This window comes from Solea solea, chromosome 17 (assembly GCF_958295425.1).
Source record: "Solea solea chromosome 17, fSolSol10.1, whole genome shotgun sequence".
Taxonomy (NCBI): Eukaryota; Metazoa; Chordata; class Actinopteri; order Pleuronectiformes; family Soleidae; genus Solea; species Solea solea.
This window is the reverse complement of record NC_081150.1, coordinates 15,731,972-16,795,482: the sequence shown is the minus strand read 5'-3', so window position 1 is coordinate 16,795,482 and position 1,063,511 is coordinate 15,731,972. Positions and strand designations below refer to the sequence as shown.

The following is a 1,063,511-nucleotide window of genomic DNA, read 5'->3' as shown; positions in this document are numbered from 1 at the left end:
TTCCCAGTTCCACTTGTCTACATGCTAATGTGTCCTTTGGCAAGACACTTGACAGCATGAATGGGTGTGAATGGGTGACTGTGGCAAAACTGCTGTGTTTGAGTGGTCATCAAGACTAGAAACGCTCAAACCATTTACATACGAGTGGACACCAGTGTGATTGACAGCTGGTATTATCCAATCCAAAGGTGACGTCTTTGAATTTCCATTTGCAGAACCTCAGCTCATCTTGAGACTTCAAAATTCCCACTGGTGACGTGACAGCTGGTTGCCACTTGGTCTGAACGGGGTCTAAATTGACCATAGATGTGAGTCTGAGTGTGAGGGGTCGCTTGCCTGTATATGTTGGCCGTGCGAGAGGCTGGCAACATTTTCCGATGTGTCAGCTGGGATCAGCTCCAGCCTCTCCCCCAAACCCTACAATCCTCAAAAGGCCAAAGCGCGAGTAAATGAATGAATTATCAGTGATATACTAAAACTGTTAGTGCCTTATTCTGAGTTCAAGAACTCGAGACACAGACCCAGTGATCCGGACTCCACTCAGGTCGGAGCCCAGTTTGGAGGCACATTCTGTGGTCGTTTCCGTTGCCGTCGTGTGAGTGGACATGAGCTTTGGCCCAGAACCAGTCAGTAAATACAACACAGTCATATACTGTAAGCCACAGTCACTGAGCTGCTGACCCAGATCTGAGACAGAAGGCCTCACAGGTACAGGACCTACTTCATATGCTGCTCATACTCTACGCAGGAAGATGGTTTGCAGGGACTGGGACGGTGCCATGCCACAAAGATGTGATCATCGAACTGGACTCAAATAAAGTTTTTTTTTAATGTATTCCCGGCTCATGAGGTAAAACACACACTGACTTTCACTGATTGCAACCAAACTACATTTGACATCGTGCGTCTGACTGGTACAGCAGCTGACAAATAACCTGTGTGGGCTCAGATCAATCAGCGCGGAGTGACGAAGGACTTGACCTCAGAGTTTACGCTTCGTAACGTGTTCATTTAATTACAATTTCGGGGAAACCTGCCTGAGTGAATAAAAGTTTATAGTTCAGCTACGTTTATTCGTCCAACGAAAATCGTGTTTCAACAAACGAACCAGTGAAAGCTGTTTCTAGAAGGAGAGGGCATGAGACGGGAAGTAGGACAACCTAGTTACTTCTGAAAATATATGTATGCCACTTGATTTTGCTGTCTTTTGGTTAGCGCTAGCTTTCGCCCCTGGTTAGGGACGTGTAGAAAAAATATCTGAGAGAAAATCAGTGGAGATGCTCCGTATGTTCCAGGTACAAGAGGAATGTCCTGACAATCTGAGGAGCGACTGAGACTTCCTGGAGCCTCTCCACCTTCGAACCCAACTCCTTCTGATGTAAACATCCCCACGACAACCAATCAGTAAAGCCGACTATAAGGTAACAAGCGATTGCCAAGAAGCTTGTCATAATGAGAAAGCTATAGTGAAAAACATTCTTGCTAACAAGAAATAACAAGAAAGACCTGGTTTCTTCCCTGTGGCAGTTCTATGCTTCCGTACCAGACGAGGAGTCACCGGTTGTGTCCACGCGTGAGTCACACGAGTTGGGATCCAGTATCATGAATTGTGCGAGTAATGCCACAGTGTCGCCTTACAGGTTATCCTTCTGCGTCTGAAAGAGATGCAAGCGCATTTACACGCTCAGATCAGAGTGTAAGCCTAACCTGAATATTTATCCTAACCCTGACCACCTTATATTTTATTCTATTTTATCCCTTCTCTGCTCCTGAGTGTCCCAATGCGCCGCCAGTGGGTTTTCCACACTCATTAATAGGGGTGGGTTTCACAGGGTTACCTCACAGTATCGGATACGAGATACATGGTACACGATACCAATAACTTCACTATACAACCGCTCTGTGGTAGTAATATATTGCAAGACAATCATACAGTGATACATCACGATATCTGTCTAACTGCAGAAATCAAAACGTCCATGAAAAGATACGTAGTGCAGGATTTCTCTATTTATTCACAAGATAGAGAACAAAGTGAATAAAGTCTATGTATTAACTGTGAACGGAGCATCTCTTAATGTAGTTTTCTCCACCATTATCCCGCTCTAAACTTCCTCATTTCGGCCAGGTAACTTCCACCCACGTTTCCCTCAATTATTTGAAACGCCTTCATATGTTGCTCTATTGCCTTCGTCTTCTTCTTCTTCTTCCTGTGTCCCTCTTGTTGCACATAGCTGAGGATTGCAGTGGTTGTGCAGGTCACCTGACTCAAGGTTAATGTCAGCTGCGTTAACTTGGATACTGGACAGACGCCTGTCAGATGCCAAACCTGACCTTTTTAGCGTGGAGAAGGGTCACATGGCCGACCCTCCTCCTCCTCCTCCTCCTGTTGCCTGACCCCGCAGCTGCTCCTGTTTGACAACTGTTCAGATTGTTCACAGGCACTTTGACCTTTCACATACAGCGGCGAGGTCCCGCACTGCCACACGTCATGCGCCGCCGAGTGCTGATGTCGGGTTGGAACGCCTTTCCTGCAGCGAACAGGCCGCTGCGTGCGAAGCAGGCGAAGTCAAAGGGGCTAATTCTGCTGCACGGCTTCCCCCACAAAGATGCTGTTGATGCTCAAGAGCCAGACGCTGCTGGCATAGATGGATGTTTGGCCCGCGGAGAGAGCCGAGCTCTGTTTTCTCTTATACACTGTTTGATTTCTACAGTAAACCTTTTTTTGCTATGGAGAATCCAGGTGCCGGAGCAAATGCGTTCTCCTTTCGCAGCCGTCCACAAAGACATTGTGAAGCCCTTTAGAAAAAGGTCCCTGTATTCATGTTACACCATCCAGTCCTATCCTCTATCGTTTGCTTTAATGTGGAAAATCTTCCATCGAAGTAATTGCTCGCGATGGATGACTTGGTTCTCATTTCCCAACTGGATACTTTGAGGGGATTTGCTCTGAAATTATCTCAACGTCTGTTTGAAGTAACGCTCGCGCCGCCAACACATGAATGGATATTAGTGATTACTGTGAGGACATTGTGGAGGCATTTTGGCACCATACGTTTTCTGGCACTTCCTCCGTCTCCTCCGTTTGCTGGTCTGGGCCTTTCTGTGTGTAGTTTGCATGTTTTCTCCAGGTTCTCCAGGTTCTCCAGTTTCCTCCCACAATTGAAAAACATGCAGAGGTTAAATTGGACGCTCTAAATTGCCTGTAGGCGTGGATGCAGTCGTTTGTCTGTCTGTACAATGATCCTGTGATGGTCTGTCGCTTTTTGCCCCATGCCACCAGCGGCCCTGCGACCCTCATGTGAAGGATAAAGCGGTAGACAATGGATGAATGCATTGTGTCATGCTCCTAGAGGCCAAATTCTCACCTCACCTGAGTTACTGCACCTTGAAGAAGGCGCAAGCTGATACGTGTTGGTGTGTTTTAATGTCTTTGAATCAAAGGCCATTCAGAGTTTTTCATTAAAAGACTTCCTTGGATTTGTACCATCATTTAAGAGTTTCGGAGTCACTGTGATTGATAAATATCTTATTGTTGAGAAAGTCTAGACTCCCCCCTAGTGTCTGTTAGTGGAAAACCAGTCTTCAAAACCAAATGCCGACCAGCATGGACATGGTTCCACGGCTGGTCTTCACCGGCTCAGGTGAGGATAAAGTGGTTGACAATCGGTGGATGTTTAAGGTGGTGTCAAAAAAATATGTACTGTAGGGGGAGCGTTGTAGAGGAAAAAGGCGAAAGTTCCGCTTTCAAACAAAAATGCATTATGTAATATGCCATATTTTTTATTTCTTAATTTCTTTGTGAATTGTTGAACTTCCTCTCTCCTTCCAGAGTTTGCTATTTTTAAAGAAACAATCCCGCTCCCCTTAATTTTAAAAATAACCTCCCGACTTTGCAAAACTGCTGTCTGATGCAAGTACATAATAACGTCAACACTCAAAGAATGACATCTATGTCCACAGGTGATTTGGGGCTTAATGGTGTGCAAAGAAAAACAAACCACCATAGAAAGGTTTTCATCAAGTCTGAGTGCAGCATTAAAGGGTTTCCACCCCGCCTGGAGTCTAAAAATAAGGCTTTTCCAAAAAGTCTCAACAGCTGACAGTTCCTGCTGTGTTGTCAACCGGGTCTGTTCTTGAGCCGCAGAGAGAGCTGTGGCTTTGATTGATTTGCTGCACAGGCTCCGCTATTATTCTTAATGCAGACGTCAGCGGGAATGTTGGATTCATGTCCTCGTAGCATCTACGCTTTTTTTTTTTTTTTTTAAAGTCGAGCATGTCAGCACGGAATGTTCTAGTCCCTGCTCTGTTTGATGTGAAACGAGTCAAATCCCATGTGCGTGATGGGAGATTTGCTTTGTGACAGATGACTCACTTTCTGCTCTTAGATGTTTGTTTGGACATTCAGTGCTTTGTGTTTATCGTTTGAAATGCTTTTGTAGCTTCTATTACCAAAACACTGCTCAGCTCCTACTCATTCAGGCTTCATGCTGGAAACTTGGAGCTGCGAGATTCAGAGAACAGCAGCAGCTGTGTTGTGTATGGCACATGCAGGCAGTGGTTTTAAGTATTTTTTTTGTAGTAGAATCCACTTCAGAAGCCTATTGTGGGCGTTTCGTGGTGTTTTCAACCATAGTGACACATCACCTCATTACCTTTAATTATATCATTCTATCTAAACCAAGGGTCTCAAAGTCAAATGACCTGGGGGCCACAAGTCTCAAGTCTGGTAAGGAGGCGGCCTTGTGACGATATTTTTTCAAAAAACCAAAATAAAGGTGTTTGTTTAGATGCGTAATGATATGTAATTCACAATATAAAAAAAATCACATTTATGATGAAAAATTTACCTGTAACTTACATGTTATTGATCTAAAAGGCCGTACGTGATCTAATCTTGAGACCTGTGATCTAAACCATAACAAGGTGCATTGAGTGTGCGTGTTTTATGACGTTTAAATTATTTATTCTGTCTTCAACGACCATCCTGAACACCCTGACATTGCACCTTTAAACACCTTTTATATGTACCGTAATGCTGTTTTGAGAGAAAATGTGTTCATGTGTTTAAACCCTGACAACGGGTTGCTGTCACCTTTTGAGACCGACAATAAAAAAACAATCTATTGATCTATGTTATTCCTGATATACACAAATACTGGAACTCTCTGTGAACTTCATTCTCTGCCCAAAACTTTGCTTTTCTGTCGCTCTAGCTTGTTTTATTTACCGTTTTAATGCTGAAATGTGACCTTGAGTGTCGTAAAAAAAATTATTATTATAAAGACAACATTTATACCACTATTAACTGAAACCATTTGAATGTTGTCAGTTAACCAGGAAAAATAAATCTGGGTAAATATTACCTTGTGTTGACGCGGTTCAAAGACTAATATTCAGGTGCATGGCGGGAATGACACAGGCTCCATTCTCCATGTCGCACGCCAGCGACCCATTAAAATTGTTATGTTAAGTTAAAAAAAGGTTCATAGTGTTGCTTTAAAAAACACCATGTGATGCCAAATCTCAGTGTACGGGCGCAGCACTACTGTCACAAAGCTATAATTAGACCACGAGTGTTTGGTGAAGGCTTTTAATGAACGATCCGTTCACCTCATGAACTGACCTCGTGTCGTCCATCACTGAGCTGCACCTGGACTTTAACACACACACACACACACACACACACACACACAGTAGCTGCCCCTGTGAGGCTAACACACGTCCACGGTGGCAGGATGTTAACCGCCGTCTCCCCGACATACGCGCCCCCCCCCCGACGGACAGCGCTCCTCTGCAGGTGTGTATCAGACTCATAAAGACATGCCTGTATGCGTCATGTTTGCCCTCTGCCCATTTCATCATGGAGGCATCGGGGATGGGAAAATAAGCAGTGTGTGTGTGTGTGTGTGTGTGTGGGGGGTGGGGGGTGGGGGGGGGGTGGAGAGGTCCGACTTCTAGGTTTACCATCTTATGAAGCAGCTTTTACGAAAAAAGCGGAGGCCCCTGCGGCAGTTCCTATCGAACACACGGCTCGTCTGTTTGCAGACGGAGACCTCGCGGTCGGCCCGTTCTGGCTTGCTGCCCCCCCCCCCCCCCCCCCTCTCCCTATGTTACCCCCTTATACATACCACTGACTGCTCATTCAGTCTTTTTTTTTGTCTCTCTCGCCTCCCCACAGCCGTCCCAGTCCCTTTAATTCTCCTTCATAACCAATCTCTCGTCCGCCTTCACCCTCGCGTGGAATGTTTTTACACAGAGGGAAAATAAACCGCCGTGTACCAACGCCCGGCACTCAAATCTCCTCACATCTCCATTGAGAGTGTGTTTTCAGACCATTAGGGACGAGGAGGAACGCTGACTCGCGAGCCTTAAAAGTTGGCGGTGTTTACCTGGACATCCAGTGTCATACTTCCCTCGGGTGTTGACGCTGTTTTTCTCTCCCACTCGCCACAGAATGGCGTCTTTGTCAGGGAGAGTTCAGGCAACCCTGGCGGCCCCCGCGGCTTGTCCGTCAAGCAAATGCCTCATCATATCCTGGCATGAGAGGAATGGTTCTTACCCGGGTTCCCCCAAAAACATCCACCCAACCATCAACATCCCGTACTTACTTTGTCTAAACGCTTAGGAAATGTGTTTTTAAATCATCCTAATCCCCCCCCCCCCCCCCTCCTTCCTTGGCCAATGTGTTTTTATGACTTAAATTCAAATTAAGAGCAATTCACTCGCATTTACCGTGCTCAGACTGCACAGATATCTTTGGCACCAAACAAGCGGCATGTTTCTTCATACAGAAAGAAGGGCTTTCACGTGCGTTACATAATGGAATGACAGACAGAGTGAATGTATAGTCAGAAATGGGGGAAAAAAAAGGATGTTTCACTTCCAAAATAATTTCCACTGTATTCATTCAAGTTGAGCTGGAGTCACAAATAGTTCAGGGCGCGCGTTGGTATTTCTGTTACCGCTCGCTGTGGCTCACTTTAGACCTGTTCTCATGGAGTGGCTTATGTAAATTGAAAAGGGAAAATCAAGTCACAAGGCATCTGTGGAGACAAATATTAATATACTTATATTAATAAGTGTGGGAACACATATGTAGACCATTGTCGTGATTCAAATTCGCCATGAACCGGTCAGTGTCCTGCTCTTACAGCCTCACTGCATCAAGGTCAGGGGTCAACAACCTGCATGTGTCTCTTCAATCGCTCTGCAGTGGCTCCCTGTAGCTTTGAAGAAAACTATTTTCACATTTTCCTTTTTATTTTTTTTTTAGAGATCAAGGCGATAAATAAATCCTAACCCTCAATATTTTGGCAACTAAAACATGCGTCTACGTCAAATGTGATATTTGAAACCTCCCCCAAACCCGACACACTTGTGTTTAAAGCATGAAAGGCCATTCCAAACACTTAAGTGTAAGGAACGTGCACATTTGGAGTCCTGTCCATCTTTGGATGCACATCATTTTAGCAGTTGTTTTTTTTTCTCAAGCATGAACTACATATAATCCACTCATTTCATAATGGGTTCGTTTTTATTATATTCATTTTCCACAAAGAAGAGAACGATTCAAAAAGGTCTACATGTTTTATTTTAAAGTTAGAACCGGCACATGCCAGTAAAAACAGCAATGAAATGTCAACAGTTTTCTTTTTGTCGTTCCAAAATGTCATAAAAAATTATTTTTTATATAAAGTATATCTATATATACAAAAGGTAAGACACAATTGTATCTTCATTTAATGGGTCAAATCCAGATTAAATTTATTTTGGTGGAGAGCGGTCACAAAGGGCTATTTTAATCCTAAAGATCGCAGATCCTTGCACTAGAGAGAGAGACTGTCTTCACTGTGTGGCAACTGCTATATTTTTTAATTTGTCCTGCCACAGTTTTATAAACGAGTTACACGTTGCGTGCAGCACTATTTACCATGTGCTTACTCACACTATCGTCCAGTTAAGTTTGTGTTGCTCACACAGTCCTCCTAGTTTGAGCTGCAGCTACTGTCCGTCTGTACCTGCAGGTGACACGTAGTTGCAGATTCATCCGTCACGTGAGGATTTCTCTTTGTGTGACTGTCACTCGAGCGCAGTTGTGCGTGCGTGTGAAAGTGCACCACATGTTACTGCCACTGAATAAGTGTGGGAAACACCGGGGGTGCACGCCAAACGCTATTGGAACACTTTGCCACAAACGGGTGAAACACAACGAGCAGTTTAACCACAACTCTGTCACTTTATCATGAGTTATTTGGGGGAAACTATCAGTCGTTTCCACTAAAGCTTTTGTTGGTGAGCAGGTGTACAGAGCGTGTATTGTCCTCGCTGGCAACAGCTGCCTCCATGAAAACAATGCTGTTGATTGTGGTGATAGCGGGAACAAAGCATTACAGCATTACAGCAGTGCAGGGTCATAAAACCAAAGCAGTGACAAAGACACCCACAAGTGTCTTCCTTAACTGTGTGACACAGTTTGTGACAGATGGTTTTCTTTCGCTCGGCTCTGCCTTTCCCAAGCCCCGTCAGAAAACTACGGTGGCCCACGCTGACCAGAAAGGACGTCGGTCGTCTTTTTGAAACATCCGCTTCAAAATGTTAAACTCACACTCTTAGCGGCACAAAATGGTCGCCACGTTGTAAAAACGAAGTAAAAAGTACAACTCTTCAACTTTTCGTAATCGATTAATCTGTTGGTCGTTTGGTCCATAAAAGGTCAGAAAAAAACCTGGAAATGATGACGTCCCCTAAAGTCTTGTTTTGTCCACAAATCAAAATGATTTCTTTGTTATATGGAGCAAATAAACGAGAAAATAGCCACATTTAAGAACCTAAAACAATCAGAAAACTTGTTTTAATTATGGAAAAAAAGCTTCAAACTGAACAATCGAGTAATTGTTTCAGCTCGACCAATTTTTAAAGTCATTATACGTAAACTGTGCTAATAGATAGACGATCTATGGTTTACTGGCAACACTATCCACAATATTATTGTATATTTCCGCCCTAAAGGTTACTTACTGGTCCTTTAATTCCATTTTAAATCTGAAAATATACATTATAGCAGCATTAACTGACATCACAGTGGGTTAGGGTTAGGACCCGCCTCAACAGCTGGGGGATTCTCTGTGTAAATCATTAAAAGTTGTCTAGACCCTTTGATAGCTATCAAACTACGAGGACCAGCAGGGGCCTCGGGGTCCATGAAGTCTTCAAGGGCCTCCAAGGGCATAAAATGTCCCTCAGGCCGGGGCCAACTTGGGTCAATTTACCGTGTACCAGTGCTCCAGACCCAGGGCCCATCAGATAAGATGTTTCAGGACATTCCTGAGTGGGGGACCGACCCCTCCTCCAGAGCCTGAGCGAGCGGGGCGTCTCACAGAGCGCTGGAGAAGCGGCTCTCGCTGGAATGCTGGGATCGGATTGATCCGCCGGAGGATCAGCCGAAAAAACCTACAGCGTCTGATCTGAACTCTTAACGTAAAAAACTAATATTATGGGAGATGAATGGTTCTGTATTGACGGTATTGCTTTTAAAGGGTATTTTATTAATTATTTCCAGTGCTAAAAATCTCATGGACCTGCTTCAGTTGCGTTCAAACGTGGTCTTTTTAAGAATTCATAAGCAGTCATTCATAAAGGTCGCTAATGCTTTGTGTTTATGACTTACAAATGATATTATATATTATATTAGAGTGGTTTATCCATGGTACCTTATTCTCTATAAATCTATGTGCATCATTCAATTGGTCCCAAAGATGAAAGTTCAAGTTCAGAGTCACTGTAACCCCACAAAACTCAAGAATTAATTTATGAATAATGACAAAAGTAATAAACAAAAGTCTAAAAGTACGAGCTGGAGGGTTAGATTACTCAAGAATTTGTACCAATACGCTGGAAATGGTATTTCAGATCAGCGTGTTTCTCAACCGATCCAAAAGCCAACAAAGAGACATGGAAAATGTGTGTTGCTTCCATCACATTTTACTGAACAAATCCATTATCGTTACAGAAATGCTATCCACAGTCCACGGTCCCCGTCCGTCAGTGCAGCCAAAGGTCCAGGGAAATGTCTTTGTCTGTCTTTGTCCCAGCACACGTCACGGTTACAACAAAGGGCCACAAATGGATCGCGGTCAGTTGCACTGAGCGTTGTGGTTCAAGTGAAGGCAGATCCAGATGCAGTGAGTCTGTGGCTGTGGCCTGTTATTTTGTCCAGCTGTGGAAATGACTTTAAAAACATACGTCATGTTGCTTCAATGATTTAAACTACTTGTGAATTTATCTTAGAGATAAAAGATAAAAAGGGTAAGAAGGACTTTCATGAATAATATGATCATTCATTAACACACGACAGCACTTGACAAACGTGAAATATCGATAATTGAACTAAAAGTCCAAAGCAAATCTGAGCACATCTGGTGGACAGTCATAAAAGACGGAGCTTACACTCTTTCAATGTTCTTCGTGTCCCCCCCAAGAGGCAATTAGTTTTGCATCACAGAGCATATAAACACATTTAAAAACACCAAATGAAACAAACTACATAATCTCTACCAGCCATCGTAAAAAAAAAGTCACCACAGTTCACATAAATTGCCGATTATTAAAATAGTGCAACAGTAAAAAGAGAAGGTCCAGTGAAGTCACAGTAATGAAGTACACTGTGCGTCCTTCATATGAACGCATGCAGCACATTGTTTCAAAAGGCAGATTATCTTTCATTCGGTCATGTTTTCTCATCAAACAAGGATTAATTTATGTGATGTAATCTATATACAAGTGAACACAACACACCGCACAGATGCCAGTAGAAGCGAAATTTGCAAACGGCACGCCGAGTCAATTTCTCCAAATGAAGTTGACCATTCAGCATTGAGATTCTAAGACAGGGGTGTCAAATGTACGTCCTGTGGGCCAGAAGTGGTCCACCTGAGGGTCCAATCCGGCCCGCAGGATGAATTTGTTGAATTTGTTTATTTGTGTTTAGTGTGAACGCAGCAATACACAGTTGGAGAAATATTGTATGTCTTTTGTTAACATGAATATCTATATATATATATATATATATATATATATATATATATATATATATATATATATATATATATATATATATAATAGAATAAAGAAGTCAAGTGAGAGTTTTCTTCAGTCATGCTGCCTCTGGTTGTTTTCCATTTGTCTATCATATCCCATTAATTACCAGCCGTTTTCATGGTGATGACATGAACGAGAGTCTGTCTCTCAGACTCAGCTAATGCATCACAAATGAAGGAGAAATATTGTATGTCTTTTGTTAACATTAATATCTATATGTACATATATATGTATATATATATATATATATATACATATATATATATATATATATATATATATATATATATATATATACATATATATATATATACATATATATATATATATATACATATATATATATATATATATATATATATATACATATATATATATATACATATATATATATATATATATATATATACATATATATATATATGTATATATATATAGAATAGAATAAAGAAGTCAAGTGAGAGTTTTCTTCAGTCATGCTGCCTCTGGTTGTTTTCCATCTGTCTATCATATCCCATTAATTACCAGCCGTTTTCATGGTGATGACATGAACGAGAGTCTGTCTCTCAGACTCAGCTAATGCATCACAAATGAAGACTCCCGTCTGCCACAGAGTCATTATTTGTGTCATCAGAGGAGACCAGTGTCTCCCTCCCCTACAGAGACCGATGCATCTTCATCAGCAGCATTTCAAAAACTAAGAAAAGAACTGAATCACTGATTTATTTGATTTGGCAAAGCGTTGCACGCGTGAAGTCATTCCCAAACGGTCCGTCTTGACTCTAAATCTTTCTTTTTAATTTGAAGATGAACAGCAAACACGAAAGAACATAAAGACTAAAACATACAAACATTTTATCCAGATTTGGTAACTTCCACTCCAAATCTTTTTATCGCAAAAAAAAAAGAGATAATTCTATGCAAATCTTACAAATATGATGAGACTTAATTAAATGAATTAATGGAATCTTGGAAAGAAGGAATACTTTTCACTGCCCCATAACTCAAACCTGACATTTATTAATATGGATGTTTAATAGGGTTGTTTATCATTATCAATGACTCAACAAGTGCTTTAGCAGTTGATGAAGTTTGGGGATTTTTAAAATTGACTTCCCAGGCTTTTCCTCTGTTGTGGAACAAAAAAATTCCTTCAGCCCAGTCAGTGGCTTGTGATTGAGAATCTGCGTCCAGTGTTTTGAATCTCCGGGCCTGACGATCCACTTCCAGGACAGATGGAGAAATACCAGGTCAAATGGTGTGGAAAGAAATTAAAATGATAAATTGTGGAGGATCTAGTGTACGAAATTGACTCTTTCCAGGCACCACGCATTTGTCAATTTAGTCTATTGATTTGAAAAGACAGAAAGAGTTTTCCAGTTTCCCGTAAAAAAGACAAACTCCAGTGCCATAGAGTGACATTTTCCCCCCGTTAGAATGAACACAGATAGCTGTACTCGGATTTGAGCTGAGGAGCAGCTGGTGTTTTATATTTTACAGTTGGACCAAACAAACCCAGGTCAAAACTAACGACACCTGTGACAGAGAACAACACAGTGGCGAGGCACGGTGGAGGATTTCCTTCAACCTTATTTGGAGGCGGAAACAAAGTGCGGAGACGAAACACTGTGGCCATGTTCCCCCGCTGTTTTTACGTGTAAACAGGAAACGGCACAATTAGCTCAATGAAAACAGGAACGGGGGGAGACACAGGTGAATCGCGTCAGACTCATCAGCAAGGAAAGTAGCTATTGGTGTACATAGTAATGCAACAAAAAAACCTCCCTTTTAACACGAAGAAGAATTCTGTGAATGAACCAGACTCAAAGATATGCAGCCATCTGCCTCGGCGGGTTGTGGTGAAAGGAAACATTCAATTTATTCAAGCAGCAGCAGAGGGATCAGCCAGCAGCAGGCGTGCAATTCATTTGAAGTTGTCTGTACGCAGAGAGGACTGGTCCGTCTTCGAGTGCTTTGGGACAGGGGAGATGCCCACGGCAGTAGGGGTGGGCGGATGCATCCAAATATCGATAGTATCGATAACAAGGTGAGTATTGGTATCGGATTGATACTAGTGATGAGATCGATATTTTTGTTGTAGTTTCTCTTCTAAGTGGTTTGCACTTTATTTGCACTATTTACTTTATTGTTATTTATATTATTACATTGTTTTTTTTTTAAAATTTACATTTCTCAATTCTCCAGTTTTGTGCTCATGTTTGCAACTTTGGTTCATAAATATTATTTTCTTATTTGGCTTAAATCGTTGTCCTGTGTTTTATTATTATTATCCTAATCATAATCAATTAATTAAAGGCAAAAGTACAAAATCCTTCAATGATCAGGCATTTTCAAGCAAAAAGTATCGGTATCTGCAATACTGGGCCTGTAATTACTTGGTATCGGATCAATACCAACATTTGCCCCTATACGGCAGAACCTCCTGTTTGTTGAGAAGTAAAATCATACGTGCTTTCTCGTCAGAGTCTACAAAAGGTCTCCAACAGCACCAGGAAAAGTCACTAGATTTGTCGCTAGTCGCTTTTTTTTTGAAAGACTTGCTCGACAGTCTGAATACTCGCAACACTGGGGTAGACAATCAGACAATAAAACAGGAAACTGTCAAGACGCAAGGAAAACCAGCCGAGAGCGTCGTGAACCACCGCAACTGCAATCTTGGACTTTCCTTTGACCCCTTGAGCCGCTATGATGTTCTTGCAGTTGTGAGCTTCTGTTGTGACTGTAAATCAGCCAGGATTTCATTAAACGTGCCACAACATGTGACCATCTCGTTTTTTTTGTTTTTTTTTGTCATCTTTTATCGATTTTCCTGACAGGAAAAGTACTCAATAGCTTCAGCATGCCCCAGCTGCGAACACGGGCCACACCGCTCCACTGTGAGCTGCGACTGTGGCCTTCACAGCAGTGGCAAAGAATATCATATAAAACAGTGGCCAAACGACAACAACAAAAAAAAGAGAGAGCTTTCCTTGAAACAAAGACAAAAGATCTCTATGGGAGGCAGGAAACGAGAAGACAGAGGACAAGAGGGTGGAATGCAAACATGGCAGACAACTTAAGACTCTGAGGGAAGTCATAAAACCATATCAGCCAATAAAAATGAAGGAGAGCTCCTTCCAGATGAGAACCAATTTGTTTCAACTATCAACGGATGATTTAAAGACGAAACAGAGCGCGTGGAGTTGGTGTGTTTGTTTAACAAACCTCAACTTGTGCTTGAACACACAGTGAATGCAGCCCTGTGTGAGGCAGGAAGCAGCTCAAACCTCACATATCCATATGGAAATAAATTCAACTTTTTCCAATGCTTCCTCTGTGTCGAGCCAACACCCAGGAAGACCTCCCCTAGGTAACGTCGCAGGCTCAGGTTCCGATCCGGTTCTGGGGGGTGATGCGTTTGAAATCTGACAATCGCGGGGCCTGACGCGGTCGGGTTTTCCGGACCCGAGCCATGTACGTGGTCTGGAACTATAGCGCGTACAAACATGTCTCTGGCTGTCGGGGCGCTGGCAGAGCCGACGGGAACCCGAAGCTGGATGTGGGCTCGGAATCAGCATCAGAGTGGAGGTGTTGTGTTTGGTCCGGTTAGCTGCGACAGAACAGCTTCACACTCACACAACTACCTGGAGAGAGACGCAGAACCGATGCAGCATGACAGGAATGTAAAAAGAGCATGATTGATTTACTAGCGGCGGAGATACTCGTGTATAAAATCAAACATAATGTCTTTGGCCGAGCTCGAACCCCCGGCTACAGTTCGGAGCTGAAAAAGCACTTATGAAATATTTCTCCTCTTTCGTCTTCATCTTTCTGTCTTTATCATTTTCTTTTTTTGGCTCCTCTGGTTCATATTTGTCTCCTGCTGACTTCCACTTCTCCTTTATCACTCACTGTTTCACCTTTCTTTTCCACTGCTTTTACGCCAGCAATTTTTCTCCCTTGTCGAACGAACAACTTGTGGTTCAGTTTCACAGATAAACCTTATCGGGGGATCGGATACTGACACACAAAGGTCTAATTGTAACTTCTAAGCTGTAGCTCTTTGTGTTCCTCTAATAACACAACCTCTCCGTGTCCCCAGACCTTCTGACTGATCCACTTTATCAATATTATCAAAAGCGGTGCAAGGTATTGGCAGGTCCTGCACTGTTTTTGGCATAAAAATACCAAATCAAAATATCAAATAATGATTTCAAAACCATCTAATCAATGATTATGGAGATGGGAAACCTACTTGTCTTTCATTCATCTGGTCACATGACTCCACTGGCTATGCTGATTCTTATTGCTTTACTGTATTCATTCTGTATTCATCATTATTCTTATTAAAAACGTTCATTTATGTATTTTTATTTTATATATATATATATATATATATATGTGTGTGTATGTATGCATATTATCTTTATATTTATTTATTTATATATTATTTATAATGTTCATCATTATTCTTATTAAAAACGTTCATTTATTTATTTTATTATACATATATATGTATGCATATTATCTTTATATTTTTTATATATTATTTATAATGTTCATCATTATTCTTATTAAAACAATCAGTTACATCATTTTCAGAGATGATCGCTGACCCTCTGATGTGCTTTTATGAAAACATTGTAATAAAAATCAGCTATTGGTTCATAATAGGAATAAATATGTGTTCACTTCTTCTATGGGGTATACCGGCAGCTTGCATCCATGATGTTGCCTCACTGCTATTCCCTGGAATTAGAAAATTCCTAGAAAACTTCAGTCGGTCATATTCTTCCTCGTCTCCTCAGTCTCATCCTCTCACCTCCTCACTCTCATAAATGTGTGTTCGGCCTGGGACATGTGCATACTTGCGGTTCCATGAAAGATTAGCCTGGCTGCATCTCAATCTCATTTGGGATTGAGTATGGCGTCTGGAAAGGGTGTAGTCACCTGATCAAAATGCCTCTGCACACAATTGGATGCGTCATGAAACGTTCTTCTGGTAGTTTTCTCGGAGCGATGGTTATCTGGTAATAGCGTCTAACAGCTTTTTGCCTGGGGGAGCTCCGTGGAGCAGGTCGCTAAAAGCAGAAGCAACAATTATATAGCTTGATGTTGCTTATTCGTCACCATTGCGTTAGAAGTTGGAGATTCCGAAATTGGCCAATCTGGCGTCTTTGCTAGCCGTGTCTGCAGAGTGAAATGAAATCGCTGGCAGGCTAATGAAAGATACTAGACTAGAGTAAAACCAGTCTAGTGTTCTGCATGTGCTCATGTTCTCAAGCTCAGGTCCCATCCCAGTACTGGTGACCAGTTTACCATCATTTATACTGTATGTTCTTGTGTTGTTTGAGTGATAAACTGTACATGTATCTCCTCTCATGACCTCAAGCATGCCGTCTTTTTCGTTGTCTCTTTTGACCAAAATAAAAGTCACCTACTGGACTCCATGGAAAGTGTCACTTGCGCGTATGTGGAGGTGCCCAAAGGGTCTGTGTGGACCCCAGTGGAAAAAGGCAAAAGAGGAAATCCAAGTCACGTGGACCTCTGTGGACACTCGGACCTTATACCGTCTGCTTGCTGTCACGTGCTCCTCGTGTATGAGGGTTACGCTGCTCTCAGCGTCCATGTCTTGCATTAGTTTTCAATAACTTCATGGCTCTGTGCATGGATTATTACAACAGGACGGGACAGTGTGCATCGCCGCAGGGCCAGATAAGGAGGTCATTTGTGGAGGTTGTGGAAGGTCTCACACGGAAGCCTCCAGAAATTGAAAGCAACTGTTGCTTTTGTAGCCTGCAGCTAGTGAACGTACACACTCCCAGACATATGCGCAGTATATGTGAATTGCATGTGATTGAACAGGATGTAAGATTAGAGAGGGAGATGTTTTTTCTTCTGCAGTAACGTCATTCACACACTGTCATCTCTGTCCTCCACAGGCCGAGTGTTGGGCAGGTAAATCCACCGACACAGACTGAGCGTCAGTCCCCGTCAGATGGACAGGACCCTCTCTTTTGCCGCTCGTGGAAAGTATTTACCTAACCTTCACCGACTGTTTTAAGTAAACACCTATTTCCAGTCAAGATTGCAAAGCAGGTTTTTTTTTTTTTGAGTTCCACAACGACGCTACTGTCTTTATCTGCATGATACTGATTATGAACAAGCAACTTTTTAGACATGGTCAATGTCACTCAGGGGAGGTTGACTAATTTACAGTTATGCAAACTGTCTGGAGTGGAACGGGTCAGAGAAAGTAGACGGAGCAAGAGTAGGGTCAAAATAACCAGCAGCTACTTTGACGATGTAAGTTTCAATAATACTTTACACCACTGAAAATATAAGAGATGGTTTCATTCATTTTGGATAGTTTTTTTTGGGTCATATGATGTTTTCAGGCATTTTTGGGTGAATCTACGGACGACATTGAACGTGTCCAACTGACAATAACGGAGGATGTCCAACAGCTGGTTTTTTTCCTACTCGGTTTGTGGCCGTTTGTCTCACGGAGACTTCAAGCTTAGTATGAGAATAGACTTCAGGCGGTCGTAAGGGAGTGGCGCTTTGCTATCGCCCAGTCACCTGATTACCATTGCTCTAGTACCCCAATGGATGGGTACCAAATTGGGGTCGTTATTTTGGTTCTAAAGCAGGAAAAATATGTACCATACCAAACCAAACCGTTCGGGGTTAGGGCTAGGGTTAGGGAAACACGCTATAAGTCAGATATTAAACATATCTTATGGTGCTGATGTGAAAGGCAGAACTAATGTGGCTCAACATTTGGTTCCCTTAGAGCCATAAACGCATACCTTAAAGGCGACATAGACCGGAAGCTCCAATTAACGCTGCGTTTGTGTGTGTGTATCTGCGTCATTACCTCGTTTATGAAACCCTAAAGTTTCAGAACAAACAGTTCAGCCACTGCTGAGAAAAATAGTGGTGTATTGTTTTCCTGGGCTCTGCGAAGCGGATCGGCACTTCCCTATGCTGATGATGTCATCAGAAATCCTCACCACTCCTCTCACCACCGCAGCGCCTCCTGGTGCGGGCACTAGTCCGGGCACATCCGGTTGCGTACATTCAACCGCAGAAGAAGAAGAACTACTCTCGTTGTAGCTGCTGAGATGCAGAGCATCCACCGTGCCAGAGGGGGAGCTGTGTATCTGAGAGCTGGCCTACCAATTACGTCACTTCCAGGTACCTGGCCAATCACAGGACAGTGGGAAAGCTCTCGTTGGCTGGCCAATCACAACACAGTCCACGTTCTGGGGGTGTGGTTTTGGTCTGAAACAGTGCAGCTGACGAGAGTGTCAGTGAGGAGATATTTTGATCGGCTCGTTTGCAGCGACTGGCAGGTTTTTGACCATGAAAACAAGTTAATATATGTAAGTAGACCTCCATAACTAACATATATGTGTGATACAAGCATTCTATGTCACCTTTAAAGGAACAGCACGTAAGAATTAGTGACATCTAATGGTGAGACTGCAGATTGCAAACAAATGGAAAAAAAATACATGTAAAAGTCTTACTCAAAGGCTAAAAACCAAACTACTTCTGATTTTTTGTAATGCACAAAAGAACGACAGTTTTGAGGTTCAGATCAGTCCGGGAATGTCGAATTGTCTCATAGCTGAGTCAGGCATTGAAGATGACAGTGAGATGGTGTTTAACAGCAACATCCTCTGATGCCTGTTGCTAATCAGACAAAGACTTTGAATAAATACAGTAAAAATGAGAAACCCCGACATGAATGCCAAGTTACTCAAGTAGCTCAGAAAGACGCAAATCGGTTTGTTCAAGCTTTTCCAGCCCCGGGCAGCACAGACACGCACAGGCAGGGGAAAAGGCTACAGTGTCGGTTTCATCACGGGATCCAATTTCACTTAATTTCAGACTCTTTGTGTGATCAGACTGACTCATGCTGCATCATTTGATCTCCTGTTATGACTAAGCAGGAACACCACATTCCCTGTGGGGAGGAGGCGGGAATGACAATGAGAGGTTACACATCATGCATGTGAATCAAGCACAAGAGGAAAAGCTGGGAAATGTTTAGAGCCACATCTGGAGTCTATTAATAAATGTTTTATTGATGGTAATTATTGGTGAGAAACGAATGGTGGATAACAACCATCGAACCCGGCCAAACTCACAGAGCTGAGCCGTTTCTCTCGAGTCGTCGTTTTCACTCAAATGTGTTTTTGTGTGGGAGGATTTCGTCAACCTCCAGTTTTTCTTTGCTTCTTTTTTTTTTTTTTTTGCTTGAGGGATTTCATTGAAGAAAGATATCTACGTCTTCTGTGGATCAAATATGAAAAAAAAGTTTTAACAACTCAGCATTTATACATTTAATCCCTAAAATGTCCAACTATTCAAAGAAATTGATTTTTGTAAAGATGTTAAGGCACTCACAGGTGGCTTTAAAGTGAAAATACAAAGACTTTTCTAAGACTTAAGACACACACCAAACATGGACTTTGGACTCCAGTTTTCTCCCTGTTAATGAGTTAATGATCTCAGTAACTAGTTTCAGGTCATCTTCAGTATCACATGGGCACTGGTCCAAAAATGGGAGTTCAGATTCTTATGGATGACGTCATATTTGGTCACTTGATGCCGACATGTGTGGACTCACGCCTTCATCTGGTTTCCCCAGAAGCACCTGTGACATCAGCAGATGTCGCCTGCCCACTTCCACATCCAGGGACCACAGGGCTGGTAAATGAAAGAAGACATGGCACTAAATCATGGTTCCCTTCTTCACATACAGAGATATTTGGATGAGAGATGGTGATGAATGCAGGAACTCTGGTGAATCCAAATTCCTTATCTCTCAGATAATTTTTTTATTACGCGAAGAATTTCTATGCGTGTAAACACGACATCCTCCTCAACTGTCTGCAGAGATCCTCCCTGTATCTCTCTGCTGGGGCAATAAATTCTTCCCCGTCCTCCTGCATTCCCCCCACATGTCAGGGTTCAAACAACTCCACGGCATCTGCTCTGCCTCTGCATCTCCTTCATAATGCCACGCTACTTTCTGTCTTCATCTTAAAACAATAAGGAATGGGTCTCATAAAGTTGAGCTCACATCATTCCCTCCTATTCCACTACCACCACCACCACCACCCAGTTGTTTCCCAACCAAGTCTCCCTAATGGGAACCTGCTGCGTGTTCAAAGACGAGGCTAGAAGACCGTGGCTGGGCAGATTCCTCAGGAAAGCCCTTACTTTACTATCAAAGGACAGCAGCAGGACAAGTGGGTGTCATGAGAAGCATCTCATCAACATTGGATCAGGCTCCAGCCACTGAAAAAAAAAAAAAAAAAAGACCGGAGGAGAAAGAGTTTGACCAAAACACCTTGCTCGTTGGTTTACGAGGCTCAGGAGAGATGCTAGAGGGAGCGTGAGTCATGTGCCCGCACATTCGCTTTGATCGACTTTACCACCTTGTCTTTGAAATATTTAACACACGGAAAAAAAACACTGTTCCCCATCAAAATCGTGCTTCAAAGGGAAGAAAACACGGGAGGCACTGTTGGTGACCCTGCCTGGGTGGAAAGAGAAAAAGAGGCTCAGAGAGGGACAGGGAGGGGCTGAGTGGTCAGACTTTAAATGCACATAGTGTCCCTTTATAACCACAAATACTTACTTTGATTTGCAAATGTCATGAAGGACCACTTAGCAGGGGTGAGGAGCACTTTTCGGTGGAGTTGTGAAACCGGTGAAAATGTTCATAGAAACTTAGCTTCAGAAAAGCTGCCATTATGCCATTAAGCTGGCTGCAAATTTAAAAGCCATTTCTCTTTTTTCAAGGTGAATGTGAAATAAAATGCTGTGTCATTAATGCCCTCAGTGCTCCAAAACCAGGTTTAAAATTCAACATTTCCCCTTAAACCTCATTGGAATCGAGTGAAACTAGTTCAGGACGACTTCAAGATTCAAGAGATTCAAGATTCAAGAAGTTTATTGTTCATGCTCACAGTAAAAACACAGGGTTCTCTCCCAAGTACCCAGAGAGAGTCAAGTCAAGTCCAAAGTGCTTCACAGAAAGTGCTTAAGTGCTTAAGTGCTAAATACAAAAAGACATAAAAAGAAAAGAAAGAAAAGAAAAGGGTTAAAAGACAAAGACTGATTTAGACAATTTAAAAAGTAACTAAGAGACACTTTCAGGCACTTTAAAAAAGACAAAAAAGAAGAGAAAGAAAAGAAAAGGGTTAAAAGACAAAGACTGAGTTAGACAATTTAAAAAGACACTAGTCAAAGGCAAGGGAAAAAAGGTGGGTCTTTAACTGGGATTTAAAAATATTTAAAAACTGGGCCGCCCGGATGTGAAGGGGGAGGAAGTGCCACAGCGAAGGCTCGGTCCCCCCTGGTTTTTAGCCTGGTCCTGGGCACTTCCAACAACAGTTGGTCAGCTGACTGGAGTGCTCTAGAAGGGATGTGGTGGTGGAGAATATCAGGTAGGTGGGGGCCAGACCATGGAGGGATTTGTAAACAGTCAGGAGAAGTTTGAAATCAATGCGGTAGCGGATGGGGAGCCAGTGGAGTGATGCAAGGACCGGGGTGATGTGATCTCGCTTCTTAGTACAGGTGAGGAGTCGGGCGGCTGAGTTTTGAGCTAACTGCAGGCGGCGGAGTTGTGATTGGTCGATGCCGGTGTATAGGGCGTTGCAGTAGTCCAGTTGTGAAGTTATGAAAGCATGGATGACTTTCTCCAGATCACTCTGGGGCAGGTAGGCTTTGGTCTTGGCAATAGATCTCAGGTGGAAAAAGCTTTTTCGAACTACTGCGCTGACCTGTTGGTCAAACTTGAAGGCACTGTCAAAAATCACGCCCAGATTTCTGACAGAAGGCCTGATGTTAGAGGCGAGAGGGCCCAGGGCATCAGTGGAGAAGGCTAGAGAGGTTTTTCCAAAAACAATGATCTCAGTCTTGCTCTCGTTGAGGTTGAGGAAGTTTGCACCCATCCATGCTTTGATGTCAGCCAGACAGTCAAGCAGTGGATGGAGTGCAGCCTGCCCATCAATCCTGAGGGGGAGATCCAGCTGGACATCATCTGCATAGCAGTGGAAGGAGATGTTGTGTTTAATTAGGATTTCCCCTAGGGGTAGAACATACAACAGAAATTGAATGGGGCCTAGTATGGAACCTTGAGGGACCCCGCAGGTGAGGGGGGCAGCAGACGAGATGGAATCACCAAGCTGTACAGAGAAGCTCCTGTTGGCCAGGTAGGACAGGAAGAACTTCAAGGCTGTGCCTTTGATGCCTGCGTGATGCTCTAGCCGAGACAGCAGGATCCTGTGATCCACCGTGTCAAAGGCTGCTGTAAGGTTTAAAAGCACCAGGATCACAGGGCTACCTGAGTCAGCGGCTAGGAGCAGGTCGTTAAGCACTCTCAGGAGAGGCATGCATTATTACTAGTACTACTTGTGCAACAGATTAGCATTTAAATACAGTCATGCTAATGTTAATACCCACAGATGCTGCAACATTTAATCAAGGATAACCCACAGGAGACTGTAAAATATCTACTATAAGTGCAAGGAACGTCCGTCTGTCTGACTTTTAATTGCATGACCGTCTTCAAACTGTTTTAATGAAGACATGAGTGTAACACAGAAGAACAGAATAATCAAAAAGTTTAAAATATATGTAAGAAATATACAGAAAACAGGACAGAAAATATAGTGAGGTGAGAAAAGAATCAGGTAAAAGGAATGCAACAAAGGTAAAAGGACAAAATAAAACACTGACAAATGCAAGACAAAATGAAATATCTACCCAAAAGACAAACTGAGGCAAGACATTAATCAGGTGACAGAGATGTACCGTTAATAATCCTGGCCGTCGCTAAAATGTGACACGTTACACTAGCTGTCTGCACACGCACAAACTCTCCAGCATCAGCAACATCCATGAGCGCATAATCAAAGTCATGCTGTGAGCCCCCTATTGTCAGTCCACCGTTTCATTACCGGATTCAAACAGACCGGAGGATCTGGAGTTAAAGCAGCGGCTTGTTTTGGAGAAACCGTTAAAGGCTTCACTGCTCATAAAAAAAAAAACTCATGTTCAGCCTCCATGTTCCAGGAATTTACCTGCAGTAGTCAGACCTCCAGGAAGCCGAGATCAGTGACCGCCACACAGAGACTGCAAATGTGTGCACGTTTTTTACGAGTAACCCGAAGAAGAGGAGGGCGTACCACTGACAGGTCACTGTTTCTGATGCTATTTTCCACCACAGCTTGTAAATGAAAAGTTTAAAGTTCTCCTGGAGTGCTTAGCAGAACCTATAGTATAAGGTCATGTTAAAAATATCAAGATTCTCTCCGGAGCCTGTGCTTGTTTTTTGGAGATCCATGTGGTGGAAGAGGACACTCCTGGTCCTACATATTGTGAAGAAAAAAACATGATTCACAACAGTTTCAGGTGTAAACTAGTGAAACACAATTATATTATATCCATATGTCCATAAAACATATTTATATTAGATATTTTCCAATGCCAAGTTACAAGATATTTCAAATAAATAACTGAACTTATTACTAAACATAAAAGTATATGGATTCACAGACTGCATTACTGAACTACAAGTATTTCCTAGTGTCAGCGTTTTCCAATCTAACAGCATCAGGTACAGCTGAAGTTGAAATGACCTTAAAATAAAGAGACTAGCAGGTGTTTATTATCATTAAAGGACATGTAACCCAGTTGTCAATCATTAAAGGTGAACTCTTGAAGGAAAATAACAACAAATATAAACAGCTTAGTAGTTTTTGTCTCATGGATGTCAATATTTACTTTTAATAACATTGTTTCAGCCACATGACGACACTTGTGATTATAGTGTTATGGCGAGGTATTGGACCCAAGAGGTGAAAGCAGAGATCGTTAGCATTTAAGTACTTGCCGTTAACATTTAACGTATATAGCTAATATTTAGTGATGGGATAAAGTAGTCTGTAAATTGACTTGTGTGTAATAGGAATGGGGTTGGTACATATACGTTTATACTTCTACCTACTCCTTTCAAACATGTGACGTACATTTGTTGTCATTGTAAATGGTGCAAATTGCAACTTGTATCAAAACAACCTTCATACAAACTGATGGGAATCAGACACAGATCTCTTCTACTTTGACCCCTAAATGTGTATTGGGCTCGTCCGGGATTTGAACCCGGGACCTCTCGCACCCGAAGCGAGAATCATACCCCTAGACCAACGAGCCACGCCTAAAAATCATTAGATACTCATCAAGGGGCGGGCTTATTATTAGTTTCCCATTTTGATCTTTTGCTTTTCTATTAATATTTTTTGATTACAACTCTTATTTGACCCAGGACAAATAATAAAATTGCACATGAAAATATAGTGAGAAAGTTGTGGCATATATGAGTCATTAAGCACATGGAAAAAGAGGGAAATGAACAGTTAAAACATGATGTGTCAGTGTGTGAGAAGTGGACAAGATTAAGCCACGGCAGCCTCAGTGTGACAGAAAAGGAAAAGCCATTGAGATGCCTTTTAGTTTCACGTCTTTCCATTAATTTAACACGACAAAGTCAACCAGAAAGTCACAAAATGCACCAACAAAAGGCAGCGAACGAACCTCCGTGTCAGTATATTAAAATGTAAATGTTCTATAAAGACATACAAACCTCCAACGTGTGATGTTATTTTGGTCTCAATTATGCCTTTGTTTTGTCATTTAAATGTTGCATCAGAAGCAGGGAGAGGCCTCCACACTGAGATTCACTCTCAATTCCAGCCAAGTGAATCCTCAGAGAGGCTTTTTATTCATTTGTGACCATGAATGATTAAGTGCCACTTCCCAGAAAAAAAAATGAATACGGTTTTCCAGGAACACAAACAGTGTCTTCATTCATATTCCACTCCTGATCCAACTCGTTTCATATTATAAGAAAATAAAACCAGTAAAGCAAAATATGTGGACCCAGAACGTCAGGCTCCTGTAGATTTATGTTGGATTCAGCCGCGCGTCAAATGTGTCTCTTCGACTGAGCATGTGAGGAGGCTGAGTTTGATCATTTTGTTTATAGACAGCAGAGAGTGCGTGTTCCAGACGAGCCATCAGTGTAATCATTCACCGAGTCCTGAGCTGGTGACATGCCTGAGGTAACATTGTTTGACTCACTGTCTCACAGGGGAAAAATACCTGCTCGCGCCAAATATGACATGCGGCGTGCCAGTGTTGAAATAACGGTCTGAGCATCGGTGCTCGTGTCTCAATCATCTGTCAGGAATGTGAACTGCTGAAACAGAAACTGTCACGTGGTGGTGGTGATGGTGGAACGCTGCGTGGAGTTCACCTGTGGCCTCATCCTCGTTAAACTTTAGTTCAGTCCTGCTTTGGAGTGCCAACAGAAACCAAGTGAGAGAATGATGCCAAATATGGCTTTAAAGTACTTTTTTAAAGTATTTTTGTGTGTACGATTTTTTAAAATTTTCCTGCCTGGTCTACAGGCAGTATCTCCTACGACGTGCTCCTGGACATTGACCAATACAATAATAGAATGCTGACATAATCTGGCATGGTGACCGTCGTGAAAGACAACAATATTGTGCGGTTTGGGGCATTAGCGTTGCTGCTGATCCTGCATCATGCGGCTCCAATTTCCGTCAATACAGTCTGGAAAAGTGACAGATGATTTCGAAAAAGTTAATGTCATGCACGGCATAAACTGTAGAGTTCTTCTCTCAGTGTGTGTGTGTGTGTGTGAGAGAAAAGTGAGAGATCATATATTGAAGCTGGCAGTATTTTGGTAGTTGCTCAGAAGTCCACAGGCAGCGATAGAAGTTCTGCATTGGAGCCTAAAGCACATGTCACAGGTTTCCGGAGAAAAGTTTGATTCATTTTGAATAAACACCATTATTATTCACCATAAAACGTGGCCCTTCAGAATGTTTACATTGCCGGTGGCTCCGGTGCGAGTCCTGCTGAGCTCGGACTTGGACTGTATGCACTGTATACACAGCACACTTTGGCAGGTTCACCCCAAACAGTTCATAAATGGGTGATGTGTTGCACAGAAATTGGCTGCTGAGTGGTTTATGGAGCGAGTCATTGCAGGGGGAGGAAAAGTTCAAACTGTTTTGAACAGCTGCAGGGTCCAGGGCTCTCTGCTGAATACATCTCACTTATATTTAAGTGAGATGCAGTTTGTCATAACACACAAACCCAAAGGGAACAATTGTGCTAAACCCTAGATTATGGTTTTTCACCTTGTGTTTGACATGTGAAAGAGGGTTATTCCTATATAATTAAATTACATAAAGATAAAGTGTGTAGGACTATATGTTAAGACTATATGTATATATCATTTTGTTGTATCGTCAAGTATCTCAAAAATACCTTTGCACAATGTGGAGACAGATGTGTGATCTCATTAAATCTGATTATTCATAGCTTGATGCAATGATGGTGTCTTTTTCCTCAAGAATAAGATAAAGAAAGTACATGGAATACTGAAAAAGAGAGGGGAGTAAACTACTACTTAACTGGATAGTGTGAATAACGTCTGAATAAATTGCCTTTAGATTGTACAGTTGACGTGATGTGAGTCAGGTTCTGAGTCAGTGCAGCTGATCGAGGCTAAAAATGAACAGCAGCATTCCCACACTAACTGTCATGTTAACCATCACACAGTCAAACTGAGGATGGAGAGAATGTGGGTTTATTGTTAACAGTAAATGTAGAAATGTAAATTCAGACACTGTGATTCATCCTCTGAGGATGCTGAGATTCATGTACAGTAGTTTCTCTCATCAAATGTCTCTCGCAAGTTTCCAAACAATGTAGGACTGAAGAAAACAGCACAGTCATCCTTCGCTCTGCTGCAACAAAGGCTGAGACAGTGGCGTTGCCGTCTTTGCTGTGCGACCGTCGTGGGAATATGGACAGCTCCCTCTTTTTGGCAGCTGGCTCTGTCCTAATATGGTCAGTGGGGCTTTTTTTTAATTTAGCTGTGCAGAGGAATGAGAGCAGTGTCAGTGTCAGTCTCTCAGAGGAAGACATCAACTATGTCACAGCCACAGTGTCAGTGTCAGTGTGTGGCGTGGAAATACTGCATCAGGCTGATATTGTCCTTGTAGTGACGGCGCACATGTGATATCTGTGTTCTTGTGTCTTCCTTGTTGACGATAGCTGATTTATGCGAATAATGCAGAAGCAAAACATGAGACAAAAGTCTTCATTTCTGGTTAAACTATTGTTATAATTCAAGAACTAAAAGCACTTTGAAATTAAATATAGACAGTAAATCTTTTATTCTTTCTATTTGATAATGTCACTGATTTCACAAAATCTTCAAAATCTTGCATATTAGTTTTGTTAATTTGGTAGCAAGTTTAAAAAGTTGTGGAAACAACCAATTAAATGTTAGTCCTTAACGGAAATCACTTTTAAGGGAGAAGCCAAAAGAAGAAGATTTAACTGTAAAGAAAAGTTACTCTGTACCAAGCAGCGGTTTTTACTCCAATAATGCAAAGCACATGTGCATCCTTCAAAAAATACAAGTAAAAATGACCATAAAAGTCAAGGGTCTAAATTGTGTCTACATTCTCATTATTAGCTCCTTGTTTTGCTCAAACAGCCAATAGGAGCGCTCTTGCACTCTGAGCTGCTCTGTGATTGGTCGAAGTCTCCTGTCAGGAACCAGATAATTCCAAGGACAGAAACAGCCAAGTTACATAAGTGTGGTTCTCTCTCAGATCAAGTGATTTACAAAGTGTGGAAAGATTATAGTGGAACTATTACTCAATCATGACAAAAAATATGTTGCCCATCCCATCATTAATTAAACGCTATTGTGAAACAAATGCACCTCAGACCTTTTACTTTTGCCGTGAGGAGTTCTCACAGTTAGAAGGTGAGTTAAGAAGCCGAGTGAGGCGGGCTGAGATAGGCCGAGGCTGACAACAACCACTCCTGTTGCCTTTGGCAGAGATCCTAGCTGCTGCCTTCCACACTCCCTCTGTTGTTTCAGAGCAGACTCTTGGTCAGAACACCCCGAGCGAGGATCCCAGTTAGTGGTAATTGTCCTGTCAACAGTAATCACCGACGTGGCCCAAAATATGTTAAAATTAAAACCAGACACCGTGCGTGTGTTTTGTTAAACTCTACACATAATACAAACACAAGCCGTCCGTCCAAGGTTGCTAGGACGGTTCCTGCCTTTATAACTTATCACAAGTTGCTTCGCTGTAGAGGGCTTAGTGCCACGGAGTAATTATTCATTTATATAATTCCAATAAGTACAAAAAGCTGTGTTTTACATGGGAAACAGAAAATGTGCCTCTGAAAATGCTCTGAAAAGATAAGGGGTTGAACTCGATGAGTGGTGAACTCGGTCAGATGGAAAAGAAGAAGACCTTAAATTTGCAATTGAGACCATTAACCACTCAGGAAAATCATTATCTCATGGAGTTCTTTTTTTGGAACCAGCAGCGTCGCCCCCTGGTGGCAGCCTTTGTTATTCATTCTTTTTCAAACAAGATGGCTACGTCCATGGCCTAACTTAGGTTTCTCCATATTTTCCACATTTGGCATCAGCAGAGAGTAGCGACGTATTTCTGCTTGCATGTACATTTAGTTTAGTTCCATCCACACATGCATTAGTCCACCATTTTTTCTTTGTTTTTTCTCTAAATGTGTGCGAATGTTATTTTTCACGATTTACCTTCAAGCTCCCGAACGTCATTTATTTTGGTGATTTTGAAGTAAAAATAATTAATATCTGTCGATGTATATGGAAAATACTCGTGTTCACAGTTTCTCGTAGGTTTCCACATCAGTGAGTGCAAAAAATTATGTGTCTGCGATGAAAAACACCCACGTTCCCGTCTGCGATATGAACGTCTCGGCTTTGGAAAACCTCACAGGAGGATCAAATAGTTTGGACACTGATTAACAGACTAATCAGTGACATCACTCTGTCTGGGGGATGTCGGCCGACCTCGAGCTGAGCCACCCATACATACCAGGAAATACGCTGAGGTCCGTCCAAAGGGCCTGTGTTTGCACCTACCAGTCTATAACGTCCAAAAACAAGAGAGTGTTTGAACAAGAGAGTAGAGAAGAAAAATAAATTCTTAGAGATCAATCAAATTTAAACCTCAATAATAAAATGTGAAGTAGGACATGTAGCAGGTCCTACCTTGCTTTAAAAGAGCAGGTGTTAAATAAATGAAGCTGACCTTTAAATCTTTTGTATGCGTTACTATATTACCTCATCCTTTTAATGCTATTATGCTATCACTTAATCTTTTAATCCGATTAAGACATTTAAAAGTGAAATTTGGCCATGACAGGCATGTGAAACTCTGAGTCCTGGCCAAACGTCTTGTGCCAAATTTAAAGAAAATGTCTTCAAGGTGTGGATTTGAAATCGCAAAGTGACAACAAAGAGATGCAAAACAACCACAAATGACATGCAAATGATACCACAAGGATGAAATGACTGCAGCCAGACACAACGACATACAAATTGACTGCAAAACCATGCAGAATGACAACAAATGACATCATTGGGTTGTTTTGTTGTGTTTTTCAGGGTCAGAGAGTGGAGATTCACCTGCAAAATGGGTGCACATGCTTCTCTGAGTCAGTTTGGGTGAAGGTGTTAAAGGCATTTTACTTGTCTGGACACATTGTCTCGTAATAATATCACGTCATTCTCAAAGACAGGGCAAGATGTTGCAACAGCTTTGGTTCACAGACTGGATCTACCGGAGGAAGCGAATGGAAGGACAAAAACGAAAACAGTAACAGAGGAAATCATTTCATTTTCTTCCTGACCCTAACCCATAAAAATGAAATGCAATAAAATTAAAAGTTGTTTCCTTTCTTTGAGCCACTTTTTATATATATATATATATATATATTTACTGAACTGAAAAAAGAAAGACAACATCATGTTTTTACCATGATCACGAGTGAAGAATTAGATAAATGTCAAGGTCGTCCTGTGAGAAAAAAAGCCTCTGATGAGTTGGTTATGATGAACACAAGCCAATCCTGATGCACAATTGGCAGGAGTGTAAGTGCTTATTAAAATGAATGATCGTAACAGTAGTTCGGAGAAAATGCGGTAAGTGACTGCTGTGTTTTTACAGTTCAGACAGGAAACCATGTTCTCCTGAATCCAACCTCATCACACACTACTTAAACACTTTTGAACCCTGGAATAATTGATAACATGCACAGTTACTGAGCAGCTTCACTGGAGTTACAGAGCTTCAGTCAGGGAGGCTAATACGAGGCCTATAGGTGGATTCCAGATATGTAAGTTAGGTTTAAATACACTGCAACGCAAACCATCACAACCCAATACATTTGTGGATAATATCACATTTCTCACAACTAAATCACAACTTTATGTGTTGTATACATGTGCTGCTGAAAATATGTACAAGACACACAACTTTAGCTGAAGTTTGTTCTTTAACTAGGCTTTATTTTGTGTTTCAGTAACAAAGCAGACGTTGGTTCATGTGCATCGCCATGCTAGCTTACCTTACGGCGGCTACTAGTTTGGCTAGTGAGCCAAACAACAAAATTAGCAACATTAGCATTTATTATGGTGTTGTGTTTGACCGTGTCTCTTAAACTTTGTCTTTTCCTCACTATGTGAACAAGGAAAGTGATTCTTTTTTTGATTGTACAACAACAAACATGCTCACAATAGCCACATTGCTAGCAAAGCAAGATGGCTGCAAACAGATTAGAGCAGAGCTCTGAAACCCGCAGTTGTTTTCATACGGCCCATGACTCACAGCTATCATGATTGCGATATCATGATGGACTATTGTAATATAGTTTTGAGCTGTTACCCACCCTGACTACTTTCAAAAAGATGGGACTTTTTTCCACATTACCGGCCCACTCCTGACCAGACTACATGATTAACAGTACCAATGTCACCTGAGTTTGAGACCTCTGGATTAGATTATGATTTAAAACCCAGCGAAACGCCCACAAAGTGAATTCTGTTGCTCCGTCCTTCAGCAGTTTGATAGGATAACTGCTTCTTGTCCCTGTCTGCAAGTACAGTATGACTTGACAGATGACAGATGGTGACAGACACAGATACTGTTACATTGTCTCTGTTCACGAGGACCAAATAGAGGCAGAACAATAACATGAACAACAAAACCCTCACACTCACTTCCCTTAAATAGTTAAAAAAAAGTAAAGAGGCTTCTGTTCTGCTGCATCATGTTGTTATTATCTCCAATGATCCGTATTCAACTTCTGAATATGTTGTTTGGAGTGAGCAGCTCTTGTCAGCTTGTGACAAGACACCAACATTTCCTGTTTACACTGTTTTACATGTCAAACAAATCATCTCTGACAGAAGAAAAAGCTGCGGTGATGACAGGGTGATTCATATTCAAACAAATAGTAAATGAATGATTTCTCTTCCCCTTGATGATTGATGCTGTACTAACCCCCCCCCCCCCTTGAGTGAATAATATTTGTCACCCTGTTCACTCTCATAAAACTGGACCAAACAGCTTCTGCCAGTTTCTCTTCCAGTCATCTGACTTTGGTTCATAACACGGGAACCGAGGACGGATCAGACAATAAAACCATCGTCTGAGTGTGTAAATCCAGTGAATGTTCTTTACGCTGCCTTGCACATAGTGACGGCATTTGCCAAAACCATCTCTCAGAGTTTCTCAGATATCTAACCAGTTTTCATCCTCTTCCCAGAATAAAAAAAACAGCACGTAATGGTTCACAGCTTCAGTATTTTCCCCAATAATTTCATGGCAAGTTCTCCCGTATCTTCCTTAAATGTAGCTCATATTTATTTCTTTGAGTGAAATGGAGAAAGAGTTAGTGGCCATACATATCAAGTACCTGCTTGTTGTATTGTCTCAGGTACAAAAACCACGTACGACATGTTTATAATTAAGATTTCATTTAGCAAATTCCAAGATCTGTGTCTCAGGAAAGAAAATTACAAAGACCGACTTGAACCAAGATCCCAAGGACAAGGACGAAGCGTCTCTTACAAGTTCCCATCTTAAGCTGTGTCAGCATATTCGTTCCTAGAATTTGAGGAAATTGGTCCAGGACGGTCCTTAAAATCTGTCTCCAGTTATTGTTTTTGTATTTTTTTATTCAGTTACTCCGTCATTGAAGTGCTGCTGCAAAATCAATTTCCTCTTTCTGGGCCAATGACGATATCATTTAGATGAACTAAAGTGACCTGCACAGATTGTCTTGTCATTAACGAAGGTTAAAGACGCTTCTCCAAAGATGTTTTAATACATTAAATAGAATGTGTGCTCTCCTTCAACAGATGCATGCATCTAACCCTGCACACATTCTTCTTCACAGTGAAGATTAGATGTATTAACGAAGCGACAATGACCAGAACCCATTGTGAAGTGGACAGGGACTAAACGCCTACAAAATCCCTATTCTCAAACCATCTGAGAAACAATTCAAGTCTCACAGAAACACTTGGCTCGTGAGGTTGATTCCATAAAGGTCACCATAGTGACTTGTGTTTACTCAAATAACAGTGTCGTCCACAATCTAATCATCCCCTCAGAGAGATACAGCTCCCTACATTTAGTCATTGAGCCAGAGGGAAGTGTGCTCCTCCTTTCTCCTCGTGTCTTTGATCTTTCTCCCCTCTGGGTTAAGAAAACTGCTCTGGTAGCAGCCTCCTCCTCCATCCTCACAAAGTGAGATGACTAATCCTCCTTGAATTCATCACGCACACTGAAGAAATTCTCCTGACAGTGAGTGGAGCCATGTTACGGCCAGATACATATGAAACAGCACTTGTTTCCTTTTCTCTTTGACAGTCGCTGACAATCTCAAGAGTTGGTCCGCGTGGACATTTCCATCACACCGTCAGTGAGTGGAAACTGGACCAAATGGGGGAAAGCGTTAGGGGCGCTGCCAACTTCTGCATGGCCTCACTGGACCTTTGCAAAATGGAAACAGTTCTTCACATTGTCATGAAGCAGCTAAAAGGCTCTGGGGAAGCTCATGGAAATCCAGAGTGTGAAACAGGGAGAGTGACAATATACTGTATGTTAATATGGTAGGACATATACATCCACCTTATCAGGAAGACTCTGAATAACTGATTCATAGAAGGTCTTTTGAAAACCTTAGTTGTAATGAGTGGTTATTTGAAATAATCCTGCGAGTTAATGTCATTTATCATCTCAAACCTGGCCATTCTCCTCTAACCTCTAAAGGCATTTTCACCAAGACAACTGGATATTTTCTCTTTTTCAGACAACTTGTGTGTGGAAATCCCAGTAGATCCGCAGTTTCTGAAATACTTACATTTCTGTCCCATTCAACTCAATGAAATCACCTTTTAGTCACGACCACCCCATTGGCTAATTAGATGTCTGTGTTAATGCGGGCCAAACTATGGCCAAGTGGAAAGGGAATTTGACATGTGACTGGAGGGTTACTGTTTGAGTCCCTACCAGGTCAAGGGCTGGAGTACCCCTGAGCAAAGTATCCAGGTAATTGGACAATCCAAATTGACCCCAGACATGAGGGCTATATCCAGCGTACTCCTAGTGACGGTCCGCAGTCCAGATAAATGGGTGGGTTGCATCAGGAAGGACACCCAGTGTAAAAAATCTCCCCTAGACCGGGAACAGCCAAACGCAAAAACAAAGCCAATGCACACTCATATTTGAAGCACACACACAGCAACACACAATTAATCTCACTCAGAATACAGAAACTGTATTCTCCAATTATCCAACAGTGTTACAGCTATGCCAGCATCCATCCAAACTCCATCTTGAATGAAAACCCAACTGATAAACTTAACTTAAAAAGGAGAACAATGATGAGCTTTGTGTGTTTGTCTGGACATACACTCGCGTATCTCCTGCGTGTGTTGCTTGGCAGTGCTTCCATCCGTACACATAGTCCAGAGCTCGGTCTGCTCTGCCCGGCCACCCACTGCACCACCAAACAAACCCAACTCTGTCAGTGTCGGTAACAGCGTGGCAGTTTCCTGCCGAGGGCCTCCTACTACCACACGAACCCACAGCCAATTATCTCAGCATGACTCTACATGAGGACGTCGACCCCGTAAGTATTGAAGACCATGTTTTTGGTGAAGGTAGGGTTGCAATGAACCTGAAAGAGAATTTGTAGTTTTCACTTGAATCAAAAGGGAAGGCAAACTGAAGGGGCCACAGTGGCACTTGGTCAAAAATGACCATACACAGTGAATTCCTTCTCTCTGGTGCAAAACAACCTTCAAAAGAGTCTGAAAATGTCCTCACAGCACTCGCCAGCAAACGTGCTGAAAAGTAAGCTTGTGCATGGCTGTGGTTAAGCATTTTAAACAGGTTATCCTGCAAAAAATATGCAATGTGATTAGTTGCACATGCGATACATAAGCATTTCTTTTACCTCTAACATAGCTCATGTGAGTGGAAATGGAAAAAAAAATGTAAATATTACTAAGGAAATAAATCACAACTCAAATCCCTAACAATATTTGCTCTATCATTGGCATGTTCTTCTGTGCTGTGGTCTCAAAACAGAGCATTCCTCCAAAGAAATACCTTGCTTATGTACAGTTTTTGGCCAGTAAAACCAAATCAGTAAATTTCCAGCAGCTGAAAAAGAGCTTTTTGAAGCGTTGTGTCTTTTGCACATGCTGCGAGTTATAGGCAGTTTTTTCTTGGAATAATTTCATGCATTTCGCCAAAAAGTTTTTCGCCCTACTTCAGAGTAAAGTGGCTTTAAGTGTACATTACAAACAGTACCAACCGAGCAGAGAGTAGGAATCGGGGGTGCTTGAAACCATCAAATTAGGAGTAAATGGTCTAGAACTGAACTAGAAAGGAAAATCCCATTAAAATGGTCCAAACTCTGGATGCAGCAGGGATGTGGAGTTTGTTAAAAAAAGCTGATGATCTGCAAATTTGCCAAAAATAAGATCCCAGGTGGAAAAACTTATGTAACATGTTATCTTCGATGACTGTCAATTCAAAAATCCCCAAACAGTCCGATTATATTTCTTTGGTAAAGTTGGCACGGAAACCTTCAGGATGTCAAGGGCAGTATTTTCTGTCTGAACTCCACCCACGCTTGAGAGAATCGTAACCACACCTGGTCTGAACTGTTTCAAAGGGTCTAAACCCGATCCAATGTAAACTGAAGCATTGGGTTTTTGTTACTGTTTGTCATTGATACCATGGTCACAATTTGCATGGTAACGTTAAGTTTTATTTTGTTAATACCTTAGATTGTTGTAACAGAACATCCAACTGCTCTAAATAAGGCCAGAAGAGACAGAACCTAGCATGAAGTAGGCCAAAGATGAGACCGAGATTGGGGAATTTTAGTCTCATAAAAAGTTTAAAGAAAGTATTGTAGAAATGCATCCACAACTGGCATATCTCAAGGCTAAACTTGTCTTAGAAACACAAACAAGGCAGAGCGGTGGGTAGCACTTACCTGCGGCCAGGGAGGTTGGGCTGCCCCTTGCTTTGGACCTTCCTGGAATTTGAATTTGGGCATGCTTGGGCATGAATTTTTTGGCTTCTCCCTTTTAGGGTCACCACAGCAGAACATCTGCCCATATACATTTGCTTTAGCAGAGGTTTTACACCTGATTCCTTTCCTGATGCAATTCTCCAATTTATCCAGACTTGGGACCAGCATTGGTGGGTGTGGCACTCACATTGTTGGGTTCATATCGAAGGACTGCAGGTGGAATCGAACCTAGGCCCCAATTGGGCGACTGAGCCATCCTGGCCTTAGAAGCTAAACTATTAAATAAAAATGAATACTGGAACACCACACAAGGAAAGACGATCTAGCAGTTTAGAGGAACTCAAGCTTCCAGGACTGATCAGGCATTGACCAAGCAGACAAAGATCATGGAACAAGAAAAGAACAGGAAGTGCCAAAATAAAACTGGATATGATATGAAAATATCCAACTGTTACATAAGAGTCGAAACCCTTTGTCAGTGGTGGTTGAAAGTCATTGAGCAAAACAATACACCTGAAGCAGAATTACAGATTCTTACGCCAATACTGTACTTCTTGTATCTGCTGCAGCAGAGCTACGCCGAGTGTTCTGGCTTCCACAGATGTTTGCCGTTATCTCAGCCAGTCCCGGGGAAATAATTGAACACAAGATGATGCTCATATTTCCACATGCATGGCTCACTACAGCCTCTGCTCGGGCTGCTGCTGTGTGACAGGAAGATGGACACTTTGGTGTCAGAGACTGTGATGACCCTGACATCCAGTAGTGGAAAAAATAGCGTAGATTTGATGAGCACACAGAGTATGTTATTGAATAATGAGACATAATAAACGTTTGGTATGGTATTTCAAGTCGTCAAGTTGAGCGCAATTATATGTTTTCACACCAAATATCATCAATTTCTGCCATAGGGCAGTACAGAAACTTACCTACTGACCCATTAAGGGTCCAGTATGTAACATTTAGGAGAAAGTGGATCAACTGCCTTTAAGTAGTTTGTTTAAGTGTATAATCAAATAAAAATTTAAATTTCAATCAGATGTCCACGATATGAAGATACATGTCTATTTAAGGTCCATAATATTAAACCTCTATTTAATAAAAATCAAAAAAGTCAAATGCTTAAGGGACATTAAGAGTGATATGAAGTATTATGAAAAACTACGAAAAAATGACAAGCATGGAAAAAGAAAAGATGTGAAACAGAAACACACATGGTATGAGTAATCCTCGCTAACATCATTGACAAATTTCTTTAGTTTACTATCCAGCTGTAGCATTCTTGCTTAAAACAATCTTTTTTTACATAACCAGGTTCAATGTCGTTGAAATTCCAAGTCTCATAAACAAGGGAGAGGAGAGCGGGCCAACGGGGGCAGCTGCACCAACTTTACCTCTTCCTTCCTTCTGTGCTCTGAGCATGAAGAACAGGGAGAACCACAACAGCACAGACTGACCCTTTATTGTCCAGAGCACACGTATGTTTGAATCCACACTAAAAAGGCAGACAATCAGGTTTTACTCAAACCAGCTGAGAGATCATAGACAAAATATCAGGTGACTAAGAGGATTTTTCATCATATTAAGCTGAAAACAAATTTCCATTGAAATATTCTGTTACATGGAAATGTATGATGTCTTATTTCTCGCTAATATAGGCAAGCACATCCAAAATAAATCAACACTGCGTGCCGTGCAGCACAGACAAAACAACAAAAATGCAGAATGTGTCTGCAAACCAGTTGTTAGAGAGACACATTCTCCTTTTTTGTTTTTTTTGATAAAACATGACATTTAAAGACGTCAAATTGGGTTGTGGTTGATTGTTCTCACCATTTTCTGACATTACATGAACATTTCATCATCATACAAAGCTAAAACAATGATATTTTATGCATCATTAATTTCACAAATGTGTGCTATTTACCTATTTGATTAGTTTGACGATGTAATATTGGAAGATCTATGAGTCTCAAACGGCTTTATACTTGCTTTAAAGTGATTTAATTAAAAATAATCTTGCAAATATATGTTGCCATAACAGAAGGAACCCCTAAATAAGGATTTTTTTTTTAAGCTCAAGCAACCAGCATTGATTGTAATGACACAAATAAATGTAAAGGCATAATTAAGAGGGATCTTAATTCTAAATTCAGGTCATCGCAAGTCACGCAGCTCAGGTTGTTGGGGTCGCCTCACATTTTTAATCTTGTTTTTGTAATTAGAAAAATGTCCAGCCACTGTGCTTTTTTATTTTTGCACAAAAATGCACATCAATAATCTAATGAAAATGTAAGTGATATCTCTGAGGAGGAAATAATTCAGTGGAAGAGCTAACTGTGCCTGGATCCTTTATTTCTTCCTCCGAGGCAACCTTCATGCATCAAAGGCATACTTGTCCAGTCTGGGCAGTAATACGCTGATTTTCTCCAGCTCCTGTGATGCATTATAGGCCCATTATGCAACTCCACTTTAGAGCGCTTAAGGAATTTATCCCACTTTTGACTCACAGCATCTTTTACTTGTTTGGGGAATCTTTTTCCATATTGCTCAAATCCTAATTGACAGAACTAGGTCAAGGTGGATCTGGACATCCTAAAGAGCAAAATATTAAAACCATAGACGAGGTATTAGGGGCGATATAGGACTTATATGACACCCAGACGTGAAAATTACACTGTCAGGCCTTAAGGATGCACCATTTAGGTAGTCACGTCATCCTGTTTTTCCATGTCATGGCAGCTCTGTGACCAAATATGTGGAGCAAAGCTGCTCTCGCATAAATCAACGGCGGTATGCGCTGACAAAGCGGTTATCCCCTCAGACACAATAATCACCACACAGCAATTAGGCTGAATCTGATAGTGGGAAAGTACAGTCTTATCAGTGTCTAAGTACTGTGCACTCTGGCAATGATCAGGAAGAGTGCCTCCGTCTCGGCTGGATGGCAGAACTAGCCGACTACGTGACCGCGCTGTGGCCTACGGAAGAAACGCATGGACGCTGGATTCTCCTAATGTGCACGTGACCCGTTCTTCTCCAACGCATTAGTATCGAATCAGCTAAAATTAAAAAAAAATGTTTACACTCATCCAAACCGTACATGCGACTAATCATTGAATGACATCAAAACTGCTATGTGGACATGGAATTGTAATAAAAGCCTGATCGGAATGAAAATAGGTCACATAAACGCGCCTGTCCAAAAACTACAGCGCATTCGTGACAACCCCTTTTCCCAATGAGACGTTACGTAAATAAGTTGATGTAACAACAACAACTATGAAGAATTCTACAGACACTTTCGTCAACGTCTAAAAACTAGACCAATCACAAGAGAGGAATAATGAGAAGAGATTCAGGACTAATCTATTTGCGAGGTGCGGAGGTCAGGTGGATCTACCAGGACACACGAGGAAAGTGGCAGAAATGACGACGTTAGGAGGAAAGAGAAGCGATGCCATACTGTATGTTTGAGAACATACCTGGTGAAACATAGCTCTAACTTCTATGTTTTACTGGCAAGAGGAGTGAGGTTATACTGTTTAGCCCTGGCAGAGCCTCTGACAGCCTCCCTGTTGACTTCTGTTTCTTGGCTCCTTATAGAAAAAACCCATGGTTACAAACCTGGGAGTAATACAAGCAGATTAGCTCTGTTCTAAAAATCAATGCAGGCAAATAGCCAAGATGAAACATAATATCTTGATATTAATACATGCTTTTATTGTCACGGTGGCTCATAGGTAGATGCATATTTATCCCAATCTGACTTCCATCCATTGGTTCCCAGCGTGCTACAGAAAGATCTTGATCTTGAGTCTCCAAATTAACTCAATCCTAATCTGCATGTGCAGTATTTGGACTAGACAGAGTAGAAACGGTAAGAACATACAAACTTTACACCAAACGTCCAAGTCAAACTGGAACTAGAGCTTCTTCCTCAACTTCCAGTCACTGAACACTTGAGTTTTTCTCATGGATAAACTGGAGCACTGTCGCAGTAAACATTTGCTTCCTCTTGGAGCAGCGGCGTTTGTCCAACTCCACACTTTGTTTAACGCTCAACCCAACATTCCTGGAGATAAGCCTCTGATTTTCCGTGTCGTCCCCGACAGGATACAAATGTGTGAAGCTTGTTTCAGCACAAGCGTCTTAAACAACTGGAAAACATTTGGTCTTTTATCAACAAGGACCGGAGCATAACCGGAGATCAGGAATGAGCAGAGGATTTCTTCATTGTTCAAAAGCACAGAGTGAAAAAGTTTAGATGCTACACTTGAAATGGTTCCACGTTACTGCTTTCACAGAATACAGGCACTTTAACATTCCTCAAAATGCAAACGACCCACTGTGGGTTTTTTTTTTTGAAAGTGGCAAATACCACACATTCACCCATTCTCAACCACTGTGCAGTGGTCGGGGTGACAGCGCAGGAGAAAAGGAAGAAGAAGAAACCAAGACACCGGATTATAAATCACTTAATTGTAACCAGAAAGGAGACGCTCCTTCTGCAACAGCACCGACGCTTTTCCACTGTAGCTCCAGCCGCCGGCAGTTAGTTCCAGTTCAAAACAACGTGGAGAGACGATGGAGGGGAGCTGCGTCAAAATGAAGAGTCTTTGTGGAAAAACGTCAAGATTTCACTTTCAATTTCCATGAACTGTGACATCTGAGATGATACACTGTCTACATTTCATGTTTCCTCTGGATTTGTGGGCCTGCAGTTTGAAAACTGGCACGTTAAACGACAACAATAAAGATTCACAATACCCCGTGTTATTTTAACTGTAAGGAGAAAGAAAAAAAAAAGTTTGTGTTTCGTACGCAAGCGGTCGGTCGTGTATTTGTTTGTTTATTGGCGCGAGTGGGGAAAACTTTTTGAGGATTGTGAACTGGAAGTTATTTGCAGCGAGTGGTGACAACCCTGAGCTGTGCACGGATCCAGACAGAAGCTTGGAGAGGGAGAGGATTGGGGGGGATGATTGTGATGATGACAGTGAATGAGAGGGACAGAGACAGAGCCAGAGAGTCTGAGCGTCACCGCGGGGACACAACGCCATTCATCTGCTCAGAAATCCTCACATATTCCCAAGGGTATCAGTCTCACAGGGAATGAGGCCGAGCATTCACGGGAGGAAAGAGAATCAGAGAATCTCTAAAAAACAAGTCAAAAAATAAATAAACACATATTTGATTCTTTTTTTACTACAATTTGTCCTCTACACGGTGTGTAGACACGATTGGGACTCCAAACCAAATCTTAAAACAAAAGGTGACTCATGACATCTGTGTTTCAGCTCATTCCTTCATAGGCAGAGTATTCTCAGCACATGTGGGTTTTGACAAAGCCAATGAGGTGTGAATTTATCTCTGCGATGAGGCAATTTCACTTTTTTCTTTTCTGTTTTTTTTTTGTTGGTGAGTGTCAAAGAAAAACAAGAGGTTATGCAACAGTATTTTCAATGTTTCGTTGGCACGCTTTCAAAGCTGCTCATTCTTAGACGTCTGATGTGAGACGCTGGAAGACGTCTGAGGATTAATGGCCAAGGACATTCTGGTGATAAAATGTGAACCAGGCTGCAACGGCTCTTAAAATTTCCTAGAATCACAGTCTTGATGATGCATCAATCAATATTTATAACTATAACGATCACTATGACTTAGGTTTTTTGTTTTCTATATATTTTATAAATCATCCTTGAGGTAAAATACTGTGAGTTTGGTGTTTGTGCCCAAATATTGACAGGGTTAAAAGGAAAGTTTGGTATTTTTAGCCACTGCCGCTGAGGGAAATTCTTCGCACTTTGAGGTTGTTTACTTGGGTTAGCATAATCTACATAGGAAGCATTTTTCTCCATTTAGAACGATAAACATTTTTCTTTTGCTATAAATAACATGGGGAAACAGGGGTTGAATGCCATGATAAAAACGGCATGCCCTGATAACACAATCTGTACTAAAACAGCTCTTTCAGAGAAATAAACAACAGAGACACTGATATCTTCCTCACAAAAGTACTTCAGCGCGTCGCAACATCACACTATCTTTGAATCGCCATAAATTCAGTCAGGCCAATCACCTTTAATTCAACCTTCTGTCACTTCTGTAACCTTTTTAGCCTCTTATTCAACTACTTGCATTGTGTTAGCATGCTAGCTTGGCTACTTAGATTGTTATAATCAAGTAACAGACACAGATATAAAGAACAACTACCTCTGCTGACTTGGACACTTTCAATTTCTGCCGGGAGTACCGTTAGCATTAGGCTAACATCTTGTAAAAGCCGCAGCATTTTTTTGCTGGTACAACAAAATGAAATGCTCAAAATGTGTAACTAGCAATACCACGCGGTAACATAGCTATACGAGGTATTTTGAGCGTTACTATTTGAAACTATATTAAAGTAAAGCAGCAGTGTTTGTATGGTTTGTTTGGCAGCTATCTTGGACTCCCATGTTTGCTTGGTGAGGTCGCTCTTTCCGAGTTGGAAATTCTGAGTTCTATCTACAAATGGAACACACCATAAGTTGCAGAATCGCAAGCCGAAAAGTGCCTTGGTTAAAAGCATGTGTCAAGTTTTTTGAGCCAGTCAACAGAACAATTACAGTCCACAAGAAGAATATCAGGGTTTATGCATGAAAGGTAGCAGTGTCACAAGTTCATCCTTCATTTGTCCTTCATTCTCACAGTTTACAAAGGTGACACCGTGACTGGTAAAAGCGTAACAACACACCAAAGAGTCTTTGTATCCACTTCTTGCTGTTGTGTCAGGTTATTATCCTTGATACAACTACTAATTAGACAGGTTTTCCTGCAGCAGATTACAATTACAGGCGTACAGCCTCACCACACCTGTCCAACATCTGAAGGGACGAGATGCTACAGTGCAACAACGCATAATTAAATCACAAATTGATGTTTGGGATCAGATATTTTCAGTCGCGATGATAACTCCGCAGAGCCGTGTGACAAACTGCCCTGTAGTGTCTCGCCTCTGTCTGATAAACCTTTAAGCCCAATGATCTGTCACTGTGGTTGTATTTCAACACCACACCAGCACTGCTCCTTAAAGCAGGTTTTTTTCCCCGCTTAGTGACTCGTTGGTGAACATCATGAACATTTTAAGAAATAAATGAGTGGATGTTTCCTCTTTGAGAACACCAACGCTGCTAGAATGAGCATTTTGATCACGGTGAACACAAACATGACTAATGAATCGACAGAAATGTTGCTGATAGTCATCATATCACCGTCTGTAACATTGCAATGCAACGTTCACAACCTATTCTGATGAAAGAAATCACTTTGTAAATTATATTATAACGTCACCATTGGCAAAAATATTTTCTGGTATAAATAAAAATCTAAATAAAGACACGTCGTTATAAACAAATAATACATCTCTTTGCAACCCACACAACAAAATTCCCTTTGAAGGCACTAATGTGCTGAATGAAGCTGCTTAGCAACAACACAATTTACACAAATCCAGCGTTCCTCAGGATGCTAATTTGTACGGAACATTCAATGGCAGCCATTTGACGCCGTGAGCAACATAAAGAGCGTGTGAAGAGACGGTGTCTGCGATAATCTCTCAGCTGCTTCTCCCTCACGTATTATTACAGCCTTTTACAGTGCAGACGGCGAATGTGTGAGATATGTCAACACTGGGTGTCTGCGCCAACAAGGAAACATCACAAAGCTACGAGCCGCACAAACGCCCAAATGAAGAGGAAATCCAAGACAAACAAAGACAGAGGAAGTTTGCTAATGATTTTTTATTTTTTTTTTGAGGGGAGAAAAGTTCTCCGAGGACACGATTGTCATAGTGAACGTTGTCTGTGAGCAACGCTGTGAGCAGACGTGATGGGACAAGCCTCGACCTGAGTCTTCTGACTGACACGGGTTTATTAAAAGAAGTGCTATTATCTTCTGACTAATGATTTCTTTTTTCCCTTTGCTGCTACTTGTCTGTGCTTTGTTGCTATGTTTCGGGTACTCCAGAGCGATGAGCCATAATAATCCAATGACAGCCAAATTGGCTGTTGAAATAATAAAAATGCCACAGTGAAAAGGGATCGAGGAATCTGTGTGTGCATCACACTTACAGCTGCTCTGATGTGGTGTGACTCTTGATGGACAGTGGGGTTGGAAATCGTAGGGTAAAACCACAATACATCCACCATTATCCTGCTGGGAACTCCTTCTTTTGGCCAGCTTTACTATCTTTTCTGAGATAAGTGCCACCACAAGGAGTCATGAAGTCTTACATGGACTCAAATTGGCAGGAAATATTCAAAATATGGAGATTTGGCACCAGCATATTGACCATATTACCTCATGAGCCATTATATTGGGCAACCCATGGATGAGATTGTAACTGGAAGGTTGCCAGGTCAAATCCCTGTCACATCAAGTGAGATTTGGGTACCCAAATTGTTAATTGGACACTTTTAATTGACCCCGGCCTTAGGGGAGTGGGCCTCATCTAGTGTACTCTTAGAGCTAGTCCCAAACTCAGATAAAGGTGAACAAAACAAAAAAATCCATTTTATTAGGCACACCTGTTCAAGTGCATGTTAAAACAAATACATAATCAGTCTGTCACATGGCAGCAATGGGCAGTGCAGTGGACATTGTCAAGATGTCCTGCTGAAGTTCAAACCAAGCATCAGAATGAGGAAGAAAGGCGACTTAAGTGACTTTGGCATGGCATGGCACAGTTGTTGGTGTCAGACTGGCTGGTCAGATTATTTCAGAAACTGCTAATCTACTGGGATTTTTATGCACAATAACTGTCTTTAGATTTTACAGAGAATGCTCCAAAAAGGCTTAATTAACTCCAGAGGTCAGAGGAGAAAGACCAGACTGGTTCAAAATGAACTCACATATCTTTGCGTTTCAACTAATTTCCTACTAAATGCTGATTATGAACATGTTTTTAGTTCATATAACAAGTTTATTGTAGACAATTTTGTCTGAGCCCCACTCACACCTGACATTTCAGTCCTTTACATGCTGTAGTCCCGACAGTGGGTATTTCTCATGTGTCCTCATCAGTAGAGTTGCTCGCCTTGTGGATGAAGTTTCAAGGAATTTTGGTGCATTTCAGAACACGCACTGAACATTTTTGGGGGGATTTTGAAGCGATAGTTCAGGCTCTCAAACAAAACCAGAGGGTATCTGTTTATACGCTGGACTGCATGCAGACATCTGCCGCTGTGTTTACGAACCATGTTGACAGAAATTGGCAATTTTGTCGGTGAAATTGGATCCTGTAAAAATCCCACATAATGTGAACGGGTTTTCCCTTTGATTTGGACGAGAGTGTGACAGACAGGTATCAAAGTATCGCCGGAGCGGACGTGTTCGTTACATAAGAAAAATTCCACTGTTGCAGCGCAACTGAGAATAAATGTCAGCAAACGCATTATACGGCTTTATCTACATGTTTATTATGGCTGGTTTACATTTCAAGAAACCAGGAAGTGGTGATGTTAACATTTGTGCCACACGCTCACACAACGTGTACACCCCTGGCACTGATAAGGTGCAAACAGTTCATTTCTCTCAGTGCACATGCACAACACTGTTGTGTCTGGTGTAAACGTCTCAGGAGAGGGGCAGGAATGCAGTCGGGGGCTATTTTGGTTTTTATAAAAAAGGAGCACCAGGGTTTTGTGAGGTCTGACCCTGAGAAAATCTGAGGTAACACGTACTGAGGCCCACTCCTGTGTCTGGCTGCACGTGCAGGAAGGAAATCACGCAACACATAATTAATGACTACAATTAAGTCATTGAATGCCTAATGTACAGGTTAGAACTCTACGGAAAAGCAAAATTAACAATAAACTTTCCCATAGTAGAGAAAAAAAATATACATGTGTCCAGAAGCCAAAGAGCTAACAAGCCTTCATTTATCCCAATTTTACAGCCACTCTCTGGCTCAAAGCTCAGCTTAATCCAAACATTAAGCGTATGTCAATTATCAGACGTTCTACAATAAACCCAGACAGTCAATGGAAAATGATCACTAATGAGCTACCATGGGACGGCAGAGGGCGTGGACCACCCCCACGTCTTATTACCCTGGCACGCTGCAGCCGTCAGTGTGCTGTCAAAGAGCGCTCTGCATCCATCAGTCATAAAACTTAAAGAGAGAACAGTGAAAATGGCACCCAATTATGATGCATGGCTTAGTTTTTGGCTTCTGTGCCCGTCTGGAGAAAGCCACTGGGTTTCTGCACTGAAGCAGCTAAAATAATGAGGCCTGATTGTGGAGTTTATGGTTTTGGTTTCAGACCAACAAACACTGACCTTCACCTTTATGTCCGGACACCTAGAACCAGAGGAATCACACATTTGTGAAAGTGCAATAGAAAATGTGTCAATCTTCACTCCTTTTTAAATGCCTTTTCTCTGAGGTCACGATAAGACTTTTTTTTTTTTTTCAAAATGTCCGTAACCTGTTGAATCGATTTACTCTTTGACGGTAACGATCACTGCAGCCGCTCGTCGCCTCCTCTGAACTCTACACCTCAGCTGTTCTTTGAGTCTGGGACATTTCAAGCCTCTCCTGTTTCTCATAATGTTCCATTGTCTTGTTACGTAACGACAGCATAGCAATTCAAACTGATGAGAGGTGGAGTGAGAGGCTGCTTAAGGTACTTTGACAGATGTAAGACGCCTGAATCAATTCCTTGTGTCGTTGTTGTCCGTCATTGCCCTACATCCTTGTATGACCTTCAAACCATATACACATGTCATGCTTGATATGTTTTAGGCTGCTTTCATACAGGATGCAAATTTACGTGGCACGGGATCGACACATTGGTGAATTCCATGCCTTTAACTCTGTAAGGCACTTTGCTCATCCTTAGTTGTTTTTAAATGAAGAAAGAAACTTGACTTGACTGTTGTGGAAACGGCCATCGTGTGTGGTGTCAAGGTTTCACGGTTTAACTCTGTAGCTCTGTTTCAATGAGAACCGCTTCCAGCGATCGTTGTGTCCGGCCATGGATGTTGTTGTGACCACACAACGATGGCGGTTTCTTCTCTGCTGACGTATCCACGAGAGATAGAGTGCATAGAGCAACTTGTGTCGCAGAGCTTTGAGCGCCCACACAATAGTGATATAGTGATTCTTTCAACTCTGTCTGTGCATTGACTTAGATATTAGACGCTAAAATTCTAGTATAAGTCACATGGAACTGTAATGGATTGTTCAGTATAGTTTTTTTTAACACATATTCTTTTTTCTTCTGAGATTTTGTGCCTTATTCTGAAATCATAATCCCTTGTAATCCATCTCATGCTAATAAGGTAGTCTGAATAACAAGGAGAACAATGTAATTCTTGTTTTCTGTGAGCAAAACTGTTAGACTTTTTTTTTTAATGTCAACAAAGAAGGAAACGTAGCACGATTGCACTCCTGATGATCCGCCACAAAACAAATAAAGGATGAGACCTCAGCTTGTCTCATGGTTTGCTTTAGACATGCTTCTGGTTTGAGTGAATGGATGGTGGATGAATTCAAGTTGAATGATGACCTCAGAGCTCTCCGTTCTCTGGGTTCGCATCACACAGTCGTTGCCTTTTCCTGCGGGGCCAAACACCACATGGAGAAAAATAAAAAAGGGCAAGATTTAATTTCTGCTTTCCTTTTAAAAGTGTGTTTTCCTTCGTATTCACTCATCGCAACACATGTAATCATAAGCACGCCGATTGTATTTCGTCATTCTTTCAAGTCCTAAATCTTGAGCGTGAAAAACACCAGAAATATTTGGTCACTGAAAGCTCCAACAAACTTTCCATCCACCGCTGCTGTGTAACAATATAAATCATATCACACACACACACATAGAAGACGGTGTGACTTGTGATGTGACGTTATTACTCATCCAGTCTGTGTCATAATTCTGTGCCACTGCACTTCCTCCCGTTTGTTTACTTCCAAAAATCGTGCTTTTACACTGCATTTGTATTTTATACTTCACATTTGTGTAATTTTATGTCCGATTACTTTTTTCCACCGCATCACTTGTTTACCTCGTGACTATTTTGTTGCTGTAACAATTGAATTTCCCCAACGTGGGATCCATAAACCAAATAAATGGAATCTCATCTGAATCTAAATCTAACGTGAGTGAATGCTAACCACGCAAATACAAACACAGATCATGTTACCTGAGGTGACTTTGAACTACTGTCTCCCCGCTTCATGTTTGTGGAATTACATTTTTGAGCACAGCAACCGTGACTTATACGATTTCAGCTATTTTTTACTCTATTAGTAATACTGGAATAAATGTTATTCTTTAATACACAAAAACAATACACTTGTAAAGAGACCGAGAGAAACAATAACAGACGGATAAATGAAGACATTTGCGTTCAGGTGCAGACAAAACAAAAACAAAACATTCCAAATAAGTAACAAATGGTCCCAAATTTTAAAAAAAAGCTCTCCTTTCCTCTTTACCTTCAACTATTCATTCATTTATTGAATAGGAACACTGCACATTAATGAAGATTAAAATGTAAATATGCTAGATTATAGCCAATTAAGACCTCAAATAAAAGAGTAAAGAAATATATAAAAACATTTGTTTTCAGTTAGTAAAAAACTAGAAAGCCTTTTAAACAAATTTCCTATCGCCTATTTATTCAGTAAGTTATATCATATATCACAGAAATACAAAAACAAATAGCTTTTCCTACTTTTACATTCAAAGGTAAGATAAGATAAGTGTAAGTGAACACACATGAATGTAAAACTGCAGGGTTTAAAATCCCACAAAACAACAGCTCTATAAATGTTCTGTGTGGAACAAATCGAGGCTCCAGATTTGCCTCTGCGTTTTTTTTTTTTTTTAATGTCTGCACATGTGCACTGAGGCCCCTCCCACTGGCCTTGCCCTCCGGTTTCCCATTTAATTCACAACTTCTTCTCTCTCGCTCTAAAAAAAAAAAAAAAATTGTGAAAAATGTAAAAAAAAAAAAAAACACCTGATTATACAAAGAGCAAAAAGCTGCGTCTCATTAACAGTTCAAGGTATCGTCTCGACATTGTTTTCCACGTGAAATGCGGTTGATACGTTCAGTCCACAGCAGAATTATCTTCGGCTCCTTCTCCTCAACCAACCCTTCATATGTCTCCATTTGTTGTTAATGTATAACAAAATTATTATTACATAAGTGACCATCACCCAAGAACAGAAATCAAGCAAAAACAGACTGAACTGCACATTGGTCTCGAGGCCTGTGACGATACATCACCGTCATGTCACCCCACCCTCAGGTCTTAGTACCTGACGTTCCCTCCAGCATCTGCTCCCCATTCCCTGGACCCTGAAGGAGCCAAACCTCTCAGTGGGAGGGAAAGTCACGTTATATGTGAGCCTGTCTCGGAGCAAGAAAAGGCTTAACAGAGATCTAACTCTGAAAGAAGGGCAGAAAACAGAGCTGGAGGAAGCTCCGTAGATTAATGGTCATCATTGATGTTGACACAATGACTGATTCTGCCTGAAGGAAAAAGAAAACGATTTTGGAAGCTTCTAGTTTGAAGGATTGACTGAGGATCAATCGTGAAGGAATGGGAGAATTGACCAGGAAGCCTATTTTAAAAGGCATACTTATGTTTTTTTTTTTTTTTTTTTTCAAGGAGGGGTGTATAAAATACTGTACACATGCAGAGTCCATGTGGTTCAATGTGTTTCCTCTTTTGAGAGGAACAACCAAAACACCATTTATGTGCTCTTCAGGGGGAGACTCTGCTGGATTCAAAAGGAAGCCCGTTTGAATGGTCTATGGGAGAATGAATTCTCACTTGATTCATAACGTCATTAAACCTTTACCCGAGGAAAGTTGCGAGTTTTAGGTCTTCTTCAGTACCACACAATGTCATTATGTTCACATTTAGGGGAAATTAGGTGATGAAATACTATATGACGAGAGGAAACTAGTGTGATTAGTATCGTCCAATGGGAGCCTGGTTGCAGGCGATGCTGGAGACTTCACATTGGCACTTCAGATACTTATGTGTGATACTTATGGTGGTAAACCTCTGAAAATATTCCAAATATGGTGAAATGGAGGAAGGTTGTTTTAAATGGGCCCTGTAAAGCACATTTTCTCAGTTGTCCCTTTTCACATCAACACAACATGTGAATTGTGTTCCTATTATTCCATCTCCTTCTTCAATCAGGCAGCACCCTGAACTCTGTCTTCAGTTTGTAACAAACAAAAAAAACTGAACTACACCTTCTACCTCTCTATGTAAATGCTTTTATTGTGTTTTATTATGCCGGTTATATCTTTAACGTTGCTGCTGCTGCTGCTGCTGCATTTCTCTTTCTTATTGTAAAGCACTTTGAAATGCCTTGTGGTTGAAATATGTTATATAAATAAACTTACCTTGCCTAAAGTTTCGCTTTATTTCATTACATGTCTTTGCAGCAATCAGACGTGTAAGCTTCAACCAAACAGTAGCGAATAGTAGTTACAGTAATGTGAGATACACATTTGCATCATAATAGTGTGTGACATATCATTAACAAATTAGCAATAGCACGCAAACAATATAAGCCTATGCTTTTATACCTTACCCCCACCTCCATTTCCAACTGAACTGCTGTCGCTGCTTTGGTAGCAGCGTGTAGCTCCAGCTGTTAGCCATCACCATCAGCTGACTTCTATTGCAATTAAGTTTCCAGCCTCCTGCCGTGCACATGCACCAGAGGCTGCTGGGAAACAGCAGCCTGGAAATTCATCTCTTTCAATCACAATATCATGTGCTGTAACACAACTTTGCTAACGAGCGCACAATCATCACTTACTGTCGCTGAATCATAGCTCATTATTTGCTCATTTCTATTTTGCTCATTGCTCATTGCTCATGCAATGATGGGTTAGCCTGCTCATCTGGACAGGACTCAGTTGTCCACCTGCATCTGGAGGACAAGGGACACTCTTTTGAAGATGAGAATGTTCACATACTGGCCAGGGAAGAGGAGTGAATTAAGCTACAGTATTTATTGGCGCTTTTCCACCATAGAGTTCCAGCACACATCAAAGTTTTATTGACTCTCGGAGCGCAAAGTGTCCCAGTGTTGTTTCAGTGTACAAACTGGTTGATGGATCACGGACTATAGATCTCAATACAGATATTCAGTAGTACACAGAGATGCTGATTTATCACTTGTAAACCGAGAACCACAAAATGGAGCCTTGGGAGTAAGAATCTATACAACCTCTGCTCTGTTCTTGATAAGTTACAGGAGAAGATTTGACTGATTCCAAAACACACGGAGTGGAGATAATCACCGTAAGCCACACCACAAAGTGCACCCAGTTACGCTGGATTTGAAAAATCACTTTGGTGCTCGGTGGAGATGGAAACCACACACAAACATACACACTTACATATAGACACACACACACGCACGCACACACACACACAGACAGGATATGTGTAGAACCTCGACCGTACTCAATGAATCCAGTGTGTTCCCAAAGCTAAATGAGCCGCCATCTGGTTCATCTCATCTCAGTGTGTCCGCCGACTCGACCCACTCCTCGTTATGCAATATTTACACACCGTGATGAATTACATAACAATCACCTTCCCACCTTAGATGAGCGATCATGTCCGTCTTTGACTGGTTTCTTTATTGCTCAAGTTAATGTATGTGTACAGAAGCGCGAGGACACTCACGCTACTTTAAATTGCCTTTATTTTAGCAGAGCTTTGAACCTGCTGAATTACTTTTACATTTATGTTACACCTGGCATTGGATCATGACTATAAGACGTTGGATAAATTAATCCTATAGGCCCCATTAACTATAATATATATAGCATGGATGATGTATGAGTTGGTCTTGAAGAGTAGAAATCAAATAATTCAAAGGTTTTGTAGCGTGTCACCAAGTATGGAAGAAAGGATCCAATACTGTTGTTGGATGGCACACAAATTGAATCAAGCCAATTGTTATGCAAGTCTTATTTTTTGGGTTCAGGAGGTTGATATTATATGGACACAGTTATGCAACTGTATTATTCAAAAGTGAAATTGGATTTATCCTCAGCACTGTAGGAAGTTATTGTTGGGTTTAATTTCCTCCACTTGTTCTCAGAGGAGAGCGAAGATCAGTTCTTTCTGCCCTAAAAAGGGAGCTGAACATCCTGATGCGTCCTTCTATTTAGTCTTAGTAAAAATTGATAGTGTTTTACTGCTAATGCTAAATTACATGAACCGTGGCTGAAATGTCTACGTGGAAACTCTGAGTGAAAAAAAGCTAAAATGTGCCAGTTGATTTACAGTTTCCCGTAAGGATTCTCCTGCCAGTTTATAATAAGTGGGTTAATGTAATAATGGATAGGGTGAAAACATGCCACCATGACACATGGACAGTGTTACATTAACGCACAAGATGGAGGAGTTGTGGAAAACTCATCAGGTCACTGTCGATGGCAGTTAAAGCTGACCTTCTGGAGACCTTTTTGGAGCGACAGGTTTGTTTTTTTCAGCGTATAAAGGGCGGATGCATGAAGTTGAGGCGATGATATTGAAACTGCACTATAGTAAAAGGCCTTTCTATGTTGTCTGGGACAGTTTTACCAGCTTCTTCTGACAGTCCTAAGCCATAGCTTGGGGTTAGATTAATTGTCTGTAGGTATAAATATGAGAGTGGATGGTTGGTTGTCTGTGTACAGTATGTTGACTGTCCAGAGTTCAAAACACTGACAGTATATATATTTATGGTGGATTTTTGGTCTTCCACTTCTCCCAAGGAAGCCAATGTGGAATGAATAGCCATAGAAATGGTCTATGAGAGTCTATGGGAACAAATTAGCCAAAGCCTCAATCGATTTCTAACATAAATAGAACATTATGTCCATTATTTCTCCATTCAGAGGAAAATCGATTATAAATTACGGCACATATGAGTGGACACCAGTGTTGTTGGTTTTGTCCTTTGGCCTAGTTACTGGTGATGCGTCACAACTTCAACATGACGTTGGCCAAGTTGCAATTCTGGAGGCTTCAAAACCAGGAGTTTGGATTGGTATGGGTGATATCATGACTGGTTACCACTAAGAAGTCATGTTCAGTTTCCTTCAGGGAAAAAACGTAGAACTTTCTATTAATATCAATAAATCAATCTTAAATAGGAGATAGACTTTATTTATATAGAATTTCGTGTCTTAATGAAAACTCGAAGTGCTTCAGACTTATTTTTTCATCCATTTACATCCTTTCATACAGTTTGGGGTTCAGAGTGGGTACAGCTGGGAATCAAACCACCAACCCTAGAAGCAGTACCTCCTAATCAACAGTTGTGTTAAGATTTGCAAAGTCAAATATTCTGTAAAATGTAAGTAGACCAAATTGTGTGATCTTATGCTCTATGTGTGAATACAGTGAATGCTACTGAGGCAAAATCAAAAATCACGTTGCTTTCACGCCCCTAAAACCAGAGCAGGCCCGGGCCACCGCCATGACAGCTTTATTATTTGGCCACATAAATCATAAACCTCAATATCTGTCATTCTGCAGTTTTCTGTTACAAACGATGCTTAAATACAAGCTAACACTAAGTTGACCTTGGCAGCACTGTAAAAATTCTTGAGTGCAAATCCCTCACCAGCTGCGTTACAGCAGATATAGAAGAGTTGAAGGCTGACAGGTTTAATAGATTTCATACATAAAGAAGTATTTTTAGAAGCTTCCAGAATCCGCCACGGTCGCCGGTGTTCGTGAGGATTCTTGAAAGGTTCCTCTTTCCTCCATGTTTCTTTTATAAAATCCGTTATCCTCTCATCTAAATGAATCATCAACCTTTTTTTCAAACTGAGCCCAGAGCTTATTGAGAGAGAGAGAGAGAAGAGCGTGAACACTGCTCGGTGGCGGCTCCGACACTGGTAGCTGTTTTTCTTTTGATGGAATCACACCAGGAGCGTTGAAAAGCACACATTCCATCACATTTCCTCGTCTTCGGGCTAATCGGGGACGGCTGTGATTTGTTCTGTGCCTGGTCTTATTAGCTTTATCTGCACTGCGCCTGCCACTGAAATATGCCGCTCCCCCGTGCTTCTGAGACCTCACTCGCAGATACGATCTGGACTAACTTAGCCCTGAGTCTATAACCCGAGCATCGCATCAACAACGGGGGCATCTGAGGCTAATTGTTGGCGAGCCGCGGACAGGATCATTTTCACCGCTGCACACTTATGCAAGAGCCGAGCAGGTGCAATAAAGACGTTTATGAGATGCGGTGGATTTCCCTCTGCAGTAGCAGCAAACGGGAAGTCGTCCAGTAAAGTGCATTAAGGTGTGAAATGGGGAAGTGTGAATTCATTTACAGAGCAATAAAGTTGCAGGCGGTTTGTTTAAATGCTCCAACAGCTAGCTTGTTTGCCGGACATTAGCGTATTTATTCTGACACAACAACTCAAGATGTTTGAAGATAGGCTTTTAAAATACATTGAAACGTGTTAGTCTGGCTGAAAATAGCACACCCAGACACAGAGAATTCGGATAATGCAGATAATTGGGAGTTCAGTCAGCGCTCTGCTCAGACTCCCGTGGCTTTGACCCAGAAATTATAAAAGCATGGCTTGACAAAATCCAGTACATATTTTGGATCAAGTATATGCTCTGTTATCTCAAATAGTTGAGTATTTTTTAAAGTTGATGGATTTTAGAAAGATTAGGAATGGTGCTTGACATGCTAGCATAGCAGCTAAAGATGAAACTGCCTATTGGGAAAGGAAAAAGAAAAGGAAAGGATCATTATACAACCAAATCTACAAGGTCTGATGGCGGGTCGATCAGACAGTGAATGGGACCAAATTGGTGTCGCATTCATAGGCTACATGTTTTGACGGTGGGAGGAAACCGGAGAGCCTGGAAGAAACCTACGCAGACACGGGGAGAACATGCAAACTCCACACAGAAAGGGATTCCAAGACCGGGAGTCGAATCCCAACACCTTCTTGCAACAGTGAGGCAACAATGCTAAACCACTACCAGTGCTTAACCCCTAAGCCACCCTGCCACCCCACTAAGCCGCCGTGCCGCCAGTAATATTAGCAAGCTGAAACGGGGCATGTCACGACCTAGCATATATTCATTCATTCATCGCCTACCAATTTATCCTCCACATGAGGCTCGTGGGGGGGGGGGGGGGGCATACGTATGCCAGGTGACATACGTAGGACGAAAGGTCGGGTAAACCCTGGACAGGTCGCCATTCACAATTTAGTGTCTACTTAACCTCTGCATGTTTTTGGACTGTAGGAGGAACTCCCACAGAGAAAACCCACACATATGCTGAACATCCAAAGTCCATGTAGAAAGGCCCTTGTTCCGGCCTGGTCACAAGTTCTTGTGTGCTTAGACATGGACAGTAGGTCAGTTAATCAGTTGTAGCTTGACCTAACCGTGTATGGAGATGTAATGCAATGACGAAATTAAACAACACTTATCTAGTTAGTTGAGAAGAAGTTGTAACTTCCCTGTGTTTTGTTTTAATCTTATATTGCACGCAAACCTCAGACCTCAGCCTCACAGTACGTCCTGTTTGCTTTTTCTCTGATAATCTGTCGTTAAAAGAATGAAAGGGCGGGGAATAACGCTAAGATGTGGTTTGGAACATTTGGTTTCTGCATTGGTGCAACCACCGGAGAGTGGCGGGAGGCTGTAACAACAAATTCCAGCAAACGCGAAGCAAGGCCGATAAGTGTGAGCGAGACAGGTGCAACATGTTACACGACCGACAACACATCTTAACCACATTAAAATGGCCCAAACAAGGACACCTAATCTGCTGCTGATCAGCGGCAGAGTGTTGTTGTTTCAGTCACATGCTTCTGGTAGCTCGTCTGTGCCAGACCAAAATGATTTGGATGAAGAACCTTTTCAGTTTAGAACAATTCTGAGGAAACAAAGGAGGCTTTGCTTCTGCAGTTGTGGGATTTATTAAGTGCGGGCAATGATTATGAAGCCGTTTGGCCAACGTGAGGCTACAACATGATCCTGAGAGACGGCACATCTAAAAGCAGAAAAACAATGTAATAGGAACAGTCTGTTCGTCCTGACAAATAATGAAGTCATAATCACCATTACACGATTAGAAATGCACTCTATATCCACGTACATTCTATATATGTACCTATTTACACTGTGTCTTTACTTGGATAGAGACATATAGTTATAGAGTCATTAAATATAACACTTTTTGTGGTTTGGTTGAGGTTCAGTCTCTGTCCTGCCAATCAGACCGACATGTTTTCCGTCAGTCGGCTCCGCGGAGACAAATGAAACGAGTAGTAAGGGAACGACATGTCAAACCAATCAGCCATCTGACGAGAGACGGCCTCATTTTCCTCCTCCATCTGTAGTAACTGCGCTTTTACAGGAAATCTGCAGGAATGCTTAGCAGCACAAAAGAAAAGGATTGTGTCACAAAACAGAGGATTTTTCCGGAGTAAAGCACATAAGCTGTACAAGAGTGACTGTTGAGTGTGGGCTTTAAAGCATTTCAAAAGGTCACAAACAAATGTCAAACCACCTCGGTTTTGCCACTTTGGAGCGTCAGCTTTTGCAGATCAGCTGGTGCTGTTTTGGTTTTTGGAAAACCAAGAGACCATTAATGTTAATGTCGTTTATAGTTATAAAAACAAGTCAAAAAAGTTGCCACCTAATGGACATTCTGGGGATTGCAGGTTTCAGACACTTCTGCATTGGTTTCACTTTCTGGACCTGGAGACTACATCGATTTTTAGAGTCCATTGTGAAACTTATGGATGATTCGAACTGAATTGTAACAACAAAAAAAAATAGTTGGATTGTCTTTGGACATAAAGACAAATATTGGCCGATTTTAAAAGTTATCACAATTCATCCAACGTCTGTACCAAGTCTGCTGGTGGAGACAATCCCAGCAGACATAGGGCGAAAGACACACACACACACATACACACATACACACACACACACACACACAAAGGAGAACATGCAGAAAGGCCCTTGTTTCGACCGGGTCACAAACCCAGGGCTTTTTGCTGCAAGGCAACAGTGCTAACCCCTATTCCTGTGCACTCTATCCAACAATATGTGGTCTATGGGATTCTTCCTCTGTAGACCATGAATGTCTTAACCAAATGAAGACACTCTTGTCTGGAGCAAAGGGGTGGACACACACACACACACACACACACACACACACACAGCTACAAAACCACTTCATGCACAAGCTGCGCTGTGTTTTGAAAACATCCATCTGTGCAGCTGTTGCGGGTTTCAGTGAAAACTTGTGAAAAATGTAACACTCAGCTGATGAAGACAAATATCCCCTCTGAGTGCAGATTAGGATTCGGCCTGTCTGTGCTATTTCTAGAGTCATCCGTCTTTGTCTCAACGTTGTGTCTCATGTCACACGTTTTGCCCGTCCCAGCCTGGAAGGTCATGCTCTGTCTGCCGTCTCTCTGCATGCCTCAGCCCCTTGACCTCAACCATGGATGTGGTCTTCCTCTTCTTCCCCTTCCATCTTTGACACGTTGTCATCTTTGTAGACGAGTTTCTTCTATTAGAGGATAACATACGAGTCGTAAAATAAATGTAAAATAGCATTAGTCATTCAGGAGTTGAGTGAATACGACAGCCACTACGCTTTTGGGAATGTCCGTAATTTCCTGCCGGTGTTGTCGGACATGCTCAGATTTCTCTTCTGGGTTTTGAATCGTTTGGCTGAAGCCCGTTTGAAATGATGGAGGACAGCCGCTCGCCTCCGTGTCTCTTGTTTCTCATCAGAGAGCGGTAGCGTGCCGGAGGCAGATGACACATGCTCTCAGATGGATAATAAGGGAGTCGGGGGAGCACTTGATTTCATGCCTCTGGTTCTTGTGAATGGCGAGATCATGGCGGGGCGTTGTGCGCTGTGTTTGGTCTGTGCTGGTGGAGCGCAGCGTGCCTCAGGCAGACAGGAATTACACTCAGATATGTACTTATATCAATCAGCAGTCAGACATTTATTATTATTACTTTTTCTTTGGCACGTCCGTCCTTCCGTCCGTCTGTGCCACACATGTGCTTCTCAAGCTGTTCTGATGGGAGACATACTGTAACGTGCTCAGTCTCAAAATAGATCCCATAATCACTTCTTGATGTTACTCCTCCACCTCCCTAACACGTTTGGGTATTTATTTAAAAAGGTACACAGCTTAAAATGTAGCTACATTTATTGGTGACGTTGCATGCTCTGGTTAATGAAGTGTAACAGAGAACATATGTGGCCTTCAGTCAGCGTCAAAACTCCAACAATCCTGATGTTAATATAAATATGAGGCTGTTTTTTGGGTAAAGATAAACAATTCATACAATTATGAATTGTTTACAACTATTTACTAAATATTACAACTATTTTTCCATATAATGATACCATTGTTGTTCTTATTTATTCCCAAAAGGCATCAGTGAGTTCTTTGCAAAAATCTGGCTGTTAACACTGCGTTACTTAGCTTTTCACTACTTATTAGAATCATCATCAAGTTGCTGTTGCTGCAATAAAGTTAAGGACCCAGGGTACAGAACACAGACAGCCCTGACTGACCAGATTTAGAGAGTTTATCAGACTGAACTCATGAAAAGTAATGAAGGCAGTGGCTGCTCAGGGGGAGAAGTAGCAGTAAATTGTGTTTTCAGGCTAAGAGGCAGGAAAGGCACGGTGACAAAAACTGGACCAGAAACGAGACCTGAAGCACAGAGAAAAATAAATGACATACAAAAAAACCCCAGACTAAATTCTGCCCCAAGAAGAGTAGGAAAGACATGAACCACAGCAAGTAACAGGAGGATCTGGCAAAGACTGGTGCAGAGAGCCGGGTATAAGAGCATTGTTAATGAGATGATGAACTGCAGGTGAGGTGTTAAGGCGGGGCTTCAGGATCCAGGTCAGCCACGCCCACCGAGCAGAGGAGTGAGGGACACTTTTACCTGTTAACGCACACAATAATTCACCTGTCACCATCACATTTAACATAATCAAATGATCAACTTGCAGATGTCGCCATCTTTCTGCAACAAAGAAGAATTTACAGTGTCAGAAAATGAAGTGAAGTTATTCAACACTTATACTGTGAAGTACATACAGGATAGACCTCTCTCCATAGAGAAGTTACATATTATTTAAATATCCTGATCATATTTTTGGAATAAAGTCTATTTCAAGTTTTCATTTTCATGTATAAAACTTTCTTTTATCAGTAATTCTGTCCATACTTGACCTCCTACCTTTGCTGTCGTAAACAAGAGAATTTTCCCAGGGTGGAATCAATAAAGTCTCAAATCTAATCTAAAATAATCGAATCAAATAAGCAAGAACCAAATGTGGATAAAACGTTTGTTTTTAGAGTGGTTTACCTGTGAAGGGCCGCGGAGACATTCTCAACCTTTATTTGACCCAAAATATAATAAAAACGCACGCTCACACTCACGCCGATGAGCTGCAACACGTGCGGTTTCCACTTTATCGGCGCTCTGAGTGCTTCTTTTTGACAGAAAACAAGACTTCAGACTTCCGAAATGACAACACGTGTGTGTGTATTAATCAATTAGTCACTTCAGTCGACACACAGACAGACAGATGCGGTCGCATGTTTACACAGATTCTTGGCATAACTGCGTCGCCCGTCACAGGTCTCTGAGGCAATTCAAACACTTTCATATGGTCGTGTCACAGCCGGGCTCCCGTTCCAGACACATCCTCCGTCCCCGTCACAACACGCCCGCTTCAATCAGCTCACATTGATTTCCCCTCCTCTGCTCCTTCAATGGGCCTTTATGGAGCATTCTCATCACACAAACACCACCTTTGTCCCCGCCACAGCCTCTCTCTTCTGGAAGAGTCAATCTGCCTTTTTTTGATGTTTTCTTTCGCAGCGGAAAAAAAAAGGGTTCCTCTGATGTGTGGACGTTTCCACAGGAATGGCCGTTTAATTCAGGGTAAGCCAAACAGCACCCCATACGAGCGGGGGGGGGGGGGGGGGGGTCACGGCTCCTCTGCTGTTTTGTGTATTATGTCATTCGTGGCTGTCGGCCGGGGTAAAATAGATGGGAGTGAAATCTTCAAATGTAATAAATCACGCTAAAGTGAGACAACGTGTGTGTTATGCCCGCCGCCGTTTCGTGGAAACGAAAATAAATGGCACAGCGCTTCTGCTCTCCATTTCACAATAAAAGTTATCATGATAATAATTGTAGGGGAAGTAACCCTGCATTATCTTTGAAAAACTGTGAAAATGTGTTCATTTACATGCTTATCTTCCAAAAACTGCATGGTATACTACAATAAAAGAGAAATGTAACGCCATATATCTTTGGAATTATACGATTTTGAAACCTTGCGGTATTGTACTGTACTTTTATGCTATGTTTTATACACTATCTTCCTTTTAACAGCACAATTCACATTAAAAACATGGCTTCTCTTCTTCTCCGGGACCCACCAAAGTGAACAAGGTTTTTGTTGCGTGCATCTTAAAAACTAAGAGACTGTGGGAGGAGTGAAGAGGTGAAGACACCCAGAGGGACAATCTCAGAGACAAAACTGTCTCATAAAAACACAGATATGCACGACTCAGAACCATCAAAACACCACCCACAGCCCTGTAGCAGCGTGGGATTCAGCTTTTTCATATGAAAGAACATTAAAGTTTATGGTTAAACTGAGGCTCCGCGGCATCTTTTTGTAACTGGATTGCAGGTGACCCCAATTCTCAGGTTTCGTCCATGTGGGCGAGAAGACGTTTTAAAAGCTTCAAACATTCCCCAAAATAAACTCAGACGCACATCCCAATATATACATACCGCCATTATAGTCATTATAATTATGATTTTTAAGCAAAAATTGCCTCCTGCAGACACAGAGAAACATGTGTCGTGCGGGAATATGAGTCCAACTGGTGTTTTGGCCCTAGTGTAGTTGCCACAAACCCTTGAGAAAACAGTCACATTTGACTTTGGACTCACTATTTTTGGCTGATGGAGCAGTTTTTCTCTTTTCTTTGCTAAAATAGGTTGTTGTAGCGAAATTTAAACACTTCACCATTTTGCATATTTGCAGACTGAATACCATTCACTCGTGGCTATGCCCAGCCAAACACTACAGAGCTGAGGGACATCAAGTGTTGACGCTGTTCCATTCAAAGTAAATGAGAAGCGCTACAGTTAATCTACTTATGTTCTAGCTGAAAAACAGAAAATAAAGAAAGTTATATAAAGGCTGAAACCTAGAAAAAGTTAGTTTCCTGGAAATGTTGGAAAAACCTAAAAAAAACAATATTCCTGTATACTGTATATCTGAGACAGTGACGGCCACGGGGAGGCGGAGCTACAGCGATAAAGACGACTGTACAAGTTAATTAAAAATCCCATTCCGGGCATAACTGGGATTGGTGAGCGGGGCAGTGTCAATGGCTCGTCTTATGTAAGGCAGCACCTGGGATCCTTGAAGCATGCAAGAAATGTGATCAGGTGATGTGAGGGCACCGGCTCAGTCCACTCCTCAAGACACTGGGGGCCTGTATGACTCAGCGAGGTTCACTTAGACAGGCCCTCTGTGGGGTTATCTGGCTTGATTAAACTGGACGTTGGCGGTTATGTCGTTCTGTAAGAGGCTCCGTTTATCAGTTTAGCCAGCATTTGTTACTATGAGTCCAATTATACGTTCCGCCAACAAACTGAGATGAGAAAAGTTAAACAAAATGTTCTTTATCGGGATTTCAATTCAAGTTAAGTTTAAAGAAAGCATCATATTACCAAGTCCTTTGAATACAGAGGTCTCAAACACGTGGCCCACCACTTAATGTGGTGTTATAGTGAGTTATTTGATTTGTACATTCATTTTGCATCATAAAGATGTTTATTTGTTGTAAGTCGGATGTTTTTTGGTTTTTACGGCCCCATCCTGATCAGACTAGATGCCCATTGGCCCTTGGTTGTTTGAGTTTGAGATTGGAAGTGCCATTCCAAAAAAAGACACATTTTACACAGAGTAATAAGGATGTGGAGATCACAAGACTATGCATATGAACTCAACTTTGTAAATGTATGTATATATGCAGCAAGGAAGTGGAAAATATAAGTCAAAATGCTTCACTAAGTGCTATTAAGTGCTTCTGTGTTGCCTCTAAGGATGCAGTAAAAATCCAGATCATTTAGCCACAATAACGGAAATGGAAGGAATTCCTTGTATGCGTGAGAATCCCATGGTGTCATGCTGCATTCTTCCTTTTATTCCTCTCGCAAAGTTTAATAGACCCTCTAGACTAAATCTGTGGACCGCAACCATGATGTCACCAAACAACGACGCAAACAACAAACGTTTGTGCTCCGTCAAACTGAAAGGGCCCTCGCTTTCAGCGTGTGGCTTCTGTGGTGCGACAGTGTCCGTAATCACAGAGAAGAAAGTGGATGTTCAACCACAGAAAACCATGGACACACATATTATGTTAAAAAGAAGTGCGTGTGGTTCCCTTCATTCCCGTCATTCATTGCACGAGTCCCGTCCAGTCTCGTCCCGTCCAGCTCCAAGATCTTAGATTACAGTTTAAGTCCCACAGGCTTCACCAGTTGTATAACTTAACTACTCAAATTCATTTGTCTGTGTATTCTTAGAGAACATTTTCCTCCTCTGAACTCTGAATCTGCCTGGTATTTGCATCTTGAAGCTTCATTACAGGAGAACAACGTCCCCCATTTAGCAGGTTTAAATGGATAAAGTCATTTTCTTTGTGTATCATGACGCATAAAAGCTGGTGCCTTTACATTATAATCTCCCTATCAGGGCTCCTGAGTGACAGAGCAGGGAGTATAGACCTGCATTGCTGACAGAGTTACACGTACAGAGGGATTTTGAATGAGCGTGAGGGCGACTGGGTATCGGTGCGGGTTTGTTAATTGATAACTTGGCCCCCCACGAGGACTCGAAGACTTTAAAATACTTAGGATTATGCAACAGTTCCCCTGCACATGAAGTTCCCCTGCTGCCAAAACACTTTGGGACAAAGTTCACTTGCCTGGCGACGTTGCTTTTTAAACCCCTGCAGTGATGCTGGCCCAGACATTTCACAAAAAGGTAGCAGTTCTGTGGCTACTCTTGTGCTAATGATAAATATGAAGCAGAGAACGTAAACAGGATTTGAGAAACAGGAAGTCAGTTGACCTAAATCTTAAGTTTTACTATACGTTTGACTACACCAACACATGAATAAAATACAAATATTACAAATGTAATAAAACATATTTAAATCAACGTGTCCTCAAAAACAGGTTGTTGTTTTTTTGCACAGCCTTGTGAACACACAAGCTCAGAATTTCTTCACATTTGGTTTGATTTCATTAATAAAGACATCAGTGCAGTGTTTAGAGAAGCCTGTAATACTGATGACAAACATGTTTGGCTGGAGAAACACTGTGCTGTGGATAAACCACTCCCTTCCATAAAATAGACCTGACATGTGGCGTCCCTCAGGGCTCTATACTGGATCCCCTTCTCTTTTGTCTGCATATACTTCTAACCCAAATTACAATTTGTGTATTTGTAATTGTTGTAAAAGCTATAATTCTTTCAAGCATAATATTGCTTTAATCAGTACTATACTTTTAACATTTATCACGGATGAAACCTGTTTTGTTGTAGTAACAGCAAAGAGTTAGCTACCTAGCTGAATGGCAAACGCACACAAAGGCAATAGCTCGCTGAACAGAGTGGAGTATTTAGTATTTAAGTAGATTAAAACCCCTACATATTAGTATTCAGTGGGAAATGTGTACTTGGGAAGTGTTGCAAGGACTGATGAGATCACAAAAGTGTAAAAGTGAAGGTAATTGGTTAATCGTGGGTGGTCAAAGGAATTGGCCAGAACCCCATTTTGACACCATTACACTAAGGTTTTTTCACCATGTAGTCATTCTTCTCTCTGTTAGTGTTTTTCTACTTCTCTCTGTTAGTGTTCCAGGCATGATGGCCTCTTTTGAAGAGGAAGTTTCTCTGGATCTCCCCCCCCGTACTTTCCTCTGCTCTGAAAAGTGACGGAGCCGCCGCTGCCGTCGACTCCGAGCACAACCTGTCATTGTGGTCCACATTTTCCCAAGGATTACTGTCACTGGCCTCTTCCTCTTGGCCAATCATGGCATCACTCACACTGTCCTTGATTACAGCGGCCGGCGGGTCAACGTGGAGGTAACCGCTATTCACTTTCTAATCCCTCTTCCCATACTTGAGAGAAAGAGAGCTCAGTGGATCTTCTCACCACACATCACTCCTCTCACTTCTTCTCAGTCTGTCTGTTCTCTCTCCCATGCCAGTCAGCGGCACAAGAGGTCCATTCTTCCGCCCGTCCCTCTCCCCGGGTTAAACACTCAGATAGGCCATTAAGTGATTTAATGACGCACACAGACGAATGATTTCAAAGAGACGCAGTGCCATTTTTGAGGCTGGTGAATGTGTTTTTATCACCGATTTGATAAAGAAATATCAAGGTTGAACCAAAAATAAACCATATTCCTGCAGCCGTGGGAGTAAAGAGGAAATAAACGCTTCGTCAGAGCTCTGATCTCAATCCAAAGGGTTCTGTTTCATGACATGGAAAACAAACATTTTAAAGAATTGTGATGACTAAGACATGGGAACAAGAGCGGGAGCGTGCGAGGAAACATCCGTTTACTTGTATATGTATAAGTAATATACACAAGCTAAAGCAACAAATATCAAATATTTCCTACTTCACTGTATGGCTGCATAAGTGGAGAAATGAAATGTTTTCACTTGTTGCAGAGTGTTACATCATTAAAATGTCAGTGTAATAATAATACTAATACGAGGATGACTGTGCACATGTACAGTAAACACATCAGCTGGGACGTCTGCAGTGTTTCCTGCTGATAAGCCTCAGGGTGCACAGAGGAGCTGCACAGACAAGTCTCCTGTGTGTCGTTTCCTCTCAGCTGTAAATGTTTGTGTTCACTCTGATGCTGCCGTGGGTTTAGAATATTTCACATGCTGTGTTTTAGACAAATATGGTCAGGTTCAGAGAGACATTTGACATGCTAACATCGGAAAGCAACGGCATTGTTTTCAGCTTACCGTTTACACGAAATAATCATTCCTTCCCTAGCCCCTTACCCTCACTTTAACCATCACAACTAAAGGCCTAACCCTAAAACCAAGTCTTAAGAGGTGACACTTAAGAGGTGGACCAGTCTAAATGTCCTTCTATGGTTTTTTCTACACAGTTTTTTCTACTTAAAAAGCAAAGTTATGTGTCCATTCATCATCTCTATCCGCCACATGCTAATCCCAGCGGACAAAGGGTGAAAGGTGGTGTTCACTGGGGACAGGTCACCAGTCCATTGTAGGGCCAACATATAGAGACAAATATATTGGAGTGTCCAATTGACTTCTGGACGGTTTTGGACGTGTGGGGACACGAGGAAACACGCAAACTCCACACAGAGAAAGGTCCGGACTGGGACGTTTGAATGTAACAAACAAACCGCCTGTTTACCTTTAAAAGTTACAAACTACAGCTTTAAATGTGTATTTCCGCATTAAACATAATGGGTAGAAGAAAAGAGCAGCGTGTGCACATGTACATGTATGTGTGTGTCTGAAGTTGACTAAGAGGTTTATTAGAAGCAATTAGCAGGTGCCGCGTGCTTGACAACAGCTCCAGGCTGTGTACTTGACATCACAGTGTCTGCGCATGGAGGCACAGCAGTTTCTTCATCCAGGGGCCGTGAGTGGATTGTCTCGAGACTGCACTCAAGTGCCGGCCCCTGTAGAGAAGAGGCGAGCTGACAGGTTAATCAGTGCCTCTTTACCTCCTGACCTTCTGAGAGTGTGTGTGACTGTAGACGGGTGGAGGAGAAAAAGAAGGTCAATCAGGACCGCCGTGTTGTCATAATTACTCAGAGGTCCACACAGGGGGCGATAGAGGTTCCGCACTGGTTGTACCCTTTAAGCGAAATAGGCTTTACCTAAACTTTGGGTTAGGGTTCATGTCCTAACGTTGGGTTATAACGGGCTGACAATATGGGTCCCAAAGTGTTTTTGTCTCTGGTTTCCTTGTTTGCCCACATTAGTAAAACCATAATGAACCTGCATGATTTGCCCACTTCATACCAAATTAGTTCTCACTTAGTACCCACGTAGTTTATTAAATCCCCAGATACTGAAGCCGGATTCAGATGGGGCTAGTTTTACATGGAGAGGTGAAGGTAAAGTAATTTCTATCAGAGCCTCGCAGTGACTTCCAAATGTGCCACGGCAGTAGTCATTACAGGACGATGTCAGTAGAGATTATAGCAACTTTTACCTTGGGTACAAATGACCCCAGGTAATACTAATCCAGTGTGAATAGACCAGCAGTAAACGTGTGCATAAATATTCTGTCAGGTCCTGTTTACAAGTAGTTTTGCATGGATTTTCAGAAGCATTCCGTTAAGTCTGTGGCACCAGAAGGTCAAAAGTATGTTAAAGTGTCAGAGGAACAGGAATTCAGATTGCTCTAGGTAATTAAATCTCTTCCCAAATTGTGCTGTTATGCAACGCGGTCTCAAACGGTGCTATGTTGACGTTTGTCTACACTTGTGAGGTCAGGAAGCGAGGTCATGACAACAGGAAGTGACGGGAAGGTAGTTTTACGGAGATTTCTTATCCCGTGCGAATTGACCAAACCAGCTTTGTTATCGAATAGCCCCACTCCACGACACACGCCCAGATCCATAACTTAAAATATAAGAATGCAAATATCACTGTCATAGATTGTCTGTGACAGAGCTGCACTCTGTCTGACAGCCATGTCACACTCCCTGTCTGCCTGGCAGCGCTGGCTGCCAGTTCACAGTCTGTGGAGGTTCCAGCCCTAATGAGGCGCTTATCCTGCCTTATGTAATCACTGCATAAAGACTCGAATGTGAGAGAGGGAAAACAAACGCTTAATGGAGAGCAGACGCAGCAAAGACAACAAATGGTCACAATCAGGGGCTTTTTTCCACCTCAGTTATTCAGCTTCAGCTGGCGTATGTGTGTGTGTGTGTGTGTGTTATACCGCTGCAGGGACCTTTTTCTGGCATAAACACTGATCGTGTCGGGACCAGTACTCCTCATGAAGACCCAAACCTGGTCCTAATGAGGCAGAACCCACGTTTTTGAGTTTATGGGTTGATATCTGAATTGTGGTAAAAAACCGATGAGGAAACAGCTCACAGCCACTTACTGTATCTCTGTCTTCCACATGGAATCATCTGCTGACCATAACTGGATCTTTGTTTTCCAGAGGGAAACACACTGCAGTCTGCTTTACACGTGCATATGTTACATTATCAACATGTTGAGTACTGCCATAAATAATTAGGATAAAAAAATAACAATTACTTTCATAATTTATTCATCTGTCCATTATTTCCTCGATGAATCGAGTATTTCTTTGGTCCATAAAATGGCAGAAAATGCAGATATGCGTTTCCCAAACCTGGAAACAATGATGATGTTCTCAGATGTCTTGTTTTGTCCTTTTCAATTTTAATGATTTCTTTGTCAAATGGAGCAAAGAAACCAGAAAATGTTCATATTTAAGGAGCTGAAAAATCAGAAAGCTTAAACCAATGAATTGATGATCAAAATAGTCAATTAATAGACGAATCGAATAATCACTGCCGCATTATTGGTAGAACCAACAACTTTTGTGTAATTTGTAGTGTTTCGCAACACTGTAACATTGCATTGCTTCACTTTTCTAGATTTACCGAGTGTGTCCTGAATAAAATCATCATGGAAATGTCCGTCAGATATTTTTCCACAATGCTCCTGTCTCTTCTTTTTTTTTAAAAAGGACGCCACCAACATTCACATTGAGGTGATGCATGAAAAACAGGAGCAGCCAATAATATGGGTTGGGGTGTAGAATCACTCATTGAATACACCAGATGAGATAGTTTTCGCTTCTATCTGATGACATTTGAACATTCAAAAAAATGTGGATATAATAAAAACCAGCACCCAGAGCCAAAACACCCATCATAATCAGAACCTTTGCTCAGGAGAATGTGATCCACCCTCATCCTCCATTACACATGTCATGGACATGCACTATGTGGAGGATGTGTCTATAAAAGTTTTTACAGCTTTATCTTCAGTATTTCACTACACAAGTTGTGCATTAGCCGTATATCTGCCTCCTGCCATAGTTCTCCATGGCTTCCACAGGTCCTTCCTCACAAAACCGCTGCATCAGCTGTAAAGTTGTGGCGTTTCTTGGGTTCTTCGCTCAGCCTGGATTCCCTCACTCAGGTTTGGGAAGCCTCAGTCGTCACTGCTGCTTCGTCCGCCCGCCAGGTTATTGGGTTGTCGCCATGACAAGCAATGACCACCCAGCTCTTCTATCGATGGAAGATTTGAACACGGCGCATTCTGGCGTCACACTCTCAAGCTCCCGGTGATCAGTCGTCAGCTCACCTCACAGAGCACGACTTCAGCGTCCAAATGTTTCCTTGTACATGTCTGATATTCCACCACTTTTGTAGCCAGGACTTCAACTTCTGTGACTCACTTGGACTTCATTTTGAAGTTTCCCATGGAGCACCTCATCCACTATCACTGCATTGTTGGATATGAGCACTGTTTTGTGGTAATTGATAGGTTTATTGAGCAAAACTATAAGAGAAAAAGAGTATAAATCACTAATCAGTGTCAGTCCAAACCTGTCCTCCTATTCACAAACAGGCCCCATATACTGTACGGGCTTTATTGTTTTATGAAAACTCATGCTGAGCTACTGCTGGAAGCCCCTTATGATTCAAGATCAAGATTGAGCATTCCACTCTTTGATCTCAGCACTATGGGTTACCCACAGAATACTATATGGAGAGGGAGGGAGAGGGGAAAGCAGGCTTGATATAATTATGGGAGAACTCATTTCTCTCGGGCTTCCTGTTATTGAGAACATGCTTGCAAATAAAAGCTAACAACACAGTATATGTGGCGTTAACAATGTTTCCTCTGACTGGGCGACTGCCTCTTTGATCTGCTGTGATAGTCACACACACACACACACACGGAAAGACAAACAAAGTCAGCTCTTCAACTACAGCATGTGATATGGAGACAAATTGACTTATTTTAAAGTCTTATCTAGAATAGAATAGAAGAGCTGCTTTTTCAGTGGCTGCATTTTAAGGACGACTGGTTGTACCATTGGTTGAGAAGGCTCCATGTTTTCCTCCATCCCTGAGCAACAAAGGATCCGAAGATCCTTCAAGGCCCCAACTTTGTTAGGAACTCTCACAAAGCTTGGACCCAAATGCACGAGGCCAGAAACAGGAGAAGGTTCTTTAAAGAGCTTTATTGACTCTTTAAACCAGCAAACAAAAGGTGAGCAGGAACAGCTCAGAAAAAAGCTAAATGCTAAGCTAAACTTGACCTTAAACTGAGAAACAAACAAAAAACATTAGCTGGACTAACACAACATAAGATCTCTTTCTTGGTTCCAGACCTGAAGTGGCACGGACACTGACAACACACGTAAGACGCTCTGGCAACAGAGAAATGGGAGAAGGGAGTATATATAGGGAGTGAGGGTAAGGAGCACCAGGGAATCAGACGAGACACAGGACAAGGCAGACAAGGTGCTCACAGGAAGTAGAGAAAACCCCTTACCAAAATAAAACAGGAAGTGACACTGAACTAAAACTAACTAACACAGCTGACGGTGCATGACAAACTTATCTTACAGAATTCATTGCAAATGACTTCAAAGGCGGGAAAACAGTTGAAAATCTATGTTCAAAAACACAAACAACATACTGTGATAAAATTACATTTAAAAAAACTATATATGTGTCATGTTAAGTACCAATTTTACCATGTCCAGTTGCAACTCTGTATTGTGATACAGAAAGTTCTCATTGACCAGATCGTCCAATTTTGGTTCCTCCTAATGAAGCCAGGCTGGACCAGAGTGTAGAAGCTTAATGTAAAGTGTAAAAAACTTAACACCATGTTTGTCTGTGATGCAGAAAAGTGACCCATTATTTTGTCATGATTAACGAGTTAGTTTAACTTTTGCTTACTTTGATCATAATCAACATAATACAGTGTAAAAGTGCAACAGTCTGGCTCATACAGGAGGCTACATGCATATGCTGTTTGCAAAGTAAATTAAAAAAATGTAACCAATACACACACACACACACACACACACACAGATGTGCGGAAAAATACAGACACAACACACCCAAATAAACCTTGTTCCCATTTAACTGTCAAAGTAATCTAAAGCCAACTTTGGCATTTCACAAAAAAATAGAAGAAAAGTGAATTCAACACGTTGTGCATGGCAAATAAATGTTGAGATCCCAAAACAAAACAGCTGCTTTGACTCCTGCCACAAAGAAAGACAAGTACGATGAAGAAGACAAAGGATTTTATGGCAGAAAGTGTCAAAACCTCTGCCATCTACGCACTTGATCCTTTTTAATATGTGTAGTTTTCAAAGTCATTTACTCTCAATTGGTCATGAAAATTGTTGTCAAATAAATGATACAGCACAAACGCGGCAGTCTGTGACCCAGTATAGTGGATGTTGATACAACGCATGATGGGACGCAGATGTTTTATCTACAATTATCAAGAAAAATAAGAGTCTGGAGAAACAGAAAGTTTTATTTAAATACATAGTCCAGGATAAGCTAATAACCCTAACCCATAGGCCAAGAGGAAAGGAATTGGGCTTGTAACCAGTAACAAGTTTGCTGGTTCAATCATGGGAAGGGCGGAGGGCTAAGGTGCTCCACAACAAGGCACCAAATACGCTATTGCTCCTCGGGTGCAGATAAGTGGTGGCCACTGCTCCTGCAGACACAACTGGTGTGTAATAAGGACAGGGGTCCACATTGTTGATGAAGTGGTTAGCACTTTTGCCTTTGCTGCAAGAATACCCAGGTCCACAACCCAGGTCTGCAACCCAGTGAGAACAAGGGCCTTTCTGCATGGAGTTTGCATGTTCTCCGGAATTTCCTCCCACAGTCCAAAAACATGCAGATTTTGTGAGTAGTATAAATCAAAGCACACAACTAATAAAGAATACTTGACAAACCAAAGAACTATAAAGTAGCTAAAAAACATCCCGTCTGTTCATCTCTGCCAGCGTCAAACAGCACTGGTGATGCTGCTCACAGCAGTCACACGACAAAACAAAAACCCACACGACAGGGATTTTATTCTCAGACAGAGGTTTGCGTCGTTATGATCTGGTTGCTCATATATTTTAAAGGGGCGATACTTGAACGTCGTGTGTTCATGGGAACAGCCGTGACACGGTGTGGTCCTTCAACTCCAAACCCAAACCGAGTTCGGAGTCAAACATTCGCTGCAGCTTGTAATCTGCGACTCGAGACATAAATGGAAAATGATGGATCCCACACAAAAGATGTAAGTGAAAAATAAAAGGAAAAGGCATATTCAAATATTTATATTCATTCCCAAATTGATATGTTTGCGTATAACATTTCCCCAGAACTTGCGGCTTGCCACTGCTCCCTGGAGCGGCTCACGGCTGATGATCCAACGCCGAAGCGGCACGCAAGCTGTAATTTTAATGAAAACAAAATTATGAAAGTGGGATCCTCCACTGTGATTAGTGGTGAGTCTGAAAGACAGAAATGGCCGCAGCGCAGCATGTAGCTGACATTACGCTGCTTCCAGAATGAGTTGTAGTTTCAGAGTCTGTCTGGGGCTGCAATCACCACCAACATCCTGATGTCGGAGCAGGAACCAGTGAGAAAAATCAGAGGGAAAAATGCAACACAAATGTGAAACCCTTGACTGGCCAAATCAAACAAGGCCTCAGAACTACACCAAGTTTAAGAAAACATGGTGTTTCGGTGCGACTCTTCTGTGTGTGGCGCATCACGGCTCGATTTCTGCAGAACTGTGACAACTGCAGCCATAATGGACATTGTTAACATTTTTTGGCAAAGCCAACACTCAGACAAGAAGACCAGTAAGAAATAATGAGAGGTCTGGGACAGGACGAGACACCGCGTAATGTCACATGAATGCAAAAATATTTGCTGAAACTGAAGGTATGTGGGTCATTTTGCCCAATTAAGCAGATTTGCAATTACGGTCTTTTTACATCCTCTCTCAGCTCAAGACGTGGGTCATCATTAACCGTCTCTGACCTCAGACACAGAGATGCTGGACGTGAGGGAACGAGCCCTGATTACGATTCTTTTATTCCACGTTGATGAGGAGATAATCGGCGTCCTCGTTTACGACAGTCATCACCTTTACAATGTGATTGGTGCTGTAAAACATTGCACTGAGAAAATCTTGTATGACCATGTCGTTTAGTACAAGGCTTAGTGGTTAGCACTGGTGGAGGTTGCCTCACAACAAGAAGGTACTGGGTTTGATTCCCGGTCTGAGACCTTTCTGTGTGGAGTGTGCTCAGCCTCAAAACATGTATGAAGGTCAGGTTGGTCCAGTCAGCTCTGATCTACCCTCCATCTGACCTTGTCATTTCAGTTGTATAATTTCTTCCCCTGTATGAGTCGTACACTGAGCTAGAACTGGGTGATGATGGAACTCAGTCCAATTATTGATGTTTTCTGATCTTGAATTAAAGTTGAAGAAAAGTCAATTGTGGTTTAAAGCTTGTGCTGAAAAAAGAAAATGGTCAACCTCCCCAAAAAATGCTTTTCATTATATTCTCAGTTGGCTTCAGGTGCAAACTGGAAACCAAATACAGTTCATAGTAAAGCATGCACACACCATATACCACTTATTCATCGCAGCACATCATTTTAAAATTCCTCCTCTTCTTTCCTTTATCAGTTTGGGAATCTTCTGAATTCCCTTGTAAATGAGTGAGAGAGTGATTCCCAGCAGCAGGTAATACCAAAACTGAAGCTCCTGCTTTAGGAAGCTCACTGATCTGTGATCCTCGGATGTCTGCCAGGCTTTACTCTCTGTAGTCATGCATACCACAAAGCGGAGTCATCACCGATGCCAACCAGCGTACATATTTCCTTCAGTTTCAGTCTCTCGCTTTGTCTCTTTCCATCTTTAACGCCTCATCTCCTCTCTTAATGTCTTATTGTTAATGTCGTAACTGTTAAAACAACTGTGTGAGTGTCTTTGTTTTACTTTCTCAGGCGTCGAGTGCAACATTTGACAAGCTTGAGAAGATGAATGAGTCATCTTAGATGAAGCGGCCGCCAAGCTACAGCATCTACGTTCCAACTCCTGCTAAATTAGCTGTGGGGTTTTGTTGCCTCAATGTGGAGTAAAATACTTGGTCACAGGGCCAGCAACGTGACCGCTGTGCTTGTGTGGGCAGGGTGCACGGAACATGCCTTTAGAAATTAATGAAGAATAAATTCAAATAACATCTGCATTCTGAGGTCGTCACTTGTGATTAGCAGTGGAAATAAGCAATGAAGTAAGCAGACCTTAACGTTAACCCTTACCCCCCTAACCGCTAACCCTTTCTCCCTAACCACGAACCCCTTACTCCCTAACCGCTAAACCCTTACTCCTGAACCGCTAACCCTTACTCCCGAACCGCTAACCCTTACTCCCGAACCGCTAACCGTTACTCTCGAAACCGCTAACCCTTACTCTCGAACCGCTAACCCTTACTCCTGAACCGCTAACCCTTACTACCGAACCGCTAACCCTTGATCCCGAACCGCTAACCCTTATCCCTAACTGCTAACCCTAACCCTTACTCCCAAACCGCTAACCCCTTGCTCCCTAAACGCTGACCATTACTCCCTAACTGCTAAACCATTATTCCCTAACCACTAACCCATTATTCCCTAACTCCCTAATGCCAAACCCTTACTCCCTAACACTAAACCCTTACTCCCTAACCACTAACTCTTACTCCCAAAGTGTTAAACCATTACTCCACAACTGCTAACCCTCATCCCGTTACCATAACCCTTACTCCCTAAGCCTAACCCTTTCCCCCTTAGTGCACACCACTGGAAATAAGAGTGGTTGGTCAAAGTGAATTCACTGTCTCATTTTCTCAGTTTATCTCTACCAGAAGATTGTGACTCAAACAGATGCTGATTGCTTTTAGATGTTGTTTTTTCTATGGTATTTTATGATTTAAGCATCTGATGCAAGACAAATTCCTTTGTGAACGGTCAACACAATCTTATCTTATCTAATATCTTATCATCCGCTTCCTGCCAATGTTTTGGGTCAGTGTATTGTCCAGTTCTGTGACATCATCTTTGAACTATTCCTGCAGATTAAGTGTGATCTTCCAAGGGTGGAGCTCTTTTCTATGCTCATGTAACTACCATTGCTTACTGTATGTATATGTATTATAGTCTGTGTTTGTTTAAAACGACCAAATGCCACTGCTGCTGCAAACCCATAATGCATCACTTTGTGTGATGGCACAAGTCCTGGATAGGCTATTTTGTTTAGAACAACAACCAACAAAAACCAGTAACCAGTAAGTAATAACAAGTCATTTGTGTGGCAATAACTCAGTTTTCTCCTCATTCTGTGGTTTAAAATCAGGCTCTTACGAGTCATTATGCTCAGGAAATTAAGGAAAAAGCTCGACTAAGCCAAACTTTAAACAGTTGTCACTGATTCTGTGCACATCTGCATTTTCTGGGATGAGTCATTGTTCCTAACATAACTGTGTCTGTTTTCGAGGCATATTTTTTAATTCGAACCAGGCACGCCAGTGGCTAAACAAAGAAAACACATGAAAGAAGTGGATTTTTTTAATATTATTATTATTATTATTGGTTAACAGAGGAGCAGGGGGCGCTGTTGTAAGCCCACAGCATTCATTGTTTCAGGTCGACTGCAGAAATGTGTCAGTGTCAGTCAGCCGACAGTTGGGTTCATTGAGTTTGGCTTCACAAATGCTTTTGTGAGACAAAACATCCACAGCAATATTACAGGGTTTATGGCTTCAGGCAAATGTGTTGGGATGCATTTGACCCAGATTATAGATGAAGCTTTCAGCAAAGTTTCACAGTAAGACGATCTAATATGCTAATAAGACCTAAAAACACCCCAAGTTTATAATAATAAAACATTTCATGAGGAGGTAAAAGAAAGAGGGGAAAAAGAAATGATAAAGAAACTTGCAAGTTGCAGTTAAGAGTGAGCTGCAGCAGTGATGATAATTTCACTTTTATTTAAAAAACAACACAGTGACAAACAGGTCGATTTTCAGGCCAGATTTAAAAGAATGAATTGATGTAGCAGACCTGGACTCTTCTGGGAGTTTGTTTTCCAGATATTTGGGGCATAAAAGCTGAAGGCAGCTCCCCCATGTTTAGTCCTGGTTCAGGGGACACGGAGCAAACCTGACCCAGATGACCTTAGAGGTCTGGATGGGTGCTTTATAGACTAAAGCAAGTTCTAAAAGCAATTATTTGGCAGACGGGAAGCCACTGTAAGGACCTCAGAACTGTAGTCAATGCCAACAGCACTATCATAACAGTTCAAATGATTAAAGGCCACATAGACCGGAAGCTCCAATTAACGCTGCGTTTGTGTGTGTGTATCTGCGTCATTACCTCGTTTATGAAACCCTAAAGTTTCAGAACAACAGTTCAGCCACTGCTGAGAAAATAGTGTTGTATTGTTTTCCTGGGCTCTGCGAAGCGGATCGGCACTTCCGTAGTTTGATGTCGTCATCAGAAATCCTCACCACTCCTCTCACCACCGTAGCGCCTCCCGGTGCGGGCACTAGTCCGGGCACATCCGGTTGCGTACATTCAACCGCAGAAGAAGAAGAACTACTCTCGTTGTAGCTGCTGAGATGCAGAGCATCCACCGTGCCAGAGGGGGAGCTGTGTATCTGAGATCTGGCCTACCAATTACGTCACTTCCAGGTACCTGGCCAATCACAGGACAGTGGGAAAGCTCTCGTTGGCTGGCCAATCCCAACACAGTCCACGTTCTGGGGGTGTGGTTTTGGTCTGAAACAGCACGGCTGACGAGAGCGTCAGTGAGGAGATATTTTGATCGGCTCGTTTGCAGCGATTAGGAGGTTTTTAACCATGAAAACAAGTTAATATATGTAAGTAGACCTCCATAACTAACATATATGTGTGATACAAGCATTCTATGTCGCCTTTAAAATTAGGATTAGATTAGATTAAAAATAATCACCTGGAAGTTGCAGCCTTACTAACAGCTGCAGCAAATGACATTTGAGGAGTTCAATCTCTCTCATGCAACCCTCCTCTATTATCATTATTATTATTATTATTGTTATTGTTTGACTCTGTAAAAACATGTAGAATCATGGGGATTCCCAGCATACACCTGGTGAAATGAAAACTGTCCCGCTGGTTGCCAGGGAGACATTTTATGAGCCGCTTTCATTCGGGGACAAAGTCAGACGGCAGACATTCTTTGCATTCTTGCTCTTTTCCAGGAAACACCAGTCAGGTGTTTGATTCCTGCTCCGACGGCAACTCGCACTCGTCTAACGAGCATCTGCCTGTTTGTCGCTCTGGTTCTGCTGCAGGTTTTTTTTATTATTATTATTATTATTATGAGCCACTCTGTATGTAAATCCACACAGAGACACACATGTGCGCCACATGCTCTCCGTCATCGCCATCTTTTGTCCGCCTGTTTTCTGGTCACAGTTACACAATTACTTTTTTTTCATTTTTTTTTTTTTCATTTTATGCAATCGCTTCCCCACCAGAGGAGTTTCACTTTTATTTGATTTACACTGTGTTGACACATTTTCCTTATAAAAGAAAAAAAACAAAAAACTGAATGGAAACACAGACATTTAGTGACATGTGTCACATAAATGTTTTTACACTTTAAGTAGGTGGCATAATAATAATAATAATAATAATAATAATAAAAGTAAATGCAATTAAGTGCAATGGAAACAGATTTAGCAAATTAAAGGATGAGACTTCGCTCCAACTTAACTATTTGCACTGGAAGAAATGGTGGAAATGACGGACGAGAGGAGGAACGTGTGGATTAATGAGGAAACCACAACATTCCTCCACTGAGTACAAGAAGCAAATATGACTACAATAAAAGATGGGAAGCTGTTTTGGGCTAGTTTGATTGTTTGGAGCTTGTTTTGAGCACTCTTTCCATTTGTAGGGTTCCAAGATGCAGCCACCACACAAACACTGCTCTGTTGAATTTGTGTCACAGTAAATCAGTCGTAAACATAGTACTGTTTAATTTTTTTAATGGTACACATGTTGCTACACTACTCAAAATACCACAAAGAGCTTTGTTATTGACTGGTTTACTTTTGGCTTTTTCGCCCGACTTCTCAACCGGAACACGGCGGAGCGTAGCATTACATCACCACATTGCACCGTTTTTACTTTAACTCGGTTAAAATGTGCGATTCATTTTCATGAAATAGGTCAACTGTATGTCAAAGTTTGCAGTCACATGCTGAATATTCCACCTAAGTTTCCAAACATTTTATTCATAACATACAATATATGAAAGACACAACAACAAAACAATTCTAACTAATCATCATCTCCTCATGAGCAGAGGATGGAAATATGTACACTCACGTTTACTTATGCAGATCCATTTTTAAGAATTTAATTCAAATTTCTAAAGTGGTAGAAAATGGATGGCTTCAAATATGCAATGCATTTCAATGGAAACACAGCTACTGTATGTCGGGTCACATACTGTATGAGTCATTTGCCCTGGAGACATTTTCCAGTATAGAGTGTTTTCGTGCTTCATCACTGGTGACAAATACCCTGCATGTCCGTGGGGCTGATCCACCTGCAGTCAGTGGAAAAACACTTATCTGCACATTTAAGCACTGAAGGCTGAAGGCACTGTAGTAAATCACTGTAGAGTTCAGTGGTTTTCACACGACCTCCCACCAAATACAGCAACAACACAACCCCACTGACACTTTCTGCACCTCCTGAGATTTAATACAATCTTCAAAATCCACCACAGACCAGTATTGTGATGAATCAGGCCTTATTCAAGAAATCTCAGTATTTCTGTTTCTGTTTGTATTCCATGCACATCGTTTTTTTGTTTTTTTTTACCCTGCTTGGTCTTACAATTCAGAACACAACACTAGTTTTTGCAAACCAAAGAATTCTGGTGAGGCCTGCAACAGCTCACGATGGGAATTACTCACGTCTGAGAGTCTTCACTCAACGTTACTTGAGGCAGAACAGTAAAAAAAAACAAGAAGAAACACTATGGTTGTTTAAAAATGCCTTGATAGCAAACTCAGTCAGTTCATTTGACTTCAGTCCACTATAGATTGTTTTGGTTCTTTATTTGTTCAAAATTCTTCTACTTCCCGTCACATCCATTACTTCACTTCATATATTGGCTCAAAACCATTTTAAATAATCATGTCACTTATCAATTTAATCAACTTGTCTTTAATTGATATAAAGTCTTTGTAATAGAATTAAACTTTCCCGTGAATGCACCAGAATTAGCCAATGGGCTATTTTTCACCTGTTGTCCATGACAGATGTTAAAAAGTCATTATATAAACAGAATAAAAAGTGTAAATTATACAGTCATTCAGAAATATAAAGGTTAAAAGAGAGTCATTCAAAACTAGAGTAAAATACTTCATATGCAACAGATAATAATCTTTATGTCATAATAATACTCATAATTCTTTATAAATAATAGAGAATGATATGAAGATAAAGTCTACATTTGTATGTTTATATATAAAGTATATTACATATTACTTTACTTTTTACTTTATTGTGATATAAAGAGATAATTTGGGTGTTTGTTTAGATTTCTGTGTCTGTTTTTGTTGTTATATCCGTATATTCTGTCTTTTCACAACCTGATAATAAAAAAAGACAACATGCGGGACAATCAACACCGAATGAGCTCCCTGTCATCTGTTTCCATTACTCACGGAATGTATCGTTGGATTAAAAAAGTGAGAAAAATGTGTGAAAAAATGTCAGGCCTCAATAAAAGAGCAGCGGCACTGAGCGATGAAAAGGTACAAACAAGGAGATGAAAAGAGACGTCTGCATCGGTGGTGAAAACAAGGCGAGCAGCTGTGGAACATGTGTGACGGTTATGTAATACGACATCTATCAGTGAAGCTTCTGCTCGTCTGTGTGCGTGTGTGTGTGTGTGTGGAATATATAGATGCTGATTCAGGCCAAATGTTGTTCAACCCTTGGCTAAGGACATGAATTGGCCATGAGAACGCAGACAGTTTGTCCATAAATGCTCCAATAAAGGAAAAGTCGGGGAGAAAGTTGAGGTACATAATCCTGTGGCCTGTATAGTTTTACTTAAGAATCTTGGGCTAGCTAATGTTAGCTAAAAATACCAGTCAATAACAACACTCTACGTGGTATTTGTTGCACACAAACATCGTTTTCTACGGATAAAAATTAAGCGGTACGATGTGTGTGACTGATGTACTGTGAAAAAAATCATTTGACTGAAGATTTAGGTAAAAGAAGCGGTGTTTGTACGTGTCTGTGGCAGCCATCTTGGAATCCTGAACTCAGGCTACGTGAGGACTTTCAGAGTTGGGAATCCTACATCAAACAAAATTCCGAGTTATGACTACAAATGCAGCTAAAGAGTGAACATATTTTATTTATTTTTAAACACACAATAACAAAACAACGACCCACAATTCTAACTACACAACCAAAAATATAACACAAACAAGCTTGTGCTAAAGCTAAATGAACGTAAATGTCCACACTATCATCTCCTGTAACTTCAGAGTTGACCACATGTTGACAAACAACCAAATATACTGGATAAAACTAAAAGATAAGAAGAACCAGAAAAGCAGACAAACTGCCAGGTTTTAAAGTCCATTGATACGCCGTTGATGTGGTTTTTTCCGGTTGGAATTGTGTTTTCTGTGTTCAAATTATAATGCTTTAATTTTATCATGGCCTCTGTGGTAATAATTTGGGTTGAGCTGATACAATATTAGCTGTCGTTATTTAAAACAAATTTTGTTTTGTTAGTTTTTGTTCCTTGCACAAAGAAATAGTTGTATAACATGTTTGTTTTTGTTTGAATTTCTGTCCAATATTTGCTTGCAGTCAAAGACAAAGGTAGAACAGGTATTAGATCATACCATCCCTCACTGCGAGTAAAATAAGACAATCCTGATCATATTAGTCATAAGTTGTGTTGTTTTTTCATCAGGTCAGCTGCAACCTGATACGACGGCCAGGACTGAGCTAATAATCATATCTCTGCAGGTTTTCCTGTCCTCAGAGACGGCCGACATTCCTGAGCCGTGACCATGACACAAATCAGCGCTGCTCGCCGAGTGAACGCAGCGTCCGTCCCAAAAACAAACAGCGGCGTTATTAACTGATCCAGGAGAAGCAGATATGGAAGCCAAGGCTGTGATTAGGGGTTTTATCTGAGTGAGTGAATCAAAACAGACAAAACACCTGCAGAAAGGGCGGAGGTCGTGCTCTGTGGACGCACACTGACGTTTGAATGAATGAAAGATGTTTGTTTCGGTTCATATCCAACAGACGATACAAAAACAAAGAATAATACAGTAATCTGCATTTTTTTTTTAAATAGTAAATCGAAATAATACCACTCAAATCATCACAAAAACATGGTTATTTGAGCCACAAAAGATGTAATATGTTCTCAATATTCTCAGTCCTACTCAGATATTCCACAGGCTCACTATCTAACTGACAGAATTTCAGGTTTTCCAAATATTAAAGTTCCTTTGACTGTGTGATTGATGGGGATGAGCTGATATAATATAAAGTATCGGAAATTGATAGATAGATATCGGAAAAAGAAAACTGTAAAATCCAATCCGACCCCAAAACCCTACATATTATAAAAATACTTAATTTCAACATCATCATGTTGTTTTATATTTATACCAGCAGGATATTTGTCACACAGTTGGAGTATTAAGTGTTGAAATGGCTGGACTGTGCCGTGTGACTGTGAATTACTTTGAATCGCCCAATGACTTTTATCAAGTCATTTATATAGAATGAAGATGTGAGTCATTTAATAACTGTTTAACTTAACCAGAATAAAGAAGTTGCAACACAACTGGAAAATACTGCCATATCGGACACAAAATAAGTGATATTGAGTCTTCCTGGGAGTCGTATCTTTCTGCTTGGTACATCCTTGAATATGTTATCAGAAGCAACATGTCCATGATATGAGTATGATGCAGCTTTGTTTAGCGGGAAGAAAAGTCAATGTGAAACACTAGTGAGAAACTGCAGGACTTTAGGTTCTATTTTTGACTTTGTGAGATAAGAATTTGAGAGTTCAGGGAGAACAAGTGATGTTTTTGTTTTTAGCGCTGGACAAATACTCCATATTTACAATGGTTGCAGATTCGGTGGCATAGATGCCACATGGTGGGGGATATATCAGCTATTGTTGCCTCACAGTAAGAAGGTCACCAGTTGAGATCCTGGTTCGATGAAGGGCTTTTCTGTGTGGAGTTAACGTCAGAAAACATGCATTTGCCACTGTTTATCCTCCGTATGCTCTTCCAGCCCGATTGTCTCTCCTTGGGAAGAAGATTATGGCTTGTTTGTTATGACATTTCCATGGAGAATCACAAAAATGATACAGATTAGAGGAACACAAATAGCACTCGATCGAGGTGGGGTGCAGTTTAACCTTGGGTGTTTCCGAACACGTCATGGACAGTGACTGGTCTCGCGTTTGAGGAGCTTTTATCAGAAAATGAAAAGCAGAAGACGGACAAAGAAGTGTAATTGTTCAGGTTGTGGAAGGAAAAACGGGGTAAAAACGTTTCATAATGGACACGAATACAACTCTGATATGCTGGCATCTGGTTATTGTATGATTTTGTTTACGGGAGTTTCGAATCATTGTTTTGAATCCACAACTAGGCTTAATACGAGTCAGGTCATGCGAGAGCCTTCAGAGAAGCTCAAATTGATAAAATCCAGGAACGTTTAATCAGATGACCTCACCATGACATAACTAATACGTGTGTTTGTACGCCAGTGAAAAACATGCACTAAAAATACAACATGTTTCATACTCATTAGGGTTAGGGAGTGCTGTTGATTTACAGATGGTTAAAACCTGCTACTGTACGTGCTCTTAAATGCCCTTTCTGTTACAATAAACATTGCAAGTTGATTTATTTCAGTTACGCTGGCCTTCGAAGTTGGAGTGCAAATAGCTATGTCTCCCCGTAATAAAAACAACACGCGATAATTTCCGTTTTTCAGTTGTTGAGATGCCAAAAATAGCTCTTTGCCCTCCGTGAAGGAGCCTTGACGAAAAAGCAGCGGGGAGCCAGGCGGGGACAGATTCACGCTGCACCCCATGTCAAACAGTGTGGATCAAAGCGGAGGACTTGACTGCCATTGTACCGTAAATCCTGTTGATATCCACACAAGCATGACAGAGAGCTTTCCATTCAGGATTCATTCAGGCTGCTGCTGTTTGGGTGGAACACAGAGAGCGAGCACAAGCACAGAACCATGACGGCTGATTGTTTTGCTGTTATTCTCTCCCCACTCTCACACAGCGGGGTCGCCATGTTCATTTGGCCACAGATGGAAAAAAAAAAACCCTGATCCACATGAGAATATTCTAATCTTTTACCATGAATCAAAGAGCACAACATCGTGTTTACATTTTAAAGATGCTGCACTCGTGACCGTGATTTACGTCCAGGACTGTTCTTCGGCGCTAATGTGGAAATGGCCGTGTCCACACTTGTAGTGAAGCAGAAAGTAAAGGTCAGGGATTAAGGTGACTGCTTGTCTTCATTCATCACCAACTGTGACAACATCACCCTAAAAATGGACTTTAGTAGGTTTAAAAATGCTGGTGTGCAAATGTACAAATGTGAATTACTGGCACAGTTTCACAATAAATTCCATCATTGTAATTGTGCAGCATTTAACAGCAAAGATTTATAATTGAATGTGTGTTTTATTGCTTAATTCATAAAGGTGTGGCCATTACAAGTAACTAATTTACTTGCAGTGCAGGTTTTATTTATTAAATACAGTATATTTACAGTAAAATACTGCAAAATCACAGCCTTCTACTGCATGCCATTACAACGGAGTTACAGTACAATACGCTATTTATAAAAGAAAGTGAGGAGATACAGTAAAATTAAGTATTTGTACAGAACAAAAAGCTAAACCGCAGTAATATACTGCACAGTTAGTGTAAAGTTACAATAAAATAGAGTATTTGTACAGACGTAAGTACAACACAGTAGTACATGGCCTACCTGTGCATGTATTTACAGTGAAATATACTTTTTATACAAGATTTTGCTTTAGTTGGACACTGGATGAAATAATTACTATGCAGTTACAGTAAAATACAGTATTCATACTTATAAATAATGGTCATTTATCACATTACTGTCAATTTGCAGTGATTTACATGAATCTAAAGTACAGTATGCAGGACACAGTCATTTGCTGTGAATGTACTGTGTACTTTTTTCCAAGGTAGTACAAGGAATATATACTGTATGAAGTACTATCTGCTGTACAAGCTCACACTCTGACCTGAGGGCTCTGGCATAAATCCTGCAAAGGACCTGCCCGCTTTAACCGTAGTCTTTTCTTTTCAGCCACATGTTTATGTTTCCAGATCATGCAGCAATAAAACAAGTTTTTTCCTGAACGCTTCAGAGCAGTTTCTCCTCAAGGGTCACTGAGATCTGAGAGAGTGAGAGCGAAGCGCTCGATTCCAAAGGCTGTAAAAATGTGTTGCACAAAAGTACGTCCACGCCAGGGAGAATTAACGACTTTCTGATTGATTTTATTTGCTGCCAATCAAAAGTTCAAAGTCTCGCTGAAGCCGTTCCACCCAGTCGTGTTTGCTAATGGCTTTCTGCAGGAATGTAATAATCACAGGGAGGAACAAAACAAAAGGAAACGCCACGCTGACGACTTGATGACATAAAACAAAAGGAGTTTTAAGTAGAAGAATTAGTTTCTCTCTTCACTGTGTTTCAAAAAAAATCACACTTACGTCTGATGGTGTTTGTGTTGAATTACATTTGCGGCGACAATAATAAGTGAAGTGATGATGAAAAGTCATTCAATAAATTATGAAATAATTAAACCTCTAAGACTAAAGTACTTTTCCATTATCGTTTGCCCCCATCTCATGTGGTGTTCCACAGGGGTCCATCCTTGTTCCTCTACTTTTTCTAGTATATTCTGCCTTCGGGGTCAAATAATCCGTAGACAATTTTCATTTCCACTTTTACGCTGATGACGTGCAACTGTACTTTCCTCTGAATGGTGGCGACATTGATCACCTTTCCCCTATTATGGCTTGTCTCTCTGATATTAAATGTTTTATGTCACATAAATTCCTGCGGCATAATGAGTCCCAAATCTGCGGTGCTATTATTTGGCATCATGTGACATCAACGCAACTTAGGTTGGCTATTTTACTGCAAAACTTGATTCTTAAATCACCCAAAGAAATGCAGTCATGTCTCCTCAAACTTAGGAATGTTGCCAAAGTAAAGCATCTCCTTTCCCCGAGCTGACCTGCAAAACGTCGTCCCCACTTTAATCTCCTCACGTCTAGATCATTGTAAGTCCCCGCATGCAGGGATCAGCCAAAAAGGCCATCTCTCATCGACAGCTAGTCTTTTAACAGATCATAAGACGGACATCCATTCTTGAAAAGGACAGCAGTCTGGTCAGTAAAAGGAACTGGGCGTTTTCAGTCAGAGCTTCAGTCACGATAAGCTGCGGAACTCCCCGTCTGAGGAGCTGAGATCAGCTGAATCTGTGTCATCTTTTACAGGAACACTGAGTTTTTTACGTTTGTCCTTCTTTTACTGTTTTATCTTGAAGGCATGTATTTTTTTTTTTATTACAGTGTGCACTATTTTTGATTTGGTTTGCAACTGTGTTTTGAAAAGAGCTATTGATTTCCTTGAGGAGTAAACAGTCTCGAAAACTAAATCCAGGCATTTTCTCCAATAAAACATGACGTCCATTTTGTAGAATACTCAAATAGACGATGTATGTGGTGTGAGTGGACAAGGTCTCGGTCAGGTTCAACTTCTGCTCTTCCAAAATATGGCAACTTATGGTTTCAATACCAAATACTTAACTTCACGGCAGGTTGCCACTTGTCAACACAAGACCGGCTCTAGTCAACATGTACTGTGATTATTCAAGTCAAGTGACTTTATTTGTACCCGTTAGATCCTTAGACAAACATCTTACACCCCTACAGACATGAGAAACACACATAAAAACATCACAATTCTGAGTAAAAAGAGTGGGAGAAAACATTAAATGTCTTCACAAATCAAGACTTAAAATAAACACACAATAAACAAGTAACAGAAACCACTGGACCAACACAAGAATAAATACTCTTGTGTTGTTTGACGTGTCGTGACTGTTAACTCTAACTCTAACCCATACACTTTGGTTAGAAGGGACCCAAACAAAGCTGAAAGAGCTTAAAACGCAGGACTTGTATTCGTCTGATGACACAGACGTGAATCAAGGTTGAAAATACGATATGTCCTTGTTTACGTTGCCTGTGCTGCGACCAGAGGCCAGGAGAAGAGTCTGTGTTATTATCATGCTAATATTTTAATCTTGTCGAGCTGCAGGAGCCTCTGCTGGACATGAATGTGGTCGACTCTGGTGAATAATAGAAAAACATCGCACCGCGACTCGATGACAGACGACTCATTTCTCTTCCCATGTTGTGCACAAGTCTTTCCCGAGCAGCTGTGTACACAGCTCTGCTGTCGTCGTGGCGCAGCGACACGACTCCGTCATGAAATAGCCCTTTTGTGGCTCCACACGTCAGAGTGTGGAGTCTGACACGCTCACATCTTGACCTCCAGAGAGGTGAGACCAGGGCCGCAGAAATGTCACGAGGGCCGGAGGAAACCGGGGACCAGTGGTTTCTTTGTTTGTGCTTCACACGAGAGGTCAGAGCTTTTGCTAATGGCAACGTCAAGACTGGTGAGTGCACACGAGGTCAAACGTAAGAATCTCAAACCAACACATTTTGGAAAAAAGAATGTCCTAAGTGTTGCCAGAGAAGTCGTTTGAATGATTTACGGCCTTCAAAGCAGCGTTTGAGAGTCAGGGTTCGTCCGTGTCACGTGTTAGTGCTTCATGGTCAGGTGAGCACTTGTACAAAAGTATCAACAGAAACATAACAACAGAACCCCCGCGGGGGGGAGGAGGTCGTAGAAGAAAAAAAAAAGTTAACTGACCCAGATATTCTAAAGGAGCTTAAAGATGAGTGATTGGCAACAAAAATGTAGCTGTGGGAGCGACGCGGTTCAGACATGTGCTCAAAAAAAGAAAACAGAATGACAGGGGTAGGGATTTCTTCTCAATCGCATGTTAAATCATGTCATGATCAAAGAATAAGGGAATTGGAGTTAAATTGGAGCTCTATATACTATTCACCTATCAGTTCTATGTACTATTATCCTATTAGCTATATCCATGGTCTTTTTCCAATTTTTTTAAAAGTAAATTTGCTTTCTAAAATGAAAACACCGAGTTCCAAGTACATAAGATTGTGTTCTCTGACCAACAATTCAAAATCAGAGGAGAATATTTAGTATTTTGGCCATACAGAAGCCCTTCTCCCAATGATGCCGATGCAGAAGTCAAAATATATGACGTAGCCACCAGGGGGCAGTTCTGGTGTTAACGGTCTAGTTTCAGGTCCTCTTCAGTAGAGTGTGATGTCAATTTTGTAGAATATTTCGACAAAATAAAGTGCGACACTGGAAAATCTGACCTTCCATTTGGAAAATTCCCACGATCACAAATCGCGATACCTGTTTTAAGTTACTTCAATAGCAACTTCTCCTTTGTCTTTACTTGTACGTGTATTTGAAGTCATATTTTAATGTCTTTAACTTTCACTTTGACGTCTGACAGGTCGCCACATAAATAAACTTGCCCTGGCTTTTATAATCCCTGAGGGGGGGAAAGAACGGACTGTGTACGTGTCAACATGTCAACCTCTGTCTTTGGGTTCATGTCCTTTTCTTTTTGGGTCATAACCCTAAAACAGCTCCCGTGCTCCTCCCCCCCCTCCATCTCACCTCCTCTCTGTATCCCCGCTGTTGCTCGGCGACCCTCAATCAACAGCGCCGCTTGACACGAGCCTGGTTTGTGTCGACTACTGTACGACCCGAGAGATGGAACAACATGACGTGTGTTGGGAAAAATGTGTGACATTTCCTCCGATGTTGTTTTTTCTGGAGGGAGAATTTGGCAGAATAAGCACAACTTTGAACGTTGCTGTTGATGTGTGATGACGCGTTTAAGGGATTAAGCAAAGAAGCACAGTTTTGATTTTCTTTCTTTCTTTGAATCAGATACTTAACCCCCACAGGTAAAATCAAGATGTTTGATGTAACTACTGTATCAACAAAATATGACATGTGAGTGAAAGCGTCAGCAAAAACACACGCACCTGAACTTCTCTTTAAAAAAACAACAATTTAGAATCTTCGAAATCATGTTTTTAAAATGTATTTGAACATTATTTAATTGTAAATAAGTAACAGCCCTCATTTGAGTAGGTTTTATGTATGTACATGGGTTTTTGTTCATGTTTTTCACGTTTACATGAACTTAGGAGACAATCAGTTTAAATGTAAATCGAAAAAACACATAAATCACGAGTGAAATGACCAAAAAAATGTTGTTTTCTCATTAATTACTTCAGCAATTTTCTCCGTTTTCCGTCTTTTATGATTAAAAAAAATTATATTTGGACTTTTTAGATTAGACAAATGAAGACGTTTGAAGTCTAAGCAAATGAATCATTCATGAAAACAATAATTAGTTACAGCCCAAGCTAAAAGAAACACAAATAAACAGTATACATATTGTATTGTTTCATTATTTGAAAAGCCACAGAGGCAAAGAGAAGGAAACTACAGCTGCAGTAAGTAGCCTTTCACATATGGAAAAAGAATATAGAATATGAATGATCGGTCACAATGGATCGTTTAGTTCTGGCACATAAAATCACGTTGTGAGTAAGTGGATCATTGTGGCTTCAGTGAACCCTGCAGTTGCTGCGCTGCGACATCAACTCCTTGCACCGCGTCCAAAAAAACATAAGGAGAAACTTCCTTTCTTACACAACGTCTCGTCCCAGAAGCTTTGTCACAGCCTTCATCGTTCATATGCACTTTTGGGGAATTCAATAAGCCTTGAAGCCATTAAATTATCCAGTGCAATAATGCAATAAGAGTCCCCAGATGAAGCCTTTTACGTTTAGTGGATGTTGACAGGTTTCATTTGATTTTCGGGGGTTTTCTATAGGAGTCACAGATGTGAAAAAGAAAGAAAATAAAAAAACACAGGCAGGAAGTGATTGTCAGAGAAACGCAGTGTTCTCTTCTTGTGCCTGAATAAGTCCAGCTGAGGCAAAATCAACAACTTTGGAAGCCGGTAGCCAACATCGAGCAGAGGGGTTTTTTTTATGCTTAAGCCAAAGGATCAAATCCCTGAGCATTAAAGTACAAACAGGGAAGCTTTAAACAAACACGGGGGATGAATGTCTGCGTGACAGACATGTTAATATCTGTCCTGTCAGACGGAGTTATCAGACAAAAGGTCTTTCCCTCTGAGACCAAACACACGGAGCGGTTCTCAGCGTCGCTTAAGCCTTTTTTATGCGAAGACATTAGACTTCACAACGTGTTGCACAGAATGTGTTCCACGCTGATGACATGAAGTAACACGACAGGTCAGGATGTTGCACAAAAGTAAAAGTTGACACACGTCAGTCAACCGTTCCTCACTGTACAGCTCTTCAGTTTGGATTAAAGCCTGTACACACCACACTAGAGGATAATTCAATTCTATGATGAGTTGCTAAATAATCTTGTTAACTTGTGCAGACGCCAGCTCTAGAACAGCTATCGAAAACCAGGTTTGTGCGTACAATAGTCAATTGTGACGTGATAGCCTCACCAGAAACAACAACAACAACAACAACAACTCCATAAAACTCTGTGATAATCCCAGTGATAATAACAGAGGTTACTATTTTGCAACTTTTACTCCGGTCTCTCTTTAAATGGAGCATGTAGACGATCTGATCGATAAAATAAATAATAGTCCTAAGATAAAAATGGAAAGATCACTACAAAAGTAATAGTATGTTGTGTCGTTGCACTGGAAATGGCAGATTGCTGGCAAAAAGAAGCAGAAATGAACGTGTTCTCCGGCGTCTTACTTCCCAACTGATGCCAATTCGAGCCAAAGCTGAGGAAAAACACCATGAATTGCGGAGTCATTTGACTCAGGAGTGAATGTCGATTAAACACTTTCCCATTGAGGAAACTGTTTTTCGACCAGCAGGAAATGGGGTATAACACTGAAGCTCCACAAATACCTCACATTTCCTATCTCACTTAAATCTAATCTAAAAAATAAATGAACCAAACTAGTGGCATCACACCACATTTATGTCGTTTATTTCCACTTAAAATGACGTATGTTCATTTAAAAACAATCATGGTGCTTGTATCAGTCTGGAACATTCATTCTAACCTTATTTCTGCCTCCAAAGCGAGGGAAATATTATGCAAACAGGTGGCACATATGGAAATTATAATGATAAAATAGTTGTGGGAGACATATGTTGTCATTTAATTGTTGGAATCAGTGCAGGGACGCTAATGTCTCACAACAAGTGTCTTCTGAGCGAGCAGGTGGTGGATGGAAGGACTCACTGAACTATCGTCTGTTCACTCATGCACTAAATAGCCAGTGAAAGATGTCGTCTCACTCGGGGGCCGTGACCCTCAGGGTGAGGTCGCACAGGGGTCAAAGGAACGCGACCAAAAAAAGCTGAGGTGTGGCACATGACCCATAACATGTTCCTTTAAAAGTGGAGATAAATATTAAATATCCACTAATCATCGGAAAATATAACAAAGAGGATACGAACTACGGATCAAACTCTTCCCTGAACATGTTTTTTTAGGAAGGCGTGGCGCGACGAAGGTCATGTCCATCATTCACCTATCATCAGCTGCTTCAGGCGGGTTTGTGTGACAGGAGAATCTGACTGTCCTGTCAGATGAACGAGGTGTGGCGCCCGTCCTTCGGTAAAACCATCACGCGCAACGTAAACGATCCAAGGATGTTGGGGTGGGAAGTGTCTGTGCACGCAGGCAGTCTGCAAACAAGGCCCTCGACGAGCGGCTTCACGCGTCACCGCCAGGTCCTGATCCACACCCACTCTCTGTTAGATATCAGACACTCATCCAATTGTGTTTTCCGCGATTTTTTGCTGCACAGGTCTGGACGGATTCTCTCTTTTATCTCTGCTCCCTTTCTTGGGTTTCAGTGCTACATTTCCATTTTTTTTTTTTTAGCTTAAGGCACATGGCAACATTTACCCCTCTTTATAGAAGTAAAGATGGTGTGCAGCGTGTAACATGTATATGCTTTGTTTACCGTCATAATAATCAGGCCACTTAGATTTATTTAGAGTTTATGGCTGTAGAATTGTCCAAAAAAAACAATTAAATTAATGAGTCAGTGGCTCAAATTGGAGGCCTCAACATAAAAGAAGGACACCAGGAAATAGGACGTTTTAACGGGTTTTATTAACCAACTTTTCCCACAAGGAAATGAACATTCTTTAAAGAAACCATAACTGATGTGTAATATAAATACTTTACAGAATAAAGACGGGGGCCTCTGACAGATCTCCAGTCCACAGTGTTTGAATTTTCTAGATATCGCAAACAGGCCTAGGAGTTCAGTCAGAGTCTGAAGTAGTCCAAGTGGCATCATGGGAATTATTGGCTTGTCTCATTTGCAGAGACGGGTAAAAAGGAAGATGCTATAAAAAGGTGACCAAACTGAAACTACGAAATATGAATTTCCGTTGGTTTTACAAGTATCGAAAACATTTAGGCTAAAAATTATTTTTGAGTTTCTCCCTCTAGGGGTCGCTCAAGTGGATGATTCACACGTTTGATTTGACCTGCCCTTCCTCATGTACCTCACATTCAGTGAGCAATGGGGATTGGGTGCCTTGCTCAAGGGTACGCCAGTCCTTAACCTGGCAGGGACACGAGCCTCCAATCCTCCTGTTATAATCCAATTCTCTTTACATTTAGCCATGGGCTGCGCTGACTAAAATAAGCACACTACTCGAATGCAGAGATATTACATATTGCATCTTTAAATCAATCGAAATCTATATAGAATACCAGATTTACGTAATACCAGTGACTCCAGTGTGTTGTTATTTTATTTTAGTCGTCATTTGCTGCACATTCTACTGGAGAAAATCTGCCCGTAAAACACAAACACACAGCGAAACCAAACAAGACGACAATTCCCATGATCCCACTGATCGTGACCGACCTTTTATACAAACAACGGCCTCATGAAAACATCCTTAATGAGTTGGGGTTTTTTGCCTTCCTTCACAGTGAGGAGAGGCTCTGCTGGTGCTGAGTGACAGAGGTTTCTGTGCAGCTCTTGTGCAGATAAACACTGACACTGCACATGGAACAAGGCTCCCCGGATATTTATGCATGTATGCTACAGACTATGTGAAGAATGTGGATGTGGCAGGTGACCTCTCTATATTTCCAAACAGGGCCCACTGACAGTTGTTTATGACCACAGTTTGTGTTTGTTTACCGGAGGAATGTGTGTGTGTGTGTGTGTGTGTGTGTGTGTGGAGGCGTAAAGAGCGGCCACTGTTTGAAAGTCACCCCTCCAAAAAAAAGAGGTATTTGGTCCCAAAATATGCTGTTAAAGTTCTTCTTCTGGTGTGGTTTTACATGTAGGATCAGTCCAGACACTTGTTCTCCACAGATGATGCACATCCCTTGACCGTTTCTCCAGCATCACATTAAAAGATGGCATTTGTGGTTTGGAGCAAAATGTCATGGAACATAGACATTTGCAACATTTTTCGTCAAAACTTACTACAGAGACAAAATATCCACTATTTAACTGATATTATTCCTGTCTCCATACATTCATACAGCACTTTTCTCATTTTGATTACCACTCAAATCGACTTGACACTACAGTACAGTACTGAGGGAGCGTTTGTGGGTATACAGCAGCAGTGCAGGGGTGGGTGGGGCCAGAAGCATTTATTCCATCAAACGGCTGGATTCTGAACCTTTTCATGGGCTCATCTTTTTGTCGTCAGTCATACTCCAGCCTGTATACAGTCTTGTATAAAGTACCTTAAAGGGATACTTGAGTACAAGTACAAGTATCTTAACCAGAAAATGACTTTAGTATAAATTAAAGACACTTTTTTTTATAATATTACTTAAGTCTTAAAGTATATGACATTTACTGTACTTAAGTATCAAAAGTCATTTTTCTGATATGAAATGTACTTTCAACTGGAAGGTTGTGGGTTCAATTCCTGGCTCATTAACCCCATGTTGCAGGTTGTGAAGACAAGAAAAGCTCTCTATAAATACAGACCATAATATCAACTCTTCTTCTCCTGATTTTATTTGGTAGTAACAAGTAACAAAGAGAGTTAGAGGAAATGCAGTGGAGGAAAAGTTAACGTTGCTAGAAATGTAAATAAAGTGAAGTACAAATACTATGTGAATTACAACACTGCCTGTATATGAAACACATCACTTCCTGTGTGCAGTGTAGAGAGTTGAGTCAAATACAGCGGTGAGTGACTTTAATGACGACTGTTTGATCAGTAAAATCACTGCTTTTCATTAAAAGAGCATGTGTCCCTAATTTTTTAATGAATTCATCCAATAAATGTTGTCATTTCTTGTGCCACAGCCAGTGTAATCCCACAGTTATGGGTGTTTTGTTTGTGTTTTTTTTACTGTAACAAACAGCTGGTTAGCAGCTGTTTGTTCTCACATTGCTCATGGTCACAACAGGCCCGCCGCTCTATGAATTTGCCAAAACGTTTTTACCGGAGGCCTCATTTGAATGAAATAGACTCGGCAGTTACTCTGTCCACCGCGCTCCGGAATGCAAATGACATTGTCCACGGCAGCCCATGGAAAGCGCCTGGCACGCCGTGACCTCCTAATAGGCTGAAGATGGAACTGGATCAAGACCGCATTCCTAGACACTATTAGATATTTAGAAAAATCAGCGAGCGGCCGAGCCCCGAGGCAACCATTGTCTTTCCCCCCCCGACTAATGGTCCTGGCTCGGGTGCAGTAATGTCATGCGTGAACACTCCAATGAGTAGTTTATTAGGAATTTTGTGGGAGCAGGGAGGGGAGACTTTATGAAAGATACGCACAGGTGGTCAGCTGACAGGTCTGCGTCGCCCTAAAATGAAGTCTGAGCTCAAGAGTGCGGCGGATAAAATCGCTTTTTGCCCCCGTTTCTGTATGGGGCTGAAAGTGCACGCGGTCACTCTCTTGTTAAGGAGTATAAAAGTAAACATCCAGGCAATAAAAAAAACATTATAAAAACATTTGGATGAACCAAACAGGAAGTGCAAGGGTTTTTAATGCACGCCCAGAGATGACCCAGTATGACGGTCAGTATCAGCACTGGTCTGATCGTGGTCAAAATCCCTTAAATGGATAATGGAAAGGGAAAAAAAATCAATCCAAAACTAGAAAAAAATGCTTGAGTGAACTGTATTGTTCAGCGTTATTGCCCATGGACTGAGTGTTTTTTATTGATTAATCTGATTAATTCAATTGATCTGATTCATTTACAAAACATTTTTTTTTCTTTTTAACAATAAAATGCTAAGACATTTATTTTAGTGCGACATGCGGCATAGGAAATCCTGAGTTGGGATGCTACACACTGCAAATACTTGGCATTTTTACTTCATAAGTCATTAACCAATTACCAAAATGTTTTATTTTTATTTACTTTCTGGTCGTTCATCCGTTCTTCAACTGTCCCAATTTTCCTTTTCTGCTATCATCAGCTCCATCTTTGTGATGATGAATGAGGAAAAGAGCAAATACAGACTTTATGTCATGTTGGATTTAGTGCAACTAGGACGTGCTGAAAAAAAGACCCCATGACGTCTTCTGGGTTTAATTTTGAAGTATAGGGCGTGGGATTAAACTTCAGAACTTCATGAAGTGGTGGCAGATTGTGGTCATTACATTCTTCTTCTTCTTCTACTAGTTTAAAACATGACTCAAAATCAGGACTTGGAATTGACTTAGAAAGTCAATAACCCCGTCAGACCCCGGCATACCTCAGAAACTAATGGTGAGTTCATCCTCTATCCGTTTGGCACAGATCACCACTTTCCAACTAAGTATGACGCGGCTTCGAGTGAATATCGAGCAGATGACTGGAGATCGGATTTTTATGCACAACCCTGAAATGACCTGCGGTATCACGATTATCTTTATAGGAAATGTTGAATGAAATACAGTTGGAAGCCGTGCTCAGGGGTTTGGAGAGCCAGAGTTCAGGCCTGGGGCTGCGGGTCAGGACCTGAAGCTGAGGGCTGTGGAAGAATGTCGTCAGCTGTCATGAGACCTTAGTCAGTGCAACGTCTTTTCCTGTGTGTGCAAGTAAATGCTACATTTATATTGTCGTGTGCGCCTTCTCCTCAGTAGCGCGTTTACCGTTTATTCTGAAACATCTCTCCTGTCACGACTCGCCCTCGCTCCTCGTCTCCTTCCCTCGTACTTTCCCTTTCCCTCTTCTCATTATTTGCATTCTTTCCCTCCATTTCCCCTCATTTTTGTGGGACATGTAGCAAAAAACACGAGAAATAGGGTCATAAGGAAGATGAAGTGCAAGTGTGTGTGTGTGTGTATGCTTGTTATGACCCTTTATGATCCAGCATAAACACGGACCTTATCAGGAACGCCAAGTTGTCATGGAGACCAAAAATCTGGTCCTGATGAGGCAGAATTTCAGAGGAACTGGCTATGGATAGTGTTTTGTTTGGGCTTTCCAAATTCCCCGAGAAAAACTGCTACACAAACCTGTGAGTGTGTGTGTTTACTGTACACACTGTGTGTGTGTGTGTGTGTGTGTGTGTGTGTCAGCATTCTCCTTGATCCTTTTATTTATATTTTCTTCGGCCAAAAACGGCAGAAAGTTTTTCCTCCTCCGTTTTTTTTTGTACCATGCGTTCTTTCCTCTTCACGTACCGAGTTTACAAAACAACAAGCCAACACTAACGCGAGCCTTAAATGAGCTTAAACAAGCTCCCAGATCCAACACCAGCAGTTAGACCACGTGTTCACGTAGGTCAGCGCATTCCCAAACCTGCTGATCTCCCACGATACATCCCACCGTGCAGAAGTCAAAGCGCTTGCGGCTGACGCGTCCTCGGGCGGGAAACGACTCGCCGCAGTCTCCATCAGCGTGTCTGATCTGAAGACAGAGACTGACAGGCACCACTGGAGTCACCTCAGCCGTGACCTCAGGGACCCCTCAGGCTCTCGGCTCCATCCCAGGGGAGCGGCACAACACACCTGTCTGCTGACGCTCATTGCGCCGAGAGCCGCCGCTTCGCGTATAAAAGGCAGCACAGTGGATAAATGACAGTGTGGTGTGTGAAGGGCTTACATTTGCCTGTCACTGCCTGTGATTACTGATCGTAGGTGGAGCTGTTTACTTTCAGCAGGTGGTCAAAACATGGCGTGTAATTACACGGGAGAGGACAGAGGACATTAATGTCCTCGTCTTACCCTTTTGAATTAATGTCCTGAAGTTCCAGTGAGTAGGAGTTATACCTTTGTCCTTAAATGGGAGTGGAAATGTGTTTGATTGGCATTTACTCGCAGGTCAGATGACTGAATGAATGCAAATTCTCACGGGTTTTTAATCGCCTCTGTCTCCAGTCAGTTTATTCTTCATCTACTTCCTTTGTGGAAGTGATGCAAAGATGCGACAGGCACCTTTTTACAGTTTGGGACCGAGCTCAGTATCTTTCATCTCATCTTATTTCATTATGACTCGCCATTTAGTTTATGTTGGGATGGGACCAGAATGGACGGGATTAGAAATAAGATTTGATGGTTTGAAGATGGAGGTGCCGGGCTGGAGGAAAAGAGGAAGACCAAAGACATGGTTCATGGAGGCAGATGATCCGTGTGTGGTGACCCTTAATGAAGGGAGAAGCCGAAAGGCGAAGAAGAAGATGAAGGAACTGAAGATACAAGTGTCACTGAGCTCCATTGTATTGTTTAGAGTTGTTCCGATACCGATGCCGAAAATGTTGGCATCGGTATCAGCGAGTACTGGAGTCCATGCACCGATCCGATACCACGTAATTTATTAGAGCTCCGTTAGCTCTCTTGAAACAGTTGCGCTGTGCTGTTCTAGAGGTGTGAAGAAGAACTGATCACCCAACACCTGTAGACAAGGAGCTAACGTTAGCTCATCATGTCGGCGGTTTGGCAGTATTTACCAATTAGCTCCGTTAGCGTTGTTAGCTGCGCTAGTTTCATTAGCGCTCCTACAGTCAAACTGGAGCGGCCCGAAAAGAGCAGCGCGACAACTAACCAGCGTACCTGTGTCCTGTGTGTGTATGCCTCTGTTTTTAAAGTTTCGAGACTCATTTGAACAATTCTGGAGTCATGTAAAAATTATGTCACGCGCGTTCTTTCCCGGTCAGTCGTCATGGAAACATGAAGCTCTGCCAGTGCCGCGGTGTTTGGACCAGAGTCAAATATCCCATGGAAGTCGAGGCAAGCGCGTGCAGTCTATTCTCATGCGACGCTCAACGTCTCATTGAGACAAACAGCCACAGACTGAGCAGGGAAAGAAGAGTGACTGGATGTCCATTGTTGTCGGTTGCGTTGCGTTCAATGTTGTCATAAAAGGTCGAAACACAAGCCTGACCCACGATGTTACCATGTCAAACCTCACCACACTGTACCATGATGGACACACAGTATTACACAGGTTCAAAAAAATCCGGGTTATATCTCCTAATTTTAGTGTGAAAGAGGCTCATCTAATGACGACACTAGGGATGTCCCGATCTGATATTGATATCAGATATCGGTCCGATATCAGCTAAAAAACGCATATCGGATTATATCGGAGTGCCATTAGCACCATGCTAGCTCATGCTGAGGCGAGCTGCTAAAACAACATTATTTCATAAACCAGCGCCACCTTGTGTTTTAAATGTGTCGTGAAGCTCCACACACGGAGCTAAGTATGTCTGTGGGGTCAGTCCTCGGGCTCCGTGTTTACCTGCGGCACGAGTCACTCACCCTGTGTGGGTTGGGCTAATCCAAAATAGTGAAAACAAGGGGGGGGTGTTCTCTGAAGACACGCTGTTACCTGTGAAACACGGGTGCTCTGAAAACACCCCCATGAGCACTTGGTACTTTCCTCTTGATGAAATTAACCATAGACTATGAAATTAACATGGCAAAAAATCCAATATTCTTATGTTGAAGGTTAAAATTGATGTAACCCATTAGTTAATAATAAATGGGTCAGTTTTTCTCATACCTACTGTTGCTGACTATTGTTCTCTGTTTAAGTAATATCACTTGATCAAGCCTTTTCTAACATTCCACATGACAAAATAAGTCAATAAACCCTAACCCTAACCCTAACCCTTGTATCGGATCAATATCGGTATCGGCCAATACTCAAGGCTGCAATATCGGTATCGTATTGGAAGTGAAAAGGTTGTATCGGGACATCCCTAGACGACACCACACACTTGTGACTTTCTGCGTTACCACGTCATAAAAGTCTTCTTCTTCTATGGCAACAAAAGCCAAACTATTTCTATTTAAAGCCATAACACGCTTGGTGAATGTTTGCACACTCTCCTGACATGTTGGTAAACTGGTAACACACTACAGGTATGAACTCTATACCACACCACAGCGTGCAGAGGAGCCAGGAGCAGCCTGACGGATTATGTTACAGAAATTAATCATTTCCAGACGTGAATGACTTCCAGAAAAGCCACTTCTGCTCGTGTCTGGGAAAAGTGCCAACAGATTTACAGTTGAAGTTCAAGACAATGTATTCAACTCACCGTGAGTCAGTGCAGGTAACACGGAGATTAACAGTAATTGTGTTAGTCAGTGGTTTAATAAATGATCCTACGGCATATAGAATATGAAGCATCAGCTTAAACACTAGGAAAGACTCAATTAAAGGGCTTGCACAGCTCAATGATTAACTAACAACCATATTATTGTAGGTTAATATGAATTCTTGCAACATTTCTGAGCTCAACGTGTGGAAACATTTAATAATAGAAGCTTTAAGTGTGCGGATCAGGGATTTCACATACATTAACACTGTTTTTATATTCAGAATTCCATTAGAGCAGAGTTGGAGGTCTTTTGTTTTAATGTTCAATGATGTTAAATAAGCAGCACACTGCTCCTTGTTCATGTTATCAGTGTACATCTACCGTAAGCGTCAGTCCCAGGTGAGCTGCAGCAGATTGTCCTGCCTCGGGCGCCTCTCCACTGACAGCACGTCGGCGCCTAGCGGTCAGAGGTGGAACTGCAACAGGCAGAGTTTTAAATAAAAAAAATTCAAAGTTGTATTCATTTATTTCTTAGTTTTTGCTGGCGTTGTCTCTCACAGAAACATTTTAGGCACACGTGCGCGGAAATATGTTGCAGATGTTGATGATTTGGTGGGGCCACGAGGACACCGTGATCATATTAAAGGTGTAATGCGGCAAAACGGATACCGTATAGGAGCTCCAGTATAATTTCATATAATGGAATAATTTCAGTGTGGGGGCCTGGTGAAATAAAACAGGAGCCACTTTTACGTGACTTTTTTGGGGGGAATTCTTTTCACATGTGCATACCAGAGAAACTGTGTGTGTGTGTGTGTGTGTGTGTGTCAGGAAAACACAGTCATTTTCATTTGCGTTATGGAGAATCTCTGAGATGGAAATGCCCTGAGAGGAGTGATGGATGCACGCGAGTGAGAGGAGACACTGCTCCATTAATGTCTCCCCCTCCCTCACAATCTCTCTCCCCCTCTCTCTCTCTCTCTAAACTAAGAGGATAAGCTCTTCCCTTTTTTCTCCCCTCTCTCCCTGATTGGACGAGCCCACTTCTTAGGAATGGCATCAAACTATTTAAATAGCACTTTGTCCACACTCTTTGCTTAAAAAGGGAGATTTTTTTTCAGCAGCCAACACACAGTGAGGACACGTTTGGTCTCCATCAAGAAAAAATAACTAATTCATCACAATTCATTTTCAGTTATTTCTTCCCCCATTTTTTTCCCGCACTGGGACATATTTACTTTCTTTCAAACAGTGAAGCTTGAGAATTATTGGTGGACTTCGTGCACATTTCCTGTGGGATTTTATTACCTTTTTTTTGTTTTGTGTGAGTGTGTGAGGCTGTTTTTCTGTCAAACAGGTGAGTGGAAGGAGACATTCTGAGTGAGTTCATGATTCTGCTCATTTGTCCTGCTTCCAAATATAATGAGTGTTTTGTTTGTTTTTGTTGGTGACACAGCAGCAGGTGATTGATCATCATGAAGCTGACAGGAATATTTTTGCTATTGATGCTTTGGCGCTGTGAGAGCGCGAGGATCGCAGGTGAGTTTGGATGATGAAGAGTTTTGAAATATTATTTTGGAAATCAGTTATCATTAAAAATGGAACATATGCAGAATAGATTGTGTGTGTGTGTGGGGGGGGGGGGGTGTTCCACGAGACAAGAGCCTGAGTGCCTGTCATTCTTTATCCGCAGAGAGCCGAGACGACAACAGCGTGTACGACTTGTTTGAGCTCATCCAAGTCCCTAGGAAGAACCACGGGGTCACTCTGGTGAAAGGAGACGACCCTTACAGCCCCGCCTACAAGATCCTCAACCCGGACCTGATCCCCCCGGTCCCCGAGAGCGCCTTTAGGGACCTGATCGATTCCATCCACGCCGAGAGGGGCTTCCTCCTGCTGCTCAACTTCAAGCAGTCCAAGCACACCAGGGGCAGCCTCCTGACCGTGGAGAAGCGCGACGGCTCCGGACCCGTGTTCGAGATCGTCTCCAACGGCAAGGCGAACACCTTGGACATAGTTTACTCCACCGAGAACAAGCAGCAGGTGGTTTCCATCGAGGATGTGGACCTGGCTACGAGTCATTGGAAGAATATCACGCTGTTCGTGCAGGAGGACCGCGCGGTGCTGTACGCGGGATGCGACGAGGTCAACTCGGCGGAGTTGGACGCGTCCATCCAGAGCATCCTGGCGCAGGAGACGCCGGCGAGCGCGCAGCTCAGAATTGGCAAAGGAGCGGTGAAGGACAGGTTCATGGTGAGAGCGCGAGAGAGAGAGCGCGAGCGCGAGCGCGCGGGGCAGCGAGACATGGAGATTTAGAGAGTTAGAACACAAATGTGCAAATGTGGCTGGTGCCATCATGCGTAAAAACGCATGATGATTTACAGTAGTTCAGCATAAATTGACAGATTGTGTATATATATATATCAGGCTGTGCTTTTGCTGACATGGTCAGATGTGTTTATTTCATCTTGCACCCGGCTTTCTTTCTGCAGGGGGTCCTTCAGAACGTGCGCTTTGTGTTTGGAACAACGCTGGATGCCATCCTCCGCAACAAAGGATGCCAACGCTGTGAGTAATCACTGCCGATAGACAGATCATGCCCTGTGCGTTGGCTCCCAGTTTGCTTCATGTACCACCAAGTCCCAACAAGCCTAGAGTCAAGGAACATTTCACACACAAAAAAAGCCCGAAAGTGCCCGGGGAGCTGTTTATCACTTGTCACAGAGAGATGCCAGGTTAATATTAATCTGTAGAAGGGCTTGAGTGCATACAATAATTACAAACTAATAACTTTTAATGATAATTTATAGCACTGTGGGATGTATAATATTCAGGATAAATACCTCTCTGTCATAAATCACTGTGTGCAGATATGTGACGTGATTCATAGAACAATCTCTCTCTTTTTTTTTTCTCTCCCAGCAATTACGTCTGACACCATAATCCTGGAGAACCTCAACGGCTCGTCCGCCATCAGAACAGAGTACACTGGACACAAGACCAAAGGTGAATGTGTAGTCCGGGTCAAATCTGTTGACTTTTTGAGAGGAGAACGAGTTGTGACGGTTGACTGATGTCCTTTGTTCCTTCCTGTTAAGACCTGCAGATGGTGTGTGGCTTCTCCTGCGATGACCTGGTGAGCATGTTCAAGGAGCTGAAGGGCCTCGGTGTGGTGGTCAAGGAACTGTCCAATGAACTCAGGCAGCTGGTAAGAGACAGTGTGTGTGGGTTAATACTAGAGCTGCAACTAACGATTATTTTCTCCGATGAATCGTTTGGTCCATAAAATATCAGGAAACCTTAAAAAATGTTGGATCAGTGTTCGTCCAACCTGGAAATGATGATGTTCTCAAATGTCTTGTGTTGTCCACAAACCAAAATCATCACTTTTAATGATTTCTTTGTTATCCAGAGCAAAGAAATGAAGAAAATACTCACATTTAAGAAGCTTAAACAATCAGAAATCTTGTTTTAATCATGAAAAAACCTTTGAACCGATAATTCAATGATCAAAATAGTTTTTGATTAATTTAGTAATGATTCATCGATTAATTGTTTCAGCTCTAGTTAATACCATTACCTGTGAACAATCGTACAGATACGTTCAAGTAGGGACAAGCACATCTTAACTATTAGTTATCAAGGTGTTCAGTTGTCACATTATTCTTTAATGTGGTTCCCAGGTACGGTGGTATTTGCTGAGTCATTGAGACAATAAAACTATCACAACGTCTGTGTGTCTCTCCCTCCCTCCCTCCCTCCCCAGACGGCTGAGAACAAGCTGATTAGAGACTACATCCCCATCCACAACGGCGTCTGCATCCATAACGGCATCGTGCACAAGAACAAAGACGAGTGGACGGTCGACGACTGCACCCACTGCACTTGTCAGGTGAGATCTCCCATTATCTCGCTTTTGACTCGTCTGAGCACTCGTGCACACAAGGCGACCGCAGAGGAGAGGCGCACATGCACATGCTGAACGCCACTCAGCGGCTCTGGTCAGTAATGAGTGGCGTGAAGGCCTGGCAGAAGTCCAGCAGCCTCCCCCCGTGCTAATGAGAGGTCTGTTGTCTGAAGTTAATCTCGAGTGCAGCCTGAAGGAACTTGACCAGACTTTAAGTGATACATTGCTGGTAATTTGACCCGGCCTTGGCTCTGACAAGCGGGAGGAGGAGGAGGGGGAGGGGGAGGGGGAGGAGGAGGAGGAGGAGGAGGAGGGGGAGGGATCAGGTGCAAAACACTGTATTTGGAATGCATTTACGGTCCAACAACGAGTTTGGCCCCAAAAAAAAAGTACAGTCACTTCAAAATCCATGAAAGACAATGAGGAAAAGTAACATTGTGGTAAAAGCCAAGGGAAAGAAGTGCATTTTTACAATAGATATTACAATAAAAACAACTTAACGTGGGCACGGATAGGCTTTACTTTCTGCTTCTCTTCATATAGACCTGTTTGAAAAGGGAAGCCCAGGAAGTAGCCGTTAGCCACCAGGGGGCGACTCCCAACTCAGTTCGAATGGTAGAGTCTATGGGAAAATGAGTGTCTACTTCTCCCTCGATTTTATAACATCAGGAATTACGTTCTGTAGAATGTGATGGTCTCAATCCCTACTTTCATGTCCTCTGTAAGAGAACATCATGTCCGTTTTTAGAGGAATGTAGATTGAGAAAGATGGCACCAGTGTGATTGACAGCTGGTGTTGTTCCATAGGTGCCTGGTTGGTTGCACTTTGCATAAAAAAACAACTTCATGATGCTGGCGAAATTGTTGGACTCTCAAAGCTTCACAATGGGAAGACAATCGTGGTCGCTTCCATGGTTTAAAGCCAGGGTGGAAAAAACCCCCGTCAATTTTTAAGAAGAGATTACAAACATGTGGGCACTAATCAGCTTCACTTCCTGATTTCCTCCTCCGCGCCGCAGTCGACGTGACTTCCTCTCTCCTCTCGCTCAGTGAGCAGATATAACGTCACCCTGCATAGTTAGAGGCAGCTGTGCTTCCTGAATTATTTACAGTGCACCCACACAGGTTGAGCTGGCACACGCTCAGTGCCCAGTGAGGTCGACTCCTTCCCGGTGACACCGACTTCCATGATTAGAGCTGTGGCCTCATCCTCACGCTGCTCTGACCCAGTTAGCAGAGCAGGTGTTTGTCTGCAGGGGTGTTGCTTTAATGTCGGGTCATGGTGGTCAATCTGTGGAGACTCACACGGTGAGAAGGTTCCACGGATCTGGACCAAGACTTAAAATATAAATCATGACCTCACGGCGCTCGCTCATTTAAATGGAGGTTTACGCCACAATCAACGCCGCATTAGCAACAAAGAGATTCGGTTCAGTATCTGGGCAGAATTGAAAGGAACACTTTTAAATATAAACAGGTCTCTGTTACATTACGAAGGATGACTAAAAACACACAAATAAAATGTGTAAAATGTCCTTCTGCTGCTGGTGTATACACACAAATGCTCCCTCAATCAGGTGGTTTTAGGTGGTTTTGGCAGAGTAATAACATCAACTACAACAGTGCATGTCTATAAAAGGTTTACACAACTCCACATCAGTAATACTGGGATGCAGCGCGGGAAAACTGTTGTTTTACTCTATATTTGTGCTCGTGTTTAACAAATGATTGAACGTCTGTGTCTGTGCAGAACTCTTCGACCGTGTGCCGCAAGATCTCCTGCCCCCTGATCCCCTGTGCTAATGCTACAGTTCCTGATGGAGAGTGCTGCCCCCGCTGTGGAACACGTAAGCATTCCCCTGTAGGAAAAGCACATTGTGACTGCAGTTACGCGAAACCCCGTAATGTCTAAATGCGACTCGCAGATGACGATTCAAACACTGCTTCATTCACCGTGCGAGCCGTTTCTGGGTTATTTGCCATATAAAACAAAAACAAACAAAAAAAAAGTATTTCCCCTTGATGTAAAGGTTTATATGCGAGAGAAAACACGTCCATTTCAGCGACGATTGAACTGCACCAACATCCGAGTAAATGAAAGGGTGCCTATGTGTTTGGAACATAAGGCGCTTTGTGCTCCAAACATCTTTGGAGCTTCACGTTTAAAAACGGCTGCAATTTGCTAAATTGGTTGGAGCGGGACTGAAAATTGCTCGGCTGTTTAGTGGAGTCCATCTCCTCACGTGAGGGAAAGTGACATGTTCCTCATACCTATGCAAGTTTGGCTGCAGCACCTCCCTAAAAGCTAAATAAACAGGGGGAACAGACGTTTATCCCGACCTCAGCCACTTGTTGAAGTCATTACATACCCAGGGCCGTGTTTGTAAAATGTGTTTCCTCTTTAGGAAAACATTAGTTGATGGGGCATCCCTGTGTATCCCGAGGACAGTGGCTCCTTCTGTTTCCACATGTTCTCTCAGTGTGTGAGTCTCTGCCCTCCCTCTCAACAGAAGGCCTTCTCTCCGTCTAAGCCACAGCTAAATCCGCGCTATTACTCCTTTTTTTTAGGCTTGCGGGGTGTTTGTGAGGGGGTGCCGCCTCACTGGAATACATCTTTTATTGTCTCCCTCTTGCCCGCGCTCATACTCTCTCTCTCTCTCTCTCCCTCCTTCTCAGCGAGTGACTATGCAGAGGACGGCTGGTCGCTGTGGTCTGAATGGACCCATTGTTCCGTGTCCTGTGGGCGGGGCATCCAGCAGCGCGGGCGCTCCTGTGACCGTATCAATAACAACTGCGAGGGCACCTCCGTGCAGACCCGCGACTGCTACCTGCAGGAATGCGACAAACGCTGTGAGTAAACGCAAAACGTCCGCTCGGATGGACTGTACGTAAAAGACAACAGATGTTCTAAAGGCATCACCTGCAAACAGACACCTGATGAGGATGAGACCAGCTGTCAGTGACACTGGTATCAACTCACAAGTGTCATGCACTGTTTATTTTCTTTTAATGACCTCAAGTTCAATTCATGAAGAACTAAAACTAGTGATTAAGACCAAAAACGCCTCTTAACTTTCATTATAAATTAAGTGAGATAGACACTCTTTCAAATGGAGCTCTTTCGGCAACCAGTGGAGTCGCCCCCTTGTGGCTTACTGCTTCCTATCTCCAAGAGTGCATCCATTATTGCAAACACTCCAGTTTTCCTTGTCCCGATAATTGACCCCCTGTCCTTTCTTTTTCGGGCCTCCAGTCAAGCAGGACGGCGCCTGGAGCCATTGGTCACCCTGGTCTTCCTGCTCGGTCACCTGCGGTTCTGGTGTCATCACACACATCCGCCTCTGCAACTCGCCCACCCCTCAGCTCGGAGGCAAGGACTGCGCGGGGGAGGGCCGTCAAACCAAGAAATGTCAGATGCCTTCATGCCCCAGTGAGTTTTTTTCATCCAGCGTTCACTGCATGGAAGCATTTATGAATTCTGTAAGGCAGGGATTGGATTTAAACATGTTTTCTCTCTCTCTCTCTCAGTCAATGGGAACTGGGGGCCCTGGTCTCCATGGGACACCTGCAGTCTCACGTGTGGAGGCGGCGATCAGACTCGAAAACGTCTGTGCAATAATCCTGCGGCACAATACGGTGGCAAAGAGTGTGTTGGGGAAGACAAAGACACCCAGAAATGTAACAAGAAAGCCTGTCCCATTGGTGAGACGTTTGTATTTTTGCTTTTTTTCACCTGGAAGACTCACAGTAAATGATGGATTCATAATAAGCCAGTTTTTTTTTTTTTTTTTTTTTTTAGATGGATGTCTGTCCAACCCGTGCTTTGCTGGAGCAAAGTGCACCAGTTTCCCCGATGGTTCCTGGAAATGTGGCAAATGTCCAGCTGGCTACACCGGCAACGGCATCAAGTGTAAAGACATCGACGAGGTAAACATTCTTAAACTTGCCGTTTGATTTCTGTCGGGGAGGAGACTGACGATTGTTCCGCTCAAGGATCACAAATGCTCTTTTTGTTCCCCCCCAAAAACAGTGCAAAGAGGTGCCAAACACTTGCTTCGAGTTCAACGGTGTGCACCGCTGCGAGAACACAGAACCGGGCTACAACTGTCTTCCCTGCCCTGCTCGCTACTCAGGACCCCAGCCCTTTGGCAAAGGTGTGGAGCAAGCTGCTGCTAATAAACAGGCAAGTACAGTCTTGAGCAAAGAAGCAAACGCTCTGACGGGAAGAAATACAAGTTGATGAGACGCACGATAAATAAACACTGATAAGAAGAATGGTTGTGTAAGGCACCACATGCGTCGCTCCAGGGCAAGACCAGGCCCTACTTAACAGAAGAGAGCAGAAGGCCATGAATAATCGACCGTGCAAAGCCAGTCCGGTCACCGATTGTTCACACTGTTCCTCGCTGTCCCTCAGGTGTGCACACCTCGCAACCCCTGCATCGACGGAAGCCACGACTGCAACAAAAACGCCCGCTGCAATTACCTCGGACACTTCGCCGAGCCCATGTTCCGCTGCGAGTGCAGGCCCGGTTTTGCTGGCAACGGTCACATCTGCGGAGAGGACACAGATCTGGACGGATGGCCGAACGCTGACTTGGTCTGCGTGGAGAACGCCACCTACCACTGCAAAAAGGTGGGTAACTCTGGAGCAGCGGCAAAGTCACTGAAAGGTCCCGTGTGTAAGAATTAGTGACATCTAATGGTGAGACTGCAGATTCCACAGCAGAGAACTAGGACGGAAAAGACGTAAAGCAAGGCCCTAAATGACAATAGTCAAATGATCTTAAAGCGTTTATACACTTATACAAACATAATTTTGGTATTGTATATCCAATTTTTGCCAATAAAACCACCTAAATGTTACACACTGCACATTTCATAGAGCTGAATTTACTTGCTTGTCGGTTTTTGTACAACCTCTGAGTTTCTGACCTTGTCCATTTCATCAGGACAACTGCCCCAACCTTCCCAACTCTGGGCAGGAAGATTACGATAAGGACGGCATTGGAGACGCTTGTGACAGCGACGATGACAATGATGGCATTCCTGACGACAGGGTGAGCAAAACCTCTGCAAATGTGGCCATAAAAGGGCACAAGGGATTCTCTGTGTGTGTGTGTGACTGTGATTTTTGCATTCATCTTTCATGCTGTCTTATAAAAGGGCAGGTGGAGAGAGGGAGGGGGAGAGGGAGGGGAGGCTCAGCAGGAAAGCAAATGTTTCTCCTTTCCCTGAGCCAAAACCTCAAATTCCATTAAATTCTGACAACTGAGGAACGGCTCTGAAGGAGCTGCACTGTGTTTGCTAATCCCAGCAAAAAAAAAAAAGACGCCCAAAAATGAAGCAGCTTTTCATTCTGCGTGGCTTTGCCTCCGTAAATGGGCAGAGCTCGCACAAAGGCGGCAAAATAACTCTCTTTATGTTGTGCTTTTTATGAAACAGGACAACTGTCCATTCATCTACAATCCCAGGCAGTATGATTATGACCGTGATGATGTGGGTGACCGCTGCGATAACTGCCCCTACAACAGCAACCCAGACCAGACTGACACAGACAACAATGGAGAGGGAGACGCCTGTGCTGTGGACATTGACGGAGATGGTGAGTTTGTTCCCAGGGAAGCTCAGCTTCCTCTAAAATGCCGTCAGATATGCACTGTCCTGTGTGGACTTTGCGAGGGACGTATATAGACAGATAGCTGGTGGTTGTGTGTCATTTGCTCTTCGATATAGCCCATTTTCATTTGTACATATACACTGTAAACAAAAACACTATTATAGCATTTCAGCTGTACATAATGAGTGTGTTGTTCTTTGCAGAACTTATGTAAGAATTTATGTATAAATACCTGGTAAGCTTCCCCTGTTTCACAGACCAGCAACCGCCACTGTATGTTCCCATGGGTAAACCCCATTTCCAGATAATGTGGAATACCTATAATATTTCAAATCTGTAATTTGCGGTTCATTTGAGCCCTAATTTAACAGACAAAAAGTACAAAGAAAGGATTTGCATTGTTTTCACTGGTTACTCATGCCGCCTGAGGGCTCATGCACATGCAGCAGCTGTTACCACCCTTGCCCTTGGCTCCCCCCCCCGACTCCAGCAATCTCTCACAATATTATGAACCATCATTGGTGAAAGTTCTTTGCAGTCTTGAGCTGAGAAATGTTGTCTTGGAACTCACTGTCAATTCCCTCATGAAGTTTGGCACAAGGCAGTAAGCCACAACTCGTCTTTGCTTGCTGAGACTGAGCCATTGTGCCTCAGTGGGTGCTCCTTTTATACCTAATCCTGATACCCTTACCTGTTACAAGGTAGTTTGCAAATAGTGGAATCTTCCAAAACAGTATCACTCGCACAACCATTTCAGTCCCAACTGTCCCAACTAATGGTTTTTAGTTACGTGCATTTTTAAAGTGTCCCAACTTTTTTTTTTTTTTTTTTTTAAAGAAATGGCTTTTAAATATCTGAAATTGGTTTTCCATCCCCCAGGTATTCTAAACGAGAAGGACAATTGTCCCTATGTGTACAATGTTGACCAAAGAGACACAGACTTGGATGGAGTCGGAGACATGTGTGACAACTGCCCTCTGGAGCATAATCCCGATCAGGTGTGTGGACACATACGCATACACACTCACTGTCTTTCTTTCCATTTGCTTCCACCTCACTCACCAACAATGGCCCACATTCATCGCTACGATTTTCTCTACAGCTCAGCATATATTCTCTCTTTCATTCGAAAGCCTTGGTGATTAGCCCTGTGTTGCTGTCTAAGCTTTATCACGCCATGTAAAAAGGTAGAGTAAATCCCGTGCGCAGCTCAAGGGCACATCAGTTAAATAAGGCATGGTGGGGGGGCTGGGATTTTTCAATGGCCCATTGACGTTCACTGGCTAATATGGGGAAGGAGGCCCCTGACTGGCCCTGGGCTGTGGTCCAGGCCCTGTGCAATACGGGCCTGCTCAGTCCACCTGTGCCATGCTACACTGACAAATATGAATGTGTTGCATGAAAAGCGAGATCGAGAAGAAAGATGTGGTTAAGTGGAGAGCATCCAATTTCATTTCTATGCCATTTTATTATTTTAAAGACTTGCACACTGCATTTACAGGCATGCCGTGTCTTGGGCACGTCATTATTTGTTTTTTGATGCTGTACACCAACCCAAATTCGTTCAGCCCAATGTCTTTCCATTTGTCCCATTGGCCTTATCTTTTTTCTTATTGCGCAAGGTTTGTGTAATTTGCCTTTTCCTGTGAATGCCACTAATACTCAACAAGTAACTTACATGGGGAAGCGAAACAGTCGTGTGATTATCAGTAGCTAAGAAACTTCCATAGATAGATATTTATCCTTTATTTAGCCAGGAAGGTCCCATTGACACACAAGATCTCTTCTTCCAGGTGGTCCTGGTCAAGATAGCGGCACAAACAGTAACGGAGACGAAAGAATTTCAGATATAAAACTCACAACAGAATATAGAAGGTCAAAGGAAGTCGTTAAAAGGAGAGTAAAAAAGAGAGACAAAATAAAAGTAAAGTGCAGAAGTATAAAAGCCATTCCAACAAGCTCCTTAACCCGAACCCCTCAAAAAGGCTGTAAAACAACATGTTTCTGTCACGGCGGTCCATAAAAGACCTTTGAGGGTGTAGAAAGCAGAAGGATTGGAGACGAAGGCAAAGTCCTTAAAAGAAGGAAAGTTAGGAGAGATGAGGGAACCTGAAGTTTCACCAAGCTAACATAAGTGACTGGATTCCATCTTTCCTTCACCACCATATTAACTAACTCTAACACCAGACAACGTTTCACCATCACAGGTGGATTCAGATGACGACCGTGTAGGAGACAAGTGTGACAACAACCAAGACATCGATGAGGATGGACATCAGAACAATCTGGACAACTGCCCATACATCCCCAACGCAAATCAGGCTGACCACGACAAGGACGGCAAGGGAGACGCCTGTGACCATGACGACGACAATGACGGCATTCCTGATGAAAAGGACAATTGCAGACTGGCCTTCAACCCCGACCAACTGGACGAAGATGGTAAGCTACCCACGCCATGTTTCAACCCTAAAGCAGATGCAGTGATAAGCTCACAGGTTTGTTTTATAATACATTTGTAACTGTGTTTTTCAGGTGATGGCCGTGGAGATGTTTGCAAACATGACTTTGACCAAGACAACGTGCCTGACATCTACGATGTGTGTCCGGAAAACTTTGGCATTAGCGAAACAGACTTCCGTAAGTTCCAGATGGTTCCTCTGGATCCCAAAGGCACCTCCCAGATTGATCCTAATTGGGTAGTACGCCACCAGGGCAAAGAGCTTGTCCAGACCGTCAACTGTGACCCTGGCATCGCTGTTGGTGAGTAGCACGTGTGCAAGTGTTTAAAGAATTGGGAAAACAGTCTTTTTTGGGCACTGTCCCCTAACTTGATTCCCCTTCTTCAGGGTACCACGAGTTCAATGCGGTGGACTTCAGTGGGACTTTCTTCATCAACACAGAGAGGGACGACGATTACGCTGGCTTTGTGTTTGGCTACCAGTCAAGTTCCAGGTTCTACGTGGTGATGTGGAAGCAGATCACACAGACCTACTGGTCCAATAAACCCACTAAGGCCCAGGGTTACTCTGGCCTGTCCATTAAAGTAGTCAATTCCACCACTGGTCCAGGAGAGCACCTCAGAAATGCCCTCTGGCACACTGGGAATACACCTGGACAGGTAAGACAATGGCAGTTTCATCTTCTAGTGGTTGATTTTGTAAAAATGTTTTCAGGGAGTTGTAAAACGATAACCCCATTTTTGTATTTTGTCCATGCTTTAGGTCCGCACTCTCTGGCATGACCCCAAGAATGTCGGATGGAAAGACTTCACTGCCTACAGATGGCATCTGATCCACAGGCCGAGAACAGGACATATTAGGTGGGCACATCATTATGATTAGTCTGTGAAGGTTCTCAGTCTTCCAGGCCATTGTATCTTCAAGAGAGTAGATAGACGCAACTGAACTTGGTAACTCAAGCAAGTACAGTTGGTCCATGTCTGCATTCTTGACATCCTCCAAGACGTTTGCACCCTACATGTGTCTGAAATCCAAGCTCAAATGTTTCCTGCGTTTTCACAGAGTTGTCATGTACGAGGGCAAAAAGATCATGGCCGATTCTGGTAGCCTCTACGACAAGACCTACGCTGGCGGCAGGCTAGGTCTTTTCGTCTTCTCACAAGAGATGGTTTACTTCTCTGACCTCAAGTATGAATGCAGAGGTAAGGATTGGTGTCATATCAACCAACGTTTAAACGCAACACCTTGAATTCTTGTCCACGGCTGTCCTCTGACATTGTGTCTCTCTCTCTTTTGACAGATGCATAAACACGTGGCGTGGAAGTTCTGAGGAATGCACCTTTTTTTTTGTTGTATAAAGTATGAACTTATGTATTCTGATGCAAAGTCCAGGGACCGATATATCTCTGCAGCTCTTTCTTCTGTGGCACGCACACTTGAATGGGGTAAAGGGCATGTGGTCGGCCTCAGGGTAACTTGAAGCCGGTTTTGGGCAAAGTACCAACCGGCTGACTGCCAGTTGAGGATCAGAGAGCGCCTTCCCCTTCAGCCTTAGCATCCACATGGGCAGGATGAGCTGGGGGAAAAGAAAACAGGCCCTCTAGCTTTGCCAGTAGGACAGCAACACCTTTTTATCCCGGCTCTGCCTGCTTTCCTGCTCTCTGAAAGACCTCATTCACCTCTATGTGGGCGCAGCTCCCCATAGACAACTATGCACTTCCAAGCCTTTCCATCTCTCTCTCTCTCTCTCTCTCTCTCTCTCTCTCTCTCTGTCTCTTCATCTATCACTTTACCTCTCTTCTCTGACCTGTGTGTCTTTCTGCTTTATCTTCTGGATGGACACAAGAAAGAACCGATGAAACATTCCCCTTTGCTCTACCAGATCTGCCAGGACGTAGATCCTGAACGACACAACTTTTTTTGAGGACGGAAGACGACGAACAATAATATTTTTTTGACTTTTGCGATTTAGGAAAACTTTTTTGGGGGAATTGAGAAGTTAAAAGATAAGGTGGGATGGAAGTTGTTGGCCTTTGTGTTCATGCATGTACTGTATGTGGAAGAGCGGAACAGGAACGAGATTTTACCCATTTGAACCCTAAGAAGCTTCAATAAGGTTAGGTAGTTTTATTTTTTTGGAACACACAAATATACTGGGCTTTGTTGATTTTGTCTTTTTAAATGAACAACTCTCAGGGTGAGATGGAAGAAATGATCTTCTCAAAACAGAATCATTTTTTTTTTAGAAAAAAAAGAAATTTTCTTATGCCAGTGAAATTCCCAGTGATATTCCCTCTCTCAAACTAAAAACCCTTGTCACTGAAGAGATTTATCTCCCTCAGCTTTTGAGGATTTCAAATTGAAATTATGTAAATAAATACATGTAATTTATTGACTCTTGCCTACAGTGTAGGCAGCAAAGGAAATTTGAAAGCTCTGAGAAAGTTTTTGAAAAATAGAAATCTATCCAATATCGGAATGAAAGTGGACTTAAAAATCGGGTACAGTCTGATGTCAAATGTAGAACACGTGTGCTATGTCAGCGTCGATCATCTCCCACCGCACAAAGTGAAGTCGGTATTCTCCGGATAGGTCTTTTGTTTAGTATGAAGTGTATGACTGATGCGACTAATTGTGTGCGTTTTCTTCAGAGAGAGATGAAAAAAACAAACAATCTTTGACGTACAAATATTACCTCATTGCTGTTGTATAATTTGATCAGATGAAAAAAAGAAAAACGACCATATTCCTTTTGAAATGATGGACTTCTTAGTGCTACTGTAGCATGAGCTGTAAATAGTGTGACATGTCATGTCTTAAAAAAGAAAAAGAAAACGCAACCAAACTCCCAAACTCTTGATCAAACCCAGTGAAAATGATGTTTAAATGGGAGGTTTCCTTTTTTATATATATATATATATAAATATATAAATAATTTTGCTTTATCATGTATGTCCAGTGCTGTTTTTAGCAGATAAGTTATTGTTCTGTTTTGTCTTCGCTGTTTGTTTGAGGTTGATTTGTGTGTTTGTGTGCGCGAAAGTCTGTGTGAGTGTGTGTGTGTTTGTGTAGATAGAGGCTATTTAAAATAATTTATCTGGATTTGTTGCCTTACAAAAAAAAGAAAAAAGAAATGGCACGTGTCCATCTGTATAAACGGTTTGCACACTGACGTGAGGATGTTCTGTTCTTTATCGTTTTTATCTTCTTTTTATTTTGTCGTTTTTTTTGTTACTGTGTATCGATGTTACCATTATTTTTGTACAATTAGTTTGCTTGTCTGGAAACATTTTGTTTTTTTCTTAGTTGTACAAAGCGGAAAATGCTGTTTTTATTAATAGCGACTATTTTGTTACATACTTCAAGACAATAAATAGTTGTTACAATTCTGACAAAGTGTTTGTTTTGTTTGTCTGACTTTGAATCCGACCTTGAATAGTCCAATTTCTAAGAATTGGTGAGACTGCAGGTCCTTGAAATCCTTGAAAGTTTGTAAGAATTGGTGAGACTGCATGTCCTTGAAATCCTTGAAAGTTTGTAAGAATTGGTGAGACTGCAGGTCCTTGAAATCCTTGAAAGTTTGGAAGAATTAGTGAGACTGCAGATTGGGTTCCTAAGGGTCCTTGACGTCCTTGAAAGTTTGTGAATGGGAAAAAAAAAATGTCAACACCTTTGAAAGTTTTTTGTAAGTATTGATGAGACTGCAGATTGGGTTCCCAAGGGTCCTTGACATCGTTGAAAGTTTGTGAATTCGAAAAAAAAAATGTCAACACCTTTGAAAGTTTTTTGTAAGAATTGGTGAGACTGCAGAGTGGGTTCCAACAGGTCCTTGAAATCCTTGAAAGTATATGAATTTGGAAAAAACAAGTCAACACCCTTGAAAGTTTTTTGTAAGAATTGGTGAGACTGCAGAGTGGGTTCCCACAGGTCCTTGAAATCCTTGAAAGTATATGAATTTGGAAAAAACAAGTCAACACCCTTGAAAGTTTTTTGTAAGAATTGGTGAGACTGGAGAGTGGGTTCCCATAGGTCCTTGAAATCCTTGAAAGTATATGAATTTGGAAAAAACAAATCAACACCCTTGAAACTTTTTTTGTAAGAATTGGTGAGACTGCAGACTGGGTTCCCACAGGTCCTTGAAATCCTTGAAAGTTTGTGAATTTGAAAAAAAATGTCAACATCCAACAAAAAGTATTGCCCTAAGTAGACAAAGTGCTTGGATTTTGTGCAAGAAGTTAATATTCAGGTAAATGTCTCCCTTGTTTGTTACAGCGCCGCCTACTGTTTTCATGCCCTGCATTGCTTGATGTACGTAGATGAGGCCTACGCAGAACAAATGTTGTGTTCTGTCTATTGTCCCTCTCCGCCGTTGACGTGAGAATCGTGAGAACATGAGGGAGTAACATCGAGCAAGAGAGAACAAATTACGTGAGGCCTGGGAAATAAAAATTCCAAGATTTCTGGTTCACTAAAAGAAAATTACAAAGATTGGCTTTGAATAAGATGCCAAGGACAATCACTTGTCCAGATGCAGAGCGTGCAGCAAATCAATAAAAGTGGACGCCATGGGCGAATCGCCTTTTACAAGTTGCCCTCCCATCTTAAGCTGTGTCAGCACATTTGGTCCTTAAAGTTAAGGGAGTTTGTCCTGGAAAGTCGATGGTGTGGGAACCTTCGCTTAACATAAACATAAAATGCATGCGCTCGCTGCTTTGTTTATTGGGGCTGTTGATGAAATTTGGCACCTTACAGAAAGCAAGACCCCTGGCCCAGAGTACAAGGCTACAAAAACCAAACATCTTTTATTTTTAAAGTGATTATAGAGTGTGTTAATAAACCCTCCTGAATGTGACACTCTGGACATTACAAAGACATGTTTGACGTTAAAAACAAACGGGTGCATGACTCTGACCAGTGTGTAACTGAAGGACTGAAATCCTGTAGGTGACTGGATCTGTTTTGGTCAAATGTAGCCACAGAAGTTCAGCACTTGAACGTACTCAGAGTCAAAGTTATCCCCCCCCCCCGTCGTCGTTCCCTGGAGGCACAAACCAGAGCTGTACTTTCAGTGCTTTTCTCTGTGCAGACAGACAAACATCGCCTCTGTGCTGAGGGCCACATGAGGAATGTGACACAAAAGCCTGCTCCTCAGTCTGATCTGCGCGACCTCTCTGTGATCTGCGCCGACCTCTGCCAAAGGTCAAACAACACGCCGAGCAAATATTAGGACGACACAAACCTTGACATTGGCTCAGCAGGCTGCGGAATTCAGACGCTAAAATAATCCTGAAAAGGACGAAAGTGAAGAACCCACGCACTATGAACTTATATATAATTTCACTTTGAAACGATGCTGAGTTCTCTGACTCATTGTCAAATATGTAAAAACAGTGGCCTTAAGTGGATAAAAGTGTATTTTCTTCTTTCTTTTTCACTTTTCCTGTCTGTTCCAGACTTTTTTTAAAGGTTACCAAGGCTTTTTTAGCTTCTGCTTGGTCTCTGCTGGTGTCCCCGGGTGTTGATGTGCCAAGAGCTGTGTTATTGGCCGGGTTTCAGTGGACGGAGCAACAGACCAAAAACACTATAAACAGTGGTTTATAGTGTTTATATCAGGCCACAAATGAAAATGCATCATCGTTCCCAGTGAAGCCAGTTTTTCACTTGAACTTTTCCCTCATTTCTGAGGACACGCCAAAGTCGTTTTAGATCTTAATACAACGCATTTCTTACATACTGTACATCAACTTTAAGTACTGATATTTATTTATGTATCAAGCTAGAGCAATGGTTCTCAAACGGTTTTATACTATATATGATTTTATGATATTATTTTCTTTACGACATGACACGTGAAGCAGGTCTATTCAGGTGTGAGTCAAGTTATCACAGAGAGCCACAGGCCAAACAGGAACACCGTGAAACTCGATCTATTCCAAATTAACTGAAGAAAGAGACATTGAAAGGATGAACCGTATCATCGTGCATATTAGGAAACGAGATGTGACGTTTAATCACAGAAGTGTGTGGAATGGCTTTGATTTTCTGTCTCCATTTAACCACAGCAGCTTCATCTCTGCTCATACAAAGACCTGAAGTGGACTTTATTAGTTTATCACAGAAAAACACTTTTAACTGTGGGGGGGGGGGAAAAAGCTACAGTAAGTAAACGTGCCAGAGTTCAGAGTCCATGACTCACCGTTATTCTTTAATAATTACACTGAGAGAAAAGCAAACAAAACTTTCAAGGGATACAGTACGAGATCTTTATTCTTTTTAATCCGGTGAGTCAGTGATATCACCCCGCGTGTGTAATTTAGGATTATTAAAAATGTGGCAAACACCGACGACTAGACGGTTTAATACCGGGTGCAGTTTTCACACGTCTCCGTCTGTGGTCTATAAACACCCACATGTTTGCTCTCGGACCATTTTTAGCCCACGTGTCAGGATGTCAGAGTGTCGCCGAGCTTCTCGCCGAGCTTCTCGCCAAGCTTCTCCATCACGATTTGTCTCGGTGGCGTTGATGTAAAGTACTCCAGGAAAAGTCACTGAAAGATAGATAAACATTAAAACAACAGACTGGTACCTCTTTTTTATGCACCTTGCAACCATGGGAGTCGAACCTGTGTTGAACACACCAAAGTACAAGGATTTAACCATTAAGGAAACTGCCTGTGGAAACTTCATTGAAGCTACTTGAAGACAACACATCCGACGTAGCAGATTGCCATTATTTATACCACCACTAGGGGGGTAAAAATGCATCTATGGCTCGTAAATTGCTGCATACGAACCATAGTTACGTTTGATATGATGTAGCTTTTATTTATTTGTTACATTTATTAGACTGAAAATGTTTAAATTTAAATACAAATACTGTGAAGGATGATAGTAGTCGTGTGTCCCCCGTTTTGTTGCCATGGAAACGGCTCTGCGTTCACTTGAGATTTTGCATTGACTTTGTGTGCAAGTTCAGACAGGAACTTTAAACGTGCAGTCCTTACTCTGTCACTCACACACACACACACACACACACTCCCCAAATAATGACAGACCAGCGCTTTTTTAAAAAGACCCGCTCAATTACCTCCAGCGCCTTTAATGGACCTTTTTACAGTAAAATGATATAGACATCGGCCTTGAAGTGTGGTGACTAATGCAAAGTGCCGATGAATGGAACAAAAGGCCCACCCTCCCTCCCTCCGCCCCGGAGTTACAGGGGATTTATTTAGCTCCTGTAATCCTGCCTGGGAAGTAGAAAGACACCGGCGCTCCAAACGGCCAAACCTCAAATTTCTAACCCGAACAACGTTACTTTTTGATGTGGAGCCTCCCTCCTCTTTTTTCACCCGTCACTCGACACCTGCACACTCCACGCTGCCGTGTATTGAGGTGTTGAAGTGTCATGGTAAGATGGAAGACGCGTCCGACCCCCCCACTGAAGACACTGCAGCATGTCCACCTGTGGGCCACAGAATAACATTTTGTGTAACATTAAAGACAAAATGCACAAGAAGCACTAACATCCTACAAAAAGAGGATTTCTATCATAGAATAAGATGACGTTGGTTTGTGCATTGTTTGAATAACATAAGAATTCAATATTTTGGATGTTTTTGTACTGACATAGACGTCTGTCTTTTTTGCTGTACTTGATCAAACTTGCATTTGTTTGGCTGCATTCTTTTCTCTTTTTTCATTTTTTAGTCGGGGATTTTTTAATATTACTTGGGTGTGAAATCAAAAAATTTACAACCTCATCACCTGCACTCTTTTTTTTCTTTTTTTTTTAAATTTGAAAGAAAACCAAAACAGCTCAAGGTTCTGGCACATGGTCCCACTTATGTAACGTCTCTGAGACATCTGTGCTCTCAGGTCGTGCACATGCCGGGTTACGCTAGCGTGGAGATTGCTAAACATGAGATGCTTTAAATGGCAAAAAAATGAAGAAACTTGTTTTCATTTATTATGAGTTCTTATCTATCTATAAATTACAGGAACGTCTGTCTCTCTGTCTATTATTTGCATAGCTCTTGAAACGATGGTTGGACGTTGTTTGGATAAGTAAAGCAAAAGATATCTTTAAAAGAAGCACACATGGGCTTTCGCCGCTCTACTGTAGCCACTCCCCCTCTCACTCACACGGCACTGTGGGCTACCTGAGAGGCCAAAGCACAACCAGCTACAGACAACACGTGGCAGACAGAATAGCATCTTGCCACTCTGGAAAGGAGCACCAACTTTTACTAAAAACACGTTTTGCACGGGCACTGCACTAGTTTTTCTTTTTTTTTTTTTAAATAAATCAAGCATTTAAAAAAAACCTGTAGTTTCCAGGACATTCTACAGAAGAGGACAATCAAACAGGTGTTAGTAAGTTTGAGTTTTAATAAAATGTAAGAAACAAAATGACAGATAAAATTTTCATTCATTATCAGACAAGTAGCAGCAAATCCTCACATCCCAGCAGATGCATCCAAGGAAATATCTTTGCTTCTAATTATTTCAGTGATTTATTTTCTTATTTGTTTAAACAGAATAACTTGGATAAATAAGATTAAACGACTACTTTTTTCCACATCTTCATCAGTCCACTCATTTAATTGTTCTGCGTGAGTTGAGTCAGCGCTAAAAACTTTGAGACATCAAAGCACAGGCCTCAAAAACACAACAACATCACTTCATGATGTCAGGATGGGTAAAAAAGACGTTATCGCAAAAACAATATTTGGTTAATTTTCTGTAATTAACCTCGTACGCTGCCATTAGATAACTCCCCGTGGAGAACAGTGTACAGTTGCTGTGATTTTTGGCTGCAGTGACTGGAATGTGCTCTGACCTTTGACCCCCGGGGGGGGGGCTGGCTGCACCTGGCAAACTCACACAGGCAGTGAATATTTTATCACCTGTGATGAAGAGCGACGTGTTTTTGTCTCTAAACGTCATTATAAGAGTGTCGTAAGTCTTCCCTCTCATGTAATTAAACGACAGGTTATGAAAAAAACTGATGATTTTCAAGTGTATGGAATGCAGGGAAATGGAATTATGGACATTTTATTTCGAGGCTTTGCACGTTTGTTTTTTGAACACAAGTGAGGCAAAGAAACCAAAACAACCCCAAAAGACGACAGCGGTGACTCGTGGTATTCAAGCAGAATTCCATAACCACAACGAGGCTCAACAAGAATCAAAGTGTGCTCATGTGTGGCTGATTCAAATTGTTGAAATGCAAAACAAGCGGCAGAAAGAGCCGCACAGGTTTCTACGGAGAACGTCCTGGAACTTTTTCTTCCCTTTGGCTCGTCATTTCACATAATTATCCTCTCCTAACTCGTGCATTTCCCCCCCCTCCCAACTTTCCTTTATTATTGTTTTGAAATGGTCAGGTCACGTTATTTACATTTTTAAACTCTACATCCCCATGTTACTTATCCAGAAAATAAAGAATAAGAGAAATCCATTATAATGAAAGAGCAACAGAGATCTTTAAAAACGTTAAAACTAAAACAAAACAGTGTTATGTATTAAAAAGTGATTAAAAGTAGTATGGTAAGGAGATAAAATCTACTGTGTGAGTTAAGTTTGATACCAATTGGGATAAAAACATGTTATACTTGCGTATATATACACATTAATGACCTATGACCTTTGTGTTGCTTTATATGTAGGATTGTTTTGTTGTTTTCTTAGATATACAATGCTCTTTGTAAAGTATTTATCGTCAGATTTAATAAGATTAATTATTTTTTCCGCTCCCTTTCATTCTGAACATGGACATTTTGTGTCATCTTAAATTGTCCTTTGGTTTTGTCAATTAATGAACTAAAATAACACATTATGTGTTAGTAGCGTGACGTTATCTGTTTCGCGTCCACTCAACACTGCGATACTTAACCGGACTCAGGTTTATTTTAACGATAGCTACTCAAACAAACTAGTTTATAACCTAGTTATTGTCAGCTGTAACTAAAGGGTTAAGTAGAATGTTGTTTCACTCTCTCGCTCTCTCTAATAGGTTTATGTTGGTTAAAAAGTGACACGCCGTGGGTTATTTTTGGTAACACACAAGCTGGGTTTGAAAAAGGGAACTAACCGACACAGTCGTGGGTTATTATAACCCAGCAGGGTTTGGTTATGTTTTGCCTCCAAAAATAGGTTAATATGAGACCACTTTGTTGGGTTAAGGCCACCGAAAATTGTGTCGGAGAATAAAACCCCCAAAAAATAAATGGAAAATGCAGAAACTGTGAAACGAGCCTTTGTTTTGCACTTCTACGAGTGTAAAATATTGTCCGTCACATATTTCATGACGAAGAGACAACACATACAAAGTCATATTTGAGTGTTGCCCTCCATAGCAAACTGTATTCCCATTATTTGAACCTCTGAATCAGGCAGTAATCCCCCTTAACGTGATAAAACCCTGACCTTTGCTGCGTTTGATTCATTTCCTGCGAATTTTTCCAATCTGAGGAGAAACACACAACAACAACAACAGCAGCTATGACACTTTAGACGTTTAGAAAGGTCCAGTGTGCAAGAGTGGGAATGTAAGTGATTTATACAATAATTCCAATCATTATTAAGCTACAAGCATTTCCTCTGTCTTTACATCAGAAGCAGCTCATCTCTACGTGAAGTTTCCCCCTCTGTACATATTCCGCTGCAAACTGTACTTTTAAATCCTTCCAATGTGCCAGAATTTGGCGTTTTCTAATGACAGGGCAACCACTGACGACATCAAACCACCGTCAAGTCGTTGTATTAATTCACAATTTGTGTCCGTACTAATTCTTGTTTTCCTTCACGCTCCTGATACAGCGGCAACAACCGTGTTGGGTATTTAGTATCTTGAAGGTGGGTTTTACACTACAAGAGCAGAGAGGAGAACGAGACCCCAGACACGATTAGCGTGCCATTCATTAACCGAGCTGGCAGCAGATGAGAGAGGCTGCAGAGACTGAAGGAAGAGGCGATGGCTTTTCATTTCCTGAGGGGGAGCACGCCCTGCTACTTGCTGCACAGCTTCTGTTTATCTGACGGCCTGTAATTCCTCCTGGGCTCGGCTTCATGTCAAGTTACAGAGCCGCGCTTTAAACGCAGGGCAACGCTTGCCACAGCAAAGGCAGAGTGCAGGTCCGTGCTGTAACGTACCCCGTTATCTGGGACACTCACTCTGTGCACGTTAACGTCACAATTTTGGGGAGCGTATGAAGAGTTCATGGGCAGATGCTGAAGATACTCCCTATAAGCATGTTTGTCTCAATGTAAATTCACTTTAAAATACATTTTTATATACAGTGCGTCAAGATAGAGGCTGCCAACTCGTGCCATTTTGTTTCTACGGAAGCCTGAATGGACAAAAACAGCCATAGAGTGCATTTTGCTTGAATCGATTAAATATTTTGATAATCGATTAATCAGCCTGAGAGGTTTTCTGATTTTTCAGCTTCTTAAATGTGAATATTGTCTGGTTTATTTGCTCCATATACAACATAAAAATCAACTGAATCATATTGGTTTGTGGACGAAAACATTTGAGGACATCATGATTTCCAGGTTCGATGAAAACGTTTCAACACTTTATGGACCGAACGACGAACCGATTACGAAAACAATGGTTAGTTGCAGCCCTAATGAAAACAAAGACTAAACTCAATCTCTTTCTGGTCCTGTAGGCTTATGCTGTGATCACAACAAACACATCATCTGTGCCGCTGTCTCACTGTTGAGCACTTTTTCAGCATTCAGCCCCTTCGATTACTCTCAACTCCCTCGCTGATGTTTAGTGTGTGGTGTGAACACACACATAAGCTATTCTTGGTTCTCCCTTGTGAACCAAGTGAGTCCGGCTGACCATCGTCATTGTATGTAACAAGGTGACATTTTTCAACTCGAGCGAATGGAGCAAATGTCATAAAAACATTTGTGCAGCCTGGCCGGAACAGCGCGATATGTGCTTCTACTCGCATCTCTGTGTGTAAACTTGCAGCATAAGGCTGTACTGTAGCTTCTGATGAGCTCGGGTAAGGCAGGGGTCACTAATTATTCCACACTGGACCTTTAATATGTTTATTCTTGTAAATCAGTCCTTGTGCGGTCAGCTGGGACTGGCACCAGCGCCACCCCTTGACCCTCATGTGGACGATAACGCGGGAGAAGTTGAGTGAGTGTGTGAATCCTTCACGTGGTCTCTCAGCAAACAGGAAACGTTAAAGTTGTACATTTTGGACAAAATGACAAAATCCCGTTTCAGCAAATGTTTCATACGTGTCATGCTGACATTTTTCGAAGTCATGCATGTGAGACAGATTTCTCTCCACTGGTGGTTGGTGGTGGTTTGCAGCAGAGCCAGATGTTCACAAAATGTCTGCCAAACAAGCCGACCGCACAGTTTGAGACCAAAAGTGGGAAGATTGGTCACGTATTGTGATATTTTTGATCATTTTACAGCTCGTTTTCTATTCTCTGCATGTCGACCAATCGTAACGCAGCCAATTTCCACTGGGAATTAAAAAAAAACAATTCTGATTCTGATGAAGAAAATTGTGTAATTTAGTTTTTAATGGAGAACAGTTTGTGAAGCTATGAGGAAAAACCAACCATCATTTTCTAACCAGGTGCTTTTTTTTTGGGCCTCAACCACATTCATAACCAGGAAATGGTTAGAAAATGGGAGCTCACACTCTGTATCTGTGGTTCACAGAAAACACGGGGTTTGCTATCATCCACAAATCCACGTATCGAGGGCTCAGCATCAAGAACTGACCACAAACTTGACCTCAACCCCGCAGGAAGTGGAGGATTCTGTGTGTTGTTGACCACAAATCCCCCTCCACTGCTCTCCACACAGGTGTGAAATATAAGGGGTAGCTGCTGTTGCAGACACATTTCCACACAGACACTAAACTTCCCTGTGGGCCGGCCTTTGCGTGAGAGACGGCGATGTAAACAGTCCAGATAGAGACACCTGTGTTTTCCTTTATGCGTTGCTGCGAGCGAGCGAGCACGAGGCCTGATGCCAGTTGAGTGAATTTTAGAATCTACATTAAATTATGACGGTAAAATACGGCTGACCAAAGTCAGGGAGGAAGCTGGATAGTATCGATTCCCAGAGGTGAAAAGAGTACAAGTAAAAGTACCACTATTTTTGCTACGATTTTACTTAAGTACAAGTAAAAGTACTGCTCAAAAAAAAATTTACTCAAGTTACAGTAAAAAAGTACCTTGTTTAAAACTTCAAGGGAAGGGGACACAAATCCCACATTAATGGTTTTTAATTAAAGGCAAACCTTTAGAAATTAAAGTGCTGAGAAAATAAAACATGTAAACACATGATGCATCAGTCAAAATGGGTCAAAGGTCACAAATTATTTCACTATCTCACTCACTTTGAGGGACCTTAGTTATCGTCGACTGACCTGTTCTCGTTATTTCACTTAACGGATGTGATTTAAAGGCCAAAAAAAACATACTTAAGTTAAAGTAAAATCACAAATTTAAGTACGCAAAAACCCTAATCAATTACAGTTCCTCGAGTAAATGTGCCCGTCGATCCTGACGTGTATGACGAGGTAACTGAGTCACTGCAAGGGGGGACATGAGATGTTTTAAGTGACATAAAAAGGTAAAAAGACGATAAACGCAGGGTGAAGGAACCTCCTTAAATAACAACAGTGCCATAAACTGTGACAGGACGAGTATTTACAGCGCTGGATGATTAGGTGACTCTAAACAAACAGACTTTAGATCAGTTTCTTTTTTCCCCTTCTGCTTGTGTTGGTTGAAGAGATATTATCTCTGGTATTGTGGGGATTCTTCTCTTCTCAGTCTGTCAGTGATGAGTCTTAAAGATAAAAAAAAAACGCTGTCAGCAGAGATTAGGATGACATAGAAATAGTGCAGATGAGTTAATGTCTTTAATTTTTAACTCGCACTTTTTCCACTTAGAAATATTGTGAAATTTACATTATTTCATATTTAAATTTCCTGTCAGGACTTTTATTAAAATATAACGTACATGCCAACAAAGATTACGGCTCTAGAGCGTTGACTCTTGTGTCTCTCAGTCTCAGTCATCTAGTAAATCCCTTTATCCAATCAGGAGGCAGGGCTGCAGAAAGAGGCGGTCCTCTCTGACGTTAGATGATTTGTTGCTTGAAAAGCTTCTGACAAGAGATGAAAGTTTGTGGGAAATGTTCTGCTTGTCAGATTCACCCGAGCGGAGAATCCTCCAGCGACGCTGAGCCAGGAAAGAAAAAAAAATCACAGAGACGGAGACGAAGCTCCAGTCCTGAGCGTCTGTTGATGCTGTGACAAGGTTTACAGAAGTTTTTCATGTGGGCTTACAGGGCCACGGCCACACCTGAGGTTTCCACACACACACACACACACACATCAGTGTCTGGGTAAATGAGGCAAACTGACACTTGGGTGACTATCAGTCACTGGGCATTAGATGGAGGAAAAACAGAGACCTGAGAGATGGTTTACGGAGACATCGGGTCGGCGGATATATATAGAAACACAGCGTCCTTTAAGGACACTGCATCAACTTCCATTCATTTGGACAGCCTAAACAAAGTGTTATCTCTAACCTAAACTAATTCAAATAGCCCTAAAACTTAACCAGTTCCTTAGAAAGGAATGAGGTTCGGTCTCATTTGGACCAGGTTTTGGTCTCCATGAGGACAGTGTTCATATCAGAAAAGAGGTAACAAATACTTAGGAGAAAGTTCTAAAACTAAAACCTATGAAATATACAACCTAGAAGTGCATCAGACTGTCTGAAGTGTTATTGTGTGGTCCACCAGAGGGCGCTGGGAGTACAGCTCGGTCTTAGGTCGATTTTTAACCCTTTACCACCGTGTGTATTGTATTGTATTGTGTATTGTAACGGTTTCTGCACTTTCAACATTCATGGTAATTATGGTGATATCACTCGCGCTGTTGCAGTCAGCTGGTGAATAAGCGTCTTTGTCACCAGAGAAGAGAGAGTTGGGAAAGATGTGCAAACCATTTTTTGTGTTTCTTCATTTTAAATAGTTACTACACTCTTTTAACATGCAGTAAATTGTAAATAACTTCCAGACATTCAACGTTATTCTGAAAAATGTTAAAACCACTTACTGGGAGGACGTTATTCTAACACTTATGGTTAAAATAAGTGGGACATTTTGAGGCTCAGGTGTTAAAAATCGAAATGACTGATGTTGGGTTGTTTTGCCGTGAAGTTGGAGGACACGGGATAAACCGTCCTCTAAAAACACTCAAACATCTGAAAAGTAAAGTGTGGAAGTATTTTGGGCTCCACAAAGTAAAGGAAAGTGCAAGCGCCAAAGTTAGCTTAGCCGTTAGCTGTTAGCCAGAGTGTAATCGCAGAGCAGGTTAATGCAACAAGTGTTCTTGGATGGACCTCCCACGCTCAATGTGAAGAGTAATGATCAATCACGTCATCGCGTGTGTGTGTTACTACTTGTACAAACTTGATTTTTGTGAAAAGTGACAGCTCTCACACACAAACACACACACCCAGGAAACGTGAGGTTGAGTGTGTTTGACTGTTGAGGTCGAGGTTAGATAAATAATCCCCACTCTGCCCAGATATTTCCAGCTGAATCCGAGTCTCAGAACATGAAGTTCATACGATATTACATGATTTTCACATTATACCAATTCAGCGGGGGGGGGGGAACACTAATTCTCTCAGCGACCGGGACATAATCTCACACAGGGATACTGTATTCCCTTTGATAGCGGAGGTCAGGTTTGGTGCCGCACTTATCTGATGGCAAATCCGTGTTTACCGGCAACATTCCTTCACCGTAAATCTCCAGTTACGAGCCTTTACGAGCCGTTTCCCCGGCCTCAGTGATATTCTGGTCCAGTGCGTTTGGGAGCAGAGCCACTCCGACGAGGGCCGTCTGCTCACGTTACTGGGTCAGTGGCATTGCTTTACTTGGCAGCCCACCTAGGACAATTTCAAGTGTAAGTGGGAAATACCTATTTAAAGGTTACAGGGGAAATGGTGGCCACTGTATGTGGAGTATCGGGTTAACGCAAGGCACGGTTGAGGAGAACGTACGCGCACCAAACGACTTTAAATGCGGGGGGGAGGAGGGAGATGCTCGTAAAAATATGAAATGTGCGTGTTCTCGTGTCGTTCTCTGGCTTTTATTCGTCCAGATGAGAAATGTGAGTGTACGGTGTCAGGTTGCCCCCCTCCAGGCCCATTTTGTGTCCTCGATCGGTGGCGCGAGACAAAAGCGGCACAGAAACCAGAGATGGAGGCAGCGCTGCACTTTCGCTGCGAGGCAGGAGACGGAGAAGAATGGAGTCCTTTCTGTGTCCGGACCCGGCTCGCTGTACTGTACACCTCGGAGAAGCACTCAGCGCGGAGCGGAGATGGCTTGGCTTGATAATGGACACACAGAAACACACACACACACCCTTCTTAGAGGAAGAGTCACTAAACAATCACATTTGTGTGAGGAGATTGAGGAAAAGCTCCGTCCTTGTCTCGTCTGACACTGAACAGAGTGTCCGTCGCTGTCTTTTGTCGTTTTTTTAAAGTCCTGACACAAATACTCTGAATGGATGCAGCTATTGAAGGCCGTCCTCTCTTTTCACACACACAAAGCAATGAGGTGTCCGTTTTTTTTTGTGTGCAGGCTTTAGCACTGATCCCGTGAGGAGTATGTGCACTAAATAATAGACCCAGTTTGTACAAAAAAGAGGAGGAGAGGAGCTTAAAAAATCCTGAATCTACTAGTCTACAGTCCGGTCGAAGAGAGCCAAGACAAATAGATTTTATTTTATGATATTTTTCTGTTTCAACATAAGACATGAAAGTCGGAACATCGCCCGGATCAAACGTGATTGTTTGATTAAACCGACTACTTAAGTGGGAATGTGAGGAATGTTCAAATATCAAGGTGGATTAAGAGAAGACACAAGTCGAGTCATCTACTCGGTTACCTTGTTTAATTCAAGTTCATATTTGAAGTGATTTACTTCAAATATCATAAATCAGCTGGTTCTTAAAAAAGGGAAATGGGAAATAGATCAGGACATGGAAATATTGACTTTTATAAACATTTAAAGGTCTTTAAAAACAGTTTCTGTTTTGCCTCAAATAACAAAAGATGAATTTGTATTTCACTTGTCTGGTTACCACACACTCTGGACACACTTTGGCAGCCAAGTCTTCATGATTTAAGTCCTCAAAAGTAGTCTCGATGGACTCCTCACACACCGGACCGTCTCACCGAACTTTACGCGGAACCCGTCGGCGTTACTGCGTCAAGGTCACGATGACAAACCGGCATCTAGAAGAGCTGCAGATGGAGGTCTTTCACGCAGCGATAAAGCCTGTTTTCCTGCAGATTTCCTAAAGCTTGTGATTACCGAGCTAATGACCAACATTCCTGGGAGAACTTACAGGCTGATGCTCAGAACGAGAACAGTGGGCTCCTTATGAAAGCCCCCCCCCCCGCCGCACAGCAGACGTGTGCGCGCGCGCACACACAGACAATATGCTGTTCTGTCTTATAAAATATGTCCCTTAATGAACCAGGTATGGTTTTATAAAAGGAAGAATGTGGCAGAGCGAAAGCAATTTCGGGGGCAGCGAGAGCAGCGAACGCCACAGCGTGTAAAAAGTGCACCTGTCTGAACTGAAATCATGGCATGAGGACATTTTTGTGGGCTAAGATTTCTCTTGGTTCGAGTCGTGAAGAGGCAATTAATGGATTCATAGTGGAAAACCAATACAGGAGTCCACATTATGGCTCGATCAAATCCCAACCACATACTGTATACTATAGGTTTTACACCAAGTCCACAAAGTTTGAATTTAGAGAAAGTCTGGTCCAAAAAATAGATTTGGAGTCCAACTGTGACCGGCCAATTTTGCCAATTTCACTGTACCACACCCAACTCTGTTAAATACACATCCATATATTTAATGTAAGGCATCATAAACATGTTGGCTTCATGAAAAATTGTCATATTATTCCATAATTCTTTGGTATTTTCAGTTTTAAAACTATAGTAATATGATCTAATGTATAAGTTTCCAGCCTAGGGGCAATAACGTGGTAATAAGGAGATAATATAACAGTAATATGATGTTATTTCCCCAACTCATTGTCAGGTAATTGCTCGGTAAAGATAATTACTACAGGCTACAATCAATTCCTTCCATTTACCACATAGTATAAAAGATAAGACCAATCCTCTCACATACATTTTTCATTGTTATAACCAAGCTATTACTATATAAATAAGATAATTTTACCATCATTATTACTTCCTTACAAGAAAATGATCATTAAATCTTTATTTAACCAGGAGAAAAACTTAAGAAAGCTCTTTTACAAGAGTCTCAAAAGTAATTTTCTGATATAAAATGTACTTACGTTTTAGAAGTAAAAGTATTGGTGGCTCAGTGGTAGGGTGAGTTGCCTTTCAACTGGAGTTGTGGGTTCAATTCCTGGCTCTGCTAGTCTATGTGTCCTTGAGCAATACACATGTTGCAGCGCGAGTAAAGCAGCTCATCAAGACTAGAAAAGCTCTCTATAAATACAGACCATAATACCAATTCTTCTTCTGATTCTATTTGGTGGTAACGAGTAACAAAGATTTCAGTTAAGTAAAAGTTGCTAGAAATATAAATAAAGTAAAAACAGCACCATAATCATCGCACATGTAAGAAATAAATAGGCACCAAATAGAAAAAAAATGCAAGTGCTCAACAAACAACGTGATGTTTAAAACCAGCTAAAATTGGTTGAAAACATTTACAGCCAGAAGCACGGCTGCTTCTCCTTCACAGACGACAGACACCGTGACCCATTTTTCTTTATTTTTTTTCTTTCACCAGCGGTTTGGCAAATGACAGGGCATCACACTGGTCACACACACAATCCTACGACGGGTTGTAACGGTCAGGCCTGGCGTCTTTCATCTACTGTACACTTTGGTGTTTGTGTCATCAAACAGCTCAGCAGCAGCAGCAGCAGCAGCAGCAGCAGGAGAAGAAGAAGAAGAAGAAAAAACCTCTCTGACCATCATTTAAAAACGCTTTCAGCCGTCACCTGCTGAAGTGGGACAATCCACGTAATTACACTGGAGTGCTGAGAGATTATGGACACACGGACGTGTCACAACAAGTCTGCTGTCACGTCAAAGTGGGTGAAAAATGAGTCCATTCCAGAGAAACTTCTGTCTATTGGAGGAAACTATGAAATAGTAGGTTTTTTTTCTATATAGCACATTAGGGCTGCAACTAACGATTACATTCACAAGTGTTTCTTAAAATTGATTATTTTCTTCATTAATCAATTAATCGTATGGTCCAGAATGTCAGAAAATGTTAAAAAAAAATCAAATGTGTTTTTTTAATGAAGGAGACCAACAAAATATTCATAATTAAACAGAACAATCTGAAAACCTGTTTAAATTATTTGAAAGAAAACAGATTAAGGGCCTATAAGGCGTTAAAACACAAGATTATATAAAACAGAAGTCATAGAAAATACTAAAGTAGTAATAATATCAAGCAGAATTGCCACTAAATACCAACATACATCGATACATTGAAGATATATTAGTCTCTAAAACACCTTTTTGCACAATTATTTTCCAGAATAAATAGTTAATACATAAAAGTATATATAAAAAAAATATACAGAATTTGTTTTGGGAGTTTTTTTTTTTTTCAAGAAAGGCCCGAAGCAAAACGGCTGCGCTAGTAAAGCGAGACATGAGCAAACTTTAGGTGAAAAATGTTAAGAGAACTTTTGGTTATCACAGCCTACACTTACAATTCTAATCAAACAATTACACGCTTGCTATTTTTACCTGTAATTACATCCTTAAACATTTAAAGTCTTCCACTCACTTAGCAAACGTGTATTTTTGGTGTCGTCTACACGGCAATTTTGAAATTAAAGCGTTTTTCGGATGCCGACCACAAAAAAAAAAGGCTTTGAATTGGTCTAATTTTTCCATCACCTCAAAACACGTGAGGCTGCTTTTGCTTCAGAACCAGAGAGCAGTGAACGGAGAGTGGGGTTTTAAACACTCACACCATAATGAGGCCTTTTAAAAGCACAATGCTCGGCCGACAAGGGCGGGTCCGGTGGAACCATCGCGCCCGTAAAAAGTTGTCCAAAGAATTTAGGCTCAAATGCGGCTGCAGTCGTAACGAGGCCGAGGAATTAGACGTAATCTACCACAGCGATCTCGGGTTTGTGTGATTATCGGTGTGGAATTATCCGTTTAAACCTGTCGCTGTGAGAACCAGGGGTTTGTCTGGGCCTGAGTGGGAGTGGGTGGTGCGAGTGAACCTGGAATGAACTTGACAGAGGTTGTGAGAGCTAAAAACAAAACATCTGTCGGTCAGAGGGCGTGTGTGGTCCCTGCACGTGCACAGTATAGATCCACTGGACTATTATTGTACTTATACATAGAACTTATATGCTTATACGAGGGTTTTTATTGAATCTTTAAAGTGGTTGCTTTGACTTGAAGCTGCAGTGAGAAGATTTTGGTGTGGCTCTGTTTGGTCTTTATGAACAAAAAGGATTAAAATGGTCTTATAAGCAACACTGATTGAGGGAGCGTTTGTGTGTATACAGCAGCAGCACAAAGGGAGGGTCATCGAACTGCTGAACAACCCCATTTTTTGAGCTCTTTTCATGGCTTCCAATAACCAATACTGAAACCAATTTATATGGGTTGCAGAGGTCATTTAGTGTCTTTTGTTGTGAAATTAACATAATATGTTTGCATACGTGCAGATATACCTTTTCTTCATTGTGCAAAATAATAAATAAGCATACATCAAGGAGGCAGTAGCTTATTTAGGATACTTTTTAGGTCATTCATATCGCTGAATAATAATAATGATCAGTATTGGTAATCAGTAATCAATACTTGATTAAACCCCATGGGGAAATTGGGTGCGTTACATTTGCTCCTTCAGAATTAAACACTCAAAACGTAAGGAATCAGATAAGGAAAACACAATATTAGTAGCAGATAAAATACATACAGTGCTTAACAAATTTATTAGACCACCTGTCATAAAAACAAGAAGAACTAGTCACCGCAGTTTCACTCGACCGTGCAGCGATGACTCCGCCCACGTTAAGTAGGTACTTTTTTGTAGTGGAGATGCAACCTAATCGCGCCGTGTCATGCCGAGGCGAGTAGAGCCGGTGGAAATGCGCCATTAGTGGTGATAGTTAAGGTAAGGGTAAGGGGCTAGGAAATGTGTGGACAGAAACAGCATCTGTGTCCTTTTCTCAGCCGCTCACATAGATGGAGTTAAAATGGAACGACCGTGGCTGGGTCCAGTTCTCTGGACGAGCTACTGAACGGCCTGGATGCAATTAAAGCACAATATCACAGAGGAGGAGAGAGAGAGAGAGAGAGAGAGAGAGAGAGAGAGAGAGAGAGAGAGAGAGAGAGAGAGAGAGAGAGAGAGAGAGAGAGAGAGAGAGAGAGAGAGAGGAAATGGTGCCACATGTGCCCAGTGTGAGCAGCCTGTGGCTTCAGTGTCCAGATGTGATCCTGTTCGCCCTCTGGTTTGGGTCTGGAGCGAACCACGTGGTTATTAATAGGCGGCGAGGGGAGGGGAGACGCCACAGCTCCAGGGTGTTGTAGGTGGTAAATGGGTGTTAATAGGAAAATCAGACCACATCCCTCGGGTTTTACTCTCTCAGACATACATTAAAGGTCTTACATACACAAGGCTGAGGCTAAACAGGGATATACACATTTATTGTGAACATATGGATATTTCTTTTTTTAAACATGTGTAAATAAATACACGCCAAGATCAAACCTCAGTGTTTTTCCTGATACAGAAATAGAACACGGGGTCAGTCATTATCTCATCTTTCAGCATAATAAATCCTGATTTTTGCACCAAAAATTGAACACAACGCTCTAAAATTAAACGTAAGTAATGGTTAAGTTCTTATTTAATTTATTATATAGAGTAAAGGTGTCCAACTGGCGGCTCGTGGGCCGCTAGTTGGGCCTTGCAACCTACTACATGCCGTCCTCCACGAAATAAAATAGAATATTCTACTACTTTTTATTTGGCAGCTATAGATATTTGGTTGTAATTATCACATTAACATTACATTACATATATAAATAAAAGCTTGTTTGGTGTCTACAGTAGCATTTTCCTTAGTTAAAGATTTATTTAGCGTCATAAATATGTAATTATTGTGATGTTTGCTTCGTTCCATATCAAAACAAACACTTTTACTTGGAAACTCTGTGGAATATGACCATGACTATCTTTATTGTGATATTATTACACAAAAATGTTGCTATCATTTTAAATTGGGTTTTTTTTTGTGTCTAGACGCTTATTGGCCCGTTTGAGTTTGACACCCATGTTCCAGAGCTAAAAGATAAGTGTTTAATACTTTTATCAGCTGGCAAAAGAATGAATGTGAAAGTAAAACTTTATTCATGTTAAACTATGTATATATTATAGTTTGTCATCTTCCAGTTTGTGTGATAACATTAGCATATATTAGGTTTGTATAGTCACGTAAAGTCATCCTTGTTATTGTGTTTATATCTATAGTAACTGCTATTTGTGAGACATTTTCCATCATCAGCTACAGAAAACTCTATATTATGTTGAATGTTGGGCTAATGATAAAGAGACTGATCCAAACTCCTGATCTGCAGAAGGAAATGAGCAGGGGTTTTTTGTTTGTTTTTTTATGTCCGAAAAACCTCTTTTGTTTCAAGATTAAGGCCTTTTGTTCCGGGCCACATTGTCACAATGAAAGAAAGAAATAAGCATTAACACCTAATTGCCACATGTACACGTCTGCGACATCAAAGCATCAAATCCGGACCAGATTTTGAGCAAAAGTGACTTATATCGCTTCATTACGCAGATTCAAAGTTCAGTTCCCCCCCCTTTTATCAAGGAAATCCCAAAACACCCAAGTTCACCGTAAGAAGAAGTCCAGTGGTGATTAACTATGGGATCAACAGGCTTAACTACTGTGGTAACCGGTAAATCTGATTGGATCCCTGAAGCATGTAAACAAATTCATTTCTCTAAACAAAGGAGTCGGTTAAACAAGGACCTTGTGTTTTTTACGCAGAAGCAACAGGAAGTCCTTCTGGGGGGGGCACGGGGGGGGCACAGCGGCGCTGGCGTGTCGTTGCATAACGTGATCATCCACAGAAGCACAAGTGGAAGAGGAAAGATTTAGCACAGGAAGTACAGGAAGGATCGCATTATTATGTTTGAATCAGGTCAGTGTTCTCCAGGTCCTTTTGTGAGGCTTAAACGTTGAAATGTGAATTCTGAATGTGTTGCAGTGCTAAATGCTAATCCTACAAAGGGACACATTTGCACAACTCACTCAAGTTGAAGTCTTTGAACTGTCAGTGTTTAGCTTCTTCCAATGTTGTGATGCACGGGGGAAAATCGGGTCATTTCGGAACATATGCAAGTGCATTTTTTTAAATGAAACAGCGTTGTCAGTCCAGACATGAGAGTTTCAGCTCCATACCAACACACCAAGATGCTCTCCTGTCCTCGGGTCTTCTGGAGCTTCTTGACGACAGACCGGTTAGCTGTTCTGGAAGCGCACCCCCAATGTTCAGCAACAGCTAGAGACGAACGATTTCTGAAACTGAAAGTAACCGAACTGATTATAAAGTGAATGCAAGTCACTGCATTATTATTTCTGCCTGTCCAGGCTGAAATGCAATCTCAAGCCTTTCAAAATAAAATGAAGTTTGGAATCGTTGATATAAACTTCTGTTTTCCTGCCTTGGAAGCAGTAAATATTGAAGTGCTGTGGACTACAAGTCTATCTGAAGCAGGTTTTTAAGTATTTTTTAAAGGAAAACTAAGTAGTAAAGAGAAGATACTTAGTAGTATCGCTTAATTCAAACAGTTATTCAGCTTAGTCATTAGCATTAGTTCCAGTGAACAGAAATGCTTCAGTGACCACTGTTATAAAAGAAGGAAAATGGTAAGATAAACACTCATTTAACAGATAAGTGTAAACATGAAGATCATTTCAGGAATCAACACTTCAGCTCCTTTCTCCCTCGTTTCTGTGAGATTAAAAAAAAAAAGAAAAAGTAGCACGTTCTTAAACATCTTCGTCGACGTGGCGTGTGAAAGACGACCTTCGAGACCTCTTTTTGTCGTCGTCTCCACAGCGGCCTCAGTGCTGAGAATTCCCCCAGGCAACACATGAAAAGCCACAAATGTCAGTATATGGAGAAATCAGGCCACTAATCGTCCATTGTCACACGGCGACATTCCTGATGTTTGCCCCTGGCAACGTGGACTTAGGGGAAGCGCGGAGATTGTGTGTGTGACGGCCGTGTCACAGAGATTAGTGCTTTTCAAGGCGTGGCTGACCGCCTCACATGGGGGGGGGGGGCTGGGGGGGGGATATCATGGTATAATCCAGCTTTTGACGCTGCAAAAATAAGTTATTCTGCTGAACACGAAAGCAAAGTTACAGATTTTGATTAATGAGGCAGTACTCGACGTACGAGTGACACATTTATGAGCCGCTGTCACAACACCGACACCGAGGAAGTTGAATAAGGGGCTCTTTAAAGTCTCCGGATTCAAGTTCGACTCCTCGCCGTCAATCACAACCACATGCAGATCCGGTGGAAGGCTTTGTGTTTTGGTTCTGCGACATGTGTCGCGTGTTGTTTTCGCCGTAACTCAATCACGAGATATTCCCCTGTTGAGGTCACAGCTTTTCCAGCTACTCTAATTTGTACTTCATGCATTTTGTGACTTTCTACAATTATTCTTTGGACAAACCCCCGAGTCCCCGGCTACATGCACGTGGACATCAAAAAGCAGAGTGAATGGAAATATGAAGACGTCTGCAGATGTTCGGGTTTCTCCGAGGATGCCAGTCACAAGTGGAACCAGCTGTGGAATTGTTTCCAAAAACGAATGCTGTGTGTTAAAAAAGGTTTTCTAGAGTTGAAAGGAGTACATTTAAATCTCGTGTATGTCGCTTGTCGGCTCACTGATCAACACAAGAACGCAAACTCCTACTGTTGCGGCCTCGCCGCTCGTTTTAAATATGAAAAACATCCCGTCAGCATGTTCTCCTGGAAGCCCGCGCAGCTGCTGCGACAATCCTACGATATGAACAGGTCAGCACAAATGTAGCTTTTGATGCAGTTGCCCATTTTGAGAATGAAGTGGGTTTTGAACCTTTGATTAGAGACAGAAAAAGAGAAAGAGTTCAGAGGTTCCCGATTCAAAATAACCCCCCGAGTCTAACTTGAGCTTGTTATGCTGCCATTGGCTATTCCTGTCACATCTCCACAGGGTTCAGATAAACACGGCCATTCCACAATCCCAAAGACGTAGTTAAAAGGACCGCAATTATAGCCTTGGGAGTGTCATATAAATATCTCCAGTGGGAGGGAGGAGCTTCTCACAGCCACCGTTTCTCCTCCCCCCACCCACCTCAGTTTGTTTAGCGTGTTTCTAACAACTTTCCTCCCTGAAGAGCGAAGCACCTTGTTCCTCCTGGTGAATGTGAATGAGTGTAAAGATGTAAGTTGTAGTACATTTTTAATTTGTTAAGGTCATCTGTCCGCTTCATTATTGCTGCACAGAATAATAGTTTCCCAATTCCCGAATATGTGACTGTGTTTAAATCATTGTTGGACATGTTACAGATAATCCAAGTATATATAAATTGGTAAATGTGAAACATAAAGACTACTTATTTAAATGAATACATGTTGTGAACATCTCCTGGCAGCTTTTATTTACAGATCATTTTAACCCTTAGAACTCCATCATTTTGTATCTGTCACAGTTCAAAGTTCACTTGTCTCGTTTTTATGACAAAAAAAGTCAAAGAAAAACTGTCTATTTTGCGACTACATGGGATATAAAATGAATCATAACTTTTACTCAACAGCACATGAATGCATTTTGTAAAGCATGACGATGTGACCTGTAAACACACACACATCCCCAGGATGTCCATATAAGGAGTTGTGTATTATTCCCACGCCAAATAACCAAGAGTGTGCATGCGGCACTGATCTGTGCCATGATTTGGAAGAACTGACACTTATTTGTGTGTTATATTTTGGAAAATAACATTTGAACTTTGGAGATCTTCCCCGGAAAATTCATCTCCTATAGTCAGATTATCAAGTTGTGTTCTCAGAAATTCTTCTTTTTTAGTCCAATTTCAGGCAAAACCAACAGGTTTACAGGCATTTTAATTACATTTTTGTGTGTTACTGACTCATTTTAGGAAGAAGAGTCATGTTTAAACATTGACATTGTACAGTCAGTCATCATCTACCGCTTTATCCTCAACCAGAGGGTCGCGGGGGGTGCTGTGCCAATCTCAGCTACATCGGGCGATAGGCGGGGTACACCCTGGACAGTTCGCCAGTCCATCGCAGGGCCACACACAGATAGAGACAAACAACCATTCACTCTCACACTCACTCCTATGGTCAATTTGGAGTGTCCAATTTACCTATCCCCACATTGCATGTTTTTGGACTGTGGGAGGAAGCCGGAGTACCCGGAGAGAACCCACGCACACACGGGGAGAACATGCAAACTCCATGCAGAAAGGCCCTTGTTCCAACCGGGGCTCGAACCCGGGTCTTCTCGCTGCAAGGCGAGAGTGCTAACCACTACACCACCGTGTGGCCCATCGACATTGTACAATATTTATAAATCCCAATAAATGTTACATTTATTTTTGTCTTAAACACGACAGAGACCTCAATACTTCTTTTTAAATTTCAACCCTTTCTATTTATTTATTTGTTACGAGCCGTGTGTTGATACCCAGTGACATGCTGTATCAGCAGTGCATGACCTAACACTGCAGCCAAAACCTCGACTCTGCACCACAGGCTCGACACTTTCTGAATCTCCCTGTGAGCTCTAAACCAGAGTTCTCTGGTCTAACCGGGGACAAATTGTGAGAATAAAATACGGCTGCGGTTGCCAGGTCCAAGACTGCGAGCTGCGGTTGCCAGGTCCTGCGAGGGGAAAAAAAAACAATGGGAAGCTAGCTGAAGCTGAGCAGTGAATGTGGTCGGCGGGCGCAGAGGCCGCACACTGTCCTCTTTAATGTGGCCTCGGAGCCGTCTCGTTGGCCTCCAGCTCCTCCTCGCTGATTTACGCCACAGCGGCAAATCACAACCCAAACAAACCCCAGGCAACTCATTATGTCAGGTCGACTCCGTCAGCTTATCAGGGAGAGAAAACAGAGGAGACAAACGGTCGACCACGGAGGCCCGGCGACATATCTGGAGCGAAACCCGAGACGATGCGACGGAGCTGCGGGGCCGTCTGTTGTGGCTCCATACGCTGCATGAGCCCGTGTAAGGAGGTTAGAAGCAGGGGGAAAATAAAAGATATGTATTTTATGGAGGAGCCACATCATAATTCTCTCTCTGGGGACTGTGGGGAGGTTTCATTTCAAATCATATCTGGACATAAATTAACAGAAATTAAGTCTGTGAATCAGCCGAGTGACTCAGAGAAAACGTTAACGGTCGTATAATTGTGTTTTTTGAAAGGATAAATGTTTTAACCCTTTAACACCTAACCCTCGAAATGTCCGTCTGGACTTCCTTGAACTTTCTTGTCCTGTCCTGTGTGTCCTTTTGGCCCATTTTTCCAGAAGAACTTTCAATATCTGGCAGTTATTTACAATTGAGTGCATGTTATAATAGTGTATTAAGAATTTAAGTGAAGAAAAACAAAGTTGTGAGTTAAATTTGAACAGTATAAATCATATTTAAAATAACATTTGTTTGGGTTTTTGTCTCAATGTCCAAAAACAGGCAAAAAAAAAAAGAGGAAACTATGTACAGGCACTGTTCCAACTCTTTCCTCTCTGGTGACAAAGACACTGATTCGCCGGCTTCCTGCAACAGCGAGCGAAACTACCGTAATAACTTTGACGTGCAACTTCTCCGCTTTCAGCAACTGCTGGAATTTTTCCCGACAGCACGAACCGTCGCTTAACTACGGCGACGCAAGCGCGTTGTCATGCGACACACTCGACGCCTCTGCTGAACACATCTGTCACATCACTGAAAAACAAAAATGGCTGGCAAACTTCAGCTGACGACACCTAAATAATAAGTTCATTGGAGTCGTTTCATTTAGTTTGGAATGAACCCTTTTCAGTGTTGGCGCTCCGGAGATGCTGACATTGAAAAATGATTATATTAATACACACAAAGCTGCATTCAAACACAAACTCAACACTTTCTTTCTTAAAACGAAACAGTGACAACCCATCATTACCGAGAGTCTAGACGTGATGCACAGACACCAGAGTGCTTTGAATATTACTTTCTGTAACTGCAATAACCAAAATTGTACAGTCTGGGTTTCATTTCAGAAGGTCATTTGTTAAATCAAGTAAAAATAGAAGAGCATGTGGCGCACAAGTCAATCACGCACGGCATTAGGAGCCCTCGATGTCTTTTTTTAATAATAGGTAATGGTTTTGTTTTTGTTTGTTTCCCTGGACGGTGCTTTAGCATGAAACATGAGGGAATAATAAATGTAAAATTTGCCTTTTCTCATGAGGTTGGGATAAAGCTGCTCAACACTAATAAACAAGCATGTTTATGGAAAACGTTACCTTACTGAATCCTATTTTAGACCAGATTTTGACAGAAAGGTACACAACCCTTTGATCTTCCCTGATTAAAATAATGTATTATTTATTATTCGTACAGGGTTGCGTCTCAATTTCTCGACTCAGAATCTTAAGATTCCTGAGGCTCTTGTTTCTGGAGGTTCAGCTCAGAGAAACCTTTTGTTTTTGGAGGAAACCCACGCCTGATGAGCCTGTAGTCAGCTGTGAAGGATCCTCGCGCTTGGCTCCGTGTCCTCCCCGCATCCGTTTGACCCTCGTTCGATCCACCTCTGGTGTGTTATGAAAGACTTTTCTTTTTTTAACTGCATACTTTGCTACACACTCTCAGTCGTGAGGTTTACACCTTTCCCTCAGTCTTTATGGCACCAGTGAGGGTTCTTTTCTGAACATCCTATGTTGCTCTTTAAAATGGTTTGAATGACAAATAAAAAAAAAGTGGTTTTATTTTTGAACAGATCAGAAGACGACTGGTGACCGTTTACAATCATGGTTTTTGCTTTTTGTCACAACGCATAGTTGTGCATAGTTCCAGTTGGAATTCTGGGTGTTTACTTTGGTCCCTCCTCCTTTGAGCGGCTAATAGCTTTCTTCCAAAGTTTGACAAGATCTACTGTCTCTAGAGAAATGAAGCAAACTAATTCATGAGAATTACATTTTTATAGGTATAAGATAAGACAAACTTATTCAAAAGAGACATGGACATGGTTCTCCAGTTTCCTCCCACAGTCCAAAAACACGCAGGAGGATAACTGGACACTCTAAATTGACTGTAGGTGTAAATGTGAGTGTGAATGGTTGTTCGACTGGTGACATGTCCAGGTTGATCCTGTTTCGGCTTGGCTCCATTGACCCCCAAAACCCTCATGTAGAGGATAAAGCTGTAGACCAGGGGTGTCAAACATACGGCCCGGGGGCCAGAACCGGCCCTCCAGAGGGTCCAATCCAGCCCACAGGATGAATTTGTTAAAATTTCACACTAAGATTCCAATCTAAACGTAATGTCAAATACAATGTTTTTCACTTCCAGATACCTGTGACTAAATGTTTGTGCCTTTATAGATCTGGTGTGATGTGTAAATACTAAGTTTATGCATGATATTGTTGAAATTGCACTTACATATTTTGTTAAAATATCCTTCATTAAATGTAAAACAAAGGAGAAAAAACAATGGAGTTCTTGTTCATAGGTTATTATGCTATTATTTCACTATTTTTACTGGTATGCCCCACTTGAGATCAAATTGTGCTGTATGTGGCCCCTGAACAAAAATGAGTTTGACACCCCTGCTGTAGACGATGAATGAATGAGTGTTGATCACAAAAAGTGTGAGAACACAGCGTAACTTATAAAATGATTCCATCACCATAATTGTTTCAAAGGCTCTGTCAACTCTTTTTTTTTTTTTTAGAACCTAACAGTAAATCGAATTTCATACTTCAAGACAATCGTCTATATTTCATGATGCATGTGTAAATAAGAAGAAAAATGCCCCTAAAATGGCAAAAGAGTATTTCATCTCTACATTGGAGGCGTCAGTTTCACAGAATTGAACTCGTGCAGATCATTTCATTGTGAACTGGAAAAATAAGCTAAACATTCTCAAACCCAGATCCAGATTCCTGGTCTGGGACCTTTCCATGTTGTCCCCGTGTCCGTGTGGGTTTCCTCCGGGCTCTCCAGTTTCCTCCCGCCATCAACACACGGATCAATGTGTGACACATTCGGTCAAGTTGGTCCCTTGTGGCGGCGTGTTTAGTCAGCTCTCATCTGACCTCGGAATTTTGGTTCTTCTGTTTCCCATTGAGCAGACATCTCACATGTAGTCGGGTCGCTCATGTCGTTCACGTTCAGGAGACACTTCTTGTAGATGACGCCACCTTGAGTGATTGAGGTTTCCCCATCAGTGTTGTAAAAACTGAGCTTGCCTCGACTTTTGAATTGGAGAGGACAACCTCCAGCTGTGCAGCCTTCATCACCATCTGCCATCGTGAGTTATTACAGTAGCTTCGTCCTCATTCATGTGAGTGTTAGTGCTGTTCCAACTTCTGTCATGTTGTTTTCCACAGAATTACTGATCTCACACTTTTGAAACACACGCACTTTAATCACGCAAAGGAACTGAACCAGACGACAGGTGAACGTAAAGCCGTTTAATTAGAAGCAACACAAACCCGTCCGTAGCGGTGTGTCTGTGGAACATGATTAATCTTTTGTTAAGACCCAAGAGTCAAACACAGGAGCATAAACACTGCTTTTTTCCGAAACCCGAGAACAGGCCGTGTCGCTACCCACGCTTCCTAAACAACCGCCACAAACACAGTCGGTGTTTGATGTACTGCAACGCTGCCGTGTTTCACAATCTAGGAGGACGGGGAAAAGACACGCTTGAAACGTGCTGGGTTTATTTAAAGGGCCGGGACTCCACATAAATAAACTGTAGAGCTTTTAGTTTGTGGGCTGAACTCTTTTCTTTGAAGCAGAAGTGACGAAACGTACCTCCAAAATAAAATACCTGCCTGCTTTGCGACCACGTGACTGTCCTGGTCAAAGTCTGTACTGCAATCTGCTTTATGTAAATCTCATACATACAGAATGTGAACGCGGCGTAAACCTTTCACTCCTCTTCCTGGGAATGGCGCTCGGTGTTTGAGTCACACCTGCGGCTTCGGCGCACGGGTGCTGGGGTGAGGAGAAACGCGCACGTGCGCGTAGAAGTCCTGGCGATGACTGATTGGTTTGGACTTTGTGGCTTTTTGGAGTGCGTCGCTTTTGCAAAAAGGTTTAAATAAACAGTGCGTAGTGTCGAGTGCTTTCATAAATGTGGTGCCATGTGACTGGAATGTCACTTTACTTTGACGTCCAAGGAAAGGGGGGGGGGGGAAGGTAGTGCTTGTGTATTTAATCCTTCAAGACCACTAACTGGTGTGCGGCCAGCTACATGTACACACAACTCGCTGTAGCTTAGATACAGCACAACTAACATTAGCAATCAAAACCAGAAATGAATACTCGACAAGCAAATGGAGATGTAATCTGTTTTTACAAACCACTTGACCTTATTCTGCTGCCAATCTTAGACATAGATTTACATCTTAAGAAGACTTTCCTACTTTGTCCTTTTAGGTCACAACACACATGCTAAAGTAGCATCTACAGTGGTAAACACATGTGCCAAGTGCCCTCCTGGCTGCCATTCATTTGTGGCCTCGAGAGCAAAGGAAGTGCCTTTCTAGTGGAGAAAAGTGATACTCATAAGATGCCAATGCAACTACATTTCCTATGGGTGTCCTTCCAGTTGTCCCTACAGGACAGTGTCCCTAAGGGTGTCCCTTAGAGGAAATGATATTCAGTGCTGTATAGAAAATGTCCATCTTGGTGATAGAAAGTGATGCTGTGCTGTAAAGGATGTGGGAAAATGTGATGTTCACGCCACACTTTAGTGGGGACTGAAGCAGCTGAAATTGTATCACACTGTACACAGTACACAGAGCAGGTTCAGCTGCAGGCCTCGCTTTCTCCATCAGTGGTACCTGCAGCTTTAAAACAAGAGTCTGCTGTGCATACTTTCCTTATTTCCTCACCTTTAGGAATAGATTTTCTGCTCGTTTTTGAATCCAGAGAAGAACCATTTGCAGGACAAAGACATCTCAGCTCATACACAAACCAAAAGGCATTGGTTTTACGAGCAGGTGCAGTGACTAAAACCATTGATAAAGCCATATTTTTGGCTCAATGACATGCCTAAAGTCTTTGTTACATTTCTTTTCCAAATTGTATGAAATGTTTTTCATTTCCCCCAAAAAAGCCTTTTCCATATACATCAGATATATTAGGAGCTGCATCAGCTCCATAGTGGCTGCCATTTTGGCCAACCATGTTTTTACAGTAGCCCACAGTGGACAAACCAAACATCGTTTGACTTTACAAAAAGTACCAATGACTGCTTTTCATTAGCACCAGTTTACTGACTGGCAAGTGCGCACAGCTTAGATGTTCCACATGCTCCTGTCCTCGTCTGATCCTCGGCTCTTTTCCGAGATCCCTCACCTCGGGGCTGGAAACCGAGACAAGGAAACGTGCACAGCAAGGGAGCGCACTCGGGAAGCCAGATTTACAGAGATTGGTATAAGAGCACAGGAAGCTGCACAGACTAAGAAAGACTCCTCTGCACGGGGTGCTCTGCCGTGTTAACACCACATTCCAGCAATCAGGGACTGGCATCGCCGTCTGAAAAGATGCCAGGCATGATTTTTTTTTTTCTTATATATATCTGCCCCGTGTTATTAATGAGTTGCTGAGTTTTTATGTGTTGAGGAAGTGAAGTCTATTATCAAAGAGATCTTTTCTGCTTTTAACAACACGTTCCCGTATAACACTTGGAGCAACATCGTGTCACAACCGAACAAGGACTTGAACCCAATAGCACGACTCAGAGACAACTTCCAAAAATATTCCAATTTATTGGACAAAGTAACAAATAAAAATCACTCTCAAAAGGAGGAAAAGTATCAACAGAAAATCACTCTATCGAGGAATCACTAGATAAGCAAAAGGCAAAAGTAACAAATTATAATCACTCACTGGGAGGAGACAAAAGGTCTGGGCAAGGTGCCAAATCAAAATCACTCTTCACGAGGAAAAAAACTCTGATGGCTCAAAAAGGGACAAAACAAAGTAGCAACTAAGAAAAGCAAAAACCTTACAAACAATTGACGTGGCATGGATTGGCGTGGGTTCTCTGGCATGACAGACAAGACGAACTAACACAGGGTAAAGGGAAGCACAGGCTATATGTGAACTCAATGTAATGGGGAACAGGTGGAAACAATCAGGGCGGGGAAGATAATCAGACTGGGGGAAAACTACAGGGGAAGGGCAAGTTAGCTAAAACAAGAGGAAAGAGAGATGTCAAAATAAAACAGGAAGTCACAAGACAAAAAATAGAAGGCAAAACTAAACATAACTTAACACAACTTTCTAGATATGACAGTACCCCCCCCTCTAGGGACGGCTCCTGACGGCCCAGATAACTGAGGGTGGCGCCTGTAAAAGTCTGTGATGAGGTCAGGATCCACAATAAAGCTGGCAGGAACCCATGATCGTTCCTCTGGACCGTAGCCCTCCCAATCCACCAGGAACTGCCTGCCCCGGCCCCTGTTGCGCACAGCCAGCAGAGCCTTGACTGAGTAGACAGGACCGCCGTCGACCATCTGGGGAGGTGGAGGGGGTACGGCCGCGGGCACCATGAGGCTTTCCTTAACCGGTTTCACCCGGCTGACGTGGAAGGTGGGGTGGACTCTCATGGACCGGGGCAAACGCAGACGGACAGCTGAAGGGCCGATGACCTTGGACACTGGGAAAGGCCCCACGAACCGTGGAGCCAACTTCCTGGAGGCGACTTGGAGAGGCAAATCCCGCGTAGAGAGCCAGACCTTCTGGCCAGGCTTGTATACCGGAGCAGGTCGGCGACTCCGATCAGCAGCCCTCTTCATGCGGTCCACACTGCGTAGGAGGGCCTTACGGGCAGCTGCCCAGATGCGGTGGCATCGTCGGACCATGGCATGGGCCGACGGGACGATGATCTCCTTTTCCGTCTCCGAGAAGACAGGGGGCTGGTAGCCGAAGACGCACTGGAATGGAGACATGCCAGTGGCCGAGGTGAGAAGAGAGTTGTGGGCATATTCCACCCACACCAGCTTCTGGCTCCAGGAAGCCGGATTCTGCGACACCAGGCATCGAAGACATGTCTCTAACTCCTGGTTGAGACGTTCCGTCTGGCCGTTGGCTTCTGGGTGATAACCAGAGGTGAGGCTGACGGTGGCTCCAATGAGCTTGCAGAACTCTTTCCAGAACCTGGATATGAACTGGGGCCCCCGGTCTGAAACAATGTCTTTGGGAAAACCATGAATACGAAAAACGTGAGTCATCATAATCTCTGCCGTTCTTTTGGCAGATGGAAGCTTGGGTAATGCTATGAAATGAGTCATTTTAGAAAACCTGTCTACCACTGTGAGCACAGTGGTGTTCCCTTCAGAGACCGGGAGCCCCGTGACGAAGTCCAGTGAGATCTCAGCCCACGGACGAGTGGGAACAGGGAGTGGCTGCAGCAACCCCATCTGCGCTCTGGAGGAGGTCTTGTTGCGGGCACAGATGGAACACGCCTCCACATACTCCCGAACCTCCCTCTCCATGGAGGGCCACCAAAACCTCTGGGAAATGACGTACATGGTCCTCTTAACTCCTGGATGGCAGGTGAGCAGTCCGGTGTGAGCCCAATGGATCACCTGTGGACGCATATCAACAGGGACAAACAAGCGATTCTCCGGACAACCACTAGGTGTCGGATTCTCACCATTAGCCTGCTTCACCTTAGATTCTATCTGCCAACTCACCGCTCCTACCACACGGTTCAGTGGTAGGATGGGCTCCGGTTCCTTGGCAGTAGGCTCGGGGTCAAACAGACGGGACAAGGCATCGGGCTTGGTGTTCTGGGACCCCGGCCTATAAGACAAAACAAAGTTAAATCTGTTAAAAAAAAAAGTCCACCTGGCTTGGCGAGAGTTCAGTCTTTTTGCTTTGCGGATATATTCCAGATTCTTATGATCTGTCCATACAATAAATGGGTGCTGTGCACCCTCTAACCAATGTCTCCACTCTTCCAAAGCTTTTTTCACTGCTAATAACTCACGGTTCCCAACATCGTAGTTTCTCTCTGCCGGCGAGAGTTTATGAGACAGGAAGGCGCAGGGATGAAGCTTGTTGTCCTTCTCAGAGTGCTGGGAGAGTACTGCTCCCACTCCATTATTGGAGGCATCCACCTCCACCACGAACTGCCGGCTGGGATCAGGAACAGTGAGAATGGGGGCAGTGGTGAACCGCACTTTGAGCTGTCTGAAGGCCTCCTCAGCTTGAGGGGACCACAAAAAGGGAGACTGAGGAGAAGTGAGTGCATGTAGAGGTGCAGCTGTGGCACTGAAGTTTCGGATAAACCTCCTATAAAAGTTAGCAAATCCTAAAAATTGCTGAACCTTCTTGCGGTTATCAGGTGTTGGCCACTGAGCCACAGCGCTAACTTTAGCCGGATCCATTTGCACCTTTCCAGGGGCTATGATGAAGCCAAGGAAAGATACAGTGTCGGCATGGAATTCACTCTTTTCTGTCTTGACATATAATTGGTTCTCCAGCAATCGCTGGAGAACCTGCCGTACATGATGCACATGAGAGTCTAAATCTGGGGAGAAGATCAATATGTCATCTAAATACACAAACACAAAGTGGTTCAGGAAGTCTCTCAGTACATCATTGATCATTGCTTGGAAGACAGCAGGAGCATTGGTCAACCCAAACGGCATAACTAGGTACTCGTAATGACCACTAGGAGTGTTAAAGCCTGTTTTCCATTCATCCCCCTCTCTGATCCTAACCAGATGATAGGCGTTTCTGAGGTCTAATTTAGTGAAAACCTTAGCCTGCTGAAGCTGATCAAAAGCTGATGACATTAGTGGCAGAGGGTACCGATTCTTAACAGTTATGTCATTAAGTGGTGCATAGTCTATACATGGTCGAAGTGTCCCATCTTTCTTTTCCACAAAAAAGAACCCTGCCCCCGCTGGAGATGAAGAGGGGCGGATAAGACCAGCCTTTAATGAGGACTCAATATATTCAGTCATAGCCTTCTTTTCAGGGCCAGAGATGGAATACAGTCTACCCTTAGGAATAGGGGACCCTGGGACCAAATCAATTGGGCAATCATAAGGCCTGTGGGGAGGAAGGGAAGTTGCCTTCTTTTTACTAAATACCTCGCTCAACTCGTGGTAACATCTTGGGACTGAAGTCAGGTCAGTTCGTAATGTCACAACCGAACAAGGACTTGAACCCAATAGCACGACTCAGAGACAACTTCCAAAAATATTCCAATTTATTGGACAAAGTAACAAATAAAAATCACTCTCAAAAGGAGGAAAAGTATCAACAGAAAATCACTCTATCGAGGAATCACTAGATAAGCAAAAGGCAAAAGTAACAAATTATAATCACTCACTGGGAGGAGACAAAAGGTCTGGGCAAGGTGCCAAATCAAAATCACTCTTCACGAGGAAAAAAACTCTGATGGCTCAAAAAGGGACAAAACAAAGTAGCAACTAAGAAAAGCAAAAACCTTACAAACAATTGACGTGGCATGGATTGGCGTGGGTTCTCTGGCATGACAGACAAGACGAACTAACACAGGGTAAAGGGAAGCACAGGCTATATGTGAACTCAATGTAATGGGGAACAGGTGGAAACAATCAGGGCGGGGAAGATAATCAGACTGGGGGAAAACTACAGGGGAAGGGCAAGTTAGCTAAAACAAGAGGAAAGAGAGATGTCAAAATAAAACAGGAAGTCACAAGACAAAAAATAGAAGGCAAAACTAAACATAACTTAACACAACTTTCTAGATATGACACATCGTCGTCTCTCACACAACTCAGTTGGTTTTTGTAAGGAATGCATCTACAGATGTGAGTGTTCCAACTGCTCATGGTGCTTTGGGCTGAAATGAGGGAGATGATAACCATTTCCTGGTTATAAATATGTTTAGATACTAAAAAGCACCTGGTTAGGGTTTGGAAAAGCTCATCGTTTTTCCCCTCCTAGCATCAACATCCTCTTTATTAAAAATCTACCAGGAAGTCCTCATAACACCGGGATAATGTTTGGTCTCAAACTGTGGTCTGCCGCTTGGCAAACATCTCATTGTCTTCCGTGTCTGGTTGACTCTAGCCATGTTTACATGGACACAAGTAATCCGAATAAAAGCATGATGGGAATAAAAATGTCACGTAAACATGCAAATCCGAAAACTCTCCAATTGGAAAGATTTTGTAAATGAAAACATAGCTAATCTTGCTCAAATACCTGTGAACCATCATGATCACTGTTGGTGATATGTCAAAAACTTAAATGTTGGAGAAAACTAGTTTCAAGAAGGGAAAGGGTCGTGTTGCTTTTGTAATATTTGTGTTCACACTGGATGCATTGAATGAGCGTTGCTGCTAGGCTAATCATGTTTTTGATGAGTTTTCACACTGCATGCTAACAAATATCCAGGTGTCAATAACCTTTGAGAACATAAACATTACAGGGTAGTACATTAAAAACACTTTTTTTCCAAGTTTGTTTCATTACAAAAAGCAGATCAAGCTAGGGAACACAAACTTCTCTGGTGGTGTCAGTGCAGCCAACAGTCACACGATCCAACTATCCAACATGCTAACATGTCATTTAATCAAAGTTCTCAAAGTCGTACCTCAGCGTAGGAGAAAAACCTGACAAAACCCAGGCTGGTACAGACCTAGTTTAAGATCTGCCAGCTCAAAACATTTCATATTTGAAACTGTATGAATGTAAGCAAGACTGGCAATTGTGTTAAACATGCTAACAACTAGCTGCCAACTAAAGTAGCCAACTTCAACTCGTCTAACGCTAATAAGACGAAACGGGTACACAAATCAACTCACTGCTAATGTGTTTAAACTGGGAGAAGGAAAATAGTCCAGTTAAAATATCATAGTCGAGCTAAACCTGTAGCTCAACTTAACTGTATGAAAACATACAGAGTTTAAAATGCTCTGTTAATGTCACCTGGCTAAAAAAAAACACAACTTTTAATAAACTCCTTCACAAGAAATGTTTCCATAAGTTGAGAACAGTGGAGGAACATAAGGCTGTTTTATTACAGTACTCATAAAATAAATATAAAGCCGATTCTCACACTAATTGCCGATAAAAATTTACATCCCTTGGAAAATGTGAACGCATAAAACCCAAAAGAGGAGATTAACATGTCAGAATGTCTTATCTGACCTCACTCCAGCTGCGGCGCTTTATAAACCGGCCGTTTCCTGGCCAACGAGCTTCTCTGAGAAACACCAGACGCGGATGTTGTTGTCATCAACTCACCATTGCTATATTTAGACAACACAAACCAACCGGCCGTCATCAAGTGTCGCCATGAAATCATATGCTGCTCACATTCCTGGTGAGCCTCAGGGGGCAAGTCACACCACTTATTATACAGACCATAACCAAAATATGTTTGAGGGGAAAAAAGAGCTGTGTGCTCAGTGATCCACGATGGACGGAGACAAACTGAGACCACACAAACACAAACTGCCATGGATCTATTTAAGGCCAAACTTCGAGTGAAACCACTTGTACGGTGATGTCACGCCGAAGGTCAGACACGCATATGTATATTTAAAAAGAAAGAAGAGTTGATGTTATCAAGTTTCCCAGACCACAGTCAAACGTGACATTTTTATGCATTTGGACTAAAAGTTTATTCGTGAAATAAATTGGAAAGCTTTTGATTTGTGTTGACTTTTATGGACTTAATGAGCGGTTGGCACCTTTATACTAAATGTTAGATAATTGCAATATCTTGAAACTGAATGGGGATAAAGCAGAAGAGACAGTTGCTACTTCAGTTTCTCGTGTCATGGTTCCCCAGTCATGAAAACGTCAAAAGTAGTGATGCGACGTTCCGTATCGAGGCTTTGAAGCGTGTGCCGAGTAGGGGAGGGGGCGTTTCCGCGATGCGCGTATCGAGGCTTGCTTCATTTAGGGGAGGAGCCAAAAATGATGGCGCCCGAAGCCTCGCTGCCCGGCTGTACCACGTGGTTGCTTCGTGAAGTGGTTCAGATTTTGCCGCAAGGTTTTACAGCTATATAGACCCCTCAGGCTCCATTCAAAATGTGGGTTTTTGAAGGAGAGTTGCAGTCAGTTGAGAGTTTGGATAGAGTTTGGAGAGTTTGGATAGCGTTTATATAGTTTGGAGAGAGAGAGATTTAGGAGAGTGAGGAGAGTAGGATAGGTGATATAGGATGGAGGCAGCGAGGCTCATCATTGTCCAAGTTACACAAGCATAATCTGTGCCCTTTTCCTAGTTCCACAAGCACTTTCACTGTCCTCTGCCTGATTACGCCCATGCCATTTTCAGAAAAACATTGCACAACCTGCCATATTATGATATTACCATTTTGGGAAGATTTACGCTCACAGAATACATTCAAAAAATGTATTAAACACATATGTAAAGAAATAATTTGGTCATACATTTTTTGTAATTCATAGTCATTTCTAACAGACACAAAAATTCAATGCATCACACATTATGTGGTTCAGATACAGCTGCCTGTGATTATACACTTGGCCAGTAGGTGGTTTCGTGTGCACATGAAGCTTCGGGAAATGAACCCTTTCTCAAACCAATTGGCTGAATGACTCATGAGGCTTCATCTCACCCTCACTAGTCAAAAGTGTTTTTTTAGGGGTTTATAGAAACTCCCTACATTCACCCACTGCTTCAATCAATACTAACAATAAATGAGTCATTGAAGAAGTGGAAACAACATGAAGGTGAACAGGCAGCACACTTCTAACACATAATCACGTTTCTCCCAAAAAAACAGAACCCGCAGAGACAACTGAAGGTGTTGACTCCTCACACAACAAAACCCAACTGAGTGCAGAAACTCCACCCTGCCTTTATAACCTCCCCACCCAGTGATTGTCCTCAGCTGTGGAAGGACAACACAGGTGCAACCAGTAGCTCCTGATTAGAGAGACAACAACAAAAACAGGCATCTCTGCTCCAACACACATGATTCAAATGGTCAGTTTGTCCCTAAACTCAGCAAAAAAGCAACTTGATAATGACAGAGATGTCTCAAATAGACTGGGAAAACCTACTGAAAAATCACTTTCTTCTGTGCACTGGAAGTTAGATCCTGAAAGCTTTACATTGTGATCCAGTGCATCCAGAAGACTTTCTGGATTTCTTTTTTTTTTAATAGAATGTTATCTGCTCATAGCTATCACATGTTACAGAAACATGGCAAAATCCACCCTGTGGGTGGATTTTTTTTTTTTTACCAAACATTTAATAGGAACACAATTCCCAAGAGTAGGATAAACTTACTGAGTTAGGAATAGGGTTAGGGTTAGGGTTAGGGTTAAGAAGATGGTAGGGGAGTGCAGGGTGAAACTTAGTCTGTTGGTAGAGTGTCTGATTCAATACACACACACCCAATTTCATTCATATCCGATGAGTTTTGACAGAGATATGACTTGATTTTTACATGTTCTCCCATTATAATAGATGGGGATTTCTTGGAAATGGGATACTTTCTTTGTATCATCATCAGTGGGTATATTTTTACCAAAATGTAAAGGGAACATAACATGATCACCGACCCATCACAAAAAATTCAGATTGATTCGTCAAAAAATTGAGACAGGAAGTTGCTAACAAAAGGACAAACTTACACCAATGACGTGGAAAGGGAACTTGACTTGTAACGGGAAGGTCACCAGTTCAAATCCCCACCTGGCCAAAAAGGGCTGGGGTACCCCTAAGCAAGGTACCCAACTCCCAATGCTCCCCGGGCGCTACTCAGTGTGGCCAGCCCACTGCTCCTAATTCTAGGATGGGTCAAAAATGCAGAGGAATACGTTCCCTAAGGGGATTAATAAACTTAAACTTTAATACTGGATCATAGCCTCCTTGGTGGATTTGACAACAAAAATCACCAAAAGCAGCTTTAATAAAAAAAGATATATTGTCCATTTTGGGATGACGCCTGAATCCAGTTGGGGCAGAAATGTGCTCTCCGGCTACTTCAACAACAACAACAGCAACAAAAACACGGTGGTGTTGTGCGACGTGAATAACAGGCCTCGCTGTGTCTATATGGGTCACTCTGTGGGGTTTTGGGTGGGTGTGCGGAGCAGCAGGAGCAGAGAGGGCAGTCTGTCGTTCCGTCAGCCAAGCCACAGATGGCCAGATTACAAGAGTCTGGATTAGAGGCCATGGGTTGGGGTAGGGATGTGGTTCCCATTGATGTATAGAAACTCAAACACACAGCATTAAGGCATCAGTGTCAACATGGAGACACGCGAGAGCCAGAGACCTGCCAGAGGCATTCACATTCTAACATGTTTTTATTTTTAGCAGCATTTTATTCTTTGACTTATGATTTAAATGTAACCACTTTCTCAACTGACATGTAACAGTGTACATGTTGGGATTTCATTTCCCTTTCAGACCCACAAAGCCAAAAAAAAACATCTAGATTTGACATTTTTCTGTGTTTGCATTTGGCAAACCATTGTTTTCAGACAGACAGACGATACGTTCTCATAAAACAGAGATTTTACCAGCCAATCAAATCACTTCATCAGATAAAATGATTGAATTAAAAAAAAAAGAATATTAACAAAATACTGTTTTAAAATACACAATACATTTTCTCCTCTATTGTGTGAATATCATGCACAAAACTTTTATGTCTCTGACTTTCTTATTCATTTTAGGGTGATTTTTTTTAGCTGTAATTTATTCCTGTTTTTCTCTCATTTTCTTCTCTATTTCTTTGTATTTTGTTACTTTCTCGTTTTGTTGTGTACTTTATCTTCATTACTCTGTCTTTGTCTCGTTTTCCCTCCTCGCTGATCTGTTGCACCTGTGTTCGATCGTCCCTGCCTCCTCCAGTGTGTTCAGTCTCTGTGCTCTGCTTTGTCTTTTAAACACCTTTTTGTTAAACCTTTATTTAACCTGGAAGTCCTTTGAGATAATAATCTCTTTTTTGAAGAAGACTTGGCCAGAACAGTCAGCCAGTTGCAGTTGTATTAAACTAATACGATACAGATCCAATTCGGTACAAAAATGCTGCAATTGTCTCTTGTAGTCCTTCTGACAGTTGATTCATTCTGAACAGATACTACAGTATCTTCGGCGAGCTCCTCCAAGAACCTGACAAAAAAGGAAATCACTTCATATTCATCGCCTGGACTCTTTCAGCATCAGTTCAATTTGCACCTGAGTGGGAGTGCATTTTCATTTTTTTTTTTTACCAGAACTGGGATCAGGGTCAGATAGATGAATTCTTCATCCTCCAGATTTTTTCCATGAATAATATTTTCCATGATTACTTTATCAAACCTGTGTGTTGTTACCTACCATATCAGTGACGGCCAAAATAACAATCTGGAATAACAAAACTTCATTCACTCAGAACCCAAGACAGCCGGAAAAAGGATGCAAAAGAGGAAATAACAATATACATATACATATATATATATATATATATATATATATATGTATATATAAGACATCCATAGCTCCACAGCTCAGATAAATGGAGCAAATCCATATGTTGACGCTTAAGTTATTGGTTCATATTGTGTTTTTCTGTTTTTTAATCATGTACTGTAACATGACCTTGAGTGCTTTGAAAGGCACCCTTAAATTAAATGTAGTAGTATTATTATTATTATTATTGTTACGCAACGTTATTGCGAGGAAACACAAAAAGTGTGTTCCCTCTGTGATTCCACACCCACCAGTTTGATCACATGCCCCGCCCTCATTCCATCCACCTGTGGTGAATTAGCCACACCTGCTCACAGAGTGTATATAGTCTTCCCTCACACATCAGTTTCTTCCAGTTTGTCTGTTTGTTCCTGTGTTCAGCATTTTTCCTGTTTAGTCTCTAGTGTTTTATCCTTGGCCTTCACTTTAGTGACTTCCTGTCTGCTGACTGTACCTTTTTTCTATCTGTACACTTATATTGCTGTGACCACTGTCACTTGGTGACCTACACATTTCACAGAGGAGTTTTATGCTCTTTATTTTCTATTCATCTTAATTAAATGCAAAAAGTACTGCAATGGAATGCAAAAGTTTGGTTGAAAAACATTTCCCACCATGGCCTCCCTCAGGCTCTGTAGGGATAACACAAGGAAAACTTAAAATGAGAAAGGGTCATTGCATTTAACAGTTTTAAAGGTTGAGAACAAATGATAAAACCATGAAAAGACATTTAAACTCACAATATAAATGTGCCCACATTACATCACTCTGCAACTGTAGAGCTTATAGTTTGAAGACCTGATGGTGGAAGCGATAAAAGCGCTAATGCTTGTGTATAAAACGTCAAACGAGTGTTTGTTGTGTTTCTATGAGAGTCGGTGATTGGGACCCGTCATTATGGTCAGCAGCAGTGAGGACCGCTCAAACGGCCGCTGCCAAACCGAGGATGTCCTCTCCCCACACGAGCCGTACACCCAGTGTGGATCACTGTGACCTCATGACCACAAATAAAAAAAAAAAAAAAAAAATGCAACGTTTATGGGAATTTCCCAAAGGTCGTTGCTTGTCATGATGTCGTTTTTGTGTTTTTTTTTTATCCAAAACGTGAGCACAGTGATGTGAGTCACACCGACCGCCGGGTTCTGTGTATGCCACGTGACCTTTAGACGTGTTTATATGAGAAAATACCTCCTTTTTTAGGTCCGCTGAATTAAACCGAGAAGAACTAAAATACAGTTGAAGAGGCCTTTTATTGATTTAAGCTGGGTCTCGGCGATTATCGCTGCATCTTTGTGTCCATCACTTCTCCTCCTCCTTCATTTCTCTGTCCCTGCCAGAGAAGTTCCCATCTGGGCACGGCCCGAGTTTTCCAAAATAGCAGCGTAGATGGCGCGGCGCAGCGCACCACCCAAAACCAAGCAGTCACTCTCCGTCGTCTCGCTGTCTTTGCTCTTATTTTACAGATTTTTGTCCCCCCTGGCTTGATGTGGCGCCAACATGAGGGCGGAGTCACAGTCTTCGAACGTTCTCAGTCCTGGTCCTGCATGTTCTTAGATGTTTCAAAGCTCTGCAAAAACCCGGTATGTGTCGTGGACCAGGATTGAGAAACATAACATGTACAAGTGTGAACTGTGAGAGACTCATTTATGGATTGTGTGGGGTTTTTTTTCAAAGTGGTGATGCTGAAATGGCAACAATGGCTCTGGAGAGAGACGTCCGAGAATTATGACAACAATGGTCTTTATTTAGAGGGCGTTTCACAATGACTGGGTTCTGTTTTCATTGGCATGGGAACAAGAGCCGAGACCTTGACTCTCAAGTAGCATGATGTGATTACAGATATGTATAGAAACATTATGGCGGCTCTGATGTTGCCACCATAAATGAACACGCCCCGTGTGTGCGTGTCTCTCATCTCACTTATCTCTAAACAGTGAGACACATCCGATAAATCGATAATAGCATCAGGCTACTTCCCTGGACTGCTTATAGAAATGTTTTTAAATCATACTATGTGCCATTACTCTTATAGGGCTGGAGTGCATGGAGTGTACAATCAAAAATAATGTTTTGTTGTACTGTAAATGTCCACATCTTTAAAGATTTTCATATAATTAAAATGTTTTACTGTACCTTGAAAGCTGAAAGTGCTATTCTTCTTCTTTGTCGAGTGTAGATGGTAGGAACCGGATTTAGTTAAAAACTAAATTTAAGTATAAAAACCAACAAATATGAGTTCTGCAAATGAATGTAACACCTCTCTTTTAAACTGTCGTATTCACAAATAAAATCACAACTTTGAACCTGTAAATTGGCATCTTTAGAATGACTCATCCTCCGCACTTGCTGTAATTAACTGAATCCTGACCACAGCGAGATGCCAACGCTCGCTGATGAAATGTCCTCGTGAGACGATGTCCTGTGTGTGTGTGTGTGTGTGTGCTAATCAACAGCTGATGAATGGTAGCATGGGGTCACTCTGCAAGCTGCCTAATAACGTCTGTCTGCCGCTTGGCGACCGTCGGAGATGAAAGCGTTTTTCATGGAGGACGATCTCCAGAGTGACCGCAGAGGTCACGCTCCCTTCAAGACGTACGTGCTCACCTGCATCTCGACTGGAGTTGACCTGGATATTGACAGTATGGAACCTCTGTCACCCCGGTGGATCTCTGAGTAACTACTCCTTTTTGGACGACACCAGCTGTCAATCACATGCATGGCATCCTCTGTGGTTCAATTTACGCTGAAGAAAATGTAAACCATGTTTTATCAGAGAAGACCTGAAACCTGCAGACAGACCGACAATCCCTTCACTTATTTGACATCACCCTTTCTCAACTCGGTGGAAGACTATAGGTGATGTCGATTTCAAATCCAGCTCGAGGGAGGTTTTTATAGGCCTTGTAACCACAAAGCTACTTGCAGAGATCAAATTCACTCTCACTTGTATAGTGAGAGTGAATTTAGCACTTTATACTTTGGCTTACTTGAAGTACTTACTTACTTCTAGCTCTTGTTTCAATCCAAATGTTGAAATGCATTTATTGTAAGTCGCTTTGGATAAAAGTGTCTGCCGAATAACCTGTAAATGTAACTTCTATAGCACTTTTCTAGTGCTGATGAACCTTTACACTACAGTTTTGCCATTCACACTCTCATGTACATAAAAGTGAATTGGCCAAGTAGTCTAGTGGAGTCAGGAATTAAACCCACAACCTTCCAGGTAAAAGACAACTTGCTCTCTCACTTCCAAGGACTCAGTGTGTGCAAATAAAGTTAAAATTCTCATTCTAAAATGGCACAAAACATTGGCGGATTAATATTATGCAAATTTTGAAGTCACAAAAAGTGGACATTTTTGAATATTTATTCCTCCGATTCAGAGATCAGAGCCTTTTCATTCTGTGCACGTCAACACACAATGCGAACTTGTTTCCAGCACCACTTGCCTCCTATGGATCTGTTTTTGTTGACATTACACATAATAAGCTGCTGCTTCATGCTGCTGTTGTTGCTGCTGCTGCTGCAGCCTGCAAACATTTCCTGGACGTGGATTAGAAAAACACACCGCCGTCCACTTCCAGTGTAAAATCCACAAGAATGCGAGTGACGCAGTGAATCAGACGAACGAACAGACGGACGTACCTGAGAATGAATGGAAAAGACATCTGGGACACGAAAAAGCACAACCTGCGAGATGTTTTCAATTGTGAGGAGACTTGGATTCTTCTGTGTTGTGGCTGAATTGTTTTATTACATTTATTTTCTCGTTTGAAATGGAACACACCTGGACGACAGAGTAACACAACTGTAAATACCCGTCAGTTCATAAGTGAGCGTCCTCGCATGCACAAAGAAAACTCAAAGAAGACTTTTTTTTTTCCATTCGCACAACTTTTGTTGACCTGAATTATTATGTAAATGGCCGTAATTATCTTTAATCCGATCAAGATCATAATCAGCGAGCGTCATACGATGCTCCCAGTAATTTGTTCTCACTGTTTTGATTCTGTGACAATATTATTTCAGTTTTTCTCAAACCACTGAAACCAAACCAAATGTTCTTTCAGGACAAAACTACATCCATGTGTGATGAAGAGCAGAAAAATCAAATATTACAGGAAAGGAATTCACATGAAATGAGTGATTGAATTTGTCTGTTGGCCCAATGCAAATATTTTTTAAAGAACAACCTTAAATCCTTTCAACATGGTTTTCATTCTGTCCAAAAAAGAGCGATGGTTCAGTGCACGGCTGCAATGATTAATCAAGCATTAATTGATTCCAATGTTGTCTTCATTTTCTTTGCTCCTCTGACAGATAACTGAATATCTTTGTGTTTGGATTTAATAAAACACAATTATCTGCATTTTATGGACAAAACTAGATGATTAATGGAAAAAATAATCAACAGATGAATTGTTTTTGGAGGCTGGAGCTCTAGTTTAGTGTTTAAAATGTTTAAATAGTAGAGATGACTCCTGAATTTTCATAAAAATACAGTGTTAAACCCATGTTTTTATAGTAAAACATCAGAATGTGTGTCAGGGTCATAGTAAGTAATAAGGTCATAGTGGCCACGAGTGGTTGTGCTTACAGAAAGAGACACACACACACACAACCTGAGAGCTGAGTTATTCATTCAGGGTCAGCACCTGTTCACCTCCTGCAAAGAGGGGTGGACTGTGTTGTTCAAACATTAAGGTTTTTAATCACCAGGTGGCTCCAGGTCATGTTCATCACATCTGCTGCAGAGAATAATTATCCTCTGCTGACGGCCCGAGCCACATGAGATCATTTTTAAACATGAAGGATGGGTGCGAGGGATCAAACGTTGGCATTCTTCACGTACCTGACGTGTTTCAGGTTCTTTCAGCTTCATTATTCCAGCGTTGCAGTTATTTTCAGTCTTGCTGCTGTTGTCAGTCATGCCAGCAGCTTTTTATAGCAAAATAAATAAAAACCCGACAGCATATCACCTTCCATCACAAAACAGCTGGAAGCGAGCGACTGCAGGAGAACACACTTTAGCATCTAGCAGCTAACGAATGAGATATAGCTCAATAGAAATGGTGGTGACCAAACAGAGATTAAACTCAGTCATTGTTTGACCAGAAACTTTATGGGAAAAGCATTAGACCTACAGTAACAGACGCCATGTTTTAGCAGCTTTTGGCTAATTCTCCTTTTACTGCGGTTTTTATAAAAAATAAATACAGAACACAGGATTAAAAGGACACTGTTCATGAATACAATCCAACGTGACCCTTTGCTAACATCTTAAACAGTTGGCTATACTGGATTTGCTTGAGTAAAGATGAAGACCTTTCCCTGAAGAAGCTAAAGCAAGTCCAGTTTTTTTCCCCACAGCTAACTCCTAAAGGTTTCTGGATGACGAAAGGCTAACTTATGCTCTACGTAAAAGACGTTCGTACTTTGTGTTCGTTTCGTCCACCATTGTGTGCCTAGCACAATACAACGGAGCAATACAGCTGGAAATTGTGGGGGCAGTGTTGAGTAAATGATCCATTCATTCAGGAAAACTACAGAATAGAGGCTACAAGGGCATTTAAAACTGGCTGCCAGAGCTTACTGGCTTATCCCAGCAGCCAGTAAACTGCCAGGTGCTCGACTTCACTTACTAAATGTCCATACAACGCAAAGGACTCAAGGGGGTATGTAGGGTATAGTGACAGAGATGACGTTTGGGATGGACGGAAGTGAAACTGACCAAAATGCAGTATAAACTGGCCTTAAGGACCTCCACCTATGGGGTGTTCAGGTTTGAAAATTGCTTCCAAAGTATGAACTCACTCACTTTATTTTCAAGTGAATGTCCCGAAGCAGTGAAAGAATATGAGTGTAAAATGTCAGCCAAATTGGGTGTGGACCGTGTTTTTGAGTTCTCCCCTCACATCTGACATATGCAGCGGGAGGCTGTCTGGCTCGGTCATGTTCAAGACATCTTCAGAACATCCAGGCGAGGCAGCTGACCGTGGCAGCTGAGGCATGTACGGGACAGGATATCCACCCACTCGCTCGTTACGAGTGGCGCTGGACCTGCCGCGTTCTGGCGTGGACGCTATCCAAGGATTTGACCAGAGAGCTGGAAGAAGTTGTGGAAATTGTGCTGAGCAACTTCTGCGTTCTCACATACTGTGTAGCCACCGGTGCATGTCTGAAAGCAGCAACATGTATATCTGGACTGCATGGGCATCCTGGTTTTGGTTTGGCCAAACCAGAGATATCCAGTCCAAAATTTGGTCTGACTGGTTGCCAACCAGCTGGTAACATCATCCCAGTGCTGGCCTTACATGAGGCCACGACATGAGACTTTGACAGAAATGTCCCCATACTATGTTTTTGACCTTGCTTGGTGATGCGGCAAATGTACCCTCCCATTTTTTTTGAAGGCTGTCGAAAAAAAGAAAAGCACCTCTGTGACCTTGAGGACACATGTTGACATAGTTTTCTGCACTGCAAGGTATTTTCCCTGGAACCTAATCTCGCAGAGATCCCGGTGCATACGAAGGACGTTGTGTGGCACAAGTGAGCCTTTGTTGTTTGGCGAGTCTTACATCATCTCCAGACTCCAGCTCCTGGACCAGCTGGTGGAGGGTTTGACAGGAGGTCCCAGCGGTACATTCGACCCTCCACTGAACCCCGCAGCTTTATACCTTTCTCACAGAAGCTGCTCTTAACTTTATCATAACCCAATATGCTTCCAGGAAAGTCTTTTCTATGCGCTACAGGAACAACGGTCTGCAAGAACAACCCTTGCTGGTTCTTGCGTTTCGCTGTTTTGGATCAGGAGCAGGGACCTGCTCAATGGCAGGTCAGCAGTCACAGTGTCATAAGTGTTACTGCTCAGCATTATAGCTGCTCCCTCTCCCTCTCACTCTGCCTGCCTGATCTCAGCTTTTTCCAGCCATAATTCAGTCCCACTAATTAGGACAAGAGCTTTCACTGGTCTGCGAGGGAACCACTTTCACATGGGAAGCTTTTTTTTTTTATTTATTTTTTTTATACCTCCATGTCCCACAGCACCAGTTAGTGGTGTTATGAGACGAGGCTCCAACTGAGAAAAACAGACAAGAGAAAAAAATCTTTCAATTTCTTCCCTGAGGTCACCTTCACTTGGCCAAAGAGAGAAAATTCCCATCACGTGAGCGCCGCACAGCCAAGCGCGTCAACAAAAACAGCGGATGGAAACACTTGTGAGCTGCTCATCCTTCATCCAACAAGACCCATTTAACATGATCAAACTCGAAAGAGAAGAGAACTCTCATGAGGATTACTTTCCTAAACCGCAGGAGCCACAAATGCAAATTCACACGTTACAAGTGGCGGACATGTCGACTGTGACATTAATGACCAGGCCAAAGTCGAGATCATGCGCTCTCCTCCTGTAACTCCAGGCTCGAGCGGTTTCCCGAATTCTGCTGCTATTTAGTGACTCACTGTATTCACCGTCGTTAACTTTGTTGGACAGGTTGTTTCACCATCTGTGAGACCTCAGAGAATCAGGTGGTAAATGTTGATTTGGTTTTGGAGAATTTAGTTGTTGTTTTTTTTTTTTTTTTTCCATGAGGGAAGGCTTGTGGATGAGGAGGTAAATCAGGTCATCTTCTAACCTGAGAGGCAACAATCGTTAATCAATCCATGGTTATAATTCATGTGCCGGGGCATTAAGAAGCTTAAATTGCTGAATGATGTGTCACAGAAAATATGAATTTACAGGAAATGATTGATAAAGACTCCATTTACCTCAAAATTTTGTCTTTCTTTTTTTTTACAACACACCATTGGATTTCAGTTTTTAAAACTTGAATATCGTCAATAATCCAAAGGATGGTGGCTCAATTCCAGGTCCCTCCAGGCCCTTAGACCACAAATTGCTTTACACTAATCAGCCACTTTATTAGGTACAGTCCCATGGCAGCACTTCAGTGCTTCTGGACATGTAGACGTGGTCAAAATGTAAATGATCATGGTTGCTTGTGCCAGTCTGAGTATTTCAGAAACCGATGGTCTACTAGGACTTTTAGCCACACATATCCATAGTGTTTTGAATGGCCAGACTGGGTGAAAATAATTTTTTTAAAAGGCACTAGTAACACTTACCACAACGTATGAAGAGCATCGCCGTACAAGCAACACGTCAAAACTTCCTGACTAAAGCAGCAGAAGACCTCACCATTGCTACTGCATTAGGTGTACCTAATAAAGTGGCAGTTAACAGTAATATACTGAGAAAAACACTTCACAAGCACCAAATCTATTGTATTTCCTCTGTAACTGTGGGATATTTTCAACAACATCATGAAACGTCTTCTCTCCCTTTTTTTTTCCCAGCTGATAAAATTGTACCTTGGTACCAACAACACTCTGCCCATTGTGCATGTTTTTATGAGACACAGCAAAGCTAGTATGTGGTCAAAGGAGAGAAGAGGAGGTGACAGAATGGAAATAACAGGAGGAACACACTGATCCGCTCAATCCACTGTGACACACGGAGCCAAAAAAACTCTCCCTTTTTTTAAAAAAAAAGAAAACACACAAGAGGGCAAATGAAGCAGAGACAATGATGTGAAGCTTAGCAGCTAGAAAAACACAAGAGAGAAAATACAACAGTGACACTTTGGTCGAGAGTAAAAAACATCCCCACAAAAGAGGAGCGGCAGTAAATGTGTTTAACAGAGACGCCGGTCTGTCGTTAGAACATGTATTTTTACTCCTGCAATAAAATGTTGAATTATTATGTTATTTTGACCTGAAATTGATTAGTTAAACAAATGCATTCAAAATAATGATTAATGTGCTGGTGAAAAAAAATTCTGGGTTATATTTAATTTGTCTCAGGTTAGGTTTTGTATATTCCTTTTTTCTTTCTTTCTTTCTTTTTTTTTTTTAAAGGGCACCATGTCTGGAAAAAAACAACTCCATTTGGCACCAGGGAGGTGTTTCTGGCACCGAGGTGAGACGACACATTTCTGTGTCAGTTGTAAATGTCCTATCTGCTCTTGCTTCACCACAATAACACGACTTGTTCCCAAAGGAACAAACGAAACACTGGAAGATCTTTGTTTTAATAAGTAAATACATAAATCTGCATCATGCAGGTTATATTTCACTCTTGTCATTATTCAGAATGTTGCCTCTTATTCAGTGAACTACATGGTTTTAATATCACATTTCACCTCCACTTTTACATATTAGTGTGTGTACAGATGGCCTGAAATGAGCTTCTCAATTCAGTGATAAAAATGAAAATGCTTTATCGTGTTTTTTCCAGCAGATGGGGTTAGAATTCCAAACACAGTGGCGTCACTGTTTTGGTACAAATGTGGTTTTCTGTAGAAAAACACAATCAAGGCTGGTTTGTTTTAAGGACATGCATAAAAAGTTCAATTTTAACAGGTTTTCCCTTCAAAAATTCTACTCAGCAGCATCATTTTTGATCGATCACAGCACCTGAGAAATGCCCTGAGGCCGATTGGACCAAAGTCTGTCTGTTTTGTTTTCTGCTGGGTCACAATGACTGAATAAAAATGTCATTTCCTGTAAAGCCAACTACCAAATATGTATTTATTTCTACGTGCTCCTTCAGGAAAACAGAAGATGTTAATACGTCTATACGACTATGTCTTTTATATAAAGCAGTGTTTCGCTGCTTGTGCGGCATATTTCACCCACACTGTCCCGTCACTGGCTTTGGTTCATATTAATGCAATAAAAGTGAAGTTAAATGAATAAAATAACTTATTATCACTTGGATACTGTAGCACACAAGACACTGAATTTGAAATGCCACGTGTGATGCAACATAGTAAGACAATTAATCTTTAGAATGAAATTATACTGAGCCACAGAAATCCGGAACGTGTCATTTATAGAGATATAGAGGGGAAAATAGTTGTCCTTTACCATTTCCTTTTATTATTCCTCTTCTCCTTTCCTTTCTGAAGACAATTTCTTTTTTCAGTTTTCTTTTTTATTAATGTTTACAGATTGGACTGTTTTTGCAAAACAAACTTTCTAAATCTGAGTCATGACTTGGTGACTGTGGGCAGAGCCTCGGTCCAAACGCTGGATCATTTGAGAGCAAGAACTATTAATCGGCCTTCAAGGTGTGAACGACCGGTGCGACCTGGTCAGATCTCCAGTTTCCTCCCTCAGTCAAAAAACATGCAGATTTGAGGTTTAGGCAGATTGGACACACTACACTGAGTGGATGATCGTGTGTCTCTGTTTGGCGCTGCGATGGTCTGGCGACCTGCCCGGGCTGTGACCCTACCTTTGGCCCTACGTCAGCTGAGCTTGGCCCCAGCCGATCATGTGGAAGATAAAGCGGTAGAAGGTGAGTGACTGTGTTGAACATGCGTGTCGGGTTAAAGACTCCGAAACGAGGCTGAAGTGGGCACACGGGACGTCCGTCAAACACCACATTCCTCTTGAGAAATCTGCTCTAAATCCTCCCCAAAACACTACAAGCGTTGACAGCGGCTGCTGTCGGGTAAAACAAAGAGAAACATGAAGACACATGGGAACACGGTCTCGTGCGTGAAAGTTGTTCAGTGAAGTGTGTTTTAATTGTCAGGAATGAGGTGAATGCTGGAGGGGAAGGGGCGGGGCGAGCCGTTATCGCGACGAGTCATCACAGCTTTAATGTCACTCACTTTTGTTTACATCCATCAGGTCTCACACTCACTGCCCACGAGTCACTTAATATCAAGTAAAAAAAATCAATTATTATTGGTTTAATTTGAACTTTGTCGTTCCACATCAAAATAAAAGCTTTTATTTTGAAATGAGGTGAAATGTCATCATGAATATTATTGTTTTGATTTCTTTTGGTTTTGGTTGGACTTTTTTTTGTGTGTTTGTGTATGTATAAGGTTTTATTTATCCTCTATACTTAATGCCTGTTTTTATTGCTTTATTTAAATGTTTATTACCTTTATTCCTATTCACTCTTGTCTCAATTTCTATTGTAAATCATTTGTCGACCTCCTTAAATAGTCCTTTCATCAGTTTATCATCACATTAATAATTTATCGTCTGTTCAGCATTTTGAAACACTCTTTTTTTTATTATCATTATTATTAAAGATGCTTCACTTCAGTGATTGATTGTGAAAATGTCAGTCTCAGAACATGCAGAGATGCTGCAAAACAAAGGGGAAGCAACTGAAAAGTCCTTAATTATGGGATGCTACTGCCCCCTATTGGCAGAAGAGACGGAAGCGTTTTGCCTGCATCAGTGTGAGCAGCAGCAGCATCGTTCTAATCCAATGTCTTAATGACGATTAAAGCTTATTGAATCTATGCAAATAAGTGTGTGTGTCTACTACATCTTCTCTGTGCACTGTAACAGAAGGGAAACCGCTTTAGTAAAGGTCAGGTAAATTAAAAAACAAAGCACCAATGCTTCTGCTCAGGAAGACAAATTTAGAAAATCAAATGTCACACTGCATCAGTGTGTGTGTGTGTGTGTGTGTGTGCGCTAAGTGTCTGAGGAATTGGGAATTACAGTCATGTCCGTGGACAAAATGTCAGCCAAACAATGACAGAGTAAAAAACGAATTAAGCCCCATTTTAGTCACATTTAAACTGAGACGATGCGAATAAATGGACTGCAGGTGTTTGGAGATTGAAACGGGAAACTGCACGAGAAGTGGGTCAAATCATCCGCCCGTCTTCTGCCATTCATGTCGTGTCTTCATATATACGACACACAAAAAGCACTTAACTGTAGTGACCGCACAGCAATGGATTAAATGTAAATATTCCCAATCTAGTTCTGCTTTTTGGTCACATTTGACACGATTCACGATCAACCTCCCTGAAACAGAATACGCATTTTGATGTCAGCGACTCCACTTGACCGACAGCATAATTCCACGGTATTGAAAAGAAGTCGAGCTCCGCTATAATAAGTTTAAACCCAAAGGTCAGCAGTCTGACACTAATGGTTATTGATGTTCTGCCACCCTTTAATTAATGAATCCATTTGACCTGGAGCTGCATGGCGCGGCCTCTGTCGCCTCCACTTCCACCGAATCGCAGCTTGACACAAAACCCTGCACGACTCTTGAGAGAGAGAGAGAGAGGGAGGGAGAAAGAGGGAGAGAGAGGGAGAGAGGACGAAGACACTGCAGGGGCAAACGCCGGCCACCCAGAGTCTGAGTCGCTCTGACAGGGCCGACGTGAAGGTGTGTGTGCTTTGTCTCTCACAGAGGATTGTTATGTTGCTAACACTTCACCAGCACAAGGAACCGTCTCTTTGTCTCTCAACTCAAGGATTTTCTTGCAAAAGAGAGAAATGGATTGTTCTCCAAAACACCGGAGACGAGAGAGAAACACCTGTAGTTTCCATTTTTCTGGGCCTGTTAGTAGGTTTTTGGACATTGAGTCAAAAACGCGGACAAATGCTACTTTAAAGATGTCTTATACTGTTCAAATTTCAAATTGAACACGCAAAATCTGGTGTTCATGTACAACTGCGATGTTGTTGTTGTTGTTGTTGTTGTTTTCAATAAATCCATTAGTTTTTCTTCATTTAAAGCCAGATATTGAACTTTATTCTTAAAAGAACTTACTGACAGGACGTTTTCTGGCTATTTTATGGTTAAAATAAGCAAAAACAAGTCCAGACATTTCGAGGCTTAGGTGTTAAAGTGACATTTATTGTGTAAAATGTGCTCCAAATGAAGTTATGATTGACTTACCAAGTGTATCTCTTGGATAAATGTCTGGTTTATCTATTAAAAATAACAGAAATTGATGTAAAATATCACAATTTCAATGTTTTCCTGTTTGTTGTGACAATGTATATTGTACATTGGGTCATGTTGGGTATAAAAAGTCTCAATATTTTAGGTGTTTTTTAAAGTGATTGCTGCCTTTTTTTAAAAGAGTGACTTTATAAGATAATCTCATAATGGTTGTAATGGTCAGATTATAGCAGATTATAGGACCATAGCCAGTAAAAATGCGTGTTTTTAGCCCCGTACATTGTGTCTGAAAATGTTCAGCTACAAAATGAGGTAATAAACTATTAATTATAGTTACAGACGGCTATAAATGACACACACTGTAATCGATTGCGGGGGCCTCATGTGGCCCACCAGCCACCTGTTTGACACCTCTGTCCTACACCTTGTGACTTAAGTCCATCATTAAGAGTTAAATACACTAAAGTTGACCAATTATAGGCATTTGAGGCTCTGCTGAAGTCTCTAATAATCACATACAAACATTAAGTATTAAAACGAACAAAAATTCACCCCGTGGCGTCGCAGCTGTGTTACAAAAATAACAGCGTGAATGTCAAAGCTTTCTCAGATGTGGCCCAGGAACACAGTCGAGGTGACCTGACACCAGCTGTTGATCACACCTGTCGCACACCTTCACACCAACACACACACACACAAAAGGAGCTTTTGAATCTATAACACAAATAAATACATGTTGCTGTGCAATGTCACCGAGCTGGAGACCAATTATTGCCCTCTTTGCAGTCTTTTTAACTATCTTTAGCCAACATTCAAATCGCTCTCCTTACCTCGCCGGCTTCATGTGACGTCCCGCTGACTTTGACTCACTCGCTCCGATTCAGGTGGAAGAACAAAAAAAAACAAAACCCTCATGGAGCTCGCAATTTTATGACTCACCGGTTTTTGACAGTGAGACAAGAGCTGAAGTGTTATGTTGCCCTGCAGCTCTTCCTGGCAAAACATTGAAGCTTCGATAATTTTTTTAGTCTTTAAAGAACACAGCAAGGTCAATTTAAGACCCGTTTCTACCGCCGTAGTTCCAGGAACTTGAAGTGCCAGGAATGGAATGGCTCCTGTAGACCACAGTACAGATGTCATTAGTTTCTTTTTGCTTCAAAATCTCCAGTAAAAATGAATTAAAGTTGCAAGGTTGGTGGAGTTTAAAAAGCTGTGGAAAAATGAAAGCAGATATTTAGGAGAAGAAAGGAAAAAGGTCTCGGTGACATTTTAAGGTGAGATCATTTTTCTCTACTGGTGAATGGAAAAATCGATTTCACAAAAAAAAGGATTTCCCTGAGAAACTTGCCTGAAGATAAAATAACAAATCATAAAATAAACTTACTTTTTTTCTCTATAGGGGGCTTGAAAGGATAACTTTGCTTCGATCTCCCCAACGGCAATCATTTCCTTCACCCTCACTCTGGAGCTTAATCGTGTGTTCTAAAGTCCACAGTGTGGAAAACACGGAACCTGCTATACAGCATCTGGGTTCAAACCTGTTGCCTAGCAACCGTGCCAATTAAACACTCTTTTCTTCCAGTTGTTACAAATAAGGCTAACTGCAATGTTCATGGCTCCTCCGTGCTGACGAAGTATTAAATAAGAGGCGTGGGGATTAATAGACGCGTCAACCGTCCGGTCATTGATTGCAGCGAATCCATTCATTTAATCCAAAAAAGATGAGAGCGGGTTCAAGCAGGAGGACACTTGTCATTCAAATGATCGCATCACACTCTCTGCCTGCCCCCATTTCAATTAAATATTGTCTCTGAAGTCACAGCAAGACTGAGGAGCTGATTGGTCATTAAAAAAAAAAAGAAAACAGCAACTGGGGCCTACTTGTATCTGTCAAAAAAGAAAGAAAGAGAGAGAGAGACCCAGATACTGTTTCTCAGTCCGGTCTGTGAATTCACACGAGTAATGGGGACATTGGTCTTGATACCAGACAAGAGAAATGACACCTTTTGGTCATTTAGAGCTGCGGTTGACTGAGCGGTCGTTAAAAAGCTGGGTCACATTCAGAAAACTTTCCCTATCCCCAATTCAAGGGCACATTGAGGGACACAGAATATAGGATGTTTACAGTACACGTGTAGATGGATGGATGCATGCTGACTCTAGGGATGTGTATTTTTAGGCTCTGAGTGCATGAACTGAGGAGGACCCTTATGAAACTGAGAGTTTTGTTTTGGGGTTTTTTGTGAATTCACCAGCATAATGGGGACATTAGTCTTAGGTATAATTTCTAAAAAAATTATACCTTTTGGTCATTTGGTGGGAAAGGCGATCTTATTTCAATTGCGTCTTTTAGCAAAGGTCAAACTTACCTTTCTTTTCATGCTTTCATTTCTACTAGACTGGATTAATTCTCTCTATGTTGTTAGCCAGGCTGCTCGCTCTCGCTTGCAGTTTGTCCAGAGCGCTTCTGCACGTCTGTTGCCTGGAACAGGCAAGCTAGAGCATCATTGCATTGGCTACCAACTGAATTTTTTTTTTATTTAAAAATGTTGCCTTTTACTTACAAAGCATCCATCTTACCTCAGCGATCTTTTACATCCATACTTACGAACACTGAGATCTGCAGAAAAGTCAATTCTTTCGGTACCAAGATCGAGGTTAAAACACTGGGGAGACGGAGCCTTTGCTGTGGCGGCCCAGATTTAAATGGGTTTTTTGGCCAGTGTCTATGGCGGTATTAGTGTCTTGTTCCAAGTCACAGATGACCTTTGGTTGACCGTGCAAGTATTGACGCTTATGACATGATGAGCTATGATTTTTGAAGGCGCTGGAAAAACCAATGAATAAAAAAAACCTTTTCATTATCAATGTGTGACACGTATTTTTCTGCAAACCCATGGAAACTGTCGCATGAATCTTGTGTTTTGGCAAATGGTTTCATAGTCATCGCGTCAACATTTCTAACGTGACGTAGATCACACACATCTGTGGTGAAATCCTCACCAGTTCAGTTGTTCAAAAACCAGTCTGAGACCAAACATCACAAGGGTTTTTGTTGTGGCGACCAGGAAAGCGTCAGCCACACGGCTGGAAAAAACACTGAAGAGTCATCAACTTTTCCAAAACCGGGACGTGGTTTTTCATCCATTCCTCATTTCAGACAAAAGCACCACAAGCAGTTAACTTCTAGACATGTAAATACAAATTAGAATTCTGGTTCAGAAACATGAGCGTTTGACCCGTTACCTGTTAAGCAAAGATCCAAAGTTGCCTCTGTGTCGTCTTGTCTTGCTCTTTTCATTTACTGTTAAAGATGAGCTCCCTGTGACCTTTATCAGCTCAGACTTCAAGTCCATGGTTTTTGCATAATGCTCAATTACAGACATGTCTGGTTTTAAATGTTAGACTGGAAAATAATGAATTTAAATACGCAACAAGTGTCACTTTAACAGCTAGAAAATGCCGCCGCGGTTTTAATGAAATGTGTTCATGAAAATGTATGAGTCTCTATTAGGGGAAAACTTAATGGAGTGCTTTTCTAATCAAGGCATGATTTGCACATGTACCAGGGAATTTCTGTCTCTTAGTTTTTCTGTTTACAGACGAGTGACTGAACTAAATGTAGCACTCTTGCCTCTTACAGCAAGAAGACCCAAGTTTGCAACCCGGTTGGAATAAGGTCTTTGCTGCATGGAGTTTGCATGTTCTTCCTGTGTGTACATGGGTTTTCTCCCGGTTCAAAAAGTCCAAAAACACTGGATGACTTGATTAATTGGACACTATACATCGACCATAAGGTGTAACCTACCTCTCTGGCCCTATGTGAGCTGGGACTGGCTCCAGCGACCTCCACGATCCATCGTGTGGAGGATACAGTGGCGGCGACAATGGATGGATGAACATGGAGCCATTGCTAGTTGAAAGTCCAGTTGCTAGGAGAACATGTTGTATAGATTGACCTTCAAGATTGGCACCCAAAAACAACACAGATTGGCAACACAAAGCCGTTGTTCGTTCCTTGCCAATCAGAGTCTCATGAGCCCAGAGCTAATTCTCTTGTTTCTGATTCTTATGATGTACAGTAAAGGTCATTAGGCCGATGATTGTATTATGTGACATCTTGAGGACTGATCTGCTGTCTCGATGTAACCGCTCTATCCATGGCCTGGTATACTAAAAATTAAATTACTGCCGGAGAAAATAATGAGCTCTTGAAGTAGCACCATTCTCACCAACGTCCAAATACAATGGTGTAAATGGGCCGAGCAACGTCGGCTAAGGAACAGTATTTCGGATTTTCCTCCACGTACCACTAGAGGACGCTTGCGTACCACTGGTGGTAGGCGTACCACAGTTTGAGAACCAAGGACCTAAGCTCATCACAGACTCCAGCGCCTTCTCCACTGTTCTCCCAAAATACCTCCGACATGAGAAACTGGTGATTTGGACTACAAATTCTAAAAGTGCCAGTTTCCACATATCGGGGCGGCAACAACGATGACGACACCTTTGACGGCAGCTCCAGCTTCGATAACAATGAAGCTGATCACAAGAGCTGTTCTGTTACTCAAAGGCTCCTCATGTGCTCCGTCTTAACACAAACCGCAAAGAAGATTAACGTGCACGTTTCTCGTCTGCGTCGTGTAGCTGCTGCTATACTTTGCTGTAATCTAAAACGCTGCGACTGCTTTTTCCCTAAGCTAATTAGACGGAGGGAAGCGGGGAGGCAGTTGACACAAGCTAAATCTGAATTTCGAGTTTTCCTGTTAACACGTTGGCTGCTGGATGCTCAGACGCCCCGCGGTTGTGCTAATGACAGAATACATCAGCAGTGAGTGGGCAGAGAGCCTCTGATCTCTCATGAGCATGGCTAGACTTTCACTTAGCACACTACTTGAAAATATGACACAAAAAAAAAAGAAACCTGTGTTTTCTCTGAAAAGGCTTCAGTTTGGCTTCAAGACGTCAAGTTTTGTATGAGCATCGACTGTGAGTGTCATCTGTCACCCAATCATCTGACTGTCGTGGGTGGATTTTTATTTTTTTTTATTTTATTAATCCCCTTAGGGAAATTATTCCTCTGCATTTTACCCATCCTAGAATTAGGAGTGGAATTTGGAGTGGGTGGAGCTAGACCTTACCGTACCATTGTGCCCCAAGAAAAGGGTGCCAAAGTGTGGCACAGTAGGGCTGGTTATTTAGATACTATTCTTAATGGAAATGCAAAAAAATAGCTATTCCACTCGATGGAAACGTGGTACACAGTCCTGGAAGGAGAGGAGAGGAGAACCACTGCCTGACAGAACCCACATTCAGATCCAGTCGTGGTTGTGCTTTATGCTTGAGCTCACATCTGCAAATGTTATAGTTTATCATTTCAAACTGAGCGAGGCTGCTAATTAAAGATGATTAACACCACTCTCATTGCCAGAGGTTGTTCTGTTGTATGAATTGGGGACGTCACCATAGCCCTCAGTGCTACTGACGTTACCGTGGTTACTATTTTGCATCCTTTACTCTTTACTGGAGCTGATGCTGGTTAAAAGCCTGCATGCACTGCAGAGTCAGTTGAACCAGGATTGACATTGTTTCCACTAATATAATATTAATGTGCTAAGTCACTCAGTGAAGTGTATTTATATTGGATATTACCTCTAACGCAGTCCAGTGACATGAAATTTTACATTCATGGTCTTCCTTGGGTGCTGCACGGTTGGTGTAGTGGTTAGCACTCTTGTATGCGTGGGTTTTCTCCAGGTTCTCCGGCTTCCTCCCACAGTCCAAAAACATGCAATATGGGGATTAGGTAAATTGGACACCCTAAATTGACCATAGGTGTGAGTGTGAGAGTGAATGGTTGTTAGTCTGTGTGTGTGTGTGTGAATTGATTATTACAATGCTGAGAACAGAAAAATGCTGCGGTTCGTCTCTGTTATCAAGCTCCAAACGGACATAGAAGGGAAAATGATGTTTTAAATGAGCCTCAAGTCAAATCAGGTGTGAAAAATGAGCCTCAACTTCGTGTATTCTTTAACACTCGCGCCATCAAGATCAATAATCTTCCCGTTTCATGTGATGCTTTTAATTCCCAGCAGCAGTTTGGGCTTAGAAATCCTTCTGTGTTGCATGGATTATCTAAAAAAAAAAAAAAAGCAGCTACTCCACGGTGCAATAACTGTGTAACACACTCATTGGCACAGATGTATGAAAACAAACAACTCTCTTTCCTGCTTTTAAGTAGGAGCGATGGATGTGGTTTCCAGGGAGGCATGGCTGCACAATTTCACCTGGTAACGGCGCTGGCGCGGACACGGCACAGAATCAGCTTCTTTGTGGACATAGTAGGGGATTGTGGGTAAATCCCAAAGGGCGTTACGGCTTGACAAATATTTGAAGTGCTGCCCAGCTCTGTTTGCCTCGGCCTGAGCTTCAGGTTGAGGCAGCTGCTTGTAAATTATGCATCACAAAGAGGAAAGACAGAGCCGGCAGCATCAGAGTGGATAGAGTCTGAAAAGAAGAAATCATTTCTGTTACACTCACAGTACAAACCGAATTCTTACTGTGTTTCGTTTGCTTTATTTTACAAACAGCATGAGCAAATGATTTCCAGGAAAAAGGGAAAAATCAATGGAATTGACCACTCAGACAATAAAAGATCCCTGACCTGGAAAATTTTGCTTTCTTACTCTGAACATTTGTTTTTTTTTAGCTTCCAGAAAACATGTTTTTAAATGTCACATTGTATTTGCATAATGTACATCTGCATCTCCATCAAATCCACTCACACGTGAAATACAAATGACACCGACATCTAGCACAAAATGCACATAGACCCAGAAACAGACGGGGAGCATGAGGGAAAAACAGGCCGCAAGAGTTGAATTGATGCCAAATATTGAAGTCGTAAAAACTCGGACACTGAGGTGTGCTTACAGAGTGCAATCAGGACCAAGTCATGTTACAAAACATTTGGATCAAAGAGTCGATGTCCTCACGTCATTAATTGCTTTGATATATTATCCAGGACATTTTGTTCTGTGTCTTCATTTCACAGGTCGTGTCGGTAAAAGCGGTATCTGCGTGCTGCCGATCATTTAGTCACTGGAGAAGAGAAGTCCTTTTTTTAATTATGGAACTGGGTCAGCCCCAGTGGCAGTGAAGTCAGACTGAACAAATACATAACTCACAGCACAGTCAACGCTTGACCCCCCCCCCCCCCCCCCCCCCCCGCAAATGCCAAGAAGGAGTACGTCACTGATCCACAGTGGGAATGGTGCTGACCTTATTGTTCCTGCTGATTCTCCGCTCAGGCCTCGGCCTGGGCAGCTTGGTCTGGATCAGCTCCTCGGGCGTGTTACCCAGCGGCGGCAACAGCCTCTTCTTGCTGTTCCTGGTCTCGGGTAACCACTGAGGGGGAAGCTCAAAGGGCCCGAACCCAAACTGTGGAGAGTCCTCGACTTCTGTCGGTGTAGCTGGTGCCACCTGTGATGAAGAGGCGTAAGCGCACGTGTGAACCGGAGAGGCCCGAGGTGCTAGGATCGCAGGAGGACCGTCTTTGGTGATGACCAGCCCTCCCGCCGTGCTCTGCAGGGAGTCCTTCTTGGGGATCACCTCCCCTCTGAGGCTCCCCAGCCTCGACCCGGCTTTGAGGTCCTCCTTTGTTCCTGATCCTTGACCCTCGTTCTCTGCGTCCTCCTCCTCTTCAGAGGGTCTGAAGATTTGCTGCTGGCCAATATTGAACATCTCTAGAAGTTGGCTCCCAGAGCGGCCGGCAGTCTCCAGTCCCACTGGCTCCCCGATCACCCCCTCCGGTCCCAAAGAGGCCAAACCCCCGGTGCTGACCACATTGCGGCGGCTGTAGCGTCTGTGAATCCTAGCGAGCAGGTCCATCCAGCTGTGACGTGCCGAGCGGTTGACAGTCAAAAATAGAAGTGGGTTCGTGAGCAGAGACACTTTGGGGAGCCAGAGTGCGGTGAGATACAGCGACACAGGCAGCTCCTTGGTGTCCGCCAAGATGGTGCGATACACCACCAACGCCCCATAGGGGGCGCTGCAGGCGAAGAAGGCCAGCACCACCGCCAGCAGCGTGGCGTGCAGCTCGGCCTCCCGCTGGGACACGTACGGGATGGAGATGCTGTTCTGCGGCGTGCGCAGTGCCGCGATGATCACCTTCTTCTTCTGGCTGGCGCTGAGCGCTCTGCGGATCAGCAGCATGAAGAGGAAGACCAGGGTGAGCGGCAGGACCACCGTGGTGACGTTGTAGATCAACACGTACGCCATGTGGCCCAGGGAGCGTGCGGGGTCGTCGGAGCAGGACGAGGTGACGTACACGTCGGTCACATTGGTCACGGCGAACACAGGGAGGCTCGCCACCACCGCATGGACCCAGATGTAGATGACCAGGTCTCTGGAACGAGCATCTGAGATCTTCCTCTCCAGCGGGTACAGCACAGAGTAGTATCTACAAGACAAGAAGAGTTTATTGTAGAGTAAGGCCCAGTTATACCCAACTTTCATCTGTTTTAAGTCCGTCCGTTCCAAACGTTATATCCTTTACTACCTTTTGTGCGTCTTTTGCGTTAGAATGGACGTTTTGCATTACTTCCTGTAGAGGGCAGTGCCAATTTGCCGGCATCAACAAACATGCCGCCCATTGAAGAGATTATTTCATTGTGCTTGATATAAAATAGACAGAAATGCAAGCTGTGGAACGTAAGACCACTGAATGTAAGTCGTACCATTAACGGGGGATATTACTCGTTGGTGTTGCCAATGGAGACAACTTTTGACAACTTCCCTCGCCAGATGAATACTCAAATTTAAAATGCCGTGCGAGTGAAGCCAAGCACCTAGCAGTCGCGCTCCGTTATCTTTGGACAATTGACTCCATTTCGTCCGTCATTGAGGGAAGTGGACGAAATGAACGCAAAGTATGGACTAAAAGCTCCGTCCATCTCCGTCTTTTGCGTAGAGTATAAATGGACCTTAAGACTCTAACTTTAAAAAAGAATTTATGTCTAAAGGTCAAGGCTGCAGATTGCAACAAACGGAGAACTCGCCCATCCTTTCTCCAAGTGCATTAAGAACTATGGTGGTCTTAAGCAAGAAAGGATCTTGAAAACACGTTTGAGGTACATGATGACGTCCGAATGCATTTACGCATTAGCAGTTGCGCCATCATGACAAAAGTTATGATGCACCTAAATATAAGTTAGCTCTGTTGTGCACACTGACTTCCTGGGACACTTAAATGGAACACAGCCGTCAGCAACACCTGTGCCGGTCACAGGTGAAACTGTGGGGGGGGGAAACGGGACAAAACTCTTCCTGGATCATGTTGAAAAGACAGACAAAAACGTTTTATTTAGTCACTTTAGTGAGTTACAATTCCTTGATTATTGTAATGTCTTTATTGTATAAAATTAGTTTTTGCTCTTTTGAAACAGTCTAATAAGGACAATGGATGACGCTTTATTTACAAACTCGTTCACTGGTCATGAGTGCGTCCAAAACACTGCACTTTACCATGGTAACGGTACGTGCAATAAAAGGGAGATTCAGAGTTCAAGCCATACACCATACAGAAATTTGTTTATTTTTAAGTGGAAGGATTCAAATCCTCCAACAAATAACCAGTAGATTAGAGACATGATGCTTTTTTGAAAAGATTAGATTAACTCTGAATGGCTCTGTTAATATTTGTTTCTTTTTTTTTATAAAACGTGGAAATGTTTGTACGAAACTGTCTGTGTTATTGTCTAATCTATGCATATGTATCTCAGATTATGCAGTGATGTAACCCTTCTGTGTCATATGTGACTGAGACTACATAATATAACATTGTGATCTGTTAAATGATTGCAAGACATGAATTGTTACATATATATTTAAGTTAAATTAATTTAATTAATTTTTTTTGAGAAGTTGCAGTGCGGGGCTTAGCTGGTTTTAATGAAAGACCTTTAACATTCATAATTTCTCAAAAACGTATCAATAAATAATTTATATTTTGTTGCCTTTATTAAAAAGTGGAAACTAGCTGATGAGTGTTTGCCTATTTTGTCCAGTTTGTCTCCATGGTGGCCATATTCTCAGCAAGAAAGAGTCTGTTCATGAGTTTAAGCAGTCAGACAACAGCATCAACAACTGTCTATTAAAAACAATTCAATTAGATTATAGACTCCACCTTTTTCTTCTATTAGATTGTGTTCTGCTCTCGTCTAAATTAATGCGGCGGCAACAGTGCAATGGGCCCCCGGAGCGGCCAGTACCACGTCTGCAAATTAATAATCATTAAACGAATGGTTTTGCCGGATTATTATTCCATAACATGAAGGACTGAACGAGAGTTCATGAAAGGCAGCTGTGAGTCATACGTCTGTGGTGTGTTACCTGCAGCTGATGATGAAATCATGTGGGTGTGTTGTTCATGCACACCCACCAGAGCATAACTAGATCTTCTCTGGATTGGCTTCCGTCCTATTGTTGTCTCTTAATCCTGCATAAAGAACTTGCTCCTTTTCCCTGAATCTGTCTCTTCATCGGCGCCACATGTTAACGCAGGAGCCAGTAACTGTGCCACAGTCAGTTACGGGCACAGTTACTGACCACATCGAGGATTAATAATTCATCGGTTTCAAAGAATTCTGCTTCATTGCACATTCGTTGCCATGGAGGTGATATAATCTCTGAAGCAGTGACACCAAGACTGAGACAGTTGCCATAAAAATTCCCCCCAAAAAAATTCATCTCATTCGATTCAGTCCTGCGTGTTTCATGACTTTTGTTTAGTTATCTTTTGATGAGGTTTAGAACAAGGTATGTATGACCCCAGCCCTTATTTTAAGGCTTTTATATGTACTTAAGGTTATTTTAACCCTTAGATGTGCCTTCAAAAAAGTTACCGCCACACACCTAGAGCATCAAAATATGTTCAAAAAAATGAAGCTATAAAACTTTAATGAATATTAATGATTTTTTTTATTTTTAACCCTTAAATTGCTAAGTTTTTGTCATGATAGACCTTCATTTTATGGTCTAAAAAACAATAAATAAATTATTGTTTGATTGTTGCAGCCTGGTATATGTGAAAGCACAAACAATTGTTTGTTTGTTTTTGCAATGTCATATTTCATAAAATACTCACATTAACACACCTAGTGTATACATTATACTTTTTTATTTACTTTTTCTTTATCAGTCCTCATACATATCAAATATTAATGATTTTTTTAAGTGTACAACCCTTAAATTGCCACGTTTTTGAAACGGTGCATCAAAAATACATTTGAACGGGTTTCAATGAGCACGTTTTTGTGCGTAGGTGTGTTAGTGTGAGTATTTTAGTTAAAATTATTGACTAAAAATTACATGAAAAAAAAAACTGGCATACATTTTTTAACAATATGTATGAAAAAATTATAAAATATTCTAAAAGCCAAAAACACAAAATGTGTCTAGGTGTGTAAAGGTTAAAAATATTGGAAAATTTGTCAGTGATTTTTCATTGTTTTAATCCCGAGAACAAGACCAGCGGTGTCAAACATACGGCCCGTGGCCCACCAGAGGGTCCAATCTGGCCCCCAGGATGAATACATGTACACATGTACAAAATTGCACTTATTTTTGTAAACAAAATACTTCATTAAATGTAAAAAAAAAAATGTAAGACAATATCATTATACTATTATTTTACTGGGCTGGCCCACTTGAGATCAAACTGTGCTGCATGTGGTACGATTGAATGTTAAATTCCAGATTTAGGGATCCCAGGGATTTGGGATCGCACGGAAACTTGCGTAATTTAGCGAGATTTCAAAATAGAAACAGACATGGAGGGCGGACTGTCGGCGTCATCATTTAACGGCTGTTGTGCGTGCGATGTTCTGTGGCTGAGAAACACAAATTACGGCTCTAAACAAAAGAGGTCGTGTCGAGTTTACTTTTTTTAAGCATAATTATTCTGGGCAGCGAGGGCACAAGCTGCGTTTGAGTGCTGCACTTAGCACAGCAGTCAGTCCTGACATATACATGCTCCATCAGTCCCAAACCAGCCAGTCTCTCACGTTCACTGCAGGGTGCAGTCGATGGGAGACTGAAAAAGACAAAAACAACCCTCCCAGACTTTGATCCTCGTCTTGTGTTGCTTTGTTGGACGTGCTTCCCGGTGTCCGTTTTCAGTAAATGTGATGTGGGGAGAAAAACTGATCAGAGGATAGGTTTAAACCGCTCCCTTCGCTAAAATGATACCTCTAAATTCTGTGAAGTGAGTGGGCTTTGCCCACTAGGGCTTTTTCAAACACACACACAAGTCCCAGCACTGAAGTGAAAAAGAACTCATCCTACTCAAGGACAGAGTGCTCTCTTGTTTTTGTCTCTTTTATAAGATACTTGGATTCTTAGAAATTAGATCTTACATGGAACATATTTACTCTTGCCTTTGCTGCGTGGAGTTTGCGTGGGTTTGCTCCAGGTTCTCCAGTTTCCTCCCACAAACATGCAGATTTAGGGACTAGGTAGACTGGACACTCTAAATTGAGCGTGAGTGTGAGGGTGGATGGTTGTTTGTCTCTATATGTGGCCCTGTGATAAAGTGGATGGATGAAACTATATCTTCTGACCTGTCGAGCGCGATGGCGCTGAAGCTGAGCACGGTGGCCGAGCAGAAGAGCTTGTGCAGGAACTTGATGACCTTGCAGAGCAGCAGCGTGTGAAGCCACCAGCAGCAGCGCGGGCTCGCTCCCAGCGCCACGTCGAAGGGCACGCACACCAGGCCGGCGCAGATGCCCGAGCACGCCAGGTTCTTGATGAAGCGGTTGGTCACGGACTTGAAGACGTTTGTGCGGCAGGTGCACCACAGCACCGTGGCATTTCCTGCGGAGAGAAAGGGGTCATCTCCAGTTAAAGTCCAGTCATTCTGTTTTGGGGTTTTGCAGAAACACGTTGGGTAAAAGCAGAGAAAATGTGGCCTTTTTTATGTTAAAAAAAAAAATAGCTTCATTATTTCAGAAATGGTGGTTAATCATTTTAAAATGGTGAACTTCAGACTCTGGAGCCAGGTCAGAGAGAGCCGTGCATGGTATCAGCCTCTCCAAATGTAATTACCAACAAAGTGTTAGCTGCTCTTAGAGCAAGATGTTCTCTGGTGAAGCTGTTATACGGGAAAAAAAAATATATATATGTGTCTGTGGAGATTCAAAAAGAGGCCACAGTCACTCTAAGAGGGAAACAAACTAGGCAGGGTCGGGTATAATAGATATAACGGTACATTAATGTGTGTTGGGTTGAACAAATTTGGCCCAAGATGTTTTAGATGGAGCTGATGAAAAACATCACACCGGCTTTTTACGCAGCGTTTCTGGAAAGCCCGCCAGTGGAGGAGATTACGGGTGCAGCACACTCGGCCCCTGTGCTCGCACGGGTTAACGGAATCCGTGTTTTTCTAAAAAATACGCAGCATTACGAGTGTATTTAGTTTTCTGTACAATCATGTCACGTTAGTTTTCTGATCTGACCTCCCGTGAGGCCACTGTAATTATTTCCGGCCTGTGTGTGTGCGCTTCTGTTTCGATGCCAATGCAAAGCAGACGACACAAACGTCCTCGGAGAGCATCGTCTCAGGTCAGTGTGTTAGTGTGTGTGTGTGTGTGTGTGTGTGCTCATTTGCACGACTGTCGAAACGCCAGTTAATAAAGAGGAGGAAATGTTCGGGAATCACCACAGATGATTAGGTTTTGTCTAACTGTTGCTAACCTCTGTTTCTGTTCACAACACACCTGAGAGCTGGACACTTGCTCTTTCTGATAACACTGCTACTGTCAGGGAACGGAGGGGAAAAAGACTTGTATCTCCTCACTGTTACACAGCTCACTCTCCTGCACCAATCAGCAATTTCACCTCAAAGCACATTGAGGTGTTGGCATCAGCACTGATACCCGTTTCCAGAGTCTTCTGGCGTACTATGCATTTTAACTATATATTTTAGGTAGATCTGGTATTTAATTTCTTTTTTTTCATTCGTCACACAAAGCAAATACAAACACACAACATTATAGTGTCTCCATTTGTTTGGACTGTGTTATTTGTCCTGCGTAAATGATTGTTACCTGCCTTTGGACGACAAATGTCATTTAGCAACTGTGTTAATACCGGCATATTCACATTAATGTGTGCTGTCCTAATTCAATAAACTTAATAAATAAGATAAATAAATCACTCACTTAAAAAAATTAAATGGGATTTTTTTTTCCACATAGTTTGATGTGTGTATATATGTATATGTATGTATATGTGTGTATATATGTATATGTGTGTATATGTGTGTATATATGTATATGTGTATATATGTGTGTATATATGTTTACATGTGTATATATGTGTGTATGTGTATATGTGTATGTATGTGTATATGTGTGTATATATGTATATGTGTGTATATATGTATATGTGTATATGTGTGTGTGTATATATGTATATATGTGTGTGTATATATGTGTATGTATATGTGTGTATATATGTGTATGTATATGTGTGTATATGTGTATATATGTGTATATATGTGTATATGTGTGTATGTGTATATGTGTATGTATATATGTATATATGTGTATGTATATATGTGTATATATATATGTATGTATATATGTATATATGTATATATGTATATATATGTATATATGTATATATATGTATATATGTATATATGTATATATATATATGTATATATGTATGTGTGTATGTGATCAGAGCTGAGGAAGTTTGACCCGAGTGTGCAGAAAATGATCACTTCATGATAATTAGAGTCACCTTATCTCTCACTCCATCTTAATCTAATGTCACTACACCAGTGTGTGAAGTGTATGTGAGGAAGAGGAGGATGCATGGTGACAATGGTGTTACTTTGAGAGCTCAATATCTTCCTCAGGTGGTATACTTGGTATGAAAAGTTTGAGAAAGCGTGATAACGGTTGTTGTTTGACAGTGTGCTTTTCTCCCAACCATGCAGCTGTTGCGGCACAAGGTCACACTTTCGCAGGAGGTGTGACACTGCTGACGTATGTGGGGACTGCAGTATTAAATATTAGATGCGCAACCGAATTCCCCACCTACGCAGAAAAAAAAAAACAAGACGAAAAGGAAAAGTTATTAACACTCCGTCTGTTTTGTCATAAGTGCGACAAAGCCACGCGCGTCGAGTGTTTTTTAGAAACGGCCGTGCGACACTTTGTAAAGGTGTGTCCAGGAATACATTCAAAGCTGTGATTAATGAATAACAATAAGTGTCTTCATGTGGACAACACTGGGACATCATCAGCCCCCGAGTCAGAGCTTGTATTGTCTATCAAATCACTTTGTCCTTTTGGGTCCTTGAAATACTCACCTGGTACTTGAGGGACACCTTGGCAACCACACACAGGAGCCAATGGAGGGAAAGAGCAAACGCTAAACATGATTGCTTTTACCACTTAACAAATGTCAGTCCGACTGTTGGCGGCAACATTACTGCACGTTATAATATTCAGTAATGAGGACGGAAATGAAAACATTTACCTTTTTTTTTTTTTCTCTCTTCCATGCAAATGAGAGTAGTAAGTGTATCTGGTGTGAAATATCATTAACACGTACTCGCCGTCGCATCCCTGCGGTGGTGATGTGACTATTTTGGGTTCAGTGATCGTCTCCTTTATGAATGGTGCGGCACAGACGGAGGCCGGTGAGCCACACGTTCAAAGTGCAATTCCTCACGTGCCTGATTACGTGCAGTGTTATGCACGCGGTGGTGCATTAATCCGATTTACTGTGACAAACTCTGACCTGAGCTTTACCACAAAAGCGGTGGATTATTGTCTCGTTAGGACACTTTTTCTTCTGAGAATCAGATGAAGGAGCTCAGTGGTTTAGCTCGGCATTGGGACGAGAGGAGCAGAGGAAACGGGAGCCACCAAAAAAATAGTGCAGTTTATAATTGTGTTCTATTACCAGTTTATGATTCAGCAGATCACTATCTTGTGCTGGTTTCTGTAAATCTGTATAAAATACTGCAAAAAGAAAAACCTTTTCCACATCACATCAAGACGGTTTGCTGGTTCAAATCCCACCTGGAGCCTGAAACCTGAGCTCTGCTTCTACCTTTGAGTCTTTTAAATCAGATTTTACCGATTTAACGTTAACTCTTGTGTAATATTGTCCATTTATTTAACTGCTATTATTTATATTACTGTATTATTACATATTAAATAGAATGTAGGTATATTTGGCTTTATTTTGGAGTTGAAGAGTTGCTCATTGAGTGCACATTTGGACATCTGATCTAAGTTTTGAAAAACAAAGTCGTAAACCTCGTTTACTTGTTTGATTTTCGAGTCAGCGCACTTAGTTCTTCCCTTTTGATGCGACAGTGCAAATGAATACAAGGCCACTTTTGTGATTTTACTGCCCTCTGACGTTAAAAACAAGAGTGCAACTGGTTTGGAGTAAATAACACAACTATAATTCATGCAATTTACAGTATTACATTTGTGATGATGACACTGGCAACTGTGGTGACTGTGAGATCTCAGCTCTGAGCCCCATAAAGACACTGATTTTATGTTTGATTTTATGCTTTTACATTTGACCTGTTTAAACTGTTTTAAATCTATTTTCAACGGTGCTTTTATCACTTTAACTTGTCCTGCTGTCATTAATGTCCTGCTATAAGACTGTCTCACTGGTTTTTGGGGGGTTTTCAGTCAAAAAACAAGCAGATTGGGGTCAGGCTGTGATTAGAATGCTATGTGAACGGCCGTGTGTGTGTGTGTGTGTGTGTGTTGACCTGTCACCCGTCCTCTCGCCAAGTGTCAATAGGAATTAACAGCCAGATCATACATATAAATGATAAACCATCCAGCCAATCATACACATTTGATGTTGCCATGGTGAGATCTGTTATGTGAACATGTACTTCAAGAAACACGAAAGGGTCGTTTTCCTTTTGTTTTTCCCACTTTTACAAATCTCTGTGCGTTGTGGACGAGGAGGGGAGTGAAGAGGAGACGCACAAAGCGTCTATTTATAGCCCCGTGACAGCGTTTTCCATTTCCATGCATCAATTTCATACGTGATGGGTGGAAACGTTCAGCACATGTGAATACGCCGGGCTGCATCTGTCAAAGGTTGAGACACCTCACATCCATCGGTGATGGATTTTTCTTTTCTTTTCTTTTCTTTTTTTTTTCCTCGTGGAAATTGCAGCCACAAACACAGATTATCTTCCCGAGATGGAAAAGACTTCAATCACTCGCCTCCATCAAACCAAAAAAAGTGTCTCACATGATGGAGCCGGCGTGCTATAAAGTGAGAGTCAGAGGATCGAGGAAGACGTAGCCAAAGTGCAAAAAACCTTCCACCTTTTCTTTTTCTTTCTGCTTTCTGCGAGTTGAACATTTAATCCCCGGCTGCCTTGAGACGATTGTTCAAGTTGAGACGGATCCTTTAACTGATTCACTTCATTTCATTCATTTCCCATTCAGTGACGGTCACAAATTATGATTCTTTGCAGGTCATTCATTCAGTGCGGCGATGCTGACTCTACTTTGAATGGCTACATTTCATTGGCAAAAGTGCACTTTTATGATAAAATCCGATTCATTACACTTCACCGAGCGGAATGAGCTGAACGTCTGGAGGTTTCATCTTCAAATGCTTAGCAGGGATATGTCGCTGTGTTCTATCGAAACTCAGAGCGACGAGTGACGTCACCTCCGACACTCCACCTAATTAGCTCATTTAAGTGCGTTAGCAACAGCCGGAGACTGAGAGTGAATGTGTGTCGATTTGAGAGCAGCAGCAGCAGCAGCGGAGAAATATCAAATGATGAGAGGACAATAACGCCCCGTAAAACATGTTAAAATCGTTAGCTATCCATTGTTCGGGACGAAAAGTATCCACACCGCTGTCGCCAGCTTCCTCTCCATTTTTAGTGTCTCTGTTTTTTTGACAAATTTCCACTGCAGACCCTCGTTTTTCTTCCCCGCTGGTGGAGACGTTTTTGAGAGTGGCACTAAGGCTCTTTATATTTAATATCATTCACTATTTACGACGCATAAACACAGTTTGCAGTCTGCAAATGAAAACGGATTTGTTGACATCCGTTTCCTTCATCTCTGATTTTATGTCTGACATTTGCCAAGTCATAGATAACTTAATGGAAAAAAAACAACCATTTTTTTAAAGCCATGCTGCCAAATGACATGTTGTGCCTCAGCAGGAGGTGGCGCTGAGTCAAAAACCACATTTATGATAAATACCACTTTCAATGCCACTTTTTTTTCATAATTTCTTCATAATGCGGTTCAAATGAGCTCCTTTAATAAATCATACAGTTCTTAATGTGAGTCAGCTTGTGACCATGCAGTTGCAGAACTGACAGTAACAGGTTGCTTTTATAGCCTCTTACTGCTTCCTACATGCTCTGTACACACATGCATGATACTGTAGGTTGTATGTGACCGGTGTAAAACACCAGAATCCCTATGACATAACTTTAAAGTACAGTGTCTTCCCTATTTCACACCTGAGTGCATCCCTGTGGGCAGCTGCTGTAAGGAAGCTGCTCACAGGAAGCTTCTCATATTACTGGAGAACTGGAGCGTACCTTAGCCTCTCTGTAATAGCAAAAGGAAGTGGAACACATGCTGAGTCAGACCAGTTACATCCGAAACCGTATCACCCGAATCAAAGGGGAGTGTTCGCCCCCCGCAGAGGGGAACATGAAGATAACACGTAAAGGCCACCCTGTCCACGGTCGACCACTCGCCCCTCACTGGAAACATGGCTGCCGGAGGGGATACGAGGAAGGAATGATTTTAGCAGCTCAATAAAAGCCTCACCTAATTTAACCTACACCTGCTTTAGTCCTTAAGACTACACTCGCTGCTCCTTTTCCACACGGAAACCGAAAAACACTCACTCCACCAAAGTCTATAGAAAAAATCAGTGTTTTAAGATGGAGCGAACGCAGGGGCTGCAGGTCAACTGCTGCCTAGTTTGGTCAGTTTGTGTTGCTTAGGCGAATCTGAACAAAGGATTTCAAACTCTGAAGTCGCAGTATTGCTCATGACAACTTACTGATGGAGGCAGCAGTGGATCGACAGCTCCCGTGTGCTTTGATGCAAAGTCGTTGATTTTCTCTATGGAGTTTGGTGACAGGGAGAGTGGGAGGTTTCCATCGAGACGCAAACTCAAGGTTTCCCCACAATAATAACAACAACAACAACAAAAGAAAAAGCTTTGACTATTATTGACAAAAAAGAATGTTCTCATAACTTCTCCTGAAGAGTGTGGAAGTTAAAAATCATTTGATTTGGGAAACCAAAACCTGGGTTAGAGCGAAGTATGATCACAAAACTGGTCTAGCATTCATTTGCACTTTCTGTGATACTGACCTTAAATGAGTAAACCAGCGACTCCAATCTTTAACTCCAAAATAAAACCTTCTAACTTAAGCTCAACACTATTTTGATAACAAAACATATCATCTAAATGTCTTTAATGTGTTCAAATGTTTGTTCTTTTCTCCACACATGCCCCCAAGTAGTTCGCGTATGCCTTTGGCCAGCTCTGGTCCAAATTGAGCAATTCCAAAAACGTTATCATGAGATTAGATTACAGTAGATTATATTAGATATCTACAACGGATGCGACAATACCACTTTTTTTGTGTCCGATACCAATACTGATATCACAAACTTGAGTATCAATCGATGCCGATATCGGGCCGATTCAGTCATTTTAGACCATTTATGAACGATGAAGCTGTTAACATCACATTTGTGGTGAGTCATTTCAAAGACACAATTGTTCTCCCAAAACATGACTCCGCTAAAATGCTTTTGCTGATTTTTATTTCGATTTTTTACAGCCTTTTTTAAAAAAAGATTTTTGACCGATACTGATTCCGATCCCTAATATCGACACCAGGGAAAATCACTTGTTACAGCAGCAAAAGGGTCAGAGGTCAACAAGAGACAAGTACAACAATCATGAAAGGAGTAGAATAAGTAACATAATAAGAATATGAATTAAAACCATGACAATAATCATGATCATCATCACAAAGAAATAAGGTAAGTATGGGACTTACCGAGCAGGGAACCAATGAGGATTAAGACCTGGATGGTGGTGGTGAAGTCCCGGTACGCTTGCTCCGGGATGAAGCTCTGCTGCTGCGGCTGCAGCTGCTGCTCCAGCCCGGTCACCTCTGCAGGCGGACTGCTGTTGATGCTGATGCTGTCCCACCGGGTCGGCGCACTCGAGGCGTTCAGGAGATCCAGCCAGAGGTTGCCGGCGGCTGCGGCTGCGGCTGATGCTGATGCTGATGCTGTGTAATTGGCTGCGCCGTCCGCGACCGTCGCAGCCCGGCTCCCACTATCCATGTCGGTTCACCCCGCGATCCTGGTGGTTTTCAGGACGAGATGAGCAGCCATCACTGGGGAGGCATTTCACAACTGCTGTGATGCTTTTGTTTTGGGAAGAGGATGCTGCTGCTGCTGCTGCTGCTGCTGTTAAAAACACAATCTATGTGCAGAGGAGATGGAGATGCAAGACAGACATAATCACAGAGGGAAACGATGAGGCTGGATGCACTGAGTGTATATAAATAGATGCCCCATCACTTGTCAATGCAGATGAATGGTGGAAAGCAGGTCCATCATGGGATGCTGCTGCTGCTGCTGCTGCTCTCTGGTATCCCGGAGCCAAATGTCCATACCGGGAATGAAGCCTGCACAAGTGGGGATCACACCATCCTCGCCTCATGACGTCCAGGGAGAGAGAGAGAGAGGGGGGGGGAATATTGTGTCTAACAGGCTGTTACTCCGTGTGCTGCTGCCAATCGCACTGTCAGGCTGCACTGGTAGACTGGCTGGTGTGGTTGGAGCATGCAAGTGAATAATTCACAGCGTGAGGTGCAAGACTGGAGAGCTCGAGCCCCTCCTCCTCCTCCTCTTCTTCTTCTCACAGCACCAAGAAACTCCACTCAATCTCATGAATGACAAGCAGAATGGAGGAAACGGATCCAATCAGATTCAATCAATCTAATTTGCATAGCACAAAAATCACATCATATATTGTGGCAAGGTATTTTATACAGAAAGACGGGGGGAAAAAATGACTTTTCAGATATGTGTAGCCATGTGCCTGGACAGGTTGGGGTGAAATGTCATCTCTCGCTGATGACATGGCTATCAGCGGGGACAGAGGGAAACTACTTAACAAAAGGCTCAGCTAATAAAGTGCACAATATCTTAGGAATTTACGTTTGCTTTTTCTCGTCGTTAGAAATTAAAGTTTGAGTCTGTGCACCAAAATGTCCATAGAGAAAAACCGTGTGTACATCAAAAATGACTAAAAACTTGATTTGGGACCATAATCATCATCATCATCATCATCACACTAAATTAGAAAGACGTGTTCATTTCAGAAAATCGCCCTAAACTGACTTTATCGGACGGTCACGTCTCACAATAAAGCCGCCGTTGTCTTGTTCAGTGTGGACTCTCACAGCGGCGCGAGACATTCCTCATTGGTTTGCTGGAAATGCCAAAAATAGAACATGGGGCATACCTCAGTGATATAAAAAAACATTTCATTTCATACTTTATGTAAACATAGACACCATTACAGTCTCATTTGCAGGGAACCCACAGTGATTTATTCAGCAGATCAGGGAGTAAATGAGAATGTAATGACTTGGCTCAGTTTTTTTTTTTTGTTGAACATCACAGATAAATCTCACAGATAACACACATTTAATTAAGTTAAATTGCCTTATTGTAATGCTTTGTTTTTTTCTCTACAACTGACCCAAGACATTAAGATGTTATTTATGTCCACGCCACAGTTAATAGTCTATAAAATGACTTATTAAGCCTTTAATGTAAAGTGCTATTTGTATACGTGCTTTTATTAATGTTTTCATTAATAAAAGCACGTACATTACTCAGGTGAGTAATGATGAGTATAGCCTATAAAAAAACATCAGAGATGATGAATGGCAGTTTCCACTTGATCTCATTTCCACAAACACATTCATTTACTTGAATCCAAGACAGCTCTAATTAACTGTTTTGAAAATGTACTGATAGTAAGTGTAAATTAGACTGTTATAAGATTGCAGCCATAGTTTTCTTTCAGTGTATGGACAGTATGAAGCAAATCAATCTCAATTTACTAATATGTATGATTTACTGAGCAAGTGTTATACACTTTATGATCTTCTTCTTTAAATACTGTCCTTTTCGTTCTACATTCACTCACTACAACACTTTCAAAAACAAGGTTAGAGTTATCATTAAAAATGATATTAAACCCTTTATCTGTAGTTTGTCACAAAAAGAACAACCTGTTAATGGTCTAGTTATCATAAGCCTCTGAATTAGGGAGGCTTTTCATAAAAAGGCATACATTGGTGGTGTCATCTTTATCTTTAACACCACTGTGGTTGTGTACAGAGGTACAATTATTACAAAAACTGTCACTGGCCAAATGTCTCATCAGGTAAAAACACCTTAACAGACATTTAAAGTTGTGCGATCCTTTACAAGTTTTAAAAAAACACAAACACTTCAGTACGCGTGTGGACATGCATACACTATCGCAATTTAATTCACTCAAAGGCTAATGATGACCATTCTGGGATGCTTGACAGGCTCTCGTCCTAACAAGTGCTCTTGCTGTTCAAGTGTCTCTTGAAGAACTCCTGGACTCTTTCCCACAGGTCCAGCTGAGCATCGGAGTGGGCCTTTGGCTCGCCACCAAACACCACAGCACTCCCCACTGCCGCGTGGATGCCAGACGGACAGAAAGGCATGTAAGGGACCTCCAGGAAGTGTCCCGCTTTTGGATAAGTAACCACCTGAAAAGACTCTTTGCCGTGACGTCTCAGCGCTGCAGCGGCCTGTTTTGCAAATAACGCACTGTTCCAGTTGAGGTCATCTTCAGACGCGGCGAACAGGAACTGGCAGCTTGCACGTTCTATTGGAATCAAAGACGCCCTGTTCTTTTCCAAGGTAGCGTCTGGCAAGGCGTCGCGTAAACATAAAAGCCCAGAGTCTGTTTTTCTGATGTTCTCTATGACGGGGGGGAGTGGAGGTATGACGATGTCCTTATAGTGCAGTGGAATCATCACATTTGCATTGCAGCCATTAATGCAGACGGTTGCTGTGATCCCTGTGAGGAAGGACGACATGGACAAGGCCAGAGCACCACTGTGAGAGATTGATATGAGGCCAATTCTGGAGCCTTTAACCTGAAAAGACAGCACACATGTTAACAAGTCTCTTGTTCTCTGTTGCAAAATTCACAAAACTGTACTTTAATTTGTTATATTTCTAACAACTTTTACTCCATTACATTTCCTCTAACTGTCTCTGTTACTCGTTACTACCAAATGAAATCAGAAGAAGAAGAGTTGGTACTACGGTCTGTATTTTTAGAGCGCTTTCTAGTCATGATGAGCTGCTTTACACTATAGTTTTCACCCATTCACACGCTGTAACATGGCGCTAAGTGTCTTGCTCAAGGACACATATAGACTATCAGTGCCAGGAATTGAACCCACAGCCTTCCAGTTGAAAGACAACTCACCCTACCACTGAGTTACCATGGCCCAATCCTAACACCTCACCTTTTTAATACTTTTACTTCTAAAACTTAAGTACATTTTATATCAGAAAATTACTTTTGATACTTAAGTACAGTAAATGTCATATACTTTAAGACTTTTACTTAAGTAATATTATAAAAAAAAAAAGTGAAGTCAACTTCTACCAAATGCATTTTCTGGTAGGATACAATTATCCCTTATCCCGTATTTTATACAAGACTGGCACTCACTTCCTGGTGGTACTGTATATTTTATGTATTTTATTTGTATCGATATGTGAAGCACTTTGTGATTCCATATCTGTGAAAGGTGCTATATAAATTAAATGTACTTACTTATGCCTTTTTCATTTTAGGCCATGTTGAATCTCTCAGGGCAATTTAAATGTCTTTGATCGATAGCTCAATTTTTAATCATGCATAATGTGCATTTTGTGAAAATAAAAAATAATAATAAAACAAATTGTGAAAACTGCTTAAAACCAGAAAATGATTTAACTTCAAAAGTTATTCTGAAGAAAATGCTTAGTTTAAGTTACAGCCAATAGTTTTTTTCCATCAGAAGCCAGTAGATGGCATCATTAACTCATAATGTGAGTATAAGTATGATTATCTTTACTTTCAATCTTCAGTACTAACCTCTGGCTGGTTCCTCAGATATGTTACACCTTCCTCAAAGTACTCCAAATCCAGTTTTTTAGGGTTTTTTGGTAAATCCTGGTAGCCATAATAAGCCAGCGCCAAAACGACAAAACCTTTACTTGCCAGGAGGCTGGCTCTGGGTTCACTGAGACCTCCACCTAATGTGTACAAATCCACAATTCCAGGAAACGGACCCTTTCCTAAGGAAAAAAAGGTACACATGTGTAATGTTTAGTAAAAAATAATGTACATTTCTCAGCGCTCCCTCATGTTTATAAGAAAATAACCTGGTGGTATGAAGAGGACTCCTCGTATTCTGCCATCTTTAACCGGTACCCTCTTCATCCCTTCTGTCATGAAGTCTCTCTCGTTAGTTTCGGAGCTCAGCAGCGCACCGGTGTCTCCGCACACTACTGCTAACTCCAGCAGCATTGGGCTGAGGACATTTTTCTTGAGGAGTTTACTGTGTGGAGTGTCTGCAGCCATGCCCCAGAGCAGACCCATGGGCTCCACTCCGGTGTAACTCCCTCCCAGAGACGGTGCTTGGCAAACATCCACCTGGCCAGTTTGGTCTGCTTTGTACAGGGCAGAGGCCTTGAAAATCACCCCTCTGTCATCCACCAATCTGGATCTTAATTCTACTGGTTTGAATGGAGCAAGTCCCTCCACCTTTACTTGTACCACTTTATCAAAGAGACAGCGAACGCTGGGTAGAATCTTTAGCCGGATCTGTGAGCAAGCCATTTCACTTCTTCACCCAAAATAGCCTGTGTGTAAAATAAACATACATTTCCATAAGTTCTGGACAAGACTGACTAGGTTGTGTTCAGGACATCTATGACTGGACATCAAGTTAAAGTTCCCACAAAAAAAAAATCTCAAATTAGAGGCATAATAAAAACAAAATGTTCCACAATGTCTGGACAAGACTGACTAGTTTGTGTTATATGACTACTAGCATACTGGAAACCAGACATTTTTACAGCACAGATTTTTATTTATTTATTCTTAGCTTTTATTAGTCGATACATTTGAATAAATGAATCAATGAAAGTCTCACAAATTTCTATAAAACTGTATGGTAATTACTATGGTAAATACTCAAATGCAGAGCGCTCAGTGTTTTATTTTGAAAACCGGATGTCGAAATCCTTACAATTAATATTGATTCATCGGTTCACGGGCTTTTTTTTACCGTAATTGCCTTTGGAAGGAGGGCGTTAGAATTCAGCGGCAGATAGTTTGACCGCAGTTTGTATGTTGAGTGGATCCAGGAACAGTGTATCTAGGTGAAAGGTCAGGCAACACGGTTTTACCAAATGAATAAAAAAAAATCATCACTGCACATATCCAAAACGTGACAACAACCCGCGTTTAAGTTTTTCATTAGGTTTTGCTGGCTTTACGTTAGGATTGTGTAAGTTAACTTCAGCCAAACTAAATGAAGGTCAAAGTGTGTGTCATACTGTTAATGTCTGATAAAAATAGGACTAAAAGACGTACCTGAACAAACACTACTCACTCACTGGTGATGACGAGGAACCACACGAAGCGTTTAACAACAAGGAACTGGTTGGACGCAACCACTTTCACAAATAAGCGGGGGGGGGGGGCAGTTTCCACTATCGACAGAATGGTCGTTCAAGGTACATGTGGTTATTTCACATTTTCAGTACAGTGAATATGAAGTAGAATCGCCGGTCATAATATTTAAAAATGAGTCGAAAACATGGCCGAATGGTGAAACTATACATATGTAGGAAGGCGATGCCTCCACTAGATGTCACCATAGTCCTGTTCTCAAAGCAGCCATTTTGACACGAACGAGTACGTAAACATAGGTGGCGTTACGAACCACATTAATTAATACTCTTGGTGTGTAATAGCAGATAAACTCAAGGTTACATGTCAAAATGGCTGCTGTCACATGCTCATGAGAAAGCACAACATATTAAATAGTCAGTCTCATATGGGAAGCCATTTTAACAGTTAATAGCTAGTCAAAGATATACATAACTCAACTGTTCCTAGTAAAAAATAAATTACTATTACACACATAGGTGGCTGCCACTAAGGAATCAGATATTCTTCCTTTGTTTTAATACAAAGAATAAAACAAAATACATCCCATGTAAAATACAAGCATACAATTTTACACCATTCCTTTGTCTCCCCCAAGAAATTGTTATGTGTTATGTGCTTTTATTTTGAAGCCGAGCCTTGTGGTTTGGGGGCTTGACAGATTACTTGGAACCGCCCCTTTTAACGAGGTAGCCATGGAGACCGCGCGAGAGCGAGGCAGCTGGTAGCAAAGTCCTCGCAGCGAGTGGCGTTTCCGCTCTCACCTAAAATAAAGAGCTCGACGAGGAGGAAGGAGAAGGCGAGGACGGAGAACAACAGACGCGGCGCTGACAGAGCCCGACCACGGACGCGTTATATATATTTTGTCCCCTTGAGTAATTCTCGTTTGGGTGTGTCTCCTTTTATACCACCTTTAATGCCTCGAATGTGAACGGGAGAGAGGAGAGAGGATCGCTCCTAACCCTTACGTTGGTGAGTGTGTTTTGTTGATTTTTTTCCGTCGCTAGCTGAGCCACACATACGCCACTACGAGCTCTACTAACCCCTCTTTAGCTGTCCGTCTTCCTCCTCCGCTGTCTCTTATTGTCCATTACATATTTATAACAACCTAATAATATTTTTTTGCTAATGCTACGGCAGCTAATGAGAACAATGAGATGTCAATTTCCTGTTCGTCCACTTAGTTGTTAGTCGGGGGCTAACCCTAACGGCTGACAAATGTCACGGAATGTTCGCTTAAAAACGCTGTTTCTGTCTCTGACAGCTTTTGTCATTTTCGCTATATGGTACGTTTTAATTGCGGGCAGTGTCGTAGCTTGACAAAGTGTGAACACAAACGGTGTATTGGAGAAAAACCGGCTCCGTGTGCTAAGTCCGTACTCCCCCCCCCCCCCCCTGCCTGTAACATGTTGGTCATGTGAACAATAAACGTAGCGAGAGGTTAACTGCGGTTTACAGCCTCGTCGCATAATTTCTCGTACGTATTATTTGTGTCGTAATAACGTGACACCCAAGTGAAACCACGGCATCAGCGACTGTATATGAAGCTACACTAATGTCACTTTAGGTCTTTGTTTTTGTCCGTGGCTGTGTGTGTGTGTGTATTGGCAGCCCACTCCACTCTTTGTTTAAATAGCTCGCAGTACAGTTGCACGTGTCGGAGCGTGTGACTCCGCTTCGTTGCTGCTATGAAAATACAGTTGACCACGTTTGGGGTACAGTTTTAGGAACATGTCGATGAGTTTCTATGCGTAGGATTGGTGGACAATAATTCAATCACAGTTTGTATCTCAATAATGAAACGGCATGACTTTGCACAAAGTATATATACACTGGTACAAATTTCAAGAAGCAGCATTTTAACATTTATCTCCTTATGTCTAAATGCTCATACCACTTTTATGTATTGTATTCATTGTCTTTGTGTAGGGTTTGGAGTAAGTGCTAGTTTTTATATCACGTTTTAGGGCTGCAACTAACGATTATTTTCATCATCAAGTAATCATTTGGTCAGTGTTTACCTAACATTGAAATTATGTCTTGTTTTTTCAACAAAATCATTCAGTTTTATTGATTTTTTTGTTATATGGAGCAAAGAAACAATATATTTGTGTTTAAGAAGCTGGAAAAATCCGAAAGCTTGTTTTAATGCACTCAAACCGATAAATCAGTTATCAAAAATAGTTGCCGATTCATTTTGTAATCGATTGATCAAATCATCGTTGTAGCACTAATCTTCTTTAACAGTATATTTGTTTACATGTTATGTTTTATATTGTGTATTTTATCTCATTACATGTTGTTGTGGTAGTTTGAAAAGTGTCTAAAACTGTGTAACACTAATATTTTCCATTTTTGGGATCAGTAAAGTATGCCACATAATGTAACCTGAATGGAAATGCAGAAATAACACATTTAATGCTGCACAGATTCGGTGGACATGACTGAAATGTCGGCTTCTGTATTGTTACTGTACTGGAAAATAGTTCCTTCATATACATGGACTACTGAACTAACTCCCTATATTTACTCAGCAGCTGCAGATGTAAACACACAGATATGCATTTCCTTTCACTGACATTTATCATGGAAATTGTCAATATCAACGAATTTGGACCTTTTTTTGATGTTATAACATTGTTGTCCCTATCTACCAGCTCTATTTGAGGATTGCATTTTCCTTGGATAGTAATCTATTCCCTTGCTTTTGTTCCATGAAATTGTTTTTAGCTGAGTGCTGTTAGCTTGGCAAGATGTTGATGCATGTCATAGCAAAGGGCAAAGTAGTTCCAAGTGTGAGCTGTTGTTAAGCATCAAAAATACATTTAGTTAAGCCTTTCTAGGTCTAATGTTCCCTGTAAAAATAGTTTAATGTGCTTATGTAGAGATGTGACCAGTGTTTTCATGCTGTTCACCACATGTTGTTGAGTGCTGGGGTGGAGACAAATCTGCCTTCTTTCCCTCTTGATTTCCATTGTGGGAACCACACAGCACTGCAACCAGTTATGTCCATTAATTATTAATCAGTTATTGTTTTGTTTAATTGTCACACAATATCGTTGTGGTTATTAATTGCCTTGTTTCACCTGACTAATAGCCCAATAGCTTAATGATTCATTTCAATGTAAGGAACGAACAACAGCAAATGATCACATTTAAGAACATTTAATCAACCATTTGTTTGATTTCTCTTGAAAAATATTGCTTTTATTGCCAATTGGTTATCAAAATTGTCACCAAATAATCACCTGATCATTGCAGCCCTAGTGTTTTGTCCCCTTTTGTAGCTGTCTATTTCTGGTTATGCAGGATTATAGTTTTACTTTAAAAACTGATCATACAAGATGCTGTTTGCTCTGAGTCATTGATCCCCTTTGTCACTTAAACTCTAAACTTGTATTTTAGTTGGTGTGATGACATGCTTGCTTCTTTCATTTCCTGATGGTGTGATACTGTCACATCCTTGTGTTGATATATTATTTTGGGTGTTCAATAATACCATTTTTAAAGTGCTGCAATCACTCATCTGTTCAGAATGACTGGCTCGGCCTGACAGACTGCACATATGCTCTGGCTCTCACAGAGTAACTAGCACGCACTCACAATGTGCACTTTCATGGTTCTTGTTTTGATGGTTTTATAAGTTGCTGGTTCAGCATTTACAGGCGTTGTCTGTTTGACAGCATAGCCAAGAGAAAACATCTTGTGAGTGAAGATAAGAGCACCATTTGTCAAAGTTTCCCACATTTCACCGGTGTGAACATAACGTACCACTGTTTTCTATTATATTTATTGTTTCCTCTTATGCTGTGCCTCTCCTTATGCCATTTCTTCTTTATTTTCTGTCACTTTTGCATATGGGGTAATGCAGAGGGATGCTCAATCCCTCTGGGGCTTAACTCTACAAAATGCCTCACAACAAAGAGTCTTTTCTGTGCTGCCATGCAGAGCTCCATCTCTGGGCGCTCTCCGCAGGTCCAGACGGGCTTTAGCAGCAGGAGCAGTACTGGGGCCTATCGGGTGGAAATCTCCTCGGCTGTTCCTCTGGCACACTGAGCTCTCTCTGTTCCCGGACAGATGCCTGTGCTGCTGCTCTCCTTGGCTCCCTTTGCATTCCAGGAGCCCCGGGCAGCTGACAAACTGCAGTAACAGCCTGCTGGCTAGCTGCTTGTCTCACTGCTGTCTGAAGTGGATAGTTGCATATTTTTTTCCCCCTAAGTAGACAAAACGTACAAAGTATTTACGCAATCAACTGTTAATCTGACATACTTGTAAAATATGAGGTGCCATATAACAAGGGGTGGCAGCAACCAGTTTAGTTGGTTTGAAATTGCCTCACGTGCAGAATGTAGTGGAATGAGTGATTACATTGATCATGGTGTCCCATTAAGCTGCGTGCCCCTTTAGTGCTGACACCAAATCCTCGTGTGATTAGTTGTGCTCGTGCTGGTTGTGTTCTGCTAAACACTCTTTTGAAATGATTAAATGCTGGTCATTCAAACCTGACTATTAGCATTTTTTTTTTTTTTAAAAAGAAGAAGAGGAAGTTGTGGTGTACTGTGTGTGGGTTGGTGTGTCAGTCAGTAAAGTTAGCCAAGCGATAACTTCTGGTCGTTGCCTCTCTGTCTGTGTATTCACTTGATAAAGCTTCTGCTCTGTCCAACCACCCCATTATGGGCTGTAATTGAAAGTAAACATTATGTTATGGTAATGGCTTGCTTGTCACTGGTTTAGAAAGACTTTGTTATGACATTTATAGCTATTTAAACATCCACACTTTGATTGTACATAGTAATACAATGTCAATACATGCTAGAAATCGCGATTAGCTGATGTTCCTTGGCTATGTGCAGCTGTGGCCAGGAAGTGTTTATTTATGCGGTCTGACACAAAATGTTATTCCAGGAAACAGAAGCTTAATCTCTTCAAGTTTATAATAGCAACACATTCTTTAATGGAATATGTCTAGCTCAAAATCTCCACTGGTGTCTGACAGGAAACTCACAAAGTTGACTATTAAACGTGGAAGTATTTCTGTACCTTTGCTGTCAAGCTGATGCATGAATGCATGAACATACAATCAGCATATCATAATATCTGCAAAAAATCCCTTAGAGACCTGGTCTGTTTTGTTCCAACTAATTGAAATGCTGTGTCTTGTGATACCTTTGGCAAATAGTTTCTTCTTTCTCAGACATTCTTGAGTGAAAGCATTTAAGCTAATTCTGCTTTCGTTTTCACTTCGCAAACATGGTGGCCGTTCAATACTCTGCCCTCAGCTCTCTCCGGAGGTCAATTCTGCATTATTAATGCCATCCCAAGTGGTTATTTACATCCCCTCAACAAGTTCCTTTGAAGACAACACGTGTTCTATATTGTCTCGCACTTGACTTTCATTTTTTGTTCCTGGTTTTTCAAATAGAATTTAATGCAAAGCCTGTCTGTATTGCTGGCCTTATCTGAACTGCTCTGATCCCAACGTGGACAAACGAGAAAGCATCTATGGATCAAACGGCTGGCACAGGTCCTCTCTGTGTGTTTTTGAACGGCTGCCCTTTGGCTTAATGTAGCAACCAAACTGTCCAGCCAAAACTGACTTGCGTCACTCTCTCCCACTGGTCTGCACCGCATGCAGGTACGCTTCTGCGTCCCTGCTCTAGAGGACATAGGAAAGGTGGCAGGAAGCAGGTCGGGAGCCCTGCTGTATATGCATATTTACAACATTTACCAACACAGAGAACAAGTGAGGATTCCTGGGATTACCATGTATTGTTGTTTCTGGTCAGTGGTTCATTGTGAAAATTAAATTGTATTGCTTTGACCAATACCACGACCACTTAATAGTGTCTGTATCCATGTTGGAACCCAAATGATTTAGATTTTAAATGCACCACACCTGCTACAGATTCCTCTGTCATGTTAGAGCACCTAAAAACAGGTTCGGAAACAGTGCTGGCTCCGTTTTTAGTTTTCCATTTAAGGACGACTTTCATCTGCAGAATCTGAGACATTTGAGAGCAATGGCGCAGTCGCAATGACGCAGGCCCTTATCAGTCGCGATTGGACTATCGGCTGTGAACTTACCCAGCATGTAGCTATTTGCTCTGCTGTTTGCCAAAGTATAACTTTCCCTCAACCCAGCAGATCGTAAAAAAAAAAGGCAGTGCCAGTGGTCACGTGGTAGATCTGCAATCAAATTTGTGGCTGTCTAAAGTGCAGCCATGCCATTACTGTAGCCATTAGCTCAGCAGCCTTGTGTTACTGTAATGGGCTCTTCTGCGCTCTCAGTCAGCTCGTTCCCCGCCGAATATCGCTAACGCTATTTCATCCCAACATCCCTGAAAACGACAGCACCAATGCTGTGTGCACCTGCATCTCATTTTCTTAATGATGGTGTACATCTGGTGGTATCCCCCCAATCAACCAACAAACGCTTTGTGGATGTTAGTTACGTCGGTGTCAGGGTTGTGCAGAAAGAGATTAGTGTCCGTTTGCATTTGGCTAATATATTCTTTTCCTCCCACTGTTGCCGTTTAAAGGTGCGACACTCTACGCCTGGCTTTTGTCTACGGCCGTCCATCTGTTCTGGGAACATAGCATTTGATTTTACAGTAGCGTATTAGATATATTACATTTAGAGTCACCACTAACGCTGTCCTCACTGTGCATTTACGTAAGAAGAAAGTCGGGTTAAATGGAAAAAGATTGCCGTCTATTATAGGCTTTGCGAAGGAGCAAAGCACATTAGAGTGATATTATTGACTGGTGCTATTGATAAGAGACACTAGCATTTATCACCAGGGTATGCACTGTTTGTCCACATGAGCAGATGATAATACAGGATGTATTTGCGGCACCTAATGTTGTTATCTGTACATAATTTGTCCGTCAAACTTTGTTACAGATCTGTGGCATATGGCGGGGCAGCAACACCACTGAGCCGACTTGTGAAACAGCATCTGTTAACCATTCAGCTGTAAAATACTGTGCTCTCTTTGTCAACACTGTACAATGACTAGATTTAAGAAACGACTTCTTTAAAATGTGATCTTATTATTGCTACCACTCAAACCAAACAAATAATACATTTATAAAGTTTTTGATTTCTAATGATCTGGTGACACTAAAATGCTGTTATGTTGTTTTTTTTTTGGGGGGGGGGAGAAGTTGCTCTCCAGAGGTTTTGTAGACGTTGCATTTGTAATTACTACTTCATCAGCAGCAGCAGGGATCAGGTTTCCCTTTTACATCATCCATGGCGGAGTCTGAAAGCTGATTTATGTAGTTGGACTTTGTGGCAGAGACGTAAATTTAAGGGATTTGAGGGGAGATCAGAGCAACTCTCTTACCGCTGCTGCCACCGCTAGTGGTTTTCAAACGGGAGAGCTGGAAATTTCTCTCTTGGAGGTTGCTTAAATAGAAGGATGCAGTTCTGAGGAACTAACACACGAGAGAGGAAGTACACCGAGTCGTACATTTAATTATTTATTTTCAGCAAAACCAAATGCTAAATGATGGTTAGCATTCTTCGGCCACAGTTTTCTCCTCTCTTTGCTCTGCAGTTCTCACTGTTCCTCTCAGTTTCTCTGTGTTACTTTTGGTTACATAATCCTCAATGAATGTCAATAGTAATCTGTGTGCCCCCTCCCTCCATCTCTCTCCCTTCCTTTCTATGTGGCCCTGACAGGTTAAGCCGTAGAGGACTCGCTGGTCGCCGGAGGAAAAGATGTGCGATGGAATGGTAGCGTTTCAGACGAGAACCCTGTCCTCTTCCTCCTCTTCTTCCTCCACCTCCTCTCGAGCCCACAGGCTGGCTGCCTCCGCGCTTCTCCTCCTCTTCACCCTGCTCCCTCATGGTCACGCATCAGGTAGGACCCAGACACTCTCTCTCACCGTCTCTGCTTCCACACGATCCAAATCCTAAACCTCCTTCTTCACTCATCTCTTCTAAATTGGTTGAGGTTTTATTTTATTTTTTTTGCTCCTCTTCTTTAAGGTCACTTACATTCAATTGGCCTCCTCTATTCGAGTCAGCTGTGTTGCTCTCGGTCCCACTTACTCTGCGAATCCATTCATAGCCTTAACGAGTCACAACACTTTTCCTCCACTAAAAGAGAGACCATATTGTCTGTTGTCACGTTGCTGTCATAAGGTTTTATTCAGCCATGACCTTTGGTGTCCTCTGAGAACCTGTATCATTCTAGTCAGACCAGGTTTTTATTTCAACCTGAGATTCTGTGTTGGCACCAAAACTCAAAATAATATGTGCTGGCCTCTGTACTGTAGAGCTGACCAAGCTCTTGGAGTATAATTATTTTATCTTCAATTTTCTGCAAAATGAAAGTAATTTGACAAAGATTTTACAAACTGGGGGGGGTTAAGGTTTAACGTGAACATTGAAAGTAAGGCGCTATAATATACCTGTAAAGCAATCACTGCAGCACTTACGCAGCTTATGTCTTTTGATTCTTCTGAAGGAACACAGTTGCCGGTGCCTTGCACTCACTGAACTCCCTTCACTTGTGCCAGCTTTTATTTCACTTCAACCCTCCAATATTCCAGACCCTTCCCCCCACACAAACACACACACTACCTCCACACATACACTACCCAGATACACTGACACACACACACCCCACACACAGCTAGCTTGTGAAATGTGCCAGATGTCCTTGCCACAGAGAGCAGGCAGATTGTGTACGTAGGAATAAGTGTGTGTGCGTGTGCGTGTGCGTGTGCGTGTGTGTATGTAAGACTGAAACGGTTTCACAGTAAATGGAAGAATTTTTTTACAATTAGTTTTACCGTTTTAAGTTTTTGTTTATTAATAAGGCCGTGTTTGGTTACCCCATTTTGACAAATTTAGGGCAAATGCTCTCCAGCGTCAGCCTGCACCTGCATCACATAAACCGATGCTCGCTCAGAGTACAACACTGGTTTGTTTTGCTGTTATGACAACATTTATTTGATTCATCGATTATTAATCGATTACTAAATGAATCGTCAGCTACTTTGATAATGGATTAATTGAGTTGAGGTTTTTTTTTTAGTAGTTAAAACAAGTTTTCAGATTTTTCAGCTTCTATTTTCAGCAATATCTTCTGGTTTCTTTGTTCTATATAACAAAGAAATCATTAAAACTGAATCATTTGAGAAACACTGATCACCATTTTCTGACATGACAATCGCCATCATCCTCAAGTGAGGGAAACAACTGGAAAACACAGAGAGAGAGAGAGAGATGAGTGGATGGGCACCACTGCTAATCCCTAATGTATCTCCACTCTCGCTTTATCTTATGTAACACATTATTCCTGTTGAGCCCAGAGGGGCTGGTATCGTGCTCACGTTTTACAACACAAACACACACACACGCTCTGCCCTCAGATACAGAGGAACGTGTCCTTGAACGCCCAGTGCACATGCGATGTGGACTGTAATCTGCGTGTGTATGCGTTCAATCCCGTCTTTATGTTTATACACCACATACTTGAGTTAGAGAAAGTAAAACCCGATGTATACGTCTGCTCCTTATCCTTTTTGTCGTTACATCAAAAGGCAAACTCTGTGTTTACCTTGCTTGTGACAGTAAATACATTATGTAGGTACTAAATTACACCCAACCTCTCTCTACATTTACTAATCTTATCATCTTGTGAATTGAAACGCACCCATTTTATTTTGATTATTTCGTGTTCACCCGGATACTATCACCATCATTATATAATTAATGTAGTTATCGGTAATGTAATGGGAAATTCCACCCAAGTGAACTGACAGTATTATTACAGTGGTTATTTTTAAGGTGTTGCCATAGTTGTGTATTTTTAACTTCACTTCCTCATAGTTCACGAAGCGGTAATTGATCCTGACTCACAGTTCATTAGCTGTGGCTCTTCCAAATGTACCCCACATTGTATTTGTTCTCTTGTATTAAATGGAAATGAAGCTAGAATATATTGCCGGCACCGGTGAACGGTTTGTGAACGGTTTGTGCACAGGTTTCAAGGTCTCATTTTTGAGCCAGTTATTTCAATTTTTTTTTGTATTATTTCTTATCATTAAACGGTTATATTTTATTAGATTAAGGAGAAAAGAATTGGCCAAAAAAACTGGGAACAAGTATTGGCCATCGGCAAACACATTTTGATCAACCTTTTTAATTTAGAGTCATGTACGTCCTTCACAAAAGAACTAATGGAAAATGATAAAAAGATAAATTCAAACGTGGCTTACTGCTTCTTTGAATTAGATTCTCCTTTGAGTTCTGATCACTCTCTGAAAAGGGTTTTTGTTGTAGCTGAACACAAAGGATATCGTAGAACAATGTAAATGAGGCCCATGTAAACAAACAGCTGTTTTAATACATAAACAACCATGGCACAAATTGCCGTGCTTACAGCAAGAAAGTATGAAACAAGTTCCATAATTGGACAAATTCCCATAAGGTGATGTACTAATTTACAACCTTTTTAAAAGTCGTCACGTTATTAGTCCCTCTGTTCCCCAGCCTCTCTCTCTCCCTCCTGCTCACCATACATAATTCACATGTAGGTAATCCCTTGGTATGTTCCAGGGATGGAGATTGCTCTAGAACTTTTCATGAATATGAAATGTCATCACTGCTGACGGACCCATTGCAGACTGTGGCGCCACAGTGAGTGGCGTGAATAGAAACGGATACTAAAAAATATACTCTACAACATTTGCATATTACTGCAATTGCTCTACACACCAGGGACTAGACTACGGCACAGAGCAGCATCAAATCTGTGGGGGTTTATGTGACACGTTGGGTCTTTTGTGTGGGTTTTAGTCCTTTTGGAAAGTCAGCGTTTCAGTAATGGGAAATTAAATATGAAGACAGAATGATAGTCCATAAATGATGAGGCTCTCTTTAAGAAAGGAGAAGCTTTAAGCTCCTCAATTGTTATTGTTGTTGTGTGTGTTTTGTAGAAGGGTTGGGACAGCAGTTACGTAGTTACAAAACCTTTTGGAGACGAGGTTTTATTGTTGTTTAGCCGTTCAATGTAAACACGATAAGCAGCAGGGTATCCTCTGAGCTACTGTAAATGGCTCCCTCCAATTTGTGTTTGTGATTACTGCACGTGATTACATTTATGTTAATTATTCAGGACAATTTTCTAAAAGTAGCAACGTCGTAAATAAAAAACATCCTTTTGCTTTCATGCACAGTGCCAGTAAACACAAAGCAGCACCTCGGTGTTTGTGTACACCAAGGATAAATGGCAGCAGTCTTCAGGATTTCCAAGGCCCCAGTGCAAATATCACTTGTTTCATGTCTTTGTGTCGATCTGACATCCTCGTAATGTTGGTTGCATAGAGCTCAGTTTCTAATACGATGAAAGTTCTTCACAGTTGGCCTTTGTGGTGCATTTCAGAGGAAGTGTGACTAGACAGTGAGACAGAGTGAAGATGAGAAGTCGGCCTTTTTTCAGCGGCTTTTTCAGATGATCATATGTTTTTTGTTTTGGCTCCTACAGTGTTACATGTGTGGAGAGGAAAGGGACTGACTGTCCCCCTGGGTCCATTTGAGCACATACACAGTGTAGTGAAATCCATTGTCCTCTGAAGTTGAGTTAAAGCTGTACATGAAAGAGCCAGGGAGGACCAGAAGTCTCCCACAAACCAGCCTGCTGTGTGCTCTGTGAGGCGGTGACGTTTATGTATGTGTATGTGTGAGAACGGGAAATGGCTTTCCCTGAGTCTGGAAGAAAAGTGGAGTCATAGGGTAAAGAAAAGAGCAGAGGGAAAGGGGAGGGGAGCAAGTTCGAGAGCTGCCTTTCTAATTTCCTCTGAGATGTGTGTTTGTGTTTGACAATCGATTGTCTATTCTTGGCTGTAGTTGAATGCATTCTTTACAGCCTGACAAATGCCTTTTGTTGACAAGAGTCCATTGTTTTGGCATCTCGTATAACGGTGTGTAGGACCATCTCAAGGATACAAGGACATTTTCTTGAATGTCGAGTTGCTCAAGTAGAAATGGGCTTCTTCTCAAATGCCTTTTCTCTTTTAATAATAGAGGAAACGGTAGTGGGTTGCATAGCGTCACTGCTCTGACCACAGAGGAAAATATCTGAATCAGCCATGTCTTACTTTTGGCATCTTCCAACTGCTCTAGTCTTTGAAACTTGTTGCTTTTCTCTATCCTGAGGCTGGTGCTTTTTCTGAAGTCCGAGGCTGTGGGGCCTTTCCTTAGGCCTTATACACACAGAAAAGGAATTTTCCCTGTGTAATCTTTTTCTTTTTCATTTTTCATTCTTAAAAAGAAATGCCTTTATCCTCACAAAAGCCCCCAAATTGACTCTAAATGCCCTAGTACATACAGTATGCCAAGCCTGTATGTAACGCTAAAACAGAGGGAGACATTAAACATGCACATATGTACAAACCTTTTTCTTTTTTTAATGAAGCTTTATTTAAAGTAATGTATAAGTAAGTACAGTATACATTACACTGTAGACAATCAAAGCAGAAACAGAATCAACCAAGCCAGGGCGACTAAGCAAAGAAATAAAGCAAATAGACCAAACAATCTCCAAACACAAGAAGAGGAAGACAACAAAGAAGCAACAGCTAATGCAAGAGAGAGGTGGGACGATGGCATTTTTCTTGTAACAGATAAGCAATGTTGTTGTGACATAATGGACTTACAACTCCAAATATATATAAAAAGGTCAAAAAACCCATTAACATCTGGCTTCTTTTCTGCACTGGGAATGGATTCAATCAGCATCGACTCCCCGGTCACATAACTCTGCAATATCAGCCCTGACTGGAATCGACAACGGCGTTAATATGACACCTCTTTGAATGTGCTAATTTCTGCCTCTGCTACTTTATTTTGGCAGTGTTGGTGCAGATGCTTGCTCCTTTTCTGGCACGACACTGTGACCGGCATGCAATTCCTGCAACAATCTGAAAATCATTCAGTCGTTTGAAAGAAGGACTGGTCTCTGTGGTACTTTCTTCTGCTGACTCTTGTCTTTCCCACTGCTTATGCATCGGTTACGGAGCTTTCGTGACATGAACATGTCTCTCCAGGGGTAAAATAAACAGAAAGGCAAACTTCTCTGCTGGCAGTGATAAAGGAGTCATTTGCCTTTGTTAGTGGGTTTTCCCCCCCACATTAAAATAAAACCCTGCTCCTATACAGACTCTTTCTGTGTGTGTAAAACACTGTTATAAGGCATTTTTTCATTTTCTGACATTTGGAAAGTAGGAACAACATCATAAGCCAAATCACACACAGTTTGGCTCCTATAATGATCATCTTTTGATTACTCACGCAATACTTTTTCGATTATATTCAACGTGCCTCCTCAAAAACTCCACTGGCAAGGTTCGACGATTTTCAAAAACCTGCTGTCACCAACAAAACGGTGTGTGCCAGCACATTGTTGTTTTCCCAACCCTTCGCAGAAGGTTTGCTGGGTTTACAAACAGTGTGTCCCACCGTGAGGTAAACAATGGGTCCTGTGAAATTGACTGTCCCCTGTAGGCCTGTTAGCACGGCATGTTGCGGGCAAGAGTAAAGCTATACATTGGCTGCTAGCAACTTCTGAAATGTGAGAACAAAGGGGGGCTTTTAGGGCCAGTGACGGGAGCCACAGGCTAGACCACAGCAAACTGCAGTTCCACTAGATCACCAGTCTGCAATTAGGACTGCTAACTCACTGTGTGTGTGTGTGTGGGGATATATTTAGCTAAACACAGAACCCTTTTTTCTGTGATGTCTTTGTTTTCCTCCCTATTCTCCACCCCTCTCGCTCCATCACTCTCTCTTCTGTCTGTTACTTTAAGGCTTCGGCCATTATCCAGGTGAGCGCTGAGGCCATTAGCAGCAGTCTGTTTAAATCAACCGGCCTTTCTCTTTCATTACCCCACTGAGCCGCCACTCTCTGCTCTCACCTCGTGTCATTTAGCTGCTTTCCCAACCAATCGAGCCCCAGAGCTAAACCTTTTTATGGCTCACCTGACAAATAAATACTCTGTGGAAACAGATGCTGCAGTGCAGACAGGCAACGTAACACCCATTTCATTCACTTTAAACAAGTCCACCAGACAGTCCCATTACTTTGTCAAGATCCCAGATGGCCCGGATTGTAAACATCACTCCACACCTGCCTGCAACCGCGACAACACCACCTAATGTGATATGGATGTTTTGACACTTGATGTTTCTTTCTTTGGGTGCTTTTCTTTTATGTTTTCATGTAATGCATCTAGCGGAGTGTTTGAGCACCGTATGTAGAAATAAGTCACAACAATGGTGAAAAATAAGAACAGGGATTTATTTTATTATACTTCAAAGGAGAAACTGAAAGTAACTGTTAACAGCTGATAGTCGGGTTGCAAGTGATAAGAACCAACCAGGAAGCAAATGCTGGTAACTTTGCCATAATCTCCAAAGGTCTATGTTTCCTTCTGTACACAAATGGATCCAGCAACGTTTTAAAACGTCTGTGGGGTTTTGAAAAGCTGGAGTAGTGTGGATGGCAGGCATGTCTGTAGCCCTCCTCTCTCTGACCACATACTGATAAGTCTCCACTGACGATGTGGTGCTGTATCCTCAAGGTTAATGAATGTCAAAGCAGGGAGTGGAGGCACTGGCAGCACATTTCACTCCACCATGATACCGTTCAAAGTGAGATAACGTGCATTGACGACCACACTCGTTTTGGTCGTCTTTCATGCTAATGCTTTAAGTGTAACGATGTCATCATTATTAGCAGCACCGTGTCACTTTGTGACTACTCAAAGCTTTGTTTTTGGGCCCATCTCCAGAACCTGAGGGTTATTGTGAAGCCACATTAAGGCTGGGGAGAAGAGAGGCAGTCTGCGGATTGTTCTCCAGTGAAATGTGTGTAGTTGAACCAGCAGGCAGTCATAATGATTTCCAAAGGGCCTCATCTGAGGGACCAGCCTGCTGAGTAGAGGACATATCTGACTAATGAGCTGCTAAATTTATCCCCCAGTCTCTCCTGTCTTTTGTTGCTTCTGGTTCTGTTCTTTCTGTCTTATTTTCATTTCTTTTTCAATCTCTGTGCTTTCTTATTTTCTATTTTTTGACTTTACATTATCAAGCAGTCACCTCAGAATCTCGCCAAAGTATGTACATATTCATGCGTTTCTTTCTTCAAATTTCCTCTTTTCACTTTCTATGTTATTTTCTTCCTGTCTCGTCTTGTTTCCCCTTCTCTTCTGACTTTGATGTGTGTTTTTCGGGGCCTCTGAAACAGTGTGGGCTGATTTCTTCGTCACACCGTTAGTCAACATCAGCATCATGTTGAAACATGTCCCATCGCTTAAGCAGAACACAGCATCCTACACACATGCTGGATTTGCCAATGGTTGAAAACAGCCACATGGTGCCAGACTATGAGCAACTCTGAATCATGACACTGGTATAGCATGAATGATTGTCTATACAAGAGTGCAGCAGGGTAAAAAAAAAAAAGAGTGACATTTCTTTGACAGGATGAGGGCTTTTACCCTTTTCCCAAAATATCTGCAGAGAAATGTTAGACTGTAAACGGATTGTTTGAGCAAACGCACAGAAAACCACAATTTAATTTAAGAAAAGTCAAGTTATTTGCTGAGGTAAGTGACAGGGCTGCACTTTTATAGCTGCTTCACAATAAAGCCTTATATTGGTTTGCCAGTGAACGACTTTCGGTATGAAGCAGCAAAACATTTTTTTAATCACAACAGCACTTTCTTGTTAGCTCCCAGGGTGTTTATCAGTTTATTACTGTAGCCGCTTTTGAAATTCTGTCAGTTGGCATTATTATCAGCTTCTGCATCGGAGTGCACAGGGTAAATGCCCATGCGCGAACATGCCACAGCTGTATGTATAGAGGCAGTAGAAGTAGGGCAGTATTGCACCACATCATGCAGTTACACAAGCATGGTCCATATCAGCGGTGGAAGCAAAATAAAGCAAAGAGCGCTTGATTTGACAAACTTGCTGATACTGAGGGAAAGGGCTGGGTTGTCTTGTCATACTTGTGCGGCTTGTTGTCATGGGCGGACGTGGTGTGCAGCTGTTTCTCCTTAACCGAGCACATTTCTGCACATCTGCCGTCGTCTTTTGGAAGCCGTCTCCAGTTCAGCAGATGCTTAATAGAGATCGTACGTAAGGGTGGGGATGACACGCACATTATTTCATCATTCTCAGCTGATCGTCCTCCAGAGAGAAGTCGGGCCATATAGTCGGATTCACAACAGCAGCCTCAAAAGTTACAGATAAAGTGCCTTCCTTTAAAAGATGCCTCAGTATTGTGCTTTGTTGCTGATTTTCACACCTGAGCCTGAGTCCACAGTGAAAACATTGCATCCCTATTTTTGTTTGTATTCTTATTTCAATGGCCTAGAGGCCAGATTATACCCTGAGTAGGTTGCACATACCTTGGCTTCATTTTCTTGCCTGCAGGATGTCCTATTTAGCTCTTGAATATATCCTGTTTGTTTCTCATTGTGTTGTGTTTTTCTTTCTGCTCTGACCTCGTCCCTCCCCTCAGACCCTCCTGTCCATTAGATGGGAGTTTCGAGACGTCCGGTGGCCAGTTGGCTAATCTCCATTCTAATGCCCTCTGTCCTTATTACGTCATCTGTAAACAGCTCTGTGTAACAAACAGCAGCCAAATAGTGAAGGTCTTTGTGAAGGTATCACTGAAGTCCATTTGGATAATTGTGTCAGGATTTATGGAAAGCGTGCATGTCTCTGTGTGTGTTATCCATATTAATTTTCATCTGTGTACTGTATACAATGTATTTGTGCAGGAGAGATAGATTCATATTTTCGGTTTGAGTGTATGTACAGTAAATACCAGATTGTTCAGACAGCTTGGGTTTGTGTGTGAGTGCGGTCACACCTGTTGTGCTGTTTTCTACTATAGATGTCAGTTTGATTTGAGTCACAAACGTCACACATTTAAAAATAACTTCAAACTTCTTACTGCCGCCTGTCGTGTTTGAGTTAGAGTTCTTTTCCACTATCTTTACTTCAGTAACTACCTTTTTTGTATATTTTGTTGCGTAAGTTACTGGGCACTATGAGTAACTTTCCTCTTCATGAGTCCCACCCAATGTTTGAATAATGACAAAGGTTTATGTCTCCGTTTTTTGCTTTGGTGGACGTCCTGCCAGGAATATAAACTGTACTTTGTATCTTCCTTGTGATGATAAACAGTAGTTTGTTAGAAACGCTGCCATTGGAATTTGTACTGACAACATCTCTGGGTTCTAGTATTTATTGACTTAAGCAAACCTTGAGTTTCCTTGAGGTTATTTTATTGTACAAAAAAAGTTATACAAAATGTAATCTCTTCATTTGAATAGAGCATTGTACACTAATGATTCATGGCCGACAAGGCTGTTTGTCCAACTCGGCTTATCATGGATCACTTGGTATTTTTCAACAGGCAGGTGGATAGTTGCCCAGGAGCTTGATATATTTTCTTGGGAATATTTTGAGCCTTCGAGGAACTGCAAAGGCAGTAGGGCAAAAGCAGGGCAGATTACGATTTGGCCAATGAACCCAGTCCTGGCACAGTCGTGTTTATTCCTAAAAGAAGGATTCACAGTTGGCTGCTGTTATGCTGAGAGCTCCTGCCTTCCTAAAAACCTATAAAAACTTTTTTGGATATGTTTTTTGACGGTCCAATTGGCCACCAATAGGCAAATAATGGGACACCTGGCACTAACAGCAAATGACCAACTCAGCAGAGCAGGCTGCAAGTGTTAAATTGGCGACTGATGCTTGCTACCATTTGTTCACTCTCTGTGGGGCTTGCATGAGCAGTTGCTCTGTCAGGCTGGTGTCGTTCGTGATGGACATCAGCCTGTAAATGGCCGCACTGGTGAATCATCGGACATGTCATTTAAAATGTGGGGCACAATTGCCCTCAATGCTTTTTTTAATGCTTTGAAGAATGATACATCACCACAAGTCTGTATTCCTTTGTGTTAACGAAACAAGAATGAGTTCCTCCTGCTCTCTGCAGTATGACTGCTCCATTTCTTTTTGCCATTGTGTCGTCTGTGGTACAGTATGTGCTGCGCTGTTGCGGTGAACTTGTTCACCAAACAACCAAGGCGTGACGATAAAGATAAACTGGCCAGGAAAAAAAAAAACAGCCAGCTGCAGAGTAAGTTTGTCATACTGCAGTTTTTCAAAATTTCCATTCTATTACAGCTCTCGACAGACTTAATACCGCCCTCGGCAGTGGCCCTGGTGCTACCAGTTCATCATCGTGTCAGCTCTGGTAAGCAGGGTTGGGATTATCTCCCTAACTTTCACCTTCAACAAATGTCCCAGCTCATCGCTGATGTCTCGGCTGGCTGGCAGGCTCGCCCTGCTGTAACACGATCGGCGCACAGTTGCATTGACAGTTTTGTGTGTGCGGTGGGAGTTTTATGTACGTGTGTGTCTGAACACATGCACGTGTGTGTAGGAGGGGTCCCACACACTCTTTTGTTTTCCTCTGAAAGCTGAGAAGAAGGAATGTCTGCCTCCCAGCTGTCCTCTGGAGTAAAGGGTGATAGAGGAGAAAGGGGGGAGCTCACTGTTTGCGTCCGCTAACATCCACCCATCTGTTAAATCCTAGGGGTTGAAGAGAGGGTCAAACAATGGTTTCACCCCCCTGCCCTCGCCCACTATGGCTTCTCATGCATATTTAACCCTTCAAATGCAAAGTTGTCTGTTGTGCTGTTTGGAGGCATGCTGCTTAAATCTGTCACTGTGCCCCAACCCTCAATGAGCCAGGACAATGGGGTGTAATGGCAGCACACGTGGCTTGCTAAATGCATTGTAACAGCAGGGGATGACCGAGTCGGGAAGGGGAGGATGTTTCTCCTTCTTTGGAGACCTCCATCACCATGGGCGTATGCAGTATGTGTTTTTCCTGTGTTGCAGCTGCAGGAAGAGATGTAACAAGTGGTCAGCTGTGGTCTCTGCTCTTCTTGGAAGCGCACAGCGTTTGAACTCCATGTTATTGTGTCAAATTCACTGTTTACTAGATGTGGTGCTGTTAGCCTTGGCACCACCGCACAGCGCGGACATCATGATGATGATGATGATGACGTGAGTGCCCACTGTTCTGTCTGCCACTCAGATCCATTCTCCGTGCCCCTCACCATTCACACACAGGTGTAGGTTGTCAGTGAGTAACACAAACCTGCTGTTTACAAAGGCCCCCACTGGGACACTTGCAGCCTACACTTTGCAGAGTGAATTAACTGTCTGTATCTGTATGTTCTCTGGCTTTCATATAAACGTGACGGCACCTCTTCCCACTGCCTCGCTGTTCTCCGTCCTCCGTGTTTATTCATCCCTTGTAGACCCCTCCACCTTCTCTCAGAGGTCCCGGAGAAGAAACAGCAGCACTTTTGTTTATGAAAAATGTGTTGTGTGCTTTACAGTTTTCGCTTGGTTCTATGTTCTTTTTGTCCACCGCGTTTTTTCTCCCCCCACCTCCTCTGTCTTTCCCATAACCTTTCCCCTCGTTCAGCAAGAAGTGCCTTGGTTCTCTTTTCTGCCTTTCTTTCTGGATCAGCTCTCAGCAAGTTACAAGCAGAGAGAGAGAGAGAGAGAATATGAAAGCAGATATTTCTGTGCGTATCAGTGTTACTGAATAACAACCTCTAAGCCGCTCGCAGTGGAACATGATACTGCTAGTATCACTCTCCCAGAGATGAAGAGTCCCATGTTACGGTACTGTGTCTTTCACCCAGGTCAGTGCATGGAGTCATGTCACCTCACACTCTTGTGTACCGTTTGAAGTGTCTCTCACTGAAAAGTCACCTCTGGCATTTATGTGTATGAACGAAAGAAAGTCCAGAAAAGATTCTCACAAAATCATTGTCCGCGTCTAGAGTCTGCATCGTTTCCCGAACTTTAAATCTTTTCAAAAACGTTCTGGGGGTCACTGGGTTTATTTGTCAGACCCTGTGTATATTTATGAATTATTTTAATATTATATATAACCTTAAATCTCTCAGTTGTGCTACCCAATAGCTGTTGAATGTAGTGGCAACAGATGACTTTCGTTTCATGCGTGACATTGTTTCGCTGTGTCATAACAGACACCACGTGGACGCGATGCAATGTAATGGTGATTAGAGAGACAGGTTTTACAGGTTTTAACATCATTAAGTTAAGTTTAAGACAAAAAGTTTTGTTCAAACAGAATCTGTTATAAATTTAGCTATTTTCTGGCTCCTAGCTATTCATTTAATGTTGTGTTTACAAGAACATATTTGTATATTTTTTTGTTTTTTTTGTTGTGGCAGAGTGTCGGGTGTCTCATAAGGGCAAATATTCTATCAGAAGCAAAATAAAACAAGGGGCTTTCGTTGTCTTCCCACTATCCATCTTCCTCTCTCTTTCTAGCTCTATCCCACCATGGACCCCGCTGTGCTGTGCTGTACTGCACTCTAATAACAACAGCTTGGCCCAAAATCCCATAGATTAGTTTAAGAGAGCGGGGGAAAAATTAAAAAAAAACTAACCCTCCCAAAAAAATGACACCAATGTCTTCAAAAACAACAACAACGTCATCAACAAAGGACTTGGAGAGAGGCCAACAAAGGAACAGTAAAACATATTTACCAGGCCAAAGAGAGCATCATCATCATCACCATCATCCCCTCAGTTTTAAGCTTAATCCAACACACAACCCCCACTTAAGCATATATTCAAGCACTCAAATTCCCCTGCTCCTCAAAACACTCATGTGCGCACAGTGGGAAACACACCCGACTTTATAGCCCATTGTTCTTTGGAGCGACCAAACAGCTGGTTTCAGAAGTCATCACTATCAGATCTGCTCCAGAGCGCTCGCAGCTTGTAATAGCGGATAATTAGAAATTTTTAATTTGCCTGGGCAAAAAGGGCTCAAACCCTCGACGTCTTCATCGCCCACCACTGTTATCCTCAACCCAGCCCCCCCCAGCTCTGAGTCTCATCAGTAACAGATGGGGAAAGGGGGGATATTCACAGCCAGACAGACACTTCAGAGTAAGGCAGCGGATTTATTGCACCCCCATGGCTTGAAGCTCCTCCACCACATCCTTAAGGTGCTCTATGTGCAATCAAACCATAGGGCTTCTCCGTCTTATCCTGGCCCAGTTCTCCCACCACAACACAACAAGCATGGCTCCTACCTTGTTTTTTAAATCGTTGAACAGCTTACATTTGTTTTCCCAGTAGATTTCTAATTCTTAATCCAGTTTATATGTCCACTTTCTTTAACTCAATATGTCAAATGCCTAAGCTCAGTGGAGTCAAATGTGGGTTTATCTTTAAACAAATTTACAAATGTGGGGGATATTTCTTTTTTAATTAAAGTATATTTTTCTTGCCGATTTGTTTATTTTAGATTTCACAAGGCTCCTGTGACTCAGTTTCTGTCATTGTTGTCGACATTTCTCTAAAACTCCCTCTCTTGAGCTAACTCTTACCATCAGACTAGTGGGAGAACAGCTTGTGTTTAACTGTGACTCATTCCCTTCCTCATAAGCACAAAACATGGTGTGCTGAAATCAACTCTGGCATTGCTTCCTGCTTTGATCACTTCTTCACTTAGTTTTTTCAAAGCCAGTATTCCATGTGGGTTGAAATGGTGAAGGGGAAAAGCGGGAGATACTGTAGGTAGCAAGGTTATCTACATCTTCACCACTCTCCACCATCTCTTTTTGTCGACCCAGGCGTTCATTCTTTAATGTTAGCAGTCTCTTCGTTTGTGCTCGCCCAACCCACAGTGTGGTATGTGCTGTCGCAGCCTGCTGCCTCCTCTTCCTTGTACAGAGAGCCTCACCCTAGCACACACAACTATCGGTTAACTTGCTAAGACATGTCCCTGGACCACAGTGTTCCACGATGGTTACAGTTTCCCTCTCCCCCTCTCTCTCTCTCGCTCTCTCTTCTTATTCCCTTCCCCCTCTTTTTTTCCCTGTCAGTCAATTTTTTTTTTTGTCAGTGTTGTTTTTTTTACTCGATTCACTCGTGGTATTTTTAGCTAAGGTCAATTATTTGAAGCACATATTTGTCTTACATTCTTTTTTTAGACGGGTATAAGAATGAGTATGTCTTTGTTTTCTGCACAGCTTTTTTTGTTATTCTTTGGTCCATAAAATGGCAGAAAACATTATGCCCGTCTTAAATGTCTTGTCTTGTCCACAAACCAAAGTAAATCAGGTTTAATGATTTCTTTCTTTGTTTTAAGGAGCAAAGAAACCTGAAAATATTCACATTTAAGAAGCTGAAAAGCTGTTCAGTCAAGCGAAGTGACTGCTCTAGCGCGATTAGCCCCTTCAACTGGACTACTGTCCTTGTCCAAGAATGCAAACATATTGATATTGAATGAAGTGTGTAAGCCTCTGCTCCATCAGGGGGCGACACAGCCTCTTCCTGTTGGTATTAGGTAGTTTCCAGTTAAGCTTGTGGCTAGTTGCGTCTAGTTGCCATTCCGAGTCTTCCCACGTCCATGAAAACTGTATTTTTAGGACATTTTTTTTCTATAAATGTCTTGGATGATGGAACACAGGTCACAAGGTTTCCCTAGCATGAGAATGCAAGCCTGGTTTGTTGAGCCTCTGAAACCACCACACGTTTCTAAATGGACATTTTAGTGGCTTCATGCTTTGTTTAGACTGACCTGACTCCAGTGTCCTCTGTGACCTGATGTCCCTGTAAGAATTAACCCTCAACTGAGCGAAGCCTCTTAACTATTTCTTAAGGCTTTACCAACAAACAATGGGAGGTGTGCTACAAAAACTAGCCCTCTCCATCTGTATTGCGCTCTACGGAAATTCGTCATGTGGCCTCTTCAGTGAAACTCTCCTAATTGTTTTTTATACAGCGCTACTTTAACGTACAGTGTGTAGTGTGGTGTAATCAGAGTGAAGGGAGTGTTTTTTTTTCTGTGAAAACCAAGAGCCTTTATTTAACTTTATCATAAATCGGTGTGTTTTAACGCATCCATTCATTAGTGCTCGCACATGCCTTTACTCTGCAGATGGTGAAAAAGCAGTTAAAATGCTAAAGATCACGAAACACCGTTAACACTCATCATTCTTCTACGGGGCTATTGACTGCCTCGCAGCGCTTCACAAAAGATCATAACAGAGGCTGCTGGCTAAAGGCTATTGTCTTAAACTGCTCCCCGAGGCCTTTCTTTGTCCCCTGCTGCCTCTCAACTCGGGGTCATCAATTCATCACCTTTACCACCTCCATTAGCACCATCTCCTCCACAGAGGGCCTTTAATCGCCCCGAAGCAGCTCGACCAACACCAGCGCAGGTCACGCTGTCGAACGGCATCCTGGAATGCCGCTGCGCAGATTGTGTTTCTTGTGTGTGAGAGATGGAGAGGATCGATCTGTTTGTGGAATACATATCGATGCTCCTTGGATGTTCAAACTGTCCGTGCATGTCCTGTATGTGCTATTAAACAAATCTTCAGCCCGTGTGTTATCGGGACACTGAATCACATTATTTGTCGTGGTTGAATAGTGGTGATTCGCAGTCAATCCATCTCTCTGTTACAGCCTGTAGCTGTGTGTGCGCCATCGAGATCTGGGAAATTGAAGGATGTTTACCTGTGAAAATGCAGTTGTATCACAGTCTGTACATTAGCGCTGCAACTAACGATTGTTCTCACATAATCTCAGATTAATCTGTCGGTTATTTTATCCAAAATAAACCAAAATATAATTCAGTTTTAATTAATTATTTGTTATATGTAGCAAAGAAACCAGAAAGTATTTGTGTTCAAGAAGCTGAAAAAATCAGAGTTTAATCTGATTAATCGAATATCAAAATTGTTGACAATTAATTTGGTAACTGATTAATAATCAATGAGTTGTTCTACATGTAAAGAACCTCAAGCCTAGTTCGACATTTCTGTTCCCTACAGTGAGCCAGTATTAGCTGATTTATTTTAATACTGTAGCTCTCGTTTTTTGCGTGTTTTCTTGTGAAAATTTAAAAAACGACTCATGAATAATTTTAGTTTTGTTAAGGTGAGGAATTAACTGTCTGCCTTTTTTTCACTTACAAAATTTGAGTTGTGTGCATTTGCACGACTTAAGCTTCTGGGAAACATGGTTTTCTGTCATTTTATTGACCAAATATGGGATTATTGGACTATTTAGGAAAATGAAGAATGAACCATAACCAAGAATGAAAGTAAATTGTATGCAGCCATTGAAGAAGGCGTTAAGCTAATCCCAGTTTTCTCCTATGTAGCATTGTAGTTATCTATAATCACCAGGTGGTGATAACTCCATATGCTGCTGCACTTAGCAGTTTAACACACACACACACACACACACACACACACACACACACACACACACACACACACACACACACACCATCGCACACAATCTGTCCTCAGCTGAATCCAATAACACACCCTTTGGTAGAACATGACTTATCCTGGGAGTGTCTTTGTTTGTGGCTGTTGACTGTGTTTGTGTGTCTTTGCGTTAGTTACCTCTGTAGGACCTTTTCTGTCATAAACACTGATCTTGTCAGGGCCAGTAATCCTCGGCGAGACCGAAACCTGGTCCTAATGAGGCAGAAACTCCATTCTGAGGAACTCGGGTAATGAATTGAAGTCAGTGCAGTGTCCTAAGAGGTATAGCTGCTCAAACCTGTGTGTGTATATAGGCGCTCACACATTTGAGTGCTTTTTGCATTTAATCTTGTGCTGCCAGCTTAGAGCAGCGTTTCTCCCAGGAGATTAGAGGACGTCAGTGGCACTGCGCTGTAGAAATGGTCTCCTTCAATCTCTAAACACACTCGGAGGCAAGACAGTGGCTGTTTGCACTGTTGGTGTGTTTTGTTTGTGTCAAGCGAGTGATAAGACGCCGCAATCGACCGCAGTTAATATGATTTTATAAATGCTTAGACCAAGGATTAAATAATGAGCCATGTGCTCATTAGTGTTGATGGCATTATTAATGTCCTCCACCACTGTAGTGGGTGTTTAAAATGTACTTATGTTTGTGTCTCCTAACAGAGACATATAATTCAATGTCTCATTTAATATAGAATTCAACTAAAGGAGTCAAACTGATGAGACGTGCAGATAAAATACTGAAAATCTATTACTCACTGTGTCAGATAACATTTCTATATGATCGCCTGAAGGGGTTTTAGGGGTTTGGAGTGATTATTGAAAAATGTACCACTGAGGCCAAGGCAGAATTCTTGCGTAACCCCTTCACAGATTAGCGCAATCAGCAGTAATAAAACTGAATCTTCTTGCATCTATAATTTCCTTAAAATTCACCGGCCCTTAAGATGTGTAATCCTCGCCTCCTGCTGTCGTGCCTCAGTTTACTCAGGTGTTGCAATGTTATGTCAGGCTGTGGATGTAGATTCTCTGCTCAGGCACCGTGTGTGTGTGTGTGTGTGTGTGTGTGTGTGTGTGTGTGTGTGTGTGTGTGTGTGTGTGTGTGTGTGTGTGTGTGTGTGTGTGTGTGTGTGTGTGTGTGTGTGTGTGTGTGTGTGTGTGTGTGTGTGTGTGTGTGTGTGTGTGTGTGTGTGTGTGTGTGTGTGTGTGTGTGTGTGTGTGTGTGTGTGTGTGTGTGCGCAAGAACATCTGCGCTTGTGTGTCTTCAGGGACAGTGTTCAGAGCTGTGGTAGTTGTGCATCGCAAATTCACATAATTTCCTCTCCGACTGCAATAAAGTACAAACTCGCACAGCAGCAGCTGGTGTGGTATTGCAACATCATAGACGGGAGCATGGGAAGATTAAAGTGCTATTAAGTTTAGGTCTTCTGCCTCATCCTGTCTTTATTGGTCGGGTTACAGCTTCAAGTCTGTCATTAGCGCCATGTGCTTATGATCCCGTCTCTGTCTGAGAGTCTGATGCAGGTGTGGGAGGAACACAGTGAAATGAGCGGGATATAATTGTCAGAAATTAGATCTACTGTATTATATCAAGCCCCCTCTGGTGTTTTAATCCTCTGCAGGCACTTAAGATAGTCTCCGTACTGCGCAGCGCGGCTGCCTCCACCTAACCTGTCATGTTGATGCAGTGCTTCCCTGTTACCTGTGTAAAATGCAACCTAGTTTCAAATAACAATTCCGCTGAGCTTTAATTATCTGCTCAGCCCGTCATCGTGACAGTTTCCATGGGAAAAGTTTTTGACCTAGTGGCAGCTGCCTGTAGAGGAGAGCGGCAGCCAGTTTGTGTCAGCTTAATGACAGAACAGCACAATACTCCGGCACTCTTTATATAAATACAATACTAAAAATGTAGAGCGAGGGGAGGGGGAGTCTTATCGTGGCACCTCTGTTGGAACTTACAGTGACAAAGAGACTGCCCGTGATTGTAAATTCTGGGTTTATTTGACATAATATTTGTACAACGTAAAAATGCCTTTCAGACTTGAAGATTAATCATTTCCTCTGCAGGCCTGTAATACATGGAAATCCTGGCATAAATTGAAAATTGAGACGCTCCATTTCCTGTCTAGAGGCAGTCTTAACTCCACTGCATTTACTGACATACCTAATAATTAGCTCGTTACCACACATTATTCAAAAATGATGCTTTGAAGCCCATATTTTTGGCTGCTGGCCTACAGTTTGGTACGTCCTAATATGCATAGTAAGCATTAAATGATTACGGGTCCAGAGCAGAGCCGTAGGGAGCAGCTTCTTGTCTTACTTTTCTTCATCACCTCAATGGCTTTTATTTATTTATTTATTTATATAAATTATATTATTATATTATTTGTATTTAGACCTTAAGTCAGCGTCTAATTCTGAGTCCCTCCTCTCGATTGTGTGTCTTCAGGTTGTGCACGGCCACCCGGCGTGCAGCATGGAGACCTGCTGAATCAGACGGAGGCGAACCGGGGATCCTTTCCCCCGGGCACCCAGTTGACTTATGGCTGCGAGCCAGGTTACACCGCAGATGGACCCACCACCATCATTTGTACCAGTTCTGGAGCCTGGTCCTATCAACCACCACTGTGTGTCAGGAGCAATGGTGAGCATGAGAATATCTTCTTCTTCTTCTTCTTCTCATAGCGTAAAAACTGAACATTACTTTACGTATTTGGCTGCTTGCTGTTTGTCATATTTGATAGAAACACATCTCAACAGTTCTATTGAAGAAAACTCGGTATATCAGCCTTTTCTGATAGAACACATGGTCTTTTCTGAATAAGTGATGTGTTCAGGGCCAAGTCCTTCCCTTTAAGGTCTATTTTCGTATCCAAACACAGACGCTATGACTTTGATGCCTGACACTGATGAGACTGGTCCTTGCAAATCAATAAAAAAGCTACTGGCAGGTGGCCACATCCTGTCCTTGCAAGTATATGAAGTCTTTGTTGGCAAAAATGATTTAAAAAAAAATATATACAGTATATATACTGTATATACACAACACCAGAGGCAATTGCTCTATGACAGCAAGGGAAGCGCTGCTTCCTCTAAAATGTCTTACAGTAAGTGGTCAAATATGTACTCCTATATTTATATTTAACCACTAAAAGTATGCTAAAAATGTGGCAAGAGAGCAGAGGGCCGAATTTACGTAGAAATAACTGGGCCTGAAATGAGCTTATATACACACAAGAATCTTCTGTAAACATGTTTCCGTATGTCAAAGCCACGTCTGGTCTTTTCTGGCAGAAATTTAAAACGTTAATGAATGGCTGTTTATGCTCATATATGTGCTCAAGTGCGTGTGGTGATGATCCATTATTTCAGTCAGCTTTGTAGATTGCAGAGGTTGGGCTTCACTGCACGTCTGCGTCAACACAGTTCCATAACACAAGCGGCGAGGATGTCCTTGTGCCAGCAGGGAACACTGGCAAATTTCAGCCAGATATGAGCGTTTTATTAAACCGTGTGAATCGACCCTGAACACAGGTGCAACATAACGGGAAGACACAACAGAGTTTTAAATCCTCTTCTGTTTCTTCTCCTTCCCAGTGTGTTCACCCCCTCCTGAACCAGAGAACGGGGGCTACCGCTGTCACCCCTCTCCCTGCCACCACCTCACCCAGAAGACCGTCATCGAGTACTTCTGCGACGAAGGCTACGCTCTGAAAGGAGACTACAAGTTCCTCACCTGCCAGAACGGCGAGTGGGACGGTCTCATGCAGATTAGCTGCCGGCTAACACAAGGTCTGTCACCTAAGCCTCTGAGCTCACAGCATCTGTTTGTAAGCATTCACAACATGTAGAATCAGAAGAAGTGAACTCCATTCTCACTCCCACCCCCCTATTTCTCTCTCTGTGTTTTTGTGTTCTTCAGTCAAAGAGCCAAGCTCTCCGCTGGGTATCCCGGCTCTGTCGATTGTGGCGTCCACAGCCAGCTCTGTGGCTCTCATCCTGCTTTTAGTGGTGCTGTTTGTTCTTGTACAACCAAAACTCAAGTCTTTCCATCACAGCAGGTAAGATTTGCACAAATTACTATCAGTTTCCCAAAAAAGTGTAATTGTTAGGGCTGATAGCCGCGTGGATAGGGCACATACCACATGGTCGATTCACCCCGAGCAGCTGGTGAGTGGCTAGATTCCCAGCAAGACAGACATTAGTGCATGTCTCTCGCTGACTCTTTCACCCCATTTCCTGTCTCCACTTCTTTTCAAAGAAAAGGCAAAAGTGCTCAAAAATGTTCTTTTATGGCAGACTCACTCCTCTCAGCATATCTTAACACAGACCTACACTGACCCTACCTGTCTGCAATAGATTTGAAACGCAAAAACACAAACAAACACAAACACACGTCGAGTTGCAGTTTCGTGCTTGGCATATGAAATGATGTTAAAGCTCTATTTTAGGACTATTGAATTGTTTACTTCAATAGTCTTTCCTGAAAGGGAGGGTGTGGTGGTGGAGCAGGAAAGCAGTTTGATCCTGAGACCCTTTAATCGACCTTAATGAACGTTTAGTTTATCAGTCCTCCACTGCTGTTGTCAAAAACTCCCAAACTTAAGAGCTTAAGTTTTGTTTGCTCTTTAACAACACAGCCATATTTTTTTATTTGGTGCCATAAAGTTATACAGTAACACAGATAATGTTGTTCCTCTTTTTTTCCATGGACACACCTGATACTCAACTGGTTTTGGTTGAAACCAGTTGAGTAAAGTTGTCCGCACCACATGACTGCTAGTCTTAATAGTTGCCATTCCTTGAGTAGCTGAGAAGTGAAAGCAAAAGTACAGAAGTTGGTCTCTTATCAGTCGCCAGCCGTCTCTGCTGCTGTGGCTCTGTGATGAAAAGAAAGGGTCACAACCGTTTGATGTAATTCCCATTGGCACTCGTTGATTTCGTCGTGGGCCCGAGGGCTGAGTGCAGCCTGCTGAAGGGTTTGTACTGTCAACACCAATCACCTGTGAGGTTCCGCTCTGGCACGCAACACACATGACTGAATCACGCTGCACTGAACCTGGTGTCATGATCCACCTTGTCGGCACATGTTCTCCCGTCTGACTCGCTCACTCTTTCTTTGTGTTAATACTTCAGGAGGGAGCAGGGCGTCTCGGGCCAGGGAGGCTCCATCATGGTGGAGGGCGTCCAGGTGAGCCTTCCCTCGTATGAAGAGGCTGTGTACGGAAGCGGAGGACCATGCGACGCCTCCGGTCCTCCTCCTTCTCCACCACCTCCTCTGGCTCCTCCAGAGTCACGAGTCCCAATTGTGCTCTCTGAGGGGCTTCCTCAGGGCGCCACCGGAGGCCAAGGCTCCAGCAGAACCCGCCACCACAGAGACTTAGACTTCTGTCTCCCATCCACCTCTTCCTCATCATCCTACTCTTCCCGCCGTCATGCAGAGACAGTGCTGGTTCACCAGGCCCCCTCTTCTTCTTCCTCCTCCTCTTCCTCTTCTTCATCATCATGGGCTAGAGATCGCCCCAGGGGTGCGTGCGCAGGCCCTCTACCTCTTCGTAGAGACTCTGAGAGCAGCGACCAGAACAGTCTGCTTTCTGTCACCTCTGTGGATGAATTTTCTGATGGTAAGAGGGGAATAATACTGTGTTATTACAATACAGCGTGTGATTCTCAAATATGCACAACTATCATGATGGAATAAATGAAAAGAAGTAGGATTTAGTGACATCTATGGTGAGACTACAGATTCTAACAAACTAAAAAAAAAGTTGCAGACGTAGGCTGTAAAAATCTTGGCGGTGCAAAATAACGGCCTCCGTAAGGGAAGGTCCTCGCATAAGGCACATATTTTTATTTTAAAGCAATCATACATACTCTCTACAGTAGTATATTCAATCTCATCCTGTATATGTTACACACTGGACCTTTAAAGCTGCTCTCAGCGATGTCCTTTTTTGGCTAACATTTGGCAAACTTCCTGTCCGCTGCCCTTGGCAGCCCCCCACCCCCCCTTACTACGTCACCTCATGAACTCTTATTGAGGGGGTGTATTGATTCGCCAACAAACAGCCTCACATCACAGACAGAGAGGTGTGCCTCTTTGTCGAGTTCTGGCTCCTGATCAAGACTCGACAAAAAAAGTTTCTCCTAGATTTACTGTCAGAGCCTTTTATTTTAAAAGGCCCATGTCATTGAAGATCAGTGACAGCCGTCAGAATGTAGAACTTTTTCACATAGAACTTGAGTATTTCACAGAATAAGACATTTGAAATAAAATTCTGGTGATAAATTGAGGTATAAATGCAGTGTGTGTGTCTCTATAGCCCCTGCTCTGTTCTAATGTATGCCCTCTCTCTCTCTTTCCCTGCAGATATTCCCCTGCTGAAGGAAGCATGAAGCCTGCCAAGCTGCTATGAGCATCAGCTGCAGAGCCCCTCTTTCTCTATCTCTCACTGCTGACCAGGACTGACTGTGGCTGACAAACCTACCTTTTTTCCCCCGCCTCCTCCGACTTCCCTCAGCAGCACACAGGACAAAAAAAAAAAAGAAAAAAAGAAAAAGACTAGAACTATGTCCATTCCCCATGCAGAGCAAAGCCAACAACCAATCATCACTGGTACCACAAGCAGTGTTGGAGCACCACTGGATGCAGCTCCTGGATACAACTAAAGACAATTCAAAGACAAACGCAGGGGTGCCAGCTCAGCATAAACCCTGTAGATCCTATGTATATGAGTAAATCATGCATACTGAGTCAAGGTTGTGTACTATAGGCTATGAGTTACAAATACTTGCGCGCCCCGCCCCAAAAGGATAGTTCTCTATATCAACATTGCTCGCAAGCGAGACACGTCGGCTCTGTGTGGGATTACTGCCGTTATTTTAAAAAAAGAAGTAAATAATTTGAGGTTTGCTCCTGATGCCATGGCACTCAGAATCCGAACGGTCTTCCCGCTGTACTTGAAGAAGTTGTGAGTGACGAGCCGGGGTTTTTTTTTCCGGCCCATCTTTGCGAATGCTGCATGTTGTTTTTAGTTCTCGCTGTCACGGCGCTGTCAGAGTGAAGCATGAAGCCTCCTGTCTCTCTGTAGCTATCTGTGTATCTGGTTGGCTTCTAGCATATGGATCAGTGGGATTCTTTTTCCCGTTGCCAGATGCACTCGGGTATCTGGGGAGGCGCTGCTTCTGTCGCATGAGTGGAATCGATTGGTGTTGTGTGGTTTCCGGGGACTGTGCTACACGTCTCGTATCGGGGGAGGGAGACGCGTGTCACACTCGGTCTGAAAGCTGAGAAAAAGTGGGGACTGGCACATGATGAAACTTCAAGTTTGTTTGTGTTTCATCCCCCCCCCCCCCCCCCCCCCCGTATTTATTGATTCTCTGAGTTTCTGTGTGTGTGTGTGTGTGTGTGTGTGTGTGTGTGTCAGCTAGACAGGAGAGGACATGTCCACATGTGGTAGTCCTTGATGCTGCCATTTCCTGATTTGCCTCTCTTCAGATCCGAGGCTGACACCGTCTTTCACCATAGGAAGATGTCCCCTCCCAGTGTTGAATTAGTCACATGAACAAACCGGCGTCACTTCAGTCAACTTGTCAAGTACACAATGCGTGTATTATTCATGTACTCGCAAGCTGCAATATTTAGCATTTTTCTGCTGAATGGCTGGGAGTCTCCTTAGACGACACTGGCTCTCGTCCATGTCCATACCGAACTGAAGACTCTCCCAGTTTTGTGCATTATCGACTCAACTGCAACTGGTTGCAGTGGAATATAGTGAGGTTTTGTTATATATCACCCTTCCCCCCCGCCTCACACACTCACTCACTTCCCCCCCCCCCTTTAATGCCAAGAGCATATTTTAAGAGAAATGTGTTATTTTATAAGAAGTCGCCCCTCTGTTTTTTCATTGCCACTTGAATAGCATTTGGTGGTTGAGCTGGTCACCGTGGAAACGACATGACTCAGATGGATCCCGAGAATCACTTTACGAGCTTAACTGCTTTAAAAAAAAACACACACAAACAACAACTTGTCTGAATTTGTTTTTTTTTGTTGTTTTTCCATTCTGCATTTGTGGCCTTCTCTCATCGTCAGTGGCTACGTTATTAATGCAAACAGAATGTTGCCTTAGACTTGTACATTTCCCCACTTTTTTTTAATGTATAATCTCAAGCCTCCACATTGGTTGCTTTACAGTTCTGTTCTCTCAATGGCCTTACTCTATTCTTTTCTATTCTATGCATAAAACTGTCTTTGTGTATTCATCACTGAGTTTACTTAACTGACTCTTGTGGACACGACTGAACTGGTGTCCACTGGATTCTCTGTCCTCCCCTATCATTTCCAACAACTGATGATAATGATGATGATGATGATCCTATAAGTATATTTCGCTATTCAGTTGCTTCTTTTTTTTTGCTATCAGGCATTAAAATACGATGGGATTGAAAAGAAAAATAAGGCAAAACAAATTAACTTTTTGTTCAGAAGCACTGTTGTACGGTGTTGCTTCCCAGAAAATAACAGAAAAAAAACACATAATTTCAACACTTTCAACAGCTTTGGGTTTTTTTTCCTATGTACATGGCAGTGGGTGTGAAGATAGTAATTTAATATTTGTATAAAGTTTAATTTAATATTACAGTGTGTATATAACTTTCTAATTAAAGCTTTCTTTTGAATGTGGAAGACGATGTGTCGTTTATTTAAGCCCATGTGTTGCTCTGTTATCCAGGAAGTACGCATTTCCAGTACCAACTATGACAAAGTGTATCCGCTGTCAAAATAATGGGATCCATGTTCCTTTTGGATTAGTTCCTGGAAGATCTGAGCCATGGAAATCCTATTCATCCTGAATGGAAATACAGCAATAGCTTTTGTCCCACACAACTGTGGAACAACTTATCAACAATATTTTAAAGCTACCTCTGGTGTAAGTTATACGGCAGTAAAGTATTCACATTTTTATACCTTTTATCTGTATTGGGTTATCATAAAACCCCACATTGATTACTGTATGTCAATCATGTACATGTTTAACCTTAGCATGTATTGTCTATAAGTGGTTTTTTACTTCCTCTTAAAATATTCTGTAAGTTATTAATATTGTATGTTCTATAATATACCACTTAGTTATGATATAATTGTGTGAAAATGATTGTTTCTGGGTGAAAACGTGGTCAACGCTGCTCCTTTCTGTCAGTATTATTGTGTCTGGGTGACACCTCGTGGTCAGAGTGAGAAACTTCACTAGTATCCGGCGAATGAAAAGTCGTTCGGGTGTTTCCGTATTCTGAAGGGTCGGCCTCCGTCGCGCGCCGCGTCACCTGATCCGTTTCCCGCCCCGCCCTCGCTCATCCTTGGGAGGAAAAAAAAACCAAAGGCTCCATTTTGTTTCATTCAGGGTTTTTTGCCGTCATCGTCGACAGCTAACTTGAATCCAAACACACTCACTCAGCATTACAACCACTTAAAGGTATGTATGAATATTTGTATGAGTCTCAATCTTATTGAGCAAATGTTGTTTTGGTTAACTAAACGTATCTGTCGTGTGTGTGGTCGCCTGCCGTTAAATTAGCAAATAGGCTCGGTTGCTAGGCCCTGAAGCTACACATGCTAGCTAGCTTGCTGCTAAGATAAAAGACCGGCCTCGTAACCTGAGCAGTGCATTTTCACATCCACGCCATTTTATGTGTCCGTTGCGTGTTTTATAGGCACATTTATTTCCATTATCAACATGAGTGGATGTCGTATTTTCATCGGCCGGCTGAGCCCCTCTGCCAGAGAGAAGGACGTGGAGAGGTTCTTCAAAGGATACGGCCGAATCCGAGATATCGACCTCAAGAGAGGCTTTGGGTTTGTGGTGAGTCCCTCTGCCATTATAAGGTCACAACAATTGTCCATCCATTCGTTATCCAGAAAATATCACCCAGCTGTACATTTTAACGTGTTCTCCCAACCGCTATTCTTAAAAGAAAGAAGGGGAAGAAGCTGAATGTATACGTGATTTTAACATATAACGTTTTTCAAGTATCGAGGCCTTCATACGTTTGTGTATGCAATATAATTGAAGTTCAATGAAGCCGTTTTACAGTAACTCAATATCCAATTCAGTTTTATTTGTCAATTGCATTTGCATATAGTGTATAATACAATCTGATATTATAATACATTATTGTCAGAACATGCCTGAAATGTGTCTTGCATCACAGCAGCTTTGTTTGCAAAAAACACACGGGAGAGAAAAAAAAAACTACAGATACAGGGCTCCAGACTAACTTTTTGAATTGGTTGCACTGGTGGCCTTACTTTTTTTTAGGTGCACTGGCACAATATTTAGGTGCACTCGAATTTTAACGCCATAAGGAGACCTTTCTGGCTCCATAACTTTAATATAACGTGAATGATTTCCAAACAAGATTAAGATATTGAGAAATCCTTGTCTTTATTTGAGGGACATTGACATAAGAAAAATAAGGTGTTTCAAGTGTTTCACTGAGCTGAAATTGCAAAATAAAACATTAAGCACAATAAAACAGTGCTTAAAGTGCTTCACTGAACTGAAATTGACTATTTCGATCAAACATTTCAAGTAAAATAGAACATTTTAAAATAAAAAGTGCTAATGGTTAACCCCAATGAATTGGGCACATGCAGTATCATTACTGTACGTCGGGTGGACGTTTAATCCGTTCTTCTTCATCAGAATTTCTGATTTAAATTTGGTGAAAGGCAGCTCCTCTTTGGCGATGTTGTATGCAACATTAAATTTGATAATCTGATTGCTGCTGCCTGCCGCTGAAATGCAGCTGGGAGAGGGGCAACTTTCTCCACACACCGGTCCCGGCATGTAGTGTGTTTTTTGGACATGCTGTGTTTTTTTAAAGTTTCGATACGAAACGTCGTTGACCCGCTTACAAATGCACTATTACCGGCCCTACTCTGACCGCACTCATGACAGTATACACAGTGCATTATATTACGTCCTTTATCGTACCGTAACCAGGGAAACTGTTTCAACCAGTCCTGCCTGAAAGAATACGTTTTCAGCTTCTTACTCTGAGTCTCAGGGCCGGGCTCTTTCTCTGACTCGGTTGTCTCCTCTGGTTCCGCGTCTGATGCCGCCGAAGGACCGGGGCTTGGCATCTCAGCAGGAACCGAGGGAATCTGCCCCTCTTCATTTAGCCTCGTTTTGTCTCTTTTCCCTGCCGCTGCCGTGGCGCTCAGGTCGCTGCGCCGCTCGTATTTTTTTTTTTTATGTTTTGCCGCTCCCAAATTTTAAATACACACAACGGAGAGCAGTGACCACAGCCAATCTGAGGCAAAGTTCCGCCCAAACTCTGTCTCTTATTGGTTTAGACCAAGATAATTATCTACCATGATTGTCAGTTGAGTCTCAGGAGAACACAGATGTGCTTGCAAAGTACATTTATATTTTTTAGATGCACCGGTGCAACCTCGAAAAATCCTTAGGTGCACTCTTAACATTTTTGGTTGCATATGCGACCAAAATGTTCACACTCTGGAGCCCTGCAGATATTACAACATGAAGCAGGATATCGTGTTCAAGATTACTCAAAGTTCCATATTTTCAAGAATGACTTGTGTACAAAGGCATTTTCAGTCTAACCTTATTGTTGAGGAATAGTTTGTATTCATGGTTCAAGTCAGAGGCAATGTTCTTAGCCAGTCTGAACATGTTATTGTGTAAGAATGAGAATGATTTCAAGAAGCAAATCACAAGTCAAGGCACTAAACATACTAAGGCAGAAACCCTTACAACATTATAGAGAGGAGAGAGATCCAAATATTCTAAAAAAAAATGAGCCAATATTAAGCATCAGTGGAGGGGAAATAAACCCTAAATTTTAACAGGTAGAAATCTCTTACAGAACCAGACTCAAAGATGTAAAATGGGGTTTGTCAAATCTACCAACATAACTTGTATATTAAGCTAAAACCTGTTCACATCACGTATAGGCTTGTACAGTATATCTACTGTGATAATTGATTATTGCCACTGTAGATTTTTTTTATTATTATTTCAAAACCATATAGTCGCAGCCTACATTGTGAGATTGATGATGCATTTCTTCACCTTACTTTGTGGTAAACTGAATTTTACACTAGAAAGTGTAAATAAAAGATGCAATCTCAGACTCTTACCTGTTTTCACACTGTGATATGTAAATTTGATTATTATAATATGTAATTTTAACTTTGTGGACCCTGAACGACAACATTGGAAAAAGTTGAACACAGGAATTTTTTTGTTTTTGCTTAACAGAAAAGTTTAATTAACTTAGTGGTTGGTCAGTAAGTGATTTGTTGATGCAGCACTAATGACGTTGTCTGTTATGTTTGCTGTAGGAGTTTGACGACCCCAGGGATGCTGAAGACGCAGTGTATGAGCTTGATGGCAAAGAGCTGTGCAATGAAAGGTTTGGCTTTTTATTACCATTTTAAAAAGTTTTGACTTCACTTTTCCTAAAGTCTACCTTTCCTACTTTTCCAGCTATTTTGCGTTTATAAACAATCTTTTTGTGTATTTTTAGGGTAACCATCGAGCACGCCCGCGTCCGCCTGCGTGGCGGTCGTGGCAGGGGCAGCAGTGGTGCAGGAGGTGGCGGAGGAGGAGGACGTTTCTCCGATCGCTACGGCCGAGGCTCCCAGAACAGTCGGAGGTGAGTCTTCCGTGCCACATACCCCAGTTTTGTTGCTTATTAATGGCAGTAAGGAAGGAATAGATGTAAATTAGAAGCTGAGCTCTGTGTACAGACTTGTGAAAGTTCAGTCGTCACATTATTCTGGTCCGTTTTATTAATTGCCTTTGTAGCAATTAACCAGGTTAATTAGTTTGTAATAAATGATCTACAATGTGGAAATGTTGAGTATCTTATTTAAAAGGCAGAACACGTACTTGTGTGTTATGTAAAAGTTTCTTGGTTTTAATTAACGCTGCTTTTGACAAGTACCTTCTGTCTGGTTTCCAAAACCCACAGTGTTATTCTGAAATAAATTGGATTGTTTTTTTTCTCCCATTCAGTCGGAATCCTCCTCCAATGCGGACTGAAAACCGCCTGATCGTTGAGAATTTGTCCTCCCGTGTCAGCTGGCAGGTTAGTGTCACCACATGTTTTTGTTTGTTTTCTTCTAAACTCAAAGGCCTTAAAAAGCTGCAACACTATAAATGTTGTCACTTCTAACAGTCTGCCTCCAAAAATATACATATATGATACAAGTGAAGCTAAAAGAAACAAAACCAACATTTGCAATGTCAGATGCACAAATATGTGACAATAGTATAAATATTTAGATCAGCCCAAATTTTTTGAAATCAACTCTTAGTGATAATTCACAGATCAGTCACAACAACAACAAATTTAAATCTGTTCCTGTTTTCAAATTTTAACCAATTCTTCACCCCTTTATTTGCCAGCCTGACTGTTGTGTCATGTGGAAGAGCTCGCTTATGGTGGAGTAAACCCCTTCTGGGTCCTTCTGTCTGGGTTGAGCCTGTGGTGTCAGCCAGTCTGTCCTACTCCTAGTTGATGCCTGCTGGTCATGTGAGCGCTCGCTCCACACTAGAGGCGCTGGCGGCCCCTTCACACACTCGCAACGCCTGCTGTGTGGTTGAGAGCGAGAGAGAGGAAACAGAGAGTTGGCAGAGAGAAAGGAGAGGAAAGAGCGAGAGTCGATGGTGGTGGCGTATTGATCGATGGTTCGTTAATTTGAGGGGCTTCGATCGATCGATATCCCCCCTCCCCTCCCCCTGTGGTGTTCCCGCACATCGCGAGCGAGAGAGAGAGAGTGTGAATTCGTCCCAGGTGCCCGTGGATAGAATCTGCTGTTATCCCGAGGTTATGGTGGGCTCGGAGAGCCTGCGGCCCACCCCAAAGGGTTTCGCTCTCAGGTAGTAGTTTCCTCTCTTCCACCCTGTTCACTCTCTTTACTGAGGCGGGGTGCCGAGACGGGGGCGGTCCCGGCACGGAGCCCTGGGAAAATGGGGCTCTTTGTGCCAAGCGCTGCCCAGGCGGCGCCACTGCAGTTCAGTTCATGCAGATGTGTTCATCTCTCTGTACTTGTGATGAGCAGTGGGTCCAGTAATCTCAGAGCTGTCTCATATACTCATCTTAACCAATATTATCACACATTACAATTACATTTTCTCTTCTGCTGCTTAAAAGATTGTTTTCCTAAAAATGTCTTTTTCTATGATGAGCTGCTAAAACATGGTCTTTGAGGTTCCTGGACTCATTCTCCTTTATCTGCAGTAGCCTGTGTAGTCCTCAACAGAATCTAACCATCTCTCCTTTTTTTGGGTAAATCAGTGCTGTTAACTGTCTCAGCCTGTGCTGGTGTCCCGAGCCTCTCCGTACGCTCACTGATGTTTATATGTGTAGGACCTCAAAGATTTCATGAGACAAGCTGGAGAGGTGACATTCGCTGACGCACACCGGCCAAAGCTCAACGAAGGGTAAGACCTCGTATCTGTGTCGGGCAACAGCCGCACTACTGTTCTCAAACAATATTTTTACATGCAAACAACTGGGATCCAGATACATGTCATAGGTTATTCTCAGGAGGAATTAGTGTCCATACTAGGGCTGAAACTAACGATTATTTTCATAATTGAGTAAACATTTGGTTCACAAAATGTTGAGTTTTTAAAACCTTGAAATTAATAATAAAAAAAAAATTGGCATACAAAGAAAGCAGGTTCATAAATACAATGAATGTAGAACAATGACAAACTGAAAGTGAGAGTCCAGTCATGGCTGGACTCAGTTTCTGACTGTCCGGACTCTTAGCTGGAGTTTTCTGATTGAAACAGAGCTAGTCGCATTTTCAAACTAGTGTGGACAACAGATATATCTATATGTGTTTATTAGTGTGGATGTGGCCACTGACAAGCTTGTATATTCTTATTTTTTATGTACGTGTGTGTGTGTGTGTGTGTGTGTGTGTGTGTATATAAGTTCCAAAATAACAGCGTGTCACTGTCCCACAGGGTCGTTGAGTTTGCCTCTTACAGCGACCTGAAAAATGCCCTTGAGAAACTGTCTGGAAAGGAAATCAATGGCAGGAAAATCAAGCTCATTGAAGCAGCCAAGAAGAGGTGAGTCGTCTGCTGGAACCTCCATTCACAGAATAATCAATACTTTAGAGAAGTGGGATGATTGCAGTCTCTCTCTCCTTTCATCCATAATTAGTAATGAACCGATGCTGGTTTGCCTTTTCATTCACAATTTGAGCTCTGATTTCAAGATTACATCATCACGTATCAACAGAACAGTACTTGTCTTTTTGAATTAGCTGACAGGATGGAGAGAATTGCATAAATTTTTTTTATTTCTGTGCCACTCAAGCACTTACGAGAAAAGCAATTGACAGTTTAAACCCCTTTTAAACTCAGTTAACAAACACAGAACGTCGTCAGTTGTAGGATTGATTGATATTATACTCTTCTCCTCCTCTGCTTTTCAGGTCCAGGAGTCGTTCCCGGTCAGAGAGCTCCTCCCGATCACGATCCCGCTCTCGCGGTCGCTCCCCGTCCCGCTCCCCCAGACGCTCCCGCACCCCCACCAAGGCCCACGACCGCTCGCGCTCCCGCTCCCGCAGCGGCTCCCGCGCCGGCTCCCGCGCCGGCAGCTCTTCGCCTTCCAAATCCAAGGAGCCCGCCAAGCGCTCCTCCAACATGAGGAGCAAGTCGGCCACGCCGCCGTCCCCTCCGCCCGCCCAGAGAGCCTCTGTGTCCCGTTCGCGCTCGCGTTCCCGCTCGCGCTCTCCGTCCACAGACAGCCAACGCTAGCGCGTGCTAATGTTTAGAGGGAATCAACAGTAGGAACAACTCTGACGCTCCCATGAACCTTTCTGACAAACGAGACGACAGTTTTTCCTCGAGTAAAGTTTTTGGGTTGTCTTTTTTTTACCGTCAGGATTTTTTTTTCCCTCTTCCCACGTTTGTTTTCCACAATAAACCACGTCGGACGCAGCGATATTTCATCGTTGTTATCGGACATTTGCGTTAATAAATTACAGATTCAGTGTTACGGTTCACACCGAGTGACTTGCGCCGACTGAACCGCTCTTAACGGATTTAAGCTTCATTATACTCTTTTTTTTTTTTTTTTTAGAAACTTTTTCAGAGGGAATCTGTTGAAGCAGCAGGCAACGGGATGCTTATGAAAAGTTGTGTGACCACTTTTTTTTTGTCAAAGTCTCGTGGCTTATTTTTAAATCTCTGATGTACCTTTTTATTTACTCTGTATGGAACGTGAGATGCTTTGCATGCCGTTTGAACACAAGTGAGGAAATCATGGTTAATATTTTTTTTGTGCTTAAACAGGAACATTTACTTCAAATTGAACCCATTTCTCCTCCCCCTCCAGGTGACCGAGCTTCTGTACAGAACTAAATTGTAGCTTTGTAGTAAGTTTTGTTTTTTATTTTGGTTTTGTGTACAGCTTTGTTTTTACATGACTGTATAAATGTAATTCCAAGGAAACGTTGGTACTGTGACACCTGCACACCTATGAGAATTCTTTTTTTTTTTTTTTTTTACCTAAATTAGTTTTTTTTCAGTGAGAAAAGTTGGAGGACATTTGTATGCTGTAGGTAGGCAGTGGACTCAATAAAATCATTTTAAATTAAAGCGCACAATTTTGCCTTCATTTGTTTTAGTGAGGCGACGTTAAGTCAAACATAGCTGCTGTATTGACTGTAAATACATCCTGAATTATCTGAATCCACATTAAGGTTAACAGTTATAATAGCAGACTAAAATTGAGATAACATTCAACTGGCAATTTACCAAGGGTTAAAATAGTATTGATTGTTGGGTTTTTATGACAATACTTATTCTGACCTTTTTGAATCTTGCACCTGGCAAATACTCCAGATTACAAAAAACTAATACAAACTAAAACTAAGCATTTACAATAAATAAAAACTAGCAAACCCTCTGCAAAATCTAATTAAATCTCATTTTAAAAACAAAAAGTCAAAATGAAATTTAAAAAAAAGCAAAACTAATGCAACATCCAAAACTTTGATCCACGTGACACAAAATGGCTGCCATGTTTGAGGTACCAGGGTTTTTTTTATTATTATTATTATTATTATTATTATTATTAATCCGTTGTCACAACTTAGGAGACGACTGAGGTCGTTCTGTCACGGCGTCGTCCTCAGTGTGAGCTGGGTTGTACTTTTCTGCAGGTGAGAATAATAAAACAGTGTTGAAGGGAAAACGCATGGAACCAACTTACTACTGCTTTAAAGAGGTTTCCTCACATTTCAGGTCTGACGTCCATAAACACCCTCCAGAAATAATGAAATGTATCACTTCTTTAATCATCAGGGCTGTATAAATTCAAATGAGCCAGCTCTAGTCAAGTAGGATAACTACATTCATTGGCCACTTTATTAGGTACAATTCGGTTTTCAATTCGCATGTAATGCTTGAGGGTTTTAAACCTCAAGAATTAAAAGTGAAAATGTGATTTGCTGAATTGATTCTGAAGTTGTTGAATGTGAAGCACTTAAAATGCAGGTAGTAAGAAAGATTGAGCTGTGATGCACGTCACAGTCATATGACAAGATAATAAGTAAGAGAGCACAGATAATAATCCACCGTCAAACAAGAAAAAAGGAACATTTAACGTGTCATTTTTACCCTTTTATATTTTATTTTTACCTTTCCTCTTGCGTGTGAACATCTGGTGACACCTGAACGCCGTGATCATCACACACGCCTCCGTGAGCTGGAAGAACCACACGAGCATGGGGAACAGGAACAGAGGGCCGATCATGGCGGGAGGGAAGGCCGTCTTCATGATGGTCATGGCCAGTTGACACTGCTGGCAGCCCGTTTCCAGGGCAACAGTCCTCCGCTCCCTGAGGCACATTTATTAATGAATAAGACATGGACGCATATAGAGAGACAAGGGACTTCTTTCAGCCATCGTCCAGGCTGTATGCACCAATCCGTTGCCTCCATAAATCGTGAAGTCACTTCCTGTGTGCAGTACAGGAATGTCACCGGGTGACACAAGTTATTCCTTCTCTGCATTTAACTCATCCTCTTCTAGAAACCTTCCTAGAATAAGGAGCAGCGGGCAGCCACTTGGGTACCTTGCTCACTGATACCCCAGCCCTCTTTGGAACTGTATTAAAAAGGCATTGGACGTACAAGAAACAGAAGGATACTGACAATGTGACCCCACTCTAATAGGCGACCCCTGACCCCGGCCGACTTACGCATGCGTGAGACTGCAGCAGGAGGAGAGGATGTATCCCAGAACGAAGCCGATGACCGGCATCAGAGCAGCGCTGGCCACCAGAGGAGGAAACAGAAGAATGAAGCCGTAGGCTCCGAGCTGATACATGGCGATGGCGCAGACGACCACGAGACTCAACGCCACTGTACTGAAGCCAACCTGAGAGCAGCAGCAGCAGGAAATACAATGAAATATCAAACAAATGTTCTGAAACAACAACAAAGAAATAAATAACAAAAATTAAGGTTCTCATTCTCTAACGCTCACCCTAAAACTCCTTAAGATCTAAGGGATCTTTCAAAGATGAAACTGAGAACCATCAGTTTACAAACTGACCAGAGTATTAAATGTAAATATTTTTCTGTTGCTCTTCACTTTGCGTGGTTGTAGTTTTAATCTACCTTTTCTGGGATTAGTTTACAGTTTCCTCAGATTGACATGGAGGTGTTTATATTTGTTGTTATTTTGTTTTTATGTGGTTCTTTGTTCTTGTAAAATCATAATTAAAAAGAACAAAAGAACCCAAACTCAGATGAACTGTTTCACAAGTCTGACCTGTCTCTGTTATTGGATAGACACTGTAATGTAAACTTGTTTGGGAAAAAAAGAAAAGCTTCCGTCTCATCCTGAAGCAGCGTTACATCGCCGCCTACAGGCCTGGCATATTTACTACAGCAGGGGATATTTGGGCCAAAAGTGAAGTTAAAAACGTCGTCTTTAATCAGCAGCTTATTATGAAGACAAATGCATGTGAGACGCTTACTGTCGATATTTATTGTGCATCATGTCAATTTGAAGAATTACTGCTTATTCTTTGAGCCTAACATATGCATAAGTAGTTATTTTACGGACATTCACTCCACAAACCTGGCTGTCTCTATGACAACAGCAGTGTTTTTTATTTTTATTTTTTTTAAATTCAGTTTAAGTTAACTGTAAATACTAGCAACAGAATCTATTAAGTAAATAAGATTTTTTTTTTCCAGAATAAAAGCTCTGCTCACAAAGAACCAAATATCAACAACCGCAAAGGTTACGTATTGCATCTTTAATCCGACGACGACGACACTAACGGTGCCATCGGTGCGTTGTTGTTCCTCGTGTGCAGTGCACTGACCCGCTCGATGGTCCTGGAGTACTGCGGCCTGCACTGGTTGATGAAGATGCCGATGCCGCTGGGCACGAGGATCATGATCAGGTTCAGGGCGATTCTGCCGTAGGGCACGGCTCCCTGCAGGCTGGGGAAAGCCTGACAGTAGATGAAGAGCAGCAGCGGCATGAAGCCCAGAGACAGCACCGTGGAGGCGGACGTCATCACAAGGCTAATGAAAGGGGGGGGGGGAGATAGTGATGACACCATTACTGGTTTTTGCCAGTTACCTGGTTTCACATCCACTTTACTTGAATTCTGTGGCATAGAGTCATCTCGGTGTCAGAAACACAAACAGATTTAGGTTCATATTGAAAGATGTCTTCCCAACTCCCAAGAAACCACCAGCAACAACTACAAGTACCGATTTGACTGGCGATTTGGGTGGATTGAACCTTTCAAACTTAGATTTAGAGAGGCTGATTCTTGTAGCTGCTTGTACAAGCCCCTCCCCCTTCCACACACCTGTTTCTAATTGTCCAAATCTGTTTTTAATTTGTCTCATCTCAAGAACGGTTGACGGTACGGATAGAATATTTGGTTTGTGAGCGTCAGGAGGCGTCAAGAGCTCCCACGTTTAAATTTGTGAAAAAACGGGTGCAAACTGACAGAGAAATGTGGTTTTACAAACTCTAGAGCTGAGTTTTAACATGGGAGTGAATGGGAGGTTTGACCAGAACGCTCTGCACTTTCATTTTAAGGAAGAATACGCACGTCACATGAAAGTGAACGCAACACACAGGGTTAAACAATAAACATGGCAACACAACTATCTGCTGCGAGTGGTTCAAGGAAGATCAAGCCTCTTATACCGGAAGCTCCTGTGCAGAACCAATCAGCTCCCAGGATCCACCCAGACTCTCACGCACACACACACACAAACACACAAACACACACGCACACCTGCAACTCATCTTACATATTCATAATATAACCACAAAAATAGAGCGTTTTTTTTCTTTTCTGAACTTTGAACTGTGACGTATTTACACGTTTCACAAAGTCAACGCGATTTTAAACATTCGGAGTACTTTTTGCGCCGGTGTGTTTATTCACAGTTGGTGAAAATCACTTTTTAATTCACCGTTTTCCGTCAGATTGCCTGAACACTCTATATTGCACATTCTTATAGCCTCTGTTTATACTGCACGTTTAAACACAGTCAGGGAAAAATGCTGTGTGTTCTCAGGGTTCAGAGCTGTTGTGTGTGCGATGTGTTTGGTGCTGAGAAACGTTACAAAGCCATAGTTTTAGGACAGAGACGACTCTGCTCGTCGGGAGCTTCCCTCGCACCTGTGTTGCTGTCACACAGGTGCGTGCAATAATCAGCCGGGCTGAGACGGTTACAAAAGCAGGTTTTTGCCAGCAGTCTCAGCTCTGTGGGTCGACTCTCTGTGTTAGAAACCGATTTGAAATGGGGGTGTGAATTTCTTCTGTGTTTTCCCTTTTCCAGTGACTCTTGCTTCACGTTTGCTTTTAGGTCCAATTCCTTTGGTTCATTTCTCACTTTAATAGAACCAATGAGAGGCTGTGTTTTCGTCTAGCTTTGACTGATTTCATGCCACGATGAGTTCCTGACCTTGAGTTGTAACCGATGCAGTGGGGGATATTATTACATTACAGTGGGATATTTGCATTTTACACGATATGAAACCCAATTTTTTGGTTTTAATAGTCATTTTAAATTTGGCGAGGTGGCTCCTAACGCATTTCCCTGTGGGGGTGACAAAGTCAGAAGAAGAGCTGTTTGTCTGACACAAGCAGGGTCACATGTGCACCTGAGGTTGATGTCGCCCCCTGCAGACAGAGTCAGGACGTTGGAGAGAGCGCCCCCGGGACAGCAGCCACAGATCAGAACCACCACGGCCAGCGAGTCGCGCAGCTGGAGCGCCTTCAGCAAAGGGAAAAAAATGCGAGAAATGACGTGAATGCAAACGGCGTGGCCCTGCGTGGCCCTTCTGTGCAACATGCTTAAATAAGTCTCTGAAATCGTACTGAAAAAAAGTGCATGTACAACGATATGGTTACAGTTACAGAGTCACTTCCTGTTCTGCTGGTTTACCAACCTTGGCTAAGCAAAAGGCCGTCAGAGGCATGACACCAAACTGACAAAGCACTGCAACAGCGACCCCTTTAGGCTTCACCAGGAAGGACTGGAGAAAGAAAACGTTGGTAATGATGTACGTTTTCCACGTGCATGTATTAGTGTGTTCAGTTTCTGCTCTTAAATGTCACAATTTAGACCAGGGGTGTCAAACTCATTTTTGTTCAGGGGCCACATACAGCACAATTTGATCTCAGGGGGGCCCGGACCAGTAAAAATAGTAAAATAATAGCATAATAACCTATGAACAACAAGAACTCCTTTGTTTTTTCTCCTTTGTTTTACATTTAATGAAAGATATTTTTACAAAACATGAAATTTCTTGAGAAATATAAGTGCAATTTCAACAATATCATGCCTAAATTTACTATTTACACAGCACAATGGATCTTTAAAGGCACAAACATTTAGTCACAGGTATCTGGAGCATTTGACATTACGTTTAGATTAGTGTGAAATTTTAACAAATTCATCCTGTGGGCCGGATTGGCCCCTCTGGCGGGCCGGTTCTGGCCCCGGGGCCGTATGTTTGACATCCCTGCTCTAGACCTTGAGCCTTACCTTGATCTTGGTCACGTCCATGGCGCACCCCACGGCGACCATGGCGATGAATAAGATGACAATTAAGACGACGCTCATGGTTTTATTTGCAGGAGGCCTCATGGCGAAGGTGGCGTTGGCAGCGGTCGCGTTGACCTGGAACCTCTGGTTTAGCCACAAGTGCAGATCAGAGATCAGAGCGGCCGAGTCGTTCATGTTGAAGCAGCTTTGTTGTCGGCGAGACACTGGGAGGGAAGAGTCACAGGCTGTTTGAGCCACATGATAGTTCCAGAAATGAGCAGAAATACTGTTCTACTGTGTATAAAAGACATATGTGTATAATTATCTTATTGGGAATAGATCGGCCTCCGTGGCTGACTTTGCTCGGCCTGTTTACGCCACTGCTTTGAGATCATTTCAGCATCTTCTCGGTTGGTATAAAAAGTTTGAGAAACCACTGTTTTAGACAATTTAAAAAAAGAAATGTCCTCACAGAGCATCACGATGAACAGCTAAACGTCGCAGCTGCCAATTTGCCTCAAAAACGTTCAAGAAGTTCTGTATATGAGCGTTTTCTTGAAAAGAGTCTTCATGGAGCAGTTTCATTTGAGTAACGTTACGTTAGAGGCATATTTTGATGAGAGCCGATGCTCATTTTGGCCCAGCCTGTTATTTAAGTTTCTTTACAGTGTTATCTAGACAAAGAAAAAAACACTTTATTTTCTGCCTGTCCTGACTTTTATTAATGTTTTTAGCAATAGCAGCTAAATATAGCAGTCACCCTTTTAAGGAAAAGAAAATTGTAATTATTGATGCGATCAAATCACCATAAATCAGACTCTCGATACAAAAACATCCCACCATCAGCTGACTCTGGCGGGTCTAACTCCTCCCCCTGTACCATACCATTGGTGGCAACACGGATTTAAGCATCTTTCAAATCATGGTGGCACAAAATGGCTTCCTCATCAGGTGATTGTACTCACTTTTACGCAGTGCAACTTTTAAACCCAGTGAGCTTTTGTTTTGTTTTTTTCAAGAAAACAGATACACCATCATGTGGTGGTGTATCTGACCCCCCCCACCCCCCCTTTCATAAGTCATGCAGAAACAACACTGGGGCCCTCGGTGTAGTCTGCAATATGCTAGAAAGGGACAAAAGGAGGGCATTTTAATGGTTCAACAGCCTGGCCCTGTAAAGACCGAGGGGGGGAGGGAGTGTCTGCTGGGACTGATCAGCCAAAGTGTAATTACAGCCTCACATGACTGGATTTATTTATTAAAAAAAAACACATTTTCCTCCTAAACACTCAGCCACAGCCACCAGTGTTTGAGTTCGATGCCGCCTGATTATCGTGGCTCTAAATCACTGGCTCATAACTCAGCCCGGGCCCTTTCGTGGGGAAGGGGAAGCAGCGTTAATAAGTCTGTGGTAAGAAGGCAGTTGAGAGAAATATCAGCTTCTGCGAGCGCTGCCTCATTACCATACATTTCCTGTAACGCTACCCATCCCTTGGGTTCATTTGAAATGTGCACAAACGGAGCGAGACGATCTCTCTCTCTCTCTCTCGCCGTCATCCACGAGGACTGAGGAGGCTTCACTGCAGCAGATGCATTATTTAAGCCTGGCCTTATTGTGTTGTCATCCTTTTTAAATGGGGCTATACAGTTACCGACCATATTTCTGCGTGACCCTGTTTGGCTCTGCTGCTGCTGCTGCTGCAGGACATGCAGCGTGGTTCTATGAAATAGTAGATGTGGGGTTAATTGGGCAGACAGGACTGAGTACAGCGGTGGGGGGGGGGGTTAAGCAGATCCAGAAGGTCGTGGCAGAGAAACGTAGGATGGAGGTCAGTGCCGGTCTAAAACCGTGGAGGGCAGGGTGTCGCCTGCAGCTGCTGTGGCCTCTTGACCTGCTGGGGGAACGGATGAAGCTGCTACTGCCGTGGCTTTTTTTTGATGACTGATCCACTGTTGCAGAGCAGAATAATCCACGGTGTAAGCTCCTTATCTACAGCACAATTTCATGCAAAAAGGAGGCACCAGAGCAGATTATTTGCCTTGTCTTGTCACCCGCCCCCAACACGACATAACATTTTATGTTCCTCCATCAGTGTGATATAAGATATACTGGTCCAAAGTAGGTGTGCACTGTGCAGACTAGTCATTGACTGTAACTATGTCCTCTAAAGGGTTAGAGGTTAACCCTTAAAATGGCTTGATCAATTCACATAAAACATCCATCCGTCTTCTACCGCTATGTGGGAAGGTCACAGGGGGGGGGCTGGTGCCAATCCCAGCTGACATAGGGCGAAAGACGGGGTACACTGTGGACAGGTCGCCAGTCCATCACAGGGACACATGGAGACAAACAACCATGCACTGTCTCACTCACACCTATGCGCAATGTCCACTTTGCCTAATCCCACGAATCTGCATGTTTTTGAACTGTGAGAGGAAACTGGAGAACCTGGAGAAAACCACAAGCAAAATTAACCAATACATTTTTTATTAATAATGTTTTTCTTTTATTGCCAGTTTTTATTACAGCAATAATAAAGAAAAAAATTAATAAATAAAGGGAATATTGAATAAAAAATATATAAACAGTGGCCTGTCTTATAGAGGAATTGTCTTGTTTGGTGATTGACTGATGTACTGGCTGCTGTAACTGGACACGGGCTTGTGAGAGTCCTGAGTGTTTTCCTCAAATCCACGTGTCTCAGCCATGGCCCTATTTATTTCCTGTGAAACTCAAATACAAGCCAAACCACATTTCCCATGATGCTTCTCGGGGAAAAGACGCTGAGATCTATCGGGCACTCTCTGGGCTTTGTAGTTTGTGAATAAAAAATATTATCTTGTTAAATTACGTCAAAGTCGTTTAATAGAGTCATTTAAGATCATAAAATCACAAATGGGTGTTTTTGCTTTTGTATGAATTGAAAAACCGGAGAGAATTGTTTTTTCTTGGCGAAACAGTGGGAAAACTATCTCGACCTCCACATTTCCCAGAAGCCCCGGGAGTGTGACGCATGCGCACTATGCAGCGGAAGGCTCGTGCGTGGAGTGTAGTCACGTGGAGACGGCGCGAGAGTCCACCTCGGTTCTGTCCAAACAGAACGTGAAGCTGTTAGCTGTCTGACTGTTGGAGGCGCCGCTCGGTGCTAAGACGATTCATGTTGTTTTTTTAGCCTCCCGTCTCTTTACATAAGACCATTTTGCCGAAGAATGAGTGATAACGATGACATCGAAGTCGATAGTGACGTGAGTATGGCGACTTTTCGTCTTTCACGGACGTTATGTGTGTGTATTCCCTTTGCTAGCTGGCTGATTTTAGCTGAACTAGCCTCTCAGCTAGCGTTAGCCACCAGTAGCTATTTTTGCTCGGGACTCGAGCTAATATAAAAGCAACACTATCATTTTATTCACTTTTGCTTCAGCGCATTGTTAATACGATACATTATTTGTGTTACTTTCTAGTGACCTAAACGAATCAGTACGTTTTACTGAACGATTATGGCTACAATTGTACTTTTTGTTCTGTCTCTTTGCAGGAAGACTCACCGAGATATCACAATGTGGTGCGTAATGCTGGGGGGGATTTTGTCCAGTGTCTTAAAATGTCTCACAGCTGTCGCAAAGTTAATCTTATCCATCTCAATCTACATTAATTTATGTTGTATTTAATTGATTGGTAATATTGCAGTGAAGTGGAGGTGGTTGGTACTTGGAAGATAGCGTGAAAGCGTTGCTCTCCCCCTCTCTCTGTGTACACGGCTATATTTGAATTAACATTTGTACACGGAAACTTTTCCGTCCTGTAAAATGTATGTTTTATTACCATAATTGCAGCAGTTATCGTTAGTGCGTTGCACCCCCCCCCCCCCCTCCAGTGCGTGCGCGGCCATAGGAAGACTGTGACACGACGTCTATATTTAGACCAAAGCTTTATCCCGTTTCAAAGGCTTTTTATGTTGTTGTTGCATGATTGTTTATATTAGTCTCTTGCTATATTACGCGCCTGATTCGTCGGTTCTTTTCGCCGCCTCACTCCACTATGCTATACATTCCGGGGATTCCGCGTATGTTTTGGAAATCACACGAGTGTAGATCACGTCTTTTAAAAAGAGACTAGTTCATTTGATATGTGCATCGTCCAATGCGAGGCTGCTGCGGCCGCGCCTGCATCGCCAAGTAAAGCCTTCGTGTCAGGAAGAGGTGCTTCGGGATGTTTTTCCTGTGTTGCAGCCAGTGATTAGAGCCATCTTCTCTCTACAGGCCACTGAAAGGCTGGCAGCCCTAAATGAATGACGTATAGCTGCATCTCACCAGCAAGAAAATAAAACCCCCACACACACCGCGACGTGCCCGATGTGGTTAATGCACAGACTGCCGTTTGTCACTACACAAGCAGAATTTGTTTTTTTAAAAATTTAAATCATGTTCATTTTAAAAAATATGCATGTGCATCTTCACTGGCCACTTGATTTGATTATGACTGTCAGGTCAACGATATCACAATGCTCAATCTACTCATGCACATGACTATGTATTCATGAAATTCTTCTAATTAATAAGATGAATATTAATTTGAGCTTTTTTCTGTCCTCTAAAACAAAACTGCTGTGTCGGCACAGCCGAGCCGCAGCTTCTACCGACTGGAAAAACAGCAAGCACTGTTGTATGTAGGCATGAGATGGTTTTATGACATTGCACTCTATTGCCATTACAGTAGCAGTAGTATATGTTTTCACACAACATTAATTAAATCCTGAAATACAACATATTCATTATATGTTAAATCCATTTGCGCTATTAAGTTGCCGTAGTAGATTTTTTCGATTATAAATGCACACTTAAGAGAAGGGAAAAAAGAGAAGAGGAAAAGCCAGTGTCACGTCTTACACGTTTACACACTCACACATACAGTGAGCGACTGTCAGCTCATCTGTTTAACAAACACACACAAAGAGATGGACACAGCCAGCGACTGTGTGTCTAGTCCTGTGTTTACTTTAGACGCACACCTCTCCTCTATGTGAACTCTTGTAGGTAGTTCGCAAACGTGCATTTCAAGGTGGCGTTGCTTTGAACTGGGTGAAGAGTGTTGTGTGTAGATATGAAATCACATTGATTGCTTGCACCGCCCACAGGGAGAGCAGTCATGTTAAGCTTCATGCACAATTGCATCGATGCACCTTAAAAGCTATATTCAACAACCCGGATGCATGATTGACATGAAGATAAGATATAGGCTTTTTTATTTGAGTCCAACATTTGACTTCAAAGCATTTGTCAGCTCAGTTGCAGATCGGCTCAGCGAGGTGGCGATATGCCAGCTTTCAACACGTTAGGATTAAATATTTTTACCTGACTTATGATGTTGTAAACAAAAAACTACTTTGGCCGAGCTTCATTGCGCATGTTTTTCTACCATCCCTCAACTTCATATATATTAAATTAATTCCATAATCCGTCACTTAATTTTGTTATCTGGTTGTGTTAGTCCAATTTGGGAAATGCAGTTATTACAGTTTCAGTGGGATTAACATGTTCAATTTTAAAAGTCTGTGGTTTTAGTTGGACCTTTTCCTGAATGTGGCCTTAATCTGCAGATACTTGGATATGCCTGAACGCCTTTGCTCATAAAAAATTGCTCTGCAAATACTACTATTCAATTGTCGTATTCTCCAATTAATGAAGAAAAAGACTGGAAAATGTAGCCCATCTGTCATCAAAATGTACATGAAGTATTCCTTTTTCCACAATCCCATTTTTTTGCCAGGTGTTATTTACACTCATTTTCCATTCTAATAAAGAAATGCATTTTGAAGCACTGATGGTCTGTACATTATTGCAGACATTGAATGTAATACTAAAAGTAGGTGGTGCAGATACGCCTTTCTTGGTGAGATAAGAGGAACACTCCCAGAAAAATGGGTAACGTGTATCAAAGACAAAATACTGTCCAGCATTTTTATTTGTTGAGAGCCATGCATATTCACTGAAAAGGGACATCACACTAACCTCTATGATGTGAAGGGTAGTTCTGCTTTTGTTGCCTCTGGTGTAAGATGGTAGTGATGGTGAGGCCACAGGCAGCTGGTTTTCCAGGTTTGGGTCAGTCAGATTTGAGTAGAGCTGAATCTTTGCAAGGATCCTTTTCAAAGCCGCTAGATAACCATCTAAGCAGCAGGTGATCCCATACACTAATGTAGACTTCAGTGCATATGTTTGACTTATTAACATAGAGCAGGTTGTATGCAAAGTGACCAAATACACAAACAATTTTACACACTCCAGGGCATTAGAGTTATTTGCATGGGTTTAATTTCCAGCTTATATTCTATTATATGTTCTCTTATATGCCAACGATGTTCCTACTCCCGCCCAGTCTAATGTTGTTGAGTTCTCCACTAGCATCAGGCTTTCATGCAGAGAATATGAGACGACCATCAGAAGCAGCAGGTACCTGCTCTTCCACTCTGCACCTGAAATCATATCAGGAAGAAAATGTGACTCCATTGTCTGATTTTCTTTTCAGGGCTGTGAGGGCTTTGATCACCAATTCTGATTTTACAAATCACACCTGTGCCATTTCAGTATGTGATCCATGATCAGATATTTTTGAGTACGGCCATATCAGAATCTGTGCAGCTTTTTATCTTCAACTAAAGAGCTCTGTCCTCCAGATCTACACGTCACTCACTGATTTGCTGCGATGAATTCCCCCCAGTCGGGGATCAATACAGTTGCACATCTCCTTCTCACAAATATGGCCTTTCCCCGTTGTTGTTGTGACACTTAAGGTTAGGAATGCAAACCTGAATATCAAATCTGATCCGTCATGAGTCAATCTTGTGTCCTAATTACTCACAGAAAGCAGTTGCAGCCATGGAAAATTGGCCACCAGACTTTTTTTTAATTGCACTCGCTGTCGATGCCGAGAGTCCTGCATTTGTTTATGCCAGAATTTACAGAGGGAGTGGAGTCATGCTCCACTGTGGCTGTTTGTATGATGTAAGGAGGCACATGGTCCTGGTGGATTTATGCCTCCTGGTTGGTTTGTGGCTTTTTGTGCAATAGGCGTAGCCGTCACCATGCCAGCCAGACTAATCATAAGACAGATACTGTGTGCAATATGCAGGGAATTTTTATATATATATATATATATATATATATATATATATATATATATATATATATATATATATATATATATATATATATATATATATATATATATTGTTTGTTCGAGTCACACTGAACAGTCTCTCTCTGACCCTGTGGCACGTACACGGCGTGCTTGTCCAAACATGCAAGGTGTCTACTGTTTTTGTTGTCATCTGTGCTGTGGACGGACTGAGTTTCGTGATAAGTCACAACCACTCGTGTCGCCCTGAAACTTGGTTTGGAATATTTAAATTAGGGCTGGAGTTGCGCTGATGTCTCAGCCTGACAATGATGTGGATTAGTCCATAATAAGATATGACAGGAGGCTGTGATAGTTAATCTCAAAAGAAACAGAACAGGTTGTTCTCCAGCCTGGCTCTGGTCATGTGGTTTTTGGCAGCCATCTTGTGCCTTTACAGCCTGATTAGAATGCAAATGTGTGAAATTTGCAGCGTGTTGGACGCTGTCAGTAGGAGGAGGATGTCTAAGGTGAGGACGAGATGTTTTGAAAGCGGAAAACTGATTCAATACACATTCTAGACATTAAACCAAGAGATGAGGGCGTTAATCAGTTACAAAATTGATTGCCAGCTATTTTAATAATCAAGTATATTAGCTGTACGTGTAAAATGCAAAGGAGAAAATTGTTAAACACACATTGGTGTTTTTTTCTTTGCTCAAAAAGCCTGACTGTTAAGCTGCAAGCAAATACACGATAGTACTCTGACGTCGTCTCAGTAAAACGTTGTCATTATATTAATAACAATGATGTGTGTTTTTTTTTTTCTTGACCTTTTTAATACGGGGAGCCCTGTCAGGCTATTAAGGTGTTCACGGTGTCTGTCGACAGAAATGAATCTGTGACATTTCAGATTGATTATTGGCCTCTGTGGCCACCTTGGTGATTAATTTCCACTTCAGTTTGTCTCATTATTCACTTACAGGTTTTACTGAAACCTGACGCTTGCACAGTAGAGCTCAGGAATGTGCTTAGTTTTTACTTTGACTCTAACCTGAAGTGATGACGCTGGAGTTTTTCAGCAGTTTATTTTGGTGCATACACAAACTCATTCTTATTTTTCTGTGTTAGTTAGTTTTTGCTCTAAATATATAATTAGTTTTTTTTGGTCATGAATGTGGACTTGTTTTAAGCTTTAAAAATATTTCTTTGTGCGTTGGTCAGACCTTTTACATTGCAGTGCAGCAGTTTTTGACAATTTCCAATGGGATTTTATGATATAAACGTGAATATTCCAGTCACAAATTAAAACACCAATATTAACTGCTAGATGACTGAACTAATGCATTTATGTAGTTTTTTTTTTTTTCAATTTCTTGACGTTGCATGTATTTCAAAGTGAGCTGTTAAAAATTTACTTAAAAGCTCAGGATGTCAGCCAAACAATTAGCTGATGAAAGATAAATACAGATTAAAGCTGCTCAGTTTTGACTGCATACTTCACTAGGGCTGATATCCATTGAAACTTGATAGTTAAAACTCAGTTCAGAATATGCAGGCCTAGAAGAGCATCAGACCATCCAAATTAACATCTGCGTGGTCCAGGAGAGTGCTGTAAACACAGCTTGGCCTTAGATCCTCTTTTGAAATCCCTCTTGGCTCTTTAGATAAAAAAAAAAGAGGTTTTATGTTGTTTTTTGTTGTAAAAATAAAGGACACAAGCAAAATATGTCACCATAGTATCTTAAAAGCAGCATGTGGAAGTATTTCAGGTTCTGCACCATAGATATCAAAGTAACAAGCTAATCTGTGGCCTCACCTGTTGTAAAAAAAAAAAAAAAAAGCATTTATAACAGTATTTATTGTTGCATTATCGCCTAAGTCTTTTAGAGATTGCGAAATGAGTCGTTTCCAGTTTTGCTTTTAGTATTTTCTTGATGGAGACACAGCCGACACATTTCTCTGTAGTTTACCTCCCTCTCTTGATAGAAAGTTATAGATTTAACTAAATGTGTGTACTGTACAGGTTTGGGGGATTTGAAATGATAATGACAAAAGCACAGTGTTTTGTTGTCGTGAAAGGCCGAGCAGGACTTGGCAGCAGAGCGGCTGGTGTAGGTTTGACCACAGACGGCTGGACACCCACTGTCCTCTACCCACGCTGCTCCGCTGCCCGGCTCAAGGCCTTGTGACTCTTGTCATTGCAGGCAGACAAACGGGCACACCACAATGCGCTGGAGCGCAAACGTAGGGACCACATCAAAGACAGCTTTCACAGCCTCCGGGACTCTGTTCCCGCCCTGCAGGGAGAAAAGGTTGGTAAAGCCCAGACTGTAAGTTCCACCTGCAAACACACACAAACACACACATATATTATGCACCCACTATGAATGATGATGATGATTGCGTTTATTTTGATAATCGTTATTCTGCTACTGTGTTTGCTAAAAAAAAAAAAAATCTATGACGCGTAACATTTGTGTTGAATATAAAATCCACTGTTGTCCTCGTCGGGTGAATGTGTTGCGTGTCAGTGGAGGGAAATAGTTGGACTGGGAGGAGGGCAGATGGTGGAAGAGGGCAGATTGGCAGCAGCGAGACAGTGATGCAGTCTAAAGACTTGGACCAGTGTCAGGAAGTTATTATGAGGACATTTTTGTTGCTCTCTTCCTGTTTTGACATCCAGGACTTTGAGTGTTGGAGCAGCTTCAGTAAGCGGGCACTTAGTGTTTGCTTTTCTCTTAAAACACTAGTTTCAGGATTAACACGCAGCGAGAAGGGCGGGGACTCATGGGATGCTGTATGAAGTGTCGGGTTGCAGCCGCTGCACTCTTCGACCCCCCGCCCATCTCTCTCTCTCTGTTAAGGCTCCTTCTGCTGTTATAGCTCTGACTCTGAAGTGCTGCATTCATACTACGGAAACTGTCTGTGTCCAGACGGGTGTTTCAGCGCCATATCTGAACTAATCTGGATTTAAGATTTAGATATTAACTGGCATGTGACCAGCACACGTCAGTTTTTGAACCCGGGCGTTCACATGTCACCTGTAACCAGGCACATGTTGGAAGATACAAGCTGTCAATCATTCTAGTGGGCTGTACTTTACTCTGTTTTCCTCTAAATAGGAAATCATGATCTGACTTCCATTCAAATGGGTTTCTTTTTCCAACTAGCAGAGTCGCCCCCTGGTGGCTAGTTGCTACTCCTGTCCTATACAGACTCTATGATAATATCCCAGCTTGAAACTGGGAAATTAGAAATAACAACCAATGAGAATGATGACGAGGTTAAGGTGTTAGCATCATCATCTTTTACCTGCGATTTCATCAATTCTCGGTCTTTGGGGCTTAAACTTCTTCCAGGCTAGTGTGGACAGCATGTATTACCGTAACAAGAGCTCACCCTCAGGCTTATAAATTTGTTTTGAAAATTAGAGGCAGGCCTTTGTGAAATAAAATTTACACAGTTACAAGTGTCAAATTTCCTGGCCGATCTCCTTTCATGACCACTTGGGTTCATATTTGATAGCCAAAATAATAGTCACACACATTGAATAGAGTAATAAAAGCTCAAACAACTCGGGTCAGTTGTTCATTTAGTTGATTTAAAAGGCAAAGTTAATTGAGTAGTACTTTTTGTGTCATGGCACCGACCCACAACCGGCTGGACCCAACGTTCCTTCGAGCCATTGCGGACGTACTTGCTCAGGCTTTGACGACGGAAGTGTCATAATTCACGTGCATCAGTTTGTTTGTGGTGTTTCAACAAAACTGCAGCAAATCCTATGTAAGGGACTGTAAATATTTGATGTCACACTTGTATTTGCTGTTAAATAGCCGACAGCACTACTTGTGTTTGCTGTAACCGACCCAAACACTCTGTCAGTAGAAGTAGTCAAATGTGGTTCCTAGATTTCCCTCCTGCCACCACGTCCTCCCTCTGCTCTCTGTGTGTGTGTGTGTGTGTGTGTGTGTGTGTCGTGTCATGGTGTGTGCGGATGGATGAAAGCGTTAGAAAATGTAACACAGATCAAGAAAACTTGCGTCATTGCTACAGTGTTTGCGTGTGTCACTAACCGCAATCTACCAAACAGGCGTCACGTGCTCAAATCCTAGACAAAGCCACAGAGTACATCCAGTACATGAGGCGAAAAAATCACACACACCAGCAGGACATCGACGACCTGAAGAGACAGAATGCACTGCTGGAGCAGCAAGGTAACAAAAGTGAGCACTCATGGAACTGGAGATTTTCACTTGTTGTACCTGTGGTTTTCAGAACCAAAAACTGTAAGGGTTCAAGAATGCACCAATAAATATTTCAAGGCCTAAATAGACATGGGTCATTGAAAGTGCTTCAATTTTGTGCAAGAAAGAAGTTAAGTAAGAAGTTGCTATTTAACTAAATGTCTCCCTTGTTAGACTACGTAGACAAGGCTAGGTCTGCAACTAAGGTATTTTCTTGGGTAATCGTTCGGTTCATAAAATGTCTTTTGTCCAAAAACCAAACATTTAAAAAGCTGAAAAATGGCTAAAAACGCAGAACAATACGTTCCAAGAAAAATGACAAACACTGAGTTGAACCAAGATCCCAAGGACAATCACTTGTCCATTTGAATTCATTTAATTTGCAGCACCACCTACATCTTGACAAGTTGCCCTCCCATCTTAATCTGTATCAACACATTCGGCCCAGGAAAGTCCTTGGAATTTGGAACCCCAGTGATTAAACGTGAGCCTCGTTGCTCGTGAGATTTGGCTTCTTCTGTGTGCGAGGGAAAATGAGAAGTCTACATTATGCATCTTAGTGCATCTGTCCTTCCATAATGAGAGAAATCTTTAGGCGTCTCTTTGTTTCTGGACAATTCAGCTTCAGGCTGGAAGTAAACTCGTTCCCCCCCTTAATAATGATGTAGACATGAGAACGTACTGTTCCAACGTCAAGAACAAGCAACTTAAGCTCACACCCACTGTCACGGAGTCTCTGCTCAACTCACTTTGGTAATTTAGCTCTTCTTGACACCTAAAAAAAATTGAACTGTAGATTATAATCTGCACATTATTACACTGCATTTAGGGGGAAAAATAGCCGCAGAAACTCTCTGAGGAAACAGTGAATAGTGGAACAGAAAATGGGGAATGACTCATCTTTGCAGGTTCAGTTAAACCAGAACGTAACACTGCAGCAAAATCCTATCGCTCCACTCGATTAATGATGCTGATTTTGGGACATTAGTATGTGGACAAAAACTACCCCAAATAACAAAGAAATCATTCAAACTGAATCATTTTGGTCTGTGGACAAAACGGGACATTTGAGATCACTGTCATTTTGACGTCTTCTACAATTATAAAGCCCTAACTAATCTATTTAAGTGAGAAAATAATTGACGGATGAATCGATAATGAAAATAATTAGGTAAAGATGAGCTGCACTCAGTGCCCTCTGCTGTACCACGTGGTCATTACCTCAGCTCGGTCTGCTGCGCTTCTAGGCTGTTTATTTTTATTTTTACTTTCCTTCCCCAAGTTTGACTTCCCTCTCGTTGTCTTCCCCCCGCAGTCCGCGCTCTGGAGAAGGTGAAGGGCTCGGCCCAGCTCCAGTCCAGCTACTCCTCGTCCGACAGCAGCCTGTACACCAACCCCAAAGGCAGCGCCGTGTCCGCGTTCGACGGCGGCTCCGACTCCAGCTCCGAGTCGGAGGCCGAGGAGCCACCCAACAGGAAGAAGCTGCGCGTGGAGGCCAGCTAGAAAGCTGTGCAGCTCAAACCACCACCAACACCACCACCACCATTACCACCACCATCATCATAATCATCCCCTCCTCCGGCCCAAAGCTCAGGGTGGCGGAGCACAAGGGAGGGCGAGAGGAGACGCAGCCTCCGAAGCTCTTGAGGCTCAATCGACGAAGAAAAACAACCACCTCCCCCCCTCTCGTGCCAACAACTATCACCCGCAGCCTCCCTCACTGTCCGTCTGTGGGTGAGTTCACTGGAGACTCCTCACCCCCTCCATCACAATCCTCCCTCCATCTTTTTTTCTTTCCACCCTGCTCTCTGCGAACAGAAGAGAGGAAGCCAGCAGCGTAGGAAGACAACTGCTTCAGTTTCATCTAGAGAGCTTCAGGTTTTTCTTACCCCTCTCTATTTTCGGGCTCTGCATCAGTCCCCCCCCCCCCCCCCACTCAGCGCAACATCAGTAGTCCGAATACCCAAAAAAGAGGCAGCTTGGCTACGTAAAGACTTGATGCTTTTTTTGTACCCTCAATAAAGCCCCTCCTTCTCCTCTTCCACGTACCTGTGTTGACTGGGAGGGGAGGGCACACCAGGCGTACTCCTCCAAGCACTGCTATATTATTATTATATATTTTTCTTTTTGTTTTTGTTGATTTTGAAAGATTAAAAAAAAAACCTGTTTTGAATTCAAACACACACACCTAGACACAAGGTCCTGGAGAAGTTTACCTTTTTAAAAATTTAAATGAAATAATAATAATGATAATAAAAAAAACCTTTGTAGATTATGTTTTTTTTGTTTTAGTTTTTATTTCCACTGAAGAATGTGAAAAGTGCTATCCACCTCAGGCCCACTGGATCACAGAGGTTTTCTGCCCGACATGTTTGTTAACACACAGATTAAAAAAAAAAGAAAAAGAAGAAAAAACGACAAAAAAACAAACTCCTTTTGTTGAGAATTGATGTTTTGGAAAGGAGAATATTCCTAAAACTTGTACCGTATTTTGTCCTTTTAGCTTGAAGTAGTGAATGACTTTAGGTGGCTGAATACGTTAGGCATCTCGTTTTATATTATATAATTATAATTATTATTATTATTGCGGAGACAAAGACGAAGCAGAAAAAAAAAAAGGAGCATTGATTTGATGTTTTCAAAAATATGTTATGCATTTTGTAGTAAAATCACACAAAGTCATGGGGAAATTATTTGTCACTTGTAGTTTTCCTTAAAGGCTATGAAATATTAATAATAATAATATTAATAATAATAATAATAGGTATTGAATGTCAAACGGTAGAGTTTTCCCGTCTGTTGCAGTAAAAGGAAGCAGAAATCGAGTCCCTGTCGATGTTGTGCTTTAAACAGTTTAAAAAATCAAAAAAATCAATGTTGCTGATCCTCCCCCCGACCCACAGGCAAAAAAGAGAAAACATTTTTTTGCTTGTCTAGGAAACGTGTGTGTGTGTGTAAGTATGTATATTGTTTCCATTTTATTTCTATTTAGGAGGATATAATTAGTGTAATAGGTCTTTTGTTTGTCCGATTCCATTCCATGGAAATTACAAGTATGTTGTACATACTGCCAACAATTGTCTTGCAAGTTGAGGCCTACCTTTACTATGAGACTATAAAATAAACTATTTTATCCTTTAACATGTCCTTTGTGTGTCTTTCGTTTTTTTATTCCAGGGTTGTAGCACGAATAATGGATCAATTATTTGATTCTAAAATGAAATGCAACTGGATTACGAGAAAACGAGCCTTGTAATCCTGAGATAACAAAATGGAAAAATCCTCGAAGGTGATTAATGGGCAGAAAATAAAGATTTGAACTTCAGATCAGGCACTTTGCACTTTGAAGAATTTCATGACAATTTAAGCTAAATTTTACCCAAATAAATACAGGAAAACTGACTGTATTGGAAAAAGTGAATCTAACAAATAGTGTTAAGCTTCAATTCCCTTAATTTTTAAGGTCGTTCACAATTTACACAGCGAGAATAATGAACTTCTTTCGACAGCTCAAAGCAACCCTGTAATTTATCCATAAATTTGTCCACGTCAACATTACAGTTTACAAAGCAACTCAAATTAAAAATAATTTAATTTGAACCTAAATAACTACATTGAGATTGAATAATTTAAGTTATTTGTATGATTAATCTTGCAGCCCACACTTTGCAAATCACTAAGTTAAGGTGTCTGAAGTGTTTTCTCCTTGAATGTGACCCTTAAAGTAATTCCATAACAACGTGATGACAAGTGCTATATAAAGTTTTATTAACGTCAGTCAGAGCGAAACCTTGAGCAGTTTCACTTTCATTTCAGAGAATCTAAACCACGACAGGCATCGCAAGCAAAACAAAAAACAAATCTAGCCGCATGTGAAGCTGCTCGCACACAACCGTCAGAGACAAGGAGGGAGGACTCTTCAGCTCTGGCCCTCGCGTCTGCCCGGGGGTTCTCAACAGTGGTTCCCGGGCTCGTCCACCTCACGCCTGAGCCGTTTTTCCTGGTCTCGAGTCCCGCTCCCTGGAGTCGGCTGCTTCACGTTCAGTGACGTCGTCACCTCCGAGGACGAACTAGGACTGAGGGTCAGCTGATCCTGAGGCGGCGGTGGACGCAGACGCTCCCGTCCTCTGCCTGTTGTCCTCGGGGACAGGAAGGCGGTGAAAGTGCTGCAGAGCCCGAGCCACATTGTCAGGACAGATGTTGTAAACGGGATGAGTTGGAGCCTAAAAGTGGAGACAAAAAAGAAAAAAATCTCTATTTAGTTTTCCCTTTATTTAGATTTTAGCCTGTTTACACACATTTACATACAATTTCTTGCAATCACTACTTTGTTTACTTTATCTTTATCCATTTGCTTATTTTCCTGCAGTTTTTTTAGGACTTTATTAGTACATTTACTGTTTATTTATAATATTTTATTCCCTATTTACCTCCAGTTTTTCATATAAAACTGAAAAACACCTGGGCAATAATTAAAAAAATAAAGGTGTACGATGATAATAATTCAAATCATTTTTCCCAAATCTTTATATTCCTGTTTCCTGAATCTGATTTTATTGCTGATTTTGTCTAACACACCTTTGTCCGACCCCTTTTGCTCACGATTATGAGATCAATAAAGCCTAATCTGATCTAATCTAGCCAGAATATATACTGTACACCAAGAATAATCCAGTGGATGTTGACTGGACTGAACCGTTTAGAAGTTGGTGTTTAAAAAAAAAATGCTGCAGTCATTTTTCAGCAGGTGGCAGAGTCTCTTTTCTCTCTCTCTTTTTTTTTAATACTAAAAATAGGAAGTTTCTGGAAGTAATCCACCCTCATCTATCCTCCCTCCCTCCCTCCCTCCCTCCCGTCCTCGCTGCAGCCTCACCAGTCTGTTCTCCTCCGTGCCGAGGATCATCTCATGATGGAGGTCCATGTTCCCAAAGTGCTGAGCGATGGAGAGGCCGCTCAGGCAGTAACACGTGTGGTAGAAATCTCTGGATCTGCACACACACACACACACACACACACACAAACACAGAGAGAGAGTACTCGAGTGTGAGTGAGTAAAAACATGTGAGTCACATTTAACAGCCGTGTGTGTGTGTGTGTGTGTGTGTGTGTGTGTGTGTGTGTGTGTGTGTGTGTGTGTCCAGATGGTGTCGTACTGACTTGCCAGGTTTATCCAGGAGGCCTCCTGTCGGGTTCTGACAGCAGAGGAGAATGTATTCCTGCAAAGCCTGCTGCTCAAACATCCACCGCTGCCGACTCAGCTCAGACTCTCCTGCACACACACACACACACACACACACACACACACGTTTGCACTTCATTCATAGTGAGGAGGACCCTCGTAATATCTCGTCTATTTATTGGTTACGATCCCTAGTTTTATGTTTTAGAAATTCAGATTTCTTTTTATTGTATTGCTGCTGCTTTTGCACAATGATAAGTAGGTTTTTTTTTTTTTTTTTAATTAAGCGTCGCCTGCTGTCCGAGACAAATGTCCCAGTGGGACAATAAAGTTTATCTTGAATCTTGAATATTTCAAGAGGACATTAAACCCTCAGCGGAAATCTAACTTAAGTCCAAACAATGATTTTTTTGAAGGGTTTTGAAGAATAAAAGCAGCAGAAATGACTTGATAAAGTAGTTATAAAGTGGAAAAGGCGGCGTACCTTTTTTGAACAAGGCTCTGTGGAGCAGAGGCAGGAGTCCAGCCTGCCAGAAGGAGTAGCAGCCGTCCACCAGTTTGTTACAGCGACCCTGGAAACCTCCCTCGAACCTCATCTGTCTGCTCACCACCCACCGCTGACAGAGAAACATACGTGTCATCAGAATACAAACAAAAACATTTAAAACGTTTTAAACGTACGAGGATGTCACACATTTTTTTTTTTATGAGAAAAGCTAGATCAGTGTAATTAGGGCTGGAAAAACAGTTTTGAGTGTTTCTCTGATTTTTCTGCTTCTTAAATGTGAATATTTTCTGGTTTCTTTGCTCGTTTTGACAAAGAAATCATTCAAACCAAATGATTGTGGTTTGTGGACAAAGATTTGAGAGCTTTCTGGAGGCTCCACCCTGTTTGTGTGGTATCAGTTGTTTTACTTTATAAAATCTGGCTCTGTGGGTCATAACATTGTGTTCTTCTTTTATCACATCCACATGTTTCTGCTCCGTGCTATGGCTGCACTCACTGACACTCAGATATTAACACTGTTGTTACTTCTACTTTACTTAATCAAAAGAGGGAGATTATTTGTATTTAATGCATGTTTTTTTTTTTTGTTTTGTAACCTTGAAAACACAAGTTTTTAAAACAACTGACCAGCAAAGCTTTGAGATCCAGCACGTGTTCATTCCCCAGGATGACGAGCGCCGCCGTGCCACAGAACGTGTAGCCACCGTGGGCCTCTAATCCTGGCACTCCACTCAGACCGCCCTCCCAGTTCTGACACCTGGACACACACACTGTTTACGCACTGTAAAAACATACATGTTAACATGTTTGTCCCACTTTCAGAGTGTGTACTTAAATCAAATGTATTAAAAATGGGACTAAAACAATTAGATAAGGCATAGAAATGTTCAACTGGTCCACCAGTGACAATTCACCAGTGACGATTCACCAGTGACGATTCACCAGTGTCGCCCCCTGGCTTTGACCCGTAAATAACAGCAGCACAGTAGAAGAAAATAACAGCAAAATCCATCATACTGGAGACTTTTTGGACTGAGGCTTTAACAACATTGTTAAAGCCAATTCAAATCCAATTCAAAGGTCCAGTGTGTCAAATTTAAATTTAATTTACATAGATTCTACAACACATTTAGAAGGGCAGAGCGGGGTGAGAGGTATTTAGCTGCAACATCGCCTATAAATGTTGCTAAATTTTAAATTGCTATCTATCTATGCGAACTAGCATCTATCTATCTATGCTAACTATCGTATAACTATCTATCTATCTATGCTAACTGTCATATATCTATCTATATAGGCTAACTAGCATATATCTATCTGTCTACGCTAAATAGCATATATCTATGTATGCTTACTAGCATCTATCTATCTATGCTAACTGTCATATATCTATCTATCTATCTATCTAGGCTAACTAGCATATATCTATCTATCTATCTGTCTAAGCTAACTAGCATCTATCTATCTATGCTAACTAGCATCTATCTATCTATGCTAAATATCATATATCTATCTATCTAGGCTAACTAGCATATATCTATCTGTCTATGCTAAATAGCATATATCTATGTATGCTTACTAGCATCTATCTATCTATGCTAACTATCATATATCTATCTATCTATGCTAACTTTCATATATCTATCTATCTACGCTAACTAGCATATATCTATCTATCTAAGCTAACTAGCATATATCTATCTAGACAAGGAATGGCACTCAAAGTGCTAACGACTTGCATCTTAAGACATTTTTTTGTCCGTGGATGTAACGGTGTACCTCAATTAATGCTTAATACTAACAATCGAAAAGGGGCCATATTGCCACCTGTTGTCGTGGAGTTCAACAACACATTTATTCCACACTATTGTTCGTACACTGGGACAAAGACATTAGTCAAACATTGTGACAAACAGAACCGTTCTTTAATGAGAATTTAAGCCTACTCTGTGACCTTAACCTTAGACCTTTGGCCATCCCCAATCCACACAGTTAATCCATGAGTCCACTTGTGAACACTTGTGCTGAATGTGAAAGAATTCCCTTCAATAATCCCTGAGATATCGTAGAGATTGTTTGTTTGTACCTGAGGATCCAGTTGGTCGTGTCCTCAAACAGCTTCGGCGTGAGGATGTTTGTGAGCGACGCTACAGAGGCGGCGCAGTACGCGCTCCTGTGACGGAGACAAACACAGACGAAGATTGTGACACACTTTCAGGTTTAGATCATGACATCGTCAACCCAGACTGAGATTAAAGCAGCAATGATATATCTTCGACTTTTTTTAAAAAAGTCGAAGAAGAGAAGATTTTGCACAAGATTTCCCACATGTGGCCCCAATCCTCTCCTCTTCTGTCGTTGGATGGATTTCACAGAGACACTGGAGGACGTCAAAAACACATTTTCCAGGATATTTCATTTTAATTTCACCTTGTGATCTTTCCAGTTCAGTCTTAGGCAGACAAATTAAAAACATACACATTTAAGATATGAGAGAGGGAAGTTCCCCAGTCTCTCAGGGCAAAGAACAAGGCTGACATTGTTTTTGTTGTTTTTTTCATGAGACTTGGATTATACATCATGGAAATGGAAAGTGATTTGTGAGGCTGTGAAACACATCAAAGTGCACAGTGAAGCTCAAGACACGAGAAATCCACACTACACGAGTATTTCTCCTCACATGGAACTGGAGATTATTAATAATTCACACAGAGAGGGGAGGGGAGGGGAGGGGAGGGGAGGGGAGGGGGGAGAAAAAAGGCAACAGTTCCTGAAATGTCCTACTTATCTGACGTGAATTATCACTGTGAAATACTTTCATTCCTTATCAAAAATATAAACATTTTAGCCTGTGTTATCTTTCTGTGTTTTGTACACAAAGGGCATAAAACACAAGGGGAAGAGAGCACAGGCCGGAGGGTGGAGGAGGTTTTTCTCACCTGACGTCCACCTCGCCGCCAACGTGCATCACAAACGAGCCGTCTGGCTGCTTCACTGACCACAGGAAGTCCAGGAGCTTCTCCCTGTGGAGGGTCAGCAGAGATAAATGGTTAAAGTGAGAGTATGTGGAATTGTTTATTTAAAAAAAAAGTGCTTCAGTCAGCAGCTGCTTCATGTGAATGAAAGTGGGAAAACATCTGCAGTTGCGGATCACTGTAGTTACGGTAACGGCTGTAATTAACTACATGCGTGAAGAGCTCTGCTTCCGTGCTCGCAAACTGTGATAACGTCATAGTTATTATGATGGGGCACGGGCGGGGAAAAAGGCAGTTGCCCTCGAGAGGGTATAAATACACCAGTTAATAAATTCACACGCAAAAACGACTCAAAACATGATGTTTGATGCCACCAATGACACCGCCGCCGTATTTATCTTATGCCTCGGAGGATTTCATCTGAAATTGAACAACCTCTTAAGTTTCAGAATTGCCTTTTTCAAAGATTAGTGATGCATGGAAAGTAAAGCACTTTGGTGATTTGTGTGAGAAGGTATTTTGAACTCATTGTTTTTAAACAAACTATTATATTCGGTTGGTTTTACATTCATATGCTGCTTCGTGGACTAACTTCTGTTCACTAACTGTAAAAAGAACTCTGTGCTCAGTCGATTTCACTAATTAAACCATGGTTGAAAGCACCACGTTTGAGATTACGGCTTGAAAAGAAATAACTGGTATCACTTTATTGCTGTTAGTTTCCATCTTGTGGCGACTTCTCTGTCATTACAAAAAAATAACACACGAGTGTCCATCTGTGAGAGCATTTTTTCCCCTTATGATACAGTGGAAAATTCCACCCACATAAAACTTTTGGACTGTATCCATCGATCCAACAAAACATCTACGCTCGCTCTTACCTGACCATCCTTCATAAGCTCCCTTCACTCCTCGTATTGATTCATTTTAAAACTTATCACTAGGTTTCTGAAGACTACACTCAAAAACAAACCTATGTTTTACTTTTGTTATGATCCAAAACCTTTTATTTACATTATGGAGCTGTTATTTTAAGCCAAATGACATCAGTGTTTGTTTGTGTCTGTCTTGGGGTGACTGCGGTCACGTGACCAGGACTGTACCTGTCTATAACATTGTAGGCCTCTTCTGTGCCGATGATGCAGAGGGCGTTGACGGCGGCGTAGGTTGGCGCCAGGTGGGCGTGCTGTCCCGGTCCCCCGGCGAAGCCGCCCGTCTTACTCTGACAGCAAGCCAAGAACTGACACACGCTGCAGAGACCAGAGCAGACGTTAATAAATATGCATTTTCTAACCTTTTTTTTTAATCAAAAGCAATAACACCATTTTGGATTAACAGGAAAAGTTACCTCACTCTATTTAAAATGGAAAAGGAGTGTGTTTCTGCAATTGTGTTGCAGCAAAATATTCACCCAACAATACGCCCACTAGGTGAAGCCTTTTTACTCTTAAGTTCCGACTCAGTTCCACGTGACATGGATTCCACAAGACGCTGGGAATCTGTCGACATGCGCACGCTGTACGATGCCAATCTCTGCTCCTTCCTTTCGTCCCAAACGCGATCCGTTGATCTGATGATTAATTGATTTTCCTGTCGGCTCGTCACAGCCTGGCCCGTCGTCCACCTGTGACCGCTCTCATTCTCACTGTGATGTGATTTTGTCTGTCAGAGCTTTTCACCATCATCCTGAGAAACATCCCTGCTCTGCTGTGTGTGTGTGTGTGTGTGTGTGTGTGTGAAAAAAATAAGAGCAGCAGACGTCTGAGCGACCTCCTCCTCATTGTCATGGCAGCACAGGGACAAGTGGAAGGGAAACTGGGCTCGTAACCGGAGGGTTGTTCAAATTACGGGACAAGTCAAGGGCTGGGGTGCCACTGAGCACGGTCCCCAACCACCATTAATCCCCAGTTTGTTGGAACTGCACAAGGATGACATGCAATTCGGTGAAGAGTTTCTCATTTTATGGCCAAAAGAAACAGTCTTTTTTGACTTTTTAGTTAAAAAAAGAAAAACAAATCAACTGAATGATGGCTCTGTTCAGTTCCTATAAATCAGGACATGCGCCCTGAAACCGAGCACGCCAAATGGAACTCGGCCATCGTTCATTTCATTGTTTTTATAACACCTGTGATTTTCCTACTGTGACCTATCAAAATGGCTTCTGTGCAAAGGGCCCACTCTGGGTTGAATTGCAAAAAAAAGAAAAGAAGAATTCCTCAACAGTGCCTCTGTGTATTTGTGTGTGTGTGTGTGTGTAAGGACTGGCACTGGGCAGTGCCAGCCGGTGTGTTGGCAAGACTGCATTAATTATGAGAGCGTGGGTTGGCAGCCTGGCGTCGCTATTCACTACAGGGTTCTTCAGAGTGTTACTTTCAACTGGCAACAATTTAATCAGGCGACACGGTGGCGGACGGGATATCAACACGGCAGCGTCAACTGTCCCTTATAATCATCCACCTGCTTAAAATGCTGCCTGTCACAGTTATCAGTCAGAGAAAATTTTGTTGTACGTCTTGTTTTGTTTGTCTGATTATAGAGAAAGATTAAGACGTTAAACTACCGATTATTTTGTAATTGCTTAGTTGTTTGGTCCAGGAAAATGTTCTCCTCCAAATGATGATGTTCTCAGATGTCTTGTTTTTTTTCCACAAACCAGAATGATTCACTTTCAATGATTTCTTTATTATATGGAGCACAAAAAACAGGAAAAATCCACTATTAAGAAGCTGAAAGAACAGAGAGTTTAGTTTTAACTATAAAAAAACAACACTGAAACTGATTAATTGACTAATCAAAATAGTTGCTGATTAAAAGAAATGATTGAATAGTAATTATATTACTTATACTCTTTTTTAATACTGTGCAAAATTGTTTCCATGAAATATGAGGTTAAAGGTACTTTAAGTAGGATAATAGTCTCATGTCATGCAGTATTGTGCTTAAGTTTGTCTATTTTGTTGCTTTTTCTATCACTTAACACCATCAGGAAGACATTCAAACAGGATATGACAGTATAATTTTGTTTCAATATAACAAAGGCTTATGCACTACACACACACACACACATAACTGCTATCAGATAAATGTTTCAAAACCACAATTAAATTGGCTATTATCTGACAGTTATCGTGATAATCACCAACATCGACTCATTTGAGACGTCTCTTATTGTGACAAAAGACACAAATTAACATCACAATAGTCAGTGTGCGTGTGGATTATGTCTGTGTGTGTGTGTGTGTGTGTTCATGCAGGTCTTAGTGTGTGTGTTTGTGGGCTCATGTGAGTTCAGCATCAGGGTTAATATCACTTTTAAACAACCACTACTAACTCATGTTATTGCAGAAACTGTGAAGCCACAGCTGCTGCAGCTCATTATCTCTGCATTGTCGGAGCTTTCCAGTAATTATGAGAACAATGCACTGGCAGTAAATAATATTTGGCGATGCACAGGCTTTTACTTGGGCCCCTCCCTTGGTAGAGGTTTGATTGCAGGAGTGCGTTTCTGTGTGTGTGTGTGTGTGTGTGTGTGTGTGTGTGACTCACTCTGAGGCGACAGCAGAGGGAACAGGCTCCTCTAGTAACTCCAGACTGTGAAGAATCCAGAAGCAAAGCCATGGTCTGCTGGCGTCCAGACACTAGATGTACAGAACACGATCAGGCGGACATTAGGTGACCAATTTCAACAATAAAAGAAAAAGTGTTTATCACACAAACAATACTGTCGATTATCCATTAACGTGTGGTTTATGTTTTCAATTCATCATTTAGTTGTTTAATACGTAACATGTCAACAAATGTTTATCTGTGTTTCCAAAACCTGGAAATTATGCAGTTTTAATAATGTCTTTTTTTTTTTTTTTTAATATTCACATTTAAGAAGCTGAAAAACAAGAGAGCTTGTTAAATGATTTGTCAAAATAGTTGGCAAAACAGGTTATCAATTTACAATCAATGAGTAAATCATTGCAGCTTTAATATTGTCACATTTATGATACAATTTGCTTCCTTCGCATGCTCTAAATAATGTTAAATCCTTCAATACTGCACACATTCACAACACGGCACAGAAAAACACCCTAAAAAACATCATTGTTTTCTATCCCTCATTAATTTCTGGGGGGAAAATATTCACACACAAACACAAAGAGAAAACAATAGAGGAGAAATTCCTGAGAGCAAAAGTGAGAATGGAAATGTGAATTCATTGGTCCGTGAGTGCCACTGTTCTCACCATCAGCACTGTTTATCGTTATTACGAACACACTGTGACTAAAGCCACCTGTGATAAACTCGGCCTGAGGCAGAGAACTGGGCCATCTATGTGTCACCAGTGTCATCCAGCACACAACAGATGTATCATCACATGTGAAAAGGTGTGAAAACGTACCTCATAGGCGTCGGATAAATGGCGTAAGCCCTTCTTGAGATACTGGTAGTGCTGCTCCCGCAACAACGTCGGCCTGAAGAACAAAAGACAAGAAGAGAGATCAGAAAGATAACAATACGGACGTGTATTATTTTTATGTTTAAAAGCTGGATTTTACGACACAAACACAGAAGAACAGTTACACCCACGTAAAACTGATGTATAAACTGATAAAAAAACAAGAAGGAAGGAGCAGCAGCAGAGAAAGAGAGACAGAGAGTGGGAGAATAAAGAAATATGTGAAAGAGCCTGGGGGAAAAAGGAGGGGAGAGCAGAGGATTCAAAATCTCCTTCAAACAGTAGAAGGTAAAAGTAGAATTAACAGTTGTTTCCTCATAATCAATTTACACTGATATGTACAGGATCTTTGACCATATTAAACACTGACTTCATGAGGATGCCACGTTTGCTCCTTCAGTGCATCGTTCATCTACATCTAAAGCTCAGCTCAGTCAAAGACAGCTGACGCTCCCTCCCTCCCCAGCACCACCCACCCAGTCGTCCTCCTCACTTCCTGCCCTCGGCACACAGCGTTCACTTCGGTAATTGTAATTACACTCTCTTTACACAGGGAAAGTCACAGCTCGCTGCTCTCTGGGGTTTCACTGCATCGGCTTTTACAACAAAACAACGCCGTGAAGGGAGCACGGGAGCAGAGCTAAGCAGCTAAAGAGGGCCAGTCCGCCCACTGCCGATTCACGAACCTGATGAGAATTGAACTTGAACGTTTAAATGCCGAGGGGCAGACGGGGCTGCAGATGAGCATACAAATCAAACAAACCTATAATCTCAGTCACAAGCTGAGCAGAATAAATACTCTGTAATAACACAGGCTACGGGATCGTACAATTTCCACCTCTGTTCATCTTGCACACAGATATATGTGAAGATATCTGTAAAAAAAAAAATGAATTAAAACACTAGGACTGTAGCTATCACGAATGACAGCATGCACGTTGTCAGAGTTGTATTCTTGAATACTGGATTCTGACTCATCAAATCTAATTAAATGAAAGCCCAGATTGTTTGGCGCCGTTTTAAACTGACACAAATTGACACACTGTGGTGCAAGATTAGATTAGCAACTTTTAATGTCAAGCTTCAGTTCCATATTTACTGTGTTATAGAAAGAAAACAAGAAGGAGCATGACCACAAGGAACACTGTCAAATTATGTATTGCCATTTTATTTAAACTGCCATAAAGAACTAAGAACAGTCAAAAACAGCCCTTGCTTTGTGTTCAGTGAGCTGTTGTTCAGCCTCTATTTGGATTAAACAAACCCGTGTTTTCCTCTTAATCACTTACAAATCAAGCATTTTCAAATCAAGTGTTTCCTAATTAAACCGGTAAAATGATGGGCAGCAGAATCGGAAAAATAATCAGCCTGGATGCTTTTCTCTCACGGCAGCAATTAATCTCAAAAAAACATCCACTTATTTCTCAACTGTATAACGATGTGTTGACGCTAACCTTTTCTCCCGTCTTCCTTCACATGGTAAAAGCTAATTAACACCACTGATATTAGTATCATATACCATCATAGACCACGGACTAGATAAACACCCCCCCCCCCCCCACTATGGCTGCTGTGTCGGTGACATTCAGGTTCAGGCAGTTGTCATAGAAATGAGATGAGTCAGCCCATTAAAAACAGCGAACTGATGACAGGAGCAGAGCATGTGGGCTGATCTGCACAGCATTTAGATAACAGTGATAGCAGAAGCCACATCCAACTGACAAACAGCAGGTGTAACTGTTTCAGAATAGCTCTCTAATGCGATGGGGAATCTTAAAAAAAATATGGTGATTACAATATCTGACCAATTAATCAACTCCTACTGGATACACTGCATTGAATAAATTTCACAAAGCAATTTCATTTTCCACCTTGTATGAAGACCCCCCTCCCCCCTTCTCCATGTATCCCTTAATGTCAAACTTATTGAGTGTGCTATAAATAACAAATGTGTAATTTCCGGTTAGTTTACCGTCATTTACACTTCTGCTGTGTTTTGAAAGCTGAGACAAGAAGTGAAACCAATGTCTTCAAGACAGATGTTTCTCGAATGTGAAAGTGGTGGAGTGACTACAAAGCAGGGGCTAACACATTTAATGCTATGACATAAATTGAACAGTGCGGCAGCATAAATTCTGGTTTAAAAAGATTTTATTTTTCCACAGAGCTGAAGTTTTGGTATAGAAAAAGGGAAACAAATTCAGAAAATCCTGTGTATAATCTCCATGTGTGATTCTGTAGAACGGAAGGCGCTGTTTAAGATACAGCACATGTACGCTGTAAAGACTTACTGCGGTAAACTGTGTATTTGCTTGTAAACACTCAGGACCTCTTCAATGGTGGATTCCACCTTTTTCTAATGAGGAAAAACAGAAAGGCAAGAAATTAGAACTATATAAATATAAATTTTGAACTATATAATACCATAAAATCAGTCTATCATTAGTTAATCACAGATATAAAATAGCACCTTCATAAAGCATGTGTAACACAATTAGTTATAATATACAAGCTATGAACTGTATGTTCATTTCCAATCAGTTTTTCACATACAACAGATTTGCATGTCTGCAGTGATGACCTCTGTTGTTCAGAAAGTGGCTTGATATGAATATGATTGAGATATTAATAAAGACGAATCAAAACATAAACTCATATTTCTTGTACTTAATGATAAGACCAGTGCCAGTACCACCTGAGTAAATATTGAGCTCTTAAAGTGACATCATTATCACCCACGTTCAAATACAGTGGTGACTTTTCACAGGCGTCAGATTTATTTTATTTATAATAGGATAATTTATTCATCCTCGTCTTCATCCTACATACTCATATACTTCTGACACTGGTATAGTGAGATTAAATTAGATGGATCTTATTATTATGTTGTTATTTGTTTCATTGTCTACACACTGGTCAAAATTCCTCAGCTCCACTACGATCACACACCCTGGTATAAACAGTATTTCTGATTTTCCTCAAAGTACCACCACAGGAAGCTCACGTACTGCTGCTGGTACACGTGAACAGTTTGAGACCTATGGGATTAGACAATTTGCTTAATCAGTTACAAAAATGTCTGTGTGAGGTTGATAATGAACTTATTTGTTGATTAATTCGCATTTCAGGTAAAAAAAAACAAAATTGTCAGACATTCAATGTTTTATTTATCTCAAATGTTATAGGTTATAATCTTTAGTTTAGGACAGCAATCTGACAGGGTGAGATATTTTTTATCTACTTGTGATTTATTTTCAGATCTAAGCATTTTATGTGGCAAAGAAATTAACTATTTTATCAATTAACTGCTGAAGAAAATACCTAACGGGAAAGAAATAGTGGTGTAAAATGACAATAATAGTCGCAGTTTGAGTGGTAATTTACTCTACACTTGTAGAAAGACATATTTAAGACCCTCACGTGAAAATACATTAGCTACAGATAGAAATGGATTGAACTAATGTTTTTACGAGTTTATATCAGTGATTTTGTCCGCAGTGTGACGTATTTTGAGGCATCTCCCACCTCTGCTGTGTCCTTCCACACTTCATTTAAACTTAATCCTCTTAAGCTACAACGCTAGCTACGTAACGGTGAACACCACCGGTATGATAATGACCACGAAATATAATTTATTTTTTAACTTATTGTACGGATAACTTTGTGTGTGACGGTGACAGTTGGTTGACCCTCTGTGACACTTTTCCATCCAAGAAGAATCAACGCTAGCTGGGTTAGCTAACGGTGCTCACCTGCTCCCGAGAAGTCACCGTGTTCACGCCGTCATCCGAGAACATCTGTGCGGAGTGTCGCTCACCGAAGCACCGCAGTGGCGCGGGTATACCGTCCATGGTGGCGATACTGAAGCCCGTTACCGTTACACTGAGTAGCCGGGGAGGCGGTGGTTCTGTGGGTTCAGAGTGGTTTGTTTTGATTATTCGCTCACTTTCCCTGGAGTCCGCTCACTTCCGGCTGAGGGTGGAGTAGGCGGAAACTACGCACACGCCGCTACGGCGTCTACAAGGGAACAAACTTGTCTCATGCCTGTAGTGCGAATATATTTATTTTATTGAAAATATGAGTTTATGTTAATGCGCTTTAAATCATAGTCTTTTTTATTTGTATTATTGACGCCGAAACAAACAATTCATTCGCGCGTATTATTTCAAGTCAAGCAATTACAAACCGGACATACAATTCATGGTGCCCTGTGGTTTTCAAAATAAAATAATACACGTAAGAAAACATGCATTGTTGATATAGCAAAAGGAAATTGTGGATTTCAGTGTGTGAATGGCAAGACAGTAGTGTAAAGTATCTAATTAAGACTAGAAAAGCTCTATATAAATACAGACCATTACCAACTCTTCTTCTTCTGATTTTATTTGGTAGTAATGAGTAACAAAGACGTTAGAGGAAATGTTTTGGAGTAAAAGTAAAAGTTGCTAGAAAATAAAAGTAAAGTACAAATACATAGATTTTGTACTTAAGTACAGTATTTGTACTTTGTTACATTACAACACTGATAATAATATATAATTTGTTTGATAGTGAACGAGTGATTTCTTCTGATTATTTTACAGGAATCGTCTCCCTCTTTGTTTTTATTTATACAAATTGGGCAGTTAACAAGGGGAACAGTAGCAGTAACTCGGGCTTTTATGCTGAAATGCACCACCGGAAGTGTCTGCTCCTTGTTGCCTTGACAATGGTCCACCACCGCACCCACTGGAAGCTGGAGGCAGCCTGGGAATCTGGAGCATCATCATCTTCACCCGCGTTCACCCAACAGAAAGAAACAAAGCCGGCGGCTCATGCTGCACCTCTGAGCCGACATGGCGAGCAGTTGGAGGGGCTTTACCCATCCATCCCTGAGTTAGCTGCCCAATTTCTTTCTTTATTTCTTTATTTTGAATTTATATATCTCTATAAAAAAAATAAAAAAAATATGGCTAAACAGTACGATGTTCTCTTCCGACTTCTGCTCCTCGGAGATTCCGGTGTCGGGAAAACATGTTTGCTGTGCAGATTCACGGACAACGAGTTTCACCCGTCTCACATCTCCACCATCGGTAAGATCTATTTTATTCATCACCTGTGTTTGAACGAGCACATCCGGTGTTTTTTTTTTCTTCTTCATCTTCTGTTCATCATGTCACATGCGCAGCACACACACACACTCTCTCTCTTTCTCTGCATGTGTGTGTGGGGGGCCACTGAATGTTTTATGATTATTTATTATTTTATTATTGGAACCTGATCATGGGTTATACTGTAGTGATTTAATTACAGGAGTGGATTAATTTTCAAATCCAAGTGATTGCACATTGGTTGAAAGAGAAAGCCCTGAGGGGGAAAGATCTAACACCTGGCAGACACATGACTTTAATCCAATCCAACTTTATTTATAAAGCACTTTAAAACACAACACAGCAACAACAGTATCGAAGTCGCAATATGGCTTGCTGCAATATTTCTTAAAGCCAAAATGTGTAGATTTTAGATTAAATGTTTCCCTAACCTACGCACATCATATTCTACAGACTGTAGAAAACATCTTCTGTAAATAATATCACAGAATAAACCATTTTAAATATGTTAATCAAATAATAAAAAGAACATAATTAGTCACATCATAATTCCTGGCAAAAGTAATCACAATTAGATATTTATTCAAAATCATGCGGCCCCTAAATAAAACACATACATTATAGAACCTGAGACCTAAGATACCTAAATACAAACAATAAAACAAACAATAAAACCGGAGAATACTGTAGAACGTATGAAAACGACACAAATAAACAAGTCATACAATGAAAACAATAAAACCAACGTCTCATACTGGGTCGACAACCAGAGAATGTCAGTGCCAAGTGCTCGTAACTATCAGTGTTTGGCACTGACTTTCTCATTTGAGGGTGGATGTGCTTTGCATCAAAGAGGTGAATTCTTGCTACGGAATAAATAAAAGATCGGTTTGGTTAGATTAGAATAGTTAGATTGTTAGGTAGAATAATACATTTTACCTAAATTGTTTCTACAGCAGGCAGAATGTGCAGTTTCACAAGGATTTTACATCATGGCACACAGGAGTTGTTCATCCATTTCTGACTCCCCTTAGTAAGTTAAAATGTGTTATCATACAACTTGAAATAAGTGATTTTCTCTATGGTCTTTGGTATGGGGAGGAAAATCTTTTTTTAATGGCAAAAGTGGTGAACATATTCTCAAGATATTGCAGATTTTATGAGGTCAGAGCGAGAGTGAGCCTCAGGGTAAAAGTATCTGCTGTTGCTCTGAGTCACACATTTGCCACGTCCCTGAATATGGTATTGACTGAGCACAGCCTTTTTGTTCCCAGTGTTAGTCTGTGCAGTGCATCGCTCTGCACAGTTGTGTGATTCCGAGCCATGACAGGCACATTACCAAGCGTCACGTTGCGGTTTGAGAACTGAGGATGTACAATAAGCTTCCTGTGTATTTCTCTATGCTACAGTGGAGTTTAATCTTCTGTAGCACCTGGTCTGTCTTTCCCCAAGTGTGTCAGTGAGTGTGTGCATTCATTTAACTGACTATTTCTTCTTTTGAAGTATAGCGTCTACTTTCTGGCAGTATTTGATCTAATTAAACGGAGAATGGAGAATAAATCCCAGTGGCCTGAGGATGTAGTTTGTGTCAGGAGATATTGGATGAGCGGCATTTGATTTTATTAATAAAAAAAACAACAACAAAAAACACAGAGTTTATAATATCGTCCAGATAAGGGCAAGACAACGAGTCATGAAATTGGCTGTTACCTGCAGACTGTTTAACTGTTGTGATCTGAAAGGAAATAAGATTGTCAGTGTCATCACTGAAACAGCGAAGGCATTAAAGGCGTCAGTTTCTCAGTTTCCATACAGCTTCCATTCAAAACACCACTCAAAATGTTTTGATGAGTAAATGAAACGTATGATTGCATTCTCTTTGTGCCCAGTCAACATTGCAGTGTTAAAAACCAAAACAGCTGAATTTAACAATATTCCAGACTGTATTTGGCTCCTTTAGTACCAAAGTGACTCTATAATAGGGAAATTTAACACAATTTTAGAGTCTGTTTGGCTCTTTCCTTGTCAAAGTAACATTAAATGAGGTAAATTTAACAAAATGTTAGTGATTTGGCTGTTTGAGTATCAAGGTTACAGTTAAATTAGTGAAATTTAACACAATTTAGAGTCTGTTTGGCACTTTCCTTGTCGAAGTAACATTAAATGAGTTTAATTGAACAACATTTTAGTGTTTTTGGCTCTTTTAGTGTCAAAGTAACATTAAACTAATGAAATTTAACACAATTTTTGTGTTTTTGGCTCTTTTCGTGTCAAAGTAACAATACATGATACACAATTTTAATGTTTTTGGCTCTTTTAGTGTCAAAGTAACATTCAACTAATGAAATTTAAAGTAACAATACATGAGTGAAATTTAACACAATTTTAATGTTTTTGGCTCTTTAAGTGTCAAAATAACACTAAAATAATTAAATGTAACACAATTTTAAAGCGTTTTTGGCTCCTTTAGTGTTATAGTTATACTAAAAGGGTTAGATTTAACACAATTTAAGAGTGGTTTTGGCTCTTTAAGTGTCACTAAAAGCACTGCAAAATATACTGTCTAGAAACCGCTGTGTGCTATTTTTAAGTCTTGCACCTGTAGCACAGGAAATCTTTACCCTGCAGAGAAATGCACATTGAAAACCTTTTTTTGATGTCGTCTCTCAGTGGAAGCACTCACACCTGCCTCTGTGTGTGCTGAAAGAATATAAAAAAAATTAAAAGGCAGCTGTCTTTTCTTTTTTGTTCTTGACATAAAAACATCTTCACAACCATGGATTCTTAGAAACTCCAGTCTCCTGACATTTGTAGTGGACTGTGGGCAGCAGACTGTGTCTCTATCAGCCGTGGTGGGAGGTCTTTTACGGCCCTGCAGTAATTCAGACGTCTCCTCAGACTAAACAAGCCCCACAAAGTTTGGCAAATTATTTATCGATCCACCGCCCGAGAGGCCCTGACATTGCGGAGACAGTGGGGACATCAATCGTCTCCCGCGTCCCTCTCTCACGGCCACCTCCGTCATCATTCACCGGCCCCTGTTACAGTCGGGTCCCTCACCGTTTTTGCTCTTAATTATCTTACAAACAGAAAACTGCGGTGACGTCTCACACCCTCGGAGGGATTGTGCTCAGTTACGCTGTTCTGCATCTCGTGTTGTTACACAGAAGAGCAGACTGGTCAAACATGAGGACACTCAAATATGACTAATACTCCAAATCCTACTTCTGGAACCTACAACAGCAGTAGTAGCCTTTTAGCAAAACCCTTAATTGGATTTTGGATAGAGGTCGACCTGACGCAACCCATACCCAACTTTCATTTGTCATTATTATAATAAACCTTTATTTAACCAGGAATAAAAACTCCTTGAGATTAAAAATCTCTTCTGCAACAGTGTCCGGGGCACAGACACTGACATCAGCTCACTCCTCTACGGTAGAGGAACCAGGACCAACCCTGAAGCTTAACAGCTGCCATCTCATCTGCGCTGCCTGAGGCGCATAATGGGAATCACCTGGACGGACAGACAGGCAGAGCAAAGCTTCCAAGCATGTTCTCGCTCCTGGCTCGGACATTTTCCAGTAGATGAACGATTGGAAGAGTTCCCATGGAAATCCTTTTTTTCCTGCCCGGCCTCAGCTTCACTATTAGGGGTGTCGCGATTGTCCAAATCCTTGATTCGATTCTCTATCTTTTATCTCTTTTTAGATGGGTCTGCCATGTTTAGGCTTGTCTTGTTCATTGGTTTTATGTCAAGATAACTCATATCATTTTTTTTTTTTAATTCCTATTTCGATAATTTATGAACAATATGAATGTACCAGGGGCCACATGGTTGGGGTAGTGGTTAGCACTCTTGCCTTTGCAATAAGAATACCCGGAAAACTCAGAACAAGGGCCTGCATGTTCTTCCCGTGTGTGCGTGGGTTTTCTCCAGGTTCTCCGGTTTCCTCCGACGCTTAATTGACCTTAGGTGTGAGTGTGAGAGTGAAAGGTTGTTTGTCTCTATGTGTGTGTCTATCTGTGATGGACTTGTCCAGGCTGGCACAGCATCTGGAGGATAAAATCCTTAGTTTTCCACCACCGAATCAGGTCACATGTCTGATGTCACAAACACGCCTATAAGCGCCAGTTACCGCTTTAGGGCAAATTTTGAGGAAGTTTCACTCCAAATGAGGAAGGAAGAGTTGTCGGTGTTGTTTTTGTAGTTACATCTACTTCCTTATGATGTACTTGGAGACCTCCTGAGCTTTGCCACACACGCAGATACGTAGCATGACGTCGCACCGGTGCGACAACAACAAGAGACTTGCGTGCGTTGAGGAAACACCGCAAATATCGCAAGGGATTGGCGCTACTCTGTCGCCCCAGTCGGCTGTCGTAGGTCTAGCTCCACCCATAACGTACTTTACCATTACTCTGGTACCTCAAGGGAAGGGTACAGATAAATGGAACGGTTGGGGCCGGTTATTCTGGTACTATTCCTAATGAAAATGTGTGGAAACATGCCATAAATGTTACACAGTGGACCTTTAATAGGCAGCAGGAAGTCCATCAATTATAACCGACTGTGTTGACATTCAAGCTTTGGTTGAAAGACAGTCTGAGTTTATATTTGTGCTCAAGAATTCCCACACAAAAGAATGAGACCTGCATTCAAACACTAGCCAAGGTTGTTTTTTGTTTTTTTTTTTGCTTTTGATTTGTTCCATCAAGGCTTTTCTTTTCTTTTCTCTTCACAAATGACAGGAAATGCTCAGAAAAAAAAGAAATAACAGTAAATAAGCTGCCTGGTAATAGGATCAACAAAAAGACACAATTTTATTCCCCTGGTTACAGCTCACTATAAAGCTAAAAGTCTAATTAATCTCACTGTCTATTAATAAATCCTCGCTCATGAGTGTTCCTGTTTTATTATGACAGGTCCCTCTGTTCCCTGTAAGACTGTCTTATGGGCCAGTGAGTGCACACACACACACACAGCTGATTTACTTTAGTAATGGTCCTCAAGTCACTGCCGAGCTCCTCACTGTTGCCGCTTCACAACTGCAGGCTGTCAAAACAGAGATAAGGCGCGAGGAGCAAAGGTCTTACTCACTAAGCAGCGGCAGTGCTTACAGCGGCGATCTCAGTCGCGGTCGCTGTCGCTGTGATCACGACCCGCTGAACCCGTCACTCTGGAGGTCTGACATCGATCGTCTTCTCTCTTTGTCAACAGATTTCATTTGTCTATTATTTCTCTTTACCAGCCTTTATAATATTACTTAAGTAAAAGTCCTTAAAGTATATGACATGTACTGTACTTAAGTATCAAAAGTCCTTTTCTGATATAAAATGTACTTAACTTTTAGTGAGGAGTAAGGTTTGAGACATGGTGGCTCAGTGGTAGAGCATGTTGTCTTTCAACTGGAAGGTTGAGGGTTAAATTCCTGGCTCTGCTAGCCTATATGTGTCCTTGAGCAACGTTTACTTAACGTATGAAGGAAGTGTGAATGGGTGAGTGGTAGAGACTGGAAAAGCAGACCGTTACGACTCTTCTTCTTCTTCTTCTTCTGATTTTATTTGGTAGTAAGAGAGTTAGAGGAAATGCAGTGGAGTAAAAGTACAGATATGTGACTTTTCTAACAAAGTATTTGTACTTTGTTACTTTACAATACTGCTCCCTATGAATGTGGAGGGGTGTGATGTTACACAAGGTCTCAGCGGAGCTGATTAAAGAAATGCTAAGAACAGGAACAAGTTTCCACAGATCTTTTTTTAAATGCCCTTAAAGATAGTTTGAAGTGCCCAGCTTCAGATCCTGTCGTAAAGTGTTCCAGGTTGAAGAGTAAGAAAATGCCTTTTCCATCAAGCTCTGTAAGTGTCTGCGTGACATGAAGTGTAGGAGATGTATGAGTCGCCGCAGGCCAAGCATTGATTTGTTGACGAGGTGCAGAAGTCTCCGTGAGGATAATGACGAGCGATTGACTGGAGAATACGGAGTGCATTGATGCGTGAGGTGGAAAGGAACTGGGCTTGTACCTGGAAAGGTCGCTGGCTCAGTCAATGGCTGGGCTGCCCCTGAGCAAGGCACCCAATCCCCCATTGGGTGGGCGCTCCACTGCTCCTGCACTCTTGCGTGTGTTCACTAATGGTGCGTAATAAGGACAGGGTTAAAGGCAGAGGACAAAGTGGTTTGTGTGCAAAAAGGACTATTTCTAAAACTTAAAGGGTGAATTCTGGTAGTTTTCATTCTGGGCCCGTATGTTTCATAAAGTTTCAGACTACGCAAGATCCTGCGAGACCTGAGACTGCCAGACTTACAATAACAATCCAAGCACTTTTTTTTATCGATATAACTCACAAACTCACCATGTAAGATCACTCTGCAGCCATGCCCGAGGCGATCTACTCGACCTATTATGAAAGTGCTATTCACATACACACCTACATTTCTAAACATAGGGTCCAGGGCGAGGAAGACCAGAATTCATTGGCTGACAGCGTCCAGCATCTGTAGAGAGCTGGAGGTGGCATTCATGTAAACGCTGTCACCATAGGAAGAAAGTGGCAGCTAAGACATGATTTGTTCCTGAAGAAGAAGAAGAAGAAGCCCAGCTTTAGTTTCAGGCTATGGTTCTTCTTCTTCTTCTTCTTCTTCTTCTTCTTCTCCTTCATCACAGGTGGATAAGTAGTATTTTTAGCCTGTGACTTACAGGAGCAGAGGGTTTGACAGAGACGCTCAGTTGGTCAAGAGAGGTGAAAATGCAGACCATGACCTGTGGCGTCCTCAGTCTGCAGACAGCTGGGGACTCTTGTTGCTCGCTCTCTCGGCCCATTTGCTGTCATATTTTACACTGGTAGAAGCTATTAAAAGGAGAAAGTACAGGTTTCAGTTGATTCTGGTGTCCTTTTTTTAGCCTCAAACAAAGGGAAAATGTCACAAAAAGATGAAATTCCCAGGGTCCTGATGAAACTGCAGGTCAACCCTGGAGAGCGAAATATTACGGCACTCCAACTACAGGTGGAATTATTCTGTGAATTTATAAATCAACAGACCAATGTGAATCTACTTTATTATCAATTTTGATCTAATCAATGTGATGTAATCAACTTGTAACATAAGGACAAGATGAGACACAATGAGTCCAGTTTAAAATAATCTACGTAGACTGCAGATTGTAACAAACAGAGGACTCTACTCAAGTGGATCAGGGAACTATGGTGGCCCTCATGTACCAGAAAGGACGCTGTTCTCCTTGGTTTGCAAAGGAAACACATGCTCATCCTATGTTGCCCCCTCTCTATAAAGCAAGACCATCGTCTAAAGTACGTAAAAAAAAAAAACTGCTCATATTTTTAAGTGATTATTCATTCATAGTCACTTAAATCATCCTTTCGTCCCCATTCTGTTGCTCAGTTTGAGCTACATCAGGTCATCTTGACCATGTCCATGACCATGATTGATTGGATTGCAGTGCAGTTGCCCTGGTGTACCTAATGAAGTGGCCTGTTAGCGTACATATACCATCTCTTTGTCAAACCCTGGTCTCCTGCTTACACACGGATCGACACGTGTCACACCAGGAGCAGCAAATGTAACCTTGAGGAGATGAAATTGTCCCGGACAGACTGTTGACAAGTTTATAATTGGAAGAAGAAAAAAAAGGGCAAATAAATGTTTGCTCCTTGTTCTCTGCGGCCCAAAGGCGGTTGTGTGCAGTAGTGATAGTCAGGGCTGAGAGATCCACATTAATGGGACTGTGTGTCGGCGCCAGAGCTTCCATCATCTGTCCATCCATTATTTAGTGCCGTCTTTCACCATTACCTACCACACACACACACACACACACACACACACACACACACACACTCTGACACGCGCCACCGCCTCATCCGTCTTGCTCAGTGGAACGCGTGTCGTCCTGGTAATTAGTTGAGTCAGTTCTGGGTGTGTTTCCCATTAAGATTTACATGGCTTTCACTCTGCTGATAGTGAAACGCCGCCATGTTAAATTAACCGCCGTCCCTCGCGCTGCGTCTCCTCCCTGTGTTGTCACGGTTCGGCGTGATTTAGGATTTTTAAAACCGTCCACTGTGGAGAATTTAGTCGGGGATAAACCCAAACGTTTAAAAATGACTGGCCACTTTATTAGGTACGTGTTTCCGACTGCTCAGTCCATTACGTGACATCAACTCAGTGCATTTAGATATATAGACACGGTTAAAGAAAGGCGGGGTAAAGTAAGGATTCAGGAAAAGAGGAAATATTCAGCGAGCAGTGGCAAAAACGACCTTGTTGATACCCAAGGTCAAACTGGTTAAAAAATGTTGGAAGTGCAGCAGTAAATCAAATCGCAGCCAGTGTTTGCAGAATGTGCGACACATTGAAACCTAGAGGTAGAAAAAGCATCTTATATGTTGCTACTTCTGCCACTGTATTAAGTTCCTGTGTACCTAATAATGTGGCCACCTTTATATTACACCAGTGCAGCTCTTTTTGGATTATCCAGACAGATTTTATTGAACCGTTTGCTTTACTCTACTTGCTTTTAAGTTCTGTCTGCTTTTCAGTTCCTTGTTTCCTGTTTTATTTTGAAGTTTTTCATGGTGTGCACCTTGTTAAGTTTGACTTCCTGTCCTGTGCTGTCTCCCCCATTGATTGCCTGCTCCGCCCTAATGTGTTACACCTGTGTTCCTGTGTATTTAGTCTCTGTTTTCAGCTGCTTCACTCCCTGTGTTTTCAGTGTTTTTTTCTGTTAATGTTTTTTTTTTTTGCCTTTTTTGTTAGTTTGTGACTCTTTTTTTACTCAAACTGCATCTTAACATCCCTGTGACACTTTTTTGGATAAAGGTCTGCTCTGTGATACCACCAACGATGTATTCGCAAAAGGTATTGAGTTGATTTAAATATGCAACTTCTACCCTAGGTGCCACTAAATCTTACACACTGGTCATTTGACAGTTTTTAATTCCTGATTTAGAAAGAAATCTGTACAGTCTGTACCACATCATTAAACATAGTATAGTCTGTGTTATATGAACACTGGTTTTACGGAACTTTGCACATCATTTCTCGTCCAGATTGACCAATCGTGCCCCGAATAAAGCATTTGCTGGAGCACAGACAGAAACACCTTGAACAATCTTTGAATATGAAATTCTCTAATTATGAGAAACCATAGTGTCCACCACCACCCTAACCCATTGTGTCTAAGTGCATTCATGCATTTTTCTTCCGCCACCACAGTCGTTACCATTCGCCTGCTTCTGTGAAATGATCTCATTTTTCCCCGCCGTTAAAAAGCAATGATAATGGAGTCCCAGTAAAAATCAGCAGGCAGCAGACAGTGTGGGCCTCCAGCTTTGCATCGTTTTGTCCTAATGTAACTCTTTAAGGAACTCTCTGCTGATTTCTGTCTGTGGAGTTCTCTTGATTCACTTAAAAGTTGTTTTGTTTTTTATTTCGTTTCATACATTACTTTCAAAAGTACATTTTCAGGAACTTTTAGCGTCATTGGTCAATACTTGTCACATAATGACCTTTAAAGCATAATTGTTAATCAAGAGGTCTGAGGGAGAACGACAGTGCTGCACCTCCTCTGGGCTCTGATTACAGTCGCACAAATGCAGGCTGCTGAAGAAGCTGTGGATTCTTGTTCAGTTTGAGTTCTCCAGGATGGTGTCAAGTCAGAGAGATAGGGTTCGATTTTAGTCCGACTAATGTCTTAGTCGGACTAAAATTGAAAACAGAAAAATCGAAAAGAATTAATGGCTTAGACATTAATTCTGTTTTCTTAATTTCATGTGAACACGTTAGTCCGAATAAAGTCGAGCTGGTCTTAGTCGGACTAACATACCTGGATAATATGATTCATAGTCCGATTGCTCCTCTTAGTTGGACTTGGAGTTCTGTGCATGTTCCAAAATGTCCTCACCGGTCTTTGACCTGGAATTAGAAGGAGACGACATACATCTTAGTCGGACTACGATCTTAGCTGGATTAAACCATGCATGTAAACGTACAGTCACCAGCTTTCTCTCCCTGATTCTGTTCAATGATCAGCTGTGAACAGGAAAACTCTGTTGTTACTTACCTTTAGTTTCCGTTGTCGTCCGTCTCGTAACAGACATTCTTGTTCTTAATTTTCACCATTGTTGTCTCCTGGAAGTCGTTTCTGAAACGAAAAGAACAGCGGAGAAGAAATTCAACTTATGGTTTGGAGATGAAATGTTTGCCCGGATACAGATTTTTCTTCATTTCTTAATCTGAAAGGGCCAATTTGAAGTTAAAACACATATCAAAAAAGGCACACGAGACAGACAGCATTTGTTTCCTCTTAGAAATATGATAAATACCAACGTTCATGGTCACTGCTACTATGTTTGAATCTTTAATGAAAAAAGTCTTTGACTTTTTCTTTCTTTTCTGTGGTATCACTGGCTGGTTCTAGAGCCATGGTTCTCAATCTGTGGTACGTGTACCACCGGTGGTACGCCAGCTTCCTCTCGGTAAAATCAGAAATACTGTTCTACTGCATAAACCAGGGTATGGGAGTGGAGTGGAGCTGACGAGTTTTGACTAGTAATAATTAGAGTCACATTTTTATCTCTCACTCCATCCTAATCTAATCTCACTATACCAGTATGTGTGTGTGTGAAGTATATGTGAGGAAGAGGAGGAGGATGGTGACAGAAAAAATGATCTTATGGGGAATAAATGACTTAACACCACAGTGTTTTAACATTGGTGATAATGGTGTTACGTTGAGAGCTCGGTATTTTCTCAGGTGCTTCTCGGTGTAGAAAGTTTGATGGTTTCTCAGTCTGTATTTGCACTTCATATTCAAACCCCCTCTGCTGTTCAGACGTGGAGTTTAACACCACGCTAATACAGCTGGACAGTGATCGCTGGGACGACAGCGGCCATTAGTCTGCTCTCCTCTCTCAGGCCTCAGGCGAGACAGGCCACTGATTGCCATGCTGACCTTTCACTTAGTATTATTTTGAATGGGGTCTCGCCAAATGCAAAGGTCACCCCCGGGACTGAAATGAGGCCTCGCACTTTCTTTTTTCTAATCACTGATTAAACTCTGTCTTTTCTTTCTTAACTTTGTTCTCAGCAAACACACAAAAATCCCAAAGAATCAGCGCGCGTGTGCGCGTGTGTTTAAGCCTGTATCAACATTATGGGATCCAGAAGCTGCAGAAATTGCAGTGGTAAAAAAAACCAAACCCATAGCGAAACCACAAGCTGCGGTTTCTTCCACTTACGTGAATCGATTGCGCCAAGTGGCTCTTTGTCTCAGCGTGACGCCGAATGTGAAACGTGGCTGATGCTGAGTGCCAGGTTAATTGGGAGGTGTTAATTGATTTCTCGGGGATTTGCAGCAGCCCGGCGAGTCTCGTGGGTTTGTTTTACGTCGACTCGGCTGCATTAGCGTGAGGAGACAATCGTGTGGGGAAGGGGGAGAGAAGAAGAGAACGTCAAAAAAATATATGAAAAATCCTGAGTGCTTTTGTTTGTTATCGGTAGATACTGTGGGCGTGGCACGCGGTGACATTAACAGAACTTGTAAAAACTCCCATTTTTACTGTCCCTAATGTTTGTTTTTGAAACTGCAAGTTCACATAAGCGTGTGCACCTATTAGATAATGCAAGCCGTCAGTCATAATTTACAAAATCATTAATAACTCCAGAACAAGTTTGTTCAAATACCATTGTTGCAAAAACAAAATTGACTTTCAATCCAAAATGGCGGCTCTTTTGGGTCTCATCCATTCACCATTACTGAGTTTTTTTCGACGGCCCTGACCTAATTTACGCGTGTGCCAACTTCTGTTCATGTGCATGAATCTGTCATGCTCCGCCTTTGTCTCCGCCCTATAATCAGTTCACCTGCTGCCAATCTAATCATCCAGCGCTTCTACTTATTTCCTTATGTCCTACTTAGACCTCTGTGTGGTAGACGTCACGGCGCTCTCTCCTGAAGATATCTCAGTTCTCTAGTGTTTAGTTATTTTGCGCGTGTTGTGCTTTTGTTAAATCCTCCTGTGCTCAGAACTCGGCCTTCACCTCCGGTTCCTGCGTCAGTTCGTCTCATCAGTTTCCTCATTCATTCAATAAACTGTTAAACCGCCTTCTGAATAACGGCAGAGCAGAAACATTTCCCAAAAATCACCTAATAATAATAATAATAATAATAAAAGCTTTTATTTTCATCAAATTTGCAAAACACACAAGTACTATAGTAAAAGCATGAGAAACGCACAAAAAAAGACACCCATAAGGACACATTACTGTCCAAGTCCATACATATTTAAGGCATATTCCATCATGATATCACAACAGCAGCATTCGTGACGATATTTTACATGTTTTCAACATAAAGGTGGTTGTTTTTCATATTTACAAAGGCCCACGAGTCTGAGACCACTGCAATAAAGGTTATTGAGAAATAATGACTGGTCCTTAAAGCGTTGCCCAAACAGCAAATCTAATCTGTGTGTTGCCTTCATCTAAAGATGTTTAGTCTGTACATCGTGAGTTTTTTTGTAAAATGCAGCTTTACTAACCGTGTCCTCTCTGTCTCTGTCTCTGTCTCTGTCTCTGTGTCTCGCAGGCGTCGACTTCAAAATGAAAACACTAGTAATAGATGGTATCAAAGTGCGGGCACAGATATGGTAAGAGACTGCAGCGAGACAAAGACCTTGTCCTTCACATCAGATAAACAATATTAAATAAAACAACTCGGCATTTGTTCCTGATAAGACGACACCTATTGTGGTTTGTTGTAATAAAAAAAGGTTACTTCGATTCATTTTTCAGTCTAGAAGTAACGTTTAAATAAGAACCCACATTTTATTTGTAATTATGGGATTTTATGAAGTAAATGCTAACATCCTAATACTAATATGACAGATTTTAAATGCTTTTTTTGCAGATATAATGTTGGTAAATATTTATAGTCATACATTTCCACTGAATTGTATGTGAAATCTGTGTTATTATAGTATAAAATAATGTGTATTTACCGTATGTTTGTGTATCCAGGGACACTGCAGGCCAAGAACGGTACCAGACCATCACCAAGCAGTACTACAGGCGAGCACAGGTATTTCTACCTGACATCTCCTCCATATACTAATGTTGTTATTGTCATTATTACCTGTTTTACTGTATACTAATTTAATATGAACACACATCAGCGTGTACCATACGCCTCATGCTTGACACTCAGTGCTTCAGCTTCCCAGGACGGTGGATTTTAAGGGATCAGAGTAAAACTAGTGGATTAAAGTTACAAAAATCAGATAATTAGAGATTAAGTTTTGCTTTAAAAGTAAAACGTGTGGTTTTAGACTTCATAATAGACCCATAAATCTGCTCAAGTGACGGTTCAACATTGTGATATTGTGAAGATAGGGGTGGGTCAAATAATAGATTTGGTCGTCCTTCCTTGTGCAATACGTGAAGCAAATTGAGAAGTTTTTTCAATTAAATCAGTTTTATTTGATTAGTTTTCCTTTTTGTTTTATTGTGTATTTTATTCCTGCTAAGAGTGCTTTTTTTATTGTTATGCACTAAACATTGATATTAAAGTATATTTTTGAATTGTTGTCCAGCCTCGGGTCAGTGTTGTTGCACTGTTTCTGCGCTGCTGTAATCGTGTTGGCTTATAAAGAGATTTAAAATTTTTGAAATTGAAAATGAATTGTCTATTTACCAGAGACTGGAAGGAAGGAGTTGTCGTCTGTATACTGCAAAAAATCACAAATAAGTGCTGGTCTGGTTTGTTTACATCGGAAGAATCTTTGAGATATTTGCATTTCGTAAATTTGTATTTTCTGAATTTGTGAAATTTGGAAGTACGTCAAAGTTTAAAGTTCGGTCTATTTGGTGACTTTCTGCACAAGTGATTGCTTCTCCCTTTGTCTTTTTTAAATATGCGATATAAAATGAATCCTAACTTTGACTCAACAACACAAAAGCCTGAATATGTGAGCTATTATGAATATGAACCTATTCCTCCCTGTCCAAACCAGGGCTGATTTTAAACGGTCTTGCGCCTACACATCTGTCAGACATAATTAGAGCTGCAACTAAGGATTATTTTTATATTCGATTAATCTGTCGAGTATTTTCCAGATGAATCGAGTAATCGCTTGGTCCATAAAATGTCAGAAAACAATAAAAAATGTCGATCAGTGTTTGTCAAACCTGGAAATAATGAGGTTGTCGAATGTCTTTGTTTTGTCCGTTTTTAATGATTTCTTTGTTAGAAACATTTAAGAAGCGGAAATTACCAGAAATCTTGTTTTTAATCATGAGAAAAGCTTCAATCGATTATCAAAATAGTTGACGATTCATTTGAGTAATGGTGTAATTGTTTCCCCTCCAGACATGATACAGGTTTATGTGCCCAACACGGTCTCTGTGCTCTCAGGACAGCGGCCGTCTTGGTTGTCCCAGTGGTCAGAAAGAAGACCACTTTCTTTCCGTGCTCCCACGACTTCCTCTTCTCCTCGATGTCAGGCGGTCCAGCTCTCTCTCTCTCCAGCTTTTTAAATCAAAGCTGACTTGTTCTCTGTGGTGTATCCGTCTTAAATGTGTGTAAATCTTCCACTTCCTGTGTCGCAGGGCATCTTCCTGGTGTACGACATCACGAGCGAGCGATCCTTCCAGCACATCATGAAATGGGCCAGCGACGTGGACGAGGTGAGTCACGGTGGTGGTGATGTTCAATAAATCACACACAGTGAATGTGACGGGGGTTGTGTTTTTGCCGAAAGGTTGACATGCTGTAATAAACAACAAATGCTATGGCCTGACATTCGGGGACGTCACTTTCCCACGATACTTGTCATCACAACACGACATGTGCACACTTTTTTCCCCTCTCCCAGTAATTTGTCTGCGAGTCTTCAGGCAGCAGTCTCTTCCCACTGCCCTTTCCCACACGATTTTATCCTCTATTAATTTAGCAATTATCAGCCTAATTTCCTCCGCTGGTTACACGCCATATTGATCTTGGCAACGCTTCCCACTTATCTTTAATCTAAGACTCATTTCCTGAGCGCTGTCACTCCGGCGTTTTGTTGTCGCCGCGTCTTGTGTTCTCTTGACATTTCCCCCCCCCGTCCCCATCCATCCTGGTTGTTTTATTACATCTGCCACGCCTGCTGCAGTACGCCCCCGAAAAGGTGCAGAAGATCCTCGTGGGGAACAAGTCGGACGAGGTGGACAAGAGGCAGGTGGCCACGGAGCAAGGCGTCAAGGTACATCCAGTGCATACATGTCACTTTTCACAACAATGAAATCATGAATTAAAGGCCTTGGTTCAAAATATAATGAATATACATGTAGATGTTCATTTGAAAAGATGTATTACAGATTCATAAGAATCTTAAAAAAATCAGGGTGCGAATCCTCTGGCGTCTTACGGCGCTTTTCCACGATACAGTTACAGCACGACTCGTTTGGTATCACTTTTCCCATCACTACGATAACCTGTCCTCATCGTGGACTGTGTCGTCGTTTCATATGTGACACACACACACACAAACTAGTGACTTGTGAAGCAGTTGTTTTCGGTGTAACTGAATCATTAGAGTCAGTTAATAAAAAGAGTTGTTCAGTGCTTCCTGCACGACCGGAGCACAGACTCCTTCTGACACCAGACTCCTCTGTGAAATATTGAGATTTTAGACATTTCCTTTGCTAAATGTTGGAGATCAACGCATGTTTTAGAAGGTTTTTAAGTCTTTTTAACTGAGCTGCAGTTCGGCGTTGTCCGGTGTGGTTCCTGTGTCATGACTCTTCCAACGACGACACTCCCTGGTCAGTCAGCGGCCCAACAGTCTGTTGACATCACATGTTCGTGATTTTAGTGGCGGATCAGCTCGCTTGGAACATCGTCGGAGCAGGTACTAAAAAAAAAAAAATCCAACTAATGGAAAAGCAAAGACGTCGAGCCATGCAGAGCCGAGTTGTGCTGGAACTGTGTTGTGAAAAAGCAAATCTGAGGCCATGTGATTTGTCATTTTCTGTGTCCTCCACACAGACTATTAGAGTTGTGGTTCTGCGACAAAAATGATTGAGCTCTTGAAGTAACGCTGTTATCGTCAACAGGTTATGTAGAGAGGCAGAGCAGAGAGTCAGCTATTTGCTTCAGTCTGGTATATTCAGGTTCAGTTCTGTCTCACACGTCAAAGTTTTCATCTCATCCTGTTAGAAAATGACACAGATAATCACTCGGTTTTTAAAGGCTCCGCTGCACCGATCTGATCTCGGAGACGGAGCGTGAGTAATAACTCGCCTCCTGTTGCCTCATATTTTCTATTAAATAAGAAAAACAGCCGCGATATCAGTCCACCAGCAGACACTCGTGAATATGTCAGCTCAGCTGTCTGTCTGTCTGTCTGTCTGTCTGTGCTGCCAAGTCGAGAGAAAGAGATTAAAGAGATTTTTTTGTTGCTATAGAGTCTGACGCTGTCATCTTGTCCCTGCAGTTGGCTAAGGCTTATGGGATGGACTTCTTCGAGACAAGTGCCTTCACCAACCATAATATAACAGAGGTGAGTTCACCCGGAGACTCACTCACTCACTCACTCGCTTGGTTTCCATAGAGATAAGAGATATGTCGCTATGACTGCTGTGAGAGAGAGAGAGAGGTGTCGTAAAGGTCTGGCAACCGGACGTCATGCATACGTCTTTATGTCGTCATGAGTTTCAGCAAACCAAGAAAGCAAGCACTTGACATTTTGAACAATATTAGGTCAACGTGTGACATCATAATGACATCATGGGAGGAAATGACTTCATCGCTCTCTCTCTCTCTCTCTCTCTCTCTCTCCTTGGTCTCGTCGTCCCCCTCCAAGACTTTCACAAGACTGGCAGAGCAGGTGCTGGCGGCCAATAAGAAGGACCTGGATCTGCTGCGGATGTCCGACAACGACGAGCTGGACCTCACTGCTCTGGAGCAGGAGGAGGGACTCTGCGGCGGCGCGGCGGACGACCAGCGCAAAGGCTGCTGGTGTTGAAGGGACACTGACAGCACGGTTCTGTTGATTTATCTTCTTTTTTTTAGTTGAATTCATGTCACCGCCGCTCACTCTGGACACAAAAAAGCATCTGGTTTTGTATCCGGCTGGGGAAAAAAGAGGTGTACTTTGGTTACATTTAGGACAGAGAAGTTTGAATAAAACAGCTGAAGCTCTGAATGTCAAGGGTTTCCCGTCCCCTCTCACCGTTTGTGTGATTTAACCAAATACGCTATTGTACACTGTCAAAGCTTCTTTCTCTTAAATCCACACAATGACTGACACATCAAATCTGACCTTCCTCCCAGAGCTTTTTCAGTGGTTCCATTGAAGCCAGTCATTTTTTGCACCCGCAGCCTTTCTCCAAACTCAGGGGTCTGCAACCTGCGGCTCCAGAGCCACATGTGGCTCGTTAGAGTTTGAACACTGTGTGCGTCACAGTCGGCGTCTACGTCACATACAATATTAACCCTTTAACACCTAAGCCTCACACCTCAGCCTTTTTGCTTAGTTTAACCATGAAAGGGCCAGAAAGTGTCCTGAGAGTAAGTAACTTTCAATATCTGGCAGTTATTTACAAATTACTGCGTGTTAAAATAGGGTTTTAACAATTTAAAATGAAGGAAAACTGAAGTTTTGTTGAGAAAACGCACTGTAGTCGTACACGAACACCAGATTTGTGTATTAAATTTGAAATGAAACAGTATAAAACACATTTATAATAACATTTGTTTGAGTCTTTGTCTCAATGATGTCCAGCTCTCTCCTCTCTGGCACATGAAGAAGTACGCGTTTGGAGAATTACATACAATCCAAACATTGCTTCATTTATTTCAACGTGGGTTCATTTTAACGTCATTAATTTGAAATCAAACAAACAATGGAAGGACTAACTCTACATAATTCCATCAGTGTTTCATTTTGTCCTCCACTTTATAAGAGGTTGGGTATGAAGAGCAAATGAAACGCCAGTTTTCTGTTTGTAGTTCTTAAATTGCGTCAATGCAGCAAACTGTAGTTGTTTTTTCTGTATAAAAACCTTTATACATGTTGTTATCTTCATTTTATGGGTCAAATATGGTCTTTTGTCGCTTCACATGAACTTTCTTTTGTGCTTAGAGGGGGACAAAAGTGTCTCTTCATGCTCAAGGTTGCAGACCCCTGTCCAAACTGAATGCAGTAGCTGTAGTGTGAGCAATGGCCACTAGAGGGTGCTATGTGAATTGCAGAAACAGCTCACACACACACACAAGACAAAGTGGCTCAGTGTGACAGTGTTTCTTACTGTGTGTGTGGTTGCAGTGGATAATTCAAATGGGTGATGATGATATGGTTCTTAATATATGCAGCCATTTTATTTAATTATTTATTTGCTTTTATTTCCATGCAAATGTTGACAAATATTAATCTAAAACCGTAGCAAAAACTGAAGCTATTTTATTTTTCTTTCATTTTATAATCGTTACTTATAGCAGAAAATATGATCTTATGATGGGATGTCACTGCATTGTACTGTGTATATATATATATATATATTCATACACCAGGTTTGTCCACAGCATCGTTCACAGGCTGATAATCAAACGTGATTATATTTTAAAGTATTACCATCATAGGGCTGCATTTTAAAAAAAAATAAACCGTGATTTGACTCGTTGACGGTATACGGAAACATTTCCTCCTGTGAATATGAACGTGTCTCGGTCATCCTGTCCTCACTGTTCTGTACAGAATCCAGTACATTTTATTTTTCTTATTTTTGCATGCGACTCACTCCTCTTCTTTCTTTCTTTTTCTTTTTTTACTGCAACTTCAGTGAAGTTAATAATCAGCTGATTGTGATACGAGTTCAGACCAGAGTTGCCTGTTTGGAGCGTCATAGGACACACTTTGGCTTATTATTATTTTTATCTATATTAAAGTTTGCAACAGAATTTCACAAAAAGACAGTGAATGGATCTGGATCCACAACCAATCTCTCCCCCCTCGTTCCTTTATTTCCGTTTATTTGAATTGTATATTTGTGATCTATTACATGCAACATGTAAAATGCAACATGTTATTCCGAAAAGAAAAAGATGTCAGATGTTGAGTAAATACTTGCCGATATAGTGTTTGACTCTGTGTCTTTTTGGTTGTGATGAGATGGATTTTTGCTGTTGTTTTTGATTATTAGAAGTGATTTTCTCAATTGATTGATTCGTTGTTTGGTCCAGAAAATGTCAGACAGTGTTGCTCCAACTGAAATGACTCACTTTTAATGATTCCTCTGTGAAAATGTTCACATTTAAGACGCTGAAAAATCAGTTTAGTAATTAACCATCAATGAATCCTTGCAGCCCTGGTTGAGTGTCCGTGTATTAGACGCTTTTTTTTTGGTGTAACACATTATTACAAACAGATGGAGGTGTTTTCACATACACATGACTTTGTATCCAACTTTATGTGTAAAGCACTTTAAAACAACCACAGTTGGACACAACAAATAAGTAAAAGTCATAGAAGCTAAAACAACTAAAATAAGTCAAAAGACATAAAAACGTGGATTAAAAACCCACAATAAAAGCAGATCAAATAAAATAAATGAGACAGAAAATAATAAGGATGGGGTTTTATTTGTTTATGAGATTTTTTCACATCTTTTACTCATCAAACTTGACAGAAACGCAGTAAAGAGCAGCGTAGGGCTTTTTTTTTTTTTTACAATCCCAACTTCCTCTGTTGTTGTGAGAATGACACATGTATCTCAGATCCACTGTCTCACGACCAAATGACACATGTATCTCTGGAAATGTGTAAAATATGGCCCTTTAAACTGTGTCAAAGGCCAAAGAGGAGAGGCGAGTGTTAAGAAGAGATTTAAAAATCACCTTAGAAAAAAAGTCTCACTATTGAATTGATAATTACAAGTAAAATAGGAAGGATAATAATCAATGCCAGAAAGTGGTGTTTAAAAACCCCCAAGGCACAGAGAAACTGTGATTTCATATACACACAGCAAATATGTCCATCTTTAGTAAAAAACATTACACAACCAGAAGCTACTGTACGTGCACCAGACCACGTTAGACTGCAGCTGCAGCAGTGTCATAAGCAGAGTGACTGGGGAGATAAAGTTTAAATCCTGAGTAGAAAAGCTGTGAAGTTTGGTCAAGAAACAACCGAGACAGACAAAGAACAGAAGAAGACATGCTTGTTAAGACAGGACTTTGTTCTACTGTCAAAATAAAGCTCTGTCCCACTTTATTTTGTAGTACAGGTCATAAATTCCCATAATCAATAATTGAAAATGTGAATCTCTCACACTCAGAAACAGATATTAGGTCATCAAAGCAATGGTGACTTTTTTCTACGCGTCTGAATTAATCCAAGACCATTTTAACCAGACTACATTAACAAAAGTGTGGACGGGACTTTATTCTACTGTCAAAATAAAGCTCTTTTTTTTTTCTTTCATTTTAATATTTATAGTGTTTTTTTTCTTGTGAATCTCACACACACAAAAATGAAAATAAAAAGGAAAACAAACAAGCAGACGCATCAATAAAAGGGTTACGTGTGAGGACATTGAGTCCAGTGTCCCCCACAGTTTACATTGAGTCCTTACTTGGAGTCACCACGTCCTCTCTAGTCTGCTCTGCGTGGAGCTGGTTTCACTGCACAGCCAGAGTGTAACACACACACACACACACACACACACACACACACTCGTGTTACACCACATTGCCATCTGGTGGTCACTAATTAATCATAACCTCGGCCTCGTGGCTACAGTCGTCCTGGACGCTGGGATGGATGCCCTGTGTGCTTCTTATTTTTAGTACAGTACAACACTCTGTGAATGAATGAATGAATGAATGGAACGTACACAGAAAATTATAATAATGTTAATTTAGTGATTAGTGATGGGGGTTTCTGTGCATAACAATGAATATGCATCACACACACACACTTGCATTGATTTCCTTTTATTTGTACAGCTTGTTATTCCCAAAACAATTAATGCCATAGACCTAACCACAATTAAAATCCTGGCCCTAAACTTCTCAGAAGATGAGGTTCTGCCTCATTAGGACCAGGTTCTGGTCTCCATGAGGACTATTTACTGGTCCTGACAAGGTCAAGAGTTTATGACAGAAAATCACTTTATGTCACGTGTCTTTCTTCAAAATGTACAAGCAGGGAACGTTTTTGTTTCCTTTGGGAGAGGAGTATATGAGGTGACAACATACATATGTGTATATATATATATATACATATATACTGTACATATATATATATATCAACATATATATGTGTATATGTATATACATATGTATTAAAGTCAGAAAGACAGAATTCTGAGAGTTCTGAGACCTTTCATTTCAGGATTTCTAACGAGTTCTGACTTTTTCTTAGAATTCTGACATTAATTTTAATTTTTCCAAACCCTAAAACCAAGTCTTAACAGCCCTGGTTAGGGTGTGACACAGGACCTTCAAAGAACAATATGTACTTTCACGTTAGTGTCTCCAAACGTCTCCAATGACACCAGAAATAGTCACTAGATTTGTCGCTAGAGTCATCTGAATAGCGACAAAGGCAAAATGGGGGAGCTAGGTTTTGTGAGCGTCCCTCAAAGTGCCACAAACAATGTTTATTTTTTGCAAGACGAACAATGAAAACCAAAAAAATTTAAACCAACCAGAGAATTAAAATTGAAAACAAAGTGAGGTAATAAAAAAAAGAACAAACTTTTTTATTAACCTGGACTCTGGGACAGAGAGACGTCCTTATAAATAATAACATTTATACTGAATCAACAGCCGAGAACATTTATAAACACAATCAGCACAAACAAGTGTTTACGGTCGTTTGTACCTGGAACATCATGACGTTTCATTTTTCTCAATCTCTTTTTTTTTTACATACACCCACTCATAATCCTGAAATACCTGCATGGCAACTTTAATTAACTGCTGCAGCTTCCCCACCGAGTCAGACCCAGACACACACACACACACACACACACACACACACTTAACTGCCTCATGCTCAGCTTCATGCTCAGGCCAGAAAATCAGAGCAGAAAATAGACACAAAATCACACATTCAGTCGAGGCCGTGTGGGTGGAAGGAAAAAAAATCTTCCGCTTCTTCTTCTCCAGGCAGATCTGACGATGAATCACTTTATCCTTTTTATCATTTTTCTCTCTGACACCTGTGGCTGCAATAAGCCTTTTTTTTTTTGTACTAAAAAGCTACCTGTGATCGTCAGAGCCACCTCCTACTTCCTCTGTCCTCTCAAACAATATACGGTATACAACTTAAAAACAAAAGTAAAAACATGCTGCGTGGGGAAGGGGTAGCCTTCTTTTAAAAAATGACAACAACAAAACAATTATAACCTTCTTTTAGTCATCATTGTAAAAGGGTCATTTTGTACAAGGACATTATTTTGACCTACATTTTTCTTTAAACTGTAGGGTCAAACTTGTGGTACACGGGCCAATTTGTGGCCCCCTTAATTCATTTCCTGTGGCCCATCACTGAATATCAACTTAAAATGTCTGTTTTTCATATTTATAGATGAATCAAAACATTTTGTGTGTGAACTACACCATATATCAAATATCCATATCAAAACAAACCCTTTTATTTTGAAATTCCCTGCAGTACATATGCCAGGCCTGTATGTGTCTCTGTGTACTTCATACTACAACATCTACATTCACAGAAACTAGAGACAGAACCAAACCATTGGGGGGTTGAAGGCAACCAGAAATAGAAGTTATCATGACCTTGATTTACCATCCATACCTTGATTGACATCAAATTCCTTTCCAGGACCTTTCAAGAACTGTCCAGGAACCAATTCCCCTCAAATTCAAGTACCGAATGTGTAATGAGTCTACTGCGTACACCCAGCAATGCAGGGCGTGAACCAGTAGGGGGCGTCAACAAGGGAGACATTCACCTGAATAAGACATACAGTATGTACTATAGCTACTTTTGTTTCTCCTAAAAAATCCTGTAAATCCTGATTTGAACTGCAAAGCTGACAGCAACGAGCGCCGTGACAAACGTGACCAAACACACCATGTCGCGTAATTCAAAGACGTAGAGAACAAGTGACACTAAATGAACATGATTTTCTCTTTGTTTCTGTTGCAGCATGACTCCAGCATACATTTGTCAGCCTGCATAACTATTTTTAAACGCGGCCACAGAAGACGCGCTGCTTGTCAGAGGCAACTTGTCTCCGAGATCCGGGCTTTAATCCTGCCTTCGTCTTCTTCTTCTTCTTCTTCTTCTTCTTCTTCTTCTTCTTCATCAATTGTGTTAGACAGCGAGTGTTCTCGCCTGTGAATGCAGCATGTATCGGGAGATTTCTCTGTTTGTGCTGTAATCACAGGAGCTGGAGCTGGGCCCAAAATGTATACATATATCTATATATCTATATATAGATATATATATTTATATGCACACATGCAAGAGCTTTACGGCATCCATGTTGGCCATGTTTTTCTGTTATTTTTGTCAACCTCAGCCCCCAAATCCAATCAGAGCATATCGGCAATCCTTCCCTCTTCCCACGTCCTCCACGTGAAGTTGGAAAGTCACGAAAAACACACAACAATTCCCGATGTCTCTTCAGGACACAACAGAGTGTGTGTGAGGAAGGAGGCGGTTGGTGTGACTGCTGAGAGGCAGTGGTGGAGGAGGGGTGTGCATATATATATAGATATATATATATATCTATATATATATATATAGATATATATATGCATATGTATATATATGTATATGTATATGTATATATATATATGTATACATATATATAAATATTGTGTGTGCCTGCGCCCCTATAGTGCATGCTTGAACTGAGTCCAACTCCAAGGGTGCTGTGATGTCATCCTCCCACCTCTACGTCTCCATGGTTTATTTTTTAACCCCAACGTGAGTCACACAGCTCAAGCTCTCCCAGTAGGAAGGTGCATATATATATATATATATATACATATATATACATATACAGTACCAAACTATATAGATATTTTGAATTTTAATACCCTCTCTTCAAAGACTCTCTCGATATGATCTTGTGCTTGTGCACAGTGGGATGCCTGGGTTTGTGAGGATATATGACAAGGCACAGATTAGATGTTAATCTCCCGCTGCTGTGAAAACATGCAGAGACAGAGGTCAACATTTCTTGCCGTGCATTTCTTGCTTTTGGAGTTTGTGTGCAGCAGATACATTGATAACCGGATCTATTACATCCCTGCAGCTGAGAAAAGACTCCGACTTTTCACTTTTAGTGGTTGCTTTAAAAAAAAAACCAGAGCTCACACAATGCCGATTAAGTGAGTATAGCGGCGTGTAGATGTTGTTTCACTCAACAAAAGATTTGTTCAGTTGCACTGCAAAAAATGGCTCTAAAAAACTAGAAAATAAAACCACTTTTAGGGAAAAATGACTTCAAGTCAATTACATATTTTGAATTATACCTTAAAGGGATACTTACCAAGTATCTTCCCAGAAAATGACTTTGGTAGAAGTTAAAGTCATTTGTTTTTATAATATTACGTAAGTAAAGTATATGACATTTACTGTACTAAAGTATCAAAAGTACAAGTATTAAAAAAAGTTAGGGTTGAGCCATGGTGGCTCAGTGGTAGGGCAAGTTCAACTGGAAGTTTGTGCGTTCAATTCCCGCCCTATATGTGTTCTTGAGCAAGACACTTAATGGGTGAAAACTGTCGTGTAAAGCAGCTCATCAAGACTAGAAAAGCTCTATATAAATACAGACCATAATACCAAGTCTTCTTCTTCTTCTGGTTTTATTTGGTAGTAACGAGTAACAAAGAAGTGTCCACAAAAAAGTGAATTAGTTGTGGTGTAGACACACATTTTCAGATGTAGACCAAACAGAGGTGGAATAATTACATCAACAGCAAAAACCTTTAATAGATTTAATTGAATTCAAAGCTATTATTGAGTTTCCCTTTGGAACGTACACACGAGGTAAATCATGGATGATGAACCCTCGTCCTGAGTCTCGTCTTTACAGCAACTGGCCTTCAACTTGGCGGACAGGAATTTAAGGAGTGTTCAAATAAAGCTGATGGCACAGGAAAAAAACTGGTTTATTTGTCTTTCTCTAACCGTTTCTTTTAACCAAAGACGTTTGAGCTTCTGGCTATAAAACCCCCAAACCCATCAACCACCCCATTCCCTGAAGTGTATGTATCCAATTCAAGCTCATAAAGAAATAATAAAGACTCAAAGTTTCCTTTGAAGTATACATCAACTTTTCATCAAGTGGGAAAAAAAAAGAAAGAAAGTTTCATTTGCTACCAATGAGTCCACCATTACCTTTCCAGTGGAACATCTTGACATTTATTGGATTGATTTTCCTGAAATTGAGCTCTGACATTTGTAACCATCACCCATGAAATGTAATAATGTCTCATTTATCATCAGGTCAAGACCTTAAAGCGACAGCAGCCGCTAAACAGTCGATTTGTTAAGTTTTATCCAACGTTTTGGATAAAAAAACACTTTCCATCCTTGGTAGACAATAAAGTTCTATTCTATTCTATTCTATTCTATTCTTACATCAGGTGAACACTCCGAGTGCTGGGTTAGCACTTATTTAAAATTAATGCACGTTAAAAGAGTGTATTAACAGTTTAAAGTGAAGAACAACAAAAAAAAAAACGGAATTTGATTTTAGAGTTTTGCATTTTAATTTTGAAATTTGAACAGTATAAGACATATTTCCAATACATTTCTCTGAGTGTGTGTGTGGGGGTGTTATATTACTGTAATAATTTGAAGTGCAACTTCTTATGGCGCGTTTCCACTGGCTCGCCTCGCCTTGCCTTGGCATGGCACGGTTAAGTTGCGTTTCCACTGCCTGTGACGGTCAGAGTGCCGTCATAGGAAGAGATGTCAGACACCAGAATCAAGCCGAACAATGTCGATCAGGTAAAAAGAGTAAACAATCCTAAAAACATGGGTTAATCTCCAACAATTACCAGGGAAAATGTCTAAAATCTCAATATTTAATAGAGGAGTCTGGTGTATTTAGTGACAGCACTGCTCGTCTCTCGCAGCCGTGCCATGACGTGCCGTGGTGAGACGAGGCAATGAGCAATACACTCTGTGTTAAAGGGTTAAATCAGGAGTTTTCAGACGTGGGCCACACAGTAGGTGTAGTGGTTAGTACTCTTGCCCGTGCAGTAAGAAGATGCGAGTTTGTGACCCGGGTTAGAACAAGGGCCTTTCTGCATGGAATTTGCATGTTCTCCGCGTGTGTGCGTGGCTATGCTGTATGTTGTTGTGTTATGTGTTTTCCTTTTCTCTGTTACTTTATTTTACACGTTGTGCAAAAATTGACACGTGTACTTTGTGCGTCTTTTAAGTCAAGATGTTAAAAATGATGAGCTGTCCCAAACGCCGTCAATCCACGAGTATTAGCTCCATCTTCTGACGCCGCCCAGTTCCTCTCTACACAATAACCACCTGCAACCAAACGCCAACATGGAGACAAACACCAATCACGGCACAAGTCCTCGCAAAACAAGCGCGTCGAATTATGTCTATTTTCGGAGCCCACTGTCTGCGTTACACCCCTCAGTGAAGGGGACAAAAGAGCCAGTGTGTGTGAAAACAACTTGTCGCCTTTCTTCGTGTCAATCTCTATTAGTGTTGGAGCACCGCTTGAGTGGAACTTTGTGAATGGGGCCCATTCTTTTCATTCCTCTGCTTCCAAGGGCAACAGAACCAGGAATTCCACCACACTCCCCTCGCCGGGTTACCACGGTCATGTATCCGATAGGTGGTCGCCCCCCATGTCCAGACTTCCCAATTTGACATCTTAATGTGTCTCAGACACTGCTGCAGCGCCACCTACTCTGATGCCGTGGGTTAAAGACGGAGCTTTAAAGCCACTTTTTCCCTGTCTCATTAAAATTCCTTCTTTCAGAGCTGTCAGATTGGCTAACAGAGGATATGAAAGATAACAGTGGAAGACGTCAAAGATGCCAGAAGCACAAAGACTCTGACAGACCCTCTCCCTGCAGGGAACCATCTGGTTCTGAGTGGAGCCGAAAATAATCTGTAAATTCGTCGCTGAGGAGGAACGGCACCGTTACGTGTCGTGCTCCGTTTTCATATCAGAGCAGATATTTACAGATATGAAAAATTGTATCCAAACTGATTTAAGTCATATTTGGAATAAAGGTGTAAATCTTTCCTTGGAAAAGGTGTAAAAGTAATGTATTTGTTCATGTAACTAAATGTTACAGTATAAAGTACAAATACTACGTTACTGGACTTAAGTACAAAATTCACATATCTGTACTTGGACATTTATATTTCTCGCAACTTTTACTTTTACTCCACTACATTTCCTCTAACTGTCTTTGTTACTCGTTACTACCAAATAAAATCAGAAGAAGAAGAGTTGGTATTATGGTCTGTATTTATAGAGTGCTTTTCTACACACGACAGTTTTCACCCATTCACACGCTGCAACATGGGGTTAAGTGTCTTTGCTCACGGACACATATACACTGGCAGAGCTAGGAATTGAACGCACAACCTTCTAGTTGAATGACAACTTGCTCTACCACTGAGCCACCATGACTCAATCCTAACTCCTCGCTAAAAAATACTTTTACTTCTAAAATGTATATTTCATATCAGAAAATGACCTTTGATACTTAAGTACAGTAAATGTCATATACTTTAAGACTTTTACTTAAGTAATATTAATATATAATATATTATAATAATAATAATATATATAAAATATAATATATATATAATATAATATTCAAAAAAACGACTGCAACTTCTACCAAAGTCATCTTCTGGTAACATACCCAAGTATGCCTTTAAGGTATTTTATACAAGACGCTTTACTTGGAAATAAATGTGTAAAAGTACTGCATTTGTTGTCATGTAACTAACAGCAAAAATGGTATATTTAAATAACAGTGAATCATTTTACACAATTAGAACATTTGTACCCACTAATGTACATTGACAAGACAATATATGTACATATACATATATACAGTACATTTATTGTATAACAAGATCTGTAGAGTAATTGTCTGTGTTCTTATTCCTTCCCACGCACACTGTTACTGTATTTTGAGTGTTAATTGTTGTCCATTCACACTGGAAAGTGACAAACTGTTGTCTGTGTGTAGTAGCCTCATTACAGTTGGAGAAAAAGAACTCAGTTCAGTTATGTAATATGATCAGACACGACCTAAAGTAACAGAAAACATGGCTTTATGTTGTCATTTCTCTTTTATCCACCATGCTGTATTAATCGGTAAGCATCAAATATGTCGCGATGTCGCCATGGTAGAGGCTACAACATGCAAAACTAGTCTTTTTAAATTCTAAAATGGATGCTATCTGTTACATTGCGTTCTTCTGACATCAGAAAACATACCAGAATCAGTATGTCAGCAGATATTTAACTGTTTTTGGTTTGTTTGCATGAATCGTACAAACAGTGAAGACCATGAAGACACACACAAGCTATTGACAGATTAACCCTTAGTGCTCGCGCGACGCGGATCTGTGCCGCAGGTGCACCCCTGGTAAATTTGCCGTGAGAATAATACACAACTCCTTATATGGACATCCTGGGAGGGGTGTGTTTATAGGTCACATATTCAGGCTTTAAAAATTTCATTTTTTGTAGTTGTCGTTGTGATTTGCATCTTTAGTTGTGACATAAAGTAGCAATAATTGTTACAGAAGTCACAAAATAGAGCGTTTTCCTCTTCTTTTCCTTCATAAAAAGGAGCCAAGTGAACGTTGAACTGTGAGGTATACTTACACAATTCATAAATTCAATCCCATTTTAAACATTCTGAGTACTGAAATGCAAAAAAAAAAACGACATAAGACACTCTATATTATTATATTCTTATAGCCTCTGTATATACTGTAACGCTTAGACACAGTACTGGAAAAAACAAAAATGCTTTGTGTTCAAAGGGTTTAATAATATCATTATATCATTATATCATTTTAAAATGCTGACCGCTTGGAGGAGGAGGAGGAGGAGGAGGAGGAGGAGGAGGAGGAGGAAGGACTTTTTGAGTCCATTACCAGATACTTATGAATCCCTCTGGAGAATTTGGGTGCATTGCATTTCCTCCCTAAATGTGTATTAATGTATTAATAATGACGCCACCGCACTCTTGGTCGTTTATAAAGTTCTCAATAACAAAGTCATATCGCCCTAACTCCTCTTAATCTCACCACAAGAGGAGGAATTAAGTTCTCAACGTGTCACCTTGTTTCCCGCCGCATAAGGAACTTAAAGCGCCACTGTTTTATGAGCAAATCTAACAGGAATTACAGGCATTGAATGCTGCCCATGTATCCCCTCCATATACAGTGCTCTCTAATCCATACTGAATTGTGTTCCGCAGCAAACTCAATTAGACTACTTGAGCTAATCCTCGGGGAGCAGTTTTTCACCAGAGAACAATACAAAGCCACCCACACAAATATCCGGCCCACAACAGAACACAGTGCACACACAGAGAGAGCGAAAGACCCATATAAGAGCGACAGGAATAGAAAGGTTTTAATGACGGAAAACTCTCTCTCTCTCTCTCTCTCTCCCTTTTGTCTTAATTAGATTATTATGCAACTCTGGGTGACATTTTAGAGAAGCGCGTACATAGAAGGTGGGAGTGAAAGAAGATGGAGAGGTGAATGTGAAGAGGATGAGTAAATAAAAAGAAAAGAAAGGAGAGACGACAACGGGGTCCGGTGTTAATAATTACGGAGGAAGAAAAAAAAGAAGGAGTTTGAGGGCAGGGAGTACAGAGAACAGAGTTTGTAACATGTTCACGGAGGATTGTGTAGGAGATGGAGAGAGATGAGTTCCTGTCACACTGATACCTGCAGCACTCTGATGAATCTCATCTAATTCAAGTTTTATCCTGAAATAATTCATGTATGTGAGGAAAAAAAAGGGTGGAATTATTCAACTATAAGCTATAACATACAGCAAATGGATCTTTATTACGATATTAATAACCTGTTGTTCTCATATCTGGTATATTTCGTCTTCTGTGTTTTTCACAGAAAACATTTTTGGTGAACTTCGCACATTTTCAACCCGTTCAGCCGTATTTCTGTTCAAAGTACTGAACTAATCTTTTTTTAATCCACTTTATTCTAATGATTCACTACACCGAAAACAACGGCTTTACAAGTTACTAGTTTGTGTTTGTATATGATGCCATTTGATGCGCTTTTCACAAAGAAAACATATTGATAGAATGTTATCTAGTACATGCAATAATGTTCCTATAATTTTAAGTTACTTTTATTTTACAAGAGTTAACATTTTCTAAGATAAGATAATTTGCTCTCTCATCGTCCTCCTCTTCCTCACATACGTCAGACACTGGTATAGTGACATTAGATTAAGATGGAGCGAGAGATAAGGTGACTATTATTATTATTATTATTATTTAATGCATAATTATTATTTTCTATGCACTCCACTCCAATCACGTACCCTAATGTATCCAGTAGAAGAGTATTTCTCCTGAGGAGAGCAAGCTCGCGTACCACTGGTGGAACACGTGCCACAGTTTGAGAACAACATGGCATTAAAGCAAACTTGATAGTGTCATAAAGGCAAAGTTTTAATTATACTGGAATATTGTATGCGTAATATGTGAAGCTAATTTGAATAATACTTGTCTGAGTGCAAATACTAAGATGAATCGTTAAATTCCAGTACAAAAGCATCCCCGCAGCAAAAAGTTGGCACTGAAACAACCAAACGTCAGTGGAATTCGTCTGTGTTTGCCCTTGACAAACACAAGTTATATTATACGCATGTTTAGTAACCTGTCTGTGTCATACAAGCGAGGCTGGGTGTAAAACAGGTAGAACAAAGACACGAGACAGTTCAGTGAAACTCGAGGAGTCTATTGTATTGTTTCCCACTTTTCAAACACATAACTCTACTATTGTTATTATTATTATTATTATTATTTTCATTTAGTCTCACTGCCGACATCGTCAGTATTTCCAGCCACGCGAGCAACTGTTTTCAACAGAAGAAAAAGTTCCAATAAACCCACCGAGTGACAAAAGCTGAATAAAATTGTCAAATAAAGGGTTATAATCTCGCAGATATAGCTCAGTTTACTTCCTGCACAGTTGAATGAATTTAAAGCAGCAAAAAATGGCACCTTTTCTCCTGTGAAACTGGAATAAAACTGCCATTTATATTATTGCCTCTTTATGGTGTATTAATCTTTAACGGTATAATTATCAACCACTTGACAATTGATAATTACTGCACTTATAGTGATTGTTTTTTTTTTTATCCCTTACATCCACATGGAGTAATAATATAAATATTATTTAAAAACAAACACTGACATGTGACACTAACGTGATAATTATACTTGAGTTTCAAACAATATATGTGTACAGTTGTATACATACATATAAGGTTTTAAATTATACATATTCCAAACTTGAATCATGGATAGTCACAAACTTGCTGTACATTGTAGATATGTACAAATGAGTTTAAGATATATGACACACCACATACACGTGAATTAAGAAAAGTGACGTCATTAGTTCAAGGAAGCATGAAGTTGTGGACATGTGAAATGACAGTTTTGTCCATGTGGAAGCCTGAAATGTTCATTTTGGACCAAGACAAATTTAAGCTCATATCTATAGTAATCTTCATCAGCAGGACTAGCGGTTAAATGTTACACCTGCTTGCGCTTGCTGTAGTTGACGATAAACGCGTAGCAGATGTTGCTACCACAGCTTAGCTGGTGGTGGTCCGCACCTTACGTTCGACTCTCGCGATAGTACAGACAGAGCTCGCTCTGGTGATTCGTATCGCGAGAGTAGAGCCCGGAGGAGATCCAATGAGAAGCGGCGGAGAGTGACGTCACCGCGGCGGCGAGGGCGGAGCGACGATCAGGCTGCAACTTTGGATGAACTTCTGATTTGAACAACACCGAGAGGCGGACGACAGAGGGACGGAGAGACACGCTGAGAGAGAGAGAGGGAGGCAGCAACGGCAGGGGAGACGAAAGTGGAGAAGCCACAGAGGTCTTCTATCACACAATACACTTACTCTCGGTTTGTTTGTGCCTGTAACGGCTGCGACTGGTTGTGTTTGACGGCTTCGAAGCAGCGAGAGCTTTATTTTTTCACCCCCTCTGGAAAACGCGGACAAGGTGGAAATGAATAAAGGTGAGTGCGCTCTCCTTCTCCTCCTCTGCTCTTCTGCTCCTCTCACTGACACCGAATGCAACACCGTTAGTTTTGTTGGAGCAACATACACTTTGTAAATCCATAATTTGCACACTTCACTGTTAGCCTTAATGAATGCCAGGTTTTAAAAATCCTGCACTGGCAATTTAAGCTGTAGGAGTCAGGTAGTGCTATTCACATGAACAAGTATTATAGTAGCTTAGTTTGCTGCTGTCTTCTAACGAGCCCTGTGTCGTTAGCTTTTTAGTTAGCGTGTCCCCTCTCTAGTGTCTCTATAAGCACAGTTTGAAAATGAAGACAGCGACTCACGAATTGCTCCTAAATTTAAACAGGAAAGCGTGCAGAAATGAAAATCTGATAAAGCTAAGTGTTGTTTACTTTGGGGACAGTGTGGCTGCTGTATAATTGGGATGGCTAGCTGCTGCCGCTCTTGTGGGTTTCCTGTCTTCGCTGACTTGATTAATACATGTCATTTTTGTACGTGATTTATTCATGGAAGACAAGTGCTGTCACATTTTGGGTTGTGTTTTTTTTGTGTTGGCCAAGTTGCTCCCCCTTTTCCCTCTGGAGGTCGCAATGCAAAGTCATGGTAATGAAGGATTGATTTGAGCATTTGCAGCTCTCAAATCCCTGTGTGCATTCAGACAGTGACACACCAGAATCATCAGATCTCAATGAAAATCATCAATGATCTGCGATTGATTGATGGATTGATAAGAGCAATGCACACTTAAGAAGTTGCACCAAGTCAAACATCAAGCCCTGAGCTGAGTTTCTGCCTGATGCTCTGTCAGAACCAGCCTCATTAATCAAAATGGCCGTCTGTGTTGTGTTGTCAGATTTGAACAGTGATGTATTAAATGGTGAAGGTGGCATGCTGGGATTTAACCACACAATGAGCAGTGAGACTGCTGTTGTGAGAAAACCCAACAATGCTTTAGTTCATTTAAGTTTGATTGCAATAGTCCATGCTTGTGTCTGTGCTCACCTCAACCTTCATGGCACTTTGTGTACAGTTAAAAATGCACAGAATCAGCTTTGGATACATCTTTCATCCTCAATACCTCAGCATTTTGGTGTCCCTTAAATTCACGTGTTGAAAGTGATGCTAGTTGTAGATTTGGTTTGAAAACCGTTGAGTAGCTACTATGTTCTCATTTGAAAATGCTATGTTATAATGGTTATGCGAGCATTTCAGCTCTGTATCATAATCAATACGCATCCGTGCTAACACATCTATATCACGTGACCATTACAGTACAAGTACAGGCATGCATATGCGGTTATAAACAGGAAGCAGATTCTCTCCCGCTAGTGTTTACTTGCATTCAGAAAATGCGGGGACTAGAACGAGCAAGAATTTCGTTTATGAGGCTGATACTGAAAGCAAATGTTAGCTATATAACTGCGTCCATGTCTTCTAACGTCTCAGTTGCCACCCGTCTAGGTTTCTCCTTGTTTGGGGCTTGAACATGCCACACTAGTATGGACGGCGGGCACATTTGGAGAACAATTTATGCATTTTTAAATGAAAACAGAGTTGTTTGGATGTAGCCTGAGCTGTCCTTTCCTTTAATGGAACCCTGACAGGGATTTTTATTGTAAGTGGACCCCCTGTAGCTGCTCTTTATTCAGTTATTGCTGCCATCTCCACCTGTGGAGTCCGTCCTCAGGCAACAAGCTTCGGCACTTCAGGGGGTTTGTATAGACACATGGAAACCTGCTGCTTCCTTCTTTGACAATTCCTAAATGGACACAGCGGCGGCATTAGACATATATTCCCACTGTGACGGCATTTCAACTTCTTTGTGTGCTTTGCTTTGGCTGCTGCGACCAGTCAGAAAACAGAAAAACAAGCAAACTTTCGAACATCTCGTGCCCGTCAGCCTTCGCTGCCTGTGAATGCAGAGTAGATTTGCCTGCAGTGCTGCATTTGCAACATTAAGAGGGCTAATATAGCGCGTATGTAGGTGGACGTGTGCATGTTCTTTAACACGTGTAAGAGTCGAAATAGATTTAAGGGGTTGCGTAAAGAGAAAAGGGAAAATGTCAGGGTTGCTGATGGGCAGCTAATAGATTATCACAGGGATTTGGGGATTTAGGGCGTCTGAAACATCTCTCTGGGTGTTCTTGGAGTTGGCGAATGAAGCGGTGTTTGAAAGAGCTTCGAATCTCTACATCAGAAGCACAGCAGGGGACCTCATTGGGAATTTTAAATGAGGAATTTCCCATGGCCTTGGTCAGTCCTTAGGAGTGAAATTGTAATGTTTTTTAAATTTGTATTTGATTTGGACATGGTCACTCTTTTTTAAAAAAGCCTCCAGTGTGTATTCTCGGCCTTTCTGGGACAGCCAAGGCTTTTGGCAGTGCTCGCAGAGAGGAATCTGGCAAATGAAGAGTCATGAAAAAGAGGACATTTCAGTCTCAATCTGGCCAGCGTGCACTTCTGTGTACATGCGATACATCACTCTAACAGAAACTCAAAAAATCCTGTTTATCTGTTTCCAACCTCCCACACTAGCCTCACTATATGTCCCCCTCCCTCGCTGGCTTACTTTCTCGCAGCTCTCTGCCTCGTCCCTGCCTCTCCTGTCTCACTTGTGTCACTGCTTCTTTACTCTCCACTTCCCACGATTTCCTCCTCCCCTCTCTCATCACTGACAGTTCTTTTTCCTGTCATCTTCCTTCCTTCCTGTTGTGAAGGGCGTGCAGGGATTCTTGACGTTCTCATCATTTCTGTCCACGTTGCTCACCTTATCTCTTCTCCTTGCTTTCTCCCATTTCCCCCTCCTCCCTCCCTTCATCTCAACTCAGTTTCTCCTCTCCCTCGCTCTCGTTCTGTCTCCCTCCCCTTTTCTGCTGTCTCTGTATGCTGGTGGTTGGAATGTGAGCACTCCCTGTTGAAGGTCTTGGGGTGGGCTGTCTTTTGAGAAATACCAGAGCAACAAATACTCATTTAACAGTGAATAGATCACATTACAGGGCAGAATGATTTAATAAAACTGAGGCTCCAGCAAACCAGGGGTTTTCCTTCTTGTAAATATTAAAGGTGGTCATCTGTCTTAAATCTGGGGAAAATATTTGCGTTGTGACCTCTGTGTTTCCCATTTATTACCTAGAGTGTGTTCACCTCAGTCACCAGTCTTATTTTTCCTCCCACTGAAACAATTATAGCTGTCTTAATAATTATGGTTGGGTATTGCTCCTGAATTGATTTGATTTCCGATTTTGATTAGATTCCTTGTGGATTAATTTAGAGCCGTGGTTCTCAAACTGTGGTACATGTACCACCGGTGGTATGTGTGGAAAATCCAAAATACTGTTCTACTGTATATACCAGGGTATGTGAAAGGACTAGAGCTGAGGAATTTTGAGCACAGTGTGTAGAAAATTAAACAAATAACAAGAAGTTAGTCGTCTTATCTCTCGCTCCATCTAACACTGATTTCACTATACCAGTGTGTGAAGTATATGTGAGGAAGAGGAGGATAATGAGAGAGCAAATTATCTTATTGGGAATAAATCTGCCTCCTGTGAAAAGTCTGTAGCTGACTTTACTCGGCCTATTTACACTCTATTTTAATGTTGCAGATAATGATAATACTTCGAGAGCTCAGTATTTTCTCAGGTGGTACTTGTAGTTTGAAAACCACTGATTTGGAGATATTTGAGTTTCCATATCAATTGCTCAATTTGAATCTCTCTAACCTGCAGTAGATAATTCAAACCCGAACCTTGAAAAAACATTTTTTGCTCCACATATCCAGCCTAGAAGCACATCAGGCAGCTTGAAGTTGTCTAGCATAGAGCGCAGTGTGTCCCTGGCTTGGCCTGCATTTATGCTCTATTTGCTCATCAGATGATGACAGTGACGGTGATGGTCATGAGCGGGCAATTACGACAACAAAGCATCTGAACTGTGATGTGTGGAAGTATTTCTGCTTCTACACCATAGATGGCACTTCGCCTCGGCTGTAAGCTTAGCTGTAGCTACCAGCAATAGTCTTCCAAGATAAAGATAGATTAAAAGATAAATATAAGGATTTTTATGACTCCATATCGGATCTTTCAAATAAAGATATGATTTGTGTTGGATCAATAATAATAATAATAACACCATTGCTTCATTTTAAAACGGTGTGCAGTGGACAGTGGTTCCATGTGTCATAGCCAGGCCATTAGAGACATTGGGAGAAGTCCAGTTTCATCAGTGAGCTGTCCAAAACACCCACAGAGGTTTTACTGTTGTTGACACACAGGGTGCACTCACTGCTGTTTCCGGATGTTTCCTGCGATGGGCATACAGTTCTCAGCAGGCGAGCAGAACATTGCAAAGCATGACATACACAACATTGTGTTGTATTCCCGTCTTAGCTCGAGGTGTCGCTGTAGATGCTCGGGTCTTTAGCTAGTCTTTAGCTTAAAAAAGTGGCATTTGCAAACTTCTTAAGCAGGCTAAAAGGTACAAACCAAAAACATGTACTATGAGGCTATTTGACTTCTTGATGTGTATTTCAGAAACTCGGGGCGCACTTCATCAGCTACGTGTGCTGGAAGGTGATCTATGGGTTATCTTGCTCTAACAGGAGAAGGACAGAATTAACAAATAGGATGAAGAGTTTGCTTGAAATAAGGACGAACAAAATGAGACAAGATATGGTCTTAGAGTTTGGATATCGTCCTATCGTGATAAGGAATCTGTGAGGACTTTTCTTGGTTGTTGCATTGATAATCATCATATTTATTTTATTTAATACATTTGTGAAGCCCACAGTAAATATTATATATATATATATATATATATATATATATATATATTGCATTAAAAAGCCAGAGAAACAAACCAGATATTATCTGTATTTTAAGCATGAAATACAGATATTTTTATTTAATAGTGTATTTACAGCTACGCTCTCACTCTCCTGAGAAGCACAATCATTTCAAAAGAAAAAACTTTTCATGAGTGCAGAGAAGCAACCTGTGTGCAACTTTATATCCTGATTATTTCTAAGCCATGTCGCCCAGCCTTGACCTTAATCACCATGAATGATAGCGTAGCTTGGCAAACCTAACAATGGTATTTAATTCAGATGATTCGATAATGGACCATTGAGCATTCTAAAACAACCAAAACCAAAATTTAATTTGGGTTTAATTTCCTTTTTAAAATCATAGCTAATAGATAACAGAGAGAGTATCCCAGGGGGACTTGGTTGCAGCAGCCGTTCTAAAAATGCCTAGCTCTGTCTCCTCTGACACATGTGAAGTGCATATTGTTTTCCTTTAACAAACAGCCTCCGCGGTGTTTTCTCTGATATGTGAAATTGCATATCTCCTTTGATCCGTGGCCTTGTGCAGAGGATACATTTGGAAACCCCTGTTGAGGCGTCCGCTTGGTGATGTCGAGGCCTTTTCATATCATCCAGAGGAGGAAAGAGGGAGCACATGCAGAGGCAGTTAATTTTAGCCATTCCACCTGAGGTGATGGCACTTTACAGCTAAATATCCCTTGAATTGAATCCCCTTCTCCTCCTCCATATCATCCACTACACTTTCATGCACTACACTCGGGTGAAATAACCGCAGCATTAGGGCTATAAGAGTGGATTAGAGCACATGGAGGCAGTATGGATTACAAAAGCTTACATTTCAGTTGTGACAAAGTATAAAAAACACACCATGAAACAATGACTAAGCAGGCTAATCCGCGCAGAAGTAAACACAGGGAACACGCTGTACAGATGGAGAAAGAGAGAGGGAGAGATTTTTAGATGCTGTCAGCATTATCAGTCTTGTCATAGTACAAGTGGGGGATGAGGATTGTCACTCGACAACAGCATTTAGAGGGAAAGACACTGCAGTCTTGGTGTATGTGGATGTTTTAGAAATTTAAATCCCACAGAAGATTGCCTACAGAATTGGATAAAATATTTAATTTGCTTTGGAATAATCAGGCGGCGTGCCCATGGCAAAGTGACAGTGACGACTCAATTTAGAATTTGGACTGTAGTCTGTTCAAAAACACTGGGGCCATTTGGTACCAGTACGAGGGGCTGACATCACAAGATATCAATTATAGACGGTTGATTCTTTGAACTTGGCTTTAATAAAAGTGATGTAACCTCAGTTTTTACTACAATTTTCCACTCAAACGCACCCAAATCCTTCTAAACACAGCACACTCCTGTGAGCAGCTCAGCCTCTATCTATTTAATCCCCAGTTTCACTCTTTTCTTGACTCCGTTTATTTTGAAAGTATGAAATTTAGGGCCACAACTAATGATTATTATTATAGTTTTTAATGTTCCTTTGTTATGTGGAGCAAAGAAACCAGAAAATATTCATATTTAAGAAGCAGAAAAATCATAAAACCTGAAAAAAAAACCTCAAACGGATTAACTAATTATCAGAGTAGTTCACGATTCATTTAGTAACCATTAATACATAGAAATAATCAAAATAATTATAGGTTTGTTTCTTGTAAAGTGGTGTTAAGAATCCATAAATGCTGCTACTCTAGATCACCGAGATGCTCAAACATAATAGTCTGTTGATTTTATATCTATATATCTATCACATAAGTGACCAGCTTCAGAGTTGGCAGGTGACTTTCTAAGGGCACCAGTGTGTGCAGTACTGACTTTGACGTTGTTGGATAAGAATTGCAAGAGAAACGGAAACAGGTGTTGTACTAGTTTGTCGCACAAAATAAAATATAGCCTGTGTTACCCCGCATAACTCGCACCTTCACCGCATGGAATCAGCCGCACAGATACGGCGAGAAGCCATCCACAGCTGCTCGGCAGATGTTTCCATACAAACTGAGTCGACACATGACGTTGTGACATACATGTTGTAGTTGTGTTCAGTTTTTAAAAAACCACCGCAAAACGAAAACAGTTTGTCGTTCAAAGTCGGAGCGGAGGTGCAACATGGTCATTATCCAGCTTCAAACATGGATTTGTGTCGGAAATTGAGCTCTCTCTTTCTCTCTCTTACTCAAGATGTACTCAAACTTTCCTCTCATCTCGTCCAAGATGACATCAAAAGAATGTGAGCGAGCACGAGACATGTATACAAGCGTCGCCACAATTCCCACCAACTGCCTTGCCATCTGTTTCCATGCAGACACAGCCCTCAAATTTCAGTCTCGTTGGCTGACTAAAAGGATGTTGCCACTGTTGGCTGCCTGGGCTGGTATTAGAGATAGAAGTGCTTTTCTCATCCTGAAGGATTTGTTAATTGCTGCTGTGTCCCTGCTGCCATCATGTGTGTGTGTGTGTGTGTGTGTGTGTGTGTGTGTGTGTGTGTGTGAGAGAGAGAGAGAGAGCGTGGCACTGTGCCCTGAAATGTATGCAAGCTATTTACCAGGATATTACATAGCTATGTCAACACTCAAGATGTGATTTGATTGAATTCGCTCATGCAGGATAGGGCTGTTAGGAGAATTATTAATTAGCACAGGTTATTCTGCGTGCTAGTATTAGCTGCGATATTATACATGCCTGTTGCAAATAAGTACATGTCAGGACAGGCTTAGCATGGTAGCTATGTGTTCATTAACTCTGATGATTTACCTGATTTTGAGCACTAAATTCCTGGTTTTGTGGGTGGAAAGGGAACTTGGCTTGTAACCAGAGGGTTGCCAGTTCCCCACAGGTCAAAAAAGGGCTGGGTACCCAACTTGCATTGCTCCCCGGGTGCTGCTCAGTGGCTGCCTGCTGCTCCTAATTCTAGGCAGGTTTCTAGTAGAGGATGGGTTAAATGCAGAGAAGGAATTCCCCCCCTGCAGGACCGATAAAGGACTGATTTATTGTTGTATTTACAACGTGTCAAGTGAAGCACCAACTGTGATGTGACGCGTGTAATTTGACGGAGCATCATCACTTCTAAGGGGGTTCGCCTGTTAGAGCACAGCAAGAAGATCGCCAGTTCTCAGCCCGGTGCGTTGGGTTTTCTCCTGGTTCTCCCATGGTGGACAGGAGAGATATCCAGGGTGTGACCCTGCCTTTCTCCCTATGTCAGCTGGGATTGGCTCCAGCAGCCCTGCCACCCTCATGTGGAGGATAAAGCGATAGAGAATGAATGAATGAATGAATGAATGGATTAATGATCAGTTCGCAGGAATGACTCTCTACCCAAAACCAAATATTTTTGTTTTAAATGTCATGGAACAGGGGAAAAACACAGTTACATTCTTCACAGTCTAATGCTTTTTTGCAGATGACAGAAACTGTTGGTAAAAAAAAATCAAGAATCAAGTGGCAGAAACCATGGCAACACTGTCAAATAGTGCATCTCACCTCAGTGCATCCATAATCTGGTAAACTGGAGTTGTAAAGTGGTGACATGATCAAAATTACGGCACTATCTCAGTTTAACAGTAATGCCTGCAGTTAAGTTGGCAAAGCTTTCGTCAAACAGGCGCAAACACTTTTTCTTTGTAAAGGAGCGAGTGAAAAATCATTTTTTGCCAAGGACTTCTCTAAAAAGTATCATACTGTGTGATGAGACAGGTTCTGACAGTTGTGGCTGATTTCATTTTTGAATGAGGACCGAAATAACTAATCCCCATCCCAGTTTGTTTTCTCTCACGTGCTCGTCGGTCCTCTCATACGATTTGTGCACCTTGAACTGAAATGTTTTGAGCCACGGCCAACTAGACGCACATTATGTGCTACACTATCCCAGTGATGGTGTCATGAATTTCATTAACACTGCATGGAAATTGATTTCTATGGGGCAAAATTGGGGATATTTGCTTCTAAATTTCGCAAAATTGAATAGAATGTCCTGCAGACTCCACTGTAGTGATGTCCCTTCCTTTTTCCAGAATGATGTCCTCGCTGTAAAATGCTGAAGTTGTACTCTGCTGTACTGTAAAATTCACATGATTGCCTGCCTGATTGCTTTCACATGATCTGCTCTTTACTGTGAACCACCTACGTTAATGTTGCACTGGATAAAATGACAATCCAGAACAATCCAGTTACCACGGAGCATTACAGTACAGTATTTATCCCCCTTGGAACATTTGACCCGTCCTCACCCGACTGTGTCAAGAGAATCCATTGCAGTTGATTGATGTGAAAGCTGTAAAATAAGAGCATGCTCATTTACATAATTAGAAAGAAAAACAACCAGTTCCTGTCTTCTGCAAATTCAGTATGATTTGATTATTAAATGATATGATAGGGTTTTGATCACGGAACATAGATTTTTCTTCCCTTTTGTGAGGCGGCGCCAGCCACAGTGTCTGCATAACTGCTCTCAAATCAAAATAAGATCATCATCTCGAATTACTGATTAATGTATTCCTGCAGGATCTCTGTGGTTGGGCAATGTCAGAGTTTTCTGAAGTAAAGGAGGAGAATTCAGTCAGTCTTTTTTTCTACTTTTTTTGATAAGGAGACATTTAAAGTTTTAAGTGTTGGCTGGATCTGCTTCCATACCAGAGATCGTAGAGCAATTCCTAAGGCCAGTTTCTGCTGCAGTGAATAAAATGCCGTGGATTTTACAGTAGTGGGAGGTGGAAAATTCGGTGTATTGATAAAAGGTGCATGTGAATGGGCGCAGTGACAGTGGTGTTATTGAATAAAAGAGGGAGTTTTAAGAAATGTCTCTCCCAGCGTCCGCATTTCACTGTACCGAGGGAGACAGAGCGGAAATAGTGGATACAGTGGACGAGAGGAGGAAAAGTGTGGACTGATGAGGAAACCACAGCATTCTTCCACTTGGTGCAAGAAGCAGATATTGCAACGATAATGAATTGAAACGGCAGCTATCGGCACTCTTTATTTACATCAACAAGTTGAGCCTTGTTTTCCTTTTCTGGGGTGATACAAACTTTTACTTATCTCGATGATTTGCTTCGCAGCAGTTGATGGAAACACAGAATAATGCACATTTACTTCTGCTGAATCTTTGCCAATACATTTTTTAAACTTAGCGAATGACATAACCTGACGCGCACCCTGCTAGAAATGTAACTACATCCATATGGTAGCATGTTGCGGGACAACCACACAAACCTCACCTTTCCTTTCGCCTCAGTTAATTCAATGATTGAATATGATATCATCTCTGATGTCTCCTCTTGTGTATGTCTTGCATTAAAAAAAAATCTACCCTCCTATGCAGAGTGCAAACTAGGCTTAAAGGTCAGAAAACGCGACTTCCTTAACAGACCGCTGTTTCTCCTCATGTGCCGCCCCAGGCGAACCTTCTCTGACGACAGCCACACAAGTGGAGGAAACGGAGGCGCGGGATTAAAGGAAGACGTATCCTGGTCATTGTTCGCCGCTGCTGGAAGGGGATTCCTCTCTGTTTTTTATTTTTTTTGAACTACTCGAAAGTTTGGAAGGCCGTCATCTGTTTGCAGTAAGTTTTCTTCATTTTTTTTGATCAAATGCATTCCGTACTTAATGCACTGTATAGCACTATTAAACTTGGATGCAGCTGCTGATGTTATTTGACAAAAACACAAAGGATGCTGCCCTCTACTTTGTCATTCCACACATAGCACACAGAGAGAGAGAAAATCTGGTTTTAATGTCAACAGACTTTGAGTTGTTTCCCAGCCTTGAAATTGATTCATTAAGTGGCCTGTAATCGACAGTCTCTGTGATTTTACTGTCAGTTTGAGCTCCCTTCCTGCTCCACTGAGCCTCAACAAACCAAACAGATAATCTTGTGGCCATGTTGATGTTTTTGGTAATGCCGCTGCTTGGGAGGGGTTATGTTAAGAGCCTATAAACTCGCGTTTCAAGCAGAGATGTGGTTTAGTACTTGGAATTCTTTTAAATGCCAGCTACAAAAAAACCCAAAAGGAAATCTGTCAAAACCATATAAGTAGACAAATGCTTTAACAAAGATGTTTTACTGGTAGTGTTTGCACTTTCCTGTTTTCTCTATAACATTTGACTCTTATTACTGATCAAAAATTGATGACGCTGATCTGCTAAATCACTGCTGCGCCTTTTGTTTGATTACTTTTTGATTGACAGTGTTGTAAATCCTCTCTAAAATACACACTGTGAATAGTCTTCCCCAATATCGACTTGTTTTGTTTTACCTTACCACAGCATACACTTCACCCAGTCCATTATACAGTAAAGGCTGCATCCTTTTATGGGCTTTAAAAGACTAAACAAAAATAGATGGATGGATGGATATTTATTTTTTTACACTAATTCTGCTGCTGCTGCTGCTACTGCAGCTGCTTGCTAATGATGACTCATGTGCCACCACTTTCATGTTTGTCTTAATAAGGCTTATGCATGAATATTTATCGCACTAACTATTAATAACCACTACTTAGTGGTTTCTCACCTATTTATTTGACCATTCGACTTGGGTGTGGAATTGCAGATTGAAGAAAAGAAGGTCAGAATCTTATAGTCCAAATAGAAATAAGGCTCTGAAAGTGTGAAATGAGGCTCCAGCACTCACCCGTTGCGCCATAGTACAGTATAGATCCTCATAATTGGAGACATCTTGCTGGGGTTTGTAGTTTCCAAGGAGGTCCTCCACTGTGTCAGTGGTGGTAAACATACAAATCCATCTTGATTTACTGAAGGCAGCGGCGGCAGCAGCTTTTGGCCGAACCCGCAACACTCTTCCTGCTTTGCTGATGAGCCATGTGCTGACACAAAGCCAGAGCTAACACTGATTGCAGTGAATTCCCGCGGAGATGACGTATTCTCATCGATTGTTGTGTGTGTGATTAACTTATTTACACAGACATATCAATACAAGCACAGTTTTATGGAACAAAACAGTGAAATAATCAAATGTTTTGGAAACGGGAACCAGTTGATGTTTTCTTGATAACTTATTCAGAGCAAGTTTAGGAGAATCTAGAGAACGGTTGTATCGTATTGGCTTTTTTTATCCACATACGTCACATAGAATCTCCAAATGGTATCCTTGCATTTTCATATATATGTGTGTATATATATATATATATATATATGTATGTATATATATATATATATATATATATATATATATATATATATATATATATATATATATATATATATATATATATATATATACATACACACATACACACACTTAACCCCGCAAGCTTCATGCGCGTGCTCCACATCGTCTGCTCTTTTTTTGATGACGTTCTTTAAAGCAACGCTGTGTTTATGGAAAAACATTTTCAAAAGTGAGAATACAGAAGGATTGTATATGAAAAGTTGTGTCACCATGCGGATAAGGCCTTAGGAATAGAGGAATTGGCAAATGTTTTGGTCGCAGTTCTGTTAATTTCATTGCCTGTTTAATAGATAGATATAAACTGGGCTTGAGGAGTAGACGAATGACTCGAATGAACCTGTACTTAATTTTCTCCTATACCAGAAAAAATATTAGGTCACAATGCCCAGCCACACAACATCTGGCTCGCAGGTGGTGGAAGCAGAAACCAAAACAGGAAGGTGGCCTGTCATGATCCTGAGTGCTCACTGCAACCACTCCACTCTCTTTGCTCATCCAAGACGAGGGAAGAGGGGAGTGTTTTGGCAGTTTTTTTGTTGCGGTGATGGCCTTGAAAGCCACAGTGGCATTTGTTGTTTTTTTCCCCCTTCTATTCTTGGTTTTAATGGATGTCAGGTTCATTTTGCAAAAAAAAACCAAATGTTTGGTCTGTGAGTCTTTGATGAATAAGTTCATCACATCATGCTTTTTAGCTTAGCCATTGGCGTACAATGGCACGTAGAGGAATGTGAGCGAATGCTGCGCATACACAATAGGGATGACCTCATCGTTTTCAGCTTCATCTAAGCCCAACGTGGTTGAATACAATGATATCTGCGTTCCCTGTTTCCCAGACACACATACGCCAACACACACTCACTGTGTGTGTGCGTGTGTGTGTCAATGTCCCCATCACTGAGGTGTGTATTTACCTTCTAGTTTACAGAGGTTCTTACAATATTTACCCAGGGTGGAACTGGTTAATGATTATTTGGACAAACCAGGGTAGAATGTGTCGGTCTTCACACACTGGTGAATTTGTGTGACAATGTTGCAAAGACACCAACGACAGTGGGTTTTGTCCCTGGTGTCAGTCAGTGAATGCAGCCTCTAACCTCCCTGACTCCGTAGGTTAGAGGGCGAAATTGTTCCCCTGGTAGCTCGTAAACTTGGAGCAAATGTGTAATTTATGCTTTTATTTATTTCCAATCACAATGACTCTAAAACACAGCAATTGTTACTCGCAGTGTGTGAAATGTGTGGACTAAGATTTAAGAGCCGAAGACGAGCTTTTATAACTTATCGATTCTACTGCTGATTATTTTCAGCTAAATACAGCAGGCCTGCAACTAATGACCATTTACATAGTCAGCTAGTCATCAATCATTGAAACAATTGGTTAACTAATTGGGTAATAACAATGCCATCTATTCATAGCTAGTAGGGCTATCACTTTTTATCTGAAATTGAAATCCCCTCCCCTCTGGAACTCCCTCCCCCAACATATCCAAACTTTCAACATTCAAAAAAGACCACTTTGTTGTAGAAAAGTTTCACAATGCCCTGCAGTCAAAGGTGATGATAATCCAAAACCTCAGGGAAAAAATATTCATATTATGTCTCAATAAGGAACAACTTTCCTTATTGAGAGAAAATTACTAATTGTTGTCAAGTCTTTTGGTTTTAAAAATGTATCATTTTTGACTGTTTGGACAAAACATGCAATAAATCAAAATATACTGTTCTTTTCATTTGAGGGTGAAAAGAAACATTTACTTTCATATTTGTTAAGGTATTCTTTTTTTCCAGTGTTTCTCAAGGCTAACCTTTTCCGTTTAATCTCTCTGGTACCTTCAGTCGACTCTGACCTTGTATGTCAGACACGATCACATCTGAGTCCCCTGCATCTTCCCCTGTCATCTCAGACCCTGCTAACTGCTGCCGCCTCATTACCCAGTCACTCAGATTAATATGGCCGCTCCGTGGCATCATCACGGTGCTTTAAATGGTCGGAGGCAATTTACCACATGGCGTTTTGATCCATTCCAGTAGCATCCTGACGCCTCGTAGTTAATGCCCCTGCCGGTGTCTTTCCAGCTGTGAAGGAGGGGAAACACTTGATCAGGCGTTTATAGATATGACACGAGCGAGCTTAAGCAAACCACTGTTTTTCAGCTGGAAACAAAAATGTTTGACTGCCCTAGCATTACTCTCTAATGACGGCAGGCCAGTTCAGAAGTAAAGTGTCTACGAGGACTCATGGGGTTGTTTAGGAGGTAATAGCCTGAAGCCTATGTAACAGCTCTATAAAACTCTGAGAGTGTAAAATACCCACGGTTGGAGCAAGGTTGAAATGAAGAGACTCACTTCACAGAACCTCTTTTACTTTCTATGTTTTATGGTCGTACCTCTGAGGAAGTGTTTACAAAAGAAGTGCTCTCTCTCTCTTTTTTTTTTGTCCTGGTTATTCAGCGAGTTAGTGGCGCATGGACTGAAGTAAGTAATGTGTCAGGGTGACACTGATGCTCTGTGAGTTAAAATGTCATACATTTGTGCTTGTGTTTAGGATTATGCTTGTGACTGACTGCGAGCGGCCATGTGTGCGGATAAAACGGGACACCAAATTACTTGAATAGCATCATTGTCCTTGGACATCACAGTCTGTACCCGAGACGCGAGGAGTATCTAGAGGGTTGTAGCTCAAAGCGTCGCTGGTTCTCCTCGCTTCCTGTTATGAGATTGAATAAGCCAATGTTGCCAGGCAACGGGTGAAATTCCACTTTTGGCAACTATTGCTTAGTAACAAAATTTGTTTTGAGAAATAAAGGCCAGGATTACTGCTCACTGATGGAATCAGTGGTGGATTTAACCCTAGAATCTTATCACCAGTTTTAGGAATTTTAATCAGTGCTCTACAATTTTTTTTCTTCACTTAAACATATTATAAAAACCAAGTATGTACGCAAAACAGATCACAACACAATTCTCCAAGTCCATGGCTTTCCTCTTTTGAATTTCTGTGCTTTCCACAGCTCAGTCCACAAATATATCTTCACAGGCTGCGTTGTTACTGAAGCACTCTCATCTCGCAGTGCACCTCTGCCTGCAAATAGCCAATGGTGCACTAGTGGGAGGCAGGGTGGGAGGAGAGGGGTGGTGTGAACAGGGCCTGTGGGGGCGGTGCGGCGTTACATAATTTCAGCTAAACCCAGCTGTGCTGTCGTGTTCTGCCCATGGGTGAAGTGGTGCCAGGCAAAGTGACTGATGTGTCCACCTGCGCTCATCAGAGTAGGTTCAGGTCAGTGAACAGATTGACATTGAACACACTCTTCACATGTCATCAGTGTGGACCAGAAGACCAATTGTAGCAGCAGCACCACCACCACCACCGCCGTCATCTCTCTGGGACCGTGTTGCTATGGCAGCAGAGTTGTGTTATCAGAAACCTTGGCGTGTAATGATAATTCAGGGTTCTAACACTGGTAATTAGAGGCCATTTTCCTTTTTCTATTTTTTTTTTAGCAAGTAAAATTTCCTCCTGTAGCATCCGTTTACTCTTAAGTGGAGCGACGCACCGAGAGGAAATGTCCTTTCATCATGCTCTCCTGAAAAGGACAGCTAAGGCTAGTTGGTATCAATGCACACATCTTCTCCCCCCAGATTGGCAATGTGTTACCCAGTGATTGTAGACAGGAACTTCTGTGAAGATACTGTTAATTTCCCCAGCTGCCTTGTGTGTTTCTTTTGGCAAACTCTGCAAGTGGCTCAAAGCTTGACTAAAAATTGAGGAATACGTGTGCTATTCAGGAAATGGCCTATCACCCTGCAAGCTTTATTCAGAAAACCTGTATCAGAGTCATTAAAAGCTCGTAATGATGCCCTTCCAGTCCTTTTGTAATTAAAAGAAGAGGCTTCCATATTACAGCTTGTCTCTTTGACTGTGTTGCTACAGTTTATTAAAATGAGATCAAGCTGGAAATATCAATTTTCATCGAAAAAGCCAAGAGTGTATGTATCTATTCATAGTGTGTATGATACACATGTAATTGGGAGAGAAAGAAAAATCATTAAATCTTGCCCAGTCATTTCACCCAGCTGTTAAATCAATTGCAGTGCAGTGCAGCACAGTGGGCACCAATTCTCTATGATGAGTGTGCACTTCGTTTAGGAATAATAATAACGGACCACACTGACGGGCCTCAGGGTCTGTGCTCGAGGTGACTGGTGGATGGATTAAATTGTTGCTCCACACCGGCGTGAAAACGCTCAGTGGGAACTCCTTTTATGTGATTCTGCCAACTTAAATTCAACTTAAATCTCCCTAACAAGGACCAGGTCCTATTAAAGCATGATAGGTTGGCAGGTATCGGTGTGTTTCCTGTGCAAAATGTTGCCTCTGGCACTGTCTGCCTGCCTGCACCTGAAGTCTTCCTCCCTGCTGAAATCGGGGTAGAAATAGTCGGGATACAGATGAGTTGTAGATCAGGGGAGGCAGTGGAAAGATGAAACAACAAAAGTTAAGTCCAGCCAGGTGAAAGGGAATGGATTAAAATGAAAAAAATAGGGAAGCAAAAAGGCATTTCATTAGTTCAGGGGCAAATGCAAAGGGTAGAGGATGGTAAAGCAATATAAGTTTTATAGTAGGAGAGGGAGGGAAAGTTGGATCTCAAGAAGATCCCACCCCCACACTTTTGTTTTGTTTGTTCAGGAAAAAGCCCCAGATGCCTGCAGTGAAGCAGTGGCTTGACCCTGTCTTTGGTTGTGAGCCGCTGGGATGTGGGCACTGCATAGAAGGCTTAGCGGAAAGGACTTTTATTCAATGGCCTTTGCCCCGATGGGAGGTACAAAGCCTCATATCTGTCAATGTGTCACAGGCCTCGCTGGCTGCAGCGCTGTCCTTCCCCGCTCCCTTCCCTTGCAACGGCGATTATCAGAGAAGCCCTGCTCCTGGTTTCTCATGGCCGTTTAACCCGCACTTGTCAATCTGTCTCCTCCTCGCATGAACGATGGCCTCATCGTTGTTGCCTCTCAGCTGGATTAGGCCTAATCAATACAAGTGTGGATTTTCTACTTCGCCGATCCCCTATCATGTCTCTAAGAATCCTATCTATTATGTTTCCTTAATCCTGAAAGGTGTTAGTTTTTGCTCTATCCATGTAGCCAGGTTTGGCATTAACTGATCAATTCCTTTACTTACCAGGAGTGGTAGTGGTTCGACTGAACTTGCTAACTAACTAGCATTTGTGCTTTTCTGATAACAAGATAGAGGAGCATCCACTCAGCCCTGAAGAAGTAGAGCACTTGAAATGCTTGTTATAAGATGTAACAATGGCTCAAGGCATCCATGACAACCACCACTTGTGCTCAACAAGTCACCATTGTTAGCAGTGGAGAACTTGTGTTCATCCGTATGGAAACTAGAGCTGCAACAGTTTAATCTGTCCATTATTTTCTTGATTAATTGAGTATAAAAGGTCAGAAAGTGTTGAAAATGTTGATTGGTGTTTCCCAAACCTGGAAATGGTAATGTTCTCAGGTGGCGTGTTTTGTCCACAAACCAAAAATCTTTCAGTTTGAATGATTTCTTTGTCAAATTGACCAAAGAAACCAGAAAATATTCACATTTAAGAAGCTGAAAAATGGAAATGAATACAATATAAGGTGTTTTATTAGATATGTGTGCAGTTTTACCAAAGACCTTTGAATAATTTGTATGTTTGCTTACATACAACAGATTATTTGAAAAAAACAAAACAAAAAAAAAACACATTCTTTATGCCGTGAATGTCTGTCTACTCTGTAAACATTACCTATGAACGTGCCCTAAACAGATTGATACGATTTAAGACAACCGGTGAGCGCATGGTGCAAAGATGATCTGTTAATTTCAGCCGTCTCCACTCGTCAGACTCTGAGGTTTTTGGCTTTGCCTGATCCTGATGATGCATGCTGCTTGGGACCGTGTTTGGTTCAATCAGATTATTTACTGAATGTCAGCACAACAAAGAGAAGAGTGGGGGAAAAAGACAGCACTAATTGCTTTAAGCACTGGGCTTGTGTCTTCAGATGTCAGGATTAAAAGCATTAGCATTCGCTTTCCTCACTCCCTCTGTAATTTACGCCGATGCCGGAGCAGCCGTTCTTTCCTTGTCTTGTTTATCCGACGAGCATCGTCCTCACCAAGGGTATGTGTTTGTACATTTGCACACATTTCTCACTCGCAGTGACTCAGCTTTTATGACTCTGTCCCCTACCCATAACATCTGCAGACTGCAAATAACGCTTCATTTGATTCAAAATACGAGGAAGGAAATCTGATCTTATCACACACCAGAGCTTTGGACATCAGTCGCCAGCATCTTCATCTAATTATCGTGCAATTATTGTATAATTAACATGAGCCAACAGCTGAGCCTGCATATTTGTTAAAAATATTTTTCCATTTATGGCATTCATTTGCTTTTCAAATGTTGTGATCGTCTGCAGTTTAGTTTGTTTGTGTCCTCCATTGTCACCGCAAAACAACATGACATCACTTCTGATTATTACATTACATCATCTTCTTCTGCTGAACAAAGAGGGCATGAATGCAGGCCAAGCTCTGCCCTCTGCTGGACAGCGTCCACACAAGTTCACAAGTTCACTTCCAAACATCCAGATGCACTTCTAGGCTGTGGATTTTGAACTGGAATGGTTTCAGAAGGAGGGAAAAGAACCAGCTACAAAAAAAGACTAAAACATTGAGTCACCTTGGAGACACATTGTCAGGGGAAAGCAAGAGTTTTCATAATGACTTGGCTGTTCCATGGCTACCCCTGCCATTGCTGTTGTTTGGAGTGTGAACGAGAGGGAAAAGAAAAGACTGAGAGGAGCAGGAGGAAAAGGAGCAGATTTTACTTGTCAAGCTGTTGTGGGTTGGCGTTTATGAGCTTTGAGGCTGGGGATGTGGTAGCTGTGATTTATAGCTTTCATTATTAAGGTTTTACCACACTGTTCATTCCCAGCAGGCACCACACAGACCTTCACACACACACACACACACACACACAAGAGATACACACTCATAGTTGCTTTGCATTTACCAGATTGCAGCTCAACAGTTAAGGTTTTTTAAGGTGCATCTTTGACCCTGCAAATGAAATGTGGATGTATCCCTAGGACTCTGTCTGGACGTGAGGTGCAGGTGGCTTTTCAGACACGGGGGAAAGCACACAGATGTACACACACACACACACACACACACACACTTGTCTTGCTACCTGGATCTTTGATATTTTTGGCTTTCTTGTGCTCGGTGTGAAGAGCACAGGCTGAAGATGGAGGGGAAGTGAAGAGGTTTTTTCCAGTTGAACTTGTGAACCCAAATCAGGACTCAGCACTTCTCTTCTGCCTTTGAGGTGTATCCTGTCTCACTCAATTCTTCCATATTTTTTCTCTTTCATTCTCTTTAACCTTGAACTCCACTTTTTGCTCGTTTACTCACTCGTTTTCTTTCTCTCGTCTTCCTCCCGTCCCTCCTTTCTGCCCGTACTTGTGGACTTCTGGTGTGATTTACAGACATAGCAGGAGATCTGATACTTCAACCGTGCTTTTCTTCCTCACCACATTTTCTCGATTCCCGTCTGTGCACAAATGATTCCTTGGCTTTTTTTAGACGCACACAAACTTTCTTCTCCTTTTTTCCCCCCCCTCTTTATCGACTTGGCCGAGACGCCACCACAATGCTGCTGTGACACTTAACTGTTTCTTTTCTCACTACTTCTCAGATTAATGTTACTTCCCCAGTAGGTTCTTAGTACGTACAGTTGTGAAATTTACTGTAAACCGCATGTAAAGTCGGACGTAAACATCCGTAGGTCTACATGATGACTGTTACCGGGATGATAATGTGTCAGAGGCTTTTGTGGCCTTTGGGTGAACTCCCCCTGGCACGCCGAGAGCTTCACAAATAGCTTGGCTCGTCCAGGCTCACTGGCCGTCAGCGCAAGCCAACACACACGCACGCAAACACACCAGGTTTTTGCTGAAAAGCAGCCTAATCCAAGCTCCATTCCGAAGAAGGTTCATCCGACAAATAGATTTGACACAGCGGCTCTGCCGGGCCAGTTTCCCTGTTTTCCACAGGGCTTTAAGACTGTGGGAGAGAGGAAAACTGAGGGCTCTCGTCCCCATGACTGAGGAATGTAAGACGCAGACAGCTGAGACTGAGGGTTTAGAATGGGCGGAAAAGAGAGGATAGGTGGCAGAGGAACAAAGCCGGTCATGCTGGCTAGTGTAGCTCTGACCTGCCATTTAGATGAAATCCACAGAAAATTTGGTGTACTATGAGTCTTCTGTATATTCTAGGAGTTCCATTTCCTTATTCTTTTTGACTCCCTCTGTGTTTCACAGCCTAGCCTAATTGACTCACTCCTGATCATGTGGTGAATTCTTCGTAAGGAGCGCGATGTTGGTATTTTAATGAGTCATTAAACAGGTGTTACATTTTTTGACAGCATTGTCTCGTCTTTGGAAACGACTGGCACGGTTGTAGAAACCTGGCAATCGTAGTCAGGTGCAAAAAATGTTAAAAATACAGAACTTACAGGTGTTTATGACATCGTGGATGACTGAATAAAGATACAGCTCATATTTGTTAACATTGAATATACAGCCCAAGGCTGTATATTATAAGCAGAGATTTGTCTCCGTCTTTAACAAATACACATTGTGAATGAATCTCCGGCCCATGATGAAAACAACAAATACTGGCCACTTTTTTTATTTTTTTTTGCCAAGATAGAGTCAAGGCAGGAATTGGTGTCTTTGCAAACAAGTTGTGGATTTGTTTTTTGAGCAAGCTAAACTCTGCTCTGCCATCTACAATACATTTGTGACTTTGCAAAACCCCATCAGACATTTGTTGGCAATGCTTAAGGCCATGAAAAGTAAACACATGCACAACAGTGATTGCACATGACACATTTTTTGTGCTGTTAAACTGCTCTGGGTTTTATGAAAGGTGTTTCAAGTATTTTGCACATTTCTGTTTACCTGAGTTCATGTTGACAAATATTAGGAACACCTTTTACTGTTAACTAATGCACTGTACTGCAGTAACAAGCTATTTCCAAAAATAGCTTCTGTGTACAATACTCCACCACAGAAACATTTAAGAAGATTTTCAAAAGTAGCTGCAGCTGGTTGAATTTTATGTACAGCCATCTTTGCGGTGCACTCTTGTCGTCACCGTAGATGTTGATTGAAATCTTGCTTTTCTTATGATCTCACAACTAGAGCTGCAACTAACGATTATTTTCGTAATCGGATAATCTGTCGATTGTTTTCCCGATTAATCGACATAATATGTCAGAAAATCTTAAAAAATGGTGATTGTGTTTGTCAAACCTGGAAATGACGATGTTCTCAAATGTATCGTTTAGTCCACAAACCAAAATGATTCACTTTTAATGATTTCTTTGTTATCCAGAGCAAAGAAATGAAGAAAATATTCACACTTAAGACGCTTAAAAGATCGGAAATCTTGTTTTAATCATGAAAAAAGCTTCAAACCGATTAATCGATTCATCAATTTGGTCTTCAGAAAGCTTGAATGCTCTTCATTCAACCTGGAATCTTCCACCCCTTCAGCCACGGCTTACGTGTTTTCAGGAATCAAAACTCACTGGATGTTCCTTTGATACACACCGTGCCAGTCTTTGTTACTTGCTTCGTCATCTTTTTTACTTCTCATACTGACGGGTAAGTCCACCTAGGGTGATCCTCCTCCCTGTCAGTCAACCCTTGTGTGAGCTTTTGATACACAGCTGGCCAGATTTGCAGCAGCTTTGCAGTTTGGGCAATATTCGGTTTGTGTTAAAAGGACTCAAATTAAAGCCAACACAAAGACATGCCCACACATTTGTTGTCTGAACTGTTCATACTCACTAGTACCCCAATATCTTTTCATCTACATAGAGGAATTTCAAACAAATGCACCACTTTTGTCCACAACTATGTAGCCCAGAACAAAGTGTCACAGATGGGACAGAGAAGAGTCCGACATCAACATAAAGCGTAAAAATTGCATCAAATCCCCTTTGAATTCTTTGTTGTCGCCGATGTGGTTTCTCATAGGAGTCTTGTTTTCATTTGAATGAAATCATGGCCGTCAGTAGCGGACTGGAAAGAGAACCAACTCCCAGAATCGTCCTCTGCGTTCCTGTGTGTCCTGCCAGACATCTGGACGATGCCTGGCTTACAACCTGCAACTTGAGCTCATGTCTGAATTCACTATACCACAGCATGATTTGTATTATGAAGCTGTCTCCCGAGAAAATCTCGCCAAAGTATACATTATTCTTAATCACTGGCCTTTCCTTTGTCATATTGGATATTTTATAGCCATGGTCAGTGGAAGGAACATGCCTTTGATACGATATGTTTGTCAAAAAAAGGCCATGAACAATTCTGCCAGCCCACTTTATGACTTTATCAGCACACACTTGTATTCTGTATTCTCCATTTTCTCTGTTTTTCGGCATCTACTTACCGCGTCGATCGCCATGTCTGCCGTCCTCGTCTGAATCTGTCTGCCATATTTTCTCTGATCTTCTCTCACCGGACTCCGGAGTTTAAATCATTCTTTGTGTGCGTCATTTTGGACTTTTTGTTTTTCTGATCTGCTTATTCCTGACTACTCAGTATTGGTCATACTCTAGTTTATAGTAGTATTATCTGTTTCTCCAGACAAACTTTTACAGTTCTTATCCTATTGCATACCTAAGAATAAATGATTACTTAAAAGTAGTTGGGGATAAAAGTATCTTGGATTTTTATCACAAACTGTTTGGCAAAGCTCTGATAAAGGCCACACTTTATAAACGTTGTGAAACATCGACTTGAAACCAGTTTCCCGGTGAATGGATACGTTCCTGTGAGAACGTGGCCTCGCTTAACCAATCCATCAAAGTTGGGGCGATGCAGCAGCAGCAGCAGTGACCACCAGTGTCCCGACGGAGAACCGGTGCAAGTCTGCTGTCTGTGTCTCATTCAAGTTTGTGCGCTCGCTTCCAATTCATAATTTTCCTTCTATCCCCCTAAATATGAGTCACGAATGTGTACGCCAAGTCTGACTTGTATCATGGAAACAAGGCTGTTTTTTATGGTTGTGAATGAAAACCGGGTTAAATTTTCAATTTTTCTAAGGCTTGCTTAAAAAAGGTTGTTATCTCCTATGATTCCTGTTATCACATGCACATCATGATACAGCAATGATGTAATTCACTAATGATTAGGTTGTGTTTGTCCTTTAATCATGTAAGCAGCTGTGGATGGAGTGAGTGGGAGCTGAGCGACTCCGTACACGTGTTCCAGTTTGCACAGAGAGGAAAGCTTCCTCTCCCTGACTGACATGGGCAGACCATTAGCGGGGCCTCATTAGGCTGAATGCCAGCTTGCAAAAAAAAAACAGACTTGAGGAGAGGTTCAAGGTGCGGGTCATCACTCTGAACCGAGAGACTGGAGTGAGCAGATTCAGCAATAAAGGCTGATTAGTTAAAGCTCAGAGGATACTAATGAGTTTAGAGGACAAGGTGTTGTCAATTTTGGAATGTAGAAATTACGCTGTACTTGCTGTGGGCGAATAGAAAGAACCGACTGTTCTTGTCAGTGAGTGTTGCTTGTTCTCTAGATAAAAAAAACCCCATATAGTGAATGATTTAAAGAGTATAAAATACGTGGAATATTTTAGTTGCAAGGGACATACAATGTGAGGTGCTGCTCTCAGTAGTAGTGGCTTTTGTTGTGGAATCTACTGTATTTGGAAAATTAGCTTTGATTAGAGTTCCAGCAATGACTCAATTCAGCTTCTTAAAGTGTGAGTATTCTCTGCTCCATATGACGAAGAAGTTATTAAAACTGAATATTTTGGTTTGTGGACAAAAAGCAGCAAACATTTTTGACATTTTATGGACCAAACAACGAGTAGATTCATTGAGAAAATAGAATGCAGATGAATCAATTATGAAAACAATTGTTGAGATAAATAAATATCATATACATAACATGGCATCTTGGATTTGTGCTTTGTTAATATCTTAGAGTGGATGACATTATATTTTAACATTATGCATGTTTATGTTAACACTACTTAGCTGAGTCACACTTCTATATACGTTAAATTGTCTTTGACAGAGCTGGTTCAGTTAAGCTCTCAATCACGTGGAGTGAAGGCCATGCAGATTATGTTTGTCAGATCTGTCAAGTCTCACCGCCTGGTGTTGGGGCTAACAAGATAATTAGTGGATTGGCGATGTCTGGCGGGAAGCAAAACGTTAAAGTTGGTAGCCATGAGTAAAAAAAAAAAAAAATTAAAAAAAAAAACAAGTCAAATTGAAAGACATCGGTGGGACCACACAGCTGGAAAGTAGAGCAAGTGTCAGTGCAGTTGGCGCAGTCACTCCCTGTTGATGCCTCAGATTCTGCAGGAAATCCAGACAGGCCTATCCACGCAGAGGAAATGAAATACATGTGTGCAAAAGGACTCGTTTGAGCCGAGAATACACCGGACACTGCACTCTGGTTAACCTTTGTGACCAACTGTACAATTAGCATTCTTCTGCTCAGAGTGTGTCTTGTGATTTTGACGTCTTTGATGTCCAAGCACATCTTTGAACCGTCCACCAGCGTTCTGGAAGACCACTTCTTGTCAGTGCGGGAACTCCAACTGAAAGCTGGAATGGACAACTTTTTGTTTTAAACTTGTCATTATGGTGTTGAACTGATTATACAGTGTAATGGTAATGGTTTTACTTTGTCCTCCAAAGGCCTTAATTCATCATTTACCTGCATATTGGGACAAGGTTTTTTGTGGCAAAATCGTGACTCCATTTACAATAAAAAGAAACCATGTTATTCCATATTCAAAACACTGCTACTGTAATTACACAGCACGGCACCAGCTCTGAGGAAAAGTATCACAACAGTGATCAAGCAGGAACCTCTAGGGACACGGAACTTGTCTGTTGTCCTTGAAAGCGGAACCTTTTTCTCTAGGGAGCCACCTCTACAGTTCCGGAATACATGTTTTCATAACGTCACCGTAAACATCCATCCATCGTCTTCCACTTTGCTCAACACTGATGTTCCCCTCTCCTATCCCCTCTCCTGGCCATGTGCTTTTGTTCTCAACGGAGCTGGCGAACACAAGCTGTGGATTATGGCCGTTCATAAAAGCCGGTCTGATGTTTACGTGTGTGCGGCCCCTCCCTTCGTCCGTCACACAGTCGTTTCCTCTTCCTCACCTCCTCCAACAACAGTTTTCTCTGCTTCTTTTTTGCTGGCTCTGCCATTGTGACCACAATTTGTGCTTCTCGCAAGATCCGAGACTTCGCAAGACCTCCTGTTTCTGAAGAATGCCGTTTGGTAGCACCCGCAGGCTAGTTTTCCCAATAACAGACAGTAGGGGGAGTGGAGACGGCCTCCAATCTCCCCGCAGCAAGACATTTAACCATCACAGTGACTGCAAAGCTGTTAAATTATCCACCATAAATGATACATGCAATCATTTAGTTGTGCACAAACACTTTGGTTGCCGTGGTTTGATCCATAAAATGTCAGAAAACGTGTTTTTCCGTGTTTTTCAGTGTTTCCCAAACCTCACACTCTTTGTCATCTAAAGTGATGAAACCATAAAAAATGATTGATTAATCATTGCAGCCCTAGTTGCAGGTCAGAATCTTCACCTACTTGAAGTACAGACTTCTTCTATGTTGACATTGGACACCCACAACTTTATTGTAATCCAATTGCAAATGAATATTGTGCTGGTTGTCTCAGACTACACTTAAAATACATTATATGAGTATAGAAATAATGTATGTAAGATGATATATAATGTTTTTTTCATCGTTACAGTGTAGTGTAAATTCGTGGATTATTCTGATTTAAGATAAAACATTGCGAGTGGCCAACTCTTATCTGTGAGATGGTAACATCATGTTTTGTTCCTGTAAATGCTTTGCTTCTTTCTCTTCTATTTTTTTTTCCTTCTTCTTGCTCCTCACCTCCTCCTCCTTCTCTAGCAATGTTGCTCTACTCTCCTCCTACACGAATCGCACTCACACACACACACTCACATACACACAGTCACACACTACTACATTAGCATGGTTATGAGGGAGAGAGGAGGAAGAAAAGAATGACAGATAGCCGGGCGAGTGAAAGAAAAACACACCAGGGAGGTAAGAGAGCGATGAGAATAGAAAGTGAACGTAATGAGATGGAGACAGTGGTCAAACAAAAACATTACGTACTGTATTACAGTCTATTTCATTACAAGTTACCAGGATCCGTGAACCTTTATTAATCCCATGGATGTCACTCGGTCTGTTTTAAAATAGAAAATGCAGTTCAAAATGGAGATATGTGTTGTTATGCACATTAATTTATGTGCCTCTTAAGTCTTACTGAACCAGTCCCTAAAACATTCCCTCTACTCCAAACTGAAGGCGTTTCTTTATCTCGAAGCCTCACATTTTCAGACTATAAATGTGGCCATTTAGATTGTCTGTGTTTATGTAGTTCTTCAACTGTTAACTGCAGGGTTTGACACAGTTGGATTCACTCGCGGTGCTCCGCAACATAAAGGCTTCTGGTCACTCCCACTGAAGGAGACCAGCACTAGATGGCGCATCGCCGTGTCAGCATCAGTGTTGACGTGTTTCTTAAATGCGACAATTTTTGGTGGTTTCTTGGCTTCTTTTTTTGACGCTTAACTGAAAGTTTTACACATTTCCCACAGTTTTTTGGACATTTTTTGTACCTAACAACTTAATTTGTTTCAACATTATCCATTTTGAATTCCACATCAAACTACTGCAAATGTTCATGTTCTTGACAGGCTGTTAAAACAAGATTATACTATATCATATTTTTCTCTGGTGCATCAAATGAGTATTGGTTCTTTGGAACTGGACTCTTAGGGTGAAAAGTTCACATTCCAGCTGTAACGGCCTGATCAAAATTCATGTCGCTGCGTCATAGACCATCTGAAGTAGTATTCCAGAGGATCCAGCAGAAGGCGCTTGCAAGGTTTCCTACCATAGCAATCCTGTTTGGGGACCTGTACAAACTGAGTGATTTTGGCAAAGGTAGCCGCAGCAGCGACAGCACCTTGGGGATGCAAGCCTACATCCGGGGGACTCCTCTCTCTGCAGATATCAAGCTGCTGCTTGTGGTCATGGGGTCCCAAACCTGCAACTCACTGTAAGCTAGTTTATACATATCTGTGTGTGCCAGGGACATCTGTGTGCTGTGTTTAAAAAAAAAAAAAAAAAAAAAAAAGAGCTTCCCTTGATCCCGATCAAAAATTATGTTGAAGCTCCGGTAGTTGAAGTCACACAACCAAGGTAACGCCCCCTGGTATAGGATACTACGCTGTTCACTTCTATAGATGTAGAAGCAGTGGAGGTGAATCACTGCTCACAGTGAGCAGAAGAAGACATCGCGGGGGAATTATAAGGATTTGTTTTGCGAAATATCTGTAGATCTCCATGGATTTAAAGTGCCAACATCGCGGTTCATAGGGACCGAATCACGTGACATCCAGAGCTCTACATTTTATTTTAAAGCTGTAGCAGCTTCCTCCTGTTGTCAGTGATTTCCCATTCGGGGAGTGTTTATTGCATCATACTCTACGAATACTACTCTAATGCTGTTAATAAAGTAATGGAAAATGTGATTTCGTGGGTTATTAGGGGGAAAATTGTGTGTCCTATGTGTATGTAAAGGTTCACAATAGCTACATTCAGTCTGGCACAATGGACTGCTCAGTCCACACAGGCTCATTAAACATTGCTTGAATGGAAACGGACTCTCTTTGAACAGAATCCCCCCTTCCTGACTCATGTTTTCCCCTGGCTTTCCAGGGTTTTGTTCTCTCCGTAATAAAAGCTACCTAGCTTTGATAAAATGTCAGTGGTCGTATCACAGGCGTGGACGTGTTTGTGCGCGTCATGTCTGTATCGTTTTAAGCAGTTCCCCCCCCCCCCCCCTCCCCCAGTGCTGTCATTTATGTTCCTATAAGTGAGATGGATAAATGGATGGATGGACAGATGGAAATAAGAGTGGCGGGGGAGATAGTTGACTCTCTGTATCTATCTCTGTTCACACTCAGAGTCGCAGCATCTCATCTCCTCCCACATGCTCTCACATTGAGTGAGGAATCAATCCTTCGCACTTTCATTATCTCTCCCTCTCTATCACTCTCTGTGTCACTCCATTCTGACCATTCTGTACCAATCCAACGCACCCGCCTCGGCCACAAATGAGCATGTCACTCCACTCCCGCAGTGGTATTGCGACATCCTCATTAGGTCCGTCCTAGTGTCCTGCCTTATCTGACTTCATCCCTCTCTCCCCACTATAATTGGATGAAACCTGTGCCTACTTGTCGACAGGAGCCTTGGTACAAATGCAGCAATTTATTCTTCACTGCCACAGGGTTTATTAGCAGTATATAGGTTTTGACACGGGTCTCGACATAAGCGCAGGTCATTGCTGTCCAGCGCTGGTAAAAGTCCTTCAAATGATCACCACTGGATTTGTTTTACAAATGTAAATCTACTTTGATATTGAAAGAAAAATACAACAAATTAACATTTCATACAACTATAAAGAAACTTGACATTATGTCTGGAAGTGTCGCTAACTTCTATTTCTCAAAGGACTCGCACTAGGCCATTATTACTTCCAATAGAACCAATTTGTAGTCGTTGGGAAGAAATCTTCATTATGTATGGATAAAAAAACATGATCCTTTTAAAAGAGAGAGAGAATGGATGAACTGATACAATACTTAGTATGAGTATTGGTTAGATACTGATCAAAATCACTGGATCTGATCTAAGAAAGATAACAAATGTGAAATCGGATGCAATTAGGTGGACGGGACCAATTCATCTGGCCAATATTTGTCGTTTCTTTAATAATCTGCATTGCCCGTAATATATAATCTGTGTTGTTTAACAAATGCATTTTATCAGATAGAGGATAAAACGTCAAAAAACATTGTTTTTTTATTATTAATTATTAGATTATATAAGATAAAGTTTATTTTTAAAGTCTGACGGAACAAAACTTCAGCTCAAGAATACAAAAAGTACTGTTTCTGTTGAGATGTAACCTTGAAGAGAAAGAGGCAGGTGATGGTCACACAAGAAATTAGATAAAAGACACTGGTGAGATGAAAATGTAGTGGGCAAAAGGCAGTAGAGTGGACATCCCATAACCTTCAAAGTCAGTTTGCATGTTCTCCATTGTGGCTTGTCTTAGTTCTGGTAGTATAATTTGCTCATAGTGGCAGCTGCAGGTGTGATAAAAACATCAGAGTAGTGTTAAAACACTTGAGCAGATTAGCTGTTGTTTCTTTAGCTTTTGCAGAATTAGAATTTTTATTTCCTTTTCTTAGAAGATCACACTCGCACCCAGACTTCGCTGTGTAGCGAGTAAGTGACTCCAGACAATCTCTGTCCAAACTGACGCTTCCTCAGAGGAAGCAGGAAGTGGCTGAGATGTGTTTCCTGCTGGAATGTGAGACGGCTTCCTGGGCTGCAGCGCAGTCTGGCACAGTGGTGAATCAGAAAGCAGCAGGAAGGAACTGGGGTTTCCGTGCGAATACATATTCCCCCGTTCTTTACGGTCAACTTTAACTTTCATTTAAGTCACACTTTCAAAATATTTGAGCAGCCGGCACAAAGTTCCTTGTTGAGCCAAAACATTTTATCCTATTTATTCCAAGTGAAGTTTGGTTAGTCAAACTGTTTTTCAATTACAGTGGCACGGTTTCATGAATTAATAAATATTTCTTCTTTGAAACGGCTTCAACCACTCGCATTTAATGCATCTTGGTTTCCAGTAATGAACGTTTTCATGAAAATCCTCTGAACAGACCCTCTAATTTTTTCAAAATCTGTTTTTGTACAAAGGTAACACCCACTCCAGCATTTCCAGGATGATTATTTGTGACTTTTTCTCTCTAAAAACACTGCCCCTTTCAACTTTTTTATTTAAATTTGCACCACAGCCCACATTTGTTAACATTGTTCTCAATTACGCAACCTCTCCAGCTGCCTTTATTACAACAACAATCATCAAGAACATACAGTAGGTTAATTAAACACCTGTGCAGCTGTGTGATTGGCCATACTTGACATTTAAAGTAGAAGATCACCATGAAGAACATGCAGTTGTGTATTCAATTGGATTTATTCAGAACAACTTCTTCTCCAGAGCCTTCATCACCGCCTTCACCTCTCCAGAGGTTTCTGCTCCAGCATAAAAAGCGTTCCCAGACACACACACACATCCTCCCTTAGCTGAAAAATCTTAAACTATTACCAAGATAGACTCTCCCATTCACTGCCATTCAACCTCAACTGCAGCTAAAACTCTCAAACATACAGATACAGAAGACAACACTTTACAGCGGATTTTTCTCGATCTTATTTCCTGTTGTTTTTCGTGTTGTCCTTCACCTCCACAGTTAACCCTCCTCATCTAAGTGCCTTTATTTATTGTATATAAGGTTGCCTAGATATGGTTATCTTTGCATTGTTATTTCCCGAACATCATTTCATTGACAGCATTGAAATGTGACAGTGACAGTGTTGAATGTTTTCCGTGGTTTAGTGAAAAAGCTATTTGGTCGGATATTGGTCTTAAATGGCAGTTTTGAATTACCTGGCTAGATTTGAAAATTGCTCACGTCAGAATCTGTTAAATTGCACAACGGCCTAATTCATATTTCCCTTTTCTGATTTTTCAATTTCCATGCCTGTCCTTTCTCTTCTTGCTCATGGCACTGCCTCGTCCTTGTTTCTCTGCTTTCATTCTTGCTCTCTCGTCTTAATCGCTCACTCTGCCACAGTGCTCTTCACCCTCACTGTAGCCCACGCAGAGCAGCGCCATTTTGGGGATCCACAGCACTTCTGTGACGGCTGTGATCAATGTCTTTCTGCCTGCACCTTTACCGCGAGACAGCGGGTAACGCGACATCCCTCGTATGTTTTTGTGACCTTGTTTTATACAAGTTAAAATGTGCCCTGTGCCATCAGTGAAAAAGTGAACCTTGCTTCTAAGAGCTGTGGGGAAAAAAAACGCTGGTGTGATGAACTTGCTGCAGGGAAACGTGTAATTATCTTGTACTTTTGTGCCCCTTGTCTCACTGCATCTCACATCCATTGTACACCAGTGCTTTGTAAAGCATCATACTGTATCTGTATGTCTATTTTATTTTATTTTGCTGTTAAGCAGCAGTCCACACTTGTTCACACATCTGTTGATTTGTACATTGGATCATCCCATATCATGACATGCTGTATAATTACATGACACAATCTTTGTCTGCCAATTATCAGGATTTTTTTATTTACTCTTTTTCAGTCTTAATGACTGTGGGGCTGTGTATTGTTTCCCTCCTCCGCTCCGCTTCTCTGACTTCACTTTGCTTCTGTTTCACTTTCTTCCACAGTGTTCCTTTCTGAATCTGCACATCTTTTATTAATTTCATTTCCCATCATTCTTCTTCTTTCTCGTCACCATTTTGTTTCTCTCTCTCTCTCTCTCTCTCTCTCTCAACGCCTTCAACTCACTCACTTTCCTCTATCTCCCCACTGAACGTCAGCCTCCAGCCACCATGTTAATTACACCACAGTCCCTTTTTTCTCTATTATTCACCACTCTGCTATTTCTGTCACCCACTCTGCTGTGCCTGCTTTTGCAACATTGCCAGCATTTTGCTGGGGTCTGCAGTGACTGCTGATATGAGGAGGGGTGGGGGTTGTGTACCGGTGCCCATCTCGACAACAAATGGCTGTTTAGCGTCATCTGATTGGCACAGATTAGAGGGCTCTTGTTGGCTGTGCGGAGGTGGCTGCTGCAGCAACGGGGTTCATTCCTGCTGTCTGAGCACAGCTGAATGAGCCTTCCGCCATGGGAATGATTTTTACTATTTTAATGGCATTTTATAAAATATTAAATGGGTTAGAGTGAGTGGTCATAGGAGGCCAATTTCTGACGATAAAAATAAAAACAGTACTACATCACTGCTGGCGTCAGATCAACATTTAAAGAGACGCTGCAGCCCTGACGAGCCAAAGTTATCACTTCTACAGGTCGACCGATATAGAGTCGATATGATTATCACTAGTTTATGATGCTGATAATGGCATTTACATTAACACAAAACTGTGATATTTCTTTAACTAGGGATGAGCCAATGTGATACTCGGTATCGGCCCGATACTGGTCAAAAGACGGATAAAAATGTAAAATCCAATGCGAGCCAAAAATCCATTTTAGCCGAGTTATGTTGTGGGCAGGGCTGAAACAATTACTCAATTAATCGATTACTAAATGAATCGTCAACTATTTTGATAATCGATAATCGAGTGTTTTTAAGGAATTAAAGCAAGTTTTCAGATTTTTCAGCTTCTTCAATGTGAATATTTACTGGTTTCCGTGCTCCATATACGTCACAAAGAAATCATTCGTCATGGTTTTTGGACAAGACAACAAGACGAGACATTTGAGAACATCATCCTTTTCAGATTTGAGAAACGCTGATCAACATTTTCTGACATTTTAAGGACCAAACGATTTCTCGATTAATTAGGTGCAGCCCTAGTTGTGGGCTATTGTGGGAATATTTTTCACGCAGCTGAATAATTATGTCTTGAAATGGCGAGCGCAAATGTGTTATTAACGGCTTCACAGTTCAAAAAAGGTCTAAAATGACTATATCGGACTGATGCATTGGTAGATACTTGTTTGTGGTGTAAGTATCAGACATGGAAACGTGGTATCGTGCCATCCCTAGCGCAAAATGTCATTAAATTCTTGGAACTGCCCTCTTACGAGCTAATTGCAAGAATGGATGGCACTCTGTCTTGTCATTTATGAGGATGTTTGGTAATGGATTCTAATAAGCAGTCAGTTGTTGTCGGTTGTTTAGAAGCAGCGTCTTGAGATCAAATAAAACAACATTACTGATAATTGGCAAAATAATAGACCAGGCCCGGTAATCTGCTGACCCTTATTCACATCTTGAATTTATTTCAGTTCCTGCTTGAACAGTTCTGGCACTGATGAACAAGACGTCATCCCCTCAAGGCTGTTTGGATGTCAGCTGCTGTTTGTAATAGCCGACCACATGCTTGTGTATGGTTGGTTACTTTTATAAATCTTGGTGGAGGCAGATTTTGTGGGGAATGAGTCGGTGACTAAAGCACGGTTTGGTTTGTAGTGGTGTAGCCTTGACAAGTGCAGTGTTTGCGCTGCCAAAAAACACACGTCGTTAAGAAAGTGTAAGTTTTTTTTTTCTTTTCTGAATCTTGACATCTTTTGGCAAGCGACACACACACACACACACACGCACACACACACACACACACACACACACACACACACACACACACATGCTCAAACACACTGACAAATCCCTCTGAGCAGCATGAGCAGCAGTGTCCTTCAAGCATGATGTTTGCAGCTCGGTTAGTTTCAGTTGCTTATTTTTAGGCACCAAAGCGCTATGGTAAATGGATTGGAACCTCTCACAGATAGGCCTCTCATTTTGTCTTTGTGTGTACGTGTGTGCATGCATGCCGTTCTTCTCCACTGTTTTACTTATTTATTGTCTTATGGAGACACTCGAGAGGTGGGTGTACAAGGTAAGACGGCATGTGTTTTGCAGTAAATGTTGAGAAAAACAAACTGCTTGTCCGCATCATGGATTCTTGGCTAATTACTCTTCATCAAATTAGCCCTTTAGCACTTTTGTACCACAGCTGTGTCTTTTTTGTCTTCACTTATTGCATTTTATCAGCGTTGGCTTCATTTTTGATTTGTATTGTGCTACTCTTTACTGGGAATAAGGTATCGGTCCGATTGGTCAAAATCACTGGAAGGGATATCAGACAGATACAGTCAAGTAAAACCCGATATCACAGACTGTAAAAATGTAAATAAAAATCTGCAACAGCATTAGAGCTGAAACGATTAATCGATGAATCGATTATTAATCGATTACTAAATTAATCAACAACTATTTTGATAATCGATTAATTGGTTTGAAGCTTTTTTCGTGATTAAAACAAGATTTCTGATTGTTTAAGCTTCTTAAATGTGAATATTTTCTTCATTTCTTTGCTCTGGATAACAAATTAATCATTAAAAGTCAATCATTTTGGTTTGTGGACAAAACAAGACATTTGAGAACATCATCATTTCCAGGTTTGACGAAACACCGATCAATATTTTTTATGGTTTTCTGATATTTTATGGACCAAACGATTCATCGATTAATCGAGAAAATAATCGACATATTAATCGATTATGAAAATAATCGTTAGTTGCAGCTCTAAACAGCATTTTAGCAAAATTGTCGTTGTGGGCTGTTTATTTCTTTTTCATGGGAGAAGAATATTTGTTACACAGTTGGAGAATTATGTCTTTGAAATAGCTTGGAGTTGTTTCAGACTGATATTGGTATCGATAGATACTCGAGTTTGTGATATCAGGCACAAAAAAAGTGATATATTGTGCCATCCTTACTCTTTATCACATTGTGTTTCCATAACCAGTTCAAGAACCCAGTAATGAGATTAAAAAACACTTTTAACCCACTTAAACACAACACCATGACCTCCCTTCACCCCTAACATCAAAACCAACAAATGATGTTATCATCAGCAAATTATCTGGTGCTTAAAATGTCTTAATACTTGCATAATAGGAAATGCATCACGTTTTTGTCATCATCAGACCCAAACACAAACTGTGACTTTAATTTGTGGTGACCCCATTACGTTGACGGTTGTTTCCCACTGGATTTGTTGTACTTGTATTGTTTGAATTTTGTGTTGTGGATAATTCGGTTCATTGAGCAGCCACCTGTGCTGGCCCGTGGACGGGCGGACAGCCTGAACTTAATTTCTTTTTAACAAGGCTTCCTCAGCTCAATGACTGCGAGGACGGGGCAAAATCTGCAGGGCACAGAATCTGGCAGTCACAGAGCTGTGTTCAAGAGGACGTTCCGGTCACAGGTGGAACAGTAAAAATAACTCTGATTAACCAGTGAAGTCAACACACACGGAGAGATAATCATGAATTGTGTGGTATCATGATACTGGAGTTCTGATTCAAGTATTGTAGAGTTGATTAGGGGTAGCTCAAAATCTTCAATTTGGCGATGTATCATTGTCCTTCCTCGTGAAATACGATAATTGTTTTACGCAGACAAATTAAGGCGCTCTAAAGTAAACCTACCTCATGTCTCCTCACAGGGGTGCTGTTCAAATGAAAGCGGGGAACAGGGGAACTTAATGGCTGAAGAAGAGGGAGTTTACAGCGGGATAATGGTGGAGAAATCTACGTTAAGAGATGTAGAGCTGAAGCGATTAATCGATTAATGGATTATTAATCGATTACTAAATTAATCGACAACTATTTTGATAATCAATGAATCGGTTTGAAGCTTATTTTATGATTAAAACAAGATTTTCAATTGTTTAAACTTCTTAGATATGAATATTTTCTTAATTTCTTTGCTCTGGATAACAAAGAAATCATTAAAAGTTAATCATTTTGGTTTGTGGACAAAACAAGAAATTTAAGAACATCATCCTTTCCAGGTTTGACAAACACCGATCAACATTTTTTTAAGGTTTTCTGATATTTTATGGACCAAATGATTAATCGATTAATTGGGAAAATGATCGACAGATTAATTGATTATGAAAATAATCGTTCAAAAGAGATGCTCCATCCACATTCAATACATTACATAGACTTTATGCACAGATATCGTGATGTATCGCCATATGATTGTCCAGCAGTATATTGATTATCACAGAATTGTTGTATCGTGATATTACTGGTATCGCATCAATCGTATCGTGAGGTACCCTACCCTGTGATTCCCACCTTTAGATTTGATAATGTCAATATTTGGAATTGAAACCAAAATTGATGCTTATGACAATAACCCACGAGTCCTATTTCAGTGACAAAGCACAGCGCATGTCAAATGAATGGGACAGTGGTACATAACACAATGTTTGTTTGCTTTTCGGTTAACCAACACTCGGTGTTCACTGGGATTTTGCTGCAGGAAAATAAAATACAATGCTGAGTCAATGTGGATGGAGCCTCTTAAAACATGACGGAGCCTTTAAATGAAACTGAAAAAATATAATTTTCACTACCCTTTATTGCAGAGAACACTGATAGGCTGGAGATACACGGAGCAAATGAGGTGGAATTTATCATCATTTTAATACATGAATTTACAACTAATTGTAAACAGTGACTGTGAACCAAACAATGGATTGGTTAGACCATCATTTACCAACTGCTAATTGCATAGTATATATGTTGATGTGCGCCCTCAGATGGCATAAAATGTAACTACACAGCATCTTAGGACCAGTGAAATGACACACAAACTAAAGGAAATGGACATTTTGGTTATTAATAATAATAATAACAATTATGAATGAATTTGTAATTGGTAAAATCCTCAACAGCAATTCACTAACAAATAACTAAACTTTATAATCCCTGTGAATTATTGTATAATGTTTAGGCTTTTACGTGGAGCGGCTCAGTGGTCAACAAATTAGATCGTGGTTATATACTCGGGTAGTGTTATTGTGTGATTATATTTAAACTGTGTGAGTGGGCCTTGCGCGCTGTATTTTACTGTTATATGACAGCCGCTTTTGTTACACATGCACAGTCACCCTCTCTATCATTCGGTCAAAGGTCTGTGCTAATCTACTCCCACTGCCTCCATTGCTGTTCTGTGACGGTCGGGTATGGGGGGGTGGGGGGTGGTGTGTGTATCTGTGTGTGTGCCATTGAATGCCTTTGCAATTTCACACTCAAGAGGAAAAGACAACAACAGTGGACTTCAGAGCGACCAAAAAAAAGAGCCCCTTTTACATTTCAGTGAGCAAGAGAGGAGACCCCACCCAACCTCCACGCACCACAGAAAAGAAAAAAAACCCACACACAAAAACGCACATTTATCTTTCCACACAATTAAAATTTTACTTTGAAAAGCTTTGAGCTGAAACTCTAACACTTTGGCATGCCTGCCGCCTGGCAGCTCTCAAAGAGAATAATGTTTGATTTATTTATTTTTCTCCTTATCTCCCCTCTGTGTGTTGGCCCGTCGCTTCCTCGTCTGCACGCGGACAAAACTGATACGAGGCGCTGTTTGACTTTCAAACGGCTCTATTACGTTATAGCACCACTGTCTTTGCGGGGTTTTTTTTCCACGCGGTGAAATGTTTTCACACCAGCATTATGGTTATAATTGTTGTTTTGCTTTCAGCGACGCGCCGCTTTTATTGCTCCGTTTTTTTCGTGACTTGCAATTTCCTCACAATTGTCAAAAACACTATCATTAAATCTGAAATGTTTTTATCATCGGGGGAAGTTTGAGTATGACTTTTACACTTTCTCATGTCGGCTCGCGTAAAAGTAAAAACCAGTCAGAGATTGAGAGCCACAAATGAATAGAATAGAATAAGACACCAAATACTTGAGGCATAGTAAGTATACGTATCTTTCCCATGGTCTTTAGTTTTATCTTTGGTGACAGATGTTTTGTCTTCACGGCCACACCTGCAGTATGCCCAGCAGCAGCTTGGCAGCAGGTGTTTTTCAGGACATGCTGTCAATGTTTTAATCAGTGTGTCTCTTCTCGTATGTTATTGGCATTTACCCGCCAAGAGAATGTTTTTTTTTTTTGTAATTGAATCTCAAAAAGTTGCCATTTATTATTTTCTTAATGCCCATAGATTTTTGTTTTGTTTTGTTTGTGTCTTTTCTTTCCAGCCTGGGCTTGGTCTGAAACCACGTCTGTTGTGGGCCTGTGAACTCTAGTGAGACGTTTGTTTTTGAAAACATGACGTGACTTGTCTTGACTCACCAGTTAGTGGAGTCATGATTTCTGTCTGAGGGAACAGGTGTAAATGTGACCACAGAGCTGCGCGCTTGACGCAAGACAACAGGTTTGGTTTGGTTTCATTGTTCGAGATTGTTCCTCATTTTCTTCCTCTGTGTTTCTGTCATCAGAAGCTGCTCCGTGATTGTAAGGCAGTGATTTCTGGGAGGCAAAATAATAATTTCCTACAATTTTCTACAATATAGGCTGATTAATACGTAGACAATTCACCAATTTTTATTCAACCTGCAGTTCAATAAAACTGGTATGCGACGAGGGGCTGCAGCTAACGATTAATCCACTCTTTGTAGTTTGGTCCAAAATTCTAAATGATTCTCAAATGTCTTATTTTGTCCACAAACTTGTAAAGAGAAGAAATCAAGTCTCTGAACCTGCTTATACACAATTATTTACAGGCATCCTGTGCATATAAGACAAAGAAAGAGAGAAAGTGTTCTTAACATTGTGATTTTCATTTCAAAATGTCCTAGTAAAAGCCCAGTTTTTACTTTGATTTTAAATAAAACCTGGGGTTTTCAATCTAAATTTGGACTACCAGTGGATGCACAGCAGAACTGAATTGTGCTGGCGACGACGTAGCCTGTGACTCATTATTTGTTGGTTATTAGCCTCTGTCAGTCAGCTCTCATTGGTTGGATAATTTTCACATGGATGTGACTCACCGTGCACTGGATCTGATTCATGCTGTAGTAAAGTCACATCATGCCCATTGTGACACACCTGTGCTGATTTACGCCACCCGTCAGACAGACTGACACTTTTAACTAAACTTGCAACAGCAATAACAACAACATGACCGGACCAATTTCTTAATGTGAGCACTAATACTTCCCTTTGTCCGCCTTCAGGGTTTACTGTAGGTTGTCATCATCGTTCCCTTCTTCTAAAATCCTAGGACACAAAGATGCAATTGCAGATTTATGGGAAGGTTTTTGTGGAAAATTTTAAACAATTATGCAACTCGGTGAAGCATTAAAGACAAGCAGAGTGAAAATTGTCTAAAGGGACGTATACAATTATGTATATGTGTAGAATAAAGTGTGTGTTAAGTTGGTATTGAGGGGAGCAGTTCAGGAAAAGTCCACAAGAAACCAAGCGTTTCCTTTAAACTCAACAAAACTAATTAAAAAAAAAAGAGATCAGTGCCTCTATTTTTTTACTCATAAATTGTACCAAATTGCATAGTTCCTTCTAAGACACTAACTTGCTAATTTGCCAGGAGACCCATGGAGTCAAACCTTTCCTTTACGGTGGCTGAATAACACTTAAATCAGGTGTTTACTAAGAAGTTAACATTAGACAATCTGTGCCATCATTATGACATCATTAGTAACTTCAACCTATCAATACGAGCCAATTATAAGTTTATAGCACAGTCTAGGCTTGGGTGGAAATCAGCTCAATGAGTATAGAAGTGTTGGTAGGTTTCATAGTCATATGTGAGCTGTCTGTTTCCTTAATAAATTATATTATAATAACAGCGTGTCACATCATGACAGAAGTCCATTAATTAGTTGATATTGACGAGAAGGAATCTTTACAGGGGCTTGTATTCTGTAATGCTCCATAAAAGCAGCGTTATATAACAGATACGGAAACCTCTTATCAAATCTTTTTCACCTTTATGGAGCTCCCCCTATAGTTTTGAACACAAGCCGGTGAACGCAAGCTATGGAGCTATGTCCATGTCGGTTGACATCCATTTTTCATGCTTCTGTGTTTTTCAAAAGCTGGTCCGATGTTTACTATTGTGTCGTTTCCTCTTTCTGGCTTCCTCAAAAATTGGGAACGATACCAAGATAACAGTTTTATTAGAACATCTTTCTGTTTTGTACATAGCACTAGAGCTGCAGCTAATGATTATATTCATAATCGATTAATCGATTAATATCATTTATTTTCCTTGGTCCATAAAAGGTCAGTAAATGTAGAAAAATATTGATCAGTGTTTGTCAAACCTGGATTTCTTTGGTATACAGAGCAAAGAAACCAGAAAATATTCAAATTTAAGAAGCTAAAACGATCAGAAATCTTGTTTTAATAATGAAAAAGTCCTCAAACTGATCAATCGATTATCAGAATAGTTGACGATTCATTTTGTAATCGATTGATAATCGATTATTCGAGTAATTGTTTCAGCCCTACATAGCACAGTGGTCTAGCACCAAAAGGGGGAGTGACACAAACTGCCATCTTTCGATGGGACAACTACGAATCGTTGAATTTGGAACTCCATTTACATAGCTGGTACACACAGCTATCACCTTCCAGCCCACACACCACACACAGTGAAAGTGCAGCTTTCCTAAAGGTTAATCTCCATCTAATTAAGTTTGTTTTGAAACCCCAATTTTAAATGAATATGAAGGAATGCTATTCTTAGCACATGTGCACTGTCAAACACAAGACACAGCGTCTGCAGTCGTGCAAAGAAAATGGTTTTTTTATCATCAAAAGTTGCAGTCTTTCAAATTATCTCAAAGCTTTTTGGTTGTTTTTTTTTGTGATTGTTGTGCTTATAATCTCAGCCACCGCCAACTGTGAGATGCTGATAAGTCCCTCTGTGAACAGTTCCAATTTCACTGTAACAGGACGTCTGCAGCATTTAGCCGCACTGGGGAGTGATGCTGCATATTTACCTCAGGAATTGACCTCATTTACACACCGCCAAAAGGTTACTGACTATCTGTCGGTGTAATTGGTCCGTTGCGACTGCGGAGAGGCACGCCACACCACATTCATTCATTTCAATTCCCAGTCTCTCCCGCTGTCTCTCTGACATACAGAAATAATCCTCTCGCCTCTCACTCTCTTCTCCAGCTCTCTCTTCCGCTCCATTTTTCCCACTCTCTGACTCTCATTAAAGAACTCTCCCCAGGCCTCTGAGGAGAAAGAGAAGACACTCTGCAGGTAGTTATTTGGGATACACATTTTCCATGTTATTTCTGAGGCGTTAATGGATTGTAGTGCAGGGGAAGTTTACACTGTTACGACTGACTTCCTGCTACAAAAGTAAAAACAAACAAACAAAAACAAAACACCAGTCATGAAATGGGTGTTCCTTTTCACGGTGACTAATATATTGAGGTGTGATGCTTAGCGTTGTGTTTGTGGGAATCATTAGTGAGTGATCTTTTTCTTGACTTGCTAAATTGTACTTAAATCACTTTTTACTGTATAACACAGTATTAGTACAGAGAAAATTCTGTAAATGAATAATCTAATGTATAATTTATTCAGTATTATTGCCCTGTTCATATAGCAGATTAATATTTCCACAGATTCAGCAGCTTTATTTCTTTTCTCCATTTCAGAAAAAACAAAACGTAATGCACATTGTTTGTATTTGATTTTCACTGGCTAATGTTGAATAACTGCATCAAGGGTTGTTTTCAGCATAGCAGCCTTTTTGTTTATGAGAGGACACACCAGGGATGAGTCTTCCATAGTGAATTATAACCGAAGATTCACCGACCTTGGCTGTTCTATGAATGCGGTTATTATTGGGTTATAAAGTCACTGGAGGTGAAGTGAAGTGGACGACTCGGTTAAAACATGATGTGAAACTTAGGCATAAAAGTTTAGACATAAACTCAGGGGGAAAAAGTCCATAAAGGTGTTTTTAATTCACATGATGATGAATGCAGCAGGACATTTTGCAGGTCAGACATGTTCACAACTGCAGGAGAACGCCCTGAACATCTAGATGATGGGATGGCTGTTCGGTCACATGGACTAAGTGACCATCACTTAGTCATTTGGAGAAGCTCTTCTTCAGACATTTTCCCCTCTGGATGGTCTTTGTAAAATGTCCATACTTTAGTGCTTTTGTGTCTGAGATGAATTCAATTTATGTTGTTAAAGCAAACTATGCCTGTTATGCTGACTCTCATTGCATTTCCATAAATCCTCTAATATTTGCTAAATACCGCCCAAGGCGAATTGTAATTTAATTTAATTTCATTGCCACACACATTTCTGCACTAAAGCAGACACCTAACATTTTCTCAATGCCATTATAACTGTGCTTTTTATAAATTCTACTTCTGTGAATGTGAAATGCCTCCCGAGAGTTGTCATTTTGCAGTTTCCTCTTGTCTAATCAAAACAGTTTTTCATGAATCTGCTGGTGCTTCACTGACAAACTCAGTTGATTATGCAGGCACACATAAAAGCCCCCTCTAAAGAAGCTCTTTTATTTCTCTTCATGCACATTTTACAGTTTCTTTTTAGAGAATTTAAGTATTGTACACCCAGGATGACTATGTAGCTGCTTTTGAACTTTTGAGAGACGGTATGTTTTTGTCTTTCTATTAAGTATGACCTCCAACAGAAAAGGGAAAAAGCCTCTTTAACATATCAAACATGTTCCCCATACACAAGCCTCTGCTGTGGATGTGTCTCAAGTCAGACACACATACACTCACTCTCACACCTTGCTGTGAAAAAAATGGAAAGACTTTGAGTTTTTGCCTTTTGAATTCCTTCCTCTTACACTTCAAACACTGAGGTTTTGAAAGTCAAACTGAAATTCAGGCTAGGATGTCATGCTGCTTCAACAGACCAATCGATCAACACACAAACAGGATTAGAGGAGAGTAGGTACTTTTGGTGCAATAAGAACAGACCTCAGGGGCTGCAATCTGCTACTATGGAGTGACTCGGTTTCGTTTAAAGTTAAAAATTACACTTGAAACTCAACAGTGTTGTGGCCTCTACCAAATGAGAGTGCTTTTTCTCTGGATCATCCACATACTGGGTTAGATGTAATTAGTCACAGCGAGGTCTGTGGGAAGGGAAGAAATCAATGGCCCTGTTCTCTTTCTCGCCCTCACACATACAGTACATGTACACACACATACTCACAGAAACATGAACTGTCCAAGTCCTTATCTCCATGGTGATACAAAGTGTGGCCTGGAAGAGCGAGCGAGAGAGTTAGTGCACCGCTCACTACGTGCAAACCAACAAACAACTGAAGCAAAGGGACCTCTGCACCCAGTTATTTCATTCATGGCGTTGTAAATGTGAACACCGATTGTCACCTCCTTGACCGAGTATGCAAACCCATGTCGACGCACACAGAGTATTCTTAGTTTCTGAGCTACGCCATAGAAAATCTGTATATTGTTTTCACTGTGTAAGGCAGATAGGTCAAGAGTTATCAAACCAAACATCCGTCAGAAACGTAGCGTCAACAAAGACGTCTTGGCAATAATAATAAGAATTGTGTAGGTGGTTTCTTAAATAGAGTTGCCTTCATGAGTGTTTACAATTCCAAGCTAACAATATGCTGGCCTTTGTCAAACCTAGTCAGTGTGTAAAATCTTTAGCTGAAAGGAATTCTACTCTTCAAGAACTGTGCAAGGGGCCTTTTTATCACACAATGTTGACATTGTCACACATAGTTTTTTTTTTGCCGTTAGTAGTTTTTCTATTTCTATCTGTGCAGTAAACAACTGGCTGTGAGGCCCTGTGGCGAAATTGGACTATCATGTCTCTCTCAATGTACATTATACTGATTTGGTTCTGGATGGATTTTTTTATGTACTGTAATCAACATGAGGTAAAAGGCCTCTTTGATGTACATATCAAAGAAATACTGTAGATTATCAGTGTTTTTCTTTTCTGTGGTGGCCATTTGAGGAACTGGAATCAAAATGATGATCAAAATGAGTTTGATGCTAAATGGATTTCTCTTCTTTCTCCTTTCTCAGTTGCAGGTACACAGACAGGTCCATGCTGAATGATTTCCGAAGCAGACTGTCTTTTTGAGTCTTCGGCCTTGAGAGCTCACATCTAACAAGCTCCAGCTACAGAAAGGTAACACCATACTACTATTCTTCCGATTAAAAGAAATCTAAAACAAAATCAGTGAATATTGGATTAGATACCAGGAGACCGCTGATTCTAAAATCTTTAACAGACAGTGTTTTGTTCAGTATTGTGCCCCATTCATACTTCATTTTCCTTTGCTCTCTCTACAGGTCCAAATGTGTCCATGAGACTCTCTCATCACTTCAATCAGCGGGTATTATGTTAACCCTAATTTAAACCCATTTGTACCCCATCCCCACCTCCTCTCCCTGTGCCCTCTCCCATCTCCATCATGACCAGTCTGAAGCGTTCTCAGACAGAGCGCTCAGTCGGGGGCACAGTGCCCGCATCTGACGAGTTCTACACTCGCCGCCTGAGACTTCCCAATGGAGGAGCGCCCCCTCCCCGTAGCGAGAGCGCCCACATTTCCTCTTCCTCCACCACTGGCACCAACCCTGGCGTGCCCAAGATGGGTGTGAGGGCTCGCGTGGCTGACTGGCCACCCAGGAAGGATGGGGGTGGAGGAGGTGTTTGGCATATTACTGTGGAAACAGACTCACCCAGCTCCACCAACACCACCAGCTCTTCTGGGTCTGGATCTGGATCTGGAAGCGGAGATAGAGAAAGACTAAGTGGAGGTGGAGGAGGAAGTGGAAGTGGTGGTGGTGGTGGTGGTGGTGGTGGTGGTAGCAGTGGAGGTGGAGGTGGAGGTGGAGGTGTGTCAGCTGTCTCGGCCCACAGCAATCTGTCAGCTAAGTTGGGCCACCTAATAAGCCCACAGGACTCATCCATGCTGCGCAACATCCAGAACACACTAAAGAACAAGATGCATAGCAAAGGAAAGGACAATCGCTTCCTTTCACCAGATGGCTATCTGGGCTCACCTCGCAAAGGCATGAGACGAATCCGCCAACGCAGTAACAGTGATATAACTATTAGTGAGCTGGATGGGGACGGCAACGAGGGCTGGTCTTTCTCAGGATGGACGCCCATGCACCGTGAGTATGGTAGCACTTCGTCCATTGACAAACACGGTGTGTCTGGAGAAAGTTTCTTTGACATGCTAAAGGGATACCAGTCCTCCGAGGCCCCCGATCAGCGAAGCCCAGCCCCCGAGAGGCTAACTGAACTTCTGACTGTGGCCCCCATAAAACAGGCTGCACTTGACCTGCCAGACGGTCCAGCCAGAGGTAGTCCTGCCAGTCGGCTGAAGGAACGAGAGAAGCACTTAAAGAGGAGGTCTAAGTCCGAGACAGGTGGAGAGTCTATATTCCGTAAGCTGCGTAGTGTGAAGGTGGAGGGTGACACATCAAGGGCTGGCTCCGATGCTGAAGATGGGGGGAAGGCAGACGAAAGTGGCCCACCCCCAAAACCCTGGGTGTGCCAAAAAGGCTTTGCCCATTTTGACATTCAGTCTCTACTCTTTGACCTCAATGAGGCAATCCAAAGTCGGCAGTCTGGGGCCAAGCGCAAGAACACCACGACCGGTGCTTCGGCTGCCGCCGCCGCCTCTGCTTCCGCCACGTCCTCCCTCTCCTCCAATCAAAGCGGTGCATACGGTTCACCCTGTGGCTCACAGGAGGAGCTGAGCAAGGAGGGGGCAGGACACGGTACCAACCCTGCCTTAGACCCCGGTGACGACAAGAGCAACGACCTTGTGCTGAGCTGTCCTTGTTTCAGAAATGAGATTGGTGGAGAGGGCGAGAGGAACATCACTCCAGTTAAACCGGTAGGTTTAGTGGTGTGTATTAATATGTAAAGTTCCTTAGTTTTAATCCTCAGATGTGAGACAGTTTCTTGTTCATTTGAAAACGCCAAGATTGAAAATAAGTTCTAAGTTGTTCTGTGTATATGAAATGTCCATATTATCTGTCTGTTTACTCACCGTACTTTGGTTTTTCATCCTCCAGCAGGGCAGCATAGGCAGTGGTGGAAGCTCAAGCAGTTCGTCTGGCAGTACAGAAGAAGGACCTCTGGATGCCATCCTCAATACTCATTTTACCAATGCTGGGGTGGCCGTGCTGGAAGCTCCCAAGGACGGGCCAAGTCAGCATGCCGACCGGTCCAAACGATACATTGTGGAACACGTTGACCTCGGCGCCTATTACTACAGGAAATACTTCTACCTCAGAGGTAAATACGACGGGCTGGTAGATTTGTAGCCCTTGTTTTGTGTTCGCAATCTCTCCAGCTGAATTTAACCTTTAAAATGTCCATCTACCAAGTTCGAGTCCTCTTTTAAAGTTTCTCCTCTCTTTACCTTCAACCTATTGCATCCACTCCTGCCTTATGTTGGTCCCTTCTCACCCCCAGAACACTGGAACTATCTGGGTGTAGATGAGAACCTGGGTCCAGTGGCAGTGAGTCTCAGGAGGGAGAAGCTGGAAGAACACAAAGAGCACGGCCAACAGTACAACTACAGGGTCATCTTCAGAACGAGTGAGGTACATTGAAACGGACGCCCGATCCTATTGTGTCTTCTGACATTATAGCTGCAACTTGATTTGTTCTGCCCGTTTTACTCGCATGTACGGTATTTGTAGCTGTGCCCCGTGGAGCCATGAATGTTCATGCTCACAAATATGTCAATGTTTAGTACATGCCGGTGCTGAGATGCTTTTATGAGTTCAAATTGTGTAGGAGTTAAGACATAGGATTTGTACCCTGGCTTATTTATTGAAAAAACCCAGTTGGAGGTCTGTGATAAAAGCTTCATCTTAAGGTTGTTCTCAACACCTTGGATGCCACTTCGATTTATTGTTTTTTTTTTTTTTAATTAATCATTTTTTAATGTGTTCAGTGAGAGGGAATCTTTTGTGAATCCCTCTCGCCCCTGCAGCTGTCTTTTAATGTGGAAACGAGAGCCAAAGATCCATGTCTTCCTTCTTTGAGCTTGACGCCCACCTGCCATCTTTGTCAGCCTTCATCTGTGAAAGAGTGAGCTGTGCAATTTTGCAGTTAAATGAGCCTAAAATAGTGCCAAAGGTATTTGTATGGAGAAGGAAAAGCATTGTTTCTTTCGCCTCTGTCTTTCCTCTTTAATTGCTATATACAGAGTAGGGAGCTGCTCTGGTTTAGATGTACACTTTATACTGTACATGTGTGGCAGTGAGTCGATGGTCTGATGTTGGGGAGATGAGGCTGCTGTCCACTGAGGGTCAGCGTTTGTTTAACCCAGAGGGTTTTGGTGCAAACAGTGCGTCTGCCAAGGACGACATGAAGACACATAAAAACAAACACTGAGGCTTATAAGTGATTCTTCCATGAGACCAAGCACGACTATCCAGCTGTGTTTATTTACACACGGTGGATATTCAGGTCCTGGTTCTTCTGCTGTCCTCCTGATTTATTCATGGATGTTATTCATGGAAGCCTTGACTTTGTTCTAGCCCGGAGACCCATCCAGTAGTGTAAGTTAAATTTAATTGCACAGGCCTTTAGGCTTCATCACAGGCTTTCTTGCATCTTTTAAAACACAGAGCCGTAAGTATTCTCCTAATGGCCTGGATACTTAGTTTTGTTTATGTTGTTGCCACTCATAGGTGAGTGCCTAAAGGGTTAGACATCAGCTAAACTAAAGACTCTTCCTGTCATTGTGATTACGCTTCAGAGGATTTCACAGTGAATGTTTAATGCATGACTGGCCAAGGGAAAGTTTTGTTTTTATAGTACAGTACATGTTTCTCTCAAGGCTTATATTTTGTGTGCTGCATGATCTTATCACAGGGTCCACGCAGATGCCCAAAAGAAAACTGAAATCTAATGCAAATCTCCTCCAAAACTAAGTTGGACTCTTAGACATATTCCCTTTTGGAAAATGTAAAATTAAGGCTTAAAGGCTTTGTAATAGAAATTCATCTCTCTCCTTGTATGTCGATATTTGGTATTCTTTATTCTATATATAGTATGCTCAAACATTTATCCTTAAACTTCTTATTTCTTTGCTCACTTCGCCTCCGGTTGGCCGGCTGTAGCTTAATACTCTGAGAGGCTCCATCCTGGAAGATGTGGTACCTTCCACGTCCAAGCACGGCCTGGCTCGGGGCCTGCCCCTCAAAGAGGTGCTGGAGTACCTGGTGCCCGAGCTAAACGTCCACTGCCTGCGGCTGGCACTCAACACGCCGAAGGTCACGGAGCAGCTGATGAAGCTGGACGAGCAGGGGGTAAGGAGACGCGAGGAGCGAACGGATTTGATTAATTAGTACAGGTTGCTCATGGTGGATTCCTTTGTTTCCCCCCAGACTTTATGTTGTCTGTATAATCATTATTTGAACTAAAGAGACTACTTTAATAACCTGTAGCTGTACCGTCTCCAGCTAATCAAAAAAAAAAAAAACCTCACCTTGTATTATTGTGTCATAAACACACAATTTAACAAAAAAAAAACACACCCAAAGAAAAAAAATAAACAAGCTTTTTGACACTTGTGTTCCTCATTGCAATCATCCAAAGCTGAAGCTTTGTAAATGTCAACATGATTGCTTTGGAAAATGGCTGTTGAACATCCCAAGGTTGTTATTTTTTTTAAATGCCAAACGCGATTTCTCCCCCCCTTAAAATGTCAACGTGGTTTTTTTTTTTTTTCCCTGACACAAATATGGCGAAATACTTGTCTCCTCTTTTGATTGCAACAATCTCTCTCTCTCTCTCTCTCTCTCGCTCTCTCTCTCTGTCTCTCTCTGTCTCTCTCTGTCTCTCTCTCTCTCTGTCTGTGTAGCTAAGTTTCCAGCGGAAGGTGGGGGTGATGTACTGCATGGCGGGCCAGAGCAGCGAGGAGGAGATGTACAACAACGAGTCCGCTGGTCCCGCACTGGAGGAGTTCCTCCATCTGCTGGGGGAGAGGGTCAGGCTCAAAGGCTTCACCAAATACCGAGCTCAGCTGGACACCAAGAGTATGTACACGTACATACGTAGTAATTATAAGTTCCCCTTTTTCAAAGTGCAGTGGAAAATCCTGCACATGATGTCATACTAATTTTGAAACTAATGTCTGAACCAAAGCGGCAGGGCCAAGGCCGATAGACGCACACTATACACAAGGTCTTATTAATCGAAGGAGGAGCACTCATATTTACATAATTCATGTAAAATGTGCTTTTCCAAGCCCTACACTGTCAGAATTAGTCATTGCTCAGGACTGAAGACGATTTTTGTGAAAAACCTGAGTCATTTGACCCAGGAGTGAATGCCTCACTGGTGAATAACCCCTTAAACAGGTTTTTTGACCAGTTGGAATGGAGTATTAGATTATTTTATGCTTGCTGATGTGTAATTGTTCATTGTTTAACAGTTACAATAGTGTTTCAGGTGACCGTGTAACAGGAGTAGCAGTAGTTGTGGAGAAAAAGTGTCCACATAATATTGTTTTCCAAAGTAGATGTTTCATTTTTAAAATTGGAATTTAGGTCATTCACATTTCACATGATACTGCACTACTGCGATAGCGTATAAATGAATAATCTTCCAAATCATAGCAAGGATCTTGAAACAGGAGGAGGAGGATGATCTTTTAATCAGTTCCATGCTCTGCTGTTCGGAACTGATGTTTCATTGTATCCACTGCAGCTGACTCGACAGGCACACACTCCCTGTACACCACTTACAAGGACTATGAGATCATGTTCCATGTGTCGACCATGCTGCCCTACACTCCCAACAACAAACAACAGGTAAGCTGCTGAAAAGGTAGAGTATATACAGTGTCGTCTCACTGGATTATCATGGAAAACTCATGGTTTCTCCTTTTCCAGTTACTGCGGAAACGCCACATTGGGAACGACATCGTCACGATTGTGTTCCAAGAGCCCGGCGCTCTTCCCTTCACGCCCAAAAACATCCGCTCCCATTTCCAGCACGTCTTTGTGATCGTGCGAGTCCACAATCCCTGTTCGGACAACAGCTCCTACAGGTGAGATTGACCTTTACCACAGATATGCAGTATTCTGTGTCTTCTATAAAACATCATGATTTATGGGTCATTTTAAGGAACCGCTGTATTTATTAAAGGTTTTTTTTTTAGAATGTTGGCAGATGCAAGGTTAGTGAGCCACTTGCCGTCAAATCATCTGTTTCGCTTATCTTGGAGCTAATAATAATTAAGATCTCATTAGTTCAGTCCATATATTTGGCAGGAGTGTTTGATTAAAACAGAGGCATGTTGCTGGATAATTAAGTTATTTAAATTTTTTTTTATAATCCGTTATTGTCACCTCATGTGATAATTTGCTACTGCTGCTGCTGTGATTCTGTTTGCTGTTTCTCTACGTGTTACTCGTACAAGGGGAAATGAACATAAAAGGTTTGATTTTTATCAAAATAAAACACACTGTGGGACAGGAAATGGGCATGGGAGCACATGGTGGTCTGACAGGATGATTACCTTAAGCCAGAGGTCTCAAACTCACGGCCCATGGGCCCATGTGGCCCCCCCAGTCAATATCATATGGCCCAAAACTTAATGTCATGTTATAATAAGGTGTTTGTGTATTTGTTTTTTTCTGGATTTACAGATTACAGATACAATTCTAATTGTGAGCTAAGTTATTGTTCAATTTTAGCACTTCTATTTTGAAATTCCGTGAAATATACTTATTGCAGTATCATGATGGAATATGGTGATATAATTTTTGACGTCATGTCTCCCACCTTTATCAATAGTTGCTCTTTTTCAAAAAGTTGGTGTTTATATATATATATATATATATATATATATATATATATATATATATATATATATATATATGTATATGTATATATATGTGTGTATATGTGTATATATGTATATGTATATATATATTTATATGTATATGTATATGTATATATATATTTATATGTATATATATATATATGTATGTATATAAAAAAAATGTGTGTGAAATGTGTATTCATTTGGTTTCCCACGCTCAACACAACCTGGAAGTAGCAATATAATAACTAACCAACAGGCGGCGACTTGGGTGGTTTCAAAAAGAAGTCTGTTTGAATGCAACTCAATGGGTTAATGACCCGACTTCTCATCTATTTTACAACATCAGTAAAGAAGTCCATTATGAGTTTATTGTAGCAATCAGTAGCTGCACGTCTTCTTCACTAGATTAGATTAGATTAGAATAAATTGTAAATTACGGCACAGAGTGGACACTAGTGTGATTGACAGCTGATTTTCTCCAATAGAATCCTGTTCAGGTGGCAAAACGGCTCGTACCTTAGGCATAGTATGACCAAAAGTGACCTTTTAATCCCACGTATACCTTAAAACCTGTAATGGGTTATGTGTGTGTGTGGACACATGTAACACAGAATCTAAGCACAGCTCCATGTTGTCCTGTGTTTTTTTGGGAACTACCTACTCCATATTTTTGGATTTGGGAGTGCACTACTTATTTAAAATGACGCTGTTTCACATATTTTACATATAGCCCCTTTAAGATGAATCACTGAGAAACACTAACTGGAGCCAAGTAAGCTATTCCAAGTTTCTTTTAGGTGTTAATTGTGCAGCAGAAATACACCAAAAAAACCTGTGTGTGTGTGTGTGTGTGTGTGGAGCGGCCACTGTTTTATGTCCACTTTAAAAAGTCTGCGTGAAAGCTTTTGTCATAGCCATGGAATGCACATGACTTTCCATGAATCACTCTCCCATCACTTCTGCAACAATAACGCTCTTATCTGCCGCGCAGCTCTCATTGCTTTTGCAGTTGCGTCTGTCTGTCATGGAGTAGGCCGCGAGCGCTAGAAGCCCTCTCCACCGCTCACCATTTAACACCACACTGTCACTTTTTAATAAATGCCTTAGCTTTATTTCCAGTTTTGAAAGTTGGGGAGTACATTTAGCGCTCTCTCTCTTCTCCTTTTTTTTTTTTTTTTTCACCCTGCCTCTGCCTTATTATCTAGTTTTCTGTCATTCTCTTGTATCTGGCACTCTGTGAGTCTTCCTCCTTCTCCTGCTAATGGCTGTTTTAATTACTTGTCTGAGCACATTTTGAAAGGTCTTAATTGTCTCCCATGGGGCTTCTCTGTTAGTGAGCTACAACAACACACTTATGCATAGATTTCAGCAGCAGAGGGTCTATCGATAAATAAGCTTCACATAATATATTATATAATATAATTTTGTTTGTTTTTTTCACCAAAGAACTCATCGATAAATAATCGACCGATTGATCGATTATTCATCGATGAGTTGTTTGGTCCATAAAATGTCAGAAAATGTTAATCAGTGTTTCCCAAGACTCCAAAATAAGGATGTTTTCATATATCTTGTCTGGTCCAAAAGGCTCAATTATTCCATTTTAATGATTCCTTTGTGACAGAGAGCAAAGAAAACAGAGAGTATTTACATTTATGAAGCTGAAAAATCAGCAAGCTTGTTTGGATTATGAAAAAAACCCTTCAAGATAGTCATTTTATTTATGAAGTAATTGATTAATAAACCAATCATTGATTTATTGTTGCAGCCCTAGACTTTAAGACTTAACATCAAATTAAATTATGAATCAAAATAAAAAATAAAATCATAATGTTTTTTAGGACACGTACCAAATATTATTTTTCCAGGAGCTACTAGTGAAGTGGATTTTGAGTTTGTTTAGTCTGTATTTATTCACTTCACGTTGACTCAATCTCTCCATGTAGCACTGCGACGGCTGCATTGGGTAAGTGTCAGCTTTAGCAAACTTAATTTAAAGTGGTGAATGCATTTGAATGAATCAATAATTGTAGTTGCACATCAGAGTTGTATTAAATTGTGTGCTTTAAGATTTCATAAGTGCACTGATTGCACGTTGGTGACGGAGTTCTTTGTACTCATTTGAAAAAGAAATCAAATTTTTTAACTGGTTACTTCAGTCACTGTTGTTGCTTTATTGTGACAAGGTCGCACACCGTCTCGTATGAAAACGCACAAACCAAACTGTGTGACTTTCCTCACTCGCCGTCGTCATCCTGATTAATTTAACAACAAAAAGATTATTTTCATGTCAACTAACATAAAACCAAAGCCTGTGTGTTTTCTTTGACTCACTAACAGCTTGAATCTTCAATCAATAGAACTGCTCTCTCAAGCCCCTCCATTTTTTTTCCCAGACTAAAATACACCAGGGATTTTTTTAAAACCCTTGTGCAGCTGCTCAAAAAAAGGCAATTAACACTATAACCATTGCTGCTAGTTGCTCTGCTCTGCTCTGCCCTGGTGCTTTTGTTTTTCCCCTCACCTCTGCCTCACTAATGTGTGAATTGTGATGTCACGGACACACACTGGAGGCTGTGGAGTGGTGTTTTTCCCTCCCCCGACTTAATGTTATTAATATTAACTTTCATACGTCTTTCTTTTATATTGGTGTGTCTTAAAATCAATTGTGTAGATGATCTGATTGATTGAATACATTATATTGAGCGCTGATCTAAGAAATGGTCGCGTTCACTCTGGTCTTACTTTCCCACTCATCCTGATCGGAGCTGAATCCGATAAAGAGTTTAAAATTGAGTGAATGCCAATTCAACACATACTCAGTGGTAAAAAAAAAAAAAAAACAATTTAAACCTGGGATTAAATGGGTTTTTTGACCAGTGGGATTGAGGTTTGAGCTTCTTCACAGCTGCAGTTTAGAACATGATTTTCACATGAGAACTACTATACTGTAGTGACCTTTTCTTTTACAGCACTGAAAATAGACTGCATAATATATAATATATTAGCTATTAAATATTTCCTTTTAAAGGAATAAATCACCACTGGTTCACTGTAAACAAACACTCTTATAGGCTGAATGTGTGCATATAATTAGCAAAATATGTGCAGTTGGAGTTAGGGCTGAAACAATTACTCGACATTACACCTATTTTGATAATCTATTCATTGGTTTGAGGGTTTTTTCCATTATTAAACAAGATTTCTGATCGTTTCAGCTTCTTCAATGTGAATATTTTCTGGTTTCTTTGCTTCATATAAACAAAGAAATGAACGAATCATTTTGGTTTGTGGGCAAAACAGGACATTCGAGAACATCATCATTTCCAGGTTTGACAAACACCGATCAATATTTTTCTACATTTTCTGACATTTTCTGAACCAAACGATGGCCCGATTAATCAAGAAAACACTCATTAATGGCTCTAGTTGGAGTTGTTTTATTAAACCTTATTTTGTACCTGTTTTGTACTCGTTTAATACAGTTAAACGAGTTATAAAGACATGGTGTGATATAGGGCTGCTTGGTTTTTGTAATTGTTTGAATTGAAACACAAACAATTATTACAAATGGGGGGCTTTTATTCTGAAAATAACACGTTTTATGTTGTAATGGTGTCGTCATCCAGCAAAAATGGAACACAGGCGTTGAATATGAGTTATTTTTCCAGTAAATTCAAAAGGTTCATTCAAAATGTCATTTAAAGGCACTTTTTTATGCGTCATTGAGTAATCGTGATTTCAATTTTGACCAAAAATAATCGTGACCCTTATTTTATAAGCCTTAGTATCACGTGATAGTAACTCTATCTGCACATGATGCCAAATAAACCCTTTTTTGGTCCCAACAGATTGATTAAAGTCTTAATTATTTGGCTAGATGACGTCTATGTCTTACTCATCCTTGCCCTGTTTCTTTATTTATAATAACAACACTGTGACAATGATAGAAACCGCTACTATAAGTCATTCCTGCAGGTATTGATTTCTAGTCGGCACAATAAATGTGCACTAAATTATTACCAGTAACACTGTGTGAAAAGGTAAGTGGTTCATCTTTGGGGCGGACGACTCCTGACAAGTAGATAACAACATGCGTCCATACGCACGCACGCACGCTACTCTCAGCCTCCCACTCCAGCAGTTATTGATGGCATGTTCTTATTCCTGCACTGACTCAGTGGGCAGCAGAGCAGGTTGTGGATACTGGGAGAGCAGAGCTGCCCACACACTGGATATTTATAAGACCACAAATCACTGAAAAACCACAGGAATGTGCTCCTTCATTATTTTTTTTTTCCCACTTACCGTCAAACCTCCTGCCACGGCGATTGCGCTACAGCCCAACGAACTCCACTGCAAGCATCACACGGTCCTATCCTCCTTTCATTGACTCCATCACCCTCTCTCTTTTATTTTAATCATTCATTTCCTTTGATTCCCTGTGTGTCTGTGTCTCTCCATCACGTCCCCTTTGTCCTGCGTGAGTCACGCTCCTTTGGTTGACTGACTCACAGGTGTTTGCGTTCCGCAGAGTGCTCGTGGCGCTCCCGCGGATTTGTATCGAGTGATGTGTTTGTAGCGATGGAGGAGAATAAGAATTAAAGGTCATGTGTTTAATTTTTATTTGAATCACTTGTGCGCAGCCCACTTGCGATCACTTTAATGTAGCTGCTCCCGCTGGAATACCTGCGTGATTCATCTGTCGCCGTCAGTGATGCAGGTGAACGTTGTCCCTGTGACTCACGTACTTGTATCGACGCTGTCAGTCAAATTCTTTTTTTGTTTAAAATCAGTTGTTTGTTCGATTTTTGCAAAGAAAGCTTCCAGCAAGTGTAGTTGAACTCTTTTGCAGCAAATTGGGGTGCTGTATCATTTTTAAATTTTTAATATAGTGAACTGGCCACCTGATGAATCTCAGTTTTAATATTCTCTCCACTCTCCAATATAATCGTGTTAAGAGTTAAACTTTACTTTCTGCTAATGGAATCTTTTACAGAACAGACGGCAGGATAAATAAAGAAAAACACGTTCACTCAAATGCAACATTCACATTGACATATCTCGTAAAAAAGGCCATAATTATTATCATAATGTCATTTTCCACTAAAGGCAATATGACAAAACGTCAATATAAACAAACATGTATATAATGTCTTTGTAAAGTTTGACCTTTAATTAGGGCTGAATGATTTTAATTTAAGGAAATGGTGATTTTTTACATCATTACTATTCTCATTTTCTCATAAAAAAAAAAACACATTTAAAATGATTAACTGTGAGATATTTGTGCAGATCTGTGAGAAACAAAGATGTTCTCTACAGTCTGTAGGATAAGACGTGTATAGATCAAGACAGTAATTAACACCAAATGATATGTTCACACACATTTTGGCTTTAACAAATATCGCGGCTCTTATGATTTCGATTCATGAAACGTTACTTTGTTTACCCGGTGTTTAACAAGAAGTTTAAACCTATGATTTACCCTTTTTTTTCCCACTTAGGTGCAAAAGTCAGTCTTTTATTGTTGGGCGTTTATCTCGGTACTGTTAATTCTCAACAGATTTGTACTTTTTTTTTCTTTATATGTATCATGGCAGTGTTGTTGCCCATATTGGCCAGCACTATTTTTACATCCCTACACCTACAAACACGTACAAACACTCCCTTCTTCCAAATGTCTTGTCTTCATCCTTGAACATTCCCTTCATATGCCATGTCGGGAGAAACTGCAAGCAACATTTTGACATTCTCATGTCCCCAGTGTGGATTCCCAGCATTCCTCATGTACTAAACAAATCTGCTGTAGTTAAAGTCACTCTCCGCGTCTCCTGTGTCTCTCTTTTGCATCTCTGTTCTGAATACGTCAAGGTAGGAAATGAGGTGTCAACAACTTTTGCGGTCCGTATAATTGAACACCCCCCCCCGAGAGGACACAGAGAGAGTGTGTGTGTGTGTGTGTGTGTGTGTCTGACGTATGTTTAGAAGTATGTGGGAGACGTGTTGACTTCACTTGCTTATTAGACAAAGCGATTAATCTCGGCATGGACGCGTGTGCTGATGCGCGTCAGCGGGGGAGCGTGTGGGACGAGGGGTTCCGACTCTTTGTCAGCTGGTAATTATCACCTGAGTGAAGGTCTGTGATTTTATTCACGGAGAGGTTGTGACGAGGACAGGTTAGTACACATGTACAGTACAGACGCTAGTGCGCTCGCTCAATGAAATGGCATTTTAGCAACTGAGATGTTTTACAGATATTTTCTGTATCACGTGCAGTTTTTTGTTTTTTTTCCCCCCAGTGAGCAATTATTCCTCACTCTCTTCAGAGTCTCCCACACGGTGTTCCCTCCTCTCTCTCAGTCTCAGGGTTTTTCTGCGTCCTCTCCTCTCTTATTTTCGTGGCTGCACAGCTGAGTTCCTGACATACCAGACGGGGCAAACTGTCTCCAATGGTCATTTACACAGAGACTTAATGAACGGAGAAGTGAGGCAGAGAGAGCGGCGTAAACATAAAGGGAGGTATAGAACCTGGAAATAAAATAAAATACATGCTCCTAGGAGGGGGAAAAAAAGCAGCAATCACTCACTTATTTTTAATGAATGCTTACTTTATTATCAACAGCACAACTAACTAAAGCAAAGAAAGACAAAAAAAGTTTATTTTTGCTTAAGGAAAAAGGAGGAGGACACACTCTGACACTTTTACCACTTCATTTATTTTCAGTTTCTGGCAGATAAAGGTTAATTTCTGTTTTTCCAGTGACGCAGACGTTATTTATGTTGCACAATCTGGCTGCAGTTCTTTGTTGTTGTTGTTTATATTAAATCTTTTTCTTTTCTTAGAGGCATGAAAAGTTGAAGCTTTAGAATTGAGTTGATCTACGGTGAATCTGCAGCACTGGAATCATGATGTCTGACCAGAAACAGCCAAATCTATAAAACTGCTTTGTTAACACTCTTGTTCTTCTCTCGTCTCCTCTCCATCAGTGTGGCGGTCACTCGTTCCAAAGACGTGCCGTCCTTCGGCCCCCCGATCCCAGAAGGCGTCACCTTCCCCAAGTCCTCCGTGTTCCGGGACTTCCTGCTCGCCAAGGTCATAAATGCAGAAAACGCCGCTCACAAGTCGCACAAGTTCCGCGCCATGGCCACGCGGACACGCCAGGAGTACCTGCGCGACCTGGCCGAGCGCCACACCACCAGCACGCCCATCGATCCTTCCGGAAAGTTCCCCTTCATCTCGCTGGCTCACAAGAAAAAGGAGAAGAGTCGGCCGTACGCGGGCGCCGAACTGCGCAGCCCCGGGGCGGTGACCTGGATGGTCCACGCCGAGGATCATGGGAGCGGGGGAGAACTGGAGGCTCTTCTGGCCTTCTCCAATGACTTTCTCATCCTGTTGGACCAAGACGCCAAGGCTGTGGTGTTCAACTGCGCCACGAAGGACGTGATCGGCTGGATGCTGAGCAGCCCGGCGTCTTTGCGGATTTTCTACGAGCGCGGGGAGAGTCTGTCCCTGAGGAGCGTCAGCAATAACACGGAGGATTTTAAAGAAGTGATCAAACGTCTGGAGGTGAGAACACACACACACACACACACACACACACACACACAGAGAGAGAACACACTTGCATAAATACATGATGTATGTGACTATCCTGTTGTTTATATTGGGACGTTGCAGCGTAACTGGACCGTAGAGAATAACGACGAGGAGCAGAACTGTGCTTTGTAGCTCGACTGAGCCGGATTTATTTCCTTGCCGCAGCAACAGCTAACCTCGAGGTTGAGGTGTCCCTTGGGAAAACAAAACAATGTGGCTAACCCACTAGCTATTCTGTACCCCTTCGCAAACAGAAAACCCTCTCCAGAACTACTTCCCAGCCAATTACCCACTATGGAGGACACCCCCCTCAATTACTAGTCCCGACAACACACCGATTTCAGTCGGTTTGTAGTCTTTTGCTTCCTGTAAACATCATGAACAACTTAACGGTTACTTAGACATTTGTGTTGATCAGGGATGTGATGATACCACTTTTTTGTGTGTCCGATACCGGTATCACACACTTGAGTATCTACCGATACCGATATTAGTCCGATACATGGTTATTTTAGACCATATATTAATAACACATATGTGCCGAGTCATTACAACGACACAATTCTCCAACTGTGCCTCAAATATTGTTATTATTTTTATTTACATTCAACATTTTCGCAGTCATAGTGAATCATTCAATATATAGGAGTTTTGGATAGTATTGGATTTTCCATCTGTCCGATATCCAATCCAGTGATTTTTACCTGTATCGGAAGAAATAATAATGTGATTTACTATTTTATCAGGGTTTTTTTTTTTTTTATCAAACAGTACATTTGAAATGGATATGGATAACAATAATAATTATATTTTGGCATTAAAAATGTCATTTCAGTTAAAGAGCTTCTACAAACTGGTGTATTAACCATTACAGAAACATAAAACAGGATTTTTTTTGACTTACCAAAGCTGTTACTCTAGTGCAGATGTGACATAAACCTTACATTATACATATATGTTTTGTTTTCCCTTTTGCTTTATTCTCATTATCATATCAATCATTAATATTTGTAGGTCATCCTGTCATTTGCTGTCATATGTGAGCGTACTAGGGGGAAATTACAGTATTGCTAAAGGTGCCACACATTTATTCACATACAGCAGGCAAGTGTCCAAATCAATAGTCAATCTCTCATCTCCTTTCACCTGGACTCAGTCTCTCCTCTCCTCTTCACTGTCGTCCGTGCTTCTGTCCGTCCGTCCGTCTGCCAGAATGACAATGCTCTCCATGGCGACGCGCCAAACGCTGCCGTCTCATTACTGCTGCCGGCTTATTGAGAGAGTTTCAGAAACACTTCTGGACAGAGTCCTAATGGCTCACACACCTACACTGTGAAGCGATGCTAGGTCTTCCTTAGCTGTTGCCATGGAAACTAGTTAGAAGAAAAGGTGTTTTTCTTATGTAATCACCAGCGCTTCAGATTACATTCATTCCCTCAGTGTGTGTGAGATTTAGATGTGAGGGTTTTACGTAACCTGGATCAAATCCACCCTCTTTTTTTGAAAGAGGGTTTTTGATTTGCACACATGCACTGAAACATAGTTAATTTGGCTCAGGATTCAGAAATGTATCACTTTCATGTTCTTTCTATATAAATCTGGCACTAATCTTCAATCATTTGAACTCCCTCGGTGACAGAGAGAGGATAGAAAGTGGCCTTGGGCCACCTGCTTTGTGGAACTCGTCTCTCTCTCTCTCTCTGAGTTTCTCTATCTCTCTCCCTCCTGCCTCATCTCTTTGCTGTGTTTTTTTTTTTTTGTCTTGTTTGCTCTTCATCATTCTCTCTCTCTTGTTCTCTCCCACGCACACATTCAGAGACATCAGAGAGCTGCATAACAATTCCTGTCAGGTGCCAGTCTGCGCCATGATTTATTCACACTTTCCTCCTGTGATGTTTGGCTTCTCTAAAGCTTTTTGCGTAAACCTTGCTCAGACAGAGAATCACAAGGGACCCGGAAGCTACGGGATGTGTCACCTGGAGGTAGTGAGAGAGACTGGATATAACACAGGGGTCTCAAACTCAAATGACCTGGGGGCCTCTGAGCATCTAGTCTGAACAGTCGGGGGCCGCTGAAGTGAAAAAATAAAAGTCAAAAGCAACTTTTCAGTGCAGGTGGGCAATATAAGCTTAAAATTATGTAATGATTTTTCCATTGTGACATAGCAACGGCAATTTTATAATTTTAATAATGGTGATGTTTCTCAGAATTTCAAAATAAAAGCACTATTGTTGCTGTGAAACGATGTATAGTTTACAATATAAATGCGTTCATGACGCAAAATGAATCTAAATTGAAAAAAACATACAGAAATAACTTTATATTAAGTAGGTAATAGGTACATTTTGTAGGGCCAGAAAAAGTGCTTTTGCCCAACTTCCAATACCTTTACAACACAATTTACTGCTAAGAGAGTGTATTAACAGTTTAAAATCAAGAAAAACAAAGAAAATTTAATTTGATTTTAGAGATTTTGCATTTTAATTTTGATATTTGATAGTATAAAACATACTTCCAATGGAATTTTCTGAGTATTTGTCTCAAAATAAGATTTTGATTAAAAGAAATTGTGCTCTCTGCTGTAGAGCTGCAACTAACGATTATTTTCATAATCGATTAATCTGTTGATTATTTTCTCAATTAATCGAGTAATCGCTTGGCCCATAAAATGTCAGAAAACGTTAAAAAAAAGGTTTCTCAAACCTGAGACTTGTCTTATTTTGTCCACAAACCAAAATGATTCCGTTTTGATGATTTCTTTGTTAAATGGAGCAAAGAAATTAAAAATATTCACATTTAAGAAGTTAAAGCAATCAGAAATTGTGTTTCAATCATGAAAAAAGCTTCAAACTGATTCGTCTAAATAGTTGTTGATGCATTTAGTAATCGATTAATCCAGTAATTGTTTTGGCGCTACCGCTCTGTGGGTGCGGAAAGACGCTGATTTGCTGGCGTCCTGCATCGGTGTCAGTGAAACTACTGTAATAATGACACAGTTTTAAAGTGCAAGTTCTCAGCTTTCAGAAACCAGTTGGTATTTGTTGTGTAATTATGGAAACGCAAAGAGCACCTGCCCAAATGTGTTGCTGGCGATACGCTCAGTGTTAAAGGGTTAAAGAGTGTCCACATTCAAAAGTAGCTGACATGTGGACGTGGTTTCCACAATCTTGTTTGACAAATGCCGCTTGCTCTGTCTCCAAGGGAAAATAAATATTTTTACCTTCTTTGGAAAAAAAAAAAAAAAAAACATCCACTTTGCTGTGACTCCCATCTTTTCATGAAAAAGGAGAGAGAGAGTTCAAAAGTGTGTGAACGCAGCCCTAAAGTGTCACAGCAGGAAACACAGCTGCTTTCATTTCAGTCACATGTGAATACACACACTATCTAGTGAGAGGATGTGCTACTTTATGCCGAAGCACTAATTCATCTTTATTTATGACCATACATCTCTTGGGGAAACCCCTAAAATTCCTTCTCTCACTTAAAGGAAGGAAACAAGTGCATACTTTTTAGTGAATTCACACACACACGCACACAAATGTTAAGTCCTTGACATTTGTGAGTTTGCAGTTCAGGCGATGATTGTAATGATTTTGTAATTTTGACTGGAACATGACATGGATTTGCTCTAATGATGTTTCTTTCTCCCTTTTTTTCCCATTGTCTCCTTCTGTTCCCCTCTTGGCCGCTCGTCATCATCACCCGTCCTATTGTTACCGCCACTTCTTCCCCTCACGCACCGCTCGGCTGTCCACGTGTCCAGCTGCTGACCAAAGGCTGTGAAACATCGGAGATGACGCTTCGCAGAAATGGCCTCGGGCAGCTCGGCTTCCACGTGAACTATGAAGGCATCGTGGCTGAGGTATTTCTAAAAATAAAATAAAACTAAATAGATAAAACTATTATTATGGCTGTAGAATTGTCAAAAAATGTTACGTGAGTAGGTGTCTCTGCCCCTTTTTTTTCAAGATAGCGTTCACATTCGATATCTGGCAGTTATTCAACTGTCTACGAATGAGCGGACGTCACAAACGTGTGACACGCTGGTGAATCTTGTTTGTTATTGGACAGTCGCTCCACAGAAGTCCAGAGGGACTACCGTAATGACAAGTATATGGGCGCACAGCTCTATTTCTCTGCTTTCCTGTGTCCATATATCCATCTGTTGTCATCCTCCACATGAGGGTCGCTGTGTGCCAATCTCAGCTGACACAGGGTGAAAGGCGAGAGGTCACACCCTGGACAGATCGCCAGGCCATTGTTTTTTGAATTTTCGAAATATCACAAACGGTCTAGGAGTTACGGTAATGATAAGTAAGCATGCCAAATACTGTCGGGATGTCAAGACAGGACGTTAACAGGGTTAATTATCTCAATGCCAACTTTTTGGTGTTTTGAGGAGACGTAGTTCTTATAAACAATATTAGGTGTTAATATAAGTGTTTAAGTTATTTTTTACACTAATTTTGTTTGCATTTGTGTAGATGTGTTGTGTTGAAGTGAAACGACGGGTGCTTATTCACACAAGAGCTAAAACAAATGCTAATGTATTTATTTCTCCCATAGAGAAAACAAAAGTCAGCAAATTCACAACTTGGCATATGTAAAACACTTTCCACTCTCCTTTTCCTCTCCTCCTCACGATCTGCAGAATTGTGCCACTTCCTCCCACCGTCGTAAACGTAACCAAACTTGTGTCACTAAACAGGTGGAGCCGTACGGCTACGCCTGGCAGGCGGGACTGAGGCAGGGGAGCCGATTGGTCGAAATCTGCAAAGTCGCCGTGGCAACGCTGACCCACGAGCAGATGATCGACCTTCTGCGAACGTCGGTGACAGTGCGCGTCGTTATCATCCCGCCACACGACGACGCCACTCCGCGCAGGTAGGTGGGACGGGGCCATTTTAATATTATCTTACCTCGGCTTACCTCAATCGCTTATCTACAGAGGAGAGGTAAACAACCTTGATCATGTATGCCAGTGGCAGTTAGTTCATATGATCTGTGATTGATGTTATTGGTCATATTTTTTTAATTTGATGGCTTGTTAGCCTGTCCCTGGGCGCACACACACACAAGTAACTAAATAACTAAGGGTTAAAAATGCCCAATGAAATTAACTCACATATTCCACCCGTAAGGTTTTACCCAATTCAGTACGGACATATGTTATTAAAGTTCCATGGTGTGAAGTGGATCCCCCCTCCTCTCCGCAGAGGCTGCTCGGAGCTCTATCGCATGCCCATGTCCGAGTACAAGAGCAGCAGCAGCGACAGCGGCTCCTTCGAGTACAAGTTCCCCTTCCGTAGCAACAACAACAAGTGGCAGAGGACGTCCAGCAGCCCGCAGCAGTCGCTGACCGCCTCGCCGCAGCCGCACACGCCCAACCGCGCCATCAGCCTGGGCAGCTCTGTGGGGAAGACGCTGTCCGCCGAGAGGCTGGAGAGGGGAGCGGTCATCCCGCGCAGTGTCAGCAGTGACGGACGACCCCTAGACCCCAAAAGGTTAGAACGTGCCTGACTTTAAAGGAGACATATTATACCCTATTTCCCCAAGTTAAAATAGTTCCCTGGTGTCCTAATGAACATGTCTGTGACATGCTTTGGTCAAAATACCATAAGGATGAAGCACCATAGCAGCCAAAACTGCCCCTTTCAGAACGCTCGGTTTTGTGCATGGTCCCTTTATATGCAAATGAGACACAGGCAAACACACTCCCACTTCTTCCAGGGGGTTTCTGATTTGTCCTTTTTACTGCGCTCACTCGCTCAGCTACTGTTCCCTCCGCTCCATTCCTCTCCCCCTCCCCCCACTAGTTCTCTGACAATATCAACATGGCAGCGTGCGCGGAAAACAGCAAGAGTGCCGTCACAGGAAGAGACGTCTGACACAAGAATCAAGCCGAACAGTGCCGAACTGTAAATCAGTTAAAAACACTTAGGGACAGCACCACTGATTGCCACCGCTGGCGAGCGGCGAGCGGCGAGCGGCGAGCTGCATAAACTGCTGCTGTATGTGACTGTATCAGACTGCACAGAGTCTGTGCTCCGGTCATGGAGGACGTACTGAACAAATATTTTTAATTAGAACGTGTCAGAATGGTCAGTTATGAGCTCTATGTGACCTTTTCTTAAAAATGTGTGTGTTTGTACGTCGGTGAAATGCGGTCGATGGTGTGAACACACGTTTGCTGACTTTATCCAGCACATTAGCTTCATATATAAAATCCTCTGAGGCTGGAAGCACACTTGTCCCTCCGCGTTGACATAATACCGCTCTTCCTCCCTCGCCTGCACTCTCGCATTTTATAGGGACAAGGTGTAGCTAAGGTGTAGCTAAGGTGGAGCTAAGGTGGAGCTAAAGTGGAGCTAAGGTGGAGCTCTCGAAGTAAACTTACTGGTGGGGCGGTAACATTTGCGGTGAAATGCGCATGCTGCCGTCATAAGCGCAGGGAATTCAACATCGCATGTTTTATCGCCTATACTTATACTAAGGGGGACCACGAAAACATGACTGAGTATTCTTTTTCAGCACTTTGGCGACTGGTAGGGCCTCCAGAGTCCCAAATATAAGTATTGAAATGGTTAAAAAGTTGATTTTGCATAATATGTCCCCTTTAAAGTGTGGATTTTTGGGAAATCGCAGTTAAAAATTCTTATGACGTCTATTTTATGAATATTTATAGCCTCTATTTTGATTTTTGTGTGTGAACAAAGCAAATAAAAGTCAGCTGTTGGGTATGTAGTTGATTTATGAAGCAGACACTTTAAAATATTAATGGTGGTGAGGGTTTTTTTTTTGTCCAGACTTTGTGGCAACTGGGGCCACGAAGCAGGAATCAATGGAATTTCCTTTTGAATGAAAAGTTTGGAACGCTTTGCTTTGTTTATTTTCATCTTCCATCTTCCTTCACTTCTGTGCGCCTGTAAATTCTCACACTTCCTGTGTGTGTGTTTGTGTGTGTGTGTGTTTGTATACCAGGATGTCTCCAGGCACCGAAAGCTATAGCCTGGTCTCCTCCCTGGCACTGGGACGCTCTCCGCACAATCGGAGCTCTCCGAGCAACTTGTCTTGTTCCAGTGACGCCTCCGGAAGCTCTGCTCACTGGAGACAGAAGTCCATGCCTGAACAGTAAGGAAGAAGTCTGTTTCGGGGCGGGGGGGGGTTAACGTAAATTATGTATCATCACGGAACAAAACAAACAATAAATAAATCCCACACTATCAGTTTGATGCTGCACTACACAAATAATTGAAGCTAATCTCAACCCAGAGACTTGAATACAAAACAAAGATTAAGACGTTTGTGTGTTTTTGTGCTTATTTGCCAGGTTTGCTGGTCCCCGTCATTCTCCCATGTCGACGGAGAGGAGAGAGGAGGGCGGCTCCAGCGGAAAGTCCACTCCCAACTGGTCAAGAATGGAGGAAGGTGGAGGTGGAGGAGGAGGAGGAGAACGGGGATCGACCGGTAATTGTTTATGCTTTGAAATAGTGGATTTAAAAACGATTCACGTCAAGGATTCTTGGGTCCGTAAATGCGTCCTCGGTCTTTTATAAATAAATACAGATAAAAACATTTCTGAATGTTCGTTGAGAGCAAAGATCTCTTTCTCAAGGTCACCCTGCAGAGTGACATCACACCATAATACTACAGAGTAACAACTGTGAACACATTCATCCATCGCAGATAAAAACTGTTTGAATTCTGAGAGATGAATTTTTCCAGTCGCCAGGTGCTTAGTTTTTTTTTTAAAAGCAAGATAAGGTCTTAATGCTTCTGCAATCAGACAAAAAAAAGGGGTGGGAAGACAATGAGACTAACAGAAATTAGATTTAGAAAGAGAATTATTGGATTAATCCCTGATCACTGACAAAATATGCCTCTTTCTTTAAAAAGAGAAATGTGGGAATTTCAGTGTTGTTTTCCTTCCTCTCCCTCCGGTCTGTTCTTCTTCCTCCATCGCCGTCTTTTATTTTTTGCCTCTCATTAATTTTCTTTACTCTTGTTGTCCACTGCCTTCTATTTAATTACGAGTGCTCCGCAGTGCACTGCATTTTCCTCCGATTCCCAGCAGGATGTCGCTCTGGTTGATTGTTGACCAGTCGACTTCCAGCCATGTCCGCGACCCTGTCTCTGACCGCCACAATCACAGGGAAGGTTCCTCCAGTCTAGTTATTTTGTGGTTGTTTTGGAGTATTTATGTCGTTATTGGTCAGGGAGGAACAATGCGAGCTCTGCCAGCTCGGGGAAAGTCAGCCAAGTGTCCGGCCCTGCAAAAGTCCACTCTGCTGTTTCTGCGGTGAAGGGTTCTGTCTTTTTCCATTTCCTTTTTTCGATTTTTCATCCTCCACTCTTGGCCCCTTGACCCTGCTGGTCTGCAGCGATGGTAATATGGCTTTGAGTCATGCAAAGGGCAGCTCTTTTTTAGCTCTTAATTGCACAAACACCAACAAAATATTCACTCGGGCCATTACTGGAGTCTATATAAGTTTATTTAATATAATTATTGCTATATATATGCACTCTTTAACACTACATTTGCTGATTTTCACAGCCCGTGGCAGCTTGATGGTTAATTCATGCATGAAGTGGTGACATAAGGGAAATTGATATCCTATAGTTTTAAGTGTTTTTTTTTTTAGCTACACATCACCACAAGGTCACATCTAACAAAACAGTATATCACACAAAAACTATGTTGTTTCACATACTACATAAACCTGCACACACACACACACACACACACAACCGTCTCTAATTAGTGCAGAGAGCCCTGTGGCTTTTCTTTGCAGAGCAAACGATGCCGAGTAATGAATAGTCTGAGACACGAGGGTGAGTTCACTACATTAAAAGATGCTGGCCCGGCAGATGTTACGATGCCTCCTGTAGCTGTCGCTCTCACGGTGCTGTGGTCATTAGCAGCTTGTGCTTTATGTCTTATTGCATAACAGGCATGGAGACAATTGCACCAACTGTCTCATTTAAGTGAGGCTTCAGGACGCGTACTCACATTCTCTCACGTGGCACAACTTGCCCCGATTTAAAAAAAAAAAAAACAAAAAAAAAAAACAACAAAGCTTTCAGACTCTGTATTGGGACAAATTTCTGTTTGATGGGTTTCTGCCTTTGATGAGAAGCGAGCTTCTGTTCACTGGGCTCAGCACAGGCGGAATGAAAACAGTGTTACGAGCCTCTACGAGGGGGTGTCGTTGCTGTGTCGCAAAACGCACATAAACGAGCAGAGAGGGGAACATCTTCTCTGTCCAATCATCACCCAGATGCCTGTTTACACAGTGTTTTTGTGTGTGTTCGTCTTTGTTGTTGCAGAGACTCCGGTTTCCAAGTCTGGTCAAGGTTACTCTGGAGCTCCTCGCATCCAGAGGCAAGAGCAGGTCATCCACATTTCCCCGAAGAAGGGAAGCCAGGTCTGACTTTTACACTTTGTCTTCAACTATGTTCTCCTACAATCACAACACAGCTGACTGTAAAGAACCTCTGATGTCTTAAAGTAACTGTATGATGTTAGAGTCTCAAAGTCACTGCTAAGACCTGGTCTTAACATTTGTCCCGAATCCTGTCACATGCTGACAACATTAAATATGACTGTTCACACCTGAATGCATCTCCTGTGACCACCCTATTATGGCTGGATGTGGCTTCACCCTCCTGAAATGAAGCGATGAAAAACAGGAAATAAAAACTTGAACTGATCATGTGTTGGTCAGTGTTATTATTGTGGCAGTGGCTACAAATAAATAAATGTGCTTTAATGTATTAAAATTCTGTGGAAATACAGCTGTGGAGGTGATTGACATTAGCTGATTATGTTTTGTTAATGGGTTATTTATTACAAATTACATTTATTACATTTTTATTCACAGACCTGTTTCATGTATTTAATATTTAGTTTATACATTATTTTTGTGTCTAATGGCACTGCAGTTTTTTGTATTATTTCTTATCTCTAGACAGTTAATTGGGGGGAAGAAAATGAAAATTGGTTAAATATATGGGCCCAAAAGAATCGGCTGTGCTGATTTCTGAAATTCGGCATTGGCCGTAGAAAAAAACCCCATATCAGTTTCTGTCCTGAGACCAGTTTGCATTCATGCATGCTCAGGAATGCAGAGTCCTCAAACCACCTCCAAATGTTTTTGTGTTCTGATGTGAGGTCAGAACACACTGGTAGTGTTCAGGTCTGTGCTTATTGCTGCCTGAATGGGATTTAAATCATTCAGGGTGGATTTTAATACCAGGTCGGAACATGATCAAAGTTACTGATGCTTTTCTGCTCAGCTGTAAACACCCCTGAGCTACTATTTACCCTTTATGCCTCCACTCTCTGTTTCTCCCTGCAGTCGGACGGCCCTTACTCCGGCCACTCCAGCAGTAACACTCTGTCCAGCACGGCCTCGAGCGGCGCACACAGTGACAGTGACAAATGGTATGAGATGGGAGCGGGCGGAGGCTCCACTGGCGACCCGGGCGACCCCGAGCCCAACGGCCTGGGCGGAGGAGGCTATCTGCAGGGGGCGTCCGCCGACAGCGGCATCGACACCAGCTCGTACGGCGCCTCGCACCACTCCCACCCGCACTCTCACCACGGCAGCACCACCTCCCTGCTGGCGCCCAGCGGGAGCAGGGAGAGCAGGGAGAGGTCAGCCTCTCCGTGGCACAGCCCCACCGAGGGAGGCCGCAGGATGCTGGAGAGGTCGCCCGCCGCTGCCGAGTCCCCTGGCCCTCCAGGAGAGCGGAGCCTGGAAGGCACCGGCCGCAGCCCACCGACTCATCTCCTCATCAGAGATAGCAGCACTTTCAGTCTGAGTGATGCCGGATCACACTCGAGGTCTGTGTTTTTATGCTCGGTGGTCATTTAATAGTGTTTGTTCAAGCAGGACGAGATTAGAGCCACAGTTTACAACTTAGTCCTTTTAAGGAAGCAGTTCCAAATCTGGGGGATGGTGATTAACAAGTTAAGATGAGGAAGATAAAACACTTTTTTATTATTTCTTTTAAACCGCTTCATAGTTTACGTCCTTTTTTACTCTGAAAGAGCATTTAGAGTAGGATTTTAGCTTTGGTTCAGTAAAAATGGCCTTTGATTTGACCTTGTTACTTTGATAAGTAAATACAACAGGAAATATGGTGATATAGCCACAGGAGAACCCTCCACCAACACAGGGTGATCAAAATGAGAAATGCTGTGTGAATCTCAGATATAAAGTTTCACGATGCAGCTTCATTTACATCAGTTCTGTGGGTTTTTTAATATATAATTCAACGGCACCTTAATTTGTCATGTCAGTTATTGGCATCATCTCTGCAGCACTTGTCATTACTCAGGCTAATATTTCCTTGCCCAAGAAGAACGTTTAATCGACCATCTCCCTGTTACCTATTCCTTCCTGGAAACGAAGCACGGGAGTAATCTCAACCCCACGTCTTATCTTTCCACATTAGGCCTCAGGAAATGTGAAACATGTGTCCAGTTTTTTTTTGTTTTTTTTTTTCCTTTTCCCCCTCTGCAGTTGAACTGCCGTCAAGAAACGACAGAACGCCTGTGCACTTCCTGCTTGAGCAAGTCTTAATGTGCCCGTTCAGATCGAGTTACAGTTCACGACCTTGCTATCGTATTTAAGCCACATTTGTTTTCTGTCGTAGTCGGGGAAATTGGGAATGAGAGGCTGCCAGGATTGGCCTGAGCACAGGTGACACCGCGATACAGTTTCCCATCTCTAACTCAATAACACACAAAGTTTCCTAACAGTAATAATGTGCTGAATTATCTATAAGGCTTTTTATTAACGCTTGACCCAGAATTTATAAATAAAGGAGGGAGAAGGTGAGAAATAATTCTGATAATTCTCTATCACTCCTGCCTATATCAGTTTAGACTGTTTGACGATTTTAACATGTTTAATGCATCCGCGCCACCCCTAACACCTTTATGCCCTTTATGAAACAGAGAAAGCATCTAAACTGGATAATGCTGTTGCATTCATATCTTCTGAAGTAGACAATGTCTTACCTCAGGTTTATTGCACTTCTTTATATCTAAAATACTTAAAATAAACGTAAAAGTCAAGTGTGTAGAGTCATTTTTCGTACCCAATCACGATTCTCTGGCAAGAGTTGCTAAAAACTGTTATGAAAAGCAAAAACGTGCGATTAAAATGCAATTAATTGCTATTAATCACTGAATGTCTTGCAATTAGCTGTCAAAAAATAGTTTGTCAGCTTTAATTTATCCACTTTAATCCTCTGTTTCTAATGTTTTTTAGTGGTGTCGTGTGATAAAAGCACCAGTGTCGTCTTTTACTGCTCTTATGTGTTTAATAAAGCTCTAAATTACTATGTTTTTTTTTTTTCCATCCTAGACTTTTTTTTTTTTTTTTTTTTTTTAATCTTACCACCTCTTCCTCTGCTCCGTCTGTCCGTCAGTGCCAGGCACTCACCTCACAGCTCCCCCAGAGAGGAGTCCTCGTCCTCGGCCACCTCCCCGTCGTCCCAGTCCTCGGTGTCTCCCGGGCCCAAGAGCTTCTACCCGCGTCAGGGAGCTCAGTCCAAGTACCTGATTGGCTGGAGGAAGCCCGGCTCCACCATCAATTCTGTCGACTTCGGCGACACGCGCAAGTAAGGACGGCTGAAGCGAATGCAGCAATAAAACAGGCCTTTATCTCCAGATCCATGTCTAATCCTAGATTTAAAGTGTATACATCTGCATAAATTATGTAAATCATACATTAATTATAATATATGTGTAGAGGGGGATGTTAGATTTGAGTCATAGATTTAGTGGGTCATCAGCAGCTACAGCAGTGTGTGTGTGTGGTTTTGTTTATCACATCCAAGTAATCAGCAACTGAGTGCCTTATGTGTTTTCACCCTCTTGTGGCTGAAGAGAGAACTACACACAATATGCACACAATAGGGAAGACACCTAACAGTGCAAGTTGTGTGTGTGTGTGTGTGTGTTTAGGAAGTCTCCAGGCGAGGGTGGACTGGACGTGATTCCGACCCCTGCAGCCAGACCCTCTCTGCGGGATATGCACTCGCCCCAGCCTCATGCTAAATCTATTATGGAGGAAGATGTGAAGAGGCACGCCGCTCCAGACAGCCCCCCACCGCCACGCAGACACAAGGACAAGGTACTTCTGTCTGCATGTCCGCCATGTACGCTTAACAGGCGAAGAAGTTAAAGGACGCTCAGTCCACTGAGTTTACAAAACACTGCATCATTCACAAGAACTTTTATTACCAGGAACTTATTTACCCGGGGGAAATAATTCCCGGTAATCGGTGTGGTTTGCTTTTCCACCGCACCTCAATGTTCCGGTCGTCGTCACCTCGCGTCGCAGATTCGAAGTCCTGCTGAACCTCCTCCTCAGTGAAAATGCTCATAAAGAGCCTGGACCTCTTCATGCGTCCACTTGTCTTATGCCCCTTTTCTTTTGCTCCATATTCTTTGAAATGGCCGATAGCGAAATGAATAATCCAATCCAATCCAACTGTATTTACACAAGCACATTCAAAACAACAGAGTTGCACCAAAGTGCTCTACAGTCTAAAATCGGTACGTACATAGTACACGCAGAAAATAGACGTAAAAACATACAATAAAACAACCACAAAATTAGTAAAACAACACGAATAAAAGTTCATGGTAAAAGCTAATGAAAAGAAATGTGTTTTTAAAAGAGAACAGGAAGAGAAGAAGCCTGCCTAAACAGTTAAGGGCAACTTATTCCAGAGCTTGGAATAAGTTCTTCTTTCTTGGTCTTGTTTTAAAGGTGGGTTGCGGCCGCACTGGCTGAAACAGCTGCAAAAGCTTGAAATCCTTGATCTTACTTCTCACTATTGTACTTTCTTGTCAAAGTACTTTCTGTAACTAAGCAAGTAACTCCAGAGAAGAGAGTCAGTTTCCTGTTAATATGTAGTATACCTGAATGGCAACGTGTCATACATTTTTAGGACTTTGGATACAGATTACTTCTGATACAGACGCTTGTCTGGATGCAAATTGTTTTAATCTGAAAACACTGTTTTTTTTTGTTTTTTGTTTTTATTCCAGCATCATGTCCAGAAGTCACCACCGAGCCAGCCTCTCAGTCGCCGCCGCTCCCTCCATCGCACGCTGTCGGACGAGAGCATCTACCGCGGGCAACGCCTCCCGTCAACCGACAACGTGATGGAGCAGGCGCTCGGTTCCGACGTTCTCTTCAGCTGCTCCACCCTCCCGCGCTCGCCCACCACCCGCGGCGTTCCTCTCCGACGACCCTCGTACAAGCTCGGCGTCAAGCTTCACGGTAAGAAACTGGGGAGTTTAGTGTACAGGATGTACATTTAAATAATGTTAAAATGCAGTTTAAAACACCATTAAAGTCATAATAAGATATTTTCATGTTAATCCCTGAGGGAAAATATGTGTTAAATGTTATATTTGATTCATGTTATATGAATCTTCCTGAGATAGATTCAGCTGAATCTGCTGCCCCCTTTTGGCTGGAGATGGTTCACTAATCTATTTTTTTTGTTGTAGGTGACCTTTCAGCGTCCGACACGTCACTGGTGGATCTGGTGGAGCGTCACCGTGGACCCCTCCCACAGGAGCTGATGCCCCTCCCATCCGGAGACAGGGACAGCCCCTTGGAGTGGACACACCTGGTGGACGTGGCCAGCACCTTCGAGAGTGAACGAAACACACACTACGGTATTTAACACGCGCTGTTTTTAATAGGAATAAAGAAAAGCATGACTTTATGGACTTTTAGTAAATCCACATTAGTGCTTTTTCCTCGAGTGCTGCTTTATGTCCAGTAGTTGTAACTGTTGTTATAACTGTTGTTGTAACTGTCTGCTCTTCCAGTCCAGAGGAGTTATGTGTTTGGGGATTCAAACCACCGGAGCAGCGGCGCGTCCAGCCCGCAGCAGCCTCACATAGAGCTGCAGCCTGCTCCACTGTCTCGACCCTCATCCAGGTGACGTATTACTCTGTTACTCGCTGTCAGGGTGTTTGATTACACCCGTGTAATGACATATAATGACATACCGACGCTTTAAAATTCTTTGACACGTGAGAAGTTCACCAGAATTGTTTTGTTTGTGGTGTTTTATCGTGTTGTCGTGGATGTCGGTCTTTCTTGTAAAAGAGAACCCGACCTCAGTGAGGCTGATTGAAAATATATTTAATCAAAAATACAAAAAAAAAAGGCTTTGGTTTTGCAGTCAAACGTTTAGATGGTGCAAAAGAAAATATCCCTGACAAAGAATGATATTTGACTGTTATATTTATGATGTTTTTTTTAATACTGCATGTATCAACAATGACACTAACCTTTGCTGTTTCCTCTTGTCAGTGAGGGCCACATAGGGCTGGAGAGGAAGGTGACTAAACTGGAGGCCATCGTGAAGATGCTCCAGGAAGACTTGAAGAAGGTGCGAGAGGAAACACACACACACACACACAACACAAACATGTGCTCTAACAGCCATATTCTATAGTTACCTTTTTCTGTTTGAGTGAAAAAATGAAAGTTGCTTGAGTTGATTTTCATACAGTGGATGGAAGAGCAGAGAGTTTAAATGAATATCTTCTCTTCAGTAGAAAATACACAGCGCTGTCACCATTATATACAGTATTTGCTTCCACACCGCTGATAATTGTTGTAAAATGCCGACTCACATTTTACTATAATCTCTCAAAAAGTTGTTTTCTCTAATGTCAAATCACAACTTTATTTGTATATAAATCATTGACTGTAATATACTTTATTATACTTTATTATACCTTTTATACGTGCACTTCCAGACTGTTCGTTACACAGTGTGAAGTGTCTTTATATCCTTCTAATTAAGGCTGCAATGATCAATCTATTAATATGAGTCGATTAACAAATGAATTGTTATGATTTTGATCGTCGATTAATCCATTTTAGTATTAATGTAGATGTTTTCTTTGACTGAGAAAATCCAAAAAACTGAATAATTTGTGGACGAAAGAAAACATTATAAGGTTTGGGAAACACAAATCAGCATTTTCTGACATTTTCTGGAAGCTAATCACATTAATCAAGGAAATAATCTACAGATTAATGGACTGTCTTTGACACATTGTGTTAAAAACTAAGGAAGGGTAGTGTGTTTTTCAATTTTCAAGTGGCTGACGTAAACACAGTTGACAGCAGATATATATCGGTGTATTTTCTCTCAGGTTGTAGCCTCGCTATTTCTTTCTTGTTCTGTTCCACAATTAACTTGTGCTGTGCTTTTGGCAACAGATTAAATCTTGCCACAAATCCCTTAAGTCCTGTTAAATTGTGACTCAGTGTTGGCAGAGTGGACTCGTTCACAATAACGTTCAGCCCGACAGAGGTGATAAAGAATCGTGTCGCCGCCACAGAAACTTTATCATTGTGTCCCTGTAGGAAAAAGAAAAGAAACTTTATTCCTTTTATTCCTGACGTTTTCCTCGCTGTCCTCCGCCTCTGACAGGAGCGTGAGGAAAAGGTGCGTCTTCAGGCTCAGATCAAGAGGCTGTGGGAGGACAACCAGCGGCTGCAGGAGGAGTCCCAGACGTCTGCCGCCAAACTCAAGAAGTTCACAGAGTGGGTCTTCAACACCATCGACATGAACTGACACACTCTCCACTTATCTCTCACACACACACACACACACACACACGCGCGCGACTTCTCACATCAACGCACACACACACAGCCTGGACGGAGACGCGGAGGTGGTCAACGCTATTAGCTTCATTTAGCTTGATGCTAAAAAATCTCCCGCCTCCACTTCTGTTTTTATAGCCAACCCAGTCTCAGTTTCCAGCCGTCGACTCTGTTTATCTTCTCAGGATGAGGCCCGAGTTTATGAAGGACTGACCTCTGTCCTCCTGTGGGACCACGAGAGCGTTGCTGAATTGACCTTTTTCTCTCATCTCCGCTGTGCCAAATGTGATTTTTCCTTTTTTTTTGTGTGTGTGCGTGTGTGTGTGTGCGCAAAATTACAAATGAAAAAAAGCCCTTCTCCTCCTCCTCCTCAATTTTGCCTCTTCCAGTTGACATGATTCTCATTTTAAGGCGACCTTGCTCTGAACGGTGACTCGCGTGTGTTTGTGTCCAAATCAAAGTAAACCAGAGGCAGCCGAGGGAAGCTGAGGTTTGCAGGTGACGGCAGTTGGAGGAAGTTCCCCCTGAAAAAAGCCACGCAGAGTCAAGACAGGTACGCAAAAAAACACACAGATACACCGTTAATCTGACGCCACACGAGAGCATTAAATTGTCCTCGCGTGTACAAAAAAAAAAAGAGGAGTTACGAGGTTCCTGTGTTCAAACCTCTGAACCTGCGTCCACATCCTGGAGAAGAAAAATCTGGATTTTTGTACAGATTTCCATCGCCCTCTCTCCTCCGTGTGAGTCAGAACTGGATTACAACGTTCCGTCTGTCTCCGCTGCACAAACCCGAACCACCTGACAGAGAACGTGTTTTTAAAAAGCCATCAGAAGTGGTGCCATAAACAAAGAAAAAAAAAACATGACTGATAACAATGAGTGCTTTTGCTCCATCGCAGCTGTTTGTGTCTTTAAAGCAATAGGAAGAAGAAGAAGAAGAAGAAGAAGTCAGGACTTTCTCTTTCTCTCTCTCCGATTTCTTGGAAGGAGCCAATGGAGGCGTTTTTGAAGGTCAAACTCGTGAGTTCGGGAGTCTCTCGCTGCACAAGAACCTCCGTCTTTCTTCCTGGACGTCATGTTTTTGGGGAGAAAAAGAAAAAGGAGAGGAAGATGGACGCCAATAATCATTCCACTGACTGGAATACAAGAGAGCCAGATACTAAATGATGAGAGACATTTTTGGAAAGGAAAAGTTTTTTTTTGGTTATTTTTTTTTCTCATTTTGGGTTAATTTATTTTTGCTTGTATTATAATTCCAATAAATAAATAAGTTGTTCTTATTCGTACAGTAACAACTGACATCAGTGTTTAGTTTCTCCAGAAAAAAAAAAAGGGTCACTAGCTATATTATTATTATATTATTATTATTTAAATGGGATTTCTTTTCCTAGTTGCCGGCTACAGCCTGACTATAATATTATTCTGCTTTTTAATTCTTCTGTATTCTGTTGTGTTTTGTGGTGCCCGAGCCTGCTGTTGTGTTGCTTACAGTGCCCTCTAGTGATGACCAGTGGAAATGTCATGATTCAATGTGCCGCCCATTCACTCTGTATTTCCTCCAACCAACGCCTCGACAGCAGTGAGTCAGTCAGACGTCGAGCAGACACACACACATACATACACACACACACACACATACACACACACACACACACACACTCACACATACACACACATACATACTCACACGCACACACACAGGACAGGAATCCGAAGCCAGCTTTGAGAGACAATCACAGGTGGATTTTTGATAAAAAAGGGATCATAAGTGTGTGTGTGAGTGCTTGAATTCAAACGTCGGTAGTTTTGCTCAGGTTCTGTCTTTGCTAGAAATGTGAGGATGTTTTCAAAATAATGGTCATTTTAGGTACCAGGGATTAAAGGTCCAGTGTGTAAATAATTGAGGTTGTAACAAACGACAGTGGCCTTTGCTTATAAGAGAGGACATAAAACACTCTCTCCGATCATCTCTGCCGTTTCCTTTTTCCCGTCTGTCGTCAGGTTTATGCAGGCAGACTCGCAAAGAAAGAAAGAAAGAAATTAAAAAAGACGCGTCTGCTCTGCATTTAAAAGAAAAAAGGAAAAAAAGGATGAAACCAGAAAAACAATTCTGATTTTAAAGCAATTTTCCCACTTAGTTCAGTTCAGAGCCTCATTTGCAGTTTGGGGAAACAATTATACAATTTACATATATATTATAAACAAAGACGCAGGACTACAACGAGACCGAACAAACCGACTTCAAACCAGCCGATCCTCATAAGAAAAGTGTGCAATCAAACCATGCTTAAATGTTACACACCGGACCTTTTTTTAAATGGTTTATTTAAAATAAACAGTCATCAAAGGGAGCCACAGTTTCTCCTGTACCTTCCAGTGTGTGAGTGTATGTGTGTGTGTGTGTGTGTCGTCCGTATGTGAATGTGCATCAGTGTTATCCAGTCGTGCCTACAGTACACTCACTTATTTTTGGTCATGTTACGCCCAGGCAGAGCAAGAATGTGCCTTTGAAACAGCAGCTGAGAAACTCGATTTAAAAAAAACAGCAAACACAAAAAGGGCCCCTTTTATTCTAAACAAATAACCCTGGTAAAAAAACCAAACAACAAACATGTAAACACACACAGCCACAGCAAAGCCTCTGCTTTTTCCTTCTTGTTCAGATGAATATTTTTACTTTGGAACACAAACGCACCACACAGGTGTATGAAGTGTATGATAAGTGTTGTGTGTGTGTGTGTGTGTGGCCATAAAAGTATGAACATTTGCCCCCAATTCAAAAAAACGACTCCTTTAAACACAGGCCGCAAGTTTCCTCAGCCCAGGTTTCAAAGAATACACAAGCGTCTTATTTCAGGTGCATACGTGCGTTAGTTCACAGTGGTGGTGTCAGCCTTAACTCCCCTCTCTGTCCCCATCAAAGAAAGCCCTCTTAAAGGTCCAGTGTGTAATCAAAGTGCAGATTTTAACAAGCGGAGGACTTCAGGGGACTACGGTGGCCTGCACATGCCAGGAAAGATGAGCGAAATGCATGATTGTAAAAACATGGTGGCACAAGATGGCAACTTATTCTAAACCCAAGAGAACCCAAAGAATCTTACTTTAGTAGATTAGATTTCTGCCTATAAACTGTTACACATTGGACCTTTTCTTTAATGCTCTTTGAGTGAATTAGCATCCTAAGCTGATGCAGCTGAAAGCTGGCGTGGCGCCCCCTATCTGAATGTAAAGAGATTATTATTATTATCATCATTATTATTATTATTATTATTATTATTATTAACAAGCCTAAATAAATGTGATGTTTACTATAGCGTGAGATTGCACTCTGCAGTTTCGCAGGCAGACGTGTGAGTGTGGACTCCTCCATCAAAGGGATTTGTAGGTTTTGGTTCTGTTTTAAGAATCGCTTCTTAAGTCGTGGACGGTGGACGGCGGTGTGTTTTTGCTCAGTGACATGAGTCAGTTGTTCTTACAGAGTTTGGCCAGTTGTGAAATATCAGTGTGACCCTCATCCACGAATGTAAAAACCTTCAACCCCCCCCCGTCCATGAGGTGGTGTTTGCCCCGAGCGCACTGGTTTCCTGTCCCGAGCTCCGCCCATGCTTAAATGATGACTATTAGATGATGTTTTAGTATTTTAATGTACATTAAAAGTGCTCTAGTTTTGTTTTTGTTTTGTTTCTTTTGTATTTCACATGGAGTATGGCCAAATTACAAACTGTACAGTGCAGGTATTTAAAGGTGATATATGTAGAACAGCGACGTTTAGCATTGGAAGTGTTAACTGCAATCCCAGTTCCCGGTTGCCAGTCTTGACAGTGAAGATGCTGTGTTTCCATCATGGTACAGTTCAGTTTAGAACAGTTTAGAACGATATAACCCTTGCGTTTCCAATGAGAACCGTACATTTACTTGTTCGCCGAGTGTCGTACCAGGGCGACAACAACCAACAACGCAACACAAGACGTCGAGCTTTGCATTAGAAAAGACTGCGGGTGTTTAAGAAACACGGTTTTCTGTCGCCCAATCAGCTGTCTGTCATGGGTCTAGCTCCGCCCATACCAAGGGTGCCAAAAAATGGGACTCTCGAGCCAGTTATTGGCTGTATCACCATCGCTTTTTTTTATAAACTTAGAACGTATTTCGTTAAGGTTCGCGTGTCGGCAACAGGCGCAGATTGTAAGAGAAAGTGTCTCTGTTTTAGAGCAGAAGCGGAGAACTATCACACGATGAAAGTAGTAAAAAAAACATTATAAATGTTAATTATCCGCTAACTGGGTGAAAGATAGTAGGTCTTTACCTCATCACAGCTCATCATCAACTTCCTCTAGACTTTCACCGCCTGTATTTGAACGCATCACCATGAACCCTTGTTTTTCTTCTATTCTGGTTAAGATGTTTTTGAGAGGGGTCGTGGGGCTTTTTAAGTTTCTGCATTATCGGGTGGCTGCAAGCGGGTGGCGCAAGAAACCAAATCTCCAAAACCAAAACTATGAACCCAGTTGGCGTTCTGCAATCAGTGAAGCCAGTATATTCAGTCTCAACACGTTTCTTTATTCTCTCGTAACACATCATGGTCTCTTTTACGTCTAAATATAATGTGTCTTACATATACCACCTTTAAAAGTTAGATATACAGATATGAGACGTTTTCCTTGTGTCATGAATGATCTGGTTTTTTTTTCTTTTTGCCCTTTTTAAGAAGGATCTGATATGGTAAATGTGAATGTTCCATTTTGTGATGTCGTTATTTTTTGAGATGCTTTTGCACAATGTTTATAAAGGATTGTGTTTACAGTTTTTTTTTGTGTGGATGTAAGAAGGGTGAAGTCAATCCATTCCTGTGCAAACTTGTCTAGATGTTGCTCTCTATTTTTCCAGCCCCCCCGACAGAGAACCAAGCTTGATTTTTATTCTCATAGAAGATTTTTTTTTTTTTCTCCAGACATGCAGTCGCTGATCAGAGCAGAGCAGAGCAGGCTGGACGTTGTGTGTCAGTGGTCAGTGAACGAAGGTTACACAAAAGCTCCGCCGCTGTGTCACCATCCGTTTTTGTTCAAGCAAACAAACAAATGTGACCAGAGCTCTGACTGAGATCCAGATAAAGCACAACACAATTTTTTCAAAGAGGACTCAGAGTTTTTGCAGAGTTTCAGAGAAATAAGAATAAGAAGAAGAAGTACTGTTTACATCCCCGGCTCCATCGTCTTTGTAAAATGTAAAGGTATGAAAAACGACATTTGCAGTGAACGCAGTTAAGTTTCAGAAGTAAATAAATAAATAAATGCTGTATTGATTTTTGTGCCGCTGGTGACTTGTTTGTATTTGTCCATAATTCATTTCACATTTTTTTATTGTTGTTATTATTATTGTTTCAGGTACAGAAGTTTTTGGCAGGTGAGAAGGTCAGGATTCTTTCACAAATATGCATTCTAATCATTTAAATGTAAATCAAATACATAAGATGATGTGACCACGCTTCGCCCTCACAACAGGGATCCACGTCATTGGACTTCTTTTCTCTCAGATTGACTGAAAGTGATTTTCTTCATTGTGAAAGGTAAATACACATAAGAAATAATGGCAGGAGAGGTCGTTGACTGGAGGCAGCAGCCTATTGTTTCAGTCAGTCGTCGTATCTGGGCATATCCAATAATGCATTTTAAAGCCAATATTGTCCAAAACTGATATTGTGCATCCCTCGAGACGGGTACGTTGTTCCAAACATCTTGGAGAACTAACCATAGATGTTCTGTGGATGTAGTCTGTCTTAAATCTTAAATTGGGACACTTCCAAAACTCCTCATTCTCCTTTACACTGAAGGTCGTACGTTTGGGGTCGTCGTCCTGCTGCAGAATCAATCACCCGTGTCCATGATGGTCCTGCATGATGGATAAGTAGATAGTTTTTTATTTCAAACACACGTTCAACATTTTCAGTGACGCGTTTTGAAAGGAGTAGGCAGAAGTATAAACTTATATGTACCGACCCAAATCCTACTACACTAAATGTACACATTAACAGTATTTTACACTCCGTATGTTCTTAATGATCTCAGTACAACACAACAATAGGTCTGGCTTTAAACACGACCCTCTCCATCACCGTCCTGGTTTAAACCGCTGTTCTTCATTCTTATATTTAAAAGGTGAACTTTGTATATGAGGTGTCTGCTTGTATTTCACAGCTTTCAGGTCGCCATCAAATCCAGAACTTAATTTGCAGAAATGCAGCCCCCGAACTTGCAAGGAACCTCCATCATGTCATCATGTTATTATATCACCCTCCAACCACGTTTTCAACCGCTTCTATCCAGACTCCAGATGAACCTGGATCCAACAGGTCTCTGTCGGTTCTGAACTCACGGCACTATAGTAGACGTTGTCCGATTTAAAAGGAAAGTAAGCAGGATCTGTCTCTCTTCTGCTACCATATAACTCTGCATATCCGTGTCTGACCACTGCATCTTTCAAAAAAGAGCTTGAGACTTTCCAGATGTTGCTGTTTGACCTGTGTCTCTGTCCTCTCACCTCAGGTTTAACCTCCCACACAGCTTTTATACACCTGATTATAATCCAACAACATCCCTGACTGTGTGCAAGTCTACTTCTATAAGAACTGATATCTAATCTCATGTAATCTGTCAGTAGTAATATGAAACATCTGTCTTATATTTGTAAGGCCAAACAAACAGAGCAGCTGAGAGAGAAGATGAGAGAGCCGTGTGCAGAGCTGTCAGTCAGTCACCTCAGCGGCCGCTCACTGACGGCCCTTTGATTCAGTTCTGCCCACCTGCAGCGCTGTTCCGGGCTGTTTGAGGCAAACTCTGGTGCCACTGCAGCGTCAGTACAGAGGAGGTGCAGTGCGGAGGAGGAGGCAACATCACATTAGTCATCTTTGGCTCACAGGTGGAAAACGTGGGGGCTGAGTCACCTGAGATTTCTTTCAAGGATTTGTGCTGGAGGAGAGGAGAGAACAAAGGCTTAAACTGAAGTCCATCCAGGGACCATGTTGTGTTTTTGTGTCTTGATTTGAAAAAAAGAGAAATGTATCATGTCTTTTTATATATATATATATATATATTTATATACCTATATATATGTATATACATATACATATATACATTTAAAGGACACCATTTATTCAGTAATTCAAAGATTTGTGAGGAGCAAACTCATGAAATGTTTGTGTTGGCCACAGGGGGGAGCTCTCATCGAGCATCCAGCCAGTGTTATAGATTTATGAATAGGTTTGCACTATTTTCTGGCCATTTTCTAAATTATATTTTTAAGAATCTGCATGGAAAATTGTTCTTTAAATGTACAGTGTGTAACATTGAGCAGAATATCCTGCAGCTCAGCCTTCCTTCCCAAGAGAAACTACGCAGCCTTCAGTCAGCATCGAAACTCCAAACATGTCTGTGGGCTATTGTATAATTAGCCCACTTATAATTTCACCTAAATTGAATATATAATACTGGGCTTAAATCAAATGAATTATCATTGTTAATATAAGTTTGCACATGTTATTCTCAGAAACATGATAAATGCTGCTAAGTGCAGTAAAAAAAGGTTTATTTTCTATAAATATATATAGAAAACCATGTTTTTAAAGTAAGTGAAAGTCTCTTATTTGACACTTTTGATGCATCTTCATTGGATAATCTTCCCAAAATAGCTCTGAATACAGTAAACAGTCCGTCTGTGGTATTTAATATTAAATACTTTTAATACTCCATATATATGCAGTTTTATACAGTTATACAATAACACTTTGTAACGCTCGTTTCCCCTCAGCTCGTGTGTGTGTGTGTGTGTGTGTGAGAGAGAGAGAGAGTTTAAAAAGCAATAAAATAAGAACCAAATATGGGGCAAATCCCCATGCACACACACACACACACACACGCACACAGACCCCAGTGGGACCTCCATTTTCTATTTACTGTTGCTCAATAATTCAGTTGGTCCAGAGTGAAGGCTTGAGCTTTCCATCCGTGAGGCGACATGATTGTGTGTGTGTGTGTGTGTTCTTGTATTTGTCACCTCTTTAGGACATTTTTCTGTCATAAACACTGATCTTGTGAGGACCACTAGTCCTCATGGAGACCAAAACCCGGTCCTAATGAGGAAGAATTTCATTATTTTTTTTTTTTGAGCAACTGGTTAAATTTAGGGCTCAGATTTGAATTGAGGTTAACCAGGTTGGGGATTAACTGGTTATGGTTAAGATAAGGGATAAAGCCTGTCCTGTCTTTGATATGTAAAGTTTTTCTTAACGTTTTGTTGCACATTCATCCCAGAACGTTCTCTTTTGATTTCCAAGAACATTCCTCAAACGTTACTTTTCTACAACCTTTAGAGAACGTTCTCTGTTGGTTCCGAGAACGTTCCTCTAACGTTACGTTACGTTACTAACCCAACCGTGACCCTGAGGGAATGTTCTCCAAACGTTAGTTTTTGGTTTGGTTGTTACTCACCTTAGGAGAACCTCAGGAGAACGTTGTGTGTTAGTAGGGGATCCTCATAATGTCTTTTTTACATTTTAAGGTGAAGACATGTTGTATGTTTGGTATGAGGTTTCAGTTTAAACTCTCCAGGAAATGAATGTTAGTCAATGTAATGACGTCATGGAAACCTGTGTGTGTGTGTGTGTGTGTGTACACCTCTATCTTGAGGACCAGATTAGACTCTACAGCCTGTCCTCACAACTTCAAAGAGCTGTGTGAGGATTAACTGTTGGATTTGTGGTTGGGATAAAGGGCGAGAGAATATGTTTTGCCAGTGAATGTGAAGTGTGTGTGTATGTGTGTGTGAGAGAGAGAGAGTGTGTGTGTTTGTGTGTGTGTGTTAGTCCAGACGGGTCCATTAGTATTAAAGTTGTTTTTGACGACAGTTAGCTGGTAAGTGCAAGTATTGATTCGGGAGCTTATTGACGTCCATTTTTTTCCATTTGCACACTAAACAACACATGATAGTGAAGGAGTGAGTGAGGAGTGAGAGAGATGCTCTCGCTCTCTCTCTCTCTCTCTCTCTCTCTCTCTCTCACACACACACACACACACAGTGGTAGATTAGATTATAGAATTGGGTTACTATGCTGCCTGTGTGACTGTAAACATGTTGTGTGTTCACTCAGGTAATGTGAAATCTGCTTACACACTCAAACACACACACACATATTTTCTGTGAATGTAATCAGATTGCTGACTAACAGTAAACTCATCAGTTTCCTCCCTCGCTGCGCCATTGCGTCAGACGCTTTGATGTGTCTGAGACGACGTCGTCATCGGTTTGGAGCGTGGATCAACGAGTAAATGTGGCCGAGGGCCAATTTTATTTGTAAGCAGTTGAATATTTGGGCCAAAGCATGGAATCTTCAACAAGAATAGTGCCTTAAAACGTCTTCAGTCAGAAACAAAAACCCATTTCTAGCAGCAGAATCTATCTGAATCAGTTCACTTTTTTTCCAGAATAAAACCTCTCAACTAAGTTTGTTTTGTGAAGATAAGCAAATCATTTCAGATCAGATTTGTTAAATCCTCTGCCGGGCCAGATACTGAAGCTGGCGGGCCAGTTTTGACCCACGGGCCACCAATTGCTGACCACTGCCTCGCTCTCTCTTACAGCTTCTACACGTTTACACGTGCGTTTGAAGGATCAAATGACAAAAGGTCATGACGTCACTCTAGAATAAAAGAACATAATCATGTTATCTCTAAATATCAAAAAGAAACCTCTGCTCTCAGGATATTTATCCTCCATTATGTGCCACTTATCTTAATGAGTACACATCTCTTTGGAACAATCTACATTAACATTTAATTATTTCCATTTGAAATGTGCTCTAATAAACAGATTTGTGACACGTAGTAGGTCATTTTTAATGTGTTATTATAACACATTTTACATCCATCTGGCTTTGCTGTTTAACGTTCTTACTTTAACTGTTGCTGTTGTTATTTTTATTCAGAGAAAGTATCGTATAGACCCTGCTGACTTTGTTACCCTTTCACACATTTGTTCACTCATGGACTCACACAGAAGCACAGTCCTGAGGATTCACTCATTCATTCATTTATGGAAAAATATGAACACTTCAACTTTCTGTGGCCATTTTTATTTTTTTATAGCTATAAAACAAAAAAGAAAATGTTTCTCAAACTTGAAAATACTTGAATTGGTAACAGTGGTAAGTTTTCTTCACGTTTGAATTGTTTGAATTGTTACCAACAATCACACCCTACACTTGAGTCCAATATAAATGGTGTTATTCCATCCTTCCTTCCAACCTCCCTCCCTCTTTTCTTCCTTCCTTCCTCCATCTGTCCTTACCTCATTCATTCATTCCTTCCTTACAACCTTCTTTCCATCCTTCCTGCCTCCCTCCCTCTGTCCTTCCTTCATTCATTCCTTCCATCCTTCCTTCCTTTATTCCCCCCTCCCTCCCTCCCTCTTTCCTTCCTTCCTTCCTCCATCTGTCCTTCCTTCCTTCATTCATTCCTTCCAACGTCCCTCCTTCCTTCATTCCTCCCTCTTTCCTTCCTTCCTTCCTTCCTCACTCCCTCTTTCCTTCCTTCCTTCCTTCCTCCATCTGTCCTTCCTTCATTCATTCCTTCTAACCTTCCTTCCATCCTTCCTGCCTCCCTCCATCTGTCCTTCCTTCATTCATTCCTTCCAACCTCCCTCTTTCCTTCATTCCTCCCTCCCTCCCACTGTCCCTCCCTCCTTCCCTCTGCTGTCCATCACATTCCTTTAAATCCAACATAAACAGTGTTTCTTTCTTTCTTTAAAAAAACAAACAAAAAAACAGATGACTAAATATCTGCATTAAAGTGTATCCTCAGTGTATCTGTGGATTATTTGTGGATTATCTGTGGTGGATTATCTGAAGTTTACCTGGTTGTCAAATGTCAATGTTTGTGTTTGGGACTTTTTCGTCAGTCAACAGTGTTACATAATCCTCATGATCGCAGTGCAACACTGAAACCATGAATAACTGTAATAATGTAACAGTGAGAGGGTTAGTGAGAAGAGACATCAGCAGCAGATGATTCTCATTCTCTCTCTTCTCTCTCTCTCTCTCTCTCTCTCTCTCTCTCCCTCCCTCCCTCTCTCTCTCCTCTCTCTCTCTCTCTCTCCTCTCTCTCTCTTGGTGTGCAGCAGCTCTGCTTTGACGCTGAAGTGAAGCCGCTCTTTTTTCGGCTCCGTGGCTCAGAGGAGGAGAGAGAAGTCAGCACAGAGGTAAGAAGCAGGAGGATGAAAGACACACACACACACACACTGCGAGAGAGCGTATGAATGAATGAGTGGATGAATGAATGCAATTAGGAGAGAAAGACAGAGGTCGTGAGAAGACGCACAGCCTTTAATTTTGAAATCCTTTGACTCCATGATCCACAACAGTCCGAGCTTTTAATGTGAAAGTGAAGCACTTGTGGGATAGTGTGTGTGTGTGTGAGAGAGAGATGGAGCTGCTCAGTTAAGTGACACCAGCCTGTCGTTTACAGTGTGTGTGTGAGTGTTCGGTGTGTGTGTTCAATGGCTCACTGGAAGAAAAAGGATGAACCTGTTCATATGTGTGTGTGTGTGTGTGTTTGGAAATGTGCGCTACTGCCTGCAGCTGGACCGATATAAAACGACTATATATATATGTGTGTGTGTGTGTGTGAGAGAGAGAGAGTCTAAATGAGCCTGCAGCGCTTCTCACTGTGCATTTGGGGAGAGGAGCGGTCCTCTGAGGATAGAGAGACCACGGGCGTCTCTCTATCTCTATGTGAGAGAGTGAGGGAAAGAGAGAGAGAGAGAGGGGGAGAGAGAGAGATCTACACTCACCATGACTTGTTCAGGTATCACGTGTACATACAATAAAGAGTCCAGTGTGATCTTCTTCTTCTTCTTCTTCTTCTTCTTCTTCTGCTGCAGCTCTCTCATAAAGCTGTGACATGTTGTATGTTTCGAGATTATTTTATCATTTAAAACCAGTCATTCATTCTCCTCTGACCTCTGACATCAAGGAAACAGCTGCACACTGGATATTTTTGGGACATTCAGAGGTCACATCATGGTGACGTGTGATAACCCAGTTTCGGAAATCCTCAGGATCAAGCCTCTCTGATGCCACGTTCAAAAACCCCCACTGAGATTACATTTGTGCCTCATTCCTATGCTCGGTGTGAACTTCAGCAGGTCGTCCTGACCACGTGATTGGCTGACGAATCGTCAGTGTACCTTTTAAACTGACGAGTGGATTAGGGGTTGAGGCCGATCTGATACGTGTGTACAAAGCTTTCTGTCTCTCATGTCAATCCAGGAGAATTTGATTTGGTTTTTCACAAGTGGATAAATCATGGTTCTCCTGAGGACAGCAATGTTAAAATATATTGAACAGCCACCAGGGGGCGACTCAACTGGTTGCAAAGAGAAGTCAGTTTGAACGGAAGTCAATTGACTGAACACTTCTGGATTGCTTACGATTCTTCAGATTCATTTTGAATATAACAGCCACGGCCTGCCACTGAATTGAATTGATGGCGCCCTCTATGTTACAGCTGTCCCACACTGTAAAACACCCTGGCATTCTCATCCAGTCTCGCCTGCAGCGCAAAAGGACAGGTGGTGGTGAAGGAAACCGCCACGGTGCCACAGAGTCCTTGGGGAAGACAATGGCAAAGACTTGAGAAACAGTGAGAAGTGTCTTGCTCTGCAGCTTCTCCCTGTCATCGCAGCATGTGGGGGAGAATAGAGAAGGTCGACACTGGATATTTTCAGCCATAAATGAACTCAGGTTAATTTTAATATGATTCATAAATAGCCGCCTGGCCGCCTGGCCGCCTGGTGCGTTATTCGTGCATCTGCGTCCAGACACGTCTGAGATTATAGTGTGATGATGACTGAGCTGCACGACTTTTGCCCTTTTAATTGGGGCCAATTGAATTTCACCTCATGTCTCATTCAACACATTGTAAGTGGACATTTTCTAAACGCTCTCATTTATTTTTTTTATTTATTTTTTTAATGGCAGAGCTTTTAAAGTTTTTATTTTGATGGATGGTTAATTCATATATCGTACAATGAGTTGTAGGAGTGAGAATCACAGGGTACCTCGCAATATGATACGCGATGCATGGTCCACGATACCAATAATATCACGATACAGCGATTCTGTGTAACTGAAGAAAGCAAAACGTCAGTGCAGGATTTATCTTTTGTTCACAACATAGAGACCTTCTTGTCCAATCACCATGAGGCTCATTGTCCCGGACTCTTCCACTGCTCTGAGATCAATATGAGCGATTACGAGCTTGGACTCGTTAGCAGTGGGGATTTTCCACACAGCTGCAAATTGGGGTCAGATTTCACCAGCAGACGACGCCCCCGCACTGCCCCCAACTCTCCCTTGCTCCCCCTCAATTATCTCTCTCAGCCCACGTCTTGGCATTTTTCAAAACAAGGCATTGGGTGTTCAGTTAGAGGGGGTTTACCCTCTAAGAAGACAAAGACAGAGACACACGCATGGCATTTTCATCAAGACATTTCATCGCAGTAAGCAAAGAATGATAATGTCATGGACGACCTTACCATTTGAAAGTCGAACCCCAGTCGAACATTTAAACCTTCCCATGACATAAAATGACCCTAAAAGAAGAAGCAATATAATTAATGGATGGATGGAGAATCCAGTACAACCCACTTAGCCACAAGGCTTCAGATTAATCATGTAACTATTGTCTGTTATATTTCAATAAGTCTTTGGGCTCTAGACCCCTTATCTCCAATGAAGGACAATCTTAACGCTTCAGCATACCAAGACATTTTTGGACAAAGTGATGTGTCCAACATTTTGGCAACAGTTCGAGGAAGACCCTTTTCTATTCCAACGTGACTGTGTCCCAGTGCACAAAGCACGGACTATATAGATGATGGTTTGACTTTGAGTTTGACCCCAAAACCCATCAAGCACTATTGGGATATACCGGATGAGAGATTGTGAGCCAGTGCTTCTCGTCCAACATCAGTGCCTGACCTCATCGATGCTCTACAGAATGAATGGGCACTAATTACCATAGAGATACTTTAAAATCTTGAGGAACGCCTTCCAAGAAGAGTGGAAGCTGTTACAGCTGCAGAAGGAGAACCAAGTCCATATTAAAGTCCTGCATATGTATTTGAATACTTCCTTGTTGGTGTAACTGTTGGAAATATCTATTCTTTCTTAAAGAGGAATAGGAATAAGGTTTTTTTTTTAAGTCCTGTATTGTTTGTAGGTGCCTTTTTCCCCTCCATTCTCTCAGTGAATCATGTCCTGTCCCTGCTCCAACAGAAAACACGTGGAAGCTTAATCTGGTCTCCATCCTCACATGAATCTATTTTTAGATGTGAGGCATTACATCAAACGCATGTTGTATATTCTTCAAATGTTCTTGAGGTGACCACCAGAGTTTCTCGAAAGCCTTAACGCACGACCACAGAATCTGAAACAGCACAGGTTGCCACTGCGCCCCTCTGAGTCACCAGATCGCTAAATCACGGTTAATCCGGGCTGATCAGACAAGTGTATTCAGCCTGAGCATTTTCATTTATATGCAAAATCAGAGCAAATGTTGGAGGTCAATGTGTTACCAGAATGGAGCAATGGGAATGTGCAATTTGAGCGTGACTGGTCAACAAATTAGACATTTTCATTCAGCATGAGCTGCAGGTCCCACGTACCTGTTAAACATCTGCCATAATGAAGACAGCAGGTTGAAAGCCATCGATTCAGAAATGCATTCAGTTCTCGCCCCATTTGGATTTTCCAAACACGTGCTACTGCTGCTGCTGTTCCTGCTGCTGCTGCTGCTGTTCCTGTGGCTGCGGCTGCTGCTGCTGCTGCTGTGTGAGTTCCTTTTGCTCTCAGGCATGTGCCGGGTTTGTATGTTAGCACACAAACTCACGGAAGCCTCCACACCAACAGCTGGCTGATGAGAGTATTGATCTAAAGAGCTGTTTGACATGGAGCTAAATGATTGTGCCAATAGCAAACACACACTAAAGTGCACTCACAGTCACAGAAACACACAGACACACAACTTGCATTTCACAGCCAAACAGCAGTAAGAGTTACGACTTAAAAATAGCAAACCGTGTGTGTGAACTTGACAACGTGATTCTGTTATGTGCACAAGCTGTAAACCCAAAATAATGAATGCTGAAAGTGAAATTGTGAATTTATTTACAGTAAGTGTAATGTGTTCTAAATTACAAGGACCATAAAAGAAAACGAGTCATGAGGAGAATCAGGTGGAGGCAGAATCTACTTAATGAAAAGAGGAAATAAAAGTAATACAGCCAAACTTTATACTCTAAGGCTTTAGGATAAACTTCACAATGTTTTGACAGCTCTGTACAATTGCTTTTTAATCTTAAAACACACACATTTACCCCATAAGTTTCAATATCACTCAGTGAAATGTATTGCTGATGTGAAAACTTGCACTGATTTGATGCAAGTTTAAAAAATATTGATAAATATAATAATTATTAATATACTGGTGTGCGTAGACCTTAACTTTAATAATGACTAATTTTATCATTTCACCCTTACTTTCCTTTTCCCTAGCAATAATAATGTCTTACTTCTTTTTATTATTATTATTTTACTGAAAACATTTAGAAGTAGAAGTTGTTTTCAATCTTACTAAGTTTAGAAAGAAATAGAATTTCTGTTCCCCCCTGTTTCTAGTCTTTTTTGCTAAGCTAGGCTAACACCAATTCCAGCTCCTATACTCAGAAATAGTTTAACATTTTTAGAAAACGTGTATTTATCTAGTAAAATATGTTTTAATGTGTACTAAAGTTCATGTACTTTACTAACTTTTGGCCATGTAGTCACCTTAATTGTGTGTTGTTGCCAGTGTCTGTGCTACACTAAGCTAACGGGCTAACTGAAGGTAATTAAGCTAACAGACAAACTAAGGTGAATTAAGCTAGCTGTGGCTGTAGCTTGATATTAATCACAGGCTCAGTGTGAAAAATAAATGGACATCAAACTCCTGCTGAGGCTTTATTTTGTCATGTTGTTTCATTACTTCATTTTCTGGGAATATATAATATTCTGCGGCTGTGTTGTCAACCAAACACAGTCCCCCCCCTACGCCCCGTGGGCTCCTTAAATCCTCGTCTCTGCTGTGCCGCATTTTTGGTTTGTCGTTGTTGGATTAAATATAACTCAGAATATGGAAATATGCACCAACAATGCAAAACTAAGTGACACGATAAGGGCTGGAGGTGAGTTTTGGCTTAAACGTATTCCTTCCCTATTAATTATGCAGTAAAAAGAGACCAAACAGCTAAATTCTGCCCTGCGGCCACTGAGCAAATTAATCTGGCCATGAGCGTGTACAAAATACTTTAAAAAAAGACAGCTTTATTGGACACATGCTGCATGTTTGGCTCCTAAAATCCCATTAATTTAAATGTGGGTTTTAATATTCAATCACAAACATGGTGTTTTAAAAGGTTTAAATGTCACTGATTATATTCAAGTTGACTTATGTTGCTTCTTCCTTCTCGTTTTATTTGGCTTTTATCTGTCTCCTAGTTGTACATTTGGGGTTTGAACTACATTTCCCATGGGCACTCGCACAACAAAGCGCCACAGCTGTACTTGATGTCGTTAAAACGCTGGTGATTCTGTTTGACAAACATTTGCTGGTAGACAGTCTGGGCACGAGTATGTTGCGTTTTCTCTTGTATTTTATTCTGTATTCTGTGGATTTGTTGTTCTTTTTGGAAGAATTTACTTGAACCTGCCTGGGAGCAAAGCAGCAGTACATGTTTGAAGGGTAATTATGTCAGTTTTTTTTATCCCAGTTTCTTACAAAACACAAATATTTGTGAGCAGGTTTCCAGAAAACATTTGAAACTGATTTTGTATCGTCTACAAAGCTCTCACAGAGGTGTCAGAGCTGTTTTCATTCAATTACTGCCAAAGTAAACCTTGTATTTAAACTCACAACAATCACATTTACACTTTCTTTGTGAAATTATTGTTGAAAGTGCCTCAATTTCACTTCATTCAAGTGATTACCTCAGTTTTTCTTCATATTTTTAATACGTTTTCGATCTCATTTTCCCCCATTTCAACCTGTTTGTCCACATTTGCAGTTTAATGGTCAACCTCTGCCAGGTGTGCACAGTTAGACTTCTGTTCCTTTTGATAAAATACATTGAATTCTATTCCCATTTGAGTGTAAATGCATGTGTAGAATGAGGAGGGGATACTCCTAAAAGTATAAACAGATTGATATAACTTCACGTATTTAAATCAAATCCAGAACTTGGTTCAGCACCAGATGAGGGACGGTTTTGTTTGAGTTAAGAAATATTGGCCAATTTATAAGTGCCCTTTGCTTGTGAGAGATTTATAAGGATTGAGTTTAAGACAAGCAGGAAGATTTATGTCAAATATAAAAGATTTAAGTAGCAGTAGAAATACATTTACATCACTCTACGATGTTAGAGAAGCTTGTTATCATCTTACTGTGTTTTTATTTGACCAGAAACATGATGCAAGGACACAATAGAGTGCACATTATGTAGATTTTTTCCTGTAAGTTCAGGCTCACGTGATGGTGTGTCGGGAGGAAGTGCAGAGGAGAGATAACTAGGACAATTAATGATGCCTTTATTTCATCCATCCCGCTGACATTAGATGAGGGTGGGAAAAAAAGAGCCGGAACCCTTGAGTAATTCATCTTTTTCTCTTTCTCCTTCTCAGTCCGTCTTCGTACAACAGCTCCCAGACAGTGGAGAGACAGAGGGAGCACAGGAGGACATAAAGAAAGACGGGGATAAAGAAGAAAGGATAAGTCAACGCAGGAGGTGACGACTGAAGGAGGGACTGTAATGATGGCTGAGGCACCTGAGGAGCAGCAGCAGCAGCAGCAGCAGCAGCTTGAGGAGGAGGAGGAGCAGCAGCGGCAGGAGGAGGAGGATGAAGAGGAGCTGGAGTTGGTAGACACTGTGGACACGACAGAGCCTGATGAAGAGTCTGAAGATCTGAAGGAGAGCGTCCACCCACCACCGCCGCGTCCTCTGCTGTCCTTCAGGTCCATGAGCAGCGTCGACCCAGAGGACGACTCCCCCAACATGATTGTCTACAGAAAGGTAAGAACAACCTTTTCTGCAAAGTCCAAACTCAGACACCCTGACACCGTGAAAGATCTTTTTTAAAGTCTAAAATGTCTCTCGCTCAACAACAAACTGGGCTCTGGCACTTTTCGCACACATGCCACGTTTGTCCATCCGTCAAAAATGTCTGAGTGAAAGTGTGTTTCAAAGCTGCAGTTTGCTGCCAAAATAGCTCAGAGACGGGAAAATTCAAGGTTTAAATAATTTGCTAAATGGGTGGTTTTAGGAAATAAATGTGTTGGCACTTTGTCTTTATGGCTTATTAAAGTGTGGATGGAGAGGAAAAACAAAAAGAATACTTTCTGGAGTCACTGTAAGTGCTTTGTTTTGTACATTTTACTGGTTTAGCTGTCAGTGTATCGCAGATAATAAAGTACACATATTGTGGGTAAAACAACTACAGGGGAAGACACTTGAATGTCAAGATCATCCATCTAGTCTAATTAATCAATCAAACTTGAAAGCATGGGTTACATGTTAAAAACAGCAGTGGAGAAAGAAGTTTAAGAAAAGAAGTGAGGAAATGCTATCATGGAACTCACAAACAGACTAAAATAGATTCAAATATGAATGGGTGATCTAAACAAGAGGTAAAAGAAGGTAAAAGGGAATTAATACATGAATTGTTACGGATAAAATGTAATGAAATAGACATGTGAGTGAATAAGTAAGTAAATAAATCAATAAATTAGCTACTATATGAGCGATGAAAGATACGAAAAACTAGAACATGATAAAATAATGAGCAGTAAAATAGAGAATTAAAAATTTGGTTAAAGGACACTAAAAGGGAAAAATTTGTGTCTGACCCTAAAATGAAATAAAAGTGTATAAATGGATAATAAAAATCCTTTGTGCTGCCCTCAGGTATAAGTCTGTGCGCAGTATTCTTCATTCTAAACTTTCAGGGTCATATTTGTCTGCTGAACTCCTGGATTATTTTATGGCAGGAGCTTTTCGTGTTTTCTGGACAGATAGTGGCAGCAGTGAAAGTGTTGGTAAAAGATACTTCATTCAATTCTGGGTTTTTAAAACAGGAAACATAATGACAAGCAAAGTGGGCTAATTAATGAGGGTAAAAAAAACACAGCGGTGATTTTCAAGATGCTACCTGAGTCACCTCTGCTCTCATCCTGACAAAACATCTGGCTCATTAATTTCCAGGAAAGAAGGATAAAACCCCTCGGAGGGGAAACTGTAATTGTTCGTCACGGGTAAAATGCTAAGTACATTGAAGCTGTAGTGCGTAACTTTTAAATATGAACTAATGTCAGTCCACTCGGCACCGATTAAGTCTATCATCTCCACACGGGTTTAGATCTGTTGTGGCCTGGTGGCATTTCCACGCTGCACACAGGAAGTGATTTGTTTCATGTCAAGGCGAATGAAGGCAACAGCAACATTGTGCTAGTAAAGCAAGACGACACAAAAGGAATTCCCATAAATGGTTTCATAAGAGAATTCTACTTTTCATTCAGTAGTTTGACAGGAGAAAGGCTCCTTGTCCCCGCCCGCCCTTGTGCTGCTGGTGTATACACACAAAAGCTCCCTCAGTCAGGTCTGACAGTTTTGCTTTGCTTTCAGATGAAGAAACAAATACTGTTATATTGTTACATAGTTATTCTTCTTCTTTTTCCACCAAATGAATTGCATTTTCGAGAGCCTTATCATGCCCCAAAACTCACGATCTTTTGTGGCCTCATCAGACCTATTGGAATATGTATGTTTGAAAGTGGGAGGGGCTAAAAACTGACGCCAAAAAACTTCTATTAGGTCATCTGGTGTCAGGTTTAATGTACAGTACATGAGCGAAACTTGGTTTGAATGCGACTCATTTTCATAAATATCTCCGTCCACACGGAAACCCCCCCAAGAAGACTCAGAATGCTGTAGTACATATGCCAGGCCTGTAAGTGGCGCTGTAAAGCTATGACACAAAATGTGAATATTCCTGGGTTTTGTTTTTTTGCCTTTGTGGTCGACTCCTCACCTTTGACCTCATTTATAGTGGGGAAGCGTGGAGGGCTGGAGGTCATATCTCATAATGTCATATCTCAATAAATATGAGAACAGAATAAAAAAATTAAAAAATGACCTAAAAATGACCTTTGCCCTAAAAATGACCTGAGAATGAACGCATGGGTGCGTGAATAAAGACCCCCCCCCCCGCAGTGTTTTGTTACAATAGATGAACTCTGGGAGAGAGAGATGGGGCTAAGCGCCGTGTGTGATGCTCGCGGCAGCGGGGAGGCGGTGGGTGATGTTGCTGTTCTCAGTATGTGGGGAGGACACCAGGCCACGAACACCGTCTCTGTGTCAGCAGGCAGCAAGTCCATAAATCTGCTCATTTGTCGTCACAGTAAAAACACACATTTTGAAAAAAAAATGATGTAAAACAGGGACAGAAGACAGAGGAATTGTATAGAGGAAATTGAAATGACCCTCTGGTTTCCTCCCACAGTCCAGAAAGATTCAGATTACGTTAAATATACGCTTTAAATTGTTTGGATTGGCTGCAGCTCACCATGACCCTCATGTGGAGGATAAAGTGGAAGACAATGATTGAATGAATGAATGAAATCCCCTTTGTAATGAGGAGAATTTGGCTGAACTACTTGTTTACTTGTGTCAACAAATGGGGACAGGAGCGTCACACGGAGCTCACGACTGCACTTCTCTCCACCCACGTGGACACGATTGATTAATAACACTCTTCAGAACTGCTTGTTGTACGAGGCAGAGTGTGTTTGTTAGAGGCCGCCTGCCAGTAAGCGCAACATGGTGACGGCACACAATAAAGACGGAGCAGCCTTGGGGAGAAACTCCTGGTGGGATTTATTCTGCTAAAGTGAGCTACATCGTTTTTTTTTATTTAAGGTGTTAAAGTGTGAATGTTTTCCTTTTTGGGAAAAAAAACGTTGTCGTATCACCCAGATTACAGAAAGTGAAAGTTAAATTTTGGATTCCTTCCATTAATTTTCCTTCTGCTGATGTCTGGTTTTCCTGCTGTGACTGCTCCTCAAAAGGAGTCAGTTCTCACAAGTCTTTTCACGCTTATGTTCAACGGTCCACCGTGTGAGAAATTGTGACATCTAGTGGTGAGACTGCAGAGTGCAACAAATGGACGATTCCTCCTTTTCCCAAGTGTATCAGGGAACTACGGTGGCTCTTTCCTTATGTACATAGGAAAGTCAAAGGCTAATTCTTAGGTTATATACAAATCCATACCATGTTCCTTTTAAAGCATCTATACACTCGAACACACATTTATGGGTAGCTTAAGGAAGTGCGAAGATATGCCACAATACAATATCATTCCGATATTTAATTCACGATATGATATTATCTCTATATATATCACAATATCATCACAGTATTTTAGTCACAATACGATATCATCACGGTATTTAAGTCACAATATGATATCATCATGCTATAGCTTATGCAATAAGAAGCAGAATGTTTGCTGTAACTTAGTTACAACAAATTGGACATTTAGGGGAATGTAAAGTGTGTATGTATAGTTGTGTGTGTGTGTGTGTGTGTGTGTGTATGATTATGTATGTGTGTGTGTGTGTGTGTGTGTGTGTATATATATGTATATATATATATATATATATATATATATATAATTAAAGTTTTTAAAGTGTATATAAAGTGTGTCATACTTTAGAAAGATGTTCATTTCAAGTCTTTTAGTTTTACTGAAATACTGTATACAAACACACTTAAGCCTCAAAGAAAACAAAGAAAGTGTAGATTTGCTGTTATGTTGTTTTGGCTCAGTGACCGCTACACACACACACACACACACACACACACACACACACACACACACACACACACACACACACACACACACACACACACACACACAGAAGTGTAACAAGTGGACTGTCTCTGCTGAAACACACGTGTGTAATTCTGCTTCGTTGTTTTATCAATGGAAGCGGTGTATTGATTTTGAGTCTTACGACTGATTGTCTGACACTCACACAAACACGCCCGCTGACCTTTTGAGCGTAACATTTTATTTCTCCAGGAGAGAGGGAGGGAATTTTATAGTGTTGTCAAACAATTACAGTGAAATTAATGCACTGTATGTTTTCACCCTGCTTCTAAGGGACAGGACTTTGTTTATACCTGTGTGTCCACTATATATATAAAAAAACAACTATTAAACGGAATTTAATTGTATTCATACCTGGGGAACTCAGCACAGACTATCCAAAATTAGGCTTTGTAAAATAAAATAAAATGTAGTGTATGTGCTGAAAACGACAAGAGGAGCAGCAGGAACTGTGTGACAGCAACAGCCACTGTCACTTTTGATAAATGAGTTCACGATGCAGGCGAAAGAGAGAGGAGAAAACTGGAGAGGACAAAAGCTTGTGTTTCATACACACAGTGAGGGTTGCCTCAGACGAATCACAGTAAAAGAGCACAAATGTTATATGTAGTTTATATGCTAACCTTGGGAGCGTGATTTTCTTTTTCTTTGTTGTAGATTTACGGTGCATTTCTCAGCTGTGCACACTGATGCTTTTGTGTTGACGTTACCCCAAAGAACGCACAATATTTGTTTATAATTGTAGAGAAATAGAGATACAAGGATAAGCCCTGACCTCCAACCCTACACTGTTAATTATTCTTACAATTTCACAGGCTTTAATGTAAAAAAAAAGTGATGTCATTATCATTTTACAGGTTTAATTGTGATAAAAAAATTCAACTTAATTCCATATTTCTGTGTTTCATTGTCTATTTTTTTGTATTTTTACTGACTTAAACACAGTATTTTGTATTTATACATTGATTTACCATGTTATACTGGATGCAGTGCAAAATTCCCATGAAGTAATGGAAAAATAAAGTATTAAGAAGTGAAGTACTGTGAAGCAGTAATATACAGTGTTTTTACAGGAAAAGGTTTCTTAAAATTAAGTACAACCTCAGAAAATATCGAGCTCTTGGAGTAACACCATTATCACCAACATTTAAATACAGTGGTGTAAATAGACAGCCAGAGGTGAAGCTCACGCACCACTGAGAGCCACGGTTTGAGAACAAATACAGTATCTCAGTCACAGTAATTTGCTGTGAAAGTAATGCAACCAGTAGCCAGTACAATGCAGTCAATAATACACAACACAATTTTTTTAAATTATTATTGTAGCTTTAATACAGTTTGAGAAATGTCACACAAGTCACTGAAGACTTCAGTGAAAGTTTATTACAAGTAAGTTTTATATTTTACTCACTGTCTTATTGGCTTTATTTTCATGTATGTGTTACTCCCTGACACCCTAACATCACTAATACACAGTATATTTGACATTATAAATTGTATGCCAGCCAAGCTACTCAGTCACTTTTACACTGAAGTCTGCTTTATTATGAAATATGTATTTACGTACATGTATATACTATATGTATACGTATGCCTGGCTGCCCTGGACGGTGGTCCCATTTGTCTCTTTGGATAAGTCATCAATCATCTTAGAGCGTGAGGGGGAAGGGCAATGTAAATCGTGGTCCCCTGACAAGCCTCTGGGACACAAACCTAAAGCGCCACTTGAAAATAATGGAGTTTTGAGAGGAATGAGGAGAGCTCCTCGATGTACACGCCGACCTTTCACTCACGCAGGGTCAGTTTTCGTCTTCTTCTTCTTTTTAAAGTTTCTCGGTTGGTTCTAAAGTTGGTCGGAGATTGAAAGGAAATAAGAGAATAGGAGAAGTGATAGTGGTCAGTGCTTGAAAACTAATCAGGATATGAAGTGAAGCCTCTCGTCTTCAGGGAACCATTCATCTGCTAAAAAAAGATGATGTACGACCTCACGTCTCTCTTCTGTCTCTGCTTTCTCCCTCCGTTTCACCCTCACTCATCCTCACTTACCTGTGTTATTAGCAATTAATTTATGTCTATTCTACTAATAATCTTTTTCTCTTTTGCTTTATTTTCATATTCAACACACCTGCACAGTGGTTTTAATGCACTGTGTCTCCGTTTGTGTGAGATTAATGCATCACTCACTCATGTTGTTCATCGTCAGCATCATTCAAACAGAATTCACGAGTGAGTGCAGAGTGATGACACACATTTTCACCCAAACGGTGTGTGAGTCTGTGTATGAAGACGGTTTCCCTTTTAGACCTTGGGAGTCGTGACTAGAATACAGGTTAGCTTTGGTTATGGTTTAAGTTAGTAGATATATCAGTGAATGTGCTCACAAAGATAGAGGGTTACAAGTACAGTGTGTGTGTGAGAGACCATGAATAAGTAAAGACCGCTGATGTAGAGCATGTGTGTGTGGCTGCTGTTTGCGTGTGTTTGGACAGCGCTGCACGCTCCGTATCGCTCCCCCCTTTTCATTATATTCCAAGCGCTCTGGTCTGACAGTAGCAGCTGTCGAACTGCAGATGTGTTTACGTAACGAGCTGTTTATACAGATTTCATGTTCTCATATTCCTGCGAGCTGCCGAAACGTGCCGGGGAAAGAGAGAGAGAGAGAGAGCTGGGAGGCTGAGGAGCCATTGTCAGGCAGAGTGAGTGAATGTTGGATGCAGCAGCTGCACAAACCCTCAAGTCACCACTTTTAATCATGTATATATATTTTTTTGCTTGAAATGACACCTAATACCAATATTGTATCCATAAGAAAAACAATCCAAAGAGCAGTTTTTTTTTTTTATCCCGTATTCATATTGGATGTGAAAGGTTGATGCTGTATCTTTAGTTAGAGATGAGCAGAAGAGATTATGTGCAGGACAGTTCCAACACAACACTACAGCGGAAACACAACTCCACTTCACTGAAGATGGTGTATCTTGCCAGTGTGTGGTCATTTTTGCACTTCAAAGTTTAACAACCCTCATGTAGCACCTGTTGGTAACAGTTCTGTGACTTACAGAGACAGTTGACACGCAGACATTAGTACATAATATTTGTTTTATGACTCTGTGACTCACCTCGGGCAACACCTGTGTGGCATTTACCTGCTACCTCTTGATTTTGGATTTGTGATTCCTCCTCCTTGTACTCGGGGAGTGGTGCAGTTCACTTCCGAAATTTGGAGCAACCTCACATAGGACTCAAAGATGGCTTCCACTTGCATCAATTATAAAAACACCTCCTGTTGTTTCACATGAAATGAGTTTTATTACTATTTAAATGTGCGCAAAATACCACGGCGAGCATTGTAATCGACCCCGAAATGTGTTCATTTGACTTTTTTCTGACCTTCTCGTGACATCGCTCCCAGTTCTGACTTCCTGTGTAAATAGATCGAGTTGTAAGCTTTTCTTATTCTTATTCTTTCGATGCCCCGCCCCTCAGATGCATCAACTCCTCTGCGTAATGAGCCGGTCATTCTCTGGTCAATCCTTCCTCAGCGACTCCCCAGTATCCACATATTGACTTCCCTACAGAAATGTCCTCATTATCATCATCCTCTTCCTTCAAAGGCATCACTCTCTACTTCCTCTTGATGAAACACTGGACATATGCTGTCGGTGGGTGATGGAGGTGAACATAGAGAAGTCTGCCTCCTGTGTTGAGCTATGAATTCATGCTGAGTCCGGTCGGCACATTCAAACCGGGAAAAGAAATTGAGAATTTGTTTCTCAGCTGGAACCAAAACAAAGTTGGTTCTTTATTGGGAATTGTAACATCGTCAGTGGGCGTGTCCATATTCTGGGTTGTATAAGGCGAGCGGGAAGTAGAGGAAGTATGGAGGGAAAAAGTGCCAGTGTTGTGTTGACTTCCACCTGAGTAACTCGGAGTAACGTCTTCCCACTTTGCTTCCTCTTAAACTGGTCTGGTTCACCAGAACAGAACCAGAACTTTGTACGTCTGAAAGCACAAGCTGTGTCATAGGTATAATGCCCATATTCAGCACATGGGCTGCACGCCAATCATAATGGCGACAAGACCCTCCCTCACAGTTAGTTTTACCCTGAAATATGTAGATATGCTTTTTTATTCTAGTTTCAGATGTCAGAAATCGGCGTGATTTATTACATGTTCCCATAAGACGGCATGACAGGAAATATTGATCTTATGTCAATCATGTATCCATTGATGGTGGACATGTTCTCTGTTTACTCAAATAAATGCATTTAATCAATACAGGGTAGTAATACACAGCACATTCTGTGCGTTTTTATCTCCTGAATTGTTTTTGTTTTAAATCTATGAAGCAGCATTTGTTGGCTAATTTGCTTAAAGCTGGAACAGACAAACACGTTTAACTGTGAATTTGTGTTGTTGTTGTTATGCTTTGTTTACACCAGCTGCTTTGTTTTCATGAACATGCTGACCAAATGCTCAGAGCTCTTCAATGTAGCCTGGGGGGGGGGGGGAGAAAGAAGGGATGTTTGTGCATTAATGCACAATATACCATGTCTTTGCTCTTGTTCCTGTGTTGCTCCACTGTGATTTTGAAAACTTCACAGGGAAAAAAAAAAACCCATATAAATTGATTTACATGGAATATTTTTGGCTTTTTCTTGGGGGGGCAAAACAATCGCTATACATCTCTCGAGCCGTGAAGCTTTAAAAAAAAACAAAAACAAAAACACAATTCACTGTCACAGTTTTGAACCGGTTTAATAAGCGTGTTGTTTATTGTTAACAGGACATGCCGGCTGCACAACGTGATTAATTATCTCGTGCCTTTAAGCCCCCGAGCCCCCGTCACAAACCGTAAAATTCTAGTCATGCCTAGTCACCGCAAACCAGCCGCATATTTATTAGGCAATTTCCCATGGCAAAGAAATTCATTGGCCGGCAACAAGATGAATCACAGCTCGCACACAGCTTTTCCCCCTGAACTCCAACAAGCACCGGTATCCAAGCAGATACTGCGGATCAGGATTGTTACTTTGATCACGTACCATTGCCATCTCCATTCATTTTAAGCAGGAAGCAGCTGAGCACATTTTCAACCCTGTAGCTTTGTTTATTGCACGCTGCAAAGGGCGCTGTGTGTGTGTGCGTGTGTGTGTGTGAGAGTGTGTGTGTGTGTGTTTTTCCCCTTTTTTACCTTCGTCAAAAAGTGTCAGCCGTGCAGGAGACTTTAGAGGGAAGTGATGTAGAATTAAATAAATAAAAAGATTCTAAGATTCTCTATTAGAGATATTAGTTATCATGTTAGTCTGGCTAAAACCTGACGTAAAATACATTTATAGAAATAGACAGACTGGGACTATTTTGATAATCGAGTAAACGGTTTCAATTATGAAAACAAGCTTTCTGATTTTTCAGCTTCTTAAATGTGAATATTTTCTGGTTTCTTTGCTTTGTATAACAAAGAAATAACTAAAACTGAATCATTTCAGAACTAAATAATATTGGGCTGAATAGTTTGAGGGTTCAGGGATTTTTAAGTCTTTAACTGATCTACAGTTCGGCATTGTTCACTTTTGATTCTTGTGTCAGATGTCGCACTCATGACAGTCTGTCAACGTCATATTTTGAACTCGGCTCGCGTGGAACCTCGCCCGATCAGGTACTAAAAGTAGGTACTATCCCTAATGGAAAAGCAAAATAAACCGAGTAGAGCTGAGCCGTGCTATATAATGGAAAACTCCATCAGTGTTTCCTGGGCTGAAGAGGAAACATTGTGTGCACTTAACTGCGCTTTTGAAGGAATGTGTGAGGCATGTTTTCATGCAGCGGGGTGTGTGTGTGTAGGTTTTTGTATTTATTACCTCTTAAGGACCTTTTGTGGCATAAACAGGACCAGTATAGTCCTAATGCAGACCAAAGCCTGGGCTAAGATTTGAAGTGTAGTTCAGAGAAGGTTAACGTTGGGCATTAAATGGTTGTGGTTAAGGTTGGGGATAACGCGTCCAAATAAATGTGGAGTCCTTGCAAGGATAGCCGGACAAACCTGCGTATGTGTGTGATAAGCACATGCACCTAATCATGGTGTTGCTGCCTGCGGATATCAGAGGAGAGCTCATCACAACAGAGCAGGTAGAGAGCAGCAGGCTAATCAAATCAAGGTGATGCTGATATGCTAATTGTGGGAGTTTCACTTGCAAATCTGAACATTTCCATGTTCACTCACTTCTGCATGTTTTTCCTCGCTGGTTTTATTAGTCTGTGCCCACTCTCTCTCCCTCTCTTCCTGTGCTGGTGACAACTTTTTAATGCTTCAACAAAATCATCGGCGCTGCATGAATTTTCATGTTGTCCCCTGTCGCGTTTCACTTGCCCTCAGAGAAGCTCTGACATCTGTCATGGCTGACATCACTGTCAGTTTGCTAACTGATGTATTCTGCACGATACATCACAATAGACGCTAGGACGAGGACGGCTAGATGTCATTCTCTGTAGATCGCCAGAAGTAGCCGGGATGAGCCGAGGACAGGGGTCTGGACCGTATCTGCTGCAGTGAAAAGTGGCAGCGGTCCCTTCCCTCGGAGGGAGAATTCCCTCAGCCTGCAGAAATAATGACATCCCGACTCCCCACTGAGTTCCTGTATCACCCAGTTCTAATCCAGACTAATCCTCCTCAGCGAACACTTACAGCTGCACTGGCTCAATGTGCACTTTCTCACTTTGAATGGGTAACTGGACCAGTGAGTGAATAACAAAGAGAGATGTTTTAAGGAACAAAATTGGTGATTGCATATTAGTCCAGGTTGTTTAAAGTGTGGTTTTATGAAGTATTGAGGCAGTCAATATGTGTTTTAAGTCCATGGAGACACGGGACAAGAATTTGAAACACCAGAGCTGTAAATGAACTAATTTAAACTCACTGTTGGAGGCAGTCGTGGATGAACTTGTCCTGTGTGCTGTGATTTTAAAATGGCCCGACTTTCTCTATGGCCTTTGGTGCAGGAGAGTGAGGAGTTTTCAAAGTGCAAACCAGCTGAGCCAATTGTTCCGTGGCTTAAATCTGTCATTCCTTTGGCAGCCATGTTCTCACTGAGTATGAGCCTGTCTGGCCATATGTTTGACACCCCTGTACTACATTAAAACAAATTCATTGTTAATTCTAATAATATCTTGGCACTGACTCAATTTAAAATCAGTTAAAAACTGCCTCAGTATGTTTACTGCAGTTGTTTATAAGAAAAATGAATTTACTACATCCAGGTCTCGGCTGGTGAGAAGAGATTCTAATAAAATTGTGAATAAAAAGTGCTTTTAATAGTAAATGTTCAAGGTCAAGACATTTTTTAAATTATACAATTAGTACAAATACTTGAAAGTCATACAAATGTATGCAAATGTCTTCATCATCTCATGATATCAACTACTGAAGTGTCATCAAAGAGCATTTTCTTCCTCTTTTCCCTCAAAGAAAAATGTCACTGCAGCTTCAGTTTATATCGCTATATTTATACAGAGGCCTCATCTTTATTAGTATTATTATTCCAATGAAAGTTTGCTTTGCGGCCAGAGATTCATCATAAATGACAGCGATGCATCAATAACAGTCTCTGTGAGAGTGTGAAGTGAGCAGTTTTTGCAGTTGCTGGTTTTTGTAGCTCCATAATTCCTGTGTGTTACCAATGTGCGCGTCTAATCGTACGAGTTAGTGAAATCACTAACTAGTCTCATCGACATGTAAGGGGTTAACGTATTATTTTTCTTCGTCTAGAACAATGACAAAGCCATTTTTTTGTTGTTGTTGTAATGAGATGAAGGATAACCTCGTTGTGCATGTCAGATTTTGGCAGAAATCACAAAGGACTGTACATCAAAGGCCTGCACGCACACACACGCACGCACACGCACTCACCCCCACATTGACACACAAATAGGGAGAGAATGAGAAAGCAGACTTTCACAATGTAAAAGTGAATTTATTCAGAGAGATGTTAATATTTGAATAGACGTCCCGTCTCCTTTGTGCATAAATACACCTGCTGCCATTATTGTGGCACACGGCACTGAAGAGCTGCCCAACCGAGCGGAGCCGTGCCGAAATAATGAGGTGGCGCGGCGGACCCCATTCACGGTCTATTATCGCTCTGCGGCTCAGATGGGATGGTCCTGACGACACCAGCATTGTTTCCAAATAAACAATAAAGGTGTAACGTGCGGGATCTGACCAGTAAATCATCCCCACATCATGTGAATATCACAAGGAAAACAAAGGCTGTTTTGATTCATTTATCCAGGGTAAACTACTGCAGCCGCTTCAGATTTATTCTATGCCATTTCTTTCATGTGTCGGTGTTGTGGTGCATGGACCTGAAACATGCCATTTGTAAAATAATCATTTTAAGTGTTACTTAAATATTTGTTTGCCGTGCTGTGATTTGGGTTTTATCTTTAGTGAACTCTCTTTATCTGAGTTTTGAGTAGTTAATGCGGGATCAGTAATTGAGCAGGCAACACCACTGGCCCACAGGTGAGCTGTCCACGTGGAGAGGAAAAAGAGCTGCAGAGCTTTATTTTGACAAGTCCATCAGCTCCACACAACTCTCTGTGTTTCTCAGTGTAGTGGTGTTTAGATTTCGTGTGGCTCGGTGACTTTCCTTTATTTCACATGGGAATATTTTATCTCCATATAGACGGAGGCAACCGCAACAATGAACTAGTAAAGTGAGACGGCTGAGAAGTGTAGTGAATTAGTTTGGAAGGGTTTTCTTTGTCGAACCGTCCAGGGTGGACCCCGCCTATCACCCTATGTCAGCCGAGATTGGCACAGCACCCCCTGCAACCCTCTTGTGGAGGATAAAGCGGTAGAAGATGGATGATTTTCTTCGTCGACCATTGGTCGCCATTTGAGGCCATTTGTTGACTACTCGTCGGTACGTTGAAGATTTTATTTTGAGGCAGCAAAAAAAGTTTGAGTTCCATGTCTGAGGAAGGATGTTATAAGTAACATGTTTAAAACTGTTCCACACTACAAAACCTTAAAATCAACCCTTAATTCATTAATAGCCAACATAGCCACAGATTTTACAACAGAGCATGAGAGCATGGCACCATTTTCAACTAAATAACGTCACCATCAGTCATCACACAACTTAGGCAACCTAGGAACCTGCAAATCAACAGAAATGATATTAAAAAGTCTGTAAAAAAGTAAGCAATTGTCTCCCTGCAGAACCCAAAATACTATCTGATCAACTTCGCAGACAAGCCGTGAACCCTGAAGTGACGTCTGTCAAACTACAGTGTGACCACACTTCCTATAGTGTCTGCCCTTTCAAATTAAAGCCATGCGGGGTTCAGCGGTATAGGTTTTGATTTGATTTTGAGTCGGGTCTCTGCTTGACGGAGCAAATGGAGGATGTAGCGTGTGAATAACGTTGCATCATTTATGTTCACAAAGAACAAACAGAGGCGGGATAATAACCTCAAAAACAACAGAAGTTCCACACTGCAGCTTCAATTCAAGTGTCTTTGTGCATACTAAAACAATCAGGGTGTATTGGCTTCCAAGCTCAACTCCTCATGTCTTACCTTCATAGTCACTGTCTACAGCAGGCTGTTATCCCACAGATTGTCAGGTAACAGCTGATGTGTTCAGAGACTGGAGGAGCACGAACCTTAGCAGCTGCACACTCGATGCACAGATATGAAAGTTTTATCAGTCACCAAATAGCAAGAAAAATCCCAAATGTCAAACCATTCATCTAACACATCTGACAGTGAAGATACCAAACCCCTATGTCTCACCCAAAAGCTATTTTTAAAGTTAAAATATGCTGCAAACGTGACACGGACCATGTACATCTCCAGGCTCCGTGTTGGAGCTAATGTTGCGTGGATCGGGGTTAGCGTTGTGTCGAGAGTGCGGAGGAGCTCGGAGACGTCAGGAACCCGAGGTAGCATGGGTTGTGGCGCCAAGTGGCAGGTTTATGATTAATGAATGTGAACTTTTGTCAGGCACGCTCCTCGTGTAACCTCAGGTCCATTAGAGTACTCGCATGGACACACATGCAGACACACACACACAAAGGAAAGAAACGGGGAAAACGCACACCTAACTGATGGATGGTTCGGAAGTAAGACCACACATCGTTTTTCCATTAGCGTCTCTTCTCATTGTGCGCCGTCTCTTATTCCGCACGCCTCAATCAATCTTCCGCGGCACGCCTTTCTCCCTTGTTTTAACCCAAATGAGTTTGCTCTTTATCTCCTCCACTCTTTCTTCTCTTATTTCAACCAGTCGCTTTTATTGACACGGCACCCAGGGTTAGATTTATCGCGGGATGCTCACACATTTAAGCTTCAAGGCGACGTGAATAACAATCCCTGCCGCAGAACAATATTGATCTAAGCCATTCCTGCACTGCTGGTCTTCATTCGCTGTTCTTACTCCATGAGCCTCAGCGGGGCCATGTGCAGAGTTTAATTACATTCATAAATTATCAAAGCATCAGAAGGCAAATTTTCACAGACTGTATTCTACATTGTGCTGGTGGAGAATGTGCTGCGTGCGTTTGCACAAAGCACAAAGGCAGATTGTGTTCACGGAGAGCGGGAGTCTCCGGGGAGTTGTGTGATGAAAAAGGTAAGACTGGAGTGAGAAGCCGCATTCACTTTGTGACGGGAAACTAAAGGGAGTGTGTGGGAATTATGGAATTTCTGAGAATCGTTTGTTTGTGTCTTTATTGATTCACTGTTGTCTTGTCTGAAACTGTGTTCAAGTGATAATATTATCAGAATCAGAAGAGCTTTATTGCCAAGTATGATTTGCACATACAAGGAATTTGTTCTGGTGTCATTGGTGCGTAACAAGCATACAACATTTTTAAAAAAAGTTAAGTGAAACAAGTATACGTATATATACACAGTATATAAATGTTTTTTGTTTGTTTTTTTGTTTTTTTAAAGATGAAAAAGAGCACAGTAAAAGAGCACAGTAAATAGCAGTACAGCTGGGCAGTAAGTGAGTAACAGTGAAATATTCACCAGGTGCAAAAGTTCACAGTAATGACGTTAATGTAACGCATAAAAAGGATGTAATGATAATGTGACATGTAGAGGCAGAGGAGGAGTGTGAGGAGTCAGAGTGTCGGGGGGGGGGGGGGCTCCGGGCCTTGTTGATAAGGCTAGTAGCAGACGGGGAAAAAACTGTTCTTGTGGTGTGAGGTTCTGGTCCTGATGGACCGCAGCCTCCTGCCAGAGGGGAGTTTCTGTCCGGGGTGGGAGGGATCAGCCATAATCTTTCCTGCACGCCTCAGAGTTCTGGAGGCGAACAGGTCCTGGAGAGATGGAAGATTGCAGCCAATCACCTTCTCTGCAGACCGAATGACACGCTGCAGTCTGCCCTTGTCCTTGGCCGTGGCAGCAGCGTACCAGATGGTCATGGAGGAGGTGAGGATGGACTCAATGATGGAGGAGTAGAAGTGCACCATCATTGTCTTTGGCAGGTTGAATTTCTTCAGCTGCCGCAGGAAGTACATCCTCTGCTGGGCTTTTTTGATGAGAGAGCTGATGTTCAGCTCCCACTTGAGGTCCTGGGTGATGATAGTTCCCAGGAAGGAAAGGAATCCACAGTGTCAATTGTGGAGTCACAGAGGTTGATGGGTGCAGGTGAGGCTGAGTTCTTCCTGAAGTCCACAACCATCTCCACTGTCTTGAGAGCGTTGAGCTCTAGGTTGTTTCGGTTGCACCAAGTGACCAGCTGGTCAACCTCCCACCTGTAGGCGGACTCGTCACCATCAGAGATGAGTCCGATGAGACTGGTGTCGTCCGCGAACTTCAGGAGCTTGACGGACTGGTGACTGGAGGTGCAGCTGTTTGTGTACAGGGAGAAGAGCAGAGGAGAAAGAACGCAGCCCTGGGGGGATCCGGTGCTGATGACCTGTGAGTCGGAGACATGTTTTCCCAGCTTCACATGCTGCTTCCTGTCAGACAGGAAGTCAGTGATCCACCTGCAGATGGAGTCAGGCACGCTCAGCTGGGAGAGCTTCTCCTGGAGCAGAGCCGGGATGATGGTGTTGAAGGCAGAGCTGAAATCCACAAACAGGATCCTGGCGTAGGTTCCTGCAGAGTCCAGGTGCTGGAGGATGTGGTGGAGGGCCAGATTAATTGCATCGTCTACAGACCTGTTGGCTCTGTAGGCAAACTGCAGTGGGTCCAGGAGTGGGTTGGTGATGGCTTTCAGGTGTGAAAGCACAAGACGCTCAAAGGACTTCATAACCACAGAGGTCAGGGCGACGGGTCTGTAGTCATTAAGTCCTGTGGTCCTTGGCTTTTTGGGAACAGGGATTATTGTCGAGGTCTTGAAGCAGGCTGGCACGTGACATGTCTCCAATGAGGTGTTGAAAATGTCTGTGAACACTGGAGACAGCTGATCAGCGCAGTGCTTCAAGCTGGATGGGGAGACAGAATCCGGACCAGCTGCTTTCCTGGGATTCTGTTTCCTGAAGAGTTTGTTGACGTCCCTCTCGTGGATGGAAAGAGTCAACACTGAGGTGGGTGGGGAGGTGGAGGGGGGGACCTTTAAGGTGGGCATTGGTGAAGATGCCCAGGCCCCTGCTGAGGTGGGGGAGGTGGAGGTGAAACACTGGAGCTGGGGGTGTTGGGAGGTGTTGTGGGGGATGGTTGCAGGACTGTCCCTCTGTCTTTCAAAGCGGCAGTAGAACTCGTTCAGGTCGTTGGCTAGGCGTTGGTCGTTAAAGGAGTGGGGGGCTTTAGGCTTGTAGTTGGTGATCTGCCTAAGCCCTTTCCAGACAGATGCAGAGTCGTTGGCTGAGAATTGGTGTTGGAGCTTCTCAGAGTACAGTAGTTTAGCTTCTTTCACCGCCTTGCTAAACTTGTACTTTGCCTCTTTAAGTCTGTCTTTGTCTCCACTCCTGAAGGCCTCTTCCTTATCCAACCTTAACCTTCTGAGCTTGGCTGTGAACCAGGGTTTGTCGTTGTTGTAACTCACCCTGGTGCATGATGGAACACAGCAGTCCTCACAGAAGCTGATGTGTGACGTCACAGCCTCTGTGTACTCATCCAGACTGTTGGTAGCAGTCTGGGAATACATCCCAGTCAGTAGAGTCCAAACACGCCTGTAGATCCTCCACAGCCTCACTGGTCCACTTCTTTGATGTCCTCACTACAGGTTTGCAGAGCTTTAGTTTCTGCCTGTAAGCAGGAATCAGGTGGACCATGACGTGGTCAGAGAGTCCCAGTGCAGCACGGGGGACGGTGTGATAAGCATCCCTGACTGTGGTGTAACAGTGATCCAGAATGTTCTCCTCTCTGGTCGGGCATTTAATAAACTGTCTGTACTTGGGGAGTTCGCGAGTGAGGTTTCCTTTGTTAAAGTCACCTAGGACAATAACTAAAGAGTCCGGGTTGATCCGCTCCACACACAGTATCTGATCTGCGAGCATGCGCTGTGCCTCCTGCACGCTGGCGTGCGGTGGGATGTAAACACCGACCAGAATGAATGAAGCAAACTCACGGGGTGAATAAAAAGGCTTGCAGTTTATGATGAGAGATTCCAGGTCAGGAGAACAGTGCTGCTGGATCACTGTCACGTCGTTGCACCAGCCACTGTTGATGTAAAAACAGATTCCTCCACCTTTGGTTTTGCCGGAAAGTTCCGTGTCTCTGTCCGCTCTGTAGAGTTGGAAGCCTGCCAGCTGCAGTGCAGAGTCCGGTATTAATCCGCACAGCCACGTCTCCGTGAAGCACGAAACAGCCGATGAGTAGAAGTCCCTGTTTTTCCCCAACAGCAGTTGTAATTCATCCAGTTTATTGGCCAGTGAACGCACATTAGAGAGAAATATACCCGGTAGCGCTGTGCGTAATCCGCGCTGGCGAAGACGCACGAGCGCACCAGCCCGTTTCCCTCTCCTCCGGCGTTTCACTGCGTGAACAAAGGTGAGCACACCTTTGACCAGAATGTCCAAAATCTCCAATGTGGGGAGAAGAAAAGTAGGAAATAAGTCCACTGGTGTTGTTACCCCGATGTTCATGAGCTCTTCTCTGGTGAAAGAGCTCCGGGTATAATTGCAAAAAACGGAGTTAAAACACAAAACAAGACAAAACAACGCGCACCAACACACCGAGGCAACCATCCGCGGCGCCATCTTGATGACAACGCAGTGCAACTTAATTGTCCTTCGTTTATAGAGCAGAGCATCAGAAAAACACAGGCTAATATGATTGCTATCATATTGAATATAAATGTTGTCATTATTTAGCGTTTTAAAGCTGGTAATAATTTGGCTAATTTCATCTATATATGCTACTTAGACGCTGAACACTATAATTTATATTTGACTTCTATTTTATGTTAATCTTAAAGAAGAAAGTCCAGGTCTGTGACCTGGTCCAACTGAGGGCCTAGGATAAAAGTGGATGACAATGAATGAATGAATGTATTAATTAATTAATTAATTAATTAATTAATTAATTAATTAATTAATTAATTAATTAATTAGCAATTGTAAAGAAATAGCTAACTAATATAGACAAACAATGTTAAAAGAACAATATTTGTATCATAAACTGCAAATATTCAGGAACTTAAAGGGGACATATTATACCCTATTTCCCCCATTAAAATAGTTCCCTGGTGTCCTAATGAACATGTCAGTGACATGCCTTGGTCAAAATACCATAAGGATGAAGCATCATAGCAGTTCAATAACCCTGCTAAACCCGCCCCTTTCAGAACGCTCGGTTTTCGTGCATGGTCCCTTTACATGCAAATGAGACACAGGCAAACACACACCCACTTCTTCCAGGGGGTTTCTGATTTGTCCTCGTTACAGCGCTTTACAGCTCTATTCGTCTCCCCCTCCCTCCACTAGTTCTCTGACAATATCAACATGGCAGCGTGCGCAGAAAACAGCCAGAGTGCCGTCACAGGAAGAGACGTTCTACATAAGGATCGAGCCGAACAGTGCCGAACTGTTAATCAGTTAAAAACACTTAGGAACAGCACCACTGATCGCCAGCGGCGCGCGGCGAGCTGCATAAGCTGGCGCTGTATGTTACTGTATCAGACCGGTGACTATGCTCCGGAGACCTCGCCACCGCTGATCGCCACCGCTGATCGCCAGCGGCATAAACTGCCGCTCGCCGCTGTATATGTGATTGTATCAGACTGAGTCTGTGCTCCGGTCATGGAGGACGTACTGAACAAATATTTTTAATTAGGATGTGTCAGAATGGTCAGTTATGAGCTCTATGTGACCTTTTCTTAACAACGTGTGTGTGTTTGTACGTCGGTGAAATACATCCCCTGACTAAATACGGCGACCGCTGGCCGCAGTCTAGTGCGAACACACGAACACACGTTTGCTGACTTTATCCGGCACATTAGCTTCATATATAAAATCCTCTGTGGAAGTTTGTGTAAAACACTGTGCTCCACTGTGCAGCCACGAACAGCACACTTGTCCCTCCGTGTTGATATAATACCGCTCTTCCTCCCTCGTCTGCACTCTTGCAGGGACAAGGTGGAGCTAAGGTGGAGCTCTCGAAGTAAACTTACTGGTGGGCGGTAACATTAGCGGTGAAATGCGCATGCTGCCGTCATAAGCGCAGGGAATTCAACATCAAGTGTTTTATCGCCTATACTTACACTAAGGGGAACCACGAAAACATGACGGAGTATTCTTTTTCCACACTTTGGCGACCGGTAGGGCCTCCAGAGTCCCAAATATAAGTATTAAAATGGTTAAAAAGTTGATTTTGCGTAATATGTCCCCTTTAAATACTATTGAGTAAATGTACATGGTTTCTTTACAGTTACATAAACAACAGTAAGATAAAACTTATTATATTATTATAGTATGAGTTAATGTGTTTATATTGAGACACAGATATGATTGTGTGAAATTTAAAACTTAAAGACACATTAAGAATGCCAATGTGCCCGGGAGAAGATATTACATCACAAGATAAATAATAATAAATATGTTGTCGGGCTGTAACTACAGATTATTTTCATGATTGATTCATTTCTCAATCATGTGTAAAATGTCCATAAAACCGCAAAATGATGGAAACATTCAGTTTTCTGTCATATGAGCAAAGAAACCAGCAAATATTCACGATTAAGAAGCTGAAATTAAAGAATTTCCAGTTTTTAGTTATTAAAATGCATGATGAATAATTCAGTAGTTGTTTTTTTGTTGTAGCCCTAGCTGATGGTAAGCATTTTACAGACTTTCTCCAAACAACAGCTGTACTTCAATATATAAATATTTTATAGAATTTCTTTTATTGCTCTGTCCTCTGTCCTCTGTCCTTCCTCCCCCCCCCTCTTATTGCACATATCTCCTCCTGTGTTGACAGACAGTGATATTTATGTAGACGGAGAAACAGACCAGGCTCCACTGGGAACAGAGCCAAGGGAAACTCAGCAGCTCAGTGCATGTGGAGTTGTTAGGATTTAAAAAAAAAAAAAAAAAAAACTATTTATCCTCATCTGCTGTACAGTTTCATCTACTGTACAATCTAAAGGCAGTCAATACTGTGTGTGCAGGGAGTGAGTTGTGGCCTGGTGACTGAAGGGCGAGAGTTTTTTTTTAGAGCCATCTCATGATGCCTCCACGGGTAAAGGTGTGCTTCCTCTCTCGATGCTCCCTGCTGTGTCAGAGCAGAATAACCTCTTAAAATAACAAGCTGGGAGCAACACGTGTGTAATCCCCACAGTGGGAAACAGTTTTGAAAATAGAGACACCCCACAGTGCATAAAGAGGAAGATGAATTAAAGGAGGATAAAGGTAATGTAGGCTCCTGCAAAGAGGAAAGAACACTAAACAGGAGAGTGAGTCATTGAGTTTACATGCATGTTAAAAGTCCAACTTTAGTCAGACTAAGATAATTTGGTTTTCTTGATGTCATGCTAGTCTGACTAAATATGAGCTAGTCTTAGTCAGACTAAGACAATTTGGTTTTCTTGATGTCATGCTAGTCCGACTAAATATGAGCTAGTCTATGTCGGACTGAGACAATAATTTGGTTTTCTTAATGTCATGCTAGTCCGACTAAATATGAGCTAGTCTTAGTCACGCTAACATACCTAAACAATGTGATTCAAAGTCTGATTACTCCTGCATGTATACGCGGGGAAATCATATGGCGGTGGCAGCGTCTTTCAACACGGCAATCACAAGAGAACATGCTCCATCTAATTTGTATCACGATTAACAGTTAGAGCAAGTATGAAATGTCCAGAACCACAGCGTGATTCAGGAGACAATAGAAACAATATCTGTATGTCTCATTGTTTTACCACAGTGTATGAAAAGTAAACAAATTTGACAGTGTGAACCAGAATAGTATAACAAGTAAGAGCATATTAACTTTGAGAGCTCTGGTATCTGCAGCATGACCTCAGACTCCAGTATTAAGTGCAGAGAACAGAGTGAATGATAAAACTGTGATGGCTCACAGCTTCCCAGTATTTCTGGGCTGTGACCTTTTTTATAAAGTCAAGCGACGTCTACTTGTTACTCATGGGCTGTGTGTGTCTAAGTTGAGTGCTTCAGAGAGTTTTTCATTGTGTTTTCCATTAACTCAGAATGAGCCCTTTATCTCCTCCACTAAGACCACTACACATGTTGTGTTGCCCTTTTCCCTAGTTGCCCAAATTAGATAAACAAACTTCCACCACTCATCATTCTTGGACGATACCAGTTGTCAATCACATTGGTGTCCTCCCATATGTGCCATGATTTATCGTCTATTTTCCTCTAAAAATTGACATCATGTTCTGTCAAAGAAGCTGAAACTCGTCACTGAGACCATGAATTCCTCAGGAAAGTGTTAACTGACATCATCAAGTGACATTTAGGCAAATTTTCCCAGTGGAACTGCAACTTCTGTCCTCCTTCCTAAGCTTCATTCACAAACAGGAAGGTAACTATGTAGTACAACCTCCTCACGTACCTTCTTCCAACCACTCCATGACAAAGCATCAATCAGTTTGTCCTCCATTTTGAGGACGCAGTGTCACAATATCGGTTGAATCCAAGTGTTTTAATCCATTTTAATCCAAGCGAATGCAGCAAACAGGGATGTTTTGATGTCTTTGCGTAAATATGCAAAGTTTGCATTGTAGTTGGTATGAGTGACAGCACATCCAGCAAACGTTACAGACTGTTGCTTTAAAGTAGACAAAGGATGAAGCAAAGAAAGTGAAAAGTCGGCCAAGTAGCATTGAGCAAGTAGAAGCTGTCACATCTGAAATGTCACATGACGGCACCAGACTGAGAAAAGTGAAGGAGGAGCAGTTCAGCGAAAACAAAAACAACTGCGGGGCGTGATGAATTAAAGCCCACGATGGAGATGAATCTGTCAGGACAGATAAGCAGGATCTATTTTCCCCTCACGGCATCCCCCTAATTCCAAAAAAGAGAAGATGGACGAGGTGTTTACACAATCCAGATAAGTATAGATTTTATAGATCCCCGCCTCTCTGCCTCCTCTATCAATAGGGCCCATTAAGATGTAGCCATCAAACCATCCATCAGCGGAAAAGTTTCCTGCTCTACCAGCCCATCAGGCTGATCTATTAGGGCGCAACACTCTTTCAATTATATGAATCCAGTCTCTCTGTGTATCACTCTCTTTTTCCATTTCACTCTTTTGCTGCCTTCACGTTTCTCTCTCTTACTGAGTCAGTCTGTCTCTAACAAATCATGCACACACACACACACACACAGCGAGGAGTTTAGAATTTCCTTAATTCACCTCCTGTGTAATCGTTTCTGTGTCTTCTTCTTCTTCTTCCTCATATGAGCCTCCAGGCAAACTGCTGTGTTGCCATGGAGTGAATCTGCTAATTCGCTGCTTCCAGTCCAGAAACGGCCTCCTCGTCTTTGAAATCATTTGTCTTCAAACTTTATTTTCTGCAAACAATCCTCAGATACGCTTGCCGAGAATGTTATCTTTCCACGACGAAACATTCATCTGTGGTCTGGTTGAGCAAACACATTAATTCTCCTCATTGCTCATCCATCAGCACAACCCTAAGACCATGAAGGGCTTACCAGGATTTGAAGGATTGGATTTGGAGGATGCCAAAAATTCAGATCCTCTCCTCTCAAAGTTTTGAGCTCTTTGCTCACAGTGCAGTATCGATCCGACTGTCAGTCGGTGTTAATATTTCATGTGGTTGAGAGGGTGCAGGGATTTAGACGATTGGACTGACTGACAAAGCTCAGTGAAAGCTGATCAATAGCCATCAGGGACGAGCAATAATCAGCGAGTGTTGGGTAGAGAAAGGTTTTTTGCAGCAGCAGCAGCAAACCGAGGAGAGCTGATGGAAATGCAGCAGTGAAGGTGTGCTGCTGATCACCAGCACCTCAGGAGAATTGAGTAGTATCTGTGGTTCTCTACACTTGATCTGTAGCTGGTCTTCACCAGGAATTAAATTTTATATGAAATATCTCTCAATTCTTAAAACTTAGAAGCCTGTCAGTCCATCCACCCCCCAGTTATTTTGGGTTCTAGGTGAGCTGGAGTCAGTACTAGCTGACAAGATGCAGGTTGTGATATATATCAATACACATTAAAGGTCCAGTGTGTAAGAATAAGTGAGATTGTAGAGTGCAACACAGTCGCACAGCCACCAGCAGCAACATGGGGTTAAGAAACTTGCCCATGAGCACATCAGCGTGTAGACTACGAGTCAGGGATTGAGCCCCCAACCATCCCTTTGAAAGACAAACCTCTCTACCACTGATCCAAATAATAATAATAATAATACATCATACTTATATAGCGCTTTTCTGGACACTCAAAGACGCTTTACAAAACACAAAACAAAGGACAGGACTGAAGTAAAACAATTAATTGTAGGCAGTTTGGGTGACAGGTGGGTTTGAGTAGTGATTTAAATGTCTGTAATGAGTCCGAGTTCCTGATGGGTTGTGGGAGTGAGTTCCAGAGAGTGAGGGCGGCTGCAGCGAAGGCTTGGTCCCCCAGGGTTCGGTGCTTTGTCCTGAGGGGAGAGTCTGGAGGTAATGAAGGCGTGGATGAGAATTTCTGCAGTGGATTGTGAAAGGGAGGGACGAAGATGGGCTATATTGCGGAGGTGGAAAAATTATGTTTTGGTTATATGGTTTATGTGGGGTTTGAATGAGAGGGTGGAGTCCAGGATAACGCAGAGATTGCATGCGGAGGGGGAGGGAGTGACTGAGTGGCCGTCAATGGTGAGGGAGATGTTCTGGTCCAATGGGAGGAGAGGTTTGGGTCCGGTAAGGATGAGTTCTGTGTTGTTACTGTTGAGTTTGAGGAAATTGTAGTCCATCCAGGTTTTAATGTTGGAGAGGCAGTGTGTGACAGTGGAAAGAATGACTGGGATGATGGATTTGGTGGATATGTACACCTGGGTGTCGTCGGCATAACAGTGAAAATGAAGTCCATGATGACGGATGATATGACCAAGGGGAAGCATGTAGATGAAAAGGAGGGGGCCGAGTACCGAACCTTGGGGAACACCAGTGGAGACAGGGAAGGTATTTGATTTGAAGTTGTTTATGGAAACGTAGTGATGGCGTTCGGAGAGGTAGGAGGAGAACCAGGAGAGTGCTGTGCCGGAGATGCCGATGGTTTGGAGACGGTGGAGGAGGATGCTGTGGTCGATGGTGTCGAATGCTGCACTGAGGTCGAGGAGGAGGAGGATGGAGAGTGAACCAGAGTCGGCGGAAAGGAGGAGGTTGTTGGTGACTGATCCACGGCCACCACACATGAAAACACTCTTTCTCTCTCCACTCTTCTACTCTCTGTCTCTCTGTTTGAGTTCTTCTTCAAATGATTGAACAATTGACCACTTAATATCAATTTATTGTGAGTTATTTCTATGTTTTTAATTTACAGACTCATTTTGCACCGAGACACTTTTATTTTGAAATTCTATGGAATATGGTAATGAAAACCTTTATTGTGATATAATTATGTAATATTGTGACATGATTTCCGTCCACTCGGACTAAACACTTGGTTTTATTTCCTCAAAAGTTGCACTTCTTTTCACTTCACTAGCACCTCCTGACCAGAGTCTAGTGGCCCTGAGGTGATTTGAGTTTTGAGACTCATGTTCTAAATGTTACACATTAGACCTTTAAGTACATCCTGTGCAGTTTCAAGAAACTCTGAAAATGCCACCACCTTGACCTTTTAATCTGACGTGACAAAAAAAGGGCAGCAAATACACCGACTGAACATTGGTGGGTCTTGTACACTGTTGTCAGAATAGAAGACCAAGAAAAAGCTCCTTTAATTTATTCAATTGTATTTGTATAGCAAAGGCGTTTTACATAGTGCAGCAGAAACCTAAGAATATTATAGAGAGAAGAGAAAACCAACAGTTTACATAAAGAGCAATTGGTGTCAGTGGAGAGGAAAAGAAGGAAGACATCTTCAGATGTGCAGCCATCTGCCTAGGCTGGTTGTGGTGAAAGTAAATTTGGGGGACAGAGGAGAGAGACGAGGAACAGATGTGTAACCGTTGCTACATGTTTATAGTACTACAATGTTATTTATACAAGCAATAGCATTTTTTGATTGATGAGAAAATGCATGCTGCTATCAATTGTAATCCATAATAATGGAGACAATACTACTGGATCCTGCAGCCCAGGACTCACACACACACAGGATAGGAAGCAGTAATCAGCTTCATGCATTATTATGTTATAATTATACTAATGCAATCCTGGAAGCAGGTGCACAATATTAATAGTGGATTACATTTTAATATTTTTCAAAGAAAATACTGCTGAAGAAGAGGACAACCACGGTTTCCTCCTAATTAACATTTCTCAAGGAGATGGCAACACCGCAGGGTAAATAAACGACACACCACACACCACAGTCTTAGCTTCCGCTGCCTTATTATCCATGGAAACAGTCGCCTCATTATGTTTTTAACTCATCGTCTTGCCTCCTGTGATAAATTATCATGCGTCTTTATCTCGAATCGTGAAAATTCCACGCGTCTTTTTCCACCTGCGTGATCTGCCTTAACGAGGTCCAGGTAACAGACAACAAGTCACTGTGATTTCACTTCAAGAATAATTTGTGCTACATGGGTTAATTCCCGTAGCTTTTCATGTTCTCGTCCAATTAATAAATCCCATGACATCGCTCACATGTGGGGAAAAGGCACGTATAGCTGTCTATAAAGTGTAATTACGTGTGTGTGTGGTTTCAAGGATCTTTTTCCTTGCGGCGCCGATGGCAAATAGACCTGTCATTTCCTCTTAAGCACAGCTTGAATGTTTTGTTGTAATAAGACTGTCAATTCCCCTTTGCCCACCAGGACTGAGCCGTCTCATCCGGCCCCTTGGGTAACTGATATAGAGAGAGATTGTATAGACATCCTAATGAGAAGGTCTGTTTCATTGTTACCGATACCATTTGGGAGCCATAAGTCCCCATTTGCTCACCAACGGCCTCATTTTTAAAGCCCCGATTCCAGAGCCACTCTCCCCCCTCTCACACACACCCACACCTTCCTCTGCCTCAGTCAGGAAGGAAGAAAAACTGTTTGTCAGAGTCAGGAAAAACATGCCAGAGGGAGTCGCAGGTCTGGGAGAGAACAACATTTCAAGCTGTTTTTATTCTTATTTTATACACTTGAGGTGAGGTGACTGCCTTAAAGTGCTGCTGGATCACCAGCAAATCTCTTGCAGTAAAGATATATGAAAACTGAACTGTTTCCCCACACACAGCAAACCCGCACATTGTGCTCGTTTTTGACTTGTCACAATAATGACATTGTTCTAGTATTTTGAGGCAATTTTTTTCACCCAAAGGAGGAGATGATGAAGTGGGCGTGGGCAAGGCATTCACCAAACAGCCGTTGGAGACCAGGTCAAATCCCAATGTCAGAACAATCACGTTGTGTGTTTTTCTCTTCACCCAGTGTGTTTTACTGCCACAACAGTGTGTTTTTATGGACTTCCTGTGTTTTCCTGCCATGACAAACAGTTATGGTTATAGATGCCCAGCAACGCGCTGTTCTTATGGGGATGGTGTTGACGCCAGGGCCGCCCCTATGCATTCTGCTGCCCAAGGCAAGATTGGGAACACACACACATACACACACACACACCACGGTGGTTTCCAGAAACAAGTTTTTAAGTAACTCCTCAGACAAGCAAAGCATGCAAGACTGTTAGATGAAAATGAGACTAACACGTTAATAAAGTGAGAAAACACGACATAGAGGAGAATGTAACTCACAAATCTAACTTTAAACTGTAGTGTGAAGCCGCTTTGAGAGAAGCTCTATATACAGTCAATACAAAACTTATTTACCATAAACTATTTATATATGTGTATGGTAGTCAACACTGAAAGCAACATTTGCAAAAAAGAAACGGTAATTAAGATAATAAATAATAATAAATAGTAAATTGTAAAATTAAAAAATACTGTAGCTGTTAAATTCGACACGTCTGAACTTCTATACACTCATCTCTTTCTTTTTGCTATCTTAACTATTATTTTATAAGGTATGTTCATGTGTTGAGTGAAGTAAGGCACCCATATTTACTTTCTGATTGTCTGGCAACCCTTCCAGTAGGTGGCGCCCTAGGCAACTGCCTGTGGCCTATGTTGGTTGACGCTATAAGAAAAGTAAAAGCAGAAAATGGTAAGAAATTTAATTTTTAGGAGACAAGCTTGTTGTGGGTTTGATTGCATTTGTTAATTAACTTTGACGAAGAGCGTTGTTTTCTTCTCACAACAGAAGACTCAGGTACAGAATATACTGCAGTACTGCAGATGTAGGTGACTCAGTCTCCACTGTATTGTCAGTTCTCTTTGTTTATTGTTTCCAAACTAATAATTTATAAGTTCCACATGAATTGCTCAACGTTTCTAATAATACACAACATAATGATCCGCACCGCGTAGCGAGTCGAGACTGAATCCGCTCTCCTGTAGGTAGAAACGTCGCAGAAAGACCTTCCATAATCGCTGACAATATCCAATAATTTGCCTGAAAGGGAAGCTGGTGGAGATGTGCTCATACTTGTGTTGCATTGTGTGGTACAGAAATAGCTGCAGAGAGCTGTTCAGATAATTGGACCTCTTACTTCTGTGCACATATGCTTTCCCTGCGTCTCAGGCTGCAGAAATTACTCTTAAGCTGCTGTCAAGTTGCTCTGTAGAGGAGAAATAAGTGCGAGTGCATGGTCACACTCTCAGCACTCACTGTTCTTCCCCCATCGGCTTCAAACATGTTGGTTCTTACATGCTATAAAAGTGGATTTGACTTCTGAAACTTCTTTTATGTGTGGGGGAAAATAATATTGTAGCTTAAAGAAAAAAAAAAAAAGGCACTTGTCAAGCATCGGTGGTGATATTTATTTACTGTGAGAGTTTATTAATGTTTGACTGCAGATTACTTTGGAACGGACACTGACCTCAAGCAGTTTAACCTCAAACTGAGGGCAAACCTGCTGCTCGGAACCTTCAGAAGGAACTGCAGTTGTAAATGCAGTTGGACGCTACAGTTTTGCCATTCACTCCCATTCATACAGCACACCTATGTGCAGTGTATTTTCTGTCACACATCTTTAATACCCATTCACACTCGAGTTAATACAGTATGTGTTCTTTTGTGTTTCTGTTAGGAATAGTACCAAAATGTACCAAGCATTCCATTTTTTGGCACGTTTATCTTGGGGGTTCTCTTTTATCCGTTATGTTGTTGTTTTTTGTACTGCTCAATGTCGTCGTTCGTTATCGGCGCACTGGTACAACGTCATGCTCCGTATTTCAAATGGCACAAATCCCGCCTGCCAAGTAAAAGGTACTGTTCTCAGTCCAAACGCTTTACCTTTCCAAACTGAACTATATCATAACGGAAACATGGCTAAACCGTCTTCCCCAAGGGCACGTGGGCATGTAGAGTAGCTAGAGCGGGTAATTGAACCTTCAGCGCACCAGTTGAAAGACAACTCACTCAACCACCAGAGCCAACATCGGCCCACCGTAGTTGTGCAGTAAGAGACACATTTCAAATGATGAATCTGATACACGTTGCCTTAATTGCTTATTTTTAAACGCACACTTTCAATTTCTGCCACTAGGGGTCCCCCTCTCTCTCAAAGCAATTAAAAAAAGACATAGTTTGATTATGTTGGGGAGCAGCGTGGCATCATGAGCCTCAGCTCACTACCTTAAGTGACTGATCCTCTCGTATTCATGAAATATCTTTTCTATCCCAGAATTTTTTTTCTTTTTTTAAGTTTTACACCACAGAATGGGGCCACACGGTGGTGTAGTGGTTAGCACTCTCGCCTTGCAGCGAGAAGACCCGGGTTCGAGCCCCGGTTGTAACAAGGGCCTTTCTGCATGGAGTTTGCATGTTCTCCCCGTGTGTGCGTGGGTTCTCTCCGGGTTCTCCGGCTTCCTCCCACAGTCCAAAAACATGCAATGTGGGGATAGGTAAATTGGACACTCTAAATTGACCATAGGAGTGAGTGTGAGAGTGAATGGTTGTTTGTCTCTATCTGTGTGTGGCCCTGCGATGGACTGGCGAACTGTCCAGGGTGTACCCCGCCTATCGCCCGATGTAGCTGAGATTGGCACAGCACCCCCCGCGACCCTCTGGCAGAGGATAAAGCGGTAGATGATGACTGACTGACTGACCACAGAATGATCAGCTGTTTTCTGTTTTTTTTTTTTTTAAAGTTTGACACTGACCGACCCAACTGGGATTGATTAAACACTTTACTGCTTTTTAAATTTTACATGGCTTCCAAAAACAATACATCCTGTTACATCCTGTTACCGTACTTGTTTCATTTATGCTTCCCGTTTTCATTCATTCATTTTTTTTCATGAACACATTTATTGTAAAATACTCTCACAAGAGAAATTGGAGCATTTAAAAGTTTATTATCGACAGCAATTTTTCAAAGGCAAAGCAGCAGCAGCAGCTTCACAAAACAGATGACATCATTAAAAAGGAACCTGAATGAATGAATGAAACTATCCATTATCTTTAACATGAATATCTTACTGTTTATTCATATAATTATGTTTTTAATTGCCTTTTGTTTTAAATAACCGTCTTACGCAAGAACTGACAGTAACAGGAAATCATTCGGCTTTTTGTCTAAATAAAACACACACAGCTGTTGACGGTGACAGGTTTATTATTGGTCTCATACACTTTGAGGATTTCATGTCATTAATTTTAGCGCGGCGGCGGCGTCACAGACACAGGCGCCTGTCAGTCCTCTCAGAGCAGAGTAATTATCACGGGGCCATTAACGGTGATCAAACACGGTGTGAGGATTCTTTCAGACCAACCTGAAGCAGCAAAACACAAGTCAAAGATGAAACAGGTGGCAGCAGCTCAATGGCACGCTTAATTATAGGGACGGCATATATTTATTTTCATAGCACAATAATTGCCCTGATATAATGGCAGTGTTTAATGGAGAGAGTTATTGATCAATGAAGGCGACAGAAACATCTGTGGAAGCTAAGGAGTCTCTCTTACAGTATTAATCACGGATGGAAAATGTAAAACTAACAGTAACGGCTTATTCAAAATGTCTGATTAAAAGGAATTAAAGCATAAAAACAAAAGATTTATTGTATTCAGTGTAAATTGTAGATTCTCTCAACCGTTTGTTCTCGGACACACCAGTGAAGGAGTTTTTATCTAACGTAATATCAGATTTAAAACGATATGAAAGTACAGTACGTCAAACCAAATAAACTAAACCCTTTAATACCTAAGCCTCAAAATGTCCGTATGGACTTTTGTTTTTGCTTATTTTAACTACAAAAGTGATTTTGCCTGTTTTTTCCAGAATTTACTGCATATTAAAATAGTGTATTGGCAATTTAAAAATTTAGAAAAAGAAGTTTTTTTTACAAAAAACACCAATTTTGAAATTTGAACAGTGTTACAGTAACATTTGAGTTTTCGTCTCAATGTGCTGAATCACAGGCCAAAAAAATGGAAACTATGCACAGGCTTCTTTCAAACTCTCTCCTCTCTGGTGACGAAGATGCCCTGTGATTGGCCAAAGACTCAAAGACCGTCACTGGCTGATCTAACCTGTGTTCTGATTGGTCTAAGTCGCCTTCTTGCTTCAGATTTAGTTAAGATTTTTTTTTATTAATCCCCTTAGGGAAAGTATTCCTCTGCATTTGACCCATCCTAGAATTAGGAGCAGTGGGCTGCCACACTGAGTAGCGCCCAGGGAGCATTGGGGGTTGGGTATCTTGCTCAGGGGTAGTTGTGAGAACGTAAACAGAACCCACATGAGGTATCAAAATGACTTGTTCTCTCTTATATCACTTGTTTTGCATAATGCTGATCAATTATTGATCAATGATGCCAAACAAATCCTGCCTTCTGTCCCTTTTAAATGATACAGATTAATGTTTTTAATCATTTTGCATTTAGGCTAGAAAAAAGTCACATTTTGTAGAAAAGGAAATAATTAAATGGAAAGCTTTATAGGGTTGAGATCTATATTTATCTATAGATTATTGACTCAAATGATGCTTTTAACAGACTATTTCTTTGTCATGCAATTATACAACAAATATACTCAGCCAATATTTTGCATATGCTTCTCCTTTGGTGTTTTATCTCCACTTAGCTGCTTCATGCTGTGTTGGAGATGGAGTGGCCGCTGATTATTTTTTTCCTCTTCTCAGAGAAAAGATGGCAACAAATGGCAATTTTGACAAGGAAACAAAAAGGCATAAATGTGGTTTCTGTCTGGTGTGACTCGCCTTTGTGGCAAAGTATAAGATCAAAACAGTGTTTTTTTTAGAATTAATTTGACAAGCAGAAAACAGGAAGGAACAGTGTGTATGTGCTGTTCGCTGACAACACTAATTGGCAAATGACACACTTTTAAATTATCTGAATAAGAAGAAGAAAAACTTTTAATGACGAATGTTAATAAAGTTGCCTGTAGAATTCAGGCAATTTAAAACTATAAATTCCACCGGAAAACATGACACGAGATGACTTTGTGTCAAGGCTCTCATCGTCGTTACATTTTAAACTGATATGAAAATGTGAGATTCTGGTGGTTTTTAATACCTCTGATGCCAGGATGTCTGACAGGTGTTAAAGGGTGTTTTTTTCCTACAAGAAAGGAGATCAAAACCTTGTTGGTTCCTTCAAGTCTTTTGCTTGAATCCATTCAGTTTTCTGCAAGAAATGTTTTGAAAGGAGGAAAAACAAGAAGAGCTTGAAGCTTCAAAATATGTATTGGGGGAAGTTGTAGCTTTCTGATTGGCATCAAAACTCAAAAAATGTTTGGTTTGTTCAGTGTGGGTTACCGTACAAACATAGCTTCTGCTTTAAGGCTCGTTCTGAGGTCGTAAAAAACAACAATTCATTCATCGGGTGATCGCACACTTGGTATATAAGTATAATCCGTTAATTTGCTGGGATAACATGAGATCAAACATGCTGTGTGAACGTGTTAATGTTCAGAGATAATTATCTTTCATGCTATCATGTTCTCTTATCTGTGACTCTCCTCTGATCTCCATCACCCTTGTTTAATTGCATCTTGTGTGCGTGTACTGTTCTGCTTATGGTCTGTATATAATGTGTGTGTATAGGGTGAGGGTATAGTGTGTGTGTTCATTTTTCAGAGGAGCTGCTGCGTGTGTTGAGGTTCACAACGGTCTAATTAACCCAGAGGAGCAGAACAACACCCTCAGACTTTATGGATTTGTCACATTTATCTGTCAGGCTTCTTCGTTTTATGTACTCGCTCGTACGGCGTCTTACTAATCCGCAGTCTGGCAAATCACACCATCATATTTTCATTTTTAATAATAATATGACTCCTATTATTAGTGTGGCATGTGGTGGTTTTTGCAGTGTGTAACTTCTGGTGAGCTATTATTCTTCCGCTGATGATGTATTTTATGTTGAACATGACACATGTACATAAAATATAAAGAAATACTAAATAAAGATTAGATTGTTTGGGAGGAGGTCTAAACTTATCAGGCCCCACCCCTTCTCCCTGCACCAGTAATGTATGGACATCCTTGGGGTGTGTTTTCTTATGCATTGAGTTAAGTTATTTTTCTTTCTTTTTTTTAACCATTTTTCTTTATTTTTGTTCATGAAAATGAGCCAAGCAAACTTTTGAACTGTGAAAATATTTCCAAATTTCACAAATTCAGTATGATTTTTTTAAAGATTTTTTCCCCAGGTGTGTTTTATATAGTTGGTGAAAAAGAAAAAATGTCATCAGATTGCCTACAGGTTGTGCTGGAAAAAGATATATAAGTTACACTATACTGCCCATTATTATCGCCTCTGTATACGTTTTAACATAGTACTGGATAAAAGCAGCCTAAATGTATCATTGATAATGTTATTATTGTACTAATATAATATGATTCCCAATATTATTATCACTATTTCACTGGTGAAAATACTATTACTACCACCACCAACAATAACAACAATGGCAACAATCCACATCAACAACATAGATTACATAATCCCCTCAAACAACAATTATGTAATCCCTGAAACCAGCTAGTGAATATTATTGCTGTGAAAAGATGGAGCTGGAAGTGGTTTTAGAAATTGGTGGACGACACCATGACTTTGTGGATGTATTATCACCATATTTGATTACTTGATGCCACATTATCAATCAATTTTATCAATCAAAAGCAATCTAGGTACTTAAAAGAAAATGGCTTGATGCAACAATGAGATATTTCCTAGCAGTCTCCATTATCTCTCAGTGCCGATATCTTGCTTCTTTCTCAAATAACTCATAAGTGCTGCTAGATAAATGTAATGGAGACATCTCCATGAAGTGTTTGCTGCATATAATGCTCCCCAGAGTATGAACTCTTCTGCTCTGCTGTTTTTTTTTTGTTTTTTTTTTGGTCTCTATTTTATTTTGAAGGTCCATTAGCTTCCCTTGTGTGACTCTGTGGCACCACTCGTCTAAACGTTATCGGTTGGTATCACACTACATCAGTGGGTCTGGTCCTGTCACAAAGAATAACGCTGTCTTCTCCGTGTTATGATTCACAAATGCACCGATTCAGCCCCTTTCCTGTATACATGTCAGTTGTTTTTGATCTATGATCCCTGCTTTGTTTGTCCTAATTGCTGCATTTTGTCCGAGGATCACACATAGCGGAAAGTGACAGAGTGCACGGGAGTGAGTTTGTTCCCTTTATTTTTTTTGTTTCAACAAAAGACAAAGCTTCCAGTAAAGGGTGAGAGACGAGCGGGACACCGAGCAAATATCGACCCTTCACACAATTTAGTGCGGCAACAACCTTGACAGCAAATCTATGGGTGTATGTAGCTCCAGTTTGCTCTGCTCACATCCTCTGACTGCAAAAAAAAACAAAATTCAAACACAGCTGCATGAATGAAAGTATTTCACCTGAAAATGATTTTTTTACAAGCTTACTATGTAGGAGAGTGGTGTCCAAGAAGACCGATTCAATAATGTAGAGACTTTTTCTTCAAATGGCAACATAATTAAATACAAGACAAATGTTATCCACCGTATTTAAACAAGATGAGCATGATATTTTCGTGAGACTGCAGAGAGACAGAGAGAGAGAGAGAGAGCGAGTTGCTGTTGAGAGGCCAAGACGACCTTGAGTTGCTTCAGCTTTACTCTTCTGGTAAACTTGCATTAGCATGCTTTGGTTGTGTCTCTCCACACTGAATTATTTTGCAGTCCCATCCCTCTGTTGGTTAATTTCCATAGGTCCTGAAGCGTTGGCCCCCCTCATCTACATTTCCATTTCTAAGCCGTGAGCCATGACACTCTCAAGAGACCTGTAGGAGTCGGAACGTTTACGTGCCCGGTTAAATCCGGATCTAAGGCCACAGTCCAGCCCTCGTTTGGGAGTTTTTGCAGCTTGGTTGTGACACATCATCTGTGCAGAATGTTGTACTTGTGTGGTGTCCGACAACTGTTGTGTGATTGGCCAGAAATGTTGTCATCCCCTATGAGGACTTCCCAGGAGTTTGTGAAGTGTAAAACTTTGTTCTTGTTCTTTCCACCTCAAGATAAAGAACACATTTCTCTGGCTGTTTTATTGGCCGTGTGCATCTCTCTATTAGCTAGTGTGGTATTGAATCAGTTTCAAGTTTCCTTAAATCACAGAAAAACAAACCACAAACGGTGAGATGGACCGTCCTGTATGTTTCGTACCAGATGTACATGTTAATCATGATTCAAATTAGATGGGGCATGGAGTATAAATGGGCCTTTAGTGGACCAACTCCATCATACATCGAGATCTTGTTGAAAAATGAATGATTTCTGGCAACAGTGCTGCAGTTTATACAACATCTCCTTCTACTTCTGGGTCAAAGAAATTTTGTCCGACTAAGCATGTACATGCAGGAGTAATCGCACCATGAATGACATTATCCAGGTATGTTAGTCAGACTAAGACTATCTCGAGTTGAACGTGTTTACATGGAATTAAGAAAAACAAATTATTGTCTTAGTCCCGACTAGAATCGGACTTTTAACATAAATGTAAACGCACTGATTCATTCAGTCTCATCAAGCTGGCTGGTCATAAACCATACATTTTCAGAAGTGAGTCGGGGGGCCACATAAAAGCCTTTGAATGTGCCACAGTCGGCCTGTAAAAACACATTGAGATGCCTGGAACTTCTGCAGTAGGGCTGCACAGTACATCATAAAATAATGGAAAAATTGCAGTATGACAAGTGCAGCATCCAATTTGCAGTGCCACAGATCTAATTCAGATAAGAAAACAAACATGTTTGTTGACAAACTCCAACCAATGAAAAATCATGATTTTGGTCCCTTTTTTTTGCGAAAACAGACAATTACGACGTCAAAGCGATCATTCTTTCCAATTGGGAGTAGACTTATTATTATTGCATTTATTATTTTTCTTTATCATGCTCTGCAGCTCCACTTTGCAGCAGAAGAGAAACTGCGTGTTTGCACACACGCATGCTTTGTTCTCATGCGTGCAAGTCTCTGCACACAAGGATAAATTATTAACAATGAAGCGGGATGAGTGAAATCACTCTCCTCCATCAGCGGGGTCGTCTTCAATATTGTATATGATCCCCGATCCCGGGAAAAACTGCGGTGAAGAGGATTCTTCTTGGTCGTTTGCATCAACATCACTGTATCTCTACATCTCTCTTTCTTTGCTTCTCCCAGTTTTCACCTGCACATTTAATTTCCTGGCACCAGCGAGCCGTTTCAGTTTTAAATCAAATACATTTTCATTTCTCTGTGCACTTTATTTTGACGCTGTCAAAAAAACTGAGGAGGCTTTACACAGTAAGAAATGCACAGTGTGTATATGTGCTTGTGTGAGAGTGGGTGTGCATGTGCGTGCCACTTCGGCCCCAGCTGCCCTGAGGAATAACTGTCCAGAAGAACGCTCCCTGTGCCTGCTAATAGTGTGCCGCCGCCGCCGTTACTGTATCTCGCTGCGTGCTACGCTGGAGAGAAATGACTTCCCCCCACGATACGACCGTCTACGAGCACTCAAGCCTGAATCAGCAGCGTGCGAGCGAGTGGAGCCTCATCTACTGGATCTGAGAGTCCAGCCAATTTCTGTATTCATTAAAAAGCACTTCTCATAGCTTTTCTATGACATTTCAGGGAAGATGAAGGAGAGTAGAAGATGGCGCTGGAAGTTGGAAGTGTGCAGCTAATTATACAGGGCAACCTTCACTAATCTGCATCCAGATTAAGGCTGCTCGGTTATGGAACAGATATTAATCACTATTATTTCAAATGTTTACTCATTGACTTGATCTTCAAACAAATGGAATTTATTGCACGTAAAAAAAAAAAAGCAGCTTTGAAAGTGAAAGGGACAGGAAGTCACACCTGTTATAACATTAAAAGTCTTATTTTCAGACTTAAAACCCAAGTTTCGATTTGATTTAGCAGCCCTACCCGCAGTGGTGGGTCATCTCTCAACTGGAAGGTAGTGGGGTTTTAACCTTTGCTGTGCCTCACCTAACATCTGTTAACATCAGAATGTGCGAGTGAATGGGTGTGAATGGCAAGAACTGTAACGTAAAGCAGCTTTTAGTGGTTATCAATACTGGAAAAGCGTTGTTTACCATTTTATCTCCACATCAGAGGTAATCTGCAACCGTACTACTACCATGTCCGTACCATATCATGTGACCTTCACCTCCATGGTGAAGGATGGATACGTTGCAGCATAACTTGCTTGAGTTCAGGGATTTCACTTTAGTGATACTGCATTTTCAACCGCTGCTGTATTGTAAAATAGCTGCGTCGTCCTGTCTGGTGCTTTTCCAGAGAAAATGAACCCCCGATGATGAGCACTTCCTCTCTTTAATGTATACTTCCTGTCTGGCTGCACTGTGCCCTCCCCAGGCTCCACTCACTTGTTCATTTACAGTGTGCTCCATTTCTGAGGAGCATTTCCTCCCATCGTTCTTTGCACTTGTGTACTTTCCAGCCCGAGGGCTCTCAAGAATGGTTTAAAAGCAGCAGCAGCAGCAGCAGCAGCAGCGGCGGCGGCGGCTCAGGGCGCTACGATCACCTCAATGACAAAACCAATGGGCACATTCATCTCCAGGGTCTGACAAAGAAAACGGATATTGCTCCTTGATGAGGGCCTGGATGAATAAGCCTGTCCTGGATCCTGTGAGGATCCAGAGGGCCCGAGGAGTAATGTCTGGCTGTTCCACTATCTATCAGGCTAGCAGCTCCTGTGGGGGCCATCGCAACAATCAAAGGCTAAAGTATGGGCGTCTCTTCACAGGCGTGGAGGGAATCTGTGCCGTTACACCTTGAGTACGAACACAGATTAATGGACTGTCTCTTGGTTCATTTGTTCCTTGTCTCGTGTCATTCAATGCAGATGAAGCTGTCCGTTTCCTAAATTGGCTAAAAGACGGCGGCACCTTTTTGTTTTTAGTTCTTATAGACAAAAATCAGACATTTAATTATTTTGTTGGACGGCCTTTAGCTTGATTACAGCACAATGACACATTTGTTTAAATCCACAGGTCCAGTCATTTTTCAACAAGATCTCGATGTATGATGGAGTTGGTCCACTAAAGGCCCATTTATACTTATAATATTTTTGTTTTACATCCATCCGTCCCTGATATTATTTTCATCACTACCCTACGCTCATAAGCAAGTGTTTAGTGTTAAGTAGATATCAATACACTTATTTTAGTATTCTGTTAAATGTTGTCACAAATATCGTTACTGCAACTACATGATGGAGTATTGTGATGTAATTTGGCGCTCATATCGCCCGCCTCTATTGAACAATTGCTTTGAACCTTGTTTTTTTCACCCGATTGGTCCCCCAACTGTCCAGACTAGACCCTCTGTGGCCCCCATGAGTTTGAGACCCCTGCTGTATAGACTCTTCTTGGTCATTTTCCTGACTGATTGGACTATTTAGTGTAACTGCCTCCACCATTTCTGGTGGTTTTGTTCCGTCTGACTCTCAATGAGGTTAATGTCTGGACTCTTTGGACAATTCATGGTGGAAAACCTTTCACAGTTTGAGCTGATAAATCCTGGCTTTCTCATTTTGGAAAATGCCTGGAAAAACCTGAACATTAGTCAGCTGACTTGTTCATTTTTGGGGCAAGTAAGCGTCCCTGAATAAGACCTGACCAACTGATACCACCTCAGATCATACCACTGCACACCATTAAAGATCACACCTTGAATTAAAATCATTTTATTGTTGGCCTTATAAGTAAACAGCAGACCTTCTTCGTTGGTTCAGAGGAAGTGCTGAGGCAGCAGATGGCAACATTGAAGGGTTAATAAATTGCCCTCCACTCCTCACCTCTATTGCCCTAAGGAATCCCAGTGTTTTAGCGCTGGGGTTTCAGTCTGTGCAGAAGAGAGCAGAACAAAATCTCCAGAGACACCAGCCTTTCAAAGAAAGTTTCATGAGCACAATGTTTGGATAATTTAGGGGGGGGGATATTGATGGGACTGCATACATTACACCAATAACTGATTAATCCCCTTTTGCTTTAACCATTATTCTACTTGGCATTTAATGACAAGTAAAATTATAAATTTAATGAAGAGCCATTGCTAAAAAGACACTGCACCAATTGCCATTAAAATATTCCACCAGTCACAGTTTGTAGAGAGTGTGTCCTGTACTGAAAATATACTGTTAGTTTTCATTCTGAGAAAAGAGTCGGAGATGAATTAACCCATTTAAAATTGATTTGTTTTATTGTCGGTGCTAAAAAAAAAAACATTAGTTCCACTGAGTGTTGGCTAGATTAATGTGCATTACGATTGCAATAAATTCATTATGTTGAGGCAAAAACATGAGAATGAAGCAAGACATTTATCAGTGATTTCTTTGTGAAAAGTACTCGGGAGGTTTAAGAAAAATAAACCCTCAGTGGAAGGTGTTATGGTTCAATCTGAGCGGGGCAGGTAGAGTGTATAATTGGACCTCTGAGGATGTAGCACAGACAGTTTGCTGTGTGGTTGAATCTGTTGGGGAACTCTCTCCTCTCCACCGCTTTGTCAGACCACCCCACCTTCTCCCTGTATGACTACAGTAAATCAAAATCCAGCAAAAAGCCTATATGCTGAAAACTCGAGTCCTTTTCTTTCTTTAAGAACAGCACAAATATAAACCCAGCATTTCCCCTTTAATCCTGCACCTTACCCTCAAAATCTGGACTTTTTTACTTATTTTAACCATAAAAGGGCCAGTGTTTGTCAGTGCAGATGTCAGTGTTTTTGCCCATTTTTCCAGAATAACTTCCAATATCTGGCAGTTATTTACAATTTACTGCATGTTAAAATAGTGTATTTACAATTTAGAGTGAAGAGAAAAACCACTGTAGTTGTACATGTGACAAAGACACTAATTTGCTGATAACAACTTTATGTATAGATGTCTGAAATTTGGCTATGTGCTTTAAAAAATAAATAAATAATTAAATACAGCTGTAAGACAGAATTCTTTCTCTGGTTTTCTTAATCGTCTTAGAGCATGTGTTCATTAGCACAGAGCTGAGCTGAAAATTGGCTCTCAAACATGACAAAGCTTTTGTGGACTATTTTTCTCCAGATTCTGAGACGAAATGTAAAAGAGTGACAACGAGCTCAGCAGACAATAAGGGGAAACGTGAAAATGTTGTGATTTTAATTGACGGATGCCTCAGGGACAAAACATGAGAGTGAAATGAACAGTGGGGAAAGAAAAGGGAGCGAGCTGTTCCTTCTCAGATATTAAAGTCTTGGCCTTTATTTCATACGGAGCCTGGTCTTGGGCATATTGCTCAGATCTTTCTCTCTGCTTTGCTCAGAAGCAGCATATGAACTGTTCCCCAGAGTGTTGGAGAGAGGACTTTAGAGTCAGGGCTGTTGACTGTCTGCATATCCTGTAAATGAGCTCTGACCAGGCCTGAACTGAGCCCAGCTTGTCCGTCTGTGACGGCTCTGCCACACACTCATCACTGGGAACATAATATTATCATTAGCTGCTGTTTGCTCTGAACAACAGCCTTAGCCAGTGATTGAGAAAAAAACACAAACCCTTTAGATACATTTGGTGGTGTGGTCTAAGCATAAACACAGTGGAGACCCAAATCAGTCTGGTCACATAAGAACAACAATAATTGGATCCTCAACTTGTCCACAGTGACCTCAGCAAGTTTGAAGATGATTGCAGTAAAGCTCGAGGACAAGTTCCTTCAAATACCATTGGTGCAAAATCGCCCAAAACTAAACGTTCAAAACACGATAGCAGCCTTCCCGTTGGGTTTGGATTATGGTCATAATGTCATTTTTTCTTCCTCCCAACTTCTTGCACATGTGTACCGAATTTTGTGCACGTACGATAAACCTGCTACTCTAGCTGAATTTTTCTTGGGGGGGGGCGGTGCAGTTATTTGCCCCTCCCACATCCAATTTTTGACACACCTACAGTGAACCATATAATAACCAATAATATTTGGAGGTTAGCTGTGATGTTGAGACCACTTTTGTTATCTTTTAGTGCAAGTTGTATGAGTAAAAATGTGCCAGGTTGTAATTTAATACGCTGTAGATTATGTCATAATCTGCTGTAGGCAGGTTGGGCCTGTTCTGTTCCCCCCCCCCCCGGGTTGAACTGGCAGAGCAGAAAATCATCAGCCTCCTCCTGTGATGATTTCTCACCCTCTGCCAGGTATGGATGTGTCTGGCTTTGAGACGTGAGGTCGGCTCCGTTGGTGTCTCTCGCCGCTGACAATGAAAACCTGTCTGGATTGATTATTGCCCAGGGAGTGTTTGGCCTTGGTTCACTCTCTGCAGTCTGTGGCCATTTGGCCGTCTCCCAAACAGAAACTCAATCACAGTTTTTTTTTTCTATTATCTTTTTTTTTTTATGGGAACTTTGACCGCTCAACAATTTGTTTCACGGCAGGAAAAGTTGGGTTCTGTTGGTGGAGAAGCGTCAGTGGAGTCTGACCTGCTGACTGTGTTGGGGATTTGGGCAGTTTGGTAGCCTCAGGATACATCCACGCTCGTCATCTTTCATTTCTATGTTGGCAGATTTTTGTTTGAATCGATGTTGACGTGAGTGAATCGTAGCAATGTGGTCGAGGTTGATGCTGGTTTTTTTTGTGAAAAACGTCATTTGATGTGCACAAACAACTTCTTTTTTTTGCACATAATGTGTGATCCCTGGTCTTTCAAACATCAGAAAAACAAATCTGCTGTAACCAGTTGGTTAATGTGAACTCCGAGTCTTTTCCAAATTGGGAAAGACTGTGACAGTTGTGTAGTATGTCCACAGAGTTAGTAAAATGACTTAAGAAATTTACACCCACAAATGTCAATACCAACAAATTGCAAAGTTATTAACCACCAGGCTTCACAGTATGATGATGATGAACTGAATTATCGTTCCTAGTTATTTGTAATTCAAAGTGAGAAGTGTGTCTTTGTCAATGATGTGGTCTCATTGTGCCTTGATTTATAGATTTCTTTCACCGTCAGCTACTACACTTAAGATGGATTGGTTTTGCATTAACTGTGATGGATTTCTGCACCTCTCTGTCTTTCTGGACCTTCATTCACGGTGCAGCAGTTTCTGCTCTTATAGTCACTGAGGTGCTAAAAGAAAAAGGCCCCCGTGATGTCATCTTTATGCTTTTATTCTCTCACTTAGAGATGTCACTGACGTATGAAATGTGCCATTTGATTCTGAAGCTGTTTTTCGTTTTTTATTCTGATCTGATTTGGCTGTGAGGACACAATAATCAGACGTGTCACATGTGGTTTTTAGTGGATTATCTGATACATGGGCAGTGCAACATGAGTATAAGAATGTTCATATTGGAATCCAAGAGGCTTTTTTTAACTGTAGGCTACTCGTGAGTGACCTTTGACACCACCCACTTGTAGTTATGAACGTGAACTGTCGGATCTGACCTTTATCGAACAACGTGGCTGCTAATGTCCTGTTAGCACACGGATATTAGCAGTTATGTCCAGGCAGCTACAGCGTCACAGAGCAGCTAGCGTAGCTTTAGCTGAGTTTTGAGGGCACAATCTATAGTTCCTCATGATCCTAACGCTCCAATCACTGGAGCATGTTTTTCCTTTCACTGGTTACAGAAAAAACAACAACAACAACCTTGTTTCCATTATACAAACCGGGCAACTTTGTCATGTCTCCGCCATGAATCCTGCGGCGTTGTGCGCTGCTCATCAGCTGCAGGCTGGAGATGTACTTAGTCATCTATGGAGAAGCCTTCCTGTTGTCATTACACGTCCATTAACAGTCGCATCACTTGGCCGTCGGACGCGCTAGGCTCAAACCAGTACGACTCATTGTCATCATCATCATCATCACTGTCACAGAGTCATCATATCTGACCTTTTAGACATAAACCCCATAAACTCTGCAGGCAGACGGCTCCACCATCACCGCCATGAGTCATTACACCCACTCTGGGTGTAATGGCAATTCATTTGGGCTGAGTGTGCTGGTGTTAAGACACTGTGTTAATGTGTGAATGATACACACACAAACATTTTTACGAAAGTTAATACATTTAAGACATTTAATCTGACCTTTGCAGCCCCCGCAACCCTCATGTGGAGGATAAAGCGGTAGGTGATGAATGAATGAAGGACTGAATCTGACCTTTGCCAGACTGGCATGGTAATCTTATTCCCGAATCAAGAAATGGGCCGATTTTACGTCGTGAGAGATTAGTGTGGGAGCATGGGATTACTGAGGTTCTCTGTACATGGTCAGAAAGAACATAAATAATCAGAACCTGGTGAAACAAAAGGCCAGCGTATCTAGGGCTGAAACGGTTAGTCGATTATATTGATTTTTTTTGCTTCTTAAATGTGAATATTTTCCAGGTTCTTTGTTCCATAAAACTGATTAATTTTGGTTTGTGGACAAAACAAGACATCATTTTCAGGTCTGATCAACATTTTATGCCGTTTTATGGATTTTTACGGATTAATCAGTGATGAAAATAATGGTCAGTTGCAGCCCCTAAACACACACACACTCGTAATCTAGAACCAGAAAAAAATCATTCTACCCTTTTTTGGCAAAGGGCTTATTAGAAATATACAGATCAGATTTTAGCATTACTGATTAAGTTCATTAAGCTTTGACATAAATGATCGTCTGCCCCCATGTGCACTGTTGCAAAGTCAGTTGATATAATATATTCAGTTTTCAGATTAGTTTTAAAGCGTTTCTCACATAAGAGAGTGTGAATATTTGATCCATACTGTGTTGATTCTGAAAAACAGCCATTAACCACAACCAGAAATTAGAGAGCACAAACCTCCACAAAGCCAAACATGGTGGATATGTGGATTATTGCCAAAATCAAATCATTTCTATCTCGTGTCATGACCCTACATTCCCATAAAATGTCATAAAAAAGCTGTTTGCATTTTGAGTTATGTTGCTCATAAACGGACAGAGAGAAGTGAAGGGAAAACCTAAGCTACTTGTGGTGGAGGGAATCATTCAGCCTTTTCACACCAGCAGGGATCTGTCCCAGTTTTCCAACCAAATTTCAAACCGGCCAACAAAATAAATGGTTCAGAACCTGAAAAGTACTCATCTGGTACCAAAAGATAGTGGTTCTTACTCGCAATCGGTGGGCGTGGGATATTCTGGGTTGTGAAGACAAGTGGAAAGTAGAAGAAGCCCCGGAGATTTTGCTGGTGTTATGTTTACGTCCTCCCACTTTGGTTCCTCATAAACTGGTGTGAACACAGCCTGTTTCGCCTGAAAGCACCAAGGTTCTGAGGCTCCAGAACGGCACCAGAGCCCGAACCAGAACTGTATCAGCCTGAAATTGTGTGTCCAGGACAGGGTGAGACAAACTCAGTGCGTCACTGACACTTTGGGCTGATCCCTGGACGTGGAAAGATTTCGTGGTTGCTCTTATGATTCTGCTCCTCAGCTGTAATAATATTACCAGATTAATTCTAATCCACAACACAAATCACTTTACAATTCAATTAACCATTAACACAAAAAAAATTCAAAATACACTTGAAACCAAGAATCTTCCCCCTCACCTCAATTAAAAAAAATGTTTTTTTTTTTTGTTTTTTTTGTCTGTAACTTGTGCCAACAACGAGAAGAGTATCGCACACTCATTTTACACAGATCATTCTGAACACACATTTAAATGCTCATTATCTCTGCATTTAGTTCAGCGCTTCAGGGACTTTTATTGTGGATCACTGGCTTACCACTGAGGATGTTTATGCCCCTGTTGCGGAGACTGTAATTTAAAGTAACACAGACAGACGAGCCTCTTCTTTCATAGAGAGGCGCGGTGAATAACGTCCATTACAGTGATATTCTAAATGTTGGGAGGGGGATGGTTTTTTTTTTTTCCATTATTTTACTGCGAGGCCTGAAAAGACTCCTGGCAGTCTAATCTGTAAAAAATCAGCCTGATTGTGTGTTGTGCTCTGTAGAAGGCCGTGTAATATCTGAAGCGCCGCAGAGACCTTTAAGTAGCAGCTCTGGGATTCAAGCGCTGCAGGAGTAGAAAGGTGCTGCACCGTCATGAAAAGCCTGTTCTCAGAAGCAGTGTTTACCTCAGATGACACCACAGTACACACACACTTACACATGATCACACTGGAGCGCTTATCAACCAACAAACAAGCACCACAGCTTTGATTGGATTAGGTTTTGTGTCAGTCCACTTTAAAATCACGAGTCTTAGCATGGTGATTAAGCTGCTGGATGAAGCTGTGAGCTGAGCGACATGAATACTGGCTGATCTGCCACCGCGGTCTACTCCAGACATCTCCACACTATATGATATTTGAAAAGGTGCAAGTAAGAAGGATGTGTTTCTTGTCAAAGACTGTGTATAGAAGTAGACTGTACTCTTCTGGGAGTGGGGTGCTGAGGGTGTTGAATTATTACTTTCCGCTATGTAACGTGATGACATCAGCACACTCGGGTCTTTGTGTGAGGGTCAGTTTAGAAAAATGCTGTCAATGTTTTGTTGCCTGAAGTGTTCCTGCTCGTAAAGTGTGTTGCTGGTTGCTCTACAGTAACGTCGTTCATTCCCTCATTTTAAAGATGTTTCTTACAGCAAATGATAATGTTGTCGTAGCTCTTGACATGCGTTGAAGAAAGGAAAGTGTGTTGGCGTACAGCAACCCTCGGCAAAAGGATGTTCCCAATCGTGTTCTATTAAAAAAGAGCTGAAACTAGTCAGTACGTTTACATGCACAGTTTAGTCGAGCTAAGGCCATAGTCCGACTAAGACGGGCAATCGGACAAGTTGTGGAGTCTGAGTATACATGCGGAGAAGAAACGGATTTATTGGTCGTATGTCTGACTCCACCTCCATAGGAGGCGCTGTATCTCTGTATCAGCTAGTGTGTATTGAATCACTTTCCTGACACAGAAAAAAAAACAGTGAATGAGATGGATCGTGTTTTGGTCCTGTATGTTTCATGCTTTCTGTATACACAGAAGTCCAACTGAAGTCCGACTAAGCATATACATGCAGGAGTAATCAGACTATGAATCACATAATCCAGGTATTTTAGTCCTAGCTCGAACTAAGACTAACTTAGTTAAGACTAGCTCGATTTTAGTCACTTTCAACATGCATGTAAACACAATGAGTGATTGGAAAAACTGCTACACTTTTAAAACCAGAAGGCTGCGTCCATATTTATGCACAATCTATGCTTATAACACCATCTTTTTGGATCCGTAATGATCCTTAGGACCAAAAGCAGCACACAAGCTGAATACATGCATGATATTGACCTGAAATGTAAATTTAATTAGGCTCAGACGTTGAGTCAAATGTGTCCTGTCACTGCATTTTTCACTAGTTATAGAGGACGCGCTCTATTTATAGCGATCACACATTTGTTACTGGGGATTTTATGGCATATGCATAATTAAGCGCCTAAAGGGCTTTGTTTCCCAAACTGTTTGGAGGTTCGACTTTCTAAAGATGACAAACTTTCGCAACCCAATTTATGATATAAATTGTGCGTAACATAACATTTCTGACTATTTTTGGCTGACTTTATATTAACCTAATGTTGAATAAACCAGTTATTTGCTCGAGATTTGTTTGGAAAGTGTTATTTAATAAATCTAAATTGTTTGAAACTTAACTGTTAATGTTGGATTCACAGCAGTGACGTCTCATTTTCACCTTGCATGTTACTTTATGTTGAATACATTTTCAGTCCTGGAGCTCAGAGTCACATAATCTCATTCTCTGGTCTTTTTGAATCATAATTGCACCGTCTATTTTAAGCTCCTACTTTATGTGGATGACATTTTAGACAAATTGTGTCTGTCTGGGTGGCTATAAGCAAGTTCTTCCATCTCCTTTCTTTCTTTTCTTTTTTTTTTTGGAACCGTCACTTGACTTTTGGTACAAGTGTTTCTTGTCAACGCACAAGTGCCACTTAAAGCTTGTGTGCGGCATATGTCGCAATCAGTGTGATGTTTCAGTACTTGATTGTTGAGAGTGTTGTCGTGAAGGTAAAAATTGCAGATTTGATTTAAGCAGCTCCAGCTTAATCAGATGGTCTGAAAGCATATTTTGCCTCCCACGAAATTTCGATTAATCATGATTAGAAGAATTTCATGATTTCATTCTCCCGTGTGTGTTTGAGCTCAGTCGTCCCTCATATAAAAAAATGTAGTGTTTTTACTGGAAGGAAAAAAAGATTATTTAACCCCTTTGTCAGTCTTTAATAATAGACTGAATCTGTTGCCATGGATGAGGGGGTAAAAAAAAAGAAGAGTTATTTAAAGGTACACAATGTATGATTTGGCTATTGGTGAAGTTGCTGCAGCTGAAAATCTCTCACTGTGTCCTTCCTTTCTAAGCATGTAGTCGTCAGTTATCATTAAAACTACAAAGGTGTTAAGTTTAACCATTAAAAACATGGTGGTCCATCATAGCGGCCTCTTTAAAGGCTCATTCCGTCATAATAAAGTTGAGGTGATTGTACACTCAACAAAAAGTTCAAGTTTGGCGAAAATAATTACTGAGGCTTTGCTGTACTCTTACACACTGGACCCTTAAGTATTAACCTAAATAACATAAATTAACTTAGCCTAAATATCTTACACTTCAGCTAGAGCTGAACGATATGATCACAGTGGGATTAGTTTAAAAGATTTTTGGGATTACAATATGATTCCTAATTGGTTCATCTGATAATTTTTCTATTTTCATAAAAAATAGTGTCTGTCAAAAAATTAATAAACATGTTCTATTTTTGCGCCAGTAAACTCCTGCAGCATTTTTGTTCTAATCTCATTTTCTTATACATGTATTTATGTGAATAGGGATATCGCACATTAGTGAACAGGTAAATAATCTAGATTAGAGCCATGATAGACGTCATAGGTTCAAGGAAGACAAAACATTTGAATACATTCAATAAAAGGTCATATATATATATATATATATATATATATATTATATATATCACCAAATAAGGAGGAGCTGCCGAGGCAGTTGAAGCATCTTTCAGTTTAAACATTCCACCTGGTCCATATATTGTGTAACCCTGAAAAATAAAATAAATTCTCCGAGCACTCCAAAATTGACTGTAATTAGCGTTAAGCAGAACTGTGTTTGATTAAAAAAAGAAAAGTGATTATAATTAGCATGTAAAGGCTCAGATGTCTAAAGTAAACTGTGGTCAAATGAAACGGTCGGATTATTGCATTCCGGTGTTGCAGAATTAAATGTCACTCGTCTGTCTCGTCGTCGTGCAGCCTTCTGGCCTTCAGCCCAGTCTGCTATCGATTTAGCAGCGTGTTACTATTACTGGTGTGGAAGACTTGAAGCTAACATGGTTCAGAGGATCTAATTTTCCTCTGGAAACATGTTAGCCCGCTATCTCTGTGCAGACATCCCCGTTCCTCGGGGCCGTGGCTGACATTTCCTCTTAGCAGGACTTTTTACCTGCTTCATTATGGCCACAGTCAAAGCCTGGTCTGCCTCCTCTCTCTCTCTCTCTCGTGCTGACTCCTCTCCAAGTCCAGAAAAGGCTAATTACAGCTGTTTTTTTCGGGGTCAGGGAATTCAAAAGGGGGGCTGTTCTGCAAATGAACAAATGCTTTTGTCTGCTTCCTGTTTCGAGGTTGTGTGTGTGTGTGTGTGTGCGCGCGCTCAGTCGTGTGTCCAGCTGTGACTTATTGTTGTTGTGTATGACTCAGGACGCTTTAACCCACTTAATAATGTAATTCTGTGTGACAAATCCATGTTTGAGAGGAGGCGAGGCAGTTTCATCTATACAGCAATTTTCTTGCACAAAGGCAGTTTGCAAAGTGCTGGACTCAAATATTTAAAGACACAATACAATCAATAAAAATTAGAAAATAATTACGAATAGTATTAGGTTTAAAGAAAAAAAATGGTGCAACAGATAACGGATAACAGATAACAAGATGAGATAACAAAGTAAATCGGAAAAATGAAAGAATCTAATATTTAATATTTGTAATATAATATTTGAACCCTTTAACACTTGGGCAAGTGCTCGTTACATTACCGCAATTACGTGACAGTTTGTGCTATAGGGAAGAATTCCAACGCTTTCTGAAGGCTAAGAAGTTGCACTTCAAACCGGCGCCTTAGTGCCCCTCCTCTCCACACACAGCGGTGTGAAATGCCTTGAAGATGCTCCTTTCGGGTGATAAAACCACCGCTGAGGTTTGGTGATGCATTTGAGGTCAAAGAAGCATGTTGATGCTTGTAATGTTCAACTAAGGTGTTTTGTTTTCTAAATAAAATTCAGGTTTTTTTTGCTTTTCCTGACTAAACTGTTAAAGGCGACATAGACCGGAAGCTCCAATTAACGCTGCGTTTGTGTGTGTATCTGCGTCATTACCTCGTTTATGAAACCCTAAAGTTTCAGAACAAACAGTTCAGCCACTGCTGAGAAATTAGTGTTTTATTGTTTTCCTGGGCTCTGCGAAGCGGATCGGCACTTCCTCACCACTCCTCTCACCACCGTCGCGCCTCCTGGTGGCACTAGTCCGGGCACATCCGGTTGCGTACATTCAACCGCAGAAGAAGAACAACAACTCTCGTTGTAGCTGCTGAGATGCAGAGCATCCACCGTGCCAGAGGGGAAGCTGTGTATCTGAGAGCTGGCCTACTAATTACGTCACTTCCAGGTACCTGGCCAATCACAGGACAGTGGGAAAGCTCTCGTTGGCTGGCCAATCACAACACAGTCCACGTTCTGGGGGTGTGATTTTGGTCTGAAACAGCACGGCTGACGAGAGCGTCAGTGAGGAGATATTTTGATCGGCTCGTTTGCAGCGATTAGGAGGTTTTTAACCATGAAAACAAGTTAATATATGTAAGTAGACCTCCATAACTAACATATATGTGCGATACAAGCATTCGCCTTTAATATACTCTTTTCACATGCAGTAAATTGTAAATAACTGCCAGGTGTCAGAAGTTCAAACGCACTTTGTCACGGGACATTTTCTTTGCCCTTTGATTGCTACAGTAAGGCTTAGGTGTTAAAGGGTTGAGCTAAAAAAAATGGCTGTATAGATCCAAATATTTACTTTACTTTACATAACGTTGTGTTTGTCTTTGACTCTGCACACTCACGTCTCAGTAACTTCAGTAATCATAACACAAACAATAAAAAGATAACCGAGGGACGATGATAATAGCATCTGCGTCGCTGCTGTATGTAAATAAGCGACCATCCTCTAGGCAAAGGCATCGTTAAACTGCAATCAACAGCGTAGTCCTCGTCTCCTCCTCCTGTCTGTCTGTCTGACAGTGAGGTGATAACACTGTGATCACGCAGCCCGCTAGCCTAAATAGAGCAGCGATAAATCTGATGAAATCTCACCTGCAACCATCTCATTTACCAACTCCAAAATGATCATCCTGACCTTTAGAGAAACGTATTTCAAGGCCACGCTCAGACTGACAGACGGACAGTCATACAGACAGAGATGTTATGTTGGAGCAGCAAAACAATTTCCTCCCGAGATAAGCAGCCATTTTAGTGACAGTGCCGTCCACATGTCGTCCTTGACACTTCTAATCAGGGACACTGTCGCTGCAGCGCTGCGTTCAGCACTGATTGGATAATAAATACAAACAAGGCCGTTAATTTATTATCCTCTGATGGAGAACGAGAATGGCTGCAGCCATTTTTCAGCACTGATACGACTCTGGAGATACAGTAGATTGTGGATATGCAGGACTGGCACATTACTGATAAATACTTAACAGTTTGCCTTCACTGCAAGAAAGTCAAAGATTGTTATGTGATGGTTTTCCACCAAAAGCCACAATCTATTTATTATGTTTCTGTGATGGTTAATCCATCAGTATGTAGAAGCTCTGTAACCATGGTGATATTTTTAATGCTAAAATATAATTATCATTGTTATCCATGAATTTTCAAATGTACTGTTTTACAAAGAAATTAAAAAAAATAGTTAAATTATAGTTATTTACTTGCATTCTTGAACAGAAAAACAAGTTTTAGTTGTTGAATGCTATCCTTCGATTCATTTCTGACTTCTCAGAGAATAAAAAGGAGAATTCAGTTCTTTTGGCGAATAAATAAGTTTTTGAAAGATTTCAAAAGTACCGGTTTCTCTTGTTTATGACAGGTGGTCTAATACATTTGTACATATTATAGTACGTTATTATATCTGAAAGCTGTTTGTCCTTCAGACTCAGGGATTGTTTTCCATCTATACTGACAGTAGATTTATAGATCGGAGAAATAAATGACCAGAATAAACCCAATAAACCCACACGTTCTCCCCTTCCAATGCGAGAAATTGTATAATACACAAATAAATTAGAAGCAAAAATGAATGAATGGACTCAAGAAAACAAAATAACTAAAAATATTTTAGGTTATGTTCACAAAAGACAACTTTGAAATACCTCCTGGCCACGGGCTGCCCCAAGTATACGTCATTCCAAATTAAAAACAAGCACTTTTACTTTTAAATTCTGTGAAATATCATCATAAATATGTCTTTTTATTGCGTTATTGTCACTTAATTTTCTGTGGACACAATCCCCCTTTTTTTTTTACCAGACTAGACACAGGTCATGTGAGTTTGACCCCTCTGGATTAAACCATAAGAATATACCCCCATGTTTTGAACAGGTGTAATTCTTAGTACTGTATAATAAGATATTGCAGAGATATGACCAGCCCTATGATGTGCTTTCGTCTTTTTCTCTCTGTAACATGTTGACATCTCGTGTGTGTGACTCAGCTGATGTAACCATGCGAAGATAAACAACGTTCCTCACACGCAGAGGAAGTGTTCGTGTTTCAAATTAGCATTTTTTTCCCCATGTGGGGAAAAAGTTGCCGCTGTGTTCCCAAATAATATTGGAGGAGCGGGACAGCTGTCATGTGACCTGCGACAAGCTTGTTGTGAGTACCTGCTTTGATTAACGGGGCAGGAGTGGACGGCCCGTGACAGCAGAGGCCATTAAAGTAATTTGAGCAGCTGCCTCTTGCGCGCCATCAGAGTCTTGTTAGAATCGTATTATTATATTGATTTTGAAGTGTGGCCCAAAGCTGCCTGTGCCCTTCCCGGTGGCAGACATCCAGGATCTGATTCTGTTAACGAGACGGAGAGGGTGACAGCAGCCTCATGGCTAAGTTTCACTAGACAAACTTTAGTACTTTTCTCTAACATGTGTTGCAGTTATGTACGAGGGGAATGCACTAAAAAGAAAAAGACATAGAAAAGAAATAGTTTTAGTCATCATTAGTAGAACAGTATTTCTGATTTTCCTCACAGGAACCACAGGAAGCTCAAGTAGTACATTTTCCTAATCCCAATTCTGCATGTTTTGGAGATTTTCATTGTTTTTGGAGGGGGTTTTTGGACTGTAGGGGGAAACCTTGAGAAAACCCAATCATGCAAAATCCATGCAGAAAGACCCACTACACCAACAGTGTGGCCCTATCCTCGAATGTGAATTTGTTTTATTTAAAAATCCCATACTTTGCACATGCTCGGTACAAACTGGGTTCCCCAATTTGTCTCAGGTTCATATAAGAGGGTACAGAAACCACACAGATTTTATTTTAAAGTGATTACCCATTCACAGACATCTTTTAGGATATTTTATTCAATTTTGGGCCAATAGACCCTCATAAATGTTGTACTCTAAAACTTAATGAAATGATTCAGTGGGACGTTTAATGCGTGCAAAGTTCACAGCCTTGAATTTGAAACTTAAATATAAGAAGCGGGTGAAACTACTACAAAAATTTGATATAAGCAGTAAATTAGGTTCAAGAGGACTGAAATGATCTGAACAGGGTTTGATGTTTTTGTCCAGCTCTTCACAGATGTTGCAGAAGGTTTTTTTAAGTTGTTTTTATGTGTGTGAGTGTGGGTAGTGAGAAGTTGGTCGCTTTGGAGACAGAAACTACCACACGTCTCTGAAGCTTTATATAAACCCTGAAACAGATCCAGCACAAAGAGAAAGGAGGAAATATGTGGTTAAATATGTTCTTCTTTTGCACCTGAACAAACCAAACAAACACATTAAATGAGTGCTAAGAGATAAGAAAACAGGAAAATCGGTGCAAATTCACAGTAATGTGCACTGAGAAAACCACTCTGACATTCTATATATACTTCTTCTTCTATACATGATGTTCTCTTCCTGATATACGTGCTCCTGCTGCCGTGTACATTCCTCTGACCCTTTTAGCTTATATGTGGATATTTATAATGTTTGTGCGACGACGGTAGTCGCCCACACTGGGTCAAAGCTTAAATGACGACTTCCTCGACAGACTCGGGACACATTCCATGTTACATTAGAGTGCTTTAAAGTGACAGAACGCACCATAACTGAACATCCTGTACGAAAGAAGTCATCAAACAAAGTAACTAAATACTTTGGCCAGTTTTTCTTTTGCTCTTGTAGAAAATAAAATGTGCATGAGGTTGTGCTGCAACTACTAAATAATAATAACTAAATAAAAGGTGGAATATACTGTATAACTCCAGTTCTGACGTCCTTACGCTGGCTTCACGTCTGCCAAATAATTCATTTGTAAGTATTGCTGTTAGTCTATAAAGCACTGAATGGTTTCGGCCCAACATACTCACGACAGTATGTGTTTTGAATAACAAAGGATACAAAGGTTTAAGACAAATATTCACTGTATAAATGCAAAGACCTGCCGACACATGGAGCATAAAGTGGGAGAATAAAGTAATAATTTGTTTTAAAATGCTAAATATAGGAATATCTTGAGCAATCCTCGCCTGAAACAAATTTTCTCCGTGATCAAACTTGTCCTTCTCTGTGTCCCTCTCTTCCTCTGCAGATTGAAGACATTGTCACTCGTATCCAGGACGAGACGGAGGGTATTCCCATCAGAACTGTCAAAAGCTTCATGACCAAAATCCCCAGTGTTGTCACAGGTAAGACACAAAGACTGGAGCGTGGGACATCAGAGGCACAAAAGATACCACTGTTGTCAGACCCATGTCTGAGTCCAAGTCCTGATTTTCACAGCAAGGACTCGAGGGACTCTGACGGGGACAGAACCTGCAGTCTGCAGAAATTAACTGTAGCAGTGCATCTGTAATTTGAGGTTATTTTGTGAGACTTTGGAGGAATTCTGAAACCCTGAGAGCCTCGTTATTCAACTTTACACTTACTTGTTCTGTTAGGTGAGAGGAGAATTAATAATCTTTGGTGTTAGTACAGATTAAAGTCATTTAAAAACGACCTGTTATTCAGTGAGTTTTAAAGGTACTGTTCAGCAGATTTAATTACCGCTGCTTTGCTAAGCTAACTGACAAATGGCCGTGGCCTTTTTATTGACCGGGCAGAGATGGTATATTGATCTGCTCTAAACCCACTGTAACTGTGAAACTATTTGTTCTGTGAAATCCTGAAGTTATGTATGTGTGAGGCACTTTTGTCTGCTTCAGCTGATCGTCTGAGCACAGATGGTGTCCAGAACATCATGTTTAACGAGTGTTATGGTCACCCAATGACTTTCCACATCAAATAAAGTGTCATAAAGTATGAATCTTCATGTTGAATTGAAGGGATTGTTCACTGCTCGGCCCCAAAAAAGTCACATAATCTAATATTTCTTATCAGTGTTATGATCTGGGTTCGCTTCACTTGGTCAGATATAGATTCAGCTTAAACAGGTGAGGTCACCTGACGACCTAAGCATACTTAAAGACCAGGCCTTGGGGTGAACACGTGCAGTTATCAAGCAAAAATCAAGCATAAATAAATGAGTAAATACTCTTTTCTCATGTCCCAATAAATATAATAGGCCTGCATGATAAAAAATGAATTAAATCTTACATTGAGTGCTTGATTTTGATCGGGAACAGGAAATTGTATTTTGTTAATGAAAAACATTAAGTCTATACTATACATACTATACATTTCAGATCACGACAGTTAAAGTTGCTTTTCTTATTCTCTTTCTGGAGTATTTGTTTCACTCTTTGGTCAAAAATGCTCATCCATGTTCTCTTAAATGAACGGCTGAATCATGTCACGTTGCAATTTGGTAGCAAGTTGATGTAATTGATTTGAATTTCCCCGTAAATCTGGTGCTCTTAAGTCTAGAAAAGCTGCATCAGTTAAAAAACAACAATAATTTGTCAAAATGTGGTAATAATAGAGTGGAAAATGTATGGAAATAAGTCAAGATCATGGTCTCCATGTGTTTTGTTATGGCTGCTGCAGAGGATCACTAGATGATTGCAGAACAGCCGGAGGACGACACACGATTTAATGTTAGGGAGAGAAAGTTTAAGTGTGTGAAACAGATTGAGTAATGTTGTCCTCCGGCAGTCAAAGTGCCCTTAAGCAAGGCGGACAGAACCTCTGACTGTCTCAGTATACACATATAGTCTGCTCTGTCAGGGTCAGTGTGTGGGTACATGTTGATGAATAAACATTTTGAATATAAAAAACTTTAATCTTTATCACTTAGTGGACGTTGACAGGTATGGATGGGTAAGTTAGCCTCCTCGTCCTCCAGCTGCAGTCGCTTCATTTGATCCACTAAATCACTTTAACAGGCCGCAGCCACAGAGGGCGGCTTTGACACGCCCCGCCCAAATCATGGAAGCAAAGGAAGGCCATTATCATTCTTCTGTTGTTTTGTTTTTTCTTCACTCCTTGCACTTATGGAAAATGCATTACCCCCACTATGCCATAAGCAGAGCATATCAATAAACACAATCACTACAGTGGCGGATGGATGTGTGGAGCAGCAGCTGAGTGCCGAGGGCCAGGAAACTAATGAATGATAGAGAATTAAACACCACCTCCTCTGGGACTCTGAGAGAAAGCAGAGGGGAAGCCAAGATAGTATTAAACTCTTTAGATTCACCACAAATACACAAGAAATATGCTTTTTGGAAAGTTTATCTATTACAGTCATTACAACTACAATGTCAATCCGTTCCTAAGTGCTGCTGGCATCACAAATCTTATTTTGGCTCATTATTTCAATTTGAGGAAAGAGCTTGATCTGTTAAAAAGTAGAAAACATGTCAACAAGATGAATCACATTGTGCCCATTTTACACATTTTGGCAAGACTGTATTTTTATTTGGTCTTGTTATTTCCAGCTCAGCTCCTAAAATACACTATGTACAAACATAGTGTTACACTTGTAGCATTAGGTGCAAAAATGTCCCATTGAAACCCATTCAAACTGTAATATATTTGTAATCTGACTTCCATTAAAGCATAATACATGCATTTTATTGCCTGGGTGTCAATCTAGGCTTTAGCCTTGGAATTGATCATTTTTACTACTCTCCACTTGTAATTTTGTCCGTATTCGGCATATGGAGAAAAATAATGCTATTTTCACTAGATGGCACTGTCACAAGTGTTGCTGCTAATTAATGACATATCCCAGGCTGTAGTAATGCAACACAAAGTTATTTTACTTTGCATGCAGTATATTGAAAATAATTCATATTTTCTGTTTTTATCTCTGGTGTCATCATGACAAAAACCTGGCACTCAAAGGGTTAAAATCTTTAAATATGAATTTGTGTTTGATATCAACAATTAGGTCAAATGTTGGTGAGTATAAATTCAGCTCAATACAATTGAAATTTATAATAATGTATAATCATTTTTATAACTTGCTTTTAAAAAGCACATTTTTTTGTCCTAAGTGGTACGAGTGTGACTAAAATTAGTTACCTTGGACTGCATCTAAACTCTATTTATTTCTCTTCAGAGAAACATGTCCGCTTTAAATCTCAAGGGAAAGGAAGGAAATATCCAGTACTACTAGTTAGCCAGTGTGTTAGCCATATTGTCACTGAAGGATCATTATTTGCCATTTGCTCTGTGCTCTGCCGCCCAAACTCTCCCCATAAAATGTGACACTGGAACCAAATGAGACAACAATTTCCATGATCCCATGCTGCTTTTTGATTTCATGAAAGAAGATATTTTGTTATCGTTTTGACCTCAAGTGGCAGAAATCACATACTGTGAGTTTAACAGGGGAAAACACAATGAAAAAGACAAACTTATTACACTGCAGCTCAAAAATAATGTATATTTGTGCAGCTTTAAAACTCACTGTCTCTTTCCTTTCCTTTCCTTTCCTTTCCTTCCCACTTCTCTTTCAGGTGCAGACATTGTCCAGTGGCTGATGAAGAACCTGTGCATTGAAGATCCAGGTAATAAAAATAATGTAGCTTGCCTTTGTTTAAAGGCCAGTTAACAATCAATTGAACATGTGTGCCTAATAAAGTGGCTGGTGTGCGCTGGTTTACGTTTTCAGAAACACAAGTGCTGGTATGTCATAGAACAAACAGAATATTTTTCTTCATCTCTTTATTGACTGATCAGACAGATACGAGTAAACCAGTGTGTTTTACCAAAGTAGGTCATAACCTTCTTTGCATAAGAGATGACATAAGATAAGTCCTTTATTAGTTCCGCAGTGGGGAAATTTACAGTCACAGCAGCAAAGACAGTAAAGATAAAGGGTTATAAATAATAAACATCCATTTTCACACGTGTGAATGTACGACATATAGAAAAATAACACAAGAATTTGTACATTTATATTGCACTTATGTTGTTTTGTCAGTCTAAATTTAAGCAGTATATCGAGTATTAAAGCAGTATTCTGACTCCGGAAGGAAATTATGGTGATACCGATCCAGATTCAGAAGTTCTTCAGTGCTGCAGTGGTTAAACTAACATTCATAAATTACCAGCCAACTTTTTTGATAAATAATTAAATTGCTGATGTGGTATTTTTGTCTCTGTTTTTTAGCTTCTAAAATATATGAATATTTTTAAAGTTTTATTTCAAAGAAACCATTAAAGCTGTATAATTATGGTTTGTGGATAAAACAGTGGGAGACAGTTTTTTATTGTTAGTACAGGAGCCCACGACCCTGAGTCAGCGATTGAGTCATCCTGTACGTTCCAGTCAATACAGAAACCTATAGCTGATTTAAAACAACAATGACACAACAACAGGCTTATCTGTGATCTATAACTGTAAGAAATGGCAATGTTTTATATTTGGCAGCTTATATAAACTCTCATATTCACGTCATTGAATACTCACATACAGTACAGTAGGATGCTGCGTCACAGATGATCTCTGCTGTGCTGAGGAACCTGCTATGAACTGTGATTCATCTGTTGCTTTCACAGCAGAGGCCATGCACATCGGGAGTCTCATCGCAGCTCAGGGCTACTTCTTTCCCATCTCTGACCACATTCTCTCCCTCAAAGACGATGGCACCTTCTACCGCTTTCAGGTGAGACTGAATACGTCATGTTTGTCATGTATAAATCTGGGCTCTCAAAGTCAAATGACCTCAGGAGCCACTGTTTGGTCAGTAGGGGAGAAAAATATATCAAAATAATAATATTTATGATGATATTTCACCTCATTTCAAAATAAAAGTGTGTGTTTTGATATGGAATAAGTAGTTTACATTTGAATTTATTTATGAAGCAAAATGTATCTATTTATATAACAAAACATACAGAAATAATTCATTATAACTTTCTAACTTTCATTGTACGGAAGAGTATTAGGGCACCATGTAAAAAAATAAATAAAACAGCATGAATTCTGAGATTCAATTCAGAATTCTGAGAAAAAAAAGTCCAATTCTAAAATTAATCTGAGATTAAAGTCAGAATTAGGGCCACATGTAGAGAGAAAAAAAATCTGAATTCTGACTTTAATCTAAGATTATTCTCAGTATTCTGACTTTTTTCTTTACATGTGGCCCTAAATCTGACTTTAATCTCAGAATTCTGAGAAAAGAAATTCAGATATCTGACTCTCAGATTAATCTCAGAATTCTGACTTTTTTTTTTTTTTAACATGTGGCACTAATTCTCTTCCGTACTTTTGACATGCCTGGTGTAGATAATTGTGAAAGTGACATTTTATGTAGAGGTGAGTCCTGAGAAAATTGGCTTTTTACATTTTATATTTCTCGTGTTAATCTGAAAGGTTAGCGCGTTGATTTAACTTCATAGTTATAGGTTTACAGTTTCATGTAATGTGTTTACAAACCTGAAATAGATAATTGGCAATTTGTTGAACTCCTCTCAGGTCACCTGATACTAGGCTGAGTATCTCATGTTGCCAGGAAGCCCAGTAGAGTACATTGATTCAGATTAAAACAGTAATGTATACAATGTACACACACATATATATATATATATATATATATATATATATATATATAAATTCATATATATATATATATATATATATATAAAAATTCATATAAGGCTCCCAACTCTCATGGGTTTAAGACAATCCTTACTTTATCTTCAGAGGCAAATGGAATAATGTTCAAAGGTGAAAATCCAACATCTGATTATATTTAAACATTTATTTTAAGTCTGTAATCAGCCTGAGATGGACAGGAGGTATTTTCCAAAAAAAAAGCACGACGGCAGAAAATAATGTTGTGGTAAAATTGTCCATTGTCCAAAATATTTGAATATACAGATATATGTGAATTAATGAAGGACTTTTATCATTTTTCTAGAAAAATAATTGAAAATGTCCTTTTAAATCCTTTAAAAATACTTAAATATAAATTAAACTTCAAACATTTGGATGGTTTAATAAGGGATTTTTATTTAAATATTTTTCTACATCTGAGTACCTTGCACTGTAATTGTAATCCATATAATCGTCTCCAATATTTTTCTACATCTGAGTGCCTTGGATGCCTTATTTTGCACTGTAATTGTAATCCATATAATCGTCTACATATGATTTACTTCTGAACAATACATTCCCTTTCATTTTGAGTAAACTCGAACTGTCCCTTTAAATTTCCTAAATCTTCACAAAGAAACCCTTTATAGATCACTTGTTCAATCAGTGAATTACACACCAGTCTTGATCTTGATGACAAAAGGTGGCGTCGTCCACTGCCCTCACATCATCCTCAGTGCTATGTCGGCTTCCTGGGACGCCATTAAAAATGAATGGCAATCTGTTAAAATATTCATCAAGCGAGTTGAGTGAAGCACATTTGGGTGAGTGGGCGCGCACAAAAAAACCCCAGAAGAATAAGAGACAAATGAGACATTTGACTCCCTCTCCTCTGTTCATGGATAAAACAGTGGCGTTGAAGTCAAAGATTAATTATGTCAGACTACTTTTTAATCCTGAATTTCCTCATTAAAGAGAGGAAACAGTGCTTATTTTTTTTAGATTCCTCAGCGGGGAAGTGTGCAGCGGCACAGACACGCGGGGAGATTACAATGATCTTCAGTCTTGTTAGAGGACTGTGTCTCGACCAGAGCCAGAGAGGGAGTTTAATTAATCCAGATGGCAAACATGTTTTGAAATTCAGAGGAAAATGGATGACCTATGACACATGTTTGAACACACCAGTGTGATTGATGGCTACTATCAGGAAATGGCAGTTAAAAATTGGGTTAAGCGCCATTAAAAAGGTAAAATCTGAGGTTTTTCAACATGGGAATGCCTTATTTTATGCTTCATAGACTAAACTGAGAAAATTAGAATAAAATAAAATTTATTTTTGACATCGATAAAAGATGGTAAATTAACTCGAAGCTGCTAACAATTGCACAGAATATTTTGTAGACCCATCTATCATCATTTAGAGGATGAATTATGGCACATATTAGTCGACACCAGTGTGATTGACAGCTACTGTATTTTTAAGTGATATCTGTGAATTTCTGGCTTTAAAATCAGTAAAAATTTGAAGATTATTTAGTAATTTGAAAACTTTTCAAACATTTCTCATATGGTTTCAATGAGCAGTACTTAAGTATAAAACCAAATGTAGTAGTAATTCAGTCAAATAAAAGGAATAATTACAGTATGCTCACGTTCCGGGCTCTGACCTTAATGTTCTCTTCCTTCAACGTAAAGTGGAAGAGAAAAAAAGAAAGAGAAGGACAGAAAAGTTCCATAAAGATAATAATAATCACGGGTTTATTAGCATTTAATGGCAAATTAGTTGCAAAACCAAATATCTCTCCTAATTGAAACAGCTCAGTGGGGTTTTAAAACTGTAATTCAAGGCCATGTGAGGCAGAATATTTATATAAAAGCATGTGTTCTTTGGCTGCCGGCGTTATTATCATTATTATTATTGTTGACTCTGGAGCTTTTTCAGCTCTGTCTTGTTGTTGTGTTGTGTTGAGGTTGTGTTGTGTTCGCTGCTCCTCTGCATCGCCCCAGGACGCCTCTTTACTGCTCAGAGACTTTTATCCGTCAACTACTCTGAATCCATTCAGTCATGATCATAAAAAAAGAAAAGAAAATGGTGTTGATTGCTCACATAGCAGCGCACGGCGGCAATCATGAGCACCGCTGTGTCCGAGAAAGAAAGGTTAACGGCATCATTATGCTCCTGTTGGAAAAGTTTTGAAAACTGCTTATGTTTAAATCTCATTCTCATTATTTTTACGTCTTTGTAACGGAACATTATGCAGCTGTTTGTGAACAGGACATAATGTAAAAATCACCTTTTGTCCTCTTTCTTCTCCTCGTCAGGCGCCGTATTTCTGGCCGTCTCACTGCTGGGAGCCTGAAAACACTGATTATGGTGAGGACTCTTTTATGACCTGTTTAAGTTGAAGCCAAGAATGTAAGGCGGAAGTAGCAGTTAACCACAAGGGGGCGACACTTCTGGCTGCAAAAAGGACTTGTTAATGGTTTCAATGGCGAGTTTCTGGTTATCTTCAACAATACATGATGTCATTATTTTCCCATTTAGAGGAAAGATAGATTAATTATGGCACATATTATTAGACACCACTGTGATTGACAGCTACTTTTAGGTGATTTTTGAGGTTTCAGAACAGGAGATTCTTTATTATAAGTCAAAAACTATTTCCATTTCTCATACATTATATGGTTTTAATGAGCAGTGCTCAAGTATAAAACCAAATTTAGTACAGTTGTTGTTTAGTAAAATACTGTAAGAAACTGTGTTGCAAAAGCCAGAACTATTGATTTATTTCAGTAATTAAATTTAACAAAACAAAAATTCAAGACAACAAACTGTGCTACACTGATTACAAGAATCTAAAACAGAAACTCAGGAGAAGTGTGTGAATACACGTGTGACAGGTCGCTCACCACAGAAACTCTCCATGGTTTTCAGTTTAAACTCATAATATAATATAGACTTAATATAATACATAGGCGCCGCTTCTGCTCCCAAAACAGCAGTTTGAGAAAGATGTTTCCTCTAAATCCTTCATTATCTTCACTGAGCAACAGCTAATTAATTTGAAGGAAAATGTTTACTTGTGTGTAGCCGTAACTGTAAGTGAATATTTATAGCAGATTAACTCACAACTCCCACGATGTTCGTCCTTCATACAGAAATAACAACTTTATACAGCCCAATTAAACTGTGTGTGTTACTGTGGTTCATGCACAGATTCAATATCGAGAGAGATCACGAGGTGAAGCTATGCTACAATGGCGACCAATTAATTATCTCATGACATATAAGGCTGGATCCATGTTTTGGTTTGAATGAGACCTACAATGACATTAAACTTGTGGACATTAACTAGCCATATGGTTCATATTTGACATTATTTGTACAAAAACATAGTTAAACTTCATGTATTCACTTCATTATGCATTTATATGTTTCAGTACATTTAAAATATTAAATAATAATGTTATCAAGGCCTAACTTTTCACATTACAAATACGGATACAGAACCACATGTGGCTCTAGAGCCGCAGGTTGCAGAACCCTGAGCTAGTGACACTTCGTAATCGCTTTCCAGTGCACATTTAGAATTGAAAAGTAAATACAACACAGAACATAATGACCACATTTTAGAGGAAGCTGAGCTTCCCTTGCCGTCTTAGAGAAATCACCTCTGACATCTATGTTTAAAAGATTGTAAACTTCAGCCCCTTTTCCACCCATGGTCCCAGCGCGCCTCGCCTTGCGACAGCATGGTTTAGGTTGGCTTTCCACTACAAAAATAGTCCCTACTCAACGTGTGCGGAGTCATCCCTGCACGGCTGCATGAAACTGCCGCGACATTGTAAATCAGTTGTTTTCAGTATAACTGAATCATTAGAATCAGTTCATTTGTAGTACTTTGTCCACTGGAAGCACAGACTCCGTCTGACACAGTCTCTGGACTGAAATAGAGCGGCAGAATTAAATACACCAGATTCTACTGTTAAATATTGATATTCTAGACTTTTCTCTGGTAATTGTTGGGAGATAAATGCACGTTTTTTAGGATTAAGTCTTTTTAACTGATCTACAGTTCGGCACTGTTCGGCTTGATTCTTGTCTCGGACGTCTCTTCCTGTGACAACACTCTCTGACCAATCAGTGGCCGGCAATCTGGCGACGTCACGCATATTGTTGCCTCAGCTCGCTTGAAACCATGTACCCGGTACTATCACTCGTGGAAACGCAAAATTGCCGTGCCGAGGAGAGTTGAGTCGAGCTAGTGGAAACCGTGGATATAAAAAACCTCTCTCTGATGAAGGTTCCGTGAGGCACGACTTGTCCCCTCCGCTGTGGAGAGAGAAAAAGGACAAGTCAGAATTAGTCAGTCATTCCACTTCAAGTCCTTCATCATCTTGTCACAGAAGCAGCCACGACTTCTTCACACTCCACTTCACCTCTCCACCCTCCACCTCATCCGTATTAAGCAGCAGAGGTGGACAAGAGCCATTTACTGTGAGGCAGGAGAGGCAGGTAGAAGACGGGGCCGAGAGAGAGATGCACGGATGAGTGGGTGAAACGAAGGGAAGGGAGGGGAGAGCCGTGTAAACTGATAAGACCTGATGACTCAAACCTCTCCATCTCTCTCGCTCTTTCCCTGTAGCGATCTATCTGTGCAAGCGCACCATGCAGAACAAGACGAGGCTGGAGCTGGCAGATTATGAGGCGGTGAGCACTTGACTGTTCCTCTCAGCTGTTTCCTCTTTGTATTGATCTGTGTGTGTGTGTGTGTGTGTGTGTGTGTGCGTGTGTGTGTGTGTGTGTGTGTGTGTGTCGCGTATGGGGCACAAAGTCACAACTCCTCAAAGGTCAGACTTGTGCGCGTGTGAGATTATATTTACAGAGCTGAGCCGACCCAAGGAAATGAAGATGATTTAGTGTCAGTGTTGTTTTGTTTTGATCATAACAAATCTCTGTCTGGTCCTCTCACAGGAGAACCTCGCCAGGCTGCAGAGAGCCTTTGCCAGGAAGTGGGAGTTTATCTACATGCAGGCCGAGGCCCAGGTCAAGTAAGTGTGTGCGCCGATGTGTTTCCATGGCAACACATCGAGCTACAACGAACACAGTAATGCAGTGATGTCGCTCGCACCCGAGGTAGAAAGAAAAGTGTAATCTCGACATCTTGCGAGCCGTGCTGATAAGACTCCATTAACCCTCCTGTAATGTAGTTTCTTATAACGTCTGCTGCTCAGTGATACCGAGCGAGATTACATGATAATTCCCCCTTTTTTTTTATATATAAACCAGCAGTCATAGATCGAATAGAATACATGCAGAGAATATGGATTCACTTAGCTTTGATTTAAACACAACAAAACAAAGGAAAACATGTTAGCACTTATGACGTGCAAATTTGGAAATGGGACTTACTTACTGCTGAATTTTGTTCACACTAACAGCGTAACAACATGCACTATGGTCATCAACCGTTCCGTAAAATACAGATGTGTTCCAGACGTGAACAGATATGAAACACACTTTTTTTCCTTATTTTTGGGAATCAAGTCAGTGCAAATGACAGCAAAATGACAGATTAGTCCACTAATGAAGATTCTGTGATTTGTATGAGGGGGAAAATAAAAGGCCCTCGATTAAATTTTCTGTGAATACCTGTGTATCGTACAGTAGCAAAGGAGACACAATGAGATGTGAAGGTAAAATGGTGACACGTGAGGAGCAGGAGGATACTGTACAGGTGGGAAAAGAAAGAAAGAATGTACGTGAGGGATAACGACTAACACATTTTAGTTGTTTGTGTATAACTTGTTAAAACTGTTGGAGGGAAAAAAAACAGCAAACCCAATCTGGTCAATTTACAGTTGAGAGGTTTCATTCTTAAATCTCTGCTAATGTCAGTTCCAGCTCCTGTAAGGACATGAGAGCAGCAGTGTTACGATCACTCTGCCGAAAAACCCTCAAGCACATAGTCGTTGCTGCCGGCTAATCCTGGACTCCGTAATCTCTGGTCTTTCTCCATCTCTCTCTCTCTTCTTATCCTTCCATCCTGATTGAACCCTGTCATCGACAGCCGATGCCCAGGGGGGGCATGAAATGCTGAAATGTCTCTCACTCTTGACTGATCTCGTCCACAGGATCGACAGGAAAAAGGATAAAACGGAGAGGAAGATCCTCGACAGCCAGGAGAGAGCCTTCTGGGACGTCCACAGACCCGTGGTAAGATGAAGTCCCTGTACTGCATATTACGTGAATAATCACATCATCTGCTGATTATTCACTTCATATGTTCATTATTAGAATTCCTAAAATGCCAGAAAATGTTGATCTGTGTTTCTTTATATCCACCGTAAAACTTAAGTTGCATGTTGCAGCTAAATACCCCTCACCTCACATTTCCCTTAAGTGTTAAGGAGAAACTATGTCACCCTCACTTACCCTTTTTAGAGTAAACTCAAAATATGTTAAAAATAACATGGCAGACTCTATAGAGCTGACCCAGCTCCTGATATTAATATTCAAGGCTTATTCTGGTGACAACCACTGATTGTACCCTTTTTTCACATATTGGACCTTTAAATCAAATTCAAATACAAGGTGAAAGGATTTTTTTTCTGTGGTTAATTGTAATTTTTTTGTGAATTGGAGCTGCTATAGCTACTTTACTATAGCTAGTTTACTGTCATAGAGGAACAAATAAACTGGAAAATATAAGGAAAGGGAAAAAATACTTTGAGTGATTTACTGATTAATCTGTTGATTTTTGGCAGCCCTTCTGTAAAATGCTGACTTGCTATAAAATAATACATAAATGTATTTATGTTTTATTTTTTATTTCTTTTTAGCCTGGATGTGTTAACACTACAGAGATGGACATCAGAAAATGTAGACGCATGAAGAACCCTCACAGAGTGAAGAAGGTATGAGCGGGAATGAAGACAAAAATAAGTTCTTTGATTAATAAATAAAATACCAGTTATCCAGGTATCATTTCAGAACAAATTCAATAAGAGATACAAGTCACCTTACTTGTCTTTAATGTCCAAATGTCATAGTCAATGGTGTTAAGAATACAGCAGAATTTCACACTACTCACATTGGGAAAATCATTATTTCACAGTGTGGACACACACACACACACAGTGAAATAATGAGATTCAAGTAACGTTTTTTTCTTAATTGGTTAAATATATCGTTGTAATTTCCACAACACAAGACGTGTGTCTCTGCTCTTCATCGTTGTGTTCTTGCCTCTATGACACTGCAAAGAAAAATAATCACAATACGAGCACACATACTTCTGCACTCCATTAACTCTTCTCCTCCTCCTCCTCCTCTTCTTCCTCTAATATCACGGTGAAATGATGCAGTCGGTGTACGGCTTAGCGGAGGAGGGAACGCAGACTCAGAGCCCCGTGCACACGCCTTCACACCACTGCAGGAAAGGCACGAAGGAGGACGTCGAGAAAGAGGTGAAAAACAGTTAAAAAACGACAAAATAATCACTAAATCAATAAATAAATGTTAGATTTTGGCAGAGAATCATTGTAAAAAATAATCAGTTAGGTAAACTTGAAGCATGGCTCTAAAGAGTTAAGAGTTTATTCATAGATGATGATGATGATGATGATGATGATGTTGATATGAGTGTTGAGCAACAGTCGCTCTTGGCTTTGGCACAAGCTCTACACACAAAGGTCAAGTGTCTGGTGATGATTGTGGTGATGATGATGACGGTGGCTGCTTGATGAGTGTAAGGCCTGTTCATGTCTTCACGGGGGTCAGGGTGAAAGATTAAAGGGGGAGGGACTGGTCAACAGGGAAAGAATTAGTGTAGTAACAATAAAAACAAAAAAAAGATTCCCTCTATTACCCAAAAAGAGAAAAAAAAAACACATTTACATGTATTTCACTTGAAATTCAATTCTCAAAATATGTACCATAATGTAGTTGAAAGTGCATTGTATTCTATTATAGGATATATAGGTATATATTGTTTATTACGGTCGTACAACGACAACAAAAACACTGAACAGAATAGAGGAAAAAATGCAACAAAGACATTTATTATAACACTTACCCTCATCACATTAATGTTTATACATTATTTGGCCAGTGTTATTATCATTAAAAAATTATAACATTTCAGTGTCTGAAAAATTTAATAAACATGTTCTTTATAATATAAAAACTGAATTTGTGTAAGATTTGGAAACAACTTTAAACCGAGTGGACCCCAACTCAGTTTATAAGTTATAATAACTTATTTCTGTATTTTTTAAAAGTAAAAAAAAACTTGTATCGTGAACTTTGCATCGGTCTTTACCAACACAGACACTTTTATTTTGAAATTCTGAGAAAACCACCAATCCTAAACAGTTGCTTTTTCCCAAAAAAGTTTTTTTTATTTGGCCGGGCCCCCTACTGGCCACACACTTTGAGAGCCCTTTTTAAGATTAAGATCTTCTGCAAATGTATTCTATTTTTAAAAATCCTATTTATTTTGTTTTGGTTGCTAAATTCTTTGGAGAGAAGGATACATGTGATTCTACTTTTTGTCATTCAAAATGGTTTGCTCTGTTTTCTTCATGTTGAAGAAAGATGATTTTCTGTCATCACAGACAATAGTTTTTCTGATTCTAATGTTTAAACGGCAGCAATAACAATGTCTGAAATTCACTTTGATATTTTTTATTTTAATTCCATACTCTGATATTTTATCAAGGACTTTTATTGTGTTTTTATTTTATTTTATATTTTCTGTCGTCTCCCGTTTTAGATCGTATTCCTGAACATGCAGCTCGACCGCCACTGTCTGAAGATGTCAAAGGTCGCTGACAGGTACAGGAAGTTCACTTTTCTTTCTCTTTTATCTATAGCTATACATTTACTGCACATCCCGAGGAGAATGTCTTACTTTTGTCCTTTTAAGAAGCATTATTTATATATTTCCTTGTGAGGTGAGGAGACGTGAAGTAGTGAAACTGGCAGGGACTGTTTACATTAGAGTGCATTCATTTATTAATTAAAATATCGATATTTGCCGGTGTGTCGATCGTATTGCACGAGGAAGGACAGCGATATATCACCAAATTGATATTTTGACCCACTCCTACTGAATATAATAACATCCCACGCCTCTACCTGGTGATTTAATGAAGGAACACCTTGTGTTTTGTCAGATTTATTGGTGTTGTTTTTATAATATCAGTGCATTTACACACTCACATGTTCCTGCTTCATGTCTGACACACGTCAGACGTCTGCCTCCCTCACAGTCAGTGCGGCCATTCCTCTCTCAGCGGAGCAGGAGAGACTGATTGCTTGCTCGCTGTTTGCTCCGCGACCCTTTGACCTCCTGTCGTCACGCTCCGGAGCTAAGTTTAATTGGTGCTTCACAGAGTGGAAAAAAAGATTGCACCATTAACCCCCGAAAACCTCGCAAAAAAAAAAAAGAGCCAACAATGACATTACGACATGAAATATGTCGCCCGGTAACTTTGAAGACGACGACGTGGCCGTGAATTTGTTTTGAAATCACATCACATCTAATAAAATAAATACTAATGAATAAAATACAGCGTAATTTAATCAGTTATGAGCTCATATTTTTGTTTTTTAATGCAGCTCACCACTAGATATCAAGTTAGTTAAATTAGTTATTTCTGTCTATTTTTGTGATTTATATGAAATCTTTACATCACAGATTACTGTAGGGATGCACTGATACTATGTTCTGTGTGTGTAATGTAGGAAAGAAGCCACACTCTGCTGTGACACTTATAATTGTTTCCCTGCTGCTGATGCACTTTCTGCTTCACTGCGTCTCTCAGCTCTTGTTTTTCTCTCCTTATCAGAGAGATCGAAGGTTCACATCTGAGCTTTGGTGACATAGATTAAAACAGACGAGGCACAAACTAAACCAAGATTCTATTTCTCTCAAGTCATGTTTCCAGCTCAACAAAGACAATTTTGATCTCACTTAAAGGGTTAAAAATATTCTCTAACTGTAACCTTCTTCTCTTCCTCTCCGTGTGTGTGTGTGTGTGTGTGTGTGTGTGTGTGTGTGTGTGTGTGTGTGTGTGTGTGTGTGTGTGTGTGTGTGTGTGTGTGTGTGTGTGTCAGTCTGATTAGCTACACAGAGCAGTACATGGACTACGACCCATTTGTGACAGCACCAGAACCACCAAACCCCTGGACCAGCGATGACCCCTCCTTATGGGATGTGGAGTTCAGGTAACCACACAAACAACGTTTGATTTCTTTTACTCTCTCCTCCTAGATTATTTTTGAGTATTTGTTTGGTCCATAAAATGTCAGAAAATGTGGAAAGACCAAAAGTTCGCTTGGCTTGTTCTACAAAAGATATCGCTAATGAAATATCATCAACACATAGAGAAAAAGAAATATTGCATTTTGTAAAGCCTGAATGTGACAAAAGTTGTGTGTTATTCCCACAGCAATTTACCCAAAGTGTGCCGCGTAAGCACTAACAATTAAATCCTAAATATGACATAACTCCCTTACTTTAACTATGTGCTTTTAAGCATTGTCTTGTGGCTGCAAAATGTCTGCTACGCTCCTTTAGCATGATGTTTCAGAAACGTTGGTGTCGATATAAAGTGAATGAGTTTCAGACTGATATCAGTATCCGTGGGAATTCAAGGTCTCTCACTAATCAAAACACAATAAATGATTCAGTTTTATGTTGGTTTAACTTCATTATTTCACTAAAATCCTCTTAGTTTGAAGGTCTGCTGGGAAGGATTTATATAAGACACTTAAATAATGTTTTAATTTAACAAAAAAAATTCTCTTTGGTTGTGTTTTTGCACACATTTATTTCTCCTCATATTTACAAAACCCTGAGCTGAGTGAAATCAAAGTTGTTGTCCTTGAAGAAGAACTGCACTTTTTCTTTTTTAAATAGCTTTTATTGATTTATTGATGCACACGTTGTCCTTTCTGACAAACAAATCCTGAAGATCATAGGGAAAAAACCTTGTGAGGTTGTTTTAAATTCAAACCAGTGTGCTTGAAGACAACAATTACAATAAAAGCATGATTTAACAGCTCCAATCAGTGGAGCTGAGGATATTTACAGGTAATTATGTTGAGTGATTGGTCGTTTAGTGAAGTAGTGAAGGAAAATTTGTTGAGTTGAGTTGATTCACCCCGTCAATTTAAAAGCATAATGACTCACCTTCGCTTTATGTGCGACTGACAAAAATAAGGATAATGTTAAATTAATAATCTTCTGGTGAACTGTTGTGTATTACAGTGATGAATTGAAGATGTCAGAGAGCACTCACGACTTGCAACAAATCGCCCCGTGCTCTGAATGTGAATCCTCATTACAAGAAGGAATTGATATGAGCAGATGTGTAATCATTGTGCCCAACCAAGCTCAATAATCAGCCAGATTAATGGTCGTCATAAAGAAAAATTAAAAAGTGTCAGCGAGTGCACAAACGGCACTAACCCTAACCCTGCCACAACAGAGAATGAATGAATGAATCAGTGTCACATGATGTGAAAAATTTCACCTGATGACATAAAACCTTACAGGGACTCGTAATGTGAAATGTTTCATATTATAAATGCTTTTATGTAAAAGCTTCATATATGTATATGTAAAATGTTTCATGCTATATAACACGTGAAAGTATGTTGCCCAAAATCACCCAAAAACGTCATCCGAAGGCATCCAAAATGTTGTGATATAGTATGTCCTCCAAGACAATGGGAAAACGAGCCCCAGTGGCCTAATGGATAAGGCACTGGCCTCCTAAGCCTGGGATTGTGGGTTTGAGTTCCATCTTTAGTAGTTCATCCAAATTTTGACAAAAAGTCATAGTTTAGTTTGTCGTCCAAATTTTGCGAAAAAAGTAATACTTTAGTATGTCGTCCAAATTTTGACAAAAGTCATAGGTTAGTATGTCTTCCATATTTTGACAAAAAAGTCATACTTTAGTTTGTCGTCCAAATTTTGACAAAAAAGTAATACTTTAGTATGTCGTCCAAATTTTAACAAAAGTCATATGTTAGTATGTCTTCCATATTTTGACAAAAAAGTCATACTTTAGTACATTGTCCAAATTTTGACAAAAAAGTCATAGGTTAGTATGTCGTACGAATTTTGACAAAAGTCATACTTGAGTATGTCGTCCAAATTTTTACAAAAGTCATAGGTTAGTATGTCATCCAAAATGTGAGAAATAAGTCCCACTTGAGTATGTCATCCAAACTTAGACAAAAAAGTCATAGCATAGTTTGGTTTGTCGTCCAAATTTTGACAAAAAAGTCAGTTTAGTTTATTGTCAAAATTTTGACAAAAAAGTAATCGGTAAGTATGTCGTCCAAATTTTGACAAAAAAGTCATAGGTTAGTATGTCTTCCATATTTTGACCAAAAAGTCATAGGTTAGTATGTCGTCCAAACTTAGACAAAAAAGTCATAGTTAAGTTTGTCGTCCAAATTTTGACAAATGTCATAGGTTAGTATGTGTTCCATATTTTGACAAAAGTCATAGGTTAGTATGTCGTCCAAAAATGAGACAAAAAAGTCATACTTTAGTATGTCTTCAAAAAATGGTCAGAAAGGTCATACTTTAGTATGTCGTCCAAAATGTACAAAAAAGTCATAGTATAGTATGTCGTCCAAAATGGACAAAAAAGTTATAGTGTAGTATGCCGTCCAAAATTAGACAATAAAGTCATACTATAGTATGCCGTCCAAATTTTGACAAAAAAGTCATAGGTTAGTATGTCGTCCAAATTTTGACAAAAGTCATACTTGAGTATGTCGTCCAAATTTTGACAAAAGTCATAGGTTTGTATGTCATCAAAATGTTGACAAAAAAGTCATACTTTAGTATGTCATCTGAAATGTGAGAAATAAGTCCCACTTGAGTATGTCGTCCTAACTTAGACAAAAAAGTCATAGCATAGTTTAGTTTGTCGTCCAAATTTTGACAAAAAAGTCAGTTTAGTTTATCGTCCAAATTTTGACAAAAAAGTAATCGTAAGTATGTCGACCAAAATTGACAAAAAAGTCATACTTTAGTATGTCTTCAAAAAATGCTCAAAAAGGTCATACTTTTTAGTATGTCTTCCAAAAATTGACAAAAAAGTCATAGTATAGTATGTCATCCAAAAATGGTCTAAAAAGTCATACTTTAGTATGTCATCCAAAATGAGACAAAAAAGTCATACTATAGTATGTCGTCCAGAAAATGGTCAAAAAAGTCATACTATAGTATGTCGTCCAAAAATGGACAAAAAAGTCATAGTATGTCGTCGAAAATGAGACAAAAAATCTCATATTTGACTATCAAAAAATGGTCAAAAAGATCATACTTTTTATTATGTCGTCCAAAAATGGACAAAAAAGTCATAGTATAGTATGTCGTCCAAAATGAGACAAAAAAGTTGTACTTTAGTATGTCGTCCAAAAATGGTCTAAAAAGTCATAGTATAGTATGTCGTCCAAAAATGGTCTAAAAAGTCATACTTTAGTATGTCGTCCAAAATGAGACAAAAAAGTTATACTATAGTATGTCGTCCAAAAAATGGTCAAAAAAGTCATACTATAGTATGTCTTCAAAAAATGGTCAAAAAGGTCATACTTTTTAGTATGTCGTCCAAAAATGGACAAAAAAGTCATACTATAGTATGTCGTCCAAAATGAGACAAAAAAGTCATACTATAGTATGTCGTCCAAAAATGGACAAAAAAGTCATACTATAGTATGTCGTCCAAAAATGGACAAAAAAGTCATAGTATAGTAGGTCGTCCAAATTTCGACAAAAAAGTCATACTATAGTATGTGGTCCAAAAATGGACAAAATAGACACAGTATAGTACTGTGAAAACAAGCCCCAGTGGTGTAATGGGTTAGGCACTGGCCTCTGAGGTATAGGATCGTGGGTTCGAATCCCATCTTTGTTGGTCATCCAAATTATGACAGAAGATTTATACTTTGATATGTTGTCCAAAATGAGACAAAAAATTCATACTATAGTATGTTGTCCAAAAATCTTCTAAAAAGTCATAGTATAGTATGTCGTCCAAAAGTCTTCTAAAAAGTCATAGTATAGTATGTCTTCCAAAAATTGACAAAAAAGTCATAGTATAGTATGTTGTCCAAAAATGGTCTAAAAAGTCATAGTATAGTATGTTGTCCAAAATTAGGCAAAAAAGTCATACTTTAGTATGTCTTCAAAAAAATGGTCAAAAAGGTCATACTTTTTAGTATGTCGTCCAAAAATGGACAAAAAAGTCATAGTATAGTATGTCGTCCAAAATGAGACAAAAAAGTTATACTTTAGTATGTCGTCCAAAATGGACAAAAAAGTCATAGTATAGTATGTCATCCAAAATGAGACAAAAAAGTCATAGTTTAGTATGTCTTCAAAAAATTGTCAAAAAGGTCATACTGTTTACTATGTCATCCAAAAATGGACAAAAAAGCCATAGTATAGTAAGTCGTCCAAAATGAGACAAAAAAGTTATACTTTAGTATGTCGTCCAAAAATGGTCTAAAAAGTCATACTAAAAAGTATGTCGTCCAAAATGAGACAAAAAAGTCATAGTATAGTATGTCGTCCAAAAATGAGTCAAAAAAGTCATACTTTAGTATGTCTTCAAAAAATGGTCAAAAAGGTCATTTGAGTATGTCGTCCAAAAATGAGTAAAAAAAGTCATACTTTAGTATGTCTTCAAAAAATGGTCAAAAAGGTCATACTATAGTATGTTGTCCAAAAATCTTCTAAAAAGTCATAGTATAGTATGTCGTCCAAAAGTCTTCTAAAAAGTCATAGTATAGTATGTCTTCCAAAAATTGACAAAAAAGTCATAGTATAGTATGTCGTCCAAAAATGGTCTAAAAAGTCATAGTATAGTATGTTGTCCAAAATTAGGCAAAAAAGTCATACTTTAGTATGTCTTCAAAAAAATGGTCAAAAAGGTCATACTTTTTAGTATGTCGTCCAAAAATGGACAAAAAAGTCATAGTATAGTATGTCGTCCAAAATGAGACAAAAAAGTTATACTTTAGTATGTCGTCCAAAATGGACAAAAAAGTCATAGTATAGTATGTCATCCAAAATGAGACAAAAAAGTCATAGTTTAGTATGTCTTCAAAAAATTGTCAAAAAGGTCATACTGTTTACTATGTCATCCAAAAATGGACAAAAAAGTCATAGTATAGTAAGTCGTCCAAAATGAGACAAAAAAGTTATACTTTAGTATGTCGTCCAAAAATGGTCTAAAAAGTCATACTAAAAAGTATGTCGTCCAAAATGAGACAAAAAAGTCATAGTATAGTATGTCGTCCAAAAATGAGTCAAAAAAGTCATACTTTAGTATGTCTTCAAAAAATGGTCAAAAAGGTCATTTGAGTATGTCGTCCAAAAATGAGTAAAAAAAGTCATACTTTAGTATGTCTTCAAAAAATGGTCAAAAAGGTCATACTTTAGTATGTTGTCCAAAAATGTACAAAAAAGTCAAAGTATAGTATGTCGTCCAAAATGAGACAAAAAAGTTATACTTTAGTATGTCGTCCAAAAATGGCAAAAAAGTCATAATTTAGTATGTCGTCCAAAAATGGACAAAAAAGTCATACTAAATTATGTCGTCCAAAATGAGAAAAAAAAGTCATAGTATAGTATGTCGTCCAAAAATAAAGTCATTCAATCAATCAAAATGAGACAAAAAGGTCATCTTTAGTACGTCGTCCAAGAAGTCATACTGTAGTATGTCCTCCAAATTTTGACAAAAAAGTCATACTATAATATGCAGTCCAAAAATAGTCCAAAAAGTCATACTATAGAATGTCATCCAAAAATTGACAAAAAAGTCATACTATAGTATGTGGTCCAAAAATGGACAAAAAAGTCACAGTATAGTATGTCCTCCAAAACATTGTGGCAACAAGCCGCAGTGGTGTAATGGGCAAGGCACTGGCCTCTGAGGTATAGTATTGTGGGTTCGAATACCATCTTTGTTGGTCATCCAAATTCATGACAAAAGATTCATCCTTTAGTTTGTTGTCCAAAATGTGATAAAAAAAAGTTATAGGTTAGTATGTCGTCCAAAAATGGTCCAAAAAGTCATACTATAGTATGTCTTCCAAAAATTGACAAAAAGTCATACTATAGTACGTGGTCCAAAAATGGACAAAAAAGTCACAGTATAGCTTTGTGGATACGAGCTCCAGTGGTGTAATGGGTTAGACACTGGCCTCTGAGGTATAGGATTGTGGATTCAAATCCCACCTTTGTTGGTCATCCAAATTATGACAGAAGATTTATACTTTGATATGTTGTCCAAAATGAGACAAGAAAGTCATACTATAGTATGTCGTCCGAAAATCTTCTAAAAAGTCATAGTATAGTATGTCTTTCAAAAATGGACAAAAAAGTCATAGTATAGTATAACGTCGACAAATGGTCTAAAAAGTCATAGTATAGTATGTCGTCCAAAATGAGACAAAAAAGTTATACTTTAGTATGTCGTCCAAAAATGGCAAAAAAGTCATACTAAATTATGTCGTCCAAAAATAAAGTAATTCAATCAATCAAAATGAGACAAAAAGGTAATCTTTAGTACGTCGTCCAAAAAGTTATACTGTAGTATGTCCTCCAAATTTTGACAAAAAAGTCATACTATAATATGCAGTCCAAAAATGGTCCAAAAAGTCATACTATAGAATGTCATCCAAAAATTGACAAAAAAGTCATACTATAGTATGTGGTCCAAAAATGGACAAAAAAGTCACAGTATAGTATGTCCTCCAAAACATTGTGGCAACAAGCCGCAGTGGTGTAATGGGTAAGGCACTGGCCTCTGAGGTATAGTATTGTGGGTTTGAATACCATCTTTGTTGGTCATCCAAATTCATGACAAAAGATTCATCCTTTAGTTTGTTGTCCAAAATGTGATAAAAAAAAGTTATAGGTTAGTATGTCGTGCAAAATGGTCAAAAAAGTCATACTATAGTATGTCGTCCAAAAATGGTCAAAAAAGTCGTACTATAATATGTCGTCCAAAAATGGTCCAAAAAGTCATACTATAGTATGTCTTCCAAAAATTGACAAAAAGTCATACTATAGTATGTGGTCCAAATTATGACAGAAGATTTATACTTTGATATGTTGTCCAAAATGAGACAAGAAAGTCATACTATAGTATGTCGTCCAAAAATCTTCTAAAAAGTCATAGTATAGTATGTCTTTCAAAAATGGACAAAAAAGTCATAGTATAGTATGTCGTCGACAAATGGTCTAAAAAGTCATAGTATAGTCAGTCAGTCAGTCATCATCTACCGCTTTATCCTCTGCCAGAGGGTCGCGGGGGGTGCTGTGCCAATCTCAGCTACATCGGGCGATAGGCGGGGTACACCCTGGACAGTTCGCCAGTCCATCGCAGGGCCACACACAGATAGAGACAAACAACCATTCACTCTCACACTCACTCCTATGGTCAATTTGGAGTGTCCAATTTACCTATCCCCACATTGCATGTTTTTGGACTGTGGGAGGAAGCCGGAGTACCCGGAGAGAACCCACGCACACACGGGGAGAACATGCAAACTCCATGCAGAAAGGCCCTTGTTCCAACCGGGGCTCGAACCCGGGTCTTCTCGCTGCAAGGCGAGAGTGCTGTCATAGTATAGTATGTCGTCCAAAATTAGGCAAAAAAGTCATAGTATAGTATGTCGTTCAAAATAAGACCAAAAAGTCATACTTTAGTATGTCTTCAAGAAATGGTCAAAAAGGTCATACTTTTTAGTATGTCGTCCAAAAATGGACAAAAAAGTTATAGTATAGTATGTCGTCCAAATGGACAAAAAGGTTATACTTAAGTATGTCATCCAAAAAATTGTCAAAAAAGTCATACTATAGTATGTCTTCCAAAAATTGACAAAAAAGTCATAGTATAGTATGTCGTTCAAAATAAGACAAAAAAGTCATACTTTAGTATGTCTTCAAAAAATTGTCAAAAAGGTCATACTTTTTAGTATATTGTCAAAAAATGGTAAAAAAGGTCATAGTAAAGTATGTCGTCCAAAAATGAGACAAAAAAGTCATACTTTAGTATGTCTTCAAAAAAAGGTCAAAAAGGTCATAGTATAGTATCTCGTCCAAAAATGGTCGAAAAAGTCATACTATAGTATGTCTTCAAAAAATGGTCAAAAAGGTCATACTTTAGGATGTCTTCAAAAAATTGTCAAAAAGGTCATACTTTTTAGTATGTCATCCACAAATGGACAAAAAAGTCATAGTATAGTATGTCGTCCAAAAATTGACAAAAATGGCATACTATAGTATGTCTTCAAAAAATGGTCAAAAAGGTCATAGTATAGTATGTTGTCCAAAAATGGTCAAAAAAGTCATACTATAGTATGTCGTCCAAAAATGGTCTAAAAAGTCATACTCTAGTATGTCGTCCAATAATGGACAAAAAAGTCATACTATATAGTATGTCGTCCAAAAATGGCATACTAAAGTATGTCTTCAAAAAATGGTCAAAAAGGTCATAGTATAGTATGTTGTCCAAAAATTGTCAAAAAAGTCATAGTATAGTATGTCGTCCAAAATGAGACAAAAAAGTTATACTTTAGTATGTCGTCCAAAAATGGTCTAAAAAGTCACACTATAGTATGTCGTCCAAAATGAGACTAAAAAGTCATACTGTAGTATGTCGTCCAAAAATTGACAAAAATGGCATACTATAGCATGTCGTCCAAAATGAGACAAAAAAGTCGTACTGTAGTATGTCTTCAAAAAATTGTCAAAAAGGTCATACTTTTTAGTATGTCGTCCAAAATGAGACAAAAAAGTTATACTTTAGTATGTCGTCCAAAAATGGTCTAAAAAGTCATACTCTCGTATGTCGTCCAAAATGAGACAAAAACGTCATACTATAGTATGTCGTCCAAAATGAGACAAAAACGTCATACTATAGTACGTCGTCCAAAATGAGACAAAAAAGTTATACTTTAGTATGTCGTCCAAAAATGGTCTAAAAAGTCATACTCTAGTACAGGGGTGGGCAATTATTTTCCACAAGGGGCCACATGAGAAACAAAAAATATCGTTGAGGGCCGAGCCAAATTTGAATTCATTTTAATTTAATTGTATCACTTTCATCTAAAAAAAAAGCAGTAAATTGTATTGTTTTGGTGTAAATTAGGCAGCATACAAACACACAATAAACACAATTACTAACCAACTCTATTGAAAATATCAAATGACTACACTATATAATGAATACTATTATACTATACTACTGTGGTGTGGTGTGGTGTAGTGCAGTGAATATACACCCACACACACGCAGAGCGCACCTGCACGCTTACACACTAATGCTGCAATCACACCGTACGAGTGACGGTGCTTCACTGGTTAGATAATGAACAGGGAGGGAGATAATGATAACTCCTGAACTTAAACCGAGACACTTGTAGAAGAAAAGTACTACGGACCTCGTTCTTAACGTTGTCTTCTATATAGGCTGCCTCCGACTCCTTTGCGCGCTCGTCATCAGATACGTTCTTATATTTCTCTTTGTGTTTGGTCACGTAGTAGCGATTCAGATTGTAATCCTTAAACACAGCGACTTGTGTACCACAAACGACTTGTGTACACGGCGTTACCTTTGACGCCTGTAAAGAAATATTTAGCAGTCCATGTCTTGTTGAAAATGCACCATTCGGAATTAACTTTTCTTTTTTTAACATGAGTCGACATTTTTAGGGGGCCAGGGGTAACTGGCTAGCGTCACCTGTCGCTGTGCAGACAGACGCAGATACGTGTGTCCATACGTCAGGCTTTTCAAAATAAAAGCAACACAGTTGTAGTGCATGCTCAGCATAAATACTCCATCTGTGTTTATGACTGACATACCAAAAAAGGCATACTATAGTATGTCATCAAAAAATGGTCAAAAAGGTCATAGTATAGTATGTCGTCCAAAAATGGTCTAAAAAGTCATACTCTAGTATGTCGTCCAATAATGAACAAAAAAGTCATACTATATAGTATGTAGTCCAAAAATTGACAAAAATGGCATACTAAAGTATGTCTTAAAAAAATTGTCAAAAAGGTCATAGTATATTATGTTGTCCAAAAATGGTCAAAAAAGTCATAGTATAGTATGTCGTCCAAAATGAGACAAAAAAGTTATACTTTAGTATGTCGTCCAAAATGAGACTAAAAAGTCATACTATAGTATGTCGTCCAAAAATTGACAAAAATGGCATACTATAGCATGTCGTCCAAAATGAGACAAAAAAGTTATAGTATAGTATGTCGTCCAAAATGGACAAAAAAGTTATAGTATAGTATGTCGTCCAAAATGAGACAAAAGTGTCATACTATAGTATGTCGTCCACAATGGACAAAAAAGTCATAGTATAGTATGTCGTCAAAAAGTGGTCAAAAAGGTCATAGTATATTATGTTGTCCAAAAATGGTCAAAAAAGTCATAGTATAGTATGTCGTCCAAAATGAGACAAAAAAGTTATACTTTAGTATGTGGTCCAAAATGAGACTAAAAAGTCATACTATAGTATGTCGTCCAAAAATTGACAAAAATGGCATACTATAGCATGTCGTCCAAAATGAGACAAAAAAGTTATAGTATAGTATGTCGTCCAAAATGGACAAAAAAGTTATAGTATAGTATGTCGTCCAAAATGAGACAAAAGTGTCATAGTATAGTATGTCGTCCAAAATGAGACAAAAGTGTCATACTATAGTATGTCGTCCACAATGGACAAAAAAGTCATAGTATAGTATGTCGTCAAAAAGTGGTCAAAAAGGTCATAGTATAGTATGTTGTCCAAAAATGGTCAAAAAAGTCGTAGTATAGTATGTCGTCCAAAATGAGACAAAAAAGTTATACTTTAGTATGTCGTCCAAAATGAGACTAAAAAGTCATACTATAGTATGTTGTCCAAAAATTGACAAAAATGGCATACTATAGCATGTCGTCCAAAATGAGACAAAAAAGTCGTACTGTAGTATGTCTTCAAAAAATTGTCAAAAAGGTCATACTTTTTAGTATGTCGTCCAAAAATGGACAAAAAGTTATAGTATAGTATGTCGTCCAAAATGGACAAAAAAGTTATAGTATAGTATGTCGTCCAAAATGAGACAAAAGTGTCATACTATAGTTTGTCGTCCACAATGGACAAAAAAGTCATAGTATAGTATGTCGTCAAAAAGTGGTCAAAAAGGTCATAGTATAGTATGTTGTCCAAAAATGGTCAAAAAAGTCATAGTATAGTATGTCGTCCAAAATGAGACAAAAAAGTCATACTTTAGTATGTCTTCGAAAAATGGTCAAAAAGGTCATACTTTTTAGTTTGTCGTCCAAAAATGGACAAAAAAGTCATAGTATAGTATGACGTCCAAAATGAGACAAAAAAGTTATACTTTAGTATGTCGTCCAAAATGGTCTAAAAAGTCATAGTATAGTATGTCGTCAAAAAATTGACAAAAATGTAATACTATAGTATGTCTTCCAATAATGGACAAAAAAATCATAGTATAGTATGTGGTCCAAAATGAGACAAAAAAGTCATACTATAGTATGTCCTCCAAATTTTGACAAAAAAGTCACACTTTAGTATGTTGCATAACAGTTGGTTGGTTGTCACTGGGATGCAGAGCTAGAGTTCAGTAGGGTGACAGCTGTAAGAAAGAAGCTTTCTCTGAAGCTGCTGGTTTCGGTGTGGGGAAACCTGTAATGCCTCCCAGAGGGGAGTGGAGTGGGGTTCACAGTCTGTGGTTGGGGGCACTGTGTTTGTCGTCTGCCTCAGCTTGACGGCGTCTTGTCTCACTCACAGTGCTGTGTGATGTGCTTCTTTTAGCGATTTATTTTAACGATATCTTTTGCATTACCTATCCAAACAACGTCAAACTTGGCACTGCACTTACTCGTGCCTGTAGCAAGACACTTTGAAAGTAAAGTCAAGTTTGAAGTCAGTTGGACCGCTGGCTGCAGCAGCAGCATGATGATGATGATGATGATGATGATGTTCACACACTGTCTCTCTCTCTCCCATGTCTCCCAGTAAGGAGCCCAGTCAGCAGCGGGTGAAGAAGTGGGCTTTCTCTCTGGAAGAGGCTCTGAAAGACCCCGCAGGTCAGGACCTCTTCCTCAAGTTCCTCGAGTCAGAGTTCAGCTCGGAGAACCTGCGGTGAGCAAAAACAACAGGGTTGTAATTTAGGAAGTGGGTTTTTTTCCAGGTTGTGATCTGACGTAACACACAGTCCACTGCTGCTCTGTGTTTGTGTCTCTGTGAACATTTAAAAAATAACCAGAAAACATAGATTTCTCTTTGGCATCCAAGTTGTTTTCAGCCTCTCACTTCAACCCACTTATGCTCATTTTGCAGTTTTTTTGGAAAAAAAAAACACAAAGAAAACATCATCACTCACAGATGCAGACTTGGACTTACAGTAGATAGAGTAGAGAGTCTTTACATCTGTACCTTCGCTGCAAGATTTCTGTTTATCGCCAACAAGGTATTTACACGATAGAAAAAGATTCAGCTGTTATGAAAATAGATTAAATACAGCCTCATTGAATCATTTTTGGCACAAAAAAACAAGCAAGTAAAATGTGTGTTAAATTAAATGCACCGAAGCAGTAAAATCGAATTATTCGAACCATCTCCTTCGCCGATATGTAAAATTACAAATGATCACGTTTTTGGAGAGTTTTTGGAGAGTTTTTGGAGAGTTTGTTCATTTATGAAGCGTGTGAGTCGCCAAGATGGACGACAACATTGAAAAAGGCCGACTTCCTGTTTAGTTAATGGTTCCATGGTCCTGATGGACTTGTCTGTATTTATAGAGCTTTTCTAGTCTTGATGAGCTGCTTTACACAACAGTTTTCACCCATTCACACATCAACAACATGGGCTTAAGTGTCTTGTTCATGGACATAGACAACAGAGCCATCAATTAAACCCACAACCTTCCAGCTGAAAGACAACTCGCCCTACCACTAAGCCACCTAAATCCTCTCTTTTTTAATACTTCTACATCAGAAAATGACTTTTGATATTAAAGTACAGTAAATGTCATATACTTTAAGACTTTTACTTTAGTAATATTATAAAAAAAGTGACTTCTCTCTCTCTCTCTCTCTCTCCTCAGCCACGTTCTTCTTCTTTTCCGGAACCTTTAATTGCTTTTGGTTTTATGAGGGCGCTCAGGGATGGAGTGACACTGAGAGACAGAGTGAGAGAGTGAGAGCAGCAGACCCCAGAGGTTTTTATCCTCCCTCTCTCTCTCTCTCTCTCTCTCTCTCTCTCTCTCTCTGTGTCTCTCTGCCTCTCTGTCCACAGATCAATATAGATACAAACTAATATCACAGGCGCTCAGCAGCTCCTTCTCTGCTGCTGCTGCTGCTTAACACACTTCACAACCTGTGTGTGTCTCACACTGGAGTCCAGAGTCCATTAATGCCTTTTAAAATGGTGGACGCGAAGACAGGACGTCCATTTTTATCTTCCCATTTCATTTGATCCACTTTCACTCATGTCCATTAACATCAAATAAAGATAGATAGAAAAGCCGCCACGGCACAACGTCCATGAACCATGTCAGCCTGAGCTGTCCCTCAGATATATGCTCATTTCTAATCCTGGTCACTCCTACCTGCATTGGTGTGTCTGAAAGGACAGAAATATGAACGTCATCTTTATTTTTCTGATTTCTTAGCCTTTAAAAGTGTGTTCGTGTAATTGTCTCTGGTCCAGGTTCTGGTTGGCCGTGCAGGACCTGAAGCGAAGGCCTCAGCAGGAAGTGGGACAGAGGGCACAGGACATCTGGGCGGAGTTTCTGGCTGACGGAGCGCCCAGTTCCATCAACCTGGACTCACACAGCTACGAACGCACGAGCCAGAACCTGAAAGACCCGGGACGATACAGCTACGAGGACGCACAGGTGAGGACACCAGAGGACAAACGCAGTCCAAGTGTTTTTTTCAATTATTAGTTATAAGTTTCTCTCATTTTCATCTTCTTAAATGTGAATATTTATATTTAATGTTTTCTTTGCTCCATACAACAAATACATCATTAAAACTGATTAATTTTGGTTTGTGGACAAAACGAGACATTTGAGAACATCATTATTTTCAGGTTTAAAAAACAATGATCAACATTTTCTGATATTTTATGGATCAAACAAATACACAATTAATCAAGAAAGTAATGGACAGATTATCATTCTAATACATTATACATTCTAATATTGTATTCATTCATAACGTTGCACAATTACGCTGCTCACATTACAATGAATAGATTCTTTATTCAGTTCAATTCTTAGGAAATAAATGCACAATTCTGTGTCTGAGAATTTTGAGATTTAAGTCTGAAATCTGGGATAAAGGCTGAATGTAAAAGATTTAAGTCAATTCTGAGGAAATAAATGCACAATTCTGTGATTTAAGAATTTTGAGTAGGAAAATGCAGAATTTTGAGATTTAAGTCTGAATTCTGAGGGAAAAATGCAGAATGTAAATGATTTAAGTCAATTCTGAGGAAATAAATGCACAATTCTGTGATTTAAGTCTGAATTCTGAGGGAAAAATGCAGAATTGCAAAAACACTGCTCACATTACACTAAACATTTGTTTTACTCTTAATAGCTGCAGTGTACTACTACAGTACCATTTCATAATTGTATTCTTTCTTTTTATAACAGTGTTTATCTTCAATACTTTGTTTAATAGTCTTATTTTTCCGTGTTTCCATGTTTTGAAATGACTTTTATTTCTTCTATTTTAAGAGTTGTAAAGTGCCTGAACATGAAATGCTGCTCTAACACAAAAAGCTCCGTTTGTCTATTTATATCTTTTTGATAAGACATAAACACACAAATACAAATATAGCTCAATATCAAATGAAATGAATATACATCATTCACCACAGCTACACAGAGGGAAACGCAACATAATCAACAATGGTTAACACGTAAATGTGCAAAGTTATGAAGGAATAAAGTATAAGGATGTCAGTGAATAAGTCACTATCTGGTGATGATGATGATGATGATGAAGCTCAGCTTGTGCTGCAGAGATGAAATTCCGAATGTTTTTAATTTATATCTCATCAGGTGATCTCTTCACAAACTCTCCCCCTCACTGTCGCCCGGCTTTTATTTGTCTTTATTTCTTACATGCTCCATCAATATCAGCTAATGGCTTCATATTGTGAGACAACGCGTCTCGCTCTGTGACAGATAAGGTTGTGTGTGTGTGTGTGTGTGTGTGTGTGTGGGAGGATGATGATGATGATAAAAAGAGAAGAGTTAAAAAAGAGATTAGATTTCACCCGTCAGTCAGTGAGTGAGCGACGAGCTACAACTGTCTCTCATCCTCTGTGACTGTCTCACTTTACTCTGTTATAGTCACTCAACTGCCTTTTTATCAGGAACAGCAGACACGTAATAAACGGACAGCAATTCAGAGATTGAAATCTGATTTCTGAGTAAGAAAATGCAGAATATTGAGATTTAAGTCTAAATTCTGAGGATATAAATGCACAATTATGTGATTTAAGTGAGAATTCTGAGGAAGAAAATGCAGAGAAGAAAGAAATGTTATGATGAAATAAGATTGATTTTTATTGTCATATTGTCAGCCGCAGAAAATAGGACTTTTATTTGTTTATTTATTTTTGACTCTGCTCGATGCTTCAATCATACTTCAGTCATGAATCAATAAAATCTCAGTTCAGTAAAAATAGGTTAGTTATTAAAAATGTAAACCTGTGCAAATAATTCTGATTTTGATATAAGCAAGAGAATTGTTAACTTTACCATGTGGGAATGTAGACAGCAGAAAGTATGTGTTTAGATAAACAATAAAAAAAAAACATTAAAAGAAGTTTATCTAAAATAAAATAGAAAAGCAAAAGTATCACCAACCAAAGAAGAGACGAGCCTGTGTTCAGATGTTAGTGTACCTAATAAAGTGGTCATGAGCAGAAACCCTGGTTGTAGGAGTGAGATCGACTCCTCTACAGTGTCTTTAATGACGTCTCTCACTCTCACTGTTCTATCTCAGGATCACATCTACAAACTGATGAAAAGTGACAGCTACGCTCGATTCTTACGCTCCAACATTTACCAGGATCTGCTGACGGCCAGGAAGAAAGTACGTGTTCTTTTCTTACTTTTCTCTTTTCTTTCTCAGTGTGTGCACTTAAGAAACTGCTCACTCTCCAAGGTCACTTCATAAAGAACCATTAGTGACACGTTTAAAAGGACGAAGAAAGCAGGAATGACTGAAGTTGGACCTGATTAAAGCATCTTCAGCTGTATATGATTACATCAGTTTGACGACGTGGCATAGAATGGAAAACTGAAAACCACATGGATCATTCTGAGAGTTAAGACAGAATTCAGAAGATTCAAGTTAGAATTCTGAAGATTTAAGTTAGAATTCAGAATTCTGAAGAAAATAATGCATTTTAATCCAAGATCATTAACATAATCCTGGTATGAGCACCAGGAGCGCTTTGGGGTTCAGCGTGTTGCCCTAAGACACTTTAACTCTGAGACATAGTAACTGGGAATCAAACCTGTGACCCTCTGGTTAGATATAGACCCGCTTCACCCTCAGAGACCCAGAAGAACACCAACAGCCAAACAGAGAACTGTGTGTGTGTGTGCTGTGGTCTGTGAAGACAAACACAAGCACAGGAATCATTTGTTTAAGAGAGTGTGTTTGCTCACATTAAAACACGGAAACTCTTCCCTCTTGTCCCCATTTCTTCTTCTCTGTCCCTCTGATGCTGCAGCCTGAGACAGAGCAGGGACGCCGCACCTCCCTGGAGAAGTTCACTCGCAGTGTGGTGAGTGTCCCGCTGCCTCTGGTTGTCACTCTTAAAAACCTGCATTCTTTCAAATGTCATGAATCACTGTCAACAGCGCGTCGCTTTCATGTCCCACAAAGTGACTTTTTCTTCTTTTTTTAGGGAGGAAAAAAGTAGAGCAGCAGAGGAATGAGCTGCGGCAGCTCCTGCATGACGTTATTTAACGAAACTCATGAGCCATGAAGCCTTTTCTCGTTTGAATATTCTGGTCATATTTAATTTGTACTTGCAGGGATTCTAATGTTATTGCATCATTTTGCCCGGACTTTTACTTCTGCTGCTGCTGCTGCTGCTGCTGCTCGACTCTGGCTCCTTCCCTGAGGAGACACGTCCTCATCACTCACTTTATTCACTGACACTTTGCTGAGATTTAAAACCGACTTTCTGTCACATCATTTTAAATCCAGATGCCAGAATTTAAAGACAGAGATTAAACACAATCTCTGTCTGAATTCTGAGATTTAAGTTAGAATTATGAGGAAATAATGCACAATTCTGTGAAAATAATGTAGAATTGTGACTTTTATTGTCAGAATTCTTATATAAGGCTTATTTATTTTTATTTTGTTTCAGAAATAAGTTTCATATATGGCCCTAATCCTCTTCCATAGATATCGAAGGCAGAGATTACAATTTGCAGTACAGGGATTTATGTGCGCTACAATCTTAGCTGTGCAGTTGTGTTTACCGTCTGTGTTGTTGTTGTATTTCCCCTCACACAAAGACCTGCAACAGTAACCCAAACACTGCATTTCCCTGTTGACACAATCTGACAAGAATGACCAGAATCGATAAGTAAATATTGTGTAAATCTCTTCAGACGAGCTCGGAGTCCGCGGTGACATTTTCTTTGATCATCCCTCAGCTATTACCCGCGTTATGTGGGAGACGATAAATACCCCGCACCGCTTTTAGATTCCTAACACGCTTTCTAAACAAAAATCTTTGCTCTCCTGCAGTTCTAAATCCTCAGGAAATCCTTCAAGTCGATGGCATCTCAGCATCTGTCACACTCACTGTCTCACTGTGTCGTCTCAGGGCAAGTCGCTGACGGGCAAACGGCTGACGGGCCTCATGCAGTCGTCCTGACACGGCCTGGACGACGAGTAGGAGGAAGCATGCCCGGAAGAGCTGCCTACACCTGGGGAGGAGGCGGAGGAAAAGTAGCCTGGGGCGTTTGGCTGTGGGAGGCCGGTGAGGGCACCACTGTCCAGACCGGATTGGACCGCCACCACGCTTGAAACTCCCCTAAGATTAGTTGAAGAGTACCCGACAGCATGCAATAAGTCACCTGACCTGACCTAACCCCCCCCCCAGGACAGTGCTGTCACTGTGTAGAGGACAAAACTCTTCTTAGGAGGTTTCCACTCAAAAACACCTGCACCTTAGCAGGTTCTACTGTTTCACTCTATCTATCCACACTCGTGTTCATATGGTAGCTGAAGACGCTATCGCTTTATTTTCAGTGGTGTACAAAAAAAAAAAAAAAAAATGGAATGCTTGAATGCCTTGACTGATGTCAACACAAAAGAGACTTTAAATTAACGCTGTAGCCGTTTTATTTCACCGGGGGGGGAGGATGTTAGAGTCGACTCAGTCAAGCTGCTCGCTGTCATGACGGAGAAGTAACAAACAAACTTCTTCATCAATCTGTGAGACGACACGAGATTAACCTCCGTGGGTTCAGTTTGTCAGAAAGTGACGTCGCATTTCATCCAATAACTGTTAAAGAAAACCTGCCGTATGTTCTTGTTCTGATTGCAGAGTGAATACAGCTGCTTACAGACCTGCTCTGGTTCAGTAGATGCCGCGGCTGAGACGCAGGTAAACAAGATTACGCTTTAAAACATCTGGCAGCAAAGCAGCAGCTGATTTAAGCACAACGACGGAGTGTGAGGGCCAAAAAAATGTAATCTCTCCAGAATAAAGTTGTTGAATAAATTTTATAAACCTCACGATATTATGAGAAACAAGTCGTTATATTTAAGATTGCGACCATATTCTCGATTTAAAAAAAAAAAGGTTTGGCCCTAATACTCTGTCATAATACAGAGCCCTGGAAGAGGTTATTTTGCAAGATTTCACTTCAGTGTAGATCACTTTGCAATTTAAGTAAAGGCACACTGTAATCCATGCTCTCTGCCGTCCACACACCTGCACATAGTTGCTCACTGACACATCACAGCATCCTCTTTGCTTTTAAAGTCACCTCCTCAAATGTCTGTCGCGGGCCAAACGCTGATTTTAAATCTTTGTATTTGTGGCCAATGTCAAAGTTAAACTCAGTTGGTTATGTGTTCTCCAAAGAGTTTATTTTTGTCTCTTCCAGGACTATTTTCTGTCTTCATCACCACAAAGTATTGCATCACTGTTTTTAAAAAAAAATACAATCTATTCTGTGCCGTTTGTCACAGTCAGTGTCGCCTCTGTGAGCTCACACTTTATTAATAGCCGGCTTTTCTCAGCAGCTGCACTAAATAGACAGAGGTGTAATCTTGTTGTCATTTAAGGGACAGGTTGATGCTTTTTCCCCAAAAATAACCAAACAACAAAAGGTGTTTTGCTTTAAACGAGTGAATTTGATTATTCTATCTTCTAAACATTCCACTTCAGGCTGCTGCAGTCTGACCTCTGACCATTCTTCACCTTATGTAAAGACAAGGACCGTGAAAATAATAAATGGAAAGAAAAAAATAGGAATGCACAGTGAAGAGATGCAGTCGTGAGTTCATGTGTGTGTACCTTTGATTTCTCCAGGAAATTCAACCTTATCATTATGTGACATGGAGAAATGTTGAGTTCCCTGAGGTGACGATGGGAGTCCTTTTCAACGAGCCACTACACCCTCTGTATGTAGGCCCACACTGCCCTCTAGTGCATTAGTGATGGAAGTGCAAGTAAGTGTCTCCACCACTGCTTTTTGAAACATAATTCAGAGGAAAAATACAACTAAACGAGAATCACTGACGAGAATATTGTTAAGGACATTTAAAAGTGAGGTTTTAAAGTGAATGTGATCAAACTGAGTCAGTGATGATATAACAAAAACTAAAAAGTACTGTCATCAAACGTAATTTAATTATATACTGGGCTGAATAATTAATCCAATTAGCAAATTGTGAAAACTACAATCTAATCAGTCTATGTTTTTAAATTCTCCTCCTTTGTGTTGCATTAAAACTCTTGAAACGTCAATACTTACTCATAAATATCATGTAGAATATCCCACATGTCCCTAATTAAAGCGTTTTTCAGGGATAAAAGGAGGACAGGACAAATGTGTGCGATGCAATATCAAAGAGTATATTTCAGAGAAAGAAAGAAACAAGCTTCTCACTTATAGATTATTTTAGCCACACCATGCCGAATAAGCCGTAAACCTTGTACCATTTACATTTTTGGCCACGGAAGGGAGAACAAAACCTCAGATTTTCCTACTGATAATAAAATTGTGGAATGTTATTTGCTTACATGTGGGAGCTGGCAAATGTAAGGACTTCAGATTCTGTGTTAAATAACAAATGAGGACAAGGCTTAAGAAGGAGAAAAGCAGAAAAATCAAAGAAATACGACATCGTTTTTCATTCATGAACAAAATGTCACATCTTGAAGACTTTAGGTTTTTTAATGAGTACCTGCAGTCACAGTACGGGTCAAAGCTCCTTTCACAAAAACACTGTGAGGCTTTAGTTTGTAGCCATTATAGATTTATTGAACTGGTCTTACATTGTACAAAATGTCAGGGTCTCATAATGAAAGTGTGAGGGCGGAAGAACAATTCTTAGTCTTGCTTTATAGGAACTGCACAGGGAGACATTTTAGTTACTTTGAAAATAAGTAGGTACTTGCAATGTCCATATGTTTTTGGCTTGTAGTTTAACACAAAGGAATTGTGAGGTCTTAGATGTTTAAAAACATAATTTAATCATAGACGGGGGGGTCACTTTTATATTAAAAATCTGCCTGTTGCCTCTTCAAAGATGTGTGTGTTGGATTAGTGGAAACAAAAGGAGGGGGATCATTATGATCAGTTAGTACCGGTTAGGCTGCCACAGCAGGACAGGAGAGAGGCTGCACTCCTTTAATCTCCAGAGCCTTGTTGAAGTGCACGTCCATGGTTTTAGAAGCCTTGGTGATCCTAAGGTTCCTCATGCAACCGCCGAAGGACGTGCTGGTTGAAAGAGCTGCCTGACGAACTCCACCTGAAAGTAAGAAATGACGCGACATAACATTTTGAATCTTCCATGTTGAGCAGTGATATAATGTACATGTACATTTATGGTCTAGTGGTGTGAGTGCAACAAATGGGCGACTGTGTTCACCTATCCTTTATCTGCAGGTTCAGCCTCATTGTCTATTTGCCAAGCATGCTAGTGAACTACAGAGGCTTTCACAACTTTCTCCTTCTCAGTTTGTCTGTTAGTGTAGAGCCATTCTTTGTTTACATAGTTCGGTTCAGGCTGCTGGAGGAAAAGCAAGGCCCGTGAGATAAGTACATATTTAGAGCTTGTTCTAATGCTACAAAAAACAAACTTTATTTTTTTAGTTTACTTTGTTATGGACCTTTTCCATTTGGGATATGGTTCTTTTTTTAGTACTTGCTTTAGCGAGGTTTCAAGAAAGTCACCAGACTCATCTGTTAAATATTGAGATTTTAGACATTTTACCTTATTAATTGTACACATTTTCAGTACACATTTTCAGGATTGTTAAGTCTTTTAAACTGATCTACAGTTCGGCATTGTTCCCTATGACTCTTCCCATGGAACCTCGCCAGGGCAGATACTATCGCTAATGGAAAAGGGGCGACAGTAATGGGAAACGATACCAAACCAAGTGGAGTCGAGCCAAATTGTGCCGGAAGTGTATGTAGGACCTGTGATTAGCTTCCATTTTGAAATAAAGTGTGTCAGAAGGCGGTCATACTTGGATATCCTCCCACGTAGATGGGGTCGTTGGTGTCGCAGGTGTTGGAGCGTGCATTCGGACTCTCCGCTTGGCTCTGCTTCCTGTCGACCACCAGCTCCGCCCTGTGGCGGTTTTTGTTGGCAGTGACAGAGTGCCACTCGCCATCGCAGAAGCCCTCTCCCTCGGGCATGTGCTCAGCTGTGAATCGTCCAGCTCCGTTGTCAACATGGAAGAGCAGCTACAGGGAGGAGAAGGGACATGAGAAGAGCTCAGCAATGCAGTTATCATCAGTCTACAGCATTAATAACAATATTAGTAACATTTTCATATGTCTGTGCGTGGCTGGGTTAGCTTGTAACTTACTAGAGTGTCAAAGGGGAGCCGTTAGTGTGGCTCTGTCCACAAATTAATCTGTAATATCTGACTGTTTTATGAGGCAGATTATTTATTGGATGGCAGCACTTATGTTCTAATCCATCCAATTTTGTATTGTATTGTACACAAATTACAATAACTTTTCACGAGACAGCTACTCATGCTGCTGGCTGTTGCTTCAATATTTGATTGGTATTGATTTTCTCTCCTAACGTCCTCCGACTGAAAACAAATAAATGTGTTACTAACACAAATGTCAAACTCTTTCTTAAAGCACTATTACGTACCTTGCCCTCGACGATTTCTAGTCCGATTCCATCGTTGGCTTGGTTACTGACGGCCAAAAGAACTCCGTTGGTTCTGCTTGTTCTGAACTCTAATTCTATTGACACGTCCAGACCCACTCTGTAGGAAGCCACTGCACAAAGGAGGAGAGAGGAGGTTCACTTTTACTGAAGAATGTGTCGCTAATATCTTCCAAACCTGGTCTGGACTTTAGCTGGAGTTACACTAGATGATACATGAGGTCTTGTTAAATGCATGCATTACGATATGTGGGTTAGCATTTAATCCAGAAATACAGAAAATTCCCAGTATGTAGGCAAAAGTAACCGATCTCACCTGCTTTCAGGAAGCCAGTGCCTTCAAAATAGGTGCCCGTCTCCGTGGCAACAAAGCATCTTCCTACCATTTGACTAGCGGTGGGTGTGGCCATGTCCAGTTTAAAGTCTTCGATGGCGGCCTCAGAGCGACCTGGACAAGGACAGGGGATAAAGATGCTGTTGCAAAGCTATATTTGATATTAAATCCATAATAACAAAAATAAGTTATTGACAGTATTGTGAATGTTGCATAACTTTTATCTTGCCTGAGGAACAACATCAACATGAGTCATTTACCTGGAGTGGCTGGCTTCGTGCTCACGGCACCTCCCACCATTTTCAGGTTACGGATGCATCCGTTGATACTATAGAGAATCTGAAAACAGGAAAAGGAGAGCGTGTGAACATTTCAAACAGTGTCACTGCTAGTGACGCTATTCACAGTAGCTGCTGCAGATATTATCACTATCTTGAGGAAATAAGACATCCTATTGTAAAAAAAAAGAAAAGTAGGTTGTGTATGTATCTGTGTTCTTACCGGTCCGATTCTCCTGGTTGTATAGTTTTGAGGTAATCCACCAACGTACAGTATTCCCACCACGTCCAACAAGTCAGCCTGACAAAAACACACACAATTAAAACCATCCATCATGTGTTTTAATAAAAATTAAATGTAAACGATTGCATCTGCACGTACATGTGTCAATATAAAAAAACTCATTGTCAAACCTTTTTAGGACTAATCATCTGTTTACTGTATCGTCCATCAACCATGAGAAGACCTCTCTGCTTGTTACGACTCACACGGATCTGAGGAAACAAGAGAAGCAAAGAGTTGGAGAATATAATGTACCAAACTGTGCAAACCTACACTCGGAGTCTGGTTTTGGACTAGGAATAATCTGGACAATCTGTTTTCACTACTGTGATTGTTACTACATGTTTTTTTTAAATGAAAATCGACTGCCTGGTACGGATAAATGAAGTTGTGTTGAATATTAAATCATTAAATCCCATTACCTTGTGCCAGTTCCCATCGTTGATGGAGAAGGGAACGCAGCCAGAAATGTTCCCATGGCCGAGATCATAACCAAGACAAACCTGTCCGTCCTTGATCTGCAGGGAGAGCGAGAGACGTTACAAACAAAAGATCTTTTACAAATGAATCCAGCTTTAGAGGAAAAGAACACATGTATGTTTATATTCCATTTGTATGACTACAACCAGACTTTTAAATTACAGTACACATGTAAACACGTGAGCCTGACTAAAAGGGCACTACTTCAAATTTCTCAAAGTCAGACTAACACACAGTACCGTGTAACACCGAATAATGTTCAAAATGCTAACAAACAGCCGCAAGCTGAACCAGAAATCGCTTGATATTAAATTAAAGTGGTGTAATGCCACCTAGCCTAACTGACGTGGACACACTTCATTAAAAGAAAAATCCATGTGAGCGTAGTATCGACTGTGCATGTAAAAGTACTGAGTGGGTGGACAGATACCTGTATGGTCACAAAATCAGCATGGTTGATTCTCGCCATGTAGAGAACGAGCCCAGACTCCTCCTCTGTCCTCAGCTCAAACTCTAATATAAGCCTGACACACATATGGAAACACAAGAGTTAAACATTCGCTATAATAAGGTTGTTTTCATCCCCATATGTAATATGTCTGACATTGGTAAACAAGCTGACACACAAGTTGCAGAGAACATCCACCAAGTGGACACCCAACACCCAATATCTTTGGGTAACATACTGCCGCTTTTCACTCCATCCATTAGTAAAGCTGGTGGATCAACACAGAGCCTGAAAAACATAGAGAAACTCTTTTCTTGTCCAGTCTGTATCGTACACTATGTCCTCATTTTTCCTCGTTGTGTATTGAGGGCTGGTCCAGGCAACAACGTGTTCACCCTTTTGACACATTCTCACTCATTCAATCAAACATAAATCCCTGGGTTTTACACAGCCATACATCTGTCTTGTGAGAAATCTGATCCTGTCTTAACTATCCCTCACTCAACTTGTGTTTTCCTTCAATTATTTACAACATGGGTCCATGGTGTGGGATCCAAGGAAGAAGCAAAACAACATACCCACACATCCACAGTGTTTAAAATTCTGCGTGTTCTGAGTGAAAACACTATTTGCCTCTTGGCATTTCTATTGCATTCCTTCGGTCACTTCTGTGTTGATACCTTTAAGGTTTCACATAAATCTGTCATTGCAAAACAAAGACAGAAATCTGTGAAATACAAAAACAAATGCAGCATAAACATATCCTAAAATACAGCGCTAGAAGGGATTCAACAATTTAAAAACAAGAGCATTCACCTCTCTCTGACTTTGGCGTCATCAAAGGCAAAGCTCATGTGGCTGTTCCTGGTGAGTCCAAACTGATAGGCCTTCTCGAGCGCTGTCGGGGCCACAGCTGATGCACAGGAATCCTGGAGATTGGACATAACATGTCAGTTACACTGACAGGGTTTCACCACATTGCTCCTATTGCCTCTTGTCAACAGGAACCTTAACACCAGAGCAGAACATACGTCAATCAAACTAATAAGGTCTCTGCCTATGATGTGCAGGGAGCTGGAGGGGCGGCTGCTCACAAAGGAAGTCACTGGTTAGTCCTTCAAAATAGAATGTGAAGAATTAGGTAAATAAAAATGAATCAAGTCAATCAAGATTAATGTAAAAACTGTTTACTGTAATAGCAGTATGATAAAGGAATAAGAAAGTATTTCAAATACTATCAATTAAAAACAAATCTGACTGTGATCACACTTCATACAATCATCAAACCTTCTCTCATTTTAATATTTCTTGCGCCACATTTAATTTCATCTAAACCAAACAGCAGTGACAAGAGTCTGACTCCTGTTTGGTTTGGGTTTTATTCTCAGCAGGGTAAATAAAATCACTGGTACTTTGTGCTCTTCCCAGCACGCAGTTCCACCAGAGACCACAAGGTGTTAGTGTTGTAATGCATGTCAAGTCATCTCTGGTGAATGAGTTTTCCTCCTCTTTCTTCTCTTCCACTGGCCTCTGCTACACTCCTCTCACTTCTACATGTACTCCTCCTTTTTTCTCATTTATGTTGTCCTCCCATCTGCTATTATGCTCCTGACCTTTTCAGTCCTTTATTCTCATTTACTTCTTTACTTCCTACTCTCTTTGATAGTAACTCCTTCTCTGTTCTTCATTGAAACTCCTCTCCCTTCATCATCTTTTCTCCTCTATCCTTTAATATCCCATTTTCTACTCCCATCAGCTATTTTCATTGCTCTTCTTTACTGTCCTCTCAAACCCGTCTCCTCTCCCCTCCAATCTTTTTTTTTATTTTCACCTTTCCTGTACTCCTGTCCCCTCCTTCCCCTTTTTCTTTCTTCATGTTTCTCCTCTTCCACTTCTTACAAATCGTTTTCTAATTTTCTCTCCCTCCGCCTCTTTGCACCTAGTGTCTCCTGCTTTAAATGTATAGAAATTCTCATTTTCTCCCTTATTCTTCCTTCTCCTTTTGTATCCACCAACATTCATATTTTACTCTTTTCCAATTTTGTTTACTTTTCATTTGTTTTCTCCTGCTTTATGACCTGCTGTATCACTCCACCACCTTCTTTCCCATTCCCACACAGAAACATTGGCAGTGTAACAACAAAAACAGAGTTAAATCCACTCTGATATAATGTTAAATTAACTATTTGAATATTAAAGGAACACTAAAAGAGTTAAATGTTACACTATTACAGTGCATTTAATCAGAACTGGTGTTAAATCAACTATTTTACTGTGTTACTGTGTGTATATTACTACTGTTCTTGGTCTTCCCTTTTGCTTTTTTCCCTATCATCCCCTCATATCTCTTCTTTCTCTCCTCAGCTTAACTACTTTGTATTATACTCCACTAACTTCACCAATCCTCTCCTTTATACATGTCTTTTTATTTCTGTCTTTCCCTAACTTCCTCCTCTTATGAGTGTGTATGTTTGTCTCAATCTCCTCTCTCTCCTCTTGTTCTCTTTCAGGTAAAGACATTCCCCACACCGTGACCTTGCTTTGTTACAGCTGACACTCACCTCTTATCGTGCTCTGTCCTCATACCTGCTCAACCCCTCTTTTTCCCCATCTTTCTCCTTTTCTCTCCGTCTAACAAAAGGAACACGTCACTTGCTCAGAAGCCCTTTCCTTCCATCTTCTTTAATTCCTAGCCCACTTCCTCTCCTCCGTATTTCCATTAAGCCAACAAAAGGCAAGTGCCACTCTGTTCAGAAAGACTCTCCGCTCTTCCTCCATGGCTGCACCTTTTCTTTCTGTCCTCTAACCTCTTTCATCCACCTCTTCCGCCCTCCCTTTCTCTCTTCCCCCGAGTCTTTCCATTAAGCCAACAATGGGAAAACCATCTTCCATTGAGACCGGCTAGTCTTTGGTTGGAGGTCACACCAACACAATTTAGTTGTAATTTTTGTATGAGTATGAGTGTATGAAGGTAAAGACAAGACTGTGTTTGTGTGTGTCGTAGAGTTGCCACCACTCAAAGTCCACGCTCTGCTGATTGTGTCGAAGTTGTTAGAGAAGTGAGAGAGGAATGTTTTTCTGCTCAACTCATAACCCATTTACAGGCTTGTACCTTAAGCTCACGTCATCACTTAATCCAGAAGAAGCTGTCATCTCTGAGCTCAATCTACAGAGTTACAGTCACGGGTTAAAGGGCAAAGTGTCTGAAAAGATATAGCTGTGATGTGGGTCAGCAACAGTCTCAACACTTCAACACAAGAGTACTCAATGCTTAGGGTTCTCTTTACTCATCATAAGTGATGCCATGACCTCTTGTACTAAGCAGGTAACCCGTGGCAGCTCAAGTAGAGCTGGTCAGCAACTGTAAAAATGTTAAGTATGTACTTAGTTTTATCATCATTCAGCACTTGACCTGCAGTGTCACTGCGTCGGTTCTTTCTCGGCGCCTTCAACGATAGACCGCAGATAATGATTTAGCTGAAAACGACCTTAAATATCTCTGTTCACCTTCTGTCAAACACCAAAAAGCAGGTAGACAAAAATTAGCAAGTGGCTAACTGGTGAATGGAGGGGAGAATTCCGCCACTTTAGAGCACAGGAGCTGGAGATACAACAATGACAACAGGCGAGTATGTTCGTATGGTGGCCAGAAATAATATCTGCCCCAAAAAGAGCTCAAATTTGAGGTCAGATTTTAATACCCGTGTGTTTGTGTGTGAGTGTGTGTGTGTATACCAAGTCAGCCCTGGGGTCCGGTTTGGCAGTGGTCTGGGCTGTAGCAGCAGTGGGTGTAGCAGCAGGAGGGGCAGGGGGCGTGGCCTCCTGCGGGTCAGCAGTCAGGGAGTCAGAAGGAAGTGGATTAGTGGCAGCCACGCAGCCAAACATGGCAGCAGTGAAAAGCACACATGAGCATGACGGGCCATGATGTTCAGAAGATGAAATGTCAAAGATGCTGAAGTAAGGAGTAAAGACTTGTAGACTTGTTGAAGCGTAATAGCTATGACGGACACTTCATGATTGTATAAAACAGACTCTTGTTTGGTTCCCTTGTTTTACTCGGACCATGATACATTGCTGCTCTGTAAAGAAGTGACAACCCGTTTTCTACAATTCTACATTTTAAAGCTGAGAATCTTTATTTGTCAATGATGATTTTCCATGAGCCAGGATCCAAAAGGCTAGTTAGAGGCAGTTGTGACAACACCAATGAAAAAAGTAAAATGTCACACTTGTATAGTCCTAACAGAACTTGTTCAAGCTGACCTCTAAACTGATGCTCACAACTCTCTGGAGAATCACGATTCATGAGTGGAGACTATTTTGACAGAGGAGAGGGAGAAGCCTCTTTCTTCAAGCAAATGCTAAGGCTGTTGTTTATTGTCAACTATAATTACTTCTTCACTTGAAGCAATATCCCTTGCTGGTGATGAAAACACATCACAACTTCCACAAACTATGAGTGGAGCTCTGTCACTTCATCCAGCCTCACAACACTTCAAAAATAGAAATAAAAATATATTATTTAGCCAACAACAGTGGTTCCCGAAAGGGTCCTGTGGGCGCCTTGTGGATGGGCCTCAGGTTGCCACATGATCCATGTATTTCTATGTTTATTCTATATTTTTAACCACATTTTATCTGATGAATCAACATGGCAAGTGCTAAACTAATCAATTTCATTTAAAATAAGGAAAAATTAAGGGATAAAAGATGTTGTGGATTAAAAACCTCTGAAAACTACAGCGCTATGTAAAAAATATTATTTAAAAAAAAAAGGCTTGTTATAAAGCAATTAAGCCTAGCAACACAATATAAAAAAACATTGAATATTGAAATAAACAGCTTATATTTACACCCTAGTTAGTGTTTCAATTTGACATATAAACATGAATTAATCTTTTTTTTATATATATATATATATATATATGTGTTGTTAAAGTTAAAGGAATTTCACTTGAATAAGAACAGCTTAGAATAATTTTACTAACATAGGCAGGACTTCTCTGTAGTATAAAGCTGTGATGTTGGATTAAAAAAGCTAAACAAAATATCTACTTTTCTTTACATTGAAGTATGGTGAGACATTTGCTTGTATTCTGGCTGTAAAATACTTCTACTTGAAGAGTCAATAACATTCACAGTAGACGTGAAAAACTAAATGTGACTAATAAAGATAGTTTCCTTGCTTACAGGGTCTGAAATAAGCTCCCATTTTCACTTAAACTGTGGTTGGGACTGAAAAACTGTGACTTTACACAGACTGGGTTCTATATCACGGAGCAGATGAACTTCCAGCTCATAAAGCAACAAACCACAGAGTTATAGCTACACAGGCGAAGCTCTTTGGCTCTGTGCTTCATGATCAATGTCCTTTAAGAGGCGTAGTTTAGCAGGTAACTGGGTAACTGATAACCTATGACTGCTGTAGGACCTGTAATATATTAAATACACAAAATATATCTTGACTATTAGATTCGAGTATGAAAATGAATGACTCGCTGCCTGCCACCGTCCTAGCATACAGTGGCTAAACGTTAGCCGAGAGTGTTTTGGCACCTGCAGGCTCATAAAGCATAAACGGCATGCACAGTTAGAGTTGCGTAGTGGCTCTGCACTGTAAGACAAGCTGCCAGAGGAAGAGTTTAGTAGCTCAAGGCTAAAGGGACTATAAAGAAAAGTTAATGGGCTGTACAACTGCTGTATGATGAAACGCTAAGCTAACACGGCGAGGCCACGGCTGCATTTCATCAGAGGGAAATGGGAGTGTGTTTGTGTGAGCATGTGTGAATGCGAGAGAATAAGAGCATGTTGGAGTGAGGCATGTGTGCACTTAACATGAGTGCATATTAGTACAGTATGTCCATTTAACTGTGTGCTTTCCATGTACAAGTGATAAATACACATGTCAACAGCTTTAAACTAGGATGCAAAATTAAAAAGATTAAAAAAAGTGCATTATGTTATGTCCACAAGAAAACCAATGCCAGTGGAGTTCTTGTGTTTTCCCATGTTAATATTGGCCACTTACAGCAGGAGGCTCTAGAGGTGGGGCTGGGGTCAGTGGAGGACGATGTGGCTCCTCCTGCTTCTCCTCCTGCTTCTCCTCCTTTTCTTCCTTTTCTTCCTCTGGCAGAGGAGGTAGAAGTGGTTCGGGGGCGAGACTGGGACACTGGCCGATTTCAGCATTCTCGAAAGACACCGGCTGGGAGAAGTCTGAGAGGCTGCAAGGTGGACAGGCAATTATTTTTACCATTAAACTGTTTAGCCGACACTGACTAACTGTGCTAAAACATGGCTTAAACTCCATATTTAGAAAAACAACAGAATGGTAATGTGATAATTAACTATTTTTATGTAAGAGTTGAACTGAGGAGATCAATACATCTGTGGCTTTAGAAATTAGTGCAACAACACAAGGACATAGTTTCACAATTAAATATTAAAAAAAAAACACATGTTGCAACTTTCTACTTGTATGTGAACACTATGCAATATATATTATTAGTGAATAAAAACCTAAACTTAATATAAATGAATACATTTGTTTCACGTTCAGTTGCATGGTCATAGGTGAGGGCTACAGTGCACTGACAAGGTTTCTATTATTTAGTATTCTATTATATTAGTATGACCATGTGAAGGTGACATGACATATAATGAGATCTATTTGCAGTAAATTAATAGAATAGACTTGGACACATACTGACAGAGAGGTGAAGTTACAGCTGCGGGAGTGAAAGGGTTGAAATGAGGTGCGCGATAATAAACAGACATGAACATAAACACTCACAGAGATAAGAGAGGAGTGTAATATGAGTTATGAGTGTATTTATGATGTCAGACAGCTCTATTACTGTTGTTCTAGCACAAAGAGACATCCGCTTTATGGTTACAATCATCAAAAACAGCATCATCATGACCTCCGGCAATCATTAAATACGTTTAAACCCATCCGTATATGGAGGTCTATATCGAGCCCGTCGTCCACTGCCAGCAATCGTAACTGGACGATCATTAGAACAAAAAGCTAGAGCTGTTGTGTCAGTATTGCTACTGGAGGTTTAAGGTCAACATATTAAATTACTGGTAAAGGAACGTGAAGTGAAGTGCCTCAGTGTCAGCGGCTAAGATTCAAAACAGAAAGTTGATTGTTTATTTGCTGCACATTTATCTTGCTGTGATAGCGCACTGAAAATAAATGAGTACTTTCCTTTAAATTATTTTGTGATCAGATCACAGTAAAGCCTGAGAGGTGTGGAATCTTTTTGTCAACAAAGGTATCAGGTTTTAGAGATGCATTGCAACAGTTTGGAGTTAATCTAGCAACAAAATATGATGAATATTTATGGAAAATTTAAATAAGCAGATTAGTTTTGAAACATTTTAGTTTCAAGAAAGACAATATTATAACTGCCTGTTTAAATTAATAGACAACTACACTGGATGTGGTCCCAGTCAGGGCCATTTTCTCCGGTACTCGGGTTTCCTCTCACATGTCCAAAAACATGCAGATGTTAATTGGACACTCTGTCCGTAGGGGTGAGTGTGTGACTGAATGGATGTTTGCCTCTTTATGTTGGCCCTGACCGTGAATCGACTGGCGACCTGTCCAGTGTGTGTGTCCGGCCTTTTGCCCTATGTCAGCTGGGATTGGCACCAGCAGCCATGCGACCCTCATGGAGAGGATAAAGCGGTAGACAATGGAATGGTAAGACTGGATGTTACGTACATTGAGTTGACCATAAGGTTCCAAATGCAACCTTGGAATGGGATGTTGACTCTGTTGGATGTCTGCTCCACTTCTACAGAAATACCACCCAGGAAGATGCGCTGCAAGCTTATAGGTTGATCGTTGGGAAGTGTTGCCTCCCTCTTGGCCTCCTCATCAACTTGGACTGCAAATGATCTGGTAATAAACAAACATATATATGTATTATACTTATATTGAGATATATACATAGAACATATATATATATATATACATATATGTGTGTATATACATATATGTGTGTATATATACAGTATATATATATACAGTATATATATATATACATATATAAATAAATATATACCATTACATTTACCGTCTAATATTATTGTGACTTATTCGCTTCCACATAAGGAAGGCAGGTCTCCATAATGCGAGGATTAAATCCCCAGAACATGAGTTAACACCAAAGAATGACCGTTGCAGAGGAAAGAATCATAAACACAGAATGAGCAGACACACAAACACTGACCTGCCAGCCAGCCGCTCTATGCGCAGTGAGTGCTCCTTCCCATCATTCAGTATGCCTTGCTCAGGTCGCCTGATGACACGACGTGGACTATGGTGGCCCGTGAAAACCAAAACCTCCAGAGAGCCTTTGTTCAGCATGACAGAGAGGTAGGGCTGCAGGAGTCACAGATAAAGTTTATTAGCTGCACAAATCTGTACAGCCAAACTACTCTCAGGACACAGAGGGACAGAAAACATGAAATTGAGAAGGAAAAGTTCATAAAGGTGTGCAAGAGAAGGGTTGTGAATATAGAAACTTTATAGACCATACAGCAGTGAATCCAAACACTGTTTTTTTTTGGGTCCCCAAACAAATTTGCACAATTTTCCCAACCTTTCATAGTTAAGATTTATGTGTAAAGGCTTTAAATAATATGTATAAAATTACATTCTAATTTATTTCCCAAACATCTGTTATAAATTATTATTTTACCTATTTAAAATATTAGATTAGATATGGCCGTAAATTAGTAGCTACATTATGCACAAATACAACTTAAGAAATTAAGTGAAGAGAGTGAAGAGAAAGGACAGTTAAAGGACATTCAAAGATCCTTAAGAACATTGTAATGTTGAGTAGATGTGGATGTAATCTACACCCATGTTAAAGTACCAATTTATTTGGTGTATAACCAAGAAAACTTTGTGGAACTAGATTAATAAATAATAAAAGGACATTAATAATAAATGTTTACTTGCATCAAAATGATTTATCAAACAAGAAATGGGCTTGTTTCATACTATTAGTAATAATGCTGTGCTTGACTTCAACTCTCCATCCATGTCACAATTATGAGAGGGAAAAAGAAGGAGCACTGGGAGAAAAGAGAAAGGACGTGAAAAGGCAAACACAGGGGAGGAAAGACAGAAGCGCAAAGAAACGGTAAAATGGAAAGTGGGAGGTTGATGTGGGGGTATATGAAGAGAAACTGGGGGCAAATGAAAGAGGCAGGAGAAGGGAGAGCAGAGAGGAAAGGATAACAAGAGATGAGAGGAATGGAGAGGAGAGGATAATAGGGGGAAGAGATGAGAGGGCAGAGAGCAAAACAGAGAGACAGAGACGGGGAGAGAGAGACGGAGGAAGAGAGAGGCAGGCAGAGAGGTGCTAGAGAGCAGTGGTGCAGGGTCAGGCTAATTTGAATTTTAATTCACTGTGTGCCAGAGGGTGAAGTGGGAGACAATTTACCACCTGAAAATGGAATTTCAATTTGAGGTCGGGGACAAATTGAACTGAGATGTAGCTACAACATGCCTCTCGCTTCGCTGTCTCGCGCACACACACGCACTTTCACACACAGATACAGAGGCACGCACACACACATGGTGCACAGTTGCAAACACGTGTCGCACATGCAGACAACAGCACATGAACTCACACGCACACACAAGTTTATATAGTGAAAGAAAAATGAACAAAGACATGCCTACAGACACAAACACATGTATACAAGCACGAAAGCAAATATGGAGCAGGCTGTGGAGCTAACGTGCATACTAACACCTTTACATGCTCTAAGCAATGTTCACGACAAAGATAATCATGTGGGCCTACACTTCACACAAAAACACACACACACACGCTTCTGCTACCTTCAATATTCTGGTTTTAACGTTTATTCATGTATGATTACTCTTTGGTTCTAGGTTCCTCGACTGTCCCTGGCAACAAATTGTAAAAGTTGAATATATCCAGTTTTGTGAACACACTAAAGTACATCTTGTTGAGATATAATAACAGTAACTTAACATAAAAACTCTGGTTTCTCATTTTGGTCTACTGGTTTTAGTGATTTACATAGATTTTTTTTAAATATTCTGACTTCACTTTTCCTGATTTAAAAGGCTAAACCATTCCATTATTAAAATAATCAGCAGTGGAACTAATTGGTGATAAACCTGCAGCCATTATAAAACCCTTAATTGGCTGTTTTTTTCAGATTAGGTAACATCATAAAAGGTGAACCTCTTCAAATCAATGCTACAAATTGGTTATCTTCAAACATCAACTGTATATATATATATATATATATATATATATATATATATATATATATCTAAAGGCTTAAATCTCCACAATCTTTTTTGCTTGTTGAACTTATGCTTAGCGTTTCAAGCTCTTAAATCTCCTCGATAAAAGTACTGCAGCTACAGCAGCAATTAGCATTTCCTTTTATCTGGGCAGAGGCAGAAACTAGGTGCTTTTTACGGAGGATGTGGAGACTTTCAAACTCACGTCTTCTTAGAACTGCTCTCGGATCATTTATGTTCTCTATTTATGGAAATTTCTCCATAAAATCTGTTGTTTCCTTTCTCTTATCTTTTTATCTGCCCTTCTTTATCCTACTGTGCTCCATTATTTCGGCCTCCTTTATTCTGCAACATGCTTCTTCCTCTTTCCTCCCCCTTGTTTTAATTCACTATTCGGTCTCCTATCACACCGTCCCCATCTTTGCATTTTTACCCCTCTTCCCTCATTTCTCTTAAGCTGCTTTCTCTCCTCTACCCTTCCTTTCACCTCTAAACCTTCCTCTTCATCCCTCCATCCTTTTGTCTCCTGTCTCAGTTCCTCTGTCCCTCTCTGAAACATCCATTAGTCAGGGCCAAGTTGAGTTGATGGTGTTTTTAACCTCGCTTAACCTTTCTCCTCACACACATACGCACACACGTCCCGCCTGCCAGAATAGTTAGCAAAAATAGATCTATGTGCCCAACAACCAGTGATGATGGATAAGCTGGAGGTAACCTCTGTCCCCTCTTTCTCACACACATTCATGTACACACTCACATAAACATGACTCTACGGCAACATCTACATAGGCTTGAGCTACAGCTGGGTTAGAACATGCATGCACATATTTCTGAGGTAGACACTGTGCGACCTCGCACTTACTGCACCTCTTTACATTTTGAATAATCAAATGAATTTAAAAGTCAAGATCATAAAGTCACTTCCTCTGCATTCATTTGATTCCCAGTCAAAGACACACTAGTGAGAGTTGCTTTACATTTTTAACATGGACTAAAAAAGTGTTGTGAACGGCAAATGACACAATTTTAACTGTGATACAAATGTGATTAATCACGATTATCTAGCGACATTCTGCGATTAAGAAACAATTAATCTTTAGACAGCCCCGATTTCTTTATTGATCAGGATGAAGAATACCTCAAGAGTGTGTGTGTGTGTGTGCATGTGTGAGTGAGCAAGAGAGGGAGTTAGGGAGATTGTTTTTAGCTGTAAGAAAATCTAATCAGCCTAACTGCCAACAAAACTCAAATCTCATTAATATGCACTCATGGAAACTTCACTCACTTAGAAGAAAGGTGCTTGTGTGTGCGTGTGCTTTTACCTGTTTTTGGTATGGTCAGCTAAAAGCTAACTGCTATACTATTGATTAACAGCCACACGGTGTCTTTGTCTTGTGCATCTGTAAACCGTTAGAACCTAGTGTGTGTGTGTGTGTGCATGCATAAAAGACAATCCATTTAGTCCAGTCGCCAACAAATGCAAATCTCATTAATATGCACTCATGAAAATGTCAATCACTTAAAAAAGTGGGACAGTGCTTTGGTGTGAGATGAACCCACCTCTCCTGACTGCCTGCGTCTCCTCGTAGAGCTGAGGAAGTTTGTGTTACGAGCCTGTGGTGGAAAGATAAATCAAATCATTAATATAAAAAAGGACAAACAATTTATATTTAGAGATCCAATAGGTTCCCAAACATTTTTTAGAAAGGCACTGATACACGTAATTGTCTTCCATTTGCATGATAGGATATATTGAGGTAAAAGACTTTATTTAAAACATAATTTAGGATTTTCTGTTTGTTTAGTGTTGTTTTTTTAGTTAATGTGTGTGCGAAAAGACAGCAAATTAAAGGTTTGGAATGTTGCTAAGATTGTTGCTGGAATGTGTTAATCCCAAGATGTTCGGTTAGTTTTGTTTTTGTTTTGCAAGATCTTGATGTCGTCTCATCCTCTTCTGCAATTACGTAACATTTTAATAGAGTAAACAAACCCATTCCAAAAAAAATAGTATCTAAATTTATAAATTCAGTATATTGGAGGTTTGACAACCATGGCAAAAACTTTCTTGTAAAGGGAAGTTTATTTATCAACAACGCTGAGAAAAATGTTTTTATAAAATAATGACTTAATGTGTTTTGGTTAAACTAAGCAATTATTTTAATTACCATATTATTGTTATTGAAATTAATACTAAGCATATCTCCCCTCAAATCAAAGCTTGAAATTTAAAGTTTATCTGCGCTTTATAGTATGTAATTATATACTAAACTGAGTTCAACCTATAATAAATAAAATAGATGTAAGAAAACCTTTAGGCCGATTGGTGAGGCTCCGCCTACAGCGAGCAGTATGGTCCCGGTGTCTTCCAGAGTGCTGAATGACAGGCTGATCTCTGTGCCGACGGCCAACGAAAATCCACCCAGCTCCATGTATCCTGGCTTAGAGAAGCTGACCGTGTACAGGTTCTGTGAAACACAGAATAAAATAGCTTAAGTTTAAATATAATTTATCACACATCAATAAATAGATCAGGACTGCCCACAGTAGGGCAGTAAAAACTGATATGAAATGTAACAAAAGCACCTCACAATTTTTTTTTTCATTTTTGCCAGAAACATAAAGTAAAAATGTGTTATTTAATGATGTTAAAGCTAAATGAAACTTAAATTAAGGATCCTGGGATCCAATTACAATACAAAGGTGTTTTTCCTTGGCGCATGAAGTTTAAATTTTGGCCATCAAATAGAATAGAATAGATCAAATGTGATAAAAAAAAACTGTGAAAACTGTGAAAAAACATTGTGTTTTATATATAAAAATATCAAAATCATAATGATGATTTAGTCGAGTCAAGGTTTTTGCTCAAAAAGAGACAATGAGAGGAAAATAATGTTTTATTAAAAGTTCCAAAGTAGAAATACTTTCACTCACAGTGACACAAAGAGACTAATCTTTGAATCACTGCAGAGTGGTTGTTAAAGGACAATAGGACACAGAGAGACCTTCGCGTTACACGCACACGCTCAACCTTGAACCTGTATAATCCTTCACACAATCGTTATACAGTCAATAAGCATGGTGCACATTCGTATGCATGACTGGCAGGCGTGTATATAAATCATGACTGATGAATGGCTTGCGCTGCTTTGAAAAACACCTTTGTGAAAGTGTATGTATTTATGTTTATGAGGACACACGAGTGGAGCAAAAATAAAGAGAGAGTGTCTTGAATTTGTTCCACGTGTCTTCTTTAAGCTCTATTCAGCGTATGAGCATAGGCGCAAGAAATGCCTTTGTTGCATTTGTGATTTTTCAGCATCTCTTACCTACATTATTTAAATGGTACAACTCATTTGAGTATTCACCTAGTACCATCAACATCAACTTTATACTATACATAAAACTGGAAACATGTACAGTTCATACACAGTTGTATTTTTGAGAGTATACTTGACTTAAGCACACAATTTTATGGGCCTCTATCTCTACTTTGTATTTGGAACACACTCGAGAGCGTATGATTGTTGATACATTTGAAATCATTTTATACAATTCTTGAGAGCCTCACTATCATACTCTTCACTTGCATGTCTCCTCTTTATATCTCACTCTGATGGATAAGTCATACCTAAATCTAAATAGCAGCTCCTTGATCTCAGTCAATGCTAAGGTGAATGAAGGAACATTCAAGTAAAAATAGACTGTGCAGTTACTTCTGAACTTGTAAACTGTGGCCTGCACTTCACACACAGCTCTTTCCACAAATCCACTGAACACAAAAGATCAGATTTGGTACTGTGATGAAGTAGCAATAATTTCTTCTTTTTTTTTTTTTTTACAGAATCTGCTGAAGCTCAGAGCCAAAGGAACAAAGATTTGTGGACTTTATATCAGGATTGTGAAAATTAACACCATCAACATTTTAAGTGTGTGGGGGGAATTAAAAAGAAAAGACTTGTGATATTTGAAGTGTTAAGGGAGTGTGCTCATAAAAACAAAAGAAAAAATGTGTGTAAAAGAGGATGAGGAATAAAAGGATAGTGAACATTTTGTAGTGACTTTTAAATTAAATTTATTAAATTGAAAGACGACGGCAAAATTTGATCATCTAAAACATAAAGATTATCTAAAGATAACCTGGAGGCATCATGCTGCTATTATGCAGTAGATAGATGCTAAACTAAAGGCATTTTATGCCCTAATGACTCCATCAAAATATAGACTAGAAACATTGAATAGCAAACAGCACTGCATTGAGAATACAGTATAAAAATTAAGATGACATATCTACGTGATATAACGGATCATTAGATATAAAACTTTGATTACATTTTCACTCTTACCTCTACATTACATCCTTTAGTGACCCCAGTATAATCTGAACCGCTGAGGAGATTATACGGCGTTCTGGAGACCTCAATCTCCCGCAGACAGCCCGCATACCGCTTCAGAGTGACCTCTGACCTATTAGAAAAGATAAAATAATTTTAATAAAGCGTCCACATAGCTGGAGATACTGAATCAACTTCATGGGCTTGCTTGTCTCTCAGCTGTGTAGTATGTGCTGAATTACAGCAGCAGTGAAGCTATTGCATCACATATCCAGAAGCAGAGTGACGGCTACAAAAAGAATAATCTGAATATGGTGTTTGTCCATATTTATTCATTTAGGTTTATTATAATCATTTCATAGAATGTATGTTAAAGTAATGTCAAGATTTGTTTAGGAATTAATATCCAAGAGAAAAGAAAAAATGTCCATATGGCAGAGCCTTAAATTAAGTTTTATCTGGACAGGCAAACGTCAAATTCAGATTTGTAAGAAGACAGATTAAGTGCCTTTCTAGCCACCAGGTGGAAGAGCAGGAGCCTTCGCAGGCCAGCCAACAGACAAACAAAATGCATTCAGCGCGAGCTTTACAGTGTCATGAGCGAGTGGAGGCCTCATGCAGAGGGAGGTTTACTAGGCGCCTCATTATGACACTTATTTTTGTCATATATTTACCTGGCTGTCATGCTGTTAAGAAAAAACAAGACATTAAATCATTAGCACACTTCACTTAATAGTTTCATTTTAAGTATTCAGGGTTTTTTTTTTTGTAGTTGAAGCTGCTGATTGTTCTTGGTCAATAAAAATGTCAGCAACTTAATTAAATAATACTTAAGGGTCAAAATATGTTTCACATGAGGACATACCGCAAACCTAACTTAAAAACAAATTACACCAAAAAATAAACAAAACAAACAATGTCATGTGAATATCTCTTCTGTGTGAGGGTGTCTAATGAGGGCAAATGGGCATTAGTGTAAGTACCTGTAGTTCCCAATCGTGGGCAGCCCTCCAAAATAGATTTTCTGGTGTTCCTTGAGGTTCAGACCTGTAGCTGAACCCTGTGATGTGGCTACTATCTTCTCTTCAGCACTGCTGTTAATATCCACTATAGTCACAGTGGCTTTAAAAAAAAAAAAAAAACATTACAGACACATAAATACATAACAAAACGTGCATGAAAAATTATACATGTGGCGTTGCCCTTTGACATCCTTGTTTCAATAATTCATAACCCAACTATCTGATGATTTGTTCTGACCTTGTTTCTTGTTCCTCGACATGGTGAGGGATTTCCAGCTTCCGTCGTTGTGGCGGATAGATGATATGGCGCTGCCAACCCCTGACCCAAGGTCAAAGTTGACTTTCACCTTGCCCTCTGTCAGCGCGAGGGACATGAAGTCCTTCTGCACACAGTAAACAGTCAGGGAAACTGTAATTTGTGGTAATACCAGCAACAGCAATACCAGTTAAGTAATAACTACAAAAATCAACATAGCCTTAAGAGTAAATTGCCCTGTCCAAATTTTCTGACAATGTATATTAATTTATCCCAAAAAATTTTAGTCTTAAAGTATTGACTTGTACTTTCCCCCTGGGATCTTAATCCCACAATTACAGTTTAACAACCAACTTGCTTCTCTGCATACATACCATATCTTCAGTGGCCAGATACATGAGCAGGGCTTCAGAGGAGAAAGTGCGGAACTTAAAGGTGATGGTGGAAATATTGGGGTTCCACCTGGTGGGTCGTCCCACTGCGGCGTAGCCTTCACCGTCCAGCTGGACTATTCCCTCACTGTTGGAGCTCTGGGGGCTGTAAAAAAAAAAACAGGGCTTTTTTATTACTCGTTTGCTTTTCATCTTACCATCATATTTGAAATAATATATGACAAAGTAGCAGCAGGATTGGGTTTTCTAACACAACACCATATTATAGCTAAATGTATAGAATAATGATTATATACCATCTTTTCTTTACAGTGTATATCTAACAATAGTGTTGGCACACATACCTGACAGCACATCCTTTACAGTCTCCCTGTCTGTCTCTATAGTTCCACAGTCCAATGGGTTTACTATCCAGGAAGGTCTCCCCCATGCAGCCTGTGAATGTTGTTGTTCTCACTGCATCTGCTTTCTAAAAAAAAAAAAAATAAACAATAAAAAAAATCTACTGAGAGGTTTTTTTTTATGCTGTTACATACAAACACAGAGACGGAGAGATACCTTGACAGTACCGAGTATCCCTCCCACGAACAGGTAGGCGTTCTGGTCGACGTCCAGGATAGAGTAGGACGTGGGCGAGTTGGCACTCGCTGGGGTCGGCATCATACCAGCCATGGAGCCTTCCAGTGGATACACTGATATGGTACCGTTCAATCCATTACTGGGAACAGAGGGACGGGAGGAGGAGTGAGGTTGATGTTATTTTGTTTATGATTCTGCATTTCCTGGAAGACATTTACACTGACTCGAGAAGTTGGACGCACTTGGAATAAGCTCTAATTAAGTCTTGGTGATGATGAATGATAGAAACACAATGTGGAACCTCTGAGCTGTATGATGAGATTAATCTCCCACCTCGGAGTTTGTTTTTCGAAGCAAAGCAGGAGCAGCATTTCTGCTCCGTTTCTGCAGGGGAACATCTTTAAGACTGATAGCCTGTGCGATCCCAATGGAAAACACCACTGGGAAATCTCTGGGATGGAAATGCATGCTGCAGGTGTGATGTCTGCTTGGTCTGAATGGGTGTTGTGTTGGATGGTCTATAAAGCACCATGTCAGCCTTCACTGAGGGAAACTGGAACTGCTCGATTACCCTGTATCTACGTAATGATGTGCCATGGGCTGACAAGGCTGCAAACTCTTGATTTCCCATGTGAAGCAACATGTTTTCTTCAGCAATACGGAAGAGATGGATACAGATGATGTGACGTCCCATTGGTTGCTAGTTAGGTTTACGTTTATGCTTTTTAGATTAGGTTATAGTGAGAGCCGGGCAGACTAATCTAAACAACACTCCCTGAACAAAACTACACAAAAAGTATGCAACAATTCCTAAGAATGTAAACCTCTTATTCACATACAGTGCTGGAGAATATTGTAACTGTTCACAAACATTCTAAGCCCTGCTGTTGTAAAACCCTTGGGGGATATACACATGTATACAAAATTTATGTTAACACAGAAATGGTGTGTCTATTTCTCTTCCGTATTTTAAAATCAAAATATGAATAAAAAAGCACAAAAATCTGCCCAAAAGCTCAGCTTTCAAAAATGAGTGTGCATCGTACTGGAAGCACGTTTTAAGATTTTCCACACATACCTGATAGAACAAAATTTGCAATATATGTATGTGTACGCATGTGCACGTTTCTTACCGATATGCCTCTATTCTGTGCCAGTTCCCATCATGGATGGTGTGATGGGGATATTCGACCCTCCCCACACCTGAACCCATGTCCCAAAGGAAATTCACCTTCCCCTTACGCATCTCCAAGGCCAAGAAATCAACCTGAGATGGTGAGAAGACCAGAGTAAAAAAGCTTAATTCAACTGGAGGGAGACACAAATACAAGGACAGATAAGAACACATACTGTGGATGTAGTACTTTTTTATTAAGTTTTCCTTTATCTAGAAGTTTAGTCAAACATGCCTGTAAGGCAAGGAGTTCAGAATATGAGCACCACCAACAATCCACACAAAGCAAATGTTTCATCAAATTAATGTGCATTTTTAACAAATAATAATAAGTTTATAATAATACAGTGCTTTACAGCAACACACAATAACATGTTTAAAGATAAATACTTGAGCAATTGTGTAAGTTGATCATCTGAAAATGAACATGCTCAAAGTCAAGTAAATGAATATCAGGATTCCACAACGACATTTAAACTGTATTTTGCTGCACGTGATAGAGAATGATTCATTCTTGGCACAACCCCATAGTTATACAGCAACCCTGACCCTGACAGTGATTCAAAATGACACGATTGTCCAAAATCTCTCTTCAAAGCCTCACAGAGTGTGTATCACGGAGGGAATAGTAAAAGAGTTAACAGTAAAGTGATTTCACACCCAGCTCTGATTTATTCTGAGGGTACAAAGGCGGACATTTTCTCCATCTGTCTCTGTAAGTGGATTTTCACAGAATCTTGCTGTATTTTGATTAATGATCTTATTATTTATGTATGAGCCAAAAAAATTAATAAGAGAATTTTGGGCATATGCTCTCATCTTGATGCCGCCTCTGAAGTGTACACTCGTACAGGATTATTATTCAAATAGCATTATGCACAGTTAGAGATTATTAGGGAGTCACATCTGAAGACACAAATGACACACATACACAAACAGGTACGCACACTCCATCTCTCTTGTCTCTCCGGGGTAATGGTGATTATTCATGAGCACAGATCACAGGGCAGTATTGTTTTCATTCAACTCGCATTACACTCTATTAACGACCCACACATATTGCACGCGCACACACACACACACAGTCATTAAGTGTCTGAATGATTTGTTTAATATGGCAATAATTAATACTTCTTGACATGGACTCAGCGACGCCCCCAAAAACACCACACTGTTGGTTTAAGGTAGTGCTGCTAATCCAACGGCGTGTGTATACATGAATACTTGTGCGTGTCCTAAAAAGCAGCAGCAATTAACAACAAGTTTATGTTGCTATCTGCTTTAGCCTGATTTCCCCTGAGAAATCACAGCTTTGCTTCGTCTGACAGGGAAGTCTTGAACAGGCAGGCAGGCATGTGTGTGCGTGTCTCACTGACTGATACTCTAATTGTGTAGAATTCTGTTTGAATAGTAATGCCATGTGTGTAGCCTTGTGCTAGTATGTTAGTGGGGTAACTCACTACATTTGTGGGGACAACATGCTAAATTTCACAGGTTTGAATGGCTGTATGAGGGATTAGTTGTGGTTTTACAATAACCGTTGTATTAGTGCATGATGAGTACCTTCAATTATAGCATGACAAGAATATGTGTGTGTATACGTGTACTTGTATATATGACATCTTTCAGACCTTTTCTGGCATAATCACTGACCTTGTTGTGACCAGTAGTTCTCAAGGAGCCCAAAACATGGGACTAATATTGCAGAACCTTATTTTCCGAGGAGCTGGTTAAGTTTAGGACTACAATTTATATTGCATTAAGGTTAGACTTTAACTGGTTATAGTTAAGAAACGTATAGTTAAGTTAGTATAGTTATAGTCAAGAAAAGTATAACACTTTGTTTAGGCTGTCCAGATGAACATTATTCAATGAAGTGTCCTAAGACAAATAGAAGAACCTGTGTGTGTGTGTACACGTTGCCACTTTCAAGTGTGATGAATGCAACACAATATATAGCACTTCCATGTTATATTAAATGTGATTAATGCTTTAATATGAAATATTAAAAAAAAGGTAAACTGTCAACTGGGCTTGTCAGCAATAAGACCAGAGCCATATATACTGCACAGTTCTACTGTATTTTTCTGCAGCCCTGTAAAAGGCGTATTAGTCATCATAACACATTGAATAAATGTTAATATATAGCAATACATCATTATTATGATAAAAGTGCATGTTGCTGAAAATGTAGATGAGGAAAAAAACAACTCCAAATGATAGCTAAAGGTCTCATAATATACACAATAATCCACAGGTGAGAAAACCGTTTCATTTGCTTGTGTGGCTATTTATGAGTTCAAACTCACAACATGGTTTGTGAATAAGGCAAGAAAGAGGAGGATATCATATCAACAGGAACCTGTGTGATGCATCAACTTTTATTGAACATTACACATAAACTCTTAGGCTCTAGGCCAATGGTGTCTAATATCCATAAATTGGATTGAGCTGAAAAATATGTTGGTGTCATAAAATGTAGTTCAAGCCAGACAAAAAAAAAAGTTTCAAACTTATTTCAGGGTAAACACAGTAAACTTAAGGTGGCAGAGACCATTAACTGTGCTGTTATGGCTCGCTCTCCATTCATTTAGACATGAAATTGGTCCTACTATCCAAAATAACTGCCCAGAGTGTTTCTACCATCACTGACTTATCAACAAATCTGCAGAAAAACTTTCTGTTAGCCTTACAAACGGTATCTATCCATTCAAGCAATGACTAACTAGTGTACTTACATATTTGGCTGATCCCAGGTAGAAGAGGAGGTTATCAGGTGTTGTGGTTTTAACGTGAAGGATGATGGTGTTGTACCTGCCTTTCCTGATATCAGGGCGGTAACTACGGAGACAGTCACCACCTGATGACACCGACACTTTGATCTGGAAAAAAAAAAAAAATAAATAACATATTTGGAAACGACTTTCAAGTGTTTAGTATTTTAGCTTACATGTATCTTATATGCAGTAAAACACATTAAAAACCTTGTTTCAGGTCAGTCTGGAGTCTGTGCTGCCGACGTCTTTGCACCATCACAGATTTTAAAAGATTTAATACATTCTATCTGAAACTTTCACAAAGTTGCTACGACCTTTTTGAATTAATAATGTGGCAGAAGAACTACTGCATTTTAAAAGGCGCCCATTTTATTTAAACAAAAGACTACAGTAATTATTTTTAGAGAAATATTAAATATTTACTACCGCAAAAAAAAAATCGTACTTTACTTCATAAGAGGAAGCCTTAAATAAGGGGAAAGACACTTCTGAGAGAAGGGTTGTGATGAAAAAAATTAAAAAAGTAAAACACTGTCAAATTGTTATTGATGGTATGATTGTGACTCTTAAAATACGAGTCGAAAATCGAGTGCTAGTGACAGCTTACTGAGTTGGCTTGTTTCCTGGCTTGGTTGATCAGTTCCTTGATTTGCGAGATGTTTCGCTTCAAGTTGTCCTGCAGCTTTTTGATTGGCTGCAGCTTCTCCAGCAACCTATCAGCTTCGTCCTCTAAATCCTTCACTTTAGCTCCTGCAGCGTGGACTGAGAGCAGAGGGAGATAAAGTACAGCAGTGACACAGAACAGCACAGCAGTTGATACCATTAATGCTACACAGTATATTACAGCGGAGAGCGCAACGAGCGAGCGTGTGAAGAATGTGGAAAGGGTGACCAATAATAGCAGCTGGAAAGATCATTGACATTACTCAAAGGAGAAGAAATATGGAGGCAGAGAAGGATAGCTGGGCGAAGCCAATAAGAGACAAACCATTTATTAGTGCAGCTGAGCATTCAAAGAAAACATTTCCTTCACTATTTACGATTATAAAATTGTAAAGGCTTCATACTGGAAAAGATAGAAATTAAGATAAGGAATGAGATTAAAAAAAAAAGAAAAGACGTTCCATGCTTTGCAGTGTGCAGAGCTCTCATGCTCTAGCAGGGCAGAGCAGAACAGAGGCATTATTATTAGAAGCAATTACTGTTTACTAGATAGATATTAAACATGGTCGTTAAATTAATGGGTGGTGCTCCAATACTGTTGTTAAAAATCATATCATACTGGCACAAATTACTTCGCTGAAAATCAGATGTTAACTAATGTGAAATTGCAACTAAATCATGATTGTAAGGGTTCCGGCCTTTAAATACTCAGAAACATGTAGTAAGTATGTGGTAATTACAACATTGTATTGGTACACCACTGATAGTAAATAGAACTTATATTGAGGTGAGTGAAGTATACATACTGATGGCTGTAGGGATTGAAAAAAAGAGAGACAGAGAGAAGAAATGTCAGATTTGGGTTGAAGTTATGATAATTTTGAAATGTATGTGGTTCTGAGAAAAGACTCCAAAGAGTCTAGAAATTACAGTAAATCAGGCTATTGTTAGATTGAAAATTAGATTATGGATTGATTACAAGTAAAAACAATTAATAATAAACTTATTTTCATTACCATCTGTATTATAAATAGGGGTTCATTTAAAGAAATTCCTCTAAAAAACAAATAAGTAGGCTAACCAAATCTTTTTTTTCACAGGCTTATTTGTGTTACATCACATCATCTCATAACTGAGGAAAATTCAAAGCAGTTTACTGTTTTTCTCGGGGTCCTGGATCATCTGATTGGCTGCATTCACAGTGTCCTCCAGCTCACTGTAGTTCTGCTGTAAGCCACGGATTCGCAGATTCAAATCTCCAAGGCGCTCGAGGACATCTATGGCTGTGGCGTTAGCGTCCGCTGCAACAGCCTTTGTAGCGGCTAGCTTAGCTGCAGTATCTGTCAGAGAAAATAGTATTTATAAAAACATATATATTCAAATGACATACATTCATCAGAGGGACTGTCTTATTATACCAGGAGGGGCTTTGTGATGCCTAGTCGCTCTAATGATGTTATTAAAAATGAGAAATTGTTCAGTCAACATGATGGATGTTGTGTTTTAATAATACACATGGTGGAATTCGTCAGCATTACACTATTGTGTTACACATTAATGAAGGCTCTTAACCTGTGCAAATGTTAAATCTTTGTATTCAGAAAAGTATTCCATTAAATACAAATAACATTATATATCCATTAGGAAGTACATTTTTGTAAATGCCACAGCATTCATCTTTTAGAAGCTATATATCTTAATGACCTAAAATTAACAAAGAGGAAGTCACAGAGGTGGGTGTTAATTATAAGGCAATAAACAAGACCAAAAGACCTGACTTTAGGTCATGTTTCAATTATTGTATTTATTCAGAGTGAAATGTGAAACCAAATGTGTTGGATGTGTATGGATTATTACTATTAGTACTATGACTATGTAGTAATTACAGCACGCTTCACTTTCATATGCCTTGATTTTAACGCAGTCACTGTGGTTCAAACATCTCCAGAGATCTGCAGTGCATCTGTGTGTATCCGACAGAACAGATGTGTCAAGCCCAGTTTACCTGAGCAATTGACCTTTATGTGCACACTGATATTGATCCACTCGTTCTTTTATATATTTATTTTTTCTTTCCCATGCACACAAACACACAAACTCGCTCATACACACTTATGTAGTTGTGCAGTCTTACCACTGGGGATAGCACTGAGGGTTGCCATGGTTCCATTGACAGCTTTGAGCAGGTCTTTGGTTTTGTCTCTTGCTGCTTTAACTCTGCCCTTCAGCCCTGTGACACTGTCTGCATTCTCTGCACACACACACACATACACAAACACAATAAATGATGAGGATGGTCTGATTTGAAGGGGGCGCAACCTGCTAATAAAATCACGTCCCTAATTTCCCTGAAGGGGATGAGTGACAGAGAGTAGAGCATTGACAGGAGAAGATTGAAACTGACGGCTGCTTCAAATGAACAAAGAACTAAACATCAGTTCTATAACATTACTGAAATCCATTATTTCTCTAAAGCTCTTCTTTCAACAATTAGTCCCCTAACTATACCTCCATACTGTCTGTTGCATGACATAATATGTCCTGGTTACCTTTGACATCATTTTGCAGTTGTTTCGCTTGGTTGAGCAGTCTTTGACTCTTGTGAAGAGCACCTTGAGCTTCATCCTTCACTGGAACCTCTGTACCCAAAGCCTAAACACACAAACACACACACACACACACACACAGATAAATATATATGAATAAATTAAATGACATTAACATCTTTTTAAAAAAGGTGCAGTAATCTGCATACACTCTTTATGCAAGATCAAAGCATGACTGTTTTGCCTTGCTAAATGATATTCTAGGAAAGGCAGAAAGTTATATTTTATCACCTTAAACTAATTCTTTCTTTGAGTCTACAACTCATTTCACTTCTATTTGTACATTAACCTCACCAAAAATATGTAAACAAAAGGACTGAGTCAAAGGAAAAATGCGAGACACAGAAAAAAGGCCCAAAAATATTACAGAGTAAAGGTAACATACACAACTGGAGAGTGAGCAAAATCAAGTGAATCAATTTCCAAAAAGGGGAAAATAAGTTTAAATTTAAGGAGGAATGGGAGAAGGAAAAGGGAGACTTAAGGTGTGTGAAAGTGTCATGATTATAAAAGGTGGAGAAGGGGAAAATGAAGGAAAAGAGGAGGACAGAGAAGAGCTTTGATCTCTCAGCCATGACTAAAGGAGAGCACAAGCTTTCATTACCGTTACTGCATGCAACACACACACACACAAACTTATTTTTACATCTTGGTGAGGACACATAATGCATTCCCCAGCCTTTACCATCACCAACTAAGTGCCTAACCCTAACCAAAACCCAATTCTAACCTTCACCCTAAAGCCAGGTCTCAACCCTGAAAAAGCCCTTTAACACAAGGTCAAAAGGTCCTCACAAATATAGGTTTGTATGTTTTTTGACCTCACAAAGATACAAGTACACACAAACACACCTCTTATGCTGAGAGTACACGTTCTTGGTCTGACTAATGCTTGCACATGATATTTACAGTATGTATTCAGTACCTGAATGTGAGGTGTATTGCACATGTGTACAGTGTTCAGGTTGTATGTTAAAATTCATGTGATGTGGGTTAACTGATCATTTATAAAAATGTGTGTGTTCATGTATTGCTTTGAATGAAAATATACATGTCTTTTTTTCTTGCTTTACCAGTGCTAGTGCCTCGCTGGCCCTCTGTTTGGCCGCCTTTGCCTCTTTCTCCGCTTCATCCACGTTTGCTTTAATGTTACTGTACGCCTTGAAGGCAGCGGTTGCATTGAAGGAGAGATTTTTTGCTTCAGCCAAAATACTGTGAGGACAGAGAAGACAAACAAATTCATTTAGCTTTACATAACCCTAAATTCCCCAAACATATACATCTTTACCTGATATTGAACTCAGTAAATGTCACGCTAGTCTGCATTTCTTAGATTTCTGCAGTGAAAGTGTTCCTACAAATATAGTAGAGTAGATTTGCTTTGAAGTAAAAGAAGATGTGAAAAAAAATGTTCAATCAATTTAGTACACTTATATTGAGAGAAATATGACTTCACACTACAGTACTTCACAGTCTTGTACTTTATTCCTTACCTCAGTGTAAACAAACAAATACACTTATATTTACCCATCCAAAATGGCAGCAGACTCATTCAGCTGCTTGGCATGTTCCTCTGCATCATGAACATGATTATGGAGGCCGTAAGTTAAACCAGTGGTGAGGTGATCGACTCGATCGCCGAGCTGGTCGTGGAGAGGACCCAGCTCTCTCTGCATCTCCTCCAATTCCTACGTGCAAAAAATTCAATGTTATACACAGGGATCTGCTCATTTTGATCAGGTGCTGTGGAGTTTAAAAGATTAAAACAAACAGTTTAAACTGATATTTCCAGGCTACACAGCGGGAGTACCTCTAATCCTTTGTTGATGTTGTCAGAGAGCTGGTTTGCTTCGTCCAGAAGTCGTTCTCCTTCTCCAAGGACCTCGTGTGCCTCCTGCTTCACCACACTGACTGCTGAGCGCTTCCTCTGCAAGAAAAGACATCAGGGTCAATGGCCGCATAATGACATTTTTTTATTATCAATGAATCTGTTTTTCTTGATGAATCGATTGACTGAAAATCACATGATAATAATAACATAATAAGGAATAGAAAGGCAGACAACTGAAGCTGGAAATGGGTGTAATTTGGAAGTAACATCTGCTAAAATAGTTTTTGTACAGTCAAGTTCTAAAAAAAATATATTTATTGAAAATAAAACAACGAGTTGAAGGACACTAGGGACCCAATCAGTGATTTGATTTAACAATATGTGAAATCTGTATCAGGCTTCAGTGTTGTGTGTGTGTGTGTGTGTATTTTCATTACATGAAGCTTTTCTTTATAAAGCAAAAGACTGCAGGGTGTGGAAGAAACATGCAAAGACACTGAGAAAAGTAAGGATAGAGTGTTCTATATGTGTGTGTGTGTGTGTGTGTGAGATCAGAATGCTTCCTCTAGGCCATGTATAATAATCGTCCTGATAAATGCTTGTTGTTTTGCTCTGTTAGGAAAGACCGTACTGCCTCTGAGCTCCCCTTGATGATAAATCACATGCAAAAAGATTTATAGGAAAATAATAAGTACTGCCTGTGATGAATATATGATGAGATTCAGTTATTTGAGGGTTTAGGGAGTTTTGGGATATAGACCTCTCTGCCTGTGAATGTGTAAATGAAGCTTGTCTGGGCAGGTGTGAGTTCATGTGTGCCTTTACCTCAAGGGCTGTGAGGTTAGCCTGGTTTTGTTCAGCCAGTGACTCGGCCTGCCTCGTCTTTCCCTGCGCAGAATAGAGCAGCTCCTCAGCCTCCTGGAGCTTCCCCTCGTGGTCCGAGAGTTTCCCTTTTATCTTCAGAAGCAGATCAGGAGGCATTAAGTAAATGTCACTCATTAAGGAACAGAGAAGACCAAAGAGTCAAGATTAGAAGCTGTAATTACCTCTGCTTTCAGGTCTTCTGTGGCCTGATGAGGGTCACCAAACAACCTCTTGACTTTCTGATAAAGCTCCTCGGCGAGGCTGGAAGGACAAGGGGGGGAGAAAAAATAGTTTACACTTTTATTTATATGTCCCTGGCTTTAAAAAGTGAGACTGCAGAATAAGTCAATGCAAAAAAAAAGGAAGAAGACAGAATTAGAGAGTGATTGTGATGCGTGACAGAGCCTCTGCTTGTGCGAAAGACAATAATCACTTCATATGACTGAATGTTGAAACGCAGGAATAAAATTGCAGATTTTCTTCTATTGACCCCTCAGGCTGAGTTAGATTAAACTGTAGAAGTGAAAAACATTTTAAATATCGCCAAACTAATGTCAGCCTGCCTGCGTGCGATTGGATGGGAAGCTGAAGCAATATTATGTGCTAACGCACACAGCAGCAGCGTAACACAGTTTACTTATAACAGACAGACGTGTCAGAGAATAGTCAGAAGTTAGAAGAGTCACTGAAGGACAACTAGAACTGAACCCACTGCAGACAGAAAGTGTGCATTCAGGTTAATTCAACATTTTCCCAGAGGTGAGAGTTCAGGAATGTCATCTAATCATTTTCATCATCCTATTTATTTCACCCCAAGGAGAAGGTAGAACAAATTCCTACAGGTTGAACTCTTAGTTGGGTAGTTTTGTTTGGAGTTTGACAAATATGTTTTTCTCTATTTTCTATTGCTTGTTAATGACAAGTAATTTAAAAAAATAGCTTAACTACAATTATCAGTTAATGAACAACACTAATGGTCAGACTTTATTTTATATCTGGACTGCAGTGCAATTATATAGTATAGTACAGTATTTTCAATAAAATTGTGTGTAAACTAAATATTAGATACAAAAAACAGCACCTAATTATAAACGTTTGTCAAAATTATGTTTTTGTGAATTGACAACATTTATCAAGTATCTGAGAACAAAAATGCATAAAACGGCAAATATTTGCCCCGTTTTATCAGCTCAACTGATGAATCGCTCTACCTTTAACTGTTCAATCAAGTCTGTACAGTTTGTTCCCAAGAACTTTACATATGACGTTGTAGTTGAAGGTTAATTCATAATAAAGAAGTAAAACATGTTTTGTGATGACAGAGTTCATCCAATAGTGAACATTTATGCCAAATGTGTTGCAAAAGATCTGTGCTTTGAAATGTTTTATTTTCACTTTGTAAGTATTCAAAACAGTTTAATAATCATATGTTTACCATAGCGTTTGTTAATGAGCCCTCGTCTTTCACCTTCAGCGTTAATTAAAACAACAAGGACCTAGTGTCCTCCAGTTGACATCACTCAGAGGACAATTTCACAGAGTGGAGGGAATATATGCAAGGTAATGATTGGAGTTGATGAAACTTTAATGAACCCAGTGGGGAACATCAAGAAAGCAAGAAGAAATGTGAATATAAAACAAAAAAACAAAAAAACAAAAAAACAAACAGGACGAGTGTCTAATCATTACTTAGCTGACGATTACAACATTGCACTACATGAATAACAAGTCACAGCTGCAGCAAGTTTCCACACTAACTACATAAACATGGACAAATGCCAGATTTGTTCATTTGGCTGAAACATCCCTGTTACTTTTGTTGATGCTTGTGTTTTCCTCTGCAGCTCTGGTTGGAACCTCCCCTCAGGGGTGAGTTAAATAATAAACCAAAGACTGACACACACGTCCTTCAGTGGCAGTGGCAATTTCTCTTTTGTTTTCCCTTTTCTCATCCTCTCTTCATCTATAACTCCCTGTCCGTCTGTCGGTTGTTGTCCTCTACCTCGGTGACTTTTCACTTTCACTGCACGTTCCTTGAATCTTTATGTTTCTGTTTCTGTCCTCACGGCAAAACTTTTAATCAACTCAACGACCTCGTCAATATTTACTGCTGAGAGACACAGACAGTGGGGCAGAGATTACTAATTTACTCAAAAGCCTTGAGAGAGACAAAAAGGTAAGAGCAACGCGGTGAAAGAAGCTCCAAAAATCTGCATCATCAGCATTAGGACTTAAAGGTACAGTGTGTAAAATGTCGGGGGTGGAGTGGCTCAATGGTTAAGACCGGTACCCTGTGTGCAAAAGACATCATGGTCGCAATGGTCACGAGTTCGACTCCACCCCTGGCTGATTGTACTCAATTCAATTGTAAGTCGCTTTGGATAAAAGCGTCTGCTAAATGACATGTAATGTTTCAACAGTTACAGTAGTTGCATGTTACAGCTGAATATCCCTCACCTTTGTATTTCTCTGTGTTGGAGAATGTATGTTGCCCTCAGGTAGCAATAAAACCGCAATCATGACTAGTTTGTCCATTTTGGGCTACTGTAAAAACATGGTTGGCAAAATGGCAGCCTCTCGAGAGCTGACCCGGCTCCTGATATAAACATAAAATGCTCATTCTGGGGTGATGGAAAATGAAGTATGACTTTATCTTAAATTTCTGCTTACTGACTTTTTTTTACATGCTGGACCTTTAAGGAGCAATAGCTAGAAGACTTGCATGTTAACTTCTAAAGTCCCCTGTGTCAAGATTGAAAAAAGGAATTAAAAAAAAATCTAAAGAAAAAAGTAATGAATTTCAAAATATCTTGCACACTCTATGTTACATCCTGTGACACAGCCATGTTGCAAGTTTCAATTTTAAATTTCACTGATTTCAGTCAAATTTTTAAGAGACAGCTGTCGGATTTTCAAACAAGACTCAAAATCTGATATGATATCATATAGTCATATGAGCAGTGTTTTTAGAGTAAAAATTTTTTTGCAAAGTGACAAGTCGCATTTTCTTTTTTCTTTTTTTTACATGAAATGCATTAAGGTGGATTTTATGCATTATTCCTCCCGTCAGCTCTAGTTTGTTTCTCTCATTCTGAAAATTCACAGTCTAGCGGGGAAAATACACAGCAGTACAATGTGTTAGAGCATGGGTAATTGAAAATAAATCCCAAATCCCAATAGTGAACGATATTAAGCATAAAGGTGGGAGTGTAAAACAACAACAGGTTGCTTCAAAAGTATGTTTTAGTTAAATCCACCAAGAGCGATACACAAAAACAACTTTCTTATGCTTCTACATCTCAACACTCTCCTCATAAAGACATTTACCTTTGTTTTTTCTTCAATACATGTGTGTATGCTCACGTGTGTGTCAGTTTTCTGTTTGTGCTGTGAGTGGGCGAGTGATGCACGACTTTTGTGCACATGTGTGTGTGTTTTGTGCGTGTGTGTCCATACTCCATCTCCTCGTCGGCAATGCCCTTTTTCCCTCCCAGCTGTCGTCTTCTCATCTCGGCCAGCATGGCCTGGATCTCATCCTTCATCTCCTTCAGGCTTTTGTCTGGGGTTCCATCTCTGCGCGAGAGAGTCTGGTTCAACTCAGCTGCCTTCAACTGCAGGTCTAGACACAAAGAGACTGTTGTGACTGTTCTTGTGGTGGACAGATTGAGTTTAGGTTGTTGCAGCTATGCAAGCACTCAAAGGGTATAAATATAGGAGCAACAGACTACTTTTTGTGTCCCTAGCAGTTCTACGTGCATTGTTGTTTGGTCACTGTCACGGAGAAGCAGCAGTGGCAAGACGGTGGTGACATGCGGGTAGTTTTAAACAATAAGCAGCCTTGCATGAAACGCACTTTGCATAATGGGTAAGGGCTGTAAACTGAGTTGTCATTTCTCCCAGAGAAACAGCATCCCTGTAGCTAAGAGAAAAAAAAACTGTGAAAGCAAGGCTCATAGGGGAACAATATAACTGCAGGTGCTGTCATTTTTCAATCACCATTACACTGTGAAATCAGTTTTTAAAATCATGGTGACATGTTTGCGCCAAAAGGTACTTTATTTCACATTAATTTACTTTATAATAAATACAGTATTTTCCACGAAAAAAAAAGGAAGGACAAATAAAGGAATGTTATTTTTTGTCTTTGCTGGATGAATTGACTTCATGGCAAGTGAATATAAAGCAAGCATAGAGAAACACAATCCTGACTTCACTCACCATGTGCCATTCAAAAGTCAAATATGTATAAATAGTGAAAGGGACAGAACACTTTCTGAAGCCACCATGTTTGTCTTGTCTCAGCGTTACAGCTCAAACAGAAAGAAAGACAAAAATTACACCATTGGACCTTCACTCATTAAAACACAGACACATGCTGAGAGAGTCAAACTCACACACACACAATCTGTAATAACACCAAAGCCACTATTTTTTGGCAGACTTCATGTCCCACGTTTCTTTGATCAAATTAGAGGCAGTGAAATCTCAAACCAATCAATGATGAAACCACACTAAAACACTGCAAGGCTCATTTGAATAATGCTCAGAGTGTTGAAGCTTAATGAGGAGTATGTATGTAGATATGTCAATGAAAGAGAGAAAAGAAGAGAGATGGGGAAAAAGCGTTTGTTGTGCGTTTCCATGAAGTACATGTGTTTGCTGCAGCGAGTGGTGTGTTGCTTTCTCATTTGGAATGTAAACATGATACAATTAAAGCGAGTTGAAACTTTACAAAGTACGTGTGCGTGTGCATGGGGTATATGAATGTAGTTGTGTCAATGCAGCATTTGCTCCATTTATAGGTTATATATATATATATATATATATATACATATATGTATATATATATATGTGTATATATATATATATATATATACATATATACATATATGTATGTATATATATATATATATATATACATACACATATACATATATATATATATACATATAGGGATATACTGTATATATATAAATTGCAATCCAAACATGAACTGTTTGGATTGCAATTTAAGAAATTAATATTTGCATTTAAATTACACCATTACCACATTAATGTTGATATAGTCACAAAATACAGTCCTATCAGATGTGTTTCCTGTTCTGATGCAACTCAAGCTAAGACAGACCTTAAACCATCATTCTAATGAGCAGTAGCACAACATGCTTGTGTGTGTATGTGTGTGTGTATGTGTGTGTGTGTGTGTGTGTGTCTATGTCTATGAATCTGCAAGAGCATGAAGAGTGTTTGATCTTGGTACTGCCCATGACTTGTCTTTCTTCTGGGGACAAAGGGCAAGTTCCTATGAAGTAAATATTTACATTTAAAAGGTAAAGACATGAGGTTAAACTAAGGTCTGGTTTAGGTTAGGGTCTGAACGATTAGGAGATGAAACCAAAATAAAATTAATGTGTGGTGCAACAAAAACATGAAGCCTGGTTTGGACGTCGACATGTGGAAACACCTGAAAATACCGTAATGTCCTTGAGAGTCATGGAAACGAGACTGAGTGTGTGTCAGAGACATATAATTACATAGTTGGATTTAAAAGCCAATTAAACACTTAAAACGTGGATGGAATCATATTATGTATGTAGTAAACACTGGCACACACTGAAGAAAGTGTGTTCAGTATTTTCTTGCCTCATTATGTGTGTGTGTTAGCACAGTTGTGTGCACATCTGCATCAGTGTTTATGTGCACAGTGTATGTTTGATAGCCACTAATTAAGTCTCTAATTGCTACTCTCAATCATCCAGTGAGCCAGGGCAGGCTGTCGCAGACACGCATGCACACACACACACATACAGACGCACACACTCTCACACATACACGGTAATCACACTGTGATTTGGTGAAGGGCCAGGAAACTAGAAGCGGCAACAAGGAGAGGATAGTTTCATTACAGCCAGGCAGAAAGTGTTTGGTGACTTTCTTTTCATCCCAGAAATCATAAAAAATTCATAATCGTAATCAAAATAACTAATTATTATAACCGCACATTTTGCTTCAGTGAGGATGAGGAAGATGTGTGTAACCAACCGGTTGACTTTTTTATGATTTCAAGCTTGAACTAGACCCAGATTAGACTTATTGAAATAACATTTAAAGACACATTTCACATCAGAAAGGACTATTTCCACGTCAAACACCTCATAAAACTGTTTCCACAAGTATACACTGTATACTATGACCCTGTTTCCACAAGGTCATATTGACTAGTCTAAAAATATTGAGTAGAAGAAATGGTGGAAAGATGAGAAATTTGGCAAAGAAAGCTAAGGATGATATCGTCTAATGAACTGTGGCTCTGCATAAAAACCTTTGATTGACAGCTGACCGAATGAAATCTACTCAAGGTCCACTTACTTGTTTGTTTTGGAACGCTTATATGGTCTTCATCAGCAAAGCTTACTTATTCACCACTGAACTGTGACTATTTCAAATTTCAAAACTTTCAGACTTGCTTGTATTTTGTCCACGTTCAGCTCAACTTCTAAGCCAAATTTTCAGCCAAAATGGAAGTCGACTCCTTGCAGACTTCCTTCAGAACTTCCTTACTGTACAACTGAACAAAAGTCCTCCACAAACGAAAAGCTCCTAAACAAGCTGAGTAATTGGTTCTTGAGCAAAAAGGAACTTGACCAGTTGCAACAAATATGGTCACCATGACCTGCATGATGGCACTCGTGCTCAAAAACCAGGAAAAGAAGCTTGGAAATGTCTTGTACAATAACAAATTTTACAGATGGACACTTGAAAATGCACTCATCACTGTAACCCACTTTAAACTTCAGTGATGACTCACCTTTTCAGGTGGAGCCCATCTACACAAGAGGCACGACTAAGAAAAACTCAAGTCTGCTCATACAGTCACTGGGAACGCATTCTGACGCTGAAGTGAAAGGTGACCAGGCAGTTATACATGCAGAGAACATACATGACATCCGATGATGACAGTAAGGCACTGGAGGCTCGCTAACCACCGGCTTCCGAACAGAACAAAACAAACTGAGTCATTGCACCTTATTATCTTGGTGGGTGAGTCTTTATCGCCATGGTAAGTGACGCAGCAGCCTGCTGGATCTGTCTTTATTGCTTAGAGTCAGACAACGCTTTGCGCAAGCAGCTGGCACTGAACACCGACAGCTGGAGCATTAGCCATTGTGTGTGAGCTAAGTTTTCATTAGTGAGATAACAAGGCGGCAGAAAGATGTTTTGATTGTCTCCCTTAGATGATGCCTCCACCTCAGCGATACATTGACTCTACTTTATTATTATATTTATGATTATAATGACATTATATTTTAAGATCTGAGATTCTGAAGGAGCAAATAAAATGCACCCAGTTTCCCCCGCCCATGGAATTAATATAGTATTCTGATTCATCACAGTCCATCTGAAAATGCTGAACCTACATTTAATTGTCATTTTAAATATATTCTGTCAGTATAATTAATTTCATAAGCTCTTTGTATTCTTATATTTCATATTGCCCTCTTATGTAATTGCCCAAATTTCCCACATGGATCCTTTACAATTAATATAACATAACATAATGCAATGTAGTCTTAATGGCAAATGAAACTAGTAAGACAGAAGATGGATAAACCCAGAGATCACAGTCGGCAGGATACCGTATGGAGGTTGCTAATGGAGGAGAGGTGGTGTGTGTTTCTGCTACCTTTAGCTCCCAGCAGAGTATCCCTAATGAACTGCTCCAGGTCTTCAGCTCGTTTATGAATCCTGTCGGCATCATCTTCAACCTGTTCTCCATCGGCAGACACCTTAGTGGCCTACACACACACACACACACACACACACAAAGAAACAAGCAATTAAATAATAAACAAGGTTGAATAAGTGAACATATTGACTCCTCACTAACAAGGGAAGGATGGAGGGGTGAGTTCTTAGATGTTCAAGGATGACAGACGATGACAGCAGTATGTACATGCAATCAATAGTATTGTGTGTGTGTGTGTGTGTGGTACACACAGAAGTGTATGAATAATTGATAAGAAAACACACACACATCTACCCAAAGAGGACCAGAAAAAAGACAAATGGATGAATACTTGATACAAACAAAAACACACCCCATTAAACATACAGAATGAAAGAGCAGGTAATTATTGTTGTGATTTGACAAGAGACACTATATCATTTTAGCTGTTGTGTGTGCGAGGGAGTGTGTGCGTGATGGGGTGTGGGCGATAGCATCACTGTCAACAAATGTCAAAGCCACAGTCCCTAAAAGGGTGATGCTTGACAGCATGAAAGTAAGGGTTATTTTTCTCCGCTTGGCACTTGTAGACTCCCTCCATTCAAACTGTGTTTTTCTATTTCGGTTAACTCCTTTTTTTGAGACATGACTGTGACTCTGAGTTTGTGTAGTTTCTTGCGGTTTGAGGGTTAAGACAAAGAGATGCTTTCATTTGTTTACTGAATAGGTTTAATACAAAAACAAGACAATTATTTATTCAAAACACTCCCCCCCAAACAGGCCTATTAATCTATTCACATTCTGTATCTGCTGAGATCTGTCTGTGATTACCATTACTGGGAAAAGCAAAACAGAGCCCCAGAAGGGCCTAAAAGCTCATATTTGTGTCAACACTACGGTGATAATTTGACAGAAAATGTTCAGTATAATATCAACTGACATGAAAATGACCTTAAAATGTATCCTGTGGCTTTTTCAACCACAGCTGTAGAGCCCTGTTTTCTTATAAGGGTGTAGCTGTTTTGCCTGCATTGTGCACACGCAAAAGGACACATGACTGTGTGGGAACGCTGACAACAAAGGCAGTGAGGAATGTGAACACAGATGTTTGAGAATATTTAAAAATATATTTTCTTTGCAAATGCAAACACGTCTTGGTAAAAGCCTCCAAAGAAAGAAAGAAAGAAAGAACAGGAAACATTTCAGGGCACCTTTAAGGTTTGGGTGCGCTTTGTTTTCTAATCCAAAAGAAGAATTATGAAAAACAAAAAAAAAAACAATTTACTTGATGCTTTCCTCAGTACAATTTGATATAAATTGTGGTTATTGGGCATTGCATATTCCTAAAGTTAAATTGTGTTTGACAAAACTGTCACAGCTAGCAGGTTTATCTAATTACGATACCCGGGGGCCTAATGCCTCATAATGTGTCTGTGATTTTTCATTCTGTAAAACAAACACGCTCTCATTTCAGAGTAAATCCTCTTTCTTTTTTCCTTTTTTACTTGTGCCGCTCTGTTTCAATTCAAGTTCCTACTAAAAGTTCTTCCGACACTTAATCAACATGTTAGGAAAGAGGCTGATTTTCTTTCTGTGCTTCTTTTAATGTCAGATCTAACCCCAACCCAAATACTGCATAACATACTGTTCACAGCTTGCTGTACAAGTGACTAGACTTGTGTCTTTGCTGCTCTTTGTATGCAAGTGTTTTCTTTAACCGAGATATGCCACCCTGCCACAGTCTATTTTTTCCTCCATCTCATTATGTTGCACACAGAGGAAGAAAGTGAAAGGAGGATGAAGAGAGAAAGAGAGAGAGAGTAAGACAATAACAGAAACTGAAGTCAAGCCAGAAGACAAACAAAAGTGTCTGTACCCTGCTGTGCAGCTGGTCCATCTCAACAACCAGTGATCCTAGGTTGGAATCGGCCAGTTGCAGTAATCTCTCCGGAGCTTTCTGAGGCGACAGCATGTGCTGTGGGAGAGAAAACAGAGAGACGAAGGAATTACAGAGAGCAATGTCTGACACATTTTGGCTCAGGGCAAAGCTTTTGAACTGACTGACTCTTTGCTGTGGAGCTTAAAAAAGGAGATGAGCAAGTGGGAGCGGCAGTGAGCAAAAGTAGACCAGGAAATACATCAGATAGCACTCTATTTTGTGATTATGTCAACGTTAATGGTGTAATTTAAATGCAAATATTAGTTTCTGAAATTGCAATCCAAACAGTCCATAATGTCAACGGAAATACAGTACGTGTTAATCAAGTGTAGCAGCGGGGCCCATTCTGCTGTGGACAACACACTTGTGTTTGAGGAGCAGGTTATTACTAAATAAAACTGAAGATGTTAGCTTTCTTAACACTTTAAATGGCACTTGAAAACAAACTCATTAAAGAAAGAATAATGACAATGTTCCTCTAACTAGTTATGGTTGAGTAAGATGGATGACGAATGTGCCATCACGTCCATGTACTTCAGTTTATTTCTGATTACCACGAGGACTTTAATATGTTGCCCGCGTCTGACGCTTTCTGCTGTCTATTTTTTTCCCCACAGTGCATGAAAAGTAATTATCAGAAGGAAGGAAGAACAGAAAACCTATCAAGTCTTTTTTTTTTTTTTTTTACATACTGTTGCTAAGAAACGACTACATCCAGACTGTCACACAACTAATGACATGTTAAAACTTGTTTCTTTGAAAATGTTTTATTTATTTTTTTTACCTTGAGTTCCTCCGTCATGTTCTCAAAGCGGTACAACATCTTATACGGTGGTGGGAGGGGTGTGGTCAGAGTGACTTCAGTGATGATGCGATATAGCCGGTCCATGTCACTTATCAACAGACCCGAGCACTCGTCATCACAAGCTAAATCAATAAACACAGACAAAAAAACACGGATACATCAGTCAGTGAGAGGTTTACATACAGACAGCTTGGTTTTGGTGTTGAGTTTTGACTTGGCAGAGAGAAATAAGAAGAGAAGAAGTTATACACAACTAAGTCTATTTATATGCTTTATTTGTGAGTGTGTAAACAAATCAGTGTGTGGTCGTCGTGTCTGCTTGTGCTTAAGTCATTCTGGAATTATACAAACAGGGCAGCCGATGCATGAAATGCAGCAAAGCACCCAATAAGAGCACACACACTGCAGGCAAAAACACTCCACTCCATCAGGGAATTCGCTGATGATCTCCATCGCATGCCTGTGTGTGTGAATTTCTTTTTTCTTTCTTTTGCCTGAGACTAGAATTATTGCACAAATAAAAAATTTAAAATTAAAAAACGAAATCACACACAAATGAAATTAAATAAAGCCCGTCTATTGCATCAGTATCTGACAAAACCAGAAAACACATGTACGGCAAACCATTCACATGCCAACACGTACATATATTGTAAACTAGGGCTGCAATTAACAATCATTTTCATAATTGTTTCATCTGTTGATTATTTTCCTCGATTAATCGATTAGTTGTTTTGTCCATATGTCAGAAAATGTTGATTGGTGTTTCCCAAATCTCAAAATAATGATGCTCACAAGTGTCTTGTTTTGACCACAAACCAATATTATTCAATTTTGATGATTTCTGTGTTATATGGAGCACAGAAACCAGATCAAATGCTCACATTTAAGAAGCTAGCAAACCAGAGAGCTTGTTTGACTATTTAAAAAAACAAAAACACAAACTGATTAATAATTGAATAACTGTTGCAGCCCTACAGTAAACAGTATATGTTTGATATGGAAATAAATAACTGCATGTAAAATCCAAACCATTAAGGAACTCACAGGGTGAAAACATTCAATGTGACACAGGTGTGATCAGCATGAATGTATCATCAGAATTATGGAAGCTACAAAACCTAACATAGTAGCCCGAGTGAATACACTCAAACGTATCAAACTGCATATTTCCCACACTCAACAAATGCAACAACACACACCAGTACCTGTGTTCCTTAGACACACATCTCTCTTGTCCCAGGTGTTTGACAGGACTACCCCTGTACTTTTTGTGTTCTAATGCCCTCCAAGTAATTTTGGATCACAGTCATCAGACCTGCATAGGTCACTAACCCTCAATTTTCACTTAAATTTGCGACATATTACTTCAAATTGAGAACATTTACATTCTCAACCACTTAATGTTTTTTTGTTTTTTTTTTACAGCGACAATGTAACTGTTAAATAGAGACAAAGCATATTGTAACTGTTTTGTTATGAGCTGTGCACACTGACTTTGTCTGCTACTACCAGATAAAAGGTCACATTTATGCCCAATTATTGCAGAAAACCCAAGTAATTATTTTGCCACTGTAAGCAGATTGCTTTTGTACTTTGCTTTAACCGGACGGCAAATATATATATATTCATTTGAAAATGTAATTTTAAACATCACACTGACCCTCATGTAGATTTGGGCCCATGTGAGAACTCCCTGTTTTTCCCTGACTCATGACCGCAGACCCTTAGGTCTGGTAGAATGGCGAAAGAGGGCAAAGCAGAGGCAAAAAGCAAAGTGAACAAAAAAGTTAACAGCAGTGTGATTGCTCCACTCTGTACAAACCATTGGGACGGGTGATTATAGCCTGGATTTAGAAGCGTCTGGTTCGGTGTCAAGGTGCACTGCAGCACTCGCACTGCCAATTTATGAACACACGCTTTGTGTAAGAACAAAGACCTCGGCAAACAATTTCCTTTCAACGATTACACATCAGGCTCTGTCTTACAAGCGTTTCTCCTATATTTTCACTTGTGCACTTACTTCTGGACATGCTAATGGTACTGAATTGGCCCTGCCATTATGATCATATTAAGTTTAAATTAGCTGCAAATGGTATTGAAATTATTTTCTGAATGACATGAATGTGACTTCTGCCATGATCTCCTGTCTCCCATGGCAACTGGAGACGGGGGTTTGACTATTCATTTGCATTTCTTTGACAAGTACAAAAGTACATCAGGTGACAATGGTGGACAATAAAATTATTCAAAAAGAAAAGACAGAGAGGATGTGTGAAGGGTTCATGCAGTGTGGCACTAAATGCTGGATTGCTGGTCTCCTTCTGTGGCTGCTTCTATTGTTACAAAATTAATATTCACAATTTCATAAATTAGCCCACATTCCCAGTAAAATTCCATCTTTGAAACCTGTATTGTAATTACCATGCAGGGAAGCACAAATGGCAGCAGAGGTACTGCTTCTGCACATCTGTGTGTAATTTCCAGGAATTAATATATGACAGAGAACTTCCAGATTATTCACTGAATAAGAAATACAGGTCAGTAAAAAGATGCTCCAATATGTTCTTAAAATGAGGCTAGACAAACAAATCAAAGCTTATGCTGTTCAGAAAGTTGTGTCCCCATCAGTGATGAATCGAATGGAACAGTGAGGCATCAGTTGCAAAAGTCAGGAAATGACTTAAAGACATCGTCTAAAAAACATCCGGTGAGTGTAGCCCTTACAATGTTACAATAAACATGACTAAACAATCAAATATAGTACAGAACCACAGACTGATTTGCTAGCATACCTGCCACTCACCTCTCCTCCTACCTACATGGCTTATTATGATAATGTTGAGGTGTTTTCTGCAGGTAACTTTGACAAAAAGTCAGTATCAACAAAGCTGTGTTTTAGTATTTGAGTGAAGCATTGACAGAAGAGAGGATGGGAGGTGGTGGGATCGGTTGCCAACAGTTTCAGGGTAGCAAGCTTTTCCTGACTCCTGCAACTGGATTTTGTATTTCTTTTTTTCCTAAACTTTATTTATTGATGTCTATCCAAAAGTGAAGAAGACTCCAACAAATAACATCATATTATTCCAGAACAACAAATTTAACAATAATCAAATCTTAAGCGCTGACCCAATTTTCTGAACCTTCACACACCCTGGACTAAAGAGACTCCAAACAGAAAAAAAACCCCAGAGAAAAATAAATAGCATAAATTACAAAAAATACACAAAATGCTGTGTGTTAGTCTTACAGATGATTCCAGCTGGTCCACACACATGCCTCTCCATGCACTGGTCACACGACTTTCCCGAGGCCCCAACCCTGCAAGGGCACTGGCCTGTAACAGGGTCACATGGTCCGGGCAACGTGCCCCACACGTAACACTTACACTCCTCACAGCGACCACCTGGCATCCTTGGGTTACCATGGTAACCAGTGGAACATCTGGACAGGGGAGTGATAGCAAAAAGAGCAAAAGCAAGAATTTTATCTGCATCACCTCTTATTATTATTAAACTGTGTCACTTTGCCTTGTGCGTTTGACTGGCCTGTATAATCTGGCCTGTGATAAAATGTTAATGATTTCTGCACTCATCTGCCATTTAATAATTATAAGAACAATGTGTGATTTGCTGTCAGACCTCTCACAGTATTTGCCCTCATATCCTTCAGGACAGGCGGTGCATCTGTAGTCATCAAATCCCTCTGCGACACAGGAAGGACTGAAACTAAATACAGAAGGACATACATGTAACAATCTACACCGATGTGTTCAGACACAACAACATTGCTGCAAGATATTTTTGATGGTGAACTACTAAACCAACAACAGATAAATAATTACTTGTTCTCTCGGTTGACAAGGGGGCAGGCACATGGTTTGCAGTCGTCAGGAAAACCTCGGACCACTCCATAGAATCCTGGAGCGCAACGTTCACATCGATCACCCTCTGTGTTGTCTTGACAGTTCTACACAGAAAAACACAAGAAACTTCATTTACATTTCAAGTCTGTTTTTTTCATTGATTCATGTTTGTCTGATGCAAAGGCTGTACTGTATGTTGAAATGTAAAGTGTTTTATGGCTAAAGCCCGGCCCTTGAACACAAACAGACCTATCACAGCAAGAATCAGCTTCATAATAAATAGAAACACTCAAAGCTGAGGCATGTCCATGTCTTTCCTCTTTTTTTTTTATTTATTTTTTATTTTAAATTGCAGCAATTTTGACTTTTTTAAGCAGGACCAGACCAGATGTTACTGATAACGATGTCTCTGCTAAAATGTAGTCGTCAGGGCAGTGCAACAGTGAGCGAAAAATTCACAACATAGCAGCAATATCAGGTTAAATGGGTACAGAATCATAGCTAAGAGTGATTAGTTCACTGTGCAAACTAGCTTAAATTAGCTCATGAGCAAACGTTGTAGGGGACTTAATTAGCTCAATAGCTGCGTTGAGCCTCACGTCATCAGTTTAAAAGACACACCGGATTGCAGGCGGTTCTGGTCCGAAACAGATTCAAACCGCATGTCTAAGACATTCAGTTATGTGAATATGCACACCATATAACCCGCTAGCACGAAGAGAAAACAATGCTAACAGCACAAGCTACAGCCTACTAACACCGGTGTCCACATAAGTTCACTTCTTTGAACAACAAAAAGTCACAGAATTAACAGCCAACGCAAAAACAACTTCCATAAATCACGCCTTACTATCAATGCCTGTCAGTGAACCTCCTTTTTTTGGCCCAAAACTCGGCTGCTTCCACTGGACACTGACTCCATCACACGACCGTTAATCCAGGTGAATCAACAGGGCGGTGCTTAGCCACAGTAGCACCTGCTAGCACCATTGTAGTAGCTAGAGCTAAACAGCGAGAGTGACCAGTGCAAAGCACTTGATGTACAGGTATTACTTTACTTTTTATTAGTTCTTGGCTAATTTAATCTTAGCACCGAACCGAAATAGGGAACAGTCAGAATTATCAGATGACTTACTAATGTATATTTTTATTTTTCAACTTTTCATATTTATATTTTTGGTTTGGTTTGGCACCACTGTTTCTGAATTAGGGGACCAAACTTGTACAAGGTAGGACAATAATTGAACACCATTCCAGCGCACATGAAGGATTTGGATTCATAATCACAAAAAAATGCATTTTATGAACTTTATGACTATTATGATTTAGGCACAGTTATTATTTTAAATTGGTGTTTGACTTCTCTTGCTGCCACCTGCTGTTAATCTTACTTTACTCCGTTTGTCTTTATATCTTTAGAATGTCTTATGTGTGTTGTTGTTGATTAATAATAATAATAATAATAATAATAATAATAATAATAATAATAATAATGATGTGTTGTTGCTCTACTTTTAATAGACATGTATTTACTTTGCATTTTAACACTATACTTTACTTTTAGGTTGACTAGGAACATCTGTCCAGGGACTACAGATGAAAAATAGGCTTGTGGCCAACTGTGGTTTATTTACAGAAATGTTAATTAATGTATACTGTCCCTCTAAACTAAAATAAATAATACAATCTGACATGGTAATGGAAGTTTTTTGGCCCAGTTCCACTCCTGCACCACAGAGTTTTCTTTTCTTAGAAGCATTCTATGTGAATTTACCGATTTGCCTTATGCATTATGTGAAAATAATGGTTATAAAGATTTACAGAAGCGTAAATAAACACATGTAATGATTTTATACTCACAGATGTTGATTTCATTATGATTTTATTTAGAGTAACACTTATTACACACAGCTACTATGCAAAACACAGTGTGTACACACTGTATATGAGCTCCAATGATGTACATTGTAAACTCGCATAATATTGCATAATAATAATAATAATACAAAATCATGCAGCTCCCTCCTCTTCACATCCCCAGGGTCATGTCTAATGTGTTCACCTCGTTTGTTTGAAAGGGGAACTTCAATCACGGCAACAGGAAGTTGCCTCTTAACGAGCCAAGTCATTTCCATTAACTTCCTGTGTTTCTCGTTACCGCTAATTACCACAGAAACAAACTCGTTTAGCATTTTCAATTTAGCCCGCTCGGGTAGAAAATGCTAATGACGCTGTTATGGAGAGCGAGACGGAGACGGGGGAGGGACGAAAAAAATAGCCGTGAGGCAGTGGTGAAAAGCAGAAATCAAGCACAAGAGAAGGGAGGTGAGGACAAAGGAAAGAAACTAATCAACGAAACAAGAAAAAATTAAGGAAAGGTGTAAAAGAGAAACAGGGTGGTGGTAGACAAGTGAGACAATTGAAGGTAAAAAAGGAACAAGACTGGAAGAAAGATGAAAGGACACAAATGATGAATAATTGCATGAAGTGTAACAGGAGTTGGAATTTAGAGAATGAGAATGGGGCGGACGACGCAAAAAAGAAAATTAAAAGAGGATGGAGGAGTGAAATAAGCAGTGGATTAAATGAGGAGGGAAGTAAATAGAAAGAAAATATCGAATAATAAAAAAATATATTCTTAGATTTATAATTGGATATGATGATAATTCAGCCTTTTGAATTTTGTGATGGAGGAATAAAAATATTAGGGCTGTGTAACAGAGTTAATCATGTGATTAAAGAAATCAGTTTTGTGAAAGGTCAGAGGTCAATGGCTCTGCTGAACTTATCGCCACGACCCAGGGCTTCCCATGAAGCTGCGGTGTGTAACATTACATGACATTATTACTCTGTCTCTGTTTGGTCTTTATGAACAGAAACAATGCAACATTATTTGAATGCTGCATCCTCAGGCTCTGTCGAGCAAAACTATCAGCCCTGACTGAGTGTATATACCAGCAGTGCAGGAACGTTTAACTGCTGAACGAACAGACAAGAGACTTTTGACAAGAGAATTCACCTGTGCTGTTTTTTTGTCATAGGCTTAGGGGTGGTTCTCATTGCATCTGTTGTTACTAGACACCCAAAACCTGGAATCTGTGGAGACGACCAGCCTCACTGAAATAGTAAACGAATTATACAACAGATTATCAGCACTGCACTCCCCTCACAGTCGCTTTGGTGCTTGTCATGTCTAGAGCAGGGGTCGCGTTAACCGAATATTTTCCGTCATTGACCGTTTTTTTAAAACGGTGACGGAAAAATCTGAGAGCCATCCGTCATTTTGACAGATTGCAATTCACACCCCTAAAAACTATGTTGATAAAAGAGGTGAAAAAAGAGGGATAGATGCAGATGAAGGACAAACTCAGCCCTTGGCCTCAGCGGAGCGAGGAAGCGGCAGTAAGGAGGTTAGGCGAGTTCAGTGGGAGCGGGAGTTCTCCTGGCTGAGGAGGGCGGATAGAAAAATGTTGTGCGACAAAATAAAGATTCCCATCGGAGAATCTAAGCATAATTTCTGACCTGGACACCGTACTCAATGCATCTCGCTATCCTTGTAGTGCTGACAACGTGTTAAAGAGCTATGGACAGGAGGCTTTGGAGCGCGTCTGTGACCGGTGCAGCTGATCCACTGGTGCAGAAGGAGCGCATGTTGCGGGATTTCCTACCACGCGCAACTACGCGCAAGCAGGCACGCGATTTAAGTCCATGTGGACCAGGAGGAAGGTGTGAGACTGTGCGTTTAGGCCACAGGTGAACTGTTCATATTCCACTGCAATATGAACAATGCAATTGAATATGTCATTTTTATCATTTAAAGTGACCGGTAAAAATTGATTATGACGGGATTTTTATGACCCTGTCAGTCAAAATGACAGACAACGAAAAAGTCTAGCGCAACCTCTGGTCTAGAGCCACCTTTCTTTCACCAACTGATACTGAAGCTTCTGAAAATTCCAGGTGATGGAGGCTGAGTTTATTCCAGCGTCGACAAAGACAACTTTGACCTATTTCTTGGCCTCAGCATCAAAATGAGCACTGGAAGCTTTCCAGAAAAAAACGTTGCGATATCATCATCACATCGAGATGATGATCTGTCTAGAGGAGCCTTAAATATCTGCTCGATACATTATGTAACATTTTGTGAATCAAAATCCATTTCCTTTATTGTGTTCTAACTTTTTTGACAAAAAAATAAATAAATCACCTCCTCTCTTTCTAAAGCTTGAGATGAAGCTTTGGGTCCAATCCAGAGAAGAGGAAATTACACAAAACCAGAGTTTCATCCAGGGTCGTTAATTATTGCAGGGCTAATTACAGTACCTGATATCACACCAAACACACTCCTCCTTCTCTCAACCAACCTACTGGGCATATGGCTGTGTGAGTGTCTCTAAAGACAGAATGTGCACGCACACACACACACACACACACACACACACACATACACACACACACTCATTTACCTGGCATATGGATGTCTCGGGGTCACAGGTGGAGGAGTGCCCACTGCATTGGCACTGAACACAGCTGCCCATGCCGGCAGCGCTGGGCACTCTGGAAGCAGGGGCAGATGGCAGGGAGCCGGAGCGGAGACGGTAGAAACCTGCAGCACACTCCTGCACAGAGAGAAGCAGACAGAGACAAAGTGAGACAGGGACACAGATTTAAAAAAAGAAAGACTGAAAGACAATTATAAATAGCCGGTAACACTCACGCACACACAATATTACAGTTATCCTTATTGTTATTGGTCACTTTCTGTTTCACATGTACGTAAACTAACCGGCCATATTATTAGGTACACAGGAGACATAATAAAGTGGCAAGAATGGTGTGGATTTCTGCTGCTGTAGCCAGATTACAAACTACTATTACCTTTCTATCATTTTCTATCAACAAGGCATTTTCACCCAGAGAACTGCAGCTCACTGGATATTTTCTCTTTTCCTGACCACTCGCTGTAAGCCATGGACATGTTTATGTGGTAAATCCCAGAAGATCAGCAGTTTTGTGAAATACTCACCAAATAAAGTCACTTAAATCACCTTTCTTCCTCATCCCGATGCTCAGTTTGAACTTCAGCAGGTCGTCTCAACCATGTCTACGTCCCTAACTGCGTTGGGCCGCTGCCATTTATTTTTTTTGCAAGTTTTAACAAGCTTGGAGAACAGGCGTACCTAATAAAGTGGTTGTGGTGAGTGTACCCTCAATTAAGAGTTATCCCCTGCAGCAATCTTTCAACACACACACAATCACGATCACACCCGTACCTGTCCAGCACACACATAAACCTGCATAAGCAAGGTAACTCGCTCTTCCTCTCTCCTGTTCTGTAATAATTAATGGAGTCCATTTAAAGAGCCATCTGTTCCCTCTGCTAGCACTAAATGCCCGTTTAAAAATACTTTATTAACAACGATGGCAGCTACAAATAGAACGGCCATCTGTCAGCCGAGCCCTCCGCGACCTGAACATTTCAAGTTTAGCTACCATTTGCCATTTGGCACCTTTTCAACACTATCTGTAGCTTCTTAATTATGTACACCGCTAATGTTTTTTAATAAAGACGGGCGTCATTCCCGAGTAACAGGAGACAAAGTGAGACATATGTTAAAAAAAAGTTTGCGTACTCCTTCGAGATGAACACAATAATGTCTAAATTCTTTTCTCAGCTGCTGTGGTTCAGCAGAGTTTCCCCGGAGCTGTTGCCTCTGTTATATTATAAGCTGTCTGCACAAAATCCTCATTAAACTGAAGATTGAGTCGCTGCCTCGCGCTTTCTGTAGCTTAAGAGAAGGAGCCGGACACAGCTGAAAGTCGACTGCTCAAACAAAATCAAAACACAGCCGGGGAGACGCTCAGTGAGGGCTTAATTCCGGCGAGGCAAGCCGAGAACTAAATAAATAAATTTAAAAATCCAGGAGTCTGAAAGGCGTCACAGAGTTAAAACCCTGAACTAAATGTAAATTGGACTTGTGTGAGATATTATTGAAAGCCCAGGCCATGACCTCCGTGTTTACATTCTCACGCAGAAGAAAAGGCAGCGGACGAAAGAATAAGAAAAAAAAGGACAGGGTTCAGCTCGCTCTGTAATTAATGTTTGTAATAATGATATAAGACAAAAAAACAGACGCTAATAATTATCTTTTCTTTCCTCTCCTCACAAAGCTGTGTATTTTCCTTTGACTTTTATGTTTTTGATAATTTCATCTAATTGTGCTTATTTCTGAAGAACGCTGAAAAAAGTTCAAAACATTCATATATACAGATTTTCATATTTAGTAGTATGTATAGTATAGTATGTTTCTTACATGTCAAAACTGATCAGATTGAGTCCAGACCAGTTCTTTTACTTCATAACTGTTGCCTTAAAGGTGAATTCTTGTTAGTTTTACTGCATAAAATAATTAAATAATAATTTTGCAGAACGTTAACTTCTCAACCATAAATGCCATGCTCGGTAAATATGTTGGGTTCAACATTCTTTGAACATACCTTCATTTAAATTTGTCTTTTTTGTAATTTTGGGTTTTTATTACTATGTTAAAAGGTAATATCTGCCTGCGTGTGGTTACATGAGATATTAGTCATTCATCTGTAATCGGTATTAACACATTGTTTCATGTGTCCACTGGATGGCGCTAGAGAAAGTCCTCTGATTTAAAGAAGTAGCGTCTTTTGTCTTTCATTCTAGTACAGAATGCATAGAATGAGTCATTAACTGCAAAAACTAACACTTGCTCTTAATTTCTTGGAAACACATTGGAAAAGATAACATTTAATACAGGTCTTCACATGTGTGTATTCTTTCATGTGTGCGTGTGAGTTGTGTTCACACCTCGCAAGAAAGTCCCGAGTATCCGATTGGACAGTCACATTTTTCTATCTGATGGGCTTTCTCGCTCTGCCTGGTCGGTCGACCTTCTTCAGCCACCGTCAGACTGATCTCTGAAATACTGAGGGAGAAAAAAAACATCCATTAACAGACAGTAAATGACTGTTTGTACGTTTCTTATTGCACGTATTTTTGGGACGTTTGTAAATGCTCTGTAAAGACACTAGCTCTGACTTTGACTAATCTCAAAGTAGGTCAAATCTGAAGATATTATAGCTTTTTTTATTGTTTTCAGTAGATCATAATATTTATTTAACAGATACATCAGTGTTTCCCAAATTTTCTATATGAGGACCCACTTTTTAAAAAAAAAGATTTTAAAGACTATTGTGACCCAAATCACAATATAAATCAAGACGAGCGCAACTTTGTGCATCATGAAACCACATATTAACAGCCACATCTACAACATCTACTATCATTTTCAATTGGTAATGGTTGGTATATCAATTAAGACGTACATGTTATTTAAAATACATTTTTGTGGATTGGGAATGTGTGTGTGTGTGTATGTGTGAGTGAGTGTTTGTGTGTGTGTGTGTTACCGGCTGTGTCTCATCAAGTTGCCATGGGACGCCTTAATTAGGATGTAGTCCACATAGAACAGAACGTCCATGAAGTCCTCGCGAGTCATGGACCGGCCATCTGCATACTTCCACTCATGCTGCACACACACACACACACACACAAACACACAGACTCCAGTTAAAGAAGCAGCATATTTCTATGTGTTTCTATTCACAGCTGTGAAGCTACTATTGGAGGTTAGTTTACAAAGATGAGCAGTAGGTGGCGCAAAAGTCCAGGACATCTGAGTCACATTACTTATTTATTCGCTGAATCTGTTATTATTCACGTTTACCTTTAATGATGCATCGACTTTTCCATCTCCTTTAAGTGTAAACATTTGTTTTAAAATTATCTCTATTTCCACTACTGTTATACTTCTATTACACTGTATATCAGATGTTTATTTTAATAATTTTTATTGTATTTCACTTTTGTTAGTTTGGCATTTGTGTGGTCACCGGAAAAGAGAGGCATGTTTTCTGACTGTACACATGACAATAAAAGCTTTGAATCTTGCCGTACCTCTGTCATGTCGATCTCGTGTCGGGTGAGCTGACCGATCTGGAGTCCTGGTATGTGACGGGTGATGACGATGTTGCGCGTGGGGCCGCCGTTGATGATGAGCTGCGGCTCATAGGAGGCGGGACCGGTTTCATCTCTGGCCTCATAGTACACCGCGTATTTCAACTGACCGCCATACGCTGTGATCTAAAGGGAAAGACGTCAGATTAAATCAGATTAAATCAATGTTACATCAGGGGAATTACAAATGGGTGATGAGGTCTCTTACCATGGAGCCTCTAAACTGCTCGGGCAGTTTCCAGTAGTAGGGTTCAGAGAGAGTGGACGTCACCAGGTCTGCGTGGGCGAGGATCTCCGGGTGCTGGAAGCTCACTCCTCTCCTCGTCTCAGCTGCGTTTGATTTGTCCACCAGGGGGAGCACCGTCTGCTCCGGCTTCAGTGTCAACTACAGTCGGGCACACAGCAGATGACATTAATGTGATGCTGTGTTCACGCTTGTAGATAAATCATAGGGCGTGAGAATATCATATTGAAGAAAAAGTACAGTTATATGAAACTTGTTTTTATTATATTATATTGTAGCAGAGAGGGTAACACATTGAAGATAATGCTTTAAAGGACGCATAGCTCATTAAAATTGAGCAAAATGAAAACCAATTGCTTATTCTGTATGTTGTATGAAATGTTTTACGAAAAAAACTTAAAAAACTAAAAAAAGTATAAAATGGTTAAAAAAGACCCAGGTTTGTGCTTGTAGTTTTCATGTTTTACCCATGTGTTTGAATATGACATTTTTTGTAAAGTAATACTCACATTTTTAGTTTTAAAGGAAAACTATCATGGAATTTCTACTATTTTCCAAAAAAAATACTCATTTAATACTCAAAATAATCATTTTGTCTGAGGGTCATAACCTCCATCCTCAGAAAACAGCATCGGAGTCTGTTTTGTAGATTTTGAGTCATGCTGCTCAAACTCCACCATATCATCCTTGGTGAAAGGATGAATCATTGGATCAAATATGTTCTTCTGAATATTATAACCCTGTTCATGCACACTATACATGAGTTATGTATCAGTGTCTGTCATTTTGTTTTGTTCAGACACAAAATCTCCCATTTTCTCCACTTCCCAATGACAATAACAAACAAAAACTCCCCCCTCAAACATTGATTTGGAATAATTTGGGTGGTGGATCATCCAAAACAAATGTATTTTTTTTCTTATGAGAATAACTATGTGTTGTTTGTTTGAAAAAACCTGCTTTACTCCTCAGGTGAATCTAATGTGATTTACAGGAACAATCCTTTGGCGGGATCACGCCGCGGCGTTGCGTTGTGTTGTGTTGTAACACCTCCTTCGCTCCGTCAGCTGGAGAAAAGCCACAGCTTCACGTGTGTGAATATTGTGTTGTGTCTGTCCCCATTAATGTGTGGCAGCTGTGATATGAAGGGCAAGAACGCAGGAATATTCTCAGTGTGGTTCTTTTTCATTCTCTCATGTGCTGATATTTCAATATGACCAGAATAATATCAGGGTTTATTATTGCCTGAGTTGACCAATTTAAAAAAAAGAAAATTCCATTCATCTGCTCCAGTCTGGGTGTCTCTCTCCCTCTCTCTCTCTCTCTCTCTCTCTCTCTCACCCTCTCTCTCTCTGGTCTTATGAAGGAGTGGAACCCGAAATCTATTAACTGACACTGGCAACACTGGCTGAAAAAACAGAGGGGGAAGTTGCACGCGGAGAGGAAAATTGCCAATTTCTGTCCTGAATCTAATTTAAAACATTTATACTGTATATTTTAGCCACTTTCTCATTTGCAATTTCTTTGATACGACAACAAAAACAAAAAAAGGTAACAGGAACAGTGATGAAAAACTTGTCTATGTTGCTAAAATACTGAGGAGGAGTAATGTGTAGTCGGAGTCAGGGGAGGACGCTGCTCCACAGACTCTATCTTAAAATATGCACATAAAGTACTTCTTATAAAGGCTGTAATACGTTTTATACACTGTATATTACATCAGCACCAACACTATAAACTGTACATAAAATGAAAGACATGAAAGCTGCCAAAAGCGATGCCAAACTATCTCAGCGCCCCCTAGTGCCTGACTGCAGTATGTGAGTCAAACTAAATTGACAAATCTCGACCTTACATATGACCTTAAAATGTAACCATATTTGTCGCAGTATTTCATAGAATTTCAAAATAAAAGTGATTGTTTTGACATCAAGCGTAACAAGAAAGTACTGTTTAAATGTTTTCATTTTTGATACAAAATTAAAAAAAATAGCTATTAAGTAAACATTAAGTGAAAGAGACACATACAATGTGGACGACATAAATCATCTGTAAAAATCCGTTCAGAATAGTATCCATATGTGGTTTGAATGAGCTTTGGAAAACTGGGATCTTGTGTGTTTTTCAGCTGTTCAGACTGCCCAAAAAAAAATCTATCAAGATACAATCTGGATATGCTGACAAATCAGATTTGGGCTGCAGTCTAAACAGGGCCAAAGAGGGCGACGGAGAGCAGGACTGTAGCTACAGGACAGCAGTTCTGTGTTACCGTTAAACTGCCACCAAAATGATGAAAATGTCACTTTTCTACATGTTTGTTGGACAAATGGTTTGATACTGGAGCGTTTACATTAACAATAATCTTATGTTCAAGGATGTGTGTGTATGTGCCTCTCCCCCCTAACCTCCATGTTATCCTACTTGATAGTTGGTGATAGTTTGAGTGTGTTTGCTCATGTGAATGCATGTGGACTGTGTTTGTACAGTCTATGGGCATGGTGTCTAGATATGGTGTGTGTGTGTGTGTGTGTGTGTCTCCCACTCCACTCAGTGTAATCTCACGATTCAGTGGTTCAGAGAAAATCTCCCTCTTTCCAATAAACTCTCCACTTTTCCATCTCTCTCCCTCTCCCTTCTCTCTCTCTCTCTCTCTCTCTCTCGCTGTGAACAATAAATGAAGTGAATGTTTGTCATTCAAAAGAAATTTCTCGCCAAACTCCAACCAGAAAACTCAACAGTTGCCACGGGAAACACTGGTTAATTGTCGCCTTTATCAGAAAACAGGCCCCCACTCAACTACGGTTTGTTCGGTTACTGAGTGTCTGAAACTGTCACTGCACTCGCAACAGGTTTGTTTTCCACTTTCACAACTCGTGACGTAAAAAACTGAATCCTGATAAATAAGTCGATTTGCTGTGTGTGTGTGTGTTGATGCAAATTTAGGCTAAAGGATGACCAATAGCATCTTCCCTAATGAAAGTCTATACATTCCGAGATGAACGCGACAGAATTGTTGTGTGATTGCGTCGTCAAATCAGATTTAGTGTCAAAAAGTCGCAGAGTTTGAAGTATCTTTGAGTTTGAGTTTCTGTTCACAGATGCTTCACAGTGACTCCGTGTTACTGCCTCGCTCTAATTTTAGGAAAATAAATATCTATATTAAAAAGTAAATTACTTCTAACTGACTTGACATTTTAAAGGTTGACAAAGAAACTTTGGATGAACATTTGGAACAGGCTTTTAACGAGGGGATGAACACTACAAGCTTCTTTCTTTCTTTCTTTCTTTCTCTTTTTTTGTGTGACTTCTAACTTTTTCCTCCTCTCAAGGTCGACTTGATCGGCAGATGATCATCCACAGAAAATGATTAATAAAGGACATCGGAGCCTACAACACTGGCATAACGCTGTGTCAGTTGTAAGCAGCCATCTGTAAAATGTGTCGCCTCAGCGAGGAAGCTGGCACAGGCCTCGCGCACAGTGACCGGGCACTTTCTTTTTTCTCGTTCAGATTAGAAGTGAAGGTGGACGTTGACCAACAACAAAAAAAGAACAACATGTCCTTTAGGTAATTAAAATATTCACTGTTTTACATGTTGTCTGTAAAGGCTAAATAAAGTTTCCTGATAGTTGTGGGGTTTATTTGGCACTCCTGACTGGCAACCAATTTCCCTCTGGTCTAATTTTCAGCTAGATTTGATCAACAGGGATTCCTTATTGTCTTATGTTTGTTAAGACATTTACAAATAAGTGAAGCAAAGTGTTGCTCCAGGGGTCACTCATCATCATTTTCATCTTAACCCTGTTATGACCATCCAGATAATGAGGTTGCATGGATTTAAATTGATTTTATGGCTGTGGAATTGTCAAAAATGTTCAGTGAGTGAGTGCTTCTGCTACCTTTTCCCAACGATAACTTTCACTTTAGATATCTGGCTGTTATTATTATTAAGTCCTGAGGTCTACTGTAATGACAAGTATAAGGGCGCAAAGCTCTATTTCTCTGCTTTCTGCCATCCATCCATCCATCCATCCATCCTAGTATCGGTAACAGAAGGGTTAAACCTGCTTCAGTCAAACGTTTACTCACCCACATCCGGATCAGTCCCGGTGCCTCCGTGCACGAGTGTGTGAGCCCGTAACAGTAGCACCTGCTGCAGCCCAGTGGGTTTCGCACCGACAACCCAAACGTGTTGGTCCTGCAGTGGTCGCAGTTGTCTCCCTCCACATTTTCCTGAAAGAGATAAACACAGACACAGACACTTTAGATCAGGTCAAAGTTATTTTCTAATCCATAATAAACAGTGTGATGTTGAGTTAATGACGTCCTGTGAGCATGGACGCTTTAATCTCAATGAAGTAAGGGCTGAACTTTATTCGTCTTTAATCGAGCCGAGTGTCTCGCGCTTATGTTGTTGTTGTCGGCGCGGCTCACTCGAGGGCGGGGGAGTCTGTCTGTGTCACACGTTTGAAGCACGTCTTTGAAGTGGAGTAGTGTTACCTCAGGTTTATTTCTCACCCCTTTTGATCTAAAATAATCAAATAAATTTGCTCGTCCAGTTCGCAAAGTGGCTTTCTTTGCCTTCATTTGATTCTCAGACAAGATGCACTTAACCCTCTACTCAGGCAGAGGATCGTGTTCGGTGACTTCTGCGGAAACCGTTTTCCAGCCGATTTTCAGAGATCCAGCTACGTCAGAGCCTTAAAACGCTTGAAACTTAAATGTGGTTCTGGAAGGCAAAAGGTACGGTCATACGGCTCGGTACAATCTCAAAATCTGACGATAAGTTGATGAAATCAATCAGGTGTGTTGGAGCAGGGAAACATTTAAAACATGGAGGACAGAGGTCCCAGAGGACCAGGACTTCGATAAGATAAGATAGTGCTTTATTTGTCCCGCAGTGGGGAAATTTACATTGTTACAGCAGCAAAGACAGTAAAGCTAAAGATAATAAATAATAAACATTCATTACCAAAAAAAAATTACAATATAAAAGATATTAACACTTATATAAAAAATTAGTTAAAATAGAATGTAGAATGTACACTATAGACAGATTGCAGAATATACTCAGTATAGATTCTAAAATTTTCTATAATGTTATAATTTGTCTTATATATACTCTTTTTAGATTTTCTTTTACAACATAGAGGCAAGGAACCACATATAGTACTTTGATTTTCCTTAATTTTCTAATGACTATTTCGTAAAAGGGTTAAAAGCAAGTGTGAATTGAAATGAAATCCAATTCTAGACATGTGACAAAAAGGCCAGTCATTGTGATAAACTATTGAAGTCGCGATGTGACTGCTTTACTTTTGAGGTCAGATTCACAGACACTCTCACAGCTGTGCTTTTTGGATGTAATAACCTACATCAGGACACATCAGCAGCGGGACGTTTAAGTGATGAGCGTCCGAGCTTTAGGGCCTTTAGTTAAAAAAAAGTGTGGGCTGTAACCTTGAGTGTGCAGAGCTGCTGGCACTCACACACACATAAGTGCTGAAGTGCAACCTAATTAGTGATTGTGTCAGTCTGTTAACTTTAACGGCTCTTTATTTGCCTAACATGGACAAACAAGTCTAATAATGAAACACAGCTGACCATTAAGAGCACAGGATAGGGAAACTTTATGTATGGGAATAAGAAAGGAATGTTTACATTGTTCACAATAAGCTGAGACTGTGACTGGTCTGAACTGGGATTGTGGACAGAGCTGTGTAATAATAAGTCTTTTACTCTGAGCTGTCAACAAACATATCATCCAATTAATGTTGAGTTTTGTCAATAAAGGTGCAGCAGGTCCGAAAGAATTTTTAAATATTCTTTAGACCAGAGTTCTCAAACTTACAACCTTTTAATATCACGTTTAAATGAAAATATGGCTCACTAATTACTCACAGACAGACAGACAGACAGACAGACAGACAGACAGACAGACAGACAGTGTGTGTGTGTGTCACTGACAGCAGAAATAACAGGTGAGCAGGGAAACAGGTACCAGCTGACGAATGACTGTTGAGTGACAGGTAGTCAACCTGCTACCTGTTCAGAGTGAAGATGACACTCACTGATCTGAAGCCCCGTTACAGGCCATGGATCAGCTGTGTGTGTGTGTGTGTGTGTGTGTGTATGCAAAGCATTTTGTCACTGTCAATGTGGGATAATGTGATCAGCGAGTGACAGCAGAGATGATGCGTGTGTGTGTGTGTGTGTGTGTGTGTGTGTGTGTGTGTGTGTGTGTGTGTGAGAGAGAGAGATAGAGAGAAGTGACAGGGGAATCAGAATATCAATCACCTGTTTTCTCATGCAGGGAGATTCACTACTTTTACCATTCCAAATCACTCTCTCTTTCTTTCTTACACACAGACACAGTTTGGTTTACACGACTTCAGAGGACATTGCATTGATTTACTCTAACCTTAACCATAATTACTACTGGCATAATCCTAACCCTGACCCTAATCTTACCCTAACCTCAACCTAACCTTAAAACGTGTCTTCACCTTCAAATGTAGTAATTCACGTTACACGTTATAAGGAAGACAAGTCCCATAATGTGAGTTTGTAAACAGATTTAGGTCCCCACAACATTAGTAATACCTGTACACACACATACACACATGTTTGTGCATTCATAGTGAGGACCCTCATAAACATAATGCATTCCCTGGCAAACATGTCCTCACTTTGCTAAAAAATGTCCACACCCCATATGGTTTATAGGATTATTGGTCCTCACAAAGCACAAATACAAGAACTCTCTCTCACTCACACTCTCTCACACACACACACGCTGGCTTTGCAGTCTTTGTGTTGACACTCATAGACATAATGCATTCCCCATCCACTTACACTACCTTAACCATCACAACTAAACTGTCTGACCTTTAACCTCACCAAAAAAACTAATTCTAACCCTAAAACCAGGTCTTAATCCTCAAAAAGCCTGTCAAGGTTGTGAGGACCAGCAAAATGTCCTCACAAGCTTACGAGAGACATGTCCACACATACACGCATATTGATCCATTTTGGTAGTTGTTTTTGGTGTTTATGTCATTATGTGTCATAAACACCGACCTTGTCAGGACCACTAGTCCACATGGAGAACAAAACCTGGTCCTAACGAGGCAAATGAATAGGTGTGCAAACTTGGGTGTGTGTGTGTGTCACACAGAGATGCCTTTCTTTTTTTTACTCTCTCCTCTGACATTTACTGGAATAATTACATACTGCCACCGATGCAAACATTAACTTTAAACACAAACACATGCAGACTGTGGATACACACACACACACACACACAAAAGGACAAAAAAAACAATGTGCAGTTGTTTTTAAATCTGCATTGACATTTAAAACCTGAACGATCATCTACTGGCAGAATTCAAAATGAAAAAAACCAACATATATTTATATTTATTTCTATCTATATATAAATATATAGATATATACTGTATGCACACATATATAGGTGTCTCTCACATGAACTCACTGACTCACTGAGCTGTCGGCAGGTAGACTCACATCGACCGTTGTCAGCGGTGAGAAAACTTCAAGGTCGATCTCGAGCAGGAGACGACTGTTTGGACAAGCTCTTATAAATATCTAAACAGTGACTTTTTTCTGGGCTGCATCGCGTACTTCGTGGCGTTACTGTTGGGGAAGACGTATCAACCTGTAAATCAGTTGGTTTGCACCTGATTATACACCTGCTGAAGGTGAAATGTATGTATATTTCTTTACTACCTCCCTTTAACTTTTGTATTCTGTTGGGACTTTTATATCTGAAATTGCTTATCTTGCGATCTTGTATCTTGGCTAAATAAAGGATAAACAAATAAAATAAATGAATAAATATCACAAGTAAAACTTGACTTGTGTGTGTGTTCATACCTTGCAGCTGCATTTTCCCGTGCGGTCAGCGCAGGCACAGACTGCCCTCTCCAGGTCACAGGTCTGGCTGTCCGATCCCGCCACGTTACACTCGCACTGCGTGCACTGTGAGGAGAGAAAAAATGATAAGCGTCCGTTATCAACGACACAGCAGGTTCAGGAGCTGTTTAGTGGCTCAGCTTTAAGCTTCACCAAACCATTCAACTTCCAGACTTGTCCGGCGACTTCACCATCTTGACTGTGGCCATCGAGTTACAATCACATTATTTTTAAGTTATTTTTATTCTATTGCCATGGTATTCAAGGTAAAATGTCACTGTGATACTTGAATACAGCCACAATTCTTTGTTTTTAAGAGTTTTTAACTGCTTGTGTTTGTGTGGATGTTGTTGATCTTCAGGCTGCAGCTACCATTTTAAGTGTTTCTATTCAAGATTCAAAAAAACCTTGTTGTCTTTAGACTCAAATGTGTGTTTTTTTTCTCAATATATTTAAACGACCTCTCTGATTTTGCAGATTCCTAACAGTGAATATTTTTCTGGTTTCTTTGCTCCAATTAACAAAGAAATCGTTACAATTAAATAAATATGTTAAATATTTTGGAGGTTTTTGATTTGAGAACATCTTCCTTGTGAGGTTTGGGAAACACCGATCGACATTTTCTGACATTTTACAGACTAAATAACAACTAATTGACAAATGAATCGATGATGAAAGTCATCATTAGTTGCAGTCCGGAACGAAATAAGAAATAAATACAAGTTGAAGAACTAAAAACTGAATTTTCATAGATAATATGTCATATAGTGTCGAGTAACCAGAATGAAGTGTTCACAAGAAGTGTTATTTAGTTTATTGTGTACGTGTGTATGTCAGACAGAGATTAAAAGATTAAAATATCTTTATTTCAAATTATTTATTTATCGACCTGTTGTCATGTCCGTGATAATCTCTGCGCCGCACAGAAAGATCCTGAGTGAATTTCTGTCCTTTTTTCTCTCGCTCAGTACGAACCAAAGGACATTTTACAGACATTAACAGTAACTTATTATCATAATTGATCATTTATTCACCTGAGGAAAGTCTCTGTATCCGATCTGACACTCGTTGCACTTCTCTCCTCTGTAGGAGTCCCGACATAAGCAGCAGCCTGTGTTCATGTTACACTGCTGGGTCACGGAGCCGACCACGCTACAGCCACACTCCTGAAATACACACACAATACAAACACAAAAGGAACACACACTGAACATTAATTACCACTTTAATACTTTATGCATCATCTTTATGTATATTAACATCAAATGTTAATATACAGTATATGAGTGCTCGGTGTTCCTCTCTTCTTGTCTTCTGATGACAAGAACAATGACGGCTGGTCGTCATGGCAGTATGACATGATCTTTCGGCAATTATTATAATTTGCAATAATTATGGGATGTTACCCAGCCAGTAGTGTTGTAGTACTTGAGGTCGGTCTTTTTGAAGGTCTCAGTCTTGTCTCAGACTCTGGATTTTATTTCAAGACTGTGGGGGATATCAATAAATTGCCTGTGATTTTGTGTAAATCGTATTGCTTCGGGGACAACCAATAACTGACTAATTTAACATGAGAAATAGGCTGTCACACCTCCCGCCCCCTTTCACACACCCCCCACAAAAGTGCATGTGAGTGACAGGAGAAGAGGCCGTGAGAAGATGTCAGCCAACTCATCTATAATAACATTTGGATACCTGAACCACAAAGACAACGTGTCAATTCTGCAAAGCGACGCTAACGGAGACGGCTGGGACCACGTCCAACTTTTACTGCCTCGGTCTTGGTCTTGTCTCGATCTCGACCCCTCAAAGTCTTCGTATTGTCTCGGTCTTGACCCCTCAAAGTCTTGGTCTTGTCTCGGTCTCGACCCCTCAAATTCTAGGTCTTGTCTTGGTCTCAATACACTGTGGTCTTGGTCCCGACTTGGTCTCGGTTTAGGTGGTCTTGACTACAACACTACCAGCCAGCATGTCCATGTGGGCCCCATAAGGGTTCTTATTTGGGTTGACAATATGGCTCCCGAGCTGGGTTTGTCAGTGGTTTTCCTGGTGGCCCTATCATTTTACTGAGACCATATGGGACCTGCACAATGTCCACGTACTGTACATGTAGTACCCACTCAGTTCTTACTTAGTACTCACTTAGTACTGAACTTAGTACCCACTTAGTTCTTACTTAGTACTCACTTAGTACTTATTTAGTACTCACTTAGTCCTTACTTAGTACTCACTTAGTACCCACTTAGTTCTTACTTAGTACTCACTTAGTACCCACTTAGTTCTTACTTAGTACTCACTTAGTAGCCACTTAGTTCTTACTTAGTACTGACCTTAGTCCCCTTAGTGCCCACTTAGTACCCACTCAGTACCCACTTAGTATCCACTCAGTACCCACTTAGTATCCACTCAGTACCCACTTAGTACCCAGGTAGCCTGGAAAAGATAGTAAGAGGGCAGGGGATTAAAGAGGGAAAACACAGGTGGGTCCACCATGGAAACCACGGACGAACCCACTTGGGACCCATACTGTCAGCTCGATATAACATTTATGGGGCCCACATGGACATGCTGGCTGGGTAGCCAATCAAATCATGTGTATGTATAAATATATATATATATATATATATATATATATATGTACTGTATATATATATATATATATATATATACATATATATACTGTATATAAAACAGGCTCCAATTGAATTGGAATTGGTTGTTTCCATTCAGTGTCAACGAGCATTACAGCAAAGCATGTTATGTGAGAGGGCGATCCTACGAGACGATCAATGCATTGTTTTACTCTTAAAAAACCCTTAAATGTTTGTATTTTGTTGCGTTTTCTTTTCAGACACTTTACTTGGAGCTGTTTCACTTTGTGCTCTTGTTGTTCAGTATCAATAATACCTGCTGCATTCCGCTCTGTTTGTCCTCACATGATCGTCCCCCGGATCAATGTTGTCATTAAAGCGAGACTCGCGACACTCTCACGCTCCAGCCTCTAATTGCTAATAGTCTATTACGACTTCTGATAGTTGACTGTTATTGCTGCCTCGCGGCTCCTCAAACACTCTGAGCTGAGCAAACAAGCTAGTGTGATAATAGGAGAGGAGAGGAGAGGATGGGAGGGAGGGAGGGAGAGAGGGAAATAAGAGAGACAGAAGAACATCACTCTGGATACACAGACGTACCTTGCAGCCAGTTACGATGTCGTGGCCCCAGTGGTTGAGAGCGCAGCGGTCACACCTCTCGCCGACAGTGTTGGGAGGACAGATGCACTGTCCTGTGCTCGCGTCGCAGTTATTTCCCACATGGCTGCACTGGCAGGCTGCGACAGAGGAAGTGGATTAAAAAGGAAGAGACCAGAAGAGAGCAAGAGCATTATAGATGCTTTTAAATATCTTCAGGTTGTGAACATAGTTTTTCTTTGACGCTGTCGCATGCTGGCTGGTCAGTCCTGTTTCTGTCAAAGATCCTCTTCATTTCTGAAGAATTATTCCATGTTATGTCGCCCATAAATCTGAACTGAATCTGGATCTGAACTTTCGTTTCCAAGCAGCGAGATTTGATATTTTTGCCCGTGCCATGTTGATGTTTTGCAAACGGAACTTCACAGTCGTCACCTGCAGCTAGGCACGATGCCGGCGTTCACTCACTTTAATGCTTTAATGTCCATTTTTCCCCGAAATGGGACATCATTTACACACTTGTACACAATTAAAAGTGCCAAAGAAGAAGAGTTGAAGGTAGCGAGTGAGACCATAAACTCCTATTTGCACATGTCTGTGCCCGGGGAGCAATGGTGGATTGGGTGCCTTGCTCAGGGGTACCCCAGCCCTTGGTCCCTCCCAGGATTGAACCAGCAACCTTCCGGTTACAAGCCCAATTCCTTTCCTCTTGGCCACGAGCTGCCCGTATGTTCCCATAAAAATTAAGCTTAAAGTATTCTATTACCAAGTGACCAGTGGACTTATTAGGGTGTACAGTATATGACAGAGTTTATTTCCTTAAGCCACTCTGTGCTGCTTTGTTTTTTTACATCATGTCACTGCAAGTGAATCTTAATCCAGCGCACACCTGAGATTCCGGCCGCTGTTGCTGCTGCTGCTGCTGCTGTGTATGAATTAAATTGGTCATTTTGTAACACGGGAATCCTAATCTTGAGATAAAAATAAAAAATAAGCTGCGGGGTTGTTTCACTGCATCTCCATGTCTTTAATGTTAGGATTAATGACGAATGTTTGGTGCAAAGTGTGTTAGCGAGTAATTCAAAGAGAAACGACTGTCCACACAAGTTTCATTTAACGGCACATTTTTGCGCGGCCAGTGTCGAACACCAGCTGTGACGTCGAGTCTGTGATATTTGGGACTGAATCCGAGCAAACGCTGACCTTTCATCTGAGATGTGGACGCACAAGTGTGCTTGTTTTAATCTCAACTGACACACCGCCACTGAGGATTTTCAGTTAAAGTGACGTATAGTATAGAAAGTGTCTTTCTTTTCTTGGATCCATGTGTAAACAAAAGATTTATACAGACGTAGGTTTTACTTTACTGAATTATCGTTGGCAAAAACATATAAGACATTCAAAACATCTGTATATTTACTTTTCGGAGGGTATTGTCTTTTAGGAAGCCTGAGGTTTAGCCATGGATTTTATGCTCATTTGAAGAAAAAATAATAGAGGTTAAGCTATAGATATTATGCTCATTTGCAGAATAAAATACAAACACAGGCGCATACGAAGCATCTTTTTTTCCAGTGATTACCATTTTGTCTGTCTCAGTGTTTTCACTTTGTTCTGCTTGTGGGCAAAAAAAAAAAAAGAAAAGAAAGAAAGAAGATTTTACTTTATAATGATTATGAAACGATGCAGATGCATTTTTGACATGACATAATAGCTTTTCAATAACGCCGCAGACAATTTGTGTAAACTTTAAATTAAAACGAAAGCGGGGAACAGAGCGGCGGTTTAATGAGGACAGCACTTTGTGAGTGCTGATGCTGCTCCGGCGGCAAATTACAGTAAGTACAGGAGAAAATCTGCATGTTTTTCCGACAGACTGAGCCTTGTGTTGTTGTGACACTTCCATCTGTCCCGCTCGTCTCTGCTTACGTGTGCAGCCGCCTTCCTGGAAGTTAAAGAACCCTCGCGAGCAGCGGTCACATTTGGGCCCGCCGACGCCCGGCTGACACCGACACTGGCCGGTCTCGTCGCAGTCGAACGACTTGGAGCCGAACGAGTTGCAGTGACAGGGGACGCACTGTCCACGCGTGCTGAGGCCGTGGGTCTGAGCCTGGACAGACACACACACACACACACACACACACACACACAGTGACAGAGACAAAGAGGGAGGGCAGTTAGTTAAACATGAGCTGAGGATAGGTAGTGAACTTTAAGTGAGGAAGAGCTGCAAACAACTTCAAAGCAAACAAACGCAAGATGCTTCAGGTTCCTCGTACCAGCACATTGTATCAGTGTAGCATAATCTAATCTATAAATTTAATAGTGTTTTGTATGATTTGTTTTTTTAGTTGATTCCACTATCTTTAATCTTTAATACTGGTTAGATGAATTAAACAATGAGAGTAAGGCACAACATAAGTTATGCTTTGCTTTAGAAGCAAAATAAAAACTGCACCAAGAGCTAGAGAGTTATCTCATAATTAGATAACTCACACGTTCACAAACTGGCTCTAAAGTTAAATGTTGCCATTCTTTAGTAAAACAGCAATTCAATAACATTCAGTGCCACTTTTAAATGGGTGACATGTTTGGAAGATGCCTTGATGAAGTTGATAAAATGGCGATATCACGTGTAAAAAACACTTGTCATGCTTTCACGTTTCCCTGCCAGGCAAGGTATGAAGCTCCAACATGCAATCCCATCATGCAACAGTCCAAAACGACACCATTTTGGCAGGAAGCCTCGCTGATGGAATCCATAAATGACCAGTATTTACTGATGTGCCCTGGGACACCACGGCTAGTAGAAGACATTTTATCACCACAAGATCCCACGCTGAAGACAAGAGCAAAGGGAATCCACAAGTAACTTCTGTACGGATTCATATTTCATTCCGTTTTTCCTCTTGCGATGTCCCTTGCGCACTCTCTGGAGTGGGATAAAGGAAAGTTTATTACAACGTGGAAGATGTCAGGTTACTGCAGGTCTGGAATAATGTCCGCTCTCTGACTTGTTCCTATACGAGTGGAAAATACTACGGGGACATGATAAAGGGTCAGACCCACTCACAGTTTGTCAAGTTCTGTGATATATTATATTGCTCGATCTCCGTGGATTTAAACCGGCGCAGTGAACTCTTGACAGACTGAAACCGGCACTGCAGAAGCTTTTTCCTGCCAAACAAACAATCAGAGATACGTGACAAGTGGAGCTCCACTGTATACCAGGGTATGAAAAAGTCAAGGTGTCAAGGCAGCTGTCACACCGTTCCTTAGGTATGAGCTGTTTTTAATGATTTCCCCCCAAAACAGAGTGCAGGAATCACTCAGGTTCTGCCTCTTCTCTAATCTCATACTGTCCCATGACAACTCCCTGCATGATGGAGTTAAAGGTATTGCACTTAAAAACACATACCTGTGTTCCCATGCAAACACACACTAAATCACCGTGGAGACAAAAATGTCTCCGTTGAACTGTTGCACTCCAAGTCAAAAGAAAACACACCCATGCTGCTTCAAACACACCACTCTAACACACGTGCCGTGTGTTTTACCCCCGTCTTAGGCCTGTACGCCCCCCTGGGGCAGCCCCCCGTGCGCGACGGCCCTCCCCATCTCTGCTGCACGGCCTCCACGGGGACGCGCTCCACGGGGCGCCGTGTCTCCCGCCGCTCGTGACTCGGGCGGCGGGCGTCGCAGCGGCGGCCCACGAAGCCGGGGCGGCAGATGCAGCGGCCCTCGATGTCGCAGCGCTGAGACATAGAGCCGTACGCGCTGCAGCGACAGGGCACACAGTCCTGACGCTCGGCGTCCCACCAGCAGTTAGGCTGAGACCAATCGGAGCGCAGGGCACAGAGGGGCGACCAATGAGAGGGAGTGACCAGGGAAAAGTGAATTTACAGAGTCAAAAGTCATTGGAAAAGATGAGGAAATTAAATTTTTCACACCATTATAACAGACAGAGACACTTTATATGTTATAATACAGGAGGAAAAAGTCTGTGAATTACACTTTTAGAAAACATAAATCGGCTTCTGACCAACAAGGTACCTACCAGGTGCATAACTATAAAAAATAAAAATGTTACTATTCTGCCTCTTTTTGGTTTTTGGGAACATAAATGACGTAACATTGTGCGTTTGCTGCTTCACTCATCTGTAAACGGGTCTTGTCAAGCAAAACTATTGGACCTGACTTAGGGAGCGTTTGTGTGTATACACCAGCAGCACGGAGGTGGGTGGGGCAAGAAGCATTTACCCAGTGAAACTGCTGTTTTGTTTGAAGAGTGCTATTCATTTCTGAAAGTTTTCTAGGGTACTTGTTTATGTTTTCAGTCAAGCTTCAGTCAAGCCTCTGTCATTAAACAAATCACTTCCTGTGTGCAGTGCAGGAATGTCACTGGCCGAAATCTAACATTTTTTCAGTAGCATAATAAAAGTAAAGTGCACATTTGTTCTTATTTTAATTTGTTACGCACTATAGTTGTCAACAAAAATACTCACTAAATGTAAAGTAAAAGAGAAACAAGGTTAGTACTGTAGGTTATTTGGGTAAAAATTGAAATCATGATTTTTTTTCATTGACTTGAACTTGAAACGTAAAAAAAAGGAAAAACTGGCTTTAACCATGACATTTTGAATAAACCTTTTGAAATTACCTTAAAATAACTATAAGTTATTGATTCCACTGAATGCCTGGTGTTGTATTTTTGCCGGATGATGAGCGGGACAGGAAGTCAGACACCGTCACAACATTAAAAGCACTATTTTCAGAATAAAAGCCCCCGTTTTGTTTCGATTATTAAGTTTTTGTAATTGCTTGGGGCCTTAATCGTAATTGAAACACAAGTTTTGATTGGTTGCACAGCCCTAGTATGGCAGTAAAGGTACTTAAAATATCAGAATACTCAGAATGCTCACCACACACTCGTCACACTGTTGTCCAACCACGTTGTCTTTGCACGGACACTGTCCAGTCTGTTTGTTGCACACCTCGTGTGCCGAGCCGTTCGTATGACACTGACAGGCTGCGGAACAGGAAGAAAAAAAAACAACACATTTAACATCAGTTGCAATTTTCTAATTCTAAGTTTCTTTACAAGGAGTAAACAGTCATTGGTTTGACAATAACTTCCTGCTGCAGTGCACTGAATAAGAAGAGCTCATATCCTGCTCAAGGTCTTGTTGAGGATTTACTATAAATATGCACTTCAATATCCTGCTCACTGCACAATAAAGAGACTGATTTAGACTCTGCACATTGTTATTATTTATTATAATGAGCCAATAAAAGGCCAAAATGACAAAAGCAAACAAGGCTACAACACACATTTCCATTGAGTGAAGAATATTCATTTTCCCCGTTCATTCAAGTGAAAATCCAGCGTGAAAATCAGCACAAATCCATTCCTCTTCACATGGAGTTACAAAAAAAGAAGTCAACTCCACTCCAGCAGAAAATCCTGACAAGACATTTATGTGTGGAAAGTTCACTGATGTGTAAATTTAAAACTTGTGATTGGGAGGAAAAACTTTTTTTTTTTTTTTTCTCTAGAACTATCTTTGGGCCCCTAAAGCTCCAAAGATGAAGCGTCCGTGACGCAACAGAGGAAGCGGCGCTAAGCAGGTTCTCCTGAAGAGGGGCGGAGCTAAACACCGTTGACGGGAAAGAGCGCTGAGTCATCTCAATTTTAAGGTACACTGAGTATCTACCGCACTTCACCATCAGCCTCCCTCCTAGTGAAAATGAGGCGTTGCACCCTGACGATCTCTGAGTTTTGGAGAGAGAGAGAGGATCTACCCGTTTTATTGCTGATGCGGCACAATCTACTGAAAGTAAAAGCAATGGAGTAAGCACAGAGAAACTAAAAAAAACAACAGTTATTATATATTCATTTTCTCTCTTTACAGTAAGTTTGCTGAAATTTAATAAACCATGACAATATTTTTTTTTTTATCTTGTACCGACTCTTTGGCTCTGAGGAGGACTGAATAACGTTCAGTTATTTTTATATATTCATGCTCCATTAATAAGTTACTTCTATATCTCTCTACTTAAGCTGTATAGATAGATAGATACCTATAATTATTTTAATACCTGTTTAGACAGTAGCTCTGGATCTATACATACTTTAAATCTTCTGCTGTTGCTTTAAAGATGTGGCAAAGTTGTGACTCATGACCATCTCTCACCACAACACTGTCCGCCTGTTTGTACAACAATAATAATAATAATAATAATAACTAGTACCGCGCGCGGTTCTGAACGGGTTCGAGCCGACCCACGCGGGTCGCCGTGTGCCACGGCTCCCCGCGTGCCTCGCGCTCTCACCCGTTCATTCACCGCGCGCGGTACTAGTTATTTTCAGTACTAGTTATTTTCAGTACTAGTTATTTTCAGCGGCGTCCCCGCGCATGTCGTTCCAAATTTCGAGGGGGATCAGGCGATGTATGGCAAAGTTATAGGGCACTTCCTGTTTAAAATGGCAGACTTCCTGTTCGGTCAAGTGCGTGTCCGTAAACGTGTTCAGGGAACTTCCCTTGTCTTACATATCAAGTTTTGTGCAGATCGGACAATCTTAGAGTTGACTTCCTGTTTCGGGCATTCCACTTCCTGTTGGGAGGTCATCTCTTGCAGACATGCTCAGGACAGGTCCCTGGTGTCACATAAAAGGTTTCGTGCAAATCGGACAACGTACGGCAAAGTTAGAGGGCACTTCCTGTTTAAAATCGCCAACTTCCTGTTCGTCTCCGTAAACGTGTTCAGGGAAGTTCCCTTGTCTTACATATCAAGTTTTGTTCAGATCGGACAATGTAAGACTTTACTTCCTGTTTCGGGCGTTCCACTTCCTGTAGGGAGGTGACCTTTTACGGACATGCTCAGGACAGGTCCCTGGTGTCACATATAAGGTTTTGTGCAGATCGGACAACGTACGGCAAAGTTAGAGGGCACTTCCTGTTTAAAATGGCCGACTTCCTGTTCGGTCAACGGCGTCTCCGTAAACATGTTCAGGGAAGGTCCAGTAACTCACATATCTAGTTTCGTGTCAATCGGACAATGTAAGACTTTACTTCCTGTTTCGGGCGTTCCACTTCCTGTAGGGAGGTGACCTTTTACGGACATGTTGAGGAAGGGTCTGGGGTCCCACATACTAAGTTTCAAGTGGATACAACAATCCCTGTTGGAGCAGCATCAAAAACTATAAATGTAATTCTGTCTGCTGTCACCAGGGGGCGCTGTATTTGAAAATGAATATTTTCATATAGACGTGTTCAGGGCCGGACTGTCATCAATCCTTGCAAGTTTGGTTCAGATCGGACCAGGATTGGCAAAGTTGTAACAGTTTGTTTTTTTAGAATTTTCTACCACCACCAGGAGGCGCTGTTTTCAAAATGTACCGTTTCAACAACATAGTCGTCTTCAGCAACTAACCATCATCAACTATAGCAAGTTTGGTTGGGATCAGACCTTCCATCGCGAAGTTATAAGAGTTTCATTGTCTGTTATGAAAAATTATTATTATCTCCAATTTTGGCGCCCCCTATCTCGTACGCCATACAATATTTTAAAAAGCTTTTGATAACTTTTGATGCTCAACTCGTCCACATTGATCTCACCAAGTTTGAAGGTGATCGCACAAAAGCTCTAGGAGGAGATAATTGAAATACAAGCTGTCATATTGTCTACTGTCACCAGGGGGCGCTGTTTTCGAAATTGAATATTTTCATATAGACGTCTTTAGGGCCGGACTATCATCAATCCTAGCAAGTTTGAGTCAGATCGGACCAGGATTCGCGAAGTTGTAGCAGTTTGATTTTTTGTCCCAAAAATCCGACTTTCCGTCGTTGCCATGGCAACACCGTTAAACGATTTGTCGTCATATTGATCACGCATCATCTACCATGTGTTTTGACTGTTGTCACCAATTTTGAGTATGGTACGATTATCTGTGTAAAAGTTATTCCCGAAATCGTAAAAAAACTTTTTTTTGGTGTATTTTCTTTCACCACAAGGAGGCGCTGTTTTCAAATTTCACCGTTTTTTCATAGACGTCTTCAGCCATGGCCCATCATCAATGGTAGCAAGTTTGGTTCGGATCGGACCTTCCATCGCAAAGTTATAAGAGTTTTAATTTTCTGATGCGAAACATCAGAATCATCACGAACTTTGCCGCCCCCTATCTCGTGCGCCATGCGACATTTGAAAAAACTTTTGATACCGTGAGCTCCTCAACTGGTCCACAGGGACCTCACCAAGTTTGAAGGTGATCGCACGAAAACTCTAGGAGGAGTTAGTTCAAATACCATTGCTGCGAATTCGCCATAATCGCCAAAAAATCGCCAATCAACCCAAGATGGCGGATTTCCTGTTGGGTTTGGATCATGGTCATAATGTAATTTTTTCTTCATCCTGACCCACTACACATGTGTACCGAATTTCGTGCATGTGCGATATTTGTGTTGGTCATGGTGAATTTGGACAGGTGGCGCCGCACTTATTGGCCCCTCCCACATTCAATTTTCGACGCACATTCCCCGAACCTTTTTCAGACGTAAATTTACACCACGATTGATGCGGTCACAAAAATTGGTGAGTTTTGGGGTATGGGAAAGGCCTCAAAAAGGCAATTCATTTGGGGGAATAATAAGAATAATAATAATAACTAGTTATTTTCAGTACTAGTTATTTTCAGTACTAGTTATTTTCAGCGGCGTCCCTGCGCATGTCGTTCCAAATTTCGAGGGGGATCGGGCAACGTATGGCAAAGTTATAGGGCACTTCCTGTTTAAAATGGCAGACTTCCTGTTCGGTCAAGTGCGTGTCCGTAAACGTGTTCAGGGAACTTCCCTTGTCTTACATATCAAGTTTTGTGCAGATCGGACAATCTTAGAGTTGACTTCCTGTTTCGGGCATTCCACTTCCTGTTGGGAGGTCATCTCTTGCAGACATGCTCAGGACAGGTCCCTGGTGTCACATAAAAGGTTTCGTGCAAATCGGACAATGTACGGCAAAGTTAGAGGGCACTTCCTGTTTAAAATCGCCAACTTCCTGTTCATCTCCGTAAACGTGTTCAGGGAAGTTCCCTTGTCTTACATATCAAGTTTTGTTCAAATCGGACAATGTAAGACTTTACTTCCTGTTTCGGGTGTTCCACTTCCTGTAGGGAGGTGACCTTTTACGGACATGCTCAGGACAGGTCCCTGGTGTCACATATAAGGTTTTGTGCAGATCGGACAATGTACGGCAAAGTTAGAGGGCACTTCCTGTTTAAAATGGCCGACTTCCTGTTCGGTCAACGGCGTCTCCGTAAACATGTTCAGGGAAGGTCCAGTAACTCACATATCTAGTTTCGTGTCAATCGGACAATGTAAGACTTTACTTCCTGTTTCGGGCGTTCCACTTCCTGTAGGGAGGTGACCTTTTACGGACATGTTGAGGAAGGGTCTGGGGTCCCACATACTAAGTTTCAAGTGGATACAACAATCCCTGTTGGAGCAGCATCAAAAACTATCAATGTAATTCTGTGTGCTGTCACCAGGGGGCGCTGTATTTGAAAATGAATATTTTCATATAGACGTGTTCAGGGCCGGACTGTCATCAATCCTTGCAAGTTTGGTTCAGATCGGACCAGGATTGGCGAAGTTGTAACAGTTTGTTTTTTTAGAATTTTCTAGCACCACCAGGAGGCGCTGTTTTCAAAATGTACCGTTTCAGCAACATAGTCGTCTTCAGCAACTAACCATCATCAACTATAGCAAGTTTGGTTGGGATCAGACCTTCCATCGCGAAGTTATAAGAGTTTCATTGTCTGTTATGAAAAATTATTATTATCTCCAATTTTGGCGCCCCCTATCTCGTACGCCATACAATATTTTAAAAAGCTTTCGATAACTTTTGATGCTCAACTCGTCCACATTGATCTCACCAAGTTTGAAGGTGATCGCACAAAAGCTCTAGGAGGAGATAATTGAAATACAAGCTGTCATATTGTCTACTGTCACCAGGGGGCGCTGTTTTCGAAATTTAATATTTTCATATAGACGTCTTTAGGGCCGGACTATCATCAATCCTAGCAAGTTTGGTTCAGATCGGACCAGGATTCACGAAGTTGTAGCAGTTTGATTTTTTGTCCCAAAAATCCGACTTTGCGTCGTTGCCATGGCAACACCGTTAAACGATTTGTCGTCATATTGATCACGCATCATCTACCATGTGTTTTGACTGTTGTCACCAATTTTGGGTGCGGTACGATTATCTGTGAAAAAGTTATTCTCAAAATCGTAAAAAAACTTTTTTTTTGTGTATTTTCTTTCACCACAAGGAGGCGCTGTTTTCAAACTTCACCGTTTTTTCATAGACGTCTTCAGCCATGGCCCATCATCAATCATAGCAAGTTTGGTTCGGATCGGACCTTCCATCGCAAAGTTATAAGAGTTTTTTTTTTCTGATGCGAAACATCAGAATCATCACGAACTTTGCCGCCCCCTATCTCGTGCGCCATGCGACATTTGAAAAAACTTTTGATACCGTGAGCTCCTCAACTGGTCCACAGGGACCTCACCAAGTTTGAAGGTGATCGCACGAAAACTCTAGGAGGAGTTAGTTCAAATACCATTGCTGCGAATTCGCCAAAATCGCCAAAAAATCGCCAATCAACCCAAGATGGCGGATTTCCTGTTGGGTTTGGATCATGGTCATAATGTAATTTTTTCTTCATCCTGACCCACTACACATGTGTACCGAATTTCGGGCATGTGCGATAATTGTGTTGGTCATGGTGAATTTGGACAGGTGGCGCCGCACTTATTGGCCCCTCCCACATTCAATTTTCGACGCACATTCCCCGAACCTTTTTCAGACGTAAATTTACACCACGATTGATGCGGTCACAAAAATCTGTGAGTTTTGGGGTATGGGAAAGGCCTCAAAAAGGCGATTTACTTTAAGGAATAATAAGAATAACTAGTACCGCGCGCGGTTCTGAACGGGTTCGAGCCGACCCACGCGGGTCGCCGTGTGCCACGGCTCCCCGCGTGCCTCGCGCTCTCACCCGTTCATTCACCGCGCGCGGTACTAGTTATTTTCAGTACTAGTTATTTTCAGTACTAGTTATTTTCAGCGGCGTCCCTGCGCATGTCGTTCCAAATTTCGAGGGGGATCGGGCAACGTATGACAAAGTTATAGGGCACTTCCTGTTTAAAATGGCAGACTTCCTGTTCGGTCAAGTGCGTGTACGTAAACGTGTTCAGGGAACTTCCCTTGTCTTACATATCAAGTTTTGTGCAGATCGGATAATCTTAGAGTTTACTTCCTGTTTCGGGCATTCCACTTCCTGTTGGGAGGTCATCTCTTGCAGACATGCTCAGGACAGGTCCCTGGTGTCACATAAAAGGTTTCGTGCAAATCGGAAAACGTACGGCAAAGTTAGCGGGCACTTCCTGTTTAAAATCACCAACTTCCTGTTCGTCTCCGTAAACGTGTTCAGGGAAGTTCCCTTGTCTTACATATCAAGTTTTGTTCAGATCGGACAATATAAGACTTTACTTCCTGTTTCGGGCGTTCCACTTCCTGTAGGGAGGTGACCTTTTACAGACATGCTCAGGACAGGTCCCTGGTGTCACATATAAGGTTTTGTGCAGATCGGACAACGTACGGCAAAGTTAGAGGGCACTTCCTGTTTAAAATGGCCGACTTCCTGTTCGGTCAACGGCGTCTCTGTAAACATGTTCAGGGAAGGTCCCGTAACTCACATATCTAGTTTCGTGTCAATCGGACAATGTAAGACTTTACTTCCTGTTTCGGGCGATCCACTTCCTGTAGGGAGGTGACCTTTTACGGACATGTTGAGGAATGGTCTGGGGTCCCACATACTAAGTTTCAAGTGGATACAACAATCCCTGTTGGAGCAGCATCAAAAACTATAAATGTAATTCTGTCTGCTGTCACCAGGGGGCGCTGTATTTGAAAATGAATATTTTCATATAGACGTGTTCAGGGCCGGACTGTCATCAATCCTTGCAAGTTTGGTTCAGATCGGACCAGGATTGGCAAAGTTGTAACAGTTTGTTTTTTTAGAATTTTCTACCACCACCAGGAGGCGCTGTTTTCAAAATGTACCGTTTCAGCAACATAGTCGTCTTCAGCAACTAACCATCATCAACTATAGCAAGTTTGGTTGGGATCAGACCTTCCATCGCGAAGTTATAAGAGTTTCATTGTCTGTTATGAAAAATTATTATTATCTCCAATTTTGGCGCCCCCTATCTCGTACGCCATACAATATTTTAAAAAGCTTTTGATAACTTTTGATGCTCAACTCGTCCACATTGATCTCACCAAGTTTGAAGGTGATCGCACAAAAGCTCTAGGAGGAGATAATTGAAATACAAGCTGTCATATTGTCTACTGTCACCAGGGGGCGCTGTTTTCGAAATTTAATATTTTCATATAGACGTCTTTAGGGCCGGACTATCATCAATCCTAGCAAGTTTGGTTCAGATCGGACCAGGATTCACGAAGTTGTAGCAGTTTGATTTTTTGTCCCAAAAATCCGACTTTGCGTCGTAGCCATGGCAACACCGTTAAACGATTTGTCGTCATATTGATCACGCATCATCTACCATGTGTTTTGACTGTTGTCACCAATTTTGAGTGCGGTACGATTACCTGTGTAAAAGTTATTCCCGAAATCGTAAAAAAACTCTTTTTTTGTGTATTTTCTTTCACCACAAGGAGGCGCTGTTTTCAAACTTCACCGTTTTTTCATAGACGTCTTCAGCCATGGCCCATCATCAATCATAGCAAGTTTGGTTCGGATCGGACCTTCCATCGCAAAGTTATAAGAGTTTTTTTTTTCTGATGCGAAACATCAGAATCATCACGAACTTTGCCGCCCCCTATCTCGTGCGCCGTGCGACATTTGAAAAAACTTTTGATACCGTGAGCTCCTCAACTGGTCCACAGGGACCTCACCAAGTTTGAAGGTGATCGCACGAAAACTCTAGGAGGAGTTAGTTCAAATACCATTGCTGCGAATTCGCCAAAATCGCCAAAAAATGGCCAATCAACCCAAGATGGCGGATTTCCTGTTGGGTTTGGATCATGGTCATAATGTAATTTTTTCTTCATCCTGACCCACTACACATGTGTACCGAATTTCGGGCATGTGCGATAATTGTGTTGGTCATGGTGAATTTTGACAGGTCGCTTCGCACGTTTTGGCCCCTCCCACATTCAATTTTCGACGCACATTCCCCGAACCTTTTTCAGACGTAAATTTACACCAGGATTGATGCGGTCACAAAAATCTGTGAGTTTTGGGGTATGGGAAAGGCCTCAAAAACGCGATTTACTTTAAGGAATAATAAGAATAATAATAATAATCCTTCCAGTTTCAATAGGTTTCTTGCAACCTTGTTGCTCGAACCCTAATAATAATCCTTCCAGTTTCAATAGGTTTCTTGCAACCTTGTTGCTCGAACCCTAATAATAATAGATTTTAAAGCTTTGTACAAAAGGGAAATCTAAATATAAAATAGGGCAAATGTACCGTGACTACTTTAGTAGGAGTCACTTTAAAGCTGTAGTAAGTAAGTCCTGGTGATAATAGTTGTTGTTGTTTATGATGTTATTATTCTGCCTCTCGTCTCTTTGGTCTTCATAAACAGAGACATAGTAAGAATATTTCCTTCATCTGAAAACGTCACTGCAAAACTATCAGACCTGACTGGTGGAGCGTTTGTGTGTATACACCAGCAGCACAGGGGCGGGCGGGAGTTTTTATCCAAAGTCAAACTGCTGTGAACTCCTTTGACGACGGTTTGAATGTAACATTGTTCACGTTGAACATAAAACTGTTAAAATGTTGGTCCCTGACGCACCTTTCAAACGTAGGGTCACTATTCACATTTTATTCCTTGCTGCATGTCACATTTGACTCAGTGACTCAGTACAAATGTGTTGTTAACAGCTTCGTACGTTCATAAATGGTCTAACAATGACTGTATCGGACTAATATTGTTAATATTATTCTAAATAAATAAAACCCTTTTTCTCCCTCATGTTCTCTATTTGAGGCCACACGGTGGTGTAGTGGTTAGCACTCTCGCCTTGCAGCGAGAAGACCCAGGTTCGAGCCCCGGTTGGAACAAGGGCCTTTCTGCATGGAGTTTGCATGTTCTCCCCGTGTGTGCGTGGGTTCTCTCCGGGTTCTCCGGCTTCCTCCCACAGTCCAAAAACATGCAATGTGGGGATTAGGTAAATTGAACACTCTAAATTGACCATAGGAGTGAGTGTGAGAGTGAATGGTTGTTTGTCTCTATCTGTGTGTGGCCCTGCGATGGACTGGCGAACTGTCCAGGGTGTACCCCGCCTATCGCCCGATGTAGCTGAGATTGGCACAGCACCCCCGCGACCCTCTGGTGGAGGATAAAGCGGTAGATGATGACTGACATGTTCTCTATTTGTGAACTTTGCACAACTTGAACGGAACTTAACTGTGCGTGAGCTTGTTTTATGGGAAAAGAACACACCAACAAACGTCAATCAAGCACAAAGACACACAATTAAAAAAGCTTCTTGAACACGTCTCCCATCTGTTGGATGTGCTGTCACATGTACACACACACACACACACACACAGACAAAAGCATGTCCACCTTCTCACCATATTAGCAGCACACATGACATCCCACGTTCACACGTGTGTCACCGACTGTCCTTCTCTACTCTAACATGTGAAAGCGACACAACAGATGTCCACACACACACAGTAGCACATGAACAGTACGAGGCATGCACTGATTTCTTCTTCACACACATGCCTGATTAAACACACAAGACAACATGCATGTACAGTCGAGCGTATGTCCATCTCTGTTTCAGCCTCTCACACACAGGCCGTCTCCTGCCCCCGCCCCCCCAGTTTCACCATTCAGGAGCCATCTGGACTCCATTCTGTTGTCACAATGAAAAACCTATTTTTCTTTCTTTCTTCAAAAAACAAATGTGGCCTTGATTGTAAAGATGACATTTCCTTTACAAGCTGATGCATATTATGTTGTTTTGTTTCCCGGCAATCACTGCAAAGTGGTTATTGTGCGTCTACTCGACATTATTAGCACTTAAGTGGAGGCTTTAGAAAGAAATCTGAATGTCAAACTTTCTATTCTGTATCCACACAGTGCAACAAGAAACACATCATTAGAGTAACGCAAACGAATAAACAGACATCTTCTGTGGAGGTATTCAGAAGACCTGACTCATGTGTGTGACATTTTCATCGTCAGTCAATCAATCTGTCGTCTTCATGGAAAGTGAACTGTGAAAAAGCCACTTTTTCATGAATAGTAGGTGAGAACTAAAAATGCAGGTTGTTTTTATTGTTTCTAACGCTCAAGTCAAGACATTTCTTTGAAGGACTAATGTGAAGTGATTGAATTGAACTCAAAAATGTTTACTGATGTCCCTTCAAACACTGTTCTTTCTGCAACCAGTAGAGTTGCCCCCTAGTGGCCATTTAATCTTCTTAATTGCTGTTTGGATTCAGGCAGAAACCAGAAGACTATGTGCACTGTTTGTGCAACTTTCAGTCAGTGCAGTTTTTATATATGCTGTCAGCTTCCAATGTATTTATTTTACTTCTTTATTTTTAATATCCATGGAAAATCAGTGGACCCATGGTCCATGGTTCCCAACCTGGGGTTCAAGCCTCATCCAGGGGAGCGCCAGAGATCACATGAGGTTATTAAAATGATATTTGTGCATATTAAAGATAGAGAATCAGAATTCCCACATTAAAACAAATCTTTTTGGTCGACCTTTAATTTCCTCTGTGACCTCTGAACTGAGAAACATAAAACTCACTGGTTTCAAACAAGAAAACAAGGCAATATCTCAAGATTTACCTTGGTTTTGATTTTATGGAAACGCAGGACAGTTTGTATCCATATACACTGAGAGAAAAGGAACAAAACTACAACTGCTGTTTATTTGTGTATATAAATGTTGGGGTTGGACGGCCTGCTTTGTCTTGGGCACAAGGGAAAAAAGGTTGGGAGCCATTTCTCTAGATGACAGTATGAGACAAACTATTAAAAATGGTCAAATTATAATAATTGTGAGTTTATAAATGTCTTGTACGAAGCATCTACACAACAAATGTCTTATGAAACAGGAAGTATAATTACCTCAGCAAATGACTACATGTGCACTTTGGACAAATGTGTGACAGTGAAGTCCACACACACACACACACACACACACACACACACACACACACACACACACCACCCTGCAACGACCTGCAAATGACTTTCCTCAACGTGACAAATGAAGAGACGAGTTAATTTTCTTGAATTTGTTCCTTCCGACAAATTGCTTTGTGGTTTCGTTTGCTTTTCAGAATGAGCCATTCTCCATTACCGCTCGTGATTTAAATTGAACCGCTAAAGGGGGAGGGGGGTAGGCGGGGGCATGGGGAGGGCACAAAATGGCTGCTGCCAAAATGACCACATATGGCAACTCTGACATCAAAAGAATAAGGAAAAAAAGTATAGGATGTTTACAGTCTAATGGTGCACAAATGGACTCAGTGTGAACTCTACTGCTCCACTCAATAAAATTCATTAAGACTGAGGGAGATGGGAGAGCGAGGTCACACACACAGAGAGAGAGAGAGAGAGAGAGAGAGAGAGAGACCTAAACTGACAAAGGTGTAGAGAGAGAGAGTTGTTGTGTTTTAATAATTCCTGCTGGTCTTTTGTCATTTGTGCTGGATCAATAATAGCCCTCCATCTCCAGACACGAGCAGCCGATCAGCACTGTGGGAGAGCAATAGATCAGGCTGATTAATCAATATCCATTTAGCTGGGTGGAGAGGGGGAAACAACTGGAGAACAATGAACTATCAAATACACATTAATAGCATCTGTCAGCCACCCGTCTGTCTGTCTGTCTGCCTTTGTGCTTGTCTGACGATTTTATTATCCGTCTCTTCTTCATCAGTCGGAGCTGTCTCTCGCTCACCGCGAGGTGCCCCCCCCCCCCCATTCGTCTCCACTTCTGCTGATTCCACTGTTCTTTGATGGAGATAATAACAAATGCCATCTGTATCTGTACGTCTGTATTCACTTTTCTTTTTTTTCTTTTTAATTCATTCTCACTCTTCACCACAGCTGGCAGTCAGTGGGCTGCTAAGACATCACACCTCCTGCCGACGCACACACACACACACGCGCGCGCTACATGGTGTACTATGGTGCTCTGTGTTTAAGTGACGTGATCAAAGGTATCATTTTGTAAGAGGAAGTTGTGCTCGTCAGTCTAATGCCCCCACTGAGACATTGAAGCAGGCCTGAAAAGTTGATGATGTTTTCCTCTTCCGACGCATGTTTTTAATGTGATTACAGTACCCTTGAATTTATTTTGCTATTTATTTTGTAATTATGCAGACAAAACTGCTTCAGTGAATATGTTGCTTTTATCTAAACCATCCTCTGCGTCCCAGGAGGTCATCGCTTAAAATCCTCTTCACACCCCGATTGTAACCAATGAATGAATGCATTGTGACAAAAATGAAAAAAGGGATGTAAAAACACCATCCCTTCATAATGAACGCCCCAAATTAATTAATTGGATCATGACGCTCCAATGACCAATGACTATTTAGGGCGATATTTAAAAACTTTCAAAAACTTTCATGGATTTCAAGAACCCACAGGAATCCTGTTAACCTTTAGAAAACAGGCCATTTCGACTGCTTTTTTGTCCATTACTATGTTTAAACATACAGTATATACAGAGGCTATAAGAATGTGCAATAAAGAGTGTCATTTTCACTAACTATATAAACACACCTGAGCAAAAAGTACTCAAAATGATTAAAATCGGATTGAATTTGTGAAATCTGGAAATACATCACAGTTCAAAGTTCCCTTGGCTCGTTTTTATGAACAAAAAGAAAAGAAAAATGCTCTATTTTGTGACTTCTGCACAATTATCGCTGCTTCATATCACTACAAAGAAATGTGACATAAAATGAATCATAACTTTGACTCAACAACACGTAAGAAGACAAAACCCCTGCATTTTTAAAGTCTGAATATGTGACCTATAAACACACACCGCCAGGATGCCCATATAAGGACATCCCATTTAGCATGGGTGCACCTACAGCACAGATCCGTGCCACATGAGCACTAAGGGTTAATTCTATTCTATCAAAAAACCTGGTCATTCAGCAGTTTTACAGGATAAATGATTTGGTCCCTTTCTGTCACTGCTGGTGTATACAGTCAAATGCTCCCTGAGTCAGGTCTGATAGTTTTGCTGGACAGAGCCCATTTCCCAATAAAGGATGCAGCACGCAGTTAATGTTTACAACGTTTTCTGTTCACAAAGACCAAACATCAACAACAACAAAATCCCCCGCTGTAAGTCAAAAAGTATATACTTTCTAAAATGTTCTATTTGGCTTGAAAATGAGTCTATGAAGCCTTTGTTGAACAGCAGCCACTGAAACAAGCAAACAAACTCAATAATGTTACTTTCAGGAAGAAATTAGCTGCTAATGAAAGTTCTGCCTTGTACCAGCGCGAGTGCACATTAGCAGCATTATTAAAGCTGTGTGTGTTTAATTACTTCTAAACTGTAAAACACAGAACTTACGATACAGTTTACACACTATAAAATTAAATGAACAGAATAGGCCTTAAATTGACTGCAAGACAAACACCGAATGACAGTTTCCTGATTAAAATGTTTTCATATTTTTCAATAATTTACTAAATCCTTAATTCATTTAGTAATTGTAGCTATTTGTATTATGTATTCATTTCTGTTTAGTTATTTATTTTTTGTATGGATGCCGGGTCACTTACGTCTGCAGTCTTTTGCGATGAGAGCGTCTCCATAGTAACCATCAGCACAGCTGTCACACTCCGCACCGCCGTAGCCTTGCCGGCAGTGCAGACACTGGCCTGTGATTGGATCACAGCTACCAGGTGCCGACAAGTCCAGATTACCGCTGCAGTCACACGGCTGGCAGAGGCCTCCTGGTGTCATAGGTCTGCCGTAGTATCCGTTAGAACATCTAGGAGGCAGCAGAGAGGCGACAATGAGATCATGATGATGTGGATTTGTTTATGGGTGTGATATAAACTCTACGGATGAGTATTAGTGCCACAAATAATAATTTAAAGAAAGAAAAAAATAAATAAAACAGCATGAATTCTGAATCTCAAAATCCTGAGATTGTCGGAATTCTGAGAAAAAAAGTCTAAATTCTGACTTTCCTGCGATTAAAGTCTGACTTTTTTCTCTGAATTCTGACTTTTTCTTTTATCTTGGAATTCCAAATTTTTACTCTGAATTCTGACTTTTTCTTTAGTCTTAGAATTCCCACTTTTTTCTCTGAAGTACGACTTTTTCCTTTAATCTTAGAATTCCCACTTTTTTCTCTGAATTCTGACTTTTTATTTAATCTAAGAATTACGACTTTTTTTCTCTGAATTCGGACTTCATTTTATTTTTGTGGTCCTAATACTCTTCCGTAAAACACAATCTGCTGCCTGAGGAAAGCATTTACTTAATCATTAGACATTAGATAAATGAATGTCTCCCTTTTTTAGTCCTAGTTGTATCCCAGGTATAAATAACAGCACAAACTTTCAAATTCTTTTTTGAAATACCCAAACAATTCATAAAAACACCATTTGGTGAGCTTCAGATTGTAATCCTCATGTTATTCCCCCTTAAAAAATGTATTTTAGTATATGCAAACCCTGCATCGGGTCTTGATTATTGAGTACATTTTCATATTCACACAGAAAATGCAGCTTTTTTTTTGTCAGACAGGAAAATATGCAGCGACTCAACCTGGTCTTTTCTATCAAATAATTACAGAGAACTCAGGATTTCTGTCAGTAAATATTGTCAAACCTATATTTTTTTTTACCCTGAAGATGTCAACAAACATCTCTGATTTATATCATTACTGGAATCAGGGATGAAAAAACAGTTGTTATCCCTGTCAAGCAAAGGATAAGTACTACAATTCCTAGAATTTTATTCTGTCTTTTCAGACACTTTCTGTCGACAAAAAAAAAACAAAAAAAAACGTGGAAGTCCAGGTAATCCAAAAAGATATTAAGTGGCTGAGAGAGTTCTCGGAGTGCAGCACCTCAAAAAGGAGCCAGTGAAACCAAATAAAACAGAGCTAAGCTGAAATAAAGCTCTACAGGCTGAAAGGGGGATGAAATGGAGTGTGAAAAGAGAGAGGAAGAGTGAATGAGGGGAGCGTGGAGACTGAGAGAGGGAATCCAGGACAAGGGGAGCTATGAAGACGATGGTAGTGTGTGTGTGTGTGTGTGTGTGGGGGGGGGGGGGGGGTGGCAGCAGAGAGGTCTTCACATTGAAAAGGGAATTGAATTTGGAGAGGAGGAAAAAGAAAGAGAGAGGGAACGAGTCTATAGCAGCCAGCCATTATTACCACTGACCCTCCATGGTACTCAATACAACTGCTTTATTATTAGATTCCCTGTGTGTTTGTGCATGTCGCTGACGTCTGCCTCTGTGCATGTGTTTGCTGCCTCTTTGGGAATCTTCTCTTGCTTTAACACTGACTCTGTGAGGACCAGGTTTGTCCTTGTGAAGACCAAAACCTGGTCCAAATGAGGCACAACCTCATTTCCGACAACCTGGTTAAATTGTGCTTCGGGGTTATTCATTAGCTGGTTATGGGTACTGTTAGGCATCGCTGCCCAAATGAATGGAAGTCAATGCAGTAAGCTACCAGTAGTCCTCATGGAGACCAAAACATGGTCCTAATGAGACAGAACCTTATTTCAGGAGGAATTATTTAAGTTTAGGGCTGAGATATGAATTGAGTTATAGGTAAAGCTGATCATACGGCTTTGTTTTTGTTGTCCAAATGAATGAAAGTCAATGCATGTCCTTAAAAGGTAAGCTACCAATAGTCAGTAGTGGGGGCCAAAACCTGGTCCTAATGAAGCAGAACCTTATTTCAGGAGGAGTTATTTAAGTTTAGTGTGAGTAAATGTGTACTTGTATTTAGGACCTTTTTTCTGTCACTTTTCAGGACCAGTAGACCTCATGGAGACCAAAAACCTGATCCTGATGAGGCAAAACTTAATTTCTAAAGGAATTATTTAAGTTTAGGGCTAAGATATGAATAGTGGTTAGGGTTAGGCATTAACAGCTTATGTATGTATGTTAAGTTAGGGATAATGCTTTTTTTAGGCCGGTGTGTGTGTTTGTGTGTACCTGGTTTTCCTTACATTGTGGGGACCTAAATCTGTTTAGATCTGTGGGGAATCCTTATGGGGACAAAAAAAATCAAGTCCCCATAACGTTCATTATTAAGCCTAACCCTAACCCTTAAGGTGAAGACATGTTAAAAGTTAGGTTGAGGTTAAGGTCGGGATTAGGCCACTAGTAATTATGGTTAAGGTTAGAGTAAGTCTCCAGGAAATGAATGCAAGTCCTCCAAAGTCATGGGAACCAGAGTGTGTGTGTGTGTGTGTGTGTGTGTGGGAGGGGGGGCTACTTGAGTCTCAAGAGGAAGTGAAGGTATTTTTGGTGGAGAGTGTCGAAGGCTCGAAGGAGATATATTGGGAGACACCTGGTCAAAACCATCAGAGTGCACAGGAAGAAGATGGGAAACACAACTGGTGGAGAATTACAGAGCGAGACAGAGAGAGAGAGAGAGAGATGGGGGGAGGTTTGGAACATAAAAGTTGTGGATCATATTTTTAGTGTTACAGCTTGGGAGTTGGTACCAGGGGAAGACAGTGCTCTGCTCCTCCCTCAAATGTCTTTGTCTATAATTTGAAGTTTTGAGATAATATTTCCAGTTTAAAAATAGAATCTGGGGCAGGGATGTTTTATAAATGGAAAAAAAAAAATGTGAATAAAATCTTTTGTTTTTGCTTTTGAGACACATGTATGTGCCATATTAAAGCAGCAGGATTGGTGAAAGGTGTTGAAGATCATGCGCAGGTTATTAAAACACTGTCCTGAGCTCCTCTTATCAGCAGAGCATGCTTTGCTTCATACATGACAGACGACCTGAGGCAATCGCCTTATCTCTGTCACACTCAGCTGATACCCACAGGTGTTTTAAGGTGTTTATTATCCAACTCTTTTTTAAAAGAATCTTTCCCTTTTTTGGAGGTTTCTATGCAGTGTAGGAGGCTGTTGTCGCCAGAAGGGATGTAGAGCTCTCTTTGTCTGAGCTATCGCTTCATGTGACACGACATATTCAGTTGCTGAAAGGTTATTATAGGAAATTATTGATCAGTAACTCACAAAAAAAAATCACACTTTCTGTATGTTAAAGGCAGGGAAATGAGGTCTTCTTTATATCAGATATGTGACAATGAAAATCTTTTTTTTTTAAACACTGTAGGGCTGCAGCAACTACTCCATTATTAATCATTTACTACATTGATCGTCAACTACTTTGATAATGAGTGTTTTTTCAAGAATGAAAACTCATTTTCTGATGTTTCAGCTTCTTAAATGTTCATATTCTGGTTTCTTTGATCCATATAACAAGGAAATCATGAAAACAGAGTCATTTTGGTTTGTCGGCGTTCGAGAACAACACCATTTCCAGGTTTGAACACCGATCAACTGTTTAAAAAAACATTTCATGACATTTTATGGACGACACAGATTAACCGATTATGAAAATAAATGTTAGTTGCACTCTTCACCTTGAAAGTTCATCCTTCAACTGTGTATTTTTATTTTCTAGTCTTGACGACCACTCAAAGCTGCTTTACATTATAGTTTTGTCATTCACCCATTCACACGCATTCACTCACACGTTCATACAGTACACATCGTCATGAGAAATGTAGGACGAAGTGTCTTGCCCAAGGACACATTGGCATGGAGACTAGCGGAGCCGGGAATGAAACCCACGACAGAGTGGTAGACACAACAGTTATTAGTTAGCAGTAGTTAATATGAATACTTTGATGGGTTTGATGAGTCAACAAAAGTGAACGCACCAAACAACGTGTAAGTACAGCGGCAAAGTCGCAAAGTGCAGCTGAGAGTGACTGGTAAGGGCGGCTGCATTAAATAGCTTTTCAGCTAATTCTAAATGGCTGTTTATGGACAGGAAATTGAAAAGCCGGAATCACTTAGCGGTGAGAGGATAGTCTATTAGTGCGGGGAGGGAGAAAGAAGAGCAGCTTATTCCGTTAATGCCCGTAACGCAGACAAATGACCACATTACAATTAATTAGCGCTAACAACAACTAAAAGGACTAGAGATAATGACGAGTAATGGACAGATAGTGCATAACAGGTATCAATTAGACTTAGGGGGAGAGAAAAAAAAAGTGAGTGCTGATCACCTGAATACTGTCATTACTCTTATCATATTGTTTGACTGTATTATGTGTGGAGACAGTGCAGCGGGGGTTTCTCTCCTCACTCCTCACTTCTTTTAGGAAACAGCTGTCCTCTCCCTATGACTGCATGCACCATATGGCGTCAGAGGAGCACGCACACACACACACACACACACAAAGGATGGATAGACAGATGCATTCTCTACATGGTCCTCCCCCCAAAAACAAACAAACACTGCCAACTGAATTTCGAAGCGTTCTGATGAATTAAAACAAGTCACGCTTTACCTCATAGTAGAATAACAACATGGTAATGTTTTTGTAATAGGGAGGTAAAATTAAGGTGTCTATTCTATTTCTAATGCAGTTCCTACCTTGGTTAAAACAATGGCAATAATGAGAACATTTTACGGTAATATCACTTTATTGCCTAATTGAAATCCTAGGAAACAGTTCGCTAATAAGAATTACTGAGGACTACCATCAGTGTAATAGCTGCACGAAGAAATTCATCCTTCCTTATGTCCCACAAACATTACCACTGCTACGGGTATCACCACAACAACTTCTACCAAAACTATCACGACACAGCTCTAGCACGATTTGGCACAGCTCGACTCTAGATAGTCTGGGTAATCAGTCACATGGTTTTCCATTCCTTCATAGTACCTCCTTAGTGTGGGCGGGGGTCGTCATAGCACGGCTGCACAAAACTGCCGTGACGTTGTATCTGAATCATTACAATGAGTTGATTAAAAAATTCAGTTCAGTACTTCCTGCTTGACCGGAGCACAGACTCCATCTGACACAGTCTGAACTGAAATACGACTGACTGGCTCATGATCTCACTGGCTTTCAGCAGTGCTGCCACTAAATACACCAGACTCCTCTGTTACATATTGCGATTTTTTACATTTTCTTTGCTAAATCTTAGAGATTAACGCATGTTTTCAGTCTTTTTAATTGCTCTACAGTTCGCCATTCGGTTTGATTCTTGTGTCGGACGTCGCGCTCACGCAGTGACGACACTCTCTGGTACCAGGTACTATATCACTAATGGAAAAGCGAGTAGAGTCAAGCCGAGTCGTGCTCGAACTGTATAATGGAAAAGCGCCATTAGAGTATTATTGGGGGGGAAACTGTACTATATTTCCCTAAATAGACTCTCGAATTGGGAGAGCATTAAAAAGCAAAGTGGACAAAGTCAGCACCTCACACCATGAGGAGGAAGAAAATTACAAAAACAAAGATTATTTGTGAGATTTTCCCACCAACCACTAAGGGGTTGTATTTTATTTTTTGAGGCAGAATGTACTGACCCGGGGTCATACCGGGTTATTTGAGGTCATTTTAGAAAATAAATCGCTGATGTTTCAGATTTCAGACACTAAAGGAAGAATCTGGTCGTGATTTATACCTGAGTGCCTGTAAAAGCAATACAGTAAACAAATCAATCAGCAGCCAGTAACACCACAGTACAGGACTTAAAGGTAGTAATGAAATAAAACAACAGAAACCACAAACTAACGACTCTTTCATATGAAATGAACTGTTGCCGTGTGGTACTGGAGCCACCTCTGTGACAGAGGAGTTTGAAAAATGCCTTGACAATGAGTCACTTTTCTTTCCACTGGCCAAATGAGGTTTATAAAAATAACGCAGAGGCAGACGGAGCGATTCAGCCGTGGACAGCATGGCGAGGCATTCAGACTATGCAGGTCACAGAGCCGAGGCCAGCGTCCACCACCACCACCAGCAGCTTTTCAACTCACACAACACAACACACGGCGAAGCAACCGCGCAACTGATACCCATCGTCTATTTGAAGCACAATGTTTTCATCCTGAAGATTAAAATTGTTATAATGATTATCGGCGCAGATGGCGTTCAAACACGGGTGCATCTAACGACAGACAAACTCAGCCTGTGCACAGCTCATGGAAGCATTTTTATTGGCTCCTCTCAACACAGACAGTTGACTCATCAGAGGGAACGGCACAGTGTGTGAGTGTGAAACGCTTCTCCTCTTTCAAATGTGAAAGCTCTGAAGAACGAGGGGACGCAACAATCACAGGCTTTTGACGGTACAATTATTGTCCGAGGACAAACCACAGCTTCACAACACTACTGCTATTTTTCAACACTAGCCTGAAGTGGATTACATGTCAATTTGGAGAGCATTAAGACTGCCCCCACACTTGAGGATCATCAAATCTGACTTGATTTTAAAAAAACGTGGGAGACCACGGACAAAAATTCACTTTGAAACCAATGTTTTAATCCTGAGAAAGCAAAGACTAGACGATCCAGTCAAGACGCAGGACCACACTTTAAGTCGTTTCCTGCTCACGCTCTCATTGGTTATCGTCCGATGTCACGTTTGTTAATCCCTTACACTACAGGATACCTACACACCCACGATTGTTGGAGGGTCCAGATTGAGACTGAAATCTGGTCAATTATCCTCTAGTGTGGACTTCCCGAGTTGGAAATCCAACTTGAGTCGACGTTCTAGTTGAAACTTCTGAAAAGGAATTCCAAAATTCGGACTTCTGACTACAAATAGAACGCATCATTATGTTCTGCCTGCAGTCATTTGTCATATCTCTCACAGTTGCCACTGTTGTTCAAAGAAAAATACTGTACTGTAGAGTCCAACACAGATGTAGCCTGGCCTGTAGGGTTAAATAACCTTAAAATGTTTAATTACGGTTAACAGTTGTATCTGTGTCTGTGTGAGTGTTGCCTTCTGTTGAGTCCAAATCTAGTTTGATATAATCTAAACTACATACTTGTGTCGAGGCAGATAAGAATAAAAAACAAAGTTTCTTATGCTGAAGAGGTTACGAGGACAGGACAGGGAAAAACGAGCTGAAAAGCAAGATGACTATCATGAAAGGTAGCTTTTATTTCATCTTAATTTATCTTAAATACACCTACAGATAATCCAGATTACAGTCAAAGACGTTGTTCATCATCTGGGCATGACAGGAATTAGATGAAAGGAAGTATGAGATGCTACAACTCAGAAAATATAAGTAAAAAAGGAAATAAAAAGGAAAAAGAGCTTTATGGACGCCAACTGCTGTCAAACACCACTAACTAACTTACTAACTAACTAGCAAACTGACTCACTAACTATCCTTATATCATCATTAACTTTATTTTAAGGGATTATTTAACTTTCATTTCCCACTTATCAATATGACAGTCCAGGATGTGAATCATCTAATTAACGACTAAATAACATCTCTAACTTTAGACTTCATTATTAAGTGAGAAAAAATATGACCATCAACAGTAACAGCTGAGTGGGAAAAAAAAGACATTGTTCACCCACTGATTTGTTAAAATGTACATCTATATATAAACACAAGCTACCTACGTACAGTACATACAGTACGTCTTGATTCTGCCTAAATGTTCCACTTGTGTCTGAGTTTATGAGAAAGTGAAAGTCAATACTAACAAATGCATTGGGCTGTGGGGGTCGTTTCACTCCCATACAAAACAGTCCTAATATACTGCATTTCACTGAGCCAGGGTGTGTGTGTGTGTGTTTTTTGTTTTTTTGCTCAGTCTGCATCAGCACATGACAGCGGAGCCCCGAGTTTTAACAAGACTGTCATCCAGAGACTTCTCATTAGGGCTCAGGCTGTGTACAGAAAAAAAAGAAGCAAGCTCACATCTAATGGAACAAGAATGTCACTCAGCTAATAAATGTGGTGAGGACAGAGACGCCGGACAGACAGTGAGACACACAAAAATCCTCTGCTTGTGAATGACTTGTCTGCCTTGGGCTGAGCTGAATTTATTAACAAAAGAAGAAGAAGTAGAATGTTTAGGAAATAAAAAACGACAACAGAGATGCAGAGATGTACGTCACGAAAACATACCTCACACTTCATTAAGCAGAGCGGCTGTGCTTACATGGACACTTGGCCAATTAAGAAAACCAGACACTGTCGTGTAAACAACATTTTCTAATTTACCATAATCCCAATAAGGCCTTTGTAAAGTATTCAGATGTTTATGTAAACATCTGTACATTTTAATCAGTTTATGTCCACTGTAGATGTTATAATCAGAGTAGGCTCGATTATGTAAATGGGACATGAAGAAAGAAGAAATTCCATTAGCAATGCATGTAAACACCATAATCTGAATAATGTTCTGCCAGGGAAGTGATGTGTTTTTCTGTCTGTCTGTATGAAGTGAATTTACTGACATTTTCCGGGGATGTACTGTAGGTTATGGCCCAAGGATGAAGTGATTAGATTGTGTTGGTGATCCTGAGGTGATTGTAGTGACACTGTGGGAAACTAAATCAGCTTTGCCAGAGTGTTCCTCTAGTTCAGGTCAAGGTCAAATGTCCAACTTTGGACCTTGTTGCAAGTAAACACCAAAGGATTTCCAAAGATTTATAGAGGCTGTTTTTTTGGCGTTAAACTTTGAGGCTGCATTATACGAAACCTGAGCATAAATGTGTGTTTACAGTAGTGTTTTTTTTAGTATTACTGCCATATCTGTAACACCTAATATCATTTTTAATAGATAAAATCTACATATCCAAATGATATGTTTAATAAAAGAATCATAGCTTCATTTTAAGCATGTAATATAAAAGAAACAGTGCTTAACAAATGTATTAGACTGCCACCCAAAGCCACAGATGCCCTAAATTAACAGCATTGGACTTCATCAAAATCATTTTTAATGTTTCTGTAATGGTTAATACACCAATTTGTAGAAGCTCTTTATCCAAAATGATATTTTTAGTGGTAAAATATAGTTATTACTGATATCCATGAAGTTTATAAAAAAACAGTAAAGTACATGATTATTTCTTGATTGAGTTGTCAAATTATTGTTATTTACTTGAATCCTGGAGAGAAAAATTAGTTGTAGTGGCTGAATGTTGAGCCCACTCAAATTTGGGCATAACAAATGTGAATTCAGTTTTTGTTATTTTGTTATTGTAATTTTTTTAAATATTTCTGAAATATTTGCATCAATCTTTGATAAAACAGCAAATTTATTTGACAACCGCCCCAAACAAATGTGTAGGTCCCGACCCAGTGATTTGGGAACAACTGCTTTACCGTAACTTTTCATGTTTAGTGTGTGTTTCTGTGTGTTTTTGCGTTCTGTGTGTTACCTGTCACATCGTGGTCCCGTGTATCCTGGCTGACACTGGTCGCAGAGTAACTCCCCCTCCTCGCCCAGGTGGCAGGTGGGGCTGAAGCTGACGCGTTGTTGTGATTTTTGTTGAAATTGTTGGCGAATTCGGGAGCGTTGTTGTTGTTGTTGTTGTTGTTGTTGTTGTTGTTCCAGTGTGGAGTACGGGAGCAGGACGAGGAGGAAGAGGAGAGGAGAGAGGCGAGTTAAGGACATTGTTTCTTTCTCGCCCTCACAAACACAAACACAAACCGGCGTCCCTCTTCTGTCGCTATTGAGTGCCTCGCATTCACGCTGAATGACACTTAATTTCCCCTCTTTCTCTCAATCCTCCTACCAACAAAGTCTTTCCTAAATGACTTGAAAGAGAGAGGGAAGAAAGCGAAGGAGAGTGAGTGCGAGACCGTCTGTCACCCTCCCACTTCCATAAACTATAGATAGTTCTCCTAGATCAGGTTCCAGGCCTCAGACTGGCAGACTAACTCGCTCAGTAACGACGAGCCGACTCTCTCAGATACAAGTTAAACTTATTTGGCCAAACAAAAAGCCATAAATAAAACCCTGATGCTTCTATACATCTGATTTGTGAAATTAGAGCATGTTGTTCAAAAGGAGTAGCATAAAAACCAGTTGAATTGATCAGTCACATATTTTATGGGAAATTTATGTAAAAAAGTAAATTTAAATTAACAATTTTAGCGGGTTTCAGAGGTTAAATCATGAGGATATCACACATTATGGTCTCAATAGATCTATGAATTATAGATTAAATATATAATATATTATATTATATTATTATATATTTAATATGTAAAATGTAAAGACTTCCACTTCCACTTGCAGGAAAACGGTTCAAATGTATATTTCAAGGTCTATCAAATACATATAATCTCAATTTTAGCAAAGTTTGGCTGAAACGATGTAAAAGAATGTCTATTAAAACATTTTAAAATGGGGGAGAAAAAATGCGTAAAGCCATTAAATAAAACCCTGATGCTTCTATACATGTGATTTTATATTCTTACAAGTGAAAGTATATAGTATATTGTTCAAAAGGAGTTGAATAAAAACCAGTTGAATTGATCATAGTAAAATATTTTATGGGAAAACTATGTAAAAAAAAAAACCTTAAGCATTAAGTCATAAATACCAGGTGCTAGGGTGTTTTTAGAGGTTAAATCGTGTGGATATAACAAGTTATGGTGTCCAGTTGGCTATAAATTATACATTAAATTTGATTTAAAATGCCTAATTTGACCAAATAGTTGTTGCAAATATGTAAAATGTAAAATCCTGCACAAATCTGACTTCAAATGTATTTTTCAAAGACTCAAATACGTATACAAACTCAATTTTAGCAAAGTTTGGATGAAACGCTGTAAAACAATGTCAATAAAAAACAACATAAAAAATGTGTACTTCATCAAGTATTAACTAAATTCCCCTGAAATATGTTAAATAGATTCAGACTGACACACACACACACCTGGAGGCGAGGTCATTATGCCTGCGCGTAAATAAAACACAACAGCACTCACACACCAAATTGATTTCTATCGACTGGCTCTAAATCAAACACGCCTGCTTCCAGCACTGAAACTAATATGAACATCACTTTATCAGATGTTCATAAGAGGACGGACATTACAGCTAACAACAGCCTGCCGGGGCCTCTGGCTGACTGGCTGCCTGTGTGGCTGCTTGAGAGAACTGGATTCAGGCAACATGAGGGACTGTGTGGTGGTTATTTTGAGGGTCTGAAAGGCACAGCACCTCCAAGCTATTATTACTGCAGGGGGGGTTAGAGGGAGGCAGAGCAGGAGAGACAGAGAGAGAGAGAGAGAGAGAGACGTGTCTTTCTTTAGCTCAGACTTTTGGACATGATGTGTCATGACTACATGAGGATTCTCAGCTGCTGCTGCTGCCGCTGCTGCTGCTGCCTGTGTGTATGTGTGTGTGTGCGTGTGGCCGCGTCGGTGACATCTGTGTGCCGAACACACACACACACAGCATCTCTCCCCGGTTGTGAGGAGAAAGTGCATCAAAGCAAAGGTGTGACATCTCGTTTTGTCAATTAGTTTGTTTTTTTAAAATGACGTTCGAGGATGTGCATGTTTGAGATTGTAATCACCACCTTCACCACCCGCAGTACATAAACCCCCAGTCTGAGTCACCGTCATTGCTCCCTGGTATGGTTTTCGGGAAAGAAATCTTAGTGATTCATTCTCAGTGTAGATTAGTCAACCTGTCTCTCCATGTGCTGAGGACCAGTGTGAGTTTGCTCTGCTGCCACTTCTCCTCCAGGCATCTGCACCATTCCCTGGTACAAGTCACTTCATCTGTACACTCACTTTATCGCCATTAATTATTGACTTTTAACATTTCATCAGTATCCAGTGTCTGCTCCGTGGTCCTAATCCGTGCTGGATTACGACAACATAAAATTAGAGGAAAAGATAAAAATAAATGATTGTGTTAAGTCTGTCCCACACTAGAGGAATTTCAAATCTGACTTGATTTTAAAAAAACGTGAGAGACCACAGACGCAATGAACTTTGTTACCGATTTTCAATGTTTTAATCCTGAGAAAGCAGAGAATATACGATCCAGAGATTTCACAAAGCCCTTTCACACCGGCAGAGCTTTGTGCCGGTTCCAGAACCTAATTTTGAAGCGTCCAATGCATTTTTGGTTCGGAACCTAAATAGTTGGTCCTCATCTGGAACCAAAACAATTGTTGGTTGCATGACATCGTCAGTGGGCGTGTCATATTCTGGGTTGTGAAAACGAGCAGAGAGTAGATTAAGCATGGAGCATGGAGTAATGAGGAATAATGTCCTTCCACTTTGGTTCCTATTAAACTGGTGTGAATGCGGGCTGGTTCGCCAGAAAGCAACAAGGTTCTGAGTCAACAGAACAGAACCAGAACCAGAACCAGAACTTGTGTCTGTCTGAAAGCTCTAGCAGATACTTGCGTGATTTAACGTTACTTCAGAATATCAATAAACATGAAGGCGGACTGTCGGCATCGTCAAGTTAATAGCTAAATATCAAACACGTTTAATACTTTAATACTTACCTGATTACCTGATTACTTTAAAATCGCGTCTGTTAATCCCTCACACTATAGGATTATTTGACCAGATAATCTGTTTAAATCAACCTAAAATCGGAAGACAAACAAGATTGTCGGAAGGTCCAGGTGAAATCAAGTCTGACTTGTTCTGACAAACATGTTAGAACAACTGAGATGGTACTAAATCAAATTTCTCGCGCTAACATTTTATTTACTTATGTGGACTATTTCATATTTCTTACTGAGCAATCTTAACTACATTAAGTTGAACAACCTTGATTTAATACTGTGACGCAGGCACAGCAGGAGCAGAGCTCCATACCAGAGGCGCGGTGCGATGGGAGGTTTTAAATACCTTAATGACTCGTGGGAGATGTTTAAGTTTGCTACTTTGTTAAGTTTTATAGCACTTCATATTAATTCCAACAGCGGTGATGACACTTTGCTCCACTCATGCTGATGCTTCTGCCTGTGGTGAAGACACTTCCTTCCATGTCACGATTACATTCCTACCCACCGTGATGAGCCCTCCGTTTGAGATGATATCCTTTAAAAAGTTTAAAGTTTAATAAAATATGAATTAAAAAAAGAGGCGTCAGGAATAGAAGAGACGAGGTCAGAAACGGAGAATTGGGGCCAGTGAGTCGCAAGGGTCAGCTGTGATGGACTGCTTTGATTAAACTGTGTTAAGATGGTGCCATTACAGCCACATCACATCACATGAGAGACCTACTTGTTGCTAGGAAGACTGAGTGGGCAGGCGCAGAGCTGACAGTCTGCGGGTGAACCATGGGTGGCGTTACCATAGTGACCAGGTAGGCAAGTGTCACAGTGGGGCCCATAGGTGTGGTGGGAACAGTCCTGGAGGAGACACACACGGGTTGAAGTTAAAAAAAAAAAAAAATGTCAGGGAAAACAAAATCAAACTCTGTGGCATCATGTAAATGTGAAATGTAATATTTTAAATACGAACACTTCATCTCTGTGACACTTTACTGGCCTGATGACGTTTATAGCAGCTTTAAGACCTGCTCTGAACATGCTTTTCTGCAAACTGTCTGTATGTGTGAATGTAAATGTCCACAGAAGTCACTCTAACTTAAAAGATTCTGCAGCCGGCTCCTTATAAGTATAATCTATAGATAAAAATCTGTAGTCTATAGATAATGACTGTAGTCTATTGATAAAGTCTGTGGTCTATAGATAAAGTATGTAGTCTATAGATAAAGTCTGTAGTCTATAGATAAAGACTGTAGTCTATTGATAAAGTCTGTGGTCTATAGATAAAGTATGTAGTCTATAGATAAAGTCTGTAGTCTATAGATAAAGACTGTAGTCTATTGATAAAGTCTGTGGTCAATAGATAAAGTATGTAGTCTATAGATAAAGTCTGTAGTCTATAGATAAAGACTGTAGTCTATTGATAAAGTCTGTGGTCTACAGAAAAAGTATGTGGTCTATAGGTAAAGTATGTAGTCTATAGATAAAGTCTGTAGTCCATAGATAAAGACTGTAGTCTATTGATAAAGTCTGTGGTCTATAGATCAAGTCTTGAGTCTATGGAAAAAGTCTGTAGTCTATAGATAAAGTCTGTAATCTACAGATAAAGCCTGTAGTCTATAGATACAGTCTGTAATCTACAAATAAAGTCTGTAATCTATAGATAAAGTCTGTAGCCTATAGATAAAGTCTGTAATCTATAGATAAAGCCTGTAGTCTATCGATAAAGTCTGTAATCTAAAGATAAATTCTGTAGTCTACAGATAAAGTCTGTAGTCTACAGATAAAGCCTGTAGTCTATAGATAAAGTCTGTAATCTGCAAATAAAGTCTGTAATCTATAAAGTCTGCAATCCAAAGATAATATCTGTAGCCTAAAGATAAAGTCTGTAATCTATAGATAAAGTCTGTAGTCTATCGATAAAGTCTGTAATCATAGATATTGTAAAGTCTATAGTCTGTTTTAACTAAATTACACCCATCCCCACACAATGTTCTGCCAGACCATATTATGTTGAACGTCAAACTTCAAAACCCTTTACCCAGAGTTCATATTTCAAAACACCTTATATTATATTATTTGGTTCATTACAATGAAAACACAAAGATAAAACACTTGTAACTTGAATTTTCACTTGTAAAGAAAAAAGGGTGAAGGCTGAATTTTAAGAATATTAACACGTATCTCACAATGAATGATACATTCTGTCTACTTTAATACTTAAAACAAAAGAAAAAATCTATTTAATTCAACATTTTCCGAACAAGCATTCACAGTTTGACCCCCCTGACTCACGGGCAAAGACTTTTCAACATTTGTTCATCTTTTGTGTTTTAAATATGAATGTTGATCCAGCTGACACTGGATACTGATGAAATGTTTATGTTCTGGTTCTGTGTGTGTGTGTGTCAAATCAGTTCTGCATCATTTCCTCCTCAGTCCAAGTGTCTCTTTGCGGCCAAGACCTGTAAGACCATCATTCAGTCATTTAACTGCAGCAAGAGAACATCGTCCTTGTGGAAGAAGTGTGTGTGTGTGTGTGTGTGCGTGTGTGCGTCTGTCTGCCTGTCACTGTGTATGAATATGGATACCAGGAGTGTTGGTTTGTTTGTGTGCATGTTGTCTGTGAGTGATTTCATGTCAACTTGTCTTTCTCTTCCTCTCTCAGTGTGTGTGTGTGTGTGTGCGTAAGAGAAAGAGACAGAGAGAGAGAAAAAGAGAGAGACAGAGAGACATGTCTGTCTTTCATTGTGTGTGTTTTCCCTCTGACATATCCCAGCATCCCCCTCATCTATAATGAAACATAACATGGTAATACAAACCCCACAACTCTCTATGTGTGTGTGTGTCTGTGTAACTGTGTGTGTGTGTGTATTTAGTTTGATTCTAACTGTCAGCTCAAGCCTAAGGCAATGTGTATATTGGGGAGTGGTGTGTGTGAATGTGTGTAGATGCACATGAGCAGGTTGACGTGTGTGTTTGTGCGCGCGTGTGTGTGTGCACTGATTACACGTTTCTGTGAATGGAAGTGTGTGTGTGTGTGTATTCAAGTACAGGGTCAAAGTGTTCCAACATTCAGTTCCCCTAATGGTCACTAGGTGGTGACTCCAAAAGTACCTCATTGAAGAAGAAGACTGCCGAGATGATATATATGTGTGTATTTATGATTTCCATATTTAGAAAAACATGCACTTTATTGAGGCTTAAAAAAAGGGGGCGTGTCTTCCAAATAAAGCTCTCGCAGTAGTTGTCGTTTCTTTGGTGCAACTCTTTATCTTACAAGCAAAGCTGTGTCTACACAATCTAAAAACAGAACAGATGTGTTTTAATATTTGTTGTATCTGTAAATATTACAGACGAGATCTCTCAACAGTTTATATCTGGTCAGGTTCCTAAAATATCTTTTAGTCCAGTGCAGTGTTTATAATGACATTTATTGTGCTTTTTTTTTTTGTGTAAAAACACAATAAATAAATCTGGCCAAGTCTGGTAAATTCTGTTTAAATCCATTGTTGTGTGTTGTTTGTTTGTCTTGTTTTGACTCAAAAAAGAATATTTAAGTGTTGTATCAACCAAAAGTGATTAGACAGACAGACAGACAGACAGACAGACAGACAGTGATATGAAGTTATTCTCGTCATCTTACCACACAGTGTCCTGTGACCTCATCACACCGTGTTGCGTGTCCATGGCAGTGACAAGCTTCACACACGCCGTTGTACAGATTTCCGTTCACCCTCCGAAAACCAGGAATACAAGCCTGAAACACACACACACACACACACACACAGTAAAGTCACAGTACAGTAACAAAATAATAATAAAAGTATGGTAATAAATGTGTAATTGTAGTAATAACATCTTATTTCCATTGCTATTACCAGCTTGGTAATAACAATAGTCACAGTGTGGAAATAAGGAAAGATATTCCTACACACACACACATATTTGTTGCTTCATGTTTCCTATAAAAATAAAATGTGTTTTTTTTTTTACCAAAATAGAAATTCCCTATCACTAAATTATTCCCACTCTATGACTCTAAAGTAAAGTGTGACCCAATTAAATTAATTTGTGTATTCTACTTAAGCACACCTGTGATTTAAAGCACTAAAATGGTTATTTTGTAGACTGTGGAATATTACAGGTTTAAGTTTTTTTCCCATTAGATGATTTTCCATTGAGTTGTGTGCAGTTTTGTGTGTGTGTGTCTGTGTGTTGTACATAAGTGTGTGTGTGTGTGTTTGTGTGTGTTGTGCATGAGTGTGTCTGCACGTATGGTTACCTCACAGGATGTTCCAGCATATCCAGGAGGACAAACACAAACTTCTACAGCTGATGCTCTACTCTCTCCTCGTGCAGTAGGATTGCCTACCTGCATTGAGAATGAATGCAGTCTACACACACACACACACACAAACAAATGAGCTTCACCTATAAAATGAATACTGTCATGTTAACATTTACAGAAAGTCAAAGTGAGATTATAAGAGAAGGTTGTTTCTGACATAAATCTGATGCCTTCTTGAAAATGTATTAGAGCTGAAAGTTACACAAAGAGCAGCAGAGAGTATCAATTATATAACATTATAAAAGAACACATTTTTGAATAATATTACATTTCCCTGCACTGCTCCATGGTTTCATTATCACGGTTGTGCCGTGATCAGCGTCATCACCTCAGCCAGCTGAAGCTTTGCTGCCATTTCCTCCAAGTCTGTGTTTGTGATTCTTTCTTCCAAACAAACTCAGTCTTTTCAAAGTCCCGATGTTAAAGATAATCTGGTGGTGCTGATGTGGCCAAGAATATTAAGTATTTCTTTATTTGTGAAGCCCCAAATCACAAATGTAACTTCACGGAATGCTCCACATTTCTCATCTTGACACAGGCTTGCAGTGTCATAACATTACGACTTTATTCTCAAAAGATTAAGACTTTATTCTCATAACATTGCGACTTTATTCTCATAATATTACGACTTTATTCTCATAACATTATAACTTTATTCTCATAATATTACAACATTATTCTCATAATATTATGACTTTATTCTCATAATATTACAACTTTATTCTCATAATATTATGACTTTATTCTCATAACATTATGACTTTATTCTGATAATATTATGACCTTATTCTCATAATATTAAGACTTTATTCTCATAATATTACGACTTTATTCTCAAAAGATTACAACTTTATTCTCACAATATTATGACTTTATTCTCACAATATCACAACTTTATTCTCATAATATTATGACTTTTTCTTGAAAGAATACAACTTTATTCTCATAATATTACGACTTTATTCTCATAATATTACAACTTTATTCTCGAAAGATTACAACTTTATTCTCATATTACGACTTTATTCTCGAAGGATTACAACTTTATTCTCATATTACGACTTTATTCTCGAAAGATTACAACTTTATTCTCATATTACGACTTTATTCTCCAAAGATTACAACTTTATTTTCATATTACGACTTTATTCTCCAAAGATTACAACTTTATTCTTACAACATTACGACTTTATTCTCACAATATTACGACGTTTTCTTGAAAGATTAAGACTATACTCATAATATTACGACTTTATTCTCAAAAGATTACAACTTTATCCCCAGAAGATTTAAAAAAGTTTTTTCTTTTGCATCAAAAATGTGCTTTTTATTGGCAACTATCGTTCCATATCATAACAAAAAAGCATTTATACTTTGAAATTCTGCGAGAATCCATGGATATCGTGATTGCATTATCGTGATGAAATATTGTGATTTGATTATTTTAAGCTCATACCACACACTTTTTTACCTCATGACCAGACTGGATATTCATCGAGTTTGAGACCCCTACTTTATTTACTGACATTAAATTTGTGTTTGTGTGTGTGTGCGCGTCTCTACCTGTACACGGCGCTGGTTTCTGTGCTGTACGAGGCTCGCACCATCAGTGAGGTCACGCTGGCCAACACGGACAAGAACTCTCTCCGACTGATCCCCTGTCCCGTCTCGGAAACCACAAAGTTCTCTGGAAGAAGAACAACGCGATTGGTGCTTTGCGAGGACGGATACACCGGCCGGCCGAACCTTCTGTCCACGATCTTCATCCCGCCGCCCTGTTAGAAAGAAAGAGAAAGAAAGAAACCTTTTAGTTATGTATTAATCCAGAAAGTTTGTGCATCGTAAAAGACAGGACCCTCACATCCAAATGATGGGGGGAATAAAAAGTGAGGGAGAGAGTGAATGATGTGTCATTAAGTAATGAGCTGCAGTTTTTTTTTTATTGACATTGTGAAATGCAGTGAATGCAAAGTGATTTGAGTGCAAGGCCTGGTATCTGACCGGTATCTCTTGTTGAGAGCGGATCAATGGCATGTAGTGGATAACGCAGAGTGACAACTACTGATGGAGGCAGATGGAGACAGAGAAAGACCTTAGCGTGCCAATAAACCATTAAATAAAAGCTAATTGAAAGAGAGGAAATTGAGGAGGGGAGGGATGGAGAGCGAGAGAGAAAGAAGCAGCAGCAGCAGAGCAGCGAGATGCGGATGGAAAAACAGAAAAAAGAACATTTTCAAGACTTCCAGTGGCCTTTGTGTAATTATCACTTATCATTTTTAATGACTGGAACTTAATTTCACTTATCTAAAGATAATGTTGGCAATTATTTTCCTCATTTTGAACAAATCCATTAAAGAGACCAACAATGTGTTAGCCCCGTGTCAGAGCACGTGGCAATAACCAAGACACTGACAAGTCCATTTATTCTCATCAAGTTTGGTCAGAAATGGATCTTTTTTTTTTTTTAAAAGTGTCAGCTTACTCAGATGTGAATAAATACTTCACATTTCACATCAGGATCAGCGATTGGGAGATTCACCCAGTCCATTTGGCAGTTTTTAATCATTTTTGGCAAGATAATAAATAATTTACTTGCACAAAATCGTGGCTACACATGCAACATTTTAGTCACCTGCCATATGTGTTGACGAAAAACGAGTTTTAGACTAATATCTATGTGTAAATGTGAAGCACGTCCTTCTGTCTGACTCTAAATCTCATACAACTTCGCATCAAACTCAATGGTGGCGTGGTGTGTCAACTTTGACATTGTTTGGATCAGGCACAGGTACTAGTGCATTCGTATTATTATTATGAACTTTAATATATACTGAAATACAGAGGGCGCAATTTCTGCTGCAAGGGGTCTCGCAATCAAAACAATACCTAAGGGCCTCCTGGGAATTATTTTGTTGTCTATTTGATTTCCTGTGCTTTATGGGGAGAGCTTCAGTGACAGAATGAGCACCAAACAATGAGTGGTCATGATACATTATGGGGCTTTTCCATTATATAGTTCTAGTTGTTTTATTCGCTTTTCCATTAGAGGTAGTACCTAGTACCTGGTGCTTTTTTATTTTTTTTGTACCTGCTGTGGTGAGGTTCCAAGCAGGCTGAGACGATACTAAAATGACTGCCGGCCACTGATTGGTCAGAGAGTGTCGTCACTGCAAGAGTCAGGAGCGCGACGTCCGGCACAAGAATCAAAGCCACCATTTTTTAAAACGTTTAAGAGCGTTACAGTGAGCAATAGTCCACCGAGATCACGGCAGCTTCACGCGACCCCACCAACGTTGAGGAGGTACTATAGTAATGGAAAACCACGTGCATGATACCAAACTGAGTGGAGTCAAGCCGAGTAGTGCTAGAACTGTATATGGAGAAAAGGAAAGACCGACCAAGTATCAAATAGTCTCTTGGTCTAAAAGTTATAGCAGCGATTGTAAATGGTTTGCATTTATATAGCGGTTTTCTCACACTACTTTACTGAAGTATTCACCCCTTCACTCACACTTTTATACAGTGGAGCCAGGAAACGAACCCACAGCCTTCGAGTTGACAACTCGCTCTATCATTGAGTTACTGTCGCCCATGGTAAAGCAGATGATGTCATTAAATGGCAACCAAAATGAAAACTGTCCATTATCTTAAATAGAAACTGGATTTCTATAACATGTGTCTTGTTATTTTTAAATCTGTGAATGCAAAAATCCTAGATATTGTAACTTTCAAGGTCCAGAGTGATACATTTAGGCGGGTTTATTAACAAAAAACAATACATATACAAGCTTACAGTATTTGTATATTGGTCCTGCTATAAGCTGGTGACCTGTCCAGCTGGTATAGACCAGTGGTTCTCAAACTTTTTATACCAAGTATCACCTGAGAAAATATTGCACTCTCAAAGTAAATACCCTGGTATATACAGTATCTCTGATTTTCCTCCAAAGGAAGCTTTCGTACCACAGTTTGAGAACCAGGACTAGGGCATAGATGATGAATGAATGGAGGGATAGATTTAGTAAATGTGATTCAGTATCCAGGACGTTTTAACAGGCAAACTGCTCGGTGGAGCCGAGGACCAAAGCACCGATCGTCCGATACAAGAAGCGCACACGACCTGCTCTTCCTCCCCGAGCCACAAAAACACTGGTTTGCTATCGACGGAACGAGAAGCGCGGTATTTATGTTTCTTTCAATTGCGCTGATGGAGTCTGATAGAGTGCACGCGGATTGAGATAAAGACTCAGAAATCAACAAAGCCACACAGACAAAAGAAGGGGAGACAGAGAGATTATTGTCTATTCAGATGCCAAAGAGTTACAACCGGGAGAAGCTGCTCGATGCAACAAACACATATCACAACAGATATGCAGAGGGTGAACGGCGGCGGGGGAGGGAGGAGGGAGAGAAACACAACAAGACAAAGCTTGAAAGACACAGAACAAAGAAGGAGAAAGTTGGTTGACAGAGTGTAGGTGGTTCATTATTGAAACAATTTGAAGAGGCTTTTTGTTGACAACAGGAGCGACTCTTGTCCACCTTCTCCTACTCGTCCTCCTCCCGTCTCCTCCCAGTCCGTCTAACTCTAAGATTTGAATATTAAAAACATCTTTTTACACTATAAAACTCCTGTCCTTCTTTTATTCTCTTATTTGTCTCTTTCTTGTTGATTTTGTTTCCTGCTCCTTACCTCCTTCTTTCTCCTCCTTCACCCAATCACATTTTAAATTTGCTTCCTACTATCGTTTCATTGCTATCTATCTTTCCTTCCCTCCTTGTTGTTCTCTCTGCGAGGCCTTTTCACTGACCCTCAGAGATGGCGGAAAACAAAGTAGTAACAAAACAGCCATTGTCTTCATTTGTGCCCACATTCAAACTCAAATTTAGTCTCTTCAGGACAAAAACATTTTCATTTATCTGATGTGTGTTTTTGTGAGAGAATAAACACAGATACGAGTCACTTGTATGTGAACTCCGCGTCTTCCAAAATCCTTCAAATTATTCCATGTCAAGTTTCCTCCTCGACATATTCATTGGGTGGAAGTTATTTTGTGCAGAATAACAGGACTTGTTTGTGAACATGTGTGCACCCACACACATGCTCCAACCTGCAGCATCTCCGTGTGTGTGTCTGTGTGTGTGAGTACAGCACACTGACAAACTCGAGCGCACAACGTTGTTTACTGATACAGGAGACACATAAACAGTTAACTAATAGTGTTGTAGCTTCGCTTATTGCTGCCATACATCATATCACAACCTGCTCATTACAGAGACACGCGGAGAGCGAGGAGAGGGAGACGCCATCTGCATTTTATTTTTTTATTGCTAACTTCAGCATTTCTCCGCCAGCTGTAGCTGCTACAGTGTGTGTGTGTGCGCGTGTGTGCGTGTGTGACTTTAACAGCTTTTATTTGCTATTTCATTTAGTGGTGTTTCAATGAAGACCGGGAGGGGGGGAGAGAGAGAGGTAGAGAGAGAGAGTGGCTTGAGTGAAAAGATAAGTAATGCTGCAGAAACAAATACAGAATAGATAAAACCCCACACGTTCACATTGTTGTGTGTGGGTTTCCTGTGGTTTGTGACCACGATAACAGAGAAACACCAAATACTGTGTATTGACCACAAATTAGTGGCACTCACACACAGCTGGTGTAGTGGTTAGCACTCTTGCCTTTGCAGCAAGAAGACCCAGGGTCGCGACCCGGTCGGAACAAGGGCCTATATCCCTATGTCAGCTGAGATTGGCACAGCACCATCCGTGACCCTCATGTGGAGGACAAAGTGGTAGAAGATGAATGGATGGATGGATGGACAGTGGCATTCATTGTCAATGCCTTAAACTCCTTAATAGTGTCTGGGCCGCCTTGGAAACGTGAAAATCCTCTAAGTTTCTCACCCAAACCTTGACTCACGACACTGATCAGCAATAATTATTATATAGATATATTATTGTTTTCATTATTCAGTGCAGATTAAAAAAAATCACTCCACTACACTTTATTTCTGAACTTCTTTAAACACATGCAGCTGTACTCCAGCTAATATTCGTTGTAACTCTCAAAGTGCGTAGTAATCCATAACTTAAATAACAAATGAACTGTATGCTGACTGATACACATAAAATGTCACAATATTGCTATATACCTACTATGTGAGGTGCGATAAAGGAAAAATAACATGGCTTTCTTTTATTGCTTTTAAGTATGTCTTAAAATCTGTCATACATAGTTTACAGCAATTTAAAACTTAATTACGTTTCACGGCCCACCTGCAGCAGCCCACAGATCTTTTTTCTGAGCAGAAATGTTGTTAAACTGCTCTTATAAACGTAACGCTAAATGCTCAGTAGTGTATGTAAACGTGTGAACACTTACCTCTATGATAAGGTCAGGCTCTGAGGTCACTCTGATGGATCTTTGTTCTTGCTGGTCGATGGAATAAGACACGGCGTAAACCACACTCCCTCCGTACGCAGTGATCTGAGGAGAAACAGTAAAGTTTTTGTTTACGCGAGTAACGGTGTTTCAGGTACGATGAAGAGGTAAAGTGAGTGTGAAAAAGTTTGTTGTCTTACATTGGTTTTCTGACAGAAAGTTAAGTGACATTTTAACATAACTTTTGCAGAACGACGACCACTGTGGCTACGAGTAATAACTGCAGGATGGTAAAAAGTTTTTGTCATAAATTAATATACAAATCCCCTGCACCTTTATAATGTTGCATACATTGCTCACTTGAACTTTGTAAATATTTTTTTTTTTTTATTTAATTCCTTATTCTCTGTGTCCTTATATTTTTACACACTAGTGTAATATTTTATTGACGATTTCAAGCTGGCAAGCGATTTAGCAAGCTATCTAACGCAAGAGTTACATATCTATCTATCTATCTATCTATCTATCTATCTATCTATCAAAACCAATCAACCAACCAACCAAATATATCTTAAATAAATAACTAATCATAAATAATGACAATCTCAATTAAATCAACATACTCTACAGTATACTGTTTATCTGTAAACACAACATGTATCATGTAAATGTGGATAACAAAGTGACAACACCATATTTTGTGCTACATTTTAAGTATGAAATTTTAGATTTTATTGTTCCAAATGATTTGATTTGTTGAATTTTTTTCATATCCTTCTCTTAGGTCTACATGTAATACCTCCAAGAACCACTAGTGGGCTCGACCTACACTTTGGGAAGGCACTGAGGACACAGTGATATCTGTGAGTCTCCTGAACCACACTATTGTTTATTGTAATAGAATAATATCACGGATAAATTGGGTGAGAAAAGCTGAAGATTTAGAGGCAGATTTACTCCGACTTGTGACAAAATAAAATGAATTCAGTATATTGATTGTAAACCAAGTAATAGCCTCGTGACGGGAGCTCATTTTTCACCGCGGACATTTTGACATGTTTCATCAGGAAAAGCACAGTCAGGTGTTTTTAAAAACTTTAACGATGGATCTGTTAAATTGAAGGAGTCGGGACAGCGTGACAGAAACTGAAGAAAACCTAAAAATGAAAACAAACGACACAGAAGCTAAATGGATCTCAGCCATGATTTATTTGGTTATTGACACCTGTGATTTTCCTCCTGTGACCCTTTCAAAACAGAATGTAGGCACAGGAGTGTAGCCATTCGTCATTTGTGATATGAAGATGGTAAAAATAATACTTTCCTTTTTCAATTTCCATTCAAAAACGGAATCTTTGAGGCATCAGCACCACTGAACTGTAACACCTCTATCCCGTGAGCCGCAGCACAAACAACAACGCGCTAACAAATAATGACAGTACTAAACACTGTTCGCCTACAAAATATTTTGTATGTGTTGAAAAGTAAGGAAAACATAAATTTAAGTGCTAGTTTTTTTTGTTGTCTTGTGTTATTTTGGAGCCGGCGTTTCTGTCGAGTCCACAGAATGAGCTTTAAGTGGGGAAACGCTGCATCGGCACGATCCTCCTGAAATACATTATGCTGCTCCGACCTGAACAGTAATGGGTGGAAGAGGGAGATAATAATGACATCATAAAAACACGGGGGGGGGACACTGAGGGAGAAGGGGAGTGAGACAAAGAAAGAGCTAAAGACAGCAAGATAGAGAGAGAGAAAGAGGGAGAGAAGAGGTGGCCTTAACGCTTTTATAAACTTCTTTCATTCTACATCATTACTCTCAGTTCCTAAACTTGAGGGATGACTCACTCATTTCACAGCTGAGTGAAAACACACACATATACTGCATATACAGTACACACACTGGCAGGCATGGAGGTGGACATCTGGACACTTTTGGCGTGTTTCAGTTCGGTACAGTACAGTATTGATTTTATTTCCATTAGGAATAGTAATAAAATAACCGGCCCCAACCCTTCCATTTTTCTGGTACCCTTCCCTCGGGGTACCAGAGTAATGGTACGGTATGGGTGAAGCTAGACTCGTGAGTGGATGTCCTGCATTGTTGTCCGTCGTGACACGTTTGTTGTCGGCGCACTGGTACAACGCCACGCTACGTATCTCGCACAGCACGCTCCCGGCCTAACAAGTAAAGGTACTGTTCTGAGTCCAAATGCAAGCCTGACCCTGAAGGCTTTACCATTCCAAACCGAACCGAACTTTATCATGATGAAAACATGGCTTTCATCAACTAAAAAAAGCATATTCCATGTAACCTTCTCAAAAACATCTCAACCAGTGGTTGAGATGGGCTCTGAGTGGAATTGTTTTTAAATGTATCCCTTATTTAGCCAGGAAGGTCCTATTGAGACACAAGATCTCTTCTTCCAGGGAGCCCTGGTCAAGATAGCAGCACAAATTGTACAAACAGTGACAGAGACAAAACAATTTCAGACATAAAACTCACAACAGGACATAAAATCTAAAAGGAAGTAATTAAAAGTGGGTAAAATAATTATTATTTGATTATTATAAAAGTAAATAATAATCAAATAATAATAATAAAAGTAAAGTGCAGAAGTAGACCCAAACTCCTCAAAGAGGCTAAATGTAAAACAAATGTTTCTGTCATGACGGTCCATAAAACGCCTTTGAAGGTGTTTAAAGAAAGCAGTGTCTGTAGTGAAATTATAGTGGAATTGTAATCATTTTTCTGTTTGATCACGTTGAATTCGACCAGGATTTAACCTTTGGTCCCTTCTGTGTCCCTGGCTTCATGTTGGGAAGCGTTGTTCTGTAGAAAACTCTAAAAAAGGAGGCCGCACACATCCGCAAACGCTTTAACTTGTAAAATAAGCTGATATGCATGTTTCCTCTGTGTTTATATTATTACTGTTGTTGTGTTTGCGTGCAGCAGCAGCAGCTGATGGAGTGAGAAGAAAAGGCTGCTCTTGTTGTATTTTCAGTATTTTCACAGTCGCACTGACAGGAAATGCACCACTCTGTTGCCCTTTTTTTTTCTTTTTTCTTCTTATTTCTTTCTTCAAATTCACTTAGCAGACCCGAATTCGGCTATTTACCTTCTTTGAAATGATTGACATTTCTGGAAACTAATTTCTCCGACGCCGACCACTCAACCTGGACAATATTCAATGCTTTTGTCATGGCAACCTGGTGACCCGTCTCCACCCTGGAGGAGAGGCAATAAAAGGAAATGTAACACAGGAAAGAGAAAGCAGAAGAGCTCAGCAGGAGAGGGGGAATTATCTGGGAGAAGGAGAGGAATTATGAGCAAGAGGAAACGGAGAAACGAACCAACGCAGACACACACACACACACACACAGCTACAATAGACCTCAGTCAGATCTCCACGGGCGCTCGATAAGAGTGTTATTAACTCTATTAGTGGCCAGAACAAGAAGACATAATCCGTGCTGTTAAAAACCTAATCAAGGACAGAACAGTCTTCATTGTAGTGAATCCCCAAAGAATTGGCTTCACCCAAGCCGTGTTTTCAGTGTAAAAAATACTACAAAGAAAAAATAATCTCATGTCACAACCGCAATTTTGTCCATTTTAATTGTGGAGTCCAGACGAACTCAAGCAAAAAAAATACAGTTTTACTGAAGCACCGTCTTGCTACAGTGTGAAAATAAAAATAAAATAACTGAAAAGAAAAGAGGCAGACTGAGCTCAGGTGGAAAAGAAAGAGATAAAATGCAGCAGGAGAGAAATAGAGAAGCACAAAACAAGGATACATAGAGAGAGAGGGAGGAGAGCAGAGCAGAGCAGAGAGGATGAGGATGAGGATGAGGATGAGGAGAAAGAGTGGAGGAGTAAAGTTATGATATTTAATTTGCTGCCTATGCAAAGCAGTGGGCTTTTTTTTTTTTGCATGGAGCAAAAGAGAGGTGTGAAGATGACTCACTGGCAACCGCAGTCCTCCTCCAGTGTTCCCACCGCAGCTCTGATGTAATACAACTTCTCCACAACTCTCACTCGCAGTGAAATTCGAGTGTTATTCCATCCTGATTATAAAACTGCAGTTATTCTGAAAATGTTAAGGACTCGTGTTATAGTTGGAGAAGAAACCGTTTGTTTTGTCGAGATCTACGAGTCTGGAAGAGCTGGAGAGAGAAGGTTTACATTTAGAAAAACAGTATATACTGTATATTAAAATGGATTGAGTGAAGCAGTTAGCCACCAGGGGGCGACCCTGGAGGTTGCAAAAAAAAAGAACTCTGTTTGATTGTTGACATTTTCCTGATGAGTTAATGGCCTGGTTGCAGACTCCCCCTCCCATCTGCCTGATTATCAAAACTCTGCTCTAAAAACACACGAGCGCTGACCACGATGACTCCAGACCCGCGTCGTATTGTATTACTAACCCAGAAAAACAAGACACGCACTCCTTCTGTTGGATTCCTCTGTGAATTAAAAGTCTCAAACTCTGTTCTTGCCACATGTTTTATGAATGAGAAATCCTGAGAAAATGAGCTCGGGGAAAAAAAAGAAAAACGAACCAAAAACCATAAGAAACTGACTTTTCTAGGTGACATATTTATAAAAACTGCTGTAATAAAACTGAATTTAACTATTTATCTTGTCTATATATGAGATAAACTAGAATAACAACTATTTAGTTTGAGTGAATTGATATATTATCACTTTTTTCCCAATCAATTCACAATATAAAACCTTTTGAGAGCAGACGTCATGTCATGTTTCTGACCATTTTTGTTGCCACTTCTGTAACATCTAACATTATTTTGTATTGGTTAAAGCAGACATTTCTAGAGGATATGTCAGATTAATTACAATTTTATTTCCATGCATGTTATTTAAAACATTTAAAAGCCATCCGTGAGTATTGATGTAATCTCTGGGTATAAGCTATTAGTATGTGACTTATTTTGTGCTGGAATCTTCAGAGGAACAGGTTTTGTTTGTCTGTTTACTGTCAATTTTTTGAAGTACAAAAGGAGAAAGTGGCAAGGAGACCGGGCAGAGAGAGCGAGAGAGCGAGAGATTAAGAGAGAAAGAGAGAAAGAGAGAGAGCAAAAGAAAATCCTCCTTCAGGAAATGAAAACCAGATTGTCACAAAAGCTTTACAAAACAAACTCCCCTCCAGTGACACTGCGAAACAAACACGCACACCTGCAGGAGCGCACAATAACCCATTGGCACACAAAGACGGAAATATAAACACACACACACACACGCACGCACACCTGCGTCGTCTTCCTGATGTCTGTTTACAATTGGTATCGGGAGTTTTCACTCTCTCTGTTTATCTACCGCTTGAGCACAGACTCACACACACACACACATACACAGAGCATTGTTGTTCCTCACAGTTGGGTTAGATTGGCTCCAGATGGACCAGAATAGTCTGTGGAATGCTGAACAACACGCATCCAAACTGACTGACCAGAACTTCTGTGTGTGTGAGAGTGATACATGTTACATGAAAGAGTGGTCAGCGCAACAGCTAAAGGGCATGTCACAGTCTGGTTCTGTGTCTTCTCTGTGCTGGATTGTGCTGGTGGTTGTGTTGTATGATGCCTGTTGGGTGGGAGATGGATGAAGTATCCTTGAGATAAAAAACTGCATAATCCGGCATTCTTCCTCCACTTTGTCCACAGTGTGTGTTTGACTACTTATAGCATTCGATACCAGAGGTCTGTCAAGGAGATTATGTGCATATGAGTGAAATCACTCATCGTTCTTAAGCCCGGTTTATATGAAACGGACAGAAAAAGGTGTTGGATGACACTAGAGTTGTCATCTAATAAAATAAAATCCAGACGGCCTGATTATCATGACGATGATAAGAGGGTTAAATATTCACTTATAGATTATAGAACAAGATGGATCATTACTACATGACTCAAAAATCAAAAATACTAACACAACAATGAAAACATCCATCGGCCTTCTACCACTATCCTCCACATGATGGTCGCTGGTGCCAATCCCAGCTGACATAGGGTGAAAGGCAGGGTCACACCGTGGACAGGTCGCCAATCCATCACAGGGACACATGGAGACACACAACCATCCACTCTCACACGCACACCTGAGGTCAATTTAGAGTGTCCACTTGGCCTAATCCCCAAATCAGGGATTAGATGGAGAAAAAAATAAATAATCCATGTTCTTCCCACATGTGCAAAAAGGCCATTTTTCCAAAAACATACAGATATAACTGTTAATAATTGTTTTGTCCACAAACCAAAGATAATTTGTTTCCAGTCACAGAGAAGCCAAAGAAACCAGAAAAAAAAGGATATTATTCGATTATAAAATTAGTTAATATTGTTGCAGCCCTTACAATAAAACAATAAAATAACCTTTGCGATTTGCTAATTGTATTTTAATGAAATTATAACTTCAATTATAACAATTGTTTTCTCTCTCGCTCTCTCTCTCTCTCTCTCTTACACACCTGTAGAATGTTCTTAAGTCATGGACATCATGATATTTTGTTATGCAATATAATCTCTTGATTCATTTTAAGTGATGCTCTGAGCACCTACACTTCTCGGGCCACTGTTGTCTTCTTGGAAGAAAGTAAACCTCCTAAATGATATCAATAACTTTGTCAATATCGTCAAAGATCAACACAGAGACAACGCAGCATTAAAGGATGAAGTGTTCAGGATAACAATAATAATATAAGAGCCAGGTAGAGGACATGTATGTGGTCGGTTGCCACAGAAACGACAGAAACCATTAACCAGGCTTTAACAGTACGTTAACTAGAGCAACTTGTGTCTCAAACAATGGCAGGATGACACTTTATATTAAATACAGCAACGATTACAGCAGCAGCAGCAGCAGCAGCCAATCATCATCACACTATTGTCTGATGTCTGAGGAGGGGATGAACAATGGCCTCGTTTTGAATTTCAAGACGTTAATTGTGGCATTAGAATCCACATTGAGGAACATCTTCAGATACATTAATCACGTTTTAGTAATGAAAGCATCAGCCGATCAGGTGATATCCAGGTGCTATGATTTCCTTTGCTCCGAGACATGGGATTACTCTGTTCACACTTTCCAAGATTACAGAATATACCGATTTATCTGGTTGATAAAAACGGGAACAAATGTGATTAATGTGAAGGCCCCTTTTTCCTCCCATGCAATTAAAAAATAGAGAAAAAAGAGAAAGAGGAGAGCTCAGGTTGGAGGATTAGGACGTGGAAACAAATCTCATTTAGTCCAAACCAGATTAGAAGTGACACTTTTACGTCATAAGTCACGGCTCAGTAGCTTCATACATGTTCCTCTTTGCAAAAATGTATTTACCACAAAACAACTTCACGAAAGTTTGTCATTCATGACTACGAGGCCCTTTAAAGAATAGAAAAAGATAGTGAAGATAAAAAATGGTTGTAAAAAGTTGTGGGTTGGTTGTGTGTTTGTCAACTTTCTGTGTAGTTTGACTCGTCTTTCATCAGCCGTCAGCAGAAGATGTATCTTATGTCTCTGTATTCATCCATCATCTCCTCATCTCCACTCCTCTATCTCTTCCCCTTGTCAACTGATGAAGTTGTGGACAGATACAATAACAAACCATGAGATTATTAGATGTGGTAAAATGCCAAAAAAATTGAGGTGAGGGGAAGTTTCTGCACTTTACAATGTCCATCATCGTCATTTAGTTTCTTGATGAACCAATTAGTTAGTTGGTCTAAGTGAATAACATATAAACATATAAATAAATAAATAAATAAATAAATAAATAAATAAATAAATAAATAAATAAATAAATAAATAAATAAATAAATAAAAAATGACTACATATTCAAATACCTACTTTGTTCATACAGCAGAGGATTATGAGTTTACAGTCAAACAGAAACGAGATTAGGTTAGATATTATTGACCCTCCACCACCAAAAAAGGAACCCTTTACAGCAGCAAGTCAGTCAGAGAAGTGACAGAAATGCAAAAACAAACATAAAACTACACTCTCGTACTTCTCGACATCATTAGTTTCATATTTTTCTCTTTTCCCCCCGATGAACTCTTCCGCCCTCGACTGTTTAAAAATAAACCCAGAACATTTGTAAAATCGCTCTTTTCAACAGAGCGTAATATCACGGCGCTCCGTATAATAAACGATCCAAGCGAGAATGAGCAGCAGCTCGTGGACCCACACAGACGAGAAGATACTCAACGAACAGGTTTCTGGACCGATGAGTATCCCGCGGAGCGTGTCGCGTTGACGGGTTCGACGAGCATTGTTGGCATTAACGTATCAGGAAGGTCATGCAGGAGAATTAAGAACGCTATCAAAATGTACATCACGTCCTATTATATATAATATCTATATCTATATATTTATATATATATATTTATTTATATATCTATATCTATATATATAGATATAGATATAGATATTATATACATTTATGTAGGAAGGAATATATCTAATACAGTCCTGTCACTTCCAATGAGACGCGCTGAGATTGACTCACACAGCAGCATCTACCTCTGTAACACAATCAAGAGAGTGAAGCAAAAAAACAACATAAAAATCCCTTTTTTTTTAACACACATTTCACTCCTCGCTGATCACACACACACACACACACACAGAGACACACACACAGTGGTAATTTATTAGTTTCACATGTATGGAGGCATTTGGTTCTGCTCTGCTGTTCCTAATGCCTCCAAAACACATCATTATCTGACTTATATAGGCCTGCGTGTGTGTGTGTGTGTGTGTGTGTGTGTGTGTGTGTGTGTGTTGTGTGTGTTGTGTGTGCTGAGAAAAACAGTTGATTATCGAGTTCAACAGGCGAAACACTGTTTACCCTGAGAGACACAAAGCGAGATATAGAGGGTGGGGGGGGGGAGGAGGAGCGCAGAGCTCCGGGTGAGATGAGGGAGATGATTTAGGAACAGGGAGGTGAAAAATGGGAGTCCTGGAGAGACGGAGTGAGAGTTAGAGCGATGAAAGGATGCAGGGATGGAGGGATGTATAGAGTGGAGGGAGAGAGAGACAGTGGCGGTGGAGACAAAGAAGTGAGATGACAAGCCAGGCCTGCAGGCTGCAAAGTAATGAAATTCAGTGGTTTACTCCTGTAAGCCATGACACCCAGACAAACATCACAGTCAGTCTTGATGTTGCAGCAGGGCACCACACGTCGACTTCACAAAAAAAAACATGGATTGCAGCTATTTGCCCGGCTGGAGTGATGAAGTGGACGCCGCGGTCACGTACGAGCGACCGTGGCGTCCACTCACAAACAGGTGACATGAGCAGAAGCCGATGCAGAGACGAGGAGGTGGGACGGAGGTGGACACGGCGGGAAACAGTCTGACACTATACGTCCAGAGTCACTTTACATCATAACGATGGCTGTGGGTTTTTATTCAAAGCTGCTGTTACGGCCGTTGGCCGGCGTCCTCTCCAGCCTGATCTTGTGATTTGTGTATGCAAAGTCGTGTGGGTGGTTCCCCCCGCCTGTCATTAGACCGGGTGGGGGCGGAGATGCAGGTGGACTCCCAAACAAAGGAGGACAACAAGGAGTATATATAGGTATATTGTTACCTTGTTTGTGAGAGGGAAACCAGATTTGGGCACGAGATTTAAGATTTTTAAAAACTGATCCCACAAAGAGTCACCTTAGGTGTGTTCGTCATGTCTAGATCCAGACGAGTTATATTTCTACAAAGTAAATCGGGTTCATTTAGACAGGGTTTTTCATTTGGGGTTTGTTTCATTGTTTCATTTAGCTTTCTTTTGAGAGTCCTTATTCCACTGTCCATTCCCTTTACTTACTTTATTCACTATTGCCTCCTTATTTAAACAATCGCTCATCTTGTTTTTTTTATGTTGCTTCCCTTAACGAGCTGGGTTGTAACATAAGTGGGCTCTAGTCCGGGAGTGCAATTTTGATTTAGCACACTTAGAGCTGCAACTAACAATTATTTTCATAATCGTTTAATGTGTCGTTTTTTTTCTCGATTCATCGATTAATTGCTTATGGCGCATTTCCACCGGCTCTACTCGCCTCGCCTCACCACGCCACGGCACGGTTTAAGTAGCGTTTCCACCAGCATAGTACCTGGTACCAGGTACTGTTTTTAGTACCTGCTCCGGCGAGGTTCCGAAAGCATGTTGAGTAGGTTCTATGCGATGATTGGTCAGACTGCCGGCCACTGACTGGCCAGAGTCTTGTCACAGGAAGAGACGCCCCACACACAAATCAAGCCGAACAGCGCCGAACTGTAGATCACTTAAAACCACTTAACAATCCTAAAAATGTGGGTTAATCTCCAACAACTACAGAAGTCTGGGGTAAAGTCTCTAGTCACTCGTGTGTGTGTGTGTGTGTGTGTGTGTCGCGTATAAAACAAAGTCACCGCAGTTTCACTCAGCCATGCAGTGATGACGCCGCCCACGTTAAGTAGGTACTTTTTTGTAGTGAAGATGCAACCTAATCGTGACGAGGCGAGGTGAGCAGAGGCGGTGGAAATGCGCCATTAGACCATTAAATATCAGAAAAGCTTAAAAAATGTTGATCAGTGTTCTTCAAACCTGGAAATGATGATGCTCTCAAATGTCTTGTTTTGTCCACAAACCAAAATGATTCACTTTTAATGATTTCTTTGTTATCCAGAGCAAAGAAATGAAGAAAATACCGGAATATCGGAAATCGGAAAAAGCTTCAAACCAATTAATCGATTAATTGATTCAGCTCTAGGTGCACTACTGGAATGGCATCGTAGCCTCATGTGAGCTTTAACACGTCATTACTGTCATTACATCTTTGCCTGATGAACGACTGAGCACCAAAATATTGATGCAATGTCCAACGTCTTATGTCCACGCTGGACAGCGTGCAAGATCTTTCTTGTTATTACACGTATGTGTAATACGCGTGTTTACACCGCTGCATGATTTCGGGACGTCCTTTACACAAGGATACATGTCAACATTCTTGACAGAACTTGCAGTAGTTATAAAGTTAGGGAAATATGAAACTTGGCATTTCCTCCTCTAAATACACTTGTTATTGGAAGCCAGTGACATCCAGTCAACAGTGTAAGCATTTGGACAGTTGCCTACTTTTGTTCTTCGGGGGCTCTGCGCTTCAGCACATTTAATTTGAAGTAAAATAATGGTCTCAGCTTTAATTTGAGCAGATTTACATCATTATAGAAGGAACTGTGTGGGAATACACAGTACTTAAAGTTTTAGTTCAAAAGTAAATCGACAGAGATTGACACACAAAGTGATTTTTGGACGGCTTAAGTGTTTGACCCACAAACATCAGCACCTTGTAATTTCACCCATTCTTAACGACTCAGCCAGCGGAGATTATTCCACCGCGTTCCTCAGTTGCTGTGGTCATGTGTTTACAAATGCATTTTTCCTGAGTGCTTCCTCAGTGAAATCCTCGGTAAATGCCTGCGTGTCACTCCCGTTACGCGAAAAAAACCACAGGCATGTTTGACAGATGAGGAGGCAGCTTTGGGTCATGAGCTTTTATTTTTTGACTTCCACACTTTCCCCTCGTTTCATTGTGACACAAAGCAGCCCAGGAAACAAGTGTCCAATTACTTTTAAAGCCCCTTACACTTTGGACACTGCGTTAAAATGGCTGTATTTCTCACCCAGTGCTTTATGTACGGATGTAAATTCCCTCAAATTAAAGCCCAGACTTGGCACTTTAAGGAAGTATCCATCACTGTGCTTTAAATTGAATGTGCTGATGCACAGAAGCCTATTATGACTGCGCTGGCATGGCTTTCAAAGGTGAAAAATGAAAGACGCTTCAGGAGAGGTGGGCGATATACATCCTTTGAGACAGTATCTTCGTTTGGGTTTTAACGACATTATCGAGTATGTAAATGACTTTTGCGAAACACGCATGTGAACTCCTCCTTGCCGCAGCACCAGGATTCAGTGTCACATGACTCGTGCTGTCAATAGATTTAAAAAAAGGAGAGATTAATTCATTATGATCTGTAATTAATTGATTTAATTACTCCCTTTTTTAATCTCACCTAAAAATGACTGAGAAAAGCCCTCAACTTGAGGTATTTTCATTTAAATTCATTCATTCAACAGTAGATTTGAAATGCGTGATTAAAAAACATAACGCACTAAATATGCATTAATCGCAAATTAACGCGATCATTTGACACCGCTACACATGACCACTGGTAAACTTGAGCGAGCGTTTGCGTCTAACCTTGTTCCCGAGGAAAAGTCCAGGTGCGTTCCAGTAGTAGGCCGAGCCAAGATCACGCGCGACGTCCGCGTGCCGGACGCTCAGATATGGAGGCGTGTCTCTGTGCACGGACCACACCCTCCCTCCCGTGTCTCCAATCAGGTGCCAGCCGGTCAGCGTGGATTCCTGCAGGGGGAAACATTCAGGAGGAGGAGGAGGAGGAGGAGGAGGAGGAGGAGGAGGCAAAAGAGAAAATAAGTTTTAACATTTTATTAACTAACACAGTGTTTTACTGCAGCGGTTGTTAAACTTTTTAGAGGCGCAACACACCGAACCAATCAGACGCCCAACAGGGGTCGTGACCCCAAGGATTGAGAATCACTTTTTTTAATGGGTTGTAAAAAAAAAAAGTGAAACCTTCAGTGAGTGAATAAAAGAAGCCTTTATACCCAAAACCTTAAAAGTTAAAGTTTAATACGACCATGCTATGACAATAAATGCAGACCAGTCAGAACTTTAGCCCTTTAGGATATAATATGTGTATTTTCTGCATAAGAAATATCAAAAACAATAAAAGATTAATGTTATATAGTTTGTTGAGCAGTGTACTTGCATCAGACAAATAATTTCCAAGACTTCAAATAGCTACAAATCCATATTATTTTTCCTAATATGCACATTCTGCACTTTTTTTCTCCAAATTTTCAAATTTTTTCACTAAATTCTGACTTTTTTCTCAGAATTGTGGCTTTTTTATATATATAATAATCATTATATAATCATCTTTATATGATTAAAAACAGTTACTACAGCATGTTTATAACAGGCGGGAGTTGTAACATCATAATTTGCCTTGCACATAAGTTAAATAAATCAAAATATGTTTTTGCTTTGCTGCTGTTTCGACAGATTTATTCAATGACCAAACTTGGCAGGTATTTTTCTTAATCTTCATGATGACTGAGTGCTGATCTGTTCGGCTGTTTGGAGGTTGTTGTTTTTTTTTTTACTCCCTCTTGAATCCACGCTGTTTGGGTTCAGCGAGTATCACCCTCAGGAGCAGAGTTCTCGCTCTTCTATTCTTTATAAAAATGGAAACAATAAAAGATTGTACGTTTTCACGTTTACACAGAGGAGTAGAGCAATGCATCAGTCAGTCAGATATAAGATACATGAAGTCTCTTACAACAAACACCTGGAGACACGGTTTATTCCAACTCCAGAAGGACTGTGTGTGTGTGTGTGTGTGTGTGTGTCAGAGAGACGGCCAGACACACATCTGTCGTTGCAATTAACCTGACCTTGGCTTCTCCTTTGGAACACACACACACACACATGCGCACACACACACACACTATCAGTGTCTAAATCAGAGCTGTCATCCTGTCAACATCTCCTCTCCCCTCTTCTCCCACACCGCCTGTCAGTCAAACACTGTTTTCCTCTTTTCACCTCTCTCCTCCTCCTCGCTCGCCTGTTGTCTTGTCGTCACTCTTCTCCTTTCCCCGTCTAATCCTCTTCTTCTTTCTTTCTTAACTTCATTTTCTCAATTCTCCTCCACTTCCCCCTCTCTTTACTCTCTTTACCCTCTTTGGTAAACATTTGTCTTTTTGCTTTTCCTCCTAAATAACCTGTTGTTACTCCGCCACCGCACCCTGAGATGATATGACGGTGATTCTGTCTTTATTCATTTCCAGCTGCCTTTCACATTTGCTATTCCAGAAACCTGCGGCCAGATTAATTAATCATTTTGCACTTTGTGTCTGCAGGGCACAGGGACGTTATTAAACCACAGCAGTGAGGAAGAGCACTTTTCCTCACTGCTGAAAAAAACATCTTTGAGTTCATCCCCTCTTTTTTCTCCTCTGTATCCTAATAAATAATTGTATTTCTATACATTTTTATATATATATATCAGTCAGTCAGTCATCATCTACCGCTTTATCCTCTGCCAGAGGGTCGCGGGGGGTGCTGTGCCAATCTCAGCTACATCGGGCGATAGGCGGGGTACACCCTGGACAGTTCGCCAGTCCATCGCAGGGCCACACACAGATAGAGACAAACAACCATTCACTCTCACACTCACTCCTATGGTCAATTTAGAGTGTCCAATTTACCTATCCCCACATTGCATGTTTTTTTTTGGACTGTGGGAGGAAGCCGGAGAACCCGGAGAGAACCCACGCACACACGGGGAGAACATGCAAACTTCATGCAGAAAGGCCCTTGTTCCAACCGGGGCTCGAACCCGGGTCTTCTCGCTGCAAGGCGAGAGTGCTAACCATTACACCACCGTGTGACCCTTTATATATATATATATTAAATTAAATTAAATTAAATTAAATTAAATGACTAAAAAAAGATAAATGATATATATGTATATATATATATATATATATATACACACATATATATATCATTTATCTTTTATTTTAGTCATTTAATTTATTTAATGTTATAATTTTTTCCATCTCTTTTAAAATTTTGTACAATTTCTATGTACCTGCTTTACAATCAGTGAAGTAAATCTTGTGCCTTTATGAAAATTATATAAATAAATGAGACATATACTGCTCACTCCACAATATCATATATATATATATACATATGTATATACATATATATATATATATATATACATATATATATATATACATATGTATATATATATATATATATATACACATATATATATCTCATACTTGAGCATACAGACAACATGTTGTGGAAAATAAGGTCATAATCCATTGTTTAGTCCCTGAATTATGACACAGAATAGCTGACAGAACAGTGAATTTGCAATTTTATGTGAACGTTTGTGACTTGCTAAGGTATAGGGTAACATTTCCACCGTGTGCAGTCATTGTGACCTTGACCTTTAACCACGGAAAATCTAATCAGTTCTTTTGTCAGTTTTTTTGAGTAAATATTTGTGCCGAGTTTAGAGAAGTTAACTCGGAGGTGTTGCTGAGATGTCGTGCTCTGTGGCGCGACATCTCAGCGGCTTTGACCTTTGAACATGGAAATCTAATCAGTGGCACCTTTATGTCCAAAAACTGAAGAAACTCCCTCATGACGGATATCACATTCACAAAAGTCTAGTCTTGATGAGCTTGTCGTCTTGCTCAAGGACACATACAGACTAGCAGAGCCAGGAATTGAACCCACAAACTCACCCTTCCCCTCACTTTTTTGATACTTTTACTTCTAAAACTTAAGGACATTTTATATCAGATTAATTAAGTAAAGTAAATGTCATAAACTTTAAGACTTTTACTTAAAAAAGTGACTTCAACTTCTACCAAAGTCATTTTCTGGTAAGATACTCGTACTTTTACTCAAATATACCTTTAAGGTACTTTATACAAGATGTTTACCTCTTTATTTCAGCAACTTATCTAAGTTTGTTTTCTTTTTTTTCTTCTTCTAGGAAATAGAAATGCTGTTATGACTGAGCACAAACACTGACCAAAACCTGGTCCAAACGAGGCAGAACCTGATTTCGGAGGAACTGGTCAAGATTAGGGGTTCAGATTTAAGTTGTGGTTCATAAGGTTAGGGTAAGAATTCTTGATTCTGATTCTTGGTGCCAATGCTGCCAGGTGCAGGACTTGAGCTAGTGATGGAGTATATGTGGAGCAACAGTTGGATGGATTGAACCTTTAAAACTTGGAAGTATTTAGTTATGAGTGTTTTTTGTGGAATCAACCTTTAAAACTTCAGCTAGAGTGCACCACTCTAACGGCACAATACACACTCATTCTAAATCTAGAAAAAAAAAGTATAACACCTTAACTGCTACTGTTTAAAAACCGTAATAGATATCAACAAATGGATTTAAGTGAAAAAAGTTACAAGTCTTGTGACCTATTTAAAGTTTCAACCACGTCTCTACGTGAAAGTGTGACGACGCGGTGAGGCTCCAAGTTTCTGATTCTTCCTCCATTCATTTCCCTGTTTTTTGTGATTTTTGTCGCCATGGTAACTTGAAACTCTTAGAAAAGTCATAGCACACCATTTCTGACAGGGACGAGTTTCAATGGATGGACTACTCCATGAGTGGAAGTCAATGCAGTGTCCTAGAAAAGGCAAGCTGTGTGTGTGTGTGTGTACAGCAGGTGCCTACATTCTGATAGGTCCAGCTGGAGGCGGAGCAGTGACTGGAAACACCCATACACGAGCACTTCTCACAGCCGCGCCGATTGTCACCGTTCAGGTTGTAGAATCCCAGTTTACAACGGTCGCAATCTTCTCCCTCTACATTCTCCTACAGGAGGAAGTCAGACAGAGAGTGAGAGAGAGTGAGGGAGAGAGAGCGAGAGATAAAGGAGGAGAAAATGGAAGCTGCAACAAAGTTTATGGGCTGCCCTCTAACTGAAGTTATGAGCACAAGCCATGATATTGCAGTGTTAATGTGCTGAGGATAATGATGACAAGGCCAGAGAGGTTAGCACAGAGTACTTGTCGTTATTTGTGTGTGTGTGTGTGTGTGTGTGTGTGTGTGTACCTTGCACACGCAGGGTGTTATACACGGGTCATCGTTGGCGCTCCCTTCCACGCTGCAGTTACAGCGCTGACAGGACGGGTAGCCCATGTAACCCACGGCACACCTGCACACAAATGAGTGTAATAACAGTAATAAAAGATGAAGAAGGACACAAGAGACATGGCATCAAGACCAGAGAATAGTCGGGTCCGCTGCGTCCTTTTTGGCTCAAAATGCTCCGAGTCGCTCGCCGAGCCTCGAGGTTGTGGACCGTGTGGACGATCTGTGCAATCTCGCAAGCAAAAGCACAAAGAAGCAACTTCCTAATTAACGGGGAGAGTGAACCGAGGCGAGTCTATTAAAGAACATTTTAGGGGAAAGTGATTTTAAAGACGGCGTTCTGTGTCTGAGGGCGACTCATTAAATAGTTGGAGGAAAAGTTGTCTCAGCTTTTACACTGAGCCACACAAAGCCTCCAGTGAGATAGATCATACTACAACGAGTAATTATAGCAATAAAACACAACAAATTAAGATGGAGCACCTCACTGACAGATTTATAGCTGTGATTCAGAGCTCTTTTTGATTTAGACACTGCGTTTTTAAACCAGTAAAGATTTTCTTGGTGGCTATTATTGGTGACAAAGTCCATGAGTTTAATGAATTATAGCAATTTCAGAAAACAGAAAAACAACTAATCAAACTTTAAAAAAAAAAGAAAAAAGAAAAGAAACAGTATGTATTTAATTAATAGTGTGAGGTCAGAGTGAAATTTAATGCTAAAAATATGCTAGATCACACATGGGCAACATAAGGCCCAGGGGCCGCATACAGCCCACAAACCAGATTAATCCGGCCCGTGACATCCTCACAGGTGACCTTAAATTGACTCTTGCTCAACACTGGGATATAATATAATCTGAGATAAGACGAGCGTCTCAAAAACATAAAAGTTACCTTGGGTAAAAGTGGACATTTGGATATTTTTTCACAAAAATACTCAGGGTCTGTGGAGAAGCTATACAAAGTTACTACAGATACAAACCAAATATCAGTTGTGAACCTTCACTTTAATAGCATTTAACTACTGTTGTAAAAAACACCCAGACTTTTATTTTTGAATAAACACAGGACAGGAAATGTACCATAAAATATTCTGTATGTATTTTTACAGCACTTTTACCTTTAAAATATAAATGGTATGCATGTGGTACATGGGATGGATGATTATTATTTCTTTAAAACTTTGTTTTACCCACCCCTGACCTAGATGCTGTATAAATGTAACATTAATCCTTCATTAAAAGCAAAAGAGTGGAAAATGTGCGTCTATATCTCACTTGATTTAACATAATCATTGTCTTGAAGCGTTAAGCGTCTCAATCACTAGTTTCAGGTCTTCATTAATAGAACATGATGTAGATTTTATAAATGCTGTTCCCATTTAGAGGGAAGTAGATGACAGGAGAAGACAGGTCCAACATGTGCCTGTTTGCAGGTGTTTTTTTTTTTTTTTACAAGAAGACCACGTCCGCTTTTTACATACAGTCTACATGTATGTACTGTATATAAAACACTCTGAGTCCCTGCACCTCATTTTAAGAACCACTGAAGTAAGGTACAAAATACAGCTTCACAGAGTTTTATTATAATACATATAATGAACCTGAGTGAAAATCCAGTAATTGCTGAAACACTAATTGGAAAAGACAACAGCTGAAAGTTTCTGCTCACCTGTCACTATGTGTCTATGTCTTTATCTGTGTGTGTGTGTGTTGGTCTCACCTGTCACATCGTTGACCCCCAAAACCCTCCTTACACCAGCATGACCCTTCTTGCTGGGCTGTCAATCAAACACACACACACACACACACACATAAAAAAAAAAAAAATAAAACAGTGTGAGTGAAAGAGAAAGAATATCTGGGTTTGAAGTTTGTGCACTTGAAATAGCTCCACTTTCTCAACTTAAAAACAGTCAAAAAACAAAGCGAAGTAAAATTATCAGTAATAAAAATAGTTGCTCAGTTCGTTTCACAGAGGGGCACACACAAAAAAAGAAATCAATGAAATGTGTCACTTTGAAATGAATTAAAAATGTGCTTGTATTTACTCTGAACCTTCGTCCACAAAGAGACTAAAATAAAACAGAAAGATAGAAAGATAAAGTACGGGTATGCGTACAGGGAGAAGCCTGGTTTGAATCTGCCACACACGACTGGCTGACAGAACCGTGCACGTCACATGAGCACGGTTCACAGGGATTCTCCTCCTCCGGCCTCACCTGGTCAGGTAAAAAAGAAAGAAAGAAAGAAAGAAAGAAAGGAAGAAAGAAGCAGACTTTTTCTTTAACCTCCATCCTTATATGGACATCCTGTGGGTGTGTTTATAGGTCTCAACTTCAGGCTTTACAAAATGTGTTTTTCCGTGATTCATTTTATATTGCATATTTAAAAAAAAAAAAAAAAAAAAAATACAAGAGTAGTGATAATTGTGCAGAAGTACGGAAGAGTATTATTTAAAAAAATTAAAAATTAAATAAAAAATAAAAAATAAAAAAGCATGACATGTAAGTCAAATTCTGAGATTAAAGTCATAATTCGAGAAAAAGGTAATAATTCTAAAATCAAAGAAAACGTCATCATTCTGAGATTAAAGACAACGTCATCATTCTGAGATTAAAGACAACGTCATCATTCTGAGATTAAAGAAAAAGCCATAATTCTGAGACTAAAGTCATAATTAGAGAAAAATACTTTTTTTCTCAGAATTCATGCTGTTTTATTTATTCTTTCAATTTGTTCTTCAACTTGTGGCACTAATACTCTTCCGTACAGAAGTCACAACATACAGTACAGTTTTTTTTTTTTTTTCCAAAATGTCACAAATTCAATCCGATTCAAAATAAAATTTGAGTACTTTTTGCTCATATGTGTTTATATATAGTCATGTGATCAGAAAAAGAGGATATAAGACATTCTGTAATGCACATTCTTATAGCCTCTGTTGATATGTTTTAAACACCTGTAAATATACAGATATATATATATGGGACGTACCCCAGCAGGTCTGTAGTACCCAGCAACGCAGCTCTGACAGTTGACGCCCCCGGTGTTGTCACGGCAGCCAACGCAGACCCCGCCCCCTCTGTATTTGCCGTGCATGTCCAGGCTGAGTGACAGGTCTGCGACAGTCTGATTAAAGAAGCACTCCTCCGCTTTACTGTGGCAGTTACACTCTGGAAAATGAACACAAAAAACACAAACACACCTTTTCAGTCCAAAGACGGAGCATGAAGCAAAGAGGAGTGATCCTTTTTACTTCTTATTCGACACAAGTTTAAAATAAACAGAAAGTGACCACAAGCTTTGTTTCACTGTATATCTCTCAGTTACAGAGAGTATGTTCCTTTTCTTTGAGTCTGAAACTTGAAATCTCTTCATTAATGTATTTTTAAAGCAGGAAGTTGTGCTGAATTCAATATTAACAGAAATCAATTCATGTCAGGATGAAACATGAACAAAAAAGACAAGTTTCACGTAAAGACTTATAACAGGGGTGTCCAAACCTTTTTTTTTAACGAGGGTTAGATTTGATAATGTGAAGATTTTCAGGGGCCTTTTTTTTTAACAGTAAACGTTACATAAAAATGCACTTTTATAATCATTGTATTTTCACTGTCACAATTATCATTTTTAAATGGCAATGTCACCAAATCTAAGCCACGCAGTAAAAAAAAATCTGGAGGAAGAGCGGGCAATATTGGCAAAAAATTATCTTGATATATTTATTTTTTTTGGACATTTTTGATATTTAGCCAATTTAAAAAATGTGATTTTAACTGTCTGAGATATAACTCGTTGATCGTTGCTTGCAGATGCACACAACTTAAATTAAAGGAAACAACTCTTATTGACTGTCTTAAAACTTAAGCTTTAAAAAATAAAGATTTAATACATTAATACAAACAAAATCCCCAATTTTCAGTCAAATAAAAACGTTTTTCCAAAAATTGCGCAGAATTTTCCACTTCTTAAAAAAGTAAAAATACAACATTAATACAACAAATATGTAATTGTATACATTAAATAACACCACAGCATGTGGCTGCTAATGTTGTGTGTATTCAGCGTTGCAACAAAGAACTGATAAATCCACAAGAAACTTCTTTTCTGGTCTTTGTCCCTTTATGACACTAAATGAGTATTTTTGCTGTGTGGACAACAACTTATTGATAAATTAAGGACATAGCCGAGAGACTAATTGATCATGAAAATAATTATTACATAACAAATGTGTAAAATCTGTTGTATTTTAATGGATTTTCTCATGTGAGGCCAAGTGATATTCCTGGATCCTCTGAATTTTTGTGTATAGTGTTTTTTTCCTTTTCTTTTATTTATTTTAGAAACAACATATAACATAAGACAGTTCACGACCAACACAGTGAGTGTCCGCGGCCGTGTTTTCGGTGGGAATGTGCTCAAAGGTCACTTTTACCCTGAGAACTTGTTCCTCACAATTGGCACCGATGACCTTTGAGGGTATATCGGGAGTCGGAGTCTCTCAGTTAATCCTGTCACGTTCCTTTACTAGCACTTTTTAACGCCTCGTCAGTGTCAGTGGAAGAGGACGCCGTCGCAGTCGGGCGACTGTTAGAAGGCGTCGCCCGTGTGAGATAAAATGAAGATTATACGCTGTAACCCTGGTTTTATGATGACAGGTGGAAGCCTCCAACCTAATTGCTCGGCTGCTGCGCAGTCGATGAAGGTTAATGGCTGTAAAGGTGACTTTTGACGGCCTCAGAAAAGTGGTGATATTACAGAAATACAGCGATACAACAGGTATTTTAACAGGTAACATGTGGTGTGTGGCCACATTACCATAAACGTAGGCGTCAAACAAAGAGCATTTCAAGTGAGGGAAGTTTGATTTTGGTTGGAACAGTCGTGTCGTGGATGGACTGCTGCTGCTGCTGCTGCTGTTGTGTGTGTTCTTTTTCTTACGTTCACACATATGGCGAGTCAGGAAGGTCCCCGCCATCCAGGGCTGCTGGTGGTAACCAGGGCAACAACGATCGCAGCTCTCCCCGCACGTGTGGTGCTCGCACTCGCAGCTAAACTTCTGCAACCACACACAATTACATGAAAGACACACATTAGCGGAGTTTCACAGATTTATCAATTACACGTGGAAAGAAAAGTGTTAAAAAGTCGATGAGTGTTATTGTAAAAAAAAATCTGAAAACACTAATTTGCTGGTCCAGAATCCAGTCTTAGTGGGGCTGGGTGATATCTCAATAAAAAATAAAGTAAAATAATAATACTTAATTTCTCAAAAGTCTCAAAATGTCTGTTTGTTTTTTTTGCTTATTTTAACCATAAAAAGGCCAGAAAATGTCCTGTGAGTCAGTGCTTTTGCCCATTTTTCCACAATAAAAATAGTGTATTAACAATTTAAAATGAAGAAAAAACACTGTAGTTGTACATGAACACCAGATTTTGCGCGTTAAATTTGAAATTTGAACAGTAGAAAACATACGTTTAAAATAACATTTGTTTAAGTTTCTCTCTCAAGGTTACAGATTATAGTTTAAAACAACTTTTTTTTCCTTTTATTTTAGCAAGCGAGTATTCAGATCATCATCATAAGAGAAGTAGGCTTTAATTAATCAGATTGATGGATCAGTTTGGTGACAAAAGAAAGAAAAACACCCACATGGATTAACCAATGATCAAAATAGTTTATGATTAATTTAGTAATCGATTGATGGAATAACCGTCGCAGCCCTTCATGGACAAACATGATTAAAAAAACAACAACACCTGCTTCACAGTCATTTGGCTATTACTGTAATCAAACAAGAATTTCCAGAATTACCAAAAAGTACAGGTAATAAACATGTCAATCTCTAAATGACACAACATCAGCAAGTCAGGTTATTTGGGTTTGTGGTCGTGCAGTTTAAACCACACCTGAAGCACCAGTGATGTCAGGACGCACTGACCGCAGCCTGCTTCACTCTTGCTGGGCGACAACTTCAACTTCTGGAGATGATAACATGCTGTTGGGCTACTTAGCGTAAAAGTTTAGGTTGTGTGAGATGAGATTAGAGTCACTCATTTATGAGATGGTGTTCACCTGGGAACACAAGGCGAAAAACAAGAGCTATTCAAATCATTGTACGGTGCTCTTTAAAAAAAAAAAAAGCCTGATTAACGGCGACGTCTCCTCAAAGTCGATACAGACGTGTGTGTGTTGTGTGATTATCTCCACACACCTGCCATTCATCAAATCCTCTTCACCACACGGTTCCTTCAGCCACACACACACACTCTCAGCTGCGAGGAATTGTTCGTCCTGGTGTAATTTTTCCCTCAGAGTAACCTGTGTTTCCCCGCCTCGCCGCAAACAAGCTCATCTCTACTGTTCTGCAGCTTCACTCAGCCCCCCCGCCTCGTCCGTCTGCTCCCCACTTTACTCGTCTTATGTGCTGGTCAACTCCGCTCACAGCTCAGGTCTGTCCTGCACACCGCCGTCTCTGTCTCACACATAAATCTGCACTTCAGCGTGTTCTGCATTTGAATGAAAGTATAATTTCATCTTGTATCCGGTAAATATAAAGCAGCAGCGTCCATGCTGCGATTACAACGATGTGGTTCCTTATTTTTCTCCTACATTTGTGACGTTCATCTCAGAATTATCTTAAAAAAAATAATAGTTTAACTATTCATGATTTAAAGCTTCAGTGTGTAACTTTTGCTGATTTTGTTGTTGTTGTTGATGAAGTTATCTACAAAAGAGTATTAGTGACACATGTGAAAAAAAAAAATCCCAGAATTCTGAGGAAAAATTCAGAATTCACACTAATCTCAGAATTCTGACTTTAATCACAGAATATAGACTTTAATCTCAGAGTATAGACTTTAAAGGGGACATATTATGCAAAATCAACTTTTAAACCATTTTAAAACTTATATTTGGGACTCTGGGGGCCCTACCAGTCACCAAAGTGTGGAAAAAGAATACTCCGTCATGTTTTCGTGGTTCCCCTTAGTGTAAGTATAGGCGATAAAACACTCGATGTTGAATTCCCTGCGCTTATGACGTCAGCATGCGCATTTCACCGCGAATGTTACCGCCCCACCAGTAAGTTTACTTCGAGAGCTCCACCTTAGCTCCACCTTGTCCCTGCGAGAGTGCAGACGAGGGAGGAAGAGCGGTATTATGTCAACGTGGCGGGACAAGTGTGCTGTTGGTGGCTGCACAGTGGAGCACAAACTTCCAGCCTCAGAGGATTTTATATATGAAGCTAATGTTCCGGATAAAGTCAGCAAACGTGTGTTCGCACCACTTCGCATCAGACTGCGGCCAGCGGTCACCGTATTTAGTCAGCGAACGTATTTCACCGACGTACAAACACACACATTTTTAAGAAAAGGTCACATGGAGCTCATAACTGACCATTCTGACACGTCCTAATTAAAAATATTTGTTCAGTACGTCCTCCATGACCGGAGCACAGACTCAGTCTGATACAATCACATACAGCGGCCGTTTATGCCGTTAGCCACTGGCGATCAGCGGTGCTGCACTCTCTGTGAAAATCAGTTAAAAAGACAGCACCGCTGATCGCCAGCGGCGAACAGTGAGCTGCCTAAACTGGCGCTGTATGTGTGAGTGCCGTCACAGGAACAGACCTCCGACACATGGATACATAGGGACAGCACAGCTGATCGCCACCGCTGATCGCCAGCGGCGAGCGGCGAGCGGCGAGCTGCCTAAACTGATCGCCAGCTCCGGAGCATACAGTCACCGGTCTGATACAGCGCCAGTTTATTCAGATCGCCGCGCGCTGCTGGCGATCAGCGGTGGCGATCAGCTGTGCTGTTCCTAAGTGTATTTAACTGATTTACAGTTCGGCACTGTTCGGCTCGATCCTTATGTAGGACGTCTCTTCCTTTGACGGCACTCTCGCTGTTTTCTGCGCATGCTGCCATGTTGATATTGTCAGAGAACTAGTGGAGGGAGGGGGAGACGAGAAGCAGCTGAGCGAGTGAGAGCTGTAAAAAGGACAAATCAGAAACCCCCTGGAAGAAGTGGGTGTGTGTTTGCCTGTGTCTCATTTGCATATAAAGGGACCATGCACGAAAACCGAGCGTTCTGAAAGGGGCGGGTTTAGCAGGGTTATTGAAATGCTATTGTGCTTCATCCTTATGGTATTTTGACCAAGGCATGTCACTGACATGTTCATTAGGACACCAGGGAACTATTTTAATGGGGGAAATAGGGTATAATATGTCCCCTTTAATGTTAGAATTCTGACTTTAATCTCAGAATATAATTTAATCTCAGAGTATAGACTTTAATCTGAGAATATAGACTTTAATCTCAGAGAATAGATTTTAATCTCAGAATTCTATATTTAATCTCAGAATTCTGATTTAATCTCTCTTTCTTTCAATTTTTGTTTACATAAAAAAAATACTCTAATACTCTTCCTTTGTTTGGCAATTCATATTTTATATTCATATGCTGCGTTCTTCATCTGAAAAACAGGCTCCGTTGAGTAAAACTATCAGACCTGACAGAGGGAGTGTTTGTGTGTATCCAGCAGCAGTGCAGGGGTGGGTGGGGACAACAAAGCCTTTATCCCCTCAAACAAACAGCAGTGGAATTAACTCCTGAAACTTTTTTCTTTGTGTTTTCAGTCACGTCTCGACCTCAAAATAAAAATCCCTACCTGGGTGCAGCGCAGGTAGAGAAACACAGAGAGATTTATGTGGTGCTGACGGACATTTGTTTACATTTAAATTGCACCATTTTAAGCCAGAAACTAAGAATTTGTAATCGAGGTGAGCAGCGGCTACAATAAATTGTTCTCCACCTCATTTGACACCAGAACGTTCACATTAAAGTGAAAATAAAACGGGGCAGAAACAGGTAATTACCAGTAGACGTGACCCCACTGAAAGCCTATGAAACAACTATGTACCCACAGGAGAGACGACTGCGAGAAAAGAACCCCGGTTCACTTTCCAGACGGTCTGTGGGTCGCAGTACGGGCTCACAGTCGCCCTCTCGGGAGACAAATGAATTCAGAACTAAACACAGTTAAAGCGGAACGTAGCAGGAAATTTGCCAACTTCGAGGTTCAGTAATTCAATTTGGGACTCTGTAAATCGGTGGATGTGGGGATTGTCAGATTTAGCTGAGAGGAGAGTATTACAATAGCACAGCCGGAGCCAAGTTTGGATTTGTTGGCACGAGTGAATTTGCCCCTTTTATCTAAGACACAACGCTCGAAAAGAAAAAAAGAAAAAGAAAATCTGGCTTTAGGCTGCCTTTGTGCTGAGTGTGCATCTAAAAAAAAAATAGAAAAAAAAATAAAAAAGTTCTATAGGGTAGATGATTGTCAACAACTCATCTCACAGGACTTCACCTTCTGCTTTTCCTGATCGTCTGCCCACAGCTTTCCTGCACGGGTGGCTGAACTCGTATCAAAGTTAGAGACATGCGCGTCTGGTGGGAACTGAAGGTTTGATTTGATTTGCACAAAATTACAATGAGAATACAAGAGAATGCAGTGATCAAGTTGATCTTCAGCCCAACATATAATATACAGTATGAACAATAGTATACTGTGTACACCGTCCAAGAAACAAAACTCTTTTCAAAATGTACATAAGAAAATGAATAAATCTGCTGGACTTTAAGATATTATCAGCCCACTCAGTCTTATTACTGAAACTACATCTATGTACACACATAGATAGTGTACAATAGTGTCGAAAATAAACTTAAAGGTGACGACTTAGAGCAGAAAATCTGAATTCTTCTTCTAAGGTGCGTTTGTGTGTCGACCAAATCCTGGATATTTGAGAATCCACCTTTTAAAATTTGATTCCACTCAACTGTGAATCAAGTTTGACACAAAAATAAGTACAACAATTATCTTTAATGTAAGGTATCACAGGACAATAATACATGATTATCTTGCAACAAAATAATGTATATGTGCTATAATTGTGTTTGTTAATTAAAAACATGTCTGTAAAATAAAATAAAAATAATTTCACATTTTCATAAGAAACATTTTGTTAGATTATGTATTTTTCAGTGACCATTTTAATGTAAATAAACTCATTTTAAAATGATGTGGTCCTGGTATAACTTGATAAAGCAGGCGCCCCGCTATCTTGTGGCACTTCAAAATAAATCACTAGGACTGTATGCTGGTGGGTTATTTTCATTTAAGAATTATTAAATTGTCCACATTAATGAACAATCTACCAATAATTGAACTAACAACAAGCTAGTTTGAGTACTTTTTTTAATCCCAACATGACTGTAAAGTTGTGTATTAACCCAAATATCTAATCCTAATTTAAAATTAAACACATACATTTTATTAATGTACAAAAATGTTAGGTTGGAAATTAATATAAAAGATCATGGTATTGCTATGTGAGTGGATCCATCGAGCCATGGTTTCTCAAACTGTGGTACGTGTACCACCAGTTGTACGCCAGCTTCCTCTGGTGGTACTCCTGAGGGAGTTTGAGTGTGTAGAGAATAAAACAAATAATGATCATTTAAATAATTAGAGTCACCTTATGTCTGGCTCCATCTTGATCTTATGTCACTATACCATTGTGTGAAGTGTGTGAGGAAGAGGAGGATGGTGAGATAGCAAATTATCTTATTAGGAATAAATCTGCCTCCTGTGAAAAGTCCATGCAGCACTGTGTTTTAACGTTGGTGATAATGGTGTTACTTTTCTCAGGTATAAAAAATTTGACAACCACCACCGGCACAGACCCCATAATATTCACAATTTCTTTTTCTAAGACAATTTTAAATAATTCAAAGTTTTTAAAGATGGTTGTACTGAGACAGGTAAGATGGGTAAAGAGGGAGAAGAAACTAGAGCTCTTCACACACCAGTAACACCACTTCTTATTAATGACATCACCACCATGGGACCAGACACCGGTGTCACATCTGAGTTAGAACTTCACTGTTCAGCCTCGGGACACAAAACTCAACCCCGAGATGTGTGTGTGTGTGTGTGTGTGTGTGTGTGTGTGTGTGTTCTTGTTCTTGTATTTATCACCTCTTTAGGACCCTAAAGACACTGACCTTGTCAGGACCGGTAGTCCTCAAGGAGACCAGGACCTGGTCGCAATGAGGCAGAACCTAATTTCTGAGGAAGTTTAGGGCTACGATTTAAAATTGTGGTTAAGTTAAGGTCAATGCAGAGTCCTTAAAAGGAAAGCCGTGCGAACCCGAGTGTGTGTGTGTGTGTGTGTGTGATGAGACAGAAAGAGGGAAAGATCAGGTGTCTGGTATCAAACACTGCTCTGTTTAAAGTGACATGGGAGACAACGCTTCACTGTGTCACCTGTGTCCCCGACACACACACACACACACACACACACACACACACACACATATAGAGGCTTTTTATAGTGCGGTGGATAAAAAGCTGGTGCCCGAGGCTGCTCTTTGCTCCCGTTCAACATCGTGGAGAGCTCCAGTGGCTCGGTGTTATTGTTAAGTGGAGTGAGAGAGGAAGAGGAGAGAGAGGGAGGGAGGGAGTTGAGAATCTTACCTTTGTAGCCGTGTTGAGTGGGCAGGCTTTAGCGTGGCCGTAACAGATACACATGCCTCCGACTGAGATGTCCTTAATGGAATAATAGTACTGAAACGAGAGAGAGACACACATGTTACATGTTATAATGAGCGCGTGCTGTGTTAATGAGCAACAATGCAATGGGAAGCCACTTTGATGGAGAATCACAGGTGCAAATAATCACATTAACGATGATGTGTGCACACAGCACTGACGTACACAAACTGCACAGAGCCGACATGTCACTTATTTTACTGCTGAATATATTATATGTATGTATATATGTATATATATATATATATATGTATATATAAATATATGATATATATATATATCATATATATATATATATATATATATATATATATATATATAAATGAAAAGTGTCGTCTGCAATACGCTCGGTGTTAAAGGGTTAAATCCACTTTCAGACATGAAGTCCATGATAATTTTGTTCTCTGTTCACATATATGATTATGGTATGGCATCACTACAGATTTCCCAAAATCTATTAGATTATATCCAATATCCAATTCACTATGTCCTGAATCGATTTCCAATTCGATTCAATTCAATTTCACTTTGCATACCAATTTTGCTTGGTTATGAAAGAGGTTTTTCACTGAACTAATGCAGCAAATTGTATAAACTCCCTTACTTGGTGTATCATTAAAAAAATATTTCCATTAAAAATTGACACCCAAGCAGTTGGAGTAATGCTGTCAGTTTTATTTAATATGACCACACAGAGAGAAACTCAAACATTAATTCAAACATGTTCTATTTTAGAAATATCCAGCCTAGAAGCACATCAGACAGCTAAGTAAACGCCATGTTGTCCAGCAGAGGGGGCTGTGCATGCAGCTTGTCAATGAAGGACACAAACAAACTAAACTGTTCTCCTGAGCGCACAATCACGACACCAGAGCTTCTGTAAAGTAGCGTGTGGCAGTGTTTCTGTTATTTCTGCAGACGTTTGGCTTTTTTTTTTTTTAAAGAAGTGATATCAAATCTTTCAAATGCAGACTGATATGAATCAGAAAATAATTTTTCTCTTTTTGAAACCCAGCTTTATTCACAACAACAGGAGAATTATCCAGCGCGTTCCCAGCTGTGTTCTCACATGGATTCATTCAGACATTATCCACACATTGGACCAGGGATCTGGCAGAAGACTTTCTGGACAATCCCTGAATAATCTCTGGAGTCCAGTGCATGTCTACAAGCAAATACAGTATGGGACAGAGTCTTGGTGAATCTCTATCTATAATACTTTAAGCCATTCATTCTTATTTGACTTTAAGATTTGGAAACATAAACTCTTAAAGCTGAGACAGATTCCTATGGTAAGTAGGGGTTGACAAGAGGGAGGAAAATTCTTTCCATGGACTCTTGAGTTTGGGATTTTTGGGAAAATATTCCAAATTGGAAACTTTTCAATGGAATTGTGTCATATACCAATAAAAACATTTTGCTTTGTCATAAGCCAAACATGTCCAAAGTGCAGATTTTATGCAGCCCACAGCCTCAGTTTGTTTTTTGTTTTTTTTAATGTATTATTTATGACCAGGGACGGACTGGGACAGAAAATCGGCCCTGGCATAATAACAATAGTCACGAGCCGTAGCCATTATCTCAGCTGGTAAGCAGTTGTGCCCTGACACCCCAGAAATACATGCATTCACCAACTGTAAAAGTGTTATAAAACAGTGCATTTGCATGTAACTTTTACTTTTATTGGCCCCCGGGAATCTTCATAAAAGCAGATTCATTTGTGAAATTTTGTCAATCAAATTAACGGAATGTTCCTTTCTAGAAATCATCTGTGCATGTAGTGCATGTAGGGGGCGTGGCCTAAATATCCCTGCAGTAAGTAGTGCTAGTGCCATGTGTCATATGCTACAATATATTATTTCACAGCGACATTTAGGTTCCCAACCTCTCCTGAAATTCCCAGTTCATTCCCGTTAATTCCCATAAAATGTTTCCAAATTTTGAAAATTCTCAGAATTATGCGACACTAATAGTAAGCTATGTTATATTTGCTGAATCAGATCAAGTCAATATTATTCACAAATCACAGTTTGTCTAAAGGACCTGGTGTACTTTGGTGCACAGCAAGAGTGGACCCAACATGCGCCATGCACATTGTCGTGTGCGGGGATAGCGCATGCGGGAACTGAATTTCCGCCCCAACTGTAACATCATTCTCTTCTTCTTTGGTAGGAATGCGTCCTATTCCCAGTATCTAGACTTGTACTGCCGCCCGATGGTGTCAAATACTACAGGACCATGACGCACGGCCATGTGCACGGAGGTATACCAGGCTCTCCACTGTCCTGATGCGATGCCTTGATTGTAGTTATGTGATTCTAAATCATAACCCTACGTCTACGATGTCATCATAAGGTAAGGTACAAAAGAGTTTCATTTTAATCTATTAACAAGTAATCTAGCAGATATTTATAGTGTCTTGTAAAGAAAAAGGAAAAGTGTTGTGCGTCGCCGTCCAGACTCACCCGTCGCGTCACGATGGGGTCGACGTCTCTGGGGTCACTGAGCGTCAGAGTCATGAGGTCGGCGTTGAGCGTCCTGATTCGCTGAAACACCAAACGGATGAAACGGGCCGAGGTGAAGTTGAGCAGGGTCGGCGAGGGGTCGTCGGCACTGGGGCGGCCGTTGATCAAAGACGTGTGAATCTGAGGACAGAGAGAGAGAGAGAGAGAGAGAGAGAGAGAGAGAGAGAGAGACGGACGAGCGGTGAAACATTGTGTAAGAGCATCAGCTAAAATAAGAGACTTTAAAAAACATTAAAGCCTGTGTTCTTTCTTTATCTTGTAGTGGCAGATGGCAGGAGGAGAGAGAGAGAAGCCTCTGTGGCAACCACAACACAAATGTACATCTGAGGAGGAGGAAGAAGAAGAAGTGTTTTGTTTTTTTAGTGATTATTGTAAGCAGCTCATGTGATACATTTGTCCTTACATTTAAAAGACTCTCAGAGACAGAATGTAAGGACTTTGAAATACAGCTGATCAAGAAGAGAGAGAGTGGACTGAGCCGTGAATACACTGTGACAAAAACAATGAAAGGAGGAAAAACAATTTGACAATAAAACAATAAGTGAAATCTGCTGAAATCTACTGTCCTCTCTGTGACTATGGGCTGTTAATTTGCCTTTCACCTGACAGACTCAGGAACTACAAATATAAAATAAAACACAATCAGGACATGATTCTTTTGTTGCCGGTGACAATACACATTTATCATTAGTGGAGAAGCTCTTAAGAGAATGTAATCTACAGCACTTTTTACAACTTTTTCTTCATCAACAGTGCTCATTAACTCAAACTGTCACACTAACGGGTTTATATTGTGTCATTTTTTAAATTTTTGAAAAATGAAAGATGGTAGACAGCATGGTTATAAGTTATTTCTGGTTATACAACAGGTGAAATCTCAAATTAAATGGCTAATGAAGGTTTCATTAACTACTGACTTCAGACAGAAGTGTACATTTTCGGGTTCTGTGGATACCAAGATGACTTATAAATGCAGTTTAAATATTGATATTGTATTAATTAAAGCAAAATATCCAATTTCCTAGTAGTAATCAGTTTAATCAAAGTTAAACATTTGTTTTAGTCAGCTCTAGTTCTTAATTTAACATTATAGTTCTCTTCTTATTTTCCGATTTAACTTCATAGTTTAAAAAGAGTTGAGGATCCAATCACACACACAGTTAAAGTAACTTTTCATGTGGTTTGTGAACACTATCATGCTCTTGTGACCAAAGACAATCTTGTCCAAAATTCTGACACTGTACTAGTTTAATAATAAAAAATGAATATATATATACTGTATATACATATATATATACATGTATATATGTGTGTGTTCTTGTTAATCAACAGCAATCACTGGAGAAAATGACTTGCAGCCAATTTTCTCAAGTGGAGGTGAGTGCTTTTATTGTGAAATGCCTTTTCTTCTGTCTTCGTTTCTGTGAAATTCTGTGAAAACCAAAGTTGAAAAACGCTGGCTCACAATTTACTAACTCAGTAACTAACTAAGTACTGTACTTGACTACATTTAAATCACATCCTTTACTGAGTAAAAACTGTCCTGAATTTAAATAAATGAAATGTAAAAAAATCACGCACCGGAAACATTGTCAGTGAATGGTGAGGACAGGTGAATGAATGATGAGGACAGGTGAATGAATGATGAGGACAGGTGAATGATGAGGACAGGTGAATGAGGACAGATGAATGAATGATGAGGACAGGTGAATGAATGATGAGGACAGGTGAATGAATGATGAGGACAGGTGAATGAACGATGAGGACAGGTGAATGAATGATGAGGACAGGTGAATGACTGATGAGGACAGGTGAATGAACGATGAGGACTGGTGAATGAATGATGAGGACAGGTGAATGAATGATGAGGACAGCAAACCTATGTACAACATTTAATCTACATTTAATGGTCGCGTTGCTGTTATATCCTCTCATCCACCAAACAAATCAGTGCACCTGTGTATGTTCTGTATCACCACTAATCACCAAGCAGCCATATAATAAGGGAGGAAGGAGTGTGAAGTTTCTGTCTGTCTGCCTGTCTGTCTGACTGTCCATCTGTCTGTCTCACTAATGTGGCCAAAAGCAACATTTGGCATCTAGAGAAAAAAAAAAAAAAAGTCTCTCAGAGTGGGCAGAACTGTGTGTGTGTGTGTGTGTGTGCATCTCAAGAGGGACCAGTTGATGGGTGCAAGCTGCACACTTGGAAATGATGAAGGAGATGGATGTGTATGTGTATGCACACGTGTGTGTGTGTGCGTGTGTGTGTGTGATGGGTGGTGGGGTGACACTGTGAATGTGTGTGTCTGTGTGTGTGTGTGTGTGTGCAATGCTGTGACACACCGCCTACGACTCATTATGGTTTCACTGTGATCAGACGGCTAAGGAACTGTCAACCACACACACACACACACAGACAGCAGCTCTTGACATCTCCAAGCTTGCATCCCCTCTAGCACTCCCCCGCAGGACACACACACACACACACACACATATACACAGCACAGCACAAACACACACACACACACAGGACGATAAACTTAACACACACACACACATACATACATGCAAGCTCAACACAAAATAAATGTGTTCGAACATTCAGGCAGACATCTACAATTATTGGCCAGTGTGTGTGTGCGTGTGGGGGGGGGGGGGGGGTGTAGATGTATGATTAGTTTATTTTCATTGTGTGTGCGTGTGTGTGTTGTAGAGTACATGTATGTGTATGTGTGTTTGTGTCCTCTTTATCCTCATTAATGTCAGTTAGAGCAGGTTCGCCCTCCTGCGCTTTCTGGGTGCAGTTTCTCACACACACACACACACACTGAGCTGATCAAAGCAACGTTATGGTAAACAGTCATGTAACCATGTGCGTGTCAGAGTAAAATAGTCAAATTTAATCCGAGACAAGAAGAATAGCTTCCAAACATGTTAAAAAGAAATGAAGCCACTATTTTAAATCTTATTTTTCACCCATTTATTGATTTTAACGAAGACGCTATAACGTTTATTGTATGTGGAGCGTCTGTGTGTATACAGCAGCAGCGCACAGACAGGCGGGGGGTGGAGAAGAAGTGTTTATAACCCTAACCACTGCTGAACAAATGGGTTTGAGCAGGAGAATTCATTTCAAAAACTTCTCTCGTCCACTTCTTTGTCCATCTCCAACCTTAACGACATAAACTCTAAACTAGGGATGGGACAATATCACTTCTTTGTGTCTAAACTCGGGTATCTACCGTTTTTACGTACACCATTCTCAATTTGGCGGCTATTTAAGATGCAAAATTTCCTTATCTCTCAGCCGTCTATGTAACATATGCTGGACGCCAAACTTAACTTTTGGATTTTGATGCAATAAACATTCATATGTGAGCAAGAGGGACACTTTAAAAGAGAAAAAGTACAAGTATCTTACCAGAAAATGACTTTGGTCGAAGTTGAAGTCACTTTTTTATAATATTACTTCAGTAAAAATCCTTATAGTATATGACATTTACTGCACTTAAGTATCAAAAGTAATTTTCTGATATCAAATGTACTTACGTTTTAGAAGTATTTAGAAGTTTAGAAAAAAAAAAAAAAAGAAGTATTTAGAAGTAAATATTAAAAAAGTGAGGAGTTAGGATTGACCCATGGTGGCTCAGTGGTAGGGGGAGTTGTCTTTCAACTGGAAGGTTGTGGGCTCAATTCCTGGCTCTGCTAGTCTATATGTGTCCTTGAGCAAGACACTTAACCCCATGTTGCAAAACTCTGGTGTAAAGCAGCTCATCAAGACTAGAAAAGCTCTCTATAAATACAGACCATCGCCAACTCTTCTTCTTCTGATTTTATTTGGTCGTAACGAGTAACAACGATAGTTAGAGGAAATGTAGTGGAGTACAAGTTGCTATAAATGTAAATAACAAAGTGCATATACCTGAATGTTGTACTTTTACTTAAGTACAGTAAGGAAGTATTTGTACTTTGTTACATTATAACACTGAATGTGAGTTACCTGACTGACAACTGGCAAAATTCAACTCAACCCAAATTGGCAGAACCACAGCTTGTAAAGCGTTACCTCTCCGTTCTCCAGCGGCTGAATCTTTGAATAAAAGGAGGTGCAGATGACTTCATCGTCCCTGGTGTAAGACGGAGGTCCTCTGCGTGGATTTATGTTGAATCTCGTCAGACACTCGGTGTCTGTGATGGCGTAGTACTGCCAGGGTTCAAAGGTCACGCCGTCTGTAGAGCGCTCCAAGATCCAGTTACCTGCAGACGGCGGCGACGAACAGAAATAATGATCGTGTGTGTTTTTAATGTATGAGGTAGAGAGGAGCAAAGATCAATAGAAATAATAAAGGACGTCCAAGCCCCCGTGATTAGGTCGCCCCTGCTTAAAATACATAGAAAATTGACGGAACGTTCAATATTTCTCATATGAATCTCACATATTGGTCGATAATGTGGAGAAAACTACGAGCAGTAACCCTGTAATGTATGTAAAGTATAAGACGCCCAGTTAATGGGAAAAAACAAGCAAATTGGATGGTTGTTGATGGATGGTGTGTGCCAACTTTATGAGCTTCCATCAGCACTTTACAACAATGTATGCATGATAAGATATTCCACTTTATTATTTTTTTGAAATTCAAACCTTGTTATTGTATAAAACCTTTAGAAAACAAAAAACAATGAACTCTCGAGCGACTTAATGCCTTTAAAGCCTCAGTAATTGTATTTTCTTGTGCGATGACCTCATTCACGTCTTCGTCATTGCACGCCACTTATTTTAAAAGATTTCCGTGCACACTGATGATCAGACTGAATGGATGCCTATGACAGGAAGTCAAACACTTACCTGGCCGAGGTGAGTTGGCGGCCTTTATAATCACATAGGCAATCTGGAAAACCTTTAAAAACAAAGAGAAAGAGGAACAACACAATTAATTAGCAAACTATTCAACCTCTGAAAAACCTGCACAAACACATCAGGTGCTTTTTTTTTCTAGTCATCGCTGTATTGTAAAGAGTATGGTGGAAGATGAACTGGGATCGTGTTTACGTTTGTGTACAAACCTGTGTGTACACATACAGTTTGGCTTTCAATAAAACACATTAACAGACAGTCCTTCAGTGATACAGACAGACAGACAGACAGTGATAGTGAATGTAGGTCAAATGTTGGCTCTCTGTCGCTCGTCGCCACCCCATCTTTCACCCCATCTATTCTCTCTCTCTCTCTCTCTCTCCCTCTCTCTCTCTCTTCTCATAATGTGGGAGGCAGTGTCACATTGCAGCAATTAGAATGGGGAGAAAGCTGCTGTGTTTGTGTGTGTGTGTTTGTGTGTGTTTGAGGGAGAGAGAGAGAGAGAGAGAGAGAGGATTTCAGGGTAACCTTATAGCAGTCATTCAACCACCTACAAAGAGTCACTGTTACCTGTATTCACAACAATGACGGGATGCTGTGTGTGTGTGTGTGTGTGTGTGTGTGTGTGTGTGTGTGTGTGTGTGTGTGTGTGTGTGTGTGTGTGTGTGTGTGTGTGTGCTCTCTCAGCAGCAGCTTGTAACATGGTGACAGGTTTGAGACAGCCAGGCAGCTCCAGCAGCTAAACATAGATGAACACAGCCAATGAATGCAGTGTGTGTGTGTGTATATACATGCATGTATGTGTGTGTTTGGTGTGTGTGTGTGTGTGTTGCAGATATGGATCAGATGATAATATTTTTATATGTATGTATATATATATATATATATATTTTTTTTTATTATTATTTTTTGCTTCTGAAACTCAACACAGCATCGACAAATAAACACGGTGGAAAAAGAAAATCACACAGCTGCTAAATAAATGTTTACTCACAGCATTTATGACTCTTAATGTCAGAGTGTGGTGAGCTCACATCAAAACACATCAGCCACTCAGTAAAAAAAACGTTAGCAAAGAGTAAGGGATTTACAAGATTTGATGTTCTTCACTGAGCTACAGGTGACCAATTAACTAATCTACCTAACCAGCATGAAAACCCAGTGTTAGCAGATTATTGTGATGACTAACTCCTGTTGTGATTTTGATTTTGACGTCATTCATAAATTAAATTTAACAGCATTAACTCCTATTAACTCCATTAATAATGTTTACTGATGTAATAAATCAAGGGAGAAGTAGAAGCTCATTTAAATGGGGTTCTTTTTTGGAGACGCCCCCTGGTGGCAAACTGCTACTAGGTCTCATTTTCTCAAACCAAAAGGGTGCGTTCATAACTTATATATTTTATCTATTGTTAATACACAAATAGGCTTTTGTCATGGGAAAAAAAAGTATATGAGATCATATTTACTGACTTTTGTGCACTACTCTACTTGGTTTGGCATCAGGCACATCGATTTCCATGACTATAGAACCTCCTCAAAATGGGTGTGGTCAAAAAGACACAAACTAGTGACGAGCAAAGCAGTTGTTTTCACTGTAACTGAATCAACTGAAATACAGCTGAACAGGTTGTGATTTGGCTCACGATCGCCAGCTTTCAGCAGTGCTTTCGCTAAATACACCAGACTCCTCTGTTAAATATGGTTATTTTAGACATTTCCTTGCTTCCTTGCTTCAGGATTTTTAAGACTTTTTAAACTGATCTACAGTTCGCCATTGTTCGGTTAGATTCTTGTGTCGGACGTTGCGCTCATGACTCTTCCCTCTGACTGACTCTCTCTGACCAATCAGTGGGCGGAAGCTCACCAGAGCAGGTACTAAAGAAGAACCAGGTATCAGGTACTGTCACTAATGGAACAGCTAAAAAGAAAAAACCCTTATGTCCTAAAATGTAAGCCGCGAGGAAATGATGTCGTCTCCTAATTGTAGTTCTCATGACCTCAAGGAGAAGAAGTATAGAAACATAACAACACTTAAATACACAGAACCATACACAGTGTTCAATCACAGGCTTCCATGGAAATAGGGAAACCATCATGACATACCAGGAAATTAGTTTTGGCAGATATATGAGCGTAGCAGCCAAATGCGCGCTTAAAATGTTTATTTTAATGCTCAATCAGTTCATTTAAGCCCTGTGTCCAGTATGGTTGGGGTTGTCTACAATTAAATGGACCGTGAAGAATCCATTCTGTCTCCGTGTGATTTGGAAACACGGCTACAGCGGTTGTGACGGAGCAGCTGGTGTTTACAGGCCATTCACATGGAAACATGTTCAAAATCTCTCTGGCGTCAAACTCCGATTCCAGTTAGTGGTCGGGCCAGATGTAGCGGGATTTCACACACCCAAGTGCAAACAAATGACAGGGAGAATGATTCATAAACAACAAAAAAAATGTAAAATAATGTCAAAAAAGTAGATTACAAAACTCATTTCTTTTGTGTTTTGGCACAGGCGAGCAGACACGCAGGTGCTGTCAGTGAGATGGAACTGGTGGGCAGACTCGTTAAATTTTACTGTCACTTCAAATGAAAATGTGTTAACATCTCACTGGACTAATAAAGTCGCTTTTGGCCCGGTTCTAAATAAGCGTGAATCATCCAGCGACTCTGACTGCCAAACTTAGGGCAGGCAAACAAGCAGAAGATATTCACTGGAGCCGCACAGTCATCTCATCACAAGATCATTCTGCTTTTTGCCCACCGAGCTGCCACTGAAAACAATTTGGAGGGAGAGAGATTTCGTACATAACTGCCTCCTGACAGCTTTGCCGCAACTACATTGGAATGGAGTTCAAATATTTGAGCAAAAGAAAAATTCAGAAGACATATGAAATGGGCTATAAAACATACAGATTATTTTCACATAAAACAGTGGAGAGGCTAAGGAATCGGCTCGGTGCTGAAATCCATTCCCTTTAAGCCCCCGCTTCTCTATCTGAACTGCCCCAAACACACACACACACGCACACATCTTACACATACACATTAACACGCTCACTTGCAGTCTTGGCTGTAACGTGGCCTTAAGCCTTTTTTTTTTTTAAAGGGCTTCAGCCAGAACAAAACACCAGATGCTGCAATCGCGCTCACATTCTTGCTTTGGCCGGAGCTCCTGTTGAACATTAGAGCAACAAAAGTTTCTTTGGGGTGCAGCAAATGTTTCATTTACCTTCTCTCACTTATGAATAAAGATCTTCTACCGGCCATCAAAGTTCTGACCATGTGCCATTCAGTTTTTTTTTACCTGCTGCTCTCGTGTTACGCAACGATAAACAGTTGTTGAGGTAGACAGCGTGTTTCTCATGAGTAGCAAACGCAGTTTAAGGACGCGAAACCTATTCACTAAGAGAGAAGTGTCATAGACCAGGGATCTCCAACCTTTTGTCTTCTGAGCGCTACTTCGACAAAATGAAAATCGCTTATTTCAACCCAAACAAACTGAAAATATATAATATAATATATATATATATACAGTACTGTATGTTTTATTGTTTGTTGTTAAGCCTATGATGTCATTTTTTTTAATTTTATTTGTCTTATTTATCTCCAATGTACAGCACTTTGTTTCAGCTGTTGTTGTTTTTTAAATGCCTTATAAATAAAATTGGATTGGATTGGAAAACAGACTGATGCATTCACAAATACAACAATAGTTTGTCTTATTCCCTTTTCAGTTTGTTATTATCTGCCCACAGGTCACTGTGTCACTTCACAAGAGTATCCATATGCACAGCTGTATGTATGACGTATACTGGGTATTTCCATTTAGTGAGATGACTGAATCACAACGGCCACCACATTTCCATAATAACTGTTTAACGGACTCGCGTCTCAAGCACGATAACAAATAGTTGCCATGCTGAGGTAAGTATAGCCCTGACGGTGAAGCAGATGCAATAAATTTACAGCAGCACAACAGATACATGGAGAAATGTTGAGAATGATATAACATGACTGGAAGTGAAATAATGTTTAATTAAAGGAAACCGAAAATAAGGAGGCTGAACTGCTGCGAAAACCAGTAGGAAGCAAGTCTACAATATCATGTTTTTAAATTATAAAAGTTGTGTGTGGTGGTCTTCTGGCACTGCATGGAGTCAACGTCCACCTGAGAGTCTGAACTTTGATTTAACACACACACACACACACACACACACACACACACACTCATCAAGCTGACAGCAGCGCAACTGTTTGGCAACTAATTGGCAAATAATAATTTAGTGTTAGATTGGATAAAAATGTCTACCAGGAGCCACTGGTAGACCTTCAAACGTATATAATATGTTCTTTATCTATCTTTAACTATTGAAGGTAAACATTAACAGTGATCTTTAGAAATCAGGACAGCTGAGAGCCAATATTTATGGCCTATTTCTGATTGGAATATAACAGTTTAATAACACACTGGTTTCTTAACTTTTAATGAACAACACTTGTGGTCTGTTTCTCCAATTATCAAATTGTGACTGCGCTGCCATGCACTTAAATATATATATATATATATATATATATGTATATATATATATATATTAGATAAAACACTAATGTATAAAATAAATGCAAAAAACATGAAACAGGTCATTAAAAAAAGTAACTTTTGGATAAAACAATTGGGCCAAACTCATCAATCAATCTGATTTAATGGTCTACTTTTATTATAATGCTTATAAAAAAGTTCTTGTCTTAAACTATAATCCGTAACCTTGAGAGAACTACAAATAAAAAAGAGTTGACCACGGCTGCAACGATTATTCGATTAATTAATAACTAAATAAATCGGCAACTATTTTGGTCATCGCTTAATCGGTTTGAGTGTCTTTTTCAATTATTAAAACAAGTTTTCTGATTTTTCAGCTTCTTAAATGTGAATCATTTCTGGTTTCTTTGCTCCTTAAAACAAAGAAATCATTCAAACTGAGTCATTTTGGTCTGTGGACAAAACAAAGACATTCAAGAACGAGAGAGAAAACGATCGACAGATTAATCGATGATGAATATATTTGTTAGTCGCAGAATAACGATATGATACTTCTGATATTACGTTGAATTAGGCTGGGATTCCCCTCTGTGATCAATGGTATTCATTCAAGAGCAAGAACAATAATAACAAAAGAATGTACTGAGGTCAGGGTGAGGGTGAAATTCCCTGTAGGAGCAACGTATGATAGAAATCTCTGAAATCACATAATGGAACACAGATGTTTAACAAGACCTGCTGACTTCTCCTTACTTGCTCTACATTAACATGTGTTTTCAAATTCCTATTCAACTCTAAATAAATCTCTGTCTGGTTTGCTCACTGGTCTAAATGTCTTTAAGATTAAAAATCTTTGGGTGCTCATGTGTATGTATGAAGACCGTTCCAGTAAAGCGGGGGGGGGTTTAACCAACCTCTTGCGTGTGACATGTATGTATTTGTGGTTTAAGTGATTGAGTGTGTGTGTGTATTTAGAGAAGCTATAATGAAAAGCACTTTGACTGACAGCCTCTTTTCAGGACACTGATCGCTCTGCCAGGTTCTGCCCGCCGCCTCCAGACTGCAGAGCCAGTCTGTGGTTTGACCCTGTCGAGAAAACTGTCCATCAATCACAACGGCCACCACATTTCCATAATAACTGTTTAACGGACTCGCGTCTCAAGCACGATAACAAATAGTTGCCATGCTGAGGTAAGTATAGCCCTGACGGTGAAGCAGATGCAATACATTTACAGCAGCACAACAGATACATGGAGAAATGTTGAGAATGATATAACATGACTGGAAGTGAAATAATGTTTAATTAAAGGAAACCGAAAATAAGGAGGCTGAACTGCTGCTAAAACCAGTAGGAAGCAAGTCTACAATGTCATGTTTTTAAATTATACTATAATATTATATCACATGGTCATTTTTACAACTTCACAGGGTTACCACACCTTGGTGGACATCAAATTCAAGGACTTTTCAAGGACTTTTCAGGACCAATTTCCTCAGACTGTATGTGCTGACACAACTTAAGATGGGAGGGGCCATGGTGTCCACTTTTATTGATTTGCATCTGGACAAGTGATTGACCTTGGGGTCTTGGACAAACCGGTCTTTGTAATTTTCTTTTGTGAGACAGAGATCTTGGAGTTTTCATTTCCCAGGCATCACATCATTTGCTCTCTCCTGCTGAATGTTACTCACTCTTTGTTCTGCATGGAATCTCGCGCCAACGGCGGAGAGAGAGACAATGGACAGTGTCCACAACAGCGCTAGTAATTATGACTTCACGTTTGTTCTGCGTAGGCCGAGTCTAAAGACATCAAGCAACGCCCTGCTTTAAAAGTACCAAACCAATACAAGGCTCAACAGATTGAATCTTAAAACTTGTGAAACTTTCATGGGTGCTTATTTTTGTGTTTTCCGTCTTGCTGTACTAGCTCAGTGTTGCTGCAGCCTCCATCTGGCCGTTAAATTGACAACTTCCTGTGTACAGTAGGGATGTAACGATTACCGGTATGACGATAAACCGCGGTAAAATTCCAGACGGTTATTATACCGTTTCAAATTTTAATTATCGTTAAAACCGTGATTGATTACCGCAACTGATTACCGAAAAACTCACAGTGATACTGCTCATTTCCGGCTGAAGCCTTCTGAAGACCACCACACACAACTTTTCAGCGAGTAAGTCAACAAAAACGGGATTTCGGAATAGTGGGAAACGTCATGGTTTGTCTCGCGAAAGCGAGTAGTGTGCAGACGACACATACCGTAGCAGACCAAAATGTGTTTTTTTATTTTATTTTTATGCTGTGTACGACCGCTGCTACTTAATTATTATCCGACACAGAGTGAGGACCTGTGTGTGTGTGTGTGTCAGTCAGTCAGATGATAATTATTATTATTATTAATAATAATAATAATAATAATAATAATGATAATATTAATAATAATAATAATAATAATAATAATAATAATCATATAATATAAAATATCTTTTTTTAAATAAAACTTGGTTAAAAGATTTCAGTGTGTGTGTTCAGTACTTTTGGAACATTTTGAACACATCTAACAATACCGTGATAATATTGATAACCGTGATAATTTTGGTCACAATAACCGTGATATGAAATTTTCATATCGTTACATCTCTAGTGTACAGCAGAGGAATGTCAATGCGGCTGAAATGCGTCTTCTCACAAGGGTGTTTGGGGTCTCCCTTAAAGATCGAGTGAGAAGCTCAGCCATCAAGGAGGGACTCAGTAGAGACACTGCTACTTTGCATGGAAAGGAGCCAGTTGAGGTGGTTCTGGCACCGGGTAAGGATGCCACCAGGGGCAGACCAAGGACTACGTGGAAAGATTATATCTCCTCACTAGCCTGGGAGCGCCTAGGGAATCCGGCAGTTAGAGCTGGGCAATGTGGTCAGAGAAAGGGAAGTCTGGGGCTTCCTGCGAGAGCTGCTACCCCCCCGTGACCCCATCTCGGAATTGCGGTTGACTTTGGTTGGACGGATCAGGAATAGGAACAAGGATGGAAGGAATCAAACCTCATCAACAGGTCTTTCACTGGAGTTTTAGTGTCATACTGTGCTACAGTCAAAAGCATGTATTACAATTCAAGATTTCATCTAAAAATGAGTATACATGGACACGAGGACACTCAGCTCCCACTGTTTGTGGATTTCCATCCAGAGAGAGGCTCAGAGAGAGGAATTGAGGTTGGAGATGTCTCACACACACACACACACACACACACACACTCAAACATGCAAAGCCCACTGTCATTTTCTAAGTGAGATGACTATGGTGGTCACAAGGGAAATTCATCGCACTGGAGGGTAAATAACTTTCCTGATTGAGACTCACATACATGTACACACACACACACACACAGTGACACACACAGTGACACACACAGTGACACACACAGTGACACACACAGTGACACACACAAAGTGACACACAGTCATTCATTCCACACCACACGTGAGGTCCATCTATTATTTGGACCAATATGAAAGTGACTGCAGTAATAAACTGAGAGTCACTTGATGAACCAAAGATCAATTACAGTCCCTTCCAATAAAATTGGTTGTTAACGTTGTCCCATGTCTGAATATTGTGAATTCACAGCATTTGAATATTGGGATTTTCAACTTCCTGTATGGGAATGAAATGTACACATGTGAACGACGTCGCGGTATTGACGACTGAAGAGCTGAGGATCTTGTTAGCAATAAACTCATCCATAATCTAATCTTTGCTTGTCAGTCATGATGCAAAAGTCTCTAAATCAATAATTTAAAAAAAGGAAAGGTTGTTTTATTTATAAAGCACTTTTTATACAGTGATGTAAAGTTCATTATTTTAAAGTCACATATTTTAAAGTTTTATTGCTCATCTTTTGTGCTTATTTATTACTATTATTTCTTATTTATTTGTATTTTTTTAAACATTGGTCAACTGAGGTTTTTAAATACATTTGACTTAACTTCAAGTTGCCAAGTTGAAAAATGCAATTGATAATGAATTGTTCAAACAAGAAATCGCAAAATTAAGAATAAGAATTGTTCAAATAGGTAAAATATTGTAAAATATTCAAGTTATAAGAAGGTAAAAGGGGTAGAAACTTGTGAAAAAGTTATAATATAATATAATTTTTTATACAGATTATACAATACAGATAATATGACACTTTTTAAAAGCATATGATAACAATGGTATGGTCTAAAGTTTTTAGTCTAGATTTAAATACTGCATTGGATGGAGAGTTTCCAAGATCAGGGAGTAATAAATAAACTATTTTTGACAGGAAAAAACATGTGACATGAAAGTAATTAATGTATGGTTACTAATAATTAATGAATGCTTCTGTATCTCAGATTTTGTGGCAACATTAAAAAAACATTAATACAGAGTTGAGTGTGGAGATGAGAGTGCATGACGGCCTTTTATTCATTCATCTTTCTTTTTCTTTGTGCTATAAACACAATATTTTCTCAACTTTGACTTCATTGTCAGGCTTCACTGTAGTTTAAAGAAAAACACGATTTCCTCACGTCCACCACTTTGCATATGTCAGTGGAAAATAACAGAATCATTTAGAATAGTGAAAATCTTGCTTTTTAAGTAAGATGGGCAGCTTTTCACTGTTCACTCACAGAAGTGAGTCAGCTCAGTGGGTGGAAATTAAAAAAAAGAAAAAGCTTTTAAGGCCACAAAAAAGGTCACACATTTCTTATCCAGCTGTCAGTGGCAATTATACTGTTTCATTCATTTAATTGTGCATCTCTTTAAAAGAAAAGAAGGACAGGAACAGGAGTTGGAGGAATTTGTGCACATTCAAATGATCGATATTATTGCAATTTTAGATTCTTAAACAGGTGGTGGTCAGCGACATCACACATAGGATACATATATTTTAGTGAGGAATTCATAGATGATGAATCAGTGAATAATAAGTCACGAGGAAAGATGCAGGTCCACGCATGTACATTAAGAAATAAATCACACAAGATTTTCAGTTTTGAAGATTTTGAAGATTTGATGTTTTTCTTGACTCATGTAAGAAACAAAAAACCTCAGAAAATCCAATAAACACATTTGGAAAAAAATGTGATTTATACTTTAAAACTGGATCGATTTTGTCTTGTCTTTTTAGTGATTGAGTCATTTTCAAGGCTTCTCTTTAGTATAGTGGCAATGACCCAGATTTGAAGCACATAGAGCAGGGGCGTCAAACTCATTTTCGTTCTGGGCCCCACATACAGCATCAATTGAAGTGGGATAGCATAGAATAGCATAATAACGAAGTCCAAATGTTTCCCTTTGATTTACATTGAAAAACCTGAAATTTCCTGAGAAAAATAAGTAATAAGCAATTTCAACAATATTAAGCCTAAGTTTACATTTGCACGTGTATATTACAATTTACAGTTTAGTCACAGGCATCTGGAAATGAAAAAATATAATATTTCACATTACGATTTCATTCTAATCATAATTTTCATAAATTCATCCCGCGGGCCGGATTGGACCCTCTTGTTGGTCGGTTGTGGCCTGTGGGCCCATACGTTTTACACCCCTGACATTGAGCTACAAGTCTCAGATGAAAATGAGAATAAAATTCTACTTGAGCAATATTGTGATAGCAGTAGACTTTCCTACAAATATTATTTAACGAGGTGTCACAGCAGATATTCCCCATTGCTACTCTTACGACGGCTTTTGTTTTGCGAAATCAAGATTATTAGCTTTCTGATTATTGAAAGGAGCAACGTGTGCTCCTTTCACAAAAAGATAAACGAGAGTTGTTTCCATCCCTCTCTTTCAAAGCATGTACGAGAACCCACATTGGTCTTCAGGCGCCGTAAAAACGCCCTTTTATTAATGGGTTTTTCAACTTTAGAGCCATTTTTGACTGGCGTCACTTAATTAACCGAGAGTCCCTCATAAACTGGAGTCTCACACACACTCATTAGTTATATTTCCATGACACCTATATAATTATAATCAGCCAGTCTAATCTGTTTAATCACACTTACGAACTTAACTAGATGCCCTAAATCATCCCGCGTCAACACGCGGGCCCCTCAATCATGCCAAGCGTTGCCGTGCTTTTTCAAAATCAGAAAATGGAGACACATTATTTTTAAGCGTGACACACGCCCCTTATGAAATGACAGATCCCAATGCTGCTGAAATAACAGTGGGGATTTTAAACGATTTCAATGAGAAAACAAAGACCTGAGCCGTAAACTGCGAGGATTAATCGCTCAGCAGCATGCAAAGTGTTCACATGACCTTGAAGGACCGAAACCCGACAGATGGCGACGTGTTTATCGCATCATGATCGGTTTATTCACCGTTTATTAACACGCACTGCACATGCATGTGGGAGAAGTTATTGATTAGAAATAAATTGGAAAAATAAATAAATCTAGAAAATAGATCAAAAAATATTGATCAGTGTTTGTAAAACCTGTAAATGACGATGTTCTCAAATGTTTTGTTGTTGTCCACAAAGGGAAAATTATTCAGTTTTTAAGGATTTCTTTGTTACATGGAGCAAAGAAACTAGAAATGATTCACATTTAAGAAGCTAAAACGATCAGAAATCTTGTTTAAGTAATGAGAAAATCTATTAAAGATTAGTAACATTTGGCATGACAAAAGGATGTTTCATGACAAAAGGAAATAGTTCATTACAAAAAGTTATTGAAAATAATAAGATTGATACCATTCACTTATACATGTTTGTCCTCTGTCTCATGAAAGAGATTGAGATTATTGCTCAGTTCAACTGTTGATTGGTTAATTGGAAATATAAAATATTTAAGAGTGTTGATCCTACAATATCCTCATATCTGGCAACTAAAAATAGGAATAAATAAATTGTAGCAAATAGGGACAGGAACGATTATCACTGGATTGGATATCGGACGGATAAAAATGTAAAATACAATGCAAAAGGCCTATATGTCGCAAAAGCATTTTAGCTGCATCATGTTTGGACTGTTTATTTCTTGTATCGGGGAGAACAATATTTGTTACATGTGTTTTTAACAGCTTCATAAATGGTCTAAAATTACTGCATCAGTATTGGTAGATGCTCAAGTTTGTTATCGGACATAAACAAGTGGTATCGTCCCATCTCAAAATGCAAAGAAAAAACAAAAACTAACCCCAAATTATTCTTCATTTTTGACGATGACAAATGAACAACAAAGAAAACACAGCTGGTTACAGTCAATTTAAAAAATAATCCAAATAAAATCAATCCAAAAGTCACCACAGTTATCAATTAGATCATCAAAACATTCTTTCTTACCTGTTTTAAGTCGAGAGTGATGGTCACAGAGTGATACTCCATCCCATTCTTGATGGAAGGACTTTGCCACCAACGATTGGTCCCATCAATGGCATATTCAATGGGATGACGCTCTGTGCACACAAACACACACACACAAACACTGAAGGTACAAGTAGCACATTCATGGTTTTAATCCATCAAATTTGTAAAAGCTCATTTGTCTTTTGTGTTATTCTGAAGGGGGAAAACATTCCTCTTGGCTCGTTTGTTATTTTCAGCCATTCAAGGCCGGACAGCAACAATAAAATCTCCGGCCTTATAAGAGAAAGAATAATACATTCTCTTTCCAATTCAGGAAGCTTTATTCACCTTTTGCGGAACATACACGTGGGAAGTGTTAGGACTGCACACAGCAGCTTTAATGACCAGACAGGTTTTATCATATGGCAAAGGTCTGGATGGTGTGTGTGTGTGTGTGTGTGTGTGTGTGTGCGGGATTAAAAAATGGGTGCAAGCATGTGTTTTAAAGAGATGTGAGTTTCAGTTTGGACCTTGGAACTTCAATCACAGAATTACTTACGGTTCTGCTATTACTGGTAATGAACGTGTGTGGAGGATTGTTTTGTCAGTGTTTTTCTGAACAGGTAGGAAGACGTGAAAGACTGAAGCACTTTAGAGAATTGAGTCTGAAGTTGATGTAGTGAAGTGTGTCACTGTAAATCGTCACGGTGATCGCATTAACATTAAGTTACACCAGAGATGAATGTGTTTATTTCAAACGTGTTCAAGTTCATTTTCCTCCTCTTTTGTCACATCCTGTCTGTAGAGAACAGTAACAAATGGTGCTTTTCCGCTATACAGTTCTAGCATGACTCGACTCGAGCTGCAACGAACGATTATTTTCATAATCGATTAATTGATTCATTGTTTGGTCCATAAAATATCAGAAAACAAAAAATTATGATGTTCTCAAATGTCTTGTTTTGTCCACAAACCAAAATGATTCACTTTTAATGATTTCTTTGTTATCCAGACCAAAGAAATGCAGAAAATACTCACATTTAAGACGCTTAAACAATCGGAAATCTTGTTTTCATCATGAAAAATGCTTTGAACCGATTAATCGATGATCAAAATAGTTAGATTAATACTCAATTCATCGATTAATTGTTTCAGCTCTACTCTGGTTTCACTGTTTGTTTTTTACCAGCTAGCCATATAAATAAAAAATAAGAAATGAGCAAGATTGAAATACTAAAACAGAAACAGGAACCAGGAGGCTCATCAATATCATCTCACACCTACAGATTCTGCATATTCAGTATTCAGAGTAAATATTGTAGATTTACTCCACAAACTGAGAGAATGATTGTGTTGCTTGACTGGTGGCTGAGCTGTTAACTAAATCACTGACTAAATTAGAGACCGTCTGAATTACTATTGCAGGCTAATTTTGCATTGTCATCCTGTCATGCTGCGATTGATTCCTCACTTCATTTGTTTTTATCACTTCAGACAAAATCATTGGTTAACATCTGGCCAATCTGGCTCTAATGAACTAATCCGGCATGATTAATTACTGTAATCACCAGGCCTGTGCACCCGTGTGCGTGTGTGTGTGTGTGTGTGTCTTTCTTACCAATCGGGTTCCTATCGTTGCAGATTCGACACTGAGCGTTTCTAATAGGCTGACCAGGTACATGTTCCACCAGCTTACAAAACGCCTCCGGACCCATTGTACCGCACGTGGCATTCGCCGAGATATCTGCCATGGATGCCAGGTTCAACACGGCGGGAAACAGTCCTGAGAAAGAAAAACACAGGGGGATTTGAAAGACTCGGCTTCATGCTTCAGCTCTGAGATGCGGCGGCTTTTCTTTCTCTAAAGAAATCTAAAAAGGTCACACAGAAACACTTTATGTTCTTGTTTGCATGCGAGTTTGACAGCACATTTCCAAACATGTCAGAAAGTGCCCTTTTAATGCATTATACATCACAGCGTCTGCTATGGAAATAATGACAGAACAGTTTGGTTTAATTGTGTCGTCGGATCATCGTTAATCAGTATTCGGAGCTGTAGAAAATGAGGTTTTGCCGACTTTCTTCAAAGCAGAAGAAATAAATGGTCTTTTGTTGGGGGGGGGGGGGGGGGGGGGGTGATGAGGAACATCCAACAGCACATCCTGGCTTTTTTTGGACACAGGTTTTTTTTATTTCAAATCATTAAAAAAATGTGTCCGTTTCTCCGCCACTCTCTCTGTAGCCTTACTTTGATTCTGCCGACCAACACACTCGATGTCTGCTGTACTGATGTTGTGAGTAATTAGCCTGGAACATGGGGGGGGAGGGGGGGGTTAATACCGCCCAACTCAGTTGATCTGGGTTCGTTTCTGTTGCAGTTTAATGCAGTTAACGTAATTTAAAGACAGTGGGGGCTGATTTTCGACTGAACGAAGCACAGTGGAACATTTCTGAGTCTGGACAAGGACCGTTAGCTTCCATTATGTTGCATTGGCCATTTCCTTTTTTAAATTCCTGTCTCTGAAACCACAGAATTAGTCACTGGTTCCCTCTTTTTCATCCATTATGGACAGATTTCGTATAATCTCAATGAGAGAAGTAGTATTTTTCTTTTTCTTAATTAAACTTTTGCCGCCATGTGATAACAACTTTGAAGGAGTGCACTTTAAATTTGTTAGCACTCACTAAGGCAATAAAAAAAATACCCTGTTTGTCTATTTCCTGCAAACACAATGATGTGGTTTTTTAATTGCAGCATCATTTTTATGAGCTACCAGGGTTTTAAAGCGACTCTGAGTGCTGCACATAATGTTTAATTTCAGTATTTGTCACTCATTTTCTCACTGAATCTTTGCGAGTGAGAAAAAAGCTGCGGAGATCTTTATTCACTAAGAAAACTGGAGCCGTGAACCATGTTCCACATTTGTATGTGTATTGTTTGTACAGCACTTTGGTCAAAATGAGGTGTTTTTAAAATGTGCTACAGTAATAAAGTGCAATTTAAGTTCATCCAAAAGAAGTATGAGTGGATGGACGTACTGTATGTATTATTATTTTCTACATCAAAGAATATTGGCCTCGGAGTCAATGACATGCTTGAAGATCATCAAGTGCTTTGATTCTGAACATGCACGTCATTCACATTTCCTGTCTAGAAACACACACACACACACACACAGATATAGACAAGCACACACCTGTGATATGACATCACATCATTCATCTTAGTTCAGGTTGAGGGTCAAAATGGATACAAAACATGTGCAGTTACACGTAAACGCACGCACATGTATACATATACAGTATTTGTACACAAAGCTGACAGAGTGAAAGATGAGATCTTGTTAAATTGTGGACACTGTGTGCGTGTGTGCTTTTATTTGTTACCTCATTAGGACACTGTCTGACATAATCACCGACCTTGTCAGGACCAGTAGTCCTCATGGAGACCAAAAAACTGGTCCTAATGAGGCAGAAATATCATTTCTGAGGAACCGGGGGAAAGATCTGAATTGTGGCATTAACTGGTTATGGTTAAAGCTAAGGGATAATGCTTTGGTTATGCTGTCCGAATGAATTGAAGTCAATGAGAGTCCTTAAAACCTGTGTGTGTGTGTGTGTGTGTGTGTGTGTGTGTGTGTGTGTGTGTGTGTGTGTGTGTAGGAACCGTGTCCAGACGAGCACAGCTGTTTGGCCAGATGTCAACACTGATGAACTGTGAAGAACATCTGAGACACCCAGAGTCTTTCTCTCTCTCAAACATTTGTACACATTCTCTCTCACACACACACACAGACACACAACATGTTATATATACACACATCTCTCTCAGACAAATGACATCTGAGAACATCGACCACTGCAGAAGCCCCCAACATTATACACAACATTCTCACCGGCGAACTCACTGATGACCAATGAACACGTTTCTTTTTGAGTTGTAGCATTGATACTTATATTACAGCTTTTGTCTGTTGTTTTTAGGAGTAAGTTGCAGGCACACCTGTGCAATACTCATGCTCTGTAATCCACATCCTCACATGCTCCACCTGCAAGACGAGTATTGCTCACTAGCACAGATTTGCGGAGCTAAACTTGAGAGAAATGCGCCTTTTTGTTTGCACATAGGAAATCTCACATATTTCACTTTAAATGCTGGAAAATGGGGAGCAAAAAGAAAAGTGGCGTTAGATTTTATATTTCATGGTCCATCTTCTTCCACACCATTCATAAATTCTGGCTCTCATTTCTGCCAGAAAACAAAGCCAACATCCTGTTAATTCTTGGGTTCTGATCCACAACCCAACCTAGAGAGAGTTTCCAAGTGGATAAAATGTGTGTGTGGGAGAGTGTAAAAATCTTTAACGGTCTCGTGTTATCTTGATTTCGGACAGCTTACATCTTCAAGCTTCCCACCATCCTCGATGGGAGAATTACAGCCGACTCAAACAGGAACTTTAAACACGTTTTTATTTGCTCCTTGCAGTCATTTTATTTGGTCTAGTTAGATTCTGGCATATTCACACTAGCATCAGTCCCTATTCCTTTACAATATAATCACACATTTAATTTCCTTTTTCCCCGAGTCTGTTGCACTCTCATAATCCCAGAAGGAGCGGCTGATTGAATAATTTCATTCTGCACATGAAAAGTTACCCAAATTATGCCAGCCCTGCTGAAAAAAACATCTAAGGTTTCACGGCTCATATTGTAATCAGAGTGAACTGCTGCTTTTATTTCACTCGAATATCAAGTCTGGCATTTGGGGGAGAATGGAGTCACACGGTTTGCCGGTGTAATAGTTCAAAGCGGCAGGACTTCTGGTTATTTACAATTTGACAAATAACACATTTCTCCGCTGGAAACACAGCGAGTACCTGACTAAACAAGGTATGTAGGGATTTTACGCCTTTAATGCAGGGAGTGGGATCATTTCATCTTTTTAAGATTTGGTCAGTTTCACGTGTTTGCTGTTGAAGCAACTTCTACTACAGTACACTTGGAAAAATCCTCTAAAGTCTGATCATGTGTCGTGTATCTCTGACATTTGGCTGATGATAACATTTCTTCTGTGATCTAATGTTTAACAATGAGGTGAAAAAAAAAAAAAAGAAATGGAGAGAAAAGGGCCAGAGATGGGGTTCAGATTTCAGATTCACAGGACGACAAGGACACAATGACTGTCTGCCTACGGCTCTGCTGCCGACAAACACACACACACGGACACACATCTACTCAGGTTCACCATCATCTATTCTTCTCTTTCTGCTCTGATAACCATGGTAACCTGTCTGTGTGTCTGTCTGTCTGTCCATCCGTCTGTCGGCTCCTCTATCCCTCGTCCATGCTCTGTTAACCAGATGTTTCAAGGGATTCACTGCAATGCAGACACTCAATTATACAACTGTGTGTGTGTCGCTGCCAAAAGTGGTTGTTTCAGATAATCTGGTTAGTTTATTTACAGTACACTAATTTAGCTTTAAAGGTACACAATGTAGGAATTGCTCTCAATTGCGATCATTTATCAGCTCTTTGTGTTAGATTACGGTGTTGTTGTTATGTTGTGAGTTATGTTGTGGTCTTGGACGCAGCTAGCTTGTAGTTAGCTGCGGGTCGGCTAGCATGTTGACAAGTAAACATGGTGTGCTAAAAACTTGTATGCCTTGTATGCGCATAGACTTTCTCGCGTGTACAGGCTAGGTTTATCTATAAGGTAAGAGTGAATAGCTTACGACTTGCTAGCTCAGGCAGGCTATTGCCGTCAGCTAGCACTAATTTATTTAGGTATTGTTCGCGGTCCTTAATCGGCAACGAAAGAACATATTCAGAATTATTCGGTGGAGGACCGCGGACATACATGCTTTTCGCTTACCTGTTGTGACGTTTTCTGACCCCAAACTGCGCGCGCATTCTTGCTAGGCTTGGAATGTTCGTATACAATGAAAGGGTATGGGGCGGCGTTTAGCTCACTTGGTAGAGCTGCCGCCCTATGTTGAGGTTACAGTGCAGGCGGCCCTGGTTTGAAGCCCACATCGGATGGTCCTTTCCTGCATGTCATTCCCCCTCTCTGCCTCCCCATTTCCTGTCTCTCGCTACACTGTACTATCAATTAAAGGCATTAAAAGCGCCAAAATATATACTTTAACAAATGAAAGGGTCTATACAGGCGAACACCTGTGTTATAGCTTTTTATGACATGTGACCGTATGCCATAAAGTCGTCAAATGTTCGGCGATGCAAACCTGCTATGGCAGTGTCTCTCAATCCTGGTCCTCAGGGACCCGTGTCCTGCATGTTTTACATGTTTCCCTGCTCAAACGCTCATGTGAAACATCTAAAACATGTATGGCAGAGGTCCCAGAGGACCAGGATTGAGAAACACTGTGCTTAGGCTTTAACACCTCTGCTACCATCCTGTCGTGTATTTCTCATAACTGTAAGTTATCGACAGTTTGCGATATCTAGAAAATTCAAAAACTATGGACGAGCGAGCTGATTGAAACTCAAAAACTGTATCACGTCTCGCTCTGTAAAGTCCAAAAGAATCCAAATACTGAACACTGACCTAGAAGTTTTATTTATTCACTCAATGGTCAAAAATGTGTTCTGCCCAATCCATCAATGTCTCAAGAATGTCCTAAACTGCCTTGAAGGACAAATGTGAACGACACAAATAAAATAAACCTGGACTTCGCCAGACATTTTCTAATCCTCAAGCATTTTGAATCCCTAATTTCTCCTCATTAAGTGTCTATTTATTCTCAGCAACTGTAAATCAGCGTTGTTGTTTTTTTTAAAGCCTAATGATAATGATATTACATGAATTAATCTACATTTTGAATGAATTTAATTGGAGCTCAATGCTTTACAATTTACAGGATTTATCATAAGAGGAAACGATTCTCAGTCTTTCATGTAAATTCCCAGTAAAACAGACACAGTGTGCTCAAACTGAGGATACTAAGTAACGCGTGCTACTCATCAGTGTGATATTAGGCTGTGATAATTCATCAATATGGAATTTAAAACGTATATTAAGGCAGATAATCACAATGATATAAATCATTATTCACAATGACGTGTTGTGTTATCATATTATGATGAGAACTTTATTTGCTTTTTGGGTCATGGTGGAATGACTGCGCCGCTCGCCCCATGCTCTCTGCGTGTGTGTGTGTGTGTGTGCGTGATGGATGTGTTATTGTTGCGTTTTGAGGCTAGATGTATGCTTGATGGAATAACAAGAAGGTTGAAAAAGACAGGATCATCTCTCTGTGTATCTCACTCTATCTCTCCCTTCATCCTGAATAGTTGGGGGAGGGGGGGGTGAGAGAGCAAGAGAGAGAGACTTAGATGGAGTAAAAAAATGAAAAAAAAAAGATTGATGGAGAGTGAGAAATGGATGGAGGGATTCCCAGAGAAAGATAGAGTGTTGTTTAAAAGGGTCAGGGGCCGGGGATGAGGGAGTGAGGGAGTGAGGGATGAGACTGCGATAATCCTGTGTACACACACACACACACACACAGGGAAGAAAATATGGAATCCATATAGATTAACACATACACAGAGACGCAGACGCGACAGTGAGATTTACACAGACGCAGGATCGTCCCATGTCAATACATACGTGTTCAATACGTGACAATTCAGACACGATGATCGTCCAATACAGACAGACACAGTCAAGTGAATATCCACCCCGTTGCACATCTAATAGTTCCACAAATGCCGAGTTTCCATCATGGTAAAGTCCTCGGTCAGGCTTGTGTTTTCGACTGAGAGCAGAACCTTTACGTAGGTAAGTTTTCTATGAGAATAGACGGCGGGCGTTGAAGAAACACTGGTCGAAAGGGTGTTACGTATCATACCATTTTGCTCTGGTACCCCAAGGGAAGGTTGCCAAAAAAGGAACGGTTGGGCCCACTTATTTTGGTACTATTCCTGACGGAAATGTGTACCGTACCGAAGCGTTCCAGTCCTGAACTTGTCCTCACCTTCACGAGGCGGCTCCTCTCATGTCCTCTGAACATCTGACAGGGAAACAAGCCCTTTTTGCACAGCCGCCATTTTGACATGAGTTTTAGCAGGAAAAGTAGCGATTGCCATCACATCAGGAAGCGTAGAGAATCATTCATTTCATTCTTCACACCTGTAATTGTCCTGCAAGGACCTGACAAAACGGCTGCTGTGCAAACTGGGCACCATGGACAGAACTAAAGTGTAGCGATGGGTATCAGCTGGATTTTCTCAACACTGGTACTGATGGAAAATGACCAATCAGTGAAATCAACTCAAGCACTCTTGTCTTTGCAAGAAGACCAGAACAGGGGTCATTCTGCATGGAGTTGACCGTAGGTGTGATGGTTGTTTGTCTTTATATGTGTCCCCTTTGATGGACGGCAATCTGTCCAGGGTGTGACCCTGCCTCCCCCCCCCCGCAACCCTCATGTGGAGGATAAAGCAGTAGAAGATAGTTGGATGGATGGAAATCGACTCATTTTTTTGAATGTAACAGACAATTGTTTACATTTAAAGGTGTATAAGACGTGGGTGCAATGATTATATCTGAAAATAAAATATGAACTACGCGTTATATTTGGTTTCATATACAGACGGCATCTAATCCGTTTCATTTGTCTTCATCGTTTAACTCAAACAGCAGCCGATGCCAGGCCCTGTGTGCATGCGAGCTGTAAGAAGTTACTCTCTAACAAGCAGTAATTACTTAAACAGCAGAAGTCATTCCTCATCAAAATCTAAATTACTCTAAATGGTAGAAATTAAGTGTCGTGATAAAAGTTAACCAGTAATTTAGGTCTGGGGGGGGAATAATTTCTTCAAGTGAATAAATTGAAAGGGAAACAAAGTCAGGCACGATTCATTTTACAAATGCCAATAAATCAAAATTTAAATATAGACTATTATCAGCTTTCTTTCAACTGAAACCCCACTTTGAGTGTCAGTGTTGACTTGTACTGGTTTCCATGACTTCAGAAGACATTAAGTTGACTTACATTAACCTTACCCATAACTAATACCGGCCTAACCATAACCATAACCTAAATATACAACATGTCTTCAGCTTTAAATGTAATAACTGACATGATGGGGACTTTGTTTTGTCCCCATAAGGAAGACAAGTCCCCATAATGTGATTATGTAAACAGATGTAGGTCCCCACAACACAAGTAATACCTGTACAACACACACACACACAGGTTTAAACCTAACTTTGACCTAATCACAATTCAAATCTTTGCACTAACTTTACAGTGACATATAAATGAGGTTCTGACTGGACCAGGTTTTGGTCTCCATGAGGACAACAGCGTCATCACAAGGTCAGTGTTTATGCTGATATAGAACAGACAGGTCTTATAATGAGGAAAACACACACACACATACACAGTTGTCAGTGTTCTCTGGTTTGCTTCATGCTGTTTCTATGGCGACGCAGTTTTACGGACACGTTGGATAAATGAATGACTTGTAATAGAATGCAGATTATACTTTCTGGACATTAACAACCTCTGTGTTTCTGTCTCGCGTTGTCTCTGCATTGTTAGATATTCGTTATGAAAAAGAAACAGAATTTCAGTGCAGTTGACAGCCTCGACTAAGTCTCAGGTCTCTCTAGTGTCTCGATTAGGGTTGAATAAAATAAGTGGTTCAATGTTTTTGTTGATACAGGTGAAAGATTTAGCATTTTGGACATATTCAATCACTGTCACTGTCTCCAAAGTATCACAATAAATAAATAAATAAATAAATACATTAATTTCTACACTATTATTTATTTTAAGTACATTTTTTCTGCTCTCTCTCAAATATTCAACCTTACATTCATAATCCGTACCATATTTAAATGGACTTATTGTGTTAAATAATGTTTTGCTCTCATGTCACCGGGTGAAATTTGACTGAAAACACAAAAAAGTGGCCACAAAAACGCGCCCGCCCCAGCACTGCTGGTGTACAAACGCTCCCTCACTCAGCTCTGATATTATAGCTTTACAGACGACGAATGCTATGTACGAATAATCTTACATTGTTTCTGCTCAGGAAGACTAAACTGAGGCAGAAAAACTAAAAAAGTAGTTATAAGTTATGCACTGCAGCTTTAAGGTAAATATGGGGAATTCTATTATAAATAGGATAAAAAAAAATGTTTTTCCTCTAACCCGGTGCTCCTTTTCCCTTCAGTATTATCTTGCAAATAAATGTATACTTTTGTATTTCCTGTGTGATAAAGGTGAGGAAATGAACATTAATCTACTTTTGTTTCCCTGCCTGTATCTCTGGTGTTACATCTGTTGGCCGCTCCACTGAAGACCTCCAGGGGTTTTCAGGGGGAAAGCTGAAATGAATACTAAGTCAACATCCTGCTCTCACTAAGACTTCCTGCTCCGGGAGTGTGAGCGTGTGTGTGTGTGTGTTGTGTGCACTGCCCACGGAAAACGAAGTGAGAAGTCAGTCATTCACCTTTCCTCGAAAGAGAGCAATGAATGAAAGTTGTTTTTTTTTTAAAGTGAGAAAAGACATGTTGGAGGGAGAGAGGAAGGGTCAGGACTTAACACCATTTCACTTCCTATGTCTGCTTTCAATTAAATCTCATTTAATGGACCAGTGTGACCACCTTTCCTTGAATTCTTCCTTCACAAACACTCTACCCACAGCTATTCTGACGTTTTTTTTTTTTTAATAACTGTAATCATAATGGTTTAAAAACAGCTAAATCTACATGTAAGGTCTGACTCCTGCATGTTCTATATTCCATCGTTGTATGAAAATGACACCCACGTGTTGCTGAACATCAGGTTTCAACTTTGCAATGAGACACAAATTCAGAAAAAACGGAGACAAATGTTTGTCCTTTTCCAAATGACCACATGCTGGTCACAGACAGGAAGCGGGGGGAGGGGGGGGGCTCATGTTTGCGTGGGTGCAAATGTGTGTGTGTGTGTGTGTGTGTGTGTGTGTCCTTGTTTGTGCGTCGCTGATCTTTTGCAAATGCTGTCCTCTCCCAGACGGTCATAAACTCAGACTAAACAGGAAAAGCACAGAGTTATAGACAGTTAATCCCCATTTTACAGACACACTCATACACACATGTTTGTGCTTCATTCATAGTGAGGACATCCCTAGCCCCTTACCCTAACTCTGCAACCTGAGAAGAGACACTTTTGACCCCTCTCCACCCACATATAATTAATCTGGAGGCACAAAAAACTATTTGACCCATTTGATTTTTATATTTTATTTGTCTTACTTATCTCTGATGTACAGCACTTTGTTTCAGCTGTTGTTGTTTTTTTAAAGTGCTTTATAAATAAAGTTGGATTGGATAAAATGAAGATAACATCTTAACGCTTCATATATAAATATAAGAACTAAACTATGAAAAAGAAAACTGTTGACATGTCATAATGGATCTAAATGAGTACTTCCTTCATGGAAGTGTGACTTCACTTAAGTGTTGGGAACGGCTTTTCATAATTTTAAACACAGGTCCGTTGAGGTTTTTAAATATTGAAAATATTAACGAAATATTAAAACACTTTTATTTATCGCCTTGATCTCTGAATACAAGGTTTTCACTTTGAAAGACAAAAGTTTAAATACAGTATTTTCTTTCTTCTTTTGAAGCGATGGGGAGCCACTGCCAAGGGCTGAAGAGCCACATGCGGCGCTAACCTTAAAGGAATAATTCACTGATTTGCATTTAGCTTCGTATTACTAGAATAGTATTGCTTCCCAACCTCAGGTTCCCCTGAGTTGAGAAATATCTTCATTCTTTTCTTTGTTACGTGCCCACCAGTGACACCAGTGTTAGCGTAACTGTTAGCAAAGATGGCGGACACTGTTTACATTCTGGGAATGAGGTCCCGCCCCCCTACAGGTGCGTCTAAAAAGTGCAGAATTAGCGTTGCAGTTTCAAGCCTCGGACCAAGTGTCAATGGTGGACAAGATATTTCTCGACACAGGTGAAACTGAGGTTGGGAAGCACAATTTCTTAAAAATACTACTATATTACAATTCTAGTAATACAAAGCTAAATGCTAATCGGTGAAGTATTCCTTTAACCATCACAACCAAGGGCCTAACCTTAACCTTTACCCAAACCCTAACATAAACCCAATTCTAACTAACCCTAAAACCAGGTCTTAAACCCCCCACCCCCCCCAAAAACCCCTTTAAAGATGTGAGGACCAGCCTCACTCTGTCTGATTTATATAATTTTTGGTCCTCACAAAGCCACAAATACAAGAACACACACACTTACCCTCATAACATTAATGAACTGACAGTGTCTGCTCGAGGCTACAGCCATCATCATCGCACTCTTTAGTGGAGATCGTCTAAAATACTGTCTCCCTGGAGGCCCAGCGATTCTCTTGACCCTCAAATTAATTTTGCAGCCCAGTGTGTCGTAAAAACCTTACGAGCGCTTACACTGGAGGATCATGGGAAGGCTGTGGCGGAAACATAATATTGACTTTACAGTCAAGTATTTCTCAATCAAGCCTGTCATCCGCCAGTGATCTGCCAAATCCTGCTCTCGTGGTAAAGTGTTTAAAGGTGCTAGTGACATCTAATGTTGTCTGTCTTATGCCTATACTATGTGATGTCAGTACCACAAACCAAGTATGGTACATTTCCACAAACAGACCCGAGTTAACCTCACATGGTAAATCATGTCATGAATAAAATTCCCAAAATGGGAAAGAAAAGAGGAAGTGGATGAGACACATAGAGGATGTGTGTGTGTGTGTGTGTGTGTGTGTGTGTGTGTGTGTGTGCAATAACTCCTGGATAAGTGGTTGAAGTGATTTAGCTGAGCTCAGACCAGCCAGCAGTAAATTTATCCTGCAATTGACAAAGTGAACCCCCACCCACCCCCGTCCCCCCTCTCTCTCACACACACACACACACACACACAAAGAGAGAGAGAGAGAGAGAGAGAGAGAGTCAGTCTTCACCTGACGAGGCAGTGATGAGGACTTACTGTTAAATCATCCACAAGCACCTCAGAGACAGACGTGTGTGTGTGTGTGTGTGTGTGTGTGTGTGTGTGTGTGTGTGTGTGTGTGTGTGTGCGTGCGTGTGATGGTTTATGATTTAAGTAGGAACTCATCTGTGTTAGCCTTGGTTTGTGCTTACAGTTCAGGCAACATCCAAGGCCTCTACACACACACACACACACTCAAAAAGTGTCTCGGGGATGCGCTGGTGTTGGTAATGAAAACATGCCAGTGAGTAGATTTACAGGAGAGAGCAGCTTGACCTCTGGCCTTCAGAGATTTATCACATGGTGTAGCATCTAATCTTCTTCTTCTCATATCCACAAACACTGCATGTTCTTCACAGCGAGATGACATAGAATAGAATAGAATAGAATAGAATAGAATAGAATAGAATTCTCCTTCCACTGCTGGAGTAAACAAGGAGGTGATGTTGTCCGTCTCTCTCTGTGAAGCCAGATTACTCAAAAACAGTTAAACCAATGTCCATGAAATGTTGTGGAGGGATTATGCCTGACAATACTAGCATCTTTCTTTAAAAAACAAAACATGTTGTTAGATTGTGCTCAAAAGCAACATTTCATCACAATTATGGATTGTACATCCAGAATTTTGATGAAATGTTCTTTTTATTGCTGTAACACCGGCCTATTTTATAGGAAGAACGGCAGAGCGCACACACACACAACAGTTTGGATACAAATGTTGCTGTGATGAACATTAAAAGGTAGTTCACTGCTCTGACACTGAAGTAAGGAAAATAACTCAGAACTTAAACCATGATGCATCACATCTTCTCTTCCAGAAGAGGTTATAGATTATGTTTCACAGATCTGATAATTTATGAGTCCAGAAGAAATACAAAATGGACGGTGAAGTGAGGTCGTTCTGGCGTCAACATCAACTTTCCAATCCTTAATTTAGTATATTCATAATAAAACGTTATAAAAGAGAAATACGGGTGATCACATACTATATATATATTATTATTCAACCTTATGCTCTATAGTTGTATGTGTTTATGTGTGGGTCTGTCTGTTGTTTTTTGTGTGTATGTGTATTTGTCGTCAGGAAATAACATCGTTCTCCAGACGCAGGCAGTGGGGGTCACAAGGGATTGTGGGTAATTGAAAATCCAGATGGACATGCATGAATTTCCCGGACGAAATTGTTACCACGGCGATGGCAACCGAACGCACGCGCCGCAGCGTTAATATCGTTCATCTGTGTCTGTGCAGCTCTCTTATTCTTTCACTTTTCCTATTCTCTTCTCATTTTCCTCCTGATTTCTTCCCTCGTCTTGTGGTCTTTCTTCTTTTTTTTTCCTTTCTTTCTTCACCTCCTGCCCTCTTTTATCCTCTCAGTTGACTTACGACTGACATAGGGGAGGCTGGAAACAGTGTGCAACTGGCTAAAGACCCGAGTGGGTGGATCCACTGGGACCAATCAACAAAATATGTACAAAAAGAACAGCCAATAATCGTGAGTAATACTTTGCCGTACACGGACGTGCAATTAATCAAGATGTTTCCTTCAGGGTAACGACTGCTTCGCAGTAGTCTGCAGAACACAGCGAGCCGGGGACAGACTGATGGAAGCTAGATTTGTTGCCGTTTGTCTCTCTGATATAGATGAAGTTGGCTGTTGTGACTCAGATCCTTCAGATTAGTTAGTTTTACAGTCTGTTGACGGCAGACACAGTGGACACAATGAGTAACACACGTACACACTAACAAAACTACAAAGCAGATGTTTAGACCTGGGTCACATCGTGTTCATGGAGTCAAGGGTATTTCGCACTTGTGAAGCAGCTTCTTGAGTAACCTTGAGTTTAATTTTCACCAATTAAAATGTTTGTTAGGACAGGTTTTGGCATTAAAATACAAAACATCTCTTAGTATTACCGTGATGATAAGTGCTTATTCTCCATTCATACCGCTTCTATCCTTTAGGCTGAAGCCAATCCCAGCTGATATACGGCGAGAAAGGCGGCGTACGTATACCCCGGACAAATCACCATCATCTATCACAGGGCTAAAACATACACCCACATTACCACTGGTCAACAGAAAACAAACAATTTAAATGCAGGTAGAAATTGGTTTTTGAACAGTGAGAGGAATGTTTTAAATCAGCATTCATTCCCGGGTCAAATGACTCTGACACTGGTTTTTTATCAATTTTGGCTCAGATCAGCATTGGTGGGAATGTAAAAATGTTTGGCATTCATCTTACAGGTGTTTTATTATCTTTGTTATTTATTATATTATTTTCTTAAGTTTACACGCACAGTTTAATCAAGCTAAGGTTGCAGTCCGACTAAGACAGACAAGTCTGACTATACATGCGGAGGAGAAAATCGATTTATTGGCCGTGTACGTCTGGCTCCGCCTCCGTAGGTGGCGCTGTATCTCAATTTCCTGTTGATTTTGTTAATCGTGATACAACTTAGATATCCAGGTATGTTAGTCCGATTAAGCCTGGCTCAATTTAAGTCAGACTGAAATTGGACTTCTAACATGCATATAAACGCACTGACTGAGATCCAGGCTGTTGTTTTCGACTTCCTCTCACTCCTTTTGTTTCCGGTGACCTAACATTGAATGAAGCTAGGGTGAAAAATAACACAGGCACAGGCAATGGGAATGATGCAAATCATTATTTTGAGGGTTCACCTGAGCTCATTCAAACTTCACACTCCCTTTTTGGACCTTTGGTCAAAGCAGGATTCAAACAAGTTACCCTCTTGCTGTCAGGCAACTATGCTAACCACCAGACCACCCTGTGTTGCCTGGTGATAACTGTGTTAAAACTAGATAAAAAAAAGTATTTCTTCTAACCTGCTCTTTATTTTCAACATCTTCTCTGGCGTGGCTGTGTCTCACGATTGTTTTACTGTTGACATTTGGTCTTATCAGCTCTGCAGTTATCCATAAATCTCCAGGAGATGTGCTAAACTGTGCGAGAGGTGCTATAAAAAAATGAAATAAAAGTTTGACTGATTGACGAACTGTCCACCGACGTCTGGGTCCACATAAATGTCTCCTCACGCCACGAAAACATATCGATCCTCAAAGAAAAAGAACTTTCCTTATTATTCCTTTGGCCTTTCACAGCGAGGTCAGACGCCAGAGCTTCACCGGGGAGTTTAATGTTTGTCTGTTTTGATTTAAATGGCCGTGGGTTTTAATATTTCAGAGACGTAAGTGACGGCCCGGCAGCCTGTTCAGCGACATCTGCAAAGCGATATGAGGAGTGACACCTTGTGAGAGCGGAGTCAGCGCGGGATCCACTGTAGCGTGTCGTCAACAGAAGAACAACGCGAGGCAGAGAAAATGAGCTGAATGAAGCTGTAGGACACGTTCCCTCACAGAGCAGCAGAGGAGTGTTTACCCAAATACCCGGCAACCACTCCATACACACAAAACATGTGTTTTCTCCATCTTTTTCTTAAAAACTGGACCGGAGCTCTTTTTTTCTTTGCATATCACACATCCGAGCGTGTCAATCCCAGATCCGTCGAATAAAATAGAAAAAGGACTCGACGGAGTTAAAAGGTTATTGCACACAACATTAAACGATGGCAATTGAATTTGATAGAGCTGAACCACAGGTTGCTGACTCAGCGTTTTGTTTTTTTTTCCTCCACGAGTGCTGATGACTATTAGCTGGCCCTGCAGCTACCGCTAACTGCTTTGCTATGGGAAATGTTCAGGTTAGATTGGGCGTAGCTGAAATTTGTGTTTGGTGATATGGAATCCATTACTCTGTAATTCTGTGTGTGTGTGTGTGAGGTCTATTGTGCTTTATGGACGTCTCCAGCCTTTTACTCTTAATGATAGCGGTGGCTTTAAACAAACTAAGTTATTCTAATTTGATGAGAACAAATAGGAGGAAGACGGGGGGGACAGGGGTGCGACTACAGCGCTCGTTTATGTTGTTTTTTACTAAAGTTTAGACGCAGGGTTGACAAAATTCTCCATTACACCCGCGCTCACATGCTCAGTGAGTCTGCATACCTGGTGTCTGTGTGTGTGGGTAAGAAAAGCAAGTGTGTGCGACTATATAGCATTCATTACTGCGGTGCTACAGACAAACTGCTCCCTAGATAGACATTGATTTTCACCCAATGGATCTCACTGTTAGCAAACCTAATAGCTTGGTGGGTAATGGGTACATGTTATGAATGAGCCCCTGTGGGGAGGAGGAGGAGAGGAGAGGAGAGGAGAGGAGAGGAGAGGAGAGGAGAGGAGAGGAGAGGAGAGGAGAGGAGAGGAGAGGAGAGGAGAGGAGAGGAGAAGAGAAGGAGAGGAGAGGACTGGAGGACAGATATGTTAATACACAATGAGATGAGACTATAGACATTTAGACGTGGCAAAGAAAAGACGACGAAGCAAGTTGAAACTAGGTATCGTCATAATCACTGAATCTGATTTGGAAAAAACAAATACATAAAATTTGCGATGGCCAGTTATGGCGACATGTTTGGTCCGTAAAATGTCATAAAATGTGGAAATGACGAAATGTCTTGTTTTGTTTTTTAATGATTTCTTTGCTGAACGGAGCAAAGAAACCAGATACTATTCACACTTAAGAAGCTGAAAAACTAGGAAGCTTGTTTTAATTATTGAAAAAAAAATCTAAATAGTTGATGATTAATGGAATTATTAAAGGTGGTGTAGGTAGCTATCCCTACTCATTTTGATGATTAAATAATAGCAATTACTCATCATTAAATAGAAAATCTTTTCCTTTTTTTTATGAAAAATACCAAACATTTTGTGGTTTCAATCAATCAAACCATTCAAATTGTCCCCACAGCAAAATAAATTGAATGAGCAGGAGGCAGAAGACGATGAGAGGAGACTGAAGTACTCAAGTTATTTGGACAAAAGAGATCTTACAATGTCTCCTTTAGACTGTCCTCTGTCTGTGTTTGTCTATCAAGAACAATTAGTACATCTATCAAGGAGACAATCGGCAGATTGAGTGATAATTAAAATAGTTGCGATGAAGCATAAATTGAAGAAGGCGTGATGAGTCAAGAGATGGGAGCGCGATTAAAAAAACAGAGAGGGCAGGGAAGCACTTGAGGAGAAAAGCAGAGAAGAGACTAAAACAAACTGAGGAGGAGGAGGAGGGAAACCGAATAGATCACATGTGAACTGAAAGGGGAGCTGCTATTTACCATTACCGCTAATAGGTTTCAAAAGGAAGCAAGTCATTAGCTAAATGGATAGGCCCTAAATGACACATTACCATGTTAAAGGCTGATTCCGCTCATTATTGGAGCCCGATACCTCCATGCATCAACAGCTAGTGCTGTGGGCCAGTAGTACACACACACACACACACACACACACACAGACCTGCTGCCTCAGCATTATACAAAAGCAGTGAAAGACTAGGGAATAAAAGAAAAAGAAAACTCCCAACATGGACTTCTCATTATAATACACAATTGTGATCTGAAAACACAAAAAACATGAGCAGTCTCACTTTTCTCGTGGAATATAAAAGGTTTTCCTCTTAGAAATCACTGAACTAACAGCGTGTCGTGTTTTCATAAACGACAAGGTCAAAGGTCAAAGGTCAGGTCAACAACCAGGGTTGACCCAAGTGCTTTAAAAAAGTAAAAGGCATCGGTATAGGAAGTAAAACAGTACATAGTAAAAGAATAAAATGGTAAAAATCTAAGTAGAAGTGTCCACGGTTGACTATTCTCACCATGAAGTGAAGGCCACGGAGAAGAAGTGGGTCTTTAAAGGTGATTTAAAATTCTATTACTACTGCTACTGCTGCTGAAGCCAGTTTGTTTGAAGTGGTTTTATAGAAGAAGAAAAAAACAGGTTTTTGAGCAAAAAAAGTGTGAAAGTTGGCTACGAAAAAACAATAAAAAAATGAACTGAACTTGAAATGTGAACTTCTCTACATCCACTTTCTACCACTTTATCCTCCATATGAGGGTCACCGGGGAGCAAATCCAGGCTGACATAGGGCAAAAGGGGACCCCTGGTCTGGACCAGTCCATCGCAGGGCAAACGTCCAACGAGACGGTTTAAAGAGTCAAAATGAACCTCTGTGTGTTTTTGGAATCTGGAGAAAATCCACACACACAGTTGGAACATGCAAACCCGACAAATCAATCAACCTTGTAACTGTGAGAGAACAAGGCATAGCCACTTCATCACCATGTGGTCTGGAACTTCAGTATGAAACCAAATTTAAAAATAATGAACAGGGAATATGGGAACTACACTTCTCAAAAACATTAACAGCTGGGGGATTTCTGCTTGATTTTTGGTGACTTTATTTTTCTTTCAAAGAATTCAAACTTTGTTCATTTTCTTGTGAATTAACTGAGCGACGAGAGGAAATATCACAGCCTTCAGATGACACACAGCTGTTAAGTCAGTAATGTAAAGACTTTGAATAACACCAAAGTCTTGTTTTTTTTTATATATATATATATATATAATAACAAGTTAACACGTCCATTAAATTGTACCTGTAATGTGGGTGTCACTGATGCAAAAGGCACAAATTACACAAACACTGGGACTCAGCGGTAGAAATATGCATGCACTTTAGAGATGGACCTCGCAGCCTCTTTATACTGTTAGATTACAATTAATAATAACTTTTATTGCCTTTCCCCCTACTCAGCCTGACTCCCTTGCCTTTCATTTGGCACCTTTTCCAGATTTCATATGACGTGTTTGTCTACAGCGTCTTTAGCCGTTTATTTACAAAAGGAGCTGGCCAATAAGTTCATGTAGGCCACCTGCAAATGAACTCCACCAGGGTTCCACTGTTTACCTTTAAGCTCCTCTTTAATGTGACTTCACACGGACAGAAGAATAAGCTAACGACAAAAACATTATTGAGGGGGTAATGAGTGAGAGGTTAGAGGGATGTAAGGCAGCAGAACACTGGCTTAAGATACACAAAGGAAGGGAGTTGTGGGACTGTATGGACCACGGATGTTGTCTTTAAGTCATTAAGCTAGCGGGACATCTCAATTCAATTAAAAAAAATTGTCTAATTTGGCTTTGATTTATTTTAAAGGGTTCATTAGATCAACCGTTTAACACCGAGCGTGACGTCGGCGATACGTTTGGGCATGAGCTCTTTACAGTATCGTAACTATCAGAATTATTTCAACGGTTTCTGAAAGCTAAGAACTTGCAACAACTAACGATTATTTTCATGATCGATTAATCTGTCGATTATTTTCTCAAAATAATTGTTTGGTCCATAAAATGTTGATCAGTGTCCAAAAACTGATTCAGTTTGAATGATTTCTTTGTTATATGGAGCAAGGAAACAAGAAAATATTCACATTTAAAAAGATGAAAAATCAGAAAACTTACTTGAGTCAAAATGTAGTTAAGTCATTTATTATTCACTGTGTTATAGTTTAAAATAATGATGGAGCATTAACTCTATGAGTCACTGATGAGAACTTAAAGAAATAATTTGTTTCCTTTTAACTGGCATGAACAGAGATGAAGCAAAATAAGGGGAAATAACCTGCAGCATTTAAAATACACCTCAACATCATAACCTGAGCCAAATCTAACCCGGTCCTGCACACGGATGTTACAGTAGCTATAGTAGAAGCTAAAACCATTTGGAGAATTAAAAAACAAACAAACAAACATAACAAAATAACAGATTCTCAGCAAGACAAAGACCCTCACAAGTAAAAACTAACACAAGTCTTTGTTTACGGGGTCCAAACAGGCAGAGGACAATGAGCTGGTTGAGTTGCTCGAAGACAGCAGTGGGCTCCTCGAGGAATAAATGTGCTGACGGACCACCCACCTCCCACCCACTGTCAGAACAAGCCTCGGGCTCAGCTGAATGCTTAGGTCGGCTTCTTCTGTGGGGCCAAATAAGTTCAGCAGAAGAAGCAAAGTACAAGTCTCGCAGATATTGGAAACTAGGATTTGATGGTTTGATGGACAAATGTTTGTGTCTTGTTTGTTTGTTTTTTTCTTCCTCGAAGAAACTTTGTAGCATAAAAACTGCAACTTATTATTTGACAATATTACATTTGTTCTTGATTTGAGGAACCCTCAAGAGCAAATGTGGAGCCGATTCAGACACTTTATTCTCCACACGAGGGTCGTGGGAGGTCGCGGGAGGTCACGCGGCCAACATACGCAGACAAACGACCATTCACTCTCACATTCACACCTGTGGTCAATTTAGAGGGTCCAATTTTTGGTGGTGGAATTGTCAACCACTGTCTTTTTTGTGCTTTTTTCGGTTTGGTTTTGTACCGTTTGTTTTTAATTATTTACCCAAACACATACTACAGAGACAATGTCGAAGTAATTTAGAAGATGAATGTCCTCCTTCTGTGGTGATACTAGAAGCCAGTGGGACACTAAACAAGATCACAATGACCATTTGCCCAAGCTTAATCAAAATGTGTGTGCGTGGGTTTTCTCCAGGTTCTCTGGTTTCCTCCCACAGTCCAAAAATATGCAGATTAGAGGCAAATTAGGCACTCTAAATTGACCGTAGGTGTGTTTGTCTCTTTATGTGGTCCTGTGACGGACTGGTGACCTGTCCAGTGTGTGACGCCCGCCTTCCACCATACGTATATTGGCACTGGGGTCCCCCGCGACCCTCGTGTCGAGGATAAAGCGGCAAAAGATGAGTGAGTGAGCGAGTTTCACGACGTCCCAGCCTTGACCAATCACAGAGCAGCAGCCCAAATTCCCACGTGTCGCTTGTATATTAAGGCAGGGGCTGAAAAGGCTCCGTGGTCCACATCCAAAGATGAATACACCCACGAGAACAACACACACGCGCGCACACACACACACCACCATTTTTCACATAATTCATCTCATGTCAGATGTGAACATTTGCTCTGCATTAGCCCCTGTGAGTTTGCCTTGGACCAGAATAATGGAAATACAAAAAATATAATGGAAATGTGAAATTACATACAGAATATCTCCCCCCTTCACTGTACACACACACACACACACACACACGCGCTACTGATGAGAAAAACAACTGGAATAATGGAAAAGCTAAAATGTATGTACACAACACAGGCCTCTGTTTCTCTCCTTTATTCTTGTTCTGCCTGTGTTAGTTTGCTTCTTTGTCACACACACACACACACACACACACAGAGTGAGGTGTGTTTGTGTAAATGTTAAATCCATAGCTAACCAGGCCAGTCTAATAGACTCTTATTCCTCTGATGCTTTATCACCTCAATCACACAAACATTCAGCCCGAAAATAATGGCCTTTCTGTTTGCCACCTCTTTTTCCGTGTGTGTGTGTGTGTGTGTGTGTGTCTGTGTGTTTCCATCTCGGAGCTCTGCTGCGTGTGTGCACTGCATACAGATCCGTCACTAAAGCCAGAAATGACAATCATCGAGTGAGAAGGCACTATGGTAACCAAGTATAGGTTGACCACTTCCTTGCATTTTGATTGAAAAGTGCTTTTCCGTCAACATTTCACTGGTCTTTGTGTCAAACAGTTCAATTATTTCAGGCCGACTTATACAGTCATTTTAATGTTAAAGATACTGCCTGTAACATTTATGGAGGGGTTTATCGGCAGAAATAGATCATACTATCCATAAGTATGACGGCATAAGTGTTTTACCGCTTTAAGAAGAGAAAATCCTTTGGTTTTTGTGGTCTAAGTATACACTTATGTACTTGAGGCAAGGGCCTCGCTTTATGGAGGCCAGAAGTTAGAAGTGAACAAGATATATATATATCGTCTAAGATCACGTCACTATTGTTGATTTACAGAGATGCAAATGGACCCTCAGTGTCACATGACCATGAGTGGGCCTACGCAATCACATGACCTCTCACTCGCCACCTCGCTGCCACACAGGTTAGCTTGCGTGTGGTTATGCTAATAGGGTGAAAACAGCCCCCGCAACTATAAGTCTTTGAAACTGCTTTATTATGTGCTATTGCTTGTATGAGTTACCTTCTGTTTACTCATAGTTCTATGTTTCTGCACCGTAGTTCAGTTATAAGTATGATTTAAATAGATATGTATCTACAATCTGTGCTATCGCATGTTTAAATGACTTTGTAGTGCTATAAACATGTCATAACTAATTCAAAACCGTCCCATTTAAACCTATAAATTCATACAACTTATGGAGTTTTTTTTTTGTTGTGGTTTGGTGCTATACAAATAAAATGCAATTGAATTCAAGTCTTTACATTTTTACTTGAATGCTAATAAGAGCTGTTATCCTGAAACATTGACATCATTTGTAAGCAACAATTCAACAATAAAGTCACAATTTTAAAGTCAAAATCCTAAAAAAAACATATATTCAGATATTCTTCTTTGTCCTTATCGCAGAGAAGGGGAAGGAAACTTGCAGATTAGAGGAATCACCTACACAACTAAAGAAGCCTCTTGGCTGAAAAGTGCAACATCCTCCCTCTTAACTCGAGCAGATCCAGGTTGCCTGCAGCCAAACTCCAGAAGAAAGTGGGCGCTTACTATGCTCATGAAGAGGAACATCTCCACCCATGTTATGCCACTGCATAAATCAGGGAAGAGGAAGGAGGAAATTGCAGAGAGGGAGTGAAGAGAGTAGTTTGAAAGAGGAGAAGTCTGTATTGCTGGTATGTGAAGGACACTGTAAGATGTCACTGATTCTTACGCCACACAAGTCATGATAACATGAGGGTGAAGGACCATGAGCCTGACAGGTCAATAGTTCATGAGTGTGAACATCCTCACAGATGGACACGAGCAACGGAGCAACAGCAAACCTTTAAAGGCATCTTTCAAATAAAAATGCTGGATCCATCTTCTGAGGCCTAACTTCAGTTGTTGGAACCAATTTACATCCAATGTCTATGTCTATGACTATATCTACTACAGCTGTGAAAAGATGGAAGCTAGGGCAAAGGGCAAAGGCTGACATTTAGTCCTCTACTTACAGGAAAAAGGGTTTATCCCCTCTCCTGACTGGTTCTTGTGAAGTGTGGCAGACACTGACATACAGATGTTTCATCCAATCAAGTGTCAAGTATTTTTGTTTTGAAGGCGACCGCTCCCTCCTCCGAACACTTTCCAATAAAGCTTCTACAGATGGTTTCCGCGCGTCAAACCATCTGGCACGTCAGGTTACCTTCCAACAATGTCTCTCTGTGTTCTTACATACATACACACACACAAACACACAGAGAGGGAGAGAGGGAGAGAGGGAGAAAGCCATGTTGTGACCATATGTTAAACAAGGATGTCGTGGGAGAGGTAATTGATCATCTCTAGCAGACGGTATTAATCTATACACAACTTTAAAAGAACCTCAGTCTAACAAAAAACCACAGCTCAGACATTCTGCCCACAGAAGCCCACGGCAGAATCACCAACAAAATCTATTTGATGCTGGAGTTTGGAACAGTGGGTTTGTTTGTTGAGTTTGATACTGCCTGGTTTTTTTGTTTGTTTTTTCTGGCAAGAAAATATTCTCCAATAATCTCAAAGAACAGCAGTTAAATGTTATAAGCTTTTAAGTGAAAATGTGACAACCGAAAAACTACAATGTACTGCAAAGTATAGTATACAGATCATAACATGTGCAGCACATGTGTACGGAGTACGTCATAGGAGATGCCTCGGCTGGCAATTTTGAGTTTTTATTAAGAGTTAAATCACAATCAAATAATTAACTGCAGATTGAGCGTTTAAGTTGTACAGTGAAACCAAATTATTGTACCTACAGCGTTGTGTTTTCACTTCGTGTTTGGGTGTTCTTCTCTGCTCCATCATTCTCCAGGGAATCATCATTTGTGACTTTGCCAAAACACTCAACACTCTGAAGTTTGAGTTCCTTTTCATCTGCTGTGGCAACATTTAGTGAGATTGTGTGTCTGTATTGCCAGCACATGAAAGCAAGGACACTGGAAATCTGTTGTTCTCACCTTTCGGAAGAAGTTTCGGTCAAATATCCCAGAAAATATAGAGATCAAATCTGAGTCTCGTCGTGGGTAACCAGTGTGAAAATCATGTAGTCTGACCTCAAATCAAATCACTTCAATGCCTCGAGTCAGACCCCAGTACTTCATGTCTGCACTTCTGAACTATAAGTATTATTTATTGTGAGCCTAATAAACCTGACCAGAACTCAGCAAACTGACAAATACTTCCCAAAGTCTAGCTCGGAAGAAAAAAAAAAGTAAATAAAATCACACAAGCCAAACACAACAAACTAAAAAATCCCAAACAGAGCCGGGGGTTGTCTGTCTAGCTTTATGGCTGTCTTTGAACTGCCTGTGTCAGACATATCTCCAGTAAAAGACAGCTTGCTCTCTCCGTATGTTCACTGTGGATAAACAGGGGGTTTTGAACTGAAGTGATTTGAGCTGGAACAAAACAATAAGACCTCCAGGAGTCAAACGGCGAAGGGGTGTAGCAAGACAAACAAACACAGGGCAGACGTTGAGCTCAGCAATGGCTGCAGAGGTTGTCAGTGGGCTCCCCGACACAAAGATGAAAGAGGGACAGACAGACAGAGAGAGAGAGAGAGAGAGTGGAGAAGAGGGGGAGAAAGAAGGGGAAATCATAGGCACAGATGGGAGAGGAGGGTTAAGAAAAAGTCAAACAGTAAAGCAGAGATGTGCAAGTCCAACAGTTAGTATCAAATTTCATATCATATCAACGAGCCTAAACTACTACAGACTGTTTTTAAAGGTCCAATGTATAAGATTTAGGAAGGTTTATTGGTAGAAGCGTATAATTGCTTTTATACACTTCTACATTTGCCTTAGAATTAGCCTTTTTTTAATGGATCTTTGGCAAATGCCTTTGCATTGCAGAAGCAGCCATATTTCTATTCATCCATCAATCTTCTACCGCTTTATCCTCCACATGAGGGTCGCGCGGGGCTCTGGTGTCAATCCCAGTTGACATAGGGCAAAAGGCGGGGTACACCCTGGACAGGTCGCCAGTCCACCACATCCATCCATCAATCCACTCTCAGACTCCAATTGTCAAATTTGCCTAATTTCCAATTTTGGGACTGTGGGAGGAAACCGGAGAACCCAGAGAAAACCCACATACACACAGGGATTGGGTCGCAAACCACGTCCTCTTGCTGCAAAGACAAGAGTGCTAACTACTACACCAAGTGTGTGGCCCACCATCTTTCTACAGAAGCTCTAACAAACAAACCAGCCAAAGAATGCTATTATACTATTAAATATGTCTAATTTTGAGGCCGAAGAAGAAAAACAATCTCCTTTCTGGTATGTGAAGGCCATCATAGTTCCCTGATGTGCTTGATTCGCGAGTCCTCACTTTGTTGGCATCTGAAGTCTCACCATTACATGTCAGTACCTAGCTGTTATATAATTGCTCTCCTCGTCAATCCAACAAATGAACTGGCCTGGACTTTGACATGTGTCTGTTGTGTGGAGCCCAAAGGACCAGTTTTAGCCTTACTCAGGTCAGACTGGACATATCAGCGCAATAGTAATTTGACTTTCTGATTGCATTGCCTAGGTCTTAGTCTGACTTTGAGAAACTCAATTTAGTGCAATTTCAGTCGGATTAAATGTCAACGTATATTTTAAAAGTGCAGTTTTAGTCACATCACAGCAATTTTTTTTTTTTCCTAATGTCATGTAAACATACTGACTTATTCTTACACTGCTTAGTATGAGTAACATTTATTAATAAGTATGTCAGCAAGATAATAATAAGAAGTATGAGGTAAGAAGAAAATGATATATATAAAATGACCAGAACATATTGAGAAGCTACGGAATAAATGGAAAGACAGAAAGAGGGGACAGGAAAGAAATCAGTGGGCAAGAAGGGATGAGGGATTATGAGTGGCGGAGGAGGGGAAGGTGTCTGAAACTGTGTGTGTGTGTGTGTAGGGGGCTCATTATTGACACCATGTGTTACCACAGAAAGCTCCTTGGGGAGGCACCCTGATAGATCAGAGAGCAGAGATGAGGGAACAAAAAGAGAGATGAAGAAACAGAGGTCGCTCCCAAGTCTTCTTAGCTGCAGATGTGCGTGTGTGTGTGTGTGTGTGTGTGTGTGTGTGTGTGAGTGTGTGTGTGTGAGTGTGTGTAAGGGTCAGTAGCCCCTGTTTGAGCAGCTGTATGTCTTTATGTCAAGCCTGCAGAGTTTTTTCTAAATGTGAATTCCCATGTTGAACTTATACTCCCCATCTACCAAAATATAAGGGACAGAGATATTCAGAAAGAACACTGATTCACCTGGTGTGACTTTTAGACTAGTACCAAATGTTCCAAACAAATAAAAAAAACCATGGTAAATACTGACTTTTGCAGGGAAAAAGTTCCTCTAGACACAAAACAATCGCCTTAGTGTAAAGCAGTGGTTCGCAAACTTTTCACAGTCCCGTACCCCTTCAGACATTTGACCTCCAGCCATGTACTGACTACTCTTGTGTACACACAGCACTCACCAAATAAAGTACCCCAGTGTGGGAATCACTGTTGTATATTACAATGAATTGATACAATAACATTCTTAACAACAAAACTATTTTTCCAGTTTTGGGGATCAATAGTCTATCTGTCTGTCTACTCAGTTATCAGAAAGTTAACTGGCAAACATTATAAAACATTAAATCCAAATGTATACATTGGTATTTGATTCGGAAATGTTCTGTTTCATATTTTAATACAAATTTAGCTGAATTATTTCCCATTTGTCCAATTTGCAAATTCATGTGATCATTATTGAGCTGAATGTAACCAATTAAACAAAGGTTTGCTGTCGGGGCAACCTATTAAATAATTTTTATGTCCTTTGCTCCAAAATCCATATCACAACCTTGTTTATTTCTTTTATGTGCAGTAAATCGTCTGTGTGCAGTAGGTGGTGCAAACAGCATACACAACCTGCATGAACTCTCGCTCTCACACTCAGACACGCACACACAATTACCAATTTATCAACTCATGCCCCGTTTCTTTCGGTGTCTAAGTCCACAGAAGAATGGAGCGGGGCAGAGCAGCTATTGTGTCCCTGGTAGAATTAACTATTGATTTTCTCCTCAGCATTATCAATGCTGTTCTGACAACAAAACAGCCAGGAAACACTCACACTCATGGGCGTACACACACACACACACCCATGCACAGACCTAGATTTCGTTCAGTGGGAGATGTTGCTTCGCAGGAGGCAACAAAGCCCCACGGGGGGGGGGGGGGAGAAAAAGCACAAGTCAAAATATTAGCGTGATAACACTGTCAGTGTACGCGAACAAACAAAGTGAATCCCATCTTTTAAGTCTTTTCAGACATGTGTCAGAATGCACAGTGTGTCAGGAAACATACGGCCGTGTTCACATAGTGTTACCATATTTAGCAGCGCGAGCAGGGTTATATTAAGATTAGATTAACTGACATGCATTTGTGTAATTACCGGTAAATAAATGTCACAAGGATGAAGGTTTTTCAAAAGCAGAGAAGCTCTTTGTTGTCAACAAAATGTCATTACTTTCTCCAGTTGGGTGTATTCTTATATTAAAATGGAAAAACTTAACAAAAATAATGCTTTTTATAGTCTTTTCACTCTACCGCATAGCATACTTCCCAACAAAACTGAACACACTTATGTAAAATTTACTTTATGGGCTTTAGAAGCAGCAAAACCAATCTCATCATAGACTCTCTGTCCATAGCGGGCAAGGGCTATGTGAAAAAATTAAAAATTCTTTTACAAAGACCCCAAAAAACTGTAGTTACTTTGCTTTTACCAAGTGTCTATATCGCTTTATCATTTTAAAATATAAAAAATGTCTTATGTAAGCTTATTATAATCAAGAAGACTCAGAATGACTGGAATGAAGGTTCTTGTCACTTAAAAATAAATACTGATTTTCCCCATTTACGATTATACAGATAATCAAAATTCACAAGATCTCCTTTCTTAATTGTGACGCACATTAAAATCACATATCGTCCAATATAGATCAGTTCACATCTTTACGCATTTACTCTCATTCAGTATGTTGACTAGCATTAGCAAAAAAATGACAACTAATAATTGTGTTAGCCCGACAAAAACCGAGCTTGTAAGATTCATGAAAACACGGTTGTCCAACTGAAATCATTAAAGTTGAAACAACACTAGATAATGCATTTTGGAGTCAAATTACTACTTTATGTTAATATTCAGATGGACAACAGTAGGATTTAATCTGGCCTGGGTGCTCTGCGTAAAAGGCGTCACTGTCCTAGCTCCCAAATAGTGGGACGAGCTCCCCATCAACATCCGGACAACGGAAAGCCTCCACATCTTCCGCCGCCGACTAAAAACACATTTCTTCCGACCCTTCCTTGACTAAGACGACGGCGACAAAAAAAAAAAAAATACATCGCACTTATGACTAGCACTTCATAGTTTGGCTTACTTGAAGCTCTTACTTACTTCTAGCTCTAATTTGTACCCAAATGTTTAAATGCAGTTATTGTTAGTCGCTTTGGATAAAAGCATCTGCTAAATGACATGTAATGTAATGTAATAAAGTGCTTGTGTAGTGTGAAGAAGGACAGTAGTCCAACTGAACAGCACGGCATCAAGCTAAACCCAAAGCTCAAACGTCGTCAGTGCACACTTTACATTTTGTAAATCAGCAGGTACCATTTAGCTGCGAGCCAGCGTCCTGACCTACTTCTGCCCTCACACTTCAAGGAGTCAAGGAGAAAATTAACCAAGTGAAATTCAGAAATGTCAGAGTCACTCAAGCCCGTCCCTTCTTCACCTTCCTCTGCCTTTCTCATTGACGGCAAGGATACAGCACCTTTTCAACTTAGCACCTGGTTAAATTTAGCTCCCGCAGGATTCCTCTAAAGCGCGTGCGCGCACACACACACACACACACCTGTTGGTGTCCATGTGATCTATGTTTTGACACAACGTCCTTGATTAAAACCTGGCTGCCTTAAAACCTTAAACGACAACTTCACAAACACAGTGTGACACACAAGCATAATACCGGGCATACAAAGCATAAATGAGCCCAATCTCATATATTAAATCTGACAAAAATAAATGAAATTTACTGAACATAAGCAGAGGCGTGTGGACGCCGCGTGCCAGGTTGAATGTTAAACATCACATCACACGCGCACAGGAACAAGACAGACTCTTGGCCAAATCAATGATGAAGGATTAGATGTTCACTTTTATCATTTAATCAGGTAGTGCACTTCAATTCCCCTTTATATGCACACTTAACACAGATTTAGAGATTTATTACATGCTCTTGTTCCTGCATCAGCACGGCGATCGGGGATTTGGTAACACATTTGTCCACAACAGGAGCAAATGCCTTCTGACATGCAAACAGAAGAAAGAACTAGAGGAACTAAAGAACCCGCAAGACTTCAAATTAGTGGACAAACTACAGATCATGTTGCTAACTGCAGTGAATGACAAGAACAAACATGCACGGACAATTATGATAATCTCATTTCCAGCTTGTCAAATGTGATTTGGAAAATCCTATAGCACTGGCTTGATTAGATAAAAAAAAACACTTAAGAAGTGCTCAGCATTTTGTGATGTTGTTTGATACAGAATGGTTCAGTGATAATCAAAAAAAACAAATAATCAAATGGTGCTTTTCCATTACACAGTTCTAGCACGACTCGGCTCAACAGACTGTTGGCCACTGATTGGTCAGAAAGTGTCGTCACTGGAAGAGTCATGAGCACGACGTTCAAACACAAGAATCAAACTGAACAATGCCCAATCGTAAAACAGTTAAACGACTGAAAACATAGCAAAGGAAATATCTAAAATAGAAGCATTTATTGATTCTAATGATTCAGTACAATGAAAACAACTGCTTTACAAGTCACGAGTTGGTGAGTTTCTGTCGTGTATGAAACGATGTCGATCTAGAACTATACGATGGAAAAGTGCCAAAAGTAATCGGTACTTTTACTACGGACAGAGCTGAAATGATACTCAACATCAATGTTGGTTTGATTTTGGTCAAGAATTGGTCCGAAAGTGAAAAACCTGATCCATCTGATACAATCCAAATATGCTGAACAGCACATAAATACTTTCCTAAGCACATATAGTATATACAATTAAGTAAAAACGACCAGGAACAGCATCTTAACGGAGTCATAATGTTTATTTACGTACTTACTTCTTCATTTCTTACACAGTTGGAGAGCATTATTATTCAGTAGCAATGCATCAGCACACGTTATCAGCTCAGTAGTTTAAATGATGCCAAAATGACTGCATCAGTCTGAAAACAATATCAGAAGTTTGTGATATCAGTGTCTGTCTCCGATAAGAGTAGTGCTGATGAGAGTCTAAGATGCTTCTATATTCACTTTTTAAAAAAGTAAATGTATATTTACCTGCATATTCTAACAAAACTACATATCATCTGTTATAACACCACAGAGCCGACTCACAGAATAAACCCGTCTGCCTCCTTCCCATCTCCTCTTATCACTGTCCTTCCTTCCTTCCTTCCGTCCTTTCTACCCTTTCTTCCTTCCTTCCTTCCTCTCTCTCTAGGACACATTGATTAAATTCACTGACTGTGGCTACCAGTCTGAGAGAAAAAAAACTTTCCCTCTCGTGTATTCCATCAAATCCATTCAGCTAAGCTTGATCGCGTTCACATTAACATAGCAGACTCAGAGATCAACATATTTTTCCCACATTGGGACGAAATCACCTGGTAAAAATGTGGATTTCTCTGACGGCGTTCACTGTGACACCTCTGGTGACTTAAATCCACATTAACATAAAACAAATATATACATTAGTAGCTTCTCTGAAGACACCTTTTTATGTAAAAACAATGACGTTATCAGCAAAGATGCTCACAAGAAGAGACAAAAGGAGAAATCAATCATTTTTCTCACTCGCCCTGATGTTTACTTTTTTAATGATGCTCTACGACGGTGACATTCTGAATAATTCACATGGATTTGCTAAATGAGATGTTGATTCTTAGCCGGATTAGAACCCTTATCTGGATTCTATGCACACACAGTTGTCTCATGTGAGTTCACGTCTTCACACCTATTCATGCAAATCAGGCTGGTATCATTCACTTTAATACACACACACACACACACACACACTTTTTTTTTTGGCAACTTTTCCAATTTCCTCTGGCGGCGGCCGCACATTCTTGACATTTTACTACGCTTTTATCAATAGAGTTGTTTGTCTTGGCTGTAGCGAGTCCAATATGTCATAGTGACAGTTCAAAACTTAGATTGTACAAATGATCCTATCGAGATATATATATATATATATATACATACATATAATATATATATACACATATATATATACATATATATACATATACACATATATATATATATACGTGTGAATAAATGAAAACATGAAGCAAAAATCATTCATGCTGAGAAAACAATGTTTTTTTTCTGTCTCTGGATGATGCAGCAGAAATAATATTAGTGGAACCTCTTACTGGCAAGAAAACCAATATGACAATGACTCAGTTTAATTTAGGACTGTACGTGGTCTTATGCTTTACATTACAGAGGAAATTCACTCATTCATGCCAAGTGGCAACTCGTCATAGTGCCATTTTGAAGTTCTACAACTGGTGTCCACCCAAATGTGCCGTACTTTATCATCTACTTTCCTCTAAATGGGGAACATCATTTACAAAATTGACATCATATTCTTTTGGAAAGGACTGACACCATTAACTCTATGGGAAAATGTTTATTGACTTTATAAATCGATTGAGAAGTAGAAGCTCATTTACCCATTGAGCTTTTATTCAAAGTGAGTTCTTTCTGCAGCCATGCAGAGTCACCCCCTGCTTGTTATACGATATATTCCTACTTCCTGATTGACTTCACAGAGGAGACCGGAAGAGTCTAACCATTTATTTTTTATTTATTTTTTTGCAAAAACAACATGCAAACTGCAGGTCCTAGAATCAAACTGGCAATTTAGTCAGCCGCAGATTACGATCCCAACTACTCCTGAATTAGGAATAATTTAGCTATCAGTTAAAGCAATGAAAAAGAGCACGGAAAGACACAAAACTAAAGATAAAAAGGAAGAAAATCTCTCCTGGATCAAACAAAAGTGGGGAGAATCTTTCTAATGTGGCATCTCATTGCTCGTATCAAAACAACGTTGTTTCCTTCCTCAAAATTGTCATTCTCTGCTGATTGACCAATCGATTACTCGGCTAATTGTTGTCAGTTCAAACCCAGTGTATGAATCAGTTCTGCAATAACGAAAGCTGATTAGACTCCTGCGGGGGTTCCACAGTGTGTAGAGATCTGTCAGTGACGACAAATGTGTGTGTCCATATATCTCTTACACAACATTTTAAAAGCTTCCCATCTCTGTTCAGCACGTTGTTGCCGCGTACACGTGCATTCCCCTCGTTGACGCTCATCCTGCTGCTTCATCCAAACGCCCTCTCTCTCGTGTCCTCTGAACTTTCCATCCACCCGTTCTCTGCTGCTGTTGTTTCCTCCAATGCCAAAGAGCTCCTCAACCTTCTTGCTCTCTATTTCAGCCCTCCTCCTCCTGTTCTCTTTCTGATTATCTCCTGATGTCTCTCTGAGCGCCGTCCCTGATAGAGAGCACGCCTGGTTGACACGCCTGGTAATGAGGCTCCTCACACAGATGGCCTCTCCTGCCCGCTTCTACTCACTTTCCCTTTTTTTCACTCCTGCACACACAAGTCGGCATGCATCCTGACGGCAGCACCCCCTTCCCATCCCATCTCTGCAGGGGTCTAAAGCACTCCATGGGTTAAACAGTAGCTGGAGATGTTTTTGAAGTGGATAAACACGGAAGAAAATAGCACAACAAGGACTAGATTTGTCTCATCTTCCAAACAATTGAAAATGCTAAACCATGGCTCTACAGAAACACATACAAACAAGCTCCTTATACACTCACCCTGCAGCGTCATCTACTGTACTTTGTAAGGGGAGTTTTTAAAAGTCCTTTTCTCCTTCATCACAATATTTCTATTAGCTTGATGAACAGAAACGGACAAAAGTAGCAGTTGCCGAATTACGTCAGAGAGTATTGGAAGTTCTGGTTATCACTGTTATCTGCAATTAAGGGTTCTGAAAAGACTTCATTTGAAACGTGTTTTGAAGATTCACGTTAGTCCTGTTTTGAGAGGCTCAGTGAGTAGGCAGTAGGGCCCAATAATGAATCATCATTTTATCAAAATCGCGGTGTGGCCTACTGCAATTTTCAAATCACAATATTTTTTAGAGCCAAAATGTGTGTCAAATTACCATCCATCCATTCATCTTCTACTGCTTTATCCTCCTCATGTGGGTCGCGGGGGCACTGTGCCAATCTCAGCTGACATAGGGCAATAGGCGGAACACCCTGGACAGTTCGCAAGTCCATCACAAATTCACATAGAGACAAGCCACCATCCACTCTCACACCTACGGTCAATGTAGAATGTCCAATTTAATTAATCTCTGAATCTGCACGTATTTGGACTGTGTGAGGAAACCGGAAAACCCGGAGAAAACCCACGCACACACGGGGAGAACATGCAAACTCCATGCAGAAAGGCCCTTGTTGTGACTGGGTTGCGAAACCGGGTCTACTTGCTGCAAAGGCAAGAGTGCTAACCACTACACCAACGTGTGACCTGTGTCAAATTCCCATTTTAGATTAAATAATTATGTGAAAAATATCATTCCCTCTGATACCGCAAATCATATCGCAATCGCAATTACATATTTATTCAAAATCGTTCAGCCCAAGTAAACAGAGCTAAAAAAAACACATGTACTCTATGTTATTATTAGCAGTGGCATCTAAATGTACAAATGTATCATTCACTTCTGACTGTCACACTGACTGACATGTGACGTACATTGATTTGGAAATATGACTTGTTGGTTATATCGTTCAATTTTGCTTTAAGAAGGAAAATAATACAACAATCATCCATACTATTGAATAACAATGCTTCAAATCAGAATGAGCACCCATGTATCATGATACAACTGAATTGTGACATAACCATATCATCCCAGCCGTGTTTCTTTGTATATAATCTTCCAGAAATGTCCAACATCATTTTCTCACTAAATGGGACAACTTGCCTTACATCTCAGTGTTTTTTTTTCCTGCTCCGCGTCGTATTGATTTTGTTTCCCCCGTCAATCCCCGCGTCTCTGCCGAGGCCCTTTGTTGTTCATTTTTCACCGCTGACTGTGTCATGGCCCCACCACACACAGCAGCTCATAATTAATCTTTCACAGCCTCACAAATAACGAAGTTAAAGAGCAGCACGGCATTGCATGATTCAGTTTGATCCTTAAAGGGTTGGTTGACCTAGAATAATATGAAAAAAAAAAAAACACAACACTTTCTCATGTACCCCTGGTGGTATCCAGACTGCAGATTGATGTGGTTTTAATTGTCTGGGTTTTGAGATATCCATCTTTGATTTTTGACTGCACAACAGTACAAGGGGGATTAAGTGGATTTTGTTTGTGTTGCTCAATGCGTTGAAAGAATATTAATCCCGGAAAAACTGCTACCCTCACTTGCTCTGGGCAAACCACAAAAGACAAAGTGATGTTTTCATACTAGGGACCATCAGGAGTGAGTGCACAGTGAGGTCTGTGGGTTACACACAGTTACACTAAAACACAAACTATTGAATACAACTGCCTGAAGTGTTCCCTAACACATGTAAATGCACACCTCACATAACGTATTTCAGATCATTCTAAAAGTACAGTCTGCGTCCAATACACCAAAGTACAGCGAGGGACAGGATGAAAGACAGGACCCCCTACATGCATGGGTAAACATAGTTCAGATTAAATGAGAGTGCACACGACATAATCACATCTCACGTTGGCTAAGCAGCAACTTCAAAAAGGGCCGACCTACAGCTCAGCTTATGCCAACGTCTGTCGTGGTCAAGTTCAGTCACTTAATTTGGTTTAAGAGTCTAAAAATAACCTCCTCTGTGAGGAGCACTGGTCTCAAAAGATATTCTAATATTAACGCAATACATAAAAATAGCCTAAATAAGACTAGTTCCCTTACACTTGGACGGGAGGGTTTTAAGGAGAGGAGATTGTTACAATCTGCATTCTAACCATTCATTCTTAGACACCGGCCTATTCCGTCTTTAGTCAGATTATGGAGACATGTATGACATTATTGGACTACGCTATGTAAACTCTCAGATAACATAATGAATATAGGTTTCAGTGGCAGAAATTGAAAAATAAGCCATCAGGCCCATCATTACTGTGCATGTAGCAGGAGAGCTTATGATGACAGACGAAACTGAGCAATACCACCAAAGAATGTGGGGGCAGTATAGAGTCCATAGACCAATCAGTCAGGAAAACGACCAAAGAGGAATATTCTTCACAAATGGGAGGCCTTACATTCAGTGTTCATACATTCCACCAAATAAATTGGTCGCCGTGTTTGTTGATGCCTGCAACTTGGCACTCAGCACTGCCCTCTAGAGGATTGTGTAACATCCATTCCAAAGCAAAAGATGGACGTAAAACATATGAAAATGGAGTACAAACAATAAGCCTTATATACTGTACACTTACAGAGGCGGCCATCTTGTGCCGCCATCTAACAAACAAACCAGACAGAGCATGTTTCACATTTTGCAAGCAAAAGTATATTACACAGACACAGAGGAACAACGTTCTAGGCCACCGTAGTTCCCTCACACACACACTTAGACACTGGATGTGGCCTAGTACAACTTTCAGTCAGATTATAGAGACATGGATATTGGACTACGTTCTGCAAACCGTCAACAAGAGCAGGAAAGTAATATCATATAGCACGTCATGTAAACATAACGGGAACTAGGACAAGTTTGTTCAAATACCAGAGTTAAAAAAATCGGCTAGGAGTTGGCGACCAATCCAAGATGGCGGCCTTCCTGGAGGATTTGCGGCAAAGTCGTAATTTACTTTTTTCACTGTCCTAATAATCCTAATCTAATAATAAATATGTGTACCAACTTTCACTCATTTAAGTTAAACCTGGCCCAAGCAATTTCAATAGGGTCCTCCACACCTTGTGTGCTCGGACCCTAATAATGCCCGAGTTAATTGCCAGATTACTAGCATGCATGTCAATCTTTTTCTAATATATTTATAACCAAAAGCATCACAAACAACAAAACAAACGTGCCAGAAATCCCTCCATATGTTTCCTGTCACATTTGTTCCTGTTCATTTGAATAAAACAAACATAAATATGATAGTTTTATCACAGGTTTAAATGTCCCTCTAGAGCAGCCACACGTTGCTCTGTCAGTAATGTGAGCACAGCTGCAGCTCATTAACTGATTGTCTGATGAAGGGTAATCACAGCCGTGAGTGAAAAGACCCTCCGCAGCAACAGTTTGTCCCGCTGTACTCACCTCTCTGCTGAGCACCGCACCACTGACACAGCATCGCGGTGAGAAGCGGGAGCACGAGTTTCTCCATTTCTGCTGCTCACTCTCAATCTGCTGCTGCTGCTGCTGCTGCTGGAGTTTGGTTGGAGTCCCCTGCGCGCGCGCTCTGTCGTCCGCGCGGTGCTTTCACGCGGGCGGCGTGTGGAGTTTGATGTCGGTCGAAAAAGTTTCCCAGGAGTTGACCCAAACTTTCTCTCTCCCTCTACCTCTCTCTTTCTTTCCCTCTCTCTCACTCAGAATACTCCTCCTTCTCCCTTTTCTTCTCCTCTTCCTCCTCCTCTTCCTCCCCTGTGACCATGGTCAGAGCTTTAGATAGATAGATAGATAGATAGACAGACAGACTCACATCATCATGTATGTAATATTACATATTAAAGGTCCAGCCTGTAGAAATTAGTGACATCTACAAATTGGCTTTTTAGCAGTGTTGTAATGTAAGGAGGTACAAATACTTAGTTACTGTACTTCAGTACTCCACTAACTACCTTTGTTACTCATTACTACCAAATAAAATCAGAAGAAGAAGAGTTGGTATTATGGTCTGCTTTACACTACTACTAGTTTTCATCCATTCACCATTCATACACTTCAACACAGGGTGTCTTGCTCAAGGACAGGAATTGAACCCACAACCTTCCAGTTGAAAGACAACTCGCCCTACCACTGATCAATCCTAACGCCTGACTTTTTTTAATACATTGACTTTTACTTCTAAAACTTAAGAATATTTTATTTCAGAAAATTACTTTTTATTACTTAAGTACAGTAAAATGTCATAGACTTTAAGACTTTTACTTAAGTAATATTATTTATTTATTTTAAAAAAATGACTAACTTCTACCAAAGTCATTTTCTGGTTAAGAAACTTGTACTTTTACTAAGTATCACTTTATACAAGACTGGTTTTCAGTATGGATCAGGTAGCTACTCACTCACTCCTCCCTTTCCCATAAGCATCAAGGAACTACGGTGGCCTTCATGTACCAAAAAGGATGTAGTTGTATTGTATTGACCATGTAGGCTCCTGTAGAAACATGGCAGTACAAGATGCAAGGCCCTTGTCTAAAATACATATATGTTGTATTTTAAAGGCTCCTTCTGTCAATTGCTTTGAACCTCTTTTACCAACTAATACCATGATTTACATAATAGTGCTTTGGAAATGTAGTATGACAACCTCCACAAATGAGCTTAATCTGGTAGAAAGGCACATTTTATTAACTCTCTAATCCCAATAGAGTACACTAAACTAAATTTCAATGAGTCAAATTGTGTTTCCTGAGCTCGTAAACAGTGTTGTACGATAACTTTCCACATGTGGGCCCACTACAGGGATCCAGAGCACACAGAGACAAGCAGCACAGCTTTGACTGGATAGTTAAGTGAAAATGGAGAAGAGGCGGAGTAACTACAGAGAAACTACAGAGCGCACATGTGAGGGGGAAACGCAGAGAAGGAAAGAACTGAACTGGACACACAAAAGTTTTTTCGGTCCTGATGGGCCCACACAGTCACATGCACCTCTGCTCTATGGCTCCTCCTGCTGCCCAGCTCCACTCACCACACACTGGGGCAAAAACATGCAGATATAAACTTTAACTGAGTTACGTTTAGGGTTTTTCTTCCACTACATTTCCCAGTTTGTCAGGCCATTATATCTGTTTACTCCTTCACAACAGAAAACACCTGCGTATTATAATGTTACACTTCACCAACCTGTCAATCAATTTACACACACACACCTGTGAATGTTGTGCTTATGACTATTTGCATGTGTGTGTGTGTGTGTGTGTGTGTATAAAGTGTGTGGTTATGGGTCTAGTGTCAGAGCCCCAGAGCTCCAGAGCCAGAGAGGCTGACCCCACAGACTGTGCGGCTGAAGATGGGCTCTCTTCACTGGGCTCGGAGCTTCGGGCAGCCCTGGTCTGCTGCTGGGTCTCTGTGGGGATGGGCTGTGTCGAGGCTACATCTGAACTGGACCACACGGTGAGTCACGTCATGTTTAATATTGTCATTAATGGTTTTTAGAAGGACTTCACTGGTGTGTGCATTTTCGTGATGAGGTTTGAATTCTTCTCAAATCATTGCAGACACTTTATCCTCAAAAATCTATCATTACATGAAAAAAGTGTAAACATACACATAATAAACACAAATAAAAAGTTTGTTCTATACAAAGAAATGTTAAGTGGCATCTGGTGCTCATTTGAGAACTTGTTTTTGTTCTGCAGGTTGATTCATCAGGACGAGGAGATGGTGGTTCTGACCCACAGTGATGAGCTGGACAGAACCTACGGTGAGGACAGTGGACCAACCTTTGACCGCACCACAAACAGGAGTCCAAGCTCCCACAGCTCATCTCTGAGTGAGCCGGACACCTCCGCTCCTAACAGGACCGGATCCAGCAGCACCTTATGGCGCAACAGTCCACCAACCTTCAAAGAAACCAGAGCCACTTTGATCTCCCCTGGACCCGGAAGCATCACCATCACCTCAGCCGTGTCCACCACCGAAGAATCACTGTGGTTCAAAAACACCACGAGCTACGGGAAAGGACAGAGACCTTCTGAGATTCAGCTGGAGAGGACGGGAGGCAGCAGTGAGGAGATCCTGAGCTTCACCCAGAAGAAGAAGAGCAATGAGAACATGTCTAACAGCATGGAGGTACAAGAAAAAGGGGACGGACAGGAAACAGCAGAGAGAAGTTCTCAGTTCATGGCCCGACTGGAAGAACAGACAGAGAGGAGAAGCGTCAGTGCTGACACCACTGGTCTGAATCCCTCTCCCACCATCACTGCCTGGGAGGCTGGCTGGAATGTGACCAATGCTATACAGGTACATTTATACAGTATATACAGTATGTATATGCATGCTTAAGTAAAAGGAACACCAACAAACATTGAATTTAAATTTTAGATTTTTAACGCAAAATAAAGCATTATTTATACTTTTCCATACACAGAATATGAGAAAAAACTACCATAAATGTCCCCAACATAATTATACACATACAAATATGTACTTTAAAATAGAGGAGTGGTATCCATTATATATTAAAAAATAGATATAGAAAGAAAGTACAGTCATGAATACACATTCTCATAGTGGAATTTAACCTCACTCTTGGTTTTTATTGTTAATTTACGGTTGTTTGTGCCTCTTTTAGGTTGTTATTTTGTAACACTTTCTTTTGGAGAAGTTTTGCTCATCCATTCGTCCATTATCTGTTCCATCCTTTGAAGGTCACAGTCACCAGAGCCGGGCTCGGCTGACGCCGTGTGAGAAGCAGCAACTGTTTTTATTTTAAGTCATCCATCTGTTAAGTGCTGTTTTTCTGTCTTATATTATTTCACATTTGGTGAACAGCGGCTTCTTCCTTTGATGCCACAAATATTAGCGTCCCTCGTTTTGCGCTCTCTGTCCTCATATAGAAGGCAATAATTGTTCATATGCCAAAAGATTCAAGCATATGTAAACAATATTTTGAGGGTCTCACAGGCTGCTTGTCAAACACGTTTCCAGTCTTTATAATCAAACACGATGTACATCAACTCATGAGAAAATAAAGAAGAGCTCCGGGCCGCCGTGTGTCCTCGTGGCTGTCATGCTAACGGCTTATTATGCTGTAAATAAATTCTGGGCTGTATATTCGACCGCGACGCACATGTAAATGTGTTCTTCCACTGAACAACTGTGGTGTAATTGAACGCTGTCGCCGAGTCCATAGAGAATACTTAATGATATCAGGATGTCAATACTGTGTCTATACACACACACACACACACACACAGGTTCACTGCACTACACTGAATTACATTCATTTTATCAGCCTGAATAAAAGCATTATAACCAACATTAACCATAACCAGTTAATCCTTAACCCTAACCCTAACATAACCAGTTCAAATCTTAGCCAACAACTTATCTCGTTCTTCAGAAATGCCTCATTAGGATCAGGTTTTGGTCTCCATGAGGACTTGTGGTCCCGATAAGGTCAGTGTTTATGCCTGGAACCGATGTCTTTACACACATGTGCCTGCCCACATGCTCCTCCAGTGAATTAAGTGAATATGCAATGCTGTCTGTAAACATGCAGATTCCTGATCAGCACTAATGCTGCAGTCGGCCCATTAATACATGTATGAACGCGTGCTATTTAGCACATAAACAAGTATTTGTTCTTGGTTTATTGATGCGGCTCCCTCTATCTCACTGCCAGGATTTTTTTGTTTTTTTTTGCAGCTGTCATTAGAGACCACAAAGAAAGAAAGAAACCCCCCACAAAACTGGGATGAAAAGGAGGAAGAGCATCACTCTCTCTCACTCACTCACTCATCTTCATGCCTCTTTATCTTCTACATGAGGGGGCACACACAGAGACCAACAGCCATTCACCCTCACATTCAATTTAGAGTGTCGTGTTTGACTCATCCACAAATCTGCATGTTGGGCAGAAACCCGGAGAAGAAAAAGACCATATATTCCTAAATGAAAATGACACTTTAAATCAAAAATATTGTTACTTTTGTCCTCTCCGTGTCACAGAACGCATCATATTTAATCAACGTGTCCCTGCAGCTTACAAATCCAACCGGAACCTTAAACAAACAGATGGTTTAAGGTGACTCCTGCAGATAATGAGAGCCGCGAGATGTTTGAAATATTAATTATAACCTCAGATACTGGTGAGTGACCACATAGGAACAATCAAGAGAGCAGAATGAGTCACATATTAGAAAATTATACATACTGTATATATATAAAAAACTTTGTTAACAGATGTCTTAATAATAGAAACAGAAAAAAAAAAAGACCAGCACTTTTATCTCTTATCAAGGCTACAAAGAAAATATGTATTTTCCACTGGTGCTTTATTGATGCCAGTATAAATGACTGTCTGCCAGCTTAATAAAGTTTTTATTAGAGACTAAAATTGCTGCCAGAATGCAAAAAAAAAAACAAGCTCCTGCTCTCATGGGATTATTATGAAAGTTGGATTTTTGCAGCCTGATTGTTAATGAGCTGCAGCTCCGGTTTATTTGTGAGTGCCTTCACTGCAACGTCCAATGAAATCCTCTGACATTGAGGAACAAATGACATTAATTTTACTGCCTACGTTTGAAGGAGACTCTGAGTTACATTTTTACCTTGAACGTCGTAAAACACGCTATTTTTTTCTTTTCTTTTAAAATTGCAACACAAACCACAGGGACATGAAAAAGGTCACGGGATATAATGACGTTCTAAAAAATGGCCGTCAAATATTATATCGCCATCATTTCCGCCGTTATCGCCCATTATCGTCATTTGAAGTATCGGCTAAAAATGACATAAAGCTGCTGTGTCCATTATGTTTTTATTTTCGTTTAACTCTTCTCTGATTTTATCCTTTGTTGTTGTTTCTTCTGCTTCCATTTCTTCACAGACTTTATTGTTGGTAATTATCGAGCACATAAAGATGCAAATTAGGAGAGCTGTATTAACTAAAAGGAGAAGTATATATATAAAGTGTACGGAGCAAATAAAAGTGTCGCTTTATACAAAGGAATGTTATAGTTAATAAGTGGCATCTGGTGCTCAAACTAACAAATTATCGTCGTCTATTACTTAGCATTTGATCAAACCTCGGTTAGAACCCACTCATCTTATGGGCTGGAGTTAATGAGAACAAATTGAATCATATGAATTGAATTGAAATAATAGTCCAGTTTTATAAAATAATAAAAGAAAATAGTGTTTCTCTTTACAAGGTTTCATAGCCAAGTACATCAAAGCTTCAATATATTCAATTTAGTGTCAAAGGTGACACTGATAAGTGATTTTAATGTTTGTTATTTTAAGTTAAAATCTATTAAAATGTATTATCTCATCACTGATGAGTTATTTCAGTAGTAACTGGATTTTCCATCGACGTCAAAGACACAATATTCCATCATGACATGTCCTGAACCATATTTGTGACCATATTTCATTGAATTTCAAAATAAAAGCATTTGTTTTTTCCAACAAAAACATATTTATGATGCAAAAGGACTCACTCACATACACACTAACAAAAAATGACAGAAAATTACTCATTTATCTTGATATTAAGTGGTCGGCCTCATAAAATGGATTAGGGGTCACATGTGGCGCGCAGCCCACAGGTTTAAAACCACTACGTTTGAGAGGGATAAAAAAAACAAGCAGCTCAAACTTTTCGAGTCTAACTTTTATCGAGGCTAAAAGAAAAAAAAAAAGAAAAAGTAAGTTAAATGTCAAAGTCGGCCGTTTCTGCTGGCGTTTTCCCCTCCTCTTAATCCCCTCATGGTGAGGAAAGACATTTCTCCATCACCTTCCGTGCTCAGGGCATGTGCTTGCATAAAATATTGTGCATGACCTCGAGGGCAGTGGTTGAAATCCCGCACCTGGGAAAGTCCAGAGAGGAGAAGTGAATATGTAATAATAATGTGTCGCCGAGAAACCGCCGCTTGCCATTAAGTATGTAAGGAGTAGAAAAAAAGTGGCATAAGTGCTCGGTAAATACGGCCTGAATACGCTCAATTTAAAAGGCGTGCGAGGGGTCAGGCTGTGGTGGAGATATCAGAGCTGAAAAGAATCATCTTTTCTTCTTCTTCTTTCTTTTTAAATCCATCTTCTTCAAAGACAATCATGGATTTCATTTTCCTCCCTCATTGTTTCCCCTTTGTGATTGGGAGCCAGTTCAGGTTGTGCTCAGAGTAACCAACGAGGAATTAACTGGCAGAAACACAGAGAAACGAGCGCTTTTGAGCGTCAGATTTCTCTCTCTCGCTGGCGCTCGCTTCATCCCCGGCAGCTCCATTTGAACATCAAAGCTCCTTCAGCATATGCCTAACAGACACCAGTTAGAAAACAGTAACTTGAAAGAGCGGGAGAATGTGCACTTGTCTGTTTATGTGTGTTTGTGTGTCTGCGATGATGATGATGATGATGTGGCTCCACGTGTGAGGCGACCGAAAACACAGCAGCTCCATCAAAGTGCCACGTTCTCTCCTCTGATTTCCTGCTCCTCCACCTTTGACCTCCTGCTCTCCAGGCACGAGGGCCAACGTCTCCTTCCCCCTTCTCCCTCTTTTCTGTTTTCTACTCCTCTCCTCTGTCTTTCCCTGGCGCCCGCTGACATTTTCCCTTGGTGATCGTCCAAAGCCCGACTCGTCTCCTCCCTCTGCTCCTGCTGGTCTCCTCTGCATCCTCCATCTCTCCAGGCGTCGCGTCAGAAACTCTCCTCTCAGTCCAACCATGAGCAGATTTTTCTTTCCCTCCTCTTTCCTCATCCCTTACCCAGTCATCTGAACATTCTTCCTGTCCATCAAGGAGAAATTTTTTGGGAATTTTCATCATTTCCCACTCATGATTTCTTACAGAAAGAAGCTCTAATTGCATAATGAGCAATTGTGATTTGTGAAGACTTCCTCTCTGTCCGTATTTTGGTTTCCTGTACTGATTCCCCTCCGTCTTTGGTTATGATTGTCTTATTTTTTTATTTCAAACATGGCACATTTGATTTCATTTGATTCGGAATTGGATGATTTTGGGTGCCTGGGATTTTCTACACCTTTCCATTCTTTCTGAATCATTTTTGACTTTTTTCCCCCATCAAATCCCTTGAAATTCCTCGTTCTTTATCGCACACTCTACTGTCGGCACCTTGTGAAATCAGACAGAGGGGAAAAACCTGCTTCACGTTGAGCGTTTTTTCATCTTGTGTTCATACACATTTGCCTTTATCTTGATAGAATGGCAGCACAGGGAAAGAGGAACAAACACTAAATTGTCATGGTTACGGAGACCCCCATGTTCCCCCCCCGTGTCTTTCTTCTCTCTCAGGGAATCTTTGTGCTGGGTTTACCCTTCGCTCTGGTGCACTCAGGTTATCTGGGTCTGGTACTGATGGTGCTGTCAGCGTGGGTCTGCAACTACACGGGGACGATCCTGGTGGCCTGTTTGTACGACGACGAACAGAGGTATGAGTATTTTTAACTTTATGTTCTGGTCTCCTGATGTCAGTTTTTGAAGTAGGTTTCTGATCTAGAGCGATAACACACTTTGTTCTTCACTGTTAACTAAGAGCAGGCGACGACAGACACTAATTTCCTCTCATTTTTCTCACTCAAAGAGAATTTTAAAAGCTAAAGGTGTAACTTGTACATAATAAACAACTGTGTTCCATACACATCAATGTAAAATGAGTTCACGCGACGCTGATTAAGCCAATCAGCTCCACACGATTCTGTGTTTTCTCAGTGCAACATGTGTAGATCTTTTGTCGCCTAGCAACCCCATTACCCAGGATTTACGTCAAGACAGACGGAGACAACGGCAACTGTAGTCATGTGTTTACATGGACGCAAGTAATCAGAATACAAACATGTCATGTAAATCTGAAAACTCTCATCCAATACAGGCCATTCAGAAACCAAAACTCATTCTGATCATAACTTCCTGGTTAAGGTGCTGTCACGTGTATTTCCGGTTTGTTACTGCTGTATTTTCAGTGGAATCAAAGCCTCTTCTTCTGCTTCTACTTCCGGAGAATTAGACAACGCTGCACATGACAAAATAGTCCATTCTGAAGTTCTACTCGCGACAAATCTTCACCGAATGAAGACTTCTTTGTACATGTAATCATAGCCAACAAAGAAGTAAAGTGAGACAACTGCAAACAGGTTGGAGTACGACTGAAAATGCTGAATTCTACGGTTTCAAAAAAAAGACATCAGGTCAGCAGTGTGACGTGTCCCGGTCAAACTGCTGACCGCTCCCCGAGTCGGGTCTGAAAGCCTGTTTCCAGATGAAAGACGCAGCGTATAAATCTGTATTTTTGTTTGTTTTCCGTTCACAAAGAACAAACTGACGCCGAGTAAAAACACAAGCAATGAAAAGTCACCGAAAGTTACTCACTGCAGCTTTAACTGAAACAGCGACTCATGATCGAACTTCGACACTGAAACCACTCGTGAACATCCTTTCATTCTCATTTTAATCGGCTATCGTCAGACACTTGAAGATGATTTAAAGTCAATAAATTATTGGTTTATTGGTTTTCATTAAAACCAAACCTACACTGTTTCTGGTAATCCGTCAGCCAGGGCTGCAGAGATGTTCAACAGTTGGTGTCTGCAGAAGTTACCAAGACCGTTTACTCATGAATTACTATAATTTAGTGGAGGTTGTGCACAGAGGGATGCAGCAGTGTTGTTGTTTGTTGTGTCTTTTTCATTCTAGGCCGTGTTGAATCCCTCGGGGCTAACGAATAAAAACAATGATGTAAATGTTTTTCATCAATATCGGACGCTTTGGTCGCCAACGTTACCTTACACAGTTCAAGTTTTCACCCTGAGCGAAAACTGACTGTTAAGGAGCTTGTGTATATTTTTATACAAGTGACACTGTGCATATAGTCAATTGCATCATAGAAGAGTTTTTAGACTCCGATAAAAGAAGCATAACCCCGGGTAGAAGTGAGACTCAGACGCTGAGGAGCTCGTATAGAGGGTGTAAAGTTCAAAACAGCAGTTACGTCATACGCAAGTAATCAGGCCTAAAACGGGGAAAATCAAAGAAATATTAAGTAAAGCGGTAGATACATGTATGGATATAATACTTAACCGAATACGAAAACAGCATGTAGGAGCAGTAACAGTGACAATGGCCTAAATACATGCATTATAAATTGAAGTTACTCCCATGTTTCAGTGGGGGGACAAAGGTCAGAGTTCGGCACAGTTACCAGGACATAGTGGAAGCCTGCTGCAAAGGACTGTGGCCCAACTGGCCCGGACTCGGAGGATGGATCATAAATGTAGCTCAGGTAGGTAACATGAACACGAGACACACACATGCACACGTTTGTTATTCTGTATCTGTAATAAAACAGCCTATAAATTAAAAACTTGAAGCCTTGTTTTGTGGCGGGGGACAAGTGTCAGTAAGTTGAGATATGGTGGAGCACACACACACTCTACTTCTCAGAGTGTTTGTTTTCAGACAAACTGTAGATTCACCACGAGTTGCACTGGAAACCTGTGGAATTGCATCATTCTTTTGGATCATTACGTTGGGAAATTTTTTTTAGATTTTTTTATTCCTGACTACGTCACTTGCCTGGATTCCTCTTCCATTATATATGATTTTAAATTCATATTATGTATATAAAAGTGTCTCTGTCCTCCCTCCCCCCTCAGGTCATTGAGCTGGTGATGACCTGCACCTTGTATCTCGTCGTCTCCACCACTTTGTTGTCCGACAGTATGTCGGGGTTGGCTGTTCCTAGATCAGTGTGTTCTCTGGTCTCTGTGATCTTCCTGCTGCCCTGTCTGCTGCTCACTGATCTCAGGCCAGTCTCCACCCTCAGCCTGCTCTGCTCTCTGGCTCATATACTGATCAGGTGATTCTTTGTCTCCTGTCTGTTTTTGTTTCATAACAATTATTTGTGACACTTCCATTGACCAAAACAGCTTTTTAAATGATCTTAAAATATCGTCTAAATCACACACAATGCAAAATACACAAATGATAGTGAAACAAATTACAAAAGAGGCAAAAACAATGAAAAGCAGCTCTTAAAAATAGAAAAATACCTGGAAACACGGGGAGCAGGACGTGACAGAGCGCATGAAAACAAACAGGATAGGACACATGGGAGCACAGAGACTAAATACACCAGGGAGGCAGGAGTAATTGAACACAGGTGACTCACATCAGGGCAGAGCAGACGATCACAGCCGAGGGAAAACAGGACAAGACACAGGAAGTACACACACACAAGGACGTGCTACAAAATAAAACAGGAAACTGACAAGTTACAGTCTAAACTTAGGTAATAAGGTAAGGTAATAAGGATCCAGAGGTCATGATGTGACCTCTGACTGTTTGTCCTGCACCTCTGTAGGTTAATCAGTCTCACATCGCTGCCCTGTAACAATAAATACACGTCATTCTATTTGCTTTGTCCCAGATTTACATCACGTTATTTATCGTCTCTGATTCTCTGTCAGCCTGATGGTCATGCTCTACTGTCTGAGTCTCGCCAGCACCTGGTCCTGGTCCACTCTGTCTCTGTCTGCGGACCCGGAGGAATTCCTGGTCTCTGTGGGCGTCATCATCTTCTCCTACACCTCACAGATCTTCCTCCCTCCCCTAGAGGGCAGCATGGAGGACCGAGGGCAGTTTGACTCAATGCTGGCGTGGACTCATGGTGCTGCCTGTGTGATGAAGACTCTGTTCTCTTTACTGGTTTGTGACTATTTCAGAAAATCTTGATCTTCTGAGAGTAGTTAGAAAAGGAGGAGATAATCACAGTTCTTTGGGGGGGGGGAAGCCCTGTTGGTGCCAGAGGTCAGAGGAGAATGAACAGGAACTCAAATCATCTCACTGAAAGCACAAGATGTTGAACCCTGGAGCAGATGATCTACAGCAGCAGAACATCTCACCAGTTGCCACTTAATACCATGTTCTCTGTACTTGTATTCTTCTATGTATTTGACAGCTCTGATGGGTACAGCTGCTCAGCTTAGGGTTTCTACCTGTAAACTAATTAGAAGCATCATGAGGAGACTCCATCGGTTGTTTCTCTCTCTCCATTAGGCCGTGTTGACCTGGGGCGCAAAGACCAGTGAGGTCGTCACGGACAACCTGCCCTCTGAACTCCGACCTCCGGTCAACCTGTGTCTGTTGGCGAAGGCCCTGCTGTCCTACCCTCTGCCATTCTACTCTGCCGCTGAAATACTGCAGAGCTGCCTGGTGACAGGTGAACACAGTTGTGACTGTTGTTAAAATGCTGTTATTCTAATTTTACAGCGTTTTGCCTCTGTAAAATAGGCCTGGTGTATGATTGTTTAAACCACTTAAATCTATTTCTCATATATGACTGGATATACTGTATATCACTATAGTAACCAGGAACTGCCAACTGTCAATCACACTGGTGTGCTTTATTGTCTATTTTCCTCTATACTGGGACATTATTTACAAAACTGATGTCATATTCTGTTGAGGAAGGGCTAAAACAGTGGATGTAGTCTTCCAGTTTCCTCCTGAAGCCAACCAGGAAATAAGAATATATGAAAAGCCACTGCTGCACACGCTGCTGGTTGCAAAAATGTTTTTTTTAATTTTGAATAGAAGTCTAGAAGATAGAAGATAATGTCATTTTTGTTTATTATGTCCCTGTTTAGAGGAAAAAGGCTTATATGAGTGGACATCACTCTGATTGGCAGCTGGTATCGCCCAATAGGAGCCTGGCTGCTGTTTGCAACAAATCTCAAGGCTTCAAGTTGGATTAACTCCTCCTAGGAAAATGTTTAGTGACACTGTCAATCAAGAGGGATAAACCCCGCCCCCCAGTGGCAACTCACTATATTCGCACTGCCTGGATGGACTCAACCAGCTAACCAGAGGAATTCATAAATTTTTAATTACAGGCTGTGTATGTGACTGGACTTTAACCTGTTCTTACATATATATACAAACACATACATATATATATATATATATATATATATAAATTATTTATATAGTATATTTTAAGAAGCAAAATTCACATGCTACTTCTTTTTTTTTGCCATTTTAGAGCTGCAGTGATCCCAGAAACTAACGTGTTGACTGTCAACACATTTGACACCGTGGCTTTTCACTCTTTATTGACTGTCAACACTCGTGAAGTCATCAAAATACATCGTTTCCTTTTAACCTCGGACGACGTGACGTCGTCTCTACGACCGGTAGTTGCACTGGACAAATGAGAAATGTGCATGAAAACGACGTTTAAAGCTTCACAGTCATCCCACCTTTTTAAAACAAACATAAAATTCTCGTTTATAATGAGATCACGTTATAAATAAGGGATTCCTATGATGACACAGTGAGTCAGGGTGAGGCGACCCATAAACAGCATGTGATTACAGGTTCAACAGCCTGTGACGCTTGAACTTCTCCTCTCCAGACTCTGCCGTCTCGTCGTGCTGCAAACGCGGTGGTGGACGCGTGTCCGGCTCTGCCCTGCTGGTCCGCGGCTCCCTGCTGATGACCTCGTACCTGCTGGCCCTGCTGGTGCCCAGGTTTTCCCTGCTGATGGGTCTGACCGGCAGTGTGACTGGGTCGGCCATGACGCTGATACTGCCCTGCCTCTTTCACCTCAGGCTCTGCTGGGGTCGCCTCAGTTTGGGCGACCGCTTGATAGATGTGGGTATACTGATCCTCGGGGTCATCTGTAGCGCGTCTGGTGTGATTTGCTCGGTGAAAAGACTGGTGCAGGGGCTATAGGGCGGGCAGGTGAATAGATTCTGCTGTATACATCGTCTGAGGTTAAAGGTCACAGTGACCTTGACTTGTGACCACCAACGTCTACGCCGCTCACCCTTGAGTCTAAAGTCCGCCCCACACTAGAGGATAACTGGCCAGACTTTGTTCTCGATCCGGACCGCCCCACAATCGTGGGTGATCTGATTTGGACAGATTATCTGGCCAAATAATCCTGTAGTGTGAGGGATTAACAGACGCGATTTTAACGCCATTGGAGGCATCAGTCTTCCTGTATTAAACATGTCTGGGAGCGTGAGCAGAACCCCGCAATAACCAATGAGAGCGAGTTGAGCGGGAATCAGAAGTTGATTTTGTCTTCTCAGTCACACACAAAACATCGCACGCACACACACAACAGCTATTAACTGATGACACAGAAAGCCCGCCTCCATGTCTGTAATGTTCTGAAGTCACGCTAAATCACGTGCGTTTCTGTGAGATCCCAAATCCCTGGAATCTCCTCCCTGAAATCATTTGATTAAACGCAGAGCGTGTGGTCCCCTGTGAGTCTTGACTGGATCGTCTAATCTGTGTTTTCTCAGGATTAAAACATTGAAACTCGATGACAAAGATGGTTGCGTCTTTAGTGTGGGGTAAGGTTTTAGAGATGGAACATACCAAACTGGAATTCTCTCAAGACATTCTTGAAATATCACATTCACAGGAATGGAATGGACGGAAACACAAAGCCTTGAGTGTCTTCGGTACCGAGGCATACAAATTCATATTAATGTATGGTTTTACATCTTTTATTTTGTTCGTTTTTTTTAGACAGAGTCAGATATCTTCAACTTAAAAGTTGAAGATACATAAACGACATTTTTCTTGGCTGCATTCAAAAAGTTCCCCATAAAGACGACATCGTTTCAGGCCATATCTATATGTTCTTCAGCCCTGTGTGTGAAATCGCTTAAGACAGAACGTGTTCTAGTGACAGACTGACTTTTCATTGTTTCATTGTCACACGACAATGAATGAGAGCGCAAGGGAGCTGGGAATATGACGCCATCGCTTTCCTACAGTAGCGTATCCGCCGTCAAGTATGTTATTCACCTAAACCTGTTGAGTGAGAGAGTGAATGGATGTTCCTCTCTATACGTTTGCCGTGCGATTCACCCAATGTCATATGGGATTGGTTCCGACGACCCAGTGGAGGGTAAAGCAGTAGACGAGGAGTGATTGAAAAGTCCATTTTCCAGGTACATTTCAGTTGGCAAGAAAAACATTTGATATGTCAGTAGAAACATTTTAAAAATAGTTCTCACTTTATGGCAAGGAGGGACAAGCCCTCAGGTTAGATTATTACAACAGTGTGGGGATTTAACAATAAAGCAGTGAAGACGCACGAGTGTGACAGCGCGAGGTGAACGGCTGCCCGCGCTTCATCGCCGGGCTCAAATGGAATCAAGCAGAGATGATGCAAATTTCATGACGGACATTTTAGAGCGAGCAGACGTGAAATCATGCATGTTTTATTGGGGGATGTGAAATTACATATTGAATATTAATAATAATAAAGGGTGATGTCATATGTACGGGGGAAATCGTCTGTGAATGTGTGCTGAATTCCCTTCAGCCTCGTCATTTATAGTTTGAACAAAGGCAGAAAAACATTATAAATTGAGATTTTGTTATACAATAACCTTGAATTCTGTCACTTTTTCTGACAATCTTGTCATTTGCACTCCCTATACTGTTCATACACGACGTAATGAAGACAGTACATACATGTATCTGGACTGAATCAGAATCCAGGAGATAAGTTGTGTTTGTACCACAAAACTCTCAAAAGTCTCGCCACACGGCCTTGTGTGTGAAAGGGAGAAGTAAAAATAATACGTAGTTTTGAAATTGCCTTGGACGGCAGAGGAAGGAGGCAGTTTCTTTTCAGTAAGAGCTCTTCCATTTAGAAGTTGCACATACGAAGTAAAAAAATTGCCAGAGAGTTTTGGGAAACTGAGTGCGGTTTTTTTTTGTTGCTTTATTTCAAAACGGAACGGTGCAAAGTACACGTTTGGCTCTCCTCTGTCTGTGTTGCTGCAGAAAGACAAGATAATCATGGCCATTTGTCGCGGAACAAGCTGCACTATAATACAACTCATTCTGTTTCTGATGATTTAATGTTGAAGGGAAGGTACTTTTTTTGTGTTGCTGTGCAGCACTATGATAAAAATGCAGAATGAACGATTTTTGTCTCAGTTGCAAAAAGAGTCGTCTGGTCGTCTAGTCGACATTAAAAACTATGAAAAGATTGACTGATGTACTTGTATTTAAATCTTTGTGAGGACCAAAAAAACATAAAAAAAAACTATCTTTGTGGGGACATTTTGTCAACTTTCAAGGACTTTTTCAGGGTTAAGACCTGGTTTTAGGGTAAGGGTAAGGGTTAGAGTTAGGGTAAGGGTTAAGATTAGGCACGTAGGGACGAGGGAATGCATTATGTCAATGATGTGTCCTCACTAAGATACAAAAACAATTGTGTTTCTGTGTGTTTGTTACTTCTTTATGACCTTCTCTGGCATTAACACAGACCTTGTCAGGACCTGGAGACCTCATGGAGAAGAAACCTGGTCCTAATGAGGCAGAATCTCAATTTTCTTGAAGGAACTGGTTAAGTTTAGGGCGAATATTTGAATTCTGGAACTACTTATGGTTCAGGTTAAGGTCACGGAGCAGCAGTAGCTCAGCGATAGAGTAAGTTGTCTTTCAACTCAAAGGTTGTGGGTTTGATTCCCGGCGCCGCTAGTCTACATGCCGATGTGTCCTTGGGCAAGACACTTAACCCCAAATTGAATGGTAAAACTGTAGTGTAAACAGCTTTGAGTGGTCACCAAGTCTAGAAAAGTGCTTTATAAATATACAGACCATTTACCATTGGATGAAAAGAATGGACATCAGTGCCGTGTCCTCAGAAGAATGGCTGTGCAAACCTGTGTGTGTGAGAGAGAGAAAATGATGGACACCTGACAGACATGATATCACCATGTGAGACTGACCTCAACTGTGCCGTCTAGACACATACACACATACACACACACTTAATAATGATATCTGTACGGCGATGACAGGTGTGTTAGCTTAAAGACTGTCTACACCACCAGCTGCCTGTGTGTGTGTGTGTGTGTGTGTGTGTGTGTGCATTCAAACATCCGTGTGTGTCTGTGTGTGTTAAAATGGAGTGATGTTGTAACATGAGAAGCCAGACAGTTTGTAATATGAAACGTGACCAAGCAAAACTAAAGACGGAAAGAGAGGACGACAATAAAGGAAATAATCCAGTCATTGCTAATAATAAGTGGGATGTGAAACACGGTAAACACTCTTTTACGAGCACGAGCAAATTTTAGCATCGCCGTATACTTAAATAAAGTCTTAAACGTACACCGTTTTATTGGAATATTAACATGTACATCACTTTAATGTTGCAGCTGGTACATGTGGGGATCATTTTAATCGCCACACTTTTAATTACTGTGTTGTATAGCTTGTGAGTCTCCACAATGGGGGGGGATCTATAAACTGGCACGTTGACTCATCTTAACCTACAGTAGCACAGCATCATGCATAGGTGACTGTATTTTCTTTTACGAGTCTTGACCTGGAATGTCACTCGTATGTGTAGCTGTCGGAAAATTAGACCGTGACCATGATGGACAGGATTAGAAAGGAGAATATTCGAGGGACAACTCAGGTTATACAGTTTGGAAATAAAGTGAAAATAAAGGTTGAGATGGTTTGGTCGTGTGCAGAGGAAGGACAGTGATTATATTGGACAAAGGATGTCGATGGAGCTGCTGGGCGGGAGGAGAAGAGGAAGACCACACAGAAGGTTCATGGATGTTGTGAAGGAAGACATGAGGACACAAGGGAGAGGACAAGATGGAGGCCGATGATTCACTGTGAGAAAGAAGAGAATATAAGAGAAAGTTGGATATCGAGAAAGACTCAAGCTCAGTACTTGAAAATAATCTTTTTTTGTTCTTCTTGTTGTGTTCAATTTCACAATTTTATGTGTGAAAAATATCTGTTACCAGGTTTCTTCTTATTCGCCGTCTTTTCCCCGTTTTTCACTCTACCTCTCATTTCATCTTTTCATACTTCAGATAAAGTTTAATGGATTAATACAGAATAAATACGCAAATCCACATTGTTTTCACATTGAGACACTTTTTTGCTCTTTTACTGCATGGTTACTATGGTGCAGAGGTGTGTGTGTGTGTGTGTGTTTACTTGTGTGTTGTGTTTACATGTCTAACCCGTGACTAGTAGGAATACAGTGTTCCCACAGACGGCTGACTCATCTATAGTTACATCAAACCGCCAGAGGAGAAGCTGAAAACTTTAATTTCTCCTCTCCTCCGACTTTTCTCTCTCTCTCTCGCTCTCCGTTGACCTTTTCTTTTACTCATTTGTGATTCAGTTCTCTTCTTTAACTTTTTTTTGTTGCCCAGCCTTATCTTGCTCCTACTCGTTTTTCTTTCCTCTCACTTTTCCACACATTTTTACTCACTAGATGTTTTTGAAAGGTGTGAGAAATGAAACCAGTTTGGTCACCTCTGAAGTCCTTTTCTTTCTTTCTGGACTTTGTTTCAGTGCATGTCCACAGCGCACATCAACAGACATATTCACTCTCCGCTAATCAAACTAGAAGGGAAAGTATTGCTATTTCTAATGAGGAAAATCCCTGAGATTGACCTGACATTGCTATTGACATAAACCCCGGTCCAGTCAGACGACATGATTCAACAACAGTCTCCACAGAGTGAAAGTGTAAAGCTACGGGCATCTCTGGCGGCCGTGACTCGCTGGTCAAATCTCAGCTAAATCAAATTCTAAAAATGTCACAGATTTAGGGTCAGTCTGGCCTCGAATTGTTGCATGACTGGACTTCGGAAGTGGCGCGCTGCACCTGTGCCTGCTAAATCCCCCCCACCCCCCCACCCCCACACACACACAGGGACAGTATTTATAGCAAACTCACTTCCTGTGGAAAACATACATATAATTAACGTCCGCTTGCATGGGTCTCTGGAATATTGACAGTGACCTTGTATATAGTCTATGGGTACAGAGCTTTGTCGCATGTCTTTCCTCACCAATACCTGCCATTTTCTCTCTCAAAATAAAATATAACGTCCAAGAAATGATTACAGACTAAAAAATGCTCATCTCTGATCGAAAAAATGCTAACCAGTGAGTGGTAAACACAGCAAAGTGGGAATAAAATGTCTATGTCTTATGGGATAACACCCGAAACAGTGGCAGCATGCATGTCCATACTGTCTTTTATTGTCCTTCAGTCATTACTACACTGAAAACAGTTTTTTAGAAAGCAGAGGCTACTAAAAAAAAAAAAGTCTGCTGATAGTTTGGTGACCTCTGGGTCTATTGATTTATCATAAAAGAGAACAAATATCTTGTTATCGGTCATTGCTTCAGTTGTACCCAAAACAATATTCTTAGTATCTGCTTCTGTGTTTTTCCATGATGAATGGTACTATTTTAAAGTTGGACTTTTGCCATTGAATTTAAGAACTTAAGAAAAGAGGATCTAATGTTGTAAAGTATAAAGTCTCTTTCGTTGCATATATCCCCTGCAGTCACATGATGTAGAATATCACTCAGACCTCGTTGACTCTGCGCTAGCCCGAGCACGTCGCGGGTTGTGTCATGTCATCGGAGGTCACTGTTCCAGTTCGAGTCCCACTGGAGCTAATTATGCTACGCGACGTATGTAGTTGTCACAGTGTGCGGCTCAAAGTGTCCACTGTGAGACATATGGCAGTCTCTGTGGCTGTCCTTCAACCAGGTGACCCGGGTTTAAACCTCTGTCACACGACTTTCACGTCTGTGTTGTAAACACAAGACAATCACAGTGGCTAATTTAGCTTAGCTGCCATTGCTAGCAGAAGTGTCAACACGGCGCCCGTCCAGTTCGCGATTCTGGAGGCTTCAGAAAGTGAAATTCACATTCTTATGGGGGACATCTTCATCAAGTACATGTCATGGTAATATAGGCTCATTAGTCTGAGATCTACAGGGATCTAGAGTAGATTAAGGTGTGTGTGGTTCAATGGAAGGTCAGACCATGACTCATCACATCTCGCACCACGAGACAGTTTCTCTCTACAGTCTGTCAGGATTCTAAACGCGACAGTTTCTACCTCCACTGTCCAACCTCTACAACACAATGGGCTGCTATGTTTTTATTTATTCATTACATGCTCTGCTGTCACACTCATCTGGCTCATTTGCACAGATGCACAAATCTGCAATATGCTACATTTGACTTACTATTACCACCTCAGGACATGTATGTTGTCGTAGTACTTACCCAGTTTGCCCTCTGCGTTGTTATTCATACAGTACTGTCACGACCCCAGCTCGTCAGGGAGGGGGGAAGCAACATTAATAACCAGATTTAGATAGGTTGTTCAAAAAGTAAATGTTATTTTAATGAGGAGGATAAATCTGTATTTAAGAAAACACGAAAAGAGCAGGAGGAACTAAGGGAAGAGGATGCTATTCAAAATCAATGTACAGGAAACTGTAACTGTAGTATAGTCCTATTGTGAGTACTGTCCTGTGTAAGGACTTGTTTTTTCTGCTGCACCACTGCAACTGTGGCATAAGAATGTCGCTATATTGTAAATATATGGGACATTGAATATGAACTGAAAACTGATTCAGTGGATGTGGACAATTGATAATTGCCCTGTAAAATCTACAGGAACAATCATGTAATTGTCTGAACTCTACCACTAATACTACTAATTTCAATGATATAATTGCATAAAAACACAGCTTTACAAGGTTTTTTCCTGACACAGCAAATGCAAATTGAGAGAAACGTTAGTTGATAAACAAACAGAACATCTGTTGAAGGCTGCACTTGACAGCCGTGTGCGATATGTGGATGATGTCTGTGCCACTTTCTAACGTGACCTCATCGTGTCTTTAATCAAATCTTTATACCAGAGTCATATTATCCACGCTGAATCTAAATTTGGAACCTCTGACCTTTCTACATAAATAGCCTTCTCATATCTTAGACACACTAACATGGCTTTTTTTTTTTTTTTTTTTTAAAAGAGTATTATTATTATTTTTTTCACAGAAGCTGAAAGAGCTTCCCCAGTTTATCGTCATTCATCAACGCTACACCTTTATCAGTCCGGGGCCTCAGGCATGACGAGCTTTTCAAGACAACTTCACCTTCCTGACAAAGCAAATCAGGCGTTCCTGCTGGAACTGAGAGGCCAGGAATGATGGGGTGAAGATAAATGGTGGAGAGGCAGGAGAGAGAAAGGAGACAGACAGTGAGATCAGAGGGTGAAGATGGAGACAAAGATTGGCAGTGAGAAAGAGTGTGTGTGTGTGTGTGTGTGTGTGTGTGTGTGTGCAAGAGAGGGAGAGAGAGGGAGCGTAGTAAAGTGAATTAGCTCCAGTGGATAAGGAGCTGGGTTCTCACTGCCAACTTTGTTAATCCCTCTCACATCTGGCTGGGAAAGACACAGTGTGTGCAAATGTATGTGGGAGTGTCAATGTAGAGCAGCATATGTGTGTGTGTGTGTGTGTGTGTGTGTGTGTGTGGACGGTGGAATTTCTGAATGTCACAGTGTGCATATCAGCTCTGCTCCTGTGTCCATGTATGTGCCCATATAGTGTGCGTGGGTACAAAAACTGAATATATGCACGTGTGCACATACTGTATATACTGCGTGTGTACTTGCATTTATATCCCCGTGAGGTCCAGGAGAACACACCACTACAAAAGGGTCCCACAAATTTAAAGGGTTTTTTTTAGGGTTAAGGCCAGGTTTTAAGGTAAGACTTGGTTTTTAGAGGTTAAGGTTAAGGTTAAGGTTAGCCAGTTAGTTGTAATGGTTAAGGTTAGATTACAGGGCTAGAATGCATAATGTCAATGATGAGTCCTCAGTAAGACATGAAAACAAGTTTGTGTGTGTGTGTTGCATTTCCTATGTAGGCTGTTGTGGACCAATTGTCAAGCAAACCTATCTTTGTGAGGACATTTTGACAGGTCCTCACAACTTTACAGGGGTTTTTGAGGATTAAGACATAGTTTTAGGGTTAGGTATAGAACTGGGTTAAAGCTAAGGTCAGGGTAAGGTTTAAGGTTAGGCACTCAGTTGTGATGGTTAAGGTGAGGGTAAGGGGCAAGGGAATGAATTACTGTATGTCAAGGAAGTGTCCTTGACATAAGTGCCTAAGGTTAGGCACTCAGTTGTGATGGTTAAAGTGATGGTAAGAGGCATGTGTGTGTTTGTGTGTACATGTCTTATGTAAGATGTGTGGACCAATTGTCAAGCAAACCTATCACTGAGAGGACATTGTGACTTTGTGTTGACATTTTGTCTGTGTCCCACAAATTTAAAGGTTTTTTTAAGGGTTAAGACCTGGTTTTGGAGTCATGGTTAGAAATGGGGTCAGGTTAGGCACTTAGTTGTGATGGTTACATTTAGAGTAAGGGGCTAGGGAATGCATTATGTCTATGAGGGTCCTCACAAAGCATGCAAAACCTGTGTGTGTGTGTGTGTGCGCGCCTCCCACAGCACAGAGCTGCTTTCAGAGTGATAAAATTGTCAGACTGAAACCAAACCACCTCACTGCCCCTCTCAAGCTTTATTGGCTTAGCATGGTGAATTGTTTCTGCAGGATAATAACCTCATATCTCCTTTATACTTTCATTATTGTCACTCTTGGTTGAAGAGGTTGCATCTCCAAAGGGAAGGCATTTCTTTCAGCTTTGCCAATTTTTTTTTTTATTTTTTTTTTGTTTTTCATAAGTAAATCTGTTTTTTTGGCGTAAAGGAGAAGATATAGACTGAAATTCTGGTATTTAAGGATGGAAAATGGGGAGGTTTAAGGGATTTAAGATGATGAACTTTCAAAACAAATCAGTGAAAATGTAATTATATAAATAATAGGGCAGCATTAAGAGTATGAAACAATTTCAGATTGTATTTGCTGTGTAGTTAAAAAGAAATCAACAAACTAATCTATTGCGCCTAGTCAAGAGATGGATGATTATTACAAATACCAAAGTTTGTTCTGCAAGATGAATATTCTTCTCTTTTTTTCTCCATTAATTCCCTGAATAGTCAGAAGATCAGAAAGGCCTCAGATGGTGCAAGTCTGTGTAATATAATGTCAGTTGGAAAACCATGAAATTGGTGCAAATGCAGAGAGGTTGGATCGGGATTAAACGTGGTCATCTTTTCAGCACAGGTTCACATTGTTGCAGCCACATTTTGGACAAAAATACACGTAACTGAAGCTACAGGACGACATATTTATGTCAACAAATTAATGGATATATATAGAAGTATTAGTATACTGTACATTTAAATGATGATGTTTTTATTAAAAGAAGCCTTTCATATGTACATTAGGCAAGGAATTTTAGCATTTTAGGGTTGTCCACTGTGAATACACATTTAGGTGATATGGGTTTAGGTGAATACGTATACTCGTCCACACGGAGATGGTGTTTTAGGAAACGCCTCCCAAAGTCAAAATCTCATAAAGTATTTAGGTTTATAACAGAAAGTTGGTAGATTTGTCGCTTAAAAAAGTAATATGTATACAGATATGTACACGGAAGTGTTTTGAGTCAAAAACAAAAAAGAATGACATTCTTTCTGATATCTGAAGGCTTTGGAAAGAAGTCCATATTTAGTCTCACCATTAGATGTCACTAATTCTTACACACTGGACCTTTACTGGCTCAGTGAAAGTGATTTAATCCTTTCTCACGCTTTTATGTATTTGCTTATATTTATAATTTATCCTGGCCTCTGCCTCACATCGTGTTTCTTCATCATTCACAGGAAGTGTGTGCAGTCATTACTGTGCACATTACCATCAAGTTTATCCCTGTTTTATGGTATGTATTTCATGTAATTGTGGAAAAGCTGCCAGCTTGAAGGGGAATATATTAAACTCGAATGATCTTGTGGAGCATGCAAGGGTGGGCCCACCGAGCACTCCAGTTGGCCTGCACATCATAATAATAAACCACTTTGGTCAGCTGGTGCTGTCATAAATATTAACGACTTATGGGCGGAACCCACAAGTCTATCAGTGCTGTACTTGTTCATTCATCAGAGCAACTCATCTGCAAATCCTTCCCTGGCATGACTCCCCTTTATCTGAGCTCACCAGTCCACATCTCCAGCAGCTCCAGCTCTCACTTCCCTTTTCCATCTCCGCCTCTCTGAAGCTCACACCACCTTGAGCTGTAACCTGCTCCACTGTGCAACTGCCAGAGAATGTAATGAGGTCCAAAATCCCCCAAAAAATGGAACTTTCCATCCTCACCATATTCTGATTCCTTCACCTGCTGCATTTCCTACATATTTTCTTGGTCTTTACATCAAATGCTTTGATAGTCGTCTGCGTGTGTGATAGGGTTGTGCTTTTACTTTGAAAGGAGTACAGGACGTGTTGTTGGCAATATTGTGCAATATTAGTACTCATATCAGTCTTAAGGGTAACATCCCATTCGCTTGTTGACGTTAAATTATTCTTACATTATTTGGGTCTGTTGTCTATTTTTTGCATCTTTATTGCGTCATCTGTAATGTTTTGTATTTATTGTGCTGTCTATTGACCCTATAATAAATAATTATATTATTAAATATTAAAGTGAAAATAAAAGAAAATTACAATGAAAGTCATCTCATTAATTCACATTAAATAAAATAAACAAATATTTCAATAAGTGTCAGTGTGACACTTATTGAAATATTTATTTATTTATAAAGATGATTGTTGGAATTCAAAGCAACATCAGAGAAAAGACCAAGAGGATCAGTCACTTAATTGTAAAGTAATCTGAAGCTCATAATCCCATGCCACTCCATCATCATCATCACCAAACAAAGTCATTGGTTATTGCTTTAGTTGAAAGGGAGACTAGGAATATTTAATATTTAATTTTTTTTTTCTTATCTTACCTTATCAAATAAAATATGGTGCCAAGTTTCTAACAAGAACACTTAAGTGATTTTGTATTATGTATTGATTGGCTTTGTTGTTTTTTTGTTTCACACTAATCTTTATTTTTTTAGTATCAAGTATCAAGTTTGAAATTCTAATATTGTGACAACCATAGTGTGTTTGTGTGTGTGTGTGGTCCAGGTATTACGTTCATTAATGGCCTAAATCTCTCTACACAGTCACATTAGGGGGATTTAGGGTTAGGGTAACACTTAGGGCAAGGATAAGGGTACAGTTAGGGTCAGGGTTATGATTAGGCCAGTAGTAGTTATAGTTATCAGAAAATGAATGTAAGTCAATGCAATGTCCTCTGAAGTCCTGGAAACCAGTGTGTGTGTGTTCATGGCTAAAATGTCATCATAAACCAAACGGTTTATAATTCTCCCCTCTGTGTTTCTCCATCTGAACTCAGCGTGTTGGCCTCAACTGTCTCTGCAAATTAGAATTTACTGGCCAGCTAACCTACAAGGTTAAACAAACATAAATAATGGAATAATATTTCATCACTGACGGTAGCAACATAATGGGGGCATAATGATAATTAAACGTTCCTAATGAGCCTAGGTCATAGTTAATCCCTCAGAGCTCCGTGTCAGCAGATGTGGAGGATGCCTCATCGCAGAAACGCGGCTAACAGACACAACACGGTTGTTCTCTGTGATGTGATTAAACATCCAAGCCAGTTAACAGACATATCTCTCATGGGACCAATCTCTGGATCTGTTCTGCTGAGATTTAACATTCATTTTCCTTCTCACAGTTCCAGCTTGTGAATTGTACTAAGACGGATCTCCCCCCTGAAAGTACCTCATTAAGGCCTTAATTTCCTGGATTGTCAGATTACTTCTTAAAAATCCTGACATTTAGAAGATAATTGTGTTGTCAGGCTGGTGATAATGGGTGCAACTGTTCCTTAATAACTAAAGTACTGCACTTTAATTTGACTTTTGTATTGGTCAGATACAGTAAACATACAGTAAAGGCCCTTTTCCACCTATGGTCCCAGCTCGCCTTCACTCGCCTCAGCATGGCATGTTTTAGGTTGGTTTTCCACTACAAAATAGTACCTACTCAACATGGGCACACACACACACACACAAGTGACAAGTGGCAGGTACTAAAAAAGTACCAGGTACTATCTCTAGAGGAAATGCAAAATAACCGTGCTGTGCCGAGTCGAGTTGAGTCAAGGTCGTGGAAAAGTGCCATAAATGTACAATATTGTTTGGCATTGCCAAGGGACTGTAAAAAGAACCAGAATCACACCACACCAAATACCTCAAGTCTTTGTAGCTGTGGACAAATGTCATCAGTCATTCTTTGGGGGGGCCCCCTCTCAGCTCAGGCCCCCAGGCAGTTCCCTGCTCTGCATACCTCTCAATGTCCCTGCAGCAAGTGGCATAATTAGGCAAGTTTTGACAATTGTTCCTCTCTCAAAGTGAAGTACATAAGGGACCTTTGCACAACATGATATTGTTCTTGTCCCATAGACACTCAAACTGACCAAAGACTGCATCATATTGCTGTTTAACATAACTGCAGACCACATTAAACAAAATACAATTATTCATGTCTGATTGATATACTATATACTAAACATGTGTATACTGATTTAAACAAAAATCTCATCTCATCACCTCAAGCTTTGGTCTCAGTTTTGGTCCTTTGTGCTTTTCAATGCAGAAATATAAATACTCCATGAAGCAATAAAAACAACCCACTATAAAAACACTTGAGAGTAAATTAGTAAGGGCAACATAGAGTCATTCTATGCTGAAAAATACATTTGATATCATTTTAAAAATATACCTCCTAATGGCAGCTTGCTCCCAGTCAAGTTTTTCTTTTTTCTTTTTTTTCACCTCTGTGCTGTGGCAGCTGTGTTGTGGACGGACAGACGATGATTAAAATTATTATCATCAGACACAGATCACACACACTATGACCCATATCTGACACACACACGACACACACACACACTGTGTACAGACCTTGTGCTAATACAATACACACGCCTTAGTGTGTATCTGTTGCTGTGTTATGAGGTCAGTCATTAGTGATATTATATTATTTTTCAGCAGCTGTTGTTCCCCTCTGTTTTAACAGCAGGATGCAGAATTATCCGTGTGTGAGTGTGTGTACATGTTTTTATATGAGGTCCAAAAAATACACAAACATATCTTTGTGGGGACATTTTGTTTGGGCCCCACAACTTTAAATGGCCTTTTCAGGGTTAAGACCTGGTTTTAGGGTTAAGGTAAGGGTTAGGCACTTAGTTGTGATGGTTAAGGTAATGGTAAGGGACTGGGGAATGCATTATGTCCTCATTAAGACATAAAAACAAGTTTGTGTGTATGTGTGTGTGTGTGTGTGTGTGTGTGTGTGTGTGTCACCTCAGCCTCAGGTGCTAACTGTTCCCCCAGCGGAGCCTTTGCAGCCATTTAGACGACAGGACACTGTAGGAAAATCACAGGTGTAAATAATCAAATTAACGATGGCTGCGTTCCATTTAGCTTCGTCAGTTTCAGCTGCGTGCTGTTCACACTCTCCTGACTCAATAAATGAGCAGTGGCGTTGCAAAAAAGGTGATCAGCAACACCTGTGCTTTTCCTGTCAAAGTGGCTGCGGTCCAAAACTGAACGTGAGTAAACAGGATCCACTCATGTTTTAATATTGAGACACATTGAGACTGACCGGAGTGTGTGAGTGTGTTACACAGGCACAATTTCACCACAGGAGAACATGTAACACTAGCTTTCATGCTAACTGGCTACACATGTCATGCTCACGCTGTCACGACTCTTTCGACTTTTTCGACTTTTTGTTGTTCTTCTTAAGCTGGGGACATTTTACACAACTTTCAGTCGTTATATACTGTTTTTGAAAAGACTTGGAGTTCACACTAACCCACTGAGATCTCACAGAAACTGCCGTGATTTAACGTGACTTCAGAATATGGACTGTGGACTGTCGGCGTCCTCAGTTAATAGCTGTCGTGTGTATGCGATGTTTTATGCTGAGAAACACCGAAAACTGCGGATGAAGTCATGACTGAGAAGAATCAACAGGGTTATTCACGATATCGTACTTACGATTTGAAATCGGGAAGACTCTGATGCGTCCAATGGCGTTATAATCGCCTCTGTTAATCCCTCACACTGCAGGAACATTTGGCCAGATAATCTGTTCAAATCAGCCTAAAAATCGCAAATTGTCAGAAGGTCCAGTTGTTCTCTGGTGTGGGACAGTTTTTTCTTTCTGTGTCTGTCCTGTTTTCCCTCCATTGTGATTGCGTGCCCCGCCCTGATGAGATCCACCTGTGTCTCAGTGGAGTTTCACCTGTGAGCAATTATCCCCGCCTCCCCAGTGTATTTAGTCTCTGCGCTCCCCAGTCTATTTCTGTTGCTTCATCTGTCGCACTGTTCACTTTTGTTATGCCCTGTGTTCTGTGACACGTCTCCTCTCTTCTCTGATCAGCTTTACCTGCGCTGACACTGTTTTGGCAATAAGTTGTGCTGCACTGCTGTTTTTAAGATTCCCTGCATTTGAGCTCATCTCACTGAACTCACACCTCCCTGACAAACGGGACAAACACAGTAGAAAACAAACAACTGAGATAACAAACATGTTCCAGACTTGCCAACCCGCCTCTGCCACCTCTTTCTCCAGACTATACATGAAGTTCCTGCACTGGAATATTTACATAAAATGTGATCTGATTGGCTTTGCCGCTTGACAGGTTCACCTTCTCTGAGCTTGTACCACATGCAGCACGAGCAAAGCAAAAGCACCACGGTGCAGGTCAACAACATACATTACATCATTGTGAGTGAGTCTAGTGTGCAGCATTTCTCTGCTCCATCTGTCTGGACCTAATCGAGCAGCGCTATATAACACACATGAGGGGCTACTGTAGTGAAACGGGTGTAATATTAAAGATAAGGCAAGAGAAATGTCAATATGTATGAAAAATACTAAATGGGGTGAATTGTAGAATATAGAGGAAGCGTCGAGAATATATATTCCCGCTGAATGGCCTCCACATCGCTTACTGTAAATTATTACTGCTCTTAGCTTCCTGGATAAAATGATTTAAACGTATAACTCCTGTGGGGTTATCACCCTTAAAGTGGGTGTGTGCACATCAGTGAGCTGTCTCGATTTTTGCCGCTGGGTAAGAAAAAGAAGGTTATTTCTGAAAGAAAAGATTAACTAAAAGCAAAATCTGATTTAACGACGGACAATTCCATATTCGGAGAAGAAGAAAAACAAAACACATTGCTCAATTTTCCCGAGTTCAGGGTTTTTCCGCTGAGGTCACTGGATTTAATCAGCGCACAAATGCCAGTGTAAGTTTTTCAATTCAAATGTTTTATTTTCTGAAAAGGGAAAAGCCACAAATGAAATAAGCAGTCTACATCTGACTGCGTCCGTGGAAATAGCTTCACACATTGTAGGTTCTGCTGCAGATAAGGCTAATGTGGTCATTCTTGGAGGAAGTCAAGGCTCTATGGTAATTTCCTGTAGAAATAGCAGCTTCCACACACTGGAGCAGTTAGGGAGATGTATGGTGTGGGGAAAAAGTACAACTCAGCGGTTTTTTTATTTTTTACTTTATCTATTAGAGCGGTAATATTGCATGATCAAGTGCAGGACAGATCCACTCGCACTATCACTAACTCTCCATGTCTTCCTCCCCCTCTCTCTGTGTCTGTCCATTATGTTGAGTAATGAGTGCAGAGTTTCCAGTCCATCCAGTGCTCACTGTCCTCTTAAACTGACACTGCAAACTCTGGGGGATTCGTCCTCCCGCTCTGCTGGACATAGACGCAGAGAAGATAAAGACGACAAAAGGGTGCAGCGGCGTCGGGTTTCATCGTCGCGTTGTTATAAAGTGTTACCTTTCAGGGTTGGGTTTTTGTTTAACCAAAAGGATTCACACCGACTGGGTCACGCTCAAAGCTTTCAGGTGGAGAGAATATGATTTTAGATCTTCTCGCTCAAAAGTGCTTCAAAATATCAAATAACAAAAGAGGGGAGCGAGATAGAGTGTACTTCCTGTTTATGCAATTTTTTTGAACGACAAACACAATTGAGATGCTATCTGATGTCAGAGAGGTTTGAGGATGAGGTTCTTTTCCAAGGCCCTTCAACCACCACCTGACAGCTGATAATGCTGTTTTCTTTTTTTTTGCCGCTCATCAAGATGTAATTTTCCTGCAAAAACTATAAACATCATGAAAACGAGGCTAATAGACGTGGTAGGTGTCATTTTCCTACCACAAAGACAAAGCATTCACCGTGTACCGAGTATTTGGAGAGATACTTGCAGATACTTGGAGAGATACTTTAAACATGTACCTATGAGTCGTAAATCCTGAATATGCCCCATAGTAACATTTTGATGGAGGACAGTCTTGAAAGTTGTCTACTGCCCCTTTTAAGGATCCTAACAACAGTGAATAACTTGATATTTAGACGTAAAAGAGCTGACTAAACGTTCAATCAATACAGATTACCATGCATTTAACTAGTTAACAGCCATAAGTCACAATGTTACGTCAAGTTACTTTCATTTTTATTTAAACTTGGAACTACATTTCTTTGGCCACACATGTTAAAACAGGATTACATTACCAGAGATTACCAGGGCCATATCTGTGTATTCAGGTTATACCAGGTTTAATCTAACACAGCTGTAGTTAGGAGCAGCGCCCGGGGAGCAATGGGGGTTGGGTACATTGCTCAGGGGTACCACCGCCTTTTCAACCTGGTGGGGACTTGAACTGGCAACCTTCCGGTTACAAGCCAAGTTCCCTTTCCACTTATTTTAATTTTAAGGGATTCATTGTGAAGTTGTGGAATCTCTTACTGTAATATGATGAAAATAGGAACACTTGTGGATGGGAGGACAGATTATAAGACCCAGTGAGACATTAAAATATGCTGTTCCAAGACTTTAGTGAAAAGTCCAAGGATTATCCCTTTAAATGTGTTGTCCTCTCATCAGTTACCACTCACAGAGACTTGTATGTGACCTTCTCTTTATCGCTTATGCAGACCGGAGACACGGCTTGAACTTTTTCCTTGAGTGTCTTCAGACTTGACTTGGACATCCCCCAAACAGCTCTGCCTTTTATTCAGTGATGATCTTCTATTCAGAGGCCTGGAGCGACTGTGGGCAGCCCCTGCGTCAGGCCGTGAGAGGCGGCATACGTGTTTATCGGCTTTTTCATACCCACCAAGAATGAAAAAACTACACCCATTCATTTGAACGATTTGTCCTCCTCCTATGTGGGTGAGGACGTATTAGTCACTGAATCGTGGATTTTTTATCTGTGGCCGGAAGGGAAAACTTACCACAAATACATGTTTTTGAAATGAGACATCATCATTAAGTCAAACACACGGCTGATGTAACTCAGCTCATGGTTGGAGCTGTTTCAGAAGAACAAACGTGCTGTATTCATCCACTGCATGGTTTTTATCTCTGGCTGTGTACAGTCATCTGTTATCCATTATTACTCATGGATGGATGGATGGATGGATGGATGGATGGATAGATAGATAGATAGATAGATAGATAGATAGATAGATAGATTTCACTCAGATAGATAGATAGATAGATAGATAGATAGATAGATAGATAGATACATCTAAGCTAACCTTCCTCATGGAGACCAAAACCTGGTCTTAATGAGACAGAACCTTACTTCTGAGGAACTGGTTAAGCTTAAGGCTAAGATTTGAATTGGGGTTAAGTTAAGGTTACGTTAAAACCAGATTCTAGGCAACTAGGTAATTAAGTTAGGCAACTAGTTGTGATGGTTAAGGTTAGGGTAAGGGGCTAGTGAATGCCTTATGTCTATGATGTGTCCTTACTCATGTTGTCGGGACCTAAATTTGTTTTTACACTCACTTATTGGGGACTTTTCTTCTTTACGGGGACAAAAAGCAAGTCACGTAAATGATTACATTTTAAGGTGTTGTATAGTGAGTCCGAGGTTAGGGGTAGGTTTAGGGTTAGGTCATTAGCAGTTGTAGTTAAGTTTAGAGCAAGCCTCTAGAAAATGAATGTAGGTCAATTTAAAGTCATGGAAACCATGTGTGTGTTTGTGTGTGTGTGTGTGTGCTGGTAAGTGGATAATAAACAATAACATCTCTGTGTTAACACCACAACAGTCTTCTCTTTTGTCCCATCTCTTCTCCCCAAACCTCTCCCACTCTCCCTCTCTCCCTCCCTCCCTCATTGTGTATTTCTGTGTCATTGTCTTTTCACCCTCTTCTGCCACAGTTCACGTTAAAAACACGTCCAAAATCAACCTACTTTTGCTCCAGTGTTTGAGTCCGAAATGACCAATTTGTACAACCTCCCTAAAAGCAAATATATTGTGTTTTTGGTCAAAAATTATCAAAAGAAAATGAATTTTTTGAGACAACATTATGTTTGGTCTAGATTGGAGTTAGGCAATGATCTTTAAAGGGTCAGTGTGTAAGAAATAGTGACATCTAATGGTGAGACTGCAGACTCGGACCCTGACATTTTTCTTTGTTTGCGTAGTTAGACCCCTGTAAAGCAAGGCCTTTGTTTAAGCACATATAAATCTAATTATTCTGAGGCTACAGAAACGAAACGGTTTATATTTAGAAGTGACTATACACTTATACAAACATACTTATGCGGAGTATATTTAATTTGTGCCAATAAACTCCCCTAAATGTCACACAATGGACCTTTAAGATGAGAGTGTGTTTACAGAAAATGAATGTGTGTGTGTGTGTGTGTGTGTGTGCGTGTGCATGAAAGAAGAGTACAGTGGTGATTAATCAGTAATTAGTGCTCTACGACGTGTTAAGGATTAATTTACTCATTCTTCTATCGTCCATCTGCTGCGTCTCTCCACACACACACACACACACACACACACACACATAAAAGTGATGTGACAAACACAGGGAAAATAATACTGTGGCAAACACACACACACACACGGAGCATCTCTGTGGCTTAATAGTCTTGTCTCATTCCATGGTGTGTTTCACTGATCATTGTGCTCCAGCCAGACTCAGCCTCCCCGTGGCTGCGTAACAGAATCATCCGCGACTCTTCCTCAGATCATAAGCAGTGTGTCGCCTGCAGACCCACGCCTGCAGGGCCCCCTCGCTGACATCCTTGTCTCTCTGTGGGAGCGGCGAGGACAAGGGTCTCATGCAGGTGTCCAATTACGGGCCAAGGGTGACATCATCGCTATGAACACTTTTAATACTTGAAGGAACTGTGTGTGTGGTGTCAGTTCATCGTTTCATTTCAAGTGAAGAAGAAGAATGATGAACAGCAGAGATTATTTCTCTCTCCGCTCTCTCCATACATCATAGTTATTGTTGGCAGGTGCTGCATTTAGTTTTTGTACAAACTCTATTTATTGACAGTGCAGAATAATGAATATTTACATAGAAATTGGGGCCGTGTGGGTTTATTTTCATCTGTACTCCAAATGCAGGTTGACGTCAAACATAAACACAAACAGACACAAAATCATTTGTGTGATTAATTGCACGTTGTCTGCACTTTTACAGTGAAGGACAACACATTTAAAAGCCTAAATCATGAATGGTTTTTAATCAGAAAGATACAGAGGGGCCCATACCATTGAGGGCTTTAAAAAAACAATAAATAGACGTTTAAAATCAGTACGAAAACAGACCGGGAGCCAGTGGAGAGAAGCTACGACTGGTGTGATGTGGTCATGCTTATTCCTCGCCGGAGAGAAGTCAAGCGGCAGCGTTTTGAATGAGCTGAAGGCGGTTGGGAGAGAGGATTGGTCCAAGCCAATACAATAATCTAATCTAGATGTAACAAAAGCATGGATGACCTTGCTTTGAGGTCGATCTTCAGAAATATAGGACTTGGTCTTGGCTAAGAGGCGGAGTTGGAAAATGCATGTCAAATTTACTGTAATTACTGTAAAATATACTGACTCACTTTGACTTTTATGCTGACTTAATTGTATTTTTAGGCCAATATTAGCTGTGGGCATACAGACAATGCCACATTGTGCACCATTTCAAATTAAAATGACATGTTATTATTATTAAATATATTGAACAGTAGTGATTCGGTGAGGTGAGAGGTTCCAAAAATAACAAAAATGTCTCTTACAATATCCATAAACAATAAACAGTATCCAACAAAATTATATTTATATATATATATACATATATATACATATATATATATATATATATATATATATACGTCATAACCTGAAACATCGTGGAACACACGACCAACAAAAATAAAAGCTACAAAATGTGAAAAAGTGACTTAAGTATAAAATCAGAGATGTGAGCATGTTCTGTAACTGTACACTAGGATATACTCACGCACATGCAAACATTTACAGTATATCTTCTCTCTGGATGTCACTTTGATTTTAAATTTAATTTCAAGGCCTAACTAGGGAAATGAGCAATACCATCACCTCTACATGAAAATCATCAGTTACTATCTTATTATCAGGCTGGAGTTAGGGTTCATTTGTATTGTCCCTATCAAATAAACTTTATATATATATATATATAGTTGTTGACATGTAGAGGCAGTTTGGACTGCAGAGGTTACCAGGTTTCTATTTTTCTGCCAACAGTTAAGTGAAGAGAATAATGACAAAAAAAGACATTTCCAGAGCAACACCTGTCAAGTTTACATTATTAGAGGTGTAGCTGACCCTTTGTGCTAGGTTTGATGCCGTCCTCTGATCACCTCTTATACACAATAGATGAAGAAATAATAAAGACGTTTAATCTCTCTTAAGACCTGATGTCATGATTACAAATACCTTTTCCTCAGCTCAGGTAGTCAACTGTACCTCGCTGTCAGAAGACAACACCACACACAGCAGGAATGACCTCTCAGGACTTTGATTTTTAACTTTGATTCTTCTTTTCCGGTGCAAAAGGAGCGGGTGAAAAGATGGTGAAGCTTCCAGAAAAAACAACAGAACCTCAACATGATTCACCTGTGGCTTTACAGCACTGAGGAGGAGCTGGTTTTCCTGCTCGGCCCCGCGAGGCTGCCCGTGGCTCTGCACTTTTACCTTTCACTGCAAATGATTCATTTCTCAGTGGTCGTCGCTTACAACGGGGGAAAAATGGCCTCGGTGGGGGGGGGGGACAACGACGACGCTAAAAGCACAATTCTGACATTTGAATGGAGGGTTTGCGAGGATGAAGCAGCGGTCGCCACTCACTCTGCTCTGCTTCTGAATGAAAGCTGCTATTTTCTGTGTCACCTGTTAATGACATTGCTCAAGTGCACTTCAGCAGCACATCTACATACAGTGTGTGATACTGTATGTTCACCTCTTCCCCCCCTTGTGTATTATCCTCTCAACAAAAGTCAGCCGGAGTGATATGTTGCTGTGCCGCTTAATGAGAGCTTCCATAGAGTAATGAAACTTGTCAGGAACAAAGCGAGCGGGTCTAATGTCAAACAGTGTCCTATTACCATAATAAGTGACCTTTCTATTTCCTGCGGGGGGGGGGGGGGGGGGGGCACACATACTCTCAGCTGTGGCCCAATCCAAACCTCTATCGCCTTTGATAACAACCTGGAATGAATGTCCACCATAATGGAGAAAGGCAATAGGAGGCAAGAAAGTGAGGCTGGTGTGGGTGGTGCGAGTCTTTAAGAAGAGGGAAAAAAAACACACATCACAAAAGGAAAAGGGCGCACAGGGGGAGACGCGCGGATGAAAGGTAGGACGGATGGTGATAAGGAGGTGGGAGAAAGATGTCAGTGCGGAGGAGAAGGAGGTGGGGAGGGGGGGAGCCAGAGCGCCGAGATGTTTCGACAAAAGGTCTCATGTTGAGAAACACTCGTTCTTCCCTCTCTTTCTCCCTTTCCCCCTTATTATCCCTCCACAGGACTGAGGTGGGAGGAGTGCGGCTGGAGGGAGAAATGACATTTTCATTTGTTCTTTTAAGGGCTCCTTATTATCACCTTTCAAGAGAAACCCTCTCTTTCTCCATCTCTCTGTTTCTTCTCTCTCTCTCTCTCCCTCTCACTCGCTCGCTCACAACCGATTCAAATAGAAGTTTTTGCACACACACTCACTCTCTCTCTCTCTCTCTCTCTCCCTCTGTCTCTCCCTCCTCTCTTGTTCTCTCCCTCTATTCTGCAGCATAATTGCATGGCTGTTTAATTATAAGGGAATCAGTGCGAGTGAAAAGAGGAGTTCTACAAAAGAGAAAAGGAGCCCTGCACCTATACACACACACACAGTTACAAGGAGATGAAGATGCTTCCCGATGCAGATGTGGGTGTACACACACACACACACACAATATGCTGACAACCATGTTACATTAATAAGCAGAATTAATACGTTGACATCTTTTTCCTGTGAGGGTTGCAGGACAAGCTTGAGACAATCACTGAGTGAGAGGCCTGCGAACAAACAACAAACAACGATGGATCACTGCAGCCTCACACTGAGATGTGGGAAAAATCGCACACGCGACAACAACCGACAAACAGCCAACACACGTGTTCTACATCTGGGAATTGACTTTCCTGACCAGCAGGTGGCAGGTGTCCAAGCAATGGAGTTATTTTTGCAACTAGAAGCGGAAAACATATGGCAATCGCTTCATCTTCATTCACTTCAACGTTTTTATGGGTCTGTTTGTACGAGATTTTTTTGGGGGGTGGAGTCTGTTTTTCCCAAGAAAAAAATAAATATTGGGGTCTGTTCTTCCGATTTTTTTTTAGTTTGTTTTTACGTTGTTTTATTCATGACTGTTGTTATTAATGTGTGGCATTGTGCTAGTGTACGATTGAGCTAGCATTCATTCAGAAAAACATATTCCGAAACAGATCCTGAAAAAAACCCCTTATGAAACCCTTGTAAAAACAGACTTCTCGTTGAAAAAAAAGAAGTTTTTTATTTTATTTTTATTCCATCCGGAATAACTCCTAGTTCAGCATTAGCTCTTTTTATTCCATATTTTTAATTCACAGAGTTCCATTTTTGAAGAGAGGCAACTTGGAAGTAACTTATAAATAAACCCGGAAGTCAGAAACAGGGAAACAGAACTCTGTTAATAAAAATATCTATCCAATAATATCCATGACCAGACCTTTTCATCAACTGCAGCCATAATCTACCCAAAGGTATAAGCTTCCAAACCCATATTTTATTTTGTATTTATTTTTTTAAATCAACTGTCTTGCAATGCCTATAGTTATGAAATGTAATATAGAGGTCTGAAGTGCTTGTGTTCAGTTTGAGATGTTACAGTTTCACATGTAAGATGCCAAAGACAAAAATAAACCCTCCTCTTTTACAACAGACCGTCTGGTTTTTCTGCTTAGTCATCAGCCACATTGTGTGTGAACACAATGGCACAAACAGGCTGAGAGTTCTCAATAGCACATTTCTTTGTTTCTGCTGTGAGTATGAATTGATCGGAGCTCATGAGTTCAAAGCGCGCTTCAGTGACATTCTTACTCCAACACGTGTTGTGTTGTGTGATTGGCATTGACGTCATTTTACAGAAGCTGCCCGTTTGTCTCTGAGCAGGTTTAACACACAGAATAGTGAATGACATGACACACGTTACTGTAATGGAGTAGGTTTTTGTGTACTTTTTAGAGTAATTTTTGAATGACAAAGGACAGGACAGGTGAGTGATGAGGACAGGTGAATTGGCACTAATTAAGGTCCCTGAGTGAGTGAGAGAGAAAGTTAAAGCATTCGTGACCTTTGACCCATGATGACTGATACCAGTACTTTTACTTAAATTTGATCAAAATAGTGGTATTTTAACTTTCACTTGAGTAGAATATTTCAGTACTCTTTACACCTCTGAGAATGTGGCTTCTTTTCTTTTGTTTTTTCTTTTGCCAATTTATAAGGGACATCAAGGCTTTCATGAAAATTCCTAAAGTGAAAGTTGGCAGGTTGTCATGACGCCGTGCTCTGTTTGCCAAGACAGTCATCAAACGTCTTCAGTGCCGAGTCTGGACCAGTGACGCCATTTTATCAACCAAAGGCTTATTATAACTCAATTTGTGTTTTCCTCTTCATTTTTATGACAGTAATTACAAGTGACAGGAGTGTCATTTTTACAGCCAAAGATCTTCTACGGCAACAACCGAGTTAACTGACATGTTTTAATCCTTTGGTTAAAAAAAAAAAAAATAAAGTCCCACCGCTGATGTTAAAGTGCATGTATGGCTCGGACGGCGAGGAGTTTTTTACCGCTCAGCTTTTACCTCTCTCCGCTCCAAGTGGATCAATTCCAGAGGATTGATGGAGTTTTTCCGCCCCGGAGATTGATGTCGTCGATGTTACTGCGGAGCCTGGAATCCGAGGAGCTCTAAATCTCTCGCCTTCTATCTCCCTGTTCCAGTTCGCTGTTGGGCCTCAAATCAGCAGCTTTAACGGAATCATTCTGGGCGCAGACTTTAAACATCCGATGACTCACCGTTGGGCCAAAACCAAGACGTTCTACTCATCATTCGGCTCCTTCCTCCTCCTACAATCATCTTACCATGTCTGCCTGTTGGTTTTCAGGCAGCAGAAGGATCCAGATTCTCTATATCTCTAAATATCTACCTGCGCCTTTGAAAAGTGTTGGCGTAAGTGTGCACCTGCATCCCTGATGTAATCTGATCAGACACCAATAAGAGCAAATCTCATCAACATCAAACTGCTTTACTGCTAATCAGGTTACCGAGCAACAAGCCAGCCAATGGCAGCTACTAATGCCATTAAGTAGAGCCGCGATTGGATTGGGATCTTATTTCGACTTCCTGAAGGCTGCCAGTGTTTTAATCAATAAACACAGCCGCGGTGATGTCACAGCCCGTTAGAACGCCGAGGCGGTAACGTCACATGCTGTTAAGATGGCGGAAGAGGCTGAGCGATGTGGATTGAGGGCGTTTTTTAAAAAAAACCCAGAGAGTTGAAAGAGTTTCCATCAAAGGTGGACGGACAAACGGGTGGATACACAGAGGAACGCATGTATCAGCGATGTGGAAACTGTTGGAGGAAAAAATTACTTTTGGGGGTGAAAGGGGGGATAAAAAAAGAGGACATGGGAAATCATCAATGCTGGAATAAGAGCGGTTTTAAATGAAAGCACTGGCAGGAGAATTGCAACGCTTCCACAAATTAATTAAAATAACATTCAGACTACTTCCACTTTAGAATGAGTTCATTAATTCGGCTCAGTTGATTAGCCGGATAACGGAGACTAAAATAATCCTCTTTGCCTGTTTTACAGATTTTCCTTCTCGCGCCGCACTCTGTGTGTTCAGAAATAAACTGAATTCGTCTGCCTTTACTCAGACACCGGCACAAAATGGCTCCCATAGCAGTGCCGCTCACTGGACCTGTGACATTAAGTTAAAACAAAGCATTCCAGACACTTTAATCCATTTACTCTGGCCAATGCTGTTGTGGTCACTCCATTCAGGCTTTGATTCTGTGCAATTGTCTCAATTTAAAGGCACGACGATAGTCCTGTCTCCCTCCGTCTGTCGCTCTCCTCTTTTTTTTTCCCCCTCTCCCCTCTCCCACATCTCCTCAGATCGATGGAGAGGGCGAAAAGCTAATGACCCATCTCAGCAACCAATTCACTCAGCTCTGCCACGCTCAGTACCTGTCTAAACCCATGAGAGGAGAGGAGAGGAGAGGAGAGGAGAGGAGAGGAGAGGAGAGGAGAGGAGAGGAGAGGAGAGGAGAGGAGAGGAGAGAAACCTGCTTTATTTATCCAAACATCTTCATTTTCAGGGTGGAGGAGAGAAGTAAACAAGTCACCATCACTGTGGCGACATCTGACTCATAAATCCACAAGCAATCAGCTTCGTAACGTACACTGTAAAATATTCTCATGTTACAATCCCAATAAATGACCCGGCCCGAAGTTATATTACTTTAAGAGCAAAGTACACTTTGCATGTTTACAGTAAATTACTGTGTAATAAATACTTTTTTTTTTCATAGTAGTTTGTTTCATTTAATAGTTAATTAACAATAAAGTGATGGCTATTCACTGCAACTGCATAGATACGCCAAATATTACTGGAATTTAGCAGTATTTTACTGTAACCTCACAGTACATATATCGCATACAGTATATTACTGTGTTTCAGCAGTATTGTCTTTGAATAAATGCTGTATTTTATTGTTACTATGCAGTACCTACATGCCATACAGTATATTACTGTGATGTATCAGTATTTTCATGTATAAATGCTGCATTTAAAGGTTAAAATCACACTTCCGTGCAAGTTCCTGTAATAGCCACGCCTTTTTCTTCTTTTTTTTTACAATAAAACACAAATTCATTTTTTAATTGTAGTACAATTACAGCACAGTGAAATGATAATGATGTATTTAATTGTGAAATATTCAGTTCAAACCTTATATTTACACGATCACATGTTGATAATTTGGTCAGTTAATAAATTTGCACCTTATATTAAAATCTGAAGTTTTTCCTCTCATTTCCCATGGTATCAGAATCTGGTGAAGCTCAGACAAAAAATTAAAGTGTAACATTGACATGCATGGCTGGTTATTTTATATCTCTCTTATTTCTCGTGGCCTTTCTCTCTGTTTATCCATCTCTCTCTCGCTCTTGCTCTCAGTCTCTATCTTTCTCCGCTCCCTTAAGATCAGCTTCAGTGCCTATCACATCTAAATTCATTAGTGCCTCAAGAGATGTGTACTTGTGTGTGTGTGCGCAACGTGTGCGCATCATCAGCGCTAAATGATTATAAAGCACAGTTATTAAAAACTGCCATAATTACCATGCCTGTAGCAAAAACACTCTGATATGAATTTACCTCCCCTTCTCTCCACGGGCAAACACACACACACATCGAGAACAGGGGGATGTTTGTAGTGTGCACGTATTAACACACACACACACACACACACACAAACACACACCTCCTCTGGCAAGAGCAAACTTGCAGGTTCCCAGAGCTCGATGTCATTCCTCATGTAGCCCGTCCTTCCTGACCTGCTGTGAATGTCAATTAAAACCTCATGACCCCGACTTTGGGACACGCTCATTATTCATAAACCACATTATTCACTCAAAAATAATCTTGATGCCACGAAATGCACAGGATATGAGAGATCGGTGGTTTTAATTCGATCATTTCAAATCAGAATTAGCAATAGTTTTGTTCATTTTGTGTATTTATACTTTATTTGACTATTTAAAGGTAGTTTAACGTACCCTTTTTTGGGCTTGTTGGTATATACCAAAGCTTTGTTTTTGACAGCCGTCAGGAGCAACTTAGGGTTAAGTGACTTGCCCAAAGGACACATCGGCCAGCGGAACCGGGAATCAAACCCACAACCATCCAGTTGAAAGAAGACTCACTCGTCCACTGAGCTACCATCGTGGGGAATTCCAATTTTCAAGCCCCTAGAGCCGAGGTCATAAACTCTAGATTAGATCAATTATGCATCATAAATAAGTTTTTATTGTGAACTGTATATTATTGCATGTTAAAACACGGCACTTTTATTTTGAAATTCTGTAAACTATTGTCACGATATCGCGTTATCCTCCACATGAGGATATTGTTATATCATTTTTAAGGTAAAATCGCCTCCACCCCTACTGAAGAGTAAGGTTAAGTTAAGGGTTTTTGGGCAGTTCATAATCTCACTGACTGTGTCTTTTAATTTCTTTTATTGTATGCGTGGAAACAAATACAAATACTACACCATGTATTTCCCCCGATGCAGTGATAAAAAAAAAAAATGACAGTCAATAAGCAAATGGATAAAAAAAACTTTCGAGTGGACCATGTGTTGTCTACCGCTAATAGAAAAAAAATGAAATAAATTTTCCCTCGGTAACCGCACATTAGTTTGAGAAAAGTTAAGTGAAAGTTTCTCGAATACAAAAGATGCAAAAAGAGATTCTCAGAATATGTTTTTATTTGTGGCCCCAGCGCTCGCTTTTTTTTCTTACGGGATTTTTGGCAAACAAAAATGTATCACTGTAAAACGCTTCATCATAGCGAGCGCTCACAAAACAGATTATGGGCTGCACATGATGAAGGGGGTGGTTTGTCAGGTCTGCAAGGCTGCAGCTGGACACTTTCTGCATCATAAGCACAGGTGTGGCAATGAGCTGGTCACAATTCAACGATCCCCAGGATTATTTACAACGTTGGGAAAGTAGGGGGGAAGCGTCTTCTTCTTCTTCTTCCTCCTCCTCCTCCTCTGCTGAAAAACCCCCAAGTCTTTGTCGGTGGGACGTTGCCATGAAAACGACAGGGATGATAGATGCCGCGTGGCCGGTCGCCAACCTCCAGTGGAGAGACAACAGCAAACTGCGATCACAGCAGGGCAGTACATTTTCCAAAATGCACATGAACTGAACTGGTCACAGTAGGGTAGATCCTTTAAGGCTGTGGTTTTCAAATGGGGGCTCAGGGACCTCTGGGAGTCCATGGCACACTGCCAAGGGCTCCATTAAAGGTTTACAGGTTTATCAGTTAGAAGCGGAACAGCTCAGTACGGTACAGGACTTAGGAATAGTGCCAAAATAACTGGCCCCAACCACACTCTTTTTTCGGTAACCTTCCCATGGGGTACAAGAGTAATGATACGGTACAGTGTGGGTGGAGCTACACCTACGACAGTCAGCTGATAGGGCGACAGAAAAGGGTCACTCCCTAACACCCACAGTCTATTCTCTGTGTTGAGACTGAATACGAAAACTGAGCAGAAAAAACTAGCTGCTCCGTCATGTTGTTGTCGGTTGTGCTGCGACCAATGTCGTTGTTTGTTGCCGGTGCACTGGTACAACAGTTTCCAGTTTCCTCCCACAATGTCCAAAAACATGCAGAAACCCAGACTGGTGACCTGTCCAAGATCGACCTATGTCAGCTGGCATTGGCACCAGCAGCCCTGCGGCCCTCATTTGGAGGATTAAGTGGTAGACGATGAATGAATGAATGAATGAATGAATGTCCTGACATTTACCAGTTAGTAAATGGTATGGAGATATACAGTGATTTTCTGTAGTGTGTGTATCAGAGTGTGTAATAAAACTTCAGTCTATAGTTCACAACAGTCGAGTGCAGCAGCAGCCGTTGCATAATTTATCAGGACGGTCACAACATCTTGAGCTGAATCATAGTCTGAAGTGGTTGATCAGACAGCGCGAGGACCCGCATATAGTGCTGGACATGTGGAGCTATTTCAACAATGTCGTCTGTCGACTCTGGCATCGATCGGATCCTTTCGGAAACAAAAGGAAACAAAAACATTCACCCAAGACATGACACGATAAGTCAGCCAGGTTCTCAGTCGTACTTCACATTCGTTGTGGCATTATGGTTCCTTCATGGGTGTCATGAAGCAATGGTTTGGTTTTGAATTTGTTTCATTTTCACGCACAAGCGCTGGCACCACTGATCAACAAATTGGACGCGCAAGTGAGGAAAATGCAACCTGTAACCTCTTAACCTAAAATAAATCACACGTAATCCCAACACCAAGACTAACCCCGGTCTAACAGACCCTCAAACCAAGTCTCCATCCCCAAATCGCCCCTGTAAATTGTGAGGAACGTCTTCAGTGTCCTCATAAAGGTCTGCAACTCAACTCGTCCTCATGAAGACACACACACACACACACACACACTCCCACCATCCACCTGTCATAACCAGCTGGCAGGTACACCTGGCTCACCAGCATCGGCCAAAAAAACATGGAGCGTTACCATAGCGACCACATGGTGTTGGCCTGGCATTGTTGGCATCGCCATGGTAACAGCAGATCAAACAAGTGGGCATCGCCAGCTTTATAGGCCAAGATGGACACACACACACACACACACACACACACACTCACAGTGTTCTGTTATAATGCTGATTCTAGAGCTGTGTACAGCAGCTGCTGCTCTGCTTATAGAACAAGACATCATTTAAAGCAACAAGTGGTAAATATAGCCTGTGATTTAGTGCAAACATTTGCTGTTTTGTTTTTGTTTTTTTTGTTTTTTACGTCCACCTGTAGTCGCTTAATGGAAGCTTTCCATTTCCTGCACTTGCTGTTCTTAACAGTCAAGGTCAGTGTTAACGCAGAGAGTGACAATAAAATGCAACACATCACAATAACGTTATTGCAGATTATCGCTTTAAATCAAGGCCATGGCCTTTTTCTCTTTTTTCTTTTTTTTTTTATCAGAACTGCTGTTCTGAATAAAGAATAAAACAAAGTGTGTGTGAGCCTTTTATGAGCCATCTGACGGAAAATGGACTAACACTCCAAGTATGTGTGGAGCATTTAACGACACGCACAAGGACACGCACACAAAAAAAGGTGTGAATATGAAATATTGAGAAAATAACTTGTGCAAATTCAACTGGAGCTTTCGTACCTGACCAAATGGAGCAGACTATGTGAGGAAACAAACTCTGGTCCGTTTAAAGTGGACCAAACAGCTCCTATCTGCATGTTTTTGGACTGTGTAGCCAGAGAGAACCACCACGTACCAGGAGAACACGCAAACTCCACACAGAAAGGCCTTTGGTCGAACTGGGATCCAAACCGGTGACCTTCTTGCTGTGAGGCAACGATGCTTCCACTTAATTATACATTCTTCCTGCATGACCAGCGCAGGGCAAGCAAACTGTAAGCATTTGTGCGCTTTCATTTTGATGATACAATGCAGTGTGATTTCTATCAGCGTGTGTATGCGCTCTGATAGTGGCCACTTTAATAGGTACACCCAGAGACCTAATTTGGCTGTAACAGCTGTGGTTATTTGATTTACTGTGGCTTCTTCTATCATCTCAAAGCCATTCTCCTCCGACCTCTGGCATCAACACAATATTTCTGCGCAGAGAACTGCTGCTCACTAGATATTTTCTCTTTCCAGAACATTTTCTCCAAACCTTAGAGATGCTCGTGCCTTTAAATCCAAATTGATCAGCAGTTGTTTGTTTTTTTCAGTACTGACACTGAGAACCATGTCAAGTTTCTTCCTCATTCTGATGCCTTCAGGCCCCAGTTGTTGCCACGTGATTGTTTGAGAAGATATAACCTGTTCCTAATAAAGTGGCTGGTACAATAACATGTACAGAAATGACTTCAAATAATTCCCTGCAACATAAGAGCAGTTCTACTATCTTGTTTTATTAGTAGTAGGAGTTATTTCCTCCATGTTTTAGTGCAGATTATTGTGGAAAACAGTCAAAGAATCGACGCTTTGTCGTCTTTGATTGGCAGGCGAGTTGGCACAATGTCAAGTACTCAGGTGCAGAGACTGAGCAACGTCTTCCTTCTCATGTTAAATAATAGCTTTCAAACACTTTGTACGTACATGTTAAGGCAAAAGGACTAAACGAAAATTTTACAATTTTACAATTGTACATTGGAACAAATTAAAAACACATTAAGTTTGTCTCAAACGGCAGTTGAGCAACTTTGCAGCGTCTGCCCACACCAGTGAGCTCAAGCACCCGGGCTGACACACACACACACACACACAGCGTCTGCTGCTGAGGGATGAGCAGAAAAACTGGCTCCAGCTATGTTTTCTAAGTAATTGTGTGCATGTGTTTGTCAGCGCATGTGAAAGTGCATATTTGTGTGCGCATGTGTGTGTTTACACACTCCCACACCAGGTTACATACTGCAGACCTGAGTGTGCATGAGAGAAATAACGCACACACACACACACACACATACCACAGCTGCGACCTTGAATATGAACACGCATATCTCTCACACACAGACACCAAATTCTAAATTTCCGTGTGTGCGTGTGTGTGTGTGTGTGTGTGTATTAACGCGAAGCTTCGCCAACTGTCTGCAAAAGAGGATCCTTCCCTTTCCTTCCCTTCCCCTCCCTTCCCTTCCCTTCCCGTCCCATCCCGCTCCTTCCTTTCCTTTCCTTTCCTGTACTGTCCTTTCCTCTTGTGAAACACACTCAAATAAGGTAGCGACACATGGGCAAAAATCCCTACAATATAAATAATTTTTTTTAAATGTACTGCCTATTATTATGCCACGCTATTTACGAGGTCTGAAATTAACATTTTTCTTTCAAATTCTGGCCGCAGCTTTTGAAAGGAAAATATTTTTTAATCAGATGCTTTCATTGGTGAGAGACTTGCGACTGATGACTTCAGCCTTGTCACGTCGAGTGTACAGCGACTGTCCAGAGCAACTGTGCGGCGTACAAAAGTGGCACTGGTGTAGGTTTTGAAAAATTTATTGAATAACTCTCTCTCTCTCTCTCTCTCTCTCTCAAAAGAGGTTGAATATGAATTATGAATCAAATAAAATACCTGAAATTGTGATCTTTCAGAGTCAAAGCTTCATTGAAATTAATTTTCTTTTTCTCGTTCTGTTTCCAGAGGTAATTTATTTCTCAAAAACCAGTTCAACAGGATGATTCTTTCAAAATAAACCTCCATTTATGCGTTACATTGTATGTCTCCTTTGTATTCGCCATGTCTGTCCTTCAGAATGTTTTCACATTCGTTTATTTTTATTTTTTTTTCACTTTTCATCCGATTGGCAAACTCACCGGAAAGAAACGATGAGCGAGGCGGATCGGGGGTGAACCGGCTTACCTTCATATGTGTCACATCTGTGGAGGCTTTTACTGATGTCACATCATTAAGGAGGACAAACTAACCCTCATAAACTTAAACAAGGGTACAGTGTCCTCGTCCCAAAATAATTCCAGGTCCAGCGCGGTGCCCGAGGTGAATTTCTCTGCTCGGTACGTCGCATTCATTCTGAAAAAAAGCTCATTGACACAAAGGAGCACAAATCAATATACAGCATACAACAAAGGAGCTGTGCATTGATTTGTTCTATATGTCTATCATACTTTGATTGTCTCTAAATCAAGAGCATGAATTCTTATTCCCCGATGCCCCGTTTGTTTTTCCCAGATTCCGTTTGATCTGGACCTTTTTCTTTGGTTTGGACAAATTTGCTGCTTAGTTCTGAGCAAAACTACAAGTTTAGACTTGAAAAAAGGTTTAGAAATTAAAGCACATGCTGCTGCCGTTTGTCATAATGGACTGAAGGTTGCATCTGTTTTAACAACCTAAGCAAAACATAACGTGCTATTTGCAAAATTCGGCTTTCTGAACGTAACCTGAACCTGACGCAGACGCGTTGGCACGTCCGTGCTGGAATAGAGACGAGGATTTGTTGCGTATTTGCTTTAATTGATAGCATCAGCATGTTAACAAGCACACAATAAAGTGATGTGGCTCTAATATCAATGGAGATGAGGTGATTTAACGTGTTCACGTCCCATTTTATTGTGTTCAAATGCTACTATTCAATACTCAATAAGGCTAAAACCAAAGCACGACTAAGGCTGGAGTCCTGGGGTGAAGTTTATTACATTTCGTCCCCTGGCGGTGCTGCAGGAAAAGACGGGGGTGATCAAAGCTGGCAAACTCCAACAACAAAAATGTGTGACAATGCTTTGTCCATCAGTTGCAGAGAGTACAGACTGAGACCAACTGGTCGATACTGGCAAGACTAGAAGTCTCCCACTGGAGCGGCGGAAAACTGCAGACTCACCAGTCATTTAATGAGGCTCAGAAGAAAATCCAACGTGTTTTCTACAACAGCACGTAGACAGAATGAACTTCTTTAGTGTATGTCCATCTACACTGTTGTGTTTTAAAGGGTCATGTGGGTGGAGCTGTTGCCAGAGACTGTTTTTGATGAAATTCACAAAAAAAAACAATCCAATCTGCCTGTGTTTGGATGGTTAGAGGAAGCCTGGGTAAGAAGAGAAACCCCAACAATACTGTCATAATTGTGCAGGAGTTTCTTTGTCACTCTGCACTTGGCGTCTATTGCGTGTCATCGTGGAAGAATTACCTTTTTCCTTTCCTGAAACTAGGGTCCGAGGACGGATAAAGACAAGTCAGTCTTTATCATTTCTTTGGTGAACCAGAGATCTTGTTATTTGCATTTTGCAGGCATCATGTCATTGGCTCTCTTGCTTTACTTTACTCACTCATTGTTCTGCATGAAATTCTCTTTTTTTTGCCTCTATCCCTGTAGAACTTTCTAGCAGCAAAGCTATTTATCTTTCATTCTATTTATCTGTTCATTGTTGTAATTGGTATCAAAGCACCGTTGCCTTTAAAGTGCCTTTAAGGTGCATTGTCAAAGCCATCTTTTGTTATATATTACCTTCGTATGCGCTTTTGTAAATCTATCTATCATCAGAACCTGTACGACTTGTCGGTTTTACAACCTAACAAAATGCTGTCTAATAACTAACTAACTTCAAACTAATAACTGTCTTACTACTAAATGACTGCTGCTTAACTGTGTATGTGGAATAAACCTTCAGAAAGACAGTCGAGTTGTGCCCACCGTACTTGTTCTGGTTACCCTTTCCAGAAGGGAGTATTGCGCTGAAAGGATCAGCCGCAGAAATCTGGACAGTTGTAAAACCGACAAGTCGTACAGGTTCTGATGATAGATAGATTTACAAAGGCGCATACGAAGGCATTATATAACAAAACATGGCTTTGACAATGCACCTTAAAGGCACTTTAAAGGCAACGGTGCTTTGATACCAATTACAACAATGAACAGATAAATAGAATGAAAGATAAATAGCTTTGCCTGCTAGAAAGTTCTACAATCCCAGTTCCCCACTCTGTCCCCCATTTGTCCTTTCACCCCAACCAGTCGAGGCAGATGGGAGCACATCTGTGAGTCTGGTTCTGTCAGAGATTTCTTCCTGTTGAAAAAGGGAGGTTTTTTTTCCTCTCCACTGATGCCTAGTGTTTGCTCATTGTGTGAACTCTTGGGTTTCTCTTCTCTCTATAATAATATTGTAAAGGCTTCTGCCTTACTATGTACACTGCCTTGAGATAATGTATGTTATACAAATAAAACCGAACTGAGTTGAATTCTGCTCGTAATTGCATCTCGAGGGAAGACATTTAAACATCAACTTCTTTCTTGCATAAAATTCAAGCCCTTTCAATGAACCGAACTTTCAAGGGCCTTGAATTCCTTTTTGTTATTTTCAAGGATGTCAAAGACCCATGAGAACCCGGACTCACACATAAATGCTGCTTTAATGCTTGACAGCACGAACGCAAACTCCTCATACATTCATGCCCTGATTGAACCACTTCTGACCACTGCCCCCACCCTGCAGACCTACTTACATCTAATTGTATTCATTTAAGATAGGAGCTCAACTTATGCATCATTATGACAGGCAAGAATTCTACTGTAAAACAACCCTATTATCCTGAGTAATCACATTCATACCAGAGGGATGTAATCAGTGAGTGCAGGTCTGGATTGCAGCTGCGCTGCAGCGAGCACAGTTTTAATGGACAGGACTTGAATTTTCTGTCCTGTTACAAAGCCGAGCTGGATATTTTTTTTGCCATTTTACAAACTCCAAACACAATTTTACCTCTCACCTTTCCATTACTGAACTGTAGCGAATTATACCGGAGTGAGTTGAAGTTGAAATTGGATGTAAAAATACATCACTGAGAGTCATTTTGTGAATTGTCTGATATTTATGTTCTCGTCCGTCCACAGACTTGCAGCAGAAAACACACACACACACACACACACACACACGCAAGTCTTTTCTGCAATCCATCATAGAGGAGGCGCTGGTCTGAGAACTGCACTGGAGAGTTCCAGTCAGCGCTGTGACAGGTTAGATTGTGGGAAATTGCCTGCATGGGAACAATGTACCTACACTGGGGGTTGAACAGGTCATGTGGTGTTTCCCAAAAAAAAAAAAAAAAAAAATCTATTTATGCTTGTCATCCATTTCCACCACAGGAGATTGTGTCTGTGTGTGCAGACTAACTTTCAGTCGGCCAGTTCTGTTGTTCCACAGCAATGACTACCTGCCATGTTTTCCTCTGACGGATTTTTGCTTCCTGAAGCTATATATGAGCTGCAACAAGAGTGTAGTCTGATGTGAGATGTGTGAGAAGCAAAACAACAGTGCGAGAGATGCAAACATCTACACATTCACCGTTGTGGTGAAAAATGGTACTAGTAAAAACAATTGCACACAATAAAACGTACCTTTAAATCGACTTTACTGCACATCTGATGTATATTCGCCGGCCCCTTTATTAGGTACACCTGTTCAAGTGCTTGTCAACACAAATATTTAACCAGTTTATCATACGGCAGCAACTTGGTCAAGATGACCGCTTTTAATCAAGCTTCAGAATGACAAAGAAACACAATTTCAATGAACACGTTGCTGTCAGACAGGCTGGTCTGCGTTTTTCCAAAAACTGCTGATCTACTGGGTTTTTCCCACACAAACACAAAATAAAATATCCAGTTCTCTGTGCTTTTCAAAGGTCAAAGGTCAAAGGAGAATGTCTAGACTGGTTTAAAATGATAGCAAGTCAACTCAAATAACAACTTATTACATCCAAGGTAACACAGAGACAATCTCTGAATAACACCTTGAAGCAGAAACAGCTAAAACAGCAGGAAACCACACATTTTCCTTTGTCCTATGTCCTTTGTACCTAATAAAGTGGCTGAATAAAGAAAAAAAATCATCTCTTATTTGAATACTCTACACTAGTAAGTGTTACAACCCCAGTTATGTCTTTCACATATGGGCCAAGTGTGTTTACAGATATATATATATATATATATATATATATATATATATATATATATATATATATATATATATATAATATAAATGATTGAGTTCAATATATAATCCCTGTGAACTCTGTTTTGGGTTTAAAGTACGGGAGACACTGTATATGCTCACTGTACTCATTGCTGTGAAAGAAAACGCTGCCTGCATCGGTGCGGCGCAGACAAAAGAATGGCATGACAGCAATGTGTGTGTGTGTGTGAGAAAATACACTGCATGTAACAATGTAAAACCTGCAACTTCAGCAGATGCATTCGTGTGGACGCACTGCTTTCTTTAATGGCGGCGCACACAGACACTGTGTAACGACGGCACATTCACAGTTTAAAGCAGAGGAGGGAGGAGGACAAAAAAAGAAATGTGACGCAGTATCCCGAGCTGGAAAACACCTGCAATTACTAGCACCAAATTAACCTGAAAATAGGCCTGAAAATGAATCTACCGTCTCTGCTGGGACCAAAATCTGTCAGGCAGAAACTTTGGGGTGGAGAAGATTGTCCACACCTTTTGTCTTGGCACGAGAGAAACAAATCACACTGAGACAAAACACATCTGTTCCCCACTCGTACATGCCTGCTTTTCTTCTTTCTTCAGCTCAGCTGAGTCCCAAATCAAAACATTTCTTCTGTCTATATTTTTATTTGAAAAGCTGTCATGATGTTATCTCGCCCAGGTATGACAAGCTCGGCTGTCGCCTGTGTCGGCAGATGGTGAGATGTGGTCAAATGAATTGTTTTCATTTTGCACTGGTGCAGAGTGAGGCTGCTGCCAACAAAAATACATGGGTCACAAATGTGTGCGAACTTTGGACATTGTGAATTTTTGTAATTGTGAATATTTAGATATTTTAGTTGTAAATTAAGTAAAAATTCTGCCTCTGGTTAGTCTTCGTGTAGAGAAACAATGTAACATTATACGTATGCTGCATCAGAACTATCAGACCTGACTGAGGTAGCACTGGGTGTATACAGCAGCAGAGCAGGGGTGGGTGGGGGGCAAGAAGCATAGAATATTGGACAGATATAAAATGTAAAATCCGATACAATTGAAAAATCCTATATATACATTGCATGCTGGAGAATTGTGACTTTGAAATGACTCAAATGTGTTGTCAACAGCTTCATGTGTTCATAAATGGTCTAAAATTACTGAATCGGACTGATTTATTCAGACTAAGACAATAATTTGTTTTGTTTTTTAATGCCATGTAAACACGTTAGTCTGACTAAAATCGAGCTAGCCTAAGTCGGACTAACATACCTGGATAATATGATTCATAGTCCGATTACTCTTGCATGTATACGCTTAGTCGGCAGTCGGCTTCGGACAACCACAAGAGGCATGTTTGATCTAATCATGATTAACGTGTCATCAGGTGCAAAACATACAGAACCACAGAATAATCCATCTTGACGTTCGCTGTGTGTTTTTGTGTGACATCAAGGTCAACAGGAAACTAAATACGCACTAGCTTATGGCTTATAGAGACATACAGCGCCACCTATGGCCCGTCTTAGGCCATAGCTTGATTAAACTGTGCATTTAAATGTATGTGTGGCTCATTTTGCCAAAGCCTTTAAATGTAACCGACAACTGTTTATACTTTTGAGGTCATTCTTCGACCAGAGAGCTCCAGTAGTTTGATGTTTCTTGAAAGTTTGAACACAAAAATGTTAACAAGTGTTTGAAGGCCACCGGTTGTCCTCAAGGTCTCCTTTAAATCCAAAAGACGTTCCCCCTGGCTGTGGACATTGATGACTTTGCAGACCCAAGCCTCACTGAGCTTGTTGCCGTCTTTCACAGAGAATGATTTTTGTCCTGCAGAAATCTTTTTCTTGTTCATGGGTAGATTTACAGAAAAGAAACATGGACACAAACATTCTCTGAGAGATGGAGAAAGGGGGCCTTTTGTATCTGCCGGAGGAGGAGGACATGATGTGTTCTATGGCTCAGGAGGTGGAGTGGACTGTACGCTAATAGTAAGGTCGGTGGTTCAGTCCTTGGTTTCCTCCACTTGGTGCATGAAAGTATCCTTGGGGCACAGCTGTCAGTGGTAACGGAGCACTGTATGAGTGAGTGTATGACTCGGTGAATGTGTGACACCGTGGAAAAAAAGTGGTCCTGAGTGGTGCTTAAGAGCGGAGAAGAGCTATATGTCTGTTGATGAGGATCGAGTCTGTTTTAATGTAATCTGAATAAAGATGGCCTTAAAGGTAAGGCCGGAGGTCATTTTCTGCAGATGAACAAGTATCCAAAAAAAGTTCGCTTCACCGAAAAGTACAGGAAGTTACCGATGCTGTGCTCTGGAGGCTTAGCTTCAGAGGGAAGTCTGAAGAAATGGGGCTTGGACTTTTGAATTCAAACTGTCTGTCCAGGATCTCTAACCTTACCTTTAACTGTGCCGGTAATAATAAATATTTTTGTAGTTTTTGACCTTGAGACAGAGGAAGAACAAGCATTTGTTTGTTTTGTTTTTTTGACAAATGACACATAGGTGTGAGGTTTGGATGTGTCTGGGAATCTGTTTTTTTTTTTTTTAAATGTCAATATGCTTTTGCTCAAAGTTTTATATAAATAAAGATTGTTTTGGTTTAACTCCTCATCATTTATATAATACTTATTTTGATATTATATTATTAGGATATGCAGTTATATGTATCACAGTGTATTGTACATAATGGTAAAAAACAGACATTACTACAGAAGAGTATTAGGGCCCACGTGTAAAAAACATGTTTGAAAAAAATAAAAAAATAATAAAACAGCATGCATTCTGAGAAAGACGTCAGAGATTAAAGTCAGAATTCTGACTTTAATCTTGAATTATGACTTTAATCTTGAATTCTGACTTTGATCTTGAATTCTGACGCTGTTTTATTTAGTTATTTTACTTTCTTTCAAACAATGTCTCTACATGTGGCCCTAATACACTTCTGTATGTTGTCATTGTTTCTTAGAAATTTACATTTTTAAATCAAGTCCTGCCTCGTGACGTCACGCTTTTTCCCTGCTGAGCTCGCGCTCCCTCCCTCTCTCGCTCTCTCTCTCGCTCCCTTCACTCCGCGTGAAACAAAGTGTAGTGTCCGCGAGACTCCGTAGGAAGCGAAAAGAGAGTAAGCGGAGGAAAGGAGAGAATGGAGCGACTGAACCCACTACAACCGGAGGAATACTAACAAGCCGAGAGAAGAGTGACATAAACGCGAGCCGCGCGGGAGGAGAGGGACGGAGCGAGTCGCCGAAAATCAAACTTTTCCGGGAGGGAAACTGTTACAGAGTCGCACACAGAGCCACGTTTGAAAAACATGGATACACTTTTACTCTCTGTGAGCCTGGGACTCCTGGTTGTCTGCTCCACGGTCTCCGGGGAAATATCGACAGGTAAGAACCACCTCTCCGTGTTTCTCCGAGTGTTTTTTGTTGTTGTGGTGAAGCCAAAGTTTGGAGCACATTTATCGTGTTCGCGTTTCAAATTCCACGCAGGTGTGTTTAAGTGAGGGGAAACGGAGGAAAGAAAAGTTGTGAACGTATCGCTTTATGTGTTGCCTTTAAGCCCACTCGGGAGCGTGACACTCACTTTCCGTGCGGGTTTTCTTCCATTTTGTCTCAATTAAAAACGATAAAAGGTTTATTTTCTCCCTTTTTGTGCGTGTGTGTGCGCGTGTGGTGCGTTCAAAGCCAGTGTTTGAATTCTGTCTGTCTGTTTGCCAAGTAGGTTGCGTTTACTTGTACGAATGACCAACCCGGTCCCAGGTTACACTGTAAACTTACATGTTATTTAAAAATTTTAATCTTTAAGTCACAGCTGCTCAGGTTTGACTTTGCGTCACGGGAGTCCACGCGCCGACATTTTCCGCTAAAATTCCAAAAACGCCGAGCTGAAGTGAACACACAAAATACACAAAAAGCAGCTGCGTTCACTCGCAACTTGTCATGCATCGCTTCATACTAATGTTTATTTAAATAAAATAAGTGATGTGAAAAGGGTGTGACGAGGAATGAAGCCGTGCAGCTCCACGGGCAGCGCTTGGATGGAAGGGGAAAAAGTTACTGCTGCACAGCGATCGCTACTTAGTAACTATATTATGCAGGTATAATCACAGAGATGAGTCCTATTGTAAAATAAACCCCGTTTATTTCAATCTGTCCTCACGTCTGTGGTGATGTTGTGCAGTGATGTGCGTCGTTTTAGGAGACTTTAATCCCAGCCCTGTAGTGGACAGTGCGTAATTAAACGCACACTTGCACACAGTACTGTCTGTGCGTTATTTGATCTCTGATGTGTTCAAAGTCTTGTTGCGCCTTTTTCCTTTTTTTTGTGGGATTAAATGGTCGGTTGCCTGCCTGCCTGTGCGCTCTTTGCAAAGCAAATCATCCTCGACGCATCCATCCAAGTTTATGCGCGCGGCACGTAATAAAACCTAATGGTTTGGTTTATGGTTTTTTTGGTCGATGCCGATGTTTTGACCACTTGAATGAATCATGCACGCTCTGTGTTGGGGGTTTAAGTTAAAGGAGAGAGAGGGAGAGGGATCGGTTAGTGCACTTTTCTCCGTGTCTGTGCGTCAGAGTCCATGGTTAAACCTGTCGTTGCATTGTTTTATTTGTGGATCGCGTGAATGCCTCTGCTGTCGGACGCAAGTTTGGACAGTAACCTGCTTCGGGAAGTGCTTTCGCTCTGCACAAACACGTATGCACTCCCCAACGCACAGCGGGACGGAATGCGTTTGCAAAAGTTGCAGCAGCAGCAGCGACGATACGACGCGGGTTAAACGCAGTCCTTCCATGTTTTCTGCAGCATACAAACACACTCTCCATATACCCGTGTGTCTCTTACGCATCCGTGGCTCCTGTGCCTTATATTTCCGTCTACCTGTCTCTCTCTCTCTCTCTCTCACACACACACACGTACACATTCAAACAGCTGTGTAAAAGTTGACCCCCCAAAACCACACAGAGACCATGTACTAAATGACACATCATCACCAGCACGACGCTACATTTAAGTGCTGAAAAAATAACCAGATAAATTCTGTGTCAGTGTCGTGGGTCCCGTCAATGATTTGCATAGAAATTACACATTAATTACCTATTCATCTGTGAGCATTTTATTGCCCCATCCTCTCTCTATCTCTCCGACCTGTACCCCATAACTACCACCCTCACCCCTCCTCCTCCTCCTCTCCCTCCCCCTCCTCTCCCTCCCCCTCCTTGCACCCCCCCCCCTCCCCATTGTAGCCATTTGGTCCTATGGGAAACAAATGTGTGGAATTTCTTGGAGGCCTCTTTGGGAATTAGAGTGTGCTGTTAATTTGCAAGCAAATGCCAGAGAGGAAAGCGCACAGGGGGGAGGGCTTTGGAGGAGGAGGAGGGTTTGGTTTGTCTTTGGTTTGTCAGGGCTAATAAAGGCTTGGTTGTGTTGCAATGTATAAAAATGTGCACTCAATGTGTAAACATTCAATTTTAAAAGGATTCAAAAGTAGGTGTTTGTAAATTTAGGAGGAAATAATTGTCAGTTGCATGTTAAGTTATCAGTTTGCTGGATTTAGTAGCTGCAGTGTTGTTGGTTAGAGGTCGACCGATGCTGGTTTTTCTCTGGCCGATATATAATGGCTTTTTTTTCTCTGATATGTTTGGCTTGTTTTCTCTTTTTTGCCTTTTCTCTTTATAACACAATAACAGTTTATAAACACATGATACACTTAACCTTAAATAAAGATGTATTGACCAACACTTATGGTAAAAATAAGGAATGAACTCCACTTTAATCACAGGTAATCAAAAATTACACTTTTTTGACACACATTTGGATGAAAATGTAAGGTTTTTGTGTTTTGGGGACACATAGGTGTAAACCTACTGTATATTAATAAGTAATCAGCTACAGAGCTGCATCTATAATTAGTTGATCACTAAATAACATCAACTATTTTGATAATTAATCCACTTTGGGTGTTTTTCCAGCCTCTTAAATGTGAATATTTCTAATTTATTTGCTCATTATAACAAATACATCATTAAAAACTGAATCAAGATATCATTTGAGTTTTGGGAAACACCTACCTCCAAACATTTCACATCACTTTTATGGACCAAATGACTCATTGATATCTTGATTTTCTCAATTAACCAAGAAAATTATCAACAGATTAACCAATTCTGGAAATTATTGTTGGTTGTAACCCTGATTAAATCATGAAAAGTTTGAAAAAATTGTCCTTATTAATTAGTCCACCTCTAGTCAACAAGGATTTCGGGGGTTGTTGCAGAATAAAAAGTGTAGTTTGTGTACAAAATATACTTCTACAAGCACTCATTAGTAGGTTTTATAAATCTGGGGTAAAATAAATGTTTAATTGCTTTCAAAGGAATCTGCATACAGTGTTAATCCCATGAAAAATGACAGCATTTAAGAAGAAGCCCGCGCTCACGTGACGACCTACAGTAGTGCAGCAGGGCAGGGTAAAGATTTTCTTTATACATCATCAGCAGCAGCACCACCGCTCTTTTTCTGTGACCGCACTACTATCTATTCACTCCACCAGAATGTGGAGATGATGAGGCTGATGGGGGTTAATGGGCAGATCAATAACGCAGCCAGTGAGAAGTAAGAAGTGTCACCCCGAGAGGGGAAAAAAGTGGCAAATGATTTGATCCAGAGTCAGCAGTGAAGGAAGGAAGGAAAGAAAGGAAGGAAGGGCATGGAGAGACGCGCGTTCTCACGCAGCACCGTCCCCTGTTTCACTCTGCAGTCACTGACAAGAGAACGTGGAGCTGTACATCATGTCCTGACAAAGTCAATCTGAAGACAAGTCTCTTCTGCGAGTACTGTCTCATTTCTGTCATCATCTCCTAATCCCGCCCCCCAGTTTTGTAAAATTGTGGCATTTACGTAAATATGTCTTGTGTCTCCTCTTATCACGGCTGTTTTGTTTCGGTTTATCGCTCAAAAGTGCTCGTCTAACAGAAAAGGGCTTTTACGTTAATTTGACAACTTCCCTAAATCCGTCTGCTCTCTGATCGGGTTGTGACACAGATTCCCCTCCGTCATGTGTAATCTTAATGAAGTGAAATTCGTTTCCATTAGTGTCTCCACAGACGAATCGTTGGCTCTGCTGCTGCTTTGCATCTGAGCTGCTTTAATTACAATTGTAAATTATCATTTATTTATTTTTTTTAGCATTTATTGAATGTTTGAACTTGATTTATAATTACTTTTCAGCGTCATTTGGAGGATGAGAGGAAATGGTCTGTTTTCCCGGGGAAAAGGGTGCGAGAGAAAGAGAGTGAAAGTGAGAAAGAGGAGAAGAGGATGAAGAAGGAGGAGGAGGAGTGGGGGAGGAGGGGGAAGCAGAGAGAAATGCAACCATTTGTTTTTGGCTGTGGGCATCTCCTCCACTCAAGAGACTGTGAAAACAGCAGGAGGGAGTATGTATGTGTCAGTGTGTGTGTGTGTGTGTTCCTCTGTCATGCATCGTGTGTGTGTGTGTGTGTGTGTGTCAACTCGTGTATGTTGCTGTCACTGAAAGAGAAAGAGAGAGGCCAATGCTTTTAAGCCCCGAGGAGTTTAGTGGTACACAGACAAATGTTTGTCTCTCATTTAGTTTTGACGCGCGCCACGTAAAATGGCGTCAAATCAAAGGCTGCTTTATTTATTTTCTCGTTAAAAGTAACGCCGTCACTCCGCCATCCTTCAGATCCGTCTTAATGTATTCTCTTCAGATAAAAAGCCACTTTGCCCAGAGCCAGTCTGTTTCTACCAATTTCAATCTAGTGGCTTTTTTTTTAAAGAAAAAGAAAAAGAAAAGAGTCTTTGAAAGTACTGGCTCATTTCTTTATCCATTTGGGGGATGAAGTCTATGTGCAGTGTAATTAATCTGTTTAGAGAATTCATTAGCTTATTCCCGTCGAGTGTGTAAATGTGTGTGTTTGTGTGAATTTAGAAACTTCCACACTCTGTGTGTCATCAGAGGGTTCTGAAGAACAACAGAGATGATTGACACGGGTTGTGATACAGGTTTCCATTACACCACACTGTGAGGAGAATTCACAGCGGAGGTGTCAAACTGGCGGCCCACGGACCCCATGTGGGCCCCCTCAATCGATTACATGTGGCCCACCACCACTTAGTATCATGTTTTAATGAAAACGTGGCCTGTGACCTCCTCTTCCTTTAAACACCGCAGTGTGTTTATTAGCCATATTTTTATAATAGTAATAATTAGGGCTGAATGAGCTTGAATAAATATCTAATTGCGATTATTTTTGGCAGGATTTGCGAGAAACTAAGGTGTTCTCTTCAGTCTGTGGAATAAGACGTGTAAAGGTCAAGCTAATAATCTAAAATGATATTTTAACAAATATTTGGACTTTAACAAATGTTGTGCCTCCTGCAATTTGAAAATCGTAGTAGGTAAGGTTAGGTTATTTGCTGTTTTAATTACAGTTGTCCACATTATTCTTGACTTACTTTTAGATTTATTTCTCTTTTTTGATATTGTAAATGTTATTGTTGGGAACGATACACCATTTCACATTAAAAACAAGCATCTTCATTATCATGTTATATGTTTAAGCTCATACAGCAAACGCGCTACTATAGACCGGCCCCCTCTTGACCTCTTGTTTTTTTGAATCTGCTTTTGAATGACAAGGGAACAATAAACCCGGGATGCTACAGGGGTTAGGCAATAAGGCCACTGGCGTTATTGCAATAAAAATGTTAAAATTGGGCTATATTGATCAGAATTCAGATGCATCGTGTATCGCGGCCTTTCTTGTTATCGCCGTAACATTTAAATGTAAACAAACGTCTATTTGATTTTAAATCATTGCCAAATGAGTTCACACAATCCCGATAAGGTCCATCAGCTCCACATGGCTCTCTGAGTGTTTAGTTGCCTTGTGACATTCTGTTGCTCCACACAGGAAGTGATTTATTTTATGTCACAACAGCAACATTGCACTAGTAAGCAAAAAAAAAGAAAAGTTAACCGCGCTGCTCAAAAATCCTGGTCATTCAGCCGTTTTGTCAGAGGTAAACACTTGTTGTTGCCCCCACCTGCTGGTGTTGACACACAAACACTTCCACTGGTAGGTCTGATAGTTTTGCTTGACAAGAGTCCAATTTCACACGAAGGTTACATTGTTTCTCTGTATAATAACGGAATATAAACATTTAAGAAAATCAATCACCAAAGGTTGCATACTGCAGCTTTAGTTTACGAACTACGAATTACGAATTAAACAGCAGAAACGGCACTTTTTCTGCTTTTGTTTTGCACACAGATGTGATTTTTGCTGCCCAAATAACAGCATATTTGGGATTGGTTCAATAATGAACCACATTGATTGGCCTTGTGTTGTTGTATATTAGTTATGTTGGCAATGATTGGGAGTACTAAATAGAAGGGACTAATGTTGATTTGAATGTGAACAGTAACCAAATCACAATGATAAAAGCGGGGGTGTTTTTAATACAGTATCACTGCATGTTTTCCTGCAGTAATGTCGGGCTTTCTGTTGTTTCCATCCACACATTTTCTGCACGAGCTGGAAAATTAACATAAAAAGAGGCAGCCGTGCCTGTATCTAATGTTGTGGTCATTATTAACCGTAATGTACTGTGGAGATGATGTGTGTAAATCATTAGTCATCAAGCAGGAAGTGAACCAAGAAGGTGGCACGGTCCCACTGGAAATGAGGGGAGGCAGCACATCCAAAACAAATCCACAATCCCTGAAATATCACATCCCTGATGAGTGATGGTATTAGTCCAATATCATCAATCTCCGCTCTGCCCTGTTTGGCTCTGGTCACAGCTGTCGGTGCGAGGGCGCCTCGAAACACACCGCTCCCTCACACACACACACACAGTCTTACACACACGGCTGGCTAATGACAGATTAAGTAATCAACACTCTCAGCTGATTAATTACATTACAGTGCGCAGACACACACAGATGCACGTTCTTTGACTCACACAGACGCAGATGCGAGCCGCCTCAGCACCAGTTGTGTATGCGTGGATGATGGTGTGTGTGTGTGTGTGTGTGTGAGGGAGACGGACAGGTGATGAAAGTCTTGGGAAAATGATCGTTTCTAGAGTTACCACAGTTGTGGGGTGACGCAGAGGGCAAAGGTCGAGGTCAGACATGTGTTTAGCTTGTCAAAGGTTATAAATAAAGATGTCCACCGTGCATTTTGTGCCAAACAAGAAGTTGTTTTGTTGTTCCTTTTATTCCAGAGAGGCCCCGTAATGCATTTCCCTGCTGTTGAGCTGCGTGTTTACATTAATTCTAGGCCATTTCAGCGAGATATTTACAGTCTTTACAAGACGCTTTATTCTTTGAAGGAGAAGACGCCAGACTTCTCAAATGTTGCAGTTAATGTGACAAGACAATAAAGCTTGAACGTTTCTTTTTATAGCCACTGTATTTTATTACACAAGCGACACAAAACAATGAGGATTTTTGCCACAAAATGTGTTATTGCTAATGAGCCATAGAAAACATCAAACCGTACTGCATACTTCACTTTTTGCCTTCAAGCAAAGCAGCTTCATGTTTTTATGAGTAATATAAGAAGTGTAATTTTATGCACATAGGACGTGCATGTGACACGATAAAAAGAAGAATATTTACAAGTGGGACTGAACTTTTGTTGACATAAAGTTAGTCTGGAATAGTCTCATTTATGATTTACATCTAGGGGTGAGTCAAAATATCGACTTGGTGATATAGAAACGGTATTTTAATTACCAAATGAAGGCGCTCTAAAGGAAGTTTCACTCGCCAGGCGTCACTACTTCATGTCTCCTTATGGTGGCGCTGCTCCAATGAATGAGGGTGGAAGTTACCTGGCTGAAGCGAAAGCTACGTTAAGAGATGCTCCATCCACGTTCAATACAGGGACTTTATGCCCTTTGTTCTCTATGTTGTGAATAAATAGAGAAATCCTGCACTTTTCACGGAGATTTAGTTTCCTTCGGTTAGACAGATATCGTGATGTATCGCTATATTGATTATCACAGAATGGTTGTATCGTGATGTTATTGTGTATCGCGAGCCATCATATCGTGAGGCACCCTGTGATTCCAACCCCTATTTACATTGTAAACAGATTGATAATATCAGATATCGTCATAGACGCTGTGGTCATGTGGACACATTTATTTTGTTTCCAGAACAAAAGTGTAGGTTCAGCACCGAGAACATGCAGCTGGTTGCAGTGTTATTTAATTGTGATAAAACACACATGCCCGCCTCTCTCGTACTCATTGTGTACATGTGCTGGTCTGTCTGTGTGTCTGTGTGTCTGTGTGTGTGTGTGTGTGTGTGTGTGTGTGTGTGTGAGTGTGTGTGTGTGTGTGTTTTTGTGTGCGCGCGTGCTTTCTAATCTATTTCTGTCTTAATATTCTTTGCTTTTGCTCCTGTTGGACGCAGCTCACATGGGGCGCGCTGAGAAGGGTGAGTTGAATCTGTCACCGTCGTCATCATCACCATCACTATCATAGTCACTAGTGTCATCGTAATTAACATCACCTTGTTAGTGTGCAGAGCATTGCAGTGCTTGAATCTCACTCTTACTATTTCATCTAATACGGAAATTGTCTCACCTATTTCTTCTGCACCCATTTTGTGTCTCGGTCGTGGCAAACTTGTTTTTAGTTTTTTGATTCAATGAAAAATTTGAAGCGTGGTTGTACTGGTTTGTTGTTGCCTGTCTGTGCGACATTGCAAGCCCCGGTTGGCAGTTAATCCATTTGCCATTTTTCTGTGTGTGTTTCTCATCCCGTCTCTGTCTGTCTGTGTGCAGTCAGACAGCTGTCGGGAGGTTTGAAGTTTTTCAGGTGCTGTTTGTTTAGCTGAGCCTGGTCTTTAATAAAAGGGACCCAAAAAGCAGCTGAACTCTAACTCTTCTCTTCTCTTCTCTTCTCTTCTCTTCTCTTCTCTTCTCTTCTCTTCTCTTCTCTTCTCTTCTCTTCTCTTCTGTTTCCGCACACACACACAAACACTTGGTTGTTAATGAGGGACTCATTGTGTTTGTGTATTTGTCGTAAAAGTGACAGGTTAGTAAAAAACGCCTCACACAGCAGTGACAGACAGACAGATCACTGAGTAAGTGTAGTGTTTTGTATCCCACAAGGCTTTACTGGGGAAAAAAACCCTGCAATTGCAGTGTTTATACTTAATTTTCAAATATCAAAGGACATTTTTGTTTATTCATTTCATTATCCACAAGGTCTCACTCTGGTTAATCATTCAAAACTGAAAGAAAGTGTCTGTTTTTGTCACCTCTATGTTTTTTTTTTTAAATTATTATTCAGAATAAATAGAAATGAAGGTGGAAGGAGACGTTCTTGAAAATGGTCTGAGCAGGTTTTACACCCGACTCACTCACGCTCAAATTTGGTTTATCACGCTGTACATTTCAAAATCAGACCTGGATTGAAACACCGTAGAAAGCCAAGTCTGTATTTCTGTCATGAAAGGTTGAAGAGCCAACATTTAAACATTATCTAGTGATCTTCACCTCATAGTCACACGTTTGCCCCTAACAATCATAGAAGTTGCACACATCTGAACCACAAAATCATGAAATAAATGTTTAATGACTGGAATATGAGGCAACCGGCAGACTCACTATAAACATATTCAGTTCTACAAAGTAAAGTAGTGAAAAAGTAGTGATTTTCTTGATTATAATGCTACTCCTGATGAATTTTCACTTTTTTTCCAAAACAATATATATCTCCCATTAATAACGTAAAAGCTAATTTCTACTGTTCTTATCGGATGATTAATATTTAATTTTATAAGTCTGTTTTTCCCCCTGACAATGTGGCCATTAAAACCTGCAGGAAATCTAATTAATACTATTAAGATTAGCATTGGCTTTAATGCATTTGACACACAGCAAGGTCACAAGGTGGGAAGAGCAAATGCCTCACAGTAATTCGTGTTTGGCCTTCGTCTGCATGTTTACCAGGTGCTTGATAATAGCTGGCCAAGTATGCTGGGGGAATTCTGCGGGTGACTCAGCCAGTGCCCGGCCAGAGACGCCTCCTCAACTTATCACCAGCTTAACAAAGTCCAAAAATGAGGAGAATTTCACTAAGGAGACTATACTTTCAAAAGTAATAGTAATAGTAATAGTAGTATTTATAGAAAAACTCACTTAAAATTTTCAAATCGATTAAATATAAATTCACACAGAGCTTTTGCAGTTTCCTGACCAGTTTGGCTGGTTATGAATACTGGTTATGAAAAGAGATTTTCATTTTTCTCTCTAACCTTTTAAAACATTACATTAATGCTCTTTTTATTTAATACAACCACAAAATATACAGCCTAGAAGCACCACAGACATTTTAAATGAATTAAAAAAGTTGTCCCGCAGAGGGCGCTGTGATAGATAACAGTGATGTTTTCTATCTGTTTCCAGATGACAATGATGGATACAAGCAAACTAAAATCTAAATTTAACAAACGGTTAAGTCTCACTTGATTTAAATAGTCTTGTGAGATTTTTTCAGAGTGATATGGGAAATTACATATATCAAAACATCGATTTAAGGATTTTATGAATTCATATCGGGTCAAATAAACATCGATATGAATCAGAATTTTTTTTTTTTTTTTTTTTTAAATCCAGCCTGAGTGATGTATCAAACTGAACCACACAGTGGAAACTGAGCTTTTGTGTAAGCCTTCAGGTGGAGTGGATGCCGGTGAACACGTCTGTAGCTGTGGGCAGTGGCTTACATTAGTACAGTGAAGAAGACATCTGTCATGAAGCTACAACACTCGCCATGAGCAGTAAACCATCGAGTCCCCATCCCTGATCTCTTTGTGTAGCCCCATGATCAAATCCCTGAGGACACTCTGCCGCAGTCACTTTCAGCTGTACATGTATGTGTATACGCTTGTATCAAAAAGACAAGGACACTATTTTTAACCCTCCTTACGTTCCCTTCTGATAACTCTCATCGGCTCTCTAAGCTGATTTCACTTTCAAGAGCAGCGTAAGCTTTCGAGATATATAAAACCCTATGTGTGTGTGTGTGTGTGTGTGAGGGAGAATCAGGAGCTTACAGACAGATGACCGCTCCATTAAGATTATCATCTCCATCCTGCACTATGTTTCTTCACATCACCACCATGCTGGTCTTCTCTCTGTGTGTGTGTGTGTGTGTGTGAGATTTAAATCTTCTGGCAGATATTCCTAAATTATCTCTCTCCCTCTAAATGGTGTTACACAGTGTTCATCTACGTGTCCGTCTGCTGTCATAATCTGTGTCCTTCTCTCTGTCCCACGGCCTTCCTCTCTCTCTCTCTCTCTCTGTGTGTGTGTGTGTGTGTGTGTGTCCCTTCTGTCTGCCGATGACGAGATGAGTGCCGACACATGGTCAGTCTGACACGCGTACGCACCTACAGTCAATCACTCTTAACGGACAGACTGCGTGTGGGAGTTCAGAGACAGACATTTGAATGTCGAGCATCTGTTTGTCCGTCGGGGCTTTTTTTCTGTTAGCCCGTCGCAGCCGCCATCTCTGAGACCAAGTCAAAGATTAGAAGGTTAGTCCAGTGACATGTTTAACACAGACACTTAAGTCTATAGAAGTGGAACACTGGAAATGATGATGTTTTCCAATGTCTCTTTTGGCCACAAACCGAAATATTTGAGTTGTAATGATTTCTTTGTCAAACAGAGCAAAGAAACCAGAAAATATTCACATTTAAGAAGATGAAAAATAAGACGGCTTGTTTTAATTATAAAAAAAAACAACCTCTAAAAACAACCTCCACACCCGACCGGGAGTATCGACCGATCCTAGTCCGATATGGTCATTTTAAATCATTTATGAATCTGTTAACAACACATTTGTGCTAAGTCGTTTCCAAAAGACTCATTTCTCCATCTGTGTAATAAATACTGTTGTTACTCAGCCCAAACATGACTCAGCTAAAATGCCTTTTGCAGATTTTTATTTACATTTTCACAGTCTGTGCATAGTCAAGAATTTATCCGATTTTTGTATTTTTATCCGTCCGATATTCAATCCAGTGATGTTGACCAGTACCGGACCGATACCAAAACTGACCGATATCGATTCCCATCCATACCAAAGATTGTGAAAGAAAATATTTTAAAAAACTGATCACTTTTTCATAAATTCATATTGAGATGTCTTAGTTTTGGGTAGATCTCCTTCCTATCATGATTTAATTTAATTTAATAATTGGTTTGAAATCTACAGTAGTTGATGTTAGAAGATTAAGCAAAAGTCTGCGTTATTCAGAACAAGCACTATCTTAAAGTTACAGCACTTCTGCTGCAGAATGCTCCCCCTTTGTGATACCTAATGGAAAATAAAAAGACTATCTTGTTGAAAGTACACACTAACTCACGGCCTCTTATTACTGTATTTAAATGCATTTTTTCGTGTTCCACGTTTCCCTTTGGAGAAGACACTTGAAATGTGAGAATAGCTTTTCAAGACAGACTTGGGAACATTTTAGAACCTCTTTCTTTTTTCTGTTTCCCATCGTGGATTTGAACGCAAACGTTAAAAAAAACCATTAAGAGAAGGTCACAAATGATGTGTAGCCTTTTAAGGTTTATTTCAAAGCATTCATGGACAGAAACAATAGTTTTTTCCCCCACGGTTTCCATATACTGTAGGTTCTGAACACCTACTGAGACCATAACTCCCCAGGGCCCTTGAGTTTTTAAGTGAGCACCTGAGGTAAATGCCCGTGTGAATCCCTGCTGCTGCTGCTGCTGCTGCGATGACGACGAGTGAACTACAGAGTTGTTTGAACAGTGCAAACAGCGTGTCCTTCCCACTGGATGTGATAAGAAAACAGTGCAGTGGGATAAATTCCCAACGGACGCAGAGCAACACGTGAACCAAGAGAAAACACCAAAATTGGACGTGCGGTGCTTTCTTTGGGAGGTGTTTTATGTGGACGTGTAATTCTTAAAGCTGCTACTCGAAACTCACACACACGCACGAGACTGTGTGTGTGTTGACGCTGTGCAGACTACGCCGTGTCTGGCGGAGCCGAGCGAAATCGGTCAGTTTAGTCAAACAAACTCTATACCTTTCCCCTCCCCTCTCCAAATATGACTCCCTCCTTTTCTCTCCAGTCCAGAAGTTGTTTTATCTCACTCCCCCTCTTCTTCTCGTCCCCATTCCTTCCCTTGGAATTTATGGCCCACTAACCTAAACAAAGCAACACAACGTTTATCAAACCCTCCCCCCCCTTTTCATGTACTCCCCCCACCGCCTCCCTCCTCCACCTTCTCCTCCCTAAACTCCCCACATACTCTGCCACTTCTCAACTCTTCTCCCTCCCTCTCACCTCCCCTCTCTTGTTTCTCCGGTTTCCATGTTGCCCCCACAACAAGAGCAAGGGTGGGATTTTGTGTTCCCAAGGTGGAAAAACTTTAACTGAACTATGTTCAAGAAGTTCATAACAAGATATTGCTGAGCTGCAATTAAAGTTTTTTACAAATTTAAATGTTGAAGAACTCAAAATAGTTGCCGACAGCCGTAGCGTTACTGCCATCAGAGGTTATAGGAACATGTAGGCGTGGCAAATAACAATCATTTTCACGACTTGATTCATCTGAAAAAATACCCACTCCGCTTCTAAAAGCCCAAAGTTGTGTCTTCAGATTGTTACTCTCAGCCGAAAACTCAAGGATACATTGTTTACAAAGATGTTAAACAGAGTGAAAGGTTGACATTCTTTGCTCGAATGCTCACGTCCAGTTTACAAATAACAACCTTTGGACCGAATTGGTCAAGGTCTCTCTGCCTCTTGCTGTCCCCTTTTTCTTTTTCTCCCTCTTGCCATCTCTTCTCTCTCTCTCTCACCCACTTCCAGGAATGCTTTTGTTAGTGTTTTCTCTGCTTTGTTTCAGCCAGATTTTACTCTGACTCACACACATGCACATGCACATGCGCACACGCACACTCCCCCACCTTCCAAATATAAGCCTTTTGTAGAAGAAACTGTCTCTTTGTATTAAGTGTCCAGGTTAACTGTCGCTATGTCTATATTGGGGGGGAAAAGGTAAATTAAGTGTGTCTGTGTGTGTCGTCCTCATGTGCGTGTGTGTATGTGTGAGCCAAGAGTGCTGTCTTGTCGGAGTAACGGTTAGCAGACACAACGCTGCCTCCCCATGACATAAACTGTCTCTTTGGGTCAGCCTCTCACACACACACACACACACACACACACACACACACACACACACACACACACACACACACACACACACACACACACACACACACACACACACACACACACACACACACACACACACACACACACACACACACACACACACACACACACACACACACACAGACTACCTGAGCACACAGCGTCGCTCTGTCTCGTATTGTTAGTCCCTCATTACAAAGTGAGCTACATGAAGTTAAGTAGAGGTTTGAACAGAACGACTGCACTTTGTTCTCTTTGTTCTCTCATTCACACACACACAGACACACACACACACACACACAGAGAAAGACATGAAAACTGTGAAGACTCTCTTTGCCCGTTGTTCTTTAATCATGGTCATGTCTGCAATACAGATTCATATTTTTCACAGAAAAGTAGGCATTCTCTCTCTCTCTCTTCTCTTAGGTGCAGAAACACTTGATTTATCCTTGATTTATTTGGACATTGGTGTAAAATCCTTTCATTTCAAACATGAATGGGAAACATTTTTGCTTTCAGTCGTTGGTGGTTTTAGGACATTGGGGCGGTCGTGATCTGCAAGATTTTCCTCGATCAGTGGCAAACCTTTTTATCGGCCATCGAAAATGAGTTTTTACACAGTCGAACGCAAGTGGCAGCAGTTTCACAAATCGTAAAAAAACCTGTGCATGAGTGTGGTGTTTTTTGTTAAAATGTAATGACATAAGAAATTGGGTTGGATTGCAAATTGTAGCTTTTAAACGTCGCACACCTGGAAGAACAGAGCCGGGGATCTCTTAGTGCAGGTGCAGCAGGTGATGTAGCCGTTATTAGCAGAAGCAAATGCATATCACTGTCAGCTCCCCCTTTTAATTATGATGTTACAAACTTACACGCTGGGATTTATTTAGACTTGTAATACATATTTAGGGGCTGTGTTGTAAGCACTGCCCTGCCGACACGTAAACAGCATTTTCCCACCCCCATTTGAAGTGGCTTTAGTAATCGCTATTTATAGCGTTAGTAATGTTAACCTTGAGCAGAGCACTTAACGTCTGACTGATCTGTCGGTGCCGCATCTGTGGCCACCACCACCACCACCACCACCACCAGTAGTAGAGGAGTGTGGTTACAGTAGAGCAGCTCCCATGTGGATGAACAGCAGCAAAGCAGCTTGTCTGCTCCACACAACTGTTCCCCGGACGAAAAAGGTTGAAGTCGAGCCATGAGCTCACTTCTCTCCCTCTCTGTCGTTTGCCCCTGTATCACACCTCCCCCCCCCCCCACACACACACACACACACAAACACACATACCTCTAGATGGAGAGAGAGCGAGAGGAGAGTGAGTCAGCCACATGTGGTTTCGGTTAACCATGCACTCCCCTCAACGCTGGCCCCAAACTAACCACTTGTACTTTACCATGGTCAAGTACATGTGTACAATATATCTTGCATCCTGTGTGTGCCACACTGCATTTACTTGTAAATCTGTATATATGTGTGTGTGTGTGTGTGTGTGTGTTTGTCCCAGCCTGAGGCAGAGTGGAGGAGAACAGTGAATCAAGGTTAGTGGTCCAAGGAGAGCAGAAGAGATTGAAAGAGTGGGAGAGAGAGAGAGAGAGGCTTTAATCGAAGGAGCAGCAGCAGTGGCAGAGGGAGTGAAAAAGAGGAGACCCACGGAGTGAATTCACCTCAACTTGTCCGTGTTTGAAGTACACCGTAATTGCTTTATCATAGCCGGTGCCGCCGATGTTAAGAGCCATCAGCGTTTGACGAGCTGACACAGGTCGTGACAGGGATTTGGGTTTTGTAAGCCCATAGCAAAAATAATAATCTGCCGTCTAATAATGGCATATTGTCTATTCTACACACGCTGCACTTAAAGTTTATGACACATCGATAAGTCATAGTGGTAAACATGAAAACCAAGGGTCAAAATTTGGTGATTATATTATAGAAATTTGTCAAATATTGACATTTTAGTGAACAAACGAAGGCACTCTAAAGTAAACAGTCCCTGCCAGTTTCACTACCTCATGTCAAGTAATTGAGGTTACCTGGCAGAAGAAGAGGGAGTTTACAGCGGGATAATGGCGGGGAAAAGCTACGTTAAGAGTTGCTCCGTCCACGTTTAATACATAGACTTTAAACACTTTGTTCTCTATGTTTTGAATTAACAGAGAAATCCTGCATTTTTAACTTTACACACAGACATTTTGTTGTCTTCAGTGAGACAGATATCGTCATGTATCGCTATATGATTGTCGTGCTATATTATTGATTATCACAGAATCGTTGTATCGTGATATTATTGGTATCGTGGACCATGTATCGCAAAGTACCTTGTGATTCCCAACACTTCCCAAAACATGTCTATTTTCTGCCAAATCATAATGTCATAGATAGTATAGTATAGGAAAGTTGTAAAAACACATACACAGCAGAGGGCGTGGCTAAGATCTATTTTGAATGCGTCTCGGCCCATTAGAACAAAATAAAACTGTGATTTTATTTTGGTTTTTTTGTGGTTAAAATGGAGGAAACAAGGTAACCTGTCCTCCAGATCAGCAGCAGCCATTTTGTCTGTTAGTGATCACCCCGTCACATCAAACCCTCCTCATTTAAGATAAATGTCTGTTTCCTGGCATGAAAATAACTCATGTGTGAGTTTGCAGATTGGTATGTTGTCGTCTTTGGTTGCACATCGTCAGCAGATTAGCTAAATTTATGTTTTTGGTGCGACTTATTACAAACTCGTGTTGTGGTTGAACATTGCACAAAACACGTAACGCATGTAGAATGTTTTACATTAGGGTGGAAAACTTTCATCAAAAACACATTACATCAAATAAATATTTTACATTATGGTGGAAAGATACCAAAAGTGTGAAGCTGAGTTTTGGGCAGATGGTTGAAAGGATACACAGGACATGTTGAATGTTTCTACTTGGCAAAAGTGAATATTTCATTCATTTCCAGAGCGTCAAAGAATTGAATTGACGCTCTGGAACAAGTCAATAAAGGACATGTCTAAAAACTGAGAAGGGATTAACTGGATAAGAAACAAATCGTTTTTCCAGTGCTTAACGTTTGCGGGACGATTTTCAGTAAAGAGTTCAGGAAAGCTCCTCGACATGTAGCTCCTGTCTCAGGGGGATTCCTAAGAACATGAGTCATGTTAATTATATTTCCAGAGAAAATTCACAGCCCCACAACGTGTCCTAGAACAGCACAAACCCTCCACCAAGCAGTGAGAACTGTTTAGAAGCCCAAACTTCTTCTTTTTTATATATATACACATGACACTGTGAACAAAGAGCAGGTTTTTATGACAAGCACACTCTGCGACTGCTTAAGTGAATTGTAAATCATCTTTTCTCGGCTGCTGCAATATCAATTTGGTGTATTATTACGATGTAATGAAGCATGGTTGGATACAGTTAAGCTTAATTTATCCTGGGACCATGATGCCTGTTTTTTTTTTTGTATTTCTTTAAACGAGACGTCGTCGCCATCCATTTATATGTTTCCATGGACGATTTTGAAGTGCGTGTGCACAGAAATGCAATGATTTTAAGATTTGAGCATGAAGTGTGGCTGTTATACTAGTTGTCATGCACTGACATGATCACACCACTGTAAAAAGCTTGAGTGATAGCGTTTCTGTTTCGACACCACTGCTGTTTTCATGGCTGTTAAGTTTTTGCAAAGTTGCAATAAAATTCTACAGCCTGGCGAAATGTGAAGCCTCACACATTTAAACTGGCGTGGCTAAAAGATGATTTGATGCCTAAAAAAGTTATTTCTCTGTGTGTGTGTGTTGGTTTAACTGCTTAACATTTGCATTCAAACCCCGCTGTAAACATGGATCTGAAAGCAGTTTGTTTTTGTAGCGTACGTGGCTTAAAACCACGATAAGAAACTGTTCAGATGTGTGTTACGGGAGTGACACACAGACTCGGACTGTAATCCTTTTATGAAACGGAGGAGAATGAAATGATATGGAATAGAGGTGGGAAGAGGGGGAGGGGGGGGGGAGAAGTGTGTGTGGGAGAAGGAGCGAGAGCTGTTTGAAGTGTGATAAGGAACTGTGCGAGAACAGCTCAGACCAGAGCAGACTGACACAACAAACACTTGCAGCTGCACTCTTTCATTCCCCACCTCCTCCTCCATATCAGCTGATAACAACAGAGGAGCGAGACAGAGGGAGGGAGTGAAAGTTATGCTCGTGTGATAGGATGCAGGGCTTGGATTTTCTTTGTCTGATGTTGCTCGGTGAGGCGAGTTTTTCCCTGCTCATAAATCTGTGCCACGTTTTGGATTCAATGCTCACTGCTCACACACGGACCACAATGCACCGCTTACTTGTCATCTTTAACCTGTATTTGAAAACAAAACATGCAAGTTGTTAACCTGCATTCATGGAGGCTTGAGAACTGGACTTTTGTTCTTTGTCCACTTACCCCCCCCCCCCCCCCCCCCCCGTGTTTACACTGCTCACCGGCTGTAATCCTGCGCAGAGATTGGTAAAGTTTCTGCTCTGAAATCATTCTGTTTGTCTTTCAGGGGCCTGAGTCTCTCTCACATTCCTCAGATTTTGGTCAGAGCTGTTTAGATTTCACCACGAAGCGGGGGGGGGGGGGGGTTGAAATGACATCAGTCCTTTCAGTCACTTAGTTTTCCTGCATCACACATCACCTCTGAAATGAAAAGCTTACATGAATCGCATGGATTCAAGTTGTATATGATAAGTTGTAAGAGCCTTTTGTCGATTGATAGTGGGTTCATTTTCAAGATGGAAAACACAAATATACAAGGGGCGAACCAGAAAAGGTGTAGGCTGAAACCAAAGCTTACCAGGAGTTAAATACTGATCTTATTTATACAAATTTTAGGAACACACAACACCTGTTTTCCTTGAAAACATCACGTTTGCTATGAAGAATTGGTCTCCATATACTTAATAACTTTGGTTTCCTTCAGAAAAGAAAAGGTAGATTGTAACGTACAGTACAAAGGAGGATTTAGTTGCTCGATCACATGATGAAAGCTAAACCTCACGTCTCATTTGTCGCACATCCAGCAGCTTTCCGCGTCACGTGGAGCGACACAGGCTGCCTTTACATGTGTAATCAATCGTCATGCATAAGAATTTAATACAACCTCCTCTCTCCTCCTTCATCTCCGCTCATACTCCCTCTTTCTTCTCCTTCTCCTCCCTTTGCCTGTTCTGTTGCTCATTACACCGATCACTCAACTTCCACTGACACGCACTAGTTACACCTCATTACTGACCACACACACGCACACACACAGCTTTCAGTCAGTTGAGCGCACATTACGGCCTAATGTGCTGTGGACGGACGTGGCCGCTCACTTGTGATACTGTGTAAATGAGAAAGCGACTGCCCGGAACCACGATTTCATTTTAATGCCGTTGCGCCAAAGCGGACTCCGCGTATTTGTCGTCCGTCATCATCAAAAGCAATTTTACAAAGTGAATCATGCTCACTAGTGCTGCAGAAGCCTAGTACATCAAGTGAGCCTTGTGTATTTAAATAACTATTATGAGGTCGTTTAAAACATTTTATATGCTTGTATTTATGTGACCGCTTTTGTTAAAAGTCACTTTTTTATTATCTATTAATTCTGTGTAAATGATTAATTTGGATAAATAAATGCTTGAGAAAGTCCAGTGTGACACTTAACCCTTTGACACCTAAGCCTCAAAATGTCCAAATCTGACTTTTTTTTAACCATAAATGGGCCAGAAAATGTCCTGTGAGTAATTTTTCCAGAATAGCTTTCAATATTGGGCAATTATTTAAAATTTACTGCAGTAGTAAGTAGTGTAATAACAATTTACAATGAAGAAAAACAAAAAGTTAATTAAGTTAAAACACCAGAATTTGAGGTCAAAAAAATGGAAATTATGTACAGGAGTTTTTCCTACTGTTTCTTTTTCTGGTTACAAAGATGCTGATTCGGCGGCTTCCTGCAACAGTGCAGGTGAAATTACTGTAATAACCCTATGTTGGCTTTGACGCACAACTTCTCAGCTTTCAGAACCTGATAGCACAAACCGTCGCGCAATTACAGTAACGCAAAGTGCGCCTGTGTGAACATGTCGTTTGCAATACGCTCTGTGTTTAAGGGTTAACCGCAAAGAGAGATAAAGTTACACCTTTGATCAGATGGAACATCAAAATCATGGTTATTTTACCGTCATGTACGAGGAATGTTTTTAATAAAGTACACAACCTGTCCTGGATGAATTTTCCAGTCTTTGAAAGCAATACTAACCGTTATCATCAAGAAAAACCTTACTACAGCTGCAGGATTTATCCCATAAAACATCCAATTAATGGTGACAATGAAACAAAACCCAGTCTAATAAGTCGTCGTAAGGATTTAAGTGTGTGTGTGATTCCTGTTGAGTAATGCACTCCTGATGTGATGCCTGCTGGCAGATACACTAACGTGCGTGTGTGCGTGCGTTGCAGATTTAAGTTTATTTCAGTAACTGAACGACATAAGTGTGTTTGTTCATTAGTAGATGATTTCACGTGTGCTCACCAGCCACGGGCCTGACAGGCAGGTCTTAATTAGTTGCCACGGTTACCAATGATGTGTCCTGACAGGAACTGTGGCGATGACAGAATCTCCTGCCTCGAAGCTGAGAGGCATGCTGGGATAGGCAGAGTGTCCACTCAGTTGTGCGTGTGTGTGTGTGTGTGTGCGCGCGGACATGTTTGCACGACGAACACTATCTATTCTCCCGTCTTCTGCATTGACCTCCAGCCTAAATTAAGCTTTGTCCTTAACTTTAACCACAACCAGTTCATGCCTAAACCTCTCCGTAACCTAACCGCAATGCAAATCTCAGCCCTGAACTTAACCAGTTCCTCTGCAATGAAGTTCTTGGTCTCCATGAGGACGACTGGTCCTGACAAGATCAGTGTTTATGCCAGAAAAAAAGTCATTTTTTGCGTGTTAAGCACAATGAAATACCGAAATGTATGTTTTCCCCCTGCGCCCAAATGCAGATGTCATTGAGTTTCTTCTGTAGTGAAAATGAACCTACATACTCATGTCACAGCAGATGTAGATATAAATATAATATAGATATAGCAGCACTCTTGCCTTTGCAGCAAGAAAACCCGGATTCGGGACCCGGTCGGAAAACAAGGGTTTTTTCTGCATGTTCTCCCCGTGTGTGCGTGGCTTTTCTCCGGGTTCGCCGACTTCCTCCCACAGTCTAAAAACATGCAATATGGGGAGTATTTGGTATAATTGGACACTTTAAATTGATTGTAGGTGTGAGAGTGAAGGGTCGACCTCGCCTATCGCCGTATGTCAGCTGAGATTGGCACCACACCCAATGTCAAAGGGGAGCATCCTACCGTTTTTGTCATTTGCAATCAGGCTTTCCTTGTGTTGTGCCAATATCAGTCGACACCAGCATCTATGGTGTCGTGCGTCCTTAGTGTGAAAAATAAAGTGACTCCAGTCATCACTTTATTCTCCACCTCGTCCCTCTTTTCCTCTCTTCATCCCCGGGGGGGGGGGGGGGGGGGGCTAGGCTGGAGGGCGTGGAGAGCGGCGGGCGTTATGAAAATGTTGAGGCGACGTGTCACAACAGATCCACGGAGAAGACGGTCAACGGCAGAGGAAGTGATTTATGCAGCAGTTGGAAAGCGTGTTGTTTGGCCCTCGTGCCTGTGTCACGTAGCAAACCAGGAATCTAAGGGGAAACCGACCAGAAAAGGGAGAGGCAGGAAAAATGAGCAGCTCGGTGTGATCTTTCCATCACTCGATTACCGCATGCGTTATGAATTCAGAGATCTGAGCTGGTCTGATGACTTGACGGGATTGTGAACAGGAGAGGAGACGGTGTGGGAGGTTTGACCGTTCGCTGCAAGTCAACCCAGAGATGAATCTTAATGATCGTCATTTAACCTTTGACACACACGCGCACACACACACACGCACACAGTGCCAGTTTAGGATGAGGAATGGAGCGGAATGCCAAGTATATAAAGTAGAGAGAGTGTGTGTGTGGGTGTGTGTGTGTGTGTGTGTGTGTGTGTGTGTGTGTGTGTGTGTGTGTGTGTGTGTGTGTGTGTGTGTGTGTGTGTGTGTGTGTGTGTGTGTGTGTGTGTGTGTGTGTGTGTGTGTGTGTGTGTGTGTGTGTGTGTGTGTGTGTGTGTGTGTGTGTGTGTGTGTGTGTGCTTGTGTGCTTGTGTTGAGAGTTAGAGGACTGATTGGGGTCAATAGACACAATTTGCCTGTGAGAGCTTTGCAGAATCCACTTTACAGAAACTTACAAACACAACTGAATATAATGTCCAGTTTTGACTTCAACCTTCAATCCAGTTATTTATCAACTGGTTAAAGGGCTCACAACTAATGATGAAGTCTTGTTTTGTCCACAAACAAACAAAGATTTCTTTGTGATATGGAGCAAAGAAACCAGAAAACATTAACATTTAAGAAGCTAAAAAAAATCTTCATTCACTGGTTGGACTGAAAGGGAGTGGTTGTTTGTGTTTGTGAGAGTTTATCAAGAGGAACTGCTCACACCTGTGTGAAGCCAGAAAGACAACAAAACAGAAGACGGTATGTTGCCACGGCGTCTCAGTGTCCCACTGCTGTTTTTGTTGTACCCACCTACCTAGAAAAAAAATCAAATATCAAATAAAAACCCTGACCCTTAAGCTCACTGGAGAGCCAGAGGAAATGAATAACTGTTCCTAACATATAAGTGAATGTATAGTTTGAGCTAGAGCCAAAGATGTCATTATTGATGATTATCACAGTAAAATGTTGATTCATTTAAGATTTTTGCTCCCAAGTTTAAGGTGAAGCAACAAACACTGTGTTTCAAAGAGTTTGCACGTCTCTATGACATCTCACAGAAGCTTTTTATACATCTACTGTCTGGCCTTTGAGCTCCAAAACTATCCAGAATATGCTGTTTCCTGCTTGTATTATGTAAATATCTGCTGTTTTCTCAGTCTTCCATAATAGTAAACTGCAGATTCTAAGACGGTGGTTTCTCAAACTCACTAACTGATGAAGCCACAGCACGAAAACTCTGAGAGTTCATGTTATAATGAGAATAGCATTTTATATATCTATAAAAAAAACACTTTTCGCTGTGAAACTGTGGCGGGACAAATTAGACGTGGCAGGCCGCCAGTCTCTTTAATTAATGGCAAACACTGCTCACAAGAACAGTTTGGACCCATTTAATTCAAAGAGCAGAAAAAAAAAAATACCCCAAAATAATCAAAATAAAATTAAAAAACAAAAACAAGAAGATTACACTCTGTTGTGTTTTTGCTGAGTTAGACAGGAAAAGAAAAGAAACTCCCTGCAGTTTCCAATTTCAAAGCTTTAAAGAGAGAATATTGTAGGTGGAGAATAACACGCATGTGGAGGAACTGCTCAGTTGTGGCAACATGATGCCATTTGGTGGAATCTGCCATTTTTGTGCGTGTGTGCGTGTGTGTGTGTGTGTGTCCATCTGCTCTGACCCCCTGTTCAACTCCTCCAGCACCGATGCACATATGGACCACGCACACACACACACACACGGGCAACAGCTGAGAGGAGCTGCCCACCCATCCTCCGACCTCCTTGATCCCTTCTCCTCCTCCCTGCAGAGCCTCGGGACTCATCCAGGTGTCCCCTCTCCTCCTCCTGTTCCCTTTCGTCTCCACTCGCTCTCTCCTCTGTCCTCTCTGTCTCAAGCGTGTCCTGCTGTGAAACGTTGGACCGGTGACAGTTTGCTCATATTCCGTGCGATAGCTCGGCAGAGGACGTTCAAAGCAAAGGAAATGATGGAAAACAATGTTGTAATTTCATATACAAGGCTTAAAAAAAACGTCCAAATTCTCTCTCATTTTTATCTGACAAACAAGCCAAATACACGAAGACGTTCATTTAAAATCGTGTAAAACTCAGAAAAGCTGCACTTTTTATTTGAAACATGATTGACACTAATAATGTACAATCACAAAAGTTCAAACAACGTCATTTGAGCCGCTCAGCAAGATTGTGTCGGCTTTGTGAGTTCAGACACTCATTTTTCAATTACGCTCTTTGAGTGTCATCGTTTCCACTCATTTCTGCCGCCACTCGCTGACGAAGCCGCGGTCTGTCTCAGTCTTTTAGCGCCGACTTCCTCCACGTCGCTCACATGAATGTTTCGCTTTGTCTGAAGAAGGAGGCAAAGACGCAAAGGACGAGGGAGCGAGAAGAAATCGGTGGTGCAGGGGAAAAAAGGAATACAAGTGGAAACAAAGGGCAGAAGATTAGAAGGGTAGAGGGGACGGAGAGAGAAGAAAGAGAAAGAAATGAAGAAGGACCGAAGAAGGGAAAGAGGCTCCAGTTTTGTACAGGAGTGCAGTTTCAGCTTCTGTAAAACCCACGAGCTCTGAATAGCGCTTATTAAGCAGGGACCGTGCGCATGTGTGTGTGTGTGTGTGACAGGGTGATATATTGAAACACACCTCTGTGGAACAGCTGCAATGATGAGACAGAGAGTAGGGAGTAAGAGGTGTCGTCTACCTTACACACACACACACACACACACACACACACACACGCACACACACACAGACACACACAGAGCTGAGCCAAGTCCTTTATTGTATTACTGAGGCCAGCTTGTGTCAGAGGGAGAGAGGGGAAGGGAAAGAATAGAAGGAGAGAGAGATGAATTTGTTGTGACTGCTCTGGTGGACTCAGCTTTTTAATGCAGCTCTTCCTCTCCTCTCCTCTCCTCTCCTCTTCTTTTACTCTGCGTTCTTATTATATTACACTGATTAAACTGATGCAGAGAAATTGACAGAAATTGGGAAAGACAAGAAAAAGAGCGAAAGAGAAAGGAAGCGAGACTCGAGGAAAACAACAACGACACAAGACGGGACGAGAGGGAGGGAGAGAAATGGAACGGGACCGCCAGATATATTTACATACATAAAAAAGAGGGAGAGATTGAATAGATGAATGTGATTTATCTATAATGAAATCAGCCCCAGTCCATATAGAGGAATGTACTCCATTCAGCCTTTCTGCTGTAACAGAAAGATTTACTCATTTAATATTCCAAAGATCAGAGCGAGGAGATACACGCCGACACTGTCCTGCGTATACTACTTTAAATACAAAGTTAAGACAGTGTTGCAGTAACAAGCCACAAAAATCTTTTAAATCCACCCATTCAGTGACGGTGAAACCGTCACTGAATCATAAAATCATTCACAAAGAAAAAGTCATCCTTCACTCATGTTATATTGTTGTAAATTGCATTTTTCATCGTTGTACAATTATGCAAAGTGATTCCTGAGGATAAACAATCAGCATTCGCGTTTTAAAAGAATCTTTAAACGCATCTTAACTGCATGTCGTTAAGATTCACACAAACAACTGCCACTCTCACGCTTCGGTCGCAACAAAAAACCAACGTTGACGTCAGAGACGAATCGTTTCCACTCGGGCGAGTTTCAACACTTCTTGTGCGCTTTCGCATGATTCAAGACGCCCCGGCCGGCACAAGTGATGTGGAATTTACACAGGCTTTATATGGACTGTTAGTGTACATGCAATATACATTTGACCAAAGGAAATTGCCGTTACCTGTCGCAAATGACCGAAAAAAACTGAAAACATTTACGTATAAATAATTCTCTCCCGTCACTCAAAACCCACTTTTCGAGTCGTGTGAAGACGTGTTCATGTGCGATGATGATGTGTGTGTTTGTACGTCAGTATCTCTCTGGACTCGCACTGAAAAAGAGTCGTTTGCTGTTTGTTCACGCAATCATACATGAACACTATGGAAATAAGGATCCTCCCCCGTCTATGTGTGTGTGTGTGTGGTGGTGGTGGTGGGGGTGGGGGGGGGGGAATGCTCTCTCTCTTCCTACCTTTCATGTCCGTCCAGGCATGAAGCTATCCACTCCTCACACACTCTCGACTTACTGCCTCCGGCCAAACACACACACTCACACACACACTCACACACACTCTGACTTCACATTTCCCATGGCTACTTATTCGGTCCAAGAAAGCTGTTCCATACACTTCAAGTTGTTTGTTTGAATGGATTTTACGCGCCCCTGGCATCTGACACACACACACACACACACGTATAAATGCACATTTTAGGCCTCCGGTACGGACTTCTGCTCCAGTGAGTGTGGCGTATAATAACACACAACAACAACACACTCAAATATACATATTGCACAGTGCTTGCATCTTTTTCCTATTGAAGCAGCAGCCATGACAAAGAGATGCTGTCCAAAAAAAAAACCCAGCAGCCAGATTGGTGCAGCTCACCTGCCAGGAACGCTCCACGGTCCAGTTATTCTGTAAATCTGTGTGTGTGCGTGTCGGTGTGTAACTTTCCTCAAACTGCATCTGTTGTAATGGCTCAACTTCTGAAAGCAGCATCTGTAATGTTTCACCCATCAGTTGTAAATCAAAGGACGGAGCCGTATTGGTTCAGCTGGTTGAGGGTTTTTGTGTGTGTGTGTGTGTGTGTGTGTGCGTGTGTGCGCGCACGGAGAGATGTGGGAAAATCACAGTCCATCTCAGGAGTTTTTTTTTTATTGACGTCCTCCTGATATTTGTTTGTTCTGAGAGGAAAATGTTTTGATCACAAAAACAATCCCACGTCGAGGTCACAGTGGGCCTTTAATGCCGGTAAAGTGGGGAAACTGGTGTCGTCTTCTCTTTCATCACATCCATAAATTCCCTCTCTCTTCTTCTCTCTTCTCTGTCCGTGTTACTATCAGTTTCCCCGTCTCCTCTTTGTCGTCCCTGTCTCCCTCCCCCCTTTGCCTGGAGGACAGGAGGCAGAGAGAAGTGGACATTTAAAGGAGATGATCCCTCTCTCTCTCTCTCTCTGTATCTCACTCACTCTCAGCATTACAAAGCCCCTTGTCCACTTTGATTAGTTACATTAACATGAGCAAGAAAAAGGCTGCACTCTGAAGAGTGAGTGTGTGTGTGTGTATGTGTGTACTCTTGTGTTTGTTAGGACCCTTTCTAGGCATAAACACTGACCTTGTCAGGACCATCAGTCCTCATGGAGACTGGAACTGGGTCCCTAATGAGGCAGAACCGCATTTCTAGGAAACTAAGGTCAAGTATAGGGCTCAGATTTGAATTGTGGTGAGGTTAAGGTCAGGATTAGACATTAACTGGTTATGGTAAAGGTTAGGATAAAGATGAGCTGTGCATGTCTACATGTCTGTAGTCAGCTGTGAGGACATTTTGGCCGCTCCTCACAACTTTAAAGAGCTTTGTGAGGGTGAAGACTTTGTTTTAGGGTTAGTGTTAGGTTAAGTGTGAACATTTAGTTATGGTCAGGTGCTTAGGAATGCATCATGTCCTCAATAAGACTTCTGTATAAGTGTGTGTGTGTGTAAGACACAGAGAGAGAGAGAGTTCTAGACACAAGTCAACAACCAAACAGAGCCGTGATTGTTGCGTCGTTGTGCAACAGCCAATGGTTTCCTTGTACGACAAACCAGAGAGAAACCAGCGTTTTCTGCCTGACCGCCATGAACGATGGCACTGACATAGAGTTAGAGGAGGAGGAGGAGGAGGTGGTACAGGGATGAATGAGTGATCTAGAGGAGGACGAGGAAGGAAGGATGGAAGGAAAGACAGACACGGTTAAATAGATGAAGTAAATGAAAATGCGGCCGGCCCGTACTTGTTTTTCCCATTATCAAGGTTCCGAACTGTCGCAGAGCAAACACAAACAGCGTTAATTACTTGGCACACACCGAGACATACGAGCCACAATGGGAACAGAAAAAAAAAAAAAAGCCTGTGGATGCATGTGCATGGACACAAAACAAAGACGTGACAGCTTGTGTGTGACAGAGACTCAAAGGACAGAGAGGACAGAGAGGACAGTGCTGTGGGAAAGTTCAGACGACGGAGGACAGCCCTCGTGAGGACGGTTATAAACAGCTCGTGAGCTGTGACTTGGCCTGAACTGTGTGTGTGTGTTTTTTAAAACAGCAATTTATGAACAATATTTTTGCATCTCTAATGCAAGGAACTTAACCACGTGAATATGTAGTTTTAATTGGAATAGAACATGTGGAAAAAATACTAATTTTAACTAGCCTTTTCCATCTTTTTCAGTCATTTTCTGTTTACTTTCTAATGCACGATATTGGACTTTTTGCCCATATGCCGATACATTTTTACGTCTTTTCCTTTTGCCCGACTGCACACGTCATTGAGTCTCTACTGTAGTGAAATTAATTTAATTAATTTTAATTATTTTTCATGCTCATGTCACAGCAGATGTGGATACAAAATATCTTCATTGTGCAAAATAAATAGATATAAAAGTGTAGGAGGCAGCAACTTTTTCAGCCTGCTGTTGTCTATCTTGTTTGCCGATAACTGATCTTACATTTTAAAGCCAATATCTGCTGATGCCAATATCGTGGCGATAATATCGTGCAATAATAAATAATGGTGTTACAGTGTACACACGTCCACATTTAAAGTCAGTTGGTGCGTAATCTCACCAGGATTTGATTAAGTGTACGACCTCAGTGAGGAAATAGCAACGACAGCGTCAGTTAAACTTACTGCACATAAACCACCACTAAATGTTGTAGGTGTTTAAACCCAATCACGGCCTTTTCACACATTCACTTCACTGTGAAAACTTTAAAAGTTTCACGTTCAGCCGTAGTTTTCGCCGCTATTCACATTTTTTAAGTCATGGGTTTAATCGCGACGTTTCATTAATCAGCCCCGAGAAACACAAATCAATTGTGGGAGACTGCAGCCAGTGCAACAACAGAACGGACTTGTTAAGTAATTAAATTGAATCAATTTACTGTAATTGACAAACTGCTCATGAATCCATTTGTTAATTTGACGATGCGTCTGCGAGAGTTGAGTTTTTTTCTTTCTTTCCACACAATGAATCTTATCATTTGTTTTGGTGATCAGTGCTTGCTTTCATGATTAATACTCTTTTAACTGCACGTCCTCCCGGACAAATTTCACCATATTTTAAGCCCAAAAAAAGAAATAAATGTTTGCACTGCTGATGCGTCCCACAGTAAAACAATCATCGTTCACCGGCTGCAGACAAAACGCTCAGTGTCGGCGTCAAAATGCCTTCACCTCTGATCTTCCCAGAGGAGAATGTGCTAGAATTTACATTTATCTAGAAAGGTCAGTAAATTAAATTCAACATCAAGTTATTGCTCCCTTGACAGTGATTTTTCAATCAAGGTCAGATTTGTCGCAGTAAATGTTCCCACCTGATTTCTCTGGTAATTTTTTTCGCCGGAGGACGAAACAGGACATGTATTGAACTGCGTGGTAATATTTGTGTGCGAGGGTTTCGTCGTGCTGCGTTCGTGTCCAGATCTTGGGTCACGGTCGTCCGTGTGTACTTCAGTGAGGTTCTCCTCTGTTTCTGTTCCCATGACTTTGACATTAAATGGTCCAGCGTCGCAGTGCAGGTCCATGTTTGAGTCTTAAGCCCTGGAGCAATAGGCCACAGCCTCTCACACTGTGCACGCACACACACACACACACACACACACACACACACACACACACACACACACACACACACACACACACACGTTGCTCATGAAATGGACATTTTAGGGTCAGCTACTTGGCAACAATCCCTAAGGAAGTGTTTTGTTTATCTTGGCATTTCTTTCGACTATACACTTAAGTCTGCCCCACACTAGAGGATTTTCTAATCTTAAGACTTAATTTATTATTAAAAACGTGGGAGCCCACGCACAGACACAACAACAAACTATGTGGCCGCCTTTCGACGTTTTGATCCTGAGAAAGCACAGACGAGGCGATCCAGTCCAGACGCGGGACCACACACTTTGCGTTTAATCAAACAATTTCAGGGCGGAGAATCCAGGGATTTGGGATCTCACAGAAACAGAAACAATTTAGCTCAAACTAACATTTGAAACACAACAACAACTATAAACTCGGATACGCAAGTATCGGTGCATAGTACGCAGACAGTGTTACCATGTGATGAGAGGAGAGTATGTAACTCAAATGCAAAGAAGGCGGCAATGTCTTCAAATGCACCACAAGTTATCCTGTAATGAAATAACCCATTCCCACAGTGGAAATGTATTAAGTCTGTATTAACTCCTGGGTCAAATGACTCTGCTATGTACACAGGTTTTTAGCAGCTTTTGTCTCCGATCTGCATCAGTGGGAAACAGAAAATGTCTCCTTTTCTCTGCTTTAGTTTTGGCAGCGACGTCAGAGCCAAGACACACATTTGTCTTCCAGCTGTTAGCATAGCTGTTGTCCATGAATGTTTCTATCTAACACGCCATATTTTTAATAATTTCACTTTACTTCATTTTATTAGCACCTTAAAATCTTTTCACTCACAGTTTGAGTTTGAACAAAAGAGGGTTAGCGATAAAAATAGGAGCAAATGTAATGTTGTCACTGAGCTTCATTGTTTTGTCATTATTGTTTTCTTCTCCCTCCGACTCATTTTGTTTTTTTCGTGTATCTGTGATGCCACATTTCATGCAGGGGTGAAAAAAAAAACACCACAGGGAAGACACTTGCAAAGGGAATAGTGTTAATAACCAATTTTTTGAAAATAAAACTCTGCATACACCTGCTAATTTCATGGTGAAATTGGCTTTAAATATCCAAAATAAACACTAAACCAACACTTCTTGTGTAAGTTGTCCGTTTAAATGAACAGCGGTGTTGTCACGACTTAGGGAAACAGTCACCAAACACAAATCTTTAACACAGACCTTGCCGTGCACGGAGCAGCGTCAAGGACGGGCACACGCACACATTTTTGTTTTGTTTTTTTGACATTTCCAAGAAACACTTCCAGAAAGTGTCACATTCATGCATCATTGTTCCTAAATCAACGCTCACACTCGCCGACAAGGTCAGGAAACATTTTGCTGCTTATAAGAGTCGGTGTTTACTGTCAGCTGCAGTAAACAGGGATCATATCTGTTCTACTCTTACAAAAACACAAGTGCATCGTCTACCCACTTGGCCTTGCACATGATCCCAACCCGGCGCCATTGTTTCTGGAAAAATACAGTGTTTGTTTTTGGTGGGGGGGGGTCGGCTGTGGCTTTAGGCAGTGACAGGGAATGTGACCAATCAACGAAGGAATAAGGGGATTTCTGGAACTGTTTTCAGTCAGTTTTCTTTAAAAAAAACTGTCAACTTTTCACCAGACACAGCTACTCCAGTGAAGACTGAGCAAGGAGTCACTCATTCACAAAAAATAAGTGACCTATTTGCACGTTAAATAGCAATAATCGTGAACCAGGAAGCAACAACACGTTTGCACAGTACTAACCCTTTTCTTACTGTTTTGAACGCAACAATGTTTTATTCCCTTACTTTACTTATTACTATTACAGAATATAGAATACTAACATTCATCTGACACACAGGCAGGACCTCAGAGGCTGACACCATTCTAGTGACCCACAGTTCACTCAGTACTGCTCACAAGTGCTTGGTACTCAACACTTGAGATGGAGCCAGTGATTATGATGTGTGTGTGTGAGTGTGTGGGGATTTTAACCAGCAACCCTGCGGCCATGTCTCTGACCACTAAGCCAAAAGTGGCCCATATTTTTGTCTGTTGACCTCAATATGTGTAGACAGAGCTAATGACACAAGGGGAATGGACACGTTTAACAATGGTGTCTGGTGTCTAAGAGTGCGTGTGCGTGTGCCCGAGGCAGTCCTCTGTAACCTGAATGTGAGTCAGAAACTGGTTCCACTCATTTCCTTCTCAGCTTTACCATTTAACAATGGTTACACACACACACATACACACACATACTGTTCCTGTCAGGAGACCACTCCCACTCCCCTGTAGGTAAGTGGCCTCTCCCTCCCATCAGCCACTCCTTAGCTCCAAGTCACACATTCTGAAAGAGAAACATGATCGTTTGTATAACGAGACGAAGGAGAATTAACATTTCCCCAAACGACGACCCTCTCGAACATCTTGAATTTTCCTTACCATTGAATTCACTCGAGGACACACACACGCGTGCGAACACGGGGCGACAATGTTTCTCCATTTCTGTCTTTGACGCTCGCACACCTCGTCAGTCTCTCTGTGACACACGCGTTCATATAAAGTATTTCCCTGTTGTAAAGTGTAATAACAGCTGTCCTCGGGCCTGTTACAGCTGTCGTAAAGAGACATCAACTCCCAAAACTCATTTGCCACACACACACATCGAGGACCTGGAGGGAGAAAGAGTGGAGGTCTTGGTGGCCCTGTCTTTCTTATTTTTTCCCTTGTGTTTTTCTCTAATTTTACAGCTGGAGGTGTGTACACACACACACACACACACACAAATATCCATGCCCTCGCTGCAGCATGTGCTGTTTCCAGTCTGCAGGCCGCTTTTGTCTGAAGGAGGAGAAAGTAGTCGTGTGTTCACATTCCTTGCCGTTTCCCATTTGCTGTACTTGGAAGAAAGAACTAGCCGCTGTGATTAAAACATGAGGTGCTACATGCACACCGAGGGAAAGCTCAGGTTTCTGGGATGATTGTGATGTACAGTATGATGACATGAGCAGATGAAGACTCGTTTCCCTTCCAGCGCACCTCTCCACAGGCATGGACTGCTAAACAAATTGAAGTCAGAGCTTCACATGTCTCTCAGGGACATTAAAGTTCCAGCCTTTATGCACGGCTGCTTAGTGTTAACTAACCAAGTTTTGCTGATCTCGCCATATTATTCAGTGAGTATAGAAACAGCCGTCCTGTGGAGAACTGGGAACGAGGAAATGTTGCTTCTTCGTGTCGTTACAAGTACGTGCAGGCGGGTCAAAGGTTTAAACCGGGAAGTTTAACTCGGGACAAGAACATTATCTCAGGATAATCTCATAGAAGGTCCTTTAAAGAGACTTTGGTGGCTCAGTGAATTGAAATGCAGGATGCTAGTGGCACTGGGTTTTCCAACATGGTTTTGGATTGCTTTTGTTTTTTTTAAGAAAGAGATTTTCGCTGAGCTCATGCTGCAAAACAGCGTGCTGTCGCAGAAGAATATCAACATGTCGTCTCACAAAGTTTGTGCAGACGATACAGGAGATTTTACTCAAAGTCTAACATTGATTTGATATTGGACGTTTCAAATGATGTGAATTGGAAGATTTCTTAACCCAGCTCCAGTTGTTGCACTTTTAAAAATTCTGCGTAATAGAGACCTCTTCACTTGGAGCCCCAGGCAATTGTGTGGTTTGCTGAACGTGAAGAGAGCAAACAGTTTAGCCACATTATCTAAACAATGACAGCAAGCACTGAAGGTCATAGATGAACCAGAAAACCAATAACATTAGCTTAAAGAGAAGTCTCTAACATGTCAACATAATGTTCGGCGCTAGCTCCAAATGAAAGCTTGGGGAGTGTGTTTGCAATCCAATGTTGAACGTATACTGTGATTAGTTTGGGTTAGCGTTACTGTTTGCTTTATAGATGCGGTAATGAGTTTAGTTTAGCTGCAGTTTTTGTTTAAAAACGCCATGTAAACATCTGTCTGCTGTGCCCAGATGTTCAGCAACTAACCGGATGTTAAAGCCAGTGTTAAAGGAGAACCACGGAAATAACATACACACCTGTCTTTACAAGTGTAAACAGACATGCTGGTGTTCATGCGGCTGTAAATATAGTTTAATGTAGTTTATACATACATGGTTTTGACATCACACCTGTACTCTTCTTCGCTTTTCCTACCGTTGTTGTCGTTGCTGACGCTCAGTACGACACTGACAGGAAACAATAGATGCGTTATGTATGTTTAGCTCTGCAGACGGCCTCAGAAGTGGGAGCTTTGGTTGTTGTCTCGCCTGCAAGTGTGTTATTCCCTCATGTGTGCTATTCCCTTTGTTTGGGTCTCTATGATTTCCACTGCTGTGTATTGCGGCCCCTTCTTCTGTGAAAAGTAAATTTCCTCCAGGACAGTAAATGCTATCATTAGGTATCTTTTTGTTGTTCGACAGAACTGTGTCACAACCACAGATAAAAGAGCTCCTTTGACACATTTTCCTTTTTCTTCCTCTTCCTCTGATATTTTTTTTTCATGTTTGATTTTTATTGGTTTAAGAAGTCCTGCAAAAACATTTCTTTTTTACTTTTTTTTTGGCAATTGTTATTTTCGGGTGCCTTTTCTTCTTTGAAGTTATATATTTTATGTTTTTTAATGTGTGTTTATGCCTTTATCTGTCTCCGCTCAGCGTCTCTTCAGCGTTAGTGCTGTTTCAGGTTCCTCTTTGTGTGCCTTTATGGAGAGCTGCTTTTTTGTCTGACAAGCTGAACAACTGAAGTGCTTCTGCTGCACAAACACGGGATAGACTAAATCCAAACCCGCCAGTCAGCCTTTGAACCAGCTTGCTGGACAATTGGACAAGTCATCTAGGCAGTTCAGTGCCGCTGTGCTGACTTGCTAAGCCACCTTCTTCACATTTAACCTTCTTATAGGTTCTCAAATGGGATTTTTTTTTGGGATTCCTCCTCTTCCTCAGTCTCACACTGTACTTGCCTCTTCCCCGCTTCTGCCACCCATATTCTCACTTTCAATCTTCTTGCCTTTTTGTTTTCCCTAATTTCACCTCTTCCCTCTGTTCTCCATCTGGCCTCACTTCCCTTGTGTGTCTGTCCGTGTGTGTGCACATCTGTGGGGGTTAGCGCTTAATGTGTGTTTGTTCTGCTCTTATCTCGGCCACACCAGACCTGCTTTTGAGTCCAAACCCTCAGCTGTACCGTGATTGGCGCAGGAGCAAAGTACCGCCTGTCTGTGCTGTGATTGGCCCATTCAAATCCTCGACAATGGATGTAGCAGGGTTTTTTTTTTTATCCTAGTTATCCATCAACACTGTAAAGAAGCATTATTGGTATTAAGGGGTCAGTGCGTTCAGGTGCAGGCGTTGCTCACCGCCCGCCTGAGGCTCTTTCTGACTAAAATTAGAATTTTGAACCTGAGTCAACCTGCTAAACAGGGCGATAAACACCATTACCGCAATCGCTAGTGGTTGTTCTGCCCTGTGGTGCTGTTTTTCACCCCCTACTGTATGTGTGAATTGTGACGTCATGAGTGCAACCGCACACAAAACAACACACCTGTATTTTACTTTCTACCACAATGTCACAAAGTAGTGTTACTCACATTCCTGGCATTGTTGGACTGATAAGGAAGGAAAGGGAAGTAAAAGAATTCAGCATGTTCCGTCTCGCTTTCCCACAAATTCCGATCAAAGCTGCAGCCGGTGGACACCTGCACGCGCCGTGTTCATTTGATTCAGGTGTGGATGTCGATTAAACACTTTCCCAAGTGGGTCAAAAAGTGGATTTTTTGACCAGTGCGACTGGGGTACAGCAATTACTTTGACCCCGTTCTGTCCAGTATTGATCTAGTGAATCAGACCTTGAGCGTGTACAGTGAAAGCCCTGGAATCGTGTTGCTTACGCACATCATGATGAATAACACATCAGTCACATAATCTTAAAATTCCTGGCGAGGAGATCGCCAATAAAATATTAATGGCTCCCTGGATTTTTCCCACTTTGAGTCACATTGTGGTTAAAGTTTTTACAGGCTGAGAGTCTGTCGTGAGTCAGCCAGTCAGCATTTTTGAGGTCAAGTGTGCGGTGAAGGATGGCGAGAAGCAGCCAGTTGAGACTTGTTGTTTCGGGATTTTACTTAAAAGAAGGAGAGGAAAAAAAAAAAAAACAGCTGTGCTCTCAGTTCAGAGCCAAGTACCGTCTAAGGGCTCAATAATTACTCCCCCCTGACTCATTCAAAATGACACACACTGACACAGGATCAGATGGTTTATGGGCTCGGCTTTCTGTGACGTTACAAGATACCAGTGCCCAGAGTCACTTGAGTTCATCTCGTACAGACGGATAATAAGAGAAAAGTTGGCCCGTCCCGTTTTGACACAGAGGTGTCTCCATTACTGTACGCCATCAAACTGTACGTCCGTTGTGCTAGCTGACAGAGACGGAAAAGAAAAGGGGTGGACAGGGAGACGGTAAACAGAGCTGTGGGTGTGGGGGTGGGGGTGGAGGTAAACGGGTGAACAAGTACACACACAAAAAGGGAGGGTCGGTTGAGCTTCCCTGAGAACGAGCGAAATCCGACTCCCTCGTGGGGCTCATGGATGAACTCATTCACAGACGTGAAGGTGGGGGAGGGAGGTAAAGGAGAGGTGAGGAGGATTTTCCCAATTTCCTCTGCACCTCTCTATCATCCCCCACCGCGTCTCCCGTCCCCCTATTCTCCCCCCCCTCTCTCTCTCTCGGCGGCCTTATCTGCCAGCCAGTCAGCATGTGAAGTTGCTTTAAATGTCAGCATTTGAATAGTAATAGAGATTAATGATGGAGAGATAGACCGGTAGCGCGGGAGGGAGCGAGCGAGAGAGAGAGAGAGAGAGAGAGAGAGCACCGGAGAGAGGCGAATGTCATAAAGATAGTGTCTACGGGAGGCTTTGACCTCTGCTAACAGCTGGAAACACAAACACACGCGCTCTCGTACAGCGCTGTTAGTGAGGACACTCGATAGACTTAGCCTCTCACTCTCACCTGAACCCAACCGCTGTTCAAATCTCGGCCCTAGACTTAACCGGCTCCTCAGGAACGAGGTTCTTCTGACACTGATCACTGTGGTCAGACAAGAAAATAACGTAAAAATGACCTCAGAGGTGTTATGTATTTAGGATTGAGGCACAATGTTGACTGTCTACAGGTCACTGGGGTCACTGAGTATTTGTCACAACCATGAGGAATTCCAGAAGAACTTCCCCGTTTACATGAATGAGAGACTAAAGAGCTTATAAGCAAACTTTATATCTTCATTATTGATTTAAATTGTGATTATACTTTGTGACACAATCAAAACAATGTCATCCAATGACTCCTCCAGCCAAACATTGTCATGGAGAAGCAAAGAAACAAGAACATATGTGTATTTCCTGCTTATATCGACGTAAGGTGATCATTGTTACTGCTGGTTTCAGCATTAAGCCTTGCAGTTTTTGGATAATATCGTTGAAATATCCCACAGTAAAGGCAATTTTCAGCTTCAACACACTCGAGAGTCTACGTCTCTCTATCCATATGAAATGTGCAGAGGCTACGGGAAAATTTAATAACCTCCTCGGACGGAGGGTGATGCAACATCCTCGGAAAAATTGAGGCACTGCCTTCCATTTTCACGTTGAAACCTTTTAATGATAAGGTGGCCATACGGAACCAGACAAAAAAAACGGCTGTAGCGTCAAAAGACAGTTCCTCACAGCTCAGTTCCCCGTTCCTATTGTATGGCCTGACAGTGATACTTTGATGGAAGGTCATTAGTAAGTCATTCATGCCTCATTGTGCACCGATGTCGCTTTTTGTTTGCGGTTGTCCAAGCAGAGATGTAGAGAGAGAGGTCGCAGAGAGAGGTGCGACTTCCGGAACTCATTCAACGTCAGATTCATCACAATGTCAGATTTGCGTGAGGCTTTTCAAGCAAAAGCAGAACTGTGCGTCTGCTTAGAAGTATTTAAAACTCAGATCCACTCCATTCCGAAATATCGATCAACGACATGCTAGTACACAGAGATGGAGGTCATGTGTGTGGCTTTCACTGAAGAGAAAAAAAATAGCGTGGCACTTGAAAACTGCTTGAGGTTGAATTTGAATTGAAAAGGCTGCATTAACCCCGAGAGAAGAGAGGGGTGAGATAGTCAGGGATGGAAGGACAAAAAGGCTCTTCACACAGGGGAAAGGAAAACACACATTTCTGTTTTACTGATACTGTCAATGGAAACTCCTGAATCAGCTGAACACACACACACACACACACACACACACACACACACACACACACACACACACACACACTCGTCTCAGATTCAATTACACCACCGTGAGATGAAGGAGAAATTCTTCAGCCTTCAGCACTTCCAATTAAACTACCACTCTGAGTTGGTGTGCGGCTGTGCGTGTGTGTCTGTGGTGTGTGTGTGTGTTGCAAAAATGCAAAAAAAAAAGAGTGTGTATTTGGGTGTGTGATTGTGTGTATGTTTAACAGGCGAGGTGTGTGTGTGTGGGTCTTGGCTTTGATGGCGTCGCGCTGCGCTGCAGTGGCCACTGAAGCATGACGAGAGAGTGTGTGTGTGTGTGTGTGTGTGTGTTCGTCAGCCTCTCTGATGTCACCTTGTATCATTTCAGGCTAATTTCACCTATTCTCAGAGAGAGGGAGAGAAAGAGAAGCACAGGCAAAGAGAGAAGGGACAAAGTAAATGATAAACTACAACTTTATTAGTGTCCTTGAGGCGGCGGGCAGTGGTGATACACATGCACATACATTAAAATAAAAATGGCTAATATGTGAAGGGGAGCAAAGTGAAGGCGACGTTAAAAACAGGATAATGGAATCTTGGTTACACAGTCATTGCGGACTATAATTTTTTTACATTAATTCCCCCTCGTTTCTCTCTCTTCTCATTCAAAGCCTCCTTTATTACAGTTGGAGCCAAAAAAACTGAAACCACCACAGTGATGAATGGGTAGAAAAATTTCCCACAAAGCCCCGCGAACGATTACAAATCCAGGTCGGGGGAATGTAATTATTAACTGGACTTGTCCAAATTGGAATGATTTAGAGGGAAACAGGATTACCGGTGGCTGGAATTGGATTTTAATGATGCAAATGTAATTATTGTCCTCGAAAATGATAGAAAACGGAGCTTCTTCTTCTTCTTCCCCTCTCTGCTCTTCTCTCCTCGGCACAAAAAAAGAAGATTGAATGAATGAATGTTTACTGTATCATATCGTTAATCAACAGCCTCTTCATGATCCCTCCAAAATTACTTTCCCTGTTTCTTTTCTCTGCCAGTCTCTCGCCGCTTTCAACTCTTTCCCTCTATTTCCCCTTGTCTCATCCTGTCTTATCTCGTCCCTGGTGATAACATCTCTGCCCGCAGACTGAGACTGAGCTCTGTACTAGACAGACGTGAGGTTGAGAGACGGAGGCAAGAGGATTCTACTGTGTAAGTTTAGAAGGGAGGAAGATTTTTATGTATATCAACTCAAGTTGGACGGGGGGGGAGTGCAGAAGAGGTAAAAGTTCCAGTGAATTACCAGACATGGGTTTCACTGACTTCACCTTGACTCAGTAAACATCCATATCTCTCATATCTGATGTTATGTACCTGGATTTCTTGCTCGCGGAGCTTTTGCATTTCACATATTTTGCGCTCGAACCACATTGCTGTATCATAATTTCACAGTTCACGGGGCCGCCGCCTTAAGCTGTTTCCCCCCTTACATCAACTCATCATCTCGTCAGTGAAATGCAAGGACGTACGAGCATCCGGGAAGAGGCAAGTGCCGTTTGAGTGCTCCGTCACATCTGCTGCATCTCTCCCCCCCCCCCCGTTAAATCCCGCCAGACTCTGTGAAAATGATGAAAGAGCGGGTTTCACTCAGAACAGAAATGAGACATTTGCGTTAATGTTAATGATGAATGATGCTCCGGCGTCGCAGAGGACTTAGAGCAATGTCAGAGGACGTGCGACGCGCAGTGTGACAGGTGTGAGCACGTGGAGATCTTTAACTTTCACAGTTTTGGAGGCCGCACGTCTCCTCTGCAGGAGCACTGGTTTCCACAAGGTCAAGTATTGGCTTAGGATTCCTCAAGATTTGATTATCAGCTAAAGTGGAGCTTCTTTGTCATCGTCGATTTTCTTAAATCTTCTAGATGAGAAAAAAAAAAGAAAAGAAAGAAGAGGCAACTCAAAAACTTGATTTGATTTAAACGTGTACGACAACGTGAGCAGAATTTGGCTGTTAGATCTGATTTGATGCTGCCTATTCTGCAGATCAGGTCAGTCTCATTGGAGAGAGGAAAAACCAATCACGCAGGCTTTTGTTACAATTCCTTTTCCAGGTAATAATCTTGATGTAAGCTAATAACCGAGGAGTGAACGGTGAACAGGCCTTTATCCACATTGAAACACAAGTTTCCCCGATATGATATTTTTCTTTTTCATTCTGAAAAAAAGTTTTCTGTTGACACGGCATCACCTGTGCCCTGTTTCCGTGATGGTACGGTTCAGTTTGGTACAGAACGGCGTGGTTTGGAATGGTAAAACCCTCAGTCAGGCTTGTGTTCCAACCAAGAACCGTACGCAGTGTGACGATATTAGATGCCAAAAAGACCATGCATCAAAACGGGGGAAGAAGACTTGGAGCAAGCTTGCTTCGTTTTCACACAAACACAAGAAGGAGACGATGACAATGAAGATGGAAACAATAAATGCAAGTGCAAGAGCACAAGGGGGAGGTGGAGCTATGACATCATGATAGTACAGTTGCGTAGTAGTTGTATACTTTTTGTCCATATGTGACAAAAGTGCGGTTCATGTGAATGAAAAGACAAAATTACACAGAACTTTTGCAGATTGCAGAAACTCAGTCAGATCACTTTTGTTTGAGTCACCTCCTTTGTATGGAGCAAATGGGGAGGAGGTGGTGTTCGATGCACCAAATGATTTTGAGCATCAGTGGCAGATGTTGCGTCTGATGCCATTCGACAGTCTTTCAGAAAACACTGCTGCTCTCCTGTGTCACTGTGAGAGTGCGTGTTCTGCGTGTGTGTGTGTGTGTGTGGTTTCCTCTCTCTGCCCTTGAGCCTTTATCAAGTTCTTCTAATTATTTTATTATGTAAATGAGACGCCATTATTTCATTAGTGAGGCAGCCAATCACAGAAGCTGATTAGGAAGTGATTAGCATGCAGTCGGGTTCTCTCTGTCTCTCCGTGTCCTTGTGAATGGAGGGGAAAGGGGCAATAATGACCCATCTGGACACACACACACACACACACACACACACACACACACACGCAGACACTTTGAAAAACTGTTGTAGGGATTTGTTGGATCGTATTATATAAGGTTAACACAGACACTGACACGCAGTATTCCTATTTAAAGTTACAATCAGGAGTAGGGCAGAAATATTGGGCTGATATGATAAAAATTGCGATTATTCTAACAGATAGATGTATGATAATGCAAGGTGGAGACTTGACGATATACAGTATATTGTGTCCTGTGTCACATTTTTAACCACCACTTTTCACCATTTGTGAATGGTCCTGTGACACGAAGGCTGAAACAAACATTTATATTCATAATCAATTAATCTGACTACTATTTTCTAGATTCATTGAGTAGTTTGGTCCATAAAATGTGAGAAAAATGTGCATCACTGTTTCCCAAACCTGAAAATATTGACGTTCTCAAATCTCTTGTTTTTGTCCACAAACCATAATGATTTCTTTGTTACACAGAGCAAAGGAAGCAGAGTATGTTCACATTTAAGAAGGTTATTAAACGATTAACTGAGTTACGCAGCCCTATGTGATGTGCATCGTGTCTTCAAATACTGACATTATTTAAAAAAAAAAAACACAAAACATGGATGTATATATTAGTCTCTCAGCTTCCTAAAGCATTCTTGCACCTTTCAGCTCATTAACTTCGGTTTCCAGTCCAACAACTTTATCCTTGCTTATGACTCTCATTTATGTCAAAGTGTTAGAGTGGGCCACATTTGTCAAAACCCGCAGTGTGATAGTAATGGCAGACAAATAAAGTGGGTGAACATTTGTGGAGCGTTTCACTGAAAAAGAGACAAATGTTTCCGCTTGGGTTTGGCAGAGAAAACTGCACGTCGTTCCTGATGAATGTAAGAACCCTCTGGCTATTTACATAAGCAGCTGTTTGCTTATAAGTTCGCATAAAAGCTTTAAAAAATATATTTACAGTATGTCAGACGCAGAAAGACAAGAAGTCAGTAGAACATTTGGACAGGACAAGGCTCATCCTGCAGTCTTTTCTTTCCTGCAGAGGTTCAATGAATGTTCAAGATGTCCTTCTGTCATTATTGGCATCAAGGATTTACTGTCAATGTGTGAGAAAAGTATTAGAATGAGAAGTTGAGTGGAATAGCATGAGGTTTGTGCGTTTTCAGTTCTTTCCCTTTCCCTTTCAGCATACACACACACACACACTCTGAACACAAGAGCCGTGTTTTTGTTTGGTTTGTCATCGCATAAAAGTGAAGGTCTATGTGAGGTGTGCACAGATGAAAAGAGATGAATACTCTACTTGTGAAAAGCCTCTTTTAAACCAGTCACTAAAGCAAAAAAAAACTTAAAACAAGGACATGTTTTTATTCCCTGCAAAGCCAAGGCAAAAATATATCTCCTCTACAGCAGCAGCATTGGATCACTGTGTGGAAAGCTGTGTGTGTGTGTATGTACACAGTTAAAAAACCCACAGCTCATATGCTAAACACTGTGGGTTTAAATCTAATTTTGCTGTACACTGTGTGCAGCGTTCAGTGGTTGGAAGCTGCGTTTGAAAAGCTCAGAAACGAGTGTGTGTGTGTTCTCTGTCCTGTCGGCGAGGCCACAAACAAGCCCAAACAAATGGTTTAATAGGTAAGCCAAGGTTAAATGTCTCTGCAAGGCACAACAACAAGGCTTTATGCGTGAAAAATTACAAATATATTGGTGTTATTGTGCCGCGATTAATTCTGAGAAACTTTTTATAGGAATGTGGCCACACTAATTGAAAATAACTTACAAATTATGGATGTTGAAGCTCATATTCGTTCAATTTTGTGTTTGTTTTTTTCCTCATAATGTATTAACCGGACAGGACTGACACTAACTAACTATACTTACTGAGCCTGTCGAGAGTCAACAACAACAACGAGACTCAGTTGACTCACGCACAAAGACGTCTACAGAGCTGCTTTACATGCGGCTGTTTCCACAACCCACCAGGAGAGAGTGTGTGTTTGTGATTAAACCAACACTTGCAGACTAGGTCGTAAAACCTATCGCAGACAGGAAAGCAGTGGCAGTGTTTTACGCCACGTGGCTACAGCCTTCATAATGGCAGCTTCAATTAAAGCCGAGGTTCTGTTCACGTAATTATGCGTAAATTCCCTTTCCTCCTCCTCCTCCTCCTCCTCCTCTCTCTGTTAAAGAGGTCAAATCAAGCAGGCTAAAAACGGCAATCACAGTCTCATCACACACGTCATAATTAAAACTAAAAGGATTACTGTTTGATTTCTCGTCCATAAAGAGAAACATGAATTTGAAATTGCACACACCGTTAACTTGCTTTGCGAACAGCGAGCAGGTCACTTTGTGTAGTAAAAAGGTGTTTTTGGCAATAAATCGATATTCTATCTATACTGTGACAAGACAAGAATATCGTGGTCGGGTTTTTGGATTCTGGTTTTGAAGGCTGTTGCATTGATAATCATGTTTATTATATTGAATACATGTGTGAAATACTAAATTAAATATATTGATTAATAAACGCATGTACTCGACAGATTTGCATGTAAAAAAAAGTCACTTGATGACACTTCTATATATATATATATATATATATACATCTCAAATCATGTAAAAAAAGTATCCCATATTGCCCAGCTCTAGTTTTTTCTCCTCCTGTAAGCCAATAAACGGTGAACTCTTAAAAGGTTTTTGGTGTAACAGGGGTGAAATAAAGTAATTATAAGTTGTAATTTCATGGAATTATACTGTCCTTGAGTCACTTGACTAATTTCTCCCTCTCATCTCTTTGGACACAGAAAACTGTATATTGTTTATTTGCTATATTGACTATGAAAGCTTTTCTTAAAAAAACACTATTGCTATAGATCACCAAAACATTGCAAAATCTCATATTATCACCCCTGGACTTTAATATGAAATGTATCGTCAGCTTTTTATACCCTGGAAATTAACTACTACATGTGAAGGAGGTGTTTTGCATTTAAAACACAACCACAGACTTTCAAAAAGTCAAATATTGACTGCAAACTCTATATGGTGACATAGAAAATACTGTATGTCAGCATGCTAGTCTTTGTCCTATAGATGCTGTACATTATTATAAAGCAGACTTACTCCACATGCTTTTAACCCGTGCAGAGAGACCTACCTAACAGCAAGATGTAAACTGACACACACACTGTGGGAGACAGGAAGTCATGGAGTTTTACAGAGACACACACAAACATTTGCTCGACATCCGCTGAATTTCAGTGTGTGTGTGTGTGTGTGTGTGTGTGTGTGTGTGTGTGTGTGTGTGTGTGTGTGTGTGTGTGTGTGTGTGTGTGTGTGTGTGTGTGTGTGTGTGTGTGTGTGTGTGTGTGTGTGTGTGTGTGTGTGTGTGTGTGTGTGTGTGTGTGTGTGTGTGTGTGTGTGTCAGAATTCAGTTTATTGTATAATAATAGTGAACAAAGCAGTGGAAGAATTTCAAGTTGTGATTTCCTCCGTGTCCTCCACACGTCACGTCAGGTTAACTTTCTATGACAGAGACTTAATTGAATTGAATGGGAGGGAAATGAATTGCACTTTGTTTGTTTTTTCTCCCGAACGATGCCAAGAGGGATGTGAACCAGTGCGTCTCCGAGGCCGTGAGTCACGGACCAGCCGTGCAGCCGGCAGCCGAAGACAGTCACTTAGTTTGATGTTAACTTGTTTCTCCTCCGGTGGTGGCTGTCACCTCCTGGTGTCCCTCTGTGGCAGGAGCACAGATCAGCAGGGTATCTGAGGGCCCCTGTCGTCCTGTTCTCCATCACAGCCGCCACAGCCCGCTCCGGGACAAACGTAGCAGCGCTGCGTCACTAACTGTACGCGGGAAGATTTATGTTGCTGCAGTGCTGGTAGCTGTGAGTTGTCCATACTGTTTATCTTCTTTTTTTTAGTGTATTTTCTTAGTAGGCTACCACAATTCCCAGAAAATAACACCAGAAACAATGTTGTGGACGTTCCTTGTTATTTGTGTTTCTGTTTTTTTGCTAATTCTGATCTCTAAGGTTTTCCGTTAGCATTAGCAGCTAGCATTAGCAGTGGTAGCAATCTATATTTCATTCAGTATTGGTCCAATACTGGTCTTAATCACTGGATCGGATATCGAACGGAGAATAATCTAAATAAAAGTCAGCAATAGCATTTGAGCTGAGTCACGTTTGGGCTGTTTATTTCTTCTTTTTGGGGAGAATAGTATAATTTGTTACACAGTTGTGTCTTTGAAATATGTTGTTAACAGCTTCGTAGTTCATGGTCTAAAATTATTGTATTGGACTAAAAAAAGAGGTTTTAGAGTTTCTTTTAATAATTAAAACATGCTTTCTGGTTTTTCAGCTTCTCAAGTGTGAGTATTTTCTGTGTTCTTTGCTCCATGTGAAGCAAAAAAATCATTAAAACTGAATAATTTTGGATTGTGGACAAAACAAGACATCTGAGAACATGATCATTTAGAGGTTTCTGAAACATTCTTGACCAAACACTAGAAATTGGCTCTGTTGTTCATTTTTTGTACTTTCAACTACATATTTATTCTCTTTTAAGACTGAATTGAATTTTACGCCAGTTTTATCGCTGATGTTATGACAAAGCAAATAGGTTTGATTGTTTTAGTTACGGCTGAAATGATTAGTTTCACCCTTTTTTTTTTAGTGTCAAAACATTTTTTTAACCATCTGTGATAACAAATTTAATGGCTTTGGGGCTTTTCGATTGTTGATGAGACAAAACGAGGATTTTGGACAACATTAAATTGGGCTTTTGAAAATGGTGGTTCTTTGCTATATTTTGGGCAAACACTGAAAGTGCTCAACCCAAAGGATTTACCTGTCTGGCTATTGTATTAACATTTGGACTTCTCTATTTAAGTGTCACGATCTCACTATCATACAGTTATACACATTGTAGAGGATTCTTTTTTTATCCACACACTTCACTCCTACTTCAGTCAATGTCAAGAGCACAGAGGACACATGTGGGTTTGTGGTCCACAAACCACCAGTGACTCGACTCAGACGGCACTTCTTTCCTTTTCTTAGCTATTAACGCAGGACGCACATCACTGCGAGGTCAATGAATCAGATGGCGAACATGCTATTCCTATCAGCAATATTGCCAGCACAAGCCACATATCATTGCAAGTTGATTGGTTTAACTCGCCGTCGGGGACAAGCGGCGTCTCTCTCTATTAGCGGGACCTCCTGTTAAGGCGGAGCCACGGGCGGCCAGCTCACACATGCTCGTCCCGTAAGGCTGCGGCGATGGGCTCAGATGATGAGCCCAAGGCCCTGACGGTTGAGTCAGAGGTGGTTGTGACTGGCCCTGAGTGATGACTGCTGGAACTCAGACTCCCGGTGGTTTATTAATGAGCTGAGACAAACACACGCACAAGACTCACGGCATTCGGGGGGGAAGTCAAAAAGTTTCGTGGCTAAAAACCAGACATGAATCAATGTGGCGTGTACAAGAAACTAAATATAGGTACTTGGAAAGTCATCGATACAATGAGGTGAACTAAATCTTGTTGTGTTTTTTTTCTTCTTTGCAGGAAGCTGCACATTCGACGAGGGCTTCTCTCAGTGTGATTACCAGCAAGATCCCTACGATGACTTTGACTGGACGCACATCAACACCCAGGACGTCCCCTACGTCTCACCAGAGCTGCCACATGGTGACTATATTCTCGGTGTTTTGCATGCACTTCATCACATTAAGGGAAAGTAACCAATGCCCCGTTCCCAAACAGTTTAATCCTGGGTTTAAAGAGATTTCTGACCAGTGGGAATTGTGTTAATCAGCTTTGGCTCCCGTCTGCATTATTGGGAAAAAGCAAGATGTAGGTGAACACCCTAATTTCTGCTCTGTCTGCCTCATTTTTGGCAGCAATGCTAAGACATTATAATTTATATTTCACTCCAGAGAACTTACTTTCTTTTTACAAAGTCAGCCTGCACTCAATATTTTTTATGTTATGTTACTTAGTTTTATTATTAGCACTTTAAAGTCATTCACTAGCTGTTCAGATAGAAGGAGGGACCTCAGTAAAAGACAAGACTCACTTTGCACGTTTGTGAAATCACATTCCACGTACCAATGACAGAAGGGTGAAAACTGGCATTGGAAATGGAAATAATCCTGTGTATACCTGCTAATTTTAGTGTGAAAGACACTGTATAGTGTGTTTAGTGTGCTTTATATTGCTATTTCTACATAAACCAGTCGCAATCCTTATAAAAGCAGGACATAGATTTCCGTGGTCAGCAGTTCCACCGAAGACCAAATTTCCTCATTAAAACCTCCTGCAACATAACTTTTGGTATTCTTTTATATCTGATTAATCATCTCACAACAACCATCCAGATTTACTGTATGTAATGACCCTTCTTTGAAAGTGACCACTAGACCTAAAGGAAAATAATGATACAATCAATTCATAATTATATAAGGTACTTAAAACAAGCTTGACTTTAAGCAGTATGTGATAAATTGCTTTGTGCAATAATCTGCATAATATATGATGCACATTTATGAATTAACGATAAACAGTTGTTTAAAAAAGGATTATTTTTATATTGTTGTACTGGTATTTTTACTCGAGTTAAAGTTATCTTTTCCAAGACAACCTCTCCTCTCGCCACTTATTTTTACTCAGTTGTAGGGTTTTTTTCCCCCCTCCATGATGATGATAATGATGAAGGGGAAATTAAATCTTTCTGCCTCGGGGCTGGGGGTCTAATTAACCGAATATGAGGTCATTAATCATTAGCAGTGAACAGGGAAGGTTGCCTACTTTTACAATGTGAAAAAGCAAAATGTGATAACAGTAACCAGTGATGCAATGTTTAGACGGCAACTTGCTTAACCAAAATTAAAAACAGTGCCATGGTGGAAAGAAAACAACCACTCTCAAGTTTTATGACATCATGTCCTCTGTAACTTGTAACCTCCCTGGAGTTCTCCTTTTCTCTCATCCCCTCTGTCCTTTCATCCCTCCTCCTCTCCTCTTCTCCTGTCCCTTTTTTGTCCTGACCCATGTCACTTTAATCCCTCTCCTCCCTTACATCCCACTTTTGTGCCCTTTCCTCTCCTCTCATTTTCACTTTCTACCTGTCCTTTCATCTCACTCGGTCTCCTCTCGCCTCCTCTCCTCTCCTTACCTCCTCTCCTGTCTTCACCTCTCCTCTCCTAACTCCTTGTCTGTTCTGGAAGATTATGTCTTTGTTACCAGGACAATGTAATGCTGTTATTTATCTCTCATGCTTATCATCATGACAACCCAGGCTAGCTGACATTTACACACACACACACACACACACACACCGGTTTCCAGGACTTTGCAGGACTTCAGAGGACATTGCATTGACTTACATTCATTTCCTGGAGACTCACTCTAACCTTAACCTCAGTCTAACTTTAAAACATGTTTTCACTTTAAAATGTATGCTATGGGGACTTGATTTTTGTCCCCATGATGTGACTGTGTAACCACATACCAGGTTCACACACACAGCTTCTTATACAGCATTCCCAGTGAGGACACTTATCGACATAATTCATTCCCGAGCTCCTTCCCAAGCTCACCTTCACAAATAAATGAATCCATCACTCACCCTAGCCCAAACCTAATTCTACCCCAAGTCTTAAACCAAATCTTATCCCTCAGAAGGCCCTTGAAGGGCATGTACTGCATTGATTTCCATTAATTGTTAATTAATTTTAGCCCTAAACTTAACCAGGTTTCTTGGTCTCCATGAGGTCTACTGGTCCTGACAAGGCTAGTGTTTATGCCAGAAAAGGTCTTAAAGACACACTACTGCTCACACATGTAGACTTAAGTGGCGTGCCTTGGCCAGAGGTCAAAGCAAAGTGAGCAGTCAGTGGTATTTATGCCATGAGGTGTCATGGTACAGGAGGGGGCGGGGGCGGGGGCTGGAAGCTTGAAGAGGTTAAATACTGTTTCCCAGGATCAGAGAGGTAATACCTGATATCAGCATAGCATAAACGCCTGTGGAAGCTAGTGGAATGAGTGGTGGTGGGGGTCGGGGGGGTGGGGGGGACACAAGAATGTCGCAGCAGGTTAATGGTCTGGGGGGTGTTTGTTTCTGAAAGGGAGCCATTCAGACATTCAGAGCGTCGCCTAAAGGTGGAGGAGCGTGATCTGACATTTGATGTGGTAATAACACCAGCAGGGCGTGGGACACCGGAGCACTGGATGGAAAACAAGGTTGCTGGAGGGGGGGGGGGGGGGATTTCAGATCTGACACCTGGCTTGGTTTTGTATCTGGTCGCAGTTGTGAGAATGGAGGGCCTGTGTCGGTTGCTAAAATACCTTGCCCAGGGACACTTGGGTAATGTCTATTATCTGAATTGTTATTTTCTCTGGCAAACATAGCCACCGGTAATTTAGAAGTGCTTTGGCCCGGCTGTAGCTGCAGTTTCCCCCCCGAGGGCGTGACATGATTTAGAGCAGTGGCACTAAACCTTTTTGGCTTTTGACCCCCTGAAAACAAAAGGGATACCTACTCCTGTTATTTAGGGGGAGTTGTTAAGAGCATTTGGCTTCTGAGAGACCACAGGGAGCGAGTTTATTTTGCTGATTAGTAGTTCAGGGGGTTATATATTTTCAAAGGTATTGGCAGAAGCACAGGAGCCATCCTTTGACTTTGCACAGAATCGTTTCTAAGTCATTGGGCGGCTCGGCCAACAATTATACTTTTGTTCCTTACAACCTTACATCAATTGGTCGCAGTTGCTAATCGCCATTTGTGCTTAAGGCAGTATTGAGTGCGCCGAGGAGGCTTTGGCACTTTTCGTAATAGAGATAAAACTCTTGTGTGTAATCTCTTTGAGGGTTGATCTTGGCATCATGGCAGCGTTCTAGATGCCAGCGTGGCACCGTGCAACGTGCCAGTTGATCTTTCCGTGGCTGTTGTTGTCGGCGAGTACCACTCTAAATCTATCTGGCGTGCCATGCTCCACATGCCTGCCTCTTTGCTCTTGTTTTCCATTGAGTACTCTCCAGTGAGGGAAGAGAGGGAGAAAAGGTATTTAAGCCGCAGCAGAACTGGTCTTTATGTTTTAATAACCATCAAGTAATGAAGGATACAGCGACACAATCACCCCAAAAAAATAAAGGTCTTTTCTATAGTCTCTGCAAGACTTGAACTTAAAGAGCTGAACAGAAAGCAATTATGACAAATGTCATTTTAATTTAATTCTAAAGCAAAAAATATATATAGATCAAATATTAAGAGTTTTGTTTTTTTCCTTTGTCTAAAATGAAATTAAACGTAATATTTTGCGGGGTTTGTAAAATAAAACAAGACTTTTTGAAACTTTACCTTGAGCTCTCTTCATAACCTTTCTTACATTGTATAAAACATTTGTGAAATATCTGTAACTTCATTGGAAAATGAAGTCGAATAACAAACTCCCTTTCGTAAAAATTAGACAGTAAACTCACTATTTAGGAATAAAAACTTAAAGGGTGGTCAAATGAAGAATAAATGTAAGATTGTTATGATGCTGCTGTGTTTGTTTAATTCACATTCTATTACAGAGTCGATCCTTTACTGCTAAAAGTTGACAGAAACACAGTAAAGTATTAGTATTTTTTCCAATCCTAGCGTCCTCTGATGTTGTGAGAATGAGACGTGTATCTCAGATCCACCGTTTGATGATCGAATAACACATTTATCTCTTTAAATTAGTAGTATGTAGTAAGTGGCCCTTTAAATGTATTGTACAAGAATAGGCGTGTAAGCTCTAAGAGTGAAACTCTAGCTGAGACATTGTCCCCTGTCCTCCACACTGCTGCTGCTGTCTTAATGTGACACACTGGATCTGGGTCTCTGTGTTTTTAGCCACATCGTTAAATTGCCATTCTATTGGCGGCCATTTTCTACTCTGGCAGTTCAGAGACATCAGCCATTTTAGAAGCTGGCAGACTTCAGGTGTCAGATGTTCTTGGCAGCACCAGGTCTGCTCGTCTCCGTTTTCATGTGCTGTCAGTCTTTCATCGCTCCTACTCTCCAACAACCTTATTTTCCTCCAGGTTTAGATTAAAGCAGGCACTTGAATGTTTTTTTTTTTCTTTTCAATATCCACACTAAATATTTGCCAAATATTATTACTCTACTTTCTACCTGGTCCTTTAGGTCTATTTTTATTTATTAGCTTTAAGCTATAAGGTTTTTTTTGCCATCTTGTTGTGGGTTGTTATGACATATCTGGGGCTCAGACTGTTTAGAGTATTTTTAGCTGGTGCACCATCTTGGCAGCCATCTTAAAAGCACGTTCTTCGTGTCAGCATCTTGATATCAGTGTCGAAAATGGGAAAAAAAGAAGGGAAAATATAGGAGTGACGTTCGTCTTGAGTTGTCGTTGGATGGATTTAGATTGAAGCGTTGGAGGGAACAGCGCTGGCCTCGTCTTGTTCCTGGGGTGTGTTGGCTGCGGTCCTGTTTGGACGGAGTCACTACTGTGTTGAACCAGGAAGTAGGATTATTATAATACTTCAATGGCAGAGGGTGGAGGAGGTGGAGGAGGCGGGAGGAGGAGAAGAAGAAGAAGTGCCAACCCAATAACTAGGACTCATATTCAGGACTGAAAGGCAGATGTGTGTGTGAGCGTGTCCACGTTTGCCAACTGAAAGCCTGTTCCGTTCCGCTCCGCTCTGCTCTGCAGAGGAAAGTGTTTCCTCACAGTAGATTAGCTCAACAATAACTGATCATCACTATTGTCTTAAAGCCCTTTGTCGTGCATATTGTATATTATGCAAAAAAGAATTTGCCCAGATTTGGCGTTGTTTTGTAGTTCATGCACTGCGTTGTATTGTTTTCCCACTTAGCGCAGTTAATTCTGTTACGGCTCTGCTTTTGTTCACTTCTATTATGTTCTGTTTATTTCTTAATTAAATGTCTGTTTCTCTTCAGAACTGTGAACTCTGGATGATTAATTATTAATCAACAATTGAGCAACAAAGAAAATAACTCATGACTTTGTTTTGTTTTGTTTGTTTTTTTAAATGAGGACGGTGAAACGGTAATTTGAAGACGTTGCACTCTCTCTCTAGGAAGTTGTGATATTGTGATGTTTTACAGAATAAAACAGATAATTAGCCAATTATCATGTAGTTGCAGCCCCACAGTTTGCTGTGAAGTAGCCTTGGTGTGCGAGGAGCTAACATGGGATTAAACTTTGGCAGGAGAAAAAAAGAAAAATCACATTTTCTTGGAACAACATCTGGTTCAGGTCTGAGCTGATTATAAGGACACGTGGATGGGCTGAGTGATCATGATTACGTGTTGTGCCGAGCGCCATTTTCTGCACTGAACAACTGTAGGGAGAAGTTTAAGAATGCCATTTGAAGTAGGAAATGAAAAAAACATCTCCAAAGTCTCGTCATGTGAGCAAAAAAAAAAATCAAACCTAACTATTTCTGCAGCGAAAGGAGGAAAAAAACATAGCCCCAAGGCAAGCTGTGAAAATACATCTAATAATGTCACTGCTGTGTAGTTGCAGGTAATGATATGTTGCGTGCTGTGCGGAAAATTTGGATTGCGTTGGCTACGATGAAGTGTAGTTTTGGCTTCAAGCTGACCACTTCACATTTGATTGATTTTGTTACTGTTGCACATTTACAAGTGTTATCACCTGGAAGCAGCACAGTTATAGAAGGGAAGAGACAAAAAGAGAATTGTGTCTTTCATAAGAACAAAACTCTTCTCTCCTCTTCTCTCCTCTCCTCTTCTCTTCTCTTGTGGTTACTTGTTGTCTGTGAGCAATAACAGCATCACAGTCACATAGGACAGTCATAGAAACAGAGGTTTGTTTTATGTTTCAGTACAAAAAGCCCAAAAGGAAACACAGGGAGAAATAAACAGGAGTAAAAACATGCAAACAGGGAAGGAAAGAATAAATTCCTTTTTTTTTTGGTTTTCATGTTTCCTGCATCAAAGTGTTTGTTACAATAAAGAGAGAAAGAGGCAAAAACCAGGGAATAAAGGCACAGTAGATCCTGCTGAGTTAGTGTAATATGCCATGGCATTTATCGAAAACCAAAAACATCCTCCATTTTGGGGGAAAAGTGGCAGTTTCAGTGGATAACGTATCAATGAAAGCTCAGTTTGGGGAGACCTCAGATGTCTCACTACACTCCAGTAGTCCATTAGTTGTAGTTGTACTATGGTTTTTACAGAGTGGTGGTTCCGCTCTCACAAACCATCTTTGTCAAACACCAAAACAAAAGCTGTGCGACGAGAGAACACAAACCTGACGAACACTCGGCTTTAAGTGAATTTTTAAAGTGACAAGAAGATTATACACTGCTTCCTATTGGAGGATACCAGCTCTTTTTCCTCCAAACAGGAACATAATTTACAAAATTTGACAATTATGTTGTAGAGAAGAGCTGAAACTAGCGATTAACTCCTCAGTGAAATGTTTAGTGATGTTATTAATCTATTTTCCCGTAGACCTTCATTCAAACTGAGTAACTGAGTCGCCCCCTGGTGGCAATTTGCTATATTCTTACTCCCTGATCGGCTCCAACCAGCGAACCAGAAGACTCTGTCCGCTTTTACAACCAGTCTATGGTTCAAACTGCACTTGTAACCATGTTAGAGGAGTCATTATTAAATAGAAAAACAAGGAGAAAGCAAGACATTATACTGCTCTTTTCTGCATTTGTTCATTCACTCATACATGGAAGAATTTGCACTAGCAATCTTCTTTGAGGGGCGTCATTACTACAGTCTGTGTAAACAGTGAACAAACATCTGCACAACAGAAGGAGGTAATTAATGGGTTGTGATTGAGGTCGGTTAAAAAAAAAAAAAAAAAAATGGAATAAAACTTAATCTCATGCTTAATGTCTAACGTGGTCAAATATAGAGACGTGGCCTCTCTTACCACCCGTGAGTCAGCTTTGTGTCTGGAGTGTATGAAACGTCACAATTATATAAAATCAATGTCTCTGTTTCCGTGGCAACAGGTTTTGACTTGACCAGATTGAGTAAGTGGAGGAAGCTCTTCAGTCAAAAACTCTTCACCAGAAACCACACTGTGTTCTCATCACAGTGTTAGTCACTTATCACTGAAGTACAGGATCACTGACGACTCAACAACAACTGTGCATTAAATCATTCTTTATCACTAGTTTAATTAACTGTATGATGTCATTTTGACACTATTGCAATATTTCAACATGTAATTATGATAGCGCCAAATAGCTTTCTGCTCTCTCGGTGTCCAGTGACGTGTTTAATTTCCCGATTGTTTCCTCTTATCGTCTGTGACCTTCTCCCTGTCTTTTGTTTTCCCGTGTTTAGGTTCCTACATGTACGTGGACGTGTCCCAGTTCCAGTTTGGAGAAAAGGCCAGATTTCAGCTGCCCGTCATGAAAGAGAACGACACGCATTGCATCGACTTCAACTATCTCCTCACCAGCCCCGACGGCTCCAGCCCGGGAACCCTCAACGTCCTGGTGAAGGTACTGTTCACCGACACAGTTTTTACATTTAAATAAACGTTCTGTGACACATCAGTATTTAAGTGTTGCTGTAGTTTAAAGCTTTGTGTTGTTGGTGAAAGATTCTCTTTAGTTAAAGCCAAACAACCAACCGTGCCGATGTCGTAATGAGGGTCTGGATTTTATTTCCCACAACCACAAGTATTCCGGGCTCTAAATGCCATAAATGTTGCTTTGATTTAACCAAGACTTTGTATTAAACTGCCTTTTAATGAATCTTTTGAATCTCACCAGAAATGCATTTTAACTTAATGACTATTGTTTAGTTTTGTATCTCGATATTTAGATAATCTTCTGTGCGTTGATGTTTAGAAGAATATGATGATGGTTAACGGAGAATTTAATCGGATTGGACACACGGGTGGCTGCGTTTCATAAAAAAATGTGTTCTCTAGTCTTTTCATTCTCCTCTTTTTTTCCCTCCCTTCTTGCATTTCGAGATTTGTAGAAGTCGTTAGAAAACACACTTGCTTGTTAAGTTTAACACGAGACTGTAAAGGTTAAGAGAAGATTGCGCCTTTACTGGTGTTGCCATTTACTGTCTCCCGACTGCTCATAAATATGATAACATGAGGTCACGCTGCAGATGTCTTCTCTTGCCGACGTGTCCTTGGGAAAGATAATATGTTGTTGTCTCAGAGGGTCCATCAGCGTTGTCGTTGCTGATCCCTGATCTCCAACTGTCTTGTTTGAAAAACAATAGTCTAATCATTGTTATTATCGTTGTGTTACTGAATGCACTAGCTCAGTGTGAGTGAAAACACATTCTCTCTGGGGGGAGGAATATTAAACACGGGATCCCACAGGTCCTTGAAAGTTTGTGAATTTGACTTTTTTTTTTTAATTCCCTTTGAAAGTGTTTGAAAATTGCCCTAAATGGACATGTGTCATTGAAATGTTCTTGAATTTTGTGCAAGAAAGAAGTTGATATTTAGGTAAATGTCTCCCTTGTTTGTTTAGGACACCACCTACTGTTTCATTACATGTCATTTAGCAGACGCTTTTATCCAAAGCGACTTACATGTCCTGCATTTGCAGAATGAATGTCGCGTCATAATTACTAGCGGTGTGGTAGACACTGTCCACTGTCTCTCTCTCTGCCGGTGACGTGAGATTCCGTGCAGAACAATGAGCGAGTAAAGTGAAGCAGGAGAGAGCAAATGGCAACGCGATGCCTGGGAAATGAAAATTCGAAGATCGCCATCTCACCGAAGAAGATTACCAAGACAATCACCCGTCCAGATGCAGAGCATGTGCTGCAAATTAGGCCCGAACAATTCATCGAAATTTAATCAAAATCGCAATATGGCCAAGTGCAATTTTCAAATCGCAGGAAGCTCTTTAAATATCTCTTAAAGCCACAGTGTGCGTTAAATTACCATTTTAGATGAACTATTGTCCTGACCTACACACATCTTATGCTACAGACTGAAGAAAGCATCTCTGTAATTCACAGATCTGCACAAATGAGAGTAATTTTGTAAAAATCACCATTCCCTCTCATATATCCTGAATCGCATCGCAATCGTTAAAGGGAGAAGCGGCTCTTACAAGTTGCCCTCCCATCTTAAGCTGTGTCACCACATTCAGTCCTTGAATTTAAGGGAATTGGTCCAGGAAAGTCCTTGAAAAGTCCTTGCATTTGATGTCAACAAAGGTATGGGAACCCTGATTTAACCATTCTCCCTGTGTTTTGCGTCTAGGTCAACAAGGGTCCTTTGGCCAACCCCATATGGAACGTGACGTCATACACTGGTAAATAAAATCATAGTTGACCACTCATTCAATTCACCCATATAGTGATTTAATTACCGTGTGAACGCTTCCTGTTGTTGTTGCAGGCAAAGGCTGGCTGAAAGCTGAACTGGCAGTTTCCACCTTCTGGCCCAACGAGTATCAGGTAACTTCCCCCCCTGAATAACAACCAACGCTGACTTCTTTTATTATGTACATATTTCTTTATATCCAATAATAAACGCATCACCTGCTGTCCGCACTACTTCCGAGGGGTACAGAGAAAAAACTAAAGAAAAAACAGTTGGCTCAGTTTTTGGCAAAGGCGAGTGTACTTATACAGCACATTTCATCACAGAGTGTGTTACATTTAAGACAAGAAATAAAACATCCAGTCTGTGCCACGCACTCTCTTAGTTCTAGCGACGTGACAAAGACATACACGAAAGGAAATGAATCCATAATTCAGTTTAAACACCAATTCCCTGCTGCCCCCTTCCAGTAAAAACACCTTCACATTCTCACTCGCCTACAAACGCACACACTCATTTTCTCCCAGTGTTATATTAATTTACTCATAGGCGTGATAAAATAGAAAGGGTTTTTAGTTTGGATATAAAAGTCTTTATTGTTTCTACTTGGACTTTTTTTGTGTTCTTTATCACCTGTGAACAAAAGCCTTTACTTTATTTGTGAGTGAGGAGATGATGTGAAGCTGGAAAAGTTGTCCTGAAATGAAAATGTAGTCAAGTATGGATTTAGCTACAGACCCAACACACACACACACACACACACACGCACACGCACACGCACACACACACACACACACACACACACACACAGTGAGGCACGCAGCTGATTTATTTGTGTTGACTGAGGCTCAGGAGGTGACGACTAGGCTACAAAAGACACGGTGGGTGTGGGTTTGCGTGTGTTTGCGTACATGCATGGGGTGTGACCATAGTTTTGTGAATTCTTTTAAAGGGCCACCTCACCCAAAAAGTTATTTTTTTTTTTTTTTTTTTACTTATTTCCAGAGATAAATGTGTTGTTTGATCACCAGACAGTGGATCTGAGATACATGTCTCATTCCCACAACAGCAGAGAGTGTTGGGATTAACAAAGTTTATTTTTCATTTGATCAAAGTGGGGGGGTGGGTGGGTAAAACCGGGCCTTTAATAAAAGCCCTAATTAGAATTTAAAAAAGGAGTGGACTTCCATGTTGGACAGTCATAATGAGTGAGAATTAAACCGCACATGTGTGTTTATTAGTCTTTTAATTTCTTGATTGTGGTGTGCGGTGTGTGTTGGCTGCTGTTGACACATGTGTGCACTATTGTTGGATAGCTTGTCTCTCACCGTCCCAGCATGCACGCACACGCTGATTATGTTAACACACACACAGCCTGGGGACAGCATGATATTACTGTAAGGCAAAGTGTGAGAAGTATCCTCCAAATGGCCCATCTGGAGCCCCAGACCCCTCCCATCCCCCTTCCCCCAGTGACGGTGGTACTGTAGGAGATCACCGGTCTGAAACTTGTGTGTCAACATGTTTTAATTGAACATAATCATTCTGGTTTGCCGAGGCTTATGTCGCCTTTTCAGGCTATGAGGCAGGTTATTAGATTTTGAGGTTATGAAGCAATTTTTTTCATGTCGGAACATGTTTCTGTGTTAGCACTTTGGCTTGAGACGTAATGAGAATGGTTTCACCACGGGGGAGACTCGGCATATGACACGTGTGAGGGCACGCGCACACACACAAACACGGGTTTGTGCAGCTATCCATTCATCAGCACAGCCTCAACAAAGCACTATCCTTAACCTTCACCATAACCAGTGAATGCCTAACCTTAACCTCACCACAATTCATATCTGAGCCATAAACTTAACTGGTTCTTCATAAATTAGGTTTTTTTTGTCTCCATGACAACTACTATTCTGACAAGGTCAGTGTTTTTTGCCAAAAAAGACATAAAAAGGTAACAAACTTTATTTTAAATGAGGCTCTGGTGCAAGTTAGTGTTTCACTTTGTTAAAACCTGCTGTGATGAATCTTGTCACTGATTAGTCAACAGCTGTTAGGAACATTTTAAACATAACATTTTTAAAAAATGTGCCTACGTTAGTTGGTTCTCAAATGTGAGGCTCTGTTTCTCCTTGTCACAGATCGTAAAAATTCCTCTTCTGTTTGGGAATATTGCGATTTTATTCACATTATGACCGTTATTTAAAAGTATATTTAACATGAGAGTCCAAGACAAACAAAATAACACGTTACATTAAACTTTACATCACCACAGACCAGCGTGTATTTATTAACACTACTTTTCGACTCTACATAGTCACTCGATGTGATTTCTCTATCCCAATTTGTCGATCACACCGTATTTGCATTAAGTAAACATACATATGTGTGTAGAGAAAATGGGTGCCAGGTAATAATGTCTTAGGATTCATGCTGTAAAATGAAATGAAACTCCCTGGAGGTTTAAATATTTTTGATTCTGTGCTCATACATGCAAACATCCAGCTGACATGTGATTAATGACAAGAGGTTGTTTGCTGTTACCCGGCCCCGCTCTGGAGTGATGATACGTCAACATTCTCAGCCTTCAGCGCTTTACTTTGCCCCAATGCGAGAACTTGAAAACCGACTCAATTCAATCCAAATTCACTTTTTATTTGAAGAGTGATAATTCATATCCCTACAATATCCAGAGTCACATTAAAGTCAACACCATACAACGATGAGGACATGAAGTCCTGACTTGCACGGGAACAGCTTCAGTGATCAAAATGGGACAAATACACAAAAAAGTTGTACAGAATATTTCAAGTAAATCTTTAAAGGTCCAGTGTGTAACATTTAGGATGTTTTTTTTTCTCTTTAAAATGTTTTCCTTTAAAATCCCCCCAAAAAAATAATGCTTGGTTTTACCTTATAATACACTTTTAATGTGTACTTAAGGTAAGGGTCTTTATTTACAGTGGCCACCAGGTTGTGTCACCATGTTTCTACAGCAGACGAAACACACAAATCAGTCATTGTATTTTGCAAACAAAGAAAAACAACATCCTCTCTGGTATTTGAAGGCCACATGAGTTTCTTGACATGCTTAGGAAAGGCTCGGGTGAGTCCTCCAAATGTTGAAAACTGCCGTGTCACCACTGTGTGTCACCAACTCTCGTTCACACGGAAGCGGGTTTAGGTGAATGCGTACTTTTTTTGTCGGAGAGGCTTTCCGTCTGAGTTTTAGGGGACCTGAAATGGTATTCTTTTGAAAACGCCGGCCTCACATTTCCATGTACACAGCGAATATGATACTTTAGGGAAACGATGACGTCATATTCCCATATTCCTCTCTTGCGCTGTCATTCGTTGTCTTTGTGTTTGGAGATTGTTTGACAGTATTACCAACTACTGACAATGGAAAGTAATTGAAGTCAGCCTGAAAAGACACTGGATATCACTAGAACACTATACTGTAGCGCAGTATACTGAATAATCTTCTACATGGATCTCACGGGTGCGGCAGAATTGTACATTTCCTTCCTGTAAAGTATTTAGGTTTAGCTTTGTCGCTAGTCATATTATTTCCCTTTCTTTCCCCTGGCTCAGTTCATTCTGTCTCTCCGTTTCTGTTATTGTGTCTATAATGTCTCCAACATCTTCTTGGCGTAACATTACAGAGTTAGATTACAGAGAGATATTTTCTGAAACTACGGCTTTTTGGGGAACCCTTTGAGAACAGCATTTCGTGCCGTTTCCGTCTGTACGTTGCCTAAACAGACAAACCAGTCAGGGTGTGTGTATTGCTTTTGGAAGTGGACGTTTATTTTGCAAACAAAGAACAACAACATCGTCTCTGGTATTTGAAGGCCACATGAGTTTCTTGACAGTCTTAGGAAAGGCTCGGGTGAGTCCTCCAATTGTTACAAACTGCAGTCTCGCCACTGGGCGAACTTTTAATTTAAAAAACGACAACTCTGGTTTGTACAGTCAGTTCAAAAAAGAAAGATGGCTGTGAGGATAAGCGATGACCAGCAGACTTTGGCAGATGGACAGGCATGCCGGGTCTTCAGACAGACAGAGATGAAGGTATTAAAAGTCAACTGATGACTTTCTGCCGCGCTCTGTGGTGAGCTATGAGTGAAAGATGATAGGAGAGAGAGAGAGAAGATAGATTGGGAGAGGAGGAGGGAGGGAGTGTGACATGCAGGGGGGGTGATAAGCTATGGGTAAACAGTTCACGGCAGATTTCCTTTTACAGGTGATGAATGACAACAACCGCTCACCCCCTCACTCACCCGTCTCCCGCTGTCTCTCTTTTGATAGCGAAACCCCCCCCCCTCTCCCCTCCTCGTCCTCCTATTCATTACCGTGCTCCTCTCCTCGGGTAAACACTGTTAGAAAATAGAGGCTCCGAGAAAAAAGATGGAGAGGAAGAAATTAGGGGAGGAGGGGAAACGTTAATAAAAAGGGATGATGAGGGGAAGGGGGGAGGAGGAGGAGGAGAGAGAGGGAGCATGAGGTAGTTGAGATAGATGAGCGTGAGGAGAATCGTTTTCATTCAGAGCTGAGTTGATGAACTGAGATGATGGCAAATGGAAGCACTTGTTGAATGCAGAATGAACACACTGCTCCAAATAAGGCATTTATAGATTAGGAAGAATAATGCCACTATAATTTGATCTCCGTCTCCTTTTTTGCAGTCATTTGATCAGCTCATTTATTCCTCTCTTGCGGTTTGTGTATAGAAAAGCAGACAAATGGTGAGTTTGTTGACACCAGTTTATCAGCCTACTGTCACACTCAAGTCATCTCTGTCCAAACCAGAACACTGGAAAGTATATTTCAGCCGGCTTTAGTTTTAGTTGCTTAGCTGCAGAGAATTCTTTGAATGAGGAAAAAAAAACATGATGGAAAATAAAAAGCAGGTATTTCTTTTTTTTTTTTTTTCGGGGAAATGTTGGCGATGACTGACACTGCCGAAATCAATGTCTGCGTGTCATTCTCACAGATTAATGAACCTCTCGGTGCCATAATACTCATGATATTGCAGCGCAACTGAAGGTAAAAAGCAGATGTTGAAAAATAAGTCGAGAGAAGGCATTATGAAGCAGGGGAAGAAGAATGGATATTTTTATCCACCTCATTACCTATGGGGTTTTCGGTGCTTTTGTAATTTCTTTTGGTGGCCGTTTTATGTGTACCAAAGGAGATTACTGTAATCCAGCAGGAAGCATCTGATTTGTTTGCCTGGATGTTTAAATGCAGCTGCAGTCGGGATGGCAAGCTTTTGTATTTATCCAGTTTTATGCATATGCAGTGGAGGCTGTCAGTGTACTGTATACTGTGACTATTCAGACTCTTTTACAGCAAATTAAACTGGCAATTGTCCTGTTTATGGGCCTGAAACTCAGCATTGGGCACAGTTTATCGTTTGGAAACGGCGCTACGGCGAGTTTGGTGATTTAGCTTGTGCAATTTGTGTTGTTTTTTTGTGTTTTTGTGCAATTTTTGTGTGTGTGCGTGCTAAATTGGATGTAATCTTTTTTGACAATTGAAGCTAACCAGGAAATAAGAATATATTGAGTCGCCAACAGGGGTGACTCCACTGGATGGAAAAATAACTGTTTAAATGGAAGTCTGTGGGGGGAAAGCTGTCGGTAAATATTTGAATGGTCACACTCAGCTTTTCTTCAATGGCACATGATGTCAGTTTTGTAAATTATGTTACTGTTCAGGGGTAAAAGACGAGCAGAAACCAGCTGTAGTGTCCAATAGGATTCTTCTAATGCAGGGGTGTCCAAACTGTTTTTAACCAGGGCCATATTTGATAATGTAAAGATTTCCGGGGGCCAATGGTCCTTTTCTTTCACCCCCTGCTTTATAAAAATGTAATCTTCATTGTCCCAATTTTCATTTTTAAATGTAACAAAATCTAAGCCACGCAGGAGTGAAAAATTCTTTTCACTTCAATTTATTTCTTTCCACATCTGGAGTCAAGTTACAATATGAGATGAGCGCATATAGCTGTCTGCCACAGGTGGGTTTGAAACCCGGGACTCTGGTTTCAAATCGCAACTCCTTACCAGCTGAGCTAATGGGGGGGGGGGCACATGACTGAAGTCGATCTTTTGTCCTTTTTTTTGGACAACAATCAAAAATGACCTCATTTTCCAATAATTACCTTTGTGCTTTTAAATAGTAATTAGTGAACACTCATCGTTTGCTGAATGCCAACTTAAATGCTCTCTTCTCCTCCCCAGGTCATATTTGAAGCAGAGGTGTCGGACAGCAAAGCCGGCTTCATCGCCATTGACGACATTCAGGTGCTCAGCTACCCATGCGGTGAGTCATTAGCATGCCGGCAATTAGTCCTAGTTCGCTGACTATACGCTGATAGCTTTGGCCACTAATTAGACTGTACTTGGGATAGTTCTTTTTTTGCAGTCGACTGGGTAGATAAGTGGGAAGGTGACACGGGAGAGGAGGGATGCAGAGAGGGGAGAAGGATCGAGTCATTGAGAAAAATAAAAAAAAATAAAGAGAGGGAGAAGAGGATTGAGAGGAGGAGAAGGAGAGAAAGAGGGAATAGGAGGGAGTGAAGCGGGAAATGAGGCAGTATTAGGACAATTATGGGGGAGGGGGGGTGGTGTGAGGATTTTGACCACTCAGCATTTTCTGTCTCTCTTTAACCCGTGTGTACACTCACACTCCTTTTCATACACACACACACAAAGTTGCAGACACACACACACACACACAGAGTGAACACTGGCTGTCTTGTCTTATACTGACAGGAAAGAGATGAGTGCTTCGATCCATTTTAAATTCTCACTCCGTCTCAAGTCGTCGTCTTCTTCTTCTTCCCTCCTTTGCTGGAGTGTCTCCCCATAACTGCTAGAGGCCAAACAAAAAAAAAAAAAATAAGAGTTGGGACAACAAACTGTATCTGTTTACGGACTTGTCTGCTAATCCTGGAGGGTCTGCGCGTGTGAAAGGAAGCGATGACAACTCCTGTTTGGTCGTCCGTCTAGGAGCGGCACTGCACTCTCCGACGACAGTTTTGTTTCTTAATAGATTCTATTGATTATAAGTCACGGAGATAAACGGTCTTGAGCCATTCCCCTCGTGTCCCGGTATCTCCTGTCCCTCCTGTCTCTCGTCGGTCCGACGTTGCCAATAAAGCTCTGAAAGCATTTTCTACATATTAATAAATTGTGTCACTTAAAGCAACCCCGGAGTGTGAGAAATTATAAAAGCGGGAGAGTCTTTTGAGGTCAGAGGAGCAGCACTCCTAATAGGAAGGAGCAAGTGTTTGAAAAGGAATTAGTACTTCAGTCTCCACAGTGGCAGCATTCATTCTCACAGCTGCATGTCTGGACACACCGGTTTGTGTGTGTGTATGTGCGCGCGTGTTTGCATGAATGTGTGTGTCTGTGGACTTGTATTTCTTACGTCTTTGGGACCTTTTCTTGCAAAAACACTGACCTTGTCAGGACCGGTCGTCCTGACTTTTGTCCCACCAAATTTCTGAAGAACTGGTTAGGGCTAAGCTCTGGATTATGGTTAGGTGAAGGTAAGGGTTTTTGTTTGTTAAGGCTTTCCATGTGAATAGAGGTCAATGCTGAGTCCTGCTAAAGGATAGCTGCACAAACGTGTGTGTGTGTGTGTGTGTGTGTGCGCGCGCGCGTGTACCAGGTATTACTAATGTTGTGGGGACCAAAACCTGTTTACACAGTCACATTATGGGGACTTGTCCTCCTTGTGGGGACAAAAAGCAAGTCCCCATAACGTAAATTACTACATTTTAAGGTGAAGATATGTTTCATGGTTAGGTTGAGGTTAGGGTTAGGGTTAGGATTAGGATTAGGCCAGTAGTAATTGTGGTTAAGGTTAGAGTAAGTCTCCAAGAAATGAATGTAAGTCAATGCAATGTCCCCTCAAGTCATGAATGTCGAACATGTGTGTGTGTATGATTGCAATCACCTCCACTGAATAAAAATGTCATAGCTGAACGGCGTCTTCAGGGTTTAAAGCCTCATTTCATATTTTAGCATAGTAGTTAATAACTGGAGGCCGTGTGAATTATATACACTGAATGTGACATTGATGTTACCTCCCAGTGGCGGCGCAGCACTGTGTCTTGGTTTAATCCTGCTCCAGTAAAATCTAATCACTATAATAATGAACACACTCCTCGGGGTAATAAAAGGGTCCTTAAATGTATCCGTGTGTTTGCGATACCCCGACCTGTTTGTATCCACGACTCCCCCCGGTTCCATCACCTCATTTCCACTTTCAACAGACCAGCGAAATGAAACACACACGCACATCGAAAATGCACAAACATGTGACCAGAATGTAAACGCAATTTCAACCATTTCATTTTTCCTACGACAGACAAATCCCCCCACTTTCTTCGACTTGGGGACGTGGAGGTGAACGCCGGACAGAACGCGACGTTCCAGTGTATCGCGACGGGACGAGATACGTCAAACAACAAACTTTGGCTACAGGTACAGACTGACATAAACTCACTAATGCAAGCCATGCTCCTTTTTTGTGTACTGTTGGGGAACAATGAACAAGAACTGCAATGTAAACGATATATTGGTCTGTATTTGTACAGCACTTCTCAGTCTCAGTGACCTCTTTAACCCTTTAACACCGAGCGCATCGCAGACGACACGTTTGCTCAAGCGCACTTTGCATTACCGTGATTCCGTGACGGTATGTGCCATCGGAGAAATTCCAACGGTTTCTGAAAGCTGACGTGTCAAAGCCAACATGGTTATTGCGGTGATTTCACTCGCTGTTTCAGGAAGTCTTTGTCACCAGAGTGACTGGTTCTGGTTTAATTTTTTTGGCCCGTTTTTGGACATTGAGAGAAAAACTCAAACAAATGTTAGCTTAAATATAATATATAATATATAATATGCGTTATACTGTTCAAATTTTAAATTTAACACACAAAATCTGGTGTTTGTGTTGTTTTTCTTCATTTTAAATTCTTAATACACTATTTTAACATGGCAGTACAATTGCAAATAACTGCCACATATGGAAAGTAAACTGGAATAAGGGCCACAGGACAGTTTTTCTGTCCCTTTAATGGTTAAAATAAGCAAATAAGGCCAGACGGACATTTTAAGGCTTAGGTGTTGAAAGGTTGAAGTGCTTTAGGGCACAGTTCTGTCATTCAGACACTATATACTGCACCAGTCCTTTCATCACACATCATGTGCACACATGCTGTCACAGCCGTCCGGGGGCAACGTGAGGTTCAATTTCTTGCCCAAGGACACTTTGATACACAAGCAGGAGGAGCCGGGGATCGACCATGGACACTCTGAATCGTGGATGACCCCGTTTACCACATGATATATCAAATATATGTGAATGTTTTGATGAAAGGTGGTCATGAATATGGATATGATTATGTCTTCTTTGCATTTAATTCAACTTTCTCTGCCTAAATGAAATGGAAATGGTTTCAAAATACCATATAAACATTGAACGGCATCATCTCTTGCCTACGACAGACATGATATTGTATATTTATGTAGTGTACTGAATGTGCCGTACTCCATCGACTGGTGTGTCCTGTAATAAAGTGTCCTCATCATCACATACACACACATGCCATACGTCCTCACAGCTAAAATGATTAAGTTACTTTAATAGCTTCTGATTTCATTATGGCGCCATTGTAGTCATGACCTTCAAACCTGCTGTCAGTTAGACAGAGAGGGTTTGTGTGTGTGTGGGGGGGGCGGCGGCGGCGGCGGCGATCCATCGGTTCCTTTGTGACCTTGAGCAAAAGCAGTTAACCCCTGCAGCACCTAATATCTGTCCGTGTCTGTGTGTGATGCAGAGGAGAAACGGAGAAGATATTCCCGTGGCTCAGACCAAGACCATCAACCACCGACGCTTTGCCGCCTCCTTCCACCTCAAAGAAGTCACCAATCAGGACCAGGATCTGTATCGCTGCGTCACCCAGTCTGAGCGCGGCTCCGGGGTTTCCAATTTCGCCGGTCTCATCGTCAGAGGTGAGGAGACTTTTTTCTGTTAACTATGATGAAGGAACAACTTCTGAAAATGTGTAGTTTCTATAGCATAGTGTATAAAACCACAAAACAGCATGGTCTGACAATAACATGCTCACTTTTAGCCAGACGTGCTTATATTTTTCATGTTACTATTGAGCCCATACTGGTGTTGCTGTAAGATTTTCTGCAGCTTTTTGATTTTTCAGAAGCTAAAAACAGGGCACTACCCCCCCCACCCCCAAACTCGGGCTGCAATTAACACAGTTTGTCAGAAAATGTTGAAAAATGTTAATCGGTGCTCCTCAAACCTTGAATCGATTTTCCCAAATGTCTTGTTTGACCACAAACCAGAAAATATTCACATTTAAAAGTCTGAAAAAATTCTCAAACTGATTTTTTTTAGCTGTCAAAATAGTTTTATTAATAATCAAGTACTTGTTTCCGCCCTACTCCAAACTGTGCACATGTATCACTGTATTACACCACAACACAACCTTATTGTACACTTTATTTTTTGAATCTCCCCCAATGTTGTCCAAGTTTATCTTTTTTCACCCAGTTATATATTTAGTTCTGTGACTAACTTAAAACTTTATATGAGTGTCAAACATCTTTCCAATCAAATGTGCATCCGCCGTGACTGTCTTTAGACTAATGAGGAAAGTAGTATGTGTGTGTGTTTATGCTCTTTGCGTGTGCTAAGGGGAGCATTGAACCGGCATTAGTGTGTATGTGCATAAATGCAGACTGTGTGTGTGTGTGTGCTCAAGCTGTCATGTGCAGCTGACATGTGGTTAATAAGGTGTCACCAATGTGTGTTTGAGACGGGATGCTTTATTCATTCACATCCAATAGCTTACATATTTGATTCATCTCCCAGCGAGAGAGAGAAAAAAGGAGGAGGGCCAAGAGAGAGAGGGGGGGGGAGAAGGCAAACGAGCTTCAGAAAAACTGACACGGGAGTGACGGAGGAGGGGAGGGGGAAACTGAAGGTTAGAGGAGGGTGATAAAAAGTAGAGATGGTGGAGGAAAAGTTAAATGTAAATAGTCGGCTCATTATCTCAGGAATATCCATATCAGAATCAGGAATATGTGTGAATATGTAAACAGCCGAGCAGAGGCATGCTTATTATTCTGCATATGAGACGGCAGAGGAGAATGAAATGAAAAATCAAAGCGTAAGCAAGGGAGCATGAATATGAATATGAATATTAGCCGGCGTGGCTCGGATAATGAAGCGCCGAGACTGTCCGACTTTGGGAGGGTGGCGGTCACACACACACGCACAGACCGGGGTTAGTGTTGCAGACCACACAGGCAACAAACCGGTTTGTACTTTCTCTGGTCAAAGAAATGTGAGCGGGTTTTGGAGACACATTCTCTCCATGGGACCTCGCTGATTTAGTAAGAATACATAAGTGGCTAATGTTTATTTATTGTGAAGTTCTCCTTTTTTGCATATGAGAAGTGCAGAGATGATAGAGACGAGGACGCCCGCACACAGCAGGACGCATGTGTCTAAACATGAATCGCACCCATCTACATATATGAAAATAGATGCAGGTTCAGTGAGACGCACGGAGAGCGCGAGAACGTTGAAAAGCAGCCACTTTCACAATCTGTGAAATGATGCCTTTGGAGCTCTAAAGGGGATATTGGCGATTATGAATATTGATCCAGCGTCTGGTTGTTAGAAAGATATCACAATATAAGCGCTGCATGCATGAATGTGGAAGGAGGAGAGGAGCCTCATGTTTATTTATTAGAAATATCAGATGGGAGATGAGAGCCGGGGAGAAATCAAAGAAACAGGGAATATGTTTATTTCACTCCTCGAGAAGTGTACGTGTTGAAGATTTGAAGTTCCTGCAGGACGTCGGCGGCCATGAATATGGACAGAGTTAAGCTGCATCGCTAATGTTTTTTACCCTGAATACTTGTTTTTTTGTGAGACGGAGAAAGATGAGGAAAAGGGAGATAGAGTATCTGGGAGGATTCTGAAACAAGAATCATAGGGAGGTGCCTTAACATGACTTATGAACCCATGAAAAAGGTTTGTTAGTAGGACAGTCTTCAAAGCATGAAAATGGTCCCGTCGGTGCTGTTACTGTACACACAGAATCCCAGTCTATTGATATTTATAACGTGGAGATGATGGAGATGTGTGAATATCTTTCACCTCTGTTTCCCGGAGCGTTTGAGATCAGAAGAAAGGAGCCCCATTTTGTCGACACAGGTGCATGATGGGAACTTGAAAGCCATCAAATCATTTTGTTGTCTTCCCTCAGAAAACAAAGCAAAAAAAAGTTATTTTTCCTTTTTTTTAAAAAACTTATGCTCTGACCAACAAGGCAAAAGTTTATTTTCAAACAGTCTGCAAATGACAGCAAATGTTTTTATTTTCATTATAATAATAAATATAAGTCCCTTTATATTGCTTGCTTTTGTCAAATATTCAGTATAAAATCATTCTAAACAAAAAACTACGCCATCAAGTCCTCAAGTATTAAAATATGATTCAATATAAATCATAAAATCCTGCAGATGTTTCATATTTCACCACAAAAAAAATCACTTAAATGACCTCTACTCGTGATGTTTACCATAGACTCACTTTATATATGTGGAATATACAGGACACAGTATAGTGTTGTTGTGTGTGAGTTGTTTGTGCATGTATACAGTGTGTGTGTGTGTGTGTGTGTACATGTTTATGTATGTATATGTCTCTACTGTATACGAGCAGTATGTGTATGTGTGTCATTAGCGGTTTGGTCACAGCTGGGCTCTAATAAAGTCTTGCCCTCTGGTTCCTACGGTGACACAACGCATCATCACACCAGCTCGCACACACACACACACACACACCATGCCAGCCTCCATTACACACAACTCATGGCCTAAAAAGCTCCCACAATATTACTGTCACACACATACAAGCACACACACACACACACAGTTAACTAAAACACACACAACTGTTTTAAACCTGTTTCTTAACCTATCACACACACACAAACACACACACACACACATTGAACACACACTTTCACTGTAAGTCATAGTGACAGGTGGAGCTTCAAGCGTTACAGAACTACAGGAGACCTACGACCACTTGTGACCCTTGTAATGACTCAAACACACACACACACACACATGCGCGCCTCCTCTTCCTCGACCTCTGGAGGTCAGATGTCCTCCAGTGAGGACCACAGTGGTGTCAGCAGTGGTCTGTGAAAACTAAACTTTATCGACAAGGTTGCTGACAACGGACAACGGAGGAGAACATGCCTAGTGGGCGCCAGTCGCTGGCAAAATATCTGTCCCTCTTTTCTCTTTTCGTCTTCCCTTCTGTCCGTCATGTTTATTCACTGCATCATAAACGCAAACCTCTTAGAATGCCGAGTGTTTGTTTTTCATCAGTGTGATGGGTTATGTCATAAATGACAAACATTTGATCGTTTTCCCAGCGTTGATTTGCTCTTGTTTTTATCATTTTGACCCAGAAGTGACAAATGATTAGAGGATCCTCACGTGTGATGATTAATAATGAAAAAGACAGCGACAACAAAACCGCCACAAAACAACACTATTGATGATTTTCCTTTTTCTTTTCTTCTTTTTTTTTAGGGCAACTGTACAATTGACAAGTGATTGTTACAGAAATAAAATTCAAAAGCATGAACCCGATGTGCTTCAATCTCTGGAGTCACATAATGACCCACTTTTAGTCTTCACCGCTTCATTTATATCTCTATTATTTACCATTTATTCAACATTTATTCAAGATAACATACAAGCTGATAGCATGGGGAACCTAGTGTTTTGGAAAAAATCTGAGTTGTTGTTTTCCTTTTTTATTTGTTTGTTAATCACAAACTTTATTTACTTGATTGTGTCGCGAGCTGACATATTGTTGACGTTGGTTTTCTGAAGTCACTTTACATTTGTCTCAGTTGGAGAGTGTGTGTATGTGTTTTTTACTCACACACACGGGCTGTCAAAGTAGTGTTTTCATCTTTTGCTTAAAAAGACACTTCCTGCATCTCTCTGACAGCAACGTTCAACACACACACACACACACACAGAAGCATAACTGTAAACACAAACACTCAGCTTCACATTCACACAAAGTAATAACCCATGGAACAGCATGAGCACACACACACACACACACACACACACACACACACACAGTTTAGACAATAGAAGTTGGATTGGATATGAGATACAATCTGTATTATTTACTGTATTCGAGACAGCTCACTTTGCGTATGTGTGTGTGTTTTCCAGGTATTGCTCATGTTGTGGGGACTTAAACCTGTTTACTCCGTCACATTATGTGGACTTGTCGTCCTTATGGACAAAAAGGCAACATAACGATTATATTTTGAGGCGAAGACATGTTGTATGGTTAAGATATGGTGGGAATTATGGTTGATGTTATAGTAATGTACTCTGAGTTTGTGTGTGTCTGTGTGTGTCGTGTGTGTCTGTGTGTGTTCTTGTGAACATGAGCTCAGATTTGGCCCTGAACCATCACACATCCATCACATGTACTCACATTTCACTGAGCACGTTCCAGGCAAACGCATAATTAAAAATACATACATGTTATATATGTGTATGTCAGACAAATGTAATGCTAAATGTTATATAATGTAGGTTTTTTTATGCCCCCTCTATAAAATAGTCATATAATGACAGTCAAACAGTGGGAGGGGCTAAAAAATGACCCCACAAACTTCTATCAGGTCATCTGGGGCCAGGTTTAACGTTCATTAGGTCGGGACAGTCAAAAAAGTCGATGACGACTTTCCTATGAATCCAACAGGAAGGCCGCCATCTTCTATTGAGCGCCAAATCGGAGCGGATGGTACTGAAATGGTATTTGAAGAAATCTCTCCTAGGGTTCTCGTGTGATCGTCTTTCTACTTGTTTCTTTTTGCATTTCAATTAGAGATAGTAGCAAAATAACTTTCCAGTCCCAACCGTTCCATTGTTTTGCATCCTTCCCTTGAGGCACTGGCGTACAACGGTGGTATGCTAGGTCTGCCTAACAAGTAAAGGTACTGTTCTCAGTTGTAACCTGACCAGGGCTTTACTGTTCAACAGCAAAACAGGAGGAGCCAGTTATTGTGACGTACACTGGGGGAAAGCAAACGTTAGATAAAGTCATACACAGCAAATCAGATCCAACCAGACAAACAGGTGGGAAAAGTAAACAAAAACCAGGGACAGGAAGTGGGGAACAAGGGTCTGTTACCAAAACAAAACAGGAACTGCAAAAAAATCACTTCTCAGTTTGTACACGAGGGGAACAAGAGGTTAAAGTCACCATTTGTCGTCCACCACCTGAATTCATTATCACAATTCTGTGTCTAAAATCAAAAACTAGGATGAAACTCATTAGGAAATGTATTAGGTGGAGGTGGTTCACCGGAGGATGTGCAACAACAAGCTTCTTGTGCTCAGGGCGGTCATTAATTATGGTTTTCGACAAACCCATCACTCCTTAAAATGTAATCAGTCCTCTTCTTCTTCTCTTCATATCATTACTTTTTTAAACTCATCACAGTCACGTCAGAGAAGAGGTGCCACATCTTCCTCTCACACACCAGTTGTAAACCATCACATAAATGTCCTCTCCAGTCTGAGCTCTATGTTCTATGTGTAAGAGATAAACAGCCAGTGTGTGTGTGTGTGTGGGGGGGGGGGGGGGGTGCTGTTCATGATGCTGCTTCCCTGTGAAAGACATCCAATTTCTTGTGTTTGAAGGTGGAAAGTGTTTGATGTGAAGCCGCTGGAAAAGCCAAGTTTGCATTTATATTAAGTCCATTACAGCCCGGCAAAGGAGAGTGCATCAGAGCAAGAAAGAGACGGCTTCAAACCATTGTGATAAAAGTAGCAGCTTGTTATGTGAAGTGTCTGGTAAAAACCCTTCCGTAAACAGGATGAATCTTTGTGTTATTATTGGTTAGGAAGTTTAGAACAAGATACAGGGGCTGAGAAAATAAACTCTGAAACCCGAGCACAGGCGAGTGCTTTCTCCTCTCTGTCGCCAAACGCTAAGATAATTAGTCCACCGTGACACATTCATACAGATTGGACAACACAAATCAGTGCATTTTGTGCATGACATCCCTAATGATTTGTGTCACTAGTCGACTCGTCCGTCTTTACCGATGGTTTGTTTGAGCGCTCATATCTCACGCGTCAGCTTTCACGCTGACTGGGCTTTTGTTGTATCTCCTGTCACTGCCCACTTCTATTATAGCGTGACCTCGTTTTCAGTCGTTCCCATGTTTCATTCATCCTTTGTGGCACTTTTGAAATCATATTTTATGACCCCGGTCATTGTTTTCTTCTCCCCTTTAGAGCCTCCACACCCCATCGCCCCGCCCCAGCTGCTCGGCGTCGGCCCGACGTACCTACTGATCCAGCTCAACGCCAACTCCATATTTGGAGATGGACCCATTATCCTGAAGGAGGTAAAGTTCTGCTTGAGGCGGAGAGCGGCTTTAAGCATTTCATTATAGACATACCTGGTTGGAGTACAATTTTTTTTAGTGCTTCCTGGTTTGTTGATCCTTCCAGTGTCAATCTTAAGTTTCTAATAACCAAATCTAAGTGTTGGTGATAATTAAAACTGTGCAGTTTTACTCTTTATACTTTAATCCAATTAAAGGACAGTTGTATCAAACTTTAAATCTGACTTGTGGCAAGAAAGCCAATATCGAAAATTGATTGAACAATATCTAATCATGGTAAAGTGAATAGTATATCCAGGGTGTAAGATTAATGACGTCTAATGCCCAGAAAATGTACTGTAGGACTCTCTCATTACTTCATTTTACTATAAGTGGGAACTACAGTGGCCTTGTATGCCACTAAGGATGTTAAATAAAAAGCTAATTGATGAAAAAGCTAAGGATGAAATAAAAAGCTAATTGTAAGGCTATGAATAATAATAATAAATACACACATGTTTATTTTACAGTGCTTATACACTTATAAAAAAATACTTATGGGTAGTTTATTCAATTTTTGCTAAAGAAAATAAATTAAAAACCAGGATTAATGCAGTCCCAAAAATTGGGGCATGGGAAAATAAAAATAATAATAATAACTACTTCAGTTTCAATAGGTTCCTACACACCTTTTAACTCTTACATTCAGAATTCTCGGGTGAATTCTAAAAGCTACTGCTCATTTTCACATCTATAAAATGAAGTATTCGATCCTCCTCATCTTTAGGTGGAGTACCGTATGACATCAGGCAGCTGGATCGAGACTCACGCCGTGAACTCCCCCAATTATAAGCTGTGGCATCTGGACCCGGACACCGAGTACGAGATCCGAGTCTTGCTCACCAGACCAGGAGAAGGAGGGACGGGCAAAGCCGGACCACCGCTCATCACCAGGACCAAATGTGCAGGTAGGCCGCCGACACACACACGAGTATCATGGAGTCATGTAATCTTGGTTTGTAACGACCAGAGGATAGCTGAGAAAATCTTCAAGTTCACTTCTACTGATTGAATGTCATTTGAAAAGCCATCAAGTATAATATATACATATATATATATATATATATATATATGTGTGTGTGTATGTAAAATATATCAGTGTATAAACTGTATTTAGATTGCTTTATTTTTTTTTAAAGTTATGTATCCAATGGTGTGTAATGTGGAAAACTTTGTGTACACAGCTTCTTCTTTTTTTTCCTCCTCAGCCTGTGTGATTGTCTATTGATCTGTCAATCTACTGATGTTCTTTTTATCTTGGTATCTATATTTTAGTCAAGGGGGAGTGATATTTATACTGTGAGCTCAGTGGATACATGCGGCGAAGGGATAGAGCTGGAGAAGGAAGGAAGGAAGGAAGGAAGGAAGGAGGGGAGAGCCTGAGCCAGTCAGTGGTTGCTCACTGATCTGAGGGAACGAGTGATTAAAATACTGGATGCTCTTTCCACCTTCCTTATCATCCTCTCTCCCCCCCCCCCCCACCTCAACTCCACTTTTCATATTTTCCTCTCCTGTCTCCTGTTCCTTTCACTGTATCTCCCCTCTTTTCTACCTCGTTTCCTGTCACTGCCTTCCCCCACCCCCACCCGCCACCCTTTGCCTCTCCCTCCTGCACCTCTTTCTCTCCCTCTGTGGATCAATAGACGAAGGGCAGAAACACTGTCTGACATTTGTAGAAATAAACGACTGAAATATAAACACGGCTCGCCTAAGGGGGGAGAGACGGAGCAAGCCGGGGAGAGTTGATATGAGAGGGAGAGAAAGAGGCAGTGAGCATGAATGAGAAACAGAATAAAGGAGAGATGATGAAAAACAATAAGGCTGGAAAACAAAGAAACGGGTGAATCGGGGCTGAGGCGCTGATGAAACTGAAGAATAGGAATAAAAAGAAAGATGAAAACTCATAACCACGGGGGCTTGACTGATGTCTGCCAACGTGTGTGTGTGTGTGTTTGCTGACAAAGAGGAAGTCATAGACTTGTTCAGCCGACTCGTGTATTGAACTGTTTCCTGTTTGACAGGAAGAGGAAATTAATCTTCTCGCCACAAGCGCAGGGCACACATTTGTGTTAAAGATGTTAAGTCATTGTTCTAGTGTTGTGATAGCGGGGGACGAGGCTCCTGAGTTGAGTCAATTACATCAAATTATTCATTTTATCTCTTTATGTGTGAATGACTTTTGTCTGCTGGTTTCGAACGAGAAAAGGAATAACACCATGTAAATCTCTCTTCAATCAATCTTCCAGAGCGAACACGTTTCCATTAAAACTAGGGCTTGATATCGAACTCTCTAATACTGAGAACATTTCAAATCTCAAAATCAATATGAAAATATGAGAAAAGGACATTTGCTCCTGGTTTGAACTGCAAGAAGACGACCAGGCTAAAAATAATTGTATTGTCATGTTAAAACGTCTTAAAGCAGATTTAGTAAAGTTGGTATCAAACTAAATTATTGTTCCGGAATTCAGGAATGTCCAGATATCGATACTGGATTGTAAATTATTCGTCAGTACCCAGCACTGACTAAAACATATCACAAATTGGATAAAAAATTCAAAGTAAAAGGCATAACAACACAAATAAAAACATTAGTAAAGTAACATCAGTAAAAGAGTAAAATAATAAAATGGTAAAAATCTAGATAGAAGTGACTATTCTCATCCTGAAGTAAGGGCCAAGGAGAAGACGTGGTTCTTTAAAAGTCATTCAAAATGTTCAATGGTGGGGCCAGATTTAATTTTCAATGGGTAAATCGTTCCATAGTTTGGGGGCAGCCACAGGAAAAGCTTGATCAGGTTTTTAGTCGGGTTTTGAGTACATCTAAAAGTAACCTGTTATCACACCTGAGAGCTCGGGATGGGGTGTGAAGGTGAAGGATAAGATGATGCCAAACCATTAAGAGCTTCACATATTTTAAAATAAAACAAATACGAGGCCAGTGGAGAGAACACAATCACACAGGTGTGATGCAGGTTCGCTTGAGTTGCTGGACAGATGACTGGTCTAAGCCAGCATACAGAGAATTACAATAATCCAGTCAAGATGTTTTAAAAGCATGGATCAGTCGCTCTAAAACTTTGAGAGGGAGTTCGGCCTTCACTTCAGTTGAAAGAAGCTGAACTCGGGATTTGCACTCGGCACTATCAAAATGGACGCCAAGGATTTTTGGGGTTAGAGGACCCACTGCACCCACACCCAATCGATCTAGTTCTCCTAAATCTGCGTGTTTGAAAAAGGGTTCTATGGATATTTACACCAGAAATGTGCAGAATCGTGCCACCCTGCTCATTTTTTGGCATGTTTAAAAAGGGTAATTCAACATTATGTTAAGTAAATGTATTGGCCACACAGAGTTGTTAGTCTGGCACACACGGGTTAGGAAAGTTATTTAAATGGAAATGATTCCTTTGCTTTTTTTCCCCCTGTGTGGTTTAATTTGGTCTGATCTCACCACCTGTAGTCTACTGAACACTTAGTTCAACACAATGCAATGAGGAAAATTCAATGCACACACTCTCACTAATGCAGTAAAAAAAAAGAAAAAGGGGGGGGTGGGGGCTGCACAATCGCCAGACGTGAACCCAATCTATCACCACGCTAAACACTGTTTAATTAAAAACCAATAAAGTTTGATAAAATGCCAAGCAGAAAAATCACACACTGCAGAGCAATTAATGTGTTAGGAGGTAGCATTTCATCTCATCTCCTCGTTTCTTTTTTACTCTTACTCTTCTCTTTCTCTTTTTATGTCACTTCTTTTTTCTCATGCTCCCTCTGTCCCCCCCCCCCCCCCACCCCCTCTCTCTCTCTCTCTCTCTCTCGCTCGCTCCCACTCTTCTCGATTTTTCATCTGTGGTGATTTATTGCTCTTGTCGAAAGGGTGAAAAATAATCAACTTGAAGTGAAGAGTTTGTGAGTGTGTGTGTGTGTGTGTGTGTGTGTGTGTGAGAGAGAGAGAGTGACAGAAGAAGGTGATGAAGTAGCTTTTAATCCAAATACTGAATTTTCAGCTGGAAACCTCTTGGTCTCGCCGAGTTAGACACACACACACACACACTCACACACAGGTGTGCGCAGCTATTCTTCTTAGGGGCTAACCCTAACCCGCTTTGACAGCCTAAACAAAGCGTTATCTCTAAACTTAACCATAACCACAATTCAAATCTTGGCCCTAACCTTACCAGTTCCTCAAACATGAGGTTCTGCCTCATTAGGTCCAGGTTTTGGCCTCAATGAGGACTACTGGTCTTGAAAAAGGTCAGTGTTTATGTCAGAAAAGACCCTAAAGATGTGTAAGAAATACAAGCTCAAACACACTGACCAACTTGCAACTCCATCCACCATCTTCACTTTGTATTTAATAAAAAAGCCAAGAAGTTGCCCAGTCTATACGTCTGTGGATTTGAACAGCGCCAAAATGGCGTCGTTTTGATTCAGACTGTTTCACTACGTCTGCAACTGCAGCTCTGAGAAGGTTTCAGGTCAGTCCCACACACCGTCCTGCTACTGTAAACACAACCACATTTGTATTCATTCATCTATTAAAATAGTCCGCCATGAGTGCTTCGCTTACCCCCGGGTAACACTTGGTAAAAACCTACAGTGTCCAGAGGTTACTCCATGATGACGCTCCATTACCCTTATTTACTTAATATTAAAGATTTACATCCTAGGTAGGAGCGTAGGGAGCACAGAGCGGCGAGAAAAGTATTAAGAAACACCTTTTTTTTAAGTTTTAGTCTTTTCAAAGCATCTTTACCATTAAAAAAATATGGAACATCCTCTTTTTTTGCCTTTAAAATCCTGTCAACACATTGTTTTTAAAGATGTTTTCTTCTCAGATCCTCTGAAGTGTGCATACTACACCTCTTTTTCCCCGACCTTTCTTTGAAACATATCTCTGTTTGATCAGTCACAGGTTCGATGTTGTTTTCGTGTGCACCGCATCTTGATTTCAAACATCTCTCACCCCCCCCCCCCCCCCCCACTCTGAATTATGACGATAGGATTTCTTGACGTTCCACGAGACAGTTTTTGAGTTTATTGATTTCACAATAAGGTAGATCAGAGGTAAAATGTTTTCAACTTGCAAGTGCAAATTGAAAACATGGTCCGGCCTAAATTTATGTCTTTCATGGTCTTAAATCTGCTTGAACGAGAAAGAGAGAGAATAGACTGAGTTTAATTTGTCTTCCTTGTGACAGTGGAAGGATTACCAGGGACTAATTGGACAGATTAACTTGGATTTAGCTGCATTTCCCGTCAACCCTTTCCTCCTCCTTTCCTTTCCTTCTCTTAAGACTCCCTCCTTCCTCCACTCTCGTCTTTGTACTGTACATTTCATGGCTCCTCCTAATGCTTCATCATGAGGGAGTTGCTGTTGTTTTTTTTATTTAATTTAGTTTTTATTTCCTTTTTCCTTTTGTTTCGCCGCTCTTTAATTTCCAGCCTCTGGATTGTGCTGATATGAAGCTCGCCGTCCTCCATGTTATTGTTGGTGTTTATTGGTATTGTTATTGTTTTCAAAGCTCCATCTGTGGAGAACAAAGCCTTTTTAGTTCCAACATGAATCCCGCCGTTTGTCCGTCCAACCAGCGGAGGAGGGAGTAAAAGGACAAGGCAGCCTCTGTGGTTTACCGTTTGGACCGGGTCCCGCTTTGACTCTGGCCCCGCTCCAAACTAGTTATCGTCTTTTCCCATTCCTCCTCTCAGTCATCTCTCTCTCTCTCATTCCAATTTTCACTCTCTGCTCTCGTTACCTCTCTTCCTCCACCCCCAGTTTCTTTCTTTCTCTCCTCGCTTCTCTCTTTCAGACAGCGAGTCATATATTTGTTTTTAATTCCACTTTGAGGACAATCACTATGAAGCACTCTTAGCATCTAAAGACCCTGAAATCAATGCACTTCATCAGATTGCCCTTACGTGTGTGTGTATATGTGTGTTGTCCTTATAGCCAGGTTTATGATGAGGATCATGAAGTATTGATTTGAACAGGCTGAGACACAGAGACACAGAGAGAGGGACCAAGATAAGTGTGGGGAGAGAAACGACGGGCAGTGAAAGCAGCATCAGGTCTCCCTCTCACTCTATTTAAATGTCAACCATTTAATAACAGGTTGAGGGGGAAAATGAAATGCTCTGACCCTTCAGCTATTAACACACACACACAGTTGAGTTGAGCAATAACATTTTCTCTGCAGCTCAACAGACACGTACCTGTCACAACCTTTCTCCCACCTGCTTTTTTTCCCCCTCAATATGTCTCTTTATTAGTGAGTAATTTACATTGAAATGACTTACCTCGGTGTATTTGTATTCAGCGTACACCTCAGTCACTGTGTGTGTGTGTGTGTGTGTGCAGTTGCCCTTGACAATGCATCTTTATTGACAGAAGTTTTATTAAGGCTAGCACTCTCTCTCTCACACACACACACACACATGAACACCCATACATGCTGTGCCCAGATTCAATCTTAATTCGGTCACAACCTAAAGCCCGTGTGTGTGTGTGTGTGTGTGTGTGTGTGTGCGTGCGTGTGAGTGACAGGCAGATAATGGGCTGTCAGAACAAGCGACAAGTTTGTGTCCTTGTGTTGTCTCCTCTGAGCAAGAAAATGAGAGAAGAAGAAGAAGAAGAAGCGGTTTGGGTAGAGACTTGCACCTGTGCTTAAGATTAGCTTTTTTATTAAGGCAGCCTAGGAAGGACATGAGGAAGCAGAGGGGGGAGATTACTGTGAGACAGAGGCAGAACATCATCACATGATAAAAATGATGATCATTCTTCAATAAAGCCTTGTTTTGGACCAGAAACAGCAAACAGGACATTTTAATGAAATCTGTGCTTGTTTCCTGGTTATGTCCAGAGCCAAAGTGAAAGATAAGTGTCAGAGTAAACGAAGGCATATTAGGTGCTGGCTTTATGTTTTTTTTTCTCTCATGATTACCTATTTCCTTGTCCACTGTTAAAATACAAAGCTATCTCATGTTTACAGCAACAGTACACGTGTATACTCCAGTATTTCAAAATCTTCCCGGGAACATCCATTTAAAAACACTGTATACTCATTAGGGATGAGACGATACCACTTTTTTTATGTCCGATACAACAACTTGAATATCTAATCATTTTAGACCATTTATGAACGTATGAAGCCGTTAACAACACATTTGTGCCGAGTCATTTCAAAGACATAATTCCCCAAAAAAGAAGAAATAAACAGCCCAAAACATGACTCAGCTAAAATGCTTTTGTTGATTTTTATTGACATTTTTACAGTCTGTGTATAGTGAAGCATGCACATATACATATATGTGTATATATATATATATATATATATATATATATATATATATATATACATATACACACAGTTGCGTTAAGCGTTTTGAAATGTGCCACTTCTTTAGCCATTTAACAGTTCTACATACACTCATACACTTGACACACACGTTAATAAACAGTATTTGAACACAGTGCCGTGGCTCTGTGAATCACCTCGGGCACGTCTCGGGCAATTTACCATCAATTCCACATGATGCCAAGTGAAATAATATACCGTATAAACTATGTTCCGCCAAAATTGAAACAGAAACGTGCCGCAGCCGGAACATGCCGTCGATAATTGCTGAGTCTTAAGACCGCGACACATATGCATACGGTGCTCTTTAAATCTTGTAGATCAAGTGGTAAGTGCTGTGTGATTAGTAGATGGGAGTGGTACGTTCCTGTGGAGTAATGGCAGCCAGTCTTGATTGAATGATATCTGTCCAGCCTGGAGAAAGTGGTTCCCGTAGCTCTCACGATTGATTGGCTGGTAAAGATAATTGCTTTCACTAGCCTCTGGGTAGATGGAGTTGCCAAAAAGAGCTTCTTCTCTATCTAAGGTTGTCCACGCGTACAGTACAGTTGAATGGTTGGGGAACAGTGATTTACTGAATCCCTGGATGTATATCCTGGAGTCACTGTGGTTGTGTGAAGGAGGGTGGGGGGTCTCTGTGTTATTGATACAGTTAAATGAGCCAGTCAAGGTAATTAAAGCCTCAGGTCAGCAGGAGAGAGGATTATATTGACAATAACAGTTCTGATTACACATTTAAGATGACTGATCTACAATTTGCCTCATGGAGAAGTAGTTGGTTTGCAGAGATGAGCTCGGTCGAGTGGAAACTGTTGACTCTGTGCTTTTTAATCTTTCTTTTTTTTTTGAGGATCCAGTGCAGTTAAATTTGCTCTATATGGACAGTGCACGGAAGCTATTAACCTCCACACCGCGCCCCTGTGGTCTTCTCCCTGTTTCTACAGAACCGATGCGGACGCCAAAGAGGCTGAAGATTGCCGAGACCAGGTCTCGCCTGATCGCCGTGGACTGGGAGTCGCTGGGCTACAACATCACTCGCTGTCACACCTTCAACGTCACCATCTGTTACCATTATATGACGGCCAGCAACCGCAGCAAGGCCGACTGCTTGGACATGGACCCTAAAGGTAATACTCAGCGCTGTTCACAAGTCTTAGTTGCAATCATTTCATTTACTGAATATGGGTGTGTTATAAAATTTCTGTAGTGCTTTATACATCGAAGTAGCAACTTGAAACAACACAATCAGCAAATCTCTAAGGCAGCAATAAGAAATACTTCATCATACAGTGCATCTGACTCAGGGATTATACTGCACCGTTGGTTAAAGGTTATTTTCTTATATAAAAACCTACTTTGCATCCTTGCATTAGAGAGTGGTTAATATTTGTTAATGTTGGTGACATGAGACCACATCTTTTTTTTTAAATCTATTAAATACGAAATATTTTGTAAATCTAATCACATTTGCAATATGTGGCAGGAAAACCACAATTAGATATTTTCCCCCAAATCGTCCTAATGGTTTTCAGAAAGTACTGCACATGAGCAATGACTAGTAAATAACATACCATTACAAACAAGTGCTAAATGGAAAAGTTAATTCCTCAGTGGGATTAGCAGAAGCAATTTATTTGTCATAGCAGCCACATGATTCTATCATAATATCATCAGTATATTATAGGAATTCATGACACATTGATGGAATTGTTATCTATCTAAACCCTAAATGACGTACATGAGTGATTTTGATTGGTTTTGTGCTAAAACAAGCAATTGTTTTATTGTTTGATTGTCCTTTCCCCCCCTTTTAGCTCCACGGCACCTGGTGGGAAATCTGCCGCCCTACACCAACGTCAGTCTGAAGATGATTCTCACAAACCCGGAGGGACGCAAAGAGAGCGACGAGACCGTCATTCAGACTGATGAGGATGGTACGCGCAGTGCTGATATGTTATTTGTTGTTTATATTTCTCGCAACATTTTACTTTTACTACACTACATTTCCTCTAACTGTCTTTGTTACTTATTGCTACCAAATAAAATAAAATCAGAACCAAGAGTTGGTAATGGTCTGTATTTATATAGAGCTTTTCTAGTCTTGATGAGCTGCTTTACACTACAGGTTTCACCCATTCACCCACTGCAACATGGGGTTAAGTGTCTTGCTCATGGACACAAAGACTAGCAGAGCCAGGAATTGAACCCACAACAACTCACCCTACCACTGAGCCACCATGGCTCATTCCTTACCTCTCACTTTTTAAATACTTTTACTTATAAAACTTAAGTACATTTTATATCAGAAAATTACTTTTGATACTTAAGTGCAGTGAATGTCATAGACTTTAATACTTTAACTAAGTATAAAGTATCCTTTAAGGCACTTTATACAAGACTGGTAAGAGAAACAACACTCAAAACCACAAACTTGCTGTTTCTATTCAACACTTTATTTAAAGAGTAAATGTTTGTAATGTGGATTTATGACATCAGGTACAGTTGGGAAGTGGAATAAAAATATAAAAACCAAACGTTTAAAAAAAACAAATTCTGAGTAGCACACAGAGCAGTGATATGATCTGTGTTTGTATTTGTGTGGGAGCTTTTCATTTTGAGCACAGGTTTTTAACTGTTAATTTCATTAGCACTGTATAATTTTTGTCTCTGTGTGTGTGTGTGTGTGTGTGTGTGTGTGTGTGTGTTGACAGTTCCAGGTCCAGTTCCCAGTCAGTCGCTAAAAGCCACTCCATATGAAGACAGAATTCTTCTCTACTGGAAGGAACCGGCTGAACCCAACGGAATCATCACACAGTATGAGGTACGTCGTGGAGATGCTGGCAGGAGTGAGAAGCTGTTGTACTGTAGGCGTCTTCATGGTGGAAATCTGATCCACTTTTTCTTTTCTCTCGCTCTCTCTGCAACGCCTCAGATCAGCTACAGCGGCGTGCGTTCATTTGACCCCTCGGTGCCTCTGCAGCGGCCGGGACTCACGGTGTCTCTGCCTTCAAACGCCACCTACCACCTGTTTCCCCAGCTCCACCCGGGCGTCACATACCACCTCTCTATACGAGCGTCCACCTCCAAAGGATTCGGTCCGGCGACCACGCTGAACGTGTCGACAAACATTTCAGGTAGAAACTTTAATAGTTAATCCCAAATATACAGTATTTGTTAAGATTCATCATTTAGATAAAAAGTTACGGTGATAAGGGCTGCAAGGATTATTCGATTCATCTAAATGAATCACTATTTTGATAATCAATTAATAGTTTTTAGGTTTTTATCAATAATCCAAACTAGTTTCTCAGATTTTTCAGCTTTATAAATGTTAATATTGTCTGGTATCTTATATATAACAAAGAAATCATTAAAACTGAATCATTTTGGTTTGTGGACAAAACAAGACATTTGAGAACATCATGATTTCCTGGTTTGATCAACATTTTTCCACATTTTCTGACATTTTTCGGACCAAACAACTAATCATTTAATCGAGAAAATAATCCACAGATTAATGGATTGTGAAAATAATCGTTAGCAGCAGCAGCCCTAAAGGTGATGCATGTTGATTAATACCACTACTGATTTTTGTTCTCCAGCACCGATGATTGACGAGTATGATGCCGCTGAAGCTTTTCTGAATGAAACTGCGACAACCATCACTGTCCTGCTCAAACCTGCCCAGGCCAAGGGAGCACCTATCAGGTAATAGGAGTATTTATGGAGCCTGTATGTAATTAAAGTACAGATTTATATAGAAGAAATGTCACATTTTTAAAATTAAATCATTAATGCATAAAATAAACATATTGGCCATATGTGGATTGTCACTGCTATTGTTCTGTTTTCTTGGAGTGACATGGAAAGTTTGAAATTAGACTTATATGATGTTTATTATTATCGATGAGTATTTTATTTTACACTGTCTACTTGTCTACAGCGCGTACCAGATTGTGGTGGAGGAAGTGAATCCCCAACGGACCCGGCGCCAAGCTTCCTCCGACTGTTACGAGGTGATTAATAATCCGTTTGTACACAAATGTAACAAGCCCTGCCTTTTAAGTCTATTTATAATGTATGTATGTATGTATTGGCTCGCAAACATATCCACTGGGGGGGAAAAAAAAAGATTCTTTTAAAAACAGAATTCACTGTTTTTTTAATTAATTTAGTCATTATTTTTATCCGTGGACTTCTGAATTGCTAATCAAAGCGAGCGCTTTTCTTTTGAAGGAATTAACTTTTTCATTCCCATTCGCTTTCTTTTCTCTTAACAAATTATTTCCCCCAGGTTCCAGTTTCATACCACAGCGCCTCTAGTGGTGGATCTCCATATTACTATGCCGCCCAGCTGTCCCCCAGCAACCTGCCTGAGCCGCTGCCTTTCACCGTGGGAGACAACAAGACTTACCAGGCAAGATTACTTTTATATGTGCAGTGAAAATCATGTGAAATTCGAGGGAAATCAAACCAAAATTTTGAATTTAATCACAGAAGCCACCAATTTGTATACAGTATATAACAGTATAATTTATGTAGTACAGTCTAACAACAGTATTTTTCTCTTAACGCTCACAGAGAACAGACACACATGCCAGATTTTCATGATTCAAACAAGTTCAGTTTATTGTTTATTTAACAGGGACAACCGACAATTTTATCAACTGTTCCAGAGTTAGCTAATAGCTCATTTGCATCTGCAGTCCCTGGGCAAGCAAACAAACAACAATCAGGACAGAATGAAAACATAGCACATAAGAATACATAAGAAAACTAATAGACAAGTAGATAATTAAGACAACATGGCAGTACTTAAGGTGGCCTCTCAAGGTATAGCTACAGTCTGGCCAATTAAAAGACCCGCTGACGTGAAAGTGGGCACAGTTTTGGGTTTTAGGATTGTCTTTGCTAAGCTGAGTTTCCCAGCCACTGACCAAAATGTAATATTTATTATGTGGGACTAGGGGCCTCAAACTCAAATGACCTTGGGGGGCCACCGAGCATCTACTGTAGTCTAGCCAGTAGGGGACTGGTCAAGGCAAAAGCTTTAAAAATGAGAAGTTGTTCATATGAGCTTAAAATTGTATCACCAAATTTGATACCGCAATGACGGATATTTCACAGAATTTCAAAATAAAAGTGTCTGTGTTGATATGGAACAATATGTAGTTAACGATAAAAAAAATATATTTATGATGCAAAATTAATCTATTACAAAAAATAAATAAACTTGTAAACCACAAAGGAAATAAAAATGTTTTCTAGGGGCAGAAAACATCTTTAAGCTCTGTAGCAGAGGTTACAGTATATCAGTGCCTATATTTTCACCTTATATAAAGCTGATTATCTCTGGTTTTTAATCCACAGGGATTCTGGAATCCTCCGCTGGCTCCGAGGAAGAACTACAACATCTATCTTCAAGCTGTGAGCAGCACAGAGCGGGTAAGTCAATACTTTTTTTCCACAGTCGATACATAAAAGTCCCATTCATTTGGTTTGAGTGTGTTATGTGTGGAGTTATTAACCTTGTTGTATCTTTGTTTTGTTTTGGTTTTTTTCTCCAGGAAAGTAAGACGCAGTGTCTGAGGCTCGCTACTAAAGGTGAGAACACACGGTTTGGTCAACTATGTTTTATCTCCAGTGATTATTTTTATCTCCTATTTATTTTTGTGTTTTTGTTATGAGTCACATTACAGATTATGAGATATAGTCGGTGTTAATAATCTTATTAGTGCCTTGAATATGCGTTGATGTGGGTGTGATGTCAGTGTGTTTTTCCATGTTAATAGTTTTAGAGATGATAATATTTTAATTGCATAGAGAAAATGTTTATCTCCTGTGTGTTTTTTCTGCACATGTGAGTCACAGAGAGTCTAATGCTGTTGTTTTGTAGCCATATGGTTATAGATTATCAGAGTGGTTTTAAATGGTGCGCGGAGTTAATCCACGGGCAACCTCAAACACGACCACACACACACACACACTGTGTTTTCAGGAAATATGTTTAGAAACGTGGCTCATGGGTCAGAGTTTAGCTGCATGGAGTAAGAACAAGGATAAAAATAAAAAACACATTACTATGTTTTCAATGACAAGGACAGTGTCATACAGTTGAGTAGTTGTGTAGCGTAAACCCTAACACAGAGGACACTAAAATGTTTATTATGCTCCCAATATAGAACTGGACGGTAAGACTGTTGAGATTATAACCAACAAAGGACTCTTCTGCTCACTCCTTTCTTTCCCCAAGTGTGCCAGGGAACAATGGGGGGACTGGGTTAAGGTGACGGCAGAAAGAAATGTTGTTATACCTCGTTTGAGTAGCAAACTTTCACTTCAAAATGCCTCCGTGCTGCTGTAGAAACAAGTCGGCACAAGATGGCGGCCTCTGTAAACCAATGCCTTTCCCTAAAATCCATTAAAAGACTTATTCTAAGGCTACAAAGACCAAACAAGACTTATATTTTAGGCAGTTCTACACCTGTATGCACATAATCATGGGTAGTATTTTCAATTTCTGACTATAAACCCTCCTATATGTTACACACCAGACCTTTCAGATAGACATTAGTCAGCTGTTGCTGTCATTCATTACGGCTGGACACCATGCCGCTAAAGTTGAGTCCATAGGTCTTTACTCGTGGAATAGTCGATGGACTTGGGCAGAGTTTGGTGTCCAACAAGCAGCTTTTGTTCACACGACCGTTTCCTTACTGACACGTTGTTATTCAGGCAGGTTTTGTGGTGAAGAAGCGTCAGAGTAAATTAGTCTGTCGTGTCAGTTTGTGTGAAACGACAGCAGCAGAGCAGATTACTGCAGTGACACAGGACACTGCAATTAAAACCTTACTGCCTAAACATTGTAAGCCATTTATGACACTATCTCTAGTTATTTTTGGCTAAATCCAGCTATATGAAGCATCATCATCACTTTCAGTTGGACTCACAAAGGAGGATATAAAGCCTGTAATCACCCTGGGTAGGAAGAGTTTTTTCTCTCGTGCCTTAGGTGATACCGTCCAGATGCTAATAGGAAATCAGTTGAATGGTGGTTGGTTCAATCATTTCGCCCTAAAAAAAAAAAGAAAATGGGACAAGCTTTTGTCCCTAGAGTCATTATATAAATATATACAGTATATAATATGTATGTATATACATATATATGTATATATATATGTATGTATATATATATATATATATGTATATATATATATATGTATGTATAAGGATATTTCAACGGCTGCTGGTGTTTTGTAGTTATTACAACAGGTAGTGTCTTCACTGCAGAGAGAGATGGCACTCTCTGTAGCCTTAGGGGGTCTGAGTGGAGCTGAAAGACTTTGGAAAGGATTTAAGATTTTTTTCTTTAATAACAGGAGGAAAGGCACAGTTATGGACAGAGAGGTTGACGTCCTTTCCTCTTACTCTCTGTGTGTGTGTGTGTGTGTGCATGGAGGATTAAGTGGTGATATTCCTATTAGGTCATCTGGAGTATTGTGTATGGTCATTGTTGCCTCAGGGTGTTTTTTGTGTGTGTGTGGGTGTGTTACGATTGTTGGTGTACTGACCTGGATAATCTACACAGACATTAAGAGCCCCATCATGGGGGTTGGTCTCCGAACCTTTTACATTTTGTTTTTATTATGTTTTGTTTGGTTTCGCCTCCTCATGAAATTACCAAATGTTTTTTGGCCATTTGTGTGTCGCACATGGCTGTTGACACGATGGTGAATAAACCTTGAAAGCTTTTAGAGCTGTAACTAACGGTTACTTCCATAATTGAGTAATCTGTCGAGTAATCGTTTGGTCAGAAACTGTTGAAAAACCTCAAAATGATGATGTTTTTGAATGAAACCCGGAAATATTCACATTTAAGAAACTGAAAAATGTCATTAATCAATTAAAAAATAGTTGCCGATTAATTTTAGTCATCGATTAATAATCAAATAATCATTGCAGCCCTAAAAGGTACTGACCAAGAATTAGTTTTAAGAGTATTCATTAACAGTATAGCTTAATGAAACCTCTTTGATACTCAATGTTTGACGCTAATACTATTTATATTTAAAAATGATAGAAGAACCTAAGTAACAGCTGTTTATCCCTTTTTGTTATGAATTTAGATCAAGATATAGAGTAAATTGTAAATTTCTTTACCACTTTTATGTTATATATACAAGTTAATATCTGCCAGTTTTTTTTTTTTATTGGTCTAATCCTGTAGGTGACATTAAAGACATACAGTATACAGCCCATTCAATGTGACATCTACAGGTAAAGCACTATTTGTCAGAGTGCATAGTGTCACCTCGAGGTGTTTATAATAATCTAATCTATAATCCGCGATACATTTATAATTCATGTATGATTTGTCTATTCATGAAGCATAAAATGTGACATGGGAACATGCGATGAATATGTGTGCAGGACTGTGAATATTGTTAAATATGTATTAATATTGAGGCTGAAAACAGTCCCAAACTATTTGATGTTGTTGTTTAGTAAGATGAAGTGAAAACGAAGATGCCCATTTGCTCGGAACTATTTAGCCATTTTGTTAAATAAAAGTGAAACAGATTTATTAGCTGTTTTTGAAGATTTATGAGGACAAATGGTTCTCGGAGCTCGGTCGGTAAGTCAGGCTTTCCTGAGAGGGAGGTTGTTTGTTTTGGTCCTTTTTGTGTGTGTGTATTTTGCTGAGAGTTAAAAAAATACAGAATAATTTCAACCTCGTTCTTTTAGAAGCTGCATCTTTGCCTGACAAATTGCCGCTCTTGATTCATCCATCAATCTGACACCTGTGCTGTGTCTTTTTTTTTTGTATAATAATGTTGCATAATAATTTGGGGCAGATTGTGCTCATTTGAATTATTGTACTGGCAGAAACATTTTCGAGCGTGTTAAGGTCACGAACACTGCGAGATAAAGAGAAAGAGGGAGATTAGGTTTATCTTCGGCATTCAGCATTAGAAGTGGATTATTATTGGATAGATGTATTGCATTATGTTGAGTTTTGTGCACGTCTTTGTGTTGGATTATTTGGATTATCATAATGCATGATAATGTTCTTACACTGCGGCATGAACTATTCTGGCGTTACGAGATCAGATCACTAAGAGCTTAGGAGCATGAAAACAGATGTTATCTCCCTACCCGCGATCAACAGGCTTTAAATTCTCTTATGGTGTGCAGTCATTTATAGATTTTATTCCAAATAGACAAAGTCAGGGAGTTGCTATGGACAAAATTTAGTTTATCTTCAAGTAAAACACAGAGGCTCTGATGTGGAGACAATCGACATCTGCTGTCAAACTACATTTTAAAAGCTTTTTACAGTGACAGTGTGATGTCAAGAGTAATCTGAAATGCACTGAAAGGATACAGGGTGTGATAAATGAATGAAATGAAAATGTATTTTTATTTATGAATGTGTCCTGTTTCTATTTAGTATAGAGAGTACGAGTAGTTGCTGAGTAAGCAGAGTTTTCCAGTTCAATACTGTCAGGGGATACAACAGAATGAATAAAAGGCAAATTATGTTTTAATTGAATTGACCCAACCACGTTAAACATTATCAGCTCCCACTCATACTATATTTCTGCCCTTTCACAATGTAGAGACAATTCAATATTGCAAATATTAATTTCTCTGGGATTTTTTCAAACTGACAGATTTCAAGTTCTACTTTAACTGAAACTCTTCAGCTTCTCAGTCACTTAGAACAAGAGCAGCGTCAAGCGTTGTTGCCACACTGCATTTTGGGTCCATTGCTTCGCTTTGCTTTCGCTGTGGGTGACACAAGTTCCTCTTTTCAAGCGGCAGCATGGGCACCAGCCTGTCACATCGCATTATGCAAAATCCCCCCCATACTAGGATTGACAACTTCCTGATAAGAAAATAAGAAACGGTTATACTGTTTACATATTGCACTTTACACACATTGCATCCGCCTCACCCCTTGCGACAATACACAGGACTTGGACCAATTAAAATTGCCCATTCTCTGTTGGATAGTAATGACAGACAGACAGATGGAGGGCCTGACAGCAGGAGGAACATTTTATTTTCCCTCATACAATTCGCACAACCTTCATTACTTCGTCCCCTTATATTAACAGAAAAATGGATAAATCTAATCATTATGACGCGCATGAACTCAAATAATCACAGTGATCAAAGAAAAATACAATTCATAAAATTCATTCATGGCTCCTAAGTGGACTAATCTGTCATTTTCTGTCAGGTTTTACACTAACTTGATTATCAAACGTAAGTAAACCAAGTGTGTTCCGTATCTCTTCATTATGGAACGTCTTTTGTCTTTCAAATACAGAACAAATCGTTATTTTACAGAATTGTTGGCAACCCTAGTGCAAGCTCATATACAGCTCAAACACTACAATGAGCTGTCAAACTATGTTTTTCTCCTTGTTGATCATTTTTGACCTACAGCGTCCTTTAGCATCATTAGCAGCTCTTGCTACGTCCCATGACAGACACTGCTTTGCTAACTGTTAGCCAGACCTGCCAAAACTCTAACAGGAACACGTACGTGTAAGTTGACCATAAAACTGCCTCACATTATTTTGTGTTTAGTGCTAAATGTCAAACACGGTGGGAGAAGCACCATGTTCACCATCTTGTCAAATATTAGCATGCTAATATGCTAAATTTGCATTGTGAATACAGTAAGCAGGTACAAACCTACCGTGTTCACATTTAAGATAACTGGATTAACAATAATGAATAATCTGTCACTCTATATCACTCGGCATAATCACAATAAAGAAGAATTTAGTGCTATTCCTAATTTTTAAATCTACAAGCAATACAAAACTTTGAAGTCAGTTACCATGACATTTTTGTCAGCATTTGTCAGACTTTGCTTTACAACTTTGCATGATATTTGTCTGATTTCTTTCCCTGGCGTGATTAAACCTTTCTAATTAAATGGCTCACCTGGATTATTATTTTTTTCTTCTTGTCATGCTCCCCAATTTTGTGATGCGAGAGCTTTTTCGGAAAGACACATTCAGAGAAACCAAACAAAATTCCCGAGGCTGTCAGGTGGCATTTATTGCCTGCCAGAGGTGACGCACTGTTGCATAAATACTGCCAAGATTCCACATTATTTGTTTTAACGGCTCCGAGACAGTGCAGTGAGCAGAATTTCACAAGTGTGGAGAAGTGTAGTTTATTGGTATATTAGGTTTTATTACTACAGAGGCAGAATGGTCAGAGACATTCTCCCTCCTTATCTTTTTATGATGTAATGCAGGTATTTACATAAACTCACTGGGCTATAGATAAAGTTTTTGAAGATCATTTTAACTGTTCATATTTGATTTTCACTCTTTCAGTATGTTAAACTACTTACTTATACTGTGTACCAGTTAGGAGGGCAGAAAATAAATGTACTACTCATAAGTCGGTTTGTACAAAATATAATACTAAGGAGTTTTGTGTTTTTGTAGAATTAGAATAAGACTTTTAGGAAAGGGTCCTGCTTCACAGAGGCCACCATCTTGTGGCACATTTTTTCCAATTTTGTAAAGTCAGTCTTGTCAGTCTTACCATTAGATGTCACTAATTCTTACACAATGACCCTTTAAATACTTTATTTCAATCTATCTGTCCATGGACTTGTCTTTTTTCCATAATACCACAAAATAATCACTCATTTCTGTAAAAAGAGAGTTGATGATATTATGTCAGAGCATCAGTAATGATGGGTGTTTTTTTTTTATGTTGTAGGTGCTACCGAGGAGCCAGAAGTCATCCCTGACCCTGCGAAACAGACGGACCGCGTGGTAAAGATTGCTGGCATCAGTGCGGGTGTTCTTGTCTTTATTCTGCTGGTGTTGGTAGCCATCCTGTTGGTCAAGAAGAGGTGAGTGATATTCCGTGGCCACTCAAGCATATGAAGAGTTTAATGAAGAGTGCAGGTATTACCTGAAGAGCACTTCAGACATACACACCAACATGCGAGGACACGCGGGCACAAATGTGAACCTAAATCCATTCCCCTGTTTCGTGTTGGTGCTGTATTTAATGCAATCACGCCACCTTTCATCCATCCACCATTAGTGTTGATCTCCCTTCATAACCACACTGATCACTTTTCCTCAGGGCCGCTGTTCTTTTAAGGCAAATTCTTTTTTTATTTCATAACAAAATTAGAAACTCCTGCTTTGTGTGGTTTAGTGCAAGGGAGAGCTGAGGTCATGTTCCTTGTTTTTTCCTTTGCACTACAGCTGTTGAAACAAACTAGACAAAACAAACACTCACACAGCTGCCTCATTTGTGAGAATGGAGGTGAAAGAGACACTGAAGTAATTTACAGAAACACATCAAAGACAGTAAAATATCTTTTTTGAAGTGGTTTTGTGTGAAACAATTGCTCCCTCCACTGACTTTATTTAAATGGGAGTTTAATGATATTATAGAAGATCCGTATATAACACACATGTAAATATGCCAGTGTGTGAAGAAGCTGCTTATTTAAAACCGTAGCACGTAGCTCATTAAAGAGCAATTGATAAAAGTGAAGTAACTGAGCCATTGTTTTGGTCTGTAATGCAAATATTACACATTTAATGTAAAGTTCTGTCGTAGAAAGAAAGAAAGACCTTTGAGTTGAGTTGGCATTTGTGCCGACCGCTTCGGTCTGTCACCTGTTGTCTTAACCTGGTACACAGCTCCACCACGTGGTGATTAGCAGCATTACAACATGATACTGCCTGCTGCACATCACCTCGATAAAACCTGACTTATTCCTACCTATTGCAAGAATATATTTATTCCCACACAATGAGGAAATGTGTCCTTTTTCAATGATAAACTGGCACAACATTTGTTCGTCTATGAAGGTTTAATACATTCAGAGCTCCAGGGTGAGGACCATAACTTTATTGCTTGGTTGGCTCCGTCCTCTTGAGATGCGGCACTATTTTACTGCACGCAAACATCATTAGACGCTAATTGAGAAAGGTTAGACACTGAATGTCCCTGTGTTGTGATAACACACCATGAGGGAAATCCACAGTGGCTCATTTTCCCTCATCATAAGTCTATGAAGTTGTTATTGATCAGGGTCTATGTGAGTTTACTATGAAGACACATCAGGCCAAATGTCCTTGTACTTTGCCAGTACCAGTGTGTACGTGTGTCTGCAAAATTATAACTAGCTAAAAAGGTGTGTTTGTGTGAAGGAATCGCCTATGATCATAGAGATGAACCTCAATTTAACGAGAAGCCTCTTTCAGGAAATACAGCATTAACAGATTACTGGAAACCAGTTTCTCTAGTTATTAACTAGTTATTTTTGCACACACACCAGTTAGTGATAGTGAATTTGACCTCTGTATTTAACCCATCCTTATTACACACCAGTAAGCTGGGCCTGGGGATTTGGTTGCCTTGCTCAGGGGCATCCCAGCCCTTGACCTGTACCTGGATTTGAACCAATGACCCTCTTGCTTACAAGTACAATTCCTTCTCCTCTTGGCCATGGGCTGCTGCCAAGTCTAAAAAAACAGTTGGAGTTGAACCCTCACCTCTGACAATCACGCAGTCTCTGACTTGCATATTTTTTATCTTAATATTCTTAATGAATTCATGTGATCCAGCCCCTGTTTGGCAGCATCAGTGTCAAAGTGTAATTGTTAATGATTGTTAATGATAACCACCGGGCGTGGGCTTAAAGTGCAGGGGAATAAATATTTTTAGACCCGCCAGTGTTTGATCCATAGTTTGCACTTAGAGGCCTGATTACTGAAACATGTTTTACCCGAACATTATCCGTCCCTTGAGGATTTAAAGGCCTTTTGATTATAGAAAATTGGACCAAATTGAAAGATAATGCGTTTTCCCGGGAGGCAACTGTCGTATATGACTCTGTAATTGCGAGCACAGCCCGGAGGAACTGTCTGTTGTTGTTTTGCAAACTGAAACCTCGCGACGCGTTCATTTATCCGAGCCCAAGGCAAGTTCTCATACACCAGTGAATATTCGAGGGTCTTCCGCGGTGATGGTGGTCGTGTTTTTTGTAAAGTAAAACATTGTGTGAAATGTCCTGAAAGGCCTATATTACCAGCATGTCCAACTTAACAGGAATGTTTTTGTTTTTTTAAAGGCTATGACGTGTTGAGTTCATTTCTGTGTACATACATTTATGTTATTTGCATTTTTCTTATATGGAAGAAATGGATTATATGGATTTGTACTGCAGCAACATTTATCAAATATGACAGCTGTTTCCAGCCGAAATAGACAGAAAGTAAAATTAAGATACATTCTAAAATGATTTGAAAAAAAAAAAAAAGCATTTCACTGATACTGAACATCTATAACTGATGTAACCGTAGTGCACTTGACATTGTGAAAGCATTATTTCACCCTCATGAGCATGACGTTATGTTATTAAGTCATTCTTTCTTCCATGAAGGTTTCTGGGGAGATCAGTCTTCATTGTCATCGAAACCGTTACAACTTTGAACAATACTGCATCTTTAAAATAGTGGGTACAGGATGACATCACTATGACATCACTGTGTGACATCACGCTTGCTGTACAGGAAGCAAGCAGTGTGGTGTTATGGACGTTTTTTATATTACAGAAAATTATGCATGAATATTTCAAATACAACACTCCTAGAAGGAAAAGAGTCAAAGAAGAGAACAGTCCTGTTGGTTTGTTGTTATTTTTAGTCACAGTTTATTTAAGTTTTATTTAAGTTGTTTTTAATGTAGCACTAAAGTTTTTTCTTCTTTTAAGAATTAGGGCCAATCGTAGTTATAACAACCCCCTGCATGACCCCCAAGTTGTAGCAATCAAAAGTTGTTTTTCCTCTGTTTCTGTTGTTGCTGGTCGGGACAGGACAGTATTGTCCTTATTTGCATATTCATGACCCTTGTGTCTCACTCTTTGCTTTCTGATTGGCTCACAACCCCCAGGAGGACCTACTATTCATACTCTTATTACCTGTAAGTAAACAAACAACCAACAATCAGCTCACGCAGCCGCTCTTACCTTATTGGGGGCGAATTATTAGTGGCTAGTTGTTGTTATTTTTTTAAAGATGCAGTATACTTTTTTCAAGACAAAAAAAAACAAACCAAACACATTTTCAGCTCTGATCAACCAGCCAAAGCCATCCTCATTGATGCCCTGTCAGGGTGGGGGTCAGTTCACTTTCATGTCAGTCAGTTCAGGATTTCCATGAACTCCTCATTTTTAACATTTTCCATATTTTATAATATATATATATATTTAAAATGTTAAATGTTTTTTTTTCTTAATGAGCACTGGTGCTTTTCCTGTGTTAAATTATATGAAATAGACAAATCCAATGAATGCCAGCTTCTATTAAAGGGGGACTGAACTGACGGTGAATTGACCTCAGGCCCGGCGTCCTCTACATGCTCCAAAGTTGCTCTGAAGCAGACTTACGAGGGCCAAAGTTGGCCATTTAACCAGAACAATGCAGGCCAAAGTGGGACAACACAGGCCCACGCGTGTTATTTGAAAAAAGGATGCTGCACTTGTGACTTGTAGCTCTTTGTGTGCATGTAGTCATGTGATCATCCATCTGCCCATCAAGTCACAGGTTTCATGGTGGTTCTGCTACACGGTGGTGTGTCTCTCCAAGTTTGGTTCGGTTTGGTTTTCCTGTTTTTGGGACACATGGCCTGATGGTTTTTCTTTTATCATGGGTGTTTCCTCCTCCACTCTGTCTCTTAGCAGCTGTGGCACAAAACAGATCCCTACATCTGCATTGCCTTAAAAAAGAGCCTGGGACTATTTTGTGCCGTGTTGAGCAGCAAGAAAACGTAGAATAATAAACGAGTTATGGTTTTTTTTTATGCCCAGATTTTGTCTGAACTCAAAATAAACATAAACGAGCAATAACACATTTAAATTATGCATTTATTTATAATTCAGGCCTTAAGAATAACAGATTTAATCCTCAAAAAATCCACCTTTGCTGATATACCAGTGCATTTTAGTATTTACATTCTATAGCAAATGGCAGTGAATAATATAAATCCTCCTCTTTGCCTCTTTTAATGTTTTTCTGGTGTGACAACCAAAAACACAAACAGCTGCACTTTGGCCAGGGTTTAAACCTGTGTTTATGCTGACCATGAGTGAGTGTGTGTATCTTGTGTGTGTGTGAGGTCGTAGAGGTGGAGTTGGGATCAAAAGGTAAAATATTACAAAAACAAACAAACACACAGCATGTATCTGTCTGGGAAAGAAAGTCAGAGCCGTACATTGTATCCGTCTGGCAACGATCAAGTGTTGAATTTCTCTCCCATCAGTCCTCTCGTGCTCGTCCACTGCGGCCATTTTGTGTCCTGGCTGCAGAGAATATTTATGCAGTTGGGCTCAACATGTTGAGCGCACCGTGAGAATGTGAGGACTGTTGGCTAGCAGAGACGTTGTCTTTACTGATATTTATCTATGGCTCTGCGTACATCATGTACCTGCATGCTCCGTCATGTTCCAAATATTATTAAGTCCTCTCCTGTTATTTTTCCTGGGGTTTAATGGAGAGAGTGCAACTGAAAAGGTTACGTTGATGTTTGGAGTTTAGGCTGTGAAATGTACTGACTTCAACTCCTTCTGCTTATAACGGTAACTGTGGTTCTGTGGTTGGTAAATGGTTTTACACGAGCAGTCCTACCGGTGGTCGACAAGCTTTTCTTCTGTGTTTGCTGTCGGATGAAAACCAAATCCTCTCATTTGTGTTTTTGTTTGTCTTTTTAATATCTTAATTGCCAGAGTTAGTAACAAAAATTCAGACCAAAAAACTGGCTTTCATCTGACAGTATATTCTTAGTACCACAGTACAGCATAATGGGTTTTTCCTTTGCCGCTTCTGTGTCGATTTATTGGTCACTTTCCTTAGATGCTATGTATTTTTGCTTTGGTCCTGTAGCCAAACCTGTTTAATGCTGCCATTGATAAAGCTTCTCCTCTACTTTCCTTGCTCGTTCTCTCCTCTTTCCTCTTTTCTCTTCCTTCCACCGTTCTTCTTTTCTCCCTTTTTTGTTCTCTAAACTCTGCATCTTGAATCAGGCGCCTGCAGCCCCCCAGCTAATCCACACTGACCAAAAAAATAAAGACAAAGATTAATAAGAATTATACTTAAACAATTTGATGATGGCTGTGTTCTGCAGGCGAGCTGATGTTTTTGTTTTGTTGTGCTTTTTTAAAGTGTAAGATATCTGACTGTGTCTGTCTCTGCTCCCCCTCCCGACAGGAAACTGGCTAAAAAACGCAAGGACGCCATTGGAACAACGCGGCAGGAAATGACGCACATGGTGAACGCCATGGACCGCAGCTACGCCGACCAGAGCACTCTGCACGGAGAAGACCCGATGGCTGTGACGTTCATGGACACGCACAACTACAACAACAGATGTAGGTTCATGAGGAATTATACCATTGTTATCAGTGGGTTTTAACTGCTACCAGAGCTGGTCTTCACAAAACCATGAGAACATATAGCATACCATAAGCATATAGCATAAGGTAGTGAACAAGGGAAGCTTTGATTTTTTAAATTTGTTCTTTGTCAAGTTCAAAAATTCATAGCTTAACCAGGCTGTGAATAATTCATCTTCAGAGATAGAATACATCGCACACCAGAGGTCATGCATTACTCCCTTTGTTCTTCTTGAAGGATCTCGTTACGTTTAATCCTCATACATGTTTGATTGGTGCCGAAATTGGAAGCATTTCCTGACCGTGTTTCCTTCTGCAGTGCCCAACGATCCTCTGGTTCCTACCGCTGTGTTAGGTGAGCCCTGTAGCATGGACGGCTATATCACATTTATCACCACCGTAACTCTGTAGTGAACCCACATCACTGCCCTCCGCGCTTGTATCCCCCCGTCCTGTTCCTATGTCCCTGTGCGTCATTACATACCTGTGTAAGCTGGATGTGTTTAAAGCCTCCATTACATCCCATAGTGTCCCGTATGTTGAACTATTTCATTCGTGTGGCTGTCGATGGATAGTTTGGCTTGTTTGATGTTTGTGTAAGGTGAACTTCATCTACAAGGAGAAGTGCTCAATGTTTAACTGGAGGATTAACTGAAATTGCCAGCCGTTTACTCAACAATTAGTCTATTAGACAAAAGTTAAAGCTCCAGTAGGTAACTTCCACTGTTAAAACCAATGTATAGAAAGACAGCGGAGGCAGCCGGAGAACCTGGAGAGAACCCATATCCGTGTTGAGAAGGTACTCATGGAAAACCAACCAAGCAGTGTAGACTCTAGCCGTGCCATGTCGGGGCGAGGCGTGGCGGGACCATGTAGTGGAAAAGCACCATTTGTTGCTGCTTCTGTCCTGTGCGAAAAAACACCAACAGCCAAGCACTTCACCTGTCATTGTGTTGTGTCTCTAGGTTCTGTCTCTCCTAATTTAAGTCATAGTTTCTGTTTCCCACTGTCTGTTATTGATATTCACAGTAATTACCATCACTGTCCCTCAGAGACCTCATTACTCCCTCACTTTTGAGTTGTTTTAAAAACATCTCCTGTCCCGAAAAAAGACAGAAAGTGAAGCTCGCAAAAGGAGAAGTGACAAATGATTGCCAGTGAAAATCTCCAATACCAAGTGACAGTGAACAACTTAGCGCCTATATTCCTGTCTGAATTCTGATTCTAGTCATCTGCTTGAGTTTCAGTCATCTGTTTTATTCCCAAACAGATGGTTTTTTTTGTTGTTTTTTTTACTGAAGCCTCATTTTGAATGACTTAATTGTGAAACCTGTAGTTTTTGCCATGTTGGGGAAGTTTCTCCAGCTGCAGTGTTGTGCCGCAGCGCGTTTATCTTTAGTTTAGTGTTGACACCACAGCATGATGTGGAGTTCCAACTCATCTCCGAGGCATCCACGATCCACAACACCACCAAACTGCGTTAATTAACTGTCCCGTGGCTCCTAATTTGAAACGAAGGCTGCAGCTACAAGCTGTCCGCGCAAATCACATCACCGAGTGGTAAGAACTAGCAGGAAGTAACAAATTAAGAGGCGACGTCGGGTCAAGTTTACTGTTAATTGACCTGATGAGGGCTTAACAAACCCCTAACAATCAGTAATGAGCCGGCGTGTCCTCGGAGTAGAGGAAAGCATCGGTTGGATTAAATAAACAGTGTCAGATAATGAACAGAGGTGACGATGAAATCAGTCGGATGTGCGGCAACCCCGAGCTACTTCATTATACAACCTGTCAGTCTTTACAATTCTACTTCCGACTCACATCAAGTCCCACACCACAGAAATGTAATAAAATTTTACCATTTAATTATCTTTAACTCTTTAAATGTACTCACGACTCACTCCTCATTAAATGTTAAACCTCATTATTTCTCATCATAAATTGACTGACAGGTCTAATTTTTTGTTTCACATACTACTTTGACAATCAATCTTTTAATGGACGGGTGAAATAAACAGTCAACTATGGAGCTCATTTAAAGTCGCTGTTTCCTGATGGTTGGTTTCTTCTATGTTGTTTTTTGTGGCAAAAATAATACGTCCAGCACATTTCATTCATCAACATATGACATATGTTTGGTCACGCTTCATCGTCCAATATAACGTCAACGTTCCATTATTGATGTTTTAACTCAGACAATCAAATCCTCTCACTCTGAAGTCTGACTGAAACCTTTATCTCTCTTCTTTTTCTGCTGCTTTTGACATGTAGTTCCAATCACAGGTGAGTATAAACCAAAAGACAAACAAACAGACAAATGGTTTGTTTTGTGTTTTGTGGGTAAAGACACAAGTAGACAATGATTACACAAAATGAACACACACACATTTGCGGCTGCCTCAACAGACATGGCGCCACCCTACCAAGAAGAAAGTGAGCCGAATAAAATCGCTTCATATTTTGATTTATGGTTTAGACCAGTGGTCAGCCGTTGGTGGCCCGTGGGCAAAAACTGACTGATCTTAAATGATTTGCTTATCTTTACAAAAAAGAAAAATCATGTTGATTTCAGAGCTTTTGTTCTTTTCTTCTGAAATATGAACTGATGCTAGAATTGCCAGTTAACATAAACTAAATGTTTGGTTTGAAAAATAAAAACAAAAACACTGATGTCATGTTTAGGGAGTAAATGTCCGTAAAATAACTACTTGCATGTGTCAGGCTCAAAGAAGAAGCAGTAATTCTTCAAATTGAAATGATGCACAATAAATAGCTTAAGCTAGCTTAATAGTTAGCTTAAGGCAGCAAATTGAAGTTTTAAGGCCCTTTTGCCTGATTAAAAAAATGTTTTGGCTCAAATATTCAATTGCTTACAAACAAATAGGCCCTCGGCCACATGTACTTGCTGATCCCCGGTTTAGACCTTTAGCTCAACCCTATATAAACTACCTTTTTTGTAGGACAGAAAGTGATGCCATTGACTAATAAGTAAACAATCAGGCAAAGAGTGTTAATGTTCTGGTGAATTGTGAATTAACCGGAGCTTATTTTCCCCTGTCCTCTGCGTAGATGAGAACCACAGCGGCTCGCAGGCGGAGAACAGCAGACTTCTGGATGTTCCTCGTTATCACTGTGAAGGCACCGAGTCCCCTTATCAGACAGGACAGCTTCACCCTGCTATCAGAGTGGCCGACCTGCTGCAACACATCAACCTGATGAAAACATCTGACAGCTATGGCTTCAAGGAGGAATATGAAGTAAGAATATACTTTTATTGTCAGTGCTTGCAGCCAATAACATTTTGTGTTATTGGCCGATTGGTTATTACGTTAGCTATAACTCTTGACAGGGGCGATTCTTTTTAATGCAGCACATTATTTTATCTGCAAAAATAACAGCTAAAATTGAATTGCCTTTTAATTTTAGGGTGTTTTCCGCTTTATTGACTTAACAGTAAAAGTCCCGGAACACTTTTTCTTTTTAATAAACCTCTTGTTTTATGACTTGCACGACTAAAGCAAACCCATAATTCAAGCCCCTCTTTTCCCTCAGAATGACTTGCTGATGGATCCATGACGTGTAATTGTCTTTACTATATTCTTGTTGTGTTGTTGGTGATACAGAGCTTCTTCGAGGGCCAGTCGGCCTCCTGGGACGTGGCCAAAAAGGAGCAGAACCGCACCAAGAACCGCTATGGGAACATCATAGCATGTAAGCAAGCTAGCAGGGTTTATACGTGTGTCTCTTCTCAAGAAAGAACAGGAAAATGGGGGTAAAAATTACGTGTATTGTAATGATTTTGAGTAGTAGCATTAAAGTTATAAAACAGGGAAAAAGACCAGAGAGAAGAAAATGGTTCTAATAGTTTTTAGCTTTTAGAGATGGGGGCTAATTTGGCTATAGTGAAGAGGATGTTCCAGAGTCAGCGAGCAATAACTCTAAAAGCAGAGTCACCTTTAGTTTCCTGCCTTCACCATGGGGAATTATTCATTTCTGCTCTTAAGTTCTGTGATGCTTCCATTTCCATTTCAGAAAATTGGACGCAATTTTCTTAAAAGGTCTAAAGTCACTGCTGCAGACCAGGGAGTCTCAGCCTTGTTTGGATTGTGACACTTAACCCAAGATAATCTTTGTTTTCAAACATCAGGACAGCATAGGATGATCAACTTAAAGGTGTAGTGTGTAAAATTTAGGCAAAAGTATCTGAATGTGAGTGAAAGTAAATGAATTGTTGTTTTTGTTATGTTTACATCAGCTCTATAGAGGCCGCCATTTTGGACCACCATGTTTTTTAACAGTAGCCCACAATGGACAAACTAAACACCTTTTGAGTTTTGATGCTACCTAAAGGTTACATAGGTTCTCCAACACTTTTGTTTGATAGATTTATTTAGATAAATGCATTCTTTATCTGTTTTTCTTTCAACCAACAGATGATCTTTAAGTGCCAAAATAAGATTTTAACGTTGATAATAATGGTGTTACTTCAAGAGCTCAGTATTTTCTCAGGTGGTTCTTGGTATAAAAAGTTGGAGCGTATAACGCTCAGCACTCTTGCATAACATAATATTTTTCCAGCTGAACACTGCTCTGTTTAAACTGGTGATAAGAGCACAGAGAGAGAGAGAAAAGAACAGCAAATATCTGTCACTGGGAACTGTTAGAACTACCAAACAAAAACACCAGTCAGTCATAATAAGAACTGGCTTAAACTCACTCTGTCCCTTCTCCTGCTCTCACGGTGTTACCGTCTCACTCTGTCCGACTCTTTTGTTGTCCTCTCTGTGTGTTTGTCTCCAGATGACCACTCGAGGGTTATTCTTCAGCCCATCGAAGATGACCCCTCCTCCGACTACATCAACGCCAACTACATCGATGTAAGTGGAAACGCATCGAATGCTACTATTGGCTCCCAACGAAACCAACGAAACCACACTCCCTCGCTCGTATGTCAGGCCTCTATACCTTTATTGCGTCTACTCGTCATCCATCAACCCATTTTCCACGTCCACCGTGAAGACGCAGCACGTGTCTTTTTCATCCATCTCTTCACCCTGAGTTTTTATACATCTTTTTCTCATACTTTTAATGCACTGGTAGATTTATTTATTTTTGTCATAAATTGGGTTAGTCAGTAGGATAATAATCTGTGACTACAGAAAGACAACAAAAAAGCATGTTGGGCATTTGAGAAAATGTTTTTGGTGGATTTTTCTTAACACAGTCATTTCCATAGTCTTTAGCAGCCGTGTATTTAACATACAGGCATGAGAGTGGTTTGAATCGTCTCATCTAACTGACAGCAGAAAAGGAAAATAAGTGCATTTAGCCGTGAGTGCATCCATCTTTCGACTGGACTGTCCATCCATACGTCCGTTCCACATAAACACCACTCATTTCCCATCTCCTTTCATTAGTCACTTATCTCCAACAAAAACAAAAAACAAAAAACATGATTCATCTTTTGCCATCTCCACTGTCCTCTCTGCCTTCACAACAATCATCTGCATGTTTGTCCGTCATGTCCGTCTGCTTTTTTTTTTTAATGATAATATGCTTCACAGCACGCTCTTCTGCATTATCATTAACTGCCATTATACTTATGGCACGCACGTTAGTGTTAGAATCAGAATGAATAGAGAGGACACGGCAAATTCAGTAAATCTCTCTTGGTAGTGAGTTTGTTTTTGGATAATTTTGTGACGTGTCCTTTCTAGTCGGTCTAATTCTGGGCATTAGAATCATCTTTTCTTTCTGCATGGCTTGTTTAAACTCCCATCATATCAGTGCAACTTTTCTTTTTCTTATTGACACTCACTGACATTGTTGTGCTTCCTTCCTTCCTTTCCTCCCTCCTTCCCTTCTTTCTTTCTTTCTTTCCTTCTTTACTCCACTTGTTGTTTCTGCCTGTGGCTTGGGCTATAGATTTGGCTGTACAGGGATGTAAGTATCACTGTGGATTCTTTCATTACGCTTATGATACACATCCTTCCATACACTCTGCCTTTTGCGTGCGTTAAGTTACACTGTGTGTCCGCTTTGAGTTGCTGGGGCCTCTGCTGCATGGAATATGTCGCTACATCTTACTGTACCTTCTCACCAGTGTTTCCTCACTGTGAGCTGCAAATTTGCTTTTGCGTAGTACATTATTTTTGTCTTGTTCCCTCTAAAACTCATGCACTTTTTTAGTAATAAATAAAACAACATTTACATCAGTCTCAAACATTTCGCTTTTGTTGAAATCATTCTGGAGATGCAGATGAAGACTGTTTAACAACCTAAGCCCCAAAATGTCCATATGGACTTTTTTTTCCCTTATTTTAACCATAAAAGGGCCAGAAAATGTCCTGTGAGTAAGTGCTTTTGCCCATTTTTCCACAATAACTTTCAATATCTGGCAGTTATTTACAATTTACTGCATGTTAAAATAGTGTATTAACTAACTGTATTATGTTTTTTTTGAGAAAAAACACTGTAGTTGTACATGAACAAAGACGCTGATTTGCCGGGCTTCCTGCAACAGCACAAGTTACATTACCGTAATAACCACATGTCGTGCAACTTCTCAGCTTTCAGAAACTGTTGGAATTTTCCGATAGCACAAACCGTCAAGTAATTGCGGTAATGCAAAATCATCAGTCAGTCAAACGTGTCGTCTGCGATGCGCTCGGTGTTAAAGGGTTAACATAATAATTTCACTGTTAAATGTACAGTTTTGATTCTTATTAAATTGTTGTGTTGTTGTTTTCAGGGCTACCAGAGGCCGAGTCACTACATCGCCACTCAAGGTGAAAAACTATATTAAACACTACATAACTGTTTTCATACTGTACAGGCTGCCACAAAATAATAAATAATAATAATAATAATATAAATAATAGCAACACATATTAGTCACATCCAGTACTGATTTTGTGTCTTTGTGTGTCTTTTTATCCAGGTCCTGTTCATGAGACAGTGTATGACTTCTGGAGGATGGTGTGGCAGGAACAGTCGGCCTGCATCGTCATGGTTACCAATCTAGTGGAGGTGGGAAGGGTAAGTGACTGTTGACCTTTTGACATTTTTTTTTTTGTAAATTGACGTGAATGATGTTGCATACTGATCATTGAACGGATAATGATATAAAATAAAGAAATTCAACATGTACTGTGTGATGAAACTAAATTAAATAGGTCACCGAGTGTGTCCCTCAGAACCTATTTATAATAATTACAATGTGTTTCATTAACGTCTCTCATTAACAGGTCAAGTGCTACAAGTATTGGCCCGATGACGCAGAGGTGTACGGAGACTTCAAGGTGACGTTTGTGGAAGTTGAGCCTCTTGCTGAGTATGTGATTCGCACCTTCACACTGGAGAGGGTGAGTGATGCTTCTTTGGTTTTTATTTTGAATAAATAAATGGGGGAATATATAGTAAAGTCATCTAAAAACATGTTTGTTTGTTTTGTTTTTTATCCAGCGTGGATTCAACGAGGTGCGCGAAGTCAAGCAGTTCCACTTCACAGGCTGGCCTGATCACGGCGTTCCATATCATGCTACGGGACTGCTTTCCTTCATCCGCAGGGTTAAAAACTCCAATCCACCGTCTGCTGGTCCCATCGTCGTCCACTGCAGGTATACACATGGCCGCTCACAACATAATAACACACTTTACAATTTAATATGTTTCTTATTTTGGCATAATACACTTAAATGCCACTTTATTAGGTTTCACAGGACACCAAATAACCTTGGTTTTAGTGGAAGGTCTTTTGAGTTACTTTTGCCTTTCATTTGAGACCACGAGGCATTTTCACCAAGAAAACTGCTGCTCACTGGATATTTTCTCTTTTTCCGACCATTTTCAGTAAACCATAGAGGTGGTTGTGTGCTAAAATCCTGGTAGTTCAGCAGTTTTTTTAAATACTCAGACAAACCAGTCTGGCATTAACAACCATGCCACGTTCAAAGTCTCTTAAATCACCTTTTTTTTTTCACATTCTGATGCTCGGTTTCAACTTCAGCTGCCTGGTTCTTAACCCTGTCTAAATGGCAGTATTCACTTATTTGCTGACATGTGATTTGCAGATGTAATGGGTGTAACTAACTAGACATTCCCTGCTTCTGTGTCTTGTCCGTTTTCAGTGCCGGAGCCGGACGCACAGGCTGTTTCATCGTCATTGACATCATGCTGGACATGGCCGAGAGAGAAGGTGTGGTTGACATCTACAACTGTGTGAAGGCTCTTCGCTCTCGGAGGATCAACATGGTACAGACTGAGGTGACTGCATTACCCATCCTCCATCTGCATCCTCATCTTGGAATAATAATACTTAATAAACCCCTGAGCCACCAGCATGGTGCCGGCTAAGGTGACAGCATGGGTGCCGTGTACATCCATAAACATGTCATCCCACCACGTATAGATTTCATCGTAAAAAAAGGATATATATATATATATATATATATATATATTACAAAGGTTAAATTCATCCTCATTGGTCAGGCCAAGGATTTGAAAATATGTGACAATGGCTCCATCCAGTGGCAGAAAGGAGACTTACACTAAGCAACTTCAAGTTAATTAGTAACACTTAACAGTTTTCATAAAAGTTTATTTAGCCAGGTGAAATCCTCATTGCGATTTAAGAAAAAAAAAAAAAAAAAAACATAATTATATTGAATGTATATTATATAAACTAAAACGTCCTCGCATTACACACTCACTGTGACTAGAATTTCAGCTTTATATTATGGTAATTAACATTCTCATTAACGTTTTCAATCTATTTGAAATTCTATCAGAAAAAAGATTGCATTGTCATAATTTGACCACCCTATTTCTAATTGAATAAACAAACATTTCAACCTATATTAAAGGGGACATATTATGCAAAATCAACTTTTTAACCATTTTAATACTTATATTTGGGACTCTGGAGGCCCTACCAGTCACCAAAGTGTGGAAAAAGAATACTCCGTCATGTTTTCGTGGTCCCCTTAGTGTAAGTATAGGCGATAAAACACTCGATGTTGAATTCCCTGCGCTTATGACGGCAGCATGCGCATTTCACCGCGAATGTTACCGCCCCACCAGTAAGTTTACTTCGAGAGCTCCACCTTGGCTCCACCCTGCGAGAGTGCAGGCGAGGAAGGAAGAGCGGTATTATGTCAACGCAGAGGGACAAGTGTGCTGTTCGTGGCTGCACAGTAGAGCACAGTGTTTTACACAAACTTCCAGCCTCAGAGGATTTTATATTTGAAGCTAATGTTCCGGATAAAGTCAGCAAACGTGTGTTCGCACCACTTCACATCAGACTGCGGCCAGCGGTCACCGTATTTAGTCAGCGAACGTATTTCACCGACGTACAAACACACACATTTTTAAGAAAATGTCAAATGGAGCTCATAACTGACCATTCTGACACGTCCTAATTAAAAATATTTGTTCAGTACGTCCTCCATGACCGGAGCACAGACTCAGTCTGATACAGTCACATACAGCGGCCGTTTATGCCGCTCGCCACTGGCGATCAGCGGTAGCGATCAACGGTGCTGCACTCTCTGTGAAAATCAGTTAAAAAGACAGCACCGCTGATCGCCAGCGGCGAACGGTGAGCTGCCTAAACTGATCGCCAGCTCCGGAGCATACAGTCACCGGTCTGATACAGCCACATACAGCGCCAGTTTATTCAGCGGGTTTAGCAGGGTTATTGAACTGCTATTGTGCTTCATCCTTATGGTATTTTGACCAAGGCATGTCACTGACATGTTCATTAGGACACCAGGGAACTATTTTAATGGGGGAAATAAGGTATAATATGTCCCCTTTAAGTAACAGTTGCTGTTTCCTAGTCGCTTTAATTTGAAGATAATTCATGTGGATGCAACAACACTTTAAGACGGATCCTGCTTTTCTAATGTATCCTCTGCTCATCATAACAACATGCAGTGAATATCTTGTTTCTATGGAGACAAAAATACGTATTTAAATCTCATATGATACAAAAGTTGCTTAAGGTATTTTGTTTGTTTGTTTCAAGTCCAGAAATATAAGATACCAAAGCCAATCCACAATAGTTGAGTTATAATCATGAGCCTGATCGTTCACAGTCATCACGTCATTCATGACTCCATCTCCCATCACACCATCACTCACTCACAGTGTCTGCATGCTCACGTTAACTCTGTGTCACCGCTGGTTTTTGTTCCCACATCACAAGATGTACCTACTGTGTGTGTGTGTGTTTTATTATCAATTATCAACTTCTCTCTATGTGTGTGTGTGTGTGTGTGTGTGATAACACGTCTTGACTTCCATGTCTTCAGGAGCAGTACATATTCATCCATGACGCCATACTCGAGGCTTGTCTGTGCGGAGAGACGTCCATACCGGTCTGCGAGTTCAAAGCTGCTTTTTACGAGCTGATCCGCATCGACTCCCAGACCAACTCCTCACACATAAAGGACGAGTTCCAGGTAAAATGTCACGATGTTAATCCAGGGATCAGCAAGTAGTAAATGTGTTTGTTTGTTTTTTTTTAAGCAATTGAATATTGGGGCGAAAACATCTTATCTTTATCAGGCAAAAGTGCCTTAAAACGTCTTTAGTCACAAACAAAAGTCCACTTTTGCTGCCTTTAAACTAACAATAATGTGGACGTTGTCTTTCATCAGCAGCTTGTTATGAAGACAAATGGGTGTGAGATATGTACTCGTACATGTACTGTTAATATTTATACTTTTACTGCTTCTTCTTTGAGCCTAACCTATGCAATACTCATCAAACCTGTCTGTCCATGACAACAGCAGTGTTTTTTATTTGTATTTTTCAAACCAAACATTCAGTTTAGGTTAACTGTCAATTCGAGCAACAGAATCTATTTGAATAAGTTCATAGATAAGCAAATAATGTAAATAATGTAAAATCAGATTTTCTTAAATCATCTGTCGGGCCAGGTACTGATGGTGGCGGGCCACTTTTGGCCCGAGGGCCACCAATTGCTGCCCACTAATGTATCTTCACACGATGTAGGAACCTCTAGAGCTGGTTCAGTTCTCTGCTTTCTATCTATTTGCGGTCGACAATAATATCTCCGGTAAAGAAAGTACTGATAAATCCACTGTTTCTGGCAGAGACTTTTTAGCTTCTGCAGCTTCAATCTGAAGCCAATCCTGGCTTTTCCTTAGTCTCGGTCCTTAAGCTCTCACTTTATCCTCTTCCTGCAACACACAAGCACCCAAGCGGTGTTGATTATTTCCACACTTTTAGTGACTTTGTCCTGGTATCGAGTCGTCACGTGTCCGTCTCTTTTGTCCAGACGTTAAACTCGGTGACTCCGCAGCCCCAGCCCGAAGACTGCAGCATCGCTTTGTTGCCTAGAAACCAAGATAAGAACCGCTTTATGGACGGCCTTCCTCCTGACAGATGCCTGCCCTTCCTCATTACAATAGACGGCGAGAGCAGCAACTACATCAACGCCGCTCTGATGGATGTAAGTCTATCACACACACACACACACACACACAAGGGTTGTGTTATTTTCAACACATCAAACAAGAGTAGTTTGGGACATTTCACTCCTTTTTTTTAAATAATAAAAATAAAAAAGTCTGTGGTCCCAAACTGCAGTCACACATTTGTTGAAAATGATACAGATTTTAAGAGTTTATTACACACAACTGATAATGGGGGGGGGGAAACAACACATGGATTTTACACTCACACACGCAGACTCCCCTCCCTGTTTGTGTGATGCTGTGTTTGTGGTTTTAGCAGCAGAAGGCTAGAGACAAATCCAGGTTCTGAAAAAGACCATTAGCTTCTCTGGCCGCCACCCAAACATTGCTCTCATTGGCGACAGATGACGCGCGTTTGTACTGTGACAAAAACAGAGTCGATTAAAAAGTACTGTAGGTTGAAAATGCAAGGTAAGATGGAGCAATGTCTGGTTCCTGTCAGTCGTAATTTGAAGTTTGGTTGCCAAAAAAACAGAACATGATTGTAAGGGTGGATTAGTTTCATTAATAATGTTTGAAAATGTAAATGGTGTGTAAAGAAACCTTGCTTCTCTCCAACAAAGCTGTTGGAGCACAAAAAAATACTGTAAATGCTGTAAAACATTATGGAGGTCAATCCGTTTTTTTTGTTTTGTTTTTTTTTTCTTTAAAAAAAACTCTAAAAGTTTAGCTGAATTAAACTTACTCTTTGGCCTCTCTCTAACCAAGCTGTCAGAAGAGTTCCAGGTAATGGGATTTTTATGTCAAATCTCCAATACTGGATTTGTTTCATGGCTTCAGTGTCGTTCCACCACCAGGTTCATGTCCCGCAAAACCATTCACTGTAAATCCTTGAACCCTGAAAACCCTTGTCATTTTTACACCACAGTCATTCACACCCATGTCACATATTTGGCTGCATACTCTCATCCAGGATGAGTTGGTTGTCGGTCTGTTCCGTCAGTTCACGGCGTCAAGAAATAACCTCGGCTTTCCTGAACTGACTGAACGTGAAGAAAACCGACCCACATACATGTAGATGTAGTGAATGTATGTCTGGTGTATATGTATATGTACTATATGTATATGTATATGTAATGTATGTCTGGTGTATATGTATATGTACTATATGTATATGTATATGTAACGCATGCCCCCTTGATGCCTTGGATAGACCTAGTGCATGATCATGTGACCAAACATCCCCTTTAAAAACATGTAGTCGCTGTGTCGTGCTCCACAAAGTGTCTCACTCCTCTCTGCTGTCTGTGTTCCTGTGTGTGTGTGTGTGTGTGTGTGTGTGTAAAAAAAATATAAATTAGAAGTCATTACTCACTGCTGCTGGATTAAAGTTGATTGAGGAAATGACACTTTCTCTGTGAATGAAACGTCTGATATGACTTTTCTTTCCGTTTCCCGCAGAGCTACAGACAACCGGCCGCGTTCATCGTTACCCAGCATCCTTTGCCCAACAGTGTCAAAGACTTTTGGCGTCTGGTTTACGACTATGGATGCACCAGTCTAGTGATGTTGAATGAGATTGACCTGGCTCAGGTAACTCAAAAAGAACTGAAAGTGAATTGCCTGTTTACAAAACTAACTAAAACTGAAATTGTCGTCTTTTTAAATTAAAAAAGTTAGTTAGAAAAATCCTGAAAACATGCTTTAATTTAACTTTAACCTCATGTTCTCTTTCAACATTTGAGTCACTTCACTCATGCTTCACGTTTTCTGTCATCTTACTTCACTTGCACAGCTATTCCAAAAAAACTCTTGCTATACAGAGAAACTCAGAGACAACAAGCCCAATGATTCAAAACAATAACAATAGAAGGACTAAATAGTAGAACTTCTAAAATAGAAGAAATGTATTATCCTCAAGCACAGTCAGAACAGCCAGGATTTATGGCATAATCGTAAAAGTAGTTCTTCAGTACTCAACCTCTGTAGTAAATAAAATACTGGAAGGATTTGTATGATGAGCTGTGTGGAAAAATAAAACAAATGAATGTCCAGATTTGAGCTGAACATTTGAGTTATTGAAAATCAGATGGAAAATGTAGTAATTAATGCTTTAAAATGTGAGTCACAGAGAACGAATAAAGTAAAAAGAAAAACTGTGTTTAATTTTTGCCAAATTGTCAAAAATATCATATAATACACACATTTAGTGGAAATTGTAGTCGTTAAAAATGTTTAAAATATAAAATTGTGCACTATAGTGTGAATATCTTGTCATGTATTGTATATAAACACAGTATTTAATGTATGTACTGTGTGGTGTTCCAGGGTTGTCCTCAGTACTGGCCAGAAGAGGGCATGCTACGCTACGGCCCGGTCCAGGTGGAATGTATGTCCTGCTCCATGGACTGTGATGTCATCAGTCGACTCTTCAGAGTCTGCAACCTCACCAGGGTCAGAACATCTATCTCACTGTCTGAAATCAAAGACAAACCCTCATTTTTATTCAAATCTTAAACGTTTGTTACGTGTGGTTTCAGCCTCAGGAGGGTTACCTGATGGTTCGCCAGTTCCAGTACCTGGGGTGGGCGGGGCACAGAGAGGTCCCCGCCTCCAAGCGCTCCTTCCTGAAACTGATCCTTCAGGTCGATCAGTGGCAACGCGAAGGGGAGGAGGGAGAAGGAAGAACCATCGTGCACTGCCTGTGAGTACACAGCAAGTCCAGTATTCTCTCTGTTTAAATGGCCTAAAATAACCATAATAGTCGTCATCAGTTTGTCGAAAAGAAAATTCTCATGAAACCTGTTTGTTTACAGAAATGGAGGAGGGCGTAGCGGAGTACTCTGTGCCTGCAGCATTGTGTGTGAAATGGCCAAGAGACAGAGCGTGGTGGACGTCTTCCACGCCGTCAAGACGCTGAGGAACAGTAAACCGAACATGGTGGACACTCCGGTGAGCTGATGACAAGAGGACTGAAACAGAGACGGACAGAGAGTCTGTGTCTAGAATTGATTTTAACGATTGACTTTTTGCTATCAAAGATTCTAACGTGAACATACACAAACTGCTCCTAACCTCTGGAGCAGGTTACCCCCTGATTCTGGGAGTTTTTAAAATTAAACTCGAAACATATTTATTGAGAGTGACTTTTTATTGTCAGTAGCACAGTGACACTTTCCCTTTTCCCTCTTAATTGTACATTTTCCTATTTTTTGGGTCGGAAACATTTTTTTTTCTTTAGATTATATTATCATTTTGGGTCTTTTCAGTCATTTTTGAGGGGGTTAACATGTACACAAACTATGGAAACTTTGCAATGCTCTCTATAAGGTGAAACGCGGATAAAGCAAGCCAAAACTAAGTTGCGCCGAATTTCACAAAACTTGGTAGGAGCATGTTATAGCACAAGGCGAACAAAAAAGTTAATTGGGACAATGGCCTCAGCTCAACAGGAAGTCCGCCATTTTGAATTTGGTATCCATGTTGGATGCTAAATGAACAAACTCATCTGAGCACGTATCGTACCGACTATTCCTTCTTTTTTAACATTGATTGATTGATTAATCTCGTGAGAACTTGTGGCAACAAGACCTCGTCCCACGCAAAACTAGTGTCATAAACATGTGATGATGTGATTATTAACTCCAGACGACCTGTGTGTGTGTGTTTCTCTACAGGAACAGTATCGCTTCTGCTACGACCTGGCACTGGAGTTCATCGAGTCGTCCTAAACAAAGGAGAGACGAGGAGATGGAGAGAAACGGCCAGAACACCTTTTCACTTCCCCTCGTGTTTGATTCTTTGCTTTCATTTGCTCCTTGCATCCCTTCTTCACATGACACGAGAGAAACTGGCTCCAGACAAAACAAAGGGAAAGAGAAGGAGCAGCGAGGAGAGTTCACTCCTCCTCTGCTTCACATAGAGCCTGTGTATGTTTCCTGGTATGTTATGCTTCTCCTTCACATGGACTGGACGCCTCATGCTGTTTCAGCTGCAGTACTCCGTGTGCACTGTAGGTGTCCCACTCCTTTGCTCATGCAAGATGCAGCCACAGCTTTTTATTAAAAAAAAAAAATGAATAAACTGCAGTCGCTCGGTGGCTCCACTCGTCCGCTCGCTCTCACGCTAAATTTCTGAGTAACTTAAAGTGAGTGATGTTGTGAATATTTGCAGCCAACCTTTTTTTTTTTTAGTACAAGAAAGAAACATCGTGGCCAAACTCTCTGTGAAAGCTTCTCTTTAACGCTCTGTACAGCAGCAGCAGCAGCAGCAGCAGCAGCATCTTCATGTTACTGGTCACAACATAATCATGTGTTTGAGTATGTAACAGCCATTTTGTCCCCATTGGTTACACACAGAAGAGAGAAAAGTCATTATTATACGTTTGCTTTTTAGCTTCTTAGAAACGAGACTGACAAACGAATCAAAAACATCGATCATGTTTACATGAGGGAGTTTTAGGCTTTTAGTTTTGTTTGTTTGTTGTTTTTTTTTTACATCATGAAGTGGCAACTTGAAAAAATGTGTAGGATTTTCACTAAAAATGTATCTTTTAAAAAAAAAAAGTTGAATATGTATCCTTGTTTGTGCAGAGTTGATTTGTGATGTCTGATTGCTTTTTCTTTTGGAGGATTTGAAGTCGTCTTTGTTCCCTCTGCTTTGTAAACATCGAACACTTTTCATTTTCTTTTTGTTCAGCCGTTGTAAATTTAGCTTCATCACATTTTGTTTCAGGGCTGGGCCCAATGCACTTTCAATTCAGCCAAATTCACAAAATGGGATATCTTTACAAAAAGTGCAAAAGACAAACAGATTTAAACATTGACTGACAGCAACAAATCTCCTTCGTGTGTTGAGAAAGGGAATTGGAAGTGAACTGACCCCAGGCTTCATTTGTTTTGTGCACTGGTGGCCAAACGTGTACGTTTTTTTTTTTTTTATTATTTTCTTTGCAGCTGATGTTTATTCATAAGCCAAAGACTTTGTGTAAATATGTCTATATGGATAAAGCACATTGTTTGTATTTATTGTTTTGTTTACTTGCATCGCTTGTAAGAACAATCACTCTCCATTCCATTGTTTACCACCAGCGTTTCTTAGAACTGAGGGTCAGGACGCAAAATGGGCTCCCGGGTCGTTTTCCCCTGCGGAGTCTCCAGAGTATTCCTTTAATCGGTCCTTAATGAGTCCTGAGGTAAGAGACGACGTCACACTCAAGAACCCCCTGGTTAGACGCTGTATATTAAAGCATAGACGTAGTTTTTTGAGTATTTAGGTGGAATTCAGTAGTATTGTCTTGTTTTTTCACTTAATGGATCTCTGTGATGTTACCGTGGTTTCTTTGTGTAAAAGCCCATTGCTCTGTGTGTGGTCGGTAGAACATCCGTGCGTTTGCAGAGTATTTTTTTGGATAAAAGCTCCGATCACCTCTTAACGTCTTAGTCTTCGGGGATAAGCCGTTTATCTTCACCCTCGTATCCCCGCTCGCCATTACTCTTGGACACACACACTGGACTCAGTGATGCAAACAGGCTTAGCGAGCGGGAAGAAACACATTTATCGTGCCTAATTATTTGAATTTACTTGTTGATACGAGCGTTTCAACAGCTGTTGAAAGCGGTCGGATCACTGACGGATCATGATTCAGTGTTTTCATTCATCATCAGAATTCTCCATGAACGACGCAACGTGGTTCTTTTTGTTCACAAAAAAAGATTCCGAAACAAAAACATAACAAAAAAAGGAAAATTGTATTGTAAATAAAACGTGGTTGGAACAGGAGGAGAATCCCTGCTCGTCAGGATGTTACTGTAAATAGACTTATCATGAAAAACTTCTAAAAAAAAAAAAAGGCTCTATTGTTCGAATGAACAGTAGAGATTTAAAACGATGGATGCAATGTCAGAACATTGGTTCTGTTGTAGATGTCAGAGATTGTACTCCTGGAGGATTCTGCGATTTAAAAAAAAACAAACAGATATTGTTTAAAAAATCTTTAGTCATGAGTAGAAAACTTTATTCTGTTGGTGGATCCTCAGTGTTCACTTGATTTTCCCCAGATGTCTGGAGAGAAAAAGTTTAGAGGCCAATTCACTACGTTGCTACAGTCGTACGTTGCCTTCAGTGGTTTGAACAGTTGGACTAAACTGTTGTTTGTCTCTATAGCATGCAGAGAGAAAAGTGAAGCAGTCAGTGAAAAATAAAAAAATATAGAGAGAGGAGGGGGGGAACTGTTGAGATGCCAATAATTCCTCCTTAAAGAATCTGAAGTCCTGGCCCCTGAGGAGTCGTGAATGACGCTGGTTTCTGGGTGAGAGGCCAGTCTGAGTGTACAACTGACATTCATGGTTCATAATTATTCTTGTCTGTAATGTTTGGCTTCTTTGCTGTAATAAAGACCACTTCTTTAATTAAAAAAAAAAATCTGTTTGGACTCTTTCTTCTGGCAGCGAACAATTAAAATCACTGGCGAAGAAAAGGACACAGAGGAAGACGAGGCCTGCGCGACTGGTACTTGGAATTATTCTGCCCGGTTACATCGTTCTCCTGTGAATAAAATCATCACAGAGGGATTAGAGGCAGATTTCTTCTAACTTTTTTTGTAACAGGTTTCTGAAACAATTCAACATTTATAATAGCAGTTGAATGTTTTGCAATTCTTATATTGAAATATCAGAATATTTGTCATTCTCTCTCATTTCAGACGACTTCACCATCTGCTATATTCAGATCACCTGCTCCACCATGATTAGTCTCACCTGTGTCCAATTGATTCATCGCTCCTGTCCTCAGTATTTAACCAGTGCTCAGCAGTTTCTCTTATCTGCGTTTAGAAAGTCTTCCCGCATTTTGTGTCCTAGTAAGTGACCTGTTTTTTTGGTGCTTCGCCTCCAATCTCTGCAATTTCTTTCTTTGCCTGTGAACATTTATTGCTTCAACCCTAAGAACCACACTGTGCGATCGGGAGTGAGGACAACTGTGAGTGGTACTGATGCATTTTTAGTACTTTTCCCCTTTAACCTCATAAATGCTCCATGAACAAATACAGTGAGAAAATACTGATCACCAAAGTTAATTCCTCTTCCTCGCATATACTTCACACACTGGTATAGTGACAATAGATTAAGGAGCAAGATATAAGGTGACTCTAATTATTATGCCAGGCTTTTGAGAATATCTTTGTAACTCATTCCCAACATAAAATAAAACTCAGTCACACTATCTCTATCCATCCCGAAGCTTCAGCCCTCTTTGCTCACTTTACTTGTGCAGCTCTCTTGGTAATTCATGAGAATGTTGAGTGTGAACAAATTGGTGAATTCAGCTCAACAGTATTTCTGATTTATCTCCAAGTACCACCAGAGGAAGCTCACGTACCACTAGTGGCAACCATGGGATAAATGAACAAAAACATACATACACAGATAAACCCGATGCCCCACGACTCCGTCCTTTGAATTCTCAAATAAAAGTGACACTTTTCTCTCACACCCACGTTGTTTTCTTTAAAAAGTTTAATTTGCATAATTATTTACAACAGGTGGTAGATAGCAGTATTTAGAAGTGTCAAAATATACTGAGTCACATTGATAAAGCAGGGGAAAATAATAATAAAATGATAATACAAATTGGTGAAATCATTTTGAAAAACTTGCATTTAGAAAAAGAAAAGGAGAGTTTACAATTCATTTATAGATGAGTCTAAAAATGAAATCCTCTTAAAAATCAATCTTACAAACACAAACCCGATCTGTAAGATGCCGTAATATTGAATAGCAATGAAACACTAAATAATACATTCATTTTCACTATCCTGCATGCTATCTGAAGATCTTATAAAATAATTGTCGACAAAAGGAAACGTTAAAACGACAAAATAAACGGTGGTCAAGAGCGGAAAATAGTTCCATTTAAATTAGGCATATATTATATATTTATATATGTATATTTCTGTACAAATACTGAATATTTGGCATTATATTAATCCTCATTATTGATATATCTAACAATTCAAAATAGTTTTTTAAGCTAACCACAAACCTTTATGCTATCTTTTTTGTTGTTTTTTTTTGTTTTTTTCTCATATCACATTCCAAAAACCCATAAACAGGCCTTTTTGTTATTTCTACCCACAGCCACAACACGAGACATGTCTCCACCAAAGGCAAACAAAACTGTGACTGCTCTCTCTCCTCATAAAACAAAACGGAAACGTGAAGGACAGCACGGGCAGGTAGGCATATCATGACCATATTCTTTAACATAAACATGCAAATTCAAAATAATAATATGCAAATATGGACAACTGCATATTGTGTTTGTGTACATGAGAATTGGTGCGGAAAATAGAACTTAAATTCCCTTCTTCTTTGTTTATGACTGATTCACACTGACCACAAATCTATAGATATGGACACTAACATCTCAAATAAAAAAAATAATCCAACAATAAGCAAATATTTTAATTTAACATCACCGATAGTAAAACATTTTGCCTGCTTAAAGAAATTTGGATCAATGATTGTGAAGCTGCAGCCAGGGTACAGGCTTAAAATTAGCTTACCATCAAGACTGGAAAAAATACAGAAACTATGGAGGAGGATTGAGGACACATGAATTTATTTATTTAAGTCATACTTCTGAATATAATCTCAGAATTGTAAAATAAAAATCTCAAAATTCTGACTTATGTCAATCAGAATTCTCTCTGAATACTGACTTTAATCTCAGAATTGTGACTTTAAAAGGTGGCCCTAATCCTCTTCCGTAATAAACAGATAGCATGAACGCGTCCAAAGCTTTAGCAGAGATGCTGCTAAAGCTGAATAAAGCCTCCTTGTTTGTCCACCTCATTTTTGTGTACAAATAAAAACTAAAAAAAACAACAACATTTGACGTCAATAACCAAACTTTACACTTGACATGTTGTCAACTTTTGGACAAACAAAAGCTAGCAGTGTGTCTGCTTTCACTGCTATGCTAGGCTAGTTAACTGCTAGCTGCAGCTTAGCAGAAAGATGTGAGCACAGTAGGTGTTTTTCCTCCACTTAAATGTCTTTAAGTAACATCTTTCCACCTTATTTTCTGTCAGAAGTCAAAAGATGAGGATGAAAAGCCAACCTACATGTATATAGACTGTATATAAATTAGGCTTATTGCTTGAGGAGCGTTGTACACTTGTACACAAATGACTTCATTTATGAGAAGAGAGAGCAAACAATAGAAAGACATCTTTGCAGCGCAACTGTTTCAGAAACAAGGAGAAAAGCTTTCAGTGAAAAGCGAAGGGAGTCTCACTTAAAAATTCAGGAATTGTGTGACAGATTTTGTGGATATCCTGTGTGTGTTCTTGTGTGTGTATTTTGTGAGGACCAAAAACCATAGGGAGTGAGGACTTCTTGGGAATAACCTCTTAAAATAACAGTTTGAGGGGAAAAGACTTGGTTTTATGGTTAGAATTTGGTTTAGGTGAGGGGTCTGCAACCTGCAGCTTGTGTTTGAATAGATGGAAGCTATTCCTGACATTTGAAAAAGTACACATATGCAGTCCTGTCCATCTTTGGCTCCACAGCCAGGCAGGTTTTTCTCAAGCATGAACTACATAAAATATTAAATATATAAATAACTACATTTATCGTATTATATATGATATAAGTGGGTTACGTTTTAATAATAGTAATTATCCAAAAACAGTGGAAGGACAAGGTCTACATAATTCAAGATAGTATTTTTCTCCTCTATATAAGAGGTTGGGTATAATAATATAATATTAATTTCATAAATGCAAATAGGTTTATGTGGCTCTAGATTCATTTTATTTGGGTGGAGAGTGAACAAAAGTGGCTCTTGCAGACCCCTGGTTTAGGTTAAGGTTAGGTTAAGTATCCTCACTACGAATGCTGTGCAAACGTGTGTGTGTGTGTGTGTGTGTGTTTGGTGTGTGCTGATTGTCAGAATAAATCCCCCTCCCCCCCCTCCAAAAAAACCAAACTTTCAGTAAAGTATAAGGAGAGAAGTCGTTTGATTCAGCACCTTTTTCAGACTTCTCTGAGGTTTATCTTCACGACGACTGTTAAGAGGTGTCCGACTAAAATGTGGTGTCCCGTAAAGGTTGTAATGTACAAGTGTCTGTCTTTGCGTCAAGACTTAACATAGAGAAGGTGACAGGGGAAAAAAAAAGAAAAAGTAACTCTACGTTATCACGTCAACACGGATAATTCGAGAGCGTCACTTAATTCTTTTCAGTAACTGTTAATGTCAAGCACACAGTTCTGCTGTGTGAAGGAAAGGTGACGTGCACCAGGGCCGAAGCACTGCTGCATAGTACACAGGCAATGACAAACGCTTCCTGTGGAGATTACAACTATCATCCTAATCTGCTGTGTTCTCTCGTCTTCACTATGAGGTAAACAGCTGTGCCTGCCTGTCGTCGTATATGAAAACACTATTGCACTTCTCGGCTGGTCAAGTTTTGTCAGTCTGCGGATTCTGTAGATGTCGGCATCAACATCGCGAGATTACAATATCGCAGCAAGGAGGAAAAATATAGATGATCTTTGAATAAAATATCCTTTTTTTTTTTTACTTGCTTAAATAGATGTTGCGTGCACTCTTTTATCTTCAATGTCAAGAATCATGTAAAATGTAAATTAAGTGAACAAATGTTCCCAAATCCTCCTTTGATATCCTCTACAGTCGATGGTATTGTGCTGAAGTTTATTACATTAAGAAGTTTGAACTTACTGGATACAAAGTAAATATACGTTTTCAGTCCAAACCCAGCCCCAGTTTCCAGCCCTTTGTAATGTTTGTTTTTTGTTTGTTTTTTTTCCCAGACAAACTCACACCCTAAAGAGTTGTTGCAGTCCTTTTTTTTTTCTCGTGAATCTCAAACCCAAAAACACTTACTCACAGAGTCTTATGAGAATCAAACTGTAAGGCACCTGAGGATTTTGTCATGTACATAGTTGCCAAATGTCTAAGCCCCTTGTGGCGCGGCGAGATGAAACTGTGTAACACAGACGACAAAGTGACAAAAAAATATCCAGTCTCTCAAATCGTAAAAAGAGACAACAACTAAATGGAACCGTGATCACAGACTCTACGCGAAACCACGAAAAATACATTTTCTTAATGTCTATAATTCTGTTGTTGACGTGTTTGTGTGTGTGTGTGTGTGTGTGCCTCTGTGACCTTTGAGGACATCTTTGCGTGTGAAATCAGCCTCAGTGATCAAGTGGCATCATTTTCCATTCAAGCCCATGAACGAGAGGTCGTTCCACTCACTCCTCGTCAATTCACTCTCTGCCGCTCGGTTTGAGACAATGTCACCGAGAGTGGACCAATTCCACTCTGCAAGATTTTTACCCTTTGTCAAAGTGGAATCTGTTCAAACAGCCTGCGAGGAGATTCTTAGCCGCTAGAGGCGACAAAACAGACAAAAACAAAAAGCCTCTCATTTGTTTGTTTGTAAAGGTAGTTTCTTGAAGTGGGAAAAAGCCCGGGTTGATGACAATGACTTCATACACATGATGGAGTCACAGTATACAGTCTGCGGGAAGTAGACTTGATATGCATGACCTTCAGTCAGGTGGAAGAGCTGTTAGATTTAAAGTAGCCCCATCGAGCTGTCCACGTAAGCCAGATCCACTTTAGCCCCGTTTGAGGGTAAAAAACTTATGTTGGAACGCGTGAAATATAAACGTGGTTTACAGAATTCTCTGTCTGGCTAAAAATGTTTGGGAAATGTTGATTGTAATCGATGAAAAAAGATTTAACTGGATACATGTCGATATAGAAAAGCTCACACTTTGAGTTTGAACAGGTGGAGGGAAAAAAGAAAATAAATATGATGTTAATCGACAGAAAACTCTTAAAATAAAATAAAGGATGATTAAATAAAAAACAATCCCAGTCCTTGTTGAGTAGTAAAAAAAGGGAGCTAAGTAAGTAAGTAAATTAGAGAAATGGTTGAACTTTAAATTGAGCCCTTTGTCAGTTCCTTTTATTATACAATATAATGCACATGGATATCCAGGGGAAGACTTTTATTTAAACTGGGATACAATTAAGTAAAGTATGACATTTGAATAAAGGGGATTACTTTGTATATACTGTACTGTACTGGTGCTTAGAATATTCTCCTTTTATGACAATAACAACAGTGTATAAGCTTCTGTTCTTCTGTTTGAACTGTGATTGTAAGGATAAGGACGGGAATTATGGACCAGAATGACACGTGTTAAAACATTCTACTATATTTACTTTGTTATTTCTGGGGAAACTCTGGGATTTTTTATTGATTATGTGTTAAAAAAAACCAGAAACATTTCCTGCAGAAACCTAAAGTCTACATTATCACGCGTGTCCTGGCTTCTTTTTATCAAGGGTGTTGTATTAAAATAAAACCAAATACACGATGAAACATACGGATATCAAATGAAATGGACGTAAAAAATTAATGAAAGTTCAAAAAATAACAATTTCAATGTGCAGTTTTGTTGGATTTTTAGCATCTGCTCATGTCCTGTGAGATATATATATATATATGTACATATGCATATATATAAATACATATATATATATATACATATATGTGTATATATATATATATATATATACAGTATATACATATATGTATATATATATATATATATATAAATATATAAATATATATCGTCTGTCTTTTTGCATCGTCGGGCCTCTACATTCATGAATATTTTTGGTTAAGGCCGTTAAGGTAGAGTTTTTTTTTTGTTAGAGATTTAGCACTCATGTACACAGAGTAAAATACAAAAAAATTGCAGAGTAACTCCCCTCCCTGTGTGTTATGTACCTTTACCAAAGCTCTTCCACAGTCCACACACACTGAACTGTTCCCCCCACTCGGTGCTGCTGCAGCAGCAGCAGCAGCATCATTCTCGCAGCCCTGGATCCACATTAGTTTTAATTAGCTGGGATCAGATTTGACAAATGAGGATGAATGGGAGTGTGTGTGTGTGTGTGTGTGTGTGTGTGTGTGTGTGTGTGTTGACGTCGTATAAAATGTGGACAATGATGCATTTTTCAGCCAGCTTATACTGTGAGCAGCACTATGCCCTTGGCTCAGTGTGGGCATGTTAAGACTTTACTTTGAAGGTTTGTAATCTTTCTCTCTCTCTCTCTCTCTCATTAATGATTAATAAATATATTTTTCCACGTGAGAAACAAAAACTGTTAAAAACCTTCTCCTCATTTCCATCACTGAGGGCAAGAGCATTGCAAAGATGATCTTTCCTAGAGTCACAATCTACCGCACGTCATTGGAGAGACAAACGGGCACCATATTGTTAATAAATCTCTATTTAAAAAGTCCTTGAGTGTGTGTGTGTGTGTGTGTGTGAGCGTTTGTGTGTGCACAGAGGGTAAAGGACAACAGTTTTAGAGTAAAAAGCAGCACCATTTACTATAGTAACTGAATATTGTTTAAAGTGTCATTTGCACCTGTCTTTCCTAGACTACATGAGCAGATCAAAAAATAACAACACAAGTGTTTTTTGTTTTTTTTTTCATTATGCACCACTCGGAACAAAGGTCTGGACGCAGTTTTGTTGTGAGATCAATCATTTCTCCTATGAACCAAGATAGAAACACCAGTAAGGACAAAAAGCGCTCCGTGTCAAATCCACCCACAACTGCTTGACCTATACAGATACTCTAAGACTGTGATGCTCGCTCATAGTCGCCCTAGATACTGTAAGTGTCATCAAAATTGAGTAATAGAAGAAGTGGCCCAAACGCCAAATCGGAGAGAAACGGAAAAAAAAACAAAAAAACACAACACAAAGTGCAGTTTGTGTGTGATCTAACCAGAGTAACATGGAATTCTGTGGTAAATTTCCCCCCATACCTGTCCTTGCAATTCAACTGCAACGATAATCACATGAGCTTCATAAACTACATTTCCCTTGGAAATACAAACATGAATATTATAAGGTGCAAAATGCATTGTTTGATACAGTCGCCACCCCCGTCCAGGCTGCACGGACGCGTATCTTCTTTTCTTTTTCTTGTTTTGTTTTGTTAATAATTCATATTTGTTCTGCAGTGGAAATGTATCCAGCAGCAAACGGCGTCCATGGATGTTATCAGATGTGGAGATTATAGAGGGGTAATATGTGAAGGGAAAGTGGAATAAAATGATGTTTTAGTCTTATTTCAGCAACACTGGTCAACAGCTGCAGCAGTCCTGCTTTAAAGAAACGATGAAAGACGTTCCACTGGGACAAGATTTTAACCTCGTACATGGCAGGGATTTGAAATCATATCGTGTTTTTTTTTTTGTTTTTTTTTACCAACTGTCATTAAAGTCTGTGTGAGAATGTGAATGTCTTTTTTCTTTTGTTTTTTTTACGTCTTTAGCCCGAGACCACTGTTGCTGGTGAAGGAAAGTTGCACTTGTTTCCCTTTAGATGTGGCGAGTATAGGATTACTTATGCTGCTGACACTGGAGCAATGGCAGTGATGGAGAAGAACAAGAGTTTAACAGTGATGGATACGATTTTGTTTGATGCTTTTGAAACTAATATCATGTGAAATGTCGTTGTTGTTTTTTGGGTGTAGCAGCTCATTCTCAGGGTGCAGGACTTAAAGCTACACTAGGCAACCTTCTGTTTGCAGCTCACAGGTATGCAAACCTTTTTTTTTCAAAGATAATATTTAATGCTGGTGTGTCCAGTTTTTTACTGTTTTGGAGAATCATCTGTGTCCATATATTGTCGTTTAAACTGATAAACTGATTTTTTTTTGTGCCCAGCATAGCTTCAGCGTGCGACGACCCCAGGGAATGACGACACATAAAGACAAAAAAAAAAAAGACGAGCCACGGTGACGGCACAGGAGGGAGATGGACGAAAGGAGCTGTGAGGTGAGTCGGTGGACCTCAAAGTCGCGTCTGGGCTTCGGGGATGTAGATCTCGATGCTGTCCGCTCTCTCTGTGGCTGAGTTCTGTCTAAAAGAAGCTGCGCGTTTGGCAGCCAAGAGGCGTCTGCGGGCTTCCTGTCGCTGGCGGTCCTGAAGGTCCAGAGAACGCTCCCGCGTCATGCCGCCACGCCCCTTGGCCGGCCGCTTTGGCAGAGGTGGAGGCCACTTCCGCTCCTTGGGTTTCAAAATGACACACATTAGGGAAAAAATGTTTATCATCGCAGCAATATCACAAGAACAGATGATTTTAGAGGGGCCAATGTATTGGGTACACTTTTTCAGCATCTCCTGAACACAAATATCTAAGCTGTTTTCCTCAAAAACAACCGTCAGAGCTGAACTAACATTCAAAAAGTTTTGCAATGCAACGCAACGCAATGTTTCCTCTGATTGCCTGGCAATCTGCCACTGGATTAAAAACAGGCGCTCGGCTCGCTTGCAGGAGATAAAGCCGACACACAGAGCATCTGTGTCACTGTGAGCGCTCGGCTCCACGGAGCTCGCAATGTGCTCTTGAACTGCTGGGGGTGAATGACACCCCGTACGACTACAACTGTAGCATGAAGATAATGATCCAAGTGCCCCGAGGAGTCTCATCTGTCTCTCAAAAAAAAAAAAAACCACACACATTATAACTGCTCCTCCCTCATCCACAAGCACCACTTTTAGCAGTGTGTGCTGCTGGGTAAACTGCTGCTAATGAAACTGGTTTGATATCTTTAATGCTTACTAATAATAATAATATTTCATTTAATAGCATCAAAAAGTACCAATATATGTTACTGTCAATGCATTCAAATACATGTTGTCTTATTTATAGCCACTGACAATAGCTCTTTGTTTACTAAGTACTTTTTGACAGCAGTGTATATGACATATGTCATCTAACCCCAGTATTTTACACATGGTACTAAGTATATGGAGAAAAAGTGCTTTCACTCATGTGTGTGCCGAGAACTAACAAAGGCCTATAAAGAGCAAGTGCAAATGTCATGATTGTAGGAATGAGAATTTATACTATAAGGATTGACAGGAATTATGGACCAGAACTACATGTTTTAATACATTCTACTTTATTTACTTTGTTAAACTACTGACAGGAAGTGGGAAAAACTATTCACTCATAGGTTCATAGTGTGTGAACATCCTGTGGAAACCCAAAGACTTTTAAGAACTCAGTAAAACTGTTAAATGTCTGAAATCTGAATTTTGCACTATTGACGGCAGAGATCTGATAAATATCTGAGGGGAAATCATTAGAGGCACCTTTCATGAAAATGAACCAGGTAATAAGTGATGATGCCATTATTCTGATTATTCTGTCTACTTTACTCTAAAACTGCGAATAAATTCACCTTCTTCTCCGGACTCTCCACCAGCTGCCACTGGTTACTCTTGATCTGCTGCAACTCATCAAACTTGGCAGTGACGTCGTCGATGGAAAGCTGCAAAAGGTCCCAGAATCCAGCCAGGTCCTGAGATGTGGGTCTGGGCATGGCACTGGGGTCCTGAAGACACAGTGGAGCGAAGAATGTTGTAGTCTTAATATCATGGCTCCATTTGAACCTCACTATTCCCACCACTAGATGGCAATATAGCTCCAATATTTAATTTTCATTTTCTTTAAAAGCATATTTGGTAACATGTGTCCTATAAAACAGTTATTACTTTCTGTTCCAACAACAAGTATTAAAACAAATGACTCAAAGGAAAGATGATTTAATTAGATCACATAATAAATAAACCTTTTGAAGTAAATTAAAAACACAAAATTACTCTATTATCCATTATTACCACAGACAGGAGACATTATAATAACTGTGAACCCAAACTAAAGTCAATTCTAGCAAGTCCAAATTCAAAGCTGGACTACCCCGCACTTCCTCCTCTGTCCAGCAGGGGGGTGGGGGGACTATCTGAGAGCCCAGGGCAATAATCTACAGCCTGTCACTACCAATGTTCGACTTAATTCATCACCCCATTATCTATGAAGAGACGGAGTAGAAGAGTGCAGGCCAAATCCACACTCAGTGAAAACACACACACACAACTTAAAGCAGTGAAAGACTAGATATCAGCTTCCTCTGCGTTTTTTGTTGTTGTTGCTGTGCTTTAAACAGGTGTGTTTTATCTGTCTGTCTGTCTCTGTCTACTTCACCGTTGCTTTCTCCTGTATCTACAGACACATTCCCACTCTGCCACGACACCGCCGTCTTCGTCGTCGTCGTCTCATTTATGCTGACTCGGGGTAGTTAGCCGAAGAAAAGGTATAATTTCACCCTGTCGACGTGACATGGTGGCTAAACAGTGAGACAAGCGCGCTAAGTCCATTACTCAAACTCTGAAGTCCCATTCAACCCGGCTGCGGCTGTGCACTGATGGATAGCCTTGGCACAAGGTGCTGCTTTCTATTGGAATTCCCCTTTTGTCCACAGTGGGGTCAATACAGGCAGAGGGACGGTTTCACTATCGATCTGTGATGGTCTGTTTCTGGCATTCGCACAAGTGCAATTCCAAGAACGTGGAGACAATGTATAAGTTTACTCTCCCCCCCCCCCACCCTTCATCTTTTTGTGTGTGTTTTCCCCGTGTGACATGTCAACATCATGTGTGCTCTGTGGGACAACACTCACCAGATTCTGCTGACATAACCAGTAAAACTGCTGAAACTTTTGAGACATTAGTAGCTGAGCACTTCCCACTGCACTCCGGATTTTCCCTAAGACTGGTGGACACAAACACACATGCAGAGAAACAGAGAGAGAGAAAAAGGCAACATGGACAAACGCTTGTTTTTAAACCAAAGGGAGTTCATTCACAGTGATCCACATTCACATTGAGGTAGATCAAAAAGTCAGAGGAAAACTTTTGCAAACAACTTAAAAAAGCTTTAATTATCATGGCATGGCTGATATTCAACCTTTTAAAAATCAAACACAGGCTGCGTCTTCACCAGAGTCAAAAGCAAAACCTGTTGGTGTTTGTTCTGTCCAGTGTGTAAAAAAATGGTGACATCTAATTATAGGATTGCAGAGTCCCAGGTGCAACTGGGAAACTACGGTAGCCTTTGAATACCAGGCCGAAACACAGCAAAACGAACCCTAACCCCATACGTCTGATCCCAGCTCTGTTAGTGAGAGAACAAGCCAGCACTCCGGCGTGTTTGCCTGTTTGAGCCTCCATAAAGCAAAGCACTTGCTTAAAGGCGACATAGACCAGAAGCTCCAATTAACGCTGCGTTTGTGTGTGTATCTGCGTCATTACCTCGTTTATGAAACCCTAAAGTTTCAGAACAAACAGTTCAGCCACTGCTGAATTTTATTGTTTTCCTGGGCTCTGCAAAGCGGATCGGCACTTCCCTATGCTGATGATGTCATCAGAAAACCTCACCACCGTAGCGCCTCCTGGTGGCACTAGTCCGGGCACATCCGGTTGCGTACATTCAACCGCAGAAGAAGAAGAAGAACGGCTCTTGTTGTAGCTGCTGAGATGCAGAGCATCCACCGTGCCAGAGGGGGAGCTGTGTATCTGAAAGCTGGCCTATCTATTACGTCACTTCCAGGTACCTGGCCAATCACAGGACAGTGGGAAAGCTCTCGTTGGCTGGCCAATCACAACACAGTCCACGTTCTGGGGGTGTGATTTTGGTCTGAAACAGCGCGGCTGACGAGAGCGTCAGTGAGGAGATATTTTGATCGGCTCGTTTGCAGCGATTAGGAGGTTTTTAACCATGAAAACAAGTTAATATATGTAAGCAGACCTCAATAACTAACATATATGTGTGATATAAGCATTCGATGTCACCTTTAAAATACATGTAAAAGGCGTTTTTTGTAAGGCTACAGAAAGTAAATGACTCTTATTTTAAAGCAATGGCACACTTATACAAACATATGCATTTGTGTTGCATTTATTTCTGCCAGTAAACCTTCTTAAATCTCACACACTGGACCTTTAAAGCAGGCATGTCCAAAATCCAACCCGGTCAGATTTTGTACAGCCTGCAGCTTTGTTGTCGCTGTTTTTTTCATGTATTATTTACAACCAGGGACAGACAGGGATAGAAAATTGGCCCATGTCACCTGTTGTCCCCATTAGCTCAGCTGGTAAGGACTTGTGCTTTGAAACCAGAGTCCAGGGTTTGTAACCCAGCCATGACAGGTTCATCTGTTATTATGATATCTTATTTTTTCACTTGTTCAATCCTGCGTGGCTTAGATCTGGTTACATTGCCATTTAAAAATGCTAATTTTGACAATGAAAATAGAATTATTATAAAATACTACTGTTAAAAAAAAAGGGTCAGAAAGGACCAATCGGCCACTGGGAATCCTCACATTATCAAAAGGTTTGGACACCGCTGCTTTAAAGGGTTGAATATGACAATACCATGATATTCAAAGCAATTTAGTTGTTTAAAGGAGTGATTCTCATAATAGTCTACATTGATAAAGTTCACATCATGACAAGCATTGATCTCAGATAAAAACAAATAAAGTTACCCTCAGGACACTCACTCTCCTCTGACAGGTCATGTTCTTCTGCCTCTCTCTCCATCTCTTTGCACCATCCCTCCAGGCGCTTTGTTTCATTGTGAAGGAGCTGCATGAACCAGCTGCCGTCCCTGCGCAGAGGGGACACACGGCCTGTGTCCGCACTCTCCAGGCTGGGTTGGATCAGCCAGGATTCAGGCTGCGGGCTGGTAGGCCGACTGGAAGGCCGGTAGTCCTCCCGGTAACTAAAGAGACCCTGCGTGCGCACCGTACGGATGGCTCCATACTGCGTCGGCGTGCTGGGCTCAGAGTGGCGGCCGAAGGCGCCACCAAACTGCAGGCCCTTGTCCTCCATGGAGGGAAAGCCCTCCAACTCCATGTCCGCTTGCACCGCAGTGGTCACACTGTTTGAGCGCTTGAAGCGCCCGTGCCTGGAAATGACAGTGGTGAAATGTGAATGAAATGACTTGTAAACAAAGAATAACTATTTCTCTGTGTGTGTGTGTGTGCTACATACCGTTTGTGACCTTCCACCTGGATACCTATTGAGTGGAACTGAGGAAGGCGTTTACTTTCAGTCTCAGAGTCGGTGACAGTTTCCACCTGGTAAATATGAACACCACAACACCTCCAAACATCAGCATGAGCAACAGAAATAGTAAATGTTGATTTAAAGCTGCAGGGTGGGATCTTTGCGTTTTTTTGTTGTTGATGATGTTTGTTGACCTTTGTGAACAGAAATGATATAACATTTTTTATTATCTGCATCCTTTTCTGAAAACGGGCTCTGTAAAGCAATACTATTTAACCTGACTGAGGGAGCGTTTGTATGTATACAGTGGCAGTGCTGGGGCGGGTTGGGTCAAGAAGTGATTATTCCATCAGCTGGATCTTTTGAGCAGTATACTTCACTTCACTTTGCATGGTCTCTTCTTTGTGACGCTCTGGCTCTTCTAACGTAATATTGTTGTTGACATAAATCACTTCCTGTGTGCAGCTTGGGAAGGTCACAGATGAGTCAAAAACAAAACACAAAGAGTGGTTAGGAGCTTAATCAGCATTGTGTGATCGTATTTGACAATGCCTTGAATGCAACTGACATTTGTTTCAATTTAAAAGTTACATACTACAGTTTTCATTTTCCACCGATCACAGATTATACATTTCTATTGTCCATACTGAGGAAGACAGGCGAGCAGGAGTTCTTTGTTACCTGTATCCCAATTGAGGAGCGTGGGGTTTTGAGGTACTCCTCGGCCTTGGACACCAGCACTGCTTTGTCGCATGTCTGGACAGACGTGTGGCTGCCCAAAGACGCATGCCTCTTGCCTGCTGCTGACTCCATGGCCATGGTGACCGCCTTGGTGCTGTCCAGGCTGTCCGTAGAGCTGTAGATGGGACGGCCAAGGCTGTCTGTGGTCCACAGACCACCCCGTGGATGCCTGCCCTCCTGGTAGGCATCTTGGGTGGACTCTGTGCTGCTCTGGGCTGTCACAGAGATAAGAGGCTTGGTGGTGGTGCGCGGGGGCACAGGAGGTGGAGTCTTCTTGTAACTGGGAGGATATGATACCACTGGATAGCACAAGCAGGATGAGAGGACGAGGACAACGAGGCAAGACAAGGGTAGAAGGATGAAATAAAAACATGAGAATGTAAAAAAAAATAAAATGTGGCCAAAAGCTGACAAGGGCCAAGTGGTGCAGTACACCTGCATCACACAGTGTGTGATGGAAGAGTGTCATAGTGTGATTAGACATTAGAGGAACTCAAAGTGGAGGCGATGTCAAAAAGGTGAGAAGCAACAGCTGTTTTTTTATGCGTTTCTGAGGAAATGGAATGAAGGATGAAGGGAAAGTTTTGCTCCTTCTAGTACAAGTGGGAAATTAGTGGTAATCCATCCAGATGGACCTCACAGCAGAGCTGGACATGCACCAACTTTACTTAATTACCTTTTTATATTAAGCCTGACTTCATATGTAGTTTTTTTTTTGGCAAACTGCTAAAAATAACTTCCATTTTGAGATAATGGAAAAGATAATAGCAGTCTTCGATACACATGGAAGCCTAACGTCCAATTTAAAGTGCAACAATTGTATAAAACTTGCAAAAAAGCCTCTAAATGCTATCTATCTATCTATCTATCTATCTATCTATCTATCTATCCATCCATCCATCCATCCATCCATCCATCCATCTATCTATCTATCTATCTATCTATCTTTTTAGTATTTACACAGGTGAGTATCTTGGACATTGAATAAATGAATCAATACAGCAATCAATACTGATGTGGTTTGATTACTCAAGCATGTTGGTTTACGAGTGTAAACAGGTGCAGACAGCTCCCAAAATACTGCACACACACACGCACACACACACACACACACACATACGCAGGTTTGCACTCCTAGTGACTTCCATTCATAATGCCTAACTTTAACCATAACCACAAGCCTAAACTTAACCAGTGCCTCAGAAATGAGTTTCTACTACTGGTCCTGACAAGTCAACGGTTATACCAGTTAAGGCCACAAAGGTAAACATTTTAAACAGAGATTTATTAATATGGCGTGTGTAACACACACACACACACTGTTATCCAGTTACAGATCTGACTTCCTTCCAACTTGAAGGGGCTGCAGTTCGGCAAGACACGGTGGGTGGATACCAAACTGAGAAAAGCACAGTGACTCAGCCCCTACTTATCGCCATGCAATCTATTTTTACACATTCCACCCGTCTGCCTTTGTTTCTAAAGGGAGAATGTTACAGATTGCTCTGTAAGGGCAACAAACTGATAATCGCCCCGCATTTCTGTAATCTAGTAGAGACTGTATTTTCATTCATTGCTCTGTCAGTAGAATGCGTAACTGTTAAATTCTAGTTTTGCCATATGTATCACATTACTGCAGGATGATAAAATACTTGCATAATTCCAGTGCTCGTGGCTTTTTCTCATTCCACATTATAATCACTTTATGAAACTGCAGTAAATGAATGGATTCGCAGTAGCACACATACATTATAATTTTAAAAAAAAATTTCTCCATTATATTTCTACACTGTTCACAAAGGTTGTATTTATTTGTTGCTATTGTACTTTTACATTAAAAAAAAGCACTTTCTGTACAGCGACATTTCAATGATGGCACACATTCTAAAAGCGATCATCACTTGAATCAGTATCTTTGGAAACAGAACTGAACACACTAACCTTTATCAAAGAAAGATTTAGTGCAGTTAGCGTATTATGGCCGCGTACATTTCAGCTCTATAGTGCTTACAACCAGTAAGTGTTTCCAGACTCTTAAATGTGTACTGATGGTGGTGCGATGAGAAAAGGTCATCGGGTTTTCAAAGTTACTTCTCGAGCGTGAATGTGTGCCACACACACACTGTCACAGTCAAATAACCTCATTTGCAGAGGTATTGAATGAGAGTGCACTCCCACAACAGGATGATGATAAATACTCTAAATTAGACTGTCACCAGAGTGTATACGATGAGTCAGCACTACATGGTTCATTCATACATTTTCTTGCGTGCCTAAATGGGCTGACATTTAAGGCCAGACTTTGTTGCCTTGTGCACCAATGTTAATACGCCGGGCATAATCACACAATTATTTGCTTAAGTTGGTGTTGTTTAGCGAAGACCTTTAATTTGCTGACTCCTCTTCAGAATAAAGTGCCCTACTCAGTGAAAGGAGAAAAAAAGACAAACTACAAGATATTGCAATAACAATGACTGGACAGCAGATGTCCTCCTATGGACTTTTCATTGCTCTGGGCAATACAGGATCATGTCAAATATAATTCTGGTATTTATGAATATTGTATTACTATCACAAGATTTAATTAAAGCGGCTTATAATACCTGAAGCTAAAATCAATAAAATAAAGGCTTCCTTGTATTTATACATCTTAAATCAGCTCTACTTCTTGTAGATACAACACAAAATACTGCCTTTATAGTATGACGTTTATACTAAAGCTTTATAACTCCAGCTTTATACTAAAGAAACTCATCAATATAAAATAAAACACTGACAAAAGACATTTTCTGTGCAAGTATTTCTTCTTCTTCTTATATAGTACGTTTTTAAATTACTATATTATAATTAAATTTAAAAAAAAAATTTAAATTACTTTTGATACTTAAGTACAATACTTTCACTTAAGTCAGTCAGTCAGTCATCATCTACCGCTTTATCCTCTGCCAGAGGGTCGCGGGGGGTGCTGTGCCAATCTCAGCTACATCGGGCGATAGGCGGGGTACACCCTGGACAGTTCGCCAGTCCATCGCAGGGCCACACACAGATAGAGACAAACAACCATTCACTCTCACACTCACCTCCTAAAAAAAAAAGTAAAAAGTTTGACTTCAACTTCTTCCAAAGTCATTTTCTTCTAAGATACTTGTACTTTTACTCAAGTATCCCTTTTAGGTATTTTATACAAGGCTGGGAGAGTATTTATAGTATATGTTAGCTACATTCTGCTAGTTTATACTTTCAAGAAAAAAAAGCCTGAGTCACATATCCCTACAGGACAGCCCATGATCAGGACATATGGCAGAATAGGCAATAATAAGTGCACTATTTTCTCTCATATATCATTTTACATTACTACTACTGTGTCTAATGTACTCATTTTAAATTATTGACGCTAAATATAGACAACACAATGGACTGATTTTAATCAGTTACTATAAATAAATTATAGATTAATCTATTGTTGTAACCTTTTTATTAAACGTTACTAACATTAAGAGAAGCCTGTGAGATTAACACTATTTGTAAAGTATTAAATAGAGCATATAAATGATGAAAACATGCAAGCTAGCAAACGTTTCCTTTATGGTGGATCTACACCACGTGGTACATGCACCTGCACCTGTTACGTCATGACGTCAGACGTGTGACTCGACGCAGGCAGACGTCAGCTAGCTTATCAGAGTCCAAACAAGCAGGACTGTGTGAATTAACACTCGCAGAAGTAGATGGAAATACTTTGGAAATGGTTTCAAAACTCTGTAAGTACTTTTAAAAACGTTTTTTCGCCACAGACCCGCTAAAAAAACCCAAACAAACAAACGCCATCATCATAACACCAACAGTAGCGTCAAAACAACCGGATTTTTCCACTGCGGTCAAGTGAGCCGTCATTCGTCTTCGCGTAGTCAAGTGAGCCGTCATTCGTTTTTTTAAGTGCGCCCGTGCAGTCGAACTTACGGTGAATGCTGGGAGTCGGCTGAGAATCAAAGCTAGTTTGATACCGGCGCGATCACTTCCGGTTTTCAAAATAAGACAAGTGCAATCAATTTCTCAAAAATTATACAGTAAAAATGTTTGATAATGACTGAGGTAGTAGTCAGCATGCCCCTGAAGTCAACTGTGCCAACCATTGTCTGAACTTATGGGCCAAAGTGATTTTATTGTACAGTAAAAATTGAGTTTTCTGTCTTTTTCTGAGTAATAAAAAAGACAACTTTGATGCTTAATTTCTCCAAAATTATACAGTAAAACTGTTTGATAATGACTGAGTGAGTAGTCAGCATGCTCCTGAGGTCAACTGTACCAACCATTGTCAGAACTTATGGGCCAAAGTGATTTTATTCTACAGTAAAAATGGAGTTTTGGGCCTTATTCTGAGTAAAAAAGACAACTTTTACTCTTAATATCTCAAAAATTATACAGTAAAACTGTTTCATAATGACTGAGTGAGTAGTCAGCATGCTCCTGAGGTCAAATGTACCAACCATTGTCAGAACTTATGGGCCAAAATGATTTTATTGTACAGTAAAAATTTAGTTTTCTGCCTTTTTCTGAGTAAAAAAAGAGACAACTTTGAGGATTAATTTCTCAAAAATGATACTGTAAAAATGTTTGATAATGAGTGAGGTAGTAGTCAGCATGCCCCTGAAGTCAACTGTGCCAACCATTGTCAGAACTTATGGGCCAAAGTGATTTTATTGTACAGTAAAAATCTAAATAAGTTAAGGAAAATATTTAGTTCAATAGCTTCTGGCTATCAGCTCGATTGATTGCACTTGTCTTATTTTGAAAACCGGAAGTGATCTCGCTCGGTATCAAACCAGCGCTGATTCTCAGCCGACTCCCAGCATTTACCGTAAGTTCGACTGCACGGGCGCACTTAAAAACGAATGACGGCTCACTTGACCACGCGAAGACGAATGACGGCTCACTTGACCGCAGTATTTTTCCGGTTTATACCTAATCCTGAAAAAAAAAACAAATCATAGCTATGATTCAGAATAAGTCAGAATTTACAGTTGAAGTGTTTTCAAATGTTTGACATGATTTATAAATGCACAATTTTTGAAAAATATTTTCATTGCAATATCACAAAAGATATATTGACTGTATATTGACTTATGTTAATGTAAATTGTTCCTCAAACTAGTTTTGTTTGGCTAAAAATGTACCAAATATTTGGACAAATCCTCAAAACCCAACTCTCCCTGGGGCGATTACAGTAGGGTTTAAGTGTTTGCATTGACATTTATTTGAAAGTAACTTGTTTTCAGATTTGTATTTACTTCTTTCAGCAGTAGTTGAGTAGCCAAAAATAATTTAAGGAAAGCATTTTCTTTGTATCGGCATAGGCTATCCATTGTCTTGGTCTGTGGCTACATTCAGATTACCAGGCTGCATTTATTTCGGTTGCTATGACTCTAATATGATCCTTTCAGGGCTGTGAGGAGACTGAAATCCGAACGCCAATTCTGGTTGTCAAATGTAAAATGATTAGTGTAACTTATATGTATATATAGGCGTTTGTAGATGAGATATACGATAAGTGGCCAAACATCAATGAGAACAGTCATATCAAAATCCATGTGGCTTCTTGGGGTCATTGACTTGCAGAGGAAGCTTTGGAAGCCTATTTACTGTATGTGTGTATGTTCTAAATACCATACATTAAATGAAGTTTTAATTTGATTATCCTATGTAAAGTATATCTCTTGGAAATGTCTTGGAAAAAGTTGAGCTACTCAAAAATTAAATCAGGTGTTACAAAAAGGGCAGTAAAACAGTATTAATAAAATAAAATAGCTTCTGCACAAATTTCCTCTTGTTTAAGAAACACTTGGATTTATATTGTGAATTGGGTCGCCACTTTTTGGCACCTACATAACAAGTTTGTCATAGAATCTCACTAACTATAACTACTGTTTCTGCGTTTCCCCTGTGGAGATCAATAAACATATCATACAGATCTCCCTTTTCAAAAATATGATGTTATTGGCTGTTGTTGATGACCCATGTAAAATGGTATATGTGTACTCACGTTGCTGCTTGAGAGCTGAGGGCAGTCACAGATGAAATTTGATATGGAATGACTCAGATTATCTCAGGTAATATGAATTTAGCCTTTGTCAACAATGAACCTCATGTCCTCCTTTTCTGTCCTTCTTTTATATCACAAAAATAAATAGCCGGACCGTTTCGCTACCCAGGGATGCATGACTGCAACTGAAATGCAGTTAGCAAAGACAAGAGCTGTAGTATGGAGGAAAGGGAGGAGAGATGGGGATGGACGGGTACCTGGAGGTGGCTGAGCGCGGTCCACACTGCAGGAAGTAGGGAGACGAAACTGAATCCCTGCAACGAGCAAGCAGCACTGGTTATATGAGGACAAGTACAGGTATCACACACACTCACTAATGCAAGAGGTTTACAGAATGTTTTCTCTCTGTTTATCCATTTACTATGTAAGTCAGTAACAGGCAAGATGACAGAGAAACACACATAAGCTGGATTTACAGATTTAAAAATAGATTGTGTCAATGTTTTTGTCACCGAACCATGAATGTGGATGTACCTGGATAAAATTAATTTTGTAAGTGAGTTACATTCACACTCAGTAAGGGGATTTTTTTTGTTTTGGTTAAAAATCATCATCCAGCATTTGTTGTGTTTCTGCCTCAAAATGCAGAAATTCTAATAGCAGTGACTCAATTTACATGTTGATGGGCAATGTTCATAGGCAGCTATTTCTCAGGAGACGCCGCAACCTTGTTTACATGTTTGTTATCAAGGCTGTTATTGTCAGATACATTTTAAATTGTATGTCTCTATAGACTTTGCACTTGTTCAGTGGTTGCTGTTTGCTATTTCTGTTGCAGCTGATGATATTACATCCAAAAACCTCTCATCACATTGGAAAACCAACAGAATTATGATAAAATGCTGAAAAGAATCGATATATGCCAAGGTTTTTTAAAAACATTGCCCATCATCTGCATTGACCTAATTAAACATAATAAATGTGTAACATGAGCTAAAGGCTAATCCGTACTTCTCAGGCGATAGGCTCAATCAGTAAGTGAGCAATGCATTAAAACGTACAGCAGGAGAAAACATGCATCATCTGAATCTTAAAACAGACTGCTTCACCCTAACATATTGCACATACATAGAAAACAGGGCAGAAATGATGCAAACGTAAATATCCAAATCAAGACATGATCTCATATTTAAAGTTTAGGATTAAATAAAAACGTCCCACTTATTCAAATTTTATACTGTTTTGCGCTTCGCAACTTTTAATTCCTCTGGATTTGCTTGCATGATCTTAAGTCATTCTTTACATGTGTCTTTGCTCAATATGTAATTATAATTTCTGGAGCAATAAATTATCGTCCCCATTTTGATTTACATGTATATGTAGTTTTGTTTTGCAGTTTCCATACATGACTGTATGGAAACCACAGTGCGTGGACTAAATGTAAAGTGTGACTTAATCTCATGAAATTAGTTGGTATCTCTGGTGCAGAGAATTTGTAACAGGCTTTTAACTCTTGGGCTTTTTTCAACAAGCCCCCCCCCCCCATCAAACCTTTTGTTCCTTTGCAGTCAAGACTTAAATTTCAGTAAAACCGTTGCAAAAGTTCTGACAGCGCATCCTTTCCGGCGACTCCCTCCGTTTTGTGCTGGAGGCTGTTCTTGCCATGGTTGTGGACTCAATCGGGCAAAGATGGTGGTGAAATGTTCTTACTCAGGTCTGGGTGGGTTGAGGCTTAATGTCATGCAATGACTGACGAGCTATACATGAGCATGGGGGCTGAGGATGTAAGTGAATGTGAAGTCTCACAAGTCTCCTAATGTTTTGTTTCACTGTATTACCCCCAAAAAACTGATTGGAATATAATGAAGTTTAGCCTACAGCTTTATCTAGTTTCACAGAAATTATTATTGAACTCTATAACAACTTGGCTGTAAGAGCAACCTAAATTGCAGACTGTGAATAGGTGAAGTTGGTAGCTCTTTTGCTATTTTACATGCACATGTAACCTATTCTAAATGTTTTTCATGAAGCAAATGGCTTCACCAATTACATCTTCAATGTAAAAAGATTGAGGAACGACTAACAAATACTACATGATTGCTGTAGATCCTTTATTGGATCGGTAAAATGTCTATTAGGTGATTACGTCTGAAGTGCAAAGTACATTTTTTGTCATAAAATAGTCTAAAATTGCCTTTTCTTTTGAGCATTTTTTGTTCAAAGCAATCCCTCATTTTAATCTGAATTGTCCTAAATAATGCATGTTCCTGGTCAAAGTATGTCTCTTCAGTGTGTGTGCATTTTGCCACAGGCAAAATAAATTGCTGTGTTTGCTGTACTTTGGAAAAACAAAAAAATAGACTGCAGGAATTTCCCCTTTCCCCCCTCCTTTCTGTGTTACTATACCTGACCCAGTGAAGCACTGTGTATCTCCTCACGTTTAGGATTGAGCTTGACAATGGCACGGGTGGCTTGAAACGATGAGTGGATATAGATGGATTAATGAATGGAGGGGTGATTTGACGCAGGACAATTAGCAGGACTTCAGAGTGTGTTTAAGTCAAGAATTCCAGCTGATTCTGCAGGATACGCAGAAAATTCCAATTGTGTTGCTCCTTTTTTTTTTTCAAGAGCTGTACAACACACAAGCATGTTGTTCGTAGCCACATACATATATACATACAGTGGTGATGCCCCCATGGATGCAAGGTGGGTAAATCTTTTATGCATGATACATCACAACAAACCAAAACAAATCAATGGCCTGTAAGTGTCACCAAACACTCTTTTCATTTCTCTTCACCCACTGATGGCACCTTCTCTAGCTTTCACAGATACCTGTACAGTATGGAGTAGTTAATGATTATTTTTGCTGTTTTTAAATCCTCAGTTACTGGGATCAATAGATAAGATTATTTGAGGGTTTGTCATCTTAAAGGACCGCATAATATGCTGAATAAGTTCTATTTTAAGCTGCCTGTTGAATTAAACACTCGGGGAGTGTCCACTTAGGCCTGATGGTGGCACTGGAAGAAAGGTCATGGGATGTCCAAAAACCTTTACAATACCATATCCTGTGTGGCTAATAAATTCATTGACATTGGTTTTATACATTTCACAAAAGGCAGCTGAATTTAAACTTTGCCACCAAATATAATCTTTTATCCATTTTAAATGGCATTCAGCCCACTTAATGTAGTGTATTTGCAAATCTGTCAGTTCTAGACAATCTGTGTGAAACCAATAACAACTTCTTTATGTAACACTGCACCTACTCAATCAGTAAAATAATCCATGTATGATTTTGTGCTGACTGAATGAATAGTTCCATTGTAAAGCCTTAGTTTAAAGTTTAAAGCTTTCCCAATAGTATCACAAGCAACTATGTGATACTAAATCCATCACCAACCACCTTTAGAATCACAAGAATTGGTAGCATCAATCCTTCCATTAAACAGCCAAGAATAACTGAATAAAAGAACTCCATTCATATCCAAATCACATTTAGGGAAATCAACTGAGCAGAAATGGTCCTTTTACATACCAGAACTATAATTTGAGTATCAAAACCAGATGCTTTTTATCAACAAAAAAACAGCATTGATTTGTGGTGGTTTGAAGAACAAAGCTGTCACGTTGTGCATAACCTTTCTTGTTACATGCCAACGTAAAGACACACTATGGTGCGCTGATAATATTTCGCTCTTTATGCTAAAAGAAAATGTATACAATGGTTAAAAAAAGAGGAAGCAAGAGGGTGAGTCACTAATAATATCAATGAATTTCAACAGAAGTGTAATATTAAAACATAATAAATATAAAACAAACAAAATAAACAATTGTATGGATTTTGGAAGATAAAATATTTATGTGCAGAAGAGTGCTTAAAATGAAACATTTACTCTTGTGTCTTACTGTATTCAGATGATGTAGATATTGTGCTAATATGGCCAACAATAACCAATTAAGTTATAGTTTTTTGGTTTGTTGAAGTCACTTAGCGAAAATTCACTAGTTTCAATGTGGAAACAGATGAAAACATTTAAATGTGATAAACATATTTAGTGAGCAGAACAGTATTTTCAATTTATGGTATGTGTTGATTTTTACAGGTGGAAATGTAAGTGAATCAGACAAAAATACATGGAAAACTGTATTAACAACAATAACAACATATATATATATGTATATATATATATATACGTGTGTATATATATATATACATATATATATACATACATGTGTATATATATATGTGTATATATATATATATATATATATATATATATATATATATATATATATATATATATATATATATACATGTATATATGTACATATACATACATATATATGTGGTTCCCTACCAGACCTACCGTACTCTCTACGCCCCCCAGCTAAGCTACGGGCGCCTACAATGTGGGGAAAAAATAGAAAAAGAAAAAACAAAAAATGAAAACCAAAATGAAAAATATGAAAGCTTAGTAGGAAATATTGAGTGTCAAAGTAAAAATACACCGTGCAAGACTCATGCTGTGTATTTGCCGTGTGTTTAGGTGTACGGTCTACTCACTACGAACAAAAAAGAAAAAAGGTACAATTCATGCTACGTCTTTTTCATCTTTGGATGCCACTGTAAAGCTATGACCCCCATTTTGCCATTTAAATTACCATAAACATCATGAACATTTTATTCTTTTGTTTTATATCAATTTATGAAAAGTACATAAGGCCAATAAAAGTTGTAAATTAAAATTCACAAGAAACACCACAATAAGCAAAAAAAAGAACAATAAAAACCAAAGTATCACATGTCACATTTCATTCTTTTAACAAAATAAGCATATGCTAACAAATGCAGGCTAAAGTATAGATTTTTTCTTAATGGATGCTATATTACTTTGAAAATAATGCAGTCTGAGATCCCTGAATATTGCAACGTGGATGATGCAAATTAGCATGTTTTCTGTAAGAAACCTGGAATAAGTGCAGGAAAATAACATGTGTAGAAAATAATTTATATTTTTAAGCAGTGTTACAGGTTCAGGCGAGATCAACTTTCAAAAACCTCTGTCCTCATAACTGGACATCACATAGTTGGCACAGTTGTTGCATCAGATCTCTGGGTCACAACAAAAATGATAACCAAAATTCATCAGTCATTTTGTGAATTGATTACACATAGTAACATCATGTTTTTTTACAAGTCATACTTTCCTACAAACACTCATATTTTATGACACAAAATATGGTTGCATGGTTAAAAAATAGTTGCAAATACCCCATGTATTTTTTATCTGTTGTATTCTCTAAATCTATAGCTTTAATGAATATGTTTTCAAAATAATATTTCCATATCAATATCTGCAATTTTGCTACATTTAAACTCTTTTTAAGGGAAGATTATCTTTGGGCTAAATGATGAAATGATAATGAAACACTGAAATAAAACTATGTATAGCACGGGTGAGTTCCCTGGCATCAATCATCAGTCATTAATTTGTAGTACAACTGGATATAAGAATTGAAGTATATGAAGCATTTGTACAGCTTTTCCAATTACACTATCACAAGCTTTGTATCTCGCTGTATTAATTTTGAGTCTAAGTCAGAAAACAAATTGTCAGTGTGTGATGTGTGATGCACTTTTGATTGTTCATTTCTTTTGTGTCGAGATGTTATGAAGCATGTGGATGCTACAACATGGCAGAAATCTCAGGAATCTCACCAACAATCTCTTTGACACTATAAGCAGAAATAAAAAATAAATTGGAACAAAACAACCCTTTTGCTGGAAACAGCTAAAACCTTTTAAGTGTTGCCCGCTGCTCATGCACAAATAATTGTAATAAAAGAAACATTATTTTGCGTGAAAAGGGCCAGCCACCTATATTTTCACTCCTGGCACTGTTGATTTGTGTGAAGGCTCAACATAAACGTCTAATATCTATAACTGTAAATATTCAGATGGCGTAAAAATACAACAAAGAACAGACAACTTGCATAGAATGAATGAATGTAGATTGGAGACATCATGATTGGCCGGTCTTCAGCACCTTAAAATTACTTTGCATTCCCCAAACAATGGGAATCGATGTTAAGTAAGGAATGCCATTGCAGCTCCCTTTTAATTGTTCAAAAAGGAAAAAAAAAATACAAGTACAAGCCTTTTTAAAAGTTTTTTCTTTTTCATATATATTTATATATTAAAATGATTATAAGCTAAGTCTTGTCACAGTCATATGCCTTTCACTGAAATAATTAGTTTGTCTGGGTTTATAATAATAATTAACAGGTTATAAGCTTTTTTATTAAAAAAGCTTATTCTGTATTGCAAATAGTGAAGGATGGCAATCATACATTTGGACTTATTCCTTTTATTCTTTGTACCACAACCTCAACGTCTGAGGAGTTGCTGCCAAAGGTTACCTACCCAGCAGGCCTTAACACAGGCTACATTCACACTACTATGTTTTCATTTAAATATGGTGTTTGCAGATTAAGTAATCTGCGTCATGATGAGCATTTCATCTTAATTTCACAAGTGTTTCAACTAGAAATAAAAGTAAATAGTAGGAGTTGAGTTCTGGCAGATAAGAGCTTTCCTCAATAAAGCCAATCAGGAAGAAAAAATATATTGAATAGTCACCAGGGGGAGACACTTCCGGTTGCAAAATTAAAATAGTTTGAATCGAAGTTCATGGAAAAATTTGCCTGCTTCTCGCTTGATACATAACGCCAGTAAACATTTTCCTGAGGAGTTAATGGTCTTTATCGCTAGTTTTAGGTCTCAGCACATGATGTCAATTTTATAAACTATGTTCACATTTTAAGGAAAACAGATGATAAAGCATGGCACTTATAAGTAGATACCAGTGTAATTGGCAACTGGTATTGTGCCAGTGTGATTGGGAGCCTGGTTGCAGATAACATTTATGAACTTATTGTTGCAAAACCTCAACATGGTCGAGCATATTCTATAGTCTTCGGAATGGGAGTTCAGATAATTGTGGATAATGTTACGACGAGTTGTCACTTGATTTTGAAATGAAAACAGAGTAATATGCATGTAGCCATAGTATTTCTCCTGTAACACATTGGATTATAAAGGCAAATGCAGTTTTTAACATGTTTGATGAGTAACTCTATGTGTTGGGTGGGGCTACTGCAATAACTGAAAGGGAAATGTCTGCCTTTTTTTTCTTTTGTGGATTTCAATTTCCCCTCTAGTACAGCCTCTTTTTTATATATATATATATATATATATATATATAAATATCTTTTTCATAATGCCACGCTTCTGTAAGTATTGTCTTTTGTTTGTGCAAAGGAGGAAGTCGATCCACTCTCTTTTATGAATTGAAGGATGTAGCCTCTCCTTTGTTACAAGTACTTTGCAAGGTTCACATTTCAGTCAGGGGTCTGACACACATACAGGCTCTCCGTGGTCCTGTGCTGCAGTGATCATCCAGAGAGATAAATGTTGTCAAACTTGGAGATGTTTGTTGTTGGCCTCAGTTCCATGGGCCTCGGTATTTACTTTGGTACGCCATGTTGGACAATTCGACAATGGAGTGGATGGATGGAAATGCCAGTGGCAAATGAAAATTCTTATTTTATGAGTAACAGACAAAATGATCAATCAGCCAAATGTAGGGAATGATCAAGGCTCCCATCCGTCACGTTTTGACAGGAGCCCAGCTAAGCCATCACTAGTGAGGCGGTGTTAGTACATTCAGTGGTACTATACTGCTCCTCTGGGGACATGTCTTGTCAGAGAGTTAGAGGCCCTCAGTGGCTATGATTGTCTACGTTTAGGGACCAATGTTTCTCTGTTATCTTTCAGCAGTGATGAGCCACCCCAGCATGAACATTTTTCCTGGCATTACCAGATAAATGTGGCATTTAAAAAAAGGTGAATATGGTAGAATTTACCAAAACACGACTGAGTGTTTTTTAGACCATTTCCTCTTAAAGAAATATGAATGGATAGGTAAGACAGGTAAGAATCTCCAGTCACCACTGCACAAAAAACAATGGCCCAAACACTGTATGAATTACCAACTACCTAATAGGGTGTACAAGCAACTGGTTGGTAAACGTGATGAATAAAATGGAGGCAGACTTCAAAGACTGGAAAAAGTGCTGTGTTTGGTTTTGAACCATAACTACTTTACTTTAACCCAGCTCAGCGCTGGCAACACAGTATGAGTACAACTGCGAACAGTACAAGTATTGAATATAAGTTTCTATATATACAAAATGGTACATTTATACACATGTACAGAGTTTGAAGAATGAATGCAGTTTGTGCAAGAACGAACTGAAGCCAGTACATTCATACTTAATGATCACTGTGGACCCCCAGCTGTTTTCCTCTCCACACGCTATTAAATATGAAATCTTTGTAAACTTTTTTTTAGCTAGGGGCCACAAAGCCGGTCGATAAATCTTTTTTAGACCGTGTCATCCATAGAATATTCCAGAGAATTGGGCTCACAATTTTATTTGGACTATTTTAAGTTGTTGCCAACACTCGTCTTCACTAGTTCAAATAATCACAGTTGCTGCTTTGCTGCTCTAGTCTACATGTTCACTATTGAGAGATTTTCAGTATTCCCATTTCAACTGGAAGTGGCTGCAAAATGGATGAAGGCCATGGCAGAGGAATGCTTTGATTAGAATAACTAAAAAGTAAACTATATATCATTATATTCATAAATAATGTGTTCATCTTCAATGCATTCATTAGAAAACTAGGGTTATAAAGTTATTCACAGTATTTATTCAGCATACCCAGGTGCTTAAGTTAATTTTTCTACATGTGGAGAAACTGGAATGAGCATGAGCTTGAGCTATTCAAAGTCATGTGCAGAAACAGGCCAACTTATTCCTCACCTCACAATGGCTGAGAATTGAGTTTTTTAATCATTAAATGACCCTCAGATTTCCAATCATGTTTGCAGTAATTGACTTTTCTCTGAAGGTTGGGTATTTAAGACTGCCGAGAGAAGATAACGCTGCTCTTGTTGGCACTTGAGGATCTGCACATCAACCACATTCTCTCTCACATTCTCATGTCACCTCATTCTGGTGTAAAACCTCATCACTCTCATTTATTCCACAGCTAAGCAAGACACTTATTAAAAGATTGCTTGAACAACAGCAAAACCTGTTCAAGAGATGACAGACTGTGTCTGCATAGAGTAAAGGGACATCTAACAACTGCACTTCCCTGTCTTTCTTGGTCAGGTTGTCACCCTGGCTTCCTCGGCTCAGCTTATAGAATGCGTAAAATGGGAATGATTAGAATGACATAGACAGATATGACATGGGCCCACTGGTGTACTTTCTGCTCCATAGTTCTAGACTGGCGCTTCTGTGACCACCTGTGTGGGCACCTGAATCTGGCTGCTTATATGTCTTTTGCTTTTTGATGATCTCCCATGGGAAGTCCTCTATTGGAAGTGGGCTGGCAGGGCTGCCTGACCCCTCTGGAGTGCTTTCAGGGGTTCCCTCAATGATCTCAATTCGGGGTGGGTGCATCAGATCCATTATACTGAAGGGTGCTGGCTCTGGTTGGCACATCACAGACTTGTCTGATCTGTTTTGCTGCACAGCCCAACTTGTGCCTGCTTGAATTCCTACGGACACTCTGTCATCTGTTTGTGTGGTACTGTCACTGCAAGGCTCCCGACACAAAGTCCACATATTGTAGCACTGAGTAAAGTTGAAGAAGTTGCTGTTGAAAGTTTTTAATTCCCCACAGACGTCTCTGCGCAGCTCCGCCAGCTCATAGCGCATTGCTGAGATTTCATCTTTCCACTGCATATTGAAGGCAGCAACCATGTTAGCAGACTCCTTAAAAGCCTGAATGGCCTGAGGGACTGGTGGCTCAGAGGTGCCTATGGGTGAGGAAGGGACCCTGTATGATGGTGGGGAGGCCGGTGGGACAGAGATGGCTGTTATGGTGGAGCTAGTACTGTGCTGGCTACGAGCAGCAGCAGTCTCTCTCTCCAGCCTTTCCAGCTCCACATAGGCAGAGGAGCTAGCACCGTCATCGTCCTCTATCATGTCTTCATTTAGTAAAGAGGTCCCATCCACAAGATCATATCCCTCTGGAAGAAAAATTTAAATATGCAAACAGAAGGACATTGAAAGTGAAAGGAACAGCTGGAGTGTGATTTCGATTTTGGATTTGAACTAGAACGTAAACACATATCTATGGAAAACATACAGTATGTGAGTGACAAATCATTTCGAAACACATACAAGATCAGACTCAATAAATTCCTGTTTGTTGTTAGCAATTTAAAGTCAAGTGTTGGAGATCAGCACTCACTGGTGTGTTGGTCAAGTGTGTATGCACTAAATTACTAAAAATGCATTTACTAAATTGCGAATGTGAATAAAGCACCTTGTTATTTTTTTATCAACATCCAAGCATATTTTTTTGTCATTAGTCACAGTTTGGATATATTTATTTGAACCTACAGTATATTTGGTGTTCAAGTATAACTTATTTAACAAAAATATCCATAATGACCTAGATGGTCAGTTCAAAGTAGCCAGTACCAGGACAGACCTATTTAATATGTTCATGCTGAGCCTAATTTTAAAGAAGATAAGGATTGTCATTAAACTCACATACTGTAGGCCTTTCACAATGTTTTTACACTGCCTTCTCAGTCATCTCAAGGCTTCTTTCCATCTTTTCACTGCACAGCACAGCAGAGTGGAATTAAACACGAAATGCATCAGTTGTTATCAAAACGATGAATCCATTTTTGGAGAACCCTTTTCTCAAAATGAAAAACTTTTTTTTTTTTTTTTTAACTTTACTGCCATTTTGTGCAAAAGAAAAGATGCAAAGGGAGTAAAGGAATCACAACCCAGTGGGCTAAGAAGCAGATATGAACCCTATTGAACATATTAGGTCCAAGGTGGCAGATCAGACCCTATGGAGTAAGTAACCCAGTGAGGGGAGGGGTGACTCCCCCCTTCAGGGCTGCACCAGGAAGAGGCTGCAATCCCACAGTCAAAGACAGCTGACAAACTCAATTCAAAGGTTTAAACTTTGCCTTGTGTGGCTTTTTAAAAGAAGTCAAATTTTCATGGAAAGAGAAAAATAAATTCCACACATGTATGGCAGACAGTCGCTGCTCTCAGACATGATTGGAGACGATGCGATAACATTCAGTGCTATTTTATGGTTGCGATGTGAAAACATTCTGTGTGGTTTGAGAACACTTAGAATAGTGACATGACAAACAACTCACATAAGCCAGCAGCACATTCATTATTGTCAACAATTTGAAGGTGGTTTGAAGAAAAAAACAACAAAGTGTCTGAGGTTTTGTGAGTTGTTTGGAACCGTTTTCTACAAGGAGAACATAATGAGATGTATCTACCAACTATATTATTTAAAATCCTGCATATCTATTTTTTTTTTTTTTACAGAGAAGGCAGTGCAAAAACACACATATACATAGATATATGTATGCGTGTCAACATTAAAATACCTGCAACAATCATCACTGATGCCTCCAGTTGTTCTTTCCCCCTGGTTATCCTTCAAGAGATGGATGGTCAAATGGAGAGGGGTTTGCTGCTCGTCTGCCCTAGGGAGCATCATGGGATCTCTTCCCCACTCAAGGGCCCACTAGCCTCACACAGTGTTTGGTTCATTAGGCTTACAAATCAGTAAAAAAACTAGTATGGATTTCACGAATCAATGTTTTGCTTAGCCAAGATAGACTGGCAAAGTTACTTCATTTAATTCTAAGGCCACTAATCCCCCAGAACAGTTCAAAGAGTACACAAAAGGAGAAATATTGTTTGTAGAATCTCTTAACTGGAAGTTCACAGTAAAGTGTGAAAAACTAATCACCATATATGCTATATGCTCTAACATATTATAACTGAAGCATCCTGCCAATCTTAAAATACAAATTCACAATATATTTTACCATCAACTGGTTGTTTAGATGATATCAAGCTGACAGATTTGGAGCAAAGAGCTAAATAATTAGAGTTCAGCAAATAAGACGGTGGGATTGGAGAACACTTCTTTATCCTCGGTACTTGTGTCACAGCAGAAATTGTCAATGTAGACCCAATTAAAGAGGAGAGGATTCCAAAAACAAAAGTCCAGATTGAACAGGAAAACAAAGCCCACAAAATGAGTAAAAGTGCATAATGTCTCCAATATTAAATTGACAGAAAAGTATACAAAAACAGTATCAATCCAGGGCATAGTATATACAAAAAAAATCCACATAATTATAGAAAAATGTTTCAATAGGGTTCATAGCTTTACTCTTGCAGGCAAACACCAAATGCACTTAATGAGGGAGTTACTGCAAAGACTCTGCTTGCACAAAGAACCTGAAATGCTGATTTTGTTCGCACTGTGTTGCACAAAACCTTATAATCCTTGCATGCTCAATTTAAAAAAGGAGCATATACAGTATAGCTCAAATGAGTATCTAATTGAGTCATAAATAAAGAGCCATGAGTTTAGATTGACTTTCGTACATAATTATAAATAATAATGAAATATGATGATGTAAATTAGGTTTGCCCAATTGGAAACTTACAAAGACACCAATGATTTAAACAAGAGTACTGTTATAACCTCTTACAAAGTTGAGTTTCATGCAACACAACACAACAATACTTAGTAATACCAAGTGAAGTTTGTCCTTGTCAAATGCTAGGAATATGTCATCAGATGGCAGTTCCTTTGTGCAACCAGTGTGTGTTTGTGTTCTGGTCGTTTAGAGATTTTTTGACTTACCTTAAGTTGGTTACATTGCGTTTTTTATTTAACGAGATCAATTACAAGGTCAGTTGCAAAGCAATTGCTTATGTGTCGGTGCAACAGAGCAGGGGGAGGACAGGCGGAAGGCTTGTCCAGTGTATCCTCTCAACATACAGCACTGTGCAAAAGTCTTATGGCCAAACCAGCTTTGCTGTTTTTATGATGCGTGATCATTGGAACTTGAATTGAAATGATGTGACTGAAGGCTTGTGATGTATTTTTATCAAGCTGTCAATGAGTTTAACTCGTACAACACGTGTATGTGATGCTCAAGCATGTCTTGAATAAACCTGCCTTAACAGACGTTTTTCACAACAGGTATTTGTCCACATGACAAACACAGGTTTTACCAGTAACAGGGTTCCACTCCAGGTTTTAGAGAGCCAGGGTTGTGTGTATTGTACAAGTGTGATACTTGCTAACCTGTAGAAGCTCTTTTTTCTAAATCATTTGTTATTTTAAAACTGCATATCTGCCCCTCCTATTTTCTGGATGTGTTTGAATGAAGTGATTGAGAAGTAATTATACTGTATGGTCATTACCAAACCAACAAATCTAATGTTGAAATCCTAGGATTTTTGCACAGTGCTGTAAATAGTTCAAAAACCTGCCACTCCCCTACCCCCTGGCCCGTTTAGGACTTGACCTCTTCCTTAGCAACTCACACGCCTCGCACAACACTTATATAGCACCACAGTTTTAACATGCTCATGGTAGGGCCTAGTCCTCTCAGGCATGCCATGTGATGTGGCTGTACTGTGTTGTGATAATATGTGCTGTGAGCGTGTCGCCATCTGGGTGTTGAAAACAATGCGGCCCCTCCCACCCTTATCCCAGTCTACAGTTTGGCAACGCCACAAGTTACCAACCAGAAGCTCGGCTAATGATGCATGAATCGTGCAAAGTAACGTACAAGCAAATCCATCTAAACAAACTGTGAGAATGCAGAGGCAAAAACAAACACACGCACACCGTAGCTTCCAAAGAAAACTTGGGATTATTCAGCCTGGCATCTCTGAAGCTCAAGGGTTCCCCACTGTACATATGTAGGTATGTCAAGTTTGTGCGCATGTATAGGATGTATGAGGATATGTAGTCTAAGCCCTCTCTCATTTAGGGGGGGGATTTTTTTTTACCTGTTGTGGATCTGAGAGTTGAAGTGACAGTGGAGGATGTCATTGAAGGCAAGCAGTCGTCATCTTGGGAATAACCAGCCTGAATTGCACGGAGGTAACTGTGGCTTCGAGTTCGGAACGAACCAGGCAGGTCCAAGGCCTCCATGGCCTGGGATTCTACTTCACTAAAAACGGACTCGCAAACTGACTCAAACTGGCCATTGATCTCAGTCTCACTCACCTGAGAGACAAAAACAGGAATAGCAGTCCTTAATTTTTCCTCGTCCTTTCTCTTTCTCACTTTGATTCTTCCCCTTTGCACAGCAAATATGAAGGAGTGTTAGCATAAGGAAATGCCACTGTCACTTCCGACCTTTAAACTAAATAAATGTCAAGATCAAATTAGAAAAAAAAGGCAGAAGTCAACAGAAACAATCAGAAAATTCAGTTTTTGTTATATAGCATTCATGTTACCACATACCCTGAAACATAGATGTACTATGCTCTACACTGCATTTTATTTTTACTACCTGGAAACTTCAAAAAACACTCTAAAAAGTCTCTAAGGAAGAATCTTAAGTGTAGCTGATAAAAGATTAAATATTTGTTGATGCCAAGATTATTGAACAAATCCATGCAGTAATGCCTGTTATAATATATTATAACTTCTTATCCTGTCTGTAATATATGTTCACATTTGTGTACTGAAACTTGATGTAGTCAGTTAATCACATCCTTTTCTTACTTCAGTGTTAAACATTCTAAATTTGTGTTTCAGTATTTTTAAGGCCCTTGTCTATCATTATGATAATGATTAACAGTAAGCTGAGTGTTAGCACCTACAGGAGTAATCTGAATGTACAACCCTTGTTTTGGATAAAATCTTGAAAATTCGTGTTACTCCTCCATACAGAGACTTGGTTGCTGGTTGTGTCATGGATCTTCTCATTGTAGCAGCCGCGTCTTTTGCCACCATGGAGGTCCAAAACGGACTTGCACAATTGATCCAACTGTATAGTGTTATAGCAGGGTATGAAAATGGGATGATTCCTGAAATGGTTGGTATTTGATATAAGATTAGACGTATTTCTGGCCCTGTTATCTACTTCTAAACATTAGTCGTCATTCCAGGAAAAACAAACTTGGTTTATCAAAAAACAAATGCCTGAATTTAGTATTGTTGTTGTTCGCTAACTATTTGGCATGGCACAATAATAGGAGAGTGATGAATAGTTTTATTAAGTGGCCAGTTTCAGGCGTCATTGGTCCAAATCAAAATCCAGACTGTCCATAGTCCTTCCAATATAACATTAGACTTTGTTGAACTTATATATGCTATTGATTAAATCAACCATAAACTGCACAAATGTGTTTTTTTCTATTCATGTAAGGCTATAGCTATTAAATAATCAGCTGTGGACCTCCAGTATGGACACCTACTGTATGAATGTTTCACTCAAATGCCCTCAACTCTTAGCGTCTACATACAAAACAGCTCATCATAAACTCTCTCATCTTGTGTCAGTGCAGTGGATGTTTAGGACTCACCTGGCTGACGCAGCTAGCCTGACTGAGGGTGCTGACTGCGCGCATGTAGCTCTGGTTGCGAGATCGGAAGGGCGGGGGATGAAAGGTGGCAGGGTCCAGTGTGACACTAGGGTGGGGCCGCATTTCTCTTGTGGTTTGCAACTGGTAGCCCTGGCTGAACAAGGGACAGAGGGATGGACACAATCGCACAAATCAAAATCTATACCACTGGACAATACTGGAAAAAACTGTTCTGGATGAATATAGGAACATACTGTGTCTTCTCTTTGGTATGACTTTCTATGCAAAGTGATAATGACTCATCTCCTCATGCTATTATCTGAACAATCGGCATCAACACTGCACTATTTTTAATGATTGGAGTCGTTAGCATCTTGTCTACCTCTCTGCATCTTATGAGAAAACAGCTCATAAGATTCCAAAACTACAAAGTGCATGTGTATAGAAATAATAAGAGCTAGGAGCTGCAGTAATAAGAGATTATCATGTTCCCTGCCAGAAGCAGGGAAAAAAACAGAGGGCTGATTTGTTTGTGAACAAAAGCAGACGTGATCAGAACCCCACTGAGATGACGGTAACAAAAATAGCACTGAGTGGCAGTAGGGTAGACAAACGCATGACGCCTCCCCATGTTCTCAGAATTTGGCTATATCTTAAAGCAACACAGCCTGGAAACAAACAGTCACCAGGAAATGGATACATGCAGAGAGATGATTACAAAGTACACTGACAAATTTGACTTCCTGTTTAGGATTCATTAATTTACAATGTGGTGTCCACTGACTATACTATATTGTTATTTTACAGGTGTCTTGAACACTGCAGAAACACTGATTATTGTTCACTTAATATTTACAAATCGCGTGTTGAACATATCAGCCACCCCAGGCACATTTAAAGGTCTAGTGTGTAACATGTAGGAGGATTTATTGGAGAATAAATTGAATATGTGTCCCAAAATTGTATTTGTACAAGTGTATAATTCCTTCAATTTAAAAACAATTGAGCGTTTACATTTATTTGAGGCAAATGCCACCATCTTGTGGCAACCATGTTTCTACAGCAGCCAGAATGGACAACCTCATTGTCTCACCTCATTAGATGTCATTACTTCTTACACACTGGACATTTAAGCCGTATTTCTAGAGATTCACGTTGGATAAATGGGATAGTTTTGCTGCAAACGTGTCAGTAACACTGTGATAAAATGAGGCACAGTGCCCATGCGAGATGTTGTGCAAATATTGAACTAGCAGATGAAAAAGGTCACAAACAAACCCCATTACTGAAATGCTCAGCAGAGCACTGCTTAAACTCATCTCATGAAACAGTCATGGATCAAATACTTAGACAACAGCAGCTCAAGAGCAAGTAAATAATGTCGGGGAAAAAAAGCTAGTCCACCCTAATGCAGTCCAAACTGGTATAAGATTATGTAAGAAACAATAACAAAAACTGCTCCTCTTATTTTGATGTCTTGCAGCTTTACTTAGAATCACCAAATAATGTTAAACCTGTTCACATCTCTCAGAGAAGGGAGCAGAGTAAAAAAAAAAATGTTTGCATCAGCAAACAATTTTCCTTTGACAGCATATAGACGATGCATTGAGTCTGTGTTAAATGGTTTTGATTTATGGAAACAAAATTCTGAGGCTGTGAATTGAAAAGGTTTAATGAAGGAAAGGAAACCAATTTAATGCAGTTCTTTGGTGCCTCAACTTAAAACACTGAATTAAATTTTTCAAACTTTCAAACATGCAAATCAGTGAAACTTTTTCCCTCTCAATTTGCATTCCAGCCATTCCCAAATGTTGTGCTGCCACTGTGATTGTATGAGCATGTGTTAGTGTGCATTTTTAAATGTGTAACACAGTGAAGATAACCTCAACTATTCTGGCCCCTTTGTACAGTCAGGGAAAATAAGTGACTTACATCATGTCTAAAAATGTAGTTGCAACTAAGCGGGTAAAAACTTGTAAACCAACGAAACACGAGGCAGCACAGTGTGTTTGAATGCTTTAGCTGACATTTCTGGTACTGCAAACAACAAGTATGAATAACAGTCTTGATAAGAATTGGTATTGATAAGAAATATTGATAAAATTCTAATGTACCCATGCCTTTTAGCTGCGACAAAACCCAATTCCTGTCTAGATTTTAGATGAACACAATGCAAAAATGTTTCTTTGATGTTGAAGCAGTCACTAATTCTGAAGCTTTATGGAGAATATATTCTACCAAATACCTTTTTAAAATAAATTATTGAGTTTAAAAGAAACCAGACCTACCGGTGGGAGTCTAAGTGGGGTCTATGCATGGCTGATTTAAGTACAAGCGCATCCGACCGAATGGCCTTCTGTGGAGAGGTTTTAGGGCTGGTGTCCGAGTCGCCACTTTCGTCATCCACCTCTCCCATAGCTTTGACGTAACTACTGCTGCGCATCCGCCGACATGGGATCTCCTCGTCTTTGTCGCCTGGGTATCCACCCCATTCATCCTGGGGCACCTGTGGAATACAACACACCTGTGTTAAAATCAAGGCTTAAAACTGTAGTGAGTAACTCAAATACAAATGTCTGTTGGATTCAAACCACTGTCAAATGATTTCATACAATGCTTATTAAGCCCATCAGCTCCACACAGCTCTTAATGTGTTTCTCAGTGTAGAGGTATTTAGCGACATTGTGCTAGTAAGCAAGATGGCGTCAAACAGATTGACTTAAAACACAAAGAAGCTCCCACGAAAAGTGAATTCTACTGCTCAAAAGCATTCTCATGCAGCCAGTTGATTTGTAAACAATACAAAGCTTTAAAATTTAAACAAGATTAAGATGTAAACAATAGATAGAATACAACTATAATGCTCTAAGATATTTCTTCCATGTGTCAGTATTTGTGGTTGACTACTACAATAAACCCAATTTAGCCAAACAAGTACAGAAAATGTATTTGGTTTTTTAAGCTCTGCATTTGTTTTATTCTTCTCTGAACCTGAGCTCTCAAATTAAACAGCACAATGTTACATTTTACATCACTCCAGAAAATCTGATTAATCAAAGATTAATAGAAGTAAAGTTGGACAAATTGGACAAATAAGCGAGAGAGTGAGTAACTGTCATAGCTATCCTTCCTTGAAAGAGGTGGCTTCCCTGTGCTCTGTCCGTAGTTATGAAAATAAAGCAGCCTCTGTTGCTGTCCATGGTGCTGAAATGTAGTTATGAGGTTTGCTGTTAATTAATCTGAGGTTTTAGCTCCCCTGCTTAATCTAGACATCTGCAGACCACAGTTATGTCTTTGCAGTTCACTAGCAGTCACCTCTGTACCTGAAGTAACTGTCTTCCATGCTCCACCAGGTAACACATTTGCTGAGGTTATTTGGATTTTACAGGCTTCTATCAATTGCTCAGATGTATGGTAAAGGGTCATGAAGGTGGCAGATTAAGTAAAGTAAGGATACAGAGAGTCTCATCTTTTGTAATGTGCATATAATATGACACAAATGAATATCAACTGACAAAAGGCTGAACTGTCAGAGGGAAGAGTTAAGAGTTCAAAACTGACTTCTTGTGGTAGTGAAAACTAGAAGCAGAATTGTGTATATTTGTTGTTTCTACGCTTCAAGATCAGACTTTTTTTTTACCGCTTATGTACATTTTTATACTTGGTTAACACTAGTCTATGTGTTTATTTGTGTGTGAAGGTGGGTAGCTTAATTGAAGTGAAGGAGGAAGTCTAACAAAGCCTTTAAAAAAACATTAGTAGACTTGACAGACGGTGTCTAATGTTCATATGACAGTGATTCAAGCTATCCACTATTTCCTCCTCCTAACACATTTTCTTCTCCTTTAGTTAGCTAAATCTTTGTAAAATCCCCCGCTCCACAGTGGGCTTTATATGTCCGACAGCAACAGAGGCAGTTTGTCTGAAATAAACACAAAAACTGTGTAACTGCTGTTTATTAGCCTGATGCTGACTGGCTGTGTGTGGGGGATCAGGGAAGGCTTTTTCCCATCTGTAATCTTTTGATAAGTGGGTGGTAATAACAAGGAGCCCTGCATCCTTTTACAAAAGCAGCCATGTGCTGTGGAACCTAAATACAGAGAGAAGTACTGTGCAACAACAAAACATACGTGTATTATTATGTGCACTGTATTTTCTTTTTCTTTCAAACACCTTTGGCAAGTTTTATTAAATTCTACTTCTAATTCTTTTCCTGTTTGACCATAAGAATGATATTAATTGTGTTTATGTTTAGGGAGGTACAGGGTGAGATTTATCAGTATATTTCTAGAAGTAACTCCATCATACTCTGTGGGATTACTGAGCTAGTCAATGTTTAAGAAAAACACTCATAGTGGATATCAAAAACATGAGCACACTTAAGCAGTTTTAGAAAAAAACACTTAATTGAATTTCATGCACTCTTGGCAGTGATGCATTTGTTTTGCTTGCACATCAAATGTTGCCACAAAGGCTACAGCCTCAGGCCTTTTGAATAATCACTCTGTCATTGTTGACACAATATAACAGCTAATACAGAAACATGTGAGCTCTTAAATAGGATTTGACTGAAAGAAGGTGTACAACCTACTACACGGTTAATTAACAGAGTGAAATGGTATATGATCGTGTATAATCACTGACATGACATCATGTGGCGAACAGCTTCATGTGTTCTTTGTCTTATAACTGTAAACACTGACTCTTCTTAATACAACAGTATTAGGATGAAGTGCTAGTAATTATACAGTGTGAATGTCTGCACATAATCAAGTCCTGAAGTAGTAAAAACCAGCATGCTCTAATTAGAATTTGATGTGTTAGAAATCAGAACAGACTACCTCCAATTAATTAAGCAATCTATATTTTTTTCAGAACACTGTGTTTGTTTAAGTTTTTCCTGAGAATAAACTGACTAATATTTATTGATTCATGGGGTTTAAAATCGATGTTCCTCCCCAAACACTGTGGTTTCCTCGCCCTAAAGATGTGGAAGCTACAATTGCAGTGTGTCGCAAGCTACATGGTCTGGCACCTTATTGATCAGGTATGTAGTAAGTAACACAGTGAGTCACTGCTGTGTGGTTCGGCTGCAGCACTTGTCCCAGTGGACCGGGAGCCTTACCTCTTCAAACGGCAGCCTGAAGCACAGGGCTATCCTTAACGCTCTTCCACTTACTCACTTTATCCAATAATATACTATAGCTTGCCTGGTTTTCTGCCACAATCACTGAACTGTTTTTACAGAAAGCAGCCATTTCTACATTTCTTTTTTTGCCTAAAGCAGCCATTCCCAAATGTTTAAATGTCATTTTTGCCCCATTTTTAAACTCTGAAAATCTTCTGCGACCTGCCAAAACCTGACAACACAAAAGTTATAGAATTGAGTGTTTTCATACATTTTATTTACTTCATAAAGAGGCACATAATAATATTTCAGCTCTGAATCAGGCCTCTAATTATCTAGGACAGGGGTGGGCAACATTTTTCTCCAGAGGGCAGCACTGCTATTGATAAAAGAAGGGAAGGGCAGCACACTGAATCATGACAACAAATAGAATTTTTAGTCTCTGACAGATGGTGGATTCTAATTTACCCATTGTGATATACTAAGTGCATTAAAAAGATTTATATTTTTTAATGTGAAAAAGGCTACAATAAGGTATGTACCAAACATAAACTACATGAGAACCATCACAGCCTCAACATCCCCATCTGAGAGTTTTTCACCTAAGCAGGAATTTTTTAAATTTTTTATCTCGAAACTGTAATAAATCAGGCCTAAATACGGCACTAAATTAAAGATAAATCATTTTCCTCCAAATATATGATCGTTTGGGGTTGTAGTTAACAAGGCAGCCATCGCTCATGGTAACATCCCCCCAAGCTCATTACCATTGCCTTAGTTGTTTGCTCATTTGATGCTACACCTGAAAGAAAATCTTCAGATGTGCCTTTGAGACACCTCAACAAGCAGCTTTACACCATCATTAGTTACCATTAAATAGCTGCTTGAACAATATAAACATGGGATAAAGCATCTTCTCACTGCAGGATGTGATTTTGTAAGACCATGTAGCAGACACTTGTGTCCCAAAAAATCCCACACATCAAACAAAAAGCTACAAAAGGCTGATGCAGTGTGTTACACATAGTATGTAGTTGGATGCTCAAGTGGTGAGATGTGTGATTGTTACTGTAGACTGTAGTGCATTGTTCAGATGAGTTCAGATTTTGACAGTATAGTAAGTGAAATAAGAAAGTGCAGGCAAATTAGCTGGATGATAATTCAACATTGACAGGAATGCAGATTATTATTCAAAGCTCTCTCTGTAATTTTACCTGGAGCATGTACTTAAATACATAGTAAAGACTGTTTGGTTATTTTGTCATAGACGAGCACTCTCAGTGAGTACAGAGTGTCCTGGCAAAATTTGTTTTATTGTTTATTGTATATCATAGAGATGACATCAGCTCACTCTTTAGGGTTATAACAGTAGATAGCCACATCATCAAAAGACACGGTTCTTCCCCAGAATATCTCCTCAAATTCGCTGATTTTGCCTGAGAAATATCATCATCACACTTGAGGGCACTGCACTGGCTAGATTTCAAGCAAGGAAGGGCAAAAACGTATGATTGATTGAAGCTATACAAAATGTTTTATGGATTACTGCAGAGACCTTGTACACTTTGCATTGACTACACACCCACTGTACTGTTCCTTGCCTTCAAATCATGCTTCAAGAATTTGAGAACTTGCCAAATCATTAGTAATTTAGACTTTGTTTACCCAGCTAAATCCTGGTAAGATCAAAGATTTTGCTTACACAGGAGATGTGGCCGTGGTAGTGGAAGAAATGATATGTAGAAGTTTTAGAAATTACATTTTTGCCCATAAAATCTTTTTAAAACTTGCAGTGATTATTAGAAGGGAGGAAATTGTATTAATATATTCACTAATTTTGCATTTTTAGCTCTTGAATGATGCTTTTTAGCTGCAATATGACAGTTGCTGTGCCCTTTCTTTAACTGTTTGACATTAGCAAGTGAACAGTTCCAGCCAGTTTCACGCGCCTGGCGTTGCTACTTGATGTCTCCTTGCAGTGGCGTTGCTCAAATGAATGAGGGAAACCTGGGTAGAAGTTACCTGGCCGAAGAAGAGGGAGTTTTACTGCGAGATTATGGCAGGGAAAGCTACGTTAAGAGATGCCCCATCCACGTTCAATACATAGACTTGAGATATTTAACAATAATTTAGTTTCACCTTAGGGGGCGAGCTTAAAGACTTGACACCTGCTAAAACAACAACTTGACCGACACAGACCTGGCCTCATCACTAGTGACCTTAAGCACCCAGATGCATCAAAAACAGAACTGGATAACAACACTGAGCGTTGACCAGAATGCTTGTAAACTGATTGTTCCACCTTTACTGCAGTGAATAAATGCTCTCAGTATGGACACGCTGACTGTGTTCATGGCAGCTGTAGGGCAGGCAGAGACTTGTCAAATGCCAGTGAGAGAGCCTCCGTATTGACAGAGTCTGTTTGTCCCTGTGGCATACAAACAACCCTTGTCTCTGTGTGTGACTCTGCACTCCGTATCAAAGCAACAGAGTACACACCAGGCAAAGCCTCTTCTCCCTTTCTAAGCATATGTACGAATGCATTCAGAAGTCAAGTGATCCATTATGCCATTACTAAAGAAAACACAGTAGTTTGTAAAGTTGATTACATTGCTTGCTTAAAACTAAATCCTGCCAGAATGCTTGCAATGTTGCATTGCTTGCTGTGTGTGGCACAAACCCAGTCCTAACAGGAACACAGTGTGGCAAAAAAAGGCTGCAGCAGAATAAATGCGATGTTAGTTGAAGACATACATCATCTTCGGAGGAGCGGTTGAGGAAGTTTAATAATGACCAATTACTGAAGCTCTTTCCATTCCTTTTTCAAGCAGCAACATTTCATAATGGGCTAAGACAGGATTTCAGGCCACGTTTCCCTGAGAGAAAAGTGTTATTGGGAGGTCAAAAGTTTGAAAGCACAAACTTGACCCTGAATATCCCAAATATGTCAGTGTGCCTTGACTTAAATTAACTGTTCAGAAGTCACTGACAGCCCTGTCAGTGTGTTGCTATTATTGGAAAATCTTTAATCACCTTTATATTGAGTAGTTTGGGAAGTTGGAGTAGGGTGTTTTAGTTTCTATGTATGCATTAGCTAAAAGCCTCAGATTAGAGTTCTCAACGGGTCAGGCCGGCTCTACAAACCCAACCGGACCTGAGGGTTCAGGCCGATTTGGGCCTAAAAAATGCGCAAATGAGGCGGCTCGGGTCGGGCCTCGGGCTTCCTTTTTTCCGCCAATAAAACACGTTTCTTGCAGGTTGTAAATTATATGTTGTTTGTTGTGAATCATCGCTGTTCACGTGTGGTGAAGAGTAAATCTGACTGCCTGCTTGATGCAGAAGGGCAGACCTGACGCCGCTGCGTGCGTAACCCCCGACACTTTTGATGTTAGTGTAATTTTTGGAGCTTTTATGATGTGCTGCTATGGGCAGAATGAATCAGACATCACTTCCAGCAAAATGCCAACAATACTGCAGAGAGTGCACCCGTGCGTCAACGGCATGCATACTGGTGGGGGGGGGGAGTCTATAACCGATCTCCACAAAGCTGTAACGTTCCTGTGGCCAAAATTTAACCAGTCGTGGATGCTGCCCACTGACCAAAATGAAAAAGTACAACAGCACGTGAAGTCCCGCCGGAGGACCCAGTTGGGCAGCCCGTGGCCAAGTGGAAAGGGAACTTGACTTGTAACCGGAAGGTCGCCAGTTCAAATCCCCACCCGGCCAAAAAGGGCTGGGGTACCCCTGAGCAATGCTCCCCGGGCGCTACTCAGGTTTTACTCAGTGTGGCAGCCCACTGCTCCTAATTCTAGGATGGGTCAAAAATGCAGAGGAATACTTTCCCTAAGGGGATTAATAAAAATTAAAAACTTAAAAAACTTAACGCAGCAGCAGCAGCAGCAGCGCCCGTCTCCTGCTGCAAAAAAAACCCACCACACTTCGATCAATTTCGGGCCGGGCCAGTTTCGGGCGGACAGTTAATGCTGGTGTGTCGGGCCGGGTCAGGTTCGGTCTTAAAGACCCGCGGGACGTGTCTGGTCGGGTTGGAATTTTCAGGCCCATTGAGAACTCTACCTCAGATTAGCCCATGAAATAATAGCATTTTTTCATTGTGCATACAACTTTATTAATAACAGTTATTCTCATTTAACCTTTTTTTTTTGCATCACATAAGTTAGATTTTGTAAGTAAACCCTCTCAAGTACCCCTAAAGCTTTCAAAATAAAAACTAATAATTTAAAGGCCTCCAACACTGCTTTTCATTGTGTTTTTAAAAACATTACTTAAGGCTTTACTAGTTCACTGCTTAATGGTATAAGGGTCCTTAAAACGGTTTCATACTTAATTAATTTCTATTATGCACAAACTCTGGACAAATTTGACTGTACTGTATATATTCTTGTTCAGCACCAAACCAGTGTTAATTCTACATTGTGTTCTACCTGAGGTAACCCTATATTTCAATGTATTCAACCATGACACCAATTCCCTTGATTGATCTCTGCACCTTACTAGACAATAGCCCCCTGAGGTGACTACACAAAAGGTAATCCTGGTTAAATGTATTGGCTCGAAACTCTTGCAGCCATCGTGATTGTCCTCAAGAGAGTTACATAGAGAAAAGTGGAATTCAAAAGGTTTCTCTGGCAAGATAACTAATCAATATATCAATCACTGCATTTTATTCAGAATGGCCTCTATGGGGAAAGAGTGAATATTGATCTCAGTTATTGTAGATAAGTAATTTTCATGGTTTACTGCCCTTTCAGTCCACCACAATACAAGGAATACTCAACAATGGCAAGTATCCCAGCAGATCGCTATATTTTTTTTCATCTTATAACAAATGGCAGCCTCATTACTGTACGTTAAATTTGCATCCATAATTACTCACTACAAAGTAATTTTATTCACAAAATCCTGATTAAATGTGACCTAATTAACCAGAGACACTTTAGCTTCATACACTAAAACTACCACCTACCACTACAACATAAAGAGTCTTATCTTATCCATTATATGTGATTATTTTAACCTTAATCCAGTGCCTGTTGTAATCTGAACAACTGTTCAACCTTCCATAAGCATAAACATTTTGTTTTTGATTTTATTACCTCATTAACTCATGATACCTCCACACTAAGCAAAATATGTGATCACCACTGTCATTCAATCTTCAGTTTTCAGCTTAGTCACAACTTTGAAATGAATTAGTAAGACTGTACAGTGATATACTGTATAAAATGTAAAACATTCCTACACACACACTATCTCTCTCTCAAGCTTGCATGTGCCCAATCCTGTGTGTTACAAATGTTAACCACTAGATGGTATTGTGCATGATCAGATTATATTGTAACTTTTAAAAAGGTTAATGGTATTTGTTTCAAAGAGCAGTTAAAATACACTGCTCACCTGTGCTAGACTGACAAAACTGAAATAAAGGAGGGTTCAACGAACACTGGAGAAAAGTGAATATATGTGTATGTTGAAGTTCTGTATATTTTAAAAAGCAAACTATCCCATACCTGCAGATAGTGACATGTCCGCAATGAAGGCTTGTGGTCCATATGCATTATGGGTTTCTCTAGATTAAGTGATGACTTCCTGTAGGCCTCCTTCGCCTGGCTGACTGTCAGTGTCGACCAGGAGCTCCTCTTCATGAATTTTCCCTCAGGTGCCATGGCCATGCTCTCACAGGCCGAGCACTTGACATCATTGTTACTCTTAGAGGTCTTGAGAGACAGGTCTCCAAAGTGATGGCTGTGCATGGAATCTGGGTAGCAGTGGCTGACGTGTTCCCCGTGGTGCCGTGACATGACACTGGGCGTGCGGTAGGTGCTATCGCTATCCAGATTGTCGTCTGAGCTCCACCAGCCTCCGGAGCGGTGCTTACGTTCTTTGCTCTTGCTCCTCTTGCTACCATGTTTGGTTGAGTGGTGGCCATGATGGTAATAACCTCCTGTTCCTCCTCCACCTCCGACAATATCACCTTTTGTGCCATTCATCTTGGATGATCCCTCCAGGGAATGAGATTTAGTGAAGAGCTTCTGGACGGAATGAACAAGGTGTCTGATGCGGCCAGGACTCTCGCTACGTTGCTCAGTGGTGGTGGAGGTGCGCTGGTACTGTAATGTGTGGAAGCCATCGCGGTGTAGAGGCATTTGTTTTTCAAACTGGTCGAGAAGGTTAGCAGGAAGGCGGTTGCTCTTGGTGCCGGCGTGGTGGGAGGAAGCAGCTGCCGCGGCTGCAGCAGCAGCGACAGCGGGGGAAGTGGCAGAGGCTGTGATGGCAGCGCAGTCGTCCCTTGTGGCTGAGTCATAGTATTGTGAGCTATAGTGCATCCTGGGGAAGGTACTGCTTGACATGTGGTCAGACGGGGCAGGTGGTGCCATCATGATAGGGGACATGCAGTCAGAGTGGATGGAACTGCGCGGCGAGTATCGGTGGTGGAAGTCCATGGGGCAGCTCTCTGTGGGGCTGAGCAGGTAGGACGAGTGGCGGGACTCGGGGCCATGGTGAGCATGAAGGTCATGGACATGAGGGTCATAGTCCAAGCCATGGGGTAAAGGGATCTGGTGCTGGGATCGGCTGCCCGATAAGCCCTTCATGTTCCTGGCCAGAGGGAGGCGCCTGCCTTCATTGAACTTTTGAGACGGGGACCAAGGTGAAAACTTCTGGTCTGTTGTGGAAAAAGGGAGAAAAGGAAGATGGTCAGAGAGAGAGTAGCTCTGAACATCCTTGATGTTCCATGATATGTAGACTCAACCTAATTTTAAGTCAAAATGTTCAATGTCTGTCTCCTATTGGCATTTTCAGATTGATTGAATTTTGTATTGAAGACATTTGTGTCATTTACCAGAAATCGTTAAAAGAAATAAATGGTTATTCAAGACAAACAAGCTATGATATTTTCTAAGTTGAAACATTGTGCTCATATTGTTTACTAAATAGAAACATACCCATATCCCTCTCCAGTAGTGATTAACTGCTTATTTAAATAATTTAACTTGACTCCTAATACCATTAAAATGGATCCAGAACTGTATAATAAATTCTGTTGTCAAATGCACTAGCAATATTATTTTTTAACAGACATGCATACATTTTGATAATGACACATTTTTTTTTCTCTGACCCACCCAGACACAGGACAACACAGTAAGCAGACAGAACAACAAAATGCAGCAAAATGAGCAGTGTTATGAAAAGCATCTGTCGGCAGTGCTCAGCGTTTTGCATGACAATTAGAGCCTGCATCTTATCGGTTTGTGGTTAAAAGCTGCAAAGTAAACAGAATGTCGGAGCGCTTCGAGTGTCTGCTATTCCCTTTTAATTAATTGCTTTTAGTTCTCTTCAGCAGGAAACCCCAGCCTGGAACGGTGCACATAGTCTTACATAACGCTAAGGATCTGTGATCTCTCACACTTTTTCAAAGGAGCCAGAAATAAAATGCACAGTTGTCATGGCAACCACTGCTGAAAAACCCAGGAACTGTAATAGGATTTTCAAGGTTGTTTGGGGTGGCTCCTGGTCTTACAAACGGGGGGAAAAAGAGAGACATGTACAGGATGTAATGTGTTACAGTCACTTCATCTTTACTTGTCATATGTGGAACATCAAAGCATAGTTTCTTTTAATAAAATGGTCTTCAGAATTTTAATAGAACGTAGATTATTAAATTAGGTTGAGCAACAAATCCTTTTTTAACCACACTGTGTAAAATCCATGCTGTAGTTTTCTATAAACACATCTGAGCAGACCTAGTTATTGCTTAAATTTCCTTTACATATTTGCTTTGCTTTGAATCTTACATTAACTACGCTAGAAGATATTAAAACCCACTATTATTATTATTATTTTTATGTTTTTTGGTCAATCTTTGGAGTTTGTACTATTCTGCGTAAAGGCGACATAGAATGCTTGTATCACACATATATGTTAGTTATGGAGGTCTACTTACATATATTAACTTGTTTTCATGATTAAAAACCTCCTAATCGCTGCAAACGAGCCGATCAAAATATCTCCTCACTGACGCTCTCGTCAGCCGCGCTGTTTCAGACCAAACAGTTGCTGTGATTGGCCAGCCAACGAGAGCTTTCCTACTGTCCTGTGATTGGCCAGGTACCTGGAAGTGACGTAATAGATAAGCCAGCTCTCAGATACACAGCTCCCCCTCTGGCACGGTGGATGCTCTGCATCTCAGCAGCTACAACGAGACTAGTTCTTCTTCTTCTGCGGTTGAATGTACGCAACCGGATGTGCCCGGACTAGTGCCCGCACCGGGAGGCGCTACAGTGGTGAGGATTTCTGATGACGACATCAAATTAAGGAAGTGTCGATCCGCTTCGCAGAGCCCAGGAAAACAATACAACACTATTTTCTCAGCAGTGGCTGAACTGTTTGTTCTGAAACTTTAGGGTTTCATAAACGAGGTAATGACGCAGATACACACACAAACGCAGCGTTAATTGGAGCTTCCGGTCTATGTCACCTTCAAAACATCTATAGAGTGTGCATAGAACTTGAATGTTGTAAACACTCCTAATCCTTCTGCGTTCCTCTCATTATGTCTTTTCCTCCATCATAGCTCTCTGTTGTCTCCCTAAGCCCGACTATCTCTCAGATTTACCACACTCAAGTAGATGACATCAACCTGTTGCCAAGGCAACAAAATGTGTTAAATTAAAGCTTATAATAGTATTGGTTGCAAGCAGAGATGGCACTTGTGTACATACATGCAATGCTCTGTTATGTACTTTCAAACACAGAATATGCTCATGGTAACATTATATTCCAGAGCAGCTGAGCATCCATCAATGTGTCCTTTAAATACAGTTTTGCTTTCACAGTCGGAGGCCTGATTCAATTAAAACTTGAATTTTGTTGCACATCATAAAGCAGGAACAATAAGTGGAGATTGCTTGTTGTACTTGTTTAAAGACCAGTCATAATGTTTTATGGCTTATACTCTGCATCATCTTAAACTTTCTAATTCTGATTATTCACAGTAACGAAATAATGAAGACAACAAATTTAAAGCCAAACCTAGTTTGCTACATACTGTGGCAACCATGGTAGTAAATGACACACTTGAATGTGTTTTCTTTTTAAACTGTGTGCAGTGTTGACTTTGACATTATTTGGAAACAGGTGCTGTTTTACTAGTATGATCCATGATTCTTGCCACTTTCCCTTCTGCCAGCTTATCTGTCGCCACTAATTTGACAAATGATCAATAGTGACAGTATATCAAACCTTTTCACACCATTCTCTGACTGACCTTTACTTTGGCACCTTTAAATATTGATCTTGATTGTTCAAATAAAGAGCTCACACAATACAGAAGTGTTAGGCCCTCATGTGTACAGTGTAGCTACTTGGATGAAATGACAATTTATCTAAATTCCATGAGCAGCTTGGTCGTTCAGCCAGTTGTTTATACTGTTTTACAAGTCTTTCAAAATTCTAACTAATTAGAAACTGCTCTGTTATGAGAAACAAAGTACACAATTATAAGACACACCACAGAGTGTTTGTCTCTGTGTTATTTCTAGATTATGATTATATAAACTCTCAGGAGGTGGTTTGATTACCCCATAATCAGCTGTTCAACAACTTATCTTTCAACCTAGATTGCTGTCTCCTGTTATCAGCCAATTCATTTTAAAATGATTACTTTACCATTTTCCTTCTACAACTCACAAGTGAATACAGCTGAGATGTAATGCTGTTACTTATGTGTAATATCACAGTTCAGAAGCACAAGACCACTTTCCAGTATACTTGAAAAAAACTCCATACAGGTCCAGTGTGTAACATTTAGGAGGTTTCATTGGCAGAAATGAAAATACTGCCCATAGGTATTTTGTTGAAGCGCATAACTGCTTCATAAATAAAAAACTGTTTTGTTTTGAAAGCCCTAGAATTGGCTTGATCGGGGTTCGATAGGTGAGGGCTTTGCTTTACAAAAGCTTCCACAGCAGCCCAAACGGACAAATCAGCAAGAGTAATTGTTTCCCATCTGGACCTTTAAAGTATCTTGGACATTTACTCTGTATCGTTGCAGTTTTACCTCATGAAAATAGTTTTATTAACACTGTTTAGTTGACATCAAGGCTCGCAATCAACAATTTTAATGCCAACAACAACAAAAAAATCTGAAAGAAACCAAATACAGTATACGATTTTTTTATTATTATTTTATTTTAAATGAGTGACCTCTTTAGATGTTTGTTAGACTTTGTCAAGACTCAGCACAAAGATTGATGCTTTTTGCCTGGGAACATTTTGAATGGCAGCTTGGATCACTTCATCCTGCAGGAGTGTTTCTGTCTGGTGAATGCGAATGAGCCTGAGTTGAGTTGACAACTCCTCAGTAGTTTAAAGCCTCTACACTGCAAAAAAAAAGCAAAAACTGTACACGATAAAATTTGACTCATGTCACGCTTCTCCTTGGAATCAATTTTTTTGTGAACTGAAGAAGCCTGTGGGATATTTCCCAGCAGAGAAAAAGGCCAGTGACACCTGTCTCCATTCACTATAGTAAAGATGTGAAGGTGGTGCAGTTTGTATCAGGACTAGACACAAGCAAACAATGACTGACTGACTGACTGACTGACTGCCTGCGTTGGCTCATGTCATCAAATATTTGCAACAGACTGCTCTGCATCTTCTCCTAATACATAGTGGCCGGTGCACTGTTCTCAGTATGTAGGGGAGGTGACATTAAGAGAGGGGATGCTGGCAGGCTCAACAAACTGGTTTAAAAAAATAAAATAAAAACCTAGTTGTGTCATAGGTCTGAGTCTGAATAGCCTGCAGACAGCAGCAAAAATGAAGGATGAGTTTTCAGCTCCGTCTTGGACACCACCACCCACTCGCCATACGATGAGCTGATGCAACTATGCAGCACCTCTAGCCTCCAGCTCCTTTGCCTGAGGTGAACTGTGAAGTATTTGAAGTGCTTATTCGAGCTTCCATGTGGTCATACAATCTTTACTTCTTATTCTGCACCAGTTTCACTCCCTGAGAGAAAACCAAACCCGGTTACTAGAAAACCTGTTCCTGGACTAAAGCCCAGAGAAGTCTTTTTTTTTTTTTTCTGCAGTTATAATATCTGCAAATCTACATGAGAAAAAAAATGCTAACAGAATAAGTGCCTTTGAGCAGCCACTTAACCCCAAACTGCTCAGTGTCCAACTGGTTGTTGTACTCGGCGTCTACCAGGTGAAAAGCAGGCCTTTTATTTCTGGAAAAGAGCACTTTTGTACTGAGATAAATATAGTTTTGAAAACCTTACCATGCATATTTGCACATGTGCATGTCCTGACAATATAATCTAATTAAAGAGGCCATTTGTAAACTATGTACAACTGCAGCCCTTAGTGTTTAAAACAGTACTGCAATCCCCTTCAAAACACTGCAGAACATTGGTTGCCATGGAAGATTTCTCTTTTATCCAGTGTTACACTTGGTTTATGCACATAAGCATACACTCATATGTCCCATCATCTGTTTTATTTCATGAACATCAAACCTCTTTTGGTTAATCTTGGCATGTCGGCATCAGACGGAGATTGAAAGTGTTCAATCATTATCATTAGATATGATCACAGAAGAGACGACAACAATAGGCTGTAAAAACAACACACTGTTTGTGAAATATCCACCAGCAGCAGAGAGACAGAGAGAGACCTTGTTTGAAACTTTGAAAGTTGGCTTATGTGTCCACTAGAAAAGGAGCTACATCAACATCTGTCCTCAGACTGATTTTAGCTTCTGCCCTCTTCTGGCAACATGGTTATCAAAGTGTTGGGAGCTATAAACAAAACGTTAACCTAATTTGTGGGTCGCTAATTCAATTTTCAATATATTAGCTGTACCATTTTTTTCCAGTGATGCCAATATTTAAATTTTACCTGTTTTCTTAATCTCTGATGACATATGATACTCATTTGCGTAATATGCTTTTAACTCCTAGAAGATGACATTTACAATTGAGATGATTGTGTGCAAGTCAATTTACTATTGTTAAAAACTAACGTAACAATTCACAGTGAATACAATTCTTATAGCTGTCATGGCTGATAGTGGTTAGTCTTCACAATGATGATACTGTAAAATTTCACATCCCCTCCCCCCCTTGCTCACATTGCAGTGCATGAAACGCTAATAGGAGCTTTCCTGTTTCACAGCTTATACAACAGCTATTCTGGTGCATAATCAACAGACTGTTTTCCTTTCTGCCTTAAACGTGCTTCTCTCAGCACCTGATGCAGTTTGTTTTTTTTCCTGGACAACGATGTCACTCTCAGGGAGGAGAGATACGGGCCAGTGCCAAAGAGATGGGGAGGAGGGCCTCTCTCTCTCTGTCTCTGGCTTGCTGTAGTCTCTGGGAAACCAGTGTGCTAAGTTTAAGCTCTGCCGCTGTGTTACAGTCAGCACCTGACCAGCATTTCCCAAGATGGTTGCATAACTTGGAATAAATGAGACCTTCCTCCTCCACACTAATGCACAACCAGCGAATGCCATGGGGGAGCACACAGCAACAGGCAGCCAAACTGTAGAGCATGAATCACACTGAACATAACATCCTTGAAATGATTTATCGATCGCCGTTGAGCAAAAAACATCCGTTCTTAATCAATCCTTATTACTTTCAGATTGTTCCTTAGCACTAACCTCTAAATTAAAGTCTGACCTCAGATGTTTGGTGGAAGAAAAAAAAAATGTACCCAATCCATTTGGGAAAAGTCCAAATCAAATCAGGGCAGTTTCAAAGTTATCCGACATGATGTCAACACATTACATCTCTCTAAAGGTTTGCAATGATACTAGAGGACAGCAGTTCATTTACAAAAAGACATGAGGGATGAGCAACAGAATCAGTATCCATCCATCTGATACTAACAAAAGTCACTGAATTGGATTATTTTAGGCCTTGTTTAAAGTGACATGACATATAGATTTCCAGACGGCATTTAATGTCTGCTATAATTTGTATAGTGTTGTATTAGAAAAGATGAGGATACAACTACACTGGTATAGGATTATGATTAATGGGCTACATTTAAGTAGAGAGATTTAGGAAGCCTCTGTGTTACTTTGTTAGACATACTGTAAAAAGTCTTCTATAAAATTTCATATAATTGTTAATCTGGTTTTGAAGCAGCTTGAGAAGCCAAACCTGCTCACCTGCACTCTTTCCTCAGAGTGTACCTTTCCTCAGCAACCAAGTGCTGAGCAAAGGAGCCTTCACGTGAGATGCACGGGCAGAGATGGTGAGCTGCACTGAGTAGACATTAGCCATTTAAATGACCTAATGTTAAAGGTGAAAATACCTGAAAACAACCTCATTCAGGTTGTCATCCATTGTCTACACCGCTTATCCTGTGAGGTTCATGGGAGGAGCTGGAGGCAATCGCAGCTGACATTAATGTAGTGCCATGGTTCTCAAACCAGCGGTACAAGTGCTATCTCTGATGGTACTGCTGTATAAACCAGTCAATTACAGTCACCTTATCGCTCACTCCATCTAAATCTTATTTCTATTTCTATCTATACCGGTGTAGATAGATAGATAGATAGATACTTTATTCATCTCACAGAGAAATTCACAGTTCAGCAGCTCCAGAATATGTTACACGATAGAAACATAAGAGGCATGCAGGTCTATGTACAGTCTAAATATAAACTGAAACATATGTATAAAAAGGAAAAAAGAAAAAATATATAAAAAATATAAAGGCGTAGAATGAGATGTACATGTGTGCTTGCTTGTATGTGTCATGTATGATGCAGGTTGAAGAGTCTGATGGCATGGGGGAGGAATGATCTCCTCAGTCTTTCTGTGGAGCAGGACATTGACAGCAGTCTGTCACTGAAGCTGCTCCTCTGTCTGTGTATGGTGCTGTGTAGTGGATGGTGTGGATTGTCTATGATGGACAGGAGCCTGTTGAGTGTGCGTCGCTCAGCTATCGATGTCAGACTGTCCAGTTCTGTGCCTACAACAGAGCCTGCCTTCCTTATTAGTTTGTCCAGGCGTGAAGCGTCCTTCTTCTTTAGGCTGCCCCCCCAGCACACCACTGTGTACAGGAGGGCACTCGCTACCACAGACTGGTAGAAGGTCTGTAGCAGCTTCCTGCAGACGTTGAAGGATGCCAGCCTTCTAAGGAAGTACAGGCGACTCTGTCCTTTCCTGCACAGAGCATCTGTGTTGGTGGTCCAGTCCAGCCTGTCATCCAGCTGTACTCCCAGGTATTTGTAGGTGTGCACCACCTCCACACAGTCCCCCTTGATAAGAACTGGTTCTGGGTGCACCCTGGATCTCCGGAAATCCACAACCATCTCCCTGGTCTTGGTGGTGTTTAGGAGCAGATGATTGTTGTCACACCATTTGACGAAGTCCTGGATGAGCTCCCTGTACTCATCCTCGTTTCCGCTCCTGATACAGCCAACAATGGCTGTGTCGTCCGCAAATTTCTGCACATGGCAGAGCTCTGAGTTGTGCTGAAAGTCAGACGTGTACAGGGTAAACAAGACAGGAGAGAGCACAGTCCCCTGCGGCGCCCCCGTGTTGCTGACCACCATGTCAGACCTGCATTCCCCCAGTCTCACATACTGGGGTCGGCCGGTCAGGTAGTCACTTATCCAGGCAACTAGGTGTGAACCCACTCCCATCCCGGACAGCTTGTCCTTCAGGAGCAGAGGCTGGATGGTGTTGAAGGCGCTGGAGAAATCCAAGAATGTAATTCTCACAGCACCGCTGCCTCTGTCCAGGTGAGAGAGAGATCGATGTTGCAGGAAGATGATGGCATCTTCCACTCCCACCTTTTCCCGGTAAGCAAACTGTAGGGGGTCAAGGGCATGGCAGGTCTGTGGCCTGAGGTGATGAAGCACCAGTCGTTCCATGGTCTTCATCACGTGCGACGTCAGGGCCACAGGTCTGAAGTCGTTCATCTCTCCAGGATGGGGTTTCTTTGGGACTGGGATGATGCACGATGTCTTCCACTGCTGGGGAACCTTCCCCAGTCCCAGGCTCAGGTTGAAGATGTGCTGAAGGGGGTGACCCAGTTCCCGCGCGCAGGCCTTCAGCAGTCGAGGTGACACTCCATCTGGACCTGCAGCTTTGTTAGGACGCAGCCTCCTCAGCTCTCCATAAACCTGAGCTGCCGTGATCGTGGGTGGTGTGGTGGGGGGTTGGGAGTTGTCCTCATCTGTGTTAGTGGAGGCTTGTGTGAGTTGGGGGGTGAGGTGAGGGGTGAGGGCATCAGCATTCAGATGTGTGAATGGGATGGGGTGATCAAACCTGTTAAAGAACTGGTTTAACTGGTTTGCCCTACCCACATCGCTCTCCATGGGGGGTTTTCTCTTGGAGCTGCAGCCAGTGATTGTCTTCATGCCCTCCCACACCTCCCTCATGTTGTTTTCCTGCATCTTTTGTTCTATCTTCCTCCTGTACTGCTCCTTCGCCTCTCTGAGCTGGACTCTGAGTTCCTTCTGTATCCGCTTGAGCTCCTGGGTGTCACCATCCTTGAAGGCCATCTTTTTCTGGTTCAGAAGACCCTTGATGTTGCTTGTAATCCAGGGCTTGTTGTTAGCAAAGCAGCGTACAGTTCTTACAGGAACAACAACGTCCATACAGAAGTTGATATACTCAGTTGTGCAGTCAACCACCGCCTCAATGTTCTCATTGTGGGATCCATGCAAAGCATCCCAGTCTGTGGTCTCAAAGCAGTCCTGTAGGGCCAGTTCAGCCTCAGGAGACCACTTCCTGAATGAGCGTGTGACTGTAGGCAGCCTCCTCACTCTTTGGATGTAGTGGGGTTTTAACAGGACCAGATTGTGATCAGCTTTCCCCAGGGCAGGCAGAGGGGTGGCTGTGTATGCATCCTTCACGTTTGCATACATCAGATCTAAAGTCCTATTCCCCCTGGTGTTACAGTCCACGTACTGGTGGAAAGCAGTCAGTGTTTTGTCCAGAGTTACATGATTAAAGTCCCCAGAGATTAACACAAGAGCCTCTGGATGCTGTGTTTGTAGTTTAGCCACAGCGCTGTGGATGACGTCACACGCAGCCTCCGCGTCCGCCCGTGGAGGAATGTAAACAATGACAACAATGGCGTGGCTGAACTCTCTGGGCAGGTAATATGGTCTTAAACTTACCGCCAGGAGTTCAACGTCCCTGCAGCAGGTGGAGATTTTAATCCTCACATGTCCAGAATTGCACCAGCGTTTGTTTACATACAGCGCGAGTCCCCCTCCTTTGCGCTTTCCACAGGCTCTTGTGTCTCTGTCCGCTCTGACTGTGCTGAACTCCGGTAGCTCCACGTTAGCGTCTGGGATGCTGTCCGTTAGCCACGTTTCAGTTAGGCACAGTAAACTGCACTCCCTGTAGAGCTTGATGTTCTTTGTCAGCGCAGCCAGTTCGTCGATCTTGTTTGGTAGTGAGTTCACGTTCCCCATGATCATAGAAGGTACCGGAGGCTTGAATCTCCACTTCTTAGCTAGCCGCCTAGCTTTTAGCCTAGCGCCGGCTCTGCAGCCTCGGTACGGCTTCCTCACGTCCACAGGTAAACACGGAGCCACACCGATGCGGGACTTTGCTCTCAGAATGTGCAAAAAGTTGCTCGAATACACGAGTCTCGGCGTAGAATAATCTGTATCCATGGGATATACTAATAATAGTTTCAGTAGAAACCAAGAAAAATACCTTCAAGGTAGAATAAGGAAAATTAACAGTGAAACACTCGGAGCTGCTAGAAAGGCTGCCACTCGCGTCGGCGCCGGAAGGTTATATGAGTGTGTGTGTGTGTGTGTGCGTGTGTGCGTGTGCGCGTGTGCACGCGCGTGCATGCATGCATGTGTGTGAAGTAAAAAAAACAAAAAACATTGCTGATAATGGTGCTCAACATTTTCTCAGGTGGTACAGGTGGAACCACTGATGTAGCGCATGGGTACACCTTGAATATAAGTCACCAGCTGCACAGGGTACAGGTACAACCATTCACATTTACAGCTTTGGGACATTCAGAGTCTAATCCTCATCTGCATGTATTTGGACTGTGTTTTCTCTCTATCCATAGAAAACCTGCTCAAACACAAGGAGGAACACCCAAAACCTCAACCTTCATGCTGTAAGAAACCAGCGCCTAACCACCACACCACCTTACACTCGCTAACGATGAACACACAGTAGGAAAAGTAATATTTACTGGAAAGAAATAACTAAAGTGTCTTACTGTAATTAAATGTGTTGTCACTCTGGCAGTACTGCAGAGACAGCAGAAAGAAGACAGTTCTTTAATGGTAACAAGTTTGTGCTCACACACACACACATGCAGGGACAGCAGCAAACATTATATAAGTGAAAAGGAGTGTTGGACCTCACATCTGACACAAAATCATATGCAGTTGGATGGAGCTTTGCAGCAGAAGCTGTATTTCACCTTTTGATATCCACCCACTCCCTCCCACTGCTGCTGCTCTCTCTTTGGTAGGCAGTCACTGGCTGATGTTGTGGTGAAGCCACACACCATGGACACAGACTCAGTCTCTTCTGTACGCCTTTACACGGAAAGAAAACGCCAAATAGGGAGCTTAAAGCCCATCACTGCTCACTGTGCAGCAGCCTGTAAAGCCTCCCACACTAACAGTCAACACAAAGGATGAGGTCCCGTATAGAGACGAAACATTTTCTCCCCTCAGGGTTTTGATGGATTTTTTGCAAACATCTGTACATTGCACACATATGTTTGCATGTTATACAGCAGGACATTAAAACAAGCGAGGAAAACCATTAGTTTTGTGGGTCTGAAATAAATAAAGAGAGGCCTGGGTTTTAATAACAGTGTTTCTCTTTCAAGTTCCACTTCAAATCACACAAGAGCAGCCGTGTGAAATGACCAAAAACATATAATCCCTCTCTGCACCTTTTCATCCAGCACTTCCTTTGTTTCTGTGGTAAAAGTGGCACATATATCACTGCTCTGTGAGCAATGTGAGGAAAAACAAAAAGCGACGGGAGTTTGACCCCTTTATTTTCCTTTCACGCCTCATATGTAGAGCATGTATATTGTTGGTGTGGGTTTGAATATTGAGACATCTGTTACGCTTCAGCTAACAACATAATGTGTGGGATGTTTTCAGTTTCACTGCAACAAACTAAGTTTCTTCACTTTATGACCTCTTCGAAAATGCGTCTTCAAATAGGGAAATAAAAAAATCTTCCATTGACACAATTATACAATATATATATTCTTTATTCTAGTAAAGAAAAATCTGAATGTAAAAGTCATGAATTATAATTTGGACAAAACACTCTAACGTCGATGTTATCTGTGTACTTCAATGTTGTGTTACATTCTCGCTAATGTAAAAAACTGCACGTGGGCCTCAAATTTTTTAGGGGCCTCAAAACACTGAAGTTTGGGAAGCTCTGTTTTACACTTTTATCTTGTATCAACTATTATTAAGTTTAAACTCTAACTGTAACTGATTTTATGCTGAATGCACCACCGCAACCTTTTCACAAAACATTGTGAACATTTGTGCATTATTATTATGTAAATACTAAAATTAACCACAGTCAAGATGTGGGTATAAAGTGTAAGAAAGTCAATGTAACCACAGCAAAATTGGACACTACTTTATGTTCCATGTGTAGTCGATCAGAGACAGAGAAGTATCATCATATCTATCCATAATCAGGCTAATCTAATGATCCTGACAATGCAATATATTATATTATGCACTTGAACTGTAATGAGTATATGCATGTGGTGTAAACTCCTTCCTGCACAAAAAGGGAGAAAAGGGAATTAACTTGAAGGGAAAGCTTAAAAAACAGAATAAAAAATAAGCTTCTTACAAAAATGCCCTCATAACAGCACCTCACACCTGCAACAGCTGCAGCATTAAAGCAAAATCTAACCCTTCATCCTCACTGATTTAACACATGTTTAATTCAGAATGCCAGGTACTTTATTTGGACTACTTCTTCTTCTTCTGCATACACCTTGATGATGATTTCTTTTTGGTTAGACACGACAAAGTGCAAGGCATAACACTTGTGTGAACATGCAAGTCTCACATATTAAAATATTAATACGCACCAAATTTACGCGGATCCATTTCACACAATATATACACAAACAGTAACCAAAAAAAGGTTTAGGCTCAAGCCCACGGCTTATTTTTTCCTCTCCTACACAAACCATGAGATATCCCAGAATATCAGCAGTATGAACGAGTATTAAAGAGGAACAAGACGAGACAAATATGACTATATTCTATATTCAATAACTCTGCACTAAACACACCACGCATTACAATGTTCAGCAAACCTCACACAGTCGTCATCAGCATATAGGAAGAAATAATATACCCTAAACTAAGTATGTATTATTAGATCCCTCTCATAACATTGTATTCATTTGTGAGACGTTATAACAGTTATTACATTATTTGTCAGTTTTTAGTCAAAGTATCTGTGAAAAAGCTACTTAGCATCTGTTTTTATGGAGGTGCTTCAATATCTTTGAAGCTTTCCCAATTTCCTCACTTTAATGAAGACCAATTTTCTCTCTGAACACAAGCCTTAGTATCTAATGTACACAGGGCACAATACACAGGAGGGTATCTAAAAGTCTCTGTCATGCAGCGTTGCATATAGTGCTTTGTTACATCTTAGATATTTGTACTGTCAGGGTATTACAGAGACTATATTGGGTAATTGTGATCAAAGAGTCCTGCAGATGGTTTAAATCTTGTCTGTGTGAATAGTGCTGTAAGAGAAACAGATCCTGTCGCAGCATTTGAGCTGCTGACTTTTTGCATCAACACCAAAATTAACCAGAATGCTTAGTGGATGATACAAAATGGCCACAACAGAACAGCCCCAGATGGGATGTGTCACATCCAGCAAAAGGCAAGAAGTAGACAGTACACAGTATTCCAAATAAAACTTTAACTTTTATGCCCATGATGGATTGAAACTAATTAGTGTTTTCATTAACAATTATGCAGATCAGTATATCCTTGATTGATTCGACATCAAAAAAGTACAGTATAAAAATACATTTATATGCGCTCAATCAAAGGTGTGATCCTTGGTTATTACTAAATCTAATTTAAAAGCTGTAGTGCAAATGTCTGCTGAATACAACCCATTGTCAAATGAGTTCACACAATGCTAATTAAGCCTATCAGCTCGTAAGTAAGGAGGCACATCTATATAGCATAATAGTAAAGCAAGACATGCGGCGGAAAAAAATGTGGGCGTGGATTCCCCGCTAAAAATAAACCTGAACTGTCAATAGGACCTCACAAATCACCTGATATTGACAATACATGCTCCGCTAAAAAGAATGCACTAGCGGAGAATGCAAGTAGGGAGGCAGAACCACTGCCTCCCTACCTGCTTGCATCACAGCCACTGCTGTTCCTGCACCACACAGCTCCAAACATTACAGAAGCAGCAGTGTTTTTTTTTTTTGTAATTACTCAGAAGTCCTCATGGGGTGATAGAAGCTTTAAGGAAAATGGACAATCTAATATGTCTGAAAAAGGTCTTTAATGATCACATCATTTGAAAATGATTGCTAATTAAATTGAATAATACTTTCAGCTCCCCACGTATAACGCATTTCAGTGGCAAAGACAAATGTGCAGTAAAGCTGCGTTTGTTTGTTTTTTCCTTCATTGCTGTCCATAATAAGTAGTTCCATCTTAGCATGTCAAGTAGAGACTACAACCTCTCTTAGTGCACAGGTCTAACAGTTTGTGTATCTACGCTCATATCATCCTCCACTTGTAAATGTATTCAGGCATGAAGTTCATTAGCATTTCCATGTCGTCCCGTTGCATTGACTGCAGGTGAAAGTGTGTATTTTAATAGCCTATTTGTTACTCGCTCTTTTGCGTGGCTCCCAGTTTGTAGTAAAAGCCAAGCACTTTCAAGACAAAGATGGATGATGCAAATTCGGGGGGGGGGCAATGTTTCTTCTATCCTTGCTGCCAACATGTTCTCTCATGGTTGTGGAACCGTGAATTCCACGTGTGGGAATTTCAGAGCTGCAACACTCTCTTAATTAGGTGGTTTTGTCATGTACCGCTCCATCTGTCTTGAGCCTATTGCAGCAGAGAGCAATAGAGACAGAGGGAGAGAGATGGGATGGTGGGGGACAACTCCTCCCTCAATACCTGTACAGCATGCACCAGATTGTCAGACAGGCAGTGTGAATAGTTGAGCTTTAATGATGACTAAACAAATGCAATGCACATGAAATATGGAATACAGGCCTTCCACTTGATAGCTGTGCAGAAGACAGATTAAAAGATTCTGCATGCAGACAGACACTGAGAGAGGGTTTGAACAATAAAATGCAAAAATACTGTTTGCTGAGCATTGTCCCACCTAGAGATGCTTGATGTTGGACGATAAGAAATGTCTTTCTTCTTTGTTAAAGAAAGGCTTGCTTACAGTATTACACTAGGGTAAGATTGGCATGTACATTTACTACATGACAATAATGGACTGATAAGTGGAATATACTATTTTGTGCTAATTAATATAACCGTGAAGTAGGTATTGTTAAAAACAAACAAAAACAAAGTGCATATTGTGTGCACTCACACTAGCGATTAGATTGAATTTGGTTCAACTCCTTCGCTCTCATTAGTGTAAATTATTCACAACAAAGATTTACTGTCAGGCCATCGAGGTCGCAGCAGGATGTTGGGGAGATATCCGGGCCAGGTCACACCATTTGTCCAACACTTAAGAGATTTTAGGATAAAGGGTTGTTGCTGTGGCAACCCCCTTTTCTAACAACATGGGGATGAAAGGCTGCTTTGTGCAGGCAAATGACCAAAAAAGCATCAACATTTTACACGTAGATATGTCACGTTTGTTATCCGTCTAATCTGTTTATTATTTTATATTGAAAATGATATAATTACACTTAATGTTTCACAAGTGTGCAAACACCTGATGGAATGGATTGTTGTTTTTCCCATTTCCCAACAATGAGCCGGGTCAGCTCTACAAAGGCGACAATTTTGTACCACCATGTTTTTACAATAGCCCACCATGGACAAACTTAACATACTTTGAAAGTGGAACTTTCTTGATCTTGCAAGACAGGAGATCGAGTGGAGACAGCCCACAATCTCCCCACAACAAGACATTTAACCATCACAATGACTCCGAAGGCAATTAGGCAATTAACCAAATGCAATGCACATGAAATATGGAATACAGGCCTTCCACTTGATAGCTGTGCAGAAGACGGATTAAAAGATTCTGCATTCAGACAGACACTGAGAGAGTTTTTGAACAATAAAATGCTCTGCTTAAATGTTCATATTAACTGAAGGACACATAGGTTTCTCCAGTGCACTTCAGCTGCAACATAAAACTTCACCAATAAATGTTGCTAAATTCTACTCACTATTCATTTAAATCATAGTTTAAAAAAATGTTTCCCAGGCGTAAAGGAACATGAATTCTCAATTTATTTCAACACTGGAACCATCTGACATGCCCCATCCTAGCACTGTGGGCTGTGAGACAAAGCAGGGCTGTTCTGCTCATCTGTCACTCTGGTGGAGGGTTCACAGGAACTGGATGAGTGAAACCTGCAACCACCATCAGGTCTCACAACTCATTACTGATGCCGTGACCTTCAAAATGGACCCAAATCCACCTCAGCAGACATGACGTCCAATGCACACATGTACGGACACAAACAACCCTTCAACAGACATGACACATTTTGTTCTGTTGGTGTCGCCCTGACAGAGGAGGTGAGGAAGTCAAGATCTGGACATTTGTTTAGGCTGAAGATCACCTGGATCACAGACCTCTCAGTTGCTCTATCTGCTCCTAAAAACACGGATTCAGCTTAGTCATGAAGCCTTGCAGACGCCGTTCTACCCATCAAGCTCTTAACAAGCACAAATACTGGCCCTTTGAATTAGGCTTAAAACCGTACAGTTTAACCTTTAAATATAAACATTATGGCTCAAATGAATATTACGTGACACGCAACATGTTACACTTAAGTTTCTCGACCTCAGTTCAACAATAACAACGCCAGGGCTTTTGATGGAAACTGTGCTGAGCTGTGAAGAAAATGGATCATTTGGTGCATCATTTAGCCTTTTAAATTATTCACTATTAATCATTAATTTGTCATGACATTTACTGTGTGGTTGAAATATTAACTCAGTAGGTGTACTTTCTTGTTTAGTCCACGGTAAAAGGCAAAGTTGCTTTATATAAAACACCTGATACCTTAAGCAGACGAGATCGCTCCGCTTCTACTGTATATCTAAATGAGCATGACAGTCTTCTCCTGCCTGTAGTATCATTGTGCACAGCATGCGTGCCAGCAGAGAATCTCATTTATTGATCGGGAGTGTTTTCGTGGGACGGGCCTGGAGGGTAAATATGCATTCTGTGTTAAGAGGCTGAGTCCATGCGTTAATAGACTTTACCTGGGATCTGTACAGAAACACAGGCTGCAGTCCAAAGCTCACTTCAGACAAGAAACAAAACGTTCACATCTACCAAAATTTGAATCCTTGTCATTCTGTTACTGTGGTTGTCATTGTTAATACAGAACAAGTCTGCAATCACAAAGTCTAGTTATGAGGTTTGATTTTGCCTTAAAAAATATCTTTACATTAGACAATTCATCTACATAATTCACTTCTGCTTCATTACATTCTACTTAACCGTTGATAGGGGTTAATGAGGATGTTAAAGAGCTTCGATAATGATTGCAAGTAGCGAACCTCTCCTCCTTTGAATGACATTGCCAAGAGACACATTGTGAGATACTGTAAATCCCCTCTGGAAGTTAGAGTACAGTAGCACCTGCACAACTGTCAGCATGGTGACTTTAAACCTCCAGCTCTGTCCATTCTACTTCGAGGATCAGACGGCTGTTAACAGCTCTGAGTGGTCCTTTGTGAGCTTTACTGCATTGCAGTGCATAATTACAAGGTAAATGTTAATGCACCTTGATGTAAAAGACCACAGTGAATGAGTCATACTGTAATTCTAACTATATTTTTTACCCTATATTTATATATATATATATATATATATATATATATATATATATATATATATATATATATATATATTCTCCCGGCAGAAACATCAGGAACCTTTCGAGTAGCTGTCTTAAGATCTGTTGTTCATGTTAATTGTACATTTTCCCTCAATTTTTATGCTTAGACAACTGCGTTACTGCTGAAACGATTAATTTGCAGACATAATCTGCATCTGTACTGACGAGTGGAAATATGAGCATGTATTAGCGTAAAATATTTGAAAAGAGGCAATAGTGAGTCACTATAGCGTCCAGTTTCATCCTTACATACATGCATACAGTACATACCAACAGCTTTGCTCATGCTGAGGTTAAGAGTTATCTAAGCTAACTTTTAAGTTCAGGATGGTCATTAAATCCAGTCCTGAAACACGTAGGTCATTACTGGATTTCTTCTTCACATGTGCAAAGTATGTCTACTTCCTTTCAAAACAATTTACAGCAGGTTCAGTGATTTTAAATAAAATAATTTTATGTTGTGTTTTTCTTAGTTATTTTTATTAAATAAAATATAAGCTTTTATTGAACATTTTGTAGTTTGTTGAGTTTGTTTTGTTTTATAAAATAGACGTTTTTATGTCTTTAGTTTTTTTATTGGAAAATAAAATGCGTTGTTTTTATGTTATTTTTTTGTGTCCACAACTTTCATAGGCGGTAACAGGAAGTAGTCCGACTTTGCACATGCGCAGAACAAATCAGGTTTCAACAACAACAATAATAATGATAAAAGATGATTACCATTATTCTTATAAATTATACAATCTTAGAAAACATCTTTCATTGTATTAGTTAGTTATGTGTAATAAAATACATGTTTTTATGTCATTCCATAACTGTCGTAGTACATTAGTGGTAACAGGAAGTAGTCACACTTTCACACATTGCAAATTAGGTAATTCCGTAAATTCATGGCAGAAGCTTACTTTTTTTTAATAAGGCAAACTCTTCTTTTCCACAGACAATTCAAGCAGTAAAGATATATTTCCAGTGCTGGAGATCCATGCATCTCTCTCTCTCTGTCAAGATCATTTAATTCATAAGGCTTACTCTTACTAACTACAGGCACAACAGTGGCTCAACCCCCTATGAATTAATTTCTTTCTTTCTTTCTTTTATGGATCACATTTGTGTGTCCATAATGGTCCAGTAGATAAGAATAAAAGGAAAGAAGAACAATCTGGGTGCCTCACAACATGCATTACTGACTTATTTTAATTGCAGTTTCTTTCTAGTAAGCTTACAAAGAAAGCCTGTACATTATTTAGCTTTATTATTTTCTTCTCCTGAGACTCTTCCTAGTTGTGTTTGAAGTAAAAGTGACAGGGAGACCACGGATGTGACATATGCAAAGAAAAGTTTTCATCTTTTATTTTATTTCTTCAGCTGTCGGCTCAGTTGTTCTTTGTGTGTGTGTGTGTGTGTGTGTGTGTGTTGACTTCTCAATGCTGTGATGCAAGAGACTGGAAAAAGAAATCATTCTTTCATATGTGGGTTTTGAAGGGAGTGAAGGGTTCAAACAGCTTCTCTAGTGGCATTGTAGGTGATGACAGTGTGATGCTGCAGCTGAGGTCCCACTACTGTGTAATGCTGAGATGTTGGGGGAATCCCCTGGATTGAACAGCTTCACCACTGTAATGCAGTGGAGTCAACAATAGCACCCCCTTGAGGAAAGACTTCTGAGGATATGTTGTACTTCCCACTGTTCCACATCTGACTGACTTCTAACTAGATCACTCTGGTCATTGAGGTTACAGCAGTTATCATTTCATTTTAATTCACAAATTAGTTAGCATCCCTGTCAACAGGCTTATTGTCGCATTACACAAGGGCAGTAATAGTATGAACTCGCCTCCATTACTGTAAGATAAAGGATACACAGCGGCAGTTAATGAAATGTAAATGCATGCAACAAATGTGCATCATTCTCACTAATCAAGGCAAGTGGAGCATTGTACACAAATCTCAGCACACACGAGGCGTGGCGACTGACACTCTGCATTGCAAATGAGCGCCGTGACTATAAATCGATCAATTCTGATTTCGATTCTCATCCTCTTTTTGCAGGTGATGCCCTCTCCATCACACTGTCGTGACAGATTTTTAATGGGGTGGGAGGGAGAAGCCTGGCTTGTGCTTGGAAGTGTGATTTTAGGCAAAGGAAAGATGACACTTGTGAGGAAAACATGATGAAATCCTTAGATTTCAGTCAAAAATGATATTCTGGATAGCATTCATCCCTAACGTCTCAACATTTACATTACATTTTACATTTATGGTATTGTGGACAATCTGAGTCCACTATACCGCTATCGTCCTGTTCATGTCTTAAATCAGCCCTGATCATAAGTGGACATAGCTTTTTGGAAGTTTGAAAAATAAAGTAATATACATGTGGAACAATTACATATCTTTACATTTTCAACCTTTTATTAGAATATAGAGTAGTTGAGGTTAGAGTTGTTCCGATTCCGATACCAGTATCGGAAATGCCTCCGATACTGCCGAAAATCTGGGCATCGGTATCGGCGAGTACTGGAGTCTTTGCACCGATCCCATACCACGTAATTTATTAGAGCTCCGTTAGCTCTGACACGGTTCTTCTTCGCCGCTCTTGAAACAGTTGCGCTGTGCTGTTTTAGAGGCGTGAAGAAGAACTGATCACCCGACACCTGTAGACAAGCAGCTAACGTTAGCTCATGATGTCGGCGGTTTGACAGTATGTACCAGTTAGCTCCGTTAGCGTTGTTAGCGCTAGCTAACAACGCTAGCTCCGTTAGCGCGCCTACAGTCAAACTGGAGCGGCCCGTTTATTAAACAAAAAGAGCAGCGCTACAACTAACCAGCGTACCTGTGTCCTGCGTATGTATGCCTCTGTTTTTAAAGTTTAGCGTTACTTCAGAGACTCATTTTAACAATCTGGAGTCATGTAAGTCATGTGCTGCGCCGTTTGGACCAGAGTGAAAACAAACGTACAAGCTGAAAAACAAAATAACATATCACTGGTAAAAATAAATGGTGTCCAATTGCTGTATTTGTATATGTTTTACAGAGAGTTTAACCTGAGCCAAACCTTACCACCAATGATAATCATTTTACAGTCATGCAGGCGTAGTATAATATATATTTTTTTATAACACACTGGTATCGGTATCGGTACTCTGTATCGGCCGATACCCACAGCACAAGTATCGGAATCGGTATCGGGAGGGAAAAAATGGTATCGGAACATCTCTAGTTGAGGTTGAGTGTGTATAATTTATGAGAGTGCTACCAAATGAAGAATACAGTATTTAAAATTACATTTTAATTATTCTTATCATCTGAAAATACAGAGTGAATGTTGAATTGAAGCGGACTAAGGTATATTACAGATCAAATCCTTATACTTGTCAGAATAAAACTGAAATGAGTTGTTTTGCCCACATTGTTCTGTTCAGCCCTGCTGTGACTGATAAAGTGAGAAGAAAAGGGTCGGACGGGTCTGAATGAAGCGCTACTCAGAAAATGTGTCGATCAGTATCCTGTGGCTACAAATGAATTAACATAAAGGCTGTGAAAAGTGTAAAAATACTGTGAAATTGCAGGACGTCCGCTTTGCAATCGATTGCCTGCACTTAGCACAGTCAACTTGTGATGGGATCACTCCGTTAGGACACATGTTAATTGGGGTCAATGTGACATTTTTCAAATTCAAAGCATACCAAGTGATATTTACTAGTTCTTTTTTGACAACAAATTGTTAACTGTGTCCGTGCAGTCTCACATGCTGACCCAATTCAGCGACAATCTCACGTTCTGTTTAACGAATAATTGACGCCAAAGTGCGAGGTGAGAAGTGATTTTAGAATGGATTTAATTACATAAATGAACAACCTGCTATGCATCATTGATATTGTGTATATCAGACCTTGAGAGAGAAAACACAGCATCCATATCTGGGGGAATTATCTCGCTTTGCTTTGAGCTGAAAGTGTTGTGTGCCAGGTGTATCGATCTTACCACAGGGAAAAGTCATTTATCAGAATTACTCAAGGTTGCTGGACAAAGTATGCATAAATAATAAGGGGATGCAGCTGCCATTTAATTGGCAAATCTCCCTGCACTGCCTTTAACAATAAACACACACACTCAGGTCCAAGTTCGTTATAAAGGCAGCATAGTGCATCCATGCTTAAAGCAGAACTATGCAGGATTTTTACCCTAATTTAACAGATTTGGAGTCACTGTGATGGACTTGTTTCAAGGAAGTTCAGGAGTCTTCAAAATCAGGAGGTCTTGTAAAGTGTCGGGTCTCGAGAGAAACACAAATTTCTTCATGACACTACACACACCCTCTAACCAGGTAGGCTATAAGATCATATTTTAGATGTTTATCGTGGCAGAGGCACTAAAAGTAAAAGCAGAGAAAACCACTATCGGAGGAAGTGAGGCCACACACGAGTAAACATGGGGCCGGCTTTTTTCGAATGGCAAGAAATGAAAAACACAGAAGCATGCAAAATTGATGTCAACATGGCTCCACGGCTCAGTTGAAAATAACTAAACCGGCGAGGGGAGAACATGTTCTCCGAAACTGTAGGGGGAGCGCGAAAAAGAGACCAGACTTGCAGAGTTCCGCTTTAAGTAAGATTCAGGTTCAAGGTAGGGCTGGGCGATTAATCGATTTTAAATCGAAATCGTATTTATTTGTTTGGATGATGTTAAAAAAATTAAAATCGATTTTTCTGATTCTTCCTTTTTTTACTGCGCTCACTCTGCTCCTGTTCCCTCTGCTCCGTACCTCTCCCCCTCCCCCCACTAGTTCTCTGACAATATCAACATGGCAGCGTGCGCGGAAAACAGCGAGAGTGCCGTCACAGGAAGAGACGTCCGACACAAGGATCAAGCCGAACACTGCCGAACTGTAAATCAGTTAAAAAGACTTAGGGACAGCACCAAGCTGCATAAACTGCCGCTGTATGTGACTGTATCAGACTGAGTCTGTGCCCCGGAGACCTCCGACACAAGGATCAAGCTGAACACTGCCGAACTGTAAAATCAGTTAAAAAAGACATAACAATCCTAAAAACGTGGGTTAATCTCGGACAATTACCAGGGAAATGTCTAAAATCTCAATATTTAAGCATCACACTGCCGCTGTATTTCAGTCCAGAGTCTGTGCTCCGGTCATGGAGGACGTACTGAACAAATATTTTTAATTAACTGACACTGAAACAACTGCTTTACAAGTCACGAGACGCTCCTTTGTGTGTGTGTGCGCGTATGCTTGTGTGTGTGTGTGAAGAATGTCATTCATTTGCATAATTATAATAAGAAATATAATAATTATTTTGTATTTAGTAGTTTAAAAAAAAAAATTTAAATCGAAAATCAGATCTGGTATAAAAAAAATCAGGGATTTTATTTTTTTCCAGCCCTAGTTCAAGGCTAAATCAACAATACAGAACATGTCCATCCATCCATTCATCTTCTACTGCTTTATCCTCCACATGAGGGTCGCAGGGGAGGCTGGTGCCAATCCCAGCTGACGTGAATGTGGTGTACACCCTGGAGAGATCGCCAGTCCATCACAGGGCTGATACAGAAAATACTTATATTTCTAATCGCATGTACAATTTAATTAAAAAAGAGAGCATGGTATATTTTCTCATGTATATGAATAAATCTCACTGCATGAAATGCTGCCAAAACACACCTCAGATTTGAAGATTCACCCATCTTGTCTCTCTCCCTCAGAGAAGAGTCACAAAACACACTTGCATTATTATTTTATTTTTTCAGCTATTTCAACCGTTTTTTCTTTCATAAGCTGGCCGTTTTTCATCTGAGAGCGTTGGGACACTTCCACAGTCTTATTAATTTGTTCTCATTTGGCTGTCTCCACAGTTCGCACACTATGGAGACAGGCTGCTAATGACAGTAAAAGCAGGATGTGGAGATAATTACAGTTACAGGCAGATCAGCTGCTGTTCTAAATCCATTAAAAATTTGTCAGAAGTCCATGTCATAGCCCAATGACATGGACTTCTGACAAATTTTTCACATGACAAATAATGAGCATATCAATATGGCATCCATATGTTCGCCCCTGTGAGCATGTAGATGTTATCACTTTAATTAGCGAAAATTACATTAAACTAAAACAGGTGAAATACAATACAAGTATGCTGCTGTGTCATTTATTATCTATTTATGATTTAGAAATACATGCTTTAAAAACAGCCACAGAGCCACATGTATCAGTTGGCTCACAGCATTGTGTAAGGGTTACATGTACAAAAATAAAGAGATGATAAATAATGCCCAATTGTAGCGGTCAACCTATGTGGGTTTTTCTGTTTTCAGTGCGACCGATGCATTTATATTCCCTCCATCTGGTAAAGTAAAGTAGTTTAACATTAACGAATAATGCACAAAATGTGCTGAACTTTAATTGAATGACACGATAGTTAAAGTTTAATTCAATTGAAATGAAACGCAGCATCTTTTATGATTTCATTTTACACGGGGTGCAGATACTCAAATGAGTACTTAATGTACTTAAACTCTTTGCTTTAAAACCTGTCACCACGTCTTCAGGTGCACACTGTCTTTAAGTAACCTGCCAGGGAACTTTTTAGTTCTTTGAATATCGAGTTTTCTCTGTGTCTTCTACTAAATTCATGATGCTGTGACTGGGACTGAAGACACTTTATGTTTGAGCTTCATTTCACAGTGATGTCACTTTGCGATGGACTCTACATACAGTTTGCCCTAAAACGTGTTTGCACACAGTATGCACTGAATACAAAAATATATTCCAGTTAACTGAGAAAGTTTCTTTTAATTCTAGTTGTCACTTGTTAAAAAGATGCTTCTGTAGAAATGTTTTCTGTTTATGTGTGAGATGCAGGTTCATTATTGATATTGGAAAAGCAACATAAATCATTGTCACAATGTCTTGCTATAACAAAAACAGATTAGTAGCCAGTAGTAAAGTTAAAAGATAAATCGTCAGTCATGTGTTTTATAAAGAACAATACAAGCCTAAATAATAGCCTGTTTGTCTGCAATAAGAAATTCATTCTCTGCAGCAGCAGCTGAGTAAAAGTTTGCTGTCTTCATGGAAACACTGGGGCAGCGATGAGGGCTCGAAAATAGCACTGAAATGCGGCTGGTGTTTGGTGAGGAACACAACGCATTCAGTACTCGAAACACCCACAACCGAGTTCAAGGAACTTAGCCTTCACCGTTCCTTTTTATGAATACGACTATAAGGATATCCTTCACAAAAATGCTAAGTGGTTGCCAGGCAACACCAGATATGTCAGTGGGAGACGGTTTGCAAAGCTAGGGCTCACGTACAACATTGCTCTTACCCTAAGAGGAGCACTTATTAATTTAGAGGAGACTGAAATAGATAAAGATATAAATACAAGTATATCAAGAGAATTATATATTGATTATACATTTTACCTCTTCCAAATACCAAATTTATCCAGCAAAATAAACTTCAACTGTAAAAATCAGTCATCTTGATGGATACCTCTGCTTCTCTTGGTGCTTAATACACTAAAACTGCTGTTACCTGTTTAGTAATATACAGTTTAAAGTAATTGGGATTACCAACAAAGCATTCATCTCTTCCCCTAACTTTAAACATCATGTTTCTTTGGATTTAAAGCTCCACTGTGGAACCTCTATTGCCCCCTGTGGATGTCTGAGTATTTACCAAAACACTAACCTACCACTTGTTTCTCCCCACACTCTCACATATACATACACACAAAGGGAAGGAGAAAGAGAGAGTGAGAGCTCTTCACCTTCTGCTGTGCAAGACATTAGTTTCTACGACGCTTCCGTAAATTATGTATTGTCATTCAACGTCATCCAGGCAACTTGGAGGTGCATGATGCAGGAACAGCAGCAGTTGTGATTGAACATAGTTGTTAGAGTGCTTGATTTTCTTTGTGTGCAATCGACAGAGCACACATCTTTAGTAACGGACAATCATGGGCACGTCTTTTTTGTTTTCAGCCATAGTCCAACTCTACTAGCATTACTAGGGCTATGTAGCCGCTGTGCTTCCCCTTTGCCTCCATCAGCCGTGACATGAGATGCGTCACTCTGTCTGCAGCACGGGAATATCACAGGCAACACCAAAACCTGAGAAACAGTGCGGTGTGAGGTGTGTGGAGCTGACAGGCTGAACGCAGCGTTGTGTGAACTCATTCGTTCATATTTAAAAGTCACACACACACAACAGCTTTAAAGTTTCAGATATGATTGCATGTACCTGAGAGGACAATGCAGGTGGCGTGTGCATCCTTTTGCTCTCACTCCCCAGCTCTCAGGGGTCTGTCACAGCAGCCGATAAAACAAGCGTGATAACCTCAGCTGTCAGTTGAACTGTCCACCTCTCCCTCTGAGAGGGGGAAAATAGCCACTGTGCAACCACTGAGACAGTGGCGATGGGCGCTGGGATTACAAACACCGCCCTCAGAAGACCATAGATGTAATTCGGCTGTTTGCTAAAGTGACATGTCTTGTTTTGAAAGGGGTTTGTGATCTGTTGGACAGGTGAGGAAAGAAACTGAGAGGAGAAGTGCAAAGGAATGACTTGTTACTGTTCTTGTGGGTTAGGTGTCTCACAGTGCAGCACTGTGTGTGTGTGTGAGGAAAAAATTGAAATATCGTTGCTTCTTGTGCTTTGGACGATGAAATGGACTTTTATCCTTAGTGGTAAATAAGTCCAAACACAGCCACAGTAGGGATTAGATATTGGGAAAGGAAAGAAGTCAAATCAAGTATGCTTCATAAACCATAAATATGACATAATTGTTTCAATAAACACGGGTAACGTGCTGTAAAGAGAGATGTTCGCCATCATCTTCATGTGACAAGGACATGAGTGAAGGCTTGGCAGTTGTTCACAAAAATGTAAGAGACCATATCACAGTTAGATCGATTTCTATATCAGACAGAAAAAAGGTGGCATTGACCTGTCTCTAAGCCACATGCATAAAGACAGACTAAACACATAACCAGAGGCCAGCACAGTCCCTTGTGAATGTGAAAATGATCCCACACACTCACTCATTCGCTCACTCAATAGTCTGTTTAGAATTAAATCACATAATGATCAGATGCAAATGCCATCTTTGGAGGTGACATTCAACTGTTTCATGACACAACTTTCTACCATTTGAGAGGGAAGCCGAAAAAGAAACATTGCCCTTTATCACTAATTCCCCTGTTTATACTGGCTCTGTTACTGCTCCGCCGTGACTAAGTGACAACCACTGCAGCACAGCTTCAATGGCTAATAATTCATAAGCAAAAGTGACTGTCAAAGCAGTTTTATTATTATTCCTTTCTTTAGTGTGGCGATATATTAGCATCTCAGTGGTTATTTCAGCAGACTTCAGACTCCTGACTCTCCTGCATGTGTCTTGACTTTGTGTCCAGTCCAGGTGACAAACAGTTGAGCTGAAGAGAACTGATGTAGATATGGCGAGCAGGGATGTTTTACCAGTGTCTAATGGGGGCTCTAGTTTGGTTAATGTCCCTCTAAACTATCCATCTTAAAAAAGTTAAAGACTTAATGGCACCTTTGTGTGTGGAGGCAAGAACGCAAGCCTTGTGTGTCAAAATTTACCCGTGCAAACATAGTTTGATGTGAATCAATCAATCATAGCAATGTTATGTGGCATTTTAATAGTCCTTTTTGCTGTAGAAGGGTTGCGTTCTGATTTTAACACTTCCCATCTGCATTCTAACTCGTTTAACTGGCGTGGCAGTTTGCGGTGATAGATTTTTGGGGTTTAATATGTGAGGAAAATGAAAAATGGGAGTGTGACAGGTCCTGCTTGCGGAAACCAGCACAGCTTCTCCTTACATGACACTGTCAAAAAATGTCAAACTTTACTGCTGTCACGCTGAAAATGGCCAAATTTTAATATACTCTGAGGACTGAGCCATCACACGTCTGTTCAACATCATAACTAATCTCTTCCATCTCTTGTTCCCTGTGCTTCTCACTGCTTAATGAGGCAGAATCACTTCAAACAACCCTCTTTTTTTTTTTTTTTATAACAAAATTGCATGATAGTCAATCCAGCAGCCACATCTATAGTAGATGCGTGATCATTGACTCATCACACAGTGTCTCTACAGAAGTAATGGACAGCTGGCAGTGAGAGTTGGTGTCATGCAGACAGGACTAGCCAGGCCGGCCTCTCCCCAAGGTCACAGTCAGTCTCCCAGAAAGCACTGGCACCAGAGCAGCAGATGGTGGTGAAATGACGGCCCATCATTACTCATCCAGGAGAGAAGATGGCTGTTCTCTCACACGCACAGTCTCTGCTGTTTGCTGGTTGAATATGATAGAAACATTTCCTTGAGTAACCTACATGCTCCAGACTCCTCAGTGTCTTCACTAGAGTTCGGAATCTAGAATCAGATACCATGTGCCAGGAACCAGGTACCCATGAAGTACTGAAAAGAAACCTCTTTTTTCTGTGGCTGCAGGTGACAACAACAACCCCTTTAGCATGGATTTTCACAACCTCTATTAGGAACATGTGGACTGAATAAACTTAAGTTATAATATATTTCCTTTACTGCTGCCACAGGTCAGACCAACCACTGGCAATTGGAATGGAGTATTCACCTTTTTAGTGGCTTCAAAGCTAATTTTGTTGGGAAAAATGTAGTGTATTCCTGGAAATACCATTTAGTTTAGTAGAGTGGGAATATAAATCTTAGGAGTTTTAGGAGTTCCCTTTGAGTTCTCCTTCAGCGCTCCATCAGTGAACCAGAGGAATGAGAAGAATACAGAAGAGGAGGTGTCAGAAGGTTTAGTGAGTCTGTTGCTAGGAGATTGTTTCCTCAAAGCTCTAATGTACAAAGATGAAGCATAACACAATCAGGCCACAACACCCTCGGGTGCACTCAAGAAAATGATATAATGACAAAATCAAATTTTTGAACAACAAAGAGAAAGTTTGTATTTCTTTACACTTGTAACAGAAGACAGGTGCACATATTGTTTCTTTAAAAAGAAGTTAAAATCACATCTTTTCTTATTTTTTTATTGTTATTTGTTGGGACGTAGTGGCACCATAAAGAGCATGAACACGGCAGCTTTTCCTCTAACATTTATAGTCTAACAGTCCTATAGGTCTCTGTGACAGAGACAGCGAGACCTACCTAAGTGTTTTCTCTGCTGTCTCTTTGTATCTAGGCAACAGCAAACCACGTGATTATTACATCATGCGGCAGAGTGGATGGACCTCCATTGCCTTAATCTCAAATTAGCACATAGCTGAGCTTAGAGAAAACAAGAGCTAACAGTGTATTACATTCAGTCAGGGTTGTGGCATCGGGTGTGCATGCGTGTGTGTGTTAGTGGGATATTGAAACACACTTAGATGTTTTGATACCAATACTGATATCACAACTTCCAATTCCTTCTGATTTCAATATCAGTCCAATAAAGTGTCTTCCCCTTTTAAACAACTCAGCATTTAATAAGACATTTGTGCTAATGCATTTAGCATCTAGCTATAACCAGCCATTTTAAAATGCAATGCTCCAACTGCGCAGCAGACATTGGTAGCCCTCACTTGCATCCTGGTGGGAAAATGGAGGGAAAATGTTGCTAATATGTATTGTATTTACATTCCATTACTAAACATGCGCTAGAACGCGATTAGAAGGTGTCACTATTTTGTTCAGAATTAGCTCTTTTCACTGCGGTGAGCTCGACAGTGATTGAACAAATGGGGCAAAATCATCACTTGCAGGGAAGCTCAGCTTCCATGACAGTGGATGGGGGAGTGGGTTGAAAGTGGGATGATTGGAGGTACTGTCTGAAAGGCGGAGACAGTTTTTGATTGACAGCGTTGCGGAAACATACATGACAGCTGAGCCTTTTCTGCCTCAGTCCTGTGTGGATTTTTACGAGGGAAGTCTGCAGACAAATAGGTGGTTGTTGTGTGTCATTTGCCCATTTTCATTTGTAAATAAAAACACTATTATAGCATTTCAGTTTTATATAATTATCGCGTTTCCTTGTTCTAGTTGTTTGTTGCAGAATTTATGTTAGAATTTGTGTATAAATAACTGTGCCTGAAATGAGCTTCCCGTTTCAAAGACCGCCACTGTGCCATGCTGTTGATTGTACCCACCAGCCACACTTTATGAATAATGCATTACTTGCATCGAACAGACTATTTACCAATACACTTTGTCATGCCACCAAATGACCATTAGTTGTTTTTTGTACACTATTAATCTGTTCCTGTTTGTTCAGCCACCTTTGACCCGTCGATGTAACCAGATGTCTACATTCTGTAGATGTTTCTGCACATACACATGGCTGTGGTTCAAGCTCACATTCAGATCTGACCATGACTTTATGTGGATGCTATTCTGGAAGCTGTAATGGTTATGATTATGGATAACAACATGTTTCTGAGCTGCTGTGAGTCATTCAACTTAACGGCTGTACTTCTGGGGAAAACATTCATATTTACAGTGTTTACTGACATACATAATGGTGTTTATAGGTCATGTGAGTTTTCCTATCCTGAATACAGAAGTGACTTAGTCCAAAATATTACAGGTGTCACAAATGTGACAGGTCTCTATCTATTTCAAATTTCTGCATTAGAATACCACATTAATGCCTCTGCATAACACTGTTTGGTTTTGTGCGTTACTTTGTTTTGTTTGTTTCTTTTCTATTTTTTTATTTAATTAATTTATGTAAATGTACTCTGTGCTTTCACAGAGGGAAAACTACTCAGAAGAAATGTATGAATAAGTTGCACGTTGAATATGCTTACAGTAGGTTGTGGAGAATGTACTTTATAGTTAATTACAATATATTTCCATTAAAAGCAAATGCACACAGCAAGTACATACTGTATATAAATGCACCATTTATCGCCTTGCTTGTATTTATCACCGACTGCGTTTTGTAGTTGAGCTACTTTAAGAAAAGGAAGCATTTAAGACCGACTGACCTGACTCTATGGAAATGCAGAATTGTATAAGGGGCCATTTGCACGGTTATACTGTTTATTGCGAAGGTTCTTAGCTTTGTGCAAAATATTTTAGTGGTTGATGAGAGAATTCAAGATGTCCTTGAGGTTGTTGTGGAGGTCATTTCAAAGGTTTAAGTGGTCACTGAGGAGGCTCTGCTCCTCCATGCTTTATATCATTTTAGGGGATGAGTGTTTTTTTGGTCTCGGTGTACTCGGACAGAGCTCCAGTCAACATTGCAGATTAGAGCAGGTAGTTTCCATACTATATTAAATTTTCTTGAGAACATTCTGTCTACAACTCCTTCTCGCCCACCTGACGGCATCGTCTGATACTAGCGTGACCTGTTAGCGCAGGTCTAACTGTCCCCTTGGGGATGAATATGCGCACACCTCCACATGTTCCAACTTTTAATTCCAATTGGTGGTGCACTCTTGTTTTGGTCCAACAACACAACGAAGGAGAACTTGTGAGGTTTCACTGTAAATTTAATGGAATATGAGATTGAGTGAGGAATGCTAGACCCCCATGTGAGTATGAATGGAACCACAAGTTTGTATATGCACATGGGGAACTCACTCTCTCTGTGAACGTGGAACACATTAAGTGTGACCCAGCAGTCCTCATGACATGGACCTTGACAGCCCACTCTCTTTTGTTCTCGCCACCACACCACAACCTGAACCCTTAGAGTGATGTTTCTGAGGAAAAGGATGACGAGGATTGACTTGATTCATCTGAATGAGAGGTTGGGTCGGGTCAGCACAGCACTTGATTGGATGGAAATGAGTGTACTCCCCAGTGTAAAAGAGGAGTCATCGTCCTCATAAGTGAATATGTGGAAGCTCCTAACACTCCGTCAGTCGTGTCACAGGGACTTTAACCTCTCCATTGTGAAGCTGATAACATTTTATTCACAGAAAGGTGGTGAATAAGTAAGGATACATTGTTAGAATGCAAAGAAACGGGGCAATGGTTTGCAAGGAGTCGTTTGAAGAAAAGTATCTATAAATACTCTCCTCAAGTGTTTCCTAGCCTACATGGAGACATCAGATATATTTTTAAACCCGTCCATGTGATTTGACTTTTGGTGAATGTGATGGTGAGCTACTGATAGCTACCTGATGGTTGACACAGGAAATTTGGTTTGATGTACTGAAAGATCTAACTCTTAAGTTTGGAAGCAGTTTCTTACGTCATGTGATTTTTTATTTTTATTTTTGAGCTTTCAAATAGCCTTCAAACACCACCACAAAACAAGAGGCCAGCTTGGTTGTCCACAGAGTTTCCACTGTGATGGATGTACAATATTAGCAGTCTTCACCATGTAGGACAATAAAGTCCAATCCAGATAGTTGCTCCAACAATCTGAATCTGCTCTGCCCTCGAGCGGACATCTTCACTTCTCTCTAATAAAAAGCAAATAGAGTCAGAGAAATACGGGAGAAACTAACCAAACATTTGGTTTTGCTTTTCACAACTAAACGTCTTTTATTTTTCTGTCAAAATGGAGGGGTTTTCTTACATGGCTCCAGACTGCAGCCAAGTGACTGACAGACTGTTATCGGTTTCATTTTCAGTGAGGTATGGCTGCTGGCTACATCTCAATATTAAACAGTCTCTCTACTGATTTGCAGACAGAGAGTCATGACTGAAAGAGAGGCTGCTGTGTCATTCGGATCATTTAAAATCCCTGGATGTGGACTGGCTGTTTAAATTCTTACATTTTTCTATTTATACATTTTTGTTCTTATTGACTTGTCAGTACAGAAACATCATAGTATATATATGAGGAGTTAAGATGAATCTGCTAACTCAAGACATTGTATTTTAAGGCCATTGCTTTCAGAGTGTTTGCTCACTACTTTTGACGTCTGCATTTATTTTTAGTTTAAAGCTGCCTGACCTCTTTTTTCCACCCCTTTCTTTCTCCTTTTTTTCTTTCACTCTCTTTGATTTTAACCACTTTGGTGTCCTGCTGGGGTGTTTCCATCAGCTGTGTTTTTCTGCATGCAAGCAAGTAGTGTGACTCTCACTCTCGAGTGTGATTTGTCAAAGGGATCCGACATTCAACAGAAGCTGTCTCTTCTTAAGACACCAGTAGCACACTGCAGAATATTTTATTAAAGATGCTGTCGAGTGAGGCTGCACAAGCCCAAACTGGGTATTACACACAGCTATGTTTCTCTTTACGCCCGTATGCAGTCACAATAGCAAGGTTTTTTTTCATGGTTTCAGAATGCCTTGGGTGGTAGTGCTGCTGTTGTGAGGGGTTTAGGGACAGCTCGACTGGATAACGCATTCAGTTCCAAATCACAACCCAACAGGGCATTAAGACATTCATCCAAATGATTTTAGCAAGTACAAGAGACAAAATATCTGGTAATGTGATTTTCTCTAAAACCATGCCGTGGAATTCTGCCAGGCTGTTCGCTTTTTCTTTTTCTTTTTTTTTTGCCATGCAAACAAAATTCAACAACAACTCATATGATGGATCCAAATGAAATTTTATGAGGAATCACTCGCTTGTGCCCGTGTTTTCATTTCCCCCCCTACACGTTACTACAGCGGATGCCGAGCCTGAAATGTCGACCACAAAGAAACAGCACAGTGTAAGAATATCTGACATCAGTCAATGTGTGTAACCATCTGAAATACTTCACTGTATTATGTGTTTCTAGGAGAGGACTTAACTACCAAGTACCCACAAAGCAAACTCCTCTGAGTGAACAGCCCTGCAGATGAAATAGTTAGTGTCTAATGGTGGGAACCAAACCTAAACTCTGTTATATTTGTCATGTTACTTCAGCATGCAGGGGTTTCCCCCCAAAAAATTCACTTGTCGTTGCATTTTACATCGAATAACAATTCCAATGACTTTATAACAATGTTAGCCTGTATCACGTACTGTGATATCAGTGCTTTCTTTTTCCAAATGAAAAAATTCATGTATTTTAATGTTACATAATGTGGTGGTGGTCTACTGCCCAGAGGAAATGGCACATTGCTCCTATTTTCATCACTGATCTTTCAGTCAAACTGAGAGTTTTGGACATGCTATTATATCTGATATTTAGTCTTGGTCCAATACTGGTCAAAATATCTGAATTGGATATTGAAAACCCCCAAATATCATGAAAATAGTTTGACACCGAACTGTGAGTGTGGGATGCAGTGATGGTGTAGACTTATCTTAAGATAGGTATATAGATAAGATATAGGTATGTGATAACAGTATTAGAAACAGGTTTTAACTCCATCCTCCTAACAGACGGACAAAAGGGGACAGAAAACCCCGTCTAGTTCTCAGAGAAAATCTAAACTGGATGCTTTCAAAGTGACTGACTGTGTGACACTTTTCAGCTCGACGTGTTACACCTGAGAAATTCTGAATGGGATCACAGGATGTTGGTATTCTACACCAGTTCACCTAGTGTCTTCCTTTTTGTTTTAATGTGCTGACAGAATAATGGCTTGGAGAAGAGGTGCAGGCTTTTACCTGTCTATTCTTCCTCTCAGCATTCAGCATGACACACAAGACACACACTCTCTCACACACACACACACACTCTTGAAGAACTACAGACAGACAAATACTCTCGATGGCAAAATTCAAACTGTTTCCTCAAAATTATGTCAAAGATTTGACAAGAAAAGTGGTCGAGTTGTCAGCTTCTTTACCTCAGTGTCTTTTTTTTAGTACCTTTTTTATTGACACTTTTTATGAGAGTAAAGAAAGCAGCATGTTATCATAGATCTTACCAATAATCTTAAAGTTCCACTGTGTAAAATGTAGGAGAGTTTACTGTCAAAGATGCACAATTGCTCTTGAATAAAAATAATTAGTTTTTTGTCGCCTTAGAATAAGGCTGCTATGTGTGCTGCTATGTTTCTACAGCAGCCCAAATGGACAAACCAGCCAGAAACAAATAAGAATGACATCCTCTCTGGCATGTGAAGGCCACTGCAGTTCCCTGGTGCACTTGTAAAAGGGAGAGGTGAGTGGAGAAATCCTCCAAAGGTCACAACACTCTCATCATCAGATGTCACTAATTTTGAACATATAGACCCTTAACTGCTGCTCTAAAACCCAGTGGCTGATAAAGATTCTTCCGTAGCACGGTCCCAACTACTGAAAGGTGTCTTCACCTCACGCTGACTCTTCTGAGGACACTGAGACAAGCTCCAGAGTTTACTATAATTAGTTTTGAATTAATCTGTCACCTGCAGTGGGGTGCCAGACTGTGTTGTCAGTGTTTCTCACCTCTGAGCGCAATGACACATCAGTGCAAAGGCCAAGATCTTCAAGCCTCTTGTGTTTCTGTGGTGACAAACGGATCTGTTTAATCCCTTCCATTTAAAGCGATTAGCAAATGCTGAGGATGCTAAAAGGTCTCCCAATAAACACTTAGATTTCAGTCATGTGCCAGCACACATTTGGCAAAGGCTTTGTTTGTCGCATTGTAGGGCGCTGCATCGAAAACCCCCAAACCCTCAGTCCTGTTTTCAAATACTTTTTCTCTTTAAGGAATAGCATATGTTTAGAAACTAGATTTGACAATTAAGAAAACTGTTAGATGGACTATAAGTGTGGCTTGATGGTGTCCTATTAATATTCCTCTTCAAGCTAATGGTTTGTTGTTCAGGCCAGGCAGTGGGTGCTTCAAGCCAGCAGCCTGTGAGAGTTGAGTAAAAACACTTTTAGACTGGCTGCTTCCATGTGGGCAGAGCCCTCTGAAGAGAAGCTAGTAAGGCATTTGCCAACGTCAGTTGAAAATAGAAGGAACGGTTGAAGGAGTGGTCAGTTTTTTTGGTTTGAATCCTAATATAAAAGAAGATTATTCTTTTTTTATAGTGGAAGTCCTCTTCGTGTGAAGGCAGGACAGGACACTTTCCAAGAAAACATTATCTTTATCATTGAAGTCTATGAAGAAAATACAGTTATTTGGATGAAGGCTGGTCTCAAACTAGTTGCTTCTTTTTCAGATTCAGATTCAAAAAATGTTTTTGCCGTATTAATTTCATACAGTCTATTGTTGATTTCATCAGGAGGAGAGTACCAAGTGCTAATGGCGGTGTTTTCAGAGCACCCCTGTTTCACAGGTTACCTTGTTTTCACTAACTATTCCCCCGATTAGTCGATTTTTAGTCGAAATTTCAGGGCTTCAGTAGACCAAGATTTTCTTTAGTTGATTACAGCCCTAATGCGTTCACATATATGTACATGAGTTAGGGCTAAAAAATTTATTTGGTTTTAGATATCCATTTTCTTAAGTCAAGTTTCAATTCTGTATTCGCTGAGCAATAGATTTGATACACTTGCTGGAGCACTACCACACAACACAACCATAACACTAACTTCTCTACTAATCTGCCTGTATTTAAATACAAAAATTAAAATGCAAAGATATGAATTCTTTCCAATATTTTTGAGCTGCCACTCATCTGTTAAGAAACTGTTGCGCTTAAAAAAGCTGCTGCATTATGATGCTGCTGTGTCTTTATAATATTGCTGTTATTTATTGATTTGTGGTTTTACTTTTGTATTCTCTTTAGATTTCTAAATCTCATTCCTCAAATCCTTGAGTTATATTTATATTTCCATAGAAAATAACAGTCGATTCAGTTGCTAATTTCATTGTTTCAAATGGCAGTTGAGAATTAGAAAAGTTTAATTGTTCAGCCCCAGTGGTTACACGCCCCTAAAACACATATGGCTACAAAAACCAAAAGATGTTTTCTTTAAAAGTGATTATACACTCAGGGTATATCTACTTATGTGTGGCACAAACAGTTTTCCCAATAAACCTTTAGCAAGCTCAAAACAGAAAACTTTACTTTTTTTGTCCCTTTAAAAAATCCCAAAAAACAAATATCATACTGACTAGTTGATTATTATCAAATAGATGGCAATTCATTTAGTATTGATGTATTGATTGAATTGTTGCAGCCCTAGAGAGAGTTTTTTCCTGAGCCTCCTCTGTGTGACGCCCAGACTCCTCACCTCCCTCTGCCTGACAGGACGCTGCTTTAGCACATTAGCATTAGTACTCTGAATTCCTTATGTAGACAGTTACCACCTGGCAGGCATCATGTCCCTGCATGAGTCAGAGAGCTGACCATTAACAACGCGGCAGGTGCCATGGCTCTGGCGAAGGATCAAGTCCATGTGGTGAAGTTAACCTTAGCTTTTCTCCTGGCCGGACTTCCACAGATCCCATAAGTGCTCCCCTGGCTGCCATAGACTGAGATGACTGCTACCACCCTGCTTCTCTACAGACAAACTCTGCGAACAGCATATTCTATTAGAGGCTCACTATAGATGCTGTTGGGGAGAACACACACACACACACACACACACACTCAAATCAATTTCACGCATGGTGGCAGGGCGATTAGAAGTACATAGGTCGACAAAGCTGATTCTGATCGCTTTTTCTATAGTGTGAACTTCAAATGTAAAATTAAAGACCAATCTATTATTTAATATACATTTTCCCAAAACACCAAACCTAACATTGTTACATGTATAAATTTAATATAATCCATATTTTTAGAAAACGCTGCAGATATGTGAATGTGCAGCCCGCCTCCTCGACTTTATTGAGTTTTATAACATGTTCCAGGTCATTATTTCGCTGTCCAGCTTGCAGTGTTACTGTTTTGGTTCACTCTCATTTACAGCTGCAGCAGGCAGCTGTTATCCGTGAATAAGCTCTAAAAACCCACTGTACACTGTGTGCTCATCAACACACAGCAGGCAGACGCAGATGGAGACCAAAACAGAGGTACAGTAAAAAGACAGTGACAATAATCGTTCACCAGAAGCACAGTTTATGTTCATACTCGTGTAAACAAGTGGACCGAGTGAGGTGATTGACTTCATCTGCAACCAGTAAGATCAATATTTTCACAAATTCACTGGCTTCCATATTTGAGGTTTTCTGTTCTGTTTCCCGGTAAAATGTGTGGATTGATACCATTCTCAGTGCCAGTTGTTGGTCGACCCTATGTTGTTGTCTTTCCCGCTTGCATGTTTTGTGCCGTCATGATTGTGTCAAAAACAAAACAAATCAGAGGAAGATGATAGTGACACGATGGAGTTCAGTCGTGACTATTTTTTATCTTTTACTTCAATCCCTTGATGATGGATCAACAATTTTAACAGCCTGTATTTATATAGCACTTTTCTAGTCTTGATGACCATTCAAAGCTGCTTTATGCTACAGTTTATCCATTTACCCATTCACACCGTGATATACAGTATGATCTATGTGATAGCACACACTCATTCACATGCTGCCGGCCGGCATAGCCATCCGAAAACAAACGTGGGGTTAAGCGTCTTGCCCAATAGCTTGGAATCAAACCCACAACCTTCAAGTTGAGAGACGACTCGCTCTACCACAGAGCTACAGTCACCCCTAAGGCGATAATTAATGGAAGGACAAAAAATATTACACCTGAAGTTATAGAGAAAATAAGGTTTGCTAAAAACATTCATGGCTAACGTAAAGGTATGCTAACAGCCTGAAGATGAATGCGCATCCTAGCGTTGCACTGGAATTGGCATTGCTGGCAAAAAAATGAAGCGGGTGAAGATGAAATGAGCGTGTTCACCAGTCGATGTGAGCAAAAGGCCATGGCTAATGACTATGCTAACAGGTGGAAAGTGAATATATGACTTTGAAATTGCCAAAAATCAAGCAGATGAAGAAGGAATGTGTCTCTTCAGCCGAAGCGGACAAAACCTCAAGTACTACATATTGCCATCATTAGAGCCAGGAGTGAATGCGTCACCATTGATTTATTCCAGCTTGGTGATAATAGTATGTTTTTTTGTTTCTTTGCTTAGTATATGCTGTCAGTGAATCAAAGAGCAGATCCAGTCTTCAAAGAGTGGCAGGCTGTATATTGACAGGGCAGAGGTGCAGGATTCAGTAATCCTGTGTTTCTACAGGGATTGCCCTGCTCTCTATACAGCAGGGAGGGACTCTTGTGTTCAGGTCTGCACTGCATCATTCTGCCAAGACAGAAAGGTCCTTTTTCGCAGCTATTTTCGACACGCTCCGTCCCCATGGTGGTCCCTTTGTCTGGCTGGGAATCACTTGTCACCTTTGTCACCTTGTAAGCAAGAACCACTGGAGTGTGTTTCTGCCTTTGCAGCCCTGGGGGGACATAAAACTGTACATGTGTAGCTCACAGAAAGCAGATCATTGTTCACAGTTTATGGAGTTTGCTGTTTATGTCCATTTACATTTGTATTTGATGCTTGTGTGTCTCTGTCCGTATCTTTCTCTTTCTATGCTTTTTGTTTGCCCCCTGTCCTCTCTTCATCTCCATCTCACCTCTCACTCTTTCCGTCACTCTGACTCACTATCTCATGAACAAGGGGACGAGCACACAAACGGACACGCAAACACACTCTGTCAATGACCACTCACTGTATCATGCACAGCTGATAATTCAGCAGTCATAGCACAATACAACATAATGGACACATACACTACTGCAGAGCTTCAAGATTTGCAGCGTTTACTAGCATGACACACTTGAAGAGAGTACAACATGCCCACACACACACACACACACACACTGTCAATGACCCCATCTTAGACGGCGGATAATTCGGCAGGCCTGGCACAATACGACACACAAACGCGCACACACACCTACACATGCTCTACAGCGGAGCTTCAAGATTTGCTGCTACTGCCAGCATGACACACCAGGAAAGAGAGTACAACACACACACACTTTACAATCACACCACTGGTGATACTGATACTGAGCACTTACATGTTTGCCGTGGTAGAGACTAATAATATCCCAACACCATAAGCATATTCATCAATGTCACCATGTCTGTGTGCCTGTGAACATTATAACGCACCAACACACACACACAACCTGGCCCAGATCCCTCACATGAAGCAGCACTGTTTGGAGGAATGTACAGCAGAAGGGGAACGAGGGTGGGGGTATGCTGGTGGTGGTGGTGGTGGTGGTGGTGGTGTAGGGCTACAGCTCCTGAGTATCTCCATGGAAACAGGCTGAAGAGCAGCATATCCCACTCAGCATACTGTCAGAGACTGAGGTATGAATCCAATCATCGTTAGGGAAGCCACACTACACACCAGGCAGTTGATTCAGTTATTATTTAATGCAACAGCTTTTTTTCTTTTTTCTTTCTTTCTTCTTCACAGGGAAACACTCGCATCGACGCCTGGATGAGGGGGGTTTCCTCGTGCTCTAAGAGGTCGATACGCTCCCAAGTAGTTTATTGAACTTGGGACAAGAGATTCACTCCCCCAGGCTGATCAATGCAGATTGTATAATTGTCACGCACGCAAATTTAGCCTCGTCCTTTGCTCATCAAAGATTTTACCCACGGGCACCGTCCGCTGACACATCCTACCGTATGCGCTTCGTACAGTAACTGACAGCTGGCGTTGGAAAGTGGACATCACCCCTGACACAGATCCAAAGGGCTGATGGTATGGTTCAGGTTTTTTGAAGACACATTGTCAATCACTGAGCACGCCGTTACTTCTATTGACATGCCTCAGAGCTGTGTGCTCGTTGTCACTGCTTTGGGTCAATGTGATCAAATTAGGGCTGCAACTAATAATTGCTTCAGAATGAAGTTAATCTGTAGATTATTATCTCGATTAAACGAGTACGTCTTTGGTCCATAAATGTCAGAAAATGTCGAAAAATGTTGATCAGTGTTTACCAAATCTGGAAATGAGGACGTTCTCAAATTCAGTTTTAATGTTTTTTTTTTGTTATAAATATTCACATTTAGTTAGCTGAAAAATCAGAACACTTGTTTTAATTATTGAAACAACACTCAAACCAATTAATTGACATGTGTACACATAATCGTTGCAGCCCTAGATTTAATGCATCTTCTGCTTTTTTAGCTGGAAACTCTCTCTCCATACCAGAGGTTGCGCTAGACTTTTTCGTTGTCTGTCATTTTGACTGACAGGGTCATAAAAATCCCGTCATAATCAATTTTTACCGGTCACTTTAAATGATAAAAATGACATATTCAATTGCATTGTTCATATTGCAGTGGAATATGAACAGTTCACCTGTGGCCTAAACGCACAGTCTCACACCTTCCTCCTGGGCCACATGGACTTAAATCGCGTGCCTGCTTGCGCGTAGTTGCGCGTGGTAGGAAATCCCGCAACATGCGCTCCTTCTGCACCAGTGGATCAGCTGCACCGGTCACAGACGCGCTCCAAAGCCTCCTGTCCATAGCTCTTTAACATGCTGTCAGCACTACAAGGATAGCGAGATGCATTGAGTACGGTGTCCAGGTCAGAAATTATGCTCAGATGCTCCGATGGGAATCTTTATTTTGTCGCACAACATTTTTCTATCCGCCCTCCTCAGCCAGGAGAACTCCCGCTCCCACTGAACTCGCCTAACCTCCTTACTGCCGCTTCCTCGCTCCGCTGAGGCCAAGGGCTGAGTTTGTCCTTCATCTGCATCTATCCCTCTTTTTTCACCTCTTTTATCAACATAGTTTTTAGGGGTGTGAATTGCAATCTGTCAAAATGACGGATGGCTCTCAGATTTTTCCATCACCGTTTTAAAAAAACGGTCAATGACAGAAAATATTCGGTTAACGCGACCCCTGCTCGAGACTCTCCTGCACCAAAGTGTGTTCCGAAATTCTGTGATTTTTACATCATGGAAAACAGGAGTTGTTGATCCACTGCTACCTCCAGGATTAAGTTCAAATATGTTATCTTGTGACTTCAGTTTTAGATGTCCTTCATTTGGATTTACCTAAGTGACACAAACTAACCCAACAAGGCAGCAGTAGACCAGAAGCTCCTGTGTACCCACTAGTTAAAAGCACTGATTTTCTCTATGGACTTAGAAATTTGAGTCTTCAGCTCGAAAATGGCATCTAACAGTGAGATAAAGAACATATTCTTAAGATATTGCAGAATTAAGCATCCATAGATTTAAGTGAGCCTAAAATCTGTTTTTCCCTCTGTCCCTTCTGGCATCCATGTTGTCAATGAGAGCAAGAGAGAGAGTTTGGCTGGTCCATGGAAGCAGCTGCATGTGCAGCTAAGTCAGTGTTGATGATGTGCCAATACCTCATACAACCACCCTTCAAAAAGCCTGAACTACTCCTATAGCTTTAATATTTTCAGTTAAAGCTGCCTAAATATCCCACAGATCTAAAATCTTGACAATGAAGTGGTTCTCGCTGTGGCCCGTGTGCAGCAAAATTAATCTTATAGCAAAGTAGAGGTAACTTTAGATGAGAATGTTTAGTATCTGATATTCAGTGACAAAAAGAGGCTACAAAATTGTGACCGTGGTGGAACACTTAGAAGTCATTTCTTTTTTTATTTGGACTTCAGGATGATTGCGTGGTTAATGGTCAAAGTCAATTTGACTTCCTGAAACTTGGACTGTTAGCAGAGACATGCCAAAGTGGTACTTCTAGTTACCTTGGAAGATATGTCGTCCAAAACCATTATCTAATTTATCGTTCTACCTACTTGGCTCAGACGTGGAGTGTTTGTTTCCACGTGTTCTCAGAGCAAAGCAGAGAATGAACTGTATCAATCATGCTCTCTACATCCACCTCTCACTCCTCCCTTTATTCATCCTCACTCCTCTACTCACTCATACACCCACACAGCTTCTCTTGCTACCTAACATGGTATTGTGCTCGGCACCACTCAGAGGGATTAAAACTGACGAGGTAAGATTCTGGTTATTTCCATCCGGCGTCTCTTCATTTAGCCACAGAACTAAATATCATGTGTGGAGTCTCTAATGTGCGCGTGGGTCCTTTTCGGTCGCTAGGATATACAGTAGCAATACCACTCATAATGCTGAGGAGTTTGTGCCATTTTCCATGAAAATATCAAGTACATTTACGCTTTTTTCTTAGTTTTTGTCATGTTAATGAAGTATTTCGGATTTTGAACCGTGAAGTAGACAAGACTGCTCTTTTACCATTATAATTATGTTTTATCGAACAAATAATGGAATCTACTCATGAACCAAGGGAATAATCTGCTAACGGCATGACACTGAAAAGTGAAAATGTGTGATATAATTATTAGTTGAAGCTGTGGCTCTTAACTTGTGGAGGGAAAAGTGCAGGTGCTAGAAAGAACCTGCAGATTTGCTTTAACTAATAATGCGATATGGACAGTCTCAAGTTGCAGTATTTAGTTGAAACTCTTGGAGTTAATTCCAATATTTTTGGTGTATTTAAGTCTGTGGCACTGTTGTTCTTAAGTATGTTATTTTTAACAGCTGTTCTTATTAATATCTCCACCCATCGAACTGATCTGCAAGTGAAAAGCAATGATCCTGGACTGTATTTAACTAAAGTCAATTTTTTACCTTTTGTATTGCAGACAACAGCATGAACTGAGAGGAAAAATACTAAGGTGTCACAACAGAGAGGAAAGATGTGAAGTTGTAACATTGTGAGATGAAAACAGGTGAGCTGCCAAAAGAAACCCACTCTGAATGTAGGTTAATTGCTGGATCCTACAAATGATCCCTGTGGTGGATTTCACTAACACCTAAGCTCAAAATCATAGGGAGAAAAAACAATTTATTTTCACTCTTGATATCAATTAAAAGTGGAGCCAGGAAAGTGCAGGTTTGTGCTGCTCACTGGACGGACTAACACAATAAATTGCCAATTTCATTCGCAGTGCTTTGGGGAATTAAAGCAAGTCCACAGTCTGTGGTTACCATGAAGAGATCGACCATCAGGAATTCAAGCCTGCTGGGTAAGAAGCACACACACACAGCTGGTAACCGTTTAACATCATAAACAAGGCAACATAACCGAGAACAGAGTACATCGGTAGGCCTATTGTCGTGATCTGCACTCGTCGTTAAATCAGCTCGTAAGTTAATGTCTGGTTAATCATTCTGTCCTGACCTCGTAACCCTGCGGGCAGAACAAAGGGACAACATGCCAGTGACGGCAACGTGTGCCGCGGCTTTAATCCCCAAACCAAACGCACAGTTTCTGTGAATAAAACTAAGAGGGTTAAAACAAATGACTCATTTTCAACACTTTGCCAAATGACAGATTTGCACAGTCTCTAAATAGGACGGGCAGAACATTGAGGAAAATGTTTGAACACTCTGAAACTAAACCAGTCATATCCAGGCTCGTGTATCAGCAGTCAAACAGCAGATATTTGACCCAGTGGAGGCTGAACCTAATGATCAGTTTGTTTGTTTGGTCTTACCATCTGGCTACCCGTCCGGCTGTTCAGTCCTGATCTGACAGCTACTGGCCCAGATTTCCAAATTTGTTTGAGATAGTTCCTCAGAGGAAGACAAACTATTATTTGTGACCACGCTGTCTCTCAAAATTCACTGCCAGCTAGCTGATAAGACACTGATGGGAAACGGCTAAATTTGCTCAGTCCAAAAGTTTTAAAACAATTCCTTTGCAAGCACACCTGGAACTCACATATTAACACATCATATCTAGTTACTTTAATCTAAAAAGATAGGTGTTGCCAGGCAACCAGCAAAGACTCCAGGGGAGTTACTTGTAAGAGATGTAGTCTGCCTCATACATTGCACTTGTGATCGGTCAAATGTTTGATGGTGAGAAAGGAGTCTGGGTTTGACATATACTCACCAGCTACTTTATTAGGTACAAGTTCAACTGCTTATCTAAGTGGCAAATCACATGGCAGCAGCTCAGTGCATTTGGACATGTAGACATGGTCAAGACGAGCTGCTGAAGGTTTAAAACTAAGCTTTAGGATGAGGAGGAAAGGTGACTAAAAACTACTTTAAACAGGTCACGGTAGTAAGTGATGGACAGGCTCAGAAACTACTGGTCTACTGAGATTTTCCACACACAACCATGTCTAGAGTTTACAGAGAATGGTCTGATAAAGAGAACATATCCAGGCCTTGTTTTTGCCAGAGGTCAGAGGAACATTGCTGACAGTCCACAACATGGACTACAGCAGCTGAAGACCTTACTGGATGCCTAAAGAAATGGCTGGTGTAACTTGACTGGTTGGACAGCGTTCTGTAAACACCTTAGTAAACCCCAAACCTTTGGTGGCTACCAAAAACCAGTCAATCACTGTGTTGTTCAGTCAGTCCTACATTGTCGTGTTGTTGGAGGCCTCTCAGGGTTCGTGGGGTATGCTTATTTTTCGGTGTTTGAGCTTTTTACTTGGAATCAGCCGAACATGGCGTTTCCTGATGCTAGCAATCTGCCTGACAATCAGAGCAGTGAAAAGCCAAACAGGAGCTGTGAGGATCTGAGACTCAGTCCCTCTGAGGTTCTCCTCTGCAACCCAGTGCCACACATGACAAATGACCACCTGAGCCAGACACCTTGCTGCACATGAAAGCGAGTCAGATTCAGTCCACACGTCGGTCTGCAAACACATGTCTTTGCCTCACTGTGTAGAGCGTGTCGGGAGATGGAGTGTGTTGCAAGGGCAAATGTTTGTCTGTGTGGACCCACATGTGTCGGGACACATGGATTAATGCTGCCAGTGATACAGAGTATCCGTCTTTCCTCTGCTGCACATCACGGTGCAGGTTTGAATGAGAATGCCAGCCGATCTGTAGGCAAACATGAATGAGCGTGAATGTAACGAGAGCCGTTTCTTAGCTAAATGGCAGCGGTCGTGATTGCCACTTTGTCATTTTTTTTTTAGGGTAAACACACACACACAGCGGCTGAACAGAAGCAGCGACAAGACTGTCAAAGGAATAAACTCACACATACACAAATTCAGAAAAACCCTGCAGCGCTGTCAGAAGGCAGAATGCAGGATTTGGATATCACTGCAGCACCAGCTCAATTCCAGCTCTTATTATGGCACTTCAAAGTGTGTGTGTGTGTGTTCCATTAGGCCACTTACAGGTTAAAGCTCTGTGGCATCAGAGCCAACATGTGACCGAGAGATTGAAGGATGTCAGAGGAAAGGTACTGTTCAGCTGTTGGCCGGAAGGTTTCCCAAATCAGAGGGTGATGGAGTAAGTCCGCCCCCCCCATCCCCCACCCCCTCGTCATACGTTCACTGACATTATCCTTATCTCTCACTGTCTTCTCCCCTCTTCATCTTGAATTCCTTTTACTCATAAGGCACAAACCATGAAGATGTGCATTGCAAATAACAGGAAAATTATGTCTCCCCCCCCCCAGTTGCGTTCACAGATAAAGATGATTACATTTATGGTAACTATTAAAGACTGACAGCTATTTTAATCATGACAAGATTGATGGAAAGCTGTTTGGCGACATTGTCAAGATGAAAATCCCCTTGTTGCCCATCGAGATGCCTGGCTGAGGAGAAATCCCTCCCACCCTGCTGGATTCTGTTACACACAAATACATATGAATGCACTCACGCACACACACACACACACACACACACACACACCTGCACAGATTGCTGTGAATGAGGAGCAGAAGACGTGCTTTTCCTCCAAAACTGAAGAGAAACATATTTGGCTTCTCTGATAAAGCTTTTTTTCATTATTTTTCCAAACCAAAACCAATGACCTAATCTCATGTAACAACTTCTCATCTACCTGTTAAATTCAAAGCTGTAACACTTCCACAAAACAGTTGAGCAGAAAATATCTTGAGGAAAAACGCCAAAAAAAAAAAAAACCCAGTAAAGATTCTTACCTTGCAGCGAGTCTATGTTCCGGAGACATTGGAGCACATATGCAGCGCGTCTTCACACGGTGACAGGGAAGCAGTGGACAGACATACAGAGGTGTTTTACATCTGAGAACGCAGGGGGGAAGCAGGATTTCTCCTCTTTTCCTTTCTTGATTTTCTTTGCAAAGCCCTCAGTGGAATGGAGCATTGACAGAGGAGGAGGAAGAGGAGGAGGAGGAGAAGGAAGAAGAGGAGGAGGTGGAGGAGGAGGAGGAAGAGGAGGAGGAGAGGGAAGGCTGAGGAGGGAGCAGTCTGCCGGGCTGGGCTGCTGTGGATCACCTGGAGCTGTGCTGGGCTCCGCATTTACTCCTCCACTGCAGCAGTGCAAGGCAGCGGCGCGAGCTGCATGTTGCTCCCACAGATCTTCGCAAAACAAGGACACGGAGTCTCCATCTGCTGGATTCAGGATTCTGCAGCTCTGTGGCTCCACACGCCTCTATCCTCATCAGCATGCACACTCATGCTGTTCCTCTTCCCTTCTGCGTCTCTATCTGTATTTCTCTGTCTTTATGCCTTTGCCTCAAACTCCTCTTCCCTCTCTGGGGGTTTTACAACAAGTCACAAACGTGTTGCCATGTCATTTGTTTACCTGCACTGTGTCCCCGCATTGACTCGTGCATGTAGTCATACGTCTGCCGCTCTTGGTAATAAAGCGTCAAGCTCAATAAACCTTCAGCCAACCTCACGCTGTCCCTGCGATGACATCACTCCGGCTGAATGGGAGGGAGTCATTTCCTCGCTCTTATTGAGACCGTGGTGACATCACCAAGATCAGACACCCTCTCTTAGACCATGTTCAAATGGCATGCAGGAGAGAAAGTTATAGAAAGCTAAACAAAAGAGTTCCTCTTCAGGTACATGCACTGCAGCAGATCCGAGCAAATCACAACACAAGACTCGATCGCACTTCCTGTCGTCCATCCAAATCACGACGCAACCTTTCATCCGAAAAAACTAGAACTACGAATTTCCAGCAGCGAAAAAGGAGACTTGGTCGCCCTCACAGTCTCCTCACGTCCTCCCTCCTTCACCAGCCCTCCGCCGTCCTACAGCACAGCTGAAGCCTCTAAGGCTGAAAGACAATCTGAGAGCGTAATAAATACAGATTGGGAAAGGATCATATTGATTTGAGGCCTAACGTAAGACTTATTCCTATTCTGAAGAGGTATAGGTCCCACACAAGAGAAATTCAAGTGCTCCTTCTCCTGATGAAAAAGATATCAGCAGAGGCTGGTGCAGACAGAAAAGAAGGATTGTGGACATAAACCAAAAGCCTAAAAAAACACAATACATTGCGCGTGTGAGAAAATTCTAAAGTAACATTGTTCCGATAAATAAGTTATTTCTCTTATTTCCTTTACTTTATCTTATTGTGCAATCTGCCGTCGCCCATCATCGGTTAAACAGTCATGATGGATCTCTAACACTTTAAATTTGAGTCGAGGGAGTCATTAAGTGTGCTGACAAAGCTGCGCTCAAAGACCAGCAGAGCCCTGAGGTTGTTTCCTTAAGACTCTTTATTAGTATTTATAGTTAATGTCCAGAATGTTGTTGTTTTTTCTGTCACGCAGCAAAAAAAACTGAAGAAGAAGAACTTGAGGTTGTACAGTTTGTTTTTTTGACACATATAACAAATATGGTTGTGAAATGATTTGTAATTTGGTATGACTCATCATTTTTGCATCCTAACTGTCATTTTCACAGTTTCACAATTGCAGCGTCTTTTAAGTTGGACATTGTTATGTTGGATACTGCGATTTCCATTCTTTTGCGATTCACTGGTCAGCCCTAGTGCACTCGGTCAACCTCTTTGAAATTCATAATGGGTTCAAAAGGACATTTTATATTAGGTAGCATAGTTGAATCCATAAAAAGCCTTCAGCTTTCATTCTCTTCACTGCCCAGATAGCAGCAGTTACCAAAGGAAATAGCCCCACCTAGTGGTGTAGCACTGAGTTGGACATACCAAATTGATATAAACATTTGAGCCAAAATCTCACTGTAGAATAAACATCATAGAAAATTTCACAAGTATTTAGTTTAAATCTCTTGCACAAAAACCATTCACAGCATCACTGCCTCTCGTTCTTCGCCCGTCTCTTCTCATATCCATTCAAACTGTTTGTTCTTCGCGGTCATTAACTTTGTGTTTCAACCTTGAGAAAATGATGAGTAAGATGCGATTAAGATCAAGTTGTGTGCGGATGGCTGATAAAGAAGGAGAACGACGTGTTACAATTCTTTATGGGTTACGCACGTCAAACAAAGTAAAGACGTTCCCGCGTTCACTTCCATCACTTTGTGCTTGACAAAGCCTGTAAAAATCACAGTGAGACCCCCTACACATAATTAACTCACATATAATCTCTGATGCATGGTCAGCCCCGAGTCTCCACTGTCAGCACGTTTATAAGGCACTCTCTGAGCGGCATTAACACAAATATGATCACTGTTGTCAAACTTGACACCATACTTAACAGACAACTGCAGCACATGATCCTATCGTGTCACGAGGATCATCAGAAGACGCGTTTTTGTAACGTACATTAAAATTGAAAAACTTTACTCTTTCAGGATTTCACCTCGGCCTTGGGCTCTAAAAGCATCACATTGATCGTGATAGTATTTGAGGCTTGTCCTGGTGTGAGGTGGCATTTGATCTACGGAGCCTAAGAGAAAAGCAGCAGCACCCCTGCAGTGTTTTCTCTCTCTCTGTCTCTCGGTTGGTTGGTTCTCTGTGGCCCAACGGGAGAAGGAGGAGGAGTCATGTAGAGTTCAACTAATTAACAAACATGTCCTGACACCGCAACCACCTGCTTCTGAGGTTCATGAAGCACCATGCACCAATTCTCAGCAACTAAAATGTTCATCTGTTTGCACTATTTTTATCTCTCAATGAGACACAACAATTTAAATGAAAAAATTAAATGACCTCCTTTTTTTTTTTACGTCTGTCCGTCCCAAACGTTATCTCCGTCCCCCCTACCTCAGTGTGTCTTTTGCGTTGCAATGTACGCAATACTTTCTCTAGAGGGCAGTGCCGAGCACCATGTTGCAGGCATTGACATCACTGATGATGTTATTGTATTGTGCTTGATCCAAAAGAGACAGAAACACATGCTGATTTCCGATGAGGGAGATTGATGAAAAGCGGCATTTCCAATATTTTCATATGTCCGCCACGACTTTTCACAACTGTTTTCACCAGGTAGCCCCTCGAATTAAACATGCGGTATTCCACAGTGAGTGAAGCTGAGCGCCTGACTTTGGCTTGAGGGATAAGCCAACAAGCTCTGGGAGCCAGTTTGAAATGCCTGTACAGACTCCTCTTCCTCGTTTTCCAGATCGGACTATTGACTCTGCACTGCCTCCATGTTTTCAATCATCGTACGTTCCCCTGCTAAGTGCACAATAACGGATGAAATGTCCGCAAAGTACAGACGAAAGGCTGCGTCCATCTCCAACATTTGCATAGAGTATAAATGGGCCTTAATATGTTGACAGTGTCGCTAATGGAGATAAAATCTCTCATCTGTGCAGTGTAAGTGTCTTTCAGCTCTGTTTTTGGTTTAACTTTCTGCAAATTCATTGTTTTGGTTGGAGTCTCATCGTCTCATTCCCCACTGTGCACTTCCTGTGCAGAGTTAAATGGCTCTGCTGCTGAATATAGAAGAACTTAACGAAGGTGGAGGAAATGAAGGAGTGCAAAATAAAAAATAAAAAAAAGAAGGGAGATATTGGAGGGAAATAATTAGGTGGCCAGAGACTTTTCTTCAAATGAATGCTGATGTTGCTCTGGTCTGCAGACACTTTTTCCTCATATCAGCTCTATACGGTGACATTATGTCAGTGTTGTGCTGCTGTGGCACTAAATGACCTGAGAAACTAACTGTTCTGGTTTAAGCTGATACAGTTGACATTATTCTGTATTTCTGTAATTATTCACTAAAACAATATGTGTCAAAACCAATCATATACTGTATATTACTATGGCAGACACAACTATGACAAATTCATTTGGTTTTCATGTTTTTAACTTGATAAAAAACATAACCACAAAGCCAATCCCATGTCAGCAAGTCAGTGCATTCAGGCATGTAGACGTGGTCAAAAAGAGATGCTGATGTTCAAACCCAGCGCCTGAATGAGGAAGAAAGGTGATTTAAGTGACTTTGAACATGGCATAGCTGTTGGTACAGACGAGTATTAAAGAAACTGCTGAACTGCCAGGGTTTTCATGAACAACAATCTCAAGGGGTTTAAGGAGAACGGTTTGAAAAAGAGAAAATGTCCAGTGAGCAGTATCTCTCGGGGTGAAAATGCCTTGTTGATGCCAGAGAGGAGAATGTCCAGACTGGTTTGAAAGGCAACAGAACCTCACAACCAGCATATGCAGAAAACCATCTCTGAATGCACCTCAAAGTAGTGTGGCTCTTTGAGGTGTGACGTGGACCTAATAAAGTGACTTGAGTGTATATAGAATACCAGACTTATTATTCATAGTAGAGATGATTCAAGCAACTTACATCAAACCAAACTGGACCCTGGTTGTGAAGAAAAAACCTTCGATGCTTGTAAAGAAGTAAGCTGTCTTTACACTGTCACTCAGCGTAGTACTTCAGATAACTGCCTACTATAATGGCAAGTGATGACTCACTCACCCCCCCCCCCCTCTCCCACCTCTTACCTGAGTCCTTCTCAAAGAAAAGGCAGCAGTGAGTCTGCAGTAGCCATGGTAACACCTGTGACAGATGAAAAGACAGATGACAGATTATAGTACAATACAGCTGAATCACTGCAGGCAAACACACACACACAGAGGACAGAACAGCACTCCGGGGACATGTGTTGGTATTTACGGACTCACAACATTTTATGAAAGAAGACGCAGGTCTCCATTCAAAATGACACACACACACATTCCTGCTTAGTGTTTTTAGTAAGGACACATAGACATAATATATTCCCTAGCCCCTTACCCTTAATTTACCATTACAACTAATAACCCTTACCCTAAACTAATCTAAACATAATTCTGTTCAAAACACTGAAACCAGGTTTTAACCAACAAAAAGCCCCTGAAAGTTTTGAGGACCAGTCAAAATGTCCTCACTTTCACAAAATATCCTCACATCCTATGGTTTATATGATTTTTCTTGGTCCTCACAAAGATATTTATATAAATTCAATAGACATGGCACCACAATGGTGCTCGAAGGTGTCTTATACATCTACAGAAAACGATGTAAAACAGAGGAGATCTAGACAGAAAGGTGGGTTCCTGCTTAATTTTTTTTGTGGTTGAAAAACTAAAAATGACTTGAGGCTCATTTTCCCTTAGACTTCAATTTACACCGAGTTCTTTTTTGCAGCCAGCACAGTCGGCCCCTGGTGGCTAACTTTTACTTCCGTCCTACTTCCTAGGCCTGACCTTACAAAGCAGAGGACTACTGATGTTTTTTTGGTTTTTTTTACAGTCTATTCACAGTCTTTGAATATGACAAACAGTAGTGTAAAAGCAATGTGAGTGGTCATCAAGACGAGGAAAATTATATATAAATACAGACACATTTTGCATTTAATCAAGTCATTTTTATTAATGATGAGAGGATGCCACCCCCTCATTTTTTAAATCCCCATCAGTCCTGTTGCTCAGACACACACACACACACATACACTTGCATAGCAGTGCCCTCAAAAAGCACTTTTAAAGGGTGACAGAACATAAAGGACCGGCCAAAATGTCCTCACCCCCTGTAGTTCTTTGGTCCTCACAATGATACCCATACATGTACAGTACAATAACACACGCTCACACAGCTTTTCTTCTAGAACACTGCACTTACCTCCATTCGTTTATTCAACCTAAACAAAGCGTTATCCCTCTCCTTAACCGTAACCAGTTAATGCCTGAACCTAAACCTAAACTTAACCTAACCAAAATTCAAATATTTAGCCCTAAATATAGACCAGTTCCTCAGAATGAGATTCTGCCTCATTAGGAGCAGGTTTTGGTCTCCGTGAGGATCTGACAAGGTCAGTGTTTATGCCAGAAAATTAGGTCCTGAGGAGGCAACAAATACAAGTACACACACAAACACACATTTCTTGTATAGCTAGTTTAGTGAGGACCCTCGTAGACGGATTCTTCTACCTTAACCTAAACCTATTTCTTACCCTAAAACCAGGTCATAACGCATGGATAGATGTGACAGAGATGTCCTTCTCCATATGGTTTATAAGTTTTGGTCCTCACAAATATATACATACAGGTGGAGTACACACACACCCTCATTGACAGATCACTGCAGGAAATATCCAGGTGGAGCAGCATCAGTCAGTGAGTAACTGAGCATAACTTGAGTCAGGTGAGACCCATCACCTGTGCTCTGTGCGCGTTCACCCCGCCTCGTCTATCACTTCTCGTGCACGTGCACTGGAAATTAGAGCGATCAATAACAACAATGACAGGCAGCGGCGAAGGCAGGTTTCGCCTCGTGCACAAATACACGTCACGCTCTCTTATGTCTCTCTCTCCCTCACCTTCTTCAGCGCTGACATCTTCCTCCCCGCAGAAGGTCACCCACTACACGCGCGGTAAATGAAGTGAAAGGCGATCACGTCCCGTGGCATCCGTGGAAACGCTCGTCGCCGTGTTCCGTGGAAACATCTGCAGCAGCAGCAGCAGCGGAGGAGCAGGAGAAGCTTCCCATGATGAAGGAGACATGTGTGTCCTGGTGCCGCAGCAGCAGCAGTGAAGGTTCACTTCATTATTTAGAGATGATGATGATGTTGTTGTGGTCAGTGACGCAATACCTGCGCTCATAAAGGCAGCGTGTATCAGACGCCATTTTCACAAAGTGTGTGTGCGTGTGTACCCACAAGCAGAAACAACGTCACATGTAACTTTTACACACAAAGTTTAACAAAATATCACATTAAAAAAAGTGAAATCACTCATTTGTTTTCAAAGAAAACAACACAATGCAGTAGTTTATTCCTCTTTGGTCTTTTAGTAATATTTTGTAAATATTACTGTTCTTTATAGCTATAGTTAAAATTTAATTCAATTTTATTTGTATAGCGCCAAGTCACAGCGTACATTATCTCAAGGCATTTTAATGCGCAAGCACTGTGAAGAGAAAAAAAACGTCCCCTTTAACAGGAAGAAATCTGTGACACAACCAGACTCAAATATGTGTGGCCATCTGCCTCGACTGGTTGGGGTGAAACCTTGTATAATAGCTTGTTATACACCTCATATTGTGCTGCTGTAACAAAACATTCCCTGTTTTGTTATCAGTAAAGTAGTCAGTCAGTCAGTCATCATCATCTACCGCTTTATCCTCTGCCAGAGGGTCGCTTGGGGGTGCTGTGCCAATCTCAGCTACATCGGGCAATAGGCGGGGTACACCCTGGACAGTTCGCCAGTCCATCGCAGGGCCACACACAGATAGAGACAAACAACCATTCACTCTCACGGTCAATTTAGAGTGTCCAATTTACCTATCCCCACATTGCATGTTTTTGGACTGTGGGAGGAAGCCGGAGAACCCGGAGAGAACCCACGCACACACGGGGAGAACATGCAAACTCCATGCAGAAAGGCCCTTGTTCCAACCGGGGCTCGAACCCGGGTCTTCTCGCTGCAAAGCGAGAGTGCCAACCACTACACCACCGTGTGGCCCATCAGTAAAGTAGTCTATAATCTATCTTTCTATAGATATAAATGTGCATATATGTATGTAGTTTTGCGATAACCCTTTCATAAATGATTGAATTCAAATACAATTTGGTAAAGTAAATAATATGCTATACTTATTATCATTGTTCACGTCAAACCTTTATACATAAGCTTAAGTTTAAAAACACAAAAGTAGCACAATCATTTTTTTGTATTGTATCAGAACTGCCAGTTGAACTCATTGTCCCTGTTGATTGAATGCTTGACACTAAACAATGAATACAATTTTAATTTACAGTAAAACTATATTATTATATATAAATGTTAAAGATGTTAAACTATGTCAACTATGTCTCCCTTGCCTTAATCTGAATTAATGGTGTAAAGCAAATATGAGGCGTCGTTTATCAGCCGTTTTAAAACAGGAACATAACTTTTTTTATATTGACTTCGGCCACCAGGGGGCACCACATATCTTTCACTGTGCTCTGTCCGTGGTCCTGAACGCACATGGACATAATAGATTTGTGCGTTACAGAATCAATTTAGCTTTGGGGGGTGGGGTACAAATGTTTTTTGGGGCTCCATCCATCCACTATCTACCGCTAAGTAAATTAGAATAATTATGAATGCAGTAATATTATCTGTATATTAACAAATGTATGTGTCATATTAACAAACCATATAAAAAATAACAATAATAATTCCTTTTAACCCACTGCACCTGTACTGTACATGTTTTTGTGTTTGTGGTACTGTATACATCATTTATATCTTAGGTTTCTATTTTTTATTTTCTAATGTTATTTTATTCTATTTAAATGCACCAAAACACCTAGTCAAATTCCTTGTATGTGTAAATAATAATGTACTTGGCAATACAAACTGATTCTGATAATGCAACTTGTCAGAGAAAAGTAGTGACATATTATTAATTCTAAACCTATCAGTCAATGAGGAAACCCTGGTCATAATATGGTTTGAATTAAAATGATTTACAACAACTATATAATGTAATTATTCTTTGTGTAATATTACATTTTGCACGGCGACCTTGGAAAAGGAAGCTTTATCTCAATTACTCCTTTTTTTTATTTTATATAAATGAAGACGAAACGCACGCATAGAAGAACCCGGATGACGTCACGACAGTTTACCTGTCTGCCAAACACACCTGCTCTTAACGAAACATAATTATCCGCCTGCAGGTGCCGCTGCAGCGTCAGTCGCGCTGGTTTCCCCTCCACCAACAACTGCACCAAACACTGTTTGAAGTGATTACTTTGTGAAAACATTCTCACATTTAGCTCCAGACGATGTCACTGTCAACATTCAGCCCGTTGAGTCCGCGTGCAGCTGCTGCGCAGTTACTTTGTTTCTCTTTGTCGCATTGGATTTAAAGGAGAAGCGCAGTTACTGGATATTAATTTGGGGGAATTGCACTGAAGTTGTTAGCCGTCGATGGTGGCGGCCTCTCTGGAGATGTGTGGTCACTATGGGATGTCGTGGTGAAATGTCCGTCAGTGACTTGAATCGTGTCTTTGGTTGATTTTTGGGAGACGGGACGCAGAGAGGAGGAGGTGGAGGAGGAGGAGGGAGCCGGAGAAGTAACAGCCGAGGAGCAGAGTGGAAGACGTGCAGCTAACCGACACTGAAGGTAAGATGAATGAAAGTGGAAGGTGACGGTGTGTGTGCGCAGCTACATGCAATATATTTTGCTGGGAAAAACATCTTTGTTAAGTAAAAATCATTGAAATGTCACTCCGAACTCCATTCACTTAACTGGCATTTTAAAGCTACCTGGCTCATTAAAAACACTGTACACAACGTGTGGCCATTTTTCAAAACATCTAACAAATGAATCAAAAGTCCTCTTCAATTCGGCATAACAATCACGAAGCTGCACGTTGATTTGCGCAGTGGATGCTGCCGAGATTCTTCGTCTGTTCGCCCCAATCCTTAAATACTTGGCTAAAATAGTCTGCAGTGGCTGCAAGACTGATGTGTGTGTGTGTGTGTGTGTGAAAGGCATAAATCTCAGGAAATCACGTGAATGCCGAATAAATCAGTAGATAACTTAATGGGGTTTGGTTGATTGAGAGTTGTCAGGTGACACCAGTTACTATTTTTGCTGCTGTTTATTTTTTAATTACAAAGTGTTTGTTATTATGATCCCACAGTTTTATCATGGGATACTCAATATTTCCTGACATGCTCCTCCTTTTTTCTTTCTTTCTTTTTTTTTTTTACCTGTCACACTCCTTTTGTTCTCTTGGTCACAAGTTTAGCAGCCACTCATGAAAGATTCATATTTGTCCCCCTCTCTCTTTCCGTCCAGACAGCCTAAAAAACTCGGAGGACACGCGAAGGACACTGGCATTGCTCCTCCTGGACCATGGGTAACCACACTGGCAAAGACAGCCATGGCCCCAAAGGTATGACAGCAAACATGTGTGCAAAGATGGCTTTTACAGTTGTTGCAGTGATGGGTACAGGTGATTGTGGTGCTGCATGTGTCCAATCTCAGTCATGAATTTATTGTTTTGTTTTTTTAGAGCATCTATTTTTAGATGCCATCTTCCTGGTTATGAGACCAAGGGTGTTTTTTGTTTGAGTGTCTCAGTACGTGTGCTTATTTGTGATGCAGAGGAGTCTCATGATCCTTAACCTTGATGAATGCATCAGCTGGAATTGTTGTCCTTGTGTGTCTGCAATGGGAACATAGACACTAAAACAAACAATAGCTTTTCAGTGCATTCCACTAATTCTGATCATATAATTATATACCCCAAAGCATAATTGTACATTGTAAATGCAACGCGAAGTTAATATGCACTTAAGTCTGTACTGGTTTGTCCGAATAGAACTCCACTCTGGTGCACTGTACGATGACAGAAACTTTTCTTTTCATGCAGGAAGTGATGACTCAGAAGTGTATCTTGAGGGGATTCAGTGAAAGTTGTAGGCAGCACCGTTACATCCTATAATCTCACTCATTCTCTCAGTATCACTTCACTTACAGCTGTCATTTGGCTCATAATGGGTGAGATTGCTCAGTGTTACGTGTTTTGCTTTTTCAAGCTAAAGACATTAAGTCAAACTATAGCTCTGAGTAACTCTCACTTAAACTGTGGCTGTTTAAGATGCCGCTCCTGGCTTTCATCTCTTGGGCGTCCGTGTGTAGGAAAGGATTAGAATAGATCCACTGCTTTAGTTGAACCGGGGAAACTGATGAAGCTGCAGAATCCTGGAGTGCAAAACAAGGACAAGGCAGCAGAGAAGGAAGGAGTCAAAGATGGTGGGAAAGATTCCGGTAGCCATACAGAGAACATACTATCATCATATTAGAAATCACATTGCATGTACAATCACTGGCCATTTTATTAGGCACATGGTACCGAAGAAAGTGGCACCTGCTGTGGTCCATCTGCTTCAAGGTTTCATGTGCTGTGCTTTAAATACCTTTGTATGCTTGTAGCAAGATGTTATCCAAGTTTCTTTAACCTCTGGCATCAACAAGGCATCTTTTCTTAGAGATCTGCCCTCAGTGGATTTTCATTTCTTTTGGCTTCTACCTCTTTAAGTGTCGCCACAGCAGATCACCTGCTTTTACAGTAATCAGGACATTTGATTTGACCTTCTTGTTCTTGACATAACCCTCCCATTTATCCAGGCTTTGGACCGGCACTTATATACAGTATATGCTGGGGTCAGTTTACCGTGTCCAATTAACCCAATCAATGTGGAGCAATGGGAATTGGGTACCTTGCCCAGCCCTTGACCTGCCAGGATTCAAATTGGCAACCCTCATTTCTCTCTTATACTAGGCCATCTCTATGTCCGACTGCCACTCACTGCATGTTTTCTCTTTTATCGGACTATTAGCTGTTAGGAGTAATGATGTTTGTGCATGAAAATCCCAATAAATCAGCAGTTTCTGTGGCACCGACAACCATGCAACCTTCAAAGTCCCCGAAATCATCTTTCATCCAAAACCTGATACTGGACAGAGTCTTCTATCCACCTCCAGTGCATCCACTATCTACAGAATCTTCTGATTGAAAGCCCCTCTTTAAAACCTTAAGATTTGTGTGCTGTGCTTTGTCATGTATTTTTCACATTTTGAAAAAATTGACATCACATGCATTGAAGAAGACCTGAAACTACCCATTTAGATCATTAACTGCTCAGGAAAATGTTTATTGACTTTATCAATCAAGTGAGAATGTTTCATTTTCATTTTCCCATAGACTTCCATTCAAACTGAGTTCTTTTTCCTGCAGAGTCGCCCTCTGGTGGCTAAGTGCTGCTTCTGTTCTATATCTTGGGGTTCACTTTGTGTCACAATGTCTACATACATTACATTCAACTGCTGCAATGTGATTGGCTGATTAATAATTTGTGTTGGCATGTAGTTAAACACCTAGTAAAGTGGCCAGTGAGTGTATTAATCTCAATGACAGACATGTCACACGTAAGATAATAATACTGCAGCAACATCAATGTACATTTCTAAAAATCTGTGTATAAACATGGAAGCACGGATCATGTTTGTAATCGACTGATGGTCGCAGTGACAGAAGCTGTTAGACAGTAGATTAGAGTGAGTGAGACTGCAGCTTTCTAGGATCTTGCTACATGAGGGAAAACTGTGTGTGTGTGTGTGTGTGTCTTTGTTATCTCTTCAGGACATTTTCTGGCATAAACACTGACCTTGTCAGGACCACTAGTCCTCATGAAGACCAAAACCTGGTCCTAATGAGGCAGAACCTCATATCTGAGCAACTGGTTAATTAAGGTTATGGTCAGGCATTAACCGGTTAAGGTTAAGGTTAGGGACAATGCTTTGCTCAGGCTGTGGGAGTCAGTGCAGTGTCCTGAGAAGAGTACTGTAGCTGTGCAAACGTGTGTGTGTGTGTGTGTGCGTGTCTCTGCCAAGACACTGGCAGGAGAGGCATTTTGCTGCATCAGTCTGCCCTGGACAGTAAATAAAGGAAGAGGACACTGAGTTTTTTCTCCTGCATCACAGAACTGGCTTTACTTCGAGCACATTTTACGGGACAGTAGTGCTTTACTCCTTTACCTTTCACGTCTGTCTTTATCCTTTGCTCCTCCTCAGGTTCTCCTTTAGATTTCTTCCAGACGCCTCCCACCACTCCCTCAGAGGGACAGCTGACCAGCATGGCCTTATCCCCGACAGCCTCCTCTGATAAAGCACAGACGCCATCGCCGGCCGGCAGCACCACCCCCCCTTCCACCACGTCTCCAATCGCAGAGTGGTCACAGAAAGTGCCTGCTTCCTCAGAATGGGCTGTGATAAGTGTGGACAGCGTCACCCCCTCGGACACCAAAGTGAGCGAGAGGAAGACGGCAGGCAGCGCTGGCACCCCAGCGTCTCAGCCTCCGTCCAGAGGATCACCTCTAGAGCAGAGCTGGCAGGAGAGAGACAGCGGAGTGGAGCCGCAGGCTGCAGCCGAGCGAGCCGAGGAGGAGATGACTCTGGTTTTACTCAGTCTGATGGAGCATCAGAGGGCCTCACTGGGCCTTACTCCCAAAACTGATGTTATAACAGGAGCAGTAGGTAAGTTGTCTTATCATCTTTGTTGTCTTTTAACTGCTTTTATGGAAACTGTTGTTCTGATGTCACATTTTACTTTACATTTTACTGCTTCAAACACACATGTACCAAACCTCTAGTAGTACTTGAACCTCTTTTGAAATGTGTTGCTTTCTCCTCATAATGTATTGTCTGTCTTCACTTACAATTGTGTGCTATTGTTTTTCTTTTCCTTATCTTTCAGAGCTGCTCAGGCGTTTGATAACTGAGAGAGATGAGCTGGTGGAAGAGGTGGACACACTGAGGGAGACTCTGAGGGTGAGCTCCCTCTTTGGCCTTAAACCTTGGTTGAAAGTCGTATATATTTGCTGCGCAGTAAATACTTCCAGTTTTGAATTCTGATTGTCTTTGTATTTTATATTTGGTAGGTGACGGTGGGTTACCTGATTAAATGGCTTCAACAAAAGAGATACAAGTCATATCCAGGACTCTTAAAGCAGTGTTTCCCAAACTTAGTATATGTGGGCCCACTTTTTCATGACAACAAACTATCATGACCCAAATCACCAATATAAATCAGGACATGGTTTACAGCCGTATCTGTAACACCTTATTTCAAAGTGTATGCACGTTGTTTAAAACATATACACATAAATCTTCACTAAAACGTTTGGGAAAGTCCTGCAAATTTGATTGGGGAAAATGTCCTGCGACCCATGTGTGGGTCCTGACCCAGTCTAAAGGACACTGAGACACTCTTCAAAGAGGAGTATCTCTCAGACTGCATACAGAGTGGTAGACATCAAGTTCAAGTTCCGACTGACCAGTCCCAATCCATCCTAAACGTGTCCTTAGATCCAATCACAGAAACCACATTCAGACATGGTTTGAGGACACACATGTCCACAATCCTGAGCTGCACGGATGCAGTTAACTGATCAGCTGCCACACTGCCACAATATTAACACTGATTTACCATACAAGCTCTTTTTCTACAAATGTTTGAAACTTATTTCATGTTACTGCAGCTTAAGTAGTGCTTTGATTCACTCAAGCTTCTACTGTCCTACTACAGTAGACCCATCTGTGCAGTCAGACTTTGAATTATTTGAATTAAGTGGCAGGGACACCAGAGTTGATCATATGTAGGTGACAGGAAATGCATCCCGGACACATTTCAGTGCCAGGTGTGAACACTCCTACTTCAGGCTGTTGACAATCGGCAACCAGTCGTGATTTTGACTGACATCTATGGATGATACCAGCTGTCAATCACTCCGGTGTTCGCTCATACGTGTCATACTTTATCATCTATTTTCCTCATGAGGACATCGTTTGTGTTCTATTGAAGAGCTTTAGCTTGTGATTAAGACCGTTAACCGTTGTAGAAGCTAATTTTCCCCACAGATTCCACTCAGAAGGACCAGAGAATTTGCCCCCTGGTGGTTAATCATAGCCTCACCCAGCAAAACAGAAGACTATTTCCACTTATAAATACGTTATATACGCATATGATTGGATCTGTGATTACTAATATCATACAGATGTCATTTCTCTTTACATTTGGTGCTCATTTTTTCCCTCCTCCACAGACGGAGAGGCTGGAGTGGCATCAGTTCCAGTGTGACCTGCAGGTGGCGGTGTCTGTGGCCGACCGGCTGCGCATGGAGTCGGAGCAGGCTCTGGGTTTACTTCAGCATAGCCACAGGGCTGTGGAGGAGCAACTGGCCCTGGCACTGAGCCGACAGCAGGAGACGGACAGAGAGCTGCAGAGTCTGAGAGCCGAGCACACAGACGTCTGCCGCCAACTGGAAGAACTCTCCCTGCAGCAGCAGCGAGCTGAGCTGGACACTCTGAGTGACACACGTGCGGTGGAAGACAAAACGGATGATAAAGAGGCAGAGAACAGGGACTCTGAGGAGGGACAGGGAGAGGACGTACAGGAGCATGTGGAGGAAGCTGAAGCAGAGACTGAAGCCAAAAATGTGGAAAAGCAGGAGGATGAAGGAAACGCAGATATAGAACCTGATGCAGATCAGGATCCAGAGGATGAAAATGGATCAGGGGGCAAGCAACTATCGGGAAAGGGGGTGGCGGAAGGATACCTCCGTAGTTTAGCTGCTCTGGAGAAAAAGAAGGGGGACGGACGTGTGCAGAGGGATCCGAGGAGGATTGTGATGCTGTCTGAAAGATCTTGGTAAGTCTGCGTGAAAGTTCACACCCATCACTTGAAGACTGGAATGTTTTCAAACATGCACGTTTTTGTCTTTCAGGAGTTTATCTCGTCTCCCGCTTCCAACGGACCCGTTCAGTCAAAGCGGTGCTGCAGACAACACAAGCACAACTTTACCACTATGCAAGGTATAAAAGTAGCAGTGGACGTTATTTTTTTTGACAGGTATTAAAGTGTAACTAAACCCCGCTCTTCTGAGGCCTGATTTTGAAAAATGCCAAGATGTGGGCTGTGAGCTGTGAGCTGAGTGAGGGGAAGTGGCCTGGTAGTGAAATCTGACACCAAATTGCAGCCTCTCAAAACTTCCAGTGCTGGAGAGAGAGAAGCGGTGAAGAGGCGGGGTTTATAAAAAGGGGGAGGAGCATGGACTGAGAAAGCCAATGACAAAATTCAAGGGGGGTATCTAGGGTTTGACCAGAGAGTTTGACCTATGTATAATTTCAAGATTTCACAATAAACTGTGAAGCAAATAACATTATTAGACAACGATATACACTAGTTTATACCTGGAAAAGTGGTTTAGATGTGAAGTTACCCTTTAACTTACATGTACTGTCTAAATAACATGTTATCGGGCCTGTATAGTTATTTTATAACTCTTCCAGAAAGAGCAGCCGACTAAAGGGAGAAGGATGGATCGTATTTTACAGCGTCAGGACAGTTGGTCCAGCTTTTACACCGGTGAGTTTACGTAAACCCACGACACTGCTATCATGCTTCAAGACCGAGTTTAGTGCACACGTGTGTGACTGTGGATGTTATTTTTTTATTTTTCAGCAAAACAGGAGGAGGACCAAAGCTCAGAATCTATCAAGTAAGTTTTAGTGGGTGACTTTTTGATTCCTTCTATTTTGTGACTTAGTTTCCTTATTTATACATTTTATCATGTTTTCTTGTCATATGTTAACTTGTTTTTATTATTTTACTCTTTATTATTTTGTGTCTGAATTGTTTGTGTCAAATATTAAATGGACACTTCCTCCCTACTTGCATGAGGACACTAGAATTCTGTATCTTCACAGCCCTGGAAAAATTAGATCTGAGTCACACTGACTAAAAAAAAATCAGATGTGAGTCACTTCAGCCTGCTTTTTGTCTTCTCAGACCTCAGGATGGTTTCAGTGCTCTGCTGCGGCGTCACGGCGGCTCCCGAAGAAACTCCCTGCTGCGCTGGTGCCAAAGTCGTACGCAAGGTTATAAGGTTAGTCAGGTGTTATTTCAGTGTCGTCATCTGTAAAAATCAACTCCACACAGGGATGAAAATGACAAATTAAATGTATATTTTCATGACAGAACATTGAGATCACCAACTTCAGCAGCAGCTGGGAGGATGGTTTGGCGTTCTGTGCCGTTTACCACACATATTTACCAAATCACGTCCCGTACGATGTCCTCAACCCAGAGGAGAAGGTAAAACTGCTGCTCATTCTCTCAATGGAAACGCATGTTATATCATTCCTGAAGGAATAAGAACATCGAGAGCGACAGTGAAGTCACTCAGTTGTGTAAGATCATGGTCGAAAGGAGCGAAAAAGAAGAATAAAAAGTTGACCCCTTTTTATTCTACAGATTCTTGTGGTCGTCAGACTAAATTTTACCTGATTTAAAGATGAGATCAAAAGGACCTAAGTGACTGATTCAGGCGTCCATGTATGAAAAGTATTATCAGATATCGACGAACATGCCGAGATCCCCGGATATTACAAAAATATATACATATATTTAGATATATACAGTTGTTTGCCCCCTTCCTGATTTCTTATTTTTTTGCATGTTTGTCACAATTAAATGTTTCAGATTATCAAACAAATTTAAATATTAGACAAAGATAACCCAAGATAACACAAAATGCAGTTTTTAAGTGATGATTTTATTTATTATGGGAGGGAAAAAAAAATCTAAACCTACATGGCCCTGTGTGAAAAAGTAAATTGCCCCCCTTGTAAAATCATCAGGTCACTGTGGTTAGTCACATTTTTTGGAAAATTTTACTTGCCACACCCAGGCCTGATTACTGCCACACCTAGTGAATCAAGAGACAACTTAAATAGAACCTGTCAGACGTGAAGTCGGCCAGAAGGTCCCAAAAAAGGAGGACATCATGCCGTGATCTAAAGCAATACAGGAACAAATGGAAAACAAAGTAATTGACATCTATCGGTCTGGAAAAGGTTACAAAGACCTTTCTAAAGCTTTGGGACTCCGGAGAACCTCAGTGAGGGCCATTATTCACAAATGGAGAAAACATGGAACAATGGGCAACCTTCCCATGTGTGGCCAGCCGACAAGAATTACCCCAATAGCGCAGCAACGACTCATCTAAGAGGTCACAAAAGAACCCAGAACAACATCTAAAGAACTGCAGGCCTCACTTGCCTCAGTTAAGGTCAGTGTTCATGACTCCTACATAAGAAGGAGACTGGGCATAAATGGCCTGTATGGCAGAGTTCCAAGAATCCAACCACTGTTGGGCAAAAAGAACATTACGGCTCGCCTCAATTTTGACAAAAAACATCTTGATGATCCCTAAGACTTTTGGGAAAATACTCTGTGGACTGACAAGACAAAAGTTGAACTTTTTGGAAGGTGTGTGTCCCACTACATCTGGCGTAAAAGTAACACCACATATCAGAAAAAGAACACCATACCAACAGTCAAATATGGTGGTGGTAGTGTGATGGTGTGGGGCTGTTTTGCTGCTTCAAGACCTGGAAGACTTGCTGTGATAAATGGAACCATGAATTCTGCTGTCTACCAACAAATCCTGAAGGAGAATGTGCGGCCATCTGTTTGTGACCTCAGGCTGAAACGAACTTGGGTGCTGCAGCAGGACAATGATCCGAAGCACACCAGCAAGTCCACTTGTGAATGGCTGAAAAAACCCAAAATGAAGACTTTGGAGTGGCCTAGTCAAAGTCCTGACCTGAATCCTAATGAGATGCTGTGGCATGACCTTATAAAGGTCAAAAAACCCTCTAATGTGGCTGAATTACAACAATTCTGCAAAGATGAGTGGGCCAAAATTCCTCCACAGCGTTGTAAAAGACCCATTGCAAGTTATCGCAAACGCTTGATTGCAGTTGTTGCTGCAAACGGCGGCCCGACCAGTTATTAGGTTAAGGGGGGCAAACACTTTTTCACACCGGGCCATGTAGGTTTAGGTACCTTTTTTTTCCCTCCCTTAATAATAAAAACCTTCATTTAAAAAACGCATTGTGTTTACTTGTGTTGTCTTTGACTCATATTTAAATCAGTTTGATGATCTGAAACATTTAAGTGTGACAAACATGCTAAAAAATAAGAAACCAGGAAGGGGGCAAACACTTTTGCACACAACTGTGTATATATATGTATATATGTATGTGTGTGTGTGTGTATACATATACGTGTGTGTGTGTGTGTGTGTGTGTATGTATATATGTGTGTGTGTGTGTATATGTATATATATGTATGTGTGTGTGTGTGTGTGTGTGTGTATATATATATATATATATATATATATATATATATATATATATATATATATATATATATATACACACACACACACACACACACACACACGTATATACAGTAGGCTGAATGAGCTGCTATCTCTTTGACTTATAAACTGTTGTCCTATCAGTTATTGACAAAAAGTCCAATATCATGCATCCCTGATACTTGTAGTGGATATTTCTGACTTGAATGCTGTGTTTCTACAGAGGGAAAATCTGGACCTTGCTTTTAAGACAGGAGAGAATGTGGGAATCACACCCACGTTGGTAAGACACCTCAAATGTTTCATGTATAATCCAGGTTATATCAAAATATATGGAGAAAATGTAAAAGTTGCACTACTTGAAATGCCTTTCCTCACTCCAAAATGATGATTAATTGTAATAGAACATGCGTGTTTCTAGAAAACAGAGCATCACATGCTCTGATCTTTCTATGTAAACTGTGTGACAGTCAGTGGAGGAGATGTTGAAGGCCGGCGGGCCGGACTGGCAGAGGGTCCTCGGTTACGTCGAAAGCATCTTCCGTCACTTTGAGATGTGAAGTCGTCTCCTCCAGCATCTTTCTCGTACTTTTTTCTGTCATTGGTGACTCAACCTAAAAGAACTCACATGTTGTTTGTTCTCCACATGAGGGAGCTCTCTTCATAATGAATTTGTCCAGAATGTATCTGAAAAATCAGACATATGATGTTTTTAATGTATCGATACTTCACACAGAAACAACACCCTGCTGACAAAAACATAACAAAATGTTTTAATTTTTCTACATACATTGTGGTGGCACAGAATTTAAAATAGGTGCTGGGTGAGTAAGCACAGGACACAAAGTATTTTACAATTTGTTTCACATTTGGTGCCGTTTTGCACCGTTTTGCCTCATTTTTGTACAGAGCACTTTATGATTTTTAAGTGAATGATTTCGGAATCTGAGGCATTGATGTTTTATTTATCTGGACTAATAACTTGCCTTTTTTAGTCTGCCATGATACAGCATCATCATGTGTGCATGCACCCAGAAGTATAAAACAAAAAAAAATAAGGGGACAGATTTTATTTTCTGTAAATGTGATGTTTTGAGACGCTGAGGAGAGTTGCCTTGGAGGACATGTATATATGTAAATGTGTGTAATTTTTTTTAAAACATGGTAAATGTATGATGATGTTGCTGCCAAAGCCTTATTGCAATAATAAAGTTATGTATAATTTAATTTATTTTTTTCATCATTACCACACACACATTTACAGAAAATGGTTTAATATTAATATACACTTTTGGACCCCACTATGACAAAAACAAAAAATAGACATTGATACAATTGACAGAATATAAAAACAATTAAAATAATGTAAAATATGGCATTAAAATAATGTTTTACGGTTCAGTAACATGAGGAAATTGTCGCTATGTAACATACTGAAACATTTCAAAAGGAATAATTTAACAAGTTTAGCAAGAAACCATCATGTACATAATGTGGGTTGTTTGTAATGCTGTAGCTGTAGTTTCAAAATAACTTTTCTATAAACTCCAGACTTGATGTCAGAATGACAGAACAGTTGCACAGATTCAAAGCATTAATAATAAATGAAAGGAACCATGAAAGTTATGAAGCTGGAATGGCGCCTCCTATAGGTGGTGTGGACAGAGGCGGCAGGAGGAGAGACTTGAGTTTTGCCGACATGGCTGCAATTTCAGGGTCCTGGGTTTCATACATTTTCACCAGTCTGGCAAATTTTAGAACGCCTGAAAGTGAAGCAGGGGCAAAATGAGTCCTGTCATCTACACTCAATAATGTACAGTCTTTAAGCAGAATTTGACAATTGTTTTTCGTAATATTGTGAGAAGAAAATCCAGGTATATGCATGCTAAAAGCTCATTTCTGCAGGACTGATCGTCATGTCTACATGTGAGTAATAGTTCTATTTCTCATTTGTTTTCTTTCTCCCCGAGAAATGTGATATTTCTATTAACATGATGAAGCTGATGAATCACCAAAAGTCACAACCACAATATACAAAGTATTGTGTTACAATCAAATCAAAGACCAAAGGAAGCCTCACCCTCTCCTTCGTTGTTGAATCCGTAAGCTTTGATAACCTCCTGCTGAATCTGCGTGGCCACCGGCAGCACGAGCTGCAGCATCTTTCCCATGTCGTTGCAGGCACTTTCTCGAGCCTCATCCATCCGGGCGGCGTTTTCTGGTACGGAGAAGGCCTGGATCACCTCACTCAGCACCACTGTCAGACAAGTTACACACACACACACACACACACACACACATACAGTGTCATTTCCAGGTAATTTGTATTTATTATAGAGAGCAAAACATGAAAAATGAACTTGTTTAGCTTTCCTCTCACCTCTGGTCTGCTCAACTGTCAGGGTGGGCTGTTGTGCTGGAGCTGAGGCCATGTCTGAAGAGAGGAAACAACCAGATATTCAATAGTAGAAGTTATTATAAACAACCTTAATTGACTTTCAGATTGTCTAAAGAAAAAAAAAAAAACTTTAATTATAGAGCTGACTGTAAAATTCTACTGCTCCGGCTGTTTAAGTAAGCAGTAGAAAGTTACCATACTCAGCATGTACTTTACTAAAGCTTGAATACTTTCATGAGTAAAAGCTACTTCATAATTATACTAAAGTAGGGCTGCAGCCTGCAGCTAATGATTATGTTCTCGATTAATCGAGTACTTGTTTGGTCTGTAAAGTGTAAAGTGAAAATCTTGAAAAATGTTGATCAGTCTCAACTAAATCTGGAAATTGTGATGTTATCAAATGTATTGTTTAGTCCACAAACCATAATGTATCAGTTTTAATGATTTCTTTGTTATATTTAGCAAAGAAACCTACAAATATTCACATTTAAGCAGCTGAAAAATCTAAAAACTTTTTTGTATTAATTACTGACAAAAGACTCAAACCAATTAACTGATTATCAAGATAGTTGGTGTTGAAAAGGTATTTTCATTTGATGTCACTTTTTAGTCAGTTAAAGGTTACTATTGAAATACTGAATGCACCAGTGCTCTGCAGCAATATGGAGTACGTTAAAGTCAATAATCTTGAAGTACATGTGCCTGTAGTGTTGTACTTTCACACAGTTTTGAGTGTTACATTCTTACACTTACTTTATGGATTTAAATTTTACTGCAACCATGTTATTCATTCATTCATAAAACCTCAGAGCTTTGTGTGAAAGCTACAACGTACATTAACGACAACAGTAGTAATCCTATACTGTAATATAATGTACAATATAACATCACTGACAGTAGATATCCTCTCAAAGATGTAGCGTGTAACTTGCACTTGTAGGTTTGTGGTGTGGTATTTGTACTTTCACTAGTTTTAGTCTCTGTTAAATTAATGAACTAAACACGGACTAGTCTTCAGAATAACAATGAAGGATTCTAAACGTTTGTCTTTCATCGTTTCCTTTCTCTATCGCTTGATTTGACGCTAGTGTTACGTGACGTTCGCTTCTAACGCAGCTACCGACAACAACAACACACACACGCGCATTCATAACGTGATTAATAATCCTCTAGAATACAGATTATATGTCGGGACACTCACCGCTGTTGAGAACAGCCTAGCTGGTAACAGAGAGGTGATATTTTGCCGGAAACGTTGTGGATTTTTACGACATTTAAAAGTGTTTTACGTCTCGACGTGCTTCTTTCCGATAGACGCTGACTGGCAAAGGTAAACAAACCTTTCGCTTTGCTAGCAGTGCGTTTGGATATGTCAAAAATGTGATTATGAACATAAAATTAAAGGGAAAGATAATTAATTTAAACTCGTTTGATGGTTTTAAACCTCACGTTAAGTTTTTCAGTGAGTTAAAAGCGGCTGTTTTTGACTTGGCAGATCTTTGGTGAAAAAGTGTAAGTCGATGGAGCAGAAGCTCGCAGAGTTCAGAGCCCGACGACAGGCAGTAAATGTTGAGAAAAAGAATCGAGGTGCTGAGCCACAGCAACGGGAACAATGTGAAGCAGTCCAGCCTGAAACGACACCAACAACTGAAGAAAAACAGACAGAAAATATCAGCTCACAAACCGAGGTAAGCTCACTGACAACTGAACTAAGTACAGTTTTAGATACATTTCAAGGTAAGGTCTCACATTAGAACTTTTTATTCGAAAATATTCTCAAATTTCAGGTGTAATAAAAACAAAGTCGGCCATAAGCTCTAGACAAGACTGATTAGGTTGTGTTCAGGATATCTGTGACTACTAGCATACTGTAAATCAGACATTTTTACTGTACATTTTTAGAGACATTTCAAATTAAATGTCTCACATTAGCACTTTTAAATCGAAAATATTCTCAACTTTGAGATGTAAAAAAACCCCGACATTTTCCATAAATTCCGGACAAGACTGACTAGGTTGTGTTCAGGACATCTATGACTAGCATACTGTAAATTAGACATTTTATTTTACAGTATTAGTTAGTTATTAAAGTTAATTGTATGTCTAAAAAGGTTAAACTTTTTTACAGTTTTAATTTACCATTTTAAAAGATTCTTTATATAACAAATCCTTAAAAGTTGACAAATAATGTCACTGGATTATTGTCCCAGGATTCCCCTTAATCCCAATTCTGTTTTACTAGGACAATTTCAAGCAATTCGAACACAGAAACATGGAGACAATTAAAAGAAAGTCAGCACAACATTTCATAACAATATCAGATGTTTGTTTCTGTACAATATTAATTTGGAAATAGTTTTTACTATACAAATAGTAGAAAATAAAACGTTATTTGTGCTCAGTGTTTGATAATACTGTATAATATTAATTATGTTTATGTTTTCCGTCATGTGTCTGTATTGTAATGTAATGTTTCTGACCAGCACCATGAATCTATCTTTCTGTCGACAACAACAAACACATTGATTAGCTGCATTAAAACCAGTCACCTGTTTTATTATTGAGGTAGATCTTTGTAATATATGCAATAAACTTTACTACATTCAGTAAACATTGGATTAGGTTTTACTGCTGAGTCACTGAGTGACCAGGATTTTAATTTTGCAGCAAGTTGAGCTCATTTGTTGAGCTCAAAAATTAAACGTGATGTTTGAAAGTTGAATCTTTAACAATTCATGTTGTCCACAAACCAAAATGATTCCGTTTGAATGATTTATTTGTTATATGAAGCAAGGAAACCAGAAAATAATCACATTTAATTAGCTGAAAAATCTCAAAATGTCTTTTAATTCTTTAAAAAAAGCACTCAAACCTGAGTGATGGCTGAACTTTAACTGTGTCCTCCCTGCAGGACCAAAGAGACTGGCTGCTGGACACCTCTGTGGGAAGATGGTTAGCCTCGAGACACGTCATCATCTCAAACCTCACTCTGCTCAAAGTGTTGCTTTGGCTGGTGCTGCTTGGCCTGTTTGTTGAACTGGAGTTTGGCCTGCCCTTCTTCATTATCTCGCTCTTCTACTGGCTCTATGAAGGACTCCGTAGCCCAACAGCACGTGAGCCTGGAGAAATGAGTGCTTATTCTGTCTTCAACCCGGACTGTCAGCCTCTGCTGGGTGCGCTCACTGCAGAGCAGCTGGAAGGAGAAATGGGTTACAGACCTTTGGCCAACAGATGAAATGATTTTGCACATTTGAATCAAATGATCAGGGTTTGCTTCTTTCTTTTCAGAGAGTTAATATTTTAAATAATTTAAGGCAAAATAAAATTGTTACATCAGTTTATTATGGTGTGAGATTTCTTTACTCTTAACTCATTTTCATTTCTTTTTTGAAGCTTTAAAATTGGGGATTTTATGGTTGTTAAACAGAGCAACAATATTTGTTACCACTATTTAGTTCACATTATTTTCTAACCACATGTCTGCTTTAAACTTTCATCTATGATATTTCCACAAATTATAACATTTACCAGATTTTTCCCATGTTCCTTTAAAGATGAATGTGGGTTTTATGAGAAATGTTGCACAGTGTCTTTAGTGGTGGGTTCAGGAACGCATTAATAGGGCTGTTTTAGAACTTGGTGTTTACTTGACAATGTAAGGCTTTTACAGTTAAATAAATTATTTTAAAGAGTAAGACGCCTCGTGTTTTGTTTCAGGTCTCATTTTGACAGTAGTATATATTTTTTTTTTTTTTTAAATAAATGTGTCAATAAAGTAAAATGTTTGATTAAAGTAAGTGGGGAATTTATGTGAAATGTGAAAGTCCTAGAAACAGTTTTTAGAGTTTAGTTTTGTTTAACAAAATTTTTCCCTCCGCTGCATGAAACACGACGGACATTTGGACCCATAAAGTGACATTTGGTGCAAAATACACGAAAAACAAGATGGTTCACCCACGTCTTCGTTTGCGTAGACGTTCAGACACCCCAATGTTCGATAAGGACTTACATATTAAGACAGCCCCTCGTTGTTTTATCATTTATTCAAATGTTTGAGTTTGCCAGCAGCTTTTTTATGTATCTAAATTAAACAATAAGAACCGGATATCACGAATACTACGAGAAGCGACCCCGCCTTCTGACAATCTAGCTTGCGGATGTTTAGCTAACTATCTTGACTCTATATGTTTTGTGTCTTTGGCGGAACTCTTGAAACACTTCCGACATTTCCCAACTTCAAGTTTTCGTCAGTTTTCGGTTTCTGTGCCTTTCCCGTTGGATTCAGTAAGTAAAACATTCACTTCACCAATGTATAACTAAGCTCGTTCATTTATAGACGCTCTTTCATTCATTTTATGTGTCATTGGTTGAGGAACAGCTCTGATTTTAGTCGGCAAGGTACCAACATTAGCGTTCTAGCTAACTAGCTGCAGCTGATTCAATCTGTACACGCTGTTTAGTCTTCGTTTAAATGATTTATCGATTAACCTGCAATTTTAGATGACACCGCGTGCTGCTGTTCTACTCCAGCAACTGACATTATCATATCGCATTTAATTGAGTTTACTTATTTAAATGCGAAACTACCCAGCAATGTAAGCAATAAAGGTTTTGTTGTTGGAATAACTAAGAAAAAGACCATTTGTAGGGTTCTTTCATTAAAAGAATAACATGGAAAGATGTATGTAACTGAAGCCTAGAAAATGCTGTTAACACATAGGAATTGCTGTAAAAGTTTATTTGTTAAATTAGTACGTGAGACCTTTCTGTCGATTTATTCAAACTTTTATTATGGATTCTAAATAGGGCTCCACAGTTAATTGAAAAAATTGATCGAAATCAAAATACACAATAGTTCTTGGAGCCAAACTGTGTGGCTCCAAGCCAAAAATTGAAATGAGCCAAAAATGAGCATTTTAGGTAAAATATTGTCCTGACCTACACGCATCACATTCTACAGACTGAAGAAAACATCTCTGTTTCTCATAGATCTGCACAAATATCACACAGTAAATCATTTAAAATATGTTATTCAAATGAAAATGAGGATAATTTATGTAAAGATTGACATTCCCTCTCATATCACGAATCATATTGCAGTATTAAAGTGTATTCCCTCGTGTTTGTCCATCAGCGATGTCGGGAAGTCCTGCTCTGCTGATGCGCCTGGTGGCGTCTGCCTACTGTGTGGCTGAGAAGGCCGGGTCCATAGTGAGGAAGGTCCTTCATAGTGGAGAACTTGGCATTGTGGAAAAGGTATTAATTAACCTGCTGTTAAACCTAAGAGGAGGATAAACATGCTTGTATCAGAAAGAAAGACACAGTATAATTTCCCCCATAACACAGACTGGAGCTAATGATCTACAGACACTGGCAGACAGACTTGCACAGCAGAGCATCTGCGCCTCCCTGTCCAGACACTTCCCAAAGATCACCATCATTGGAGAAGAGGTGAGTGAAAACACTCTCTGTCAGTCACTTGTGGCTCCAAAATCAATTTCATGTTACTCTCCACTTAATATCAAGTTATAATTAGTTATTTATTAGTCTGTTTTAGTTTTTTTGCAGACTAATTACTAATTACATAACTAACATTTATTGTTCTGTATCAAAGTAGACACTTTTATTTTGAAATTCTATTTTATTCTAATTCTAATTATTGTGATATCATTAAGGAATATTCTGATACGTTTTTAAGCTAATTTTGCCCACACTGACTTAACAATTCCTCAAAAAGTTGGACTTTCTTTCAATCCAGTAATCCCTCCTGACCCATTTAAGTTTAAGTGATGACAAAGACCGATGATTACATGTCCCACTTGTTCATTCAGGACCTTCCATGTGAGGAGATAAAGGAGGACCTCATTGAGACTGGCCAGGCAGAGGAAATCCTCCAGAAGAGCTGTCCACCAGAGTACAGTCAGCTGAAAGAGGAGGAGGTAAGTAAGCAGAAGTGCAGTCTAATGTCATAGCGTCATAATCCCAGTAGTTCTCCCTGATAAATAATCCTGCTTCACATATTTCTTCTGTTGGTGTTTTTCCGAATGTCAGCTGGTTGTGTGGGTTGATCCTCTCGATGGCACAAAGGAATATACTGAAGGTAGGCTCCATCTGTTCCGCCTCCACAGACATACTGTACTTGAATTTGTTACCTCTAGGACCTTCTCTGGCATAAACACTGACCGTCTCACGAACACTAGTCCTCATCGAGACCAAAACCTGGTCAAGTTTAGGGCTAAAATTTGAGTTGTGGTTAAGGTGAGGGATAACACTTTGTATAGGCTGGCTAAATGAAAGGGAGTCACTGGAGTGTCCTTTGACACACATACACACATGGGCTTTGCCCACACACATATTCTTCTGTATGTGTGTGAAACAGTGAGTACTGCCAAGACCTTTTGTTTTCTGAGATAAGACTTTATTCTGCAAGAATTTGCTTAAAAAAACATGAAGCACTGAACTGGTTCTACCAGTTTGTACTGAAGACAAAGACGATACGGCAAACAAGACATTTGACCGTGGAAACTCATTCAGAACTTTGTGCAACAGTGGTTTAAAACTGTAATTAAACTGTATTATATATCAATATAAAACTATTTCCTCTTACACTAAATCTTGAGCATTAGGTGAAAATATGTTATGTTTTGTGAAGCTTTTTTTTGTTATTTGTCAGTGTTCTATCTTAAAATCAGCACAAAGATGCTCAGATACAATTGTTGGGTTTCTTTCTTTCTGGCTTTTGGGTTCACTGTCACTTTCCTCTTCTTTTTTTTTCTTTGTATATCTGTGCTTCTGCTCTCTCTCCCTCCCTCTCCTTTTCTCTCACTCTCACTTTTCTTATGTGTCGAGGTCTCTCCATCACCAAACTGAAGTGCAGATACCACACACATGGTCGGTCCCCCCTCTGCCTCACAGCGCAGCTCTCTGTATGGGTGATAGATAGGAAGCTGTGACTGTTATTACACTTGTTGTTGTGCATGACCTTTTCTGTTTTAACGCTTTAATTGTCTGAGTTTTTCCCGTGTGTCAGGAAAATGTTTGGTTTAGGTTTCAGTTTCCTCCAGCTCAACATCCTGCTGTTTTCAGGGCTCCTGGATAACGTGACGGTGCTTATTGGAATTGCATATGGAGGCAAAGCAATCGCAGGCATCATCAACCAGCCTTTCTACAACTACCAGGTACAGATCGAATCTCAGCGGCGCCCTCTAGTGGCATCTTTATGGCAAACAGGTTGGTTAACTCAGGCTCTTGTCTCCAGCTTGGCACAGAAGCAACTTTAGGAAGAACCATGTGGGGGATCCCGGGACTGGGCGCCTTTGGGTTTCAGCTGCAGGAAGTTCCAGGTGATAGACGAATCGTCACCACCACCCGTTCCCATAGCAACAAGCTGGTAACAGACTGTGTGGACGCGATGGAGCCTCATGAAGTTATAAGAGTGGGAGGTGCTGGAAATAAGGTAACCACAGCATTTTAACTAAACCTGAACAGTTGCTTTAGACTATAATTTAATAATATTTTTTTTTATTATTATTATTATTCTATGCTAATTTGTAAACCTGGAATATAAATTATTAGAAAACATTTTTTCTCATCCTTCATAGTATAAAAGGTAATATTTTGGTATCTTGTGCATTAAATGCTTTTAATTTGAATCTATAACACAGTAAATACTTCTTGATTCTTATATCACAAATGTAACTGCATCAAGTCACAACTGTATGTTTTACCCAAATTGCCCAGTCTGACCCTCATGTGGAGGATAAAGCGATACAAGATCAATGAAAAATGATGACAAACTACTGTTAGTTTTTTTCATGTTGGCTAGATTAAACTCAAGTTTGTTAAAACCATAATTTAATATGTTGGTCTCATATTTTGCATGTAACGTTAATGATAATATTCAATATTTGGTAATTTACCGTTAATATAAACTTATTTAATATCCATTAAATAATATTATGGATATATTATGTTCAGGAGAAAAGTGTTCACACAGGCTTGACTGTCCAGGGTTCCGTCTTTATTTGAACACATTCCACTACAGATCCTTGTTTTGCTTTGTTTATGTTGAAGAACCTTCTCGATGTCCAGTACAGTTCAATGTTTCTGACATTACGCAACAAACTGATCGAAACAGAAACACACTTTCTATATTGTGAATGTACTTGCTGTGCCACTATCAATGAAGGCAGTATTTCAATTTAACATGTTTTCTCGATCTCTTGATGACCCATCATGGTCATTTTACGTCTTAATAATATAATACATTTATTATTATCTGCTATTGCAATAATGAGATGTGTCTTCAGATAAATTCAAGCAATAACACCCAGTGAAGAGCAGCTGTTTACTGAACCATCTGTCTGCAGATTATTCAGCTTGTTGAGGGAAAAGCATCTGCTTACGTTTTCGCGAGTCCAGGCTGCAAGAAGTGGGACACCTGTGCTCCTGAAGCTCTCCTGCACGCAGTCGGAGGTAAAAAAAATCTAAATTATATATCTTTCTAATTCTATATAATTTCAAACCATTTCTCTTTTTTTTGTGCAGGTAAACTGACCGACATGCATGGCAACGCGTACCGCTACAACGCAGACGTAAAGCACATGAATTCGGCCGGTGTTCTCGCGACGCTGCGCAACCACGAGTACTATGTCAGCAGAGTACCACAGTCAGTGCTGCAGGCGCTGAAGTCAGACTGAGGTTGGTGCGAAACAAGGAAACACAAGGAAGGAAAATCATCTTCTGAATTAAATCACTTTTATTGAATCTTATATCTGATTTAAACCACAGATTTTTTTTTGACATATTTGTTTATTCTCCTGTTTTAAGTTTGAACACGGTGATTTCAGACTCCAGGGACAGACGTGTAAACACACACCACACATTCTTGAGGAGAAAGCAGGTTCAACAACAGCACTTCTGTTTATTTCACTCAAAAACTCAGAACACTGACCAACCGATGCACTTCAATCAATAACCACCAGGTGGAAACAGTGTAATATAACAAGCCAACAGCAGGCAATAATGTCCTGACCTCTTCACAATGTTATGTGATGAATGACTTGCATCAGCACTTTTATTGTTGCTGTATAAATATTTATACTGATAATCAATCTTCAGTACTGTAACCTTGTGTTAGCGCTTCCCTTATTATATACACACTACAATTTAATGTCATTCATCACTACATTTCTGTAGTGTTAGCTCACTGATGTTTACTTCCCACATTTCTACATACAACAAAAAGGAACCTTTTAATACTACTGCATCGTTTTTTTCTTTCTCGCCATTTCACACCATGATTGGAAAATAATGCTCTTCAACAACTACAAATGCTGGTTCAATGATATGAAGGAGTTAAAAACACTTTTCAGTGCAGGTTATTTTAGTGTCTGAACGTCCTAGTGAAAGGTACACAAGCTTGGCTGGCTTTAATGGCCTGTTGCAATGTTTGTGTTTTGTTTTCTAGCGATATTTATTGCACTTTTATCATCAAAATCTCAAGATTTTATTGATTTCCTCCTTTTTATGGAGGAATAACATTCTCAAGTCGAAAAAAAAGCTTACGGTACTGTGCAAAATGTCCTGGGCCACCACTGGCTTTGCCGTTAGACTCTGATCTTTGACATTTTGAACTGCGATTGAAAGATTTGGAGCTTATTAATTAATGCTCAAACATGGCAATAGTTGGATAAAGAAAGGTTACTAATAGAAATAATTTGGGTTCCATTCATTTAGGTTTAAAAGAACCCAGGTCCTGCTGTTCAAATGCAGGGGGAGGACACATGACACTTAAAGTTGTAGAAATAATTATAAATACTAGTAATGGTGACCTAAGATTATGGCACAGTACTGATGTTGTCCTAATTAAAAAGGAAACAATGGCAGTTATCAGGTGAATTACACACACATTAGGCAGGTTGAGGTCGAACAGTAACTATTTGACCCTGTCGTTAAAAGTTTCATTAGCAAAGGCAGAGGGGAAAAAATTAAAATCTCAGTTTCACACAAGTGCATGCATTCACAAAATCACAATAGAAGTTGTTAACCTGAAGGCAGAGAAAAAAATGTTTCTTAAACAGGGGGCCGTGTTATAGAAATGAGAAGCTGAGTGAATATACAATGTCGTCCATAAAAATACTCACAGAACAAGCAAGAAAAACACTCCAGCAGGTTGTGTTTATATATGGACAAGCTTACTGAGAGAGGGCTGGAGTGTTTGAGGCAGCCTGCAGGGACAAGGGCCAGAGACCACCCAGGGTGAGAGCAGGAGAGTCCGGACCAAATGTTCACCTCTTTTTGGGAGCCTGAGCGGTGCGAGGAGGCGTGACGGGGCGTCCCGAATTCACTCCTCCATACTGGTACTTTGCTTTTTTCTCCGATGGCTTCAGAATCTGAAAGACAGCGCGAGCAGTCGGTAGGTTTACGTGCACAGTTTAATCGAACTTAGGCTACAGTCGGGCCGCGCCCAAGTAAACACTCAGAGGAGAACATGCTAAATGTTCATCTTTGCAAATTTATTTCACACATAAGCTATTTGGGTTCATATGAAGTGTATTGACTTGTTTTCCAAGGGTGCACCTCTGTGAGCACTAAGGATTAAAATGGCATCTTTTGTTGGGTTTTTATGACAATACTTATGACCTTTCTAAATCTTGCACCAAGCAAACCCTCTTTAAGAACTAATTAAAACTAAATAAAATCCAAAGCTATTACAAGCTTTGTGAATCTTGCTGTGGTTGTGTAATAGGAGTATAAATCTCATGATCAATGGGTGTTAGTCCGACTAAGACTAGCTCGATTTTTAATCGTTTAACAAGACATTAAGTAAACCAAATTATTGTCTTACTTTTAACAAACACACTGAGTGAGATCCAAAATGCGTGATATAATAATCCGGAGTAATGTCTGTACCTGAAAGGAGCACATGAGAGACTCGTCCACACTCATCATGCCGCCCGCGTTGTCAAACTCCCCGCAGTAGTTGGGGGCAGAAAACAGCGTCACAAGCTGTCGCTTGGCAAAGAACTCATAGCCGTCTTCCACAACCTGTAGTTGTAGAGAGATTAGAGCTGGGATTATCCATGGACCAAAACCTTCATTACAAATTAATCACATTTATATTAAAGATCTAAATGTCTACTGGTGCTGGTCATGTAAAAAAAAAAGTGGATCTTTTTGTTTTTCTTACTGAAATTAATATAAAAGGATAAATATTTCAATTTAAATGCAAGAAATGTTAATGAGCATTTTCCTCTAGTGACATTTTATTGATGAAAGCAAACATGCAATCAATATTATACGACATCATTTCAGCTAAACTATACATGAACTTTACCAGCTGCTATTTTTAAATCCTGGAATTCTGCCTCTATAAACAAGTACCTTTGTCTAGAGGGTGAGCACTGAAATAAACCACATTAATCTGCCTCAGAGTTTTGTACTTTGGGTGTAGCAACACCTGAAGATTGTATTTTGTCACGTTGTTTGCTTTTAAGTCAATCATAATAAAAAGTTTTCTGAAACTTGTTTGACATTGTTTCATTCAGTGCCTCTTGTGACCTGACTTTTGTCAAAATTTGGACAACTTACTAACCTATGACTTTTTTGTCAAATTTTAGACGACATACTATACTATGACTTTTTCGTAAAATTTGGACGACATACTAACCTATGACTTTTTTGTCAAATTCAGGACGACATACTATAACTATGTCTTTTTTGTCAAAATTTAGACGACATACGAACCTATAACATTTGTCACATTTTGGACGACATACTGTACTATGACTTTTTTCGTAAAATTTGGACGACTTACTAACCTTTGACATTTGTCACATTTTGGACGACATACTATAATACGACTTTTTTGTCAAATTCAGGACGACATACTAACCTATGACTTTTTTGTCAATTTGGACGACATACTAACCTATGTCTTTTTTGTCCAAATTTGGACGAAATACCGACCTATAACATTTTTGTCACATTTTGGACGACATACTGTACTATGACTTTTTTGTCAAATTTTAGACGACATACTATTCTATGACTTTTTTAGTCACATTTTGGACGACATACTAACCTATGACTTTTCTCAAAATTCGGATGACATACTATAGCATGACTTTTTTGTCAATTTGGACGACATACTATAATATGACTTTTGTCAAAATTTGGATGACATACAATAGTATGACTTTTTTGTCAAAATTTGGACCACATACTAACCTATGACTTTTTAGTCAAATTTAGGACAACATACTATACCATGACTTATTTGGATGTCATATTATAGTTATTATAGCATACTATAGTATGACTTTTTTGTCAAATTTTGGAAGACATACAATAGTATGACTTTTCTGTCAAATTTGGCCAACATACTATAGTATGACTTTATTGTCAAATTTTGGACGACATTCTATACTATGACTTCTTTGTCAAAATTTGGACGACATACTGACCTCTGACATTTGTCACATTTAGGACGAAGTACTATACTATGACTTTTTTGTCAAAATGTGGACGACATACTAACCTATGACTTTTTCGTCCTAATTTGGACGACTTACTAACCTATGACATTTTTGTCACATTTTGGACGAGATACTGTACTATGACTTTTTTGTCAAAATTTGGACGACATACTAACCTATAACATTTGTCACATTTTGGACGACATACTATAGTATGACTTTTTTGTCAATTTGGACGACATACTATACTATGACTTTTTTTGTCAGAATTTGGACGACATACTATCCTATGACATTTTTGTCACATTTTGGACGACATACTATAATATGACTTTTGTCAAAATTTGGACGACATACTAACCTATGACTTTTTTGTCAAATTTTGGACGACATACAATAGTATGACTTTTTTGCCAAAATTTGGACGACATACTGACCTCTGACATTTGTCACATTTAGAACGAAGTACTATACTATGACTTTTTTGACAAATTTTGGACGACATACTATACCATGACTTTTTTGTCAAAATTTGGACGACATACTAACCTATAACATTTTTGTCACATTTTGGATGACATACTATACTATGACTTTTTCTTCAAAATTTGGACGACATACTAACCTATGACTTTTTCGTCAAAATTTGGACGACATACTAACCTAGGACGTTTTTGTCACATTTTGGACGACATACTAACCTATGACTTTTTTGTCCTAATTTGGACGACTTACTAACCTATGACATTTTTGTCACATTTTGGACGAGATACTGTACTATGACTTTTTTGTCAAAATTTGGACGACATACTAACCTATAACATTTGTCACATTTTGGACGACATACTATAGTATGACTTTTTTGTCACATTTTGGACGACATACTATAATATGACTTTTGTCAAAATTTGGACGACATACTAACCTATGACTTTTTTGTCAAATTTTGGACGACATACAATAGTATGACTTTTTTGTCAAATTTTGGACGACATACAATAGTATGACTTTTTTGCCAAAATTTGGACGACATACTGACCTCTGACATTTGTCACATTTAGAACGAAGTACTATACTATGACTTTTTTGACAAATTTTGGACGACATACTATACCATGACCTTTGTCAAAATTTGGACGACATACTAACCTATAACATTTTTGTCACATTTTGGATGACATACTATACTATGACTTTTTCTTCAAAATTTGGACGACATACTAACCTATGATTTTTTCGTCAAAATTTGGACGACATACTAACCTAGGACGTTTTTGTCACATTTTGGACGACATACTAACCTATGACTTTTTTGTCCTAATTTGGACGACTTACTAACCTATGACATTTTTGTCACATTTTGGACGAGATACTGTACTATGACTTTTTTGTCAAAATTTGGACGACATATATACCTATAACATTTGTCACATTTTGGACGACATACTATCGTATGACTTTTTTGTCAATTTGGACGACATACTAACCTATGACTTTTTTGTCAAAATTTGGACGACATACTAACCTATAACATTTTTGTCACATTTTGGATGACATACTATACTATGACTTTTTCTTCAAAATTTGGACGACATACTAACCTATGACTTTTTCGTCCTAATTTGGACGACTTACTAACCTATGACATTTTTGTCACATTTTGGACGAGATACTGTACTATGACTTTTTTGTCAAAATTTGGACGACATACTAACCTATAACATTTGTCACATTTTGGACGACATACTATAGTATGACTTTTTTGTCAATTTGGACGACATACTATACTATGACTTTTTTTGTCAGAATTTGGACGACATACTATCCTATGACATTTTTGTCACATTTTGGACGACATACTATAATATGACTTTTGTCAAAATTTGGACGACATACTAACCTATGACTTTTTTGTCAAATTTTGGACGACATACAATAGTATGACTTTTTTGTCAAATTTTGGACGACATACAATAGTATGACTTTTTTGCCAAAATTTGGACGACATACTGACCTCTGACATTTGTCACATTTAGAACGAAGTACTATACTATGACTTTTTTGACAAATTTTGGACGACATACTATACCATGACTTTTTTGTCAAAATTTGGACGACATACTAACCTATAACATTTTTGTCACATTTTGGATGACATACTATACTATGACTTTTTCTTCAAAATTTGGACGACATACTAACTTATGACTTTTTCGTCAAAATTTGGACGACATACTAACCTAGGACGTTTTTGTCACATTTTGGACGACATACTAACCTATGACTTTTTTGTCCTAATTTGGACGACTTACTAACCTATGACATTTTTGTCACATTTTGGACGAGATACTGTACTATGACTTTTTTGTCAAAATTTGGACGACATACTAACCTATAACATTTGTCACATTTTGGACGACATACTATAGTATGACTTTTTTGTCAATTTGGACGACATACTATACTATGACTTTTTTTGTCAAAATTTGGACGACATACTATCCTATGACATTTTTGTCACATTTTGGACGACATACTATAATATGACTTTTGTCAAAATTTGGACGACATACTAACCTATGACTTTTTTGTCAAATTTTGGACGACATACAATAGTATGACTTTTTTGTCAAATTTTGGACGACATACAATAGTATGACTTTTTGCCAAAATTTGGACGACATACTGACCTCTGACATTTGTCACATTTAGAACGAAGTACTATACTATGACTTTTTTGACAAATTTTGGACGACATACTATACCATGACCTTTGTCAAAATTTGGACGACATACTAACCTATAACATTTTTGTCACATTTTGGATGACATACTATACTATGACTTTTTCTTCAAAATTTGGACGACATACTAACCTATGATTTTTTCGTCAAAATTTGGACGACATACTAACCTAGGACGTTTTTGTCACATTTTGGACGACATACTAACCTATGACTTTTTTGTCCTAATTTGGACGACTTACTAACCTATGACATTTTTGTCACATTTTGGACGAGATACTGTACTATGACTTTTTTGTCACATTTTGGACGAGATACTGTACTATGACTTTTTTGTCAAAATTTGGACGACATATATACCTATAACATTTGTCACATTTTGGACGACATACTATCGTATGACTTTTTTGTCAATTTGGACGACATACTAACCTATGACTTTTTCGTCAAATTTGGACAACATACTATACTATGACTTTTTTTGTCAAAATTTGGACGACATACTATCCTATGACATTTTTGTCACATTTTGGACGACATACTATAATATGACTTTTGTCAAAATTTGGACAACATACTAACCTATGACTTTTTTGTCACATTTTGGACAACATACTATAATATGACTTTTTTGTCAAATTTTGGACGACATACAATAGTATGACTTTTTTGTCAAATTTTGGACGACATACAATAGTATGACTTTTTTGTCAAAATTTGGACCACATACTAACCTATGACTTTTTCGTCAAAATTTGGACGACATACTAACCTATGACTTTTTCGTCAAATTTGGACAACATACTATACTATGACTTTTTTTGTCAAAATTTGGACGACATACTATACTATGACATTTTTGTCACATTTTGGACGACATACTAAAATATGACTTTTGTCAAAATTTGGACGACATACTAACCTATGACTTTTTTGTCAAATTTTGGACGACATACAATAGTATGACTTTTTTGTCAAATTTTGGACGACATACAATAGTATGACTTTTTTGTCAAATTTTGGACGACATACAATAGTATGACTTTTTTGTCAAAATTTGGACCACATACTAACCTATGACTTTTTTGTCAAATTTAGGACAACATACTATACCGTGACTTCTTTTGATGTCATATTGTAGTTATTATAGCATACTATAGTATGACTTTTTTGTCAAATTTTGGAAGACATACTAACCTATGACTTTTTTGTCCAAATTTGGACGACTTACTAACCTATGACATTTTTGTCACATTTTGGACGAGATACTGTACTATGACTTTTTTGTCAAAATTTGGACGACATACTAACCTATCACATTTGTCACATTTTGGACGACATACTATAGTATGACTTTTTTGTCAATTTGGATGACATACTAACCTATGACCTTTTCGTCAAATTTGGACAACATACTATACTATGACTTTTTTCGTCAAAATTTGGACGACATACTATCCTATGACATTTTTGTCACATTTTGGACGACTTACTAACCTATGACATTTTTGTCACATTTTGGACGAGATACTGTACTATGACTTTTGTCACATTTTGGACGACATACTATAATATGACTTTTGTCAAAATTTGGACGACATACTAACCTATGACTTTTTTGTCAAATTTTGGACAACATACAATAGTATGACTTTTTTGTCAAATTTTGGACGACATACAATAGTATGACTTTTTTGTCAAAATTTGGACCACATACTAACCTATGACTTTTTTGTCAAATTTAGGACAACATACTATACCGTGACTTCTTTGGATGTCATATTATAGTTATTATAGCATACTATAGTATGACTTTTTTGTCAAATTTTGGAAGACATACTAACCTATGACTTTTTTGTCAAATTTTGGACAACATACAATAGTATGACTTTTCTGTCAAATTTGGCCAACATACTATAGTATGACTTTATTGTCAAATTGTGGACGACATTCTATACTATGACTTTTTTGTCACATTTTGGACGACATACTATAATATGGCTTTTGTCAAAATTTGGACGACATACTAACCTATGACTTTTTTGTCAAATTTTGGACGACATACAATAGTATGACTTTTTTGTCAAATTTTGGACGACATACAATAGTATGACTTTTTTGTCAAAATTTGGACCACATACTAACCTATGACTTTTTTGTCACATATTGGACGACATACTAACCTTTGACTTTTTTGTCCTAATTTGGACGACTTACTAACCTATGACATTTTTGTCACATTTTGGACGAGATACTGTACTATGACTTTTTTGTCAAAATTTGGACGACATACTAACCTATAACATTTGTCACATTTTGGACGACATACTATAGTATGACTTTTTTGTCAATTTGGACGACATACTAACCTATGACCTTTTCGTCAAATTTGGACAACATACTATACTATGACTTTTTTCGTCAAAATTTGGACGACATACTATCCTATGACATTTTTGTCACATTTTGGACGACTTACTAACCTATGACATTTTTGTCACATTTTGGACGAGATACTGTACTATGACTTTTGTCACATTTTGGACGACATACTATAATATGACTTTTGTCAAAATTTGGACGACATACTAACCTATGACTTTTTTGTCAAATTTTGGACAACATACAATAGTATGACTTTTTTGTCAAATTTTGGACGACATACAATAGTATGACTTTTTTGTCAAAATTTGGACCACATACTAACCTATGACTTTTTTGTCAAATTTAGGACAACATACTATACCGTGACTTCTTTGGATGTCATATTATAGTTATTATAGCATACTATAGTATGACTTTTTTGTCAAATTTTGGAAGACATACTAACCTATGACTTTTTTGTCAAATTTTGGACAACATACAATAGTATGACTTTTCTGTCAAATTTGGCCAACATACTATAGTATGACTTTATTGTCAAATTGTGGACGACATTCTATACTATGACTTTTTTGTCACATTTTGGACGACATACTATAATATGGCTTTTGTCAAAATTTGGACGACATACTAACCTATGACTTTTTTGTCAAATTTTGGACGACATACAATAGTATGACTTTTTTGTCAAATTTTGGACGACATACAATAGTATGACTTTTTTGTCAAAATTTGGACCACATACTAACCTATGACTTTTTTGTCACATATTGGACGACATACTAACCTTTGACTTTTTTGTCCTAATTTGGACGACTTACTAACCTATGACATTTTTGTCACATTTTGGACGAGATACTGTACTATGACTTTTTTGTCAAAATTTGGACGACATACTAACCTATAACATTTGTCACATTTTGGACGACATACTATAGTATGACTTTTTTGTCAATTTGGACGACATACTAACCAATGACTTTTTCGTCAAATTTGGACAACATACTATACTATGACTTTTTTCGTCAAAATTTGGACGACATACTATCCTATGACATTTTTGTCACATTTTGGACGACTTACTAACCTATGACATTTTTGTCACATTTTGGACGAGATACTGTACTATGACTTTTGTCAAAATTTGGACGACATACTATCCTATGACATTTTTGTCACATTTTGGACGACATACTATAATATGACTTTTGTCAAAATTTGGACGACATACTATAATATGACTTTTGTCAAAATTTGGACGACATACTTTAGTATGACTTTTTTGTCAAAATTTGGACAACATACATGACATTTTTGTCACATTTTGGACGACATACTATAGTATGACTTTTTCGTCAAATTTGGACAACATACTATACTATGACTTTTTTGACAAAATTTGGACGACATACCATGCTATGACTTTTTTGTAAAAATTTGGACGACATACTAACCTATGACTATTTGTCAAATCTTGGACGACATACTAACCTATGACATTTTTGTCACATTTTGGACGACATACTAACCTATGACTTTTGTCAAAATTTGGACTACTTACTAACCTATGACTTTTGTCAAATTTTGGACGACATACTAACCTATGACTTTTTTGTCCAAATTTGGACGACATACTTTAGTATGACTTTTTTGTCAAATTTGGACGACATACTAACCTATGACTTTTTTGTCCAAATTTGGACGACATACTATACTATGACCCTAACCCGCATGCCGCTGACGCACGGCTGCGCTCTGTGCAGTATCGTTGGCACGATGTTACGAGGACGCTGCTGATACATTTGCATACACAGTGGATTCACGTTTATTATTATATTCAGAAAATACCTTAAAGGCCGGTCCGTGAAAATATTGTCTAACATTAAACCGGTCCGTGGCGCAAAAAAGGTTGGGGACCGCTGCATTGCATTACTGCTCCTACAGCTGGCATTTGGGTCAGATATAGTACAGTACTGACCCAACCAAAACCCATATAAATAGGTGGCCGGCAGTCTATTGAGTACCGCTGTACTAAAGTATGACTTTTTTTAAAAAATCTTGTCCAAAATGTGGCAAAAATCCTGGTATACTAAGACGTCAAATTGTGACAAAAAGTCAGTGTACTAATGTCACAAAAAATCCATAGGCATATAAGGCGTCTAAAACGTAACCAACATTTTATTTGCCTCATCAAAATGAAGTTTCATTTCCCACAGTTGTATCATGTTTAATGTAGTCGTAAATCAAATGGATGCTACTGTTACCTGATGTGCTCGGCAGATGAGATCCAGGTCGTGGCGGTTCAGGAACTTGCTGACCACGTCGGCCCCAAAGGTGAACGACACTCCCCGATCGTTCTCTCCCCAGCCCTGAACATCTTTGTCTGGGTCTGACCACAGCAGGTCACACAGCAAACCTGGAGCAGAAGCCAAAAAACACACCATGATCAATAAACAAATGTTTAAATAAAATCTTGGTTTCATTTCTATCTTTTTCGTTCACAATACTGGTAAAATCCTAACACTCTAAAACAACTACATAAAAAACATTTATGCACTTCCTACTCCATCATTTTAAGAACACAGTATGTAATCTTTGCCACTACAGGTCTCATATTGATAACATTGGCAAACAGTGTGGGATCATAGTAATTGTTGTCTTATTGTCTCATTTGGTTCTCCTGTGCATTTGCACTTTTAAAAGGGAAGCTTTATGAGCGGCAGAATGAGCAGCAATGGTAATGAGTTGTCATGATCCAACAGTGATACTGACAAAAACACACAATTAAATGAAAGAAATCAAATCAAATTTGAATAATAACAGCTCAGATTTGATGATTCACAATAATAAATACATCTGAACGTCACTGCCCTCTCAAATGGCATAAATACCTTTTTACATGCCTCATCAATAACAGAAAGTTAATTTGTGGGATATATGTATGTTAATATATACTTTTACTGATTCCCTCATAGGGGGAAATTCAGATATTGAAGCTACTTCAGCAATTTTTGGCTGATTCCGCAGTGACATCATGATGTCATGGATTCTGATATGACCGCTCTCATTCATGTTGAGTGACCACATTGAATATGTATGTCCTCACAACCCTGACGAAAAATCTGATCTTCAGTGCACTTCAGCCTGGAAACCTGAACGTAAGCACGGCATAACAGACCTGTGTCTGGGACGTCAGTGGGTCTCATTATGCGTCGAATCTGTTCCATGGACTGCAGATCAGGTGACAGCCCTGAGAAGAACGCAAGAACGTATTTATGTATTATAAATGAGACACTACAGCAAATCTGAATACATTTAAGTGGAAAAAAAAAACAATGTTTTAACCACCAGATTTGTCACAAAAAGTAATACTACATCGCAGTCACCACATTAGATATATTTGGAAACATTTGCATATTTTGTATAATCTCTTGTATAATATTTCAACATTAGCTTTATTTAAACCCATCTTGAAGCACCCTGATAATATATCATCATCCCAGTAGTAAATTATGGGCTGACAACTGTACATATATGAAGGAGACAAAGCACAAACCTCCATGGCAGCAGAAGATCTTCTCATCAATAATTGCAGCAATAGGCAGGCAATTAAAACAGTCTGTGAAGGTCTTCCAGAGTTTTATGTTGAACCTTCGCTTGCCTGAGGAAAAAAACAGAAAGAGCAACTCAGAAAATGAACAAATACAGCTAAAAACTTTAACTCTACTTCGTTAAGAAGGCATCTTGACCCAGAGCTCTAACGTTATAAGGTTTCTGCAAATCACATGACCTCAAGACAGTCAGGACACAACACAACATGTCTTTTCCAACTTACATTCATCATAGAAGCCATAGATGCGGTTGATGGAGGCGCACTCATGGTTCCCCCTGAGCAAGAAGAAATTTTCTGGGTATTTGATCTTGTAGGCGAGCAGCAGGCAGATCGTCTCCAGCGACTGTTTCCCTCTGTCAACGTAATCGCCCAGGAACAGATAGTTGGCCTCTGGCGGAAAACCTCCATACTCAAATAGCCTCAGCAAGTCTGTGTACTGCCCATGGATGTCACCTGGAATTCAAGATTCAGTTTGTATTAAAGAGGCACTAAACCCCTGTTCTGAAGCTGATTCCGCCCAATGCCTGATTTTAAGAATATATAAAAAGTGGGCAGGGAGTTATCGGTGAGTGGGGGGTTGAGTCAGCACCGCAGGGGGTGTGACGATCGAGTGCAAATCGCGGCAGCTTGCTGTGGTATCTCCAGTGGCAGCACATTTCAATAAGTTTACACACTCACACGGCACACATGACATTTCCCAGGCTGATAAGTGATAAAATTCACCGCAAATAAATGAATAATTTATGAATCGATGATACGAAGGTAGATTGCTCTGCGTAGTTCATTCATACAGCTGTCTTGAATTAGCGACCTATCAGCCAATCAGAAAATAGTATTCACTGTTGCTGGGCAGAATGGATGTGCGCCGCTGTGGTTCGTACAGCTCAAGCTACACTTCACTTTTGGGGTTCTTCTCACATGGAAATACACTGTAAAAGTTGTAAACACAACAAATCGAGCAGTATTTCTACTGAGTGGATAAACAGGAGCATGCTAAGCTCGCGAGGACTCTTTCTGTAATGTAGTAAAGCGAAGTACGATGTGGTATCAACAAGGGATCTTTTATTCTGAAAAGTAAACCGGATGTTTTATTTTGCTACTTCCTTTCCCACTCGTGCTGAATTCCGCTGAATTTATGCATATCCGCCAGAAATACGAGTGCTGCGTATCCACTCCGAAATTCAAGAACAAATCTGTTGAGTCACATGTTAGCTTAGCTGTTTACTCCAAGTGAAGTGGGCATCACTGACAGGCAGCACAAAGAGATCAACCTTGCGTGAATAACAGTAAGAGTAATAATCTTTGTGTGCAGGTTAGCAAGGGGGAATTTATCAAAAGGAATAACACATCACTAACTCTGAAATCATGCTATGGCTAAATAATAGTATGTAAATTCCCTTTAGGCAATAAAAGGTTTCATTCATTCAATAATATCGGAAATAAAATATGTGCAGATAAAAAATTCTCACCACAGATTTTGAGTGGAGCCTCCAGTTCCAGCAGGATGGGCTGACTGAGGAAAATCTCCCTGGACTTGATGCAGAGCCCTCGTACCTCGGCCTCCGTCATCTGTACGATCTTCCCCGGACGACATCCTCGCACTACACATCAAAAATACAAAAGCATCAAGGATCATGCATGGACTCATCTGTACACGGGGACAAGTCTGTAAACACCTGATCTAGGGTTGAACAATTAATCGTTTTCAACCTGAAAACTTAAAGAAGCTGCAATTTAGAATACAAGTTATGATACAGATAACTTTATTTATGCCCTTAGGGCATTTCAGTGCCCACAGTATCACCAAAACACAAATCCAGAGTGCTTGAGGAAACACTACATGGCATGTGTAAGAGAACGTACTAAGCCCTATGTTAAGAACAATGCAAGGTGCAACAAGTAGAGCTGAACTAGGCTAAAAACAAGGTTTAAATTAAAAAAACTAAAATACAGGGAATAAAAACTACCCAAGCTAAAAAATAAAACGTGTACTGCACATAACCTTCAACCACAATCCTTCAAGTTAAGTGAACAGAAGGAACAAATTACTTGAAATACCGGATTCCTGGGAGGTTGCACATAATGTCATCCTGATGGCATTACTGTAAATTCACCGTAAAGTTTCATCCGTAAAATTATCCAGATTATGTATTTGGCAGCAATTTAAAATTTAACATGGGAAGTCCCGTTAAACAACTTATGTGTATATATGTTAGTGACAGATCAGGATGAATTTTGTCACACTTATGTAAGATGGTAATTAAAGTTACAAGCATGTTAAGCTTTATACAGTGGATCAAAAGTTAACATTCCAGGTGCCGGTATGTATAACACAAGTGGCACATGTTTAAGGCTTGGCAGAGGTCTGTGCTCTCAAAGTGCTCTTGGTGTTAAATGTTTTGTTTTGTGTTCCAGGTTTTAATGTCAGGTCCTGTCTACCTTTTAGAGTATTCTTTACTTTTTATGTGTTCAAATGCAGGTGTAGTATTTATTTATGTTTTATGATGTATTATTTATATTCTGTGAATTATGTGTCCTTTGTGTGCTGTTTGTTGTCGCTCTGTATTTCTCTACAGTTGTTTTAGCATTTAAGTTTCACTGTGGGGACAATAAATAACACATGATTGATTGTAATTCATAAAAGAGGTAACATACTGTGGGGCGTCTGCAACTATTGTAACAAATAAATCTTCTCTTTAGTTGACGTTACATCATGCTGACTACTGCATTTGTTTTGATCACTGACCACATTTACTCCAGTCAACATGATGTATGCACTAGCATATACAGAAATAAACAGCTTGTTGGCTCAGCTGGAGGCAAATGAAAAAGCGCAGTGGGGATCAGGGAGGGCACAATAACAGCGGGTTTATTTTTCTTTTAAACATTTTATCAAACACTAAGGATTGTTCAATAATTAAGTAAAGCATATGTAAAAATAAATAAATAACTGATCAGTAAATTAACACATATCATAAATCAGAATTTTTTTTTTAATATGGTCATCAATAAACAATTTTTATAGAATCTGCCAAGTTTATTTCTTTACATTTCCATGCAGTTTGATTTCAACAAGTGCATTTGGGGACAAAAGTGGATGGGAATTTGGTTAGTATATTAGGGCTACAACATTTAATGATTGATGATTATTTGATTACTAAAATGATCAACAACTATCTTGATAAGCAAAAATTTAAGTTTTTGATTTGTGAGGGTAGAAAAACAGCAATTTAAAATGTTGTTTTTAATCTAACCTTTAACTAACCAGGCAGGACAGATTAAGAACACATTTTGGCAAAATATCTGGCAAAAGGAAGAGGGAGAGGGAAAGGGGGCTATAAAACAAAAAACTAAACTAGATTTAAAACAAACAAGACAATATAAACACTAGACTAAGTAAACATATTATATAGACATTCACAAAGACACAGAACAGAAATATTTTTTTGGACAAAAAGTCAGATAATTAAATACTAATTTTAGCAGAGCTGTTCAATTCCTGGATTTGCTAGTCTATATGTGTCCTTGAGCAAAACACTTAACCCCATGTTGAAGCGTGTGAATAGATGAAAAATGGGTGAATGGGTGAATGGCAAAACTGTAATGTAAAGCCTAGACTATAAAAGCGCTATATAAATACAGACCGTTATCAACTCTTCTTGTTCTGAATTTATTTGGTAGTAATGAGTAACAAAGATAGTCAGGGGAAATGTAGGAGTAAAAGTTGTCAAAAATACAAATAAAGTAAAGTACAGCCACGTGAATGTTGTACTTATGTACAGTAAAGAAGTACCAAATAATACATTTATATAATAATAAATTCATGAATTCAATTACTAGAATTCGAGCACTATGACGTTTCAGACTTATACAAATTCAGATTTTAAACTCATACACTTCAGTGATTTCAGAAATGTGGAGGTATTTCGTCTCCCACGTAAGGGGGCGTGTCCGCTCAACTAGCTAGCTACCTGCCATGCCAACGAGAACAGAACAAACAGTACCTTACAGAGAAACACAACCGCCAGTTCTTTTCTAGTTTACATTCTTTTTTGTACGCAAAACCTCCATTACTCGGATGTTTCACTTCTCGTAAAGATGTTGTGCATATCACTGTTATTTTCTCCGACAGCAGCAAGGGTTGTTATTTTTCCCCCCCGCACATAGCCCCCATTTTATGCGCAGAGACACGCGCTAACATATGACATTTGAACGTAAGTGAAAAGAAACGTAGCCCGAACAAACTGTGACGGACGTGAAATTAACCCAGGTGGCTTTTTTAACGTAACGATTAGCTTTACGGGTCGCTGGTTACGAACACACACACACATACTGTAGCTGCGGGTGTAAAATGTTGTAGTTTTTAAAGTTACTGGTTAATAAACCAAAAAAAAACAACACGCGTTTTTGGTAAAGTGCTCAAAAAATAAGCGAAACACCAAATAAAAAGCAGTCTTTACCTTCTAGTAAACGGGAGATTAGGCTGTCAACGTTCAACTCGCTTTCCGCCATGTTTGTCATACGCAGGCAGGAGAAAGGGCAAATTCAGCCCTGAATTTAGACTGGAAGGCTCAGGCTCGCGGCACCATTTCCACCCTTATCAGGCGCAGGCAGTCCATTTATAGACCACACACGTTAAAGGGACCATATGTCGAAAAGCGTAATATATTATGTTATTAAAATAACAGTAATGTCATCAGACAGCAACATGTTTATTCTATAGATTATATATAACGCACGACAGCCCTCAAGTAACAATATAATGAATAACCACCAGGGGGCGACTCCACTGGTTGCCAAAAATACTTGGAAATGGAAGTGCATGGGCAAATAACCCACTGATCATTTGATTTACAGTGTCTTTAAGTGCGAGTTTCTTCAGTTTGAACTGCTTTATAAAGTCATGTAGAAAAGTCAAAATAAAGCTTTGATATATAAATACATTCAGGTTTGGTTATTTGATTAGAAAGTTTTAGTAAATCAATTGTATAAGATTTCGGATCATTTAGACTTCATGCAGTTGGTGGCAGCAAACTAAAAACCACACTTAATGGCAATCCATATTACCATCAGTAGGTCGAAAAGAAAAGAACATACACTGAACAGAGTACAAATGCAAACGTCTGTCTTTTAGTGGATACAAAAGAGCTGTTTCAGATTCAATTCAACATTTTTTTATTAATAAATAACAATTATTAAAAAGAAATATACAAAATGCTTGGATTGATAAAGGTCAATCAAATATACATGGAATACTTTTTCATTTCTATGTAGCACAAAATATACAAATAAGTTTACATACTTTTTACTACAATTAATATATTAGTATTATTCAAACTAGCATTTATTCATATCTGTGGTGTGTGAAATGATTGCTCGTACTTCCAGTCCAACAGAGAAACTAATCTGCAGCTCTGTCCTCATAATAAACAGAAAAGCTATTATTAGCTTATACAGATAAACTATTAATATGACACCAGAACACTCAACAAGTGGCAAGAAAGAAGCATGTACTGGTCTGAATATTTACGGCTTAAACACTCTTTTGTTTTTTGACAAAAAGAACACTCATTAAAAACCAGTCCCCGTCATTTCTATTCCTTTCTGTACTTTGTTTTTCCCTCGTTGACTGCAGGAGAAAAGTAACCAGGCAACAGTAACACCAGCCAGTAAACTGATGATTCCCACAACCACCGGCACCCAAACAGGCAGGGAGGAGGGACAGCTGGTCACCGGGAGGGCTGACATTGGGCTGGATGATGTAGGGATGGGAGTGGTGGGTCTTGTGGGAAGGCTGTTGAGCTTGGTGTAGATGAAGGGACTCGCCTATGGAAGAAGTAAAACAGTTAGAATATAATGCTTTGAAATAATACAAATAAGATGTAGTCTAGTCACCTGTACCACTGAACCACAGCCTCCACAAATAACAAATAAATACTGTATGTCTAGTTGAGCGATAACATTGCACTAGTGATGAACTGGTACCTCAGAGGGACAGTTAATCTTGGAGCGGTCGTGGGTGAAGTTGTTATACGCCCGTTTCCTCCCCACAGGCTCCAGCTGCAAAGACAGAAAGAGAAATGTGTGTAAAATCAATAAACACTTGGAGACACTGGTCACTTTACATCCGCGTGTTATTGCCCATCGCTCACCATGTTGTTCCAAAGGCCAATGGCCATCTCAGAGTGAGCTCGCTCACTGATGTGGAAACAGTCGACAGAGAAGAAGCTCGCGTCAGGCTCGCCCGCCTGTTAAATAGAAGAAATTTGTAAAAGTACAAGTAAAAAGCTTATTTAAAGGCTATGAAAACATAACAGCTTTTATTTTAAAGTGATTGTATAAGCATCGAAAACGTGACACATGAACAGGGTTCCAACACCCTGGTTGACATCAAATTCAAGCACTTTCTTGGACCAATTCCCTAAAAATTCAAGGTCTGAACATGATGACATAGATTAAGATGGGAGGGAAAATTGAGAGTGGCTTCCTCCATGGCGTCCACTTTTATTGATTTGCAGCACGCTCTGCATCTGGACAAGTGATTGTCCATGGGATCTTGGTCAAAGTCAGTCTTTATAATTTTCTTTCATGAGACAGAGACAGAGAGATTTAATTTCTCTGGCAGCTTGTCGTTTGCTCTCTCTTTCTTAACGTTACACACTCATTGTTCTGCATGGAATCTCACGTCAACGGCGGAGAGCGAAACAGTGGACAGTGTCCACAACACCGCAAGTAATTACGACTCAATATTTGTTCTGTGCAGGCCTAGTCTGCGTTCATAACGCAATGCAGGGCATGAAACATTAGGTGGTGTCATGACGAACAAGGGAGACATTTACTGTACATAAATATCAACCTTACTTCTTTCTTGCACAAAATTCAAGCACTTTCAATGACCCATGGCTATTTAGGGCAACTTTCAAACACTCTTAATGACCTTGAAATGTTTTTGTTTTTTTTTACTTTCTCAACAAAATTTTAAGGATTCCAAGAACCCTGTTTCAACCATCTGTCTTTGTAACTTACTCCAATATGAGGGATAAAGGAATCATGTAGAAATGGTTGAAGGACAACAGCAAAATCTTCTTTGCCATCATAGCGATCACTGGAAATAAGATACTGGATCTCAACCTATGGAAAAAAAACAAAAAAAACCAATTGCAAACTAAGAGAAGGAAAATCTCTTTAAAAGAACAGAATATTTAGAAACGTTTTTACCTGATACTCATGATTGATGCGTTTTATCTCTGCAAGCTCTGGGGAGTTTTCAGTTGGGTTGATTACACAGGGACAATTTACCCTTTAAAAAAACCAACATAATCTCATTAATCCCATGAAAGACTCTTCAGAAACACATGTAAAGACTTCACTACCACTGTTCCTAATTTAAAGCTGCAGTGTGTAACCTTTGGTGATGTTTTGTTACTCTGAGCAGAAATTATATAACATTATTATTATTCAAGCAATACTATCAGAACTGAATGAGGGAGTGTCTGTGTGTATGCACCAGCAATGCAGGGGCAGGTGGAGGCACTCACAACCAGGTTTTGTGATCAGTAAAATTCACTTGTTAAACTTTTTGTGAGCATTTCTTTGTGCTTTCAGTAATACTTGCTTTATAAGTGCAATGTTGCTGTTGCCTCCAAATGTTGTCACATAAAACAAATCACTTACTGTGTGTAGTGGGGGACTGTGTGTAGATTTGTGTGGAGCTGATAGGCTTAATCAGCATTGTGTGAACTCGTTTGACAATGGTTTTCAATGTAAAAGTAATGCACTACAGTTTTAATCTCATAGTCTGAAGAAATGTACATTTATGTCATAAAAGCAAATATCTTTTAGGCTTTAAAATGTACCGACATATGATAAGATAATGTATGAATACAAAAACAAACCTCGGCATGAGAGCACAGGGCAGCGTGTTCCTCTTAACTGTTTTCAGGGGATGTATCTGCAAGATCTCCACAACATTCACTAAGAGTCTTGGTACCTGCAGATACAGAGACATAAAGATTAAGAACAGGCAGAACAAACATGATGCACCTACTCATACACAGACAGATTAATTTTTAATCCTTGTAATATCTCTCACCTCTCTGTAAAGCGTGTCCAAACTCAGCATAAGATTGTGGCTGTAATTCTTGGGTGACAGATTATTCTGCGAAGGCGAGTAGAGCATGCGTTTTTAGTTTTCATAATGTGCAGAATTTATTGTATCTCTGTGCAGAATGTGAACATCAGTTCCTTACTTGGTCTGTGCAATAACGGCAGAGGTCGTATCCCCCTACAAATATTGTCACAAGTTTCCAGTCTTGATCAAAGTTCATCTCCTGTGTACAAATAACCATTAGGATAAAAACATAAATAGATACATTTGAGTCAAATGTGGTGAGAATCAGAAGAGGCTTATATTTGGGGGAAGTCTCACCTTATTTTCTTTCATGGCCGTGATTAGATCTTGTACTTGTGCTAGAATATCTCTGTGACAAAAACATGCAGACCGGTAAAGTGAGAAATGACAATGGGACAATCAGAAGGTTTTACTAACCCAGATGAAGGAATTAGAAGAAATGTGCACTCACGATGTTTTAGCTCCAGGTTCAGCCATGTTGAAGCCCTTCTGTCTTGGCAGTGACCCTTTGGAGAAGCCCTTTAGAGCAGGGTTGAACTTCTTCAAGATGTCTGAGGAGAAACAAAGGGCAAAAAACAAACTTACAAACAAGTTTTGGGCACTTAAGCAGCAGATCTTGTCTTCTGACCAATAATGAAAGCCCAATAAAGAACAAGACACAGGGTGTAATGCATTTCCATATTCTTATCTAAATCTATAAAATTAGGAAAATCAGGTCCTTATTTCTGACCCAGTATAACACATTTTTGCCAAACACATTGCACAAACTCACTTGGTAATGTTGTGCTAGTCTCGAGACTCTTCTCTCCTCCAATGCTGCAGGAACAACACACATCGATGTGGTTTGTAAAATATAACAGTTCATGTAAACCTTCATTTATATTACTAGCATTTTTTTTACCTCCATGATACTCCTGGGTAATTTTTACTTAGGTCGAACACAGTCTTTGCTTTAGCGCCAGTAGCTGCCTGTAAATGGAGAAAACACAGGACGACCCGTGTGGAACTGAGTGAAGACAAGGATATAAAAAAAAAACACCAGAACATAAAAGCACGGATCATCACAGATAACAAATTAATTAGAGAGTTCATAGTTCAATGACATCAAATAACTGATATCAGCAGGTTCACATTTAACTCATGCACTTATGGGATACTGAATAAAACAAAATACATACATATTTATGTGAATATAGAGCAAAATAATTAATTTGATCATATCTCACATATGTTCTCAGTTGCAACACTTTACATAGCAGTACAGTAACAACATGGTAATTGTATAGTAATATATTTTTAATCAAAATAATATGTAAAACCCTCTTAATTCTGATTGATGTAGTATTAAGGAGATAATACTGCAGTAATACCATGCTATTTCCAAAGTAATAATGATAATTACTACAGACTAACATCAGTGTATTACCTTCAAATGAAAATGTTCGTCAATCCAAATTGATAATTACCATTTTATTTCCATAGCATGCTATATCCATTAATTACCATATTAAAAAAAGATGGTATTACTATAATATAACTTCCTTACCACAAAGATTACCATATAATCTAATTAAAAAGCACAAGCTGGGTATTAAAATCATGACCCTCACCGTTACAGAGTCTCCCAGAGCTGCCACCACCACAATGTCTGCTGGTCTCAGCTGGTGAACTACAAATAAAAGACATGCATAATTGAGATTCAGTCTAATAACATCAAGATCAACCACAAACATCATCCCTATGTGATTTAAAATGTGGCACTTAACCACACGGTACCCCCTAACACTTAGTACTACATGCACAAAACAAAAGAAAAATAGCTATTGCACTGAGAAAGTGACAAATTCTATCAATTTCATTCGCCATCAACTGATGTCTTTCACCATTGGCAATGTGGTAATTGCTAAGTCTCACCTGAGGTTGGCACAGTGTGAGATGGACTAAGGTCCAAACAGGAGAAGTCACTTCCCCAGTTCTGGAGGGAGAAAAATACAAATGTATAATTTGGCAATGTGTAAGATACACATTCACATTTGTATAAAACAAAGAAACACATCAAATCTGGACTTTAACAAGACTGTAACAAGAAACCCTACCTACCAATAAACATGTAAATTAACCAACTACTTATGTTGTTTAATTGTTTAACATTAACATTAAATAACTTCCCAACTCTTGTGATTATTTCTCTCCCTCCTCAGACAGTAGAGATACTTACTGTGGGTGGTCCAGGTGTCGGTGAGGGACCAGCATATACATAATTGCTGTTTTTGAAGGTGCGAATATATGGTGAAGTCTGTCAGAAAATGGAGGAAACCACACAGTTATCATAATGGAAAGCAACTGCACAGCTTCCAAATATATATATATTTCTTTTATAAATAATACATGGATTGATTGATTTTCAAAGCTTTTAGTCAGTTATATAGAAAAAATGATTACCTTGGTTGGACACTTCAGGTCAAGGTCTACATTAAAGTCCTGATTGAAAGTCTTATTACCCACAGGTTCCAGCTTAGAAAACATGAGACAGAAAACAGCTAAGTGTTAATTATCAATTTTAATATACTGGTAGATTATAGTCTTTGTTAGAAAAGAGTTGATCCTGCTGCATTTGCTCAAATATACTTTATTAAATGTACATTATTAAATCTGTGGTGTGTAACTTTTAAATAGCAACAACTTTATGTCAGTTTTATTCAAACCATTGTCAAATGAGTTTGAATGAAACTCTTCTCTGTCGGAAACTTACCATGTTGTTCCAGAAGGAGCGGGTGATCTTTGTATGGGCCTTTTGGCTGAGATGGAAGCAGTCAGCACTGAAGTAGGAGCGGTCAAGACGACCGTCCTGTGAAAATGGTACAATAAATGTGTCTCAGCCTTGGGTAGAGGGACAGTTTGCTTAGAAACACAGAATGAGCCTAATTAGTCTCATGTAGCCTAATTAGAATGCACAAAATGGCGCTGTGAGATACACAAGATGGCTGCCGTGCCAGCAGTGTCCCAGTCTGTCTGTCTGTTTGTCTGCAATTCCAGCTAGCTAGCTAGCTGGAATTGATTCAACGGTATAAATCATTTATTGGCATTTAACAGAAATAAATTATTTAATGGCACAAAAACCTTCACTATTTGACCAATCCAGCTCAAAATATCTAGCTAGCTAGCTCGGTAGCTTGCAAAACAATAACTATTTTAAGCTTGATTGTTCCAGGTTTTTGTGCCATTAAATAATTTCTTTCGGTTAAATGCCAATAAATGTTTTATACTCTACTGAAGTGATTCTTAAACTTTTTATAAGTAAATCAGCCTTTCACAGGAGGCTGATTTATTCCCAAAAAGGTACTTCACACACTGGTATGGTGAAATTAGATTAAGATGGAGCGATTAATAAAGTGACTCTAATTATTATTATTCAATTGATTGTTTTTTTTTTTGTTATTTGTTTAATTTCCGATGCACTCTGGTCAAAATTCCTCAGCTCAACTCCGATTAAATACCCTGACAGTAGAACAGTATTTCTGAGAACAGTACCAACAGAGGAAACTTGCATACCACAGTTTGATAACCATGGCTTTATTGCAGTACTACATCATGTTGCAACAACCCTGTAATGATTCTGCTCATAATCCTTCAAATTAATAGCCTATGTATGGAGTGCTCATTACTGACCGGCAGTCTGGGGACAACGACATCTCTGAAGAAAGGCTGTACGACCACCGTGAAGTCTGAGCGATTGTCATAACGACCTGACTCCACAACCTTGCGCACTATGTGCTTAAAAACAGAGGGAGAAAGTGTCCATGATTGAGGAGAGAATAATAATAGGATGAAGAATGTAATTTTAGCAATCATACTTGTGTATGGTCCCTACCTGATACGTTCTGGTGAGGTCTTCCAACATTTGAAGAGCTTTAGAGTTGTGCATTGGCAAAATGACACAAGGACACAGCATACTGGAGAGAAGAGATAACATGGCACTATATCACTGTGTATCATTATAACATTATTTTATTAGATGATAACTCAGGGGACATAAAGGCATGACGGGAGCACATAATATACAAACATAATACCAACATTATTACAAGAGATTATATTTTTGGTGAGTATTTGGTCAATTAATTGCAAAATGAATGAATAAATTGGTCTGTATTTGAACTGTAAATACAAACAATAGAGAGTATATACAGTACATACAGAAAATAATACAGAAAGAATATTTAAAGTGATAGGAATTAAACATTGCCAGAGTTTAAACCAATGACTCCCATGTTTAATCATAATTTTTTTTATCATTTACTTTAAATGAATTAAATAAAAACTCCATACTCACGTTATCAGCCAAGTTGGGCATTTCAGTGACTTGTCAAAGTGCAATTCTCTTATGGGGAGAATATGCAAAGGCTCCACCAAGTTCACCAGAGCTCGAGGCACCTGATGAGGTTAATAGTTACACACAATCACGGTCGCACCAACAACAATCTGAATCTATAGCTTGGCATGACATATGTTGTATTTACCTCTTTGTGTAGATAATCCAGGCCTTCACTAATATGACGACCATAATTCTCTACAGAATAAAGTAGCTGTAAAGGAAATTCAGTGAATTTTCATGAGGTGTATTTTTGTTGTATTTTTGACTTTTAATAATAAAGTTTTTATGAGCAGGCTACTCACAGAGTTGGAGCAGTGGTCACACAAGTCATTAGCACCAATGAAAATGGTGATCAACTTCCAGTCGTTTGCAAAATCGATTCTCTGAAAAAGAGAGAAGGTGTAACAAGGACAATGGCAGATATTTAATGTCATTTTTTCCCTGTCAGAAAAATTTAATAAAATGTGAAAGAAGAAATATACATAAACTCACTGTGTCATTCATCATCTTTGCCACGAGGGCTCGCACCTGGGATGGTATGTCCCTACAAATATAAACAAAACAAAATAGAATGAAGTGGCAGAGTTTACTCATGTAGTTAGTAGTTATACAATGGTACTAGGGTTCAGGGTGCATTTACATCTGACTTAAAACAGTGTTTCATTTTTACAGCAGGTACATTTTTGGATTAAAATCGAACAGAAGGTTGATGAAACTGTCTCCTAGTTGACTTACTTGGATTTGGCTCCTGGGACAGCCTGGTTAAGAAAAGCCTCTTCTTTGCCAGTACCAACAGAGAAGCCCGTCAGGTTGTGATTAAAATACTTTAAGATGTCTATGAAAAGAAAAGAAAAAAAGAAGAAGATGTGTTTTGTGTGTCATCATGCACCATCATACAGGAGGATATGATGAATGACACTCACTGGGCAGAGTGGTGACAGTAGTGAGGTTTCCATCTCCACCAACACTGGAGAAAATAAGATTTACTGTCAAGCTGCCACTCCAATAACAAAACTATAATTGGTTTAGAATAGGCATACATTTAAGGACTCACCTCCAGGATAAACCCCTGTATTGACGCAGGACGTCCAGGATGTTATTTTGGCTGGATGCAATACCATTTCCTGCCTGATGGACATAAAAGGGCATATTTTTAGTCACATGATGACAAAGTATTGGATTTTACAGAATCAGTCTCTCCTTTATTTGTAGATGTTAAAATGTACTGTCGGGGTGGGTCAACATATCGACCAAAGAAGAGGGTGTTTACGGCGGGATAACAGTTGAGAACGCTATGTTAAGAGATGCCCCATCCACGTTCAATACATAGATTTTATGCACTTAGTTATCTATGTTGTGAATAAACAGAGAAATCCTGCACTTTTAACTTTTCACGGACGTTTAGTTTCCTTCAGTTAGACAGATATTGTGATGCGTCGCCAAATAATTGTCTTGCAATGTATTGATTATCATAGAATCAAAAAATCACTGATAACCTCATCTTACTGGAATAAAGTTATCCAACATGCAGTAAATCTACAGTAATGTCCATAGCTTTCACCTCACTGTGCAATATATAACATTACACATTTATTTATTGTTAATGTAGAATATTTTACTGGCCACAGCAACTGTATACTGTACATTTATTATGATTCTTCTGTTCTAGGATCTAATCTTTGCTTGATATAAATATACTGCATACATATTTTTTTTTTGTATAAATCTGAAGAGGAAAAATAAAGAATGAGAAAATGTCTCACCGTCAGAGAGTCTCCCACAGCAGCCACCACTTTGATATCTGCCAGCCTGAGTTCATGGACTGAGAAAATGATTTGATTTCATGTTAGACCGGTCTGAAAAATATCACCTTTCATACAGTGGCATTCAGAGTAACTGTACAACAATATTACATTTATAACATACTGGTAACATAGGATTAAACCTTATTAGAAATACTGTAAGCAGGATAAAAGTATTCAAAATTAATATTTGAAATAGAAAAACAGATATATATCTTACATTTTTGGCGGCATAATTCTCTATTAAAAGTCCTCCCAGAGTTTGATCAATGGATTATAAGTCTGTGTAAACCATCATACCTGAGGTGGGTATGGAGGCCGAGGGGCTGAAATCCTTGCAGGGCATCGCTGTTCCTGTGAACTGAGCAGACACACAGACCAAAGACACACTTAGAACCAAACAGTGGGTCAACATCACCGCTGCTGCAGCCTCCATTTGACCTGACATCAGACACAAAACTCACTGGGTGAAGGAGAGGGGAGACACTGCCGTGGTTATATGAAGGCGAGTTTCCCTCCGTCCTCAGGAAGGGTCGACCCTGGAGGCGGGACACAGATAATCCCAGAGGAAGATGCACAGTTATTATTTTTCAGATACGAGTATGTTTACAAACACACCACATGCTGAATTATCTGTTCGAAACACAGTTTCCCACCTCAGTTGGACACGGCACTGTGAAGATGTTTCCTTCGTCACTCTTGTCGTCTGTGGACTGAAGCTGGGACACAGAAAACACTCAGTGACTCTATGTGATTGTGTATATAAGTATACATATATGTGTTTATGTGAGAAAAAAACCTGAGGGGATTGCTTTAGGTCTTACCAGGTTTGTCCACAGCTGAACCAGCAGTTTATCAGTTTGTTGTGCAGTCTCTGACTCAGAGAGAAGCTTCCCACTCTGTTAAGCAAAGAACATCAGTAGCATTGTACTTGTGTGTCAGATACACAGAAAAAAAAAAAAACAGTATGTGCACTATTCTGCAGTAAGGTAACCAGGACTCTGTGTCTGTTTAGTCACAACCAATCTAAAAATAGTGTAATCTCAGAGGATAAGAGCCAATTTATCTACACAGGACAGAACCTCAAAAACCTGGAACCTTCTTCTAAGTATCTATTCCATATTCTGTGTATAGCTGTATAGTACATCTGTCTATCTATCTAGTCATAGAACTTAAAGGGTCAATATTTTTATCCATTGCTGACTTTTGATCATTTTCTTGCTTATTCTTCAATTCCAGAGTGTCATTTTATTCTGAAAAAGCAAAATGTAATTAGGGACGGCACATTCTCGTGTCCGATACTGATACCGATATCCCAAACTTAGACTTGAGTATCTACCAATATCAGTCTGATACTGTCATTGTAGAGCTTTCAAACAAAGGCGGAATACAAAGACATAATTCTCCAACTGTGTGACAACTATTCCTTTGCCATAAAGAAGAAATAATCAGGGTTTTATTGCATTTTTATCAGTCCGATCCAGTGATTTTGACTAATATCGGACCAAATGCACTCAATTTCCCCACCAGAATTAATAAAGAAGTGTTCTGAATATGATTTTGATTCTTTCTATGTAACAAACTATCTATGATTTTCCACTGTATCGCTGGGAAATCGTTGATATTTAAAGCGTAACTCACAGCAACAGATGAGACGTCTGCGATGAGAGGTTTCTCCTGCAGAGTGACCGTGAAGTCCTCTCTGTCACTGTACCAGCTTCTCCTCGCCAAGAGCTCACCCAAAGACTCCTGCTCAGAGGAAGAGTTTAAGAAGACAAACTTTGTACTCCACCAATGTCAAGGTCAAAATGTCACTGCAGCTAAAAAAAAAAATAACCAAGAAACAAACTGGACAAACCTGCAGAGAGTGAGTTAGTACAGCCCTCAGAAGTCTGGCTTCTCCCTCACTGTCTAATTCCATGCATGAGAGCTTCCTGTCAGTGAAACAGATTCTCTCTCTCAATAAACTCCAAAAAGAAAACTGCTGCCATTTTACAGCATTAAAAAATGTACACACGAAGGTAATATAATTATTAATAATCATCTGAGTGTTTATCTGTACAATTTAGGTCAATGATGGGGAAAAAAATGTTTGTATGTGAACCCACTTGGACTGGAATGTGTCGTGCTCTCCATCCCATAATGCCACACTGACGATGGTCTGCCTTAACTGCAACACAGCGACGTGAAACAAAAATCAGAACACTAGTTTGTGAACTGCGGCTCACAGTGACGTGAGTGACAGGTGAGTTTACCTGAGAGTGAAGCATCTGCAGAGCCTCGTCCACGTCTTCAACCACTGCCTGGATCACAGACTGAACCTGCGCACAAACACCACACAAGTCAAGACAAGTCAAGGCAACTTTATTTCTAGAGCACATTTACAAAAACAAACCAAGGTTGACCAAAGTGCTTTACAGAGTTAAAGGCACAGCAACTTAAGAGGCATAATACACAATAGAAGTAAAACAGTGGGACACAACCTGTTACAGGTAAATGTTTATTAATGTATGGATTACAAACTCAGTTGGGCCACATTTTCAAACCAAGAAATTTAGCTGGGTCAGACTTTTCCTGCAGCCAGTGACAAATTTAAAAAGTGCATTACAAATCTAATAAAATAACTTATTATTTTGGTCATACCTGTCCTTCATACACCTCAAAGTGTGTAAAAAAAAGTGCACCGTATTAGCTGTAACTATTTAAATTTGCATTAGTTTCTCTTTGAAATGAGGTAAACTTGTGTCATATACAACCCACAAATATTCGGCAGTGGTTGGGGTTGACAAGAGAGTTAGAAACACTAAACAAAACCCGAGGCCTCAAGAACATGGCATGTAGATTTGGAAAATCCTCAGCATAAAAATTAAAAGAGATGACGTACTTTTTTAACATACTTTACAGCATGTAACAGTGAAAGTTCAATGTATGTAAATGTGTAAAGAAAAAAAGAATTCTATCAACCTGTCCATGAAGGGACTACAGCTGTAAAGATGGTAATAATCTGGCATATTTACGTGTGTGTATAGACAACATTATTGTGACATCATAAGAAATCATTGTTTACCTGCTGCTGCTCAAAGGCACAGAGTTGATCCACCTGGACAAAGAGGATCACCAGCTTCCAGTCTCTGTCTGCATCAGCGAGCTGTTTTGTTTAAACACAGAGTCTATTATTAGTACATGTAGAACTGGTGAACATAATAAAACGACTTAATTCAAACTTAAATAACCTCCTAACAAACATTTGAATTAACTTATTTTGGTGTTTCAAACTGAAATAGTAGGATATTTGGCTACCGAAGGCAAGGATCTTTAACCTTGCCACAGTTTTGGCTCTAATCTGAATCATTTTGACTACTTTCCCAAAGTATAAATATTCTTATTCTGTTCTTCATCTTATTCCCTCTTATATAGATCCTCCACATAAGGATCTTAACAAATACAATTCATGATCAACACATTTATTGAATTTTTATGTCGTTTATTTCACACAAGTCACACAATTTGCTGCTCCTGCTCAAAATTGACCACGCTTTTTTAAAAACAAGAGAAAGGACCATTTCCAAATGCACAGCTCTATGCCCTGTAAATATGATGAATCCATTTTGATAAAAAATATCACGACAGATGGTGATGAGAACAGTGAAGCACCTACTTTATTGTTGTGGAGATAGAGTGATACGTCTTTTGCCTGCTGCATCAGCGTCCTGAGAGAGGAGAAAGTCATTTGAAATTGCTAAAGAAAGTCAGAGACAGAGATACTGAGTATTTAAGATATTTTTGTACCTTTGTTGCACAAACTGAGTGGAATATAAGTGTGTTTCTTCTGCGGATGGACTAATGAGGGCGGGATTGAACAGGCTCATCAGTTCTGACAGACAGAAAAGAAAGTTCACTCTCAGCTGGTTCCAGTTTCAAATTTGACAGGTGTTTTCTTTTAAAATACATCATAGACATTATAAAAATGAATGTTGTGACCAGTAACATAACCGATACATTAATTAACAGTATAAATCCTTTTTTTTTTCAGCCATAACAAGTGGAAAATGAAGAAGAGTTACCTCCGAGTCTTGATACCACTGTGGACAGATCAGTGCTGCAGGGAAAGGATCATTGTCTTTTACACTGATGGATTTTAAAGACGTTGTGACGAGGAAAATCACAGCACCAATGGTGACCTGTGCTCACCTGTGCATGTGGAGTCCAACGGAAGAAAGCACAGACACGTCTGAGGGCCGAACACTGTTCACTTCAGAGAGAAATAGAATAGAAGTCAGAGGCAAAGAATAGAGAAGAAGCTAAAGGACCTATGTGCTGTTTTATTAGAGGAATAAAGTAAAAATCCTGGACTAAAACTTTAAATGTCTTGGCAAACCTATAGTCCTTAATGTAAAACCAGTTTATATTTAACTTACCAATGGAAGGAGGTGACGGAGAGGGAAACATCTGGGTGCAAGGTAGTCCAGTGACTGGAGACATGAGGAAACAAAGAAAATGGATCAAAACAGTGAAATCAGACAGTGACCAGACAAAGCTATTTCACTTTTCTGCAAACAATATTTTTAACGTTACATTCCATATAACCTTTTTTGTGTGCATAATATAACGTTTCTCACTATTTTACCCCTTTGTTTGTCCATGGACTGTACACAAATCATATATACGCACGCACATATTGCACAATATATTAACAAAAAGAGACAAAAAGAAACACAAACAACAAAACAGTATGAAAAAACCAAACATATCAACATACAGAAAAGGCATTATAAAGCATCCTCATATCTAAACAAGAGAAGAATGAGGTTTTATGATTTAAGTCTGCATTTTTTTGTTATGAGTGAGTAAATGAGGCATGTTGTAATATTTTCAAAGCTAATAATATTGAACCACATCCAGCATCGTCCTCAAAGACTATCATCAAACATGAAGTTTGTTTCAACAAAAGCAGTGTTGTAATGTAAAGTACTTTGTTACTGTACTTAAAGTAAAGTACAGATATGTGAATTTTGTACTTGTTATATTTCTACCAACTTTTACTTTTACTTCACTACATTTCCTCTAACTATCTTTTTAACTCGTTACTACCAAATAAAATCAGAAGAAGACGAGTTGGTATTATGGTCTGTACATATATATAGAGAGAGAGTAGTACAGTAAATATCATATACTTTTTTTAACATAAGACTTTTACTTAAGTAATATTATAAAAAGTGACTTCAACTTCTACCAAAGTAATTTTCTGGCAAGGTACTTTTACTCAAGTATCCCTTTTAGGTCCTTTATACGAGACTGCACAAAAGTGATAAAATATGAAATAAAATCAAAGAAAATCCACAAACAAACATTCATTTAAAGACCTGTTGTCCATGTGAGGCTCAGCAGTGAGACGAAAACCAGCCGTGGAAACATCTTCTCTCTGATTTTGTCAGATTCTTTTTGCCTGTTTTTGCTCTCCTGACAGTCAGACGCCTGTTGTCTTTATCATCATTATCACTTTTACCTGTCGTATGTTCCATAAACATGCACAGAGGGGGAGGGACTGGTGTGTTTGTCCAAAGGACACGGCCGCAAAGGTTTTATAATGAAACAATGATACTGATAAAGACTGTGAGGAAACTTTATTGTATTAATGAGTGACAGTGAAATCCATAATTTACTTTCTATTATTTGGTTGTAATAAATAAGACCCTCAATAAATATGGTAATCTAACAGACGATAACGAAATAGGACTGTTTAAGTTTAAAAAATAAACTTGTCACTTCACTGATTTGCTAATGTAAGTAACTTCTAATGGTTTTAACGTTGCTCTACAAATAATAATTATCTGCTCTGTTGGTTTCACAAGCTACAACACTTTCAAAGTAAAAGCCCGTAAAGCTGCAGCAATAAAATCTGCACCTCATTATCTCAGGACTAAAGATCGTAGATTAGCAAAGAAAGAAAAAAAATCATGAAATGATGAGTTTGCTTTCATCTGCGCCGTTGAAGTAGTATTATTAGCATTAAGTAAAATAACAGTAAACTGTTACATAATCCTATTGTCTGATTCTGATCTATGTTCCATTTAAGTCTCTGGATTAAAATGAGTACTCTCTATAGTGTTTATATATTTCTAATAATAATAATACCAATTTAATGCTGCAACAGCCTGGATTTGTTGTTGATTCCAGCAAAGTTTTTAATATTTAAATATAATATACATTTTTGAAAGTTATCCTTTCTCAGTAGTGGGGTCAGGATCTAATATTGACACATTGCAATAAAAAAAATATACAAAGTTTCATATTTGACTGTTCTGTGTTCTATACCAATTATGACAATATGAATTCATACATGATGGAAGCTATTTATAAGTTCTCAACCTTGCATTTTTATGGTCGTATATTGAACATAATTTTTATAAAACATTTTTTTAAAGTTTAGCCCAAATGTGCAGCCAGCAGCAACCAGTGAAGGCCTCCTAGCAGAGCAGCAAATGTGATTGTCCTGTAATTAATAGCAAAATCATAAGTTAAAGTTATCTCTCTCTTTCTGTCTTAGGATACTAAAGAAAAATTGTGCTCTTTGTCGGCATGAGTTGAGTGGGTTTTGTGTTTCCTAACTGTGGAATACATTTTTGTATTATTTTTGTACTATAGGGATGAGTCGATACAATACGGGCATTGGACAGATAAAATTGTTAAATCCGATACTATCCAAAAATCCTATAAATCGCACTCTTCACTCTGCACTGTGACTGTAAACATGTACAAATAAGATTCTGTAACAGCATTTTAGCTGAGTCATGTTGTGGGCTGTTTATGTCTTCTTATGGGAGAAGAATATCTGTGACACAGTTGGGGTGAAACATCGTTTAAATGTCTAAAATGACCGCATCAGTCAGATATGGATATCAGCAGAGACATGTTTTTTCATATTTTTTCTCTCTCCTTGTTATTGTCCATATTATGTCATGTTATGTTATGTTATAAAAAGAAAAGAAAATACTTTTTTTTCTTTCTTTTTTTTTTTACATAATTTCACTTCAGTGTTATAAAACTTGACTTATTGCTAACCTGGTGACAGAGCTGAGGGTCTTCTCTTAACAAAGGCGAACCACAGTCATGCACATACACGCACACGCACGATTAAAAATGAAAAGACTGAGGATTAATCAGTAGATAAACGATCACGATCTCTCCTTTGTTTCCTTATTGCTCTGAGCAGATCCCGTGTGCTGCCTGGAACACCGTTACACACACAAAGAGTGCACTCCAGCCATGATTACAGTAATCCTCCTGATATGAGGCCATGCTGCATTTATAGTCCGTTATCTTCCCTCAAGGACATTAACTCTGCGTGAACCTCCTCCTGAGGAACCACTTTTATCTCTCTCTCATACACACTAATCTTTGAACAGACTTTGACGATGAGATGAACATTTTGTCCTGTGATTGCACTGTTCTGGATGTGCAACGGCAGCCCGACAATCTGTCTCATGATTTGGGCAAAAAAACTATTAACTCGACCTGAGACTCTGCACCAGGCAAGATTTCAACAGCCTTATAGCCTTTTCACACCTGACCACCAGGCACGTGCTTATTTATAAACCTGAGAAAAACTTCTTGGTAAAAAATGTGAAGTTATGTTCATTATACTTCAGTTAGTATGAATTATTGTTTTCCAGAATGAGCATTTTAGATTCATATCAGATGCCAGAGGCCATTTTGGACCACCAGGCCTTTTACAGTGGCCCACAATGGACAAACTAAATATCTTTTGAATTTTGATGCTAACTAAAGGTTACATATTTGTGGCACTTTTCCTCTCTACATTTGTAGCACAGCTTGGCTTGTTTTGAGTATAACTGAATCATTAGCATCAGTTCATTAAAAAGATTAGTTCAGTACTTCCTGCATGACCGGAGCAAAGACTCCGTCTCACACAGTCCTTGAACTGAAATATGGCTGAACGGGTTGTGGTTTGGCTTGCGAGTGTCAGTTTTCAGCAGGGCTGTCACGAAATACACCAGACTCCACTGTTAAATATTGAGATTTTAGACATTTCCGTGCAAAATGTTGGAGATTAACGCATGTTTTCAGGGTCTTTCAAGTCTTTTTAACTTTAATCTACAGTTCAGCATTGTTCGGTTTGATTCTTCATGACTCTTCCAGTGACGACACTATGACCAATCAGTGGCCGGCAGTCGAGTCGAGTCAAGCCGAGCTGAGTCGTGCTAGAACTGTATAATGGAAAAACATCTAAAATGTTGCTAAATTTTACACACCGAACTTTTAAGGTGTTCTTAACAAACTTACCACTGTTAAATGAATGCAACTATGAATAAAGACATTACCATTCGCTCCAATTTATTTATTTGTACAATGTTCAAGTCAGTTTTACCTAAAACAATATTTAATACCATAAACCTCCTCATACACTCTATAACTCATTTATTACCAAGAACAACTAAAGAATCTGAAACTACCACTGTTTTTAATGGCAATGACCACTCGCACCTTTTTTGTCAGTTAATATCATCATTTCATCTTCTCATCATCCCCATCTTTATAAATATAAATACAACATTTTTGTTTTTACTCCCATTTTCCGTGATATTAAGAAAAAGTAAAATTTCCTATATGCAAAAAAAGGGGAAGGGAAAAAAAGAGAGGCTTATATTTTGTCCACGTCTGTTAAATTCTATATGAATAAGCACTCCACTTCACCTTTACTACAGTAATCCACCAACCTGGCAGGTGAAGATGCATGAATATTGCACTGCTGAGCCTTGAACTGGTCACAATAAAAGAATACAATAAAAATTGATTATGTCTACAGTACATAAGATCAGCTGATTAGGTATTTTTGTGTTAATGAGCAGTTGATCGAGCGTACCTAATAAAGTGGCCGGTAAATGTGGGCTATTCCTGCTCTCTGTTGTTTGCTTTAAAGTCAAAATGTTTTAATTAATATCAATATCACTTCATATTATATCACATATAGAAATGTGGTGACTGAATTTGTAGAGAAGAAGCACAACATTGTGAGTCAGTGGTAACAGCGTAGGAAAGATAAAAGGAGTTTTGACAAAAAAAAGCCAGTGTCAGTCCTTCGTTTCTCTCTTTACTTTACTGACTCAAGAGAAGCTGGAAGATTTCCCACCACCTGGAGCATTAATCGTCCACCAGATGGACGTCACTGATCTCTACTTTTCTGGAAGCTCAGAGCTCACAAACATGATTCAGCACCAGATGCACTCAGTCAATACTGACTCTGTCACTGAGCTGCTTCCTTTTGTCCTTTTTTTGGTTTGGATATCAGCTATATATTCTCTCAGGTAAAGCATGTTGTCTTGATCTTGATGTTTAATCTGTTATTTAAATAATTAGACCGACTAAATGTATATTAAGATCTAGAGAAATTACATTAAGTAGGTGGATATTGGTGCAGTTTTAAAGTTGAACCTGAGAATTACCTTTTTGATTGCTTGTTTTTTTTGGTCACAACTGTAGTTACTTTAAAATGATGAGTCATTAGTTTTTAATAATATTAGGCGATCCAGAATTCATCAAAAAATAATCAGAAATGTTATTTAATATTTATTTTAAATAAACATTTTTGGAAACACTGAAACTCCACTATGTTGAGTAGAGTGGAGAGTGCACTGCTGCCACCTGTGGTCAGTAATCGGATCTGCATCAAGCTGCCGGACACACATTGACAAACCTGAGACCCTTGAAATTCAAGATAAAAGCATAGATATTGTTAAGCCAGGATATGACACTTGATTTTCTTAATAGAAATAAACTATTGACGATAAGCACCGTTTGAATAATTTTTCGTGCCATGATAAATTATAAAAATGATGCGAAACACCATTGTTGTGACTGCCTGTCGCGAGTGTAGCTTTATTTTGAAAGTCCTAAGCGGAACATATCGCTCTCACTCTTTTGCTGTGTAGCTGGTCACAGAGTTTGACAGCAATAACACACAAAATACCGGAGGACAAAAAAACGTGCTCTGGTTCTGAGAATTGGGACGAAACTGCCAATAAAAAGAGGTCGAATTTAATCACCCGAGTTTCTACAGACGTTTTTGCTCAAGCCAAAACAAGGTGAGAAAAATGGAGCCGACGGAACCGTTATTTGCTCTATTATCGATGACGTTAGCCGTTAAGAAGCCACATAGCTAATTGGTAATGTTTATTTTATATTTACTCCATGAAAGCTGACGGCTTGTTCATGACAAAAAGCTAAACCAGAGTCGTTTTTCCACGTATTTCTGTCTCTATTGATGTACCAGCCCCTATGATGTCTTCAAGTGAGTCATACATATTCTTAAATTTGGGTGTTTAAGATATTCTTTGTGGCGTTTTAGTGCAAACTGGGCTTTTGCAGGTGCAACTAAAGATTATTGACAATATCTGTAAACACATTCAATAAATAACAATAGAGCTAGTGACTGGTTGACTGACTGTTGTAGTTCTAATGAGTCATGATGGGGTACAGAGCCAGAAATGACTGAATAATTGTTTACCTTTGACAGCTGGGCATGTGTCCTGTGACCCCTGTTTTTCCCACAGACATCTTTGTCACATATGTCAAGCCTTTCAGAATTTGGGTTTTATGATGTCAGTGATTAGATTGTAATCCATTCTACTTTTTCATCATTCAGTGCAGGTAGTTGGAAAAATATTCACTTAAATACAGTATTAATTTAAAAATGTCTTTACACATGACATGGAAATGTTGCATTATTATGTGCTGTCACTGTGTCAAAGTTACAATATTATTAGATTTTACTGAGATTTTTATGTTCCTTTATTATAAACCTCATGCAAAACCAATTGAGATTTAAATCATGTAAATATTTATACATATAGCTGTGTATATATTTATAGGAGATAGGAAACAAATACTGCTGCACATAACTGCTTTGCAATATTGCCCAACATTGTTACATCCAACTGGATTTAGAGATATTAAGTAGATTACTGCTACACAATAATAAAACTATATGACATGGTTCTTTACTTCCAAAGTCACATGATCTAACTGCTGCTTCCTTTATTTTTTTAGGTTTAGAACCGAACAATGGGGCGCATCTTCTTGGATCATATTGGAGGAACTCGCCTCTTCTCTTGTGCCAACTGTGACACCATCCTGACCAACCGAGCTGAGCTCATCTCCACACGCTTCACTGGAGCAACTGGCCGAGCTTTCCTGTTCAACAAGGTACCAACCCACTAATAGCTCCCTCTGTAGCACATTTGATTTTTTTTTTTTAAGAAGTAGGTAATTCTGCATAATGATTAGTTTTTTATTGCCAAATTGGTATATGTATTTAGATTTTTGCCAATATAAATTCAAATAATAGTAAAATCCTGGATTTTTGTGCTCAGAAGAACAAATTGCTTTATTAAGTTCTTTTGAACCTATCAAGATTCAACCTATACCAGTATAACCATATTTAATTATCATCAAATACCTGTGAAGATGACGGATTAGGTATTGTATGAGTTTTCCAACTCCAGAAGATGGTAGTAATCCATCATTATGGATTCAAGCTGCCATGAAACCCCAAAGAAGACGATCATGGCGACGGAGATTCATCGGAACTCAAAACTAGGAGTGACGTCACCTCTGAGATGACTGTTCCAGAGAAAAGTTGGAAAAAAAAACATAAATTAAAAACACCCGATACATTTTTCTGTGCACACAAACAACAATAGCAACATATCCACAGATAAAAATTAAACAGTACTATGTGTAAGGAGGGTTAGCACTCTTGCCTTTGCAGCAAGAAGGCCTGGGTTCGAGCCCTGGTTCTCCCCGTGTGTGCGTAGGCTTCCTCCTACAGTCCAAAAACATGCAATATGGGGATTAGGTAAATTGGACACCCTAAATTGACCATAGGTGTGAGTGTGAGAGTGAATGGTTGTTTGTCTCTATGTGTGTGGCCCTGTGATGGACTGGCGAACTGTCCAGGGTGTACCCCGCCTATCGCCCTATGTCAGCTGAGATTGGCACAGCACCCCCCGCGACCCTCTGGTGGAGGATAACGCAGTAGATGATGGATGGATGGATGTGTAAGGAGAAGTGCTATTAATAGGGAAGTAGCAGTGTAGTGCTTGTACAAAATAAAATTTGTCAAAAAATTCTGACTATAAATGGAATGCACCAGTAAAAGAAGAAATATCTTTGGAATATTGTTAAAATCTTTGTCAAATGTATAAATTTTGCAACCCCATCTGCTCCATATCTATCAAAACATTTTCTGTAAGATGCTGGACTTTGCTTGGGCTTCCCATAAACCACAGATGGAAGATGTGGAACATGACAGTAACAGATACCTGATTGTTTACCCTCCAGGTTGTGAATCTGCAGCACAGCGAGGTCCAGGACAGAGTCATGCTGACAGGGAGACACATGGTGCGCGATGTCAGCTGCAAGAACTGCAACAGCAAACTGGGCTGGATGTATGAGTTTGCCACCGAGGAAAGTCAGCGCTACAAGGAGGGCCGTGTCATCCTGGAGAGGGCGCTAGTGAGGGAGAGTGAAGGCTTCGAGCGTGTTCCTTCCGACAACTCCTGAGCTTGCACTACAGCATACTTTCTTCAGCTTTCCCTCCTGCAGCATGGAGGTGCAAAGACAGTGGTGTGCCATTTACGAGTAGAGCCACAGCTAAATAAAATAACAGACTCTATGTGGAATGTTAAAACAAGACATGGTGAATATTTTCCCATAACCAGTAAAATACCACTGGTTCTCTACTCATGTAAAACCGCCCACAATTGTAATGTGAGCCCAACGCTGTGGTGTTTTTTTTGTTTTTTTATGTGTTGGGTGGGATTTTGGTTACTGTCAGGATGAGAGGCTTTTTTGTTCTCGTGCCACACAAGTTCAGACAGTTTGTTATGCAGGGATATAGCTAATAACAGCACACACTGAATGTACTGATGCTGAGGAGAAGTCATTCATTTGTTTAGAGAGTCCCCCAAGAAGTTCACAGCAGTGCATTCCATTTCTGTCAACTGCTCAATATAATATGGCTGAAACTCTGTTTTTCATATGCAGTAAGTAAGTAAGTATTTTATTTATTAGCTTTACCTCAATATAGGAACATGATCAATGTAAAACAAAATAAAAGAAATTAAACATTTAATTATCTCACCATAATGTATCCATTGTATATCTATTCTCTATTTCAACATAATGAAAATATGATCATATTTTACAGGGATGGTGGACAAAAGACAACTTCTTCCACTCTCTGGATTTAATGATCATATTTCCATGTTCTGTTCAACTGTATGACTAATAACTCACCTGGTGACCTGTTGTTAAATTATTTGACTGGACTCTGAAAAACACGTTTGTAAAATCAATAAACCAAACAGTGTTGGTGAAGTATTTATTCGTCCATTTTTATTCTCTAATGCTGCAATATATATTTGCATTGGTTTGAAGCCCTTGGTCACATCACATGTCCTGTGTTTCCAGTGTCACATGCTGGTATAAGTCAAATGGTCTAACATGGAATTTTAAAATAATGAATACAAGTCACATGCATCCAACAAAAATGTGTATTTTGCTGAGCATAGTAACAATTTGTTAATGAGTCTGTCATTACTGGGTCACATGGCAATCCAGTGAAAATCCATACTGTGTATACCTACAATATACAGGGATATCCTTTTCATGCATTTTCAAAACAGCACTGAATATCATTTCCTCTAAGGACATCCTTTGGGACACTGTCATGTAGGGACAGTAGGGAACTTCAACGGCCAGGCATGGGCAAAAACACATCTAAATGTAGTTTAAAATAAAATTCCAAATACTCGACTAATACATGTATCAAAATAACCAAAGTACTAAATTACTTTTGAAGTACAGTAAATGTCATATACTTTAATACTTTTACTCAAGTAATATTATAAAAAGTGACTTCAACTTCTACCAAAGTCATTATCTGCTAAGATAAGTATAAGTGTCCTTTTAAGGTACTTTCTACAAGACTATACAGTTTTCATTTCATATTATTACATGATTATGGCATAAACCATCGGTATTTCAGGGTGATGAAAACCAACGTACCTTTCATATCTTCGACTCGCATGGCATTGTGGGAGATTGAGGCGGTCCTGTCGCCTGGCTGACAGACATCTAAGCTAACGCCACCGCCGAACACTACGGTTGGCTGTGGCCCAGCTGTTATTACCGTATGCGCTGCGTAGGTAGCATGTCACACCCCCGTGTCAACTCAACTAATTATGCGCGTATAGCTTTCGATGACATGTAGCAACGTTTGCAGAGGATAACCGACTTCCTCCCCACTCGGACGGACACAATCAGAGCAACAATGGCCGTCGGTGAGTTTTACCTGTGACTAAGAGCTAGCATGAGATCAGTCATACAGCAGGAGAAATTAAGTCATCCACTGGATTCGCGTCAGTGCGTCTTAATACTTGTGTTTGTGGAATGATCACCAGTGTTGACTATTTGTGACGGGATGATATGCGTTATTGTGGCGCGTCGCGATAAAACTCATAGTAAGGTGAAGGAGATGACTTTCTTTTATGACTGAACAATACATCTTGATTACAAAGGATGTGTGTGCTATTTCCAACACACAGTTTTCCTTATTATTCCTTTGCACTAAAGGAAAAGAGTTGCTATTTTGAGTTGGGTGTCTTAAGTTAAGTCTCTAAATGTGTTTCTATTTCATATATGTGGAGAGAAAATGCTGTTAAGTTTGCCAACATCACTCATTCACTCAATCCTCTTCTGTGCCAAGTGGCGCTTGAGGCATCAAGAAGTCGGTCTGCCACCACTCTCGGCGCTTTTTTGCCAACATACAGTCCTGGTAATTTATGTTTAAGTGCCACTATCAAGGGGGAACCTGCATTTTGTCAGTCATTTCAGTACTTCCTGATTTACAGTGATCAATATGTAAGGAAACATGGTTCTTTCCTGGTGACATTGTTTAATGTACAAAAACATACATGAGTGACATTAAAGGTCTAGTGTGTAAAAGTAAAATTAAGTAAGATTTTTCATTGGCATAAATAATGAAATAATCATACTTAACATATTTAAGTGTACATGCCCTAATTGTATGAATTGCTGTTTTTCCATTTATTTGGCGTAGCCAGTGGCAGTTTTTCTAATTGAAATCACTGTTGTGTCTCTTCAGAAAACGCGAGTACGGGGTTCAAGCTGTACTGCCTGACTGTGATGACTCTGGTGGCAGCTACGTATACAGTAACACTGCGGTACACAAGGACCATTTCATCAGGAGATCTCTACTTCTCCACAACTGCAGTGTGCATCACTGAGGTCATCAAGTTAATACTGAGTCTGGGGATGCTGGCAAAGTAAGTGGTTGTCAGGCACAGCTTATTTGAATTTAAGGAAATGTTCAGGTAGTAGGGCCGTTGCTTTTTATTCAAGATTATTTTGAACGTAGGATGTAAAGTGTACGCTAGCACTTTTCTATTTTACAGTTCTAGTACTACTCAGCTGTTGATGTCACATTTTAGTGTAGGCTCAGCTCGCCTGGAACCTTGCCAGAGCAAGTACCAGATACTATCCCTACTGGAAATGCAAAAAAACAAGTAGAGATGAGTCGAGTTGAACCACTGGAAAAGTGCCAAAAGTTTGAAATGTATCTCATAAGTGTCTAGTTAAGACACTTATGAGCACAGGGAACTCATTAGGTTTCACACCATATGACAGTGTCAGTGGAACAAATTACAGGTCATTATAAATTCTGTAGAGTTGTTGTGGAAGACAGTTGCTTCAGTGGATTTTGGGAGCAGTTACTGTAATGATTAGCCTGTCTGTTCTTGTCCTGCACTTTAGAACAAATAAAACAACTTCGGTCAGAGGCCCTGAGCTGGTTCAAACATTGCAAACACATCAAACATGGTTGTCAGTAGCATGTTCATAAACCTATAACACCCTGTGGTGACATCAGCCATAACAATCTAACCTCCCATTTTGGAGCCTAGTGATAAGTGTTTGGTCCGGACACCATGTTGATGTTTAAGTTCACAGGCGTCACCTGCAACTAAATAAACAATACCAGCTGTCAATCACACTGATGAGTATACCCCCTTCTTTCATCAGACGTCATTGGCAGTATAGTGGGTAATGTTTTAATAACAGAGTGTAAATCAAATAGGAAGTAGACTTGCATTGAAACTCAGATCTTCTCTAATTGAAGGAAACTCAAAGACGGCACTTCACAAATATTCTAGGAGAGGAATTAATAAATGTAAATGTATGGTGTGTAAAAACTATAAACACTTCCTCAGCTTCATGGGTCTGTTCTCATGTCTTTTCTCCCAGAGAAACAGGAAGCCCCAGCAGACTGAAGAACGCCATAGTGGAGCATTTGTTTTTAAGCCCGAAAGAGCTGCTAAAGCTGAGTGTGCCCTCAGTCGTGTACGCAATTCAGAATAACATGGCCTTTGTTGCCTTGAGTAACCTTGATGCGGCAGTTTATCAGGTATGGATTTTACTACTGCTTTTTTTTTTTCCTATTATGTCATATGATCGTACAGTAATCAGAGTGCAACAAGAGAGTTTATAAAGTGCTACAGGGAGACTCTTGGAACTGCATGTGATTTTAATGCCTGCTGTAAATGTCTCTGACACAGACGTCTTGCACTAAATGAGATGACGTGATGATGCATAATGCGACTGAATTCTTTCATCATTAATTAAACTGCTGATTTTCATGATTTCCTGTCTTGAGCTGTCAATGTGGAGCAGAGTGTTCACTTGCCCGTGTTTTCCGCTTTAGGTGACCTATCAGCTGAAGATCCCCTGCACGGCCTTGTGTACAGTCCTCATGTTGAATCGTTCTCTAAGCCGAGTGCAGTGGGTCACCATTTTCATACTCTGCTTTGGCGTCACACTCGTTCAGTGGAAGCCTGTAGAAGCTACTAAAGTCCAGGTAGGGAGAGTAATGTCAAATTCCTAATGACTCTCTGTGATTTTTACTGCATCTGTATTTCGTTGGACTACGGGTTTTGGCTCATGTGACTCATTTTTTTCCACAGATTGATCAGAATCCTTTTATTGGCTTCATTGCCATTGCTGTTGCTGTCCTTTGCTCTGGATTTGCAGGTAAGGATTAAGGCCTCAATTGTTATCCTTAAATGACAAATAATCCGTAAATACAGCGTTTAAAGGTCTTAAAATAGCACAGACATAATAAACTAGATTACTAACTCTCCTTTAGAGCTTTGGAATTTTTTTTTTTAGTGGAACATTGGCATCATTTAGCATCTTTATTATGAGAGCGCACACAGAATATAAAAAGCTTAGGGACAGGAATGTAGAGCGTAAAAAAACAGAATCTGAAGGGTTAGCAAAATAATGTGTGTAATTACAAATGTCTAAGTTGTGACTGAGCACAGAAATACGGGTCGCTCTGATGTCTTGGTCTGCTCGTTTCATGTTAGCTGGCATCTTAAGATGTTTTAATCTTGCTTTTGATGTATATTTTTTGAAACCACTACACATGTAATGGATTAAGGCTCAACAAGACAATTGCCCCATGTCTTGTTACAGTGGTATTGGAATTAGGGTCATGATGTTAGTGGTTATCATGGAGATGTAGGATCTGTCATGTTTAAATCTAATTTTAATCCACACCTGATGTATTAATGTTCTTATGTATGGTCTGTTTTAGGCGTATACTTTGAGAAGGTGTTGAAGAGCTCCGACACATCTCTGTGGGTGAGGAACATACAGATGTACCTGTCTGGAATCATTGTCACACTGATTGGTGTTTACATGAATGATGGGGACAAAATCCTGGAGAAAGGCTTCTTTTTTGGTTATACACCCTGGGTGTGCTTTGTAGTCTGTAAGTACAGTAGAACCTGAATGTTTTTGGTTTTGTTTTTAACTAAGATTTACCTTTAAAACTGTTGTTTATTCAGCAAACATAAGTCATTGTACTCACTTTGTGCCAACAGTCCTGGCCAGTGTGGGCGGTCTGTACACATCAGTGGTGGTGAAGTACACTGACAACATCATGAAGGGCTTCTCTGCCGCGGCAGCCATTGTCCTCTCAACTGTGGCGTCCGTCATCTTGTTTGGACTACAGATAAGTACGTTTAGTTTACACCACCTGATCATAAAATGTGGGTTGTCTTGTGTTTGGCTACATCGAAGGATTATTTTCGTAATGGATGATTCTATCCCATTTTCTCGATTAGTTAGGCTAATAAAGAGGCAAAAGTTGCACCTGGTGATGTTTTCTGCTGCTGTAGCTCATCTACTTCAAAGTTTCAACAACATTTTGTGTTCATTAATGGACGTAACCTGGTTATAATGAGCAGTTATTTGAGTTATTGTCGTCTTCCTATCATTTTGCATGGGAATAGATGGACGCACAAGGAAAACGTTTGAAATGAACCAATTAAAACTGCTAACATCATTTTTTCTCCCCCCTTCAGCCATCACCTTTTCCTCTGGTGCCCTGCTCGTGTGCGTTTCCATCTACCTATATGGACTTCCAAAGCAGGACACGTCCAAATTTAAGACACCGCAAGACATAGAATCCAAACAAACTGATCAACGTGTGAGTCACTGACCTGCAGCGGAGACGCCTTGCTGGCTGGTGGACCAGGTTGGGTCACATTTCTGGTGAAACAAACAAAAGGAGCTCCTGCACTGGAGATATCAGAGAGCCAGTCCACCTTTTTTATTTTTTTATTTCAAATTAACGAACACACAGCAATTGTGCAGACTCTGAAAATAATTGCTCTTCTAATCCAGCCCACTTCCACCCACATAGATTGAATTTGGATCTTGTCCTGGAATCTTAATGTTTTTATTGATGGTTTTGGATAATCTTTTATTTAACACACGCTTTTTTTTTTTTTAAATGTCCCTCAATTAAGCTGCTTTTAAAGAAAGTCCTGTCTCTCATTATCGGAGCCACATGTTGTGATGGGAATTTGTTACTCTTGTTACTTTTACTTCAAAGTATTTTAAAAAGGCGGATAAATACACAACTCCTTCTCGGGAGTGTTTTCTTCTGTTACAAGGTGGTTGCAAAGTTTTGTTTTACTGTTTTTAGGCTCATGCCGCACAGTGCTTTTAATAAATGTGTCCAAATCACAGAACAATGAAATACTTGGAAACGATGAAGACTGCATATGTTATGTTATGTTTTTGAAGGGTCTTTTGTATCAGACCTGTGTTGACTTCTGCTCTGGAGATTACTTTGATTTTTTTAAAATTAAATTTAAATGAGTTCATGTTGAAATAAAAGATTTTTGAATTTCTGTCCAACACATTGATGTTTTTTTAAGAGACAGAAGGCGGTGGATTTCTCCACACGTGAGCAAAGCCACATCTAGTAAATGAAGACTGGTGTCTCTTTAAGCTTTTCCAAAGCCACATACATTAGGGCAACGTGAATGTAGGTTCTCTCAACCTGCAGCACAACGAGGTCCATAACTTAAGTGGACATTTCTTGTTGCTGTGAAAATGTGGATGCTCAATCAACATACAGTATTTTTTCATTCTTGTCATGCTAGTTTAAAGGTTTAGATGAGAAGTACACACTTTTACACTGTTTAGCATTACAGATAATATGGGTTTTGTGCAATCGAAGTGGATTGGCTAAAATGAATGTTGTACAATAATCACAACAGTTAAGACCATGTTTTTAGCTTTGTCTTGGACACTTAACCAGTTTCAGACTTATGGACTTAACTTAATTTTGTATTGTTTCAACAGTTACTGCATTCTCTATTTTATCGTTAACTGGTTCTTTCCTACAAGGCCTTTTTAAAATGGTGAAAAGCTACATGCTGCACATACTCGGTTCAATTTAATTATTTTATTTTTTATTTAAAAACGTCAGGCTGTTATGTACAGTTATTTGGTTACCTGTACCAGTGAAATGACATGGTAAGTGCGTTACAAACTTTCACAGAGCTTCACATTTTCTCCACCGGGGTGATGCCGAGGATCGTCATCCCGCTGGCCAGGACTGAGCAGGATGCGCCAAACAATCGCAACCTCGCCTGTTGACATTGAACATATACGAAAAAAGAAACAATACACGTCATTAAAAATGTGAGTGACAGGACGATCTATGGACCATTATAGTGTCACAACAAGTGTCTGGCTCAAACCTGGAGTGGAACCCTAATAAATGTTAGTGGTAAAATCCTGTTTATCTTACTATTTCATATAAATAAAGATCTGCTGTGAAAAGGGTAAAAGTATTGCTCTGTCTTTTACAGATTGTATAACATTGCATGATGGTAGTTTTACAGGTTAAAATAAACAGGTTTGTACATAAAAAAGCAAGCATTTCTCTTTATACCTGTGCGACATCATGAGGACTTCCTTTCACTGGCAGCTCTCTGTGTGCCTTGGCGCTCAGGTGACTGAAAGGACAATGGACAGGAATAGTATCATCATACCTGTGTACACATTCTATAGCATACCTCTGTGATGCAACAGTGTACCAAGTTAATCAAGGCTAAGCAACTTAATCTCTTACCACAGCTTTAATAAGAAGTTGACCAAGTGTTTGGGTTGCAGATCCAGGGCTGACTGGTACAGCACCTCATCATAGCTGCACAACACACACATACAGCATGTTTTACAACAGACTGGTGTGCGTCTTGTTTCCCACTTCTCATAACTGACATTAACTGTGAAGACGTTTGCTCACCGAAGGAGATGCTGGAGGATCACGATACTCGTCTGCTCAGGTAGAAGAGACGCATCAAACGCAGCTGCATCTATTTGACAATTCATCCGTATTAAACTGCAAAATTAAAAAGAGTATTACAATTAACTGTTATTGAACCACCCACCATTTATCCTTGTGTTGGTACATGTATAATACTTCTGCTTAAATTTAAAAAAACATGGAGTCTGTTTGTGTAATATTCGTTCTTTCCCCATTTAAAATCATAATCTGATATTTAATTTGTCTAATTTGTGTGACGGTTGGAGGGTATTTTACGGCTCAGTAGCTGTGTTGGAACTCAAGAGATTTTTAAAGACATAAAGTGAAGCTCTGCAACCAATGTGAGTAGATTCTGTGTGTGCTGCACAACAGTTAATTAGTTATGTAAAATTACCAAAATAATGCAAATCTGTGCAATTTAACTCACTTAAAGAGGCAATTCTGGTTATTTTATTACTCGTCATGTCGTCTTTTTTTTTTAGAGTAAAGGTTTTATTCCCTTGGAATCAAAAGAAACACTCAATGGCAGAACTTTGATGGACAGAGCTGACGTTAACCATCTGAAATCTCAGTCTCCACTGACATGTCTAAAAATTTAAACATCATCTAAGTAATGAAAATAATAATTTCTCCAAACTTTATAACTGATTTAGTAACAAGTTCCTGTTAGCGTTTTTCATTATAGTTGGCAGCAAATACACACAGACCTGCGGAGGCGAGCGTGTGTGTACTGAAGAAAGACGCCCGTGTCTCCCTGAGCCTGCAGCATCCTGTCCCAGTCAAACTTATAGTCTGACTGCAGTGGACCTTTGAAATCCTGAAACAAAGTAAAAATAAAATAAATAAACGTCACACTGAGTAATGGAAAAAGGCTGTTTAATATTAGCCTGAGATTAAGCTGAAAACATTAATTAACCTGAATTATTAGCGCACTAATTCCCACTTTCTCGGCTGTGTGTTCTGGATCGTCCATTTCCTTTGTGGCTGTGGAAAGAATGAGCATTAATGTCAAATCTATTCATTCATTTCAAGTTAGACACATAACCAGGTTATGGAATTTATAATGTGCCTTTACCAAATCTGTCCAACTTTCAAATAAAAAATCAATCATCTCACACATATACTGTAGTTTTCCTCTTTTGTTCCCCTTTTAATAACTTCAGGCCTGTTTCCAAAGCAGGAACTAGTGACTACTAGTACTTTTTGAAGGTACCTGTATGTAGAGGAATCAATATTACTTGTCTATTTCTGTATTACTTTAAATCTCTGTTGAAGCGATTCCAGCAAGCTTTTGCCACCTGATTGTTTGTTTTCTTCTCTGTTCTCAACTGTACAGCGACCTTGGGTGTTGTGAAAGGCGCTTTATAGATCTAAGTCATCAGTCATCATCTACCGCTTTATCCTCTGCCAGGAGGGTCGTGGAGGGTGCTGTGCCAATCTCAGCTACATCGGGCGATAGGCGGGGTACACCCTGGACAGTTCGCCAGTCCATCGCAGGGCCACACACAGAGACAAACAACCATTCACTCTCACACTCACTCCTATGGTCAATTTAGAGTGTTCAATTTAGCTATCCCCACATTGCATGTTTTTGGACTGTGGGAGGAAGCCGGAGAACCCGGAGAGAACCCACGCACACACGGGGAGAACATGCAAACTCCATGCAGAAAGACCCTTGTTCCAACCGGGGTTCGAACACGGGTCTTCTCGCTGCAAGGCGAGAGTGCTAACCACCGTGTGGCCCAGATCTAGGTCATAATTATTATAATTATTGTTGTTGTATGTTCAGGTGCATTTCTCACATTTATCTGAGGCAGGGCCGGCTCTTGGCATAGGCGATATAGGCGGTCGCGGCGCCCCTCCAGCAAAAGAAAATTTTTCATTTTTTTTTCAATGAAAACAAATTTTCATTGTTTTAAATTTTTAAAACAATGAAAATAAAAATGATTTTCTATTCCCAGTCGCCCTCATTTGTGTGTTCTTGAAAATAATAAATATTAACAAATGAATAAACAATAATGTTCCTAAAATGTGGTGCTGCTGAATCACATGACGGGTGACCTCAGGGTCAGAGCAGGGATCAGAGGTCAGGTCACAGACAGGTGAAGCTTTTGTTATTAACGACATGAAAAGGCCGTCCAAGCCCTCGGGAGCGCCCCCCCCCCCCCAACACTCACGGGGGGGGGGGGCACCGGAGAGCAATCTCGCCTAGGGCACAAAATTAGGTAGAGCCGGCCCTGATCTGAGGTAACACCAAGCCTATTTTAGGAATGTTATCTTGCATTTTCCAGTTAATCTGGTTTCTTTTTTTTCTAATGGCCGTGTATTGTTGTTGAGCAGGGTGCAATGTAAACCTGTGTGAACAGTCTAACATAATACAGGCAGAGTGAGTCAGTGACGGTGAGAAGCAGCAGCTACAGCTTCATTTACTGTATTTCCCTTCCTTGGCTCCACAATTAGCACAACTGACTCTGAGCTATAATGTGTCCTATTTGTTGCTAAATTGCTTTAAGTGTTTGTTGGTCTTTACTTTTTGTCTGGCTCATGTTGTTCAACATCCTGGCCCGCGCTTCATCCAGCACGTCCTCCAAAAAAACCACCTCGCCGGTCCGTGTCTTCATGCCCTGCACCAGGCCAAAGGGCACATGCTGACAGCTGCAGCCAGTCATCATAACAGCAGTTTTGTGAAAAGATAAATTGTGATACAGTGTTTTTGCGATCAGTCTGTACAGTGTTGCTCAAAACGGTATGTAAGAGAGTACAGTCAGTAACGAAAAGAGCACTACAGCTGTTTGTGGTGGGTGGGGTGTCGATTCACCAAGTATTGCTAAATCCAAGTGAAAACCATTTACATTCCATTCTTAATTTAGTGGACACACAATTATGACTTCCCCAGTATTTTCAACACTCTTTCACACTCTCACATAGCTGATTTTAAGTTTAATGTGCATTTCCATCACAGTATGATAAACTGTAAGACATTTTTAATAAAAGTATTTTTTTTACTTAAATAAATCAACAAAAAGCTTCAAACATGTGTATTATATTATGTACCTTTGGGCCCAAGAATGTCCCATAGCCAGCAGGATCTGGAACAACTGCTGGAAGTGGTTGGCTTGACTTTTATCGGTCTTGAAAAAAAAGATAAAGCAAAGTAATTAGGCTCAAAAAGAACACTTTAGTGCTTTATTGACTAAGAAAAGAAATGATAAAAGTTTTTGGAAATGTATATGACATTACCCCATCTGTATAAAGACAACACTGCACCAAGTGCATCACTGTCTTAGTCCTTACCACATAAATCATCTCATCAAACTGGTACTGCTGTTTCCGGGCAGCGGCTGCGGCGAGATCTCTGCAATAAAGAAAATGTAAATTAGCAAATACATAAACATTACATAAATACATTTTTTGTGGTGGTGTAGAACTCTAGTACTGACCTGGTGATGTAGAGCGATGTGCCGTCGCTGCGGAGCAACGTACAGACGCTGCTCATGTCGCCCTCAGAGGAAAGATCCACTACACCAGTTCCTTTCCTGGCAAGATAAACAATTATTTAAACTATAATATATGTATCATAAGGTTTGACCCATGTCTCCACACTGGGGTCATGAAGTATGTAAAACAAATTACTGGGTGTTGATTCACAGAAGTACACATTTTTTTGTTAAGTCAATGTAAAGTGTCAGAATTTCTTAAAAATACGGATCAGGAAATACAGTATCAATGCTATCATTAAAAGCCAGACTGATTAGATTTTTAAGATGAGTGTTAAAAGTAAATAAAAAATGCAGAGGCAGTGTACTTCCTGCCTCCTGTCCACCTGCGTCTGTGATTGGTGTGGCTGTGTTTCTACCAAATCTACCAATTGAGACTCTGCAATCAACCCCAGCTGCAAAATAAATAGCTTGTGTGCCCTCAGTTCATGGCGGCTGTGAGTCAGTTCGCCTCACTGTTGGTTACCGTTCTGTGTTAAAACATCTTTCAATAGTATGTTCATTTAGTTTTGCCTGGCTGGATCCTATCTGAGTGGTTTTAGCCAGTGTGCTGAATCTTTGTACATTTATCTAGTTCAGAGAGTACCTTAATGGTCTCTCTTTTTCTTTTGTTCTGAGTTCTTTTTGCAGAATAGCTGCTTGTTTGTTTTGTGCTATTATGTTTGTAAAGCTTATGGGTGCGGACCTCCTTTAGTTATTTGGTGTTCCTTCTTTTTTTTCAAGAGCTAAATAGCGGTTGATGTTACTTTGTGTTTTAGTTATTTGTCAGCACCTGTATAGCCTCCTTCTGTTATGTTTCCTTGTGCAAGTGCACCCTCCTTATTTAATTAAATGCCTGACTTTACCTTAAACCAGTCCAGTTGTCCCATTCCACCTCATTTCAAATTCCTAATCACTTGTTACTGCTCTCCAAAACGAGCCGGGTCGTAACAAATGCATACAAATTAAGTATACATGGTTTGGCGGGAAGTTGTCAATGTATAAAATGTATAAAAAACCACGGGTTCCTCAAGAGAAAGGTTGAGAAACACTGATATAATTCAACTACAAAAGTCAAAAATGACTAAATGTTTCTCTGTATTCTTTAAGCTTTGGTAGGAAAACTGTAAACCATCTGATTGCTTTATCCCTGAGCACATTTCATTACTTGGTGATCACAACCATCAAATTACTGTTACTTACTCTGAGGTTTTCAGCAGGCTTTGGCTCTGCAGCTGCTGCACCACTTCTAGAGCTTGACGTTGGTGCTCAGACTCCCCGGAGTAAACATCAAAGTGGATGCCTAACCGCTGGAAATAGGAATCAGATATTAGTTACTGTCAAAATGATATTCCGTGTCTTCAAGAGTGTAGCTAAGACATTTAACTTTTGACCATGATGTCAATTATCATGCATGTACCTTATAAATGTGTTGATACTCCTGCACTGTGATGTCTCTGAACTGTTGCCATAACGACAAGGCCTGGCTCTCGTGCTGCTCCAGCTGTCTAAAGAAATCTCTGGCAGCCTGCTTCATATCCTCGTTGTGCTCCACCTCCTTGTTCACTTGGACGTAAACCTGGAAGACACTTAACATTTTAATGACACACAAAAAAAATGCTGATTTGTAAGATGGTGGTTCACACATGTACAAACTCACCTCAAACAAATGCTGTAATGGATTCTGTTTTAATTTTTCCTGACATCCAAACTGGCCAAAACCAGCTCCTAGCAAACCTGAAATCCAAGAAGGGACACTAGCATTTGGGATTTTATGACAAAGAGAAGACACCAGCTGGTGATTTTACATTATTTACTTACCAAACTGCATACCCCAGTCTCCAAGGTAGTTCATTCGGATCACATTGTTTCCAAGGAATTGCTTTAGGTTGGCAATGAAGTTACCTGGAGAAGGAGTTCATATTATTTGATCTTTTATGCTAGAAGAATTTACTTTGAGTTCTTAATGGGACACAGGATTTGTTTGTGTTGACTTTCTTTCTTTTAAGGTGTCACATACATTTGGGGGAGACATTTTTCAGATGAAAAACTAAACTGTCACTATTCTCTCTTAAAGAAAATAATAATGTATCTGCAATAATCCTTAATAAGTTTACTTTAGGTAAAACTCACCAATAATTGTCGACCGCAAGTGTCCAGCGTGGAATTTTTTGGCAATATTTGGAGAACTGCAACATATAAACACATACACTTTCTCTGGTACAATGTCTAAATGTGAGGAGGAAGACGAATGAGGTGTTTTATAATAATTTCATACCTGTATTCCACTAAGGTTGTTCCTTTTTTGAGTTGATTCAAAAGTTCACTATTTAACCCAAATTTCACATCCTCCTGTTTTTCAAACGGCTCCAACATTTTCTAAACCAGAGAAAGATTATGAGTGAAATGCTTTGGTAACAACATCATTTTTGTAAGCAATAATAAAGCTTCTTTAGTTATTAATATTTCTTTTAGCTTCTCCATCTCTACACAGCAGATATCCACATATCTTGATTGAAATAGAAAAACTAATCATAGTATCATAGTATCCGTCAAATGTAGGAAGTGTGCATTCACAAACCTGGACAAGAAGCTTGCGATGAATTGTAAAGTTGATCATTCCACGCTCAACAGATATTTGCTCCACCACGTTGTCCTGCTTCAACTGAAAAATAGATGCCATAGGTTATAGCAATAGCACTTTTTATGAGCCAAGACAAGAACAAAATTAAAAATAAAATGTCAACAAAATACAATAAATGCAGTATACAAGGAGAAGATGATGACCAATGGTAACTGGAGAAACAAGATGCAAACTTTAGAAATGCAATATTTGTCTTTGTTGAAATGAAACCCAGCAATGTTTTCGACAAGGAATACATTGTATCCAATATCCTGGATATTTATTTTTTTGTTGTTCATTTCTTTTTAAATTTACATTTTACTTTCTCTGGTGGAGTAAGCATGAAAACAGTGTTATGTGGAAAAAAAGGTGGATTTTTTTAAGGTTTCAACCAAATCTCAATGTATACTGGAAGCCAATTTAATTTGTCTGAATTGGAGCTTCTCTTACCTGGGAAGCTAAGTTTTCTGTCTGCAACTGAACGTCTCCACTGGATGGCAAAATGCCTTTGTCTCTTAATGTGTTGATTGATAGTCTAAAGTCAGCAGACTTCCTAAAGACAACAAGACCAGGGAGTTTAAAACAAACCAAAGAGGACAAACACAAGTTAGGATAATAACTGTGGACAACTTAACTGTTTCTTAAAAACTGGAACTGCTGACAGGACTGGTATGAAGACATCCTCCGGCGCCTGCAATGTCCTACCCAGCTAAACATTAACGCACACAAAAGACAAAATCATAATAAAGACAGGTCAAAATAATAGTTCTGACTTAGACTGGGGTCAAGGCATGTTAGCATTAGCACGCCGCCTCCTTTCACTTTACAGACTTTTGACGTCATTACCTTCGCTGCAATTTTCCTCCTGAAGAAACACGCCATGTTTCTTTGAAGTGCAGCAAAACACAAAGAAACACATTTAACGCTAAATTACAGAAATTCAGCCATAATGAGCTTCCAATGACATGGCTAACGTGCTTTTCTTTTCTTCCTGGTCCCACCGCTTCCGGTGAGCGCGTCCAATCACAAGCTTGTTTGTGGAAAAACGTCACGCATAAGAATAGATGCGTTCGATTACATTACCGGCTTCTACCGACAAGTGTTCCCATACAATACAACTCTTTTTGTTAGACTTTTATAAAGACTATATACAAATTGTACACATTGGACTCCTAGTCAATTTTTTTGGATTCACTTTTAATCACTAAAACCATAAGCCTCCCAGTATTAATTATAATGGAGAACTGAAATTGTAACAGGTATTAAAATGAACACTGTTTAAGTGATGACAAAATGAGTATGTGGAGTGAACCCTCCAACAGTCAATTGTAGTGACTCAAAAAAGTCTCCAGCTTACAAAAAAAAAAAACCATAACACACATGTGAACACTTTATTCATTTGTTATTCTTGAATCAAAGCATTTTATACCTACAGCAAATAAAATGAAATTATGGTACAACGAAAAAAAGTCAAGCAAAAGAAATAAAAAATAAAAGTACAGTGTATACAATAGTAATAGCAGTAATCACCAATACAGTTTTAAAACATGAGGAAAAAAAAGACCTGCAGTTTATGGAGTCCAGTCTGACGGTGGTGTCAGTTTACCCACTCTCCTCAAGGTCCACTCTCCTTTTTTTTTTTTTATTTATTTACATAAAGCTGCTGCACAACTACCTTCTTTGTAAAATAACTAAAATCTGACAGAAAACAAAATCAAATCAAAAGGCCAAGTGTGTGATGGCAGTCAGCCTTTTATGAAGGCGTCAAAATAAAGCCAAATAAATATCAACATGGCAGTTCAGATGCCACTGGTTGAGTGACAGAAAAGTCCGTGGACATGTTGGCAGCAGGAAGGCCTCCTCCTATAACTCGGGTTGACACAGCAAACGTAGGATGCCACTAGCTGATGCCTGAGGCAGTCAAGTCCACAGAGGCGATATGGCACAGCTGGGGGAAAAAAAGTCCAACCAGACCCATTCAGTTCATGGAGCAGCTTGCAGCAAATAATATTCCCTGATATCCAGTGCAGAAACTCAGGAAACATCTGTGGTGGAGACGACAGTAACTGTTATCAATAACACATTTCCCCCCCATGTGCCAACATAATATCATTTTGGAAAAGTTCACAATGGTTATTTGTGAAGATGAGACACTTTAACGGTTAGTTAGTCATCCATGCAAAATGTAAACATGCATCGGCGTACAAGTTGGCAAATGTCGTCTGTGAGGAGGTGGTTCTATTTACATTTTACAATTTATAATGTCAGAAAACTAATAATTCCTGGTGACTAAGAAGACAAAACACGCAAACGGAACAAGTAACAAGTGTTTGACAGGAGTATACTCACAGCTCGCAGGCTGTTCTCCAAACCTTCGCATCAGTTGATCGTGTGTGAATTTGACAAATGCATCATATTGCTCTGATGGGAGGAGAACATATAAGCACTCAGTGTTAGATAATCACCAAGAAATTATCTTCAGTACAAAATTGTACAACATAAAAAAGGCGAATACCCGCAAGCTTTGTCGTCAGTATCTCGTCATACTCCTCACGGACTTTGTCCTCACGCTCTTTCAGTAGTCTTTCACAGATCATTCCAACCTGCCTGAGGGAAAACAAAGGCTGCTCCTTCTTGGTGGGAGACGAAGCACCCAAGGACGTACCTGGTAGGAGAGTTAATATCCAACAGGCCATGATTTAAAATCACATACAGAAGCTGTATTAAAGTTGTCTCAGAGCAGACATGCTACTTGGAACTTTCTATTTTTATGACAAATGTGCTGACAAATGGTAGTTAAATATTACAAAAGCATATGTCCAACCTAAACTTAAGATTCCCCCCCACCCGATCTATATATATTGCATTAAGTCAAATTACTTTTTAACTTTTATTACCACTCTGTCTGGATCTAGCAGACTGTGGGGAATTTCCCATTGACTCAGCCAATTTCACTTTTTCAGAAACCGGAATAAAAAAATCCATTAAAAGAAAGTGAAAGGACGAGTGGAGAAGGGGGTATCACCGCCTATGATTGTTCCTCTATTGGGATTGGCTAAGGCTCTGGGACATTCCATGGTTGCATACAATTTGAAACTCTCTAATGTGGATGGGAACAGACAATGGCCGTATCTACACTGCACCCTCCAAAGGCTAAGAGTTGTCAGATTAAATAGAAAATTGATTTAAAACAAACCCCTCAAAAGTTTGAATTATCTGACTTCAAACCTTTGTTGATCATCATCATCGCAACCAATAACGTAACCAGTCAGTCTTCAAATGATGGATAAAGGTTTGTAAAGCTCAAACAGAATAATAGCCCGGAAAAATAGCCAATATCTTCATTCAGGTGAGGCGTTCGTAGTTACCTGGTACAGCAGATCCACTATGAATGTTCTGCAGGTCCAGAGGACAGCAGCCGTCAACCTGCTGGAACGCACTGTCCAGGTGTCGCCGTTTGTGCAGCCGCTTGTACTCCTGTTTGATGTTGTGCAGAATTTGCTCTGAAATGAAGATAAAATATTATAAATTAAATCATTTTGCCCTTAAAGAGAAAACCGAAGAAACCAGATACACATGGTCTGAAACTCTGAAAGACTTTTTTTTGGACAGAAAGCAACCAATAATGAAATACTATATAGTATTTCATGCACACGAGGTAAAATAACACATGCTATTCCTAAACATGTTTTTGCAATGGTGAACAATTAAACATTATTTTTCCTTGTGAACATTTACTGTCTCAGCAGCAAAGTTTATTTTAGTTAGTTAGGTTACACTTTTCCTGAACTGAATATGTGAATACATTTAAATACAAGAAGTTCATTGCACTTCATGCACAAAATGCAAGTCAAGACAGACCAGAAGTGTGATAATACATTTTTACTTCTATTGTGTATTTAACGTTGGAATAGTACCATTACTTCAGTATTGTTATATCATTAGATTGTTTTTATGAAACTCCCTAACAGGTCGGTCAATCTGCAACAGAAAAAACAATAATCAGAGCTCAAATAAGAATATGATGAAATTCTACCAACATTACGATTGAAAAGGTTACCTCGCTATATGTATTGTTATTGAATTATTGCCCAGCTTTCATTTCTCATTAAATGTCCTCAGATCACTTCCTCAAACTACAGTATACCATCACAAGTCATTGTAACCAACGCCGAATTTACAGCTGGGCATCAAATGATTAATATCACGTCTTTTTAAAGTATATTGAGTGAAAAAGCGAATGGACAACTATAGCGTTTAATCAACTTTTCGAACTGCAGACTGTGGTTTTGTTTACTTCACATGATATCCGGGCTCACCCTGTGAATATGCTAATGCTACGAGACGAGTCGTATATATAGGCCAGTACAAGTTTTTATTTGACAGTAACAGACGTTTCTTTAGTTGTGTGGTGTGTTTAATTCCTACCTGTGGTGAGTCTGGTCGACACCTCCCCGAAGGGAGAGGGCTCCATGCGGAGATACTTCTGCGGTGACGAGACCGGAGACATGATCCCGGCGCATCTCCTCCTTTTGGGCGAAGCCGGGCTCATGAGCGGATCAAAGTCCAGAGACCTCTTCAGAGTTGCCCCGCAAGCCATTTTACGCTGAAATGTATACACACACGACCTCAACAGCAGACAACCACAACTATTTCCACCGTTGTCTGGTTAATTCAACTGACTTGGGCCACGGTCCGAGCTGCTATTGCTAACTAACCTTAGCTTGGTTGGCGTAGCAGGAGCGATTCTGGGGTTTCAGATTAGTACGCACTTTCTTCGCCTGTCGTTGACTTGTGCCGACAAATCTCACCGAGTTTAAATCGTCAAATATATCCCGAACTAAACTCGACGACACGGTTTAGCTTAAACACCGTATATTGTCTGATGATTATAGATTTGTCTGGGCTACCTCAACAAGACAAATGTAACGGTTGATGCTACCCTTTATTCTGCTCTGTTTGCCAGTTGTGCGCCTGCGCAGTATACAATCCCCTGTTGGTACTTGTAGTTTTATTGTCGATTTCTTTTGTTGTTTCATACGTTGGAATACTACATCTCCCATGGACCCGCAAAAGCTCTTTTTTAAAAATGTGTTTTGTTTTGGAACGGTACAAAAAAACACGACGAAGTTTCAGTTTCGCCTAAAACTTTAAACAGTTGAAGCATCTGTTTTATATTTAACGAAACTTCCCGTATCATAGTTGCAACTTTGTAAGGATCCGTTAATTAAGTTTTGGTGATATTGTGTATTGTATAGCATGGTTTTTTGTTGTAGCCGTATTTTTCTAGTGTATATTTTTGTTTAACTTTACTTGAAAGTGGCCTGCTATACTTTGTAAGGGGCCTTTACATTATAATAATTATGCCTTATTTTTATTACTCTTTTTTATTTAAAGCCTAGTACATGCACAACTCTGTCTGGAGGCATTTACTTTAAATCGGTAGCACTTTTTCAATCACCTTAACCTTCATATACAGTTATCTTAAACATACACTACCCTAAGAAACTAATGATGCTTTACTTAACTGTATTTTTTTGTGTAATATCCTCCACTGTCAAACTGGTAAGTTGGCAAATTCTATATTTTATTATATGAATTCTTAAATAATGATGTTACACTTTAGCTACATAGGCTAAAGGGGAGAAATGGTACCAGCTTCTACAACCAGATAATTAGATAATTAAGTCAGATGATTATTTTTGGCCGCTTAGATAAAATGCAAAACAATTAAAAATTAAAATTAAGTCCAGGTTGATGTTGTTGAGTTCAAAAGAAAGTAATTAAAAAAAAGCTGCTGGATATGTTTCTGTAAAGTGACCAAATAATGAGCCGCTAATTGTATCTGCTCTGGTATTTCATTTATTTGAGGAATTGGTTTCAGTCCTAATTGCAGCCTTTCACACATGACAGAGTATAACCTCCACAGTTCCCGTCACACTGAAGTATATTTGGTCGATAAATGAACAAAATGTCCTTTTACGTCTGTGTGAACAGATGTTGCCATTTCCTGATTACTCTGAGCCAAATGATGAAAAAGAAGTGAGCAGATGTTGCCATCACAGGATGCTGTGGTGGCTGTTTGCTTCCACTTTGCAAAGCAGGAGGATTGCCAACAATAACAGGGTTATAACTTCCACTAGGGGGCACTAAAACATCACTTTTGGCCTCGACTCAGTGTCTGTTCTTTTGTGCAATGAGCCCTCATGTTCCCCATCATCAAATAATCAATCGAATGACTGCAGGTGAAATGACAACCAGCTCTGACTTTATTCAAAAGTTGGATAACAGCAATACTAAAAACACTTGATTGATTGTGATTTAAATTTTTTTTTACATCATAGATTCGTCATCACACAGCACTGTACAGAAGCCACTTTACAGTTGACATTTTGATCTTCAATACTCAGTAATACAAGAGGCAGCAAAGCATACTGATTAACAGCTGTCTGGATAATTTTACACCTAGATAAATGTCTACAGAACAATTGTGCTGTGAGGTTTTTTTTTTTCTCTTCAAATTAAAAGTACAACATCACCTGTTAGGAAAGAAAAAATCACATCTTCTCAAGTTCTCTTTTGTTAGGTCAGTTACTGGCTCTCACACAAGCTTCTCCACTCCGTTTACCGGCAGCCAATGAAAACGTCCCTTTGTGTCTTTGCTTAGTTACGTTAAAATTAACAGAGGACATATCTAGATTTAGAGTTACATTAAAAGTACTTCACTACAGGCCTGTGCGTGGGTTGCTTTTGTCCCCCCCCCCAAAAAAAAAATTATGTCCCACTGCAACAGTAGCACTAAAACATTTCACTGCAATGATCAAAAGGCTTGAGTTTGGTTTGGAAAACATATCACCAAGTCACAATGTATCTCTCTCTCTCTGGCACACACACACATGCACACACGTTGAATACCCTACATTTAATGAAAAGCAGCTATCATCAGACACCACTTGAGTTTGTCACAGTAGTGTCCAGCACGCTGTGTCCAAATCCAGTTTCAATGAACATGTTCAAGTTTTTAGCCAAAGCTTGCTGTGGAGCTGAATGAGTGGATTTTTTTTAACTTTTTTATTTTTTTATTTTATTTTTTGCAAGATAACACCGTACATTTGTTAGGTTTACATTTAAACGGACACATTACTCCAGAGGTCTAACAGCTATAGCAAGTGCAGAGCTGAACAGGGACGTCCACCATACTCACAAGCTGTGAATTCATTCACCTCCATCTCATTAGAGTTTATTGTGTGATGGTGATACATGTTTTTGTTTTATATTTTTTTATTATTATTATTATCATTGTTATTATTATTATTTTATCTCGAGCATGATTTACCCTTAGTTTCTCGTAATCTCTTCACAGAATTTGCCACTCGCCGAGTGTTGTCAGAAGTACAAAAGAGAGACATGTTTAATGACAAATTTGGGAATAAACATTAGAGTCATTTGTGCATTTTTTCCCCCTCCACATTTGCCTCTAGAAATCTCTCAAAGCAACCTTTACATTAAGCCTGCAGAAAGTCAAGGCTGAAGGATTAATTTTTTATTATTATTTATGGTGCAAGACACATGTTAAAGTCTTAATGACACAGGAAAAACAGCTCTAATTAAAAATGTCAGTAGCCCCTTATCCCATAAATGAAGATATATTGTTTTCAAAACCTGAATTCACAGTACAAAAATATAATATGCCTTCACTAATTGGATATCATGAAGTCTTATGGTAAACAGCAGACTCAGGATCCTTTCTTACGATGAGTCCTTTCTATGAACTTGCCATACCATTTGGCACTTTGGCACACTATGTACTCACACACACAAACGTAAAACAATGCAACCACTAAAGTGTCTACATGAGGATGTAAATCAACAGGAGAGATTTCTCTTTAATTCTCTGGAACATCTAACTTCTGCATCACTGTGTTTGAATGACAGTTACACAGTTTCCCCCCAGTGAAGGCCAATTAGACAGCCTCTGCAGACGTTTCAGTTGACACTGACATTGTTACTTTGGCTATTTTCACAGTGGTCTTCACGCAGCTCTCTGCAGCCCTGTTGGCAGAAATGTTGGCATTTCTGTTCTGGCAGTCTGACTCCAGGCTATTGTCCAGCTGCTGAGCACTGCTAGTGCAGGCGCGGCACGAGCTGAGGAAGGCGTGCCGCAGGTCCTTGCTCCTCAAGGCGTAAATGATTGGGTTGACGGTGGAGTTGAGCAGGCAGAGCATGCTGCAGAATGCAAACACTGTCTTGATGTCATCGTCCATCCTCCAGAAGAGGTCGTAGACCATGATGGCGAGCACCGGGCCCCAGCAGATGACCAGCACCACCAAGATGAGCACCAGGGTCTTGGCCAATCGGATGTCCATGCGTGCCTGCTCGGGGCGTGTGGTCTGCACTTTAGTCCCATCTGCTGAGTAAACGACGAGGCTCTTCTGGGAGGTTCGGCTCAGCATGCGCACAGCATGGTGGTGTGCCTTCCACAGGATGTATATGTAGGCGTAGATGATGAAAAGAACCAGCACGCTGGTTACACCGATCCAGAACATCAGGTAGTTCTTATCAATGAGAGGGAATATGTTTGAGCACACAGAGTTGAGACGCTTACAGTTCCAGCCCAGCAGAGGTAACACTGCGATGACAATGGAGATGGTCCACATCAAACAAAAGGCTATGACAGCCTTGGTCCGTGTCACAATGCGCCTGTAGGCAAGAGGCCGGTGTATGGAGATGTAGCGGTCGATAGCTGTGAGGAAAAGACTCCCCACAGACGCTGTGAACGACGCCGTGACTCCACCCAGCTTGAAGAGAAAAACATTAGGGCTGTCTTTCCTGTGGAAAACATGGAAGTCCAGAAAGCTGTAGACAAAGATGACACTGCCCAGCAGGTCAGCCACAGCCAGACTGCCAATAAAGTGGTAGGACGGCCGGCAGCGGAGGGTGCGGGACTGTAGGATGACGCAGAGCACCACCAGGTTCTCCAGCACCGTGAAGGTCCCCAGAGTCAGAGACATGACAGCCACAGCCAGCTGCTGGCTGGGAGTCAGGATCATGAAACACTCCATGTCCATAAAGTTCTCCCCGCATTGTATCGTGTCAGACTCATCTCTGAACGTGCTCCGGTTGCCAAACAAGTCTGTGGCATTGGTGGGGAAGAAGGGAATGCCCTTGAGGATGAGCTCCTCATCTGCAGGTACTTTGTTGGGGAAGGAGTTGCTGCGGAACGCAGATAAGGGCTTCTGCAGAGAGAAGCTGCCCTTGAAGTCTACATCACTGGTGGGATTGTCATAATTGGCATCATTGGAGCCCAGATACTGTAAACCAGATGTGATAGTCCGGAAGGTGGTGTCTGCCACACCATCCAGCACAGATTTCATGGCTGTGTCTGAGGGTTATACTGCAGTGGGCAACCTACAAAATTGATGACAGACATTTCAGACGCTTCCTTAATTATGAGGAAATCTAATCATCAAATCAAAATTATCCTCTGCATGTTATTGCAAGACATCACTGCAGTGCAATCTCCAATGAACACTTTCTGACTTCTAAAACCACATTTTCTTGGCAAATACTGAGAGATAAGCACAATTCAGAATTCTAGATTTTGTTTTTACATACTTTAGATCCCGAGATTGGATTGAATCACGCAACCCTGTTTATCAACGTGTGGACGTATTCATCCATGAGCTTTTACTTCTCAAAAATCAGGAATTCTAAACTACACACATAACTCATACAAAAAAAGAGGCAGTTTAAAAATAATAATTCAATAATAATATGAGATTTAGAACTACATGTTGAATGATTAATAGACGAATTACATCTGGAACACTCTATTTTGCTATTTGTAATGAAATATCTACAAAATGTATGCATAGATTTCAATAGCTTAATTTACTGTGACAGTAAATACATACATATTTACAACTGAAATTATTACTACATTTTTGTTATTTGAATGGAAATCTGATCACTGAAAAATGATAAAAAACGCACTAATATAAAGCTGTTAAAACAATATGTATATCTATAAATTAAAAAAGTAAATGAAACGTTTTAAAGCAGGCAAAAAAAAGTGCTTCTTTACCTTACATATTTTGTCAAAGGCGCAGAATCGCCCTTTATCACCGCGCGTTAATCCAAGTCAGAAGCGCATCCTCCACAGATCTTACATAAAGGGAGAGACAACCAGTGTGCATGAGTTAGAATGAAACCACCATCACTGTCATGATCATTGGTCTGTCTTTCTAATTTTATGAGTCAAATAAGTTTTTTTGTTTTTTTTTCTTTCTTCCCAAACGTCTGTAGAAGCGTTGGCTGCTCTTGGAGTGCGCGCTCCTGCTCCGATGGATCCAGGCTGTTGCTGCTGCTGCTGCTGCTGCTGCTTCTGACTCCAGAGTCTCTCCAGCCTCTATCGCCTCTGTGTTTTCGCACTTATGAAGCGTCGCTCCTACAAGCCGTGTCACGTGTTCCCATATAGCTTCATCTGCCCAACCCTCACGAAGCTGTCAAGTGCATAGGAACAAGGCAGACGACGGTGGTGGTGAAGGAGGAGGAGGTGGAAGAGGAGGAGGAGGAAGGCTCACACAAAAAAGCCTTTGCGTCTTTGCAGAAGATGTGCTTGGACAAAAAAAAAAGAAAAAGAAAAGAAAGAATAGAAGCAGCACAATAAAAGCACAAAGCATATTGACAACAGCAGAGAATGACCATGTTGGTTTCCTGAAACACAAAACCCAACACTTGCTTTTAAATTTTAGTACACACCAAAAATGGAACAGAAACTTCCTGGGGCAGTGGAATTGTACATGCGCTTTCTTTGATTTCTCTCCTGCTCATGTGTTCTGTTTATTCTGTATAATCTTGTTTTTAAATATGATTTCTATATGTTTTCGAAAGACAGTTGGCTCTTGACGGTCCTTCCCTGTCTTTTAAATGCACTTTCTAATTGGCAAAACACTCTCACCTCTCATGATTTTAAAGACTTTTTTAATTTTAATGTTGATTTTTAAAGGGCTAGTTCACTCAAATCACACACCACACCTGGGCAGACACTTCAACTGTCTCTAAATGGACTCTAAATGTCATAGTGACACAATTTTCACTTCTGTTTCGGCCCATTAACCATTTTCAGGTCAGTAGCCACGCCCACACCCTGCGGTGTAATTGCACATATCAGATATGGGGTTTTCCCTCCAATAAAATGAGATATGCACAACATCAAGACCTGCAGTGGCGGAGTTAGAGGGGCAGCAGGGGTGGCACTGGACCTCCTCTGAAATCTGATTGGCCACCCTAGGTGCCACCCCAGTTGATTGACATGTCACAGCACGTCTAAAAGTCTAGCTCTGCCACTGCTGAGATGTATACAGGCTTAGAGAATGTACTGACTTCTTTTGATTTGGGTGAACTAACCCTTTAATGTAATTTCAAAGTCTTGCTTTTATTCTGTGACTTTATACTCTGACTTGCCCTGTGTATATGAACAGTGCTATACATTTGATAATTCACAACTGTGAATGCAATTTCTGCATTTCGCAGGAACCAAAAAAGGCTGCTTTATCCATATACATCCCATAAAGGTAACATTTTATTTAATTTTATTTAACTTATTTAATGGATCACATGTGTTTGAGTGTTCTGATGACGTGATTGATTGTATTGATTGTTCTAAATGGTCAGAAAAACCATCTTAGTTTAGCTCAATGGACATTTGTCTTCTCTGTTCTTGCAGGAACAAAGGCTGCTGTAGTCTTCACATAAAAGTAAGGTTTTACTGCACTATTGATTTTTTTATTGTGAATAAATGGTCTGAAATTATGAATTGAATATCTCAAGGGATAATACAACCATCTTGGCTTATCTGATTTGTAATTGTTACACTTTACAGGAACAAAAGGCAGCATTTTTTTGGTCATCATTTGAATCTAAAAGCACAGAATGAACCATCCCTGAATTCTTAATCGTGAAGACACTTGCTAAATTTTGCAGGAAGAAAGAGCAGCTTCTTCCACCCGTTGACCTCACATGATGGTGGCAACCTTTTGGATTTCATTTTTAAAACACAGGTGTTTTTCTGGGAGATGAGCGCATTATTTCCTTATTTGTTTGTTTTGAAGTCTTAACAAGGTATACAGAGCTTGACATAACAACCTTTAGATAACATTGAGATAATTATCTTAACCGATGCTTGGTTTGCGTACTTGTTCTAATGTCATATCCTTAAATAACGTATTAAAAAAAAAAAACACACACACACACACACATAGAGGTAACAAATTGAACTGATAGTCTGTCCATGTAATCTGCCAGAATTAAAAATGGTAAAGCTTCATTAATTTGATTCCGCCTGTGCTGTCCATGTCGTTTTTACTCACCTAACGCAATGACAAGCTGTTTGCAAATATTTTCTGTTGAATATTTTGGGTAGGCAACAGAAAGTATGAGTCAGGGTTTATATTTGGAGCGACCTGCGCAGGAGAGTTTCAGGGAGGAAACATTTTTAATTTGCTCGCTTGAATATACATATATATATATATGTATATACGACAACCCAAGATGACTCATTTCATTTCATTGTTCACTGAACATTTCACGTCGTGACCTCATGACAAACCAGATTACACGGATTAATTAAGTCAAATCCTGCTATGAATCTAGATAACGAAGATTTTTGCTTATGAAAAGAGTCTCAATTCACTGCTCATGAATGATTTCATTTCCATGTATTCTTTTGGCCATTTGTCTGGCGTTGTCTGGCGTTTTGTTGTTTTTTATCAGTTGGTTTTGACACAATGGCAGGGTCGCTCCTGTTCAAGGGGACTATAGGAGAATAGAGTGGTTTTATTGTCGCAGATAAATCAGAATAGTGGGGGATCGATGTGACAGTCTGTGGCCTCGGCAGACACAGCATGAAAACCTTGTGAGAACTGATGCCACGGCTTAATCATCTGTATACTTATTATCACATCTATGAGGAGAGATTTGCGGTCGATAAATGACAGCAGTCAAAAAACTGGACTTTTTCTCATTTTTTTTTACACAGCTGTCTTACACTGAAATCTTCTTCAGGCTGACAACACATTATTTACAGTTTATGATCCGCTGTATGAGATGCAGACAAAAGATGAGCTTTGAAAATGGTCCAGGAATAAAAAAACAAAAGAAAAAAAAGCCGTCTCTTCCTCGACTGATGATAACTGATTGGCTCTGGCAGATAAATATCGTGTTCTAGGAAACATCAAAGCTGGAAGTAATGATGATCCTCCGCTGTCCTAGGAAGAGAAAAAAAAAATACAACACATAACCTCCAAATGCACTTTCACTGCAGGAGCAGAAGTCTGTGATGTTTCTGTGCGTCTCTGTTTTTGATCATGTGGTGTACTTCACTTTTCCATTGTTTCTGGAGGGTTTTTCACTTCCTATTTGACTCAGGTTTCTTCAGACAATTGACTTTAAAGGCGTGTATGTATCGTCAAATATGAATCTCTATGACTAAAGAGTATCTCTGTCGGGTTTCTCATGTGTCTCCTCATAAAATGACAGGAAAAATAAATAAATGGAAGTATTGAACACTTTTTGTGTCTATGTTTTTAATTCATTAAGATTTAGATAATTAAAGAAATATGAATGTAATTCTTTAAATGACTAGAATAGAACATCACTTGATTAATCCCCCAAAAGGGAATTAAAAAACAATGAGTTGTGTTACAACAGGAGTATAATAAATAAAAAATGTTAAATAGATAAAATGCGTAAACCATACACAAATATATTCATGCTTTCTCTTTTCACTCTGTTCATCCCTTTATCTGTGTTTTTAATCTTAATCCAAGCCCGTAATTCCGTTCTGCTCTGCATCTTTGATGTTTTTGCAGAATGACAATAAAGGAAATGTTGAATCTTGACATATAAAAAGTCTAACATCATATACACTACAGAGGAATGTTCACAGCTTGGGTTCTTTGAGCTAAACGCTAATAATAACATCATGTGAATTTCCATTACACTTAATTTACTTCACTAATCGGCAGGTTGGGGTTTAATCACATTTGCGGGTATTTGTTCGTCAGTGACCATAATGAGTCCACTTAAATGATGAATAGATGACGGCAGGCCACGATGTGACATCAGCATCTGTATCAGATCCTGTGGCAGTCAGTCATTGGATAATTGTTTATTTTACCTGCTCGGGGCACTGGAAGACAAGTCAAGGGATCACCAAAGTTATAAGAAATCATTCTTCAGCGACCGTAAAATCACGAAATCTCACAGCAATCCATCGAATATCTGTTTTTTTCACTCTGAACTGAAGCGGTGACTCTACCCGGCGACAGCTGTTGTTGTGAAGACCACATCATCTCAATTTGTGGCTGATTCCTCTTAATGTTGATTTATGTTCAGGGACATTTTTACATCTACATGCAAATCAGCTGCTGTGTTCAGTATGTTGAAATATTCACATCCATTTGATTGACAAAGATCAGCTCGATACGTCTCCGTTGGACAGATGTCTCCACAGATAACCTACAGTCCTCTTTGGCACTGCTGTGCAAAGGTATTGATTGTAGTTAATGTCTGCTTTATAGAGACGTGGCGCCCCGGAAAAAAAGAATACATCTCTGCCATAAACTAGTTTAAAGCATGATGGGACGCATCATTCATAGGATATAGCGAATACTAAATGTTCCAGCAAACATAATTTTGAATTCCATCTGGTTGTTCCATTGATCCCAGGTTTTGTTTGTAAAATCAGGCACACGGAGCAGCCCAGACTTCAGACGGCAGATGGTTGGCCAAAAATTGACTGTTGCACGGTGACAACTTTCTCCGACTTGGTTGGCGGCGCTGTGACCTGTGACTGAGCAGTGAGCGATGGCTCAAGCGAAGCTCGCGGCCATCTGTGTTTCAGTTGTGGCACATAACATTTTGTCCTCCGGTGACTCAGCTGGAGTCTGTGGATCAGAGAAGAGAGCCCAGGGGAACAGACGCTGCAGGAGAGGAAAGAGGCTTTCACTCATCATCATGAGAGTGGACTGTATTATTGACAAGATGTTATGTTTATTGTGTTGTTTACATGAGTTGCTGAGAGGATATTCATGTCTAACATGACGTACACAGAGCCATATTTCCCACATCTCTACCCAAAAGTGTCATAACCTTTCATAATTGATGGTGTGTTTGAGGCAGCGAGCAGCTCTTTGAAATTGCACCCATACTCAATATCAGTGTTGGAGAATGTTACATTAAACATAATGTTTACTTTTTATTTGCTGCTACTGAATGGGGAACAAAGTTAATTTAAATATAATCCATTTTACCATCATTCTATGGCCCATAGAGCACTGGCCGTCACATGACTCACTTTGTTTACACTGCCATGTTGGTTGGAAAAGCTTCTGCAAAAATGAAATGGTGCCAGCACTCTAAATCCACAGAGATGGAGCAGTATATACTGTATATTGCAGAACTTGATGGACTGACTATAACAGAAATAAAGTTATCAGGCTTTTCACAAGTACGGAAACAGCCGGAGCAGACTTTTTTTATTCCAGACCTGCAGAATCCAGACATCTTCAACTGTCTGATAAACTTGCCCTGGAGAGTCTCTGAGAGCCTGGAGGGACACAGATGGACACAATCAGGCTTTGTGACAAATATAGGGAGTCGTCCCGCTTGAAGGGTGTGTGTGTGTTAACTAGTTAACTAGTACAAGCAGAGACTGTTGCATGTGGATTCCCATCATTTCATCTTCTACGCTCCCTTCAAGAGTGTTTCATTTAGCTTGTTCTTGACTGTTTAGGCCCTGTTCCTGCCGAAAGGGCTCGTTTTGATTCCGACTGTTGCGTGATGCATGATGGGAACGCGTGATGTCTGCTACCAGAGCTTTTTACTCTGTAAAACGTGTCACTCCCTGATCCAGACCAGAAAGCAGAGGTTGTTCCGCTCATGTGCGAAGCTGTAGACGCCCCGACCGTAACCCTGACCCCAACTGTAACCCTGAAGAAGTTTCATTTCTGGTTTGTGGTTCGGATCGGGCAGCCACAAACGTAATAGCAAACACACTGCAGGCCTTGCTTGCAGAGGCTTCTTCCAAATTTTGATTCGAGTTTCTTCCAGTTGACAGCACAGCTTTGCATTTTAAATCTTGTGCTTTTCACTAACAAGTTTCAGAATAATGTGAATAACTTCCGCCCCAGTCTGCCTTCTGGCTCGCTGAGCTGCGGCACACACACACACACACACAAACATGCAGTGATAAAAAAAAACAAAACAAAAGCGTCTGCGTGACTGACATGAAGAATGACAGAAACAGTAATGGTGCAAATTTGAGGCCCCGAGTTTGAATTCACTCTTGCACCAGAGATTTTTCAGTTGCTGTTCTTGGATGAACAGGAGCACAAACGCAGTTGAACTGCACGAGGCACTGCATCGACGGAGACAGAGTTTGGCCCGCGACAGATTCTCAATTTAACTTTTGTTTATGACCTGGGCGACTTCATTCCTCACACAGACCTCAAGGCACGGGTTCTCCCACTGATTAACAGCAGAGACCTCAACACAGTTCCCCTGAGGCTCCAGCGCCTGCTCCTGCCTCTGATGAGATACAGCTCCGCTACAGAGTGTGTGCCAGGTATAAACACGGACAAAAAGCAATACACTACTCCGACAGGCCCAGAGTTTGAAGATGCAGCTCACACAGCAGGAGCCGTGTCATCACCCCCAAAGAGAAACGGCTCATGTGGGAGATGAGCACAGACTACGAGCTGCAGGTGGCGAGCAGACTGCTGATCCGGTGATTGCTGAACTATGTGAGCTCCATTCCAGTACAAGCAATAGCAAACCCACCAGTGGGGGTAATAACCCGTCAACCGCTAAGCCGTTTGTGCTGTACGGGGATCACACTGACAGGGACATCCAGCCCGGACCACCACCACCATCTGGGCGGGAGATTAACAGCCAAAACAGAGGGAGGAGCCTCTCGCAGCCATCACAGCAGGCATGTGCCCCCATTAGCATCCGTGCAGGTACTAAAGGTGCACGTCGCACAACGGACTTTTGTCGCCTGGTTTCCACACAGCTCAGTGTCAGCATGAGTCAGCAAGAAGAGTGTTCATTTTACGACACCTACTTTCAACAATGGGAACTTTTGTTTCACCAAAAAGATCCTCATCACGTTTATTTTAACTGCTTCATATATAAAGAGGATATATTAAATGAAAGCATAGAATATGCAGGTTATTTTTGACCCTGATGTAACAGCTTCGGAGTCATTGTGGCGGTTAAATGTCTTGTTGCGGGGAGAAACTGGGGGCTGTCTCCACTCCATCTACTGTCTTTGAGCAGAAAGCCATGCCGCCTTGCAAGATCAGGGCCAACAACCTCAGAATCAGGAGGTCTTGCAAGAAACAGAAATTGCTTCCCGGCACTACACACACACACACACACACACACACACACCCTAGCCACCAGTGTTCACCAGCTCCGCTGAGAACAAATGCACATGGCCCAGAGAAGGAAAGGGAGGAAGGAGCAGCGGACGATAAATGGATGGATTTTTACGATGGTAAAAAAAATTTAGGGGGAGCGCTGTAGAGGAAAAGGGTGAAAAGGCGACCGGACTTGTGTCCATCCACCCATTTAAAGGTTTCAGAAGTGAATTCCACTGCTCCAAAAATGGGTAATTCAGCAATTTGACAGGATAGATTCTCTTCATTGCTTCTCTTTCCTGGACCTCGGCGTGAAAGGATTGCATATGGTTTAAAGGGTCCAGTGTGTAAGAATAAGTGACATCTAACGCTGAGAATACACTATGGTGGCCTTCGCAGACCAGAAAGGATGTCGTTCTTCTTCATTTATGTCATGAAATCCCACTTCAGCTCCACACCAGTGCAAGATGGAGGCCTCCATGAGGCAAGACTCTTCCCTAAAGGATAATTACAACATTACAGACTGGACCTTAAAAACTCACTCAGGACTCATCGTGCACTTCCGCACGTCTCTTTCCCGTCCACTGTTCCACATTCACAGCATATTCAGGGAAACACTCTGGCAGAGAGAGAGAATCCACGCCAGGATTTCACTAACGCATCACTTACAACCTCCTTATTGAAAAGGCCAGCACAGGTTGAATAAACACGATTCCCACGGGCTCTTCCTCTTCATCTGACTCTCTTTTCAAACCACCGAGAGTTCAGCGTGTTGTGCCAAACGCAGTTAAACCAGTCATTAAGATTATCATATGACCAAGAAAAACCAGGCCCCATGAGTAAGCAGATTTATTTTAATTTTATTTTTTTGCACCAGTAAGCACTTTAACTCGTAACTAAGAGCTCATTTATCAGACGAGGCACTTGCTCCTAATTCTGCGTGGAAGGCTGAGAAAACTACTATAAAGACAAACGAGCCATTGTCTGGTGCCTCTGTAAATAACACAAAAAAAGTCTGCGTGTTAATGATACGGAGCTGCATCTGCTGCATCAGTTCAGAACTAATTACAGTTCTCCACTGAACCACGCGGCAACTTTTCTGTGCTCAATTATATCAAACAGGGAACAAACATCAGCAATCATGACACTCTGAGTTAATCAGCTTCTGCAATTAGAGGTCAGCTGTCAATGGCTCTCACCTGTGTCTGTCACACTGTTGCTCGATAGCGACGTTTCGTTTCCATTGTTAAGTGTCATTTTTTAAGAAAGACACCCAATATTGAAATAAGTGTCAGCCAAGTATTGTGTTGTGGGTGTTTGTGCTTTTATAGATTTTTTTTCCCTTCCTCTTCTTTTTCATGTACGAGTCAAATTACAGACGAAACATAAATTGTCAGAGTTTGTCAGAACTGGTAAAAAAAAAAAAAAAGAAGAAGTGTTTTTCCTAAAAAGACGTTTGATCAGCAGCAACTACATGTGTATTTTAGGTGTACGAGGGCAGATGTGATAAATTACCAATGAAATATACTGTTTTAATCTGTATTCACAGAGACACTTTTACAAATAATGACTAAATGAAAATCGGTTGCTGATGAATGAGATTTGAATCCATGTATAACTGTCATGAACACATGAGTTAACTGACATTAAAGCCTTTACAGGGCACTCTTTGAGATACGTATCGGAGGATATAACAAGATTTTGTTTTCCTTTTGTTACATTTTTCAAAATAGGTTATTTTCATGTAGAAAATCAAAATCCATGAAGGTATCATGTATGGTTCCTTGCTCGTCATAGAGTATATAAATCAGAATATACAAGAAAAACACAAATAGGGAGGAGAAACATTATTTGTTTCCCAATCCTGGTCCTCGGGGACAACTGTCCTGCATGTTTTAGACGTTTCCCTGCTCCTACTAACCTGATTGATTTCATCAACTTTCCATTATTAGTCTTTGTGATGTTACAGTACATGAAGACCGAGCAGCATGACTGTACAGTACTTTTTGCCTTCCGGAACTGCATTGAAGTTCCAGATTGTAGTTTTTATGCACAGTTTGTACATATAGTCTTCAGCCCTTGTCCATTTTTATTGTATTCATTTTCATTTTTCATCATCATTATCTTTCATCTTATTTTAATTCTTCATCGCGTTTTTTATTATGTTTTAAGAGTCTTTTTTTGTCTATTGTGATTGCACGTGCACTGCTGAGAGAGATGATGCTAAATTGTTTCTCATTGTCCCGGCAACAATGACAATAAAGCTGCTATATAACGCACAGTAACTCACGGTAACGCACGGTAACTCACGGTAACGCACGGTAACTCACGGTAATGCAGTTTCGGATGTCTGTGGAAGTTACCAAATATAGTTCTTTGCCTGTTAAAGGGTTAAAGTTGTATTTTATCACATCAGTCATCACATAACATACCCATGTCGTCCACCGTCATGAATCAAATCCTGGAATAAGCAGCACATAAGCATATGCACCTGTATTTGTATTTGTACACTATGGCCCATTTTACAGTCTGCACAATGTTTCACTTCACCTACAGAAAAAGCAAAAGAGGGGCATTATGGGAGTTAAATGGGGTATGTAACGCACTTAAAGCAGCAGCAGCAGCAGCACAAAAAAAAAAAAAAAAGCAAATCAGCATTTGTTTATCTGCCTGCTCTCGCTACAGTTAAAGTCAGGACGTCTCACATGGACGAACACGGCAGCCCTCTGCAGCTGCTCGTGGAGTGATGACACTGTCTTCGCCTGCGTCTCGGCTCACATTTTATGACTCATAAGTCAGGACTGCTAATGTGCGCGAACACACAGCATGCTGCACTGAAAGCTGAAAAACATTTTTAAAAAAAACAACCCATATACTGTACCTTATCTCGTAGCCAGTGCTTCTAACAACTGCACGCTTGCATTTTTTTTTTGTAATCCTAATGAAAACCAAAGCGGACTGTAAAGGCACGGATAGATTCCAGCGTGTTAAGAAACTTCATTTATTTCAAGCAGCAGCTTCAAGGACAACCATTTATCTTTTTCCCTCCTAACCGCACATTTTCACAGTCTGGCTCTAGTTTATCATCAACCTTCGAGTTAAACATGTCGTTGATGTTAAAACAAATCTGCGTTCTCGACGAGGTTTTCACTACTAACTACAAAGGAACTGCATGTTTCTGTCCCAAAAATAAGGCAGAGCATTCACCAGGTATTAATTGTGATTTTCATGCAGGGGTGCTTATTATAAAACACAAAATAACAGCAGGCCTGCAGGAAAAGGATCTGTCTGCATGTGCGACTACTGCTGCTGCTGCCTTTTTCTATCATATGTGACCAAAAAGGAGCACAAAAAATGTATATTTCGCATTTAACAGACAAATGGGGGTGTTTTTAAAAGAAACTTTAAAAGGAGAGGGATGTGAAAGAGGCCTATAATATAGACAAATATTTTTTTTTTTAATTAATAATAGCTGAGGATCTCAGGATCATGTGATTTCATCAGAAGCTCCAGAATAACAGAGAGCTCCTGCTGTGAAAGCTGCTAATTTTCAACCAAAAATAACTGGCATTAAAAGAAATCGTCTTCTGATTCATCGCTTTCATGCCGTGTCTGTGTATTCTCTCCTCTTGATCTATCAAGACGTTGTTGATACACCACGACATGAGACACTTTGGCTTTGGACTTATCTCCTCATCTCCAATAAAGGACAATATTAACAGTAGACATGTTGGATAATGCTACGCTTCCAACTTTGTGGTAACAAATTTGTGGAAGAAAACTGTCCCAGTGCACAAAGCAAGGACCATAAAGACATGGTTTGACTTTGAGTTCGGTGTGCAAGAACTTGACCGGCCCCACACAGAAAACCTGATCTTTGGGATGCTGGAACAGAGATTGTGAGCCAGGCCTTCTCGTCCATCAGTGCTCTACAGAATGAAGAGTGGAAGCTCTTATAGCTGCAAACAGGGGATCCAACTCCACTTTAAAGTACTGTATATGTATTTGAATACAGTCCCTGTTGGTGCAATGGTCAGGCGTCCAAAATTTTTTGTCCATTTAGTGTAGGTGCATGGCCTCTTATTTATCTTGATGTTTTTTTTCCTCCTTCACTGGACGACGACCCTCAAAACTCCAGCTTAACGCAGGTCACATCAGGATCAGATCTCCACCTCTGAGTCTGCCTGTGGTGCAGATGTCACCTCGGGGCAGAGCGGGGTCAGACTGCGGGGCTGCGTATTCCATCTGGACTGGAGTTGCCCGCAGCTCTCAACCTCATCAAATCTCATTTAAGTGCGGAAGGTTAGTCTATGAATCCAGGACTGAATTACTGAGGAATCAGTGATAATGAATATAAAACAAAGTCAGGACTGATACAGAGCAGTGACATTCACAGTCCTGCTCAGTCTCAAGTCTGTAGTTGTGCTTTTCAGGTGATGAGAAATGTATTATTTCGGAGTCACGACAAAGTTTTAGCAGCATGATAATAATAATAATAATAAGAAGAAGAAGAAGTCACAGAATGAAATAATGACCAAATATCTTCAGCTCTTCCTCCCCGGCAAACTATCAGAAAGTGATCACAATATTCTGGGCGGTAATGTTACACAGATGGAATAATATCACCACTGTGAGAGGTCTGCGTCGCGTTATTTAATTTCCCCCTTCAATTCACAATGTGTTGACAGGTTCCTCGCGGGGCAAATTTAAGAAGTTTCAACATGAAACACAAAACACACACTTTCAAACACAAAGGGCTCTTTCAACAGTTCAATCAACGTCGCTCTGCGTTTTAGGATCTTTTACCGTAATTCTAAATTCAATTCTAGTTCAGATACAAAGATAGTAAATCGTTTTTAAATGTCAAACAGCATTTGGCTTTGTGAGTATATAAACGTCTGGACTACTGTTTTTCCTCATACCTGCCTGTCTGTGAGGAGCAAACACCGCATCTCTCCACTGAACTGGCACGACTGCCTTAGATATACTGTTGGCATGACAACCAGTGAGGATTGAAATGACTGCTCACGTGACACAGCCAAGGTTGAGCACATTCAAGGCAACAGAAGAAAAAATCTTTTTTTTTGTTGTTTCGTTTTTATGGGTTCTTTTTTCTTTCTTTTTTCCCCACGAGGAAATACTTTCACCACCCCAAACAAAGGAGCCAATAACACGATGTTCTGTGCCAAAGATCTCAGGGACGTCCAGCAGGTGTGAGCACGGCTCCTCTCCTCTGCAGAAGTGTGTGTGCATTTCTGCCCAGCACATCGTGATCCCACAAGTGTTACCGCGGCACTTACTATGAGAAAGGTGTGGTGAGAAGACAAAAGGCGAGGAGAGGAGTAAACATCTGTGCTCTGGAAACAAGGCTAAGCTTTGGGCGCCATGGCAACTGAGTCCCCTTCGAATGAGATGTTGTTGCTGCTGCATCATGCAGGTGAATATCAGGCCCCTGGACTGACGCGGTCATGGGGAGCTGAGCCCAGCAAGAGTGTGAGCACCGAGCAGCTGCGGTCATCCACGCGGTGCTGTTCACCGTCCGCCCGCCCATGAGAGTTTAACCTCAGATGGAGATTTAAAACTCACTCGCTTTATCCTCCACACGAGAGTAAAAGGCAGGGGGGGTCACGCCCTGGACAGATCGTCTATCACAGGGCAAACAGAGACAGAACAACCGTTTACTCTCACATTCAGTTCATTTCGAGTGTCCAATTAACCTCTGCATGTTTTTGCAGAGGTTAAAAACATGCAGACACAGAGGTGACATGCAAACTCAAGATCTAAAACTGTAGTGTGTCAATAAATTCAAACAATTGTCCCATGAGTTCAAACAATGAGGATGAAGCCGATCAGCTCCACACGACCCTCTCACCCATCGACATTCTCGCATTTCGCACAGAAAATGTCGCTTCTCTACTGAACAGTTGCAGCACGACTCGGCTCCACCTCCTCAGCGTGGGCGGGGTCATCATAGCACGGCTGCACGACGCTGCCGCGACGTTGTTTTATCCCCGACGCAAAAAAAAATGTTCTCGGTGTAACTGAATCATTAGAATCAGTTCATTTAAAAGATGCAAAGTAAGGTCCTTGACTACAGATACAAGGCTTATTGTACGGCTATGAAAAGCAAACAACTTTTATCATTATAAACTTATATAAACACACTTTTGTGTTGTTGTTTTTTTGCTTAGTCATTTCAATTTTCTTTCAATAAACCCACCTAAATGGAAAGTTTGGATTTTTTGAACTTCTCTCTCTGGCAAAGTTCCTTGTCTGTGTACTCTGGTTCATAAAGATAGATCTGACGTACAGCGGTTTTATTGTTCAAACGTAACATAACATAACATACCCACACTTGTTTGTGGTTGAGGTGTCCCAAACTCACTCCCGGACTCTCTTTTCTTTTTAACGGGAGCCTCGTTAAATGATTTAATAACGTTACATCCGCTTACTGCGGCTGTCTGTGTCATACAACTTAATGCTCAAAAATCCAAACTATCCCTTTAATATCAAAACTGAAAGTGATTACATTTAGATAATTGTTTTTTCAAACGTGCAATTGGGAAATGTTTCGGGAAATTACCGTCGGGAATTCTATTTAAATCCGAGACTTCAGGCAGTACTGGAAAAAAAAAAAAGGCTGAATAAGATGGTAACGTCAATCGAGCAATTATATGGTTACTGCCCAAAGCATAATAGACACATTCAAACTGCATATTCTGTTTTTTTTTTTTATTGCAACGCATGAAGGTCCTTTTGGTGATTTACACATTCATTTGATTTTTCACAGTGTTTATCTTCCAGCAGAAAGAACACTGACTACAAGTACGTACTAAATCAGCCAAATGTGAGGCTTTAAGTGCAACACAATGGGTTTAGGTTTGCAGTTTGTTCAGTCGGGGCAGGTGGTGCAGCAGTGAACACACACACACACACACACACACTCACACACTCAGAGGGTGGGAGGTGTTGCCTAAAACGGGGTTGTGTTTGAGTGATGCTGGTGTAGGAAGAAGGGAGAAGATGTGAGTGATGGACAAGCTGGAGGAGAGGAGAAAGGGCTGTCATCTCCCACCCTGCGCTATTTACATCTTTTACAGAACATGTACACACACACACCATCTTGTCATAACGTCGTCACTCCTTTTTTTCCCTTCCCTCTCTTCCCGTTCAAAGGCGGCAGAGGAGGAGGTTTGACACCGTTTGCAGAGTCGTGCCGGAGCTGACAACGAGCGAAAAAGTAGAGGGGAGAGTTGAAGGCTGCTCATTTGCCAGGAATCACAAAAAAAAAAGGGAGAGAAACTACTCAGGAAAAAAAAAAGCAATCTGAGCACTCGGGTGTTGAACTGAGGGAGTTCAAATCATGATATTCCACATACTAAAGCTACAGCGTGTAACTTTTGTTGAGTTATTATTTTGGTTTTTCTTGAAAAGAAAGTATGTAACTTTATTTGTATGCCGTGTGTCAAGCAGGACAGTCTGACCTGACTGAGGGAGCGTGTGTGTGTGTACAGCAGCAGAGCAGGGGCGGGCGGGGACAAGAGTCTCATCAAGCTGCTGTTTTTTGAGCAGGAGAATTCACAGCTGAAACTTTCCGTGGACGTGTTTTCAGTCAAACTCCACCCTGTTTTCATAGTAGCACAATGTTGACGTTGGCGCCGTCTGTACTGACATAAAATAAAGTGAAAGGGAAAGTGTGGGAATGTCACCGGGAGACACAAGATCTAGACACCGCTATACTGATAAACCCAGAGAGTCCTGTGGAGATTATAGACTAAATCAGCTAAATCGTGGACTAAATGTAATTTGTTTATATTCAAAGCTACGCACTACAGCTTTAATACTTTTTTTCATGGCATACAGTGCGCAGAAGAACAATCATAGATACACACTTGCATCACTTACTACACCTATGAAGATTTAAAGTTACTTACTTGAAGAAACTCCTGATATTCGAGTAACTAGGTAAGAATCTCACGTGATTTAACGTGACTTCAGAACATAAACAGACATGAAGGCGGACTGTCAGTATCGTCAGTTAACAGCTGTTTACGCAAAGAAACTGTGGATGAAGTCATGACTGAGAACAATCAATTTGACTTGCACAAGATACTTTAACTGCAATTTGAAATCGGGAAGACTCTGTTGGGTCCGATGATGTTAAAATTGCGTCTGTTAATCCTTCACACTACAGGATAGATGATCTGTTCAAATCAGCCTAAAACCAGAACGGCAACTATTCTCTAGTGTGAGGCAGACTTTAAAGTAATCAAATACATAATTTGTCCAAAAGTCTGTTACAGTTTCATAATTTAAACATGTAAAAGAAAATGAATATCAACCTGTACCAGTATTTCCTCCGCTCACATCGACAAACTCTCGTTCACCTTCTTCAACTCTCAGAACATAACCTCAGGGGAGAACATGTTTCCAGAACATGCCTAATCAACAAAAAGCAGCATTAACCCGGGGCCTCAGCCTCCCGGGTTCCTCAACTTGACATTCGTCAGCTCCAGATCCTCAGTCGACCGGTGAGTCATCTATGCACCATCCAGCCCTCGTTTGATGCTTCAGTGACTCCAATCAATCTCAGTGGATTTCATAAGAGTTTTTTACAATGGATTATTATTATTATTTTTTTTTTAAGTGGTATAGTGGTGATGTGACATATGTCCCTTAATCGCGTGTCCAAAGGATTTAGGACCTGGTGTGGACTTTTTCCTCAATAAATACCGTGAAAAGACATAAAAGAAAGAGCCTAATATATCTCAGTGTTCTGTACCTTGCAGCTCAATTGTTGTTCAAAAACTATTAGAGCACACGAGTGAGTCACAAACATTTTCCTTCGGAGCACCGTTCAGATGGAGACATCAGGATTAGGGATAGGTAACTGTGGCTATACATCATTTATATCATCAGCTATGACTTGTGTGTGTCATAATGGAAAAATGGAAAAAAAAATAATGTGATATCTCTGGACAACATCATTTGTTTTCCCGTGATGCCAGAAAAAAGATAGTTTAATCTGGTCATTTTCAGTCTGGATAGTTTTCTCTTTAGGTGATGAACGAGGGCTGATCTGGATGTTCTCTCTAACATGAAGACACGGTGTAATTCCTGCCTGTGTTAGACCTTGACTGAAGTACAGCCTGAGGCGCCGATCACATTCTCTGTTTGGAGACATTTTTTTAGCTCCTGGTAGGTGTCAGAGCCCACGGTACATGCTGCTATCAGTATCATTATCCCATTAGGTGCCAAGTTCACCATAGCACCTGCGGAGGGATTGAGAACATACATCTAGAAGAGTATCAGAAATACTGCCACTCCCTGATTGGATGTCCTGAAAATTATTCAAAGTATTCAAAAAATCCTCTGCAAATAAAGTATTACAACAAAAGCACTCGACTGTAGTGCAGTGGCTCCCAGCATGTTTGATTTGTGACCTTTTATACCGGAGTCACACCAAACTGTGTCCTCCTGACCACATCACAGCTTCAGTGTGGGTTGTTCACTTCAACAAAAGAGCAATTTTTCTTTTTTGTTCCAGGATTATTTTATTTGAAGGATTCACATGGATCTATAGTTGACAAGGCTGCCTCATAGAAAGTGCATTTGTTTTCCTGCGTGACGCTGCGGTGACACATGCAATTACATATAACATTTGCGTTTGAGTGAACGGAGAGTTAATAGAGATAAATGTAATTTTAAAATGTTTGGAGAAAAGCAGTTTCTAGACAACTGGCGGGGTTTGTAAAAACAAGGATCTTCATGGTTTATGAGTTTATGATTAATGATTTATGTTGTGAGTTAAAAAAAATAAATAAAAAAATGGTTTAGACTGAACGTGACTGTGAGACACAGTTGCTGAACAGTATGCGCTGCTTATGTTTCTCCAACAACTCTGTGATGTTGCATCAGGAGCAGAAAAGCAGTTAAATGCCTTGGGCCCTGAGTTGAGTAGGAGAGGCCCCAGAGGATGAACGTCTGGTTACATTAGTCCACAGCACTGACACATTTGTGAGAACCCTCTTGAGTTTTATAATTGGCTATGTTCTGTATTATCTCCTCGCAATAATTACACCTATTTTAGCTTCCCTTCATTGGCTGCCAGGTTTTTAATGACTTTTAAACCTTCAGGCACAGGCTCGCTGCACAGGAGGTCATTCCTCCCTGACGCTGTCAGACTGTAGAAGTCCTCCACATAAATCTTGCCAGTATATTTTTACCTACCTACCTAGCGAGATACCTAGCGAGATTCCTAGCGAGATTCCTAGCGAGATACCTAGCGAGATACCTAGCGAGATTCCTAGCGAGATACCTAGTGAGATACCTAGCAAGATATCTAGCGAGATACTTAGTGATATACCTAGCAAGATACCTAGCGAGATACCTAGCAAGATACCTAGCGAGATTCCTAGCGAGATACCTAGTGAGATACCTAGCGAGATACCTAGCGAGATTCCTAGCGAGATACCTAGTGAGATACCTAGCAAGATATCTAGCGAGATACTTAGTGATATACCTAGCAAGATACCTAGCGAGATACCTAGCAAGATACCTAGCGAGATTCCTAGCGAGATACCTAGTGAGATACCTAGCGAGATACCTAGTGAGATACCTAGCGAGATACCTAGTGAGATACCTAGCAAGATACCTAGCGAGATACCTATTAAGATACCTAGTGAGATACTTAGTGAGATACCTAGCGAGATACTTAGTGAGATACCTAGTGAGAATAGAGCTCGCAAAGCACGTTTTGACTTTGAGATTTCATTTCACCACAGTTTATTTGCATGTCATGTATAAAAGCAAGTTATAGAAAAGTATGACAAATTGTGCAGACTCCAACGAAGTCCTAGGGCGAAATGAAGATATCTTCCCGGAACAAAAACAAAAATAAACAAACTCTATCTGTATTTCAATTCTGAGGAGGTATAGATAATTATGTGACTTTCATGTAGAAGGCATTCGTGTTCTTAGGAGCTGTGTTTACCCAAAATGAAACTAAATGATTTTAAGCTGAACCGTAATAATCTGCCTGCATTGATAAGGCATTTTTTGTTATCAAAGATCTAAGGATATGGGATGATTTAGTTGTTTTTGTCACATCAAACCGCTGTGGATGCTGAGGAACACAGAGCCCGGTTATCCAGAATTAGATGGCACTCTTTGATCCAGCGGGGGCAAATATCATCGGAGAGTCCAGACTCTTAAATCCTCAACAACATAATGCTTTAACTCCAATCAACAGTGTTTTATGTCTGCGTCGCTCACCAAGACGAAGAGTCTGTGCAGCAGTCGCACAAAGGCTTTTCTCTGCTCCCCTCGCTAAAGCTCTCATTTCAAGCCTTTTCCCCGAGCTCCATTATATCAATTACAAAACACCCCCTCACACCAGAAACCAGACTCAATTTTCTGCTTTTGGATTTCAAAAACACATCATTTCAAATATCAGCTGGAGTGCAATTTCCATCATCTATTTTCTTCCCAGCCTCACAGCCAAATATTTAAAGCAGAGACATGTTGTGGTGATGTATCGAATTTTGAAATGTAATTTGGGATTTTAGTTTTTTCCCTTTTGGTTTATTTGTTTTGAATTTAATCATAGTATACAACATTTATCATATTTATACGACTCTCCTTCTGTCAGTGTAGCAATATTTTGTTTTCCTGTTGTCGGACAACATTCCAGTGCAGTGATGTGTCACAACTGAGCAGGTGAGAAACACAAAGCGTGGATATATATATATATATATATATATATATATATATATATATATATAGATACACACATATATATATATATATATATAGATACATATATATATATGTATATATATGCATATATCTCAAGACAGATTCATACGGTTGTACTATGGCTGACAACACTACAAAGTGCCCACAAGAAGTTTCAGAAAAAGATTCTACTGCAGCAAAAACAAAACTGGACTTTTCTACGAGCTGCACAGTTTTATTTTAATAATTTTAGCTAAAAATGATGAAATGATATTGTCTGAGACTGAAAATAAGGGTGGGAATCACAGAGTACCTCACGATACGATACGCGATACATGGTCCACGATACCAATAATATTACGATACGATTCTGTGACAATCAATATACTGTGAGACAATCATATAGCGATACATCACGATATCTGTCTAACTGAAGAAAACAAAACGTTAACGTACAGGATTTATTTATATATTCACAACATAGAGAACAAAGTGCATAAAATCTATGTATTGAACGTAGCTTTCTCCACCATTATCCTACTGTAAACTCCCTCTTCTTCAGACAGCCACTTCCGCCCAAGTTTCCCTCATTCATTTGAGCAGCGCCACAGTGAGGAGACACGAAGTAACGACACCCGGCGTGTGGGACTGTTTACTTTAGAGCGCCTTAATTTGTTGATTAAAATATCATCACGATCAAATATGGTATTGCATGGGGAAGGTCGACAATATATATCCAAATTGATACTTTCAACCCCGCTCTAATTGAAAATGTGTGATCTGGAAACAGAACACAAAGTAAATCCCCTAAACAACTGTCTGCATGCGCCAAACACAACACAGCTGCTGCTGTTCACTGCAACAAGCAGCTCCAAGTTACCTGAATGAAGTCTGGATTAATAACGTTACATTAAATCTATCCATCCATTTATCTTCTACCACTTTATCGTCCATATGAGAGTCGCAGTGGGTGTTGTGCCAATCTCTGCACACATAGGGTGATAGATCGCAGTCCATCACAGGGAGACAAACAACCATCCACTCTCACTCTCACACTCACACCTACATTAAAACCAAACCGATCCAAATTTGCATCTATAGCACATTTAAAAACGACAGAGTTGACCAAAGTGCTGTAAATCGCAAAGATACATAAAATAGACAGGATATGAAACAATGCAAGCTGCTAAAAAAAAAGCAATGAAAACAGAATTTAAACCAATAAAAGACACAGTAAAAGATCTATAAAAATATAAAACACCAATATATAAAACACTAAAACTGCCAACTCTTATACATGGTCAGGGAACACCGAGGAGAAGTGGGTTTTTAGTCGAAAAAAAACTGCAAATGATAGATACACAGACCATAACTGATGAAAGCAATGACAGAAGGTTCAGTAAGAGCTGTCTCTGCATGTATGTGTGTATGTGTGTGTGTGAGGTGAGAGAGTGGGGAAGCCACAGTGTTTGGGTAACAGAAGTTACACACTATAGGACTTTATGGTAACTAACATGCTTCTCTGCTTCGAGTGTCTCATCCTCTGGTATCATATACCTCGCAATTGACACCCAAACTTGTCATTAGCACGGCTGGAAACCGAGGGGAGGAGGAGTTCACGGAAATGAAGTGGCTCCCTGCGGCGACAGCTGCACGGGCAGAGAAGAGCTGCACAGAACTGCACCGCGTCTGCTGCTTCATTACGGGGTTTTTTTTCTATTAAAGCAGCAACAGGTTCAGACAGCATTTCACTCTCACTGTGAGCTACATGGACCTGCAATCCACAGCGAATTATGGATAGGTGTATTTTTAAAATGTTAAAAAAGGATTGGAGACTACAAAACACCACAACATTGTTATTAGATTTCTTGGGATTAAAGGTTATATTCCAGTGGAATGAAGGCTGCCCCTTCCCTCTGTTGCAATGTCCCTGCTCTGATCCAATATTGTGAAATGTTTCAGGGTATTTAATGGAAATCCTCCTTTCATGCTGCATTAGGTCGCCCTCTTATCACTGAACTGGAAACTGGTAAAGCTAATGTGTCATAAAAGCCCACCTGCTAAAATAATGTGTGAGGGTGAAGTAGCACATGTACAAGCTGGCATGTGAGAGTGCCGCTCCACTGCAGGACCAAAAGGCAGAAATATTATTATTGTAAAACCAGTGATACTGATAAGATAATTTAAAATTTGGCCCTTTAATCTGCCGCATAGATGAAATTGGAATGATGTGAGGCGAAACTGAAAAATCTGTTGCTGCTGCACATAAGCCAGTGAATTTCTCGTTGAGCGATCAAAGCGAGCACGAGCTGTGAACAACAACGTAAACTGATGCTCGACATAAAAAAAGTTTTTAAAAAGTTTCTTGATAACAGGGCTGATTTGCTCCCCTCATTCATCTTTAAATTATAATAATAGCAATATAATAATAATAACGCCTCATATTGAGAGTTTACAATACATAAGCACTTACAGGTCCAGTGTGTAAAATGTACATATAACTCATAGGTATCTTTGTATAAGTGTATTATTGCCTCAGAAAAGGCCTTTTGTATGTACTTTAGGCAAGGGCCTTGCTGTACAGACTTACTCCCATGTTTCTTTGGCATCTTGCAGTGATGGGAGTAAGTCACAAGCAAGTCTCACGTCTTATCCTTCAAGTCTCAAAAGTGACAAGTCATTCTTGCAAGAATCAAGCAAGTCAAGTTGAGTCCCTGCTTCAAATCGAGCAAGTTACAAATAAACTCGTACGGATATACTTCAGAAGATGAAGATGATATCCCACATATTCCACATTTAAATATGCAACAAAAAAAGACAGTCAATTTGAACTGCTAGAGTTTTCTCAGTAACAGAAACACTGTATTACTCATACAATGTAAGAACTGCTTCATGTTCCCATACAACTGAATTATTTATATATTAAAAAAGAAGGTATAATTAAAAATCAATAAAATGAAAATAAATAAAACAACAGAGCCTAAAATGTAAAAAAAAATACTGACACTAAGACTATATTAAACCATGGATGCATGTATTTCAAATATTAGGCAAAAAAAAAAAAAGATCCACCAAGACGTTAACTAGGGTTGGGATTTGAAGTGTCGCATAGTAGTGTTGGTGTCGCTCGGTTGCCAGGTTTGTACGCGAGTTCGCAAAAGCAGCCAATGTTTTCCGTGTGTCAAAAACAAATTGTAACAGTAACGAGTCAATATTTGAGAAAATGTAACCACCGTAGTTCCCTGTGAGCGGGGGAAACAGTGCAGTCTCACCATTAGATGTCACTAACTCTTAAATGCTGCACCCCTTTAAGAAAAAAGTAAAATGTTGCCACTCATTGTGAATAACAAAAAACAATCTTATATATCACACAGAGAAAAATGTCGTGCACTATAGAGACATTATCTATTTTCAAAGTCTAGAATAAACTGTGTGACAATTAGCACGGTAATAATGAGCAGTGTTGGATTAATCAGAGTACGTCCATTTCATCTCGCCACAGCTGGAAGCTTTAATTAAACATCACCCCCAATGTTTTAATAAATGACTTGTTTCTCGACTTATTGCATCGTGATGCGAGTCACGTAAACCCCTCTCACAGCTGAAGTGCTCAAACAGAGGTACACCTATTAGTCCCCGCGGAGCAACACGGATACGATGATGTACTTTGACTCTTGGTTGCAGCTTTTTATCGAGCAGCGGTGCAATGGGTCAGACACGCAGACAGTTGGTGATTGCACTGCGGTTTCAGATGGAAATCGAAAAGGGGGGAGTGAATTCAGCGTCGAGAGCCTGAGAGAGACACATCAATAATGTAAAGATATTTCATCAACATTTTGTCTCAGGTGGACAGTGAGAGCTATTTCACGGGCAGCACTGTCTCTCCTACAGCGTCAGCTTTGTCTCGTACAGGGGGAACGTGCAGTGAGTGAGTCCTTTTCCCTCAGTGAACTCAACACCAACATTACCCGCACCTCGCGGTCGCCATTTCCCTGAACATAATGATGCATGGAAAGAGGAGACTGCAGCCTCAGGCATTTTTTACGATGCAACATCATCAGTGGGGAAAAGCAAACTAAAGTGTACGGTTATGCCCGACTGAGCGAGGACTCCCATCACTTTCCGACATCAGCTGCATCACATGGTTCTGCAGCAGACGGCTGCCAACTCCATTCCTGCTTCCGCCAAATCTGGTTATCGCGCCTTTGCGGACAGTAATCTGCAGATTAGAGAGATTCTCGTGTCAGAATGTAAATATACTGCAGGACTGCGATATGACACCTTGATTGAATTGTGCAACACGAGCTCTGTCAAGAAATACTATCAGACCTGACTGAGGGAGCATTTGCGTGTATACAGCAGCAGCACAGCAGCAGTCCTGTCAGACTTTTTGAGCAAAAACAATCCCCCAAGAAAGTGTATATTCAGTCAAAAACCTGTTTGCACTCGACTCTGTCTGTCTTGACATGAAACAAATCACTTCCTGTGTGCAGCACAGGAACGTCGCAAAATCTGCTATACTGAGAAACACTCAGTACGTTTACATGCACAGCTTAATCAAGCTAAGGCCGTAGTCAGACTAAGACAGGCAATTGGACAACTTGCAGAGTCCGAGTAAACATGTGGAGGAGAAAATGGATATATTCGCTGTGTACGTCTGACTCCGCCTCCGTAGGTGGCGCTGTATCTCTCTCTATAAGTTAGTACGTATTGAATCAGCTTCCTGTCGACCTTTACTTGACAGAAAAACAAACAGAGAGATGGATCGTGATGCGTTTCGTACCTGCTGTCCATCAGTTGAAAAGTGAGTCTTCTCTGTAGCTTTCGCTCTCGCCGACGCCATCGTGTTGTTTGTTCTTTTCCACAGAACTGCAGTTTATACGTCGTCTCCTTCTACTTCCGGGTCAAAGAGCGGGGGAGGAAATGTTTGGTACATGCTCAGTCCGACTAAGCGTATACACGCAGGAGTAATCGGACTATGCGGACTCGCATTATCCAGGTTTGTTAGTCCGACTAAGACTAGCTCGATTTTAGTCGAACATGTTTACACGACATTAAAACCAAATTATTGTTTTAGTCCGACTAAAATTTCGGAAGCTCGCGTACCATCAGTGGAAGGTACCACAGTTTGAGAAACATGGCTCTATAGTTTTAAAGACTTCATGGATGGTGATGATGATTTTCTGTCAACAGCAAAACCTGCACGGTCAAGTCGTTTCATCCTGTTGAGAAAATACAAGAAAAAAAGGATGATGTAGTCACTTTATATTCGAGGGATGAATCACAGTCGCTGTACAATAATGGGCCGGTCAACATGGAGCCTCCAAACACCATTAGCTGTACATTAAAAACTGGCACTGGCAACTTGATACATCAGCCATCCAAAATGGCAGCAGGTGGTGACTGCATGGCTGCATCCAAAAGTGCAGCCGCCTCCACACCATTCTGACTGAAACTAAAACTGAAACTCAGGTATACTCCGAGTCTGTGGATGTCCAGAGAATTTGCTGAGTGATTAGAGTCGTCAAATTTACCCAAAATTCATTGCAATTATGTGAAGACGCCAAGGTACAGGAGGAGAAATGGTCTTAATGACAACTCAGAACCACTGATCTGTATGCTGTAGATCAAATCTAGTGAATGCCCACGACTGAAGCTTCTGAAGAAGCTCTTCAAACTTTTAACATGCCTTGAGGCTTCCAGTCACATATTTGGTGGGTTTCCACCGAGCAGAACGGTTAGGTTTGGTCGTTATTTTTTTGCTTTTCCGGCACAGTTCAAAAACATACAATATGGGGATTAGGTAAATTGGACACTCTTAATTGACCATAAGTGAGAGTGGATGGTTGTTTGTCCGTGCGATGGACTGACAACTGTCCAGGCTGTTCCCCGCCTATCGCCCTGTGTCAGATGAGATTGGCACAGCTCCCCCCACGACCCTCCTGTGGACGATAAAGCGGTAGAAGATGAATGGACGGAGGACAGCAGGAAAAAGAAAATATGTGACACACGAGTGCCATCCTTTCACTTTTTAATAAATAAGTTGTGTCATCTTTTCAGTTTGATATAAGTCCCCTCTGGATGCCCTTTGTTTTGGGCCCCCGAGTTATAGTTTGAAACACCCCTGAGTTCGCAAAACCTTCACATTCATCCATCACCGCTGATTTTAATTTAGATTAGATGACATCTAGTAAAAAAAAATGTTTCTTCCTCTTTTTTTTCGCGAGCTGATAATTCGTCTCTGTCTAGAGAAAGTGCCGTGTGACTAAATTGTAGCTTCAAAAAACTTTTATTTTTCCAGTTTGCTTTTGTACTCATGTGATTGTCTTCTGAAATAAAGCTGGGTTTAATCTGATTAAAAGAAACCAAGACAATAGGAACTCGGAGGTACAAAAACCACGAGAGGATATGTAAAGAAGGAGAATAAAACACGGAAGATAGAAGAGATGAGAGGGAAAAGAAACAAATGATTAGACACTGAGAACAAACTAAGAGTCGAGAGCCGCAAGGCGCCAGCGCCGACACGGTTCCCATTGTTGTCTGCAACATCAAGGTCACCGTAGCGATGACACCCTGCACTGGTTCCTGCAGGCAACTGAAGAAAGTTAGAAGAGTCAGGGCTACGAGGAACGTGAAATCCTACATGAGGAGCTGTGGGCATCAGGGCAGTAACACCAGGTCTGTTTGTTCTCTGCAGGAGTTTGAATTATTTATTTGAAACGGCACTTCTCTTTGAACTGTTGAACTTATACTGCGAGTGTAAGAGTGTCGGGTACCTGAGGACGACCGCTCCGCACAAACAAACAAACACGTGCTGACGATTGTGTTGCAGGTGGAACACCATCTTCAAGGTCCAGCGTGGAAGAATTGGTGACATCTAATTGTGTTTTCTCCTCCTTCCTCCTTCATTGGTTTATATAAAAGATTCATTTTGCATTATAAGTACAATTCTATATTGAACTATACATTGGTCCATATCAACACAGAAACTTTTATTTTGAAATTCTGCAAAACCACCCCTACTTAACAGTTGCATTTTCCCAAAACGTTAGATTTTTTTCACCTGACCGGCCGTCTGCTGCCTAGAGAAGATGCTCAGTGGCATCCAGGTCATTTGAGTTTGAGACAATTAGGGATATAATACCAGGTATCTGTTGGTTTTTTTAAGTACCTGGTAAATGGAGACTTTATGCATGAAAATGACATGTCACAATTACCCTTAATAAAATAACTGCACTTTACAATATCCAGTGAAATAGCTCAACATTTAGGGCGCAAGCCCCTCTGTTGTTAATAGTTTCAAGAATCTTATTTAAAATCAATGTAAATCACCAAATACCATGTGACATATAAACAAAACAATAAAAAATATATATAATTTTGAGTCGTGCTAGAACTGTTTATTTGTGTACTGGCTCCAGCTTTTTATTTAGAGCGGAAATGCGTTTTGGCTTAAATGTCCAGTGTGTAAGAATTACCGTGAATGAGTGACATCTGATGGTGAGACTGCAGATTGCAACAAACGGAGGACACCTTTTTATAGCAAGGCTTTAACCGCGGCTAAAGTACTTCTAAAAGGCTAATTCTAATGTAATAAAAATCTAACTGTTTTTATTTTAAAGCAATTACACAGTTATGCAAAGACACCTATGTGTAGTACATTCAGTTTCAGCCAATAAACCCGCCGTCCTGAATGTTACACACTGGACCTTTAAAGCAACATGTGCTCATATTGTGCAATATTAATGTTACGACTCATTGTTGGATAGTTTGATCAGACAAAGACATTAAATGTACCATTTAACATCGTCCACTTTGTGATTTTAACATCAACTTTACATTTTGGCCCCCGCAGGCAAAATGCACCTCTGACATCCTCACACGCAGAGTTAATGGAGTAAAAAAAAAAAACAACCCCAGCATGAATCAAATTCTGATCTTTAATTTCCTGGGTTTCTACTCCTTGCTCGCCAGAGGGGAAAAGTTTACTGTATAAAAACCTGGTGGACGAGAAGCAAACTTGATGCCGATTACAGCAAAGTGTTAACGCACTGAAAGAGCAGCTCAGCGTTTCAGTCGCTGACGACGTCGTTAAAAAAAAAAGAAGAAAAAAAAGAAAAAGGGAGGGAAATTCAATAAAAAATGTCCTGACCTTTCCAGAATACACACAGGCAATTATTGCTGCTTATTTCCCTGCTGCTCTGCATCCACTCACTGAGGCGAGGCACTGAGTAAATGACGCGAACATGAGGAGGAGGAGGAGGAGGAGAGGCATCAAAATAAAAACAACACCCTTCAACATAAAAAGTACAAAGGAAAACTTTAAAATCAACTGAGCTGTCGCTAAAACAACACGACGTTTCTGTGACTGTGGAGTTTTGCCAAGTCTGACACAATGACTTTTTTTCTGTGTAAATTATTCATCGAGACTTCAATTTCTATTAGTGTAAATCAATTATGAGTAAGACACCTGTGCAGAGCTAATTTATGTCTGCAGAAGGAAAACAAACAAAAACAGTTCCTGAACGAAACTTGGTTTTTTTGTCTTTGTTTCACGTCCTTGTTGACTTTTTAAAATTGGTGAAATTACAGACTGACAAAAAACCAGACGATTCCCTCACTATAATCTGGTTGAACTACAGTGGCCTCTGTCGACCAAAAAATACCACTTATTTCTTCTTTTGTTTGTTTAGAACTAAGGTCTCAAGTTTAGTTTGGTCAAAAAAAGGTGAAAAAAACTCCAACTTTTTGAGAAAAACACATGTAAATAATAATATTCATGATGATATTTCACATAATTTCAAAAACAAAAGTGTTTGTTTTGATGTGGAACGATAAATAGCTCACAATATAAACATGTTTATGGCGCAAAATTGATTAAAAAGGTTGAGACCGTTGAGCTTTGTGTAAGGGCTCTAAACCACACTTATTAGGTTTTTTCACTACAATAATTACTATGGGTGGGATTTTCAAGGAAAAACGTCCAATGAATATTCAACCAGATTATTTGTCTTACATTCTATTATTCTAACCTCCAGTGCATGACGGCTAGTGAAAGTAACACAGGGGTTCACAGCGTGTCGAGCGAAGAGCGGCTTCAAGACGCATTCAGGAAACCTCGTAAATACAAATGCAGGCCATGACACGACTTTTTAAAAGTAAATAAATGATATAGTAAGTGACAGTGAAGCAGAGGGTAGCACTTAACTGTAACCCAGGGAGCAATGGGGATTTGAGCTAGTGACCTTCTAATTACAAGCCTGATTCCTTTCCTCTTGGACTGTCCTTATTCACACTCATTCATAATATTTCCCACTTATCTCCAGACTACGCCTTGATGAGCAGAAAAGGTTAAATAGTGCATCCTTACTTATTAAAACTCTTATTAGAACCAGAGGCCAAAAGCATGCGAGTAAGAACTTGCAGTTTTCAGCTCTCACGTCCTCAGACTGTCTCACGTTTATTGAATAACTGCATCAGCGCGTGGACGGTGGCCGCACTCAGCTGTCGACTGTCTGACTGTCGTCACCCACAACAACAACAAAACAACAACAACCACCACCTCACGATTGCTACTGATGGAGACGGTAGCTCAGAGCGGCAGCTCCATCACCATTTTGCCCCAAATGGGAGTCATTTGTTGCCACATGGCATCACGCCTGAGCGGAGAACGAGTGATAATAGATCCTCGATGCCGCCCGCCTCCTCCACTGCAGCAGCTGAAAAATGTATGCAATTAAATTTCTAAATTCAGCAGGGTCAAATCAGATCTGCGACGTGTCATTATCAACAGCAGAGCTTGTTATTTTATTCCGGGGCCTTTTACTTACTACCTCACTGTATTAGACACACGCTAGTTTCATCATAGCGGTGATGCAAACACGAGCAAAACACCGCCTGGGACTGTTTTGAACTGAATCAAGTTCATTTAAAGACACACGCTCACTGCTGTCACTTTATCCTGGCGTGTAATTGTCAAGAAAGACCGAGATCCTAATGAACTGAAGCTGATGTGAACGTGTTGAGAGAAACACACTCCACAAAAATAATTGTCTACGAGATCCAAACCTGCAAGAACAAAACAGGACCCCACGCACGGGTCTACTCAATCATCATCTCCAACTACGACCCATCTCACGAAGGAGATTCAAGAATGAAATGCACTGAAGCCTGCCCACAAGATTAACGCATGTTTTCAGGATTCTTTAAGTCTTTTCCACTGATCTTCTTTTGCACATTTGCACCCAAATGTTGAACAATTCCAGTTTTTCACTCCGGGTAAATGGTGACATGTCATTTTCATGCCCTAAAGACTACATTTACATGGTAAAGGCTGCATTTTGTTGTTGTTGTTGTTGTTGTTGTGTTGTGCTCTTCATGTGTGTTTCACATCACATCACACATCCAGCAGCAGTTGTTTTTTATGCCTTTGTGCTGCTCAGAGCGTTGCTAAATTTGGCAACACGGGTTGCCATGTTTTTGACACATTCCGCCTTCTCCTCTCGTCTATGAATACTGCAGCCGCGGCGTATTTAAGATTTGTGTAAGAGTGAATATAATTATGGAGGAAATGGCTTCGTCGGGTGCCTGGAATTGTAGTCCTTAAAGAAATATTATGCATTTTGGACGCAGCACAACAACAATTTCTGGAGTAAAAAAAACAAGCTGGACTGAGCTCCATAGAAACATCACAGAGAGACAGACAGAGAGGGAGGGAGGGAGCACCATAAATGCATTATTCAAAATGCAGATAATATTGAGACGATAATGGCCTCCTCGGATTTAATAGCCTCATGGATCTTGACGTCTTCCAGCCTCCAAACACCTGAACCGAGACAGAGTGAGCCGCATAATCTCTGCTGCGCCACCTGTGCTTGTGCTTCTGTGAGTGTGTTTACACGTCCACATCCGTGCAGTTGTGGCAGCTCGCTTCATGCCTCCTGCACTCAGGGTAACAAACAGAAAAAAAACAACAACACACAACACATTATTGATGTTCATGGCCGCGGCCTTTTCATACGTTTGTGTGGCAGCGGTTTTTCTTCCCCAGCTCCAGACCTGGGAGGATGGAGAATGGATTTAAGTGAATGGAAGAGAAGATAAAAACAGGGGAGAAAATGTGTGCACTGTCGCAGATTCTGCACCTGCTGCATTTAGCAGCCATGGTTTCAACCTCACGACGAACAGGTGAGCGAGGGCTTTGATGAGAATCAGCCGCCTTTCATGTGCAGCCAGAGGGGAAAGAGAGAGAGGAGCCGGGAGTCGAGCTCGTCTATCTCTGCTCTAACAAGAGCGGCTGCCTCTGGCGCCAAAAAACAGGAACTTTAAAAATAACACACACACACACACACACACACACAAGGAGGCTTTGTAACACCCTCATGTGTTAAACACCAGTGATTCTCTCATTCTCCAACCCCTCATCTGAAGTCTTCACGCTGCGCGACGAAGCGCTGTCGTCACCCTGCGTCTTAAAATAAGCCCAAATTCGGATTTCTAAAAACAAACCTCTCCGCCGCATTGGGTGAGCGCAGTGACAATGAGTTCAAATGACAACGATCACAACACAACGGCGGTGAAGTGTACTGTACACTTTTAGTGCAGACAGGGGAGAGAAACAGTCATTTCAGTAGCATCATTTTTCCTTGAAGAGAAACTGCTCCACATAAAGTGGATGATCAGCAATTTTACTCCGATTTCAGTCCATTGTAACTGCTTTTATGCACATACATCACATTTATTGTCATGTTTATGTCATGTCAAATTAGATATAGTTTATCTAATGTTGTATTTTCTTGTATTCCGTATTTTTCTATTCCCAAGTAGGGCTGCAACTAACAATTCATCTCATAATCAATTAATCTGTCGACTATTTTCTTGATTAAACTGAATTTGTTTGGTCCATAAAATGGCAGAAAATGTCGATCAGTGTTCCCCCAACCTTTGAAAGTGATGTTTCTCAGATGTCTTGTCTTGTTTTGTCCACAAACTAAAATTTCTTTGTCAAATGGAGCAAAGAAAACAGAAAATATTCACATTTAAGAAGCTGAAAAATCTCAAAACTTATTTGAATAATGGATTAATTATTCAACTGCAGTCTTAATCCCTAGTGTTTAGTCTAAAGGAGCAAATGTAACGCACCCAAATTCTCTTCTGGGATTAATAAAGTGTTCAGATTGTGGTTCTGATGACACACAGTCTACACCATAGTGAGAATCTCGTTTGGAGCACCAGCTTTTTACAAATCTGCTGCACGTAAACGCTGCCAAGTTAATCATTTCTACAAACTGCCAAACAGTGCTGAAGGGTAAACACTCCTAGCAACAGGGTATGAAGGATGAATGTTCACAGGCAACAAGGACTTTCAATGGGAGGAGATAGGAGTGTGTTTAGAGGATCCTGCAGCAGAACAACTGTCTGTTCTCTACATCCTCAGCATCAACAAGGACAAATATGTTATAGTTACATGAATTGAACAACTATTATTTTCCCTTTATTTATCCATTTTCAGTTATATTTAAAGCTGCAGACGTTTTTGCTGTCAACTCCTCTCCTACTTCTACCAAATCCAGTTTGTGTGTCTCCAAAGGTTGTAAATTCTGCAGATTTTTGTTGTTCTTCAAAAAACAGAAATAATGGATTTTTTTCGGGTGAAAAAGAGCTCTGTCAAGCAAGACTATCAGCCCTAACCGAGGGAGAATTTGTGTGTATACACCAGCAGTGCAGGGGTGGGCAGGGGGGGCAAGAGCAGTTCATCTCGTTAAACTGCTTCACGAGAGTGGAATTCACCTCTGAAACTTTCCACGGGCGTTTCTTTAATTTCTGCTTTCAGCCGCTCACTTCCTGTGTGCAGCGTGGGTCCGTCTCCAGGCAACACGAGCTCTAAACACTACTATACTGTGAAACACAGAGAGGGCTTGTGTGAAGCTGCATTACATTCAAACCACCTGACAACGCTTTGTTTATAAGAACTATGTAACTTGACTTTATGTTCAGTTGAACTTCATTTTATTTTGAAGAACTGTGTGTCTATGAAGGTGTTCTACAAATGAACTGAATAATCTGAAGTCAAATGTAAGTCATTCTGACACACAGGGCTCTTAAAAGGACAACGATTGCTGGATGCAACAGTGAAAGTGGATTTTTAAATGACTCTCTCCTAAAGGACTTGCTGGGCCAGTGAATCTAACCATCTTCCTCTATACTGATCAGTTTAAATGCATCAGATTGTTGTGCAAGATAAATAAAAGGTTGTAGCCACTGATTAAAGAGAAGCACTTTGGGGACAAAACCTCCACAGAGAACCTTAAAAACCAGGTCTTAATTCATTCACTGATTAAAGTGCAGCTTCATCAGTGGCAGGGGAGTCTGCCGGTGTGTTTGGGCAAATAATCCCTTCTCTTAAAAGTCACATGAACACATTTGTGGCATGTTTTAGAAACCAGGAGCAGGAAGAGTTCCTTATCCACGGGGCACGAGGTGTCAGTTTGATAGGGTTTGAAAATGATGCGAAGCGTTTCCTACAAGAATCACAATCACCAGATGTGAGTCAGCGCCACCGTGAAATCATCAAACCCAGTAATCGTTGTTCGGAGAAACAGAAGCGCAGAGGATCTACGTCAAAGAGCAAGACAGACATTCTAACCAGCTCGATCTGACACTGGTGACAGTGGGAAGTTTTCCCAGACTCCTCAGCGGGGAATCGAACATGTGCCAGATACAAGTGCATCTGTCTTCTTAAGGGGATGACGAGCAAAACTCTTAACCGATTAATTGATGTTACGCCCTAAACACTCGTAGAAAAAATTTAGACACTAGATACAACCCTTTATGGCTTGATTATGAACCGCAGACACTAAAGCACCACACACTTAAGCCGCGTTTCCACCGAGTGGGTCGCTTTGGTTTGGTGCGGCTTCCATTGGGAACGGCACACGGTA

The 1,063,511-nt window shown here is 40.6% G+C and overlaps 26 protein-coding genes, 1 long non-coding RNA gene and 1 other non-coding gene across 64 annotated transcripts; 14 read left to right on the top strand and 14 right to left on the bottom strand.

The window, feature by feature from the left end:
• Nucleotides 1-24,267: 24,267 nt before the first annotated feature.
• Nucleotides 24,268-24,339, bottom strand: trnap-cgg (transfer RNA proline (anticodon CGG)). The gene has a single exon. It is a non-coding gene; the product is annotated as a tRNA-Pro (tRNA).
• A 74,479-nt stretch (nt 24,340-98,818) lies between these two features.
• Nucleotides 98,819-113,106, top strand: thbs1b (thrombospondin 1b). Of its 2 annotated transcripts, none has more exons than XM_058613841.1 (23): nt 98,819-99,078; nt 99,181-99,260; nt 99,415-99,974; nt 100,214-100,289; nt 100,644-100,727; nt 100,820-100,929; nt 101,488-101,613; nt 103,379-103,475; nt 104,305-104,478; nt 104,882-105,058; nt 105,157-105,330; nt 105,428-105,555; nt 105,659-105,811; nt 106,046-106,264; nt 106,581-106,688; nt 107,074-107,233; nt 108,128-108,246; nt 109,456-109,690; nt 109,784-110,011; nt 110,098-110,369; nt 110,473-110,570; nt 110,773-110,912; nt 111,011-113,106. In XM_058613841.1, exons 2-23 carry the CDS (start codon nt 99,197-99,199, stop codon nt 111,016-111,018), a joined length of 3,510 nt encoding a protein of 1,169 aa, XP_058469824.1. In that variant the 5' UTR covers nt 98,819-99,078; nt 99,181-99,196; the 3' UTR covers nt 111,019-113,106. The 2 variants fall into 2 exon arrangements, with proteins under 2 accessions (XP_058469824.1, XP_058469822.1); XM_058613839.1 differs by having other exon boundaries at nt 99,178-99,260.
• A 59,420-nt stretch (nt 113,107-172,526) lies between these two features.
• On the bottom strand, nt 172,527-186,183 carry gpr176 (G protein-coupled receptor 176). Its single transcript, XM_058613769.1, has 3 exons — nt 185,416-186,183; nt 177,914-178,166; nt 172,527-173,754 (listed from the first exon to the last, which is right to left on the bottom strand). The coding sequence occupies exons 1-3, from the start codon at nt 185,705-185,707 to the stop codon at nt 172,545-172,547; spliced, it is 1,755 nt and encodes a 584-aa protein (XP_058469752.1). The 5' UTR covers nt 185,708-186,183; the 3' UTR covers nt 172,527-172,544.
• Nucleotides 186,184-186,961: 778 nt separating this feature from the next.
• Nucleotides 186,962-191,282, bottom strand: acot20 (acyl-CoA thioesterase 20). 3 transcript variants are annotated; one of them, XM_058613608.1, is made up of 5 exons: nt 191,082-191,282; nt 190,774-190,863; nt 189,866-190,345; nt 189,576-189,778; nt 186,962-188,580 (listed from the first exon to the last, which is right to left on the bottom strand). In XM_058613608.1, the coding sequence occupies exons 3-5, from the start codon at nt 190,320-190,322 to the stop codon at nt 187,990-187,992; spliced, it is 1,251 nt and encodes a 416-aa protein (XP_058469591.1). In that variant the 5' UTR covers nt 190,323-190,345; nt 190,774-190,863; nt 191,082-191,282; the 3' UTR covers nt 186,962-187,989. The 3 variants fall into 3 exon arrangements, with proteins under 3 accessions (XP_058469591.1, XP_058469590.1, XP_058469592.1); XM_058613607.1 differs by lacking the exon at nt 190,774-190,863; XM_058613609.1 differs by lacking the exon at nt 191,082-191,282 and having other exon boundaries at nt 190,735-191,043.
• Nucleotides 191,283-191,869: 587 nt separating this feature from the next.
• Nucleotides 191,870-224,238, top strand: susd6 (sushi domain containing 6). Its single transcript, XM_058613598.1, has 7 exons — nt 191,870-192,131; nt 198,847-199,027; nt 217,999-218,193; nt 219,147-219,341; nt 219,472-219,610; nt 220,686-221,173; nt 221,920-224,238. The coding sequence occupies exons 2-7, from the start codon at nt 198,886-198,888 to the stop codon at nt 221,943-221,945; spliced, it is 1,185 nt and encodes a 394-aa protein (XP_058469581.1). The 5' UTR covers nt 191,870-192,131; nt 198,847-198,885; the 3' UTR covers nt 221,946-224,238.
• A 643-nt stretch (nt 224,239-224,881) lies between these two features.
• Nucleotides 224,882-232,204, top strand: srsf5b (serine and arginine rich splicing factor 5b). Its single transcript, XM_058613907.1, has 8 exons — nt 224,882-225,025; nt 225,264-225,412; nt 227,920-227,990; nt 228,105-228,233; nt 228,596-228,668; nt 229,953-230,026; nt 230,561-230,668; nt 231,037-232,204. Exons 2-8 carry the CDS (start codon nt 225,287-225,289, stop codon nt 231,359-231,361), a joined length of 906 nt encoding a protein of 301 aa, XP_058469890.1. The 5' UTR covers nt 224,882-225,025; nt 225,264-225,286; the 3' UTR covers nt 231,362-232,204.
• A 5-nt stretch (nt 232,205-232,209) lies between these two features.
• On the bottom strand, nt 232,210-237,841 carry slc10a1 (solute carrier family 10 member 1). Its single transcript, XM_058614179.1, has 7 exons — nt 237,647-237,841; nt 237,048-237,134; nt 236,760-236,872; nt 234,949-235,153; nt 233,812-233,990; nt 233,249-233,448; nt 232,210-232,764 (listed from the first exon to the last, which is right to left on the bottom strand). Exons 1-7 carry the CDS (start codon nt 237,839-237,841, stop codon nt 232,694-232,696), a joined length of 1,050 nt encoding a protein of 349 aa, XP_058470162.1. The 3' UTR covers nt 232,210-232,693.
• A 2,850-nt stretch (nt 237,842-240,691) lies between these two features.
• max (myc associated factor X) lies at nt 240,692-252,148 on the top strand. Of its 7 annotated transcripts, none has more exons than XM_058612738.1 (5): nt 240,692-240,892; nt 241,183-241,209; nt 246,968-247,075; nt 248,854-248,986; nt 250,323-252,148. In XM_058612738.1, the coding sequence occupies exons 1-5, from the start codon at nt 240,857-240,859 to the stop codon at nt 250,508-250,510; spliced, it is 492 nt and encodes a 163-aa protein (XP_058468721.1). In that variant the 5' UTR covers nt 240,692-240,856; the 3' UTR covers nt 250,511-252,148. The 7 variants fall into 7 exon arrangements, with proteins under 7 accessions (XP_058468721.1, XP_058468724.1, XP_058468719.1 ...); XM_058612736.1 differs by having other exon boundaries at nt 240,695-240,892; nt 246,968-247,093; XM_058612739.1 differs by having other exon boundaries at nt 240,697-240,892; nt 248,854-248,977.
• Nucleotides 252,149-252,751: 603 nt separating this feature from the next.
• On the bottom strand, nt 252,752-266,099 carry fntb (farnesyltransferase, CAAX box, beta). Its single transcript, XM_058612735.1, has 12 exons — nt 265,869-266,099; nt 264,408-264,472; nt 262,060-262,132; nt 261,216-261,307; nt 258,773-258,919; nt 257,634-257,717; nt 256,781-256,867; nt 255,322-255,451; nt 254,671-254,803; nt 254,165-254,276; nt 253,881-253,995; nt 252,752-253,230 (listed from the first exon to the last, which is right to left on the bottom strand). The coding sequence occupies exons 1-12, from the start codon at nt 265,965-265,967 to the stop codon at nt 253,078-253,080; spliced, it is 1,290 nt and encodes a 429-aa protein (XP_058468718.1). The 5' UTR covers nt 265,968-266,099; the 3' UTR covers nt 252,752-253,077.
• A 720-nt stretch (nt 266,100-266,819) lies between these two features.
• rab15 (RAB15, member RAS oncogene family) lies at nt 266,820-286,343 on the top strand. Of its 3 annotated transcripts, none has more exons than XM_058614308.1 (7): nt 266,820-267,188; nt 279,812-279,872; nt 280,243-280,303; nt 281,830-281,907; nt 282,378-282,467; nt 283,701-283,766; nt 284,070-286,343. In XM_058614308.1, exons 1-7 carry the CDS (start codon nt 266,825-266,827, stop codon nt 284,229-284,231), a joined length of 882 nt encoding a protein of 293 aa, XP_058470291.1. In that variant the 5' UTR covers nt 266,820-266,824; the 3' UTR covers nt 284,232-286,343. The 3 variants fall into 3 exon arrangements, with proteins under 3 accessions (XP_058470291.1, XP_058470292.1, XP_058470293.1); XM_058614309.1 differs by lacking the exon at nt 266,820-267,188 and adding an exon at nt 268,161-268,239; XM_058614310.1 differs by lacking the exon at nt 266,820-267,188 and adding an exon at nt 275,936-276,081.
• Nucleotides 286,344-299,253: 12,910 nt separating this feature from the next.
• On the top strand, nt 299,254-379,608 carry sipa1l1 (signal-induced proliferation-associated 1 like 1). Of its 5 annotated transcripts, none has more exons than XR_009233599.1 (27): nt 299,254-299,504; nt 309,742-309,905; nt 343,242-343,347; nt 343,512-345,070; nt 345,252-345,474; nt 345,655-345,785; nt 347,316-347,504; nt 348,059-348,233; nt 348,907-349,010; nt 349,092-349,249; nt 357,020-357,599; nt 361,393-361,491; nt 362,338-362,513; nt 362,846-363,133; nt 364,611-364,760; nt 364,960-365,096; nt 366,957-367,054; nt 367,988-368,475; nt 370,071-370,262; nt 370,609-370,777; nt 371,701-371,935; nt 372,169-372,339; nt 372,496-372,607; nt 372,986-373,064; nt 374,121-374,233; nt 374,758-374,849; nt 379,248-379,608. XR_009233599.1 is itself a non-coding variant. In XM_058612823.1 (26 exons), exons 4-26 carry the CDS (start codon nt 343,634-343,636, stop codon nt 374,783-374,785), a joined length of 5,532 nt encoding a protein of 1,843 aa, XP_058468806.1. In that variant the 5' UTR covers nt 299,254-299,504; nt 309,742-309,905; nt 343,242-343,347; nt 343,512-343,633; the 3' UTR covers nt 374,786-379,608. The 5 variants fall into 5 exon arrangements, 2 of the variants coding, with proteins under 2 accessions (XP_058468806.1, XP_058468804.1); XR_009233598.1 differs by having other exon boundaries at nt 375,217-379,608; XR_009233597.1 differs by having other exon boundaries at nt 374,121-374,849.
• Nucleotides 379,609-385,457: 5,849 nt separating this feature from the next.
• rgs6 (regulator of G protein signaling 6) lies at nt 385,458-481,279 on the top strand. Of its 2 annotated transcripts, none has more exons than XM_058613753.1 (18): nt 385,458-385,543; nt 392,061-392,449; nt 446,270-446,366; nt 449,583-449,633; nt 450,628-450,734; nt 453,989-454,040; nt 456,313-456,377; nt 456,642-456,718; nt 457,802-457,883; nt 458,510-458,584; nt 459,035-459,136; nt 460,444-460,505; nt 461,790-461,900; nt 473,748-473,873; nt 475,443-475,629; nt 477,758-477,847; nt 478,494-478,547; nt 479,607-481,279. In XM_058613753.1, exons 2-18 carry the CDS (start codon nt 392,189-392,191, stop codon nt 479,655-479,657), a joined length of 1,650 nt encoding a protein of 549 aa, XP_058469736.1. In that variant the 5' UTR covers nt 385,458-385,543; nt 392,061-392,188; the 3' UTR covers nt 479,658-481,279. The 2 variants fall into 2 exon arrangements, with proteins under 2 accessions (XP_058469736.1, XP_058469737.1); XM_058613754.1 differs by lacking the exon at nt 479,607-481,279 and adding an exon at nt 478,671-479,600.
• A 985-nt stretch (nt 481,280-482,264) lies between these two features.
• lama2 (laminin, alpha 2) lies at nt 482,265-674,275 on the bottom strand. Of its 6 annotated transcripts, none has more exons than XM_058613746.1 (74): nt 674,045-674,275; nt 638,193-638,357; nt 636,572-636,684; nt 624,693-624,744; nt 623,913-624,103; nt 619,787-619,966; nt 617,247-617,336; nt 610,639-610,756; nt 608,692-608,870; nt 607,817-607,916; nt 607,418-607,475; nt 605,655-605,757; nt 605,274-605,414; nt 601,169-601,333; nt 588,905-589,009; nt 584,088-584,299; nt 582,459-582,570; nt 581,820-581,933; nt 578,907-579,034; nt 575,078-575,164; nt 565,414-565,625; nt 551,455-551,561; nt 550,090-550,362; nt 548,462-548,642; nt 546,536-546,672; nt 544,379-544,510; nt 543,306-543,410; nt 539,499-539,642; nt 535,374-535,550; nt 535,106-535,291; nt 534,559-534,677; nt 533,957-534,074; nt 531,582-531,734; nt 527,095-527,219; nt 526,892-526,978; nt 526,501-526,694; nt 523,230-523,372; nt 522,383-522,481; nt 520,465-520,576; nt 516,237-516,399; nt 512,963-513,041; nt 512,742-512,873; nt 511,896-512,012; nt 511,613-511,773; nt 511,159-511,297; nt 510,029-510,131; nt 509,614-509,730; nt 508,637-508,819; nt 507,424-507,578; nt 506,778-506,921; nt 503,999-504,132; nt 502,845-503,004; nt 502,631-502,755; nt 502,269-502,431; nt 501,877-502,021; nt 501,600-501,738; nt 501,291-501,302; nt 500,629-500,749; nt 498,595-498,750; nt 497,846-497,899; nt 494,220-494,371; nt 493,709-493,885; nt 492,008-492,200; nt 489,715-489,801; nt 486,796-486,908; nt 485,962-486,055; nt 485,474-485,569; nt 485,183-485,263; nt 484,992-485,069; nt 484,751-484,829; nt 484,473-484,604; nt 484,139-484,269; nt 483,495-483,714; nt 482,265-482,770 (listed from the first exon to the last, which is right to left on the bottom strand). In XM_058613746.1, the coding sequence occupies exons 1-74, from the start codon at nt 674,109-674,111 to the stop codon at nt 482,610-482,612; spliced, it is 9,780 nt and encodes a 3,259-aa protein (XP_058469729.1). In that variant the 5' UTR covers nt 674,112-674,275; the 3' UTR covers nt 482,265-482,609. The 6 variants fall into 6 exon arrangements, with proteins under 6 accessions (XP_058469729.1, XP_058469732.1, XP_058469730.1 ...); XM_058613749.1 differs by having other exon boundaries at nt 526,639-526,694; XM_058613747.1 differs by lacking the exon at nt 501,291-501,302.
• Nucleotides 674,276-675,962: 1,687 nt separating this feature from the next.
• Nucleotides 675,963-688,064, top strand: LOC131444054 (vesicular inhibitory amino acid transporter-like). Its single transcript, XM_058614178.1, has 8 exons — nt 675,963-676,066; nt 676,312-676,915; nt 681,929-682,065; nt 683,798-683,912; nt 684,286-684,488; nt 685,099-685,336; nt 685,688-685,850; nt 687,045-688,064. The coding sequence occupies exons 1-8, from the start codon at nt 675,963-675,965 to the stop codon at nt 687,362-687,364; spliced, it is 1,884 nt and encodes a 627-aa protein (XP_058470161.1). The 3' UTR covers nt 687,365-688,064.
• Nucleotides 688,065-719,366: 31,302 nt separating this feature from the next.
• LOC131443905 (uncharacterized) lies at nt 719,367-721,629 on the bottom strand. The gene is made up of 3 exons (XR_009233676.1): nt 721,336-721,629; nt 721,030-721,233; nt 719,367-720,224 (listed from the first exon to the last, which is right to left on the bottom strand). It is a non-coding gene; the product is annotated as an uncharacterized LOC131443905 (long non-coding RNA).
• Nucleotides 721,630-727,075: 5,446 nt separating this feature from the next.
• Nucleotides 727,076-842,414, top strand: ptprk (protein tyrosine phosphatase receptor type K). 9 transcript variants are annotated; one of them, XM_058613077.1, is made up of 42 exons: nt 727,076-727,522; nt 735,586-735,609; nt 773,868-773,990; nt 781,651-781,811; nt 783,554-783,605; nt 783,692-783,750; nt 789,865-789,946; nt 792,002-792,117; nt 793,476-793,650; nt 800,029-800,141; nt 800,908-801,088; nt 808,486-808,668; nt 809,356-809,475; nt 810,253-810,362; nt 810,474-810,675; nt 811,144-811,249; nt 811,485-811,557; nt 811,836-811,958; nt 812,912-812,986; nt 813,109-813,145; nt 819,299-819,434; nt 822,500-822,529; nt 824,812-824,972; nt 825,316-825,351; nt 827,268-827,279; nt 828,066-828,253; nt 828,620-828,707; nt 829,797-829,942; nt 830,922-830,939; nt 831,748-831,784; nt 831,937-832,034; nt 832,244-832,360; nt 832,461-832,615; nt 833,126-833,261; nt 835,310-835,459; nt 836,302-836,475; nt 837,209-837,226; nt 837,902-838,033; nt 838,769-838,894; nt 838,981-839,144; nt 839,257-839,392; nt 840,118-842,414. In XM_058613077.1, exons 1-42 carry the CDS (start codon nt 727,447-727,449, stop codon nt 840,169-840,171), a joined length of 4,503 nt encoding a protein of 1,500 aa, XP_058469060.1. In that variant the 5' UTR covers nt 727,076-727,446; the 3' UTR covers nt 840,172-842,414. The 9 variants fall into 9 exon arrangements, with proteins under 9 accessions (XP_058469060.1, XP_058469062.1, XP_058469061.1 ...); XM_058613079.1 differs by lacking the exon at nt 830,922-830,939 and having other exon boundaries at nt 727,077-727,522; nt 829,797-829,873; XM_058613078.1 differs by lacking the exon at nt 837,209-837,226 and having other exon boundaries at nt 727,077-727,522; nt 829,797-829,873.
• Nucleotides 842,415-849,353: 6,939 nt separating this feature from the next.
• Nucleotides 849,354-943,335, bottom strand: dlgap2b (discs, large (Drosophila) homolog-associated protein 2b). Of its 5 annotated transcripts, XM_058613086.1 has the most exons (14): nt 943,250-943,335; nt 941,394-941,448; nt 889,351-890,504; nt 880,983-881,200; nt 878,695-878,848; nt 877,168-877,387; nt 867,585-867,620; nt 863,466-863,522; nt 857,109-857,467; nt 856,413-856,498; nt 855,920-856,326; nt 854,036-854,127; nt 852,758-852,910; nt 849,354-851,576 (listed from the first exon to the last, which is right to left on the bottom strand). In XM_058613086.1, exons 1-14 carry the CDS (start codon nt 943,265-943,267, stop codon nt 851,361-851,363), a joined length of 3,225 nt encoding a protein of 1,074 aa, XP_058469069.1. In that variant the 5' UTR covers nt 943,268-943,335; the 3' UTR covers nt 849,354-851,360. The 5 variants fall into 5 exon arrangements, with proteins under 5 accessions (XP_058469069.1, XP_058469073.1, XP_058469071.1 ...); XM_058613090.1 differs by lacking the exons at nt 867,585-867,620; nt 877,168-877,387 and adding an exon at nt 877,388-877,460; XM_058613088.1 differs by lacking the exon at nt 867,585-867,620.
• Nucleotides 943,336-945,215: 1,880 nt separating this feature from the next.
• Nucleotides 945,216-956,388, top strand: LOC131443282 (cytospin-A-like). Of its 2 annotated transcripts, XM_058612758.1 has the most exons (12): nt 945,218-946,047; nt 946,729-946,825; nt 949,510-949,971; nt 950,192-950,265; nt 951,540-952,144; nt 952,221-952,308; nt 952,786-952,861; nt 952,958-952,994; nt 953,285-953,381; nt 953,474-953,590; nt 955,885-955,944; nt 956,132-956,388. In XM_058612758.1, the coding sequence occupies exons 2-12, from the start codon at nt 946,786-946,788 to the stop codon at nt 956,219-956,221; spliced, it is 1,746 nt and encodes a 581-aa protein (XP_058468741.1). In that variant the 5' UTR covers nt 945,218-946,047; nt 946,729-946,785; the 3' UTR covers nt 956,222-956,388. The 2 variants fall into 2 exon arrangements, with proteins under 2 accessions (XP_058468740.1, XP_058468741.1); XM_058612757.1 differs by lacking the exon at nt 956,132-956,388 and having other exon boundaries at nt 945,216-946,047; nt 955,885-956,125.
• Nucleotides 956,389-956,411: 23 nt separating this feature from the next.
• Nucleotides 956,412-959,319, bottom strand: grcc10 (gene rich cluster, C10 gene). Its single transcript, XM_058612762.1, has 4 exons — nt 959,261-959,319; nt 958,042-958,095; nt 957,742-957,918; nt 956,412-957,424 (listed from the first exon to the last, which is right to left on the bottom strand). Exons 2-4 carry the CDS (start codon nt 958,091-958,093, stop codon nt 957,285-957,287), a joined length of 369 nt encoding a protein of 122 aa, XP_058468745.1. The 5' UTR covers nt 958,094-958,095; nt 959,261-959,319; the 3' UTR covers nt 956,412-957,284.
• Nucleotides 959,284-961,754, top strand: saysd1 (SAYSVFN motif domain containing 1). Its single transcript, XM_058612761.1, has 3 exons — nt 959,284-959,389; nt 959,555-959,747; nt 960,971-961,754. The coding sequence occupies exons 2-3, from the start codon at nt 959,580-959,582 to the stop codon at nt 961,292-961,294; spliced, it is 492 nt and encodes a 163-aa protein (XP_058468744.1). The 5' UTR covers nt 959,284-959,389; nt 959,555-959,579; the 3' UTR covers nt 961,295-961,754.
• A 301-nt stretch (nt 961,755-962,055) lies between these two features.
• bpnt1 (bisphosphate nucleotidase 1) lies at nt 962,056-968,197 on the top strand. The gene is made up of 9 exons (XM_058612759.1): nt 962,056-962,343; nt 963,194-963,315; nt 963,406-963,510; nt 963,891-963,998; nt 964,111-964,159; nt 965,146-965,237; nt 965,318-965,515; nt 966,429-966,534; nt 966,607-968,197. The coding sequence occupies exons 1-9, from the start codon at nt 962,244-962,246 to the stop codon at nt 966,756-966,758; spliced, it is 1,032 nt and encodes a 343-aa protein (XP_058468742.1). The 5' UTR covers nt 962,056-962,243; the 3' UTR covers nt 966,759-968,197.
• LOC131443284 (serine/threonine-protein phosphatase PP1-beta catalytic subunit-like) lies at nt 968,192-983,886 on the bottom strand. The gene is made up of 8 exons (XM_058612760.1): nt 983,738-983,886; nt 980,747-980,878; nt 979,500-979,730; nt 979,221-979,325; nt 978,843-978,914; nt 977,929-978,080; nt 968,974-969,108; nt 968,192-968,453 (listed from the first exon to the last, which is right to left on the bottom strand). Exons 1-8 carry the CDS (start codon nt 983,796-983,798, stop codon nt 968,349-968,351), a joined length of 993 nt encoding a protein of 330 aa, XP_058468743.1. The 5' UTR covers nt 983,799-983,886; the 3' UTR covers nt 968,192-968,348.
• Nucleotides 983,887-984,435: 549 nt separating this feature from the next.
• LOC131443705 (phospholipase B1, membrane-associated-like) lies at nt 984,436-999,075 on the bottom strand. The gene is made up of 42 exons (XM_058613576.1): nt 998,949-999,075; nt 998,004-998,057; nt 997,777-997,837; nt 997,650-997,684; nt 997,375-997,459; nt 997,244-997,295; nt 996,653-996,733; nt 995,841-995,906; nt 995,694-995,755; nt 995,444-995,519; nt 995,227-995,334; nt 994,410-994,484; nt 994,242-994,304; nt 994,050-994,124; nt 993,886-993,946; nt 993,547-993,605; nt 992,838-992,911; nt 992,707-992,750; nt 992,519-992,618; nt 992,276-992,327; nt 992,086-992,166; nt 991,929-991,994; nt 991,742-991,842; nt 991,280-991,361; nt 991,078-991,182; nt 990,161-990,256; nt 989,851-989,922; nt 989,627-989,704; nt 989,323-989,383; nt 989,019-989,077; nt 988,310-988,377; nt 988,181-988,224; nt 987,860-987,959; nt 987,706-987,757; nt 987,527-987,607; nt 987,370-987,435; nt 987,173-987,267; nt 986,496-986,577; nt 986,304-986,408; nt 985,430-985,525; nt 985,263-985,337; nt 984,436-985,103 (listed from the first exon to the last, which is right to left on the bottom strand). Exons 1-42 carry the CDS (start codon nt 998,998-999,000, stop codon nt 984,849-984,851), a joined length of 3,255 nt encoding a protein of 1,084 aa, XP_058469559.1. The 5' UTR covers nt 999,001-999,075; the 3' UTR covers nt 984,436-984,848.
• A 4,446-nt stretch (nt 999,076-1,003,521) lies between these two features.
• LOC131443773 (protein yippee-like 5) lies at nt 1,003,522-1,006,986 on the top strand. Its single transcript, XM_058613722.1, has 3 exons — nt 1,003,522-1,003,688; nt 1,004,653-1,004,808; nt 1,005,946-1,006,986. Exons 2-3 carry the CDS (start codon nt 1,004,668-1,004,670, stop codon nt 1,006,165-1,006,167), a joined length of 363 nt encoding a protein of 120 aa, XP_058469705.1. The 5' UTR covers nt 1,003,522-1,003,688; nt 1,004,653-1,004,667; the 3' UTR covers nt 1,006,168-1,006,986.
• Nucleotides 1,006,987-1,007,702: 716 nt separating this feature from the next.
• slc35a1 (solute carrier family 35 member A1) lies at nt 1,007,703-1,012,893 on the top strand. The gene is made up of 8 exons (XM_058614003.1): nt 1,007,703-1,007,948; nt 1,008,773-1,008,953; nt 1,009,930-1,010,089; nt 1,010,387-1,010,539; nt 1,010,646-1,010,712; nt 1,011,281-1,011,457; nt 1,011,570-1,011,704; nt 1,012,053-1,012,893. Exons 1-8 carry the CDS (start codon nt 1,007,939-1,007,941, stop codon nt 1,012,187-1,012,189), a joined length of 1,020 nt encoding a protein of 339 aa, XP_058469986.1. The 5' UTR covers nt 1,007,703-1,007,938; the 3' UTR covers nt 1,012,190-1,012,893.
• Nucleotides 1,012,894-1,013,431: 538 nt separating this feature from the next.
• rars2 (arginyl-tRNA synthetase 2, mitochondrial) lies at nt 1,013,432-1,021,416 on the bottom strand. 3 transcript variants are annotated; one of them, XM_058614001.1, is made up of 20 exons: nt 1,021,259-1,021,416; nt 1,021,048-1,021,121; nt 1,020,863-1,020,965; nt 1,020,371-1,020,454; nt 1,020,068-1,020,168; nt 1,019,923-1,019,978; nt 1,019,611-1,019,694; nt 1,019,450-1,019,526; nt 1,019,210-1,019,368; nt 1,018,993-1,019,099; nt 1,017,754-1,017,849; nt 1,017,608-1,017,668; nt 1,017,368-1,017,444; nt 1,016,844-1,016,968; nt 1,015,230-1,015,297; nt 1,015,021-1,015,130; nt 1,014,293-1,014,388; nt 1,014,119-1,014,193; nt 1,013,939-1,014,002; nt 1,013,432-1,013,633 (listed from the first exon to the last, which is right to left on the bottom strand). In XM_058614001.1, the coding sequence occupies exons 1-20, from the start codon at nt 1,021,292-1,021,294 to the stop codon at nt 1,013,547-1,013,549; spliced, it is 1,740 nt and encodes a 579-aa protein (XP_058469984.1). In that variant the 5' UTR covers nt 1,021,295-1,021,416; the 3' UTR covers nt 1,013,432-1,013,546. The 3 variants fall into 3 exon arrangements, with proteins under 3 accessions (XP_058469984.1, XP_058469983.1, XP_058469985.1); XM_058614000.1 differs by having other exon boundaries at nt 1,019,210-1,019,526; XM_058614002.1 differs by lacking the exons at nt 1,020,863-1,020,965; nt 1,021,259-1,021,416 and having other exon boundaries at nt 1,021,048-1,021,116.
• A 373-nt stretch (nt 1,021,417-1,021,789) lies between these two features.
• akirin2 (akirin 2) lies at nt 1,021,790-1,025,374 on the bottom strand. The gene is made up of 6 exons (XM_058614392.1): nt 1,025,131-1,025,374; nt 1,024,841-1,025,018; nt 1,023,781-1,023,915; nt 1,022,928-1,023,077; nt 1,022,762-1,022,833; nt 1,021,790-1,022,457 (listed from the first exon to the last, which is right to left on the bottom strand). The coding sequence occupies exons 2-6, from the start codon at nt 1,025,010-1,025,012 to the stop codon at nt 1,022,447-1,022,449; spliced, it is 540 nt and encodes a 179-aa protein (XP_058470375.1). The 5' UTR covers nt 1,025,013-1,025,018; nt 1,025,131-1,025,374; the 3' UTR covers nt 1,021,790-1,022,446.
• Nucleotides 1,025,375-1,027,877: 2,503 nt separating this feature from the next.
• cnr1 (cannabinoid receptor 1) lies at nt 1,027,878-1,030,888 on the bottom strand. Its single transcript, XM_058614376.1, has 2 exons — nt 1,030,497-1,030,888; nt 1,027,878-1,029,820 (listed from the first exon to the last, which is right to left on the bottom strand). The coding sequence occupies exon 2, from the start codon at nt 1,029,784-1,029,786 to the stop codon at nt 1,028,377-1,028,379; it is 1,410 nt and encodes a 469-aa protein (XP_058470359.1). The 5' UTR covers nt 1,029,787-1,029,820; nt 1,030,497-1,030,888; the 3' UTR covers nt 1,027,878-1,028,376.
• Between the last annotated feature and the right edge of the window lie 32,623 nt (nt 1,030,889-1,063,511).

Bases quoted from the DNA above. Each gene is read 5' to 3' on its own strand.
- slc35a1 (XM_058614003.1), top strand. The intron at 1,010,540-1,010,645 runs GTAGGGAGAGTA...TTTTTTCCACAG, and splicing joins TAGAAGCTACTAAAGTCCAG to ATTGATCAGAATCCTTTTAT. The intron at 1,011,458-1,011,569 runs GTAAGTACAGTA...TTGTGCCAACAG, and splicing joins CTGGGTGTGCTTTGTAGTCT to TCCTGGCCAGTGTGGGCGGT.
- LOC131443773 (XM_058613722.1), top strand. From the start codon at position 1,004,668: ATGGGGCGCATCTTCTTGGATCATATTGGAGGAACTCGCCTCTTCTCT. The intron at 1,004,809-1,005,945 runs GTACCAACCCAC...TTTACCCTCCAG, and splicing joins GAGCTTTCCTGTTCAACAAG to GTTGTGAATCTGCAGCACAG.
- lama2 (XM_058613746.1), bottom strand. From the start codon at position 674,111: ATGGAGAAACTCGTGCTCCCGCTTCTCACCGCGATGCTGTGTCAGTGG. The intron at 509,731-510,028 runs GTAACCAGGACA...GTGTGTGTGCAG, and splicing joins ACTGCAAAATGATGTCAAAG to AGAATGCAGACAGTGTCACA. The intron at 484,830-484,991 runs GTAAGAACACAG...TCCTGTTTTCAG, and splicing joins CAACCAGGAGAATCGGACCG to ATTCTCTATAGTATCAACGG.
- rars2 (XM_058614000.1), bottom strand. From the start codon at position 1,021,294: ATGGCGTGTTTCTTCAGGAGGAAAATTGCAGCGAAG. The intron at 1,017,669-1,017,753 runs GTCAGTACTAGA...TCTTTATTGCAG, and splicing joins ACATCGCTCTACATCACCAG to AGATCTCGCCGCAGCCGCTG. The intron at 1,014,194-1,014,292 runs GTGAGCAAACGT...TGTGTTGTGCAG, and splicing joins ATCCTCCAGCATCTCCTTCG to CTATGATGAGGTGCTGTACC.
- srsf5b (XM_058613907.1), top strand. From the start codon at position 225,287: ATGAGTGGATGTCGTATTTTCATCGGCCGGCTGAGCCCCTCTGCCAGA. The intron at 228,234-228,595 runs GTGAGTCTTCCG...TCTCCCATTCAG, and splicing joins GGCTCCCAGAACAGTCGGAG to TCGGAATCCTCCTCCAATGC. The intron at 228,669-229,952 runs GTTAGTGTCACC...TTATATGTGTAG, and splicing joins CCTCCCGTGTCAGCTGGCAG to GACCTCAAAGATTTCATGAG.
- LOC131443282 (XM_058612757.1), top strand. From the start codon at position 946,786: ATGGGTAACCACACTGGCAAAGACAGCCATGGCCCCAAAG. The intron at 949,972-950,191 runs GTAAGTTGTCTT...CTTATCTTTCAG, and splicing joins TGTTATAACAGGAGCAGTAG to AGCTGCTCAGGCGTTTGATA. The intron at 952,995-953,284 runs GTAAGTTTTAGT...TTGTCTTCTCAG, and splicing joins CAAAGCTCAGAATCTATCAA to ACCTCAGGATGGTTTCAGTG.
- max (XM_058612736.1), top strand. From the start codon at position 240,857: ATGAGTGATAACGATGACATCGAAGTCGATAGTGAC. The intron at 240,893-241,182 runs GTGAGTATGGCG...GTCTCTTTGCAG, and splicing joins ACATCGAAGTCGATAGTGAC to GAAGACTCACCGAGATATCA. The intron at 247,094-248,853 runs GTAAGTTCCACC...TCTACCAAACAG, and splicing joins AGGTTGGTAAAGCCCAGACT to GCGTCACGTGCTCAAATCCT.
- saysd1 (XM_058612761.1), top strand. From the start codon at position 959,580: ATGGAGCAGAAGCTCGCAGAGTTCAGAGCCCGACGACAGGCAGTAAAT. The intron at 959,748-960,970 runs GTAAGCTCACTG...TCCTCCCTGCAG, and splicing joins ATATCAGCTCACAAACCGAG to GACCAAAGAGACTGGCTGCT.
- LOC131443705 (XM_058613576.1), bottom strand. From the start codon at position 999,000: ATGTTTCCACGGCTGGTTTTCGTCTCACTGCTGAGCCTCACATGGACA. The intron at 989,705-989,850 runs GTAATCATTTTT...ATTTTCTGACAG, and splicing joins ACCTGAAGTGTCCAACCAAG to ACTTCACCATATATTCGCAC. The intron at 989,384-989,626 runs GTAAGTATCTCT...TTCTCCCTCCAG, and splicing joins CGACACCTGGACCACCCACA to AACTGGGGAAGTGACTTCTC.
- LOC131444054 (XM_058614178.1), top strand. From the start codon at position 675,963: ATGGGCTCTCTTCACTGGGCTCGGAGCTTCGGGCAGCCCTGGTCTGCT. The intron at 683,913-684,285 runs GTAGGTAACATG...CTCCCCCCTCAG, and splicing joins GGATCATAAATGTAGCTCAG to GTCATTGAGCTGGTGATGAC. The intron at 684,489-685,098 runs GTGATTCTTTGT...ATTCTCTGTCAG, and splicing joins CTGGCTCATATACTGATCAG to CCTGATGGTCATGCTCTACT.
- thbs1b (XM_058613841.1), top strand. From the start codon at position 99,197: ATGAAGCTGACAGGAATATTTTTGCTATTGATGCTTTGGCGCTGTGAG. The intron at 106,689-107,073 runs GTGAGCAAAACC...TTTATGAAACAG, and splicing joins ATGGCATTCCTGACGACAGG to GACAACTGTCCATTCATCTA. The intron at 108,247-109,455 runs GTGTGTGGACAC...TCACCATCACAG, and splicing joins TGGAGCATAATCCCGATCAG to GTGGATTCAGATGACGACCG.
- cnr1 (XM_058614376.1), bottom strand. From the start codon at position 1,029,786: ATGAAATCTGTGCTGGATGGTGTGGCAGACACCACCTTCCGGACTATC.
- ptprk (XM_058613077.1), top strand. From the start codon at position 727,447: ATGGATACACTTTTACTCTCTGTGAGCCTGGGACTCCTGGTTGTCTGC. The intron at 808,669-809,355 runs GTAATACTCAGC...CCCCCCTTTTAG, and splicing joins CTTGGACATGGACCCTAAAG to CTCCACGGCACCTGGTGGGA. The intron at 812,987-813,108 runs GTAAGTCAATAC...TTTTTTCTCCAG, and splicing joins CTGTGAGCAGCACAGAGCGG to GAAAGTAAGACGCAGTGTCT.
- fntb (XM_058612735.1), bottom strand. From the start codon at position 265,967: ATGGACGGTATACCCGCGCCACTGCGGTGCTTCGGTGAGCGACACTCC. The intron at 261,308-262,059 runs GTACGTTTTCAC...CTGTACATCTAG, and splicing joins ATTTATCCGACGCCTATGAG to TGTCTGGACGCCAGCAGACC. The intron at 258,920-261,215 runs GTGAGTCACACA...TGGTCTCTGCAG, and splicing joins CCCTCTGCTGTCGCCTCAGA to CGTGTGTCAGTTCTTGGCTT.
- acot20 (XM_058613608.1), bottom strand. From the start codon at position 190,322: ATGGCTTGCTCACAGATCCGGCTAAAGATTCTACCCAGCGTTCGCTGT. The intron at 189,779-189,865 runs GTTATTTTCTTA...TTTTTTCCTTAG, and splicing joins AGTCCTCTTCATACCACCAG to GAAAGGGTCCGTTTCCTGGA. The intron at 188,581-189,575 runs GTTAGTACTGAA...CTGTCTTTTCAG, and splicing joins ATCTGAGGAACCAGCCAGAG to GTTAAAGGCTCCAGAATTGG.
- rab15 (XM_058614308.1), top strand. From the start codon at position 266,825: ATGGTCCACCACCGCACCCACTGGAAGCTGGAGGCAGCCTGGGAATCT. The intron at 267,189-279,811 runs GTAAGATCTATT...TGTGTCTCGCAG, and splicing joins GTCTCACATCTCCACCATCG to GCGTCGACTTCAAAATGAAA. The intron at 283,767-284,069 runs GTGAGTTCACCC...TCCCCCTCCAAG, and splicing joins CCAACCATAATATAACAGAG to ACTTTCACAAGACTGGCAGA.
- LOC131443284 (XM_058612760.1), bottom strand. From the start codon at position 983,798: ATGACAAACATGGCGGAAAGCGAGTTGAACGTTGACAGCCTAATCTCC. The intron at 978,081-978,842 runs GTCTGTTATGCC...CTTCTGCTCCAG, and splicing joins CACTGACGTCCCAGACACAG to GTTTGCTGTGTGACCTGCTG. The intron at 969,109-977,928 runs GTAACAGTAGCA...CTACAACTACAG, and splicing joins TCATCTGCCGAGCACATCAG to GTTGTGGAAGACGGCTATGA.
- rgs6 (XM_058613753.1), top strand. From the start codon at position 392,189: ATGATGGCTGAGGCACCTGAGGAGCAGCAGCAGCAGCAGCAGCAGCAG. The intron at 450,735-453,988 runs GTGAGACTGAAT...TCTCCTCGTCAG, and splicing joins GCACCTTCTACCGCTTTCAG to GCGCCGTATTTCTGGCCGTC. The intron at 456,378-456,641 runs GTGAGCACTTGA...GTCCTCTCACAG, and splicing joins AGCTGGCAGATTATGAGGCG to GAGAACCTCGCCAGGCTGCA.
- bpnt1 (XM_058612759.1), top strand. From the start codon at position 962,244: ATGTTTTGTGTCTTTGGCGGAACTCTTGAAACACTTCCGACATTTCCC. The intron at 963,316-963,405 runs GTATTAATTAAC...CCCATAACACAG, and splicing joins AACTTGGCATTGTGGAAAAG to ACTGGAGCTAATGATCTACA. The intron at 963,511-963,890 runs GTGAGTGAAAAC...TTGTTCATTCAG, and splicing joins TCACCATCATTGGAGAAGAG to GACCTTCCATGTGAGGAGAT.
- dlgap2b (XM_058613086.1), bottom strand. The intron at 881,201-889,350 runs GTATGGGATAGT...TGTATTCCACAG, and splicing joins GGACATGTCACTATCTGCAG to GTGCCCCAGGATGAATGGGG. The intron at 856,327-856,412 runs GTATGTAGCACA...TGTCATTTCCAG, and splicing joins CAGGTGGAAGGTCACAAACG to GCACGGGCGCTTCAAGCGCT.
- gpr176 (XM_058613769.1), bottom strand. From the start codon at position 185,707: ATGGATAGTGGGAGCCGGGCTGCGACGGTCGCGGACGGCGCAGCCAAT. The intron at 178,167-185,415 runs GTAAGTCCCATA...TTCTCTCCGCAG, and splicing joins CCTCATTGGTTCCCTGCTCG to GAAATGCCACGGTGCTGTGG. The intron at 173,755-177,913 runs GTCAGAAGATAT...CTTGTCTTGTAG, and splicing joins AGCGCCATCGCGCTCGACAG to ATACTACTCTGTGCTGTACC.
- slc10a1 (XM_058614179.1), bottom strand. From the start codon at position 237,841: ATGAACGACTCGGCCGCTCTGATCTCTGATCTGCACTTGTGGCTAAAC. The intron at 233,449-233,811 runs GTAAGTCGGCCG...AATGTGCCTCAG, and splicing joins TGCTGCAGTCTCACGCATGC to GGAGCGGAGGACTGTTGCCC. The intron at 232,765-233,248 runs GTAAAAATAAAA...TCTCACCTGCAG, and splicing joins GTTCACACGCAAGAGGAAAG to AAAAGTACAACCCAGCTCAC.
- grcc10 (XM_058612762.1), bottom strand. From the start codon at position 958,093: ATGGCCTCAGCTCCAGCACAACAGCCCACCCTGACAGTTGAGCAGACC. The intron at 957,919-958,041 runs GTGAGAGGAAAG...CTTGTCTGACAG, and splicing joins GACAGTTGAGCAGACCAGAG to TGGTGCTGAGTGAGGTGATC. The intron at 957,425-957,741 runs GTGAGGCTTCCT...CTTCACTTTCAG, and splicing joins ATTCAACAACGAAGGAGAGG to GCGTTCTAAAATTTGCCAGA.
- susd6 (XM_058613598.1), top strand. From the start codon at position 198,886: ATGTGCGATGGAATGGTAGCGTTTCAGACGAGAACCCTGTCCTCTTCC. The intron at 199,028-217,998 runs GTAGGACCCAGA...GTGTGTCTTCAG, and splicing joins CCCTCATGGTCACGCATCAG to GTTGTGCACGGCCACCCGGC. The intron at 218,194-219,146 runs GTGAGCATGAGA...TCTCCTTCCCAG, and splicing joins ACTGTGTGTCAGGAGCAATG to TGTGTTCACCCCCTCCTGAA.
- sipa1l1 (XM_058612821.1), top strand. From the start codon at position 343,634: ATGACCAGTCTGAAGCGTTCTCAGACAGAGCGCTCAGTCGGGGGCACA. The intron at 349,011-349,091 runs GTAAGCTGCTGA...CTCCTTTTCCAG, and splicing joins CTCCCAACAACAAACAACAG to TTACTGCGGAAACGCCACAT. The intron at 370,778-371,700 runs GTACTTCTGTCT...TTTTTATTCCAG, and splicing joins CACGCAGACACAAGGACAAG to CATCATGTCCAGAAGTCACC.
- akirin2 (XM_058614392.1), bottom strand. From the start codon at position 1,025,012: ATGGCTTGCGGGGCAACTCTGAAGAGGTCTCTGGACTTTGATCCGCTC. The intron at 1,023,916-1,024,840 runs GTAGGAATTAAA...TCTTCATTTCAG, and splicing joins GTCGACCAGACTCACCACAG to AGCAAATTCTGCACAACATC. The intron at 1,022,834-1,022,927 runs GTATTCGCCTTT...TCCTCCCATCAG, and splicing joins ACTGACGACAAAGCTTGCGG to AGCAATATGATGCATTTGTC.